At 42.1% G+C, this 1,097,371-nt stretch overlaps 6 protein-coding genes, 3 long non-coding RNA genes, 1 other non-coding gene and 4 pseudogenes across 20 annotated transcripts; 5 read left to right on the top strand and 9 right to left on the bottom strand.

Moving 5' to 3' along the window:
* Positions 1 to 24,395: 24,395 nt before the first annotated feature.
* LOC129509811 (cyclin-G1-like) lies at positions 24,396 to 25,280 on the top strand (annotated as a pseudogene).
* A 9,800-nt stretch (positions 25,281 to 35,080) lies between these two features.
* On the bottom strand, positions 35,081 to 55,987 carry SPDL1 (spindle apparatus coiled-coil protein 1). 3 transcript variants are annotated; one of them, XM_055324751.1, is made up of 12 exons: positions 55,838 to 55,987; positions 51,150 to 51,330; positions 48,186 to 48,362; positions 45,716 to 45,910; positions 44,970 to 45,119; positions 44,772 to 44,870; positions 44,583 to 44,693; positions 42,546 to 42,686; positions 42,021 to 42,124; positions 40,863 to 41,050; positions 38,411 to 38,753; positions 35,081 to 35,891 (listed from the first exon to the last, which is right to left on the bottom strand). In XM_055324751.1, exons 2-12 carry the CDS (start codon positions 51,306 to 51,308, stop codon positions 35,744 to 35,746), a joined length of 1,815 nt encoding a protein of 604 aa, XP_055180726.1. In that variant the 5' UTR covers positions 51,309 to 51,330; positions 55,838 to 55,987; the 3' UTR covers positions 35,081 to 35,743. The 3 variants fall into 3 exon arrangements, with proteins under 3 accessions (XP_055180726.1, XP_055180725.1, XP_055180727.1); XM_055324750.1 differs by lacking the exon at positions 35,081 to 35,891 and having other exon boundaries at positions 37,261 to 38,753; XM_055324752.1 differs by lacking the exons at positions 35,081 to 35,891; positions 38,411 to 38,753 and adding an exon at positions 38,766 to 39,178.
* Positions 55,988 to 196,301: 140,314 nt separating this feature from the next.
* On the bottom strand, positions 196,302 to 199,108 carry LOC129509398 (sal-like protein 4; annotated as a pseudogene).
* Positions 199,109 to 250,657: 51,549 nt separating this feature from the next.
* On the top strand, positions 250,658 to 250,764 carry LOC129510068 (U6 spliceosomal RNA). Its single transcript, XR_008664510.1, has one exon. It is a non-coding gene; the product is annotated as a U6 spliceosomal RNA (small nuclear RNA).
* Positions 250,765 to 270,629: 19,865 nt separating this feature from the next.
* Positions 270,630 to 271,203, bottom strand: LOC129509818 (programmed cell death protein 6-like). 2 transcript variants are annotated; one of them, XM_055325678.1, is made up of 2 exons: positions 271,042 to 271,203; positions 270,630 to 270,843 (listed from the first exon to the last, which is right to left on the bottom strand). In XM_055325678.1, the coding sequence occupies exons 1-2, from the start codon at positions 271,196 to 271,198 to the stop codon at positions 270,659 to 270,661; spliced, it is 342 nt and encodes a 113-aa protein (XP_055181653.1). In that variant the 5' UTR covers positions 271,199 to 271,203; the 3' UTR covers positions 270,630 to 270,658. The 2 variants fall into 2 exon arrangements, with proteins under 2 accessions (XP_055181653.1, XP_055181652.1); XM_055325677.1 differs by having other exon boundaries at positions 270,630 to 271,203.
* A 14,807-nt stretch (positions 271,204 to 286,010) lies between these two features.
* LOC129509397 (60S ribosomal protein L5-like) lies at positions 286,011 to 296,965 on the bottom strand (annotated as a pseudogene).
* Positions 296,966 to 326,630: 29,665 nt separating this feature from the next.
* On the top strand, positions 326,631 to 922,557 carry SLIT3 (slit guidance ligand 3). The gene is made up of 36 exons (XM_055325906.1): positions 326,631 to 327,111; positions 372,637 to 372,708; positions 379,540 to 379,611; positions 428,086 to 428,157; positions 725,564 to 725,635; positions 761,590 to 761,661; positions 782,991 to 783,062; positions 789,030 to 789,193; positions 798,352 to 798,493; positions 808,166 to 808,237; positions 813,489 to 813,560; positions 817,175 to 817,246; positions 828,515 to 828,658; positions 829,855 to 830,018; positions 839,889 to 840,039; positions 840,976 to 841,050; positions 849,740 to 849,883; positions 850,630 to 850,773; positions 853,663 to 853,826; positions 854,894 to 855,026; positions 866,810 to 866,878; positions 868,607 to 868,678; positions 869,287 to 869,358; positions 878,335 to 878,406; positions 880,107 to 880,270; positions 883,069 to 883,193; positions 889,892 to 889,989; positions 893,821 to 893,960; positions 896,837 to 896,930; positions 901,583 to 901,720; positions 903,245 to 903,485; positions 905,330 to 905,460; positions 913,748 to 913,902; positions 915,108 to 915,393; positions 916,137 to 916,342; positions 917,903 to 922,557. The coding sequence occupies exons 1-36, from the start codon at positions 326,933 to 326,935 to the stop codon at positions 918,136 to 918,138; spliced, it is 4,551 nt and encodes a 1,516-aa protein (XP_055181881.1). The 5' UTR covers positions 326,631 to 326,932; the 3' UTR covers positions 918,139 to 922,557.
* Positions 692,123 to 785,080, bottom strand: LOC129509986 (uncharacterized). 4 transcript variants are annotated; one of them, XR_008664458.1, is made up of 8 exons: positions 784,843 to 785,080; positions 776,046 to 776,193; positions 774,033 to 774,158; positions 766,214 to 766,346; positions 759,334 to 759,423; positions 754,378 to 754,443; positions 696,067 to 696,396; positions 692,123 to 692,524 (listed from the first exon to the last, which is right to left on the bottom strand). It is a non-coding gene; the product is annotated as an uncharacterized LOC129509986 (long non-coding RNA). The 4 variants fall into 4 exon arrangements; XR_008664461.1 differs by lacking the exons at positions 692,123 to 692,524; positions 696,067 to 696,396 and adding an exon at positions 747,762 to 748,215 and having other exon boundaries at positions 759,317 to 759,423; XR_008664460.1 differs by lacking the exons at positions 692,123 to 692,524; positions 696,067 to 696,396 and adding an exon at positions 747,762 to 748,215.
* Positions 836,946 to 917,909, bottom strand: LOC129509985 (uncharacterized). Of its 3 annotated transcripts, none has more exons than XR_008664457.1 (5): positions 916,999 to 917,909; positions 909,856 to 909,963; positions 885,210 to 885,347; positions 848,388 to 848,519; positions 836,946 to 837,418 (listed from the first exon to the last, which is right to left on the bottom strand). It is a non-coding gene; the product is annotated as an uncharacterized LOC129509985 (long non-coding RNA). The 3 variants fall into 3 exon arrangements; XR_008664455.1 differs by lacking the exon at positions 836,946 to 837,418 and adding an exon at positions 846,178 to 847,533; XR_008664456.1 differs by lacking the exons at positions 836,946 to 837,418; positions 848,388 to 848,519 and adding an exon at positions 857,435 to 862,091.
* Positions 922,558 to 995,312: 72,755 nt separating the features above from the next.
* Positions 995,313 to 1,019,610, top strand: PANK3 (pantothenate kinase 3). Its single transcript, XM_055325907.1, has 7 exons — positions 995,313 to 995,665; positions 1,004,291 to 1,004,643; positions 1,006,034 to 1,006,287; positions 1,008,911 to 1,009,087; positions 1,009,752 to 1,009,875; positions 1,011,942 to 1,012,067; positions 1,013,244 to 1,019,610. Exons 1-7 carry the CDS (start codon positions 995,638 to 995,640, stop codon positions 1,013,292 to 1,013,294), a joined length of 1,113 nt encoding a protein of 370 aa, XP_055181882.1. The 5' UTR covers positions 995,313 to 995,637; the 3' UTR covers positions 1,013,295 to 1,019,610.
* LOC129509984 (60S ribosomal protein L36-like) lies at positions 1,000,482 to 1,001,340 on the bottom strand (annotated as a pseudogene).
* A 17,629-nt stretch (positions 1,019,611 to 1,037,239) lies between the features above and the next one.
* On the bottom strand, positions 1,037,240 to 1,038,757 carry FBLL1 (fibrillarin like 1; the record flags this gene model as incomplete). The annotated part of the gene is made up of 1 exon (XM_055325447.1): positions 1,037,240 to 1,038,757. A coding segment is annotated over one exon (882 nt), but the record flags the coding sequence as incomplete, so codon positions are not given.
* A 21,323-nt stretch (positions 1,038,758 to 1,060,080) lies between these two features.
* On the bottom strand, positions 1,060,081 to 1,083,160 carry RARS1 (arginyl-tRNA synthetase 1). 3 transcript variants are annotated; one of them, XM_055325282.1, is made up of 16 exons: positions 1,082,983 to 1,083,067; positions 1,081,806 to 1,082,023; positions 1,081,301 to 1,081,435; positions 1,079,406 to 1,079,594; positions 1,077,994 to 1,078,102; positions 1,077,380 to 1,077,480; positions 1,076,365 to 1,076,486; positions 1,075,277 to 1,075,397; positions 1,072,823 to 1,072,952; positions 1,072,011 to 1,072,115; positions 1,068,987 to 1,069,165; positions 1,068,193 to 1,068,302; positions 1,064,718 to 1,064,823; positions 1,061,445 to 1,061,617; positions 1,061,059 to 1,061,306; positions 1,060,081 to 1,060,300 (listed from the first exon to the last, which is right to left on the bottom strand). In XM_055325282.1, exons 4-16 carry the CDS (start codon positions 1,079,556 to 1,079,558, stop codon positions 1,060,191 to 1,060,193), a joined length of 1,767 nt encoding a protein of 588 aa, XP_055181257.1. In that variant the 5' UTR covers positions 1,079,559 to 1,079,594; positions 1,081,301 to 1,081,435; positions 1,081,806 to 1,082,023; positions 1,082,983 to 1,083,067; the 3' UTR covers positions 1,060,081 to 1,060,190. The 3 variants fall into 3 exon arrangements, with proteins under 3 accessions (XP_055181257.1, XP_055181256.1, XP_055181258.1); XM_055325281.1 differs by lacking the exon at positions 1,081,806 to 1,082,023 and having other exon boundaries at positions 1,082,983 to 1,083,160; XM_055325283.1 differs by lacking the exons at positions 1,081,806 to 1,082,023; positions 1,082,983 to 1,083,067 and adding an exon at positions 1,081,518 to 1,081,677.
* An 88-nt stretch (positions 1,083,161 to 1,083,248) lies between these two features.
* Positions 1,083,249 to 1,091,901, top strand: LOC129509571 (uncharacterized). Its single transcript, XR_008664373.1, has 3 exons — positions 1,083,249 to 1,083,372; positions 1,085,233 to 1,085,375; positions 1,091,634 to 1,091,901. It is a non-coding gene; the product is annotated as an uncharacterized LOC129509571 (long non-coding RNA).
* The last annotated feature ends 5,470 nt before the right edge of the window (positions 1,091,902 to 1,097,371 follow it).

The raw sequence follows: 1,097,371 nt of genomic DNA, 5'->3' as shown, positions 1-1,097,371 counted from the left end.
TGGCTCAGTGGTTGAGCATCTACCTTTGGCTCAGATTGTGATCCCAGGGTCCTGGGATGAAGTCTTGCATCAGGCTCCCTATAGGAAGCCTGCTTCTCCCTCTGCCTGTGTCTCTGCCTCTCTTTCTCTGTGTCTCTCATTAATAAATAAATAAAATCTTAAAAAAAAGTAACCCCCATTTCCCCTTTCTGCCTTACACTAGAGTGTCAATATAAATAGATTAGGCAATGTCATAGCTGCCTGTCAGCTATGGCAAAATATTAACTTCATTTTATCTAAAGTTATTTCCTTTATGGCTTTGTAGCAGCACAGATTAGGTAGGATCTTTTGTAGTGAGCAGTTGAATCAGCCAAGATTCCCCCAAAGAAACAGAACCAGTAGGAGAAATATATAAACATAAAGATATGTATTGCTAGGAACTGACTTATGTGAATGTGAGGCTGGTTAGGCACATCCCAAATCCATATGGCAGGCTATCAGGAAGCGCAGGCTAGACCTTCTCAGGCAGGAACAGAAGCTGCTGTCCACACAGCTGGAATTTCTTCTGTTTCAAGGAAGATTCATTTTTAAGGCCTTCCAACTGATTGGATCGGTCCTACTTAGACTATCAAGAATAGTCTCCTTTGCTTACTTGAAGTCAACTGATTGTAGATGTTAATTACATCTACAAAATGCTTCCATAGCAACACTTAGATGGGTGCTTGATTGAATAATTAGGTCTGTAGTCTCACCAAGTTAACTAATGAAACTTAATGATTTCAGCACTATTATAAATCAGACTATACATCAGAGGTTGGTGAGGTTCTTCTGTGAAGGATCAGATAGCAAATATTTCAGTCTTTAGGTAAAATCAAGGATATTATGTAGTACATATAGGTACATGTTAGGTATTATATAACAAGAGGGATAACAAATTTCCACATTTTTTATTGATAAAATTCAAAATTTGATATTGGTAATTGAGTATATTCTTTTGTAATTAAGTAGCATTGAGAAAAATAAATTTGGGGGGAGATTACACTGCACTTCACTGGAGTTAAAAATTAGTGTTCCCTTTAATCAAAATTGATTGTAAATACTCATGTTAATGCTAATCTGAAACAAAATTTTACAGTGTTCATCTTTTCCCACAGGTGACATATAGTGAAGAATTAATGTTCTTCAGTAAGAGGCTGATATTTGTCCGTAGCTACTGAGAATTGGTCTTAGGCCCTTGGAATGTCATGGTTTGCTAGGATACTTAGGTCACACCAAACAGTAGTCTAAAAATATGATTCAGGGTAGGGCCTGACTATGCCAGATATACAAAACAATGTGATCTGTGTTTGCCACATGGTATCAGGTGACCTGGAGGTTGAAATCAACTCTGTGGGCAATCAATCAATTAAATCATACCCATGTGATAAAGCCCTAATACAAACTCTGGAAACAGCTTTGAGTGAGCTTTTCTGGTTGGCAGTATTCCACAACATATCATCACACATCAATGCCAGGAAAATAACACATCCTAACTCCATGTGGAGAGGACAATGGAAATGTTTGGTACTTCCCTGGACTCTGCTCTATGCACTTCTTCCCTCGATGGAATTAAATCTGTAACTTTTCCCAGTAATGAATAGTAACTGAGCATCACAGCTTTCCACGAGCTCTCAGAGTCTTTCTAGTGAATTGACCCTGAAGATGGTTTGGGGATTACCCCAAACTTGCAGTTGGTGTCAACAGTTAGAGTAGTGCATAACTTTCACACTTTGTAGTTGGCTATGTCTCACAGTTGACTAAAACTCTCAAAGGAAGGTACTGCCAAATACTGGAATTAATCCATAAGCATACGATTTTATTAAGCATTTTCATTGCTTGGAAGGCATTTAGAGAATTTTATTAAATCTTATTTTGATGTTTGCCTTTTAGCATGTCATTATATTACAAATAAATCACTTCCAGTTGAAGGTTATAATTACTCAGTTAAATGGATTTTGAAATTTAAACCTTTCTCTTGTACTTGTATTGAGGTCTGAAAAATATTGTGGGAACTATAGTTTGAGTTGGGAAAATATGTTCACCGAAAACTTGCTTAGTATTGGAAATTTCAGTTTTCATTTTAAGTGTTGACAGCATAGGAAATTTTTAAAGCAGCTTGACGTGTGACTTTAACAGTAATTATCATCAAAATGGTTTTTTATCACAGAGCTCTGTATATAATCGTTGTTTTGCTTTGAATTTTGGTTGAATCCATTAAGAATCATTATGACAGAGCCACCTGGGAGGGTTCAGTCAGTTAAGCATCTGACTTCAGCTCAGATCATGATAAGTTCCTGGGATTGAGCCCTGCATGAGACTCTCCCTCTCTTTCTGCTTCTCCTCTCCCATCTGGCTCATGCTCTCTCGTCTCTGTCAAATAAATGAATGAAATATTTTTTTTAAAAAAAGAAATCATTATGATGTCTCCAGTAACAGCTAATTTCCAAAGTCATCCACTGTTCAATAATAGTGGTTGAAGCCTGTTCTTGTTAAGAAAAATTTCAGGCTCAACTCCGAGCTCAAAGTCACAGGCAACTTATTATTGTTAAGCCATGGAATGTCTATGAGTTGGTAAGATAAGTCAGGATATTCTGCTTCTATTTTTGACAAAAGTTCACAAAACAGACAATGGTTATGTACAAAGGTTATGTGAAAAGCTAATGAAATTCGCCTTTGATACAATTGGTTCAATAACACATGATAGATTCAAATACTTTTTATAAAGTACCTTCTGATGACTATTGAAATAAATTATCGGGGATCCCTGGGTGGCACAGCGGTTTAGCGCCTGCCTTTGGCCCAGGGCGCGATCCTGGAGACCCGGAATCGAATCCCACGTCCGGCTCCCGGTGCATGGAGCCTGCTTCTCCCTCTGCCTGTGTCTCTGCCTCTCTCTTTCTCTGTGTGACTATCATAAATAAATAAAAATTTAAAAAAAAGAAATAAATTATCATAGGCTTTGTAAATTGTAAATTCATCCAAAAAGCCTTTATTTGCTCCACACATATTTTTACCATTAAGAGTTGTAACAGGGAGGAGGGGCAAGTCAGCTGTCCCACCAAATTACCTAGATAACCTTCAAATCATCCTGAAAATCTACGAATTCGGCCTGAGATTTAAAGAGAGACCAGCTGGAATGCTACAGTGAGAAGAGTTCGCGCTTCTATCAGGTAGGAAGACGGGGAAAAGGAAATAAAGAAACAAAAGGCCTCCGAGGGGGAGGGGCCCCGCGAGGAGCCGGGCTGAGGCCGGGGCGAGTGTCCCCAGGACAGGAGAGCCCCGTCCCGGAGGAGCAGGAGCTGCACCAACCTTCCCGGGCGGAAAGGGGCTCGCAGGGAGTTGGAGCAGGACCCAGGAGGGCGGGGATGCCCTCGGGCTCCCTGGGACACTAACAGACACCTGCGCCCCGGGAGAGTGCGCCGAGCTCCCTAAGGGCTGCAGCGCGCACGGCGGGGCCGGAGCAGCTCGGAGGGGCTCGGGCGGCGGCTCCGCGGAGGGGGCTGCGGGGCGGGAGCGCGAATCCAACAGCGCAGGCCCCGGAGCACAGGGCGCCGGGACACAGCCCAGGATCCGGCCTCCCCCGGGACAGGCAGAGGCCGGGAGGGCCCAGGACAGCAAGGACGCTCCTGCCCCGAGCTGAGCAGATCAGCGGCCCCGCCCCGGAGCCTCCAGGCCCTGCGGACGGAGAGCCCCGTAGTTCCTGCGGAGGCTGAATCCAGGCTTCCAGAGTTGCCATAGCAACTGCGGCTGTTCCTCCTGGGCCTCACGGGGTAAACAACCCCGCTGAGCCCTGCAGCAGGCAGGGGCAGAGCAGCTCCCCCAAGTGCTAACACCTGAAAATCAGCACAGCAGGCCCCTCCCCCAGAAGACCAGCTGGACGGACCAGTTCCAGGGGAAGTCAAGGGACTTAAAGTCTACAGAATCAGAGGATACTCCCCGTGTTTTTTTTGTTTGATTTCTTTTTTCTTTTCTTTTTGATTTCTGATTGCTTCCCCACAACCCCTTTTTTTTACCTTCTTTCTTTTTCTTTCTCTTTTTCTTCTCTTTTTTCCTTTTTTTTTCTTTTTCTTTTTTCTTTTTCTCTTTTCTTTCCTTCTCTCTCTTTCTCTCCTTTTCCCAATACAACTTGTTTTTGGCCACTCTGCACTGAGCAAAATGACTAGAAGGAAAACCTCACCTAAAGAAAGAATCAGAAACAGTCCTCTCTCCCACAGAGTTACAAAATCTGGATTACAATTCAATGTCAGAAAGCCAATTCAGAAGCACTATTATACAGCTACTGGTGGCTCTAGAAAAAAGCATTAAGGACTCACGAGACTTCATGACTGCAGAATTTAGATCCAATCAGGCAGAAATTAAAAATCAATTGAATGAGATGCAATCCAAACTAGAAGTCCTAACGACGAGGGTTAACGAGGTGGAAGAACGAGTGAGTGACATAGAAGACAAGTTGATGGCAAAGAGGGAAACTGAGGAAAAAAGAGACAGACAATTAAAAGACCATGAAGACAGATTAAGGGAAATAAATGACAGCCTAAGGAAGAAAAACCTACGTTTAATTGGGGTTCCCGAGGGCGCCGAAAGGGACAGAGGGCCAGAATATGTATTTGAACAAATCCTAGCTGAAAACTTTCCCAATCTGGGAAGGGAAACAGGCATTCAGATCCAGGAAATAGAGAGATCCCCCCCTAAAATCAATAAAAACCGTTCAACACCTCGACATCTAATAGTGAAGCTTGCAAATTCCAAAGATAAAGAGAAGATCCTTAAAGCAGCAAGAGACAAGAAGTCCCTGACTTTCATGGGGAGGAATATTAGGGTAACAGCAGACCTCTCCACAGAGACCTGGCAGGCCAGAAAGGGCTGGCAGGATATATTCAGGGTCCTAAATGAGAAGAACATGCAACCAAGAATACTTTATCCAGCAAGGCTCTCATTCAAAATGGAAGGAGAGATAAAGAGCTTCCAAGACAGGCAGGAACTGAAAGAATATGTGACCTCCAAACCAGCTCTGCAAGAAATTTTAAGGGGGACTCTTAAAATTCCCCTTTAAGAAGAAGTTCAGTGGAACAATCCACAAAAACAAGGACTAAATAGATATCATGATGACACTAAACTCATATCTGTCAATAGTAACTCTGAACGTGAACGGGCTTAATGACCCCATCAAAAGGCGCAGGGTTTCAGACTGGATAAAAAAGCAGGACCCATCTATTTGCTGTCTACAAGAGACTCATTTTAGACAGAAGGACACCTACAACCTGAAAATAAAAGGTTGGAGAACCATTTACCATTCAAATGGTTCTCAAAAGAAAGCAGGGGTAGCCATCCTTATATCAGATAAACTAAAATTTACCCCGAAGACTGTAGTGAGAGACGAAGAGGGACACTATATCATACTTAAAGGATCTATCCAGCAAGAGGACTTAACAATCCTCAATATATATGCCCCGAATGTGGGAGCTGCCAAATACTTAAACGAATTATTAACCAAAGTGAAGAAATACTTAGATAATAATACACTTATACTTGGTGACTTCAATCTAGCTCTTTCTACCCTCGATAGGTCTTCTAAGCACAACATCTCCAAAGAAACGAGAGCTTTAAATGATACACTGGACCAGATGGATTTCACAGATATCTACAGAACTTTACATCCAAACTCAACTGAATACACATTCTTCTCAAGTGCACATGGAACTTTCTCCAGAATAGACCACATACTGGGTCACAAATCGGGTCTGAACCGATACCAAAAGATTGGGATCGTCCCCTGCATATTCTCAGACCATAACGCCTTGAAATTAGAACTCAATCACAAGAAGAAGTTTGGAAGGACATCAAACACGTGGAGGTTAAGGACCATCCTGCTAAAAGATAAAAGGGTCAACCAGGAAATTAAGGAAGAATTAAAAAGATTCATGGAAACTAATGAGAATGAAGATACAACCGTTCAAAATCTTTGGGATGCAGCAAAAGCAGTCCTGAGGGGGAAATACATCGCAATACAAGCATCCATTCAAAAACTGGAAAGAACTCAAATACAAAAGCTAACCTTACACATAAAGGAGCTAGAGAAGAAGCAGCAAATCGACCCGACGCCCAGCAGAAGAAGAGAGTTAATTAAAATTCGAGCAGAACTCAATGAAATTGAGACCAGAAGAACTGTGGAACAGATCAATAGAACCAGGAGTTGGTTCTTTGAAAGAATTAATAAGATAGATAAACCATTAGCCAACCTTATTAAAAAGAAGAGAGAGAAGACTCAAATTAATAAAATCATGAATGAGAAAGGAGAGATCACTACCAACACCAAGGAAATACAAACGATTTTAAAAACATATTATGAACAGCTCTACGCCAATAAATTAGGCAATCTAGAAGAAATGGACGCATTCCTGGAAAGCCACAAACTACCAAAACTGGAGCAGGAAGAAATAGAAAACCTGAACAGGCCAATAACCAGGGAGGAAATTGAAGAAGTCATCAAAAACCTCCCAAGACACAAGAGTCCAGGGCCAGATGGCTTCCCAGGGGAATTCTATCAAACGTTTAAAGAAGAAATCATACCTATTCTACTAAAGCTGTTTGGAAAGATAGAAAGAGATGGAGTACTTCCAAATTCATTCTATGAGGCCAGCATCACCTTAATTCCAAAACCAGACAAAGACCCCACCAAAAAGGAGAATTACAGACCAATATCCCTGATGAACATGGATGCAAAAATTCTCACAAGATACTAGCCAATAGGATCCAACAACACATTAAGAAAATTATTCACCATGACCAAGTAGGATTTATCCCTGGGACACAAGGCTGGTTCAACACTCGTAAAACAATCAGTGTGATTCATCATATCAGCAAGAGAAAAACCAAGAACCATATGATCCTCTCATTAGATGCAGAGAAAGCATTTGACAAAATACAGCATCCATTCCTGATCAAAACTCTTCAGAGTGTAGGGATAGAGGGAACTTTCCTCGACATCTTAAAAGCCATCTACGAAAAGCCCACAGCAAATATCATTCTCAATGGGGAAGCACTGGGAGCCTTTCCCCTAAGATCAGGAACAAGACAGGGATGTCCACTCTCACCACTGCTATTCAACATAGTATTGGAAGTCCTAGCCTCAGCAATCAGACAACAAAAAGACATTAAAGGCATTCAAATTGGCAAAGAAGAAGTCAAACTCTCCCTCTTTGCCGATGACATGATACTCTACATAGAAAACCCAAAAGCCTCCACCCCAAGATTGCTAGAACTCATACAGCAATTTGGTAGCATGGCAGGATACAAAATCAATGCCCAGAAATCAATGGCATTTCTATACACTAACAATGAGACTGAAGAAAGAGAAATTAAGGAGTCAATCCCATTTACAATTGCACCCAAAAGCATAAGATACCTAGGAATAAACCTAACCAAAGAGGTAAAGGATCTATACCCTAAAAACTATAGAACACTTCTGAAAGAAATTGAGGAAGACACAAAGAGATGGAAAAATATTCCATGCTCATGGATTGGCAGAATTAATATTGTGAAAATGTCAATGTTACCCAGGGCAATGTACACGTTTAATGCAATCCCTATCAAAATACCATGGACTTTCTTCAGAGAGTTAGAACAAATTATTTTAAGATTTGTGTGGAATCAGAAAAGACCCCGAATAGCCAGGGGAATTTTAAAAAAGAAAACCATATCTGGGGGCATCACAATGCCAGATTTCAGGTTGTACTACAAAGCTGTGGTCATCAAGACAGTGTGGTACTGGCACAAAAACAGACACATAGATCAATGGAACAGAATAGAGAACCCAGAAGTGGACCCTGAACTTTATGGTCAACTAATATTCGATAAAGGAGGAAAGACTATCCACTGGAAGAAAGACAGTCTCTTCAATAAATGGTGCTGGGAAAATTGGACATCCACATGCAGAAGAATGAAACTAGACCACTCTCTTGCACCATACACAAAGATAAACTCAAAATGGATGAAAGATCTAAATGTGAGACAAGATTCCATCAAAATCCTAGAGGAGAACACAGGCAACACCCTTTTTGAACTTGGCCACAGTAACTTCTTGCAAGATACATCCACGAAAGCAAAAGAAACAAAAGCAAAAATGAACTATTGGGACTTCATCAAGATAAGAAGCTTTTGCACAGCAAAGGATACAGTCAACAAAACTCAAAGACAACCTACAGAATGGGAGAAGATATTTGCAAATAACATATCAGATAAAGGGCTAGTTTCCAAGATCTATAAAGAACTTATTAAACTCAACAGCAAAGAAACAAACAATCCAATCATGAAATGGGCAAAAGACATGAAGAGAAATCTCACAGAGGAAGACATAGACATGGCCAACATGCACATGAGAAAATGCTCTGCATCACTTGCCATCAGGGAAATACAAATCAAAACCACAATGAGATACCACCTCACACCAGTGAGAATGGGGAAAATTAACAAGGCAGGAAACAACAAATGTTGGAGAGGATGCGGAGAAAAGGGAACCCTCTTACACTGTTGGTGGGAATGTGAACTGGTGCAGCCACTCTGGAAAACTGTGTGGAGGTTCCTCAAAGAGTTAAAAATAGACCTGCCCTACGACCCAGCAATTGCACTGTTAGGGATTTACCCCAAAGATTCAGATGCAATGAAACGCCGGGACACCTGCACCCCGATGTTTCTAGCAGCCATGTCCACAATAGCCAAACTGTGGAAGGAGCCTCAGTGTCCATCGAAAGATGAATGGATAAAGAAGATGTGGTTTATGTATACAATGGAATATTACTCAGCCATTAGAAATGACAAATACCCACCATTTGCTTCAACGTGGATGGAACTGGAGGGTATTATGCTGAGTGAAGTAAGTCAATCGGAGAAGGACAGTGTATGTTCTCATTCATTTGGGGAATATGAATAATAGTGAAAGGGAATACGAGGGAAGGGAGAAGAAATGTGTGGGAAATATCAGAAAGGGAGACAGAACATAAAGACTCCTAACTCTGGGAAACGAACTAGGGGTGGTGGAAGGGGAGGAGGGCGGGGGGTGGGGGTGAATTGGTGACGGGCACTGAGGGGGACACTTGACGGGATGAGCACTGGGTGTTATTCTGTATGTTGGTAAATTGAACACCAATAAAAATTAATTTATTAAAAAATAAAAATAAATAAAAAAATAAAATAAAGAACCAGACAGGGAAAAAAATAAAAAATAATAAAAAATAAAAAAGCAGTTGTAAAAAAAGAATTTATATTTGTCTTGGTCATATAATTTTGTTAAACGCCATCTGCTATTTATTAAAGCCATATATTTTTAGGTAGTGCACTATTCATGACTGTAATTTCACAGACTCTGAGTGATGAACAAGGACTTCTCTGGTCAAGACCCTCCGGAGATCCAGATCCATGTGTCCAACTTCTTCCTGGACTCCTCTCCCCATTCCATTTAGATCTCCATTTCCAAAACCAAGCTCATCATCATAGCCACATCTCAGACCTGTCCTTCTTTGGGTAATTTCTATCTTATGTACCAGGTAAAGTGACCAGACTCTGTGTTTCAATTTATGTGCTAGAATCCCAACTCCATCACTCACCTGTGTACTTTGAAGCAAATTATTTAACTTTTCTAAGCATATTTTTTCCTAAAGATAAAATTGCTAACATTTACTGAGCATGACAGTCTCCGATATCCATTATCCCATTTAGTTCTCAAAGTAGCCCTATGAAGTAGGTATCATTATTATCCCATTTTTTAAAGTTTTTTTATGTTGTTTTTATTTTCATTCATTTCAGTGTATCTTCTGATTTTCCTAGGGATTCTTTTTTTTTCTTCTTTTTTTTCCCCATAGTGATTCTTCTTTGATCCTTTGGTTGTTTATGGTTATGTTGTTTAATTTCCACATATTTGTGATTTTTAGATGCTGCAAGCTCCTAACTAGACCTTTGAGTTCTTTTTTTTTTTTAAGATTTTCTTTATTTATTCATGAGAGACATACACAGAGAGACAGAGGCAGAGACACAGGCAGAGGGAGAAGTAGGCTCCATACAGGGAGCCGGACATGGGACTCGATCCTGGGTCCCCAGGATCAGGCCCAGGGCTGAAGGCAGAGCTAAACCGCTGAGCCACCCGGGTTGCCTTATAATCCCATTTTGTAATAAGTAAACAGAGGCCAGACTGCTGAGACCCTTTTTGTAGTAACCACTATGACTACTTATGAGTGGTATCATCCACTTTCCCCTTTGCTCAGGTCAGAAACTTAATCTCCCTTTTACTCCACATGATCATCTTAAAAAGAGCTCTTGGATCTGCCCTCTCCTCCATGTGCTACCTCATCAAGATCCTCATTTGAAACTTGGACTTGAGCACCCTGCCTACAGTCTTGCCACCTTCCAGTCTCTTCATCATGTTACATCCAGGATACTTTGCCCATGCAAAGTATTTGTGGTCTCATCAAATTCCCGAATCATGCTAGAAAAGATAAACAATGCAGGTGTGTGGTAAGTTGGGAGATTTTACTACCTTTGTGTAATAAACACATTACACAGAAAAGGGTCATGAAAAGCCTCAGGTGCAGGTCAAAGAAATCCATCTGGAACTATGTTTAGGTAAATTGTAGAAATCTCTTTCCACTAGGCACACAGAAAGGGAAGCTTTTACTGTCTGTTTTTCCCAGAATCATAGATTCAGGTCTACAATTTTGCTACAAGTCACTAGTATGGCTGTAACAACTATTAAATAGAAATATTCCCATGTAAATTGCTAAAAAAGCCACTGTCTTAAGTCCCTGAAGTAGCCTTCTCCTATTCCTGCCTTGAGAAGTACTCAATGGGCATCACTGGGGTAACTATGTTGGCTGCCAGCTTGACCCTTATAGTTTGCAGGGGTGGTGTCTCTTCTCTGTGTATCTTCACAGTTCTCAGTCAGAGTGCACCTGGACCCAGGGTAGAGAGATGTCTATCTGGAGGTAGCACTGGCATGTCAGTAAGTAAAGGCTAAGGGTCTTCTGGCCCATCCACTGGTGTCTTCCAAGTGGCTGCCTTTGGGAACTTTGGCCTCCACAGTATTATTCAATCATTTCTCCTTGTGTTACTCATAAGAGTCATGGCAAATAGTTTCTATGACTATATTCCGATCAGTTCAAATAGTCTGGAGCTAAAACTTATACTATCCAACTTTTATTTACCAGAGTAAACTCTAGGTCCCTATCAGGACTAGAAAGAGTCTAGATAAGAAGGATATGCATACTCAAAGTAATAAGCTACACTAAAGGAAGCAGCATCAGAAACCACAAAAAATTTATGTAGATTAGGAGGCACTCAGATCATTCTGCCCTGAGGTAGCAGTCCCAGAAGTGAACATGGGAGTGGGGTTGGAGATGAGGGAGGATCAGAAACTTTACTGCTTAATAGGGTTTACTTTATTCCATTAAATCAACAGCCTCAAACCTATTAATTAGGTTTGCTAATTAATACTTCATAGGCTGCCAGGGGGATCTGTTTAATCTGCAAGGCTAAGATGTCAAGGCCCTAGTTAATGTCCCTCAGTATATCCTCCATACCCTTTAGAATACTGGTGCAACTAAGTAGAACATCACACAGGCCCCTCATGATCAGATTCTAGCTCTCCCCTACAGCTTCATTTCCTGCCTCCTGTGCACTGACCCTTCTTCCACCACCTCCCTCCACCTGCATACCCATACACACACACACACACACACACACACACACACACACACAGTCACTACTCTCCACCACATGACAACATATAACAGGTGGTGTCTTATCACATGCAGTATTTGAAGTCACCCCAAAGTGCCACAAGTTCTCACATCTCTGTGTGTTCTCATCTTTCCCTCAACAAGAATAGTCCTTTGTCTCTAGGCTAAACTGCTCTAAGAGGACTTACTTCCTCAGTAACCCCCTCCCCACCTCTCTGCTCCTCCTCCAGCCTCAGCCAGATCACCCCCCTGGGCACCTACAGTAGCCCTTGCTCACAAACTGCTATCTTTACTCTTTAATTGCCTATTCTGTCCAGAAGCTCTGAACAAAGCCACCAAGGTTAATATTGTGCTATAGTGATATCAGTCCTGTTCCTTGTTCATGGCTGATTGGCACTGACTGAATCCCTATCTAGAGACAACTACTTTCAACAGAGTTGCAGCACCAGCAGTCCAAAGGTAAAATCTGAAGGATGACCTATTTTTTCAACAAACTCATATGATTCTTACAGTGTTTAATTTAAAAAAAAAAAATATTACCAAGAACTGACAGTCGGAGTTCACCTAAACTTCCAGATTTCTAGTTTTTCTCAAAATAAATATGAAAATATAGCAAGGTGGGTCTGTACTTCCACAAGGCAGAAATCATCTGGAGTAACTTCAGCTGCTTTTCTTCAGCTCCAGAATACACATTCTCCTTTGCCATGGTTCCCAGCACTTCCTCTTCCCCACCCTGTACTGAGGCTGTCTCAACTGCCATTTGTCATTAAGCTTACACTACTACTTTTCTTAAGGTAAGACAAAAATGATAAACAGTTCGAGCTTATAATCCATGAAAGGTGGAAAAACAAGAGAGGCTAAGAGGATATATGTTTCAGGAAACAAGGTAGAAGGGGTATGTACTTAGAGATGTGAAGAACAGTCCTAGATGTAGGTCTACATCTGAAGAATTTTTAAGCTGCCATTACCCAGTTTACTTACTTACTCAATTAACGTGCCTGCCTAGTCCTGTAGACATTTGAGTTGTGACCCTGGTATGTGTAGAATATGAGGGAAGTTTTGTTTCAGGGGATGGCAAACCAAACCAGTCAGGTTCTCTCATTTCAGAAGTATAAATGGTAGGCGGTATTCCTAGGGAAAGAAAATTTCTAGAGCCAAGAGTGTCTCTTAAACATTCTCAATCTTGGAGAAATCAAGACCAGATCAAGTATATGGTGGTCTTTTGATGGAAAGCATTGTGAAATGTCACTGGAGGATATTAAGTAGGAGGTGATATAACCTTTTTTAAAAACTATTCTCATTGAGAAAAAAATACTCTCTATAGGTCAAGAATAGAAGCAATGAGATGAGTGTGATGCTGTTTAAGCATTCAGGGAAAAATGATGGCAGATTGGACCAAAGTGCCACAACGAAACAGTCAAATTCAAGATATATTACAGCAGTCTTATCCGTAGAATTTGCCTCTGAAGTGGATGGATACATAGATAAAGTAGAAAGCCAAAGTTAGAGACCTAAAATAAAATTGGCCTAAATAAGATAAGAACCTATTTCTTTTTTCACATAAAGTCCTGTTTGTCATTGCAGTTCTATGAAATCATCCAGGGTACAGGGTCCTTCTTTCTTGCTGTTCCACAATCCTTCAAGTTTACAAACACTAAATGAAGTATCTGAGATGGTATCACTACATCCTATTCCAGCCAACAGGAAGGGAGACAGGGGCACAAGTAGAGGGCACAGCTGAGAATTAGCACTCATCACTTCTGCTCATATTCCTTTGGCCAGGACTTGGTCTTACGGCTACATCTAATTCAAGGAAGTTTGGAAAAATATAGCCTTTATTCCCAGTGGCCATATGTTCAACTAAATAGTCTATTACTGAGAGAGAATAGGAAAACAATCATTGAAATGGTAGAGAGGAAAGACAAACCCTGGTTGATTACTCAAGGAGAGAATACAAATAAGAGGATAGAAGTAGTTAATATAAGCAACTTTTTAAAAAATATTTTATTTATTTAGAGAGACAGAGCATGTGCATGTATAAACCAGCAGTGAGGGGAGTGATAGGAAAGGCAGAGGGAGTGGGAGAGAGAGAATCTCAAGCAGACTCCACACTGAGCATGGAGCCTGATGTGCGGCTCAATCTCACAGCCCTGGGATCATGACCTGAGCCGAAATCAAGAGTCAGACACTTAATGGACTGAATCACCTGGGTGCCCCTATAAGCAACTTTTTTAAAGAGTTTTATTAGAAAGGCCAGACAAATGGGGTGGCAGGTGGAGGAGATCACAGAATTAAGAAGTTAAGAGAGATGTGATAATGGATGTGTGCCTTTCAAATCTCCTCCTGTGAAGAACATAACGGCCTATGGTCCCAGGTGCTATGTTGTGAAATTCTTTCCTTCTCATTCATACCAAAACTATATGTCCCATGGCCTATTCATAGCCAGGGACTAGGGGTAGCAGGGACACCAAGGTAGGAATGTTTCTGCATGATACAGAACTTCCCTGACCAGCAACTTTGGCCTAAGGACTCATCCTTGTAATTGCCAAAACTTTCTTAGAATTACAATGCAACCTTAGACCTTCATTTGTCCCTTCTTTCTTTCCCTCTCCTTCACAGAGCTCAAATCTACATCACAATCTGTTGGCTCTCCCAACTTTTTCTCACTAATGTCTCAGAGAAATGTCCCAAACATTTTTTTGTGCATTTAATTCTGTCTTGGAATCTGCTTCTTGGAAGACCTAAACTGATGCAAGAAGAAATACTGGAGCATATTTGCAGCCTGATGGGAATGATCTAGGCATGAGGGGGGAAATAAATGAACATGATTAAGAGAGAGGGAATCATTACAGATGACAAGTCCTTGAATATATAGGATAAAACGCATGTTTTTAGATGGGGGTACTCAGAGTCACCCATTCTAAAAGGAAGGAAGGCAGAAGACATGGTGCAGATATAGACTGCTAAGTAAAGGTGATAGGAAGAAACAAAAGTTAGCCTTTTCAGAGAAGTAGTTGTTTCAGCATACAATGAGAAGTGGGTAAGAGCTGAACTCTAGAGTCAGCCTAACTAGGTTCAAAGGAAAGCTCCTTCCAGTACCAGCTGTGTTACTTTGTTCCTCAGTTCCCTCATCTTTAAAATGGAGATATTTTGCAGCATCAACATCAAAAAGCTGTGGGGACTAAATGAGCTAAAACTTGAGAGCATGTAAAGCGTTAATACTTAGCACATAAACATACAACAGATGATAATTATTATTTTCTCAGCAAAATATGAAGGTTGTCAGCTGAGATTAAGGAAGGAAAGAAGGTACAGAAAGAGAAGTGAAAGTCATCTTGCAGGATTGGTATATGAGTGCTCACTGGTCATAAGATTAAAGTGAGAGGATCAAGATGATTGGGTTTCTTCTGCCATGTTTCATATGGCAGCTTGTGATTCTCTACTCTGGGTGCTATAAGAATCACCTGGAGAGCTTTTAACTTTACTAATATCTTAAATCCTCCTCTAGATTCTGATTAAACTGGCCTGGGATGGGAGTCCAATAGACTTTCAAAGATTCTCACAGGCAGCCAGAGCAGAGAAGCACTGGAGTAAGGGAAGAGCTAACCCAACTATACCGAGTTGAATTTAACAGATGTTTGGGGGGTCTATCCAGAGGAATTCAGAGGAGGAGAGATCAAGGGCCTTCCCTTGATTAATTATGGGTAATAGAATGTAAGTCAGTTAAGGAAAAAACCGAAGATTTTCATGATGGACAGTAGAAAAATGGTAGAATCAGGGCTTGGAATTCCTACTGGAGTAGAATTGTTGATGTGGGAGGGACTCTGAGAACAAAAATAGCTCATGATCAGATATCTTTATCCCAAGTGCCAAATACATAGTAAACCCTCAGATGTTCTATACAAACAACACAAAAATTAAGTAATTGAAGTACACCATGAGAATTATTCTTGTTCTTGTTCCTAAGAAGTTATTATTTGAATACAATTGACCTAAAGTGGTTTTGTTCTAAAAGGAGTTCAGTTACAGAGAACAGAATCTACCATAATTAATTAAAGTAGAAAGTCCTGTATTGCAGAGTCTTAAGTGGGTCACAAAAGTGATGAAGGGGCTAAAGCAACAGACACTAAATTTCCAGGAAAAAGTAACTACCAAAGCTACACCACAGAACTGACTTAGTAATTTTTACAACTGTCATGGTTGGTATTCTCCTTTTATAGTAAATCAGCAAGATAAAGAGCAAAGAAAAGCATCAAATTAGAGAGGAATCAAATATACACCAATGCAATCTTAAGTCATTTTACATGCTACTATTTAGGTGAAATAAAAAAAGTGCTAAGTGTTGAAAACTATGTGTTTCTGTACTATCTATCCACAAAGTCAAGAAACATGAAATAAACTTATATTTAAAGAGTTATTGGTTACATTGTCAAATAATATGCTCAATTTATTTTTCTTCATTATCCTCATACCTTTTTGGATGAAGTACCTCTAAATTTAAGACAAAGGGTTCAATTATTAATCTTAAAAAGTGTACAATAAATATGATTTTCCCTGTTGTTAAACCTTTTTTTTTTCCAGGTTAGCAATTAGACCTATTGCTCTAAATGTACAGTATTTCATTTGAAAATTTATGGAACATTATTATTTGAAAATGTAAGTAGTATATAGTTCAAACACAAGTTTAAACTATGTTTCCCAATTTTGTGGACAGCTTGTACAGTAAAAACAGCTCAAGCCAACTTTTTTCTCTTTACTTCTAATGTATAGTTTCAAAATGAAGTTTGCCTGCCTACTTGCTTGCTTTCTCCTTCCTCCCCTCCTTCCTCCCTCCCTCCCTTCTTTCCTTCCTTCCTTCCTTCTTTCCTTCCTTCCTTCCTTCCTTCTTTTCAAAAAAACAGGATTTCACAACCAGAATCTAGAGGAATATAAGTAACAGATATTTCAGGGTAGAGAAATTCTTTGTAACAAGATAGGAAAAACATTGTTTCAAAGTGCCATCCCTTCAGTTAGGAGAAATGACTTCTTTAGGTTTTAAATTTCACTGTTACTCTGTTTTGAATTATTCTTTGCCTGTGCTTCTTTTATAGTTTCTTTGTTGACTTTTCTTTGTCTTCTTTTTCCAGATAAGGCATCTCTCAAGGCTCATAAGAGGTACCATTATTAAAAAAGAACACTAGATATGGGGTCAAAATTTCTGGAATTAAAGCTAGGCTCTAAAGAAAAATTAGCTTGCCATACATTTACATCTGCATTCTGAAACACAATGATACAATATGATATCTGGAAGGATCAACAAGTACTTATAGAAATACTAAGATATACAAGGCCAGTATCAATTTTATAAGTCCAAATGTTCCTAATAGGTCAAATTAAGTTAAAAACATTTCAGGTTTTCTCATCTATATCTTGTTTCTCATAAACTTCTTGTATATTTTATCTTAGCTGTATATTATTATCTTAAAAATAACATGTAAATTTTAATATCCTATCTGGAAACAGAATAAAGTATTTACAAAGATAAAAAATGTTATTTCTGTTAGGTGGAGATGGGGATCAAGATTTATTTTTCTTCATACATTATACAAATTGACCCAGGATTGTTCTTCAAATATGAGCACTGGGTGGTATACATAACTGATAAATTTTTGAACACTAACATCTGAAACTTAGTATGTACTATATGTGTTGGCTAATTGAATTTAAATTTTAAAAAATAAAATAAATAATAATAATTTTTAAAAACACTATCCTTTCCTGCACTGCAACTGTAGTGTCATTTTTTTGGCCACAAATTAGATGAGCAAATGTGTTTGGGTCTGTTTATGGATCCTCTATTCTCTTTCTTTGATCTGTTTTTTATGTTTGCATTTACATCATAATAAATTATCATAACAGATCTCTGTATCTGTTAATGTAAGTCCTCCACTTGTTTCTCAGGATTCCCTTGGCCTTTTGCATTTTCATGTAATTTTATAATCAACTTTAGAATTAACCTGTCATGTTTCAGAAAAAACAAACAAAATCCAAAAGCTTGCTGGGAATTTTATTGGAACTGCTTTGAATCTTTAGATCAATTTGGAGAGAAGTGATATTTTTACTATGGTAAACTCTACCATTTATTTAGCTCTTTATATCTGTGATATTTTGTAATTTTCAGTGTAGAGGTCTCATACATTGTTTTGCTCACTTTATATTTAGGCATACTATATACTTTATGCTCCTGTAAATAGCATAAAATTTAAAATTTCATTTCTATTGGTTTGTAGCTGGTATTTTTTAATTAACAATTTTCAATAGATATCCTTAGTAAATACAGTTCTTAATTTTCAGTTTTTTCTGCAAAGTGTTTTAGATTTTCCACATATCCTGTCATATCATCTGTGAACAATGAAATTTAAGAACTTCTAATTTTAGGGGTACCTGGGGGACTCAGTTGGTTAAGTGTCTGCCTCTGGCTCAGGTCATGATCCCAGAGTCCTGGGATTGAGCCCCACATAGCCCTGAGCTCCCTGTTCAGGGGGAAGCCTGCTTCTTCTCCCTCTGCCATTCTTCTCCACCTCCCCCCACCCCTGTACCTGCTTGTGCTCTCTGACTCCATCTGTCAAATAAATAAATAAAATCTTTAAAAAAAAAAGAACTTCTAATTTTAACATAATTTCAGACTTATGGAAAAGTTACAAGAATAGTAAAAAAAAAAATCTGTATTCTCTTTACCCAGATTCTCCAAATGTTGCCATATTACCACATTTGCTTAACTATGCCTCTTTCAATATATATATACAAATGTTATTTCTGAGTCATTTGAGAATAAGGTGTATGACATGATAGCTTTTATCCCTAAATATTTCACTGTGTATTTCTTAAAAACAAGGGCAATACAATGATCAGATTTGGAAATTAACAGACACAATACCATAATCAAAGTCCTCATTCAAATTTTGCCAGTTGTCTCATGTCATTCCAGAAATGTCCATGTCACAAGTTGCAGTCACGAGTTATATGTCCCTTTAGTCTCCCTTAATTAGGATCAGTCTCACTACTTTTACTTGTCATTTGTATCTCTACATTTTGAAGACCACAAACCAGACCTAATGCCCCTCAGTTAGGATTCAGGATGTTTCCTTGTGATTATATTTAAGGTATGCATTTTATTTGCAGGAATACCAGATAAGTGATGTTATGTTTTCCTCACTACTTTGTATCAGGACACATGTGTTAGCAGTTTGATCTGTTACTGGTAGTGTTAGCTTTGATCATTAACTAGGGTCAAGGCTTCCAGATTTCTCCATGTGAATGTAATTAATATGTACTTGTGGAGAGATATTGTGAGACTATGTACATATTCTATAACTCATCATATTTTCAGCCCACTTGTTTTTTTTAGCCCACTTGTTTTAATATATATTAATGATTCTTTCCTGAATCATAGGCAAAAAATTTTAATTCACTCATTTTTTCTACATTTATTAAATGGAATTCTGTGACAAAAAGCTAAGCTTTCAATTTTAGCTAAGCTAAAATTTCACAAAAAAATTTAATTCACTCATTTTTTCTACATTTATTAAATGGGATTCTAATGTGACAAAAAGCTAAGCTTTATTCGTTCATGTATTCACTTATTTATTTAAAACAATATGGGCTCATGGTCTATGATTTTACTTAATGGCTTATAATCCATTACTATCATTTATTTGGATGCTCAAATTATCATATATTTGGCCAGGGGGAGCCATTCAAATTGGCTTCCATGCCATTTTGACATGCCCCTATCATTCTTTACATACTTTTTATTTTCTGGGGCAAGTTATTCAGGGCACATCTCATTCATGCTCAGCCTTAGACCTAAAAGTAGTCATTTCTCAAAGAAATGGTTCATTTAGTGGAGGATCATTTTAGTGGAGAATGATATTAAGAAACAAAGATCTGGGTGCAAGATGTACTAGATGTCCTAATTGCTATTGTAATGCTATTGTAATGCTATTGTAATGCTTCTCAGCAGATAGAAATACATGTATGTGTATACACAGGTATGTCTGTGTCTGCATGTATACATGTGCGTGTATTCCAAGTCAACACCCAAGAGTTCATTTTTAGGTTTCCTCTTCATTTTTACTCTTCTCACCAACAGTGAGAAATCTGTCTCCCATTATGCACAATATATTTAGTTATTTGCTCAGTCTTTCAGTCCTTTTGCAAGTTTATTTTTGTGTTAGAATGATTACCCTTATGAGATTCCTCAAAAAAGGTTCATGGGTACAAAAATTCCTGAACCTTACCATGTTTAAACTGTTTTCCTAAAAAAAAAAAAAAAAAAACTGTTTTCCTAAAGCTCTGATGTCTAAAAACTAGCTTTAATGCAACTAAAATCGGGCAGCCCCTGTGGCTCAGTGGTTTAGCGCCGCCTTCAGCCTAGGATGTGATCCTGGAGATTTGGAATGGAGTCCCACATCCAGCTCCCTGCATGGAGCCTGCTTCTCCCTCTGCCTGTGTCTCTGCCTCTCTCTGTGTCTCGAATGAATGAATGAATGAATGAATGAATGAATGAATAAATAAATAAATAAATAAATAAAATAAAATCTTAAAAAAAAACAACTAAAATCCTTGGTCCACACTTTTTCTCCTTAAGATTTTGTTTTGTTTTGTTTTGTTTTAAAGACTGCATCACTAATGTCTTTCTCTGAATGTTGTTTTAGAGAAGTCCGATGTCAGATTAATTCTCTTGCCTCTGTAAGTTATTTGATTTTTTTTTTTGGAGTCAATGAGAATTTTTCTTTGTTTAAAAAAAACTAATAGTTCTGAGTGTTCTGAATCAGTTTTCCCAGTTTGGAGTGTTATCATTTGCTTCTACTTCATAGAACTTTTGGCGGGCACAGGGAGCTCATCAGACCATAAAGTGGTCTTGTTTTCTGTTTCCTTCATTTAATAGCTTTATATAGTTTTAGTCTGTTTTTGCCTATTTATGTTGTGGAAATTCAGGGTGATTTTTACAAGGTTCCTAGTCAAAGGGTGCCCCCTCCTGTCAGTGCAGAGAAGTATGGTATTTAAGAAGTAGTTTTTATTGTCAGTGATGGGGGAGTTGGGAGAGTTCTGAGTCCTCTGATATCACGGTTCTTTTATAAGATTCCACATTTTGCCTTTTGCTTCTTTTCCCCTTATTTTCCAATCTACAAAGGAATCTTCAATAAGATATTATTTATTGGTTTCAATTTTTGAAATTAAAAAAGTTGGGAGGGTTTTTTGAGCACTTTTAGGTTTACATAAAAATAGAGCAGAAAATACAGAGTTCCCATATACCTATTCTCCCCCCATCCCTAGTAGTTTCCCCTATTATTAAAACATTACATTAGTGCAGCACACTTCTTACAACTGATGAACCAATACTGATACACTATGACTAAGTAAAATCTATACTTTCCATTAGATTACTATCTGTGTTCTACAGTTTTAAGAGTTTTGAGAAATTTATAATGTCATGTGACTGACCATAGTACAGTAGCATATAAAATAGTTTCACTGTCCTAAAAATCCTCTGCTCTGCCTAGTCATCCCTCCCTCCATCCCCAATCTCATCTTAAAACTCTGGCAACTACTGATGCTTTTCCTACACCGATAGTTTCTGTTAAGATTGGCTTCTTTCTTCATTATATTTGCATACATTAAAAGCTGCTGCTGGAGGGTCAGGCTTCCATCTAGAAGCTGACTGTGGTCTTGCCCAGAAAACAGGTATGTCTGTGGATATCTTTTCTGCCCTCTCCCTCTAGCTCACTCTGTCACCAGTTTGTCCCTGGAAGGAACTTGTACACATGTCTATCTTTTGTGCCTGCCACCCAAGAGCTGGGCCCCTGGAATGCCTGGCTCTGATAGCCAAAGAGACTAGCATTCATGAATCCCACAGGACTGTGGCAAGGAAAACAAACAATTGTTAACAGGCACAGGAGTACTTGCCTGTGGCTATACACCTGGTTCCAGGGCAGAGGGAGCAGGCAAAAAAAGCCTATTTTCTAGTTTTCCCATGGATGGGCTCTAATTACATGCTTTCTCCGCTCCTGCCTGAGGGTCTAGGTGCTGGCTGCATTCTTCTCTTTTGGGACATTGACAGGTCTTGGTAAACCCTCAACTACTAAAATCCACGTGCAAGAAGGTGGCTGAGACAATTATAAAAGATTGAGAGACAGCTAAAAGCTCAATCTGAGCTAATCAATAAGGTTAATCTCCTATATGAGACCACTCTGTGAAGACTAGGAATAGTGGCACTTTATCTAATGCATGGAAACCACAGAGTCAAGGAATATGTTCCAAACAAACAAAAACCCCTAGAAACATAGTTTAATGAAACAGAGATAAGTGGTTTACCCGATAAAGAGCTAAAAACAGGGGCACCTGGGTGGCTCAGTTGGTTAAACATCTGCCTTTGGCTCAGATTATGATCCTGGAGTCCCAGGATTGAGCCTCACATTGAGTTCTCTAATCATGGTTCTGTTTCTCCTTCTGTCCTTCACCTCACTTGTGCTCTCTCTCTCTCAAATAAAGAAAATCTTAAAAAATTAAAAAAAAAAGAGTTCAAAACAACAGTCATAAAGATGCTCACCAAGGTCAGGAGAACAAAGTATGAACAAGTGGAATTTCAACAGAAGTAGAAAATATAAGAAGTACCAAAAAAGAAGTCACAGAAGTGAAGAATATGACAACTGAACTAAAAAAAAAAGAATCAGTAGTGTGTTTCAATAGTAGACTAGATCAAATGAAAGAAATGATTTCTTTCAAATCATTTTGAAACTCTCAAACTCAAAGACAGGGCAGTGAAATTCATCCCATTAGAAGGGCAGAGAAGAAAAAGAGTGAAAAGAGTAAAGATGGATTAAGGAACTTATTGGATACCATTAAATAGACCAATATTCACTTTATAGGTGTCCCAGAAAGACAAGATTGAGACAAAGGGGCAGAAAGTATATTCAGAGAAATAATGCCTGAAAATTTCTTCAACATGGGGAAAGAAACAGACATCCAGATCTAGGATGTATAGAGAAATTCTAAAAAATATAAATCCATGGAGGCCCACACCAACACACATTATAATTAAACTGTCTAAACTTAAAGACAAGGAGAGAATTTCAAAAGCTGCCAGAGAAAAACTTGTTACATATAAAAGAAACCACATAGGACTATCAGCAGATTTTTCAGCAGAAACTTTGCAGATCTCAAATGATCTGCATGATATATCGATAGGCCTGAAAAAAAGAAAAATGACGACCAAGAATTAAGTTGTCCCTCAGAATTGAAGGAAAGATAAAGGGGTTCCAATACAAGAAACAGCTGAAGGAGTTCATCACTACTAGATGGCCTTACAGGAAATGTTAAAGAGAGTTTTTCAAGCTCAAACAAAAGGATGCTAATTAGTATTAAATCTCATTGGTATTAATCTCATTGGTAAAGGTAAATACATAGCTTAATTCAGAATATTCTAATGTTGTATTGGTGATGAGTAAATCACTTATAACTCTGTTTTGAAGGTTAAAAGTCAAAATGCATAAAATGCAGGGAGGGCGAGCATGAAAATGTAGAGCATTAGAAGTTAAGTTGTTGGGATGCCTGGGTGGCTCAGGGGTTGAGCACCTGCCTTCAGCCCAGGGTGTGATCCTGGAGACCCAGGATCGAGTCTCACACTGGGCTCCCTGCATGGAGCCTGCTTCTCTCTCTCTGCCTATGTCTCTGCCTCTCTCTCACTGTATCTCTCATGAATAAATAAAATCTTAAAAAAAAAAAAAGAAGTTAAGTTGTTGTCAGCTTAAAATAAACTGTTATAAGATGTAATAGTTTATAAGGTAATAAAGCAAAAGCCTACAATAACACACAAAAGAGAAAGGATCTATTGATACCACTACGGAAAATCATGATATCACAAAGGAAGAGATCAGAAAGAAACAAAAGACCAAAGGAATTAAAAATAGGAAACAATGAAAAAAAATGGCAACAATAAGTCTATATCAATACTTATTTTAAATGTAAATGGACTAAATTATCCAATCAAAAGTTATGAATGGATTTAAATAAAAACAAGCAAGACCCACTATGGGCTGCCTACAAGAGACTCACTTCATCTTTAAGGACACACATAAACTGAAAGTGAAGGAAAGGAAAACAAAAATAGTCCAAGCAAATGGAAACCAAAAGAAAGCAGAGATAGCTATACTTGTACCTGGCAAAACATACTTTAGCCAAAAACTGAAATAAGAGTCAATAAAGGTTATTATATCATGATAAAGGGGTCAATCCAACAAGAGGATAAAATATTCATAAATATTTATGCACTCAACACAGGAGAACCTAGATATAGAAAGCAAATATTAACAGACCTAAAAGAATAGACAGTAATATACAATAACAGTAAAGGACTTCATTATCCTACTTCAACAATGGATATCATCCAGACAGAAAATGCATGTTAAGATCAGAGGGATTTGGGCTCCGAACTGATCCTGTGGTGGGCAGTGTCATGTGGGCAGCACTGCGGAGACCTCCACCCAGGATGGCTCCCCTTCCCCGCAAGTCCCCTCGCCTTGTGGGCCTATCGGATCTGTTATCATGGGGTGAGGTGAGAGCAGGCCCAGGGAGGGTAGCTACCGCTGAGGAGCTGCAGTCATGGTCAAGATGATAGAAGTACTGACAACTGAATCTCAGAAATTGCTACACCAGCTGAATGCCCTATTGGAACAGGAGTCCAGATGTCAGCCAAAGGTCTGCAGCTTGAGACTAATTGAATCTGCACACGATAATGGCCTCAGAATGACTGCAAGACTAAGGGACTTTGAAGTAAAAGATCTTCTTAGTCTAACTCAGTTCTTTGGCTTTGACACGGAGACATTTTCTCTAGCTGTGAATTTACTGGACAGATTCCTGTCCAAAATGAAGGTACAGCCCAAGCACCTTGGCTGTGTTGGGCTGAGCTGCTTCTATTTGGCTGTTAAATCAGTAGAAGAGGAAAGGAATGTCCCACTGACAACTGACTTGATCCGAATAAGCCAGTATAGGTTCACGGTTTCAGACTTGATGAGAATGGAAAAGATTATATTGGAGAAAGTGTGTTGAAAAGTCAAAGCTACTACTGCCTTTCAATTTCTGCAACTCTACTACTCACTCATTCAAGAGAACTTACCAATTGAAAGGAAGAATAGCCTTAATTTTGAAAGACTAGAAGTTCAACTTAAGGCATGCCACTGCAGGATCATATTTTCGAAAGCAAAGCCTTCTGTGTTGGCATTGTCTATCATTGCACTGGAGATCCAAGCACAGAAGTTTGTAGAGTTAACTGAAGGAATAGAATGTCTTCAGACACATTCCAAGATAAATGGCAGAGATTTGACCTTCTGGCAAGAACTTGTATCCAAGTGTTTAGCTGAATATTCATCAAACAAGTGTTCCAAACCCAATGTTCAGAAGTTGAAATGGATTGTTTCTGGACGTACTGCACGGCAATTGAAGCATAGTTACTACAGAATAACCCACCTTCCAACAACTCCTGAAATGGTCCCTTAATTGGATTGTTACAGTAACAAAGAAGCTCTTCTCTGAAGCCTTTCTCCACAATGCTGAGCTGTGGATTCCATGATGTTATAATGGATTTAAGCTGTGAGCCTCAGAACATCACAACTAGATTAGCATTGATGTTCTCAGATTTGGGAAAACTACCTAATTAACATGCTGTAGTGGAATTAAACTTAAATTTAATTAAATTTAAATTCATCTGTGAGGCATACAAATGAAAGCTAAGAGCATAAATGTGAAATGTTAATAACAAGCCTGGGAAGGTAAACTGTGAATCTTCATTTCTAACATTGACCCAACTTTCTATATTGGGTCAATGTATTATATTTAGGTGGTATCAAAAGTGGTAACCTAATTAAATTCTAAATTATGAGGTATACATTAAAACCAACATTTCGGGGGAGGGGCAAGATGGCGGAAGAGCAGGGTCCCCAAATCACCTGTCCCCACCAAATTACCTAGATAACCTTCAAATCATCCTGAAAATCTACGAATTCGGCCTGAGATGTAAAGAGAGACCAGCTGGGACGCTACAGTGAGAAGAGTTCGCGCTTCTATCAAGGTAGGAAGACGGGGAAAAGGAAATAAAGGAACAAAAGGCCTCCGAGGGGGAGGGGCCCCACGAGGAGCCGGGCTGAGGCCGGGGCGAGTGTCCCCAGGACAGGAGAGCCCCGTCCCGGAGGAGCAGGAGCTGCACCAACCTTCCCGGGCGGGCGGAAAGGGGCTCGCAGGGAGTTGGAGCAGGACCCAGGAGAGCGGGGATGCCCTCAGGCTCCCTGGGACACTAACAGACACCTGCGAGCGCAGGAGAGTGCTCCGAGCTCCCTAAGGGCTGCAGCGCGCACAGCGGGACCGGAGCAGCTCGGAGGGGCTCGGGAGCGGCTCCAGGGAGGGAGCTGCAGGGCGGGAGCGCAAATCCAACAGCGCAGGCCCCGGAGCACAGGGCGCCGGGACACAGCCCAGGATCCGGCCTCCCCCGGGACAGGCAGAGGCCGGGAGGGCCCAGGACAGCAAGGACACTCCTGCCCCGAGCTGAGCAGATCAGCGGCCCCGCCCCGGAGCCTCCAGGCCCTGCAGACGGAGAACCGAGAGCCCCGAGCCCCGTAGTTCCTGCGGAGGCTGAATCCAGGCTTCCAGAGTTGCCATAGCAACTGCGGCTGTTCCTCCTGGGGCCCCACGGGGTAAACAACCCCCGCTGAGCCCTGCAGCAGGCAGGGGCAGAGCAGCTCCCCCAAGTGCTAACACCTGAAAATCAGCACAGCAGGCCCCTCCCCCAGAAGACCAGCTAGACGGACCAGTGATACTCCCCCGTGTTCCAATACAACTTGTTTTTGGCCACTCTGCACTGAGCAAAATGACTAGAAGGAAAACCTCACCTCAAAAGAAAGAATCAGAAACAGCCCTCTCTCCCACAGCGTTACAAAATCTGGATTACACTTCAATGTCAGAAAGCCAATTCAGAAGCACTATTCTACAGCTACTGGTGGCTCTAGAAAAAAGCATTAAGGACTCACGAGACTTCATGACTGCAGAATTTAGATCCAATCAGGCAGAAATTAAAAATCAATTGAATGAGATGCAATCCAAACTAGAAGTCCTAACGACGAGGGTTAACGAGGTGGAAGAACGAGTGAGTGACATAGAAGACAAGTTAATGGCAAAGAGGGAAACTGAGGAAAAAAGAGATAAACAATTAAGGGACCATGAAGACAGATTAAGGGAAATAAATGACAACCTAAGGAAGAAAAACCTACGTTTAATTGGGGTTCCCGAGGGCGCCGAAAGGGACAGAGGGCCAGAATATGTATTTGAACAAATCCTAGCTGAAAACTTTCCCAATCTGGGAAGGGAAACAGGCATTCAGATCCAGGAAATAGAGAGATCCCCCCCTAAAATCAATAAAAACCGTTCAACACCTCGACATCTAATAGTGAAGCTTGCAAATTCCAAAGATAAAGAGAAGATCCTTAAAGCAGCAAGAGACAAGAAGTCCCTGACTTTCATGGGGAGGAATATTAGGGTAACAGCAGACCTCTCCACAGAGACGTGGCAGGCCAGAAAGGGCTGGCAGGATATATTCAGGGTCCTAAATGAGAAGAACATGCAACCAAGAATACTTTATCCAGCAAGGCTCTCATTCAAAATGGAAGGAGAGATAAAGAGCTTCCAAGACAGGCAGGAACTGAAAGAATATGTGACCTCCAAACCAGCTCTGCAAGAAATTTTAAGGGGGACTCTTAAAACTCCCCTTTAAGAAGAAGTTCAGTGGAACAATCCACAAAAACAAGGACTAAATAGATATCATGATGACACTAAACTCATATCTGTCAATAGTAACTCTGAACGTGAATGGGCTTAATGACCCCATCAAAAGGCGCAGAGTACCATGGACTTTCTTCAGAGACTTAGAACAAATTATTTTAAGATTCGTGTGGAATCAGAAAAGACCCCAAACAGCCAGGGGAATTTTAAAAAAAGAAAACCATATCTGGGGGCATCACAATGCCAGATTTCAGGTTGTACTACAAAGCTGTGTTCATCAAGACAGTGTGGTACTGGCACAAAAACAGACATATAGATCAATGGAACAGAACAGAGAACCCAGAAGTGGACCCTGAACTTTATGCTCAACTAATATACGATAAAGGAGGAAAGACGATCCACTAGAAGAAAGACAGTCTCTTCAATAAATGGTGCTGGGAAAATTGGACATCCACATGCAGAAGAATGAAACTGGACCACTCTCTTGCACCATACACAAAGATAAACTCAAAATAGATGAAAGATCTAAATGTGAGACAAGATTCCATCAAAATCCCAGAGAAGAACTCAGGCAACACCCTTTTTGAACTTGGCCACAGTAACCGGAGAAGGACAAACAGTGTATGTTCTCATTCATTTGGGGAATAGGAATAATAGCGAAAGGGAATATAAGGGAAGGGAGAAGAAATGTGTGAGAAATATCAGAAAGGGAGACAGAACATAAAGACTTCTAACTCTGGGAAATGAACTAGGGGTGGTGGAGGGGGAGGAGGGCGGGGGGTGGGGGTGAATGGGTGACGGGCACTGAGGGGGACACTTGATGGGATGAGCACTGGGTGTTATTCTGTATGTTGGTAAATTGAACACCAATAAAAATTAATTTATAAAAAAAAAATAAACTGCAATTTTTCATTGCTGGTATACAGGAAAGCAATTAACTTCTGTTTATTAACTTCTATTTTACAATCTTGCTGTAAATCATTTATTAGTTCCAACAGTGTTTTTGTTGTTGTTGTTGTTGTAGTTGTTGTTACTTGGGATTTTCTAGATGTGTAATAATGTCATCTATGAATATAAAGTTTTATCTCTTCCTTCCAAAGTCATATACTTATTTCCTTTTGTTGTCTTAAATTGTATTAGCTAGAACTTCCAGAACATATTGAACAGGAATGGTGAGAGGACATTCTGTATTATCCTTCATCTTAGTGGGAAAGCATCTAGTTTCTCATCATTAAATGTGATGTTAGCTGTAGGGATTTTTGGAAATCTTGTTCAAGTTCAAAATTCCACTCTATTGCTAGTTTGCTGAGAGTTTTGGATTTTGTCAAATGCTTTTTTTTATATCTACTGATATGATCATATGCTTTTTCTTCTCTAGATCTGTTAATATGACTCACAGATTAGTTGACTTGTGAATATTGAACGATCCTTCCATACCTGGAAAAAGTATCATTGACATGGCATGTAATTATTTTTGTACATTGCTGGATTCAATTTGCTTATATTTGTAAAATTTGTATTAGTTCATAAGAAATATTGGTCTGCAATATTCCTTTTTTTGTTGTTGTAATTTATTTGCCTGGTTTTGGTACTAGGGATAATACTGGCCTCACGAAATGAGTTGGGTAGTAATTACCCTCTGCTTCTTTTTTGTATAAGAGATTGAAGAGAGTATATTTTTTTCCTTACATATTTGGTATTCACCAGTGAAACTACCTGAGTATATTACTTTTTTTTTCTACTTTGTTTTTAAAGATTATTACTGATTCATTTTAATAGATCTAGACCTATTTGGATTATGCATTTCTTGTCATGTGGGTTTTGATAGATTGTGTCTTTCAGAGAATTTATTCATTTCATATAAATTATCAAATTTGTGAGCATAGTTATTTCTAATATTCCTTTACTGTCTTTTTAATGTACATAGGATTGATAGTGATGACCACTCTTTCATTTCTAATTTGTGGGTTTTTTTTCTTAGTCTGTCTATAGGTTTATTATTTCATGTATCTTTCCAAAGAACTAGCTTTTGCTTTCATTAAATTTCTCTTTTAATTTCTGGTTTTCAATTTTATTAACTTTGGCTTTTATTATTTATTTTCTTCTGCTTACCTTGGATTTAATTTGCTTTTCTTTTTCTAGTTTCCCAAGAGGGAAGCTTAGATTATTTAGGTCTTTCTTCTTTTTTTTTTTAATTTTTATTTATTTATGATAGTCACAGAGAGAGAGAGAGAGAGAGAGAGAGAGAGAGAGAGGCGCAGAGACATAGGCAGAGGGAGAAGCAGGCTCCATGCACCGGGAGCCCGATGTGGGATTCGATCCTGGGTCTCCAGGATCCCGCCCCGGGCCAAAGGCAGGCGCCAAACCGCTGCGCCACACAGGGATCCCTCTTTCTTCTTTTCTAATATATACATTTAATATGATGTATTTCCCTATAACCACTATTTTTGCTATACCCCGTAATTTTGATAAATTGTTTTCATTTTCATTTAATTCATAATATTTATAGTTTTTCTTGAGATTTCTTCTTTGGCCTATTTGTTATTTAGAAGTGTGTTGAATAATCTCCAAAGATTTGGGAATTTGTTCAGCTATTTTTCTGTTACTGATATATAGTTTAATTCCTTTGTTGTCTGAAAGCATACTTTGTAGAATTTCTATTTGTTTACATCTGTTAAAGCATGTTTTATGGTCCAAAATGTGGTCTATCTTGGTGGCTGTTCCATATGAGGTATAAAAGAATGTATTCTGCTGTTGTTCTATAAATGTTAATTAGATTCAGTTCATTCAGGTGCTATTCAGTTCAACTGTTTATCATCTATCTATCTATCTATCTATCTATCTATCTATCTATCTATCTATCTATCATCTATCCTGTCAATTAATGAAGGGATGCTGGAGTTTCTAACTACAATAATGGATCTCTTTTTCTCCTGGCAGTTCTATCAGTTTTTGTCTCTTTTTCTCCTATCAGTTCTATCAGGTTTTGATTATATTTATTCATGAGAGACACGGAGGATGGTGGGGGGGGTGGAGAGGGGGAGAGAGAGAGAGAGAGAGAGAGAGAGAGAGAGAGAGAGAAAGAGGCAGAGACACAGGCAGAGGGAGAAGCAGGCTCCACACAGGGAGCCTGACATGGGACTCGACCCCGGGTCTCCAGGATCACGCCCTGGGCTGAAGGCAGCACTAAACCGCTGAGCCACCCAGGCTGTCCTGCTTCATATATTTTGACAATGATTAGGAGCATATACATTAAGGATTGTAATATCTTCTTGTAGATTTGACCCATTTAGCATCATGTAATGACTGTTTTTTCCCCTGGTGATTGTTCTTATTCTAAAGACTTATTCTAAAGTCTGCTTTGTCTAAAATTAATACATCTACTCTAGCTTTCTTTTGATTAATGTTAACATATCTTTCTTCATCCGTTTATTTTTAAAGTGAGTTTATTATAGACAACATAAAGTTGGGTCTTATTTTTATTTACTTTGACAGGCTGTATTTTGTTGTAGTCAGGACATTCATTTAAAGTGACAAATGAACTAACATCTACCATATTTGCAAATGATTTTCTATTCATCACCCTTGTTCATTTTTTTTTGTTTTCCACTTTCTATGGTTTTAATTGAACATTTTATGATTCCATTTTATTTTCTCTCATCAATTACACTTTTAAAAAAATTGGTGGTTTACCTAAATAAAGTTCATGACATACATTTACAACTGATCTAATTTCACTTTTAAATAATGTTCTATCACTTCATAGGTAGTACAGATACATACCTTATGACGGAACATTCTCAATTCCTGCCTCCCATTTCTTAGTTCATTGCTGTCATTGATTTCACTTGGCTATTGGTCGTAATCACCAAATACATGGTTGCTTTACTATTTTGAACACACTGTTTTATGTTAGGTCAATTAAAAATAAGGAAAACAAAATATTTTACCTTCATTACCTTGTCTAATGCTCTTCCTTTCTTTTTCTTTTTTAATGCTCTTCCTTTATGTATATCCAAGTTTTCGACCTAAATCATTTTTCTTCCTCTCTGAAATACTTCTAACATTTCTTCCAAAGCAGCTCTATTGGTAAAATTTCCTCAATTTTCATTTTCCAGAAATTATTTCTCCTTCATTTTGGAGGACAATTGCAGAGTACAGAATTCTAGGTGGACGAGGTTTTTTCTTTCAATACTTTAAATATTTTACTTCATTCTCTTCTTCATTCTCTTACAGGCTCCTGAAGAAGTCTAATGTGATTCATATTTTGTTCTTTATAGGTATCTTGTTTTTTGTTTTCCTCTATGGTTTCTTTCAAGACTTTTTGTTTCTTGATTTTTGTTTTGCAGTTCATTATAGTTCTTCTAGCTGCAGATTTTATTTACTTACTTACTTATTGTATTTATTCCGCTTAGTGCTCTCTGAGCTTCCTCAATCTATAGTTTGGTATCTATCATTAATTTGAGAAATTTCTCAGCCATTATTAATATATTGCTATTAAAACATTTGTTTCTTTCCTTTTCTCTTTCTAGTCATCTCTTTACAGGTATTTTACACCTTTTGTAACTCTCCCAGAGTTCTTGGATATGTTGTTCTAGTTTTTTAAATTTTCTTTCTCATTATTTTTGCATTTCAGTTTTAGAAGTTTCTATTGGCATACCTTCATGTTTAATGATTCTTTCCTCAGCCATGTACATTCTACATTATGATTTTGGACTTTAGTTTCCAGAATTATGAGACAACAAAATTCACAATTCAATTGTTTTAAGCCACTCAACTTTTTTTTTAATATTTTATTTATTTATTTATTCATGAGAGACACAAACAGTGAGAGAGAGAGAGGCAGAGACACAACACAGGCAGAGGGAGAAGCAGGCTCCATGCAGGGAGCCTGATGTAGAACTTGATCCCGGGTCTCCAGGATCACACCCTGGGCTGCAGGCGGCGCTAAACTGCTATGCCACTGGGGCTGCCCTAAGCCACTCATCTTATAGTTATTAGGGCAGTCCTTAGGCACTAATACAGTAATGTTACATTGATTTTCATCTTGATTCATTCTTGCATTCTTGGGACAAATTTCAATTGGTCATTGTGCAGAATCCTTTTAAAATGCTTCTGAATTGGATTTGCTAATATTTTGCTGTGGATTTTTGCATCCATATTCATGAAGTATATTGGTCTGTAGTTTTCTCATGAAGTCTTTGGTGTGGATATCAGAGTAATATTTGCCTCATAAAATAAGTAAGGAAAGGATCTCTTCTATTTTTTGGAAAGATTTCAGAAGCATTAGTGTTAACTTTAAACATTTGGTAGCATCTGATCTTATGCTTCTCTTCATTCAGAATTTAAGTTACTAATTAAATCTCTTTTTTGTTATAGCTCTATTCTAGTTTTTTATTTCTTAAATTTTGATAGTTTGATTCTAGGAACTTGATCATTTCATCTAGAATAGTTAATTTGTTGGCATACCGTTGTCAATAGTATTCTCTCATAATCCTTGTTATTTCTGTAAGATCAGTAATAGTATCCAATTTACTTTCTTACTTTAATACTTTGAGTCTTCTCTCACTTTTTTTTCTTGATCAGTCTAGCTAAATGTTTTCCAATTTTGCTGATCATTTCAAGAATGAACTTTTGGTTTCACTGATTCCCTTTGTTATTTTTCTACTATTTCATTTATCTTTGTTTTACTCTTGATTTCCTTCATGAGTTTCATTTTCTTTTTCAGTCCTTCAAAGTAAAAGCTTTAGTAATTGATCTGAAATCTTTGTCAACGTAGGCATTTACAGCTACAAATTTCTCCATAAGTATGGATTTTCCTTTATTTTGTTTTTTATAGTGTATTTTTTCATTCACCTTAAAGTATTTTTAAATTTCCCTAGTGATTTCTTCTTGTACAGTTGGCTGCTTAAGAGTGTTTTAGTTCAACATGTTTGCAAATTTTTCAGTTTCCTTTGTTACTGATTTCTTATTCCATTCCATTGTGGTCAGAGAAGATACTTTGTGTGAATTCAACTTTCCAAATTTATTGAGACTTGATTTGTGGCCCAACATATGATCTATGCTATAGAATGTTCCACGTGCACTTGAGAAGTGCATGTATTCTGCTGTTGTTGGATGGAGTGCTCTATATTCCTGAGGTCTAGCTGGTTTATAGTGTCACTCAAGTCTTCTGTTTCCTTGTTTATATTAATTCTATTACTAAAAGTGGGTGCTAATATCTCCAACTATTATTGTTGAATTATCTATTTCTTCATTTCTTTCAGTTTTTGCTTCATATATTTTGGGGTTTCTTGTTAGCTGCATGTTTACTATTATCCCATCTTCTTGATGGATTGATTCTTTTATGAATTTTATATTCTGCTATTAACAACCTTTACCACATGTTTTTCATCACTAACACCTGTGCCCTTGGACAAGTAACTTCTCTTTGGTTTTCTCATCTATAAAATGAAGATAATAAGTAAGTACAATATCTAACTCCCAGAGATATTGGGACGGTTAACTGTGTTAATACATGAAAGGGCTTTGAAGAATGCCTGGACATTAGATTTATTCAAATGTTAAATATAATTGTTACTATTAGTAATAACAGCACTACTACTACTCATCTACAATGGTCTATTAAACTGTGAGCTCTAAAGGGTTATTTTTACACCCTGAGCACACGCGTCATAGTAAAAAAGTCAATATTGGAAGGAATTGATCTACATTTTATAGTGTACAATGAATACGGTCAATTATTTATTATCCTGAGGTTAAAATTTTCATTTGCTAGTGCCTTCAGCTACTTATTTTTGCAAGAGATATTATTTACTGTGAAATCTCTAAATTCCTTAGAGAACACTTTTTGCAAAAAATATTTAATTTCTTAGAAGTGAGAGGCAATTTCCTTTTACCTAATATATTTCAATAAACTTATCTAATCCACTATAATGGTTAATTGTATGTGTCAACTTGGCAGGGCCACGGAGGCTGGATGTGTGGTCAAACATTATTTCGGATATTTCTATGAGAGTGTTTTTGGATGAAATTAACATTTAAATCTTTAGCCTCTGAGTAAAGCACACTCAACTCCATGTGAGTAGGTCTATTTGTGTTATTAGTACAAGTCCTGTTTAGAAACAAAAGACTGAGCTCCCTGGAGCAAGAGAGAATTCTGCAGCAAACAGCCTTTTAGATCTGAACTGTATGTAATGCTGGCTCTTCCTTGGGTCTCCAGGTCCACCCTTATGATTTGAACTTGCCAGCCTCCATATAATCACATAAGCCAAGTTCTTAACATAACTATCTTTCCCTCCCTCCACCACCACTCCTCTCTTAATATATATAAATATAACCACCTACAGTATGTATGAAATTAAGTTGTAGACCAGGTTATAATCATTTAAAGGAAAAAAAAAGTCTTTATTTGGCAAGTTTAGAATTTAAAATATATATATGTATATAATTACATAAATTATATATGTATATACATTAAAATTTATGTATATATGTATATACATAAATATTATGTGAACCAGGGAATTAAGAATCTGTGAAGTTTCATCTTATTTCCTTTATCCCCTTTTGATAACAATGTGTTATCTATACAGTAAAAAAAAAAAAAATAGAAAGGGGATAAATTATTCCAGTCATTTTAAATTTCAAAATTTTATTTTTCATATCCTCGAAACATAGAATTTAAATCACGTACATGAACACAAAGATGGACATAAGATGGACATAGCTATTTAAAACACTGACAAAATCCAGTTACAATAATATATATTTTTAAACCAAATTTTCTATTCTTATAGTGAAAAACTAAGTTCATTAAGAACTACATAGGAAAATATAATAGTTAATTTTGTGTTCTCTTTTCAAATATGTGACTTTGAAGGTATGTTTTAATAACACCTCAAAAATCCATATACAATGCAACAAATAGATTTATAACACTTTCTTTTGGTTATTACTCACTGTAATTCAAGAAGCTCCAGGAAGAGTCATCATTTAAGGAACTCCTCTGGCTAGAATCACAACCAAATTTTGAATATTTGGTCAAAGGAACATGAAAATGCCAGGTCTTGTCACAATAGGTGGAAAGAAATAACCTATAACGTTGTATATTTCAGATAAAGACAATCCTAACTAAGCTCCAAATCAAGCATTTGGGCAAGTGGTACCTTACTCTCATTAAAGAAAAGTCCTTACTGCTGAGGGCACTGGGTCTCTGGAGTTGATTTGGAAGACACGTATAAAATAGGGTGTGATTTCTTACAAGTTTCCTTTTCCAATTTGCTTGCAGTTTCTTTCCCTTCTTTAACTTCTGTTTGAAGCCTTGATTCAGCAGCTAACCTACAGGTATTAAAGCATCCACTCTGAATTCAAATGTGGTTAAAAAAATTAAAGAAGAAACAAACCTCTCATATAATGGGCCTCTAATGAGACATGATCAATTTTATGTTTATGAGGAAAAAATTACAGTTGACTCCAAAACCATTAAGAACTAAGTCACTGCCTCTCTAAAAGAAACTTTTTTATATCAACACTTAATTTTTTAAATGCCTTAAGAAATATTTTTAAGGTTGATAAAAGTCATGGCAAAGCGTAAAGAATTAAAATACAATGGGATGTCTATTAGGGTAAGTATGCCTAAAAAATAGTTAAATGCTAGAGCACAATTGTAATGTTAACGTTGACATACAAAAGGCAAACACAAGATTAAAATAACATGGAATCCTGGACCACATGCATACCAATCTGTCTCAGAAAAAAACCCTAAACAAGCTGAATTTCAACTAGCATAATAATAATTTAAGAAAAAATAAACAGTGGAGAGATATTTTGAAAAGTTTATACAGATTTTCTAGCAAGAGCATCAATTAAATTTATAAAGCATGCAATAGTGAAGTTCCCAGTAAACCCGTATTTATTGTTACAATATTATCACCAGATTGTGTCTAAGTTAATCATGCAGAGAGCAAAAGGTTGGAAACGTCTTAAGTTAGCAGATGGACTCACACATACACAAAAACAAATGTTTTGTGGTATTTTATTTGTTTTTGTTTAATTTGCCAGACAAAATTCCAACACGCTACTTAATTTGAGTCAAACAAGTAGCTAAATACATTTTCTTAAGTAACTTTTATCAAACAAAAAAAGACAGAAAAAGAAATGAAGACAACACAGATAGCAAGGTCTGCACTGATCAATTCTGGAACTTCACCTCCAGAAATATACAATGGTCAAGCACACTTACACAACAAATCACATATATACAAGCATAATCTATTGAATTCATTTCAGAAGTACTCGGAACTCTGTATGTGCATGTGTGTGACATAATTCATTTGAATTTACTTTTTCCTTGAGAATAATAAACTTTTATTTTATGAGACCTATCATGTTAATATAAAAATTTAAGGAATGGAGTAATAAATTACAGTTGACCTTTGAACAATGCAGGGGTCAAGGGTACCGACCCTTACAGTCAAAAATCCTTGTACACTCCTCCCAAACTTAAGTATTAATAGCCTACTCTTGATTGGAAGCCTTATCCATAACATAAACAATCAGCACATATTTTGTATATATTATATACTGTATTCTTATAATAATGTTAGAGAAAAAAATGTTATAAGAAAAAATCTTAAGGAAAATACATTTGCAACAATGTACTGCATTTACCAAAAAATCCACATGTAAGTGGATCTGCATAGTTCAAACTTGTGTTGTTCAAGGGTCAACTGTACTTCTCTTAAAAATAACAGCAGCTCACATTGTTGAGGTGCTTTCACTGTAGAGCACCAACTTTGTAGCACTGAAGACTTTAAAAATAAAAATCAGATAAAACATACAAAACAGCCCTTTACAAAGGTGGGCTACGTCTGACTGTATTAACTGAAATGCACACTAGCAAAATGCCTTATTCTGTACCCTCCCGTCTACAACTCACATAGTCCTAGTAGCACCTTAAAGATTTCCTTTCAAATCCAAGCTCTTTTCACTATGCTTAATTTTTTAAATGTCTAAAGATATTTGTTTTAAATGCATCTGTTGTTCCATTGCATACAGACATTCTTCATTATCTTTTTATCACCTTCTCCATTTTCCTCATTCATTTCTCTTTGCCCTACTCTTGGTCCTGCTGTACACACCCTGAGCTTGTGTTTTATTCCCCCCAGCCTCAGCCACTGTTACCTCCCTTTCTCTTTCACTCACTTTCTCTTATCTTCCTATCTCTATTATTTTTTTAAAAGATAAGGCCCTTAAAATGTTAATTCCTATAAACATACATGTCTGACACTTCCTCTTTTAGTCACAAACTCAAATATGTAGAAACTGGAGGTTCTGAAGTTTTGATATAAAATGAAAATGAATTACTTTTGATATTTAAAAATGTCAAAATCAAAGCTCAATCTTAAAGACTTATGACAGACATTTTCAAAAGCCATAAAAATTTCACCTAACAGTCTTCTAGAAGGCTGAAATTTCTTAGACTATTGGAAAGCCATTTTAGGAGATAATTTTTCTTTCATGGCCACTCTTGAACTAGGGAAAAAATAACCAACTGTACAATTTATTCAAACCAACAAAACATTCAGAGATGTACTAAGCTGTGATATTTCTGTTTTATGAGAGAACAAAATGTAACTTTTGAAAATAATTCCCTTATTCAGGAGTCCTTTCCCTTTGCAATTGTTTTAGTTTTTCGTAAAGTTTTAGAAAAATTGAAAGAAGGTAGATGAAACTGGGGAATTATACTACATGCAATATTAAGAAAATAGATAAAGAAACAGATAGCACAGTTCATGCAGCGATAGAGAAGAGATGGAGAGGTCTGCTGGTTGCCCTGAAGAAAAGAGGACACTGACCTGGGAGAATTTGGGGTGTTTCCACTTCTTTCACTTAAGGCTTCAGAGTCAGCTGAAACTCCTAGAAGTTTCACACATTTCTTTTCCTTCATTGGCTGAATGTCCGTGGGCAGGCTTTTGTGAGGAGAAAGACTGATTCCTAGTGTATTTATAGAAACTGTCTTTTCTAACTGCAAGTTGTTATCTTCTGAACTGCTGGGATAGCACTGGGCCTCCACTTTCTGAGGGGGTAATCTATAATCTTCTTCCCCAACAGCATTTTTGGCACATACATTGTTAGGGGTGGTTACATCCATAGGCAGGACCTCACGCCTCTTCTTGGGTACAGGCACTTCACTTTTCTCTGAGAATAAAAACCATTAAAAATATATTCAATAAGTCAAAACAAAGATATAGTAAAAAGACAGAACTAGCTATACAGTTTTTTCCTCTCCTACTCTTCATTCTTTTGAAACCCACTTATCTTCTTATTGAAATATATTGTCTTTTATCCTTTCTTTTTCATAGACTTCACTAACTATATCTTTAAAAGGTTATCTGACTATAAATTTTTCCTTGGGAACTCAAAAGATTTAGTTTTCGCAATGAAAACTTCTATGTTTTGATACTGTTATAAAAGTTACACAGGGCTTTAACAGACTTCAGTGTGGAGGTAAGGAAGGATACAGTGGCTAAGAGTCAAGGAATCCAGGTACAAATCCCGTATTAGCACTCTGCAGCTGAGTAACTTTGGGAAGTACTTAGCCTCTTGAGCTTTATCTTCTTTAGCTGTAAAATGGGAATTAAAAAGATCCAGTCAACTTGATATTATGTGTTATAGTGATTACATTGCAAAGAAGTCAAGTTCTCTGAGGCAACCTGTGCCTATTCACCCCATCTACAAAATATATTCAAAATCTGAGTACTTCTACTTATGGATACTTCTCAAGTTCAAACCACCATATGTCTTACTGCAGTCTAAGGCAATAGCCTTCTACCACCACTGCTTTAACGTAACATGATTCCATCCCCTATGCAGGTTTATTTACAGGCACTGAATTAATTGTTCTAATCTTTTCCCTATCCCCATACCAATGGGCCTTTCATTTTCAAAATCAAAGTTAGTGAAGTTGGAAAAAGCATGGTTGGGACGTGGGATTAGTGTTCCTACTCTACACGGCTCTTTTTAAATCATTTTCCCTTTCTCTTAATATTGTTCTTCACATCAACTAAATTCACTATACTTCCCTCTGTCTCTTGGCTATGTTTAGTTCAGCAGACTTTTGAAATTCGTAATGTATAATTCTTAATTAGGAAAGCCTATTAGAATCAAGGAAGAGAAAAAGGATGAAAGAGAAGCCTTTATCAACTATACAAAACCTTACTATTGCTAACAATCTCCCCATTACTGTTAAGAATCACTCAAGTCACTGAGACAAAAATGAAGACAATCTTAGGCATGTAAACAATGTAAGGTCAAAAACTGGCTGAAAATCTATAACCTAAAACATGTAAAAACACTTTTTTTTTTTTTGGTCTAAGAATCATTGTATTCTTAGGCTTTTTTACTTTTATCCTTTTGTTTTTTAATTTACAAACAAACAATAAAATCACTCTGTTTAGTGTCTAAGATGCAGAGTTCATACGGTAAGGCTATTTTCTACCTCAGTGATTAGACGTGCTAGTTGTCCTCTAATATTGGTCCTAGTTTTCCTCAATAATGGAACCCTTAAGAGTATACTCAATAATATTGTAATACCTTTGCATGGTGACAGACTGTAACTAAACTTATCATGGTCATTTTATAATGTATAAATATATCATGATATAAACTTGAAAGTAATGGAGTATTATATGTCCATTACACTTAAAAAAAAAAAAAAATCCCGTGATGTAGTTGGGAACATGGCCACTGAGAATCAAAACTGCATTTCTCAGCTTTTCTTGTAGGTAGGTGAGGCCACATGACTCAATTCTGCTCAAGGATTACACTGATGAACAATGAAAAGAAAGCCTAAATCCTGACACTCTGACCAGTTGTAGAATGCCTCTTCTAGACTTTTGTAAGGGGAGGAATTAATACTTATTTTGTTTAAGTCTCCATTATTTTAGGTTTTCTACAAACAATACTAACTAATACAGCTCCCAAACATCAGTTGCCTCAAAAAAATCAAACTCTTTAATATTGCATAAGATGTTGCAATTGTAAATGAAAAGGTTTCTAACGTTTTTAAACTTTATCAACGTTCTAATATACAGATATCCAACAGAATATCTATTTATTCATATATACGCAGTACTCAGATCTCTGAATTTTCCTACACATTTTGTAGGTTTTTTTTTTTTTTAGAGATACATACGCACAAATTAGTTTGTAATGGGATCTGCATAAAACTATAGTAAGAAAAAAACTTGATATGATTTCTCAGAGCTTCTCATAATTTAAAAGATAAAATATATGAGACATGCATACCTTCAGGTTCATACTTCAGTTTTAGCTCATCTAGTTTAGCTCTCAGTTTCATATTCTCACTTTGGGAGAGCTGGAGACATCTTTCGTTTGCAAAAAGTTTTCTCTCAATATCCAAAGCCCGCTGGCTCTCAAATAATGCTTTCATTCGTTGTATGGACAATTCACCTTTAGTGTTTTCATTTTCTTTGCTATGTAAATAAAAAAAGGAGAACCAAGGAATATTAACATAACATACATAAGTGTTTTATACACATATTTGTAAAACATATTCTTTAGTGCAAATACTTTATTACATATTTGAACTCTCAGATAAACATATATTTCCTTGCAGTTTTAAGTAACAAAGAAACACTAAACAAAGTAAGTTTTTTAAATTAAATTCATTAGCCAACAGAGTACATCATTAGTTTCAGATGTAGTGTTCAATAATTTATCAATTGCATATAACACTTAGTGCTCATCACATCACGTGCCCTCCTTAATGCCCATCACCCAATTAACCCATACCCCCACCGACCTCCCCTCCAGCAACCCTGTTTGTTTCCTCTAGGTTTTAACAATAACACTTTCAAATAAAAAATGTCATGCATTCTTCAAAGGGAAGGAGGAAAATATTCCTTCCACATTAGTGCACGTGTAAATAATTTCCTTTTAAGTTCCAAATTAGATATTTATTCCTGAAAAATTTAGGGTATAAGAATATTTTCTATGTCAAAGTTCTTTTCAGTTACCATTTTTTTTTTTTTTAAGATTTTATTTATTCATGAGAGACACAGAGAGGCAGAGACATAGGCAAAGGGAGAGGCAGGCTCCTTGCAGGAAGCCTGATGCGGGACTCTATCCCAGGACCCTGGGATCAACCCTGAGGCAGAGGCAGACGCTCAACTATTGTGCCACCAGGTGCACCTCATTTAAAAATCTAAAATCCTAAACATGGAGAAATACAAATATTTAATAATTCATTGAAAGTATTTTTCTTCAATAACCAGCACAAATTATATCTTGAATATATCTTATTTGCTATACAAAGATATTTTTGATGCTTTTCTTTTATGGAAATTCTTTTGGCAATTTGAAAACAAAAATTTGTAGTCACTAATACTACTTTTTATAAGCAAGTCAAGAGAATATCCAGCTTTCTAAGCACCCAACACTTACTTTAAGTTGTCAAGCTTTATCTGAAGTAAATCTGTGTAATAGGTGTTATCTTCCAGAGTGCCAGAGTTGGCAGAAAGCTTAGATTCTGTACTTTCATATAAACTCTAAAGAAAACAACAATTCTTATTACTTAAGATAAATAACAAATTAGGTTAATCCAGTTGCCCTTGAACAATACAGGTTTAAATGGCACTGATCCACTCATATGTGAATTTTTCATAGTAGAGAACTATAAATATATTTTCTCTTCCTTATAATTTTCTTAATATTTTGCTGTCTCTAAACTTGAAGAATACAGTGTATAATACGTGTAACACACAAAATATGTGTCAGTCAACTGTTTCTATTATTAATAAGGCTTCTGGTAAATAGTAAACTACTCATAAAGTTTTTGAGGAGTCAAAAGTTATACAGATATTTAACTGCACAGGGTTGGGCATCCCTAGGCCCCGTGTTGTTCAAGGGTCAACTGATTTAAGATATTCAAACCAAATCTGGCTGCGTTATTGAAGGGGTTATCTTTACCTTAAATTTCTCCAGATTTCTAATTTCACCTAAGAGGTGTTTAATTTCACCGTTCTTCTGCTCCAGCATGGCAAGCAACCGTTCCTGCTGCTCAAATTCAGTTTGAGACCCTTTCATTTGTAGCAATGTGGCAATTTGTAACTAGAAAAATAAAAAAAAATTACAACCTCACCCCACCCCACACAGAGAACTGAGTGGGGGAAAGGAAGATTCTGATAACTACATTTGAGGTACAATGCATATTCTGTACTACTATCTCTAGAACTCAGTTTGGAAACTAAACTATGTCTAGTTTAATAATTTAATAATTTGAAACTATTTGTATCAATAAGTTTTTGTTTTGTTTTGTTTGGATTTTATTTATTTATTCATGAGAGACACAGAGAGAGAAGTAAAGACACAGACAGAGGGAGAAGCAGGCTCCCTTCAGGAAGCCTGATGTGGGACTTGATCCCAGGACCCTGGGATCAAAACCTGAGCCTAAAGGCTCAACCACTGAGCCACGCAGGCGTCTCTGTATCAATAAGTTTAGTTACAGATATAACTCAAGTACTTATTTAAGTACTTAGAAGTAATATCTGGTATCTATAACAATTTTTGCACTTCTGTGAAACATAAAATTGAACTGAATGGCTAGGATCCAGAAGCATCACTTAATTAAATAAGTCTGCCCAAACGGTATAATGTTGTACTTTACTCATCACATGCACGATCATTTAGGGTCTGATGGGGTTTCTCAAAAATTTTGATTAACTTCAACAGTATTAAGTGGGGGAAATTATTAAGCTACTCATATTTATAACGGTGAGATTCACCAATGACAAGAATGGAAACAAAGGTAAAAGGCACCTAAGGATCCTGAAGAAATCTTCAATATAAATATATTAACATAATATGTTAATTAATTGAATTTAAATAAAAAGTTAAAAAAAATTAAAAGGGCCTATATGCTTGACTTGAGGAACTACAAGAAAAGATTATTCAAATCTAATTATTAGCCTTTGCAGGAGAACTAAAGAATGGTGAGAGAGCTAGTTTTCGTTTAAGTAGGAACCTTAGGGGACGCCTGGATGGCTCAGTGGTTGAGCGCCTGCCTTCAGCCCAGGTCGTGAACCTGGAGTCCTGGGATCGAGTCCCACATCGGGCTCCCTGCATGGAGTCTGCCTCTCTCTTTCTCTGTGTCACTCGTGAATAAATACATAAAATCTTAAAAAAAAAAAAAAAAAAAAAAGTAGGAACCTTAAGCCTGTGCTAAGAAACACCAGGCCAGTAGCTGGAAATAAAAACTTTCCAAATTTTTTTTTCTACCACACAAAATTTATATATTTCTGGGAAAGCTGTTGAATAACCATTAAAAAAAAATAATAAACCAATGGATGTTAACTATACTACTACTAAATATCTACTAAAGGATTAATTTTTTGAAATAAAATATAATAATCTTTTAGTCAATCTAAAGATTTTTTTTTTTTCGGGATCCCTGGGTGGCGCAGCGGTTTAGCGCCTGCCTTTGGCCCAGGGCGCGATCCTGGAGACCCGGGATCGAATCCCACGTCGGGCTCCCGGTGCATGGAGCCTGCTTCTCCCTCTGCCTATGTCTCTGCTTCTCTCTCTTTCTCTCTCTGTGTGACTATTAAAAAAAAAAAAGAAAAAAAAAAGAAAGATTTTTTTTCTAAAATCATGCAGTTCTAGAAACAACTAAGTACAGGGATGCCTGGGTGGCTCAGCAGTTAAGTGTCTGCCTGCCTTTGGCTCAGCAGTTGAGCGTCAGCCTTTGGTTCAGGGCCTGATCCCAGAGTCCTGGGATTGAGTTCTGCATCGGGCTCCTAGTGAGAAGCCTGCTTCTCCCTCTGCCTATGTGTCTGCCTCTGTCTCTCTCTCTCATGGATAAATAAATAAAAATCTTAAAAAAAAAAAAAAAAAAAAAAAAAACTAAGTACACTCTTTGAAGGAAAAGATGCTTTCTTTGGTTCATCTGTACATGTAATACAGATACAAAATAGGTCTAATAAACCTTCAATGGTGATAACGCTATACCTTCATTCTTTGCATCTGTTCTCTGTTAAATGCATTTTGCTTCTTTAGTGACTGATACTTGACTTTCATACTGATAAACTGACGTTCCATTGCTGCCCTTCGATCTTCCACCTAGAAAATTTTAACATGGTTAATTACTCTTGTATTATGCGAAATGTTAATCTAATCAGTGGAGTGTTTGCTACGTACCTCTGCAAACAAAGAGTTGCCTTTACTACTGGGGTCCAAGGCTTGCTGGAGTGCCTGGTCTAATTGCACCTGAAGATCTTGATTTGCTACACGAGCTTTCTAAATTTGAGAAAAAACAATTTAGCTCATAGAGGTTAGATTAACAAGGAAACAACTTATTATAAACTGGAAAAGATAATGTTACTCTAGTCATAGTACCTCTAAGGCATTATAGTAAGAAACTGCTTCTTTCTCTCGCTCCTCTTTTTCTTCTTTAAGCCGGTCTACCTGGCGCATTAGATTAGTACTAAGAAGTTCTAGTTGTTCTTGTCTGTACTGTAGTTCATTCACTTCTTCTTTGAGGGTAGTCTATTCAACAGGAATTGAAAAAGACGAAATTGTCCTGAATAATCTTTCATTTAGCAGCTGCTCAGTTTATCTATCAGAAGTGGTTCACACCCAAAACTGAAACTAAAGAGCCAGTCAACAGTTGTAAAATGCATAATAAAATAAAAATACTAAATTAAAAAAAAAATACTAAATTTTTTATCAAGGAACCAAATGAAAGGTTATCTTTCTTTCTTATGAATTTAAGCTTTTAATTTTTAATTAACCTTAGCCTGCAATGAAAAATATCTACATTCATATGCATATCAATTTCCATGAAACCAATATTTTATATAGGGCTTTTATGACACAAAGAAGGGTCAGAGTTAATGACTCTAAGTTCTTCCAGAGCTTTAATTAATCTAAAGGTAATCTGCCTTACATAATCACACAATCTAAAACCTTACTGTGAATGAGTAATCCACCTAAAAACTCTATAAAATATTTTTTAATTAGTTACATCAAAGTTAAGCAAAAAATGTTTTAGCCTTAAAATTATCTAAGGATCATAACAAAAACATGTAGAAAAAATGCAAGAAAAAAGAAAATAACCTAGAAACAGATGCCATAAAAATTACCTTCGTACTTTCCATTTCAGTCAGCTCAATTTGAAGAGCCAGCATCTCTGAAGACATGCTTTCATGTACATGCTCAGACATTATTCGCATTTCCTCTGATTTACATGAAAGGAGTTCCTTCTGATGGTCTACTTTGTGCTTCAGCTGCTTTTCACTGAGCCTAGCTTCATCTAATTCTGCTTTCAGTTTTTCTAACTAAAGTAAAAAAGGAAAATTTGCAATCTTAAAAAATCAAAAGGCAATTGAAGGTCATCAGAATATATAGTTATAGTACAAATTATTCTGGTATCTGCAGAGTAACTATTTTAATGAGATAGTCAAACTGAACAAAACTAATTACACCTTCATATAGTTCTAAATCTTGGAAAACTAAAAATGTAAGTTTAAAGGAAACAAACTTATGCAGAAGGATGAAGTTTTAGGGTGAAACCTAGATTTAAACTGTTTCCTTCCTCTTAGGTAAAATTGGTAAATGATTATATCTACCATTACTACGTTATTGTGTGGCTCTCAACTGAGATCAAGTGGGTAAAACATTCAGCACCATGACTAGCATTCACTAAACAATTTCTGTTATCAGTAAAAATCTTGATGTCCAGGATTATAGTTATTACCTATACTGAATTATCTGCAATTAAGTATCAACATTCTTAGATTATATCCTGATACCTGTTTTCTAATTTAAAAAATAAGAGCCTCTTGACTTATTTTACCTTTTCTATTTTCATGATGTGAAAAAAAATTTCAGGTGAATGACCTATGTTGAAATGTGGCCATCTTTCTGAAAAACATCACTGACTGACCCAAACTTACTGTATGATCAGACTATTAATATTAAGGTTTCCTATTTGGTTACAGACTAAGCACCTTTTAACAGTGATATGCTTTGTCTCACAAACATAACAAATAGTCCATACAAGTAATCAAAGTAGGTCTGGACTCCTGGCCACTTTGGCGGCTATGTGAAGAGTGAATGGTATGAATAGAAATGATGGAAGCCGACTACCTGGAGAGAAGGTTATAATAGTAGTCTAGGGGAGAGAAGATGGCGATGTGGACTAGAATTATAGCGGCAGAGATGGATGCTTTGTATATCAAGTTCTTAGAACTAGTTGATGAAGTATTGTGAGAAATAAGTGAAAGATATCAAGTAAAACTCCAAAAATTTTGGCACAGGTGATAGGAGACTGAAAACATTTTTTGACTAATTTAGTCTTTGCTCTGCCAAAAAGCCACCTCTTAGGCAAGTGCCTTGCCTCAGATACTGAGTATTTATTACTACATTACTTTTTGTTTGTTTGTTTAGGTAATGAAAGCCACTGCTAAAATGAAAATAACATGGTAGGGGGTAATGGAGGGGGAGGAGAATGCATCATTATCAGTCATTGGTGCCTCAAGTCAGATTAGTTTCAGACAAGGTAGATTACTGTTTGCCAGCATGAATGCAAGATGATTCTAGGTATTATAAGAAAGCACATTTTGATAGTCATATTCATCTGACTACGATTTAGGAAAAAACATAACCAGCTCGAATATATAATTTCCTTGATATTGTTACTTAAAATGAGAAAATATTTTAAGAGAGAGTCAATTTAAAGAAATCATTTAAGAGTAAAGGTGGTACAGATCTGGAAAAATCTTAAAAGATGCTACATAAACACAGAAAATTAGAAAACAGGCCAAATGTCAGGTAAGGTTTTATAGAGAAGGGTCTGGAAAATAGGGACTCTATAAAAAGAAGAGCCATGATAAAGGTTCTGAATTCCTTTGAAGTAACTGAATAGTTGGTGGTACTGAAAAAGAATAGGTGACTTATTTTTATGTGTGAAATGAAGCCAGCATAACATACTGTTAGACTAAGTACAGTCACATAGGCTTTGAAGCAGACAGCTTCAGTTCAAATCTTGATGGATTTCTGTGATTTTTGTTCAATTTACTCAATCTGTTTAAACATTGGTTTCCTCCTCTGTTATACAGAGACAATAATGGCACCTTTCTTATTAAGTTATAAGAAGTAGATCATATGCCATTAGCTTACTTCAATAACTAAACTAGAAAGTATCAATTCTAATGTGTATTAACTTACAATAAACTACTGGTTTCTTTTGTAGGTTACAAAGTGTACTACTCCTTTCTGTGAAAGTTAGGAGACTGGTCTTTCTGAAAGGGGACTGCCATACTATGCATTATAAGCAAGGTCATGCTTTTCACTAAACTGAAACTCCATAAAAAAATTTTTAGTTATTGAAATTAAATAATTATATTTAATTAGTAGAATGTTATCAATACAAGTCCCTTTGGTAAACTCTTGTTTCTCAGTGTTCCCACTCCCAATATCATGATGATGGAGCCCTTGATCTCAACTATTTTCCCTAGATGGTATTAAGAAAATCTTCATCACTAAAATTTACAGATTGCTAACTCCATAAGTACGAAGCATTTTTGTTTTGACATATATAGATATCCAAACCTTATTTTTTAGTTCATTTACTTCTTGTCCATGGCTTCTGCTGAGCTGTTCTTTTAATTGCTCCAAGTGTGTTTTTTGCTGTTGTTTAATAGCTTCACATTCAGAGCTCAAACTTTCCAACATTCGACTCTTAAGTTCAACTTCTCTCTGAAGAGTATATTTTTCTTGTTCATAATTCTGAAAACAGATTCAATTATAATTCAATTACATAAAGATAACTTAAAGCCATCATATATAAACAATTCTCACCCTCAGCTGTTTCATTCCTGTTTCACATATTTGCTGCTAAGGAACAACCACCTGTTAGACCTGGAATAACTGTTAGCTAATCAGTCTTACAAAAAGCCTGTTGGGTTTTAGATACTCATGTGGTAATTGCTTCTATGCCCATCAAGGAATTAAAAGGTGTTCCATGGCATGTCAACATATCAAGTAATCTCTGCTAGGGAAAGCAAAAACAAAAACATTTAGTAGCACTTCAGTTTTCCCAGTGATAATTACTTGGTTTGGTAACATTATGCTCTACTTATGGCTCTGAAAATAAACTAGTAGACAGGGCACAAAGAAAAATACTAAATTATCCTTTACTTTTAGAATGTAGTCATCTGAGAAATGTTCACAAATGACTACTCAATGAATATAGTATTGAGACAAAAGGAGGATTTAAGAGGGCTTTTGCTTCTGACAGGGAAGTTGGGTTTTTTGTTGTTGTTTTTGTTTGTTTAGTTTTTATTTTTTCATCTGACAGAGTGCCAGTGCACAAGCAGGCGGCAAGGGCAGAGTGAGAGAGAGAAACAGATTCCCTACTGAGCAGGGAACCTGACTCAAGGGCTTAATTCCAGGACCCCAAATTCATGACCTGAACCTAAGGCAGACCCTTAGCCACTGAGCCACCCAGGTGATCTCTGACAGGGAAGTTTAAAGATTAAAAAATAGCATTAGTTCAAAGTCCTTCAGTAAGCTTTTAAAAATAAAATTAAATAAGAAAAATATGTAAGGTTTTTTTTTTTTTTTTTGCTATACTTAAATCTTGAGATCAAAGTTTAAACATATTACTGAGCATTTACTACATAAGATTAATACTTTTTTTATTTTTAAAGATTTTATTTAGGGCAGCCTGGGTGGCGCAGCGGTTTAGCGCCACCTGCAGCTCAGGGTGTGATCCTGGAGACCCGGGATCGAGTCCCACATCAGGCTCCATGCAAGGAACTCTTTTACTCTGTATCTCTGTGGCCCTCTCTCTCTCTCTCTCTCTCTCTCTCTCTGTGTGTGTGTGTGTGTCTCATGAATAAATAAATAAAATCTTTAAAAAAAATAAAAAAATAAAGATTTTATTTATTTGTTCATGAGAGACAGAGAGAAAGAGAGGCAGAGACACAGGCTGAAGGTAGCGCTAAACCGTTGAGCCACCGGGAGTGCCCTAATTAATACTTTCAATAAATGTGTGCCAGATGTTACACATATAGCAGTGAACAAAACAGACAAAATTCCCTCTCTCATGGAGTTTATAATCTGGAGTTAATTAGCTGAATTACTGAATGACAGCAACTTTACAAAACACTCTCAGGGAAGGCCTCTCAGCTGAGGTTGACATTTAACAGACACCTAAAGGTTGAGGACTCAATCCATGACAGTGAGGGGATGTGCAATACAGGTGAAGGCAACAGCTCACGTAAAGTCCATAAGGTGGGACTAGTATACCTTGGCACAAGGAAAAGTAGTTTAAACATTTATTTTTTTTTTTAATTTTTATTTATTTATGATAGTCACACAGAGAGAGAGAGAGAGGCAGAGACACAGACTGAGGGAGAAGCAGGCTCCATGCACCGGGAGCCCGACGTGGGATTCGATCCCGGGTCTCCAGGATCGCGCCCTGGGCCAAAGGCAGGCGCCAAACCGCTGCGCCACCCAGGGATCCTGGAAAAGTAGTTTAGATGAGGTCAAGGGTTGGCATGGGTCAGATCACATAGGAATCTGCAAATACAGGTAAAGAGTTTGAATTTTGATGTAAATATAATTGGAAATCACAATTGTGTTTTTAGCGGGGCCGTGACATGATCTTTTGTTTATTTTTCAATGGCCATGTGGCTGCTGTGTGAAAAATGAATGGCACGAAACGCAATGAGGGAAGCAAGCAACCTGGTTAAAGGCTACAACAGTAATCTTAGGGACAGATGATGACGGTCTGGATTAGAGTGGCAGTAGTACAGATCGATGTTTTGTAGGTTAGGTTCTTAGAACTTATTGATGGATCAAACATGACAAATAAGGGCCACAGAGAGTAAAATTCCTAGAAATTTTGCTAAAGTTATTATATATATACTAAGTAAGCTAAATCGCAAGGGAATGCTTTGTTAGCAGGCAGGGAATCAACTATTATGTTTATGTTATGTTTGAGATATCCATAAGTAGGAAACTGAATACACAAATCTACACTGTAGAGGTCAACTGGACTTGGTATAGTATCATGAGACATTTAGATGTTTTCTGAAGGGACGCCTGGGTGGCTCAGTGGTTAAGCGTCTGCCTTTGGCTCAGGGCATGATCCTGGAGTTCTAGGATCATGTCCCACATTGGGATCCCTGCATGGAGCCTGCTTCTTCCTCTGCCTATGTCTCTACCTCTCTCTGTCTCCATAAATAAATAAAATCTTAAAAAAAAAAATAGATTGTTTTCTATAGCTAAGAAACGAGTGAGGTAACCAAGAAAGAGTGCAGGCTAAATGAAATCTAAAAATCTACTATGTGCTGAAGGGAACAATAACTTGATTTTTCAAATTCAGAACATAAAGGGTCAGAAAAAAATATTAGGAACTCATTCACTTCCAATCTCTATTTAGATAGAGGTGAATAGGAACTAAAACTAAAATCTTCAAAAAGGAAGAAAACTAGTAATAATTACTAGACAATACAAATCTTCAATAGCTAAGCATACTCTTGTAAACAGAGGAGTCCAGGGTCCTACCTCAGTCATGGTCATCATTTCATTACGACATTCATCCAACTGAATCTGCAACTCATTCTGGCTCTCCACCAGTTGTAAACCATACTGTGCAGCCTTTATTCGATCCTCTTCAACCTCTTTGAGTTTGCATCGAAGATCTGCAATTACATCTGCCTCCATTTTTTTTTCCGTTTTTAGTCTACTGTAAATAGACGGAATGAAAGTACTTAAGCTTTAACAAAATATTCCATACAATAACAATTATAAAAGATATATATATCTTTCCCTACAATACTACTGCTGTATAAAAACATAGTATTGAAGATTTTATTCCTGGATTTTAAATGGTCAAATTTGCTGCTGTGTCTTGTTCTAAAAGCAAGGTCTGATAATTCTGTTACCTGATTTGAGACCAAATCAAAGAGAAAAAAAAAAATTGAACACATTTAACTTTATTCTAAGAAATGTAGTTATCAGGAATCTGTTCAGTTGTGTGCTAAGCTTCTTTAAATGCTGAGGTAGGGTGTGTCTCATATTTATATCATTATAGAGGTAATCATATTAAGAGCACAACGAAAGAAATCAAGAATTTATAGTAGCATGACTGCTACTTCAAATATAAAAAGGCAGCTTTGAATAAGGTTTGTAAGGCAAAGAATATCATGCACACAATTTTTCACAACAGCATTAATTTTCTGAACACATTAAATTTGCTTTATTGATAATAGGCTCACTAGTATTTTCTGTTATTCACAAGAGACATGCAAAATAGAATCATGTTCAGAGTAATTAAAGAACATTTCTTATATTCCAGATTTTCAATCAAGGATTTAAACATTTTATATAGAAACATTCCACTATAATTCAACCTTACTCATCATCGTTTCCAAATTGTCCCATCTCTCAAGCCAGATTTAAACACGGCTTTGCATTCAAAGAGCAACAAGTCATTAATAAGGTGTTTCCCTGCTTTCCAATCAATGTAATCATTATTCAACAAGTATTTCTTAAAGCTTTATGTGCTTAACTCCATTCTATGCATTTGAGATCCATCAGAAGCCAAATGGGCCATAAATCAATCAATCAATCAATCAATCAATCAATCCCAAAAAAACAAAGTGTTCTTTCATGAAACTTACTTTCCAGGGTGAGAAGACAAGCAATAGTAGTACCATGATTAAATGCATTTGAAAGTGAAAAAAAGAACAAAAGAAAAAGGGAACTTGGAAGTAGGTATAATATAATAGAATTAAATCTAAATTAAGTGTTGGGGAGAAAGACCCTCTGGTGACTTCTGAAAAAAGCCTTGCAGAGGATAAGAGAATTAGCAAGAAAAAGGGGTAGAGGCAGAAGGGTAGCACTAAAGTAGAAGGATGCCTAAGAAATGAACAAGATAAAATATAGGTCACAGGAGAGAATAGAAGACAATAGGCAAATCAGGCCACTGCAAGGACTTTGGCTTCTACTCTAGGTGAAATCGGGGTTCATTGCAAAGTATAGGTTAGAGATCTGATACTTTAAAAGGATCATTTTGGCTGCTATGTTGAATCGTTTGGAGGGAAGCAAGTGGGAAACATAAAGACCAGGTGAGATGATAGCTTACACAAGGATGAGTATAAAGGAGGTGGGGAGAAACAATGAGATTCTGCATATAGTTTGAAGGTAAAGGCAACATGATTTTCTGACAAATTAAATGTGGTTATGTATAAAAAAGAGAGGTTAGAAATGCCTCGAAGGCCTCTGGCCTGAGCAACTACTAGAACAGATTTGCCATCAGCTGGACCATCAAAAGTTATGAGTAAAAACTGTCTTGAAAGAAAATCAGGAGCTTACGCTTTAAATATGAAATATATCATAAATAAATAAATATGAAATATATCAGGTAACCAGTTGGCACAGGAAGGATCTGGGCTAGAAATACAAACCTAGGAGTTATTAACAGAATTCCTTGAGCCTTGGTGTCACCATAGCATGAATATAATTAAAGAGGACCAAGGATTGAGCCATTAAGAGGTGGGAAAGAAGACAGCAAAATATACTCAGGCATGACCAATGAGGCAAGGAAAGCCAAGAGCCAAGTATTATCCTGGAAGCCAACTGAAAAGGGTTGGAGAAAATGGTGGGAAAACAGGAAACACAGTTTTGCTGCAAAGCACAGCAGATAAATGGGGCGGTAGCTGAAGGGGAAGTAGGATTGTTTATCTGTTTTGAGATACAATATTTTAAGAAAAAATAACAGCATGGTTGTATGTCATGGGATAGATTCAGGAGAGAAGAAAAACTTGACGATATAGAACACATGGAGAACTGCTAAAGTGATGAAAAAGAATGAAGTCTAATGTACAAGGACTGATTTTAGATGGGAGCATAAATATTTCACCTAAAGGGAAAGCAAAATATATGGGTACAGACTACTGATAAGTAGGTAGATTAGTGATGGGAGTCTGCATAAGTGCCCTTCTAACTGTTCCAACTTATCAGTAAATGAGGAAGCAAGGTTATTAAGTAAAAATGAAGATGAAGGAGATATATGGTTTCAGCAGAGAGAAGAAAAGAAAAAGGTATCCATCCTGTTATCCAGGGCCGACAGTTACTGCTCTAAAACACAAGATCTTTCCAGGATGCCTGGATGGCACAGTTAGTTAAGGGTCCAAGTCTTGGTTTTGGCTCAGGTCATCATCTCAGGGTTGTGATCAATGTCGTGAGACCCAGCCCCACGTGGAGCTCCTCACTCGGCGTGGAGTCAGCTTCAGACTCTTTTTCCCTCTCCTTCTGCCCCTCCCTGCTGCTCACCCCCGCTGTCAAATAAATAAAATCTTTAAAAATAAGTAAAATACAAGACCTTTCCAAAGCCTGTAGGTGATGGGGGTAGGCACTCATTATTGCACTTTTTATCATATATTGGTTGAGGATTTACCATTTGCCAGGTAGAGTGCTTCAAAGGAATTATCCCATTTAATTCTCTTGATAGGCCTAAGTTAATTAAACATTACTGCCATCAACATTTACCAAAGAAAAAAGAGAGCTAGCCTCAAGACATTCCAGCCAGCAGAGTCCAAGGATGCCAAAGAAATGTGTTCTCATTCTTTCAAGATTTGCTAGAATCCCTATTATGTGTCTGGTACTGTGCTATTGCTGACACAATGGTGACCCCCCCCACCCCCAAAACTAGACAGTATCCCTCCTGCCTTCTTGAATCTTACAGGCATTAGTGGAAATGCATTAAATCAAATAACTGTAAAGTCTTATAAGCGTGATTAAGTGCACGAGGGAGCTTGTTATAAGTTATCAACATGGGAGTGATGCCCTAAATTGGGATGTGAGGTGGGGGTAGGGAGTATGGACAGGAAAGATTTCTCTGAGAAGTGACTTTCTGCAAAGGTCTAATGGACGAGTAAGAGTTAACCTGTCCATCCGCAGAGGTAGCCGGGTCGAAGAACTACAGCTAATACGTGCCAGACATAGGGATCCCTGGGTGGCGCAGCGGTTTGGCGCCTGCCCTTGGCCCGGGGCGCGATCCTGGAGACCCGGGATCGAATCCCACATCGGGCTCCCGGTGCATGGAGCCTGCTTCTCCCTCTGCCTGTGTCTCTGCATCTCTCTCTCTCTCTCAACTATCATAAATAAATAAAAATAAAAATTAAAAAAAAAAAATACGTGCCAGACATAGTACTTGAGGCTTCGCACATATTATCTAAGTCTCTCAACAACCCCATGAAATAGGAGGGGTTTCTGGCATTTACACACGTGCAGACTGAGGCACAGAGAGGTCAGGTAACTTGCCTAGGGTAAGCAGCCAGTAAGTGCCCGAGATGGGGATCAGGGTCTGGCTCCGAAGCCGGGTGCTCCTAAGCCCTTTTCTGCTCAGCCTCTCAGAAACCGCATACACAAAGCATTTAAGGGCGGCGAGCTCGGGCGGCCTCAGCTCCTACTCCACTTTGCACAACGCCCTGGAGGCTCGAGCTTGGACGACTTGTTCAAGATCTTGTGTTCTCATCCCTAGGATAAAGGCAGTAACACCTCTCCGACAGCGTTCTTGAGATTAGCCCAGCTAAGGCCGGAAGAGGCGATTAGAATCTGACAAGCCGCTCTGGGGGGGGGGGGGGGCAGCGCCGTCCAAAAGAGCACGAGCTGCGATAGGTGACTCTTAAAATTATTTTTCTAGGAGCCATGTCAAAAAAAAAAAAAAAAAAAAGTAAATGCAGGTGAAATTCATTTTAGCAATATTTTATTCAACCCAACACATCCAAAACACTGCCATTTCGGTGTGTCACCTTCAAGCTCATTAGCGGGCTGTTACTGTTTCCCTTCAGTCTTGGCAGCACGGCGCGCACGGTCTCCGCAGCACTTCTCTCTCCGGACCGCTACGTGTGGCCGGCCGGCGGCTCCCGTCCTGGACCGCGCAGGCGGGCCCCCCCCCCACGCCCGGTCCCGCCCCGCCCCGCCCGGCCCTTCCTTCCGGACGCACGATACCCGGCCGTGGTGGGGGCACGCGGCCAGCGCAAGACGGAGGCCCGCCCGGAAGCCGGCCGGGAAGACTCCGGGGGCGCTGCAGAGGCCGCTCGGGCCCGGCCCCGCCCCGCCCCGGCCCGGCCCCGCCCCAGGCCGCCGGCTGCCGCAGGCTCCCTGAGGCCCTGCTTTCCCCACCCCCCGAGAGACTCCCTTCGCCCCTCTCCACACGCACCTCCCTCCAGGCCCGTCGCCCCTACCTCTCTCCTCACCCCTCGCCCCTGCTTGCTGCAGCCGGCAGCTCGTGCCGAGGGCGCACCGCGCCGAGGCCCGCGGCGGTAACACCGCCTCGCAACCAGAGACGCCCGTCCGTGCCCTCAGCCGGCTCGCCCGTCCGTAAGCGCCAGGGCTTTTTGAATGCTGTTCCCGCGAGAACTCACACCTCTCGCGAGGCGTCCCGCCCAAGCTGCGCGCCGAGGGAAAACTGAGAACCTCGGGGAGGAGTGCGCCCGCCCCCTTTGCCGCGCCTGCGCAGAAGCAGGAGCGCGCCGCGGGAGTGGGTCCCCGCGGGTCCGCTGTCCCCGGGCGTGGCGGTGTGCGTGTCCCCCAGATGCCTGCGTTTAGTAGCCGCGTCGCTTGTTTCCGCTCTGTTCTGGGGACAGTACCTTCCGGAGAGACAGGCGAGGCGGCGGGGAATTCGGAGACGCGCCGACCTCCCGCGTCCTGCCGTCGGGTGGGCCGGGGGGCTGCGCCCCCTCGAGTCCTCCCGGGTCCCGGGGGTCGGGCGCGGTGCGCGGTGGCTAAACTCCTCCCAGGGCGGAATCGCGTCTCCGTCCCAGAACGGGCTGACCGCGGGGCCGACCCTGCTCGTTAGAATGGCGCTAGCCTTGAGCGTTCACCGTGTGTCAGTGCAGCGCTAAGTGTCACACGGGCGTCCCAGTTGAGCCCACAAACTGCCTGATGAGGTACGTACCGTCCTCTCTGTCTTGAGGAAAACAACCCGAGGAAGAAAAGTGTAATGGCCAAGTGGTCGACCTAGAATCCGAACTAAGGCAGCCTGCTGCTAGAGGGCCCGCTCTTGCCTGCGCGCTTACACAACGAATTTAATGGTTTTTTTTTTTTTTTTTTTTTTTTTTTTTTTTGTAAGCCTGGTGCCTCTTCACTATTCGGAAATTTAAGCCATCAGAAATGACAAAAGCCAACATTTACTGAGCACTTCTGAGTCCTGTGCTTTGAGGCCGACTTTCTTGCCTTCCCGGGCCCTAGGCCCTAACTCCGCTCCTTTTCATCATGTTTCTTCCCTGGTGGATCTTCCTTATCAGCAAATACACAAGCTGTAATGCCTCCATCTCAAAAAGTAGTTCTGATCTTCCTTGACTCCAGCCAGCTACCACTCCATTTATTTGCTTACCTTGATAAGCAAAATTCCTGGGGGGTAAAAAAAAAAAAGAAAGAAAATGAATTGAGACTGGGTGTCTCTATTTTCTTACTTTTCATTCTAACACTTTTCCCACTTCGGATTTTGGTTCCCACAGGTCCAGTAAAATAGCTCTTCTCGACATCACCTGTGAGTTCCATCTTGGAAAATCCTCACTTTTCTTGTATTATGACAAAGTTGATCGCTCTCACTGAGTCTGGGTTGAAGTCTTGGAGTGCCACACCCTACTTACCTTCCTCTTCAGTTTCCTTGGCAGACTTGTAGTTTGCATCTTGTATTTTCATGTTATTAAGTAATGTTCCAAGATAGTTTTGGGGGGATCAAGCAAGAACAAACCCAGGACTCTATGACACAGTTTGCAAATAGGAACTGGATCAATCTACAAAGTTCCATAGTATATAGGAAGGACCAAGAAATGAAGTTGTTATAAGTTACTCTCAAGGTTGTGGTAATTGAGACCCGGAGAATGGCGGAGATCAAGAAACAGAAAAGAGGAAAGAGGGCTTTGTTCAGGACTTTGGTGATTGTCCTAATCCACAGAAGAGAAGAAGAAGAAGGATACAACAACAATAGGAAAATCAGAAGAACCATCTGAGAAGTGATCAGTAAATTTAACTGTCACGTGGTTGTGTTAATTAGACATAATATTGATGATTGTATCAGGCCAGTGGATTTGACCGTTCAATAGTAAGAATGACAGTGGCAGCCTTTCTTGGCCCTACTATTTCTTTTTTTTTTTTATTTTATTTTATTTATTTATGATAGTCACAGAGAGAGAGAGAGAGGCAGAGACACAGGCAGAGGGAGAAGCAGGCTCCATGCACCGGGAGCCCGATGTGGGATTCGATCCAGGGTCTCCAGGATCGCGCCCTGGGCCAAAGGCAGGCGCCGAACCGCTGCGCCACCCAGGGATCCCGGCCCTACTATTTCTAACCAGCTTCAATTCTTCATGAGCCCTATTGCTTTGTTCCTTTTCCCGTACTTGGAACAAAGTTGCATCACCCCAATATTGTGGACATTTATTGGTTAACTGCCCAGAATCGATTCCATCGTCCTTTTCCTGTCCAAAGCATTCTGATTATCCTTTAGTAATTCATTTTTCTGTCCATTTTCAACCACGTGGATTGTTTAAAATTGGTCCTACCTTCCGCTCTAGGTACCATTCACTCTGGTTATAGTAATTTGTTCAGAGATGGGCATGCAACTGAATCCAAGCCAGTGAAACAAAATGAGATATTCATCGAGACTGCTCGAAAAATGGATTTTGTTAACCCATTCTGTATGTAAATTTTGTAGCCCAGAACTGCCAACTGCCATCCTGGTCCTATGAAACTTAAGTTGGCTTGAAATAGATTCAAAAGCAGACGTGATGATTAGAGAGGTTGAAAAGAGTCTAGGTCATACTGTTTGTGCCCCTATATATCAAGTCCTCTGACACTACAAATATCCCAGAAAAATAGTTTTTGTTCAAATGGCTTCAGTTTTTGTTTTCCGTTACTTGTTACATGAAGGGTTTAACCAAGACACTCAATAATACTTGAGTCTGAGCTTGAGTGGACTAATTAACCTGTCAAGTTCCCAGTCTACATTTAGGATGCTATGAGACCAAAACTGGAAGTTGCTAACATCTAGAGATAGGATTTAGTGATGGCTCTGAGGAAAATGTACTGGTTGATCTAAAAGGAAGACATCCTAAATGAAGGGGATTAGTGTATAGTATAGTAAAATAAGGATCCAAATAGTTTGTATGTAATTCCTTTCTTGTCACCACTTCACATTACAATTATGCCCCTGTTAAGCTGACTTCAGGTGATTTTAGCACCTAAGACAGAATTAGATGGAAGGTTTATATCAGTTATAGTTTTTACTTGCCAAAAATAGTACCTAATCTAGCTGAAGATATATATGTATATAAAAAGTACCAGTCCTAATTTTTGCAAGTATTTACAAGACTGTAGTTGCTACTTATGACATCCTATCTTCCAGCGCCCTCTACATATTTCTTTCACTTTCTGGCAGTATCTCAACTAATTGGGTTTCTTTATCCAGTACAGTGACCCAAATCTACACTGCTGAATAAAACATATTCACTAGTTATGATTTATATTACCCACTGTTCTGTTGGCCCAAATTTATTTGGTCAGACTCAAAGTGAGATAGGATAAAACTTAAGGCCTTGCTCTTTCTCTGAGAGCTTGAAACTATCACACCACTTTTCTGTGTGTGGTGTGTGTGTGTGTGTGTGTGTGTGTGAATTCAGTGGAAAGAAGTGGTAACTGTCTTTATTCTTAATTCTTAATTCTGCAATTAGCTTAATGTATTTCTGAAAAAAAAAACAACAACAACAACAACCTGGGAGTATACACAGTAAAAGGAGAAATTGATGAGTCAGCACCCTCAAGTAAGCCACTGAATACACCTGTTCAATAATGCTTGCCTACAAACTACCTCTTGCCTATTGCCACTAGGTGACAGTCTTTACAAATATTTAATCTGAAAGAGTGTTACAGAAATTAGATTCTATTGGAAGTGATGGTTACCTTTGCAGTTTCACCTAGAAGATTAAGCAAACACATATTTGTTATAACCTACACTTTAGGTCACTTGAGTTCATAGTTATTCCTCATCTTGAACACTTTTCTCCTCCTACTACTTAGTTTATTCCTTCCTACAGGCTGAATTGTTTCTCTAAAATTTATATGTTAAAACCCTAACCTCCATTATGACTGTATTTGGAGATAGGGCTTTAGGAGGTAATTACGGTTAAAAAAGGTCATAAGAGTAGGGCCCTAATCTGATAAGATTGGTGTCCTTAAAGGAAGAGGAAGATAAAGATCTCTCTTTCTGACTCTCTTTTTATCTCCCCATGCACCACAGAAGAAAGGCCATGTGAGAAGGTGACATCTACAAATCAGAAAGAGAGTCCTCCCCAAGAACTGAATGTGCCAGCACCTTGAACTTGGACTTCCCAGCCATCAGATTTGTGAGAAATAAATTCTCTGGGTTTTTTAAGTATTTTGTTATTGTAGCCTAGAGCAGATCCTCCATAGCAAGAAAGGCCCTGTGACTAATGGTTAAGAATATAATACATGTTCTGGAGTCCATATCTGGGTTTGGTTGTAGGCTCTGTTACTCCCTGGTGTGTTACCTTTAACGGACTACTTATCCTTTCTAAGACTCAGTTTCCTCAAGTACAAAATGAGATAATCAATGTAGATAATTCGACAGATCATTGTGTTGTTTACGTGAACTAATACTTTTAAACACTTAGCATAATGTCAGTAATGTCAGCTGTTATTAAGAGCATTGTTTTAGCTCAAGTGTCATTCCACCTGGGATAGAAAAGGATTCCCCTTTTCTGAATAGTATAGTCTATAGCACCTTGTGCTCATCCTTTGGAACCCTTACAATAGTTAGCAATAATTTGTGTAATTTATGTCTGCCTTCCTCACTAAACTATAAACTATTTGAGGCTAGAAAGGCCTATATATATTTTGCTCGCTGTGGTTTCTTGGCAAGTGTCAGTGCATGGGGGGGGCGGGTGGCATCAAGGTGCTAAAGTCAAGTTTGATTAATGAATGAAAAATGATATTCATTCATTTAAATGAGGAACCTGTAAACTCTCTTAGAGAGAACTGGGTCAAGTAACTTGTAAAAGTATTAGTATTCTTAATTCTGAATGAAAAATGCAGAAAATATATTGATTGTTTATGTGAAACAAATCAAGTGTCTCAGAGATAGTATCCCAAATGATCTCTGAAATTTTAATCACTTCATTTCCTTATGTAATGTGTCCCTCACTTGAACCAATATTTCTTCAAGAAAATTTATGTATTGATAAAATTTCTTTAATTCAAGCATTTTAAATTATACCAAGGAACCTAGCTAGTATAATAGTCCTATTGGAGAGGCCTGTAAAGAATTCTTGGCTGAAGGAAATGTTCACTTTTGTGTAAATGCAGAGTTGTATTAAATTCTTTTAAAGGATGATCCATACTTGATGAACTTAAAGTTTTAAAACTCACGTTTTCCTAATATCATGCCATGGATGGGTTTATATATTTCCTGGAAAACAAAATATGTTGTCCTATTAACTTCCTTAAAATAGAAAATATTAAAAGGGATGCATAATTTCAGTACTTTTTAAAGCCCTTTAAAAAGTCATTTTTATGACTTATGATTTTTATGACTGTCATTTATGAAATGACAACTAAGTAAGGTGTCCCAAAAGAATGATAATGAGAAATATAAGTTATTCATGTTCGAAAAGAAAAGTTTATGTTTTCAAAGTTTTCTCAAAATATGAGGCATAAGAAAGTATTTTGTGGGCTTTACATACCTTAGATAGTAGAAGCTCCCGGTTTCTTATCATGGTGATAAAACTTCAGGCAGCCTTCTTATGGGACATGAATCTTCCTTCAGTCACTGCCTTACCATTTTATTTGCCTCTGCATTATCAGGCCGGATGCTTGGGTTCTGGATTCATCACAAATGAACCCCATCAACTCCCCCATGACACACCACATGCTGGCAGTATTTGTCTACTTTTGATAAATTGGTCAGTCTTATGAAATACTTCTCTGAGCTGAAGTTCTGGAACTTGTCAGGTGTCCTCTCTGACACTCATGTCTTCCTTTGGCTCTCAGATTACACAACCAGCTGGGGTAAAGCCCATATCCTCCCACAAAGCATGTTTCTTTGGAAATTCAGATCTATTGGCTTTTGGCACTAAAAAGTAATGTTCTTGCACTTTCTGTTAGATCTGTACTGAATAGTCTCTTGGGGGTGAGAACCTTTTAAATGTTGGAGGAGTAACAATTTCAGGGATCAGTGTGCATTTAGCAATTTGTAAGAAAAACCAGAAGGAATACAGATGTGTTGTATATTGTATTTGTATATACTACAAATGTAGTCCTCTTGACTACGATTGAATATGGCAAGGCCTAATCTCTGTGCACAAAAAAAGTATGTCTTCTGAATTACATAGCCATGTAATCATTATTATTATATATGACTGAAGGCAGGAGTTCTGAAAGAGTCTTAGGTGACTGTTATCCTCCTACCTATAAAACTCCTGGCAAAGGGATTAATAGGTGTCCTATAAACAGAGGCAAAGTTCTTGAAAATAGCATCCCGTTCATAGGATTTGAATCTCCCAGCCAATTGGAAAAAATAGGTTAAAAAAGTAGTATCTAGTCTATTCTTAAATATAGTTGGAAGGCCTGATTTCATTTCTACCCCCAGAAATAAGTAATGCTACTCTCATCCTAAGAAAGAGATATACATATGTACATTTCAATTAATGGTTTCCAAACTTTGTTCTACATTAGAAACACCTTATATAGAACATTTTTAATGAGGAGCTTCTACAACTTTTGATGCTCGGGCTGTACCCAACACTAATTAAATTGGAATGTCTAGGGGTGGGTGCCAGGCATCAGTAATTTTTAAAGATCTCTGGTAAAATAGAATGTGCAGCAAAGTCTGGGAATCTAGGTTAACACAGTCGTGTACTCTCTCCTGCACTCCAGCCTTTCTTCATTGCCTCTTTAGCTCAATGGTTCTCGCTCTGACTGCTCATTAGAATCACAGGGCATCTTAAAAAAAGAAACCCATTCTGATCCATTAGATCTAGGGAAGGGTATAAAGAATCATAAATATTTAGCTGTTCCCCAGGTAACTGTAATGTGCAGCTATGGTGGAATCACTGGGCTAGCCGATTATATAAAGATGTAAGTAGGATAAGGTGGGTCTTTTAGTCGATTTCCGGCAGTGAAGAGCTTTATACATTTTTAAATTATCATTCACTAGCTTTGTTGAATGAATTATTTCTTCAATTCATTAGGCTATAAAGTCCAACCGTTTTCCTGAATACACTGATGGTAGGATTGCCCAATAAAATACAAGACAGCAGGTTAAATTTGATTTCAGCTAAACAATGAATAATTTTTAGTAAAAGTATGTTCATGCAATATTTGGGATGTATAATTTTAAAAAGATTGTTTATTGGAAATCCAAATTTAACAGGTAGCACGTGTTTTTATTTTCTACTTTTGACAATGCCAAGTGTTGGGAAAGCACAGTTCATCCTTGGGAAAATAAGCAGCTGAATTCAGGGAGAGTTCTATCCTTCTAATCTTCAGGGTAATTGGCCTTTTAGCTCTTATCCCTTCGAGCTGTAGAGATGGTAGATAAAAGGCAGGAGCATTTTTGGAATTAAAAACTTCATAAAATCATACAGCAAGCTAATAAGACCAACATTTTCCTTTTGCTTAGGGTAGCACTGAGTGACCATCAGGGGAACAGCATAGGAGATGAGGGAGGGTCACTGTGCAAGAAAAGAGAACATGGAAGGGGGTGGAGATCTGAATCTTCAGTATAAGCTTCAGTTTCAGGAACCCCAGTTCTGCATGTGCTCTAAAGAGGATTGCCATTTTGAGCCTTTTCTATGACTTTCAAATAGTTCCGAATTGTTTTTTTAAAAAATGATTATTTCTTCCTAATCTATCTGAATATCAGATCCTTGCTGCTTCCGCTGGAGTCAAGATAGTTTCCAGGTGAAACTATTTTCATGCTTACTGAGTCTGCACTAATGGAAAATTCAGATTGTCCCTAGCAATCTTGTAAGAACCCCCTCATCTCATGAGGCTTCCCAAGCAGTCTGGATGCCTGCAGCCCCATCCCCTAAGGACTGTTCACCATAAGCTGATTCTTTAAATTTCCTTCATCCCCACTATCCCAAATAGGCCTTGAACTATAAATAAAAGTCATGGGTAGGTGTATTTCTTGGCCTATACACCTCAGCAGGCTCTATACAAAAGAAAAAGAAGCAAGATTTCACAGTAATTCCCAGAAAGCAGGTGTTGTAATGATTAACCAAATTGGAGCCTGACATTTTGATGAACAACTATTGAGCACCCCCTCATAATTTCCTCCATGGAGGAGATAGACAAACAGGTAATATGTCAAATCCCTATTTGGCAGTCCAAGTTTACTAATAGAAGGAGGTGAAACAGGTGAAGCACATTAACTTTTAACCTGTTACCATTGATTTTTTTTTCCACTAAATGTTAGATGTTTAAAAGGGAAATGCACACTGGCAGAAAGGAGACAAGACAGGGTGATATGAAGGGGCTGAAAGCTGGCCTGCATCGTGGAACATATTTGCAAACCAGCTGGGCCCACTTTGTGCAGATGTTTTTAAGGGAACAAGAAGGAAGGGCTAGTGTTCTAATATTTGGCACATTAATGAAGCAGTGGAATATCTCTGATGCTGCTCCTTTCTGTGGCTGAAGGTGGGGGTAGAGGATCAGAGGCTTTGGGATAAATTTATTATTCAAACTGAGTTCAACGAAATTGCATACATTAATAATAGTAAGGCTTTTTTCTAAGTCCACTTAAAAAAGGGTTAATTAAAAAAAAAAGGGGTTAATTTATTTTTTAGGATGCTGACTCCGAAAACCAAAGAGCCTTATGTTTATTTGCCTATGGATCAAACAATCAAATCATCGTCAGATATTTTATTCATAGGTGGGCAAACATGTACCTAGTTGGAGATAATAGTTTCAAAATTGATCTTCTTGAGTTTAAATGTTGAGCATGTTTTAGGGCAATGTAGATTAAGTTTTCCTCCTCCCCAGATGGTTAACTTGGTCTCTCACTTTTTGCCTGAATGCTTCAGTAGCATGCCTATGCAACATGAATTCCAGAAAATGGAGGAAATCCATTTTTCTATGTCAGTTGGAGGTTTGCAAATTGGTGGCCCCCTGTTTGGATTATACAGTGAAGATAAAAGGGGAAAAAACCTCTTTGTGCCAAAATTAGAAACATGGGAGTTTACACACTCATACTTACATGTTCACATAGAAATTTGGGTTGTCAGCTTCTCTTGAAAAACCAAAAGATTTGGTTACGCTGTGCCCACATTCCTCATGCCAATATCTTTGTATTTTCTGGGCATACATTTCCCATTTTACCTGCCTGTCATTTTATCCTTGGGCTTATTCATTCAGTGAAATAGGTCATATATAAGGAGATATATTATTATGTATGGTTCCTATATGTATTTGAATTTTCCATCCATGATATGAGGCTAGACTAGATTATATTATCACTCCAATGTCCTTCAAGCTGATTCTGTGATTCTTCTCTTTTATATAAATTGAGTTTTTGATATTGTTGGAGATTATCTGATACTTTGCCTGAGTAAAGAACTTGACTATAGCTCTAAAAGTCTTTTCTGTCCTATTTCAATTTAGTCTGCTAAAAGTCTTTTCTGTCCTATTTCAATTTAGTCTGCTAAAAGCGTGGATGAATTTATGACTAAGAGAATGACTCTTTAGTTGATTTTCTTCTTTGGCTGTGTTTTCATTGATGAGAAAGTGATCATCTGGATAAGCTTATTTAGAAATGAAAACCAGAAATTAGTAATTTGAATATTTAAAAGGGATTGCCTGTGCAGGTAAAATGTAGCAAAGAAATGCTCAACCCCTGACTCAACCTAATATCAGACAACTTAAGAATGGACCTTAAGGATAAAATCTGGCCCCTTTGCTTTACAGATAACACTAAATTTAAGAGAAGTAAAGCCATTTGTTCTTAATCACACTATAGGTTTGTGTCAGAGTTGGGGCCCAAACTGTATCTTTTAACTTTAACCAAAGCCAGTGTTTTTTTCTCTTATCCTTAATTACTTCTAATTATATAAGTATATAGGTTTCAGGTTTACTTCTCACTTTTCATTGTTATTTATTCCAATAGCAATATTTACAATAAAAATTATTTTAAGTTTGTTATATAATTATCAGAATTATTTATGATGAAATTATAAAACATTTCATAGGTACTTTTCTTGAAAATATGAAAATGACCCTTAATAATGAAAAATTTATAATTCATATTTTAAGTTAAAAAGTCTTCCAAATAATAGGAAACGCTAACAGTAGTTGTCTTTGCATAAATTTAGATGGCTTCCCCTACTTCTTTCCTGTTATTTTCTTTTTGTCCAAATTTTGCATAATAAATCTATACCATTATTATAATTGTTAGAATTTTAAAAGTTATATAAAAGAAACAAAGGCAAATCCAGCCTAATAAAGACATTTATGTGAAGTTAAAATGTTCTCACACCTCATTCATTCCTGAGTGGGATGTAGAGACCATTTCCTGTGACTCATATATGCACACACAAAAAGAAAGGATTTGACACTTTCCCACAGTGTAAGAAAAATGTCTGGTGGCCATGATTGCAAAGGGGATGTGCTGAGGGCTGCGACCTAGAGCACAATCCAGGCGGAGTAACACAGACTTTAAAATTGAAATCCAGCAATTTCAACTCTCTGTTATGATCCCTTTACAGTATTTGGCTAATTGATTAACCCAGTCTTCTAGTATGATTTTAAAAGTGTTTTTTTTTTTTTAATTCTGAAAGCTAAGGAGAATTCAAATTTTGATTTACCCTTTGTCTAGTGTTAGGAAATTTAAAGGAAAGTTTGCACCCAACGTCTCTCCCAAAGGCTACTGCAACAGCTGTATGGTTACCAGGGGAAGAGTTTACTTGGATGGAGAGAGAAAATACGTCTTTATAAATAATCTGTTTTTATGACTCCTGTTCCTGGGAAACCATACATACAATGCACCTATGAATATTGGAGGTCAAGCTGTGACTGTGTTTTTTTTAAATATTTGACTATTATATGTTTTTTTTTTTTGTAATCACTAAGTTTGAGATCTGGGTGAGTGATTAAGGAGTTTGTAAGGAGCTTGCCACTGTCTTCTCCCTGTCTTTCTTTCTCTTTCTATCCCTTCCTCTGTCTTCTTCTCTCCTTACTTTCACCTCCCTCTCCTTCTATTTCTCTCTGTGCCTTTTGAAAATACCAAGTTTTAAGATAAGGATCACTTTACTTTCTTATGCTTCTTACTTTTGGTTTTTTAAGAAGATGAAACATCAGGGAATATTGCATAGCTCAGTATTGATTGACCAATTACTGTCCTCAGTCTTTAATGTCCTTTCTGCAAAGATGGGTTGCTTGGGAGAAGAGTATTGATAAATGGATCCAATGTTGTTTGTCTGTTTCCTAACAAGGCATCATTTTACTTACTTTTCCTTTATTACGGGAAGGGACACAAACCCATCTTACAAAAGATGGGGTATTTTTAAGACCCCAGAGAGTCTCAATAAAATATTGCATCAAGTTTTTCTACCGGCAGTTAACTCCTTTTCTAAAATGTTGATGTTTCTAGGTAAGTCATAACTTCTCTTAATATCTAAATCAGCACTAACATAACACACATCCCTAATCTGCAATTTACATCTATAAACCTTCTTGAAATGGTTGGGATATGGTGCTGCTGTTGCTGCTTATAGAGTTAGACAGAAGAGCCCTATGGCAAGACTTAGTGACACTTCACATGACCTAGGCATGACATTTCTTCCTGCCTGTTTTCCCACTAAGTATTTTGGTAAATTGCATGTTCTCTTTCAGGATCAGGATTGATGAGCTCTGGCTTCAGGCTGGGACACATTGGCAGGAGAATACTTAGAAACTAAGTGACAAAAAGCACCTTAATTTAGAAGGAAGAATAAATCCCAGGCTGTTCCATGCAGTTCTCAGGTGATTCCTGGAAACAAACTTTCATTGTCAAAACTTCCTCTCACTCATGAGTTCCTGCTTCTCACCCTACAATGACATAGGTATAAAATAAAACACATTTATAGTTGCAGATGTTGGTAAAGAAAATTCCAAAGAGGAAACTTTAAAATACCTTTAAAAATAACTTTCCAAAAATAATTGTTGGTTTAAAATGCTAAAGTTGGAGATTGAATAAATTTTTCATATTGCCTTACAGTTTATGAAGCACTTACAGTTAGATTACATTGTTTAGTAGTAGAATGTAAGAGAGTTTTCCCAGTAGGAAATGGGTTGTGTAATTTAGTCAGATCCCTGAGTGTGACATATTAATATTCACACAATGTGCAAAGTTGGGAAGGAGAAACCTGGACAGGCAGTTGACTGAACATGACTGGGGAAGCACCCAGCTCTGAGAGCCCCAGCTGGCCACTGTAGAAAGGGTATGTCCTGCCAGTGGAGACAGACTAATCTTGGTTCTTTTTTTTTTTTTTTAAGATTTTATTTATTTATTCATGAAAGACACACAGAGAGAGAGAGAGAGAGAGAGAAAGAGAAAGAGATCGAGAGAGAGAGGCAGAGACATAGGCAGAGGGAGAAGCAGGCTCCACTCGGGGAACCCGACAGGGGACTCGATCCTGGGACTCCAGGATCATGCCCTGAGCTGAAAGCAGACCCTCAACTGCTAAGCCACCCAGGCGTCCTTAATCCTGGTTCTAATAACTACTTTACTTCTTTATAGAGAATAGTCTAAGAGTGGGGGCTTTGGAGACATTTCTTGGATCCAAATCCTGTGTTCACTACTTATTCTGTGACCCTGTTCATCCTCTTGGTATTTCTGTATTCCCATCACAGAATGGGGACAATAATACCATGTAGTACACAGTGTTGAGAGGATTAAATGAGATACGATATGCATTATTATTAGAAAGGTGCTGACACATTGTATGTCTTTAGTAAAAATGAGTCACTGTTAATAAATATATAACTTTAGCAAAGGCCAGTCACATGACTGCTCCCTATCTCAATATCCCTATATAAAAGGGGAGAAGATAATTACTGTAAGGATTAATTGAAAGTGTGTATTTTGTTAATTTAATTTTAATGTTTTTATTAAAAATATTGCAAACATACACAAAAGTAGAGACTAATGTGACCTTTGTTCCTGGTTCTTCATGTAAGGAGCTTGGAAGTTGCCTCTGTTCTAACAAGTAAAAAGCCAAGCTAATTAGAGAAATAACAACTCTTCTAGGATATGTAAGAAAGGAGAGGATACAGGGCAAACCACTGTCCTCAAGATTAGAGAGACAGAGAGGCTAATACAGGGGAGGCATGATTTCCTGGAACAGAGACTTATAAGCAGGTACCATTGAGGCAACAAGTGCTACATAGAAAAACTGAAACCATAATTGCCAAATTGCTGGAGGCTGAGTGCAGACAAATCTCAGAGTTAAAAATTCCAAGGGGATCCAGGCATAAGGGGACTCCCTGTAATATTGTGAGATTTACCTCTAGGAGTTTAACCAGGTTCCCACAGTATATATGGGAGAAAAATCCTATCACGCTTCTAGCAAGCAGGCGTGGGAAATGAACCATTTTGAAATATGCCAGAGCACTCTGTTCTTAATAAGACCTGGCATCAGGAGCAGGTAGTTAACCAGAGCCCAACCTGGCAAGATACTATCATAGCTTAACTCACGTGGGGAAGGGAACTAACCAATTTCATCTGGCTCCAGCCACCCTGTGCCAACTAATGGGGGAGAAAAAAACTGAGAAACACTTGTGAAGTTCACAGTCCAGAGACACAGGCTCACTAAAAGGCAAACCTGATCATAGAACTACAGTGCATCTTTCCCAGCTCCTATCACATTACTAAAGATCTGTTTACAGCAGTACCTTTAACCCAGAACATATATATATATATATATATATATATATATATATATATATATATGTTTGAAGAGACAGAGAAAGACATGGCAGGGCTGTTGGAATTATCAGACTGAGAATTTAAAACAACTATGATTAATATGCTAAGGGCTCTCATGGATAAAGTAGACAGCATGCAAGAACAGATGGGCAATGTAAGCAGAAATATGGAAGTCCAAAGAAAGAACCAAAAAGAACTGCTAGGGAGACCAATATAAATAACTACATATGCCCATCATCAAGCTTTAACAATGATTACTTTTTGCCACTTTTGTTTCAACTATTATCCCATCAGTTTTTTTCTGGGGCTTTTTGAGTAAATTGCAGACATCTTATTTTAACCATGAATTCTTCAGCATTCAGATGTAGTAGATTGTTTGCAAGATGGCCACAATGATTCTTCTATGTACAATGTGACTTTGCAATGTGACTTGTGTCTCCCATTAGGAAGTGGAGTCTAGGGGAGCCCGGGTGGCTCAGCAGTTTAGTGCCGCCTCCAGCCCCAGGGCCTGATCCTGGAGACATGGGATCGAGTCCCATGTCAGGCTCCCTGCATGGAGCCTGCTTCTCCCTCTGCCTGTGTCTCTGCCTCTCTCTCTCTCTCTCTCTCTCTCTCTCTCTTTCTATGTGTGTGTGTGTGTGTGTGTGTGTGTGTCTCATGAATAAATAATTAAAAATCTAAAAAAAAAAAAAAAGGGAAATGGAGTCTGTTTCCAGTCTTGTGAGCTGCCTTGACTAATGAATGTGGCAAAAGTGATATTGTGGGATTCCAGACCTCCAAAAATTGTCCATCTCAGCCCAATCCAAGCTGCTGACCTCACAGAATCATGAGTAAATAACACTACTAAGTTTTGGGTAGTTTATTATGCAGCAATAGATACCTTACACAGTGATGTGTTTTTAAAAATGCCTAACACAGGTCTTCATATGTAACAAATATGAAGCTTTTACCATCTTGTCCAGGAGACTGAACTCACAAGGTTGAGACATTTTATAACACTGAGGGAGTTTTTCAGTGCGCTAAGGTTAGTGTGGAAATAGTATTCCAAGGCATTAATCCTAACTAAGATAAGCCTTCTGTGGCTGAATTAGATATTTCAGCTTAAGGTCCAAGAGATGCTGATCTTTGACCCAAGCTTTATTAGGTCACAGTCTCCTTTTAATATCTAATGAAGTCTATAGAACTTCTTCCTATAAAAGTATACTTGTGTACATAGACCACCTTGCATGCACATGTGCAGTGTATGTGTGCACATGCACGTTAGTTTGCTGACATCACAGGGGCTCTTGGGCCAATCATCTTGAGTGAGCACTAAATTCTCATAACTACATAGTCAATGATAACTGCCAAACAACTGTTTATGACTATTTCTAAGCATTTGCTTCCATTGTGATTGCTGTTGCAGCTACTAGTGAATGAAGAGGAACTATTGGTATGGGTCTGGCTGGATTTCAGATTTAGAGTCTAAAAGCTTATTGACCAATACTTGGTTTAACCAGTTGTTTCAAGACCCATCACAGCTTTTACTTCATTCTTCTCATCCCTAAACAAACCTTCCTTTAGCTCAAAGTCTGGGTGATAGAATGCTCAGGTAGTTGGCAGCTCCCAGAAGAGTCTCAGCAGCTGAACTTTACCATGCTGCTGGCACTATCCCATGTGCTGGACACTTCCATATTATTTTGCTGTGCATTTCTTAAAGATTGTAGTTGATCATTTATTAGGCTTGCACAGACTGTAAATAATTGCCTTGGTTCACATTTTACACTGCTTAATTGTTACGTCTGCTATGTACATACACTGGTGTGTTCAAGATATTATTGACGGAGATGGACAGCTCTTTGACCGTTGAGTCCATCTCTTGCTAATAGTCCATAGTGTCCAGTATTCTCCAGAAATAGGCAGTGCTGGATGGAAGCAAGGGTATGCTGAAGACTAGAGAGCCAGCCCCAAACTGAGAAATGTAATACCTCTAAGATCAAAATTAAAATGATTTTATTGTCTGTAAAAAAGATAAAGGTGTTGATTAATAGTAAATATAAAGTAGTATCACTCCATGTTAATCACTCCTCTTTATTCTTTGTAGTAGCACTTACCACTTTGCATAACAATACGCATTTATTTATTCTTTGCTTTCCTCCATTTTAATGCAAGCTTTATTAGAACGTGGACTTTGTTATATTGCCAGCACAATGACTGGCATATAGTAGGTGCTCAGTAATTATTTTAAATCTCTTTTAAATAAGTAGGTGAATAATTAGATGAACTAATGTTAGTAAACTGGCATCACCCAAAGTTCTTCCAACATTCTTGTGTGTAAGCATTCTCTGGGGAGGGCTTTAAAAGATACAACTGTCCATTCTATATTTTGAGGGACTCTCATCATTAGCATGAGAACTAAACTACAGAATCAAATATTTAAGCTCTCCAAGTTATACTGAGGCAGGTGGTCCTAGAAAAGGGTTTTTGAAAAGCTGCCTCAAGCGATTTATTTTCCCTCCAAAGATGTATGCCAGTAATATTTGGCAAAACACTGGAGTCCCATCCTTTGTCCCTAGCAGTTTGAGACAAATAAAAATATAATAAACATTTTAAAACAATCAAATAGTAATTCAGTAACTCATTGTCATTTAAAATAATTTTTCTGTTTTCCTCCCTTTTTTTTTTCACTATATCTTTGGGATTTTTTTGTTTGTTTTTTATTTGTTTTAAGTAAAGTTAGATAGTGTTGTTGTAAAATTCTTTTTTTAAAAAAAATTTCTAGTGTAGTTGACATACAGTGTTATAGTAGTTTCAGGTGTACCATATAGTGATTCATCAATTCTATACTTACTCAGTGCTCATCACAATAAGTGTACTCTTAATCCCCGTCACCTATTTCCCCCATCTCCTGGCCCATCTCCCCTCTGGTAACCATTAGTTTGTTCACTATATTTAAGAGTCTGGGTTTTTGTTTGTCTCTTTTTTTTGTTTTGTTTTGTTTCTTAAACTCCACATATGAGTGAAAGCATACGGTATTTGTCTTTCTCTGACTGACTTATTTCATTTAGCATTATACACTCTAGATCCATCTTTGTTGTGCAAATGGCAAGACTTCATTCTTTTTTGTGGCTGAATAATATTCCATTGTGCATGTACAATACATCTTCTTTATCCATTCATCTATTTATAGACAGTTGGGTTGCTGCCATATTTTGGCTATTGTAAATAATGCTACAGTAAGCACAGGGGGCATATATCCCTTCAAGATAGTGTTTTCATTTTCTTTGAGTAAGTACTCGATAGTTGAATTACTGGATCATATGGTAATCCTATTTTTAATTTTTTGAATAACCTTCATACTGTTTTCTACAGTAACGACACCAGTTTGCATTCCCACCAGCAGTTCCTTTTCCTCCACATCATTGCCAACACTTGTTTCTTGTGTTTTTATTTCCCCCCTTTCCCCCCCCCCCGTGTTTTTATTTTTATAAGTGTTTTTGACATATACATCTCAGAAAGGCTGAAAATTGCTCCTGACTATACGTTATTTTCAACCTGAGAAAAATTTGGTAGCAGTCATCAAGAATGTAAAGAGAGGGCAGCTCCAGTGGCACAGCAGTTTTGCACCACCTGCAGCCTAGGTTGTGATCCTGGAGACCCGGGATCAAGTCCCACGTCGGGCTCCCTGCATGGAGCCTGCTTCTCCCTCTGCCTGTGTCTCTATGAGTAAGTAAATAAAATCTTTAAAAAAAGTTCTTAAAAAAAAAAAAGAGAATGTTTGGAAAATGGACAAACTCACTTTTGGCATTGGAGTCTTTCAATTTAAAGAGTATATAGGTCAACTACTAGCACCTATAATTTAAAAATAAGTTAAGCTTCAAAGAGTATAATCAAGTAATTAATTTTTAAAAAGTAATATGAGTAGTTAAAAGCTTTTTTCATTTTTTTGCTGATAAAAGAAATGCAAGAGTAATGAGATTTTTCACTGACCAGTTTGGCAAAAATTATTATCCAGTGTGGGAAATGTTGTAGAAAAACAGGCTGTCTTGTACACAAAAACAAGTACTGCTGCATGGAAGGGAAGAAGTTTCTTAAAGGATAGCTTGGAAATAAGTGTCAAAGTTTTAAATGTGGATAACCCATTGGCCCAGCAATTATATCTGAGGGGATGTATCCATAGGAAATTGTTGGATGTGTGTTCAAAGATATATTTTCAAGGATATTAATGGATGGGCCACTTATAAAATCAAATATTTTCAAATAATACTAATATCTACTAGTCAGAATTAATGAACTCAGTTGACATATATCCATAAAATAAAAAGAGGTGACATTTATTGAGTACTCACTATTTGCTTGCCACTGTCCTAAGTTCACTATATGAACTAATTTAATGTTCACAATAATTATTTGCATAGATAGTATTATTATCTCATTTTAAAGATGAGTAAAGTGAGGCACAAGGAGGTCAAATAACTTCCCCAAGGTTATGCATCTGCCAAGTGGGTGACACCCAGGCAGTCTGGCATGAGTCTGTGTATGTAGAATATAACACAGTAAGTATATGGAAAGGGGACAAGGATATATTTAGTAGAGGAAAGTAGAGTTCAGAAGACTCTAGTATGATTACAGGAAGAATAGAGTGGAGGAAGGAAGAATATATGTAGAATACTTAGAAAAAAATTTTAAGAGTTCATACTAAATATATTAAGGGTTACTTTTAGGTGACTTCCACTTTCTTCTTTATAATTATTTGCAATCTGAGATTCTGTTTAATAAAGTTGTATTTTTTTTTTTTTTACAATTAAAAGGTATTTTTTAAAAATCAGCCAACCTTTAGCCTTAAGTTGTTTTGACAAATTTTGAGGCATTCCTTTTTGGCTCAATTGTTATTGGCTTTCCCTGCTAATATTTCCTACAAGCCATTACCTTCCTAAATTTCAGTTATTCAATAGTTTAATCTTGGTTTCACATCTATATTTTAATAAAACCCTACATAACTATCTTGTGAGTTGTAATTAAGGAGGTTATAGGGATAAAAAGATATCTGAAATGATTATAATAGACATGGTTACTTGGCTAACCATATAGTCATTGATGGGATCTCCACTCTACAAATTGGAGAAGCTGGAAACTCTCTTTCACAACCACCCCTGGACCTAGAGTTGGCCACGGGACACAAGAGACCAAAGGGGCTGGCTACTTTATGAGCATCTGCAGAATACTTTCTTTTCCTAGTAGAAAGGTGAAATTTAAGATAGCACTGCTTTTCTCTCCCTCAAGCTTACAGCTAGTTGTGAGGGTATGATTTTTGAAGGTATAGCAGTCATTTTGTGAACTTGAGTTTATAAGTGAGAGCAAAATCAAGAGATGCTCTGACCCTAACATGTGGTGCTGCTGAACCAAAGACAGCTGAAGCTTACCTTTAGACTTCTTGCTTTGTGAGAAAAAGAAAACCTTATTTGTTTAAGACACTGTGAACTCTTTTATTACTTGCAGCCAAGCATAGTCTCAATGGACACAGTACTTAAAATGCTCAGGTATTATTTTTTATTGCACTTAAAAATGTTTTATATCTTACCTTGTGTAGAAATACTGTTTGAATGATTTTCATGGAATCCTAGATGACTAAAAATAGAACTAAAATTAAAACTTAATTAGAACTAGAGTTCATCTGATTAAATCATTTCTTTTTACGTACAAAAAATATTTAAGGAGAATAAGTGATTAGCACAAGTTTTTATGACTAGTGGTTACTTTCTTTTATAAACATTTTTAGAACTTTGTATGGTGACATCTTTAGGTGGCTATTTCTGTTTACTACAAGTCATAAGTCAAAAGGTATATGAAGTACAAGATGAGAAGACTATGAACAACCTACAGCATCTCAGTAGATAAACTGCCTGACAAGAAGTATGTCTGCTCCATACCCTGAGCATGGGAACTGCTGGCTGATGAATTCACAGAAGATACAAATGAAGAATGCTTGTCTGGATGTATTGGTAGCTGTTCTTCATCATAAACACTTAAAGAGTCATTTTGTTGGATGATTTTGGTCACTGATAGAGGCCGAGGTGTGTGAGCCTATGGCAGCCAGCATAGCAATGAACTCATTATTTTTGTCTAAAAGGCCAGCTCAGCCTCTGCAAGAACATCTTTTTTTTGGGATTTCTGTATCACTCACAGCTAATGAGTCTAGACTTGACACTTATATTTCCAAAGTGGATTCCAGTCGTATAATATCATTTTAGAGTGAAGCTTAAAAAGGGAGAAGGTTGACATTGAGGATATAATATAGAACCTCATCCACAAGGTATTTATTATAATAATTGCATTTGTACATGATCTTTTCTCATGGCCAAGCCTTAAAATGACCCAAAAATCAGAAGACGGAGCTGCATCCTAAACACTTGTGAGACAGCTCTTAGCTCAAAAGTCACCTCTAATGGGACATTCTCTAATTCTTCAATCTGAGGCAGCCTTACAGCCACTCTAAGATATAACTCCACTTTAGTTTCTTCTAGGTTCGTATTACCGTCTGACCATTATTTTGTTAGTTTTGTTCCTTGTTCATTGTATCTCTCCCCTCACTCGCATGTCCTATCAGAGGCAGCCAGACCCAGGCTATCTTGTTCACTGTGGCATCTTCAGTGAGGGTGCCAAACCCCAGAGTAGGAGTTCATTAAATTATTATTGAGTGAATGAAAGAGTGACTATGTGCTCTCTCTAATTACTTAGGCTACTTAGTCAAGTTAATAAATTGTCTTTTAAGGGTGAAATGGAAGATGAATTCTCTCTTTTCAGTTTGGTGATGGTATTGATTTGTGTGTTAGCTGAGTATATGCATCTTGGCATGAAGAGTTATGGTATAAATAAGTGGAAATATGTTGGAGTAGTTAGAACTAGCCTATGCCTTAGTTACAATAAATTCATATTTCTGTGTGTCTGTGTATGTGTGTGTTTGTATAGGTTGTATAGGTTTATATAACTTGGTTGGTTAGGTTTATATAACTTGCTTTTGACTGAGTGGCCAGTGGTCTGGATTACTGAGAAAAAGATATTTTTTTAATTGTGCCAGAATTATACAGATATTTTCACATTTCCACTGCATTATATGTTAAACATATTTTCACAACCCTCAACTGACTCTGTGTTCTAAGCATGCATGCACATTGGTTCTCCAGTATAGACTCCAATATAAAAAGCACTGAAACCAGACCAGCATTAGGCTCATTTAGGAAGCCTGGACATCTTGAGAGGCTGACACTGTGCCCAAGAGAGAGGAGCCCATAGAAAACCCTGACATACCCCACCTACTCTTGGGATGGGAAGCTGTGTAGGATGTGGTATAGCAATAACATCATTCCACTCCAAAAAGCTGCTAATGCTATCAGAAAACTAAATTTTCAGAGCAAGATAAAACATTAATTACAGATGTCAAGATTGAAGTTTGCTTTTTCTGAAAATTCCACAGGATCTCTAAGCAACTTGATCTTTGAATTCCCAAGGTACTAAAAAATCTACACAGAAGAGATTGTTGTCTTAATGTTGCAAGAATCTCCAGCTTAACACTGCCAAATAAAAATCTAGTTTAATGGCACAGACTACAAGGAATATTTTTGGGCTTCTTTTAGAGGGCTGACATTTAAAACATGACTTAATCTGATAATTTAGCTATCAATTCTTCCAAAATTCTATGAGTATACAAGGTGCCCTCCCTGAGCTTCAAGAAATGACTAGGTAATCATCAAAATTGGATTTGGATTCTAGAAAGCCTTTCCATATCCTACTTTTTAAAAGTATTTGCCAATTTGAGAGTGTTTGTCATTTTAAAAAGAAAAGCACTTACCAAAAGAGGAATTTGCTGCTGGAAGGCAAAAAAGCTGAGTACTCATATTTGGTATTCTTAAGTGTAAAGTCATCTTTTCCTCTCTTTTTGCTCCAGTCCATTAAAACTGATCTCAGAGAATCCTAGAGGACTGAATAAATTACCAATGTCCAGAGTTTGGGAAAAGTTAACAATGCCCAAGCAATATCTGTTTGTTAGAGAGAAAATATTGTTGTTGTGGGTATAGACTCTCAGACCACAGAAACATAAGTGCACAAGAAATGGAATACTCTTCTTCTTCTTCTTCTTCTTCTTCTTCTTCTTCTTCTTCTTCTTCTTCTTCTTCTTCTTCTTCTTCTTCTTTCTTTAGCACTGATCCTCATCTCAATGTCAAACTCCCATCCTGTTGAATGGCATAAAACATAGTTACTTGTGATAAACTCAGTCTTTCCAGGTTTAAACTTCGTTGAGAGTTTCTTTGTCTGTCCTTCTTTCTGGAGTAGTATTAGCATCGTGGCAATTTACAAATACCTCAGGTTCTGGGAAGGATGCAAAGCTAAGCTGCTGCTCTGCTCTGCCTTGAGTAATGTGGTTGGCAGTCTGAATCTCTCTAGGCCTTCAACAGTGCATGCAGCCCTCTACATTTTTCCTCCAGGCAAGGCCACTGCCTCTCAGAAATCCAGGTGGGAAGTATAGTTAGTACAAGTCTCCTCTGTTATCATATCTGAGCATCTTATCACTTCCTCTTTTGCAACAAATATTAGCTCCTTTGCTTAAAGTGCCGCCCCCGCCCCTAGACATCATCTCACTATTTTGCTTTCTTGTCTGATTCTGTCTCTTTTTTCCCATCTCAAAAAGTATGTTAATTTTGAAAAACTTGACCTTTGTAAAAATTGTAAGACTAATGTAATGAACATCTCTATACCTTTTATCTAAATACACCAATGGTTAAATTTTTGTTTCATTTGCTTTCTCTCTTTCTGTTTACACACACAGAGATATGCATACATTTTTTTCTGAATCGATAGAGTTGCCTACATCATGCCATTTTATCCTGAAGTACTTTATCATGTATCTCCAAATAACAAGGCATTCTTATACTTTATCACATTTGGGAATTAAATATTGACAGAAGGCTTTTATTAGTATTACTAATATAGATCCATATCTAAAAATTTCTAGTTCTCTCATCAATGTCCTTTATACTTTTTTTCCTTTATAATAATAATGTTTGTATAATAATCTGGGATCCAATTTGGGACTACTAACTGCATTTAGTTATCATGGATTTTACTCAATTTTAAATGAGATTATCAGCTCAGAGAATTATCAGAGTGCATGGAGGGATAGAAGGTGGGAGTGAAGAGGGAAAACCTACTGTTCTTTAGACCAATCCCTTGGCTTTTAAAGCTCAGAAGCCAAGAGATCAATTCTTTTATCACTACTTGTACCCTTGCTCTTAACTGCCTATCTTTTAGGCAATGAGTGCCAGCAAAGGAAAACTGGAAGGAGGAAAACTATGCCAGTTAATATTACACTTCAAATTATTATCCTGGCACAATGTTATTACAGAAAAATGGATTTGTGTCTCCCATTAAAGTGGATTTTTCTCCTTGGGGATTTAAAAAAAAAATTTTTTTTAAGATTTTATTTACTCATTCATGAGAGACACAGAGAGAGAGAGAGAGAGAGAGAGAGAGAGAGAGAGGCAGAGACACGGGCAGAGGGAGAAGCAGGCTCCATGCAGGGAGCCCGATGTGGGACTCTATCCCGGGTCTCCAGGATCAGACCCTGGGCTGAAGGCAGGCGCTAAACCACTGAGCCACCCAAGGATCCCTCTCCTTGGAGATTTTTTGATAGTGTCCCAGTGTCATCTTGTTCTGCCTCATAGAACTCAGTCTCTGGAGGACAGTGTTCTTCCTTTTCACCTTGCTGTCTCTCTTCTGATTCCCTTCTTAGTGCCATACTATTGTAATTGATGCCAGAGAACAAATACTTTTAGTTGGCTTCTTGGAGGAACATTTTGGACACTGACTAAATTTAGAAGAACAGTCATGTGGATCAGGTATGAAATCAGTATAGATGAAAATTTGCAGGACCCTGGCAATGAAATGAATTGCTTTCATAAGCCTCCTGTAGCTAAAAGCATCAGTAGCAGCCTCAAGTTAAGTGTAGCAAGTTGAGTGTTTGCTTTCTGATTGTCTCTGAAACTGTCTTTTGGTGGATGAGCTCAGTTTATTAATTAGAGCTGATAATGAGTGAACTTTAAATCAGTTGCAGGTTTTCAACATGTCAACCTCACTACTTTTGAGGAGCTTATATTACAAAGCCAACAACTCTAAGGCAGTGAGCTAATGGCCTTTTGTGCTGTTCTAGGCAGTATTTTACTTGACATCAGGGGGATATTGTGTAAATACTCATTGATTGAAACACAGAAGAGTAATTATTCTTATTCAATGATAACATAAACAATTGAGCTCAGATTCTGGGATTTACTCAACTAACCCTCAGAACATGCTTTGCTGCTATTGAGATGTGCAGGGGATAAAAAATAAAAAACAAAAGAAAAAAACCCCACTTTTCTTTGAAAGCAAGCCGTAGACTAGGAAGGAAAAGTATTCACTAATCACCTATAGATAAAGGAATTATGTCAGAATATACAAGAAACTCTCACAGTTCAATAATAAGAAGACAGACAACCCAATTAAAAATGAGCAAAAGATACAAACAGATCCTTTGGTAATAAGCAGACCAAAAGGTGCTAAGTAGTATTAGTCATCAGGGGAATGTAAACTATAATGATATTTACCTCATACCAACTAGAATGGATAGAGGTAAAAAGACTGCTAATACCAAGTATTAGCAGCCCAAATGTCTATTAAGATGTGAATATGTTAGTATGTCCATACAATGGATACTACTCAGAGAAACAATAATAAGACCTGAAGCAATAGACTAGATAAATCTCAAAGTAACTGAGTAAAAAAAAAATCCAGGTAAAAAAAGAGTACATATTATATTTCTTTCATATGAAACTCTAGAAAATGCAAATTAATCTCTAGAGGCAGAAAACATGCCAGTCAGTGCCTGAAGTTTGGATGGGGAGAGGGTGTCTGAAAGGGGATGGACTACACAGGGCCATGAAGGGACTTTGGGAGATGATACATGTGTTTAGTGTCTTAGTTGTGGTGATGGTTTCATAGATGTATGAATAAGTTAAAACTCATCAAACTGTACACCTTAAATATGTGCAGTTTATTGTATGTCAATTATATACCCATAAAGCTGTTTTAAAAAAAGAAAGCATAGATTGGGAGAAAATATTTACAATATGTAAAACTAAAGAAAGACTAATATCTATAATTTTAGAAATAAAGTTTCTATAGCTCAATAAGGAAAAAAGACAACCAATAGGAAAATGGGCAAATATCTTTTATGGGATATATATCTAAACATGGTAGCACAGAAGTAAGTTGGTAGGAGGGAGGTAAATGGAATTAAAGTGTTCTAACATTGAATTTCTTGGGAATTGGCAAAAGTACTTATTTATATTAAATGTACATATGTTAAAGATAAATATTCTAATTTCTAGGAAAACCACTATCAGATAATATAAAAATGCATGACCAACAAGGTAATAGAGAAGGCAAATGTAATAAAAAAACTTTTTTTTTTTTTTTTTTTTTTTTTTAATGCTCCCATCCTAAAAGCTCTGAGCTTAGGTTTTTCATACTCAACATACTTCTTCTAGTCCTGGTTCAATGTTCAAACAGGACAAATTTGTAAATTGTTCAGGATTCTTTTGTTTTTTCCTGGTTTGGGGTAAAAGTATGTGTGTATGTATATTTTATTTTTGCTGCTGCTTATTACTATTATTGCTGTTATTATTACTATGACTAATTATCTGCCGTATACTAGAGGGAAAAGAAAATTTAATCTGTACTTACCTAAAACCTGGGTAAAATATTTAGCTGAGAAGGAGTCTGAAACTCTTAGTAAAAAATGCATGATTCATGTCTTTTGTGTTTTTATCTGTACTGTCACAGTGTCCTTTGCAAGCAAATAGTTGAGAATTGCAATTTTTGCTTTCAGATTTGTCTCAGGGACAATAGAGTCCCATACATTTACATATGTAGGATACCTAATGCAGGCAACTGACCTTTAACCCCTATACTCAATAGTTTTCTTAGTCCTTTTCCCACTGAGTCATGACTAGGGAATTTCCAGAGTCAGGTGAGAGATTTTAAGTTTGTAGACTTAAATCTACAGTAGCTCTACAATAAATTATCACTGTTTATGAAGTTAGTATTTATATATATTTATTCACATATTTACTGTTGCTCTTCACTACTTTCTGGATCTCTGTGCTTTAATTAGGGTCATTTCCCTTCCCTTTCCCTCCACTATTGTTTATTTGAAAGTGTCTATTTTGCCTTCGTTGTTAAACAATATTTTTTGTTGGACATTGAATTATAAATTGACAGGGTTTTTTTTTCAGTGTTTTCCTAATATACTTCCATTGTCTTCTGACTTCCATTGTTTATGTTGAGAAGTCAGTATTAGCGGAGGGGGGGTTGTCTTCTTAATAATGCATCGTTTGTCTACTTTTTTCCTCTTTTTATTTTGAACAAAGAAAAACTGTAGAGAGTTAAGAATGGTGTGATGAAAATTTATATATACTTTACCAATATACATCAATTTTTAACATTTTTTACATTTGTTTTCTCTCTCACTCTATTCCCCATATACATACATGCATGCATACATATATACATACACATATATGTTGTTATATATACATATACATATGTACATATTTATACACACACACACACACACAGACTATCCTCACTGTCCTCACTCAGAGTACCTAAGGCACTAACTCAGAATGTCTCACAATATCTGTCCTCACTCAGAAATGCATTGCTCTTAACTGTGGAATCTGACTGTCCTAATCCTTCTTACCAACAACTCTGTCCACTGTTTTTCATTGAGAGAGTCTCTAAATATTTACGCAAATTATATAAATATTTGAAAAAATTTGAGTGTATTAGTTTTCTATTGCTGCATAGGAAATCACCACAAACTTAAGAGCTTAAAACAACACATATTTATTATTTCACATGAGGCAGGAGTTCTAGTGTGGTTTAGCCAGGTTGTCTGCTAAGGGTCTTATGAGTCTGAAATTACAGTGTTATAGCTGGGGCTGTGACTTTATCGAAACTCAGGGTCTTCTTTCACACTCACTAGTTGGTAGGATTCAGTTCCTTGTGATTATAGGACTAAAGTCCCCATTTTCTTGGTTGGTAACAGGGGAGACAGCCCTCAGCTCCTTCAGGACATTTTCAGGTCCTTGTCACACATTCTCCTCCATGGGAAATTTTGACTTGGCTGTTTGCATTTTCTAAGGCCAACAGGAGAATCTTACTTTTGTCTGCTATGACAGAATCTCATGTGACCTAACACAATTACAGCAGTGACTTTCCCACAGTTACAGTCCCTACCCATATTCATAAGGAGGGAATTACACAGCACAAATATACCAGCAGGCAGGAATCTTGGGGACCATCTTAGAATTCTACCTACTACAGCAATATTTAATGATGTTGAAGAAAATGATGTTTGGAGAACTGCTTGATTCCTGCACAGATTAGACATAAATGAATAGATGAATTAACAAATGAAAATGAAACAGATTAAATTAGCATTTCCAAAGAGAATGATTGGATTATCACAGAACTAAGAGATGCTCCTGGAAAAATTGTTAAATGCCTTAGGTATTTTTACAAAACCATGCTTAGTTTTGAAACTAAGGACATTATATTAGACTCCTAAAACATTTGTTAGAGAAATTTTGTCTCTCTAAACAATCAAAATGTGATTCATTCTTTGTTCTAATAATTAGAAGCAGTTATGATTATAATTTAAATTCTATAAATTATAAAGACAAAACTGGGAGTAATTGCATTTAAAAGATTTTTTTTTAATTTTATGAGATAAATCCAGAATCACTTTTCTCTATGTAATATTGAATTTTGGTCCTTCCTTTTAAATTGATTTACTTTATGTGGCCTTTATCTAGGATCAGTTTCACTTGGGTAATGAATCTCTGCACTTGAAAAATGCATCATGTTTGGTGAGACTATTCAATTTGCCACATGAAATACAGAAACTATTACCATCTATCAATATCTATAGGTATTAGCTCAGCTGGTTGGACTACATATGAAACTGTTTATTGAGCATAGTCTTAGTTTTTCACAGGGATGATATTCAAAATTATTTTTAAAAAAGAAGGCATGGGCACTGACCAATCAGAATGAATGTCTTCCATAAACAAATGATGAGGCCATCCTGAAGCATTTCATTCAGATAGGTAAATACTACTCTGTGTTGGATATTTCATTTCACCCTGGGCCAGTGTCATACTGCATTCCTAAGCCTAGCTAACTTTATAAATGTTTATGCAGGTATCATACTAGCCAAAGGAAAAGAGTGAATTCCCTGTCAAACCATTTAAGAATCCAATGCTTCGTACTCAAGCATTTAAAAAGACTCACGAACCCCACCCCACCCCACAACTCCCTCTCCCAAATCACATAAATAATATCCTTTTGGTCAGGATGGCATTACAGAAGGGAAAAGTGAATAGGTATAAAGAAGGTGGGACTTTTGTTCAGTTTGAATTCTGGGAGACTGCACCTGGGATATATCAGTCTTAAACTCCAGATGTTAAAAATCAATTAGGTTATTTTTTTTTCTTTAAAGTGGGAGTGGAAAGAGAATGAAATCTATACTTTATAGTTTTGGACATTGTCTTTGTGTGATACTGGCCGCTAAGCAGATCCTTTGACTGGAGGATATTTTCAATGTAATGTTAGACCAAGGCCAGATCTAAGGACTGTGCAAGTCATAGCTCTAAAAGTGAGTGTCTACAGTTTTCTTAATACTAGTCACCGTGCTTGCCTTATCTTAGTCCTGTCCTTGTCTTACACTTGTGACCATAGACTAAGAAGTCCTACTTCCCTTTTCCTTGGAAACTCAGATTGTTAAATCATTGCAGACATACACCTGTTCAGAATTGTTTTCACTGTTTTTATTGCATCTTTACTTAATTAGTTGTCTTCTTACACTATTTTCAGAAGTATATGCAGTTGACCCTTGAACAATGCAAGGGTTAGAGGTGCTGACCCCTGCACAGTTGAAAATCTGCATATAACCTTGACTCCCTCAAAACTTAACTACAAATAGCCCTACTGTTGAGTAGAAGCCTTACCAATAACATAAACAGTGATTAGCACATATTTTGTATATTTACTGTATATGGTATTCTTAAAATAGGGTAAGCTAGAGAAAAGAAAATGTTATTAAAATCATAATGAAGAGAAAATACATTAACAGTACTTTACTATATTTATTGACACTGTAAATTTACATCACCTGTTTGCAAGATGGATTGTCTATCAGTGCCTACATCAATGTTGTCTTATATGATATAAAACACTGTAGATGTTATATGTATTACTAATATTAGACATCAAAAATGAAAACATAATGTGAAAAATATTTATTTACAGGTATAACAATTCATGCATTGATAACAAAGAAACAGCGATATGAGTGCTTTATGGTGGCCTAGTATAATCAACATGATTGCTTCACGGTAGCCTGGCCCATACACTAATGAATGAATACTTATACAAAGTCTATGGCATTGAGTATTACAGTCATATTCATATTACAGTGTTGGAAACATTGCTAACATACTTATAAAAAACACTTACCTGTGATGACAGGCTGATGACAGGCTGATACAAAGTTTCTCTAATTAGAAAGAGGGAGGCATACTGTATAGTGATATAATCCTTAGAAAACAAATTTATAAAACAGTAAGAAAACAAACACATTATTAATTTTATATTAAGTATCACTCACCTTGTGTCTGTGTAAGGGTAGGCTATCCATTTCCATACAAGTCTTGTACACAATGTTTTACATGATGAATGATACTTAGGTGATGATGACAATACAAAAATGTCTCTTACAGTTCTTGCTATACAGATGCTAGTTTTTTTCACATGAAGACACATGCATACATAATAGGTAAGTTTATTAACTGTATGGCATGATTATTTACTATTCATTAAGTAAAAGTGGATCATCATCAAGGTCTTCATCCTTGTCATTTTCATGTTGAGTAGGCTGAGGAGGAGGAGGAAGAGGAGGGGTCCATCTTGCTGCATCCCCCGCGGCAGAGGTAGAAGTGGAAGAGGTAGAAGGGGAAGCAGGGGCAGTAGGCACACTGGGTGTAACTTTAAAGAAATAACAAGATAATTTCTGACTCTGTTTTTTTCATTACTCTAAAAATGTTTCTATATAATACCAATTCTTCTGCCATTTGCTTTAGTTTCAGCGCCTGTTTCATAGAAGGCTCTATGTTGTAAAAGGAGTCTTGAATAATCAGAACCCTTCTGCCAGATTGTCTAATGTCAATTTGTTTTCTGGCACTGCTTCTACATCTTCTTCATTGTCTGGAACTGGTTTAGAAGTATTCATCTCCATCAAATTGTCTTCTGTTCATTCCTCTGGTGTGGTGTCTGTTAGCTCTTGAATTTCTCCAAGATCCGTATCTTGAAACCCTTCACCTCTCACCTTTTTTGCCATATCCACAATCTCTTTCATGATCTTCTTGATAGATTCTCTTGTAAGTCCTATGAAGTCATGTACAACATCTGGACACAGTTTTCTCTAGCAGGAATTTATTGTTTCAGGCTTTGATGGCTTTCACAGCTTTTTTATAACAGGGATGGCATCTCTAATGGTATAACCCTTCCAGACTTTCATAATGTTCTCCCTATCAGAGTTCTCTTCCATAGCATTGACAATTCTTTCCATGGAGTTTCCATGGACGATTCTTTCCATGGAGTTTTCATGTGTAGTGAGCCTTAAAGGTCCTTATGACACCCTGATCTAGAGGCTGAATTAGAGAATTTGTGTTTAGGGGCAATTAGAATACTTAATTGCTTTCAATGTTGAACTCATGGAGTTCTGGGTGGCCAGGGGCACTATCTAATATCAAAAGAACTTAAAAGTCAGTCTTTTACTGATATGGTACTTCCAGACTTGATGGACAAATAAATCATTGATAGAACCAATCCAGGAAAAGGATTCTCATTGTCCAGTCCTTCGAGTTATACAATCAAAGACTGGCAGCTGGTATTTTTTCTTTTCAAGGCTTGAGGATTAACCACTTTATAGATAAGGGTAGGTTTGATCATAAATTCAACTGCATTTGCATAAAACAGTACAGTTAGCCTATCCCTTCTGCATTAAATACCTGTGTTCACTGCTCTTCCTCAGTAATAAATGTTCTTTGTGACATTTTTCCCACAGGATAGGACACTTTTGTCTGCATTAAAAACCTGTTGACACAGATATCCTTTCTCTTCAATGATTTTATTATGGCCTTTGGGAATCTATCTGCTTGATCAGAAGAAATTGATTTGTTATCTTGACATTTTTTAAGCCAAACCTCTTTCTAAAATTATCAAACCATCCTTTGCTGGCACCATATTTTCCAACTTTAGATCCTTTATCTTCTTTTTGCTTAAAGTTGTCATATAATGATTTTGCTTTTTTTCAAATCATATTAGAGTCCATAGGCATGCCTTCCTTATAGCAATCCTGCACTCATATAAAAGCTGCATTTTCAATACAAGATAAAAAGGCAATTCACAAAAAGTGCAAGGTTTTCGCACCTGCTAGTGTAGCTACAGTGACAGCTTTACACATTTCTTTTTCTATTTTTACTGTATCCTTACACTGGATTCATTTATCTTGAAATGGTGAGCAACCACAGCTGCAGATCTCAATCTATGGTACCTATCAAGCAATTCGTCATTTTCTTGTAATGTCATGACTTTTCTCTGCTTCTTGAGAGCACTTCCAGAATCACTAATGGCATTTTATATGGGTCCCCTGGTATTATTCAAAGCTTATGGTATTATACTGAACACAATGAAAAATATGCAAGAACCATGAGAAATCACTTTTTACTGCACTACTCAATTTACCAGAGAGATGTACTGCTCATGCAGAGATGATTAGCATCATATAGCATTTTAAACAGATACTCAGCACTTGAACTCACCACTATGAAATTCTTTTTTTTTTTTAATTTTTATTTACTTATGATAGTCACAGAGAGAGAGAGAGAGAGAGAGAGAGAGAGGCAGAGACACAGGCAGAGGGAGAAGCAGGCTCCATGCACCGGGAACCCGATGTGGGATTCGATCCTGGGTCTCCAGGATCGCGCCCTGGGCCAAAGACAGGCACCAAACCGCTGCGCCACCCAGGGATCCCTGAAATTCTTATAGTATTGTGGCATGTACTACAATTAACTTTATGCAGTTATGATTTAGTACTTCATCCCTATTTTTGTTTACATTTCTCTTGATTGCAAATGATGCTATATACAGTCTGTGTATTTTGATAAATTTTAACTTTTTTAAAATTTTAACTTTTAATAATAAATTTGTGTATATTTTATGGTAGTCGGTGATAAAATAGTCTAGGATCTCCATATAATTTATGTATTCGTAACATACACAACTTTTTCTTAATTTTTCAATATTTCTAGGACACATAGTTCATCTGCAAGTTGTTTCAAATTGTCACAAATCTCAAAAAAATTGTTCAATATATTTATTGAAGAAGTCCACATGTAAATGGACTCATGCAGTTCAAACCTGTGTTGTTCAGGAGTCAACTGTATTTTTAAAAGTACATAAGTAAAAAATCTATGTTTGTAAAAAAGCTTCTCAAATGCAGCAATATAAAGAGGAAGAAAGCTATCTCCTTTCAGTTCCTCCTGCCATTCAATACAATTCTAGGGATAATTGTTGCTACTGGCTGGTTTTTCCACACTTTCTGCTATGCTTTTATATACATACATATACACGTTTGCTTATATACATTAAATAATTAATAGAATCTTTCTTCACTTACTGTTCTGCGACCTTTTTTCATTTCACAGTGTATTTTGCAGAGTTTTATGGTAGAAGCTACAGCTGGATTCTATTTTTAAATACTACATAATTGTGTGTTCAAAATAAGAATCATGCTAACATGTACTGAGTTGAGTACCTGTTATGTGCCAGATAATGTTCTGACTCTTTAGAGAGGCATCTCATTTAACTCTCACAATAGCACTACAGACAAAGAAATTTTGTCTTCTTTTTAGCATTGAGGAAGACTGAGTCACTGAAAAGCTAAGCAATTTGCCAAGGGCTCATAGCTGGTAAGCAGTGAAGCTGAAATGTAAGCCCAAGCGTTTTGGTTCTGAAGACTGTTCTAACCACTATACTCTGATCCGTGTGTGTGTGTGTGTGTATGTGTGTGTGTGATTATTTAGCACCCTCCTATTCTTGGACATTTAGATTTTGCTCCAATTTTAGAATATTATAGGTAATATTGCATTGGAAAATCTCTGTTTCTATGTCTTTGTATGCATGTACAAATATTTCTGTGGGATAGAGCCTTAAAAATATACTCTCTGGGTCAAAAGGCATGCATACTTTAAAGTGTGATAGTTCTAATAAAAGAAGACCTGGGGAGAGGAGGGGCAAGATGGCGGAAGAGTAGGGTCCCCAAATCACCTGTCCCCAACAAATTACCTAGATAACCTTCAAATCATCCTGAAAATCTACGAATTCGGCCTGAGATTTAAAGAGAGACCAGCTGGAATGCTACAGTGAGAAGAGTTCGCGCTTCTATCAAGGTAGGAAGACGGGGAAAAAGAAATAAAGAAACAAAAGGCCTCCGAGGGGGAGGGGCCCCGCGAGGAGCCGGGCTGAGGCCGGGGCGAGTGTCCCCAGGACAGGAGAGCCCCGTCCCGGAGGAGCAGGAGCTGCACCAACCTTCCCGGGCGGAAAGGGGCTCGCAGGGAGTTGGAGCAGGACCCAGGAGGGCGGGGATGCCCTCGGGCTCCCGGGGACACTAACAGACACCTGCGCCCCGGGAGAGTGCGCCGAGCTCCCTAAGGGCTGCAGCGCGCACGGCGGGCCGGAGCAGCTCGGAGGGGCTCGGGCGGCGGCTCCGCGGAGGGGGCTGCGGGGCGGGAGCGCGAATCCAACAGCGCAGGCCCCGGAGCACAGGGCGCCGGGACACAGCCCAGGATCCGGCCTCCCCCGGGACAGGCAGAGGCCGGGAGGGCCCAGGACAGCAAGGACGCTCCTGCCCCGAGCTGAGCAGATCAGCGGCCCCGCCCCGGAGCCTCCAGGGCCTGCAGGACGGAGAGCCCCGTAGTTCCTGCGGAGGCTGAAACCAGGCTTCCAGAGTTGCCATAGCAACTGCGGCTGTTCCTCCTGGGGCCCCACGGGTTAAACAACCCCCGCTGAGCCCTGCAGCAGGCAGGGGCAGAGCAGCTCCCCCAAGTGCTAACACCTGAAAATCAGCACAGCAGGCCCCTCCCCCAGAAGACCAGCTGGACGGACCAGTTCCAGGGGAAGTCAAGGGACTTAAAGTCTACAGATTCAGAAGATACTCCCCCGTGTTTTTTGTTTGTTTGTTTTCTTTTTTCTTTTCTTTTTGATTTCTGATTGCTTCCCCCACCCCCTTTTTTTTCACCTTTCTTTCTTTTTCTTTCTCTTTTTCTTCTCTTTTTTCCTTTTTTTTCTTTTTCTTTTTTCTTTTCTCTTTTCTATCCTTCTCTCTCTTTCTCTCCTTTTCCCAATACAACTTGTTTTTGGCCACTCTGCACTGAGCAAAATGACTAGAAGGAAAACCTCACCTCAAAGAAAGAATCAGAAACAGCCCTCTCTCCCACAGAGTTACAAAATCTGGATTACAATCCAATGTCAGAAAGCCAATTCAGAAGCACTATTATACAGCTACTGGTGGCTCTAGAAAAAAGCATTAAGGACTCACGAGACTTCATGACTGCAGAATTTAGATCCAATCAGGCAGAAATTAAAAATCAATGGAATGAGATGCAATCCAAACTAGAAGTCCTAACGACGAGGGTTAACGAGGTGGAAGAACGAGTGAGTGACATAGAAGACAAGTTAATGGCAAAGAGGGAAACTGAGGAAAAAGGAGACAGACAATTAAAAGACCATGAAGACAGATTAAGGGAAATAAATGACAGCCTAAGGAAGAAAAACCTACGTTTAATTGGGGTTCCCGAGGACGCCGAAAGGGACAGAGGGCCAGAATATGTATTTGAACAAATCCTAGCTGAAAACTTTCCCAATCTGGGAAGGGAAACAGGCATTCAGATCCAGGAAATAGAGAGATCCCCCCCTAAAATCAATAAAAACCGTTAAACACCTCGACATCTAATAGTGAAGCTTGCAAATTCCAAAGATAAAGAGAAGATCCTTAAAGCAGCAAGAGACAAGAAGTCCCTGACTTTCATGGGGAGGAGTATTAGGGTAACAGCAGACCTCTCCACAGAGACCTGGCAGGCCAGAAAGGGCTGGCAGGATATATTCAGGGTCCTAAATGAGAAGAACATGCAACCAAGAATACTTTATCCAGCAAGGCTCTCATTCAAAATGGAAGGAGAGATAAAGAGCTTCCAAGACAGGCAGGAACTGAAAGAATATGTGACCTCCAAACCAGCTCTGCAAGAAATTTTAAGGGGGACTCTTAAAATTCCCCTTTAAGAAGAAGTCCAGTGGAACAATCCACAAAAACAAGGACTAAATAGATATCATGATGACACTAAACTCATATCTGTCAATAGTAGCTCTGAACGTGAACGGGCTTAATGACCCCATCAAAAGGTGCAGGGTTTCAGACTGGATAAAAAAGCAGGACCCATCTATTTGCTGTCTACAAGAGACTCATTTTAGACAGAAGGACACCTACAACCTGAAAATAAAAGGTTGGAGAACCATTTACCATTCAAATGGTTCTCAAAAGAAAGCAGGGGTAGCCATCCTTATATCAGATAAACTAAAATTTACCCCGAAGACAGTAGTGAGAGACGAAGAGGGACACTATATCATACTTAAAGGATCTATCCAGCAAGAGGACTTAACAATCCTCAATATATATGCCCTGAATGTGGGAGCTGCCAAATACTTAAACGAATTATTAACCAAAGTGAAGAAATACTTAGATAATAATACACTTATACTTGGTGACTTCAATCTAGCTCTTTCTACCCTCGATAGGTCTAAGCACAACATCTCCAAAGAAATGAGAGCTTTCAATGATACACTGGACCAGATGGATTTCACAGATATCTACAGAACTTTACATCCAAACTCAACTGAATACACATTCTTCTCAAGTGCACATGGAACTTTCTCCAGAATAGACCACATACTGGGTCACAAATCGGGTCTGAACTGATACCAAAAGATTGGGATTGTCCCCTGCATATTCTCAGACCATAACGCCTTGAAATTAGAACTCAATCAGAAAAAGAAGTTTGGAAGGACCTCAAACACGTGGAGGTTAAGGACCATCCTGCTAAAAGATAAAAGGGTCAACTAGGAAATTAAGGAAGAATTAAAAAGATTCATGGAAACTAATGAGAATGAAGATACAACCGTTCAAAATCTTTGGGATGCAGCAAAAGCAGTCCTGAGGGGGAAATACATCGCAATACAAGCATCCATTCAAAAACTGGAAAGAACTCAAATACAAAAGCTAACCTTACACATAAAGGAGCTAGAGAAGAAGCAGCAAATCGACCCGACGCCCAGCAGAAGAAGAGAGTTAATTAAAATTCGAGCAGAACTCAACGAAATTGAGACCAGAAGAACTGTGGAACAGATCAATAGAACCAGGAGTTGGTTCTATCATACCTATTCTACTAAAGCTGTTTGGAAAGATAGAAAGAGATGGAGTACTTCCAAACTCGTTCTATGAGGCCAGCATCACCTTAATTCCAAAACCAGACAAAGACCCCACCAAAAAGGAGAATTACAGACCAATATCCCTGATGAACATGGATGCAAAAATTCTCAACAAGATACTAGCCAATAGGATCCAACAACACATTCAGAAAATTATTCACCATGACCAAGTAGGATTTATCCCCGGGACACAAGGCTGGTTCAACACTTGTAAAACAATCAATGTGATTCATCATATCAGCAAGAGAAAAACCAAGAACCATATGATCCTCTCCTTAGATGCAGAGAAAGCATTTGACAAAATACAGCATCCATTCCTGATCAAAACTCTTCAGAGTGTAGGGATAGAGGGAAATTTCCTCGACATCTTAAAAGCCATCTACGAAAAGCCCACAGCAAATATCATTCTCAATGGGGAAGCACTGGGAGCCTTTCCCCTAAGATCAGGAACAAGACAGGGATGTCCACTCTCACCACTGCTATTCAACATAGTATTGGAAGTCCTGGCCTCAGCAATCAGACAACAAAAAGACATTAAAGGCATTCAAATTGGCAAAGAAGAAGTCAAACTCTCCCTCTTCGCCGATGACATGATACTCTACATAGAAAACCCAAAAGCCTCCACCCCAAGATTGCTAGAACTCATACAGCAATTTGGCAGCGTGGCAGGATACAAAATCAATGCCCAGAAGTCAGTGGCATTTCTATACACTAACAATGAGACTGAAGAAAGAGAAATTAAGGAGTCAATCCCATTTACAATTGCACCCAAAACATAAGATACCTGGGAATAAACCTAACCAAAGAGGTAAAGGATCTATACCCTAAAAACTATAGAACACTTCTGAAAGAAATTGAGGAAGACACAAAGAGATGGAAAAATATTCCATGCTCATGGATTGGAAGAATTAATATTGTGAAAATGTCAATGTTACACGTTTAATTACACGTTAATGCAATTTACACGTTTAATGCAATCCCTATCAAAATACCATGGACTTTCTTCAGAGACTTAGAACAAATTATTTTAAGATTTGTGTGGAATCAGAAAAGAACCCGAATAGCCAGGGGAATTTTAAAAAAGAAAACCATATCTGGGGGCATCACAATGCCAGATTTCAGGTTGTACTACAAAGCTGTGGTCATCAAGACAGTGTGGTACTGGCACAAAAACAGACACATAGGTCAATGGAACAGAATAGAGAACCCAGAAGTGGACCCTCAACTTTATGGTCAACTAATATTCGATAAAGGAGGAAAGACTATCCACTGGAAGAAAGACAGTCTCTTCAACAAATGGTGCTGGGAAAATTGGACATCCACATGCAGAAGAATGAAACTAGACCACTCTCTTGGACCATACACAAAGATAAACTCAAAATGGATGAAAGATCTAAATGTGAGACAAGATTCCATCAAAATCCTAGAGGAGAACACAGGCAACACCCTTTTTGAACTTGGCCACAGTAACTTCTTGCAAGATACATCCACGAAAGCAAAAGAAACAAAAGCAAAAATGAACTATTGGGACTTCATCAAGATAAGAAGCTTTTGCACAGCAAAGGATACAGTCAACAAAACTAAAAGACAACCTACAGAATGGGAGAAGATATTTGCAAATAACATATCAGTTAAAGGGCTAGTTTCCAAAATCTATAAAGAACTTATTAAACTCAACAGCAAAGAAACAAACAATCCAATCATGAAATGGGCAAAAGACATGAAGAGAAATCTCACAGAGGAAGACATAGACATGGCCAACATGCACATGAGAAAATGCTCTGCATCACTTGCCATCAGGGAAGTACAAATCAAAACCACAATGAGATACCACCTCACACCAGTGAGAATGGGGAAAATTAACAAGGCAGGAAACAACAAATGTTGGAGAGAATGCGGAGAAAAGGGAACCCTCTTACACTGTTGGTGGGAATGTGAACTGGTGCAGCCACTCTGGAAAACTGTGTGGAGGTTCTTCAAAGAGTTAAAAATAGACCTGCCCTACGACCCAGCAATTGCACTGCTGGGGATTTACCCCAGAGATTCAGATGCAATGAAACGCTGGGACACCTGCACCCCGATGTTTCTAGCAGCCATGTCCACAATAGCCAAACTGTGGAAGGAGCCTCGGTGTCCATCGAAAGATGAATGGATAAAGAAGATGTGGTTTACATATACAATGGAATATTACTCAGCCATTAGAAACGACAAATACCCACCATTTGCTTCAACGTGGATGGAACTGGAGGGTATTATGCTGAGTGAAGTAAGTCAATCGGAGAAGGACAAACAGTGTATGTTCTCATTCATTTGGGGAATATGAATAATAGTGAAAGGGAATATAAGGGAAGGGAGAAGAAATGTGTGGGAAATATCAGAAAGGGAGACAGAACATAAAGACCTATAACTCTGGGAAATGAACTAGGGGTGGTGGAGGGGGAGGAGGGCGGGGTGTGGGGGTGAATGGGTGACGGGCACTGGGGGGGACACTTGACGGGATGAGCACTGGGTGTTATTCTGTATGTTGGTAAATTGAACACCAATAAAAATTAATTTATTAAAAAAATAAAATTTATTAATAAACAAAAAAAAAAAAAAAAAGAAGACCTGGGCTTGAGTGCCCAGACATTTCTCAAATCCTTTAGTTGTACTTCTCATAACTTACTTTGAATTTGGTTTTGGTTATGGTCAATAATAAGCCAAAACCAAATTCAAAGCAAGTTATGAGACGTACATCTATAGGATTTGAGAAATGTCTGAGCACTTCAAGCCCAGTTTATTCCTTTATATTGTGATCTCATCTTTTGCTTCATAGACCCTCCAGAAGTCCTCCTACAATCTGTCTATAAGGAGAAATTGCCGTGTCCACATGTTGTTCTGTCCCCAAATTATTGTTTATTTCATTTGCATTTGGCTTGTCTCATAATGATGCAATTAGCATGCGGAGGAAGTCCCATTGCCCAGAGGATTGTGAGTGGGAACCAGAGTTCCATCTCACTGGGACCTCCTTAGGTCTTTTTGGTTGGTTGGACTCTAACAGGGCTCTTGGTTATGCTTATTCTTGTGGTCACAAGAATATAAACATCTTCTCTGACTTTATTTAAAGGTCTCATTAGCCTATTTTTTTTCTTTTCTTCTAAGTTTTCTAATTTAACTCTTTACTTTTACTTACCTTTCTACCTTTCTCTTCTCCATTATAGAATATTCACTTTCTGGAGAATATTGAATACTCAACATAGATATCATTTGTCCAAGATTGCACATTTATATTGTCTCATTTAGATGAGTGCTTTAACTGACTCTAGAGAGATGGAATTTCCAAGTAGTCAAATATCTTTGCCTTGATTTACTGAAATGCAAGCAAGTGTTCATATTTGAGTGCCCTGGGCATAGACTAATCAGGCGCTATGATATAGAGACTATGAAATCTTTTAACATGAACTTTTCTTTCTTGGGAACTACCTGAGAGGTCCCCACCTGGATAAGCACAGAAGGACATTTTCTAAGTGTCCAACTCTATGAAAATTTTTAGAGAAGACAGAGAAGATGTGCTTGTTGGTGGAATGGTTTTCTGATTTCCTGACAAATACTATCTTTCTGCTTATACCTTAAAATTATCTATGCTCCATTGGTTAATAAATACTGTATGTTGACTAATTGAATTTAAATTAAAAAATAAAATAAAATTTGATATGGTAATTCATTTCTTGTATTTTAGGTAAATTGATGGAAGAAGTCTAAACCAGGTATCTAAGAGAAATTCAATTATAAGCCTCCTTCATTTTTATGTATGCCATACAACTCCCTAAGTCAAATACATCTTTTTATTTCAAATATCCATTGCCTGGTTAAGTAATGGCATTTCTCACCTCTGTGAAGATAGAAATTAATACGAAAGTCTTATCACTGAATTAAAGTCAATTCCGGGGAGGAGGGGCAAGATGGCGGAAGAGTAGGGTCCCCAAATCACCTGTCCCCACCAAATTACCTAGATAACCTTCAAATTATTCTGAAAATCTATGAATTCGGCCTGAGATTTAAAGAGAGAACACTGGAATGCTACAGTGAGAAGAGTTCACACTTCTATCAAGGTAGGAAGACAGGGAAAAAAGAAATAAAGAAACAAAAGGCATCCAAGGGGTGGGGCCCCGCGAGGAGCCGGGCTAAGGCCGGGGGGAGTGCCCCCAAGGACAGGAGAACCCTTTCCTGGAGAAGCAGGAGCTGCACCAATCTTCCCGGGTGGAAAGGCGCCCGCAGGGAGTTAGAGCAGGACCCAGGAGGGCGGGGATGCCCTCGGGCTCCCTGGGACACTAACACAGTAACTGCACCCAAGGGAGAGGGCACCGAGCTCCCTAAAGGGCTGCAGCGCGCACGCATTGACCTGGGAGCAGCTCGGAGGGGCTCAGGTGGCGGCTCCGCGGAGGCGGCGGCGCTGCAGGGAGCACAAATCCAACAGCGCAGGCCCGGGAGCACAGGGTGCCAGGGACACAGCCCAGGATCCGGCCTCCCCCAGGACAGGCAGAAGCCAGGAGGGCCCAGGATAGCAAGGACACTCATGCCTGGAGATGAGATCAGCAGCCCCACCCCCGAGCCTCCAGGCCCTGCAGACAGAGAGCTCCATAGTTACTGAGGGAGCTGACTCCAGGGCTCCAGAGCTGGCCGCCGCCACTGTGGTTGTTCCGCCTGGGGCCTCACGGGGTAAACAACCCCCACTGAGCCCTGCACCAGGCAGGGGGCAGAGTAGCTCCCCCAAGTGCTAACACCTGAAAACCAGCACAACAGGCCCCTCCCCCAGAAGACCAGGTAGACGGACAAGTTCCAGGGGAAGTCAAGGGACTTAAAGTATACAGAATCAGAAGATACTCCCCCGTGTTTTTTTCTTTTTGATTTCTGTTTGCTTCCCCCACCCTTTTTTCCCTTTCTTTCTTTTTCTTTTTCTTCTCTTTTTTTATTCCTTTTTTCTTTTTCTCTTTTCTTTCCTTCTTTCTCTCCTCCCTTTTTCTCCTTTTCCCAAACAACTTGTTTTTGGCCACTCTGCACTGAGCAAAATGACTAGAAGGAAAACCTCACCTCAAAAGAAAGAATCGGAAACAGTCCTCTCTCCCACAGAGTTTCGAAATCTGGATTACAATTCAATGTCAGAAAGCCAATTCAGAAGCACTATTATAAAGCTACTGGTGGCTCTAGAAAAAAGCATAAAGGACTCAAGAGACTTCATGACTGCAGAATTTAGATCCAATCAGGCAGAAATTAAAAATCAATGGAATGAGATGCAATCCAAACTAGAAGTCCTAACGACGGTTAATGAGGTGGAAGAATGAGTGAGTGACATAAGAGACAAGTTGATGGCAAAGAGGGAAACTGAGGAAAAAAGAGATAAACAATTAAAAGACCATGAAGATAGATTAAGGGAAATAAATGACAGCCTGAGGAAGAAAAAACTACGTTTAATTGGGGTTCCCGAGGGCGCTGAAAGGGACAGAGGGCCAGAATATGTATTTGAACAAATCCTAGCTGAAAACTTTCCTAATCTGGGAAGGGAAACAGGCATTCAGATCCAGGAAATAGAGAGATTCCCCCCTGAAATCAATAAAAACCGTTCAACACCTCAACATTTAATAGTTAAGCTTGCAAATCCCAAAGATAAAGAGAAGATCCTTAAAGCAGCAAGAGACAAGAAATCCCAGACTTTTATGGGGAGGAGTATTAGGGTAACAGCAGACCTCTCCACAGAGCCCTGGCAGGCCAGAAAGGGCTGGCAGGATATATTCAGGGTCCTAAATGAGAAGAACATGCAACCAAGAATACTTTATCCAGCAAGGCTCTCATTCAAAATGGAAGGAGAGATAAAGAACTTCCAAGACAGGCAGGAACTGAAAGAATATGTGACCTCCAAACCAGCTCTGCAAGAAATTTTAAGGGGGACTCTTAAAATTCCCCTTTAAGAAGAAGTCCAGTGGAACAATCCACAAAAACAAGGACTGAATAGATATCATGATGACACTAAACTCATATCTTTCAATAGTAACTCTGAACGTGAACGGGCTTAATGACCCCATCAAAAGGTGTGCAGGGTTTCAGACTGGATAAAAAAGCAGGACCCATCTATTTGCTGTCTACAAGAGACTCGTTTTAGACAGAAGGACACCTACAACCTGAAAATAAAAGGTTGGAGAACCATTTACCATTCAAATGGTTCTCAAAAGAAAGCAGGGGTAGCCATCCTTATATCAGATAAACTGAAATTTACCCCGAAGACTGTAGTGAGAGATGAAGAGGGACAGTATATCATACTTAAAGGATCTATCCAGCAAGAGGACTTAACCATCCTCAATATATATGCCCTGAATGTGGGAGCTGCCAAATATATCAATCAATTAGTAACCAAAGTGAAGAAATACTTAGATAATAATACACTTATATTGGTGACTTCAATCTAGCTCTTTCTACCCTTGATAGGTCTTCTAAGCACAACATCTCCAAAGAAACGAGAGCTTTCAATGATACACTGGACCAGATGGATTTCACAGATATCTACAGAACTTTACATCCAGACTCAATTGAGTACACATTCTTCTCAAATGCACATGGAACTTTCTCCAGAATAGACCACATACTGGGTCACAAATTGGGTCTGAACTGATATCAAAAGATTGGGATCGTCCCCTGCATATTCTCAGACCATAACGCCTTGAAATTAGAACTAAATCACAACAAGAACTTTGGAAGGACATCAAACACGTGGAGGTTAAGGACCATCCTGCTAAAAGATGAAAGGGTCAACCAGGAAACTAAGGAAGAATTAAAAAGATTCATGGAAACTAATGAGAATGAAGATACAACCGTTCAAAATCTTTGGGATGCAGCAAAAGCAGTCCTAAGGGGGAAATACATCGTAATTCAAGCATCCATTCAAAAACTGGAAAGAACTCAAATACAAAAGCTAACCTTACACATCAAAGGAGCTAGAGAAAAAACAGCAAATAGATCCTACACCCACCAAAAGAGAGTTAATAAAGATTCAAGCAGAACTCAACGAAATCGAGACCAGAAGAACTGTGGAACAGATCAATAGAACCAGGAGTTGGTTCTTTGAAAGAATTAATAAGATAGATAAACCATTAGCCAGCCTTATTAAAAAGAAGATAGAGAAGACTCAAATTAATAAACTCACGAATGAGAAAGGAGAGATCACTACCAACACCAACGAAATACAAACGATTTTAAAAACATTATGAACAGCTATACGCCAATAAATCAGGCAATCTAGAAGAAATGGATGCATTCCTGGAAAGCCACAAACTACCAAAACTGGAACAGGAAGAAATAGAAAACCTGAACTCTCCACAAATGTTGGAGAGGATGCGGAGAAAAGGGAATCCTCTTACACTGTTGGTGGGAATGTGAACTCGTGCAGCCACTCTGGAAAACTGTGTGGAGGTTCTTCAAAGAGTTAAAAATAGACCTGCCCTACGACCCAGCAATTGCACTGCTGGGGATTTACCCCAAAGATACAGATGCAGTGAAACGCCGGGACACCTGCACCCCGATGTTTCTAGCAGCCATGTCCACAATAGCCAAACTGTGGAAGCAGCCTCCGTGTCCATCGAAAGATGAATGGATAAAGATTTGGTTTATGTATACAATGGAATATTCCTCAGCCATTAGAAATGACATATACCCACCATTTGCTTCGACGTGGATGGAACTGGAGAGTATTATGCTGAGTGAAGTAAGTCAATCGGAGAAGGACAATCATTATATGTTCTCATTCATTTGGGGAATATAAATAATAGTGAAAGGGAGAAGGAGAAGGGAAGGGAGAAGAAGTGTGGGAAATATCAGAAAGGGAGACGGAACATAAAGACTCCTAACTCTGGGAAACAAACTGGGGGTGGGGGGGGAGGATGGCGGAGGTGGGGGTGAATGGGTGACGGGCACTGAGGGGGGCACTTGACGGGATGAGCACTGGGTGTTATTCTGTAAGTTGGCAAATTGAACACCAATAAATTATCATAAAAAAATAAATTCTGAAATGCAAACAGGAAGAAACCAATAAAGCGGCAGATCATGCTGATGCTGAAAAAAAATAATAAATAAAGTCAATTCCTGAAAGATGACTTCAGGAAGTCTCTTTCCAGGTTCTTGTGAGTCTCTCCCTGGAAATCCTTCCCACGCATGAAAGCTCAAGGGACCAGAAGGACAGGTCTCCCCATTCTGAAGGGAGAGTCTGCCAGTAAGCTGTGCAGTAAATTGAGCCACAGTTAGAAGCAAACCATCAGTAGAACTCGAATTAACAGAATCGAAAGGGTCTTCTGAAGATTGTGTCTGCTGTTAGCAGTTGTTCCGCCATTGCATAGAATAAGCCACAAAAGTATTTTGAGTTCTGGAGTGTTTCCCAGTTTACTCTCATCTCTTGTGGCCTCTTTCTTTGATAGGAGAATGCCCAAAATTAAGTAAATAAAACAATAAACTAGAGGGGGTCAGTGAACATTCCAGCATTTATTGATTAGATTTGAAACACATAGTCTGTTTCCTATTAAAACGTAATGTCCTAGAAAAAAAGAATTTTTGGAAAAACCCCACTAGAAAAAATACTAAGAACTTTCTATCTTTCTTGAAATATCTACTATATTCTCTTTTGGCCAACCAACCATTGTTAGGCCAGATAGATTGAAAAAGGTAAAAAATGCACATCCCCTACATAAATTTCAGACATTGCACCTTATTCTGATAATTAAAACATTATCATTAAGACTGGACTTCAAAATTATTTCCATTTGATTGCTGAGAGATCTGGTTTTCCACAGGAATGAGACAGTGTCCAGTGAAAGGTAAGATTATCATTATCATCACTCTCATTGTTATCATGACAGTGCATTCTCATCTGAGGAAAAGAGCATTTTAAGGCTGTAAGCATTTAATTGTCATAGCTTTGCTGTTTCCATGTATTTTTTTTTAAAGACACAGACATTTTTGTAGAAGAGGCTAATCCTACTCATCCTTTTGATGCGATAGGCAAACAAACTTTGTTGGAACTGCTTCCTTTCAGACTCGATAGTCAGAAAAATCTATCCCATTTTCTTGTGGGATATGGTTACATGGGAAGAAGCCGCAACAAATCTCTTACCATATATTGACATCATGAGCTATACTAATCATATTCATGACTCACTATTAGTATCCTGCTCCCAAATTAAGCTGAATAAAAGAGGTGTCTGAATAATTCTAACTATAGCTACTACTGAGATTTCCTTTGAACTCACCGAATAAATACATATTTCATAAGTAAATATGTGAAAATATACATGCTGTATATTTATGAATAAATACATGTTTAAATACATGTATATTTATGAATAAAATATTAAATAGAGAAGGAATTTATCTGAACTGAATTCCTTTAAGATGGAAAACATTCAAATCCTTGTAAATTCTGAGTTGGTAGTATTTTTCAGGCTAAGATCCATTTAAACAGAGATAAGAAAATTTCTATTCATAGTTCATTTAAGTATGAGATTTTATGTTGGAGTTACTGTTTCCTTTGATTATTCTATTGAAAGAAAGGAGAGGTATGCCTGGGTGGCTCAGAGGTTGAGCATCTGCCTTTGGCCCAGGGCGTGATCCTGGAGTCCCGGGATCAAGTCCCACATTAGGTTTCCTGCATGGAGCCTGTTTCTCCCTCTGCCTCTCTCTTTCTCTGTGTCTTTCATGAATAAATAAATAAAATCTTAAAAAAAAAAAGAAAGGAGAATTTTAAAGTATGTAGCCACATAAAGTATTTTTATGTTGTTTTTTTCTTGAGGTTTTGTCTATACTAAGTATGAAATTCACTTCCCAAGCCATAAACAAAAATCACCTTCAGCTTCCTACAGTCATTGAGAATAGAGCACAATTCTAAACTTTAGTTTGGGTGCTTCCCTGACATTTTGCTGAGCTCAGGCTTCTTAGTCCCAACTGCTGGCTCAGACTCCTCCTTAAGAAGCCTGATCCCCTGAGACCATTATAAAGAGCCCACCCAACTCTAGGTGTTGCCTCTATCTAGAACCCTTTGCCAGATTGGACACTTTTAGATATTAGTTCAAACCTAGACCTAGGCTGAGTTTTCCATATTCTTTTTAAACCTGAATACTGAACTTCTGGTCTTGGGAGTCAGGTCTAATACTGACTAATGGTTAATATTCCCAGTCCTACTTGTCCCTAAGTTTCTTTCCTGCTCATTGGCTCATGTCTTTGGTAGACATCACCAGAATTATGACAGGCATAAACTCAAGAATGTAAAAATGCAAATGACTTTGAAGATGAGATCTCAAATAGGTAGGCAAATCTACTTCAATAATCTCTCAAAGTAAGACTAACAGTTTTAAGTTTCATCTTTTGTTTAGTATTTTATATATTATGCTCCTTTCTATTTATATTGATACCTGAGAGCTGATTAGATTTCTAGATGCATTAGAGTAAGTGGTTAAGTTATAAACCACTGGGTGTCACTCTTAAGCTATGCAAGTATTGCTGTAGTAGAGATTTTTGATTGGAAGTGGATAGTTAGGAGATAGAGCCAGAGATAGAAACCATTTGAACTGTTTGGGTAGGTACATTTACAATGTCAGTGAAGTATGGCAGAGTTTGCCCTTACATTCCTATATATATTCTCTATTTTCATTTCTCTGTGGCAGTTAAACTGGATTAGCAATCAAAGAAAATTCCCTTAGCACCAAAAATCCAAAAAGACATTCATTTATCTTTTCAATATGTACATTAATCACATGCTATAAGCAGGTTATTGGGCTAATGAACTATAGGATTCTAAGAAAAAGTGAATTGGCATCACGAATACATTTAACTTACTGGAATCCAACTATGTTAAAAGAAAATGAAGGAAAACTCTGCCTTTTATTCCACCCAGTGAATTTATATGTGAGTTATTTTACCTACTGTCTCTCAGCCTCAAGCTCAGGCTCTTACGCTCCACTCTATGACACGGGAGCTAGGACTATGCAAACTGTATTTCCCAGACTTCTTTGCTTGCTGGCCTCAGGCCGAGTACTACGACTGGAAGTACTGACAGGAGATTAAAAGGTGATAGGAGAGAAAAAGGAATATTCTTTTTGTTTTCGATTCTAGCCAGCTTCTCTCCAGCAGTAGCACTCAAGTGGGAGTCCAGCCTTTAGCATATTTCGGCATTTCTAGCACCAGTTCTTTCGTGGCCTCTGTAGAGGTACCTGTAGCAATTGTGCCACACTTCCTCTTAGAGCTCTCTATCATAGTCCAAGTAGTAGTCATATAATGTCCCCCTCAGAAGTCTCAGAACCAGCTGAGTAGTGGCACCTTGGAGGTCTGAACATCTGCTCTATGGAGACACTTTCTCAAGTTCTCAGGTTCTGCTAACATCACTTCTCCTTTCATATGTACGCTTAGCCCTAAGAACGGTAGCTGTTTACTGAGCTACTAATTAATACCAGGGTTCCCTTAGCAACTGATTTTGCTCTTTCCGCCTTCTAAATGTTGTTTTAAATCACCTCTGTCTGAAACATCTTGCATGGTTTCTGTTTACTTGAGACGATTCTGACTACATTGAGCATGAGATGAGAGATGTGAATGTTCTTTTTCCTCATTCACTATCAGATTTTGTGTGTTTCTTATGGTTGACAAGTCTTGTAACACTGAATGAGATTCTAGTGTTTATATTAATAGTTTTATTTTTCAAATAATAAGAGCCTTGATAATAAGCCAACTAAAAATACTAGAATGTAAATCTTCTTACAAATAAAGGATATAATGATACACTAGCCTTTTCCAACATCAAAGGAAACTTGATGTTGAACTTAATGAAAACTGGTCATAAAATTGCCCCTAAGAGCAATTTTGAGGATGATTTGATGATACAAAATTTTTGCCTTTCAAGTTGATTTTTAGAAACTGAACTTCTCACGATACATGTCTCCATAGCATAATCTTGCAAAGTTGACTAGGATAATAGTTCTTGCCTTCAGGAGCTTTAAATCTGATAGAAGAAATAGGTATACACAAACAGGAAGAAAATACATGGCAATGTTTGATAGGAACAACATACAAGGACAAACCCATTTGTCACATTAGTAGTCAAACTTCATGAAATAGGTTGAAACAGTAGAAGGAAAACAGGGAACATGATGTACCATTTCTGCTACAAATTTTATTCACTTCTCTGCTTAGAACAAGAAATTATTATCATTATTACTATTTCAATTTTTAAGACCTGTTTGGAAAAAGATGCTTGCCTAGTCATCAACTTTGCTTAGTGTATAACCTTCTTTTAATGTATTTCAGTGCATTTAATTTTATTTTTCTCAGTGATAGTGGAAAATATCTTATTCCTTCTTCAATTTCCCTCAATAATATACTCTTTAAATTAAATTAACACCAGTGTTAATTCTCCATTTTATGCTATCAGAGCTTCTTTTTCATTGTCTACTTTTCCCCCTTAGAAAACACTTGATTATATTCACTAGTTGCAATTTTTATCATCTCTGATCCTTCTTCATGTCACACTTCTAGAGCCGATGAAATAATCATTGTCCTTTCAGCATAGAACACTAGGTTTACAAAGACAAGAAATCTTCCAGCTCTGGTGCTGGGACCGTCACTCCATGGATGCTTTTGAACTTCAGTATGTTTCATCCTCATACCAGGTCATTTATCTTTGAAGGTGATGACATACGAGGGTGAGGGATGACCTAATGATGAGGGATGTCTTCACAAGTTATGAAGAAATGGTTTTTGAAGAATAAGGAAAAGATGTGGGAGGGGAATTAGCAGTTAACTCTTTTCTTAACTGTCAAATCTTTGGGAATTCAGCACTTTTTCAAAATACATTTGCATAAAATTCTTCAGGAATTCTTTTAAAGGAGAGCAGCAAAAGGGAAAGATAGAGGTTCAAAGCTGAAAAAAAATGTTTGTTGCTTTTTGTCCTCATGATTTGAGCTTCTTTGAACAGTGTTTGTTCTGCCAAATGACTTAGTATGAGGGATTTTCCTCTAGTTTTGAACAGCGATGGGGTGTAGAAAAAGTTTTTTCCTGAAAATGTCCCTCCTATTACTTTGAACTATATCAGAGGACTATCCACACATAATTCTATGCATTTATCTCCTTTTTTTCTTCTTATGGCAGCTCATTCCAGATGAATATGACAGTTTGAGAGATACTAATACAATAGAAGTAATACACTTATTTAAAACAGGATTTATGCTACTCTAAAACAAAATATGTATGTAACTATAGCTTTCTGATTAAAACTTTTTACAAATGAAGGATCTAATGAGATACTGATATGCTTTGAATATTGGCCCATGAGATTGTTAGAAGAACTTGGCTGCCTTACAACATTACGTTATAGACACATTTCAGTGTGGGGTAATACAATTCATATACACCTTAATGGGAACCTCCTGGCTCTGACTCACAGCAAGAAAGGAAGCCAAACACTCCAATCTTTAGTGCTTGTTCAAGTTCCTGGATTTAAATCTGAAGTCATATTTACTCTGCATTTATTTTCTGAAGTGAATGATATCATGGTGGCCAGGACTCCAGGTATGGAACACTAATGGATAGTTAGGAGATACTTCACCTTTCAAAAAAACAAACTTCAGAAGGTAAGCCAAAAGAGACTATTCTCAAACAGAAAAGACATAAACAAGGGCCCATAGAGAAAAAGCTAATGGAGGATTTCAACGTTATTTAGAAGTAATCTAACCAGGATATTGAAGAATGATGCTAGTTTCCAAAACAGGAAAAAATAATTAATGGAGCTAAATCTTAGCCTGTAGCACATAGACCATAAAACTATAGAAAAGAATTTCAGACTTGCAGTCAATTAATTAAATAACAATTTGAGACCGGCTTTTGATATCATTGAGCTAGACTGGTTGATTTACTAGTCATTCTGCTGTCTTCTAAAATGAAACTGGGAATAAGTTTAATGTTAGATCTGTATAATATGGTTATATTGCTTTGGGACAATTAAATCAATGTGTTTTACTATCTTCCCAACTGATTATGTTGAAGGTAACTTGATCCACAGTGATGCAGCAAAAATCTGTTTTTGAGATAGGCCTCCATGGCTGGTTCAACTATGGTTATTTTAGTTGTGAAAACACAGTCTCAAACTCCATGACCTAACCAATACAGGTGGTTAGGCGATTCTCCAAGTACTCTAATTCAGAGAAAACACCGACTCTTCTGGAAATTACCTGGGTCATTTGACATGTGTTTTGCTTGATCTTATTTAAGAATTTTTCCAATCTTTTTTTTTTTTTGGCGAAAGAGACACAACCCTATGATGTCGACATAGATTATAAGCTAGAAATGGAGAATTTTCTTTGCTCAAGGGCTTAAATAGGATTTTTCTGACCTGGCAGGTGCAGTTTCACCTAAAATTAGGAAATATTGTTGATCTAGGTCTGTGTTGCACTGGAAGTATATGGAGTAAAATAACAGAGATCTGTCACTGTTCAAAATCATGATCTAGGATGCAAAAACACCTAGCTTTGCAATCAGACTAACAAATAGGATCCTCCTCACCAGTGGTTTTCAAAAGTTTTCACTAATCATTTTATCCAGTAATCAGGATTCCACTATCTTAGAAAAAGTCAATATTCTAAAGAAGGAGATTTATATGATTAGAGTAGGAAATACAAACTTAAATATCAGGACAAGAAGACTGAATTAAATGCCTGAGTAAAAGTAATATGGTGTGGTGAGGACTATGGCAAATTGGGACACTCATATGTCATCTAAAGGTGGCATTCATTTATTACTCAACTCAGTCAATGGATGCTTGGTACAAATATAGCCCCAGTCATGCCAGACCGTCCATTTTTCAACAAAAGTCAGGAACCTAGACCTTTACATGAAATTTCCCAATGTTTAAACGTTGGCAACCTCTTGAAGTTTGTGGAAGCCAATTAGTAAGACCCTCTCCATTCTCCTCTTGAGTTGATTATCAATTGAGAAGTGACACAGGAGTAGAACAGATGGAGAGCAAGATGTCAGCATTATACTGATAAAGCTGATTGAAGAACAAGGCTGAAATCTGTAGCTAGATATATTTTCTAATTACCACTCTCCTCAGAAGAAACATTGGTTATGCAGAACTGCCTCATAAGGGAACGAGGGATGAAAAAAGAGAGGGTTCATAGTGCTATCAGATTGTTAATAGTATAACTTTACCCAATTAAGAAATGAGGACCAGTGAATGTCAGATATAGCCTCCTACCCACCTAAGAGTGAAATTAGAGGGTTCCTAGAAAGGAAATCCCCCAACACACACTATCACATACACAAGAAAATATCAATATAAGGCCAGGGGAATAGTAGAAGTTCCACATAGTAAAACTAGTTCATTTTTTAAAATGCTGTGCAGGACAAATACAACCAGACTTAGCCCACAGTTACCAGATTTGCAACCTCTGGTTTGTATTATTTGTCAATTAATGGCAATTTTAAGACTAAAAATTTCAGTAATATTATTATAATCATAAATACTAAAAATATTCACTCTTATGAGAATTCAACATCTTAGAATACTTCTTAATGATTTTGTATGATAATTTAATAATTGTGTCTTTCTTTCATTGGCTAAGTTTTTCCAACAATGTATGTCATGAAATAGATTTCACTTGATGTCCAACTCTGTACTCTTTATTTTCCTAACCCTATAAAGAAAGCCTGTGTTCAGAGTTCTCAGTTCCACTTCTAACTTCACATTTCTTTCCCACTTACACTCTATTTCATATCTGCTAAGACTCACCTTCTCATTTCTGTCCTTGCCTCACCCTTCTTTTTTTAACATCTGAAGTCATTTTCTTGGTGACTGTTTTAACTACTCTGTGATTCTGGCTTCTCCTCCTCTATCCATTTCCAGCCATGCTCCCTTGAGGTGCTTTGAGTAAACACTCTACTAGATTCAACAACAGAGATCCCTGAACACTGTGTGGTTCTCCCATTACACTCACTCCAGACACTTCAACAGGAAATGGCATTCATAGTTTTTCCATTGTTGGTGGTTCTGGAAATGTTTATTAAATACATTTTGCTGTGAGTGGACCACTGGCCAAGGCAATGATATTTGTCATAACAGGATCAGTCCTTTTCTAATAGTTTGGCACTTTAAATGAGTTTCTTATTCAGCAGAGAAAGACAACGAAGTCAACCTTGATGGAAATATCTTGATGTTTCCTCCCTAATATGACTACATCTCAAAAAGTAATTTTAAAATTGAGCTTCTATTTTTTTAAAACCCTCTCTTAGAATCATAATTGACTTAAAAAATCTTTTTAATTTCATTGTGGTGATGGTAGTGGTGGTGGTGGTGGTGGTGGTGGTCTGGGGCTTTTTGATATGTAGCCCTCATTCACTGCTTGCTCTTTTCTGTGTTTTTCATTACTCAAGAGCTGTTTTTTACCCACATATCAACATGATGACTCTTGCATATTATCCCTGGAATTTACCCATTCAGAGCTTTCTTCCACAATTATTCAAGTGAACTCTAGATGATCAGAGTGCTTTGAAGGGGGCACTAAACTGGATTATGGAATCCATTCCTGGTGTTGTCCTATTTTGCTCTAAGATAATAACCCTATAAGAGAGATTTACTATCTATGTGGGGATACGGGGGGAAGAAACTTCAACCATGGCTTCTCAGCCTTCTCAGCTATGGACCTTGAACTTCTGCTACTACTAACACAACCCAGTATAGGGAAGTTAATCTCAACTCAGGCAGGCAGAAGCCCAAAAGACATGGGCTGACCCACCATGAGCTTTGCAAGGAGTTAGGCTAAAAGTCATAGGTTACAACTAGGGTGAACCCTAGGCATGTGGCATCCACTAGAACTCAGTTACCAAATGGTTTTCATTTATTGAGTACCTATCATGATTTTGGAACTGCATTGTTTTTCACAGATTATTATTTCTCCTGATTTAATCCTTGCTATATCCATGAGATAGGGATCCTCATAGATGAAGAAACTCAGGCTCAGCATAGTTAAAGACATACACGAGGTCATACATCTAGTTAGTAGCAGAGTTAGAATTTAACTTCGGGTATCTGATCCAATGCCTGTCAAATACTGCCCATTGGCCTGTCCCTACAAGTTTTGTTTTTGCCTGGGCATTCTGTCCAGCATTCTGGTTCTCCATTTGGGAATGACAGCATTTACCTTACTTTTGATAAACTGCCCAGGTAGACTTAGAGCTGCCATCAGTGGGGTACCTCTGACTAGATGGTCTGTCTTGATTTGCACACCTTCCCATCCAGCAGAAAAAGGGACTTCAGTTATCATTATGCTAATTGAAGACTGATGCTCAAGGCCATTCTCTTAACATAAAAATTGTTCCAGGGACTCCAGTTATATTGCAGATTAAGGATATATCCTTACTTGAGACTCAAACTTTTCACCATAAGGCCACCTTTTGATCTTTACATCATAAGATGAACCTGATCTGTCAGGCAGACATTTTTAAGCTGATGAATATTGAAAGATATCTTTTGGGGAGGTTCTAACAGTGGAATGTAGTGGTTATACACACAGTCTCTGGGATCTGATTTCTCTGGTTAGTATTTGAACACTACTTTGCTGCTAAGTGATCTTGGGCAGGTTTCTTGACATCTGTATGTTACAGTTTCCTAATATATAAAAAGAAAAAATAATAACAACTACATAATGGATTTGTTGTTAGGATTAAATAACTCAAAATATATAATGAATTTGTGACAGTGCCTGACCTACAGTAAGTACTCAAAAATCTTAAATCTAATTAATTTTATTAGTGTGGGAGTTTATAGAACTATCTTTATTGTTTAGTTTTATTTTATACTGAGTAATTTTTACAAAATGTGCATATGTGTATCATTTATATGGAATTTTTTTCATCTACAAAAGATAAAAATTCAACCCACCTGGTTAATAGATGGAAAAGAAATCACTGACTCTTGTAAATCAAGCTATTTACAGACAAACCAGCTTCCAATATGGCTTTGATCCAAGGCCCAAATGTTGTCTCCAGAATTCAGTTTGTCTCTCTACATTTCTCAGCTATGTTGCTACGTTTGTTTCCATTCTTGGTGGCTCTCTTCTTGTGTTTGAAAGATGACTATCATGAGCCTTTGGAGCTGCATGCTTCTATGTTGAAATCCAGTGAAAAAAAGTAAGTATCTTTATCCTAGAATTTCCAGAAAACATTTTAGGGTTTACTCTGATTGGACTAAGTCAGTCTATGTGCTCATCTTTGATTTGATAATTGATGCCATTTTGACCAGGTCCTGTCATTAACCCCATTTTTGAGTTAAGGCTGGAGTCAACTCCACTGGAAGGATATGGAATGAAAGTGGAGGAAATTGAGGAATAGCTTCCAGAAGAAAGATAAAATATTCCAGACAACAAAATAATAGATGTAGATTTTGAGTACTTTGTAACTATGGGGACTCTAGTTATTACAATTCAGTTCTGTTGTGTGTCCAAACCCATTACATTGGATGACTAATCATGTCTAGCATTATATTAAAGACAATACTAATACAATAGAGATAGTGGATCTTCTAAATGAACCAAGCAGACATATGTTAAATATCTAATGCTGAGGTATGAGAGATTTTCACATTTTGATTTCTAAGAATAGAGAAGAGGTCTTAGACTCTTCTTTTTTTCATTGTAACCTCTTCTCTCTACCTGCAAAAGGGGGAATTATGGCTACAGTGGGACATTTTGGGTGAAGTCCCTGTACACAGATGGTTAAGAAGTTCATTTCCTCTCCTTTGGGGTAGTATCCTAGTTTGGTTCTGTTACATACGGAGATGGCTTAGTCATCTCTCTTTGGATGCTTCTTTTCCACTGGATCCTAAGAATTCCCAGTTTAGCTTTAGGTACTGAATATTGTGCACAGATAAGAATTCATACTGGTTGGGCTTTGCTGAGACAGAATAGCCTTTCTATTGGCTTCTAGTCCATTTTGAGCTAGAGCCAGATTCCTCCCATGGAAATCATATTAGTAAACAGTTGGTTCCATTAAGAGGTTTTAATCAAGTTTGGTTTTCTGGGCAAGATCTGATTCACTTGGTTATATAGGAACTCTCTATAGATTCAATCCTGGCTTGCTTGAATTTTGCTTTGGCCTTTGGGGCCAAAGCTCTTATACTTTATCATCTTTGTTTAATAGCTACCTTGTAGACATTATAAAAGAAGTAGTGATATACTCAAGGTAAAAATTCAGGTAGTACTAGGGCCTCTGGCTAAAATACTATCAACATATCTTTATACCACCACTTAATTGCACCTAATTATACATTCCCAAATCCAACTTTTGAGAACATTTAGATGTAATATTATTGTCTTAAACTCCAGAATTAAAAGTCCAAGGAATAAATTAAAGGGAAACCAAAGGCATGCTATATTGCTCACAATTTGAAGAATATAGATCAGTAGTCTGAGCTGGGCTGTCAAAACTTTTAGTTAGGAACAAAGGAATCTCGCCCAGAAAACCAAACTTGAGTGAAACCTCTTAATGGAACCAAATGTTTACTAATATTATTTCCATGGGAGGAATCTGGCTCTAGCTCAAAATTTTATTTAGTACAAACTAATCTACTAAGGGGATTTGTTTTCTTAACCTAAAGCCTGAAAATCATTTTTGTGAAGTACATCTCTATATACAGAGTGTTGTGCTCTCCCCTCATTAGGAGAGAGAGTGGAAAATACCAAATCTTGTCAAATGAGGCAAAGAAAAGAAATTAGACTTTCATTTGTAGGAGAGAAAATAATACTCCAGGGATTGAAATGCCTGCTCTGTATTACTAGGCAGTCTCTAATTGAGCTCTTCTTCAAAAATCCAACATCACGACTTCTGTCTTAGAAATTCTTTCTAATTTAAAGTACTCAACAGTTTAGCATCTGAGAATGTCCCCTTCTGAGCTGTAAGGACTAATGATCAAAAGGAAACCTGTGAGATATAAAGATAGTTAACTTCTCCCATGTGAGTTCAGTGATTTAAAAGAGATTGATATGCCAGGGTTTTTTTAATGACCTCTCCTGCATGTGGCCTCTCTGATTCCCATAACAACACTTTGTTTATACAGATAATTTTCTCTCCAACAGGAGCTCTTATATGCTTTAATAACCTTTTCTCATAAATCAACTCAATGCACTGTTAAGTTTGATGAGGTACAGGGACTAGGAAGGGTTCCCTCAAGGCTGTCAACTGGGGCTCTGATTGCTCCATTGACCTCTCTTGAACTTCCAAGTGGGCAGATGTTGATGTAGGGACCTGAGGCAGGGATTGACTTGGGAGGGAAGTGATGCCTCAGTGGCCCAGGTGTGAGTGCAAGCTCTGTGAGAAACAGTGTCTGAGAAGATCCTATGTGAAGAAGCCAGAATGTGCATTTGTGTTCATAGTGAGGACATCTTGGAACAGAGATTCTTGAGTTGGGTGTTGGTTATCTCCTTGGAATGCCACACTTTTTACTGACCCAAACCTTCATTTAGAAAATAAAAATATCTCTGTTGGATGATTCAGGTGGATTAGATAGTATTCTTTTGTATCACAAGACAAAAACAGCTCAAATTAGCATAGACACAAAAGAAAAAATAATGGATGGTGTTACTTGGATACCCAAAGTAGGGTTTCAGGTACAGTCTGATGCAAAGAGCTTTTTCTTTTTCTCATTTTTTGACTATGGTGTTCTCAGCCAGGCTTTTTACACATAGTGAGAAAAAAAGCAGTTACCAGCCTCCTTTTCATATCTTGATAACTTAGGATCCAAAGAAAGAGAGGGAGACCTTTCTTTCTCTTGGCATATCTGTATCAAGCTTCAGGGATTATGGTGACACTGTGATTGATAATCCAGCAGCCCACGTGGACTCTATTATATGAATGGGTTTCCTAAAGGTGTAAGAGAAGGAACTGCAAAAATCTAAAGTGACCCATCTCTGTTGGCTCTATACTCCTCTTTCCTGTAACTTGCCCTGCCCCCCACCCCACCCCCACATATGCCTGTGTGTATATACAACACACACATACGTACCAAGTATTGTTCACAGTCCTGACTAAAATATTCTGAAAGGAAACCTCATACAAATAAAAATATATGGCATAAGCAACAATTACAGTTCTTGGGGGTGTCATTGTAATACCACAAGAAATTCCCTAGTATCACTTACCAAGTCTGTTTTATATCACAAATACTATGATACATACTAGGCACTATTTTAAGTATTTTACAAATATTAACTTATTTAGTTCTTATAACAACCTTATGAGGTACGTACTGTTGTCATACCTATTTTAGAATTCCCAGATTAGGAAATTGAGGCACAGAATAGCTAAAGCATTTGTACCCAGATAGTAGGAGTCAGAACTAGGATTTGAATCCAGGTAGTCTAGAAAAAGTTCCTTTGAAAAGAACATAAATATATTAAATCCACTATCTCCTGCTCATTAGCCTTTGTCCCATTAAAACTACTTCATTAATGTCTGCTGCATCCTTTGCTTGAACTGCACTTCAGAGTCACCAGTAGGTATATGTCATATGCTCTCCACTGCTGTCTGACCAATCTCCTCACCTAGGATGTACAGCAGGGTTGGCATTGCTTCTGATCCAGACAGATCACAGAGATACTATGCAAAGAATATGACACATAGTGGACTCTTAATATGGATTCATTTCTTCTACCTATACCTAGTTTTATTTTAGCTGACTTTTACTTGGCTATTTTATTTATTTCTTTTTCTTTTCTTGGTTTCAGTCTTTAAAAATAAGAGGATCCTTGTATCCCATTTGAAAGAGCCAACCAACATCTTAAGCTTTGTGCAGAGTCAGAAAGAAATAGAAATATATGTTTCTCATAGAAATATGTGTTCTCATAGAAATATAAATGACCTTCTTCTCTGGATCTGCTGTATCATGGACCATTTATCCAGACAGATAACCCAGCAACTAAAATCACACTCCAGCCCTGAGATCCTCCCAGACTATAATCCTACGATAAAAAACTAAACCATTTTTACTGGGCTGAATAGTATCCCACCCCCCCCAAAGTCATGACTATCTGGAATCAGAATGTGACCTTAATTGGAAATAGGGTCTTTGCTGCTGTAATTAGTTAAGATGAGGTCATACTAGATTAGAGGGAGCCCTAAACCAAATGACTGGTGTCCTTATAAGAAGGCAATGTGAAGATCCAGACACACAGAGAGAAGTGGGCCATGTGAAACAGAAGCAGAAATTGAAGTGATGCAGCTACAACCAAGGAATGTCAAGAATCTCTGGCAACCGCCAGAAGCTAGAAAAGTCAAGGAAGGATTCTCTTTAGAGCCCTTAGAGAGGGCATGGCCCTGTTGATGCCTTGATTTCAGACTTCTAACCTCCACACTGACAGAATAAGTTTCTGTTGTTTGAAGCTACCCATTTTGTAGTAATTTGGTATAGCAGCCCCAGGAAACTAATGAACCTTTTGTGTTAATTATTTTCTCAAAGCTTCAAGTACTCCCTCCTAGATTCTGCTCTGTGATGCTGGGGCCAGTACTTTGAAGCCATGTTTATGCTTTGCAAGCAGCTCTTTATTAGGATCTGCCAATATGGGCCCTAGAAGGAAGCTTCAGAATTGAAGAGAATGATGGGGCATGCTTCGTCCTGTTTGCTCCTCTTCTGATCTGTGTAAACACAGCAATGCCTCTTTACCCTAGTGTGGGCAATTAATTCCAGTAGCAGCAATTTCCCCTCATCCTCTCAGAAACAGTCTTATTGACCTCCCAAACAAAGAAACTAGTACCAATCTTCTGATTTCCCTACAATAATCATGGGGGTCTCAGGTCCTAGGAGATCCTCCTCTAAGCTTCTAAACTATAATAATCCAACCTCCTCCTTTTGCTTGTTAGCCCTAGGGGTAACAGCTACAATTAATATCTATGCCATAGTACCCTGTTCTCTTTTTGCTCTTTCAGTTCTTCATACCAAGTTAATACGTCTTTATAATACATTTCACCCTTAAAATAACTAATGTGGTTTCTCTTTCCTAACTGGATTCTGACTGGTGCAGCCTGTAGTCCTTAGCTTAGTAAATTGCTTCATTCCTCCATTTGTTCAAAGTCGCCATGGGAGGCAGACCAGTTAGGAAGATCGGGAGCAGTAATAGTAAGTCCTAACTACAGTGGCTTAACCCAAAAGCTTTTCTTTCTTTTTCTAAATTAATACCTTATTTTTTTAGAGCAGTTTTAGGTTCACAGCAAAACTGAAGGAAGGTACAGAAAGTTCCCATATCCCTCCTGTGTCCCCTCTTACACAGCCTCCCCCATTATCAACATCCCTCACCAGAGTGGAACATTTGTTACAACTGATGAACCTACATTGACACGTGGTAATCAACACAAAGTCCATAGTTTACCTCAGGGTTCACTCTTGGTTCTATGTGTTTAGACAAATGTATAATGACATACACCCAACATTATAATATCATATATAGTATTTTCACTGCACTAAAAATCCTCTGTGCTCTGCCTATTCTTCTACTCACTGCCCCCCCATCCACAACCACTGATCTTTTTTCTGTCCCTATAGTTTTACCTTTTCCAGAATGTCATATAATTGGAATCACACAGTAAGTAGCCTTTTCACTTTGGTTTCATTCATATAATAATATGCATTTAAATTTCCTCCATGTCTTTTTATGGATTGATAACTCATATATTTTTAGTGCTGAATAATATTCTGTTGCCTGGATGTACTACTGTTACTTTATCCATTCACCTACTGAAGATATCTTGGTTTCTTTAAACTTTTATCAATTATGAATAAATATTCTATAAACATCTCTGTCCATGTGTTTGTGTAGACATATGTTCTCAACTCCTTTGGATAAATACAAAGGAGTACCAAAGACATTTTTTTTATGAGGAGATATCCAGAAGCTGACTGTCCCTGTTGGTTAATTCAGTGGCTCAAGGCTATGGTATTATGAATGGTGCAAAAGCACTTTCCCTTTCTCACCTCTACCCCTTTGGTGAATTGGTAATGCCAGCTGTCATGGTCGGGAATGGCTACAAGAGTTCCAGATCTCACATAAAGAGATGAGGATATGCAGTGGAGAAAAGTAGCATGCTTCCTCCCATATACCTTTTATTAGGGAGTAAAAGCCACCAACAAATCCCCCTCAGGACTTGACTAACATTGGGGAATACATCCATACTCTAGCTGGGATAAGTGTCTAAACTGAACACCTGCCATTTGAAGCCTCTTATATGAAGGGCAGTCACTACAGCTTCCTTCACTTGACAAACCTCTAATATGAGCCTCATTTTCCCTATCTATTAAGTAGGGATAGTTATTCATACAGAGTTTTTGCAAGAACTAAATGAGGCAAAGGGCTAAAATGTTCCTAGTATAATGTGTGGCATTTAGTACATATTTTATAGAAATAGACTGGTTCTTCTATTACCTGACTTCTTGTCCAAGGGGACTGCCTACCCTATACAACCAGGAAACTGCTCTTGGTTAACTGAGGTGTACCTGGAAAGTCAGAGCTCCAAACTCCTGCTGTAGCTCATGGATGTTCCATTTATATGGCGCTTTGTCTTTTTTTGGAGTGCTGTCACCTATGGTATATTATTAGTCACAAAAACTGTGTGAGGAAGGCATTAACACCCACAAATGTGGGGGTTGAAGTGTTAAGGAGGAAAGAGTTAAGATCCCTTCTTTTATCAATATGACTTTTAACTCCAGAGTTGTAGAAACCATTCATCCTTTGAGGATGAATCTGTGTCCACAGAGATTTTGTCAAGAATAACATAGACCCCCATTTTATGGTAACAAGGCTTTCTGCTCAAGTCTCAACCAGTGAATTTTTCTTAAGAGAAAAATACTTCTGCACACAGTTGCAAAGGTATTAATCTATAGCCTAAGAACATTGATTTCTATCTCTGCATTTTTATTTTGACTTTCAGTCTCCCCAGCCTTGTTCATTCACACAAAGTACCACTTTGAATCCTTTCTGCTTCTGAGGAATTCACGAGCATATTAAAAGCCTCAAGTAGAAAATGAGACTGTTAGATCTGGGGCAATGCATTCTGAGTAATGGAGGAGGTATGCTGTATTAGGTCCAAGGCAGCCCCCCAAGACAGAGAGCTTCTCAGCTTGTTTCCAGGGCCACTTGGGCATTTTCATGCTACAGCCTTGTAGGTTTTGGGAGAATTTCTCCTCTGAAGAATCAGGAATATTCAACCTTCTCTTTTCTTTATTTTTCCTTATTTGCATTACATAATATCTCTCCTGATATGAGCTGTTAAGTGTACAATCTTTTTACCATAATGTATCAGGAAGCAAAGAATATTCAAATTGATTAAGCAAGGGGTAAATTACCAATTCCCTTAATTTCAAATCATCTCTCTGAATCTCGAACCTTGCAAGAGTTCTGTAAGGCACTAGTTTCTTCTCTCTACCTTTCCGATGATAGTGTAGACTTACCTTCCGCGAACCATTGTCTTTCCTTTTTAACCTGGGAGACTGTTGCAATGGAGTGGTTCTCAAACCACTGTAAAGATATTAGGTTCTGCCACTTAACATCTTGAAGAATTGTTTAGATCCAGTATGTGTGTGTGTGTGTGTGTGTGTGTGTGCGCGCGCATGTGCATGAGCATGCTTGCACAGGTGTATGGTGAGTTGGAAGGTAGGCAGTAAATGTCACATTCTTCTCTAGCACAATCAGAAATTCTCATTCCTTTGTTAATCCTTTGTAACACTCTCTTGCTATTTTTCATGCCCCCCACCCCACCCCGCCACATGCATCTCTGCAGTTAGTGCTTAAAAAACTGTTACTGTCTAGCTATACTTGGAAGGGAACAGATGTGGCAGGAGGCAAAGGGCCCCAGGTTGTGGAAAGCTTACTCTTTGGTCAGCAGGAAGCTTACTTGTTTACTCTATGGAACTTGGAGCCCAGCCCATTCCCTACAGTAGCTATAGCAAGTGTTATCAGGAAGGAAACTATTGACAAGTAGCAATCAGTCTTGTCTTATGGGTGGTAATTGGTATTCTTGTATGTGGTATGGTGGAGTATCTGTTGAGCTGTCAGGCCTCCCTTTCATTTGATGAAAATGCAAACAATGTTATGTGAAAAAGTCAAATAGGGTTCTCAAAGCATTTTGAGGAATGGTGGAGATAAAACAACAAATAAAAACAAAGCTTTTTTTTTTTTTTTTTTTATTCAGGGAACTGCATATAAAAATTTCTGGAGAAGCAGGAAACAGCCTGACTAGGAACAAAGAATTTCCTCAGGCCTGGGTTCTGGTCCTGTTCCTGATACTTACCCAGAGATCATGGGTAGGTCACTTAACCTCTGACAGTTAATAGAGTTATCTGTTCTTTTTTGTGGAATCATAGGATTAAATGTAGGGACATCTTGCTGTGACTGCAGGAGCAAGCTGGCATTGGGGAAACATGAGAGCCAGATGTTCACTAACAACTGAATTTTGTGTTTCATTTTGCTAGTTGGAAGATCTTCTTTACTCTGACACATAATATATGTGTACATGTAAATCTATGGCATGCATTTTAACATGGTGTACATGGGGCAGCCCTGGTGGCTCAGGGGTTTAGCACTGCCTTCATCCCAGGGCCTGATCCTGGAGACCCGGGATCGAGTCCCGCATGGGGCTCCTTGCATGGAGCCTGCTTCTCCCTCTGCCTGTGTCTCTGCCTCTCTGTGTGTGTGTGTCTCTCATAAATAAATAAATAAAATCTTTAAAAAAAATAACATGGTGTACATGTTACTCCAAAGAAGCAACAAATATTGAAATTCTTAGCTTATGTGGTTCATTTTTAAAGAATCTTAAATAAATCATTCCTTTTTTTTTTTTTCAACAAAAACTCATTTAGGGGTAAAGGGGTAAAGGTCAAACCTCAAACTTCACTGTTTGAGAAGAAAAGTTTCCAAAAAAGAAATTCTTTAAACTTGAACATGAAGTCAAAATTTCTACACTTCTAAATAGTTAACGAGTGCCAAAAAGTTAATCTAATAGGTTCTCAGACTCAACAAACATGGTTCTCTACACAGGAGTCAGATTTCAATGCTCAATAGATGGAGATGGAGGGAGTGTGGGGAACAGAGGCCTGATATCTATAAACTTTTCATTTCTCCTCAGTCTGCCTCTGCCATCAACATTCTCATCCTGTCCAACCTGTGACAAATGAATTCAGAGAATTTGCTACTAAATTATGAGTTTAATCATTTTGATTCCCAGGACTTAAAAGTTGTCATTTTTAAAATGTTTAGCCTAAATGTATGATGCAATCATAAAACCATGCTTTAGCCTAGCACTAATCTAAATTGCTTTACACTAATGAAACAAACAAAACCACATTTTTGTCTTTTCCTACAGCAAATAATATGTTGCCTAGATCAAAAAATAGTTTATTCAGAGAATGAGTATAGGAATAATCCCCAATATCAAAAATACTTAACCTCCAATATTTGCTATTATGAGCAATGCTACTGGAGCATTCCTGCATGTGTCTTCTGGTGCAGGGATGCAAGAGTTTTGTGTATTGGCTTACGAGTAGAATTGGTGGGAAGTAGTAAATGCAGTTGTTCAGTCTTACAAAATAATGTTCAGTTGTTTTCCAAAGTGTTTATACTAATTTACACTAGTACAAGCAGTTGAGGCTGCCCCAAATCCTCACTGATACTTTGTATTATCAGACTAATCAGTCTTTTCCAAACATCCATCTAGATGTTGAAGCAATGATACAGTGAAAAAAGTCAAAAAGATGACATAGAGTATACTATTTTTGTAAGATTTATAAAAAAGGCAAAATGAAGCTTATTATTTAGAAACATACATAAAACAGATTTTAGAAAGTATCAGTCTAAAACTCAATAACAGTTACTCTGAAGAATGAAGGGAAGGACAGGGATAAGATTGGACAGGAGCACATGGATGTTGGTAGTTTTAGCTTTGCTCTTACGCTTTGTAACTTACACACTCAGGTTTCCATTCACCCTCTCTATGAAATGGAGCCAATGAAGAATATACATTTATTAAATGCTTGTGAGGACTAAATGACAGAATGCAAATATAACCTTTATTCTAGAGTTGGTACCTTTAAATATTTTAGTATTTATTTTACAAGATCTCTCTTGCTGGAGCTTAGAAGTTTAGAGAAAAGGATGGGTAAACTTGCATTTGGATCTTAGATATCTTTGGAAGACAAGCCTTTGAAACTTTTCTTCTCAGACACCTAAAAGAATTCAAATCCATCTGGATAATGGATTGAAGTTGGTGTTTTTTAAGTCCCTGGAGCAGGAAGTATACCATGAAATAACATCATTTTGGTGATGGAATGAGATGGGGCTAGTGAGCTAGTAGTCAAAAGGGTCTGCAAAGTAACAGACACCCTAAAACTTGTTCTGAATCATGCATCATGGTGTCAGGCCATAGTCCTGGAACACCAAACAGTGGGTATGAATCTAAACAGATAAGAATTAGACCACCACTATCACCTTGTATCATTAATTTGCAACAGCTGCCACATTAACAGAGTGACCAGAAGACTCAGCCCCAGTCACAAGTCTTTGCACTGCTAGGATTTCCTTGAATGTTGACTTGGGCTCTGTCCTTGGTGTGTATAGCAGCAACAAGTAGGGCATGGAGACATTCCAAGCTTGTAACCCTATTGGGGTGCATGTTTCCAGAATGATGAGGATTCCAACCAGTCTTTCAGCTCCAACTGAGGCATCTATGGCAAACAGGTATCTCTTTGGCAGTGGCAGGGGGACCTAGGCCTCAATGTGAGTTTGCAGATGAGAGCGAGAAGGTCTATTTCTTGAAGCATGATAAGTAAGCACCACTGGGTTTGTACTTTCTAGACTTTGCAAAGTTGGGGGAAAGCCTATATGAGGAAAGACAGGATTTCCCTGCTAAGCTTGTCCCTGAGAGGTCTGAATGTTTGTTCTACTTTGGTCCAAAACTGGTTGGGGAGTGATCATTACTTGGAACCCAACCTATAAAACCAGGTACTCCAATCAAAATATTTTCATATTTTTCACAATTAGATGGCATGTCTGCAAAGTATGAAGGCTGCCCTCAGTTGAAAAAGAGGTCTGTCTTGTGCTCTGTCAGCAGGGAACATATTTGTGTCTTGTCTTGCTTAGATCTTGTGGGATGGAAGAGAAACTCTTTTTAGATGTACACTGGATAATTCAGGGCCTAAAGTGATAGTTTTAAGCCTTCTAAATTTCACTTAGAGGTTTTAAAAATATATGTTTATATAATTTAATAAGCACTCTTATTCCTACCAAATAATATTAATAATTGCCAACATTTGTTTTACTTTCTACATTTTTTATAAAGGAACAAAACATTATAAATAGATCAAATTGAAGTTCTCTTTGCTTACTCATCCTGTCCCATTGTTCTCTTGCTCTTTCAAACTGCTCAGAGGCAACATAATACAACTTAGGGGGCATCCTCCTCCTGCATGTTTTTTATATCTTTACCGTACTTGATATATCTATACAGCATTATTTCGGTTTGATTCTTTGTTCCTTAAATCAACATAAATTGCATTACCTGTACATATTTTTCAGAAACTTCCTTTCACATGTTTTGTTTTTGAGATCTATCCATTGTTGGTGCATTACCATTGTGGTATAATACGAATTCTATAATACACATATGCAATGTTTTATTTATCTGTTTTTTTATCAATAGATATTTAGATTTTTAAAAATATTCACAAATTTAAATAAGACTATAATGAATAACCTCTTAAAGGATGTTCTCAGCATGTCCTACCAGCTAGACTTGCTTACTTCATAGGAAACATGGGTTATTGTAGCATTAACATTATCATCAAGGGTAACCAGATGCTTCTGTGATCACACTGTGGCCAGCTGATTTTGTTTTGCAAAAGGCAGTTGTTAAAATTTTAGAATTTTGTGAGGCAGTTAAAAACAGCCATTATTGAAAATGCAATCTATAATTTTACAGTATAATAAAAGTATATTTTAAAGGTAATAAGTACTCAAAACTCAACACTTCCTAATTATTTCACAGTACTTTGTGGTTATACTCTTGAAATTATGTCTTATTTCTGTGTGGTGGAAATACTATATGATGATGCATGACTATGCATCTCCTCTCAATTCTGCATTGTATTGTTAGCTTGAAATTATCCATAGAAGGAGTATTTGCACTGTAGAAATCAGTGATACTACCAAATCAAGGCTTGATTTATTGTTTTGTTGATTACATAGACCAAGACTTGGTAAACTTTTTTTTTTTTTAATTTTTTTTTTTTTAATTTATGATAGTCACACACAGTTAGAGAGAGAGAGGCAGAGACACAGGCAGAGGGAGAAGCAGGCTCCATGCACCGGGAGCCCGACGTGGGATTCGATCCCGGGTCTCCAGGATCGTGCCCTGGGCCAAAGGCAGGCGCCAAACCGCTGCGCCACCCAGGGATCCCAAGACTTGGTAAACTTTTAAAATAAAGATCCACAGAGTAAATTTTTTTTTTCACAGAGTAAATTTTTTAGGGTTTGCTGAGCACATTCAGTTGCTCCATCCCTGTCCCCACCCTCACTCTTCCTTCTCCTTATTTATAATCCCTTAAAAATGGGAAAAACAGTCAGCTAATGGAGCCAGTGGCCTGTAGTTTGCTAACCCCTGGTCTAAACATAAGAAAGTGATAGGGAAAATGTTAGTGCACATTAACTTAAGGGTGTGTTGTACTTATAGATTCACATTTGTGAATAGTCAAAAAAATTGAGGAGATGTTCTTCCAATGTTTGAAATTGTTACCTGAGTCAACATAGAAGTTATTCACATCCTTCACAAATGAATGAAATGTTTATATATGTTCTCATTATTTGTCATCTTAGTCATTAATACAAATGACATACCAACCAGCATTCATTGGAATTACACTTGGAAATATAGTTGTTGATCATTCATCAATACCTCTGGATCATACCCATTCAATTTATGAAGAAAAGTACTGATTCATTTGATTGAGATGCCTTATTATACCACACACACACACACATACACACACACCACTCATCTTGACACATCTTTTGTCTCTTCCTCCTCCTCCTCCTCCTCATTTCATAGCCTGACTTCCCACCATATGGTGACCTACTCAAGGGCAGAGATTATGTTGTAGTTATTTTCTCTAAGCTTCATCATTCTCATTTGAAAAATAAGCTTAATAATAACTACCTAATAGGAGATTTCTGTAGCATTAAATGAGATAATATACGTGAAGTGTTTTTTGTTTTTTTTGTTTTTTTGTTTTTTGTTTGTTTGTTTTTTTATGTGAAGTGTTTTTGATGGTACCTGGCATATTGTAAATACTCAATAACTATTAGCTATTTAAAACCATTATAAATATTAGTGTTGTTAGTATTATTCTCATCATCCTCAATATCAGAGTAGCTTCAAATCCCAGAATAGTTCCTGGACTATTGCATATACACTGCAAGTGTTAAATTCATGAATGTGACTTCTTAGTATATAGGATGTACCAATAAAAAAAATTAAACTATTTAATCTACTTCTAATGTCCCTAGGACAAAATGCTAAATGATGTGGTGATACTAATGTGTCTGAGATGTAAATGCAATTCCCTTCTTTAAAAAGTTGACATCTAACTGGGGAGACTGACCATCCTAAACAGTAGATGGAAAGTGCAGTGGAATGGAATAGGCTCTAAACACCAGGGGCATAAGAGGTCAGGGAAGCTACTATTTTCTGTGATGATCAGGGAAGGCTTGTGGGTGAGATGGATCATGGGCTATTTCAAAGGGGCAGAATTTCCTTTGTCATGGCCACCTGATGCCACAAATTAATGTAGATCTTTAAAAATAGTATATCTACCTCTCTCTCTTCAAATCATTTTAGCCTTCTCTCTATGAAATGTCCTTAGTCTCACTTATCTATTTAGAAAAGTGAGAAAAGCACCTTACATATCAAACTGTAAAAATAAACTCTAACATACAAACAGCACAAAGTATCCTTGCAGGTGCTGGCAGGCTCCAAATCTAAAAGAAGAAGTCAAACTCCTACTCTTTGCAGATGAAATGATACTGTATGTAGAAAACCCAAAAGACTCCACCCCAAAATTGCTAGAACCCATACAGCATTTTAGCAATGTGGCAGGATACAAAATCAATGCACAGAAATCCATTTCATTTCTATACACTAACAGAGACTGAAGAAAGAGATATTAAGGAATCAATCCCATTTACAAGTACACCAAAACCCATAAGATACACATTCAATACAATTCCTATCGAAATAGCATCAACATTTTTCGTGAGCTGGAACAAGTAATTCTAACTGGAAAAGACTCTGAATAGCCAGAGGAATGTTAAAAAAAGAAAACCAAAGCTGGGGACATCACAATGCCTGACTTCAAACTGTATTACAAGACAGCATGGTACTGGCCCAAAAATAGACACATAGATCAATGGAACAAAATAGCCCAGAAATGGATGCTCAACTCTATGGTCAAACAATCTTTGACAAAGCAGGAAAGAATATCTAATAGAAGAAAGACTGGCTTTTAAACAAATGGTGCTGGGAAAATGCTGTCCAGCCACATGCAGGAGAATGAAACCTAGACCATTCTCTTACACCATACACAAAGATAAACTCAAAATGGATAAATTCAGAAGACCTACATGTGAGACAGGAATCCATCAAAATCCTGGAGAGGAACGCAGGCAGCACCTTTTTTGACCTCAGCCAAGGCAACTTCTTGCAAGACACATCTCTAAAGGCAAGGGAAACCAAGGCAAAAAAAGAACTATTGGGGCTTCATCAAGATAAAAAGCTTGTGCACAGCAAAGAAAACAGTAAACAAAACTAAAAAGCAACCTACAGAATGGGAGAAGATATTTGCAAATGACATAACAGATAAAGGGCTAGATCTATAAAGAACTTCTCAAACTCAACACCCAAAAAACAAATAACCCAGTCAGGAAATGGGCAGAAGACATGAACAAACATTTCTCCAAAGAAGACATACACATGGCCAACAGAAATATGAAAAAATGCTCAACATCAGTTGTCATCAGGGAAATACAAATCAAAACCACAATGAGTTACACTTTACACCAGGTAGAATGGCTAAAATTAATAAGACAGGAAGCTACAAATGTTAAGGATGTGGATAAAGGCAAACCTTGCACTGTTGGTGGGAATGTGAACTGGTGCAGCCACTCTGGAGGACAGTATGGAGGTTCCTTTAAGAAGTTAAATAGAGCTACCCTATGACACAGTAATTGCACTACTGGGTATTTACCCCAAAGATATAGAAAGGATGAATACCTACCATTTACATTAATGTGAATGGAACTAGAGGGTATTATGCTAAGTGAAATAAGTCAGAGAAAGACAATTATAATATGGTTTCACTCATATGTGGAATATAAGAAATAGTACAGAGGACCATAAGGGAAGGGAGGAAAAACTGAATAGGAAAAAAGTTAGAGAGGGAGATAAATGATGAGAGACTCTTAACTCTGGGAAACAAACTGAGGGTTGATGAAGGAGGGTTGTGGGGGGCGGGTAACTGCGTGATGGGCATTAAGAAGGGCACCTGATGTGATGAGCACTGCGTGTTCTAAGCAACTGATGATAACTGAACTCTACATCTGAAACTAATGATGCTGGCTAATTAAAGCTAAATTAAATAAAATAAAAGCATTTGCAAATTCCTAACAACTGTAAACAATGCTCCCACATCCCATAAAGTGCTGTAGTAAATCACTCTGGGAATATTCCACTTCTATGTTAATATTCTCAGTATCTGACGGGGACATCTTGCAAGAGGGCCTGACATCCATCTTAATGGTACTCATCCATAATGCTGTCCTATGATGAGCCAGGCTTTTTCTGAAATGACCTCACCTAGCTCCCCAGGACTTTCCTCTCTATGTCTCTTGTGATGTTTCTGATCTACAAGGTGTCCTAGGGCTCTCATCACAAGCTCTGGAGGAGCCTGAGGCGGAAGCATAATGCCAAAAGGTGTCTTGGACATTTACTGGCCTGCCAAAAAGGTTTGCATATTCTACCAGCTAGGTTTCTAGTATTGCAAAGTAGAGCTGATATCATGCAGGATCTTTCTTTCTCTTTACCTATTGGGTTTTGTGAGAGCATAGTTAAACTCACCCTTCACCCATTTGAGTTCTAAGCCTTTTAAGAAATGGACATTCAAGTCAGATGGAACTCAAAATATCTATAACATAATTGATGAAGCTGGTAGAAGAATGTGACTTGATGGGGCCTAGTGAGCATCTGTTCTTTACCTTTAAGTCTAGAACTTGGGATGAACATGGAAAAAGTGGGTCTGCATAGCAGACTTTCCTACAGCCAGGCACATGGACAGACATGGCTGGCCTCATGCTCTGCTGAGGCCAGAAGCCTGAAAGAGAAACACAGAGATTGGGCCCCAGGCAAACAGTGGCTTTAAATCATTACCCTGCCTATAGAAACTGGCAGACAGTAGATGCCAGAATCTGATCTGAAGAGAGATAAATCACTCTTCAACATAGAGGAGAGCCAGAAAGAGGTAGAGAGGAGGGCAGCAGTCTCCCACTTCTCCCCAACCCCTAATGTTTCTGAGACGGGAACATTACTGTTTTGGAGACAAGATCCTGGGCAGAGGGAAAATGCTCCATTATATAAAACACACACAGGAATACCTCACTCCCAAATAAACTGCTGACCAGTCACTATGCATCTCCATATTGTGGCCAGATGTTGGTGGCCCAGAGAAAAACCTCTCTCTCTCCTCTCCTCCACTCCCATCCCTTTCTCCATTCTTCCTCCTCCATTTTTTCCACTCCCCTTTTTTGCTTCCTTCCACTTTCCACTTTTTATTTTCTTCTCTTTTTCTTTATATTTTCCTTTCAACAATATTTATTGAGTGTATTCCTAGTTTATGCTGGTGATAGAATGGTGACCAAGACTAATGTAACCCTTACTTTCACAGAGCTTACATTCAAATGGGTAAAACTGTTGAAAAAATAATTACCTAAGTAAATAGCAATTGTAAGTCATGGTAAACTACATGAAGGAACCAAACAAACATCTGAGAGAGAGGGGCACCTGGGTGACTCAGTGGTTGAGCGTCTGCCTTCAGCTCAGGGCATGATCCAGAGGTGCTGGGATCAAGTCCCACTCGAGATCCCCTCAGGAAGCCTTCTTCTCCTTCAGCCTATGTCTCTGCCTCTCTCTGTGTGTCTCTCTTGAATGAATGAATGAATGAATGAATGAATGAATGAATAAAAATCTTTTTAAAAAGCTGAGATAGAGATAAATCTGAGAATATTAACACAGACATTTGTTTAGAGAGCTATGGTCTCTGTAGGAAAGTCTCTGTGGAGAGGTGTTTTAGCTGAGTTCCAGAGGATAAGAAGTCAGAAGTGAGGAGGGAGTAGAGAGAGAGAATAGGGTAGGGAAGAGCTTTTCCTAGGCTTCTTATAGAATTGGCTCTTTGTAGAGGCCAGAGAAAGCAGCCTCTCTCACCAGATAGGAGCTGACCTGTTAGTTTTTTCTCTGTGTACAATGCTGATAAGTTGGTAGTGGATTCCTGGAGTATTGTAAAAGGATTTTTATGTCCTTAAAGGCCCCATAGTAAAGAGGTCCATGGAAAATTGGTTGTGCCTGCTGTGGGAGTAGGAAGGGCTTTGGGGTCATAATTGTCCCTCTTGATCTATAGGATTTTTCCAGTGGTCTGATGTCTAGGAGGTGAGCTGGGAAGACTATGAGGATGATGTACTTCCCACTATTACCCTTAAAATTAACTTATTCTACTCCAGACCTTCTATAGCCGAAGATTAATAACTCATTCAGAAACTAGCCAGTGAGCTGCAAGATTGAAGGTATCTGACCTCACCTTAATTTATCTCTTTAAAATTATTCCATAACTCTTCATGTATCACTTGCAGCAATTAAACAAATTCCTAAAGAGAAGAAAAGTGAGAAGTAGATCCCTCCTCATCCTGCTTTCCCATTTTAGAATTTTTTTTGACCCTACTATACAGAAAGTTAAATGGACTATTTCTATGAGGCTGGAGAAATGCAGAGAATTGCTTTGGAGCACTTGGAATTTCAAGAACTACTACCTCTTAAATGGGATTTTCCTCATTCAGTAAAAACCCATAAAACCCTATATAACATGGTATACATGCAAGCCTGCACATTTATGAGTCATGTGGACTTGTGTTTCTCAAAGGTAGATATTCATACCAGTGGTTGTACATGAGATATGTGGTATGTGAACTTTTAAGTATTAATATATTTAAGAAAAGCATTGTTTGATTATTTATACAGAGATAAAAGTATCTTTTACAGTAAATCTATGCCAATACAACAAGGTGATTTTTGAATAGGAAGGGGGTATCCTATAATGGCATATGAATGATATGCAAAGGTATGATGATGATACATACACAAATGGCTGAAATTTGGGAAACATTTATTTCGAGTTTTGTATGGGTTCAGTTGTGTTCCTCCAAAATTAACACATTGAAGTCTTTTTAAAAGATTTTTTATTTATTCATGAGAGAGAGAGGGAAAGAGAGGCAGAGACACAGGCAGTTAGAGAAGCAGGCAGTGAGAGAAGCAGGCTCCCTGCAGGAAGCCTGACATGGGACTCAATCCCAGGTCTCCAGGATCACACCCTGGGCTGAAGGCAAGGCGCTAAACCACTGAACCACCTAGGGATTCCCCAATACATTAAAGTCTTAACCCCTAGTATCTCAGAATGTGACCTTATTTGGAGTTAGGTTCTTTTACTAAATGTGAACCCTAATCCAATATGGTGGATGTCTTTATAAAATGGGGAAATTTGGACACAAAGTGAGGCATGTATAGAGGGAATACAATGTGAAAAGACCAAGAGAGAAGATAGCTGTCTATAAACCAAGTAAAAAGACCTAGAACAGAATCTTTCCTCATAACCCTCAGAAAGAATCCCCTGCTAATAATTTGATTTTGAACTGCTAGCCTCCAGAACTATTAGACAATAAATATCTATTGTTTAAGCCATCTGATTTACTTCATTTTGGTAGCCCCAATAAACTAATACAGAGTTTATTTTCATATGCTTGAGACCAACTGCCTCCTGGACAATTGTTCACATCTCAGAAATACGGGCTTCTAAGAATGAGAACTTCCAAGCACCTGTAATGTCCAACAGTGGGTACAGAATATGGCTTAATAAATCCCATTTTCACAGACAATCAATACTCTATTAAGTGTGGAGAAAAATGGAAAATATTTCTCAATATAGAGATCATCTAGTAGAAACAATACTGGCCTTGGAGTCCAAAGACATGAGCTCAAGTTCTTATTCTGCTACAGACTGTGGGGGTTTTTTGAACAATTTTCTTCATTTGTGGACTCTCCCTGGTGGGGTCCTATGGTCCCTATTCAGTTCTATTTTCTCACTTTAGGAACCCATGTTTAGGAAGTATATGTCAGCCATTCCTACAGCTGGAGAGAGGAGAGTCAGGGCAGGGCTCATGGGAGATATGAAGAGGTTTGAATAGCTGTCTAGACAGACAACCTCAATGTTTAAACCTGACTGAACATCTGTTAATCATCTCAGATGCTCCTGATGCTACATTAGCCTGGTCACCTGGCCAGCAAAGATGTTGTCTGATTGTGGCAACTCAAGGGCTACAAGATAGTGAATTAGTGAATGGGACAGAATCTATTTAGTCTACCTAGAATCCAAATCCTAAATTATACTAAGAACTTGATTATGCTACTAGCTTCAGTCTACCATGAATGAAATTCAGTTTTCCTCTTAATTGGCAGGATTCCAGGACCCAAAACCCTCATTGCCAACTGTTTAGTCTAGCTATAAGAAAGTACGTAGATTTTATTCTCAAAAAATAAGTTAATCTGAATTGGAAAAAGCATCTCTTTCTTTAGTCTTTACTCCAACAGAGGCCCCTTCCTCTCTAGTCACTATCAACCAAGTGAGGGAAAGACACTGATTCTGACATTGGAGATTATCTCCTTCTACCTGATCGTTCTTTTCCTCTTGAATTTGGGGGGAACTCAGAGTGAAAATAAGAAAGGAATTTGAAAATCAATAAAATGAAATCAAGTTAATCAAATCCTATCAATCCAATTAGGGCATGCTGCTGCCTTGTTGGATCTGTCTTAGAAAGAATCAGACCAAGACTCCAGCTGGATTGGTTGAGGTTAGCTAGTTTCCATCTTTCCATACAGCAATAGTTCCTGAAGCTGCAGGAGAAAAAGGAAACTTTAGATGGGATAGGCATAGGCTAACCCTCAGCAGTGTATTTATCTAGCTTCAAATGAGAGAGAAGCTAGTCTAGGGAGAATAAAGAGGGTACAATCTCTTCCCCAATACCATAATGTCAATAACAACAATAAATGTTTTCTGAGACACTGTGTTAGACATTTAGAGATCCACTAATAGCAAGTGTAGCACTGGCCTTTTCCCTTTCAGAGCCCATGTGTTAGGAGAGAAGCCCAGTGTTTTTCAAAGCACTTGAAAATGGATTATCCCATTAAATACTCCAACAACCCTATTAGAGGGCTATTGTGGTACCTATTCTGCAATTAGGAAAATTGAGGGTTCACATGGTTTATCTTTGCTTAAGGCTATGTATCTTAAAGTTGGCTGATGGTGGCTTTTGATTTCAGGCACTCTAGGGTAGAAGACAGTACACCTATTCATATTTTCTCAGACTTTCCAATGCAGTCCTGTAAATAGAGTTATATATCTTACCTCTGCTCTGTTTATATGTGTGTTGGTACCCTGGGAACCAGGACATATCCCTGGCTAGGCTTTGGCTTACTCACCAACCTTTCATTCTCCCTTTAGATCTTGGAGTCCAGAATTCAGCATTCTTGTTTAATTCACCTTTGTGAGTTAAGAGATTCAGAAACCTCAACTGTTGAATGTTATTTTGGTTCTGCAATCTACTTTTTTTTTCATATGTCTCTGTCTTCTTTGTTCTCTCATTCTCATAGTAACAGTTTGATAAGGAGGTTATATCTGATTCTGGACTGGTATTCCAGATTTTGGTTCAGTATTTGAGGTTTGGGGATATCAATGACTCTTTCTTTCTTTCTTTTTCTTTCTTTCTTTCTTTCTTTTCTTTTCTTTCTTTCTTTCTTTCTTTCTTTCTTTCTTTCTCTTTCTCTTTCTCCTTTCATCAGTGGCAGAGATATAAGAAGCTTGAGGAAGACCAAATTCTAGGATAAGCTTTGTGAATCCTGAGATTAAGGGCTGCTGGCACTCTGTGCTGGAATATAGATTGACCTTGAAGTAATAATGGGTCTTCCCATGACTTGTTCTTCCCCATGCCCCAGTTTAAACTTTGGTACCCTCTCTGGGGTCTGCACAGCTGAAAATTTACCTAGCCAGGTACCTGAAGGGCTATAGCTGGTAACTGGCAGGATAGAGAGCTGAGGAGGGGATTGAGTCTCTAGGTCTTCATTTGGAGACAGATCCACAGCCTGACCTGGCATGCTTTCTGCCTAAGAGCAGGAACACAAAGTACAATTTGGCCCTTTGGCTGGCAGGTGGGATGAAGTAAGGTTGACAGAGCCTGTTTCCCACGTTTGTGGCAGAGTATCTCTATGCACTAGATCCAGGATATGGCCTTCCTGATAGTCAGAAAGGTAGTGATCATATTAGTGGCTGGAGAGAAGAGTAGAAGTATTAGTGGAAGTACCCCATGTCCTGAAAGAGTAAAGGTAAGAAGAATAAGCACTTCCTTTGATTTTCAGACATCTGACACACAATTTCTCAATTTAGCAGACACTAGGACTCTTCTTTCTGGGTGGAAAAAAGAGCCAGAGAAACACTTAGTGCTGGAAGCAGCAAACTCTTTTCATGTGTCAGGTGAGAAAACTGAGAACTTCGGTCACTTGCCCAAGAATACAGATCTGCTTAGGAACTGAACCAAGGAACCCTGAAGTCCAGACTCCGCTCCTAATGCTCCTCTGCTCCTTGAGTCAGGTTGGAAATTAAAGGTGTCTCCCTGATAATATTCACAATACCCAAACAGTTTTCAGCTCGTTCTCAAAAGCACCATATAATAGTGAAGTTCTCTTTGTTCAATAGCTTTGATCAAATGGCCTTAGGCAGTACATGGCTCTTCCCATTCCCAATCCAATTGTCTCTGTCTGTTGACTGCCACCCTCTTCCCAGCAGTATTTTGCTCTACACCAAGAACCCTAAGGGCAAGCTTGGACAATCAAAGACCCATTCTAGGTAGGTGCCCTGTCACTCTGGATCAGACAGGATAGGAATAGTTGTTTAGTGACCCATTTTCCTTATACTTTCCTTTATGACAAATTTTTAATTTGAATTTCTGTTTATTACATGAGTAATATTATGAAAGGTATAAAGAAAAGATGACATTTTCATCCCACCAGAGAAGGACATGAGTGGAGTGCAGACTTTGAAATCAAATAGGACTGGATGCAAATTCTAGCTCTGCCACTCTATTGATTTATGACACTAAAAAAAAATTAGTCACTTTGAATTGCAGCTTCACCTATAAGTGGGAATTTAAAAAGCTCTGTGTATGTGTGTCTGTGTGTGTGTGTATTAAAACAAAAATGTTTATAAAGTCCTGGATATGTACATTTAATAAGTTTTAGTTATCCTCCACTCTCCTTCTTTAATATAACTGTTTTAATTTTTCTGTAGTTCCTTTAAGTTCTTGTCAAAATGCAGATAAACGTTCGTATACAGTAGACATAATTTTGCTTCTTGCATTTTTCATCTAACGTTATACTATCATTTGTTTTCCTCTGTTACTCTTAAATTTGGATTAGATGAAATTGCACATATCCATCTGTTTTGAGCCAGATAGAGGAATTTTATATATTTCCATCTAATACAGAATTTTTAAAATCATCACTGTGAAAGAACTAATAATATTTTATTATACCATGATTTGTATACCATGATTTGTATACCATGATTATGTTATACCATGATTTGTATAAAGACTCCCTATTGTTGACCATTTTGGTTATTTCTCATTTTTCCCATTAAAAAAATTGTTCTATAATAAAAATCTTCATAGACAAAGATTTTTTTTGTTGTTTCTTTGTATTATTTTCTTGGAATGAATCTCCAGAAGTAGTTCTAGTTTTTATTTTGAGGCCCAATGAACACTATTCATTTTGTCCATATTTGCCACTTCCTTGATCTGTTCTTTAGGTCTGGCTAGGAATGAAATCTTTGGCAAGAACAATCTCAGAAAACAATGGGAATTCTAGAAACCAGCACCTGGTATTTGTCAGGGCTGAGGCAGAGGGGCAAAGAACAAAGATACAGTGGGAATTCTTCTCTGGAGACCTGGTCAATCTCAACTAGAAATTAAAAAATAAAAAAGACATTTCATTCATGTTGAGCTGTCAAGAAAGAGGAAAAACGCACAAAAAGGAGAATATTGGAAATGTTCATCAGTAGGAGAATAAATAAATAAAATGTAGTATGGTTCTCTGATGGACTATTATAAGCAGTTAAAAATGAACTAAAACTATGTATACCAATATAAGAAATTTTCAAAAAGAATTAATGAAGAGAAGTTAAAGTGCAATATAGTTTGCAGCTTAAAAACCATATATCACAATATTTTATGTTCTCATGGATACAAACTTATGCATTTAAAACTAATAAAAATAAACTGGAAAGATGCACATTAAAATCATGACCCCTTTTGCCTATGGAAAGAAAGAACAGAGGTGATTTGAATTATACTTATAATATTTTTAATTAAAAACACACAGGCAAATACTGCAAAAAGTGAATGATAGTGAATTCTAGAAAAAGGATACCTAAATTCTAGAAAGAGGACACCATGTTTTATTATTTTTGGTTCTTATATTTGTTAAATTTCTCAAATCATCATTATCATCCTCATCAGTAACAAAAGATGTGATGATGAGAAGTGGCAGAGTTGATGGATTAGGGAGAAGGGCCACCCAAGTGGAACCTGTAGCAATTCAAAGTGATCATGAATCAGCAGATTAGTTCATACTGTCTCCTTGTTACTTTTTGCTAAGTCAGTTTTTCTTTCCTCACAGTAAGACAGCTCTACCCTGTTGTCAACTCCTTGACACTTTAAAGTATTTGGTCAGCTGGTGTTTCTGGGAAGTGCTGAAACTCCAAGGTTATTTTTCCAGTCTTGCCTGGATCCCATGAAGGCTGAATCTCCACTTGAGATTCCAGGAGTCATCTGATAAACAGCTGCTTATCTGATTCCACAGTAAGTGCTGTTGATTTGGACACTGACCAGTTGCTAGTTCAGCTAATAAATAGTTTTTGATAGTTTGTTTCTGACAAGTGGAACAAGAAACTGCAAGGAAGGAACAACTTACAACAAATTAAAATTTTGAACTATAATGAACACATTTTAAGTCAGGTTGGGCATCTAAAACGTAATAGCCAGAGAACAGGCAAGGCTGAGTGCCAAGCACAGAGGTTAAGCTGAGAAGGCCAAGAGATCATACTGTTCTATGACCTAACTGTAGTGGATACTGTGATACACCACCAGGCTCTGCCTTTAAGACTCGGGCACTTATTCTGCCAGCTGTTAGTAGTGTTGTTGACTCGCGACAGCTCATAGCTGCATGCCTCTCCAGGATTTGCCAAAAGCAGTTGCTTTGCCCAATGTTATTCTTTTTCCTTAGGTATAGCTAATATCCAAAGAATTGTCTTAGTGCACATATAAAGACCTGGCTCCTTGGCTTCAATTGGGACAATTTAAGGGCCACTTCAGCACCAGAGCTCCCTATGAGATTGGGTGAAGACTATTAAAACTACAGCACAGTTCAGCTTCTTGCTTCTTCCTCTGTCCAATCCTCATCCTTTCCCCCTTGTTCCTCATGCCCCAAAAGTGTTGATTTAAGAGCAGTAACTTTCTGAATTCAAATCTCAAGAGTCTCAAACAAAAGCAAAAGTAAAAGTGGGAAAAAAAAAGATAAAAATCCTTAGTGTTCTCATGGTCTGTTTCACAGGGGGCCTGATCTGTACCCCACTGACCTTGAAATCCAGCTTTTTTCTGATGCTTGTCCCCATTTGGGTAGTTTAAACGAGTTTTGTAAATTGATATCTCTGGTCCCTGTCATCCCTCGTAATTAATTAATCAACTATTGTGCCTGCAAGAAGAATCAGATACAAGTCCTGGTCTTGAGGAATTTGTAATTCAGATTGAAAACTAAGATCTCAATTAAAAAAAATAGTTAATCTCCCTCCAAATGAAATAACAATTTGAAAACCTAGCTAAGTAATACTACAAATTTACTTGCTTTGAGTAGAACAAACATGTTCTATGAGTTCAAAAGAGAGAAAATGTGGTGGGTTAGAGAAGCTAACAAAGAGCTAGGAAAGCTAGCAAACAATAAAAGAATTAGAAAATTGTAAAAGAACCAGAAAGTTCACAAATAAATTGTCCACAAATAGTGATGAATTAGATGGCTGAGGGAAGAATGGAGGTAATTCTGTATTAAAGTTTGGACCGATTGAAGCAGGAATGAAAAGCCTAGCTGGAGGAACAGTGAGGAAAAGAGGGGAAAGGTATACTGGAACACATAACTGAAGGCAGTTCATTGTCAGATTGTGAAGATCAATGTGTATTGATAGGCTAAAGGGCTTGGTTTTACCCTGAAAGCAATGAGATGGGCTTAAGGATGGGGCAGACAGTGGAAGCTGAGAAGCAGGGTAGAGACAAGATGACAATAGCGTTGAAAGAAAGCTGAACTGGTGGAGGGTATATAAGTCCATTATAAGATCCAGTGGTATAAGATCCACTGAAAGGGATGAACCCAAAGCCAGCCTGAGGCTTGTGTGGAGGTCTACCTTTTAATTGTAAGGCAGAAAATAAGGGTGATGGCAAGCCTGATTCCTGGGCTGACCACTGAAAATTAGTCCAGATGGTCAATGTAGCCTGTGTCACAGTAGTCCCCATCTCTCTGCTTTTTTTTTTAAGATTTTATTTATTTACTCATGAGAGACACAGAGAGAGAGGCAGAGACACAGGCAGAGGGAGAAGCAGGCTTCATGCAGGGAGCCCAATGTGGGACTCGATCTCAGGACTCCAGGGTCATGCCCTGAGCAGAGGCTTAACCGCTGAGCCACCCAGGCATCCCAAGCCAGACTGTTTAATTATTTGGTCCAAGTCATTCTAAATTGGCAATGTCTTATGAGTTATTGTTGAAGCCTGTAATTATGTTTAGGTAAGGGCTGGGAACCAGCTATGTACCACCGTGCCGTCTAGTTTCTTAATTCTTTTCAAAAATAAATTAAATATATATTTTTTAAATTGAGATAAAATTTACATATAACATGATATTTGCTTCAGGTATGTAACATGATAATTCAATATTTGTATACATTTGCAAAATGATCACCACAATGAGTATAGTTAATACTATCACCTTACATAGTCACAAAAAATTTTTTCTTGTAATGAGAAATTTTAAGATCTACTTTCTTAACAACTTTCTAATATGCAATTCAGTATTATTAACTATAATCACCATGTACATTATATCCCCATGACTTATTTATTTTATACCTGGAAGTTTATACCTTTTGACCTCCACCCCTCTCTCCTACCCTCCACCCCAACCTCTAGGAACCACCAGTCCGTTCTCCATAACTATGAGCTTGGTTTTCTTGTTTTGTTTTGATTTGTATTGGTTTTGTTTTTGTTTGTTTGTTTTTTATATTCCACATATAAGTGAGATTGTACGGCATCAGTCTTTCTCTTGATTTCTTAATCCTTTAAATAGTTGATGGATTTCCCCTTTTCACCCTCATTTCTAAACATTCTTTCAATCTATCTTTTCCTCTTCAAACTAAAGACTAGTGTTTGACACTTAATAGTGACAATTAGAATTCATTAAACACTTGCTATATTTCGAAACTTATTTTGTATTTATAGCTTTCTAATTCTCATAGCAATTCTGAGAGGTAAGTCTTGTCATTATCTCCATTTTATAGATAGGGAATATGATGCCCAAGAGGTTAAATAACGTGCTCATATTTACACAACTAGTAGTAGAGTCAGGATTCCACTATCTACCCATTTAATCCCTACCCTATTCAACAAGGGACTCAAAGAAGGGTTGATGAATGCATGAGGGAATGAGGAATGAATCAGGTGTGACAGGTCCAAGTCTTGTTACACAGTAAGAGATTAGCTTCTCATGGAAGGTATTCTCTGAATATTTGTAAGGAAAGAAACTTTGCTATAGATCTCAAGTATATTTAGTGTGTGTGTATATAGGCTGCTGCTGAGGGGACCTCTGAAGTCCCATCTAGTTCTTAAAGATTAAGAGACTGTAGAAATCTCAGAAAGGGTATTGAAACTAGGAATTTCTACAAAGCATGTTTTATTGACTTAGAAGTATATTTAAAATTAAGGCGCTAAAAAAGTCACAAACCCTTTAAAGTGTATTGTTCATCTTAATCTGTAGCTTCAAATGCTCATAAACCTCTCCAGAAATTAGATAGGCCTGTAGGGCTTGCGATTCCTCTGGGGCTCAGTTAACTTTTTAAAAGACCAAGACAAAACACAGCCAGAGGTGTTTATCATCAAGACTCATCATTATTTCCCACTTTCCTCTTCCTTTATCAGAAGTCAAAGGCAACATGAAAGATATGTGGCTATCAGAGGCTTATCGCTTGTTGCCAAGTGAAAAAGCACAGCTGAGTTGGATTTAGCCTGATGGCCCCTCTGCTGAAATTCAGGATCTTATCTTTGCTTCCACTTCTCCTGTCTAGACACTTGACAATGGTTTGCAGGAAATTGAGGCATTTACCCCTGCTGAGAAATCAGAGCTAAAAGATTTCTAAATATAATGTGTGTGTGTTTGTGTGTGTGTGTGTGTGTGTGTGATGTAAATTAATGTTAATTCAAAAGGAAAACATCAATGTTTTTCTCTGGGAATGGGATTAGTTGACCCTCATTCAGGCAGAGGTATGTGACTTTTCATATTCTAGTTTTTCTACCTAAGCTTATTTTTTTTAGGGCACAAAACACTGGCCTCTCTTCTAGGATAAAAGAAAATTGGAAGATCTAAGATTCTTTTGTTCAGTCACTTTTTCTTTTATTTGCTTTCTTTTTATTTTTCTTATAAAAGTAGGAAAATAATTTTAGTCTCTCCACAACTGGCATCAGAACTTCTTATAATGAACTAATTATAAAAAATCTGGCTTTTTTTGAAAAAAAAAAATGCACTAATAAATTTACTTTAGGGTTCCAGGGCCTAGGTATTGTTATCTGGCATCCGGGTTTTGAAAAGAGGAGAGAGGTTTGCCGCTAGATAGAGAAGAGGGAATTTGGGATTTGGCTTTCCTGGGGGCATCTAGAAAGGGTGAGCCTTTAGGGTGAATGCTGCTAGAGAAAGAGAAATGAGAGGACTTCCAAAGTTCTCAATTCTAAGGAAAATATTTGAGGGAGTATAAAAAAGCCTAAGATTTTTTTCTGTAGGATAATTAGTATAAACTACTTCCACCTCACTCCTCATTTCTCCAATGAAATCTAATTTTTTATTTATTTTATTTTTTTTTTTTGGAGGAAGAAGAAGTAAATATAGAATTTACCTTATTATGTTGATGACAAAAATGCTTTTGTGGACTCAAAAGTCAGAGTTAAGGAGGAAAACAGTTGTCTGGGACACATATAGGGCTATCTAAATGATTAATTTTTGCACAGTGGACCAATTAGCTGTAGATTTGACCGGATTCAGTCAAAATAGCTAACTAGCCAATAGTGCTCAACCACATTATCTTTCATTCTGCAACATTCAGGAGGAAGGAATTGAGGAAGAGCCAGCCATTTGTAAAAGGCCAGCTTTTCCTATAAGAAGCATTTCAGAAAGCAATGGAAATTTATTTTCTCACAGTTCTGGAGGCTAGACTGAGATCATGGTGTCAACAGGGTTGATTTCATCATGAGGTTTCTCTCCTTGTCTTGTAAGAAGTTTCTCTCCTTGTCTTGTAGGGAGATGCCTTCTCCCTTTTTTTCACATGGTCTTTCCTCAGTCTCTGTGTTTGTGCCCTAATTTTCTCTTCTTAGAAGGACACCAATCCTTTTGGATGAAGGCCCACTCATATGACCTCATTTTACCTTAATTACCTCTTTAAAGGCCTATATTCAGAAACAGTCACATTCTGAGGTATTGGGGGTTAGGACTTGAATATATAAATTTTCAACTGATATAATTCAGTTCATAATAGAAAGGCATCTGTAGTTTTGGGAAATTTCTGTACACATGCACACATAACATACACACCCTACATCTGAAGACATACATGTTTTTAGCTGCTACGCAAAAACACACATGCATTTTAGCAAAGTTTGAAGGATTTCTGCCATTGCTGGGGGCATGATGGTGGGGGATATGCAGTGAATTCTACTGAATACTGCATGATGTAGCCCACCAGGAATGTTTTCTGTTTTGCAGCACTCTTTACAGTCACACTGGGGCTTCTTTCCCTATGTCTGTAAACTCCAAATGGTATTACTTTAAACCATACTATACTTGTGAAATTCAGACCTTGACTTTGTCTCCTGCAACAGCCCATGCTTTTTGTTTGTTTCAACTCAGTTCCTGGCTTTCTTAATGTTTCTACAATTGCTCAAGCAGGATACCTTTAGTATCTACCAAAGGAATTGGTGATGCATTTATTTATTTATTTATTTATTTATTTATTTATTTATTTATTTATTTATTTATTTGCGATACTTTTAAATAACTTTTCAATAACTCCAGCCTGCCCACTTTGCTTTTTTTGAGAAGCCCATCAACCTTGAATGTGTCTAAGGATGTTCCTTTGTAACTGGAAATTAAGAAGTTAGCTATAACATCAGAACCCAGTTTTTGTTCTGGTGTTTGTGGCCATGTACTTGAAGAAATGGGGGATCTCCACTATGAAGGAGCCTATATGAATCATGATATGCTTAAGATAATTGCTACAATTTCCATTCCTCTTGCTAGTGAATAGTTTGAGCATGGAATCTTAGAGAAAGCCCACTCAGTGGCTTTTTGGAAGAGGTAAATGGGAGATTATACCCCTTCTATTTATTTATGATTACTATAAAAAAAAAACTTACTTGGCATACATATTCTCAACATGCAGGTTCTGTTGTCATTATCACTTTTTTCTCTATTTCTGCTGACAACAGAGGAGGAATTGTAAGGATTGTGCTTTTATCTTCTTTGATATTTGGCCTGTTGCAGCTATCTTTTGTCCATGAAGGGTCTTTGTCTATCTCAGTATAATAGTATCTCTCATAGGAGTGTTGAGAGGACCAACTATGTTAAAATGCTTATAAAACATTTAGAACTGCCTAAAACATATAAGCATGCAACATATGAATATGAGGGGCATTTTCCCAGTAATGCTGAGATTAGCAAGGCCCCAATCATAATGATATTACTGAGATGCTGAATTAACTAACTCTAACTCTATAGTTACCTAGCACCAGACATCTTATTTTGTGAGATAATTATTATTGAGGATACTTTTAGTTGGGACTTATGTTCCTTGCAACAAAAATCATCCTTACTGCTACATATCAGTAGATTCTTTTGAGTGAAGCCATGGTTAGCATCACCAGATGCTTCCATTGTTTCTAGGGCTATTACATGTGCTTGAGAAATTAGTCATTTGTTAAAAGTTAACTGTGCTTCATAGTCAAGGGCAGTATTTTTCATCTTCCAAGTAATTCATGGCAGGTACTCTGGGATTTCAAGAGCAACAGATCTCATATTTCTTGGAGACAATAATACTGTAGTGAAAAGAGCTTGAAGTTTGTAGTCTCTAATAGTTGAGCTTAAGTACCTAATGTGCCACTTACTGGCTCTGTGACCCTGAACAATTTGGTTAATCTGTATGTGTCTGGGTTTCTTTACCTGTAGGATAGAAATAAATAATCTTCATGTCCCATGGTTACTGAGATTTTAAAAATTATACACATAGTAATAATATTGAAGTTTTCCTATGTGCCATCAGTCACTATGCTAAAACACAGATAGGTTTTTCTCCCATCCATGAATCTACCTAAAACAGTATTAAACATTTCATCAAAACAGAGTTCCATTTTACTCACAGATATTTAAACTAGCTTGACTGAAGATCTTGACATTAGGGCTCTTGAGAATAGGAATGATACCAGTTTAGATGAGCTTCTTCATAGTTATTGCCATTTGTGAAACTTTTGGAAATGGGCATTTGGTTTTCAATGATGTGTTGACAGAAATGATAAAATTTTCTCCTGACTTGACACAAAAGCCTTAAAGTCATCTTGTTTCACTGTATCAGGAAAGCACTTATTTGATTTCAATGTCCCCAAGACTATTCCCAACCAAAATGCAGTGGATCAGAAGAATTTGCATTGAATGGAGCCTTAAAGAGGCTAAAGAAATGCTTGTCAAACACAGCTCACCTGAGAAAAATGTATGCCAAGACAGGCTTGCTATCAGATACCCAAGTAATTGGTGTGTTCTGAGTTCAGGTAATGTGAATGGAAATATGTTGATCAATATTCCTCAAGATACTTGTAAAAATAATCCTAATGTCATGTTCTTCTCTTTAGGCAGAGAACAACATGTTTCTTTTATATTCTTATGATGAGGTTTACTTTTTATGTTTTAATTGCCAGAAATCCCAGAGGTAAAATTTTGTGTTTAATAGTGGTAAGTAGCTTTAGGTCAGGGTTCTGGTTGTATTAAATTTCCCTTCTCCACCATTACATGGTTCTTGATCCAATGTCTTTCTTAAAATGGTCTGCATATACTTTATGGTGAGTCACCTCAAATATTCTTCTAGGAAGTAGATATTATCCATTCATTGATCTATCCATACAACCATGAACAGATGTTTTGGGCTATCTGTGCTATTTTCAGAGAACTCAGAGATAAATAAGAACCTCTGCCTTCATCTCCATCATTCTTATAACCCACAGGGAATAAGAGACATTAAGTAACTTTATAAGTAATTTTTTAAATTACTAAAAGTTAGAAGCACAATATTCAATGAGGATGTGAAATTGGAATTGTTGGGATACACGGTCATCATATGCATATTCTATAAAAAAAAGGCTCCCTAGCATTGTAGATATCAACAAGCTCTTTGGCTGATAGGTATAGGCAGAATGAAGGAGATGCTTTACACATAAAGAATTGGGTCCTCATTATTATTTGTCATTAAAAAAAATCATCCATATTTAGCTCATGATTATTATCATCAAATATAATCTTCAAAATCCCCAAACCATAACATACTATAAAAAAACTTACTTGGCATACATATTCTCAACATGCAGGTTCTGTAGTCATTATCACTTTTTTCTCTATTTCTGCTGACAACAGAGGAGGAATTGTAAATTCCCAGAGGAGGGTTCTATATCTTTCTACATTGTTTTGCAATATATACTGCACCTAGTCTATAAGCCTGTTTTAAGTAGGAATTTTGGATATTTTATTTTGAGATTATTTGTCTCGGCCATTAAGTCTTTGGTAATTTTGTAGTCAGAATTCAGAGCTAAGTGTGTATATTGACAGGTGCATATGGGAAATTGTTCAAGAATTTAGAAATCTAAAATCTCAGTTGAAAGGACTAAAGACATTACCAAGGCTTACCACCTCATTTTTGGTGGAGAAACTGTGACCAGATAGAAGTGATATACCTAAATGCTATATCTCACAAGGTAATACTTATATATCTTTTTCTTGGTAGACTCCAATATAATACCAGTTATATTTTTTACTATAATTTCTGAACTGACAAAGGAGCAGCAGCTTAGAGTGGGGAAATGGAGTAAGGGGCAAAGGCATTCCAATAACATTGGGCTGGGGCACCGGGTTGCTCAGTTGTTTAAGTGTCCAACTCTTGATTTTGGCTCAGATCATGGTCTCAGGGGCCTGGGACTGAGTCCCATATTGGTTTCTACACTCATTGGAGAATCTGCTTGAATCTTTCTCCCTCTCCATTTGCCCCTCCCCCCATTTATGTGTTCTCTCCCTCTCTCTTTCTCTTTCTCTAAATAAATAAACCTTAAAAAAATAACATTAGACCCATCTAAGAAAGTCACATTTGATGGCTATGTTTAACTTCTTTTGAGAGCAATTTCCTACTCTTATCCATATATAAAGCAGCATACAATAGAGTACAAATGTAAAAACTGAGGTTTGTGCCAGGAAATACATATCTAGGAAAAGCCCAAGAAATCACTTTATTCATGTTTTGGTTTCATCTGGATACACATGGTTAGAGTACAATTTATGTGGAGAAAATAAAACATGACATTGTTCATTTTGAGGAAGGATGTACCCTCCAAATCCAAGGCAGTGAACTGATTATTTCTTTTTCAAACAAAACCTGTTTAGTCTGACTGAAGAACTGCTATTTCTCTCTACCTTTTGCAAATTGCTGTTTAAATGTAACCTACTGGAAAATTTCATTGTTTTGTGTCAAGAATTTCTGTGGCCTTTTGTCTAACAGGTAGGCAAGGTCATGACATTTTTGGATCTTCCAGAATCTACTCTGAAATAACATATGCTTCTGAGGCATAATAACTTTCTAAGGTGTCCTTCTAGGTTTGTCATTTTTTAGTTGAAAGGGAAAAATAGGATACCATCATATGAAATTTGCTCCAAGAAGTTTGTTTTGATGAATGTTTTTGAGCAGTGGTTCTCAATGCTGGATGAACATTCAAATAATCTAGGAGCCTTAAAAACAATGCAAATTTATAGACATTTAATTAGTCAGGAGTGAGTTAGGGTCAAAATAACAAGGGACATGTGCTTTGTGTACCTTGTTAGCTTTCCTTCATCTCTTCCATTGTTCTAACAGATCTTCTTGCCTCTCTTCCATTTCCCACTGCTTCTCCTTTGCTAGACCCCTACTCAGTCACCCCACACACACCAAACACATACCACCTCTTCAATTCCCACTTCTGAGCTAGCTGGTACTCAAACTTCAATTTGTATGAATATTGATTGTTTATTAAACAACAACAATAATAAATATTATATTAATAATATATTAGTATTATGTTAATTATAATAAATATTATTAATTAAACATCCCTTTTTTGTATATTTTTTATTGGAGTTCAATTTGCCAACATATAGCATGACACCCAGTGCTCATCCGTCAAGTGCCCCCCTCAGTGCCCATCACCCAGTCACCCCATCCTGCTACCCACCTCCCCTTTCACTATCCCTTGTTCGTTTCCCAGAGTTAGGTGTCTCTCATGTTCTGTCACCCTCACTGATATTTCCCACTCATTTTCTATCCTTTCCCTAAACATCATTTTTAATATTTATTTTAAGTCTCTTTTGACTTTGTATCTCTAGTATGGAAATTTTTATTAAACTTTATTAGAATGGGATGTGAGTACAGTATAGTTGCTGAGAAATTGGACAGTTCCTTATAACAATAGTCTTCTAAGGCAGGTCTAATTTCTTCACACTCTCTAAAACATTGCACTTTGGAATTTAGAGGCAGAGCGATCCCAGTCCCTTCTCTAAGAGAAATCAGACCTGGGCACAAGAAGATGATTGTAAAGGCTTCTAATATTTGAGTTGCTGGAAGAGACATCCACACCTGCCTGGCCTGCTCTCTATATTCCCTATTGACTCTAGCTCCAACCAGTCAGTTTGAACAGAAGCAGAGCAGGCTGAGAACTTTCTCCAAAGACAAACCAACATGTCTGAGTCCAGAGAAGCCAGTCCAAGATTTCTTTGACAAACAAGCTTTAGGCAAAGCTGATATTGACTTGCCAACATGAAACAGCCCAGCTCCTCAGTATAAGTGGATCATGGTTGTAGTAAAGATAGGGAAACTATGGTGAAAATGAGGTTTATGATTAGATATGGGCTGTAGACTTCAAGCCAGCCTTGCATCTCTACTCCTTATATTGGTAGTCAGTATTTTCATGTATTCCCTTTCCCTGAGAAGAAAAAAGGCATGGTCCCTGTCTTTGGTATGCACCTAGTCTCATGAAGAGGCATGGTCCTTGCTCTTAAAGTCTCCCAAACCTACTGAGAAAATAGATAGTGTTATGTCTATTTGGAATTTTTAACATAATTGATTAAATGAAATTTCTTCACATAAAATGACTCAAGAACACTTCAAAAAGCAATGCATAATGAATTTAGTATAAGCACATTCAGCACAGAAGGAAGGAATAGGAGTGGTTAATTTGGACACAGTTCTAAGAAGCAGTGTTTAGCATTTAGGAGCCCAGAAATTTGGCTCCCTTCCATTCTTTCCACTTGATTTTCCATCCTTGCTTATCCCTGGGTATCTCCTTCACAGTGGCCCAAGATGGAAAATCAGCCAGTGCTCTAGACTGGCTCTGCTTCCTTAATTCATTTCAGAGAGAAAGACCAGGTCCTGTTCAATGTGATGGCTTTTAGCTTAGACTGTTACTCTTCCCTGTCTCTGAAGATCCCCTTATATGTGGAATTCAATTTAATTCAACATACTTATTGAGAAGCCCTCTAGTGTCAGGAATTTGCTAAGTGTTGGAAAAACAGCAATGACAAAAACATAATCTCTACTAACAACTGAAAGAAAGAGAGAGAAATAGAAAACTAGCTGTAAATGGTGTGATAAATACTACAGGGAGCCTTAAGAAAGAATTGGTGGGAATATGTAAAAGAGGGCTATTTATTTTTTATATGTTGAGTTCTAATAGCTTATGGGCCATCTAGAAAAAAAATGAACAGTAAATTGTTGGCTAGATAGATCTAGAAGTTAGGAGAATGGACTGAGATAATGATGGAAATTTGGGATTCATCAACACATGGGTTTACTTGAAACTTTGGGATGAGATCCCTCAAGGAGAGAATGTTGAAGATGAAGAACAATTGAATGGAAAAATACCAAGCTTTAAAGAGTGAACCAAACTAGAGCCCATGAAAAACTGAGAAAGCACAGCCTTCTCAAAATGTTATAACCAGGAACTTCCATATTCACTTAATGTGGAGTAAAAGTGGTCAGATTCACGCTCCCACCTGTAAAAACAAACAAACAAAACAAAACACCACCACCAACAACAAAACAGAGAAATATTATACGGTAAAAGTTTTCAAAACACTGAACATTAAGCAACAAAGGATAGTGATCCATGTGAGATGGGAAAAGATGAGGTAAGCCCTAAAATTTCCCTAGCTTACTGCCTTGAGAGAGTTTCCAGGCTGCAGCATAGAAGGAACCCTTATAGTGCCTGGTGGTCTCCATGAGTTGAGGAGAGATAGTGGAGAGTCTGGGGAAGCCAAGGCAGCTAGGGTTCACAGACAGAATTCAGGAGGGAGAAATCTGCACAGAAGAAGAACTTCAGGCATCTGAAGATGTTGCTTCTCTAATATTCAGATGAATAATGACTAGTTTATGCATATAAGGAAACTACCCAACCAAGGAAATGAATAAAGGGACACTCTGGACACATATATACAAGACCAGGATTAGTGTTTGTTCTTACTAGCTAGAGTGGAAAATTTTGATTAGATGTAAGGGAGAGTACTCAAAAAGGTTTTACTTTAGTAGTATGGTAAAATTAGCCCCAGAGTAAATTCACCTAACAAAACTTAAAACCAAGACCAGGACAGCCCGGGTGGCTCAGCAGTTTAGCGTCTGCCTTTGGCTCAGGGTGTGATCCTGGGGTCCCCGGATGGAGTCCCACATCAGGTTCCCTGCATGGAGCCTGCTTCTCTAACTGCCTGTGTCTCTGCCTCTCTCTCTCTCTCTCTCTCTCTCTCTCTCTCTCTCTTTCTCTCTCTTTCTCTCTGTGTCTCTCATGAATGAATAAATAAATAAATAAAATTTAAAAACAAACAAACAACCAAGACCAAAAGGACCAAGCTCTCTCCAAGGAACTTAACAGTGTTACAGAAAAAAGCTCAAGAATATGAATGCAAAAATATCCAATAGCCAACAATTTAAAATTTACAATGTCTTGTATTCAACCAAAATTACCAGTTAATCAATTGAAACTGCTTCAGAAATGAAATAGATGAAGTGAGCATTACATAATATAAATATTGTTGAATCACCATATTGTACACCTGAAATTAATATCGTGTGTCAACTATACTTCAATTAAAAACATAACAAAAATAAATAAATAAAACAAGTGATAAAAATAGTATAGAGAAAGCTACTAAAACATTGTTATAATTTTATCCTCTATATTCAAAAATCTAGAGGTAAGATTGAATATATATATATACACACATATATGTATGTATACATATATGTTGAATATTTTGGTGTATTTCATTTTGGATCATTTCTCTTGCTATGTACTCAAGTTCACCAGTATTTTCTTCTGCTGTGTCTAGTCTGATGTTAATCCCATCCAGGGTATTTTTTTAAATCTCAGAACTGTAGTTTCATCTCTAAAAGTTTCATTTGGCTCTTATTTGTATCTTCCATGACTCTAATAAACATATTCAATCTTAGGGATGCCTTGGTAGCTCAGCGGTTGAACATCTGCCTTAGGCTCAGGATGTGATCCCATGGTCCTGGGATGGAGTCCTGCATCAGTCTCCTTGCGAGGAGCCTGCTTTTTCCTCTGCCCATGTCTCTGCCTCTCTCTGTGTTTCTCATGAATAAGTAAATAAAATCTTTAATATATATATGTTGAATACAAGCAAGAGAAATGATCCAAAGTGAAATACACCAAAACACAAACAAACAAAAAATAATTTAAAAATAAAAGGAATATCAATGAGCTACAGGAAAAGTACAAGCATCCTAACATACACGTATACTTTAACTCCCTAAAAGAGGAGGGGGGAACATTTCATGAAGGAATTAATAGCAGAAAAATTTCCAGTTTTGATGAAAACTATAAACTCGCAGATTATGAACCTCAATGGAGCATAAAAAAATAAAGCACACAAAAAAAGCATGCAGAAAACTACATCATGGCATATCATAATGAAATTGTTCAAAACTAATGATAAAATTCTAAAAATGGTTAAAAAATGAAAAGCACACTATATGAAGAAAAACAAAGACATGAATGATATCAGATTTCTCATGATAAACAATTTTAGCATAAAGACAGTGGAACGTCTCTATGTACTGAAAATAAATCTATAAAGTCATAATTATATACCTAGTGAAAATAACTTTCTTTTTTTTTGAAAATAACTTTCAAACTAAAGATGAAATAAAGATATTTTTAGACATGCAGAAACTGAAAGAACTCATCATCACAATGGCTGCACTATAAGATACATTAAAGACATGAAATCCTTTAAACAGAATTAAAACAGTAATGAATTTCTACACAAAGGCATGAAGAGTCTCAGTGTGGTAAATATATGGATACATTAATATTTTTTTTTCTTATTAAGTAACTATCTCTACAAGAAAATTGTTTAGAGACACCTGGGTGGCTCAGTGGTTAAGCATCTGCCTTTGGCTCAGGGTGTGGTCCTGGTATCCCAAGATTGAGTCCTACATCAGGCTCCCCACAGGGGCCCTCCTTCTCCCTCTGCCTATGTCTCTGTCTCTGTGTGTGTCTCTCATGAGTAAATAAATAAAATCTTAAAAAACAAAAGAAAATTGCTTACACAATGACAATATCAATATAGTCAGGGATTTATTACATAGAGTATAGGTAAAATGTGTGACAAAAATAACAAAAATCCTGAAAGGGCAGAAATGAAGTATAGTATTTTAAGGTCTTATATATAAAGTGTTGTAATATCACTTGAAACTAGATTTTAATGTTACAGCTTTATATTACAACCCTAAATCAACTAATAAAATAAGAATGGTTATATTGTATCTAACAAGCCAACAAAGAAGATAGAATGAAATAATAAAATATTTAATTCAAAATAACTCAGAAATAGAGGGAAAAGAGAACAAAGAATAAAGGAGACATATAAAACAACTAGCAAGATGATAGACTTAAGCCTAATCATATGAAATGTAAAATGTTTAAACACCTCATTTAAAAATCAGAAATCTTCAGATTCAGTAAAAAAACAACTTGATGTTGTCTACAAGAAACATACCCGATAAGATTTAAAAATAAATATTAATGGTAAAAGATGGGAAAGATAAAGGAAGCCTGAGTTACCATATTAACTTTAGACAAAGTATCAGTAAGATCAAATAATTTTACCAGATATCAAAAGGTCATTTCATGATGATAAAGAGCTCAATTTATTGGAGGACATAATATCCTAAATATATATGCTTCTAATAGCAGAGCTTTGAAATACATGAGGCACACCCAATAGAACTACAAAGAGAAAAAGAAAAATATCCCATTATCCTGAGACAAATAACTCCTAAGTATTGATAGAACAAGCACACAAAAAGCCAGGAAGAATGTAGTAGACTTGAACAATACTGTCAACCAACTTTTTCTAACTGACATTTATAGAAGACTGTTTCTGACAACAGCAAAATGCACATTCCTTTCAAATGTACACAGAACATGTATTAAGACAGACCATATTATATACCATAAAACAAGTTTCAACAAATTGTAAAGGATTCAAGTCATAACAGTATGTTCTCTGACCACAGTGAAATTAAATTAGAAATCAATCACAGAAATATATAGAAAACCTCCAAATATTTAGAAACTAATACTCTTCTAAATAACTTATGAGACAAAGGAGACATAAAAAGAGAAATTAGAAAGTATTTTGAACTGAATGAAAATGAAAATACAGCATGTCAATGCATTTGTGGGCTGCTGCTAAAACAGTACTTAGGAGAAAAATAACAACAAATGACTGGATTAGAAATGAAGGAAAAAGGTCTTAATCAATGCATTGAGCTTCTTCAATAACAAACAAAAAAGAACAAAAACCATACTCAGGATAGAAAGGAAATAATAAAGATTAAAGCAGATATCAATGAAACATAAACACAAAACAATGGAGAAAATCAGTCAAATAAAAGTTGGTTCTTTAATATCATTAAAATTGATCAAGTGTAGCCAAACCACTGAGTTAAAAAGAGCACCCAGAATACCAATATCAGGGACAACTGAGTTAGTACCACTACAGAATCTACAGATATTAAAAGAATAGTAAAGGGTATATTATGAATAACTTTATGCCTGCAAATTGAACAACTTAGATAATTGGACAAATTTCCCTGAAAAACACAAACTACCAAAGCTCATTCAGGAAGAAATAGATAACCCAAATAGCCTGCTTAAGAAACTGAATTTGTAAATTAAAATCTTCTCACAAAGAAGATATTCAGACATGAATGGCTTCATTGGTGAATTCTACCTAATGTTTCAGGAAGAAATAACATCAAATTCTACATAAACTTTTTTTAAAAAGTACAGAAGGAGAAATACTTTCCTACTCATTATTTGGTGCCAATATTACCGTGATTCCAAAGTAAGACAAAGACATTATAAGAAATGAAAACTACAACTTGATAGATATGATGTCACCAACATCAGAAACTCCTGCATTTTGAAAGACACTGCTAAGAGAATGAAAAGCAATGCACAACTAGTAGAAAATATTCGCAAAACATAAATTTGGTAAACTACTTGTATTCAGAATATATGAACAGCTCTCATAACCCAATAACAATAAAATAATCAACCCAATATAAAAACAGGTGAGGATTTTAAATGGCATTTCATCAAAGAAGATATCCAAATGACAAGTAAGCCCACAAAAAAATGCTCAATATTATTATTCACTGAAGAGATACAAATTAAATTCAAAATTATATGCACTAAATACCTATTAGAATTTCTGAAATTAATGCCTAACGCTTACCAAGTGTTGGTGAAAGTATCGAGGTACAGGGACTCTCATACACTCCTGTTGGGAATGTGAAATGATACAATCACTTAGGAAAAAATGCTTAGCATGTTCTTAAAAAATTAAGCATGCATTTATCATATTATCCAGCCATTCAATTCCTAGGTGTTTACTCAAGAGAACAGAAAGCATATGTCCGTATAAAGTCTTATACTTGTATGTTCATGGCATATTTATTTGTAATAGTTAAAAACTGGAAATAACCCTAAAGTCTATCAGCAGGTGAACGAATAAACAAATTGTGCCATATACATAGGAACAAATACTACCTAGCAATAAAGGGGAATAAACTTTGATGCTGGAAACAATATGGATAGATTTCAGAATGATAGTGGTGAGCAAAAGAAGCCAGACCAAAACCAAAATAGCTTGTATGTTTCCATTTATATAAAATTCCTGAAAATGCAAACCAATCCATAATAATAGAAAGCATATCAGTAGTTGCTGGGGTTGTGGGGTCAGGAGGAAATATGTGGGGTTGAGGATATGCTTACCTTTTTTATTGTGATGAGAATTTCATGCATGAAATTCATACATCAAAACTTATCAAATTGTAAATGTGTAATATATTATGTATAGTTTATTGTATATCATTTAAATCCTAGCAAAGCAGCTTTTAAAAATCCTATAATTGGTTCTTTTTTATCTACATAGATGAACTTGATTTTCTCGATGGAATGTAAAATGAAGAAACCTTTTAAAGGTATTACACTTGTACATGACCCACGGTCTCACTCCCATCATAAACCCAAACAATCCAAGTCGACTTTATTGTAATAGCTGAAATGCCTTCAAAAGATAACAAAGCCAGTATACCAATTAAGATAAGGTTTAAAGTATTCAGGGATAATGTGTAATCTCCTACAGATCTGTCACGTGGGGTGTGCTTCCTTCCTATGTGTGATAGAGAAATTTGAGATGCTATAAAACAGTGAGAAGGAGGTGGGCACTCCAAAGAGATTCCTACTTTGCCATTAACTAGCTGTGTATCTTTAGGAAAGTCACTTGCCCTCTGTGTTTCTTAATTCAGTTTTAAAATAAAGTTGGACTAGATGGTCTCTAAGGTTCTTTCAGATGCCAAGATTAGTTGTGTTTTTTTTTTAAAACATATCCTACAGTCATACAGAGGTTTTTAACACTGTTTCCAATAGATGGAGAACTAATTTCACCAGTTATCCTTTGATAGCATGATTTCACATTCAGGTAGATTTGCTTCTACTGTAGCCACCTCCTGGAGTATTTTGGTGCATTGTAGTGCACTTCAGCATGTTAAGTAGTCAGGGTTGTCCTGCAGAGAAAAAAAAAAAAAAGAACATAATTTTGTTTTTACTCTGTCATCCCGAGTTTTTTTTTTTTTTAAGATTTTATTTATTTATTCATAGAGACACAGAGAGACAGAGGCAGAGACACAGACAGAGGGAGAAGCAGGCTCCATGCAGGGAGCCTGACATGGGACTCCATCCTGGGTCTCCAGGATCACACCCTGGGCTGCCAGCGGTGCTAAACCCCTGCGCCACTGGGGCTGCCCTGTCATCCCAAGTTTTGACCACAGCATCATATATTTCACTAAACACCTTGTAAATACCTCATGATTTAAGGAATACTGATGTCACAGGTTGTCTTCTAGAGAGCAGGAATTACATGGGTGAGGATGCCCCTGGATGGCTGGTGTGCTGACCCTCTGGAACCAGGAAATGGAGAAGTTGAAAGAGATATGCATGAGAATGACCAAGATATGGATAAGGGACAGCTTGGAGGGTCATGAAAATGAGTAGACATTTTGGAATGGGCTATTGGGGAAGGAAGGGTATGTGGCTTTCTTTGGGATATATATTTCAAGACCTGCAGAATCACCTTCATTCTCTCCCCACTCTCCCCAGCTCCATGAAGAGTCACTGCAAACTACTTTTCTGCATGTCTATCAGTCTATATATTCTTCTTGGCTTTGAATGTCTCTAATTAGATTTTTAACAGATGAAAGTCTTTCTGTTGCCTTGGGTCATTATCTTCCATTGTGTACAGAAGAAGGAGGTTTGGTGCAGGGGTCCAGTAGGTATAAAGTTCCTCTGAGGCTGGACCTCCCCATCCAGGGCCTAGTACTTCTAATATTTGAGGGAATTCAGGTCACATATCTTACTAAAACTGATCATTTTCACTAACGAAACTAGCTTTGTTGCTTTTTTTTTTTTGTATATAGACTTACAAATAAAAAGATAAAACTCTCTAAAATTTTGAGGAAAATGGTAGAGAATTAAATTTTACTGCCTGTGATAACAACTATCATTTTGATGACCATCTTTCATTTGTCATTATATATATATATAGAGAGAGAAATGTATCTTTATAATATAATATATATGCATATTTATAATAGATATTATAGGTAATATAATATATACACACATAGACACATATGTGCATCCACACTTGCATGAATGGGATATAATTTGTGATAGGCAGAGCTCTCACAATTCATGTCCTAATCCCTAGAACCTGTGACTGTTACATTACATGGCCAAGGGGATGAAGGCAGCAGGTGAAATAAAGGTTGCTCACAAGGATTTTTCAATGTGGAAGTCAGGGATAGTAGAGTTAATGTCAAAGTGATGTGATGTGAGAAACATTCAACTGGTCATTGCTAGTTTTAAAGATGGAAAAATGAGCCACCAGCCAAGGAATATGGGTGGCTTCTCAAAGCTGGAAAAGCATATAAAACTAATTATTATTAGTTTTAAGCATATAAACTATTATTAAGTTTTAAGCATATAAACTATTATTATGAAGAACACTTTTCCCCCTAAGTCCTTCTACCTCCTTTCCTAGTCTTTGCTTCCCACCCCACATAAGCAATTTTAATGATTTGTTATGTACCCTTTCATGCATTTTCACGCTTATACATATACAGATATGAAAATATACACAGATGATTTTGAAATTATATGTAGTCTATGTATGATGTGTACATAAATTATATCTATATATATTATACATAGATGACTGAAATTATTTTATAAAAATGGAAGCACAATTCCCATCTGCATCATATTTGAACTTTTTAGATTGATTTACAACTAAATATGTCAGCACATGAAACAGTTGAGATAGGAGTCAACCTGTCTTATGAGGATTTTCTTGGTTTCTGAATGGAGCTCAAGTATATGACTGAACCATAGAAGGGAGAAAAGAGAGATGCAGAGGGTCTAAGCTGTTAAGAACAGTGATTGAGCTGTTGGATTGAGCTTAGCCATCCGTATGTGAGAGCTACTTCTGAGCTTTTCAGCTGCATAGGTCAATAAATTCTCTCTCTTTTTTTAAAGCCATTTTGAACTGATTTTTAAAAAGATTGTTTTAGTAACCTAGCAACACATTGTCCTGAAATATAAACTCTTAAAGTCTGTTCATCTTTGTCTACTATACTACTACAAGATTTGGGAGGTTGGATGGCTTATCAGCTCCTTCCCTTACCCCACCACATTTCAAACTTTGGCAATTATTTTAGTCAAAAGACAGTAATAGTGTGGCTTATACAAGAAAAGAAGAAAGAAAGAAAGAAAGAAAGAAAGAAAGAAAGAAAGAAAGAAAGAAAGAAAGAAAGAAAGAAAAGAAAAGAAAGAAAAGAAAAGAAAAGAAAAGAAAAGAAAAGAAAAGAAAAGAAAGAAACAGCTTATTTGCTTGTGAAACCAGGAAGTAGAGAACAGAAAACACCACAGAGGTTGTCTTTTTAGCTTTATTATCTTTCCATTTTCTCATGGAAGCTCTCTTCAGTGGACTGGAACAGTGTCAAGCAATGTTTAGCTCATGTCCTCAAAGTATAGCAATCAAAGAAGGAGCCCTTCTCAATCCCAGCTTTGATTCAGAAAATTCAGGGAAACTTTCTGATTGGGCTGGATTGGGTCATGTGCATAGGTGATGAGAAGCTATGATTGGTCCATTCTGGGTGCCAGTCTACCTCAGTGGCCATCCTTGGGTCATGATCTTTTCCTGGATAAAGTCATAGCACAGACATTTCCAGAGGATTATCAAAAATACTTTTAGGCGAGGGGCAGGGCAAGATGGCGGAAGAGTAGGGGTCTCAACTCACCTGGTCCCACCAACTTACCTAGATAACTTTTAAAACATCCTGAACACCTACAAATTCGACTGGAGATTTAAAGAGAGAACAGCTGGAACGCTATAGAGAGAAGGGTGTCTGCTTCTAGCAAGAATCATCTAGGGTGAAATTTACTTAGGTCATGCTTGATATTCTTGACTCAGCCCACTCATACAGCCACTCGACACTGAGCAAAATGACTAAGGAAGAACTCACCACAAAAGAAAGAATCAGAAACAGTACTCTCTGCCACAGAGTTACAGAATTTGGATTACAATTCGATATCAGAAAGCCAATTCAGAAGCACGATTATAAAGCTACTGGTGGCTCTGGAAAAAAGCATAAAGGATTCAAGAGACTTCATGACTGCAGAATTTAGATCTAATCTGGCCAAAATGAAAAATCAATTAAATGAGATGCAATCCAAACTGGATGTCCTAATGACGAGAGTCAATGAGGTGGAAGAAAGAGTGAGCGATATAGAAGACAAGTTAATGGCAAGGAAGGAAGCTAGGAAGAAAGAGAAAAACAATTAAGAGACCATGAGGAAAGAGGAAAGGTTAAGGGAAATAAAGGACAGCCTCAGAAGGAAAAATCTACATTTAATTGGGATTCCAGAGGGTGTCAAAAGGGACAGAGGACCAGAAAGCATATTTGAACAAATCATAGTTGAGAACTTCCCTAATTTGGGGAGGGAAACAGGCATTCAGATCCAGGAGATAAGAGGTCCCCCCCCCAAATCAATAAAAACCGTTCAACACCTCAACATTTTTTTAAAAGAGTTATTTATTTATGATAGACATAGACAGAGAGAGAGAGAGAGAGGCAGAGACACAGGAGGAGGGAGAAGCAGGCTCCATGCCGGGAGCCTGATGTGGGACTCGATCCCGGGACTCCAGGATCGCGCCCTGGGCCAAAGGCAGGCTCTAAACAGCTGAGGGATGCACAACCCCTCAACATTTAATAGTGAAACTTGCAAATTCCAAAGATAAAGAGAAAATCCTTAAAGCAGCAAAAGACAAGAGATTCTTAACTTATATGGGGAGAAATATCAGATTAACAGCAGACCTCTCCACAGAGACCTGGCAGGCCAGAAAGGGCTGGCAGGATATATTCAGGGTCCTAAATGAGAAGAACGTGAAGCCAAGAATACTTTATCCAGCAAGTCTCTCATTCAGAATAGAAGGAGTAATAAAGAGCTTCCAAGATAGGCAGAAACTAAAAGAATATGTGACCACCAAACCAGTTCTCCAAAAAATATTAAGGGGGACCCTGTAAAAGAAAGAAGAAGCCCAAAGAAACAATACACAATAACAGGGACTGAATAGGTATTATGATGACACTAAATTCATATCTTTCAATTACTCTGAACACAAATGGGCTAAATGACCGCATCAAAAGACACAGGGTTTCAGACTGGATAAAAAAGCAAGACCCATCTATTTGCTGTCTACAAGAGACTTATTTTAGACCTAAGGACACCTACAGCCTGAAAATGAAAAGTTATAGGACCATTTACCATTCAAATGGTCCTTAAAAGAAAGCAGAGGTAGCAATCCACATATCAGATAAAGTTTATCCCAAAGACTATAGTAAGAGATGGAGAGGGACACTATGTCATACGTAAAGGGTCTATCCAACAAGAGTACCTAACAATCATGAATATTTATGCCCCTAATGTGGGAGCTACCAAGTATATCAATCAATTAATAACCAAAGTAAAGACATGCTTAGATACAAATACACTAATAGTACGAGGCTTTAACACGACACTTTCTGCAGACAGATCTTCTAAGCACAACATCACCAAAGAAACAAGGGCTTTAAATGATATTCTGGACCAGATGGATTTCACAGATATATACAGAACTTTGTATCGGAATGCAACTGAATATACATTCTTCTTAAGTGCACATGGAACTTTCTCCAGAATAGACCACATACTGGGTTACAAATCAGGTCTCACTGATACCAAAAGATTGAGATTGTCCCCTGCATATTTTCAGACCACAATGCTTTGAAACTAGAACTCAATCATAGAAGAAATTTGGAAGAAATCCAAACACATGGAGGTTAAAGAGCAACCTACTAAAAGATGAATGGACCAACCAGGAAATTAGAGAAGAACTCAAAAGATTCATGGAAACTAATGTAAATGAAGATACAATCATTCAAAATCTTTGGGATACAGGAAAAGTGCATTGAAATACAACCATCCCTCAAAAAATTGGAAAAAACTCAAATACACAAGCTAACCTTGCACCTAAAGGAATTGGAGAAAGAACAGCAAATAAAACCTACACCAAGCAGAAAAAGAGAGATAATAAAGATTCGAGCAGAACTCAATGAAATAGAGACCAGAAGAACTATAGAACAGATCAACAAAACCAGGAGTTGATTCTTTGAAAGAATTAATAAGATAGATAAGCCATTTTCCAGCCTTATTAAAAACAAAAGAGAAAAGACTCTAATTAATAAAGTCATGAATGAAAAAGGAGAGATCACCACCAATACCAAGAAATACAAAGGATTTTAAAAACATGATGAGCAGCTATATGCCAATAAATTAAGCAATCTAGAAGAAATGAATGCATTTCTGGAAAACCACAAACTACCAAAACTGGAACAGGAAGAAATAGAAAACCTGAATAGGCCAATAACCATGGAGGAAATTGAAGCAGTCATCAAAAACCTCCCAACACACAAAAGTCCAGGGCCGGATGGCTTCCCAGGGGAATTCTATCAAACGTTTAAAAAAGAAACAATACCTATTCTACTAAAGCTGATCCAAAAGATAGAAAGGGATGGAATACTTCCAAACTCGTTCTATGAGGCCAGCATCACCTTAATTCCAAAACCAGACAAAGACCCCACCAAAAAGGAGAATTATAGACCAATATCCCTGATGAACACAGATGCAAATATTCTAAACAAGATACTAGCCAATAGGATCCAACAGTACATTAAGAATTATTCACCATGATCGTCTTCAATAGGTATAGAGAAAGCATTTGACAAAATACAGCATCCATTCTTGGTCAAAACTCTTCAGAGTGTAGGGATAGAGGGAACATTCCTCAGCATCTTAAAAACCATCTACAAAAAGCCCCAGCAAATATCATTCTAAATGGGGAAACACTGGAAGCCTTTCCCCTAAGATCAGGAACAGGACAGGGATATCCATTCTCACCACTCTTATTCAACATAGTACTAGACGTCCTAGCCTCAGCCATCAGGCAACAAAAAGAAATAAAAGGCATTCAAATTGGCAAAGAAGAAGTCAAACTCTCCCTCTTTGCAGATGACATGATACTGTACGTAGAAAACCCAAAGACTCTACCCAAGATTGTTAGACCTCATACAGAATTCAGCAGTGTGGCAGGATACAAAATAAATGCCCAGAAATCAGTGGCATTTCTATACACTAACAATGAGACTGAAGAAAAGGAAATTAAGGAGTCAATCCCATTTACAATTGCACCCAAAAGCATAAGATACCTAGGAATAAACCTAACTGAGATGTAAAGGATCTATACCCTAAAAACTACAGAACACTTCTGAAAGAAATTGAGAAAGACACAAAGAGATGGAAAAATATGCCATGCTCATGGATTGGAAGAATTAATATTGTGAAAATGTCTATGCTACCCAGGGGAATTTACATGTTCAATGCAATCCCTATCAAAATACCATGGACTTTCTTCAGACAGTTGGAACAAATAATCTTAATGTTTGTGTGGAATCAGAAAAGACCCCGAATAGCCAGGGGAATTTTAAAAAAGAAAACCATATCTGGGGGCATCACAATGCCAGATTTCAGGTTGTACTACAATGCTGTGATCATCAAGACAGTGTGGCACTGGCACAAAAACACACACATAGATCAATGGAACAGAATAGAGAATCCAGATACTCGCCCTCAACTCCATGGTCAACTAATATTTGACAAGGCAGGAAATACTATCCACTGGAAAATGGACAGTCTCTTCAATAAATGGTGCTGGGAAAATTGAACAGCCACGTGCAGAAAAATGAAACTAGACCATCCTCTTACACCATACACAAAGGTAAATGCAAAATGGATGAAAGATCTAAATGTGAGACAAGAATCCATCAAAATCCTAGAGGAGAACACGGGCAACACCCTTTTTGAACTGGGTGTTCAAAAATACCCACAGCAACTTCTTCCAAGATACATCTATGAAGGCAAGGGAAACAAAAGCAAAATGAATTATTGGGACTTAATCAAGATAAAAAGCTTCTGCACAGCAAAAGAAACAGTCAACAAAACTAAAAGACAAGCTACAGAATGGGAGAAGATATTTGCAAATGACCTATCAGATAAAGGGCTAGTTTCCAAGATCTATAAAGAACTTATTAAACTCAACAGCAAAGAAACAAACAATCTAATCATGAAATGGGCAAGAGACATGAATAGAAATTTCACCAAAGACACACACCTGGTCAACAAGCACATGAGAAAATGCTCTGCATCCCTTGGCATCAGGGAAATACAAATCAAAACCACAATGAGATACCACCTCACACCAGTGAGAATGGTGAAAATTAACAAGACAGGAAATAACAAATGTTGGAGAGGATATAGAGAAAGGGGAATCCTCTTCCAGTGTTGGTGGGAATATGAACTGGTACAGCCATTCTGGAAAACTGTGTGGAGGTTCCTCAAAGAGTCAAAAATAGAGCTATCCTATGACCCAGCAATTGCACTACTGGGGATTTACCCCAAAGATACAGATGCAGGAAAGTGCCAGGAAACCTGCACCCCAATGTTTACAGTAGCAATGTCAACAATAGCCGAAATGTGGAAGGAGTCTCGGTGTCCATTGAAAGATGAATGGATAAAGAAGATGAGGTCTATATACAATGGAATATTACTCAGCCATTAGAAATGATGAATACCCACAATTTGCTTCGATGTTGATAGAACTGGAGGGTATTATGCTGAGTTAAGTAAGTCAATCCAAGAAGGACAATCATTATATGGTTTCACTCATACATGGAATATAAAAAATAGTGAAAGGGATTATTGGGGAAAGGAGAGAAAATGAGTGGGAAAAATCAGAGAAGGTGACAAAACAGAGACTCCTAACCCTGGGAAATGAACAAGAGGCAGTGGAAGGGGAGGTGGGCAGGGGGACAGGGTGACTGGGTGACGGGCACTGAGAGGGGCACTTGACGGGATGAGCACTGGGTGTTATGCTATATGTTGGCAAATTGAACTCCCAATAAAAAAATATACATATAAAAATATAAATAAACAAACAAACAAATAAATAAGCTTTGAAAGAAAAAAAAAGAAACCATTTGCTAGAAATCAATGCATATCTGGGTAAGTAGGAAAACAACGTAGCCATCTGGACAGATCCCTAGTATAAAAGTTGGAAAACTTGGGTCTAGGGTGGACTTATCCCTCTTTACCAGGGGAATGTCATCTGACCTCTATGAACTTCTATTCTTCATCTGTAAAATGCAAATGTTAAGGTCACCTCTGTATATTCCCATGCTATTGTGAGGACCAAATACAATAACAATGTAAAAATCATTGAAAAATGTAAAGGGCTATTTGATAGAAATGATCTGATATTTTGTCTTTCGTTTTAAAAGTGAGATAAAAATACTTTTATCTGGAGGTAACTGGGTGGCTCGGTCTGTAAGGCACTACCTTTGGCTCAGCCCCACATGAGCCCCACATCGGTGGGGGGGGGTCCCTGCATAGTGGGGAGTCTGCTTCTCCATCTCCCTTTGCCCCTCTGTCTCTGTCTGTCTCTCTGTCTCTCAAATAAAATCTTAAAAAAATACTTTTGTCTCTGCATGTAACCATTCAGAAGCCCAGAATAGTATATTTATGTCCCTCTCAATATATAGTATTTTTAATGGGAATTGTTTATTGTTATTCCAAAAGGCTTACCAATGAAGGAGGATAGGAAATACTCCACAGCATACTATCTGCTCTTTAGCTAGATCTACAGATTAAACTATTTCCCAATCTAGAAACCCTTTGCTCTTCTAGTATCCTAGATCTGTGCCCAATTTTGAAATTCAGAAAACTAACATGAACCACTCTGAGAGGTCTAGTGGTTAAGAGATTGAACTCTGACCCAGCCTACGTGGGTCTGAATCCCAGGTCTCCACTTACCAGCAAGATTACTTAACCACTTGAGCAAGTGACTTAACCACTCTGGTCTCAATCCCCCATTTATAAAATGGATATGATGCTTCTTTACCAGCTTCAGAGGATTATAGTGAGGATTAAAACATTTAAATCATTGTCCTTAATGTAAATGCAATATACGTTGTTTATTATTCTTAGTATTCCTTAGGGTCCCTTGTTTTGTCCTTTTCTGAGACTCCAGTATCTATAGGCATCTCTATAATATACACCATAATACTTCTGTAGTGTGATTAATAAGTGCATGAGCAGCTATGCAAGTCAGGAAAATGGGATCTTCAGGCCCTTCATCTTTCAGTTGTACTCATGAAGAAACTCCAGCAGAGGGAGGTGAGATGTGAGCCAGACTGGAATTCAAACTTCTGACTTTAGCCAGGTGCTTTCCCATCCATACAAAACCAGTCAAATGAAAAATGTCACTCAGATGGAAGAGACAATTCAGACCAAAGAGATGTGTGAAATGTTTAAAGTTGTTTATTTCATATTAAAGATATACTTTCGTTATTGCATTATATGTATTTACACTAATAAAATTTCATCAGACACCAAAAAAAAACCCCAAAAACAAAACCCCAAATATTTTCAGGCAAACTTGACAGTCAATAAGAAACTGAATCGAAGAAAGGTAAGTCAAAGAACTCTCAGATTTGAGTGTATCCTTCTTGGGTCTCTGAGGTTTCTTGCTAAAATATAAGTAAACCTTAGGACAAAGTGAAGTATTTATGATGCATCATTAAGTGAGAAAAAACAAGATGCAGACAATTAATATGAAATACGCAATCTGTATTTAAAATAAATTTTAAAGTGTGTTTAAGATACATTAAACTTTATTTTTTTTTAATTTTTTTTATTTATTTACGATAGTCACACAGAGAGAGAGAGAGAGGCAGAGACATAGGCAGAGGGAGAAGCAGGCTCCATGCACCGGGAGCCCAATGCGGGACTCGATCCCGGGTCTCCAGGATCATGCCCTGGGCCAAAGGCAGGTGCCAAACCGCTGCGCCACCCAGAGATCCCTACATTAAACTTTAAAGGCAGGTTGAGATCAGAGGCTAATACTGAAGACCCTTCTTGCCCCATGACAAAGTCCCTGATAGGTAATTTTCAGAGGTCACAGGTCCACCTCCAGGCAGAAACATCTTTGAGATGTTCATGTTCCTAGAGTTCTTCGTTGGGTATGGTTCTGGCCATTGTCTTTTCTGTCCCTCCCTGCTAGACAAGCTAGACAAGTCCTATTTCTCTCCCTGCATAGGACTAGATGGCATTTTGAGTCAAGCTGTCTCTTGGAAACAGAAACCATTATGAGAGGCTGGCCTGGGATGGTGGACAACTGGCATTCAGCTGAGTGGGAAGATGAGGAATAAACAGCTTGCCAGATGCTGAAGAGAATGTTCGCAAAGCATATTAAAGAGTGATAGAAGAAAAATTTTGAAAATCATGTGTGTGTGTGTGTGTATGAGTGTGTGTGTGTATATATACACAAATGTCATTCTCCCATCCAAGCCTAGAAAAGAGACTAATGTAATGGGAGCCCCAAATATTCCACACATGGTGGAGGACCCTGTGTAGATTAGAAGTTGGAGTGGATGGCCTCTTTCTCTCTGAGGCCTCCATCACACCATTTAAAGCCAGTCAGTGCTTACATTACCTCCATGTCAGTGGAAGACCCATTGCCTCTCCCCCTTTTGTATACCTTAAGTGGGTAATTTAACCTGCTTATGAGTTGATCCCAGTGACCTGCCCATCCCAGGTTGGGGATCAACTGCTGCCCTATAATGGTGAAATACACACTGTTTTATTGAACTCCAAATATGTGCATGGACTGTGAAGTCAGACATCAGTCTTGGCTTCAGATATGGGCCCTTCTAGCTACTAATTTGGATGTATCATTTAAATGCTATCCGCTTCAAATTTCTCACCTGGAGAATGGGACTAAAAAGTAGTATCCAGTCCCACAGATGTTGGAGCAGTGAGAAAATAAAAAGGGTGTAGAACAGTAAACATCCAACAAACACTAGCTATTAGTATTAATCTTCATACCCTTCTTGAGAAGGGGGGTATATTGCTTTCTGGAAATGAGGAAGCTGAGTGTCAGGGAATAAATTAATAATTGGCTCTGGATCACACAGATTCCGAGAGATGGAACCAGAATTCCTACTATTCCTGCTGAATGGAAAAGTTGCATCTTGTTAAAGTTCATGAGCGTGCAGGAATGCAAAATCCTGCCTTTAAGACTGAGCAGATTAAAAGTTCTTCTGAAAGAAACTGTTTCCTCATTTATATGGTATTCTTGCATAATAATTGTTATGATGTCTAAATGAGATAATGTCATAGAATTAGTAAATATTCGTTTCTTTTCAGTCTCCTTCCTTTTTATTGCAGGCAGAATGAAACATGATGGAAAAAGTAGATATCCTACCTAAGAATATGCTCTCAAATGATAAATTCTTTTTGGTTTATTTCATGTTGTAGATCATCTGCATTTCCACTCTCCTTATGATGATGGAGAATCAGCAGCTGATGACTCAGCATCTTCTAACCCAAACTCTCTTTTCTTCTTTGGAAAGACATGGGATTGTATGCAGCAGTAGATGGTACAGGGTACTGACAGGCATTGAACTGGCTTTCAGAATATTGGTGTCCAGCCCAGTTCTGCTGTCACACCGCGTGTGTGTGACCTTGTCAGTCACTGAACATCACTGAGACCCCATTTTTTCATTTTCAAATGTAGGCAATGATATATCCTCTGATGACTTCATATGATTATTGTGAAGGACACATGAAAGAGAGACAGCAAAATAAATTCAAAGAGTAACATGTTATAAAAATTCAGGGATTTTCATACCCAACTTGATCACTCTTCTTGGGAACTTGTGACAGCACCTCCTTTTAATAAAAAGGTATGGAGAGTTAGATTGGCAGCTACACACCACAGTTCAAATTTTAGCTTCAGGACCTTGGCAAGTCACATCTCTTCTCTGGACTCATATTTTTTTTTCTGTGAAACTGGAATTAATACCCCTGCCCTGACTACTAAAATATTTGTCATGAGGATCAGATGAGATCATATATGTGAAAGAGTTTTACAAATTGCATGACATCATGTAAACTATACAAAACCCAAACAGGGAGTCATCCTAGGAATTTCTGTTATGTGAACAAGAAGGCTTCTGGTTTTTATTCTCACTCTGAGAACTTTACAGGCCTTGCCCTATTCCGTATTCTTTCAATCTATCTTTTCCTTCCCAGCTCAGAGATGGCACACCATACCACTAGCTTTATTTGTTTTGGGTGGGTGGCCAAAGGCAAGTTGATGGTAACATCCAAACTGTCCTGGTGGTTGGTATTCTCAGACCATCAAATGCTCAGCCAGGGATAGTCAGGGGTAAACAAAGTAGTATAGAGGGGGAAAACTTTTCCTTTCTTTTCTTCTAGGTTCCTTGGCTGGCCTAATAATTAAATTGAGATAAGATATATTAATAGGAGAAAAACAAATTTAATTTTGTCTATACAAGAGCTCATAAAATTATGAGACTCAAAGAAGTGACCACAGCAGGCAGCCTTTATACCTTTAGACAAAAACAAAAACAACAACAACCCCCACATCCCCAAATAACAACAACAAATACAAAACCCCAATGAATTTGTGAAGAATTTATAAGACCTAAGAATTCTGGGCTTGAGGTAGCAAGTTGGTGAAGAAATAACAAGGTTTAAGCTTTCATGGTCCTGAATTCCATATCTCTGTGATAACAATGTCTCTTTACCTCCTGGTACAGGGAGAGTACCTTTCATATAGGAGACTTATCTCCTGTTTTTTAGGGGAGGGGACAAAGGAGTATCAGTATCCTTTTTTGTTCTGTTTCTTAAGTAACTTTAAGTTACTAGTATGCCAAAGTGGCATATTTAGGGGCAGCCTGCCCTGAACTCCATCAACAAGGAGGGCTTGGGATAATGGCAACCTCCTTACCAGACTGCAGAGTAGAGATTTCTGCCCAGGGGTGATAGTGAAAATGTTTTATGACGGTAAGATTGGGCAATACCATCCTGGTAATGAAGCAAGTTTGGGGAGACTCCTGCAGTATTAGGAAACACTCCTTTGTTTGCTGGGTAGTGTGGAAGTATTGGTCACAAGAGGTGAACTAAGCACCTGGTATGATGGGAGAACATTCAGGATGCTGGAGGCAATGAATATTCACTAGCTAGTTTGCAAGTCAGCATTTTCAATGTCTAACTGTTTTTTAGTACTGCCTTAGCTGAGACTACCAGATGAGTACCAGATTTGCTTTTTACCCAGACATAACAAACATGAACCTTATCTTTAGTATCTTCAAAGAGTAGGGCAATATGCCTGAAGCTGCTTTTTCCTCTTCCTCCTCCTTCACTTTCCCTCCCCTCCTTCATCTCCATTTCTTCTTCTACTTCTGCTTTTTTTCCTCCTCTTCCTTGCTACTTTTAACACAGTATGAAAGAAGAACCCAAATATATATTAAAAAAGATGGATGCATTCCTGCACATTTGGAGGCCTGGTCAGAGTTTAATCCTCTCCCTTCTAAGTCATTTATTGAACCAGTTTCATTTTCTCTTTAGTCTTTTAAAAATATATCTGTTTATAATTCAGCCACAGGGTTAAGTAAACACTTGATTCAAAGAGGAACAAGATTTTTCCTTTTCTCCCTCAGCTTTCCTCTTGGGGCAAGACTTAAAGGTTTTCTTTCTAGAGAGGGATTTGTAGCTGCCAGGAAGAATAAGGGGAAACCCCAGAAAGATGATTAATTAAGCCAAGGTGCAATAAAGAACATATATGGAGAAAATTCAAATATATTTACATGAAAATAGTTTAATTTAAAACTATCTTTGTGACACAAGAAGTGTCGCTTGTTGTTTTCTAAGATGAGAGAATCTGATTTGAGATCTCAAAGGTAACCTACATGAGTTCTGGAGACCATGGAAGCTGGGCCATCTGTCTAAATTCATGCCTTACCACTTACTAGCTATGTGAATTTGGGAAAATAATTTAATCTGTCTTCCTCAGTTTTCTCGAGAAACCTGTAAAATATGAAAAAGGGAATAGTTGCTATCTCAGAGTTGGCGTGAGATTAAAAAAGATAATTCACTAGTATGCTTAGAGCATTAACTGAGATGTAGTAATTGCCCAATAAATATTTTATTAATCAAGCTTCTCCAGAGAATATAACAAATAGGGTATCTATCTCTATATAGCTATATCTATCTCCCTACATATCTATAGGGAGACACAGAGAGAGAGATGGATAGAAAGAAAGAGAGAGAGAGAGAAATATTATGTATATTTGGCTCACACAATTACAGAGGTTGAGAAGTCTCGCAGTTTGCCATCTGCAAGCTTGAGACCCAGAAAGCCAGTGGTGTAATTCCCGTTTGAGTTTGAAGCCCTAAGAACCAGGGAGCATGTGATGTAATGAGCACTGGGTGTTATATGCAACTGGTGAATTACTGAACTCAACATCTGAAACTAATGATGTACTGTATGCTGGCTAACTGAATTTAAATAAAGAAGAAGAAACTGTAAGTCTTTTATAATAGTAAAAAATAAGAGAAAAAGGTGACACAAAAGGTAATATTATCTCACAGAATTTTTGTAAACTTAATACAAGTGGAATTTTGTAGCACACAATAGTTCTTAAGAAAAACAACTTATTTTTGAGTTGTTTTATTCTTCTTAGGGATCCAAGAAGATCCAAATCTATAGCGGTTAGAATTATAAATACTTTATTACATTACTTACGGACATTTCTCAAGTGGGTATCTGGTGCTTTTTACTCTATTCTCTTTCATTCCACTGCTGTGTATCCTTTTTCTTGGATAGGTTATTCCTATGCTGTGTGACCCTGATTTCTTGTTGCTGTTGTAATCTTGACTATCCCAGTTTATGTCCCCTTAAATACTTTCTTCTAAAGAGGCAACATCTCACTCACCAAAGCATGACCTTAAAATCCTTGAGAAATCAACCAGTCTTTTTTCAAGCAAGGCTAACTCCTCTGGTTATTTTATTCACACATTGCTGAAGCCAAAATGACTATTATGGGAAACCAGCAGAGGGGTATCAGAGCACTGGGGCTTTTGGCCCTTGAGATTCTTGAGATTCAGGGGCTGTTTCCATACTTGACCCTCTGCTTTCCTGTAGATTCAGTGGATTGAGAATTCAGACAGAGCAGAAAAGGAATAGTTTGCTCTGCTCCAGGATGTCTGGGGTCTCAGCTGGGAGACTTGTACGCTGGAGGCTGGAATCAATCATCTGAAGGCTTATTTACTCACATGTTCAGTGGTTATACTGGTTGTTGGCTTGTGGTATCAGTTATTCTCCTTGTGAGCCTCCATACAGTTTGATTGGCTTCCTTGTAGCATGGCAACTGGATTCCAAGCACAAACGTCTTGAGAGAGATAGTCTTTTATAATTTAGCCTCAGAAGTCATAGAATATCATGTCTACTGCACTGTGTTCGTCAAACTCATTACAAAGTCTTCTCCAATTTCAAGGGGGAAGGAAGATAGATTCCACAAGGTTCTAGAAGAGAACATGGGACCAGAAATATTGCTGTAGCCATTTTTGGAAATTATAAGCTTTCATAGCTTATAAGCTCTCAAGTTCCTGAGATGGGAGAGGTCATCACATACTTGCAACTTCAAGAATAACTGCTAATTGAAGTGGTTCTGTTGTCTCTTAGGTTGATGATTTGAGTTTATTAGCTGTACTAAAGGCTTAATATGGCCTTTTTCTTTTAGAGTTTCTCCAGTTGTTTTTTTCTGGCAAGAAAGTGAAGACCTACAGCAGAAAAGCTTTTCACATTTCTTGTGTTGCTCCTTTCACAACAAATCCTTCCCCTTAAAGTTAAAAGATTCAGTGGAGCAAATATTCTGCCTTTTTGCTGAAAGCATATTTGATCCCCATACTGCAAATCCCAACATTTGGATACCAAGGTCCTACCAAGTTAATGACATGGACCAGGATGCTTTCTTAGGACTTCTTGCAGGGAAGGAATCCAGACTGGGGATCTGAACTAGAGAGCAAGCTAGAAAAGCAATCGTTCTTGGAGAACATTGGCTTGTAAGGAGTATTCATCTCTGTTCATTTACATGCTCAGTTCTCTACCCAGAAGCATCCCACATAAATATTTTAACATGGTGATGGTGACGACACATCCCATTTTTTCTGTCACAGTTTAAAGGATTCTGTCGCAATGGCCAGTTGATATATTTTACTGTCTTTGGTACTCAAGCTACTAAAGATTGGGAACTAAAATTAATTTATAATGGATTTGGATTAGATACCTCTCTATTTCTTGTTCTTAAGTCAACTTCCTCTGGCTTCACTCTATCTGCAGAGTAGTCAGAAAACTTTAATGTAGTCATGATTGTGGTGGTGGTGGCAGATCATGGGGGTGAGTTGGGTGGGGAGGATGCTCTTCCTTTCTTGAGGTTATACATCTTGTCTAGAATATCAAGTTTTAGCTTTCTGTCTTCAACCCATTATTATTGCCATTGATATTCTTACTGTTCAAGCTGAAAAATCAACAGCTACCCAAAGGAAGTTCTTCCCAAGACGGGCATGAGTATAGAGGGTGAACGAAAACCCAAGAGGCCTCTTATGGCCTTAGCTGAGAGCTTTACACTGTCAGTTCTGCTCCATTCTATTTTTCAAGAAACTTTCATTGCCAAGCCCAGAATCTATGGCAGGGAAGTACATTTCTTCCACATTGGATCCGTGCCATAGATGTGGATGTAGAAAAGAGTGAATAATGGAGGCCAACAGTTCAGTTCCCCTTCCTTCAGTTTTCCTCCCTGTAATTTATTTGTTGAAAAAACTAAATATTTTGTCCTGTGGAATTTCCCACATTCTGGACATTTATGATTGCATATACATAGTATCATTTGACTTGTTTCTCATTTTCTGCATTTTCTGTAAATTGGTAGTTAGACCTAGCAGCTTCATCTGACATGACTTTTTACAAGGACCCTTTATAGGTAGTAATGTGTACTCTTATTGGGAGGAGCATAACATCTCATTGTCTCTCATTTCATTAGTTGCCATCGTTATTCCTTATCTAGTTCCATTATAAAGTTGGAGGTTTGCAAAAGAATAATACCATTTTCCTTCCTTTATTACTGGGAACTCTTCTATAAAGAAAAAACCTTTTCCTCATCAACTCTTATCTGAGGTACAGGTCCTACAGGAAATCAAGCTAATAGCTTGATTCTTTCCTTTATTTACCAGTTTCCACAGTAATGCAGTTCCTCAGTAAGCTCCAAAGAGGACATTGAGTATTGTTTTTAGTATCTTATCAACTCATAGATTTTAATATATTGGAAGTTTTTTTACTTCCTTGATATAATATTATTCATGTCAGTGCTTAAATTGCCCCATTTCAGTCAATGGAAGCCTCTTTGAGCCAATTCTTGATCTTCTGATTTGATTCCCATAGTTTTTGACAGTGTTCCTGCTTTCAGGTGTGGTAAGACATTCCAGGGTCATCGTGTATATTTTCTGCCTATGTTTTTGTTGTTGTTGTTCTAAAGGTTTCCAAGTAACTCTGCTGCTTTTGGGTGCTGTATTGAAAAAAGATATCAGACTTTTTGGAATAGTGTTTAAGCTAGTATATTTAGAGTGGGCAGGGGGATTTAATGAGGAAATGGACATTGATAATGGATAAGACTGTGTTTTCTGACCGAGCCATAGAGAAGAAAGTGGGAGATCCATATTGGGAGCAGTCTCGGGATTTTAGACATTTCTGACATTCCTATTTACCTCTTTGTAGGTATGACTATCCACAGATCCACGACCCACTATTCTCTAGGAGCTTTTGGTCAAGCCAAGAAATTTGTGTAACACCAATTAATGAGCATAATGAATTTATCTCAAGGCAATGCCATCTCTGGACAATAAAACATAGCCTTTAGGCTCTGGGGCACAGCTTCATTTTGAATCTGTCTGCTTGCTTGTTCAGATAACCATTTACAGATCAACCCCTCAGTCTTGATCTTTGAACATCTGGTGGTAATTTTCTTGCACTAAATGACTGCTAATTATCCTATACACCACACTTAATACATGCCTTGTTGGCTGAGTTGCGAGTTCACCTACTCATTATAATTACTCCTTACCCTCATCAATTTTTACTGCCCCCTTCTCTCTTATCCTGCCTTGTATTTCCAGCACCACAATACAGGGAGTTAGATCCAATTGAACAGAGGTTTCATAGCACTAGCAACTCTCAGTGGATCAGGAGATGAACTTTGGTCTCTGCAATATGCCACCTGATCATGGGAAAATGAAAGCTCCAAGGAGAAAATGTTATCGCAGCATCATGGTGAACTAGAAAGCATCACAACCAGGAGACTGACACCCTGAGATTTAGTACCAGGTATTCCACTGTTAGACTGTGTGGAATTGATTGTGTCATTTAATTTAATGTTTCACTCTCAGTTTTTCACCTCGAGAATGGGGATGATAGCTCTTGCCCTGTCCATCTCACAGGCTAAAGTGGGATAATGTATTTAATTTGGATTAATAAATTATAAAGTCCTAACAAGTATTAATGTTGACAATTCAACTATTATGAAATATTACCAAATCTTCACAATAAATGGCAAAGGGGAGAAACTCTCCCAGGCATGTGTGAATGGTAATATATCATTTCCAAATACTTTTTCTGTAAAAATATTATATTTAAAGACATTATCCCACTGAGTCCTCATAAAAAAAGTATGAGATGGATCTGGGAGGTAGACTTATATCTGTTATGAATTGAATTGCATCCCCCAAAAAGATATGTTGAAGTCCTAACCCACAGTACCTCAGAATGTGAACTTATTTAGAAGTAGCATAATGCAGATCTAGTTGAGATCATGCTCAAATAGGTAGACCCTTAACCCAATAGGACTGGTGTACTAATAAGAAGAGGAGAAAGAAACACACAGAGAAAACACGGTGTGACAACAGAGGCAGAGATTAGAATGCTGGAGCTGTAAGCAAATGAATGCCAAGGATTGACAGATACCACCAGAAGGGAAGAGGCAAGGAGGAATTCTCCCCTGTGGGTTTCAGAGGGTTGATACCTTGATATTGGATTTCTATACTCCACAAATGTGACAGAAAAAATTTCTGTTGTGTTAGATCTCCTAGTTTGTGGTACTTTGTTATGAAAGGCTTAGGAAACAAACATAGTCCCCATATTTCTGGCCAGTATTCTGAGTTTCAAAATATTTAATCAGCAATTTTTTGTCAAGAGCCTGTTGTGTCTTCTAGGCCCTATGCAAATATCTATAAATAAAACAAAGTTTAAATCATGCTCTAGAGTATATAGCTTGTTAAAGACAAATAGTATGATGACATCCAGGTCTCCAGGCTTCCAGATAAGCATTTTTATTTTGGTTTATTTTCATTATATCCTACAAAGTAAGGAGTGACTTTAATATTGGCAATGCTTATATAGCTTGTGAATGTGCCTGGATTGTTTTTGCTATTCTCTAGGGAGCTCAAGAACCTATCTCCTCACTGGTGACCTGTATTTCACTACAAACATGTTACGTGTATTATCACAATCGTCTCTAGCCCCGAGGATGGGCACCCTTCTTTTTTTCCTTTACCCTGAATTTGGGATCAAATAATCTGATGCAAGAACAGCTGCTTGTGATAGAGGCATTTCTGAATGAAGAGAGAGAAAGGGGAATTCCAAATTGCTGCATTTCTAATTATGGAAGTATTTAAAACCCTATGAAGGATTGAGAATCACTGGTCAAGGGACTATCCAGAAAAGTCTGTCTGGAGGACCTGAACTCATTCTTCCAGGTATGAAGAAGAAGAGCAGATGGTAGAGTATGGCCTATCTATAGCTCTGCTATGAAGAGCACAAAAGTTGGCTTCTTAACTCCCTGGTGTTGGGGCTATCAGACTTGGTTATTTCATCACTCCAGGGTAAGAAAAGGTAAAATAAGTGTGTACAGGAACCGTACTCCATAAATAAAACCAACCATGGCAATAGCCTTGGAAGACTTATTTCAAGAACTCTTCTCCCTCCCACCTTGACATTTTAATGGGGTAGGCAGCTTGAGCCTTATTGTAATGGAAACCAGAAGACCATCTCCAAAAGTGAAAGGCTACAAGGGAGGCCCAGCAGCCTTTGTGTCTAAATGTATCAACTCTGTCCTCAGTAAATGGCAATGTTGCCTGACAGGCAATTACTGCTGTTCCTAATTGCTTCCATCAAACCTGGCTGTTTGAAATACCTAGAGCCTCATACCAACCTGTGTCTCAGCCAACACTTTTGTTGGCTTTGGTTAATGCTTTATTTTTGGCATGCTGGTTTCTGTCTGGCAATTGAGTCCATTCTGACCCATTAAACTTTCTGAAGACCCTCTCTGATCAAAGCCAGAAGACAATCTAATTAGGTTGTTTTAAGTGGAGGACTGGCAAGGCAAAGAGTCTCCTGTTCAGTTTGTTGGGACAACGGGAGAAAATGAAAGCTCTACTTAGGACTCTGCCCACAGATACACAGCTCATGGTGGAGCTGCTAGAGAGTGGCATTTTCTTTAGTGCCTATAAAAATGAGTTTTTGTGTGGGGAACTCTGAGCACCATGAGAAAGGGTGAGTGGGTTTACGTTTTAAAGTGCATAAGTTTTACTAGCTTGCTATAGGAAGCATGATGTTTTTTCTTATCCTGAAAGATTTCCAGTGTGATTAAGTTAGAACTCTTGATGTTTTTCTCTACCAGTATCCCCAACTCAGGAATGGTCACAACCACACAGATAATTATGAGTCATCTTTGGGGTTTCCATGTCCCTCATCTCCTATTACTTTGAGTCCATTTACTATCTCCACTATTACCAATGTTTCTTAGTTCCCACTGTCTTGCACTTGGACTAGGAAATAGCTTTCTAACGATTCTTATTGATTCCTATCTTGACTCTCTCCAATTCATTCTCCATAAGGCAGCAGGGATGCAATTTTGAAAATGTACATCCAACAAAAGTTTGCCTCCTATATGATTTCCTGTATATGACATTATATAAAAGGCAAAACTAAAAATAAAGAAAAAGAAATAGTGTTTTTCAGTATCTGGGGAGAGAGTTAACTGCAAAGGGGAAAATGGAAACTTTTGGGGGTAATAGAAATGTTCTATATCTTGACTGTGACATTGGTTATATGAGTGTAGGCATTGCCAAAATTCATCAATCTAAACACTAAAAAAGGTCAAATTCATTGTATGTAAGCCACAATAAACCTGACTTAAAAAATATCAAAACTATAAAGTGCTCCAATCTTAGGGCTTGTCTTTATTTGGCTGATGTAGAGCTCTGCTGATGAACAGCTCTATCCCTAGGAAACTCGTCAAAAACAATCAATGGCAATTGTTTAACATCAGAGTCACCTGTGGTGCCAATATTAGTTGAGGCTAACAAGAAACTTTCAGCCAAAAATCTTAAAAGGAAAAATTGGGGAATGAGATGCCCATAGGGAAATTGAAAGCCTATGACATATTCCTGGGAATCTAAAAAGTATTGCATATATGCAGGGCAATGCATATGCCCAGAAAAGACATGGGAAGACCTTAATCACCCCTCTGAGGAGACCCTACTCACACCTCTGGTTTATCTTGAGGATAAATATATCAGAAAGTGAAAATTAAGGCAGAGTTGTCAACTACTGTTGGAGTGTTGAAATCATGCTCCTAACAAACACACAGAACCTCTTGGTAAAGGCTGAGAGATACATTGACTCAAAGCACTTAAGTAAATATCTGTCCAATCATTAGTTGAACACTATGTTAACCAAGCAGAGACATCAGCAGCTCTACAAAATAAAGAATAAAGACTTTATAGAATTAGTCCTAGAAAGTTACAAAACAAACAGTAACCAACAACCTGTGGGAAGGGGGAAGGATCTGATTTCTAGAGTTGAGATATATATATATATATATATATATATATATATATATATATATATTTGAAAACATTCATTTTTCTTTTTTTAGATATTTTATTTATTTATTTGAGAGAGAGGGAGAGTGAACAAGAGATAGAGGGAATAAGCTGGAAAAAAAGGGAGAAGCAGATTCACTGCTGATCGGGGAGCTTGATATGGGGCTTAATCCCAGGACCCTGGGATCATGACCTGAGCTGAAGGCAGATGCTTAATAGGCTGGCCCCCAGGCACCCTGAAAAGTTCATTTTTCAACAAAAGAAGTGATAAGTGCAAGGAAACAAGAAAATATGTTCCAAACACAAGAAAAAAAGAGGTCAATACAAACTGTCCCTGAGGAATATCATTTATAATAGGCAAATTTAAAAGAAATCATACATATATTTCTGTTTATAACTTTTTTCTCATCTGATTTTAAAATTACTGCATAAAGGAAGCAGTAATTATAAAACTTTTGATGGGCTTATAATGTATAATCATGTAATTTGTATGACAATAAAAAGCATGAAAAAGGGAAAGAAATGAAGCTTTATTAAAGCAAATTTTTTTGTGTAATATTGAAAATAAGATGGTATTAATCTGATTTAATTTATTTTAGGTTAAGATGCCAGGGCAACTATTAAGACTAATTTAAATTAATATATATTTGTGTATATATTTCATATATATAATAAGTAATTTTTATATATAATATTTCTATGAATTATAAATTATATATAAAATTTATAATTAATATATATGAAATAAACATACATAATATATTTATATATAACAAAAAATTAAAGTGATATATGAACAAATAAGTATTTAACACAAGGAAGACATAATGGAGGACTAAAGGAACAAAAAGAACATAAATATAGAAAACAAATAGAAAAATGCAAATGTAAATCCTATCTTATCAAGTAATTATATTAAGTGTAAATGGGCTAAACACTTTAATTAAGAGGCAGAGATTAGCAGAATGGACTTTTAAAAAAAAATCTAGCTATGTGCTGTCTAAAAAAGACACATTTAAACTTAAAGTATATAAACAGTTTGAAAATAAAAAGAGACATCATGCAAACAATAACCAGAGAGAAGTGGAGGGGAGAGAACTATATTAATACCAGGCAAAATAGACTTTAACACAAAAAGTGTCACTAGAAACAGATTTTGTAATAGTAAATTGTGTCAATCCATAAGGAGGAAAACATAAAAATTATACACACCTAACAATAGAGCTGAAAATGCATGAAGCAAAAACAGACATAATTGAAAAAGAGAAATAGCAATTCAACAATAAGATTTGGAAATTTCAGGGATCCCTGGGTGGCGCAGCGGTTTGGCGCCTGCCTTTGGCCCAGGGCGCGATCCTGGAGACCCGGGATCGAATCCCACATCGGGCTCCCGGTACATGGAGCCTGCTTCTCCCTCTGCCTGTGTCTCTGCCTCTCTCTCTCTCTCTCTCTCTCTCTCTCTGTGACTATCATAAATAAATAAAAATTTTAAAAAAATTATAAAAAAATTATAAAAAAAAAGATTTGGAAATTTCAATATCTTCATCCAACAATAGATAGAAAAACTATATCAAAAATCAATTGGAAAGAGAAATCTTTAATAACATTATAAACCAAGTAGACCTAACAGATATGTGTAGAATAATACCCAACAAGAGTAGAATAGATATTCTTCTTAATTACACATGGAATATTCACCAGGATATTTTAGGCCATAAGACAAGTAAAAAATTTTAGAAATGATTGAAAATATACAAACTATTTTTTCTGACCATAATGAAAGAAAATTATAAATCAAGAACAAAAGATACAAATGTAGTGAAACACCAGGACACCTGCACCCCAAAGTTTATAGCAACAATGTCCACAATAGCCAAACTGTGGAAGGAGCCATGATGTCCTTTGATAGATGAATGGATAAAGAAAATGTAATATATATGTATATGTATATATATATATATACATACACACACAATGGAATATTACTCAGCCATCAGAAAGGATGAATACCCACCATTTGCTTTAATGTGGATGGAACTGGAGGGTATCATGCTGAGTGAAGTAAGCAGTCAGAGAAGGATAATCATCATATAGTTTCACTCATATGGGGAACATAAGACATAGTGAAAGAGATTATAAGGAAAAGGAGGGGAACTGAGTGGGAAAAATTAGAGAGGAAGACAAACCATGAGAGACTCCTAACTCTGGGAAATGAACTAAGGGTTGCAGAAGGGGAGGTGGGTGGGGTGATGGGGGATACCTGTGTTTCAGGCGCGGAGGGGGCACTTGATGGGATGAGCACTGTGTGTTATGCTATATGTTGGCAAATCGAACTTCAATAAAAATAAATAAATAAAACTATAAAGAAAGAAAGGAAGAAAGAAAGAAAGAAAGAAAGAAAGAAAGAAAGAAAGAAAGAAAGAAAGAAAGAAAATTTGGGGAATTCACAAATATGTGGAAATTATAAGATGTGCTTCTAAATAACCAATGGGTCAGAGAATAAATCACAAGGAAAATTAGGAAATACTTTGAGATGAATGAAATAAAAACATAGAATATAAAAACTATAGGATGTAGTAAAAAAGCAGTGCTTAGAGGGAAATTTTACCTTTAACTTATATTAAAGACTATCTTAAATGAAGAGCCTAAACCTCCACTTTAAGAAACTAGGAAAATAGAAGAGGAAACTAAAGCCAAAGATATAAGAAAGAAAGAAGAACATAGAACAGAAAAGAGTGGAAGTTAATGAAAAATATATGAGAAAAACAATAAAGAATATTTATACAGCTAGAAATTGATTCTTTGAAAAGATCAATAAAATTGATAGACTTTTAGCCATACTGGTCAAGAAAAAAAGACTCAAGTTACTAAATTCAGGAAAGAAATGGGGGACACAGCTACTGAAATTATAGATAGAAAGTATTATAAGAAAATAGTGTGAACTATTTTATGCCAACAAATTGGATAACAAAGATGAAATGGAAAAAATTCTAAGAAAGGTGCAAACTACCAAAACCAACTGAAAAAGAAATAGACAATCTTGATAAACCTACAGTAAGTAAGGGGAATAATAAATTCTTTTTCACAAGGAAAAGCTCAGGCCTGGATGATTTTGCTATTGAATTACCAGATGTCTAAAAAGAATAATAATCATTTGTAAGGTCTTCAAAAAAAATAGAAGATTCAGGGACACATCCTAACATTCTATGAAGCCAGTATTATTCTGGTACCAAAACCAGACAAAGACATCATAAGAAAACCACAGATTAATAATCTTTATGAATATTTATGCAAAACTCCTCAACAAACTGAGTCCAGCAACATATTTAAACTAGTATACACTATGACTGAATGTGATTTATCTTAAGAATGCAAAGCAGGCTTAACATATGAATATCAATCAATGTAATATTTTAACAGGACAAATAACAAATACGATAATACCATTGACTAAAAAAAGGCAACAACAAAATAGTATACCTTTCATGATAAAAATACCTAACAAAATAGGAATTGATGGCATTTTCCTCAATCTGATAAAGAACTTCTATAATATATACACTTCTAATATCATACTTAATGATGAAAGACTTAAAACTTTACCCCCTAAAGTCAGGCTTAGGAGAAAGATGTCTACTCTTTCCACTTCTATTCAATACTGTTTTAGAGATTCTAGTCAAGGCAATTTGGCAAAAAAAGACAAACACACACATGCATATAGTATTGGAATTGATAAAGGAGTTCAGCAAGATTGCAGGTTTGAGATCAATATACAAAAATCAGTCGTATTTATATCCAAAACTAATGAACAGTCCAAAATGAAATTTAAAAATCCCATTTGGAGTTGCATCAAAAAGAATAAATACATACGAGTAACTTTAACAAGACATACAAAATGAAAGAAAAAATAAATAAGTGAAAAATCATCTTGTATTCATGGTCTAGAAGACGTAAGATGGCAATACTTTCCAAACTGAGCTACAGATTTAGTACTATTTATATCAATATTTCAATTGGCTTCTTTTCAAAAACTGACAAGCTAAACCTAAAATTCTTGTGGAAGTGCAAGAGAACCAAAACAGCCAAAACAATCCTGAAAAAAAGAACAAAGTTGGAGGACTCACTCTTCTCAATTTCAAAACTTACCACAAATCTATAGTAATCTAAACTGTGTGGTACTCTCATAAGATAGACATAGAGGTAAAGGAATGGAATTGCAAATCCATAAAATATACCCTCATGTTATGGTCAAATGATTTTTTGAAAAGAGTGCTAAAACTATTCAGTGGGAAAAGAATAATCTTTTCAATAAATGGTGCTGGGACAGCTAGATATTTATATTCAAAAGATGAAATGGGACTCTTTTCTCATAACACATACAACAATTAGTTCAAATGGATCATAAACCTAAATATAAGAGCCAAATTTGTCAAACTCTTAAGAGCAGAAAATATAAGAGTAAATTTTTGTGACCCTGAGTTAGATAAGGCCTTATTAGATATAACAACAAAAACATAAGGAAGAAAAGAAAAAATAGGTAAATTGGACTTCATCAAAATCAAAACCTCTGTACTTCAAAGGACATTATCAAGAAAGTTAAAAGACGACTTCCAGAGGGGAGGGTATATTTACAGATAATATATCTGATAAATGACTTGTATCTAGAAATTATAAAGAACTCTTCCAACTCAAAAATTAAAAGACACCCAATTAAAAATGGGCCAAGTATTTGAATGAGCATTTCTTCAAAGAATATGTAAAAATGGCCAACAAACACATAGAAGATGCTCAACATTATTAATTAGTTTAGACATGTAAATCAAAATCACAATGAGATACCACTCCATTCTCACTAAGATGGCTAAAATAAAAAAAATGAAAAAGATAATAACAGATGTTGGTGAGGATGTGGAGAAATTGTACTATCATATATTGCCAATAGGATTATAAAATTGTATAGCCATTTTGGGAAATAGTTTGGCAATTCCTCAAAAAGTTAAACATAGAGTTACCGTATTACTCAACCCCATTCTTAGTCATATGCCCAAGAGAAATAAAAAAGTATCAACATAAATTTTTATATAGTTGTTTATAGCAGCATATTTCGTAATAGCCAAAAAGTAGAAACAACCAAAATGTCCATCAACAGGTGAATGGATAAATGAAAGTAATATATCCATACAAGGCAATATTATTCAGCCATAGAAGGAATAAAGTACTGATACATGCTACAACATGTATAAACTCTGAAAACTATGCTAAGTGAAAGAAACCACACACAAAAGGTCATATCTCAGATACCTTTATTTATATGAAATATCCATAATAGGCAAATCTACAAAGAAAGTAGATCAGTAGTTGCCAAGGTCTGTGACTAGGAGAAAATGGGGAGTGACTACTAATGGGAATTACTTTCTGAAATAATTAAGATGTTCTAAAATTAGGTAATGGTGGTGGTTGCACAACTCTGTGACATACTAAAACTACTAAATTGTACACTTTAAAAGGATGACATTTATGGTATATTGATTAGAGTTCAATACAACTATTATTTTTAAAATGTAAACCATATTATTCTAAATAAATTTTTAATTTAAATTAAATTTAATTAATTAATTTAAATTAAATTAAACAAATTTAATTTTTTAAACTGTTCAGTAGCTTCTCCTCATTCTTAGAATAAAGTCCAAAGTTTCACCATGGCCTACACTGTCCTGCCCCTGTAGAATATAATACTCTACTGCAGAGCCCTGGCTTTTGCTTTTCCTTCTACCTGGAATGTTCTTCTTTGCCCATGGCTTTCTTTCCATTTAATTCTTTCTCTGTCTAGTAATTGCTTTTCCTTCTATACATTTTATTACATCACGTTGAAAATATTTCTTTATACACTTATAATCCCAAATCTTGTTTTTTTACATTTTTGTTTGGTATTTGCTTATTGACCCTCCAGGATTATACCCTCTATCTACCATAGGACATAGCTTCCTCAGGGAGGACCTTCACTGTCTTATTCTTTACCCTATATCTAATTTTGGGAAAAGTGTTTGTCCAATATTCAAGTCTGATGAATGACAGATCTGACTCAAAATTTCTCATAAACGGTACATTCTACACAAGGGCCCTCTAACAGACAAACTTTAGAAATGGTTCCTGAGGAACCAGATGAGTGGTCATGTTTTTCCTTTTAATGGCATCAGGGCACCCAGAAGTACTTGCCTCTTGCCCTTGTTTGATATTTCATCTGTTGAGCCCTGTAGTCAGGTATTCTTCCCAGCTGTAGGAATGCAAAAAAGTATGAAGACTGCCCTTGAGGAGCTCACAATTTAAGGAGGGAAACATACCCAAACGTATGTGAAATAATGCAATAAATGCTAATAGCCACAGGGCACTAGGAAATACAAAGTTGAAGGTGTAAATTCCTGGTTGTAGGAATATGGCTTTAGAGAAGACTTCACTAAAGGGTAAAATATGTGACCAGGGATTCTCAAATTGGGGATGAGGGTGGTAGGGGTGGTGGTTTTGCCCTGCAGGGCGTATGTGGCAATGTCTAAAGACATTTTTATTGTCACAACTGGAGGCAGGGGAGGTGCTACTGGAATCTAGTAGGTGGAGACTAGGGATGCTGCTAAATATCCTACAATGCACTGGACAGCTCCATAACAAAGAATTATCCTTTTCAAAATGCCAATAGTGCTGAGGCTGAAGAACCCTGATTATGACAATAATTAATTGTTGCTAAAACTATTAGGTAAGAGTCTGTTAGGTAATTTTAGAATGGATGGATCAAGCTGATAATACTAATCATTCTTCCCCGAGAAAGAGATAACCAGTTGTTCTATTTCCCCTGATGCAATATATGAAATATTCTCACCAGAATATCAAATCTGAATCTGACCAAAATTCTAGGACAGCATTGGCTATTATGAAATCTGTGAGCCATGTATGTAATTTTGAATTTTCTAGTAGCCATGTTAAAAAATAAAAAGAAACAGGTAAAAATTAACTTCAATGATACAGTTGACCCTTGAACAACACAGGTTCGAACTGCATGGGTCCAATTATACACAGATTATTACATTACAGTACTGGAAATATACATTCTCTTCCTCATGATTTTCTTAATAACATTTTATTTTTCTAGCTTACTTTATTGTAAGAATATAGTATTATGTATTATATATATAATATGTGTTATATATATAATGTATACATGTGTTAATCAATGATTTATGTTACTGGTAAGATTTCTGGTCAACACTATGCTCTTAATAGTTAAGTTTTTGAGGAGTCAAAATTATACATGGATTTTTGACTGTGTGGAGGGTCAGTACACCTAACCCCTGTGTTACTCAAGAATCAACTGTGTATTTTATTCAACCTAATATAAACAAAGTGCTATTATTTCAACATGCAATCTATATAAACATTATTAATGAGATGTCTTACTTTTTTTTTTTTTTGTATTGAGTCTTTGGTATCTGGTGTGTATATTATACTCCATGCAAACTAGCCACATTTCAAGTGCTCAAAAAGCACATGGGTAATGGCTGCTGTTTTCTAGAATTAAATACCAATTTGTAGAACAATTAGGGAACAGAGAGATATGTTACATACACTCCAAGGATGTAATCAGAAAAGATCTGGAATGTGGGAAAGAAACCTTTTAGGACAATGCTCTGGTTTCTTTCACAAATTAAAAAAAAAAGGGAGAGAGGGAGGTATTACCAATTTAAAATGACTTATGAAATATGCCCATCAAATGGATTGTGTGGATCTTGACTTGAACAAAATTACTGTAAAAAATTATATTTGGAAGATTGAAAACTAGCTATTTTATGATATTAAAGAATTATTAATTTTGTTAAGGGTGAAACGGGTACTGTGATTCTAGTCAAAATCAAAATTCTCTTAAAGACACATATTGAGGGATCCCTGGGTGGCGCAGCGGTTTAGCACCTGCCTTTGGCCCAGGGCGCAATCCTGGAGACCCGGGATCGAATCCCACGTCCGGCTCCCGGTGCATGGAGCCTGCTTCTCCCTCTGCCTGTGTCTCTGCCTCTCTCTCTCTCACTGTGTGCCTATCATAAATAAAAATTAAAAAAAAAGACACATATTGAAATATTTACAGATGAAATGAAGCAATATCTGTGACTTGACTAATAATAATCCACTGAGGAGGGAGAAATGGGTGTGATATAGAGGAAACAAGATTGGCCATGAGTTGGTAATTCTTGAAAGTAGGTGATGAGTGCATAGGTATTTATTATACTGTTCTCTTATGTAAATATTTTAAAAATTTAGATTCAATAAATATCTTAATAAAGATTTTTAAAAATGTGCTTGATTTACTAAATACTGTGTGTGGATATGCTTATTATCCTGATCCATTGCATGCATGTGCTTCTGGTACTTGATGGTGGCTTGTTCCAGAGGGGGTCTCTGTCTTCTTTTCTCCCTTATTCCCCTACAGAAGCCACATTGGTATTTTCAAAGGGAGGTGAAAAGAATTGATGGTTATATTTTCATTTAAGAATTGTAACCTTTTCAAAAACAAGGCATTCTGGAAATTCTGCATATTCTATCATTGAGATAAGAGCAGCAATTGAAAGTTGACATAAATATTTATGTCAGAAACAAAAATAAAAGAGAGAAACCAAAAGAGATTGCTTACATTGCTATCCTTCTGAGGTGGCATGCCCCTATTGGACATAGGAAGTGGATTATACCCTATGGGTATATTTTTTAGGTGCTACAAAAATTGTAGCTTTTAAACTTTAATATTATATTTACTTTATGTATAATAAAATAAAAATTAACTAGCATATCATACAATTACGTGGATGATATCAATTGGGGCAGATAGACAAATAAGATAACAGATAAGTTTAAACAAAAATATTTAAAAAAGGTAGAATGGGACACAGATATGGCATAAACTTTGGAGGTGATTCATAAATGGTTTAATTTTGGGAAATGCTGGATATAGAGATTTTCTTCTTCTGATAGCCTGGATCTTAGGGGTAAAAAATATTGAAAAGCACATGGAGAAACGATCATACAAAACAACTCAGGCTGAGACATCATTTTAATCAAGAGTGATTTTCATTTTAAGAGTGACATATTCCTGGATTAATCTTTTTGTGTTGTGCCAAGACATATTTCCCCATATCCTGTGCCTCTCAGAGCACAACTATGGTGGGAAATATGAGAGAAAGTATGGTGGATTTGCTTTAGGGACAATATGTGCTAGGTAAAAAAAATTTGAATAGGGATGGAATGACCTGTGGTTACAGGTGCTGTTTCACAGACATTAAGTCAACTAGTGCCTTAACTGTTGACCCCACGTGACCTGGTCCCTGGTCCTCTCCAACCTCACCCTATAAGCTCAATTTCATGGTCAGCTTTCTTTTCTCCATTATGTAAGGCTTATCCTGTCTCATAGTCTTTGCACTTGCTCCTTCTTCTGTCTGCCTTTTCAAAGATCTTTGCTTGGCTAGTTTCTTATTACTGAGCTTCAGCTCCAATATTATTGCCGCCTCTTCTCAGGGCCTTCTTTCAAAAGAACCACTTCTTTTTCATCACATTATCTCATATTTGTCTTCTTCATAGACACTAACAATCCCTGAAATCATGCTGTTTGTTTACTTGTTCCATGAAAGAGGAGACTTGTCTGCTTTGTTCCCAGTATATCTCCATCATGTTGAATGGTGTCTGGCATGTGGAAGGAGCTTGGCAAATATTTGTTGAATTAATATATGAATTAGATAAGCTGGGGTTTGGACTAGGTCTCCTTCCAGCTATGAAGTACTATGATTTTCAAAATCCATCACCAAAAGCATTCATCTTTCCAACAGAGAGGTTTTCTCCATAAACTGGCCAAGATAGGATTTCCCAGGGCTTAAGTGAAATGGTGGGTAAGCAAGCCGAGTGAAACAGATGCCTCCAGGTGCCGACACATCTTTCCCTGAGTTTAGCAACAGAGCAAAGAGCAATCATCATAATCAGTAAAGAGGTGGATGAGAGAGTAACTAGGTCCTCTGCCAAATTGCCTTTGTAGATGTCAGAGCCAGCTTCTCTGAAAACAGCCCTTTATTTAAAACATTACTCCAAGTGAAGCTAGTCCCCAGCTCCACCCCCTTCCCTCTTACTTGGGCCCTCCAACTTGTCACATATGTGTTCAATTGCTTTCTTAACATCAGTTTGGGTAACCCTGATGTGAGGGAGATGTGAGAGTCAGCCATTAGGTCTGTGAAGGCCTGATGAAAGCAACTTTAACACATAACCATTTGCTTTGGCAGAAGCTCAGGCCAAGAGCAAAAGTCCTCTTGATGTGTCAAATTATAGATAAACACAAGTTTCAAAAACATTTGTGATATAACTGCAAATAAATGCTGGTAACTGGCAGGGTGCTCCATTTACAAATAGTTCCTGTCAACCAAACAGTAAGAGGATAAACTTGAACACGACTGACTTCCCAAGCATTTGAAAGCACTTTAATAGCAAGACTCTGAGGCTGCAAGTATAAAACAGAATAATAATTAAGGCTTAAAATGCCATCCAGCCAACAGCAAAACTGTACAGGACTGTGTCTTGAGTTCTGGGGTGTATCATGATGACTCAGTGTCTGATTCCTTGGGCCCCTCCCATTTTCTGAAGACCTAAGATGTCTACACCCCTGCTTTTGGTTTGAGTTGTCTTGTCTTCTTCATGCCCCCAGTCTGGGAAGCATGATTCCTGGAAACTGAAACAGTTGATACTTAGGAAGAGATGGTGCATTTCTTCCCTAGGTGGGGAGTTTCAGATTTTTATTGATAAGATAGTTTCAGCTGGTAGGTTATTTCTCTTTTTTTTAATATTTTATTTATTTATTCATGAGAGACCTAGAGAGAGAGAGGCAGAGACACAGGCAGAGGGAGAAGCAGGCTCCATGCAGGGAGCCCGACGTGGGACTCGATCCCGGGTCTCCAGGATCAGGCCCTGGGCTGAAGGCAGCACTAAACCACTGAACCACCCGGGCTGCCCTGGTTGGTTGTTTCTAATGGGGCAAAGTCAAAAGGGGCACTTGCCTTGTATCTGAAGTTCTTTGGTGATAGTGGTAGTGGTAAGAAGAGAAATGGAGATATACTTCCTTCTGCTCATTGGCCATGATGAGCTTTCATCCACCCGTGCATCTAGCCATGAGTTGAGAAATAGGTATTCTTCTGATGTGCCAAACACTGTACTAGATACCAGAATACATTAGCCATAAAAACTTGGGTGTTAGAATCTGATCTCTGTGACACAGTAAAGGTCTGAAAAGGGAATCCACAAGTTTAGGTTCAGGTCTACATTAACACTAAATCTGTTCTGTTAGTGATATATCACAACCTTCAAATTCAGTGCTTGATCAGGTAGCAAATGAACAAAGCAGTCAGGGTTGGGACCATGTCTACTCTGGAAATTTCATGCCCTATGCACAGTAAGTGATGAGACTTAGCTCTAGGTAAGTGTTGTTGTGCCAGAAGATGACACAGGTTTCCATATTCTCAAGATAAGCAGGAAATCTTGGACCCTTAAAATGTAAATTTCCCTCATTTTAAATATTAATGATTTAGTTTTTAAAAACACTAGTCTGAGCAAAATTAAAATCCAGGGCATAATATTCTTCTCAGTTTGTTCATCAATAAGAGAAAAGTTCTATATCTGTGGAGTCTGATGGTTCATGTGGTGAGTTATAGGCTGCTGTTGGGGCAGCCTATGTATAGCCTCCTCCATGTTTGCTAGTTGTAGGATCTGGTTAAGATGTTTAGCTTTTCTGTTCCTTAGTGTCATTTTTTGAATGGGGACTACAACAATATCTATTCACAGGATTGGTATGAGGATGAAATGAGTTAATATAAGTAAAATGATTAGTGCAAGGCCAAATATCATGATAGATAGATGATAGATGATAGATAGATAGATAATATCTCTATTATATTGCATTCTATTTGATTCTATATATAAAATCAGGCTATTATTATTTTAATTTTTAGTTCCTCTCACTCCCTTCACCATTCTTTTCTCACCTCACTGACCTCTCTTTTTCTCATTCAGAAACAAAAACAAAAATTTGCCCTTGACCCTTCTCTATTTTTACCCAGAATAGTTTGTCTTCTTTCTCCTCTGAGGTCTTGGCTCCTGCTGATGTCATATCCCCAGTATGTTTATCAAGGTATTTTCCAAACAATGATAGTTTCTTCCCTAAGAAGGATTAAGATGTCAAATGTCAAGATAATATTTTTTCAACTTGCTTTATTTGTATATATACACAACGTGTTCCATATTTTAAAAATAAATATTAAAAACACTGGCTAGGTCTTCAGGGTGTTTTCAGTCTCTTAAATTCCAGGGAAATAAGTTTCCTGGCAGCTTGAGATGCCTAAGTACTTGTCTCCTCATGACGGATCAGGGAAGGCTAGAGCTCCCAGCCTTACTAGAGCTCCTCCAGGCACATACCCAGGAGCTTGGGGTTCCTGTTGGCCCTTTCCTAAGGAGTCAAGGAGGGTGCAGTGCTGGAAGGCAAAAACCTCAGACAATATTCAGATAATATACTTTTCCCCTCAAAAAAATTTCATCCCATTGCTCTTAAACTATTTCTAGCCTTTTTAATCCACTCTACCTTTAGAAAAATCAGTCACATAGATGATATAGATGAACACAGACTTCTCTCAGTGAAGAGAAAGAATTATAGATTTTATCAATCTTACTTTTATGTATTGATTTTGGTTGTGGGTAGAATTAGCAGATACAAAATCACCAAAGATCCATTCTCTTCTCATTCTCCAATGAAACCAAGAATCACATGTATATGTATGTATGTGTATGTATATATGTAATATGTATGCTTTATAATTTTTGTGAAGCATTTTTACATTACAATATTCATAGAAAATGCCAACACTGAAAAGAAAACCTTCCAAGATCAATCTGAGTCTTAAATCTGCTCTATGAGACCTTCCATTCTTGCCATTGTGGCTCAGATAAAAGGATGGCAGTCTGATTTTTAAGCCACCTTGGTATTTGTTAGAATGAGAAGTTGATTTTGGAAGCATTATAATAGAGATGTTCTATTGTAGGTTTGGGAAATAGATATTAGCAAAATTAAAGGAACAGGAAAGTCATGTTCTGCAATCTATTTCACATAGATATATCATGGAAAGATCACAGAAGACTTGGCTTTGAGTTTAGCTCTAACACTAACTAGTTTTGTGAACTTGGGTAAGTAAAATTAACCTGTCTGAGCTTAGATTCTTCATCTGTAAGAAATGTCTGCCTCAAGAGGCTATGCAGTTTTGATAACACATGAAGCAGGGGTTGGTCCCCCTTTGTGAAACATGTTCTCCTGGAGCTCTGCATATTATTCCTACCTTTCTGGTTCCTCCTTCTCAGTCTCCCTTTCTTTCCTCTAAGCTAGCTTGAGTTGAATTAAGCTCTTTAACATTTGAATCTAAAAGCAATTGTCTTCTCCCTTGATACTCTTCTCCTAGATGACTTCACGCATACTATATTTTTATTCCACTAGAAAGGATAAGAAGTTTCCCATTACTTCATGTAACAGAACAAGAGGAAGGAAATATATAGTAACATATTGGCACCCAAGTGGTTTCCAGGTTTGGATTTTTTCCAGAAGATATTGCCCTAGGTAAGTTAGAGCCTGATAGATGAGTAGTTGAAGTGGGCTGGAATGGGGACATGCTCAGTTGTCCAACAATGCCAACACCTTATATTCATAACACAGGATCCTGAGAGCATGGAATATTCATGAGACCCTAGTAATGATTCCCAAGAATCATTTAGGGAAGCTCTGAAGCCCTGCTGCCATTCAGGGGATGGTGAGGAGCACTAAGGTGCAAATGTAGCTATACATGGCAACATGGCTGCATTTCTGTCCACAAGCTGGTGAGACCATCTGGAACACCTATTATAGATGTAGAATGCCTAACTGACCATGGGTTCCTAATACATTTTAAACCATCTCTCTCCCATTTATTTGGATGCCAGAGGTCATAGGCCCTGTTTAAAACTAATCATTTTTGTTCTAATGATTGAATTTTATTAAGGGTTTCATGGAACTTTATAGTTGGAAGAGACCTTAAAAGGTCAGGTGACCCACTTCTTCCAGTGGGACTAAAGAGGCTTGCAGATTCTTTCAGTGTAAAGTAAACAATTTAAAGATAAAAGAAAGCTGGCAAATTCTGAAGGACTTAAAAGGAGTTTATGTCTTTAGGCACCTGATTTGGGATAATTATAACACTTGAGGTAATACATTTTTGGCACAAGCTCCCTGGCAGTAAAGACAACTGGAAACATGTTGCGTTATTTAGTTTTGGTTTTCTGATGGTGGAAAGCATACACATTTTTCTGTTGAGACAAACTTTTTCCTGGAACCAAACTTAGGCATTTATCACATGAGTCACTGTGGGACAGAATGGACAGTATCTCCCTCCATGGCTTCTTATATAATGTGCAGTTTTTCATCTGGATGTTCTCATTTTGATCATTTATGAAGGCGAACATTCAAGTAACTAAGAATCCCCTTTCTGATACAGTGAGAGACTCTGAAATACGTCCAAAACCTGAATCACTTTATGTTGCCCTCCTCACCACTATGGAGAAAACCTATGGAGAAAAACTTTGGAACTAGCTCTATTTAGATATAATCTAAAGCAGTCATCATTTTCATCATCATTGTAACTACCTTTTATCAAGCACAAATACATTATAAATATAAGGAAGTTGGTAAGATTAAATAACTCTTCTAAGCTCACACAGCTCATCCTGGTTTCTAACTACATTTGATTAGTGGTGTTCTCCTTGAAGCATTGTGTTGAGGAGGATCCTGAAGTCACACTGTATAACAATTGGAAAGAGCTCCATGACCAATTCATGATGTTTGCATGTAAGAGGGCAGTGAGACTTGCTGACCATACATCTGCCATCATCATGAGATTATATTTTCCTGCCAGTAAAGCAAATTTCATATGACAACAATTAGCAGATAAATGTGTTGCCTATAATTCCTTTGGATTTGTTGGCGGACATATCCCAAGATGTATGTTACTTGACTACTTTTTATTATATACCACTTAGAACTTCAGGATGCCAAGAAGCTGATATAAACTCACAGAAACAAAACCAAATGAAAATCAACCTCATCACTCCCCACCAAAAAGCACCCCAAACCCACAATGCAAATTAGAATTATTAATATGAATTAAATATGTCTACATAATCCAGTTTACAAATTTATTAACTATTTCTTTTTAAGATTTATTTATTTATTTATTCATGATAGACAGAGAGAGAGGCAGAGACACAGGAGGAGGGAGAAGCAGGCTCCATGCTGGGAGCCCGACACTGGACTTGATCCCAGGACTCCAGGATCGCGCCCTGGGCCAAAGGCAGGTGCCAAACCGCTGAGCCACCCAGGGATCCCCCTATTTACTGTTTTTTAAGTCTTATCCCATAGCTAGTGTATAGTATTTACTTATTTAACTAAGTAATAGAATCCATTAAGAGTTGCAAATTTTGTAGATTCTCTGTGTGACACTTTGGATGATTAGCAGTTGCAGGCTATATGCAGCAGTCGAAATGTAGTGAGTCTATGTCCTGAAGAGCTGTGGTCCCTCAAAATGAAACCTTTATTCAAAGGTTGCATGAGGCAACTGATCATCCCGAGTGCACAACCACTGCTTTTGCCTACCTAGCCTCTCTGCATCTGGTAACAGGACCATCTCTTTCTCCATCCTCAAAGCATGAAGTTCTGATAAAACAGACTCTACCTCCAGGGCTAGGCATGTACTCACCCTGGCACTATGTTCCCCCAACCAATGAATGATACAAGGATATACATGTTACCCAGTCAGACCAGTTGGGGCCTACCTACAACTTTGGCTGGAGCTACAAGACAAGTGCCTTCACTGTCCTTGATTTGCTAGGCTGGTAGAATAAATATCTAAGAGCTACAGGCAGTCATAGTCCTTGAAAATGAATCTAGCCCCAAAGAAAGTATTGGTGAATGGAAAAAGAGGGATTCAAGTCTTTGAGTATATATATTCAGAGTTGTGTATCCATAATCACAATCAATTTTAGAACATTTTTATAACCTAAGAAAGCCCATTTCTCTTAGCCATCATCCTCAAATGCTCCAAGCACTACCTCCAGTCTGGGCAACCACTAATGTACTTTTTCTGTCTAGACTGGCCTATTTGGGACATTGCTTATACATGGAATAATACAGTATGTGGTCCTTAGTTCCCTTTTCATTAATTTTCGTAGCTCCCTTTACTTCTTCTTGCAGCCCTTATTAAAATTAAAAATTTTAAGTGTGTGTAACTGTTTGTTTGTCTCTTCCATTAGACCATACATTTCTGTCAGAACACAGACTCCATGTATTTAATTCACTATTGTACTCACAATACCAGTGCCTACCCCAATACCTGTACACCACAGAATAGACACTTAATAATATTTACTCAATGAATAAGTGGATGAATGGATAATAAATGGATGACTGAATGAATAAATTAGATACCTACTTTGCTGTCACCACCAAGATTTATCCAGAAATTCCAGTCCACTTAGTTCAATGAAAGAGGCTGATCTGGTTAACTTACTTCAAAAGCAGTTCCCCATGTTGGGCAGAAAGAGAAACAAATATCTATTTAACGAGAGACTGTGGTCACACATGCAAATGTGTAACATTTATAAATGAGAAGTGAATTGTTTGTGTATGGAGTAGAGAAGCAAGAGACTCAGTAAGCTGGAGCTAGGTTAAAGTAGATTATTTATTGTACTAAGCCACAAAGTGGTCACTGCCAACTGGTCACAACTGCAGTCCCTTCTTTTTCTTAAAGGTCTCAGTCTCTGTAAGATATACTTTGAGTAATAGGCAAGAAGGCATCCTATAGTTCAGAATTTGCTCATGGCCTCCTGGATTGTTTAAGGCCTTAATCCATAAGTATTTAGGTCTGGTTGTTGTCTTCCTGTGCCTGTAATCACACAGGGAAAGAATGGGGTGGGAGAGAAGTCAGATGCCTGTTTTATTCCTTGGACAAGCAGATCATGGAGCAGGAAACACACTCCCCACTTAGATGGCTTCTACACTGAGGCTTGGCAAAGCAGTTGCTGAAAACATTGAACAAAATAAACTACAGAATAGAGAAGGAATGCAGAAAAAGTCATGAAAAACAAATTGATGATTTATAGAGATTGCAGTCTAATGGCTACAAGATTTTCCCGGCTTTGATTTGGACTTTTTCAAGAAATCAATTGCAGGAGAGTCTCTCTTGGTGGTTGGACATGAGAGGGCACTTTCTAGAAATAATGAGTTTTTGTTTAGGGTATTCATTTCATTTTTAATAAAGCAAATACTGTTTTTATTCTCTTGCTCTCCATAAGAAATAAAATCTCTAAGTAACTCCAGCTCCTAGATACAGACAGCATACAGAGAGATTATTTCAGAAATGGGATCTTTTTCTTTTGTCATTCCTGAGCACTTCAACAATTGTATAAAGAGTTGTAAGTGGCAAATGTGGCAGGTGTGTATTTATGTGTGTATGTGCACTGTGCACATACGCACACGTCCATGTATTTTGCCCCTTTTGCTCAAGCAAATTAGAAGAGATTGATTTTTTCATTTTTTAAGTTTTATTTATTTATTTATTCATTCATTCTTTCTTTCATTCATTCATGAGAGACACAGAGAGAGAGAGAGGCAGAGACATAGGCAGAGGGAGAACCAGGATCCCTGCAGGGAGCCTGATGTCGGACTCCATCCTGGAATTCCAGGATCATGCCCTGAACCAAAGACAGATGCTCAAACACTGGGCCACCCAGGAGTCCTGTGAGATTGATTTCTTAAAGATCTCTATTATGATGATCCACAAGGTCATAACTCATTTTTAAAAGAAGATTCAAGATTCAAATGAAGAAGTGACCAAGACAAATTTGACCAGTGGGATATTTAGTAATTTTTTTTTGGAGTGTGTACTCCAGAAGTACTGTACAAAGGTAAAATTCCCAGCCCAACTTTGCCCAGTGAAGAAATATACACATGCCTATCTGGCGTAATAAATAGGAGGAGCTCTGTACTGTTTTTGCTTTCCTGGCGTTACCCCCAGCCACATATCTCACACTTGTCTGTAGCTCTTGCTACACCATTCACCTCAGTTCATTCCTCCACCATTCATTCACCATTAATTCCTCAGTTCCTTCAGATAATTCAGAATTCTAAATTCTTCTGATGGTATAAATTACCTAGGATGATTTTTAAAATCATAGCTTCTAGGTCCCACCCATGAAAACAGACTTTTCAGATATATCTCTCATTTTAATAAGTGTCCTATGTGATTCTTATGATCAGAGGAATTTAGGAAAAATGGGGCTAATAGTTTTTCAGTTTCATCTTATAACATAGTGCTTTCATGAAACCTTTTCAGGAGAGCATCATCATGAGTCTGTGACAAAAATATTATTCTCTTTTTACATAACAGGTAACTGAGTCTCTAAAAGGTAAAGTATCCGGATCAAGGTCATTTGAAACTAGACCTTGGCTACAGACCATGTGAGTTTCTAATCCAGGCTCTCCCTACCAAGCCCCACTGCCTTTTAGGAGCTTATGGTAATGGTGATGACATTGGTATCTAGCAAGTCTTGTTTGAACAAAGAAAGGAGAGAAAGGAACTATTGATAGAGGCTCTGAGAGCACCTAAAGAACCTTGAAGAAAGAAATCCTTTAATAGTTGAGGATGAAAGAATACAGTCATTGGACAGTCATGGAACTGTAAAGTCTATTATTTTGTGGATGAATGAGAAGCACTGGGTCTTATACACAACTGATGAATTATTGAACACTACATATGAAACTAATGATGTCCTATATGTTGACTAATTGAATTTAAATTTTAAAAAAGGGGAAAAAAGAAAATAGTGGGAGCCTAAGAGTTTTGTAAGGTCCCCTCTACAGAACACTGACCCTTTAGATACTCCATGAAAAGGGGGTTCTTGACTTAAGTAAATTTGAAAAACATAGTGAAGTTTACTCCAGTGAATAGATTCCCAAAGTACATGAGCATATTAAAGGCTCTGAGAAGTCCAGCAGGAAAAAAAAATAAATCAATCTTTAAACCTGTACTATCACAAACTTATTTGTGATATGGAACTCTCCCCCCATTATTCCATAAATTATACACAAACATCTGACTAAGCCCACTTTGGGAAATACTGCCCGAGGGCATAGATTTAGAGTTGGGAATATATAGATGTAGTATAGAAAACCCCCAGAGATTCTGTTTTGTTTTGTCTTTTTTTTTTTTTTTTTCGATTTTGCCTTTCCTCATTCTGGGGAGAAAGATGGACAGATAGACTACCACCCATAAAGTAAGCTACAGAGTATTTATTGCTCTGAAGTTTGTTGGTTCTCTCTTATTACTAACACAAAGAAGTATATGGCAAGAGAAACAAGCAGGAGCTGAGCTAAGCCCTGGGATGTAAAAATCTAGTCTTTCTGGAGCCCCTCACTTTTTCTAGGCATCTGGATTGGAACCCAGTTTGTCTTCCTTTCTGCCCTCGCCAATTTGCCTCTCCAGGAATGAAAGAGTCTAAAGATGTCTCCTTGTGAACAGGCTTTCAGCTCTTTGTATTTAACTGTGTTGATTTGGAGGGATTCTGCATTCCAGAGGCCTCTTTGGCCCCAAGACTGCCCTAAGCAAGATCCAGGATGCCTTCGGTCAGAGAGAACAGAAGCAGAAGCATAACTAGGTAGCCTTGTCAACTGCATCAGTCTTCCCAATATGAGCATCACTGGCAAGAACGGAAATGCTATCACCTTGTGGTTATGAGTCCCATATGTCAGAGCCTGATGGCACCCAGAGATGCCTCCTTAGCTTAAGTGAGTAGTCAGGTAGAGATGGTCATGGTGAGCAATGGTTCAGATGGTTGGATGGGGCTCACTTTAAGAGTGGAGGGCTAGGGAGGAATGATCTTCCTTCTTCATTCTTTTTAAACTTAGCCTTTATACAGGGATGAACTTATTTTAGTTGCTTTTGTTTATATGCTTTGGAGATGATGGATTTCTCAAAGAGGTAAACTCTAAAATTATTGTTCAAGTAGACCCTGACCTTGACCTGTCATAGGTCTGACAGCAAAAATGACAGTTGAAAGAGAGTAGAATGAAGTTTTGTTTAGAAGGATAGTGTTTATAAAATGAATTTTTATGCATTCTCAAGGGATGGTTTATTACATTCTCTCTTTGGGAGGGGGGAGAAAAAAACATACAAAATTTATTCTCCAACAAGACAGAAAGCATCAGCAGGTAGAAACTACAGGGGTTTCTCCACAGATCATATATTCACACGGACATGATTTAGTTAACAGGGAGAAAGGCTCTGGTGTGTTCTCCGTAACAATATCTGCTTCACAGTGTAAACAGGTACTAGCATTTGTTCTCAACTTATAATTCCAGAAGGAAAGGCACAACATGGCAAAAAATTCTTTTTGGATCCTAAAGTCAGGTGCAATAACACAGGCCGACTTTTGATAACAGTCTTGATCTACTTTTCCACAAAGAAGGAGGTCTCCACTCAGAAATTAAGATCTTTCTTTCTCCTTCCTTGTTCAACCATCAGAACATGTTTCATCATTTCATATACAAAAAAAGGGGTGGGGAGCTTAAAAAAAAGAATCATGAAAATATCTTCACTGTCCAACTGCTCCCACCACACATCAACTCAGGTGCTAGACAGGGTGTCAGGACACTTTGGTGGTCATAAAATAGGAAAATAGACACTATGGCTACAAAAATAAAAAATAAATGAGGTAGATAAAAAAAAAAAAAAAAGCTTTCACACCCATGACTTGCCCGTTAGAACATCATAGCCTTCATGCAATACTCAAGAACAATCTTCATACTAACGTGGCATAAGCTGCACCAAGGTCATTTTTTGTACAAAGTAGTATGTGAACCTGTAAGAAATATGCCCTTTCCGAGCATTTCTTCAAGAAGGAAAACCCAGGTCTTTGATCAAGTAGGCACTGGAGAACCAAATTAAATCACCTGAGGGTCCCTGCTTAGGTGCCTAACCCTTCTGGTGGCTCAGGAAGGAGGCATCTGGAAAGCATAGGGACTCTTGGGGCTCTGAATGAACTCTATTTAAATAAGCAGCAACACACACTGACTCCCTAAGGAGTAAACCAGTCCATTTGAGGGTATCCTACCTAAGGTCCCAAAGGTTGAAGGAATTTTGTAAAACTACAACCTTAGTTTTTTTTTTTTTTTTAAAAAAAGTACATTCAGAAAAAAAAAAAACGAAAGGAAAGATGGGTACAGAGTACAGGGGGTCATACAAAACAGGTCCCTAAACAGATGCCAGATTTTGTCCATGTATCCGCATACAGTCACCAGGGAAGTATACAGTACCCACCCACCCCCAATTAGGCTAACAGTTGTCTTGTCCATTGTAGTTCAGTAAGTTCCAACTTGAAATAGGAGGATAGTCTTTGGAAATAGTTACTCTCGGTTGTACAAAGGTTTTATGTATACACTTTGAGGCAAGTAGCAAAGCTACTTTGTAAGACACACACTTCTTTCCAAAATCAAAGGAAAAAAATTCTAGTCTGTATATGTTTTAATATTTTGGGGGTTTTTTTCAATTTTTTTATTTTTTCAATTTCTTTTCTCTTTTTTAACTTTTTTCTATTTCAATTTTTTTCTCACAAAGTAGCATAACATCTGATTGTAGGACTTGCCTGAGTTGCCTGAAGTTATGATCATAACCGTAAACATCATTTGCACATCAGTAAGAAAACAAACAGGAGGAGATGGGTTCTTTTTACAAGGAAAAGAAAAAAAAAAGAAAAGAAGTAGAGTTCTAGAGAGGTCATTCTCCCTGCATTTCTCCCTCGACAAAGAGTTTAGCAGACTGCAATCTTATTTTCTTGGAGGAAGTGAGGGAATTGGTGTTTGGGGATGCTGTCGGCAGCACCTGGTTTTTCCACTTTCAGCACTGATGGAGGACTGGGAGCCATCCCTCTTGGAGATAGTGGTGGTGTTCACAATGGAGCTGGCCCCCACGGAGACTGGGAGGGTACAAACACCCTCACTCTGGATCACAGAGATCTCACTGGTCTTCATGGCCAGACCTCCATTGAGCATGGTGGTGTACTGGTTCCACAGGACAGGGTCCATGGTCCCCAAGGGGCCAGGATTTCCTTTGGCCTGTCGGTGTGGCCGAGCCGCTAGCAAAGGTGTCATGCTTGGGGACGTGGCCACGGGCCCAACTAATGCACCAGGGACTTCGACTTTGGCCTCGGTTGGCTGGGCTCGGATAAATGTTGATGGCAGGCTGCTGGACCTTCCATCTCGGCGCTGCTGTTCTCGGGGCTGTCTGCTTTGCCACCAGCATCAGGAGCCCTGGACTTGATGCTCTCTGCCTGGCGACTGGCCGGGGCGGCCTGGGAGGACGCAGTCTCCAGCACATCTGGGCTTGGGCTCTGGTACTCCTGGTCTCCCATCACCGAGCACCACGAGTCGTTGGGCAAGCCTGGCCCTCCACCGAACCGTTGTCATCGCCGCTGCAGGACGGGAGGAGCAGGACCCACCTTCCCCGGGCGTCCAGGGCAGCGAACCCGAGAGCGGGCGATGCTGAGTGGGCGCTGGGAAGCAGGGCGGGGACCTGCCGGGAGCCGCCGGAGCGTCCGGGGGGCCCAGCTCGTCCACGCCGATGCTCTCGATGACGTCATCGCGACAGGTGGCACCTGCGCTGCTGTTTTCGGGGACCACCGCGAGGTCACAGGGGTTCTCAGGCCGAGGCGTGTTGGGAATCTGGCCGCCCACATGCCCCCGGGTGTGCCGCTGCAGCAGGACCGCGTTCGTAAACTTCCCCCGGCAGATGCGGCACGAGAGCTGGTCGGGTGAACCCCCAGGTGCCTCTTCAGGTTGCGCTTGGTGGAGAAGGCTGGACCACAGCGCTTGCACCAGAACGGGCTCTCCCCGTTTGGGGGGGGGGGGCGGTGATTCATCTTCGGGAGCTCTGGCAGCTCAAGACCCGGTGGCAGATGAGACATTCCTTGGGGTCGGTGGTGGCCTTGTCAATGTTCTCCACCAGCTGCTGTAATTTCAGGGTCTCCGACCCCGGCTCGGGGGGCCCACTCCCATGGAAACCACCAACCCTTGGGACAGTGTGGTTTGACACCCCCACCCCCACCCCAGACAGTAGGGATCCGCCCTCACTTTCTGGAGAAGGCGGGGGCTGCAGGTGGTTGGGCAGCGGCCGCCCATGGGGTCCTTGGGGTTCAGTCCCTGAAGAGAGATTCTAGCCCTAGACCGGGGGTCCCTGTTACAAGGACAGGTTTGCTGTCTAAAGGGAGACTCGATCCATCTACAGGGACGGGTACAGAGAGTGCATAGGGAATGCCATTGCCTGCTGCCATTTTGCCGTGGAACTCGGCAAAGAGCTGGGGGTTGGCCTTCACCTGGGGATATTGATGAAAGTGCACCTTGAGGTTGCCCTTGGTGGTGAACCGGTGGCCACAGACAGAGCACGCGAAGGGTCTCTCTCCGGTGTGGGAGCGGAGGAGGATCTGCAGGGAGCTATGGGTCCCCAAAACCTTGCTACAGTACTTACTTGTGCTCGCAGAGGACGGCCTCGTCTTTGGGTTTGGCCTCCAGCGGGGACACGTTCGGTGGCTTCCCCTTCTCTTTCTTGGACGGGTCTAAGGCCACGGTGTTGAAGGTGTGCTCTGGAAGCGCACAGAGCCTGGGGCCTGAGGTAGCAAAGCACGGGAAGGCGCGACAGGACCTGGGCGGCACCCTCGTCCCCTCGGGCTTCAGGGCGAAGGGCGCCAGCCCCTGGGCCACGGAGCTGGTGGTGGAAGGGATGCTCGCGTGAGGTAGCTGGGCTGGTTTCAAGGCGTCCAGAGACAGGCCCTGGCTGTCGGCTTTCTGGCTGAACAGGGCCACGGCCGCGGAAACCTGCTGGGACGTGCGGCTGCCCAGGGTCTTGAGGGTGTGCGCTCCCGCCACGCCGGAGTGCGGGCGTGCGAGGCCCACATGTTCACCTGCACGCGGATGTGCTCGGCGAGCGGGATCTGCTGCAGCTGCTGCTGCAGGCACAGGATCTGCTCCAGGACCCATGGGACGCTGCTGGCGCCTCGGCGCTGCGCTGGTCCACCGGCACCTTGGTGCCCCGCTGTGCTTGCACAGCGACGTCAGTGTTGGCCACTGTGCCTTTGGGTAAATAGCTCATGTCCTGGGACGTGCTCGGCAGGGCGATCTCGGCCTTCAGGTACACGACAGACTCGGCACCCAGCTTCTCCTTCAGCTCCCCCGAGCCGCCGCCATCCTCCCTGAGCCCAGCCTTACTGCCTGACTGTGCGGCGGGCAGCTGAGCGCGGCCCCGAGGTCTCCCGGAGGCACCGGCCCCTCGCTGTCGTTCACGATGAGCACAGGTGGATTTTTAGTGCAATTTTTATGTTCCAAGAACTCTGCACAGCATTTCTCACAGATGTGAGTCTCCTCCCGACGAGTCCTCTGTGCAGTCATTCCATCCTGTTGGCTTCACTGCCGTCCCCCGGGTGGCTCGCTGGAGCGCCCGGCCCCCCGCCGCCCGCACCGCTGCGGCCGCCCCTGCAAACTCCGCGGCCGGCTGCTGCGGCGGCTGCGCGCCCCGGTCCTCCTCCCAGTTGATGTGCTGGGGTTTCGCCTGCTTGCGCCTCGGCATGGGGCGCGCATCCGGCCTCCTGGAGAGCCTCGGCTATTTCGGTTTATTACATTCTCAATGTCTCAGTGGTTTGTTAATGAATATTTAATGAGCATTTCTACAAAAATTAATAAAATGTATGTATAGGTATATATACATATGTGTGTGTTTATAAATTATACTGATGTAGAGGATGTTTAGCATAAGATTTGTAAATTATGAAATACATAATATTCTTTATTATAAATTTCATATAGTTGATTCTCATAGGATTATTTCATTGATTTTCATTGAACTATTTTATCCATAGCCAACCTATAGTTGCAACTGACAAGTACAATTCCAACATGAATGTTGGTTGATATTTTTATCTATGTTAACATGTAAGATGAAACAATGAAGATATATGTCTAGGGTTGCCAGGTTTGACAAAAATATAGAAGGTCAGTTAAATTTGAATTTCAGATAAACAATAAATAATATTTTAGTATAAGCATGTTCTGAATAATAGTTGATCTACACTTATGCCAAAAATATTTTTGCTTATTTAAATTTAAATTTAACTGGGGACCCTGGCTGTCTCAGTCAGAAAAGAATGCAATTCTTAACCTTGGGGTTGTGAGTTTGAACCGAGGTTGGGCATAATGATTACTAAAAATAAACAAATAAACAAATAAATTTAACTGGATATCCTGTATTTTACTTAGCATTTAAGAACATTACTTGTGTTTCAATAACTTCTTTGCTGAATCTCCTACTAGGTTTGAAAACTAGAAAACTATTTCCTCAATTTTTCATGCTTTTCCTCATGTAATAGGAACTGTAAACATAACACAATTTTTATTTTTATCATGATTACTATTATCTTTGCCATCACTCTCTGCGGTCTAGAAAACCAACAAAACAATAAGCCGAACCCTGGTGTAGTAGCATTAGCCAAATTCTGTAATGTCTAAACTCCCTCCATAGCCAATTTCATCCAACCAACTTGACATCACTGTGCAAGGAATTGGAAAGTGATGTACAGGAACACACAATATAGCATTCCCATCATACAAATGCAATAGACACAACCTCAAAAACATAGATGGGGCACTAGGTGGCTCAGTCAGTTAAGCATCTGCCTCATGATTTCCGGGTTGTGGGATTGAGCCCAGAGTCAGGCTCCATGCTCAGTGGGGAGTCTGCTTGAGATTCCCTCTCCTCCTGCCTCTCCCACTTGCATGCCCCCCCTCCAAAATAAATACTTTAAAAAATAAAGCAACATTTATTAAAGTAACTAGGAAGTTATGAATTTTTGAGTATTTATTACCTTTGTTTTTTAATATAATTTATATAGTGATTAAGTTGATAAAGTTTTATTTAAACTGGCTCACAAAAAGTCCTCACAGTGTAACAATTGGCTCTTAGAAGCTGGTGAAACCCCTGCAGTGTATTGAACCTGTCCATGTCATCCGACTCAAGCCTATTTTATCAATTTACAAAATCTACTTGATTCCTAGAGATATTTGAGTTTGTGGCCTTTGTTAAGTTGTTGAGATTTTAAAGACCAAAGAAGTAATACAGCCCTTCTGTAGGGAATTTTGAACTGTTCAAGGGAGGAATCAACATTTATTGAACATCCTCTCTATTTGAGACACTGCACTCTACTACAAATTTAAGATTACAACCTTTTAAGATGCCATGTTATATAAAAGCCAGAAAGGTAGAGGGGACATATACACTAGGCATATAAAGATCACTAATACTGTAACGCAGAAAGTTAAAAGATGAAATCAATTTGCATTCCTGCCAACAGTGCATAAATGTTCCTTTTTCTCCGCATCCTTACCAACACCTATTGTTTCTTGTGTTGTTGATTTTAGCCATTCTGACAACTGTGAGGTGATATCTCATTGTAGTTTTGATTTGCATTTCCATGATAATAGGTGATGATGAGCATCTTTTCATGTGTCTGTTGGCCATCTGGATGTCTTCTTTAGAGAAATGCCTGTTCATGTCTTCTGCCCTTTTTTTTTCTTTTTTTTTAATTTTATAAAAATTAATTTTATTGTGTTCAATTTACAACATACAGAATAACACCATGCTCATCCCGTCAAGTGTACCCTCAGGCCCGTCACCCATTCACCCCACCCCCCGCCCTCCCCCCTCCACACACTAGTTCAATTCCCACGAGTTAGAAGTCTTTATGTTCTGTCTCCCTTTCTGATATTTCTTCACACACTTCTTCTCCTTCCCTTATATTCCCTTTCACTATTATTCATATTCCCCAAATGAATGAGATACTACACTGTTTGTCCTTCTGCGGTTACTGTGGCCAGTTCAAAAAGGGTGTTGATGAGATTCTACTCTGGGATTTTGATGGAATCTTGTCTCACATTTAGTCCTTATCTATTTTGAGTTTATCTATGTGATGTGTGAAGAGAGGTGTCCAGTTTCATTCTTCTGCATGTGGATGTCCAATTTTCCCGAGCACCATTTATTGAAGAGACTGTCTTTCTTCCAGTGGATCGTCTTTCCCTCCTTTATCGTATTTACGTTGACCATAAGTTCAGGGTCACTTCTGGTTCTCCTGTTCTGTTCCATTGATCTATATGTCTGTTTTTGTGCCAGTACCACACTGGCTTGATGAACACGCTTTGTAGCTACAACCTGAAATCTGGCATTGTGATGCCCCAAGATATGGTTTTCTTTTTAAAATTCACCTGGTGTTTTGGGTGTCTTTTCTGATCCACAAAAATCTTAAAATAATTGTTCTAATGTCTTTGAGATAAGTCCATGGTATTTTTGATAGGGATTGCATTATACGTGTAAATTGCCCTGGGTAACATTGACATTTTCCACAATATTAATTCTGCCAATCCAGAGCATGGAATATTTTTCATCTCTTTGTGTCTTCCTCAATTTCTTTCAGAAGTGTTCTATAGTTTTTAGGATATATTTTGAGATCCTTTTGAATGGTAAATGTTCTCCAACTTTTTTTTTCTGGTTGTAGGTGTCTTCTGTCTAAAATGAGTCTGTGTAGACAGAAAATAGATGGGTCATGCTTTTTTTATCCAGTCTGTAAACCCTGCGCCTTTTGCTGGGGTATTATTCCCATTTCACGTTCAGAGTTACTATTGACAGATATGAGTTTTGTGTCATCATGTATCTATTTAGTCCGTGTTTTTGTGGATTGTTCCACTGGGGACTTCTTCTTAAAGGGGAATTTTAAGGTCCCCCTTAAAATTCTTGCAGAGCTGGTTTTGGAGGTCACATATCTTTCAGTTCCTGCCTGTCTTGGAAGCTCTTTATCTCTCTCTTTCCATTTTGAATGGAGAGCCTTGCTGGATAAAGTATTTTTGTTGCATGTTCTTCTCATTTAGGATCCCTGAATATATCCTGGCCAGCCCTTTCTGGCCTTGCCATCTCTGTGGAGAGGTCTGCTGTTACCCTAATATTCCTCCCATGAAAGTCAGGGACTTCTTGCTTTGCTGCTTTAAGGATCTTCTCTTAATCTTTGGGAATTTGCAAGCTTCAAACTATTAGATGTCGAGGTGTTTGAACGGTTTTTATTGATTTTAGGGGGGGATCTCTCTATTTCCTGGAATCTGAATGCCTGTTTCCCTTCCCAGATTGGGAAAGTTTTCAGCTGGGATTTGTTCAAATAATATTCTGGCCCTCTGCCTTTCCGGCGCCCTCGGGAACCCCAATTAAACGTAGGTTTTTCTTTTCCCTAGACGTCATTTATTTGACTTAATCTGTTTTATGGGTCCTTAATTGATGTCTTTTTTTCCTCTGTTTCCATCTTTGCCATTAACTTGTCTTCTATGTCACTCATCGTTCTTCCACTCGTTAACCCTCGTCGTTAGGACTCAGTTTGGATTGCTCACATTCAATTGATTTTTAATTTCTCCAGATTGATCTAAATTTGCTGTCATGAAGTCTCGTGAGTCCTTAATGCTTTTTTTCTAGAGCCACCAGTTGATGTAGAATAGTGCTTCTGATTTGGCTTTCTGAATGAAGTGTAATCAGGATTTGTAAATTGCGGGATAGAGGGCTGTTTCTTTTCTTTCTTTCGAGGTGTGGTTTTCCTTCTGTAATTTTGTTACAGTGCAGAGTGGCCAAAAACAAGTTGTATTGAACACGGGGGAGTATCACTGGTCCGTCTAGTGGTCTCCTGGGGGAGGGCCTGCTGCTGCTGATGTTCAGGTGTTAGCACTTGGGGGAAGCTTGCTATGCCCCTGCCTGCTGACAAGGGCTAAGCGGGGGGTGTTTACCCCGTTGGGCCCCAGGAGGAACAGCCGCAGTTGTATGGCAGCTTGGAGCCTGGATTCAGCCTCCGCAGGAACTACGGGGCTCGGGCTTCGGCTCTCCGTCCGCAGGGCCTGGAGGCTCCGGGGCGGGCCGTGATACTGCTCTGCTCGGGGCAGGTGCGGTCTTCGCTGTCTCGGGCCCTCCGGCCTCTGCCTGTTCCCGGGGGGAGTGGCCGGATCCTGGGGTGTGTCCGGCTGGCCCTGTGCTACGGGGCCTGCGCTGTGGGATTCGCGCTCCCGCCCCGCAGCCCCCTCCGCGGAGCCGCCGCCGTGCCCCTTTCCGAGCTAGTACGGCCCAGGCCGTGCGCGCTGCAGACTTAGGGAGCTCGGCGCACTCTCTGCGCTCGAGGTGTCTGTTAGTGTCCCAGGAGCCCGAGGGCATCCCCGCCCTCCTGGGTCATGCCCCCACTCCCTGCGAGCCCCTTCCGCCCGCCCGGGAGGTTGGTGCTGCTCCTGCTTCTCCAGGGACGGGGGCTTCCTGTCCTGGGGACACTCGCCCCGGCCTCAGCCCGGTCCGCGCGGGGGCCCCTCCCCCTCGGAGGCCTTTTGTTCCTTTATTTCTTTTTTCCCGTCTTCTACCTGGATAGAAGCGCGAACTCTTCTCACTGTAGCCTTCCAGCTGGTCTCTCTTTACATCTCAGGCAGAATTCGTAAATTTTCAGGATGGTTTGAAGGTTATCTAGGTTAATTTGGTGGGGACAGGTGATTTGGGGACCCTGCTCTTCCGGCATCTTTTGCCCCTCTTTCTGCCCATTTTTTAAATTGAGTTATTTGTTGTTGTTGTTGTGTTGTTTGAAGAGTTATTTGTTTTTTGACTGTTGAATTTATAAGTTATTTGTATGTTTTAGATACTAACCCTTTATCAGATATGTCATTTGCAAATATCTCCTTCTAATCTATAGGTTACCTTTTATTTTGGTTGATTATTTCTTTTGCTGTACAGAGGCTTTTTATTTTGATGTAGTCCCAATAGTTTATTTTCACTTTCGTTTCTCTTGCCCCAGGAGACATATCTAGAAAGAAGTTGTTATAATTGATGTCAAAGAAGTTACTACCTATATTCTCTTCTAGGATATTTATGGTTTCCAGTCTCATATTTAGAATTTAGAATTTATTTTTGTGTATGGTGTAAGAAAGCGGTTTATTTTCTTTCTTTTGCATGTTGCTGCCTAGTTTTCCCAACACCATTTGTTCAAGAGACATTCTCTTTCCCATTGGGTATTCTTTCCTGCTTTTTGACAATTAATTGACCATTAATTGTGGGTTTATTTCTGGATTTTCTATTCCGTTCCATTGATCTATGTGTCTATTCTTATACCCGGATCATACTGTTTTGATCACTATAGCTTTGTAACATAACTTGAAGTCGAGAATTGTGATGCCTCCAGCTTTTCTTTTCAAGATTGTTTTGTCTATGTAGGGTCTTTTAGGGATTTTAGGATTTTTTGTTCTAGTTCTGTGAAAAATGTTTGCTAATATTTTGACAAGGATTGCATTAAATGTATAGATTGCTTTGGGTAATATAGACAATTTAACAATATTTGTTCTTCCAATTTATGAGCATGGAATGTCTATTTCTTTTTTTTCCTTTAATTTTTTATTTAAATTCCAGTTTGTTAACATACAGTATAATATTAGTCTCAGGTATGCAATATAGTAATTCAACACTTCTGTATGTCACTTTATGCTCATCAAAGTAAGTTGCACTCCATAATCCCCATCACCTATTTAACCCATCCCTCCACATGCCCTTCTTCCGGTAACTATCAGTTTGTTCTCTGTAGTAGAGTCTTGTCTTGGTTTGCTTTTCTCTCTGTCTTATTTGTTTCTATTTGCTCATCTATTTTCTTTCTTAAATTACACACACAAGTGAAATTATATGGTATTTGTCATTCTCAGACAGCCTTATTTCACTTAGCATAATACTCTCTAGCTCCATTCATGTTGTTGCAAATGTCAACATTTCATTCTTTAAAAAAAAAAAAAACATTTCATTCTTTTTTAATGGCTGAACAATATTCCACTGTACGTGTAGTCCTATTTTTAACTTTTTGAGGAAACTCCATACTGTTTTGTCTTCTATTTCTTTGCATTATCTTCCACCTCTTTCATCAGTGTTTTGTAGTTTTCAGAATGCAGGTTTTTCACCTCTTTGGTTAGGCTTATTCCTAGGTATCTTATTTTGGGTGCAATTATAAATGGGATCATTTTCTTATAAGCAGGATTCTTTCTGCTGCTGGTGCTGGGAATATAAACTGATACATCCATTGTGGAAAAGAGTATGGAGTTTCTTCAAAAAGTTAAAAATAGGACCACCTTATGATCCAGCAATCAAACTGCCAGATATTTACCCAAAGAATACAATAACACTAATTCAAAAGGATACATGCACTTCTATGTTTATAGCAGCATTATTTACAATAGCCAAGATATAGAAACAGCCCTAGTGCCCATCAACTGATGAATGGATAAAGATGTGATATATCTATATTTGTATCTCTATCTATATCATCTATTATTCAGCCATAAAAAGAATGAAATCTTGCCATTTACAATAATATGGATGGAGATGAGTGTATTATGCTAAGTGATATAAGTTTGTCAGAAAAAGACAAACTTAATTTCACTGATGTCTGAAATTTGAGAAACAAAACAAACAAGCAAAGATAAATATATATAGAGAGAAGTCAAAAAACAGATTCTTAATTATAGAGAACTGATAGGTTATTGAAGGTGAGGAGGGTGGTAGATAGGTTGGATGATAGGAATTATGGATTGTATTTGTTGTGGTGAGTATGGAAGTGCTGAATTATTGTATTGTACACCTGATACTAAGGTAACACTGTATATTAACTAAATGGAGTTAAAAACTTAAATAAGTACAGGCACACTTCAAAAAAGTGATGAAATAAAATTCCTAGCATGGGTGTAACATTATTGGTCATCTATACCCATAATTAATGATTGGAAGGGATTGTACATAAAAACTTGTTCCTTTAGGACAATGGTCTTAAGGGGTGATGCATTTTTTCTGTATTTTTCTTTGATGTTTTTGTGAAATTTTTCTGCATAATAAGCAGAAATTGCCTACAATTCAAACAAGAAGTACATTAAAGTAATTGAAGGGCATTTCTCTGTGCTGGGACAGCTTTGAGGGAGCACATAGAATATAAGGTAGGCCTTCAAGAATGGGAGGGATTTAGAGAAGTGCAGAAAGCATCCCAGGCAGGGAAAATAGCATAAGTAAAGGGTTAGAGAAAGGTATTTTGAAGGAACAATAAATAAAAGTCTGTCTGGAAAAGGTTCAGATGTATCTATCTATCTATCTATCTATCTATCTATCTATCTATCTATCATCTATCTATGGATATATATTACAAAACCAGGCCCCAGGAGTCCACTCTTGGCATAGAATCAAATTCAAATAACTAATATTAGCTGGAAAAACAGAAACTTATTTAAATCTTTACTACAGCTGCTTTCAGAAAACACAAAAGCTGGAGGACTTCTGCCCCTCATCACCAATCTTTCTCTCCCCTTAGGTTCTCTTCTTTTCTGGTAAATTATTCTCTCCCTGTCTCAGTCCTTCTCTATTTCATTGATTATCTCAGTCTTCCCCTTAAGTTTCAGGACAGGATTGAGTGACAACCAGAATTTTCCTTAGTTGGCTGAGGAGAGAAATAGGCTGGATACTGATGCAAAGATATCTCTTGTCTAACACACTTGGTAATATTAGTCACACCCATACATTTTGATTACATCAATAGACAATTTCTCTATGCTACCTCTCCTTTACAACTCTATATATCTTCATTTCTTAATTTTTGTGTGTGTTCTTCCTTGCATTAGACCTTACCCTTGCTATCAACTTGCACATTATATTCACTTCCTCTCTTTTACCTACTCAATTCATGTCAATCCTGAAGGATTTATTTTATTATTTTATTTTATTTTTTATTTTATTTTTTGGGGGAGGGAGGCAAAGGGGAAGAGAGAGAGAGAGAATCTTAAGCAGGCTTCATGTCCTGTGTGGAGCCTAATTCAGGACCACATCTCATGATCCCGAGACCGTGATCTGAGCCAAAATCAAGAGTTGGATGCTTAGCCAACTGAGGAATCCAGGAACTCTAGGATTAATTTTAGAAGTGACTTCACTCAGAAGTTTTCCTTGGTCACATAAACTGGATTAATTGCTGCTCCCCTTTGAACCCATACTACCCAATACTACTTCCTGTTTTAGTACTTATTACATTATCTTATCATTGCCTGTTTTACCTGACTTATCCCCACTGGACTGTGAAAGATTTGAGGACAAGCCCTAGGTATTATTTGTGTGTGTGTGTGTGTGTGTGTGTGTGTGTGTGTGTGTGTGTTTATATATATACTTATGTATATAAATATATTTCTATTTATACATGTAATGTACATTTCTGATGCATTTATATACATACTTATTTATTTATTTTTGAGCACTCCTTTTTTATTTTTTTATAAATTAACGATTTATTGGCAACTTCTATGTGAAGGGCATTATATTAACCGATTTGCAAATATATTTCTTTTCCTGCTCTGACCGACCATATAAAGAAGTTACCTTTAATTATCAAAAAAGAAATCTAGGACTCAAAGAGGTGTAATGCTTGCCCAAGGTGACACAACCAGGAAATGGCAGCAACAAAATTTGAACCCCAGGGTGTAATTGATCTATATGTATACCTAAGCATGAGGCATAAAAAGTCCATCATAGAGTCTGCCTTCAGTAGAGTAAAGAGAGAAGATGTGTTATCAGACAAGAGGTGGGGACTGTTTGGGACTGTCGACCAGGCCCTTGGTTGGCCATTGGAAGATGAGCTTGTGCCAACTAGTTGCTGCTGATCCAGTCAAATGCTGAGAAAAGATGGGTAGAAAATCGATGCAAGCATACATTCATCACCTATAGTTAAGGGACTTGTTTGTTGATTCCTTTGTTTCCTTTATTATTAAATATTTAAATATAAATAGCATTTCTTTTCAGTAATGATCCCCTGTCTTCCTTTAAAGGACTATGAATGAGCCTGTGTAGGTCTCCTAGGTGATAAACAAATATTCTCTTTTAAAAGTTTTAATAATTGTATAAAGTTGTATGAATTTCTGACAGTGGCTATAGCAAAGTACCACATATTTAGTACCTAAAACAACACAACTAAGTTCTATAGGTCTGAAGTACAACATGGGGGGCAGCCCAGGTGGCTCAGTGGTTTAGCGCCGCCTTCAGCCCAGGGTCTGATCCTGGAGACCCGGGATTGAATCCCATGTCAGCCTCCCTGCATGGAGCCTGCTGCTCCCTCTGCCTGTGTCTCTGCCTCTCTCTCTGTGTGTCTCTCATGAATAAATAAATAAAATCTTTTTTAAAAAAAGTGCTTTAGAAGTACTAAAATCAAAGCGTCAGCAGAGATATATTGCTTTATGGAGGCTCTAAGGGAGAATCTGTTTCCTGTCTTTTCCAGTTTCTAGAGATGACTTGCATTCCTTGGCTTGTGGCACCTTCCTCCATCTTCAAAGCCAGCAACAATAAGTCAAATCCTTCTCATGCTGCTATCTCTCTGGCATACTTCCATTGCCACACTGCATCAAATAACAACCAGGAAAATTTCTCCACTTTTAAAGATTCATATGATTAAATTGTTCCCTCTGGATAATGCAGAACAATCTCTGCATCTCAAGGTCCTTATACTTAATGATATTTGCAAAGTCCCTTTTCCTATATGGAGTAATATATTCACAAATTCTGGAGATTAGAGTGTGGGCATATCTGGGAGGCTATTCTGTTTACCACAAAGTAACCCATTTTATAGTTGAAGAAACTAAAACTCAGAGAGGTGAAGTGACTTTCCACAGTCTCAAATCTAGTAAATGACAGATTTGAGATTCAGACTTACCTCTTTGTGACTCAGAAGTTGCTCACTCTTTCTGGGACAGCAAACTATCTTTACTAACATTTCGGTGCAGAACATAGAACTGGGTAGCTGTCTTGAAGAGGAGATAACTTATAGAATCTAATGATCGTATGGCTTTCCAATTGGGAGCAGGGAAGTATCCTTGGATAATGGGAAAATAGAGACCACTTGCTGATCAAAAGGATGATGTTGCATTTTATTCCAGGTGTCTTTTTATACATTTCCAGGATAAGTTACAATGCAGGTAAGCACTACCACATATTAGCTAGCTGTTGGACCATGGCACATTTATTAGTTGGCTTAGATGGCCATAAGAGTATACCATAGACTGAGTGGCTTAAGCAAAATGAATTTTCTCAAAGTTCTGGAGGCTAAAGGTCTACGACAAAGGTGTTGTCAGAGTTGTTTTCTGGTAGGGCCTCTCTTCTTGGCTTGTAGATGGCTGCCTTCTTGCTGTGTCTCCTCACAGGGCCCATCCTTTGTGTGTGCAGAGAGAGAGAAAGAGAGACAAAGTCTGCTTTGGTTATCTCTTCTTCTTACAAGGACACAAGCTCTATCAGATTAGTTCTCCACCTTTATGACCTCATTTAACTGTGTTACCCCCTTACTGGCTCTGTTTCCAAATACATGGGGCTAGAACCTCAACTAATGTAGATTTTGGGAGGACAAAATTCAATCATGATATATATAAGAGGCATTCAATAATAATATATATTCATATATATTAGCTGAATAATTGATTGAATTAATTAGTTAATCCTATTTGTTGAGCAAATATTATTTGCCAGTTACCAGGACTTAACATTTGTTGTTCTTTTAGTTCTTTAAACAATGTATGTTTTAAATCTTACTATCCATATTTCTCTAGACCTTGATACGTTGAACTGTAATTAACCATAATCTCCGTTTTCTTTTAAACTTTAGAATTTGTGATCTTACTAATTGCTCTCTGTGGGCTTTTCAGGGACCTTTTGTCCTAACACCTCTGACCAAAGTTCATGATTGTTAAGAGTCTTGGCTTCTATTAGATAAGCCTTGTAGTTATTTTCCCTTGATCTTGTGTGTAGATCAGCCTTCCATGGAGGTGTAGTAATAGTCCCTAGGTCTGCATTTTCATTGGCCTGGAGGTCAATAGATCACATTACTTGGAGCATATTACCAAGAGAGATGATGACAGAAGAGGGCTTTGTGAGCAGAAAAGTGCACCACATATATACCTGCAGAGCCCCAGCCTACTCAGGTGCTTGCTTTGCATTGACTCCTATCAATCTGTTGAGCATACATTATGTGCCAGGTGCCAGGATTATAGAAATTATTTTGTCCTTAAGATGTTTCTAGTGTATCCAGGTAGACATACAGGTAAATCAGCAAGTACAATCTAGTATACTAAATACTATATTAGAGTGAAGAGCTAGGGCTATAAAAGTATAGAAAAGGGGCATCTAAACCAATCTGGAAGGGTTGGGAAAAGCTTCCTGGGAATGGTGATGCTTGGACTGAGTATGCAAGGATGAAAGATATTTAGCCAGAGGAAGAAAGTAGAGGGAGGAAGAAAGGATACTTGAATTATAACTGTACCATTCCTGTGTGTGTACAGTCACAGCAAGGAAGAGGGTAGTATGTATCAAGGTACTTCAAAATTAGTATAACTCTTCATCTGTTAATTTCACTTCTAGGAATTTATCTTGAGGAAGTTACTAGACATGAATCTAAATATTTATGTTCATGGATGCTCATTGCTGTATGATTTATAATAATAAAAAAATAGAAATAAAAAAATAGAAATAGCATAAATGTCTATAGTGAATCGGATAAATGAATCCATATGATGGAATATAATGTAGACATTAAAAACCATATTTAATGAGAGGAAAGTACTCAAGTTGTAGTAAGTAGAGAAAAGGTAGTTTAAAATATGATCCCAATATTGTTAAAATTGGATATAGAGTAGGACAAATGTATATTAGTTATATAAATTCTGCATGAAAAAAGATTGGAATGAAATATATCAAAATAGTCAGTAGATAGTAGAAATATTGATTTAAAATTTTTCTCTTTGTATTCTTTTAAATTTTCTACAGAATCATTCACTATGTTCATAATTGTAATGCAAACTTAATCCCTCAAAACTGCAAAGTGTTGTTTTTTGCCACTTACACATCCCTTAGCATCCTGTCAGTGCTATATCCTACTCTTGCTGGTGCCCCAATCTCTATGTCTCCAGCTCTATCAGGGTCTGTGCACATGTCTACAAGAGATATCAGGAACACAATTTCAAAATGATATGCCCACAGCTTTTCAGTGCCCACAGCTTTTCCTTTTTCATGTCCTTTTCCATCCTCTTCTCAATCCCTTTTCCCCAGAAGGGTCCCATTCTGCCCAACCAAGTGACTCTCTTAATGAAACTCTACTTTTAAGGAATAAAGTAAGTGCATTTATTGAACACTAGCTATGTGGCAAGCACTATTCTAAGCACTTTATGTGGATTGGCTTGATTAATGCACACAACACCCAAAGAGATGGATATTTTTATAATTTCCATTTTACTGATGAATATACCAAGGCCTGGGGAAATTCAAGAACAGGCCCAAGTTCACCTAATTAGTAAGTGCTAGAACCTGGATTTTAGTGCAGGAAGTCCCTGTGTACACTACAGACTCCTAAAGAGATGCTGATATACAGCCAGGACCAGGAACTTTCCAAGGAAGATACGTGTTTTAGCAGAAGACTGAATTCGCAACTACATAGACCAATGCATTGGGACTGGTAAGGAGAAGTTAATATTTAGGGGGTGTTGGGCCTCCTGTTCCAATGAGATTCTCAGGGCATTCTATAGACCTGTTGACATGTGGATCTTTATGTTCCTATTTCTTTGATTCTCACTTCTGAACAAAATCCCCATGGAACAATGAGGAATTGGACTTCTGCATGGAGCTGAAAGGGTGTGTCTATAGAAAGGGCACACAAAAATGTGTTCCATGATTCTTCAATTTCATGAGCCTCCCTGTAATTGTTTTTCTTCATGTCAGGGAGGGGAAAACTCAATCTGTAAATGGTTATATGCAGGAAAAAAAAAAAAGCTAGCATGCAAAATGGCCTGGCCAGAGATTTTAGCAGGTTGAGAACCCTGGATGGATAATTTCCCCTGTGAGCAATCCTGAATCCCTCAGTGGGGCAAACCCTTTCTACTCAGGTCAGTATGGGATGCAGAGGCAGAGGCCCCGGGCCCATTGGCAAAGTTAGCTGCCAGATATACATAAGCTGAGGTTCCAGGGAGCTCCAGCTCATTGGTATTCACCATCTCGGCCAAATCCAAGGTGACCTTTTATATTTGTGCCAGTGTATTCCACCCAGCTCAGAGTGTTTGATGGTTTGTGCAGCCCTCCAAGGGAATGTTTTGGCCTGCCGAAAAGAAAATCAATTGTTAGAGGGCCAGGTTCTGGCCAGGAGATTTCTTTTAAGCTTTAATGTAAAATTGAGACAATAGCTGCAGGAATATTAATAATACTCAATTCACTTTCACATACATTGACCCAGGGGCAAAAGAAGAATTTTAAAGCCTACATTGAGGTGCTCAGCCTGTTGCCTTTGTCACAGGAAGGCATTGCTTTATCAGTCTTCTTGGTTTCCCCTCCATGCCTGCTTTGTACCTTGAGTCAATAGGATGAGATGAGTATGACCCTGAAGGCCTGTCCCCACTCCACCCTGTTTCTAATTTAAGACAAGAGTCATCCACTACAGAACCAAGATACAGAGGCTATAAGCCCATACTATCAATTTCTAAAATATGAGACCGAAGGAACATTCCAGTAGATACCTCCAAAAATAGTTGTCTGACCTTATAACTAGAAAAAAAAAGGCAGTTAAGAAGAAAAGGGACTCAACAATTTGAGACCAATAAACACAACAGACTCCATTTATCAGCAGAGCCAAGTGGCAGCTAAAACAGCACCCTTTTCTCTTTGTCACTGTCGAGTGAGGATGACCAACCATAGGCCAGATGGTTCCCAACAATCAACAGTTGTCTGGACTTAAAACTTAGCTCAGCTCCCATTCAACCACCCCATGCAGACAGCTCTCATTTAGTGGCCCAGGATTGTGAGAATCCTTGAAAGGACTCAGAGGCCATGTCCTTGGCATGGGAAGGAGACAGGGGCTTCCTTCTCATGCCAGTGGGACTAGATAGAACTAGACCTAGAATTCCTATGGAACCCGAGGCAGAAGTGGAATTCACAGTCACATATGTGTGTAGGCGTGTGTATGTTTGTATGTGCTGTTATCCCTCCTGTCTCGGCAGCAGTGAATAGTTGGAAAGAGTCCCAAGCAGGTTATAGAAACCTGTTTCGGTACTGACTGGCAAAGAACCAGCCTATGCCCTGGGTTAAGTCCTTTGAGTTCCCTCTCTGCATATAAGCTACCTCAAGTAAGTATATCAGGACAAGTGCTTTCCATCAGTTGTACAGTTAAATCACCTGCTTTCCCTCTTCTTAACATATGCCCCTGGGCAAACTACCTCTACCTCTTTGAACCTCAGTTCCTCATCTATACATTGGGGATCGAAATACTCAGAAAATAAAATAAGATGTACATAAAACAGTTGTTTTCAACTCTGGCTGCATATTGGAATCATCTGCAGATCTTTAAAAAATACTGATGCCTTGGCCCCACCTGCAAAAATATAATTTAATAGGTGTGCAGTACAGCTTCTAGGTGATACCAATGTGCAGCCAAAACTGAGCACACCTAATATAAAAAAAAGTAGCACATTTTCTAACTCCCAAATATGCATTTGATGAATAGAAGTTCTTAGATAATAATAACCTTCCCTGAGAAGATTCCTGCTGGTAGAAAGTTCAGGCTAGGTGAAGAAAACTTTGGCTTTTTGTAGCCACTAATATCAGGGCAAATGCAGCCAAATGCGTCCATTGCAAAGGGGTTCAGATACAATATTGTGTGTTCAAATCTTTTTAAAAATAAGTAATACTTTTTCTCAATTAGAAAATTTGGAAACCACAGAAAATTATGAAGAATTCCATCACTGAGGGCCAACCACCATTAATGATTTGATGTATCTTCTAGTTTTATCCCCTACCATCACTAAATTCAACAATCAACTTAACCAATAGGCATTTACTAGTGTTTATTATGTGTCTACCATATACCAAGCACTGTTTGGGGGTGCTAAACTAGTTTCTCACAATTCAAGACAAACTAGAATATAATTTTGCATTCTGCTTTTTTTCACTGGACGTTTTAGTTTGAGTGTGTTTTCCTACCTTACTAAATATTCTTCCAAATCTATAGTTGTTAAGGACTAGATCATAATCCGTTTCATGTTCTTACCATGATATAACCACTGTTGGACATTTAAATTATTTTTTATAACTGTTTGGATCTTAGAAATAAACTTTATAACATTTCATTGTATAAATTTTAAAGTATTATTTCTACATCTTGGCTGACCTTCTACCTTTACCTTCTGAACTACAAGTAGAACTCAGCCAGTTCCCATGAGGCATGTTTCCCCTGATACTCACATGGCTCCCTTCTGTCTTGCCTTCAGATCTTCATTCACTCAAGCGTTACCTTTGGAGTGAGGCCTCTCTCTGGAACTCTATCCACATCTTGTTTTATTTAGCTCCATAGTACTTATAGTATTTGTGTCATACTGTTCATTTTACTTTTTGAATTTTGTTTATTATTTGAGTGTGTCTACCTGAATGTAAACTCCACAAGAATAAAGATGGTTCTTCACAATATCCCTAGTGCCTAAATAAGGGGGTTTACCTTATGAATAAGAATATTTGTCACAGATCATTCTCAGCAAAGATGTGAAGGACAGAACACATGCTGCTAGAGATACTGACAGAAGGCCTGTGTGGCAGAAACCTGGAGAATAGTAGAGCCCAATTTCAGAATAATGTTTAGGAGCAAATTCTCCTCTGCATTTGCCTGTTCTCTTACTAAGCCTGTCCTTAACATAGAATTAGAAATGCCTTGCTCTGGGAAGCTGAGGGTAAGTTTGCTGCATCAGCACTAGAGGCTCTTTCTTCAGAAAAGTTGATCCTGAGACTGTTTACAGTGACTAGTCCAGCTCAATATCCATGGATATAAGTAACTCCCAAGACTTGAATGGCCCTGAGCAGACACAAAGGCCTGGGTTCAAGATGGCAACTGTTGGTAGGAAGTGTTCAATATCAGCCGAGTGGAAGTCTTTGTGTTTTTAGCAGGTGGTTCCCTGGGAAGGGTGCCCAGATGCCTGTAGCCCCAGTGAAAGGATGACTTGTGTTCCCTGCACCTTAGTCCAGCCTCCTTAGGAATACCTCTATTATTCATGCTCAGAATAGCAGACAGATCAATGAAATCCTTTCTCAATCCGTAAGCCTTGTTAAGCCATAGCTATGGCCCAGCCTAGGACTGAGGCATTTAGTGAAATGTTCTAGGGGAGCAAAAGGTCAGAGAAGGTGACCAATAGTTATGATGTGTCTGCCAGAGCCAGGATCTGATATATTTATTTGTTTGTAAACTATAACTCAAGTTAAAACACACGCACAAAATTTTTAAAAAATCAAATAAGGTAAGGGACTAAGAGTTGAAAGTTTCCCCTCCCCCATGGCTATAAATCAGGTCTCTACTCTCCTAGCTTTTTTATACAATCTTTTCAGAAATATGTCTTTGTGTGTGCATGTTTATACAAATAGAAGTATACTATATCTTTTATGCACCTTGCTTTTTTTCCTTAGTATATCAGAACAAATGCTCCATAGCAGATCAAATAGATCTTAATTTTTAAGTGCTTTATCATAATTTATTATTTAACCAAACTATAATTCATTTAACCAACTTTCTGTTGATGGAGTTTAGATGTTTTCAATTTCTGCAATTATAAAAATTGCTGTAATAAATACCCTTACAATGTTTTTAATAATCTTTTTTCCTATTGTGAAAAAAAATCAAGTCATCTGTATAGAGAATTAAAGAAATACAGAAAAACAAAGAAGACAGTAACATTTATCTAGAGATATCCATCATTAATATTTATTTACTTTGCCTTTCTTCTTGGTACTTTATTTTTATATTAATTTGTACAGTACTTTTATTTGTGAGCATTATCCCTTGTCACTAAAGACTCTTCAAAAACATTTTAGAATGCTAGAGAATTTTCCATCATATGACTATACTTCGATTTATTTAACTATTGCCTTGCCATTGGACATTCTGATTGTTTTTCTGTTGTTGTTTGTATATGTAGTACTTCAACATACACATTTGTTTATAATATTTTCTGGGTTTCTATTTCTACTCAGGGAAGGTTACTTGAAGAGGAGAATGAACTTCCCTTTAGACCCTTAACACACAGTTTCAACTTGCTTTCTAGAGAATCTGTATCAATTTGCACTGCTACCAAGATGCCAGTTAATGTCCATCTCATCTAACTTTTGCTAACATTGTATGATAGTTACTAGGGCTGGTCACATATATTTTCCTTTTCACCTTCCAGGCTTAATGTTAAATTGCACTTCTCTGTTGCCTTGAAGTTAGAAGTGGCCATATGACTTGCTTTGGCCACAGAAATGCAAATTGACATGGTCATTTTTAGGTGGAAGTTTATGAGGCAATGTGAAAATCACTGTTTTTTTCCCCCTGTCATGGCAACCACAGACATTATGGATCGTGGCGACATTATCTGCCTGAGTTTCTGAGGGAGGAGATGTGGAACAAAACTCCCAACCAGCCCTCATTAAGTTTTTTGCATGAATGAGAAATAAACCTTTGTTTTTAAAAAGCACTAAAACTTACAGTTTCTTAAATGGGGTTCATCAGGAGAACTAAGCCTTAATGCCTCAAGGATCTGCTGTATATGATGAATTATCTATTCTACTATCCATCTAAATGGTACTAGTTATGCATTTTCCCTAAACTTTGTATATGCTTCTATACATAGAACAATTAAATTCTTTCAGTTAATAGCTTTAAATGTGCATCTGTTTCCTGCCAGGACCCTAACAGTTATACAAATTAACATTTATTGTGTCCTTATTATGTACCAGGCATGGGTGCTATACACCTCTTATTTATTGCTTACTGCAATCTTTCTATGATTTTATTCCTGTTTTATAGGTGATGAAACTGAAATTCAAGGAGCTTAAGTAATCTGCATTTATTTATTTACTTATTATATTTTTATTTTTTGTGGCGTAGTTGAAACTATATTGATAAAGATTTATTGTTTCAATGTGTAATTTTTCCAAATACTTGTCTTATTATGGTAGATACATGATTTGCAGCTAGCAGATCTGCAGTGACGTGTAGTGCTCACAATCTGGTTACAGCCTTTGTTCACCGTGAAAAATGCTCTGCTTAATTGCATAGTAGATAATATTAACTTCTGCTGGCACTTTTTCAATGTTCCTTTTACCAACACTGTAAATATTATTGTAGAACATTTTAGTATTTCACTGTGGTGAAGCTAATTTATAACATTCCCCAAAGTTTATTATTATTATTATTGATAATGATTTTCATTGAATTTTGAGCACTGACAGAATGTACTTAGCTCTTTAAACTTTCTCACACAGCTTTTGAACATGATTTGCATCTAATATCTTCGGGTGACATTATAAGGAAATCTGCTTTTAAAAAATAACCTTACTACAGTAGTGGTACATGGTGAAGCTAGTTTGAAACCATGTCTTCTGGACTCCAGGACTTTAGAGTTGATTAGGTCCACTCCTCCATTTCCAGCAGTCTATACTGAACATCAAGAGCAGGCTTCTCAAGCAGATGTCGTTCAGACAGGACCTAGCCATCAGATAAATTTAGTTTTATTTTTTCTGGTATTAAAATTGGAAAATTTCATAGAAATCTATGTTTCTGGCTTCTACTGACCAATCAGATCTGAACCCAACGAACCTGAATTGTTGTGCAGAAACAATTGTCTGAAACCAAATGGCAGCTTAGATGGAGTATGAGATCTCTAGTCTCCACAGTCCCCACCACTCTCTATTGTCTTATAACTAAATCACTGTACATGGCTGCTACCCATAAAGCTTCTAGAGTTATTGGGTTTGTGAATCTTGACCTTGAATCTCATTTGGTATTGTGCAAAGAATGCCTCACTAGAATGTAAGTTCCAGGAGATCTCTGGGTGGCTCAGCAGTTTAGCGCCTGCCTTCAGCCTGGGGCATGATCCTGGAATCCCGGGATGGAGTCCCACATCAGGATCCCTGTGTGGAGCCTGCTTCTCCCTCTGCCTGTGTCTCTGCCTCTGTGTGTGTGTGTGTGTGTGTGTGTGTGTGTGTGTGTGTGTCATGAATAAATAAATATAATCTGGGGATCCCTGGGTGGCTCAGCAGTTTAGCACCTGCCTTCAGCCCAGGGCATGATCCTGGAGTCCCGGGATAGAGTCCCACAGCGGGATTCCTGCATGGAGCCTGCTTCGCCCTCTGCCTATGTCTCTGCCTCTCTCTCTCTCTCTCATGAATAAATAAATAAATAAAATCTTTATAAATAAATAAATACATACATACATAAAATATTTTTTTTTAAAGAATGTAAGTTCCCAAAGGCAGGACTTGTCTTTTTTCTTTCTTTCTTTGAATGAGAGAGAACATGTGAGCAGGGGTAGGGGTGATACAGAGGGAGAGAGAGAATCTTAAGTAGCCTCCATGCTGGGCTTGATCTTACAACCTTGAGACTATTATCAGAGCTGAAATCAAGAGTCAGACACTTAACCAACTGAGCCACCCAAGTGCTCCTGTCATCTGTTTTCTTAACTGTATCTCCAGGACTTGGAATAGTGCCTAGAAGATTCTAGACTTGTAGTATATATTTATGAGTAAATAAATAGTGTCTTTGTATGGACCAGATGTTTTGATGATAAGGAGACTCTCAGCAGCAGCAGGAGTCCAGAAAATTCCTTTCTTTGAGAAATATGTTTATAGTCATCTTATGCTAAATCTCTTTCTTTGCCCAACTTCATACAAAGGAGGTTCCAATCTTCTCCCTGCTGAACATGAGTTTGGTGACAGATGCTCTGAATGTTGCAGACTTCACTTCCCATACCTTCCCTTTCCTGCCCACTGGACTATTCTACTCCATCATCCTGAGGCCCCTGAAAGTATAAGGTTGCAACATGTCTGGATTACACACAGTTTTCATTGTCTTTCAAGAGCTCTTTCTTCCCGCTCTCCTTAGTGAGATTCTACCAAGAAAACTGCTTTATACCCAGAGCTCCAGATGCTCTGGGTGGGTTCTTAGCAAAGAAAGGACACTTGAATCTAGATGAAAAGTGTTAAGAATAACTGGGCTTGAAAATCAGTGACTGCTGCGTTAGTGGAGATAGGATTTGTTGGATCCAGAGACAGGGACAGAGGAGATCTTTGGAGACTTTCTCTTCTTCTACTTGGATCCATGTGGAGTCCAGAAGAGATGAATTTCATCTTCCTGCCTCTGCTGTGACTCCATCAGAGGGGTGTCAGGCACATTGGGGTAGTGGATCCTCAGTGACTCATGCAAAGCATTTGCCTTGACTTGAAGTGGGGGTGCTCATTCCTCAGGATGTGCCGGCAGAAATAAGTTTTCTCAGCATGTACAGGTCGAAATAAGTCTTGATACAATATAGTAGCAACATTCTGCCAACAATTCAGAGCCTTGCTTGGCAAGAAGCGAACCCCAGTCACTGGACATTCTTAGGGCTTATTTCCCCAAGCTACATATTAAGGAATGGAGTTAGAATTTGCCCGGGGAATAGTAACCCTCCTCAAGCACAAGCTATGTGATTGGCAGAGAGCTAGTTACATATCTGTTATCTCTTCTCATCTTTACCCTATTTCATAAATAGAGAAGCTGAGGCTCAGATTGTTTCAATGACTTGTGCAAAGTCACATAAACAATAAGTAAAAGAATAAGAATTTAAGCCCAACACTCCAAAATTGATTGCTGTTGGTATTTGCCATAGAGAAGATGGAAAGACTATCTAGGAAGAGATGTGATGAGCACACACAAGACAAAGATGTGAAAGGATGGGATATTGAGGCAAGTGGGGAGACCAGATTGCAAGTTGCACCAGGGGTACCTGTCATGGTGAGAGGGGTCAGCTTTCTTTTTGATACAACTTTTATTATACTTTTAGGAAAATGAGGAACAAATACATAAGCTGTTCTTTTTGGGTATTGCAGTAAAGAAGCTGAAAGATTTTAAGATCCAGACAATGAATAAGGACCCCTGTTCACTTAACATTTTCACCACTTAATCCTTAAATCTTCTCTTGCCCGCCCACACTCTTGCAGCTAGGGCCAAAGAGGCCTTGGCTCCTCTTACCCAGAAACTGGAGCTGCTTCTGTGGTGAGCCACAGCTCCCTAGGGCCTGGCCTCTGATGAGGCTTAATGACGTCATCCTCTGTAGGAGTTTCAGATGGAGAATTCCCCAAGGACTTTACAATCAATATGTCTCCTGCCCCTGTCGCCTTCCCAGACAGAAAATATGTTCATTCCTTGAGTTTTATATGCTGCTCTAATATCTCAGCTTGCCACCAAGCTTGACATCCCTTCTTATTCTCATCTACCCCTCACCTCCACCACATTTAATCAAAGCCCAACTAAAGTATGGTGAACTTCCGAGCATTTTAGCAATAAAAATGCCCAAAAGTTGGAACAGTCATTTTCCATTTGTCCTCTGTGGCTTGTTCAGTGACTAGGAAGAGGAATGGGGCACTGCAGTAAACCCTCTCTCCTTGCCTCTTTTTAAGGACAGCAGATGCTATTTTATCTGTTTTAGATTTTGAGTTTCTGCATACAATTATTTTTGAACTGGGACTGAAAGAATTGAAAACCTACCTCCTTACGGCACATCTCTGCAGAGGTGGTAGGGGTTCTTGGGAAACTGTCTGATTATACCATATTTCTCAGTCTTCCTTTCCCTCCTGTTTTTCCTTTTCTGGGAAAAGCTGTATGGGATCCATCTGGCAGGGCAAATGGAAGCCATAATGTGATCTCATGGAAGGAGCATGAATAACTGTCACTTCCTGGCTCCACATGCATTACTGAAAAGGTGGATGGAGGAGAATTATCATGCATCTCATTAAATCAATATTTTATTTCCTCCCTGCCCCTAGCTACCATCCCAGCTTTGATCTCTTTGCCTCTGGAGCAGAGCTGGACAGGTAACTTTCACAATGCAAATTAGGATCACTGGGCTCTCTGCCCAGTCTTTGATCTCCAACCTAAGGAGAATTCTGGTAGGCAATGCCATGTGCCCTGGTCCCTTCTCACCCATTGGAACCTTGAGTAAGGTAGAGCCTGTAGAGACTTTCCTTTCATTCTGTAGAAGAGTAGCATGGCTCATAGCAGCAGTCATTAAACCGAGTTATGATAATTTACGCCACACAAAGCACAGGAGGGGCTAGAGAGGAAAGGGCATCTTGTTAAAGAGATTTTATTTATTTACATATTTTTACTCAAATATAAGAAGCTGAATTTAGAGCAAGGCCAAGGGCATTGGGAAATAATTTCTCCCACCTGTCTTAATTGGGGGCTGATTTATTGAGTATGATAAAAGCTATGTATCCTCCCCCATTTCCCAAATGTTTGTACTTCTGATGCCCTTTTATACTATCTGTGTTGATGTTTAGCAATAAGTCTGGAGTAGGGAAGAAAAAGGACATGACAGAGAGAGAGTAGGAGGTTTGGAACCACCTTTCCCTAAGGGAAGTGCAGGTTGATCAGGAAAGGAAGGTAAAAATAATTCCTAATATTTTCAGTCCTAGGTTTGTGAGGAAAAGCAGAGAGATGAGGGAGGAAGGTCAGGAAGAATCATGAATGTTGCCATCTCTTAATAACCAAGAATTTGATAGGGAATGTTCAGGAGGTGAGGATTTAATTCTATTATGATTCACATTTCAGACTCTGAGTACATATATTTGCCTTTGTTAACTTGAATCAATTTAGGTTCATGAACAAAAGTTCCTATATTGTCTTTATATTTCTCATTACATTGCAGAGTGGTGAGAACCATATTCATTCAAGTGTTTCTCTATAGACTAGCTTCTGGAAACCTCTATCCTACACTATCAACAGATATTTATTTCAGTCTCTTTCTTTCTGTTTTTGTTTGTTTGTTTGTTTGTTTGTTTGTTTAAGATTTTATTGATTTATTTGAGAAAGAGAGAGAATGAGCAGTGGAAGATGGGCAGAGGGAAAGAGAGAGAGAGAGAGAAGCGGACTTCCCACGGAGCAGGAAACCCAATGAGGGGCTCAATCCCAGGATCCAGAAATCATGATCTGAGCTGAAGGCAGATACACCATATTTCAGTCTCTTTCTAGTTGGATTTTAGTTTGATTGATTAGATTTTAAGGAAACAAGATCTTCTCAAGTTGCTTCAAATAAAAGAATGGTATTTTGAAGAGAGATATGGACTTCTTTTCAAAATAGCCCTTTAAGGGCTAAGGACATCACAGCAGTCCTGGGAACTGACACCTTTCTTGGAAACTATACATCTTTTTTTAAATTGGAGTTCGATTTGCCAACATATAGTATAACACCCAGAGTTTACCCCATCAAGTGCCCTTCTCAGTGCCCACCACCCAGTTACCCCATCCCGCGTCAGCTCCCCTTCCACTACTCTCTGTTTGTTTCCCAGAGTTAGGAGTCTCTCATGGTTTGTCTCCCTCTCTAATTTTTCTCATTCATTTTCCCTCCTTTCCCTTATAATCCCTTTCACTATTTCTTATATTCCCCATATGAGTGAAACCATATGATGATTGCCCTTATCCGATTGACTTACTTCATTCAGCATAATACCCTCCAGTTCTAGCCATGTTGAAGCAAATGGTGGGTATTTATTGTTTCTAATGGCTGAATAATAGTCCATTGTATATATAGACCACATCTTCTTTATCCATTCATTTGTCGAAGGACACCGAGGCTCCTTCCACATTTTGGCTATTGTGGACATTGCTGCTATGAACATTAGGATGCAGGTGTCCCCAGTGTTTCACTACATCTGTATCTTTTGGGTAAATACCTATTACTGCAATTGTTGGGTCATAGAGTAGTTCTATTTATAATTTCTTTTTTTTAATATTTTATTTATTTATTCATGAAAGACACACACACACACACAGAGGCAGAGACACAGGCAGAGGGAGAAGCAGTCTCCATGCAGGGAGCCCAACGTGGGACTTGATCCCGGGTCTCCAGGATCGCGCCCTGGGCCAAAGGCAGGCGCCAAACCGCTGCGCCACCCAGGGATCCCCCTATTTATAATTTCTTGATGAACCTTCATCCTGTTTTCCAGAGTGGCTGCAATAGTTTGCATTCCCACCAACAGTACAAGAGGGTTCCCCTTTCTCCACATCCTCTCCAACATTTGATGTTCCCTGCCTTGTTAATTTTCACCATTCTCACTGGTGTGAGGTGGTATTTCATTGTGGTTTTGATTTGTGTTTCCCTGATTGCAAGGGATGCCCAGCATTTTCTCATGTGCTTGTTGGCCATGTCTATGTCTTTCTCTGTGAAATTTCTGTTCATGTCTTTTGTCCATATCATGATTGGATTGTTTGTTTCTTTGCTGTTGAGTTTAATAAGTTCTTTATAGATCTTGGATACTAGCCTTTTATCTGATACGTCATTTGCAAATATCTTCTCCCATTCTGTAGCTTGTCTTTTAGTTTTTTATGTGTTTCTTTTGCTGTGCAGAAGCTTTTTATCCTGATTAAGTCCCAATAGTTCGTTTTTGCTTTTGTTTCCATTGCTTTCATAGATGTATGTTGGAAGAAGTTTCTGTGGCCAAGTTCAAAAAGGGTATTGCCTGTGTTCTCCTCTAGGATTTTGATGGATTCTTGTCTCACATTTAGATCTTTCATCCATTTTGCGTTTATCTTTGTGTATGGTGTAAGAGGATGGTCTACTTTCATTCTTCTACACGTGGCTGGCTGTCCAATTTTCCCAGCACCATTTATTGAAGAGACTGTCCGTTTTCCAGTGGATAGTCTTTCCTGCCTTGTCTAATATTAGTTGACAATGGAGTTGAGGGCCCATTTCTGGAGTCTGTATTCTGTTCCATTGATCTATGTGTCTGTTTTTGTGCCAGTGCCACACTGTCTTGATGATCACAGCTTTGTAGTACAACTTGAAATCCGGCATTGTGATGCCCCCGGCATTGGTTTTCTTTTTCAATATTCCCCTGGCTATTCAGGGTCTTTTCTGATTCCACACAAACCTTAAGATTATTTATTCCAATTCTCTGAAGAAAGTCCATGGTACCTTGATAGAGATTGCATTGAATGTGTAAATTGCCCTGGGTAGCATTGACATTTTCACAATATTTATTCTTCCAATCCATGAGCATGAAAATATTTTCATCTCTTTGTGTCTTCTTCAATTTCTTTCAGAAGTGTTCTGTAGTTTTTAGGATATAGATCCTTTACTTCTTGGTTAGGTTTATTCCTAGGTATCTTATTGTTTTGGGTGCAATTGTAAATGGGATTGACTCCTTAATTTCTCTTTCTTCAGTCTCATTGTTAGTGTATAGATATGCCACTGATTTCTGGGCATTGATTTTGACTCCTGCCACATTGCTGAATTGCTGTATGCGTTCTAGTATTCTTGGGGTAGAGTCTTTTGGATTTTCTATATACAGTTTAATGTCATCTGCGAAGAGGGAGAATTTGACCTCTTTGCCAGTTTGAACGCCTTTTATTTCTTTTTGTTGTCTGGAAACCATATGTCTTTCTGTCCATCTCCTTCCTTTCCTATGGACTTGCTGTGGTTATCTATTGTTGCCCAAGCTACTCTGAAACTTAGGGACTCAAAATAACAACCATCATTATTTTTCATAGTTCTTTGAGTTAACTATACTCTATAATTCTCACCTGAGGTGCTCCATGTAGTTTCAGTCAGATAGCAGCTGGAGATAAAGTGATCTGAAGGCTTAATCGGGCTGGACTTCTAAAATGTCTCTCTCACTTGTCTGGCACTTGATTCTGGCTGCTGCTGCTGCTGGCAGTTCAGCTGAAGCTGTTGACTGGAGGAGCTATATGTGGCCTCCCCATGTGGCTTCAATTTCTCTTTGCATGGCATCTGGGTTTCTAAAAGCTCCCAAGAGCCAGCATTCCAAGAGACCTAGGTGGAAGCTGCAAGGTTTCTTGTGGCCTATCCTTGGAAACCACACTCTCTTACTTTCACCATATGTGACTGGTTATTATAGGGTCAGGCTAGATTCAAGGGGAAAAGACTGCAACAAAACATGAATACTAAATTGATATTGGGATTGACCAGGAGGGCCATTTTTGGAGACCAGTTACCATAAGGCCATTTTTTTGCTTACCCATGGTTTCTGCTCCCTCATAACTTTAGTTTGCATGTAATCCCTGAAAACTACTACCTCTGGCCTCTCTAGACTTTTTCTATGACATTCTTTCAAGTCCTGTCCCTACTCTCACTAGCCTAATCATCTAGTTCACAAATTCCAAATTTTCTTAAAATAGTTTTGTATAGCCATATTAGTCACAACACGTTTTTGTATATTATGTTTTTTATTATTGAAGTGTAGTTGACATACAATGTTATATAAGTTTAAGGTGTATAACAGTGATTTGACAATTATAAACATTACTCAGGGCAGCCCCGATGGCTCAGCGGTTTAGCGCCGCCTTAAGCCTGGGGGTGGGATCCTGAAGACCCGGGATTGAGTCCCATGTCGGGCTCCCTGCATGGAGGCTGCTTCTCCCTCTGCCTGTGTCTCTGCCTCTCTCTCTCTCTCTCAATCTGTGTCTCTCATGAATAATTAAATAAAATATTTTAAAAATAAATAAATAAATAAACATTACTCAGCGCTCACCACAATAAGTATAGTTACCATCTGTAACTTTACAACATTATTATAATATTATTGACTATATTTTATATGTTTTACCTTTCATCCTCATGACTTATTTATTTTATAATATATTTTATAATTTTGTGCTCTTAACCCCCTTCGCTTCTTTCTGACATCCCACCACACCCTATATCCCACATGTACGTTGATCACATCTTCTTTATCCATTTATCTATCAGTGGATGCTTATATTGCTTCATATCCTGGCTATTATGAAAAATGCTGCGGTAAAAATAAGGATTCATATATCTTTTCAAATTAGAGTTTTCTGTTTCTTTGGGTAATTAATTACTAGATCATATGATGTTTCTATTTTAGTGTTTTTATGAACCTCCATACAGTTTTCCACAGTAATTGTACCAATTTACATTCCTCCCAACAGTGCATGAGGGTTCCCTTTTCTCCACATCCTCACCAATACTTGTTATTTCTTATCTTTTTTATTCTAGCCATTCTTATAGGTATGAGGTGATATCTCATTTTTATTTTCATTTCCCTCATGATTTGTCATATTGACAATTGCAAGTCCTTGATGGAGCACTCTTTCCAGTGTTTCCCTGGACAATCTATGGATTGCTTGTTCAATTCCTGCCCTATCACTGATAGATAGCCAGCTTTGTGTGGGGCCCAGTGGCACTAAAATAACAACTCAGGTTTGCCTTCTCATTAGGGTCATGGGTGGGACAATCACTCTAGAAGACATGTCTTATACAAATTGTTTTGATTTTCCCTTGCTCATAGGATTTGATGATTAACTTCTGTAACTATAAAGAGACCAAGAGTCCAGAGAGGTCAGTCTCAGAGTCTCTGTCTTATGTCTGACATATAGTTTGCAGCTCTTAAATTCTGTTACATAATTCTATTAGGATAACCTGCATAAACCTTGGCATTTAACCTTGGCCTGTTGTCCATGAGTCAGAGAATACACTCCAGTGTCTTATTGCTTGAATAGAATGTGTGGTCAGGAATTCTGGACCCCTCATTTTAGAGATGAGAAAATAGTGACTTCAGAAGCATTTTGATTACAAGTTCCCTAAGTACATAAAGGCAGAGACAGACCAAACTCATTTCCCAAGACTCCAAATCCAGTCTCCCCAGTGTACCCTGATGCTTCCCTGAGAGGAACAAGTGACTCATGGATTGAAAGTACATACACAAAACAAAAATTATAGCAGGTAGATCTATGTTGATACCACCAAGTCCCATTCAAACAGAAAACACTCTTCACTTTCTCACAACCAAGGTTCTACTCCTTGGTTGGCTGCTGGCGTCTGCAGACGCAACTAACTCTCTAAGTCAGTATGCAAGGTTTGCTTAGCTCAACTCTCTACCCATCCCAGTGATCAGCATTGTCTCTGAATCTCCCATCTCCACCCCTGCTTCTCAAAGAGAAATAGGTCAGCATCTTGCCACATCTCTTTAAAGCCATTTTCACGTGCTGCTAGAGACTCTGGGGATTTCGATAATATTCTGGTCTCAGTGACTTCAGCCTGTATAAACTCATGGAGTATTTACTTAAATGGGATTTTTCAACCCCACTTTCCACTCTGGGTTGAAGAATTAGGCAAAATGCCTTGAATTTATCCTGGGAATCATAAAATGGATTCTGCAGAATGGTATTGGTTAAAAAATAGTTCTCCATATGGAACATAGAAGAGTGCTGGAAAACAACCTTCCTTGAAGATTTTAAAGATAAAAACAACAATGTTTATAGTTTAGGGATAAATTGGGTGACAGAAGGAGCAAGTTTGTCAAGCTTCTTTCCAGGTGCAGCTCTTAGTAAGTAGCATTTTTCTTAAATATAGTAAGAAAGAGAAAGATACTACACTTCTTAACTTGATACATTTTTAAGTCTTTGAAGTAGAGCTGTGGCATTAGAGTCAGTCAACTTTAAGGTCTACTTAGACAAAGCTGTAAATGAAAATCATCAACTATTCTACCATTCTTTTAGGCACTTTTTCACTCCTATTAGGGAAGTCCTTCCCCTTCCAGTGGAATTCCACTCCTTTACTCTGTTATCTAAACCAGCTGAATGTTAAGCATAACCTAGTGTATATTGAATGATGATCATCATTTAATATATCAATGAACTTAAGAGAAGGACTTCTCTGGTATTTCCAAAATAATGACAGGCAGAAAGGCTCTTCTTCCACCTTATTTATACATTGACCATGGTATGTTTCATGGAAATAGGCAGGCAGACCTTGAGTGAGTTTGAGCAGTCCTTAATTCTTAAGCCTCAGTTTTCTCCTTTATAAAACAATAGCTATTAGGGTGAAATCTGTGAAATTGTCAGGTTAGTATCTCCTAACGTGTCAGGTTAGTACCTGATATTTCTCAGGATTGTCATGAGTTTTAAATGAGATAATGTATGCAAAGTATGTAGCACATGGCTGGTCACATGTCAGATGCTCCTCTGGTGTTAGTTCATTTCCCTTGCTTATTGAGTCTGTTCCAATAACATGACAATGATAGTACTCTTTTCCTTTCTAAAAATGAAAAACAGGTCCCACCAATTTTCTGGGGAAAGTCCTCTTATCTTTCACTTCTGTTTGAGGTTTACATCTTGAAACATTGCTCATCTAAATAACAGAGAGCTACCGAATTTGTAGAATTTCCTTTTATCCAGAATTTTCTTATAGTAACTGATAATGGCCTCCTCCCCTCCTCCTGACCTTTTTTTTCCTTGAAAATATGTTTTACCCCAGAAACTGGCTATTTACAATACGTGTGTTCCAGAAATCCCTTGTAATGAACCATACAAATCTATTTGTCCTGCTGCTACTATAATTGCCTATATCTTATTATAACTTAATATGTAACAGATTTTTTTGGCAAGGCCAGAAGCAACTGAGCATTCACTGAAAACGCAGACGCTGAAGGTTGTTGAGGAGCCAGTGAACCCACTAATTGGATAAGGGGGGGATGGTGTGGAAATTTAATTAAACTGGCATTTGCTCTAGCTGCTGAAAATATTAATCAGAAAATGAGTTTTGCAAAAAAAGTAAAAGGCGGGGTGGGGAGAAACATGAAAAATGCCATAGGTGCCATTCTTTCTGGCATTGATGCAAAAGTTATTCTTTTTTTCCCATGAGGTGTGGGTCATCTGTCCAGTGAGCTCTGCCTACAGCTTATTTAGGCAGAGATCACAAAGAAAGGCGCTTGGAAAGCTGTGAGTTGGGAGGAGGAGTGTGAGATTCTTGATTTGGGGACCAGATGCATCTCTTGGCAGTCCTTGATACAAACATAAAGATAAAATATGTGTCTGGGAAAAAAAAGAAAAAGAAGAAAAAAACCAATTTCCCCTTTTCTTCTAAAGAAACACTCCTCCCAACAAGAGATGAGCTGAACATCTGCATCCATTCAAGCAATAATGCTTAAACAATTGTCAAATTTGAGAGGGGTGGATGAGGATTTTGAACCAGGCATTTAAATACATTCCATAAGCCAGGAGCCATTGGGAAGACATTGCCCTCCCTAGACTTGCAAACAAGAGTGGAGGAGGGCAAACACAGATGGGGATTCTTGTGTTTGGTTTAAGAGCTGCTCTCATAGGTTTGTTTAAGTGCTTTGAGTGGCCTGGACAGTTGTTCCCCTAGAGACCATCTCCACTGGGGACAGCTGGGCCCTGCTCAGGGTTAATGGACTTAGCTAAAGAGCCTAGAAGGCAGAGGACTATAATTCCTCATGCAAAACGCTAAAGACCCAGAGTGTTCTCCTCAGGCTTGGGCATTTGGACTTTGATTTCCAAAGAGCCTTTCTGGACAATGGATTCTTCAGCTCAAGGCTTAACCTTGCTCCAAGAAAACCTCTTATATGAAAATGGCAGCGTACAAATGCATTCTCAAGGTCTTGCTACTTTTTCACAGTTGCTTTTTAATTTTTTTAATCAATTGGGAAAACTCTGATGACCAGTGCTGATCTGGCACAAAATGTGTGACAATACTTTTATATACATTTTTAACTATTTCTTGTAAATGGCTCTCAAATGAGCAACTGCTGAATGGGGCATGTTCTCCTACATCCTCGTTTGTCTAGATACTCCATTACCTCCACTGCTCTCTCTTTCACCTTGTAGTAAGACAACAGAGCCAAAAACTATAAGAGAAGCTATTTTTCCTTGGCTTCTTTCACTTCACCCAGAATAGTCTCTATTAGCTTCCTAGGGCCACTGTAACAAAGTACCACAAACTGGGTAGTTTAAAACAACAAATATTCATCTCACAGTTCTGGAGGCTAAAAGTCCAAATTAAGCTGTTGACAGAGCCAACCTCCCTTTGAAGCCTCTGGGAGTGAATCCTTCCTTGCCTCTTCCTAGCCTCTGATGAATACTGGCAGTCCTTGGCATTTTTTGGTTTGCTTCCGTCTTCACATGGCCATCTTCCTATATGTTTGCCTCTGTTTCTGTCCTACTCTCCTTCCTCTCATAAAGATACCAATCACTGGACAAGGGCCTACCCTAAGCTATTATAACCTCATCACAACCTGATTACATCTGCAAAACCATTCCTAAATAAAGTCATATTCACAGGGACTAGGAGTTGGGACCTCAACATATTTCTTTGAATGATACAATTCAATCTACCACTGTCTTTACTGAAAAAAAACCCCACAATATTACTAGTTAGTTATATAATTTCTATTTGTGTCCACATGCCTATGTCAACCTAGATTTTAAGTAAAGTCCATGATAAATTTTTTAAAAAATGAATGTTTGAGCTCTAATTTGTGTTCTGCTGGTGAATATGTTTTCCTAACTTGACCTAACTTGTACCAAAGTATAACCTAGTGTATATTGAGTGATGATCATCATTTAATATATCAACGAACTTAAGAGAAGGACTTCTCTGGTATTTCCAAAATTATGACAGGCAGAAAGGCTCTTCTTCCACCTTATTTATACATTGACCATGGTATGTTTCATGGAAATAGGCATTTTGTACCAAAATGAATTACATACAAAATGACACTACAAATTTAAAATGTATCCTGCAATTCTTCAACATTTAAAAGGTTTTTAAGGGATCATTATATTGTGCACCCAAATATATCATAAAACACTGTATATTAATCATATTTGAATAAAAAAATAACATAAAAAATGAATACATATATAAAATTTGAAGTAAAAAGATATATTCAAAAATCACTATACTGCTGCCAGCTATTACTTCTTGATTCTTTGTGAGATTATGGCTTTCTGTGCATTTTGGTGTTCAGATGTCACTCCTGTAATAAGGTAATGGTCATTCTAAATTGTGCTTTTTAATTTTTTTATAATGTCCTACCTTGGCAAACTAAAGTTTTGACAATCCTGTCAATTCCAAAAATACTTTAGGTCATTTTGTTTTAAATTTATATTTATTTACTTTTTAAATTCCAATATAATTTGCATATAATGATATATTATTTTCAGGTGTACAATATCAACAATTCTATACACTACTCAGTACTCATCATGATAAGAGAATTCTTAATATCCTTCACCTATTACACCCATTGCCCCTCACCTCTCCTCTGGAAACTACCAGTTTTCTGAATTTAAGAGTCTGTTCTTTAATTTATCTCTTTTTTCTTTGTTTTGTTTCTTAAATCCCACATATGGACGAAATCATATACCTGTCTTTCTCTGACTTATTTTACAAATTATACCCTTTAGACCTATCCATGTTATTGCAAATAGCAAGATCTCACTCTTTTTATGGCTGAATAATATTCCATTGTGTATCTTCTTTATGCATCCACATCTTCTTTGTCCATCCATCTATCAATAGACACTTGAGTTGCTTCCATATCTTGGCTATTGTGAATAATGCTTCAATAAACACAGGGATGAATATATTTTTTTGAATTAGTGTTCTTGTTTTCTTTGGGTAAATACCTAGTAGTGGAGCTACTGGATCATATGGTAATTCTATTTTTAACTTTGGGCCATTTTGTGACCTAGTAAAATCCAAAAGTATGGGCATCACTGTAATAGATTTATATTTTCATCCCTTATGACTAAAGAGTTCCTCTATTAAAGTAATCTCTTAAATAAAGAGCATCACTAGTTACTTAAAATTTGGATTTTTATTGTTGTTTTTGTCCATAAGTTTAACTATTTGTCTAGGGATGGGATGGGGTGGGAATTTAGAGATAAACCCAAGACCGACATACTGAATCAGAAATTGAGGATTGTTAAAATGTAGTTGATAATACATATGGAAAGTTAATTCTGATTTACAAAAATTCTGCATATTCCTGGCTTTTCAGAGGCTCTTCTTCTATATCGAATGTACTGTGTCATTTTCAAGTTGTGATGCTAATGCCGGAATGTGTGGCTGTGATTCAGTATGTCTGCAAAAACCAAAATGCCACAAGGCTCCATTTAAGTTGTCTGAACATTTGTCCCAATTAATCATGAAATTGGAAGGCCTAGCATAGTGATAGTCTTGAATGGTCCAACAAATAAGTAGGTCAGGTAAGATAGCTAAACTAATCACATAAAAGGATTTCTAGATTTTTTTAACATGAAAATTAGTTCAGATGTACATACTTCAGCAGGAACAGCTTTACATCATGTGAAGGAGGTTAGGCAAGCATTAGACCTGATGATTAGACAAAATTGACTCTAGACATCATCACTTAACCTTATCAGAGATCTTTAGAGCTCTCAAGAGAGGTTGATTAATTATTGACAGGCAAGATATGAGGAAATCCCATTGGATTGTGTTTACCTAGTGGCAGAAATCAAAGCTAAGGATGACTTAATAAAGTCTGTCCTATGGCTTATAGAAAGAAAATGAATTTCCACTGCAACAGGGGTGAGAGAGAGGATAAGATAACCAGAAGAACTTCCTATCAGGACCTTGAGGAATTTTCAAGTGAAACTGTGATGTCATTTACCCAGAGATCTTTTAGGTTCAGATGAAGTGACCCATGTCTGGGATGGGTATACAAATTTTCTCCTAAGGGGGCAGGGGAGTATCTCTGAACTGTATTCCATTGTAATGATAGGGCTCAGAATTCCTTTTTCTGTCTTGTTCATGGTTCCTATTATGTGGTCCTAGGAATACAGGAAATGAGGTCTTGGCTCTTTCCATCAGGGCTCTGTCTCTTAAGCTATGCTCATTGACAGAGGAGGTACACTTATGTACAGAAACATCCTTCCTCACATATACAAGTCAGCCTCAGTTTTATCTTCAGTGAATGAACTTTTCAAGATTAGGTCATTTACAAATGACATAGACTTGTTTGAGGCAGCCTAAGTTTTAAAAAGGCCTCTGTATGGGGAAGGGAACTTTCTCTCCTTTCCCTGCACAATTCTACTTAAGTTTGGAAGGGAAGAAGCTGCATCCTTCTCCCTATCACCACATACATACTCTGTCCTTCCCAAGTAAGTGCTGCAAACTTGACTGAATAAAGAACATTCCCTGGGCTGACTAGTGGGTGAATTAGCTGCATCAGGACCCAGATATAGTCCTCCTTCTCCTTCTGCTTCCTCATGCTACTCAGAGAGGGCCTTACTCTTTTCAGACAGGCTGGGCATCCGTGGCCACACAGATTGTGGGATTAATAAATTACGAGTCTGCAGCTGTATCTTTTAAGAAGTAGACAAAGCTACATTTTCTAGCATCATCTATCAGATGTGTTACAGATTGTGGGAAGGAGGGAATGGAAGATATGAACATGGTTGCTTGATAGTACTCTTCTACATTTCACCCACAGCTTTGCAGGTGGTTTCTCTGTGAATAAATCTTCTTAATGGGTGTATCCCTGGGGTTCTAACTGATAGAATACCCCTTGTATACATATCAGTGTTAGAAGATTGGGTGGCTCAGTCGGTTAGACATCTGCCTTAGGCTTGGGTCATGGTCTCAGGGCCCTGGGATCAAGCTCTGCATAGAACCTCACACGTACAGGGAGCCTGCTTCTCCTCCTCCCTTTACCACTCCCTCTGCTTGTGTTCTCTTGTGCTCTCTGTCAAATAAATAAATAAATAAATAAATAAATAAATAAATAAATATCTTTAAAAAGAGGCTTGATTTTTGTATATTATATCACTACTTTTTGAAACAGATCTATCTTGAAATTTCACTTTTCTTACATGTAGTAGCTTCAGAATTTCTCACATTTCTCTCAACCATTACCCTTGGATCACTAAGTCATAGACATATTATCTCCTTGAGTGTGGGTATGTTCTTCTAGAGAAGCCAGTTTCCAGTCCGCCCCAACACTTGACTTTGGAACCTCTTGGGGAAATAGATATAGATAGCAGAAAGGAATCAAGATTTCAACTTTAGTACCTTTGGAGAATGGACTTCCCCCTTTCCACTTGAAATTAAACTTATGTGCCCAACCTTATGTATGGAAGTGAAGCCCTACTCAGGTGCGTTTACATTTCATGGTACAAGTATTTTGGCTAATGGCCTGAGCTGCTGATTGATACAAACATGCTATGATAGAGATAAGCATGGGTAACTCTACCATGGGTAACTTATGGGTATGCAGAGAACGGGAACTTAGTCAGGACCATAGAAGTTCAAGAGATTCTTCAAGGGACTTCAAGGGTCACAACTTGTTTCCACAATCTTTGGGGGCAGCAGGAAGTTACCCTGCAGAGATCTTTCCATTCATCCTAATGCAAGGTCCAAGGGAGTCAGAGTCTCCTCTGAGAACCATTTGGCTTTGTCTTCACATATTTCCCTTCTGGAAATGGATCCAGGGACTGGGCCAGAGGAACCGAGCTCTCCTTCCTTCAAAACATCCCCTGGGGTTAAGTCAATATCTCTGTATTAGGAATCCAGAGGTGGATCCTCTCTTTTTGCCAACCTTTGTTACAAAAACAGAGTTTCATGAACAAATCTGGCTGCTTCCTGCCTAATGACAAACTTGTGAGCATCTCCCTGCTGCAGTCGAGAGAGACCTTTGTGTGATTAAATTAGCCTATATCTTTGTAATATCTTGGACATGCAGAGCACTCTGGAGAGTTTCTTATTGTTCCAAGATGCTTTGGAGACGGGTTGGGGATCCTATGAGGAATTCCATTCAAATTCCCCCATGGACTGCAGAGTAAACACTCCCTGTGCTGACACCCACAAAGTGACATATGTGATTAGCATCTGTGTAAGGTCTGTTTGCTCCCAACTCCGCTTCCTGGAATCCCTGCTGATCAAGGCTGGTGATAATTTCCAGGACACACTTTATGTTCTCACACTTTGTTGTAACACTGAGGTGAAAAGAGTAGGATGCAGAGTCCAGGAGCCCAAAGCTCAAGCCCCCTTTTCTCCACTTATATGGACTGTGGGACCTTGTAAACAACCCCGTAGGATTGGTGAGAGGGTCAGTGAACAAGGCAGGCCATGCTCAGTATGTTGTTGGCTCCCAATAAGTGATGGCTGGTATTATTACTGCTATTGTTATAGCTATTAAGAGTTAACAAGTGATTGTGCATAAGTATCCTACATTGAAGACACAGCCTTATCCTCTGGAATTCTCTGAAGCCTGCCTTTCTCAGTCTTACTTTTTCATGGCCCTATGACAGGTAGGTAGGGATCAGGCTACCCAGGGCCAAGGTAGAAATGGTTGTTCTTAATGCCAGCTTTATATCCCAAACATATTGCTTTTTATCTAGGAGTTTCCCCAAATCATTTTTTGAGTTATTTGTAGTTATATGCAAAAGCTAAAGAAGATTCCTACCTGCTTTGTTAAGTAGCATTTCAGCTGCCACTGATCTGACCCTGCGAGGTCTAATTTTCTAGGATTGCATAAACTTATCTCTGTTTGCTCTATCCATGACCAGTATGATTTTATAATGTCTGTCTTTGGTTCTTCCCTGTAAGGAAGAATTTCTTCACAAATACAGATGCCCATTTAAAGAGCCATTCACACAGAAACAGAAAGACTCTACAATTTTGGATTATCTTTCTTATGAATTTTAATACATACTTGGCTGGGATGCTTACATCCCAAAGGAAGGGTTAACTTAGTGGCCAAACATGGGTTTCACTATCTAGGTTCCCTCAAGTACCAGCGGTATAAATTCTCCAGTCATAAACCCTTATCTATAAATGAGGATGATAATAATAATTTCTATTTTGTAAAGTATTTGTAGGATTTAAATGAAACAATTAAGGTAAAAACTCGGTACAGCATCTCATTCAGAGTAAATGCTCAAGAAATGGAATATTAGGATTAGAAATACCAATTGGAATTGGGATTAGAATTAGGATTAATATTAGTATTCCTTGTCTTCACATATTCTATGCGTCTGTCTGGTTGACCCTTCCTATGTTCTTTGTTGATACAAAATCATCCCTCAAAATCTACTTCAGAAAACATCTCTTCTAGGATACCTCCCCTGGTCTCCCAGGTAGAATTTATCCATCCCCCTAGTACCTTTTAATCTTCCTCTGTTGTAATACTGATTCCTTTAAGTGGCATTCATGTATCAGTGTGGGCATCTCTCCTGCTAGACTGCTTCCTGAGAGTGGGCACTGGGTCTAGGTCATGTCTGCATGACCTGTCAGAAAATCTACTAGAACTGTCTCTTCTTAAAGGCTCTATAAATTTAAAAGAACTGCAGAGCTACTCAAGATATAAGCAGACCCAGAAGTGCACAGAGATCTGATGACTAGCGGAAAATCAAGATGGAACCCTCCACCTCAGCTGCATTGTGCAACTTCCAAATAGTGTTCCTTATCACAGGAGTTAGGCCAACTTGCCAGGTTTGGGGCACATTGAGAAAGTTTCTGAAAGTTACACCAAGTCTCTGCCTGCCCAGAAAGACAGGAACTAGTGAATGACTCTGCCTTGTCGTGCTGTCAGATGCCATGAAGACATTGAGGCATGAGACACTTTTCAGTGGTTGGCATTGCTTTATTTATTTACTTTGTAGGAAGGTGAGTTTAGAGCTTCATGCCAGTCCCACTCCTCCTTTTTTATTCATGAAAGCTCCTTTCTTCTTGGTATTTATTGCTATGAGTCACTTCTCTGTGTGCCAGATGGAAGATGCAAAGCTTGGGCTCCTGTGAAAAAACATGAGGTTTAGGGTGGGGTATCAAGCTGAGTAGGATGTGGAATGGGAGCTGGGATAAGGACATTTTTAGATGGAATCAAGCTTCCAGTCTCCTCCCTCTAGTCCCACAGGGTTTGATCAGTTCTCTAGGCATGGTTATTTGCATGTATTTTCTTTCTTGCTCCCATACATTGCAGGAGAAATTTAATCCTTACAGACTCATTCATTAAACTCATTAAGCTGTGGTTTAAAGAGAATAATTGTATGAGTGTGCATCCCTCCAAGTTTACTCCTAGCCGCTATGATTTCCTGTCTTTGAAGAAGTTGGGCACTCAGATCTGAGATGAATCTTCCTCAGGCCTCTTGTTCCAGAATGGAGGCCTCTCCATTCCAGAGAGGAATGGGGCACATGTGCAGAGACACACCATTTGCCTCTCTGTGTGTCCTGGTTACCAGATGCAGCATTGGCACCATATCTGTCCTTCTAGGTCAGGAGGACTACATCTATCTAGACCTGGAAGATTTTATTTTATTTAAAGATTTTATTTATTTATTCATGAGATTCACACACAGAGAGGCAGAGATACACGCAGAGGGAGAAGCAGGCTCCCTGCAGGGAGCCCAATGTGGCACTATATCCCAGAACCCCAGAATCATGCCCCAAGTTGAAGGTAGACACTCAACCACTGGGCCCATCCCTAGACCTGAAGGATTTTAGAATCTCAAAAGCCATGGTCTTTTGGGTTTATTATAGGTTATATCACTTCTTTAAAGCTTGCTCCAGTAGCTAACATGATCTTTTCCTTGGTTTGATTCTCTTTTACCTCTTTTATGTCACTGTTTATTTATTTCTTATATTGCAGATGTAAATAATGTACTCCATTGGACGGTAACTAATGTATAATAGTGCCTGAAAGCACAACCACAAGTTTGGGAATCAGAGAGACCAGGGCTGTCTTAAGTTGATGGGTATCCCACCTTGGAAAACTCAGTTAAAATCTCTGAGGCTTGGTTTTCTATCTTCATTTAAAACCTCTTTTAAAACAGACAGAAAAATGTATAAACATAAAATACAATTTAATGAATTCTTATGAAATGTGTACACCTAGATCACATAAATCATGGCACAATACAGAACTTTATATGGACCTTGGAGGCCCTCTCTGTGCCCTTTTCTTATCACATTTCATCCCCTTCACCTAAATGTAACTATAACTTGAATCATATAGTGATAACTTCTTTGCATTTCTTCAAGTCCACCATGTAAATACCCTTAAATACTGTAGGGTTTTTTCCCTGGTTTGAATGTTGTTTAAATGGAAATCTGTAGTATGTATTCTTTGTGCATGGCTTATTTTCTTCAGTGTTATGTTTGAGCAGTTCAACCACTTTATTGTATGTAGCTGTAATTCACTCATGTTTGTCACTGTGTAGTGTTCTATTGCATGAATATACCGTATTTTACATGGTATATTGTCATGGTATACTTGTGATGGACAGTTAGGTTAGTCCCAGTTTGGGGTCATGACAGCTAATGCTGCTGTGAACTTTCTTGCCTTTGTCTTCTGTGGCACATGTGCATGAATCCTGTAATTGCTGGGTCACAAGGCATGGATTATCTTCAAATTTAATAGATAATCCAAAAGTGTTTCCAAAGTGTACCAATTTATAAATCTATCAATGGTATATGAGAATTCCCATCATTTTCCATCCTCACCAATACATTATATTGTCCATTGTTTTAGCTTTCAGCTACTTGACTAGATGTGTGATAATATTTCATTTGATTTTATCTTGCCTTTTCTTGATCCTTGTGTACCTTTCTTAATGTTTATGGATTATTTGGATTTTCTCTCTTTTTTGAGAGAGAGAGAGTGAGAGAGCAAGAGAACATGTGCACAAGGGAGTAGGGGAAAGGTAGAGGAAGAGGGAGAGGGATAATCTTAAGTAGGCTCCATGCCTAGTGTAGAACCTGATGTGGGGCTCATTCCCACAAACAAGAATTTGATTTCAACTGACTGAATGATCCAGATGCCCCGGATTTTCTCCCTTTTGAAGGACCTTTAGTGTCTCTGCTCCATTTTCCTTTTTTTAAAACTTTTGTTTAGACCTTCAGGTCTAAACCTTCAGGTCTTTGCCTATATTTCTGCTGGATTGTCTATATTATCTTTATCAATTTATGAAAATTCTTTACATCTTCTGAATATGAATTCCTTTTAGGTTATATGTTTTGCTAATATCTTTTCACCCTCTGTGGTATGCTTTTTTATTTGCTTATTAATACATCTTGAAAAAAAATGAAGTTCTTAACTTGAATGTGGTCAAATTTATCAGCTTAATGCTTTTTATGTAATATCTAAAACTTTTATCTCAAACTAAAGATAATCCTCTCTATTGTAATCTAAAATATTATTGTTTGCTTTTCATATTTAGGTCTATAATACACCTAGAATTGATTTTTTTTGATTGATGGTGTTAAGATTGGAGTCAAATTTATATTTTCCCATAGGCATACCTAATTATCCCAGTACTATTTATTGAAAAGACCATCCTTTCTCCACAGTGACATTTTTAAGATAAATCAAATATCACTTTATTGTGTTAGATCTGCTTCTGTTATGCATTAGTATTTATTTGTCTAAACTGATATTTATAAAATATTACCTTAATTATTATAACATTATAATAAATCTTGATATCCAATATAGCAAGTCTCCTCACCTTGTTCTCCCTATTTAAATTGTCTTTGCTATTCTTGCATGTTTGCATTTCTATTTACATTTTAAAATTATATTGGAAATTCCACAGGAAAAATTTTAGGATTTTTTGAAGGCAGAATCAATCTGGAGGGAATTAAACACTTTTGCAATAATGAGTCTTCTAATTTATAATTAAGATATATCTCTGTTTAGGACTTTTAAGATTTCTATCATTAAATGTTATAATATTCTATTAGGAAGTTTTTCACATATTTTGTTAGATTCATTCCTAGGAATTTGATTTTTTTAATCTATTGTGAATGATATCTCTTTATGAAGCTTGTTTTCAAACTGCCACTTGAACTTAGAAATGCAATTGATTTTTGTATGTATCAAATATGTTAATTTTACTTTGCTTAGTCATTTCATTTACATTATTTCTCATATTTACCATCTTAATTGTTCCATGTTTCTTCCTGCACTTCTTTCCTTTTTTCTTAAGAGACTCCTTTAGTATTCCTTTTATTACAGATCCACTGGTAGCAAATTCTGTTTTTTTTTTTTTTTTTTGTGGCCTGAAAATGACCGTATTTAATTTTTTTTTCCTGTTTGTTTCTTTGAATTGGAATCCTAATAAAGTTTATATACATGGTAACTCCTTGATAAGATTTTTAATTATTTTAATCTATTGTTTCTCTCTATGTCTTCTCTTTACTACATTTTAACTTTTGAAGCTATCCTGATTTATCCTGTAGAATTTCGCCATAAACTTAGTTTTTCTGATAGCATCCCTGGAGTGTCACTTAACAAGTCCCTCTCTCCTCTATTTCTCACAAATTGGTAGCTAATGGATTTATTGCAGACAGATTCAGTTATTTGGCAACTATTCAGATATGGTATTGAATATTTTCCTCAGAAGACACATAATATCTGGTTGCCTGTTTTATCTGATGAAAATAGTTGCCAAATGTAACTATATTATGTCAATGACTCTTACATTATGTTAGACAACTCACTTTAGGTGTCTGAAGCCTTTCATCTAATACTTTCTTCCAAAAATTCTAATGAAAATAATATTCTTAAGGTTTATTTAGGCCTTTATTCTTGAAAGAGAGTGTGAATGACTAAATAATCAGCTCACATTTCCCTCCATGGGAATTTTAAATATCATTGTCTTTTGGCATAAAGTATAGCTATTATAAAATTAGATGGCTATATGATTTTTTTTCTTTAAACATTACGTGGTAATTTTGTGTGGATATCCAAATGATTTTTTTCCATTTATATAAAGTTTTATTGCTTTTTCTATAATATATTTGGTGTTAGTTGTTCCAAGTTGATTTTTGGAGCCAAGATGTGAGTCCTTTCAATATGTGCTTTCATGTCTTATTTTTTTCCAAATTCCACAAAGTTGTCTTGAATTATATTTCAATATTTTTCCTGATTGCTTTGATTTTATTTTCTTTAGTGAAATCAGCTATGTATTCAGATATCTTTGCTTATTTTCTTTATTTTTTTTCAGCTAATTTTAGTCTTAACTTCAGTTTTTTCTTTCACTTTCTATTTCTCTTAAGTCATTATTTTTATTCCTATGTTTCTTCTAGTTTAATCTTCATTTCTGAGATAAATTTGTTTTCTTTTTTTCTCTTTCTTTCTTGAATTCTCACTTTATTTCTGAGTTTTTCAATTTCTGATATATGCTATTTTTTTATCTTTGTCAGTTATCTTAATTTGTTTTAACTTGTCTTGATATATTATTTTGCAGTCTTTAACTGGGTTAGAATCTTTATTTTTTTGTTTCCAGTCTAGTTTCATTGTCTGTATGGATGTTATTCTGCTCCTCATTTTTTTTTTCTCATCATATCTTCCAATGGATAATGAACAAGGTTCTTTTTGGTTTATTTTCTTTGCACATCAAATTAGTGCTCTTGTACTTTCAGGAACTAGAGTGAATAGTTTCCCTCATTTTGTTACTCAAGAGTTTCTCCTTCTATTGTAAAGTGTTAAAAAATATGACCTCATATTTTAGGAGATCTCCTGGCATTTTTCCCCTTCTTCACTTTTATCTAGCTCTTCTCTTTTCATTGTCACTTTTGCCTCTGTCCTACTCAACTTTAACTCTTTCCCAACCTTTTTCCTACAATAGAGGGTTTCATCCTGGATGAAAACTTGAGTGGTTTAGTTTTGAAAATTCATAAGGCCCTGGCTGCTTCAGCCATTCACACCTTCTTATGGATCCCATCCCCCTCCATTGTAAATTGCAATGTAAAAAATTCCTCCCAGTTTTGGCATCTCAATCTCAGTTTGGACTCTTACACTTTTCAGAGAATAACTGTCAAGCATTTTGTGGTTCTTATTTCAGGACAATAAATACCCTGTTGCTTCTCTCTGCTTCTCACATACATGCTCACACCATACATGTCCAGTAGCTGCTGTCCAATGATTCATCCAAATCACTTTGTTTGGATGGGTAGACATATCTTAATCTCTATTTTTGTTATAGATATTATTCTTGGTCTCTTAGTTTTTCAATGTTGGTTGCCTGAGTATTTTTTATAGGGCGATTCACAGAGACTACTAAAAAACAAACAGCTGTGTTCTCAGAATTCTTCTGTCACCTTTATTATTGAAGAATATTTTTTTGCTGACAATTGTTTTCTTAAATCAAATAAAACCCTGTCATTCCACTGTCTGCTGGCTTTCACTATCAAGGTGGAAAGTCAGCTGTCATTCTTACCGTTACTTTGAAGGGTATCTGCATTTTCCTTTAGCTTTAAAAATATATCCTTTTAAAATTTTTCAATATTATGTTTCTAGGTATAGGTTTATTTTTATATAACACTTGGGATTTATTAGGTTATCTCAAATCAGTAGGTCAATATTTTCATCTATTTTGAGCCACTTTCACTCATCATCCCTTCTTCCATATTCTCTTTTCTCCTGTTAATTCTCTGGTTACAGATATGTTAGACCTCCCAATTGTATCCTCTGGGATCCTACCTGCTTTGTTGTTTCATATACATTTTTCTCCCTATGATACTCCTGAATACTCTCTTTTGATCTCTCTTCTAGTTTATGTATTCTTTCTTCAGATCTATTTAATAAACTATTGAATCCAACCAACGAGTTTATTAATTCTAAAATCTCTAGTTATTTGCTAAATCTGGGAAACTAGATTTAATGACTAATAGTTCTTTGCTGAAAATATTAAGTTTGGCTTTTATATTTGTGAGACTGTTTTCCTGTTTATTAGTAACATGCTTGCTCTGGAATTCTTTTAGAAGAAGATATTTTGCATATTTTTTCCAGAATTTAAAAAATTGTCTTAAGCAGGAATATCAGCTTGAACTACCTAATCCACCATTGCTCAATACTTGATTTCTTCATATGTAAAATAGAGTCCATAAATACTGATTTTAAGGGGGGGTGGGGCAAGATGGCAGAGGAGTAGGGTCCCCAAGTTACCTGTCCACACCAACTTACCTAGATAACTTTCAAATTAGCACTTTGTTAGCACTTCTAACAAAGTAGGAAGGCGGAAAAAATAAAAATAAAAAAGAATCAAGTGGGGGAGGGGCGCCGCGAGAAGCCAGCTAACCGGGTAGCTAGAGCCTCTGGGACTGGAAAACCCAGTCTGGGAAAAGCAGGAACTTTAAAAACCCGCACCAGATTCTTCCCGGAGGGAAAGGCACTCAACATGGAAGCCAGGCAGAACCACAGGAGGAGAAGTGGAGCCTCCAGGTTCCTCGGGGTCACTAACAGAGGAGATGCGCCTGGGAGAGAGCGCACCACAGACTGTGGGGCAAGCTCGGTAAAGGGCTGGAGCGCCCACCCGGCGGGGCCTCGGGAGAAGCTCAGGCGGGGGCTTCAGGGGGAGGGTGCTGCGCCCCACTGCCTTTGGGAGCCCGGTCGGGGAGCACGATTCCAGCCACACAAGTCCCAGATCCCAGGGCGCCGGGGTACACAATTCAGGATCCTGCGCTCCCCCCAGGACAGGAAGAGGTGGGGACGGCACAGGACAGTGAGGATGCTCCTGCCGCTGGGCACCCCCGAGCTGTGCAGATCAGTGGCCCCCGCCTCCAGGTGCATCCAGGCCAGCGCGGACTGGGAGCTACCATAGTTACTTTCGGAGCTGACTACAGGGCTGGGGAGGCTGGCCGCCATCACTGTTGCTGTTCCTCCTGGTGTCACCCCGTGCCTGGGACGGAGCAGGCTCCAGGAAACAGTGGTATCACAGGATAAACACTCCCATTGAGCCATGCATCCGGCAAGGGGCGGGGCAGCGCCCTCAGGTGCACACACCTGAGAGTCCGCACAGCAGGCCTCTCCCCCAGAAGATAACTGGAAGGACAGGGGAAGAGCAAGTTCTGGCCAAGCAGCATGGGAAAGCTCCATGGGAAGTCAAGGGATATACAGTATATATAACCAGAGGAAACCACTTCTAGTTTTTGTTTTTGATTTTTGTTTTTTCTTTCTTTTTCTAATACAACTCCTTTTTAGCCACTCTGCATGAGCAAAATGACTAGAAAGCAGAACTCACAACAGAATAATCAGAAACAGTACTCTCTGCCACAGAGTTACAGAATTTGGATTACAATTCAAAGTCAGAAAGCCAATTCAGAAGCACAATTATAAAGCTACTGGTGGCTCTATAAAGCATAAAGGATTCAAGAAATTTCATGATTGCAGAATCTAGATCTAATCAGGCCGAAATTAAAAGTCAATTAAATGAGATGCAATCCAAACTGGATGTCCTAACGACGAGGGTTAATGGGGAGGAAGAAAGAGTGAGTGACATACAAGATAAGTTGATGGCAAGGAAGGAAGCTGAAGAAAAAAGAGAAAAACAATTAAAAGACCATGAGGAAATGTTAAGGGAAATAAATGACAGCCTCAGAAGGAAAAATCTAGGTTTAATTGGGGTTCCAGAGGGTGCCAAAAGGGACACAGGACCAGAAAGTGTATTTGAACAAATCACGGCTGAGAACTTCCTTAATTTGGGGGGGAGGGGGAACAGGCATTCAGGTCCAGGAGATAGAGAGATCCCCCACTAAAGTCAATATAAACCTCGACATTTAATAGTGAACCTTGCAAATTCTACAGATAAAGAGAAAATCCTTAAAGCGGTGAGAGACAAGATTTCTAACTTATATGGGGAGAAATATCAGATTAACAGCAGACCTCTCCACAGAGACCTGGCAGGCCAGAAAGGGCTGGCAGGATATATTCAGGGTCCTAAATGAAAAGAACATGCAGCCAAGAATACTTTAACCAGCAAAGCTCTCATTCAGAATAGAAGGAGTGATAAAGAGCTTCCAAGATAGGCAGAAGCTGAAAGAATATGTGACCACCAAACCAGCTCTCCAAAAATAATTAAGGGGGACCCTGTAAAAGAAAGAAGAAGCCCTGGTGGCCCAGCAGTTTAGTGCCACCTTCAGTCCAGGGTGTGATCCTGGAGTCCCGGAATCAAGTCCTATGTCAGACTCCCTGCATGGAGCCTACTTCTCCCTCTGCCTGTGTCTCTGCCTCTTTCTGTGTGTGTCTGTCATAAATAAATAAAAATTTTAAAGAAAGGAAGGAAGGAAGGAAGGAAGGAAGGAAGGAAGGAAGGAAGAAAGAAAGAAAGAAAGAAAGATGCCCAAAGAAATAATCCACAAACAGGGAATGAATAGGTATTACGATGACACTAAATTCATATCTTTCCATAGTACCTCTGAACGTGAATGGACTTACTTATCCCATCAAAAGACTCAGAATTTCAGACTGGAGAAAAAAGCAAGACCCATCTATTCGCTGTCTACAAGAGACTCATTTTAGATCTAAGGACACCTACAGCCTGAAAATGAAAGAGACCATGTACCATTCAAATGGTCCTCAAAAGACAGCAGAGGTAGCAATACTCATATCAGATAAATTAAAGTTTATCCCAAAGAATGTAGTAAGAGATGAAAAGGGGCACTATATCATACTTAAAGGGTCTATCTAACAAGAAGACCTAACAATCATGAATATTTATGCCCCTAATATGTAGGCTGCAAAGTATATCAATTAATAACCAAAGTTAAGACATACATAGATAATACACTAATAATGGGAGACTTAAACATGGCACATTCTGCAAATGACTGATATTCTTAGCACAACATCTCCAAAGAAACAAGAGCTTTAAATAATACACTGGACCAGATGGATTTCACACATATTTACAAAACTTTACATCCAAACGAAACTGAATACACATTCTTCTCAAGTGCACATGGAACTTTCTCAAGGATAGACCACATACGGGGTCACAAATCAGGTCTTAACTATACCAAAAGATTGGGATTGTACCCTGCATATTTTCAGACCACAATGCTTTGAAACTAAGAACTCAATCATAAGAAGAAATTTGGAAAAAATTCAAACACGTGGAAGTTAAAGAGCAACATGCTAAAAGATGAAAGGGTCAACCAGGAAATTAGAGAAGAACTAAAAAGATTCATGGAAAGTAATGAGAATGAAGATACAACCATTCAAAATCTTTGGGATACAGCAAAAGCAGTCCTGAGGGGGAAATACATCGCAATACAAGCATCCCTCAAAAAATTGGAAAAAACTCAAATAAAAAAGCTAACCTTGCACCTAAAGGAACCTGAGAAAGAACAGCAAATAAAACCTACACCAAGCAGAAGAAGGGAGATAATAAAGATTCGAGCAGAACTCAATGAAATAGAGACCAGAAGAACTGTGGAACAGATCAACAAAACCAGGTGTTGGTTCTTTGAAAGAATTAATAAGTTAGATAAGCCATAATCCAGCCTTATTAAAAACAAAAGAGAAAAGACTCTAATTAATAAAATCACAAAATGAAAAAGGAGAGATCACCACCAATACCAAGGAAATACAAACGATTTTAAAAACATATGATAAGCAGCTATACGCCAATAAATTAGGCAATCTAGAAGAAATGGATGCGTTCCTGGAAAACCACAAACTACCAAACTGGAGCAAGAAGAAATAGAAAACCTGAACAGGCCAATAACCAGGGAGGAAATTGAAGCAGTCATCAAAAACCTCCCAAGACTCAAAAGTCTAGGGCCAGATGGCTTCCCAGGGGAATTCTATCAAACGTTTAAAGAAGAAACAATACCTATTCTACTAAAACTGTTCCAAAAGATAGAAAGGGGTGGAATACTCCCAAACTCGTTCTATGAGGCCAGCATCACCTTATTTCCAAAACCAGGCAAAGACCCCACCAAAAAGGAGAATTATAGACCAATATCCCTGATGAACACAGATGCAAAAATTCTAAACAAGATACTAGCCATCCAACAGTACATTAAGAAGACTATTCACCATGACCAAGTGGGACTTATCCCCGGGATGCAAGGCTGATTCACCACTCATAAAGCAATCAACGTGGTAGATCATATCAAGAGGAAAACCAAGAACCATATGACCATCTCAATAGATGCAGAGAAAGCATTTGACAAAATACAGCATCCATTCCTGATCAAAACTCTTCAGAGTGTAGGGATAGAGGGAACATTCCTCAGCATCTTAAAAGCCATCTATGAAAATCCCACAGGAAATATCATTCTCAATAGGGAAACACTGGGAGCTTTTCCTCTAAGATCAGGAACACGACAGGGATGTCCACTCTCACCACTGCTATTCAACATAGTACTAGAAGTCCTCGCCTCAGCAATCAGGCAACAAAAAGAAATAAAAGGCTTTCAAATTGGCAAAGAAGAAGTCAAACTCTCCCTCTTTGCAGATGACATGATACTGTACTTAGAAAACCCGAAGACTCCACCCCAAGACTGCTAGAACTCATACAGCATTCAGCAGTGTGGCAGGATACAAAATCAATGCCCAGAAATCAGTGGCATTTCTATACACTAACAATGAGACTGAAGAAAGAGAAATTAAGGAGTCAATCCCATTTACAATTGCACCCAAAACAATAAGATACCTGGGAATAAACCTAACCAAAGAGGTAAAGGATCTATACCCTAAAAACTACACACACTTCTGAAAGACATTGAGGAAGACACCAAGAGATGGAAAAATTTCCATGCTCATGGATTGGAAGAATTAGTATTGTGAAAATGTCAATGCTACCCAGGGCAACTTACACATTTAATGCAATCCCTATCAAAATACCATGGACTTTCTTCAGAGAGTTGGAACAAACCATCTTAAGATTTCTGTGGAATCAGAAAAGACCCTGAAAAGCCAGGGGAATATTAAAAAAGAAAACCAGAGCTGGGGGCATCACAATGCCAGATTTCAGGTTGTACTACAAAGCTGTGACCATCAAGACAGTGTGGCACTGGATCAAAAACAGACACATAGATCAATGGAACAGAATACAGACTTCAGAAATGGGCCCGCAACTCCATGGTCAACTAATATTCGACAAAGCAGGAAAGACTATCCACTGGAAAAAGGACAGCCTCTTCAATAAATGGCGCTGGGAAAATTGGACAGCCAGGTGTAGAAGAATGAAAGTAGACCATCCTCTTACACCATACACAAAGATAAACACAAAATGGATGAAAGATCTAAATGTGAGACAAGAATCCATCAAAATCCTAGAGGAGAACAAGGGCAACACCCTTTTTGAACTTGGCCACAGCAACTTCTTGCAAGATACATCCACGAAGGCAAGGGAAACAAAAGCAAAAATGAATTATTGGGACTTAGTCAAGATAAAAAGCTTCTGCACAGCAAAAGAAACAGTCAACAAAACTAAAAGACAAGCTACAGAATGGGAGAAGATATTTGCAAATGACCTATCAGATAAAGGGCTAGTTTCCAAGATCTATAAAGAACTTATTAGACTCAACAGCAAAGAAACAAACAATCCAATCATGAATTGAGCAAAATACATGAACAGAAATTTCACAGAGGAAGACATAGACATGGCCGACAAGCACATGAGAAAATGCTGCACATCCCTTGCCATCAGGGAAATACAAATCAAAACCACAATGAGATACCACCTCACACTAGTGAAAATGGGGAAAATTAACAAGACAGGAAACAACACATGTTGGAGAGGATATGGAGAAAGGGGAACCCTCTTGCAGTGTTGGTGGGAATGTGAACTGGTCCAGCCACTCTGGAAAACTATGGGGAGGTTCCTCAAAGAGTTAAAAATATATCTGCTTGGGATCCCTGGGTGGCGCAGCGGTTTGGCGCCTGCCTTTGGCCCAGGGCGCGATCCTGGAGACCCGGGATCGAATTCCACGTCGGGCTCCCGGTGCATGGAGCCTGCTTCTCCCTCTGCCTATGTCTCTGCCTCTCTCTCTCTCTCTCTCTCTGTGTGTGTGACTATCATAAATAAGTAAAAATTTAAAAAAAATAAAATAAAAAAATAAAAATATATCTGCTCTATGACCCAGCAATTGCACTGCTGGGGATTTACCCCAAAGATACAGATGCAGTGAAATGCCGGGACACCTGCATCCCGATGTTTCTAGCAGCAATGTCCACAATAGCCAAACTGTGGAAGGAGCCTCGGTGTCCATCGACAGATGAGTGGATAAAGAAGCTGTGGTCTATGTATACAATGGAATATTACTCAGCCATTAGAAATGACAAATACCCACCATTTGCTTCGACGTGGATGGACCAGGAGGGTATTATGCTGAGTGAAATAAGTCAATCAGAAAAGTACAAACATTATGTGGTCTCATTCATTTGAGGAATATAAAAAACAGTGAAAGGGAATAAAGGGGAAAGGAGAGAAAATGAGTGGGAAATATCAGTGAGGGTGACAGAACATGAGAGACTCCTAACTGGGAAACGAACAAGGGGGTAGTGGAAGGGGAAGTGGGGTGGGGGTTGCAGAGATGGGGTGACAGGCACTGGGGGGGCACTTGATGGGATGAGCACTGGGTGATATGCTGTATGTTGGCAAATTGAACTCCAATAAAAAGAATAATAAAAATTTCATATCAATCTGGCATTTTATAATACAAAATGCTTTATATAGTTAATTCTCAGTGAGGTACTGTAGCATTGTGGAATGATAAAGTATTCTTAAGCAAAACAAATATGAGTTTGAATCTTAGTGCTACTTTACTTCTCTGAGCCTCTTTTCTTCTTCTGTGTGTTTAAAACATATACAACAAGGAAAGATAAGCTATGTTCCAGTCCAGTTACTGAAATAAGCAATATCTGCATTTTTTGGAGAATTGATTCTAATTATCACTATTCTTAATTTTCCCAGTAAACAATGAGGAATTGTTGAGGAATATTGTTGTCTTTTTTGGATATGAGAAAATCAAGGGTAAATTTAAGCAATTTTCCACATGATACCCAACAGAAAGAACAAAGATTTAAATCAACCATATGCTTTTCCCTGTACCATAGGGGAAGGAGATCACTTCATCATTTTACAAGCATGGAGTATATGAAATAGTAAAGAATTAAGAGCTGGATGGTATTATAATATGGAAGGTTTATAGCCATTTAACTGACCAGACCTCTATAATGTTGACCAAAATCCACCTGGATGTGGTGCAGTGCATTCTCTTTAGCCCTACAGAGCTTTGACTGGCTTATCTTCTTCAATAGTTTCATTAAATGAAATAAAGAACATTCTGATTAAATATGTAGACAGAGAATGCAACAAGTAAGTGAAATGTTGGATATCAAAATCCAAATTGATTTTAAAAGAAATAGGTAAGAAGAATGAGTCAAAATAATGAAATCAACTTTACCAGAGATCAGGAAAAAATTCCTATATTCATAATAAAAAAAGTAAGCATGCTCACTTCAACAGCACATATACTGATATTGGAATGATAGAGAGAAGGTTAGCATGGCCCCTGTGCAAAAATGACACGTAAATTTGTGAAGCGTTCCATGTTTTTGTTTTTGTTTTGTTTTGTTTTTTGTTTTTAAACATCATAGAATTGGAGAGACATGGTTTAAAAGAAGTTAAATATAAAAGCAACTACAACTAAGTTGACTACAAGCTCAATACTATCAATAATATGGCAAATCTACCACTTAATCATTGATTCCATTCAAAGAAATTCAGCATCATACACAATGAACATGACAGTCTCAAAGTGTTCTGGGCTGGTCAATCTTTACCTGGAATTTCACATTCAGTTCTGAACATTATATTTTGAAAAGAACCTTGACAAACTAAAAGCCATCTGGGAAACATTCCCAGGATGGTAAAAAGCTCAAAATATTATGCAAGAAATGCTTTGGAGATACTGGAGAGTCTATACCAAGGAAAGAAAACAAATGGGAAATATTATCATGAAGGATCCAGTTGGGAAAAAGCTTTAACTTAGTCTTTGTAGATCCAAATAGCAGACCACAGACCATGCAAGGGAGACATCTCGTAGGGCAAATGGATGGAAGTGAATGCTAATGAAGCCTACTTTTTAACAAGGATAGAGTTAATATGGATCTTATATACTTTATTTCTCACAAAACCTCTTTAGATAGTAAGCACTGCTACCACTATTTACAGATATAAAAAATTTTAGCTTAAAAAATTAAAATAACTTGCCCAAGGTCCTAAAACTAGTAAGTTCCTAATCAGGGATGCATCCTGACAATCCTAAATTATAGGTATTATTTCAGTTATGAAATAATCTGAATTATCAAATTTGCTAAAGGTCAAAGGTATTTACATGGTGGAACTGGCTTAATAAACACTTAAGTTGTGCCAGGACCTGGGCAATATATTTCACAAGTACAGTTTATTTTAACACAAATGTGTTAAAGGGTATTGTTATGAAGAGTATTGTTATTCCCTTCTAACAGATAAGGATATTGAGGCATAGATAGATAATGCAACTTGCTCAAAATCATAAGTGACTGAGATGAGATGAAAACCCAGGTCCATGTGGCTTAACCACATGAGGCTTTTGAGGCTATGAGGGTTATGCTGCCTCTCCTAGAGAAGCAGAAATAATTTTCTACCAACTAAATCTCTCTAAAAATGCTTGAAGAAGCAGCCAGGTCTTCATCACTGAACTGGTCCAAGTAGAGGCTGGTGGGCCTGTGTGAGGGTAGAGCTATGATGAGCTACCTGGAAACTTCAAACCTCTATGATTCTGTCAAATTTGTTTTTCAGATTCATTCTTCACAGGACATGCTAAGTACCAAATAGGCACTCGGTAAGTAGCTGTTGACTTGAATGGAATAGAAGTCCTCTCTCTAGAAGGGAACCCCTAGGGGCTTTGCTGTGGGAGTTGTGGCTTTGCAAATGAACTTTCTAGCTATTTGTGTCAAGGCTGAATTAGAGGGAGGCGGGCTTCCCAGCATAACTAGCAATTAGAGTCCAACCCAAAAATTCATACATTGGACTGGCTGCTTGCGTGGGAAGGAGAGGGAAGGAGGCACTTTCAAGGGATAAACTAGAGACAGCCATAGGCAGCAGCTCTGTGAGCTGTGGCCACAAGAACAGCCTGGACAGCTGGCCTCAGTCTTGATTTGGATTAAGATGTTTATTCTGCTCTGCCTCCCAGGCCTCTCCCTTCCTGCCCCAAGGGCTGTCCACTCAAGTATCTGAAGAGGTGATTAATTTGATACAGACTCTGAGAACCTGCCAAGAAATGTTCTTGGACTAAGACTCACACTGGGGGTGAAAGATACCCTCCCAGTGGTACCATATAGAAATTCCCTCCCTTTGCTCACTCCTATAGTTGAAAGGTCATGATCCATGAAAAAAATCTGAATTAAATGCATGCCATGCTGAGCTTTTGCCTTAACATAGATTTAACTGGCACCATGAAATGGTAATGTAGGGAGATCATGTAACCCAAGTCTTAATTTGGGGTTCCCTGGGAGCAAGTTTTCTGAGAGGAATATGCATAGATTGTACATTTGATTTTTAGAGAGGATAAAAAGTCCTCTTGTTCAATGCCCACCCCACTGGTTTATCATAAATACCCAAATTATTACTTCCTTGCATTAAAGCAATGGTTCTCAAACATTTTGGTCTCAAATCTCATTTATACTCTTAAAAATAGTGGAGGATCCCAATGAGCCTTTGTGTGAGTTATACCTCTCAATATTTACCATATTGGAAATTAAAACAGAAAATTTTAAAACTTCATTAATTCCTTTTAAATAATAATATATTATCCTATGTTAACATAGTATTTTTCTGAAAAATAATATATTTTCAAAAACAAAAATACTTCATTGAGAAGACTGTCAGCTTTACAGTTTTGAAAATCTCTTTAATGTCTGGCTTAATAGAAGGCAGCTGGATTCTAAGATCTGCTTCTGCTTTTAATCTGTTGTGATATGTTATTTGGGTTGAAGGTTATGAAGAAAATCCCACCTCACTGTATGTAATTAGAGAAATACTCCGAGAGAGGAGTATTTCAACAGCCTTTTTAGATAACTGTGGTGATTTTTTTTAGCACACCAAAACAAGTTATAGTATGTAACCTGACCCCATATCAATGAACTTTTCATACTCTATTACATTAAAATCCATTGATCTGTCCTGCACTTTGAATAGATCTTCTACCCATGCATGGTTTTATAATATCATACATACATTAATCATTTAGGAAATATTGATTCACTGAGTTATACAGATCTTCTAAATGTTGATACATTTCATTATACAATACAAAAAAAAACTCACATCTATTAAGATCACCACTCATTTTACCAGAAAAAATTTTAAGTATTGGAAACTTGTTAAGCTCATGATGGTAGGTAAAATTTTTTAAAATTCTGATTTTCACTTGCAAGTTTAACTTTATCATTGAAACTTTAACTTTATCATTGAAAACAGATAGTGTCAGTTGTTTTCCTTGAAATGACAGACTCACTTGTTCATTTTTGAGAAAATGTCTGCTAGATACTCAAGTCTGAACAACCAGCTTGTTTGTCAATCATTTTTTCAAGAAAAGATGGTGTTCCATTGCAAAAGTGGCTGGTTTAGTTCACAGCCCCCCAAAATCTCACAAGTGCTTTTTGGTATGCCTCAAAAGTGTTTTATATGTGCTTCCCATTTTGTCACAGAAAATATTAAAAATATGTGTACTCTGGGCTCCTGGGTGGCACAGTCAGTAAAGTATCTGACTGTTGGTTTCAGCTCTTGATCTCAGGGGCATGAGATCCAGCCCCACGCTGGGCTCCATGCTCAGCATGGAGTCTGCTGAAGTTTCTCTCTCTCTGCATTCCCCATGTGCATGCTCTTTCTCTCTCAAATAAATAAATCTTTTAAAAATATACATGTATTCAAGGGTTGGGATTTTAATAAAATTAATAATATAACTTCATCATAGATAATCTTAAGAAAACTGTTTTTTTATTTTTTCCATGAGGGTGTAGTGTTGAAGCATGCAATAATATTTGGGTATCCTGCCTTGATTTGTTCTAAAGTGGCAGCAGCAGCAGTTATATCCACAGTTGCTACTGCACTGTCAGTGCAAATGTTAACTCAGTGAGAATGACAAATAACATCTTAGTATTATTATGAAAATAGTTGTGACTTTGTAGACCTCCTAAAAGTTTCCTAAGGACCCCAGAGGCCCATGGACTGCACTTTGAGGACTGTTGGGCTAAAGTGTTGAAAGACCTTATTAAAATGCAAGTATCTTCTGGGAGACATAGTAAAAAAATAAACTCTTGGCAGTCACTGTCAGCTTTGTGTGCAGGCAGGAGAGTTCAGCAAGTATGGCTGTCAACTTCAGGAGCAGATAAATCTGGGTTAGGATGCCAGATCCCACACTTTCTAGCTCTGTAAGTCCTGTAATTCTTAAGATCTTGTTTTTTTCTTCTGTAAATGGAAATAATAATCCTAAGTCTTTAAGTTTGCTATAAGGATTTAGCATGATAAGTAATTACCTAATGCATAGTACATACTCAATAAATGTTAACTGGTCTTATAATTTATGTTCTTATAAACTAGAAAGAATGGGATAAAAGATGGCTAAGTTCTTAATAGGAACAGGGAAAAGGAAGCTGCCTGAGAGCCACAGGGTAGGAAATTGCTAAGTATCAACTAAGATTAGCCATCAAGGGGGTGCATGGAAAAGAGGTGAAGAAAGGACTAAAGATAGACTTCGCTTTCTCATTCATCTATTCAAAAAATATATGATGATAATCTACTGCATGCCAGCTTCCAATTCTGCACTAAGAAAAGCCACTAAGAAATGTGAGCTGTATATACAACTGGTATAGTGGGCAGGATGTGGGATTCATGTCAGGAGACCTGGCTTTTGGCTCCAGTTTTGTACTAGCTGTGTCACCTAGGGCATGCCCTTTAAATCCTCTTGAATTTGGTTTTCCTATTTCAAAAATGGGAAAGATAATGAATGCTTCACTGTGATGTTTCAAAGAATAAATGTTAAAATGTGGTTAAAGCAGTCTTTAATTATTCTGGTGCCTGTGGTTTTTGAAGTGACTCACCTTTTAAGGTCTTGAAAATCAGCATCATGTAGATGAAGGAATCCCTCTATCCTAGATTTCTTTGACTCTAAATAAGAATAATAACTCCCTCTTACTTTTGAGGGATCTTAGTATATACAGTACCAATATAATTTGTGTGTGGCAAATGGTAAGGTGCTCAATAAATAAAGGCTATTATTTATAATTTCACAGTGAGATAAATGTATGTCTCATGAAAGCTGGTACATAATAATCGAAGAAAATAAATTGCAGGGGAAAAAGTTTTAGAATGGTGATGAATTAAAAAAATACCCCAGTAAGTACTTAATTTTGCTAGAATGAAAGGTCTAATTATCATGTAGAGACTCATTCTATGACCAAACCATAGTGAGAGCATCTTCTTGCCTTCCTACCTCCATTCTCAAGATCTAACATAGAACCTTTAAACAGTGTTGGAAGCAAGAGACATGAATAAATGATAAATTATTCCAGCCTAAGCAAATGACTAGGCAGTACCTTAATCAGAGCTAAGGAGTGGAGTTTAGAGGAAACAAAGGAATTGAAAGGATTAAGAAAGCATGGAAGCAGACAGATGAAATAGTACCCAAGAAGGGATCATAGGTGTCTACTGGCATTAGTGATGCCACATGGAGCACTCCAGAAACCCATAGCTAATAACTCAGGATTTTTGATGAGTTGAAAGGTGACAAGAATATTATAGAGAAGTCTTTTCTATTCTTTGCCTCATATTAAAATGTATATAAGATAGGGATACCAACAAAGTCAAAGACTGAATATTCTCCTAGATTTCTCATGGAAGTTGACAAACTAGCAGTTAATCCACTTGGTTGTGGGCTGTATTTCATATTTTAAGATAAATATTTATATTGTATTTACTAGGTGCCACGATATTATAAGTATTCACACATATTGATTATTTTAATCCACATAGAGTGCCATTTTAGAGAAAATGAGGCAAAGTAACCTGCCCAAAGTATTCCATCAGTAAGGAGCAGATTCACAGAATCTAAAGAATCTAATCTGCTCAAGAATCAAGTTCCAGAGTTCAGGCTTCTAATCATATAGCTCTACCATTATAAAAGGAGTAAACTGAGATTCCAATTATTTTGATGCTATTAACAGTACTCAGTAATGATGTGATGATGATAAGGAGGTGGAAGTTGCCCATTGTTGAGGTAATCTTTGCACTACAGAATAATATTTGCAGACTGTAAACAATTGTGGCTACTATTCTTCCTTAAAATGAAAAGTAGTATATTTTAACTCTCAGCTTAACCTGCTGATGGATCATCTCCACTCTGTATGAGGGCAGTTCAGAGGAATAGGAAAGTGAGAGAGCTTATCAATGTCTCCTTCTTCTACCCAAGCCTTATCGTTAATTCCTCATCCTTTCCCCAAACTCCCTGCAGATCTTAACCAAGCTTTCAAAGTTGCCCCTAGGGATGAATAGAGCCTTAGTATTCAGGAAGCATTCATCTACTTGAAAAGAAATTGCTGGAGGATGGAAGGGAGGTGTTGATTACATTTCCTCAGAAGCTGCTCAGTATGAAATGAATTTTTGGAGGAGATCAGAAACTATTGTTCAAATGATTTTGTGTAACCAAACAGTCTCTAGAAATCCCCTTTATAGTGTTTGGCTCCCAAAGTGTTCCTTTTTCCAAGTGTACCATCCAGGAAGTAATGTAGACTCTCCATCAGACTCTAGTCAACCATGTGCTAAGGCTGCCTGCTTGCCTGGCCTGGCCAGTGGGCTTTAAAAGGGAAAATAGCCCATGAGGATCATCTCAACGGGAACCAGGCACCTTCCAACCAAACTAAAACAGCTTTCAATTCTGGGTAAAAGTTAGAATCACTTGGAGCGTATTTAAAAAATATATCTGGAATCTAGGTTCCAATACAGTTTAATTCAGTCGGACTCCCTGAAGAGGGGGTCTGCATATCATTATTTTATGAAAGTTCTCCATGAGCTTATTGACTATCACTGATAGGGACATTTAACATTTCTTCTGTACAGCTAGTATGATTCTTGAGCTTCCTGGTCTCCATGGAAGACTTCTTAGTAGAAGAAGAAGAGGTATCATAGTAGCATTACAAAAGCCCAGGCTTTGGAGTTCTGGGCTCAAATTCTGGTTCAAATAGTTACTGATTCTGTACAATTTGAAGCAGCATATTTGTTGGGCATTAAGCAGCACGACAGAGATAAGTTAGATATAGGGCCTACCTTGAAGTGACAGAGGTCTAGGGTTGAGTTCAGGTTCTTCCAGTCAATAGCTAAGTGACATCACATATATATTTCTTCATCTGTAGAGTGGGTATATTAATGCCTTCCTTGTAGGGGAGTGTGGTTTGAGATTATAAATTCTGTAAGTAAACCATTTAGTACAGGGTTGGGCATATGGTAGCTATTATTGTAAGGACTTTAGAATCTCTCACATGTACTCCCTCACTGCAACCTACTATTGAGCCAAACCAGGCCTTTGAGGGCTGAGATTTCTAAGAAGTGGTTGTGGGTAGAATGAGCCATATATGAGAGGCCTTGTAGATCATTGTAATTATTGTGACTATTATGCTAATTTATGCAGAATAGGGATAGTCCAATTTATACTTTGAGAAGGCCACTCTGGCTGCTGTGTGAAAAACTGGTTGGAGATGGCTATTGTAGTAGCCCTGGTAAAAGATACTAGAGGCTTAGAGTAGCAAAGTGGCAAGTGGGATATAGAGACATAATCTATTGAGATAGTTTTGAAAGGAACAGGAAAAAGGCTTGTGTATCCATTGGACATGGAGGGCAAAAGAGGAGAGAAAGTTCAACATGTCTCTTAGGTTTCTAATTTGAAGTCCAAGGTGGATTATTGGCCCATTTATCAAGATGGTGGAAGGTTGGAGAATGATTTTAAAGGACAACTGAAAGTTGAATTTTGGTCATGTAAATCTTAAAGTTCACATGAGTCATTTAAGTTGAGAAAACACAGAGATGGTAAAGTATATGGGTGTGAAGCTCCAAAGAGAAGACTGGATGGTGATATATACTTGAGAATCATCTTCATTAAAATGACATGATTTCATAAGAATGGGCAAGATCATCTAGGTGAGTTTATAAAGTGAAAATAGAAGGAAAAGAAAAGGAATACAGAATAGATCCCTACAGAACACTAAAAAAAGTCTACTATGTTTCATACTAGAGGATATATTCATTGAGACCAGGAATATGCCTTAATCACTCCTGGGCTCCTAGTACTTGATACACGTATTAGGCCCTTACTAAATATTGAATGAATTAATCAGCAAATCAATGAAGTAGATGATGTCTGAAGAAGTGTCTGAGATTCTGATAATCCAGACTGTGAGTGTACTCATGTATGTGTTTTCTGTGAAGGAGGAGTTGTAAGTTTCAGAAAGTAAGCTCAGCCCTTGAGGAAATATGAGGACTCTTAATCATCCAGAGAATACTTACTACCGTAAGTCTATGGCTCCCACTGTCTTTTGCCTGAGGAAGCTATATGATGTTGAGGCTTCCACACAAACAGGTATTTAAGGCATTAAGATGAACAAAAATGTTTTAGCTTAATTACATGTTTTCAACTCATTGATTTTATTTAATAAGGTTCATCTCCTGAGCCGCTTTAATAAAGATGTAAAATAATCCTCTCTGAAAGGGACTGACATTTCCACAGAGACCAAGACAGGGCCAGTTTATCTATGATAGCTGTCACCTCTGTATCTCCCTGGTAACCTCTTCATGCCTGCTCTGAGTCATTGCTTCTTTCCTCTTTAAAATTCAGTGAACTCTCCCATTACTTTTTGTACAGCTCTGTCTCCCAAAAGGGAAAGACAAAGAAGCAATTCATCTTTCAGACTCCCTTTAAAAAATTGACCAGCTACCCATTTTAGATTTGCCAATGATGGCATGTCAAATACCCAAAAGGAAGCTATTGAGGCACCTTGTAAAACAATTAAAATTAAGAAGAGAAATGTTCTGTCTCTTTTCTCCCAACTTCTTATGGTGGGAGGAGTGGGAGAAGAGTGTAGGGGTTAAGAACACTACCTTTCAAGCCAGGCTGAATTGGCAACTCAATCTCCTGCTCCTTAGCTGTGTCTCTGCAAGCATTCCGTTTTACCTCTCTATACCTTAGTATAGAGTCTCCTCATCTATATAATGGGGAGAATAAATTTACCTATAGTCTTGGGTTTTTAGGGAGGAAGAAATAAGATAATGGATATAATGCATTTAGCACAGTATCTGGCCCAAAGTAAGTGCTTAGGACATACACACAATCATATCTGAAAGAATCCCAGGTTTCTCTGTCCTTGAAGCCATCAGTTACGAATGCAACTTCAACTTAGCATTCTAGGGAACTCCAAAACTGTCTACAGAAATGATGACTGGTAGATCAAAATTGGGGCTTTCCCAAGTTGTTATTATCATTCTGGATCTCTCTGATTGCTTTCTTATGCTTTAAGCAGTCCAAGTCACATCTTGACATCCATAAGCAATCAAATGTAGATTTAAAAGTATGCATGTGACATTAATGTAACTTTCCCCAGATACATAGAGATAAAAAAACATGTCCATCACTCAGAAAGGGAGTCATGTGTCCAGGATGTCTGCATCCCTTCCGTGGTACAGAATATTTGCTGGAGTAACAACTAAGGATTCTACTGGTGCATGCATATGTAAAGTAAATCTCTAGCTGGCTGGAATACCTTGAAGGAGAAGAAATAACGGGCACCTTGTTATTCATTTCTGGTATTTATATTACATGTAGACCCTATCTAGGCACCATTATGGAATTTTATCAGGTGCAGTTTTTTTTTTTTAATCAGGTGCAGTTTTTATATTACTTAAGTTATTTTCTCAGGCTTCATGTGTTCCCATCTGGGAGGTCCATTCCAGGAGAGATATCAATAAGTAAAGTTTATTTAATGAGCACATGTAGGAGAAAGAAGAAGGGGTATAAATCAGGGACCCTTTAAGGAAGATAATTTTTTTGTTTAGGAAAATATTTTGATAAATAGCTTTGGTGTAGAAGACCTTATGGGCATAGCTTGGAAGGAGAGAGCTCTGCATGAGTAATAAGAGAAATTTGAATACTATTAGAAAAAAAGAATAGGAAATGGGGAGAGTAATGAAGAAAGGAGAGCTAGGGCAATATGCTAGAAGAAATAATCCAAGGAAAAGGGGGCAAATAATACATTCCCAGTAGCATAATGGATAAGAGATTTAAAGAGCTGTATTATCAAACATTTACTTTCAAATTATGTTTAACAGTGGAAATTGCCTCTGTTATCACCATCAGTAAACTCTGTCATGTACCCAGATACTATATATGTATGGTTTTAAGGGTTCAAGAGGATGAGCTTATGTCGAAATCATGGTTGGGTAGAGAGGTGAGGAAACCCAAGACAAAGAAACATGAGCAAGACAGAGTTCTGTGGAACTAGAAACTCAAAGTCAGACGTTACCTTAAGAACATAAATTCCCAGGAATTCACAGAAACCTTGGGTTGGGCCCTAGATTTCCCACAGGATGTGGGATAGGGTATCTAGCCAATTTTATTTAAATCTCAGAGGACAGACTGTCCTGAATTGACATCTGTTTTATATGAAGAATGGAAGTTACTGGACATATCTGGCCTGAAATGGAATATACTAAGTGGCTGTATGAACTGTAGTGCAGTATCTGAAGGAAGACTCAGGCAAATTAAGATAAAATTTAAAACAAACTTATTCCATAAACTTCTAAAGGACAGAAGATTCTCAGAGCTAATGCCCTAAATTTACAGATCGTTTGCCTTAATATAAAAAAAATAATTTTCTAAGAATAAAGATTTCTCAACAACAGAGTAATTGGTTATGAAAATGGTGAATGAGTTCTTTTCTTTTTGGAAGTTTCCTAATAAAGGATTTCTTTAATGAACCAGATTTCATTAGATGACTTCTAAAGTCCTTTTTTTAAAAAAAGATTTTATTTATTTATTCATGAGAGACATACAGAGAGAGAGAGAGAGAGAGGCAGAGATATAGGCAGAGGGAGAAGCAGGCTCCATAAAGTCCTTCTTTAACTATAATATGCACATGTTTACATTTTAGCAAGTACTTATTGGATACCAATACTGTACCTGGCACTGTGTTAGGCACTTAGATACTGTAATGATCAAATAATTACCTGGAAGAAAAATAGTTCATTGGACTCTACCATTCTATGTCATGTCTCTGCCTATGTAGGCAACTAACAATACTAAGTGCCTACACAAGGGAAGTATATTACAGAATTACCTTATTGAATCATACCATCAATATCAATTACTATTTACCATTTTGCAGATGGAAAATATAAAATCTTTAAGTTTAGTGAGAACTTACTCAATATGAGACTTTGGACGATTAATTAAACCTTCTTTGCTTCCATTTCTTCATGGGTATAATAGTAACATTCAATGCTTGGAGTTCTTTTTTTTAAATACATTTTTTAAAGATTTTATTTATTTATTCATGAGAGAGATAGAGAGAGAGAGAGACAGGCAGAGAAACAGGCAGAGGGAAGAGAAGCAGGCTCCATGCAGGAAGCCCGATGTGGGACTCGATCCAAGGACTTGGACATCATGCACTGAGCCAAAGGCAGGTGCTCAACCACTGAGCCCCAAGCATCCCCAATGTTTGTAGTTCTTGTGATGATCATAGTTAGTTAAAACATGTAAAGTGCTTAGTAATACATTCAGTGATTATAATAATTTTATTATTGTCATTATTGCATTCAATAATGGGTTTGAAAGTGGAACACGGGCCTATTTTCAGGAGGCCCTGGCCTTACATAAATGGGGTAAGATGGAACAGTGAAGGGACCTCGACCTCAGTGTCCTTTTATTTCTCTTGACCAAGAAACCAAAAGCTATTAGAGCTCCTGGACAAGGAAGGATAGACATCTGAATCTCCAAACTGATATCATCTCATTTCAACTGTTTCTAAACTCAACAGTCAGGGTTGCCATTCAGAAACTTTTAGCATAAGTATGTTAGAGGATGAAATGAAATTATCCAATAGACTTCATGACCTTTTGTTCATTCCATATTTTGAAAAATAATGCACTTTGCTGTCTCACTTACCTACCATTAATCTTTATAGTGTTAAACAAACGAAGACTAGAAGGGCCAACAGAGCTTAATTTCCATCAAGATACTGAATAAAATAGAAACAAAGTAAAGAATACTAACCAATGTCCCTTCTATAATCAATGGATAGTTTGTTGAAATGTTTGAAAAACAGCAATGGATTCGAACCATTCTTTAATGATTTCTTTCCATATCTTTCAGATTATCAGAATTAAAAGGTAAGCCTGGTCTAGAAAAAATTTTTCTTTCCATTTACGCACTTTGAAATTCTCAATAATGTGCTAATTATGATTATTTTCCGTCATGCCAGACATATGTAATAGTTCTTACATTGTTGTAACAATTAGTAAGACATTGTTTTTGCCAATGACATAATGATAATAATAGCTATTTTAAATTGAGACTTCATTATATGCCAAAGAGTTTGCTTAATATTTTATTAACATATCATTTGGGACTCATGATAAAACTATAAAATCCGTATATATTTTTTGGAGTTCCATTTGCCAACATATAGCATAACACCCAGTACTCTTCTAGTCAAATGTCCCCCTCAGTGCCTGTCACCCCATCTCTGCAACCCCCGCCCCACTTCCCGTTCCACTACCCCCTTGTTCGTTTCCCAGTTAGGAGTCTCTCATGTTCTGTCACCCTCACTGATATTTCCCACTCATTTTCTCTCCTTTCCCCTTTATTCCCTTTCACTGTTTTTTATATTCCTCAAATGAATGAGACCACATAATGTTTGTACTTTTCTGATTGACTTATTTCACTCAGCATAATACCCTCCTGGTCCATCCACGTCGAAGCAAATGGTGGGTATTTGTCATTTCTAATGGCTGAGTAATATTCCATTGTATACATAGACCACAGCTTCTTTATCCACTCATCTGTCGATGGACACCGAGGCTCCTTCCACAGTTTGGCTATTGTGGACATTGCTGCTAGAAACATCGGGATGCAGGTGTCCCGGCATTTCACTGCATCTGTATCTTTGGGGTAAATCCCCAGCAGTGCAATTGCTGGGTCATAGAGCAGATATATTTTTATTTTTTTATTTTATTTTTTTTAAATTTTTACTTATTTATGATAGTCACACACACAGAGAGAGAGAGAGAGAGAGAGGCAGAGACATAGGCAGAGGGAGAAGCAGGCTCCATGCACCGGGAGCCCGACGTGGAATTCGATCCCGGGTCTCCAGGATCGCGCCCTGGGCCAAAGGCAGGCGCCAAACCGCTGCGCCACCCAGGGATCCCAAGCAGATATATTTTTAACTCTTTGAGGAACCTCCCCATAGTTTTCCAGAGTGGCTGGACCAGTTCACATTCCCACCAACACTGCAAGAGGGTTCCCCTTTCTCCATATCCTCTCCAACATGTGTTGTTTCCTGTCTTGTTAATTTTCCCCATTTTCACTAGTGTGAGGTGGTATCTCATTGTGGTTTTGATTTGTATTTCCCTGATGGCAAGGGATGTGCAGCATTTTCTCATGTGCTTGTCGGCCATGTCTATGTCTTCCTCTGTGAAATTTCTGTTCATGTATTTTGCTCAATTCATGATTGGATTGTTTGTTTCTTTGCTGTTGAGTCTAATAAGTTCTTTATAGATCTTGGAAACTAGCCCTTTATCTGATAGGTCATTTGCAAATATCTTCTCCCATTCTGTAGCTTGTCTTTTAGTTTTGTTGACTGTTTCTTTTGCTGTGCAGAAGCTTTTTATCTTGACTAAGTCCCAATAATTCATTTTTGCTTTTGTTTCCCTTGCCTTCGTGGATGTATCTTGCAAGAAGTTGCTGTGGCCAAGTTCAAAAAGGGTGTTGCCCTTGTTCTCCTCTAGGATTTTGATGGATTCTTGTCTCACATTTAGATCTTTCATCCATTTTGTGTTTATCTTTGTGTATGGTGTAAGAGGATGGTCTACTTTCATTCTTCTACACCTGGCTGTCCAATTTTCCCAGCGCCATTTATTGAAGAGGCTGTCCTTTTTCCAGTGGATAGTCTTTCCTGCTTTGTCGAATATTAGTTGACCATGGAGTTGCGGGCCCATTTCTGAAGTCTGTATTCTGTTCCATTGATCTATGTGTCTGTTTTTGATCCAGTGCCACACTGTCTTGATGGTCACAGCTTTGTAGTACAACCTGAAATCTGGCATTGTGATGCCCCCAGCTCTGGTTTTCTTTTTTAATATTCCCCTGGCTTTTCAGGGTCTTTTCTGATTCCACAGAAATCTTAAGATGGTTTGTTCCAACTCTCTGAAGAAAGTCCATGGTATTTTGATAGGGATTGCATTAAATGTGTAAGTTGCCCTGGGTAGCATTGACATTTTCACAATACTAATTCTTCCAATCCATGAGCATGGAAATTTTTCCATCTCTTGGTGTCTTCCTCAATGTCTTTCAGAAGTGTGTGTAGTTTTTAGGGTATAGATCCTTTACCTCTTTGGTTAGGTTTATTCCCAGGTATCTTATTGTTTTGGGTGCAATTATAAATGGGATTGACTCCTTAATTTCTCTTTCTTCAGTCTCATTGTTAGTGTATAGAAATGCCACTGATTTCTGGGCATTGATTTTGTATCCTGCCACACTGCTGAATGCTGTATGAGTTCTAGCAATCTTGGGGTGGAGTCTTCGGGTTTTCTAAGTACAGTATCATGTCATCTGCAAAGAGGGAGAGTTTGACTTCTTCTTTGCCAATTTGAAAGCCTTTTATTTCTTTTTGTTGCCTGATTGCTGAGGCGAGGACTTCTAGTACTATGTTGAATAGCAGTGGTGAGAGTGGACATCCCTGTCGTGTTCCTGATCTTAGAGGAAAAGCTCCCAGTGTTTCCCTATTGAGAATGATATTTCCTGTGGGATTTTCATAGATGGCTTTTAAGATGCTGAGGAATGTTCCCTCTATCCCTACACTCTGAAGAGTTTTGATCAGGAATGGATGCTGTATTTTGTCAAATGCTTTCTCTGCATCTATTGAGATGGTCATATGGTTCTTGGTTTTCCTCTTGATATGATCTACCACGTTGATTGCTTTATGAGTGGTGAATCAGCCTTGCATCCCGGGGATAAGTCCCACTTGGTCATGGTGAATAGTCTTCTTAATGTACTGTTGGATGGCTAGTATCTTGTTTAGAATTTTTGCATCTGTGTTCATCAGGGATATTGGTCTATAATTCTCCTTTTTGGTGGGGTCTTTGCCTGGTTTTGGAAATAAGGTGATGCTGGCCTCATAGAACGAGTTTGGGAGTATTCCACCCCTTTCTATCTTTTGGAACAGTTTTAGTAGAATAGGTATTGTTTCTTCTTTAAACGTTTGATAGAATTCCCCTGGGAAGCCATCTGGCCCTAGACTTTTGAGTCTTGGGAGGTTTTTGATGACTGCTTCAATTTCCTCCCTGGTTATTGGCCTGTTCAGGTTTTCTATTTCTTCTTGCTCCAGTTTGGTAGTTTGTGGTTTTCCAGGAACGCATCCATTTCTTCTAGATTGCCTAATTTATTGGCGTATAGCTGCTTATCATATGTTTTTAAAATCGTTTGTATTTCCTTGGTATTGGTGGTGATCTCTCCTTTTTCATTTTGTGATTTTATTAATTAGAGTCTTTTCTCTTTTGTTTTTAATAAGGCTGGATTATGGCTTATCTAACTTATTAATTCTTTCAAAGAACCAACACCTGGTTTTGTTGATCTGTTCCACAGTTCTTCTGGTCTCTATTTCATTGAGTTCTGCTCGAATCTTTATTATCTCCCTTCTTCTGCTTGGTGTAGGTTTTATTTGCTGTTCTTTCTCAGGTTCCTTTAGGTGCAAGGTTAGCTTTTTTATTTGAGTTTTTTCCAATTTTTTGAGGGATGCTTGTATTGCGATGTATTTCCCCCTCAGGACTGCTTTTGCTGTATCCCAAAGATTTTGAATGGTTGTATCTTCATTCTCATTACTTTCCATGAATCTTTTTAGTTCTTCTCTAATTTCCTGGTTGACCCTTTCATCTTTTAGCATGTTGCTCTTTAACCTCCACGTGTTCGGATTTCTCCCAAATTTCTTCTTGAGATGGAGTTCTAATTTCAAAGCTTTATGGTCTGAAAATATACAGGGGACATTCCCAATCTTTTGGTATTGGGAGGCCTGCCTGATTTGTGACCCCGTATGTGGTCTATTCTGGTAAATTTCCATGTGCACTTGAGAAGAATGTGTATTCAGTTTCGTTTGGATGTAAAGTTTTGTAAATATGTGTGAAATCCATCTGGTCCAGTGTATCATTTAAAACTCTTGTTTCTTTGGAAATGTTGTGCTTAGAAGATCTGTCATTTACAGAAAGCACCGTGTTGAATTCTCCTGGTATTACTGTATTATTATCTAATTAGTGTATTATTATCTAAGTATGTCTTAACTTTGGTTATTAATTGATTGATATACCTGGCAGTTCCCACATTAGTGGCATAAATATTCATGATTGTTAGGTCTTCTTGTTGGATAGATCCTTTAAGTGTGATATAGTGTCCCTCTTCATCTCTTACTACAGTCTTTGGGATAAACTTTAATTTATCTGATATGAGGATTGCTACCCCTGCTTTCTTTTGAGGACCACCTGAATGGTAAATTGTTCGCCAACCTTTCATTTTCAGGCTGTAGGTATCCTTAGGTAAAATAAGCCTCTTGTAGACAGCAAATAGATGGGTCTTGCTTTTTTCTCCAGTCTGAAACCCTGCATCTTTTGATGGGATCATTAAGCCCATTCACGTTCAGAGTTATTATTGAAAAATATGAATTTAGTGCCATCATAATACCTATTCAGTTCCTGTTTTTGTGGATTGTTTCTTTGGACTTCTTCTTTCTTTTACAGAGCCCCCCCTTAGTATTTCCTGTAGAGCTCGTTTGGTGGTCACATATTCTTTTAGTTTCTGCCTATCTTCGAAGTTCTTTATCTCTTCTTCTATTCTGAATGAGAGACTTGCTGGATAGAGAATTCTTGGTTGCATGTTCTTCTCATTTAGACCCTGAATATATCCTGCCAGCCCTTTCTGGCCTGCCAGGTCTCTGTGAAGAGGTCTGCTGTGTTTTTTTTTAAATACTTTTCTTATTTATTTATTTATGTATTTATTTATGTATGTATTTATTCATTTATTCATTTATTTATTTATTTATTTATTTATTTATTTATTTATTTATTATAGTCACAGAGAGAGAGAGAGAGGCAGAGACACAGGCATAGGGAGAAGCAGGCTCCATGCACCGGGAGCCCGATGTGGGATTCGATCCCGGGTCTCCAGGATCATGCCCTGGGCCAAAGGCAGGCGCCAAACTGCTGCGCCACCCAGGGATCCCAAGAGGTCTGCTGTTAATCTAATACTTCTCCCCATATAAGTTAGAGATCTCTTGACTCTTGCTGCTTTAAGGATTTTCTCTTTATCTTTGGAATTTACAGATTTCAATATTAAATGTTGAGGTGTTGAGCAGGGTTTTTTTTTTTTTTTTTTATTTTAGGGGTGAATCTATCTCCTGGATCTGAATGCCTGTTTCCCTCCCCAAATTAGGGAAGTTCTCAACTATGATTTGTTCAAATATGCTTTTTGGTCCTCTGTCCCTTTTGGCGCCCTCTGGAACCCCAAATCAATGTAGATTTTTCCTTCTGAGGCTGTCATTTATTTCCCTTAACATTTCCTCACGGTCTTTTCATTGTTTATCTCTTTCTTCCTCAGCTTCCTTCCTTTCCATCAACTTGTCTTGTATGTCACTCATTCTTTCTTCTACCTCATTAACCCTAGTTGTTAGGACATCCAGTTTGGATTGCATCTCATTTAATTGATTTTTAATTTCAGCCTGATTAAACCTAAATTGTGCAGTCATGAAATCTCTTGAAAACTTTATGCTTTTTTCCAGAGCCACCAGTAGCTTTATAAATGTGCTTCTGAATTGGCTTTCTGACATCGAATTGTAATCCAAATTATGTAATTCTCTCCCAGAGATTACTGTTTCTGATTCTTTCTTTTGCGGTGAGTTCTTCTTTCTAGTCATTTTGCTCAGTGCAGAGTGGCTAAAAACAAGTTGTACTGGAAAAAGGAATAAAAGAAAGAGAACAAAAAGGGGAAAAAACAAAGAACAAAAAAACAAAACAAAAGCAAAAACAAAACAAGGAGGGGTATCCTCTGGTTCTATATATTGTAAATCCCTTGACTTCCCCTGGAGTTTTCCAGTGCTACTTGGTCGAGAACTTGCTCTTCCCCTGTTCTTCCACCACCTTCTGGGGGAGGGGCCTGCTGTTTTGATTCCCAGGTGTGTGCACCTGGGGGCACTGCCCTGCCCCCCGCCAGGTGCACGGCTCAGCGGTAGCTGTTTATCCTGTGAGGCCCCTGTTCCCTGGCACCCCCATCCTCTCAGGCACAGGATGACACCAGGAGGAACAACAACATTGGCGGCAGCCAGCTCCCCAGCCCTGGAGTCAGCTCCCGCAGTAACCACCGCAGCTCCCGGTCCTCACCGGCTTGGATGCTCTGGGGGCGGGGGCTCTGATCTGCACAGCTCGGGGGTGCCCGGTGGCAAGAGTGTCCTCACTGTCCTGTGCCCTCCCTGCCTCCGCCTGTCCCGGGGGAAGCACAGGATCCTGGGCTGTGTCCCCTGGCACCCTGAGATCTGGTGCCTGCACCGCTGGAATTGGGCTCCTGGGGCCATGCTGCCCCCTCTGCACCGAGCCGCCGCCTGAGTTTCTCCTGAGGCCCTGCCAGGCATGGGCTCAGCCCCGGGTGGGGGGCGCGCTCTCCCCTGGGACACACTTCCTCTGTTAGTGACCCCGGGAGCCTGGAGGCTCCACTTGGAATCCTACCAGATTCCTGCAAGTGCCTTTCTATCCGGGAAGATTTTTAAAGTCCCTGCTTCTCCAAGACTGGGCTTTCCTGTCCTGGAGGCTCTCACCGCCCGGCCTTAGCCCGACTCCTCACGGGGACCCCTCCCCAACTGGATTCTTTTTTATTTTTTTTTTTCTTCTGGCTTCCTACCTTTTTAGAATCACAAACTCTTCTCACTGTAGCATTCCAGCTGTTCTCTCTTTAAATCTCAGGCCGAATTCATGGTTTTTTATTTATTTATTTATTATTTTTTTTTTTATTTATGATAGTCACATACACACACACACACAGAGAGAGAGAGAGAGAGGTAGAGACATAGGCAGAGGGAGAAGCAGGCTCCATGCACCGGGAGCCCGATGTGGGATTCGATCCCGGGTCTCCAGGATCACGCTCTGGGCCAAAGGCAGGCGCCAAACCGCTGTGCCACCCAGGAATCCCAAATTCATAGGTTTTAAGGATGATTTGAAAGTTATCTACGTAAGTTGGTGGGGACAGCTGACTTGGGGACCCTACTCTTCCGCCATCTTGCCCTGCCCCCCATATGAATTCTTATTAAAATTAAGTTTACCATTTAGAAAAGACAGTTATTTTCATTTAGTATGATTTGTCCTCCATGAATGTAAGTGGCCTCTGGTGATTACTAATCCACCTTTTCATATACTCAGAAATCACCTTCCAAAATTATTTTTGCTAGTTTTTTACTTTAGACACAATAGGTTTATAAATTCTAGAATCATCTCCTCTTTCTTAGAAAAACTCTAAATATTTAACCTTCTCCAAGTTTCTGGCATTTCTCATGTTAAGAAATATGCCATGTTTTTTTGTGGGTTTTTTTTTTTTGTTTGTTTATTTGTTTGTTTTTACCTACAAAATGCTTACATGTAACTGTGGAAAACTAGACAGTAAGTAAAGAGTTTCAGAAAATGTGTAGTCATATTTTTTTGAGGGTGCATGTGCTTTATTGCTTATGTTGCATATTCAAACAAATACCGCATTTTAAAAATGTAAGGCACGTAAAAGCCTATGTGCAAGTTCCATATTATTTTTAAATTCCTATTGGCTAATAAAAGTACTTCCACTGTAGAGCTGGAGTTCTCTAGAAACACACATGATGAATTTTTTGCATGCAGGATACCCTGAAACATTATCGTATCTAACCTCATGGCACAACTGGACAGTCTCAAATCAAAGGTCTGTGTGTAAATAATGATTAGAAGTATTATTATATTCGCAAAAATCTTATCAGCTTATCCACATTTATACAGTCGGTCCCAAACGTTAGTGATATGAAATCTAAAGAAGAGCTGTGTCTGGCTGCATCTATATCCCACTTCTTTAAAGGGAGATTTGGCATCTTTGATCCTTGCATAAGTCACGTTGCCATGTGCAAAGGCCAGGGTTATACGATGCTGAAGACCATGGACAGATACTATTCATATGACACCTGAATCCAGCCGTCTTGATCCCTATCGTAATGCCTGAAATTATCTGTCAAATTCTGCAAGACAATGCAGCCCTGGATAAAGTCATCAAATGCAATCTGCCCCCATCCTTGTCTGTCAAACTTGCGAATAAGGATGTCATGAAACTGGTCAGAGAGCCGGTTCCCAAAACCTGAGAGTGCTTGCTTGAGCTCGTTCTTGTTGATCATCCCAGAGTTGTCCCTGTCGTAGGTGCGGAAGACATTCTGCCAATCTGTGATGTACTTCCAGACGCCAGTGAACTCACTAAAGTTCACACCAGCCTTGTTCTCTCGGTCAAACATAGATATGATGGAGCGGACAGTCACTGGATTAAATGGAGTCCATCTGCCATTGGAGAGTGCTTGCTGAAGCTCGTTGTCCGATATCACCCCGCTCCTGTCTTTATCAACCCTCTGGAAAACGTTCCACAAGAAGCTCTGGTCCAGCAGCGCCGCGCCTCCAGCCGGGCCAGCCCCGGGCCCCGGGAGGTATGAGTAGGCAGCCATGGGCCCAGACGGAAACACTGGGTTGAGCTCCCGGGAATGCTTGTTATAGTCAGATATTAAAATGAATGAAAGAAATCCAGAATTGTCCTGGATGGTCAAGAAAGTGATCAAGTGTGAGCTGCCAGGTATCAGTAAAGACTTCATGCTAAGGACTGTAATTCTAGACTCCAAAAGATCAGTCTTGATTTTTGAATTGTCCATACTTAAGCAAGGAAGCATTGATTGTGTTCCTCAGAGATTACAGGAATCTATTTTCATTTTCCTGTGCTTGCTTGGGCTCCTTCTGTCTGCATTGCTACCCAGTAGCACTGCCAACTGTCAGAGCTGACTAGTTCACTCCTTTTGACTGGTGGTCCACAAACTGAGATAACACTTTGCTGAGAAAATCATCAGAAGAGCCACACGGGGAGAAACCCATGTGGACTGAAAAGAAGGGTGGAGGGTATTTATTACCCAGAATTTCTGGAAAAAAAAAATGGAGCTGCAACAAGCCCAGGCACTTCTGCCCACAATCTGTAGGTTTTTAATTTACTTATGTTACAAACAGGTATTGATCACTTACTCTATACTGGGCACTGGGCTAAATGTTAGAGATTAAAAAGTCAAAGTACACATGTCCTCCAAGAATTTTTTCACAAAAGATGAAAATTTAACTTCTTAGTTGAGTTTTTAGGATCCACTAGCTAGTTGTATATGAACAGAGATAGGATTTACCAGAGAGTAGAAACAGATAAGGGAAAGCATGCAGAGAAGCATGAAATAATCTGACAAATCTGGGAAACTGAAAATGCTTCTAAGTGACTAGACAGCACATTTAGGAGTAGTCAGGAGCCAGATGGTGAAGAATTTGGGTTACTAAGATCGGGAATTTGAACTCTTATCCTGAAAGCTATGGTGGCCCACTGAAGGAATTTCATCAGCAAAATGAAATGATTACAAATATGCTTTAGAAAAATGGGAAAGTCATTCTGAAACCCAGAGAGTCCACTTAGGAGGTTATGGCAGTAATCAGTTAGAAGTTACTGACTAGAGCAGTGGCCATTAGGGGGAATCAAGTACAGGGAACACATTCAAATGATATTAAAGGAGGTAGAATTCAAGTCCTTGGCGACAAGAGGGATGATATGGGAAGAAAGGGATAATAGTAAAGAAAATTACTCAAATTTCTTATAAGGTTCACTGCATTGATTATGATTCATTGAGATAGGGAATGAAGTGGGAAGATCCAGTTTTGGGTGGTTCAGTCTTTGACATATTAATATTTGGGTCTACAGAATTTCTAAGGGGATATTTTAGTTGGATGTTTCATTTAAAAGAAGGGAAGAGAGAGGGCAGCCCGGGTGGCTCAGTGGTTTAGCGCCGCCTTTGGCCCAGGGCATGATCCTGGAGTCCCGGGGTTCCAGTCCCACGTCGGGTTCCCTGCATGGAGCCTGCTTCTCCCTCTGCCTGTGTCTCTGCCTCTCTCTCTGTGTGTCTCTCATGAATAAGTGAATAAAACCTTAAAAAACAAGCAAACAAAAACAAAATAAAAGAAGGGAAGAGAGAAAGATTCATCAATGTAGAAAAATGGTGGTTTGAAGTCATGGATTGACATGGAAGGAGGAGATACCAATAACCATTATTTTGAAAGGTCTGTCCAAAACATACAGTTTTTCTCTAAGAACTCTCCCTTACCTGACCCACAGGTGGACATATTTGAATGATGTGACTTTACCATACTGTCCTAATTGTCATTGCTAGTTGGTCCAAAATGGACTAATCAGAGTATATCACCCAGGGGATTAGACATTGGAACATCCTTACACAGTGTCTCTCTAGGTTGTTTGGCTATGGAAAGGTAAATTCAGGAAGTATGGGGCAACTTTATTTGGCTATGAAAAAGCTAAACAAATTAAGTTCAGAGGAATGGAGACAAGTCTGGGGAGATGAGAGAGAAAAGCTCCATATTGACTAACAGTTTTTGAGACTCTGACAGTCCTTCATGAAGCTTTGGATCCCCCAAAATTCTTCCAATAAATCCTAGTCCACCCCCTCAGACACCTTGTTTTCCCCTTAATCTTGTATGGAATAAAAATGTTACTTACAAACAGAGGGAGAATTAGAATATAACTATTCTGAAAGCCTTAATGAAAGTATGAATCCAAGCAGTAAGTAGTAATAGCTACTAACAAAACAAGAACTAAGTAATGAAATATTATGTGTCTTCTAGATGGAATTGTATAGCATTACCTATGATGAATCACTGCTAGAAAATCAAACTTGGGTCTGATCAAGTCTCTAAATCTAACTAACAGTTTATAGGAAATACAGGGCCCAGGGGAACATGTTAAACTACACCATGGGGATAAAATCGGTAATATCCAGACTGTGACAAGCATTACCAAACAAATTATCTTATTTTTTCATGCAAAACAAAGAGAGGAGGTGGGAGGGTGATCCAAAAGTTAAATGAGAGTTAAGGGACACATGAATTAATTTTAATATACAGACCTTATTTTGATCTTGAGTCAAATTTGTTAAAATTTATAACTAAAGAAATTTGTTTCCTGACTGAACATTTTATGATATTAGGGAATTATTATTTTTAAATTTTTATTATTTTTAAATATGATACTATTTTTTAAAAATAGTCTTACACCCTTTGAGATACATACATAAGTAGTAACAGATGAAAAATATAATTTCTGGGATTTCCCTCAAAATTCTTAGAATGTGGCAGAAGAAAACAAAGAGTATAGATGAACTAAATTGGACCTGGAGTTGATAATAATTGAAGCTGAGGGTTCATTATATTATTCTCCCTACTTTTTATGTGTTTAGAATTTTCCATTATAACAAGTTGGTTGCTTTTAATTACAGCTTGACATACCCAGGAATTGGCATCTGAATATCAATGTAATATATCATGTTAATAAAGGATAAAACCCACATGATCATGTCAATAGATGCAGAAAATATATTTGACATTTGTCAAACTAGAAATAGAAAGGGACTTTCTCAACATGATAAAGGTCATCTAAAAAAAATCAGTAAGCAAGACACTTAATTGTGAAAGCCTCAGTGCTTTCCCTCTCAAGATCAAGAACAAGACTAGGATGCCTGATTTTGTTATGTCTATTCAACATTCTGCCAGAAGGTCTAGCCAGCACAATTAGGCAAGAAAATTAAATAAATGACATTTAAGTTTTAAAGTAAGAAATAAAATGATCTCTATTTGTAGATGATAGGACCTTGTCTATAGGAAATCCTAAAAAATCCACTAAAAAATTTCTAATAATGAGTTCAGTAAAGTTTTCAAGACATAGATCAATATACAAAAATCAATAACATTCCTATACATTAGCAATGAACAATCTGAAAATGAAATTAAGAAATCAATAACATTTTATTAGCATCAAAAAGAACAAATAGAATATAAAAAACCTTCAATAATTTAACAAAATACTACAAAACTGATAATCTGAACACCATAACACATTGATGGAAGAAACTAAAGACCTAAATAAATGGAAAGAAATGTCATGTTCATGAATCAGAAGGCTTAATATTGTTACAATAACAATTTGCCCCAAACAATTGACAGATTCAATGTAATCACTATTCAGATCTCAGCTTGCATCTTTTCAGAAATTAATAAGCTGATTCTAAAATTCATAAGGAAGTGCAAGGGAATAAGAATGGCCAAAACAATCTTGAAAAAGAACAATGTTGGGGGACTCACACTTTCTGATTTTAAAACTTAGTTTGAATCTACAGTAACCAAAATAGTGTCATTTTGGAGTAAGGATAGACATATAACTGAATGGGATAGAATTGAAAGCCCTGAAATAAACTCTTACTTGTAAGAATGGAAAGTGCTCCTCCCACTAAATAGTCATGACTGAAAGAAAAGAGAAGCATCTTTTTACCAGGGGAGAGGGAGAGGTGAGCCAGTTGGCCCTACTTAATTTTGATAGCATTAATATATAGCTCATTAGAAAAAAAATGAAAAAAATTAGAAGAAAAAGCACAAGGTCTTGTTCATATGTAAAAAAAAGTCCATGAAAATCAGAACACACAGATAAGAGGAAAGAGGAAAAAAGACACTAACTACCACTACAGTGATGATGACAGTTAACAGTTGATATTTATACAATATTTACTAAACGCTGGGCGTATTTCTAAATATTTTCAACGTATTAAGTCATTTAATACTCAGAAAAATAATAAATACCACAAAAATCATAAGTACCATTATAATTATCTTTATATAGGCAAGAAAACTGAAGCACTGAGAGTTTAAGTAACTTGCCTGCAATCAGAAAGTTACAAGTGTAAAGACAGTGGTTCTCAACAATAATTGAATATGAGAATTATCTCAGGACCTTGTAAAACACTTAATGATCAGTCTATATATCAGACCAATTAAATTGCACTCTGTGGTGTGTTCTTAAATCTCTCCAGGTGATTTCAATGTGTATTCAAGGCTAAGACCCACTATATTAAAGCCCAGTTCTTTTTTTTTTTTTTTAATTTATGATAGTCACAGAGAGAGAGAGAGAGAGAGAGGCAGAGACACAGGCAGAGGGAGAAGCAGGCTCCATGCACCGGGAGCCTGACGTGGGATTCGATCCCGGGTCTCCAGGATCGCGCCCTGGGCCAAAAAGGCAGGCGCCAAACCGCTGTGCCACCCAGGGATCCCTAAAGCCCAGTTCTTATTCAGTGACCAGAGTAAGAGGCCTACTCACCTAATGGCACAGTGTCCTCTGGCTTAAAGACAGTGACTTTTCAGAAGATGGTTCCCAGAGGCATTGCATGAATATTGAAATGAGAGTGAATTAAAATTGTCAGGTCTCCACAAAGACCTTGGATCTGTGTTTTAACCACTCTACAAGGAACTGTGATGCTAGTTCAAGTTTAGAAACCAGTAATACAAGGATTAAGGCAACTTCTTTTCTTGTACCATGGCTTAAGAGACTAGAGGTGTGCATTTAGTGCAAAGCTCCATGTATAGATGTTTATCCATGGGCAAGTGTTTTGCCTGTGAAGTCCTGAGATTCTTCATTTGTAAAGTGATAGGAAAGACAAAATCTCTCACATATGCTCTAAGGTTAAAACTCTGCATTTGGATAATTTTTCCCTAATTTTCAGAACTGATTCAAGTTCCTTGATAGTTAATTTTCCTAAACTATAAAGAAGTACATTCTAATTTCCAGACATGAGAAGTCAGTCTAGCAAAGTGATTAAGACATGGGCTCCTGACGCTATCTAGGTTTGAATCCCATTTCCACCTCTGCCTACCTGAACTTAGAAAAGCTTTCAAATTTGTGGGCCTGACTGGGTGTTATTCTGTATGTTGGTAAATTGAACACCAATAAAAATTAATTTATTAAAAAAAAATTTGTGGGCCTGAGTCTTTATTATAAAATTGGGTTCCTGTCCATACCCACTTCTTAGGCTATAGCAAGCGTTAAAAAATGTGCTTATAGAACACTTAACATCAACTCAGGCATACACCAAGCTCTCAATAAATGAAAGCTATATTTACTATTGTTAGTAATGTTTTTCCATACTGGATGTTACACAAAATTTTATTTTCAATGTTTCTCCCATTTCCAGGCATACCTCAAAGGCAGGTATGAATGAGAAAGCTTTGGAAATTAGAAGAGAAAGTGACTATAGAGGACATGAGGCTATGAGCAGAGATTATATAACAAGAAAAATCATTCTGCCCTAGAGCTGGTAGGGACCTCAACTACCTTCTAGGTCAACCCTCCATCCCTGTAGATCTGGAGCAAGGGGCTATGTTGGGACAGAGTCTTGGCCTTGAGGGGGCAGCAATTTATGAAGCATTAATGGGCAGGGTCCTATTCATGTATGGTACTGGAGTTGGGCTCCTCTAGAGGCCTTCAACCTACAAATAGACTATTATTAATTCAGAGTGAAAACAAAGGCCATTGTAGGAAAGAGAAGATTTTGGATGGAGGAAGTCACACATTGTCTTAATCATCAAACCAAATGTTAAGTGTCCTCCAACTCACCAGAATGCTCCTGAAAATAATGCATCTTGCATACTGATAGGTGTTTCACACATTGGAAAGTTTTATGTCAGACACTCAAAGGATTTATTACTCGTGCTACAAAATTCCCCATCCCTTTCCAAATACTATTTTTTTAAAAATACACATGAGATGAAGGCCAATGAAAGGGGAGGATGCAGAATGGACTTAAGGTTGAGAGTAACACTTACAGAGCTGAGGAGGTCACTGGAAGTTATTCTTGGCTATGAGAAGGCAGAAGGGGGTGTTGGTACCTGAGGCCAGAGGCATGAGGAGTAACTGCCTGTAGAAAGTAGATGTGGGAGAGTGTTGAGGACAAATTGTACTCTCTTAACAATTTTATGTATTTCGAACCACTGGTCTGTAATAATCTGCTACTCTTTCAGAAGCAGAGAAGGATGCTAAGTAGAAGACCCTGAATTGCTTTAGTAATACAATTCTTTCAGGAAACAGGCATAGTAATTTTCTGGGGCGGCTGAAACAAAATACAGAGGCTAGAAGCCCAAAATCAAGGTATTAGCAGGGTTGGTACCTTCTTAGGGCAGTGAGGGAGAATTTGTTTCATGCATCTCCTGGCTTCTGTTGGCCTCAGGCATTCCTTGGCTTCCAGATGGTGTTCTGTGACTTCATATTTCCTCCTTCTGTATATGTCTGTCTCCATGTCCAAATTTCCCTTTTTCATAAGAACACAGTCATATTGGATTAAAGCCCTTCTTAATGACTTTATTTTAATTTGATCATTTGCAGAGACCCTATTTCCCCATAAGGGCACATCCCAAGTTATTAGGGATTAGGACACTAATACCTTTTGGGAGGGAACACAGTTCAACCCATCATATAGCCCTTGCTTGTGTCCCATCTCTGGTTAACATGAGGCCTATACAAATTTTCTTTGGTTACTCAATTTCTTGAGTCTTCAGTGTTCTAATTCAAAGCTGTATGGCTTGCGGGCACATTCACTACTGCCTTCCACCTGGAGAACTGTAGGGGTCCTGAACCTCTCTTCAAGGCATCCTCTCTGGCAGAGAGAAGCCTCAGAGTCCTCTTCCTAGAGCTGTTGACAGGTAGCTTTTGCACAGAGAAAATGTAGATCTGAGAGAAACTTCAGGGGTCATGTGTCATACAATAGAAGAGTGGATTGGGACACAAAATCATTCTTGTTCAGGTGTATGGCAGAACCAGTTACAAACTCAGTGTCCTTATTTGAAGGGCAGCACTCTTTCCATTCCACTTTTGACCAACTCAATATCATACCAGGCACTATAAAAGAGTCAAAGGAAGTATAATATTCCACTGAGTTAAGGATGTGCATTATCAAACATTTTTAAGTCTTTAGACTAGAGATGCTATTTATAATCAATGGCAAGTCTAATTGGAAACATTTTCTCTTTTTTAGTGGAATAGAACACTAAACATGCATCTTATTTGGGTGTCTTAAATCCAATAAAATATAATTTAAGAAATAACCCCAACATTCTAGGTATGTCCTCTCTAATTAGGAAGATAATATTATGTCATTTGTTGTCATAATAAACATTATTAAGACAGAATATAATTGAGAAGTTTGCACTAACAGCTTTGGTTATAGAAGGCAAGAAGAAAAGAAGAAGAAGAAGAAGAAGAAGAAGAAGAAGAAGAAGAGGAGGAGGAGGAGGAGGAGAAAGGGGGAGGAGGAGGGGGAGAGAGGGGGAGGCGGAGGAGGAGAAGGAGGAAAAGAAGACAGGTCGATTGAAAATTCAAAATCAAAAAGAAAATTCAAAAATCAGAAAATGCTCCGCATCACTGGCCATCAGGGAAATACAAATCAAAACCACAATGAGATACCACCTCACACATGTGAGAATGATGAAAATTAACAAGACAGGAAACAACAAATGTTGGAGAGGATGTGGAAAAAGAGGAACCCTCTTGCACTGTTGGTGGGAATGTGAACGATGCAGCCACTGTGGAAAACTGTGTGGAGGTTCCTCAAAGAGTTAAAAATAGACCTGCCCTACAATCCAGCAATTGCACTGCTGGGGATTTACCCCAAAGATACAGATGCAGTGAAACGCGGGACACCTGCACCCCGATGTTTATAGCAGCAATGTCCACAATGGCCAAACTGTGGAAGGAGCCTTGGTGTCCATCGACAGATGAGTGGATAAAGAAGCTGTGGTCTATGTATACAATGGAATATTACTCAGCCATTAGAAAGGACGAATACTCACCATTTGCTTTAACATGGATGGAACTAGAGAGTATTATGCTGAGTGAAGTAAGTCAATCGGAGAAGGACAAACATTATATGTTTCACTCAAACGGGGAATATAAAAAATAGTGAAAGGGATTATAGGGGAAAGGAGAGAAAATAAATGGGAAATATTAGAGAGGGTGACAAAACATGAGAGACACCTACTCTGGGAAATTAACAAGGGGTAGTGGAAGGGGAACAAGGAATAAATAAATAAAATCTTGGAAAAAAAAGAAAATTCAAAACCATCATGTCCCTACCATTCCCTTTCTAAACCCTTGCAGTATCTTCTCTTAGGATGAAGGCAAACTCCTAAATTCCTTACATGTACTACAAGTCTTGGTAAGTTCTGGCACTTCCCAAATTCCCATCCTCATCTAGCACCACACTTTTTCACTTTCTCCACAGCAGTCGTCGTTGTCGTCTTCTTCTTCTTCTTCTTCTTCTTCTTCTTCTTCTTCTTCTTCTTCTTCTGATTTTATTTATTCATGAGAGACATAGAGAGAGAGAGGCAGAGATGTAGGCAGAGGGAGAAGCAGCAGGCTCCATGCAGGGAGTCCGATGTGGGACTCGATTCCAGGGCCACAGGATCACAACCTGCGCCAAAGGCAGGTGCCCAACCACTGAACCACCCAGGCATCCCTTTTTTTTTTTCCAGGCCATCATATTTCCAGCCCCTTCCTACTACAGGAATTTTCCCATACCCTTTACTCTTCATGGAGTGCTTTCCTTCCATTCTTCAATCAGATAACTCTTAATCCCTCTCCTGATTTCTTTAAGAGATGCTTCTAATTCCCTAAATAGGTCAAATTGGATCTTTATATGCTCCCAAAGTGACATGTATCTTTTTCTTTGTAGGCCTTGCTATGGACATATAGACTTCTACATTAATCTGATCATTTGAGTAATACCAGTTTCTTCTATTAGACTTTGAAGCTCCTTGAGGATGGATTCCTGTCCATTGTGCCCCAGGACCTAGCATAAAGGCTGGTATATAGATAATGCCAATAAATATTTGTTGATGAATGAATGAATGATGAACCTGTTCTTGTTTATAGAAGATGTCATGATAGTTTTATGATTTGACCTTCATCTTTTAAAATTGTGGGCAGTGAACATAGAGAATATCTCAGTCATTGGGTCACACAAACATGAAATAAAATCCCAATTCTGCCTTCAAAGAAATTATTGAGATTATTAATAATATAATATATAATAAATATATTTATTATATTAAATAATATAATATAAAATAATATATAAAACACCTATGCAGTATCTGGAGTGTAGATTAACAATAAATCACAACCTTAATTGTCGGTATTACATGCTTATCTCTAAGAGGCTGTTTAGGGGTAGGGGTCATGCCTGAATTTGTATTTTTGTACATTTGTAGTACCTTCTGCCTGCCATATGTCCATAAATGTCCATTTACTGAACGCATGGAATTAAGGTTAAAGAAATATTTCTGAGGGCAAGTATAAGAATGATTGAATTTGCTTTTTATCTAGAACCACATCGAAATAACAACTTAAAAGACACCTCTATGTTTTTCAAGAAATTGTTTATAAAAAGTAGAGAATCCTTCAGAATGGTAGGAAACTTTATCCCATATCTCTCCCAGTGCAAATGTTCTTCATGCAACATCTGTGATTCAGTGGCATTTTCAGGTTTGTCACCAGTCCATGGCGTTAAGGCGGAAAGGAATTCCTAAATCAAATCATGGGGCAAGGCTTATTAATGCCACTGATTTATGAATTTCCACTGTGGTCCCCAGGGCTACTCACAAGCTCTTGGCTCCTAGCTGCTTTATCTGGCTATCATTTTTGGCTACAAGCCTCCTAATATAGAAAGTTTGACACAGTATGTTTAAGAATACATGTCTTTCTCTCATTATGCCTAAATTTTGATGAGTCTTTTAAATCCCTGAGTATTGGCATTTTTTCAGCATAAAAACATTGTAATCTATTTTTACCATTGATCATTGCTTTTAGTTCTATTTTATAACACTATTTGTCTATGTATTGGATATCTATTCTCTAAGTGTCCTTATTTGGACACTGTTTTTTTGTTCTTTTGTTCAAAATTTTGTTCTTTTTTTTGTGAATTAACTTTTACTTTGAGATTATTGTAGGTGTAAGAAATAATAGAGATCTTATATACCCATTGTTCAGTTTTCTTCCATAGTAGTATCTTGCAAAAATATAATATAGCGTCACAAACAGGATATTGACATTTCTACAACTTACCAATTGTATTCAGATTTCCCCAGTTTTACTTGTACTCATTTGTGTGTGTGCATACTTAGTTCTATTAATTTTATTACATACATTGGTCCATTTTCCAACTCCACAGTCAAGACACAGAAGAATTCTATCACCACAAAGTTCTCTGATGTTGACTTTTATAATCACATCCAACTCTTTGCCCCAGTACTTACTTTGCTCTTTTTCTCTACATTACTTTTATGTTTATCTACTACATTACTGTTTGGATTTTCTGCAATATCAATCCTGCTCTTCACTGCTTCTAGCCTAAATGGTAATTCTACAGATATACTCTTTTTTCTCATAGTCCTTTCTAAAAAATCGTATTAGTATCTCCTGCTGTGTTATTCCCTTTTCCCCTTGTAGCTATTTTCATATGAGCATGAAATTGGGTAGGAGCCTGGGGAGTCATCTAATCCAGGGAGGCAAATTCTTGGAAAATATGCTGAGAGATACTTCTATACTTCATATAATGTGGGCTTAATGGCTTGCAGTTCTCCAAAGCAAATATGACTAATCAATTGGATGTGGCCTACAAAAGCAACTCTGTTTGCCATTCATGTTCTTTTTTTTCCAATCTTTCATTTCACAAATGAAGAAACTAAGGACAAATATAAGAGAGTCTGTACAAAATTGTCCAGGTAAGATTGGGAAATAGATCCATATCTGAAAATGATGAAATGGAAAACTAATGCCATTTGCATTCTTTTAGTTCCAAGTCTTTGCTTGGCCTCAAGGATGTTTTGCATCTAGGCTGGGTATATGGTACTTCTGGATGACAAAGAGTTCTCAGGAGGCATCTGCTGATAACGCTATTTTTCAAAAGTGTTCTCTGTCTGAAGAATTTCCTGCCTAAATAAGGCAAAAGAAGGAAAGACTATGGACCCCACCTCTAGTTTTATTTATTAGTCTTCTCTCTCCACATTTCTCTTCAGCTAGTCAAATCAATCTTTTAAAGGAAGTAGGGGAAAAAAAATAAAGCAAGTAGGATTCAATCTGGTGTGTAACTAACAATGCAAAATAGCACTAGTAAGAATGGATAATGAAGTTTTTTATCTTGATCACAAAGAACACTGCCATGTATTGTAGACCTCACTTCAGAAGAGAGGCAGCATTATTTAGTGGTTCAGACTATACATACTGGGTCCAGTTTCCCAGCTTCTGATGTTTGAAGCCTATTTTCAGCCCTTGAGCTTGAGCAAGATACTTAACTTTTTATAGCCTCAGCTTCTTCATCTGTAAAATGGGGATTATAATATCAGTACCTGCCTTACAGCAATGTTGTAGGACTAAATAAGTCAAAATATACAAAGCACTTGGAAGGGTTCCTGGCATATAGTAAGTGATATATAAGTGTTTTCAATGGTTATTTCACCATTTCCAGATATAATGGATCTCATGATTATGATTACATAATGATTTTAAGAAGTAGATATTGCTTTTCTCATGGGGGAAATAAAAACTTAGGAAGTTACATAATAAAAACAAATAAGTACCAATTTTTAAAAGAGCAGAGAAAGCTAATATTTCCACTTGGGGAAGTCATGGAATAGTCAGACAAGTACAAATGGAAGGAAGGAGACTAGTAAAATATGAACGGATGGAGAAAAAACAAAACATGTCATACCCTGCATGTCAGGTCTCCTGGAGGAGGAAACAAGATGAATAAGACTTAGACCAGCAATGCCATTTCACTCCTCACCTATTTATGGGGCATCAGTTAAATATATACCATGATGTAATTATGATGAGGAACTTAAGACAATAAAGAAAATAGAGCCCTAGTCTCAAATGTAAGTACTATGTATTCTGCCGGGAGAGAAGTGGAGGGTAGAGATAGTGATTTTCATGCCCTTTTATTATATTATTTTCTCATAAATTTCTCAGCACTGAGTAGGTGAAATTTTCCAAAAAGATAATATGTTGAGGTCCATCCCTATTACTGAAAATGTCATCAGAGTTTGTCCTCCCAATGATGGCACCAGAATAAGGGTTGCAAACTCAAATACTACTGGAGCCCAAGGGATAAACCAATGAAGCATTCTGGGTATAAGTGCAGGAGCACTAGGAAAGTAAAGGTTGAGGTGTAGACTGTGGAAACCTGGGGAACACACAGCTTATATAAAGGGCACCTACTCTTCACTTGCAGTGGATTATTGCCAGGACTTTTAAATCCTTGAGAGAATCCAGAAATCTGAGATTTAATGTGAAAGCCCTTTATTTTTAAATACTGTATGAAATTGTAAACAAAACTACATGTGCCAAACAAAATGTGTTTGAGTGTCATTTCTTAGCACTTGGAAACCAGCTGGGATCTCAAACAAGCAATGATATACAGTGGGTGCTATTGTCTTTCCAACTCTGAGAAAACCCAAAGTTCCTGCTCCAAAGCCCCCTGCCAGATACCCTCTGCTCTACTCTATCCCCTCACGCCCATTGGCTCCCCAGAGAATAAGACTGGACAACTTAAACCAAGAATCTTACTGCCAATGTATTGCTGCTGAGATTTTCAAGTTTCAAATCTCTGGTTTAGAGTGAGTCATCTCAGATTCAATTAGTGGAGAGTTCCTCTGGGTTTGTCACTATTGGCAGAGGGGAAATGACTCAGACAGTGGAGTATGCAGTGCCTAATGGGTCCAGCATGTGAGGCTTTTGAGATTGCTGGGTATAGTGCTCATGGTGCCCAAAGGGAGCACAGAGGAGGGCTAAAGGTTGCAACGTGTTCTCAGCTAAACTCATTGCTGACTCTTTTGGTCTAAAAGGAATTTGAGATATTTGCATCTGACCTCAAACATAAAGTAGGCCCAGCACCTCAAGGATATGTATTATTACAAGTTCTCTTGTTCCCTCCCCAGACTTGTTTCCTTCTATCTCCCCAAACTGCAGTTTACATTTGGTATCACCAAACTGTGCAGTTCTCCCAACCCCCTCTTGCTTTGTAAATGCCAGTCTGTCTTCCTAGAATGCCTTTGGCTTTATATTTATATTTTTGTCTTGCATTTCACAGTACCTTGTACATGAACAGGCAGTCAATAAGAGTTTATAGAATTGTATTGAACTGAAATACTACACAGCCCTAAAGTGACCACAGTGTGACCTATCTCAATCTTATGGGCCAGACCTAAAAAAATCATTGACTCAGGCTCTGCCATCTAAGTCCCTCTAAGTGATCTATGAGATGAGTGGAATGATTAGAGCAGAGAAAATGGGAATGTACAAATAATTGAAAAGCCAGTAGTTTCACTCTAGTGCTATCATTCACTCAAATTTAGTAAACATTCTTTGAAAAAATACCTTGTCAGGCATTGTTCTAAGTACTTGGGATACAACAGTCAGGGAGAGGAATCTGTTTCCTCCTCTTTTAAAGCTTAAGGGAAGAGAAGTAAATCAGTAAATATAAAGATGTGAATACCAGGTAACATTAAATTCAATGAGGAAAATTCCACAGGATAATCTGATAGAATAGGTGGGGTGGAATTTCAGATAGAGTAGCAGGATTGGTCTTTCTAGGAAAGGAATGTTTGTGTTTAGACCTAAGTGATGAGGACTTAGCAATGCTAAGAGGAAAGAAAAAGCATTTCCATAGAGGAAACAGGAAATGCCTGGAGGTGGGAATTTACTTGGTGTGTTCCAGAAAGAAAAGCCAGAATGGCTGGAGCAGTGTTACAGAGGATAAGAAATAAATTTTAAGAAGTAGTCAGGTGCCAGAGAATGAAGGGCCCTATGAAGCCACAATAAGGAATCTGAACTATTCTGAATGTGATAGCAAACCAGTTTTATGCAACTTTCTTTCATATCATGACTTTGCTCTTGTTGACATGGAATGCCCCATGAAAGGAGGAGAAACAATAGAACAGAATAACTGACACTGAGATGGAGCACTGGATGGCCTTTTGCTAATGGACTAAATTTCAGACCAAATTTATTGTGAGTATTGAGATCAAGGCCTTGGCAGTGCTACTCTACGAGGTACAGTATTGTTGATACAATTAGACACGGGCAATGTCCTTTCTGATGCATACAGGGATCTTTGTGGGTCTGTATTCCTCCTTTGCATATAAAATCTACAAGTACATTGTTTCTCAAAACTTAACATATATATGAAACACCTGCATATCATGTTAAAATGCAAGTTCTGATTTGGTAGATTTGGGGTGCTGCATTTCCTTTTTTTTTTTTTTTAGCTGCTTGATGAATAAGTTTATAACCTTTATCTGAAAAATCTTCATAGAAAATTGTGGTTTTAAAAAAAAAGAAGAAGAAAACTGGTTTGTTTATAAGCTCTCACCAGCCCACTCTTGAGCTCTAAGGAAGCTTATTTTCTTCTGATCTATCCAGTCTTTCTTCTGAGTAAGAGACATTCTGGGACAGTTCCACCTTTACTTTTTACTTCTTTCTTAGGCTTCTTTTCATAGCCTGGATTCTCTCATATAACAGTGTGAGCTTTCTTAAACATGTTCTCCATCATGTCTGGAGTTACTCTGTTGTTTATGTATTGAGATAATTGTTTCTTATAAGCATCTACTTCTATTAGGTAATCCATATAATCTGTAACATTCTGATCCATAATGTACTTCCAATGTACTTATGCATTTAATTCCTTGCTTTCTCAATCATAACTAAGGAATCAGATGGTACTGCAATGGGTAGACAAGCCTCCATCCACAGCTCCCTTGAGGGCCCCAAGAACTTTATTTCCAGTAGTAGTTCTAAGACGCCTTGCATCCAAATAGCAGGTGAAGGCACCAGGTTGATCATCAGTGCTTTCCATATTGTATTCATCCCTGGTCACCTCCGATTGGCCTTCATAGAACTTGTCTATGCCAAACCTGTTGAAAAGTCTGTGGGCGAGCATCAGGCTGGTATAATATGCTGCATTATGATTTGTCATGCCAACCTTCATACCATACTTTGGGAGTTCATAAGCATAAGCTGCACAAAGTATCATATATAATATTGCATAAGCAATCTGACAAATGATACCTCCATTGGTTATATGAACTATCATCCTGTATTTAGGTGTGTTGTACTTACTTTTATCCAGAATTATCAAACATTTTTTACTATAACAATCAGTTTTACCCTCTCATCTTTTTCTAAATTTCACTTGGTATCTCTTGAAATAAGCCTTATTTTTGACAACCTTTAACAAATCACATCCTAAGGAGCAAAGACTGGTGTGTTAGGCTAGCTAAGACCAACCAGGGTGCTACATTTCTAATAAGCTTAGAAGCTTAGAAGTGATGCCGAAGCATCATATAGTTAGATCATGCAGTCTGAAGACTACATTTTAAGAAGCCAGAACTAAGGCCCCTTTGACCAGGATGTAGTTAGATTCCTTCACCTGTCTCCAATCTACTTGTTCAGATTCAATCCCCTTGGTTCCAGAGCTATAGTGACCTTGTATAAAGGGAAGTAGAAGATGAAAAGGCACAGATACAATTTGAAATCATACCTAGGCCCTTGGGATCCTGAATTAAGTAGTGAGGCCAGATGGACCATGTTAAGTCAGTGTCCTATACATGTTAAGTAGTCACTCTAGATCCCCCTTCTAAGGCACCAGGACCATTTGTTCCAGAATCTCTTAGAAGACAGAAGGCAATTTGAAACAAAATCTGAGTCCTGAGCACCCAGAACTGGCCAATAGGGCCAGCTGACCCTGATTGAATGGCACCCCATTTCTATCTCCAGAAACATTAGGCTCCCCCAGCTTGTTCCTATAAGGAAAGCTCTTTTGTATTGCTTCAAAGTCTTGCACAGGATATTAGCCACTTCCTTCTCTATAATTCATCCTTCCACTTTGCCATCTGGAATATTTCTCTTTCACAAGTGCCTAAGTTGTTACAGTTTGAGGCAGTTAAATCTTAAATTTGCCATTTGGGGTAATTTATTGTTTTTAATGCTTTCTTCCTCAAATTCAGATTCTGTGGTTTGAAACAGACTCCAGCCAGGATTTCTGCTTCCTGGATGGATATCGAGTGGTCTACCCTTTCCAGGTCTTCTCTGGGTTTATTTTTCAGCTTCCCACTGGTGACTACCAAGGGTTTCTTCAAATCACTCCTCCCACTGCATCCATTAGTTTCCTCCATTCCATCACTGCCCTGAATGCCTTGGTCAGACCCTTTATGGTAGGAGCTAAGATAAGAGTTACTGGGGACCAGTAGGCTGTAATTTCAATGGCGATACAAAAGTCTTACTGTGTCTAAAACATCCTCCTACTGATATTCCAAAACTTGCCTTTAAGAACCATTTGGGCTATGGATCATATAAACCTTAGGTAGAAATAAGTACAAGGTAAACAATGAGATTTGAGGGGAAAGAGACCTCACAGTTGTTGAATATTTACTGGGTGTATAACTCTGAATTGATGGAATAGGTAACATCCCTGTTCTGCAGATGAAGAAACCAAGGCTCCAAATAGTTTTCCCAAGGAATCCTGAGTTACCGAGTGGTGGGATCAAGGCTTGAACAAGAGCTAACTCAAAGCCCATGTGTTTGTCATCAGGTTAATATTGGAGGGTTAGGTGAGAAACAGGACACCAGGCAAAGGATGAAAACTGGGTTCTGGGATATTTGAGGGTGAGATAATCAAGCACAATCAAGTCAGTAGACAGAATGGACACAGAATTTCCCGAACAACGTACCAGCTATTAGATAGATGCTTCATATTGAACTAACACTGGCATTATTTCAAGATTTTATAAGCTTCTTATTTGTGGCAAGAGCCATACTTTCAGTTTGGTTACGTTGAAGCTTGCAAGTAAAAGTGAATGGCAATAATTTGCTTTATGAAAATTTTGAGTAGGAGTGGGACAAGATTAGTTGATCCCTGGAATTTTTCCATGATTTTCTTTGAAGAGGTGTATTCAAGTAACAATACCCTGATGGTTCTCAACCTGTTGGAGCTTTGGAATAGTTAGTGTACCTGGGTCCCATCCAAGACCAACTATTGGGTTTCTAGCTGTGGGACTCTGGCATTTATGCTCTCTGAAGCTATCCAGGACTGATGAGATGCCAGGGTTAAAACCACAGCCTCAGGGTAAAAAAGCTTACTATTTTTTCTTGCTCTGATAAGGATAGAGCTAAAACGCTGCACAGTTCTAGGGAGCAGAGGAGCATAGGGAAAGCTTTCTATGCTAAAAGTTGGAAAACTGAACTTTAATCATTTGGAAGGAGAAAAAGACAAATTTTAACCACTTTATAATTTTGTCAGAGAACCAACCACCCAGAAATTCCCTTCATCCCACGTTTTGATGAGTTCAACTTCCAATGTTTAGCCTTCATGGAATCAAGGTCAGACATGAACTTGGTAGTATTTGACACCCACTTGGAAATCTCAATTTTAAAACTACTTGCACTACATTCAGGGTCTCCTATTTGCTAAAGTACTGGCACCTAGGGAAAATGCTGCTTCATTGATTTTAGACCCAGAGAATCTAAGGGACATAGTAGTTATTTGTCCTGATCAAGGTTGCTTACAAAGTCATCCGGGAGCCAGAGCTAGGTCTCTGCCCTCCTAGAGCTGTCTTCCTTAAGTGGAGCAGCCTTTAAGATGCTCCTAGAATATGATGAAAAATACAACCATCCCTATAAAATTCACAGCGGATGCTAAGAGGAAACAGTCTGTGTACGGAGCTCAATCCAGCCTCATAAAGTTGGCCAAAAGATCTGCCATCATGGGCATCACATAGGGGGCATCATATAGTATTATAGTCCCAACATTTTAGCAAGTCTCTCTCTTTTAGGAATTGCTGCAAGACCCCAAGATGAACTATGTCCCACTGAATCAGAAATGAACTGTAGAAGATGGTGGAAACTTCAGGGAAAGATGATCCCCAGCTAGCATTTACTCTTCCCTGATTTGTTCTGGGCCTATCTCTTGGGATTTACTACAACTCAGAAAAAAAATAAAAGAACTAAATTCACAAAATCTAAATGAGCTTTTTGCCTAAGAAATGGTATGGCCAAGAGAGAAAGCATAAAAATCCCATAGAGTTGAACTGGACTTTTAGAGATCATCTAAGTCAGTGTACCTGTCAGGATTGGGCAACAAATGGAAATGTCTTCCCCATTTCACATGAGTTCATTTTACTGGTAGAATGCAATCCAAATGCAAAACCCTAGCTGCAGGAAGTCTGAGAAATATAGTTTTTGTTTCTAACCACTGTAAATAGAAGGAAGGTAAAAAGGAAGTTTAGAGAACCAATCCAAGTATTGGCCCAAACCAGCAGTTTTCAACCTGTATACCATAGGATAGTGAGGTGTAGCTATATGTTATTTTTTTTTAAGATTTATTTATTTATTTATTTATTTGAGAGAGAGAGAGAGAGAATGCATAGGAGGAGGAGCAGCGGGTGAGGGAGGGAGAATTTCAAGCAGACTCCTCACTGAGCATGGAGCCTCCAACATGGGGCTCAGTCCCAGAATGCTAAAATCATGGCCTGAGCTGAAACCAAGAGTTGGGCGTTTAACCAACTGTGCCACCCAGGTGTCCCCCATTTTATTTTTTTAAGAGATTTTGTTCTCAGATGAATTTGAGCCATGCTTGGCCAAACAAAGTTGAATATGATTCTTTACTGAAATATGTTTCAGTCTTCAATATCCATGCATGCAGCCCAGTTCTTCATATCTTGGGAAACATGAATTGGGTAAACACTTATCTAAGCCTATATACAGATGAGAAAACTAGAGTCTAGAGAGATTAAATAGGATGCCTGAAGTTGAATAGCCAGTTATAAGCAAAGTCTGGAGCAGAATCTATGCCCCCTTAAACAGCCCGAAGTGTTTTTTTTCTGCTAGGAGGGAATGAGAAAGAGGTAGGAGTGGCAGACAAGCAAGAAAGAAGAAAGATGAAACTGACAGGGAGGTGAGAAGGGCTAGAAATCTAGAGGAAGACTATACATCTATGTCTCCCCCAGTTACTCGGAGTAAAAAGTACAATACACTCTGCATGTGTCCTGACCCAGATGCAAAGTGAATTCATTAAAGAGGTCGGAGCCCTGAACCCACATTTCATCCCTTCCCACATATGCCTGGAATATGTTGATGCTTTGGCCTCGATTAGTAACAGGGAAAACTAGTTCTGTGGAACATGTCATCTTTATAAATAGAACTAGAGTCCAGTGGTTTCTAAATAGTCAGGAGATGCTCTGTCTTCTGGTGTCAGCTATTTATTTGTATTTCCGTTTCAGAAAATACACCTTCTCCGGTTCTAGGCTTTGCCCCATTAGATGTCTGCTCTCCTGCCCCAGATGGGCTACACAGATTCCTGGCCTCTTGACTCAAACCCCTGGGAACAGGGCCAGTGGGCACTTTCTGTTCTGGTCCCTGCCAAGCTTGTCACTGTGGTGAGGATGTTTATATTTGATAGTAATTCCTCCTTTAGATGGTGCATTTAACAGAAGGAAGGAAAGAAAAATATCTTTTTCAGCCACTATGCCTTAGTGGGCATATCTCTTTTTCTCAGTCAATCTGCACACTTGTTAATTCTTTTTAACAAAAATGTTAGTGTGTCAGTTCTCTCTGGTTTGGGTATATTTTGTCACTCATAAGAAGTAAATAGTAATTTTGAAATAATGCTGGGCAATCTGGTGATGTTATATAGTGCAGAGTCTTTCCTCCACTCCTGCCTCTCTCTCTCACTCTCTCTCTCTCTTTTTCTCTTTTGCAAGCACTCAGGTAAATAGACAGAAACCTAGCCTCAATCAGCAAGGCTGAAAGGAGGTTCTCCAGTAATGCAACACTTCCTTTTCTTATAGACTTGATTTTACATGAACCATTCTGGAAATAGGCAATTCAATACCTTGTGAAGCAATTTATACTCTAGATAGCTATTTATCTCTATTAGTCAACACATGTTTGGTCACAAGTAATAGAAGAGCCTATTAAAACTGGCTTAAATCCCACCTCACACCTACCCCCAAAAAAGGTAATTTAAGGATCACTCAAAGAACAGTTAAGGAGTAGACCCTCTTCTTATATATGCTGGGTCCAGGAGCTAGAACAATGTTACCAGGACCCAATTTCTTTCTCTCCATCTCTCAGTCCGGCTTCTTCTTCTTCTTTTTTTTTTTTTTATATTTAAAAGATTTTATTTATTTATTCATGAGAGAGAGAGAGAGGGGCAGAGACAGGCAGAGGAAGAAGACTCCATGCAGGGAGCCTGACGTGGAACTCCATCCCCAGGTCTCTAGGATCATGCCCTAGGCCAAAAGTGGTGCTAAACCTCTGAGCCACCCAGACTGCCCAGTCCTGCTTCTTCTGTGGAACCTCACCTTCAGCAGACTTCTCTCAACCAAGATGCTCCCAGATGCCCTAGACTGATATCCTCATAGCCCCAGGTCAGCAAAAAGAGAGATTCTGTCCTCTGATTGTTCAAGCAGGTCTTGAGATGAGTCTCACTGTACCAAGTTCAATCATGTTATCTCCTGAATCAGTTACTGGCCAGAGCTGTTCATTATTTGATTACCAAGACCTGGGTCATGGGCCTACTTCTGGAGCCAGGACTGAATTGTTACTACCAGGAGGCAGGGCAATAGATGCTGATCAGGAAAAAATACTCTCAATTACACTCTATTTATCCATCATTCATTAATTTTGCAGAGATGAATTGAGGACTTGTTTTGTGCTAGAAACTAGAGATAAAATCCTGGATAACTTCTACTTTTCCTTCATGATGCAGCTGAAGAGTCATCAGTTTTATGATGAATTCCTTCACTGACACTCCCTCAGCAGAGTTTGGTTTTTTCCTCCTCATGCTCCTGCTTTTCTCAGTAAATACCTCCTCTATGGCATATACCATTCAGGACTATATTGATATCTCACTGTCTTTCTCCCTACAATATCTGAGGACAGATATTGTGTCTTATTTACCTTGACCTCCATAGATATCAACAGAAGGCACAAAGCACTTAAAAAACTTTTGTTGAATAAATTTCTGAGGAATGAGTCATTTATTTAATTAGTGAATCAGTACATGTGTTCCCAGTTCTTGGGGACTTGGAAACTCTCAGGGGGAAAGAAATCCATATATAACTAACTGGAATACAGTGTGATCAATGTGGTCCACAGCTATATGAGCAAGAGCTGGGAAGCAAAATGGAAGATGTTGTATAACAGAATTATTGAAAATTTTTGAGATTTTTTTTGGTATTTCAAATCTAAATCTATCTCCCTATGACTTTTACCTGCATTTCTTAGTTCTTCATTTTTTAATAATTCCAAATATGTCTACCTATTTTTCTAGCATCTGGGACAACTCTTGACAACATATAAGGCACTTAATCAATACTTCTAAGAGAATTAATCACTTTTTCTCAGCTACATAACATTTGTGTAAAGTTAGATACCTTATCCTACTCTTGGATATTGTCTGGTAACGGCTATATCATTGTAAGATTGAAAATACTCAGTTCTCTGTGTCAGTATGTCTGTAGCCACAAAATCAAATTAAAAATTGGTTGTTTGAAACGTGAATTACAGTTTCTTTTAGGTAAAATATGGTCAATGGTGCTTGCTTTCCAAGCTAATACTCATTAGCTGATTTGGTGGATTTTGGTGTGGCCTGGGACTCAGAAGTTAGAAGGTTCTAAATAGTCCCAGCCCTCATTTGAGGTTTGAGTTGGGCTCTGGGCAGAACTGGGTCAAATCAGTCTTGGCCTCCCTTTACAGCTGATATCCCTCTTCCTTCCTCTACTGTCTTACTCATCCATGGCCTTCTGTTGCACTAAGGCCTCCATAGCTATGGTAGCATTGAACATGCACTACTCAGAATTCCTGCTGTGTCATGGGGACTATGATTGATAAACAACCCCAGAGGCTGTACTCCAAATCCACCTGCCATCTGCTCTGAGGCTTTTCTTCCCTTGGGGTACTCTCAGCCAGCAATTGAGCACAAGAGGGGTACTAAGGCAGGCTCATACCTGTGAGGTGCTAGATACGTTGGCTCTGGAACTCTCCTTTAGCCTGGTCAAAAATTTCCTAGCATTGTGCTGTAGTCTGAGGCTCTGCCAACCCAGTTATATGTCCTTCCTCCCCTCTGGCCTGCACAGGGTCAGCTCTGTACTATGGTCAGACAGCTCTTCTTACCCTCTCCAATTCTTTCTCTGTTTCTCTCACAGACATTTTCCGTGGATCTTTTACATGTCTAATTCCATCTTGGCTTCTGCTTCTTGAAGAGCCAGAAGTAACACATTTGTGACCTTGAGATTACACACAGAAGCATGCAGCATGGAGATTTCTTCAACCCCATCTGATGCGCATTTCCTTGCTTGGGGTATAAGAGAGAGTGATTGGCCAGTCCATTAAGGAAGTATTGATTCAAACAAGAGGAGTCGCATCTACCTAATGGAGCTGAAAAAGATCTGAGACTCTTAAAAATGCAGTTAGCACCCAGTCTTCCTCAAAACCCTAAGGTCAAATAGATGATCTGCTCTTTCCCATTTCCTGACTTATATTTCAGATTGTTTCTTGTTTTTACTTGATTTATGCATTAAAATTATTTTGAAGATTCATTTTGATCTGATTTTACATGGAAATAAATGGGAGTAGAAAGAAAAGGTTTCCAATGCAAATTTTATGAGTTGCTGCCCTTTCACCTCCCAGCAACACTACATATGCATCCCAGTCAGACTGAGACATTAGACATGGCAGGGGAGTAACTTGGAACCTTGTTACACAGTTTTCTCTGTTCTTTACATGTCTGTTCAACATTTACTCAGAACATAAAAAATATTAAAAGTAAATGCTTTTTTATGTTCAAAATAAAGATATATTTTCCATGTACATACTACACATGATTTTCTGAACTAGACAATTTCTTGAGAGGCATATTAAACTCTTTAAGTATAGACATTCTAACAAATCATCTCCAGGAAAGAGCACATACAGCACCATGAATTTTTCAGTTTCAGAATTTCAGCAGGCTGGATGGTTGTTACAGACTCTGAGAGGTACAGTCTCAAAGTTAGTGGTGAAGTCTTATACACAGCAGATACTACCACAAAAAAATATCAACAGGGAGAGATTGACAGCAATAGGGAGTAGTTAATTGCAGTCAAACCAGTTTATGTCTCACCAGTTTTATTAGTAGTGATGTATAGAGACCTTAATTAACTGGATCTTTACTCTAGTTTTATGCCAGTAATATTTTGGTAGCCCCTATTGACTGGTTCTCTGGACAACTGCCTACTGGCTCACCCATTAATCTGGTCTGTATCATCTTTAGCCTGAGGTATAGAATAAACTCAGCCTGAAATACCATGTCTTCTCTATGAAACACCTCCTGGAGAGGCTGAGTGCCATCTGGCCAGAGGAAGTCTGGGGAAAGGAGAGCCTTGTAGAGATAGATGAAGGGAGTGGTGCTGGTCATACACATGGAAAGCAACAGACAGTTGTGGCAGGAAGTCACAAGTTTTTCTCACCATCTGAGAAGGAAAGTCTTCAGAGAAAGAAGGGAGGGAGTAGTGGTTTTCAGTTTTGCCACTCATCCCACCATCAAGAACATTAGGCAAAGTCTGAAGAGGTTTTTTTTGCGTTGTCACAACTGGTGGATAAGTGCTATTAGCATCTAGTGGGTACAAGCCAAAGATGCAGCTAAATATTCTATAATGTACAGCAAAAAATTATCTGGTCCAAAATATCAGTAACACTGAATTTGAAAAACTCTGCTAGACCCAAGCTTAGCTCTAAGGCCAAGGCTAGGATAACTTATGGGTATTTTATTTCCTTTCTAGGATAAAAGCTTTCCTACAAAGCCCACATCTTTAATTTTTCAACCTTGGTTTGCCTTCTTCTTGTCTAAGTCCTTCAGGATCTGGACTCTATTCCACACCTTCACTCCATACTGGTGGAAAGCATGGGTGGTCAGAAGCTGGGAGGGAGGGAAAGGCAGAGAGCTTTGATTTAAGGTACTCTCCATCTTCCCTGGCTGGGCCTCTCATGTGTACCCTGAGGCATTCACAGGAAGGGAAGTCCTTTCAGGCTAACAAGGAGACTGTGTTCAAGAATTAGTGGGGTCCAGATTTGTGCAGAGGAGGGAGAACTTCCAGGAAAGGGGCTCCTTATTAATGGTTATGTGGGAAAAGGAATACCACACATGTGATATGCTTATGTTCCATTTATCTAATGTTTCCATGAGGTCAAAAACCTTATCCTATGTTCTGACTATCCACAAATGTATAACAAACCATCCCTAAATTAGCAGCTTAAGGCAATTTATTAGTATCTCTCATAGCTCTTGGGTTGGCTGGGTTGATCCACGTAGTTTTGCTTGGACATCTCACATGTGATGGATAGTCAGATGGTGGTTGAGGCTACAGTCATCTGAAGGCTTGACGGGCCTGGATGTCCAAGACAGCTCACTAATATGGGTTGCATTTATTGTTGGCTCTTGGCTTAGAACTCAGCTAAGGTGTACCTGGAATGTCTATGTGTGGCCTCTCCACGTGGCTCAGGCTTCGTACAGCATGGCAACTGTCTTCTAAGAGGGAGTGTGTGGAAGACAAAACTGCAAATCTTTTCATGACCTAGCTTCAGAAATCTCAGATTTTGGATGGTTAGAATAAAGTCACTGAGGCCAGCTCAGATTCAAGAAGAGAGAAATTAGACAACTTCCTTTGATGCAAAGAGTAACATGCATACACAGGGAAGAAAGGGATTGATTGTTGCTATCTTTGATTGTTTACTACTTCCTACTCTTTGGCATCTCAAATTCTCCCTCCCAACCTCAATGCCCCAAACTAGAGGGCCCAGCATAGTGCTGCGCCAAGTGGGGGAGAACCAATATGGAGTAGTGGGGTTAAGACCATAGATATTTAGAGGCAGGGAGACCTGGGTTTGAGTGGGGTTTTCCACTTACCATCTGTGGATCTTGAGCAATTTGTCTAACCTGTCTGAGTCTCATTTGGCTCATTTGTAAAAAGGTGTTAACATATATGTACTTCCTTTCTTTGTACCCGTTTGGGGCATGGGGGAGGATGCTGATCTCAATGGATTCCTTTGACTTTCTGGCTTTTGTTTAGGTTCAGCCAATGAAGGATTCAGCAGGAGACTGGAGAGCACAGGCAAGACAGTTTGAAATATTTATTTCCACTGAAATGCTACAGATCTGTCATTATCTGTGATATTCCATGACCACAGTTTCTGCAGGGCAACTTACCTTCCTGGCTCCAGCTCTCACTGCTTCGTTGCTTTGCCTCTTCAGGACTAGAGGTAAAAAATCACTTCTCATCGTTGCTTTGCTTGGGTGCTTTAACATCTTTCCTTGGTCCCTTTAACTCCATCCATACCCATGAAAAGGATTGCTCTGTAAATTATCCCAACATTTCACCGAAGTATGATTCAAGGAAGCCAGCAGTTTCCTCCCAAGGCCCTAAGAACTACATCCACCAATGGCTTCCTGTTGGTATCAGGGTGGAACCCAAACTCCTCCTCACAAGGCCCCCATAGCCCTACTAGATCTAGATCCCCCCACCTCCTGCCTTTCCAGCCCCACTGGACTATTTGACTTCTCTGCATCTGGTGCCCTGACCTTAAGTCAGCTCTTACAATGCTCATTCCCATCTCTGTTCCTTTATGTCTTCCTGGAAATCCTGCCTTCATTATCCCGCTTCCCTTGCAGAGTTAACTCCACTTTCCCTCAGCTCAAATGCTGCTTTCTTAGGAAAATCTCCATAAATCACTAGATTGGGCATTTTATTTGTTCCTTAAATTTCCTTCATACTTATGTCATAATTTATGCATTTGGTTGATCAGTCTGTCTCTCCTACTAGACTATAAAAGGCAAGGGATTGAACTCCTAGAAACAGAAAGTAGAAAAGTAGTTGCCAGGGGCTGGGAAGTGGAGGAAATAGGGAGAGCTAGTAAAAGGGTATAAATTTGAACTATAAGATGAATAAGATCTGAAGACTGAGCATTTAACATGGTTACTAGAGTTGATAACACTGTGTTATATAATTGAAATTTGCTAAGAGAGTAGAACTTGAATGTTCTCAACAGAGAGAGAGAGGAGGGATAAATACATAAGATGGTGGATGTGTTAATTAACTCACTGGGGGGGAATCTCTTCACAATATTTATGTTTATCAAATCATCACATTGGACACTTTAAGTATCTTACAATTTTATTTGTCAATTATACCTGAATAAGGCTGGGGCGGGCAGGGGGGAGGCAGGGAACTGGCACCATGTCAATTTTGGCTCACTTTTATATCCTCAACATCTAACCCAGTACATTGAGATTTTTTTTTATCAATACATATATTCTAAAATCACAAATCTTGTCACTAGAGGTTAGAAAAAAACGAGTTGGTGCTTCCAAGGTCATTTTAAAAAATTAGATGTGGTAAGGATTTGAGTCACCAGATTTCCTACAACTTAAATTGCCCCTCTGCACCTTCAATTCCTTTTGGATATTTTTAGAAACCATGTGTCCAAACAAAGCTCAGCAAGGAAAATTTATACCCCCACCACTACCACATGTGTGGTATGCAGCAGAGCAGAAAAACAATCAGAAATGCACTTGATGAAGGAGAAAACAGCAGAACATGAGTCCCTGGGCAAAGCATCTTGGAGAAGGAAGACCAACAGCTGCTTGCATTAAAAATGATTGCTTTATATTTATGGTGGACAGGCAACAATAAGCAGTTTATAGCCTATAATCTAACACAAATGACTTGGGAAAATAGTCTTAATAGATAGTTCAGCTGAGTGTCCCAGGGCGTTAGGAAGCCCAGCAGGGAACACTCAGAGTTGGCCTTCATTGATCTGACAAATCCTCACTGACTGGCTACATGTTAAACCATGTCTCTGTACAAATTTATATTCTCTCACTTAAGGAGACTACAGAACACCCGTCAAACTCAGGGGACACAGACTCTACTAGATATTCAGCTCCCAGAGTTCCTTAGAAACTCAGTTCCCCAGGCTTCTTAGAAACTAAACCCTCCTCCCTGGGCTGCATCAAGCCAGGGAAAATGAAGCGTGACCTTGTAAAATATCAGTTCCTGGCTATTTTCCCCCCTAATTGTGGGGATGTTATCATGGCAGAAGAAAAATATCATTTTCTGCACTCCATTCTGGAAAATGATATCCATCTGTGGGAATGCTGAGCAGGCATGATTGCTTGTGGCCAGGCGTGGTATCAGACTGACAGGCTGAGTGAAAGTTTGGTGTTTATAAGGGGTCAGGCTAGAAGAAAGGAAGTATGTTCTGGGGTAATTTGTGTTCTCTCTGCCCTTTCTTCTGGCCCTCTCACCAGTGTCTTGGGTCTTTTTGTTTTTCAGTGACGCCAACTTGAACCCAGAACACCACCTTGTATCATTAGTTCTGTATTGTACATATGTATTCCTAACTAGACTGCATGATCCTCAAGGTCAGGTCCATGCTTCAGATCACTTTGTCTCTCCTGGACCTTATTAAGACAATCCTTTCTACTAGAAATAATCTACTGTCTATTAGAAAATAGTAGTTTTGTGTATGAGAAACAGTACAGTCTCCCACCCCCTAACTGTAGGTAATATTTTGTGTTGCATTAATCCCCCCACCTGTGTTAAGTTGGTCTAACCTATACTCCCATTTTTCTTTCCTTATAATAGTTAAGAACTTAAGATCCAGTACCAGGTAATTAGGGGACAACATTCCAGCTCATGCATCATGGTGTGATCTTTGGGGAGTTATTTAACCTCTCAGAGCCTCAGCATTCTTTTCTGTAAAATGTGGATAACGATGACACTCACCTCACAGGGTTGTTGTAAAGACGGAGTGTGATGTGTACAGTTTGTAAATGTTGTCTCCACAGTGCTTGCCAAGAGTTAATACTCAATCAGTGTTAGCTTCTTTCTATAGTCTGGATGTTTATATCTTTTCAAAATTCAATTGTTGAAATTCTAACGGCCAATGTAATGGTATTTGGAGGTAAAGCCTTTGGGAACTGATAGGGTCCTGAGGGTAGAGCCCTCATGAATGGGATTAATGCTGTCATAAAAGAGACTCCACACGGGGGGCCTGGGTGGCTCAGTTGGTTGAGCATCTTGGCTCTTGGTTTTGCCTCAGGTCATGATCTCATGGGGCCTGTGATGGAGCAGCATTTGGCTCTGCATTCCACAGGGAGTCAGCTTGAGATTCTCTCCTTCTGCCCTCCCCTACCTTTCTCAAAAAAATAAATAAATCTTTATAAATAAATAAATAAATAAATAAATAAATAAACTCCACAGAATTCCCTCGTCCCTTCCAACATGTGAGGACACAGTAAGAAGGTGATAGCTATGAACCAGGAAGACAATTCTATAAGAGTATGACCATGTAGCTGCCTTGATCTTGGGCTTCCCAGTCTCCAGAACTGTGAGAAATAAATTTCTATTTATAATCCACCCATTCTGTGTTATTTTGTTATAGCAGCCAAATGAACTAAAATATTAGTTCTCTCCCTTTCTTTTTCTTCTTTTTTATGAGGGTAATCTCATCTTGGCCTACAAATATTTACAGAATGTTGTTTTGGTTTTTGTATTTTAGGTAGATGTTTTCTACAGAAAGGATTGTCCTCATAAGGTCTAAGAAAGACAAGGAGGTCTGAGATATGGACCTGACCTTGAGGAGCTTATAGTTCAGTTAGTGATAAATGTGTGTAATACAGGAACCAACAATATAAGACAGTAAGTTCTGATTTCACAGCAAAAAGAGCACAGAAAGAATGAGTTCCATAAGTTTGAGAAATCTTATCAGAAAAGCAGAATCTTTAAGTTCTCAGAATAATTAACAGGAGGAGAAGTACTCTGGATAGGAAATGACATCATTAAAAATCTTTAGGTAAGAAATAAAATAGTAAGTTCAAAGGACAACAAATAGACCATATGACTGAATTGTCCTACAAATGTTTGGCCAGTAGTGAAACATATGGCTAGAAGAAGACTTTGCTCCAGAAACCATAGCCCCATGGGTGTTTTTACACATGAAGTTGGGATATTCAAAGTCACAGGATGAACATAATATCTCTTCCTGGAGCTTCAACTTACTAGAAAATTAAATTTCAAATGCATCATGTTTTCATTAAAATAAATCCAGATATAATGTGTAGTGTGAAAAAATTCACATGAAAATTTAGGATAAAGAATGAGAATTTACAAAGGCTTTGCTATTTTAGTAGGCTTCTTAGAGCTCTACCACAGGTCTATGGAGACTCTTCATTAGAGTATTTGGTAGTCAAAGTTTGATATAGATGTTGCATAGGTCAGAGGAAAAAAGAATGGTAAAATGTTACCTACCAAATCCCTTTTCCTAATTTTGTACACAGAATGAGGTTTCAAAAGAAAGCAGTTATTGCCTGGGGGTACACAGGCTTTTTAAATAACAGCTAAGAGATAGCTCATAGGTGGGGTGGCTCTAATATAACTTGTTTTCCTGCTTCTGAGATGCTTTCTCACAATTAAATCTTGCAAGTTGTGGTAGAAACTGTGTGCAATGGTTTTAACAGCTTCTAAGTTTTCCATGTGAAATGTAAAGTTTCCCATTCAGGGATTCTGAACCATTTGCAGTCTGTGAAAGGCACACAGAAAATCTTACCCTGAATGCTTGTCAGTTGTGGTTCAGATTCTGACATTTTAGGTCTCAAGTCTTTTTAGGTTTTCCTTAGATAGTGTCAGGTGAAGTGGTTCAGGAGGTCTAGGGTGATCAGTGCAACCTGGATCCTACCAGCAATCAAGAGTCCTAAAGACACAAGTCAGTAAGGAAAATTAATCTAGCTTCAAGAGCAGTGTCTACATGGGTCGTAGAGGAACATGGAAATGTCACCTACTCTGATGGTGTCCACACCACACTGTAGCAAAGTGGAAAAGCATAAACAATACATTTTAGAAAACAGACTACAGGAAATTCAACCAAGTAAGGTTTTCTTCAGACTCTAAGGAAGGTTTCCAAACCACAAACTGGAAGAAAATACTTAAAATTCACAGCTGACGAAGAATTACATCCAGAAATTATAAAACTTCCTCATAAATCAAATAAAGGAAAAACTAAATCATAATAGAAAAATGGATAGTTCACAGAAGAAACCTGAAACAGCATAATCGTGGAAAAAAAGCTTAACCTCATAGTAATCTTGTAACTTCAGATTAAAATCATAATGAGAGAACATTTTATATCAGATGGAAAAAAGGTAAAAGGTCTAACAAAACTAAGTTTTGACTTGGATATTGAAAAATCAAGATCATAGTCTTTATCAAAATGCTTATGACTATAAATTAGCATAACCAATTAGGATAGTAATTTGTTAATACTTAATAAAGTTAAAAATTTCCAAATCCTATGACCCAGTAAGTATATAGTCCATATACACTTCCACAAATGTGTACCAAGAATATTCATGAAGCAGTAATTTATAATAGCAAAGAATTGCAAACAACCTAAATTTCCATTAATGGAAAAATGAGAAAATGTTGAGGTTTTTTTGAGGGTTTTTTATACTGGAATACTACACAGCAATTAAAATGAATGCGTTTTACTTATACTTATTAGCATATTTAAATTGTGAAAATATATTTACTGGGAAGAAAACAAGTTGCAGTGAATAACCACAATATTATGCCATTGGTATATATTTTAAAACACAGATCAATACTATATACTAGTTTTAGGCACTTGAAGTATAAATACATGAATGAGAAAGGTAAAAAACATCTTCAGGATATGAATCATCTCTGGGGAAGAGAGTTGAAAAGGGGTTAAGAAAGCTATAACTGAATGCTCTGTGGCTCAGAGAAGTTAGAAATTTCCCATGAGAAATCATATCCCCAAGCTTGTTGCTTGGATGAATATGAGTCTAAATTCACACTACTTGGATGACATAAAAATCTCCACCTGAGTAATAGAAGTTTAAAAAAAAAAACCCTGGACTGATCAATCCCTGAAGCACAAACAATTGTGGAAACAATTTCACAGCTTGGGTAATGATTGACTGCCACACTCATGCACACATAAATCCCTAACAATAATTAGCTCATGAACAAAAATCACAAATTTCTACACAAAGTAGAAAGTAGTACATCATAAGGGAGAGTCAGCAGACACCACTAACTGGAGAATGTGCCTTCCAAGAAGCTGATGTTATAGAACATTCCTAAAGAAACTAAATAATAATCAAGAAGTCCCTATCCCTATTTGAAGTGGGCCATCACAATATCTGCCCAGTGCCATTTTAGAATGACTACAGACCAATGACTGCTTTGCATCTCCCTTGGCCCCCTTTCTGAATGGATGTGTTCATGAAAATCACTGAAATCATCCTGCTGGTGTTCTATCACTGTGTTGGGGAGAAGAGCAGATATTTGTCTTTTTAGTTCATAGACCTCAAGGCAAAGAGGAAACATGTCCAGATCTAATGGAATTTAAACTGAATGAAATAACTGGATGGGTCATTCTTTGGGTAGCTTCCCTGGAGGGAAAGGATGGTTTGAATTAGTTCCATAACTGAGAAGAAGGGGTGAAAGAGTAATCAGTGATTAAAAAGCATTTACTTTTACTACTACATTTACTACTCACTAAACACTCATGTGTTCCCCCAAAATTTTCAGGTCATTTGCAATTAGTCAGGACTGTGTGACTATTCCTACACAGTGCATCATAAGTGGAAATGACATGGGATACTTCTGGACTGAAGCATGGAAGAGAAGGCATGAAGTCTCCTGCCCTTCCTTTTTATTCCTCAATGACAGTGGCAGCACCATCTTGAGGTAGTTTAGCCACTAGATGGAAACAGCTGGATTGCCAGATCACTGCTTGGAAGGAGCTACAGAATTTCCATGAGAGAAAAATAAATGTTCATATGTCAAGCCAAAACATGTATTGTGTGTGACTCTTATACATAAATGCATGCACAATGCTCATTGAAAAGAAGATTGCATATAAAAATTAAAACTACCATACAAGGCAATCCTCTGTGAGAACAGTAGATATAACAAAATGGGAATTAATGCCCCAAAAGTCTGAAATAATGCAACTATATGATAGAGACTATATTAAAAAGTACATTCTCTCTCTCCTCCTGCCTCTGCCCTTCCCTTCACTTGCTTGGGCTCTCTCTTTTTCTCAAATAAATCTTTAAAAAAATTAAAACTAGTAAGATATCAATCCAATATCACCAAAATGAATAAAATGAAAAAACAAAATAAGTGTTGGCAAAGATATCAAACAATGGAACTTCCCTCTACTTCTATAGGAATATGAATTGGTAGCGAAACTTTGAAAAAGCATTACATAGTAAAATAAAACTGAACAAATGCATATTTTATGTGATAGGCAGAATACTGAATTCCCAGAGATGTCCATATCATTATCTCCAGAACCTGTGTTAGGTTACATGGCAAAGAAGAATTAAGGTTGCAAATTACCTGACATTAAAATAGGGAGATTACTGGAATGTGCTCATTGTTACTGGAGGAAGGCAGCTGCAAGCCAAGGAAAGCTGGTGGCTTCTAGAAGCTGGAAAAGGCAAGGAAATGAATTATCTTCTAGAATCTCCATAATTTCTTTCCAAGGAAAGAAAGGCAGATCCTCTAACATATTGATCTTAGCCCGGTGAGATTCATGTTGGACTTCTGATCTAGACTGTAAGTTATTAAACTTTTATTGTCTTAGACCTCTTTGTTTATGGTAGTTTGTCACAACATCAAAAAGAATCTATCCTATGACCCAATAATTCTACTCCTAGATATATACCCACAGAAATGCAGACATACATTTACAAAAAAAAGACTTATACCAAAAAAAAAGACTTCTACCAGACTGTTCATACAACGTTATTCATAATTACCTCAAATGGTTTACACACATGTACAATGGTTTACACGTTTATATAAATGTACAATGGATCGTGTATAATGTCTTAATTCAATGGATTACTAAACCACAGTGAAAAATGAATGCCCACACAATGGTATGATGGCTCTCACAAACATAATGTTGAATAAAAGAAGCCAAAAGAGTTCAAGTTGAAAATTCCATTTATATTAAACTCAAGACTGGTAAAACTAACATATGATGTTAGAATTATGGTTGCCTTTGCAGAGGTCTGCTGACTGAAAAAGGTTGTAAAAGAGGTCTACTGGGTGGTGGCAACACTCAATTTCTTGATCTGGGTGGTGGTCTCACAGTGTTGGTTGTGGAAAATGAGTTGACATTTATGATTTATGCATATTTGTATATGTATTCTTTGTTTCAATAACTAGTTTAACTTTAAAAAAACAATGGATTGGTTAGAAGATAGATCAGACACAATAGAGGTATAAATTGAAAATTGAGAAATAAACCTGAGGAAATTCTCCAGAATGCAACTAGAGGATAAAAAGATGGAAAATATACAAAGGAGTGTAAGAATAAGAAAGATCAAATTTATCTATAGTAGTTGCTACATAAAGAAAGAGTATAGAGTCTAGGAAAGGAAATATTCAAAGAGATAATGCTGAGAATTTTCTAGGCCTAATAAAAGATAGGAGTCCTCAGATTTAGAAAGCACAATTAAAAAAAAAAAAAAAAAGGAAAAGAAGCCTAGAAATACCAGGATAGACAGCAGTGAAATAATAAGTTCAAAGTTCTGAGGCAGAAACTGAGTAGTCAACCTAGTTTTTTTTTAACTTAGGCATATTAAATATAGCTTCCACAAGGCAAAATTCTCTTTTTTTGAGCGTGTAATCCTAGAGATTTGACAAATGTATACAGTCATGTGGTCTCTACTATAGTCAAAATATAGAATGGTTCCATCACATACACAAAAATTTCCTCATGTCCCTTTAAATCAACCTCTCCTCCCACCCAGTCCATGGCAACCAGATTTATTTTTGGCCCCTGATGTTTTCCAAAACATCATATACACAGAATCATATAGAATGTGGTCTTTTCAGAAAGACTAATTTCACTCAGTATAATGCATTTGAGATTCATCTAAGCTGTTGTGTGTATCCTGAGTTCATTTTTTATTGCTAAGTAGTATTCCACTTAATACATGTAATTCAGTTTATTTACCTATTCACCAAGTAGAAAGGTACTTGGGTTGTTTCCAGTCAATAAAATTTATGAAAGAAATTACTGTAAATATATGCATATAAAGTTTTGTGTAAATTTTTCTATTCTTTTGGGTAAATACCTAGAGATGGGATTGCTGGGTCACATATAACAAGTATATATATATTCAACTATATGAGGAAATTAATGGTTTTCTGTTCCATCTGCTGAGTGCAGATCCTGATGTGGGGCTTGATCTCACAACCCTGAGATCATGACCTGAGCCAAAATCAAGAGCCAGTTAACTGACTGAGTCACCCAGGCACCCCTAGAATTAATTCTTTATAGCTTCCCAATATAATAAATAGTAACAGAATCCTTTTTCATAGATAAGGAAAATGAAATTCTTGTTTATTATGTCATTTTTCCTAGCAAATAGAAAAAACTGGTCTCTAATCTGAGTCTGATTGATTCTGAAGCTGGTCTATGAGGGACTATTGTGCTTGCTTTCTTGAGTTCAATGCTTTTCTTACTATTGCACAAAAAATGATAAGTGCTTGGCAAAAAAAGAAAAAAACAAAACAGAGCAAGCAGGAGTCAGGAGAATAGTTGAGGGAATGGAGGTAAATTGCTATATTAAATAACTTGGTCAACATAGAACTCATTGAATAGTCAACATATGAGCAAAGGCTTGACTGAGGAGAGGGTGAGATAAGGGGATGTTTAGGGGAAGTTTTCTCTAGGCTCAGGGAAAGTCTGGAGAAAAGCAAAGCATAAGAGTGCTTGGTATATTCAATGAACAGGAAGGAAGTCAGTGGGGCTGGAGTCGAATACACAAGGGGGAAATAATAAGGAAGGAGTTTCAAAAATGTAATGGGAGTGTGTGTCAGATCTTGTGGAGTTTAAGACATTATAAGGACTTTGGCTTTGAGTGAAATGGAGAATCATTGTATTATATATATACTATATATATATTGTATTATATATTATATTATATATTGTATTATATATTATATTATATATTGTATTATATATTATATTTAATATATTCATATTTTATTTATATTTATATTTTGTATAATGGGGAATATTGTAGGCAACAATGATAAAAACACCTAATTAAGGAACTATTGCAATAATCAAAGAAAAATGTGATCATGGCTTGGAGAAGGGTCATGGAAGTGTTGAGAATTAGCCAGAATCTGAATGCATTTTGAAAATGAAACTGACAGTATTTCATGATATATTAGCTGTAGAGGTGAGAAAAGTGAAGGAGCCAGGGTTGATTGATTACAAAGTTTTTGGGCTGAGAAACTGGAAGGATAGAGTTCACATTCACTGATATGGGGAAGACAACAAACAGAAAGTTTTAGAGGCAAGACCAGAAATTCAGCTCTCTGCAGATTGACCCTGTTATAATAAAAGAAGAGATCTAAAGGTTGTCAATGGCTTAAAAGGGAAGTTTTGCCCAGGTTTTGTCTTTTTAAGACTCGTTTCTATTTTTCTTTTCAAAAGTTTGACCTAAATTAATTCCTGGGCCAACATGTCCTTGCTAATAGGCAGAGTGATATCTTGCTCTTCCTTAGTCAGGGAAGAATATAGGTTTTGAACAATTAATATTGATACTAGAGCCTAGATCTGTGATTCACAGGGTTTGCGGCACAGGCAAAGCCATTGAGATGCTCTAGGCCTTAATTCCTCACTGTAAATTAGGGACCATACCTATGTCACTTGATAGTTGTGAGTGTTGGTCATATTTAGTATTGTCCCAAGCCCAATTACCAATGAATGGTAATGATTATCATATTATTATCATTATTATAATTGTTATAATTATTGTTAAAAAGCAAAATAATTATCATGGTAGTATAGTTTGCAAATAGGTCTGGTACAGAAAAGTTTGTTATGGGTTTAAGGAATTTGTCTCCAGCTGAAATAAATGACTAGAAATTGGGCCTGTAGGATGTGGTACATCAGGACAGTTGGGGGAGAATATCTATGAAGGCAGTAGACACAAAGGTCAAACAACAAGAATTACCGTTAAAGTTGTAACAGGACCTGGACTCAAGCTGAGTTCTGAGACCAAATGAAGGAGTCACCTTATCTCCGAGGAAACAGAAGAAAACACAAAACAGATTCAATTTCTCCAAGTGTAATTATGCCAGCTATGAAAATGCATTTACATGTTGTATGTATATGCTGCTATATGTCAGAACTCTGATGCCTCCTAGACCATAAGAAATAAATAGAAACATTTTTTTGAGAATTCTTTCTTCAACCCAGTCAACATTCCAATGCAAACTAAGAAAAGAGGTCAAGGGTGTGAATTCAAAAAGCAAAATATACTCACTATGGTCTGGATTCTAGCATATCTGCTTGGACCCTGAAAAGACTGACTATCTCTTCCTCTTTTATTAAATGTCATACTCATTTAAGTATTGCACAAGTTACCAGTACATATGGAGCATAATAAAAGTTGCTTACCATAAATATATTTTATCTTTATTTCAGTGACACAAAATGGCAAATGACTTAGAGCAATAACCTAGAAATCAGGGCCAGAATGTTATTTCCATAGAAAAGGATCATTTAAAAAAAATCATAATAGTGGCTACAATTGTATAGATGAAGAAACTGAAGCTTAGATGAAATTTTGGGAAATCAAATTTATTGAGATATTTATAGATAATAAAATATTCCCTTTTTTAAGAGTGTAGTACAGTGAGTTTTGACAAATGTGTATAGTCCTGTAACCAAAACCATAATTAACATAAAGAACATTTCTATTACTGCAAAAAGTTTGTGTCCATTTGTAGTCAATTATCTCCCCTTACCCCTAGTCCCTAGCAATCAGTGATCTGGTTTCTGATCTTTTGCCTTTTCAAAATGTCATACGAATGTATTCATAAATATATGTTACCTGTATTTCAATGACATAGTGACATAGTGCTTTGGAAATTCACCTATTTTTTGACCTATATTGATGCTTTATTTTTTTGTTGCTAAATTGTGTTCTATTATATTAATGTACCACACATTGGTTATTCATTTACCAGTTGAGCATCTGAGTTGCTTCTATTGTTTGATTATTATAAAGTCTCCATAAACATTTGCATACACATCTTTTTTGGACATAGGTTTACAATTTTCTTGTTTAAAGTATTAGGAGTGGGGTTTCTGAGTCACATAGTAAGTGAATGCATAAATTTACTAGAAAGTGCCAGATACTTTATCATTTTGTATTCTTATAATTAACGTGTATGAGGCTTCCAGATACCCTCTATCCTCAATAGCACTTTTTAGTTTTATCTATTCTAATGGATATGTAGTAATATCTCATTATGATTTTATTTTATTATTATTTTTAAAATTTATTTATTTATTTATGATAGAGAGAGAGAGAGAGAGAGAGAGAGAGAGAGAGAGGCAGAGACACAGGAGGAGGGAGAAGCAGGCTCCCTGCCAGGAGCCCGACGCGGGACTCAATCCCAGGACTCCAGGATCACGCTCTGGGCCAAAGGCAGGTGCTAAACCACTGAGCCACCCAGGGATCCCCTCATTATGATTTTAACTTTCATTTCCTCAGTAACTGATGATATGTAGTTTATTCTCATGAGTTTGTCATCCATATGTCTTCTTTGGTAAAGCTTTTACTGTTTTTATTTGGTTTCTTGTCTTATTGCATTTTGAGACCTCTTTATATATTCTGGACATGAACCCATTATCAGATATGTGTCACTTACCTCTTTATTTGTGTCACAGTATCTTGCAAAGAAAAGATGTTTTAAATTTTGATTCAGTTCATCTTATCAATTTTTTTTTCTGTTGTGGTCTGTGGTTTATGTATATTATCTAAGAAATCTTTGCCTAATTCAAGTCAAAAGTATTTTCTCCTACCTTGTTATCTTCTACAAGTTTTTATACATTTAACACTGACATTTAAATACAGGCCATTTCAAGTTAATTTTGTATATGATGCAGGAAAAGATCAAGGTTATTTCCTTATTTACCATATAGAGAGCCAATTGTTCTAGTACCCCTTGCTGAAAAGATAGTCTTTTGTCTGTTGAATTACTTTAGCACTTTGGTTAGGATCAATGACTGTATATATAGGTCTATTTCTGAACTCCTGATTCTATTCCCTTGATCTGTGTGTCTCTCTTTTAGCTAATACCACACTGTCTTGACTATTATATCCTTATAATAAGTCTACAGTCAGGTTATTTGAATCCTCCAACTTTGTTCTTCTTATCCAAAATTACCTACTTTAGCTATTTATTTCCTTCATTTTTCTATATAAACTTTAGAAATAACCTGTAAATCTCTAAAAAAAAAAAAAAAAAATACCCATGCTGGGATTTTGACTGGGATTGCATTAAATGTATAGATCAATTTGAGGAGAATTGACAGCTTAACAACATTGAAGTTTTAAATTGATGAATAGAGGTATAGCTATCCATTTATTTATAAGGTTCTCTTGATTTCTCTAATCAACCTTTTGTAATTTTCAACATTTAAATCCTATACATAGTTTTGTCTCTAAGTATTTCATGCTTTTTAATGCTATTGTAAATAGTACTGTCTTTTGTAATTTCAATTTCCAGTTATTCATTACCAGTATCTGAGAAAACAATTTATTTTCATATATTGACCATATATCCTGCAACCGTACTAAACTCAGTTATAAGTGGATTCTTTAGGATTTCTTATATAGACAATCACATTGTCTGTCACTGTAAGTTTATGTCTTCCTTTCAAATTTGCATGCCTTTTTACTTCTTCTCATATTATTACATTGGTTAGGACCTCTAGCATAGTGTTGAAAATGAGTAATGAATGAGACATTCTTGCCTCATTCCTGATCTTAGGAAGAAAGCATTCATTTTTTCATCTTAGCTTGTTGTGCCCAAGATTGCGAATCCGAGAAACCACCAAGGAGCTGACACCGATGCAAACACATGAGGGTTTATTTACAAGCTCGAGCTTGGGTCCAAGTGTACCCGACACTGTGGAGCAGGGACTTGGACCCCAGGTGGGTTTCAGCTTAGTTTTAAGGACTGGTCTAGGGGACCTCCAGAAGGGGTGGAGCAATTCCTTATGTTCTGTTTACATTCTGATATGGGGCTTTCAAGGGCATTGAGCTCTGTTCTTATTCTAATAGGGGCTTCCGGCCCTTGGCTTGGGCTCTGTTCTTATTCTAATATGGGGCTTTCTAGGACTTTAAGCTGTAAGCTGTTTTCTTCCTGTAACTGAAGTAAGGTAAAGTTCAGCTCTTATTCTCAGGGACCTGGGATGGCTGTACTTGTGCTAATGCTAAACTTTAGGTGGGATAGCCTTAATTTTTCTCAGCCTCCACAAGCTAACTGTAGAGTTTTTTGTAGATGTCCTTTATTAGGCTAAGGAAGTTTTATCTTTCCCATTTTCTGAGAATTTCTATCATAAATAGATAGGAAATTTTGTCAATTGTTTTTTCTCCATCTCTCTAGATGATCAGATGCTCTTTTTTTTCACACTCTGTTCATGTTTTACACTCTGCTTTTTCATTTTTACACAACTTTTTTATACTTTTTTTTTTTATACTTTTTTGACATTGATTAATTTTCAAGCATTGAACCAACTTTTCATACTTGGGGTAAACTTTAGTTGGTCATGCATGATGTATTATCTTTTTTATTACTAAATTTCATTTTTCTAATATTTTGTAAAAGATTTTTAATATTTAGGAGGGACATTGGCATATAATTTTTATTTTTTATAATGTCTTTGGTTTTGGTATCATGATCATTCTAACCTCATTAATGAGTTGAAAAGTGTTCTCTTCTATTTCCTTGAAAAGTTGTAAAGCGTAAAATTGGTCATATTTGCCAGGAAAACTATCTAACCTGGATTCTCTTTGTGGGAAGGTTTTTAAACTATGAATTAAAATTTTAGGGCAGCCTGGGTGGCTCAGCAGTTTAGTGCTGCCTTCAGCCCAGGGCCTGATCCTGGAGACCTGGGATGGAGTCCCATGTCAGGCCCCCCACATGGAGACTGCTTCTCCCTCTGCCTATGTCTCTGCCTCCCCGCACCTCTCTCTCTCTGTCTCTCATGAATAAATAAACAAAATCTTTTTTAAAATAAAATAAAATAAATTTTTAATAGATGTAGGGCTAATTAGGTTATTTCTTCTTGAACGAGGTTTTGTAGTCTGTGTTTTTCAAGAAATTTGTCCATTCCATCTAAATTATGAAACGTTTGGCATAAGGCTTTTCATAATATTCTCCTTCACTTAATGTTAATTGGCTTTATAGAAATGTCTCCTGCTTCAATCCTGGTATTGATGGCTTATGTCCTCTCTTTTTTTTTTTCATGATTAATATTCTAGAGATTTTCAACTTTATTTATCCTTTCAAGGAACAAATTTTTATTTCATTAGTTTTCTCCATTGCATTCCTGTTTCAATTTTGTGATTTTTGCTCTTCATTATTTCCTTCCTCCTGTTTACTTTGGGTTTGACAAACTCTTCTTTATTTAGCTAGTTTCTAAAAGTGAAAACTTAGGTTATGATTTTCATCCTTCTTTCTTATCTAATAAAAGCATTGAATGCCAAAATGTTCCCTTTAAACACTGCTTTAGCTTCATTTCTACAAATGTTCAGAGGTAGTGTTTCCTTTTCCCTGAATTCAAAATATTTTCTAATTTCTCTTGTGATTTCTTCTTTGACCATGGTTTTTTTTTTTTTTAATTTTTATTTATTTATGATAGTCACACAGTGAGAGAGAGAGAGGCAGAGACATAGGCAGAGGGAGAAGCAGGTTCCATGCACCGGGAGCCCGACGTGGGATTCGATCCCGGGTCTCCAGGATCGCGCCCTGGGCCAAAGGCAAGCGCCAAACCGCTGCGCCACCCAGGGATCCCTTGACCATGGTTTATTTAGAAAAGCAATGTTTAATTTTTAACATTTTAAATGATTTCCATATATCTTTGGGTCTTTGGTTTCTAATTTAATTCTATTGTGGTCAGAGAATCTTTGTATACAATCTGAATGCTTTTAAAATTATTGTACCTTACTTTATGATCCAGACAATGGTTTATTTTAGTGAATGTTCCAAAGGATTTGAAAATGATGTGCATTCTGCTGTTGTTGGGTGGAGAGTTCTCTAAATGTCAATTACTCTTATTTGGTTATTAGTGTTTTTAAAGTTTCATAATCTTAAGTGGTTTCTTGTCTACTTGTAGCAATTATTGAGATAAGAATGTTGATACCCACAACATAATTGTGGATTGGTCTGTTCTTTTTTTTAGCTCTACTACATTTTGTTTTCATGTATTTTGAAGCTCTGTTGTTTGGTACATCCATATTTAGGATTGTTAAGTTCTGTTGTTGAATTAACCCCTTTATCGTTATGAAACATCTCTTTATCCAGGGAAATTATGCTTATTTTATTTTTTGTTTTTTTAAATTTTATTTAAATTCAACTAATTAACATATAGTATACTATTCCTTTCAGAGGCAGAGTTTAGTGATCCATCAGTTGTATATAACTGTGTGCTCATCACAGTGCTCATCACATCAAGTGCCCTTCTTAAGGTCCATCACCCAGCTACCCCATCCCCCCAGCTACCTCCCCTCCAGCAACCCTCAGTTTGTTTCCTAGAGTTGAGTCTCTTATGGTTTGTCTCCCTCTTTGATTTTGTCTTATTTTACTTTTCCCTTCCTTCCTTCCCCTATGATCATCTGTTTTGCTTTTTAAATTCCACGAGTAGAATCATATAATTGTCTTTCTCTGATTGACTTGAAACAATGCTTATTTTAAATTCTACTTTCTCTAATAATAATATAGCCACTCTAGGTTTTCTTGACTAGTGTTCTCATCCTGCATTCTTTTCCATCTTTTTACTGTTACTTTCTTTGTGCTTTTATATTTAAAGAGGATTTATTATAGATATCATTCAGTTGGGTCTTGCCTTGTTTAATCCTATCCCAGAGGTCTCTGGCTTTAAACTGGATTGTTTACACCATTTATATGTAATGTGATTATGGCCATATGTATTTAAGTCTACCATCTTGCTATTTGCTTAATATTTGTCCCATCTGTTCTTTCTTGCTTTTTTTTCCTATTCTCTTATTTTAGATACAGTGAGAAATTTTTATCACTTCATTTTATTTCTTCTACTGGCTTTTAGTTATATATCTTCTACTCTCCAATAATATTATACCACTTTCCCTATAGTATAATATAGAAACCTAGCACAGTATACTCCCATTACCTTCCTCCTGCCCCTTGTGCTATTATTTTCATATCCTATATTTTTGCATATATTATAAACTCCTTGGTACATTGCTGTTATTTTAATTTAAAGAATTACCTTTTTAAAGCTTTATTGAGGTGTAATTTAAATACAGTAAATAGTTTTAAGTCCAGTTGACTTTTTAGTTTAGTAAATTTATATAGTTGAATGACTATCACCACAGTCCAATCTTAAAACAATTTCATCACCCCCAAAATTCCCTTATACCTGTTAGCAGTTAATTTCCCTTGCCCATCCCACCCTACCTCCATCTCCAGGAAACCACTGCTTTGCTTTCTGTATCTTTTTTTATTTTTATTTATTTTTATTTTTTTTTGCTTTCTGTATCTATACCTTTCCTTTTCTTTATATTTAATGTAAATGGACTCATACAATATGTAGTTTTATATTTGTATCTGGATCATTATAATTAGCATTATGATTCTGTGCTGCATCCACATAATTGCATGTATTAGGAGTTTGTTTGTTTTGATTAGTAAGTAATATTCCATTGTATGGATATATCATTTTTAGTTTTGGGTCTTTTTTTTTTTATCCAATCATCAGCGGATAGACATATGGATGGTTTCCAATTTTGAGCTATTATGAGTAATACTGCTATACAAGACTTTGTGTAGACATATATTTCCCTTTTTCTTTGGCAGGCATTTAGGAGTGAAATTACTGGGTCATATGATAAGTATATATTTAACTTTCAAGAAACTGCCAAGCTGCTATCCAAAGTGGTTGTACCCTTTTTATTCCTGTTAGCCCTGAATGGGGGCTCTGGATTCTCTATATTTTTGTCAAGGCTTAATAATTTCATTCTTTTTGATGTTGGTCATTTTAATGGCTATGCACTGGTATCATGTTGTGATTTTAATTTGCATCTCCCTTGTGACTGATTTTGAGCATTTTTCCATATGTCTACTTGTTATTTATATCTCTTCATCTACCTTCTTTGGTGAAGTGTCTCTTTAAGTCTTAGGTTTATTTTTAATTTGGCTATTTGTCTTTTAATTATGGAGCTATAAGAGCTTTTTAAATAAATTCTGAGTACAAGACATTTTGGTAGATTTTACCTGCTGCCAATACCATCCAGTTCATTTGCATGTTAGATATTATATTTTACATCTCTAGAAGTTCCATTTGTTTTTTCTATCTTCCTTTTTTCTGTTTCCTAAATATACAAGTTATGTTTATATTAGGTGTTAATTATATCATCTCTACCATTTCTGTATCTGTTTGTTGATTTTCTTTTTTTTTTTCTTCCCTTTTTTTTTGTAAGTGATATTTTTCAGGCTTCTTTATGTTCCAGGTGATTTTTGAACGGATGGCAATCATTATGAAATTTACGTTGTTGGGTGCTCTACTGTTTTAAAATGCATGGATTTTATTCTTCTTACAGTTAAGTTACATAGAATTAGTTGGAGCCTTTTGAGATTTGTTTTTAAGCTTTTCTTAGGGTGGGTCCAAAGTGCCTTCAGCTCTGTTGCGAAGGTAATACTCTTCTGATGAGGCTCTTTCAATGTGGCTGGTGAAAACACTAACTATGCCCAGTCTTATGTGAATTATGGGAATGATTCAGCCTATTCCTGTCAGATGGTTCTTTCCTGAGACCGATGTATTTTTCTCTCACAAAAAATACTCAGGGATCCCTGGGTGGCGCAGCGGTTTAGCGCCTGCCTTTGGCCTAGGGCGCAATCCTGGAGACCTGGGATCGAATCCCACATCAGGCTCCCGGTGCATGGAGCCTGCTTCTCCCTCTGCCTATGTCTCTGCCTCTCTCTCTCTCTGACTATCATAAATAAATAAAAATTAAAAACAAATTAAAAACAAAAAAAAAACAAAAAATACTCAGCCAAAGCCTCAAGGGAATCTCTCAGTAGATCTTAGAATCGTCTTCTGTTCAGCTCCCACCTCTTAAGTACACAATGTTACAACGCCAGGCACAGTTGTCTTTCCAATCTCTGCCTGCTCAACTTAGAATGTTGAGTTCTCATCCCTGTACTGCAGCCTGGAAATTACCTATAGGAAGTAAGGTGGCATAATTGTATAGCTGACCTGACTTGTTTTCCATTTCAGGGAGTGGTCATATACTTCCTAATTTCCAATGTTTGAAAATCATCTTTTTTTATATATTGTTCCAGTTTTCTTTAGGCTTAGAGTGGAAAGCTAAATCTAGTTTCTGTTATTCCATCATATCTAGAAGCAGAAGTCTCTACAAGAATTATGTGATCTGATGCATAGTTTAACAATAGAAGGTGGGGAGTAATGGAGATAAGGAGTTAGGAGATGATTGCTAGAATCCAGGCCAGAATTAACAGTCATTTGTTGCAATGGTAGACATGAAACAAGGTGATTAAATTCTGGACTTGAAGAAAAAATAAATGAGATTTGCTGATTATTTAGATGTTGTGTATGAAAAAAAAAAGGAAGAAATGAAGGATGACTCTAAGACTTTTTAATTAACTAGAAAAATGGAGAGGTCATTGAAAACAACAATTTCAGTGTTGAGAAGAAATTCTGAAATGGATGGATTGAAGAAAGAAGAATGAGACACAGTGAGGATAGACAGCTCCCTCAAGGAGTTCAATCAATTACATTCCATCTGTCAAGAGACTCACAATCTAGTTGGGCAGGAGGAATATTCATAAGTAGATAATTATATTATTGTAAAGGGTGCAGAATAGAGGTTTCTAGCCACAAATCAAATTAAGAAGTCTATAATACAGGGAGGGTATTAATGGAGGGAAGCATAAAATGCTTCACAGAGGTGGAGATGTTTTAGCTGCATGGCAAAGGACTAGGACAGTTTCACCAAAGGAGGTGGGCAAGGGCATTGTAGAAACTGTGAAGAGAATTGGATAACTTGACAGATGGTAAACACGTTCAGGAAATTTTAATTCTCTATGGCTCAGCCAAAGTGGGAATAAAGATTTGCAAAAAAAGTGAAGCAAGAGATAAAGGCAGAGACAAAGATCCTTCTTTACCATGCATGTAGTTTAGACTACCCTTTAGACTACCCTTGACTGATTCAAGTCAGACACCACACAATCCGGACTCCTCCAGCCAGCTGAAGTCCTCCTCTTAGGAGCCTAGGATCCTGCCAGCTTTGAAAAACTGCTACTCTGTCAAGAGACTGTTGAAGTCAATTTCTTTCTTTTTTTTTGGGGGGGGGGGATTTATTTATTCATGAGAGACACACAGGGAGAGTCAGAGATACAGGCAGAGGGAGAAGCAGGATCCCTGCAGGAGCCCAATGGGGGACTCGGTCCCGGGACCCCAGGGTCACACCCTGAGCTGAAGGAGATGCTCAGCCACTGAGCCACCCGGGCATCCCTGTTGAGGTCAATTTATAAACGTGCGTGGAGTAGAGACAGGAATGAAAGAGACCTAAGTTCTTCATTTCACCCCAACAGATTGTCTTATCCACAGGGAAGGGGTTCTGACCATCAAGAGTCTACTCCCCCAACTGAGGGAAAACAGAAAGAGCTCACATCTACTATCTCAACCCATAAGCTAGGATATGCTTTGAGAGGGAGCATGGTGGGGCGGGGGTGGGAGGATGCCTGGGTGGCTCAGTTGGTTGCATGTCCGACTCTTGATTTAGGCTCAGGTCATGACCTCAGGGTGGTGAGATCGAGCCCTGCATCAGGCTCCATGCTCGGCAGGGAGTCTGCTTGCAATTCTCTCCTGCCTCTCCCTAGCTTGCTTGTTTGCTGACTAATAAATAAAATCTTTAACAAAAAAGAAGGAGCCCTGGAAGTATTCCCACTATGAGGATTCTCCTTACTTTATAAATTAAAAATGAACCCAGGAAAAATAAAAAAAAAATAATTTTAAGTAATGGAAATACCTCTAAGGCTCTGGAAAGTGACTGGAGTTGAGCAGGGAAGCCAGTTAAAGAGCCTGGGTTAGAGGTCATTATGGCTAGAACAAATTCAAGGACAGGGAACATTTGGGGCAGGATCTCACAATGTTTTAAGGTGAGGAGTCAAGAAGTCTTGGTGAACTGATGGATGGGATGAATTAAAAGGAATAAAAGGAGAAAGTTAAAGATGATGTTTAGGTTTTTGTCTTGGCCATCTGGGTAGATGGTAATGCCATTAGCTAAACTTGGGAATAAAATATTTTACAGAAATGCACTCTCTTTATCCAAGACTAGATAATCACTCAATGAGGCAGTGGCTCCAAGAGTGGGTTAGAAGGTCCTTAACCTCCTACACCAGTGATTTTCATCAATTTCATCCCTTATCTGGTAGCCACATTGAAAACTTAAAACTGTGGAGAAAAAATGATGCTACCTATACAAGATAGCTTTTATACAAATCCCCTAATTAATGTGCCTTTATTAGTCCCTAATATGCAAATATCCTGGAATTGCAATTGATTCTATGTCAGGTCAGATTGGTCCAAAAGTTTAGGCTTCTCTTCGTACACACAAATGATAGGGGTAATACCCCTCATTGTAGTATTCACATAACCTGGGGTCAGTTCAATGGTGAAGAAGAAATAATTCCGAACTTCCCAGAAAAGGTCTCCTTCATATTATGGGATCCATCTACAGTACCCTTCATTATGTTCCTCAACTAGTGAACTCATACCATTGGGCCTTTTCATGTGCCATTTTTGTCTCTTGGAATAGTGATCTATTCCACTCCCTATCTTATTATATCATAGCTAGATTCTTCTTGTCTTCTGAGTTTCCTTCCATGGCCATTTTTTGAGACATTTCCAGCCTCAATTAGTCTTTATCATACCACCTTGTTCATTCCCTTCTCAACACTTTATAATTTTTAATTATATATTTATTTTATTGCTTAATGGACTGTTTTACATCTATTGCCCAAATAAGACTCCACAAGAGTAACAATCATGTTTTACCTTATCTTCACTATAACATATAACATGACCTTCACCCAAAAAGTACATAGTAAATATATACTGAATCAATAAATAAGATATAAATAAAAGGCTGATAATTAGGGTTACTATTTAAAACCATTTCATTCAAAGAGTTAAAAATAGATCTGCCCTACGACCCAGCAATTGCACTGCTGGGGATACCCCAAAGATACAGATGCAATGAAACGCCGGGACACCTGCACCCCGATGTTTCTAGTAGCAATGGCCACAATAGCCAAACTGTGGAAGGAGCCTCGGTGTCCATCAAAAGATGAATGGGTAAAGAAGATGTGGTTTATGTATACAATGGAATATTCCTCAGCCATTAGAAACGACAAATACCCACCATTTGCTTCAACGTGGATGGAACTGGAGGGTATTATGCTGAGTGAAATAAGTCAATCGGAGAAGGACAAACATTATATGGTCTCATTCATTTGGAGAATATAAAAAATAATGAAAGGGAATAAAGGGGAAAGGAGAAAAAATGAGTGGGAAATATCAGAAAGGGAGACGGAACATGAGAGACTCCTAACTCTGCAAAACAAACTAGGGGTGGTGGAAGGGGAGGTGTGTGTGGGGGTGACTGGGTGACGGGCACTGAGGGGGGCACTTGATGGGATGAGCACTGGGTGTTATTCTATATGTTGGCAAATTGAACACCAACAAAAAATAAATTTATAAAAAAATAAAACCATTTAATTAATTAGCCAATAGGAGGAGGTATTATTTTGGAGAGGGGGAAATTTCCTGTTTCTGAAATCATATCACATAGATAACAGCTTTCCCAAAAGATTCATCCTGTGTGATTTGGGGAAAACATAATTTCAAGATTGCATTGGTAATTAATGCTAATTGCTATAAGAAACAACCCCCAAATTTCAGTGGGGAGAGGTTAGGTTATTCTCTTATTACAGCTTGTATGGTCATTGCCTTCTGTGTGGTGATTCATGGATTCCTATGTCTTCCTTTCTGTTGCTCCTCCAATCTCTCAGGACACTCACTGATTCTTCACTGGATCCCCTCCATTTGTCTACCAAACGGGCAAAGAGAGAAAGCCTGCCTGATTATGTAAGAGGTTTCAAAGACCAAGTCTGGAAATGGTATGCATCACTTCTGCATAAACTCCTTTGGTCAGAATGAAGCATATGGCCCTATCTTAACTGCTAGGAAGTCTAGGGAGGGAGGCTGGCAAATAAAGTCTTCTTCTTGTGTTCCCAGAAAGAGGAAATTGGATCCCTGAGCATCAAGCTAGCTTCTGCCACAATAGGGGACTTCATTTGGTTGTTATCAAGATTAGAGAGTTAATATGCATGAAACACTCAGAATAGGCCCAGCATATCCGGGGCACCCATGATGCCAGGTAAGTTTCAAGAGGAGTTTCTCTGAGTTTGAACTAAACACGGCTTGCTAAACAAGGGTGGTATTCTAAAGTTTCTGTCAAGCCCAACAGCTGGCTGGAGAGTTTTGTGAGCCCCAGTGCCCAAGGAAGCCAGCCAAGAATGCAGATGCCACCGCCAAGTCTGTGTGGCACATCCTCATGCTTTGTTTAATTTGGTTCCCTGGGTGGGATGAGTTTTATGAGCAGGTGTTTCGGTTAATTAGGTGATTAATACTCCTCAATTTGGAGAGCCATTTCCCCAGTGATAGTTCTTGCTTTGCCCAAATATGAGACAAATCTTCATTGCATAGTTTGTACAGGCCTGTGATTGCACTCACCTGTCTGTCAGGCCTCTCAGGTCAACATTCTGGTGCTAAGGACTAGGAGACTGACCCCACATCTGGCTGAGTCACCACCATCTCGATGCACCAGTTTAGAGAAATAAGAGCTCCTAACTTCATCTGACCTCCTTACAGAACAGGGCAAAGTTGATCTGGGACACATTTCTGATTCTTTTCTGGGGATGCCAATCTGTAGCATTGCTCAAGATTAGTCATTGCCTCTGCACAGGGCCCTCTAGCTTCTAAAGCAAGGTGGCCAACTCATGTCCAAGAGCAAATCTGGCATCAAAGCTTTTTCTCAAATTTGCTCTCAAACCAATAGAAATCTGCCCTAAACTCTCTTATATTCCACATTCCCAAAACCATTTCCTCACACTTTTATACCATTCTCTTCCTGCCTCCTTGCCTCTGCTTCCCTCGAGATTAAGGCCCTTTCACTCTCATTGAACACATCAAATCTATGTATCTTCCAAAAACCAAATGGCATTCCTCAACACTTCCAATTCAGCCTGAAGTAATTTCTCCTTTTTTAAGAATTTTTGTAGCACTTGCTATCTGACTCACATTAATTAGAATTTAATTATATACCATATATATATTTTTTTTACCTTCTTTCATATATCTTGAACTTATCTTCCTAATTGGATTGTTGGCAGCTGTGGGCTGTGTCTTCTCCTGGGCATATATGATGTTCCCAATAAATGGCTGTTTGATTGCTAAATTAAGCTAGATGCCACTTACACTTCTAGAAAATGGGTCAAATCCATTTTATTCTACCAGCTGGGCCACGCAACTGAAAATACATCTACTCATTCCAGTTTCTCACATGTTCCAGCTTTACAATCACAGAGGAACTGAATCTCTTTCTCCAGTTCCAGTTGGAAAAATTTCAGGGAAGACTCTAATTGGCTTATGTCAATCATGTGCTTACCCCAAGGAAACCACTTTCTTGAGAGGGAGGAAAGTTCATATAAGAACAAGGAAATCCTAAATTATAATAACATAGTTGTAGTGAAAGATCAAATAAGAGTCGTCCACTACAGGTGAATCTAGATTTTGGAAGATTCTATTGCTCCATCTTCCTTTCCAGGATAGGTTATTTATTTTAAAGTTAGGTATTCATCCTTCAAACATTTATCTAGTCAGAGTAGATATTGACCTTTGGAGAAGCTCAATAGAGTAACTGGCAGTGAAACTTTACTATTCTTTCTTTCTCAAGAGAGAGAAAAAGAAGCATTTGCATGGAAAAAAAATGACATTCTAGGTCCAGCTGATGGTACCATTACTTAATTTTGCTCCCCTGAAATGACCTAAAATTCACATATGTGAGTTTTCCCCTCCCCCAGTTAGATTTAATAGGAATCACCGTCTTAATCTCAAATCAGAGCTTTCATTCTCTCCCTCCCCTCTCTGTTCACATATTCCTCACAGATTTGCCTTGATGGCTCAGTGAGGTAGTGTATCCGTGTCAGGGCCCCTGGTAGGAAATAGCATAACCCAAAGGAGTAATTTGAAGAAGGTTTAGTAACAGGACTATTTAGAAAAGTGAGGCAGGATGAAGGAATCAAGAGTTGGGGACTGGCCAAGGTTTAGCAGTTGTGGGAGGCTGTTCCTACTCTTACACTCTAAAGAGATAAAAGGAGATAGGATTGGCAGCTGGAGATCAGGAACTATGACCTTCAGTAAAGGAAGGTAGCCACTGCCACACTTCTGTCATTTGGGGGAAGCACTGGCCTTTTCTCCAGATTTCTGGGCTAGTTCCCCACATGGGCAGACCCAAAGGAATACACGTGATACAGCCCATAGAGGTCAGCCTCCTAGCAAAGAGAACAGGGTGGTGGTGAGCGGAGCAATCTGGACAATCCACTGGAGAATGACTAGTACAAATGGTAAGTTACAATGGGATGGGAACAAACATATCATAATGGGGAGTGGGGCAGGGAATGTGTATAGTTTTCAAAAAAACCCACTCAAAGTTTCTAGAAGAATGTAGTCTCATTTTCCTCCCCCAAAAGATCAAATAACACTGATCAAAATAAGTAAAACTGCAGCGAGAGAATGTCAAATAAGCTACGTGATTGGAGAGATCATTCATTCACATACTTGTTAGTCATTCATCAATCATCAAAGATGTATTTGCACCTCTAGGCATCAAGCATCAAGCAAAAATGAATTAGGTACTTCTGTACGTTTGAAATTTTTTATAATAAATGTTGGAATTAATAGATTTTATAGATTCCCTGACTTTATGAATCCAATAGACTTGATCAGCAAGGTTTCCTGTTGTAATGGATAGCTCAACTGACTCTGGGCTAGCCAGATAGGAGAGAGCCAGGAAAAATGTTCAGGAGTGATGTTGAGTGAGTGTGGGAGAGTGGGAGGAGATGAGATATAGAATTGCATTATCATGTGTGCGTTTTAGAAAAATCCCTTGATCATCAGGGCCAAGGATGAATTGGTGAAACAAAAGACAAAGGAAGAGAATTGATGTGGAGGTTGGTATGAGCAATGGCCTTGCATGAAACCAGGATCTGAACAACAGCAGGAGGCCCAAAGATGAAGAGGGACAGATGCAAGTGATACTCATGGGGAAGAATTAATGGAACTCACGAACTAAATAGCTGTGGTGTGAAACAGAGGGAAGATACTTTGGTGCTGTTTTGCCATCTTGTCATTGCCCTGCTTTTTCAGCTAACAGCTCCCTAGTTTTCCTTTGAGAGCCTGCTCCTGCCTGCCTAACTGAGTATAACTTCCAGGGAACTGTTATCCTTAGATTCTTGTCTTCTTTGGCTAATAAGGTGATTCACACGGCCTGAGGCCAGTCTTTGCATCTTGGGAATTTGGGAATTTGGGCTTGGGCTTGATTCTAGATCCTGCTTTGTCTGCGTCTTTTTAAAAACTTCCTTCTTTAGATTCTTCCTCTTTAATTTTGTATGCTACCCAAAGGCCTTCCTAAAAACTATTTTTTAGTTCAGTTAATTATTTTCTATTATTGCAACCAGAAAACCTCAACTGATTACAGTAGCCATGTAAATAGTGGACTTCCACTGAGAGATAGAAAACAAGAGGAGGAGAAAATTTGAGGTGGGTTTCTTGGGGGGATGGGTAGGCAGTTTGCTTTTGAGACGCCTAGAGAAAACTGAAGAAAAAAAATCCAAAAGTTGGCCCCAGAGGCTTATGTGGAACTCTGAAAATCACACCACAAAGTGTAAAAGCCATCTCTGGTACTTAGACATAAAAAGTCCTACCCAACAAACTGACCTTCTAAGGACTTACTCATCCTTCTCTGAGAGGAGTAATGCTTCAGAGTCAGTAGGAGAGAGTGGATGGAGCCTAATTCTAGACACTGGGAGCCCTGGGGCCTGCCTCTGGCTCTTGCACTAATTAGTTCGATAACCTGTACCAGTGCCCTTCCCTCTGTGAGACTCAGTTTCCATGTTATTGAATACAGGGACTGAATTATATTGGGTGTTCTCCAAAAATTTCAAAAGAATTTTAAGTTTGCATGCAGAAGAGTCAGCTACACTGGGAAACTGGGTTCAACAAACCTTAAACTGGTTTCTTTACTGCAGGACTTCTTGGAATCTTTAATATGCTCATTGGTGATACAAATCTCCAAGAGTGGTGAAAGTGAGCATTTTTCACCCTATTTTTGCCCAAGAACTCCCTCCCCCACTTTCTTGAAGAAACATGTAGAACTCGTAGTCATCAGAACACACTTGCAGAAATGCTGGATCAGGTGATTTTCAAGGTTGCTTCAGCCACACTCCCTGATTCTGTATGGCCATGTCCTGTGTACCTCCTGTTTCTTCCACTTGCCTCTTCCTCAGGGATAGCTGACTCCCAGGCTCTGTTCTAAAGTGTTCTCCCAAGGAAAGGCAAGCACGCTTGAATGCCTATGAAGTCACTTAAAGATCTAGTCAGGCTCATGAAATCCTCCAACAGCTTAAATGGAAAACACAGTCCCTGCCCCACCCCCAGCCCCACACTGTGCTGGAGCACAGATCCAGGCCCAGCCTAAAGGGATTGCAAAACATGCTCTAGCGTGCATTTGGGAAAACAAAGAAAACCCCACTCTTTTCTGCTCCAGACAGTCTGAGACGCTTTTGTGCCCTTGGGTCTTTGCCCAGTTCTCTCATCTGCCTCAGTCCTGGTACTAAATTGGTTCAAGGTTTGGAGGAAAGTTTCAGAGGAAAGGATGTTTAGAGTTCTTAAAAGCTGAAGTCACCCTATGGACCAGAGCATACACCCTCTATGGCCACCAGAGGGCGATGACAACAGCATCTGCATAGAAAGCTGCTCCCAAGAATAACAGCAGTAAATCACACCTAATGTGTTTATGAATGATGGAGGGGCTGAAGTGTGTGTGACTGTGTATGCATGTGTACACCTACGTGCAGTTGGGTGCCTGGAGCTATGATTTTGAAAATATGTTAAATAGAATAAAATAAAATCTGCACCTCTACTATAAATTCACAGGATATGGTCAAGTCGTTGAAAATTTCCTTGAAGGAAAATGAGGTAGAAGGAATTAGAATCATATTTATATAAAAGAAAAGGAAAGAGCTCTCAGTGGCATAATTGTTATTGTGGTATGGTACGTGTGATTGTGTGTGGTGTGAGAATATACATGTACATATGCGTGTATGTGATTGTGTGTATATGGGTGTGTGTGTGTGTGTGTGTGTGTGTGAGCCTGAGTATAAGCATCTGTGTGCACAAGTATGTGTGTGCACGCATGCACATGCGAATGTTCGGGGCTCATTTAGACTTTTCCACTGTGAGCAGACCTCAAGGAAGTCTGGGCAATACTTCCTCCAGTTCCTGCCATCTCCCTCCAAACAAACAAACAAAATCATTCCTACAAGTATTTATGGAGCCTCTAACACACGCGCCCCTCCCCACGAGCATCTGGAAAAGCTCAGACCTGGCCAATTTAGAGCGCTATGGAAGAATGAAGGCTCTGGGGGCAGGAGGGATGTCTCACATGCGAATCACTGTTTTGCAAAAACACTTTCTCTTCTTTGATGCTCCAAGCAACCCTGTGAGGGGGGCCCAGACAGAGCTGTGGCCCCTTGCTTTGAGGAAACCAAGGCTCAGAGGTGACATGCATGGCCCCGAGTCACCCAGTCAGGAAGCAGACGCTGACTATGAATAGGCATTGCCGATGCAGGGGGCCACGTCCCTGCTGCCATCACTACTTTGAGCAGCGCAGCTCGCGTTGGGTCTGGGCAAAGCAGGGCAGGCCTGGGTGTGGGGTTTGCCAGCAGAGGCCAGAACGACACGGACAGACATTCCATGCGACACGCGTGGCTGCGAGGTCTGTTAGTGTCAATACAATAGGTCCTTTAGGAAGAAGTTGAGGATCTTCGCCAAGATGAGGTGGAATTTTTGAGGACGTTTGTAGAGGGGCTAAGGGCCCAGCTTCCATGGGCCGTGGCGCCCAGGAGCGACCACGGGCGCTGCGGCTGAGGGTACCTGGCAGCCGTGTGTGTGGCCTCGGAGTTTTGTTTCATCTGTAAAACGGGGTGGCAGGACGGTGTTGGGGCCCAAGGAAAGAACACGAGCCGAGCGCCTCGCCCAGCGCCAGAGTAAGGGGAGCGTGCCCCAGCCTGGTCAAGCCTCGGCCGCCTGCCGAGCAGGGAACGGGCCTCCCTTCGGGGGCCCCGCTGGCCGAGCCCCTTCCTTCCCTCTCCCTCACCCCCTGCCTCCTCCCCTCCGGCTCGCGGTCGCTCCAGCAAAGTTCCCAACTTGGTCGACATGACGCGCGGCGCAGCCAATGGGCGGCGGAGCTGGCGTTTTTGGGGGGCGGGAGGGGTGGGCCCCGCGTCTCCGGTGTCTGCCCCGCTCAGTGAATGGAGAGCGCGAGAGCCGGCCCGCTGCCCCGCCGCCCCGAGCCCCGGCCGCCGCCCCCGCCGCCCCCGCCGCCGCCGCCCCCGCGCCCCGCAGCTCAGCCCCGCGGCGGACGTCCCCGGGCGCCGCGCCGCCCCGCGCTCGCCCTCCGCTCGCCGACCTGGCCCGCGCCCCCCGCCGCGGGCTCGCGGGGCCGGGAGGCGCTCGGCACCTGGGCGCCCCGAGCGATGCGCGGCGGGGCAGCGCCGGCCCCGCGCATGGAGCAGCTGCTGCCGCCGCCGCCGCCGCCGCCGCCGCCGCCCGGCGCGCCCCGCTCCGCCCGCGCCCCGTGCGCCTGAGCGCCGAGCTCGCTCCTCCTCCGCGCCCGGCCCGCCGCCCGCTCCCCCGGCCGCTCGGGCTCCGCGCGTCCTGCCCCACCGAGGCAGCCTCCTCCGCGCGCGGGCCCCCGCGCACCATGGCCCCCGTGCGCGCCCGCCTGGCGCTGGCCTTGGCGCTGGCGAGCGTCCTGAGCGGGCCGTGGCCCCCCGCCGCCGCCTGCCCCACCAAGTGTACCTGCTCCGCCGCCAGCGTGGACTGCCACGGGCTGGGCCTCCGGGCGGTTCCCCGGGGCGTACCCCGCAACGCCGAGCGCCTGTGAGTACCCCCGCCCGCCCCCGCCCGCCCCCGGCCCGGCCACCCACCTGGCCCCCCGCCCCTGCCCCTGCCCCTGCCCCCCCCCCGCCAGGCCGTCCCTCCCCCCTTGGCCGCGCTGGGTGCAGCCGCTGCCGACCCCCGCCCCGGGCCGGAGCCCTCGCTCCTGAGCTGGGGTCCCCGGCGTTGCGCCGCTCCAGGGGAGAGGTCTGGAGGCGCCCCCGCGGCCGGCAAGGAGGAGCAGAGCGTCTCCGGGTGCCGGGGTGCAGGGGTGCCGGGTCCTCGCGGGCCCGCGGGCGGCGTCCGGCGGCGCTGGCGGGAAGCTGGGCGAGGACGAGCCCCGCAGCCGGCGCGGCCTGACGGGGAGGCAGGGTCCGCGCTCGGCGCTCACGCAGCACCGGGCGCAGCGCAGCCTGAGAGGGACGGGGCGCAAGGGCACCGGACCCGGGGCCCCGGCTGTGGTGAGCCGCTTTCTGGCTGCCCTTGCGAGCGAAGTTGGGGGCGTGTGCGAAGGTCTGACTTCGGAGGGACCGGCCGAGCTCCGAGCGGGTGCTTGCAGAACCCGCCCTGCCTGGGGCGCAGCCTCGCAGATGCCAAGTTGCAGCCGGGGAGAAATTTTTATGGCTCGGTCATAAATGCCTCCCCACACCGGGCCGGAGAATGGAAATGCTGACAGCCCTTTAAATGAGACCGAGCGCTATAATCTTACAAACCGCACTCAGCCTCGGATCCTGGGCTTGGCAGCGAGAGGAGAGGCGTTCGGAGAGTGGGGTGGATTGACCCTCGTTTTAACCCCAATTGTGCAACCAAATATTTACTTTTCATATGTCAACGTTTTGGAAACATTTATCATTTTGATCCTCGGGCCCAATTCAGAACGTGGACTCCGAGGGTGGGCTCTTCCCAGCCCGCAGTTGGGGAGTAAGGAAGGAGGGAGAGATGGTGGAGGGGGTTGGAACCGGCCTGGGAACACAGCCCAGAAGTGGGTGAGAGTAATGGACTTCCCCATGTCTTGCTCTCTCTCTGTCTCCCTCCCCATTTTAGCCCCGGGCGCGCTGGGTCTTCCAGTCTGCCTTCTTGACTTTAGGCCGAAGGACAGTGGCATGAGACTGAATGAATTGTCCTAGAGAGTGTTATTCCTGTTGATCACCTCCCGTCACTCCACTTCTCTTCCTCGAACCCCATGTGTCCCTGGGCAGAGACTCAATAGAACTGCCTTCCTTTTTCCTGGAGCTTTCCTGTGACTCAAGACATTTTTTTTTCCCAAGTGCATTCATTATTCTGTGTGTTCATGCAGTTCTAGAGTGTTGGAGCTGAACCTTCATTAACATATGTAGAAAAGGAGGCTCAGACATTTGAAATGACTTGTCCAAGATAATGGCAGCAAGTTAATTTGCAATAAAGGAGCCACAATCCAAGTGTCCACAGCTTAATTCAGACCTTAAATTTTACAGTACCAGTTAAAAATTTGTTGTAGTGGCATTTTTTGGATATCTACCACTCTGCTAGCCATTTTTGGAACAAGGGTGAGTTTGGGCCAAGATCTGTAAATAGACGGTCCTGTGAGGGTTCTGACTGGGCTCGGGTCATAGAAATAGGCTGCCCTAGCTACTGCTTCAGGTACACCCTGCAAACGTTCAGCTTGCAATGACATTAGCTCTCCTGTTTGGAGTCTTGAGACAATCTCTCCTCCATCCTCGAAAACATGGCACATGTTTGGGAAGCCAAGGAGAGTGGGCTCTTCTCCTGCTGGCATGTAGGAAGTCTTCTGAAGCTGCAGGCACAGCACTGCCAACATGCCACCCACCCGCCTTCCCTAGGAGACCCAGGCAGCTTGGAACTGCCCATCTGTTCTACAACTGGAGAAACTGGGTGGAGGTTAAGTCCTGGGCATTCCCATGGGGTCCTGCTGCAGTCATGGTCATTCACAGGCATTGGCAGAGTGGGAGGTCGTCTTCAACATTTGAGTCTCATCCCCCTCGGTTCCAGTCACTGGTGCCTCTTTGGCTGACGTGAATGGAGGGACACAGCTGCCAAGGCTGGCTCCTCATTCTGATCTTCTACCTCCCCGAGGAGAGTGTGCAGCCTCTAGAAGAAAGCTTGGTCAGGAGTGCTGCAGGGGTGAGGAGCACCCCTCTAACCATCCTTCACCACCTCTCATCCTCTGTCAGTCAACTCAGATGGAACGACTGAGTTCTGCAAACTCTTGGGGGGGATGTTTGGCATTTCTAAGCTATGGGAAGGATTTCTCTAGTGAGGAATTTCTCATTCATTTCTTTCTTCATTCATTCAACAAACATTACTTGAACATCTACTGCGTCCCAGTAACTGTATATAAAATCATTGCATATACAGAAGAAAACCAGCAATTCAACTTAAAGAATGTAAGCAAGAGGACAGAAGGAAACTTCCTTTAGTGAGCCTTTGAAACTCCCCAGGACTCCTTTCTTCATGGGGGTGCGTATGGCCTGTCAGCATTGGCATCACATGCTCGGGACCTTCCTAAAATCCAGTTTCCCGATCTCTAATGTTTATGTTGTGTTTTATAACAAAGGAGAAGCATTTTCTCCCTTCTCCATTCCTGCGACTTGACCTCCCAGAGAGGCTTTTCTGTAGGAGAGAGAGAGAGTTTGTGTGTGTGTGTGATTGTTTCTCTGGGGGTTTTGACTTCTGAGGCCTCATCTGCTCGTGCCACCCCTTAAGGAAAATCTGCATGGGGATAATGTGGTCACCATTTGGGTTTGCTTCAGGCCTGGAGTGGGGCCTGTTATATTGTTCATGATTAAGCTGGTATCAGAGTTTGGGGTCTGTGTTCCAGCTTCTTCTCCATAATGTCAGCACATTACACAGAAAGAGAAACTCTCTGTCGTTTATAAACTACTGACAATTTTTTTTTTCCTTCAATGAGGAGGTGACACCCACAAGAAAGCTAAATAAACGCAGGGGAGAATTCAGGGTAATTTATTATCCGTGCAGCAAAGATAGAGGACAAGAGGAGAGGAAGTGAATGGTGGTGCCTGAAACAAAACATTTACCATGGAGCACAGAGTAAACAGATGTCGCATTTACCCTTCTGAGTACAAAAGGAGCCCACAGATGTAATTCTTCTCCAACCACAATCTCAGCCTGGAAAAAGAGGAGACAGATGAAAACCAACTCTCACAAGGGGCCCCTTCTCCCTGTGCTGCCTAAAGGCAAGCAGAGGCCTACTTCTCACCCGCGGCGAGGTGGTGGCCTGAACAGTGGAGTGGGGCAAGAGTGGACATCTTTGGTTTTTCACTTGGCTCTGGAACATGCTGGAGACTGCTGTATTTAAATAAACATTTCCTGTTTGCGAAGGAAAACGGGCAAAAGGCTGAAATGTGAGAATGTGGTAACTTAATTTTCTCCATCGCTCCAGCTGATGGCAAGCTTCGCCGGTGGTTAGGTCCAATAAAAACCGACACCGTGTCACAGGCTTTCCCTCACTTGACCACAGAGGTCTCCGGGTCAAGTGGGAGACTTGCCAAGATGCTCCATGGCCAAGCCCTGCATCCTGGTACTCTTAGCCTCAGAACCAGCCCGGAGGACTAGGGGCAGTTTGGTGAATTGTGGGGCCTCTCTGAGCCACCCATGGTGATGTGGCCTTTCAGAGAAGCACACTGCTTTCCTGGTGAACCTGTGGATTGGATGTGAGCAGTTAAGCGCACCTGCCTCCAGTGTGCTGTGCAACTGAATAGATTGCTCTGCCTTTCTGGGCCTCATTTTCCTGAAAGTAGAATTCTAGTGTAGTGTGAATAGATTTCCCTGTATGGTCCTCTTCCCCAGTGCCTACAGCAGTGGTTGGCACATAGTAGGTTTTCAACCAGAATGTGTTGACTGAATGAATAAGTCTCAAAAATACAAGGTTTTCTTTACTTCTTACAAGTGAAAGATGGGCGATTATGGTTTTGCATCTTTTTTATGTATGGCCAAAGGCAACTTACTAGTAACCTGTTATGTGAGTTATTAAGGATTTCTAACATTTGGCTTTTGTGAACTAAAATTATTGCCTTACTAGAGTTACCAAGAACTCCTAATGAGTGATCCACTCTGGAGTCGGGTTGCCAGGCATTGCTTAGCAACCTTGCAAAACTCCTACTGTGCACATGCCCCTGAAAAGAGCTAGAAATCCCAAACGCTTCAACTGTAGACCTTTCTAATCAGGAACTCATCAGCATCATCCTGTGCTCTCTGTGGTTTTTGATTGCTGCTCTTCTTGTATTAATTGATGTATTTGTAGGATCATTATTAAGTTTTACTTTTGCAGATCATCTGGGTCTTGTATATTTCTGCATTTTTTGCATTTTTATTGTTATTTTATTTCTCTCCAGTTCTGTTTGTTGTCACTGAGTTCTTCCTCCCCTGGAAAGTGAGAATGGTAGATCTGAGAGCCATGGAATCTCTTGCATGGACCAAGTGGGCTGTGGCAAGGTTTCAGAACCCCATGCCTACTAGTTTAGGCTGTGGGCTCTGGAGACAGACAGCTCTGGTTTGAATTCTGACTCTGTTATATCTTTGCTCTTGCGCCCTGGGCAAATTACTCCACTCCTCTGGGCTATAGTCTATTTAATGCCTTTGTACCCTCTTTCCACAGCTGTAATATAGGGATGAAAATCACAGGGGATCCCTGGGTGGCGCAGCTGTTTAGCGCCTGCCTTTGGCCCAGGGCGCGATCCTGGAGACCCGGGATCGAATCCCACCTCGGGCTCCCGGTGCATGGAGCCTGCTTCTCCCTCTGCCTGTGTCTCTGCCTCTCTCTCTATCTGTGTGACTATCATAAATAAATAAAAATTAAAAAAAAAAAAAAGAAAATCACACTGGCCCTGTAGGCATGTTGTGAACGTGGCCTGGGACAAACCATGTAATGCACTCAGCACAGTGCCTGGCACTTTGATTCTCCAGCTGCTACTGCTTACCTGTCAAGTGTGCATAGTAAATGTTCCTCTTGGGGAGAATCAAATGAAATAATGAACAGGGGGACGCCTGAGTGGCTCAGTGGTTGAGCATCTTGCCTTTGGCTCAGGGCGTGATCCTCGGGGTCCTGGAATCGAGTCCCACGTCAGGCTCCCTGCATGGAGCCTGCTTCTCCCTCTACCTGGGTCTCTGCCCCTCTCTCTCTCTCTCTCTCTCTCTCTCTCTCTCTGTCTGTCTCTCATGAATAAATACATAGAATCTTAAAAAAAAATAGTAAACAGGAAGTGCTTAACACAGTACCTGGCCTCCATCAACTATTAATAGTGGTGACCATGGCTATCATTTCTATTTCTTCATCTCAGGCTCCATCCAGCTGGAAAGTTTGAGATGCCTACTCTCAATGTGTCCCATCGAGGCAAGCTCCTCGCCTGCATGTAGACTGTGCCCAGCAAACTCGTGCCTGGTCCCCTCCCTCTCCTCTCTAGCTAAGCCCAGGTTGGCCTCTGTTCCATAAAAAGGGGATTATGGTTGAAGTGGTTTATATCTTTTCCATGGGCGTGCTGCTTTGTGGTATATTTAAATACGGAATGCATTTTATTTATTTATTTTGGGGGGTTGGATTTTCATGGGGAATATTTGGCCCTGACATTTTTTTTTTCAATGCTCATTCCTTCTGTCTTTCCCTAAATACCTTTTACTGACTTCCCGTGTCTGCCTCTGTTACTGCTTTTACTTGAAACAGCTGTATTTACTAGTATGCTCCACCCTCATTATGTAAGGTGGTCTTAACCCTTTTTAGAACTAACTGCTGAAAAGGAAAAAAAAACAAAACAAAAAAAAACAAGGCATGGAGGCTTTTCCAGAGAGCTTTTCTGGACCATTACTAGTTTCAGATAGGATAGATGCAGAGGGTACCCTGCTAGGGTACATGGTGTTGAGTTTTCAGGACTCTCTATTATTTATCATTCTCCAGCCTTAAATTTAAATCAGCCTTGTCCAGGTGGGAAGTGCTTATAATGGGAATCTTCTGCTTCTCTATTCTGAAGACCTGGATTGTGTTTTGTAAGTACTGCTATTGCTGGTCTGCCAGAGGCTGTACTTTTCTTCCCACTCGCTGTGGTCTTTGTAGTTCTGTCGCCAGCACTATATTTGATACACCATTCCCTGGGAAACATTACATTCATCAGGAGTGTGTGATTGAACATCCTCAATAGTGAGTGGATAAGGAGGTAGGAAAAATAACAACCTTTGGGTAAAGACATAGACTTCAGAACTAGATGGGTCCGCTCCTGGTTTCTGTGCTTGCCAGCTGGGTGACCTCAGTTTTCTCATTTGTAATGTGGGAATAATAAGAATACCCCCTTCATATTGAATTTACTCCCATGGACTGTCCAGATCACAATGTATCTTCCATGAGTACTCTTGGTACTCTTATCATCATAATTCTTTTTTTTAATAAATTTTTATTTATTTATGATAGACACAGAGAGAGAGAGAGAGAGTGAGAGAGAGAGAGAGAGAGAGAGAGAGAGAGGGCAGAGACACAGGCAGAGGGAGAAGCAGGCTCCATGCACCGGGAGCCCAACGTGGGATTCGATCCTGGGTCTTCAGGATCGCCCCGGGCCAAAGGCAGGCGCCAAACCGCTGCGCCACCCAGGGATCCCCCTTATCATCATAATTCTTACTGACTATGGAATTGTCCAAGACAAAGCCTGATTTGAAACCATGTAGATTGTCTAGTTCAAGTTCTAACCATGTGCAGTTTGATCTTCCACCAGCATAGTTTTGGAGAGAGTGAGTGGTCATTCTCCTGTGCTTGATTACATCTAGTGGGGAGGAACTCCGTTCTTCTTAAAGCAATTTATTCCACTTTAGAATAGAGTTTTAACAAGAAAATTTTCTTTGCCTGGGGGTTGAACTTATCTCCCCCTGACTGTTGTTACACAGAGCAAGTATAATCCTTCTTCCAAATGGTAGGATTTCAAAAATGTTACTGCTGTCGTGTTTCTCACTACCCACTTATCTTAGTCTTCTTCTCTCTTCCATAAATTTTTATAATTGCCTCAACTATTCTGTGTGTGTTAGACTCTGAGACAGGCCCTCTTCCTATTCCCACTTCTCTTCCTCCAAATAGGTACCAGTTTTCTTTGCTTGCATTAGTTAGAATGAATCCTTCTACTTCCCTGCTATCTGGACTTCTGTCAACTTCCTAAAGGGGCATTTTCACTTCAACCACACCTCTGGGTAGGCTTATTTCCACCAGGCTGTTCATTGCATCCCCAGTGGCTCCCAGCCCTGTTGCTATTTTATCCTGTGTTCCCCATCCCAGACTTGTGCAATTGACATTTTGGAGTCCATGTTGGAGTCCAACACTTTGCATTATCCTAATTAAATTTTGGCAAATAGTTTAATTTCATCAGCTTTTCAGCAACATTTTCTGTTTTGATTCTCCCATCTAGTGTGTTACCACTCCTCCCCCCACTCCCTCTGCAGTGCTCCTGAGCTTGCCCTATGGATCTTTATCCAGGTTGTCAATATAACGGAGTCCTCTCTCCTTGTGTAAAGTCTTTCTATGGCTGGGATGTGGATTACATGAATATATTGTCCTCTTCTTTCTGACTGGGATGGATAGAAATGTTGAGATCTTATTGGCCCGTAGCATCTCCTTTCCCTGGGGTTCTGTTGTTCATATTTTCTCTGGAATGATTTCCTATTAATGCTTAATTCCTCTGTTTGTTAAATATTTTCTAAAGTCTTGATTTCTCATAGCACTTTCAGTTGTGACTTGAGCTTCATTCTTGCTTGTCCTATTAGGCTGGTGCCAAAAGCCTCATGAGCATGGGATGAGATGGGATGTGTGTGTATGTGTGTGTGCGTGTGCGTGTGCATGTGTATACATGTTCTCTCCTGTAAAGTATTGTAGCCCGAGAAATTGGGCTCTTCTGTCAGCAGCAGAGCTCCACTGAGAGGCCTCACTCTTGCAAAGTGATTTTCTGTAATGTCTTGGGTGCTCATTGGCACAGAGCATATTTGCTTGAGTAATGCTGGGAATGAACGTGATGGAGAGTGAAGCATAGAGGTGCACAGACTCTACCCAAATTTCTAAACAATGATGATGATAATGACAACAACAATCGCTGCCACTGCAACAGCTGCTGTTTATTAAGTCCCTCATTGTGCCTGGCACTGCTCTCATCCTTTCTTTAGACACTTTCTCTTACTTAATTTAACAATCATGCAAGGCAGAGACTCATCCTGTCCTCATTTTATAGATAAGGAAACTAAGAGAGGTGAAGTAACTTTCCCAGGTTGGAGCAGTAGAATCAAGGCTCATTTAGGCTGACTGGTGTGTCAGGTCTGTGCTCCATTCACTGATCATACCATTCCTCAACAAACCTTTGAAGTCAGCCCCCTTTCTTGTCTTCCAAACCCAATCCTCAAATAAGAGAAAGGAGAAAAGAAGGAAAAAATGAGTCCCAATTGAAACAGTGAGCACCTGTTTAATGTTTAATCTTTAGTGCTGTGTTCTGGACAGTAGGGGGTACAACCATCATGTCCAGTTTGGGGGAGTAGTCAGCATTCAAATTGGAGCTTGAAGGATGAATAGGGTTCCCATAGATAGTAATGGAAATGTGGTACAGATTTGCAGAAGTTCATAGTTACATGGAACAAAAGAAAGCCTAAGCCCAATTTAAAATGATAGGAACTGTGCTTTAGGAAGATTCATATAACAAGGGTATCTAGAGAAGAATTCGTTAGGTCAGGTCTGAAGAAAAGTATCATTATGGTTATGTGGTTAATTATTATTTTTATTCTGGATTTGAGGGGATAAACGCTCTAAAAAGAATTCTGACAAGGCTTCCTGACCAGTATTTTCCTTCACAAGTATTTGCTTAAATTTTTGCAGGGATTGCCTTCCCCTCCAGTTAGATGTACCACTTGATTTCTCTCAGCCATGATCTTTGGGTTCCCCTACTCTGAGATCGTGTCCTGGTAGAACAGGACATATATATGATGCATCCTGGATGGAGTAAATAGTAAATATGACTTCACTTTTCACAGCCTTATCACTGCTTGTGTGGGCTTGGACTCCTCTTGTCCGAAACACCAGTCTGGGTTCTCGACCCCTGATTCATTCTGCACTTGGCAGTCGTGTGGATTGTGGTTCCTGAAAGTCAGCCAGCACATTGAACCACCCACCTTGACTCCCTCTTGAGTTTTTCGGCCTCCCCAGTTCCTGTCTACTACCTGGCATACCCACTCCTTGTTCCCCTGCGCTCTAGAATTAGTTGTATGCCCTGACTCAGGCTAGTCTACGAGGTGTGGAGTCCTTGGTCCTCTTCTAATACATGTACTAATACATGTATTTTGTGCATCTCTACCTGAATTTGAGCTGCTCCTGGCCCCTGCCTTGACCCTTCCAGCTTGGCTTCTTGCCTTCTCACTGTCCCCTACCCTCCGTGTAGCTCTCTATAGCCTCGGCACTGAATTCGGATTAAACCTTGGGTCCTGAAATTAGATTTCAGGAGCATCTTTGTAGCCTGGACCTTCGCTGGAGACTGGGGACTCCCAGCTTGTGGTTGTGTTCCAGGAACAATCTCATTTTCATGGCCACCTGAAGCCTTTTATTCATGCCCAGAGTGAAGTGTAAAGATGGTCCTCAGCTGGACTCTGTGAATGATAAATTACTTTCAATATGCTGCTGAGTTCCCTGTGATCCAAACAGAATACAGCAGAGTTTTCTGCAATTGAAAAGCTCAGCAATGATGACTTCATTAAAGAGATGTCCTGTTCAGAAATGCGGTGCAGAAGTTTCTAGCCTATCTAGCACTTTGCTGATACTCTTTCTTCTTCTCCTTATCTCTGCCCAGCTCTAGAATGTAGGTAGGTGAGTGTTTTATATATGGGGTTTCTAACTGGTATTAGTGAGAAACCAATGAGGAGTACAATTTGATATAACCTTAAAGGAGTAAAAGGACCAAGGTAGAATCCTGGTTTCCATAACCCCCCTCCTTTTTCTTTTAACTGTGGACCTTATACAAGTTTCTTTCTGAGTCTCAGTTTTCTCATCTGTAACCTTCAGAATGGTAGGACTAGCCCTTCTCCCACGGGGCTGACACAAGGTTTATATGATATCAGATGTCTGCCGATGCCTCCCAAATTTATTGCTCTGTGAATACTTTAATGAGTCCATCTGTGATATCAGATTTTAGCCACTAAATCCTGTATCTGAAAGATGATTTTCTGCATTTTTAGAAGAGGAAACTCAATGAGTTCAAAGTCACCCCCCATGCCTTCAAACTCTCACTAGGTTTTCCTTTTCACTTATTAAGGTGCATCTCTTACAAATGCAAGTAAAGCACTCCACCAGCCAAGTCGGCAACGCAACTTCTAAACTTCAAGTTTAGAAGACTTTTTGCCTGAGTAATTAAGAAATGGCTGTTTCCAAAAAAGTAGAACTATATAAGGGTCTGTATGAAGTATGGAGATATTTAAAGGAGCTATTTATTGAGTGCCTACTATGTGCCAGGAACAAGGATGAATAAAGCAAGCAAAATGTCCTCATAACTAGAATAGCTCAAAATAATACGGAATGCAGTCTGGACTGTTGCTTCTCACCAAATGACTGACAAGGCAAAGGGCCACCATGCTAGATTCAGGGAGGATGGGTGGGCGGGGGCAGGGGAATGCTAGAACAATGAGGGAGGCGACACCAAGCCCTCAGGAACCACTGATGAAAGCAAGTCCCACTCATCCCTTTTAGTGGGTACAAATATGCAGAAAAACTCACACATCATAAAAAAAAAAAAAAGAAAAAAAACAGTACAAGTGGAATTAAAAAAACTCATGGGGAACATATTAATCTGAGAACAATTGTATCCAAGAAAGCATTCAAGTATGCCTCTGCAGCTAGCTGGCAAACAGCACAAGTTCTGCATTTTATTAGAGCCCTAACTCTGTGTAGAACACTGACCTTATTTGCGAAGCATTTCATAAACACTGACACTCAGTGCAGCAGCACTTGAGGCCATGGGGAGATACAGGGCCTCCTCTGGGTGGCCAGATTGCCCTCCTGGGCACTTGCACATGTAACTAGACCACTGGACCTTGTTTTCCCATCGTGTTAATCCCTCCTCTTCTCTCATAGGGTTAAAAAGCAAGTAGGGATCTTCCCAGGGGAAAACGAAACTGGGGGCTTTGTGCAAAACTAAGCTCTGAGGGGAAGGGTCTGAGAACTCTGATTTGGCCCCATTTGTTGTTGGAGATCTCACCTTGCACCTGGGAAACTGGTGATGTGTATGTGTGTGTACAGGAGGTGGTTCTCAGGCAGCATTTACTTGGGCTTTTGGAATGGAAGACCCGTGGCTTGCAATAGCCCTAAGAAATGTGTGCACCACATCTCCTCCTACTAGAAGCTGGCAGTTTTTTTCCCATCTGCTGCCAGCTTAAAAGTCCTGAATTTCTGCCATGGAACTCAGTTCTGTCCCTTCCACCCCCCTCATTTCCTTCCCTAGCCAAGTGATTTTTAGGCTTTTGAGGTATCTCTGGAGATCGTCTGGTCTACCTCTTCCCCACTGAGCCAACCCAACTGGACAGATAAATGTCTTAGAGAAGTCAGAGGAGGAGATCTCAGGTTTGTGGTGGGAGCTGACCTCCTGACAAGTTTGCCTCTTCTGTCTCTCTCTCTCTCTTTTTTTTTTTTTTTGAGATTTTATTTATTTATCATGAGAGACACACAGAGACATAGGCAGAGAGAGAAGCAGGCTTCTCACAGGGAGCCTGACATGGGACTTGATCCCAGACCCCAGGATCACACCCTGAGCCAAAGGCAGACGCTCAACTGATGAGCCACCCAGGCATCCCAGTTTGCCTCTTTTCATTTCAGCCTCACTCACAGCATTGGTCCTGAATAAAGATCTCTCAGCTTTAGGAAGCCTCTGCCAATCTGGGAACCTAGGGAGACAGAAGAAAGACCAAATCTAGTACAAAAAAACAAAAAAAAAAAACAAGGAATATTACAGAGCCAGAGGGGAGAGGCACAAGATGGGTGACTTGGGATTGCAAGTTATATCCTCAAGACCCTAAACATCATGGTAGCTTGTTTAGAGTCTAGGAAGGGACAACCTCAGATAGGAAAACTCCAAGGGATGGAATGCTGGGAACCAGGCCTGGAGCAGGAATCCAAAATGGGAAGGCCAATTACTTCATGGGAGTTTTTAATGAGTCTAGTGCCCCCCCCCCACCAATTACTTCATACCACAAGATGGTAACCAATCTGCTCTGTTTACTCTGTTTAGGCGTGCATTTTAATACCTTCTGAAGCATTTCCCTTAAGCTTCCTCCTGCCATGTGCCCTCCTTGTATGTTCTAGAAATTTTGCAGACTTAAATCTCCTCTGCGTTCTTTCTCGACTGGAGCTGCATGCTGATTCAAGCCATATTCAGCCAGGAAGCTCTCTTCCCGTCTTTAAAACAAGAAACATCTCCTTCTGAGAAGACTGCACTACAGTTTTCTTTGTCTGTGTTGCTAACGAACAAAGAGGCCCCATTGCAAAACAGCATTTCACGAGCAGAGCGGGGCTGATAGCACCTCTTGCCAAATGTGACTGTGTGTAGTTGTGTGGGGGGGAAAACAGCTTTGTCAAGAGGAGAGCTGAGGGAGGCAGCTCTGGGGAATTTTTAGCAACTGCAGCATGGTGTAGTGGAAAGAATGCTTGCATGGGAATTTGGAGACCTGGCTGTACCTCTGACACACTATGTGACCTCAGACAAATCACTTGACCTCTCTGGGCCTCAGTTTCCTCATCTCTAAAGGGGATGAAGGGAGTAGGTTGGATAATCTCCAAGGATCCTTTCAGCCCTATACATCCTCACTTCTGGGGGCTGGGGTTTGAGGTTTAGACCTGAGCCAACATCCAACCAACCCAAGGGACTTTCTAGAGGCAATAGAATGGCCAGGACAGCTGCTTCAGGGAGTGGCTGGTCCTTGATTAAGGCTCAAATAATTAGCTCAGCTCCGCAGTTAGCCTTCTGAAATTAAGAAAGAAAAAGATGTTTAGTTTCAAAAATAGCAGTTAGTATTTCTTAAAACTGATTCGCTTTGGGCTTTATAGACTATGCACAGACACAGTTTCCCTTCCTTTACAGCAGAGTGGTGTAGTTACCGATACTGGAGTTAGCATGATCTGGGCTTGAATGCCATAGGTAATCTTGGGCATACTCATTAATAGTAATATTAAATAGTAATAGTAATATTGGGTTGCTGGAAGTTTGAAGTGAGGTAACACATGTCAAGCTTAGAGGACAGTTCCTCACCTTAAATAACCAGTCAAAAGCCATTATTCTTTTTTTTTTTTTTAAATTTATTTATTTATTTATTTATGATAGTCAGAGAGAGAGAGAGAGAGGCAGAGACACAGGCAGAGGGAGAAGCAGGCTCCATGCACCGGGAGCCTGACGTGGGATTCGATCCCGGGTCTCCAGGATCGCGCCCTGGGCCAAAGGCAGGCGCTAAACCGCTGCGCCACCCAGGGATCCCCCAAAAGCCATTATTCTTATTACATACTGGTGCTTAACAGATTGCCCCAAAACTTAGAGTTGTAAAGCAACAGTCATTTTATTGGTTGTTGCTCCATGCTTCTTTGAATCAGGATTTGGGACATGGCTCAGATGGGATGACTTGTCTCTGCTTCCTGATGTCCAAGACATCAGCTGCAGAGTTTGGGGATGATTGGGGGACACTTAAATGGCTGGGTGCTAGAATCCTTTGCAGGCTGATCACTCACACATCTGGCAAATAGGCTGGGTTGACTTAAAGGTTGGCCTTGGCTGGGATTGTTGACCAGAGCCCCTACATGTCACCTCTCTGTGTGGCCTGAGCTTGCTTGCATCCTCAGAGTGTTCTAACTTCTTGCATGGAGGCTCAGAGCTCCAAAAACAAAGCACCAGTAAACAACTGAGAGGTCGCATGACTTTTCACAAACTAGGCTTAGAAGCAACCAAGTGTCCCTTCTGTTGTATTTTATTGTTCTCAGCAGCACAAGTTAGCCCAGATTCATAGGTCAGGATCACCTCTCGAAAGAAGTCCCAAAGAATTTGCAGCTATGTTTTAAAACCTCTACAGCTATATGATTCTCATTGTAACTAATCTCTTAGCTAGATAAAAAGCTACTTGAGGGGAGAAGCTATTCATTTCTCTATAGGGGCTTAATACAACACTTGTGAACATAAGACTAAGTCAACACGTTTAAAAAAAAAAATTAAATTGCCTTGGGTAGGTAGGAGGTTTAGTGGAAAGACCCTGAGCCAAAGAGAGTGGGATTCAAAAATATGTATTCAAAATTGAGAACTTTGGTGTCTTTCTAAACCCAACTTCCTTACTACTCCCTGCCCCATGGAGACACTAATACCTATTTCAAGATTGTTGGAAGAATTAGGGATAATATATGCAAAATGGCCAACACATAGTTTGTTGATGCTAAGAACATTGTGAAGCATTGTGACACTGTGGCAAATCCCACCATTTACTGTGTGACTACAGATAAGTCCTTTCATCTCTTTGATGGATAAAATGGATAATAGTACGTTCCTTTTAGGTTTATTGTAAGGATGATTAATACATTATCTAAAGCTTCTAGCTTAGTCCCTGACATAGAAGGGACTTAATACCTAGCACCTGTACATTGAACAGTCACAGTTAAAATCACTATTCTTTTTTTATATATTGATTCATCCATGAATTGATGCATTGAACAGTCATTTAATACTCATAACTCATAATAGACTCACTTCTCAAGTCTATGCATGCTAGGGTCTATGGACTATGGTCTATGGGAAGATCTATTCATGGATGGAGAACTGGTCCTTTGGCATGGAGCTCACAGGTGCGGGCCAGTTGCTTGGGACAGGATTCTATTAGAACATAGGTGCAGTAGAGTTTTAATTGCCCCTGTTGACTTTTGACTCCAGAATGCCCCCTGGCTTCCTCCAGTTACAGCCGTTTTGCTCAGATATCCACATGTGTCCTTTCCTCTTTGGGTCTCATTTCTTCTTTACTGCCATGTAACTACAGGCAACATGCAAGCTCTTTGTGTCTGTTTTTGTTGTGGTCTTTTTTTTTTTTTTTTTAAAAAAGGTTGTTTTCTTAGTTTGTATATGTCAAACTGTACCAGTCTTGTCTGTGTGGTGCCAACCAGGACACCCAGTTTACTTTTTCCAGGTAGTTCCTAGGACCTGAGGCTGTGTTAGGAGCTGTTGACTAGAAGCTCCTCCCTTCCTTCCTGAAAAATCTCCCAAAAGCCCAAAACTTAGCCTTTTTAAAAAAAACTAGTCTAGATAGTCTGATAAAATAAATTGTCCTTGTCCTTTAGAAAATTATACAGACTCACAATATTTTGCAAATGATTTTGAAGCCATTCATGGCCAACTGCCCAGATGGTGTATTTCTTCTGAATGACTGTTTCACGGGCTTCTGGGCTTCTGCTAAATTCTACTTGAGGATCATAGTGCACCTGTGAGACTAAGGTCTTCTCACTTTTCCAAATCTGCACATCCTCCATCAGGATAGAAATGTAGTGTGTTTGGCTGCCAAGGATTCAGTATTTCTTCCTAGCCAAGTATCATCTTCTGTACCCACAGGATAGAGTTGGGCTGGTTTGTCATTGGGGGCCTTGCCCAACGCTGGTCAGGAGATGAGTTCATGCCCCAATTTGGGTCCATCCAGTACTTCCTCCCTGGAAATGGAATCTTGACCAAAGGGGCAAAGAGATTGGACATGAGGCCTACCATTTCATGTAAGCACTTCTGCAATGACCAGAAATGTCTGCTTTCCTTTTTCTCCAGACCTGTTCTTAAGATTCCCTTTGAATCCAGGAGTTCCTGATAGCTTTCTTTCTTTTTTTTTTTTTTAAGATTTTATTTATTTATTCATGAGAGACAGAGAGAGAGGGAGAGGCAGAGACACAGGCAGAGGGAGAAGCAGGCTCCATGCAGGGAGCTTGATCCTGATAGCTTTCTAGTGAATTCCCTTTTGCTTGAGTTCATAAACTTGCCACCAGATAACTCTGAGAAAGCCGCAGACAACAAATTTCTGGGGAGAAAGTGGCATAATGAGAAAGATTATGACTGGCATTGGGAGAAAGGCAGACCCGAGTTTGAATCACAGTTTTACCATTCACCAGCTGGGTACCCTTAGGCAACTTCATTTTTCTCTTAGGATGTCAGCATCATTGCAAAATAAAGATAATGAGTCCTGAAACCTTGATTCTCAAACTTGGCTGTGCCTTAAAATCACCTGGGGAGATTTTAAAATTACCAGTGCCTGGGTCCCATCCCTCGAGATTCTGTTGAATGATTTTGGGGTGCTTTCCTGGGTGTTGTGATTTTATAAAGCTCCCAGGTATTTCTAATGTGCAGCAGCACTTGAGAAAATTGACCTAAAGAAATTCTTCAAATTACAGAGAAGATTAAATGATACTAAGTTATGTAGAACCCTTAGCATAATGGAGAGATTGATAAAAGTCATTCTCCTTTTCTTTCCGTTCTTAAGGTGAACCAGAATCACTTGCCTTTGCTTCTAGCACCATTTTCTTTGTTTGGAGTAGTCATAGCCATGCATGACAAGCACAGTGCAATATAACCCTGCTTACTCATACCATTTGAGGGGACGGCCAATCATAGATGTAGCCAGAATTATAGAATATACAAAAATGTGATTACCATCACATCACATCCATGGAATAGCTAGGATGAGTTCAGCAGTGCTTTGTGAGAGCATTCTATAGAGTAACTGCTTTAATGAGAAATAAAATTGATTTATAATTACCATGGCAACAGCAAAATAGAGTGATGTCTTCTCGAGGGATCTGGACCAGGACCCAAGAGATGTGCGAGATCGGCTCTGCAACTTGCTGAGTGACCTTGGCTCAGGCAGTTCATTTATCAAATTCTCAGTTTCCCCATGGCCCATTTTCCAATGGGTGCAGCTTCAACAGAATTTTTTAAGGAAATATGTTGATATGACAGTTGTGAAGACACTGATGAAAAGATTCCATAGGAAGCAGAGTGAAAGCAGGGCCTTGAGCCTCTTAGAGAAGATAATTATAGATATCACTTTTCCCATCTGCTATCTCCCCTCTCTCTCTACCCCACAGCCTCTCCCATATCTTACCATGTAGGAACCTATCCAAACCTCTATCTTTATAAAGTGCTTTCTATAGAGAAGGTGCAAAGGGAAACCTCCATCTTAGCCCAGGGTTTCTCTACCCAAGGACTATTAATATTTGGGACCCGGTATTCTTTGGTTGTTGGGAGTTGTCCTGTTCATCTTTAGATAGATACTTAGTAGCATCCCTGACCTCTACCGACTAGATTCCAGTCTCGGCCCCTCGCTAGTCTGACAACCAAAAGGTGTCTTCAGACATTGCCACATGCCCCAGGGGGGACAAAACCATTCCTGGTTGAGAAACCCTATTCTAGCCCAGTCTCAATGAAGTGGGTTTAAATGAACAAAACAGCATAAATGCAGTGAATGCACAGTGGTTAACCTCTATAGTGCCCTCACAGATTTTCTCAAATGCCGGTGAGCCAGACAGCTATCAGGAATCCTTACATCCATTGTTACAGATGGGGGTTCTGAGTTAACAGAAAAATTAATGGTAAAAGTAATAACCACTGGCTACCATTTATTGAGTGTTTATTATGTGTTATGTGTATGGCTAAGTGCTTTATATATGACATTGCCTCAATTAATAGTTACATTGACAGTTTGCAAACAGTGGCCAGTAGGCTAAATCAAGCCTTCCAATGTGTTGTACTTGGCTCACATGGCATTGGCTCATATAATTGGTCTTTTTAATATGTCAGTTTCTTGCCAACATTTTAAGATTGGGTGGGTTCCTATAAAAATCTACCTCTAGCTTCTTTTTTAAAAATTGGTAAATTTGATAATGGGCAGGGTGGTTCACTTGGCTCAAAGGCGGTAATCGGCTGGCTTCTACATGAGGCATGTCTCCATTGCACCACAGTCTCCACCACTCCCTGTTGTAACTCCAACTGTATGTTCAGTGCCATTTGGTATCATATGATTTTCCTTTTGCTTAGCCCAACTCCCCTCATTGATATCATCTGCCTGGTTTCTCTGGGTTGTTATATTTGTGGCCTCCTTCCTCACATCTACACTGTATTTTATATATTACTGTTCCCATTGTAAAGATGGTAAAACTGAAGCCCAACCAAAGGAAAGCTCTTATCCAAATTCACATAACAAATAAGCCGGGAGAGAAATCTGAGCCTCCTACCTTGCCAGCATAGCCTTTCCTGCCATCACAGTAGCTGCTGGTAGAGTCTCCCTGCATCCTGGGATGCTCCAGCTAGATATTCTCTGCATCTTAGGGTTTCCTTGGGGAATCAAATCTCACTGTCCTTTTGCTCACCAGGAAACTGCATATCACCAGCATAGGAAGAGTATCCTCTGAGTGTAGCTACGTTTCTACTGTGTCTGTGCCACTCTTTGGTCTGTGTCCAAGGGCTGCTCCACACACTCCCACATAGCTGAGGGGCCAGCTGGTGTGTGTGCTTCTGCCTAAGATGAGGCTGCTTGCCTGCGGGGAGGCTGTGATTGCTTTAGGAAATTAAGTGGGAGTGATTAATTAGGAAATGTACTGAGGACTCTGGAAAGAAATAGCTGAAAAAAGAAAAAAAAATTGGAACTCTAAATACAGAATGCTTCTGGCCACATGGCTAAGGATACTGTGTTCAGTGGAACTGAAGGCATTTGATCCTGTTATTTCTGGTTCTGCTGCTTTGATATACCCCCCTTGCACAAGGATGCTGGAAGGAACTACAGAATCAGCTGCCTCAACCTCTTCTTTCACCAAATGGCAGCAAGAGCTCAGAGAGGCCACCAGAGGAAGCTGGCAGCTTCTAAGGAACAGCAAGGCTTGAGACTCAGAAAGACCTGATATATCATCCTGGGCAGATCTCTGAGTCTCGGGCTTCACACTGTGAAACCAAGGTAGCATTAACCATTGCCAAGGTTTGTTGCAAAGAATTAGTGAACAAGAGCATGCACAATGACTGCTTAAAGTAATATGTGCCAGGCACTGGTCTATCACATTACCATGTTTTCTTATATTTTACAACAATTCTGTGAGGTTGGTCCTGTTATTAGCTCATTTTATAGATGAAGAGCAAAAGCACTAAGAGGATACATTATTTACTCAATGTCCCATAGCTAGTAAGTGGCACAGCCAAGATTCCTGTGCAATCTGGGTCCAGAATCCACCTTAACCACTACACATTCTGCCTCATATACATATTATAAATGTATAGGTGACATTGTATAATCAATATAATAGGACATTTATGTATGATACAATTATATATAAAATAATTAATATATAATGTGCTATATTAGAACCCTATGGAATTGCGATTCTTGTTAGTAGAAAAGGTTGAATAGTAGTGATTTTGTAGAGTTCATCCTAATAAATGATGTGTAAGTCACAGAAACTTTTCTTTCTCTCACCTTCACCAAGTTCTTAACTTTGAACCTCAGTTTCCCGTTCCATAAAGTGGGGCTAATATCCCTAACATATGGTGCTGCTATACCATATCAGTCAGACCGTGTGTGGAAGGCACCTAGCACAGTGCTCGAGAATAGGATCCATTGTTTTTTTTGTTTTGTTTTGTTTTGTTTTTTTTTATAGTCACAGCCATGGCTCCCCACACACCTGCAGGGTCTTGCTATGTAATAGTCCTTCTTTCGTCCCCAGTGGTTTGGCTTTTGGCTTGAGGGTGTCCATGTCCAATAAAACTTTTAAGTTATAGGCATAGTATTAGGCTCAGGGGTTATTTTTCATTCCATGGACTTTGATATTTTCAATATGCTTCAGTCTAATATAAAGCTTCCTGTCAGGCCAACCTGAATGTGTTGCCTTCCACTCACTTAAGAATTATGGTGCTGCCAGCATGAAATACCACCCTGCCTAGTCTCATGGCTCCCTCCTTCTGTGTTTTCCTTTGGGTCCACATGGTAAAGCCCCCTGCTCTTCTTACTGAATTTTTGTCAGTCAGTCTTCTCTTTGGAAACTCTTCTCAACTTGAGTCCCATCTGTAGGTTTTATGAAAGTTCTTTCTGATCTCTTGTGGTGTGGGCTTTGTGTCTTTGCAGGAAAGCTGTGTGGTGATAGCCCCATTCTCTCCCCCAAACCTTTGCCAAAATGAAGAAATAAGATTGAGCCCTCATCTCAAATCTTGGCTCTGCATCTGGATGGGTATTCTGAGTCCTTCCAGTCAGTCTGGAAGATCATTAGGAGACCAAGTGATGATCCCAGAACCTTTCTGCTTTCCCAGGAGTCTTGGAGACTGAAGGAAGTAGCTGAAGTAGGGCAGAGGAGGGAGGTTGTCTGTGCAACATCACGTTGTATCAGGCACTGTGCTAAATTCTTCTTATGGTTTCATTTAATCCTCACAAGACTAGGATTAGGGCCAAATTGAGGCACAGAAAGGATTTACAGTTTGCCTATGGTCACACATGGAACAAACATTAGAGCTGAAATTCAGGCCCATCTACTAGACCTGTAGCTTTGGTTTCTTCACTACCACACCCTATGGCTCATAGTCTTTTTTTTTTTTTTTTTTTTTGAGCTTCTACCAAGTGGGCTTCCTTGATTCTGAAGTAGTACGTTCTACTGGAAACAAGTGTGAGTGTGGAAACAACTGCGAAACGATGGTGCAGATGGTTCCCAATTTAAAGCCCTGAGATACTATGCTCTCATTTGCTGCCTGGGTCTCTTTTGTGGAGCTGTGCTTCCTTGTGCAAGTTTCAAATCATGTGAACAGAGAATCAGGAACAAATTGTATGGGACATTAAGTCTAAAGGAGTGATTCGGTACTATAAACAGAAGAGCCCATTCATTCATTTGGCAAAGCTGTACTCTGTACTCTGTGCACCTGGGATATTCTGGTGATCAAGCCATTTCTTACCTCCTCAGGTTGCTCTTACAGAAAACAACCACATCACACCTACTAGGATGGTTATAATCAGAACAACAAAACAAAGACCAAAAACCCAGCAAGCAACAAAGTGTTGGTGAAAATGTGGAGAAATTAAAATACAATGTAAAATGGTTTCTATGAAAAGCAGTATGGCCGTTCCTCAAAAAGTTAAACATAGAATTACTATATGATCCTGCAATTCCACTACTAAGTTTACACTCAAAGGAATTGAAAGGGGGGGACTCAAACAAATACTTATGCCACTACTCATTGCAGCATTATTCACAATAGACAAAAGGTAGAAACAATCCAGGTGTCCATCAACAGATGAATGAATAAGCAAACATAATATATGCATACAATGGAATGTTATTCAGTCTTAAAAAGGAATGGAGAGTTCTGACACATGTTACAGGGATGAACCTTGAAAACATTATGTTAGGCAAAATAAGCTAGACACAAAAGGAGTCATATTGCATGATGTCACTTACATGAAATACCCAGAATTGGCAGTCATAGAGACAGAAAGTAGATTAGAGGTTATCAGGGACTGGGAGTGGGATGAGGTGGGGAATAGGAAGTTAGTACTTAATAGGTATAGAGTGTCTGTTTGGAATGAGGGAAGAGATTCAGAAATAGTGGTTATGGTTATACAATATTGTGAATGTACTTAATGCCACTGAACTATGTACTTAAAAATAGTTAAAATTATAAATTTTATGTTGTGTATATTTTGCCACAAATATAGTAAGAAACCATCTTATCATAAGAGAAGCAAAAAGTCTTTTTTGTAACAGAGCAAAGTCTTAGTGAAATCTCTTTCTTATTCATCTTAGCACCTGGGCCTTACACGTAGTATGGGGCCTGGTATATAGTGGATGCATATTCCTTTTTTTGCTGAACCTAACTAGGAACAGACTAATTCCATTTGTAGTTGAAAATGGCCGTGAGGCTGTTGAGTGTAAACTTTACTACCATGGCAACTGTGGACCACAAAGACAATAAATATGAAAATGCAGTAATATTTTTGGCAGGTGGGGTCAGCCGGAGGTAACATGGCCCATTGCAGGTAAATATAAGATTTGAGGGAGAGTGAATTGTTAGTAATTTTTATAAAAACTCAGATTCTCAACCGGGCTGTATTCTCTTTGTTCTGATTGAGGGCATTCAGGCAGCTTTCTGGACCAGTGGAACCAAAGGGAGTGAAAAGATGGAGTCCATGTTGGGATTGGACTCTAGGAATCTTTGTTCAAGTCTCTCAAGGGTAGACAGAAGGCCAACCATACCTCTCTCCATTTATTCATGACATAGCTCAAATCCTCAGGAAGAGGTGTTGTGGGTCTCCACATCTCCTTGGCTGTTAGCAGAGTCATAGCCGCTATCTAGGGGGTAGAAGCAAGACCACAATTTGGCATTTAAGAAGATAGACTGGAAGGAGAGAAGAGGGATTGATCCTGCTATGTTGTTTCATGGGCTGAATGCTTCTTTTAGAAGAAGAAAATGGTTTCTAAAACCTGATGCCTGTTTTGTGTTACATTTAGTTGTGCTGCTTCTGTGAACAGAGGCTTAGATAATCATTTTTGGATTGGGAAGGAAAGTCATTACCTCTTCTCTCCTTTAACACCTTTTCCCTCTTGATTGATATAAGCACACAGACATGTGATCTGCACATTGAATCATTATAAGCAAGCAGGGAGCAGTCTTGGAATCCAGGAGCCCGGTCTCCTGCAGTGTCCACTGTCCTGTCCCCAGCCCACTTATGACTTCCTTCTTTCAGACTCCGAATTGCAAGCTATATCCCCTTCTCATGTGTTGAGCAACACTGTGAAAGAGCCTGGCCCTCTGACACTGCTGCTGGGCCAACCCCATCTAGAAAGGTCCTTGGGCAGTCTTTGGAGGAAGTCTGGAGCTGATTTCATGGAGAGTAACAAGACCATGGGGCTTGGAATTAGGGCTAAATTTGAATCTAGGCTTTGACATTTGATTTGTATAACTTTGATGAATTACTAAACTTCAGTGTCCTCATCTGTAAAATAGGCACAAGAATACCTGTGTCTCAGGGTTCTTGTGTACAGCCCCGTTATACATGAGCAGCACCTGCACACAACCTGCAAGTACGTAGCTGCTCAGTACTTGGCAGCTACTGCTATTATGGAGATACCAAGCAGCTATTTTGTGTTGTTTGGATCTGGCACTAGAGTGCACTGATGCTGGTCTGCCTGAAAAATCTGAGCTAGCTATAATTTAGCAGAGGTCACAGTAGCACCCAACTGAATGCCATGATACAAAGAACTAACATTTAGAGATCACTCACTATATTTAAAGCACCAAGTTAATTACCTTATGCAAATTATCATGTTCAGTCCTCACAACTCTATAATGTTGTTACTATTATTATACCCATTTTTTAGAAGATAAAACTGAGGCTTATGAGGTTAAATGACTATTCCAAGACCACTCAACTAGTAGGTAATTGAGCTCAGACAGTTTGACTTCAGAACCCAGGTACATAAGCAACACACTGGCTGCTGTGGGCAGGAAGACCTTCCTTGGGATTGCTTTGCAAGCTGAGCCAAGAAGATGCTAGTCTCAAGATCTGTCATATGTTTTGGCCGCTCAGCCTTAGAAGCCTTTAACTTTATCTTGAAAATCTCCCCATTTGCCCATTGAATGAAGTCCCCATTCTTTGTTGCTTTTCCAGGCTTGCCAAATCCAGTCCTTGTCAATCATGCATTAGTTTTTTTCCTTCTTTCATTATATCAACATTCATTTCCTCAACAGTTCCCATGGACCATGACTATTAGTGCTGGAGATCATTTATTGGATGCTTGATAGGCCTTAGGCACTGTCCTAGTGGTTTTTACACATTATCTTAGGTACTCATAATATATCTCTACAGTAGACTTCATTTCTACTTACCACTAACTCGAGCTACAGTTGACAAAGAGAGGCCATAAGGAGGTTAAATTAGTTGTTTAAGATTCCAAGAAGTATGACAGAGCTAGGAGTCAAAACCTTTCATCAACACTTGACCTAAGGAATCTTTCCTTCCTCAATGCCTGTAGCATTGACTAGTCCTCTGAATTAGCATTCCTAAACTTGAGGAAGCATCAGAATCACCTAGAGGGCTTGTTTAAACTTTGATCTATGGGCCTTACCTCCTGAAGTTCTCATTCAGTAGGTTGGGATGAGACTGAAGAATGTGCATTTCTAATGATGTTGATGCTCCTGGCTGGGAAACACCACTTTGGGAACCATTTCTGGTACAAGCTCTTCAAGGACAGGGATCCTATCTTTGTTGTTCTTCTAGCATTACACAGTGCCTGGCACAAAGTAGTTGCTTGATATGCATTTGTCATTTTGAATAGTTTTTTTTTTCTTTTTAAGATTTTATTTGAGAGAAAGAGCCAGAGAGAGGGAGGGAGAGAGAGAGAGAGAGAACGCCCAAGAGTGAGCATGGGGGTGGGGGAGCAGAGGTAGAGGGAGAAGCAGACTCCCCAATGAGCAGGGAGCCTGACATGGGGCTCAATTCCAGGTCCCTGGGATCATGACCTGGGCTGAAGGCAGATGTGTAGTCTACTGAGCCACCCAAGTGCCCCTGTCATTTTGAACTGTTTGATCACATATTCATTTCTCCTTTGTATACCATGTTGTGTTTTTATTTCTTAGTATGCAAATTCCTAGGCTTTGCCATTTAGGATTTGAACTCCTGGGGGTCAGGAATTTCACCTTACACTTCTTAGCACCTTTTGCAGAGCCAGCCTTGCACACACTGGGAATTAAGTAAATGCAGTCGATTGGTTAGTTGATTCAGTGACCAACCTGGCTAAAACCCAATTTGCAAGCCACTTGAACTCTGGGAGTATAGCTCTTGAGACAATCTCTAGATACCTAGAAGAGGGCCCAGTATGTATGGTCGGTGCTCATGAGTGTTTGTTGAATGAATATCATGAATCTTTGTGGCTTTGTGGGCAACAAACTCAGGTTTCCTTGATATATTGAGCGCAGTTACAGCTTGGGAGCTCACCCTCAAAGCATATTTTGGTGGATGGAATTTTCCAGGGTTTTCAGCTCACCTGTAGCGTGATTCTTAATCCTAGCTACACATTGGAATCACCTGGAGGGCTTTAAAATAATATTGATGCTGATATCTACCCTTAGAGATTCCAATTTCATTGTTCTCAGTGTGGCCTGGACAGCAAGTTTTTTATAGCTCTTGGGTGATTCTATTGTGCAGCCAAGACTGGGAATCCTGATCTAAAGCATTTTGGCTGCATATATTTCTCTTGAGCGTTTATAGAAGGCTGTGCATGTATGTGAATATGGGGGCACATATGTGCAGAGAAGTGCAGAGCTATGCACTCCTTGAGTGGCACAGAGTGAACATAGGGTGCAGGAATTGGAAGTCAAGCCTTAAGTAAAAACTTGGCAAAGCCAGAGAATATTTGAGAGCATTTGAGCAGGCCTGCCTCTATCTTCTATGGCTGCCTTTAGGTGACTGCTGATTGCCACATTCCCTGGCTGAGGAGGCTCTGTTTCAAGGCTGAATGCAGGTGGTGTGGCTTTTGCAAGGCCCTTTTGTTCGCCCTCAGTTCAGAGGGGCCATCCTCCCAGAGGCTGAGGTGTGGGGCTTAGTATTTGGCATCATGCACATCAGTGCTGAGTTTATTCTTGGGTTTCTCGCTGGAAAAGCACACGGCTACTTGAGACCCACAAACTGGCTGAGAGCAATGGGAAAGGTCATGCCTGGGCCCCCACCCTAGCAGGTTGCTTGACTCAGCACAATCCTGGTGTAATTAAGCATGACAAGAAGGAAAAGGGGAAAGGGCTGGTGGTTACCAATGCGCGCTCAGCCCAGGCCCCCAGGGACCAGAAAATTCAGAAGTGCCAGCTGTTCTCAATTTCATTGGAGCCAAGATTTGGCTCACCTACAGCCATCTCCACCAACTTGTTCCTGGATATTTGGGGTGTGGTTCAGTAGACCTGTAGCATCAAGTATCCTAGCGAGTTGGTTGGGTGAGTAATTCTTTATTTCTGTCCCTTCTCTTCTCTTTCCTCATGTGTCAGAATCTGTAAGAGACATAATCACATTAGTACATTCAAATCACCCACTGTTGTTTGAGAAGTTGCATTGGATAAGGCACTGTGGTAGGCACTGGAGCTAGGACTGGTTCATAAGACTTGGTTACACTAGTGGGAAGGATTTAGTCATGATTAAGTCTAGGATCAAATCCAGTCACCTCCTTCAGCCAGATAGGTAATATAAATGGGTGAATTGGGCTGTCCATGAAGATATAGGGGGTGATGAGGGCTGATAAGGACCATAAATGGGGACCACATGCCCAGCAAAAAGTCATTATTTAAAAACTCTCTTTGCTAAGCAAACAAAACAGGGTCTTTATAGTGGGATTCACTGGTGGGGAGCCAATGTGACACCCACTTCTAACCACTTAGGTGGGTGAGCACTCAGCTAAAGGACCACAGGCTCCCTCATGTCTATGTGAGGATCTAAAAACCCAAATTCCAGAATGAACTCATGATCCCGGAGATATTCCCTTCTGGAGCCAAGTTCCATCTGCAGTTGTTGTTAGGGAGCTTACATTGAGCACCGAGAAAGACTCTAGAATGCAGCTGGCCAATTTGGGAATTCACCTGGGCTGGTGGGTCAGTGTGGAGATACTTGATCAGGCTGCAAATGTGATAGGTAAAAACTGTAGTGACTCTGCCCTCCAAATATTATTGGCTTATCTCTCCTCTTCTGTCCCTTTGGGAACTTGAGGAAGAAGGGACAGAATGGGATCCTGAGCACTCTTGTCCATGTTTCCTTCAATTTAGACTTAAGAGAGCTTAGTATACTTCTGCCCTGTTCCCATTCAGCTTCCTTCTGGTCTTCCTTTTCTTACCTGCCTGCTTTCATTAGCACTGTGCTCATTTGCCTATCACTGGACTGTGGATTCAGATTTCCCAGGGGGATGCCCTGGAGGCTTTGCCTGTGGCCTCAGCTTCCTGACCTCTACCCTGTAATGTTAGGGTCAATGGCAAGGTTTCTATAGATCAAGAAGCCTGTATCAGAGCCTCAAAGGTCCTTCTTTCAAAAGGCTTGTGAAGAAACACAGACTTGGGCTTGTGAACTTGGGTGGCAAGTCCCTTTCTCTGGGGTTTGAAGCACTAGATAGCTTCTAATGCTTACTTGCTTCTGACCTGGTACTATTTTTAGCATTATTCTCCAGATATATGGGACTCTCCCACTGTTGTTTTCTTTTTATTTGTTCATTCATGTGCTTGTATTTTCCACAGTGAGCGTGTTGCAGTGAAATGGTTTTTGGAAAGCTCCTTGCCTTCTTTCTAAAACAATTTACCCCTTTGCAGTGCCCCACACACCCAACACCATGGCCCCAAGCCACGTCAGAGTGAAAAAACCACAGACTGAAATTGCAACCATTGAGGAAAGAGGAGTCTTTAATTTGGGCTTAAAATAGCCCACAGCCTGAGAGTTTGGGGGACCAGGAGCAAGGTGTAATAGCAGGAATGGGCATAGGAGACCCACCCCAGGATGACTGAGTGGGGCTATGGGCTGAGACAAAGACAGTCCTATAGGTTTGGAAGTCTGGGTTGGAGTCCCCCACAGCTCATTTAATATTGTCTTCTTGAGTCTCTTTTCATAATGGAAGACAATAATGACATGACAATAAAAATACATGGTGACTACTTACTACATCTAGAATGGTGTATCTACTCCCCATCTTTCTTCAAAACTCTGTGCATTCATCATTGTCTGAGCCACCATGCTGCTGAACTCCTGGGCTGCCGTGTACATTATATGCTTCAGGGGTGCCATTCTCACTGTATACTCTCTAACAACATCCCCTAGAGTTGTACAGGCACCAGTATTGGTGATAATAAGAGCAAAGAGATGTTGAGTATTTATGGGCTAGACATTCTCCTGTCCTCTTGATTTGCATAAATTAGATTAATTCTCAACCCAACCCAAGGAGGAAGACATTGTGATTATCTACATTTCACAGATAAGGAAGTAGAGGCACAGAGAATTTAAATAACTTCCTGCATCATGATGCTAATTCAGCCATGTGTAGAGTAACCTTTAGTCTGACCCTGTGGCCCACACTTAACCATTATACATCACCCTTCATGTTAATATTGTGGTTTTTATTCTTGTTATTGTAATGCTGCCTGTCTTAGCTTGGAATGCTATAACAAAATACTGAAGACTGACTGGCTTAACAATAGACATTTATTTCTCAGAGTCACGGAGGCTGGAAATCTGAGATCAAGGTGCCAACATGGTTGAGTTCTAATGAAAGCTGTCTTCCTGGCTTGCAGATGGCTGCCTTCTCTCTTGTGTCCTCACATGCGAAAGAAAGTGCTCTGATGTCCCTTCCTCTTCTTAAAGGGCACTCATCTCATCATGGAGCTCTACCTTCATGATGACATCTAAACATAATTAACCTTCCAAGGCATCACCTCCAAATATCATCACACTGAGAATTAGGACTTCAACATAAGAAGCATGTGGAGACACAAACATTCAGTTATAACAATGATATTTCCTTGTTTTCAGACCTACTGGGCTATGTAAGCTCCTAGATCAGGGGTCAGCAAACATTCTCTGTAAAGGGCCACGTAGTACATATTTAGACCTTGGGGACCATACAGTCTCAATAACAACTACTCAACTCTGCCCGTGTAGCACGAAAGCAGCCATAGACAATCTATAAATGGATGAGTATGGCTGTGTTCCAGAAAAACTGTATTTATGGCTACTGAAATTTGAATTTCATATATTTTTATGTATCATGAAATATTATTCTTCTTTTGATTTTTCAACCATTTAAAAATATAAAAACCATTCTTAGCTCATGGGCTGTACAAAAAACAGGCAGTGGATTCAATCTGGCCTGTGGGCCATAGTTTACTGACCTGTGTTCTGGAGCACAGGGATTTGGAGGGTTAGGGGTTTATTTTAAATCCATGCCTTCCCAGGATCCCCCTTGACTCTGACCCTCAGTCTCCATCCATAAATGCTGATTGAATGAATTACTGCATAGTAGGCTCTCTCTCAGGTATACTAGATGATTCCGGGATACTGCTGATTTTCAAAGAATGAGTACAAAGTTTCCTTTTCTTAAAACAAGGATTGGAAATCCAGTATTTGTCATAATTGCTAGAAGAGGGAAGGAGCCTCCCCTTCAGGGATTTTTGCAGAACAGTGAAAAGAGAATGTTTTTTTCTACATAAAGTGTAGAGATTTATTCTTTGCAAATAGACCTACAGAACGTGATTCATAATAAGAAACAGATTTCCCCCTGAAGATAAATGGAATGTCCCCACCTCCCAAACTGAGAATTGTTTCCTCTTTACAAAGGAAACAAATTGGATTCTCAAAGGAATAATCAGAGAAGTTTTTAAAATTGTCATAATAAGCAAGATATGGTTTCATGAATGATGAAAGGGATATTTGCTCTTTGGGTCTGGACATGCAGGACTGGTTGGAGAATCACATGAGCCCTTCTCTTTCCCAACCTAGTTCTTGTCCCTAGGCATTTTATCAGTGCCAGATGGGGGAGAGTGGCTCCCGCCTGAATGGTGTCGGTGGGTGCATTGCTGTCCCAGTGGCTTACTATAAAGATATCCTCTTCCTTTCCAGCTCTTCTTCTTCAGCTCACAATTGGAAAAAGGTCTTTATTTCTCAGCCAATCTTCCTGATAGCTAAATTCATTTGGTCCATGGGAGATGGCATTACAAATGGGAGACTTGCCTGAGCAAAGGCATGGTGCTAGAAATAAGCCTGGTGGATGTGAGGGACCTGCCTGGATAGATGAGTTCTTTGGGCTACATGTAGAGACAGGCATGGCACAAGGCTGAGGCCTATTGCCTTGATGAAGAGAGAGAAGCATGATGATGCTGTTGGGCATGGATTCCAAGAGTTGGTATACAAGTAAGAGTGTCTGGGTAAGGGAGGAACTATAGTCATTTGATCCAAAAGCCTTAATTTTCCCCTTCTTTGCTGGATCCTGGGCATGTGGAGGGGAGTTCCACACAACCCTTGCCCTCTGGTTGTTCTCGATAAAGTAGACACATTCCATTCCTTTAATTTCTTCAATTTCCTGGAACATAGAGGAACAGAAAGCAGGGAGCCCTGACAATCCAGCCTGCCCTCCAGAATCATTACGTTGTGGATAATACTTAGATGTATGAACTGGGGAAAGTTACTTAACCTCTAGGGAGCTCAGTTTTCTGTGAAATGGGGATAATAATAGTACCCACCTCTTAGAATTGTTATGAGCACAAAAAGGAGATGAATGGTGCCTGACACTTAGTGAGAACTCAACACATGTCAAATTATTAGTATTAGTATTATGCTCCCCAGCAGTTATAATTTCCTACATTTATACAACTCTCTTTTTATTTATAAAACCCTTCTCTTGAATATTTTATCATCTCCAAAGCACACTGAGGTTCAGTAGGTGCTATTAACCCTTACTGCAGATGAGCAAAGTGGCTTGCCCCAACCATACAGTTATTTATGGAACTGTGTTGTGAGCCCGGAGGCTGCAGCTCCTGATCTGGTTGTTATCAATTCTGTGCCATTCTGCTTCCTTGCAGGGGTATAGGGTCATGTCAGCCCCACAGGTCATGTCCAGATATGTAAGAATTTTTCCCTGCTCAAGAAGCTTATAGTCTAGTTGAGATTTGAAGAGCCTTGCTCTAGGAAGTAGAGAGCCTACATCCGAGTAGAAGCCACTTTTACTATCTGTAGCAAGAGAAAGCAGGCCAGAAATGGACTGGCCAAGTCTTCTATGGTACCATTAGATGACACCCATAATCTTTTTATGCTGAACCTGCAAAGACCTGTCTCTGATTTCCTGCATGTCACTCAGCAAATTCCCTCCATGTGTGAAATGAGCAATGGAGCCAACTCTCTGGTGGATGGTGTTAGCTCCAAGTTGCATCACATTCCACCCCCTCCTCCTTCGCAACAGACCTTAACATTATTCTGTGATTACTTCGCATCATCCTTCCCAAATGTGCATCAAATTAAAGAGTTATTAGGGCATGGCAGGACATGTTTATGGGGAAGAATTTCCTTTAAAGTCACAGCTCAGCCTGAACTCACTTTATTAGTGTTTATACAAAGTATGTAGTCTGTTCCAATGTGATCCATGTTTATATTCCTGCAGCAATCATCGCATTCCTTGGGCTGCTTCTTCCTGTTTTCATAATGTGAATACTGCACCTATATTAAAGTTAATAGTGTGTGTGCTCTATGGCTGTCAGGTTTGGAGATGTGCACCATTCAGAGAGTGACACTTAACCACAACATGTCCTGCAAACAGTGTAGACTTTGAAGTGGACAAGAAGGGGCATTCCTTAAGAATGAAGACATTGTAGACAGGTCCCCTTATGAATACTCTGTCAGTCACCTCTCTTGTAGCTTATTGTGGCTCTGGCTAGGATGACCATTTGTGCTAATTTGCTCAGAACTGTCTCAACTGCTGCCTTTTTTCCTGATAAAATCATTAATGGCATCCTCTTTGACTCACAGAAACATTCAAGTGTGGGTGTGAAATTATATGTTCACTCTAGTTCTAACTGGTGCTCAGATTTATTGGTGTGAATGAAATATTAACACTGACTTTGGATTTCAAGTCATGGTCAATGAAAAGCAAATGTTACTCAGTTAAAAGTATTGATAAAGAACTAGGTCCAGGTCATTCAGTCATTCAACAAATGTTTATTTGTGTTTTTTATGTGCCAGAGATTGTGTTGGACCCTGCGGATTCAAATGTAAATAAGATATGGCCACAACTCCCAAGACGTTGTTTATTGGTTTAGCTAAAACTTTGTGTATGTTAAGGAAATTCTCTAATCAGATCATTTCAATTTGCCTTTCACCCTTCAGAACTCTGTATTTATTTCTTGCAAATTGATTGCTAAGTTCTTGGGCACTGACATCTGGCAGTATAGATATAAATGCCGTTGGTGTACTTATGAGATTGTGATCATAGATAAGGGTCCTAATCTCCCTGTTCCTCCATTTGTTCATTCATAAAGTGGGACTAATAATAAAAGCGTCAACCTTGTAGGCTGGTTGTAAGGATTACAAGAGGCACTGAATATGAAATACTTAGAATAGTGCTTGGCACATGGTAAACACTCAACACACATTGGCTCTTGCATAATAATTATTCACTCTACAGATATTTATTTAGACTGTAATGTGGGCTGGCTGCAGCTTTTCTGCCTCTGTTGACTAGAACTTAGGTGGCCTTCTTAAAAACATAATTTAAGGTAGTGTGTTAATGGAGTTCAAAGCCTTTGAGAATTTTCATGGGTGGAAATTCAGGGTAAGTGAGATCCTGACTCTGGGGGAATCAGTTTATTTTCCTCCTTTCAAATATTGGGGGTGGGTAGCTTTCCCAAGATCATACTATGGGTTAGAACAGAGCACAGAGAAAAATCACAGATGCTTAGCTTCTAGGCTTTCCCACTCTAAAACTACCATGTGCATGGAGTCAGCACAGATAAGACTATGCTGCAAAAACAAATAAATCCAGATGTAGCAGTGGCAAAACAATAAAATTGTATTACTTCCTTATACCAGAGTCCAGTGCAGTTGGTCTGGGTAGTAGGCTGTGCTGCATAGGCTCACTCAGGAACCCAGGTTCCTTCCATTGTAGGACACCACCATTTTTGACACCTGGCCTACACATGTTGAGGAAGACAAAGGAAGAGAGTATAATGTGAAAGATGTTTTATGGCTTTACCTGGAAATGGCTTATATCATTTCCATCTACATTTCTTTAATCAAAGATCAGTCATATGGTTGCACCTAGATATAAGGGGTGCCAGGAAATTTAATCTTTCTGTTTACCTAAGAGAAAAATGAAATGGTTTGGTGAACCCATAGTAGCATTGTTCCTGCCATATGATGTACCTGATTTCCTGACACATTTCACAGGCTGACCCAAATCTCTTTTGAGATTTAGGTCTCCTAATTCCCAGATATTTGTGGAACCATTTTTTTTTTTTCCAAATGCTCTCATATAGAGGGTAGAGAAGAGATTTAAGAATAGGCCTTTTGGGAAGAATTTGGAAGGGTTTGAGATTTCTGGGTGTGGTAAAGTGGACATATAGACTAACCCTTTTGGGATGGTAGTCGTTACCTGGAGGTTATTGCTCAGAAATAAGTTGCCTTAAGCCATCATAGGAAGAATTTGGGAATGATTTAGTTGTTGTTTTTTTGTTTTCTGAAGCTCAGGGCTGGGATACTCTGGGGGGTATCATGAAGGGAGAGATCTTTCTGTGGACACTTATTGAAGGATGTGCTTGAGTGGACTAGGAGGATATAGGGGAAAGAGCTGTGGATTAGACTCCATGCTCCTTCAAGGTTAGTAAAGCACTGAGGTCCCAACTAACCTATTCTGCATCTTTCTGTGCTCACATTTTGTATGAATAGTAATCAACAAATTGATGGTAATGATTACCTATTGAGTATTTACTACATGACCAACCCTGTGCTAAATCACTTTATCATCTCATTTAACCCTCACAGCATCCTAGGAAGTAGGTACTGTTATTATAGCCATTTTACAGATGAGAAAACAGAAGCTTAGAGAGGAGTTAAGGAATCTGCCTAAAACCATTACCACTGTCTGGTAAAATTTGAGCCTAGGATTCCTGATTCTAGCATGTGCTTTCTTAAGCACTATGCTCTAGAGCAGAGAGCTCAAACTCCAATGCCTGTTAAGTGCCAAGCAGGTGGTATAAGTGAGGGAAGCAGACGAATGGGACTGATGAATAACAAAATCCATTCCTAATCCAAAATGGGCAGTTGCCTCTTAGCTCCAGTTTCTAGTGGCCATGAAAACCCAGGGGGTCACATCATCTGATTTTTTAGAGACAATCTAGAATTCCAGATTTATATGAGAAATGCTTCCAAATTGGCAATTAATTTATAAATGCTAAAGTCATACTGCAGACCAGACTAAATATGTCTGCAGGCCAGAATTGGCCCATGGGCTACCAGTTTGCAAATTCTACTTTACAGCCTCCAGCAAAGAGCTAGATATGTCCCCTGTATGCCCTTCATGCTAGAGCATGAAACTGAACAGAGCGAGATGGGCCAGCAGGGAGCCCTCCTGCTGCAGGGAGAGGAAGAGTGGAGATCCACGCTCACCCCTCCTCCTTGCAGAGCCCTCACCACCCCCACATCCAACCATCCAGGTTGCCCTCTGTCTGGCTTTTCTCCTCCCTGCAGGTAGCTGTCTGCAAAGTACTGGCTGCAAACTTTTGCAGGTGTAAAATTATATATGCGAGAGTGTTGCCAAGCCAGAAATTTAGCCCAGGGAGGCTTAGTTCCCAAACAACTGAGGTAGTGTGAAGCCAGTTTTTAAAATCAAACTCAGTCATTTCTCTCCCGTATGCATGTATGTTTTTAAACTTGTATGTGGTTATGTAACTGATGAGGATGAAGTGAAAAAATCAGAGAATGATTCAGTAATGTCTCTGTTGTTTAGTAAGACATGAGATGGAAGCACTGTGAGGGGGATCCACAGTGAATGTGGCTGCGTGTGACCTAGTAGGCTGGTGATTTGATGATTCTTGAACACATACTGCTTTTTCTCCTCCATCTGGGAAGATTAATGGATGGCTGGGGAGAGAAAGCAAAGAAAGGAAGACACCCATATAGGTAGAGTCATCTGAGCAGCTTCTAAGAGGTGCCCTTGGGCTCATCAAAGAACATCTTCTTTTTGCCAGATTTGCAGGTCTTAAATGATTTTAGCTCTGCTGGTCACTTTAGCCATGAGAAGAGTCCTATTTCAACTGGGCCATTTCTTTCAATATTCTGTTTGGAGGGTGGGGAAGAAGGGAGAGCACATGAGTAATACATATTTACTGTGGAAAACATTGATAGTCCTAAGAAGCAAAATGTAAAATATTTAAGAAAAAACAAAACTCTTCACCCCAGCATCCAAAGAACACTAGTGTACATTTCTCTGAGTGTCTCCAAGGAACCTCACTTCATCCAAGGTGTCTGGGAGGAAGTGAGGGGAGTATGATCTGTGGTTTTGGCTCCCACGGAGCTTCACGCTCCTTTGGGAGACGAGGCAAACACACAGGAAACAGGCAGCATACACGAGGTGGAGGGAAATGTGATGAAAGGCCAAAATGGATTGTGCAGAGGCTAAATGGTGCAGAAGTTCAGAAGTTCAGACAAGGTAGAGATCAGTTCAGAATGGAGAAGCTGGGAAAGCTGCAGAGAGGAGGCTTGGTATGGGGTATGGGGGAGGGGGCTTCACAAAGCCTGAAGAGAGGCTGAATGTTTCATGAGGCAGCCGAAGCAAAGTACCACAAACTGGGTGCAGAGATGCATTCTGTCACACTTCTTGGAGCTAGAAGTCCAAAATCAAGGAGTCAGTATGGCCATGCGCATTCTGGTATCGGTAGCAGAGGGATCCTTCCTTGCCTCTTCCTAGCTTATGGTGGCTGGTGATCCTTGGTATTCACTGACTTGCAGCTGCCTTACTCCCGTATCTGCTTCTGGTGTCCCCTGGCATTTTCCTTGTGTCTCTGTCTCATTGTCTTATGAGAACTCTAGTCATACTGGGTTAGGGCCACCCTAATGGCCTCATTTGAAAATAATTCCATTTGCAAAGACCCTATTTCAAGATAAGGTCACTTTTACAGAAACTGGCAGTTAGGACTTCAACATATCTTTTGGAGGGACACCCATAATAACATAGTGGTAGGATTTGGATGGAGAAAGGAAGTTGAGGGCTTGAGAGGCCAGCAAGTAGCAGGAATATAAGTGTTCTTGAAGAATCCCAAATCTGGAAAGTCCTCAGTAGAGGTCTTTGGACTGAAAGAAGAAAGATGTAAATAAGACAGGCTAAGAACAGCCATGAGACCCACCTGGTTGCAGTGCTGTTGCACTGTGAATGACATTGGCATATGGGGGAAATGAATCTGGTTGTAGGGGGCAGGTTTGATGTCAGGGGAAAGAGGTTGAGGGCTGTTAAACCAGTTTCTTCCCTGCTTGATCTCTTCTGTGGTTCTGAGTGCTGAAGGCATGAAGGCTGCCCCATGGGTGCTCCATAGTCTGGGTGTCACCTACCTCTGTGATCTGATTTGATGTTATTCTGCTCCAGTCACCTGACCTTTTCTGTTGCTTAGACAAATGCTTTCTCCAAATGCTTTCTCCTCAGGGCCTTTGTAATTCTGTTCCTGTGCTTGAAAATGTTTCCCTTCAACCTTTCATCTTGTCTGTTCCTTCTTTCCCTTTAAGTCTCAGACCAAAGATCTCTCCCTAAGAGAGGCCCCACCTGACCACCCTAGCTAGTGCCCCTACTTCTTCTCATGCCCACTTCTATTCCCTTCACCTCACCCTGAAATGATTTTCTAGTTATTTCTTTATAATCTTTAGTTATGTTGTTAATTTGTGGTTGCCTCTGTCCCCCTATGTTAGTTTTGTATTGATGTGTAACAGTCTTACCATAAACTTGACTTAAAACAACTCCTTTATTTATTACTGTACAGTTAGCTAGTGGCCTTTGCTTCAAGGTCTCACAAAGCTGTTAGTTGGGGAATGTGGTCTTATATGAAAGCTCAACTGGGATGGATCCATACCAAAGCTCTTGAGGTTGTTGGCAGAATTGCGGTCTGTTAGATTGAAGACTTCAGGCTCTTGGTGATTGTCCTCAGTTCCTCATTTGTTGTGGGGGCTGCCCACAGTTCCTTGCCATGTGGGCCTCCCTAATATGGCCCCTTTGGGTCATTCAGATTACAGGGGAAATAGTCTCCTAGCAGGATGAGCATTATAGTTGTATATGATATAATCACAGAAATGCCATCTTGTCACCTTTGCCGTATTATATTGATGAGAAGCAATGGTCAGTAGGTTCTGCTTTGCTCAAGCAGAAGGGATAATGCAAGGGTGCTCATATCAGTAGACAGGATCATGTAAGCCACCCTAGAGTCTGCCTGCCACAATCACCAAAAAATAAAAGTTCCCTGAAAGGAACAGGTCTTTTTGTTGTTCAATATGCTATCCCTAGCCATAAGCACAGTACCACATCCAGAGTAAGTGTGTAATAAAGGCCTATTTTAGGAATAAAGGAAGGATAAAGAGAGTAGGGAGAGAGGGAGGAACGAAGGGATGAAGGAGGGAAGGAAGGAAAGATGGAAAGAAGGAATGTCCTGCTTTCCCCTGTAATGTGCTTTAACAGCAAACACATCTGCTTGCAGTTGTCCTAAAGCAATGTCTCTGGGCTTTTATACATGCTGTTTCTTTTACCTCAAATCCTTTACCTCTCTCTCACATATTCCCATGCCAACCAACCTAACTATGGCCAACTCGTTCTTGAAGTCTCAATTAAAACACTACCTTTTCCTAGAAACTTCTCTTCACCCTTAAAATGTGATTACTCTCTACCATAAGCTTTTGTTTATACCTCTGGCACAGTATAGAACAGGGGTCTGTAAACTATAGCTCTCAGACGAAATCTGGCCTTTAGTCTGTTTTGTAAATAAAGTTTTATTGGAGCGCAGCCATACCCGTTAGTTTGTGTATTGTCTATGGCTGCTTTCATGCGATAGAGCTGAGCTGAATAGTTGTGCTAAAATAATATATAATAATATATATATATATATATATATATATGGCTGGCAAAACTTAAATTATTTACTATCTGGCTCTTTACAGAAAAAAGTTCATCAATACTTTGTGTAGACTATTTAGCACATCTGTGGGAGTTGACCATTTATTTATTTCTTACCCCCACTATAGTCTGAGTTGCTTAATGCCAGAGACCACACCAGTCTTATTTACACCTGTATCCCAGCATTTAGAACAGTACCTAAAACTTAAGAGGTTAAGAAAATTTATTAAAAAAAAGAAAGAAAATTTATTGAATGAATGAGGGATACATTAGTCAGAAAATGAAAATACATGGAAAAACTCAAATTAGAATTATTTAAAGAGGGTGGGTTTACAAAGGGACTATTTCAGTAGTTGGGTGTGGTTCAGGGAACCAGGACTAGAAGCAATAGAGCTGTTACTACCCCTAAGGCAGAAGAGATTAGAGGAGTCAAAGTGTTCTAGAACCAGGAAGTGGTCAGCCATGAAGAGGAGCTATGACCTTTGATGGAGATATTAACCTGGATGACCTCTGGGGGGGGGGGGATCCAGGAGAATAAATACACTCTCTTCACTCTGTTCCCTTCCCTTATCTCCTGTCCAACCAAAGTGAAACAGAAGGGCACAGCAGCCAGCCCTGTGATGTGGCTCATTCAGGTTAGCCTTCCAAGGATAGAAAACAAATAACTGAAACAGAGACCAAAGCTCCTTCACTAAGTTTTTCTGATTTGGTTGGAACTTCTCTTTTGGTGGTGGTAAACAAGGAGACCACAAGACCACAAGACATCTTAATCCTGGCCCCTCTTACCACTCTTCTAAGCAGAATTCCTAATTAGGCTTTGAGACCTTAACATGAACATATCATGCCATCCTTGTTCAGAAGCTTGCTGTCCTTGTTCTCAGACTCTTCCCTTCTCTGTGATTCCCATCATGGCCCCTACTGCTACCACCCCATAATAATGTACTTCCTTCCCATCTGCTCCAGGTCTTCTGAGCTCCTGTTCTCACATCTATCTCAAATCTCTGATTGCTCACTCTCCATGGAATCTAGACCACTTCTCTTAACATCTGATTTTATATATTCTTACATTGTTCTGTAAATAGGTCGTAAGTCTCAGTCCATCTCTTCAACTAGACTCCAAGCTGAGGGCAAGGACCAAGCCATGTTTTTAAGCCCATTGGATCTGGACTCCCAAAATACAAGAAGTATAGATCTTAAAATTATCAGGACTTTATAGGTCATGTCAACCAGCTTCCTACCCATCACAAGTACATCATGTCCAGAGATTAATTACTAATCTCTGCTTATATACCCCCTGTGATAGAGAATTACTTCATTGTAAGGCAGCCCTTCCAAATTCACCTTATACTGAAATGTTATCTTCTTTCCTGAAATCCAGAGCATCACTCTGTATACACTTGCTATGTGGGGGCAGGTGGTCTTAGAGTCTGATCTGAACTGATTATGTATTCTCTAACTCTGTAAGTTGCACCATCATAGAGAAACATCCTTTTTTAACACCAACCCTAACTACCACCTCTGTATCCTCTCCCCACAAGTTGTTGGCTGTGCGTGAAAAATTAACTACTCTGAATGCTGTTTTTCTTTTAAGATTTTATAGACAGAGAAAGAGAGGCAGAGGGAGAAGCAGGCTCCCCCAAGGAGCAGGGAGCCTGATACAGGACTCGATCCCAGGACCCTAGGATCACAACCTTAGCCAAAGGCAGACGCTTAACAGATTGAGCCACCCAGGTGCCACTCAAATGCTGTTTAGGAAATATTTCTTCACACAGTTCTCTCTTGAGCCTCATGATAATACTATAGAGCTGGTGTTCTTGGTCATATTTTATGGAAGTCTCCACAACAATATGAACAACTAGGGTTAAATAAGTTTAAGTGACATTCCCAAAGTCACCCAGCTAAGAAGGAAGAGGGGACTCAAATCTACATCTTCTGGATTGGTATTGAAGCCATTTTATCCACACTGCACTGTTTTTACTGCTCCCTCTTCCCAGATGTGCCACAGCAAAAAGAACATTTTGCTGGAATGCCACAGAATGAATCAAAAGAAGGATGTGAATATACGTGTGCCAAGTTAGGGACAGTGGCCTGCCCCAGGACATTTTTGTTTCATTTTTTCCAATGTTGTTTTGAATTCTTCATCCTCCCCCACCCCACCCAAGGTGTCAAACAGATGTGAAAATACCACAAAGCTGCAACTCACAGCATTGGTTTATGATTCACTGATTGGAATGAGGAAAAATAATGCAAGAGATTACCATGGTGATGCCTGTTTATGGAGACAGTATGGTAGATGATGAGCAACATGGCAGAAACCAGACATGGGCCAAAACAGAAAAGCACCCATTCCTCTCTGGCTTACAGAGGGTCTCAGCACTCCCACTGGCCCAGACCTCACTGGGAGACAGAAAAGGAAATGGGCCATTTTGGCTGGAGTGGAAAGCAGTGAAGCCAGCAGGAGGATGGGATGGGATGGGAAATTCTATTCTATACTGTTCTGTTCTATTTATTCATTTATTCATTCATTTTTCTTTCAGCAATTAACCTGATGCAGAAGATGCTTAGACTCTAGCTGTAGATGGGGAATATGATGTAATAAAAAACATGTCCTTTGCATTCAGAGAGCCCAAGTTTACATCCTAGCCTTTGCCACTTACTGGTTGTGTGACTTCATGGCAAGTTGCTTTATTGGTAAAATCTAAGCTGGACTGGGGTGAGGGAAATGATGCTTCAGGTTCCTTATGGGGAAAATGGGATAATAATAGTACCTACCTCATATGATTGCTGTCTGGATAAGAGAAAATAAACATACAGTTTTTAGCACAATGCCTGGTGCATAGTTTGGGCCCAGCAAGCATCAGCTCTTTTTTTTTTTTTTTTATTTACTTATGATAGTCACAGAGAGAGAGAGAGAGGCAGAGACACAGGCAGAGGGAGAAGCAGGCTCCATGCACCGGGAGCCCGATGTGGGATTCGATCCCGGGTCTCCAGGATCGCACCCCGGGCCAAAGGCAGGCGCCAAACCGCTGCGCCACCCAGGGATCCCGCGAGCATCAGCTCTTAGTAAGGCTTATCTTCAGTATTTTTATCTGTTTAAGAAAGATAATAACACCTACCTTTCAGAACCATTGCAAAGAAAAAGAAAAAAAGATGAAAAGCTCCTGACTCAAAATGCATTGTCAGTGTAGACTTCTATAACAAATAGGCTGACCATTTCAGTGGCTTAAGAATGATTTCTTGAATGTGTCTGAGTTTAATATAGATAAATGGAGAGACGGGGGAGGGAAGGTCTCTATTCCATGTAGTCTTTCAGGGACTCAGGCTCTTTCTGTCTGCCATTCATGGAGTCCTCCTCTGGATTTACTGAATTCAGCCCAGGATGAGGAAAGAGAAATAGCATGGAGGATTGGGCAGGAAGTATTATGTGTCAGGCCTGAAGGCAGCAAATATTGCCTCTGCCCGTGTAATAATGAGAACTCACATGGTTGCACTTCCCAGCTAGAGTAGCTGAGTAATGTATGCTATCTGTGTATACCAGACAAAGGGTAAATGGTTTGGTGGACAACTTGCTGGTCTCTGCCACAATGTTCAATGAATGGTACCCACTATTACGATTATTAATATAACACCAGGGTAATTCTCATGGTAGCCTAAGGCTCACTTGGAGAGATGGACAACCCTAATTATGCAATCTTTACTCTTGAGAACCTAAGAGAAGGGCCAATTCTCACTGTTTTTGGCTCCCATGAGACATCTTTGACCATGATGACAAGACTGAATATCTCAAGGGTGACAGGCAAGTGTAGAAAAGACATGCCATTGAGAGTCATTTGAAGGGAGTTCCATTGTTAATGTTAAACATTCAAAAGGTGTCTTTCTCTTCCTTTCTCTTCCATCTCTCTCTTTTGTTGCCAAACAAATCACTCCGAAACTTAATGGCTTAAGACACAGCGCTTATTTTAGTATTCCCCCTCACAGTTTCTGTGGGCAGGAATTCAGGAGTAGTTCAGCTGGGTGAAATGGCTTAGTTTCTCGTAAGTCATAGCCAGATGGTAGTTGAAGCTTGAATCTCTCTCTTTTTTTTTTATAAATTTATTTTTTATTGGTGTTCAATTTGCCAACTTACAGAATAACACCCAGTGCTCATCCCATCAAGGGCCCCCCTCAGTGCCCGTCACCCATTCACCCCCACCCCCCGCCCTCCTCCCCTTCCACTACCCGTAGTTCGCTGCCCAGAGTTAGGAGTCTTATGTGTCTCCCTTTCTGATGTTTCCCACACATTTCTTCTCCCTTCCCTTATATTCCCCAAATGAATGAGACCATATAATGTTTGTCCGTCTCCGATGGACTTATTTCACTCAGCATAATACCCTCCAGTTCCATCCACGTTGAAGCAAATGGTGGGTATTTGTCGTTTCTAATGGCTGAGTAATATTCCATTGTATACATAAACCACATCTTCTTTATCCATTCATCTTTCGATGGACACTGAGGCTCCTTCCACAGTTTGGCTATTGTGGACATGGCTGCTAGAAACATCGGGGTGCAGGTGTCCCGGCGTTTCATTGCATCTGTATCTTTGGGGTAAATTCCCAACAGCTTGAAGCTTGAATCTCAAAGGTGTTTGCGCTTACATGCCTCTAGGCTGGAAAGAATCAAACACGCAGGGACCTCTCAAGCATCCAGCACCTCAAACATCCGGCACCTCTCTGTCTCTCTCTGTCTCTTTCTGATCTTCTTACAAAGTCTTTCCAGTGGCGTCTCTAGCCTTCTGGTCTTCCAACATGGCACCTCAGTGCTCCCATTGCAAATGCTCCTAGAGAGAGCCAGACAGTCACTTACTACTGCCTCTTCTAATCCAGCCTCAGAAATTCCGCAACATCATTCCTGCCCTAGGCTTTTCTAAGCAAAGTTCTGCTCACTTTCAAGGGAAAGGGACATAGACTCTACCTCTCAATGGCAGGCTTGTCAAAGAAACAACTTGCAGACATGTTTTGATACCACCCCACTTCCTTACCCCATGTCAGGGGCTTCCCGTCTAGTGATCATGCTTGCAGATGGTTCAAAACTCATGATAGGCTAAGATATACTGATTCCCTTAAGGGCCAAAGCTGATGGCTGAGAAATCAGGCTGAAGTTTCAGAGCAGCTTGGACTGAGACAAGGGGGGTTGGGGGAGTGATGAGCACATAAGGTAGTATAGCCTCCTCTCAGTGTCCATTTAATTAATTCCCATTTTCAGCCAAGCATGCTTGTAATCAGGGTTTTGTGCTTCTTATAAGATTGCAAGTAGGAGAGGCTTACATAAAGCATCAAGGCTCAGAGAATTTAAGTAAAATACTGAAACCCACACAGCTGGGAATAGGGAGTGGAGAAGAGACTTGAACCCTGACTTGTCTTACCTCAAAACCCAGGAACATGTTCTCTGACCTCCTCCCTGGCAGTTGGGCAGTGTGTGTGCTGGCTGGGCAGAGGACGATAAGGAAATAGGTGTCATAGAAATGTGAAAGGGAAGAGCAGTGTGAGGGGGCTACTTGTGGCAGCATCTTACTACTTATTAGTTGCAAAATGCACCCCTCTTTCATCTACAAGAAGATAGTCGTCTTGGGATCCCAGGATTCATCTGTAGGTGCAGAATTTGGGGTGGTATAGGCAGCTGCTCTTAATGCACTGAAATTTCAGAGTGGAAGTGGGGGGGTGCAGGTAAGAAGGATGTAGTTCAACTAATTATAGTAACAATAGCTGCCACAATTAAGTCTTTAACAAGTGCCAGGTAAACACTGTGTGTCATCTCATTTGACTTTCATAAAAATCCTTGAGGTTGAGGTGATTACCAACATTTTGTGGATAGAGAAGCTGAGCCTCAGAGATGAAGTGAACTGCCCATAGGTCACTCAGTAGGTGGCAGAGCAGGAATCCAAACTCAGGGCTGCTTACCGCTAAAGCTCTGCTTCCCAAACACAGACTGTGTGCCTGGGGCATCCCTCCAACCCATCCACCACCACCACCACCACCACCCCCTGCTGTCCAAGTCCTCAGCTTTTCAGCAGCACACTTTGTGCCCCTTTATATAATAATATTAATTGAGAGTATTGGTGCCACAGCCACCAGCACAAGCTGCTGAGATACCAGGCTGTGTCCTGGTAATTAAACGTTTAGTTGCATTGTCATATCTGCAGTTTTCAATGTCCCCAAACATCAATCCCAATTGAGACAGGAGGTGAGAAGAATACTCATGGTGAGTATGAGCATGCACATATGCCTATCTGTCTGATCCTCACACAGGCAACCTTTCTTTATTTTCCTGTGTAATTCTTGCTCTTCCTTTACTGGCACTCAGCTTAGTCTGAGGAGTCTACACACTGCCTGTCTCCATCACAGGCTAGTTAAGAAACAACCTGATTGCTATTGTAGGTAGTGGAAAACTGAATGAGGAAGGAAAGTGGTTACCAGGTGAGGCTACCCAAGAACTCACTTGATTTTTATTTTGAATATTATTTTCAGTATCAGGAGAATAATCCCTTCTCATACAAAGTGCTCGAATCTGAAGATTGTTTCCCTGTTCCTTGTATGCAGCTGTGGATTTCACAGGTCCATCTGAGACGTGACTGCAGGATGTCAACTTTAGGACGTGGCTAAGAAAACCTAAGAAATAGTGACTGTGTGGATGAGGATCTGTCATGGGGAAAATGACCTCCTGAGTTCCTGAATGTTCAGGAGAAAAGCAAAGCCAGTTTACAAGTAATTTGTTGAAGCTCCAGCATGGCTAGAACCTTGAACAGATTCTCAAGAAGGCATGCTAGATAGGAATTAATCAATCAACATCCATTATTAAGAATTATAACATTGTTCATGGTCCCTTTTTTTGCATCTAGTCTTTTTAGATGATTTAACGAACACAGAATATGTATACAGTTGTTCATAGGTTCATTCTTGATTTTGGTTTTCTCTAACTCTAGTTTTCTAATACCCATGGTGTCCCTTCTCCCCAACACAAATACCCCCATAATGCTTTAAGTTCTTCCATAGCAAATTCTTCTCTTTGGGACCATTTTTAGGACTATAAACCCAATAGTTGTGGCAGGAGCAATCCATGTAACTGTCTTTACCTAATGTATGATATTAACAAAATTCCCCCTACTCTATGTCAGGCGCATACTCTTTATATTGGGCTATGAAAGTTAAACTTTGCTAATGGACAGGGAGTTGCAAACTAGTTGGAAAATAAATACTTAGGTAGATAACAAAGTCGCTCAAGATTCTCTTGGTTTCAAGTGATAGAAAATTCAACTCAAACTGTTTTAAAACAAAATATAGGGGATATGGGATAAATTGGCTCATATAATTTCAAAATACAGAAGTATCTGGCTTCAGGCCTGGGTAGATCCACATACTCATAGGATAGCATCAGGAATCACTTTCTCCTTATCTCTTGACTCTGGAAAACTCTCGATGGTGACAAGATGGTTTCTGGCAATGTTAAACAGCTTGGAAACCCAGTGGGGAAAGAGCTGTTGAGAATTTGAGTCATGTATACATTCCTGAAACAAGTACCGTGGTCAGAGGGAAGATGCTTATAAGCCTAGCCTAGATTAGGTCTGGACCTGGGAAGAGAGGTTGGCCTCACTTATGTGACATGATCTGAGAGTTCAGGGAGGGGACTCCAAAGAAAAAGTTGTTACTCAAAGTGGGGCAACAGAAGCCAGGCAGCTAAATATAGCAGGGCTCTACTATATACATAATGAATAGCTTATTCCATACAGACTCCTTAAGGTTGGTTGGGCATGCTCAAGGGATGACATTAATCATTGGAATTACCTTCTGCTTGACAAGCAACATTCCTTCAAGCCAGTCTGGGTTGAATAGACCATAAGTGTAACCTCCAAATATCTGACCCAAATTTGCTCTCTATTACAGTGACCTGGACAGAAATAATATTACCAGGATTACCAAGATGGACTTCGCTGGACTCAAGAACCTCCGAGTCTTGTAAGTAACACATGATTCTTGAACATCATTTTCATTTTTAGCTCTTTGGCCTTGTGAAAATGTTTTGTTGCCCTGACATCACACCCCTATGCACTGGGTGACAGGAATTTACCATTCTGCAGCAGAAAACCCTTCATTAGTGTACCCAGGTTTTCACAGGTATCTTATTCTGTGTCTCTATGCTGCTGGCTGGGCTAGCCTGGTGGAAGAAGTCAGTTCCAGTGACAAGGAAAACAGAAGGCTCTACATGAATAAATCAACATGCCCAGCTTCTAGGATGACAGCAATGTCAGCTTGACTAACCATGCTACTCTTCCACAGAGATTATAATTTCTTCTCCAGCCTGTGCATTAAAAGAGCAATCAGAACGAAAGTTATTTATCTTGTTGCTTTATGGAGTGGAGGGGAAAAGGGAGGGAGTCCGACAGGGTCAGAGCCCCTGCTGTACACCCACAGCTGAACAGACAAGTAGCAAAATTTGAGATGGGTATTGGCACAACAGGGGAGCAAGGAATATCAGATTTCCTTGCTAAATATTGAACACCTTTACTCATCCCGAAGTCTGTAAGTGATAAGAATGCCTAAATGCTTATCCATTAGCAAAGCTCAGACATTTAGAGGTACAAGAGAGTAGTAATCGGAGCCTCTTTCCTACTTTACTCAGAGGTTGATTTTGACCCCGTAAGTATGGCTCCAGACCAGGAGTACCATCTGGACAGTCTGGCCACTGCCTTGGTGTCTGTTGTGTCCTGGAATCTTGGATGGCAGATCTCTACTGGAAGCAGCAGCTAAAGTCTTAGCATCTGAAGCCACCTCCTTCTTTTTACTAATAGCGCTTTATAGTACAAATAATTTTATTAGGGACAGAAAGTACCTGGTTCTGGTCCTGCCTCAGAATTAACTGCCCATGTAATCTTGGGTGAATCACTCTACCTCTTTGGGCTTCAGTTTTCTCATCTGTAAGATAAGGAATGACAGTATATTAGTTTGCTAGGACTGCTGTAACAAAGTACCACACAGTGGGTGGCTTAAACAAAAAATATTACTGTCTCAGAGTTTCTGAGGCCAGAAATCCAAAATCAGGGAGTCAGCATAGTTGGTTCCTTTTGAGGACTGAGATGGAGGATCTGATCCAGCCCCTCTTCTAGCTTCTGGTGGCCTCAGGAATCCCTGGCTTCTAGATGGTTATCTTCTCCCTGAGTCTCACTCACATTGTCTTCCTTCTGTGCATGTCTCTGTTCACATTTTCCTATGTTATGAGGATATCAGTCAAATTAGTGCACACCCTAATGACCCCTTTTTAACTGAATTACTTTAGTGAGAACCTTGTCTTTTTTTTTTTAAGGTTTTATTTATTTATTCATGATAGACATAGAGAGAGAGAGAGGCAGGGACACAGGCAGAGGGAGAAGCAGGCTCCATGCCAGGAGCCTGATGCGGGACTTGATCCCGGGACTCCAGGATCGCGCCTTGGGCCAAAGGCAGGTGCCAAACCGCTGAGCCACCCAGGGATCCCCGAGAACCTTATCTTTGATAAGGTCACATTATGATAGCCTGGGGATTAGACATTAACATATGAATTTGAGGGGGATATAATTCCACCCATAACAAATGGCCAGAAGTCCTCCAAACTCTTATAGTTGCACATTTAATGCTTTATGGTTTTAACATTTTCCTGAAATCTGTTTATTCTCGCTGCAACCTGTGGGATATTACTTGTGTAGCATTGTTTTTCCTCAATGAGAAGTAGATAGTGGTGATGATGGTGATGATTAACAACATATGTATGGTACTTTTCACAGACCAAGTTCTGTGTTATGTGGCTATTAATCCCTGTCTCCCTAGAGGAAACAGAGGCACAGTTGTCCCAACTTCACATGGCAGGTAACTATGCTAAGGAGAAATCAGAACCCAGAATATGTGCTTTCTAACCTCTGTGCAGAACTGCTGTCCACTTGTATTATAGAAATTTTAGAAAACTAAGAAGCAATAGTCTACCCATTTTATAAATGCAGTCCTGATGTGCATTACCTGATATGCACTGATATGCACTGAACACCAGTGTGTGGGGACTCTTGGGTCTAAATGTTGGGCCTCCAAATAGCAGATGTTTTCTCCTTGATATATTCTCCAGTTTATGGCATGTTCACACTCCTTCACAATTCTCAGGAAGAACGTGGAGGGGCAGAAGGGGGCGACTCTACCCTCTGCTGAGTCTTTTGCCCTTAGCAGTTATGTGTCTGTCAAACGGCTGGAAGTTCTCATGAGATGTGTGTGGGTCAGAATTGAGACGGGGATGGGTTGAGGGAATTCCATAGCTCAATTTTAGAGTAACTTTTATTGAAGAGATAGATAGAGGCAGTAAACTCCCGATTCCAGGTCATTTGACAGCTTGAAGAACAAACATTTAACCTCTCTGTTTCCATTTCTCCCCCTGCATGTGTGAGAGATTTCCTTTCATACAAGTCAGAAATTTCACCTAATGCTTTATTTTCTAACCAAGTCAGAAAAGAAAACCCTTTGATTTTCTTACCATTACATCAGAAAGGCTAATAAAAATTCCAATTTCCATATCTGCTGTCTGCAAATAGAAAGTTTAAAATAATCACAAAAGATCATATTAATATCCTCTGGATGGTCTACAAAACATTCCTTTGACTCCAGTTTATCTTTCATTTAATTGGCACATTTTTCTTGTTTTGATAAGCAACACCAAAACACTCCTCCTTCCCCCACTTTATAGACTCTGTTAATATACTGTGTTTCATTATCTTCCTTATCAACTCAAAGACAATCCCATTCAAGTGGCCCTTTATTCTGTGAAAGAATCTGCTAGGTGGGATAGCTGAAATGCTTTCTCACACCAGTAAAATACTCAGACATTTAAACCATATTGTCCCTCAATCTATTCTTTTTAGTTGAGTAACCTAGACAACTATCTTTTTTGAAAAGCTTTCATCACACCTTGGCACATTCCCTATATCTGTTTCTTATTTACAATTTATAGTGAAGCCAGAAAAGACTCAATAGTCTTGAATAATTTGTGCTTGCCACCTAATTCCATGCAGAATTGTTAATACAGTTCAGGAGTGTGGGCAAAAGCAGATAAAATGGATATTGGGGAACTTTGGTCTCATCCAAAGGCAATTTTCCCCAAATAAAGTACATTCAAGGAGAAGATATAAGAATTGCCCATAACAATTCTTTCCCTACAGGGTGGAGTAGGAAAAGATCCCTTCTGGTGTTATCAATTATATTCTCTTTCTTACTAATCTCTTGCAAGAACTCTGCTATGCCCACAATGTGGGAGCCAGCTTTATCCCACATGGGGTTAATAAAAGAATTAAACTCCTCCCTAGCCATCATCACATGAGGCGGTTTCCGATTCTGATCCAGTGTTAAAACTAAAAAAATAACAATGCTAAAAGAGCTGAAAATGAACACAGTCTGTGTGTCTCTAACTCAGAATAGAGTCAAACAATGGACAGCCCTTCTGGACATCCAACCTTTGCTGGAATCCCTGACCTTGCTGCATCTGGTCAGTAAAATGAGAATGATATCAATGACATTGGTTCAAGCTCCTGAATTGCATCTCAACCTAGAAGTCTGGATGGAAGGTTCACAGCTTTTTCATTGATTCATTTATTCATTCATTCATCAGATGTTGATTATGTGTTGCCCCTTTAAAAGTCAGGTATTAGGCTGGACTCTGATAGTTCTAAGAAGTAGATACAGAAAAGGACCCTAGCTACCTGACTATAGTCAGGATTCCAGCAGGAAAGAGATGACACTCACTCAAGACAAATAAGGAGAGCTAAAATAAAGAGTTACTTACAAAGAGGTGGGAAAAGTTAAGAGAAACTGAGAAGATATGCCATAGTTTCTTCAGGCTAGCAGCAAGGAACCACAATAGTCCTCTAGGCCTCAAGGAACAATAGGAGAAAGTGGTTATCTGAGCCCACAAAGGTAGGAACTACCTGATAGGATCTGTAGTCTTAGTTAGAGGGACACAGTCAATCTGAAGTTACTTGGCAGGGAAGGAGGTAGGAATAAATCCCCCAATATCAGTCCATCTCATCATCTCATTTTCCACTGGTGACTTCCATTGGCTAAAGTGATAAAAATTAGCCTCCCCACACCTGAGCATAGTTGAGGAGGGGCAGCTATTGAATACACATATATTTGCTTTTTTTTTTTACTCCCCTTTCTGAAAGAAGCTAGTAGTGTTAGATTAATTAGTATAGAACTAAAAGATTCATCATAGGAAGTTGGAGTTAAACTCCTTCAGAAACCCAGAGAGAATATCACACTCAGGCACTCTAGTATTGTTCTTTGTTATAATTGGGAACTTATGACAACAAGCATTGTGATGGATTGATTGATAGTAAAAACAGCTAAACAAATCCCCAGTCACTAATATTGAACTGGTTCCCTGTTTAACGAGATGTGCTAGTGTGAGTCTATTGGCATTCCAAGGCCCTCCTTGCCATATGGCAAAATAGGAAGACAAGGGAAGGAAAAGAACATTAATAAGCCTCTAACTGTACTTCAGATCCTGGGCTAGAGAATTTACACACTTTATTCCATTTTTATCCTCATAAGGACTTACGAGATTTTTTTTTTTTTAATTTACAAATGAGGAAACAGTCTCTGAGAGGTTGACTGGGTGTTACACCATCAGCTGATAAGAAAGCAGGGAAGGGTTTAATGCCTGATTTGGCAAGCACACCAGACTGGGAGTTAGTCTTTCCTAGCTGGCTGTGTGACTTTATACAAATAATTTCTCCTTAGGCAAGGCTCTCAGCCTCCCTATTCCATGATATCCATATGTGTTAAGTGAGGAGCCTGTAGGGGGCCAGAGTGACATGAACGTATGTAGTAAAGTGGGGGTGAGGACTGTGGCAGACTGAGGAGCCTGTGTGCCTTGCCTGACCCCATACTCAGTTCCTACCAAATGTTGATATTTGGAAATACAGGAGCTGATTTTTCTTTTTTTTTTAAAGATTTATTTTTTATTTTTATTTTTTAAATTTTTGTTATGACAGTCACACAGATAGAGAGAGGCAGAGACACAGGCAGAGGGAGAAGCAGGCTCCATGCACCGGGAGCCCGACGTGGGATTTGATCCCGGGCCTCCAGGATCGTGCCCTGGGCCAAAGGCAGGTGCTAAACCGCTGCGCCACCCAGGGATCCCTAAAGATTTATTTATTCATGAGACACACACACACACACACACACACACACACACAGAGAGAGAGAGAGAGAGAGAGAGAGAGAGAGGGGCAGAGACACAGGCAGAGGGAGAAGTAGGCTCCATGCAGGGAGCTCGACGTGGAACTCAATCCCGGGTCTCCAGGATCACGCCCTGGGCTGAAGGTGGCGCTAAACTGCTGAGCCACCCAGGCTGCCCAGGAGCTGATTTTTCAGAAGGAGTTTCTTTTATGATAATGTGTATGTGTGTGTATATATGTGTGCGTGATATTGATTTTTAATGGTTTGCAAAAAACTTACCAAAAAAAATGTAAAATGTCATTGAACCCAAACAAAATACCCTTATCACTCTGATAGTTTGAGTCAGACACTTCGTACGTCCTAGACTGGCCTTTTCCTTGATAGAAAATCAATGTTACGTGGCCCAAAGACATCTATAGTTTTTCATTATTCAGAAGCCTTTATTAAGTGGCTGCTGTGCTAGGCAACTTTGTTAAGGCTGAGTATGATAATGAACAGAAATTCTTACCCCCTTAGTCCTTGGGCATAGTGGGGAAGATGGACTTGAAAATAAACCGAAGGACCCAAGTGTTAAGCCCAAGAAGTACAGGGGTTATAAAATGCCTTGGAGGGCTAGGCTAACATGGATAGAATCATTTTGAAATGAAGGTCAAGCTTCCTTAAAGCTGCCTTCTATCCTTCTGCTTTTTCCTTCAGGCGCTCAGAGGACCTCTTCTTCTGTGTAGTCCAGGGCACCTACAGCCTTTCCTAAACTGCACCTTCCAAAGACACTTCCTTCAAACACAACTACATCTCTCTACATCTCATTCAACCAGCGGGATTGGCCCGGGATAGAAACTGGGCAACCTCATTGCTTTTCTTCCCTACTGTTCATCTAATCCAGTTTAAGCTGCCATTTTTTTTTAAGTTAGGGAAACAAATGTTTCATTGTATATATACTCAATTCCTAGGATATGCCACATGCATGAATGAACCTCAGTTAAGCAGAGTGTTAGGTTTTAAGTTAGGTTTAGTTAGGTTTTTAATCATCTGCATGGAGAATATTGGAGGTCAGCAGAGTCTGTGGCTGGACTAGCTTTTGTGACCATCACCCTCAGCCAGGCCCTGGGCAAGGAGAATTCCTGGCACAGGCAGTTGTCCAACAGTAGGAACACCCTTTCTAGTAGGTGACCCAGAGTCAGAGTACACAGAGAAGGCCCTTTTTAATGAAGTATTTTTGCATCCTTAGAGGAGGGAGCTCCAAGGGAAGAGATACTGAATATATGTGTGTTTTTTATAAGAAGCAGCTTTTACCTCTTCCTTTTCTGTGCAACATCCTGCAGTGCTTGGGGGGACATTTGCTGAGAACATTCTTAAAATAGAGGCATGGAAACCAATCTGTCAGGTAGAAAGTGTGCAGGCGGCGAAACCCTGGTTACCGTGACACCAAGCTGGCATGTGAATTATCTTGTCCCACTAGACTGATCCCAGCTGGGGGGTAGGGGGTATGGCAGAGTGTCATGAGAGGGGCTGAATGACCAGATCTGTAGGGCCTGAAACCTAGCATGAAGACCCCTGAGGCCCGCTTTTCCTTGACCACTGCTGTTTCTGTGGTCCTAGGCATCTGGAAGACAACCAGGTCAGCGTCATCGAGAGAGGCGCCTTCCAGGATCTGAAGCAGCTGGAGCGATTGTAAGTACAGTACAACCTCCTTTCTTGGAAAAAAAAAAATCTCCTTTCTTGAAAAGTCATCTTCTTCTTCTTCTTTTTTTTTTGGTAAATTGACTTCATTGCAACCTTGCCAAAAAAAAAGTCTTCAACATTTAATGAAATGTTTGCTTATTTTATTTAAAATACATCAGATACATGTTAAAGAGACACTGAGATTCTTTTAAATTCTTTTTCTTTATTTTTTAAACTCTTTCTCTTTAAAAGATACTAGAATTGGCATCCAGGATCTATATTTCTTCTTCTTGGGCTTGAGCTGTTGCTTTTGGTATCTGTACATGGGGCTGGTTCTTGCCCAAGCCTTGTCCCTTTTGCAGGAGATGGAAGCCAGCAGTTGGTTATCCCTGTCATGGAGGCCAGTGTTAGATACTCGCTATTCCCCTGCATGGGTAGCAGGCTCCCTCCTCAGGCCCTCTCCTCCTGGAGCCGCCTCTGTCCCTCACAAGAGAGGAAAGATGGGAGAGTGGGCAGTACCGTCAGCGTGCCTGTATCTCCTCTGAGCATCAGCCTGTGTCAGGAAGCCCACATGTTTCCACGAGAGTCTGTGGTGCCAGGGTTTAAAAATAGGCTGCTATTCTGACTATCAGAGGGAGGAGACGAAGAGGGGTGGGAATGGAGATGGATGGAGCCTCCATTTATTTTGATGATTAATGCAATTGCAGAAAACTCTTGGGTCACTCAGATGGGGCTGCTGTTCAGATGGTTAAGTGGGCAGCTTCACCTTTCCTCAGTTAATCATATCTGGCAGCATATAACATCTGGATATTTGCTTCCTGCCCTCTAAGTGGAGCTTGTCCCAAAGAGCACTTAGTCATGCCGGTGGGCGGCTCTCTTCCATGTTTCCCTCCATATCTCAGTTGGCCTGACATTTAAGCCTCTTTCTCCTGCAGTTGGGGGACAGAGGTGCAACAGTTCACTGCTCCACCAGCCTCCCTGGTAGGATCCTGTCCTGTTGCAAAATCTCATCTACAGAGATGAGAGTTGGGTAAGGTGGAGGGCCTGCCACCAACATGTTAGCTTTGTGATCTGCCATCTTTTCCCCTGGAGTCATTGCATCTGGGGTGACTTGGTTATTATCTAGCAAAACCCTGTATTCCCCCTCCTTTGTGTGAACTGTCTCATTTGTTGTTCTCCATCTAGGTCAAAGGTCAATGTATGTTCTATGGTTGATTTAAAAATGTAACATTTATTTCTTATAAAGGAAAAGAGTTCTAAAAATAATACATGCTGCCTCTATTTACACTTACATTCTTAAGTTTCTTGAAACTTAAATTTTTATTTAGACCAAGGGAAAAATAAAAGTATTTGTTGAACTTGGTTCCTTTGTATGAGATATTAAACGTTTCTTTTTTTTTTTTGATATTAAACATTTCTATGGAAGAGTAAATATGTAGTCCTTTGTGAAAAGGCCACTCTTGCTTAGTCTTCTGATTAAAAGGGTAAATAAACTCCTAATTTATTCATTTCATGATTATTGGGAGGGAACTAATTGATAATTGAGTACCTTGGGGATACTAGGAAGTATGCCAATGTTTTATAAGCTATCTGTTATTTTATCCCCATGAAATTCCTATGAGGTGTTATTAACCTCATTTTGCAGATGAAGAAACAGAGGCCCAGGGAGATGAAGCCAAAGAATTGTCAGAGAGGTGGGGGGGGGGAGCCAAAATTCAAAACCACATCTGTCTGACATCAAAGCCCACACCCTTTCATACTTCTGTGCTCTGGACATTAGATGAAGTGTGATCTTTAGCAATGGCCCTGCAAATGGCCTCTCACATACCCACTTAACTCCAGGGAATATCAGTGAATTATGCTGGCAAAAGGCACTTTTCTCTGGTTTGGTGAACGCAGCAGAAATACCATGCATGTCTACAGGACTGAGAGGCTTACAATTGCAGGGAAACCTGGCTGTTTCTGTACTTTGTGTATTAGGAGGCTAGCTGCTGGACTAGATAAACTCTCAAATCTCACAGCTTAACACAGTAGATGTTTATTTCTTATTCGTATCAAACCCAGTAAGGGCATTCTTGGTTGCTGGGTCTCTCTCCTCCAAGGAGAGACTCAGGAACACAGGGTCCTTTCACTCCTTGACTCTGCCATCTTTAAACCGTGGCTTCCAAGGTACCAGTGTGTATCTGAAAATCAAGCCACTGGAAGGGAAAACAGTGTGAAGAATTGTACATGGGAGGCTTTTATGGCTGGAACCTGGAAATTGTACATATGACTTCCACAATTACATACCTTGGATTAGAAATTATTCACATGGCCACAGTAAACTGCAGAAGAGGCTGGGAAGGATAATCAAGCCAAATGCCCAGTAAATAGAGGGAACAGAATTAGGGAATAGCTAACCAGTTTCTGACTTATACTGCAACTGATCTAAAGAAGTACTTGAATGGGAAGAAGAGTGAAAGTATAGGTGGCTGAACAGTATGCACAGTTGGATGGGCCCCCTTAGTTAAGGCTTTCCAATGTCAACAAGAGAAGGTATATGCGACATTATTCTGATGTGTTAATCTGGCATTGGTTATCCAGTCTGTCCCCAAACAGACTGAGAGCTATAGAATGGGAAAATAAAACATATTTGCTGTTAACAACTAAAGAAATAGATGGCTGATTGTGCCATCTGTAGCTCTCACTCCTGACTTACCTTACTTGTGTCTCTATATTTGGTAGTAGATTCATCTTTATCGATCATACTCTGAAATACAGCCTGGAAATTATATGGGTTTTGATAATTCATTCCTGGAGTATTGATTTTCATTATGGATGGTATTTATTGGTTTGATCTCTTGAGCCTTAATGGGAAAGGGGAGAGAATTCTGTCCTTTAGTTCTCAAATCAGAGTTCTACATTCTTCCATAAAAGGGCCTCTGCTGCAGACTGAGTCAGGTGCCTCTCCTAACATACAACAATGATTGTCCTTATCACAGCACTTATCATACCATCTGTTAAGTCCCTATTTGCCTGATTGTCTCTAACCAAACCATGAGTATGTTGAAATCAGAAATGTTTCATGAAGTCTTAATCTCAAAGCTTTACACAAGGCATGATAGTAAATACTTATCAAATACTTGTGGTTTTGTTCTATACTAGTGGTTCTGAACTGAGACCAATTCCTCCCCACCCCCACCCAGAGGACATTTGGTAATGTCTGGGGATATTTTTGGCTGTCACAACTAGAGTGTGTTACTGGTATATAATGGGTAGAGGTCAGGAATGCTGCTAAACAGCCTCTAACACACAGGATAGCTTCTACAACAGAAAATTATCTGGTCCAAACCATTAACAGCACTGAGGGTGTGAAGCTCTGCTTCTTATCTGTTATGTATCAGATAGCATCATAGACACTTGACATATGCCATCTGTTTAATCCATACAACAATATTATGAGGTTAGAAATCCTGTGTCCCTGATGTGACAATATAAAATTCAAAGCATTGACTATAAAGTATTGTTGCTAAATATGTCTCCCCTACATCTAATTTAGCTACATCTCACTTCTGGTTTCACCAAAGTAGGCAGGATGGAGTACTAAATTAAATGAAACCAAGAGGAATATTCAAATCCCATAGATGGAACATTCTACAAGACAGCTGTGTTGGCCTCTTCAAAAAATCAATGTCCTGGAAAGATGGGAATTGACTATTGTAGATTAAAAGCTTAAGATAGGAACAGTAGCAAAATTTGGGAGGGTCAATGGAGTTTAAGTGTTCTAAGATCTTTGAATTATCCCAGAAATGATAATAGCACTACTGCTTATTGCCTTATTAAATCAAGGATGCATGTTGCAATCTGTAGGATAGCTTCTAAAAAGAACAGTTTAAAAAATATAATAACCTAATAGAGGGAAAAAGGATGGAGAATGATTCAAAGAAAAATATAGTTAATTCAAATAAGAAATAAAAGAAAAGGAATTTAGAACGAATGAAACAAAGAGAAAACAAATAGTAAGGTGATGATCTTAAACACAAAATTATCATAATTATTGTGTATATAAATGGATTAATCCTCTACCTAAAAGACCATGGATAAAAACCAACAATAATTATATGCTTTTTATAAAGACAAACATTAAACAAGAAGATAGAGAAAAAAATAAAAGGATAGAAAAGATACCATGAAAATACTAACCAAAAGAAGGATGGTGTGGATTTATTAATACTACTTAAAATAGACTTTTTTAAAAAAAATAACGTTATTGGAGATAAAGAGGGCTATTTCAAAATGATAAAGAATTAAATACACCAGAAAAATACGAGAATTTGTATTTGTAGGAGATAAAGAGGGCTATTTCAAAATGATAAAGGATTAAATACACCAGAAAAATACGAGAATTTGTATCTGTCTAAAAACATAGCCTGACAATACGTAAAGCAAATATTGACAGAATTAAAAGGATAGACAAATTTACATTCATAGTTAAGATTCATTCTTGTAATTAATTGGATAAGCATATATAATCATTAGTAACAATATGGCCTATTATAATATTAGTAACAGTATGGAACAGTATGACAGAGTTTGCAAACCTGACCTAATTGATTCTTAGAAAACACTGCAATCAAAAAATGTAGATTGAACATTTTTTTTTTCAACTACATGTTAAATCTTTATCAAGCACTGGTTTACAAAACATGTCTCAAAAAAAATATGAAAAGGTTGAAATCATATGGAGTATTTTCTCTGGCCATAGCAGAAATATTCAAGAAGTCAATAAGAAAACAGTAACTAGAAAATTTCAAATATTTGGAAATTGAGTAATATACTTTAAAATAAAATCTGAATCAAAGAAACATATCATAGGGGAAATTGGAAGATATATTTTCTGAATGTTAATAAACACACAGTATATCACGATGTATGGATTGTAGCCAAAGCTATGCTCAGAGGAAAATGGATACCCTTTAAATTACATTATTCAATTTATGATGTATGTATGCTATCATACATTTTAAAATAAGTAAGGATAAAATCTTGATGGAAGTACCCATTTTAAGAAGCTAGAAAAAAACAAAAAAGCAGGAGTGAAATCAGTAAGAGCAGAAGTATATGAAATAGAAGCATATACATAATTTTTAAGAATATTGAAAAGCCAAACTTTCACTCTTGACACAATAAAATTACAAAAACTAGCAAGACTGATCAGAAAACAAAAAAGAAAAAAAAAAAAAAAGGAAGACCAAATTGCCAGCATGAGGGATAAAAGGGAGGACACGTCGATGGATTTTACAGATTAAAGGGATAATAATAGATTTTGAACAACTTTAGTTCAATGATTTTAAAGATTAAGTGTAATTGAAAACTGAAGCAAGAAAGGATAGAAAATCTATATAGTCCTATTAAAGAAATTAAATCTTTAATTAAAATATTCCTTGGGCAAAAAAAAAAAATATTCCTTTTTTTTTTAATTTTTATTTATTTATGATAGTCACACAGAATGAGAGAGAGGCAGAGACATAGGCAGAGGGAGAAGCAGGCTCCATGCACCGGGAGCCCGGCGTGGGATTCGATCCCGGGTCTCCAGGATCGCGCCCTGGGCCAAAGGCAGGCGCCAAACCGCTGCGCCCCCCAGGGATCCCAAAAAAAAAAAAATATTCCTTGGGGTGACTGGGTGACAGGCACTGGGGGGGGGCACTTGACAGGATGAGCACAGGGTGATATGCTATATGTTGGCAAATTGAACTCCAATAAAAATTAATTAATTAATTAATTCACCATGGGGTGCCTAGGTGGCTCAGTGGTTGAGCGCCTGCCTTTGGCTCAGGGCATGATCCTGGAGTCCTGGGATCGAGTCCCACATCAGGCTTCCTGCATGGAGTCTGCTTCTCCCTCTGCCTGTGTCTCTGCCTCCCTCTCTCTGTGTGTCTCTAATGAATAAATAAATAAAATCTTAAAAAATAATAAAATATTCCACCCAAAATGATCTAGGCTGAGATGGTTTCACTACTGAATCATACCAAAATTTTAAGGAAAGAATAATATCAATTTAACATAAATTCATTCTATAAAAAGAATAGATATTTGTCATTTGAACAATATAATTTTTATAGCAAAATCCAATAACTTTTCAAGAAAAAACATAAACCAACATATTTCATGAATATTTATGTGAATTGCCTAGCAAGATATTAGTAAAGTGAATTAGTGGTACATGAAAAAGACACATCACAACCAAATTTGGATTATTCAAGGAAGACCAGTTTGGCTTAATATTTGAAAATCCTGTCCCCAATTAAAAAATACTGAACAACTAGGATGGCAAAACCAAAGACATACACTGCATCTACAATAAAACTAGTTGACACAGTATCTTAGTAAGCCCCTGCACCCTCAATAAAAGTAGACAGGGAAAAACAACTGATGGTTACATGACTGTTGTGCTATCTCATCTATGTAGAACAAAGCAGAGGGAAGCTAACTAAAATTCTTATGACTCTGAGAACAGGAGATTGCTTAAATAACCAATATGTACTCATTGGAAAACACAGTGACCAACCTGAGAAAAGCACCAAAAAATGGAAGGGAGTTGGATTAGATCCAATTCATGGTAAGTACAAAGGAACCATGATGTGATAATGACTGATAGTACTTGGAGTATTGTGGAACCTATAAATTCTTCAAACTAACAAAAACAAGGCTCTTTTTCAAAGAAAGGCCTAACATTGATAAGAAACTCCTGAGAGTAGTTGATCAGAACAGGAACAATAGTAGAAAAGAAAACTTCTTGATCAAAGATTTAGAAATCACCAGAAGAGTTAGATCTTAGAAAATACAAGGCCATGTTTTTCATTAGTTTGTGGAAAAAAAAAAAAAAAAAGAATGAACTCTAGACTCTTGAATCTAAAAAACTATCACTTCCTACCCCTTTCTCATAAAACTACAAGAATTTCTTTCATTTAAGAAATAAGCAACCGAAAAGATTATGGTTGAAGCTATTACAATGTGTTTTTTTTTTCATAAAAAAAAATAACAATGAGTAAGAAGTATAATAACCTTTCTAGAAACAATGAAAACATGCTAGAAAGAGGAACCCACAGAACAGATGAAAACTATAATAGTTCAAAACTAGCTACACAAATTTAAACTATAAAAGCTACACTTATAAACTATAAAAGTACAACATAAATTTGAATTTTAAAAGCTCAGAAATTAGATAATTAGAGAAAAATAGAATATGAAAGGAGGGACAAAGACTCGGATCAATTTTGAAATAAAAGAACTAATTTTAAAATAAATATTGTCGGAGGAGGTGGCAAGATGGCGGAAGAGCAGGGTCCCCGAGTCACCTGTCCCCACCAAATTACCTAGATAACCTTCAAACCATCCTGAAAATCTACAAATTCGGCCTGAGATGTAAAGAGAGACCAGCTGGAATGCTACAGTGAGAAGAGTTCGCGCTTCTATCAGGTAGGAAGACGGGGAAAGAGAAATAAAGGAACAAAAGGCCTCCGAGGGGGAGGGGCCCCGCGAGGAGCCGGGCTGAGGCCGGGGCGAGTGTCCCCAGGACAGGAGAGCCCCGTCCCGGAGGAGCAGGAGCTGCACCAACCTTCCCGGGCGGGCGGAAAGGGGCTCGCAGGGAGTTGGAGCAGGACCCAGGAGGGCGGGGATGCCCTCGGGCTCCCGGGGACACTAACAGACACCTGCGCCCCGGGAGAGTGCTCCGAGCTCCCTAAGGGCTGCAGCGCGCACGGCGGGACCGACCGGAGCAGCTCGGAGGGGCTCGGGCGGCGGCTCCGCGGAGGGGGCTGCGGGGCGGGAGCGCGAATCCACCAGCGCAGGCCCCGGAGCACAGGGCGCCGGGACACAGCCCAGGATCCGGCCTCCCCCGGGACAGGCAGAGGCCGGGAGGGCCCAGGACAGCGAGGACGCTCCTGCCCCGAGCTGAGCAGATCAGCGGCCCCGCCCCGGAGCCTCCAGGCCCTGCAGACGGAGAACCGAGAGCCCCGAGCCCCGTAGTTCCTGCGGAGGCTGAATCCAGGCTTCCAGAGTTGCCATAGCAACTGCGGCTGATCCTCCTGGGGCCCCACGGGGTAAACAACCCCCGCTGAGCCCTGCAGCAGGCAGGGGCAGAGCAGCTCCCCCAAGTGCTAACACCTGAAAATCAGCACAGCAGGCCCCTCCCCCAGAAGACCAGCTGGACGGACCAGTGATACTCCCCCGTGTTCCAATACAACTTGTTTTTGGCCACTCTGCACTGAGCAAAATGACTAGAAGGAAAACCTCACTTCAAAAGAAAGAATCAGAAACAGCCCTCTCTCCCACAGAGTTACAAAATCTGGATTACACTTCAATGTCAGAAAGCCAATTCAGAAGCACCATTATACAGCTACTGGTGGCTCTAGAAAAAAGCATTAAGGCCTCACGAGACTTCATGACTGCAGAATTTAGATCCAATCAGGCAGAAATTAAAAATCAATTGAATGAGATGCAATCCAAACTAGAAGTCCTAACGACGAGGGTTAACGAGGTGGAAGAACGAGTGAGTGACATAGAAGACAAGTTAATGGCAAAGAGGGAAACTGAGGAAAAAAGAGATAAACAATTAAGGGACCATGAAGACAGATTAAGGGAAATAAATGACACTCTAAGGAAGAAAAACCTACGTTTAATTGGGGTTCCCGAGGGCGCCGAAAGGGACAGAGGGCCAGAATATGTATTTGAACAAATCCTAGCTGAAAACTTTCCCAATCTGGGAAGGGAAACAGGCATTCAGATCCAGGAAATAGAGAGATCCCCCCCTAAAATCAATAAAAACCGTTCAACACCTCGACATCTAATAGTGAAGCTTGCAAATTCCAAAGATAAAGAGAAGATCCTTAAAGCAGCAAGAGACAAGAAGTCCCTGACTTTCATGGGGAGGAATATTAGGGTAACAGCAGACCTCTCCACAGAGACGTGGCAGGCCAGAAAGGGCTGGCAGGATATATTCAGGGTCCTAAATGAGAAGAACATGCAACCAAGAATACTTTATCCAGCAAGGCTCTCATTCAAAATGGAAGGAGAGATAAAGAGCTTCCAAGACAGGCAGGAACTGAAAGAATATGTGACCTCCAAACCAGCTCTGCAAGAAATTTTAAGGGGGACTCTTAAAACTCCCCTTTAAGAAGAAGTTCAGTGGAACAATCCACAAAAACAAGGACTAAATAGATATCATGATGACACTAAACTCATATCTGTCAATAGTAACTCTGAACGTGAATGGGCTTAATGACCCCATCAAAAGGCGCAGGGTTTCAGACTGGATAAAAAAGCAGGACCCATCTATTTGCTGTCTACAAGAGACTCATTTTAGACAGAAAGACACCTACAACCTGAAAATAAAAGGTTGGAGAACCATTTACCATTCAAATGGTTCTCAAAATATATCCTAAAAACTATAGAACACTTCTGAAAGAAATTGAGGAAGACACAAAGAGATGGAAAAATATTCCACGCTCATGGATTGGCAGAATTAATATTGTGAAAATGTCAATTTTACCCAGGGCAATTTACACGTATAATGCAATCCCTATCAAAATACCATGGACTTTCTTCAGAGACTTAGAACAAGTTATTTTAAGATTTGTGTGGAATCAGAAAAGACCCCGAACAGCCAGGGGAATTTTAAAAAAGAAAACCATATCTGGGGGCATCACAATGCCAGATTTCAGGTTGTACTACAAAGCTGTGTTCATCAAGACAGTGTGGTACTGGCACAAAAACAGACATATAGATCAATGGAACAGAACAGAGAACCCAGAAGTGGACCCTGAACTTTATGGTCAACTAATATACGATAAAGGAGGAAAGACGATCCACTGGAAGAAAGACAGTCTCTTCAATAAATGGTGCTGGGAAAATTGGACATCCACATGCAGAAGAATGAAACTGGACCACTCTCTTGCACCATACACAAAGATAAACTCAAAATAGATGAAAGATCTAAATGTGAGACAAGATTCCATCAAAATCCCAGAGGAGAACTCAGGCAACACCCTTTTTGAACTTGGCCACAGTAACCAGAGAAGGACAAACAGTGTATGTTCTCATTCATTTGGGGAATATGAATAATAGTGAAAGGGAATATAAGGGAAGGGAGAAGAAATGTGTGAGAAATACAGAAAGGGAGACAGAACATAAAGACTTCTAACTCTGGGAAATGAACTAGGGGTGGTGGAGGGGGAGGAGGGCGGGGGGTGGGGGTGAATGGGTGACGGGCACTGAGGGGGACACTTGACGGGATGAGCACTGGGTGTTTTTCTGTATGTTGGCAAATTGAACACCAATAAAAATTAATTTATATATAAAAAAATAAAATAAAATAAAATAAAATAAAATAAATATTGTCAATTCTGAAGAATGAACTTGGAAGAATCACACTAACCAACTTCAGGACCTGGTATAAAGCTACAGTAATCAAGACAGCATGGCATTGGTGAAATAATAGACAAATGAATTAACAGAACTGAATTAAAAAAAAAAACCTGAAATAGACCTATTCAAATATAGTTAACTGACTTTTGACAAAGGTGCAAAGATGATTCAATGGAGAAAAAAGTCTTTTAAACAATTGATACTGGGACAATTGGATGTTCATATATAAAAAATTGAACCTAGGCACAAACCTTACATCTTACACAGAATTTAATTCAAAGTGAATCATAGACCCAAATGTAAAACTATTAAATTTCTAGGAGAGACAAGAGAAACAAATATTCATGAGCTTGGTTTTGGGAATGTGTTTCTCAACATAACAGCAAAAGCATGATCCATAAAAGAAAAAAAATTCTCAATTTTTTAAAGAAGTTTTATTAAAAACTTCTCCAGAAAGGGCACTGTTAAGGAAGAAAGAAAAGTCACAGACTGGAATTAAATTTTTGTGAAAAATAGGACACCTGGGTGGCTCAGCAGTTGATCATCTGCCTTTGGCTCAGGCTGTGATCCCAGGATCTGGGATCGAGTTCTGCATTGGGTTCCTTACAGGGAGCCTACTTTTCCCTCTGCCTATGTCTCTACCCCCGCCCCCCCCACCCCACCTGTGTCTCTCATGAATAAATTTAAAAATCTTAAAAAAATATTTTGCAAAATGCATATCTGATTTGCATACAAAATATACAAAGAACGTTGAAAATTCAACAATAGAAAAAACACCCCTACCCCACAAAGAGAAAGAAATGGGAGAAAAGATTTTAACAACTACTTCACCAAATAAGATATATAGATGGAAAATAAGCATATGAAATTTCTCACTATCACTTCTTATTAGGATAATGCAAGATAAACAACAATGAAATAGCATTGTCCCCTTTAATTACAATGGCTAAAATACTAAAGACTGATAGTACTAATTGCTGGTGAGAACGTAGAGTAACAGGAACTCTCACTTATTGCTGGTGGGAATGCAAAATGCTATACCCACTTTAGATGACAGCTCATCAGTTTCTTGCAAACCTAAACACAGTTGGATCTTATAGGTGGTTTAGTGGTTAGGGATTTAGGGAAGAAGAGGGGATAAAGGGTTGAATAGGTGAAGCCATGGGAAAGGAGCGGCTTAAGATGGTGAAATTATGCTGTATATACTGAAATAGTGAATATATGACATTTGCATTGATCAAAGCCCATAGAATTTTATAGCATACAGAGTGAATCTTAATGCATGAACATTTCTAAAAATTATTTAGAAAATTGGAGGATCCCAAGATGGAATACAGACTGTGATGAATGTATGAATCAGTCTCTTGAAGGTGATAGGGGAAAGGTGCTGACCTAAGTAGATTTGGAAATGAATCTATGAGACTAAATGCAAAAGGAACCACACATAAAAACTGTACTGTGGTTGACAAAGTTGTTTCCCATAGGAATATGAGTTAACATTTACTGTACATATGTATTGGAATTGAACAACAGATGGTGGATGGTATAGACAGGTTTGTTATTGCTGAAAGGGATGGTTACAAAGAGACAATGAAGAAAACTATAATGATCCTTGTAGCAATGGATTAGAGTTGCAGACATCAGTATGAACAAATGTTTAGCCTAAGATAGATATGTTCACTTAATATAGATGGATATATACATAGAAATATATTGATATGTAAATATACATAGGCTTGTATATAAGCAAATATTTCCTTGCTCTCTTAGCCGGAGAGCCTAGAAGTGATAACCCCACAATAGCAATGAGCACACCTAGTACCCAGATCTTGATTTCTAATACCATTCTCCAATAAAAGGAGCTAAGGCTCTTAAAGAAATGGGATGATTCTAGGACTGGGCATGAGATAGATTGTGCCAGAAAGGAAATGCTCAAAACAAAATAAAACCCATAATTAGGGAATATGTTAAAAGGACATAGGAGCAAACTGAAAGAGCTCTTAATGGCCAAAGCTGAAACAATTTCAGCTATAAATAAACAAATCAGTATTGGATTATATCCAAAGTATAAAATGTCCATGAGTCCACACTGACATAAATAAATGATTGGATAAATAAATGAATGGGGAGAGGAGAAATCTTCCCTGAAGAAGAATTCTAAGTGATTTATGTAGATTTTCTGCCCCTAAGGAGGTGGGGTATAACTCTCTACTCCTTAAATGTAGGCTTTGCATGGTGATTTCCTTCAAAAGAGTACTGTATGAAAAGGGGAGGGCAGAGAATAGAAATTCCACAGTGGAGAAATATGACACACGCTACTACCTCAGTCAGATGATCAAGGTCAATATCCAACGTGGTAAGTCATGTTGATAGTATGTACCTTTGATATGATGTAATGAAAATAGCAGTTTACATCTGTGATGTCCATCTCAAAACCCATAACTATATTCTAATGAGAAAAACATCAAACGAATTATGAGGGACATTCATAAAAACATCTGAACAGTCCTCATCAAAACTGTCAAAGTCATCAAAAACAAGAAAAGCCAATGAAGCTGTCAGAGCCAAAAGGAACATAAGGAGACATGATGACTAAATGTAATGTGGCATCCTGGATGGTATCCTCAAACAGAAAAAAAAAAAGATATAGTTAAAAACTAAGGAAATCTGAGTAAAGTATTGAGTTTAGTTAATAATGTCTCAATATTGGCTTAATTGTGGCAAATATACTATACTATATTTACTATAAAATGGTAATGATAGGGGAAACTGGACATGGGATGTATGAGATTGCTCTGTACTGTCTTCCCAACTTTTATGTATATCTAAATCTATTCCACTATGCAAAGTTTATTTTTTAAAAAGTTGACTGTACCAAACCCTACTTGAATTACAGATTCATAAGCAAAGTAAATGTTGTTATTGTTTTACACCAAAAATACATGCAAACATACTAATCTAGATACAATTTTTGGGCAGATAAATGCTTTAAGAGAAATGGAAGATGGGTATTTTTTTTTAATTAATAAGAAGTTAATATAGAGGTTTAGAGGATTTAAGAGAAAGTGATAGATACAGAAGTCAAAGACAGCTATCACATATATAGTGCAAATCTCTGAGGAAGAAAACTGAAGCAGTTACTCTGGAAAACTCTGGCAGTGTCATCTCCAGCTGAACATACACATACCCCATGACCCAGCAATTCTACTCCTGGATATACTTCCGATAAAAAGACCTACACAAGAATGTTCATAGGAGCACTATTTGTAATAGCTCTAAAGTAGAAACAGGCCAAATGCTCATCAGCATGAAAAAAATAATTTGTGGTCTCTTCATACAATGGAAAGCATAATGGAAAATGAAATTACCCCAAGACAAACAAAACAAAACAAAACAAAAAACTGCAATGTGTTAAATCTGCGATGTGATAACAATGTGATAAATCTCAGAAACAGAATGAGTGATAAAAACCAAACATAAAAGAATATATGTTACCTGATTTCATTTACATAATCTTCAAAACAGACACAACTAATCTATGGTATTAAAAGCCAGGATAATATTTACAATTAGAGGGCTGTAAATAGAAGAGAGCACTAAAGGGTATCTGGGGTGTATCATCATCTGTTTCTGGATCTGGGTAGAGGTTTTGTGGATCTGTTCAACTAGGTGAAAATGCTTCTAGCCATAAAATTTAGATTTGTTCTTTTTTCTATGTGTATGTTATATTTAAAAAAATTATTTTAAAAGGAGACTTTACAGACAGATACAACCACCAAAATCTGGCTCTTAATTGAAGTCTAATTTGAAGAAACTAATGCATAAAATAAAATTTTGAGACAAATGGGGAAATCTGAACATGGATCAGATATCATGAACATGATATCAGGAAATTGTTTATTAATTTTGCTAAGTGTGATAATGGTACTCTAGTTATGTAGGAAAACCTCTTAATTTTTTTGAGATGCATGCAGAAGTGTTTAGGGATCAAGTTTCCTGATTTCTATACTTTATGGTTCCATACATAAATAGTTCAAAAAGAACACAGAGCAAAACAAATACAGCAAAATGAAAATAATTGTTGAATCTCAGTGGTGGGCTTACAAATTTCAAAATACATATTTTTCTGTATATTTCAACATTTTTTCCTAAAATTTTTTAAATGTATTTTTAAAAAATTATCATGTACGTTTCAGAGAGAAAAAAATCCTGAAGTTCTGAAATTAAAGTAACTTGCCATGCTGAGATTTAAATCCAGGACTATTCTGAATTCAGGTGCTAGGAAAAGAAAACATAACTGTCAGGAACTGGAAGGAGATTTTGATATTGTATTATCTAATTTCCTCATTTTACAGACAAGGAAACAGGCTAGAGAGGAATTTGACTTCTATGAAATGTTAATGCAGCATGCAATGTTTGAGAGGTTTGAGTTGCCTTGGTGTTAGCTCAGTTTTTCCGAAGAGCAGAACACAATAGCGTTCTTAGCTCTAAGCCAGAGTTCCCATTTACTCTTTAATTAGATGTGAAGTAAATTAGATTATATATTTAAATGCATATGTGTGGCAAATATATATTTTTAAATTACTGCAAGACTTATTTTGTTTCTGGTAAGATAGAACCCTGCTTGTCCCACCAGAACTAAGATGTGTTATGTTGCTTGAGCCAATCATTTAGAGGCCAGACACTCCCAACAGCCCATGAATGTGGCTTTTTCTTCCTTTGGCCTCATTTGTATCAACATCAAACACTGACCATTGTTATTAACTCAGAATTATGGACAGGGTTTTCTTTGTGCAATTTATCGCCTGTGGTGTCTACACTTAAATTACTCTCCGTCCATGAAAAAAAACCCAGTGTCTGTGTGGGTGTATAGCTGCCAACACCAGAAACACCACTGCTGACAGATTTTTGATTGGTTTATGTTATTATTCCTTATTTTAAAAAAACATAACTTCTGTCTTGGAATATGTTCTCCATTGGTTCCTTAAGAACTGCAAGACAGTGTTAAGGGAACCCTTAAAACTAGGGAAATGTTAGGGGAAAAATAAAAGCTGGAGAAAATGTTCACCACCATGTGAAGAATCAGACAGGCCTAGAGGCTTGTGTAGGCCAGCTCTGCTTGATTCTCTCCCACCAAGCCCTTTCCTCTTTGGCTACATTGAAGATCCAAGGCAGATGAGGAAGAGGTTGTTGGGAGACTTAAGCCTAAACTCTTCAACTCTCACTATAACTATAACTTCAAAGAGTAGGAGGATAGGGCCATCTTCCTGGAGAACAAGATTCAGGATTATAAAGGAAGTGTTGTGAAGTAGTAAGAAACATGGATGGGTTCTAGTGTCCTGGCCCACACTTACTTGCTTTGTGACCTTGGACAAATTAATGAGTCTCTCTCAGCCTCAGCTGCCTCATCTGTAAAATATATATCAGCCCTATTGGGGTTGTTGTGAAAACTAAAAGCATACATGTGAAGAATTTAGGACAGTGCCTGATTTGTAGTAAATGCTTATTTCACTGTAGTCTCTGGGAAAAGAAAAAAAAGATTGATTATGTGTTCCTGGAGAACCTCTAAATCGGGTATTTTCAAACTTTTTCCAGCAACTACTCTCTTACTCCACCCCACAGCAGCTCACCCATCTCCAGACAATTTCAGATAACACACATCTATACATCTATTAAGCATCTGCTATGCCACCATGTATTATGTCAGTATTAGAGTTTTTTGAGACAAATACAGTGGAACCCTTGCCTTCAAGCTGCTTATAGTCTACTTAGGAAGACAAACATGTAAACACAACCTTTCAACACAGCAGATAGTGAACCCTTGAGAGTACAGAGGAAGACCGCCTCTATTGGTAAGACCAGGAAAAGCTTTACCCAGGAGGCATCACTTGAACAGAGGCTTGAAGATCAAATAGAAGTACAAATCATGACCACCAGTTTGGCAAAGAATAATACATCTGGGGTCATTCAGGATGGAAGCAAGAATAGCAAGAGCTAAAAGTTTCTACAGGCCCTTAGATCTGCCAGTTTAGTTGGAGTGAATGTGTGGTGGATACTTAGTCTAAGGATTTAAAGATTAAGGACATGGACTTAAAAAGTAGACATACAAATGGCCAACAGACACATGAAAAAATGCTTAGTATCACTCAGCATCAGAGAACTACAAATCAAAACCACAATGGGATACCACCTCACACCGGTCAGAGTGGCAAAAATTAACAACTCCACACACAACAGATGTTGGCGAGGGATGTGGAGAAAGGGGAACGCTCTTACACCATTGGTGGGATTGCAAACTGGTACAGCCACTCTGGAAAACAATATGGAGTTTCCTCAAAAAGTTAAAAATAGAGCTACCCTTTGACACAGCAAAAACTCTACCAGGTATTTATCCGAAGGATACAAACATAGTGATTCGAAGGGGGATATGTACCCCAATGTTTATAGCAGCAATGGCCATAGTAGCCAAACTAATGGAAAGAGCCCAGATGTCCATCAACAGATGAATGGTTAAAGAAGATGTGAGATACATATAATATCACATATATATATTTATATGTATATACACACACACACACACACACACAATGGAATACTACTCAGCCATCAAAAAGAATGAAATCCTGCCATTTACAATGACATGGATGGAACTAGACGGTATTATGCTAAACGAAATAAGCTAGTCAGAGAAAGACAAATATTGTATGATTTCACTCATATGTGAAATTTAAGAAAACAGATGAATATAGGGGAAAGCTAGGAAAGGCAAATCAGATGAAATCAGAAAGAGGACAAACTGGGCAGCTGGGTGGCTCAGTTGGTTAAGCATCTGCCTTCAGCTCAGGTCATGATCCCAGCATCCTGAGATCTAGTCCTGCATTGGGCTTCCTGTTCAGCAGGGTGTCTGCTTCTCCCTCTACCCCTCCCACTGCTCATGCTGTCTCTCATGCTCTCTCTCAAATAAATAATCTTTAGAGAGGGAGACAAACAATAAACTAGAGGAAACAAACTGAGGGTTGTTAGAGGGTACATGGGTGGGCAGATGGGGTAAATGGGTGATGAGCATTAAGGAGGGCACTTGATGTAATGAGCACTGGGTATTATATGCAACTGATGAATCACTAAACTCTACCTCTGAAAATAATAATACACTATATGTTAAATAAATTGATTTTAAGTAAAAAAAAAAAAAAACCACAGTGGAAAAAAAAAAGAACATGGACTCAAAGTTAGGATAGACTTGGATTTAAACCAGGTTAAATCTTCCCATTCTCTTACCAACCAAGAGACCTTGTGCAAGTTTCTCAGTAGCTTCTGAGTGCCATTATTAAATGAGGATAATCATTATTGAGTAGAATTGCCTTTATTTTTATTTTTAAAATTTTTATTATTTATTAATTATTATTATTTTTTAAAGTAGGCTCCACTCCCAGTATGGGGCTTAAACTTATGACCCTGAGATTAAGAGTTGAGCGCTCCATTGACTGAGACAGCCAGGCTTCGTTGACTTTTACCCAGGGGCTTGTTTCTAAAGTTGGTGTGAAAGATAAAAATGGAAAGTATTCAAATTATTGACAATTCTGTCTGCCATAAACAAGACATGTAGGGACTGTTTTATACTGAAAAACACCATTAACCACTGGAATCCCTATCAACAAAATGCTCATGGTGAGCAGCACATCAGGCCTGAGATTAACGGAGGGGCAGGCTCTCATCTCTCATCCAAGTCATTTGGGAGCACAGGTTCATTGAAAAGAATGGTTGGTAGGACCTTCTGTACCTTGTATTTCTCACCTTCTTCTATTCTTGTAATTTTTGCTGAATGCCTATATGTGGGTTCACCTGTGAGTCAAATGCACATGTGGCAGGATTCCACTAACTCACTTCATGACTCTCATGAGATGACCCATGGGAAAGGCTTCACGCAGTGACTGGCACAATTATCACTCAGTGTACTGAGGCATTCTCCCCGGCTCTCCTTCCCTTCATCATCATCACAGGCTAAGAGTGATGGATACAGAAAAAAGCAATTGACCAAAAGGACTGCAGTTTTACTTTTTGATTTGTTTCCAAAGACCCTACACCAAATACATACCAACTTGGCTTCCTGTTCTTGTTTTCCCATTAAAAATTGCCTAAGCATGTTTTCTCATTTGGAAAACAGGCTTAATAGTATTTTCTATCTGATAAAGAGTAAAGGCATTGTCAGAAAAATATGTATCCAATAAATGATGATCAAAAGAATTAATACATTAGGTTCATTTGTTTCATTCTCTTTATATTATGCTGTTTTGTTAGAAGTAGAGAAATATCTGAAAGATCAGTTTTCTCCTTTCAAAGTATAACAAGTAGAACTGCTCTAAATCTGGGAATATGTCAGCCAAGTTTTGAATCTCAAAATGCTTATCTCTCTCTCTCTCGCTCTCTCTCGCTCTCTCTCTCTCTCTCTCTCTCTCTCGCTCTCACTCTCGCTCTGTCCCTGGGGTGTGTGTGTGTGTGTGTGTGTGTGTGTGTGTGTGTGTGTTGGGCTTCTCCAAGATGTGGAGGTTTGGAATGAAAATGGTAATTGACCTTTAACGAGAGGGCTGAGAGAACTGCTTTTGTATATTATATGGCTGTGAGCTGGATTTTAAATGTTTGATTAAGTTATTAGAGTGTTTTGCTTTGGCATAAAATACTATAAATTTACGATTGCTGGCCAAAGTGGTTAGTCAGTGGAGAAGAATAAATTGTTTTGAGAGGTGCTTCAAAACCTGGATTTTATTCTCTTGGAAAGACAGGGTTTAAAATAAATCATGTAATACAAATGAGAATTTCCATAATTAAGGTCCAAACCAGGAAGATCCCTAGGAGCTTTGGAATGGTAAAATGAAGAACTGTATTTCAGGATTCTTTCATTTTCTTTTCTTGTCTCTTTAAATTGATGTTTTGAGTGTGCTAAGTTTGTTTTTAGAAACCCAGAGATCAAACAGCACAAAATGAGCATTTATTAAATATTTGTCGTTAAACAATTTTTCTCTGAGATGTGAGGACTTCAGAGAAACTTTAAAAAAAGTGTCCAGGACAGCTTAACTTACTTACAGTGCTTCACACGTTAGAGGCCCCTGTCACCTGCGCCCATGTCATTTCTCGAGAATTCCTGTCTGGTAGTCCTCACTCCCTCTCACCCAGTAATGTCACTCCCTGACAGCTTTTGTGTTTTCAGAGCATATCCTCTTATTTCTGTCATTTAGAAAATCTCTCTTAAATGACAATTTCCCTCCCCTGGGGGCTCTTTCTGACTTCTGGCCTCCGACCTTCTCCCCAAGATTCTTCTACCTGGTTCCTCAAAGTCCCCAGCCTCCCTTCAGTGCTTGCTAGGCTTCTCCCAGGAGTGCCTAAGTAAATAAAATGTGATCACATGTATGTGATTGGTTCTTGTACTGCTTTATTTATTTGGTATAGGTATTCACTAGAGAGCTTTCTACCATACAGTATTCCAATATACCATTTATAATTGATTAAGTAGGGCAATTGTGGTCATTTCTCGAAAAGTATGCCATCAAGCCCTCTGTTGGGAACCTGGGCACATACTCTGATGTTGTTTCTATGGGATCACAAGAAAAAAGTGAGGATTGCAGCCCTTGTAGAAGATTGTGAAGTGCTACCCACATTGTACTGCTAAACCACTGATTTTCATTGGAGATTAGCTAAGTGATTAAGAGCACAGGCTGTGTCCTCAGGCTACCTTTCTGGGAATCTCAGGTTCTCTACTGGCCAGCAGTGTATGTAGCCTTAGGCAAGTACCTTAATCTCTCAACTCTACAAAGGGGTAGTAGAATTACCTACCCCAGAGATATTGAGAGGGTTGAATGAAATAATGCATGTTTTATGTCTAGCAAAGCACCTGACACAAAACAAATGGTTAATACATATTAACTATTCATTAATACATATTAATTATTCATTAACTATATATGTATATATACACACAAAAAACTGTCACTTATATCTGATCATGATGATGATCATGTTGCACTCATTACCTCGTGAGGCCCTATGCTTATTCCCAGTGAGGAACCCATTTGTGGAACACCTCTTCTAGAACTGCCTTCACATCTCCTCTGGCAGTGACAGACCTGGCACAGAGTAGGTGTTCTGGAGACATTTGTTGAATGCTCAGCAGCATGTTTCTTTGAACATCCTTCTTCATAGCAAATATTTTTTTGAAATATAATTTATGTAAAAGAAAATATATACATTTTGAGTGTTATGTAATTACTTGTTGGGATATGCTTTTATTTAAAAACTGGGTAATCCATTTGGAGCCAGGTCGAGTAATTATATGTCAGTAAGGAGAAATCTCCTCTCTTTTTTTTTGTATATTTTTTATTGCAGTTTGATTTGCCAACATTAGCATAACACCCGCCACTCATCCTGTCAAGTGCCCCCCTCAGTGCCCGTCACCCAGTCACCCCATCACCCCTCCTACCTCCCGTTCTACTACCCCTTGTTCATTTCCCAAAACCTCCTCTCATAGTAATTTTCTGTATACCATCTGATCTCCGTAGTGATGTCTTGTTATGGGTCTGGCTTTCACTCATTATTTAATCTTTACTGTAACCCTAGGGAGTATTTGTTATTAGCCTCCCATCTACCAGTAAGGAAATGAGTCCAGAGAGATTAAATGATTTGACCAAAGTCTCAATCTATGAGAAGTGGAGGCAAGATTTGAAAGTAGTTCTCCATGCCTCTGTAGCAGATGACATTGTCATTGCCTGATCCTGTGTATCTTCTTAAGACCTACATGGGGAGGACAAGATGTGGTTACGAATCAAAGACTGCTTGTTCTGCGTGCCTTGTAAAGAGGCTCTGAAGGTAGCACCAAAGGTAGAGAGCTCATCTCTCAGCCCTTGCGGTTCTCTGCAGCCTCCTTCCCTTCCCTCTCAGATTCCTGCAGATGGTCTGAGAAACAAGCGCAGGCCTTGCTACAGAAACGGATCTCTGAGTCAGCCCTTGGGAAAAAGAAATCTCTTTGCTGGTTTTATTTTTCTTGGTTGATTTATTTGACAAGGACCCATTCTGTACATCCATTTTGGAATTTCAAAATCTTTTTTTTATCTTCAAAGGTCTGTCTCAAAAAGCTGAAAAAAATAAAAGAGAGGCTATGTATGCTACTCACTGTGTGATGCTTTCTAAACCAGGGCTCTACCTTTTTATTTTCTGACCCTGAGATCATACAGGTTGCAGAACAGGGGCTGAGCAGAGCTAAATCCCAGCAGGTAGGAGTCCGATTTTCACTAATCCCTAAAGACACATCTCTATCACTGTTGTTTGACTTGTCAGGACACCTACTTTGCTAAACCCCACAGAGGAAGAGCACATGAATTATTCACTTTCTAAGGGAGCTTCTCTGATGAGATTAGGTGTTACAGCCAACCAGCAAAAGGAATGTTCCCAGCTCTGATGGATGCAGATACAATTACTGTTGATCTTTACCTGGAGGTTTATGAAACCCCACTCTGAGGCCTTTAGCAGAGATTCTAGCCCAGTGTTCCTGGGATCACAGTTTTGGCAACAAGTCATTTACAGAGGAATCCCTCATCCTGGCACATAGCATGTCAGATACAATCAGAACAGGCACCAAGATTCCCTGGGAACTTTCTCCACTTTAACATGTGTTTCAGCTGAGAGAAAAGCCCAAGGGGGGGTGGTGAGGAACCTCAGGCTGATTTTATAGTTGCCTTTAATAACCAATTCAGCCTAAATTTATTAGGTCACAATGCCCCTTTGAACTGTGGCATGGAATTTTCCATGCATAGTCTGGTTTCTCCAGTGAGAAGCAGACTTTCCCATTCAGTTTTGTGTCCATGCCTTGACCATATTGGTTAAGAACAAGCTTTGATCAGGGATAGGCTAGGATGATCATTTCACCATGGCCCTTGATGCTTATATCTAGTGACAGTGGCTGAAGCACTACACCTACCCAGGTGGATTACCATGCATATACCAACTCTACACGAAAAGTCTGGATCTACGTACATTTTTCTTCCTGAAGACACTTACAGCAGGGTTCTGTGTTATTTTTTTTGCAAGCTCTGCTTCCCTGGATGCTTTCTTATTTTGCTCAGGATAAATTATGACATAACTTTGTCAGTTTCCTTAGCCCCTTCTAATTGAACCAAGAAGTTCAGGATGAAGATGTTTTTTGAATTGTTTCCAAATCTCTAGGTCTAGAAAGCAGGGAAATAATTTGCTTAGATCCTGGAATGTCTTTTTTTCCCCCATCACAATCTTGAGAAGTAGAATTTGGTTAAATGGTACCTGAGATCAATTCAAATGAGCAAATTGATGTTGGGGACTTACCGTGTACAGCATCCTTTGCTAACGATGATGGACGATAGAGTTCAAGATACAATGGAGTCTGCTGACTTCTGAGTGATGATTTGCCTTCCAAGTGTGCCAACATGTAAGAGTCATAACATTTTTTATTTTCATGAATTTTTTGTGATGTGTATTAGATAAATAGCTCTTCAAAGGTGTGGTCTTGTGGGTAATTTTGCTATGAATGAGAGTAATGCAGGCATTTAAGGAAAATAAAGAAGGTGAGTTAATTTACAGAAATATATTGACTAATGATATAGATGATACCTAAAAGTGATAACAAGATAGTTTATGAATTATTAGAATATCAAAGCCACTATCCTAGTTGTACTTAAACACACATCCCGAAGGATGCAAGTCAGTTTATTATTCAGGGAGGTAAGCAAGGGCCTTTGCGTATTTGACAATACCTGATCATTAGCTTGTATGGCTCACTGCACAGCCAAGCCATGATGGGCTTTTAATGAAATTGCTCTCACGCATGTCCTTGTGTACTTCCCATCATCTACACAAGAGTAACATTGAAATGTAGACCACTCTCTGCAATCTTGACTATCTAGATGTGGAAGAGAGCCGTGGAGAGAAATGAGCTTCCCATTCCACACATTAACATTGGAAGGGGGTTGCCTGGGACATGGGGAAAGGTGGATGCAGCACCATAAGCTAGATGGCCCAAGGTCAGAGGAGGGACAGAGGGAAAGGGATATCTTGAGGCATAGAACCTCTGGTCTGATGTGCCACAGCTAGTGACAGCCTGTAATAGAAGCAGTGAATAAACACCACACACCCCTCTGAGGGGCCTTAAACCCATTCAGATGTGTAATATTGTTGAGTGCAGTGAATAGACTAACATCATCTTGGCATCTCCGCAGTGACTAATTTGTGAGCTCTCTGATTTTGTCCTGAGTTAAGTGGTCTTTATGTTCCAATTCTGGCAGTGCTGAACAGTGATATATTGTGTCCATGATTCCACCCGGTTTATTGGTGCTCACATAATGACAGCCTGTTGAATGGGAAGAAGTAGTGCGTAAACAAGACAGCCTGAGCTGGAGGGGAAGCACTAATTTTCTGAGCCGTATTTGTTCTGAGTTAGTCATGAGATTTTCTTCTATCTGTGTAAGCTAGGATTTTGAAACTTGATGTGTATGTACATAAGTTTACCTGTACACTTGGAGTTGCAAAAGAGGTCAAGTTTGATTATATGGGGATATCAGGAATTAGCATAAAAGCATCTTTGCCTGATAGAAAAAGTTAATTTGGAGTCCTGACTCCTTCTAGTGACAGGGGAATCCCCTGTAGGTTTGGGATCTCAGGAGTCAACACAGGATCCCCCACACTAAGGAAAAACCTGTGACCACATCATGGGCAAAGTCTTGTCTTAAGAGGACAGATCAGTTGATTAATACAAAGAGTGGGAGCTGGAAGTTAAGGCCATGTGCAGGGTCACACGCTTAAAGGGCCTGGTATGGAAGAGGAGCCATCGTGAGTGGTAGGATTGAGGTGGATGCAGTATGTTTGTCTTGAAGGGCACTGTTTCTCATTGTTGACACATGTGTACTATGCTTTGCTAGGGAAGAGTTGGTTTGAAGAACCAGTTTAGAGTAGACACATGACAGGACCATAATTCTCTCACTAATTCCACTGTTATTTTTTACTGTTATTATTGACTGTTGTTGAAGTTGAAATTAGCAGGTACTACATATTCATGGTACAAAACTATTAAGGATTAGAAGTGAAGAAAAGGAAGTGTCCCTGCTTTACCTGATTCCTGGTTCCCCTTCCCCAATGTAGCCATTGTCTTGTTTCTTTTGTATGCTTCCAGAAATAATTCTTATACAAACTTATAAAAGTGTGTGTATGTACGTGTGTATGTATGTACATATGTATGCATGTATATATGTGTGATTTTATACACCAATCAAAGCTCTATCCATAGGTGGAGAAGATAATCACTTATTTGGCATGGTTGAAGAAAGCCAGAAAAGTCCCATAGTCAGAAAACATATGCCCATGGCTTAAACATGGATCGCAGATTTTTTTTAACTATTTGAAAATTTTTCTTTTTTTTAAGATTCTATTTATTTTTTCATGAGAGACACAGAGAGACAGGCAGAGGGAGAATCAGGCTCCCTATGGGGAGCCCGATGTGGGACTCAATCCCAGGACCCTGGGGTCACAACCTGAGCCAAAGGCAGATGCTCAACCATTGAGCCACCCAGGCACCTGAAAGTTATTCTTTAGATCTTAAAAAAATTATTAGGACTATTTAGAGCAGTTTTAGGTTCACAATGAAATTAAGGGGAAAGTACAGAGATTTGCCATATGCTTCTCTTCCCTACACACTCCTAGCCTCTCCTATTGTCAGCATTCCCCACCGGAGTGGGACATTTGTGACAATTGATGAACCTACCTTGGCACATCGAAATCACCCAGAGTTTGTAGTTTACATTACCATTCATTCTTTGTATTGTACATTCCGTGGGCTTAGGATTTTGATTTTTTGTTTAACCTCTAATTTAAGACTTCTCTTGCATTTGACTAGGATCCATCTGCCAATTTGTGAATGAAAGAGACCTGTTTCTTTTTTTTTTTTAATAAATTAATTTTTATTGGTGTTCAATTTAGCAACATACAGAAAAACACCCAGTGCTCATCCCGTCAAGTGTCCCCCTCAGTGCCCGTCACCCATTCACCCCCACCCCCCGCCCTCCTCCCCCTCCACCACCCCTAGTTCATTTCCCAGAGTTATAGGTCTTTATGTTCTGTCTCCCTTTCTGATATTTCCCACACATTTCTTCTCCCTTCCCTTATATTCCCTTTCACTATTATTCATATTCCCCAAATGAATGAGAACATACACTGTTTGTCCTTCTCCGATTGACTTACTTCACTCAGCATAATACCCTCCAGTTCCATCCACGTTGAAGCAAATGGTGGGTATTTGTCGTTTCTAATGGCTGAGGAATATTCCATTGTATACATAGACCACATCTTCTTTATCCATTCATCTTTCGATGGACACCGAGGCTCCTTCCACAGTTTGGCTACTGTGGACATGGCTGCTAGAAACATCGGGGTGCAGGTGCCCCGGCGTTTCATTGCATCTGAACCTTTGGGGTAAATCCCTAACAGTGCAATTGCTGGGTCATAGGGCAGGTCTATTTTTAACTCTTTGAGGAACCTCCACACAGTTTTCCAGAGTGGCTGCACCAGTTCACATTCCCACCAACAGTGCAAGAGGGTTCCCTTTTCTCCGCATCCTCTCCAACATTTGTTGTTTCCTGCCTTGTTAATTTTCCCCATTCTCACTGGTGTGAGGTGGTATCTCATTGTGGTTTTGATTTGTATTTCCCTGATGGCAAGTGATGCAGAGCATTTTCTCATGTGCATGTTGGCCATGTCTATGTCTTCCTTTGTGAGATTTCTCTTCATGTCCTTTGCCCATTTCATGATTGGATTGTTTGTTTCTTTGCTGTTGAGTTTAATAAGTTCTTTATAGATTTTGGAAACTAGCCCTTTATCTGATATGTTATTTGCAAATATCTTCTCCCATTCTGTAGGTTGTCTTTGAGTTCTGTTGACTGTATCCTTTGTTGTGCAAAAGCTTCTTATCTTGATGAAGTCCCAATAGTTCATTTTTGCTTTTGTTTCTTTTGCTTTCGTGGATGTATCTTGCAAGAAGTTACTGTGGCCAAGTTCAAAAAGGGTGTTGCGTGTGTTCTCCTCTAGGATTTTGATGGAATCTTGAAGAGACCTGTTTCTAAGTGGGTTTTGGTATCTTCTCTCTGCCTGTGGGGGCCTCATGGGGGCGCTGGCCATACTAGGCACTGTGGTGTGCAGAGCAGCGTGGGGTCCCATAGACCAATGCGGGTGAATGGAGAAGCCATGAGTACATCAGGACTGGAGGGGGAGAGTAAGGCCATGTCTGAGGAGGGGAGCCAGGAGACACACTACTAGAGAATTGGGGGCAGGGACTAGAGCCCCAGACTCACTCACATTGGCCACCTGGTGCATGGGCAAGTGGGCTGTAGTGAAGAGACAGCATGGAGGAGAGAATATAGCCTCCATGCTTGTCTCTGCATCTGTCTTCACACACAGAGAGACGCTGAGTCTCTGCAACTAGGGACTTCTTGACAACTCGCAGTCTCAAAATATTTCTGAGAGCAACAGAGGAAGAGCCACTTGTGAATGCTTACCTATAATCATGTGCCTTTGTTGACAGATGCCTATCTTTGTTCTTAGGGTGATAAACTGCTTCTGTGATTTCATCTTTTGAATTTCCATGTTGCTGTTGCTCAGGATAGGAATAGGCATCCCAGAAAGTGTCACCACTTGTTTGTAGCTGACGCTGAGTAAGATGAGAAGCCCTCCCTCAGGCAGGATCTGGAATCTATCCTTCCAAAGGTGGGGCAGGCCCCTTGCTGCCTGCTTCAGCCAGCCCACCCTTGCCTTTTCTGGGCCACACAGGATAGATAGACAGCAGGAGTGTAGTGGTCAGCCAAGGCACAGATGAGATGAGAGGGGCACTGTACACTTGACCCAAATCCTGGTTCTGCCACTTACCGGTGGTGTGATGAGTCATATAGTAAATAACTTAAGTGCTCTAAGCCTTGGTTTTAATATTGTAAAATGAGATAAAATAAATAATGGTCTGGACCGTATAGGGTTGTTGAGAGGATTCAATATGTTAATCCCTTAGAACACTGTGAGCTCTCAAAAAAGGTTAGGTGTTGCTGCTATTACTCTGGAAACTTACTGTGTCTCTATTGTCAGCTGATGGCACTGTCTAAAATGGAGGTGGGGGAGTCCAATCCTACTGCCTTTCTCTTCCTTCTGGCCATAAACCACTACTGGGCAGGGCCTGAGATTGACCCGATTCCTATCTGCATCTGTCCTCTGGGAATGAGTCCTTCAGGCGGCCCTGGTGTGTTTGCTGATCTAATCAGGAAACTGATTCAGGGCCCATCCCAATGTTTATGTTGGCTCTCAGCCTATCTTGTCCGTCTTGAATCTTGAACTGTAAGTCCGAGAAGATGGGCCAGATCTGGTTCAAATACTCTGCAGGATGGAGCCTTCCAAACATTTGGAGTGATAAATTGATGTATCTGGGGAGGGTGGCTGGGTGGGTGGTAGTTTTATCTTAGTTTTACTGATTCATTCCTTCGGGAACATCCTATTACCTGGAGTGGTCAGTTTGACCATCATTCTGCCTCTTGTTTTGGACACTGGGTTTTTAAAATTTTTTTTTAATTTTTATTTATTTATGATAGTCACACAGAGAGACAGAGAGAGAGAGAGAGAGAGAGAGAGAGAGAGAGAGGCAGAGACACAGGCAGAGGGAGAAACAGGCTCCATGCACCGGGAGCCTGATGTGGGATTCGATCCCGGGTCTCCAGGATCGCGCCCTGGGCCAAAGGCAGGCGCTAAACCGCTGCGCCACCCAGGGATCCCAAGACACTGGGTTTTTAATAACAACTGCTGGCATTAATTGGGCATTGCCCAGTTATAAGCTTGCGTTAGCCACTTCCATATACATAGCCTTAGGCAAGCCTGAGAGCTGCTAGATGAGTCAGCTTGATGTTTTCCCCTTTGCCTAGATGAAGAAATAGAAGCTTAGAGATGTTAAATCACTTGCCTAGGTCACAGATATAGTAAGTACAGAACCAGAATTTAGGCAGCCTGCCTACAGAGCTCTAAACCTTCAGACATTAATGTTCACATGAGCCACCTAGAGACATGGCTAACAGGCAGAGGCTCATTTAGCAGATTCCAGGCATGACCCGAAAGGCTACATTTCTTATACACTCTTAGGCAGTGCTGACCTGTGGATCCCTAGATACTTTGAGTGACATGGAACCAAACCAGGAAGCCACACAGCCTTGGCTTGGCATGTTATCTTTTTTGTTTGGACCTAGCAGTTGACTTCACACACAGCTCCCTGACAGCCATTGATTCATCTACTCATGGTGAAGATGATGTTACATGGTGCTCTCAGGAAGTGACACAGTAAACCCTTAGAGTCTTTGGGGGAATGTACTTGTTGAAGCAGTTGGTCTTCTCTTAAAAGGTCTAGTAATATATCCTACTTGACTGAGCAAGGGCCTTTCTCTGCCCCCTGGATATGTCTGTTTTTCTAGTCTCAGCTGCGTTCCCAGGTTTGGGACCCAGAGGAAGCCACTATGACCTTGATTTTTCACCCAAACCTCTTTCTGTTATTGTGCTCCCTACCTCTGATTATGGCCTCATTTAGACTTTAATTCTCCCAGGCTCAAATCCTTTCAGGAATCTGATTCCTTCCTTAGCCCCAGATTTTCCCTAGTTATCAAGTCCCAAACTGATAAAACCTGCATCATATCTCTGCCCTCCAAAACCTAGAGAAAGGGACAAGGTCCTGAATACCTCCTGATAAAAGAAGCCATTATTTATTTGATAGCTGATATATACATTATCTACTTCATTGAGGTCTTACCACTGTCCAGCAAAGGCACTATCAATTATTGCCATTGGTCTGATGATGTACACAAGAGTCAAGAGTCTCACTCACTTCAGGTCACTCAGAAAGTAACTTTCGGCCTCAAGACTCAACCCAGAGAGTCCAACCCAACTCTTACTCCTATCCCTCTGAAATACCACCTTTCTCCTTTCTGTCTCCACTCCAGCTAGTGGGGTTCCAAGTTTGGTCACTTGTTCATTTACCAGCTACCTATTAGGCCTCTAATATGTTCCAGCACTATGTGAGGTACTGGCAATTATAATGGAGAGTGACCCAGGTATATTCCTTACCTGTATGGAGCTTCATTTCAGTAATCACTTCATTGCTACTTGTTAGCCATGTGACTTTTATTGGTTTATTCAACCCATTTGAATCTATATGACCCATGTGAACCTCAGTTCTCTCATCTGTAAATGAAGATCATTATAGTACCTAACCCACTGGGATGCTGCAAATATCAAATGAGGTCATGTATGTAGCACTTAGCACTGGAACATAATAGATGGACAATATCTTACCTGAAATAACATGTGAATGAAATTTAGCTTCCTCAGCATGCCATCATTCCAGGACTTTCATTACAAGCACCATGTACCATCCAAGATGAATCATTGTTCTTCCCCAGGTAGGACACACTTTTTCCTGATTCCATGACCCAACTCAAGTGCTATTTTATTTTGTTATATATGATACCTTACTTCTTCTCCACTGTGAGAAGAACCTACTCACAAACCCTACCTACTCTTCAAACCCAATACAAATGTTGCCTCCTCCACTAAGCCTTCAATCTCAGCTATAAAAACAGTGCTCCAAGGGCACCTGGCTGGCTCAGTCAGTTGAGCATCTGCCTTTGGCTCAGGCCATGCCAGGATCCTGGGATCAATCATGGTGAGCCTGCTTCTCCCTCTCCCTCTGCAAAAAAAAAAAAAAAAAAAAAAGAACAGTACTCTGTTCTGTGATTGTCTTTTCCTTTGGCTCCCATATAGCATTGAATCATACTTACCTTGTGTTCTAACCAAGTCTGCCTCCTTGGTTCTTTATTCATTCAGCAGGTATTTCATGAACACTTGCTATGTGGTAGGTAGGCACTGTGTTGCCTATTGTGGTATAGAGTGGAGGTAATATCTGTTATGATACCTGTCTTCGCAGATTGTACAATCTAGCACAGTACTATTAAATAGACTGTTCTGCAGTCATGGAAGTATTCTATCTCTCTGAACTGTTCAGTATGATAGCCATTAGCCACATGTGGCTGTTGACCACTTAAAATGTGACTAATGTAGCTGAGGGACTGAATTTTTAATTTTGTTTAACTTTAATTAATTAATTTTAATTAAAGTAGCCAAATGGCTAGTAGACACTGTATTGGGCAGTGCAGGTAGTAGGAAGAAGCTGTTAATCAAATAATCACAGAAAATGATGGAAAGTTGCAGTTGTACTAAGTACTATGCAGAAGGAGTATATGGTTGCATAAAGGCATACTTGGGGGATCTGACCTACTCTACCTGGGGTGGTAATTAGGGAAAGTAGTAATGATTTCCTGTGGTAGTAATGATTGAGCAAAGATCTGAAGCTACTTAAAAGAAGGTTGGGAAGTGTGAATGACATGCATAGAGATAAGCAAGCAGCATGTGCAAATGACCTGTGGTAGAAAAAAGGGTGGCTTATCAGAAAATCTCTGAAAGTCCAAGAGCAAGCAACATCTCCCTCCTTTTCTCTTATTTGAAATCTTCAAAGCACTTAGCACCATGCTCTGCACATAGTAGGCATGGAATTGAATTTCACGTTTGAATGTGTGAAGCCAACTTCTCACTCACTATGTAACCTCACCCAATTCTTTCTCAGAAATGCCTCAGCTAGAGAGCCAGGGAACAAGAGCTTCCACTCCATCTCTGCTGTGGAGGCTCCAGTCAATAAGAAATCTTGTTTTTGGTCTCAGAAAAGCTTCCTCCCACCTCTACAGAATTGTGGGAAATATTCTGGATGGTGTTTGGAGGAATTGTGGCCATAGGCAGGGTCTGGAATCACAAGAGCAACTGTGTATTGTACCATTTATTCATTATTGAACAAACACGTGTGAGTACTTACTACAAGTAGATGCTCTGTAGGTGCTGAGGATGTGGTCAAGAGCAAAAGTAATAGTGTCCTTAACCTCACAGAGCTTGTATTATGGCAGGGACTCCCAGGGATCCCAGGCTATAGCAGCCAGGGCTACTAGCTCCTCATGGAACCTGCAGAGTGTTTGTGACAATTGTTATGTTCTCCTGGGTCAATGCACAACTCAAACATGCTCTCCAAACTCAACCATCTTAGGCTGGGTCCCAAAAGCTTTGGACACAGAGCCGAGCCTTTGAATTGCCTAGTAATTGAGCTGTGGACTCCTGGGACCTGTACATAATTTGCTATATATTCTCCCCAGGAACTCTGCCTTGCATACAAGTGGGGAGTATGTGAACTCCACAAAGCCATCATCTTTTAATAAGAAGAAACAAATAACTCCTTGTTTACACCCCAGCTTGCAGTCCCCACACCAATTTCTTATTCACACCCTTGGCTCACATAAGAGCTTAAACAAAGTTTAGTTCCCCAAGCTTGGGGGAAGGGTGGAAAGTCTAATTTTTTTTTAACCTACTCAAGGTCTTGTCCAAACGAGTTGTCACCAAAAAATGAAAGCCAGATGTTATTTTAGTAAGAAATAAATATGTGGCCAAGCTGTGGATTGAACCTGAGGTCCCCCTGGATAGTTTCCACGTGTGTCAGTAGCTGGACTCCCAGGTATCAGCAGCTCACATTCTTTCTCTTGTCTTTTAGCTGGGGCGCAGTGTGCACAGATGGCTAATGAGCAATTAACATTGCAGCCTCCCATCCCGCCATGGCGATACCCATCGGCTCACAACTTAGATTCAAACCAGTGCTGTGAGCCACCAGGGGCTGCCGAGTTCAGGGTGAGATGCAGAGACCCCTGTCTGGAAAAGCGGAGAGAGGACAAATCCAGGCTGAAAGTGCCGCCTCCAGCCTCTCAGTGAGGGATCTGCTTTTGTTGGGAGCCCTTAAATCCTCACGGGGAACATACTTCTGATAAACATCGAGAAATTGTAGATGAAATCAGGGCCTTGGAGCAAAGAGAAGCCCTTTGGGGTTTAACATTACGGCATGTTCTAACCCCAAGTCTAATTCAATGGTGAGCTTTTCAGCCAAAGGAAGTGTTTTCGGTAATTGGCCGAATCTCCGTAGGAAGACTGCTGAGCTTGCTACTGCTTCTATCAGAGCATTTCTCATCTCTTGGATTTTTCTCACACTTTTCAAGTTCTAGATACAATCATTTGTGCCCTGGACTTTGAAATATGTCATGCTGGTATTAGAACTTCCTCGGAGGGCAGAATAAAAGTGAGAGAGAGGAAAAGTGATAGAATGGAGCTCAGAGGGTCAGGAGGGCCCAGAGCAGCAATCAACCCTGGGGAAAAGGCAAGGCATATCAAACCTGGAGATTGTGGGTGAGGGAATTAGAGGGTTTGGCAGGCAGGTGATCCAAATTAGGAATATATGACCCCAGACTGGGTGCATGGCGCATAGGCAGCAGCAGGCCAGAGAAAGGCAAGTGTTCAGGCCAACCACAGAGACACTGGGGGAAGGAGGCCAACAGAGGGGCTTGATCACTGGCTCTGAGCAAGAGTCTCTAGGGAAGGAGGGCTCTGCTGAAGGGAAGGCAGAGCTCTAGCCCTGAGGAACCTCTCTGAGATTTCCTCCTGTATAAACTGAAGATAAAATAGTTCATAGCTCCTAGGATTATTCTGAGGATAAAATAGACTAATCATTGTCAAGTGTTTAAAAGGGTGGCACTTGATAAATATTTTTATTTCATGACAGAGTTTTAAACATGAGAGGACAAGAAAAGACACAGTTCCTAAAATACAAGTTTAATTCTAAGGAAGATATTTTTCAAACTAGGTTAGCATAGCCTTTAAAACATACCATTAACTTACTCATATACTCATTTGATCTTTCCTTCTTTATTCAAGAGTCCATATTGAGTCCCTTTGATGTAGAAGTCATTCTTCTAGTCCCGTGGATATAGTGACAATCTAGAACAGGGTTTGGCAAAGTGTAGCCAGTGGGCCAGATCCAGTGCACTGCCTATTTTTATAAAAAAAGTTTTATAGGAACACAGCCATGCCCATTCGTGTATGTATCATTTATGACTGCTTTCATGCTACATTGGCAGAATTTAGTGATTGTGACAGTTAGCCTAAGGCCTGCAAAGCCTAAGGTAATTACCACCTGACTCTTAACAGAATATTTACCTACCCTGGTATAGAAACACCTTTCAGTACAGCACTCACTTTCTAATGAAAGAAGCCAGCCAACAGGAAATTTCAGTATAGTGAAATTATTCAGAAGACCATAGGAGTAGAGAAAAGGATTGGAGAGCCTTCCTAGAAGAGATGAACTCTTAGTTGAGACCTGGAGGCTGAATAGGAGTTAATGAAGTAGAATAGAAAGGCAAAGAATTCCAGATACAGGGAACAATATTTGCAAAGGGCCAGAGGCGAAAGAGTGCAGGGTATGTTTGAGAGCTAAATGAAATTCATCACAGCTAGAGGAACAAAGGACAGATGACACCAAGTTTCCCAAGTAGGATGAAAATATTTTAATATTTTCTGAGGGCAGTGGGGAGGTATTGAGGGGTTTTCAGCAGGGGAACAATATAAGTAGGCTCATATTATAGGGAAATCAATTCACCTGGAATATGGAGAATCACTTTAAGACTTGAGTGGGAAGATAAAAGAACAAGACTGGAGGCAAGAAGGCTAGTAACCAGAGCCCATTTCAGTAATGCAGGGGGAGACCATGGTAGCCTGAAGTAGGAAAGAGGCAGTGGAGGTAGGAGAAGAGAATGGTTTGGAGACATATTGAATAGGCAAAGCTCACAGAATATAGTAACTTGTGGCACATGGAGAGTGTCAAGTGAAAAGGAGTGAAGCATGAGAGAGGATCACTCCCTGAGATGGGGACTGTGTGGGTAGGAGCAAGTTTGGGGTGGAGGGAGATGACAACATCCACATCAGACATGCTAATGGGATGTCCATGAGATATCAAGTTGGATTCAGAGCAGTCCATGTCATTCATTCCACTGCTTTAGGAGGTGAAGATATTAGCTATTTGGATATCTGAGGGAAGTGTTTTCTAGGAAGAGGAAAGCAAGGAGAAGGCCTAAGGAAGGGAGCATCCTGATGTGTTCCAGGAGAAGCAGGGAGGCTATGTGGCTGGAGCAGTATGAGAATGCAGTAGAGTATAAGGTGCTGAAGTTTGAGAGGCAAAGGAGGAGGGAGGTAGACAGATTGTGTAGAGACATGTGGTCCATTGCTTTCAACTGAATGAGATGAGAGCCACTGAAGGATTCTCAGCAAAGGAGTGACTTGATGTGGATTTTGAAAAGATCATTCTAGCTGCTAGAGGAAGAGGATGTCGGTGAGCAATGGTGGAAACAGGAGGACCAGAAGGAGACAACTGCAAATCTGTAAATCTCCCCTGTAGTAGTCAATTTCCCTTTTTATCTGAACCTTAGAACCTCAGTGTCTTATGGAAAATAAATGCTTATTTTCCTTGCGTTTGGGTCATAAGTTGACTGGGTTTGGCTGATATCAGCTGACCTCAGCTAGGCTCAGTAGGGCTTGGATTCAAACTGTTGACTGGGTTTAGGATTTTTCATGTGATTTCTTATTCTCCTTGGGCTTGAGACTACCAGAAGCATATTTTTCTCAAGGCAGGTGGAAGAAGAGATCAAGCCAAACCACAGAAGCACATTTAAAGCCCCTGCTCACATCACATCCACCAACCTTCTTTGGCCAAATCATGGTACATGTCCAAGCCCGACACCAGCAGGTCAAGGAGATAAAGACTGCATTCTTTCATGGGAAATACTGCAAGGACACATGGCCAAAGTCTTAGGTATATGATTCTATCACAGAGAAGGAGGGAAGAATTAGAACAATAAGCCCATCTAGTATGTTTTCTCTCTATTCCAACTATCCTCATCATCTTCCTGCCTGTCAGCCAATTGTAACTGTGGTCCTCTTTGACTCATACTGCCTCATATAATGAGCACCTCCATGTTCTCCCCATCAGCTCTTGCTTCCCCTTGATAAAACTTCCTGTCTGCCCTGCCTGAATCTTTTTCCTACAGTGTTGCTTTCTTCATATCTGGCCTGGTCAAGAAACTTCAGTGACCAGCCACTTAGCAACACAGATTTCCCCCAAATGTAAGCAAGTTCTATACCTGCTTCATGATTCTGGTCTACCTGTGTCACACCTGTACTGTTATTATTTAGTATTTTCTTTAACTTGATTTTAAGTCAACTTACTTTTTCCCCTTAGCATTATCTTAAGTATTAATTACAACAAGAGAATTACACATTTTTCTAAAAACATAAAAATAAATGCTGATTGAGGTAAACATGTTTGTGTATTTACCCTCTGAAATCATGTTAGGGGTTGGATGACTGCCTGGGGACCCACTGGCCTCCCATTAACCCTGTAGCTTCATCCCATCCATTTAGCCTTCATTTTTGTCTCTACATATTTCCACTCTTGGGATCATAATGGTTGCCTCACTGTCTGTGCACCTATCTTGGAAAAGCATTTGCCTCTAGCTGTGCCTATACTGCCCTCTGAGCCTGGAAAACCCTACCCCTTTCTATCTACCTATCCTTGAAGATTTGCCTCCACCACAAGTCCCTGAGCCCTTGATTGGCTCGCTCTTCCTGCTTCACTTACAACTGATGCCCACCACCCAATGTTCCAGCTCACGCTTCTCTCATTGCTTCATGTGTGCTGATCTTTCCAACTTGGCTCATAAGTGCCCCTAGCCTCACATGGCTTGTGCCTGCCATGTCTTACTCTATTCACCCACCCAAGGATGAGGATAAGGGTATCCTCATCCTTCACTCAGCACATTAACATAGATGCCGGGCCTGTGTCCATCACGGTTTCTAAGCCATGTATTGTCTCTGCCCTTTCTGTTTTTCATTCCCTAGCTTTTTTCTCCCTCTGTCACCAGATTTAATCCAAGATTGCCTCCTCAACAAATCCATAAACACTTCTCCCACAGCTTCCTCTATTCCCTTCTCCATCAGCACACATCACATTTGTTTGTGGTCTTCAGTGTACTTGTCTTCCTTCCCTATTAGACTGACTATAAGCTCTTTAAGGTGAGGATTTTGCTGGATTTTGTGTTCCAAAGCATGACACAGAATAGGCACAAAGAAGATGGGGTATAAATACACAATGGACTATTACTCAGGCACAAAAAAAGAAATGAAATCTTGCCAGTGGCAACAACATGGGTAGACCTAGAGGGTATAATGCTAGGTGACGTAAGTCAGAGAAAGGCAAATACCATATAATTCCACTCATGTGAGATTTAAGAAACAAAGAAAGAAAAAAAGAGACAGACCCAGACTCTGAAGTATAGAGCATAAACTGTTGCCAGAAGGGAGGTGGGAGGGGGAGGGGAATGGGTGAAATAGATTAAGGAGATTGAGTACACTTATTTTGGGAACACTGAAAAATGTATGGAATTGTTGAATCGCTATATTGTACACCTATAACTAATATAATACTGTATGTTAATTATACTTGAATTAAAAAGGGAAACATCAAAAATGAGTAAAAATTTAAAAAAGAAATAGGTACTGACTAAACATTAAATTTCTCAATTTATTAATTAAATGACTTAAACTTTGCTATTTCTATAGGACTCTATTCTTTTTTTTTTAAGATTTATTTATTTATTCATGAAAGACACGGACTGAGAGAGAGAGAGGCAGAGACATAAGCAGAGGGAAAAGCAGGCTCCTCGCAGGGAGCCCGATGGGGGACTTGATCCCAGATCCAGGGATCATGACCTGAGCCAAAGGCAGGTGCCCAACTGCTGAGCCACCCAGGTGTCCCTATAGGACTCTATTCTTTAAGGCAGATGTCTTGCCTTCTCTCTTATCTTTCCCTGTATTTCTTGTCCTGGGTAGGCAAAGAGTAGGTGCTTGTTAAATTTGCAATAATGTGAGTTTCATAGGAAATGCAGGATGTGGCTAAGATTGACAATGAAAATTGATGCCAATTAAGGTAGTTTAGCAATTCTAAGCACTTTCAGGCCTAACCTGATTTTGAACATCAAATGTATCATGCTTTTGATTATCAAAGGCAAAGGGGGATGTGTTTGGGGCCCTTTGCCTTTGTCCATGATTGAAAAGATGTAATTCATGTTAGGTAACTAGTCCTGACCATTCTGCATCAGCTCTACATCTGGAGATGGTGTTGAATTCTTTTTCAGGATGGAAGTGGTATCGTGTGTGTGTGTGTGTGTGTGTGTACACATACACGTAAAATGGAGAAAAAGAGAGATAGCAATCCAGATGCCAACACACCTGGAATCTATTTGTGAGGATCACTGGTTCAGTCCTCAGCTTGGGCCATTCATTTATTTCTTGCTAAGTGAACATCTGGGATTCAGTTTGAGACGCCAACAAGTTTGGAAGGGATCTCAAAGCCGTGGTTGGGATGGGGAACCGCTCGCCTGAGGTGGGAGTGAGAGAGGTGAGCAGGGGCTCTTAAACTATTCTGCAGACTTCAGTTCAAATGCAACAGCCAGAGGGTTGAGAACTCCCTTCCCGTCGTTCTGGAGCTGTCCTTGCTTCCCTCTCACCCCACTATATAAATCAGATGGCATGTGCCTGGTGCCTCATATTCTAAGGACTATCTTTCCAACACTGTGACCAAATGTACTATTGTGATTTCAGCTCTCCAGTAACCCAGTTGCAGTACTCCAGCAGGTCCCTAATCAGATACTCTGGTTTTAATAGCCAGAGTGAAATGGCCAGCACAGGGGTACTTGGGCAGCATTGCATAGCAACTTATATCACTGCAAGCTTTTTTTCGGAGTTTACTTTCTTCATCTCATTTGTTCCTCAGTGATTCCATGGGACAGGTGAAGTAGGTATTCACTCACTCATTGATTCATTGATTGAATGATTCATTCACTCAACCAACCAACCAACCAACCAAACAGCAAGTATTTATTGAGCATCTACTAGTTGCTAGGAACTATTCTAAGTTCTGAGTTGCAGGAACTAGCTGCTAGGAACTATTCTAAGTTCTGAGTTGCAGTGAAGAAAATTGACAAAAAAATAACCCACTTCTCATGGTGCCTCATATTTGCATGGATAATCTAATAGGTATCATTATTCTCATTTTTCATATGAAGAAGCCAAGAGAAAGAGAAGCTTTTTGTTTTGTTTTTTAAATTTTATTTATCTATTCATGAGAGAAAGAGAGAGAAGGCAGAGACATAGGCAGAGGGAGAACCAGGCTCCCTGCTGGGAGCCCGATGTGGGACTCAATCCTGAAACTCCAGGATCACGCCCTGAGCCAAAGGCAGACGCTCAACCACTGAGCCACCCAGGCATCCCAAGAAAGAGAATTTAACCCTAGGGATTTATAGATCATTTAGAGCTGGATGTAAAATCCAGATATCCTATCCACCTCTCAGAATAAGGAGAATAATAGAGGGATATTAGGAATCATCTCAATAACCCACTGAGTCTGTTGATGTAGAAAACTGGGGTGGTATGGTTTACACAGCCATGCAGCTCTTGGGGGCAGAGATAGGACCATCACCCAGATTCCCTAAGCCCCAGGCCTGTGCCCTACCCATGAGTCCTTGGATCATCAGAAGCCTATAATACACTTGCTCTGTCATCTTGTCACTGTTTCATACCCACCTGATAACCTCTGTCTTATTCCATATGGGCTGCTATAACAAAATACCACAGACTGGGTAGCATAAAGCAACAGAGATTTATTTTTCACAATCTAGAGGCTGAAGTCCAAGATCAGGGTATGACATGGTTGTATTCTGTGGAGGGTTGTCTTCTGGGCTGCAGACTGCTGACTTCTTTGTGTTCCTCACCTGATGGAGAGAGCAACAGATCTCTCTGGAACCTATTTTAGAAAGGTATTAATCCCATTCATGAGGGCTCTGCGGTCATATTCTAATCAGCTCCCCAAGGCCGATCTCTTAAATCATCACCTTGGGAGTTAGGATCTCAGCCTATGAATGTGATGGTGGGGTGGGGGAGACACACAACCATCCAGATCATAACAACCCCCCTTACTTCCTTGGTCAACATAAGATATCATGACCCATTTCCATAAGAGCTCTAACACCCTCAACTCCCTTGTCCATCTCCCCCTCTATCATAGCTCCTACAAAAACTCTAGGCTGAATTCAATTTCAGTTGTTTGTACCCCATCACCCAGGCAGCTTGGATGTGTCTAGAACAGACACATGCTTATGTAGGCAGATCTCACGTGTAACTCAGGGTCACTAACCTCACTGGCTGCTGCCCCACCAACCTCCAGCCTTTCCTGGTCAGTTCATCTCCTACTCTTTCCTGGAAAACTGTTTCTTACGTGCTCTCCGTGGTCACTGTCCTCAATCCCTAGCTTCCTTTATCAGTGAGAAAATAGCAGTAATGAGAGGAGGCCTTCCATAGATGCCTATCACCATGTCTCCCGTACCCTGTCCCCTAACTTTTGCCTGCCCTGCTGTTGCCACAGATGACCTTTGGCCCTGTGAAAGGCCATTGCCATCACTTGTGCATTGGGATTTTCCTTGTCACCTGGTCAAGAGCCTCACTCTAAAAATTTTCCCTTCATCCCCTGTACATCGATTTACCCTGTTACCCTGTTTACCAGATCATTCTCATCAGCACAGAAGCATGTTGCAATCCTGCCTTCCCATCTTAAAAACTAAAAACAACAAAAGCCTTTCTTGACTCCATATCCCCTGCTAGCTACCAGCCTATTTTCTGTCCTCTTTATAGCAAACTCCCTCAAAATTCTTGTTTCCCCTTGATTTCCTCCTCCCACTCTTTCTTGAGCCACTCCAGTTAATGGTTGATGCCTACTTCTATACCAGCCTGCTCCCTCCAGGTCACCATTGAGCTCCTTATTGCTGGACCCAATGTCATCCTCATCTTTTCTCTACCTCTCAGCAGTAATCCTGCCCTGCCTTGGAACTCTTTCCCCTCACTTGGCTTCCACAATTCCATCCTCTCTTGCTTCTCCTCCTACCACACTGGGGGCTGTTTCCTGCTCTCTCTGCTTTCCACTGGGTGGTACGAGCCCACGACTCATCCCTTTCTTCATCACCCATTAGGGGAACCATGGTTCATGCCTTTAAATATCATGTGCCTCTCTATCTTGGTCTTCTTCCTAAAGCCTGGATTTGCATATACAATTGCCTATCAGGTGTCTCCACTTTGATATTTATAAGCGTATCAGATTTAATATATCTAAATCTGGTCCTTAGACCTGCTCTATCCATGCTCCTCCCCCATCTCCAGTAGCAATAGTTCCAGCTTTAGATGCACAGGTCCAACCTCAGTGTCAACGCTCATTCCTCTGCCTCTCAGATCTTACCTCCAATCAATCCATTGGCAAATTCTGTCCCATCTTCAAAACATTTCTATCTTCACGCCTCCACAGCTGCCACCCTGGTCACAGGTTAAAGAGAATTCCCAGAGAAGGGAGGGGCATGTATAAACACCCTGAGGCAGGAGAGGATGCAGGACCAGCTTGTCTCAGAAGGGACTGAGGTGTGACTCTGGAGTCTGGGGAGCTGTCTGCCCTATGTGGGTGAAGACTAGTGTTGGCCACTGTAAAGCGGTCTAGCTGTCTGAAATGGACTCGGTCAGCTCTGACAGATATATGACTCTGTTAAGGTGTGTCCTCACTGTAGCTGCAGTGTATGTTGGGTGCATGTGTCCGTGTATGTGCTTTCACACGCACGCATAAATGTGTGTTTTCTCCCACCCTAGACATGTTTTCCTGGAATCGGAGCCCCCAGTATAGTCATGTGGTTTCATGTACAATCCACTGGGAAATAAATTGTTATGAGTCATTACTAGATCAAGAAAGCTAAGAGCTGGTCTGGTTCCTTGTTTCCTCTCTTCCCCAGTGTAGTGGCCTTGGAGGCCATGCCTTCCCTATGTCATCTCACAAGATGGAGCAAGTCCTTTCTGTGAGTATATAATCTGTGTTTACGGTGCTAACTCAATGAGATTTTGTTATGCTAATAGCCATGCTGATCAATACAGTAGTCTATACAGGAGAAATAAATCTATTTCTGGCCTCCTAGGGCATCTAAGGATGATGATGGTGAAGACAGTAGTTGTAACAGCCACCATTTATTGAGCCTTTGAGGAGCTCTGCAGAGACCTTTGCAGATGTTAAACCATTCATCCCTCTCAGGGACCTCATGAGGTACATGTTTTGCTGTTACATAATAATCGTGTTCCTAAAATAAATTTTAAGTTATTTTTAAAATGGATTCTCTGGGGACACTTGGGTGGCTCAGCTGTTTAAGCGACTGACTCTTGATTTTGGCTCAGGTCATGATCTCAGGGTTCCTGGGATCGAGCTCCATGTTGGGCTCCGCACACAGGGAGTCTGCTTGAGATTCTTTCTCTTCCTCTGCCTCTTCTCCTGTTCTTCTCCCTCCCTCTCCTCCTCTCTCTCTTTCAAATAAATAAATACTTAGAAAAAAATAAAAATAAATAAATGGGTTCTCAACCTCAATGAGGAAAAAACTGCTCAGGAGCAAGAATTTTAGATGATGGGAATAAAGTTATTTTTCTTACAGAAATGTTAAAAAGTAAGGTTTTAATTGCTATTAAGGAAATTTTGAAGTTATAAACTAAAAATAACAGATTTTCAAAATTGGCATAAGCCAATCTAAATGTCAATGAGCAAATGCTGAATTCTGTGGAAGATAAGACTCAGGTCAACTTGCTTCTGAACCATCAAAATAAATTGTGGTTTGGACCGACAGTGCTATTAAAAGGAAGCCCCCATTATACCTCAAGAGAGCTGCTAGCAAAAAAATAAAAACAAATTTTAAAAATGGAAATCCCAATGGCAAAGAAGAATCAGTCACCCAACAAAAGTGGTCATGAGTGCTGAAGCATATAGGCTTTGTTTCCACACACATGGGAACCATTTCTGATCACGACAGTCATGTAAACCAACAACATCACAAGTCCGTTTTCTCACTGATCAGGCTACATCCAGTTTGCATTATGAAAACTGTATAGCAGGAAAAAAGTCTGAATTTGATTTGACCAGTGAGGAAACCAAGAAAATAAGAGGACTTCATTGTTTATAGGGAGCAACTGTAGAAATAGCCCCAAATCAGGGCTGTCTGCTTTTTTCACTTGCCAAGGTCAGGTTTTCCCCCTTATGTTCAGAGAGTTCCCCTGATGTATAGTGACACCTGTATATCCTCGTGGATGATGGTGCCACCTGAGCTAGGATTTGAGACCTCTGCAGTTAGGGGCTGCCCTTCCTCTGTACTTACATAGAGCCCCAGCTCCATGGTTCTCTTCGTCTATCCACTGGGGGAGGCTTAGAGCTGCTCTGAATGACAGAGCCTCTCTGGCCCTTGTAGCTTAGACATGTTGACATTTCTGAAAGTACCAGTAGACCTGGAGAGCATCCAGGCTGCCTAGGAAAGTGCCTGAGGCTGGGGAACCAATTAATTTCATTACTAAAGTAAACAATCCCAGTGACCTTTGGCAGTTAGCACACTTTGACTTTTTTCCCTCCTTCAGGCCATGGCTGGGCAGCTGGACCTGCCACCATTCCCTGAGGGAAGGAAGGGATTTGCTGTGCTGAGGCCTTGCCCTGGCCTGCCGCTGACATACATGCTTCCGGCCTGGAAGCCTCTCACCCTGTCCTTCACCCACAGAGGGAAGCACTGAATGAGCCCTGCTGTTCTTGCCTTGCCTTTCAGTGAGGCAGGTGAATCTACAAGAAGCTTCTGGAGAATGCAGAGAGATAAGTGGGCCCTCTGGGAGTTGTGTTTGCCTTCAAACAGGACGGCTTCTGTCACCTAGCCCAGGAAGACCGTTGATTCTTCAGGCTCCCAGATTTGCCATTCTTCCCTTATGATTCATTCATGAAATTCAACAGGCCCTTCCTAAAGCGCCACCCCCTGCATGCCTGGGGCTGTGAGGGCTGAAGTTGGGACAGCAGAGAGATATTAGATGTATTCTCTATTCCTGAGGACCTTCAGAAGTTAACGGAAAAATGAGACTCACATGTGATAGTCTGTGATAAGTTGAGATGGCCTATAATGAAGAGCTAAGTTAAATATTATCATTCTCCATGATAGTTAAGATCACAGCTTTAGCATCAGGTGTCTGGGTTCAAATCCTGTCACCACCATTTTGGTCAAGTTTGACTTTGGGCGAGTACTTTAACCTCTTTAGGCTTCTGTTCCCTTGTTATAGGGCTACTGAGAGTACTAGCCTTAATGCATTTTTATGGGAATTAGGTGGAATAGTGCATGTAAAGTGCTTGGTACAGCGCCTGAGTCATGGTCTCACTGTTATTACTAGCTACTGATACTAGTCATCAGAACATATTTGAGATAACCCAGTAGTATAGAAATCTTGAATCTAAACATACCAGGTTCTGTGTGCTGGTCTCCCTTCTCTCTTCCTTTTACCAGTGACTAGTAACCTCAACTGATCAGTTACTCAGTTAACAGGAGCCCTAGGGGCCAGTTTTAACACTTCCACCCCTATAACTCCCTCTGACTGTTGATGATGCTTCACATGTGTCTCCTACACCCCAGTACCATTCTCATTTTTAACCATGTCCTCACGTAGCCAAGTAGATTACATAAGAGCCCTCTTAACTAGTTTCCTTGCTTCCTCTTTTAGACTCTGCCAAACCAGGTTTACTGTTGCTCAAGAAGACTTTCTAAAATCTAAACCAGATGATCATTCCCTTGCTCACACCCTTTGTGTGGCTTCCCAATACTCTCAGGAAACACTTGAGCCCAGATCCATTATGATGACCCACAAATGCCCTTGCTGTAGGACCCCTGCCCAGATCTATAGCTTAATCACTTCTGTTTATTATGTCATCCCCACCACCCAGCAATGCAGCCTGCTCCCCAAGTGCTTCTGGGTCTTAAGGCCCTCCATGGCCATGCACAAGTCTAGAGCCCTTTGTCCCTGTCTCCTGAAGACCTGTACCATGCTTCAAAACTAAATCCCAACGACTTCCTTTGGGAAGACTTCCTACCAGGTCTGGGTTCACTGGCTCCCCTCTGATATTTGGAAGGGAATATTCTTATCCATCTTTGTATGTTCATATTGGAAAAAAAAGGACTGAAGAGATGGAAGAGATAGATGGATGATGGTTGGGTGGAAAGCTGGATGGATGATTGAATGGATAGATAAATGGACAAATTCAACAACAACAAAAAAGGCAAATCCTCTAATCAGATCTTATACCCAGGTACTTCCAGGAAGCTGATCAGCAGTATTGCAAAGCTTCATAATTCAGGCTGAAAAGCAGTATGCAATTCACAGCCAGTAGATTTTTGACCTTTATGCTGCTCACTATTACAGCAGGAAAGCTAAAAAAGAGTGCTCATCTCAAAGACAGGGGGACAGCCAGGTGGACTTTATCTTATCACTGACCTGGCCTATGGCCTGTTTGTCAGCCTACCTCCTCACGTCTGCCCTCATATGGGTTCCATTTGGTCCTTTTCTCCATCAGGGATCTATTTTCAGCTTGAACCATGGCAGGAGATTTCCACCTCTAGGCCCAGGATGACAGAGCATGGCATGAGTGATAGAGTGGATGGCATAGTGATAGAGGTCATCATGGCCAGTAGCTCCCATCTGCAGCCCAGTGCTGACCTGTGCCTCCACCAGGAGAATGTCACATTTCATGCTGTTCATTTTTCTATTCAGGAGCTGCTCTACATGGGAATGCACCTTATGCAGCTTGGAACCTTCATCAGCATCTTAAGGAAGACTTTTCAGCCAGTTTGGTTAGCTAAGTAAACATGAATAAATCCCAGAATGAGCTGGAAATTAAATAGAGCATCAAACTCCTTGTGATAGGGAGAACCAGCATGAGCCCCGCCCAGGCTGAAGCAGAAAAACCCGGAGGCTTTGGGAGAAGAGCCCGGTCCAGCTGCCCTGGAAGCCTCATCAGGGTTTACAGAGCAGCAGGCAGAGCACAATTGGCTCAATTTGGTTGTGTTTTTATTTTTGTCCAGCCACAAATACTGAAAAATGATTCCTTCCCTTCCTGGAGCCTTGAAGCCAAGCTGGCTTTATTTTTAGCTTCAACTCTGGTTTAGGGCTTTTAGCACACTAAACACCCTACCCACTACAAGCCTTGGTGGGCTGGATTTTAGGATTTATGCCGTGACTCAGGTCCTGGTCGCCTGAATGTAACTCTCACTCAGCTTTGTGCAGCTAGGACAATAGAGGGTGGTTCCAGACAGACCCACAGAGAGACCCGTTCTGGCCTTAGGGACCTCCAAGAGAGTGCTTTTCAGGGAGGGAAATGTATTCAGGGTGGATGGTTGTCTGGGCTGGGGCAGAGGGGGTGGCAACCCTGGATGAAAGGAAGCAGAGGGCAAAAAAAGAAGAGGGGGAAGAGGAAGGGAGCTGTCAGTTATTGCAAGGCTTTGAGTGGTTAGTGGTTCAGAACCAGGTGTCTGGAGGCAGACTGGCTGGGTCCAGATGCTATCCCTACCACTTCCTAATACCACGGCCTTGTGGAATGTACCCAACTGCTCCAGGCACTTGTGTCCTCAGTCATGAGGTGTGGATCATATTGATGTCTGCCTCTGAGCGCTACTGCCTGTGACCCAGCCCATCCAGCATGAAGCCAGGCATCTGCCATGCAGTCAGGACTCAACAAGCATCATTTTTATTATCAGTGTGCTCTTATTGCAGTGCTGGACGCTTGGGCATATACTGTGTCATTATGAATTACTGTAACCCAACTAAATAGGGTTATTTTGCACATGGAACACTGGCTCATTAGGTGTGGGACTCCCAAGGTCCCACAGAGAGATCAAGATACAGCCACACCTGAACCCAGCCCTGGCCAGCCACAAGTCATACTGCCATGCCTCCTCTGGGATCAGTGCACCCACATGACATAAAGGCACCTATCACTGACTGGGAACTGCTCTAAACAAGCAACTAGATTACCCCTCACCCGCCCCTGGGATGCCCGCATGTTTCCATTTTATTTTTTTTTTATTTTTAAAAATATTTTATTTATTTATTCATGGGAGACACAGAGAGAGAGAGGCAGAGACACAGGCAGAGGGCTCCTGCATGGAGCCTGATGCAGGACTCCATCTCAGGACTCTGGGGATCACCACCTGAGCTGAAGGCAGATGCTCCACCACTGAGCCACCCAGGCATCCCTCATCTTCCCATTTTAGTGACAGGAACACAGAGTAGATACTGGGAGTGATAAAAAAAAAATCAGTCAAATTCATGGAAATGGAAAGTATAGTGGTGGCTATCAGGGACTGGGCAGGGTGGGGTGGGGTTGTTTGATGGGGTAGTGTTTCAGTTTTGCAAGATGAAAAGGATCCAGAGATCTTCACAATAATGTGAATATACTTAATACTACTGAACTGTACACTTGAAAACGGTTGAGATGGAAAATTTTGTTACCTTTTTTTTTTTTTTACCACAATTAACAACAAATTTAAAAAGAGGACTGATGTGGGAGTCAGACTGCCATTGGGGGGAAGCACAGAATTTGAGCTTATCCTGTCCAACTTCCCAGCCTCACACCTAGCCTTGTTGCAGTCAGGAGCTCACTAACAGAATCACTGGTCCATACCAGCCCCCACACACCATGAGCCCCATCAGGGCTGAGCAGCACACTTCTGATAGGAGCCTTATTCTGGAGTCTTAAATGCTTCTCTCTTACATGCTTTGCCCTTTTTAACCTTCTTCTAGTTCCCTGTCCCTCTGAAGTGTTTGGCTATCAATCTGGGACGAAAGGGATAAAATACCAAAGTCCCACCCAAGGAATCATGTCTGCTTGGCCCAGTGGGAAGAATGTGGACCTTGGGGCAGAAGTGAGGAAGAAGTTCACCTTTTCTTTTCTTCAGTTTGCTTAACTCTGAGATAGGATAATATGGTTGTCCCAGGTAACCAAATAGGCAGATCAATCTAAGGAAGAAATTCAACCAAGCTATAAGCTATTCTTTTGCTCCAAGATATTCTGAGGACAGATTTGGAGGCGTTGGTTTGGGCACTCACTGATAAGAGATACTAGGAGAGAGACATGGGACAGGCAGGGAACAGGGTCCCCCTCTTGGCCTCCCACTCCCAGGAGAGCAGCCTCAACAAGGTTTCAGGGTCCTTTGGAAACATCCATGACCTTCTTTAACTGTTGGCACTAGTATTGGCCATTCTCAGGAGAGCGTCTGATTGGCTCCATTGCTGCCATCCCATGTGGGGTGTCCCTCCTGGGATGAGTTTACCTCCAGCCACACGGCATGCCCAGACTGTGATCTTTGACCCAAAGCTGACTGCTCCATTAGGCACAGTGGGGACTGTGTCCAGGGCCAACAGCACTTTTAGAGCCCTATGAAAATGCTTTCATTTCTTTTAAAATTAGGAGGAAAAAAACCCTTTCAGGTCAAAGTAAATGTTATAATATATGATATTAATATATTTTATGCCAACATAGTTATAAAATATGATTTAATTTTTGTATAGAGATAGGGACACGCAAAGGCAAAAGTGCCAAGGGTCTGTGAAAGTTGTAGTGCAGGCCTACTCTGGGCCAAAGAGCCAGGCTGGCAGGAATTCTGTTTGGCCCCTCAATCCAGAGCCTCCTCTGCTTCCATAGTAACTGCTATTTCCCCACTGCACCACCACCACTACCTAGGATAGAATATTCTCTCTAGTATTTTATCTCTTTTTTAGGGATCCATTTTGCATATCAGTTTTGTCACTTGGCAATAGCTCCCTGGAGCACATGGCAGAAAATTTCAAAAGCCTCGTCTGGAATCTGTGAGAAAGAAGTGCAATCAATTACTGATGTCTGTCCAAAGCTCATCATGGAAAAATGGCAGTACTCATGCCATGCTGTGTTCTTGCCTATGACTGACCTTTGCCTTATATCCAAACTAGACTGCAAGCTTTGCAAGACAGAATATGTCTTAACATGATGTGCATCCCACGTTGAAAGATCTAGAAGGTCTTCCTATACCTGTTGATTGATTGATGGATGGATTGATTGAAGTGATGTCTGTGAATATACTTGATTCAATTTAATGTCTCCTGATATCCTTTCATTCTTCTTTTCATCTGTAGGCGCCTGAACAAGAATAAGCTCCAGGTCCTCCCAGAATTGCTTTTCCAGAGTACACCGAAGCTCACCAGACTGTGAGTAGAATTGAATTGTGTTCTCTCCCTGGTGTCCTGCCTGGCTTTGGTGATACAGATATTGTGGCTACCTTTGTGAATGGAGCCTGGTGCCATGCAGAGCTTGACACTTAGGCTATGTGCATGGAGACTTAGGGCTGGCCTTCAACATAGTGTGGCTCCCACTTGCCCCTCCACACCCCACTTTGTGCTCCCTGTCTTTAGAGATCAGTGGCTTAAGTGGTCAATGAGAGCTAATGACTTATGGTAGTAGATCACTTCTTTGCAAGGAAAGACACGCTGCCATTTTACATGGGTCTGACCTTATGTCAGGGAAATACCCTAAGGATGAGATTTAAGGTGGATTTATTTACAGGAGACACCAGTGGTTTCAGAGGGCATTGGGTGGGACTGAACATTTCACCCTCACCACCCTGTGGACTAGAATATCTCCTGCCCTTTGACCACCAGTCTGGGAACCCGTCTGGAGATCTGTGGTTTTGTGGGAAAAGGGAAGAAGCACCTTGAATTTTGCTTTATCTTCTGGAATGCTCCAGGATATAATGCAAAGGGAAGATTGGAGATGCATCTGTGTGTTTACCTAGTGTGAGAGTGTGGAGGCTTAGGAGCTTGAGATGCATGTCAGAATGGAGATTGTGGTTCACATACTGTGGGTGTTGGGCAACTGCTGGTTAACTGGTCACAAATGGCACCATGATTGTGGACCTACAAGTCATGCTGGCAGTGACTCTTGTAGCTTGTGGGCTGAATTGGCTTGGCCCAAGCCTTGATTTTCTGAATGGAGTGACAATGTCTGGCTGCTTAGTAGTCAAGCAGTGAGATTTACAGCCTGGCTGGGAAGACTCTAACATTACTGGGGAGACTCCAAACTTGCGGCCACCATTCACATTCCCGGTGGTTGTGTTTAATACCTATTTATGCCATCAAACAATGCATTCGGGCTCCAGGATACATTGGGAAATACAAAACACATGTCAGTGTGTGCACTTAAGAATGAATTCTGAATTAGGAATCTGTATCTATATCTATGTCTGTGTGTACACATCCAGGAAGAGACCATATACATGAGTGTATTTTATTTTTTTTACATGAGTGTATTTTAAAGGGTGCTTTGTTGGAACAAGAATGGCAAGGGTTGCCTGGTGTTTAAGAGGTACAGCAGGCCTGCTCGCCTTCCCTAGGACTCACTTATACCTTGTCAAGGTCTCCTCGAGCTGTGTACTACATTTCTCTGGCTCAGTCCACCTGGCTGCTTTGCTCGGCATGGACAAGCACATGTCCCCCCCCCCCTTTCTACCCTTCCTCTCTGAATCTACTTTGATGGGAGCGAGGGTAGATAAAGTGACATTAAGTGGCCTGAGTGTCTAGCCAAGCTGGATAAGCAATACTAAATGGGCATGCAGGCAAACAACCTGGTTTTTAATTTCCTCTTCCTGTATAGTTCTCCCCCTACATGTTCACTTAATAGCCGTCTCTCCACCCAGCACTACATTGCGCCTTTTGACCTGATCCTAAATAATGCTGGCTATATGCTCTTCATCTGGAATCTCAGCATCACTTTCTGTTTGCCTGAGAAAGTGTTTCTCAGGCAAACAGAAAGTGTCTGTGAGGCTGGGGCTGCTGGAAAGCTTTGAGCAGGTGGGGTCTGAGTGTTTTGCTTATTGCAGGACATCAGGCAGGCTGGTTCTTGCTCACAGAACATGACTTCACAGCTGCTCCCCATGGCCATCAAAGTGATGCTCATTTTGTGCAAGGCTGCTCTTGATCCCAGCAGAGGAGGAATTTCAGGCAGGGAGATGCTGGGTGCCAGGTCCAGGCAGACAGCCCAGGACATGGGAAACCTCAGGATGATATCCTGTCACTTTCTAACTGTGAGAGAGATTGGGGGAGTCACTTTCCCTTCTGTGCCTAAATAGCCTCATCAGTAAAAGGCAGACCCCACCCCCCTTTTATCTTTCTTGCTGAGGAGCTATGAGTATCAGACAAGATATGAGTATCAGACGAGATCATGTGTGTGTTTTCTAGGGTTCACAGTGCGGTGTGAGTATAATCACCAAGATAACTGACTACGCCTACACTTCCCATCGTGTCAGCCTCATTCTTTTGTCTCTTTCTCTGGGATGCAGGAAGAAACTGGGAGTTGCTCTGAGCCCTGAAGTGGATGTCCCTGAGCTTTTACTTCAAGCCAAGAGCTGTGGCTGGAAAGACAGGGATGACATTCCATTCATTTTGGTATCTGTCCCTCTCCAGGTCCTAGCCAGACACAGAGACTGGCACACATCAGCTCTCAGTGAATGGGTAGATGAATAAGTGAAGCATATAGGCCTGGGTATACAAACAGTGCCCTCAGGCTTTGATTCTTTTATCCCCCATTCATTCATTCACTCATTCATTCATTCAATAGGCTCTTCCACTGTGCTTGTTCCAGCCTGGCCTCTGCTGGTTTTTCAGCTGCAGACATGCAGGATGCCCACTTCTCTCTGTGTGTCTCATCATGACACATTCTGAATGGTTGCCAAAAAGCTGAGAGCTAAATATAATTTTTTTTATTGAAGCAACTATATTAACCCAGGTTTTGGCTATAATCAGCAATCCCTTTTTTTCTCTCTGGGCTTGATCTTTGATTTTTCTTAATGACCCTATTGTGTCTTTGTCTTATTTTGTCAGCCACTCCAGGGCCTTTTTGGAAGTAAGCAGGGTACAAATTAGAAATCAATAAATGTGCAATCATGAATGTGTATACATATGCCACTAGCTCTGTTTTAAAAGAGCATTGCATCTCAGTAGACACAGTGAGCCATTTTCCAGGGAATGCTAAATGTGGGTACTGTGTGGCTGTCTACTCCATAGTATGCCATGTGGGATAAGTAGCAATTCTGGACACGCCTTTTCCTTTCTTACTAGATCTATAGACAAAAACTGCTTAATGCTCAGTGATTATCCAAAGAATACCTTTGGAAAGGCTATGGGCATGTGTAATAAGATGTTTTGAGGAGTGATAGGAAAGGGAAATAATATTTATTGAAAGCCTGCTATTATAATAACACTACTAACCAGTGAGTGACAGAAATATGACTAAAGTTAGTTTAATCCAAAAAGGAAATATATTTGTTTATATGCCTGGAAAGTCCAAAAATAGTTATGGATGGCTTTAGGAACTGGATCCAGGGGCTTGGTGATGTCATTGGGACTTCATTTCACTCCCTCCATCCTGTATAACAGTGCACATGATGGTGGGCAAAAGCAGAAGACTCTGGGGGTACTAATCTGGCAGTCTGGGTAGAATTAACAGTTCTGCAGGAAAGAACCAATGGTAGATTGCTTAGCTTGGTCACGTCTCTGTCTGAGCACATATGTCTGTTGTCAGTGAGGTGATGTCCTCTGACTGATCAAGTTTGGGTCATGGGTTCATTCCAGTTGTTTGTGGATGGAGTATGGGTTTCCCAAAAGAAAGAATGATTCTGTTATCAGAAGATGTGGGGGAAGTGATGCCAAACTTCAAAACAACAGATGTCTGCAAGTTTATTGAGCATCTACTTTGTGCAGATTGCTGTGCTTTAATTGAACACTTTGGATCCTCAGTAACACTTCAAGGTAATAACAAGAGCAAACCCAATGACTGGCAGGTGCTGTTTTGAGCACTTTATGTATAACTTTTTGATACTCCTACCAGCCCTGTGGGGTAGGTGCTATGACTGCAACTGTTCTATCTATGTGAAACTGAGATTCCAAGAGGTTAAGGACTTGCCCAATGTTAGACAACTACTGGTGACAGAACCAGAATTCAAATTTGGATAATCTGAATCTGGAGTCTGGGCTTTTCTCTACTATAGTTAGCTCCTTTCTTCAACACTCCCATTTTAGAGTAAAGGAAACTAAAACTGAGTTTAAATTATGCCCTTATGGCCCACATTTCTAAGAAGTAGCACTACCCTGGGGACTTTGCCTTAATGCTCGGATTTAACCTTTACACCAATACTGTGGAGGGAATCATTATCAAATCTATTTCTGAAGCTTAGAAGGGTTCTCTAACTTACCCCATAGCTGTATAACCAAGATACAATGGAACTGGGATTTGAATGTATATCTGTGTATTGCAGAGTCCTTTAATTTTCTATCTACCATGCCAAGCTAGCTATTGTGGAGACCTGAAGTGAGGATAAAAAGGACTGCTGATGGACCTGTCATAAATCCAAGTGCATGTGTCAGTGCTTTGCTGGTCATGCCAACCCCATCCCCCCGGCACCATCAATTCATTGATCCATTTGTATATTAGTGGTGTATCTGTCCTCTTCCCCTGTTTTCAAGCACATAGAGTACAAGCAGAGCATCCTAGAGCTTGGAAGTGCCCTGAGGTTTAGGCAATATCACTGTGGTCTCTAAATGGACAGCAACGTCTCTGTCATGACCTGGGCACTGAATAAATATTAGCTTCTCCACCCCCATCTTGACGTAGATCACAAGGTTCTCAAGTGTCAGAACTGTGTTTCTGCTCTTCCTAAGTTCCCCACAGTTCGTGACCCAGAACTGAGCCTAGGGGCTGGCAGTACCATGAAGGGGTTAAAGGGTTATGAGACTGTGGACAAGTCACTTAACATCTGTGGGTCTCAGGTTCTTCATCAGTAAGATAAATAAGAGAACGTACTTGTCTACATCATTTTGAGGATAAATGAAAGTAACCCATGCACAGCCTTCAGCTTTGATTATAGCATATAGCAAGCACTCAATGAAAGATGGCTCTGGTCAACTCTGCTAGCTGACTGGTGTGAGCAGTGCATATGCCAGGGCTTTGGCATCTGTGATGTCAATAATTCAACACCTGGCAAGGAGATGAGGGTGAGGAAACACTGTAGCTTGGAGTGAGAAGATCCCAGTCCTCAGACTGGCTCTACCACCTACAAGCTCTGTGGCCTTAGACATGTTACTTCCCCGCTCTAGGCCTTTGTTGTCTCATCTAGAAACAATGGGATGGAATACAGTCGCTACATGGTTTATAGGTTATTAATTTCTCCTTTTTGTATCCCCTTCCAGCTTTCTCTCTTAGATATGGGAGGGGGAGCAAAGAAGTTCTGGTTATTTGGAGGTTAAAGTATCAATGCTGCCAGAAATCATTAGAAAAAAACAACAGAAAATGAGGTGAAAACAGTGATTAAAAGTCCTCTGCATTTTACCAGGGCACCTGGGGGGGTGGGTGCAGTTGGTTGAGTGTCTGACTCTTGTTCTTCCCTCAGGTCATGATCTCATGGTTGTGAAATTGGGGCCCGTACCAGGCTCCATGCTCAGTGCAGAGTCTGCTTGAGATCCTCTCTCTCCTCCTCTGACCTTCCCCCCACTCATGCTTTCTTTCTCTATCTCAAATAAATAAATAAATCTTTTTAAAAAAATGTTCTCTGCATTTTACTAATTGGAGAGCTTTAAGGAGACGAGGGATACAGTGGTTCACACAACTGATTTTTAAGAGTTTGGCTTCCCCGTATGAGGATGAGCAGACCACTGGGGTCCTTTTGGCCCGTGTTCTGGATTCATGTTCAAAGAGTGCATTCAATATTTGGTAGTGGTTTAAAACCTGTAGCTGAATAAACAGTGTGATAGCAGCAGAACAGAGGCCTCACGTTATTACCCACTCAGTTCTTCAAGGTATTTGACAGATGTAAAAAAAAATGCCACTGAGGTTAAACCCCCTTGCCCTCAGTTGGGTCTGTGGAGTTGAAAGAAACTTAGAAGGTTAATTCCTGAAGCGATTAAAAACAATATGAAGTGTGGCCAACCAACTAGCCCCAAGTCACTGGGCTGTTGTCACAGTGGATCAGCGTCTGTCCCAGAGTTAAAGGCTATGAAACTTCAGTTTCCAGGGAACTTATTTCCAGTGAGGGAGCCCTCCTCCCAACTCTCATTTCGCCTCACTTGACCTTTCCTTCCTGTTTACCATTGTCCTCTCTTGTCACCACCTTGTGTGTACATACCCTATATTCCCAAACAGGAAGCTACATTCAGCAAGGTGATCTAGTGTATCTTTGAGGCAGCTCAGCATGAGAGTAAAGAATATGGCCTTTGGAACAGTATAGACCTGGGTTTGGATCCTACTTTCTGGTGACCCTGGGCAAATGGTTTCAACTTTCTTGATCTTAGATTTATTGGCTGTGCAATAGGAGTAATAGTCACAGCTCCTGTCTTTCCTTGGGCTGCTGCAGCAAAGGATCTCAGATTGGAGAGATCTTTTGGCTTAAACAACAGAGGTTTATTTTCTCACAGTTTGGATCCTGGAAGATCAAGGTGCTGGCAGGGTTGGTTTCCTAAGGCCTCTCTCCTTGTCTTAGAGATGGTGGTCTTCTTGTGCTTCTTCATAGGGTTGTCCCTCTGTTCATTCTCAGCCCCAGTGTCTATTCCTCTTCTCATAAGGACTCAGGGTTAAGAACCCATCCTAATGGGTACGTTTTAACTTAATCACTCTCTAAAGACCTGATTGCCAAATACAGTCACATTCTGAAGTAATAAGGCCAAGGGCTTCAGATATGAATTCAGGGGCTGAGAGTTGGGACACTAGCCATAATAGCTCCCAAGTATATATTACATATTTGCATGGATCAGGTGCTTTATGACCTGCTTTTATGTATAAATTCTTACTCAATCTCAGGTTTGGGGGTCAGATACTATAACATTTCCATTTTAGAGATAAAGATACAGGATTCTAGAGATTTGGACAGCTTGCCAAGGTTAGAGCCAGCAACTTGCAGAGCCAAAATTCAAACCCAAGCTTGCCTGACTCCAAAGCCCACCACATTCCTAACCACAATATTCTTACTGTATTTATGAGAAGTTAGTAACTAATTAAAGTGCCAGGCACCTTGTAGAAGCTCAATTAATGTTTATCCCTTTCTGTCTTTGAAGCCTTAAATGGGCCCAGGCTTGTTGAATGATGGGGGCCCCATACCTCTAAGTAGTACCTTTTGCTGTCCGTAGGTCCCTTCGCAGCCATCTTAGTCTTCCAGTTCTGCACTACACTTGAAAACATAACTACATGCAATATGTGTCTCCATAAAACTCTGTATCGATGTGAAACAGTGCTATAAAAGTGAAAAACCAGTGGAGAAAACAAAAACCATACTACTCAATTTTCCAGCAGAGTTGTTATCTGATGTGGTGAAATGATAATAGGACGATGGGGAAACCAATCCATCAGGATGGTGGGGGTTTCAGAAACTGCCTGCCTGCCTGGAGCTAAATCCTAGAGACCTGTTACCCCTGTGCTAGCCCAGCCTTCAGAGACTAGGGACAGACCAGCCTTACCATCACAGACGTGGGGTCACTTTTTCCAGGGACACAGCCACCGAAAGCTCATGGAAAATATCCCTGCAAACTGGAGTTCTGGTCCCTCCTCCTTCTCCATTCCCCCACTCCCTGATCACTGTAGCCAGGCCCTGGCCTTCTGTTTGCTTTACAGCGTGCTTCATCAACTGCAAGTTTCATCTCGTGCTTGAGGACAGGTTTAGCTTTAATCTGCATGTGGATAGATAATGGATTACAGTGGGTGCTATGTGACTCTTGGGATTTCTATTTTGCATGAGTTGCAATCTGTCTGTAGTGCTTTAAGCTAGAGCCAGGAAAGAAGGCCTGGAAGGTTTCTTTTCTCCTCTACTGAGGCTTTATCCAGCTGAGCACAGAAGCCTGTTGTCTATCCACAGAATTGATTACAGGCTAATGCTTTGAATTGTCTTGTAGATCCTTAAATAGTACAACTTTAGAGTTAGGAATAAGTTATATAGGCCAGAATTTTTCAAAGTTCACTGTGCATCTGAACACCTGGGAATCTTGTTAAAATATGGATTCTCATTCTTAGGTCTGGGGTGGGACCTAAGAGTCTACATTTGTAACAAGCTTCCAGGTAATGCTCCTGGTCCAGGACCACATTTGGTGAGCAAGGATCTAGGTTTCACTGCTTCTCAAACTTAGCATTTTTGTGGAAAAATCCTTTGAGATGTTGATTAAAATGTCGATTCCTAGGCCATGTTACCAAGACATCTGGTTCATTAGATCTGGAATGGACCTAGGGTTCTGACCCTGTGAATAGGCACCCTGTATGATATGTTACCTGTAGGCAGGCATACTTTGAGAAACACTGATCTAGTACAAACCCTATTACTTCATAGATTTGAGAGCCTGCAAAAAACCAGGCATCTCTTGAACATCACTCTTTGCCTATGCAGTCTTCTTGCGTTTCCCTGTCACGTAGATATTTTTGTGACTCCTGCACAGATGATGAAACTGAAGCCTAAGAGTTTGACTAACTCACCAGGAATATACCCAAGCCTTCCTGACCTCCAGTTCTACGGATTGTTTTCTACCTTATCATGTGCCTCCTTGCTGAAACACGCCTTACAAAAGAGAGAGAAAAAACAATCGTGGATCTCTGAAGCTTTCAAGGCTCAGCATTTCGTACTTCTATGCTTATATGAGTGTAGATGAGCATGTGCTCATACCTGAGATTGAAAGTATTAACACCTAAAACATTAAAACAGAAAATTTATAGACTTCAATGTATATGTGTGAGTAGGCCTTCCTAAATTCCCTACAATGTATCAAAGATAAAGTTGGGTTTTATATTTTAAAACTCTTTGGCCCTTAGGGCCAACAGAAGAACTTTCTAAAGTGATCAGGTAATACTTCTACTGAGAACATTCTGCCAGCTTGAAAAGCTTTTTTGGTGGTTTCTTTCTTTTCTTTCTTTCTTTCTTTCTTTCTTTTCTTTCTTTCTTTCTTTCTTTCTTTCTTTCTTTCTTTCTTTCTTTCTTTCTTTCTTTCTTTCTTTCTTTCTTTCTTTCTTTCTTTCTTTCTTTCTTTTCTTTCTTTCTTTCTTTCTTTCTTTCTTTCTTTCTTTTTCTTTCTTTCTTTCTTTCTTTTTTTTCAGAAAGAAAACCCAAGCTGTGACTTTACAATGCTTTGGAATTACAGAATATGCTTGTAATTTTTACAATTCTGCACAGACTTCTTTGCCACATCTGGTTGATATTACTGGCAGGGATATATGGGGGAATAAACCATGGGCTGGAATGTGAAACATCCCACAAAATGAGTTTCTTATAGGTTGCTGCATAAAACATTTTGATTCTCCCTCTCTTTGGAAGGATGGCTTAAGTGATTTCATGGATTTAGTATTTTCTTTGGTTTGAAGGTAAGGTTTTTGCTGGTCTACTTGGTGGGGGATCCAGTATGGCTCTCTGAAGATGTGTACAAAGGGTTAATCATTCTAGAGTAATGCTGTGGATTAGGGTGAGAAAAGCCACCCTTGAAGGAAGTCAGACCAACACTGGACACTTGTGATAATGGTGAAACCCTGGGGCCAACTGAATTGGTACAGAAAAAGGAAAAATATAAAGAGAAAAGGTTCTATGTGTAAGGGCTTCAGAAAAGCTCCTGAATTTTAGTTCTGGTGGTGCATTAAACAGCTCACAGCAAGAAGAGCTCCGCTCCTTGCACGTACAGCCAGAAGCCTTCATATGTCGGTGCATTTTCTGTGCTGTATGTGAAAACAGTGAGTTAGGAAAGTGGAAAAATAAAACAAACACCCAGCTGATACCTGGCACATAATCAATTTCCTACTGGGGACATTCCTACCCAATTCCTAGGAAGAGAACTGTGTAACCAGGGACAACTAAAATATTCATTGAACACCTACTGTGTGTGTATGTGTGTGTGTGTGTGTGTGTGTGTGTGTGTATGCAACGTGCTCGTTGTTGGGATGCTGAGTATAGAATGCAGACATATCTAATCTGAGCCCAGAGGGTGTGAGCATGGGCATCTTGCCACCTGGCTCCTTCTCAGACTTCCTTGGCTGGGACCCACCTGCAAAGTTGGAACCTCTCTATACAATGCCATGTGCTGCTCTCAGCACCTTGTGGCATGTGGTAAAGTCAGCTAGCCTCAGCAGGGCTGTGTGGCCATCACCAAGGGTGCTCGTATAAAGACTATGTTCTCAGTGGCAACTTAGCCCATTATTGAAAATGAGAACCAGAGGCCAGCCTATGTGCACACCCTAGGATTCTTGTTCCCCTTATCTGGAGTTAGAAACTCTCAAGGGAATTGAAAATGTCATGGAAATATCACATTATATAGAGAGAAATATAAGCCTTTGACGTGGGCAGACCCCAAACAAGCATTCTTCAATTGCCTGAATGATGCAAATGTACCCACATCTAATAATCTTGAATTATTTGTTCTTGAACCACATTCAGCATCAACAGAAACATTTCTAAAGAGCCTAATCATCCCTTATTTTCAACCAACATTTGGGAATCTTTCCAGGGGACAAATGGTGTTTTAATTTGATGTACTAAATTCTACTATAATTTCAAATTATCAAAAAAAAAAAAAAAAGTCTGTGACCTTGGCTTTCTTCGATCATTCCTGTGGACTCAGTATCCTATACAATGAAATTAATTTTCATTTGTAAGGTTTGCAGTCCATTTACACATTCCTGGAAATTGAAGATTGTAATGAAAGTGTTTACACAGTATTAACAACAGCATAACTATGCTAATACAGTACCGTGTAAACCAAATAGAAATAGAGAAGTTCGAGGAGGCAGTTCAAGATGATAGTATAGGAAGACACTGAATTTCTCTCCTCCTATCGGCATGCCAAATCTATAGCTACATATAGAACAATTCTCTGTAAAAAAAGACCTGGAAACTAGCTGAATAGCTTCTCCATAACAAAGGATAAAATGGCCACATTGGGATGATTAGAAGAGGCAGATATGTGGTCTTATCAAAGCCCCCACCCCTACTGGGGGACAACACAATAGTGGATGGGATCCCACAAATATGGAATGTATCTCTAAGAAACAAAGTGTTCAAACCCCACATTAGGTACCCCAATCACTGGGACCTGCACTGAAGTAATGAGCCTTCAAAATATCTGGCTTTAAAAACCAGGAGACCTAAAGGGTTCTAGGAGACTGAGGCTCTATTCTTGAAGGGCTCACACACAGAGATTCACTCACCCAGGATTCAACTCAAAAGTAACAAGCTGAAAGGAGCCTAGACTATATGTGAAGGAGATTCATTGGCTAAGCTTAAAGGGTCTGCCAGAGGAGTAAAGGTCTGTTGGAACTCTCTAGGGACAGAGGCACAGGCAGACACCATTTTTACACTTTGCCTCTCCCTTGCAAGTGTTGCTTGTCCCATCCCTATGCTCTTCTGCAGCCATGCCAAACCTGGTAAGTCGACTCATCCCAGTGCAGCATGCCCTCACAGCCCTGTCCTGAAAAACCTGGTGGGCCCACTTGCTTTGGCTCAGTGCTGCCCCATAACGCCACCCTGCAAAACTCACTTGGCAGGCTCATTCCAGCCTGGCACTCTCATTCTAGCCTGGCACTCTCCTATGGCCTCAAAGCTGGCAGGTGTGCACATTCCACCCAGGGAATGCCCCTTGATTGCCTGGCTCTGGCCAGGTGTACTTGTATTTCTGGGCCCCACAGAACTGAGATCATCAAAGAATCAGTTTTTAGAAAGCTGCCATGCCCAGGGCATTGCACAGACATCAGACTAAGACATACCCCCAGGCTTCCTGTGACCGTTCTTTCAAAACTAGGAAAGATGGCTTCTTTGCCCAATATACAGAAATAAACACAAGAGAGTCAAGCAAAACAAGAAAACAGAGGAATATGTTCAACATGAAAGAACAAGACAAAACCCTAGGAAAAATTCTTAGTGAAATGGAGATAAGTAATTTACTTGATAAAGAAAAGAAAAAAAAAAAAAAGATGTTCACCAGTCTCAGGACAAGAATGGATGAACACAGGGATAATTATAAGACAAAGATAGAAGTTATAAGAAAGCACCAAGCCAAAGTCACAGAGTTGAAAAATATAATACCTGAACTAAAAACTACACTGAGAGATTCAACAGCAGACCAAGTGAAGCAAAAGAACAAATCAGTAACCTGGAAGACAGGGCAGTGGAACTTACACAGAGCAACAAAAAGAAAAAGGAATTCTAAAAAGTGAAGATAGGGGGCACCTGGGTGGCTCAGTGGTTGAGCCTCTGCCTTTGACTCAAGTTGTAATCCTAGGGTCCTGGACTCAAGTCCTGCATTAGGCTCCCCTCAGGGAACTTGCTTCTCCCTCTGCCTGTGTCTCTGCCTCTCTCTTTGTGTCTCTCATGATTTAATAAATAACATCTTTTTAAAAATTTAAAAAAATAAAAAGTGAAGACAGCTTAAGGTGCCTATGGCACAACATCAGGTAGATCAACGGTCACATAATAGAGGGTCCCAGGAAGAGAAGAGAGAGATAAAGAGACATTAAACTTATTTGAAGAAATAATGGCTGGAAACTTTCCTAACCTAGGGAGGGAAACAGACATCCAGATGCAGGAAGCCCAGAGACTTCCTAATGAGAAAAACTAAAGAGACCCACACCAAGGCACATTATAATTCAAGTATTAAAAGGTAAAGATAGGGGTGCCCAGATAGCTCAGTGGTTGAGTGTCGGCCTTTGGCTCAGGCTGTGATCCCAGGGTCTTGGGATCGATTCCCACATCGGCTCTCCACAAGGAGCCTGCTTCTCTCTCTGCCTATGTCTCTTATGAATAAATAAATAAAATCTTTAAAAAAATAAAAGATAAAGATGAAGAGAGAATCTTAAAAGCAGCAAGAGAAAAACAACTTCTTACACACAAGGGAACCCCCATAAGACTATCAGCTGAGTTTTCAGCAGAAACTTTGCAAGCCATAAAGGAGTGGCATGATATATTCAAAGTACTGAAGGCAAAATACTTCTAACTATGAATACTCAACTAAGCAAGGTTATCATTCTGAATTAAAGGGAGAGAGAGTTTTCCAGACAAGCAAAAACTAAAGGAATTCACCATTAATAAACCAGACTTACAAGAAATGTTAAAGGAGTTATGTTTTAAGCCAAAAAGAATAACAAGAAAAATTATGGAAGCAAAAATCTCATGGGTAAAGATAAACATGTAGTAAAAGTAGTAGACTAATCATTTATAAAGCTATTACTTATGAGCATCTGCCTTCAGGCATGATCCCAGGGGTCCTGGGATCAAGTCCTGCATCAGGCTCCCTGCAGCTGAGCCTGCTTCTGCCTCTGCCTGTGTCTCTGCCTCTCTCTCTCTATGTCTCTCATGAATAAATAAATCTTTAAAAAAAATAGGAAAACTAGAATCAGGTGTCCTTTCAGACCGCAATTGTATGAAACTAGAAATTAGTTACAAAAAAAGAAGACTGGAAAAATCACAATTATGGGAGATTGAACAATATTCTACTGAACAAACAATGTGTCAATGAAAAAAAACAAAGAGCAAATTTAAAAATACCTTGAAACAAATGAAAATGAGAATGCAACATACCAAAATCTATGAGATACGCAGCAAGAGCAATTCTATAAGGGAAGTTCATAGTGATATGGGCCAAACTCAAGGAAAAAGAAACATTTCAAATAAACAATCCTTTAAACCTAAAGGAACCAGAAAAAGAGGAACAAATGAAAGCCAAAATTAGTAGAAGGAAGTAATAAAAATCAGAGCAGAAATAAATCAAATAGAGACTAAAAAGACAATAGAATAAATGAAACAAATAGTTGGTTATTTGAAAAGATAAATAAATTGATAAACCTTTAGCTAGAATCACTAAGAAAAGAAAAAGGGCTCCAATAAATAAAATCTGAAAAAGGATGTATTACTGATATCACAGAAATATAAAAGATCATAAACTGTTATGAGTAATTATATGCCAACAAATTAAATAACCTAGAATAAAACAGATAAATTCCTTGAAATATACAATACTTCAGGATCAAATCATGAAGAAAAAAGATCTGACTAGACTGACTACTAGCAAGTAATCAATAATCAAGAACCTCCCAGCAAACAAGTCTAGGACCAGATAGCTTTACTGGTAAATTCTACCATACAGAAATTTTATACCTCTCCACAAACTCCTCCAAAAAAGTTGAAGACTAGGGAATGCTTTCAAACTCATTATACAAAGACAGCATTACCCTGATACCAGATCAGACAAGGAAGACAATATCCCTGATGGACATAGATGCAAAAATCCTCAGCAGAATATTAGCAGACCAAATTCAGCTATATATTGACAGGATCATAGACCATGATCAAGTGAGATTTATTCTGAGGATGCAAGGATGGTTAACATCCATAAGTCAACTAATGTGATATACCACATCAACAAAATAAAATATAAAAATCATATTATCATCTCAATAGATGTGGAAAAAACATTTGACAAAACAAGAGCCATTTATAATGAAAACTCAACCAAGCAGTTATATAGGGAATGTACCTCAACATAATAAAGGACATTTATAACAAGCCCACGACTAACATCATACTCAGTGGTGAAAAGCTGAATTTTTGATCAAGAATAAGACAAGGATACCTGCTCTTGTCACTTACCTAATTGCCAGAGCAATTAGGTAAGAAAAGGAAATAAGTCATCTAAACAGAAAGAAAGAAAGAAGTGAAACTGACACTTCATGAACAACATGGTATTTTATATTGAAAACCCTAAAGACTTCACCAAAAATTGTTAGAACAAATAAACAAATTCAGTAAAGGTGCAGGATACAAAGCCAAAATACAAAAAATTATTGCTTGTTTATACATTAACAACAAACTATCAGAAAGAGAAATTAAGAAAATAGTCCCATTTACATTGCATTAAAAAGAATAAAATACCTAGGAATAAATTTAATTGAAAGACCTTTAACTGAAAATTACAAGACATTAATGAAAAAAATGAGGATGCAAATAAGTGGAAAGATACTCTGTGTTTATGGAGTGGAAGAATTAATATTGTTAAAACGTCACTATCAATCAGTTATGGGCATTATGATGAGCACTGGGTGTTATAAGCAGTTGGTGAATAACTGAACTCTACATCTGAAATTAATGATGTACAGTTAGGGTTGACTTACATGCTCCCATCTCACATATTGTCTTCCCCAACATCTTATATCTTATAAGGAATTAATATCCAAAATATATTTTACAAAGTCATACAACTCAATAACAAAAACCAGTCTGATTTTAAAAATGGGCAGAGGATGTGAATAAACATTTTTTTCAAAGATATACAGATAGCCAACAGACACATTGAAAGATGCTCAATATAACTAATCTCCAGGGAAATGCAGATGAAAACCACAATGCACCCTATGTTTATAGCAGCAATGTCCATAATAGCCAAAATATGTAAAGAGCCCAGATGTCCATCAACAGAAAGAGGATATAAAATACACACACACGTGCGCACACACAATGGAATATTACTCAACCATCAGAAGAATGAAATCGTGCCATTTGCAATGATATGGATGGAACTAGAGGGTATTATACTAAGTAAAATAAATCAGTCAGAGAAAGACATATAGCATATGATTTCATTCATATGTGGAATTTAAGAAACAAAACAAACATAGGGGAAGGGGAGGAAAAATAAAATACAATAAAAACAGAGAGAGAGGCAAACCGTAAGAGACTCTTAATTATAAAGAACAAGATGAGGGTTGCTGGAGGGGAGGTTAGTGGGGGGAAGGGATAATTGAATGATAGGCATAAAAAGAGGGCACTTGATGTAATGAGCACTGGATGTTATATGCAACTGATAAATCATTAAATTTTATCACTAAAACTAATAATACACCATATGTTAACTAAATTGAATTTAAGGGATACCTGGGTGGCTCAATGGCTGAGTGTCTGCCTTCCACTCAGGGCATGATCCCAGAGTCCCAGGATCAAGTCCCACATCAGGCTGTTTGAATGGAGCCTGCTTCTCCCTCTGCCTGTGTCTTTGCCTCTCTCCCTCTGTCTGTCTCCATCATGAATGAATAAATAAATAAAATCTTTAAGAAAAAAGAATTTAAATAAAAATAAAAATAAATCACAATGAGGTATCATCTCGTAAGAATGACCATTATCATTAAGACAAGAAATAACAAGGGTTGGTGAAGATGTGGAGAAAAGGGAAGCATCATGCATGTTGGTGGGAATGTAAAATTGACAGCAGCCACTGTGGAAAACAGTATGGAGTTTCCAATAAATAAATAAATAAATAAATCAAACAAAACAAAACAAAACTGCCATGTGATCTATCAATTCCACCTCTGGGTATTTACTGAAAAACAAAACAAAATAAAACACTAATTTGAAAACAAATCTGCATCCCTATGTTCATTGCAGCATTAGTCACAGTAGCTGAGATATGGAAACAAAGTGTCCATTGATGAATGAATGGATAAAGAAGATGTCCTGTATATTACACTGGAATACTATTCAACCACTAAGAAAGAGAATGAAATCTTGCCATTTGTGACAACATGGATGGACCTTGAGGGTTTTATGCTTAGTGAAATAAGTCAGACAGAAAAAAACAAATACCATATTCTCTCACTCATGCAGAATGTAAAAAGCAGAATAAATGAACAAACAAAACCAACACATATATGCAAAAAACAGATTGGCGGTTGCCAGAAAGGAAAGGGGTTGGAGGTTGGGTGAAAAGACAAAGGGGGGTCGGTCAAGAGGTACAGAGTTCCAGTCATGGTGATGTAATGTGTGACATAGTGACCATAATCAACAATATTGCATTGCATATCATATGACTTTATATGGAAAGAAGCTAGACTCATTGTGATCATTTTGCATTGTATATAAATATCAAATCATTATGTTGTATATTTGAAACTAGTATAATGTTACATGTCAATTACACTTCAATTAAAAAATAGTAAATAAAATCTGTTTTAAGTAAAAAAAAAAAGAAAAGAAAAGAAATGGACAAGTTTATGTAAATTTTATGCTCCTTGCCTGAATGTGCTGTGCTGGACCTGAGTTTTTGATTCATGGTTTAGAAAAATATTTTAATGTTTTATTCAGGATGTTTCTTTCTTCCCATAATTCCTTCTCTAATTGTCCCCACTCTTCTTATGGTGAGGAAGCAAGCCTGTTTGGAAGTCTGGCCTCATCTTGATTACTGCTGCCTGTTGTATAGCCAAAAACTTCCCATGGTTGGCTAAATGGAGTATTATAATGATGATTTGGCCTCTCATTGGTGTATCTAGGGCTCTGGACTAGAATTTCTCATCAATGAGTCAGCTTTTGATTGAAGTATACATAGAATCACGCCAACATTTCTCCTAGTGAAGAAAGCATCTTGACTTTTGGAGGTCAAAATGCTCTTAGGGAAAAAAAAACTGCATTTCTAAGAGGGTTAGAGGGTAACTAAGAACTAATCCCCTCCATCCAATTTCATTTAATTTATGAGATTCGAAACTGAGTATCATGATGCTCAGAGAAACCTGACTTCAATAATTTAAAAAAATACATTTTTAATGGAAATTGGTGATAATGATTTAAAAAGAAATGCCGATCATCAATTTTATTAATATCATGGCCTTAATCATCTCCTTCCTGTGACTCCACATCTCCTACTCGGCCCCTCCTCTTTCCAAAAATACATGCCACGTACATATAACATTCCACCCACACATACACATAAAACCTTCTCTCTGTAGAAGAATCCTAGACAGATAAATGAAGATCCCTTCCAGGCTGCTGAATCTAAGCACAGATATAATTTCACTTTAGCTCAAGATACTGACTTTTAAATTATCTCAAGTTATTGAGCAACACTGTGAGAAGATATCAGGGGTCAGAAAGGCAACAGCGGTGCTGAAGGGGGAGATGCTTTGTCTCCTTGGCTCATAATTGGTGTTTTAGGTACATAAAGATGGTTGGTGGCATATCTGTGTCAGAGACTGTAAATTATTGGTGTAAATGTTTTCTAGTCTCTAGAGAGAGCTTCTGTCTTCATTGGAAGAGATGTGCATGGTCAAGCTTCTACCCGAGACCTTCTGGGACTTTCATTCCATTTTACAACATGGAGTAGATCATTGTCAACCACCAGTTCCCAAGGGCTCAGCCATTGAACAAAATTATCTTAGGGAATAATTGTTATGGCTTCCATCGCTAATGGCATTCTCTGCAGATCCTGTTCCCCTGTGCATGGCACTTCCTTTATTTAAATGAGAGTGAAAGATGGGAGATCATTAGGCCTAATGAGGCCAGAAAAGCAGTAGCAGGGGAAGATGAGTTGCCCAGAAAGTACTTTACTCACAAGCTTCTCCCTAAGTGTAGAGTCATTGACAGGAAGGTGAGGAGATTGGTTAGAATTTATTAGCTCTGTCTTTACCAGTTTGTCCAGCACCTTCCATCTCTGCTGCTGTTACCCTTGTATAAGCCACCATCCTTTCTTGATTAGATGACCTCAAGGACCTCCTCACTAAGTCTTCCTGTTCCTACTTGTGTTCCTTCATCATCCAAGGCCCACCCAACAGACACCAGGATCATTTTGAGACAAATCAGATCTCCTCATTCCACAATTAAATCTTCCAGTGACTTACTGTTTTTCTAGGAAAAAACTGCAGCTCCCACCTAACACAGTCTAGCCTCTGTCAATCTTCCTGATGCATCCAAGGCCACGATCCCCACTTCCTCCACAGCAGCCTTACAGACCTTCTTCCTACTGCTCCAACACTCCCACATCTTTCTCAGCTCAGGAGCTTGGCTTTGCTATTACTTCTGGCTGGGACATTCTGATTCCAGATGTTGGCCTGGGTAGGTCCTCCTTAAAATGTGGATCCTGGCTCAAGCATGACTTCCTCAGAGAGCCCTTTTCTCATAGCCCTACCTACAGTGCTACTGTTTTTTTTCCTTGCTGGTCATTGTCTGTACTATGACCCTATTTTGTTTTTGCTTTTGTTTAGGATTTTATTTATTTGAGAGAGAGAAAAAGAGAGAGCATGAGCAGGGAGGTGTATGGGCAGAGCGAGAAACAGACATCCCAGCGAGCAGGGAGTCTGCCTTGGGTTTCCATCCCAGGACCCTAGGATCATGACCTGAGCTGAAGGTAGCAATTCAACCAAGCCACCCAGGTGCCCCCCTATTTTGTTTTCTTCATGTCCTGTATCACTCCCTGAAATTCTTTTGCTCATTTATTTGTTTAGTTGTTTATTTTCTGCTCTCCTATTCTCCCTTTAGGATGTAAGCTTCTTGGGAACAGAGATTTTTGTCCTGTTGATTCTATAATTGTCTAATACTTTATCTAGCATGCCGTGGACATTCAATAAATATTCTGTGAATAAATGAATGAGAGAAGGGATTTGGTGTCTCCAAAATCTGCTTTTTTCCTCAATATATAGTCAAAGGTACCTTCTGTTCTGAATCATTGCCTTGAAAAAGCTCCAAAACACTATTTAATAGTATATGTGCACATATGTGCATACATACATATGCATACACACTTTCATCGAGGATATACACAAAAGTAAGGATTAAACTAACACACCACATTTCCTCCCTCAGTTTCTGGCCTCTGTTTTACTTTTTGTAAGAAAAAACTCCTTTTAAAAAGGACAAGGAGACTGCCCTGGAGTTTTGAGAGGGCCTGCATGGGATGAGCCCATCCACACACAGGTGGGCTGTGCAGCATGGAGATGAATTGACTTCAAGAGCCAGTAGGGTAGGATTTCATACTCCCACTAAAGAGAGAAAAACAGTCCATGCAAGATCCTCTGCTGGCAGATGTGAACCAGTGCCTGAGACCAAGAGCTGGGGAGGGAGTGTTATTTTCTGATGCTTATTTCAAAGATCTGAGAATAATATTCTGTGATACAATGAAGTGAAAAGATAAACGTGTTTACTTCATCTCCCAGCCTCATTGATTTTTTTACCCCTAATGGGCACTGAAAGGGATTGTGTAGCTATTGGGAGCCTCAGCTCAGTGAAGGCTTTACAAAGAAGGGGAAAAAAGAAGATTAGTGGGGAATCAAACAAAAACCAAACCTCAGTCTGAAAAAAAAAAAAGAATAGATTATACTAATTTACTGAACACTGACCTAAACCTCCAAATTATTCTTCTCTTGATCTGAGATCTAAACCAGAGATTGTTCAAAAGACATCTGGTAAATTAGTCCAAATCTGAAGTGAACCCTATCTTCTAAATCAGTTGAACCAGAGCCATACTAGAACATCAAATTATTAATGTTTTCCAAACTAACTCTCTCCAAGTCCCTGGCTGGTGTTGTATAAAGCTGCAACACTAACTCACTATTTCTTCTTCTTCGCCCCCATCCACCCCTTCTCCCCTCTGCACACATACCAGCCTACAGTAGTGGGACCACCATCTGTGGGCCACACTGTGGAATGCAGGCCTTCCAGACTCTCCATACTGCTTCAGTGATTCTGAGGGATGCTGCTGTTCTGAACGGCTGACCCAATTACCATCATGGGGAAAGGAAGAGTGTCTCTTCTTAGATGAAAGGGGGAAAAAGGAAAGATAGAATGGAACAAAGGAAGAAAACCTGACATAAGGAAGAGAGGGAGGAAGGAAGACCACCAACAGAAAGTAAATGTGAGGCAGAGGTGAAGGTAAAGAATCAGCGGAAGACACAAGAAAGGAAAGCAAGAGAATAGGAATATTGGGGGGGGGTGTATTTCAGGGTTGTCTTTGTCTTTTTCTCATTCCTTCCAAGACAAATGGAACAATTTTTGATCACATATGTGCCTCTTCATTCTGTGCCAAACTCTGTGTGAGCTCTTGTCTGTACAGTAACACCTCAGGAGGTAAGAAGCGTCATCCTCATAGACTACCAGAGCTAGGTGGCACCTTCTGGAACTTCTAGACCAATGCCCTTATTTTACAGTTGGAGAACCTGAAGCATTGAGCAGTAGGGAACTCACAAATCCAGCCATCAGATTCTTGGTCTGGTGCTGTGGGCACAGCCCAAAGATATGTTATTACCTTGGCCATGATTTTTCATTAAGTGACAAGGAAGAGAAACCATGGAAGAAGGATCATTGGCTTATAAGGGATCAAGTATTGATGCTAAAGGGTCAGGCTGGCTGGGGTAGGAGTTATCTTAAAAGAAAAAGGATAATCCTTTGAAAGGTGTAATGCTGGTAATAGATTTGCTGGGGAAGTAAGGATGAGTGATTCTTATGATGATAGGATTGTTGGAGGTTCTCTGGAAGCATTATGACTGCCTCCTGGTAGTTCGGTCATGAGATATCTGAGGAAGGGAATTGAAAGGTCAAACCACACATGAGAGACATTCCAAAGAAAGAATCAACAAAATAGGTAATCAAAAGGAATGAGTAGAGGCTGACTCCCTGGGGCTTCCAGCCTGGTGTTGGAAGAATGGCGGTCCTAACAAAAGGAAGAGAAAAGGAAGTCTTCTTGAAGTAGGGTGATGGAGACTGCTCCCAGGGACAGCAAGCCCTGGTATCTCTGAATTTCTACCCCCTAGGAATTTCAGAAATTGAAAAGCTAAAGTCGGCTTGGTATCAGCCTGAACAGGATTTTCTTTCCCATCCTAGTGAGTTACTTCTCTAAGGACACATTCTTTATAAAGAGCCTGTGCATTTAAGAAAAAAAGACCCTGGCCTGTTACTTATAACCCAGCGTCTGCTGAAGAACTCACCAGGTTTTCCAAGTGTGCAGGGGCACTGTACCCTGCTTACCTGTCATAAATAACCCACTTACCTGTAGCTAATTAGCCAGACTTCAGTGCAGAGTCCCAGATTGCTATGCTAATGATGCCAGCCCTCCCCTCCCAAGAAGTGCTGATTCCCCAGCTCAGCATGAGGGACTTCAATAATATCTCTTTCCAATGATATAATTTGATTCCTCCATGGGAGGCTGCTTTGGTCCTAGCTCACTTAGCACTAAATCTCTCACTAGATAGTCTCATTACTTAATCTTTTCAGGCCCCAGACCAGCCTGGGCCTCTTATTTATTTATCTGGGGCCCTGTTTACTTCCCTGTTGTAAATTACTTCTGGCTCCTGGCCGTCTGATTGCTGCAGTGATAGACTAATAGCTCGGAGCTACCGCATTTGCCTTGTGTGATGAGGCAAATAATATGCTTAACTTATGGGAGAGAAGTGCACCCTCCATTTATTTCAGTGGGGGAAAATATTACTCAGGGGAAAGGGCCAAATCATTTACCTAATGGCTGCTAGTGGAAGTCAGTGTAATTACTGACAGAATTATGTGCAACAAATTGCCATGTGCATAAATCTAAACTTCTAGTTTTCTCAAAGGCAGAGAGAGAATTTCGGCAGCTGGCATGGGTTCTGCCTTTCTGATGGGCGGGTTTCCGAAGGGATGTTGGCAGAAAGAGGTTTGCTTGGCAAGGAGATGCTCTTCTGGAGCTCCAAACTCTCTAAACATCTATGGCTGGAGTGGGCAGTCTAGCCTACAACCTTCTAGCCTGTCCAGGCCTCTGTCACCTGTTGCAGTAAATAAAGTTTTATTGGAACACAGCCACACCCACTCATATTCACCTACTATCTCTGACCCTATCTGTGCTACAGTGGAGGAGTTGCATAGTTGTGGCGGATACCAAATGGCACCCAAAGCCAAAAGTGTTTGCAACATGGCTTTTTACAGAAAAAGTTTGCTGCTGTGCTCTACCAGAAGAACTTTCGAATATTTTGTATGGAGATAGAGGGATTAATTTGGATGACTCCCCTTAACTTCCCTTCAGACAAATTTAATCCCATGGCAAGGAAATTTGAAGGGAACTAGAATGGTTTTCTTGCTCTGTAGGGCTTCTGAAATCATTCATTGACTTCTCTCAACAATTGTGTGGTTTAGTAGGAGTCATGGGCCCACTTGACAGGAGAAAAAACTGAGACTCTGAAAAGGAAGTGTTTTGCCCAAAGTCCTTGAGAAAATTGCAGAACCAGGATTCATACCTTGCCTATCTCACTCCAAATTTTGTCTCCTTTCAGCTCAACCTCACTGCTTCCCGAGGTGAAAAAGGAGTGAGGCCCTGGCAGTGGGAGAGGATGTATCTAGGCTTTCCCTCTCTCTGCAGAAGGGCTGCTGAAAGGGGTCATGTGAGCAGCCAAGTCATGAGGAACACAAAAGCCAGAGAAGAAGTAAGGGGGTCTTCCTTTCTTCAGTTCACCCTCACTGCGGGGTAGATGGTGAAGCAAACCATAGATTACTTTGTCATGCTGGGAAACATAACAGTTGTTTGTCAGGAAGCAATAGAAAACCAAAGAGAAGAAGGCCTGGGTGATAAAAGCTCATTTCATGGCCTCTGTTGTCCATGCAATGCTGATTGCTGGAGATAGAGCCTGGTCCATATGGCCTCCTTATGGGAGAGGTGGTTGCCACCAGCTGTGCTACAGCCAGGACTGAAAGCTAGCCTTGGCTCTTGCACCCACTGGAAGCAGTTTTCTGGGCTTTGGGGCAGCCTGGAGCCAGACTCAGATGCCCTGAATTTGTACAGTGGATGTGAGGAAGGTGGTATGTCCACAGGCCTGCAGCCATCACCAGTGTGCCTGCTGCAACTATAGACATCTTTGGTTGAAAATAGGACCCAAAGCACCTCTTGCAAAATAGCCTTTAGGCTCTGAACCTAGGAAGACTAGAGGGCACAGTGGAAATGATGGTAAATAACACAACCATGTAATAACAGCTACGATTTGTTGAATGCTTACAAAGTACCAGCCATTGTTCTAAACCCCATAGTCTTCATGATCTCGTTTAATCTTCATGACCATCCAGGGAGGGGGGGTATAACTAGTCCATTTTATTGAAGAGGAAATGAAGCTCAGAAATGGTAAAAAAAAAAAAAAATGTTCAAGCTAATGTGTAAATGGTGGAGATGAGAACTGAATCTGTCTGACACCCTAACCATTCCACATACCAGGGGTGGGAGGTGGGAAAAACCACAGATACAGAGCCAGACTGCCATGGAGTAGCTTTGCCATGTGGGTACATAATTTTGCTTTTCTGAGCCTCAGTATCCAATGTTTGAATGAACATAACAGTCAGGGTTGGGGAGGTGATGGTGTATTTTCAGCCTAAATCTATTGTCTGACTCATAGTAAGAGCTCAGCAGGCCCCTCTCCGTTTTTTCCCTCTTCCTGTGCCTGATAAAACACAAATCAAAACTTTTCCATCACTACCATCATTGTCCATGATACTCTGCTGAGCTCTGCAGGGAGTAGATACATAGACTCAGCCTCTCCCATTAAGGCGTTTTCCACCTGAGATGGGCATATATTTATCCATGTATGAGTGGATATGTATTTACGGACCATGCCAGAGGAAGAGACCATACCCACCAGATATGAATGGAGCAAAAGTTATTTGTGCATGCACATCAAGGGAGTTGCATTTTATTTTATTTTTTAAGATTTTATTTATTTATTTGACAGAGAGAGAGTGAGTACAAGCAGAGGGACCTGCAGGCAGAGAGAGGGAGAAGCAGATTCCCCGCCAAGCAGGGAGCCCGACGTGTGGGGCTCAATCCCAAAGACCCTGGGAATATGACCTGAGCCAAAGGCAGACACTTAGCTGACTGAGCCACCCAGTTGCTCTGGGAAGTTGCATTTTAGAAGAAGATGTTTTTACAATTTGCTCATCTTTGCTGAGCTTCTGCTCTGGGCAATAGAAAGCAAAGAGAATTTTGGAAGTATGCATATGGGGCAGGTAAGGGCTGGCTGTCACTTGTCTTTTGATCAAGCTACAAAGGCTATTGGTTCAGTTATCTCCTCTCCTGGAACTGGGGTGCTGTGTGATGTACTACTGATGAGTTGGCCTTCAAAAGGAGAACTTGATACACAAGAAAATTAACATTGTTTTGTATTGTGTTACATTCTGGGCAAGTTCCTTCTCTGCATTTTTCTTTATAACCCTGTGAAGTGAGTATTAGTCTTACGTCCATTTGATATTGAGGGAAGAAGTTTAAAGAACTTAACAGTTTCATGGTTAGGGAGAGATGGAAACAAGATGAGAACCCATGCATTCTCAACTCTGGAGCTCATTATTCACTACATATCAGGTGGTGTCTTCCCTCTGAGAAGGAGGTGAAATATTTTCTAAGCATTAGCTATACTCACTCTTGGGACTGATATTTTGCCTTTCTACCAGACTATAAGTTACTTGTGAGTGGAGAATTGTGTTTTTATTTTTTTATTAGCAGGGTTTAGAACAGTGCTAAAATGGTTTTAGTGGAAAAACTGAGTAAATGATGTCTTAACTCAGGCTGCTATAACAAAATATCATACACTGGGTGGCTTAAACAACAAGCATTTATTTCTCACAGTTCTGGAGACTGGAAGTCTGAGATCAAGATGCCAGCATGGTTAGGTTTGGGTGAGAACTCTTTTCCTGGCTTGCAGCTGGCTATCTTCTTGTGGTATCCTTACACAGAGGAGGGTGAGGGAGGGAGAGAGAAAGAGAGAGGACAAGAGAGAGATCTCTCTTATAAGGGTACTAATCCCAACGTGAAGACCCTACCTTCATGACCTCATCTAAACCTCATTACCTCCCAAAGGGCTCACCTCCAAATACCATCACATTAGAGATTAGGACTTCAACATCTGAATTTTGGTAGGACACAAACATTTAGCTCATAACAAATGGGAAACAGTGCCACAAGAACCAATGTTGATTTTGTAGAACTAACTGCCTCAGAGGTATTCAAGGTGGATGATACGAACATCAGCCTTAGATGTCTAGATATTCATTTTCCAAATGTGTTCTGTCTTAATAGATATTCAGCAGAAAGAAAAAGAAAAAGAAAAAAAAAGGATCCTGGTCAGATAAGGTTGGGATATGTTCTAAAGGAAATATGGAAGGCTTCCCAATTGCAGGACTTCTTCCCACCTTTACTTTGTTAAGATGCATTGTGAATTTCCAAGAGGCGAAAGCAAGCACGCAGCTAGTTCGCAAACATTTTTTGACTGTGGAATCTGTGTTCATTGTGCATTTGGTGGGACTTGAGATTTATAGGACTGGTACTGAGAAAAATATGAGGTTAGTACTTTTTAAAATTAGGTTAATCCATAGGTGAAAGAGCTATAAAAAGAGCCTAAAAATAGTACTGAGGGCAATCCAGCATTTCCTCTGGGAATCCCATGGTAATCAAGTTGGTGATTCTGAGGTGCCATTTAATTGCCATATCAGTTTGGCCTTCAAGAGCCGTCTCATTGTTGGTTCTGATACAGTGCCAAGGTCATTCTCCAGGCACTTCCCTGCACTGAGGTGGAGAAGCATTTCAGAGGCTTTCATAACACCCACCTCTTACTCAGAGCTTCCTTTGATTGGCTAGAAGAAAGGTGTCGTTTCCTCTCCATGCCATTTGTCTCAACTTGCTCATCTTCTCTCTCCCTCTCCAGGCCCACCACCATCAATATTTCCCCTTTGACTCCATCACTGGGGAGTTCCTCTGGCCTCAAGGGCAGAGAGTAGCTGTCAACTGCTGAGCATTCTGAGCAGATTGTGGGAACCCAGATCCCTGCTTGAATCCAATTTTCTCACCCCAGCCCCACCCAGTTTCCCTCCAGAGGTGGAGTGAATTCTTCCCAGCTGAATCCTATGAGATGGATGCCTGCAAATACTCAGCAGCTTCCCCAAAACAAAGAATATTTATGTGTTCACAGGGTGGGCTACATTCCAGTCTAGGGACCTTTCCTGCTCTGCCACCCTTCACTCAGAACTGTAGTCTGATCCATGTCCCTCCTATGGGGAGAGTGGCAATTAAATGGGGCCTCAGAATCCCCAATTTAGATTGATCACCAAGATGCTCCCAGAGGAAATACTGAATTGTTTTCAGATAATTTTCTTCTTTCCTGAGGCTTCAGATCAAGGGAGTGCTATACCACCTCAGGGCTGCTGTCACCTCTGGGATCTTGGTGTCAGATGCTTGCTCAAAGCACATAAGCACAGAGAAAACCTGCAACACACACTCTTACCTCCTTCCCCCTGTCTGCCCACTCATTCGTTTGACCCATTACTATCCCCGTGCTTTTGCTCATGCCCATTTCTACTCCCTGGGATGCCCTACCTTCTCTTCCAAGGCCTAGCCAAGTCTAGAGAAGGGGCCATGTGGTTCTTAAGAGTGAGGGTTCTAAGTTAAGTTGCAAACATTAAATGAGATATTCCTTATAAAGCATTTAGCACATTGCTTGGTGTTCAGTAAATGTCCATTGCTTTTATCTCATCCTCAAGCCTCAAACCCTCCCCATTTTATGAAGACCTTGTGGTCATCTCATCCCACATGGGTCCCCCAAATTCCTCACTGTGATCTTCAGAACCACTTTGATCACACTTCTGATTATACTGTTTGCATTGCTTTAATGTACTGCTGCTCATCTTCAGTGTTATTAAACAGAGTACTCCCTCTGTTTCTTTTTTCCCACCTGCATGATTGACAGTCATGTTGTCTACCGGGATCCACTACACACACAGGTTGATTTACTTGTCTGATTAATTCAGCCACCTGATTGGCTAAAAGCAAAGATTTGGAAAAATCACTCTTGTTCTTCTTGCAGTCACTCTTTCATTTAAAGAGCTTGCAAAATGGTGATCCCACAGATGGAATCCTGCCCACAGATATATTGTGTTTGGCTTGCATAATTGAAAAAAAAAGTTGACTATGTTTAAAAATTGAGAGAATTCATATAAAGATCCAGACTATTTGTTCCTCCCCCCAAATCAGGAGCTCTGGCAGCAGTATGGGGCCCTGATTCCCATTTGGCTGTAGTTCTCAGAGCCAAGTCTTGGGAGCCCCTTTTGAGGTGCATGCTTCTCTGGTTTACTAAAATTCCTACTGTCACTGTCCTACATGGGCCTTGTTCATTTATTTTCATAACCCTTTTAGTCTTTCACATTTGGAGATAAGATCTTTTTTATTCCCTAGCAGCATTGCACAGAAGAGGCAACTGAGGCCCACAAAGCCAGGGCCACTGATTGGGCAGTGATGGTGGAGATCATTGACCGGGGGATGACCATCAGGCTGCTTCTTCATTTCCCTAGCCAAGAGCAGGCCAGCAGGGTTCCCTTTTTCTTTGCTGGATTTGGAAATTATTGAAGACTCTGCTGGACCTTTCTTTGCTGGTTTCCACAGTCCTTTCACTCCTGAGAAGTAGGTAGGGCAAACCTCGCAATCTCCATCCTCTACAGTAGGGTGCCTGGCAAATTCAAGATCCTCAGATGCTCTTCTTGGGTCTCTGAAGGCCGGTGTGGGGAGGCAGCACAAGCCTTTCTAAGTAATCTGCTACCTCCAGTCCAGCAAGACCAGATCCCTTTCTCTGGGTGCAGTCAGGGAAGCACAGAGAGGATCCCACTGTGGTATCAACCCAGGAAGTCCTTCACCTGGACATAGCATTCCCCATCCCAGGAAAGGCACACCTGAGCTGCCTGCCCCAGGGTACAGGCCTTCTGTCAAGAGGAGGCCTGGACTCAGTCTCTGTGGCTAGTCCATGCAGCCACAGTGGCATCACATGGTCAAGATCAGGCCTTGTAGCTCCTCTGCCTGGGGGGCTTTGCAAATAGAGAGTTTAGAGAACTGGGTCTGTTTTTAATTGAAACAGTTACTTCATCTCTGAGTCCCTGGGTCAGGGCCCTGATTTTGTGGTAACGCAGCTTCTCGCTAAAATTCAGGCCTCTCTGTCTCCAGGTCTTATTTATGTTGTTGCCGGCAAGTGATTTCGGGTGCCCTAATTACCACCTGAACCCAGCAGCAATTCTCTGTGGTAAGAGAGACTTCCCTTGCCATGGATCCCCTCTCTCATTTTCTATACCGTGTAAACTTCCATTCTCTCTCATTGACATCTCGAAGTTCCTGGGCTCAGGACCTTTTTACATGGAAAGGTTTGGGAGAAGCCAGTTAATTTATTTTCCCAAGTTATGTCATCGAAAGCTGGTTCCATTATTTGTTCCAGAAAAAATGTGTTTTCATACACTTCATGTGTAGACATACCATAAAATGATATATTAATCTGGAAGGGTCCTTTGAGATCTTCTCATTTAGGCATGGCAAATAGATTACATCTTGAATGCCAACTGTGATTAGATAAACGATGCCTGGGGTAATATGTTGAAAGGGATCCTGAGGCCCATCTAAACTCAGGAAGGTGCCCTGGGATACATTAAACCTGGTTGCCATGGAACTAGTACTGGGAATGGCAGCACATTCCCTCAGTACAGCTATCCCTGAGAGGTTCAGGCCTCCCATTTTACAAATGAGAAGCTTGTGCCCAAGAATTGGAGGCAGCTGGGGTGCTGCTAGCCCTTACAACACACCAGGGTCATTCTCTTAAATGAATGACTTGGTGGAAGGAGGCGAGGCACAGAGCTATCCCAGCAGGGTCCCTGGCCAGTGGCCACACCCCACGGGTCAGGGAGTTTGTATGCAGTTTGCCTCCTGTCACCATTTCCTCTTGTCCCTCCTGAAGGATGCAGGCAGATCAAATATCAGCCATCAGCCATTAGGAACATTCCTTATAGTTGAGAGCTTGAAGAGGATTCTGTATAACTGCTTTAAGACTATGAATCCAGACAGACCTGGGTTTGAATTCTGACTTTGCCACTTTAGGATCCTTGCCAAGTTACTTCATTTCCCAGAGATTCAATTTTATTTTATTTTGTTTTGAAGTAGTGATACTAACACCTACCTCATTGAGCAGTTGTAAAAATTAAATGAGATGATGCATGTAAAGCTTCTAGTGCACTTTAGAGCATTTAATTAACACTGTCTCAGTACTTATATGCTATTTTTACCATCTGACTCCGTGGAGCACATTTTCCCCTGTCAAAAGGCTCCAAGGCAAAGAACTTACCAGATTATTGAGCTCTGGGACTCTGCAGTCTTGGAACAATAGAAAACAAGATACAGAATATTTTCTAAACTTATTTTTCACCTAATTAAAAATAGTTTGAGTGAACAATTTTGGAAATAAGTACTAAATTACAGTTTTGCAAGACATTGCCTGCTCTCTGAAAACTGTTTTCATTATCATGAGGTTGTAGAAAGAGGCTGACCCATCCTTAGAATGAATGACCCAGGGGAATGTGAGGGATTTGAGTTCTGTTGACCTACAGTACAGGAGAAATTCTTGAAAAGATACAGAGGAGCTCCCACAGGAAATTCATTAATGCCCATCTTTATTGCCAGAAACCTCAACAGAACATTAAAATCCAGATCCTCACTGTGGAGAGGTAAGGGAATTCTCCAGTAGTGCTCTGAAAGAACTGTGTGCTCCCCTCCCCCCACATCAAAGCACTTTTCAGAGTTTGCTCACCCCCCTGTCCCACCTCATCATCACTCATCTGTAGTTGGTTCTGCCAGAGGAGGATCAGTGAAGGGGGCTGTGAGGAAGCAGGTGGGGTAAGCAGAAGGACCAGTACCTGAAGACAGCCTACCTACGCTTGAATCTTCTGTTCCTTATCTCAGGCAGATTATTTAATCTCTCAGGGTCTCCATTTTGTCATCTGTGAAATGGGTATGATAACAGTACCTAGCTCACAAAATTGCTATGGGAAAGAAACGAGTTAATGCATGTAAGCACATAGAACAGGACCTGGAACCCAGTAAGCATTCAGTTCATGTTGGCCAACATTATTAACACAAGGGTGGGGGAAGGGAGGTGGGAAAGTAACTTTGGAGAAGATCCCAGATTCTCCAAGTGATATGGGAACATGTATGGACTTTTCTAGATAAGAAGGTCATTCTCCCCATTTCTACCTTTCCTGAGTTTCTCTTATGTGTACTTCTAGTACTATTTCTGAAGTAAACCAGAAGGTAGAAAAGATGAGACCTGTATCATTAGGGAAGGTGATATTTATTAGCGGTGGGCAAGGAGGGGGAACAGCTACCAATTCCCCAGCCTTAGGCTTACTGGATTAGCCTAACTAAAACCCAGGAGGGCATTTCTCTATCGGTAAGGAGACAGGTAGGTGCCAAGAGAGGTGAACTGATTTGAACAATATCTCACAGTTATGTTATAATAAGATCTCACTGGGAATCAAACTGATGTGGGTGGCTCTGGGACCAGACTGTTTCTGCTACCTCTGTGGCTTCCCTGTTGCTCAAGAAGATCTCCACAGCCCTGCCAACAGTAATACAGTTATCGTGTACCTTGATGTGTCCGCTGCTAAATGAAGCATCTGAGCATGAACACACTGAGCAAATCATTTACCAGACAGCAGTTTTCTCATTAAGAACACGTGTTAGCAAATGAATCTGTATCTCAGAATGAATGAGTCCGGGGGGGGGGGGGGGGGTTATTGGTCTCCATGGAAAAGAAGGCCAAAATAAAAGCAATGATCCTAGGAGAAGAGGAGATGGAAGAAGAGTAAAAACTGGTAGTGTTTGTGCAGACACTGACCTTAGGCAGAAGGGTGAAAGAATATAGTGTATGGTTTTCTGAATCTAAATCCTGGCTTTGATCTTTATTGTGTGACTTTGGATGAGTTACTTAATCTTCCTGTGCTCTCAGTTTCTTCATCTGCAAGACAGTCATAATGATGCTAATATTACTGATCCCATTAGTTTTACTCAGTTGACAAATGTCTGTTGAGCACCCACTTTGAGCTAGACAGATACCCTTCTGTTCCAGGTGTTAGGGACACAGCTGAGAATGATATACAGCAAAATGCCTGTCCCCAGGGGGGCCCATGTTTCAGTAGGAAATGCACATCATAAACAAAGCACACAAAACAACTGTTATTTAGATAGTGGTATATGCTAAGAACAGTTACATGGAGATGCTGGCAGGTAGCTAGGTGAATTTTAGGTAAGGTAACCAGAGATGCTCATTGTACAAAAGTAATATTGGGCAGTGACTTACAGAAGGGGAGTCAAAGAGCTATTTGGATTTCTGGCAAAAGAGACTATTAGTGAATGCTTGCATGCATGGGGTTGTGTGGATGAAATATGATCAGAAATGTAAAGCGCTTAAAACAGTGTCTGATGTATAGTATGTGCTCAAGAAATGTTAGCTACTTTTATATTTATCAAATTAATCATTGAAGTTGCTGCTGCACCCTCTGCTTCTAGCTTTCTGAAAAGTCATTTACAAGATAAGCAGAAAGGAAGTAGATAAGTAGAAACCTCTTCTGATTCTGTTGGCAGTGTACAACATGACCTCTCTTTCAAGTTGCCCTGGGCACAAGTTAAGACTCATCACACATTCAAGAATCATGATACTGTTTCCTTATGCATGTAGCACTTTGGAGATTGTTCATACTTTTGCATAGCCCACATCAGCTTGTTCCTTCCAAAAGCCCCATGGAATATGATAAGGCAGGTGCCCCCCAGCTGCCCACCTACCTTAGAAAGGGCAAAGGTATCTAACATTCCCTGAGCAGCTACTCTCAGAGCCGGGTGCTCTGCAGTTGCTTCATGCTTATGTGTCACCTCTCTTAACCTTTCCCCCAAGTCCAATAGGACATGAGCTATCATTGCTATTTTGAGAGGTAAGAAAACCAAGAGGCTAGGGCTGTGGCTGGCTTAGTGAGGCACAGCAGTAGTGGCCCATTGGGGATGCCCTGGTATTCTGTGACATATCTTCTATGGCTCACATAGTGAACCTGCCCCCATCTTTGTCCCCTTGTGTAGCCTTGGGGTGCTACCTCAGGGTGGCCAGCCATTCATGGGAATCCAGGGGATAGGGCCTGTGGAAGGCTTGCAGTTGAAGTGAAGTGGAAAGCAATCCAGTGAGACAGGCACAGATCTGCTAATCCTGATCTAAGAATGTCAGAGTTAAAAGCAACCATGGGCCCAGAGAACAATAGGTCCACATACCAGCAGGAAGGGGCATGGTCACTGCCCCCCAACCCAAACAACTGCTCTTTATCCAGCAGAGCCAGAGCCTGGAGGGTTTGGCTGGGTCCAGCCCAGGAAAAGGCTGACTCACAAGGGATGAGAGAACAGCCCAGAGAGAATGGGAAAATGCAGAAGCCAAGTTTGCCCCCAGTGGCATATACTTTGGGGCTGAGTAATGTGGCAGACAAATCACTCCCTTTACCATCCCACCCAGAATGAAAGCACACCCTGAAGCCACAGAGATAATTTTTACTAAAACAATAAAGCAAAATGGAACCACAGACTCAGCTGCTTCTTCAGGAAAAGATGCTGCAGTCCTGAACCGTACCCCCCACCAACCCCGCTGCTTTCTAGAGTGGGACCTTTGGAAGCGAACCTTCCTCCAAGGAAACTGAATTAGCCAGAAATATTTCAGATCATATTTTCCCTCCCATTGGCTTATATTTGCTGGTCTTGGTGGGGAGTCTGAGGGTGGTGTTTAGAGGGCCTTCAAGGGAAAGTCTAAAACAATAGGCTAGACTTTCAAATATGTGGTCATGTTGAGATGTCTTGGGTTGTTTTACCCTGGCTTGGAAAAGGAGCAGCCAAAGCATCTTGACTTGCTAAAAGCTGTCCAGAACATAAATCACTGGGTGCTGTCAGAGCTCATTGAGAGATGGGCCCATTGCCCATCTCCCATGATCTTCCAGTTGCATGCTGTCCTCTGCCCCAGAATGGCTGTCCGCTAAGCCAACAAACACCACTTCTGCCCAGGCTCAGAAGGAACTAACAGGGCAAAAGCCTGAGAAATTTGTCTTGGGAAGTTTTACAGGAAAACTAGCCTGAAAGTCATAAGATTAGAAGAGGACGGGAGTGATCGTGTCACTTCCTTCCATTGTCCTGGAGATTGTTCCTGGACATCTTTAGTATTTCCTGATATGCCCTAGGCAGAGGTAAACCAAAGTTTCCAGGTTTTGCCCTTGCTCTGGGCTAATAGCTCGTGCTGTCTGATCACTGCAACGAGGTTTTAGGCCTCCAGAATAGGAAGGAAGTAAATGTGAGACAATCACAACTTAAATTTTTTTCAGTTATTTTTCCCAGCCCAGGAGTTATATTTTAGATGTTCCTCCAAAGAGTATCCAGAGAAAAAGGAATAGCTATAGGAATATCCACAGCCCTCTTCCTAAACACCTAGTGAATAAACAGGGAGTGGCTTGGAGAACCTATATCCTGGGCCACAATACCCTGAGATCCTGAGTCAGCATTCTCAAGGTGAAAGTCAGCTAGATCAGACTGCTTTGGTCTACTAACTGTTAGCCTGGCATGCCTTTTAACTCTACTCTTTCCTAGTCAATGGTACCATTTTCTTCTTTTCCCTCATATCCATCTGCTGAGATTTGCACCCTGCATTGAAATCAAGTTCAAGTCCCCATTCTCTGTAAGCCTTCCTCCCTCAGTGCCATCTCCCCCCACCCTCACCTAGGTAAGGTTCTATCATGATTTGGCAATGAAACCTGTAGCATCTGGTGACAAATCTTAAGGATGGCCCCAGCCCAGTAGCTAAACCTGTACCGTGCACTACCCACCATATAAGGTGGTTGCCCTAATTTCATTTCATTCTTAGTGCAGCCTCAGGAGCTGAGGAGAGAAGCCAGACCCCATGAGGTCACTGACTTCATTTTAAAGTCCCAGCTCAGGGATCCCTGGGTGGCGCAGTGGTTTGGCGCCTGCCTTTGGCCCAGGGCGCGATCCTGGAGACCCGGGATCGAATCCCACGTCGGGCTCCCGGTGCATGGAGCCTGCTTCTCCCTCTGCCTATGTCTCTGCCTCTCTCTCTCTCTCTCTGTCTCTGTGACTATCATAAATAAATAAAAAAAAAAAATAAAAAAAAAAAATAAATAAAGTCCCAGCTCATGAGAATGGGATCCCCAACCTCTGAATGCTGATGCTTTTGACTTCTAGTGTGGTCTGCACTGTTGGATGACGTTGTACACATGCTTGTCTGGGCTTGATAATCAGAAATACTCTCTGCAGGTAGAAAGCTCATACTTCTTTGTGCCCCCATGGCATCTAGCACAGCACTTTGCACCCAGAAGACCTGTGTTTCCGTGTGTTGTTTGAAAGGTGTGTGTTGTAATTACCAGGAGACAGGAAGAAAGAAGGGAGCTTCTCCTCTTGCTGTGAGGGGAAGGTGGTAATAGTGCATCTCAGCCTTTGGGTATCATGCTCTCCTGAAGAGCTGATTAAATCATCATTGGACCCACCCCCAGGGTTCCTGAGTCAGTAAGTCTGGATGTGGCTGGATAATTTGCATTTCTGTCAAGTTCCTAGGTGGTCTGGGACCTCGCTTTGAGAATCACTGTCACAATGGGAAGTATAACCCAAGTTCCAATCCCAGCTTTACCACTTACTGTCTGACCACAGACGAGTTTCTACAACTCTGAGAGATCCAGTAGAATTTTTCTGGCCCATCATTGGCACGAATTATTTCCTGTTCCCAGATAGGCTAAGAACAGACCCTCTAAAAGGGGAGAGAGACTGGTTTTCTAGTTCATAGGCATATTAACCAGAAATGACAAAGAAAAGACAACTGTTTTATGACCACAGCTTGAAAATCACACGCTTGACCTCCCTTCTGATACCAATATGGTTAGTAGGGAGTGGTTGTTTCTCTTTAAACCTCTCTGGCACCAAGGTTTATCATTGCTCAGGAGGAGGGTGCTTAAAAGAAGCCTTGTGGGCTGAAGGAGTGTAGGAGGTGGGTTGCGGGTCAGTAATAAAAGCAGAGAGAGGTTTGCAGCTCCCCCGCTGAGGGCCTCAGGATTCTGGCCAGCAGGCGGGTGCACAGGCATAGCTAAGGAAGGGGCAGTGATGGACAGGGTGGGAGGGGAGCAAATAGTTTCAGCCTGGCCGGGTAGCTGATGCCGAGAGGGCAGGCAGTGGGAGAATTCCAGCTATGTCATGGGAAATGGCTATGGCCAGGGCTCTGATTAGCAGCCGACCACAAATCCTCTGGGACCCAGCCAGGGGTCAGGAGACGGGGGCACACTGAGATGCCAAATGGTTGCTGTATTTTATTGTCGGAGAAGGAGGAGATTTTGACTGTTATCCCTGGACGTGAGTGCCGGCACTGCCAGGAGCAGAGAGCTGGGTGGGGATGTGGGAGTGAGAGAGAAGCTAGAAAAATCCACTCTTTATTCCAGGGAATGTAGAGGGAAGACCAAGCCAGGCTTCTGGGGCTTGGCGTGATCTCAAAGCTTTATGGCCACCCTCTCTGAAGCATTTCTGCCCTTTCTTCTTCTCATGGCAAGGTGAGACATCAAAGACCCCATTGCCGTGTTAGAGACATGAAAGGGGTTACTTGACCTAGATGCCTCAAAGTGAAGAGGAGTTGGGACAGTAGGGCTTCTGGGAGAACGGACTGTATCACTGAACCCCCATAGTCTGCTTGGTTGACATGTTGGGCTTGGAGCTGAGTGATGAGATGTGGAAAAATCCACTTTCAGAGTAAATAAGCTCAGTGCCCAGCCTATAGAGATGGGGACCCCTGTGGGAACAGGATCATGTCACCCAATTCATTCTTCTAGCTTATCTCAAGGCCCAGTACCAGGAAGCCTTTATAAATGCTTGTTGAATGAATGAGGGCGCTGATTGATTAATTGATTGTGTCGAGTAGAAATGCCTGATTAATAAAAGCTTTCTCTGGGCTCATCATGGTCCTGTATGACTATAGAAGGAAACCTTTCAGTCAGGTTGCCTAGTTCCCTTAAAAGACAACTGGCACTAGTCAGTCTGTTAGGCCTTGCAGAAATGAGACAGGCCTCTTTTTTAAAGGGATTTCGCAGCATTTCACAGTACATTGTTTAGGTTAACAGATCAGGCCCTACAGTTAGCCTTCTCACATATTCACCAAGCAGATGAGATGCGTGCCTCTGGGCAAGTCACTTAACCTCTCTGAGCAGTAGTTTCTTCACCATTATAAAGTGGGGGAAATAGTATTTCTTTCCTTTTCAGTTCCTTTCCTTTTCAGTTCATTAAAATAATCTCTCTGAAGGGCTTGATACAGTAATAGATCGATAGTAGCTTTCAGTAAATATAACTCCTTGGTATGAGTGAGGATTGGATTTAACTGCAAGGAATAGAAAAATACCACAGTAACAGGGTTTAAATCATGTAGAGATTTATTTATCTCTGAACTAAGAGTCTATGGAGAAATCCAGAGTTGGTGTAGCAGCTCTGCTCTAAGAGCCAGGTTGCTGTAGCTTTTAGTTCCATTATCCCTATGTTTGTTGTGGCCATACACTAATAATCTAAGAGAGATGACGTCCATCTCCTACATCTTCTAAAAGGCAGAAGGAAGGAAGACTCAAGAAGAAAGGACATTTGCCAGTTGCCTTTTAAAAGAACTAGCCAAATAACAATTTTGCTTATATCATATTAGCATATACTTGAATCATGCTTTAAAACAAAACATCAATCTGTGTCTTTAAATAAGTGTTTTTAGGCCATTTACATTTAATGCAATTTGTTGTGATTATTGGCTTGTTCAGTCTGCCATTTTATTTTCTGTTGTCTGTTTGTTCTTTTCCTTCTGTCTTCTTTTTCCTGTCTTACAGTGGGTTACATGAACACTCTTTTAGAATTCCATTTTAATTCATCTATAGTGGTCTTGAATATCTCTTTTTTGTATACCATAGTGGTTCCTCTAGGTATTACATTATACATACTTTAACTAATCACATTCTACTGGTGTTGACAATTACTAGTTTGAGTGAAGTGTCGAAATCTTCATAACTTCCATTTATGTCCCTATGCCATCCCTAACTTATAATAATCATCTTAAATATTTCCTCTAAATACATTGAGAAGCATACCAGTGTTATAATTTTTGCTTCAACCACCAAACAAAACTTAGAAAATTTAATGGAAAAGGAAATGAAGTTACTCATATTTTTCCTCTTTTCATTGTTCTTCTCTCTCTCTCTCTTTTAATGTTCTTCCTTTCTGTCTAGAAAATTTCCTTTAACCCTTCTTTCTTTGTAGGCTGTATCAGCTAGTGGTAAATTCCCTTAGTTTTATTTCATCTGAGAATTCATTGTGAAGGTTGTTTTTGCTGTATAGAATTCTGGTTGACAGTTGGGGTTTTGGTTTTTGTTTTATCTCTTGAAAAAAACTTATGCCACTTTTTTCTGGACTCCATGGTTTCTGATGAGAAATTTGCTGTTATTTGAATTGTTTTTCCCCCATAGGAAAGATGGTGTTTCTCTTTCACTGCTTCAAGATTTTTTGTCTTTATTTTCCAGAAATTTGACATATGTCTCTTGGCATAGATTTCTTTTTGTATACCCTGTTTGAGCCTGCTCACATTTTTGAATCATTAATTTATGTCTTTTTTTCCAAATTTGGGAAGTTTTCAGCCATTATTTCTTCAGGTACCTTTTCAGCCATGCCACCTTCCTTTCCCTCTGGACTTCCAGTGACATCCAGATTTTTAAGGCTCTGTCCATTTCTTTTCAGTCTATTTTTTCTCTGTTGTTGAGATTTCTATTATTTTATCCTCAAGCTTATCAGTTCTTCCTTCTGTCCCCTCCAATCTGCTGTGAAATGTACCCACAGACTTTTTCATTTTGATCAATTTATTTTTCTGTTCTGAAATTTCCATTTGGGTATTCCTTTATCTTCAGCTTCTTTGCTGAGAATTTCTAGTTGTTCATGTGTACCAAGTATGTTCCTTGTTCCTCATGGAAGCATTTTTATGATAGCTACTTTAAAATCTATGCCAATGTTGGCATTTTTTTGATTGTCTTTTCTCATTCAAGTTGTGATTTTCCTTGTTCATGGCATGACAGGTGATTTTCAATTAAAACTGAATACTGTGAGTATTATGTAATGAGACTCTGGATCTTATTTCAGTCTTTTGCTTTAGTTGGCTTCTGATGTTACTCTGGTAGAGGGAGGGGTTGGCACTGCCTTATTACTGCCAGGTAGGGGTATGAATCCTGATTCACCACTTGGGCTCCACTGATACCTTGAAGAGAAGGCTCCTTATTACAACTGGGTGAGAATGGGAGTTTTAGCTCCCCACTAAACTTCTGTTGATACTATCTAGACAGGAGGACAAGAGTACCTTACTACTGCTTCCCACATGACCTAACCACCAGAAGGGTAGCGGGTGTGGAGGTAGCCTCATTACCACTGGGCAATGGTAAAAGGACTGACCTTCCTTGGGACTCCTCTGACACCACTCCAGTGGTCAGGTCACTGGGGAGAGCTACCCTATTACCTACCACCAGGTAAATCTAGAAGAACAGGCTCCCCACTTGGTCTCCACTGATACCATGGGGAAGAATTTCATTGCCACTCAGCAAGGATAACATGCCTTTATCTGATACTACCCAACAAGGACTTGAGGTTGTAGTGAGGAAGAAATCTAACTTCCCCACTCAGCCAGTGCTAGAGGAGGTAGGGCTACAGGTTTTTTTGTAGTGTTTGGCTAGAGTGAAGTGGTTAGTAGCTAGAAGTTTTCTATTTGCTAGGCTGCCTCTTTTCTGTTCCTTAGACTAGAAGAGCAGGTTTTATTTGTCTGTGCCCACTGGCATATTGGGATTGCTGGTTTTACCAGCACCAGGTCTGGGATACATGAGGCAGAAAAAAAAAGTCCAGAGGACATACCACCATCCTATTTCCTGGGGTCCAAGTCCCTAGCCAGACTGCCTTCTTCTATCCATCTTTTAGAGTCTTCTGATATTTGTTTTACATCGTATCCAGGGCTTTAAATTAAACTCAGTGGGAAGAATAAGGAAAAGTATCTTCATCTACTACAGCTTCTCAGGAGGGAAAGTCCTATAAAATGGGCCTTTTAAATATTTTACCCACTATTTCAATGGTTCTGACAGAGCAGACCTTTGATAATCTGGACCATGCTTTGTTCACATGTAAATCTATCTTTAAATACCCTATGATTTTTTTTTTTAACGATTCTGCTTGGAAAAATAAAGATTCTGCTTGGTGGGAGTACCTGGGTGGCTCAGTCAGTTAAGCATCTGCCTTTGGCTCAGGTCTTGATCACAGGGTCCTGGGATGCTCAGCAGGGAGCCTGCTTCTCCCTCTCCCTCTCTTTCTGCTTGCTACTTCCCCTGCTTGTGCTCTTTCCCTCCCTCTTTCTGTCAAATAAAAAAAATCTTAAAAAAAAAAAAGATTCTATTTGGTGCCCGTCAGAAATGAAATGTAAGGTGCTTTCTACTTAACTCTTGATGAAAAGCTGCTCTCAATGGGAGAAAACAGGCTAAAACAGGGCAAAGAAGGACCAAAAAAAAAAAAAAAGGGTTGAAATGGGTCTCTCCACCTCCACAGCCCAGAAATTCTTCTCCTCCTGCTGGTACCAGGACCAGGCTGCTGGAGCAGGAAAACTTGACAGGCTGAGCAGGACATTTATTATAGTAGCCACTGGGTGTGGGAATCAGCCAGGGTATCCTCAATTCAGGTCATAAGGGCCACTAAATTGGATGTTGCTTGACCGTGTATGTGTGTGTGTGTACACACATGTGTGTTTTGTAAGGCATCCATCTTAAAGGAAACCATGTTTTCAGAGTATTCCCTTTACCATTGTATTGATTTCTTACTCTATCAGGATGGAATGAGCTGGGGTGAGAATTGTTGGTGTTCCCTTTAGCAGTCAGAAGAATGAACTAGGTGACTAATAATAAGTGTGGCATTTCCTGGAATATTTCCTGAAGCTTCTATGGGCTAGTAAATTACAAAGGTCTATGGTCAAAAACATTGGAGAAATCCAAGGTTAATATAAGTTAATACATTTCTTTATTGTGGGACTTCTAAGAACCTTAAATGTGCTGATGTGCATTGTAAAATCTGCCGTGTTTCCCAGATTTACTCAGTCATGGATCCATTTTGTCACAAGGTGTTGATGGAGGCTGGTGTCCTAGGGAGAAATCTAGTAGGAAATATGCTGCCATAGATAAGGTTGAGGCTTTAAAATTTTTGAAGAGGAGTCACGATGGCCTTCTAATAACCAAGATGCACAGCCAAACTCTCCCCGTCTATGCACACCTCTGTTGCTCCATAAAAGGCAACACCAATTTGCATCTGTCACTTGGGGAATTAGCTACTGATGTCTTAATCAGATCTATGTCTTCTGCAAACCCTTATTTTAAAAGGAAGGAAAGGTCCCAAGACTCTGCCATAGGTTTCACACAAAGAATCAAGTTCCCCAAGTTGAACGGGGGTACAGGCTCACCCCACTGATGGGAAGACTAAGCATCATATCTTCCTCCTACCTTTGTAGTTGCAGCCCTGTATCCATGTTAGAATCGAAACATCTGCTCATTTAAGGACCAAATCAATGATTTGATTTCAGCCTAAGACAAAAGATTTCTACCTTAGCAGCTTGTGGGTTTTCAATATGTTAATTTCAGATACAAATTGTTTATGATGTTGCATTATGTGAACGTAACTGGGGCCAGGAGAAGGGCTCTGATTGCTATCAGTTGCAGACCGTGAGGTGTTGACAGCAGTTGGAACAGTCTTGCTTTGTCTGAGTAGGAATGCAACCTCCGAAAGCTGACCACATTGATAGGGAAGACTTGAGTGAATTGTCCTTTTGTCGAGGCAAATATGTGGATGTGCTTTTTGTAAATTAGTTCTTATCTGACTCACAGACACAGGGTTCAAAACCTCAAGCACCAGCCAGCAACACTAGGTTACCAAAAACTGCAACCGCGCAGGGATATTATAGTTAGTTTAGCCACATCTTATTTGAAGTTAGTAGTCTAAAATGTCTTGATCTTTAGAGCTGATTTTTAGATAACTTCCACTTTTAAAGTTCCTAGGTAAAGCATTCTTTTTGCCATGAGTTAGGCCCCCAAAATGGCTTGCGGTAAGATGGTTTTGAAGGTTAATTTGGAAAAGCCTTGGTTAGCTTGTACATTCAAAAGAAACATTTTAACTAGTCATGTTCATTTTCTGTGATTCTCATTCTCAATTTGCTACAGATCTCTCTTTTTTTTTTAAAGATTTTATTTTATTTATTCATGAGAGACATACAGAAAGAGAGAGAGAATGGCAGAGACACGGGCAGAGGGAGAAGCAGGCTCCATGCAGGGAGCCTGATGTGGGACTGGACCCAGACTCTAGGACCACACCCTGGCCGAAGGCAGACACTAAACCGCTGAGCCATCCAGGGATCCCGCTGCAGCTTTCATAATAAATTTAGAATTCCCAAATGTCAACACCACATAATTAGTATAATAGCTAATATTTATTGTGCACTTACAAGTGCACAATATTCATTTTCATCTTTAATTCCCTCAACATCTCCATGAGGCTATTTTGACTTTCCAGTGAGGAAAGGAGGCACAGAGTAATTAATGAACCTGTATATGGTTGCACAGCCAACAAAGCTCTGGTGCTGGCATTTGAAGTCAGTAGTCTAACCCCAGAAACTAGGCAACCTCTTTCAGGACAGCCCCGTTTCTGGCATTGCATGAGACAGACAGGCAGAGGCTGGATGTAGAACTCAAGGAATAAGCAGAAGGGGCAAAATGTAGGTGATGACAACGGGAAGAACCCAGGAAGTAGAGAATGTGGCTTCAGGTAATGCCAAGGAGCTGTCAGCATGGGGAGTTACAATTAGGAGTAATGGGAGTGGAACAAAGGCTGAAGTCAGGAGTCTGTGTTTCCCAGAGATCTGGAAGGGCTGGCAGCATCAGGGGAGTTTTTCAAGGTCTCGGCTGGGTGGGTAGGGTTCAGAGGCAGGACCCACAAGTGAAGAGGCTCAGGTGCCACATAGTTCATTTCGATGGGGTGAGGCCAAAGGAATATGTCTGGAACTAATAACCAGAACCAGAGTCTGAAGTAGAGACTGAAGGCAGAATCAGATTTGAAAGGTCAGGGTTAGAACCAGAGCCAAAGCCAGGTTGATGAGGGAGAGTCCCAGCCTGGGAGGCAGAGGTCCCAAAATCCTCTCTGCTCAAGTGATAATTAACTCCTAGTATTGATTCAGGACAAACCCCCCAGGCAGAATGCAAGCAAGCTCTGCCTGACACACAGCCTGTCCTGGAGCCAGAGAGAAAACCCAGGCCTGGACGTTTCCAAAAAAAAAAAAAATGCCAAGTATCTGAATATTGTCTGACAGTTTGTTACTGGAGATAGGAAAACAGCAGACCTGGGTGTTGCAATACCACCTAGCCACTCACACAAATAAAACACTGCTGCCACACTTTACAGGATATAATATTTGTTGAGAGAATGGGAATTCTACAAAGGGGCCTGTAAACTGCCCAATATAATTTCCATTGCTTTGTAAAGTCTGGAAGTTGGAAATGAAGTTTTTGGACTTGAGGGGTTGTTCAGGGAGAGAAAAATCATTGTCCATTTGCCAAATACTGGAAACCTGCTCTGACTCAGAGGGGTTGCAGGTCCTCCTGCCCTCCTCCTGGGCCCAAATGGAGAGAGGGGTGGGCCATGTAACTTGGTTTGAGGCAGCTTGTCAGCATTCAGCTGTGAATTCTGAAACCTGGCCCACATCAGCAAAAGTGATGTCTTATCCAGACACACGCCATAGGAGATGTGAACTGGATTGAAATCAGAGCAGGAAAGGCTGTGGGGACCTCAGCGCCTTCTGAAGGTATTTTTAGAATGCTTTTAACCTGAAAAAGGGAAAGTGCTACCCTTCTGGAGACCATGAAGCTGAGAATGGCTCATAGCTAAACCAGGCTAATACTTAATTTGGGGGCAGCCCCGGGCTGCTCCCGTGGGTTGGGGTGGGAGTGCCTGTTGCTATGCTCTGGGAATGTGACGTGCAGGGGTTGGCTGTCATCATAGCCATCCCACCCCCTCTCTTTAGCCTGAGACTGGGACACCAACAGTGTCAGAGAAGGAAATAATTATTCCCTGTATTTGTGAATGTGGTTTTCAGAACAGATGGACAGATTTTATACCCGTGACAGCACTCGATACACAGGCCTATTACTCCCACTGTTTTGATGAGAATCTTGAAGATCACATCACACGTCCACACCACTCTACAGGAGACCCTGCCTTGAGACTCTCAGTCCCTACACTCAGCACATAAAGCAAAAGTAATGATGTAGAGTCAAAATTACCCTGAAAAATAATGCAAGTCGCCCTCAAATGTGGTGCCTGGCCAGCTTGCCCTCTGTAGTTGGCAAAGATGAGTTTCTTCAGTGGACTGCCAGGTGCTGTAGTTGACTTGCATTTAGAAGTCATGTTTTATAAAGGGAGAGTTTCTTAATGACCAGCCTGCTGAAATACCCACACAGGAGAATCAAGTAGAAGCTGAGACTGTGCACAGGGCCGGTATGACTCCTTGGTCCACGCTCACTAGGGGCTTTTGCCTTCAGAGCTGTGTGGTGGCTAACAATGCTAGTCACTGCCTTTCTCTTCTTCTCTGTCACAAATCCATGTAGTTGAATTTGTCCAATTTAAATGTGCATGTGCTGGGATTGTACTGTAAGTTATAGATCATATATTCCAGCCAAAGGCCCCTGATGATAATAATAATAATATAGTAGAGAGAAGTGCATTCTCAGTCCACCAATGATGTGCACTTGATAGATGACCACCTGCTGTGCTAAGAGAGAGGGCCCCAGCCAGGCCAGGAGCCTGGGCTCAACAGGAGGCAGGGATCATTGCTGCTTTTGTTCCAAACCTTGATCTCGGTGTCCCTTACACTGAGCCTCTCTCCCTCACTCCAGCCCCAGTTCCTGGCCTGCCAAGTCCCAGGTTATGTTTCTGACATTTTTTCCACGGCTCAGTCCTCTCATGTCTGGAAGTCCAGCCACAAGATGCTTAGTGGCCCTCTCTTCTAGGGGAAGGGAAGTTTGAATTTTCCTTTGCACAGATTGCTGAGGACTTAATTTCAGTAGATATTTCTAGCACCTCTTTTGTGTTTTCAAATTATCTGTTCCCAAAGCCACAATCACCTGATTCCCAGGTCAGCCCTCTCACCCTCTGCATCATTGTGCCTCAATAAGGCAAAGAGGTACTAGAGTGGATACTCCAACCAAAATTCGTACATCCCTATGTAAGATGGGCATGTATCTGTGTGTGTGTGTGTGTGTTTGTGTATATGTATGATTGAGGGAAGTTGTACATGCATGTGGTATGTGTATATGCTCACACATGTAAATGAGAAAGGTGGGGTGTGTGTGTGTGTGTGTGTGTGTGTGTGTGTGTGTGAGAGAGAGAGAGAGAGAGAGAGAGAGAGAGAGAAGTAGGTTGGGAAATTGTCCCTTATTCCCAGCCTGGACAGAGGCCATTTTCTCTTCCTTATTTAGACCTTTGTTTAGACCCAAGTGTCATCTGCTTGTTCCTGAGAACCTGCACAGCCTCACGGCTTTATCTTTATCTTACTTTATATTTAACCTCATTAGCTGTTTGTGGGCCTCGCCTGGGCCAGATCATAATGGCAGACACACAGGACAAGGGTGCCTGATGTTTATCTCTGCTGTGGAGTGTCTGGTATAGTAATTAACTTTGAGGTCTTGAATACAACAGGATATGGAAGAAAAAATCAGAAAAGCCCTTGCTAATTTGCAGAAGGCTTTATAGAACAGAAACCAATTATTTGTTGCTTGTATAAGGAATATTTACAGTATCCGATTGCACATCAAAATATGATGGAGAGGAACTTGGTTTGGGCATGTAGCTGCTAGGGTTGGAATTCTCCCCTTGTCTACTTGGTCATGGGTGAATTACTTTATCCTCTGGAGCCTCAGTTTCTTCATGTGTGAAGCAGGAATGGTAAGATGAGGTGTGTTAAAGCTCTTGGCATCCTCCATGGCATGCAGGGGAATCAACAAGTTAGGAACTCTTGTCCATCCTGATGTCCATCCTGCTGTAGCCACCCAGTGCTTGGTTGTACAAAGCATGCTCAGATTCCTGTTGATGTAGGGCCACCTACAGTAATCCTTCGTGACTGCGGAATGAAGAATCTGTTGGAACTTAATGATCGAGAGAGTACCCCTAGATCTTCCTAGTTTGCCGCATCATCGTGAAACCAGATTTAAAATATCATTCTACATTATTCATGTGCTTGGTCCATCAGGTTGTGCAGTATCTGGTAATTTGCCCTTCTTTGCTTTCACAGGCACAAGAGAAAGATGTTGAAGGGTGGCCCCTTGGTTTGTGGAAGTTCCCAGTGTCTTGATTCTGCGGTTTCGTGCTGATAGCCACTAGAGGGTGCCCCAGGGGTCTCTGGGGTCTGGGTGCCCTAACTGATAGGCTGAAGAGTCAAGTCAGTAATTACAGAAGCCTCATAGGGAAGAGCCAGACTGCAGTGTGATGATGGGAACAAAATTTGGGAGCTGGAATTAATAAAGAATTCTTACTACATGACTAAAAAAGCCCACATTGCATTCCTTTGTGAGGTTAGGCTCTATCTAATAAGACCGTTTACAATGATTTTTACCCTCAAACAATCACTGAGTACAGAATGTCTTTCTGTTAGCAATCAAATAAAATCTGTTAGTATAATTTCCTCTTAATTAATCATGTAATTAGTGTGTGATTAGAATTTCCCAGGTTGTGTTTCTTTCTTCTGTTTTAGGAGGTTAGGGGCCATAGATTTCAGAGATCGAGAGATCTGGCTTCAAATCCCAGCTCCCTCCATTACCAGCTATGTAGATATTGAGGTCATGTAACTTTTCTGAGCCTGTTCTCTCCTCTATAAAATGGGACTGATGAAAGGCATCTGGCTGGCTCAGTTGGTAGAGCCTAGGACTCTTGATCTTGGGGTTGTGAGTTCAAGGACCACATTGGGTTTAAAAATTACTTGAAAAAAAGAAAATAAATGGGACTGAGGATACTCCTTTAAAGGACTTCTGTGGTAGATGTATAGTGAGTATAATGTCTAGGATATAGAAGCTTTTTAATAAGTGGCAGATATTATGCTTATTTTGATTTTTTTTAAATGACACTGTTAGTCACAAATGTCACTCACTGATCTGCCTTGGAGAGCAACTTAATGACTTTTAAGATATAATGAAGTATGTCAGTTCTTCTGTCACAGTTTAAATTTGATCCATCCTATTTTGTTGGTAAGTGTTTATTAGACTATTTAAGAAATAAGCATTTTATATAGCACACCAATGCCAAATCACAATCAGTGACAATTTTTATACAACACCTAACAGAGGCCAGGAACTATTTATGCAAGATGACAACAGCCACTGAACAATGTGCAAAGAAAATATTGTGCCTTCCTGGCCACTCCTAACATTTCAAGTCAAGGTGTTGCATTTAATTAATCTCCAGAAGGTTTAATCTCAGACTTATTAAGAGCATTATTTTGTGAAGGCAAACAAACAGCTCTGCTAGCGGCACCAAACATGTTTATTCCAAATAGTTAATTAAATTGTGTCAGTTCCTGCCCTGGAGCTTTCAGGCTATTCTGTTTTTCTACCCATGTGGACATTCCGTCATCATTCATTTTTATTTCCTCTCTGGCCTTTTAAAAAGAGAAGCTGAGCAGCAGCGGCAGCCCAAGCATGTGTGTAGCTGGAGCATTTTGCAAAGTGAAATTCGTTAAATACAGGCCCAGTGTCGGCTGTTGGGGATGTCTTCAGTGTTCAGAACTCACGGGGCTTTTCCAGAAGCATCAAAACATACCTGAATGATTCTGACCCTGAACAGAAGCAGCAATAGTGACGAAGGCTTGAAAGTCTCTGGAAGTCCCCAGAGCTTGAAGCTGTGTGGAAACAGGAGCATAGACAGGACTCTGGGTGCAAGAGGCTTCCAGAACTGCTGACCCATGTCTCTTTCTGTTTCTCCCTGACTTTGCAAAAACAGGATATATTGGCTTAGTATCTTTTTCTAAGAAGTCTAAAGGCTTCCTTTGGCTTGAGGAGTACAGGGCACCAACCCTATGTGAGGCAGGGGAGACATGGAGGCAGAGGGAAAGGCAAACAGCTCTGCTTGCCTAGGCTGGAGTATGTGGTCAATCAGCAACAAGAAGACTCCAGGCCTTAGATATCCAAGGCCCAGGGACACTGGACTTGGAGCAAGCTAGACCAGACACCCAGCACTAAGAAGCAGGCGGCTCCAGGTCTATCCACACTCCCAGTCTGGCACCTCCAAAGCAGTTCCAAAGGAAGCAATAGGGAGCTAGGCTCATTCACAAACTAGTCCACAGGTAGATATGTACTTGCTAGTCATACTGCCCATGAGCATCAGACATGGTTCCATGCTCAAGGAGCAACAGTCCAGTGAGATAGAGAGTAACAACTGACATATATGAGCCAGGCACTAGGGAAAGTAGTCCCCTACATTAACGTCAAACACCTCTGTGAGGTAGGTGTAACATTATCTTCATGTAACAGTCTAGGAAACTAAGGCACACAGAAGTTAAACAACTTGCCCAAGGTCACACAGCAAGTCAGTGGCAGCTTAAGGATTCTGTTGCATATAAAGGTAATATAATGAGGTCATGAGTTAAAATATATGTATATACCAGCTTGGCAAATTTATGTACCAAGTAAGGCCTGAGAAGGCCCATGGTCACAGAGGTTTCAAGGAGGAAGGGTTCTCTATGAGCTGGGTTTGGCAGAAGCATCATAAGACAGGGGGGGTGCACCAGTTGGGTTCAGAAGAACTTACACATGTGGAGAGAAGCAGGGAGAACATCCCAGTTGGAGAAAGTTTTGCAGGTGGCCTTGGAGGCAGGAGGTACTGGGGTAGTCTGAGCAGGTGGCAGAGGAGGAGATGTGAAGGGCAGGAGGATGGCTAGAGGTAGGTGGCTCATAGAAGGCCTTGAACTTCAAGCCATTGTCATCAACCAGAACCAGTGAAAATGAGGTGATTAAGGCCCCGCAGCTGGCAGAGTCCTGGCGGGGAGCAAGGTTGGGAGAAAGCACTGTGCTCCATTGGTGCAGTCAGCCCCCTTGCCTGAAAGACAGACTGCCATCATTTAGCAGGACCATGGGCCAACCACTACATCGTTGCTGTCTTACAGCAGCACTGGCCTATGCTTGGGAGGGAATACAGTTTGTCATGAGCAAATGCCTGGGTTTGTGTTCTGGTTCTACCCCTTAGCTACATGTCCGTGAAAGAGTGACTCAATTTCTCTGTGCTTCAGTCTTCTCTGCAGGGTAAATTGGAGTGACACATTCCTGGTGGGATTGTTGTAGTTGAATTAAAATGTTTGGCACATAGTAGGTTCTTGATATGTGCTAGCTATTACTCTTTCTGTTGGTGGTCGTGCTGGTGTTATCATCGTTGTCACCTTCAGCTTTGAGACATGAGCATCATTCCAGAGCCCAGAGAATGGCAGGGCCAGACTAAGAGTATGTAGGTTTACCCATCTCCCTCTTTCTCAGCCCTGTAAAGTCATTAGCTCTGCTAAAAGGTGACGGGGAGCCCAACCAATGTGGCCTGGCCACTTGGTTATGACGAACTTCTTTGTGGCTACCTTACTACAAGGCCAATAACCTAGATGTGCTTGTTTTTACGCAGAGAACCTAACCACATCAAGTGAGGTCCATGGGCTCTGCCTGTAGCTTTGAGCTTCTCTGGCATCTGCACATTTATGAGCAGTGTTGTTGGGGGAGAAGCTGGCATGCAGTGCAGTGGCTTCCTAGTGGACCTAGTAGCATCGAGCGATCATAAATTGTATTTCCTTTCTAGTCCAGGAGACAGGAAGCTCCAAAGGGGACTCCAATTAACTCTGAAGGAACATGGATTTCTCCAGAGCCTGGCAGTTCCGATTGGGTCTCAGGAGGTGTCACACAGCCTTGAAAAATATTTACAACCATAATGATGATGCCTCCAAAGTTGGGCTCTTGACGATATACCTCAAACAAATGTGTGTTTCTCCTTCCTCACAAGGTTCACTGCCCTTAATTGCTACCCTGCTTCATTAAGGGGCAATTAATTTTGTGACTGGGTTTTAAAAGGCAGTAATTATCAGGCGAGGACAAAAAGCCCATGGTTAAACATAGTCAGCTGGATGTAAAAGGTGTTCCCTGGCAGATTAAAGGAGGGAGAGAAGGAGCTTATGTCCTAGGCAGGCAACACTTTCCTTTTTGAATTTTCTTTTATCAGTTCACACCAAGCTGGTTGTTTGAGGGTACGAGACTTACTCTCTTACAGGTCTTTGATATGAGGCTATTGGCCAGCGGACCTTCTCCTGCCATAGAAGTTGGCTAGAAGGCCTGGGCCTACATCAATGGCCTGAGGCCTTTTGTGGTGGGCATGGCTTTTCGAAAAGACCTATCCCCTTCTCGAGACTTTTACAAGTTAGGAGTACTTCTTATTTCAATGTCATCCTAGACACACATCCGTTTCTTCCTTTGTCATTCATCAAACGTTTGTTGAGAGCATTCCAGACACCGTGCTAGATTCCTGAGATGCAATGCTGAGCGCAACAAGCATGCTCCATGCCTTTAGGCATTTATAGTCAAATGGGCCAGCGGGATGTTAATGAGATAATAACCCAGATACATCATGAGAAGCAGTGGAACATGCCATGCAAGAATGGGGCGATGGGCACTGAAACTGAATGCATCGAAGTGGTCACAGAAGATGACCTCAAGAAAGGGACTTCTGAGCTGAGAACAGGAGTGGAACTCAGCCAGGTCATGTGGGAGGGAGAGTATTCTAGTCTCCCAGGGAAGAGCAGGTACAAAGGCCTCTAGACAAAAGTGGATGTGTCACTTTCAAAGAAGGAAAACTACAGGTCAGTGGACTGCAGCACAGAGGTAGGGGGTGGGGATTAGTGTCATAAGATACAGGGAAGAAGCTGGATAGGTTTGCGGACCTCAGTTTTCCTATCTGTGACATAAAAATGGTATTGCCTTCTCTGCCTACACCATAGAGCACTTATGAGAATAAAGAAAAAGAATAGCTATGTGAGGCGTTATTTGTGCAACAGTGTTTAGCAAACTCCTGCCAGGCACTGGTCTATTCCTTTGAAGCAGATGGAGTCAAGACTGGAATCACAGACTGAGTCTTAATGACACCATTTAATGTGAGCCGTGTGAGATAATAGGGCCTTCTGCTTTGGTATTTCTGTATTATCACCCCACTTCTTACCATGGACCCATGTGATCCTGCCTGTTGTGAACCTTCCCCCTCTCCACCCGTCTCTGTCTCTCTGTCACACACACACACACACACACACACACACACACACACACACGCCTATATATTGTTAATGCAAATAAAATTTGCAGCAAGGTTGTATGGGGGTTACTGTGGGGGGGTGGGGGCATGGGCTTTGTTGTCATTGAGTTTATATCCTGGTTCTACTAATCACTAGCCTTATAACCTTGAAAAAGGTACTTAACTTTAAGTCTCAGTTTCTACATTCACAAAATGAAGGTAAGAATGTCTGTTTCTCTGGTGGTGTTTGGATTGGATGCAGCAATCATGGAAAGCCCTTAGCAAACTGTAAGCCCTCAATAAATAATAATAATAGTAAAATATTATTAGCACTCAATGACTTATTGCAATGTCGACAACTAGTCAGATGATATTGTTCAATAGATGATATCGTTACCAAAAGTATGGTTAATAAGGATTCTTTAGGATAAAATGCAGGAACATGATTTACACAAAAATGAGGACCTACTGGGTATTAGAAGTTACCTGTTTTCCTCTCTGGTTCTTTCTGCATTGCAGTTTCATTCTCCCTGAGGCGAGTAGTCTTTTTTTTTTTTTTAAGACTTTATTTTTTTAGAGAAGCTTTAGTTTTATAGCAAACTTGATAGGCAAGTAAAGAAATTTTCTGTAAGCCCCTGCCCCTACATATGCACAGCCTCTCCTGTGGTCAACATCCCTCTCCAGAGTGGGACGTTTGTTATAGCCAATGCATTTATACTGATACATCATAATCACTCAAAGCCCATAGTTTATGTTGGAGTTCACTCCTGGTAGTGTACATTCTGTGGGTTTGGACAAATATACAGTGCTATGTACATCTCCCTCTCCTGGTTTTTGTGGTTGCTACAGCCCCAGATGGAGATAGACCTCTGTGTCAAAGTTTGCTCTTGGAAGGGAGGGGGGACTTCAGGGTCTCTGTGGTACCATAGGGTATTTTCATTGGGAATTGGATTTCTTCATGTAGCAAGAAAGGTGGTCTCTGGTAGTTCCAAAGACATGTTCTTCCATCAGGTAACCAACCTGGAATGGGTTGTCCTCTTCCAGCTCCAGTGTGAACAACCCCTGATATGGGCTATAGCAGCAATGCTTAGCATATGTGCCTCACACTAGGACGAATCACCACAGCCTCGGGGATTGGGGAGGGGGGGGGTGGGCATTGGGAGATGGGAGCAAGGTGTCCCAATCTAAATCTAAACTCCCAAGGCAGTTTAGCAGAGACAGACCTGATGAGGGCCCACGTCCAGAGTGCAGCCCAGGCTCAACCTGCTGATGCTCCTGCTGTGACTAGTCTAGTCACATGGGATGAGAGGATGAGGGTGCCACAGTTTGACTTGGGACCTAGATGCTTCATGAATCCCAGTTTATACTCGGTCTCAGAGCTAATGAACTGCTTTGCCATTTCTCTCTGTCTCTGGGCTGAATCCAGTGGGCAGTGACCCAACGCCCAAGTGATTTGTGGATCTGAAGGAGGAGGGGGGAAGCTGATTATGGAATCAGCAATCACTCTGCCCAAGCCCATGCCTGGCAGGGCCTTATCTTTATTTATAGCTGGCTGAGCCTTCCAGAGCCCAGTTTTTGCCCTTGAGTGACTAGTGCACTGCAGTTTTAGTTCATAAAACACTGTTTGTTTATAATCCTTAACGGATTCTGTTTTATTAAAAGAGAAGGCTCCATCCAGAGTATAAATAAGGTTAACTGGTTAAGTTTTAGTTTATATCCACAGTGAATATGCAATGGATGGTCATTTACCACAGAGTTATGCGCACTCATGACCTAACTTTATTAATTTTTTTAGAGATCTCTGTGACCCAGACAAAACCTTTTCCAAAGTGGGGAGGGTTAGAGTAGAGGAATGTAAGATCCTAAAATCAGCTTTGTGGCAGTGGATTTTTGTCTTTTGTTTGTGTATTTGACAGTATAGGAAGCAGTGTGTCTTCATATCCAGTTCTGTGATGAGAATGGGGGGATGAGATTGAGGTAGACTTAGATCTATTTCTATTTGAGTGTGTGTGAGAGTGTAAGAGTATGTGTGTGTGTATGTGAGAGGGAGGGAGAGAGGGAGGGAGAAAGGGAGGGAGCACAACTCAGGGAATAGTGAAGGCTTCCTGGAGCAGATGGCATTGAGCTGAATCTTGAACGATGGATCAGATTCTGACCAAAAAGCAGAAAGAAAAGGAAAAAAAATGCATCAAATTCATAGCAAAAGGAAAAAGTTGAGGTTGTTTGTGATATTGCATGAGGATCAGTTTGTCCAGGGCATGAAGATGACACAAGGGAGCTGGGATTCTAGGGTAGGGTTTCCTGCTGGAGGGTGGTAGCCAGATCCAAAGGGTTTTATACTTGACTTAGAAGGCAGTGGGAACCACTAATTTTATGAGTGGGGGAGGGGCATGGTTGGACTTAACCTTTGGCTTGTGTGATTCTTCCAACTGGTACCATCCCTCAGAAATAGTTCTCCCTTTTAACCAGTATCTTCCCCAGACCTGAACGAACAGCCCTGAATTGCTCTCTTGATTGTACCTCACCCTCACCTACCTTCCCTCCCTCCTGTTCTTTGTGGTTGCTACAGTCCTAGATAGAGGTGGGCCTCTGTGTGAAGGTTTGCTCTTAGAAAGATGGAAGGGGGAGCTTGAGGGTCTCTGTGAAGTGCATGTCTCTGAATTTCTTACCCAAGACCTACTAGTGATTCAAGAGTTTCTAAGTAAACTTTGGCCCCTGGTGGATAGAACAGTTTGTGCAGGTCTTCCTGCCAAAGGGAAAAGAAGCCCAGGTGTGAAGATGGAGTTTCTAAAGGCAATAAAACTCCAGGGGATGTGAGGGATATCCTGCTTACATCCTTTCTTCATCCCTTCTTTTTTTTTTTCCTTCCAAAAAATATATATTTATTAAGCGCCTATTACATACTTGCCATTCTGCATAGGATGCTCCATTTTCTCCTTGGAGGGACCTAGAAGGGTTTCATGAGAACGAAAGAAAACAGCCTCAAGCATCATCATTATCTTTATACATTTAGGAAGGCATGGCAAATAATTGGCTTGTTTGTTGGGACTCTCTCCCAGTGCCCAGGACGGACATCACAAATAGATCACAAAACACCATCTCATAGTGCCTGGAAGAGGCCTCAGAACCGTTCTTGACACAATGTTCCAGGCAGCAATTTGCAGTTAGGAAGAGTGGACTTCTAGGATTGGTCCCGCATGTCTGACATCCCTACTGAACACCACTGGGGCATGCCTGACTGCCTTCACACAAGACTGCCTGGCGTGCCTAGAGGCCTACGTATGGCCCACTCCACTTGTCGCCACCTTCTCCCCCTCTGACACCACTCAGCCCTTTCTGTAGATACAATGACCTACCCTAGAAACTGGCCATTGATATTTATGGATAGAGAGGCAACACCTTCTGCAGGTGTTAATGCTGCAGAAGACATAAGCTGGGACCCTATTCTGGGCTTGCCGCTTACTGCTTGGGACCTCAGGCAAATTAGGTCACCTCCCTGGGTCTTGGTTTCCTCACCACTAAAAGGAGAGCTTGAGTGGTGTCTTGTGTCCCGTCCAGCTCCAGCATTTTTTATCTAATTAATGAAAATATTTCCCTTTTAAATCTAAGAAACTAAGTTCTGGTCTTTTCTGTATTGGCAGATAAAATAACAAGGGGGAAAAAGCCAATAGGCTTCTGGTTTGTATTACTGTATATAAGCTATATATATAAAAATATAAATAAGATCTCTGTCATCCATAACTGAGAAGAACTCAGTGCTGGGCCTCCACTTAGACTGTTGGCATCATTATCACATCTCTTGAGCTCTTTGTTCCCCCAGGTCCCTGTTCCTGGCATAATTTACACATCCCTGAAGCCTGCAGGAGGAAGTGATTGGAGTCCCTGGAGCTCTTTATGAACAGACATGGCTCCATCCTATCATGGGGGCGGTAGGTCTTAGCATCCCCTGGACTCTTGCCCCTAAGCCAGCTGTGGTTCCAAGAGCCTTGCAGATCCCTCTACCAGGAAGGAGAGCTCGTTTCTGGCTCTCCCATGGGGGAGGTGGCAGGAGGCCGGCATCCCCCTCCCTACTGAGGCATGCTTGCTGCACTCACAGTATTTGAGCTGCGGTTAATATATCAATATTTGCTCGGGAGGGTATTTGGCACAGAGCAGGTCCCTGGGATGCCGGTGGATAGATTGCCTTCTCTTGTCACATTCTTTGTTTTTTTGGCAGGGACAGAGAGGTTCCTAGCTGCTGACAGGAGGCATGGAAAAGGAGCCCCTACTTCTCTTGTGAACACTTCAGTCTCACAACTTGGCACTGTATGATGTTTCAGTGCTTCAAGTTGTCCCTATCATTCACTGTTTGCCTGTGTATTTGACTCACTCCACCTCTGCTACAATCATGTTCCTTAAACTCAGGGTGGTTTCCACCACTATACTGAAACCCTCTGGGGGTCAGGCCAGTGCTAGGAGGAGTGGAGCTTAGTAGAGGTGCACATGGGCGAGAATCACTCTAGCTGGGATGAATCCGGCTCTCACTGTCTAGACATACAGCCTGAGCAAGCTCCCTGTTTTCTCATGGTCTCAGATATCCCTCTGGGAAATGACAAGGAGGAGGATAGAAGAACTATAAGGATCAAATAATGTTACATATGCAAAGCAGTTAGCAAAACCCCCTGTGCATAGTAATTGCTTAATAAAGATTGGATCTTGTTAGTCATTGTTTTTCTCTTTCAATAAATGTCTGGTCATCCTTGGATTGTTTGCCTGCCCTAAGTTTCTGGAGGACAGGGACTGAAACCTTGATTTCTTTTCTAGTTCTTCTGTCTCTCCTTGCAAGAAAGGCTCCCTCCAACTTTGGGGCTTCAGTCTAAATGTCCTATATCAAAGGCTGTTGCCCTTATAGCCCTGGGAAGTGGTACCCACAGAGAAACCATGAACACCAAGGAGAGGACTTGTCCCTGGACTTGGGACAGGGCTTGCCAGTGAAAACCAAGAGTAGGAATCTTCTGCCTGTGAACTCTTTAGGGAGCAGGTCAAAAGAGGACACAGGCCTCCTGGAAGAGCTGGGACAGCGGGTCTAGATGTAGGCAGCTGTTCTTAACTATGATCAATGTAAGAAACTTGCTGGTTATCATCCTGCTGGAGCTTGCAGATGGTTACTTCAAAAATCAGAACAATTTTCCCTATAGCAATGTTATAGGGCCATTTCCATTCTGAAATAGAAGTTGCAAGCCAGGGATTGCCTAACAGCTGGGGTACCCAGCATTTGGCACACCCCGGGATATGCCCGTGCACCTGCGTCATGCATAAGGGCATTAGTAACTGTGGTGCCCCCAAGAGGTAGAGGAAGATGAGACCTGAAGTTTCTGAAGACTAAGTCCCAGGGCTCAGGACAGAGCAGCTCCAATGTGGGAACTTACTATGTGCCAGGCTCTGACATGATGAGCATTTTATGTGCGTGATCTCATTTCATCTTTTCAGCCATTCTCCAAGGCAGGTGTCTCAGCTCATGCTCTCTAGGAGCAGAGCCTGAGCCAGGGATTCTTGAACAAGTGATTTGTTGGGAAAATGAGGGAAGCAGGAAGGGAGGGGAGATGTGCCAAGTAAAGATGTGGATGCAGGAAAAATCCAGTCTCCGCCTGACCCCACAGGGAGTGCTGGCATGTGAATGGCACCACAGATGTGTTCTCACTTGAGGCAAGGCAGCTGGGTTTCTGTTCTCTTGTGTCGATTGGTCACTGGCTATAGGTCACATCTCCCAGAAGAGCATGTGGCATAACTTCCTGTGCATTTCTGAAGTGACTCCCATATTCCAAGGGCAGCTTTGAGCTATTAGCAGCAAATCTCAGCTGGGGATTGAGTGTACCAACCTGAGAAAAAGGAGGTGGGTGAGGTACCAATAGCATCTACCACCATAGGTATGGTTAATAGGCCCCTTTTCCATATCAGTAAACTGAAGTCTAGAGTGTTTATGTAATTGGTCCACAGCTGTGTAGAGCCAGGAATCAAATCCAGGCATCTAGCTCCAAGCCATTGGTTTTGCATGACTCATAATCCCCCTCTTGTTAAGTGTCCCAGCTGAGGGCCAGGTAGGAATTAGTAAACCAGAGATAGGTAAGACAGGTGCTCAGGAGGCCCAGAGATAAGGTTAAGGTCGTGAGAGGAGCCCAAGAGCCGAGATCAGACTTTAGACTCCTGTAGTGTGACCAACTTTTCCTGCTTTGCCCAGGACTTTCCCAATTTTGACACTAAAAACCTCACATCCTGGGAATCCCTCCCCCCTCAGTCCTGGGCAAATTGGGCCTGTCAGTCAGCCTAGCCTTCTGAACGGGAGCAAGGTAAGGATGTGAGGGTCTGTATTTACCGTACTGCGTGGTGTCAGGTGAGGCAGGTTCGAAGTAATTAGAGCTATCATTCCCCAGGGCTCCTAAGGCACAGCCACCTCAGCTAGAGGCTGTTTGGGGGACAGGGGTGAGGGGGAGCAGGCCAGGAAAAGCCCCTAGCAGGAGGGTATCCTGGCCAGGAGCTGAGCAGAGAGGGTGGTCTGAGATCCAGGGTGGGCTAATGAGAGGAGAGACTTGGATGGCTCAGAGAAGGGGAGGGGAGTGAGTTACCAGCCCCCTGAGGCCTCCTCGGGGAGCTTGCCAGAAATAGATACCCTTCTCCTGCCTCCCGCTTTGAAGCAGGCTGTTTGCTCTGTGTGTGTGTGTGTGTGTGTGTGTGTGTGTGTGTGTGTGTGTGTGAGAGAGAGAGAGAGAGAGAGAGAGAGAGAGAGAGAGATTGAGAGAAATGGTGATGTACGTTTGAATTAATCTCATAAGTAAATGTCCCATTAAATTCCTACCCCATCCGTAGGGCTGAGCAAAGTGAAATAGGCTCCTGTGCTTTTGAAAGGCCGGGTCACCCATCACCTATATCCAAGTAATCTGCAAATCTGACAAGAAAAGCTATCAGGGCCAGGAGCCATGAAACTCATGAATAATCATGTCCTCTAGTAAAGCTTCCTGGAGAAGAGTCAGTGGTTAGGACCTAAGGTCCAGAAGCCTAAAAGCAAACGTGGGTCCTGGGTCCCTAGGGTTGAGCCCTGGCTTATCATGGCTCAAGTGTCACACACACACACACACACACACACACACACACACACACACATTCATGTGTGCATATATATACACACGTGTAAGTGTGTACACACACACACAAACACATACACAGTCTCCTTATAGCCAGAAAAACACACTGGCCCATTCTCCAGATGGAAACGCTGAGCTCAGGCCCATACCTGAGTGTTAGACTTGTTTTTAAGAGTTGAAAAGAAGGTCCAGGGGTCACCAGGTTTAACCTCCAAGGTGGTCCAGTTGCACTGTTGACACATGGTCTAGTCTGACCCCATGACCAGACCGCTATTTCCTGCCACCTTAGGAATATAGGTGCTCACTTGACTTTCCAGGATCCTAGGAGTGAGCAGCAGCCCGTCTCAGTGGCAGAAAGCCCTGCTTCGGCAGCAGGGGGTGGGAAGCGTGTGCAAGGCAGTGGCTGGGACATGGTGGTGTGGGTTTGGAGGGATGCTGGGAAAAGTACAAGAGGCAATGGCTACTGGCTCCCTTTTATTTGGAGTCTTTAGGTTCACCATAGATGTTTCAATCTCCTGTTTCCTGCTGCTTTTTCTAATGGTCTCCAATCAATGTTAGCTCCTGAGGAGTCTGCCACTTTGGAAGAAGATTCTGGGGAAGTGGCCCCCTCCTCCTGGCCCTGGCCTCTGGCTGTGGTAGCAAGATTGAGAGTGACTTTATTTCTAGTTCGCTCTGGCATTCTGACCCATCGCCCTGTGTTTAGAAGACTGCCCCAGGAGGCAGTGGTGTTGAGAAAGGGACATTTGTCTTTCCTGCTTGGGGCACAGAAGACTGCTCTGTTAGGTAAAGGTGCTAAAGGCAGAAATGACTGGGACAAGCTCTCCTGGGGACCATGTCCAAAGTCTTTTTCCAGTTTCAGGGGTTGGACAGGGACGAGTGCTTCCTTCCCGTTTACAGAACCTTCCCGGCCTGGTCTAGTGGCAAAGGGGCGAGGGGCGGGGGGTGGTTGTGGTGGTAAAAGACCCGGAAATGCCAAGACTGGGATCTGGCCTATGTAGTCCAGGTCTTTCCCAGCTTCCCACGTTTGTAAACTTGTTGACTTTTTTTTTTTTGGTCTGCGACCCACAGGAAGAAACATGAATCCTTTACATCACAACCCAGTGAACCAATGCATGCAAATAGATAGATACTGAAAGAAGTTTTCTGAAATAGTCCTTACCCTTCTGGTTTCACTGGTAGTGAGAGGAAGCATTGTCTCCATGTTTCTGGTAGTCTCTGTGCTATCTCACCTTTTGAAAGCATTAGTCTTTGACAACCACTAAATTGGTCTCATGAATCTGGAAGTAGATTACCACCCACAGGTGGAGAGAGCCATGATCCATTCTACACTCTCCCTTTATGGAGGAGAAAGCAGGTGCACAGTGAGGGAAAGGACACCCAGAGTTGCACAGGAACCACATAGGTTTACTGAGCAGCTACTATATGCCAGGAGTGGCCGTCGCTGGATAGAGTGGTGAGCAAAATAGAGGTGATCTCTACCCTCCAGATGCTTAGAGTCTCGTGAGAATGGCAGACATTGAACCAATAAAAGAACAAGCGGACATAAAATTATAGTACGAAATGTGATCATTGCTACAAGGGAAGGAAGCCAGGAACTTTCACAGAGACCAGCTAGGGCTGGGGAGGGGCAGGGATGACTTTTTATAGGGTGGTCAGAAACCTCTCTCTGGGGCCACAAAAGTGAAGTCAAGTCCTGTGGACAAGAGCCCGACAGTTAACGGAGTGGTGGGAGACAGGGGGACCAGGAGCTGGAGGGACAGCGGCAGAGGGTTTTGAGCAAGGGCCGTGGTGAATATGAAGCCCTTGGGTCCAAGAAGAATTGAACCTGAACTGAAGGAAAGCCAGTGTGGCTGGAGCAGGAATGGGACAGAGACCCCACATGGTCAGGAGGAGGCCTAGGGGCCCTTTTGAACTTTATTCCAAGGTCAGTGGATGCATTGAAAGATCTTAAATCAGATATGTGACATGATCTGACTTGTGGCTTTAAAATATTTCCTTGGCGTCTATGTGGAGAAAAGATCAGATGGGGCAAGTTTGGAAAGAAGGCGGTCAGTTGATTTTTGTCTGCATAGTCTCTAGAGGGAGGTCAGTGGATCTGCCTTTGTAGCAGCCCATAGCTATGCACACTTAGAAAGACTGCACTATTAATGAAACATTTGCATCTTAGGAAATGATAAAACAGGCTGCAACATGTAAAAATTAAGTAACTCAATTTGTTTTAACAGCTTGTGCTCTAGTACAGCAATTTGTTTGGCATCTACACGGACTCCATCTGAACAGTAATTATGCCATGCTAATTATTTTACTGCATTGTGTACATCTGACATTTAATTATGGGCAAGTATGTGAGAGTAGATTTTCTTCCTCCCTCCACCTGCCTGACAGGTAGTTTTGTTTCCCATACCTCTTTTCCACCTACGTTGTCTTTATGCCAACTTGTCATCTGCAACGAAATCATGTTTCCATGACAGCTTTGCTCAGCCATGTTGCCTGCAACTTGCAGACAATCACCAAAATAAACAGTTGACACAGATGTCATTCTCATCCTCCCATTCTGCCTCTCCCTCCCCCCTGATCTAGCTCCTACTATAAAGATTTTAATTTTTTTTCTCCCACTTTGAGGAAGGAAAGTGATCCCTGTCAACCAGGAGCATCCTTTGATACGTTGGCATGTCTCTCAGTGGCTTCTCTTGTGACCTCTGCCCTTCTCCATGGAGACCGCTGGCAAGCTGACTCCCATGGCCCTGTGTCTAGATGACGCAGCTCAGCAGCTGTGGGTGGTAGACAGACAGGCTCCAGTCTTTGCATTCACAGGGAGGCAACAAAGGTGGGCTCATCACTCAAGAAGTTGGACCAAGGCTGCAGCGTGCCCATCAGAGAGTGCCACTGACAAACACCATAAAGCCAGTCAAGCTTAGTACTGGCTCTCCCTGCAGAGATGGGCCTGAGGGTTGGGAGGCTGGGGAATGGCATGAGGAAGATCAGGAAGCTCCGGCCTATGAGCAGAAATGCAACATCTCTACTGGGGTAAGGGCAGGAAAAATGGGGGGAGAGAGCAGATCAGCACCTCCTGCTAGTCTGTCCCCTTGGCTGGTGTGTCTGTAATGGCCTCTCCACAAAGAGGAAATGCTGTCTGTGCCTCTCTGCTGTGGGAGGTAGTTGGGGCGGGGCGGGGGGGGGGGGGGAAGTTGTGAGAACAGAACAAGAAAGAAAAAATGGCTTAAAAATGAAAGCTACTAGAACACCATAAGGCATTTTATAAAAAATGAGCCATGCTACAGGATTCTAAATCTCAACATGTAGCAAATGCACATTAAAATATACACACAATCTTGTTATGGGTAAAAATAAGCATCTTAGGGGTTTAGAGATCACAGAGCCTTCCCAAGGCTAGAGCAGGAGCCATTCTTTCCTCTTTGTGTTCATTATATTTCCTTGTATATTTGGGGTTAGCTAAGAAATGTGGTATACCTTAGGGAAATAAAGAGAATAGACATAAAGACCTTCAGCTTGGTACAGAATGTGCTCTTTGAGAAGTACTGGTTCCTGCTAAGTTCATGCAACCTTAGATTTGGATCTTTCCAGCTTACATTTTGCTATTTCAAACCTAAAGCTGCAAACCCTCTGGCCAGGAATTTGCATAATTCAGCACTCCCTGTAAGTGCCAAGCAAACCTCTGTTGGTTGACAAGATGATTTTTGGTGGCACATGGACCAATATATATATATTTTTAAAATTTTAATAGTTATGTATTCATTTTAATGTGCATTAAAATATGTGTAACCAGCACATCAAACCCATGTTTTAATGAATATAATAAAGTTTCTTGTGTAAATACAAGTTTGGCACGCCTTCTTCTTCCTCTCTGCCAGGCCTTTTTTCACTTTACAAACTTGCTCAAAATTGACTTCTTTTAGCATCCTGTCCTCAGTAATTCCACCTGGCTCACACTAGCCCTCAGGTCTCTCTCCACTTCCTCTCCCTGCTTGGTTTTCTCTTCCTCCATCCTCTTCCTTGCCTCTGTTATCACCTGCAGACATTCCTGAGAGCCTAATGTGTGCTGATCATGTAGAGGGCAAAACAAACAGGTATGTATTCAACTGCAGGAGCAGAGAAGTCATCCTGTGGCTTAAAGAAATATTGCCCTTTGAGTCCTACAGGAGGTAGAGCGGAGCTGCTGCAGTTGCTCTGGAATGCCAACAAAGTCTTCCTGGGTCTCCTTCCTTCCCATGTGACCTTCATGTGTGCAAGAAGTCTGCCACCCAGGAGTAATGCCTGTGTATCCCCTTCCTTCTAGACTAGGTCTTATATTTAGAAAGCTCAACCCTTTTGCTCACATCTCATAGGGGATACTATTTCACATGGGTGTCCCTACTGCAAGGAAAGGGGGGACCAGAGTGAGTTTTAGCTTTACAGCCTCAGTGATAGAGGAAGGCAAGGAAGAAAGAGGTTATGGATGCTTTAGAGGGATCTGAGCCATTTTCTCAATAGAGAAAATATGACTGGTCTCTGGCCTTATATTCTCCCAGGTTGAAAAAATCTGATGAAAAGTTAGCTTTATAATCTTTTAAGTCGGTGTGTGGTCAGAAACTTGTAGAATTGAAAAGGAATTTAGAGATCATTTGGACCTGATCCATATTTTAAGAAATGAGGTCAGAGATGAAGGAGCTTAGTTTTGGCTAAGCAGGTCAAGAACCCTTCTCAGCAGACCCTGCTAATCCAGTGGTTCTCATCTGAAGTGAGCCTCAGAATCACCAACAGGACGTGTTAAAATACCTATTGCTGGGCCCTACCCTCAGAGTTCAGAATTAAGTAGGTCTGGGATGGAACCTGAAAATTTGCATTTTTATAAAAGTTCTCAGGTAGTATTGATGCTACTGGTCCAGGAACCCACTTTGAGAACCAATGTGCCAACCGATTGCAAACATGCAATTACAACCAGTGCTCCCATGGCAGGTTTTCCTAAATTATGCTATTTTAATTTGTGCTTTTGTATGTGCTCTTTAGCAACTAAATAACAAAGTAGCAGATAATCAATGTGGTTAATAGGTCAGCTAACCTCGATTTTAGAACTGTCAGTGGTCACATTGTTTGGAACCCAGAGTCTTCCTGCTTGCATGATCTGGCCATACCTCAAAAGAGATGAAGAGTGGTCTATCCTCGGTCATTACACTCTTGCCTCAAGATAACCTCTAATCTAATGAATGAATACACATCTAATGAATCTTTCTGGTCCATGTTTCTTGATAATTTTCACCATGTAAATAAATATCTACAAATCGTATATGATAACCTTTTATGTGTTTTCAGACATTTTGCATACATGGTATCACATGCACTGTTCCATAACTTACATATTTTATTCAATGTTATATTGAGTTCTGGTCATAGTGATACATCTTAGTCTAGTGTATTTATTTTAACTGCCTGGTAGTGTTTCATTTTCATATACCATGTTTTAAATTATTTTCAATAATTTGAAAATGGATTGGTAAACTAAAGATAGGGTTGTGGTAAGCTTTTAATATTGCTAGTAATGGCAACAATAAATTGAAGTGAGATGCTATTTTGATTTTTTTTCATATATTCACTGATATAACACATTCGTCAGGTAGCTAGTTTGTGCCAGGCACTGTTCTAGATACAAGAACTACAGCAAGGACTGAACTTCCTCCTTCCCTCATGATGCTCCCTTCGTAGGATACTTGTGGCAAGTCTGGCCCACAGGTGCTCCAGTTCACATTTTACGGATGAGAAAACGAAGATTTTTGGACTTTAAGTATCTCACTCAAGTTCTCATTGAAAAAAGCAAGGAGTTTTAAATTAAATCTTTTCTCTCTAATTCTAACACTCTTTCTAACTTTTCACCAAGATTTCTGGTGAACCTAAAAACAATTACCATTCTTCATCTCAATTCTCTTTGGGGGCCTTGATTCCTCTTTTAATAAGCTGTTTATTTGGAAATAATTTTAGATTTACAGGAAAGTCTCAAAGACAGCACAATGAATGCCCACATATCGCTCATAATTTCCTCATTATTTTTTTAAGTAAGTTTCATGAGCAGCATGGAGCCCAACACCGGGCTTGAACTCGTGACCCTGAGATCAAGACCTGAGCTGAGATGAAGAGTCAGACACTTAACCAACTGAGCCACGCAGGTGCCCCTGGTTTCCCTCATTATTAACATCTTATATTACTGTGGTACATCTGCCAAAACTACGAAACTGACATTTACATATTACTATTAATTAAACTCCAGACTTTGTTTGGATATCACCAGTTTTTCCATTAATGTCCTCCCTGTCCAGGGCACTACATTGTCTTTAGTCCTCATTGTCTCCCCAGTAGCCTCTGGTCTCTTACAGTTTCTCAGTCTTTCCTTTTTTTTTCAGGACCTTGATACAACCATTGTACTGAGGCAATGATTTAGATGAGTTTATTAGAGTGTCCAAATAAGGCAGAATCAAGAGTTGAGAGAGTTAGGTGAGTCCTGGCAGTAAAGGGAAGTTGCCATTTCAGCACAATAGGAAGCTGCACATCACATCTTTTAGACACTGCTGCCTAATGTTCTCTTGGTGCAAGGATGCAGGGAAACAGTGGAGTAACAAGGTGTCTTGAGGCTACAGGGGCCAGATGCTTGTTGACTATGGCAAATGGTAGGTTTCAGTGGCTTAGCAAGGGATTTTAACTTCCTGCCCCTCAATGTCCTGTTCCATTTCCAAATATCATGTAACCACAACGTGACACCATTCCATCTCCCCCAGCTCTGCCTTTTTTTTTTTTATGAATATCTGTACCTCTCAAAAGTCAGTCCTCACTCCAAATAAAAGGCCTTCTTCAGTCATAAAGGGATGAGAGGGAGCTTCTACTGCCTGGGTTCTGTGATGCTGCCATCAGAGGGAATTTAATCATTAAATCTCATAAACCCACTGTCCATGTAGACAGCAACATGGAAGGATCAGAGAACTCTTAGAAATATCCAAATTGTTGATTAAAATACTATTTGGCTCAAGATGGAAGAGCCCAGAAAGGGTCAATTTTTAGAGCGTACTAAATAGCCAACTACTTTCTTAGAAAGGCAGTATTTGGGGCACTTACTGTTTTAGATTTATATATGTAAATATGTATATTTGTTTTAAGTCTATTTTATCTTGAATTTATTTTACATTTATATATGTATATGTGAATATGAGTATGTGTGTGCTTATACATATATAATTTACTTTCTCCCCATTATAAATGCCAGTGAATGTTCACTGCAAAATTTTTAGAAAATTCTCAGAAAATAGAACCTAAAAATGATTATTTGTGTCTACTTACCAAAAGGCAGTTACTGTTGATATTTTGCTTGTTTCCATGCATCCATTTATGCTTTTGTTCTCAGAACATATTATGTAACATACTTGAAAAAATTTTGTCTTATGATACCATCGTAAGCAATTCTATTGTTTCTTTTAAGCAACTATCAAATAAATACATAAGTTTCTTATTTAAATAACCTTTAATTCACTTAATCATTCTATGGTACATTTGGTTAATTCTTGATGCTGAGAGAAATATTTGTGAAACTAGAACTCTCCTTTCCTTATATCTTTGATTATTTCCATAAAATAGAATCCTGTAAGTGGGACCACTGGGCTAAAGATTTTAAGGCTTTTGATACATTTGAGAGAAAGGGCCACCTCATCTTATTAGAGCTCTATTGAAGCCAAGTAATGGTGCTACATTTTACTAACTTTGTCCTGTGTCATTGCTTACTCTCTAGACCTATACAAACTTTGAAATGACAACAGCTAGGGTCCTAATTCATTCAGTCAGCCATCAGTCAGTTTTGGAATCAGGCTGCCTATCAGATGCTAAGGATAAGATGCTAGGCAAAACCCAAGCTCCTGCTCTCATGTCTAAAATAGCATCTGGCTCAGGAAGACCCTGAATTGGTTGAGAAGAGACTTAGAGAAACCCTTTTGTAAGCATCTCTTTTCATCAGAGGCTTGATGCCCTCTGTCTACCTCCAGTTTTGTTTTTCTAATTGAGGTATTCTGACTTGAGAGAAAGATGGCCATCCCATTTTCAATTTGAGGGACTTTTGATTTGAGCCCAGGAGACAAAACTAAAGTATTTTGTCTATGGTGGGCAAACCATTTTGGTTGAAAGGCTGATGCTGGGGCCTTGCTGCTGCTGCCTCCTTTTAACAATTGAAATACACTCGGATTTATCATAACAAAGGAAAGTGCAGTCTGGAGGGTTTCTCCAATGGTTTTGCAGGCAGTACCTATTTTACTGTTTTCTGTACTGGTGAGTAAAGTCCCTGATTTTATGGCTCTACTCTTCAGATCTTCCTCCTTGGTCATCCTAACCTCATACAGAGGGTTTTCATTAGACTTTTTCCTTTTTGTTTATTTGCCCTGGTGTGAGAGGTGCCATCCTGAAATGGCTTCCCAAAAGGATTGGAGGAACAAATGTCTGCCTCTTGACAGCCTGTGACCTAAGTCTACAGGAGCAACTCTCAGACCAGCTCTCTGATGATGAAGCCATGGTCCGTTGTCTGGGGAACATTTTGTCTAAATCACTTGAATCATTGAAGTCAGTTCAGACTTTTCATTGTAATTATGTGGATCGTGAAGTCCTGATGACTCTCAGTGGATATCAGTAAAGAGTGACTAATGGATCATGGGGTCATTTGGTTAAGTTGGGGAGAAAAATCTGGGCAACGAAGGACAGTGCTAGAGGCAGTCCCCATCTGTGGCCAACCTCTGGCAAATGCCATCTCCTCTGTCACTTAGGAACTCTGAATTGTCAGGGCTTGCCTCCCCAACCTCATTACAGGAGAGCTCCAGACACACGGGCAGGTTTGTGCCTCTCCAGCTTTGCGCCATACTCCCTGGTGCCTCGAGTGGTTGATATCACTGTGTCAAAGAGCAAAACCTGTGTCTATGAGCAAAGCTGTCATGGAGTGCTTGTGAAAGGCAGTGCCCAGTGTCAACCATGATGTCATTTGAGAGTCAGTCCAGCCCAGGCTGTGCTTTTCATGATGTCACCACCCACTAAAGTCCTGTAGCTCTGAAGCAGTTTCTTTTATGCTAGGCCTTTTCATTAATTGTTAGTAAAAGAGGAAAGAGGCTCTGAGGATATTTTACCTATACCTCTAAATACTTCTAAATATTTTACCTTTAGCCACATCTAGTGTTCCCTAGATAAGGTCTCACCTCTCTCTCTCTCTCTCTCCCCCCACTGTTTCTCTTCCTGTCTTTCTCCCATTCTTTTATTTTTCTCTCCTTTTTCTATATACATTTGATTTTTAATTGGTCAGAATACCTGTCACTTCAAAACATAAATAGGATGTCCAAAGTAGATGATTCTTAAAAACAAAAAACAAACAAACAAACAAACAAAAAACTTTAAATAAAAATTTATCACAGAATCTTGCATGAGAAGATATTCCTACAGGGTCTTTTGAGGTCAAAGGGTATGTTATCAGAGAGCTGGAATCCAGCTAGATCAGTCTTCCTAGGTTTATGAGGCTGAACCCATTTTCTCTGTGAGTTCCAATGCAAACATGTTGTCATGAGATGAGCTAAATAAAAAGCAAGTTAATCAAAATGAAGTCCCCAGGAAGTGTGAATTGTGGGACACCAGTTGATGCTTTTCCAACAGCCAAACCAGAAGCATATTTCATCTCTTGGCAAGCTGGTTTCATCTTTACCTGAGGAAAGATAAAGAATTTTGCTCAGGAAATGTAAGCCCTTATTCCCAGGCCTCATTCCTCTCAAGCTGATGGATAGGTATGGAAGGAATGCATTTGTCAGCAGGAATTAGTTGGTGCCCAGGCACAAATGGAAGTCATGTTCTTATCCATCCTCTCTCAACTTTGGGGGAAAAAAAAACATGGAGGGGGATGTTGTGCAGGGAGAGGGGTGCAGAACAAGCTGTCTCAGTTTCAGCCAGCTGTCACTTGTCAATGGATTCCAACAATGGCCTCTAGCTCAGTGAACATGGAAGCCAGGAATATGCCTAATGATAGAGGCAGAGTGACCAGTAGGAGGCAAGGTATACCTTTACTGCAAGTCAGGAGCAAGCTATAAGGACTCTTAGCTTGCCCTGGATATATTCTCCCAAAGAAGGGTTTTTCCCTATCCTGTGCTTTTAATCAGTCATGGCTCCATCCCAACTGTGAGGCTTCGTATTCCCTTTGCTTCTGTGTCCAGACAGATGGCTTTTCATGGCAAGCAGGTGGCTAAGACAGGAATTTAGAGACCTAGTTAACCTGAAGTTCCAACCACAGGCTTGGCCAAATGCATTACAGTTCAAGAGAATGCTGCATTGCTATTGCAAGTGATGCTGGAGATCTATCTTAACAACTATGCAAGGATGTACAGGATATAATAGGCAAAAGCAAAGACCTAAAACAGAAGGTATAGTACATTGTCATATTAGTATACTCTATTCTCTGTTTTTTTCAATTATGTCTTTGAAAAAGAAGAATGGAAAGCAGTACACCAAAGATTTAAATAGTCATTATTTCTCAAGGTGATATTTTTTTCTGGCGGTTATTTTTTCTTGGAGGTTTTTCTATTTTTCAAACTTTCTTCTTTCCCTTAATGATTTATGACCACTCTAGTTCTAGCAACCTCTACTCATAGTCCATATCCAATACTTTTCTCCAGGGTTGCTGTATAGTGGGGTAGGCAGGCACTGTATCAGCACTGGTTTAGAAGGAATGAATGGGACCTGAAATCCATCTCTTGATTTAGTGGCCAAACTAAATCCCTGGATTATGTCTTTCCAGAGAGAAGGGTTTTTTTTTGTTTTGTTTTGTTTTTTTTTTTTTTTTAGTTTATCTCTGCAGATGGGATGCCGTTTTCTAATTCATATAGTGACACAGCAGCCCTGCATGTATGTGTGTGTTTGTGTTTATGTGTATGTATGTTCATGTTAATCATTTTGGCCATTCCATTTAACCACCATATTGTATTATAAAGGGTAATTAATTCTTACCCACTCTAAATGTGACAGGAGCCTTAATATTCAGGTTGAGAGTTTGGAAATGGTTTTCCGGAGGGGCAAGTAAAGTTCAAGAGTTTTTCAGAAGGACCAGTTTTCTTTTGGCCTTACTACTACTCTTTTATGTACTTAAATGCACATTTCCTAGGAATTGGAATGGGTTGGGGGAGGAGCAAGAATATGTGACTTTGAAATGTCAGTTATAGACATTGACCAATAAGAGGCCCAAGTAACTCCTTGGTGCCAGTTGGATGCAGGCAGCCTTCATTGTTCCCAGGAGATAGTGATGGCATCACCAGCAGTATAAAACCAAGGGACACCATGACCATGTGGCTATCAGGGGAGTGGAAGATGATCCAATTCTTTCTTCATCTTTCCGATCTGTATCTCTTTGTATAATCTCACCTTTGTTATGTTGAGGAGACTGAGCTAGTTTAGCAGAGAGAACAGATGGTTAGCATGAGATTTCCAGGAAGTGTGAAATAATGGAACCAAACGGTTCCCAGAGTTATTTCCCCAAGTCAGAGAAAAGTGTGATGAACCACGAGGACTCTGGGTACCAGAGCCCAGGGCTCTGATGCACATGCAAAAGGCAGGCTCACTCCAGAAATAGTATCTCTGACCCCAGAGACTGGGGAGGCCTTGTTTTAATTTCAGGGTTGGAATAATGACAGTTTTATGAACAACCAAATCGTTATTCTGGGTTCTTCTCTTGAGAGTGTGGTTTGAGACCTTGGCTTGTGTAGTCTAAGTATGTAATAACGTCTGATTGTGCTCTCAATGATCCTGAGACAGCCTTCCCTTTGATTTCTATTTTGGAACCTCCTCCTAACTGGGAGCACCTAAACATAGGCCCTAGTGGGGCAGAATTTAGAAGCAGTTTTATCTCAGAGCATTCTAGGGCCAAGCTGATCAACTACCCACTTCTCAGCTCAGTGAAAAGAAACAAAAAGTCACCCCCAACATTTTGGGGATGATAAAAGGAGCTACCATTTGGTAAGCAGAAGGATTGCTCCATGATGGCTTATGAGCAGCTCTAGAATTCTCTGAGAAATTGCTAGAATTGGAGTGTTGGGTAATGTGGTGTAAAAGAAAATGCACAGAAGAACTAGAATTATAGCAGCTCCTGGGTGACCCCAGGTACATCATTGTCCTTGGTGTTACTATCTCCAGTTTGTCACTAGAGAAAACGTTTCCAAACCAGAAAGGAATGTTGATTGTATTTCCTTTTCTTTGCAACATAAATGCCTCCAGTTTTTACTGACAGTAGAGTCTTCAGAAATGTTAATGATGAGATTGTGTTCGCCTCATTGAATGGCCTCCAAAAGTAGATACATGGCAGCAAGGAATGTCAAGAGGATTGATCCCTTGATCAGTGGTTGACTATGAAGACCAAACCCTTTCAGTTCTGAACACTGAACATCAACAGGATAGGACAGCCTTGGTATCAATCAGTGGTTGGGGTAGACAGGCCATCAGAGGTCATGAAAAGTCTTTCTGTGGAAGAATTAGGTGTTTAAGATCCAGACACGATAGACACAAGTCCATGGCAGATATTTTTTGCATTACCATAGTTGATGAATCTAAAGCTATACAAAGTATGCCACTTTAGAACTTAGATTTGATCTTGCTCTCTCTTGAGTGAAATTAGGTAGAGATTAAGTCAGTTTCAGTGCTCAGTTTTGAAATTCCTAAAGTTATTTCTGAGCTGTTGGGTTCAGAGATAAGGCCATGGGCCATAGCTCCTGGGGTTTCCCCTAGGGGTGGTTTAAGAATGGCACACTTAAGAGTCCTTGAGGACTGGGACGATACCTGGGTGGCTCAGGGGTTAAGTGTCTGCCTTCGGCTCAGGCCATGATCCTGGAGTCCCGGGGTTAAGTCCCACATTGGGTTCCCTGCATGGAGCCTGTTTCTCCCTCTGCCTATGTTTCTGCCTCTCTGTGTCTCTCATGAATAAAAAAAAAAAAAAAAAAAAAAAAAAGAGTCCTTGAGGACACAGATTTGGAGTTTGGCATCTGGATTGTAATCCGGGCCTTAGCAATTAGTAATTATGTCAATAGTGGTCTAACTTTAACCTTCTCGTTGCTAAATGGGAGGAAATATAGCATTTCTATATAGTAAATACTTAGGAGAAGTCAGAGATCTCATGGTAAATTCCCAGGGAATGGAAGCTAGGATTACAAGAGAGGATCTTTTATCAATCCTTAGACAAAAGTACTAGGATCATGACTTATTTTATAACTTGTAAGTGTGTATTCCTTCATTCCTCTCACCTATTCTAAAATAAACAGGTCTTGAGGATGTAATGTACAACATATAATGTACAACAGGGAATATAGCTAATAATATAATAACTTTATATGGTAACTACACACATTGTGGGGATCATTTTGTAACATATAAAAATATCAAATTACTATGGTGTTCACCTGAAACTAATAAAATACTATATGCCAATTATACTTCAATTAAAAAAACCCACACACTATGAGCAGACTAAGCAGCACTAAAACAGGGAGAAGGGGGCTACCTGGCTCTGGGATGTGGGTGTTGGTTCAGGGGCAGGTAAATTGGGAGTGCGGTAAATAAAAAAAACAGTGAGAAGCTGAGTGCAGCTAGATGCAACAATGAGGGCAGACACAGAGCAGGTAACTGTAATGTAGCAGAAGTCTTTGATCACATGCTGTATTAGTTTCTCTTTTTTAATATTTTATTTAAATTCAGTTTGCCAACAATAACACGCAGTGTTCATCCCATCAAGTACCCTCCTTAGTGCCCGTCACCCAGTTACCCTATCCCCCACCCTTTTCCCCTTCTGCAACCCTTTGTTTGTTTCCCAGAGTTAGGAATCGCTCATGGTTTGTCTCCCTCTCTAATGGTTCCCCATTCAGTTTCCCTCCTTTCCCTTATAGTCCCTTTCACTATTTCTTATATTCCACATGAGTGAAACCATATGATAATTGGCTGTATTAGTTTCTTACTGCTGCTGTAAAAAGTACTACAAATCTAGTGGCATAAAGCAATACAAATTATTATCTTATAGTCAGAAATCTGAAATGGATTTCACTGGGCTGAAATCAAGATGTCGGCAGGGCCACACTCCCTCTGGAAGCTCAAGGGGAGAATCGATTTCCTTGCCTTTTACATGTTCTAGAGGCCATCTATATTCTTTGGTTCATGGTCCCCTCTTCCATTTTCGAAGCAGCAACACAGCATTTAAATCTAGCTGTCTGTTTCTATTACTACATCACCTTCTCTCTTCTCCTGGGCCAGGGTAGAACTCTGATGGATGGCACTGGACAGAAGTCACTTCTCCTTTAAAAAAAAATTGATTTATGAGAGAGAGAGAGAGAGAGAGAGAGAGAGAGAGAGAGAGAGAATGGGCACAGGGGAAGGGGCAGAGGGAGAGAGAAAATCCTCAAGCAGACACCGCACTAAGCACAGAGCCTGATGGGGCTTGATCCCATGACTCTGAGATCATGACCTGAGCAAAAATCAAGAATCAGATGCTTAACCAACTGAGCCATGCAGGTGCCCCAGAAATCACTTCTCATTCAAAGGATTTCTCCAAAGCATGTGTTCCCAAAGGCACTCTATGAGGAAGATGGAGAAGACTAGAAAATTAGGTCCCTAATTGCTTCTCCATCTTGTCTTATGACATCACCCTCAAACCGGGCACTCTGACATTTTATCTGTGATCAACTATATTTCCTGAAAGATCAAGTCTAATTTTAAATGGAAAGAAAGGTAGGACTCTTTAAATTCCAACTTAAGAAGATATCCTTCTTGGTTCTGTTCTGCTCATGGAGTAGAGTTTTAATAGCCAGATCCAAGGCTAGGTTTGGAAGCTTAAGTCGTACAACAATGAAGAGCATTTTGATAAAAGGGGTTTTATTGGCCTCCCATCAGCTATTTTTTTTCTTTCTTTAAATAATACGACAAATGAGTGTTCTGATAATGTTGTCTTTGGTATGGTTTTATGAGTTGACATAATCAAGAGCCATTTCCACTTGGCAGTGCTGTAAGAAAACCATCCAAGTCAGATAAACAAGGAAATTACTTAATTAGCAACTCAGGTGAAGATTGGCTCTTGAGAAAGTGGATGTTAAGATTGGAGGGAAGACAGGAGACCCACAGAGGCAGCTACCATGGTTGAGTGTTCAGCCAAAGAGAGACTCCCCCATCCCTTTCCTGCTGCCTCTCCACGAGGACCTGCTGACTGTGCACCTAAAATGCGATAGAGACCAGTTCTGACTTTGCTGCTGCCCACCTCTCAATGTCAAGGAAAAATTATTGTGTCTTTGGTTCCTTCTAGTTCTCATGAAATAAACATCACCTGGCAATTCCTTTGAGCTTGATTAGTCACTATTTCATTCCCTTGGGTCCTTCTTTCTGAGTTAATCATTATTCTAAACAATGGCAGCATGAATCAGAATGAGAACAGTTTTTGCTCATTAACAGGAGAATAAGGTTTTGTGCCTACTGGAGGTCCCTTTATCAAACCAGCTTGAAGATCAGAAACTCATTCTACAGTGGGTACTCTTTGCAGGAAGAGCCACATGTGTCCATGGCAGGGGAATGTGCTTGTGGGAAATTTAGTTTTGGTTAGTTTTCAGGGATCATCTGTAAGGCAAGGCTGAAGAAATCAGTTCTGGTGGAAATCCCAAGACCTTTGCTCTGGGTCAGCCAGTGTCTTTGACTTCCATATGTATTGACTCTGGTTCTTTTAATAGTTTCAGGGGCAGTCCAAACATCATGAGTCAGTAGACAAGTTTTGGATCTAGACAGATTTAGGTTCAAATATGAGCTTCAGCACTAACTGGTCATGGGACCTTGGGAAAACATTAACACAAGAATAAATATCATCATCCACATGGATTCCTTTTACATGGTGCCTGATACATAGTAAGTGCTCATCAATGGTAGTTTAAAAACTGAGACCCCTGAGATTGTTTTAAAATTTTCATGAGACTCCAGTCTGTTTTCTGGGACCTTAGAACCATGGAGTATATCCTGAGGGGCAGAAACAAACCAAAGAATGTCATAAATGCCATTCAGGTGAAGAGATGGCTGGAGTGTTCCCTACTGTCAAAGTGAGTCAGCGTCAGAGTAGCAGGCTTACATATAAACAGGTTTCTGCAGGTGCCAAATGACACACTTAACCCTCTTAACAACTGTTAAGTTTCTTCTCCTAGTGATGGCCAAAGTCCTCAGAACTCTGTACCCTCCAGATTCCTGGGTCATCTCTTCTGTAGAGACTCAGGGCTGACTACCTGGGGACTAATCTTGCACTGTTAGCTTAAAGTCTGGACTGGGGGCTGTTCCTTGACCCTGTCCTCCTGGGTTAACAGCTGGTCCTTGGCCTGGATCTACCTAGGGTTTCAGAAAGAGTAGGATGAAACCACTAACTCCAAATCTTTCCAATTCTTGGGAACATCCGCCCTTTTAAAGGTTGTGCGGCATACAAAGACTTCAGGAAGCGTTCAGGCCAGAAACCGCTTCAGACACTGTCATTAGAAAGGCAAATTCAGATTAGTGCATGGTCTTAGCACCATCTGCCACTTCCCTACCAACACATGAATGTCTTAAGACCTCACTGAATGTAACACATAATCCATCTAACATGAATTCCTGGAAAATAAGATGCTGTTATACATACACACTAGAAAGGTACATGTTTCCAAAATATTAAAGTGGAAATCATGTATCATAGAGTTACAAAACTATAATATTGTTCTGGACCCATATCAGAGCACCTTTTCCTCATTATGCAAACTCATGCTTGAGAAACACTCTGGAGGGTTCTCAAGTGCTATTTAAATGGCCAAGAGAGAGCTCAGAATTTTCAGATCTATTAAATCTATTTCTGACTTCACTGGCCATATTCAGAACTCACTTTGCATAGGCAGAAAAGAGAGTTCTTCTCTTGAGAATAGAGACCTTCGGGTGCCATGGAATAGTATTTGTCAAATATTTCCAGGGAATAGGAACCCTTGATTGTGGGTTAGGTATGATGTTTTAAAAAAAACAGAATTTGGGGATGCCTGGGTGGCTCAGTGGTTGAGCATCTGCCTTCAGCTCAAGTTGTGATTCTGGGGTCCTGGGGTCAAGTCCCACATTGGGCTCCTCATAGGGAGCCTGCTTCTCCCTCTGCCTGTGTCTCTGCCTCTCTCTGAGTGTCTCTCATGAATAAATAAATAAAATCTTAAAAAAACAAAACAAAACATAATTTGGGCTAACACTGCCCATGAGTGCCTAGAAATCCTGCCTTCCACTTCCTTGCATCAAACTCGAGGTGAAGTTCAGGTTGACAGCAGCTTGGCTCTGCCATCATGTCCAAATTCCACTATTTCTGGCCTGAATTTGCTTTTTCTGGCAGACTTGAGCCAAGTCCCAATGAAACATATCCATGGCTTTTAAAATTACTGGCAAAATTGGGCTGGCAAGAAGTGTGGGGGCAGAGGAGGGGGGGGAGGGGAGAGCATCAGGGTCATTGCTGTGAATGGCCCAGTGATGAGGATCTACATCCAGGAAGTAATTTCATGAGATCTCTGCTCACTCACTCCTGGTTTGGCTTTCCCAAAGGCTCCCTCAGGCCAGGCACAGAGCAGTGCTTTTTATGGACTGTAAGTCCATTGTGAGGTTATGTACCCTAGCAGTTTGTAAAGCAGTGTTTTCTTTATTTTTAATGGCAGGACAGTATAGGCATACACACACATTTGTTGGTCCCTTCCCCTTCCACATTGTCCTTGAATAATCAAGAAAGACCAAAGACTAACCCTTCCCCCCACCCCCAAGCCATTCATAGGAAGCTGTGTTTCTTCTAGGCCCAGGGCAGCTTCTGTTATATGTCCCTGGATGAGGGTCACCCAGCCCATCCTAATGTTGTGGGAAGGAAGGAAGCATGAGGACGCAGCCCTTCATGAAGTGTTATAAAATCTGAACCGTTCTGTGGACTTTGAGCCCAGCCAAGGGAAACCTCAACAAATCAGTGATCCCTTGCTTTTTATTAGATTCCCTATTAACGACTAAGCCACAATTGTGTGGAAATCAGAGGATGGTAGGCTGTTTGATGCCTAAGGACTTTCCTCTACTGCTGGTGCCAAGTAGTTGGAGCCTCTTCTCATAGTGCAGGCTTGATTAGCCTGGTTCTCCCTCTGACTTCATCATTTTGTTGAGGAGAAGAAGTATTTGTGGCCATAGGAAATATAATGAACAGAAAGATAATGTACACAAACTGTCATCAGTGATGATAGTAGACTTGGTTGCCTATATTTTTCTAGTTAGCCACCATGTTCTGTCAACATAGCATTCGTAATTCCCCCTTCATTCCATTATCGATGTTTTTAGGCTTCTAGTCTTTCCCTCCTCAAGTCCATCCCAAATACCATAACCAGGCCATTCATCCTGAAGAGATATCTTGGCACCTTGCCCCCTAAACATTCAATAGCTCCCTATTTCCCAAGGGTAAAATCCTAACTTCGTATATAACATCTGAATCCCTGCACAGTGTGGTCTCAAGCCATGTTTAAGGCATCATGCCCTGTGCTGCTTCTGTGAATACCAGAGCAGAGAGCTTGTGGTCCGTCGACACTGGCCTTACCACACCTCTGCTCAGAATGGCCTCCCTTGTCTGGACTTCCTGCAGTAATGCTCCATTTCTCATTCCTTGCAGAGCATCTGTGACAGTCCCAACACCAGAGTCTGTCTTTTTCCTCTCTCTCCCTTCCCCTATCCCTGAGCTTCTTTAACACTTGTAAACTGGGAATTTATTTTTCACTACTTTATAGAATACCTGCCCCAAGTGCAGGGACCATCTTCTGCTTCTCTGCAGAGCCCACTGAGCCTGCTCTGCTAGGTGGGCCTTGTCCAAAGCCGAAGTGGACTGACGTGGAGGTCGGGAACACTGACCCGAGTCAAGAGCAGTGAACCATGGATGCCACCATAGTGCACGACTCTGGGCAAGACCTGTCATCTCTCTGGTCCTGAATCTCCACATTTGCAAAGTGAGGAGTGATGACTCTGTGGAAATAGTTGTAAGGATTAAATTAGATATTCTGGGTTAGGCATTTAGTGTGGTGCTCAATGCACTATTATTATTGTTCTCCTTATCATTAAGTGGATGTGTGTTGATGAATAGACTCCTGTTCATAGGACCCAGGGCCTTTCTGAGGAGTTGGAACACTTGGCTTCATCTGCCTGAGGAACCCCTGGTCTGCTTCTATATGTTTGACTTAGCTCTCAGTTTCCTTGTGTATCAGTAGGGAAGAGGAGTCCCCATGTCCCAGGTTGTTGTAGGAACTAAATGTGGTGATGGACACAAAATGCCTATGCTTAGGAAGCCTTGGTTAATGAGGAAACTATGGAATCCTGAGAACTGCTCGGGTAAGCAGCCAGGAATTGTGACCTGCAACCCCTCTCAGGCTTTCCTTGCAGGGGCCTTAGTTCCCCTAGTCTCTATGTTGAATTGAGTTAGGGTGGCTAAGGGAAGCCTCCTCAGGCTCTGACTTTATCTCCTTCTTCTCCTCTGCCACCCTTTTGCCCACCCTGTCTGACTGGAGCTGGTAGAGTTTGGAGATCGTAGAAAGATGGGGTCCTTCGAGTGGCCAAGGCAGACGGGTCTCCTGTGCACCCCCGGGCAGCTCATCACACCCTGCAGATGCTTCCTTGTGGACACTGAGTGCCCCTGGGACTTTGTGCTCTGGGCCGTGGGGGCCAACACAGGCAGATTAGCATCCCTCCTCCCCGTCCCTGCCCCTCAATTTCATCAGCTTTATCCTGAGGTGGATAATGTTTCTCTAACTGCCTAATTGGGAGAATTTAGCTGGAAAATTGCCATCACGCTCTCTTTAAAAGGGTGCCAGCAGCCAGAGGCTGCCAGCTGTAATTTCAGTGGGTAATCCCAGCTTTGCTGCCATGGAGGCAGGAGCATCCCCCTCCTTCATCAGTCGGCCTTCCTAGTGGTTAGAGCATGCCACAAGCTCTACAGAAAAGAAAGAACATGGACGGGCAGGACAGAAGTAGCCCAGGAAGCTGCTGCAAGCACTGATCTGTGTCCCTTCCACCCCTCATGATCCTCCAGAGCCTGTACCAGTGGGGGATGAGAGTCCTCAATTGGACAGCCGGTGCACCATGCACCATACCTCAGTGCAGTGGTTAGCTCCATGGACTCCCACTGCAGCAACTCTGAGTTTGGACTGGGCGTGAGGGTTGGCTCAGAAGAAGAAAATCTCATTGTAAGAATTTGTTCCTGAGTTTGAGAGAGAAAGAGTGTTTAGCAGTGTGTAGATCTGTGGAGACCAGGGCCTGACTGCTTACTTCAGTTCACTTCTAGGCTCTGCTACTTGCTGGGCAAGTTACCATATCTCCTGATTTTATCATCTGTGAGAGGTAGATGATAAGTGCCAGTACCTACCTCCACACCACACATCAAGGGACCTGGACTGCCAATTTTAACACATGACATCCAGGATCTTCCTACAAGGTGGATGTCTAGCCCACATGGAGAGAAGACATAGAGGTTTTGATGGGCCAGGCTTAGAAAGGGGGTGCCTTTCTCTAGTCACATTCTGCTCTCTAGAAAGAATGTAGTCATGTGGTCCCAGCCTAATTCACTTAGAGAAGATAGTTAGCCAGTGCTCAAAATGAAGAGGCACTGCCATCTAGTCTCTGCCATACAGAGACACCTTCCCAGTAAGAGCAGTCATTAATTGAGCACTTGTGTAAGTACTTTACAGGTTTAACTCAATCACTCAACATGACATGAGGGGACTATACAGAAACTACATCAGCCAGGGTCTTAATAGAATCCCAGTGGAACCCTCAAAAGGCCAGTTAGAGAGGCTTTAAGAATATCTGTACACCCATGTTCACAGCAGCCATTATTCTCAGTAGCCAAAAGGTAGAAGCAGCACAAGTGTTCACCAACTTGGATGAATGGATAAGCAGAATGTGGCATATACATAAATAGAATGTTATTCTGCCTTTTTAAGGAAGGAAATTCTAATCCATACTATAATACAACAAGGATGAACTTTTAGAATAATTATGCTAAGTAAAATAAGCCAGTCACAAAAGACAAACCCTGTTTGATTCCACCTAAATGAGGTATCTTGAGTAAAAGAATTCAGAGAGACAGAAAGTAGAATAGTTGTTGCCAGGGGCTGGAGTAGGGGGGAGGGAGACTTAGAATTTGCTGGATACTTGGTTTCAGTTTTGCAAGAGGAAAAGAAATCTGGAAAAGGGTAGTGGTAATGGGAACAGAACAGTGTGAAGTTATTTCAGGCTATTAACCTATATGCTTAAAAATTGTTTAAATGGTAAATTTTATGTTATGTATTTTACCACAATTAAGAATTGTAAAAGTAGGCTTGAGGAACAGGATATTTACAAAGATATAAATGAGTTATAGTTGCCTGTGAGTGATGGTTAAGTACAGAGGGAGAAGCACCACGGGAAGCTACATGCCCCCAGAGACCTGAGCGGTTACCAGAATGAGGTGGGAACAGCAGCCGTGGGAGAAGGTCGCCTGGGCAGGAGGTGAGGCTTTAAGTACAGGAACTTGGCACTTGCAAACCACAGCTGAGTAGAGAAGAGTGCATAAACACTCAGACCCCTGTCCTGCCTGTGACTCCTCTGGCTGCACCCAGCAGGAATCACAGGGCAAGGGAAGCTGGTGATGGCATCCTGTGACTTGGCCTCCCCAGGGCTCAGAGATGGGTGGGGGGGGTGGAAGATAGATCTATGTAACATAGAGAACACTGGGGGAACACAGATGAGGGACTTCTAGAGTGGGAACAGAGTAAGAAGAAGGAAAGTTTCCTGGAGGAGGTGTTGCTCAAACTTAGTCTCATGAGTGTCCCTTGGTTCCATCTTTCCAGATGGATGATTAAAGGGCTGGAGGCTTTGTTACTTGAAAAGATTTGGTACAGCTACCCTACTCTCATTCCATAGATGAGGACCCTGAAGTAAGTAACTCATCCGAGGTCACACAGTTAGTGAATGCAGAGCAGTCTTTCAACCCGGCTGGCCCCAGAGCCTCCCAAAGGAAAAGGCAGGCCTAAAATGTCATGAAGGTTTACAAAGTGCCCAGCACTGTGCTTTCTCCTCCTCAAATGAGTAAGACAAGAGAGACTCAGCTCAATTCAGTACTTTTCCCAGGTCCAGCAGCTAATAAGCACCAGATCCAGGATTTCAGACTCCAAAGTTGAGCTCTTCACAACTACAAGAGCCTTCAGGCAGGCAGTCACTCACTGTCACCACCATTATCACCAGCATCAGGATGCGGTCACTGAGCAAGGGCTGCATTGTGCCTTGTGTCCACACAAAGGAAGCTACTATGCACAGACCCTATGCCTCTCCCACCCCCACTCAGCCATCAGGCCAGGGCACCTACTTTATAATAAGCCACACTAAACAGGAACCCAAAACACAGTCTCTACCCTGTCAGCATACACCAGAATGTTGAGCTAAAAGATATGCCTTGAAACCATCTATCAAACCCCCTCATTTTGCCTAGGCTAAAATGACCTGTTTGTCCAGTATAAATTCAGGTCACAAGTTCAGTGCTTACTGAGCACCTGGCTAGTGCCCAGCGTGAGCTAGATGTGGGGGTGACCCAAGATGCAGACCTGGGTCTCTCAGCATACCATCTACTTCTTTTCATCTGCAACACCATCACCCAGATCCCATGGACCAAATTCACCTGCTAGCTATTTTAGGGTATCAAGTGTCACTAACATGCCATGTGTGCCACAATAGACAAACAAACACCCTTTGTTTATCTGTTGTCATAATGCTTTCACATTATGACCGCTCAGTTGAGTAATTGTGACAGGGACGTTATGGTCACCAAAGCCTGTAAATATATGTATATATATATATTTAGCCTATATATAGCCTATGTGTGTGTGTGTGTGTGTGTGTGTGTGTGTGTATAGGCTAAAATAGGCTAAATATATATATACATATATTTACAGGCTTTGTAAAGCATATATATATATATATATATATATATATATAGCCCTTTAGTTTGCTGACTCTTGACCTAAACCAAGTATATTAGTTTGTTTAGGCTGTCCTAAAAAAGTCCCACAAATTGGGTAGCTTAAAATAACAGACATTTATTATTTCACAGCTGATGGCTAGATGTCCGAGATCACTGTATCAGCAGGATTGGTTTCTTCTGAGAGCTGTGAAAGAGAATCTGTTCATGCCTCTCCTAGCTTCTGGTAGCCTCAGGCATCCTTGGCTTACAGACAGCATTCTTCTGTGTCTTCACATTGTCTTCTCTCTATTCATGTCTATCTCTGTGTCCACATTTTTTCTTTTGGACAGTTACATTGGATTTGGGCCCATCTAATGACTTCATCCTAACTTGATCATCTGCAGATGATCAAATAAGGTCATTTCCAAATAAGATCAACTTCATAGGTACTGGCAGTGAGGATTTTAACTTTTTGGGGGACACAATTCAGCCCAGAACCCCAAGCTACATTATTTCTACCTGAACTATGGCAAGAGCTTCCCAACTGGTTTCCCACAGCCATTTGTGTGCTGCACCCAACCCTAACCTCAAACTCTCATTCCAGAACCTGCTGTCCATGTCTCAGCTTTGTCATTTCATAGTAACGTTGGAATATGTCACTCTTGTGTTTGAAGCTCTCCAGTGCACATCCCCTTGGTGAAGGCTGAACTTTACCATGATCTGTGGTGTGTGGCATAGTCTGCCCTGAGGGACTTTGCCACTTCCTTGTACCCCACTCACTTGCACTCTCTCTCTCTCTGTGTCCCCCTCACTGTCTTTCTTTCTGGTGTTCAGACTTGCCACACCTCCCTCCACAGAGACTGCGTGTAAACCGTCTCTCCCCTTGCACCGTTGTTCACCATGCCTCTGCTGGTTCAACTCTCCCTCCCCCTTCATAGATCATAGATTTCATAGACTCATCAGGTCACATCACCCATTAGTGGCTCATTTCACTTCTCTGACATTTAGCCATAGCCATCACACTGTGAGAGTAGCATGTGTGATTTTGGAATTGATGAGTCTCTTTGTCATTAAATACAAGAGATAAGACCAGGATCTTTATTCTGCTGCTGTTGTTTGCCTTTATATCCTGGCAACTAGCACCCTGCCCAGCCCACTCTGTGCTCTCCAAAACCATCTGTCAAAGGTAAGGACAAGGGAGGAAAGAAACCGGTAAGATAGGGCCCTTGCCCCTTGAGGAGCTCAGGGTCTTGTGAGTCCAATCAATGTGCAAACAGAAAATAACAATATAGTGTCAAAAGCTAGTATAGTGCAAACATAGGGGGCATTGGGGGAACACAGATGGAGGGACTTCTAAAGTGGGAACAGAGTAAGAGTAGGGAAAGTTTCCTGGAGGAAGTGATGCTCAAACTTACTCTCATGAGTGTCCCTTGGTTCCACCTTTCCAGATGGACGAACAGCATGATTAAAGGCCTGGAGGCTTTATTACTTTTCCATTGCTGTGTAACAAATTACTATAAACTTAGAGGTTCAAAACCAACATACATTTACTATCTCACAGTTTATGCAGTCAGGTGTGTGGGCTCAGTTTGTCCAGGGCCTCTACGCGGGGTCTCACAGCACTGCAATCAAGCCGTTGGCTGAAGTGCATTTTCATCTAGAAGCCTGGCTAGGGAAGAATCATTTCCAAGGTCCTTCAGTTGTTCGTTTCTTTGTGGATGTGACTGGGGTCCTACTTTTTGCTGGCTGTTGGCTAGATGCTGCCCTCATGTTCTGGAGGCCTCCCACAGTTCTTTACCATGGGGGCTTCCCCAACATGCCTTGCTTCATTATACCAGCAAGGAGAACCTCGCCTCAGCTCACTAAAGACAGAGTCTGGCGGAACTGAATAGAATCACAGGAGTGACAACCCATCACTTTTGCTATGATGTAACATAAAGGAATCATGGGAGGGACATCCTACCTCCTTTGTTATGTAATTTAACTAAATCAAGGAATGACATTCCATTACCTTTTCCATATTTTGTTGGTTAGAAGCAAGTCACAAGTCCCACCCTTACTCAAGTGGAGAAATCACACAAAGATATGGATATCAATTGACAGAGAATCATCAAGGGTTACCTTAGGGTCTGTCCACCACAAAGGCTTGAGAGAGAGTTGTGTGAGGATACCAACTATCCCTGTTTTACTCACATAGGCTTGATTGAGGACCCACTCTGTACCAGGCACCATTCTTGGTGCTGAGAACACAGTGGAGAACAAGACATACTAACCATCTCTTCCTTCTGGGGCTTCTCCATTTAGAGTAGCTAAAGTATACAGGAAAGGGGGGGGGGGCGGTTATTTTCACTGGATTGGTCTTTGGGCATCTTCCCTCCAATAGCCTAACATGTAGAGGGCTTTTTTCGTTCAAAGTTGGTCTTTCCCTCAAAAGCATTAGGCAGGGTCTTTGGTCCAGCCATTGGTTTAGCCATCCCTCAGGCCTCAGGGGTTATGATGCTCCCAGTCATTCCTAGCAGTGGAAGCTGCTGTTGCTCACTCTTATAGTAATTGAGCCAAACTATCCATGGCCTCGTGCCCTTCTGCCTCTACCACTTCTCTAGCCTGACTTCTTCCCTAACCTTAAAGAACATTTCTTTGAAAAATCCCTCTGGGCTTCAGATCAGTGGTAGGATGCCTCCCCTTAGTCTGTTGCTGTTGGTCCTTAGAGTGTGCTGTGCCCTTTTCTCTCAGTCTGCCAAAAATCTGTTCTTTTTTTTTTTTTTTGTATATTTTTTATTGGAGTTCAATTTGCCAACATATAGCATGACACCCAGTGCTCATCCCACCAAGTGCCCCCCTCAGTGCCTGTCACCCAGTCACCCCATCCCCCTGCCCACCTCCCCTTCCACCATCCCTTGTTCACTTCCCAGAGTTAGGAGTCTCTCATGTTGTCACCCTCTCTGATATTTCCCACTCATTTTCTCTCCTTTCCCCTATAATGACTTTCACTATGTTATATACTCCTCTTATGAATGAAACCATATAATGTTTGTCCTTCTCCGATTGACTTACTTCACTCAGTAGAGTACCCTCCAAATCCATCCGTGTTGAAGCAAATGGTGGATATTCATCATTTCTAATAGCTGAGGAATATTCCATTGTATATATAGACCACATCTTCTTTATCTATTCATCTTTTGATGGACACTGAGGCTCCTTCCACAGTTTGGCTATTGTGGACATTAAATGTGGAAATACCAGCCTCTAAGTGTCAGGGCTGGCTGGGACTTGAACCCAAGTCACCTGACCTTGAAGACCTTTCTCTTCCACTGCACTGCTGTCTAAGATTGATTGTATCTGATCCTTGCCCTCCATCTGGAGAATTTTTTATTTCTCGCTTATAGGTGTTCACTGAGGCTGAAAACCCGCTGAGTGCCTGCCCTTAACAAGCTTACAGCCTAATGGGGGAGACAGATATGGATTGAAGTATCACACACAGAAATGATAATGCCATGTGATTGCACCTGTAGTAAATGTTAAGAGTGATCAGAAGGGGCTGATGAGGGAGCCCATGGGGCAGCATTTGAGCTGGTCAGCAAGGGCAGGAAGGGTACCTCTGCCTCAGGGGGTTTTGACAGAAATTATGAAGTAAAGTAAGCCAGAGACCCAAGGAGAGGCAGTTAGAACAGTAATCCAGGCAGAGGATATAATGTGAGCAAAGGCCCTGAAGTGGGAGAAAGTTTGGAAAAATTAACCAAATTTGGTTGGGCTGGAGAGAAGAGGGCCAGGTGGTTGTTCTTGCTCAATCTGAAGTCAGACAGCTAGACCCAAACAGAGAGAGTGCAAAGGCCCTAAGCCTGTCTCATTCCCAGGCTCCCTGTGATCCCGACATGCCAAGGCCTCCCATTTATCATTCTGAAGAGCCCTGCCATGCCTCTTCCCTGGGGCTGTCACCCCTTGGGAGAGGTTATCACCACACAGAAATTCAACCAATCCTCTTACCATGTTCAAGGCACACAGCTTAGAATAATAACCATTTTTTTCAAGCCTTCAGAAATGTCAAACCCACAGCTACTTGGAATGAAAGACCAATGTTACAACTCTTAACACCAGGAAAGTATGCAGGCCACAGCTCTTAATAAATTGAATAAAGCCAGTAAGTGCATTCAGGTCTATAAAATGGGAGAGAGAAGCTCAATTTTCTATACCCTTGGGTTTGAGAGTGCAAGCTTGATCCGAGAGGAGTGTGAGCTGCAAAGACTGATCTATGAGAAAGAGAAGGGAGACAGACAAACTCACTCATCTTGTCCATGAGCAGCGAGGAACAGGGTCCAGCCATATGGACAGTCATGAGGAGGCAGGGACTGTGTGCCCTGCTCAGCACTAATTAGAAGCAAACTAAGGCCTGGCTGAAGTGGCTACAAGGACACCCAGCAGGGACCATTTCCTGCACAGGGCGGGCAGCCCTGGATGAGGGGGCCGACAGGTGCTGCCTCCTCTGACACTTTTGGCAGCATCTCTCCTGCTCCTGCAGCTCATCCCAAGATGCGTGTGACCTTGGAATGCCCAGGGAGGCTGGGTTTTGCTAAAGGTTCTGGAGACTGCTTTCTGCAGGGAATTACTGTCTCTCCAGCTCTCTCCTTTGAGGGTTTATCTGCAAACACTGATGGACTTTGGCTTCTTTTGAAGTTCAGCACAGGGGTGGGTGGTAGTTTAACCTGGCTGTCTTGACACGGGGTCATTTTGACATGACCTAAAAATCAAGCCAGTAAGTTGTCAGTGTGTATTGTGATGCCTTAGCATGCTGCAGGGAGATGGGGAGGGGGTGACGGGACATATGCAGTAGCATCAAGGATGGAGGAGGCTCAGGACTAAGACAGAATGAGGAGAAGGTCAGAAATAGTAAAGGGTCAGGGATACCATGGTTGCACTCAGTACTGGTAACTTTTAAAACAGTATTTTGCATGTTGAAGTAACAGTTGTGACTTTGGAATGATTGTGCCAAAATGACCATATCAAAATAACCCGCTTTGCATCGGCAGTGCAGAGGAATTGGCCAGAATCTTCAGGAGTTCTTCCATCCCTCCTTTTCTTTCACATCGTTGGCCTAGACTTTCATCATCACTCACTCATACTATTGCAGTAGCCCCAGCACTGGTCACTCTGTGGTCTACCCTCCATGCAGCAGCCAGAGAGATTTTTTTTTCTAAAACACAGCTGATTTAAAAAGGATCCTTGGCCTCTGCATCCTAATACAAACCCAAGGCTGCTGGCCCTGGTCTCTGAATCCTGTTCCCTCTACTTTCCTCTGTTCTGGAACATGTTGGTTTATCCAGGATGACCATGAAGGGCATTAACTGGTAAATGAGTCTTATCTTCACAGGCTTGATGCCTCCTAAGGATGCTCTCTACTCAGAAGGTGTCCTCAAGCCTTGGTAACACTCAGTGTGCCTTTGGGGGGCCAGGGGAGAGTGTTCTCAACACCGTGGAGTATGGCCCTCATGCATCCCTCTGCCTGTAAACTGCTTCTCCATGAGGATGAAGATGGAGCAAGAAGTTGTACCTTGGATATTTCCCTGGTTTAAAAGGAAAAAGAAAACCCTTCTCAGTCTGTGAGCATGTACACATACATGCATTAGAATTGTTAATGTTTCTTTGAAGAGAGGTAAAATTTATGTGTGGTTTAACCAAACGATGTGTCTCCAGTGGGGGAGAAAAACCGCCCCTGACCCCATTAAACACTATTTGTGATGCATGGGGAAAAAAAGAAAAGAAATCTTGAACTCTATAAGCGTGAGAAAACAAAGGGGAAATCGAAATTGTGGATATGCCAGAAACCTGCCATTCATAGAGCCCACAAATCACAGGGAAACAAAGAGAAATGGAAAGATTTGGTATTAAAAACCCATTCTTCCCTGAACCTGTGCCAGCATCTATAAAACAATTACATGTGATCATACTTGAGGCTTTTCTGAGACACTAATTCTTCTCTTGACATTAAAATGTTGTACATGCTGCTTTCAAAATGTCGCACCCAGTCAAGAAGGGCACATATCAGAAGGGCAGACACAGCATGCAGGGCAGGTTAGCCTAGCTCCTGGAAGCTGGGAAAAACTCTGGTTTTCTTCCTTTTCTCCCCTGGAAGATTTCCTTGGAGTCGCTAAGTTTTGACCCTCATGGCATGATATCCCTGTCTGGCTCCCAGATGGCTCCCCGGTTGCCAGGAGACAAGATGAAGAGGTGGTTGCCTAAGGCTCCCCGCCCCCACCTCCAAAATTTGTGAAAGCTCACTGAGGCTCATGACCAGGAGAAGGTGATGAGGCTCCAAGCGTGGCCTGAGGTGGCATGATTGTATGTGCTCAGTCACTGCAGAGAAAGCTGACCCCTGGATCCATTTGTGGATGCAGAGTTCCTCATCGTGTTCAATGGGTCTTTGATTTAAGATTAAATAGGGCCCCTGTGTGAAATCGGCTGTTAGTTTTAAAAGCCTTTTCATTTTGACAGGTGAAAACTTCATTAGAATTACCCTACGCAAAGATGTCGGGAAAAATATACAAAGGGAAATTGGAAAATGTGATTGAGTCGAGCGTGCGCTTCCTCTGTCCTGGTGTTTCTGCGGGAGCTTATTTGTTTCTCATGCACTTGCTCTTTGGCATGTCCCCTAATTGAGGCTTAGATGTAAAAATGCACAAAAGGCAGGTGATTCCACAGCTTTTGGCTTCTTGCTGGCATGGCTTCATGGGCTCATTTCTTGGCAGAGGACCCATCTTTGGATCAAAAGTGGGGGTATTTCCAAATTGAGCTTTGAGAGGAGGAGCCCTGAGAAGGAGAGGCAAGAAGAAAAATAGGTGAATTAAGTGAAAAGCATGTTGTGGGCCAATTTAATTAGGGCTAATATATCAGGCTCTATATTGTTTTTGGAACTGGATTCAGGAGTAACAGGATCCCTGACAAGTTGTAGCCAGCCCTGCTAACGAGTGACTCTGGAGTTCACAGACCGGTCTTGAGGAAACCCCAACACAGAGCAGAAAGTGGCAAGTCCTCTCTGGTGGCAGGGGTGGGACATAGGACCAGCCATAGCACACTCTCCCCTTGGTCTCACTGCCCTTCCTGCTGATGAGAGATGAGGGCTGGGAGCCAGTGCTCCTGGGCAGTGTGGCTGGCCCTGTGGCTGTGCAGACCTGCCTTGGCCGGAGGTGTGGGCATGTGTGGGAGTGGGAGACTAGGGTATGCTTTCAGAAAGCTCCTGTACCAAAGGCTGCAAGTATTCCATCTGGGCCTAGAAAAGGAGCAGACCCTCCCATCTCCCAGGCACAGCATGGGGGCCTGGAAGAAGGGGCTCTGAGGTATGTAATTTAATCCCTGCATTTCACGAATGGAAAAGGAATGGCCCAGAGTGGGAAGGGGGTCTCACTCCCCACATACACTACTGGCTTTGGCCCAACAGACAACTCAGGATACTGGCAGCCACTTGCTTTCAAAACTCGCCAAGCAGAATTGACCTTTCATGGCTAGGGACCACAGGATCACATATCCTCTGCTTGGTTTACTTCACAGACTGAGGCTCACCTGAGCCGGGGCTTCTCCAACCCTTTCTCAGAAGCTACAATTCCAGGGACCTTGCTAGGAGGAAGGGGCCACACGTTTATTTCCAATAAAACAGGCTTGATCCATCTGTTTCCCTACATATTGGGGAGAAACCCTACTCCTTGGGGTCAATCACAGTTCTTACTATTTGCAAGCTGTGTGACTGAATATATTATCTTACCTCCTCTTGGTCCCCACTTTCCACCTCTGAAAAATGGGGGTAGAATAATAGTATCTATTTAACAGGATTGCTATGGGGATTCAATGACTCAGTGTATATAAAACACTATGAATAGGGCCTGGATATAATAATAACTCAAAAATCTTCCTACTGCTCCTATTTATTTGTATGACCATGGCCATTATCATATTAGAGTTGCAGGGATGATTCAGTTTGAAGAAAAAGGGGGAGTGTCCTGAAGGAGAAAACAAGTTTGAAATCCATTGATTTGGAACAGAAGTGACCTGAGATAGAAAATTTTATGTGTCAATTTGACAGGGCCATGGGATGCCCACATATTAGGTCAAACAGTATCCTGGGTCAAACATTATTTTGGTAAGAGTGTTACTGGGTGAGATTAACATTTGAGTCACTAGACTGAATAAAGCAGATTGCCCTCTGTAATGTGGGAGGCCTCCTCTGATCAGGCCTGATAGAACAAAAAGGCTGACCCTCTCCTGAATTAGAAAGCATTCTCCTGCCTGACAGCCTCTGAACCAAGGCATCAGTTCTTCCTGGTTCTAAAGCAGCCTACTGGCCTTTGAACTCAAACTGGGACATCAGCTCTACAGATTGGGACTTGTCAGTCTCCATATGATAAATCTTTCTATAAGTGTGTATTTGTGTGTATATACACACTTATTATACATAAAATGTATAATATATGTGTAATATGTATATATATATAAAACAGGATATATACATATATGTATATACACACATATATCTGTAAATATATATGCAGAGATATATATCATATATATCTATAATATAGAGAGAGATATATATCATATGTATCAGATATATATATATATGTATCTTATCGGTTCTGCCTTTCTGGAGAACCCTAACTAATAAATGACCTAAGGGTTACATTTGGCCCTCATTAATGTGTTTGTGTGTATATGTGTGCATGGTTGCCTTCTAGAATACAGGATTCATTCAGATAGTCAATCTTGACTGGCAGGTAGCAGGGTGAATAAAACACTTGAAGAACTCATAGTCAAAAAGAGAAAATGGACATTTAAGTGAAAACTGCAGTACTGAATAGTAAGTGCTAGATCAGATCATAACTCCAGGTTCTCTGGAGTTATGCAGTCTGGGATACTGGAGATGTGGAAGAGGACGGCCCCTGGAAGGTGAGGAACCCTGGTACTGAGTCTTAAAGTTTGCATAGAAGTTTAGATAAGTGGGGAATAAGATGACAGATAACTCTATGAAGAGGGAATAGCCTGTACAAAGATCCTGTGGTAAGGGAAGCCAAATAGATTTAAAGAACAGTTTGGAGCCATAGCTGGAGCATATGGCGACACTCGGGAATTGAGGCCAGAGAGGTAGGGAGCAGCAGGATCATCAGAGTTATTTTTCTTGAAAATGATTCAAAATTGTTAAGACTATTAAGGATTTTTAGCAGAGAAATAACTGATACACTTCTGTGTTAGGAAGATCTCTCTAGCTGCACTGTGGATAAGAAATTGAGAGGGAAAGAGGTAGGAAAGGTGACCAAGTAGTCTCCACGGAAGCTGTCTGGAAGTCTAAGATTTCCATTCTAGTCATTAAAGCATGGATCCCTGTCATATTATATATGGGATAAGAACTTAACCTATATCAGACTTCATTGTGAATGAGTTCAGGAAACTTCTCCAAGAGCAAGTTTCCATGGTAGGAGGTGTAGAGGGTACGAGGGCATTAAAAACAAACGTCACCTCCTCATGATTTTGCCCAGATCCTATCCTGTGAAGAGGGACCATTCAGGAGTTTAGTAATAACCTTGGGTGAGATGTTTATGGGCTGTTCTTTGGAACTAAACATTGTGCAGCAAACCAGAGGTCTTTCTGCCCCCTGATGCTCATGTTTATGGCTTTCTTCTGGGAGGATGACAGCCAGTTTCCCTTTATTTCCTAAGACCATCAAAATGAAAACACTAATTTCAGATGTCCTTCGGACTCAGGATGAGACTGAATGTTCAACATTAACTTTTCCTTTGTTTTTACAAAGTAAAAACAAACAGAACTTAAAACCAGTTAGCCAGGATGAGTGTCTGGGAGGAGGACTCCAATTGTCAACTTTCACTTGGGCTCCCACACTGGGATGTTTGTTTAAAAATCAGAAGGACATTTGGAACGGCAGCAACTAGCATTTTCTTGCTGGCAGGTTTTGTTGATAAGTGGGGTTTCCGTGTCAGCTTGTCATCAGTGACCATAGAGAGAACCTATGATGAGTCAGCCTGATCCTAAACCTTGAAACACACCTGGCCCTTTGGTAAAGATGGCAGCGCCTGGAATTAGGCACAGGCTCACTGAAAGTTGGAATGAGTCAATGTCTACTCTGGCTTCTCCCCCCACCACAGGCTTAAGATGGAAGCTCTGGTGCAGGTGATCATATGAAAGTTGTGGATCATGTTTTTGGTGTCTTTGTATCTCTGTATTCCCTACGTTCAGTGTCTCAAGCAATGACCCAGCATTGAAAGGGACCTCACACATCATGTATCAAGTGACCAATTACTGTCCTCTGCCTAGGTGAGAGCATGGACCCGTATTCCTGACTCCTTTGCATTTTGCAGCACCTTAACCTGCTTTCATTTACGGAGCACTTTCTTGGCACTCTTTCTTTTATGTCCGAAACAACCCTGTGATAGTGTATATCATGATGCCTTTTTGACTAATAGGTAAACTGAAGCTCGCCTACTTTGGAGAACTTGACCCACGTTTGCAAATCTTCCATGTAATTGTACCAAGACTGAACCCAGCTGTTAAATCCAGAGCATTTTGCTGTGCTGTCTTCCCCATCCAGCTGGTGGTAGTTAACATTGTCTCCTGGGGCCCGGGGCGGGGGAACCCACCATGCCATTCTTCCTTGGCTTTCCTTGTTTTGAACTCAATTCCACACTCTGCTTGGCTCTGCTCCAGGCTTGCACCTCCCTGCTTCTGCTCTGTTATCACTGAATCCCAAGCACTAGCGGTGCCAGAGGAGGGCTTGACAGGGTGATTAGCTAAGTGGAGGTGAGGCACAGCAAGGCGCTCCAAGCTAAAGGCCAGTTGTCTCTCTGACATCTGTCTGCCAAGGAAGAAGCTGCTCTCTGGCTCATGGTCAGTTGGCCTTCATTTAAGTAAACCCAGCAAGTGAGCCTAGACCTTCCCCTCCCAGCTGGCAAAAGCCCTACTTGCCTTTAGGACTCACCTTAGATGTCATCTCCGTATAACAGTCCCTGTCCTCCTTCCCCTCAGGCAGGACCAGATGCCCCTCCAGGGCACTTACCCATCCAGCAGCACTAGTCATACAGTGTTGTGATCTTTGCATTACCTCACCACCTTACACACTGTACAATGAGTGCGGAGGCCAAGACTGAAGTTCTGTGGCAGGCCACTGTTAAATTTAGGACTAGGATGGACTATGAAGTCATACTGCCTGGATTTAATCTCCAGCTCTTGCATCCAGTGTCTGTGTGACCCACTTAGAGGAAACATTTTCACATCTGTGAAATAGAGCCAATGATTATACCTGATCAAAGAGTTCTTATGGGGATAAAATGGCATGATGTCTAAAAAGCATTGAGCTAAAAAATAAATAAAAATAAAAAGCATTGAGCATTGTGAAGGATACACAGTAGGTACTCAGCATGTCAATTATTATTATTATTATATTGCATCACCAGTTCTAGTATACACATGAGTGGAAGAGAGGAGGAGGAGGGAGGAAACCTGAAAGGAAGGAAAAATTGATTGAATTAAGAAATGATGAATGATTGAACAGCTAATGAACAAGTCGTACGTATGTATTAGAGAAACAACCAAAAGGAGATGATAGATGGATGAAAATTTATTATAAGGAATTAACTTTTGCAGCTATGGAGACTGAGAAGCCCTGCAATCTGCCTTTTGTAAACTGAATACCCAAGAAAGCTGGTGGTAATTCAGTCTGATGTCAAAGATCTAAGAACCAGGGAACCCATGGTTCAAGAGAAGAGGAAGATGAGCTGAGATGTTCCAGCTCAATCTGTGAGGCATAAAAAGGGGGCATATTCCTCCCTCCTCTGCCTTTTGTTCTATTCAGGCCCTTAAGAGATTGGATGAAGCCCACCCATACTGGGGAGAGTCATCATACTTCACTGAGTCCATAGATCCAAATGCTAATCTCACCGGAAAACACCCTCAACAGATACCCCTAGAAATAATGTTTAATCTGGGCATCCACAGCCAGTCAAATTGACACAAAATTAACTGTCACATACAAGCATGAAGATAAAAACAAGGCCTCCAGTAGTACCCCAGGTCCTTCTGATCAGCCTGATATATCAAGGCCACTGTCTTTGGGGCCTGCTGGATCCATGAATCCAACCTATTTTGTGCAAACACGAACTATAATCTGAGAGGCATATTCCACACTGATCAGAGAAACCCAGAAATCAGGAAGGGCAGTCCAAAATGATGGCAAAAATCTAGGGAGAAGGGATGGACAAGGGAAGATGCTTGCTTAGTCTTTAGGCCATCTCTGGAGAAGGTCAAGCAGAGGCAGTGCATTTATGAAACTGTCACCAGGCCATGGGGAGCAGGCCTGAGCTCCTGAGGTTTTGTACTACAAAACCTCAGGGGTGGGGTGGGCAGACACCCGAGATCTGACCTCAGAGCTCAGTGCTGTGGCCTCCTCCTGACTGCCCAGGTGTGTGACCCTCCTACCCCCTGGAATGTGGCTGTGCTGGAGATGTAATCAGAAGAATTCCTCTGACTTTTCAAGAAATGCCCCTTTGGGAGGGAAAAGTACAAACAGGCTGGGAAAATGCGAATCCTGTTTCTGTGACTGAACAATTGCTCTATTGTAATGACCGTGTGCCGCAAGGTAGAAGTCTAAGATTTCAAATGACATCTTTGTCAGAAGCCATCCACATGTAACTTACATTGTTTGATGCATTAGTAGGCAGGCACATCAACTTCATCTACCCTTGCTGTTGTGTTTGTTTGCAGAGCTATTTCAGGTCTACCAGGTTATATGCAACATCTTTCTTTCTGGAATTATCAGAGCTATAAATATCTAGAACTGGATATGTGATGTGATGTGTGGAATAATAGATGGTGAACCTATTGATAGATGGGATCCGCTGTGCCTACCAGCATTTGTTTGGATTCTGGTTTAATGTCATCAAAATGGTCTCCCCTGAGACTCTGGGCTCAGTAAAGAAAACCTGCATCTGCTAGGAATGGATTCACATTTACACCAAAAATGTCCCTGACTTTGTGCTTACTTATTGGTTGCATGTGTAGAATGAATGTTTGCATGGGCATGGAGCAGGCAGGGCTGCCCACATTAAAAAGGATGAGGTTCTTTTTGTAGAAGGAAAGACACTTGGTCGCTCGGCTCCTTGGAAAAAGAACTTCTTCCTGGAGTAGTTTGTGACTGAGTAATGGTCCCCAGGCTGCGAAACCCCATGTGTAAGAAGAAGCCAGCTCTCCAAAAGAAATAAAACCAAGCTGGGCCCAGTGATAACCATCAGGAAGACATGGGCAGTTTGCCTGGAGTCAGAGTTTTCCTTTGCTCTGGGCATCCCTTCTGACAGGTTTTCCCCAAACTGGGAATAAGCACTTGTCAAGTATATTAAAACATTAAAAAGGAGAAGAGCATTTAGAATGGTTTCTGGTTCAGGCCCCTTGGGGGTTCCCCACTTATATTTTTAAAACCTGGGCCTTAGCAAGTCTTGGCTTTCCAGTTGGCATGAGACAGAGTGGAAAATCCACTTGCTCCTTCAAGCTGTGCCTCTGGAGCTGGGTTTGAACCTAACAAAGGGCAGATAAGGGGCAGCACCTGGGGAGCTTTGGGGGCTCCAGAAAAAGCTGCAGAACACCAGTGTCAACTTGACAGCATTCCTGGTACTGCCACTTTGCCTGACTACTTCCCCAGAATCATCTATGGCTGGAACTGCCTGTGGCTGCTAAGCTCACATTATCCATAATTGCTCTTCTTGCAGAATACACATCTCCCTGGTAGTCTGCCCTCAGCAGTCCCCAGATTGCCCTAAGAGGTGAAAGCACATGGGTAAATATAGTTTTAAAAGGGGATATACATTTAACAGTGGTATTCTTTTTTTTCCCGTCCCTTGACCTCCTTTCCTTCCTCCCTCCCTCTCTTCCTCCCTTTCCCTCTTTTCTTCCTTCCTGTCCCTCCCTTCCATCTATTCACCTGTTCATCTATCCATCCTCCTTTCATCCTTTAGTAGGAAGCTAGTTTTAATGTAAATTCTCAAACTTCCTGGACAAAGAGGGGAAGAAAAGTGAGGATCCCTATCCAAAGAGGGGACTTAAGAGCAGCAGTGTCTCAGCCCCATAGGCAGGGTATGGTACACACTGTTGGTAGAGCAGGCAGGTGGTAGTGTTTCAGCACTAGGCAGATGCCCAGCCACATTAAGCCCTAATACAATGAATCTTACTTAACCTGAGGCTCATGGGTGGCACTCAGAGGCTCTCTGAGTGACCTGAAATTATAGGTAAAGTATGTATTGACATTCCTGGGGGGCAGTCCACCAAACCACCAGATTCTCAGTTGTGAGAGCCACCTTAAATTACTGACTAACCATGTGTTGACCCATCTCCAATCTACCTCTTTTCCCCTTAATAGTAGAAAGACATTGTGGCATAGTAGTAAAAAAAATAAAAATAAAAAAGCACTCTGGAGACACGCTACTTGGATAATGCCAGCAATACCAGTTACCAGGTATGTGAACTTGAAGAATTGTTTAATATCACTGAGCTTCAGTTGATTCTACTACTTCATAAGAGTATTGAGTGGATTAAATGAGATAATGCTGGCAAAGCATGTAGCAATGAGCATCTAAGGGGCTCAATAAATTAGTAATCATTGGTGCTATGGTATGGTAGCCTAGAAATACCCACAAACCACCAGTGTTCTAATTTGAAGGTGTGCTTAAACCAAGGGATAGCAAACTATGGCCTGTGAGCCAAGTCCTGCCCACTAGCTATTTTTGTAAATAAAGTTTCACTAGCACACAGCCATACCTGTTCATTTGCATATAATCTATGGCTGCTTTCAAACCATAAGCACAGACTTGAGCAGCTATGATAGGAACCATATGGCCTCAGAACCTAAAATATTTGCTACCTGGCCCTTTACAGAAAAACATTTGCCAACCCCAGCTCTAAACAGTCCGAAAACAATAATCTACCCTGGAGAAACTCACAAGTACACAAGGAGGCACAGACAAGGATATCTTTATAACATTATTTTACTCTCAAATAGCTGCAAACAATCTAAATGTCAATCAGAAGAGGAATGCTATACTCATACTGTAGCAGATAAAAAAAATTGCTTTCTATCTATATTGAGTAATGTGGAAAAGTCTTCAGTAGATATTGTTGAATAAAAAAAGCAAGGATGTTACCATTTGTGTAAAACATGCCAAACATTATATATTTATACTAGTTCATATGTAAGTATGCAAATACTTAGAAAGGATGTTAGAAAAATATGCAACAAATAGATAATAATGCTTGCCTTCGAGAAGGAATGGAGCTTGGGAGTTTTTTGTCAATAGAGACTTTAATCCTCTCTGTAATGCTTTTACATTATGACCAGGAGAAGACATTCATGTATTTCTTGTTTAATTAAAATGGATTGAAAAAGCATTGTATATAAGATGAAAGATATTTGGGCAGAACATTGAGATGCGAGTGTGATTCTGATAGGTGGAATGATGTGGGAAGAACATGATGCCAGACAGAAAGACCACAAGAGCAAAATGATGGGGGGTGGGGAGGCACTGATGTCACTGGGCAGTGAGGACAGTGACCAGTGTAGCAAGTCACGGAATGGCAGGAGAAGGTATTGGGGAGGAGAAGCAGACAATTAGCATTAGGGAAGTCATTTATCACAGTAAAAGTCAGAAAGGGATATTAAGGCATTACACCTAATACCACAGTGGCCACTTCCTAGAGGCAGCAGGTGGGAAGATACTAGATACTTATAATGAGGCTGGACAGAGCCTTGGGGCCCATCAGCCTGCCAGACAATAGAGGGGAGGCTTACTCCTCAATTCTTCTGCCTTTTAATTTTTTTTTTAAACTTCCTTAGATTATCTTTTAGGGGAAGAGAAACAAAATTTGCTTTGCTTCTCAGGGTTTCATAAAACAACTGGACAATTAGATTTGGTTTTTAGCATTAGGAGAAAGAAAATGCCTGTTTCTAAAATAGTTGTTATAACATGTAAAAGTGCCAGTCAGATGTGGCTTGGGGCAAGATGATTCTGCATTGATATTTTTAACATTAGGAAATCCACCCAGTTGGAGGAGAACTTAAATGTGCTTCCTGGGATGAGCAGCAGTTATACAATAAACAAGAAGAAACTGAGTAAGTTACCAGATTTGGGGCTCTTGTTTGAAAAAAAAAAAAAGTGGGCCCTGGCAATGAGCACTTGGCAGAAAAAGGAAGTAGGGCAGGAAAGTAAAGTTTCAGACCTAAGAGATGATTGTCAAACTTCAATTCTGTGATTAGGTATTAGGGAAGCACTCATTCCTTGCTGTCCCTCTTCACTCCACAGTGTTCCCTCTGGTATAAGGTAGAACTAGTAAGACATGAGCCATCCTGGGTCCTCTCCAGGCAGGGGTTGGTTGGCAAGCTGTTTTGTTAAAGAGTCAGATAGTAAATATTTTATGATATGCAGGACAGGTGGTCTCTGTCACAACTACTCAATTCTGCTGTCATGACACATAAGTAGCTATTGACTATATATAGATGAATAAAGATGGCTGTGTCCTAATAAAACTTTATTTATAAAGATAATATCAGGCTGGATTTGGCCCATGAACCATAGTTTGCCAGCCACTGTTCTAAAGCAATGATCTAACACCTTGGGATAGCAACACTATATTCTTTACCCAGGGGATTTGCAATATGTTGGGGGGTGGTTAAGAGCAGGAGCTTTGAATTCTGGCCCAAAGCTCTTATTACCTCTGTGACTTTAGACAAATGCTATTACCTTGTAAGGCTTAGTATCCTCATCTGTAAAATAGAAACAATGCCTACATCATTGGGCTCTTTTGAATAAGTTAGATTACTGAATGGGGGCAGGATAGCATAGTAGTTAAGAATATAGGATGCATGGGCAGCCCGGGTGGCTCAGCGGTTTAGCGCCGCCTTCAGCCCAGGGCGTGATTCTGGAGACCCGGGATCGAGTCCCATGTTGGACTCTCTGTGTGGAGCCTGCTTCTCCCTCTGCCTATGTCTCTGCCTCTCTCTCTGTCTCTGTTTCTCATGAATAAAGAAATAAAATCTTAAAAAAAAAAAGAATATAGAATGCAGATTTCCTGGACTAAAACCCTGGGTCCAGCACTTATTAGCTGCATGATTTGGGGCCAGGTTCTTTTCATTTCCTTAGTTTCATCATTTGAAAAATGGGGTTAGTAATGATACCTACTTCATAGTATGTTAGGACTATGATTTGAGTTCACAGATAGGAAGAGCTTAGAACAGTACTAGAAACATAGTACACTCTAAATAAGCATCATATATGGTAGTTAAGTGGCAATAATTACTTCATTAAAAGTATTTTGTTTTACATAATAATAGATTTACCTGCCTTGAAAATTAATAAATTAGGGCACCTGGGTGGCTCAGTGGTTGAGCATTTGCCTTTGGCTCAAGTCTTGATCCCGGAGTCCTGGGATTGAGTCCCACATCGAGCTCCCCACAGGGAGCCTGCTTCTTCTTCTGCCTATGTCTTTGCCTCTCTCTCTGCCTCTCTCATGAATAAATAAATAAATAAAATCTTTTTAAAAATTAATAAAGGTGATTTAAGCCTATCCTTATAATGTCACTCTTACTTGCATTGCAAAATAATCTTTTTGTGAGAGGGCAAGAAATAAGTAGATCAGCTTATAATCAATAGTCAGTCTGTCTTATATCCAGCACAACCAGTGGAGGAAGAACTAAATTCTACTAATCATATATTAACTATTGTAAAAGAATTAAAAAATTTAAAAACATGAGTTACTCTATTGTAAAACTTTACCTCCCCTAAATTGGGGAAGTAGGAAGGGTGGCAGGGTCAGAGTCTTCAGCAGAATCTCAGAATGTTTAACTGAAGGAGTGACTGAAGGAGTGACCCACAGCATAATCTATACCTGGGCTAGACAGTTTCTGGCCTCTACCCCATTCAACCTTGACCACGGGTTAGAGTGGACAGGTGACCCGAATTTACCCAATTATACTCAGAACTAGGATTTTGCTGGACTTTAGGGGAGAATAATTCCTACTGGAATTGCTAAGCTGAAAGGATACAAGCCTAGAGAAGCTGAAGACCATTACATGAACAGAATATGCCTAAGAATGAAGCTGGGAAAGAAGAAAGCAAGAGAGTTAAATTCTTGACATTACTTACCTCACCAGATCCAGCTGTACCTGGATCCTGTTAACCCCCATACTTTACAGTTATAAATAAATTCCCATTGTTCTTAAATCAGTTTCTGTCACTTGTACCTCATAGAGGCCTGACAAATATATCCAACCTATTATGCTATGACAGAACAAAAAAATTGAAAATCATTTTCCAGAACTCTCCTCCAGATGAAACAGGGCAAACTTTCCTTACTTCCTCCAACTACTTAGAATAAGCCAGTCAACATTCTGGATTCAGCCAGTTTAATAGTCCAAAAGAGTAGAAGTCTACACTGGCTGAGATAAACAGCAACTCGAGTTATAGAAAAACAAATCAGGTAGATCTCAAAATTGCTAGAGATCTGATGAACTGTGCTTGGGATGGAGGTGTGAACAAGGGTACGTCAGCACCACGGAGGATCAGGATGGAGAGGCCACTGCTACTGCCAAGACTGGACACTGATCCTAGTTAGAGAGAGTCCTCTGTGGCACTGCCACCCCAGAAATTGAGTGTGCTGACCCTCTGCAAGAATTCTGCATGCCGGCTAATACCAAAAGCTCAGGATTCAAAAATCCCAGGCAGGTGCATCCAATTTTCTGAGCCTAGGTCACACCCTCATTGCAAAGGAAGCTGGGAAAGTGATCTGACTAGTCTGATTTCTAAAGTGGAAGGCAGACTACACCTCCTCCTGAGACTTTGGGTAGCAAAAAATAAAAGTGAAATAGAGTGGAGTGAATAGGAATAAATACAATAAAATGGGGCAGCCCTGGTGGCGCAGCAGTTTAGCACCGCCTGCAGCCTGGGGTGTGATACTGGAGACCCGGGATCGAGTCCCACGTCGGGCTCTCTGCATGGAGCCTGCTTCTCCCTCCGCCTGTGTCTCTGCCTCTCTCTCTGTGTCTCTATGAATGGATAAATAAAATCTTTAAAAAATAAAATAAAATGGCATATGTCCACTATAGTTCATCTTCCCTTTCCTAGAAGTGCTACCACTCTGCATGGGTATCTGCTCACCATCCTCGGCCTCTAGCAACTACCATAGCTCATCTCCTCCCCTCTGTGGGTCAACCAGAGCCCATAACCTGTTCAACACTGCCTACCTCTAAGGCATTTTTCTGGGCTGCTCAGTGATTTCACTGGGACATGTTACCTCCTTGGGCTGTCAGCCTTGGACAGTGTGATTTCCAGAAGGCCCTCAGCCCAGCTTATGCCATCTGTGAGCAGACTCTAAATCCGCCCACAGCACTGAGTGATAACTAATTATCAGGCCAGGCCAGCCCCGCCATGAGGCTCTGCACATGTCTGCTCTGCATTGTGGGCAGAAGGAGAGTCAGGCAAGGAGCAGCACTGAGGAAGTCACAGGTCCCAGCAAGCCTGCCCTCCTTGTCATTTCCCTATTGTCTCCCTGGAAACTAATCCCATCCCTCTTGACGACTGCACAGTGAGGCTGCTTGCTTCAGTGATCGTCAAGGTAGCTTATCCCCTCATTAATTAACTACTCAGAAAAATGCTGTATGACACTGTGCTGTTTGGATTCCAGCTTGTTAACACAGGGGACTTCAGAGAAACTTTGACCTGGCCATGGCTGTGAGTTGGATGACTCAAGAGAAAAGCTGGATGGAAGAGGTGCTTGTTTCCCCCCCGTGGCTCACCATCACTTTCAGGCGCTATGCATTGGAGTAGGTAGGGTGGCTGAGACCACACCTGCCATCAGGAGAGTTTGTTTTCTGCCACCTAAAGTCTAGTATCCCTTGCAGAACCTTGGGCTGTAGAGACCCAATTATAGAACAGAAAGACCTGCAGTTTAGAGTCTAGCTAGATGACTAGAAATTTCAGAATATTAACTTCTTCTTTTAGGCAATATTGTCCTAAGGAAGAGGTCAAAGATCAGATGTGGCTTAAAACCTAAATTCAGTTTACTAATATTTATTTGTTATCCATTATATCAGTCACTATGCTGAGCACTGGGGAAGTAACTACCCAAGACCTAGTCCTGCCCTCGAGGAGGTCAGTCTGTTAGGACAGATCAGAGAGTGGAATAGGCTCCGTGGATGCAGAGGAACCATGGACCATGGAGGTGAGCATGGATGCTGATGGGAACATATAGAGGGGCATGGTATTGTTTCCTGTAGCTGCCGTAACACACTGCTATGAATTTGTAGCTGAAAAAAAACAGAAGTGTATTCTCTCATAGTCCTGAAGGCCCAAAGTCTGAAATCAAGGTGTCAGCAGGTTTGCCCTCCCTCTGGAGGTCCCAGGAAAGAATTGGTTCCCTGCCTCTTCTGGCTCCTGGTGGCTGCCAGCAGTCCTTGGCTTCCAGCTGCATCACTCCGATCTCTACCTCCACTTTATCTTCACATTGCCCTCCCTCTGTGTAGCTGTCTCCCTCACCTCTGCCTCTCCCGTATAAGGTACTTGTGATAGCTCTTAGGGCCTATCCAGAAAGTCAAAACCATAACTTAATCATATCTTGCAGGACATAAAGTAAGACTGTCATATAAGGTGATATTCAGAGGTTCTGAGGATTAGGAATTGAATTTTTCAGCTTGGGTTGGGGGCAGGAAAAGGTTCCTAGAGGTCTCAGGGCCCACCCTTCCCCTGCTCTACTGGGAGTGGGGAGGGGGGGCAGTGAGGGGGTGGAAACCCCTGCAGGCTGTGGTTCCAGAGCTCCTGTGTCGGCTGGTTCCCGGCTGAGTCCTACCAAGCAGAGTCGTTCACAGGATACAGGAAGAGAGGGGGATGAGAAGGAGAAGCCAAGGTAATCTTTTCCTTCTTTCCCTATTCCCTAGGAGCTCTTCTGGGAGTGGTTGTCTCTTTGGTGGTTGCATCTCCTGCCATTGAGGTCCCTGCTTGACTTTGTTCCTCCAGCATAGGAGTGGGAACAGCTTCTTATTGTTGTCTGTCTGTGGGATAGCCTGGCATCCTCTGTTGGGCTCTCAGCTCTGCTTTCCCCTGCATGACCAGTTCCCCTGCAGTAAATTCCCTCTGTAGGACATATGGTGGTTTCAATTCTCCTGGTAGGCCCTTAACCAATGCCAAGTCCGAGCTCAGATTTGAAGGAGAGGGTGGAAGAGGATTGTTGTGCCAAGGGCTAATGGCGAGCCAGGCAGGCAGACCCTGCCTCTTTGGAACTCTCAGTCAGATGGAAAAGACAGACATCAATTAATTCACTGCCCAAATAACTATATGATTACCAACAATGGTCAGTGTGTGAAGGGGAAGTAGGATAGCTTTAGAACAACTCAGTGATGAGACATCCGACATAAAGGGTCATTAGGGCTCCCTGAAGAGTGATGTTTGAGCTGAGCACTGAGACCTGAGCTAGGAGGTAACCCACCTGAGGCAGCTCAAAGACCGATGAGTCATATGCAGAAGTTGTGGTGTAGGAGGGAGCTCTCAAGGGTCTGAAAGAAGGTCAGTGCGACTAGAGCATCAATAGTAAAGAGCTTTATTTGGGAGGAGCAGGAAAGATAGGCAGAAGGCAGCTTGTAAAGGGCCTTGTGGGTTTGGGTTTGGGAAAAACAGTCAAGTTAGAGTGGTATGGTTTCCTTGGAACAGAAGGAAATATTGTCTAGGGCTAGAAGCCACCTAAGGAAGGCCTTAGCTGGGCCGCAGGAGGAGGACAGGCCGCATCAGGGACAGATGCTACTCCACCCCCAACCCCGCTGTGGGATTTGAGCAACCAGTTTGCTTCCCAAGAAATGAGGTAGCACATAATGCACAGAGGCCATGTGAAAGAACTGCAGGATCCAGACACCAGGAAGAAGTTTCTAGAAGTTTATAACCACAGAGGGGCCTGCCATCCTCAAAGAAGCCCTTGAAGTCAATGATGGGTATCCAGAGTGAAGGATGGAGAAGACCTCAGCTGTGACTAGAAAGGGGTCCTTAAGGCTCCTTAGCACTTAGATGCAGGCCAGGAGTCCAGATCCGGTTGCATCAGAATCCTACACACATATGCTCAAAACACAGGTTCCCCAGCCCCACCTCTGGAGACTTAGATGCAGTATTTCTGAAGAAGGGCCAGAATCTGTATTTGTCAAAGCGCCGTGGAGATTTTTTTTTTTTTTTTTGAGAGAGAGAGAATGCATGTGCAAGAAATGGGGAGGGCAGAGGGAGAGGGAGAGAAAGAATCTTAAGCATGCTCCTCGCCCACCATAGAGCCCAACATGGGGCTTGATCTCATCACCCTGAGGTCATGACCTGAACTACAATAAAGTGTTAGCTGCTTTACTGACTGAGCTACTTCCCCTTCACACATTGAGCCCAGGTGCCCCCAACCCTGAGATTTTTATGTACAGCCAAGGTTAGCAACCATGCCTCAGTCTGATTCTTCAATGGACCTCTACCCCATGTCTTGTCTATGGTGTAATTCTTACTTCCTCCACACTACATCCCTCTCTGGTCTTGCTCACTCCCAGGCTGGTTGTAAATCCCTGGTTCAGAAATGCTGTGATTCTGGGATGGCTGTACCAATGCCCATTGTTTCTGTTGTTCATGTTGCTGTCGTGATGGTGGCAACAGCTTCATGTAAGAAAAACTTTGGCAAGGGAGCAAGGGGGCCTGTGGATCTCAGCATCTTCTAAGTATCCTGCTAGACCCTCTGTAACACATGCTGTGTCTTCTGAAACTTCTGAAGCCACCGTGTTCAACCTAGGTAAGATGAGAGCAATGAGAGACAGGAACAGGTTTTTCTCTCTCACTCATGCCAGAGAGACAGACAGCTCCCCCCCGGCCCACCCCTGACTGTAGAAGGTGGAGTTGTTTAGTTCCCACCTTACCTAAAGCCATTGTCCTTTGTTTCCTACTTTAGAGAACCTGGGGTGCAATCAGCCTAGAAAACAGCAGTGTAGAGGGGCATCGACGTTGGCACCTGGAGACTCCCCCTGCCCTCCTGCCTCCATCACCCCACCTTCTTAGAACCTAGGAAAGTCTCCCCTTGTAGGTGGTCTGGGAAGAACAAGGAAGCAGGAGAATAAAGAGGATAGAGGGGCAGAGACTGGGGCAATGCCAACACACTCAAAATAGTGACTCTGAATTCCCAGGTCATGATCCTCACTCCTTGCCCTCCTGCAAGTCGTTTGTTTTGTTCATGTGTAAAATGAGGCAGTTGACCTGGAACCTCTAAGCTCTTAAAAAAAAATATAAGGTGTTTGTGCTCCTTGGCCTTGGCCATTCTCACAGGAAAATAAAAATCGATTATATGGGATGCTAGAGCTTCTGGAAGAAAATCCCATGGCTGTGAGTGGAAACGCCATTGGCTTTATAGGAGGGTTGACGTTTTTGTTCAGGAAGCTGACTGCCTCAAATCAAGGCCTCTAAAAAGTGATTTCGGGACCACCCATGTGGAATAAAGGTTGGTGCTGACTCCCTGGGCTTCAGGCCCATGTGCTGTGGCCAAATCAGCTGCACATCAAGATGCCAACAGTGGACAGCTTTGAAAGAGGGCTACCTGCAACACCCATGATCCTATCTGCTCAGAGCATTTGCTCTCTATCCAGCTCTGAAAATCACAGAAGACATTTTCATCAGACCTATCATTATTCCAGAAACTAGGGAGAGGATGGATCGGTATTAGGACAGGAGTGAGCATTGCCCATCACTTGCTGGTCCCTCTAAGACTAGTCTGTCTTGCTGCACTGGGGCGGGCTGTTTGGTTTGGGTACTGACACCAGGCCGTTCTGATTCACAGCAGTAACCTTCTTGTTTCCATTTCATTAATTTTCATTAAGGCTTAAACAGCCATGCATGTGGCCTGGATTTGGGGAATTGGGGTGGATCTGGAAAATTAACAGTTCTTTAAGTTTTGCAGGTTATCTCTGAACAGAGAAAGACCAGAGAGAAAAACTCTCTTTTTTTCCTTTACTGCTGTGTTAGTTGAAGCAATTTCAGTGGGAATAAATGACTGCCGAAATGACTTGCATTTTACTGCCCAGGTCTGCTCATTGGGTCAGAAGATGTCTTAAAAGGCAGAAGCCCAAGGCTGCTGACAACCTCAGAGACAGCAGGCTGCTCCACAAAGAAAGTGGACCTGCCGTTCTTATTCTTTACGACGCAGTGGTATAATCAGCCATGTGTGTCTCCAGCTGACCTGCTCTGGCTCTGAGAGTCAGGTTCTCTGTTTTTTCCAGGGCTCAGGGAAGCCTGAGCAGAGGGGGTGGGGCAGTCCTGAGTTTAAGAAAGCAAGAAAACTGGGATCTAGGAAAGACTGGACTTGGAGAGCAACCCAGTAAGAATTTTCTCTGAAAGCTGGGAAGAAATCTAATCTATGTGTTGGTACTGTTGAACCCATAAAAAGTTTATAGCTGTTAAGTTCCTGTTGTCTGTAGCAGGGATTATACACTCCTCCTGGGCGAAGCAGGTCCCATGAACAGGGAAGTTGATCAGGTGGCCCAGTGGGAGGAGCTGCACCCCACTGGCCCCTTGACCCGTAGTAAGGCTTTGTGTGAAGTAGGGAAAAGGGGCCCCTTCCTCCCCATGGAAGCCAGTAGGCCAGCTTTCATTTCAACTGGTCTGGGCCCCCTCAGCAGATGCAGTGGCTCCCTGACCTGAGAGGGGCCCTCCACTCAGCTCAAGACAATGTTTATCAGGCAGGGGTGTGGAACCCAGCTTGCCAACTGTGTCTGCTTGTTTTTTGTTTTGTTTTGTTTTTGTTTTTTGCTCGTTTCAGAATAAAGTGGAAATCTCTGTGTGTGTGAAATATCCCAAGTTTAAAATGTAAGCCACAACTTCAATTTTTGCTTCCTTTGAGGAGTGTGAGAATGTCCCAACAAGGCATGTGTGAGGGGCAGATTGGGCTGCAGCTTGCAGGCTCTGGTACTATACTGTAAAGGTGTTATTAATACACACTCTTTGCTCCTACACACACACAACTGAAACAAAAGAGTTGAAGATTCTGGGATTCTTTTCTTCCATTCTTACACCTAAATGAGCACACGTTTGGAAAAGAACAAATGCTAAGCTTGAGCATGTTCAGACTGGTAAAATGGAGACCGCTCTTGAAAAGAATAAAATCCCAAGGGATTGAGATGCAGGGGCCTAAGAGAAGGGGTGTGTTAAGTGAGGCAAGCAGAGTTAACTGGGAGGGACGGTTCTGCTCCAGGGGGATATTTTCGGTAGCCCATGATAAGCTTTATGTCTTTAATTGCAGGGCAGACTAGAAGAATTCCAGGTGTCCCCACAGGCATTAAAAATTGGGAAGGGGAAGGAGGAATTTCTGGAGGGTGGCTGGCCATGGCAGCTCCCTGGGGGACAGGGCTCTGGGCATGACTGTGTGCTTTCCAGACTCCAGCCATGACAGTGTTTGGTCTTCCCTGCTGAGCCCAGATTGAGTGCATAGAGATGGCTAATTAAACTCTGAACTGCCAAACACACTGGAGAGGCCCCCCTTTGAAGAGCAGGAAATCACAAGGACAATTTCCTGTTTGCAAGTTTGCAACCCCGGATCTCATCAGTTTCGGACAGTGTTAAATTTAACTAAGGCATGTAACACCATTTCCCATTTGTTAAAAGTTCTCATCATGGATTGGTAGTGATCTCTTTTCTTTTCCCATTTCATTTTCAGGTATGTGTGCTTTGGAGGGGGTGGGGAGGCAGGTCAGTCAAGCTTTAATGGCCCAGTTAACGGCGAGTCTTTTTGTATGAATCTGTTCTCTTAAAGAACAGTTATATGTCCTTCTGTCCATATATGTCTATTCACACATGTATCCAGATTATCATGCATTTGATAGGTAGATGCAGTCACACATAATATATATGGAAATAGTGTCAACAATGAGGTTAGTTTGGTTTGGAGCATTTATGTGTCCTGGTCCCCCTCTGGGGTGAGCAGCTGGTTCCCAAATAGTGCTGGCAGACAGTGCATCTCACAGGCAACCAAGAGAAACAAAATCTTATCTCGGATAGATTATATCATATGTGGTAGTCATTCAAAAGGGATCAGATTATCTGATCCTGAGATCACTTGGTTTGCTTTAGCACTGTAAGAAAAATGGACACGTTCAAATTGTGGACTTGCCCTGGGCTGGACTGCTGGGAATACACTTGGCAGTGACTGTGTCAGTGGTGCTGTTGAGGCAAAGGGGAAGCAGTGATAAAAGTAGCTGGATGGAGCGTGAAGTTGCATACGGTTGCTGAAAAAGGTACCAACAGAGGTGAAGGATAAACGGTGGGTCTCATGGGGGAAAAGAAGGGTTAAATCACATCACATCTAGATCTGGAATTTCTCCACTTTTTTCCAGGAACCTCTGGATTGATTAAATGGCAAATTCTGGCAACCCAGTCCTGGCGCTGTCATTTCTCCCATTCTGCCGCGTGCTTCTACACACACGTACATACACAGAGACTCTCCAAAACCCTGGGCACTGGGGTGGAAAGAGCAGAATGTAGACAGCCAATAGTAGATAAACGTCCAACCTCGAGGAATTTTCAGTGTGGTGGCAGAGGCTTATATGTTACTTTTTTTTTTTAATAAACTGTCTCATTACTCTTTTGGAAATAGGCAAGGCAGACAGTATGAAAAAAAAATAATTACTCCAACATTATCTTAACTAAATCTTTGCCAAAAATTCACACTGGAAGCTCTGTAGATTAAAAAAAAAATCAGAGTATAAAATAGAGCCTTATATCTTTGGTATCTGTGAGCTCCCCTGGGAATGTAAAGGAGAAATAGGAAAAAAGCTGGAAAAGATGGAGGGTTTTCAACTACCCAGAGAAAGCAGTGGCTTGTTGAGCATGGTTTCCCCCTCATGGGCCCAGCTGCTGGAATGGCCACAGGCTGGAGAATTCTAGCTAAGGACATTTACTGTGTTACTCTGCACAAATCCCCATGCCTCTCTGAGTTGTCTTTGTCATCTGCAAAAAGTGTTATCGATAAGGACCATAAAGAGTGTTGTTCATGTTAAAAGGGAAGACGGATATGCCTTATCTTATTCTGTCCTCACTGAACCTAGTGGGCTCTGGAGACAGACTGACTTGGGTTCAGGTGCTAGCTCTGCAACACTCCAGCTGTCCATTCTCTCAGCCGAACGCCTGTGCTGATGATGTGTGTCACTGTGAGGAGTGAGACGGCATGTACAAAAAGAGCGCAGTGCAGGGTCTGGCTTAGAATGAATTTTTTATAAGTCTGGGATGTTATTAGCTGCTTTAAATAGAATTCATTCTAGTCAGCCTCTTACTACCACCACTGCCCACTACTCACACCTCCCACTAGTCACCCACTGAAGAGGGATGTGTGCTGCTGAGCAGAGGAGCTTCCAGTGACTTTCTGGGACCTTCCCAGAACAGATCCCTCAGCTCAGTGTCCCCTCTCCATGGAGACCCTGATGGAAGAAGTTCCGAAGCATCCAGTTACTCCAAAATATGCCACAAAAACCCCAGGAGGAAAGAGCCCGTTAGCACCTGCACAATTGGAGACTCGTGTCAGCAGAATGACCGGGAGCTTCCTGCCGAAACCCGAGGGCATGGCAGGTTTACAGAGGCCCTTCATTAAGATGAATTATGAACCTGTGGGTCTCTCCGGCTCTATTTGGCCCAGGCTAGGAGGCGGAGGCCCCGCTGCCCCCCTGCCGGCACCGCCTGTAACCCTCTTCCTCTCCTTCCCTCCCAGACTCCTCCCCACCCTGCTGTGCCCCCCACCCTCAGCCTCTAATGAAAAAGAAAGGCACCAACCTCTCCTGGAGGTCCCCAGAGCAAGAGGTAGAGTTCAACCTGAGAAAATTCCTTCTTGTAAGTGGCAGGCACCTGGCCGAGCAGGCCTCTTGTGACATGTGCTGAGCCCTCTCCTGTCTTCCCTCTTGGCTCCACCTGGGCCATTTACAAGTCTACACAGCCAGGAGTGGGGGAGCCTTGGGGGTTGGGGGCCAGCCTCAGCCTCCAAGCTGGCTGTGCATTCATTCCCATCCTAAGCCACAGGTCAGAGGTTATCCTGTCAGCTCCTCCAGTGTGCCTGGCTTTTTATATTTTTGCTTTTTTTTTTCTTTAAAATCGTGAAATATGATAAATGGCTGTTCAGAGAAGCCAAGCACAAAGCTCTCTAGGGCAGTGGTTCTTAAATGTTAATGTGCTTGCAAATCACCAGGGAATCTGGGCCTTGTAGGGAAAGCCTCTAGCACCAAGGTGACATTTGGTGGCAGCCAGCCAAGGACTCTGGGGGCTCATCTGCAGCAGGAGGGATGGGAGTTAGACACTCAGAGAGTCTCCCCATCTTACCACAGAGTTGGCTGTATGGTAGAAAGGAGAGTCACTGATGGGTCAGAGAACTGGGAGGTTTGTTAAAAAACAACTTCCTCAGGAGAGTTTTAAAAATAGAAAAGGAAACTAATATTTACTGAGGATGAACCATGTTTGTGCTTTATAGTTTTCACTAAGGAGGCCAACTAGCACAGCGGTGCATGCGCAGTTTTAGAGCTAGACTGCCTGGGATCAACACCTAGCTCTATCACCTACTAAGGGGAGCTTGGGGAAGTTATGTCTCCCAGCCTGAGACTCTCTCTCTTTGCAATGATCATGGCAATAGTGCCTATGTCACAGAATTATTTTATTGTAGGTTAAATGAGATGTTATGTAAAAGCACTTAGCATGGTGATAGGCACATAAACATTCAATAAATATTCTGTGTTGTTACCTTTATCGTCAACACCATAATCACCACCTTCTCCTAGGACCTCAAAGCTTGGGATCCTGTCTCTGACCCTCTTCTCTCCCGTCACTGGGAATCTTTTTTCCATTAAAAGAGTTGGAATTCTCTCTGTCAGCGATCAAGGATGAGCAACAAAGCTTTGTTTAGCCAGAGGCCTGAATGTGGAAAACAAGGTAAAAGGAGTCAGGTGCATGCTACAGGTCCCACCCTTTAATTCTCTGGTTTACACATCCACCTGGGCAAACCCTGCCCTGACAGCCTCAGGCCCCTTGAAGCATGTGCCCTCCTACATGGAGGAGGAGGGAATGCATCTGGTCAGTCATCGCCAGTATCAGCAGGATGAGGGACAAGGATCTGCTTTTCTCTCCCCATTCTCCCCTCAATCCCTCTCTCCTCCCTTTATCTTTCCTATTTAGAAAGCCAAAGGTGAAGGCTGATTCAAGGAAGGTATGCTTTTTTCAGATATCCCCAGAATTCTGTGCCATTAAGAAGCTTGAAATCTGGAGTGTCTTAAGGAGGATTCTGGGTTTGAACTATGTCATTGAAGAGCCTTATTAATTCTTCCAACCCTAGGTATCATTATCTTTTGAAAACAAATGGTAATGGAAGCATCCACTAGACTATAAGCAACTTGAGGGCAAGAGATGGATCTTTTTCTTAACTTGTTTCACTCAGAGCATCTAGTGTAGTACCTGCCACACCATTAGCATGCAGTACATATTTGAGGGAATACGTGCCACTTCCCTTACTGAGTTGTTGCATGATCTGTTGGGATACTGTCTGAAAGCCCTCGGCCTGCTTATTTTCACTGCATGTTTGCTTTTCCTTTTCTCATCTTAGACATGCTCTTGGGAAAAAGTTGAAGAGTAAAGAAAGGAAAGTGATAGGAAGGGGATGCTGGAGAATAAGGAAGCAAGGACAATCAGGATCACGGGCTGAAGCAGGAAGGGCTCCAGGCTTGGAGGTGGCTCGCCTTTTATGGTCTATGATTCCCACTTGGCCATTTGACTGATCTGAGTTTCAGGCTTCTCATCTGTAAGATGGGAGGTTTAAAGACATTAATTTTACTGGTGGTGTGTATCTAAGCAGAAATGTATTTGTGGAGGCAGCCCCAGAGTTCCTGGTATGCATTAGGTAAGAAACAGTATGAAATCTGAAGGTAGAGAGGAAAAGAGAAGCAAAGAATATAGAAAAAAGGGGAAATATGAAGCAAGGGAAACAAAAGGGGGAGAAAAGGAGAGGTTTGGATTTTTTGCTTCAAAATACAGCCATTTCCTGCTGCTTCTGGCCAGTATGGGCTGGATGTGAGCCTGAGAAGTCCTTACACTTGGACACTGCCTTATTCCTGAACTCTGTATTTTATAACCTGATGTGATTTGATCGAAGCAGTGGGTGGCTAAGGTCAGGAGTGGGTAATATATGCACAGGATACAGCCCCTATGGGGGAAACAGGTTGAAGGGGGGGACCCCAGACCATGCTCCTAGGATTCTGCAAGAGACAGTGGTCCTGATCCTGTGTGGGCTGGATGCCATGATTATCAATTGGCCCAGCAAGCCAGGCAGCAAACAGTAAAGAGACACGGCCAGAGAAAAGTGTACCTGTGAAGTACTGTTATTTTTTAAAATAACTTTTAATATTTTTTACAACAGGATTTTCATTTTTAATAATTAAGGGAGCTGTGGACACTCATTCTGAGAATTGTGGAAAAGGTAGAAAAGAATACCTAAACTCACCAAGAAATAATCCACCCCTACCTTTTTGCTATATATTCCTTCCATGTGTGTACATGCACACCTTTCTTTTAGATAAGGGTATGTAAAACTGGGGTATATTTTTATTATCCTCTAAGTACTTAGTTTTCCCAAGACCCATCAGTTAAATAATATTTCTCTGACTATATATGAAGTCCTGAACTAGATTCTGATTAGCTTTTCTCAAACTTGAAATTAAAAAGAATATTCTTGGGAAATGTTGTTAATTGCAATATTCTACAATTTATTCTAGAATTTCCAGAGACTAGAATTTCCAGAGATTGAATTATAATATTTCTCCTATTTCTCTTAGACTCTGAAGACAAATTTCTTCCACCCTCTCTTGTCTCTTAGAGTGAGTATGAGAGTAGGAACAACCCAATTTTGACTATTTTTTTCAGAATGTGTTCTACAAAAGAAAGTTTTAGCAAGCTAGAGAGAGAGGTAGGAAAGAAAAACGAACATAGGGAAGGAAAGAGAGAGAGAACACAAAGATGGTGGAAGAAGACAGGCAGAGGGGTGAGGGGTCCTCTACTGTGGGACCTGCAAAGTCCTTCGTCCAGCCAATACTTACTGTAAGTCTATCACAGGCCCATCATATGCCAGCCCTATGCAATAATCACAGCCTCCTGAACAAACTCTGGCCCTAATATATGCTCTCTTTGATCTTGCTGAAGTCTGAAAAAGCCTCCCAACCCTCCTGACCTTTGAATAACACTCTTTATAAACTACTGGAAAAACTCAATCTATCTTCTCTCCTATAATCCCCTTGCAACTTCCTATGGCCAGGGTCAAACCAGCCCAGTGCCAGGGCCAGTGTCAGGCCTATTCTCTCCTAAATGAAACTTCCCTAAGGGTCCTGCCCTTGTTGATAGGCCTTCTGCAGGAAACTCTCACCCAGAGCACAAGGGGACTCCGCTTTGGTCAGGAACATTTCCAGGACGCCTCTCACCACACTACAGATCCTCAAGGAGCAGGGTGGAGTCATCTCCCCACCCCAAGATGCATTTCCCTTCGCCCCTCTGATGGAGATTTGTTGTAGGAAAGCCCACAGAGACAGACGAGCTAGATAGAGCAATGGATCCATCAATAGAGAGGGAGGGAGGAAAGGTTACATCTTGTAGTAATTGACTAGTTGATTCTTTCACTCACTGAAGAAATGTTTATTGGGGAAAAGATAAATATGTGAGGGGGGATAGGTGTGTTGATTAACTGGATGGAGGAATCTTTTCTTAATGTGCATGTTTGTCAAATCATCATGATGTACACCTTAAATATCTGATAGTTTTATTTGTCTAATTTCAACAAAGCTGAAAAAATAATCTGGAAGAAAAAGGAAATATTTGTGGAGTGTCTACTCCAGCTATGCATCAGATATTGGTCTAGGCCCTAAGGGCTCTCAGGTAAACCAACAAGACCAGTTCCATACAGACATACAGACAAACTGAAAGTCAAGTGGAAATGTCACATTGTGATAAGTACTATGTAGAGAACAAGCTGGGATAAGACAAGGGAGTGGTGATGGTTAGCACTGGGGATGACCTCTGGTCCGGAAGCTGCAGTACTCGGGGGAAGTCCTCCCAGGGGACAGGGAGGTGGCGACATTCAAGCCAAGTTCAAACTCAGGGCTTCTCATACATTCCTGTGGATAGAATCCCCTTGGGGATCTTGTTAAAAATGCAGATGCTGATTCAGAAGGCCTGAATGGTGCCTGAGAGTTGCTATTTCTGACAGCCTCCCCAGTGATACTGATGCTGCTGCTTCTTGGACCACACTTCGAATAGCAAGGTTCCAGATGCCAATGAGGGAAGAGCCTGCCTCACCCAGGGGGTTGCTTTAGTCCTGCTTGTGGAAGGTGTGCTCCCGGCAGGGAAAGAGCCAGTGGAAAGGTAGATGAGGATTAGCCTGGCTTGTTAGAAGCACCAAGAACAGACTAGCATGGCTGGGAAAAAGAGCTAGATGAGGTCTAAGAGGCAGATCCTGTAGGGCTTTGCATGAAGGGCAGTGGGAACTCTGAATAGAGTACTGTCATTAATAATTCTTCCCTCAATAGTTCTATCTATATATAAGAAGCCAAGCCTGTCCTATGCTTCAGCAGACTACTCTAGGCATGAGCCAAGCTCAGGCAACCCCTCACAGATTTGGGGGTGGGCGGGTATGCTACAAAGTATTTATATAGCCGGCCCCACATAGCTAAAATTTAGGCAAACAACTTTCCTCACTGTGGAGTTTGGGGAGGGAGAACTTCTTAACAAGATGCTTGAAAGCCTCACAAAACTTTAGGACATAGATTTTATTATTTCCCAGGATTTAGGCATATGTACACAAGCAGCGCCAGAAACACACCAAGAGAAAATTCCAGGTCTTCACTCACCCCTGTTGCAGAGAGACTTTGTTCCTCAAGTATACGCTCATGGTCGTTGATTCAAGAAAAATAACATAAAAATCTTGGCATCAGCCAATGCCCTCCCTCTTCCCTCTCATACCAGAGTCACAGCTACTTTAGACTTCCTTCTAGGATGAGAAAAGACAATGAAAATGTTAAACCCAACCATCACCCCAAAGTGTCTGGTACAAAATTAGAACAAAAACAAGACAATCACTCCCAGGTGACGAATCATGACCCATCCATATGCAGAGCCCCTCGGGGATGTGTTATGTTTATATCCAACTCTCCTTGATGGTTTGTGGGATGGGTTTCCTGCATTGTGAAACTGCTCCATGTGTGAGAACAGCTCAATCTGCGAGCCCTCAATCAAATTAATCCAATCATGGGATGGTGATTAAAAGGGTCAACAGTGACATTTCCAGAGAACACCCTCTGTCTTTGAAGCAGCTAGCTTGTCTCCACAGCATCTCTGGACCTGGAGAGTTCTGGGGACCTATCCCACTTTGGGCCATCACTCTCTTTTGTAGCAAAGCTGACCAAGGGAAAAGACCACAGATTAGTCCCTCTGGAAGAAGTTTCAGCCTCACTGAAGAGAATACTCAAAGGTGTAAATGATCGCCCTTAAATGGAAGGCTCACCTCAGCTCCAAGTCCAGAGGAGCCAGAGTTAGCAACCCTAAGCATGATGGCTTTAATACAGAATTCCATACTTCAGCCCAACTCCTTAGGAGGTGGTAGAAGGAAAAGGTGACCCTAAGACCTCAGCAAAGTTACTTACCTCTCCGACATTCTGCTTCTTCAGCTGTAAAATTGGATTACTTATTATACCTCTAAGTGTATGTTTTAGAAGTAAATTAGTTATTATATAAAAAATTTTAAGGCAGTGCCTGGAATATGGAAATACTCAATAGATGCTAGTTTTACTATTAGTATTACTTTATTATTTGTGTCATTAGGAATGCGTTAAAAATGATATTGGGTGGCCTACAGAATTTCTCAAGAAGATGGGAAATGAGACCTGGAAACCACCCAGTCAGGAAGAGTACCCAAAACCACCCTGGAGACTTGCGCTGAAAGGCAACACTGCTGTCTCCACCCAGCTTTGGAGATGGTGTGGTGCTCACCACTGCCTACTCCAGCTACTACTGCCCCAGAACTCTGTCTTGCCCAACTTCTGAAAAGGATTCTTCTAAATCCCCCTTCCTCAAGGAACATTCTTCTCATTCACCTATGCATCTGTTCTGTCTGATTGGCAGAGCCTCAATAGCATTGTGCCTATCATACTGCAAGGGAGTCTAGGAAACACATATTTGGCATTGTCTGGTTGTATTTTAGAACTTTAGGCAAAGTGGCTTTGCCTCCTAGCAAGACTTAAACTATGGAGAATTCCTCAAGTGTTGGAAGAAGAATGGGCTTGGGTGTGGTGGTGACCATCACGTATATAAGGCTCATTCCTCCCCCCCTTTTTAATGTGCTGGTGCTTCTGGAAGTGTAAGAGAACTAGGAGATTCAGTCCCTCTAACCCCCAAGGAGAAAGCAAGGAACGTGAGGGAGGGGAGAGGGGAGACTGGTGTAAGAAAAGGAGCTATAAAATAAAAGCCAAATAGGATGTGAAGGATCAGGTCTGAAGGATAAATTTTCAGTGCTTACATGCAACCTGCACTGCATGAGCATTTACCAATAAATATTAAATGAATGTGCTATAATTACTGGATGAGCCCTCTGGCCACTGAAGCCACCGCTGTGTTGGGAAGTAGGCTGGGGTCTGCTGTGGAGGCTGGCAGTGTTTCAGCAAGAGGCAGGTGCCCTTCACTGGAACAGTTTGGGCTGCTGCAGGGTAGAGTGCTGATAAACAAGAGGGACTGCTGGAGGCTGAGAATGGCCAGAGGCAATGGCATGAGCATCCACTCAGACCAGGGTTGGGCGTGTAATGTTTATCAAGAGATTACACTGGGCAGTTACCCAGCCTTGCAGGTGATCTTTCCTGGCTAGGTTCCCACTGCTCTGTGCTGACTCCTGCCCAGCTGGAGTGTAGAGACATCCCTAGCCCTCTCCCTGGGGGTCTATGTCAGGATGATAAAACCTTTACAGACAGGCAATACCTAGTGTGGTGTCTCTATGTGATCCACCTGAGAGACTTCAGCTTTGAATAATGAGTCACCTCTTCATTTGTACTCAACTTTCGTCATAGTCCTCTCAGAGCTGGTGAGACCTGATGTGAATAATGGAAAAGAGATACATGCCTGAAGTCACTTGCTCCTCTCAAACCCTTCAGGAGGCCATTTACAAACCCATGTGACAGAGGAGGGAGACACCTAGAGTTCAGGAAGCTTATGTGACTTCTCCAGGGTCACACAGCAATAAGAAGAATGCTCAGCTTTCTCATTCCCAGTCCAGTGTGCTGTTGGTCTCTTTATGTAGAGACATGCAGCGCAGGTGGTAGGAGAACACAGTCCTTGTCAGCCTGGGACTGGACGCAGACAGCTCAGGTTGCTGTCAGGGTTAAAGAACATACGGCACATGGAAGATTTAGCAAGGAGCAGCCAAATGACAACACTCAATAACGTTCTTATTCTTCATTTTTAGCATTATGCTCTGCTGTTCTCTGGGACTCTCCCAACTGTCTGCACCCCACCACCACATCTCCAAAAGTCCCCCCTCTCTCTTGATCCAGTGCTTCTATGTGGAGGCCATCTTCCTCTCCCTTGCACTGGTTTCTGGAATTTGGAGGTAGTAATTCTCATACCTGCTAATTAACAACTCTTTGGCTCTTTGAGGATCAAAAGTGAGCTGTTGTTCTAGTCGCAACTCAAGCCAACATAGATCCAAGAAACATCAAAGGGAGCTTTTGTTACCTTCAAGCAGTTTCCCTGTGATATTCTGAGAGCCCTGCACCTGTCATTTCCTCAACTTCTCCTCTAACTTCTCTACCCGCCCCGCCCACTGTCCCAACAGCCCACACAAGTAACGGAGAAGGCAATAACAGCTATTTTCTGAACAAGAGGCCAAGTCTGTCATAGCAGTAACTCAAGAACACAAGGCCTGTGTGGTAGAAAGAGGGGCAGACAGAGTTTCCATTCCAGTCACAACCCTGGATTCTAGGTTGACCCCCAGCAATGATTCCCAGTCCAAGGGATACTGCAGAACCTCCCCACCCTCACCCCACAACGTGGAGGCTCATGTTGCTAGGGGAAAATGGAAAGCACAGAGTGTTCTAAAGGGATGTGGCCTCATCAGAGGAACAGCAACCTACAGAAAACATTGAAAGTCAGAAAAAGCCCTCCTCTAATGCCCTCTTTAAGGATGACCATTTGTCATTCTGTATGCTCTCCACCCAGGAATCAGTGTCCTATGAACTACTTTTCCCACAAAGGCTCCTTCTCCTCCCTTACATTATACAAAACCAGAGTTTAATTAAGCTCTAGTTCCCGTCTGCTGCTATTTCGTAGAGCAGTGAAATATGTTGGAGGTATTGGACTGTGCAGGAATGATTTTGTCTATTGCTTCTGCTTATAAAGGAGAAAAATGAGCACAATCCCTGGTTTTGTGTCCGCTACATGGGCTCCGATCAGGTGCTGAAGCTAGCATCTTCTGTGAGATTAAGCATACCAAAGGCTTTTTTTACCATCATGGCCACATATAATGAGAACAACCCACATGCCTTCACTCGTAATGAGTGCCATCTCAAGACCCATCTCAAGGCAGAACTACCTTACCTGGAAGGTGAGTTCTCTTAGAAGTAGCACTTCACACATGGGGAATTGAGGCTTATGGGGTTAAATAGCTTGCCCAAGGACACACAGCTAGTGAGGAAGCCAGGTTTCAAACCCAGTGTGCTAGCTCCAAACCCCAATTGCCCAATTGCTATACAATTTAAGGAAAAAGGTTGATGATGATTAAGGTGGCTCAGCAGCATGGGAGTCTAAAATGTGTAAGATCCATTTGAAAGTTGGGGCATCAGTCTCCTTTTTTTTTTTTTTTTTTTTTTTTTGGAGGAAAAGATATGGAGAAAGTCTAGGCACGTGTTGGTGAGTGTAGCACAATGGCATTCAGGCGATGGGATTGGGAACTCAAGTGATGAATCTGGCCTTTGCATCTTTAAATATCTCAGAAGGTCAGATTAGCACAGAAACCCTGATGCTGAACCGAACACTTGGTCCTCCCAGTTGGCAAACATTAGCTGGTTGAAATACTTCCTGATGGAAATACCGATAACACGCTGACAAAAGTTCAGACTTGTTTCTAAAGGTCATCTCAACCACCGGAGCAATTAGTTCAAGTTTGCCTTTTGCTTTTCCCTGGTGAGAGTTTTAGCCGAAACCTCAAATTTTAGTCCTCTTTGCAATATATGGTCAGTGACAGTAGACAGTCTGAGATTATACCTCACACAGAATGTGTGGTGATCAAAAAGTTTCTCTTCGTCTGGGCCGGAAGCAGAGTTAAGACATTCAGACCGTGGCACAGCGACAGGTAGTAGCCTCTCCGAGGGGAATCTTGTCCCTGGAATGCTCCCGAAACCCCAGAACCATCCAGTGCCCTCCTGCATCTGATTTCTGCAAGCACCACGATGTCCCTGTGTTGAACTCCTTTAAATCCCCTGTCCCTTCTGCATCACCTATCAGCTTCAGCATGGAAAATCTCCAACTTTCCTCTTACCCGCATTTCTTTCCTCTTCCTTTCCCATTCCCACTGCCACTACCCTCTTCTATATCCCATAACCTTCTGCCCAGCCTGTCCCGGCTGCCCTGTCTTCAGTCCACCTTCCTGTGCCTCCTCCATATGCAGGTGAAGTGACCTTTCTAAAACTGCACTCTGACCTTGACTTAATCCTGCTTAAACACCTTCAGAATTTCCCATGGCTCTCAGAATAAAGCCCAAACCCTTCTGTGGATTGGACAGGCCCCTGCTTGCTTGTCTGTCCTCATGTGTTACACACTCTTTCACACTCTTTTGTTTTCCTTTCACCGTCAGCCTCCCTCGACTCTTGCCAAACCCCTCATAACCCATGCATTCTCTCATATACATTTGCATGTTACATTGCCTGTAATCGTCTTACTACTCAGAGTATGTGAAGCCCCCAGTGGAAGTTAGACACCTTTCTCCCAGGCTCCCAAGGCCTCTGGGAGCATTCCTCCGAGTCTGAGTTATTCAAGGACCCAAGGCAGGTTCCCTCTCTCTGTAGTGAATTGCATAGGACCTAGTTCATGGTCCTATGCTGGAAATGCTGAAAGCCGCCTCACTTGTTAATGAGGACCAAATGTATCTTCGGTGGCACTGACTCTGATCAGTCTGCTGACTCTGGTCCTAAAGTGATTCTGATTGCAAATCTCCTGCCGTGAGCTTTCTGGGGTCTTCCATGGCACTTTTCTTCACATGCCTCGTCTGCCAGCTGCATGTGACTCTCCTGTTCTTCGTTATATGAGAGCATCCATAAGCCAGCCCCCAGCCATGATAGGTGGTCTCTGGAGTGGGGCCTGCATTCAACTCCAGCGTCTGATGCTGAGCATTTCCGTGACTCTTGATTCATGCCTCTTCTGTCAGTCAGGGGTGGCGGTTGTAATTCTCTCTACAGGTTTTGTGAGGATTCCATCAATCGTGTCACCTGTGTCTGGCTAGTTAGTAAAGTGCTCATAGCTGTCTATATTATTTCTTATCTGCGCCTTCTGCTGCATTGTAGCATAGTTGATGCTGTCCACTTACTCCTCCTGTATGTTGTAGAGGCTAAAAACAAATCAACAAACTTATTAATTGAAACTGAATTGCCCCTGAGCTGCTGAATGTTAGAAGGTAACCTTTCCCTATGGGACCATAACAAAAGGATTCTGCACTCTTTTTGAGGCTTTTAAATTTTACATAAATAATAGGCGTTTCCCCATAAGTAGAGTAGAAGTACTATGGCAAAGTTTCTCCAGCTGGGTAGGCTGAGTGTGTTGTGTACAAGTACACACATGTGCACACTCTAAGGTGTGCTCTACCACAGGCAGTCCCTTCGCTTCCCTGTCTCATCCGCCTCCTAGCCACCTGGACCTCATTGCTTTAAGCCTATGGAGACTTGCTGGACAAGGGGGATCCCTAAGAAGCAGTCTTGAAATTTGCCAGACATATAGCCTCTCAAAGGGTATTGTTGGGGACATTGATGTTTTGTTTTGCTTTTGAAACTCACAAAAGAAATTCCTTCCAATTGTTAGTTGCCAGAAAGGACTTTGTTTCTATAGAGGGATTGCTACATTTTGAACTTTCATATATATATCTTTACTCTGGCCACTGGGAAGCTCAGAGTATAGCTTACAGCCCTCCTTAAACAGGTCCCTCTGGTAATCAATACTGTTTTCCAACTTTACCACAGGCTTCATCTTCATGCCCTACCTGAGTTCCCTTTTACCTTAAGGTCTTTACCTCAGCACCCAGCTCAGAGGTTTGCCTATAGTAAATAATTATCAACCACAGTCTGGTTCCTAAAGTCTATTACCAACAGACTACTCTGTACTTTTTTTTTTTCCTATGGAAATATAAATATAGGACTTTTTTGAAAAATGGCAAGATATAAATGAAGAAATCTTTTTATTGACATTCTTTTCCCTCTCACCCTCACTTTTTTCCTTCCTCATTGTCTCTCTTCTTAAAAACATAGCGAGAGATCCCTTAAAGTAGGATTTATTGTACTTTTATAGCTGAACGGGGAATAGTCCTTACCAGCTTGACTGGTGGAAAATATCCAAGCTGCACAGTTCACTAGTTTATATTACCTAATAGAGAGATAAATAAGCCATGATTCTTCTTAAGGACTGGCTTTTAATTAGATTTTTAATGGATCCTCTTTGACTTTCCCAAGCATAAGTACTGCTGTATTAGTTCATTATTGTGATTAAAAGCGGCTAATAATGATCATAACTAAATAATTTTCCTCAAGTGTTCCAACCTGGCTTACTGCCCTGGGTGTTCTCAGTAGCTGGCCTAAGCCTATCTCTTTTTCTTTGCAGTACACAACAGAACCACTGTTTTGTGTTGGAGGCAGGAAGCCTGCAGACACAGGAACGTGCAGAGGACATTCTCTCAGAGCCATGTCTTTGTGTTTTATGGAGTGCTTTACAAAACACTCTCTGCCACATTCCTCAGGCGCCAGTGGTCCCTCACAAGCTGAATCCAACTGGAATATTTCCGCAGGTGTATCTAGGTCTCTAGGTAGGATGTAAATTGGGAGGCCCAACCAGCTAGAGGTGTATGAGCTTGCAAATGGCTTTGTGAAGGCTCAGCCACCATATGCAATCGGGCTGAGAATTAAAATAGCCTCCTCTCCCTGCATCACGTCCTGTATGTGATATATGAGCCCCATGGCCTAAGTGGGATAATTATTCTTCATTATATGTGTGTGTGTGTGTGTGTGTATGTATGCAGAATGTATGTATGTATTATAAACAAAGACATGATCATTTTGGAAATTTTAGAAATTTCCTAGAAGGAACAGAATAATAATCAAAATTTGTCTTACTATTAATATTGCATATTTGTCCTTGTCTTCTTCTAGGCATATATTTATCTCCACATTTGTTGCCTTAGCAATATATCACGACCATTTTCCCATGTCATTAAATCATCTTCTACGGAATCATTGTTTAAGATCTGTAAAGTATGTCATTACATAGATGTATCATAATTTATTAATCTGTGCCTATTGTTAGACATTTGAACTATTTTTGAAACATATTATTATAAGCAACATTGCAATTAACATCCTTTTAGAAATATAGTGAGCACTATCATCATTTCCTTGGGTAAAAGTTTTAGGTCCTGGTTAAAGGACAATTTTAATGTTTTTGCTGATGTTCTACAACACTGAGCGTTATCATTTTTATGATTAATATCTTTTTTAGATTCCAAGACACAGAGAATAGTAATTGATTTACTTTAAGCTTTTTTTCTTTCCATACAAGTCAGATTGACCTTTTTTTTTCATGCATGCGTTGGCTATTTGAATTTCTTATTGTGTGGATTGCCTCCTCTTGCCCTTGGCCCATTCTGTGTTATGATGTTAATGTTGGTGTAATTACCTGTTGAGGGCTCAGGGTGTCCTACTTTAACAAAAAAATGTCATTTGCTGTCTATATAACTTCATTCTTTTTTTAAAAAAGATTTTATTTATTCATTCATGAGAGACAGCGAGAGAGGCAGAGACATAGGCAGAGGGAGAAGCAAGCTCCATGCAGGGAACCTAATGTGGGACTTGATCCCCGGTCTCCAGGATCACGCCCTGAACCAAAGGCAGATGCTCAACCACTGAGCCACCCAGGCGTCCCATAACTTCATTCTTAAGGGGAGGATAGGATCAACTCTGGGTTTGGGATTGGGAAAATATGATATTACACTGCAGTCAAGCCCAGCAAAGTATAACACAACAAATTACACACTAACCAAAGCTATTTTTAAATGTCATTGTCAGGCAATATATGTGTTATTATAGTTAGACCATGTCTTAATCCTGGCTCTGCCATGTACTTGCTTTGTGAACTTGCACCAAGTGACTTAACCCCTCTGAGCCTCAGTTTTCTCATCTTTCAAATGGAATGATGGCATTTATCTCACAGTTTTCTTTAGTAGCAAATGTGCTAAAGCTTATAAAACACAGTGCCTGACACAAAGATAGCAGTCATGAAAGACACTATCATTTAAGCAAATGTGCAGAATGATGGCCAATTTTCTGTTGAAACATTTCACTTTTAAATAGTTTAATTTTTTAATGAATAGTTTTGATGTAACTCTTAAGGATGCCCTCACCCTTTCTCCCTCCCTCTTTGCTGATAGGACAAATAGAGAGAGGTGCATGCTGTGTTAGAAATCTTCTAGCTCCCATGGAATAGGCCCTCTTGGGGGATTTGCTGATACCCACCTTCATCCTGACCCACAATACCATGGGAATAGAAGTACTCCGAGGACCCAAAGACATCTTGGGGATAGGAGGGGTGACTTGGCCTCCAAATGCCCCAACAATGAGTCGGATGTCTGTTACAGTCCAGTCAAAGGTCAAGTCAAAAAGAGACTTGCTTTGGTGGTCAGCCTCCTTCAATTTATTCCCAGGAGACACAGGCTTAGAACTTCTGGGGATACCAGGACATCAGCTCAACTTTACAAACACTTTGGAGGAGCCACCCAAGTGGAGGGGAATGGATTTATGAGAACTCTGACATGAACCTTGGGCCCTGCTCTATGTGATGGTTTCCACATAATTCATTTGGGATGGTGTAGGGAGAATTTGTTCTGTCGTTCTTGATTCTAGCACCCTTTATGATACACTGTAAACAGTAGCAGTTGTAAAGGTGGATGCTGAATGTTTATCTGGTAGTTGGAGAGGAAATTTGACTGTGTTTCAAGCTGGTTAGAGAGAGAGGCATTAATCTTACTTCTTATGAACATCTAAGACTCTCTAAGGGTTCCTCTTTGAGAATTTTAGGTAGTATCAATAATTCCAGCTTTGAACCTCTCCACCAGTATCGTATACAACTTGTAACCAGGTGAACTTTGCCCCTCTGGGCTTCCATTTCTTCAAGGACAGTAGTAATAATTTCCACACCTTCTTCAAAGAAGTTTTGAGGATAAAATTAAATAGTAGGGGTGAAAGGTCAAAGCTCATAGTGTCAAGATGAGCAATTAGGGGATCCCTGGGTGGCTCAGTGGTTTAGCGCCTGCCATCGGCCCAGGGCGCGATCCTGGAGTCCCGGGATCGAGTCCCACGTCGGGCTCCCGGCATAGAGCCTGCTTCTGCCTCTCTCTGTCTCTATGTCTATCATAAATAAATAAATAAATAAATAAAATAAATAAATAAATCTTTAAAATAAAAAAAAAAACAATTAGTCTGGGCTCTAATTTCAAAACTACCCTCTGTGGCTTTTCTGTCACCATCTGTAAAATGAGGAGTTTGAACTTGGTCCCTAAGAGCTATACCATCCTGGGAGTCTATATGAAACGTCCAAAAGGATTCATCAACAGCTAATCCCATAGACAGTGCTCCTAGAACTGAGTCAATATCAAAGGAAATCCAACTTCACAGGACAGACGTTCATGGAGGGAAGAGACTACCCGCCCTCGTAGCTGCATTAGGCAGGATCATCAGTATTGTTCAGCATACAGGCAGCATTGCGTAAAATGTACATTAAATTTGGGGGATCCCTGGGTGGCTCAGTGGTTCAGCGCCTGCCTTCGGCCCAGCGCATGATCCTGGAGACCTGGGATCGAGTCCCACATCAGGCTTCTTGCATGGAGCCTGCTTCTCCCTCTGCCTGTGTCTCTGCCTCTCTCTCTCTCTCTCTCTCTCTCTCTCTCTCTCTCTCCCCCCCTCATGAATAAATAAATAAAAGAAATCTTTAAAAAATGCATTAAATTTGGTAGCAGAACACCTGGGTTCAAATTTTGACTGTCACTTTCTAGCTATGTAACTAGAAATGTTCTCTGGCCTCAGTTTCCATCTCTTAAAAAAAAAAAAAACTATCTGCTGGGTTTTTATGAGTGGCATATAAGGTCATGTGTCTAAAAATACTTGCATATTATTATAGGGCCCCATACATAGTGGGCATTCACTAATGTGACCACCATTGCTATTATTGGACTAAAACAGAGAAGACAAGTTTCTATTTCAACCACCAAAGAATCCAGAGGCGGTGGCCCAGAGCCAAGAAGTGTTCCAGCAGGCAAAGATTGTATGTTCTGTCCCCTTGCCTTCCCTTCCCACTTCAATTAGTGTCCTTCCAGGAAATCACAGGTGAGTTGTAAGAATTAAGTTTGACCTTTAATAATCCAAGACAGTGCATCTGCTTATCTTCTCAAAGGGGAGCAACAGAATCCTTTTTTTTTTTTTTTTTTTTTGACACCAAGCAGAATGGAAAGGTGTTCCTTTGTCATGGGCTGGTTTCATGCCTAAACCCTTTCCTTATGAAAATAATTTACCCTGCTAATTACATCACATTAACCAACTACTCCCAGTATAGATTAAAGGACTGCTTTTTCAAATCATTCCATAAATTAAAAGCAGTCCTCCCAGATACATGATTTCATGGATAAATGCTGCGTTGGTGTTGTCAGAATTTATGTTGAGAGGAAATGGGGGAAATGTATCCTTAAAGAAATATTTTGCAGTAGTTGTTAACACCTTCCACTCCTGCTCACTGCTGCTGGTACCACAATATAAATGTGCAAGCGGTTAGCATGAGATGAACATTCCGGAGCTTCAGGGGCCACCTGCCTACTCCTAGCTGGCTTGTTATTTAAATTCCCTTTGCATTTCACAGATTTAAATACTGCCAAGGGTCCTGATTTATGGTGTCCATATCACACACATAAAACTTTCACATGGATCTCCCTCTTTCTCACACATGGAAGGAAGTCAATTGTGGCCACAGGTGGAGTGGATTGTGGGCTAGTTGTCACCAGCAGGGTGTAAAGACCAGGCGAGAGCATCCACAAGCCAACTGGAATGTGGCAGTGTTTGGGAGCCTGGTTCTGACAAGTCTGTCTGTCTACTCCTTCCATCAGCCACAAAAGAATTAAGAGAATGTGGGAGGATTGAAGGAGTAGAGACGTAGAAGAGAAGAAATTCTGAGGAGGATCACCTGCCCCTGGTAGGAAAGAAATCCACAGCCCCTCCGTCCAGATATGGATCTCATGGGACGCTGGGGAGCAATCCAGTAAAAGGAGATTAAACTAAGTGACCTTGGAGAATACAAAACTGATCATCAAGGTCCCACATCTGGTGCCTGTGGCAAGTTGTGGCCCTCCATGCACAGCTGGCTCTGAGGCTCCCTTGACACTTCAGATTCCAAACCTCCCTCCTCTGGGCATCTGCAGCAGCCAGGGTGCTAACTTGTCCCAGCATCATATTTAAGCTTGGCAGATCATCCAACATATGCATTTTCTTAAAAAAATGTTCATACAATATTTCCATTCTGAAAGGTAAGGGAAGATCCTAGCAAAGGTTTGATTTTGAAGAGGTTTATATGTACGCACACACACACACACACGTGCATGCACACACACACAGAGTCTCTTTATGAAGATCCTGTTAATCTTCCTGGTCCCTTCTCTCTCCTCCACCTGACCCCCACCTCCCCACCCCCCGGGCTATGTTGAGAACTCCTCCAGGTGGGTAAGGCAGGGAGAGCACATTAATGGGAAAATGATTGCAACAGTAGCCCATTACTGGGCCCTACTCTCTGTCAGAGGACCTCACAGGTGACAAAAACTCATAGCCAGGGTCTCTGCTGTCATGGAATTTACATTATTTTGAGGAGAGACAGGCAATACGAACCAAACACATAAGTAAATGAAATAATTTCAAAAAGTATACAATTACAAGAAAACATAATAGGATGATACAACTGGGACTGGTGACAAGGGCAAGAAGGGGCTGAACTTGACAAGTTCAAGGGACAGAAAGGAAGTGAGTGTGGTGAGAACACAGTGAGTAGAGGAGGGGGAGTAGAGGCCAGATGTATAGGGTCAAGGTCAGGTATCAAATATGTGAGTTCTTGTCTACACCATGAAGGTAAGGAAAAGGGTGAGTCAGCTACCATAGTCTTCTCTAGACATCTCTGTAGACTCAGTGAGCAATAATGTGGTCCTTGAAGCTTTAGTGAGCGCTGAACAAATTGGGTGGGCTTGTCTTCCAGCAATAAGGATTCTGCCAAGAATGATGACTGGCAAATGTCTGTCAAATTGAACTCTGGTGTTTTTTTCTGGAGCGATCTAGACTCTAACTATCCTCAAAGTAGAGGGATAGACTCAGCCCCCCTGGGCACCTTCCTGACCCCAGAGGATGGAGGGTGGGGGTGAGGAATGATTATATCATCATGATGCTGGTCTGCAGCTGGAGGGAAGGGAGGATGTTTCTCAGGGCATAAGTCGTGACCTTAGGTGAATGATGTTCTAGCATTTACCCAGGAAGGTCTGGCTATATATCATTGATGCTTGCTTTCAAGTCTTCTAGTCCAAGTACTCAAGGTTCCTTGTGCTACATTGTCAATAACTGATATGACAGAAATGAAGAAGCCAGGCTTGGTCTTCCCAGCTCCTGTCTGGAACTCCATTAAAGTTCTGTAGTAAAATCAGGTGGAGAGGCATCTGGGTGGCTCAGTTGTTGAGCACCCACCTTTGGTTCAGGTCATGATCTCAGGGCCCTGGGATGGAGTTCCATATCAGGCTCCCCACAGGGTACCTGCTTGTCCCTCTGCCTATGTCTCTGCATCTCTCTCTGTGTCTCTCATGAATAAATAAATAAATAAAACCTTAAAAAAAAAGTCAAGTGGAGACAATGGGACGGGGGACCATATGCTGCATAGGAGTGGTTAACAGGACCCTCACATATGTGGTTAACAGGGTGTTCTGTGCAGTCAGAACTGTGGAGTGGATGGTAGGGAGCCAAGTGGTAGGTAAGTGGGCCTCTAAGTTATGGGTGAGGGGAGAATCACACAGAATGGATAGAGAACTAAGCCAGGCAGACTAGAGTTCCAGTCCAACGGATGTCACCAGTCAGCATCTAATCATATCTAGTCAGCATCTAATGTACAGCATGAGGGAAGCATTAACTCGGAACCTTTCTCTCCTTGGCCCCATGGACCAAACTGCTGAAAGATCCCTGCAAAGACACCACTGAAGCCACACACAGCATCCACCCCATTGTAAAGGAGATTCTCCTTCCTGGACTGAATTGGAAATCCCTGTAAGTCGTCCAGGAAGGAAGCAGTAATGGGAAAATAAGAGTTGCTTCTGTTTATTGAATATTTATTCTAGACACTGTGCTAGTGAATTACTCATTGAATACTCACAGCAGCCCAATGAGGTACTCTCTCACTATCTCATTTGAAATGAAGAAACTGGGGTATAGAGAAGTTACAAAGTTGCTCAAGGACTTAGCTTAGGAAGTGACTGTGTAGGAGTTCAGTGCAGGTGTCTAGGAACCCACAGTCCATGTGAGTACCACAGCAGTTCTCATTTAAGACAGATGAGTAGTTCATCATAAGCAGGCAGGTGGAGGGTCCCAGGGGCTCTCAGAGAGCTATCTAGATTTCTAGCCCCGGACCTATGATCAGACCTGGCTGGGACCAGTGCCTCACACAGCCTGGTGAGCACTGCTTTCTTTCATCCTGCCTTTGTAGATTCTTCTCTGCCTGCCGTTGGGCTTCTGGTTAGCCTCAGACTGGAATCTCACCAAGGAACAGAGGACAAAGCTGCACCATTCAGTGTAGTAGAGAGCAGGAGACCTGCTCCAAGATGTCCTGATCCAAGATGCTATGCTGCAGTTATACCCAAGGTGGTGGACACATGAGGCCATCCACAAAACTAGAGAACTCACCTACTTGCAGGGCTGGGCAGGTCACCTAAGATGCAGAAGCTAGCCAAAATACTGCCAGCCTTCCTTGTAGTAATGTAAGGCTGTTATACTTCAGTTCCTTGATTGTGTTGTAAGTCAAGCTAGAAATTTGGATTTTTAAAGATGAAATCTCCCATCTTTAAAATATTAGCAGCGGATTTTAAAAATCATTTTTTAAAGATTTATTTATTTATTCATGATAGATATAGACCGAGAAAGAGAGGCAGAGGTGCAGGAAGAGAGAGAAGCAGGCTCCATGCAGGGAGCCAGATGCAGGACTCGGTCCCGGGTCCGGGGATCACAAGTTGAGCCGAAGGCAGGCGCCCAACCTCTGAGCCACCACCCAGGCGTCCCTAAACATCATTTTTAATGTTGTTCTGTGCATACTAAGTATTTCTATTGGCTGAAGGAAGCCCAGACATTACCCCTTTGAGATTTCTGCAGTATAGTAGGGGTAAGAGTCTCCGGCTTTGGAACAGACTGCACTGGGTTCAAATCCCTCCCCTTCCACTTCCTAGTAGTGCAGCTTACATAGATGACTTCACATCTCGATCAAGTGAACTGCCTGGCTTCTGAAATGCCAGGTCCAGTGGCTGTCAGTAGGAAGTGCTTACCGAATGTTGCAATTGTTATCAAGTAGATGTGAAGGGCGAGCTGCCTGACTTTGCTTCTAGGAAGCAGGAGAGGTACTTGTATTATATCATGTCCTTCAAAGAATCTCTGTGGTCCTCTGGAGCTGAAGAAATGGCAGCTTTCTGTTTGCCAGGAGGATTCTGACCCTGAGTTCCCTACCAAGAAGGTAAAGGCTAGCTACCATGAGCTTGTGATCAGTCAGGATAAAAGCAAGTGCTCTTGGAGCCTGTGCTTTAAAATGACCCCTCTTATTCAGAATTTCTCACCAATTTCTGTGGCAAACACCCCAGCATCTGTGTTCCTCATTGTACATTGTGGCAGCCTCATGATGTTTGGTCAGTTCAGAGGGACCTGAGATGGCAGCTTAGCTTCCTGGCATGGAATATTCTGGGCACTCTTCCTTACTACCCTCTGGAGCAGCAGAGAGTCCTTTCCCTGGGGGAGATGCACTTTCCAAATCTGAGTCTGTCCTACTCTCTCCTCTGGGCTCAGCCTACTGTCTGAATCTCATAAAAAGGAGTGAGGGCCAGGGGAGAGCTCCCTCACCCAGGTCAGAGATACGGTGTCACCAGAGTAGGAAACAGAGTTATAGGGCAGCCCGGGTGGCTCAGCAGTTTAGCACTGCCTTCAGCCCAGGGTGTGATCTTGGGGTCCTGAGATCGAGTCCCACGTCGGGCTCCCTGCATGGAGCCTGCTTCTCCCTCTGCCTGTGTCTCTGCCTCTCTCTCTCTCTCTCTCTCTCTCTCTCTCTCTCTGTGTGTGTGTGTGTGTGTCTCATGAATAAATAAATAAAATCTTTTAAAAAAGGAAACAGAGGGATCCCTGGGTGGTGCAGCGGTTTGGCGCCTGCCTTTGGCCCAGGGCGCGATCCTGGAGACCTGGGATCGAATCCCACGTCGGGCTCCCGGTGCATGGAGCCTGCTTCTCCCTCTGCCTGTGTCTCTGCCTCTCTCTCTTTCTCTCTCTGTGACTATCATAAATAATAATAAATAAAAATTTGAAAAAAAAAAAAAAGGAAACAGAACCATAAGTTTTTGCAGTCCATAGAAAACCAAGTTGCTCCACAGCCTGTCCCAGCACAGTGAAGCATTCAGACGGAACTACAGGCTAGCATGCTAAAAGAATGCCCCAGGATCTCAATCTTAAAACAGTTTCTCAAATGGTACAGCACAGAATTACATTCATATCACATAACAAAATTTCTGTGAATTCCCTCCATATCTCATGTGTCAGGCAGCTGCTGCCTACTCCCCAATTTCCCCCCAAATGTTCTCCCAAATGTAGCCTGAGCTCTTCTGGCCTCCCTGACCTGTTCTCTTACCCTTCAGATCTAGTTTCTTCCTAACTCTGACTTCCCATGTGACTGGAGCTCACCTTCTCCCCGTCTGCCCCTCTCACCAGAGCTCCAGGCATAGTAAAAACAAGCAGGCAACAAAAAAAGGACATATGCACTCACATTTTGCCCCATCACATTAATAGAGTGGATGTCACAGGCTCAGGGAGTAGCCATTTGAGAGACCGCTCTTTTGACAAGCAGAATGTTTGAGAAGCAGTGTGAAGAGTAGCCTTCTCATGTACGAACAGAGCAGTCCCTACATCTGCAATAATACTCATCTCATTTGACATCGAAGGAAATTCCACTCTTTATACCTTATGGAATGGGGCTGATCTTGTGATTCACTACACAGCAGGGCAAGTAACCAGGTAACTTATGTTCTGTAGCCAGTCTCATCTTGATCAAGCCCCCTCCTGCTGAAAGGGGAGGGGGGAATCCCTAACCTTTCCAATAAAGAGAGAAACCATCTCTTTTTGCTTAAATAGTTTCTTGTTGGGGGTGCCTGGGAGGCTCAGTCAGTTAAGCTTCTGACTCTTGGTTTCAGCTAAGGTCATGACCTCAGGGTCATGAGACCCTGAGGTCCACGCTCAGTGTGGAGTCTTCTTCTCTCTTCCTTCTGGCCCATTGCTTCCCCACTACCCCCTGAGCTCAGGCTTTCTCTCTATATAAAATAAATAAATAAATCTTTTAAAAAAATGTTTCTTTTGGGCATAGAGGGAAATTTTCATTCCTCTAATGGCAAAGGTGGACATAAGATCCTGCTGCCCCAACCTGGTCCTCTGGCACCCATTGCTGGAGTCCATGGCTAATGAAACTTGCAGTCTCTTCTCTCCACACAGTGGGGAGCCCTGATGGCCCACCCCACCCACCCTCTGAGCCTGGGCCCCACTTGTCTTCTACAGTTTCTCTATGGTTCAGACATATTTTCCTTCCAGTCCCCTGGTGTATTTCTCCCTCTGCTTCCACTAAGTGATCCTTTTACCCCCTACACATGTTAACCTCATGATGGGCCCCCAGCTCCCTTAAACATCTTCTATATCCCCTACCCCCAGGAGCTCATGGACACTTTCCACTTTTCTACTCTCAGAACTCTATTCCTAGATTTTCTGGCTAAGCCCCCCAAGTCACCATTTCTAGGCTTCCCTAGCTGCCCATGCTGGTGGCAGGGTACTTGGCACGAAAGTCTCCTCCCAGAAGAGGGAAGACGGGTATGGCCCCACTGTACTCAGCCACTCCCCATTCCAACTCGGGTAACTCTCCTTGACCTGTCCTCCATGCCTCAGTTTAGGGTTATCTTTGCCAAGTACCCCCAAGGCTTGGCCCCTCGAAATCTCTTCCATATTGGCCAAAGAGCATTATTTTCCTGATTGCAGAAAACCGACCATTATGCCATATCCTCTTCTTACCTTCCCTGGATTACAGGTGGCAGCTGCTCTTTTCTTTACTAGAATATTGAACCTCAATGGCAGATAGAATAGAAAAGATCTTGTTTACCAGAAAAGCAGAAATATAACAGGAAATATTTTTAAAATAGTACCATTATTTCATTTATCACATGCCTGCTTTTGTCATAATAAAGACAGATATGATAGATAACATTTTCCTATTTTCCAGTTGAGAAAACTGGGGCTCAGAGAGGCTAAGAGATCTTTCAGGGTCACACAGCTTGTTGGTGGCACAGCTGGGAAGAGCACATGGATGTCTTGACTCAATTGAGTGTTCTTCTGTGGCAGTGTGCCACGTCCCCTGCTAGGGTGCCCTTCTCCTCCTCGAGGCTCTGAAGTCAGCCACAGGGCACCATCAGCTCCACCAATCTGCTCCCCTAAAGTGATTATAAACCATGAAATCAGCAGCTGCAAGAGCGGCAGGAATTCTTACTCAATAGGCACAAATCCTGGAAGCCAGCAGTTAATGCTGAAGTCACTGTGAGCTTCATTTAATCTTTTTTTTTTTTTTTAAGAGATTGCCAGCTATGAATGTCTGGGAGGTGGCCAACGATCTGTTGTAAGCACTTAATAATTTGTAAGTCAAACCCCTCTATTGATGGCAATGTGATGTCAAAATCACTCAACAACGCACATTGAAAAGACAAATCAGTTATCCCTGGGTCTCTCCAAAGGTGGCTTGGGAAGGCAGCACATGGATATGTAAGTACGTATAAACATATATATAGTTAATGGTGTGCAGAAAGAATAAAAACTGGCATAGTAATTGAGGAATCTTTCAGACTCCCCTTCTCCTGGCTGGGAAACCTGCCCAGCCAAGAATCCACAGGGCCCCTGAATCAAATAGGAGCCCCCTCCTTATCCATTGGGCATAGGAGGAAGGGAGGCTCCCATTGCCCACAGAAAAGGTTCCAAGCCTACTCAGGCCCTGTTCTGTGCAATACTCTTACGCAAGAAGAAAAGATGGGACATCTTCACCCCATTGCCTTCTCCAAGCCCCCTTTAGCTCCCATCTGTAATTGTATAGAAGATGCCTAACCAGCCTCCTTGCCTCTATCTACAATCCTTATCTGTGGAGAAGCCAGAACAGTCTTTTGTGAAACCAAGGTCAGAAGATCATGTCTTGCTCAAACCCGCTTCCACTGATGGCCTGTTAAATATAGAGTAAAATCCCATTGTTTATAATGTGGCTGATAAATCCCTACATGTTTTGATGACTACCTGCTTCTCTGACTTCTTCTCATACTTAACACCCAGCACTCTCTGTAAGCTGCAGCCTCTCCTGGCCTTCTTCTTATTTTTATTTTTTTCCTAAGATTTTATTTATTTATTCATGAGAGACACAGAAAGAGAGAGAGAGGCAGAGACACAAACATAGGAGAAGCAGGCTCCATGCAGGGAGCCTGATATGGGACTCAATCCCGGGACTCCAGAATCATGCCCGGGCCAAAGGCAGGCTCCAAACCGCTGAGCCATCCAGGGATCCCCTCTCTCCTGGCCTTCTTGCTCTTACTTGAAAAAGTCAGGATGTCCTTTGGGCCTTTGTTCAACCTCTGCCCAAATGACTGGCTTTTGACTTAGCACTTTATTAAAGTCTGATTTCAGATGTTACTTCCTCTTTGAGGCAGAAACAGGTTACACTGTTTTTTTTAGTGCATATTTTTATCTGAGTCAATCATTCATCTTCCTACAACGGAAGGTTTCAGAAAGCAAGGAGTTTTTTTTTTTTTTTTAAACAGTCTAGCTTTTTTTTTTTTTTTTGATTTTTATTTATTTATGATAGTCACAGAGAGAGAGAGAGAGGCACAGAGACATAGGCAGAGGGAGAAGCAGGCTCCATGCACCAGGAGCCCGATGTGGGATTCGATCCTGGGTCTCCAGGATCATGCCCTGGGCCAAAGGCAGGCGCCAAACCACTGCGCCACCCAGGGATCCCAAAGCAAGGAGTTTTTCTCTCTAGTACCTAGAGTGCTCTTTGGCTTATGGTTGGCATCCCTGGGAATCTTGATTGGACCAATTCCCTTCTCCCCCTACTTGAAGAAACGATCATATTGAAATTTACCAGAGATCCAGTCGTTCATTTTTTTTCAAATTTATTTGCTCAAAAAACATTCACCAATTCCCTACTATTTGCCAGCCTGTATGCCAGGCATTGGGACCACAGAGTAACCTGTGACCTCAAAGAAATCAAGATCTAGAAAACTCTAGGATACTTGTTCAATGTGATAATAAATATAACAAAGGCGTGCATAATGTACTCAAAAACTGAACCCCTAGGTCAGGGCTTCAAAGAAGAGATTTCAAAAGGAGATAAGCCTTGAATTATAACTTGGAGGATGTATGGGAGTTAGGCAAAGAAGGGGTTGAAGTATTCTAACCAGCACAAGCAAATATCAGACCCTGCTCCATATGGCTGGAGTAAATGATTCTCATGAAGGAGAAGCAGGAACCAGAGAGGCAGATAGGGCCAGATTAAGAGGGACCTTCATAACATTAAGGAGTTTGGACTTCATCTTGAAACAACTATAAATTTTTAAGGAAATTACTTTGGTCCCAGTGGAGAGGATGTGTCTGTCAAAGGAGGAAAATATTGGTGTTAAGAAACCCTGTGAGCCTAGATTAGGGGAGTGAAATAGTTTCCTAAGGCTGCTGTAACAAATTGCCACAAACTGGGTGGCTTAAAGCAGAAATTTATTTTCTTACAGTTCTGGAGGACAAAAGTCCAAAGTCAAGGTATAGGAGGTCATGTTCCTTCTGAAGTCTTTTAGAGAGGATCTCTCCTTGTCTCTCCCAACTTCTGGTGGCCCCAGGTGTGCTTTGACTGATGGTTGTATCACTCCAGTCTGTGCCTCTGTCCTCCCATGGCTTTCTTCCCTTTGTATGTCCTTCATACGGTATTTCCCTCCTCTTACACAAACACCTGTCAGGTTGGACCAACATCTGCACTAATGATCTCATCTTGATAAGATCTACAAAAACCCCATTTTGAAACAAGGGCACATTCACAGGTACTGGGGTGTCTTAGTCCTTTCAGGCTGCTATAACAAAGTACCACAAAATGGGTGGTTTATGAACAACAGAAATTTATTTCTAACAGTTCTAAAGGCTGGAAAATTCAAGATCAAAGCCCTGGCAGATTCACTGTCTGGTGAGAACCCTCCTCCAGATTTCAGGTTGCTGACTTTTCGTTGTATCTTCACATGGTGGGAAGAGAGCTAGGAAGGTCCATGGGGCCCTCTTTTATGAGAGTACTAATCTCATTCATGTGGGCTCCACCCTCATGGCTAAGCACCTCCCCAAAAGCTCCCTGCTTCCTGATACTATCACATTCAGCATTAAGTTTCAACATATGATTTTTGTGGGGGAGCACAAATATTGGATCCATAGCACAGGAGTTTGGATTTCAGTACATCTTTCGGGGGGGGGGGGGACATAATTTAACCCATAACAGGGAGTAAATGGAAAGAAGGAAGAAATTCCAGAGTTGAATAGAAATGGATTCAAGAAGTCTTAGAAGCTAAGCAGATGTGAAAGTCTGAAGGAGAGGTAGTGACCTAGAAAGATTCCCATGTTTTGGTTTTATGTGATCAGGTGGAGGGTGGAGCCATTCATTAAAATATAGAACATATCATACAGGATATAGAACACAAGATCCCTGTTTCTCTTCTTCAAATACTTAGCCCATCATCCAAAGTAATCTTAGTAGCCTAAAGAACTTCCTTAGAGAGGAAGAAATGGCAAGGGAAAAAAAAAAAAAGGAACTACATAAGAGGGAATGTTACCTTCCTCAAAATTCAGACCAGAAGCCAAAATGGAAATCAAATTACTGAATTCAATTGATTTCTTAAAAACTAGAGCCACAGACACAACCTGAGTTTTCCTTGTGGAGGAAAAGGAAGAAGCCTGTTTTCCCAGCCTAATCTATTGACCCCTCATTCATTCAGGAGCCAAGCTGGAATCAATAGTGTCTTGTTTGGTTGGAAAACCTTAGGAAAGGGAGGCTACCACGTAGCCCAGAGCTTACTTGAGAAAAGCATTCACATGCACAGGAAACAGCAGACTCTACAGGTATAGCACCCTCTGCCTTGGCCCCAGCCGTCCAGGGTCTGGTTCTGACATGGTTCATCCGGTGCCTATTGCCGAGCCTCTTTGATGTCCAGACCAAACACAACCCGCTTTCCCATGGGCATCGGTGCCTTTTCACATGTTTACCTGGCGGCAGTCGTTCTCTGCAACATCCGCCTATGCTTTGAAACAGAGTGGGGCAGAGGTAGGTGGGTGATCCCCATGAAAAGGCTGATTGAATTTGTAGGCTCCAGACAGAGGCGATGATGCAGTGTTTCAGCAGTGGTGTGAGAGGAAGCTTGGATGGTGTGGAATGAAATCTACCTTTCTTCTACTTAGAGCCCAGTTCAACCTCAGAAGACCTCAACAGCGTGATGGCTTATTGGGACTGAGACATTGCTGGGTCAAGGCCAAAGAGGCTATGACCTACCACATTTTACGGATTGTTGACAGACGGGCTTACTGGCCTCCACACTCTGTATTCTTCTGGACATTTTGCCTCCCTCTTGTTCTTCTGACAGTTGGGAAGTCTTGTATGGCTTAGTTGGCCTTGACAAGCTTTCTGTTGCCTAAGGCCGGGAAACCACCTCTGCTCTTAATCTGACCCAGCTAATTGGCCCTAAAGAAGTAAATTATGTAGAAAGAGGAGCTGTCTGTGACTCTTGCCACATATATCACCTAAGTATAAGAGACACAAAGAGTGACCATAGCCTTCTTATAAATCTATTATGTCCTCTTGACCTCTGAGCAATAATAAATAGTATTCTTGCAGGCTGTCCTGAAGATATGAAGACGTTTTGTGAGAACATCTGGCATTCATTGACTCAGGAAAAGGAAGAAAAAAATCACAAGCCCTGGGACAGAATTTCATTTTCTTTTCATGTTGCCATGTGGGTGAAGGAGCCCTCTCTGTCTTTAAGCAAATGTGTGTGGGGGGAGAAAGGGGGGAGGTTGGTGGTGGTATGTGAGCTCCCTTTCAAGTTTTAAAGGAGGCATAAAAATGCACATGCATTTCTGTGAAGAAGTTCTCTGGCAGGGGGAGCATCTTTTTGAAGGGGGGTTAGGGATGTCCAGTTATTGTAACTTGCTGTCAGTATGTCTTCTTTCCTTTGCTCCTGTGAAGTTTTCTCTGTGCTGCCCTCTGGGAAGACTTGGGTCACAGATTATGGATTCTATAGGTTGCTCAAGGGGACACCAGAGTGTGCAAACATGAAATGGACAAGAGCCCAGAGGGCTAGTTTGCTTGCTTACCCAATCTCTCTCTCTCTCTCTCTCTCTCTCTCTCTCTCTCTCTCTCTCTCTCTCTCCATTTCTGTAGATTTTGGCTCATCAGCTCAAAACCAACAAATTTAGATTCCCCTTGGAATGCAGTGGAAGTTCACTTCTGAAGCCCGGATTGCCTCTTTCCCACAGGATAAGCATATGCTCTCCTTCCCCCACACAAAAGTTGGCCTCTCTTTGATCAGTGAGTTTAAATCAGAATAGGTCTTAGGTAGCCAAAGTGGCTTAAAATGTTAGCAAACAGTGGGATCCCTTTTAATTTTTAAAGGGAACTCTAATTCTACCCTTTATGACTTGCTTAATTATCCTGGGCCCCTGAACAGCTGTCTATTGATTCCAATTAACATGATTGACATCTCCTCTGGAAGGTAAAAGCTAATCAACTACAGAGTCCCCCACTGAGAATTCATTTCCTTCTTGGAGTCATTCCTGGGCAGGAGGAAACTTAAATAGAGAATTGAGATTCGGCACCCACAGCTCTGATTTACTCTTTTATATACAGTCCCACAGTGTCTTGTACAGGGGGGAAAAAAAGGCTAGAAATTAAAAAAAAAGCCAATTTATTTTTGAATCAAACTACTGTTAATTCTGTTGGCTTTCTTTTTCCTTCTTTTCTATTTTTTATGAATCTAAATTGATCCCTTGAATGTTTGATTTCCTTTTCCTTTCCAGTTCTGAAGGACCCACAGAATCTACTCCTGATTACTTATGACAAGTTCACAAGTTGACATGAACTTTCTGGTATAGCCAGATTTCAGTTTTCCATCTTTTGGATGCTGATCTTGATGGTTTTCTCGGTATTTTCAGATTAAAAACAAAAAGCAAATATGAGGGAGGTTATGTCAGATAACAAATCAGGCTCTATAAAGATAGCAGAAGGCTGGAATGATGCTGAACCTGAAATGATACAAATAAAGCCAACAAATTCATTCAATACATATTTGTGCCTATTATGTGCCAGGTACATGGAAACTTCTAGAACGGTGAATGTGATCTGGCCATGAAACCTGTGGCATCCCCTCTCCTCCATGTGTATTCCTTCTTGTCAGAAAGGAAATCCAAGTGTTACAGTTGGCAGAAAGCTCAATGTGAATAGTTTTATGTGCTATTATAGGCTTCAGAGTATCCAGTTCAAAGGGGGCAGTGGTTAGGCAAATCCTCACATTGATTGGCATTTTATTTGACTATAAATTTCGTTAGAGCAGACACAGTGTTGGTCCGACTGATCACCGCATTCCAACAGCCTCGCACAGTGCTTGGCGTGTCACAAATACTGAATGGAGATTTGCTGAATGAATGAATTCTCTGGGCACAAACCCAGTAATTTCAAAGAAATGCGGGCCAACTTTGTGCTCAGAAAGCTGGGCAGAGAGAATGATTATTGGATGAGGGACGGACAGATGGATGGATAGACTGGCTAAGGTGAAATCAGAAGAATTGAGGTGAGATTTTGATTTTGGACAAATAACATAGGAGAACTGATAACTCTCAGTGTTTATACTCAAGAAAGTGTTTGTAGACTGGGTATTTGTACATAAGGAGATCTAGCACTGCATCCCTAACCGCTGAGTGACCCTCCTTCAGTTGCATTGGGCAATAAGTGAAAAGAATGGTGGGAGAGGTCCTGACAGCAAGCAGTAGGTCCAGCAGACCCAGGGTCAGCTGGTAGGTTAATTTCACTCTACTGACTGGAGAAAGTGCTCTCCTGACACACTTCTTTCTTCTTTTCTCTCTCATTCTGGAGCCATGCCATTTACTTGAAGAAGTGGGGAAGAGGGGGACAGCCAAGAAAGAATAAATGGCTCAACTATGCTGGTAAACCAGTGTCCAAGTCTGGCTTTGCAAGGCTGCCACCTCCCTGGTACAGATCAAACAACTGTGGTAGCATTTCTCAACCAAAATGGAACCAACAACAACAAATAAAAACAATACCACAAACCCGCCCTGAGAGCTACAGAACACTTTTGTTTCTCTTTCACCCATTTCCAAATGTAGGTTTGTGTCTAACAGATGAAAGTGTGTTGGCTATCATTTGTCAACTCCAAATGCCGCTTTCTGTGTCTTTATGTCACTTCCTTTTACCACTACAATAAATCTTCAGACAATTAGAAACTTCCTAGCTTCCTGCAAGGAGTCCAAAGCCCTAGACCAGACTCCTGGAGGGAAGCGAGTATTTCTGATGTTTCCATTTAAAGCAGTTTCTGTAATTTTCCTTCTTATAATTTTGATTTCATACTTTTCTGTGTATTGGGACCAATATATTTTTTCCGACTCCAAATATTTGCCCGTGCCCTGAGAAAGGTCCAGGGTCTCAGGCATTGATGAACACGTGGCATGGCCTCACCAGCTGTAGCAGTCCCAATGGCCCCTGGCAGGCTGTTGACTTCATAACACTTCAAACCTGCCTGATTGTCCCCTCTGTTCAAACTGGGTTTTCAGTTGTCCACTGAAGTTCGGGCACTATGCTGGGTCATGGTGCTCCTCAACCCCAAGAGTCCCAAGCTCTGGCCTGTCCTTTGCTCAGTCTATACTGAAACGGTTTCAAGAACAGTATCTTTACTAAGTGGGGGATTTTTCTGAGCAGCTGAACCAATGGGGCAAGGGAGCTGGGTTCCCCTTTCCAGACTGATTCCTTCCAGAGGAATCCCACGTCACCTGCAGAGATGAGATAGAGGTGGTCACTATTAACAACTTAATGTGGCTATTAATATCTGAAGTAGAAATACTATGGCATTTAACATACATTACTGTTACTCAGATCTGGAACTTGCAACTTGGATCTGACTTTGCTTTTTATACTCAGATCTCAAAAGTACAAACAATTCTGAGTCCTTGGCAGCAGCACTGGAGGAAATCCGTAGGCAAACTAAATAACTCTTGCTTCAAATGACCATATCTGTGGTGATGCTTGAATTCTGATAAGTCTGGTTGAGAAAACCACTCTCCTTATTATTGTGCCACATCATCTGTCACCCCAACTAGACTACCAGCTTCACCACGGCAGAGAGTAGCTTACATTGTGAGGACCTGTGTTCAGTGAAAGATCACTAAGGACAGTAATAAAGAATAATAATAAAAATTATCGTTCATTGAATGTTTGCCAAATGCCTGGTTCTGTTATCAGAATGTGTTACACCTTATCACATTGGTCAGAGGTGAAGGCCACTCTAAACAAGCTGATGATTCTGTGTTTAAGAATAAGGAAACTGAGGGACGCCTGGGTGGCTCAGCAGTTGAGCATCTGGCCTCGGCTCAGGGCCTGATGCTGGGTCCAGGGATCGAGTTCTGCATCAGGCTTCCTGTGGGGAACCTGCTTTACCCTCTGCCTGTGTCTCTGCCTCTCTCTGTGACTCTCATTAATAAAATATTTTTTTAAAAAAGGAATAAGGAAATTGAGGAGGTGCATGGGTGGTTCAGTTGGTTAAGTGTCCAACTCTTGCTTTAGGCTCATGATCATGATCTCAGGGTTGTGAGACCAAGCCCTCCATCAAGCTCTGTGTTCAGCATGGAGTCTGCTTGAGATTCTCTCCCTCTCCTTCTCCCTCTGCCCCTCACCCAGCTTGTGCTCTCTCCCTCTCTCTGTCAATAAATAAATAAATCTTTTTAAAAAAAGTATCAGGAAATTGAGGCTTTAAGAGATTATTAAGCAAGCTGTCTGAGAGACCACTATGGACAGAGTGTGAATATTCAAACCTCATCTGCTGCAAAGTCTGTGCCCTGAGTCCCTTCAGTTTCTCCTCTCTGGCTTGAATTTTATTCAAACGGCACTGAAAGAAACAAAATGGGGGCACCTAGGGTGGCTCTGCAGTTGAGCATCTACCTTTGGCTCAGGTCATGATCCTGGGGTCCTGAGATCGAGTCCTGCATCAGGCTCCCTGCAGGGAGCCCGCTTTTCTCCCTCTGCCTATGTCTCTGCCTCTCTCTGTGTCTCTCATGAATAAATAAATAAATAATCTTTTTAAAAAATGAGTTTTGGGGGCAACATGTGGATCTTGAAAGCAGTGAATTTGACATTTTATTCCATTTTGTTTCCTTCTTTGCTTTCTTCCTTACACAACCGCTTACTAGACTGTAGTCTGGTCCTGCTCTCAAGTCTCTGGTCACCTAGAAGAGAGGGTGACAACACAGTGCATCCTGCAGCACAGTGGGCTGAGAGCCTTCACAGAACCATGCCCTGTTCACTGTAGCACAGGGGAAAGAGCAGCTAGGGAAGGAGGGGCAGGAGGTGTCCCAGCAAAGAAAGAGACAACATTGTGTGAGAAGACTTGGAGGCGGGAAGGTATTCAACATAGGGAGAGACAATACGTCAGGGGGAATTTAGACCAAATGGATTAAAGGAGCTGTTGTGGAAGATGGTGGTCATAAGACTAGACAGAAAGGCAATTTAGAGCCATACTGTGGAGACTTCTGGAAGATGCTGGAGGCAGAGATACCAATAAAGATGGGTGCCAGCACCTGTGCTACATTGGAAGGTATCAGAGATAAGGTAAAGGGTTGGATTCAAAAGACATTTCAGTTGTAAAATCCACAGGGCTTAGAGACAGGTTTGAAAAGGGGGAGGAAGGGGGAAATGGTGGGAAATGAATCCGAGGGCTTCAGGAAAAGCAATAGAGTGGATGGGGGGCGTTGTCAGGGGGCTGAGGATGAAAAAGTGGCTTATGGGGGTGGTCGAGGAGTCATCACAAGTACAGTTTTGGACATGTTGAGTTTGAGATGCCTGCAGGACATCCAGGTGGAGAAGTACATTTTTTCATCTATGCATTGTGTTTTGTTTTCTTGTTTTTGTTTTTTTCACAGTCTACAAATAGAACTTGAATCCTCTTTCAAGAAGGGAAGTTGCCAGTAAAAATAATGTCGGCATTAGTGTGTCTTGACTGTGGCTGGAGTAGGCCCCCTGTGGCAAAGCCCAGAATATAGAAAGCAAATGGTGTTTTTGGCAGTAGGGGACAGGCGCCCAGCTGCTAAGTTGGGGTTTAGGCCTGGAGAGGGGGCCAGAGGGTTGAGGAAGGATGGGGGGCAGGCAAATTATCTCTAAGAAGAAATCACTTTTGTTTTTAATTTTACACACATGGGGCTCATAATACTTGCAAAAATGGGGCTTAGCAATGGAGAGAGATGGAGAGATAAGAGTGAACCTCCCTTACTGAGAGGCTGGGGGGCACTGTTGCTTTCCACGGGACAGATTTTGGTGCTCACAAGAATGGATTTTTGGTGAAGGTCCAGAAGAAAGTGATTCCCAACCCTCTCCTAGCTTTCGTGGCTTCCCTCACGCTTTCCTAAATGTGCAGTCCACCTCTTGGCCCTGCTCTGCCCAGAGCATACCCAGGAGATTGTGGGTCTGGAGAAGTTTCAAATATATGCAAGATTATTGCTCTCTCTTGTGCCTTACTTTTACTTACTTACCTAGTTACTTTAAAGCAATGTCAAAGGGAACCAGTATCTTCTGCAGGGTATCGGATTCTGGGAGCCGCACCTCCCTTCTTGTATTAATTTAGGAATGTTTCATTTCTGTAGAAATGGTGCTGTGATCTTTGCTTTTCTATGCATGCCTTTCATCCTGCACTCACAATGTGCTGTACAGATGTTCCACTGCTAGACCCTGGTGCCCCTAATTTGCTTTGCGATCCCCTGCGAGTTACAGTCCCTCTAGGCAATATGTTTACCTGCAGCTAAGCCTACAAACAGGGCACCTTGAGGGGAGGGGGTCTCCACACACTGCCTTCTACTTCTTTGCCTTTGTTCATGAGACTCTTCCCATACTCCGCCTTCTCTTTTCAGGCCATACAGCTCCCTCTCAACAATTATGTCCATTTGTTAATTCAATATGTCTGTATTGAATGGCATATTGAGTATTGTGCTTGTTGCATCCCTAGGGATATAGCCATGAACAAATAGTCAATCCCTGCATCTAGGAGTTCATAGTATAGCGGGCGAGATGACAGAAAAGTAAGCATAAATTTACAGTCTGGAATGTAGATGCTAAGGTGGAGGGAATTGCAGGGTGCTATGGGAACACAGAATATGGGCCTCTCCCCAGGGTGAGGCAGAGAATAACTCCTATAGGAAGTAAGAGCTGGCCCTCTATGGTCTAGATCCTGGATCCTGGGTCTACTCTATACCAGTTGTGTTACTTTGGGCAAATCACTTAACACCTCCATGCCTTTACAACGTGATAATGGATTTAAAACTTAGTAAAGTACCTAGCACATAGTAAATGCTTAATAAGTACACTTCATTCATTCATTCATTCATTCACTCCTTCATTCAGTCAGTACCTATTGAGTATCTACTGTGTGCTAGGCAGTGTTCTTGAAGGTGTGTAGAGATGTGCCCAGGTCTTAGAAAATCAGTTCTTCTAAAAAAGTAAATTACTTCATCTCAGCCCATTTTATTCTGAGTGTACTGTATTTGGAGAAAGTCTTAGAAGTGCTATTAGTAGAAGTTTCCCTTGCTGCCTATTGGAAGCTGTAGTCTAGAGGCCTCTTCTAGGGTGAGGGAAAGCCCAGGTAGGGAGAAAGTAGCAAGTATAGCTATGTCCAGCTTGCACATGTCAGATTTTCAACTCCTCTACAGCTCCAGTTGGCTCTCACTGACTCCAGCCTACAGGAATCACCTTCTCCCCTGAGACCACCTTGCTCCCAATCCCCATCTCAAATTTAGATCTACTTAGCATGACAAGGCACAAAGGAATGCATTCTCATCTTCAGAAATAGTCTAAAACCCAAACTGGGTACCTTAAACTTTCACCAACACCCACTGTGGCTGAATAGTTAAAATTCTTGGAAATAAAATGCACTACTCCCAGGGGCTCTTCCTCAGGGAGAACCTGGCCATCTTATTGATGAGTTCAGCTGCAGCTGCTTCAGATGCCTCACACACAGGAGGAGGAGACTGAAAACCATTGCAGTCGCTGAGACCTCAGGATGACCCAGCATCTCTGGGGCTGTGTGGCCCTAGAGCAGCTCTGAACTGTGGAAGAGTACTCCCCATGCTATGATGGACAGGGGCTGCTTCTCCACAGAAGATAAACTTGCACAGTACAGAACTAATGAAGCCTGTGTTTATTGCTATTGTGATGCTCCAAAAATGCAGCGATAACTAGTTTCCTTTTCTGGGTCCAGAACACAGAGCTGGGTTCTTCAGCCCTGTTGAATTGAAAGATGATAAAACATCACTGTTTGAGGCCATTCCCTTTGTAGCAAAACCTTGCCCATTTTTTCTTGAGATATCATTGAAATAACCTAATATTCACCATCTTAAAGTATATAGTTCAATTTTTAGTATAATCACCATATTGTATAACTATGACCACTCTCTAAGCCCATAGCATTTCATCATCCTGAAAAGCAACCTGCTACCCATTAACAGTCTCTCTCTTCCTTCCTGCAGCCCTGGAAACCACTAATCTACTTTTTGTCCCTATAGGTTTGCCTTTTCTGGGCATTTCATATAAATGGAATCACGCATTGTGTACCCTTTTATGCCTAACTTCTTTTACCTAGTGTAATTTCTCCAAGATTCATTCATGCTCTAACTACGTAAGAGTGCTGCATTTCTTTTTTATGGTGGACCAATATTCAATTGTATGGATGGAGTGTATTTTGTTTACCCAACCATCAGCTGATGGGCATTTGCCTTGTTTCTACCTTCTGGCTATTACGGTAATGCTGCTAATGGACATTTATGTGTAAGTGTTTGTGTGGATATATGTTTCAGTTGTCATGGGCACACACTTAGGAGTGGGATTACTAGGTCATATGTTAATTCTGAGTTTAACTTTTTGAGGAACTTTAAAAGTGTTTTCCACAGTGGCTGTACCATTCATGTTCATACAACTTATGAGAGTTCCAGTGTCTCCCATCCCTGCCAATACTTGTTCTTGTCTTTTTTTTTTTTAAGTGTAGTCATCCTAGTACCTGCTGGATGTGAAGTGGTACCCTTCCTTATGCATAGACTTTTTCTCCTTCTCTCTACCCATTAACTATTCAATGGAGGATCCAGATTTTTTCCTAGAACAAAAAGACGATGGACCATTTTTAATATTTTGTATCTCTGGGCAACCTGGGTGGCTCAGCGGTTTAGCGCTGCCTTAAGGCCCAGGGTGTGATCCTGGGGACCCAGGATCGAGTCCCACATCGGGCTCCCTGCATGGAGCCTGCTTCTCCCTCCACCTGTGTCTCTGCCTCTCTCTCTCTCTCTTTCTCTCTCTCTGTTACTCATGAATGAATAAATAAAATCTTTAAAAAAATATTTTGTATCTCTCATAGTTAGTTCTTCTTAATGTTAACTCAGCTAGAATCTGCATAATTCCAATCTTGAGCTCCCAATTCACATGCCTTCCAAAGACCAAGCTCCCTCTTATTCTTCTTCTTTGCTAATTTTCAGAGCTGACCTAAACTTGAGAAACCGGATATAGCTACTCCCCCTTAAATCAGCCACCCTTCCTTCCCTGGGCAATTGGAGAGAGGAGAGGAGGAGTGCATAGTTTTCACATGTATCTCTTTATTTCCAAATCAAGAGGTTAATGAAATATACAACTTTGTTGAGAAGAAATTAAAAGCAAAACATAATCACATCAAGGCTTACTATTCAAGAATTTGTGTTTGAACATAGCACCAGCTTGAACATAGCTAGTGTAAAGTGTCTTCAAAAGACAATTTAGGGCAGCCCGGGTGGCTCAGCAGTTTAGCCTCTGTCTTTGGCCCAGGGCGTGATCCTGGAGTCCCCGGATCAAGTCCCACATCGGGCTTCCTGCATGGAGCCTGCTTCTCCGTCTGCCTGTGTCTCTGCCTTGCTCTCTCTCTGTGTCTCTCATGAATAAATAAAATACAATAAAATAAAATAAATAAATAAACCAACTTCAGGGATCAGAGTATTTCCACATATTTTAGTTGTATGTTCCTATTACCTCTATGTGTTGGGGTTATGACTTATTAATTGTTCTTATCATTAAAATAAGTCCTGAAAGATCTCCAGCCACCAGTGAAAGCATCAACTCATTTAGTATACCTGTGGGTTATCTGTACATATTTTGTAACTCAGAATTTTCTAATAAAATGGTCACGTGTCTCAACCAGCCCATACTAATGAGGTGTTAATTGAGTCTGATTCCTAAGAATATCAGAATAGTGAAATGCAAAGCAAAACAGACTTTGGTTTGAATTCCAGCTGTGCTCTGGCTATATGACCTTGTGCAAGTCACTTTTCTCTAGTATAAGATGAGATTCTGATATGTAGGCTAAGGGCTGTTTTGAGAAATAAATGAGATTATCTATGTTAAGTGTCAGCACAGGGGCAGTCACATAAATAGACATTCGATAAAGAGAAACCATTAGTAGTAGTACATGTAAGCAATAGGTGTGTTCCAGAAATGGTACAAGTAAACACTTCTTTATTTTTGTTTTGTGGACAATGAAACATATTAACTAGATCAGGAAACTGATTTTTAAGGAACGCCATGATGAGTCCTCTTTTATAAATGGATCAATCACTCTGAGTTTTATCAGGCTTATATACATTTCATTTTTTAATACCAGGACTTCTTAAAACGGGACACACCTGTCCAGAATCCTAAGGCCCCATCTCCTGTCTCTGAAAAATATCACGGTTTGATTAACATGTTAGCAAATGCTGGTGTGGCAAAAAAAAAAACACCTTCCCCCCCACCAAAACCCCTGCACATTGACATAAGCAGATTGTGTGTGAGAGCCCAGAGTCTATGGATTGAAGGAGGTACTAACTCCTAAGAGAAAAAGACCGGTTTTACTAATCTTGTTCTCTATTGGGTTTTTAAAGGAAATCTCACAAAGATGTTTTGGTTAAAATGAAAGCAAAATGCTCAAACCATAATAAGGATCTCAATTATAACCCCGGGAGAGCAGATGGGCACCGGATTTGATAGAGAGGACCCTTTTAGCACATCTGTCTTTGATAACTTCTAACGCAGAGAGTGGCGCCTTTGAAACTAATTGGTCACTCCAAAGCAGTGCTTTTAATAATGCGACTGAGAACTTTTTGTTATGTAGAACAGTCCTTACTGGTGCTGACTTTGAGGATTGAATTAATTTTTCATGAGTTTATAGTGCTTCAGGCTACTATTTCAGCCTCTTCTAGTTTCTGGGGATTTTTTTAATGTGTAGGATGATTTGTTTTAAGCATCTCCATATGAAGGTATTTGAGGAGTTCTATCTTCTCTTTGGTCACTGGAAGAATGATTCTGGAGAGTTTGAAAATTCTCTAATAGTCCCTATAAACTGACATATCTCACTTTGTTACCAAATATTCTTCCTACCTCTTCTATCTTCCTTGCATATACCATGTACCAGCAATGTACACACAGCCATTGAATCAAGGAGGCAAGTGGGAGAGGCAAGCTTCCCTCTTGGAGCCAAGTGCCTTCTTTAGAACTATAAGATTTGAATGAAGGATGAGATCCATTGCTTTTTTTTTTTTTTCCTTTTTATCCCAGGAAGGATTCTCAAGGCTCTCACCAGCCCAAGAGATTCTATCCTCATAAGTCCGGTTGCTGGAAATGAGGGTATTGTCTAATGGAAACAGAAAGTACTTACCTTATTGTTAGCCTGTCTTAGAGAACAGACTCAGCCTCATCATTTTCAGAAGTATTTTCCAAATACTCTACTCCACATAAATTGCCACCGTTCTCTGAAGTCCTATAGCAACCATACTGTTTGCAGTATTGGGTGTAGCATTTAATCATCCATAGCCATTAATCAAGTAATATATATTCATGGCAGGAAAAAATAGAAACTATCTTTTCGCCTGCCTTTCCCAACGTTTTATAAATATGTCATATTTCACTAGCTTGTAAGCATAAGAATTGAAGCATCCCTGACATTTACTTCTATAGAAAGGAAGGAAGGTAAGAAGGAAGGAGGGAGGGAAGGCAGGCCCGTGGTTATTCTATAGTTTAGAAAATCTAATCTAAGTACTGAGGCCATGGCAAGTATAATGGATTAGGAAAAAAAGGCTCTCAAAAGCCTTCCCTGCTCATCCTTCTGAGTCTGAGGTAGATGCCACTCCTGTGCATTCCCACAGTATCTGGTACTTCACTCCTTCCAGCATTGTTCACACTCAGTTGTTATTAGCTGTGTGCTTATCTGTCACCCCCACCCCCACTATACTATGTTCCCTGAGAACAAGGAACTTGTTCTGTGTCTGTCTTGTTTGCAGATTCATGCCCAGTGCTTATTAGCACACAAGCCTACACACAGCTCAGTACATGTTGAATGAATGAATAAAGGAGGTTATGAATGAAAGAGCCATGCAAATTAATTGAGGCTTCTTCTCCAAAGAAATAATACCAAAAAATGATATGTGAATATCCAAGGTATTTAGAATTGATTTAGAGAATGGTGCCATACTTCTGTGACTTAGTTTGGGCATAATGATAACAGAAATCATGGGAAGAGTGATAAATATGAGTCCAGTAAAGAAATTGTGGGCAACTGAACGTTTCACCACCTTCTGCATGTTGTATCGACAGTACATCTATTAATTACCACCTCCATCAGTTTATGAGCCTCACTTAATTCATCATCATTTGCAGAGGTGAGGAGTAGGAGAAAGGAGCCGGCTGTAAGAAAGATTTCTGTTCTCTGAAGGCAGTAGCTAAGTGGCAATCGTAGGATGCCTATTGGTGGGGTTCTTCAGGCCATAATGTATGCACAAGACCTTTTTTTCCCGCTTTATTAAGGGATAATTGATTGAGGTCAGAAGTTTTAGAGAGTCCTGGGAGATTTTTAATCCAGTGCCATCATGCAAAGCTTACTACATCAATAAGACCATTCCGTAGGGGGATAGAAGAGTAATTGAGATGCCACACCAGCTGGAATCCAGATGAAGATACATTTGGAAGCTTAATCACAATCATGTTCTACACTAAATATTCATCCGTCTGTCTCCCAAAGAGGACAGGAAATTAAGTTGTCAAGGGCAGGAGGGATAAGGGTTTAGCTGAAAGAAGAAACCCACACCTCAGCCTTAATCTCTAAATATGCAAGACTGTCTTCTATGGTTGAAGCAAAATCCTCTTCTTTTCAGTTTTATTTTCTGAGAAATGTCTGAGGTGTTTATACACAATTTATCAGCTTTACAGTTACCAAAATGGATCGTTAAGATAGCTCAGGCTCCTCACTGTGGGATAAATACAGATGAACAATGCCATCTCAAAAGAAAAATGCTTTACTGAGCCAATATAGAAAAATATTAAAGTTGTGTAAACACGTAAAAAGGGGTAGGGGAATTCCTAAACAGAGCTGACGGGGTGTGATTGCACATGCCTTGGGGTACTGTGTCCCGAAAGTTGAACTAAACCCTGCATGTAGCCAGTAGGAATTACATTGCATACTGTGGGTTTTCTTTCATTTGTTTTTGCTCTTTTTATTTCCAAGTGAAATTCTTATGGTCCCTCCAAGGCATCTAAATTTCATTTCAAAGGTTGATTTGAAAAATATATGTTGCTGCCATAAATTAAATGATCATCTCCTTCACATTTTGGTCCAACATTATGAATCAAACATTGGTTTTAATTAAAAGGGACCTGGGCAACCCGGGTAGCTTCAGCGGTTTAGCGTCACCTTTGGCCCAGGGCCTGATCCTGGAGACCTGGGATCGAGTCCCACATCGGGCTTCCTGCGTGGAGCCTGCTTCTCCCTCTGCCTGTGTCCCTCCCTCCCTCCCTCCCTCTCTCTCTCTCTTCCCCATGAATAAAATCTTTAAAAAAAAAAAGGGGGGGGGGACCATGGAGTTCAGTGTCATATTACATGAGGAGGTTGTATTAGGCAAGGTGTCGTTAGCTGCAAGTAACAGAACAATCCCCACTTAAAGTAGTTTTGAGGGAATGTGTACAGGTTTCCTTGCTCTCTGAAAGTTCACTTTATGCCACACCACTTTTACAAAAGACCTACTTTAGTACCTGTTTTTGGTAACTGAAGGAAACCCAAAGAGGATTTTTGCTTATACAAAATGGTGACTGTTTCTTTACTTTGTGCCATGTCAGCTTACAAAAGGTTTCATAGGAATGCTCTACTTTTGGATAGCAGGGAAAATCTGTATTTCACACAATAGAAGTCTTCAGGTCAGGGATAACCCTAGATGCAGGATGTTAGGGCTCTTGCCCTACCTCTCTGTAGCTCTCTTGGTGCTCTGTCTCACCCAGTGTGCTGACACCATTCTCTAATTGAGTCTTAGATGGCTGTAGGACACATCTCTGCCATCACATCCTGATGCTTGTTACCAGCACAAGAAGGGATTATCCCTTCTCTGTGTTTTTTCTCTTCAGGACTAAATGTCTTAGAAGCTCATTAGTAGAATTGCTCTCACTTGAAACCAACCTAGGTCAGCCCACTGATGATTATTTTACAGCCATCTTTTCTTGGAGGTGGTGGTAGGAACACATCCATCCTGTAAGACATAGCTACCAATGACGCCACCAAATTCACAAGGTGCAGCAGAAGGAATACGGGCTGTGTGGAGTCAGAGCTGCATTTGAATCCCATTTCATTACTAAATAGCTGTGAATCACTTACCCTCAGTGTGTTTCACTGCCTGCCCCTTGGGTAATAGATGAGTATGACCCACCAAGATGGCACGCAGATAAGTACAGAAACTAAGAGTTAACATTTAGACACATCATAGTTTGACACAGTTAAGACACCCATACCCATGTTCATTCTTGTAATACTTCATTTTTTACTGTATTCTACAAAAGTACTGGTGCATGATAGATTGAAAATTAAAACAAAACCAGAAAGAGCTAGCCCTTCATGGAATCACTGGTGATGTTTGCTAGGACAGACATGAACCAAAGCTACTCCTTGCTTTGCAGATGCTGAGAGGTTTATTTGAGGTGAGAAGAGACCATTACACAAAGTCATTAAAGAACAATGCAAAGACAACAGTGAAAAATAATGTCATGAGGCAGTCATAAATGACCCAGTGCCACATCCGTGGCTGCGACAGCACTTGCCACAGAGATCTGCAGGGGGGTGAGGTGTCAGCATAGTCTTCTCTGAGCAGGTGGATTTGTTTTGATTTTCCTTGCATCCCGGGCCTCCTGTCGCTCTGTCCCTTCTCACTTGGCGGCCTGACGGGTTAATCTCCTGGTGAGCGAGGGCCTGTGAATGAAACTGGATGGAGTTATATGTCAGACTGCAAGGGGCACACACTAAATATCCCGCTCCATTTTCCCTGACGGGGCTTTGATGTCAGCGTAAGACACGTCAGATTACACAGGACGTCATGTCATGTGTCAAATCAGTGTTGGGGCTTCATTCTGACACTTTAATTAGTACGAGTGGCAGGAAAGGATATATTATTTTTCTGTTTCAAGGCAAAGACCCTAACACCCACTGAGAACTGTTAGGTTCTGCCCAAGCCCCTTTTAAAAACACAGCCTGTACCCCCTAGGATAATAGCCACAGTGTCAAGCTAATGAAAAGAGCTGTGGGCCAGGAGGCACAAACCCTACTAGACCCCAATCCACCCGCAACACCTGTGTGAGCTAGAGATGCCCCCCAAGTGTCATCTTTAGCAGCATAAATGCTTGTTAATTATTGACCTTGCAGGCTTCCCAGCCTTAAAAAGTGGCTACTAATGCTTTCATATAGCTCATCGGAGTATTAGGTGTTGAAATGAGATAATGCCCATGACAGTGCTTCTGAGGCCAAGAATGATGCCAAATGGGCAGGGTAGGCTGTGTAGAGGGGAGGGGAAGAGGAAGATGCAGTTAGAGACATTTCCATTTAAGAACTGTGGGTAGGTAGCAGCCATTTACTCCACTGCTGGAAGCACCTGCAAACACCTTGCCTTGCTTGTGGCATTGCCAGCAGCTGAGGGTGTCAGAGGTCAGGGACGTAGTCCATCCAGAAAAGTGCCCAGGCATGAACATAGCCCTTTGCCGTGTATGAACATGGCCCTGAGTAATGAGAAACTTTCGCCTTGCTCTCTGCTCCCGGAAGATCATCCAACTTAATACCGAGTGAAATCTCTGAACGTCAATAAGCTGCATTCACTTTGACATCTAGACTCCTGTGTAATTAAGACCTCAGGTCTGGCGCTTGGTTTATCAGTGTGTCAATTCTCATTTACATAAGACTTTGGTTTTTCCCACATCTCTGCACAGACGCCGCCAAAAAAAATACTATTAACAATGAAAGGGCTGCAGATAGAGTTACACAGCCCATCGTGTCTTTAATCCCTGCTTAACTTTTCCCTTAAAAAGAACATTGCCCTATTCGGAAATTAAACTCAATGCGTTAGATGTTCTTTAATGGAGGGAGAAGAGAGGTGGATTTTCCACTGCTTTATTCTGAGCTTGAAAAACATCCGATTTCATGCCCTTTATTCAACTGTGAAGCAGAATCTGCTGCATAATTGGAGGGTGGTTTCTTCATCTCTCTTTTAGAAAACAACGAGTTCCTCTCACCTCCCTATAGCTGGATGCTAAAATCTGAGACCGGACTCAAAGATCCCCTAGGTGTGTTAATCTAGTTTTGTTTATTCAGACTGAAGTCTGTTGGGTGTAACTGGATCCTACAAAGGAGAAAAGTTGACTTCTGGGCTGCTGGAAACCATCCTTCCCTCCCTGTGGAGCTTTCTCCAGGGCAAGGAGCGGTGGGGACCCAACACTTTGAACGACTCTTCTTCCAACATTAATGGCTATGAAACAGATGCATTTATTGTTGCAACTCAAATGAGAAAAAGCATGTCCAGGAGAAGTTAAGGGACTCTCACAGGACCACACATAGAGTTGGTTATATGACCTGGGAAATAATGTAACCTCTACAGCTCTTCATTTTCATATCAATAAAATATACTCATCTGTAAAAATTAGGGATTGGGAAAGAAGTCTAATATAAAGGCATAAAGAAGGGAGACTCTGGTCTGTATAAGAGGATTCTAAGCCTGTAGGAAGACATAAAAAAGAATGATAACTTAGGGTTGCTCTCAAGGAGCTTCCATTCCAGCTCTTTCACTTACTACTGTGTGACCTTGGTCCGGTCGCTACACTTCTCTGGGCTTCAGATGCCTTATCTCAGAAACAGATTGTTATGGTGCTCCCTTTGTAGTATTTCTATAAATACTAATGAAATAATTCTTATAAATTACTTGGAGGAGTAACTGACATAATGTTAGCCCTCAGTTAATATTGCCTATTAGTAATAGCACCACTATTGTTTTTATCCAGATGGCTGTTCCCTTCTGAATGAGACAAAAACAGCGATTGACTCCACTAGTGCCAGATTCTCCCCACAAAGTGTGTCCTCAATATCTGGCCAGTCTTAGGGCACCCAGGCAGTCCAGAAAGGCACCCAAGAATTTGGGCCAGTAGTTCTCAGCCTGGGTTCACAGGAGAATCACTCCAGGGAACCTGGAACAATAGAGATGTTCAGATGCCTAGAGATTTTTATTTAATTGATCTGGAGTCCAGCTGGGCATCAAGAGTTGTAAAAGCTCCCCCAGATGATTCTAATGTTAAGAACCCCTGGGTTAGGGAAAGACAGTGTCATTTTGATATGGAAAAATGTTCCTGAAATATAGTGTGAGCTATTAACTTCCCAAGTGTAGTGGTTACTGCTGGTGTTACGTGAGATCCTGTTAGATAGTGTAGATTATTTGTATATTAACGGTATCCCATTTATTGTAATGTGAATAAGGAAAAAATATTTCAAAGTGATATTCTTTAAGTTTAAATTCATTAAAACTAAAAGTAGAAGGGAATATATAAAAATTCAATTTAAATAAAATATCAAGTTAACATTCACACATTTATGGTTTAAAAATATGACTGAAACATGAATGACTAAGGTTTGGGAAATATATGAAGCAAATATGATTGTAATCATTATTCTGAGTATATGTGATAATTCTACAGAATAAAATTATTGAGTAATTCTACACCTTTATATAAAAATACTACAAATAGACAGCAGGCATAAATTCTACACCTTTTATCATTTGAAAAAATAAAGGTATTTTTATGGTGAAATATGGTGGAATATGGTGAAACTTCTAAACATCCAAGAACATGAACTCCTTGCTGTCCAGTAACTTACTTTTGGGATGCAATTGGAGATAGAAATGTTACTCCATATTTATTCAGAACTATAATTAAAATTACTTTATATATACTGACATGGTTAATGGTAATGGGATCCTGTAGTTTAAGAATGCCCTACCATTTACAAAGCACTTGCGCTTACATTATGTATCAGGTTGCCCTGATAACTTGCTGTGATTGGGTTATTAGCCCCTTGTCCAGCTGGGGTAAATGGGGCCTGAGGGGTTAGTAGATGGCCTGTCTCACGTTACACAGATAACATGTGGTAGTACAGGACTGGAACCTTGACATCTAAAGCTAACATAGAACTTTCTATGTTTTTACCACTCTTGTGCTTCTAAAGTATTGTCCATGTTGCCTGCTTTCTCTCCCACATTAAATTATAAAATCTCTCAAGGGCGCCTTTTACCGTGTGGCTATAGATTTCCTTTCTGATAACTTGCTCCACACTCAAGAGCCTTCAGTGTTACTTCAAGTATTAGAAAATAGTTGGGCCAATTAGGTCATATAAATACAAAACCACCTTGATGAGACTGCTCAGAATTCTCTTACTTTATACTCCTAACCAACCCCACATTTTTTTGGTCTGGACAGCCAAAATCATCTTTGAAAACGTGTCAATCCATCATGACCCTCCTTACTTAAATCTCTGCAACAGTTGTCCATTTCGCTTTGCACAAATTCTAAGCCCCTGCACCTCCTGACTCATCTCCCATCTCCTAGTACTATGGTCTGGCTCACCTCCTTGACATCCCTCAAAAGGCCACACTCTTGTTGCTCCATATCTAGTCAGTGCTGTTCCATGCAACAGGAATGCTCTCCGCCTCCCTCTCTACCTTGCCAGAAACACCTCACTTCAGTGTTTTCTCCCTGGATTGGAATTACCTGACCTCCTGAGTGAATGAGCCCCTTGCCCCTTTCCTAGCCACCCCCACCACCCCCATTACTCTTTCATGCAGCAGACAGATCTTTTCTTGATAGCTCTTCTTATTTAGAATTACTTACTGGTGTGGAGCTATCTGAAGGCAGAAGAGGAGTCACCTCCATACTGGTTTTCTACCATTTGACTTCCAGACTCTAGCACAGAACTTAATACGTGGTCATTGATTAACAAATATCTGTTGAATTCATGAACAGAATAGGAAAAGGCTGAGAGGTAGCTTGCACTCTCTGGGAACAGGGTGCAGTTTTCACCTCCTATACCAAGAGCAAGTCAGAAATGTTTACAAGAACTTTGAGGCTGACCAGGGCCACCTGCAACTGTACCATCCTGAGGCTACAGTCTATACCTGACTAGTACTACTATTATTCTGGCTACCCCATACAAGAAATGACAACCTACCAGTGGCTTCCAAGTTGCTTTTTAAGGGAGGGAACATTCTAGTTAAACCCAGGGTGGGATACCTACAGCCCTGCCAGCCTTACCTTTCCATGACTCCCCCAGAAGTTCCTGAGGCAGCATATAAGAACCGTGAAGTTCTCATAACACAGTCTTAAAACCACACATCTAGTACATAAATACAGCATCAGAAGTTAGAAATCTGTATTTTATTCCCAGTGATACCGCTTTCTACTTTCTGAGCCAGGAAGTTGCTTTCATTGGCCAAATTATACTTTCCTTACCATTAAAATAAGTATAATATTGCTTATCCTACTTAACTCATTGAATTGTTTTGTAGACAAAATAAGATAAAATGAAAATATTTTGAATAGGTAGAAGCACTTTACATTATTATTTGAGCCTGAGTTACCCAGATATGATTGCTTCTCCTTAAGGGCTTTTAAATGAAGGAAGACACATTGATTTTCATAGATACAAAGGCGTCCCAAAGACATAAACACAGTGAAAGAACAAATGCATTATTCATTAGTGTAAGGGATTTAGGTGGGTCGTCAGAAAGAGACAGTGTTCTGTAGCAGGAAGATCTTCCTCTGCGAATGAGGAGACCTGAGTTTGAACCTACCTTGTCATCCAGTTACTAACTGTGGGAATCTGGTAGGTTGTATCACCCCTGGGAGCCTCAGTGGCCCTGTATATAAATTGCAGAAGGTGAGAGTGGGTGGGGAAGTAGAGAAAGGCAATCATACTGCAGTAGTTTGGAGGATCACGTGACACAAATAAGAAAGGCCTCTGGAAACAGCAAATTGCCTTAGCAATGCAGGGCGTTAGTATTATCCAAGTGCTTGCATTACTTAGGCAAGGGGTAATCAAGAAGTTGTCAGGGAAGGCTGCCCAGAATAGCAAGGGAGTACCAAGAAGGACTTGAGTAATGACAGGGAGAGGGCAGGTCTCGCCAGAGAACGTGTGCTTCAGGCGAGGGTGCAGCCTGGCTCAGGGCTTATTTCCAAGGGACTGGTAGGACCCTGCCAAGATGGTGGGTTATTCCCCCCTTCCCAGAAGCTGAAGTGGCTCCTAACAGCTCTGGATTACAAAGCAGAGGACAGCATCCAGGTGGGCAGAACGTGTTAAAAGGATCCCAAGTACACTCAAGGATGTTTGTTTTTGATTGGAAGATAAGGATTAACTGGATTAATGGAGCCTCATGGATGGAGAATGTGCAGACACTAATTGCCCCTAAATTACAGTGGATTCCATTGGAATTGTGTATTCTCTCTACAAGCCTAACCACTGCCCCTCCTTCCCTCCCTCCCTTCATCCCTGCACAATGCTAAATGAACATGTCATTGTAACTGAGATGAAAGGCCTTGAAATTTATTTTCCACTTCCCTCCAAGATCTCTTGTTTGCAAAATACAAGAGGAACTAGGTTACTAGTCTAGTTTCAGTTTATTTCATACAAAAAAAAATTGTATTCCAGGGATTCAGATTTCTGGAAGATGTTTCCAAGCTCTCTTTCCTTGCTAGGTTTCTCTGCCACACTAGTGGCCTAAAAATAAGTGGTTCAGAGTTCAGCATGCTTCAGAGTCACCTGGATACCATCTGAAAGCACATTCCTAGGCCCTACCCCAGACTCTCTGATTCAGAGGGTCTAAGGAGGTCACCCAAACTTGCATTTCCAGCAAGTTACCCCATCACAGTGATGGTGGCAGTCCCAAGACACACTTAAAGAACCACTGAACCTGGGAAAACCAAAGTATTTTATTTTATTTTTTTAAGATTTTTATTTATTCATGAGACAGAGAGAGAGACAGAGGCCAAGACACAGGCAGAGGGAGAAGCAGGCTCCATGCAGGAGCCCGACGTGGAACTCGATCCCTGGTCTCCAGGATCAGGCCCTGGGCTGAAGGCATTGCTTAAACCGCTGTGCCACCCGGACTGCCCTAAACCAAAGTATTTTAAAGAACCTGGTCAAAAGGCAGCCCCAGTGGTGCAGCAGTTTAGCGCTGCCTACAGCCCAGGGCGTGATCCTGGAGACCCGAGATCGAGTCCCCCGTTGGGCTCCCTGCATGGAGCCTGCTCCTCCCTCTGCCTGTGTCTCTGCTTCTCTCTCTCTCTCTCTCTCTCTCTCTCTTTCTCTGTCTCTATGAATAAATTAATAAAATCTTTAAAAAAAAAAAAAAAGAACCTGGTCAAAGAAAAAAGAATGCCAACCTCAAAATCCTAGGCTGCATCTTCTGGAAAATGGAGGTACAATAATCAGAACTTCAAAATTATTTATTTCCTAAATCAAATATGCATATCCTCCTGGATTTTATAAAGCTTATAGGATAAATGTGCTTTGTTATGCATGGGAAATGGAAAAGAGGGTAGAAGTGGGGCAAGTTCTTACCAGGGACTACACCCATTCCCCCTTCACTCTGGTTTGCACACCTCCTCTTCTGTCAATTATTGTAATCAAGTGGTTTTTTTTTTTTTTTTGGCAACTCTACAGGCATCACACCTCCCAACCCCTGAACATCCCCTCTGCCTTAACCACAGCAATATATGTGTCCAATCCTGTTCGACATGTATTTATAGATCACTCCTTCTGTGCAACACTGAGTAAGGCTTGGGCTACTTTTTGCTAATGCTTCCAGAACTTTGCAAAGTACCAGACAGTGATCAACAGACTTTGGATTTTAGTTCTGGCCTTATAGTTGTCTTACCATGTGACTATGGAAAGAGTACTCTAAACCTCTGAGTATGATTTTACTCATCAATAAAAGGAGAAAATCTAGATTAGCAGTTCTCTCCTTTAGGGGAAAATGAAAATTAAGTATATAGACCTCTTCCCAGGAAAATTCACATGTGTGTAACACGCAAAATGTTGCTTACAATTTTTAAACTGCTGGGACACCTCGGTGGCTCAGCGGTTGAGCCTCTGCCTTCGGCCCAGGGCGTGATCCTGAAGTCCAGGGATCGAGTCCTACATCAGGTTCCCTGCATGGAGCCTGCTTCCCTCTCTGCCTATGCCTCTGCCTCTCTTTCTCCGTGTCTCTCATGAATAAATAAATAAAATTTTTAAAAAAATTTTTTTGATTGCATAAATAATAGTATAGTAATAGAAGCAATAATAATAGCTGGTATTTAGCAAGTATCAATTTTATGCCAAGCACTGTGCAAGGCACTTTATATGTATTATCATATTTAATCCTTGCAACAATTCTCTGAGGTTATCAGATCTAGTTTCCTCTTGATAAAATCATGGCAGAGACCGTAAGGAATGTATCTCAGGCCCCCTGGTAGTAAGCAGCAGAAGGGAGATTTAAGGCAATCTACACTGTTCTGAAGCTGGTACATGGTCCTCTGGTTTAAGGAAGGGACCCTGTTCTAGGTGATATTGCAAATTCCTGAAGCTCTAATGTCCCAGGATTTGCATTTTTTTTTCCAAATCCTGAGAACCAAACATTGAGGAAATGACCCATGGTATTCTCAAGGCTTTTATGCATCAAAGGTGATCACAAAGGTTAGAATTTAAAGGAGATGTGGGGTTCAGACACAGAAAAGCCAGTCACTTCTGTCCTTTGTGTCTGTCTTAAAAATGAATGCTTTCTTATCACAGCTTCTAACCAGAGGCAGCCTCCTCTCAAGGCAAGGGGAAATACCCATCTCGGCTTGGGCAGGTCAGTGATGTGACAAGATAAAGGGCAGATCCTTAATGAAAACCACTCTGCCTCCTGCCAGCAAAGGAGTTTTCTTAGTGCATTTCAAGTCCGCTAACACCTCTTCCCAGATCAATGGCTTTTCATAAATGCACCAGGAGATCTTTGAACCGCTAATGCTTCAGGGGCTGTTTAGGTTTGGAGTCAAACTGTTTAATATAACTCTCCTCCAAGTCTGGCTCTATTGAAAGGTCTCAGGAAACAAGGCGGGGGGATGTATAAAAAGCAGAACTGCCATGGCCAAGTGACATCCCCCCACCTAGGCCTCCTGTTTATATAAGCAAATTGGACCAGGCTGATTACTTGCAGGAGGGGAAAGAAGGAATGAAATGACATGTGGGTCATGGTGGAGAAAAGGAATCAGATTAAAGGTGCCTCTTGATTGGAGGGGAGCAAGTCATTTACTCGAGGTGGGGGGAGCCAGTGATTGGCTTCATCAACAGATTAGGTCACCCACCCATTAGGCACTATGATAAATACTGCACTGTGCCATGGAGGCATGGGCCAGACTTCCCATGTTCCTGGGAAAATGAGTGCCATTTAACTTAAAACTTCTTTAAACACTCAAGCTAAAGGAAGGGTCGTTTTCAAAAGGTAGATGACCGTTGGCATTAGGAGATGTTACGCCAAAGGGCCTTCCCATATCTATGCTGTGCCCACCACATCTGCTTTCCCAGAACGCTTGGTGAGACTGGCAATGAAGTCATAGTAATAGCTGGCATGTCCCCCTAAAGGCTCAGTGTTCTGTCTTTACCTCACTGAAACCTCACAGCAATCCTCTGAGGTGGATCCTCTGCTCTTACTAACCCCACTTTCATATGGGGAAACTAGGCCTCTGGGCAGATAAGCAACTTGATCAATGGCACAGACATCTGGGATGGGAATCTAGACGATCTCTCCCTCTTCACCACCAAACTGTCTCCTTGTGTGAATATGATCCACGATCATTAAATGTTTAGCTCACTTACTCCTAAAGTTCTAGGACCTAGTGATTAACTCATGTATCCCCTCGTTTAGACTTCAAACCCTTTGAGAACACAGACCATGTGGTCCTTTAATTTTGCCTCCCACCACAGTGTCTGGTAGAATAGGGACCTGATCCCTCTCTTTTCTTCTTGAAAACTCCCTCTTAACGTTCCCTTTAGGGTTTTGGGGATCTTTTTTCTGATTATAATATTAATACAAACTCACCACATAAAGTATTGCTTTAGGCACCAAAATTCTATAAAGATAAAAAGAAGAAACCACCAGAGGTAACAGTCATTAACATTTTGGTACATAGTCTTCTACTTTTTATGTATGTATGCACATAAAGATATAGCTTAAATACGATTACACTATGTATGTTGTTTTGTAGTCTGATTTTCCACTAACAACCTATTGTGGGCAACCATAGATCTTCAGTCATATGTGCGTCATAATCTTGCTGTGTTCCACTGTGTGACCCTGTCAGAATCCACTAATCTGCAGTTGATGGACTGTGTACTCCTGGTATATGCCTGTCCCTACGAGATGCAGCAAACACGCCTGTAACAACTTGCTCCTATATTTCAGTCCCTGCTCTTGGCCCCACTTCTTGAAAACTTCACTCCCTCAGCAGTTGCTTGGATTGCAGTTCTAGAAATGGCAAAATATATATGATGTCTGTTTCAGGATCCCTTGGAGACTCACACAATCCAGTTTTTAATATAAAAATCAGGCTGTGGCATTGCTCTTAAAACAGAAGGAAGTCACAAGTGCCCATTTCTGCCTCATTCCCTCAGGACATTCTAGTCTCTTCTCCTGTGAGCACACCATCCCTGGGGTCGCCACAACCTGGGGCTTGTAGCCATTTCCAGAAATGTCCCGACTGTGAAATTGCTATGGACAGCTGGTAAATCTGGAGTCAAGGGTTAACAAATACTGGCAAGGGCATGGGAAAAGGAGGGAGGCTGGGGATTTGAGAGTTTGGGGAATGAACCCCTCCTGGTTTATAAGATCCTGGGCTGAAGTGCATAGAGGGGAATCACAGGTAACTGTAGCTGTGTGAGGACCCAGCCACGTATGACGGTAGAGCTGGGAGAGCATAGGGGCTGGCCATGAGAGCTAATACAAATACAAGCCCCAGAAGCCCTATTTATTATTTTTCATCAGCCAAAAGGAGGCAATTTTTAGATTTAGATTTTTTTTGATGAGCTGTCACCATGGTGATAGAATTGGAAATTCTTTCTCTCACAACATTGGTGTTAAACCATTTGTTGAATTATTTGCATACCATGACTAGGAGGCCCCCAGAGCTGTGTGCTTCCCTCTCTATCAAGAAGAAAGTTGGTCTCAGCCATCCCTTGGGTTCTTTGCCACAGAGAAGTCCAGGTTTCTACCTGCCTGAGCTCTACCAGGTAGGGATGAGATTCCTGGATTCCTCACAGTGCCTCCTGCAGAAGGAACTCGTGAGAAAACAAAATCAAAGACAAGAAAAGAGTAAAGAGGACACCCGGGTGGCTCAGTTGGTTAAGCATCTGCCTTTGGTTCAGGTCATGATCCCAGGGTTCTGGGATCAAGCCCTGCATAGGGCTCTCTGCTCAGCGAGGAGCCTGCTTCTCCCTCTCCAGCTCCCCCTGTTTGTGCCCGTGCTCGCTCTCTCTCTCTCTCTCTCTCTCTCTCCCTCCCCCTCCCTCCCTCCCTCCCCCACCCCCCCTCTCTCTCATAAGTAAATAAATAATCTTTAAAAAAAATGAGTGAAGAATTTAACCATCTGTTCTAGGGAAATTGAAGTCTCTACTTTTCTCTGAACCCACTTGGTTTGGTCTCTTGCACATCATATCTACAGAATCTACCACAGGGCAGAGGTGCTGGAGGAGACATACAGTAAGTTTGACCTTCCAGAATGATCCAGGCATGTAGCAACCCAAGTTGCTACTTCTGTTACTGGGCTGGAACTATCTGAATCCACTCCTGTTCTTCTTTGAGTGATAGTTTCTTTAAGATTCCAGATGGATCCAAGATAATTTTTTAAAATCCTCTTAACTCTCTGACTGATTTTAGAACTGTATCCAGAGAAGTCCCTTCTTAACACCCTTCTCTGATTTGGGGCCAGCAAAGGGGGATGTAATGCATTCTGAAACTTCCAACCCCTTTTCCCTGACTCACACTTCCAATCAGACCTCTTCTCTGAAAAAGCACCAGCCCCATTAATGAAGAGCCATGTCCTAATGAGAAGTAATTTCATTGTCCCAGTTGCCTTCTACTTCGGTGAGATTTGGGTGTGTCTGGAGACTTCAGGAGTCACAGTTGGCCTCCAGTCCCTTTACCCTGTGAGAATTTTATATGCCTAGGTAGGACCTGTGTGAAATTGCACCTGTGTCTTGGGTTTGTGTCTTCTCTTCATTTTGTCTCCTCCCTCTCCTCCCCCAACCCTCACTAGACCCCATTCCTCTGCTACTCTTCTTTAAAGACAAGCAGGGGGTGGTTTATTCTGGGCTGCTATCAGTTTGCTTCTGGAGGATGGGGTGCGTGTGACAGCTTGGGCAAGGCACGGAGCCCAGGCTGTTTGTGTCACACTCCGTTCCCAGTGACAAACACTGCTGCTCGCCTCCCTGTCCAAATCTGATAACACGTATGTTCTCCCAATTCCGTGCTGTTGCTCTGGAAACTGAAGCAGCAGCACGATCTAGAGTAGAATTATGGCTTAGTCAACCTTAAAGTCTCACAGCCCTTCTGGCAACTTCTGGCATGAAAAGTACGTCCACTCCCACTGCCCAGGGAGAGGTTTGTGACCAACAGCTTTCTCTCCCTGCTGGGAAAGTTTGCCTCCTGAGATTAGAGAATGTGTGTCTGCCCACAGCTCATATTGGGGGCAGATAGTTTTTTAGAAGGGGACTCAAGCTCTAGAATCTCAACTGAATCCCAGCACTGCTGCTCATGAGATAAGACACAACAAGCCTAAGCTGTTGCCACAATTCCTTCTGAACACGTCTCTTCCTCCCCGGGTGGGCTGGCCATCCTGGAGTCTCACAGGTACTAGACCTCAGTGCTGCATTCTCATCCCGACCTAGCTCTTGGGGCAGAAGTTACTGGCTCAGAGGCTTGCCAGCTGGCTCACAGGTCATATTCTTCACCTTTCTGATCCTCCCATGAGTTACTCATAAAAGGAGAATAATTATGCCTACCTCAAAGCTGGCTTTGAGAATAAATACAATAGCATGCACCAGGCCAATAGCTCGAGATGCACCCAGTGTGACCATCTGGGAGAATCCAGTTCTCTACCCTCAGGATAGAAATGTTTCCATTGAGGAGAAGAAATAGTTCTTTCCCTTTCCCCGCATTTCATCTTTCATTCCCTTCTGAATGCACCTGCCCTTAGGATACCTGCTCCCCTCTGTCTGAAGAGGTGAGTGCAGCATGGGCAGAAAACCAAACCTCTGGCTCCCTTACTCACACACTGATGCATGCGCCCAAGCTTTACAATCCCTATTAGCACCTTGCAGATGTGGCTTTTAGTATGGTGGGGAAGCCTAAGAGTTTAGGGCACAGGAGGCGGGGTGAAGATTATAGAAGACCAATCATGAGAGAAGGTAGCTAGGAGTGGGAAGGCAAGAATATAGAAGACAGGAATGAGAAAGAGGAGGAGGAGGAGGAGAAGAGAGAGGGGGAGAGAGAGAGAAAGAGAGAATTCCCAATGATCTTAGAAGTCCCCTGGATTCCTAGAATCCCTTGAGGGAAAATTTACCGTATCTTCCTATCAATGCCACCAGCCTCCAACCCAGAGGTCTAGAGCTATCACTAAAGAACATAAGGACCTGTGAAAATCTTTAGTCTTATAGTCATTCTTTTTAAAATGAAAATTGCATTCCCCCATCTTTAATAGAGCCCTAAAATTACACAACCTTTTTTTTTTCTTTTACAAAGAACAAACCATTTTTTATTCTAATGGAGTAAATGAAACCCCAAGGCCATCTTTGCTGAGGTATTCACTGCTTTGAATACCAGCATGTGGACCTCATGGAAGAATTCACCAAAGCCCCAGTTCTCAGGAACTTCTTCGATGTGCTTACGTTATACATGCCTGTGTGCATCTGGACATTTGTGCAGCTCCTCACCAAAAATGGGTGTCCAGAATGATAAAAATATGGCTGGTATGACAGTAAATAACTTAATTAAGAAATGTTCAAGAACACAAGTCAGAGCTTCCATTTCCTTAGGCACCTTCCTATAGACAGAGAACATTATTTTAGAGTAGGCATCACTAGAAGTACAAATGCTACAGTGCTCTCACTAAGGTGATGCATTTTTGCTTATTACCCGTTCACCTTTTGCTCATTTTCTTGTGGAGCAAAGCAGGGCTTGAAGCTTGAGTAGGGTGTGTTCCCTCTTGGTGTGCTGCTATGTTTAAGCATAGAGCACTTATTCTATTGTTTACTTGTCATGCCTCTTTCGTTCTCCTCTGGAGGGGAGTTAGGGCAAGTGCCAGAAAATTCTGTCACCCTTACACAACCTATGTTTCATCTAAAAACAGTGAAGGTGGGGATCCCTGGGTGGCTCAGCGGTTTGGCACCTGCCTTTGGCCCAGGGCACAATCTTGGAGTCCCAGGATCGAGTCCTGCGTCGGGCTCCCAGCATGGAGCCTGCTTCTCCCTCTGCCTGTGTGTCTCTACCTCTCTCTCTCTCTCTCTCTCTCTCATGAATGAATAAATAATTTTTAAAAATAAATCAAAACAGTGAGGGGTCTGAAACTACTTCCTACATCTACCTGTGATCCCCAAGTACATTTTGTCCAATTGGCTACCTTAGATGCAAGAAACACTGGTCTCTAGCTCACATACAACCTTTCATTATTTTCAGCAGCAGGATTGTTTTTGTAAACGGCAAACATAAGAAATACATAGTGGATATAAACTCAGTCTGCAAACATCAGTATATGTAACAATTTCTCCACTTTCCACAAAAACTAAATCTTAGGCACTTCTGCATCCCTGTGCTCCCTTTCCCAGGGCTGTGTCCAAGCTCCAGAGTATTTAAATGGTGCCCACGTACAGAAGGAGGTGATGAGCATCAGTTCATGGCACTTAAGTCTGTCTACCTTGACATAAGACAACCACCGCTTTTTATCCAACCCTCTTCTTCCCTGCAATTCTGCCCAGCACAGAAAATTAGCCTTCTACTTTCTTGCCTCTCAGAGGCTCTGGGAAACTCTCAAAGACTGTCTTTCCTGTAAGGCTGCTAATTGCCACCATGAATCCATTCTTCTCCAGCACTCCTGCACCAGTTCAGAACAAAGGGAGTTCTGAAAGGCCTTGCCACCTCACTTAGCTCCACCTGGCAAAGTATGTCTCCTCAGACCTCAGCTTTTATCATTCTCCTTCATCCCACCCATGTCCAGTCCGGGTACTTGGCAGAAAGAGGTTAAGAAAGGGGTCTCTACCTTATGCCCACCTGTGTCTCAACTCCTTTCACAATCCATTTAAATATTTTCCCCCTGCAGGAAAAATCTTTGGAGGAGGCAGATTACTAATTCTGACTATTCCAGTATACCCCAAGTACACTTAGGGCTTATATCAGCACTGTCTAACAGAATTTTCTGTGATAGACATGTTCATTATTATAGTAGCCACAACTACATGTGACCGGTGTGACCAATGAACTGATTGTTTAATTTTAATTGACATAAATTCAGATAGCGTCTGGTCTAGATTTTTCAAACTTAAAAACCAAGAGTTAATGTCTTTGTACTCTATATTGTATAGAACAATCTATCCCTAAGGCAAAGGTAGGCTAAATACAAGAAAGTGTATGTGTGACATGGAACATATCAGTTATCACTTCAAAATACTATCCCACTATAAATAAATAAAAAAATCATGCTGCGCTGATTCAATCAGTGAGAAGGCCAGAATTTGTCCATTGCCCATCCCTTAAATGTTACAGAAGATACTGAAGCAGGATACTGAAGGATCACAGGGCTTCCTGGAACTTGATTTGGGAACCGCTAAGCTAGTTATATCTAAAACTCAGTCTGGTTCTGACATTTCAAATATGTAAACTTGTTTTGATGAGGAAGTTGTGTCTTCAAAGGGCTGGTGACTTGCCTTAAGGTACATAGCTAATTTTTTTAAATTTATTTATTCCTGAAACACAGAGAGAGAGAGACAGAGACAGAGACAGAGACAGGCAGAGGGAGAAGCAGGCTCTATGCAGGGAGCCTGACACAGGACTCGATCCCGGGACCCCAGGATCATGCCCTGGGCCGAAGCAGGCGCCAAACCACTGAGCCACCCAGGGATCCCCTACATAGCTAATTTTTTGCAAGAAAGATCTGAGAGCCAAGTCTGCCACACCTTATCAGAACTCTTTCCCCTATTATACTTCATGGTGTTCTATAGGATTCTAACCTTGATGCTAGACTGTTCCATCTCCCCAGGAAATCATTATTCCATGGGGAAATGGGCAAATCTCCTCTTCTAGCAGTGTGTGTGGCAGGGCATCTACCAGTCATCAATGGGAGGAATAAACTCATTATGCTAGCATTGTAGGATGTGAGTAGAACCCTCAGGAAAAACAGTTCCTGCAACCACTGCCCTGATTCTCCTCCACCCTTCTCTTTCCCTGTAAACAAGTAGCAACCCCTCATTTCCCATCCTGCTTTTAAAGATGCTAAGGACCTCACTTCTTAACTCTTAAAGATATATTTTTTAAAGATTTTATTTATTTGAGAGAGAAAAAACAGAGAGGACAAACAAGGGGAGGGGCAGAGGGAGAGGGAAAGCAGTCTCCCCACTGAGCAGGAATCCTGACACAGGGCTCAATTGCAGGACCCTGGGATCATGACCTGAGCCGAAGGTAGATGCTTAACTGACTGAGCCACCCAGGTGCCCATCTCTCTAACTTTTACCTAGGGAGGAAACTCTGTATTTAAATTAAATCGGGCTGCTATAAGAAATGAATTTAACATAATGTATAATGACCCAATTTTTTTAAGATTTTTTATTTATTTGAGAGAGAGAGAGAGAGAGACAGCAGGTGCATGCATGCACTAGCAAGGGGAGGAGCAAAGGGAGAGGGAGAAGCAGACTCCCCACCAAGCAGGGAACCTGACAGCCATGGGGCTCCATCCCAGGGTCCTGGGATCATGACCTGAGCCAAAGGCAGACACTTAACCAACTGAGCCACTCAGGCACCCCTTGGCAAACTTTTTATGCAAAAAGCCAAATAGGAAGTATTTTCAGCTTCACAGGCCATATGGTCTCTGTTGCAAATACTCACTTGTGCCTTGCAATATAAAAGTAGCCGTAGACAATATGTGAACAAAATGACATGACTGCATTCCAATAAAACTTTATTACACAAACAGGCAGCAAGCCAGATTTAGCCTAAGGATTGTAGTTTGCCAATCTCTTTTCTAGACCAGGGAACACATAGAACAGGAACATTTTAGATTATTTGCAAAGAACTGAGAAAAAGTATGTGCATTTTCCCTGGGTGCTGGAGGCAGAAAAAGAAAATGGATTAAGAGGATATAGAAGCTGTCAAAGGACTTACTTAATTAGTTCTTTATAAAAGAGGAAATGTTTTCGGCTGTGCTTCGAAGGAAAGCCATAATAGCTATGAAGAGAACGTTCATTAAAAATGTAGATTTCAGAATTCCACCCTCAGTATTTCGGGAGAGGGCCCAGGAATCTGCATTTTGGCATGTTACCCTGCTGCCTCTAAGCAAATGGTAGAGGTGATGGGTGATCACAATTTGCTAAATACTACAAAGCTGTTAGTTTTTGTGATGCTTGTGGATGTAACAGTTATAATGTGTCTTCTGAGTACATAGGAAATAAGATGCAAGGTACAGACAAATTCACTAACCTGGGTAAACCAAATTTTCTTTTGCTTTCAAGGAAGCTATCAGAATGTATGGGAGCAGAAGTGATCCTATAGATCTTTCTAATTTATTTTTTTTAACTGAATTACCTTGGGACTCTAATTAGTAACAAATTGCATATTGCACAATCCACAATTGGTTGTGAAACAAGAAATAGAATCAAGACTTCCAACGAAGCTGTGACTGGCAGGCAGTTTTGTTTCTTTCGGGCATTCCACCACTTGCTTCCCTCCTTTGAAAAATGGCAACTCCCAGATCTGAGAAGGGGCAGTGCTTGCATTAGTGACAGTGTCACAATCATAGGGAACAAGTTGACACAGTTGGATGATTTTGGTTCCTAACACTGTGTCCCTTGCCTTCCCCTCTCCACATGCAACTCAAAGTTCTGTGAAACAGCTCTGGCCACCACTTCTGCTCCTCTCACCCAGCAACCCAGAGTGGGAGGAGGGAAATTAGCCTGGGAGAATCAGCAGCCGCTAGGCGTCAGTGCTGGATGCTAATGGGCACCCCAGGAGAGAGAGGCCAAAAAAATGCTGGGGGTGACCTTGAGAAAGTCAGGGCAGGAGTGCCCAAGGAAGGGGGAGTCCATTATGCCAACCCATGTGTTCATGTTTCAAAGATGTAGTTGCAATAGAAGGAAAAAGAAAACTGCCTTCTGTAACACTGCATGTTAATTATACCTCAAAAAAACCCAGACAAGTTAAAAACAAACAAACCAAAACCTGTGCAGGCCAAAAAAACTGCCTCGGAACCCTCTCCTTTCTCTAGGCCTAGCAGTCACCCACCTTAGCATGGGTGCAGACGCATTCAGTCCCTTGGTAAGATGACTGGCAAAGCACCGATGAGGGAAAAACAAATCAATAAGTGTTTCCACAGTTGAGCACCCAACTCAGAGATAAGAGGAGGAGAAAGAGAAATTACTCTGAAGATTTCTTTCTCTAGTAGAGGATGGCTGTGCTGCACTCAGATCTATTTCTAGGCATAGGAATGTGCCCTCCTCAAGTGAAGTCTCTCCCCCCCAGCCCTCCAGAATGAGGCCCAGCAGCCCCTTCTCAGCTGTCTGGCTGTCTACACAGGTTGCCTGAGCAAACCCTTTTCTTCAGTTCAGCAGCTTGGCTGTGCCCTGCGATCAGGGTAGTGCTCTAGCACTGAGCAGCCCATCTCCCTGGAAAATGCAGCTTTTAATTTTATTTCAGTGTCCTTTGCAGCAGCCCTCTGATGAATTTGATGAAATGCATACACTGAGAAAATTCAAGGTGGAAGGCACCTTGCCTTGGTTCATGCCCCTCGTGCAGACAGGGGACTGCTCATTGATTTCCGTGTAGATAGGAATCACCTGGGGAGCTTGCAAACTTCTGATCCTGACTCAGCAGTGTCTGAGGTGAGACCTGAGAACTTGCATTTATATAAGCTTTCTAGGTCATTCTAATACAGATGGTATAAATGATGCTGGTAATTCCGAAACACATGGTATAAGTGGGAAACAGGATTGGGTGGAGAGGAAGGGGATCTTTTTTAGAATTGCTTTTTGAAGCTTTACAGGTAGAACATAACCTCACTCAGCAGGAAAACCCAGCAGTGTTATCAGCCTTGCATTCAAAAAGGGCTTTGTTTAGTCCAACTGGAACTTTTTTTCCAGCTTAAGCCCCTTTTCCTTCCTTTGATCCTCATTGGGTCCAGATTACTTCTCTGACTTCTCCCCCATATAAGCAAATAAACCAAATAAAACCTCAGAGCTGCTTCAAGACACTAAAGCATTCCTGAGGCTTTTCTTTCTCTTAGTCTCTTTCTTCTTTTCCTTATAGACAAACTTCCTCTAGAACTCCCTCCTAGGACTGATTATCCATGCCATTGTGCCACCCTTCCTAGTTACCGCTGTGGCACACACCTCTGAGGTCAGCCATTTCTATGGGAAATTTGGCCTCATTGCTGTACGGAGGCTCATGGGAAGCATTAAGCTGACTTTGAGGAGCTGGCTGCAGATGGTGTGCAATTTGGCCTGCCCTTCCCAGCCCTGCTTCAAGCAAGGGTTGGCATAAGTGTTATGAATGTCCCCCAAGGTGGCTGCTTTCCTTTCCTTAAAAGCTTCTTTTGGTGAGAGCCTCCAGCGCATTGCCGGGTCTGCGCCTTTCCAACCCCATTCCATGCCATAGCTCTTCTTGGCCCATCCTTGACTTTTCTGTGTTGGGCACTCCCAAGGGCCTGGTGTGAGCTGGGTCATTAAGAAAGAGAAGGAAATGTCCCAGAAGCACCCAGAAATAGAGGTGAGCAAAAAGGAATCATAGATGATGATGAAGCAGCCTTATCTACTTCCCTCAAAGTAAAGACCATAGGCATCTCTAACACTAAGGCCTACTGTGTATGCCACACATTTGCATGACTTGTCTAAGGTAAGATTAATAGAATTGCAGATCCACAATGACTGTTCAAGGTAGATTGCAGGACAAGTCCACAGCAGGTGCCAAGTTTACTGGAAAATTGAAAGAAATTGCCATCAAGCAACAATGGTTTACATCACAAGGGACGACAGAGTGTGGTCACAGACCAAGTTGTGTTCAAACCACATACGAGCCATGTGACCTCAGAGAGGCTACTTGGCTCTCCAGACACTAGTAACCATAGGTGGAAAAAATGATGCCACCAATAATAAATAACTTTTACGGAGCATTTACTACATTCTTAACATTGTGTTAAGTGCTTTATATAATTTTTAATTGAAAAATGACACCAATCCTGTAAGGTATATACTGTTATTTGTCCCATTTCACAGATGAAAAAAAATTGAGGTGCAGAGAAGGGTAGAATCTGTGGGACTAGTGACGTGCTCTGAACACTGTGCTAATAACATCAATCTCCTGTGTTATTGTGAGGACTGAATAAGGTGGACATGAGGAGCTTTAGTGTGGTTCATAGCTTACAGTGCTCAGCAAATGATAACTGTATGCATTATATATGCTTAATGGATGGGTCTGTCCCACATGAAGTGATTTCTCAATTTAGAGGAATAGATGCACTTAATGAAGAATGATGATGCTGTGTCTTGCTAAGCTTACACAGTATCATGCCATCTCCTAGGAAGGCTTTCTGGATCCCTAAAATTCACTTGTCCCCTAATCAGCATGATACCTTAGTGGCTAGATTTCCCCCATTAGCTTTGTCTTGATTTCTGCAGCAGAAATGTTGCAATTTTTGTGCACCTGTTTCCGTACTTGACTAAACTTCTTGCTGCAGTGACTATATTTACTGTTCTCTACTGCCAGGACTCAAACAGGAGACTCTGTTTTGCTGACTGGCTGGTGTGTCTTATTTAATGCTCAACAAGAGACTGGGAGATTTGTCTTAAAGCCTAGGAGCTAGATGGTAGAATCATAATTGTGGGACATCAGCTACTCCAAACCTTGTGAAAACAGTTGCCTGTTTTACTGGCTTTCCTGGTCAGCTACTGGAGGTCACTGGCCCCTGTGAGGCAGATGAAGAGGACTTGGCCAAGAGGAAGGAAAGAAGGTGAAAGATGAGACAGGAAGAGCAAGAGAGAGAAAATCAAAAGAGCATAGAGAGAAAGTAAAGTTTACATAAAATATAGAATTTTTAAACTGGAAGACCCTTAGGGAATACCTATTCTAATGTCTTAATTTTCTCAATGAAGTTAGAATAGTCTAGACTGGTTATTATACAAAGTCACACAGCTACTGATTATGTATCACTTTTGAATAATCCTAGCAGAAATGCTTCCTTCCTGTCCACATGTATGTGCCTGCATGTATATGGCCACACTCTGGCTTCTGGAACCCCACTGCTCGCTGGCTCCTGAAACTTTGAATTCCAGCATCCCTTTGCAGATGTGCCCACAGCCATTAAATGCACACCTGCAGGAGCTCTCCCACTGGACTCAGGGTCACCAGGAAACATGCCCTAAACCTGCCCTAGCAGGAACATTTCATCCTGAACATAAGAACAGCTGCCTAGGAAAGGGCAGGTAGTGGTAGTTGCCATGATGGGGGAGTTGCCAGAACTACTGCTATTTTGTTCTTATGTAATATATAGAAACTCCACTCTGGGCTCAATATATCTACTGTTGAGGGTGTTGCTTTATTTTCATTTGGTTTTTTGGTTTGCAGTTTGTTTTTGTGTGGATGTATAACCCTTCTCAATAACCAGGTTTTGCTTTTTGCCCATTTGGAAGTATTGTTTCATAGCCTACAACATCATGACAGCCTTCTGAGGTTGCTGCCTAAACCTCCTGCAAACACAGCTACCCCTTCTCTGCCCTGCTTCCCTCCTTCCCTGCAGGCCTGTGTACAGAGAACACTGTTGCCCTGCTCAAAGGAGCAAAGGAAAGCATTCACGGCTAGGCGAGGGAAGCTAGCTAGACCTGAGTCTTGATCTGTTCTTTTTTGATCATCCGTTTTAGACTTAAGTCAAAGGTTACCCCTAACTGTTGCTGTTCTTTCTCTTCCCTCCATCTCACCAGCCTCTCTCCCTGACTAGTGCTTGAGTTTTCTTGGTTCTCATCAAATTTATACTGACTTACCACTCCATGGACTTAGATATCCAGGCCTTCAGTAATTTGTGTTCAGCAAATTCACTAGATACTGTGAGAGAGAGTACGCAGGAGAGAGGATACGCATGATGTATAATGGCCAGCGACACTTCCAGATAAAATGACCTTGTGCTGTTCAGGCCTTGTGTACGATGTCAAGGCCCAGGCCTTCTGTATGGTCAGTCCACGTGTATGTCATAAAGCTTTTGGACATCAAAAGTAAAAAAAAAAAAAAAAAAAAAAAAAGCATAGCTATTCTTCCTTCCTTCCTTTCTGAGCAGAACATTCTCTACTCCAAGCCCCAGTGTAAGCAGGACTCTAGATTTTTTTGTAAAAGCCTTTTACTATTTTCCCTAATCTCCTCAATGCAAAAACTAACAAATGCATGGCCCATAGAATGAACAAGATAGGTAGAACTTCTCTTCACAGGGATCTGACAGTCTAGGGGTGGCAGGCAAGCACAAATAAGCAAATATATACATGAGAGGCTTTGAGATACGTTACAGGAGATCATAGAAAAGGCAGATGTGCAGAGGAGACAGGAGGCATGCATGGTACTTTATATGTAGAGGTCTGCAAAGGACTCTCTGAGGGATGGACACCTGGGCAGAGACCTGAAAGAGTACAAGGAACTAGGCTTGCTTAAAAAACATTTGTCACCCAAGTAACTGCCTCAGGCCCTGGCTGCCCTGGACTGCCTGTATAGCATGAGTTTAATTCCATGTGGGTCCTCACTTCAGAATAGGATTGGGAGAGGTCAAGCAACTGCTAAAAGCAGAGTAACCCAATCTTGGGGATGAATTGGCCCATAAGCATTCAGGTCCTTTGAAAAATGAAACCTGTGGTCAGGTCCCCCAAGAGCAGAGGAATTGAGTTTCCATTTTAATCATGAAACCAAAGTGATGCCCCTGCCTATATCTCATTTTGCAAAATTTCAGCTTCCCCTGGAAGAGGGTTTCCTGCCTTGGATCCTAGAGGATCCCTGGTATGCTTACCTCCTGCAGATATCAGCTCCCTGTGTAATGTTGGACATGGAACCTCGGTGGTGGCTCAGGAGATGGTAGGTTGGAAGCAGAGGCCCCAGATGTTGTATGTGAGTGGGTGATGAAAAGCATGTGGGAGGTGGGGACTGGTTGCAGGGTTGTTAGCATTCAGATTTGTGGGCTGCAGCTCAAATTATGACATCACAGAAGGATGGGACAACTGTGAGTCCAGAAGCACAAACATGGCTTTTCATCTCCTCAGTTCCCATGTAGCCAGCAAAAATTTTGTTAAACACAAGATGGAGCAAAGCAGCAGAAAGACTGGCAGTGTCTGCAAAAGACCCCCTATTGATAGCTCACATTTGTGGCACCTGCTATGTGGTAGACACTGGAGTAGACTGGAGACATAATGTTATTTTTCCTTAACCATCACCAGATGTCATGGTACCAGTCCCATTTTATAGATGCAGAAAGTAAGACTCACAGAAGTCAGGTAACTTGTTCAGGGTCATCCAAGTTGTATGCAATGGCCAGGACTTACCTCAGGCCTGACTTAAGAGTCTGTATTCTCTGAATTCTTCACAACTGTGCTTCACTGCCTGTTTGCTTAGGCACCAGCCCTGCCAGAGTAAGACAAATGGAAAGAGATGACCTACCTTCCTAAAGGTGTTTTCTGAAATGATTTCTAATGATCTGTGATGGGGCAACTTTCCAGGATTCACTCAGTAGTTAGTTGTTTCATAGATGAATACATGGGATCAGAGGTGGGGGTGAGAGGGAGGGAGAAGGAGAGACATGAGTGGAGAATGATTTCCAAGGCCGGATCTTTTCTTTATTTGACTCTAGTAAATTTTAACAAGGCCCTTAATGAAATCCCAGTGCTTAGCAGAGCCTCTACGTTTATAAGTCACTGGCCCAGGGTGGAGGAAGGGAACTTGTAATTCTGGCACAGAGCTTAGTCCTGCTGACCTTTGGTCCATTCAGGTGAGCCAGACTGGTCAGAAGGAGTACCATGCTCTGAGCGCATCACTCCTGCCCAGGTAGAGTCCTGACACTGGCACAAGCATGGCCCCAGCTCCTTAGAGGTGGCTCCCTAGAGGTCTTGCCCCAAGTCAGTGGCTGCCAGTCAATGAGATGCGTGAAAGAAATTCTCAGATATACTTATCACAGACCTGCAGAGCTTCATGTCATTCTGCTTTGGAAACATTACAAAATAGAGGTTGGTAATGAATGTCTTGGTGATCATCAAAATCCTTGCCTCATTTCCCAATCTATAAGATGCCCTTTCTTACACCCCAGAAATCACTTCCACTAATAATGAGGAATTATCATGTTCGTGTTAACTATTTAGTGGGCAATAAATAATATTTATAATGTATCAAAGTTTAAAGAATATGACAATAAAACTGGTTCCTGTCTTCTAGCACCTAAAAAAAAAAAAAAGAAAGAAAGAAAAGAAAAGAAAAAGAACATTTTCCTGTCATTGAAATCCTCTGTATAGAGTGAAAAATGAAATTTTTATCAAAGTGGGCGGTGGTATACATAGCGCTTCCCTGGGATCATATTCTTTATTTCCTACAACATACTTTAAAAAAAAGAAAAGCACCAGCTTTTGTAATGGCAAAAACAGCTGCAGCCCATTTACTGACAGCAGAACCAGGTAACTTTTCAAGTCTGGTTGAGTTTTTTTCCCTTCCCTTTGACCTGACATCCATAAGTAAGGATTTTAGGATGTGTAAAACCCTGAGCTCTGACAGAGCGGGCCCCTCCCCCTCAGGCAGCGGCTGTCTTGCTTTGTGCTGGACAGAGCGTTCCTCCGGCTGCTCTCTCTCCTCAGGGGTCTGTAAAGCGTCCCAAAGTCTGGCCTCCTTCTCCAGAAATCACCATCCACACCATCTCACTGAGTAGCAGGGGAATCAAGCTGCCTTATTTGTAGGCAGTTGTCACCTGACCTAGAATATGATGAACCCAAAGGATTGTCGTCCAGAGTCTTGTCATCCCAGAACCAACAGGTGATGGAGACCTCACCAAGTACAGCCATTTTCTAACTCTTGTTCTTATGCAAACCAGAGAGAGGTCATCTGGAATCAGACACCTCTAAAACATCATGCTTCACCAAAGCTCATGAGAGGCATGTGGAACTAAATTCAGGGGTGCCATGTCTGGAACACTAGAGCCTAGGCCAGGCTGGGACTTGGAGGCAGTGCAGAGTCAGAGCAGCCTAGGACCTGAAGCCAGTTTGGATTACAGCTTTGGCCCCAATGGACTTAGCATCTTCAGCAAGCTTAGCTTCCCTGAGCCCTGTATCTTCTGGAAAAAATTAGGCCCACATTTCTTATCTCACCAGGTTATTAGGAAGGTCAAATGATACAGTATATGTGAAGAAACTTTATAAACTATAAAACTCTCTAAAAATAAAAGGTGTTATATGTGAATGGGTATAAATCACAGTGCACCACTTTAGTTCTACCAATGAATTTGTTCATGAATTTCAGATATGGATATTTGTCCATATCATTTTTGTCAACTTAATTTCTACTTCAAGCCCATTCCAGGGCTGCCAGACTTATTAGCAAATAAAAGTACAGGACACCCAGTACATGTCCTGGATTGTCTCTGGAAACCTTAGGCCTATCCCTCCAGTCTCTCAGGAAACCATGGTAGGACTGGCTTGGACTCTACTCTCAGTCTGGGCCACTGTTCTAAGGCCCTGTACAGTGTCTAAGATGGAAACCAAGCAAGATACCTCTGTGATGCCCCTCACCCCCTAGGGCTAGCTGCTCTCTGCAGTCACACTGGGGAGCTGAGAATTGTTTTTGCAGAATTTCCTCTGGTCCTATGTTTGCCTGGGCTTACAACACAGCCTCTGCCTTTGGGGGATAAGAGGTTTTGTTGAGGCAAGAATCATGAGGTTGAGTCCTCTTTGCCTGAGTACCCAGCAGTTCCAGCCTTGATCTCTCCCTGTCTCTCTCTGTGTCCCATGCTTTCATTCTCCTCCTACCTCTGCCCCCAGTACAGGGATGTTTCTTTCTGTTCTGGGAGACAGCCTGGTTTTCCTGGAGACAGAACTGGTTTTCCCCAGTTCACTTTGCCTCTTTCTCCATCCACTTCCTCTTTTGCCCCCTTCAATCTCCACAAACTCTATCCAGGCATGAGCTTTCAGACTGTCAAAGCCAGAGACTCTTGCAAGTAACTTTTCCTTTGTCTCTGCTATGTACCAGCTCTGAGGCAACAAAGGTAGGGCCAATTGGCGACTTGCTTGAGGAGAGAAGACAGAAGAGGAGAAAATAGATGAAAAACAGATACAAATTAGTAGTTCAAAATATGTTCCAGCCATAATTAAAATGGTGCTCATTTAGCATGTACTTAATTACACCCTGTGTTATCACACTTCTCCACTGCTCTTTTCCTGTACTACATTTATAATGTGGGGGAGGGACAGGCACCGTTCTTTAGCATGTCTGCTATGTCATCTGAAACGAGTGCTCAATTGCCCCATCGGGATGCTAAGCACCTTCCAGGGAAGCTGGCTAACTCAGATGACAACAGCAAACCAAATATCAGTTCCATGGGTTATTGTTCTTTTGTCCTTCATCTGTGTAGATAGCTGAGTGGGCTGGAGAAGCCTGGCACAAGACAGGCAATGCGGAAAGGGGCTAGTGGCTGAGTAGAACACTTGCCCTTTGGTGAAGGAAGGAGGAGAATGTTTGCAAATGGAATCCCATTGTGACACTTGGCATCATTTCAAATTACTGATATCTTTCTGAGAGTCTTGCAGACCTTCTCAGCTGACTCAACCAAGTTAGGATCATCTAGAGACACAGCTACATGGGATCTGGAAAATGAATTAGCAGGCAGTGGCTTTCCAGCATTGCAGGAGAGTACATGAAGTAGAATGGGCGTTTCAAGAGGAGGAAGGTGATTTTCTGGTTTGATACCTTTTGAAGTCCTTTGGTTTTGTGTTCTCATGTGATCCCTCTACCCTGATTTACATTTCCTGGTCTCTTCTAAAAAGATCAGTAATTTCTGTTCGTACTGAAATGTGACCTTGGGTGCGGAAAGATGGAGCTGTCTTTGCTCAAATCCTGGCTCACAGATTTACCAGCAGTGTGACCTCAAACAAGTTAGTGCATCTCTGAACTTCAGCTTCCTTCTTGGTGAAAGGCGAGTAACAGCGCATATAGACATTGACCGTGACGTAGTGCGAGCGCCACGTGCAAGATTTGTGAAGGTGCTTGCTGCAGGATTTGACAGATAATAAGGGCATGGTGACTGTTTGGTATTATTGCTTTTGGAATAATTTATCTTTGATGCCAAGTGAGGGCTGGAAAATTTTCCTTTAAAAAGGGAATGGTAAGTTCAAGTGGCTTGTCCAGACTGCTGGGGAAGTCAGCAACTGGGCTGGGAACCCCTTCTTCTCAGTAAGAGTTGGACCTGGTTAGGACCACAAAGACTAGATTTCTCTGGCTCCTCCCAGTTGCCAGCTCTAGCTATGACTGTGGCCTCTTCTCCAAGGCTCTGTCTTCCTCTGCATGGCCAGGGAAGGCAGGCCCCATTCTCTATGCACTGCCTCTCCCAGCCTCACAGCTCACAGAGTATGAGCTGACCCAAAGATGAGTCACCACAGAAACCATTTGCCCTGTTTCATAGGAGTCTAGAGACCTTTGCTCCATGGAACCCAGGGTTCTTTCCACCTCATATCCTGCCAGAGATGGTTTCTTTCCATCACAGTGAATTGATCTTTTTTGCTTCTTAATCTCTATATTTCCTTGTATAGACTTCACCCAGGAGGATAAAGTTATCATCACTTCACCAAGAACCATATAGAGCTGGAGGCCTATGCCCAACATGGCAATGGGATGACCTCCTCCAGCCAGTAATACCACAGGAACATGGTGGTTCTTCTCTGACTGCGCTCTGTGAACCCCAGCACCAGAGCCTTCTGGCTGGCTGGCTGCTTTGCAACGGTCACTGTTTGGTAGCCCTTTAAGCAACAGGGAAAAGGGAGTTTAGCAGAGATTAACATCCAAATTAACCCCACAGATGATTCCATTGTCTCTGAGTGTTCCAGCTGGAGAAGTCTCAGAAAAGCCAAAGTCTCTGAAGACAAAGTGTGGGCATATACTTCTGTGAATACAGTATTACTGCATCGGGAAGAGGCTGTCTTCAGCTCTTACAAATCTTAGGAAGAAAAGCTATTGAGAGGAGCTTTTTACTTTAAAAAAGCCAGGATAGTTAGAATGGTAGCAAAGCAAGTAGACATGTATTCAGTCAAGCACACAGACTGCAATATATGTAGGCAAACATACACAGGCTGTGCTCCCCAAATATACACTATCAAGTACATACACACATACAAAAGTATAATGTAAACACATTTACACACCTACCTAGAGACTCCCAGGCCCACTTTACCTAATCTCATTTTAAAGTCTATTATTTCTGAATCAAAGAATATAGAATGAGGCTGGGGACAGATGAGTGACTGCATGTCCTGGCCCTTCATCCTTGATGGTCAGGGTAGGTCCCCTGAATTTGCCAATGAGGCATGATGATAGAATAGTCAAACATCCACGGTTCTGAGACCTGTGGGTATGCAGGTGGCAGCTGCGGAATGAGGTGGGCAGAGCCGTGTGACAGAAGTGCGGTGACTCACCCAGTACCCAGGCCACTTCCTGGATGCCATGTGTACTGCCTCATACTTTGCCAAGGAATGACAGCTAAGGAGGCCAAGGGGATTGGTTTTACTCTCTAGTTGGCTCCGGTGGGAGGCACTCACGGTTTCTGGTAGGACAATCTCTTATTTAGGAAACTTTGGGCAGGAATAAACAAGTGGAGGTGTAGGGCTGGGTTTCTTTCATTGGGTTTTCAGATCCTGTTTCTAATAGTAAACACCAGGCTGTCATCGGCTCTTTGTGCTCAGAGAAGTGTGTGTGTGTGTGTGTGTGTGTGTGAGAGAGAGAGAGAGAGAGAGAGAGAGAGAGAGAGAGAGCAGGGGGAGAAGGGTGGGGGAGGGAGTCTTTAAATTTTAATTGGTCTGCAATGAAAGATTTAACTGTTTAAAAAACAAAACCCTCTTAGTCCCAGACCACAACTAATGTGCTAATGTGGGAGGTTAGGGGCTAGTGAAGAAAGGAGGAGGGGAGGGGCAGATTCCTAATGGATCCCGTGGGGAGTTATGCTGTGAAGGGTTAGGAGAACCCACCATATGGACAGTGGAATACAATCCCGATCTACTAATTCTCCAGCTCTTGTACTAACTCATAGGTGGAGAAGGGAATCATTGCTTTCCTTATTTTTAAGATTATCTTGTAAGTGAAAAAGATGATTAGGGCATGCAAAGTTGGTTTACGGCTTAGCAGTTACCCTGCTTCAGAAGATGCCCTGGCTTGTGGATGGTCATGCTGTAAAGCCCTGAAATACAGTGATGTAGCAGATGCTGTGGGGCTCAGGCACTGCCCCGTTGGCTAAAATGATGGCTTATCTGTCTTCTCTTTCACTCAGATTATGAACCCTACTCCAACGGTGTCCCTCAGCCCAGCACAGGGCCTGGTACTGAGGAGACCTATTGGATTTTCTATGGGCATTTGGAGAAGGTATAGCCCCCAAATTCCTGTGGCCCGCATGACTTCTGTATATCCTGCCATTTGGTTGCAGCATGAGCCCTGAGTAGTGATTCACTTGGCCTTTGAGGCATCTTGCACTGTGTCAGCTGAGGTTGTGTTTCAGCCCCACCCCCACAGCAGAGGTGACTATGCCCTCTAGAAGGACAGGGATTGTGTCTTCCCTGCTAAAGCTGTGTCTGCAACTCTAGAAAAATTCCATATAGTGGGTACAATAAAGAATGAATGAATGAATGGTTACAGCTGCATTTTTTTTCCTATATCCTGGTGATCCAGCTGAAAAATAAAACTGGGGATGTGCATACTGGTACTGTCACCAGTGCCATTTGCAAATCCGTTCTAAATGGCATTGAGTTGAGTTGAACTTCACGCCCGTGTCCTCATTCAGCAGATCATCAGGGATGATTGTGATAGTGTCACTGGTGATGATGATGTCTACCATTAACTAAGAGCCTGCCATGTGCCAGGAACTCTCTTATCCATTTTACATACATTGTCTCATTGAATGGTCATAGCTATTCTGTCTGTAGTCACTCAAGTTCTATTTTCCCAGCAACCGTAGCTCGGACCCACATGTCCAAAGCCACAGACTTAAGAAAGTGTGGAGGCAGTATTTTAACTCAGGGCTCTTGACCAACCCCAGAGCCCCTTCTCTTACCTCTCTGTCTTGCTGAGCAATATCAGCAAGCCATTGGAGGAAGGCCCAGAGCTGTTAGTAAAAGCTGCAGAAGAAAAACAAATTGTAGGGAGTCTATTGTGGTTGATCTTAAAAGTCTAATAATGATCTTATTTTCTCAGGAGAACATTGTGCAAGCCAGTGATTTACCATGCTCCCTGGCTAGGGGATGATATCCAGGCAGCCAGCTGTCCCTACCTGTGCCTCAGTTTCAGGGCTCTGAACCTAACCCAACAGGGACTCCAAAAGAACCATTTCCATCCACTTCTATTTCTCTTAGATGCACAGAGTATAAGCCCCTCCAATTTCATGGCTTTTTTTTTTTTTTCCAAAGCAGGTCATAGGCTTCTAGCCAAAAATCCTTTCAATTAATGGACTAGGAACAGCACCCATGAAGCAAATTAGAAACAGATAAGAAGAGAAGGGCCTCCGTGCTCAGAGCAGAGGAAGGGAATAATTCTTGGATTATGCTGATGATTTACCAATGTTTTCCTAATGTGAGAATCGGTCAGCAGGGGCCTGGGTTTTTTATGAGGGAGGAACCTCTTCCAGACAGCTCACTCCCCAACAGCCCCGATAAGTCCCCACACCCCCACTTCCAGTGAGAACGTTGCCCTCTCCAGAGTCACGGTGTCAAAGCCTGTTTAGCTGTTCTTTACGTATCAGCCACAACCCCAACATTAGTTCATGCTTGGAATATGAAGCCATTTCATATTTATTCTTGTTTTATCTGGCAGGGAGCCTTAAAAGAAAAAAAAAGAGTCCCCTGCTGGTGCTGTTCAGCTCTTATATCTTTATAGTCTCTTGAATTGATTTGACAGAGCAATCATAGGCCATGGGTGAGACCAAACGCCTCTCTCAGCAACAGGCTGGAAGAACGGACGAGACTGCACAACTCACCGCCCTGGGGTTACTCCAGCCACATTCACATTCTGCCCTGAGGGATATGTTCATGCCCTCACCTACTCTGGACTATGCAGACCAATACCATAGACAGAGTGTCCACATGGCAGTTGTTCAGTGGGAGCTTCTGAAAAAGAGCAAGGGTATCTGGGGAGCCATTAGGAATGGCTTTCACCACAGAACATTCTAGAAACTGAGTGGAGTCAGATTTGTCAAGTGACCCGGCCTGCTGAGAAGCTAAGGTTCACATTTTGCAAGCTTCAAATAAGTCAAAGGGGACAGTGACTTGAAAGGACATATGACATTTATGATTTTGCAGATGTAACAGATTTTGTTACGTAAACCTAACAGTCAAGTTATTAGTGGATAAGGATAAAATAAGTAAATAGCAGTACAAATTCTATGCATCTATGGTAAATTCCACTTATGGTGAATTGGGAAATACTTTAATCAAGGAAGAAAAACATGGATGATTCCAGCCCTCACGATCCTTGTCCAATTATGGAGATGTTTCACAATTAGACCCCCAATTTTAGTCTGTCCCACCAGCTGCTTACACACCACCATGAATTCTAACACGCACTCAGATCATAAGGGCTCTCCTGCTCCAGAACACACAGTAGCTCTCTGTGGCCAAACCATTATGTCCTAAATCCTCTAATTGGGTTTTCAAGTCCAGCCTCCTACCTGATGTTAGCCCCACTATTTCTTGCTTTGGAAACTCTTCTCCTGCCAGACTATTCTTTTCACTGTCCTCCCCAACTCCCCAAATTCCATATTTATTTCTGCCCTGTTCCTTTTGCCATGTAATTACCTCCATATCCAGTGCCTCTTGTTTTTCTCTTGAGTCACCCCACCCCCAAATCTGCAGTTTCCACCAGTGTTTCCCTTCTCTGGAATTCTCTTGCCATTCTAGCATGTCAGAAAAAAAGGGAGACTTTTGGTTAATTACCACTTCGTTTGGCACCAGTAAGCCTAGACGTGGAGAGGAGCCACAGCCCGAAGTCTAAAACTTCCCTTTTGGCTTGTTGAACTTGTTGACGAAATGGGATAAGTTTGGGATTAATCTTTGAAAAACAAGTGAGATAAACTTCAGGGTTCCAGAGATATTAACTCCTTGGTCCTCATCCCAGCGTAGGTTATCAAAACCAAGAATTGTTCATTTTTCACAGTTTATGAGGTTTATCTTCGGCCTGTCATGAGACGCTCACAGAAAGATGAAATTGGTCTGTTTCCAGTCTATTTCACTCTCTCATTCCCGCTCTTAAAACAAGTTGAAATGCTCCATTGTAAACACTTGAGGGGGAAAAAAAATAGATGTGAGCAGTGAAGGCGCATGTACCTCTTACAGTTACTTTGCATTTTTTTAGGTAAGAATGAATAACAGAAACTTTTTTTTTATCGTGAAGGCCAAACTCAAAAGGTGGAGGGCCTCCCCCTTCATTCCAAGCAGAAGGTCAATTTGAAGTGATCTAGTTGGGGAGGGTGACCTCAAATTGTTCTGTGGGGGTAGTTTAGAACTTTTTGTTTTCTCAGGGTTGGACAGAGAAGATACAGGTTCACAAAATGAGGGATGGAGAGGCACTAGATGTGAGAAACTTGTAAAAGAGTTTGCTGGTGTGTTTTCATTGTATTGCCTATCAGACATTCATTAAAAAATAAAGTATTTGGATAAACTTGAAAGTGGTTTGAGCTGTGAAGAGTACTATTACGTATTTGCAGAAAAGCATTTTTTTCAGTTGAATGGGATTTTTTTATGCCCTTCTGACGCATCGCAACTTTACTAATAAATAAGTTGACAAAGTAATAGAATTCTTACGGGCAGCCTGCTCTGTGCACAAGTCACTAAAATAAAGGTGGTTTCCGAAATGACAGATCAGCAGGAAAAGTTCAAGAGAGGTTTAGAACTAAAACCTCTGATCATGAGCATCTAGGATAAAATAATGACTGACTTAAAAAAAATCATTTCTCGATATGCGGGAGATATCAGAAAGGGACACAGAACATAAAGACTTCTAACTCTGGGAAATGAACTAGGGGTGGTGGAAGGGGAGGAGGGCAGGGGGTGGGGGTGAATGGGTGACGGGCACGGAGGGGGACCCTTGACGGGATGAGCACTGGGTGTTATTCTGTATGTTGGTAAATTGAACACCAATAAAAATTAATTTATAAAAAAAAATCATTTCTCGAGACTGTTATTACTGAACCACTGTGGATTCATATTTATTAGATAGATGTTAACTGAATGCTCAGGGTTTTTATAACTGGCAGGTGTGTGTCTTTCTTTTTGTGGTTATGTTTGTATAAACGTAATTTCTAAGGATTCTTCCGTGAGGTCGAACCAGGGCTGTAATGTTCAACTCTGTATTATGATTCATCTCATGCTCTGGCTTCTAATACCCATAAAGTTTCTGTTATTCATTCTTACTTAAAAGTTCTTTGTTGTCACTATTGTTTTTAGATTGTTGAGCATCTTCTGTGATTTCTTTATTGTGTTTCTCTTTGTGTAGTTCTGAATTGTTGATTTCAGCATTAATGAAAGAACTTTCCAGTTCTGGGAAAGGTCAGGTTAATAAGGTTTACAATTCTGTGTGTTCTTAACTAATTTTTTTAAGGCAAGGCACAAACATGTTTCGGAATTCCCAGCCTTGCCCCAGCTGGCCCGGCACAGAGGCTGGGAGCATAAGCCCTGAGGGCAGACCATCTGGACTTGAACTTGGGCCCCTACTCACCTCTGGCATCGTTGGCTATGGACAGAGCATCTTGTGCCTCAGTTTCCTCATGTGTAGAATTGAAGTGAATAATATCATGCCTACCCCACAGAGATATAAGAATTAATGACTTAATACATTGGTTAATACATGCCTGGCTCATACTCATTTCTTCATGTGCTATTATTGCTGTACCTACCTGACAGAAAGCATTCAGTGTTACTTCTTTTTTCCAAGTATCAATCTTGGAACTATTGTATAACTTCTTAGTAACGATCACAGCATTTATTGATCACTGATTTTTGCAAATGGTGGGAAATGTTTTACTGCTACTCCTTCTATTTCTGTAGAGGGGCAGGAACATCCAGGCTCCGAGAGGAAAAATTACGAAGGGCCTTCAGGCTGTCTTCCCTCTCCTTCACTCACTTTTCCCTACTCCAAGCCTATTCTACAAAATCTTTGAGGTTTGGAACACCATTAGAGCCCAGCAGGCTCCTGTTCATATAGATCTGAGAGCTCACAGGTGGTGTCAGCTCTGTGCCTGCCACCATAGAGCCTGCCCTTGGGTTGGAGCCAGGACTGCCTTTGTGAGGCCTCTGGACACACCCTTGGTTCTCAGTCTCTACTCCTGGGGTTTGTCAGTGTGAGCCAGTGACTTGGGTTAAACATGCCTCCTCTGCATACCCCACCCCCTACCCCACCCTGACCCGTGCTGCCAGGCTCATTGTCCAAAGTTCTCGGAGACAACACTAGGAAGCCTAGTGGGCAGTGGTTGCCACACGCCTAAGTCACATCTTTTATCAGGTGACCTTTAAGAGCAGTAAGGCCAACGTTCTCTGTCTGCTTGATTCACATTGGTCTTGAACTTGGAAGGGATTGGATTGTGGTTAGTTTTTTTTTTTTTTTTTTTTTTTTTGTGGTTAGTTTTCATAGAGTACCCACAAATACCCACACCAGGCTCTGTGTAGTATTTCACTTGGTCTGATGTCCCTCAGAGGTGAGGATGATTAGTAAGTTGATCAGATCAGGGAACCAGACTGGAAGACGTGAAACTGGCCACACAAGTGGAACAGCCTGGTACCTGAAGATCTGGATTCAAACCCACATCTGTCTGACTCCAGAGCTCAGGGTCTTGAACCCCTCACCAGAGGTTCTCATACTTCAAAGTCTACCCAGGATCCCCCAGAAGACTCATTAAAACACAGGTAGTCAGGGTGCCTTGGTGGCTCAGGTCATGATCCCAGAGCCCCAGGATTGAGCCCCATGTCAGGCTCCTTGCTCAGTGGGGAGTCTGCGCCTCCCTCTGCCCCTCACTTCACTTGTGCTCTCTATCTCTCTCACTCGCTCTCTCTCAAATAAATAAATAAAATCTTTAAAAAATAAAACACAGATTGCTGGGCCCCTTCACAGAATTTTTGATTCCATGTGGAACCCAAGAATCTGTACTTCTAACTAGTTCCCAGCTGGCACTGGGGCTGCTGGTCCAGGGACCCTGCTGTGGGAACACTGCTGTATACCCGACTGCATGCAATCCAGTGGCTGTTTCTTAGTTCCAAGCCTCATAGTCTATTGGTACATGAAGTGGTATAAAATTCTGGTGCAAAACATCAGAACCAGGGAAGTAAGCTTCTTTGAATTATTAACTGAGATATCTTCCAGCTTGCATAGAAGATGGATCTGTCTGAAGACATTTTAGAATTTGTTGTACTTTCTAAAGCTAAAATGAATCAAGGAAAGGATGAAGGGTTGTGTCGCTTTAAGCCACGACAGAGTATTTTATTCTTAAAATACATTGTCTGGTGACATTTTATTCTAAGGACAATCTGGATGACTTTCCTTCTTATAACTGTGAAACCAGGAACCATCCCTATGTCCCAAGAGATTCTTAGAATTTATTACTGAGAGCTTCCACCTGGTTTTGAATATAAACAGTCAAGAGGGAGGGACAGATGGGATTGGAAATTGGTCCCAAATTCAGGGAAAAGTGATTACATGAAGAACAGAGCCCCTGGTCCTTTAATAGACACCAAAGATGAGGCCAGACAGGGGTTCTAAGTGGGTGTAAAGTGCCCAGGAAAAACTCGGATGTACCAGAAATCTGATTTGGTTTCACCATTCCCATGAACCTGATTTTGAACTTTAAGTCCCATCTTACCAAGCTGGTTGGAAATTCCATGTCAGTCACTATCTGGGTCTTCCCCTCTTCTCCCCTCCAGCAGCCCCCACCCCAGCACGGTTAGGAGTTGGCATGTGTTTGGAAACCAAAGATGGCTAGCACGAATCCTTCACTGTGGCTCAGGCCCACTGAGGACTGTTGGAACGCAGAGCCCTGCTTAGAAAAAGTTTTGCTGGGAAAGAGAATTTGAGTCAATTTTGGCTTCCAGACAGGCCAACAGGTGTGATTCCTGGGGTTTTTCCCCCTTCCCTAGGCACAACAAGGGGTGAGGCATCTCCCAAAACTTTGGCCCCTGCGCATATCTTTCCCTCTCTAATCCCCTTCTAGTTTTTGGGAAGGAAGCTGCTTCCCACCTCTTTTTGAGGCCACTCTCCCTTCAACTGCATTCTTCCCCAGTAGGACTTGATGCCTACTAGACCCAGAGCCCAAAATACTCAGCTCTTTCTGGGAAGTGCAGAAAAATAATTTCATTCATCCTTCCAGAATGAGAGAAGGGGTAAGAAAGCCAGCAGAGCTCGGATTTGATCCTAAAACAAAGTGAGTCACCTTAGATTCAAGCCATGGTTCTCAGTGGAAAGGTGTCCGCTCCCCAACCCTCCACATAGTTGAGGAGTAGCACACCGGGGGCACTGAGCACAGGTTTTGCTAGACAGTGAACTCTCAGGGGACTAGCTTCTAGGACCTGTGTCCTGGTCTTTGCAGATGCCACTCCTGGGGAAGGGACTGGCATTGTCAGATCCCCTCACATAGGGATGCCTGGGTGGCTCAGCAGTTAAGTGCCTGCCTTCTCCCCAGGGCGTGATCCTGGAGTCTCAGGATCAGGTCCCACATCCGGGTCTCTGCATGGAGCCTGCTTCTCTCTCTGCCTGTGTCTCTGTCTCTGTCTGTCTCCGTGCCTCTCTTGAATAAATGAATAAAATCTTTAAAAAAAAAAATCTCCTCACATATGGGGCAAAAAGCTGAGTCTCACTAGGCTACAAATTAGAGAGCACAAAGAAATTGAGGAATTTTTGTCAATGAGGCAGTGAGTCGCTCCCTCCATGATTTCCGGGGTGGGGATGAGGGTGTTCTGACCCTACCTCACAGCTGTGAGAGTGACCTATTGACAGGGCAAACGTGCAGCAGTCACCTGATAGTCCTGCAACAGGGGAAGGCTCTTAAGCCTACTCAGACCCTCGGACCCTGAGCCAGAGTCTACTCTTCATCAGCTCCTCCCCAGCTCAGGCCACCCCTTGTGAGGCGGGCCTAAGTCTCATTCTGCTTGCCCCCACATCCCCCCACCCTCCACCCCCCATGGAGGCCACAGAAACAGAGACTGGTTGGGGCCCCTCCCTCTCAGGAGCGCTAGTTCCTGTCACCCTGCCTGGGGACTGGATGGATGGGCCTGATGCCAGATCACTGACCAGCCCAGATATGAAGGGCCATTTAAAAATCTGCCACCAGGGCGCCCTGTTGGCGCAGCAGTTTAGCACCGCCTGCAGCCGGATGTGATCCTGGAGACCCAGGATCGAGTCCCATGTTGGGCTTCCTGTATGGAGCCTGCTTCTCCCTCTGCCTGTGTCTCCCCTCTCTCCCTCTGTATCTATGAATAAATAAAATATTTTAAATAAATAAATATAAAATAAAAATCTGCCACTATTAACTTTCAGACGTTAAATTCTCACAAGCCAAGAGTTGCAAGGTGAAGGTCAGAATAGTTCTTTTCAGGTCTCTGAATTCACTGTTTTTAAGAAACCACACAGGGGCATCGTGAAGGGGTTTAGCATTATCTCTGAAGCCCCCAAGTATATATAGCTAAGCAAGCCTGGGGTCATAAGAAGTCATAGATGATTTCTGTTGCATAAGTTTTGGGAGTATAAGTACCTAAGAGAGACTGTTTTATTGTGTGTTCATTAGAAATGAAACTTTAGCCCTCTTCCCACCTCCCATCCACTTGAAATGGAACCATTTTATGTCACTCTGGTGTGAAATTGGAAAGGATATTTGTAGCTCAAATGGCCCCATGTTGACGTCAGCCCAGGGAAGAGGACAGCAGGCCCCACTCCGGAAGGGCTCTGTTTGCAGACCCAGTGCCTCTGTATACATTCCTCCATCTGAAAGGGGAGACGCTTCTCTTGAAGGGAAGAACTTCCCCACAGCAGCAGTCTAATCACTCCTCCTTTTCCCGGCTGCCCTCAGCCATGCTGAGCTTCTGTGAGCTCCGTGGCATGCCTGTTCCGTGCCTGGCACTGTGCTGAGTGCTTTTGTGTACACTAATGATCTTGGCAGTCACCAGTTGAATGTTTGGAGGCGTGAGGGTTGGAGGCACACTCATGGTTGGACAGAAGGAGCCAAAAAGGAGAGTGCTGGGGGAATCAGATTCAATAGCGATCTTTCTCTGGGAAATCAACCATAGTTCTCAAGCTGTGTACAAGAATGCAGGCTCAGATGTCCAGTGTGTTTTGGCTTTGCTATCTGGGAGTTGAGCTGTGTGCAGAGTTGGCAGGTGCCAGCTTGATGCTGGTTTTCCATGCAAACAATTATGCCACAAAAGGGGCAGGAAGTGGGGGTAGCAAGGGAAGCCGCCATTGGAGACCACAAGTTCCCAATCCATTGGAACCATTTCCATCTAACTAATGAGAATCATCTATTTTGCAAATGTGTCAAGTGGGTCCTCTCAGGGGAAGAGCCTTCATGGCACTGATGATTCTCAATGTTCTAACAGTAGATTAGCTAAGTTTTTTTTCTTCTTTATCCCCTAACACAATTCCAATAATTTTCTTTCATCACTTTGTCATTGAGTACCCAAGGAAGACTAAGTTTAGTGTTAGCTTATACAAACCACAACTAAGGTATCACAATGAAGAGTGGGGAAAGTATATTTTAAAATTGTGTAATTAATCTGATAACAGGATAGTGACTTTGAGCATCCATCCTGTTGGATGATCCAACTAGCTTATTTGTCCTTGCTCTATCCATATGCCCCCATTTGTAGCCCAGCCCTAAACAGCTCATTTGTGAACCTTTTCTGCTCTGTGTCCAGGACAGCCCTGTGTGCTCTCGCACTGAGTCAGTCTGCTTGGCTGCACCTGTGAATATCCTGAGGCGTAGCATCCATGCTGCAGTTGAGGGGCATACATAAAAGATGCACTCTTAAGTGAGATCAGTTTGAATCTTGCCTCTATCCCCTATCAACTGTGTAGTTTTAGGTAGGACACCAGATTCTTCTGTACCTGAGTTCCTTCATGTAAAAATGGGGATACTGATAGCTTCTAACTTTGTAGGCTTATTGTAAGCATTAAATGAGATGATTCATGCAAAGTAGAAAGCCTGATGTATCGTGGATCTTAATAGCACTCAACATTATCATTCAATCCATTTTGACCTGGGATGGAAGGGCTGTTAATCTCGGAGGAAAGGTGGGATTTATGTGGGCCATATAGATAAACAATTTGGTTGGGTGTGGAAGGACACCAAGATGGATAGATAACTGAATCCTGGGATGTGACTGTCACCATTCTTGGAGATTATGAGCAAGTCCCAGGTGAGAAAGTGTGAAAAATAAAGGTGGAGGATGATGTAAAAAGTCAGGGCTCTTTTTCTGTACGAATCCAAACATGCTTTTTGATTGTCTATGTACCCCAGAAAACCCTAAGAGAGGGTCTTAACCAGCCACAGCAGCCCAGCATCACACCCTTCCCAGCACCAAGGGTCTCATTTCCCATTTGTTCTTCATTCCATGGGTTCTGGAGCCTTCCAAGGAGTCCACACAGCCTTCCCACTCCAGTGCCTCTGGGACAAGGGTGTCTTCAGACAACCTGGTAAAGTCATTTTCTTCTCTTTCATCTTTTCTCAAAGCTACACAAATAGCCTACTAGGGGCAAAGTCAGAACAAGAGCACCAGCCCCTGATTTCTTGTCTACATCCCCAGACACCCTGTAATCCCAGCTAATTCTAGAAGCCCTCAGCTGCTGCTAGAAGCCTACGTTTTATAAATCTTATATTTTGCTTTTGTTTTATTTATATTATTATATAACATCAAGAGGAATCAAAGGGCTTTGCTAGATTGGGAAGAAGGCAGGATGCAGCAGAGAAGCTGGGCACTACCTAGGAACAGGATGGTGGCTTCCCATGCCAGTCATCATTTTTTCTTGTTTTTATTTCTGCCTTTCATCGTGTTGGAAAAAGTATATGAGAAAACAAAAACCCTTTCCGTGAATCTTGGTGAGATGATAGAAAAGTATGTAGTCACTTAAAACACTTCTGACTTTGTAGGACAAAAAGCACCTTTGGAGCAGTGCCAGAGGGGCATTGAGCTAATGGAGTGAGCACCCACCTGGGGGAGTCTTTGACCTTCACCTCACACTGCCTCACTCTCTATATCTGTACAATGGGCTACTGTCTGTCCTGCCTGCTTCAGAAGGCATACAGGAGGAGTCTCTGAGAAAACAAGGGCAGGATCTCGCAGGTGGGACACCATGCACAAGGCCTGTGTATGTGAAGGCTAACATCTCAGAGCTCTTTCCCCAACCCCAGGAGCCTGGACCAGAACACAGAGTCCTGAGTCCTGCTCCATCAGAGTAACTTATCAGTGGCTTCCTGAGAACCTGGCCATTCTGCACTTGGCTGACAGCTCGGGTTTCCTTAGTCCCTTCGGAGATGGAGAGGGAGGAAATGTGTATTTTTCGGTTTGAGAAGGAAGATAAATCTCTAAATGTCAGACCTAGAGCTTAGAGTGAGTACATAAGGGCCGTTTTCATTTGGGGCCTGATGGAGCTGTGTGGGTTTCCCGGCTTCCAAACACCCACCTACTGAAGTCCCAGAAGCTGACCCTCCTTGAGAGGCTCGAGGGTAAATCCTGCACTCTTGTCACCCTTTCCAACAAAGAGAACTCTTTGAAGCTCACATGGAGCTCTGGTGGTCATTATTCTGCATGTAAAGAGCCTTTGCTAATACCCACTGACACTTTCTAGTACAAGGGGAGCACTATATCAACCCCCACAAGAAGAACATGCTGCTGACACTAGCATATGAGGCTGCAGTTCCCTCCTATGTTCAATAATCCTGGGAAGCAACAACTAGAAAATATATTCTAAGGAGTAGTCAGCCATAGAGAACAGTGTTTCTCAAACTGCATCCTTTGGAACCCTGAGGTACCATGGAATATGTTTCAGAGTGAGGCAGAGGTCAGGATCAGGAGGAAAGGAGAGGGAACTGGGAAGCCCAGTGGGCAAAGCTCCAGGCCTCGGTCTTCCAAAACATCTGCTTTCTTCTGCCCTTTATGTCATGGTTCCAGATACTGCTCCATGGACAGAAGGTTCCTCTGCTTTTAAAGAGAGTTTGAGGACCACTGGCTGATTTAGAGGTTCTGTTCCCAAGATTCAACCTATAATCATATCCATAGAAAAATAAATAAGTAAAGGCCATTTACAAATCCAGCTTAATTAGCCCTTGCATAAAGTGAAAGTAAACTTCAGCAGAGTTCTATAGGATTCTCAGCCATCATGATCTTCTGGATGTAGTTGAGGGTCCTTGCATGCATCATCAAGCCCCCCTGCTCCTAACTCATGAGGTCACCTCACACTGTCTGTGAGAAACTTCTATGGACTTTAGCTGGAGAGTGAGCAAACTCGAAAAATCTTTGCCAGCCCCCATAAAGTGTTTGAAGAAAACGCAGGGGGTCACCCTCATTTCTGCAAGGGGCAACTTTTCAACCACTGAATGGTGGCCTGGAGGAGGAGGTGTTGGGGGAGGGGGCAAGTCCAGAGGCAAATGCAGTGGCTTCCGGCCAAAAGGTAAAACGCACGTTTTCAGGAAAATTAGAAAAATTTGCCTGAGGCAGGTCCTACTTGCACACTGAGTTCTTATATGGGCCCTTTTATATTGCTGTTTGCTTTGCTTTTAAATAAAAAATGAGTGCCTGCCAGCCAGGGGGCCCCTCAGGCCCTGAAAGGGTCTGCACAGCGTTGCCCCCACCCCACCCCCAGGCTCCTGGGTCAGAGGCAGATGGGAATTGCAAACCAGTGTCTAGAGGGAAATGTGGGGGAAGAGGCAGGCCCGAGTCTGGGCTGGCTTTGTATGTACTGTAAAGAAAAAGCCGGGTGGCCACTCTGAGAAAGGGGCTTTCTCCTCTCAGGTTTCAGGGGCGGACCATTGAAAACAATTTGCCTGCTAGAAAGAGACTGAAAAGGATCTTCACAAGGTCCCAAGCAACAGGGAGAGCCTCATCCCAGCGCTCCTGACAGACCACCATGGCTCTCAGTTTTCCCAGGCTAGCATTCCTGCAGTCCTGGCTATAGGTTTGCTGCTGGGGAAAAAAAAGCCAAGGTGAACAGTACAGTTTAGGATACCCCTAATCCACCTCTGCACCTGGGGCAGCAGTGTCCCTCCTGAGACTGGGACCATGGGCTCCCTGTTCTCTTCAGTGCCAGGCAGGTGGCAGGGTGAGGCCGTGCACTTGCTGGTGAGAGCAGCAACTGGGGAGGGGGGGGAGGTAATTCAGATCCTCCTTTCAAGCCCTCTGAGCTTGTTTGTTCACCTCTAATATGGGCACAAGAATACACCTGCTTTATAAGGCTTTTCGGAAGGATGAAAGAAGTCAGTCTTTATGGACCCCACAGCTCAATCCTTGGCATGTAGTAACCACTCACGTGTTAGCTATTCTTAATTTAATCATGCTTATGGGGAAGCAAGCACTCTAATATAGTATCTAATAAGAGTGTATGTTTTGCAATAAAAAAAAAAGATCTAGGTTCTGGTCTCAGCTGTGTCAATTGCTTCCTGTGTGATTTTGGATAAATTCCTTGACCTCTCTGAGCTTCACCTTCCCTTTTTGTGAAATGAAGATGATAATGCCCATCTCACAAGGCAGCAGGGACGAATGAAAGGAAGTAACGCAATTATGTGCTTATTAGCACAAGGCCTGGCACTTAGCAAACAGTAAATAATGATAGATATCAATATTACTGCTAGCTCTCACATATGCTATCATCTCCAAGGAGAACTTAAGCATTTGCCTTTTTCCCCCTAAAACCTCCGCAGAGTGTGTTCTCCATGCTGAACCAGCGGTCAGGTGAGGAACACAAGTATTGATCCAACCCAAGAGGGTCAACCTCCCCACGGGCCCTGCATCCTGGTCCCCTTGAGTCTCTTCTGGGAGCCATGCTGTTTCCTGGACATCATTGTTTTCAATGTTTTGATTCTTACCAAGTTTAATAAAGATAATGCTGTTTAAGGCTGTGAGGTGATGGTGAAAGATAAAGTCCTAGCTATGAGAGTGAAGTAGAATTAACATGACTTCACAGGATCTGAATCACTTAAAACAACATATAACAAAACAAAACAAACCATGTAGCATGAAAGCAAAGGTTTTCCCTGAGCATTTTGAAGCTGAGGTAGGACTTTCTCTACCTGTTCCATCTCTCCACCTCCGGGGCGCAGTTACCAAGGGCAGAAGGTGGGCATCCCATTGACGTCTTGTCTCAGTTGGGCTATCCTCAAAGCTCATCCCCTTCACTTCTTTTGGGGAAAATTGCTTAGGATCTGTCAACTTGGTCTGAAAACAGGAGCTCAAGACCCTGTTCTGAACCCAAATAAATAGAGGTAGAAGCTGCCATGAAATTTTTATGGAGTGGGTCTGCACTTTCTTGTCTCCTCAGCTTAACCTCTTAACTGCTCTGTGCCAGCTAAATATCTATCCACAGAAGTGTTAGAAATAAAGGGACCTCGGAGGACATTCAAGCTGACCCCCATCACTTTACAGAAGGAAATTGAATCTCAGACAGGTGAATGACTTGTTCAGGGTCCCACTACTGGTTTCTGGCCGCCCTGGGAGTAAACCCCAGATCTCTCAGATGATGATCTGTTTCTCAGCTCACCCTCTCCTATCCTCCCATTTCAGCCGAGCTGTGGGGGCAGTGACTATCGCTTCCTTTTCCAGGGTCTTTGCCCACACTGTTTCGCATTAGCATGTGTCTGCCTTTTCCATTCTTGTGGGTGTTGGTTACAACTCAGATTTGCTTAGCTCTTTTATGGTTCAGCTAGCTCACACAGAGAATTTTTGGAATTATGCTAGGTGCAGAGTAGTTTGCTGTGACTTGCACCCCAGGCTTCCCTTGGTTGGGCTCTCCTTCTTGGAGACCCTGAGGAGGGAGACAAATGTGGCAAATCCCACAGGAGATTTGCCAGAAGTGTCTACTGTGTTCTTCGCAGATTCCTTTCAAGTAGCCGAACCTGAGTTTGAGTCCTATTTTGTGGAAGAATCACTTGGGTTTGTTCCTTCTGCATGTAGATACTTCCATTCCCTGCAAAGTTTGTTTTGGAAAACCAATTTCTAAAAGTTTTTGTTACTATTAAGAATTTTGTTTTGTGAGAATTTTCAACCAAAAAAAAAAAAGTCCCTTCTTAAAGATGTAAACTTACAGTATTCAATCATTAATGGATTTGCCTGGTTTTCATGGCTTTGTAAAAGAAGCGTTCTTTCTATCCTGTTTTGCAAAGCTTCCCTGCATTCAGTTTAGCTTTCTAATAAAAAACTTGAATTCAGTGGTGTGTCTCTGAGCAAATCAATTTAGTGCCAGGGCTGAGACTGTGGAGATGTAAATGTCTGATAACATTGAAGGCCAGAGTTTGCTTCAGCAGGATTTGTTAATGAAAATAAACTCAGAAAATTTTGCTTTCTGAAGTGAACAAGGAGGGCAGACAGCTGGCACAGCTGAGATGGGGAGTGCCAAAGAGATTACAGGAGAAAGCATGTACATTTTTTTCTCTGGAGGCAAAATCCAGAGATTTTGGATTGGCTGGCTCGGTTTGTGCCCTGCTGGTCCACGGGGAAATCTCCTAGTTAATCCTCCTCCAACCTACCCCACCATACCAAAGTGAAGTCTGGAAAGGTATGCAGTCCAGGTTAAATTTAAATCCCAGCCCTTACCCTCCCATAATGTGTGCTGGTTGAGGAGCACCTGAATTACATCCCAAAGCATCTAGTGTGAAGTTCACTTTAAGTTAGATCTTCTAGTCTCCCTGGGTGCATCCTGCACTGGGTTGCTATTTTCCAGAAGCTATTCTGAGAAAGTGGCCAGGAAGCCAGACACGCCTCCTTCTGTGTCCTGTGGCTCCAAGTGGACGGGAAGCCCATAGAAAGAGCTGTGTTTCCCATCCTGGGGAGACTGAATGTTGTCTGTGATCCCTTCCAAATATACAATTATGGAGTTCTAGGGTTTTGGCAAATTGTGTGCCCATGTCATTGAGAAAGAAAGGAAAACCACGTGGTTGAGTGAGAGGAGCAATGTGGCAGAGAGTTGCCCTAGAGAGGCCAAACATCGCGGTTTTCCTGGAACCAAGGGACTTCCCAGGACACGGAACTATCAGCTTTAAAACCAGGGAAGTTCTGGACAAAATGGTCACCCCAGGTGCTCCATATCAGCCTCCCTGACACCTTAAGATAGATACAGGTTGGGGAAGCCCAGACTGGAGGGGATTTCTAAACCCAACAGGCTTTCTGATGGAGTCTGGCTGATGGAGTGAGGGGGACTGGGTGCTAATCCAAAGGATGCCAAAGAGAACACCTCTAGAAGTACAGGCAACTTGTTTCATCTGCTTTAGCGCCACTTAGGGCTGCTGTGTACTGATACAAAATTCACAGACAGTGGAAGCGGGAGCTTATGAGGATTCTTAGTTCACCCCTGCCCCTCCTCCACCACCAAAAAGGAAAAAGAAAAGTCATCTCTATATTCCATAAGAAATCTTTTCATCTTGTCCCTGTTCTGGGAATGGAAGCTTCCTCTGCAATGGATAGGCTGCCACCTTGTGGCCATAGGGGAACGTGGGCGCGCAGGTAACCACAGAGAAAGAAAGAAGTGCCCTTGGGTCAAAATCAGTTCAGCTCCCACCTCGAAGGGGGCAGCAAGCTAAGCGCTGTGCCTCTAAGGCCCTAATGAGATTAACACGGGTGGAGCTTGCTGTGCATGTGATAAACAAATATGCTTAGCACTTTCCATGTGGTATCTACAGGGTGCTCCCAGCATTACCATCACCATTTTACAGACGAGCGAACTGAGACTAGGAGGTTGTCACTTTCTTAAGGTGACAAAACAAACAGCTAGAGCTTGAAAGCAGGAGAGCTTGGGCTTAAAGCTCATGGCTTCAACCGCATGGCTGGACTGGAGGGAGACTAGCCTGAATGGAAATAGGACAGCAGAGTCTGGGCAGGAGAGATGGGCCACCCTGAATATATGGGAGAAACTCAGCTGGGATACATGAAGAATGGATGCAAGGCAGGGGTGGCTCTGATGTCAAATGCAGTAGAATCCAGGGTAGAGAGAGAGAACTAGATTGTTGGGATTCCGGGTTAGACAGAAGGCAGGATGAAGCAGCCACTGAAAGACAGGTGGGGATCAGATAAGTACAGCAAGCCTCCACCTAGTGACCATTAAATGATGTGCTGACAGTCTGGGCTCAATAAATGTTAGCTTCTGCTATCAATATTGACAAGCATGAGTTAGCTCCACACTATGGGTTTTACCACATTTCATTAATTTGCAACAACTCCATGAGATCTGTGTCATTAGGAACCCCATCTCATAGGTGAGAAAACAGCCTCGGAGAGGTCATCACTTAGTCCTTTCGATGCCACTTAGTCCTGTCGATGGTGCATGAGAGTCCCAGCTTGAACCCAGGTCCTTCCGACTCGAGGCCTGTGCTAAAACCTCCACGTGTTTACTGGTGGAGGAAAACAAAGCTGGTTGCAGACGTGGAAGGGAATACTCACGGCATGTGTGGGAGAGCCAAAGTCAGGGAGCAGTAAAGAAGGATTTGCGCAGGGCAGCTGGGCGAGGATCTAGGACTACAACAGGGCCCCGACTGGCAACGTCCTGGCTGATGAATGCACGGAAAGTCCTCTCCCTCCAGCTCCCGGTGTGCGCAGAGAACTGCCTCTGCACTGGCTAGGGGACAGGAGGACCCCACGGGCCCAGGGTTGACTTTTCCTCATTCACACTGCCAGGAAGTACAGTGGGATGATGCCTGCACTCACCTGTCGACCTCCAGCAAGTTAATTCACCCCTCTTGAGTTTTCTCTCCTATCATATAAGGATCACTGTTTTTGTTCTACATCATTGTATTAACCTACCTAGCGTCTAGCACTGTGGGAGGGGAAATTGTGAGAATTAACTGTAAGAAGGGATGCAAAAGGACTGTGGGAAAGTGTGAGCCACGGGATGTATTCTGATTTCTGAAACTGAAGGTATGCACCTATGGAAGACTCGGTGTCAGCATGCTGTACAAAGAATGTGTTAAGTAGTATTTTCTTGGTGAGGCAGGACAGTTCAATTAAAAAGCCTTATTACATTGTTTAGGTGTCTTTCAGTTTCAAAGTTTTACAAAAAGCCATTCCAAGTTTTACCTTAAAAAAAAAAAAAGGTGATTGCTTCATGGGTCTGAAAAACACCCCTAGGATGATTTAATTAGGGGTCCAAATACAACCACTACACCCAATTCCTCTCTCTCTCTCTCTTTCTCTCGGCCCTAGTTTTCTCTACATTGCCTCCATTTGCAGAAAGGTGCTCCCCTCACTGTGACAAGTGGGACACCATAGCTCCAGACCTCACATCTTCCTGGCTCATGTTCAGTGGAGGATAATACCTACCATTGTCTCTGTTCCAGAATTCTGCAAACACATCCCCCCCTCATTGGTTTCAGCTGGGGACAGAGGAATGAGAAGCTCTGGCTCAGCCCAGGGCCACATGCTCTGCCCACCCAAGCACAGGAACTGAAATGTAGGGAGGGCTGGCTCTGCAAACAAAAATGGGGGCTATTGCAATAAAAAAGCAGGGAGAGAAATGCTGGGGAGATATGGCATCAATCAACACATGTCCCCCATCATTGCCTTGCCCTTCAGTTTGGGATATAGGCTCCCTCTGCAGCACTGAAGCTGCTGTTGTTCTGATGACTTGCTGATGAACAGCAAAGCAGAGATTGCTGAAGCTTAATCTCTTTCTACTTCCTAAGACATTGCAAAATCCAGAAAAATGGGCAGAGTGACCTTGGGGCCAGAATAGCATATTCCTGGCTCAGCTCCTATGGCAGCCATAGAGGGAATTGGGTCCTGACTTCTATTAAAAGAATTGAAGTGTACCTAGGCTGCAGTTTGGTTCCCCATCCAGGAATTGAAGTCCTGCAGGGTACAGAGCCCAAGTGGCTGCAGGTACGGCACTGAAAATCCCCAGCCATAAGAAAGGGAAGACACTTGAGGGTCAAGTCACTGTAATTCTGTGAAATGAACTGAAAATTTTAGCTTACTCCTTTACAACTTCTTGTAGCATTCCTCCTATCATTTCTCTCCTGTGTGGTGTTTCTAGATCATTTCTTAAAAGTCTGTCATTAAAATTATCTGGGTGCTTAAAGGTACAGAACTGGTCCTACTTGAGACCTCATGATTCAGAATGGGGGGGACAGGAAGCTGCCCATTTAATAAGCACCCTGGGTTGCTAAGTCCATGGAGGTTTGAGATGTTCTTCTATTATGTGTAAATTTCCCCCAATAACTCACATTTTATCTGCACTTTGCTAAAAATCAGCCTCATATTCCAGTTATTTTCCTCTGATTTCCAAGAGTAGTCCATGAAGGAGTAGAAAACATTGCAAATGGGGCTCTTCCTCTTGGAAAAAGTAGGGCAAGCATGAGGTTTTGAGAGTCACCCTGACATTTTGCCAACAAGATGTCATTAAGCCCCATACAGTCTCACCTCAGTACACCACAGGGCCTGGAAAGAGCCTTCTTCTGTTGTTGGCCTTATATAGACAGCGTGGCTGCCCTACACTTCATGATGATCAGAAGCCAGAACAGTTAAACGACGAAGCCAGCTGAGAGAGAGAGTATTGACAGGAAGCATGCCAGGTGACTTAATTGAATTTGGGCAATTCAGTTGGGGTAGCTGGTTCTCATTTAGGAAATTTATATTGAATAACCAGTTCCCTTGTTATAAAGCGAGAGACGCAATTTGAGGAGTTCTGCGCCAGGCACAGACAACCCAGCCGGTCCCTATGCTGAGTCCTTGCTCCTGCTCATGTTCACTGGCATTTCAAATTCACTTGGTATTTGTCTGCTTTTCTCCTCCCTTGGGAATTTTCTAAGGTCAATTGTTAGGCTTTTTAATTTTATGGTAGTGAGTTTCAAAGTTGAATGATACTCTGGTTTGTCACCAGCGTATTTGACAATGTTTGCCCTCCTTTTATCCAGTTTTTTCCTATCAGACTCTCCATGTCCCTTTCTTTGTTTTCCTTTTCCTTTCTTTCTTGGCCTCTTTTTAATATGGTAATGGTATCCTGACATAGCTTCTATCCAAGACTCAAAGTTTGGGGGTCTGGTTCTTTTGAGAAAGGAAAAATTTTCTGTGATTTCTCCATCTCTATCATGTACCTCAGAAAACTTTTTGGAAATAGCTTATACCTTCATAAATAAGTAAATGAGTATACCAGCGAATATTTACTATGTGCCAAGCACTGTTCTAAGTACTTTATACCTTAATTTTCATAATAAGTCTAGAAATCAGTCGCCCCCCCCCCATTTTGCAGATGAAGAAACTATGGCAACAGAGGATGTCCCTCAAGGCCCACAGCTGAAAGGAGGTAGACCAGGGAATAGACCTCAGGTCTTGGCTCTTCACCACCCTGTGCCACATCCCAAAAAGAATTTCGGCCTCAGAGAAATGAGGCAAACATCAAAGCCCCACTTAGGATTTATAATATTTCTGATGAAGAAGATATTTGCTCCCATCCTGGGCAAGGGATTGCAGGGCTTAGATGGAGAAAGTCTTAGCACTAACCTATTATTGATTTATGTGAAAAGATAAATTGGCACCAGACAGGGAAATCCCTGGCTTTAGGTAATCTTGGGGAGTTTATCTGGGGGGATGAGGCTGGTGAGATCTCTACAAAAAGAAGAGCATTTTATTGTACAGAGAGAGATGTTTTGATCACAGAGTTCTTCTGGAGCCAGTAGCTACCAGGAAGTCTGACTTAGCCTTTTGATTTTCAAATCCGTCTCCAGTGCAAATGGAAATGTCCCTTGAGACATCAGTTCACCCAGGCCTTCAGGACAGCAGTATGACCACTTCTCACCTTCCAGTTTTGATTATTTGGTGGCTTACAAGATGCATAATTATTCTTTTGCAAAGGAAACCAGGTAAGCGAGAGACTAGTAGTCAACAGTTCATGGACAAGCAGTGATCACTTGCGAGTTGAAGAGACTCCAGTCTCAGCTCTAGCCTTCTATGCCCTGAAGTATCCAGGGTCCTAGACGATTCTTAGGAATCCTGATTGATGCCTTTGTACAATAATCCAGGGCTCCAGGAATAATGCTTCCCACATTGATTGAAACTGTCTATCAGAGGAATATGAGAGCAGCTGATGTATCTTTAGAATTCAGGCACAGAGTTATTGATCAGGGAAGAAATGAAGATGTGTGGTTATTAGAGTAAAGTAATGTGTGGGTGGAGCAGGGGCAACAGTGCCCTGGGGCATTAGGTAACCTTTCAACTCCATCTGTAATAATTAAAATCAGGGAGTGTTGGCTGGGCACAGTGCCAGCTGATTCAGCTTGCTCTGGGCTCTGCTGGCCCCATCACCTGAGGCTTTATTTTATTTTGATGGGCATGGGGGAGGGACTATGTCCAGAACCCACCATATGCATTGGTACAGTTGTTTATGAGGAGGGATTAATCCTCCCACCTCTTTCTTCAATGCTGCCAAGCCTGATCGGTTTTCTGTCTTCTCCACTGTCTCTATTCAGATCTGACTCTGGCCTCCCTCGTGTCTCCCCATTACCAAAATCTGACCTGTCATACAGTCAAATCCCTGTTAGCATGCACCCTTCAGGTGGCCAAGTATACACTGATGAATAAACCAATGTGTGATTCAAACTGCATGTATATTGATAAACAAAGGCAACTTGTTTTTATGCATCATATCATCACACATATAATGACAAAACCTATTACTGAGGCAGTTTCTAAAATCCATGCCCACACCTGAGTGTTGAAAATAATTTTCAATAGCTCTTTTATTTAAAAAAAATAATATATTTTGATGGAAAAATACTAATCAGAACAAAAAGAAACAATCCTCCTCCGTCAGTACTTGCACAGAACTCATTCTCTTCCATGGAGTGATAGTATCCCGTTGCAAGGCTATACCAGAATGGATGTATCCATTCATTTATCCATGGACATTTGATCACACATTCATTTTTTTCACTTAACATTGCATTGAAAACATTCCTGTGTCACTGGAAGACAATCCTATCCTAGTCATTTAATGACTACATAGTATTCTTTTTTATGGATATGATATTTAGCCAATGCCATACTTTTTCCTCCCAAATTTCTGCTATCAATAGTGTCACTAAACAGATCTCTTTGTCTGCCTTCACAATTATTTCCGTAGAAGAAATCCATAGTCTTGTAAGCAGTGAATCAAAGGGCATGGGACCTTCCTGAAGCCTTGCTATATTACTCAAATCAATATGGAAAGACAAGATCTTCAGCTGTGGAGAAAGGCTTTGTTCCAAATTTTCACTCCGCCTATTACCAGGTGGGGTGACCTTTGTTAGGGACTGACATTCTCTGAGCTTCAGTTGCGTCAGTACAATATAGGGATGGAAGTAAAAGCATTGACTTCAAGGACTATTTTGAAGCTCAGACAAACTCATGCATCTCAAACCCTGAGCACAGTTACCAGGCTAGGAAGTGACCTTCCCCTTGGTCAGAGGATGTTGGAGGAAAGACCCATTTTTAACTGTCTGCCATCAGTTTTTATACGAGGCTCAAACTTAGGCATCGCTCCATAGTATGTGTTAGGCAGAGAAAAGGGGTTTGTAGCCGGGAATTTGAAAGGCATACAGAACTGGTCCAGCTCTTCTAGAATGTGAGTAAAACCTCCTATGAACAAATGGTTACTACATAAAAAGGGTTTGGAGTTTGCATCTTCCTAGGGTTACATCCCATCCTCTAGAAGCATGGGGCCTCAGAGTTGAGTGATTTTTCTCACTTGATGGGCAAGACAGTGGTGATGTCAGGTTCAGAAATCCCAGGGTTGCTAAGAACAGGCCCTTTTTTGCCCAGGAGAGCAGGACATGGGTTCATTGTGAAGCTTGCTGAGGGCTGAGGAGAAAAAGAGAGAAATGACACCCACTGATCCCCAGCAGAAATACATGTACTTCCCTTTGATGTGTTTTGGTGGAAACCTACAAAGGTTAAAATTGAGAAAGCCCCCAGGGAAGGTGAGTGGTATGCAGTTTGCTTTGTTTGGGCCTTGAGTACTACGTCTGCCCTTGCTTTTACAGCAGGCACATTTGTATGTTTGGATTTTCCAGAAGGGATAAATCACACAAACAGAGCACCTTGAGAATCCTTCAGGGAGTCCAACTCTGCTCCAGCTCCCTCCTGTTAAACACATGCCCCATTCTCCAGGCTGTGCAGAGTGCTGCACACACCACCCTTGTCTGAAGAGCTTTTTTCTGGAAAACTCATTCTTGGAGAGAACTTTCTTTGTGCAGTAGTTCAGCCTTTTAGACTAAACAGATGATGAGAAAATAGTGAGGCATAGAAAAAGAGAGAGAGAGAGTTCCTTTTGGTAAATAGAAAAGGGAAGGCGATGCTTTTCGTTTAACGTTCTCTACCTCTCTGATTCGCATACTCCATGTTGACAGTGGCACCCAGGCCAAGAAAGATTCTGAGAAACAGGCCCTCGATTTCACTGTGTCCTGTTTTCTCTTTGTTTTCTTATTGCTTGGATAGTGCTGTGAGCCTGTCTGGCCTCCAAGTGCACATCTTGTCCTCTCCGGGCCCCAGAATGGGCCTGTGGTATTTGGCCTGCAATGCAGCATTCATTTAAAATCAAAGCTTTGAAGGTTGGTCTGGTTTGAGAACAATCTGGGAGAATGAGATTGCTTGGCATGTGGGCCTCTCGGGGCTACGTGGAAAAAGCAAAGTCTAGTTTCCCCAGGATGAGCTCAAAGTGATGTTCAAGAACAGCCTCCAGGATGACGAGCCTGGCTCTGAAAGCAAAGCTGGGACAATTTCCCCTGTCCCTCCTCCATTTGGGCTGTTCACATCCTGTTCTTATTATGAGGTGCTTCCAGCCCCCTCCACTGTCACCGCCCCCCCCCCCCCCCAGGATGAGTCCCCATTCCATTAGCGTGCTGATGGAGTCAGGGCAGATGACAGCACAGCCCAAGCCTTGAGCTTCCAACTGAGGAGGGAGGGAACCTTGGACCGGCAATTTCGGGAGACAGTTAAAAGATTAGATAGTAAATTTACTTAACAGAGACTAATCGCCTGGGACTGGGTTTCATATCCTGTTTTGAAATAATGTATTTTCTTTTGTGCTCTGGTCTGAATCTGTCATCCCTTCTCTAATAATGAAAGGCAGCGGATTTTTAATCTTTGACCCTCTTCCCTATAATCTAATCATGGTGGTTTTCGGCTCCTCTTCGCCTTATTTGGTCAAGTACGGGAAAGAGCAGGAACTCGTTTCTCTGGTATCACTGGCCATTCTTGAGTTCTTCTCAGGGGCTAGGCTGACCGGTAGAGTCAGACACTACCTGGGAGATGTTCAGCTCCGTGCTCTTCACTTGAGAGCAGGTGGGGAGAAGGGAGGAAGAAAAAAAAGGAAATGCCAAGGCTCTTGTGTTGACTCAGATGAGTGACAGTGGCAGGTAGAAACCACAGTATAGCAGTCCTGACATCTGTTTCATACCAAGACTGCCTCTTGTGCTATGAGTCACAAACCAGGAGCAGCCTTAACTGAGGCAGGTGTCCTCCCACAAAGCCTTTGAGTTCAACAGAATTACAAATGAGACCTAGGTAATCCTTCAATTGTCTAGCCATGGAAGCTTTTACACATTTAGCATGCTCCTCTTCCTTTTCAAGCTGGGAGGTCTTTGGGTGCCTCCCCTTGCCTCTTTTGGCATATAGGTGGCGGCCTGACCCCAGGCACCCCATTCTGAGGTCTTCCCTTCCAGTGGGGTCACCAGATGAGGTGTCTCTTTGGGCTCTCTGACACTGGGAGTTGCTCCCACAGGAATCCTGAAGGCTGGGAGGTTGGGTTCAGTTGGAACAAAAATGGGAGAAAGTGAAGAGAGGAATGCTTTCATTCTCTGCTGCCCTGCTCTCCCCATTTGTGTGACTGTTGCTTGATTGGGTATAGAGATGTGGACATTTCCTTAGCCACCTTTCCCATCTCTCAGGGCTCAGTGACATTCCAGACACAGGCAAGTCCCATGACCACTAAGCCTGAGTTCTCTGGCTAAAAGTGACAAGACACAACCAAATCCAAAAAAAAGGGTGGGGGGTATTTTTGAAACCATATGAGGTGGGACATCTCAAATCAAAGAGGAGGTTGAAAAACAGAGCGGACAAAGACAGGCACTGATCATCATCAGAGGGTGTTGAGAGCAGTAATTGCTTGATGGTCATACCCAGGCACCAGTGTTAATGAATACATGCCAACTACATTCAGGGATTTGTTGTTGTTGTTGTTGTTATTTTTGTTTTTGCTTTTTGGCTTTCTTTGCCTGTAATTCAAATACCACTTGGTGGGGAAAGAATCTCACTAGCCCAGCTTGGGTCATGCATTTGGCCAGGGAAAAGTATGGCATCTTGATTTAACAGCCCTACCAGACTGTATGCAGGGAAAGGCAATGCCTCAACATGTAATTGGACAGTGTGCCTCTTTTTTATCCAAAGAAGATGAAGGCAATGATGGGCAGCCAAAACCAAACAATTTCAGCCATACATCCTCAATTCCATGTCTCAGTAGGATATGAACTCGCTCAGGAGGACATGCCATGTGAGCACACAGAGCAGAAGAGTGAGTAGACCTTTCAAGAAACATTGGGTGATGCTCTCTTCTCTTGCCCCTTCCCTTCACTGTACCACCATCACACCCCCACACCCATTCTCTTGCCAGCATCACAAATGGTAGAGAGACTCCCAGAACTTGACCTTTTGAGTTGAGGTTATTTTATTTCCTTTGCATCTCCAAGGTTCCAATCTTCACTTGTCTTCATTAACTTTCCTCCTGGGCCCCTTTGTTCCCCATTCAGATCCCTGCCACCACTCAAGATCCCCATCCCACCCCTCTGCCCCAAATTCACAGCTGAGATAAATAATTTGTAGGCAAAATAAATATCCAGCCCCCATCCCCAGCTCTGTGTAATTACCTCCCTGGTGTGCCTTGGCTTTGCCTTATGGGAAATGTGAGAAGGGAAACGGGTCCTTTTAGCTCATGAATGGTGCTTTATTATTTTGATGCATGAATGCGGAAGGAATAAGAGACAAAATAAAGTTAATAATACATTGCAGTGTAGATAATTCATCACTTAAATCAATAGGAACTGCAGGTCACTGAACTGGAACTGGTGTTACTGTGATCCAAAACATGGAATTAATAATTGAAACTACCCTGATCTGTCTTCCTGGAATGGGAAGACAGACAACCCCAGGGATAGATACATACAGCACGGGAGGAGCAAGGCGATAGAGATAGACAGATGATTCATTTAATTCCTACAGCTGTCACATACAGTAAATATGAAAATCTGCTTTCTATCTGGAATCAGTCTCATTTGGGAGCGAGGTTAGCTGAATTATATCCTCAGCTGTGTGTTTATTTTTTCATTGATTGCAGGAATTTAAAATGATTGGTTAGCATGGAATGCCACATTCTCTGAGGTTGAAAAAGCTCTCTAGCAAGAACTAGGCAGTGGTATGCACAGTGCATGTGGCCCCATTACCTCCTCTTCACTTACCTAGAAATCTTGGGTTCTCAGTCTCCTAGCAAGTTCGGTTCTGTGTCCATGTTGAGGACTGTGGAATCAGCAAAAGAGCATGAGAGGAGTCAAGAAGACAAGTTCTGAGAGAAAGCCTCAGGTTTATAATCCTGGGCAAATTACATCATCTCTGTAAGAGGAAGTAAAGTAGCTATTTAGCACATACCACCTAAGGCCCATGAGGGGTGAAGGACTATGAATGAAAAGTACTTAGAATCGTGGCTGACACCTGGTGTCCACAATGTTTGACTGCTCTTGGTGGTTGGTCATGATTAGGCCAGGGTAAGGTGAAATTTGTGGTTTATGGAGAGATATTTATTGTTGCTTGAAATAAAAATCAACCCTGGCCACTTTGGCTCTTAAAGAAGTAGCACCATCTAGAAGTTAATCTGTGCCCTGTTGCCTTCTTCCTGTGAGAGTGAGGATGACTGGGACCCTGAGCAAGGGCACACTAATAGGTCTGGATGAATTACCAAAGTCGGACTTCTACGTGGAGTGGGAATTTGGCAGAGTTAAATTGTCCTGCCTGATAAAATGGGAGGAAGAGGGGTAAAGATCAGGTTTCCAGAAGACTCTTCAAGGGAGGGAAGCAAAGGAGAGAATCCAGGGAAGAATGCAGGTGGAGCCTTGCAGAGAAAGCTGGCTAAAAATTTTAAGAACAGAGATGCTTAAAATTCCATTTTAAACCTCCCTCTATCTCCTCAACCTTCACATTAGTTTGCATCCTATTCTAATGCTGCATGTGTTCGTGTATTTGAGGGGCAGGTAGGGGGTGATGATAATAGATGGAGGGAAAGGTTGGCTTTCCTGGCTGAGGTGACATAATACATGACGGGAACAACAAATGTGAGATCACCCAGATGATTCATAAATTGATCTAGTTTAGTAGAAATAGGACTTCAGAACCACAACTGCCTAGGGAGAGCCCCAGCCTTAGTCCCTGCCCCAGGCCCTGGACGGACACATAGACAGAGGGCTTCCTCAGCAAGTGAAGTAAGTCTTGCACCCACATCACTGGCTTCTCCACCTACATCTCTGTAGGTGCAGGAGGGTCTGGCTGGACACCACCTGCTGGGTAGGAGAAGTATTTTTTTCCAGGTAATCCCTTCCTGTGTTTACCTGCATTTCTGCTGAAAGCAGCGTCTGCTTGTCCCTTGTGGTGACTTCTACCTAACTGGAGCACAGGGCTGAGAAGGCCATGGGGATGTGTGGCCAGCCCTGGGAAGGAGAATGGCAGAAGTCCAGCCCCCCAAGGCCAAGAAGGAAAACCCAACAAGTGAGCAGTGTTTCTAGAAGGGATACTCTCAGTCTTTTCCCATCCACAGAAGAGAGGCCAGAGTTGGGTTTGCAGGTAGAAGACCACGCCAAGTCTTAGTCTGTCAGTCATAGGGTCCAGGGCAAAGAGTAAGGAGGTAAGAGACCCTCCTAAAGACAGAAACAAGTATATTCTGAACTGTTTTTTTGTGTTTTAAGATTTTATTTACTTATTTGAGAGGGATGAAGAGAGAGCGAGCAAGAGTGAACAAAAGTGAAAGAGCAGGGCTAGAGAGAAGCAGACTCCTCACTGAGCAGGGAGCCCCCGATGCAGGGCTTGATCCCGGGGCCCCAGGATCATGACCTGAGCTGAAGGCAGACACTTAACTGACTGAGCCACCCAGGTGCCCCTGTTTTGTTTTGTTTTGTTTTGTTTTGTTTTTAAAGGTCTACCTCCCCTCTCCTCTCAAGATGATTTCAGAGCCTATTAGCTCTTCTAAGTGGAACTATATTTGGCGAGAAGTACAGTCTAGTACAATTAATGTAAGCATTTGGTTCTAAAGTGAGTAATCTGTAAATCTGTACAATCAAAATACCCCTGAAAATCCCTTAAATTACTCTTAAATCTCCAAACCTGGTCCCTTCAAAACTCAAAGGCCAAAAAGGAACTTACTTTTTAAAATTCTTCTTTCTTTTGGGATCTGACCTCCCGCAGAGTAGAAGAGGCCAAGATCTAGTTCAAACTGGAAAAATGATGGGCTCAACAAAGGATTTTTCTCTTTTTGCTGAGCAATATGGCTCTGTTTCAGAAGTCAGAAGTCAGGTGCCCTCCCCATCTGACTTAAGTAAATAGTGTTAGAAGTAGAGAAGGCAATGAACCAAAAGACAAAAGACTTCAGTTCGAAGTCTATCTCTGCTGCAAACTAGTTGCGTGACTTTCAACAAGACACTTGACCTAGATGGGTATTGATTTCCCAGACTTTAAAACAAATTCAGTAAAAAAAAAAAAAAAAAAAAGGGTTGGTAGGTAGGTAGATAGATCTCAGCCTTAAATATATATAATTTAAAATGTTCTAAACGAGGAGAATGGAATGTTTTTCTAATTATGGGTTTATAGTTATCTGTATTTTTCATAAAGCCCTGTGAGCTATAAATCCAAACTTCCCCCTTGATATTGTTGAATTGGATTGCAAGTAGCCAGAATTTTTTTTTAAAGATTTTATTTATTTATTCATAGACACAGAGAGAGAGAGGCACAGAGACACAGGCAGAGGGAGAAGCAGGCTCCATGTAGGGAGCCTGATGTGGGACTCGATCCCGGGTCTCCAGGATCACACCCCAGGCTGCAGGCGGTGCCAAACCGCTGCACCACCGGGCTGCCCCAAGTAGCCAGAATTTATAGAGGTGTTGAATATATCCCATTTTAGGATTGAAAGGAGCTAATATTTGTGATATCCTCTTTGTTAATTAAAAAAATCCTCACTGTGTTCTAGATGTCATCTATGTCAAGGATAAAGAAAATAAATAAGAGGAGAGTTTTGGCTGACTGTTCAGTATCTTGAGTAGACAACTTTGGAGGAATTGTAATATTTTACAGAATTAGGAGAGCATTCCTATTTAAGACTTTGTTGATCTGCACTGTTAGGACTCAGAGTCTGAATTTAATCACACAAACCGTGGGGATGTTCGGCAAAATCAGTGACCTTCACATTCCTTGATTCTCTAGCCATGCCCCCCATCGGCCCTTTTAGGAGTGGGATAGAGAGAAAGGATGTGAGGAACATTCTCGCTGTCAAGACTCCAGGTTTCCTGGGTCCCCTTCTTTCAAGGAAATGGCTTTACTTTGATCTGATTTATATATTAAAGTTTTCATGTCAGATTTCATTCAAAGAAAGGGTTCATCATGGGGAGTAGAGAGGGGAGAGATAGATGATCTTTAAAGTCCTAGGTCTCTCATGTCAATGTTTTTGTGAAGCTCTGATAAACAAAAATCTGAGTTGATGAAGCCTGGGGAGAGCAGTCCTAAGCAGAATACCCAGCACACTGCTAGTTTCCAAGAATAGGTGTTGATTTCTTCCCGTCATCCAAGTCACCCAAGGGCCATGAAAACAAAGTGCGGTAGATTCTCATTATTTATAGTAGTTCTTATAAAGTCACCTCAAACCCTGAATTAGTAAATACTGAGTCATTGCTACTAGGGGAAATATATATACACATACACGCATCCCTCATATAATTATCATTTTAAATTACAAAAACAACTCATTCTGGTTGACCCTGTTTTCTCTATTTTATGAAATAAAAAACAAGGTTCAGAATTGTTAAAAGGCTTGCCTGAGGCTATCCCACTAACTGATGCCAGAGCTGGAATTAAACCCCATCCAACCAGCCTGAGAGCTGCATCTTCTTGCACTACACTGCCTAGCTCTCAGGCTGTCCACCCCTGGGCCAACTCCATGTGACACCTACACAAGAAGGCAGAGCATCTCCTTGTCTGACCTCAGCTGGGAACCTGTGTATCAGGCAATTCAAATTTTTTTAACACTGTGCCTGTCCACAAATGACTGCAAAAGCACTGTGAGTATTGATTTTGGGGTTATAAATAAATTTTAGCAAGTAAGCGAATTTGCAAAGATGGAATCTGCAAATAATGAGGATCTGCTATTTATGTAATGCCAGCCATTTGCATTCTAGTCAAAACTAGAGAAGATATTCATTCTACTATTCTGCTGTTCATGTGCCCAGTACATTTTATGTATCTGCTTACTTTGGTAAACTATTGGTCAAATGATTTAGGTGGGACTCCTTGAATAAGTCAGAATCTTCTCCTACTAATCAAGGTAAAAAATGCATGCATTATAAAAAGAAAATGCAATTAAATATAACAGTTCCCTCCTTCTCATTCCACCCCTATTTTTCTCTGCCCCACCATTCCTGCTGCCTCCCCTGACTCCCACCCCTCCAAGAAAGTCTTGCCTGTACCAATCTAGTTCCCGGATGTCTTGTGATATAAAATCTGGAAAACAGATAAAGAAACAAGACCTGAGAGATGGTAAAACACCAGGATTGGCTGAGGGAAGGGGAGTGTGTTAGCAAGTAGGAGTGTGCAGAGCACCCATGAGGTGTGCACATGACACATGGATATTAGGAAGAAGAGGTGTCTGGAAAGTCTGCCTCCAGATAAGTGTAATTTAAGGGATTCAAATAAATAGTGAAATATCTTGTTAAACATCTGTGCTTGCCTGACTGGTTCTTGACATATGTATATGTAGAAACTGGACCACAGGGACCTTGGTTTTATCAGGATTATTGGACAAACCTAAAATCTGTGTCTATTAATGGGTATGTTGATGAAGTCTTGGCAGCATTCTTTTTCTATATGGAAGTCATCAGAGGACAGGGAGATGGTTTGGGATGCAAAACTATGAAGGTAAATTTCACTTCTTTTCTGGAACAATGAATATAAAATTGGAGGGGGGTGCCTAGTGTCATCAGAAATATGACGCTTTGGAAGAAAAAATTTTCAGGTTCAGTCTAACTGTATCTCTCTTAAGAAGACAGAACCAAACATGAAAAGCATTCTAGGGGTTTCTATTTCCTTTTATGTTATTGAGATTCTGCAAGCCACCAATTCCTCATCTGTAGACCAAGGGTAATAATAGTACCTATCTCAGGGCAGTTAGTTATGTGAGGATTCAATGAGATAAACAGCTTAGTTCCTGACCCCAACTAACAACATGGTATATGTTATTTGCTATAATCATGGTTATTACCATATTATTAGAGGGAAAATTTATTCAAGGAAAAGTTTTAAAAAGTTATTTCTAGGGAACCCTGTGTTGCGCAGTGGTTTAGCGCCTGCCTTTGGCCCAGGGCGCGATCCCGGAGACCCGGGATTGAGTCCCACGTCGGGCTCCCGGTGCATGGAGCCTGCTTCTCCCTCTGCCTGTGTCTCTGCCTCTCTCTGTGTGTGTGACTATCATAAATAAATAAAAATTTTAAAAAAATTTAAAAAAAGTTATTTCTAAAGAGAAATGAAGACAGGTCCACACATGTTGTATACAAATGTTCATAGCAGCACTCATAATAGCCAAAAAGTGGAAACAATTCAAATGTCCAACATGGACAAATGGATAAACAAAATAAGGTATATCCATGCAACTGACTCTTACTCAACCATAATTTGTAATGAAGTACAGGCGTATGCTACCACATGGATGCATCTTGAAACATGCGGAAAATATCACATATTATATGATTCAATTCATATGGAAACCAAAAATGAGGATGTCTATGGAGACAAAAAGTAGATTAGTGGGTGTTTAGGGCTGAGGGTGGAGCCAGATGGGGGTGGGGGTTGGGGTGATAGCTAAAGGATATGGAATTTCATTTTGAGCTGTTGAAAACTGCATATATTGACTACAGTGATGGTTGCACATATCTGAGAACATATTAAAAAACCATTAAATTGCTTGTTTTTAAATTGATAAATTACAAAGTATATGAATTATGTCTTGATAAAGCTGTTTAGACATTTTTAATGAACGGGGGGGGGGGGGAAGGTTACATTCAGATGATTTCTTTTCTGACCATGAGTCAGAAGCCAACAATTAAGATCCTTGGCATTCTATTCATGACAGACATGGAAACAAAACAGAAGGAACCTGTCTGTGTCCCCTTATTCCTTTGGGATCTGCAAAGGCAATACCCAGAATCAGAGTTAAGCTGAAGCTTAGTATCCTTCAGTTGGAAAGAATTTCAAAGGTCATCTGAGGAAAGCATGCCCCAGTCACTGCTAGCATTTTGGCTCGCCAAACACTTCTTATCTCTGCTTGTACCAGGAAATTACACCTAGAGAGGAGAAGGGAACCTAAAAATCCATGTGAGGGATATTTGTGGCACAGCTTGGGGGGAAAGAAAGGACTTGGGAAGGAATGCATTTGATCCCGTGACTGGAAGGAGAGAGCAGAGTGACAACAGCTGCCCTGAAGTGTGGGTGAGATGTTGCATGCTGCTCACACCCAGTGAGAGGCACAAGCAAACGCTGAGTTAAAACAGGCAGAGACAGGTAGGCATGTGTAGAAGGCAGCAAAGGAAAAGAAAGAAAGGGAGCCAGCAGTTATGGAATCATTGTGATGGGTCCCCACACCAGGTGCACACAAGTTCCTCTCGCTTATTCCCTACAACATCCCTAAAAGCAGGTGTCAGTACACGACTTTTACAGCTAAGGAAAGGCTTAGAGAGGGGCTCAGAGACTACTTTGTTGGGAGGTAATCAATTAACAAGTAGGGAAACTGAGATTCAAGCATAAGATCTTGGGCACCTTTACCAATATTGCCCTAAAGCAGGCCTGGGAAATGAGTCTGCCATCACCCAGCAAGTTGCTCCATCCAAAAACCTAGGTAGGAGTCCTTCTTTACTCTCCAATTTCTTTTCCCATTTTGCTTCCCAGCCAGTCCATCAGCAAGCCAGGTTGCATCAGATGCCTCCCCTGGTCTCTCCACATCATGCATAGCCTGGCTCCACCTTCCCTGTCCAGCCTCATCCTGCACCATTCTTTACCGCTCACTCACTCTTCCCCCAGTCCATGGCAAGGCAGCTGTGCTTCCCTCTGCCCGGAGTGCCCTGCCAGGTCTTCTTCACCACAGGGTCCTTCTCATTCCCCAGATCTCAGTTCAGAAGTTGCCACCTCTTTAGAGAGCCCTGCTGGGAACCCATCTAATGTAGCCTTCTCTAAATACTTTCTGTTCCATCGCTACAATTATTAACAATTAACAGTTACCTAGATCTGCAATTGTTTTTTGCAGTTTTATTTACAAGCAGTCTTATTTGTTCCCATGTCCCTAACTACAATGTATGTCCAGGAGGGGAGGGATGTAACTCTCTCATTCCCCAACATAGTCCTGGCACCTAGTGCCTCGCACTTGGCAGGTGCTCCAGAGAGATAAAATGGGAGCAGGAGGGATCCCTGGGTGGCGCAGCGGTTTGGCGCCTGCCTTTGGCCTAGGGCGCGATCCTGGAGACCTGGGATCGAGTCCCATGTCGGGCTCCTGGTGCATGGAGCCTGCTTCTCCCTCTGCCTGTGTCTCTGCCTCACTCTCTCTCTCTCTCTGTGACTTTCATAAATAAATAAAAAAATTTTTAAAAATGGGAGCAGGAAATGAAAGGGTGCCCCCTAGAAGTACCCCACAGAAAGAAGAGCCCCCACAGCAGGCTTTTTTCTGCAGCAGAGGGCTCGTGGATACCCTGGCTTTCTGCTTAATTACCGTGATCATCTGAACACCCTATGCATTTGTTTCCACAGATATTTATTGAACACTTGTGATAAAAATTAAAATCCACTTCTCAGTGATTGAAACCAGTTATCCCAGGAGGAAGGAAATAGGGTTGCTAAAGTTTGAATTTGACCATGAGGTACAGTTACGAAGTCTGTGCTCCCGCATTGGATGTGGGAAGGGGCAGGATGGTCAAGGAAAAGAAAAGCTTCAATCTGTTTTAGCACACATTCGGTACAACCGCGTTGAGAGACGAGAATGGAGGAAATGATTCTCTGGTCCTTGCAACACCGCAGCAGAACCTCCACCGACCTGGCCAGCTCTGACTCCTCTCATGCTAGACTCACCCAGCCTCACAGGTGGACAGTGCAGGCATGGAGCAGGAGAGCCAGGTGTCTAGACCACACCTGGGACAGCTGAGCTGTGGCCTCAGGTGATTCACATGTGATAATAATGAAGATGGTAATGATGATGAAGATAGCAGTGGCCACCATATAGAGCACGCCTTCTTTGCTTTATCTCATGTAGTCCCTACCTGATTTCAATACAAACTTAAGCTCCATCAGAACAGGAACTTTGCCTTTTGAGCCATTAATCACCAGGTCTAGAATAGTGTCTGGCCTGTAGAAAATGTTGAGTAATTATTTGTTGGGTGATCGAATAAAGCATGTGGGTCCTATAATTATCTGCCAGCAGGCAAGTCGTTTTAATGCAAGGGGTTTGTTTGGCTATGGTTCTCCTCCACAGATGTGATGCCTGGAAAATGTGTGCCACAAAATAAGCACTTAATAAATAGTTGCTAAATAAGGAACTCCCATTTCACCGATAGAGACTGAGGCCTAAAGAGATTATGTAACCTGCCCATGGGCACCTAGTAAGGAAGTGGTGAAGTGGTGACAATCCAGACTCTTAAGTGTTAGGGAATAAAGTCACTTCTTGCTTAGGGGTGGGCATAGGAACTGCATAGACAAGAACAGGTGAGGGTATGGGAGTGAGTGAGAGACAGTCCCCACCACTGCCCCCCCACCCCCCACACACACACAAATGCTATAACTCGCCACGACAGCTTTACATGATGTAATTTGTGGACAGACAGCAGTGGCTTAAGCTCTGGAGTCTCACAGAGATTCTGTTTCTGAGTCTTCTTACACAGTTCATTGTAAAAGTGTGTCTTTGTTTTTGTTTGGTCTTGGTTTTAAAGGAAAGGATGGCAAGAAGGAATGAGGATGTTAATTAATCTCACATCACTGTAAGAAATGTTGTTTCAAGGACCCTGAGGAGAACCTGAGATGAGCATCTCTTGCCCATCCCTGGGAGCCAGGGCAGCCACAGGGAAGCGAAGCAAGTGCACGGAACTGCACCTGTCACAGACAAATTTAGGGCGTCTCATTGCCATTTATCAAGCTGTCAACTCCTCACCTGTCAGAAAACCATCTAGATGTGTTTGAGTTTATTAGCCAGATTGAGCAGAGCAGCCCCATCCGGCTGCTTTACTTGCTGATAGCTTGATAGCTGTGTTCAGAACGAACTGAGAGAGGGAGGGAGCCTCTTCCTGCTGCCATTTCCCTGAACAGGAGAAAAATCAAAAACAGAAGATTGGAGCTCCACATTTTGGGGTAATATAGAAGCCAGCCGTGATACTGCCAATGGCCGGGGACCGCACAGGTTGGTGGAGTCTATGTTTGTCCAGTTGCACGCTGGTCCTGGGGCAATCAGCGGCTCAAGGTACAACATGTCAGCTGAGGAAAATCTAAGCCAAAAACCTCCGTGTAATTTATTCTTCACAACCTCAAATTGACTCCCTGCTTGTCTGCATTCAGGTTGAGCCCATTTAACCACTTCCACTGTGTCTGTTTAAAGAGAAAACAGAAGAATCAGCTCAGGGGGTAAGATAAACCAAAACACAAAACTGCAATAACAGTTCTTTCCTTTTACTTCTCAAATGGCTTTGTTCCTCTCTGCTGGTTAAGATGAAAATGACTCTGCATCAAAATGATTAATTATTATGATTATCATAAGTTTGGTGTCTCATGAAAAAAAAATGCACTGGATATTTTCTTGAGCAAGAGCTTCTGTAGACTGGGAAGGCAGTTCTTCAGTCCAGCTCCAACTGGGCTTTCTTCTGCTTCTGAAAACATCAGTGCACAATGCACATTACTGTCATCATTTTGTAGATGCAGATCAGAGATGTAAAGTGACTTGCCTAGGATCACAGAGCTAGAAAGAAAGCTATGATAGACTCTGAGTCAGAGTCTTGAAATTTCCTTGAGCTTCATGTAGGAGGAGATCATGGTCAGCAAGGCAAAGGCCTACAGAGGTATGTAGCCAAGACATTATGAACTAAGAGATAGATTTGGTAAACAAGAGAAGAGGCTCTAACTTTAGAATAGTAGTTTTGGTTGACTGGGTGAGATAGGAACCAGATTTCTATGAGTGAGCAAGTTAAGATTTATGTCATATCTTTCCAGTGAGAATTTTTGCTCCTTGAAGACACATACTTCAAAAAAGTGTACAATTGGGTCTGCAGAGGATTCCTTTAGTAATGTGCCCAGTACAACCACCTAGAGATACCTCCCAAAGGTTACAGTGATACTGTTGACGATGATGGCAGTGGAGGACAGCACCCGCCAGGGTGACAACAGGGATGAGGTTCTGCTGTTGTACACATGTGGAGACCAGAGCTCGCATCCCAGCCATATTTGGGAAGAGAAGAGTTTGAAATCCCAGAAGAACAGGGATAGGCAAAAGAGAAGATTTACATGTTGTGCCTGGAGACACAGGAAGAGTAACAGTTGAGCAGGGCACAGAGGGGGAAAGCCGAGAGTGGGTAGGCTTGCAGATAACAATGGTGATGAGCAATATCCCCAGCTCCGCTGACCTGGGCAGGCAGAGGAGGAGATCAGCTCTGAGACAAGAATGCGTGTTTAACAGGAGGGCAGAAATAAATAATTCTTTATCTTTATGTCCAGGGAGGAGTGTGGTGAGGAATCTTAAAAACACACTCTCTTTTCCAAGGCCCAGGGAGTGCAGTAAGGCAGGAATTTGAGCGCCTGCCAGAGCAGGTGAGCAGGGCTTGGGGTAGTGAATCCGGTGCAAGCAGGCGATGCTGGCGGGAGAGGGGAGAGTGTCTGAGAGCGCAGACCTCATCTTTTCTGCCAGCTTTGCCACGCCAGGAAGGAAAGTGGGAAGCCACATGCCGTCCTTTCTGCAGAGGCAGGCTGACCACATCAGAGATTGTGGGTGGAGAGCTGTGAGGGGGACAGGTGTAACTAAGGTAATGAAAACCCCTCAAAGACTGGAGATGGGGTGCCAGAGGAATGTGACCGTTTTAAAAAGAAATTGTTACACAAATGTTTTATAGTCACTGTGGAAAAATAACATGACTCAGAGAAGCCAAAAAATGCAACTCATTTATTCATAATCCCTCACCTAGAAAAAAAAATCACTATTCATATTTTGGTGCAATTTCTCCCCAGGTCTTCTCCCCCCTTACACGTGCACACACATGCACCTGCATACAGGCACACATTTCTATTTACAGAATTGGATTACGCCATGCATGCTCTTTGGAAACCTTCATTTTCACTTAAAATGCATAGAGCATTTATTTAAGTTTATCAACACCCTCCTTCCTTTTAAATGGCTGTTGGTCTCCCACTGTAATGATAGGCCATGATATTCAGTTCCTACGGTGGGGAAGTTTAGGTAGTTTCCAGTTTTTTTCCATCATCAAAAGTGCTCCTGTCTTGTCCCATCATTTCCTGTGCCTCTGTCAGACTATTTGCTTGCAAGTAGAGTTGCTAAACAGCAGGTTATACACACTCTAAGAGTTACTGGGGTATACTGCCAAGTTGCCCAACCAAAGGGCATTACCAGCTTCTGTTTCTTCCAGAAATGAGTGAGAGCATCTGTCTCTCCCCATCCTCATTTTCACAAGGTATCATTTTTTTAAAAAAACTGTTAATGCCATTAAAGATTGTGAGGCTGGAGGTTAGCGCCTTGAACCCAGCACAGCACTTCTCAGGCAGAAAAGGTTCAGGCAGGGGGTGTATTTAGAGCCTTAGGGGGTGTATTACAGATGGATTTGTGGGAAGCAAATCACATATAGGATTATGCCTTTAATGTATAGGCAATGGCAGTGACTGGGAGGTTCTCTCTGTCAGTTTTAATATGTAGACTCTAGAGACAGCTTCAGCCATCAGCATTGACACTTTAAAGAGGAGTTGACACTGGTAGCAGGGGAAACATGGTCACACATGGAAAGGAAGCCCCGCACTGCCTTCTCTTATTCTTCTTCCTGGTGATTCCAAGCAAGGACCCAGCGTTTTGACTCTGTTATAAAAATCATTCTGGCCTTAAAGAAATCCCGTGCACTCCTCAGCCTGTTCTAGGCAAAAGATTGGACTTCATCTGGGCCCTATTTGAGAAGAGGAGGCATATAAAAGTCTGACATAAATGGCACAGATAAGATCGAGAGCTCACCTGGGGAGACTTACAAGTGTTTCACATTCAAAGCACATGTCTCTAATGCTAATCAGATAACCATAGCGTTTAGTTCTTACATCTGGCACAAAACTCTTGCTTTTATGTTTCCTATTTTTTCCCAGAAGGTAATAAAATTCACAATTCTATCTCACAATCAATATAGCATCTCTTCAGGCACTTCTGCACATTATGATCACCTAAGCCCTAGCCTGCCTCAGATAGGAGAACCATATGCTATGGCTTATTTTTCTTTGTTGAGATGCTCAAAGATGTTGTCACTGGGGGACTTCAAAGGCAGATCTTGTTTCCTCAATTAAACAGGGTAAAGTGAGAGAGTGGACGAGTTTACAGTTGGGAAGGTGGGCACGTCACCACACATTTCGTTTGGGGTTATTAAGCCATTTACCTAGAAACTGTAAGCACCAACTCAGGATCGAGTGAAAGGTCTGCCTTCAGAAGGACAGTGAACTCTTAGGTGTAACTGCTGATAAGTGGTAAGAGAAGAATTCTGTCTCTACTTAGAATAGCTGTATGATATCAATTTGTAACACTGGTGTGTTGAAGTGCTCTTGGCATGAAGTTCACTATGGATGACCAATGAGAGATATGCCATGAGGGACCCATGCTTGAACGGACAGAACTCATCATACTTCCCTGAACTGATTGCATATTGGTCAAAATGCCCTGAAAGTCACAATTATGTATTTTGAGATTGACGAGAATGGACAAAGTAACTTAGTCTCTTATAGCTATTAGCTATAAGCTATAGCTATCTATAGTCCTATTAGAAAGTAACAAGAGAGGATCCCTGGGTGGCTCAGTGGTTTAGCTCCGCCTTCAGCCTAGGGCATGATCCTGGAGTCCTGGGATTGAGTCCCGCATCGGGCTCCTGCATGGAGCCTGCTTCTCCCTCTGCCTGTGTCTCTGCCTTCTGTGTGTGTGTGTGTCTCATGAATAAATAAATACAATCTTAAAAAAAAAAAAAAAGAAAGTAGCAAGAGAAAAGGCCCTAATAAAGTTTGCTGCTGAGCTATGCTGATCATAAACTTCATCTTGCTGGTCCAGCTTTCCTTCAGTTTTACTTTCTTTCCTTGCCGACATAAGCAAATTCTCACACCTGTTAACGTGTTACTTACCTACTAAATGTTTGAGAATATGCTCATTCCCTGATTTTGTTCCTCCCATTTTGTCTTCAATAGATATTTTATCATCTTAAAATTTGTCTCTTTCACAAAACTCTAAATGGAGGGAACCATCATTTCTCCTCTTTGAGAGTGATCCATTCAGGCTCAATTGTTTGGAGAAGAAAAAAACATCCTTGTTAGAGCCTAGACTAGAATGAGGCAGGCCGGATGCTCAGGAGGCACCATTTAAGGAGGCACTCACTCTCAGAAATGTGTATGTGCAGGGTCACCCTTGCTTCTGAGCACCTTCTTAAATGGTGTCCCAGGAGCCTCCACTAGACTCAGAGACCGGATCTGGCTCTGATCTCCAAATGTTTTTTTGGACACATCAGTGGTATCTAGCTTTTAGAGCCTTCTTCACTAGAAATGTATTAAGGGCTCTACTAGATGTCAGAAAATGTACTTTGTGGTATATGCAAATAATAAAGAGCAGACATGCCTTATGATAAAGGGCTCCCTCTTTGCTGATCTGAAGATGGCTCAGCTGCTAACAGAGATTGACTGCAATTTCTTCATTGCCCAGGCTAGTTTGTGCTGTATCTTTGCCTCCATTACCACATTTGGGCCAAAAGATTTGAAATAAATACCACCAGAAGTCTCAAAGGTTGAGTGTATTCACCTAAATTACATTTTGTTCAGCTTTTGCTTTGTTTGTAAATAGTAAAGTTCACTCAATTCACCTGGTTTCTTACCTTTCGTTCAGCTTGAAAAATGATGAGAGTTTTTTTGGCAGTACATATTCTACAGTCTCCTAATCTCCCTTCATATGTCTTGTTGGCCAATGATATGTGAAACTGTGCCCCAGGCTTTCTGTAAATGCATGTCAATATCTGCCTCTTTCTTATCTCCCAGGGTAGTAATTTATCCAGGAAACTTATTTATAACAGGGTAGGTACTAAAGTGTCCCTTACATAAACCCACATTGATGTCTCTGATCGAATTGTAATTTTCAAAGTATTCTATCACTGAGTCCAGTTAAATTGTTCCTAGTGTCTTCCCAAGACTGGGTGACTTTAAAAATCTTGATTGTTCTACAAAAGTGGTTTCCCAAATGCTTTATTAGATTAAGATTTGCACAAATGTTCACCTTTTACCAACAGGAAGTTTTTACCCACTTGGAGAAAAATCAAGCTAATAAATGTTTTTCTTCTTTCTTTCTTTTTCTTTTCTTTTTTTTTTTTTCTTTTTCCCAGCCTCCATGCATTTTTCTCCATTCGGGGCGCCTTCTTTGAGCTTGCTATTGTAACTAGAGACAATCCTCTGTGGCCTCATAAATCAGAATTGTTAATATTTATGGCTTTGTTGGTCTTTTAAAATCCAGTTTGAGGATTTGGGTTTTGTTTTGGTTTGGTTTGGTTTTTTGTTTGTTTGTTTTGTTTTGTTTTTACCCCTCTTAAAACTTTACCTTTTGTTCTTTTTTAAAGGTACCATGTTATAGAACTGAAATATCTTGTTTTGTTTTTTTTTAATCTTCTGGTTTTTAACCCCAAACTAAGTAAGCTGTAACAGAGCAAACAACAACAAATTCTGAGGTTTAAATATGAAGGTTATCCTCTTGGCCATTGACTTGGCAATATCAAACTAGCATTTTCAAGGGTCTTTAGCAAATTCTTCTCAAATGCCTATTAAGAGACTCTGGGCTAGAAACTATTAATAACTCTGTAAACAACACAGGCCTAGTCTCTCTGTCCTCACGGAGTTTCCATTCCAATACAGAGGTCACTAACCTTCCCTATAATGGGTCAGAGAGTAACTGTCTTAGGCTTAAAGGGCCATGTAGTCTCTATCACAATTCCACTCTGCCACTCTGCTATGGCAAAGCAGCCTTGGTCTGTGAAAAACTGAGCATGAGTGACTGTGTCCCAATACAACTTCATTTACAAAAACAGACAGTGGATCAGATTTGGCTCACGGACCATAGCTGACCCCCACCCCAGCCAAATGAAAGAAAGAAGTGAAAATTGGCAAGGAACTGAATATAATCGCCATGCACAGTCACGTCCATAAAAGATAGAAGCAGGGCGCTGAGATAAGCAGTGATGGGGAGACTCGAGTTGGATGAGGTAGTCTGGGAAGAAAAGGTGGCTTTGCAAAGCTGTCCTATAAGCTGAGTCCTGAAGGAAGTGAATGATCCACGTTGTGAAATAGGGGGTTTCAAGAAGTGAGAACTGCATGTTCAAAGGCTGCTAGGAGGGAAAGTGTATGGTGAATCTGAGGAGATGAAAAGCCAGGAGGTCACCTTTCATCCCTCCCCACTTTCTCTGTACTTGGAGTGGGGCGCTCCTGTGAAACATGGGGAGTCTGTTGGCATGCCCCAGAATCTGGCCATGAAAGGGATGGCCCAACTTACCCTGGGGGATGCCCCAGCACTTGCAGTGTGTGGATAATGACCTCTCCTCTAGCCACCCAGGGAAGATGGGGGATGGGCTCACTTTTGCTTTTGCTGTTTTCCCTTCTACTTCTTAAGAGAGGACCTTTCACCAGCACATGGAATACAGAAAGCTTGCTTGGAATGTGTCAGGCTAAGCAAAAACACATGGTCTGGATATATTCTCCTAAAATAGAGCAAGAGAGAGGCGGGAAATAGAGCAGCCTCACATAAATCATCATTTGTCCAGGGAAAAGGTTTCTGACAGATATGCAGGGTACAGGGTACCAGTGTGCGGCGGAGGGCGGGGGGTGGGGGGCAAGGGGAGGGGGTATAGATGTTGTTTGATTTCTGAGGCAGAGTTTCATTGTCTGATCCTGTCTGGAGAGCAGCATGCTTGTGCTTTCTACATCTGGAAGCTGTGTCTCAGTGTGGCCAGCCACTAGAGAGATGCCCTGAACCCCGTGGAATATTGAAACTCCTTATGAGAGCTGCAACTGGCCAGAGATCCCTGGTGGGGACAGAAGTCAAGCAGGTGGGCAGCAGGGATTCTAGAGCAACAGAATCCATAGTTTTGCCCAGTAGGAGATGTGGAAACAGTACAATCCTATGCAGTGGAGGTGTCAGCAGAATCACAGGGCTCTATGCCCTCATCACACATGCCTGGTCTTCCCCCATCCACAGTCCACACGATACCCAGAGTGATCTTCTCAAAGCACAACTCTGAGCAACTATTTCTCTCCCTCTGTCTTGTCTCTCTCTTTGTGCCTCTGTCTCACTGTCTCTCTCACACACATGCATATACATGCACAGACACATGTATACATACCTTAAGTGGTGTCCTATTGCTCTTAAGATAAAAAAAGTTTCTAATATTTAGACACAAAATACCCCTATAGTTAAGTCCTTGGGTCTTTTCTTCTCTGAAATCATCTTGTGCTGTTCTCCAATCATGTTAAACTTTTTTCAATTCTACCAATCAATCCTACTTCCTCCTGCCTCAGAGCCTTTGCACATGCATGGTAAGCTCTATTTCCTGTTACCTCTTCATTTTGTTCTCAACTCCAACACCTGGCCTCCTACTTAGGTTCATTTTCCCTTCCCTTATCTAAACTCCTAAAACATCCTGTATTTCTCTTTCAAAACACTCATTACTACTATAGATTTGCATTTACTTGTATTATTTGACTAATATTAATTAATCTTTACTTAATCTTCATTCTTACCTTCCACCCCCACCATCCTCGTCAGTCCTGGGACAAGAAACAGGGCAGGGTCTGTATATAGGTTTTGTTTGTGTTGATTCTGTTTTTTATTTTGTTCTGTTTGTATCCATCATTGTATTGTTTAATGTCTGATACATTAAACAGTGTCTGGTACAGGGCTGAAAGTAAAGACATTTTTTTAATGAATGGGTGAATTTCCTGGCTATTTCTTCCTAGTGGGCACCTGAATAATCTTTAGTACTTATACCTTGGGGGTTCCCCTCTGCTGGGGCTTTTATCTAATCAAAGATGCGCTGGTCCCTGTCTGGGCATTTCAGCAGTGAAAGGGGAAGGTGGTGAGGTAGGGGTGAAGAAGGACAACCCTTTCTGGAAATAAAGATTTTCTGAGCAAAAGGTGATTGTAGAGATTCCACTGACTCTTTATTATACAGGTGAGGAGATAGTTTTTCAAGGTCAAGGGCTCATTACATTATCAGCCATATTTGCAGTCCAAACTGTCAGTACTTCAGATACCAGTTCTCACAGAAAGCCTTGCTGCTTGCCCTCTATCATAGTGCATAATCTTTCCTGAGTTCTTTGCCCTTTTTCTCCTAAAGCAAGATTAGCCATCAGCAAACCAATAAAGCTCCAGCATCTCTTCTCCTTTCCCCTGAATTCTTTCCCTTCAATCTCAGTGTCCACCTGCAACTAGGTCCAATGACCCTTTCCACTCCAAAGGGTGCCCAGCATCTTCTAGAAGGTGCCTCCTATGTCCACCTTTCCTTACCTAGTATCATCCTTCAAACTTACCTGTTCTATATGTTTGGTATATGGATTTATCACTTTGTTGACTCAACTGTCAAACAAACCACCTAGTTGTGTTCGTGGGTTGATATGCAGCACAGCACAGTTAACACCCACATTCAAATCAGGACTTCCCAGAGCTATTTAGCAGCAGGAACTTGGGACATTGTTATAACCCAGTATGGATGTTTATACCTGATGTGTGTTAGGTCAGTCCTGTCTCAGCAGAAACAGCAGTAGATTTTACCTCTAAATAGGTATTCTCCCAGTATTACTCCAGCCAGGCATCTGTTAAAGACCTCCACTGCTCATCAAAACTGAATTGACTTGATGTTTCTTTTTTTTTTTTTTTAAATATCTTATTTATTTATTCATGAGAGACACAGAGACAGAGAGAAAGGCAGAGACACAGGCAGAGGGAGAAGGAGGCTCCATGCAGGGAGCCTGACACAGGACTGGATCCCGGGTCCCCAGGATCACACTCTGGGCTGGTGGTGCTAAACCCCTGAGCCACCCCGGCTGCCCTGACTTGATGTTTCTATCACTTTCCATCTATCCATGGACTGAAAGTGAAATCTTGAGTGGGATTTGTCCCATTCAAGTGGACTATAAATTCAGGCCCATGTGGACTGTGTCAAATTCCCCGGGCTCTATCATTGGCTCAGCCATGTTAACTGGAGCTAATTCTCCCTGCCTGACTGGCAAGTGTGGAGTATGTTCCAGGCCTTAACTTCCCCATCTGTAAAATGATACTCAACAACTGCCTTTTGTGTTTCTAGATGTGTACATGTTCTTTCACTTAATTGGGGAGAGGGAAGCATGACCTGGGCTCATTATCTAATTCCCGGGAGATATGGCTAAAATAAGCCAGATGTCAGACAGTGGGGATTGGTGGAGAGCCTAGTGCACCAGCTGTGTGCCCACCAAGGGGGATGGGGTGGCCGAATCTGGTAGATAATGAGATTGTCTCTCCAACCTCAGACCTGCAGCTCCCCTACTGGGCAGCAGCCATGTGCTTAGGCTGGGACCCACCTCAACTGACAGCATGGTATTCCTAAAGCCATAAGTGTAAGTTAAAGGTGATTCAATTAGCCCAAAGCTCAGGTCTTTGCTGGACATTCTGAAGCATATAAAGGTTGGTTGCCTCTCAGTGGTATAAAATGAAGTTGTAATGTGCAAGACCACAACCACCACTTTGCCCCCATGAGGGAAGCCAAACTTATGAAGTCAGTATCTTAAAAGAAGAATGGAGGAAGCAGAAAGAAATTGAGTCCTCGATGACTTTATTGAGCTGTATGTATGTATGTATTTATTTATTTATTTATGAGAGAGAGAGAGAGAGGCGGGGGGGGGGGGCAGAGACATAGGCAGAGGGAGAAGCAGGCTCCATGCACCGGGAGCCCAACATGGGATTCGATCCCGGGTCTCCAGGATCGCGCCCTGGGTCAAAGGCAGGCGCCAAACCGCTGCGCCACCCAGGGATCCCCTTGAGCTCTATTTCTAATCTACTTCCAGACTTTTCAGATATTTGGTCTGGGTTTTTTGTTTTGTGTTTTTACTTGTAAGAAAATTCTTACTCAATTTAGCTCCATCCAGTATTTACTGTGTGAGAATGCAGGGCCACAGTTTTCAGATCTTCTTTTTTCCTCAAAAAAATGTGGAAATTTGGATTTTTAGCTTAAATTACATTATTAAAGTACCTTGTGGACCAAATAAACATCTCTATGAACTCTCAGTCCACACTTCCTACTTCTCTAGGGGTCTAACTTTAATATTCTTCAGTTCTGTGGCTACAAATCCTTGGTAGACCCCCTGTACTTTCTTTCCAATTAGTCTTAACCTGGCTTTGCATTGCCAGCTCTATCTTAGAATCTTAACATCCTCTGAAACACTGAAGAAATAGCCTTGAGTTCCTGTCACTGAGCTAATGAATGGAATGTCTGGATGGCTTAAGAGCTTTGAAGTTTCACAGGGTTCAGGCAGGATGGGAAAAATTATAAAAACATCTAAGGGTATCATATCTACCTTCTCATTGCTGTCCTCCTCACCACCACCTCCAGCTGGCCAAAGGGAGAGCACCTTCTCCCAGCTCCAGCAAGACCACTGCTATATCTCCTGCCCCTTTCTAGGCTCCGTCTCTTCTGAGTCACAGACCTTGAGAATTGGGAACAACTATTTGCTTTGAGCCTCCTCATTTTGCAGATGGTGGAAAGAGGTCCCAGACATGGGAGAACCTTGCTTATGACTATATAACTAAATTAATAAAGATGCCAAGCCTAAAATCCACAATTTCTGACACTCATTTTTTATGTTATCTACATTTTACCTTGTTGTGCCTCTTTCTTTTATTCCAAACCAAACCATCCAGCCAAGAAGCTATCTTTGACCAGGACACACTATCATGGAATGATTATGATTCTTTGGGGCCAGTCGGCCCTGATTTTGAATCCCAACTTGGCCATTGAAATGGATAATTAACTTAAACACCCGGAGCCTCAGTTTCCCCCATGTGTAAAGAAAGCATGAAATTGTACCTCATTTGGGTTTTATGATAATTAAGGAAACCATTCATTTAGAAAACATTTACCACAGAATCTGACTTACAGTGGGATTTAACAAATATGTTTAACTTCTTTCTTTTCAGAAAGCTTTTAATTCTAGGGAGAAGGCATTGCTGCTTAACTCTTGTCTGCTAGATTTTACTCATTGATCTATTTATGCAAGCACTAATCAGAGATCAGCAAGCATGTATTTGCTAGACCCTGTAGGTACAAATATTAAGCCTTGGTACATATATGTAAGCATATATGTAAGCATAGGTACAAATATGTAAGCCAGATAGCAAATATGTAAGCCTTGGCTCTTGCCCTCCTTGTATTTGTAATCCAGCAAGGAAGATAGTCACTTAAACAAGAGTGTAGAAAATATGCAATAGAGTCCCTAATACTCTCTAGAGCCAGAAGCCATGTTAGGGAATTGATATAGTATGTGACTAAAATGAAGGGCTCTGAGTCCCATTGCTTGGGATTGAATCTCGGGTTGGCCTCTTGCTAGTGTGTCACCATGGGCAAGTTGCTGAATCTCCCTGTGCCTCAGCTCCCTTGTCTCTAACATGAGGATAATAATAGTTGCTGCCTCACAGGACTGGTACAAGGATGCAAGCATATATAATCATGCCTGATGCAAAGAGAACAGTCACTAACATTCCCTGTTGTTATCTGGGGTGCCGTGGTTCTCACTAATGCCACACATCTTGATTTTCACTGGGAAGCTACTACAGCCATGGTCCTGCATGTCTGAGCTGAACAGAGAAGAAACATCTCCAAGCTGACTCCCAGGCACAGGGAAGACAGAGTTGGGGGCCGGGGGGTGCAGAACTGAGCATCCATGTGCTCAAGCCTCCAAATCCCTCTGCCCACATCATTAGGGCAGATTCTTGGCCCCCACCTCGGGTTCCATTCCAGAGAGATCACCTACTCCAGACAGCCTGGGAGGCAAGGCCTCCGCCAGGTTGTCACTCATAATTTGAACAATGTTGTGTTTGCTTTTTCTTCTACTTACAGACACTTTATCCCACAGAGTCAGAGACAACATGGCAGAGTGGCCTCTCCAGGGTGGTTTTCACATGTGCAGGAGGATGTTCTCATACATGTTTGGTCGTGTAGTCATATTAACACAGAGACTTTCTTTCCCCTGACGAGCTCCACCTGGCTTTTAGTACCTATCAGAAGCTAGGATGTTATTTTTGGGAGAGACTTCAGATTCTCTAAGGCATAGGCCAACTCCTTCTTTTACAGATGGGTAAACCAAGGTCTAGGGTGAAACATAACCTGCATGAGGTCAAAAGCAAGTCAGTGCAAGAGCCAGGATTAGAACTGAGGCTTCTAAATTCCCTGACAAGTGTTATTTCTACTTGGCCACAGCACCAGTGAGGCTTAATACTGAAAGGCAACCACTTTCTTTTCAAATCTCAACCTGAATCAATTGCCTGTGCCTCCCTGGAGTCCTCTGCAAAGGAAGGTGGTGAAGACACACAATCAGTCTCCTAAAGAAAAGAGTTGTGATCGATTAGCAATGTCTGCCAGGGACAGGCACATGGGGCCATGCATTGTGCACATTCATTACTCTTGTCTTGATGTAAGCCAAGTAAAAGGCACCACTGGTGGTGGAATTTCAATTACAATCCATAGGTAGGAAGGAGAATCTCAGGTGTTAAGTTAACTTAGGATGGGCTGGAGAACGTGGAAGGGAGAATGTCACTGTACCACTTCACCCTCTCCTGTCACCACACACATAATCCAGATGCCCCCTGCAGGCAACCATTTAATCTCCCTCCACTCCAGCCCCTCTTCCTCTCCTCCAGGTAAAAATCCTCCCAGTCTATATTAAGGAATTGTCATGGGCTAGATGAAAAAGGTAGAGTGTATGTGATAGTTACAGGCACAGACTGTACAGGCAGAGAGTTCTGGCATTGAATCCCAGCCTTCCACTTGATAGTTGGTTTACAGTAAGCACTTTATTTAATTTTAGGGAGCCTCAGTTTACTTCTCGGTAAAGTGGGGATGATAATGCCTGCCTGTCCCACAAGGGGTTTGTGAGGATTAAAAGAAAGCTTGTAAAATTCTAAGGACAGTTCCTAGCACATAATAAACTCTCATGTAATAAAATGGCAGCTGAACATGAATGTATCTTGAAAATATAAAATGCCATGGCTGTAGCAACTTCTTTCCCTGAAGCAAAGGAAACAAAAGGAAAAATAAACTATTGGGACTTCATCAAAATTAAAAGCTTCTGCACAGCAAAGGAAGTAATCAACAAAACTAAAGGACAACCTATGGAATGAAAGAAGGTATTTGCAAATGGCATATCTGAGAAAAGGTTAATATCCAAAATATATAAAGAAGTTATAAAACTCAATACCCAAAATGCAAATAATCCAATTTAAAAATGGGCAAAAGACATAAACAGACATTTCTCCAAAAAAGACATACAAATGGCCAACAGACACATCACTTGGCATCAGGGAAATACAAATCAGAACCACAATAAGATACTACCTCACACCAGTCAGAATGACTAAAATCAACAACACAAGAAACAACGATGTTGGTAAGGATGAGGAGAAAGGGGAACCCTCTTACACTGTTGGTGGAAATGCAAACTGGTGCAGCCACTCTGGAAAACAGTATGGAGGTTCCTCAAAAAGTTAAAAATAGGACTACCCTATGATCCAGCAATCACACTACTGGGTATTTACCCAAAGAATACAAAAACATTAGTTCAAAGGGACACATGCACCCCTATGTTTGTAGTACCATTATTTACAATAGCCAAGATGTGAAAGTAGCCCAAGTGTCCATTGATTGATGGAAAGATAAAGAAATGGCATGTGTGTGTGTGACAGAGAGAATATTACTCAGCCATAAAAAAGAATGAAATCTTGCCATTTACAAGACCTAGATGGAGCTAGAGAGTGTAAGTCTAAGCAAAAGAAGTCAGAGAAAGACAGATACCATATAATTTCACTCATATGTAGAATTAAATGAAACAAGCAAAGGGAAAAAATTCAGAGAGACAAATCAAGAAACAGACTCTCAGGGGACCTGGGTGATTTAGTTGATTAAGTGTCCATCCGACTCTTGATTTCAGCTCAGGTCATGATTGTGAGATCGACCCCTGTATCGGATTCTACACTCAGGAGAGTCTGCTTGGGATTCTCTCCTCTCCCTCTGCCCTTTCCCTCACTCGAGTGCATTCTCTCTCTCTCTCTCTCTCTCTCTCTCTCTCTCTCTCTCTCAAATAAATAAATCTTAAAAAACAAAAAAAACAAAACAAAAAAAACCCTCAACTATAGAGAACTAATGGTCACCAGAGGGGAGGTTAGTGGGGGGATGGGTGAAATAGGTGATGGGAATTAAGGAGTACACTTGTCGTGATGGGCACTGAGTAATGTATAGAAGTGCTGAGTCGCTATATTGTACACCTGAAACTAATACAACACTATGTTAACCATGCTGGAATTAAGAAAATTAATTCCCATTAGTGCCGTGTAGAGTTCCCTTGAGCTGTGAACTACACATTCTTCCACTTGGATAACTGATACCCATGCATGGTGAGGCCCTCAGGAGCCCTATGACTACTAAGGCTTCTAAATCAACAGTGAGAGTTTTAGAAAACTCCTTGTGCTCAGTAAATTATATCCTCATATCTTGAAATATGAATCAATGGTTTATAGAGTGACTATATGGTTAATTAGGTTGCTTCAATTATCAGAATACTCCATCCATACAATGTACCAGAGTTGTCTGAGTAACAAGACTGAAGGCACCAACTCTCAACCCCTCAAAAAAGTTTTAGGCAGTTGGGGGAGCAGGGCCAGGGGGAGGGAGAGAAAAAGTTTGGTAATCATTCCAGTGTTTACAGTATTTTCACTAAAAATCAAAAAGAATTAACAATGTTTAGGTAACCAAACTGGGCTATTTCTATCAAACCCCCACCCCAGTGTTTGCACGAGAGCACTTGAGATTCAGAGTGGTTAAGGGACTTGGATAAGGTCACACAGTCAGTAAGTAGCAGAATGAGAACTCAAATCCACGGCACCTTAGTCCCTCCCTACATCCCTGTGTACGAGATAGAGAGTGCAACAGAATCACCTGAAAAGCTTCTTAAAAATACACACCTCAGGGATACCACTTACTCAGAGCCTGTGGGGTGGGGCCTAGAAATGGGTACAATTAAGCTAGCTGCACCAGTGATTCTGAAGCACATTGCTGGGCGCCGACGACTCCAAGTGGGCCAGTGGGAAGGGGGTCGGGGGGAACCAGTAGCATTGGCATCACCTGGGAGCTTTGTAGACCTGCAGAGGAGCCCAGGCTCCAGTCCAGACTTCCTGAATCAGAATCTGCATGCTAACAAGATTCCCCTGGGTGGTGTGTATGTGTGTGTACTAACTGCGGAGACACCCGGTGTGTAAAGACACTCAACCACAAGGCTCACGAGGCCAGGTTCAACAGCAATATGCTTTCAGAGATGGAGAAATTAACACAGGTATCTGCCGGAACTGAAGAGACTATACAGAGCTCAGATGACGTAAAACTAAGCCTTGGACCTTGTAAGTATCAGCGATACTTTCAAAACCCAGCAACCTCAAAGACCAGCCTCCTCTGCGCTTCTTTGTGGTTCTGCTGAAACTTCTGACTGCAGGTGAAAGGTAATTTGAAGTTTTTTTTTTTTAAGCGAACCTTAATATTTCCTCAAATATCTTGGCATCTTACTATTGCTTACATAAACAGACCAGTTTCTCCAACTGTGTCCTTATCTCGCGTACAGAGAACATCTTCACTTGACTTTCACTCTGATTTCTCATAAAAGCCACCGGGGACTTTTATGTCCTTTGGAGTATAGTGGATTGTTTCTGAAGAAGAGTTTTGTTCTGATGTTATTTTGAGTGCTGTGTATCGTGGAGTGCATGATAAACAAGCTGTACATTTGAAATGAGGTGGGGAGGAATTTCTAGGAAAGTTTGTTGTTTGATTTCTGGTTTTATAGACACCATTTGCATGGGATTCCCCCCACTTTAAAGTGAGTTTCCCTTGTGCATGTTGTGGGGGCATCTCTGTTGCACTAGACCAGCAGATCGCCACCCTCACTATTTTGCTGGCATGGATATAAATCCAAATGTTTTGTTGATTGGCTTTTCCTCTTGTTTCTTGAGCAAGGCAAGGCCAAACTCCATGGGAGTCATCTCCCCAAACCCAATATCTTCGGCACTAATGGGGTGGGGTGAGGGAGTGGAGGGGACAGGAGGGAAGGTTCTGTCACATGTCACAATACAAAACTTAGACTCATCATTAGAGCTCTTCCCTGCTGGTACTCGTTTGGGTCCCATCTCTCTCTGCACCACACAGTCCTTAAAAATCCCTGCTCTGACTCTAAACCTTTTAGCAATGGCCCAAGGCCCAAAGGTTTGGAAGTGGGTTCAAAGGTGACATATCTCCCAAGTCTGCCCTTTGCATGGACCAGGTCACCTGGCCACATGGCCGATACTGAAGCATGTCTCCCAGGGTGTAGTCAGAGACATGGACTTTGAGCTCCTGCCTTCCCATCTCTTGGTCTTCAGAACAGCCTGACCCATAGCAGGAGCTCAGTTAACCAGCAACCTGAACTAGTGTACAGGTTGGAATCCTTCGGCTAGAAGGGGGAGGTGTGGGAGGGAAAGCAGAAAGCAGTGTAGTCCTGACCATTAGTATTCGCAGCTTCAAGAAAGCAGTCACACAGAGTCCCTCTTGGGGGAGCCTCCAGGGAGCCCTGCTGTCTAACCTGCAAAAATAGAAAAATAATTTTCTTTTCAAAACGCCACGCTACCCAAGTGATTTGCTAATGGGTTCTGGCAGCCTTTGTATTAGCCTGAAAAGCCATTCAGACCACCACTGACAATGTCAAACTTCTAAATTGCTCTTGTTAAAACCTGCACATCAAAATTAAATAGAAAACACCTGGTGAGTCCCTCCCCGCCCCCCAACACCAGGGAAGGCCAGGAATGCCACTAGGTGGCCAGAGAAGTATGGCCAAGGAACAGGCCCCCTTCCAGAATGCCCAGAGACATTCTGACATTTTTGGGGGGTGGCATGGGGGTCAGAACCCAGACTTTGGGTCAAATCTGACACAGAGGTGCAAGTGCTCTTTGTTTTCTTTTTGCCAACAATAAAAATCCAGTTTCTGTTTTAAGAATCAGAAGACCTGGCCGCCCTGGGCCTCATTTTTTCACGGCAACAGGACAACTGTGCCCTTTAGATAAGCTCTTTACCCTCCATTTTACCAAGCAACTGCTTTCTTTCTGGCCTCCACTCTTTTGCCTTACCTCCCTGGCCCCCCACTGCTGTGTGTTTGAACTCTGAGTTCTTAAGCTTTGGAGATAGAGGGCCTTGGCTTCAAGTGACCTTGGAAAGATCATATCCTACCCACAAACCTTGGTTTTGTCATCTGTAAAACAGAAATTAAAAAGCCCACCTTGTAGTACTAGGTCAGTTAACCAATAGAATAATTATCTCTGGGAAACCTACTTCATGAAGTGTCAACCAGCTTAAAACTGTAAGACGGGGATCTTTAAAGGCGTTAGAAATACCTTTAGTCTGGGATCCCTGGGTGGCGCAGCGGTTTGGCGCCTGCCTTTGGCCCAGGGCGCGATCCTGGAGACCCGGGATCAAATCCCATATCGGGCTCCCGGTGCATGGAGCCTGCTTCTCACTCTGCCTGTGTCTCTGCCTCTCTCTCTCTCTCTGTGACTATCGTAAAATAAAAAAAAAATTAAAAAAAAAAAGATTCTTTAAAAAAAAAAAAAAGAAATACCTTTAGTCTCACGGAGCTACTTTTAAGGGGCATTTCCTCGGCCCCCAGTGGAAACAGCCAGTATTTCTAATACACAATTAAAACCTTCACAGAGAGCCTTGTATGTGCTGGACACACTTCTCTCACTTTGTGTCCATTATCTGTGCTCCCCTATACCTGGCAAAGCTGTAAAAATTATTCTCGGTTTATCGATGAACAGGTAGGGCCCAAAAGGCTGAATAACCTGCCCAAAGCTACCACCTTCAGAGAAGCCATCACCAAAGCCGCCTACCGCTGCCACTGCCTCCTTCCGTCCTGTGCTTGATCACCTAGAATAAGACAATTTCCAGCGAATTGCTAGGCTGGAGTGACACCTGTTTCCCCAGAGCAGAAATGACACCTTTGAAGTAAAATTTTCTCAGCTCCCAGCTCCACAGGAAAAACCTATTTGGGGGCCCATTATGGCTGCATTCTAGAAGCCGTCAACTCGGATGCTTAAATATAGCAGTTCTTCAGTTCTCAGGCGCTGGCGGCAGGAAAAACATTTTGAAGGGCAAATAAATATTTATGTATGAGGGCTCTTTGAGCACAGTAAATGTTTGATTCTGTTGCCCCAATTCCCTGGGCTGAGAGTCAATTATGGAGCCCAGAAGAGAGCGTGGAAGTAAATACGCATTCAGCACCTATATTCCTTCAGCAGGGTTAGAGTGAACATCTCTGTGCAGGCACTGTGCCCTGTGTCCGTGGAAACAGGCTATGAAGTGCTTGCATGTGCCTGGAGACCTGCCTGGTGCTTCGTGCTAATTATCGCACTTAATTGCTGCAACCCTTCATTTTACAGATGAGAACCAGCTGAGGTTGTTTCTGGACTGTTGCATGTAGACGTGGGCCCAGGAAGAAAAGATCATCTCACTTTTTCCTCCCTTTGTGCACTAGACTGTAGACTCATTGGAGAGTTGCCAGGATGATAACAGTTGCTAAGACGCTCCAGGGCCTTTCCCAGGAGGGCAGCCCCTCTAAATACTTGCTATTGCTGTGAATCCTCAGAGCTGCATTCTAGATCTGCTCACAGCTATGGCAGTGGGAGGAGAAACCTCCATGTGGATGTTGCCTAAATCTCTGTGGGGGAGATGCCAGAGAGAATCTTCCAATTGGATCAGCTTGTTATGGGAAGAAATAGTATTCTCTGGTGGATTTGCCTCCCTGTTCTCATTTTTCCTTTCTTACTGTCTTGTTTCATTTCTTCCTTCTTTGTAATCGTTCCATTTTCCTTTTGGTCTCATTTTTGTTCTACTCTTCTGTTCTTTCCTGTTTTGGCATTTCCTTCCCTTCTACCCTCTTTTTTCTCTCCTTTCTCCCCTCCCATCTCCTTTCTCTCCTCTTCCCCCTCCTCCCTTCCTGCCTTCCTTCACTGGTCCTCTTCTTCCCCCTACCCCCCATAGAGCCCTCAGACCCCGGAGACTGCAGGGGAAATGCTTGCAAGAACTTCTGGGGCTGAGGGAGCCAGGGGAGCAGGCAGCCACTTGGGGGAAGTAATGCCAGATGTGCTGTTGGTGCTAACAATTGGCCTGAAATGTAAACGTGTGCGCTGAGCTCCAGGAATAAAGCCTGGACAGCTGGAGGGCTGGCAATGCCAGAAGGAGGGGGGAGAGGTGGCCTTGCTTCTTAACCAGGGATGGAGCCAAATCTGGTCTTTGCATATATTTATGCCTTCACCGTCCCTTTCTGCTTTTGCAGAAAGGTGATCCATCTTCCACCAAGTTTATTAGAGGAGGTTTTCCAACACCACTTATAAAATATTACCGGCAGCCCTGTGATTCATGGCCTCATTTATAACCCATAGCACTTGGGAAATTTGGGGAAATATTTCTCATTAAATCTATTTCCCAACTCTTTGGAGCTGCCTCCACCTCCAAGAAACATCAGGAAATCCAAGACCAGTTTGAGCAGTGGAGCAAGATGGATCTCCCAGTGATGAACTGGGAAGACTGGGATAAGGGAGATACACTGCGATCTTCCAGCTGGGTTTCTCAGGGCACGGTGATAGGTTTTCCACGTCTATAAAAGCCATGTGCACTTAAGCACTTCCATCACAGGCCTGTTTACTCCTGCTTCTGTATCTTTAGCAGAGGTGTCTCCGCATGAGATGGTTCTGTAGGGGGCAGACAGAATGAGTGACCTGTTGGGCCAGGTCAGGGGTCAGCCTGTTGGTCAGCAGGAGCCCTTATTATAAAGAGGGCTCCCTTCTATAAGCAGTGAACCAGAAGCTCGTTTGTTGGACTTTGCTATCAAAGTACAGCTCCTTCCAATTGCCTGAAGTGATATTTTCTTATCGGTAAGCATTGTTTTTAGCTAGTAATCAGTTCTTTTGATCACTGTAGACATTAAGTCACTCTACCTTAAACACTAGGCAGGTGTAAGGCTTTCATGAAAACTTTTATACTTTGACCATTATTTAAAAAAAAAAAAAAAGTGCTGTTCTCTTGCTGAATTTGGCTTTTGGAAAACCCAGAGCTCTCCCCTTCCACACCAACAGCTGTCCCTACCTAATCCTCTATTCTAGCACTGAGTTTCCTCTTGGTGATGGCCATCTCCTGAGATAAAGGGATAAAACCAGAGTTTTCTAATATTTTGTCTTCTGCCAACCCATGGTTTAGATATGTCACAGTCTCAACCTATAGGATGCAGCATAAACAGTGAAATTAGGAAAAAGATAAGCAGGCTTGGTGTTTTTTGTTTTTGTTTTTTTTTGTTTTGTTTTGTTTTTTGTATTTATATATTGGATTGTAAACAGTAATAGTCAACTTACAGATTTCAACTCTGAGCTGAGCAGTAAGAGGCACATACACCATTTGAATACTAAGCAGATTTAACCTGCCATTCTGGTCAATGTATGCCCAGGGAGACCCTGAGATAGAGAACATGAATCTGTTACTTATCCCCCACCCCACGTCCTTGTGTGGTAATGTTTTGAGACCTAATTTTTATAAAATAGGTCCTTCCCTCTATCCTACTCTACAACTAAAAGTAACAAAGTATGGCCTGGGAAATTGGCCAAAGGGCCAAATCTGGCCCACTGCCTGTTTTTGTAAATAAAGTTTTATTGGAACACAGCCATGCTCATTTATGTCTTTGGCCACTTTTTTGCTACAAGAGCAGAACTATTGTGTAGTTGTGACAGAGACTATGTGACCAACAAAGCCTAAGATAGCCATCTGGCCCTTTAAGAAGCTTTCAACAATTGCATTATTATACAGCACTGTGTACTCAAAGCCATCCAATGTGGTGTTTTATGGGTGACTTAAGGCTTTTCAAGGGCCATTTTAATTAGCTATGACTTGGCCTTACTAGCTTGTCACTCCAACAAAGATTCCCCTCCACTGTGGGCACTTTGCTTTTGGTTTTTGGTTTTGTGTGTTAATCCAATCCAGCCAGCTATTTTTGGCCTCGTGTGTATAATCATGGCATTACTTTTGGAGGGTTCTCAAAAGAAACCTTCCCTGGAGTAGAAGCTGGCTGTAACAAGAGCAAGGACAGACATCCCTGTGGTGTGTTTCAAGGACTGGGGTTTCATGGAGCCACATGTGGGGGATGTACTAGGGATATGACCTGATGGTTTCTCAAGGTGGCATCTCTCTCAAAATGTTTGCAGATGCTGAATGATGCCCATGACTGCCTGGATTTGCTGTGGCCTATGCTCTGGGGACACATTATTGGGAGGGACACTTAGATTCCCAAGCCCAGTCAGGTTTGTTGAGGGTTAAAAGCAAGGCTGCAGGGAAGCCCCGGTGGTGCAGCGAAACCTGCAGCCCAGGGTGTGATCCTGGAGACCCTGGATCAAGTCCCGCATCAGGCTCTCTGCGTGGAGCCTGCTTCTCCCTCTGCCTATGTCTCTTCCTCCCTCTCTCTGTGTGTCTCTATGAATAAATAAATAAAATCTTTAAAAAAAAAAAAAAAAAAACAAGGCTGCAGAGCCTTGGAATTTCTGCAGGTGAAGAGAATCTCCCAGGTAGAGCCAGAGACTTACAATACCAATCATCAGACACTCCAAAAATGCTTATGAAAAATACAGATGCTCATGAGGGTGGTGCCCCAGGAAGTGCTGATTTCAAGGATGTGGTGTAGAGGATAGACAACTGTGTTAACTCCACCAAGGAGTCTGAAGAACAGACAGGGGTGGGAGATGCTAATCTAGTCTACATGCCTCCTTTGAGAACTCAGAAAAATGAATCCAAACATGACCCAGCAGATGACCAACCAGGGGCCTTGATAATCTTTCCCTACCAGTGGTTTCCCAACCCACTTTAGCAGAGCCCTGGGGTTTTCACAAAGATGCCTTCAAGGCTGCCCTGGGAAAAGAATGACAACCAGGCAGTAGTCTAAAGAGCAGGCCTTGGGCCTTGTCTGTGTTCAACCAGACTCCCTTCATTTGCATGTTTTATGTATTAGGCTCTCGTTAGATTTTGTTTCTAGAGCAAGAACAGGCAGGAAGAAAACATCTGCTAATGCGGGCAAAAAAGGAAAGTCTCAGCCCTGCATCTTGCAACAAGTCCATCTACCTTCTGCTGGAGTCTCCCTTTCTGAAGATACTTTGCACCAAAACCTGCAAATTGTCCCCAGGCCTCATGATCGTTTCTCTCAGCAGCGGAGCGAAACCTGCTACCTGTAGCCATCTGTCCTTCTACAGTTCCCACAGATACCAGATCTGAACTTGATTCGTACCTAAATCCTGCCTATTCCAAATTGAGCCCCTTCCCACTTTCTCTCTCTCCTCTAGACCCAGAAAACCACTCATCTGAGCAGCTCCAGTGCCTCCTCTAGTCATGACTACAAGTCAAACAGTGGTTGAGCATCATCTATGTGCCAGGCACTGTGTAAGGCAAGGCTCTGGACAACGCAGGCGTGGTGCTCAGGTGCACCATCTAGGCTAGGGGAGAAGACCAAAGGGACAAATGTGTCGCTTACCACCCTTCCATGGACAGCAGTTTCCAGGGCACTTCCTCTGCTACTTTTCTCCCAAGACAATGTAAACTACCTTTCAGGCTCCTTACCTATTGCTAAGGCCTTGGGTCCTCACCCTCCCACAGGCCCTGGATATGGGTGGGGCACATGCTTCAAGAAGGATTTCACCGAAACCCAACAAACTGTGCAGAGAACTACCCCTCCTCCCCGTAGGTATGCTGGCAGCCCTGGAGTTTTGCTCAGCTTGGACAGGCCCTGGTCCTGTTCCTTCCCTGGGCAGGGATATAGGGCTCGGATGATCAGGGCATCCCAATCTGGTTTTCCTTTGATGCCATCTCTTTGGGCTTCAGCTTTGCACAACACCTCTGCCCTGCCACCTCCTGGCCAAAATAAGTAGCAACCAGGGGCCTGTGGGAGCCAAGTTCTGCAGCCCAGGCTGCAGGCAGCAGGTCTTCCAAAGCTCCTGAGGGATCCAAGAAGCATCCTGGAGTGCAGGTTGTGGATACAGCACCCACGGGCCACGGACAGGTGATGGGCAGGCACCAGCCCAAATGCTCCCGGCAAAGGCGAGGATCTGTTTCTCTTGTTGCATTTTCCGCCTTTTAGCTTCTCTTGCCTCTGGTGTCTATGTTGAGATGCTTGCATATTTCTGTGGGGGAGGGGGCTAATTCTGCGTGCAGTATATATTCCTTGCTTCCATAGACAACCTTTACTCTTTATAGTGCAGATCAAAACAAAGGGAACAGCCTGATGAATATAAATAAGATGGCAATGAGAGACAAGATAGTAATAATAGGACACCCAGCACATTTGCCATTTGCTTGTGAGAACTTACTCTTTGAGGGAAGGACTGAGCTCATTTTTAGTTCTAGAAACAGCTGCTCTATCAGGTGGTGCTAACAAGACTTCATGAATGGAGATGTGTTTAGGGGGTTGAGTTAGGACAAATTAGTTTAGGGCAAGTTAGAGCCATCATCCCTAATTGCTGGGGTCGCTAAGCCCAAGGCTGGGGGTGAGGACCAGGCTAAGGGGAGGCCATACAGTCGGTGTAGAAGGACCCCAGCAAGCTGCAGGGGATTCGCCAGCTGCCAAGCCCCAGACGCCCAGTCCCTGACAATTCAGCTTCTTTGTGCCTGTAAGTCTGTCTGAAACCTGCGGAAGATACTAGAGCCTGATGATCCCTGCCATCACCCAGCCTCTCCCCTGGATGTCGCTGTTGTGCTGTGTAAGAAACGCTGGGGAGCACTTCTGGGACCATGGGAAACCCTCCCTGGCAGTGGCTGCCCTTTGGGGCTAGAGAAGGCCCAATCAGAAAAGGCAGGGCCAGGCCTGTTTGCAGGCTTTAGGGAGATTGGGGTTCAGTGTCCCCCAGCTGAATGGTGCTGCCCTGTGATAGCAGCTGTGGGTGATACCAAGGCTGTCTGGCTCTGCGGGCTCTGGGACAGGACAAATTCTTTAGTACAGACAGGCTGTGATGGCTGAGAGAACTGGGATCAGCTGAGCCCCAGCCCCACTGACTCTCTCAGGTCCTTGGTCGCCAAGCCAGAAGCAATGAGAGTGGGTTCCTGGCTAGTGTGGGTGGTGCTTGACAGCACAGATGTGAGTCCAAATCCCATCCTCACTATCAACAGGCCAGTGCATTTGGGCAAGTTGTCTCCTATCTCAGAGTCTCTGTTTCATCGCCCACATTAAATGGACATAGACTCCCTCAAAGTATGATGCACACAGCACTTCTACATACAGTACAGCTGTTCAGGGGATTTAGGAAGAGTACACAGAAAACCTCCCAAGGCCTTAACCTGGGAGGACAGTCTTGTGTCTGATCCAATCATGAACATTAGCACTAGCTCAGAGAGTAGAACAAGTCAAGAGATGTGGCCCAAGCCTAATAGAGCAAGTGTCCTTTTTTTATTATTATTATTATTACTTTTATTTTTTTCTTTACTTGGTTTTGAGTTTTCCTAAAACCCTGGCTGCCTCTTCACAGAGCCACATATGCATGTGTTTGATCAATGTGTTGAGCGAAAGCACCCAAGTTTACCCCATGGTAGATGAAGGAAGTTTTTTTTGTTGTTGTTGTTTTGGTTTTTGGTTTTTTCCCTATCTCAGTGTTGATGTATTTGGAATAACTGGAAGGAGACTTAAGTCCTATTAACAGTAAACGTGCAGAGAGCTCCAGGCAGGGTCTCCCATAGTGATGAGCAAGAAGAGGCATAGACCCTCTAAGGTGAGGCCAGGCCAGACTGTGTCAGACTCTCCCTGGTCCTAATAGGGCAGTCCAATCAAGAAATTTGTGATCTCCTGCTGACTTTCCTCCCTGGAATGATTTTTCACGCTGTAAAGTACTGTAACAACTCCCTGATGTGAACCAGTGTGGTGTGGCTTTGGGGGGTGCGGGCTAGTTCTCCTACTGCCACCTCCATTTTGTGTAAGTTACCAGCTTCACCAGGGTCCCATTCCCTTTGCACAAGTGCAGCATCAGTGTCGAGGACCTGAGCTGGAAAAAAACATTTCTTTCCTCTCCCCCCTTCCTTTCCTCTAGTGTCACAGGTCTGCCACTCCTGTTTCCTCAGCATGTTTTAGGTGATTGGATGTACAGACCCCTCAAAGTATTGAAATGGGCCGATTGAGACTACCACTCTCAGCTCAAAGTAAATTAGGGATACGAGGGAGAAACCCACTTGATATTAAAGGACTATCATTTCCCCCATACGAAAGAGCTTGGAGAATGGTGAGTCCAGACTTGCCGACAACTTCAAACCATAGATGCAGAACAAATTGGGAGATGGAAGGCACCCTTTGGTTTCATGGTGCATCTGAATTTTCTGTTTTTAGAGAATGCTTTCGGCATCCTATATTCACAATCACTGACTCAACCGGTACTTACTCTTTCAGAGCATTTTGGGCTCTGATTGCTCCAAAAGGAGCCTTGTGTCTTTGTGTCTGCAGGGTAATGGGGAGAATGGAGGCAAGTGTGGCATGCTTCCGTGGGGGAAAGGTAGATTGGAAAATGAAGAGGGAAGCCGTGCCTGAGCAGCTGCAAAATTGTTCAAAACCATTTTCTCCACTGGGTTAATTATTCTTCCCCGTGGTATAGAGACACCTCTGCCTTACAAGGTCTGTGTTCCTTTCCTGAGAGGAACAGCCTATTAAAAAGAGACTGACTTTCTGCCCCTCTTGGCTTCCTCTCTCTCTCTCTCTCTCTCTCTCTCTCTCTCTCTCTCTCTCTCTCTCTCCCTCCCTCCCTCCCTCCCCCTCCCCCCCCACTCTCTCCCACTTCTCTCCTGCTAACACCTTCACCCCCCCAAGGCAGAGCTCAGACAACTCTTTCCCCACTTGGCATCCGCTTTATCACTGGGAAGAGTTGCCAGTGATAGGAGGGGTGGGCAGACTCAAACCAGCTCTGCTTGCAGAGTAGGAATAATTACAAAATCTCAGGCCGTTATCCAATTACTTTGACATGTGGCCATTCTAGGGAGTTGTAACTGGATTAAGTTCATTATAAAAAGATTAGTCCTAGGATGGGGACTGTGCATAACAAAGTGAACCTTCAGAATGTGTGCTGCTGGGCCACCAAGGACTTTGGGGGTAAAACCCAGTGAATGGCTTTGTTTATTGAATTACTGTTTAGGGATTTGCCAAGGAGTTTTGTTCAGATAGAGTTTGTGGCTTAAAGCAACGGTCAGCAGTTTCCTGTTTGTTTTCCTTTTCTCAACACTGTTCTTCAATGCCATGATAGTTATCGTCAAAGTGCTACTCCAAGACGTTTGTCCCTAATGTTCTATATGAGCATGGAGGTGAGATTATTGATCAAAATGGGTCTGAGCCACACGGAGTTTATATATTATTCATAAACTATGTGTATATGTGCACACAGAGAGCGCGTGCCCAGATGATACCATGCATTAGCATAATGCTTCAAAGCAGTACAAAGCACTTGCACATTTCTCATTTGACCTGCACAGCAATGCTCTGGGATAAATAGGCATTATTAGAAAGATTTTACGGATAATGAAACTGAGACTCTGAGAGGCTAATCTGTGGTCACCCAGCTAGATGGTCCCAAAACTGAGGTTACTACTCAGATATGCTATTCCTGACCTAGCATTCTACAAACACATGTGAACTCAGTTTATATATATATATTTAATACCAAGTATGTGTTCAGCTCATGGCAGTCGAATATTTGGATTAGCCAAGTTGGTTGAGAACAGTTTTCTCTCTTTCCCATGAGAATGATATCAGACACAAGTTTCAAACAGCTGAGTTTGGTTGCTAAAAACCTTTTTCTGAGCTCAAGAAAATTTTGTATGCAGGAAAACATCATGGAAGTATTCTTTGGGGGTCATCCCAAACCCTTCTTCTGGTATATTCCCTAGAGTCTGTCCTCCTTTAGGGAAATTGGTCATCTCCTCATCTTCCTGTAATAAATGCCCAAGCCCCTTCTGGAGACCCTCAGATTTGACACGTGAATATTAGTCAGTGGAAAGATGTAAATTACCAGCCAATCTCTTCTAATTTACCCAGGTATTGAGGCCCCCACAACCTTCTGAGTGAACTAGTGAGATTTAAAATTCTAAGTAGGGCTCTTCCCCCGAGAGGCCTGAAGTGACCTCCAAAAATGGTTTGCTACTCACTGGACCCAGAAAACCCTACAAAATCATGCATGTCAAGAGGTTCAAATCTTCATGTTCACTTTAAGAACATGCACGAAACTGCCCAGGCCATCAAGGGTATGCATATCCGAAAAGCCACCAAGTACCTGAAAGATGTCACTTTGCAGAAGCAGTGTGTGCCATTCCATCATTACAATGGTGGAGTTGGTAGGTGTGTGCAGGCCAGCCAAACAGTGGGGCTAGACACAGGTCGGTGGCTCAAGAAGAGTGCTGAATTTTTACCGCACATGCTTAAAAATGCAGAGTAATGCTGAACTTAAGGATTTAGATGTAGATTCTCTGGTAATTGAGCACATCCAGGTGAATAAACCCCCCAAGATGCGAAGTAGAACTTACAGGGCTCATGGCCAGATTAACCCATACATGAGCTCTCCCTGCCATGTCGAGATGATTCTTATTGAAAAAGAGCAGATTGTTCCTAAACCAGAAGAGGAGGTTGCACAAAAGAAAAAGATATCCCAGAAGAAACTGAAGAAACAAAAACTTCCGGCCCAAGAGTAAATTCTGCATAGAATAAATGCAAATAAAAATAAATTTAAAAAATAAAATTCTAAGCAGGTAAATAGGAGACCCCAGTGTTTGTTCAAGATTAGCAGTTGCTCTACTTCCTCCTCCTGAGCCCATTGTGGACCCTGCCAATGGATTATCACACACATCTCTACTTAGCTGGGACTTGCGCTTCCAACACATCTCAAAACTCAGGAGTTGACTAGCAAGATGATCTCTATTTACCATCTCAATCCAGGACTTTAGTGACCCCACAAAACTCCAGAGGCCTTGAGAAGTACCAGCAGACCGGTCAGTCAGTCCCTTTATGTCTGATACTATCTTTAGGCCTCATTTCATGATCAGCAATTGGAGACCCCAGGGAAGGTCGAGGAAAATGTGAAATGATCAAAAACCTTTACATTTAGGTAGTAAATATATTCAGAGTACAATTACAGTAAAACCAGGGCAGAAGTTAGTATGCCAGAAAAAAGTTTGTGCTTAAGCGGAAATCTAGATTGCATTGCTACAGACTAGCAATTCTATATATCCCCTTCTCCCCAAAAGGAGATACATATTGATATGTTATACAAAAGTCTACTCCCTAAGTACATCTCACCTTATAGCCAAGGTTAAAAAAAAAAAAAGGCAAATAAGCAAAACCAATATAGACTGTTGAAGTATAGCCAGGTTTCTCATTTGCAAATAATAGAACCCAAATTCAAAATGGCTCTTAAAAAAAAAAACTTATTGGCTCATAAAACTCAAGATTTAAGGGCTTCAGACGAGGCTGGACCTAGTGGTTCACTAATGTCATTGGGACTTTTTCTATGTGGTGGCTCCCAGCATTTCCATACTGATCTCTTCAATGAATTTGTCAGAAAAAGCATTTTTCCTTTCATTTTGTCCCCCCCCCCCAATAGTTCTTGTAAAAGTTCTGGAACTTATTCTGATTGGGTGTGGCTTGGTCATGTGCCCACCCCTGAGCCAGTCACTGCTGCTAGGGGATATATATACTATTCACATTGGGCTGGGCCTGAGTCATGTAGAGCCTCTGGAGACTAGCCCTGTGCCCTTTTCCACCCCTAACACACCAACTACTTACAATGAAAATGATAAAGATATGGTGACTAGAGGGAAAGCTCAGATGACTACTTGCTGTGTACCAGTCCCAGTGCTAGATGCTAAAAAGACTTGCTCAGGTGGTCCAAAGCTTAGCTATTTATAAGCTCTTTTCATACAAATAATCTTATTTGACCTTGACAAACACAAAGTAGATATTTTTTATCATTACCTTTGTACAAATGAGGAAAGTTATGTTCAGAGAGGTTCTATAACCTACTCCAGTAGTTCTGGCACTTGACCTTCGATTAATCTGATGCCAAGTTCTATTGCATTTCTATAATCCCTATTTCTGGACAAGTGAGACTAGTAACATGAAAACTTGAAAATCCTCACTCCTTTATCTGAAAAAGGCAAATCAAAGACTAGATTTCAATTTCTCCAACTAGGACCAAGCCTCAAACCCCAAATTTATGATAAGGAGAACTGGATCCTCCATAGCAGCACGTAGGTACATCGCTGAAATAGCAGCTATGGTTTATTGAGCACTTACTATGTGCCAGGCCCTATGTAAGAACTTTACAAAGAATATCCAATCTAATGATAAGAACAACCCCATAGACTAGCACTTGCTCCCATTAGACAGCTGAGAAAAGCAAGTCTGGTAAGGATGAAATGACCTAACCTGGGGGGTATATGGCTAGTTGAACCCTGCTCTGACTCTGTTGTTCTACCAAGAAATCAATGAGCCCAATGTCTTTTATTTCAGTCACTGTTTAGAATCCCTTAGAAAATGGGGTAGAGATGGGAGATGAGAAAGACATCAATCCTAAACTTGGGGGAGGAGGCAGGGAAAAAATGGAAGAAAATTATACTGTAGATGAATTCCTGATGATTTAAAAGGCCTTAAACCAAAATAATGAGAAATAAGCAGGCCAACTACAGGCTAAAAACAAGAATATCCTCTTTCAAAGATTTTTATAAGTTAAAATTGACTAGGTTTTAATTGTCCAAGCCCATAGGGCTTGTTTGCTTTCTATAGGAGAGCTTTGTGTTTCACTTGCTCTTATAACTCACTCAGGAATGACAACAGTCCCTAGGGGATCCTAAGTGGTTCCATCTGGATATAAGGACGGACCAGCCAGAGCTTCACCGGAACAGCATATCTGCTCCTCTTCACAACCCCATCCTTTGCCATGTCTGTTTGCTACAAAACCTGCATTTTCATATCGTTTATACTTTTCAAGGTACATGTCTCATGACAACACTGGCAGCTTTCAATTTATTAGGCTTATTAGCAAATAAAACTGTCCTGAAAAGCCCAGATTTGATATCTGGAAGATTCATTTCAGGATTGATTTAATGCAACCTGCCTCCTAGTTTATTTCACATCTCCAGGTTGGAACTAAATCACCCTCATCTTGTTGATACCCTTAATATGATGGTTGGTGTTTGCAAAATAGACCAGGCTGTAAAAGAATCTGAAGACTCTAGTTGCTTCCTTTTTTTTTTTTAAACAGATGATAAAAATACTTTATAACTTTATGTGTCTGGGAGATTCTAGGTTTTTTTTTTCCTTCTTTGTTATCAGTAATACTGTTTGAATATAAAGAGTGGCAAATACATTCAAGGATGTGGTCCTTCTTAACTGTTGATTTACAGCAGTAGGAAATCACTTACTTTGTCTGGAATCACCGCTCTGCATGAAGGACTGGTGACATCTGGCATTCAAGATGACAAACCTATAGAAGCACCATCCAGAAACATTCCATCATTTAAGTCTTCTTGTTCTTAAGCCCTGGGCAACAGCATACTTTTTCAAGATGAAGACTTGAACAGAACAAACCTGTTATTACCAAACCAGCCAATGGCACTTACCAAGGGCTATTACCCTCTGTTAGCATTTATCACCCACATCTCATTTGACACTTATCATTTATTGCCTGACAGTTTTATTTAGCTTTTATCCTCCCCCACTGCATTACCATCTGCTGTGAGGACATGGGCCCCAGAGTTAGTCCAATCCAGTATATATCCCATCTCTGCCACTTACTACCTGGGTAACCATGGCTATTTACTTAGCCCCTAATCTCAGTTTGCTCATTTGCAAAAATAGGATAATAGGATTAAATTAAGTAATGTAGGAAACCTCTCTAACAGAGTGCCATGCATATGGAAAGTGCTTAATAAATGATAGCTGTTATTATGATCAATATAGGAGCAATAATACTAATAGCATTAAAACATGATCTTAAATGTTACTTTCTGTCTTGTATATCAGAGTGCCTTACGTAAAAGTAGATAATGTGCCTCCATAAAAACTCTTGATTATAAAACTTATGAAAAAAGATCCATTTCACTAAATTATAAAATTATATGTTTTACATAGATAATTCTTATACATAATTATATAATCTCCATATCCTAATGCAAAATAGAGCTGCTTAAGGCAGCTTACTTTATAAAAGAACACGTCAAAGCATGTCTTGAATGTTGGGTTTTTCTGGCGACATAAGATTCCCTCTGTCTTGTCTGCATTTGTAAATTGGTTAGCCAAGACTTCCTCCCAAGAATATACATGGATCATCTCAAGCCCTTCTGAATTAGCAGAAATTCCAAATTTTGGAAGTGTGAGAATCTCTAAGTTTTACTGTATTTCTAGGATATACTGGACTCATCACACAGCTGTTCTAGGTGGAATTCCAAGCCAGGTACACACTTATGCTCTTGCCCGTTACCTATTTTAACATAGTAAGTCAGGAGCCAGATGGCTCCCACTGGCCTCCCGTGGCAAAATGTGCCCAAGCACGGCAGTAGCACCTGAAAGCCTCCACTTATCAATCCCAGCCTTCACCCTGCCACTGCTCTGAGCTTTGATGTCCAGGTGCCTCAGTTGGGCTTGCTGCTGCTTTCCTTTATTCTTGTTCTTTGTGTGCCTCCCCATGGCTGGTCACCCTGTATCATCTACAGGATTTCATATACCCATAGAGGATCTTTTTTCATGTCTTTGTCCTCCCATAGATCTGGAGGTGTACCATGTCTTCCATTTTTTTTTAACATTTTTTTTTTAATTTATGATAGTCACAGAGAAAGAGTGACACAGGCAGAGGGAGAAGCAGGCTCCATGCACCGGGAGCCTGACGTGGGATTCGATCCTGGGTCTCCAGGATCGCGCCGTGGCCCAAAGGCAGGCGCCAAACCGCTGCGCCACCCAGGGATCCCCATGTCTTCCATTTTGAACAAGGATCTGTCTTCCCAATGGGGATAGATTGGTCTCTGCCACAATTATTACATAGAAAAGAGGATAAAACAGGATAGAGGGGATTAAAGATTTATTATCAAATTGAAAGCTCTGGCATTATTTAAGATATTTAATGAATGACTTGAGAGGGTGCTCATAAAGTATAATGCTCCCATGTTGAGGTTTGCTCCAGAACTTGCAATATCTTCATTAGCAGCAGCACAGTCATGCCACCATGTATTTGTCACTAGGTGCTAGGCAATGTGCTAAGCATTTATATGCATCTCTCCCCTATTTCCTGTTTAAATGACCCTTTCTCCCACACTCTGATGTCTTGGATTAGAACTAAACATTCTCTCTTGGGATCCCTGGGTGGCGCAGCGGTTTGGCGCCTGCCTTTGGCCCAGGGCGCGATCCTGGAGACCTGGGATCGAATCCCACATCGGGCTCCCGGTGCATGGAGCCTGCTTCTCCCTCTGCCTGTGTCTCTGCCTCTCTCTCTCTGTGTGTGACTATCATAAATAAAAATTAAAAAAAAATAAAAATAAAATAAACATTCTCTCTTGAAGTTAGGTGCTAAAATCCATGCATACTAACAGTTAAATTCCAGCACAATTTTGGAGGATCCTTTTGTCTAGTGTTTAGCCAAAATATACTTTATGTTCTCTCTCACACAGACAGGACCACAACAAACTGTAAGAATAAGAAGTTCAACCTTCTTCCAAGTAGTTTCCTTCTACATGTCAGAAAATAGTTATGATGTATTGGCTTGTTAGAATGAGATTTTACAGCCATATTCCAGGGAGGAAAATATCATAACTATTCAGATGCAGATGGATCCCCTAGGATGAGACCATATTGTATACTTGCCTTGTGGAAGTCAGAAGTTCCAGCTAAGATATCCCAGAAGCTTTAGTGTGGATCTGATGGCTCATGCTGTGGGTAGGGTGGAAATAACGATGATTATAACTACTACCATTTACTAGTCTTTTATGTCCTGGGCACTGTATTAGGCACCATACTTTATTCTACTTCTTTAAAATAAGACAAGGTAGCTGTTGACCTCTTAATCAGAACAGAGAACTAAGGCACATGGAGGCCTCATGACTCACCCAAGGTCCTACAGCTAGGGAGTGGCTAATCCATGGTCCTCACTCACATCATGACCTTCCTCCCAATTCTGTTGGCTTCCAGTGTCCCAGGTTCAGAGTACACCGGAGCCTCCCATTAGCTGTATAGCCTCCACCTCAGTCTAGTTGATTTTTTACCTCTGAAACATGTCATCAGTCCACTTCATGTCTTCCCACTGCTACCACCCAAGGCCAGATGGCCACTCCCTTTTGCCTGGACTGCTATCTCCTAAATTGTCTCTCCTTATGCATGGTTCTCCCCATCCAACTCCTCCATGGAATCGGTGTCTCTTCCAGAATGCACATATGATCCCCTTACTGCCCTGCTTAAAACACTTTAGTGATTTTTCCCATTTTCTTAGGTTAGAAATGAAAATCCTCCCACATGAACTATAGGGACCTTGCATGATTTCACCCAGTGTTGTCACCACAGTCACTCCCTCAGCCCGTGTCCCAGACACTCTGTCCTTGCTCTCCTTCCAGTGTGTTGGATTCCTTCCTACCCCAAGACCTCAATTAAGCTACTCCTCCCCCTGCAACTCAACCTGCTTTAGCCCTTCTCATTCCATGAGTCCTATTCATTCTCAAACCACACCTCAGGTATCCCTTCCTCCAGGAAGACTTCTCTGACTCTACTCTCACCCCCATATATACGCGTGTGTGTGTGTGTGTGTGTGTATGATAAACTCACTGTGTATGATAAACTCGCTTCCATAGCACTAAGTCCAGTTATAATTAAAGAGTTACTTATTAGTTAATTGTTTAATCTCTACCTAGAGAAATTAGTTAATCTTATCTACCTACCTACCACCTCCAAATGGGAAGCTCCAGGAGAATAAGGATCACATTTAAATCTTCACCACTGTAACCCCAGTTCCTAGCACAAGAGAAGCACATAGTAGGTGCTCATTAAATATATGTTGATTAAATGACCTAATTATTCCAAAGCCCACTCCTTTTGCTGACCACCTTGCATCCACTGAGGATCAGTGTCAGCATATCACCCAGCCTGGAAACAGGGCACTCCAGGAAGTCAAGTGACATAGAAAGCTGTGTGCTTGTTATTCTAGCATGATCTACACTGTTCAATGAGTTAATTTCTTCCCTTCCGGGGGTGGGGTGGAGAGGGAATGTATAGTGATGTACAGATGGCAAACATTAAACTATTCTTGCAGAATAGAGACTATGATTTGAGAGGTCTCTGACCACTTGCTTTAAGTGGAAAAGCTGTGGTCCAGGAAGGGCATGTGAATGACCTGGCCCCATCTTTGTGTGTGTTTTTTTTAAGATTTTATTTATTCATGAGAGACAGAGAGAGAGAGGCAAAGACACGAGGCAGAGGGAGAAGGAGGCTCCATGGTAGGGAGCCCGATGTGGGACTCGATCCCAGGACTCCAGAATCACGCCCTGGGCTGAAGGCAGGCGCTAAACCACAGAGCCACCCAGGGATCCCATCCCATCTTTGGTTTTGGCCTAATGATTGTTGATTCCCCATCCACAAGAAATAGGATCCAAGTACCTTAGTGACAAGGGTCAGTTTTCGTTAGAATTTCTTTGTTCCATTTCACTAACTTTACATCCATGTGGTCCTCCCTAGGCTAAGCATCCCTAATTATGTAGGGAAAACTAATTATAATGATGGGATTCCAGAGCCTTTATTTGCTAGGCCAGGTTCGTTTCATTGTGTGAAATTTGCTTTTCGTCTGATACTTTTTTTAGTTGCCAAATATAAACAAATTTGCTGCTTTAATGTTTGCCATCTTGGAAAGAATATTCTTTAAACAAAAATCAGACACAAATACAAAGGTTGCTTCTCAAAGAAACCACACTGCAGGGCCTGGGAGTGCTGTGATGGGATTTCTCGGAGTTTCTCCAGAGCCTCAGGAGCTCAGAACAGAACGTCGTGATTTGTGCTCTTTCCTTGCTGTTCACTGTAACTCTATATGTCTTTATGAAAACACCATGAAAGCTGAAATGCACTCAAACTTCCCTTCTGGCCGAGAGTTAGAGACCTGTATAAACCTAACAGCCTTTTCCAATTAAGATCATTTTACCATTATGGCACTAAGACAAAAGAAAAGCCAATCAACAAATACTTCTGAAGGTGCTGTGGGAGAATTAGAACAAAGGAATAAACGAACACACCCAAACAGCAGAGTGCAGGCTATAAGTCCAGCCTTGGAGAAGGTACTCTCTGGATGTGGAGATAAGGGGGGACCCAGTGCCAACCAGAGAAAGAACAACTGTCTTTGTAGATGAATGAAGTTAAAAAAGGCTTCCTGGAGGAGGTAGGTGTGGAGGAGGAGGAGGTGTGGCCAGAGAGGCCCTGGATGCACAGCGAGGTGGCCCTGATTTCAGGAGGAAGAGGACTTGCAACTGAATCTTGACTTTATTGTATTTTAACAGGTGACCTTGGACAAATTAGTTACCTTCTCTGAGTTAACTTTCCACCTGTAAAATGAGGACAAGCCCTACTTTACAGGTTTATTCTTATTTCACATTTAAAGATCTATAAGAAAACACACATAAAGCATTTAGCATAGTGCCTGGCCCACAATAAGTGCTCAAGAATGAGTCATTTATTATTGCTGTTTAGTTTTCAAAACAGGCTTCCTTGCCTCTCTCCCTTTGCACAGGCTCTCTGCCCTTCTAAACCACCCTTGCCCTGTCTCAAAGGCAGCCCTCACTCCTCTTTCAGGACTGAACTTGAATGTCTGTTCCAGCAGAAAGCCTTCCCCTCATCCTGTGTGGCTTCGGAGCCTTATGCCTTCACTGTTATCACAATGTAGTATCAGCCAGACCTGTGTCAAAGGCAGGCCTATGTTTCTTCCCCCAATAGATTCAGTATCTACTAGTTGAATGAATGAGCGAATGAGCAAATGAGCTCTTTCTCTCCAGTATTTCTGATCTGTGTCAAGAAAATATGAATCTGGAAGTGGATCACCTAAGGACTGGCTATTTAAGTAGAATATCAACAAGTGGGAAGGAAAAGCAGGCTCGGGTGGCTCAAAATCAACAGTCTGTCAACTCTCCAGGCTCCTTCTGTAAGCAGGTGCTTCCCATTGGTTACTTACTCGTTTAGGAGCTCTTGGTGAGTGATTATTACTGTGCCATCTGCCAGGAGGGACTTGCCCACTTTGGCAAGTAGATCTCTTTAGAGGATGACCAAGCTGAAGTCCTGGTGGGCATCTGGGAGGCAAATCAAGCCCATCATGCCCTCAGACTACTGCAGATCATGTATTTGTCAGACTCCAGAGCCACTACTGCCTGGTAGAGGAAAATGCAAGCTCCCAGTCAAAAAGAGAAAGGATGGAGCAAGCAACACCTTCTCAGCACCAATATCAATAAATATGGGTTGAATAAATGATGAACTCCTCCTTGTCTCTCACTACTCCATGTGCCACTCAGCTTATCCCAGCCAGGTCTATCCTCTTAAAATATCTCTGTTCCTATGTCCCTCTTCTGCTGAAAGACCTTCCTTCCCTCCCCATTGCTTATTCCACAAAACCTGAACTCTCCTGTTGGGGCTTTGTTGACCTGGGTCTGGCCCCAGGTGATTCTAGTCATTTTTCTTCTCTTTACCCACATCTATGCTTTGGAGATAGAGGTCCTGAACCCAAGTCCAGACTCCATCACTTACTAATGGTGCTCACTAGGAGAGGGACACTGCTCCTTAGAGCCTCAACGTCCTCCTCCCTAAAAATGGAACCCTGATGTGTGCCTCTGCCAATTATAAGAATTAGCCAAGTTGCTGGTCAGAAACACTTGGCAGACTGCAAAGTCCTTTCTAAGAGCTAGTGAATATTAAATATCCTCCACTTCAACCCAACTGTTGTATATATCTTGGAGTCTTTGCTTATACTCTTTTCTCTCCTGTCCTGCAAGATTCTCTGTCTCCATTAAAAGTGTGTGTTGTCATCTCTATGAGATGACGATCTTCCCACATGGCTATTATGCTTGCTGGTAGTGCTCATGTGCAAGGCTCGGTTATAGTGTCCACTTCCAAAGGGAAGGATCTTATTTGGATAGCTGCTATTGACTAAGCTCTTGCTGTGGGAGGCTACCACAGGAGGTTGTGCCTGTTGTACACAAAGTTAGTTCAACTCTAGGGGGCGCTACCCAAATCGTGGTCTGTGCTGCCAAAATATGTGGGGCTGCGAACTTCCCTTCTGAATAGCCCTGGGAGGCAGGCTTCCCCATTTTACAGATAATGGAAACAGACTGAGAGGGTACAAACTGGCCTGTCACTTGGATGGGATGTGAAGGAGACGGAACCGGGCTTCTGTTTCCTTCCAGGTTCATTGGTGACTATGGTGCCCCATGGGGTGTCCCTGGGCCACGTGTTGATTGAGATGAATACACCAGGGCTTTGTCTGCAAAAAGGAGGAAAATTCTTGCCAAAGAAAAAAAATGCAGGAATTACTGTTCTTTCTGCCTCCTTATAAGGTAGGGGCCCAGAAAGAGAGAGGACTTTTATAGAGAAGAAACCCAGGTATAGGTGTTTTTTTTTTTTCCTCGTGCTCTTCCAGCCCTTCTTATCGAGTCCAGAAGAATAACTTGAAAACCTACGGTGCCTTCTATGAAAACGAAAAATGTCAGGAGTAGAATAGGAAGTTGGGATTTGGGGCTGAATTGGGAGAAATTGTCCCAACAGGTCCTGCCACCTACCAGGGAGCTCCAGGCATGTGGCAGCTGCACTCCCCTATAGCAACCCCTCTCTTCGTCGGCTGTGGCTCTCAGTGACGGATTGTATTCCCAACTCCACCATATTTGAAATCACCATCATCTCCCTGGGAACATGGCTGTGGCTACAGGTCAGGCAACAGGTAGGTTCCATAAGAAGGTAGGATTCTGCTCACCACCTCTTCCCCCTACCTGCAGTTCTGTGACTCAGAGTAGAAATCTCAGGGAACATTTTAAAGTCTGGCTCCGGTGCTTGGGTAAGTGGTGAAAACCTCTCCAGGAAGCTATTAAGGCAGACTTTGAGAGGGGAACCCTCCAGGAGTCCTCACAGGTCACCATGTCCTGGGCAGCTCTCCCTGTTCAGAAGTGTATGTGGACAGACAACCGTGCCACAAGCCTTCTGGCCACAAATCACTGCTTTGTTCACTGACAGTACAACATAGAGGCAGGGCTGCTGAAGCCCTGATCACCCAGTGCCACCCCATCCCACCCAGCCCAGGTCCCATCCCTCATTACATGCTCTCAGACATGCTAGGCCTTTCCTGCCCAGAGAACTTCTATCAAACTCTTTAACTTACAACTTGAGTTTTTGTAGAGTGACATATGGGGTCAAGGTGTCTTTCTCACTTCAGCCTCAGACTCGGTGATGCCAGGGACCATGTCTTTATTTTGCTTATCTCTGTATCCTCAGATCCTAACACAATGTTTGGCACATGATAGACGTACAATAATATTTGTGGGGTGGATGAATGAGTCAATCATTTGTTATTTCAACTCCATCTTTTTTTGTTTGTTTGTTTTCTGAAAGGCAATTGCCAGGTTACAGGCAGTCTAAACTCTATATGTAATGTATGAGGTGAAATGAAAAATGGTCTTTCTCTCTTGGGGGAAGCTTTTTGGTGGCTGCTGCTCTGACTTGCCTGGGGAGTTTGTTCTGTACCCACATTTCCTTCCTGCCAAATCTAGACGATACTAATAAGACTACCTGAGGAACTCCCGGGCTTTCTGGGACAGGAGCATGGAGGGCAGTGGGCCTGGGCTGGCTGTCAGCAGTCGGGGCAGGACACCATATTTGCAGACGGAGGCAGCAGCTGTGCAGCATTTTGGCGCAGCGGTTTGGCGCCGCCTGCAGCCCGGGGCGTGATCCTGGAGACCCTGGATCGAGTCCCACGTCAGGCTCTCTGTATGATGCCTGCTTCTCCCTCTGCCTGTATCTCTGCCTCTCTCTCTCTGTCTCTATGAATAAATAAATAAAATAAAATAAAATCTAAAAAAAAATTATTATCCTCCGATATAAGCTGTCACATTTTCCATGGGCACAAAAGCACATAAGTTATTGTAGCATGTTTCACCGTGAAACAGGACACGAGAGCCTGTGCTGGGTGGATCAATCCTCCAGGGGGAACTCCTGGTTTGAGAATTTCCAGAACCAGAGCTCTGTTCCTTATATGAAGCCATGAGTATCACCTGCGAACCCCTCCGCAGGATTCTGTTTCTAGACATGAGCTGAGAAAGGAGGGTGCCCCAGCCTCCCTTCCTAATCACAGGTCTAGCACTAACAGTGCTCAGGCCTTGCACTTCTGAGAACTTACTGTGTGCCAGACACCATGCCCAGCTCTGTCTGTGCTCTCTCCTTACAGTGCCAACACCAGTAGAAGTGTTTGTCTCCCCTGTGGAGCCCAGAAGCTGAGGCCGTGGGTGTTATGAGTAGCTGGCCCAATGTCGCCTGGCTAGGAGTGGCAGGGAGCATTTTAGAGACCAGACTACCTGACCTTGGAGCCCCAAAGGATAAACCATTTGGCCTCCAAGAGCGCCTACCTGTTATAGTGTTTGCTTAAATATAGGCCTCACTCCCTAGCAGGACTGTGTAGGGAAGACTACGAGGATGTCCTCTCCTTTGCACTGATGGCCCTGTGTACAGTGGATGGTCTTCTCTACTTCTGAGCCATCTTCAGGCAAAGATACAGCCATGTGTTCTCCAAGCTGAGAGTGGACCCTGAAATTGCCTGTCCTCACCCCCAAGGGTGCTGTTTCCTTGAGGGTGTGCCCAGGAATCTGTGCTTTCACTTCTGTCCAGAGAGGTAGGTGGGTGGCTTCCCCCTTGCATCACACTACCTAGGACCTCATTTCTTCTCCTGAGGGTGACTCATGCTGCAGGGGCCTGGACTTACTGTGTCTCCTCCTTGCCCACCTTAAGTGGAGGTACCAGGCCCAAAGGTGTCTGTAGTCCTTAAGGAGGGAACCCTGTGGAATAAACGAGACCAGAGCCTGACTGTGAGGAGGCCTCCACCCCCCTGCCAGCCTCAGCCACTTCCCAGTGGTCAGTATTCTTCTGCCCAGGCACCAATGTGAGCCATCAGACCGTCTTCCCTGGTCATTTGCCTCCCCAGTAGAAGCCAGGCTTTGTTTGTCTGCCTGTGTGTGAAACTCCTCAGGCTTCAGATAAATAACCTGCCAATCAGGAGAGACAACTATCCCTGCAGAGTAACTGAGGGAGATGGAATTCTAGAAAGTCTTACTTCCAGTTGGACAGACTTAGCCCTCTCTCTGCTCCTCTCTGAGCCATACCGACCCTGGCTTCAAGGCAGGCCTGCCTTTGGTCCTGCCTCTACCACTACTCACTTGATCACAAACTTTGGGTAGGTGGGTTAACCACTCTGTGCCTCAGTTTCCTCATTTGTAAACTGAAGGTCCTGATAGCACCTACTCATAGGATTGCTGTGATGATTGAATGGCTTAAATCTCCTAAAGTGTTTAACACAGTGTTGGGCACATAGTAAGTCCTCAAAAAATGTTAACCATTGCCATTATAACAGCAACAATAATAACAATGCTTAATATGACTATGGGACATTGGGTGGGGTTGGTATGACTTGCTGGTATAATTTTGAGCAGATAATCTCACTTCTGTTAGCCTTGGTTTACATATCTATGAAATGGACACAATAAGAGTACCTAACTCACTGGGCTCTTGTGAGGATTGAGAAGGTTCTTAGAACAATGCCTGGCAATAAGCACTCACCAGATATTAGCTATTTGTTATTACTCAGTACTTTTTTAAAGATTTTTTATTTATTCATGAGAGACACAGGCAGAGACACAGGCAGAGGGAGAAACTGGCAACTTGTGGGGAGCCCGATGTGAGACTCGATCCTGGGACTCCGGGATCATGCCCCAAGTAGATGCTCAACTGCTGAGCCACCCAGGCATCCCATATTACTCAGTATTTTTAATGAATAGTTTATTGCTGGGTCCAGACCAATAACGTATAACGTGATGGAAAGAGTCACATTAAGAGTAAGACATGTGTCACCAGCCCTGGGACTTTGGGCAGAGGTACTTTGATGACCTTAGCCAGGGTTACTCTCTCCATGTATAACATATTGCCCATTTCCCTTCCAAAAACAGTATGCAGAGAAAGTGAGGGAACAAGTGTGAAAGTGTTTTGGTTCTAAAAGTTCTATTTTAAGTAAAGCAGTACCTAAAATATTAATTAGATTCACTCTAGGCTGTTTAAATATTAAAAAAATAAATAAGAATTCCTCTAAAGGAAAATTTAATGTCAAACACTAGAAATTTTAAAATTCTGTTTGGCATTTCCTTCTCATAAAAGACTTGGTCACCCAAAAAGGGGCAAGAAACAGCTCCCGAGACAGATTTCTAATCAGGGAGAATCAGTGGGCGGCAGATGTGATATACACAGCAGCCTCTGTTGCCCTGTCTTTCTTGGGTATGGCTTAAATCCAGAGATCCAGAGGGACACCAGAGTGGCATGAAAGCAAGGGGACAAGTCTGTATACCAGGGTTTCTTAAAGACTAGTAGTAAACACATTTAAGGATACATGGGAAAACTTTTAAAAATTTATTGCTGATGTGTAGTAGAGAAAACTATAGCTTACCCATTAAATTCTTATTGATGTTATTGTTCTTCCTCATTTTTTTAAGATTTTATTTATTTATTTATTTATTTATTTATTTATTTATTTATTTATTTATTTATTTATTTATTTGTAAGAGACCAGAGAGAGGCAGAGTCATAGGCAGAGGGAGAAGCAGGCTTCTTACAGAGAGCCCAATGCAGGACTTGATCCCAGGAACCCAGGATCAGGACCTGAGCCAAAAGCAGATGCTCAGCTACTGAACCACCCAGGTGCCCTCCTCTTTAATAATTTAAATGTGAGCCATTTTAAAAGGAAGTGTACGTAAACATGACAAAAATCCTGAAGACGGAAAAAAGGTGACAAAAGTTTGGAAAATGCTACATTAAACAAATCTTTATTGAGTACCTATTACTTGCGAACCACTCTACTGGGTGCTGGGAATGTCACAATTAATAATATATCATCCCTGTCTTGAAGCTCTCCGTCTGGTATGAGAAATAGTCACATCCATGCTAACTGTAACACGATGTGATAGGTGATGTGCTAGCAGTGGAAGAAAGTGCAAAGCAAACCAGATAAAGGAGGGATCTGTTCCATGAGGTAAATGAGAAGAGCTTCAGAGAAGGATGACATTTGACTGAGTGCCAAACACGCTCAGTCCTCCAGTTATTGGTAGGTGAACAATACTGCGCTAAACAGTGTTCCTGTTACCAGAGCTTACACATTCGCAGGCAGTGTAGCACTACATCCTAACGGTTAAGGAAATATGTAAGGCAAATGCAAGTTTTGATAAGTGCCACAAAGGAAATAGCTACAGAATGAGGATGGGGCCCTTCTATGCAGGGGCAGTCAGAGAAAGTCTCTCTCAAAAGTAAAACTGAATCACAAATGATAAGAAACCTCTAGCCATTGGAAGAGAGGCACAAGAATGTTGGAAGCAGAGAAGATGCAAGCTCAGGCTTTGAGGCCGGAAGGAAATTTGGCGTGTTCTAGGAACAAAAAGACCAGTGTGACTGCAGATAGGGAATAAGAGGACAAGTGGTCCATTGGCAGAGTCTCAGAGGACCTCATAGGCAACAGTAGAGTTTGAATCTGATTCTAAACTCAGTGAAAAGCCAAGAGAAATGATTGGACATGGGGGGAGCTATCATGCACACATTTGGAGAAATGGACACAGGACCAAGGGGACAGTTGGAGCAAAGGCCAGAGACATGAAAGGGCGTGATGGGCTTTAGGAATGACCAATATAGTTAATTGCAAGAAGAAGCAAGGGGTTAAAGCTAGAACAGGTTGGAGCCCAGTGGTCTAAGGCATTGAATACCACAACAGGCACCTTGGACTTTATAGCTGTCATACCATTTGCCACAGCAGTTACATCATTTTACATTCCCATCAACATTGCACATGGGTTCTAGTTTCTCTATATCCTCTCTAAAACTTACTACTAGGACTTTTAAAAATGGTAATCATCCTAAAGCATATACTGTGGTATCTCATTGTGGTTTTACTTTTTATTTCCCTAATGATTAGTGATGCCGAGCATCTTTTCAGATGCCTGTCAGCCATTAGTATGTCTTTTTTTGGGGAAAAAAGTCTATTCAAGTCCTTTGTCTGCTTTTTAATTGGATATTTGTTGTTAAGTGGACTTCATCTATGACACAGCAGTGACAAGCTAAAGGGTTCTTGAGCAGAGCACTAACATAGATCAGATTGTAGAAATACACATCTGGCAGTAGGAAAGATGAATTGGAGGGTAGAGGCACAAAGCAGGGATCCCAGGGTTGGGCACTGTGTTGAGCCAGTGGCGAAACGATTAGATAGTAATGACCAACTGAATAACAACTCATGTCTGCTTCTGAAAACTGCACCCCTAGATGAGGGATCTATGTTCTCTCCTAGAGAGATGAGCTTCTCCTCAGGACCTCATATGCTGAGTTAGGTTGGTGGATAGACTCAGTCTTCCTGTGTTTGGGGAGCTATGGGTTGTCATTTTACGATGATCCTGATTTCTGAGTTAGTACCACTGGAAAAAAAAGCACTGTTGTCATTGAGCGACCTGGTGGATGGAACACAGCCTGTGCAAATAATTTTCTGAATAGTGAGTTGCTAGAAAAGCTGATAGAGATACCAGATCCTACCCATCTGGATTCATAGCTGACCTTGTCAGCTGACTTCTAATCAGCTTTCCAGCAGCTAGCTAAGCTCTGAAATGTGTCATTTAGGGCAGTAAGAATACCAAGACCTCACTTGGTTAGTGCCTTTAAATATAATGAATGACACTCTCTTTTTTTATATTAGAATAAGCCATGAGGCTTAGAGTTGACAAACCTGGACTTGGCTTTGAGAGTGAGCACATCATCCTCAGAATTGTGGTTTCTGCTTCTATAAAACCAGGGAAGTGGCAACCCCTTTGTTGTTTTTTTTTTTTTGTTTGTTTGTTTACAACATGCATACTACATATTGCCTCGTTCCATGTTCTTTCCAACATCCTCCTTGTATACTTGTCTATAATGCAGAGATGGGAAAGCTAAAAATGGCAGTCCCCAGACTCCCCCATGGCTCTGCTGGTGACTGAATATCTGCCATCTGATATGCGTATACAAAGACTGGAATCCAGAACTGAGTTCGTTGGGAAGAGAGGGCCTGCCAGGGATCCCTCTTGCTGTTGTGGTTTCTGCAGACATGTAATAGCTACAGAGCCAACTGCTGAGGGTTATAGCTTTTAAAATCCCCACATGACAGCTGGACAGTCTCACCCTGGAACCAGCAGTTGGGGCAGTTGCCTCCTGCTTTCCCAGCTTTGTGTTGTAGCAGCTCCCTTGGCTGGCCAGTTCTGTGGTATTGTTCCTGAGAGCTACTCCCAGAGGAACTGAGAGCCCATCCAACATGTGTAAGCATTTCGTCCTAATTTGCTACAAAATTGACAGATGGTTACAAAACTGTTGGTCTTCTTAAACTCTCTAGAATAGCTCCTGGTAACCTGTAATGGATCCCAGGCTCATTTACATGGTTCAGAAGGACGGCATAAAATAACAGACTTAGTATTCTTCTTGACTCCTAGATGTTCAATCAATACTGGTTGTCTGAAATTGGGACTGATTTCCTCAGTGGAAGAGACCACTGCTTTCCTGTATGTTTTCCCTCTGCTCTGCTAAGTCCTCGCACCTGCTTACTGTTCTCTGGAAGGTAGTGCTGTTATTGTTGTTTTTAAGGGAAAAGACTTTCATTTAGAAGAAAGACTCAGAACTCAAATGTTCCTATATTCATTGCACTGGCCTGAGTTGAAATGAGGTACAATAGATGATTTGGGCTCCTGTGCTAAAAGGGGCATTTGAAGAGGACAGAGAGAGCAGTATGAGGGTACTAGACCCCTGTCCACAGGAAAGAGGTACAATAGATGATTTGGGCTCCTGTGCTAAAAGGGGCATTTGAAGAGGACAGAGAGAGCAGTATGAGGGTACTAGACCCCTGTCCACAGGAAAGAGAAGCAAGACAAGGAAGCCAGACAAAGACTGGAGCTAGAAGTGTCCTCCATCCAAAAGGCCTGTCTCCCAGGAACGTGTGGAGTTAGGATGCTCGACAGGCCATGCCAATACATGGCCACTGAACCCCATTTCTGTGGCCCCTGTGAGCAGCTGGAAGTTGGCCAGGATGACTGAAGTGCCAAGAGCAGGGGAATCGAGGCACGAAAGAGACTAGAGAAGTAGGTGAGGGTCCAGTCAGGTGGGGTCTTGTGAACCATTTTATAAGGACTCTTATCTAGCAGTTGACTGACATTTTCTGCAAAGGGCCAGGTAGTCTCTGCCATAGCTATTTAACTCTGCTATTGCACAGAAGCTGCCGTGAACAATAAACAAGAGGCTGAGTTCCAGTAAACTTTATTTCAGGCTGCAGGCTGGATTTGGCCCCCACAGGCCATAGTTTGCTGATGCCTACCCTAGTCTAAGGACACTGAGAAGCCTTTAAAAGATATAAGGAAGTTACCTAATCACGTTTCTGTTTGTAGAAGAGCACCCTCACGCCAGGATGGAAAGTTGATTGTGGGGAGTGGAGGGTTTGGAGCAGCCCGGGAAGAGGTGGTGGTGCCTCAAGTGAGGACGTTGCCAGTGGACATAGAGAAGTGGATTGCACAGCTTCTTGGAAATGTAAATGATAGAATTTGGTGATTGGATAAGTACAAGAATTAAGGAGAGGGAAACATCAAGACCTATCCCCAGACCTCTGGCCTATAAAATGTTCTAGACATCAACTTGTTCCTTTTTTCTTCCATCTAATGATTTGCCAAAGTGAACCCTTTCCCCAAAACCTTTTCAATCCAGTCGTTTTTTTTCTCATAGGCCCTCTATCATTGTCCCAATCATTAAGACTCCAGGCTGGAATCATCCTTGACTCCTTTTTTCCCTAGGAGTGCTCCTCTTTCCTAATTAAGTACATGATCTGTCAACTCAAGTTCCACCATTTGCAGTTGCGGCCACCCTCTCTCTCTTGGTCTCTCTCTCCCCTTTCAGAATCCCTTGGTCTTAGTCAATCCCTTCTCCAGTGCACCATGCACATTCCTACCTCTGCAGATTATTCTTCACACTGGTTCCCACCCTCTACTTATTATGTCTGTAGGATTGATCTTGTTTGCAAAGACAAAGACTTCCCTTTGAAACCTTGCTCCTTAACATGGTTAACACTACAGGATGGAGCCAGTTATTTCTCAAAACCTCAGTTTGCTCATCTGTAAAATGGGGTTGATTTTATTGAGTAGTAACATATTGGTATGAGCATTAACTCACAGAATGTATTTTGAATATGGCAAGTGTTCAATTAATATTGCTTTTCTTCACCCACACTCCCTAAGAGTGGGGTTTTTTTGTTGCTTATTATTTTTTTATTATTTTTAGAAAGGGAAAGAAAGAATCTTAAGCAGACTCCATGCCTAGCACAGAGCCCAACATGGGGTTCAGACTCACAGCCCTGAGATCATGACTTGAACCAAAATCAAAAGATGCTTAAACTGACTGAGACGCTCAGGTGTCCCCCTAAGAGTGATTTAAATAATTAAACCAGCATTTATGGATAAAGTACTTAGCAAAGTGTCTGGCACATAGTATATGGTCAGTAAAGGTTGACCTTTTCTTTTCTTATTTAGTATAAATACCAAGCAGAGTTGATAAACTGTTGTTCCTCTGCTTGTCATTCCATCATTATGATAATCAGTTTGGGGAACTTGCAGATCAAGAGTGCAATGAAGCAGCTTGGAGCTAGAACAGGAGAAGATGCAGCCAGAGGCAGAAGGAGGGCACTAATGGTGTACATTTCCCAAAATCAACTTCACCTAATTTTTAATTTTGCTAATGGCTAGTCTTTATTTGAGATGTCATGCTGAAATAACTCTTTTAATAAAGGAAAACTAATGCACTCATTTTTCCCCTCCCTTCCTCTACATCAGCAAGGACTTGGTGCAATGATGTATATCACCCTTTTATTTTAATTAAGCGTATAGCTGTGAGAGGCTTGTAAAAATGTTGCCAACAGAGAAATGCTCTAACGGATGTGAACTTGAGGTTGGCTTGTCCCATATATCTTTACTACATAAAATTGCCCTCTTCATCTTGCACGTGAGGTGAATAGATTAGCCCCAGTGTGCACCTCTGGAGGGAAGCAGTGGAGGAAATAGGGTGTTTGGGAACACGAGGAGTGTGCAGTTGTGAGTGCTTTCCAGAAGACTGAGAAGAAAAAGGAAAGGTGTTTTCTGTGCATGATCATGTGCAGGGAAATATCCCCTTTGAGGTTCTCTGTCATTTTCCCTTTTGCATGTCACATAACAGGTGATGTGTAACTACACAGATTTTGAGGGAAAAGGTGAGGATTTTAAATCTGAGACCCAGGATTAAACCTCAGCCATCCAGTGCCAGAGCCTCTGTGTTCAGTCATTATGCTAAGCTATTCCTCCACTGAAGGAGCATAGCAAGGGGTCAGGTGAGGAGATTGCAGTTAGCCCATAAACTATAGGTGAGCCATGCATCGTGGGTATTTATACGATGCCTTGGACCTAGTACATCAGTGAGTGCAGCATGAAATACTGAGTTGATGGTGTCTGTGATTCCTATTAAAAATAAAATTGGGGGATACCTGAGTGGTTCAGTGGTTGAGAGTCTGTCTTTGGCTCAGGTCATAAACCCGGGGTCCTGGGATCAAGTCCTGCATCGGGCTCCCCGCAGGTAGCCTGCTTCTCCTTCTGCCTCTGCCTCTGCCTCTATGTGTCTCTCATGAATAAATAAATAAAATCTTGTTTAATAAAATAAAATTGGGAGAGAAACTTAGCTTAAATAAGCCAGGAAGAGAGAGACGAAGAAACTGACTTATACAAAAGAGGTTTTAAAGAGAGGAGACTCCCCTCTCCCCCTCAGAGAATTAAGCTTGCACTGGAAGATGTAAAAAGAAGGCAGTTTGGGAAGCAATGTGCAAAGCCCCTGAATGCCCACACACTCCATACTGAATAAGGTAGTTGATCAGATAGGGGGTGGAGGGTGCAGGCATCTGTATTCCCGCCTGCAGCTGCGATCGTCTCACTGGTGAATAATTCATTCTGAGATTGTCCTCCTAGGCTATAGTTAAGTTGTTCTCCTTGCTCTCCACAAAGTCGGCTGGGTATATGAAGCTGTTGTGCCAGCTAAGGATGTGGTGTCCTGCACAGGGGAAGTTCAGAGGTTCAGAGGGGAAGTTCATGGGGAAGTACACATGGGTGCTATGTGAGAGGCCATAGGCCTCTAGCTAATATCTTCAACTCCCAAAATACAGGCCAAATGAATCCAATCAGTATGCTCATCTTCCCTAAAGGCAGGCCTGACTTCTTTACTTTGTAGCCTTTAATCGTTGAAACTCTTCTAGGATGCAGTCCAAATAGGACCAGATATCCCAAAATCCTTTATCTTCTAGAATCAAGGCCATTGTTACAGAGAGTTTGCCGTTCTGGAAACTATGTTTTGTTTTTTGTTTCTTTGTTTGTTTGTTTTTCCTGGATTCCTGCTGGAAAGAAATGACAGTCATTTCCATGCAATAAAAGCCAAAGTCCCTTTTTGATTTTATCCATTCTAAATTGTTTAGTAGGGATCCCTGGGTGGCGCAGCGGTTTAGCGCCTGCCTTTGGCCCAGGGCATGATCCTGGAGACCAGGGATCGAATCCCACATCGGGCTCCCGGTGCATGGAGCCTGCTTCTCTTTCTGCCTGTGTCTCTGCCTCTCTCTATCTGTGTGACTGTCATAAATAAATAAAAATTTAAAAAAATAATAAATAAATTGTTTAGTATTTACTACTGATTATGGACATTGACTTCTCAAAGTGAAGTCCTTGAATAGAAGAAAGCATCTAAGTAGTATCAAATTGGTAGATCACCAAAACATGGCGTGGAAAAAAGCTTCTTGGCTTTTATGTTCCCACTTTTTATCAATGAGGAAGTAACTTTAAACAATAATGTATAGAATCCAAAATATAATTTATTGCTGAAAAATTAAAGCACTTGGTGGTATTTAATCTAGAAAGGGGCGGCCCCGGTGGTGCAGCGGTTTAGCGCCGCCTGCAGCCTGGGGCGTGATGCTGGAGACCCTGGATTGAGTCCCACGTTGGGCTCTCAGAATGGAGCCTGCTTCTCCTTCTGCCTGTGTCTCTGCCTCTCTCTCTCTCTCTGTGTCTCTATGATTAAATAAATAAAATCTTAAAAAAAAAATCTAGAAAGGCCTAGCATGTATTCAATTTATCTTAATTAAGCGACTTTTAAAGTGTTTAATTTTTAAAAACCAGAGAACATTATTTTATACTAATCAAGTACTACCTAATCTTACAATAAAAGAGTTCCTCTATACAGACATGGCCGTTATTGAAAACTTGGTTATCTTTCCAGAAAGTTTCTATGCCTAATTAAATGGAATCAGAGTACATATTGTTTTGAAGTTTACTATTTCACTTAACAAAATATCATGGCAATGCTTTCACGTCTAAACATAATTCTCCTTGAATAAACTGCTTGGTATTCTCTTGTCTAGATGCATTAGAAATTAGTTTAACATTAACCAGGCAACCACTGATAGAGATTTAAGTCGTTTCTAGTATCACTAAGACAGTGTTATAGTAAATATCCTCCTGTGTCTATATTTATACATTACTCAGGGTATATTTATAGGATAAATTTCTAGAAGTGAAATGGCCCGGGGGCAGAGCATTTATAAGAATGAAGCGGGCACAAATTAAAGCCAGGGTTCTTTGAGCTAGACAAAAAGTAGAGCTTTGCCATCCCTGTAGAACCTTGAATGCATCACTGATGCTGAGATGTCGTCTTTCTGTAGAGCTTCAGAGAGCTCCCCCGACCCAGGCCGCACTGCCGCATGGATGCTGGGGCTGGCCGTAACCCTGCCACGCGTCCGGCCGTGGATCCAGCGCCCTGAGAGCTGGATTCTTCCACCTGACTATAATTAATGGCAAGTGCAAGGAAGTTGTTGGAAACACAAATCGGGTTCACAAACCTCTTATAAAATATCTTCTAAAAACCCTCACCTTAGTGTAGCCGTTGACAACATGGCTGGGGCCTCAGTGACAACTGATATACGAACTTCCTTTACCAAAGTATGACTAGCCCCAGGGACCCTCTAAATCTCATTTTCTTTTTCTTTTACCCAAGTTGGAACACCAGGCAGAAATGCATATATATATATAATATATATATATATATATATATATATATATATATATATATAATATGATGAATGCAGTGCACAGTTGAGATTTCTCCTGCTAGGAGTCTCTCCACACCTTGAATTTTGGACTCTCAAGCCGTTTTAAATGCGGTTTCATTTTTCTTCCCTGTCATTACCTGATTTCATCTGAAAAATCTCAGCATGTGGTTCTCTTTTCCTTTAATTCAGTAGATTTGGCATTGCTGTTTATTATATCAACGTGACATCTATCTAACATAACATCTTTGAAGCACCAGGATGTTTAAAAAAAAAAAAAGGTTTAACTCTTCAGGGCTAACTGGAGACTGTTTAAATTTATAGAGATGACTTTAGCCCTTTGTAGATTTTCCTCTAGATAGAAATATATTTGTAATCAAAATGATAATCCATATTCCCTCATTCCTCAGCTGAGATGAATGGAAAGAGACTTGGGGGAAGGTTGAGCTATTTATTCACAGATTGTTTAAAGTCAGAGTTAGTCTGTCTTGGGAAAGAAGATTGTATTAGCTTGATAAAGCTAACCCTTTCAGCCTGAGGAAAAGAGAATCACACAATAACACCACACAGGTTTCCTTGGCTTCTTCAACGACTAATTAGATTTTCACACACCAAAACCTTCCATATTGGAGGGTATGCTTCTAGAGATAATATGGACATAAAAGCAATACCAGATTTTTTTTTTTTTTTTTTTTGATGGGAAGCAGGAGACATTACAACAGACTTCAGGATTTAGAGAGAGGGCTGGTGGGGAGCCACAGGGGCACGGTGGAAGGGCTATGGCCATCTTTATTCAGTACAGACAAAATTTTGTCAAAACAAAACAAAGATCTGTCATTAATGTCTGCAGCAAGAGGTACCTTGTTCGGAGTCTGGTTGGAATTTTTTAGCATGGAGTATCAGTAAAAAAACATATAGGGAGTTTGACTATGATTTATGTCAGGGGACCAGTTCTTTCCCTTCCTGCAGTGCCACACACAGATTCAGAAGTAGGCAAGGAAGCGAGCTGATGCATACAACCAAGGCATAACGCCCCAGACAGAGCCGAGCAGGAAGGGTTTGGAGGTGCTAAAATCTGGCTTGTAAATCTCAAGGTGTGTTAATACTAGGATTTAGCTAGAAATTGCTGTTGACTCTGGCCCTGGAACCTAAGCTCACCATACATTTGACCTTAGATAGGGTGTTGATTTCAGTTTTTTTAAGAGTCTTTCAGGCCCTCAACCTGATGATTATGCGATGATGCTTGGGGCCGTCTGTTCCTAGTTACTCATCATCCCACTGGAGGAATAGAAAAACTCCTATTTAGCGATCCCTTCATTTATTTCTGTCTCCTTTGTACCTCTGAAGCTGAACATATTAGTCATGTTGTATGACAAGGATCGCAGGGATATTCCCAGCTGTTTGGAAGGAGAGGGGGAGAAATGACAGGCAGAGAAGCCACTATCAATAATACAAAACACTACGGGTGAGGTGTACAGCATTTTGGTGTTGTCAGCAATCTAGCCAGACCCCAGTCAATCTCCTGTATAAGGTGTCCCCAGTGGACTTGAGAGAAAAGTTGCCTGGAGAAAGAGATGGGAAGGAGAGGTGAGAAAAGACTCCCTAAGACTGAGAAATACATTATTTCTAAAATTGGCAATCCTTTTTGATGAGTTAAGTGGAAGCGAGTTATGATCTAAATCAATAGAATTGATAATGTTTTCATCTTGAAAGGTTAACTGTATTTTTGACACTCCCCTATCTCCCAAGCAACTTGGCTTTTAAGAAAAAAAAAAAATCCTCTGGGCAAGGAGCCTCAGATACACTTAATTTAGGGCTGATGTTTATGACTGGTCATTGACCTTGAAATTCCATTAGCGCTAATGAAGGACAGTGCTGGATGCGTCCTGCCTGGAGTCCGGTAAGTGACGGGCTTGGCGCCCGGAGGGGCCTCCCTCCTCTGGCTCCGCGCTCAGCTATGATCTGACTTCGCTGGGTCCTGCTGTGCTGCCTCAGCCGGGCTCTTCTTGCTGGGCTCAGGACGGCCTCCCTTGGCTGCAGTTTCTCTTGGGCCTCCCTTCCAGAGGAGAGAAGTCCTGTTAGAGTGAGTTTATTGTTTGCTGTAGCTCCTCCTTTCCCAGAGCAGTGGGATTCAAATGCAGATATGCAGCTGGCCTCCTGAAATTTTCCATCTGAAACAGACAAAAGATAACAGTTGTGAATATTCTGCTCTTGGTGGGGTTGCTGGTGTTGTTTTGCCAAAGTATTTTAAAGTAAATTATAGACATTGTGACACTTTATCCCTAAATATTTCAGAATGCCTCATTAAAAAGTAAAAATATGTTCTTCCAAAACTACATCATTATTGCACTTTAAAAAATGAATAGTTCCTTTGTATCATCCAATATCCAGGCCATATTACAAGTCCCCTATTTTTCTAAAAAAATTTTTTTGAACAACTGGTTTGTTCACAATACAAATCAGACACAGTGTACACATTGCATTTAGTTGTTATTGCTCTTTTAGCCTGGAGCTACGCGGTTCTCCACAATAGCCTCTTGTTGCATGTGGCTACAAGCGCTTGAAATGTGGCTAGTCTAAATTAAGATGTGCTTAATTTTTTTTTTTTAATTTATGATAGTCACACAATGAGAGAGAGAGGCAGAGACACAGGCAGAGGGAGAAGCAGGCTCCATGCACCGGGAGCCCGACGTGGGACTCGATCCCGGGTCTCCAGGATCGCGCCCTGGGCCAAAGGCAGGCGCCAAACCGCTGCGCCACCCAGGGATCCCAAGATGTGCTATATGCATAAGATACACACCAGATTTTTGAGGACAGTGCCAAAAACAAATGTAAAATAGCTTATTAACAACCTTACTTCAATTATATGTTGAGATTATAATATTTTGGATATCATGGTTATAATATATATTAAATATATATATAATGTGTTTCTTTTTACATTTTTAATGCGGCTACTAGCAAATTTAAGATTCTGTAGAGGCTGGCATCTGTGGCTCGTATTATATTTCTATTGGATAGAGCTGGTCAAAAACATTAACCTCTGCTTTTAATCTGGAAGAGTTCCTTCCTCTGTTTTTTTCTCGCCCTTGAATGACGGAAGAAACCAGGTCGTGAGATATGCCCCACTTTCTGCATTTTCCTGATGGTTCCTCTAAGCTACAGTTTAACCTGTGCCTCTAGCTCTATATTTCTAACAGCTGGTTAATTAGGCTTGCTTAGATTTCAGGTTTAAATTTTTTTCACAAGAAGCCTCCACGAGTGACACTGTATTTCAGAGTACCACGTCAAGTTACGCCTAACCTTTGTCTTCTTGCTCACATGCTAAGATTAATGAGTTCAGATGGTTACTGATCCCTCTCTTTAAAAGTGTTTTTGGGGTGCCTACATGGCTCAGTGAGTTAAGCATCTGACTCCTGATTTCTGCTCAGTTCCTGATCTCAGGGTTCTGGGATCAGCCCCATGTTAGGCTTCAAAAGCTCAGCGGGGAGTTGGCTTGAGGATTTTCTTTCTGTCAGGCTCTCCCTCTGCCCCTCTCCTTGATCATGCATGCCCATACTCTCTCTCTCAAATAAATCTGAAGAAAAAAAATTTTTCCACCTTCATTGCCAGCAATAATCTGTGACCAAGTATTTGGCACCCTGAATCAGCCTTTAATTCAATGATTTAACATTCACTGATGACTGTTGCCCAAATTAATTATTTAATTGGAGGTTAAGTTGTAAAATGACTTTTTCTACCATTCTATTTAGATTAGTTAGAATTGCTATGGGAGAAAAAAAAAAAAAGCTCCAAAAACTAGACTAGCTGGTTACCCTGAAACACAGTTGCTATAGGAAAAACCAGATAAATGCTTGATTCCTTCTACCTACCAGTTTTCAGAATAAAGAGTTGCAGAGTGCTGACAATTTTACTTTGAGTATTACTGTGAACTTACAGATTTTTGAATATTAAATATCGGGTAGGATTTTGAATTTCTAGTTTCTAGCGTTTAAAAATTCTAGAAAAAGATACTAGAAATTTTGCATGAAAATCTGTATTTCTGGATTTCCCTGAGAAACGGGCTCAAGCAACAGTAGTCTGACATGTTCACCAGCCCCTCCCTGGAGTTTGCTGGACGGGATTTTGATACAGTCCTTATACACGGACATCTCCTCCCCTATCAGTGGCCATTTGCGTCCAGCCACTGAGTTAGGTTCTCTGCCTTCCACCTATTTTGGCTGTAACCCTGGGTCCACCTTATGCATGAATAAAGAAACTAAAGAACCAAGAGAAGAGCCTGCCTGAGGGGCAGGGTTGGGACTAGAACCTAGGATTGCTCCCTCCCAGGAGGATCACTGTTCCCAGACAGTTGGTAATAATCCAGCAGCAAGTGGAAGGGACCCAGTCGGTGTGTGTTTTGCATTTTCTGCATGCAGATGACAGTTTAGTACTGCTGCCACTGTGGATCTGTCTGACGGTGATTAAATCTTTCCCAAAGCCCGGGCAGATCGTGGTGCTGCCCACAGCCTTAGCCCTAGTTCAGGACCCTCCTTGGGACCATGACCTACAGAGTCTATGTGAACTACTCAAAATAAATAGGATTAGTACAAACTCTTTGGAGATCCCTTGGGCGATATTTATCACAATTTTAACTGCATATACCGTTTAAGACCCAGCCGTTGCACTGCTAGGAATTTTTCTAGTAGATACATTCACAAAATACTCCAAGATATATGTATCTTGAAGTTCACTGTCCTCACAGGAAACTGGAGGCAGCCTTCACCAGGGGACCAGCTAATAGTTTGTGGCACATCCGTGTATAAAGGAAGAGCACATGGTCATGGTCATTTAAAAGAGTTAGCTAGAGCTGCATGTGCAGATAAGGACAAGATAAGGTGAAGTTTAAAAGGTACCATTAAGTTGAAAAAGAAAAATGTAGAATAGTGTGCATATTATTTCCTTATTTGTGCTTATTTTAAATAACATGTATAAATGCCAGTATGTATGTAAACATTTTCAAGAAAGATACACAAAACATTAAAGTCTTTAGAAGGAGATACTAGAGGTCAGAGTTAGGGGGGAAAAATAATTGGTTTTACTTTTTATTTTATACCTTTATGGATTTTTTTATGGACCTATATTTTTTAAATATTAAATTTATAAATGAGTTTGAGCATTCAAGTAAAGCAGCTGGATTGGGGGAAATCTAATGGGTGCAGCTTTTTAAATCTGGTCTTCTGCTCAGAAGGGCAACCATGAATGCCTACAGAGCAAGGTGCAGGGAGGCGGAGGTACTGGCAAGTGGAATGGAGTTTGCTGTCAAATTATGGAGAAAAGACCAATAGACCTAAAATGATTCAAACAAGAATAGCCAGTCTGGAATTAAATGCTCACCCTGGCTTCTAGGCTGTTGGTACTTCAGACTATAGAAGAGAATCTCTTATCAAGAGACCAACAGATTGAGGTAGAATCCCAAAGCCAAATGCACAGTCATAGATGCGTCCCGGCTGGATAAACAGGTGGGTAAGGCAAAACGAGTGGAGTGAAGGGGAGCCGCGCAGAAAGTTCAAGGGCCTTCTTTGGCTTGGCGGAAGATGGGTTCACAGCCCAACTTGGCCACTTGCTGAGGAGTCATGGGCAAGTATATACATCCCCATTCCCTCACCTGGAAAGCACACAAACTCTACGTGAGAGTCCTTAGAGGGATGCAAGGGTCTGATGCATATTCAGTGGTCAGTCCATATGGGGCATGTACCCCAGTTCTTGACTGGGCATGCAGACATGGAGGAAAAGGGGGCTCAAGAGAGAGGAAGTATAGAGGCAGCATGTGGTAAAGATGGCTCAGAGCCAGAGAGTTTGGCCCTGATTCCTTTCTCTACTTCCTGGCTGTGTGGTAGGCAGCTTCCCTGACCTCTCAGATCCCTGGTTTTCCTGTCTGTTAAATGGAGAGAAAGTGAAAATAAACTGGGGGATCCTAAGCACTTGATAAAGGGGAGTGACGTGCAAGTGAAGGTCAATTCAGAAAGTTAAGAGTGGTCTGGCATGGCCAGCATTCATTTATGCAGGCTAAGTTTCTGGCAGTTTCCGAACATTATTATAGTGACTCCTCCGTAGGATTGTCTAAGATAAGTGAGGCAAGAGAGCTAAGACACAATGAAAAAAAGGTTTCTCCAGAAAGTGACGGAGCCTAGACGTGAATCTGAATCTGCTGGAGCTCTAAACTGCTGCTTTGCCTACTATAATCCTGATGGCAAATGTGCCATCTAACGTAAATCTCCCTTATTCTGAAATCAGGCTGGATTTATTTAGAAAGGTAATCAGAGAATGGTTAAATGATGGCCACTTCTTATTGCCAGAGTACATGTATATGTTTTCATTATGCTAACAGGACTTACGTGTAGTGAGAATGTTTCAAGAATTTCCTAAGCCATGCATTTAATTTTAACATTTCGCAAAACCCCATTTTTAATCAGACTCTTCATTAAAAGCATACTCACTGGGAGCTAATGGTAAGCGAGAGAAAGTAAGTTCAAATCCACAACGCAGCTGTTCTCCCACATGCACTAGTTACACCAGCATTTGGAGATTGTACAGAAAAGGGGGAACCTAACAGGACGGCTACTATAGCTCAGATACCCCATAAATTATTCAAAACGTACGCACTGCAGTCTAATACATATATCTGCTATATACATAATAATTATTCCCTCACAAGTGTTTTTAATCATTTGGTATTTAATTACCGTGCACTCTTTGTCTTGGGAAGGCAGCCTGAGATGAGGGTTAGGGCAGAGAGAGGAGGCTGGCTTTCATCAAACCAATGGAGAAGCTGTTTGGTTTTAAACCCAGGTTTTTTTGCTTTTGTACCTAGTGTAAAACAATAGGCTGTACTCTCTGTTTCCCAGAGCCTAGGATTTTCATTGGTGTTTTCTTTACAAAACAGGGACGGGAGCTGTAACTTCCCTCACAGTCTCCTACGGAAGGGCTCCAGATGCCCTTCTTATGAAGATGCAGCATAAACTGTGTCTTATAAGAGGTCCTATTTGCAGAGGTCATTTTGATCAAGTGCACAGACCCAACCTTGCAAGTGTCACGGGATCCATCACTGATGCGTAGCCAAATATGTGTGTATGTGTATAAACAAACGGATGTACATAGGGGATTATATAAATGTGTGTCTTTGTGGATAAAAAAAATTATTTAAACAACTGGAGCAAGCTAATGTAATGAAAATTCTGCTCCTTTAGATGTTTTCGTCTTGAGGTTGATTTTTCTATGACAGGAGAGAGTAAGTTACATTGAACCTGTGGTTTGATTATCATGCAAGTAAACAGACTTCATCTATGTAGCTAAACCAAATCACCCAAAGAGCTAAATGCTCTGTGATCCACCATCAAGGGGAGAAAACAATTATTTTAAGAAGCTTGTCTTCATCCCAGATGGTTTGGTTCTGCACAAAATCATTTGATTATGTGCTTCTCTCAGCTTTGAAATCATGTACCTATCTGTCCGTGTTTAACAAGAAAGGGAATGCTGCACATTTGTAACAAATTAAGTTAATGGGTTTAAAGCACATAGCACAAAGGGGGAGGCAAGACTTCTTTGGGGAGACAACTGGAGAGCATGGCCAAGCCTGGGAAGATGGGTCCAGCGTCTTGGTTCAGTGGACCGTGAGCTGCAGTGCCTTAGAACGTGCTCAAATCCAGACGAGAAAGCCGTTTTGATGCAAGGAGGAGCTGAGTTAAGGGAACCGCCACAGTGCACAGGAAAGCTAAAGGCATTGTTTTGTTTTTTGGGTCTCTTTCTATAATGCCTAAATAAATCTTAAGGCCATATCCTCAGAACTCTAGGCCAGGGATTACAACTCAAATGCCTTCAACTAAAGTAATTGAGTGAAGCAGGCAGACATAATAAAATTATTTTTCTATGATGAGAAAAACAACAATGCAAGCCCGATGACAAATGGCAGTGGACACAGGGACCTAATGTTAGGAGGCAACGGGGACTTCTGTGAACAAAACCGAACTGGAGATAAAAATTGCCTGCATCTTCCACAGAGGGCAGCTGCCAACTGAGCTTTATGCCACAGAAAAGAGAGCATAAACATTGAATACTAGGGGTTTTCAAGAGTAGCCACAAATTCAGATGTTTATACAAATTTCCCAATTTTAAAATGTTGGCTTAGTTTTGTTTTTTGTTTTAAGAGCAGGCAGGCCAAATCAGACACCAGTTTTCACCATCTGTAGACAAAGGAGGACTCCATAAGAAGTAAAACTGTGCCGTAAATAGTGGTCTTCTGTGGGAGAACAGCTCAGGATTATTCCCTGCTGTCTCTGGTGCTGTTTACACAGGGGCGGGACGGATGTTCAGGTGTCTGGTGCAGGTTTGCCTAGAAAAGCCCTTGAAACTGTTGGGAGAAAATGCAAGCCCTAGGTGGGTACCCCAATGTGGTTTCCATGTCATATTCTTGTCTGTAAGGGAGCGGCAAGTCAAGGTCAGGGTTAGGTGGGTTCTCTGAACATTGCTGTAGAGCCTCTTACACAGGTTTTGTGGAGTGTACACCTCTGTGTAAGTAAGAAATGATTGCAGCTCCTCCATAAGCCTTCTGTGGGAAACATTTTTAGTTGAAATAGAGCTTGAATACCTTTATCATTCTTTATGAAATAGAGTAATCAGGTTTGGAAGAATTGCAGTGAATTTTATTATCTGGTCTGCCTTTTTATATTATTTCAGGCCAAGGAAAATCTGTAATAAGCCATGTTTGCTGGTCTTCACAATCTTTTTTTTTTTTTTTTTTTTTTTTTTTTTTGTGCAGATCCTTTCTGTTTCCTTGCATAGTTTGTTACCCTGATTATAGGTGTTCCAAAAATCCCTTGTTCTAAGAGGAAGAAGTCTCCGGAACTATGTTAGGAGCAATCCATCCATATAGCACTCTGTCCCTTCTTGGCTTGGCAGTGTGGTCCATGAAAGGTCTGAGAATTGGAGATGCTATTAATTCAGACACTTCACAGTCTCCTGCCCTCTCCACCACTCATGCTTCTTGACATCAGGATTCATTCCCATAGAGTGACATCAGCTCTGCTGGAAACCTGGCCTTAGTCCTCTGCAGACCAAGCCATGGGCTGCATGCTTCTCGGGCAGATTAGGAGGACAGTCTGGGCAAGGGTGAGAAGGTCAGGAGGAAGAGGTGATTTGACCGTCACTAATGTGACTGACCTGGTCACCATCTATCTCTTCCAGCATGTTTGCAAGGAATATAATGCAGCCACTCAAAAAGATGAGCATACAAATGCAATAGCACAGAAAATGCTTAATACAATAGGAAATTATATCTTAATCTACTTCTAAACAGGCAATTCAAATGGTTCAAAATTCAAAAGATGTACAATAGAAAGTTTTCTTCCCACTCCTGTACGTGGCCACCCAGGTTGTGATGTGATATTAAGTGAAAAAAGCAGAAAGCCAGAACTGTCTCCCTTTCTATATATATTTTAAAAGTATATTGATTTATATATATTTACAAACATATGCACACACACAAATGTATCCATAGAAGACTGAAAGAAATAAAATGTTTTCAGTGGTTGAGTAGAAGAATAATAGGTAATTCTACCTTCCTATATTTTCAAAAACGTCTTTGTGTATTACTCTAAGGAACTAAGTTTCTTTATTTTATGTATAATACCATCACTGAAGTCAATAGAGAAATATTGGACATGACTAATCAAAAAAAAAGGGGGGGGGGATGAAAAGTCACTCAGTTTTGTAGCAACCTAGAACTCACAATTGATGGTATTTAATATTTTTGCATACAGGCTGCCTCCCTGGCCTTTGCTGTAGATATGATGATACTTGAACACTGCTGAATAACTGCCTTCTGATTAACAAAATATTTGGAATATCTTTCCTGTCACATATACAAGAGAAAAAGTAACTCAAAGGAGGAATACTGTGCATGCAGAGTTACAGGTTTGAAGGAAATAAGGTGAACAGGTCTTCTAACTGGCAGGCTGTAGGTAAGTTTGCACCTTGATAAACCAGCAACAGAGACAGGAAAGACAGTGGGCAGAGTTGTATTCCAGTGATTCCCCCTTTTGGTGTGAGATCCTAGCACAGAGCTGTGTCCTCACAGCCATAGTTCTGCAAGGACACAGCAGGGCTCGGCAGAGCAGAGGACCTGGCATCAGCCTCTTGGAGCACACAGGCTAAAAATACTTGGTGAGAAAGCATAAAAAAAAAAAAAAAAAAATCCCCCTCTTGTTCTCAGGGACAGTAAAAGGGGGCTCTGAAAGTGTAATCGCTCATTTTAATTTTAACTTTCAAGTACACGCAAATAACCTATGAATACTTATAAAAGTTACAATACAGAAATATCAAATGTTATAAAGTATATGGTTTGGATCATATATTTTTCTTTTCCTCTATTTCTTATTGAAAGAAAATGTAGATTATTCCCCTTAACTCTTATCTCCCAATCCCACTCCTCGCTGGAGAGAGCACCATTTGGGATCTAGGCAGAACTTTTCTGATGCACTTGCATCCAAACCCATAATCATGCACAGATATATAATGAATGCATGCTTTTTTTTAATTAAACTTAACTCTCCAGTTTTTTTTTATCCCCATGGGCTCTAAATCTCACTTATTCTAAAGCTCTTTTCCAGAGCAATAATGTTTCCCACATATGAATCACCAAATGCTAAATGTGCTCTTCTCAGCAAATGCAATTCATTTGAGAATAACTCCCAATAAATTGCCTGTGATGTTTCTTTATTGCTGCAGACAATGGACAACGCTAAGGCAACGAGGGGTCGCACCAAACCAGTCGTTAGTTTTAATGTGGTCTGGCAGTTTTAATCCTTTCTGTATTTTTAAGTGCAATAGCATGGTGTGGTATGTTAAGATATTTAAAAAATAGAGGGAAGGTGGGGAGGGGAATGGGATATCTTCCTAGCTAACCCTATTCCTGCAGACTCTGAGCCACGTGGGGCAGAAATTAGGACTTGCTGATAATTAGGGTTCCAGGCTTGCTGTTTCCAGCATGCCCACTGAGTCCTCACAGGACCTTGTATTTCTTTAGCTCCCATTCCCCTCCTAATGCTTTGCTGCATAACACTCAAAACCTCAATCCAGAACTTACTCAGAAACTAACTTCCATGCACAAGTTTACATTACATGATGTGGGATATCCATTCAACTCTTTTCAAAAGAGACTGCCTCTTCGAATTCCGTTGCATACCCATCACCTCATTAATGTTAATGCTTTAGTGTGACCCCTTAAGTGAAAGATGTTGAAATAAAATACTGTTTAACTCCAGAATATTTGACAGTAGTAAACCAGGAAAATACTGTCTTCAAGTCAAAAGTCTAGGCTTCATCTCCGTGTTCATGGGTACGGAAGTCTGTCCTCCTCTCGAACTGGGCAATATCAAGGAGAAGTGGGGGTACAGGAGGGATGTGAGGAGCCAAGTTCCTCCAAAGAACCACTGGAGTTTTGCAAAGGTAGGACAAGCCTCTGGAGTCAGACACATTCAATCCCAGCTCCTCTTCGCTTTATGCCTCTGGGCAAGCTGCATCTGAAACCTTAGTTTTTGTGCTATGGTTTCCTTACACATGAATTTACAACAGTGGTAATTGCCTCAGCATTGCTTTTAAAGTAGAAGGGGACACAGAGCAGGCCCTCCCTCAAATGTTCAGCTCTCTGCGCCTAAGTGCAGACTTAAGCTAGGACTCCTAGTATCTCGTGGTGCTTTACATCTACATCCCTGTCGGAGGGCAGCATTTGGAAATCTCTCTCTTTAAAGAAGGTGGTAAGATTATAACACTGAGCAAGCCCAGGATTATCTAGAACTTCTGTGCTGCCAAAACTTTGGCACAGAGGAGCTGCCCTCCCCCACAGACCAGTGATATGACCCCTTTCGTTATGGGTTCTTCTAATTATGCACATGTGTCCATCAGAATGTATTATCTCCATAGCAATTCACCCTCCTGCCATTATGCCTGCCCCCAGAGCTGGAATTAGCATTTTGCAGTGACGTCTGGGAGTTTTTCCTGCACTCTCCTGATAGGAAAGAGAAATTGAAACCTATGCCAAAACACTTTAGAAGAATACCAGCAACGTGATAAGGGCTAGTTAAGCATGTTCAAGGTATTTTTTATCACTGTTATTATTTCTAAAGTAAAGTTTTCTGGATTAGCCCCAAAGGGGAAATAAGAGTCAGAATGTTTAAAGTTTCATAGCTTCCTCTGTGAGGGGAGCTCTGATTCACCGCTGTGAATACACAGAGACTGATTAGCAAGAGTGAAGAGGCAGGCTATTTGGGGTTTTTCCCTCACTGTTGAGCTTCTCAGCTAGTCTCCTACCCCTTGCAAGCCTAGCAGGACCAGCCTGGGGGTGGGGTGGGGAGTGAATTGTGGGTTTTTTTTTTTTTTTTTTCTCATCTAGAATGTGTGTTTCTCAAGTCAGTGAACTGTAAACAAGTGCAGATGAAGCCACACTTTGAGTCTTCATGGGATACACTCTCCCCCAGAACTTTGACCAATTGTAAGGCTTCTGGAAGTGGTGTGAAAGGGCCAGAGCACTAGAAATAGGCACAAGGGGTTGAGAAGGCATTAGCCCTCTCTGCTGAGTGGCCAGACAAGGTATTGACCTTTGTGCCTCAGCTTCCTTGGAAGCAGTTCAAAATCTGTCAAAGTACACCAGGTTATTGGTTCGCCTGTCACGGTACCACCTCAGTGAGAGAAGCTCCAGTGTGATCTGTTTTGTCCATCAGGGTGCTGCTGGAAACACCTACTGCGCAGAACAATTCTGCACGTAAATAGCAGTCTAAAACTCACTAAACTAGTTTAAAACATACTGGAAGGTGCTACCATGACTCTCTGATATTAGGGGGGGGAGTAGGAAGGGATAGATAGTAGAGGTTGGGTCAGAGGCAATGACCACAGGTGGAGGGGGAAGAGGATGGGGGGAGTGCTTAAGGAGGACCAGCAAGAGGGCAGTGTGCTCTAGCCAGCAGTGCTGCACAGCAGGGAAGACCCAAGCGCCCTTTGACCCCAGAGTCATTCATTCCATGCCCCCCACAAGCACCGCCTCTTTGCCTGGGCAGCTAAAATAAAAAATGAGGGACCCGAGAGCACACCCTAGCTTTCTGTGACATTGGGATTATGGGGCACAGCCTCAGCCCTCTGGTCTGGAAAACAGGATCCTGCCCCCCTGAACTCCAACCCAATGAAGTGCTGAGGCAAGATAGGTTTGTAACCTATCAGAAAATGCCAAAACAACTAAAGAAAATCTACAGAAGCAAGAACTCTGGATCTCCAGGGGCACAGGGTTCACAATACACCCCCACCCCCCACCCCCAGGAACCTAGCTGTTTCTGAGTTATCTGCCCGTGTGTGTGCAGACCTGGGGCTTGTTCCTCGAAGTAGAGCTCAATGAGGAGGAGGTTTAGAATGACACAGTGACCGTCTGTGGCTATTTGAGTGAAAATCCACATGTAAATGTGAATGTGTTAAAATATCAGTTATTTTTTTAATAAAAGAGCATCAAGAAGACCTATTCCTGTCTGCTAGTTTAGAGAGTATCATCAGCATTCAGTAAAGAGCTGTCACCTCCCCTGCTTAGGACCTCCAGTGGCTCTTCTTGTCCTGAGAGCATGTCCAGACCTGATCCCATCTGCCATCACCTCCTCTCTTCCCCACAGGCTTCCACTCGGTCACACTCAACCTTGGTCTGCTTCTCAAACCACACTGTCCCCCTCCTGGCAGGCTCTACACCAGTGATTCTGGTATGTGTCAGCATTACCCAAAGGCTTGTTTAAAACTCAGGTGGCCAATATGCAGTGCTGGGACTTTGTTTAAATCTTGACTGCCAACTTACCGTTAATTTTGTTAGGTGTGATAATGCCCAACGCTTAAATGTAAAGTCCTTATTGAGTAGAATTACATACTGGAATATATATATATACACACACGCACGCGTGTGTGTGTTTGTGTGTGTTTGTAAAATGATATGATGTCTGAGATTTGCTTTTAAACTACTCCAGAGGGGATCCTTGGGTGGCTCAGCAGTTTGGCGCCTGCCTTTGGCCCAGGGCACGATCCTGGAGTCCCGGGAACAAGTTCCGCGTCCGGCTCCCAGCATGGAGCCTGCTTCTCCCTCTTCCTGTGTCTCTGCCTCTCTCTGTCTCTCTCGTCTATCATGAATGAATGAATGAATGAATGAATGAATGAATAAATAAATCTTTAAAAAATTTAAAAATAAAAAAAATAAACTACTCCAGAGGAAAAAAAAGTGTGTATGTGGAAGGAAGTGGGCGATAGATGAGATGAAATTAGCAAAATATTGATCCTTGCTCCAGTTTATTATAATAGTTTATTAATATAATAGTTTATTATACTACTCTCTCAACTTTTGTGTCTGTTTCTAAATTTCTACTAAAAATTTTTATTTCTTCAGGGAGAAAAAAAAAAAAAACACAAATGGCTTTTCCATATCCCCAGAGTTTCCATTTTAGACTTTCGATTGCATCTGGGAATCTACATATCCAACAGGTTTCCAGCTAATTCTAATGCTGCCAGTCCAGAGACTGCACTTTGAGAACCACTGCACCAATCCCATCATTTCCTTTGCGTGATTCCTACACATCCATTCAAGCTTCACTCTTCCACCAGCTGCCCAGCATGGACAGAGCTGTCATATTATACGTGTTCCTATCATGCAAGCATCTTGCACTTCTTCATAGCATCTAACTGAATTATAAATGCTCATCTGTACAACTGTTGAGTTATGTTTTTCTTCCCTACAGTCCTAAAAGCTTCATGAACAAAGATCCTGTCCATCACTTACCCCGTGACTAGCATGTAGTAGATTCTCAATAAGTGTTTGATGGGTGGATGAATCTAGAAAGACTACCCATTTTATTTTTTTTTTTAAATTTTTTTTAAATTTTTATTTATTTATGATAGTCACAGAGAGAGAGAGAAGGAGAGAGGCAGAGACATAGGCAGAGGGAGAAGCAGGCTCCATGCACCGGGAGCCTGATGTGGGACTCGATCCTGGATCTCCAGGATCACGCCCTGGGCCAAAGGCAGGCGCTAAACCACTGCGCCACCCAGGGATCCCAAGACTACCCATTTTAAATGCAGGCAGAGCATTAGGAGGGCTGTTCACATGTTGCAGGGAGAAAACAGAGGAGAGAGGGCACCTGCCCAGTTAGCCAGATCTGCCAGGTGCTCCCTGGCAACCAGGGAAAGTTCAACTACTGCTCCCAGACCTCTCTGACATCCGATCCTTTTTATATAAAACAGAAACAACACGTGTAGAGGGCAGAAGCCTTCTCCACAGAATCAGGGTCCTGCATTCTTGCCCCAGGCTGTGTGATGTTGGGCAAGTTCTTTCTCTCCTGGGGTTTCTGTTTGCCATCTGTAAACCAAGAAGTTTCGATCTTCTAGCTCTAAAATGCATCGCAGATCATGGATTTTGTGCACAGACGTTTCATTCTGATTAATATCCAATGGTGGTTAGGGTATTTAGTCTTTTTCCCTAATGTTGGCCAGATCATGTCAGCAAAAGGGAATCAAACTGGGGGCAGGGGTGACTGGCTGGTTCTTGCTTCTCTCTGGAGCTTCTGTTTGGTGCCACTCTTCTCCAGCAACGGGCAGGACGTTGGCTGTGAAAGGATGGGAGGCCACAGATACAGCCCTCATATGCCAAAGCCTCAGGGGAATCAGCACAAATATTTGAGGGGCACCCACTTCCTGCTCCTTGTCATTCTGCTTTATTTAGGGCAACATTCAAACCAGTGGCCTGGCTGAGGTCTCAGGACTTGTGTATTTCAGATCAGCGCCCCCAAATAATCTCTATTTTATTCTCTCCTTTTTTTGCAATCCCAGTTTCAGATGGTAACTCTGCAACTACATCAGAATGCTCATATCTTTGCTCGTTCTGCCTGGGACTAGTCAGGAGGAATCCACTACAGCATTATGAATGCTCCCTATCGTAACTGTCTTGCCTTCGCATTCTCTGTACATTTGTACTTGTCTAGAAGGTCTTCTCTTTGTGTTCCATCTTTGGGGACATAGACTACAGTTATATACAGATATAAATTGATTAAAAAAGCTGAATCCAAAAGAACATAAGAAGAGAGAAGCAAGAATCTTGGCTTCCTTTGCCACATTATTTAGTTAGAGAAAATAGGCTTTTAGCCTGGCTTTTACATAAGAGACTTAAAATACTTTTACCCAGATATTTTGATGTTCTGGTAATAGCTGCCTCAGTCATATTGCCTTTTAGCCTTTTGCCCTGTTTGGGGTTTTCTTGGTCAGGGCAGAGGGTGTGCCTTCCTGTCTATGGGTGTACCAGGGAGTTCCAATTGCAAATGATTGAAACAGCAAGCTCTAAAGGACCAGAAGAAAGTGAGGGCATTCGCAGGTTCAGTGATCTGAGGCTTAGAAAAGTTGATAAGAAGAATTAAAATTGAAAAATGAAAAAGACTCTTAAACCAATCCATTATAGGATCCATTACTTTATATATATATATATTGTCCAAAATCACATGAATAAAGGGGAAAGAAAGGAAAGAAGAAAAAAACTGGCTTCAGTTCAGAATGTCAATTATGTCTTTTTTTAATCCTCTTTTTACAATTTATTTGACATTTTGAACAGTGGCCAGAAAAGCTATTATAACTATAAAACATATTCATTGGTATAAATCTCATTAGGTTGAGTGATTTAATTAAAGTATTGACATGCTTAATTGATACATGTAAGCCAAGACCATTTTCATATCTCATTTCCATATGCTTTCTGCTTTAAGAGAATCGAAGAGCTGGTACTTTAAAAAAAAAAGAAAGAAAGAAAGAAAGAAAAAGTCTCCCTCCATAAAAACTGCTATAGATTCATCAGTGCCTGACATCCCAGGGGCCACTTCCTGCCACTCTTCTTGATTCCGAGCCAGCTACTCCTCTAAGTGGCGCTGCTCAGAGGGAAGGTGATGTATACCCAGCTCGAGTGCCTGTCAGGCCCTCTTATGATCAATAGGAGAATATTTATATTAATAAAGCACCAAGTTAATTAAATAAAATGGTCCTCTGGGTAAACTTAAGATACTAGAGGATGGGCAGGGATCGATATAGTCTGCCATTTGAACATTAAGTATGTGCCTTGAAATTTTATGGAGCTTTTAAAAACTCGCTTCGTAATGTAAAAAGTTTGAGACCTCCGCAAGTTTCCTCTACCCAAACCTCTTGTGCCTGCCTTCTGGAGCTGAGAGAGGCAGGGACTGGGGTAGTTTGTTAGAGATGGGAGCTTGGGTGAAGCCCCAGGGGTGGGGGGACCTTCCCCCTAGCTAGCTCTCCTTGGGTAGAGGGAGAGGCTGGCTTCCACAGACCAGACTTTGGAGGTGGCGGGGGGAGAGGGGGGGGATGTGTGTGGGGGAGGATGCCTGAGTTCACAGGGTCCAGGCAGTGAGGATGACACTTCCTTGTTTCCAGAGCGACCTCCCAAGTTGGATGTGAGAGAGACATGGGATCCCCTCCCTCCCTCCCTCTCTTGGTCCTCAGTCATCCAGAGAAAGCCCAAACCCCAATGCGCGAAGGATCTGTGGAGAGGAATCTCTGTGGGCCAGCCTCACAGCTCCCTGCAGGGCTTCCATCTGACCCTTTGCCTCTTGCTATCCCTTGGCCCTTGTCCTCCCAACCCGGCTCCTTCTGGGTATTTGCACCTGTGTCTATCCTTTGTCCCCTGTCTCACATCTGTGAACTTTCTCTGCACGTCTCAGCCTTTTGTGATCTCTTCCAGGAAATAACTGTTTCTGTGCATGTGTGTTTCTCTGACTTTTGTTTTTCTTTTGTTTTCTCTGTTCTGTCTCACTGTCAGTCTCTTTTTGTTTTTGTGTCCCTGCCTGATTTTCCATCTTTCTTTCACTGTTGTTCTCTCTGTCTCATCTATTTATCTCTGTCCATCTCTGCTGGGGTTCTCCTGCCCATCTGTCTACAGCTGATTTTAAAGATCACAGACTCAGCCCCTCCATACCAGCCCTCAGAGGCCGACTTTCTGGTTCCTTCTCCTTGCTCCTGGAGCAGCCTGGGGACAGGAGAGAGGGCAGAGGCCCAGTGTATCTTGCCTTGAACAGCTAGGTCTGTCTGCAGAGGTGACTTTTACTTCCTAAAAGGTGACGTCATACTTGCTGTTTCCCTTTGTCCTCTCCCACAGACTGTGTCTTCTCATTTTCTTAGCTTTGACCCATAGCCATCTAACTCCAGGGGTGCACTATAGTCACCTTATTAATAATGACACCTCTATGAAACGTGAGCCACAGGACAGTTTGAACAGGGTAGGAAGGACAGCCAGGGAATTTACTTTAGTAGCAAATTCAACTCACCTTCCCACCTTGAGTGATCTCAGCCTCTCCCCTCGTGGCTGTTCCTTCATGGCTCTGGGCCCCCAGGGACGCTTCCATACCCCAGCTTCCTTTGGAAGGTGGAGGGCTACTTCGACTTGTCCTGAGTCCGTGCAGAGGCAGCTGGTCACCATCTAGCACTCAGCCCAGAGCCCCTTAAGGTTGAGGCCACACCCCCATCTAAACCCTGCCTGGCTAGATCCTCCAGCTCTCCTACCAGTGGTCCCACCAGCTGCATCCGGCCCTCCTCCTTGTCCATCTTCTTTGTGGCACCCCCTGCTGACTTCTCTGTATAGCAGTTGCTATTGAATCCATGGGTTCAAGCCAGCTTCTGAGGGGGTATACAGAGAGCTGTGGGGCTTTTAACTCTGTGCCCATCTTGACCACCCATTCCAGAGAGAGCCTGGGAAAATCCATGAGGTTGGGTCCCCCTGCAGGAGCCAGGGAAGCTTTGAGGCACCGCAGGCTGAGTAGAACCCAGGTATTGGTTTCTTTGGTATTGAATTTGACCAGGAGGTGCTTCTTTACAATTTGAGTTCCAATGTAATATTCTCTGGGACAAGGAATTTGTGGGGATTTTGTCGTCTTCCACTCACAGTTTTGAATGCAAGACTTGAACAGATATAGCACTCCTAATAATTGGTATTTACCAAGTGTTGATTATCAGCCAGGTAACATATGGCTCTGAATTCATTAGCCATTTTATAATAATTCCATGGCAAGTATTTACATTGTCCCCATTTTACAGATGAGGAAACTCAGGCTTTGGCAGGGTGATCTACTCATACAAAGCCACATAACTAGCAGGAGGCAAAGTCTGAATTCACACCACAGTTTTCTGGGCTCCTGAGCCATGCTTCCAACAGTGTGTCTCACTGTCTCCTGGAGTTTTGACCATAGGCAAGACTTCTGGGGTCAGTTATGGAAGGGAGCTGAGTTACCAGGCCAAGTATGGCTCAGGCTATAGTTAACCAACAGAGTGGAAAGGAAGGTGTTTCAGAAGGAGCTGCCCCTCTATCCCTCCTCTCTGCCCCCTCTCCTGCTGTGGAGGTCCTACCCTCTTTGGCTGGAACAGATGAGTTTGTTGTATTGGGCATCCGACCAGTGGCAGCAGCCCCACATTCATCACGGCTTCCTTTCATCTCTGCAGTTCACTGGGTCCTCCCAGCATGCACCCCTTGTCTCCCACCTTTCAAGCTAAACGGCCAGAAGTAGGTCTGCAATTAAACATTAGTGTTAACTTCAAACTTGGTGTCAGCCTATTGAACTGCATCCATGTTTACATAAATAAGCAAGAGAACAGCATCTGTTCTGTTTTAGTCGATACCAGGACATCCACAGGTGTGAGTTATTAGCAATAGCTGTAATTGTCTTGAATGGAACAATAAATAGTGCAGGGGGTCACGAGGAGAAATGTTGTGCTATAGTATTAACAAAGCTTAATGGTGTTCTCTGCTGTATGCTCCGTCCAACACTGGGCTTCGAGAAACTGGCCTTGTAACTCAGGGTGCTGAGCTCTTGCTCAATTGCTTTCTTGCTTGGGTGGAAGATAATTTTGAGCCTTTCTGAAGCCGCATTGATTTTATCAGTGGATGGCGTCTCACTTTCATCCCTGAGGTTTCACTTATTTAATGGGGTTCTGAAAAGTCACAAGAAAGAACAGGCATATACAAGCCCCATTTCCTTGAGCCACAGCTCTGCATTCCAGACTCCAACCACTGGGCATAATCCCTCCCCACCCACCACTCACCCTGCCCCTAGGTGCTCACGTTCCTTCAGAGAAACTGAACGGACAGCAGAAGAGCCCCAGTGGCGTATCCTCCAGTGGAAGAAGGAGGATAAAACTTCGGTCCTGAAGTTTCATTATCTGTATTATCCTAGTCTCAGTGAGTGCCAGAATTCAGAAATGGGGAGAGGAGGAGGAGGAGGAAATGTTCTTGGAGATGTGGTTTTGTCACACAGCCCTTTTCTGGATCAAATTCATTTTCCAAATCTTTTGTATCCTCTCAGTCCAGGTTTAAATTCTGTTCCCCCAAAAAACCAAATTATTTGCTTGGCCTCCCTTCCTAGGTAAGTGCTCATTCCCACACTCCAGTGTGGCTCACTAAACCTTCTCAGAGACTTTATCTGCAGCTCCTTAGAACGCAAGCCTATTCTAGTGGCCTCAGTTCTCAGACACCTCACTGTACCAGGGAGGAAGAGATAGAATGGTGGGGGAACAGGGGAAGAGCTCTTTATAATTTAAAGGGACAAACTGGACTTGAGGGTGGTGGGAATCCCCATAGCTTGAAACTTATTTTCGATCATCCATGAACCAGGCAATGACATGAAATCATTTTCATTTATTTTTAATCCATTCAACAAATATTTTTTAAGTGGTGTGTCAGGGCTTGTGCTCAGCAAAACTCATAATTTAATGAAGAAGCCGATGGAAACGACCACGTTTCCATCTAAGCTTGACCTTCCGTCAGCTCACAGGTTAGCCAACAAGCAGTCTTTCTGGATGCAAACTCACTTCCACCTGTGCCTAAATCCCTAATTTGCCTTGAGCTTTTTGGTGAAGTCAGATTTAACAGTGCCCTGGATTAAAGGACCACCTTGGTGGATGATCTGGCTTTTTTTTTTTTTTTTTTTTTTGAGCTTTCTTTCTAAGAGACCGTAAGAGAAACATGGACAAGAGATTAAGTCAATCACAGACACTCTTTCCTGACACAGAAATGGGCCCAAGTGGTAACTGAAAATATAAATTTGGAATCCACCAGAAAAAAACATGTTAGGAAGTACACTTCTCACCCCCTTAATTTTTGCTAATTGTACAAGCAGATCTTCACCTATGGGATATTGTGCCTCAGAACCTAGGCTATCAGGCCACCATCTGGGAGGCAAATGAAGGTGCCCGGGTCAGCAATTAATCATGAAGCAGCCCAAATGCACATACTTCATTTCAGAACAATTCCATAAACGCTCTCCCAACCCCTGCTTCCTCTCCCCCACCCCCCACCCGCTTGCAGGGTTTCATCTCCTAATTGCAAAAGCTTTTTGGCATGGGAATGTCTTTGTGAAGAAGAGAGGCCTCAATTTGGGCCATCTCTCTAAAGAAGACACGGGAACAAGGACGCTTCTCCAATTAATCAGCAAATGCTTGGCTCCAGCTTTAGGCCAGAGGATCGATTTACATAAAGCTATTCTCAAGATGAATTTGCCTCCCCCTCTTCTCCCCATGCATTCCCCTTGTCCAGCCAGCGTTAGACGTGCTACTGGATTTCAGATTGACAGTGTCAGCTACGACAATCAAATTAGGGATGAAAGCCTCAGAGGGCTGCCAAGGGAGAGGGTCGTAGAGAAAGGAGGGGGTAGGAATAGTGTGTCACCCTGGGAGGAGGATGGATTTCACAGAAATGGGCTCACTCTTCCCAACTCTATTGGGCAGACACATACCTTCAAACAAAGGGAAAAAAAAGAAATCCCTGATCTTCATCCTTTTGAACCAGGTAGATACCAACCCCCCCACCCCCCGCCACACACACACACACACCAAGATTGGGAAATTAAACCAAAAACATTTGATTGGGCCTAAAATTGGCAGAGGACTATCCTAAGCGCATAATTAGATCCTTAGGCTTAGATGATTTTTAGCATCAGATTTCTGCCCACAATGTAAGAACACCAAAATCTCAGTTATACCCCCTGAAGCATACTTGGTGGTGATGCACAAACTCTAGTTAGCATCCTGGTGATGTTTCCGAGGCCACCTAGTGAAGAAGAAAAGTCTGGACCAGAACAGAAGGCACAACTGGACTGATAACGAGAGCTCCCCCAATCCCGTCTAACCTAACTACCTTGTTGCTAAATTGTGATAATTCTAGGAATTAGCTGTTGAGAAGCTCAGCCTCTGTACCATTTGCATGGAGATGATCAGTCAGTTATAATGCTGTTTCATGAACACAAAGAGCCTTAGTTGGTCTTGCATATAATTCAATGAAGAAAGCTGGTTAACCCTGCCAGCCCTGGAAAGTTGGTTCAGAAAGACACAAATTAAATCCTCTGGTTGGAAAGAGATTCTCTGCTCAGAGGAGGGATGGCTGAATGACTGGGATATTTCAAGACCTGGCTTACTTCCTTAAATCCAAAGGTTTCTATCTTGAATGGCTCCCTTTCACATTTCCTATTGTTTACTGCCCCTCACCCAACCTCTGAGGAGTCCCACATTGGGCTCTTTTAGATTGGTTCCAATATCTAATACTCTTTTTCTCTCTTGATAATGAGTGGTCGTGGAACTACAACACCCGGCTCCTAGCCATATTCTTGAATTACACTGTCCAATATGACAGGTGCTGGCCATATGTGATTATTGAGCACTTGAAAGGGGGCTGGTCTGATTTGAGATGTATGTAAAATACATATCAGATTCTGAAGACTTGGTATAAAAAAGATTATAAAGTAGCTCATTAATATATTTTTAGACTGATTACAATGTTAAAGTATTTTGTATACATTGGGTTAAGTAAAATACTGAAATTCTTTTCAACTGTTTCTTTAACTTTTTAATGCAGCTAATAGAACAGATTAAATTGCATGAGTGTCTCATGTTAGACTTCTATGGGACAGTGCTGTCCTAGAATTAGATCACCTTTGGAGGGTATTGGCCACAGTATCCTTCAGCCCTAGGCTGAAGTGTCCCATGGACCAGCATGGAGGGTTATTTGTTTTTAAGTGGGGGAAATTCATTGGGATGAGCCCTGTGTCTCCTAGCTCACCCCTCACTACTTTTGTGCCCACAGTCGGCCTGGATTGCTCATTTCCTTTAGCCTGTGTGATCTAATGCATTTGAATTTGTGATTTCCAGAACATCTGCCCATAAAGAGACAGAAAGTAGGAGCCCCTGGGTGGCTCAGTGGTTGAGCATCTGCATTTGGCTAAGGTCTAGATCCTGAGGTCCTGGGATCAAGTCCCGCAAAAGCCTCCCCACAGGAAGCCTGCTTCTCCCTCTGCTTGTGTCTCTGCCTCTCTCTCTCTCTCTCTCTCTCTCTCTCTCTCTCTCACTCCCTCTCTCCCCTCATCTCATGAATAAATAAAATCTTAAAAAAAAAAGTGTATGTTTGTGACTAATCAGGGGGCCAACCAACAACCCTAATCTTACTTGCAGCCCTCAGTCTCTCCATCTGAGGGACCTTAGCACCATGATGCTCAGACACCAGACCTTCATCTGCTCTGAAGGGTCACAGCTCAGGAGGGGCCTCAAGGCCCAGCTACTCATTACCTGTCCTCCAGCATTTTCTCCCCTCAACTGCAGCCCTCCTGGAAACCTGGGAAAACACTTGTCTGTGTGGCCCCACCCAGAATGCTCTAATCTGAGTCAGAGTCCTACCCTACAGGTTTAGTAGGGTCCAGGGGCAGAGTGCCTGGTTTCCTCCTGCTGAGTTGCTGGGGTCCAGGGAAGGGTATAACTATCCGTGGAGTAGACTTTTAGCCCCTCTCGTTCAGCCTCTAAGCTGGGCCCCTGGATGGCTTTGTCAGGCATGGATTAGATATTGTCACTCCATCCCCCTTCAGCCTTCTGTGACACTATCCCATAAGCATTTTGTCCAACACCAGCAGGATCACACCTGAGACACAAGAGGCCTTTGCATCTTGGACCCCAAATTTTCCCTAGACTTAAAGTAGTAAGATGCTATATTTGTTAGCTTCATGCTAATAAAACGAAGATAGTGATTTGCATTTATGTACTGCATGAAGACTATAGAAAGCACTAGATTTTTCATTACTCTCGATGCTTATCCTAATTTCATGGAAGCACAAATGGAGGCTCAGAATTGAATTGATGTTCTTAAAGACACACAGCCCATTAAGTAGTGCAGCTGGGGTGTGAATTCAGCACCTAATCCCATGTGCAAATCATCCTACCCATGCTCTCAACCTTCTTCATAGTTTACATTCCAGAGCCCATCCCCAGAATTTGACTCAGTAGCTCCGGGATGGGTCCTAGAAATCTTCATTTTTTTTTTATTCTGGAAAATATCACATATATAAAAGTCAAGCACAAATTATAGATGAACCTCCTTTGCACAAAGTGCTCTAAGGACTCATTCATGGCCAATCTTACTCTTATACTTCCACCCACTCTCCTTGCCGAACCCCCGCTTTCTACGTTATTTTGAAGCAAAACCAGACATCATTTAATCCTTAATTACTTCAGTATGTATCTCTCAAAGATAAAGACCTGAATGAAGGGAAACATAGCCTACAATGCCATTATCATATCGAAATTATTTTAAAAACCAGGGATCTGTGTTTTTTGAAACATCATCAGTAAATTCTGATTAGGTAGACCATGAGCCCCACTGCGAGAGCAGCTGCCCTGTGCCAGGCCAACTCTTTTTTTTTTTTTTAAGATTTTGTTTATTTATGAGAGAGAAAGAGAGAGAGAGAGAGAAGCAGAGACACAGGCAGAGGGAGAAGCAGGTTCCATGCAGGAAGCCCAACGCGGGACTCGACCCTGGGTCTCCAGGATCGCACCCCGGGCTGCAGGCGGCGCTAAACCGCTAAACCGCTGTGCCACCGGGGCTGCCCCCCAGGCCAACTCTTAATAACATCTTCAAACTGTCCTGATTTTATCAGGCTGTCCACTTGGAAAGACAAAACCAAAGTGCTTGATGAAACAAGACTGCAAGTCCCGGTGATTCAGATTGGCATCTTTCTTTCCCCCTTTTTAACGCTCCCTAAAAGCAAAATAATTTTGAGCCTGGAGTAAAACAAAGCTGAGAATTCTTTTCCTTGCTGGGTAGGAATGATCTGCAATGTAACTTTATTTTTTTTTTTCAATGTAACTTTAGATACAGGGTTTCTTCTTGTTGAGAAGGGAAAAAAAAAACAAACAGTGGGACTGTAGCTCTTACTTTAGGGCGTGTCTAGATGTTTATTTTCCAATCAAATATAGGAAGAGTTCTGTTTATTTGTCAAAGGGAATGCAAGTCCACGGGGACAGAAAGTTGGTTCTGTTCACTTCTGTGTCTCAACAAGTGACATAGAATAACACATAGTAGGTGCTAAATTTCTATTTTGTTGTAAGAATCTGAGCTGACATTTAATCTGTCAATATTGAACATCTGAACAATATGACTAGGACTTTTCTAATAAGCTTGTCAGAAAAGGCAGAACGAAAGGAGCTCTTCCTTTCAGTAACTTTTGGCATCAAGGAAGCAAGCATGTAAACTGGTGCAATGAAATATTCAGAAACCAACTGGAGCAGTGGAAAATAATTTTTTTTGTCCCCCCATTGATACTTTGATTCTCTGGGTCCCTGAGATACGTGGCAATTTGTTCAGGAAATAATTCAGTCATTCCGTTATAATCTCCCTCGGACAAAGGATGCCATTGACTAGACACCCAGCTGGAGGTACCAGGGCTTCTTAGCTGGAACATATGCTTGGGGCTCACTTGCTTTTGACAGTGACCCAACTGCAGACATATAATCTTGTTTATTAAGGTAAATTGCCTACAGAAGAGATTTACTTTTTAAGATAAATCCTCCCTAAAGTCCACACTGTAAAATCCCCAGGAAATAATTTTTCCTGCATGTCTGTCCCTCCCACTGTATAAAATAAGGTGAGCAAGACAATATTTCTCTTTGGCTCCTAGAGTGAAGTGATAATGTCACAGTTACTATGCATTGGAGTTGAGGCTCAGGGAAGCAGGGTTCAGCTTTTTAAAGACGACAACAGTGACAGTACAAGAATTTTTAGATTCATGGATTATCCATTGGAAGTTTTTTAAATCCCTAAATGAGTTTTGATTGATACCTACTGCAACAACAGGCAGGTTTCCTCCTACTAGGCAGTGTCTGGGAAAGAAATTTTAATACATACTCAGGCCAAAGAGAATCAGAGTGGTAATCCACTGCCCTGATCTCAAATCCAATAATGGTACCAAGTAGAAATGCCTTTAGATCATCCCCTCTTTTAGTTTAGCTAATCAAAAATTGATGGATTTTTTTGTTGTGGTTGTTACTAAAAAGGGTACCTGATTGGTCTCAGTGCATAGGGGTCTCGGGAGGTAGACAAAGTATGAGATTGAGTTGTTCCAATTTCCTTTGGTCACTAAGCTTCCCCCTGTGACCTCTTGATCCCAGTCCTGGATATGTCATCTTTCATGAGTGATTTTTTTTTTTTAATCTTCTGAGAACTTCCTGAGTCAGGAGAACTGTCCTTGAAGCCTTTTTATGTGTGCTTTGGGTTGGATCCCTTGGGTCTCTTTACTGACACTGGCTCCCATCTCCTGCTTCTTCAGATTTTATGGATAAAAATCACAACTAGGAACCTCTTCAGGAATCTGTCCATGAGTTGCTGGAGTCACCTTGTTCAGACTTATGGAGAACAGGCAGAGCCAGGCGATTCCTATTTTTCTTGGGTGGTCTCTAACCAAGGACTATTTGATGCAAGGCTCTAAAGGCCCAGATCCCTTGGTTAGAGACAAGAACTCCCAGGGTATGGGGTTAAGGCTAAGACTTTTCCTAACTGATCTTTATTTCCCTTCTTGATCCTGCTTCCTGCATCCCTTACTGGTCTCTCCCAGGAGCACTTTATAAATCCATCATTTGGTTAAGTGTCAGCTTCTTTGAGAGCCCAATCTGAGAAAGATCTATTCTCCTGAATCAAGCTCTCCTCTCTCATTCAAAAGATTCTAGAATCAAGCATGGATACTCCAATCTAGATGATAGGTGAGGGAAACTTTGATCCCTCCCCCAGATTTTATGGAAAGAATATTAGCCACATTTATGTGTTCTATTCTTTGCACAGTTATAGACATATGTCCTGAAGAGGGTCATAAAAGATGTGTTCAGCAATATAAAATGCAGGACTAAATGGGCAGAAAATCCAAGAAATAACTGCAGCTGTTTGGTGAATGCCTACAGGGTTCAAGGGGCTGTGCAAGACACACATATATCAACTCCTTTTATCCCCATGGTTAGCCTAGGAGGTCAGAGAAGCCCCCACTATAAAGATGGGGAAACTGAGGCATAAAGCATTTCAGTAGTTTGCATGATCATAAGCTAAGTGGCTTGCCGCCCCTACCCCCTCAGAAACAAGAACTCTCCAAGGTTGGGTGAGTTTCCAAGCCCCATCTGTACCTTTGGAATAATTCAAGATTGACATCTAGGAGCAAATGCCACCCCTCACAAACTGCCATCTAACACAGACAAGACTTCCTGGTAGCATGAATGTGACCAAGACGAGTGCATTGTCCCTACCAGAGCAAAGAGGAGACTACTTTCCTGCTTCCTGCCTTGCCATCTTTCCTGGTAAACATAGGGTGGCTGGGGTGGGGGTGAAGGTGGGGACTGTCATTCACTGTTGCTCTTAGAACAAAGCATGCCTGACATTGCAGGGAGAGCCCTGGGAAGCATTTGAAAGCTCCACTGGAACTAGACAACCTTTCAATCCATTTATCAAAGTGTCTGCAGTTCCTGTTTCAAGGTAGATGAAGCAATAATAAATTTGTGAAGAAAGTTAATCTGTGTCCAAAGCATTTTAGTAAATTAAAAAGGCGGGGGGAGTTGGCTGGAAGGGGGATATATTGGTTCTTGCCAACTCCTATTTGACTTACTGTCTCCTTAATAAGTCCTCTTTGGTCTTGTGTTTTTGGATGGAATAATCCGTCGGTTAATCATTTTCCGGAAGCAGGAAAATGCACTTTAGCTAATGCAGTTCTCCTTTCTTTCAGAGTTCTAATTATTTAAAAAGGCATCCCAATCCGTGGCCCTACTTCCCAACCAAGAAAGCATTTCCCACCAGCCATCTTCCTTTCCTTCCCCCAGAAAATTTCAGCACGTCCCATATTCTCTCACCGTGCTCCAGCCTCATACTTTTCATCTAATGTGTTTTAAAAAGAAAAAAGAAAAGTTCCCTTTTCTTGGCTACTTCTGAACATTTTCCCTCAGGAAGGGCAAGGCACTAATCCCCCGGCAAGCAATTGGCCGGACTAGGCTCTTGGGCACTCCAGATAGATTTTGTTATTTTTATTTAAATGTCAGCTGAAAATGGTGGCTCTTGTCTCTCTCAAGGGTAGTGCTTAGCACTAGCTCCATGCTCTGGCATCACGCTGAGATAAACACGCTATTAGGAGCCTTCACAAAGGCCTCGAGATAATTGTGAAGGGACAGTTACCGAAAATGAAGCACCCAGCCCTGAACCCTCCTCCACGCCCCATCAGTAACACCATTAAAGCTGTCAGTTTTTCAGCCCGCTGGAGGTATTTATGAAATCAATATACAATCCTGCAGATGGATGGCAGAGGTATTGTTAGCTGGAGAACAGAGGCTCAATGGAAAATAAAATTAATAAAATTTACAAGCGGATTGTCATGGGGAACAGATAAATTCCCTACAATCCACTGTTTTGCTCAGTTGTGGCAGGAGGAAAGCCATGGGAGGGAGGTGGAAAGAAAGCTGTGTTTTAAACTGAGTCCCTTAAACTAGGTAGGAGCGAGACTGGGTATATATACCTCCAGCGACAAAATAGCGACTAGAAACCCCAGTGGCCGCCCCATGCAATTGCAGGGTTTTTGCCTGTGTGATTACTTTTGTGGGATGTTTCCCAGCAGCTGGGCCAGATTTTTCTGCTAAAAAGCTCCTCTCCTCTCATCATCCCACCACATTACAAGCCGGAACCTTCGTACAATTGTTATCTCTTCAGTATGTTTGGGGCGCCTTAAAAATAATGGGTTAATACACTATGGAATATGTGCCTGTTTTCCTGGCTTCCAGGCATGGTTGTAAACTGACTAGTCCAAACCTCTCTCCTGTTTGTTCCCCCTGCCCCTGATTTTGATCATTAGCCGTTGACCAGAAGTGTGTCCCAACCTGTTTCCCAGAGCAGCCAAAGATAGCAGCCAAGCCCGGGTGGGTAGGAGCAGGGACTTGCTGTCCTAGACATCAGCCTGTGCTTGGCAGAAAAGACTAGGCCCATTGTGGTTGCTGGAGACTTGGGTTATAACCCAGATGCCTGGTGGAAATTACATTAGTCAGATGACAGGACCTGCGCCCTCTTCTCCTGGAGTCTGATGGAGAGCAGAGGAGTGACCTTGGTGACCCTGCCTGACCTCTACTGTCACCGTGGGCTTTGTTCAGTGCCCTGACTCCAGGCCGGAGCCCTGCTCATTGAATCAGGCCCAGCCAGGGGAGTCTGCAAACAGGGCTCCGTGTGCATCTAAATTTACTTACGCCGGTTGCAGACAGAGGAAACTGGATTTGAGATGGGAAGCACCGTGTTATTCGGCCCCAGAAGCCACTGATAGTCGTATCTACACCCTACCCCAAATCCGAGCCTTGCCTTGGGGCTTAACCACAGCCCCGGATGATCCCCAAGTGTCTAAAGTTCCAGCCAGCTGCTTAGAATGTGCAACTCCTCTCAGCAGGTGAGAGCAGAGAAGTGAAGTCTCTCCTCTGCTTTCTGTTTCTCCTCCTGGTTATTCACACAGTGTTCATTAGACAGCCTAAGTGTCCGTGGACGATGGTTGTCTGACTGCTCTTTCCAAATATATGTGGAGTCCTCTTTAGCTTTTGATTAGGTTCCTATGGAAAATCAGTGTGGGAGAGGATCCATTGGTACAGTCTGCCTCTGGGAGAGCTTGGCAGTTAAAGACGTTTACCCTGTGACCCAGTGTGTTCTTGTTATAGGAGGCAGCTCAACAATTACCCTCAAATTGTGTGGGGAGGAAAACTCATCCTAGCCTTCCTTAAATGACAAATACCAACAGCGTGTGATCCTATAGCCCTGTATACAATTGGGTGATATACAGTGATTTAAATGTTGTCAGACATGTACTGTTAATGACATGAACAGATGTTCTCAAGATAATAAGTGAAAAAGAGTTTATGACTGACTATATACTATGAGATCATATTGGTGAAATTTATACTTATTGCTCCTAATTCGTAACAGTGGTTATGGTCTGGGTAGGTAATTTTTTACCTTAATATCTAATGGGTTTTGTGTTATTTTTTAAATAATTGAGATATATATCTGTATATATATACATATATACATATCTATCTATCTATCTATCTATGATCAATGTGTGTGTGTGTAGACACACACAGGTTATGATTGATTATTCATTGGGATTCCAAGCAAGTTTGAGGCATGAATGAAAACAAGTGCATATGTATGGTTTGGGGAGGAGGGGACAGAAAAAACTGCATGGGTCTTAGGAAAGAAAACTGAGGTTTTGGGGATTGTTAAAGAGGACCCTCACACAAGACCTGGGGTTGAGCCAGCTTCAACACCTGACAGTTTGTCCTTTACCTTTCTTCCTCAAAATAACACGCTAGCACTGCTTAACGCTAGATGAGGTGCCAGTGGGACCCCCATTTTGGACGAGTTTGTGGAAATGCAAATTGAAGTCATCATGCCAGTCACTAAGCCGATCCAGGAGGTCCCCAGAGGTGGGGGGAGGGGGGTGCGGTCTGGGGCTCTAGAATAAACAGAGGTGGTCATCCCCCATCAGAAAATCAGGATAGCTAGGCTCCCTCCCAATCCCAGATGACAAAGGCAGAGTCCCTAAGAGATGGGAGACTGAGTGGTGTTGACCCTGCAGTGGGGGAGGGACGACATGGGGGAGGGGGGCAAGGGGTCTCTCTGGGAGGTGGCAAAACAGAGAATTGGGTGCGGTGTGCACAACAAATAACCCAGCGTCTTGGCTCGTGGCCTGGAGGTGCGAGACCACCCACAGCGCCCGCCCTGGAGGCGAGCTGCTCCGCCTGGTAACCATTCCAGCAAAGGCCATCACTAGAGAACAATGTGAAGGCTTGTAGCAGCCTGGGGCCTGAGACTGAACAGTCCCTCCAACACTCCTGGCCGCAGAGGCAGCCTGCGAGGGGTTTTGTTGTCCTAATGAGATGCAGATAAAGCCGGGCCTTGGTCCTTAATGCAGTGTGCCTCTTCTCTTCCTGTTTTAGAGATCTGAGCGAAAACCAGATCCTGGGGATCCCAAGGAAGGCGTTCCGTGGCATCACCAACGTGAAGAACTTGTAAGTGATGGTTGGTTTTTGTTTGTTTGTTTGTTTGATTCTCTTCAGATGTGGCTTTCTCGCCAAAACAGGGGTGAGGGACAGGACAGGAAGGTGGTATCATCATGCTGTGCGCCGCCTCGGTTGCAGGTGCCTTTGAGACAGATTGAGGGATGTGCTTGAGCAGTTTCCAGGGAACACACGTCGGATGCCATGACAGCTCCCCAGAATCCTGTTCCTCTCTGGTTTTGAGCCCCAGTGTGAACATGAGAGTCCCAGACCTCGGTCAGAACCTGGCCCTGCAGTAGCTCTGTGGCCTGGGGCTTGACTCAGCTACTCCCAAGGTCGTTATTTTCCGTAAAATGGGGATGATGGACTGGTGGGGGTGCTGATGTAAATGGGAAAGTGTGCTTCATACATAGTAAGTGTTCAATAAATGGGAGGCTTGATGATGGTGGCGAAGATCATGACAGCGAAGAGGTCACTATTGTTAATAGGATCTTGTGATAGGGTATGTCCACTTGTATCCCAGGATTGTGGGAGACAGAGCCACCACCGCTCATTGCACTAGGTGCTTGGTTTTGGGGGTATTCGTAGTTTTATCTTGAAGTAATTATTGATTCACAGGAAGTTTCAAAAATAGTGGGTAGATCCAAGTGCCCTTTACCCCAGTTTCCTCCCAGTGGTAAAGGCTTCCATAACTAGCATGGTATCAAAACGAGGAAACTGCCATTGGTACAATCCACAGATGTCATTCTTGAGATTTCAGAGTATTACACTCATTCGTGTGTGTACGCCATGCGCAGTTCTGTGTAACTTTATCACATGCAGATTGCTGTGCCCATTGATACGATCTGTGCAGAACTATTCTATCACTGTTTTTTTGACTTGCCAAATAACCTTCACCATTTTTATCCTGGCCTCCACTGTTTGCTGTTTAACAGGGCCTTAACTTTCACGAGGACTTAATTTCCTCCCATACCACTGTGTCCATGTGTTCAGAATGTGTGTTGGGAGAGGGGCACAGAAGGAAGTCTGGTTTGTCTGGGCATGCACTTCTGTCCACTAGCCTCCTTCCCAGGCTCATGCTCAACTTGACAAGTCTTGAAAGAGGTTTCATTAAAACAACTTTAGCTATCAGTTTTCCTTATAAGGACTACAGGGATATTAGTGTCGGGGGAAACTGATGATGGCTTCCAGATACAGGCTGTCTGCTTCCCCTGTTGCTGAGAACTTAGCGGGAAGCTTTTGGTGTTTAACGTGCAAAGCACACAAGAGGGCAGAGGTATCTTGAGGTGAAGGGACCTAGGGCAGAGAGGACTTTGCAAAGGGATCCCACACAGGAAGCTGCCCACTGCTTCATCTGGGGGGTGTTTGCTCAGAAGCAGGAGAGGGTAGGGTGGAGCAGATAAAGCCATGGAGAATGTGACTCAAGATTGTACATATAAACCAAAACTAAGAGGTTGTGTTAATTTGCATCCCAGGAAGGTAAGGCAAGAGGAGAGCTTAGAGATCCTCTAAAACCCCACAAGTCAACAGGGAGAAAATTGAGGACCAGAGAAGAGCAGTGACTAACTCAAGGTCAACCAGCTTCTTGATGGCTGATCCCCAAATTAACATTTTTACATATATAAAGTGGTATATCTGTCCTATCTCATGCCTCTAATTTTAAGTGGGCCAGTTAACAATAAAACACTGCAGTGGTGTATAAGCAGGGCTGTGTAATTACCAACTGCATTTCTGGTTCTCAAGAAAGTGATTAAATCTCATAGTGGTCCATGATAGTTGCTGAATTGGGGGCAGGGCTTGTTGTTTTCCTGTAATATCTCTAACTTCACAAAGGCCTCTGGAGCTCAGAAATTCAAGATTCTGCAAACGTGGACTCCTGACTCAGTCAGGAACAACTGTCATCCCCCTACTTTTGTGGGCCATGCAAATGCATGTTACTCAAAGGCCAGAATTCAGGGAGGATAGCCTCTTGTTTGTTTGTTTTTTTTTTTTTAATTTTTATTTATTTATGATAGGCACACAGTGAGAGAGAGAGAGGCAGAGACACAGGCAGAGGGAGAAGCAGGCTCCATGCACCGGGAGCCCGACGTGGGATTCGATCCCGGGTCTCCAGGATCGCGCCCTGGGCCAAAGGCAGGCGCCAAACCACTGTGCCACCCAGGGATCCCAGCCTCTTGTTTTTTTATACCCAGTGTCAGCATGTGGTCCTGTGGCAAGAGGAGAGGGAAGCAAACTCACAGCTTAAAGGATGAATTGGCTAACAGAACTAAAGGGGGGTCAATTACTTTACACTGGGAATCACTTCCTTCAGCATGCATTCGTTGAGCAGAACCTATAAAGCCCAGAAGTGTTATTCATATTTTCAGGCAGCTTACAGTAAAACTGGAGACAAGAAACACATCTGTATAAGAGAATGGTTAGTGATTAGTGATTACTAATAATCCACATGAAAATTGGGAAATGAGTGACCATGTATAGTCAAGGCTACCAGAGCTCAGTGAAGAAAAATGGCTTTAAGGAGCACAGCCTAAAGGTTAGAAACTAGGTTTTGCCAACCTGATAGATCTGGGTCCAATTTTCAGCTATTGTGCGTACTAAGTCTATGACCTTAGACCTATTACTAATCACTTTTGATCCTAGGTTTCTTCCACTGTAAGATGAGGATATGAATTGTACTCAACCTCCTAGGCTTTTTGTGAAGGTTAACAAAATATTGAGCGTGGATAACTTAGTACGATGCTTGGTACATAGAAGATATTTAGAAAGTTCTAGCTACTGTTACTGCTGTATCCCTTTGTTGTTGTTAAAATTGTAAAGACTTAAACTGGGCCTGATGATTGGAATTCATAAGTAGACAAGGCAAATAGGATGTGCAACTGTAGAGGCAAACCTGTATAAAGTGTGTTTCAAGGAACATAGGCTGAGCCATCTGATGGGGGTGGGGGATTATGAGGCAGAGCATAGGTAATAAGGTTAGGAAGAGAAGTGAGGCCAGGTGGTGGTGAGTCTTGCCTCCAAGGTATATGGACATAAGCTGTAGGTACTGAGAACATAGATGGCTTCCAACATGGGAAAAGTCATGAAGAAAACATTGTGGAAGAGGAGCCTAGGATAGGAGGAAGAGGAAGAAGGAAAGGCAGGGGACAGGAGATGAGGCTGAGCCCAATATTAGGGGTCAGGGCTCACACTTTGGAAAGAGACCAGTCTGAAGGGAAGGAGGATCCAGGGCACCTGGGTGGCTCAGTTGGTTAAGGGTCTGCCTTCTGCTCAGGTCGTGTTTTTAGGGTCCTGGAATAGAGCCCTGCATTGGGCTCCCTGCTCAGTGGAAAACCTGCTTCTCCCTCTGCCCCTCCCCCCCAACCTGTGTACCTGCATGCACACATGCTCCATCTATCAAATAAATAAATGAAATATTTTTTAAAAAGAAGTGAAGGAGGATCCAAAGATACCAGTAGAGGCCAAGTCAACAGAAATTGGCAATCAATGAGGTATTAGTGGCCAGGGGAAAAAAGTGGAAAATGATGAGTTTCCAAGCTCCAATCAAGGAATGATGGTGAATTTTCATAGTCCTTCATCTAAGCAGCCATCAAATTGTTAATCGAAACTACTAACTGTCAGCTCTTGGGGAAACCATGAAGACTAAGAGACACAGACCTGTGAGCTTTGTCTTCTTGGAATTCCCACTCACAAAGACTGAAAGGTCAGGAGGAAAAGAGCCAAACTTGAAGATCATAAGTTGGGTGTGAAGTGATGTCAAGTTTTCCATGGGCAGTGTGAATGGAGCATCTTCTGTGTGTTTGGAAATTGGTGAGCCTGATATCCCATCTTATTGCTGCTGGGCAAATTACTTTGGTCTATGGGCCACAGCTGTGTCTATGGGCCTCAGCTTCTATGGTTTTAATAAAAGGGAGGGAGATGAAATAATCTTACAGCCTTAAGAGAAAATATCATGTGGGTAATTGGAGATATAGGAGCTGAACTGAGGGAACAAGTTCAAGGAGGGGAAGCATCTGCATAGAGGTGATAATTGAAGTTATACATTTAAATATGCATCGGTACATGTAAAATAGGAGACGCTTTGCAGAAATTAAGTTTGTATAAAACCTATTAAGGAAACACTCCTCCTCCTACCAGACCTCAATTACCCACATGTAGATTGTCTCTCTTGTTACAAATTTTAAATCTCAGGAATGTACATCCCTCTCATCAGTCTGAGAACCACCTCCCTTACCCCCCCACCCCCCCCACCAGGCTTCTCTACTGCCTTGTGTGAGCTCAGGGAATATGATGTTGTTCTATTCCCTGGGTAAAATAGGAATAGAAGATAAATTCTTGGAGTAGTGGGCTATGAAATGAGATCAGTTGAGCCTATCCATGATACCATATGTTTCATTAGGAGAAAAAGGTTAAGGATTGGTCTGTGTTTTTAGTAATTTTGTAGTTTTTAGATGGATTTTCTTTGCTTGTTCTGACATTCCCCTTTAAGAAGGAAGAGAATGTGATACACCCATTTTCCAGATGATAATTAAGTTTCGATCAGTGTGTTTAATTTAGTAAAAGTCAGCTGACACAATTGGGCCTAGGCCTTCTCACATACCTATCCTTAGCAACATACCCAAACACATTTTAGACTCTATCCATAGACACTTCTGTGCACTGTAATTCCTGTCCACTCAGCCATGCTAGCAGCAGGAAGAAGGGAGAAGTAACCAAGAAGGCCATACTTCAAGGCCAAACTTCACTTACTAGTGAAGACCTGATACACAGAGGCAAAGAGGCAAGTGTGCAGCTTTTACCAGAGCCGAGGGGCAGGACCCAGGTGGTGTTTAACCTAGTGGGAATGGATGCTAAAGGGACTTGGCACCCTGTCCCCACCCCAACAAGGAAGTGGAAGGAAGTCCCTAATTGTTTCCTGGTCCTCAAGAGAAGAGAGAAAAGGTAATTAGCGGGGGCCACCACTCTGTGCAATTACTAAACACTGGTTTTATGGGCTGGTCCCACTTGGCTGCCTGTCTGGAAGGAGGAAGAGGTGCTGTATTTAAAGAGAAGCAGTGAGCTGGACAAACTGATCTAGAAGAAGAAGACTCGGAGAGACTACAGTGTAGACAGAGCCGCAGTATCAACTGCCTCCAGTATGCAGACGCCACGCCAGGTACTGGCCAGAGGCATGAGGGAGAGAGGGGAGGACAGAGGGAGATAATCAGGAAGACACAGAGATAGGGAAAAGAAGGGAATTGGGAGAAAACGGAGATGACAAGCCACAATCCAGCAAAGCATAAGAAGAAAAAGACAAAATCCAGTATAGATTGTTTTTTTAAAAATGTCCCCTTGCCCTATCTTTCTCAGCACTTGTGTTTTCCTCTGTTTTTCAGTTTCTATTTGTGAGGACTCTGTAGGACATGCATTCCAGAAGGAAAAATCAATAACCCCTGTCTCTGCCAGCTAGTGGAATTTGGAATTGACGGTTTCAAAACAAAGCTGGGCAGGCGGCCTTTGTGTTCTCTAGTTAGTCTGGGTTGCCGCACTGCCCGAGTCTGCCCTCCTGCTTCCTGAGATTAATGAGGGCTGTCTCCGCCTGCCCGGTGAGCCGCCAGTAATCTTATGTGAGGGTGAGGGAGGTGTGTGGAGGGACATGAAGCACCCATTCGCTCGCTCGTAGCATCCCTGCCTCCTAATCTTGGCAGCCATTCGTTCTGTCATTGTGCCTGGGATGGAGTTCACCCTCCTGGTCATGCCCTGCAAGACTGTACATGGCTGGGCCCTCCCTCATCCACAGCACACTTCCTGTGCTCCATTTCATCCCTTGAAACATCCTAAGCTCCTTCCTGCCTGCGGGACTTTGCACTTGCCTCTCCCTTTGCATTGGGATGCTAAGCCCTCAGACCTCCTTAGGGTCAACTCCTTCAGATCTGTTAGGTTCAGCTCAAACGTCACATCCAGGTGGACTTTCCTGATCCATCCAAAGCAGCCCCTCAGCCCCCACTGTCCCTCCTGTCCATCCCATTACCCAGTTATATTTCTTCAGAGCCCTCATTGCCCTCTGAAATTATCTTGTTCATTTATTTGTCAAACTGTCTCCGTCTGTCACACAGAATGAACATGTGTATGTGGGGACCCCACCTGCCTGTGTCACTGTGGGATCCCTAGTGCCTAGACAGTTTGTGGCAGAGAGTAAGGTCAACTAAAAATGCATCAAATGAATGTTTGTTCACTCCTCGAGTATTTGCAGTTGACCTATTATGTATAGGAAATCATGCACAATCATTAAGATGTTTAATATGAAAATCATATTATAGAAATAAGACACCATCCTTGTACTCAGAGAACTCAGTCTAGTGAGGAGACAGACAAGTAAATGAGCAGTTGCAGGATGTATGCCAAGACTCCACTGGAGTAAGGATGAAGAGATGGGAAAGCCCCCAGACAGGCCTGATGCTAGCTTCACTCAGGAAGTGACATGAATTGGGTCATGAAGGATGAGTAGGACTTTATCCAGGTGAAGGGCTTTCCAGGCAGAAGGAATAGCATGTAAAAAATCACTCACCTGTGCAAAGGCACAGAGATATGTGAAGGAGTTGATGCTTGGAAGAGTTGATGGCTGGAACAGAGCAAGCAAGAGAGGTCCTGAAGAGAGATGAGTTTAGTGAGGCAAGGAGTTGGGGCCGATGGGGAGGAAGAACTCTGAATGTCGTGATCCATGGCATAATGAGATCACCAAAGCACTTTTAATAGGAGGTGTTGTGATCAGATGTTCATTTAAGAAAGGCCATGCCAGTGATGGGGGGAGGATTGGCTGCCAAGGGGACACTCAAGTCCAGGTGGCCAGTGGGGGTACTTCTACAGTTATTGAGAGATTACAGGGCCCTAGAGGCAGTCCCAGTGGACCTGAAGAGGCAGTGGCAAACCACAGAAAGCTGTGGGGGTGGACTGGGTGGATGAATGCCAGCCAGTGGGACCTAGCAGACCAGAGGCAGAGGCAGCTCTCAGCACAAGGCATCTCTGCTGCCTCAGACCCAGGGGTGGTGCCTGCCTGTCCTGAGGAACGCCATGCTGCCTCTTGGAGGAGGGTTCGGGAAATCTCCCAGGAGGCAAGCAGAGGCCGCAGATCACCTGCCCAAGGGGCGGTGGCATTTCCAGCCTCCCCCCGCCCCCTGCCCTGCATTCGTGGCTCTATGTCAGGTTCAGAAATGCTGCTGGCGGAAGTTGGACTGGACCCCAACCTGCTAAGCGTCACCCAAATAAGCTGTCTTTAAAAAGGGATCATGTCAGCTCACCTCCTTTTCTTCCTTTCCCTTCCTCCCTCCCTTCCTTTTTTCTGCTCTTCTGTTTTTCCATTCTTCCTTCCACTCATCGTGATTGAGTCCATCCCCTTTCCAAACCCAAAGCTGGTCCTGGAAACAAATGAATAAGACATAGTCCCTGTTCTTGAGAATTTCCCTCTGCAGAGGGAAGCAAACAGATATACGAAGAGCATTTATTTTTTTAATTAATTAATTAATTAATTATTTATTTATTTATTTATTTATTTATTTATTTATTTATGATAGTCACAGCGAGAGAGAGAGAGGCAGAGACACAGGCAGAGGGAGAAGCAGGCTCCATGCATCGGGAGCCCAATGTGGGACTCGATCCCGGGTCGCCAGGGTCACGCCCCGGGCCAAAGGCAGGCGCCAAACCGCTGCGCCACCCAGGGATCCCCGAAGAGCATTTATAATGTGATAAATATATCCCTAGAGCATTCTTCTTTATCTGTTCCATGGCCAACAATGTAAGTGCTCAATAAACAGTGGTTGATTTATTAAAGTAAATCCGCTGAAATGAGAAAAAGAGTAGAAGACACGGGTGAGTTGGATCCTATCATTCTGGAAAAGATGTGTTTCTGTGCCATCAAAAAGCAAGGAGGTGGTAGTGGTCAGTGACCAATTCCAGAAAGTGTGCCTAGCTGTATAAGTAACAAAGATAATTTCTTCCCAGCCAGATTACATAGTTTTGTAGTCTATGTTAGGGGCCCTCTATTGGGCTTTGGATATTTCTTCTTCTCATTCTAAGTTATATTGTCTGCTCAGTTGTCTCTCTCTTCCAATGGCCTGAAGCAATATAGACAAAGGTCGAGTCTGTCTTGTTCGCTGTCTGCTTGTTTGCGAGAGTCAATCTATGCCTGGCACAAATGATAGGTGTTCAAACAATGAAAATGAATAAGTGGATGACTTTCAGAACAAAAAGACTCCAGCACTTAGAGAGGCACGAAAACCCTGAATGAAAGAGCATGATTACATATGGGAAAAAAGAAAAATTAAAGCAAAGAAGCAAGAACCAACTGTTGTGTTTTTTCAGGCTAACGGAGACCACTATTCTGACTCCAGCACCAAAATTTACTGTCTGGGGTATTTTTATTTGTGTAAAAAATTCTTTTTTTTAACTCATCACAGATATTTAACCCCTGAGAGCATTAAATCCACAGAAAGCTTTTCTGAGTGTCTAGCTAGGAAGAGCTCTGAGATTTGGTGAGCATGGAGTAATGTCTTATAGGAAACAGCAGGTGCAGATCACTGGGAAATGTTGGGAAAGCATTTCTGGCTTCTAGCACCAGCCAAGCCCCTGGGCAGAAATAGGCTGTGATGGTGACCATTTGGGAAAGAATTTCTGAGGAGACCAACAAGAGTGTCTGAAAGTGTGAGTTCTTTTTTTTTTTTTTTTTTAAATTAATAGACTTCTTTTTTTTTTTTTTTTAAGAGCAGTTTTAGGCTTAACAGAAGAATTAGGCAGAGAATACGTAGCCCCATATACCCCTGCCCATACACATAGTTTCTCCCACTAAATTTCACATTACATGGCAAAAGAGACTTTGCAGATGTGATTAAATGAAGGATCCTGAGACGGATAGACTATCCTGAATTATTTAAGTGCACCTAATGTAATCAGAGGGTCTTTATAAGAAAGAGGACAAGTGCTGGAAGCAGAGGGAGAAAGACCATGTGTTGCAGCAAATGAGGACAGAATTTACCTGGAGAAGGCAAGGAAACATTCTCTCTCCTCTAGAGCCTCCAGAAGGAACACAGCCCTGCTTACACTTTGACATTAGCCCACGTGAAACTGGTCTAGAACTTCTGACCTCCAACTGCTGAGAAAATGTATTCATATTTTAAGCCTCTAAATCTGATCATTAATTATGGCAGCGATAGGAAACCAATACTAATACTGGCCTTAGGGCTGCCACTTAACCTCTTGGCGTTGGCGTCCTCATCTGTTAAAATAAGGAATTGACATGCTGTGATCAGTGGATTTCAGTGTACTCTGAGAAGCTATAGTGCTTTAAGAGCCTACAAATTAAAAAGTTACTTTTTAAATGATAAAGTTTTAAATTCTTTTATTTTTTTTTAAAGATTTTATTTATTTATTCATGAGAGACACGGGGAGAGAGAGAGAGGCAGAGACACAGGCAGGGGGAGAAGCAGGCTTCACGCAGGGAGCCCAATATGGGACTCGATCCCGGGACTCCAGGATCACACCCTGGGCCGAAGGCAGGTGCTTAACCGGTGAGCCACCCAGGGATTCCCCTAAATTCTCTCTTTTAGACATTGATGTTCAACATGAGATTTTGTAGAGCCCAGAGTCCTATTTAAAAAAAAAAAAAAAAAAAAACTTGAAAAATCACTGGGCCAGACAATCTTTCAGGCAGGTTCAGATTGTAAAGTGTGATGATTCTTTGAGACCATCATCCATCAGGGAGGAGCGAGGTTGTGTCATTGAGAGAAAACTCAGCAGCAGAATCAAGAAGCCAGGGTCTGGTGGGAACCAGCAGAAAAGAAGACCTGAATAACACCTTATCTCAGTGCCTAGAAGTTGGTTACCCAGGTTGGGGGTCTGGGCTGGGCATATTCTTCAGAGAAAAAGAAAAGGGAAAGTTGGATGTTGACTGGGAGACACTTTCTGGAATGGAGTCAAAGGTATCCGAAATCTTTGGGACATCCTTGGGACTGGTTACAGATTTCTGCAACATGTCTGAGTTCAGCCAGCTTCCCTACACGGTCTTCCTTCCTGCTGGCCTTGCCAGATAGACTGGTTTGCATCTCAGGGAAATGGCTGCTTTGGGAAAGAGGGTTCTTTAAGGACTTAGGGGTGGGAAGACTTGGCCAGTCACAGCACTCAAGAAATATTTGCCGGATGAATAAAGAAGTCTTTTGCAGGGGGAGGTGAGAAGGTGGTTTTCAGAGCCTGAGATGTCAGCCCCAACATTGCTCATCATGATGGGTATAGGTGTGTTATTAGAGCTGGTGTTTCAGAGCACCTTGTATTAGAACTGACAAATCCATATGCATGGCCATGCTAGAGTGGAGCACTTCTGTGTCTGCCACAAGTGCTCAGCTCTGTAAATGGACAGTGTGTTACAATTTGTCCATTTAGAATGACATAATTTGCCATTGTTAACACTCTCCTTTAAAGCTCTCTCTATAACCAGGCCCCAGGCACAAATGCCCAAAGCTAAATTACTTCTAAATGCCAATGATCAGTTCTCGGGTACTGTATCTGCCAGGGAAACTACCAAGCCTGACAAATAAGTACCCTGAAGATGGTTTTACATAGCACATGGCCCAGCAGCAGTTCTGAGATTTTATAGCTAAGTAGCATTTTCTTTGGGAAGTTTGTACTTCTTTTTCTTCTCTTAGGAGCAGTTTCTCCTAATAATTTCTCAGGCTCTGAAAACCTATTAGGAGCAATTCCTCCTAATAATTTCTCAGGCTCAGGGATGGGGTATGTGTGCTAAGATCCCTCTAAGCCCATATTGTAACCTGAAGTGCTCCTATCTCCTCTCCACCCACACACAGCATAAACAGAGACTGCTTTAAGAAAGAAGTAGTAAGTTCTTATAGAACCATTAGTTACTCTTACTAATTTTTATCTTGGTCCCCATGACAACCTTGTGATTATTATTGCCAGTTTACAGATAATAAAACTGAAGCAGAGAAGTGGTCAACCCCAGGGTCATATGCCAAAAAGTGGCAGAGCTGCAACTTGAACCGAGAGAGTTTAAATCAAGCACCTATAACCACAATGCAGCGCTGCCTACACTTGGAAAAACATTTAATGAAAATCAAAACCAGTGGACAAAATCCGACCTCCAGACAGGTGTGATTTCTTCTTCTTCCTGGGGGTTCAAAGATCAGTAAAATTTGCTTGAGAAATTTGGACTTCCAGCTTCTCTAGAAAAATCAGATGCATTAACACTGGACGCTCCAGCCAGTGTGGCAAATCGGAGCCTGAAGCTGAGTTCCTAAGTTCCCTCTTAGAAACAGTGTGCTCTCCTGACCCCAGCAGGCCTGCTCCTCGGTCCCACGAGCTTCTCCAGAATCCCATTGTTGTGGACAGCTCTGTCTCAAAGAAAGAGTTACCAACTCATCTATTCCCTAGAAGGATCCCCAGTTTGCAAGAGTTGGCAGTTCTTCATGCTTTGCTACTTAGGCACACTACTTCTCTTCCCTGAATCTTCATTTTCCTTTCTCAATAAAATGAAGATGATTATGAACCCTTAACCAAGCCATGAATTTTCATGTTAAAGTTAAATGAGATGACAAGTGGCAAGGTCTGAAGATAGAGATTGGCACAAAGTGGATGCTCAATAAATATTAATTTTCTACACCCTGTTCCTCCCTACCCTGCATACCCTTCCTCCTTCACCTTCACTACTACAAGGAAAGAAGAATCCCACAGTCTACCTATTGGCCTGAAGGGTTGGAGGAAAGGGCGGTTTGGGGACTTGGTTTGGTTGTCTTGGGCATTCTCTCTGTTCTAGTACCTTGACGACAAGCACTTCAGTAGGGGGTTGTAAGCTCACCTACCAAAGGACAGTTGGACAGGACCTGGGTGCTATTGAGGAAATAACAGGAAGTCATAGACACTGTGGGTAACTGGAGAACAATTGCTCCATCTAAACATTCCTGTGAGTCAGCTCCAGCAGATGTACAGAGGCCCACCTTTAACAACTATTTTTTCGTTTTCCTGAAAGAAGCAAGAAATTGAGCTATCTCTGTAAAATCGTCTGATTTTGAGATGCTGGCATCAAATGCAAAATCTTTTTAAACACTGAGTATCCTCCCTGTGCAGGCTAAATAACACCATCTGTGGGTCAGATTCAGCCACAGGTGTCTGACTTAGCTGATGCCTTCCACTCCCTGTGGAGAGCCTGCAGCAGGAGTGGCAGTGAATGGAAGTTTCTGGTGGTTTGTCCCAGAGCCCCATGTGTCAATAATTTGACCCTTGCTAATGTGTTGGCAGGCCCTTAGTGTCATAATTCCTTAAACCAGTTAAAATCCACGAGTTTCCAAAGGCCCTGAAAGAGTGACTCTAATGGTGGCAGTCAGGATGGCTAGAGAGGGATGAATTTGAGAACAATACTCCTGTAACCACATCATGTAGCTCTCTGCTAATTGTGCCAAGCAGAGCACTGTCCCCGGACTTGAACTTCCCTTCTGACCACATCCCACAGTGTTTTGAAGCCAAATACCCTGCCAGGAATCAGGTTTGCTGCCTCAGAGTATGACCCTGGCCCATCCCTGAAGTGAGTCATCTCCTATGATTTTGCCATGTTTTTTTCAAAGTCACACCCCAGTGGTCATCTTCACTGAAGCATCCCAAAGCTGCCAACCCCCAAGGGTCTGACACATTCTTCAGTTTGACTCCAGGTTATTTATTTGGATAGACTGTTTACTCAAGACATGCAGATCCATCTGTGTCCCTTCACTGGCACCAGCATCATCTCAATGCTGTCATTGATTGCCTGTCCTTTCAGAGCTCATGAGGAGAGTCCTGTAGTCCCCTTCCATCCTCTCTCCCTGGCACACCCTATAATTTCTCTCCATTTGTTTCTTAAAGTAATAATTGTGAAATAATAACTGCATCTTTGTTATAGCCACGTGTGATGTTTCCAAAATATGGCATGATGATTCCCTACTTCTAGATCTGGACCTTGTTAAGAGTACAGATTCCTGAGTCCTGTTCATGACTAATGACTATTTAGTTCTGGTTAGGGCCTGGGAATCTGCATTTAGCCCACTCAGGGTTGATTTCTATAAGGTTTGAGAACAACCAGCATGCTAGATAAGGATGGCACTCAAGTGAGAGAAATCTGGGTCTGGGTCCCAGCCCTCCCCACTGATCTTGAGCAAGTTGTTAACTTCTCTGAGCTTGGGGGTTTTTTCCCCCATGGAGACTAAAGGTGGTACCTAATTCAGATAATATTTGTAAAGTAGTTAGAACTGACATGTAGTGAGCACTTCAGATGTGAGTTATCTCATTTAATCGTTATAACAACCCAGTGAGGTAGGTGGGATTATTCCTCGTTTCAAGGTGTTTAGACTCCGCAAGGTTCAGTCCTTTGCAGAGATCACACCGCAGAGTTAAAATTTGCACCTGCATCGATCTGACTCAAACTGTTAATTGTTCTTAAAGCTGCTGGAAAATCAATCCAGAATTGAAATGAGGACTAGGGGCCAAGAGGATAAAGGGGCAGGAGGGGCCCATCCTTGCCTCCGAGGCAAGAAAGGGTCTGTGGTCTGCACTGGGCTTTCCCTGTGTGCCTTTGGGGATGAGAAGCAGTGGTTGTGGCTCCCATTGACTCCTTTGTGGCTAATGCTCTGGCCTTTGTTGCTCTTAATTTGTCAACCCCTTGGAATGTTGTCAGGAGGAGGTCCCATGTCTTGACAATGGATTAGAGAACGTGGGAGGGCCTCCTCTGGAGCAAAGCCAGAGAACAAAGCCTCCCTTTCAGTTACTTTGAGGCTTTTGTCTACCCCAAACAGTGTAGAGTGGAAGACCTCTGGTTTTCTTTGGAGCCTTTCTGGGCTTCTCCCTGTGAGTGCCTTACAAGCTAGGGAATGAGTCTGATCCAGCTTTAAGTTTACTACGCTGCATGGGTGAACCATGACCCCAGCTAGGCAGTGCGAGGGTTGCCATTTGCCTGAGGCCAGCATAATCCACACATTTTATAGGGAGAAGGAAAAAGGCAGCTAAAAAAAAGAAATGACAAAACTCTTCATGTTCTTCAAACTCGATTACTGAACGAGGGTGACTTTTTACCTATGGTGGGATGGGTGGTCAGGTGAAGCCCACTACTGTTTCAGTTTGGAAAGAGGAAACAGTTTGAGATAAGGAACTAAGCTAATAAAGAATCTAGCCAATAGGGATCCCTGTGTGGCGCAGCGGTTTGGCGCCTGCCTTTGGCCCAGCGCGCGATTCTGGAGACCCCGGATTGAATCCCACGTCGGGCTCCCCGTGCATGGAGCCTGCTTCTCCCTCTGCCTATGTCTCTGCCTCTTTCTCTCTCTCTGTGTGACTATCATAAAAAATAAATAAAAATTAAAAAAAATTTAGAATCTAGCCAATAATATATCATTAAGACATCTTTAAAAATGAGATTACCAAACCATATGTGTTCTTGTTTATTTTAAAAAATACAGTGAAAGGTACATTTGAAAGGGTTAATATGATTGTGTGTATTTGCATGGGAAATAAAGTCTGAAGGATATAAACCAATGTGCTAGCAGTGGTTAACTCTAAATAGTAGAAATTTAAGTGATTTTAATTTTTTAATCAATTTTAGTGAGGTATAATTTACATACAATAAAATGCATCCATTTTAACTATACAGTTCAATGCATTTTGACAAGGAAATAGTTGTAACCACCACCCAAAATGTGCTTTGTGTCTGTATACAGTCAGCCCCCATACCCTTTTACCCATGCCTTGACGCTGGTAGCCACCAATCTGCTTCCAATCCTACAGTTTTGCCTGAGGAACTAGTTCTTATAAACAGACTTATACACTGTATTGTCTTGTATAACTAGTTTCTCTCACTAAGTATAATATTTTGAAATTAATCTTATGTCGTATCGTCTATCATGATCTGTTCTTTTTGATTGCCAAATAGTATTCCACTGTGTGGAATGACTATAATGTTTATCCATTCTCCTATTGATGGGCATTTGGGTTGTTTCCAAGCTTGGGCTATTATGAATAAAGCTGCTATGAACTTTCACTTATGTTTTCATTTCTCTTGAGTAAATATTTAAGGATGAGTTTATTTTATTTTTTGTTTTATCTATTTTCCAATATTACTACAGTGAACGTACATTACTTAACAGCAATCAGAACAGATGCCAGAGTAAGATAATGTCCCATATCCCACTGTTTTAGAAAGCTAACATAAGTTGGAAAAGAAGACCTTGATATATTTTGGCCATGGCTGTCTTAATTCCTGGGCAGTGCAGCCAGCCGGTTCCCCATGAGATTTGGATGTGATTAGAGAGATTTTTTTCTTGAGTGCTTGCTAATAATTCATAGGGCACTGAACTGGTGAGGATGTGGAGCGGTATGTTATACTGACAGAGAGAGTGTCACCAGTATAACCCCTTTAACAAGCAATCTGGCAACTGCTATTAAACACATACTCCTCAATCCATCCATTTAACTTTGATGAATCTGTTTTAAAGATAAATTTATACAAGTTCCCAAAAGATGTATACGTAAGCGTCATTTGTGGCAAAGATGCTTGGGAGCCACCTAAAATCGCATCAGTAGGCCACTAGTGACATGAATCATGGTATGTCATTCACTGGACTGTTCTAGAGTAGTTATGAACAATACGACTGATCTTTTATATTATGATACAGAACAGCATCCACAGCTGATGAATAAGAAAACAAGAGGCTGGGATCCCTGGGTGGTGCAGTGGTTTGGCGCCTGCCTTTGGCCCGGGGCGCGATCCTGGAGACACGGGATCGAATCCCACGTCGGGCTCCCGGTGCATGGAGCCTGCTTCTCCCTCTGCCTGTGTCTCTGCCTCTCTCTCTCTCACTGTGTGCCTATCATAAATAAATAAAAATCTTAAAAAAAAAAAAAAAAAAAAAGAAAACAAGAGGCAAGAAGGTCAGAACAGTTTTTTCTTTTTTCTTTTCTTTTCTTCTTTTCTATTCTTTCTTTTTCCTTTCTTTTCTTTTTTTCTTTTTTCTTTTTTCTTTTTTTCTTTTTTTTTTTACCATTTGTGCTTTTAGAATAGTCTGCTTGTGTTTGTTCTCATATGCTTTTATATATGTGAGATGCTTGTGGGCACATTTATGGGAAACTTTAATGGTTGCTACTAGGGAAGCTAAGTTCCCTAGGAGGGATACAGCAGGAGGGGTATTGCATTGCATTTCACTCTAGACTTTTTGACGCTCCTTGAACTTTTCTTCATAATGTGCATATATTTACATATTTAAAAATTATGGGTTAAAACCATCTGATCTCAGCTCAGTGAATGGGAGCTCTCCTGTTTCACTTGATTCCCTGCTATAACGTAGATAACAGAGAGTGCTTTTCTGAGCAAGAACTCACAAGACTCTGAGCCAGCCATGCCCCATGCCACCTGTCTCTGTCACAGTTGACCCTCCGTAACTGGAAACTATGATCATTACCATTTGCATAAGTGCAACCACATTGACCCACAGTTCTGCCTGCTAGTTTTGAGTGAGGGGAATTATTTGTATTCTGTAGGCATCTCTGATTGTGGCCTTGACCAGTCCTGAGATATCTTTCAACAACGAATCACCAGCAGCCAACCCCATGACCTTTGGAAAATGAATTTGCCTGCCGTTGGGCTGGCCCCAGTTCTCTTGCCCAAGTAAAATGTCAATTAGATCACTGGCTGAATATTGCTTTTGTCTACTTAAGCATATTCAGCTCACAAACCCGCAAATGTTTGCTTGATTCTTTCTAAAAAAGGACTCCACACGCAAGTTCAAAGTGTGCTCCTGGCTCTCTATGGTCACAGAAAGAAATCAGTGCATCGATTCATTGGGAAGATACAGATATTGAGTCATTATTCAGTTGTCGGGCAAATCAAACTATATGGTGTTGTGAACAGACTGCATATATTCTGGGTTTCTGAACCTTCTGGTCTCATGGTATAGGGAGGGGGGGTCTCATGCACAGCATTTTTCTCCTTTAAGAAGGAGAAAACACACAATGAAGAAGATAAAACCCAACTTAGGTGATCCTCAGGAATTATAGACAAGAGGGAAATGAATGGGGAAGCGGAGATGGCTGAGTGATGGAGATTCAACCCAGAACCATAGAGTAAGAGGAGACCTCCGGGCAATAAAAACCTCAATTAACTGTTAACCGGTTTCTGGAGTCATCTGCACTCAGGCTTTAAAACATTTCACTGGGGTCAAAACAAAAGAGGTTTTCCCAAAATTTCCTTAAGCAGAATATCCCTGCCCCCATTCCCTTTTATCTGCCTTTTACTGTCCAAACCTTATTTTAAATAGCCCAAGAGATTTCTTTGGTCCAGAGTCAGCCTTAGGCATGTTTTCCAGCTACAGGGAAGAAGCCAAGATTCTTGAACTCTACTTTAGAAAGGGTGCTACTGTGTTCTCAAAGAGAAGACCAGTCTCTACTAGTTATATCTTGTATACATGGACCTCTAAGTGATGCTCTCACTGCCAATAAGCAGCTGCTAATGTTGAGAAGGGCTCATCTATGCCCTATGCACAAAAATCCCAAGCTAAGGATTTCTGCTTTAAATTTTGAGGGGCTTCCTTATTGTGTGTCTCAGAGGTTGAATGGTTTGAGGGAAGCCTTTCCAGGTCCTCTTCACGTGTCTCGGGCCATTTTAAAGCAAGGGCTGACACAAAACTTCCTTTAGGGTCCTTTGTGAAATTGCTTCATAGCATTTGCCCCTTCCTAGCAGTTAAGATGGCCCATGTGCAGTTTGGGGAACCTGCTGTCAACCAGTATAATTGAGTTGTGAATGTGCAAATTTTCTCTGCTGGATTATTCATCACAGAAGACAAGCCTTCTCAGTAGACTATTAATCCAAATGCCTTTTCTGGAATCAGCTCCTTAATGCAATTACATTTCCTAAAATGAATTCCTTTCTTTGCCCATTTTACTACTGAGACAAGTATGAGCCATGCTTTTATAATAAGTGGTTTGGCTAGCATGCATTTCCTCTATTGCAGCCACCCTCTGCCTATTGACTTGAGGACCTGGAATTCAGGTTGCTCTACTTAGAGTATTAGACTTAACCAAGCCAGAAAGAACTTGAAACTACAGTCCACATCTCTTACTTACTTACTTATTTTTTAAATATTTTATTTATTTATCCACGAGAGAAACAGAGAGAGAGAGGCACAGACACAGGCAGAGGGATAAGCAGGCTCCATGAAGGGAGCCCGACACGGGACCCTATCCCAGGTCTCCAGGACCACACCCTGGGCCGAAGGTGGCACTAATCTGCTGAGCCACCGATGCTGCTCCACATCTCTCCTTTTTTTTAAAGGTGGTAATTTAACTTTTCCAGAATCATTCAGACAATGGTGAGCAGGAATTGTGACCAAAACCTGGGTCCCTTTGACCTGTGTGTGGGTCTTGGTTTATGAAGGTGACTGAGAGATAACACAGGGAGGTCAGTGCCATAGGAAAAATAGTTACCCAGAGCAATCCTAGAAATGAGAGGCACATCATGCCATGCAGGGAGGGCCACACAGGGAAGCACAATAATCAGAAGGCAAAAGCAGGAGCAAAGGGAAAGCACAGACCAAAGCCTTTACTGAAGTGCCTGGGAAAGGTGAGGCGGGCAAGGTAAACAGCCTGGGATTGGCTAGTTTGAATCATTCCAGTGGGCCTTGGGGTATGGGGGTTGTCCCTAGTCCTCTGCTACCTGGCCCTGTGTGATTTAGAGAGGAAGATTTTGGCCTGGTGTGTAAGAAAGAAAGAAAGGTGTCATTGCAGGTGTGGACTCAAAATCGGGTGGTTTGCTTAGAAAAGACAGGCTTCCTGACAAGTTGTTTACTATCTTCAGAAATAAAGTAACTCTGGGAAAGGTGGTCTTTCCTCAGCAAGAAGACCCTCCCATCCTGCCACACCCCTCCACCCCCCCCCCACACATCCCACCCCTCGCAAGATGTCAAGTAATCATAAAATACAGAAAATGAAAAATACGATGGCTATACCCCTATATCACTGGGACTCAATTCCTTTTTAGCCCCCCACCTCCTCACCACGTTCCAAGCCCTGGATTGAAAAGGCCTTGGAGGTGATCCCTGGGTGGCTCGGCGGTTTAGCCCCTGCCTTTGGCCCAGGGTGCAATCCTGGAGTCCCGGGATCAAGTCCCACCTCGGGCTCCCGGTGCATGGAGCCTGCTTATTCCTCTGCCTGTGTGTCACTGCCTCTCTCTCTATGTCTATCATAAATAAATAAATCTTAAAAAAGAAAAAGAAAAAGAAAAAGAAAGGGCCTTGGATTGAAAGGATCAAGCATCCCTGGATTCTGGTGGCATTCAGACTTAACAATACAATTTAATCATCATTCACTGTCCTATTTGTTTCATTGATGTATGGTACATCACTCTTCCCTGCCCATGTAGTGTGACCTAAGGGGCTTCTGATCAAGCCCTGACTAATCTGCCAAGCGTTATCTTAGGATTCTAAGTAATTATTCCCCTCTCTGGTCCTCTTTCCTCTTCTGTTAAAAATGATGGACTTGGACTGGATGGTCTCAAAGATTGATTCCAACACCGAAATTCTACAACTCTACAATTACCATCACCCAGAGGGCTGGAATCTCCTTCAGCAGGGCAGAAGCCCATAGTAGGTGATATTGTTAATGACCTAGAAACAGTCATGCTCTGAAATTAGGTGGTTGGAACGGTAAGCAGGTGGATGTATCCCAAGAAATCTCAGTGTTAGGGTTTGCAATCACGGCTCAGAAAATAAGTCCAAGGCATAGCTCATTAGGACTGAAAAGTTGGCTATCCCACCCCCTTTTTCACCCACCTCCTTCCTGCTTCCACCCCCGAATAAAACAAAAAGGTCATCTTCTCCTACACACACACACACACACACACACACACACACAGATTCTTTTCTGAAATATGTGGAATGCATAAAATAGCAAATGCCGTCAGATCTCAAGTTGGGCAAATACAGAGACAGCATTTTCAGTCTCATTGAAAAGTAGTTGTCAGAAATATGCCATTCATTCAGAGTCTCTAAGTGCTCTGTCAAGCTTTAACTTGATTAAAATTGAAAACCACATTGCTTGAAAACCAAACGCAAAATCGAAATCTCTTTACTCAGTGCTCTTAGATTCTGAAGCCTGAGCTTATGGATTATCCTCAGTTAATTTATGCCATCTTTGTGCCATACATTAATTTTGAATATATTTGTTGAAAATTTCCTGTAGCTTGCATTTATGGTTGTCAAAGGGGCTTTTATCTTGAAAAAAATGGTGCTGGTTTTAATTACAATTCTAAATAGCTTCATAACCATCGTGAACCCTGGATTTACATCATCTTTATGACAGCCGTGCGATTCCCACTTTATTGATTTTGTCATTTGCTTCATTATAGTTAATGCAAACCTTTTGTACAGACACAATTCTGCTACTGTGCTCTTCTTGGAGGGGTTCATATAGAACATCGTGACTGAAACAGACCCCATCCCTCCACCCCCTGCTTCCACCACAGTGCTGACCAAAGGAAAAATCAGGACGGGAAATAGTTCCAAAGTGGCTATCCATCACAGACAAAGGAAATGTTAGCTCTGACTATCCAACCCTTTCTTCTGATCGGATGGGCTCTGACTTTTCTGTTCTGAAGTCCTAGGAGATGGCAGCACTCGCCTTGGCAGGATGTTGGGTTCACCCCACCCCAAGCCTCTTGTGTCCTCTGTTCAGAGAAGACCTGCAGCAGTAGACACCCCCTTCCACATTTCACATGTGAACCCCCTGCACCCAGTCTGGCCGAGGCAAGGGGTCCAAGGTGTGTTGGATGTAAATATGTTGTATCCTCTGCTAAAGGTCAGTTCCAGAGTGTGTGTGCCCAAGGAAGGAGTGAGAACCCTAGGATGGACCACTGCAACCTTGGGTGGTGAATTTGAAAAGGAATTTTTTTAAAAGAAAAAAAAACAGAATTAGCGTGGAGAAGTATATGAAGACACAAACTTATGTATTTTTATCCATCAGGCACAAGCTGCAGAAGGCTAGCAATGGCCGAGGGAAACACAAAAGGTGCTTAGGTGCCCCGTTAGTAAGGGAAGCTGCTTCAGGGCATTTTGTGGACAAAAGCTAGGACCCTATCTAGGTGGAGCTGGGATGGTTGAGAAAACAGCGCTTCTGACCTGGAAATGAGCATTTTCCCTTTCACATGCAGCTTCAGAGGGCTTTGCTTTTCCCAAACCAAGAGTTGTGAGACAAATAGCCTTTAGCTGGGATGTAAAAATAGAGTGGACTTGCCAGGAAGGGCAGTGTGAGTCCAGAGAACATTTCTGGAGGGGAGAGGGGTCCCATTTCTAATATACTCTAGGGGCATATCTGGCAAAGTCCTCAAAGACTTTCTTTGCCTTTGCACCTCCCAGAGACTTCTTGGTGAATCCACTCAATGCGAGGGTATCACTGGGATGGCCTTCTCCTCTTTGCCTTCGGAGGCTGTGTTCCCACTTCTACACTCTCATTTTGCCCATCCCCTGTTTGATGGGAGACTCTAGCCCTAGCTTTCTGGGGTCACTGTAAAAATTATTGAATGCTTTTCAGAAGTCGTCTCTGTGCCTAATGGGGTGGAGAAAGATGCCATTTCTGACCAGGAAGAGGAGACATTTCAAAGAGATGAGGTAGAAAGGGCCACAGCAGCCTGTCACCTTATTTCTAACCCCATAAACATCCAAAAGCTTGAGAGAGCTGGTCTTATCCTACCTAAGAAACACTATGTAAACCTCTACCTGTTAGGCACTGTTGCAGGCTGCTGAGCTCAGTGGGTTTCCATGCAGCATGTTGGCAGAAGTTAATACCACATCTCATTCGTTCTTTTATTTTTTTTTTCTAACCTGTTCAGACCTCCAGGGTCCCCGTCCTAACTGTTTCAGGCAGGAGGAAACTCATATTTGAATTCTCAACATCCTGCATTAAAAATAAAATCTGACTCCTTCAATAGTACCTGTAACAACAAAATGAGAAAATCCTCATGTGAGAACTTCAAGGGCTGGATTAAAATTCCACAGCCCTGAATATCAGCTCTGGAGGGGTGCACAGAAATCCTCTATCTCATGGCTTTGTTTTACCAATAGGGACATTTTAACCCAGAGAAGTTAGGCCGTGACCCAGCAAAGTCAAAGATCTTTGCCATTTGATTCCCAAGCAAACTTTATTTTTTCCACTAAACCACATCATCTTAGATAAAACTCTACTGCTGGCAAATGAGGAAAAAAAAATCATTCTTTTTCCTTTCCACCCCAGCATGATGCTGCTTATCTTTGGTTCTGAGATGTAAGCCATGTTCTCATTTTCCTTTTCTGGAATCAGGGGAGGAATTAGAAGCTGGGTTTCAGGCTTGACATGACCAGCTGAGTAGTAGTAGCCACAATGCAAAGCCAGAAACCTTCACTCAGGATATGAACATGTCGGTAGAAGTGGTCCTCACCTTGCACCCAGGCAGAAACGGTCTTAATGGGGTCCCCATGGCTTCTAGCACTTTCTGTCCTTTGTTTTTCTGGCCTCTTCCTCCCATTCCCACTCGCTTGGATTCATTCAGCTCAATGAGACCATGTGGCCGCCCCAGAGTCCTGAGAATTTGGAGAGGGAAGAATAGGGAAAATGACTCAGCACTTCTACCCAGCCTTCACCACCATGTCTTTCCCCAGGAGCCTTGCTCAGGGGGCTCCCGGAGGCCCAGGCAGGGCAGGATTTCTGGTCAGAGATGCTTCTGTGTCTGTGCCAAGGGAAAGAGCCTGGCCACCTTGCTAGCCTTCTCAGAAAGGTACCACAGAACCAATCTGAAGAAAGGCAAGAAGGAAACTTGTACACTATCTATGCATTATCTGTGCTGGGTACTGATGGGGAAGGGAGAGCAGTGGTGTGGAAAATACAAAATAGTGGCTAATCCCACAACATTTCATGTTCAACTTGGAAGCCAGCTGATGATTTAAAACACCCCCCCCATCCCCCCGCACCTTCCATCAGGTTTACCATCCTCATTCTCTTTGCTTAAACTGGTTTCATTTTTCGCTGAGTGCAGAGTGACTGTAGTATCCCTAAAGCCAACTAGGAGAGTTTTTAAATTTGCTATAACTAATCCCCAAAAGTAGGTAAACACCGCCCCCCCCCCCCATGTTTCTCTCCTCATTCTCTTTGTTCTTCAGATGCCAAGATAATTTCTTTTCACGTCAGATGGAATTGACTTTGCTGCCTGATGATGGCCTCATCGTATAAGATCTGGCCCTGGGCTTCCCCACCTTTGGGATGACGTCACAGGAAAATTACCCACAGCGTGATGCTGTTGTAAAACTCCTCCCTGCCACTGAAAGAGCAAGCCTCTCTGTCTTAGGGTGGGGGGTGCAGGGCACAGGCATTCATATAACAGAATTCACTTTTTTAAAGTATACACAATTCAGTGGCATTTCGTGCATTCATGGTGTTGTGCCACCATCAGTTTTATCTAAACCATTTTTGTCCTCTCCAAAGGAAATCCCATACCCATTAAGCAATTACTCCCCGTTCCCCTCTTCTCACCAGTCCCTGGCAAAAGCTAATCTGTTTTCTGTTTCTGTAGATTACCTGTTCTGAATATTTCACGTAAATGGAATCATACAGTATGTGTCCATTTATGTCTGGCCCTTTCACTTAATATAGTGTTTTCGTGGTTCATCTATGTAGCACGTGTCAGGATCTCATTTCATTTTTATGACTGTGTAATATTCCACTGTGTGACTATATCACAATTTGTCTACCCATTCATCTGCTGATGAACATTTGGGTTGTCTCTGCCTTTTGGCTATCGTGAATAATACTGCTATGAACATTTGTGTACAAGTTTCTGTTTGAATACCTGTTTTCAATTCTTTGGGGTGTATCCCTAGGAGTGGTATTGGTGGGCCATCAGATAACTCTATGATTAACTTTTGAGGAACCACTAAACTCTTTTCCAGAGCAGCTGCACCATTTTACACGCCCACCAGCACTGTGGGAGGGTCCCTATTTCTCCACATCACTTTCCATCTTTTTGATTCTAGCCATCCCAGCGGATGTAAAAGGGTAGCTCATCATGACCCCCTAGGGTTGTGTACCAAGCACTTCCTGTGTGCTAGGCACTATGGGGCAGGTGCAATTGTGAGCAAGATAGATCCTGCCCATGGTCTCAATTGCCCGTGAGTCCAGGCATTCGTTGTGCACCAAAAATAATGGTAATGAAAGAGAAGCCAGCCTTTTCCTAGAGTATTTTAGGTCTGTGCATGATGTAGTTATCAGCATTGCCCATGTTACTGGGTTTTGATGCCCCTTTTTTCAGCAGTTAATTATAGGGACCTTGATATCCTCTTACAGTGAGCTTACAAGACCTATTTTAATTGGCTTCTGCTGCCACAAAGATACCTTTGAGTGACACCTCACTAATGGCCACTGACCCTGCACATCCCAGTACATGACCTGGTTAGTACTGCCCGGTTGTTTCAGGTTGTACAACTTTAGAAGACAAGCCTGTGTCACCACTGGTGAAGGCCATGCCTGGGAAAGATTGATTAAAATCTGTGCAATTTGCCAGTTGCCTAGAGCACAGAGAGCCATTCCCTTGAATGCACCTGAACCTTGCTCAGGAAAGCACTAAGCTGTCTGAGGCTGGTCAGAGGCCACTCGCCAGGTCCCAGTGGTCAGCTGGAAATTGAGCATCTCCTTAAGGAGTAGGTGCCTGCCCATTATCCCCAGATACTGGAGCAAAAATCAGTTTGCTTGCCCCATGATCCTAAAAGTTTAAATGGCCTGATATTTCCAGGGAATCTCATGAGAGACACACAGAGGACAGTGAGGAGACACCACTGGATGTACTGCCCTCACCTACCATCTCCTCAGTCAGAATGCTTGCAGGCCAATGAAAGCAACCAGGTTCCAGTGACCACTGCCAAGACCAAACCTTGACTTTTCTCACTAGCCTCTTCCCAACTGAATATAACTGCATTAAGTCCACATGGTCCTAATAGAGGCTCCCTATCTCTGCACTCTGGAAGTCAGAGAGAGGGAAGATTCAATGGAGGGTGAGCCCTGAAGCTCCAGGATCAGCAAGGCAAGTTTGACCCTGACTCTCGGAAGTATTAGCTGAGTTCCCTTGAAGATGCTACGTTGCCTCTCTGAACCTTGGTTTCCTCTCGTTTTTACAGTTAGCCCCACTGCTGTGAAATAGGTCATCTAATGTAAGGATGACCAAAGGGTCAGGAGGGTTTAGAGAGAACAGTTCATTTTGATGAGTTTACACCAGAAGGTTTACTAGAAGATGAGGGCTCTGAGAAGGACCTTGATGGATGAAAAGGGATTCTCCAAACAGAGGAGGTGGAAAGGACCAGCATAATGAGGCACAGAACCATGCAAGCACTTGGCATACTCACATACTGCAGTGCAAGTGAAGTGATGCCATGCTGGGGAGTCAGGGCTGTCTACAGAGAAGCAGCACCACCTGATGTCATTATGAATAGACCTGAGTTCTTTTTTTTTTTTTTTTAAGATTTTATTTATTTATTCATGAAAGACACGGGGTGGGGGGGGGGGAGGCAGACACAGGCAGAGGGAGAAGCAGGCTCCATGCAGGGAGCCTGATGTGGGACTTGCTCCTGGGACTCCATTTAGCCCTGGGCCAAAGGCAGGTGCTAAACTGCTGAGCCACCCACGGATCCCCTTATTTTTTTTTTAAGATTTTATTTATTTATTCATGGGAGACAGAGAGAGAGAGAGAATAGACCTGAGAGTTCAAGTCCAAGCTTAGAGACTGAACTCTTATGTCTCATTTGCTTTTTCTGTACAACAGGGATCATGATATTTTGAGACCCAACTGAGATAAGACACTGAAGATGCCCAGCTTAATACTCGATGCCTAATAAATGGTGATTAGGTACTATGTGCAGTTATGACTGTGGTTGTGGTGTTGTGACAATTTGTAACTTAGGCCCCAAGGAGTCATTAAAGGCTCATGTCCTGATTCAGAAAAGTTAAGATTAAAAAATCCTACACCACTGGGGCACCTGACTGGCTCTGTCAGTGGAGTGTGTGACTCTTGATCTCAGGGTTGTGAGTTCAAGGTCCACACTAGGTGTAGAGGTTGCTTAAAAATAAAATCTTAAAACAAAAAAAAGAAGAGAGAGAGAAAGAAATCACACACCATAGATAGTAGTGTGGCAATTAACTATTTTAGGTGCTCAACACATAATGTGGTTGGTTATTAATTGAAAAAGGTCAGCGAGCACCGAGGAATGGGGTTCAATTTTGTAGTCCCTCACCCTAAAGGTTCTCACCTACAGGAATTGTAAATATGGGCCCATATTGCCCTCATTCGCCTAGTAAGAGAAAAATTTGTATTTTCCTTGATGTAAGTTTTTGATGGCTTCTCATATTTCAATCTCCTATCAGCTAGAGAAGTACAAAAAGCATGTGAGTCTGAACTACTGCCCTCAGTCCAGAAAAAAACATATTGAATATCTCAGATAATAGATTCTTTGGTCTGGGACGGAAGAAGAGGGGATAAAGGGATAGGCTCAAAGCACAGAAGGATCTGAGTAAGATGAACAGGAACTTTTTCTTAAGAATCTCATAAGAAATTGACCTCAGGCCACGTAACTTCAGATCTGAAGGAGACTTTAGAGATTATATAAGATGAGTCCCTGTATTTACTTTTATTTATTTCAAAGGAAAGAAAATTAATGCCACAAATACATTTTCAGAGTGCATACATTTCATTACTTTCATATTCAAAACTTCCTTTTGGGCTAAATGTTATTCCATTTTACAAATGAAGAAACAAACTTGAGGGCATGGATGCTATCCATAAACGGAGTGGTTTATAAACAGCAGAAAGTTGTTTCTCATAGTACTGGAGCCTGAGACGGCCAAGATCAGGTGCTAGCAGATGCTATGTCTGCTGAGGGCTTGCTTCCTAGAGGACCAGCTGTCTTTTTGCTGAAACATCACATGGTGGAGGGGGCAAGAAACCCCTTTTCGGATTCCCTTTTTATAAGGACACTAGTCTCATTCACGAGGGCTTAGCTTGCCTGACCTAATCACCTCCCAAAGGCCTCACTTCCTAATACAATCACCTTAGAGAGAGGTTTTAACATATGAATTGGGGGCGGGGACACATTTAGTTTTCTGCATTCTGCCCCAGGCCCCCCAAAACTCATGTGCTTGTCACATGCAAAATCTGTTTCATTCCATCTCAATAGATTCAAACTCATTCCAGAATCAACCTAAAAATCTAAAGTCCAGGGATCCCTGGGTGGCGCAGCGGTTTAGCGCCTGCCTTTGGCCCAGGGCGCAATCCTGGAGACCCAGGATCAAATCCCATGTCGGGCTCCCGGTGCATGGAGCCTGCTTCTCCCTCTGCCTATGTCTCTGCCTCTCTCTCTCTTTCTCTCTCTGTGACTATCATAAATAAATAAAAAAATTAAAAAAAAATCTAAAGTCCAAAGTCTTATCTAAATTGAGGCTGATGTGGAGCACTTGGGCAGCTCAGTCGGTGACTCTTGGTTTCAGCTCCAGCTGTGTTCTCATGGGTCCTGGGATTGAGCTGCCTGTCAGGCTCTGTGCTTAGCCGCGAGACCGCTGGAAGATTCTCACCCTCTGCCCTTACCCCTGCGTGCAGTCTATCTCAAAATAAATCTTTTAAAAAATAAATGAATGAATTGAGGGTGAAAGTATGACTCATTCTGAGCCAAATTGCTCTCTAGCCATGAACCTCTAAAATCAGACATGTCTTTCCAAAATGCAGTGGTGGGACAGGGATAGGGCCGACATTCCCATTCTAACAGGGAGAAATAGCAATGACAAAAGGAATGACAGGTAGGTCCCGAGCAAGCTCAAAACTTTAAGACTAAAGAATAATCTCAGGCTGTATATTTTGCCTTCCAGACCCACTGGGGCAGAGGTCCTGCCTCCTAGGCACACTAAGACAGATGTGAGTCACTTCATTCACCACCTAGAAATTTACAGCAGCCCTGGTCTTCTATTTTATAAAAAATGGTTAGCAAATGTTGAGAGCCTCCGGAAGGTTACTTAGTATGGGTTGGAGATTTAAGTAATTCAGGTCTTAAATTTCTGCATGAGAGATTCTTGTGATTCTCTTAAAGGAGACAAAGATCTCTGGAGGTCTTGGGAGGCCATCCCTGGCCTCCCTTGATGCAGCCTCCATGCACTGTCAGGCGGAGATCCCTGACCAACCAGAGTAGAGCTGCTTACACCCTGTATATGAATGCAACTCAGCATCCCGCCTGGGCTCCGATGCCTACAGTTGTTCCTGTCCAGGAAGCCATCCTCTGCTTTGCCTACTGCTTGTTGCTCTTATTCATGTGGCTGGAATAGTTACTCTAAAGTCCAATGAGAACATTTCTGAAACCCTTGTGGGGGTGAAAAGTTTTTAAAACTCTCGACAGTGTATACTGATTGACTTAAAAACAGAAAAAAAAAAAAAAAACAGAGATGTGGAAGAGAACTTTCAGGACGGTTAACAAAAGCAAGTTTCATCTTCTGGTTTCTCACTCTCTCCCCGCTCCACCCCTCTACCCGGGAGGAACCCCAGATGGTTATCACTCAAAAGTGTAACTAGGGAAACCACAAACCTGCCCCAATCGCTATGGAGACAGCCTTTTATTTGTTTGGCCTCTGAGTATTCCCGACATCAGCCTGGAGGCCGGGTAAAACCCGGGTGCTTCTTACAAAGATATTTTCATTCCCAGTGAGGAAAGTTGAGAACGCACCTTAGGATATCTCAGCAGCTTTCAGGGCTCCTCCCAGCCTCAGCCTGGCTGTAGCTATAGGTGTGCCTGTAAAAAGGACAGCCCATATTACAGGAGACACGGTAAGGAGCCTCTTAGAGTTGACATAACTAACTGAAGGCCGAGTTTGTGAATGAGCACACATTACGGTTTAGGAACACTGGTGAAGAAATGATGTGCAGAGTATATCTGTTTCCCATTGAATCAGCACTCCCCCCCCCCCCCCCCCGCCCCGGGGGTCTTAGTGGGGAACAGCTACTGCAGTTTGCCAGGACTGATGAGTTCCCCAGAATGGGTCTCAGAAGTTTCAGTGCTCAAATGGGGAAAGTTCCAAGACAAACCTTGGCAAGTTGGACATCCTACGTATGAAGCGCATTGGTCCCTAATGTCAGGTTGACACAAGGATGGAATTGAGACAAGCCTCAAAGCATGAGAGCACATTCTGCAACAAGAACCAAACTTCTTTGGTCCCGTGGTCTAAAAGTTGCTGTGAAACGAACAAAACTCTCATCGTGAATACACAGATAATGATGTGTTCTCATTTGATTTGCTTTTTGTTTATTTGGTTGGTGTTTTGTTGTTGTTTTATCTATCAAGAAATGCTAGAAATTGGTTTCAAATTGATACTTGTCCAAATTAAATGAGAGCTCAGCTTCTTTCTAGCAACTATCCTTCATGCTAAATTGGTTTGCAGGGATTTTCCCCCTGCATTTTCAGCACAAATTCATTTGCCAAATCCCCAACAAACCGGAAACTATGTAAACAGAGAAGTGGAGTTATTGATATTTCCCAGTGATGTGTAAAACACCCCTTTATTCTCCAAGGTCTGGCGTGCTTCTTTGGTGCTAATCCATCATCTTTGTTTGCATTATTGCAGAGCTTGGTTTCAGGAGCATCTACTGGAGTGGATGCAGTTATGCTCCTGCTGAGAAGTTGCATATGTTGAACAGCAATATGATACATACTTAATAAAAGGTATTATGCTAGCTAGCCATGTGGCAAAGTATGCATAAGGTTACTTGTGGAAATGGATTCATGCTCCAAATTTTAACTAAGTTCTAAGCAGGATGTTCTGATCAGAGAGCTTAATTAACCTAGGATTCTGTCCTTTACAAAATAGGTTCGGTTGGTTGAAGTCTTTGGAATACTAACAATCATTTAATTATCTAAATATATTTGTAAATAGGACTAGATATGGGCACATTAAGTTTCAGAGGTCAGCAGTCACATTAGCTATTTTATAATATGCATTTGCAGTTACATGCATACAATAGGGAGGTGTTATATGTAATTATTATGTAGGAAAAATAGGCATAAAGTTGTCAGTTCTATAGACAGGAATCTTTGTGGATATATAAATAATTCATGGATCGGTAAACATATCAATATGCATGTATTCTTGGGTCTGGTGGACAAGTGTACCAAATGTGCAAAATAATAGATTCACCTTTTTGTTCATTTGAGAAGTTTTAATGTGGAATTACAGTAGCTCCTTAATGATGAGAAGTAGTGACAATTCATTAGCAGACTGTGACTTAGATCAAGTTTTTGATTTGCCTACAAAGTGTGGCCAGTACTCAATTATATGGAGTGTATGCATTTCTTTTGAATATATTTTTCCCCTTTGCCAGTTAAAATAACCTTGAGCTTTTTTTTCTTTTGAAGACCCCAGCCAGCAGCAGACAAATACTTCTATCTATAATTTGTTCTTCAATAATGATTTTTTAGAATGTTAAACCGTCATAAAAAAAAAACCAAACAACTTCCAGAAGCACTACTAGGTGTCTTGTTTTCTGCTTAAAGGACAATTGAATAATGGGAAGAAAAGAAAGAGCATTCATGGGCTACTTCATGTTTTGTCTTCTGGCTTGTTTTAAGAAAGAAGGGATTCCCCGGGTTGTTGTTTTTTTAATAGTTGCAACATTCTGCTTCTCCTCAGTATGGAAAAACAAGCACATTTCAACTATGTATATGTAGGAACATATATACTTCATCAGAAACAAATTTAAATTGGCTTAGTTTTTAGAATTCTCTTATATCTCCTAAAATAATTGAAATGTAAAAACCACAGGTGCCGTCGTCTTCCAAAAATTTTCAAAGGATGCCTTATACTTCATTCCATATCCTAGGTACCTAATACACTGTGAACATCTACTAACACTCATTTGCTCTTACAGGTTAATTAATTGTTGGATTCCGAGACCATAGGCTTGCTTTGAATTTCTAGTAAGGCTTCCCTGTGAATTTCATGCAGAAGTCCTGCTACTTACTGTGCGCATTGTGTGTAGACAGTTTTGCTCGGAAATTAGCAAACTGTTTCGTTCTAAAGAGCGCTGAACCTTAGCCACTTCTCCCATTTAGCATGAGAACTGCAGTAACTCTAGCTGCAGTCCTGGAGCAAACGCTAGTGGCTGGATTTGGGGCCCGGAGGAAGAACAATGCCCTTAGGCTCAGTTTAACCATCTGAGGGCGGAGGTGCTGGGGTCCCCCAGAACATCTGGATGAGAAGTAAACATCTGGATGGATGTGCCTTGGTATGTAGACCCTATATCTAAATGACTAGTTGGGAATTCTTTTCTCCAGAAGCCTGTTTCTGGAGATTTTTATCTTCCAGGTATTTTTTTCCTCATGGGGACTCCAAAGCATTATGGAAATCATGAAATTTTCTTTCTTCCTATGTTGTTGTTGTGCGGGTGGTGGTGGTGGTGGTGGTTAGGAGATAGGTAGATGGCTCTTAATATTGTGATCAGGTGTTTTAAGCCCCTTTTAAAGGATTTAGATATGCTTCCTTAAGTTTTTGAACTGCGAAAATATTTCTTTCCTGCTTCAATTATGAAATTTGAAATTGTGATTGAGAGAGATGAATTGTGATAATATTATGCTTACAAATGGGAATTCTTACAAAAGCACTATCTCCCTGTCTGCCGTTGGTGAAGATTATTTTAAGTCCTCACTCACGCTGGCTTTCCTTTCTGACTTGTTTATATTCTCGGAGAATAAAAATACAGTAGTCAGAAAGCTCCTCTCAGGGAGTCCGCATTTAGTTCTTGTCGGAGGAGTCCTTTCTAAATGGACTCTGGTATCATTTTAGCACACATTGTTTGGTGAAATCTGAACTGCCCAGGGAAATTAGAGCAGTTAATTTAATATCATGAATGTTTTGGGGCTTCTAGGCTTAGTCACAGGCGGGAGAGTGTAAGTCAAATTGAGTTTTCTGTATAAAGTAGACGACAATGAAAGTCGTCTCCAAAAAACAACCAAATTTCCCTCCATCCCCTGCCTTCCCACTCCTCATCTTCACCCTGGGCCCACAGAAATCTCATGTTATTCCAAGCATGCTCTCCAAATACTCCCTCACTGGAGGTCTGGGGGGCAGAAAGTTCCCCATGTAGCCATGTAGCTCTCCATGTAGCTACATCTCTATTCCTTGTTAGTTGAGCTGTAGGGTCACAGCCAGGACAGCGTAGCTCATGGCTTAGAGCCTTCTTTCTGCCAGGTGGTTTGAACCCAGCCCTGCCATACCTTCAGTAGAAGGACTCACTCTCAACCATGCATGGCCAGCTGGGAAGTCCTCAGCACTGTGCTAGGCACCAGGGCTGATCACTTTGTATGGTAAGTAAAAATGGATTCGATATCAGTGTCAAATACACCTCTTACTGCCATGGAAAAAAAAGAGAAAGAACACTATCAGGCACCCTAAGACTGCTAAGTTCTTTGGGCCCCTATATCCAAAGATCCTTTTACACATATGTGCTTCCTGAGTAACAGAGTATGGAGTAAGTGATGGGCTTTTTGATTTGTTTTTGAGACAGTCTTTGAAAGAGTCCTTTCAAAGTTGCAAAACGGACCTTTGACCCGAGAACTTAGAGCACAGTTCAGCGGCCTCCATCAACCCGCAGAAGCAAAATGCTAAGTCAAAGGCTTTGGCCTTAGCTCCAGAAGGTTCTCTATGTGCTTAGTAGTGCTCCACTCTTAACACCTGCGAAGAAATGCTGGGCTTGTGTTTATTTTGCACTCCCCACCCGGTGCCTGGGGACTAACTTTTGTGTGTCTGAGATGTAATCTTGAAAGAAAAAGAAACCTTGTCTGAAGCAAGTATGTATTTACTTTGCTTTAGGGGCTTAGCTTATTTGCATGAAATATCAGGATGGATTGCAGACAATTAATGACCTTTTATGAACACTCTGATGCTCAGTGCCATAAAGATATTAATAGCTGGGCAGTGAAGTAATTCTCAGGTTTTCATTTGCCTGACACAATCCTCCTAGGCCTTATACCCCCGTAGACTTCCTTAATGAACAATATGTATGGGAAATGACTGATGACCAAGGCTGGGATACTGTTTATCTATGTAGAGTAAAAAGAGACAGTCTTGGTTATAATAAATGTATAGCACATTTCTGCATAAATATTTGAAATTTTGATACATTTCATACATTCTAAAATAGTCTATAGTGGTGCATGGGTGGCTCAGTGGTTGAACGTCTGCCTTTGGCTCAGGTTGTGATCCCACTGTCCTGGGATCCCTGCGGGGAGCCTGCTTCTCCCTCTGCCTATCTCTTTGCCTCTCTCCGGGTGTCTCTCATGAATAAATAAATAAAATCTTTAAAGAAAACAAAATATGAAAATACACCCACAGAGATACTGCTTATTTTACAGCTCAGTTTTTGCCATTACTAATAAATGACTAGGTGTCAACTTGGGCCATCCAGTGAACCTGGTTAAACAACACGAAACTGATCACATAGGAGACCTCTGCTTTTAGCCTTACAGCGACCAAGCCCTTCCACTGTCCCCTCCACTCCAGTATCCCCCCCGCAGGACTCTCGGATGGAAGGGTGAACGTGGACTTTGTTATTCATCTTTTGCATATCTTTTCTCCCCCACCCTTTTAATCTCCTTTCATCACTTAATTCTTTACCTTCTTTCATTCTTTACCTTCTTTCTATGAATTTCTCTTCTCCTCCTGCAAATTGCATTCTTTCCATATAACATTCCGTACATTTAGAAGTATCCTGTTTTCTCATGCTCGAAAAGAAAAAAGAACAGAAAGCATCTCACAAATCTAGCAAATAAATAATATTCTAATAGCAAGGACCTCTCTGAAATGTCTGCCCAAAAGCAGATGCACCACAAACTGCCATCTCTACACACTACCCCAGACTTCTCAATTTGATGATTTAGTTACTTTTTCTACTTAGGTGGATGGGGCCATTTTTGCCGAATTCAGCATATTTATTGAACAATTTCTTGGAGCCAAAAGCCAACTCCACTGCATTTCTGCTTGGTAAGGTTTGGTGGCCTTGATGTGGGGCAGGGGCTGTTGATTCATTGGCCCTTAAACTGATGATAAATCTAGAAACTGGGCAGCAGTACTAGGCTGCTATAATAGAACCTTTGTTGGGAGTCAGCGGCCCCAGTACTTACAGGAAATCTTGGGAAAAGACATTCAGCAAACTCATGTTAAGAAAGACTCCGGAAGAATTCCGGGTAGCAAGAGTGCTGCGATTTCACCTGAGCGGGCGTGAGCAAGAACTTTGAAAACTAGCTATAGAAGTTGTCCACCTAAAGAGTGCCGCCTTCTTCTTGATATACCCATTTATCATTTATTTTTAAATCCTAAATGTCTAAATTTTGTATCGGGAGCATTTATTGAGATGACTCAGTTACCCGATATCGTGGCAAAGCCCCTCTGTTAATGACACTCAGCATCAGTCTAATTGTACGTGTTTCATTCATGGGTGTTTAAGGAATCCTAGATCTATCTAGTTTCTCGATGATAACAGTATTTTAATTTTAATTCCGCCTTCCTGCAGCAGAATGTAAAATCCTCCATGAGGGTTACCGAACGAATCATTGACACATCTTTTGCACAGAGTTGTTGGGATAGATTAGTACGAGTCCCAAATGAAAATTCCAGCATCAGGAAATCCCTTCAGCAGGGAGGGGCTGCTGAGAGGGGCTGATTTTCTCTGAGACAAAAGAAAAAAAAAAAAAAAAGAAGAAGTCGGTAAGAGTTTCTCAGTATAGCCATACTTCTTTCGGCTGTTTCCCCCCAAATACCATGGTGTGTTCCACACACAAAATATAATAGACAATCTGGTGCTAGTAAAATTTTCTGTATTTTAGAAATCAAATGGCTGATATATAATGTGAGATTTGAGTTGGAGGGTGGTTATTGACTTATACATCAGACCTATTTTGATTTAGAGATAATGATATATATTTGTTATCCTTCTACTGAAATACCTCAGTCCCCAACTAGAATGCATATTAGTCAAGGCATCCTTTTAAAAGACATTATTTTCGTGCTCATAAGATGGAAAGGGAAATTAAAAAAAGGAGTCCTGAAATAGGTGCATTTAATTCTCCCCAATTTAAATTTAAGTGGTACATCTTTAAGGCAATAACAATATTCTTTTTCTTCCCCCATCAGGAACGCTTCCATCAATGGATTTCTTTAATGTTGATGATGGTTGGTGCAGTTTGAGGGGCTCTGTAGTTAGTCAGAAAATGCTTCAATAGAATGACCTACCAGATGGGCCCCATAACAAAGCACGGAGGCATCAAACCACCACAGACATTTGGTGCTTAGAATAATAAAAAGACTATAAAATTAGATTAGTTGAGTCTAATTTGGAATTGGTATATTCCCCATGCACCCTCGCTGCTCTTGGGCAGATAAAGCCTTGAGATTTAGCACTGTGTCAGAGCAGAAGACTGCAACTTCCAGTAAAGGGAGACAGGGAGAGGGAGAGAGGGGAAAAAAGCATTCTGGGAGGTCGTGGAGGGCAGAGCAGTGACCTCCAATGATTTACAGGCCTTTAGCTTAATGAAATTGTTTCAGTGACATGACGGTAAGAGCTCGTAATGGATTGGATGCCCTAATGTAATGAAATTACTCCCTTCTGCCTAAAAAAAAAAAAAAAAAAAAAAAATGCGCAATTAATATTTACTGAGACCTGACAGCCTTTGGTGCGCTCGTCTGTGTAGTTCTCTCAGACAGTCAGAGAGCAGAGACGGAGCAGCGTGGCAGACAGGCTGGCTCTGCGCGAGCTCCTGGCGGGGACGAGCAGAGCCTGCCAGGGGTGGAGGGACAGGCGCTCGGGTGGCCGGGGACGCCCGGCCCGGGCCGCCCGGCTCCTCGGCGCTGCCCCCACTCAGCCTTCATGCCCTCCCCTTGCTTTTCCACAGGCAGCTGGACAACAACCACATCAACTGCATTGAAGATGGAGCCTTCCGAGCGCTGCGCGACTTGGAGATCCTGTGAGTTGATTTTGCGACCGCTGCCTTGTGTGCGTGTGCGTGTGCGTGTGTGTGTCCGTGCGAGGAGGAGAGAGGGGGAGTGTGTGTGCAGGGGGGGTCCGTGTGGATGCATTTCTGTGTCTTCTGCTGCAGTGCTATTAAACTGGGAACCGGGAGATCCCTCCGGCTCACCTTGGCCAAAGTGTTTGCAGGCAGCAAAGTGTGATTTCCTACCTCCCACAAACTGGGGTTCCTGCTAATTGAGTCTCAATCGAGTCCTTTCTCCCCGGTGCTCCCGCAGTGTTTGTTGCTGGGTGGAACAGATGGGCGGAATAGCCCCCCAGCGCCTGCCAGAGCATTCAGGGAGAGTCTGTTTGAGTGTGGGCATGGGAAGAGACAGGTTACAGGTCTGGGAGATGCGAGAGGGGATAGCACCAAGGGGTCTGTTGGAATCACCCAGTATCACAAAAGGACCTTGGCACGGGGCTGGGGGGGATGCCAAACAGCCTGGTAAAGTCTAGTCATTGCCATTGCTCCGAGGATCTCGCGTCGGGTTTAAATCCAAACTTTAAGCAGTAACCCTTAGAGTGGCAGGTGGGGAAGAGATGAGAGGAGGTGGAGTCCCATGCTCTATACCTTATTTAGGGGGAAAAAAATGTAGCTGCCGCTCTGTGTTCTGGATTTACCAGTGGGTCTAACATGGTTTCCAAGGGTGGGTTGGGGGGTCGAATTCAGCTAGGGAATCATCTTGGGGTTATTCAAACTAAAGTTGAATTGTGTAAGGAAACATTTTGATTGTTGTCCTCCAAAGCGACACGTCCAGCTATCCCTGATTTGGAGAAACCTAGAAAGGGGGGGCAATAAAGCCTAGTAGAACTTGTGTCAGGAGATGTGTGGTTCAGTCCCGACTCAGCCCCTAATTGGCTGTGTGACCTTGGGCAAGTCCCTTCGCCACTCAGAGTCTCAGCTTTCCCATTTGGAAAAGGAAGGGTTTGTTGCTGTACCTTGGGGATGACTTCCCCTTTCCAAATTCTGTAATGGCTTGGATCTAAAAATAGTTCTGATGGTACAGTTCTATCCAGTGAATGATAGGCTAGGATTGGTTGAGCATACCCCTGAAAATAAAAAAACTATCTAGTCACCAGATTACCTATCTCTGACTTCCAAAGGAATGAATAAATGTCGAACAAATGAATGAATGAATGGATGTGGAAAAATATCCCTTTCTACATGAAGGTCCTCCTCCCACCTTCCTATTCACCTGCCCCCGCAGACAGTGGGCACGGGTTGGAGAAAGCCTTTCCACGTTGTGCGAGAGGAAGGTGATTCCAAGAGGAATCACGGGAAATAAAAGGGGCTGCTGATGCTGCAAGGTGCCGGAAATCTGATGAAAGCCGCGAATTCCCGGGACAGAAACAGCAGGACCCACGGCCAGGGAGGTCAGGTTGTCAGTCCTAAGATGGATGGCGGCTCCTCACCCAAACTCTGACCCCAGAACCGGCAACAAATGAACGTCTGCTAGGGAGAGGATGCCAGCCCAATTTAGTGATCTTGGACTTCTCTTATCAGGAGACCAGGGCTGAGAAGGGTAGGCACAATTTTCCCAGCTTGCAAAAAAAGCATTCTGGAGAGGGCTGCTAGGAGCACGTCACCCTTTTCTTGAGGAGGATGAGAAAATTCTCTGGGAAGAGACCAGGAAATGGAAATCACCAGCTGCCACGAAACAGCTGTGACGACCTGACAGCCAGCATGCTAGAGATCTGTAGTAGGAGTGGTGGTGCCTCGTCTCACCAGGAGGGCTGTCTGGGGGAAAAGATAGGGCTGTGCAGTCAGACACACCTGGGCGTGGGGGCCTGGGCACAGTGTGACTTTGGCCAAGCTGCACAACCTCTCTGAGTCTGTTTCCTCAACTTTAAGAGGAGATGGCTTCTGTACCACAAAGGAGGGGCTTTCTAAATGCTGTCCTTTCCACTCCCCTGACTTTCTCCCCATCATGCCCTCATCCCCATCAAACCCCTGTCTGGGACAGAACTGGACTATTCTTCTCTGCTCCATTGTGTGCTGTTTTAAAAACGTTGGCATATTATAACATGTTGGTACACCAGGTTTCTCACACTTGAAGCTTAAAAACCTATGGGGGGCGGGGAGAAAAGTAGTTCTAGTTCCCTATTATTACAAAGAGACCACAGGATCTGATTAGTTTATCTTCTCAATTCCAAACAAAGCCAGATCAATAGCTTTGTTTTAAAGACGCTCTCATTTGGCTTCACATGGCTAAGTACTTAAAATTAATCATCATCATTTATTCCATGGGTTTTTAATTTCCAGCAGAGGCACACGGCTTTGGAACCATCTATCTTAATGGTGAGCCGTTCTGAAATTGGCTGGAGCTGACATCTCCATTTAAAGAATCTCCCCTCCCCATCCCCAGACCTTCCAAATCTCATCTGCACATTGACATTTTATAACAATTCTCTGTAATCACAACTTAGGCACCATAAAGAATCTTGACAATGAAATAATAAATAGGAACTGAGTGAAGGCATCCTATATTAATAAGTGCCTGAGAGAGAGGTGTTCAAAACACGCCATCCCCAGAAAGGTCACCTTTAAGTATCTAAAGCCTTAAAAGTCTGCAAATTAAGAAGACAAAGTATAGTATTGCCAGTGCGTTTTCTCTCTGATATTAGGCAGATGAAATAAAAAATGAGGAAAGACTCATGATCACCTCCATGGAAAGCTCTCTCAAAATTAACTTAAGGAAAGTTTGTGGATGTCAACTACTAGTGGAAATATTTCACACGGGATCCCCCTGTTGTTCCATCCTTTCTGTGGAAGGAACTGCTGTAAAACTTCTTCCCATCCAGGCTGAGGTTTGTCCCCTAGGATACACTGAATAGAGACTGAGAGGGGAGCTCCTGGTGAGAACTCCTGGTGGTAAAGCCAGAGGAATGGGTACCGGGCCGGAAAAGGCTATGACATCTGCTCACTTCATCCTCATTTTTGGCTCATGCCCAGTGGGGATTGTCTAGCAGAGAATATGGTGAACAAAGGAAGAGAGCCACCACCCTCCTCCCCTTCACAGGTCTCCAGAAAAGGGACTAAGAAAAAAAACATAGTGTGGGTCACACTTCTCAAGAGCCCAGTGCTACCACAGGGGAAGATGCATGACACAGATGATACTGTCTTTGTAGCATCTGTTGTGCGGTTACCTGTGCCTGACAGTGGATATGGCGCTTGGACACACCTTCTCCCTCTGCATCCTCACAGCCCAGCCCTCCTTCTGCAGAAGACCCATCTGAAAGAAGCCAAGTGGCTGCTTAACTAGTAAGCAGCAGAGCCTGTGTGATTAACCATTCTACCAAGCTGCTTTCCCGATGTGTGTTGCCGAGGCTCTTGTGGTATTGGCTCCCCTGAAGCATGGCCAGCGTGTGCCACAGAGGACCATGAACCGGCCCCTGAGAGCTGGGCTAGGTGAGCTGTGGGTGATTCACAGTCCTGCCCAGGAGAATGCTGGAGCCTCCCATGTGCTTGTGAAATCATCATTTCCTCTCCCCAGCTATTGGGTCCCCACAAAGCTGAAGGTCAATCAAACTTGTTGGTGGAAGAAAATAGTCCTGCTTTTTTACTGACTTACATTCTAGTCCCAGAGACGATTGATTCTCACTTCTAGACCTCCACCAGTGGCCTTTGTCACTCAGTGTTTGGGTGCTCCGTTCTGGATACCTTCCCACAATACAACCCCAGCTTTCTGTATGGCCTTAAGGTTCTTAACTGGGAGTTTCTATGACTCAGACAGCCTTCTGTCGCCCACATCCTTGGCCTTTCATTCCCACCTGTTCTGTACATTTGGTGATTCACATACTCAGTCTTCTCCAAGTTCTGCTTATACTGCAGTCAAATATGCCAAGACTGCGTTTCTGACCCCATGTGGTCAGGAATCATTCGTCGCGCTGCTCTGAGCTATGGGTTTCCTGGCCAGTTAGGCTGATGACAGCCAGGCATTTTGCCAGTTATACCAGGCACCTCCTTGCTCGACATGCTGTCCTAGGTCAGAAAATGTTTAATGAAAAAAAAAAAAATTAGGAGCATGGGCAAATGAAACAAAAATGAGAAAATCTAATTAATAAAATAATTTTTTTCAATAGTATTGCAGGAGAGGAAAAAAGATGTTCAGACACTGTCTCCTGACAACATGTAACAAATCAGAAGTTCAGTAGATACGCTGCCAAAAATGCCAGACCAACAATGTCAGGAGCACAGCCTAAAAATGCTCACATAACCCAGTGAGCCGCCTGCCCTTGATAAATCACTGGTACCAGCTAAATTACACGCAGGTCCAGTACATCTGCAGAAAACCACTGTGTGTATTGTTTTGAAAGTCTCTCTCCATTAATGTCACTTGCCAGTTTTGGAATTTCAGTGACATTAGTATAGGCTGGGCCTCTAAGGACCTTTAGTTGTTTCCAGGATGACCTCTTATTTTGAGATAAGGCACAGTGAGACTGAGAAGCAGGCAAGAGTGAGGCCCAGGCCACGTACCATTTGGCACCCAGGTACCTCTCTTCCCTACCTTTGTCTGGGCTCTGGTTAAGAGAAGGGAAAAACAGCAAGTTGGTGTCAGCAAGGGGACTCAAACCTGACCCCATGGACCCCTGATCCCATGTTCGTTGCTCACATCGGACACCTTCATGCAACTAGGCTGTCTGAAAAAAAAAAAAGCCCTCAGTTAGATTGGGGATCCCAAGCACAGCTGTCCTTTCAAAGCCATTATTAAGTGTTTTATATTATTTAGGAGAGCTGGGGAGGAGCGCAAACTTGACAGAATCAAGGAACCATCCTGCTTTCTGCTCTCCTGAAACTAGACGTTACAAACTAGATAGACCACAGACCACATTGCACCCACAGTTGAGTTTTTTTTTTTTCCAAGCCTGTGGAGTATTTTTTAAGGTTAGCATTCATATTTTACAATCATAAAATTTTTCATAAAGGTACAGATGCCCAGCTTTGGATTTCTGGCAAACCAAAAGCCTTGGCAACCCTAGGCTGCATTTCTGCCTTGTGACAGTCAGTTATGGCTGAAGAGCATATTTCCTCCTTCAATGGGATGCATAGACTCCACCGTCCCACCTACCTCCATTCATTTCCACTACCTGCCAGCCCAGGTGGCCCCCCACTATTAATCCATCCAGGAAGCAGGGACACATTGTGTGCCACCGTGGTGTCGGGTGCCAGAGATAGTAAAGCTTTAGAAGAGCATGTTCTCTGGCCTATCAAACTCTAGAGGCCAGAGCTTACCAGAATTGTTGAATGGAAATGTATAAGCAGGGCCAAGTGATAAAGAGGTCAGGATTCTCAAACTGAGCCAGGATGCCACAGAAGCAAGCAAGAATCTCTTGTGCCCCATCTTCTGGAAAGTTCTTCTCAAGAGTTGAACTAGCCTCCAAATTCCCTTTGATTTTAAAGCAGTTGTCATTGGGTCTATGCAACTGATGAGAAATGAGATAAAACACCCCCCCCACCCAGTTTCATGTACCCTGGACCCCCTTCATCATCCCATGTACTGAGGTCCTTCTTAGCCCACATTTAGAGAAGAGAGATTCAAGAGTTAAAACAGTGGTGGGTGGGAACTGACCAGACTTTTAGGATAGATATTCAACAATGTCTGGGCAGATACAAAAGGCCTGACCCCAAGCCCCACTTATAGACACAGAAGAATGGAGAAGAAAGCCCTTTGCTAGTGTAAGAAGAAGGCAATGACAGGAAATTGACAATAGCCCTGATACCTAGATCAGGGTGTGCTCACTCCTCTAGCACGGGGTTGTTGACTTGGCTGAAGGGTGCTGGGCATTGGGTGTAAGGACATTCATAGACCTTGTTAGCCCATTACAGAAAACCCAGAAGGTCTGTCGTTTGCTTCAACTGAGCTTCTTCCAAATGTGGAACTAGATGCCCTGATTAACAAATAGTAATTAACAACATGTAATACAATGATATTATAACAATTATTAGTATAGTCACCATTACTGTTACAGCCTCCATTTCTTAGTGTCTGCTGTCTTCCAGGGACTATGACAAGAAACTAGAATGTAGTGTTTCATGTAAATCCTCACCACAACCTTACAAAGTAGAACCTCTTTTTTTAATTAATTAATTTATTAATTTATGATAGTCACACAGAGAGAGAGAGACAGAGACACAAGCAGAGGGAGAAGCAGGCTCCATGCACTGGGAGCCCGACGTGGGATCCGATCCCGGGTCTCCAGGATCGCGCCCTGGGCCAAAGGCAGGCACTAAACCGCTGCGCCACCCAGGGATCCCCAAAGTAGAACCTCTTTTTTTTTTTTTTTTTTTATTTATGATAGTCACAGAGAGAGAGAGAGAGAGAGAGGCAGAGACACAGGCAGAGGGAGAAGCAGGCTCCATGCACCGGGAGCCCGACGTGGGATTCGATCCCGGGTCTCCAGGATCGCGCCCTGGGCCAAAGGCAGGCGCCAAACCGCTGCGCCACCCAGGGATCCCAAAGTAGAACCTCTTAATCTCATTTTTCTAAAGAGGAAACCGAGGCTCAGAGATGCGGAATGACTTGCCCAAAGTGCCACTGGCAAGTACTAGGGCCTATTCTTCAAGTAGCAAATCCAGCTCTGTCTGATATTTGAGCCCCAGGGCTTCACTGCTCTGCTACAAAAAGAAAGAAGAAAGGAAAGAAAGAAAGAAAGAAAGAAAGAAAGAAAGAAAGAAAGAAAGAAAGAAAGAAAGAAAGAAAGAAAGAAAGAAAGAAAGAAAGAAAGAAAGAAAGAAAGAAGAAAGGAAGGAAGGAAGGAAGGAAGGAAGGAAGGAAGGAAGGAAGGAAGGAAGGAAGAAGGAAGAAAGAAAAAAGAAAAGAATTCTGGAAGCACACATAGCAAAGAAACAATTATGTACATTAGTAAGATCATGGGCTGTGGTAAATGCCACAGTGATTCAGGAATGATAGTTTTTCTTTTTGAAAAGTTGACCTGCAGGGTCCTCAGATCTAAACCTATGACCTCACCTTAATCAGCAGTAGATCCAATTCCACAGAACCTGGAAGTATAAGCCCACAGACCTTGGGAATGTTCGAGTCCAACCATAGGACTGGCTGCCAGTCCAGCTTCACCAAACCAGGTGGTTTGGGGTTCATTTCCTCACTGAAAAATAGAGGCAGTAATACCAACCCCTTAGGCAAGTATGTGGATTAAAGGAGGTACCATAGGTGTGTGTCTAGCAAATAGCAGACACCCAACCAGGACACTTGCCACCACCAAGGTGAAGGACATGTCTAATACTGCTTCACTGCCTTATCTCCAGAACCTTACACAAACCTGGAATGTAGGTAGTCATTTAAAGTACAAGGAAATGGGGCGCCTGGGTGGCTGCCTTCTGCTCAGGTCATGATCCCAGGACCCTGCTCCATGGGGAGCCGGCTTCTACCTCTCCCTCTGTCCCTGCCCCTGCTCATGCTTGCTCTCTCCCTCTCTCAAATGAATAAAATAAATAAATAAATAAATAAATAAATAAATAAATAAATAAATAAATAAATAAATAAAGTACATGGAACCAGATTCAGTTGAAATTAACTAACTGAATGGATGTCTACTCCACACCAGTCTCCAGATTCTCTTTCAGTCCTGAACAGAACTAAGGTTGTGATTGCCCCAGAATTATTTTAAATGCTGAATGATGTAGTATTTTACTGAAGCAGCACATTTCTTACACTATCTTTGGTTTTTTGTTTTTGTTTTTTTATTCCTCCAGCTAAATGGCGATATTTTTTTTATTACCAATGAACAAAATTAGAGCCATGGTGAAAAGTGGTGTTTTCTACCAGACAAGACTCGTTTTCATTTATTTACCAGGTGTTTCACCTGGGTTTCTCTGGATGCTGGAAACATTTGTTTCAAGAGAATTTGGAATCAAGGTATCTAGTCACAACATAGCTTTGAATATAGAAATGTCACTGCCTAATGAAAGTCTTAAAATACCTCCAGAATATGATTTTTTTTTTGTTCTACAAATTATGATTTGTTCAGGCAATCAGAATTAAAATTACACTTTGAGGAAGGCACCAGTAACTTCCATTCAGCCCCCAGGATACTAGGAAAGGAACTGGGTTTTCTGTAAATGCTCACGTGGGCCACACAACATACCCCCTTCCTTCATTGTCTCCCAGGCTCAAGGCTCGATCATAGCCATGTCTTTAAAATGACTAGCCTGGTTTTGAGAACATCAGCTTAAGGAAAAAGTGAGATTTCCTTTGAGATATGGAATAATTTTTTTCCATTTAAATAAGCAGCACTTTAACAGTTCAAGTAGGGACCCCTGGGTGGCTCAGTGGTTGAGCATTTGCCTTTGGCTCAGGGCGTGATACTGAATTCCCCAGATCGAGTCCCACATCAGGTTCTTTGCATGGAGCCTGCTTCTCCTCCCTCTGCCTGTGTCTCTGCCTCTCTCTCTGTCTCTCTCATGAATAAATAAAATCTTAAAAACAAAAACAGTTCAATTAGCTAGAATTGAGGTGGGGGAAAGTATTTCAATGGTATCCATTTGATTGTACTTTCCTGTTAACCACAGGCCTGCTTAGTCCCTGAATTGAAAATGCATTGTTGTACATTCCTGGGTTAAGAGGATATGGTGAAAGTCGTTGAGCTGTTCTTGAGCACAGAGGGTCTGTGAATCCATAGGACTCCCATTAGCAACATCTCCTATGAGCACCACTCAGGTGAAATTAGGTAGTGGAAGTCTTACTGTTCACAGGGGCCACAGACTCCAGGCACCAGGTCCCTGGGCTGAAATCCTGACATGACAAACTAGGTTTGGGAGTGGCCTTTTGGTTTGCTTTGTCCCACCTAAGACAAACTAGAAAAATAACTGCATCTTTGAAAAAAGATTCCAGAGTTTCCTCATGGGGGCAAAATGTGGCTGGTGGGAAAATACCACAGAGCTACCAAATGCACACGAGTCAGGTAACTCCTCAAATGGAGCTTCTGCACCAATTTGCAAACGCACTCCTGAGCCAATGGTCAGCCTCTGTCCTTTCTCTATCCCCCGGCAGCCAACAATGTCTTCGGTGACCAATATGTGTACATGCTTAGTGAGTGTCTTGCCCTTGTTCAACTCTTATCTCATGGCTTTCAAGGATCTTCAGGCCAGAGAGCCATGATTCCTTGAAGTGCCCAATCTGCCCCTTGCTCGGCTGCCACTTTCATTCAGGATGCAGAATATTGGCTGGCTCAGCTTACCTGTGGCTGAGAGTCCATTATTCTGCAGACCTGTGTCCTGAAAGCCAAGGTCCTAGGAGCTCAAGGAGGAAATTGACCCCTTCCTACTAGCTGGCTATATGTAGGGGAAGATGGCATGGGGAAGACATGGAGGTGCAGTGCTGGGAAGAATCAGAGCATCATCTCTCCTTTTCTCTGAGCTTCAACTTCCTATCTGTGAAAGTGCTTAGAAACAAGGGATGGTGAAGAGGAAGGCTGGAGGGAGATAGATTCTTTTTCTCCGATATCATATTTGGACTCTTTGGACTCCCAGAAGCCCTAGAGTGCCCATTCCCACTTATAACTAAATCAGAGGACCCTGACTCTTGGCCCATAGTTGATCGAAAACTTCAGATATGGAGTTTGATTTTTTAAACTGTTTTAGTGTTTTTGGTGTTTTAAAAAATTAAAATTAGTTGCCAATGTTTAAAACCCAGGTAATTTTATTTAAAAGTATATAATTTCAACTTCCCTGGAATATCTGGAAGTTGTGGCAACCCTGGGCACCCATGTGGTTCTGATGGTCTAGAGCAGCATTGTCTAATAGGGCTTTCTGTGATGCAGGAAATGCTTCTTATCTGTGCTACCAATATGATAGCCACTAACCACAGTGTGACTCTTGAGCACTTCAAGTGTGGCTCGTACAACCGAGGAACTGAACTTTTATTTAATTCTAATTGATTTAAATTGAAATCACCGCCTTTAGCTCATGGCTACCTTATTGGACATTGCAAGTTTAGAGCTGAGTGGTGACTACCCCATTTGAACAGGAATTGCCCTCTGCAAATTTCCACACCTCCCACCAGGCCTGCTTTCCTGCTTGCTTTGTTCCAAACCACTGGGGCCATTTCACGTTAAGAGGCACATTTAAACAGTGTGTTTTCTGAAGCTAAATACTTTGAGATATCTGCCACTCTCCTCACTCTCCACCCTGCCCTTTCTCTTTCTGAATTTAACCATTTGGATCTTTTACCTGCAAAAGACCCATTTTCATTAAAACCCAGAAGTATGATTATTAAAACCATTTCCCCTCCAAGTGAAACCCTCTCTCTGTGAGAATTAGTTTCCTGGTCCCAATTATTCACTTCTTTCAGCCCTGCAAATCACTTCCACAAAATCAACTGGGTAGGAAAATCACTCCCGTGTCTGGACCCATCCCTTCTCCAGATATAAGCTAGTCAGGGAAGCAAACCCATTAACCCCACAGAAGCTGAAGCTTTATTTTCACAACAAGGAAAAGAAAAAAGAGCCAACCCGGCAAAACTTTTCAAATGCAGTGGGGATTAGTTGTGATTTCCAGATTTTGGCCAAATGTTCCATCTTTATACAAATCTAGACTCCACAACCCCTTTCCACTGCTACCCCCATTCCAGAATAGCCATTTTAGAACCAGCACCAGCCCAGTGGGAATCAGAGAGTGGAACTGTCGCCTGGAAAGACCCTGGAGGCCAACCAGCCCCACCATTTCGTTTGAAAAGAAAGGAATTCCCCCCAGAAGGCTGAATGACTTCTATATAGCCATAGAAATATTTCACAGAAGAACCAAGCCAGAAAACAGCCCATTGGCTCTTTATCCAGTGCTCTGTATCGCTGTCTACCTTTCTCCTGTATTGGCAGAAGGGAAACAAAGAATAGTGAAGCCAGCCTCTGTGCCCTGTCCATCCCATCATCTCTTAATCGTTAGCATTTTTCCAGAGAGAACAGTGCATGTTCTGTATGGGAACCAACACCCTCCCTTTCTAGGGCCTTCTAGTCCTACAGCCAGCCACTGCTTGGGAGACGACCACCCCAATGTTCAGTAGGTTAGCAAGGCAATAGGGAAGAGATTAAATTCTACACCATTGATCCTGGCTACCAGTGGTGACCAAAGGCCTCATAAGGAAGCATCCTGCTCCCCTTAGAGCCCAAGTCACCCAAGTAAACTGAGCCTGGCTCCCTAAGAGAGCCCCTTCCTTGCAAATATCAGAGGGTAGACCCGGATCTTACCAGCATCTCAGCCCAGGAACAGAGAGCTTCATGCACTCTGGGGCTTCATTCTGAACTGTACGTAAGAAATAACTAACAGGTTTAGCCGCCCTGTGTGGAAAGCGGGCAAGAGCAAGCCTGCCTGGTGGGATCCAGTCTTCCCCTTATAAACAGAAATTTTCTCAAGACTCTTTGTCTCCAGGTAATGATAGTTGGAAGGGGAGGGGATTTGAATAATTTTCTATGACTTAAGATAATTCATTTGAATAGTAGGCGGCTGCCCTTGAGGAGATACAGTATAGAAGGAAGGCATTGACCACATTTTACCATTAACATACCATAACAAACCATTTGGTTTTATATATATAATATATATATCTCAATTTTTATACATATCCATATCTCAAAGTATGTTATATATGTGGTATGTTAAATATACATGTTTGGTGTGTATGTGAGACATGTGATATATATGTGATTGATATACATATATTTGATTCAGATTGTTAAACTGATCTTTTTCGTTCAGAGACTAAAAACTGGCATCTGCAAGCCAAATCCAAGTTATTTTTCATTTGTGACTTTTGTTCCTTAAGATGATTCAATCACCAGTATTAAAAAACCAGGAGACTTCACATAAAAATTCTAGATGTCTGGGCTTTCTCTTAAAAAAAAAAAAAAGGAACCACTGGCAGCATTGCACCTACATTCCAGCATAGCAACAAACATTTGAAACGAGAAGTGATGATCTCGGGTGGCAGAGCGGGGTTTACTGCAGACCCCACGCAACCCACTTACTCAGATGTAAAACCTGGCTCCTGTAGGCAATTGAGTTTGTACTCCTAGATCAGCCCAGGCGGCTGTTCAGAGTGGAAATTTATTTTTATGAAAAGATGCCAAAAGCATGACCCTTCACATTTTGAAACTCATCCATCCATGCAGTAAATATTTATTGAGTTATTCTATGTGCCAAATACTGGGCAAGGCCCTGCCTATACAACAGGGTGCAAAACTGGCTTGTTCTCTGTTCTCTCATAGTGTACACATTAGTGGGCATTTAAAAACTGCCCCCTTCTCCCTCACTTATGGGCTGAAATGCAGCTGAGGGGGAAATCATCCATCGCCCCCCCACCTTAACTAGACTCTCACCTGCTCAGTTATGTAAGTTGGAGGTCATTCTTCCATGCTCAGCCTACTGCAGACATCTTGGCACACTGGCAGCTTCCTGATTTCTAAATAATGTAGTAGACAAGATGGATTGTCCAGGTTCCCAGCCTATGGGTGACGAAACAGAATCGGGAGAGGCCACTCATTCATGTTGTTGTTTAAGGTACATTTTTACAATTAAATTGTTCATTGGGAGGCGGTTGAATCATTCTGAATCACCACCAGGCAGTGTCTGTGAGATGATATCAAAAAATGAGTATGGAGTTCTTCAGAATCGAAGGACCTAAAACACTGGAGCATCAGGAATACCTACACTACTGGGCATCTGACGAGCAATGGCAGGATTTGAGGATTCACCTTTCTCTTTTTTTTTTTTTTTAATTTTATTTATTTATGATAGTCACAGAGTGAGAGAGAGAGAGGCAGAGACACAGGCAGAGGGAGAAGCAGGCTCCATGCACCGGGAGCCCGACGTGGGATTCGATCCCGGGTCTCCAGGATCGCGCCCTGGGCCAAAGGCAGGCGCCAAACTGCTGGGCCACCCAGGGATCCCTCACCTTTCTCTTTTGATCTTCCACTTTTTACATTTATTTTGGAGGCATTTTTTTCCTCCTTTTAACACCAAGGCTCTGCCTGGTAGAAGGAGATGAGTTTCTGCCTGTCACAATATGAATATCTAATGAGGGGAGAACCAAAGACAAGCCCTTTTGTTAAGGAATCCGTATCATCAAAGACTCAAATTGGCAGCTGATTGTTTTTATTTATTTCTGTAGGTTTAACATGACACCTGGAGACCATTTAAAATGTTACTTGGCGGTGAGAGCTCTGTGTTTAAAAATAACGCTCACCCAGTTGCCAAATCACTTTAGAGTCGGGTACAAATATTGAGACAAAAACCCCAGCTGTTATTGCTTTGGCTGCTAATTTGAGGTGTCAAATGAGAGCTCGCCTGCTATACGTCAGTGAATAAGGCCCCTTGTGAGATCATTATGTTTTCTAACAGTTGAGAGTAATGGACTAATCAGTGCGGCATCAGTTGGTTTCATTATATGCCCACACAATGGTTATGAGCTTTAATTTAAACGGTCCTCAGGGAGATCAAGGAAGTCAGTAATAGGCGGCACCCAGGATAGTCCTGGAGAGCAGGTAATGTGAGAGAGGCAGCTTCCCACCATCCTTTCCCCTCTCTCCCTCCATCCTTCTCATCCCTCCCATCCCTCCCATCCCTCCTATCCCTCCTACCCCATCTGCCCTCAGACACTCACCACCTGCCCCCAAACAACCCAAACATGAGCTCTGCTTAAGAAGCAGATCTGTGCTCTTGGTGGTGCAGGGTATGCTTAAAAATTCCAACCAACCCATCCAACAGTAAGGGCGGCTTCTGGCAACACTTAGACTTGTTAGTCAAACCTTGACCTCAGAAGGCTCTAAGAACCAATTGCCCTCTCTCCTGTGTAGCCTTTTCCACTGCTCTCTGTCTCTATACTGAGCTCTGTGTTCAGTGGACAAGAGGAGGGTCCAGTGATGCTACTGCCATTGAGCAGCCTAGGCAGAGAGGCAGATACCATAGTCCCCGCCACACGGGAGCCTGGGAGGGCTGAGAGCAACACTAGCCTCTAGGACTCATCTCTGCCTTGGGAAAGACGTGGAAATTGGACAGCCAGCATCTGTCAGACAATCCTGGAAGAGGCAGTTTTGTGAAAGAGTTAAAAAAAAAAATATATTTATATATATATATATATATAGTCCTCTGGTATCCCACTTCCCTATACTTGAATACTGGCTCTGCAACTTTATAGCTGTGGTCAGAGCAGAGTTCATTGATCTTTTGAGGCTCCAAAATGGAAAGGACTACCTCAGGATAATTAGGAGAATTAAATGAGATAATGTGTGAAAAGTGCTCAGCTCAGTGCCAGCCCATAGCTAATACTTAATAATTAGTATCAGTATTGTTATTGCTCTTACATATTTATTAGAAGATCTTGGCAAGCTCACCTTAAAGCAATAGTCTTCACTAGTCTTGCTGATTACAAGGCAGGGAGTTCACGGCAGAACCTATTCAGTTTAGATTTTCTCAAAGGATGCATCATTGTACATTCTTCCTGATTTCTGGAGTTTCCTAGAGCCTTCAGCCAAAGCAAAACTGCAAAGGTGGATGAGAGAGGCCAGTTCAACCTTGATAGGAGGGGCATATTCAGGGGAGTTTCATCCTGAAATGACTGAGTCATTGAGTTGGGGAGAGATTCTGGGCTGGGGGAAAGTCTTCAGGATGCCTCCCTTAACCTCAGTGGGCATTTGGTGTGTGTTCTCCTGCAGCCAGGTCCACAAAGAGACACCACCTACACACATTATAATGGATTGAGCGAACAGCATGCACATTCCCAGGACCTAGGAGCATGAGGAGGGCCTGGTCATCAGCATAGGCCTTGATTCCTGGTGCCATGATGGTCATCGGTCAGCAGCCACCGCACAAGACTGAGATAAACCAGCCCTGCTCTGACATGTAAGACAGAGAGGAGAGAAGGCACCCAAAGCATCCATAGTTTCATTCCTCTCTCCCTGTCTGAGCCAGCAAGAGAGAGAGCCAGAAGTGAGCCCTCAGTCACTCCCTTTGAGGTCCACACACTGCCAGCATCCCCCTTTGCTTTTCATTCCCCATGCCAGCAGTTTAAATATGTCCTACAGGGTCCAGCCACAGTATTTGCACTCAGCCGCTCTTCAGAAAACGCTGCTACCTACTTTGGTTTGTGTCTGCCTCTGCAAATTCAATATAGGCCCTGTTGGAGAAGTTACGTCTTCTGGGCTTAGAGTGCTGGCCACTGGACACTGGTGTCTGTAAGTATAAGTGAGCGCATCTCCAAGCTCACTTTAAAAGGCATTCTGGTGCCATGGCTGCTGATGACTCACCAAGAGTCTCCTTCCTGAAGATTGTTAAGGAGGGAACCACGTTATGTACCTAGACTTAAGGAACAATCAACCTGCTTTGAGACGAGACGAGGGATGAAGAGGCCAATATTCCAAGAGGGTTTATCCGACCCAAGAAGTCTGGATTCCCACAGGTGTGGAGGAGAAGAGAAGGGCTCAGAGAGTGTCCCAGGAAGGCTGGCATACTGGGAGCCTGCAGTGGCACTCACTGTGGATGCCTGGTTTTGCAATTATGTGATACATGCTCACAGATAATATTGCTGCATTAGAGCCAATTACATAGTGTTATGGACACACAACACGCAGATTACACCCAGAGCCAAGAAAGCACAGAGTGATAAAGCGATGGCCTAATCGGAGGAGACAGAGGGAAATGTCAGCCTTATTAAGGTTGCCAGGGTGGTGTGGCTGCAGCTGGACTTAGCTCCTCCAGATCAAAGATGGCTATCTTGAGGGATGTGAGGGAGAGCCACACTTCAGCACTCAGCAGAGGACAGTGGGGAGCCAGGAGCAGGTGCCAAGTTGGAGCTTTCCAAGGGTGATTACAGCTACCCCCATTGAGGGCTGTGTACTATTTCAGAGCTTGGGCCTCTTTCTAGGCAGGAAAACACCATGCCCTCCACAAAAGAGGCTTTCGGTCCCAGAGTCAGGAAGAAGGAGCCTATATACTGTCCTCTACACTTAGGTTAAAGGCTCTATTCTTAGCCTTTTCTCTAGCTCAGTGGTTCTCAAACTTGAGGTTGCATGAGAATCCTGTGGAGGGTTCCTTAAAACACACAAGGCTGAGACCCCCCCTCAGAGCCTCTGATTCAGTGGGTCTGGATGAAGACCCACAGGTGTGGAGGAGACCCACATGTCTAGCAAGTTCCCAGATGATGCTGCAGGTCTAGGGATCACACTTGGAGAACCACTACCCAAGTTCATCTCATACCCAACCCAAGGTAAATTCACCTGCCATGTCATTTGACAGAGTCTTCTCTGTGGCTCTGATTTCATCATAGCATTATAGGTTCTGGAAGCAGTGGAACCGTGATATAGGCCAGAAGTGTGGATTCTAGAGTTAGACCACCTACTTTGGATTTCTAGCTCTACCCGTTACTACTTGGGTTTTCCTACCAGTGTTTTGAGAAGTTCTGACCTGATTTTCTCTTCTTATAGAGCAGTTATGCTCCTTGCCCAGCATATCACAGGTAATTACTGACAAGGACAAGACTGGAACCTCCCATTTCTAGAGCAACCAGGATTGGCAGACATATTCTATAAAAAGGCAGATATCACTATTTTAGGTTATGCTAGTCCTATGGTCTCTGTTGCGTCTACTTAGCTGTCATAACACAGAAGCAGCAGCCATAGACAATACAAAAAACAGGCTGTACTGAATGTGATTTGACTTGTGGGCAGGAGTTTGTATCCCCTGGAACAGACCAGTATGTGCACAACTTCCTCACGTAGTCTTCATTACTGGGAAGCCTTTGTCTTGCCACAGTACCACGGTACTTAGCTGAGGAACACACAAGCACATTTTTTTTCAGGGTACTGAGGTTCTATTTGTGCTCTACAGGAGTAATAACTTCACTAATCCCTTAGTGCCCAGGGGAAAAAAAGTTTAATGCCCTCCTTCTGGTGCTCACAATTGAGAGGATGGGATCCATTGGTAGAAGTAGCACTGTCCACGTGAATCATTTTAAAATGGAAAATGATTGGGATGCTTGGATGGCTCAGCTGTTGAGTGTCTGCCTTTGGCTCAGCGCATGATCCTGGGGTCTGGGATCGAGTCCCACATTGGGCTTCTTGCGAGGAGCCTGCTTCTCCCTCTGCCTGTGTCTCTGCCTCTGTCTCTGTGTCTCTCGTGAATAAACAAAATCTTTAAAATAAGTAAGTAAATAAATAAAATAAAATGGAAAATGATCCTTTTTCACTAAGCATTTATGCCCTGATTATGACAACACAGAAGAGTGATTGCATAGTATACAGGTCACACTTAGTCTCAATATCAATACAGTATAACGGGTAAGGGTTTTACAAAAAAGATATCGGAGGTAGGCAGATTGTCTTTAAATTTCATGGGATGGGGGGTGGCCTTATTTCTAGTTTATACTGAAATGCCCATATAGTAACTTGTGATGGTGTAAAAATGGGGAGCACGGGGGTGGGGGCAGAGTAGTTCTGAAGTCTTATAGAATTAATTTAACCATGAGCTTGATCTTGGCACCTGATTGAAAATATTGAATTGGGAGCATTTATTTGGGGAAAACCCTCTGACCTGGGTGAATTGGGGTAAAGCATATTTTCTCAAAATATCTCCAAAGGAACAGAGCAGTGAAGTTGAAGCTAGACTGTGGAACTGACAAAACTCCTCCAGGAGATGAAGGTAAATTAAACGAGGTGATGAGGTCACCACAGCTTACTCTGGGCCAGCCATCCAATGGTGGGTCATTGTCAAACCCAACCATTTATTTTCCTAGTTAATTTTCAAGGAAGTTTCTAGAACAAGGGACACTTGTGCAATTCTTTCTAGCTTTGGGTGCCAGGGTGGACATAACAGAGACTATCCATGCTAGGGTAACAAGCTTGCCCTGAAAACAGGAGGCACTGGGTAAGTTGGAAGAAATTGTGGTGTAAAGGAAGAACAGTAATTCCCAAATCCTCCAGGAACCCATGTGCAACCCTAGATTCCCTTGCATGGCCTCAAATCACTCATCTATAAATTGAGGATAAGAATTCCAACCTCCAAGTTCTACAAATATCAAATGAAGTGAATGTGAAAGCATATTGTAAACCATAAAATACTGAAGAAACATAAGCTAAAATAACAGCTGAGTGTTACTGAGCATAGCACATGAGCCAGGCCTTGTGCTCACAAGTATGCCTTCCATGCTTTGTTTCAGGGCATGGTAGTTGGCTGGATAATGCTCCTCTCTCTCTCTCTCTCTCTCAAAAAAAAAAAAAAAAAAAAAAAAAAAGTCTGTATCTTTATCCCAGTAACTTAGGAAAGTTACCTTATATGGATGGCAAAAGGGACTTGGTAGATGTGACTAAGATAAGGATCCTAAGATGGGCAAGTTATCCTGGATCATCCAGTTAGGCTCCAAATGTCCTCACAAGGCTCCTCATAACAGAAAGGCAGGCCACAGTGAACAGTGGGAGTTATGATAGCAGAATTAGGCGGTCAGAGTATTGCAGGAAGGGACCATAGACCCAGGACAAACAGCAAAGGACAATGGAACACTCTCCTCCTGATGCCTCCAGAAGAAACGTGGTCCCACAAACCCATTTTAGACTTCTGACTTCCAGACTGTGTTGCTTTAAGCACACAATTTTTAGTAATCTATTATCCTATCAGGAGACAACCAATCCAGGCATCATTTCTGGAGTCAGGCTTACCTCATCCATGAAATGGAGATGATAGCAAAAGCACCCACGTCATCATAGGGTATTTGCAGCAATTAAATGGGATGGTACAAGGAGAACCCTCAGCCCAGTGCCTGCCTGGCACACAAGCTCCCAGTTAATGTTGGCAATTTTTAGTATCATTGTCTTTAATCGCCACAAAAGCTCTGTGAGATTGGTGCTATTATTATCTCCATGTTAAAAGAGGAAACCTAAAGAGATTAGGAAAACTTACTCATGGTTGCACAGGCTGTAAGTGGCAGAGCCAGAATCTGACTCAGGTCTCTGCCTTCCAGGCACAAGCTCCCCATCTCTGCTCCACTGCATTGGGGTTATGACACCACCACCTCCACTGAAAGCTGGCAACTTAGAGGTGCAAGAACCAGATAGAGCACCGTACTCCGTGCATGGGGACAAGCCACCAAGACTGGAGATCAAATAAATATGGGTTTATTAGGGAAACAAAACCTGTAGCTGCCATGGAGAGCAGTATCCAAGAGGTTACCAGCCCTCTGACATCCCTGGGCTGGCCAGCCCCACACAGCAAATCATGAAAGTCTGAATACTGTGTTTAGTCATTTTGGTTCTGGAATAATTGCTATTATCGTAAATGTTTTATAGCCCTCATTACAGCTCACATTTAAATATCAGTGTAGTAATACATTAATAAGTCATAGCTGCCGGACTACTGCCGGATGCAGTTATAGTCGAGCCCTGCATATAACTGTACTGTGTATTCAGCTAAATTAGGGCTGGCTGTGAACTCAACCTGATGTGAGTGGCTGGGCATGGTTAGAAGGAAGTCTCTTTTCTGCAAAGGCTTCTTGCTTTTTGCCTTTGAGAGAGATAGTCATATTTTTGTCTGGTAGTGAGTCAGTGACCTTAACGAGATATCCCCAAAGTATGGATTCTAGAACTCTGGAACCAATAGAGAGGGAAACAAAGGCATCATTTCTGCCCCAAAGAAATTCCTAATCTGATGGAGGACTGGAGTGCATAGTCCCCCCACACCCAGGAAGCTTCCTTCCAGCCTTGTCAGATGAGATATTCTGAAGGCTTCCTGGGTATATGGAGATAGGATGGATTAACATACACTTTATAGAAAAGATAAACCACATGAAACAGAATGGCTGTGTAGGTTCAACTTCATAAAATTCCAGGTGTCTACACTGGAACATTGGTAAAGTATGGAAAAGTCAGAAGCAGTCAACAAATGTGGTCTGTACCATACTTGGTACATGTCCTCCAACATGTACCATACCACGCGTACCATACCGTGTGCCTAAAATGGTGCTAGACTCATGGTAAATATGGGAGAAGGGAGGGAGAAGTATTAGGTTCTGTGTCTTCAGGTAAACAGATTTATTTCTGGCCTTATTAGCCAGATAAATGCTAAGTAGGCCACGGGGGCATTGAGGGATAGGCTGGGGCAAAGGGTTGTGGTCACTGGAATTCTGTGGTTGGGGGAGGCGGGGGCAGGGCAGAGAATCTGTGCAGGTCCTTTGGGTGCAGTGGGTATGGAGGCCACTGTGCTGGATAAAGCTGTATTTCTACTTCCATGGAGGTTGGGGTGGGAGGGCAACAGGAATGATCAGGACAGTGCTAGATTCTCTCTACCAGTGTCAGTAAAATGGTAGCCCCCGTTTCCCGAGTATATACTGCCCACTAAGCCTTTTACCAGTCTGTGACATAGGTACAATTCCCTGCCTCATTCTGCCAATGAAGAACCTGTGTTTAAGAGATGCTGGTAATTTGCCCAAGATCAGACAACTAGACTATATAGATTCAACTTGAATCATGTATGGACTAGGTCATGGGGCTGTAGTAATGCACAGGATAGAAAGTACTGGAGGACATATTAAGACAAAGGTAATGTGTTTACCAAGAGCCAAAGACAAAAGAAGTCTGCTTAAGCAGTGAAGGCTTCCAAAGAAAGGCTTCTTCCTAGGCCAGTGGGGGCCCCTGGGAGGGCACGAGAGGATGAGCTAATGAGAAAATACTTCCAGAATAAACCATCCATGTAGCATCCTGTGTTTGGCAGTATATGCAATGGGCAGAGCAGGGCAATTGGAGCAAGATAGTGCTTGATTCGAATCCCATCTCTCAAGCTTAGCAGCTGTGGGTCCCTGGAAGAGTTAGATCCCGTCTCTGTAGCTCAGTTTCCCCATCTGTAGCATGAGGATAATGCCTACCTAACAGGGACATGTGTTACTAACCAAAATGACATGTGTCTGTTTTCTTCTTTCAAAAATGAGGACAGAAAAAAAAATGAGGACAGTAATATAAGCAACTTTAACTGTGATTGTGAGAATTAGAGATGCCATAATGAGGCACTAAGCACATATTAGGATTTCAGGAGGTGTTCTTATTGTTCCAAGTGGGTCCATGAGTACTGAGAGGGCAGCAGAGGCAAGGAAAGAGCCACCTGAAAAAAAGTGTCAGGTATTCTCTTATCTGGAGATCTGCCCCCTTGTCTCCAGCTGCTCTATAGCTGTTGGTTTATGATTCTTTTGCCAGTCACATCTGTCCTTCCCCCCACCTTCCAGAAATATCCTGGTCCTACCCCACCCCCTGTGCCATGCTACTTCCTTCTTAACCATTTCCCTTTTTCCTCTACCTTCACAGCACCCTCAACAACAACAACATTAGCCGCATCCTGGTCACTAGCTTCAACCACATGCCGAAGATTCGAACTCTGTAAGTAAAGATCTCTGCTTCCACCCTACCAACTCCCTGCCACACTCAGCCATAAGTGCAGCCCTCTGAATTGCAGGTGAAACCTATTGTGCTGACTCTGCATGTGGGTCCTAAAGCAAACACTGCCTCTTCCCACTACTCGCTAAGAGGTGTTGAGCAACAAATGGAGGAGAAGCACCACAGTGCCCTCCCTCCATGGTTCTGAACCTCCATTACAGTAGATAGATTCATTTCTCTTTACTCTGGGACACTGGCATTTGTCTCTGTGTTTTCCACCCTGATGGGAAGTTTATCAGTGTTATGTTGTCACAGAACATATAGAACCAGGACGTAATGATTACTATTTCTTAGCTAATGTCACGTGCCATTGGCAGAGCCATGCTTATGTTTTCCCCTCCGCTTTCAGTGGAGGAGTGGGAACCCTACTCCCATCCTCCTGGCCTACACCCAACACACTCCCCTGCTCCCTTGATGGTATCCTGATAGGATACAGGAGCTTGGTTCTTGACCTTTAATTTCGGGGGAGGCTCAAGCCTGCCTTTTCTGTGTGCTGGGAAAGCAAATCTCCCCACAACACCCCATACTGAGAGCAGTCTCGACGACTTTAATACCTGGGGAGTTCCCCCTCTCTTCTCAACCAGAAACTCTTTTGTAAGTTTCTCTGCAAATGGACTCTGTTGGCCATTCCAAAGGGGTTCACGTTGATGGTTTTCTTGTGTTGGTGGAACCACATTGGTGTTTGCATTACAGTAGTAGTGGAGAGCCAGCCCCCAAGAGCCTTCAGCTAAATACATATAGGGCCTAGGCAAAGAGCTGGAATTCGTGCTGTGCCCTTTGTTAGCTCTGGGACCTCTGTTCCCTCCTCTATAAATGGGGGTGTTGATGAGGATCAGATGAGACTAGATATGTGGAGTGCCTGGCACAGAGTAGACAGTAAATAAATGATACTTACTGCTATCATTGCTCTATCCAGAAATCTGGGCTGAAATTCCAAGCAACCAGCTCATTGACAGCCCCTGAGCAATGTGGAATCCTCAGAGATTTAAAAATCTTTAGAGCAGTGGTTCCCAAAGTTGGGTCCCTAGACGCGCAGCATCAGCATCAGGGAATGAGATTAGACTCATGGAATCAGAATCTTGGGGGGTGTGGCCGGCCATTGGGTTTTAACAAGCCCTCCAGGAGATTTTGATGTTCCTGACATTTGGGAACCCCAGCATGAGGGAGAAATTGACCTTATCTTGGGGACAGAGAATAAAGTAAAGACCAGTGAGGCACTGTCGAAGGAAATAGTATGGGGCACCCTAAGCAGACCTGAGTCTAAAGGTGAGCTCTGTCTGCCACATACTCTGGGCAGGTTTCTTCATCTCTCTGCCCTGCAAAGGACAGTGAATTAATAAATGCTCATCTCACACTGTTGAGAGTAAAATATGCTAGCATGTAGGGGGGCTGTGTCTTGGTGTGCCCTTGACACATGCGAGTTATTATGAAGAATCTGAGTCCAGTGTTCATCATTACCCCTCATTTCTTCCCTTGATCCCTCATATGAGAGCACAACTTGACCAAGAAAATCTATCCTTTTCCTTTCCATTTAAACTGGATGGTGCACTAACGGAGAAACCATGAGGTCTTCAAAGACCTCTTCAAAGTGCACAGCAAGCCACGAATGAGCTACAGAGGAGCTTGCCCAGGGCTACTGGCCAAGAAGCTGACTGCAAGCCTCCAGAAGCAGTGCCTCCACCCTCTAGACGGGATGGTTGAGTAAAAGGAAAGGGGCCCTCACCTGCGCAAACTCTCAGCCTGGCCCCTGTGGCTGCTCCTCTGTGATTTCAGCCTCCCCTCTTCTCCGTCTGGGAGCAGCAATCATAGAAGCTGGGCTGGGTCCACAGGATGGGGGCTGGGCAGGAGCGAGGTCTGGATCTCAGGTGCCTTGTTGGGCTGCCTCCAGTGGGAAAGGAGGGTGGAAGTTTCTTCTCCTTGTTTCTGTTGTCATCCTTCCCCGTGGTCCTGAACACTCATCTGATGAGTTCAGATCAATCAATCAATCTCTTCTGTTCTCTTTTGCTCCATCCCCACTGCCACTTTCTCTTTAGTTTAATTTCAGAGACGGCTCTGTACAGAACTCCCCAGGGACTTGCACTGACTAATCCCCCTTCACTGTAATTAAAGTGGGGGTGGGGGAGACGGGAAAAGGGGGGAAGGGGAGCGAAGAGGAGAGAGGAAGGAAGTCATAAATGGGATTTCTAAAGGAAAGCTTTTATATTTAATTCAGAAAGCCACATTTTATAGAAAATGAACACTGACCCTCTCTAAAAGGATTTGCTGGAAATTTAATTTAGCGCCTGTGGCTAAAAGGCACCTTTTACAAATTGGCATTTGTATTCATTCACCTTATCTTCTGTGAAGGTGGTTTTGCCAACGTGGAATATGGTGTTTCCATCAGCAAAAGATTGCAGAAATACACGCAGGAACCACCTAGGCGCCTTGATGCCTTGGTGTCTGAGAAATGGTACCCTGTACAGAGACGGCTGCAGGTTGGGACGAGACATAAGTGTGGAGCTAGTCTCTCCTCACGACGTTAATAATTGCAGACGTTACTTTGGTGGTTAACGGTGCACAGGGCCTGGTGCTAAGCACTTCTTGCATTAGCCCTGGGGAGGAGGCACTGTTAGTATTCCCATTTTATAGATAGATCAGAACACTGAGGCCCCAAGTTAAATCACTGACCGAAGTCAGAGTCGGAGAACACAAAGCCAAAGTCAGATTTGGGCAGTTTGACATCAGAGCCTGAATTCATACCATTCAGCAGAAACAAAAGCAGAAGAGCCTGTTCCTGGTGAACCAAGGAAGGGGAAACCAGAGCTGCCACATGCCTGAAAGGCCCTTGGAGGCCGCCTTCCCCCAGGTCATTGCCATCCCAATTCACCAAAATTACGAAAAGTAATTAAATTTTCTTCTCACAAAGGGATTAGGAATACTCCTGGCAGTGTCTAGGCTCATGTTTCATGAACCATGTGATTACTTTTCTTTCAATATTAGTATTTGGGGGATCCCTAGGTGGTGCAGTGGTTTAGCGCCTGCCTTTGGCCCAGGGCGCGATCCTGGAGACCCGAGATCGAGTCCCACGTCGGGCTCCCGGTGCATGGAGCCTGCTTCTCCCTCTGCCTGTGTCTCTGCCTCTCTCTCTCTCTCTCTCTCTCTCTCTCTCTGTGTGTGTGTGTGTGTGTGTGACTATCATAAATTTAAAAAAAAATTAAAAAAATATTAGTATTTGGGGTGATACTACTCAATTTGATATCCCAAACATGATATGAAAGGCTGGAGCTTAGAAGAATCTGTCCAGCTCAACCCTGCCAGCACTTCTGGTGGGTAAAATTCCAAGCTGGGGGAGTGGGGATGTGGATCTGAGCCTGTCCACTGCCCTGGGCTTTTGACAGGAGCCTTCAGGTGGCTTCCACGTCAGTTTTGGTCACCTCTTTTCCATGGTCCCACTTGGAGGGGAAGAAATCCCTACAAAGGTGGGTGAAGGGTTAGGAACCATCTGTAGGAAGGTTAGGAAAAAAGGTAGCTTGGGGCTGACTGGCAGAGATTGAGAAAGAACAAACCTAATGTAATCTTCCAAAAGGAAAACCTCCAACATTTTCATTATCCCAGAAATTAATCAGCTTAATAAGGATCTGACTTACCTAAACCTCACTTTTGTCATTCCATTGATCTTTTACCCCGGATTGGAACTGATGGGAATTTGTCGACATTGACCTAGCATGTGGGCACATGCTCAGTGCTTCGTAGGAATCCCTGTTTGCTCAACTTCCATACGTCACTGCCAAAGAAGGCAACTGCCTTTCCTCATAGAAGCCAGACTCTCATTAGAAGGCTTTGATCCTCCTGGTACACAAAAGTGCCCCAGCACCGCAGCCTGTGCTGCCACTGCAATCTACCTGTGCTCTATCTTGTCACTAAGACTGTCACTTCTCACTGTTGCTATTTTCCTAGTTTGCCTTTATACCCAGTCGTCCATTCCTGGCCATAGAACCAACACCCCATCCCCTTTCTCTCCCCTTTCTTTCCCTCCCTCCACCTTCTCTCCCTCTTATCTGTCTCTCTTTCTCTGTCTCTCTACAACTCACTGATAAGTCAGGAAACAAATTGTTTCCACTCATGCTGAAATGTCCCAAGAAGGCCCAGCATAGAAAAGGAATTCCCTCATCTCCTTCATGTTCTTCCCCTAGTTTAGGATCATGCCTTCCCTACCCTTGCCCGCCTGCAGCACCTCTTTCTTAAGTACCAGATGAAGAGGGAGCAGAATAGGAGTCTGAGCTTTGAAACTCAAAGGGGAGAATTGCTTGGGGCCCATTACAGGCACAGTATCTTGGGCCTAGGAGCTTATGAAAATGTGTTCAACTTTAAAGTATAGGCTCTGAAATCCAAAAGAACATTTATGACATCAAAATTAATCATTTTGAAACAAAAATCATAAAAATCTTTTCGAATATTCTAGCAGAACAAAAGATTACATTCTACATAGGTATGAGTTCATTTAGTTGATATGATGAACTCATATCAGATCAGGTCAGATATGATGAACTCTGGGACCTCCTGAGGCTGTCAAGGTCCCCCGTGGTCCTGGCCTGCCCAGGGATTGCACCCACGCCATGGCAGGAAGGCTCTGCCGGCACACCCCTCAAGTTAGCTGCATGTGGCCGGTGTTGAGCAATGCCAACTTCATACTAATTGGAGTGTGGTCAAGAGCCCTTCAGTACTCTCTATTTCAGGCATGGAAGTAGCCCAAGCCACTGCTTTAAGCTGCTACTCAATATTAACCAACTTGACACAGAGTGCTTGAAAGTCCCAAGGTACTGCAGGCTGATTAGCAGGTCCAGGATTGGGCATTTGAAATTTGCATCATAAACCCAAGCGTATGATAAGCTGATGTGACTAAGACTTACCTACCACCATTTCTGATGATGTAGGGTTGTGGGGAATGTGGAAATCGGAAGCCGCTGATAGAGAAACCTTGGGGGAAAGACCCTGTAGAAGCCCCCAGACATCTTTAGTTTACCGCCCCCCCCCAATTAATGGAAAGTAAATTCAAGCCATTTAATCAGATGGGATTCCTTTCAGAAGTAGAACATACAGATCCCTCTAGCAATTGTTAATCACTCAGAGGCAAGAAATTGATCTGGAATCACAGCTACTAGAAGGGGAAAGTCAAAGAGTCCTGGAACTGGTTGGAGGGTTCTTCCCAGGGGCACCTGAACAAGAATAGCAAATACACCTGGTGGAATTTAACTTGGGAAGAAGGGGAGCACTGTGGAGGCATTGCTGTGGGCTGCAGGAGTCTGGAAAGGGCAGTTCCTTATTTAGGCGGGAGCGGGTGGAGAAAAGACACATCCTTCCAAAAGGACCCTTTCCCACATGCCCTGCTCACTGGGCTAGTGCACACAAGCCCACCAGCATTCCCTGGGAGAGGGTTCATTCACTGTGTGTGTGTTGGGGGGCGGGTGATGAAGGTCTTGGCCACAGTGCCACTATAGACTGAGACATTGAACTTGAGGAGCTGTTTCAAGCCATCTGGAACCCAGGCTAACTACAGTACTGAAATTTGCAACCAAGTCACCTCTTTGGAAGTTTGACTCGGAACCATCGCTTTAGTAATGTCACTCTCCTCTTCCTACATGCTGAGGCTTTCTTGAGTGAGAAAGAAAAGGGTGGAATTGCTATTAAGAAATGAGGACTTGCTCAGAACCCCAGAGGCATCCGTTGGATGTGGCCTGCATGTGAAGATAACAGTCATTTGTGGTTTGGCAATAAAAGGGCTGAGGCTCCTGTGGTAACTCACTAGTGCAGAGGGAAATGCTTCCCTGGGCTCCTGAGGATTGGTCACGTTGGGCTAAGAGGCACAGAGGTCTGGCTTGCTCTGTTCACTTCATGCTGTGACAGTGTCTTACCTCTGTCCCTCTCCCCCAGGCGCCTCCACTCCAATCACCTGTACTGTGACTGCCACCTGGCCTGGCTCTCGGATTGGTTGCGACAGCGGCGGACAATTGGCCAGTTCACCCTCTGCATGGCTCCAGTGCACCTGAGGGGCTTCAACGTGGCGGATGTGCAGAAGAAGGAGTATGTATGCCCAGGTGAGCCTGCCCCACCCCCCTTCGCTCCATACTGTAACTCACCCAGCCCTGAGCCCTCCCTGACACGGGCATGAACCCATGCCCAGCCCAGAACTTGGCAGGGAATCTTATATGTTCCCCAACACTCCATTGTCACTTAGACTCGGGGGGTGCCCCAAAGGGTTCTGAGAAAGAAGCCTTTGTCATCTAGTAAAGGAAAATGCTCAAGGAGGTAATGAATCCCTTTCTGTTAAGCATGATTGTCCATTGATGCTAAGAAACTTAACATGTGTTAAGTACATTGTTTAGCATTTCCTAAACGCATGCCTATTGTCTAATTGCTCATAGAAATTGAAAAACAAGTTAATGGAGGCGGTGGGTTCAGCCTGCTTAGCTGGAAACCCTAGCTCTGCCCCCCTAGTAGTGTCTGACTTTGGCAAGTCACCACATGTCTGCAAAATGGAAAAATCATAGTACATAACTCAAGGGATGGGTAGGAGGATTAAATGAAATAGTGCATATAAAGCTCTTAGCATAATGCAGAGCACTTGGTAAGAGCTAATAAGTGGAGCTTAATTATTATAGTTTAGTGGGCCCACAAAATGTGCTGAGCAAACATAAGAGTTTGATCTGTGGGTAATTGAAGTGTAATAGAAGCACAGATTGTCTGCACAGTATAGAAAACAGAACTGGGCACAGACATAACGGGAGGTGTCACAGATCTCCAGGGTTGGGAGGTGGCTGAGTGACCCGAGGAAGTCTTCCCAGAGGATGTAGTGGCTTTTAAACCGAGTCCTCAATTTCAAGCTTGCTTATTTGTTTTTCCTTTTCATTGACACCCTCCACTCCCACCCACTCCTTCTTTCCAGTAGCAGAGAAGTAGAGCTGATCTCTGAATTTCCTCAAAAACAGAAAGTGTTCGATTGAGGAGTTTCCCACAGAGGTGTTCCTGATTTCTAGAAACCCGGTCCCGGAACTGGGGCCTGGTGTCCTCTGGCTGGTCTTAGGGGTCGGCCTGCAGGAAGGAGGAAGGACAGGGGGCTCAGCACTGGTGTGACTGTTGCTGTTTTCAGAATTGAAGATTGCCTGAGCCCCGGGTGTGCTGCAGGGTGCCCCAATCCAGCCAGCAGTGCAAACTGGCCCCCTTCTGCTCTTAGGCTACATTTATGCCACGGAAGACTTTTTTTTCTTTTTAATTCAACTTCATCTCACTCCCTACCGCTCTCTCTTGTCATGTTACTACTTCATCAAGTTATTTATTATCCAAAAACATTTTAACATGTCTCAGAGCAGTACCTTAATAATTTCCTATAGACGCCCACTTAGAAATCACTTCCTGTCAAACACATATAATAAAACTGTTTATCACACAGGCACCAAACTCACATATAGTGACTATAATTACAGTAATTATTAGGCAAAGAGTACAATATCGGCATAAGTGCCAGTGAAAGAAATAATTATAGAGTGCAGGAGTCATCCAAGAGCTAGTGAGAAAAACTAATTAGAGAGAATGTTAAAACACATCATTATAGGTGGGTGCCAGGCTTCATGCTCTGCACGAACACAAGTACCGCTCCATCAGTAAAGCACCTGCCCATCAAAGGAGTGGTGACTTGCTTACTCAGTAGCAGTCAGGATCCAAACCCCAGGGAATAAGGCTGACCCTCCTACGTCCTAGAAGTCCTAGTGCCCTCAAATCTCCCTGTGTTGAAAAAGCCAGATCTAGCAGGCAGTTTAGTAGTTAAATAGGATCATCCCTGTCACCTCCCCTGTTTATATCAGTGTAGCCCAGGGCTTGTCGTGATCCCTATCGCTTTCTAATATGAAGCCAGGTGTTTTCTGAGGGCATAAGAATCTGGTCCACAGACTGGATGTGAATGTGCTGTTAATCTCCACTCCCACACTGGAAAGTTTAAGAGAGTGACCTCTTGGAACTCCTATGCAGAAGGCATTCCATGATGCTTTCCAGGCTCTCATATATAAAAGACAGAATGCTGTACAGGAGGTTGCTTTCTGCAAAGGTCCAAGTTGGATATAACGGATGGCTGAATCGAATATCCCTAAAGGATGAAGCACCACCACCATTAGTGGGGTACAAGTGGACCACCCCCTCCAGAGGGTACTACCTCTTTAATAACTGTTAAAGGGAGTTTGTGAGGCTCTGTTCAAGGAATGCCAGAGAAAGCCATGTGGAACAAGACTCAGGCTGTGTGCATTCAGGAGGTCAACAAGGAGGGCTGTTGTACCGCACTGACCGTCCCCCAACACACACCCTTCCATGCAGGGTGCAGGCTCTACCCGGGGCAGACCCCACAAGGCATCCGCATGAGGCTGTTTTGTATGAATCTGATCACACCAGATATACACTGTAAAACTCTCTGTGTTCCCTGTTCAAGCTCTTCCTCCTGGTAACTTGCAGGAAGAGGACTTCAGTCGAGAAAGGCAGGATTCAGAACATCTCTGTAAAGACAGAGGTCATCTGCTCAAGAAAAAAAAAGGCATGGGGTACCAATTAAGCCTTCCCTGCATGTAGCTCCATCACCGGTGGCCCCTGTCAGGAAAGCATCAGAAAACCTCCCTGGGCCCTTAGGCCCTTAAACCGTATCAAAAAATTCACCAAACACATGACTCCAGAGACAGGAAAGAGTTTTATCTCCCTCAGCCTGTGAGGGCCGTGGCTGCTCAAGTCCCTGTTATCTCCCTGTGAATTAAATCCAGCTGGCTGGAGCCAGGCCTCTTCTCCCCAGAAGTCCTGGCTATGGGCTCCTTTCACTCCAGCTAACCCAGAAATTTGCTAGCAGCACACTTGGATGAAATTCATGCCCTCTGTCAACTTACCTTTCCGATTGAAGGTATTTATTTTCTTCCTCTAGGGAGACACATAAGAATTGCAGTGTCCCATCCAATGGGTGAGAGACTACATTTTCTTTTTTTAGTGACGTTTTTCTACAGTATACAAGTCGGACTGCTTGGTTTCCTTCAGCCATTGCTACAAGGATATCTCTATCAACTCTTCTTGTTTTAAAGAGAAAGTTTAGGGCCCTAGGATAAGAAAAGTCTGTGGTCCCTGGTTCTTGTTGCCTGAACCAGACTGGGTCTTTATTGAGTTCATGATAACAGACCAAAGAAGAAGTTCTATCTTGGGCATTACTTGACTCACATGAGTTGCAAGTTTTGTGGTGTATGTTGGGGCTTAAGCTCTAGGGTTTCCCTTCCATGCATCAATTTTCTGGTGCCTTAATCTGCAAAAGTTGCTACTTGTCACAATTTGTAATTCAAGGGTATGAGGTAACTGTTTGACCTCTTGAGTCAACTATTCCTTCCTTTAAACATCTTTGTCTTCATTGGTTTGTCCACCTATGTCACACTTACCTGCCTGTACCCTTTGAGCGTGAGCTATCCTTAAGATCAGTCTTGTCTCCTAGCACTAAGGGCTCACGTTAGACATTGTTCAAGTGCCCCAGTGCCTAGAACAATACTTACTCCTAAAAGCCTTGCAAGAAGCCTTTCCTCATTTATTATTAAAAATGAAATAGGCATATCTCCCTGGAAACAAGAAACTTCCCCTTCTTCTTTTTTTTTTTTTTTTTAATTTCGGACTAGTTACTAAGTATAAAGATAATTAAGGTAAGCCATGACTAGCTGCCCATCTCCTTAGGAGGTTTTAATTAAAACACCATAATTGGACATTGCAAGAATGAGATTATTAGGTTTATTTAGCCATTCCTAAAATTATCATGCCTCTGGTATTTAAATCACGTTCATTTATATTCTCATCATAATTGCTCAAGCCCCATTGTCATTGCAGTCTGTTGTTGGCTTTTGAAAGGCCAGAGGCCAACAGGGATGCTTAATTTGAACGCTGGAATTAATTTATTTCCACATGCTCACAAGGCCATTGGATTTTTCAGTTCTGGGCACTCTGCTGGGTGGAATTCCCTTTAAAGACAGAAAGAAAAAAAAAAAAGAGAAAAAAGAAAAAATAATAAAGACAGAAAGAAAGAAACACAGCTCTAACAAGAGTGTCCCACCATCCCCAGCGAGCTTACACAATCTGTGTCTTGGCCACTGAGCCTTGTCGTCCTACCTCCTGAGAGTCCCAAGCTCTGATGGTTTTCAATGTCATGGCAATAAAGAGAGGTGTTTGTTATCTTTTTGGTAGAGGAGAATGGTATAAAGAACACCGGGCCAAATTTTAGAACTTTGTTGTTCACCAGCTCCACGATCTTGAACAGTTTGCTTGACCTCCCTATTCTTCCCTTTCCTCATCGGTGTAATGGAAATTATAATACTAATAGAACCTACGTCATGGGTTTTGCTAGAATCAAGTGAGATCACACATGCAGAGCACTTGATGCAGTATCTGACACATAGGAAGCATTCCCTAAGCATGAGCTGCTATTGGAGAATGACGTCGTTCTTAGTTCAGCCACCATTGGGTCCCTGGGCAAGTACTCTCCCCCAAGGGATGGTCTCCTTACCATTTCCATGACCCTTTCTAGGTCAGAAGTTTGGTGACTTGCCCCATTCATTTGGGCACAGTAGTTAGGACTTTCCATTTTTGACACAATGCCAAATAGAAGAACAAAGCTAAAGATGTGGCTGGACAGGAGTTGGTCTCGCTGGTGATCACTCCTGCTTCTCTCTCCCACTGGAGGGGGTGTTGTACAGTCAGCAGAGACAGGGTGATGTGCCAGTCGTCACAGGCACTTCCCCATGACAGGTCTAGCTGGGGACTCATTCCTGCTCTCCTGCTCATTGAGGGCACCTGCTTCAGCTACAAACCAGCAGCTTGATGACCAGGGAGGAACAAGCAAGGGCCAGCCCCCTGGATGCCCCATGCTCTGCCCTGCCCTTCCTCGAGACATCAGGCCCCGGTCCAGGGAGTCAGGAGACATTCAGAAGGCAGGACATCTCTGTTTCCTCCTTGTGTGGCATGGAGGTGGCTCTGGTTCCAAACAAAATTCCTGAGCTGAAGTGGTGATTTGGAAAGGGGAGACAGCCCCCGAGGGGAGACGGGTACTTGACCTGTACCCGTCTCCCTGTTCTGGATAAGAACCTCCTTCCCCCTCAGGGCAGCAACAGTTTCATCCCGCTGAAAGAGTTCCCAGAGCACATAGCTTGGGCACCCATTCAAAAACAAAGAGCAAGTCCACATGCACTCCAAGTTTATCACAAAACATCTCTGAACAGAGATTACAGGGGTCCTGTGTGCCAGTCAATCACCACACCCTGATTGAAACTAATTTCTCTGCCAGGAAGAGGAAGAGGTGGTACCAGCAGGCAGGCTTGCTCAGGGACAGTGAGCATTCGCAGGCCCCACAGGCACATGCTCTAGGGCAGGACTGCATTCGCGGAGGCAGACACAGGCCCAAGCTGGTCCCCTCACTTCAAAGATGGGTGGAGACTCCTTCTGCCCACCTCAAAACACTCCTGTTCCCATTCCTCTCTGCTTCTCAGCTTGGACAGTACTCATAGAATTTCCTGGGTAGGAAGATGGGTGTGTCCTCACTTTGTCCCCCTTGGAAATCCACAGTCACCTGCATCACACTATGATTCTCAACATGTGTGGACAGGAAAGGCTACGAGGGAGGGATTTGCTGACAGAGCTAAGCAGAGTGCCTAGGACACCCTTACCTGTGCAGGTGAGCGAGGCTCAGAGGGAGCCCCGGGAGACCAGGCAGAGGGGCCTTCGCAGGCACTGAGCTGTGGTGGAAGAGCTGAGCTTCAGGCATGAAAGTCCCATCCCCCCATAGCCGCTCCGTCCCTCCACACTATGGTGATCCTATCAACCGGAGCCCGGGCACTCAGAACTCCCGGGGGCCTCCCCTCAGGGCCCTTTAGCCCCCACTCTGCCTGGCTTCTAGACCAACTTCATTCATGCGTTCATCCTTTCACTCAGCTGAGATGTGTTCACTGAGTTCACGTTTCATGTCTTAGCCGTGTTTTAGGTACTGGGGATGTAACAGGGAGGAGCAAGTCAGCCAAGCTCACTGCCCTTGTAGGATTTCCGGGCTAGCCTCAGTCTATCCAAAGGCAAAAGGCAGAGGGGAGGGACTTCCGCCCTCACAGCACTCAGAGACTCAAAGGGAGATGGGCTTGGTCCACCGGGCACTCATCAGAGGGGAACGTTTCCAGGGAAAATGAACCCATCTTTCAACCTCATCTTAAACCTGAAGTGTTTTGTTTCAACAAGAGGATAACACCCTCACCGTGTGTGAATGCCTGGCTGGGGAGCCGCCCGCCCAGGATGCTGACAGAGGCTATAATTACCTTTGTTCCTCTCGGCGTAATTAAAGGTGTTGTAAGTGACCCGGTTATGGGATCTTTTACAAAGGCTTTTTTTTTTTTCACCTTGACAACATCCCTTGAAATGTAGCACATGCTGCCTACAGAACGAGAGCCACCCTCTGAAAGACTCAGCTCATTCCCACAGGGATTCAAGGCTACCATCTGGGTCTGGTTTCAAGAGAATTAATTTCAGCATACATGTCAAAAGGGGCATTTTTAAAGAAATTCCATTCTAGAACTTCCCTACCACCCGCATGAGCCCTTGCCTATAACTGTCTTTCCCCCCTTCCCTTTCTGACACACCCCAACCAAGTAATCTTTTGACAGATCAAAAGATTACTTGGTAGGACAGCCATCCAATACCCTCTGCCTCAGTGGATAGAAACACAGGAGGACAGACTTCATTCAGCCTTGTAGCCTTGTCGGCCATGTAGTCCTGACATCTCCTGAACAGGAGGTGCCCAGGGTGTAACAATTCTCCCGGGCTTTGTTAGGTGCTCTACGCCCCCTGATATGGAGAACCAGGCCTGGCCTTTTTCTCTGGGGAGCATCGTCTGTACTTCAGAAGCCCTGACACCTGAAGCCCAGGCAACTTCCAGCCTTTCCAGCAACTGTGGAGAGGCTGGGAGCTCGTCACACAGTAGATCCTCTTGACCACCTGCAAAGAGGTAGAGCAGAGGGCAGACAAGCCATGCTGTTGGGTGTCTCACTCCTTCTGCTTCCATTCTTCTGAAGACCAGGAGGAAGGAATCTTTCGACCCAGAAAGGACCTCAGAAGTCCTGCAATCCAAACTCCTTATTCACTGAGATGGTAGCAGAAAGGCTCAGAGGAATATTATGACTTGCAGACAATTAGTGGCAGGACCAGACTCATTAATAGTAATAATAACAGCAACTAACATTACTAAGCTCTGACTCTGTGCCGTGCCTTCTTCTAAATACTCTATATGTGTTAACTTCCTTTGCCTTCACAACAAAGCCATGCTATGAAATAAGTACTGTCATCTTCCCCCATTTTACAGATGGGAAAAACTGAGGTTCAGGGATAAAAGGATGAAATAACCAGGATTCACACTGAGGCAATGGGACTCTAGAGCCCACACTCTGAGCCACAGCACACTCATTCCTCATTTGAGGCTGATTCTCTGGGATTACCATTTCCTCAGAAATGGGAAAGTTTCCCAGTCTAGAACGAAATGGGTATCCCCCCTCTCAGAGAATGTTCCAGCTGGGGACTTTCATGTAAGCCATCATCTCTCTAGTGCTTTTCATGGTCTCCATGAGACCTGCTAGTGGAACACACTGGAGAGTTTGAAGTGCTTGTGCCCTAGACAAGAATATTTTCTCAAATGTCCCAGCTAGGAGGGTATTTTCAAGTATTTGATTGTGTGTGTGTGTGTGTGTGTGTGTGTGAGAGAGAGAGAGAGAGAGAGAGAGAGAGAGAGAGAGAGAGAAAGGAGAGGTAAGGCCAAGGGAAATAAGGGTCTTTGATCACTGGGTTAGCACTTTCCAGCAAGGTACATATGCGATCAAGCCATCGCATCCCTTTGAGCTTTTGCAGAAGGACCTGTTTCAGGCACAGGGGCTGTAGAGTGTGGAGAGGGAACCCTTTTCTTTGAGTCTCAGTGTCCAAACAGGCATTTGCTGCCAGACCCCCTTGGTTCTCTGATGCAGCCACTGTAGCTGGACCATCTCTGGCTTCCCAGACTCAACTTCTCCCATAAACAGAGGCCAAACCAAAATTAGTCTTTCTCTGAAGATGTTTTTGTGTTTCATATTGAGGCTCTATCAAGGGGTGCTGAGCTAGAAGTCCCTCGTCAGAGCAGTGAGGAAATCTGCAGAGTTGGTGTGAGCTTGGTGTCAGCCCGTGCCCTCTGCCCTGAGGATGGGGGTCTGGAAAGATATTGACATAATCCCTGATGAGTAGATCTAGCAGGTGTGGGGTAAGGTCCTGAGGAGGCTTTGGGGTTGAGTTTGCCTTTTGAGCCATGGCATCCTCATTTGGAAAATTAACCACAGGTTTGAGATTCTTATCTCGCTTTGAAGAAGTAGTGATGGCATGAAAACTTTATGTCTTGAAAACATTCTAATTTACTTCTTGGGGTCCTTTGAATCCTGAGTTATTTTGCTAATGTATGTATTTATCTATGTTTGGCTTTCTGTATAAGCTCCTTAAATGGCGTTCACTTGGGCTTTTACCACTTTGCTCTAAATTCACACCAATTCTCATCTCAAAACTAAAAATTAAAAGCTCGCCTCAAAATTAAAAGCTGATTCCAAAATACGCAGTAACTTATTTGCCTTTTTTCTAATGAGATCAGGTTTTTTTGCATGTTCTCTGGACATAAAAGCTATTTGAAAATGCCTTGGATGATGTCACTGCTGATGACTATTGACACTTGGACATCAATGGCCCAAATAATGAAATTTTGACAACTTTTTCCTCTCTCACTTGGTTTTAGTAGTGAGTTCTAACCTCTAGAGAAAAGAATGAAAATGTACCTATACAAAGCATCCAATCCCCAAACATGGGTGTTCATCCAAACATTGGGCACCCTGAGGGTATTGTCCCAGTGTATGCTGTTTGCATTCCAGTGGTGTATTTTCATGTGCGATTGACTCTGAGAGGACCCTTTCTCTGAAAGACTAGAATGATGGGATGACAGAGCAAGTAGAACTATCCAGAAACATGGCAAAGACAGACTCTCTCCTCTTGGCTAAATATTTAGCCATTGGCAGCTGTATCTCCCAGAGGAGAGGATATGTCAGCTGGTGAAAATTTTCAAGTAGCTTTTTAGGTGATGCTGGGAAGCTGGGTAAGGGGCACAGAAGCCCAGGTGGCTCCTGACACCGCCGTGATTGACCGCTGTGTTCTGGCCCCACAGGCCCCCACTCAGAACCTCCATCCTGCAATGCCAACTCCATCTCCTGCCCCTCGGCCTGCACTTGCAGTAATAACATCGTGGACTGTCGAGGGAAGGGCTTGACCGAGATCCCTGCCAACTTGCCAGAGGGCATCGTCGAAATGTAAGTGCCCCATCTGCCACCCTCTGCCCCTGGCGAGTTTACCTCTCTATCTCAGCCAGTCCCCCAGTAGTCTGGCAGCACGTTGGCCTGTTAGAGCTAACGATTAAAAGCACTCAGAAATCTCTTTGCTACCCTTCCGGGCTCTCCCAGGTGTGATAGCTCAGTTGTCAAGAGCATTGATTCCAGAGCACAGTCAGCAGACTATACCCGGTGGTCCAAGTATGCCTACCACATGTTTCTGTAAATAAGGTTTTGTTTGGAACACATCCATACCTATTGCATAGGTATGGTCTATGGTTGTCCTCGTAAGGCACTATGACTTAAGGCCCAGCAAGCCTTCTACAGGTGCTATCTGGCCCTTTACAGTAAAAGTTTGCCAGTCCCTTCTCTGGAGTCACCCTGTGATTATGTCCTAGCTCTACCATTTCTGGCTGCGTGACTTTGGCAAAATCATTGGTCTTTCTTCTCTAGTTCTCTCATCTATAACAAAGTGATAGTTATAGTATTGTCCATGGGTTATTGTGAAAACAGAATGAAATACTGCGCACAAGCCCTGAATACAGTCCTTGGCACCTAGGCAAGTGCTCTAAGCAGGGGTGGTAGTATTGGCAGAAAGTATGTGAATGATGAGCTCATTTCATAGCTACCATGATCTGAGCAAGAGAATGAATGGTTAATCCTTTCCAATCAGATGGTTGTCCACTAGATTTGGTCTGCAGGTACAGAGACAAGATTGTGCATGTCTCCATGTATGTGCACAAGTGTTCGAAATTCCACTAAAAATGTATTGACCGTCTAGCTCAGTCTTGTCTGCTTTTCTCTCATGCATTAGAAAGTGGCCAATTTCTCATTCTGGATCAAGTAGAGAGTCAATCAACACTGACCTCAAGATCACTCTTTAAATGACCACAAGTGTTTTCATTTTCTACTTTCACTTTTAGGTGGCTTTATTAAAATACATGGTAACCTAGAACCCTCCTGCTCCAAATAGTATTAGATAAAATCCCTCCCAAATAAGACGCATGTTTCCCTAGCCTTTCTGTTCATCTCCACCCCCCTCTTCCTCCTCCTGTGCATGCCCTTCTGTTCCATGTTCCCCACGCATTCTGATAGATGGCCCATTCATTCTTTCAGCCATTCACACATTCATTCAACAAACATCTGTTGTTAGCCTATTATGTTCCAGTCATAGTTCTATGCTTGAGGAGCATCAATGAATAAAAGAGAGAAATTTTTTGCCTTTATGGTACTTGCATTCTGGGGGTAGCGGAGGGTTCATAAACAATAAGCAAAGCAAATTATATGAAGGGGGTAGCTTCTGTGGATAAAAATAAAACAAGGAAAAGCTTGGAAGTAAGTAGCGGAAAAAGCAAGTGGATATGTGGAGGAAGAGTGTTGCAGGTAGAGGGCACAGCACATGCAAAGGCCCAGAGGTAGGAGTTTGCCTGCTGTACTAGGATGCCAGTATCACTGGAGTGAAGTAAACATAAGGGGGAGTGTTGAAGGATGAGATCAGAGGGGCAATGAGGAGCTGGGTCAAGGGGGCATTCTAAGGACTCTGCTTTCATCCTGATTGAGATGAGAAGAAATATATGATTTACCACAGTGGAAACTCAGTTTCTTCTTTCTTCATTGGTTTTACCAGCTTTTCCCTAATTCCCTTTAACTTTCTTCCCCTAGCCCCAGTGGACACAACCCATGCCTGTATCTCTTCCTGTAGGCAGGAGCTAGTCAGCAAAGCATCTTTTTGGCCTAACATCCACACCTTCTGTGGCCTTCGCTCAGCCTTCAGTCTTCCTTTCAGCAGACCAGCAACTAATTCACTTCACATTTTGCTGTTTCCCTTCACCCCTCATGGTCTATTGCTCTAGCCTTGAAGACCCCTTCCTTCCATGGAGTTCACTTAGACTCCATGCCTCTCCTGCTCATTCCCTGGCTTCTCTTCTCCCATTGCCTTTTGTTCCTGGCCTTACTCTCTCCCCTTTCCATGCTGTTCCCCTTGTCTCTATCTTCCTCCCCTGATTCCATTTTCCCCCCTCTCTCCCTCTCCCCACCCATGATCTTCCCACTTCACTTCCCAGCTCTATCTCTCTCTTCACCCAGTTCATACTTTGCCCCTTGTCCTAAGAGCCCTCTACCTTCCCTGTCCATCCATGCCAGGGTAGGGCTATGGCCCACCCAAGACAGATGTTCAAGAAGGATTCCTACCCACGTTCATCTCATTTCAGATTCCCATAGACCTTGGCTTTCTTCTCTGCTCCCACTTCATTCCTTTCTCCTTCCATCTGTCAGGTTTTATCTTCCCTTCTTGGCAACCATAGATATTTCCTCAAACCACAGCCTGATGAAACAGGCCAGTATAGTAGTCAAGCTATAACGACCCCCTACCAATGCCTGACTCACCCTCCTCTGCTCCACATCTCTACACATCTTCAACTTGGGTCTCACAGGCACATAGCTCAGGTGTCTGGGAGGGAGAAATTGCAGATGTCCACATCGGAGATAGGACCTATGCAGACCAAGCCATAACTGGACTATTTGAACCTCTACTAGTACTTCCTGTGGGCTTATATGTTCAGGGTAGCAAAGGGAGCTTGGCTCATACCTGGACACCAAATTTTTAAAAGGGTATTAACAAAAGAGAGTAGTGATTTCTGAAAGACAATCAGATGACTGATATCTTTCTCTCAATGTGAGGTAAAGTGAGAAAAACAAGAACAATGTGATGTTTTTCTATTGAGCAAAAATATCCAATTTAAAGAACTCTCCTTTACTTTAAATTCCTGGACTTCCTTATTCTGTTGTTGTTTTTAAAATGCCCTTTATCTTATGAAATGGTGGCCGCTGAAGGCAGTATATATGTTTGTGGGTGCATGCACATGTACATTATAAATGTGTTTATGATTACGTGTGTAATTATGATGTAACTATAAATGTATGTCATATATAAACATGTATTATATACAACACACACACACAGAACATCTTAATTGGCAAAATAAAAGGTCTGTAACCACTTAGCCTGTGAAATCTGAAAGTCTGGGAATGACCAACCTAGCTAGAGTGCTTCTAAAAACAAACAGTTACAAACAACAACCGGATTCTTTTTTTTTTTTTTTAATTTTTTTATTTATTTATGATAGTCACAGAGGGAGAGAGAGAGAGGCAGAGACACAGGCAGAGGGAGAAGCAGGCTCCATGCACCGGGAGCCCAACGTGGGATTCGATCCCGGGTCTCCAGGATCGCGCCCTGGGCCAAAGGCAGGCGCCAAACCGCTGTGCCACCCAGGGATCCCAGCAACCGGATTCTTAAGAGTGTAAACCATAAATTCAGGGAGGTAGATCTACATACCAACTCTGGCTCTACCTTTACCAAGTTATTGGTAAATAACTTTTCTGAGTCTTGTTTTCCTCAACTGAAACATGCAGAGGCCAGTGGTACCTTCTTAATAGTTCTTGTCAAAGTGAAATGAATGTAGGCTGTCAAATGCTTAGCATTCTGTCCAGCACGTAGGATATACTCTGTTAGCCATGATTGTTATTTTACTACTGCTAGTACTAGTACTACTATTACTACGACTTTCATTAGGCTCAGTGAGAAGGGTTGGACCATGATAGGAGCTGGAGCTACCTACATATGCGATCCTTCCACAAAGCTAGGTCAGACTTTTGAGGGTTATGGGTGAGAAGAGGTTTAAGAATGAGGTTAGCCACTTGCATTAGGAATTGAGCCTGGCAGTAGCTCTTCTTCATGCAAATGTATGCAGACATGGAAATAAGGCTGCCCCACCTTCCCCAGCACCCATGGCCCACCAGACAGATTGCCTAGGATATCTCCGTCTGTGCTTGCCTCATTCTCCTCTGTGATGAAATGAAGCTGAGACATGAAAGCAGATGAGGCAAGACTCTATGGTTAGGAAGGTACCTGGAGAAGTGACATGTAAGAGAGACTTTTGAGGAAGAAACAGGCTCATTCCTCATGGCAACAAAGCCCGTGCCTGGGGACCCGTGTGTTGGCCCAGAAGTTTTGAAAGCAGCTGAAACGCATCTTCTTAGCAGTGAGAGAAGACCAGCAGATGGGGGAGGTTGAAAGATGAGACAGGGAATAGAGAGTTGAAGCTGTAGTACGCACCCCAGGATGAATAGGAAGTGTCTGATTTATCATCCCAAAGACATCTGAATGTGACTTTTTCTTTTTACTGTCAAGAATTTTGCCTCGTGTCCATGGCACCTATACAATCCAGATTTCCCCTTTCTCCTTAGGGATGCTTGGCACCCTATCAGGCTCTCCAGGCCCAATGCACAATCCTTAGCCAGGAGTGATGCTCTAACACCTCGGGAAGGGGTCTGCACTCCCCAGCATTTGTGGGGAGGAAGGGCTATCTCCCGTGCAAAGCAATCTGGCAAATTCTTTTAGAGTTTTTTTTTCAAAGCCAAAGCAGCTCAGAGGACTGTGTGCTGGTCTCCCCGCATAGCAGAGCCAATTCCTCTAAAAATAGCTTTCTTCCAGAGAACCCGCAGTGAGACAGTTCCCTGCAGATTTTCCTCGAAACTGAGTTCCCACCAACACCACCATTCTTACTGCTCCCTGTCGTTTCTCTGAACCAGCTCCAGCCTCTAGGAGGGGTAGATTCCGGGAAGAGCCAGAAGCTCCCACCTTCCTCTCTTCCGTGGTCTTCTGTCTTCCCTCCAGTGTCCTCAAGGCTCAAGAGGACCATCTGTACCTAGAGTACCTAGATTCATCTTAATCTCTGTCCCATCTTCTAACAGTTTGCTCTACCTCCCCCCACCCCGCCCCGCAACACACACACAGTGCCATCCAGTGTGTCTCATGCCCTCTACTATAGCAGCTAAATTTAGTTGATGGAGAAAGGCTGTGGATGGGTTTACGGTCAAGTCATAAGTGAAAGCATCTGGGGGAAAGGTAGCCCTACTTTGCACCTTGTCTCACCTCAACTCCACTGTTTATCTGGGGTGAGGAGATAAATTGTGGTTTATCTGCTTAACAAAAGCAGATATTCTCCCATTACAAACAAAACAAAACAAAAAGTAGTCAACAGAACAAAAGGACTGGAGGGTTCTGGAAGCCATCAACATCCAGGATTCTTAAATGTTCTGAGAATACCAGGTTTCTGAAGGACTGTTACATGGAAGGAGAAGAGATGGGGTGGGATGGGGCAGTAGTATAAAGCGGAAGCTGATGAAGCACAGAATAATCAGGAACAGAACATTGGGATAAATAGTCCAGGTGTACATCCCAGTTTTGCCTCTCACCTAGAGCACCTTCCTTAACATCTCCTGCTTCACTCGGTCCCCCTGCTTTGCAAAATGGGATTCATCAGAACTACTAGAGATTTTCTATGAAAACTAAATAACACAATATTAGCACAGTGTTTGGAAGACATTGAATAGAACCTAAAGAAGAAAAACTTATGCAGGTGACATGTATGACACAATAGAATGGTTTAGTCTTAAGTTCCCATACTAATTTTTTTTTCATTTTTTTCCCAAGATGATTAAAAAAAAATTCTCTGGTATAGGCATCTGGGCATATGCATATAATAAGGAAAGCAAATCTGGTTCTCTGTCTGCACCCCCTCTTTTCTATAGGCAATGCCAGGTATTCTGCAGAGCAGGTTAAGAATGACTCATGTCTCATATGCCTGCATCCCTCATCTTTGTTGTTCTTACATTAATAATGATACTTGCTTCGTACTATTGTTGAAGCAATAAAATGAGACGGCATGCAAAGAGCACAGTGTCTAACCTATAAAAAGCCCTCAATAAATGGTAGATGTTTGTCATTATTGCTGCCTCAGCCATACCACCACCAATATTCGAACCCAGCTCTAGAACGTCTTTATCAGGTGACTTGTAGCCATGCCTTTGCACTAGCCATGCCTCTGCTAGTCCCTCTGGCATCATGTTGACTTATGCATTGCTGGAAATATATTGTGTTCAGTCGCATGTTTGCAAATGACAGATCATTAAGGAAGCACCGAGAAACTAGGGCAAATCAATACAGAGCGCAAATGGCTGAAATCCCCATCAGATGTTCCCATTGTTTTTACTGGTGCCGGAAGATGTTCAGATGTTTGATTTGTATGTTTGTTTTTATGCTAGTTCTATTAAATCGGTTTGCAGCCTGAAGAATGTTTGCCAGACAAAGAGAGACACATGTGCCATTTAAGAGAGACCTAACACAGCTGTTGGCTTCAGACACCTCTCTAAATGTGACAGTTTTTGCTGATGCTAATGCTGCTTTTTGTCCTTCACACCGAATTTTTGTCACTGGGAATGTGGATCTTTGTGTGCTTATTCCAGGCTGTATAAAACCCCCTGGGGGCTCTAGGCCACGCAGAGACTTGGCGTGTGCACAAGCACTGTAGGCTTACTCCCTTGATGAGGAGGCCATTTCCCCGAGGATGAGCTGGCAATGACTAAAAATGGAAATGCCTCCACTCCAAATGAGACTCAGCAAAGCTCTGTGACGGAGAGTTCAGGTTTTTGAATGGGACAAACTTGACTTTCATCCTGGCTGTAGTTCTTCCTGGCTTTGTGAATTTGGACAAGTGACTTCACATCTCTGAGCCTCCATTTTCTCATGTTTAAAGTGGGGTTGGTAATAATGAGTAGGATTTGCCTCATTGAGGTGTAAGTATTAAGATAAACCAACCATGTAAAACTCTTAACCTAATGCCTGACTCACAAGCACCTGATACCGATTAGGTCCTACTGTTGTCATTATCCCTACTCTCACCCTCACTTCACATTTGAAGAACACAGACTTTTCACAACTACACCCACTCCCCCCAGACAAACTCTGATGCCCCTGTGGCAAGGTTAACCCACATTGGGTCATGGCCTTGGAGGTCCATAAGGGATCCACTGTCGAGCCAGGAGCCACAGCAGCATAAGAAGCAGAGAGGTGGCAGAGACAAATACCATCCCTAGAGTGGGCAAGTCTGATGAGTATAGGATGCACACAGCCATCCCTGCACTCCTGATTGGAGTTCTTGGTTCAAAACCACACCTTTGCACTCTATTTGCATAGTTATATATACTTACATCTATACCGCATCTCCCTCAACTCCTGCAGCCTTTTTACAAAATATTGACTTTTGCAGAGGCCGCATGATGTCTCAGCATAAGCACTGGGTCTTAACCTCCTAAAATCTTCTGTGACACTGGGGAAGTCACTTTAGTCTCTAGGCCTCAGTTTCTCTGTTTTCAGAAAGAAAGGCTGTACGTCCAATGGGTTGAAACATAGGTCAGCTCTGCCACTTACTAGCTCTATCACTCTGGACAGGCTATGTGATTCCTCTAGGTTTTATTTTCCACATCCACAGAATGAGGCCAACACAGCCTGCCCCATAACTGTAAGGATTAAAAGAGGTAACATAAATCAACTGCCCTATCATAAATGATAGCTCTTCTTCTTTGTTACATTAGCGATAGAATTGGGTTCTGTAGTGGACCGTCTTGGGTTGTCATTATCCTCAGATTGTTAAACTCCTTGGGGACAGGTACCACCTATTGCTCACTGGTTCACCCCTCCCTTGGCTCTTACACCCCTTGCTAAAGTGGAGACTAATTGATTACGAATTGCAAACACAGCCGGCTGACCTCACCCCCAGTGCTGACCTGACTTACCTGGGCTCTTGGCCTGCATCTGGGAGCAGTGGATTCTCTTGCAAACACTGAGGGGGTTGCCATCGTTACAGACAGTGGCTCTCCCCAGGGGCATCATCCAGCCACAATCCCTTGCCAAAGTGGCAGGTGAATCACAGGATTCCTGGAGAGCATTTTCCACCTGACTGGCAGCCCTAGAGACCCATGGAGCTGCTGCCTTGGCTGAGAAATCCCTGCTGAACTCTGCTCAGCTGGAAAACAAGAACGTCCTTGGAACTTCTCAGTCAAGGCAGCCTGCCCTGAGTCTGCTGCCTCAGTAGGTGGCTGTATCCGGCAGCTCACAGACTCTGAGTCCTGGTGGCAAGCTCTTGTGCCTTACCATGAGCCAGCCAGGCCCCTGTCCAGCCAGCCTATGCCCATGTGCCCAGCAGAGCAAGCTCCCTACCTCCTCTGGCAGGCCACAAAGGCTTTCTTAATAGACCGTGGCAGTCTCATTTGTAGACTCTATTCATCCAGCAGCCAAGAATGATCTGTCCTGATGCTCCCTCTCTCCTCCCACCGCCCTTCCTCTTTCTCTGCACCCCACCCCCACCCTTCCTTTGGCCTGGAGAGTGATTTGTCTGTGTTATGGGTAGGCCTGACAAACCATTCCACATTAGCAGCTGAGATGTTGTTTGAAATGGGAAAATTGCTGGCAAACTGCTCCATTAGCGGTTCCAGTAACAAATACTCTCTTCCCCCAATGAAGATGAGATCGCAGAGGCACAAATTAATACGACTGTCTCCCCGACTCTGCAGCGGGGATTACTCTTCAAGATGAATGGGTTCATCCCAGCCAGAAATGTGCATCCACTAGATGTAGCTAGCCTCCAAGGGAGCCACTTCCACCCGTATGTTCCTTCTGCTCCCCCCACCCCTTGCACACACCTTTTTGTGTGTCTTCCCAGCTGAGGGTTTGAGGACCATCTATGCCAAATGAGGAAGTGAAGAAAAGATCTATGCCTTGGAGAGAAGGGAGATGCACGAGAAGGAGATGTTAAGTCCTCAGCTGAGGCCAGAGCATCACTCATCACCTCTAATAGAGGACCTGCCTCCCACTCAGGCCCGTTGCCCATCACACTTGCTCTTGGTGCCAGGAAGTCATCTGAGGAGAGAGAGAATAAAGAATTGAGATGCTCGCTCCCTTGCTCCCCATAGCCCCTTCTCTTCAAGGAAGTACTGAGCTCTGGGCCTGTGGCATCTCTTGTCATTCTAGAGTCCTAGGAGAGGAAGCACTTCTGGAGAGGCCATAACATGGTAAAACCTCAGATTCCAGGAGCAACCCAGGGGAGTGGTCCAACAGGGGGCCCTAGGGCCCTAAGGGTGGTGTCAGAGATCTGGTTTGAGGAGTATCAGGCTGGGAGCCTAAAGACTTGAAGGCTGTTTCTCCAGCACATTAGAACAGCCCAATTGAAAAAGCCGGAAACAAACATCAAATGTTGCTGTTTATTGTATATCATACTCCTGAAATTAATAAGTCATTTTTACCTTAATACAAAAAAAAAAAAAAAAAAAACCAGAAATGAAGCCAGCCATTGTCCTTTCTGCCTATACAATACCCCAGTAGCAGTGGGGTTGAATTTTTAACCAAGAGACGACACGCTTCGATGGCAGGTGGGCATTGCTGGCCCAAAGGCCATTTCTTTTGTCTTCTCTTTATCCCTTTGACTTTTTCAGCACTCTGAAAAAGTCGAAGGTGCTACAGCTTTTTTGAAGAAACATTTGCCTTCAAAGATGGCTTATAATAAGCAAGAGCCAAAATTACCAAGGAGAAGTCATTTTTTTTCTAATTTTTCCAAGGATGGTTAGGTTCTGGGATGGGTGCTCCATACACCAGAACACGAGTCTCTAGCTTCCACATAGTGTTTGCTAGCCTCCTGAAACCAGTAACGGGTGTCATGTGATGAGAGGGACCCTCCTATCCTCGAGGCCTTCAGCAACCACCTGTTAACAAGTTGACAGGTGGATGGTTAACTGACTCTGCTCTGCTCTGTTTCTTAGACGCCTGGAACAGAACTCCATCAAATCTATTCCTGCTGGAGCCTTCACCCAGTACAAGAAACTGAAGCGAATGTGAGTTTCCCCTGGGGAAGAATAAAGCAGATGTTTTCATTTGGGGGGTAATATGTCCTGCGTAGTAGGCAACCTGCCCAGATGACAGCCTGCATCACATTCTTCCTAGAGAGTTCAGTATCTGACCTGTAATGTTCTCTGAGATTGGGATGCATGGGTCAGGAGTGTCGCTTTCAGCTGGTGAGGTATATGGATTTAGACACCTCAGAGCTAAGGGTCTCTCCAACTAGAGCAAAATAAAATTATCTGAGTGAGAAGTGGAGCTGAGTTGGCTAAAAAACAAACAAACAAACAAACAAAAAACCTCTCACACCACCATTCTTATTGCCCTCGTTTCATGATGTGGACCTAAAGCAGGAGTTTCAGTGAAGATGGGACAGTGGCTTCGTGTCATTCTACAGCATTGTAACCAACATGCCTACAGCCATGCCCACATTCATCTAACAGAGAAGTCTACTGCATGTAGGGGAATGCAAGATCGGAGGATAGAGTGTGTGCTGAAACCAAGTCTGTGCTCACAGAGCTTACATGTTTGAGTGTGAGAACACAGAAAAGAAACAAATCAGAAATTGGTAAGTTCTAGGAAGTAAAACAAAGGACGGCCCACCAAAACCTCTCTGTGCAGGTGACTCAAATGAAGGGTGGGATTGAGGAGCTCTCAGGAGAGAGCAAGTGAAGAGCCCTGGGGAGCAGGCACGGATGGTTGGCAGGGCAGCAAGGAGGCCGGGAGGGAGTGAGGGAAACAGCGGCGGAGATTGTATTGGAGAGGTAGGTATGTAGGGGCCAGATCCTGTGGGCCTTAGACCATGCTAAAGATTTCCTATTCTTTCTAAGTGAGATAAGAAGCCTTGGGCCCTTCCTTATCCTCCAATCACATATATCTTGCCAGTGATTATTCCCACCACCCCCATTAGCACCACATCCAGTAACACCGCCACCACTACATCCTATCAGTGCCGGGGAACACCGACACTGCTGTTCCTTCCTTACCAGGGTACCGCTGACAGCGTCACGCATCATGGCCCTCATCCCCGCCATTGTAGTGACATCATCATCACCACTCCTCCCCAACCCATGACGGCTCTGAGCATTGCTCTGTAAGTCACTCAGACCGGGGAGCGCTGAGGAGAACCTAGGAGGAGAACCCAGCCATTGCCAACATAGATAGAATCTGGGAAAGAAAGCCCTTTCCCTTTTCCAGGCTAGAAATCATTTATTGTAGTCCAATAATCAAAATGCTGTTTTCACCTCAGTTACTTACCCTTTCTGGCCCCTGCAGAGGATGAGAGAACAGGTAGAAATACGCACAGACTCGATCTTGCTCCCTTCCACTGAAGGCTGATTCATCGGGTTCCCTTGAGTAGGAGAGCCTCCATTAAGGAGGTTAAGTGTCTGCTGACTCCTTTTATGTTCAAAATAAACATCCCCAAGAAACAGTGGCATTGGTAAACTTTACCCTCGGATTTTGGGAAGGCAACTTCCCATCTCCCTGGAAATCCAAACCAAACAAGATTTTCTCTTGGTACAATTCCAGAAGTACAAACCAACATAATGAACCAGCCCTGAGCACGTACTTTTTCCCCTCCCCTTGGCAGCATTCTTGCTGGAGGAGCTGTATAAATATAGGCCTTAATATTTAAAACCTTGGGCCATTAATCTCCTGGTCTCCCTGCTTTCCCAGCTCACTCCATACCCCCCACAAATTCATTTTTAAAGCCTAGCTTGATTATGCAGCCAGATAGTAATTTCAGTGAAAAATGACAAGTTCAGTCACTGCCCCAACCTATATCTCTTGCATGATTTAAGTTACTGCTCTAATTTTTTGTGAAGTCCAGGTAATTTAGAGCTTAGCTATGTTTTACTGTCCTTTCCTCATCCCATTGGAGTTGCCATGATCTGTGCATTCAAAATTCATAAGACCTTCTCAGTCACAACCTGGGAAGGGAATTTAATTTTTGATCATTTCTGATGCTACTGATATTTATTATGATGCCCTCCCCACCGCCCCTGCCAAGGGGATGGCAGCAGGGAAGAGAGACCACTTAAATATTTTTCCAATTAACAGAACTTCACAAACCAAGAATGATGTAGGATGGCTTGGGAGAAATAAGGCCCCTGGTGAGAATGGACTTTGAAACCCTGAGTGTGAATTCCTCTGAGGTGTGCGTGACCAGTCTCTCGCCTTTTTTTTTTTAATTTTTTTAAAAAGATTTTATTTATTTATGAGAGACACACACACACACACACACACACACACAGAGAGAGAGAGAGAGGGAGAAGCAGGCTCCACGCAGGGAGCCTGACGTGGGACTTGATCCAGGGTCTCCAGGATCACACCCTGGGCTGCAGGCGGCGCTAAACCACTGAGCCACCAGGGCTGCCCCAGTCTCTCTCCTTAACAGAAAGAAGTTTCCCCTCAACTATGAATGAGCCACACCCTCCTCTTACCTCTAATAACAAACAAAAAAATTCACCTGGAATGAATGACTTTGTCCCAATTTCTCATGGCCAGCTTATCAAAAAAATACTTCCAGGTAAAAACTAGTATTGGGCAGACTGGGTGGCTCCGTGATTTAGCACCGCCTTCCGTGGAGACCTGGGATCCAGTCCCACGTCAGGCTCCCTGCATGGAGCCTACTTCTCTCTCTGCCTGTGTCTTTGCCCCTCTCTCTCTCTGTCTCATGAATAAATAAATAAAATCTTAAAAAAAAAAAAAAAACTAGTATCAAAGTAGAGAAGTTACTTATGAGGAGAGTAGAAGGCACTAGAGAAAAGCCCTTGGTTTTACAGGGCTGGTTAAGTGGCAGCATTGGCAAATGGGGGCCATGCTCATGTGGTTTGGCCAGAAGGGCATGTTCTTTCATTTTCCTTTCCACGCTCTCACATAGGATAGGATTCCACAGGTGCCAGCCTTTCCTAGAGTCCCATACTGTATTCCCCACTCTGAGCCTTGCCAGCAGGGAGTTTGACACCTTGGTTCTGAACAGTCTGAAAAGTCTACTGCCTCTTGGTCATCCATTTTGTAAGCCCCAGGGCATGGCATACATCTGAGACCAGCAAATTGTAAAACACTGTGGCTTAAAGTATGACCCAGGGACCATGGGCATGGGAATCACTGGAGATACGTTACAGATGCAGGTTTCTAACCCTGCTGTCCAAAGCAGACTCCCTGTAGGTGAACTTTAGTAAACACCCTAGTAATATTTGAGAACCACTGATCAAGAGTGACCCAAATGCCTGGAGTCAGCTCAGGGCCACCTGCTTTGGATCAGGAGGGGTCCAGCATGGAGATCAGTGAGCAGCAGAAGCCTTCTCCAACCTGCCTCCTATCCAGCACCACTGCCTTATTCATCCATCATCGTGAAGTGAGGGGAAACTTGAGATACCCAATAAATAGCTGTGTCAAGTCACTTGTGGCTCTAGGTCCTCTTAGGGCTGCCATTTGCTTCCTACAGAATTAAGAACAAAGAGAAAGTGACCACCACGGGCAGTTCCCAGATAAACTATCACATGTCCAATTCTACTTCCCATCATCTCTAAGACCACAAGACATCCCTCCTGTGCTACAGAGAAGAGTGCATCCACAAGGCTAGCTGTGGACTGCATACCACTTTGCCCTGACAAGGCTAAAGCAGAGGGCTTCCCTCCTACCCCCAGTCCCAGAACTTCCTCTTGCATACTAGAGGTCTAAGTAGCTTGAAGGGACATCCCATGATCAGGAAAACAAAACAGAACCCCAAAACAAAACAAAAAACAAAAAACCCCCAGGCTCTCTCAGCAGTCTGATCTGAGCACAGACCCCGTGCGCTGGCCTGACATGCCTTGTGAGGCAGGCAGGCTGAGGGTGAACAAGATTAGGATAATCCAGGGCATTTGCTTGTTAAGACCCTTATACAAAAGTGGAGCGCTGAAGAAAAGCCTGGTGTAAACTGACGAGTTTGTGAGCACAATCTGTGGATTTGTGAGAGGCGATCTTGCCAGCTAAAGGGATAAGCTCGACAGCTGTGCCTAAGAAGCCTTAACCTGTGAAATATCTTTCAACTTACCGGCTTTGGAAGCCGGGAGGGAAGGGAGCAGAGGCCTAGGAAGCTGGGCAGCCCTTTGCAAGCTATTAGAAGGAGGGGCGAAACAGACCTGGGGAGTGTGCTTCCAGAGGTTGGGGGCTGGGTGTCTGGCCTCGCTGGAGGCAGTTGCTTAAGCATCTGCTTAGATGTGCTTTCTTCTCCAGAGTCCCTTGTCTCCTCCTTGTTGACCCAAGCTCTCTCTTCTGCACAGAGGCAAAGACCCATTGATCTATTTTGTTAAAAGAAAAGAACTGGAGAGGGGCGTTGTCTCTGGAAATTCGAGCATCTCACCTTCCAATGACAGGAGCCCAGGGGCCACCCCCAAGCTAAGCACTCCGAGAAAGTCTTTCCCCTCAATGAAGTGCCATTAGCAAGAACTAGAGGCTGGGTGCTCAGAAGTCATGGGGATGCACAGAGCCACTTCTGGGCTCTGAAGAGGAGCCAGGTCAGGGAGATTCGTCTGCCCCAACGCAGCCAGGGGTGGCTGCCTTCTATCACGTGACCTCCCTCTCATCCACATTACCCCACAGCCCTGAGCATCACCCACTCCCTTCCCCGGGCTCGCACCCATCCTAGGAGCACAGCCAGGGACAAATCCACATCTCAGAGCCATCCCGTGAGAATCTCATGATGTGCTTGCATCATGTGACCAGGAGGACACCCCGAACCAGACAGAGACTTAAGTCACTGCTCAAAACATCTTTTCGGGTCAGAAAGGAAAGGTCACTGGGGAGGTGAAATGACTCAGGACAGTATGGGGAAGAAAATCAGCGTTGGCTGAGGCATGAGACAAGAAGATGATGCATGCCTGAACCCTGGCCTGTGTTTGGGTGAGGCCAGCTTCTGCTTCATTTATGCTGTAATTGCTTGGTAATGCAGCAAGGCCCTAACGTGACTGGGTGCAGTCCCTCCTACAGAGTGAAGGCTCACATGTGCAAAGCCATATGTCACGGTCAAGATGCTGTGGGTGAGTTCTGTGAAAGCCAAGAAGAGTGAAACGAATGTAGTATATTTCATCAAAAGACCATTGAACTGAATGATCTTTAAGCCCCTTTTCTTGTACTATGAATAAATAAACTGATTAATTCTCACCATTTTAAATATCTGAAGTACTTGTTTCACACCTAGGAGTGGCCGTATCACACTTTTGAGCTGTGCTCTCAGACTCTCCCATTAATGTTTTTTAGAGACATCAGCAAGAATCAGATATCGGACATTGCTCCAGATGCCTTCCAGGGTCTGAAATCACTCACATCGCTGTAAGTGGGGAACAGAGCCATGTGGAGGTGGGAGTGGGGGGTTGGCAATGGGAGAGGGATGTGTCCATATTTTTCAGGAGGTGTTTATCAAGGCTTTATGTTCCCTTACACACTTGTGGCAACCTGGTAAAAGAAACAAATATTTCTTCAGGGGAAATTGATCTTGGGGAATATTTCTACAACCCAAATGCATTATTTTTATTGATTAAGTGCCCAGCAGCTTCCCAGTTATTGGCTTCTAATTCAAATGCATCTTCTGCTCTACCCACAATTCCCCCTCCCATCCTGTGTGCCTCAGCAGCACTCTCGGGAGATGGACGAACAGAATGGTAATATATGTTTATTACCCATGTGCCCGTGCCCATTTCTCTCATCTATGTGACCTTGTCAAGGGAGAAGCTAATTTTCTTCCCTGATTTTCAGGCTTCTTCTCCAAACCAACTCATGGCCTTTATTCTGAATAAGCATCTACTCCATCCTGTAAAGCCTTCTTTTCTTGGATTGTGCAACCCTAGGGCAGCTTACTGGAAGGAAGCACAGCCTTGTCCACCAGGGACTCAGAGACCCACAGGGGCAAGAAGGCATGGAGCTTTGTCCTGATTCTACCAGACTTACTACATGGCATAGGGGATGTCACTGGAGTTTACTGTATATTTTCCCCACAGACAAAATGGAGTTAGCGATATCTTTCCTGCCTAACATGCATTCAGGGGTGACCATGATTAAATAATTGGCAGTACCTATTAAGCACTTACAGCGTGCCAGGAGTCTTGCAGGTTTAATCCTCATAACCTAAAATATAGACTCTATTCTCATCTCTCTTTTACAGTAGAAGAAATGAGGTGTTCTAAGCTCCACACAGACAGGAGTTTTTATCTCTTTTGATCTCAAACAGTACCTGGCTCCTAGTAAATGCACAAAAATAAAGCTTGTTGAATAAGTATAATTATCCAAAGTCCACAACTGGGAGAGGCAGGATTTGAACCCAAGCAGTGCAACTCCAGAACCCATGCTCTCAATCCCCATGCTATGCTGCCTCTCCAGGTAATGTGAAAAATATACACTGAGACACAAGAAAGCTATCATCAGGTGATATTATTTATATCATTTGATGACCCGCCCACTGAGTACGGGTAAGGATGCTCACAAGCAAGCTGTCGATGCTTTGCTTCTCTTGGTAACCTGTTTGCTTAATTTATGAGTGGGCAGGCAACAAGATACACATTTTTCCCCACCTGGCCCCATCCCACTGAGAAGGGGCTGGGGACAGGGAAGTCTCTTGATTCAGCTGTTGCCTGCTGCTTGCAGAGTAAATTAGTTTCATTTATCGAATAGAACATCTGGCTGAGATATCAAAGACAGGATTGTATGTGAGATTAGTGTCTGCTTATTGTGCTGAAGATCACAGAGGAGCAGAGAGAGTGGCTGTGTGCTGCCAGTATCCTATCCCTGCCCCCACCCTCCCATTCCACTTATCTGGTTTCCCTCTGCTGGGATTTGGGAACAATCTGAGGACAGTGAGATTCTTCTGGTCCTGTAGAGGATGAGAAAAGGAAAAGTCAAATCTGCGTTGCCAAACTGGCAACTGGCCTCCCACTAGCCAGTTCTGAAATATACCGGGGCCTTACGTGAGGTGCCCCCTCACCTCTAATCTATGCATTCATCCATTCAGGTAGATGCCTGCTTGGTACCAAGGAGTATCACAGGCATGTAGAATGTGGCAGTGAACTGGATGGACAAGATCCTTGGTCTCCTGGAGCTTGGAATACAAATACACCCAACCCAAACTCGGCAGTGGCTGAGCTAAAGGGCAGGAAAGCCTTGCTGGTACTCATTTGTTTATTCTGTCAACAAATACTGTGCTAGACCCTGTCAGTCCCGTGAGCAAGCCATGTAATGTCACCATATTCGTGGGGCCTACATTCAAGGGAGCTGAGAGGGAGAGGCAGAGAAAAATCTTAAAATAAATAAATGCAAAAGTAACAGAACATGACATAATAAAAAGTGATGAAGAAATAAAAACAGGGTGACAGGTGGTGAAAAACATTAGAATATTCAGGAGAAGCTTCCCAGGGAAGAGATGTTTGCACTCTGACCTGAAAGGTGAGAAGAGGGCAGTCAAGGAAAGATGTGAGAGCAAAGCCATGTGGGTCTGCACCCAGATCACTCCAAGGTAGACCCACAGCCCTCTTCAGTCTACCACAGAGTGGTTTTGACCCATTAGGTTAGATCCATAAGGAGGTATGACGGGTCATGTGCAGATCCCCTGCCCCAAGTTCCTGGTCCCAACACTTCGCCAGCTACTGCTACACCAGAAGGTTTGACATTAGGCGAGACAAGCAGACAGTGACGCTACAACGTTTGGCACAGTGAGCAGTGGGACATTAATATGAATTACAAATGCGTGCCTGAGCCATCATGCTGACTTTTATTTACTCATTAATTTGTTGAAACATTAATGAAACACACCCGCTGGCTGAGTGAGACACTCTTTTTTCCTGGTGGTGTCTGGAAAATAGGGGGTTTGGTTTATCGCTCCCATTTACTATTTCCTTACCCTAATATTTTGTCTCCTCAAAGATGTGTAACAGCCTGGATTTGCAGTCTGAGTGGGGTTTGTATATTGCATTCATTCAGTATACTTCAGCACCCAAGAGGGAATTGAAAGAGGGGGGAAAAAAGAAGCCCTCCTGAGCTCACTTCTCTACATATCAAGGAGGCTGGACCCAAGAGAAGTGGTCTGTGCCATGGATGAGAGCAGAGAGAGGCCAGCAGGTCTTCAGCACCTATGTGGAGGGCCAGCAGGACCCCCCCCCCCCAGGCACTGGGCTGGAGAGGCTGGCCATAGAAATCTTCCCCAAGCCCTTCCAGGTTCCCGAAGGCCAGCCCATGGATAGGAGACACAGAGTGAGGGACCCTGTTGTTCTGAAAGAGAAAGGGGTAAAAGAATTCAGAGTTTCTTAGTTCCTAGAGCTCAAAGAGGGGCTGGAGTGTAGGGGCCATTGCTCCCGGTTAACAATTCCTTGCTCTCCAGCTTTTTCTGAGAGCCAGTCCCTGACTCAGCAGTCCCAGTGCCATCTGGATAGGACCCCAGATGCCCAAAGCCCTGTCTGGATGGATGATTAAAGAACTCAGCTCAGGAATTCCTAGGATGCAATGGTATATTAAAGGGAAATGTTCTATAGGCTGGGCTCAGTCTGATCAATACCCATTGAAGACAAGAAGACGCAGGGCCGGCAGCTTCCTACACGTCTTATTTATTGCCGAGGTGTGAGTCATATCAGCAGCTCAGGGAGACACTACAAAGGGACTGCTGCTCCCTGTTGTGGATTATTTATTGAACTGGGCTGCCCAGGAGTAAAACAGGATAGAGCCCATTTCTCCTTGCCTCCCAGATAGCCTGCCTCTCCAGCTCTTGGTGGCACTCACCTGCTGTCCCATTGGGAAGGAGAGGGGGTAAGGCCAGCCAGAGAAGGAGATGCTCTGAGAAACCCCACCTACCCACTCACTTACACCCCCCCCCAATGGAGTTGGCCGAGGCAACGGCCTCTACATGAGTGGGTTCCACTGGCCTTGCCTCTACAGCAACCATTCTCTCCTCTGCTTTTTTCCAGCGTGCTCTATGGGAACAAGATCACTGAGCTTGCCAAGGGACTGTTTGACGGGCTGGTGTCCTTACAGCTGCTGTGAGTAGGCACCTTTGTCGCATTGTATGTCTCAGGGACTGTTTGCAGGCTCTTCCCTGCAAACTTCGAGCCATGCTTCTGTACAGTTCTTTTGACTGTACACACACTAAAAGGAAAAAAATATCTGAGCTGTCCACCCCACACCTCTGTCACCTCTTTTTTGGTGGAAAAAAAGCCAGGGAGTTGGCAGAGGGAGGCCAAGGTCAATGTGAACAAATCCAATGATACAGCTCAGGAGCCTGGCCTGGACATGAGTCACTAACCCATAGATCTAGGGGCTAGGAATTAAGCCTGAGTTGAATCCTACAAGGGGAAGCATCTTGCAGGAGTGTGCTAGGATTGTAGGGAACTGAAACATTGACACACCATATTCCAAGAAAGCTGAAACAGAGCTGCTGACAGACATGTAACCTTGGAGAAAGGTGGGGGTGGGGTGGTGAAATAATTATACAGAAGAGCATAATCAGTCACCAGTGTGACTCTATCTGCGTAAGATATGGCTGAGGGGGGAGTGTTTATTTAATTTGAAGGAAGATTTGTTGCCTCGAATTTTAAGCTCCGGGATTATTTATTTGCATTTATTTCATTCTGGTCATTTGAGCTTAAATGTTTGAAGAAGATAATTGAACTCTGATGTGGAGAGGCAAGGAAAGGAATTTCGCTTGTCCTGTATTTTAAGATTTTATGATGAGGGAGATTAGGTCTGTGGTTTGTGATTAGATAGGCATGGCATCTACGTGCATGTGCTGTGGTTGGAGGTATACGTGTGCCCATACACATCCTTGCCTGTTCAGTGACCATCACAATTCCTGTGAGTATGAGGAACTGATCTTGAGTATCCTAGGAGTGGTATAGAATAACAGGCTTCAGAGAGTTAAAAACTTGCCCTCAATCACACAGCAAAATAGGTGTGGAAATTGGCAAAGAGTTGACATGGTCCTGTGGCTCAGAAGGCTCTCGGCCCTTTGAGTAGAGGTGTGCATCTGAGTAAGATGAGTAAGTGAGTGTGTGTGTGTGTCTTTGTAAAACCATCTCCAAGTCACAGGCCACGAGGAAGGGGCCTCCCTACACCCCCATGTGCTGGTAAGCAAAGCTGCCATGGGAGTTTGTAGACCAGGTGGTCAAGCTGGGTCTCGGGGTGGGTGGGAGGCCAGGAACAAGAATAGAGAGAGGAAGGTAGGCAACACCATCACAGGGTGACACCCAAAGATTCTTTTCAAGGAAGAGGAAGTTAGACTCTTCCTCAGCCTTTCCCTTCTCACATCTTTACGTGCTACCCTTCCCATGTTCTGTAAGACTTGGGCCTGGACAAATCCTCCCAGGACAATGCAATCATGTAAATCCCTCCCAATGGCTTTCCAGGTAGCACATCCATCTACAAGCAGTAGCCAGGTTTGCTGAAAGCAAGAGGAAGAAGATTCTGTGTCTTTTTGTCTGTATCTCCCTTCACCTCTGTCTCCAGATCTGTCTCATCTGGGAGTCTCTGCGTGGGCATATTCTTCTGTTCAAAGGTCCCAGCCCTCAGATGAGCCTCTAAGGCTATCTGTTACAGTGACATACCAGTGCTCTGTAGGGAGCTGGGTGTTTCACAGTGGTGTTCTTTGCTTATAGCAAAGAAACTGTAAGTTATAACCACCACCATAAGGCTAGCTAGCTTAGTTTTTAATCCCTGGAAAGAAGCATAACAAAAGCATGGGCCTTGAGGTAGATTTGGGGGTGTTGCATTCCACTGGGCTGAGCTGAATATCCCTTTCCAAATCTGCGTGTCTGGTGTGGACAGAAATGTGCCCTCGCATTCATTAAGTAGAAACCTAGCTTGCATCACAGTGCCTAGCACAGCGCCTGGCATGTTGCAAAGATCGATAAATGCATAGGTTTGGGGGGCCGGGCTTGCATGTTTTTTTTTAAAAAAGGAAATGTCTCCCAGCTTGGAGCTGACAGCAGTGATGATATTAATAGAACTCACAGGATTTTGCATGGGCTGGGAAGGCAATCTAGTTCAACCTCACCAAAACTTTGAGCAGATGGACTGGAGTAACTGGGAGTAAAGACAAACCATCCTCCCCCACCCCCCACATCCACGCAACCAAGAGTTGACACAACTTAGGCAGACTTGCTTTCCAGAAAGAAGCAGCAACTGCAGCCCGTCATTGGGCTTTGACCTGCTGCTGAGCAGTTGGAAAGCATGTCCTGATTAGATCTAATTTAGCGTCCAGCCCGCTATAGATTGGATTTCTCCTTGTTAGACTGGAGACACTCTGATAAGAAGGCTCTGATTAGAATACCCTGGTAGTCTGAGTAATTTCCTCTCCTTTGACTCGAAGGCTTTTGGAGAGAGGTTTGTGTTTATTTTTCTCTCTCCGTTTCTCAAATTATTGGTGCATCACAAAGCCAAGCTGCCTCTGCCACATGAAGTGATCTTGGCTATTTCCTTTCTGGTGCTTGTCATGATGCCAGTAACGAAGTGGGTACAATGAGCTGTCCTACCTGCACCCCTTGCCCCATATCTCCACATTTTTCAGCCATCCCACCAAATCTGCTTAACCCCTGGATCATCCTCCTGGGTCATTTTCTTGATAGGTTTGTTCCAGAAAATGGCGAAATAGAATATCTCAGGCTTCAGAGTTTCTCAGAGGCTACCACAAATGGGCCTATGTGGAAAAGCTTCAACCATCCTGGGAGTGATCCCCTAAACCCAACACCCAGTCTTCTGGGTGTCAGCCTGGAAGGAGTCACCTCCTTTGCTTTAAGTTCCAGAATCTTAGAGGCCAAAGGAACTTTGGGATTCTAAGTACTGTCTTATACTCCATTGGTGCAGAAACCCCTCTCATGCTCTCTCTGACAGATTCTGTTCTTACTGATGGTGTTTATAGTAAGTCATCATGTATACTTAGAAGGTGAGGAAGTTCTTTTCTTATACTAGACCTCAGTAGTGGCTTCTGGGGAAACTCAGAAGAGGCTGTTCTCAAAGTCTTCAAATGTTTCAAAATAATTAGTATGTCTCCCTATAATTAAACCCAAATAGGTTCAGTTCCTACAGATACTCCTGTGTAAATACACATTCACTGGTTACTAGAGCCCTTATTCATCTCTGGGGGAGTGCGTGGCGGTCTGTCAGCTTCCCTCCTTATACCAGACTACTGGGAAGCAAGTCCAGCACCCATTTGGACAAGAAGTATGTTTAGAGACTCCCTCCTAAACCGCTGAGAACTGAAATATCCCACATGAAGACATCTCAGAATCCATGGTCAGGACAGGATATGCCACTGCACACATGCTCCCAACTCCAGGGATGAGAACAGCAGGATGACCAGAGAAGTGACCTGTGCTCTTCTCCCAGAGGGCACCCATCTCCTTCCTCACCAGGAACTTAGGGTCAGTGATTAGGATGCTCTTGTCTCCCTCCATACCCCTGCCTACCCAGGCTCCTGGGTTCCTAGGACATCTGTGAGATCAGATCCTGGTGTGCAACCAGTCAAGTGCCCCCAGATCCCTCACCTTGGAGCTTAGAGGTCAACCTCTTCCAAAGCAAGGAAAGCCATCAGCAGGTCTTTAGAACCATTGTTTTCTTGTCTGATGGGCAGTTGAGCTGCAAGTTGTGCTGTTTCAGCTCTCCCAGGAAGTAAAGAGCATTAATTTAGTGCTCACTGATTGTATGGCATACAGAGGAAAGTCACCCGAGTGGGGCGGGTGGTCATTTGAGGTAGAAGCTTTCGTGTAAATCCTGGCCGTGGTCATGTTAAGCCTGCTCGAGGAGGTCTTAAACCAAACCAGACTGTCTTGGGGCTGGAATAAGTTAAGACAACCCAGGCACCTGTTGTTTGATTTTCTTGGAAGGCAGACAAGGCCATTTGAGAGTCTTGGAGTTTGCCAAGCAACGTGCCAATTACAGGGCAGTAAGCAAAACTTCACTCCCGTAGCTCACTTTCCCTCACCAGCTGCTTCACAAGTAATACTACTGCTGCTAATAGTAGCAGCTAACATTTACTGACTATTTAATATGCTCCAGAGCCTGTGCTAAAGCAGTTTTATATGTTTTATGCTTCTCTAATTTTTGCAACAATGCTAAGAGGAAGGTACTGTTGAGAGGCCCATTTTACAGATGAGGAGATTGAGGCATTGAAGGGTTAAGTAACACAGCCATTGCCACTCAGTGTGTAAGTGGCAGGGCACTGGCACCCAGGCAGTCTAATTCTGGAGTCCATGCCAGAGACTTCTGCTTCAGCCCCAGTCACAGGCAGATGTACAGGGCTAGTTTTGTGATCCGTGGAGCAAGAATTCCTCACCAGCCCATGGAGAGGAGAAGGTGCTACCAAAGTAACTGTCTCCAGTTCCTTTGGTCGTGACTGTATCAGTCATGGGCTGCCATCTCCCTGGGACTTCCTCTGGTTCCTCGGCATCCCACTAACCCCTGTGAGAGGGCCTGAAGGAGTTCCTTGTCACTAAAGACCAGGTCAAGGTGAGATGATGAGAACCCTCTCCCACGGTAGAAGCCAACTTGCTTTGTGATGCATTCTTGAGGGAGGACTTCTTCCTTTGCTCGTGTACCTGGGGTTTCCCAAGGAGAGCCTTCAGGGAGACTTAAAATCTGGGGTCATCCCATGCTTGGTCATCAAGTAAATGATTCACCCCTCTTAAAGGACCAGTTAGTAACCAGGAGGCAACAGAGAGGCGAATGATCACCCTAGTAGCTTCTGAGGGAAAGGAGCAAGCCAGGTCATGCTAGGTGAGGCCTTTAAGCTTCTGATAGCAGGTGGTGGCTCACCTGTCTGGTCTCTCAAAGTCTCCACTTCCCTCCGCTTGCAACCCTACTCCTAGAGTTCTCCTATGTCTGTGGACTCCAAGGAGGTCTTGTTCAGACAGCCCACCTGATGGCATTGCTACCTTTGCAGTTTCCCTTGTATCTGGAATCACCATGACAACCCACAGCTGGTGACCAGCAGTATAGCCATTATTAGGAGAGAAGGGAAGAGTCCCCTTTGTCCTTATTGGGACTGGGAGGGGCTCGTCCTTTGTCCTCTCCTGAGTGTTTAGCCTGACATGGCCCAGAGCAAGACTGAGCAGGGTTAGAGCTTCTTGACCTCATGACACTGGTACCGCCAGTCTCCTCCCCATGCCTGGCTTCAGTAGGTTCCCAAAGGTCAAAGTAAATCCCTTATATCATACAGTAAAGATGAGAGTATAATATTTGTTCTAAGGCAAGAGAGTAGTTCTTAATTACAATTAGTGGATAAAGGAATTCAGGATGATAGGTTAATTCTAGAGAAATTTAAAAAAAAAAAAGATGGAGGTTTGACTCTATACCCTGCAGCTTAATCAGAGGTCCAAAATATATCTCCAAATTGGTGTCCTCACTAATAGTTTATACTCATTTTAATGGTGGTAAATACTTTCTGGGAGAGAACTCTTTCAAGGAGGAGCCATCGAAATGGTTATGCCAAACAGTTGTTGGTACATTCTTCTCCTCCTCTGTATCTGCATCTGAGTGTTTACAAAGCAGAAACTGACTCCCCAGCCTTGTGTTAGGAAAAGGAGACTCCGCAAAGCACCTCCTGTGGTAGGAGCCTGGGCCATCTTCCTGTCTTATGGTCTTTCTTGCCAGGGCTTTGCTTATTTCTAGGAAGGGGGTCACTGCACTCTTTCTTGGCACCAGTTTTCTGAGAAAACCTTGGTACCGTGGAGTTTGGCATTTCCCAACAAACACCACAGAAGCAAGAAGAGCAACGTAGCCGCTGTCTTCCACACACCCATGGGCAGGTGTGGAAAGTATAAATCCCACCCAGAATGTTAGCTCTGGGCCACTGAATCAACACGTGAACTGCTGGAGTTGCCAAGGTGATTTTAATGCAATTTATCATTAAACCTGACTCCAGATGTTTATGTTTTCCAAACCTTGCAGCAAAGGCCTGTGAGCTCCATGGAGCAGATGTAGCTAAAAGTGGGGTCTCAGTGGACTTCTGCCCCATTGGCCTCTCTGGGGAAGCTGGGTGTGGGGGGTCCTGTTCCCCAATCAGGGTGGACCTCATCTGCCTCCCTGTGTTGAGAGCAGCTGGGACTTCCCTGGCCAGAGCAGGCCAGGTCCCCTAGCAGGAGGACTTGAGTCACAAGGGCCCTCTTTAGTACAGACTAAGGGGATTTTGCCACCCACCCCCGCAAGTCCCTCCCTCCAGCTCCAGCTCTGTGGTTCTCAGTGGCTTGTTTCCTGCCTTGCCTTTTCCGAAGGCAACAGCTCTGGAAAGGATTATCTCTTAGCAGCACCATTATGTTGGTTAGTCAGTGGGCTGAGTGCTAATACCTCTTGACATGGAACATATGTGGAAGCCAAACGTGCTCCGAGAAGAGGGGGTGGCAGAGTGCCTCGCAGGGCTAACACTTGGAAATAAATTTAGAAGGTGATGTACGTGCACTCCACCTCCCGATGTGCCACTCTCCTTAATCTCCTCTGAAGGGAGCATGACTCTTTGTTTTGTCTTATTGTAGAGTCATCACTAGGGTCATGGGAGTGACTACAGAGAACATACTGCTGCCTCCTACCATGAACATTAGGCAATTCCCGACGTCCTTAGTGGGTTTCAGGGTTGCATAATAGATGGGAGCAAAGTCTTTGGGCTAAGATTGGAGCTTTGGGCTAAGATGGATCCAGTTCTCAACCTACCACTTAGTAGCTGTGCAAGTTCCATCACTGGTACTTAAGGTTTCTATGTCCCAGTGGTGTCATCTGTTATATGGAGATGGCACTTATCCCATAGGGCTGTGGGGAGATTAATGAGTCAGTGTTTGTAAGAGGCTTGGTGGATACCTGGCCATACATCGTGCTTGTTACCAGGTGTGTCTCACGTCCCTGATATTCATCTGGCCTGACCATCCCAGCCCCTTTCTTCTTTTGCTTGTAAGATCTTGAGGCTCTTTGGGGGTGGGTCTGGGAGCAGGTGGCCCCAAAAGATGGTTGGATATGCTTTTGGGGAAATATTTATGAACACAATATGCCCCCAGCCCCTGACTCACTGGATCCAGCAGACCAAGCTGGGCTCTAGCTGGGATGTCAGAGTTTTGAGTTTGAATCCCGGGAAGCCTCTTGAATGAGGCAAGCTGGAGCATCTCATCTTGCATGGGGGATGGTGTTTTCTCTGCTTCATCTCTGTCCCCTGATCTTCCCATGGTAGAGTGAGAATTCAGGGGAGCCATGCATACCAGCTCCCAAATCAGCATTTGGTCAATGATCACTGAAGGTGGAAACCCTGCTTTGTACATGTATGAGCCCCTCAATGAAGAACCTGCCACTTTGTGCCAATGGCAGTTTGGGTGAGCATCCCAAAGAGTGTCCCATCTCTGACAACTTGGTGCCAGGTCCTTCCTAAGAGTTGGCAGGATTCCTGATACCTCTGCACCACCAAGAAGCAGGTAGTCTTCCTGATCCAACCGGACCTCCATCCACCTGGTGTATTCCATGCCCAGGTACATTTCAAAGCTAGCAAAAATAGCCACTACCAGAGATGAGAAACACCCTCCACTGGGCATGGAAAAGAGCATGGAAAGCGTTGAAGTCTGAAGTCAGGCTGGTACTTCACTTCCTGCTGTATGATCTTGGTCAAATCCATCACCACTCTGACCCTCAGTCTCCTCACTGGCAAAATGAGGACTATCTTAGTGCTGCTCTGAGGGTGAAATAAAATATTCCATGAAAAGTGCTTTAGAAAATGCTCAGCACGGGGCTGCACGGAGCTGAGGTCTCTAGAGATGATGCTGCATTATTAGTGTTATTTTACACAGCAGCTACACTGCTGCTTCTCAAAGGGGAATGACATGGGACAGGACAGATGGAGTAGCCTTGAGGGAGAAAGGGAGAATCAATCCCTCCAGTGAAATACGGAGAATGCCTATCTTCAGGAATTCTTAGGGAAATGCTGAACCCCATCCCAAATAGCCGTTTACTCTCTGTTTGCTCCATCACAGCATGTTTTTTTTTAATTCCCCTCCAACTCTTGTCCGTGTACCAGGTAGCTCAGAGATCCTTTCGTGGAAGACAGATGGAGTTGAGTAGCTGCCAACCTTCCTCCCAAAGGAGAGAGGACAGAAGGACAGGCTGTTAGATCTTGCTGGTGCTAGGGATCAGTGAGACTGTCCACGGCATCTAAATCTGGATAAGCAGCTTAATTTTATCTCTCCCTGCACCTACGTGTCTTGCCTTAGGGAGCCAAGCATCCTGGGAGAGGATGAGTGACCAGGAGACTGTGCCCTTCTGCATTTCCTTTTGCTCCCTGCCTCACGCGCTCTGTGCCTCAAGCTGTCTTTGCCTAGTAATTCCGCCAGCCTGGCTTGTTTTGATGCCTTCCATCTTTGCGATAACATCCCATGCTAAGACATCTAGAAGCAGTAGGGAACAAGAAAGTATTTGGATCAGAAAAAGAAGCCCCTGTAGTTCCCGTGAGTGAGGAGGGTTGCCAGAGTGGCATGAAGTTCAGATACCCTTTCAAGGCAGGTCAGAGTCACCACTGCTCTCTCCCTGTGGGCTTCCTCTTGGTCCAATGTCCAGCATTCTTCAGAACTGCAACTGAGCTCATTAATCTGCACTAGGGTCTCAAAGATGAGACCCAGGCCAGATAGGCAAATAAACTGGTGAAAGACATCAATTGCAATAGGGAATAGTGAGGACTGTGGCAAAGCAGGAGCATAGGTCCTATCTAAAGGGGACAGCCGCTCCGTAGCTGCCTCCAGTGAATGCACTGTTGCTAGAGCGTCTAAAAATTTTTTTCAAGAGGAAATAGAAATCTGGTGTCTGTGTGTGTATGTGTGGGTGTATGTGTAAGAAAGAAAGAGAGAGAGTTCTCAATTTTAAAACATCGGGAGGGTAAATAAACAAACTTGCATGTGGGATGTCACAATATGTTGCAAAGAAGATTCTAGCCTCAGACCATCAGACCTCTGACTTGGTCTCCCTCTTGAATTGTTCAGTATTTCCTAGCAAATTGATGCCCTCAGAAGGCCCTGAATATCCAGATTTGGAACAAATCATTTACTGTGTACTTTATTTTTCTTTGTAAACAAGCAACCCAAACATGCATGTGTGACAGATCTATTCCTAACTCGTGGGTGCTTGGCCCTGCTGGGTCCCTCCAGCTTTTCTGCATGGTGTCCTCCTTGGAGAGTGACCTTGACTAAAATGTAATATACAAAGCACCGGAAATTCTTGGGGGAATGCCTCCGAGGACATAGACAGATGGGCAGGGTGTATAAGGCATTCATAAAGAAGAAGACCTCCAGAGACCTCAGTTCTTGTTAGTACTTCCAGCATGTTCCCTAGAAACCTGTGTGATCTTGACCAAGCCACCACACTCTCAGCCTCCATTTTCTCACCTAAACTTCGGAGGCTGGCTCTGCCCATTTGCTCAGGTTACCGTGAGAACGACGGGATGCTAGGAGAGCACTCTGGAAAACAAGAAAAATATTCTTCTAGCAATGGGAGCTTTTCTCTAGGAGGACATCTGTGTGAACCCTTGGGACCCTGCCCATTATTAGCCAGATTAAAAAGGCCGTTCATCTCCTTGTCACTGCCACAGCTGCCTGCCCACACACAGGCTGCAGGGGGCCCACTGGGAGGACAGGCCTCCGGCGAGGGAGAAATGACACAGATGATTGCACTCCCATGGGCAGCCTCACCGTTACCAATTCAAGTCCCCTTGGATCCTGGCATCAGAGTCTCCAGAGACAAGCTGGTTCATTATGAGTCTCCTGGGCCATTCCCCTTGGAGAAGCTCTGAGCCAGCCTTGAAAGTAGAATTTTTTTTAATTTACCATTTTTTTACTGGTTAGTTTAGTTCTCCCCTCCCTCGCTTTTATTAAAGAAGCAATGAGAAATAATTTTACACTAGTTAAGAGGGCACAACTAGTCAGTCTAGGATCATAAAGGAAATTCTCAGGACCTAGATTTGCTTGACTTGCCAGCCCCATTCTGGAGAACTCTCCTATAACCCTCATGACATCACCTGTGCTGAACCAGAGTTTCACTGGAAAGGCAACTTCCTTTGGTGCTTTTTTGTTTGTTTGTTTGTTTGTTTTTTGTTTTTTTGGTGGAGGGAGGGGTCTGAAGATCTAAAACCAGGGCAGATGGGTGCCACCTTATAGGAGTGTGGTTCCCTGGAGTTGCATATGGGGTTGGGTGTATTTCTTAATGAATGCTTGTGCTGAGCCCTAAGAAGAAAGGGAATAAAGGAGATGTCATTTGTGCCATCAGAGCTTACAGTCATCCTAGATGGGAAGCTAATGATAAACAGCAACAAACAGCCTGCAATCCCCAATTGAGAGAAGTGCTATGAAGACAATGAACTTGGACTATGAGAGACAGTAGCGAGGGGCCTGCGGGTCTTGCTGTAGATGAGGGGATCAGGGCCAGTCTCTGAGGAGGTGACATTTGAGCTGAGATGAAGAGGAGGGAAGCTAACCTTCCCTTATGAAAGGGAGTAAAGAATGTGTTCAAAGGACCTGAACCAAAACACTTATGGGGGTGTTTCAGGAATGGACGTGCCATGCGTGGGGATACGTGGGGAAACAGGCAGAGGGCAGGTCACATGAGGTTCCATCCATGTACATGCATGTGTGTGTGTGCGTGCAGGTGTCAGAGAATGTGTGTGTGTGTGCACATGTGCTTACCCATGGGTGTATTTTTCTGAGAGGATCACATAATCTATGACCTTCATTAGATTTCCAGTGGGACCAATGGTTTGAAAGAACTCTTGAGTTTTCTGAGTCAAAATTGCCCTTAGTCAATCAACTAAAGCTTTAGAACAATTGGGCCCAATGACTTTTTTTCCACTTCCTGGAGGTTCTGCATCCTAAAGCAGATTTTAAAGCCTGGCAGTGCTTTACTCAATATTTCCTAGCAAAGCGATGCCCTCAGAGGGCCCTGAATATCAAGATTTAGAACAAATCATTTACTGTGTACTTTATTTTTCTTTGTAAACAGTGCCATTTCCAGTCTTCCACTGAGGGCACAGGCACAAGGGAAGGCTCCAGGTGATTTCAGCATGTGGCACAGCATCCAAGCTAACGAGTGTATGAGTGTCCAGATATGTTTGGAGTTTCAGGGGCCACAGGAAGGCAGCAGCCACACACACACACACACACACACACACACACACACACACTGAGCATCAGGAGCCGTGGCTATAAGGAGAGTGCGTGGAGCCCTGCAGCCTGTCCTGGGCAGGGCAGCCCTGGCTCCATGGGGAATTAGCAGGATTAGCGAATCACTGGCCTCTCTCCTGCTTGCAGCCTCCTCAATGCCAACAAGATCAACTGCCTGCGAGTGAACACGTTTCAGGACCTGCAGAACCTCAACCTGCTCTCCCTGTATGACAACAAGCTACAGACCATCAGCAAGGGACTCTTTGCCCCTCTGCAGGCCATCCAGACCCTGTGAGTATGCCCCCTCGAGTGCCAGCACATGCCCAGACAGCAAGTGACCCCAAACACCCAGACACAGAGAATACCCAAATGAAGGCAAAGTGAGTGTGTCCAGGATGATATCTAGCGCCTGCGGTGAGGATGCGCTAATAACAGTGGTTCTAGTGCGCCTCTACTGAGCACTCCCATGGCGCTCCACACCTCACTGAGTATTTTCCCTGTATTCAGACCTTTAGGCCTCACAGTAACCCTATGTGGTAGATGCTGTTATGATCCCTCAATTCTATGTGAGGAAACCAGGGCACAGAGAGGTTAAGCAACTTACTCAAGGTTGCACAGCTAGTAAGAAGCAGGGTTTGAAGAGGTAGAGTCGCTGCTCACCTGCGCTCTTAACCACTGTGGCCAGGGTATTCTGAGGAGGCTCCATCTCTGCTGATAACCCAGTGCTGCCCACCCCCCACCCTACATAACCAAACCTCTGGTACAGGCACACAGAATTCTTCACTTCCATCTTCAGGCAGCACTTCCTCAGTCCCAAGCACTGCAGATGTTCATAAATAACTCCATTAGATAAAAGATACCTGAGGACAGATCTCAGCCCCACCCAGCCCAGAGCTGACCATGAACCTGGGGCTTCTGGACACCTTCTAAGTTACCTGGCACTTGCTGCCCCTGTAGCCAGAGACAGGTGCCAATAAAGGGTTAAGAACAGCTGCTATATATTGAGCAGTGACCATATGCTGAGCACTGTGTTGCCGCTGTGAAGAGTTTCCTTAGGAGCCAGGAGAAGCCAGACCCACAGTGCGGCCCTGGTGATAATGAGGCTGACAGCAATACTATGAGATGTGGCACATCCACTGTGTGCCAGTCACCATGCCGGCTCTATGTGCCTGGCATCACTGAGCTTGGAGAAATAAAGTCCTATCTGCCGTAAGCACAAACCCTGAGCCTGCCATTTACTTAAGCCCATCAGAACTGGTGTGGGTCAGTGGTGGGTCCTGGCCCAAGTCAGGAGAGCAGGGAGCTGAGTCCCCCTCCCCGACTCTGGCCTGTTCCCGGCTGCACCTGTGACCCTCTCTGACACACACAGGGCGCAGCCCCACCCACCTTCACATCCTGCCTGACGAGAGGGGCCCAGCACCAGGCAAGGTGGTGGTGGAGAGTGGCACCATGGGGGCACTCCTGATCAAGTCTCATCCCTCTCGCAGCCACTTAGCCCAAAACCCATTTGTGTGTGACTGCCACTTGAAGTGGCTGGCCGACTACCTGCAGGACAACCCCATCGAGACGAGCGGGGCCCGCTGCAGCAGCCCACGCCGGCTGGCCAACAAGCGCATCGGCCAGATCAAGAGCAAGAAGTTCCGCTGCTCAGGTAATCAGGTTATGGGGCTGGGCCCCACCTTCCGACTCAGAGTACAGCAGCCCCAGAGAGGCCAGTAATCCAATCTGGAGGACAGCAAGCACTGTAATGGCTCCTAGGGAGCATCTTTGCAAATTAAATTGGGGAAATTCAGTTAGTCCTGCAGAAAACCAATTACCTTATGGATTTAAAATAAAACACACACACACAATAAAAGCATGGGGGGGGGCATTGCACAATTTCAGGGGAGACAGAACCCAGGTGGCAGCCTATCTCCAGAGCTAGGTGGAAGCTAGGGGAGGGGCAGCCTTTACCCATGTGCCTTTTAGAGGCTACAATTTATTTTCTTTTTGTTCCCAAAGTATGCTCCCCAAGTGGCAGATAGGGAAATAAATTTGTCCTCAGGTCAGCTACAGGCAGCATGTCATCTTGGGGGCCTCTCATCCCCTCTAAGCCTTCCTTTGGTACAGCCCTTAGACTAGAGTTTGTTACAGATTTCACCGACATTCTCACTAGCTGACTTCTCCACCCCAGCCTGGTGCTTTCTGCTTGTGAAGAGAACAGCAATGAGCTGTGCTCAGTAGGAAAGCAAAGCCTTGCCCTCCAGTTTCCAGGCTCTCCCTGGTAACCCTTCCTCCCTCCCACACCCAGGAAAGATACCAGGGGCGAATAGCAGAGGAGTTCTCAGTTCATCTTGGAAGGAGAAGTAGCTGTCCTTGACCCGATAGCTGGGTGAACAGGCAGTTAAAAATGGTGATCATTTGTGTCATTGGCTCTTGGAAAAAATCACCATGCGGCATTGTGCTCCCAGTGGTAAGAGATTGATAGCATGATGTGCTGAGATGGGTTGGCACCAACCCTCACAATCTGTGTGTCAGCGAGAACCCTTCTTCTCCCCTGCCCAAGAGCGTCTTATGTAATCGAGTCCCCCCCGGGGAGAATGACGGCGTGGGCATGGGTCACCAGGAGGAGACCAGCAGACAGACTTCTGCTTCTTTCATGTTGTTTTTGGCCTCTACGTCAGATCCTTCAGTCCATGTCTCCAGAGTGATAAACTTTAGCTATTTTCTTTTTCAGTAGAAGCTAATTCCTCGAGAGGGCTTAGAGGTACTACAGGGACTTTGTGGCAAAATAAGGTATTGGTCCCAATTTACCTTCTCCAGAACAACAGTGTCAATTACAAGTGCAGTTTCTGACCTGTGATGGACTCTGTGCTGAGTGCCTCTAGTTAGATTTGGTGCTTCTGCGAGTCCTCTGAGATCAGCAGGAGGGGTCCCCGTTCTGCAGCTGAGGGAGCCAGGGGCTCAGGGGTAAAAGGACACCCCATGGTCACAGCAAGCAGATGGTGAAGGGGTCTTGTCCACACCTTGATACTATGCAGCATGCAGGAGAGAAGGAACACTTGAGAAGGCGATCCAACTGTTTGGATGACTCTCTTTTGCAGCCTTGTGGCCCACCCCACTCCCTGAAAGTCTTTCCTTAGGTTCCTTCTTGGGGCCAGCAGCATCTCTGGGAGGAAAACCCTCTCCCAGCCCAGAGGCATCACCACCCTCTGGAGGTGTCACCTCCAAAAGCACAACCATCCTTCCTCAGGGCCTTTCTCATAACACACACCTCTTTTTTCCTTTTCCCCCCTCTGTTCCTACCGAGGGCTGAGTTAATTAGCTCTGACAAGCAGTTGTGTCCCCGAAGAGGCAGAGGAGGATGGGGTGCCATCCACTGACCCCAACCCCTTGGTCTTCTGTCATGATATCAAGGCTCTGGGTTGATGCCAAGACCCTGGGAGGCAGAGCGGGAGTGGAATCAGCCCAGGATCCAAGGACCAGCATCTTCCAGGGACCAGATCTTAACAAGCACCTAGGGATGACTGTAGGTGGGGACTAGGGGTGGCAGGGTGGGGGTGCAGAGAGAACTAAGTAGAGAAAAACTAGCCAGCTGACCTAGGAAACAGTAATACACAGTTCTCTTGCTCCACCACTACCTGCCTGCCTTTGCATGGGAGGGGTCCTGGCTACTTTTCCTATGGAGGGCAGGAATGGTTAGAAATTTTAAAAAGAAACAGAAGTGCAGGGTTCTTGGACTGACCCTGTCTGAAAGATTTTTTTTTTTAATCAATACTTAGCAAGATTATTCCTATGAAGGTAGAGAATGTCAGAGCTGATGCCTGACATAGAGCATTCTATGTGCTATTATTTCGTGTAGCTGCAGAGAAGAGAGGCAGAGAGAGCTACTGGTAGCATCAAAGGCCTTGGCTTTGACAGAATCTGGGACCCAGATCTGCCTTGGCTTTAGGGGATACAGAAGCCATAGGTCTGAAGCTCTGTGTTTCCAGGAAGCTCCAGAAGAAGGAGGGGCAGGTGACACATAGTGAAGTTGACAGATGATAACTCTGCATTTTACTTTCCCCTAAAAGCACCCCCATTGCAAAGACAGCTGATGTAATTAGAAGCCAATTTGAGGGCTGCTCCTGCAACGCATAAGGCCCCTCCTTAGGCAGGGCGTCTGGCTCCCAGCTGCCCTGTGTCTGCCTCTATCAGCTGCATCCGCCGCCCTGGGCAGCAATATCGGGTTAGAGGTGAATGCTGCCAGCTGACCATCAGATTAAGTCCCCCTAAAGAGGCACCGTCTGGCTGCCTGGGACCCCAAGCCCATCCCCATGGGAGCACTTGGCGGTTGGAAGATGCTCCCTTTGTGTGTAGAGATCTGTCGGCAAGAAGAAATTCACAGTGAGAAGTACAGAAGGTGGTGACACAACATGTCCAAAGATGGCGAACAGCAAGACACTGCTTAGGGCATCAGAGACTTAGAAACCTCAGGGATCACCCAGTCCCTGCTAGAGAGGAAGAAATCAAGGTCCGCACAGCAGAAAAGTATTGTCTGAGGTTAGAGAGTAGTATTTTTGAGACAAGATCTGAAGCTCAGGACTTCCAGTGTCCTGTGAAGATTTTCTCCCTTGTCCCTCCATTTCTTTGTGTTGAGGGACATCAAAGAAAAGGTTTCAAGGCTTGGGGGCAGGGGCATGAAAGGGATGATGGATTTTCCCTGCTCTGATCAAACTGGAATGTGAAATCCTCAAACCAGAGTGTTACAGAGCCCTGCAAGTCCAGAGGTCGAAGCAGGGTTGAGACTAGATGACAGTGACCACCTCTGGCTGGCCGAATGGGAGGGCTTTAAAAGAGGTCAGAGCTGGGGCTGTGACATGAGCTCAACTGACTGGCCAACCAGCGTAGACAGCCTCTAGATTGGCGAGATGCTGCAACCGCCTTGTCCCAGAGACACAAAATAGAGGAACAGTGACTCTGGCCCTCCTATCCCAGGGTGAGAGCAGGGAGGTTCCCTGAGCGCCTGGCCCTGACTCTGGCCTCTTCAAGATGTACACATCTCCCAGTGCCTTGGGAGGAAGTTCATAAAAACTGCCCCTGATCTATTGCAGATAGGGATCTGGGCTGCCTCACCTGGGGCCATGGGCCCCAGAAAGCATTGATTGTTGGTCCCTCTGCCCACTGCCATGATTGACACCCATGGAGGAAATCTGAACATCTGGAGGGCCCCTAGAATCTGACGTCTTCGCCCTTTCCTTCCTCCTTTTAGTCTGAAGGAGGTCACTGATCATGACGGGAACTGATCACCTCCTCTGCCGAAGTCAGTGTTCACAGACAGTTGTGACTGTAGGTTTCCCAGCCCCAAATCCAGGGCCCCAGCGGCTTTCTCATCTTTCTCCCTGGCTAAGGTCGTGTATTTTCCTTTGATGCCATACCCTGCCCCTCATGATACTTCGAATCACCTTGGATGAATGTCTGTCAGCCAGAGGGTTTCTGGGCGCCTGGAGGGATACTGAGGAGGCCCCCAAGGTGTGGAATACCAAAGGGCTTCTCCTCAAGAAGAACACTGGAGCTTTGTTAGCCTACTGGAAGCTGTGGCCTGTCTCTTCATTAAGGGGCTGGGAGAAGAGACTGCCTCGGATCCACTCTGCTGTGGGGACGGACAGGTTGCAGAGCACGCAAAAGATGCTTCTGCTGAATCTGATGTCTTGGCAGATCAATGGTATGATTGAGGGGAGTGTAGAGGTTCAGTTCAGGCCTGTGATAAGACCAGAGACCTCTGCGGTTGTAATTCCCTTGGGAAGGATCTATTGCGTCCTGATACTTCCGAGTAGGGGTATCTCACACTCTCCCACCCGTTCTCCCTTTCCCCTGTGTGTCCCCTGGGACGGGGTCAGGGCGGTGGGGCTCCTGTCTTCGGAAGTGTTCCTGTGGAACCCTGCTCCTGGTACTAATCACGCTCAGTGGGGGCCTGCTCCGGCTTCCGCTTCTCCACGCTGCTTCCTCTGAGCGCTCCTGTCCTCTCTCTGACGCTGCTTCCTGACCTTGACTCTGACCAGTCGCCGCGGGGCTTTCCTTTGTGCTTGATCTAACCATGTGGTGGAACGATGGAAACGGAACATGGTTCTGTCAAGCACCGCGGAAAGCACCGCGCTCTCCTGCAGCATGGCCCGCCACCACCGCCGCCACCGCTGGACACCTCTTCTCTGCTCTGGAGCACCGCAGCCCACCACCTGCCAGACCCACCTCTCCCGGTCTAGCCTCACAAAGGGCGGGGGGACAGGGGAAGTCTTGAAGGATTCACAGAGTACCTCCGCCTCCAGGTAGCAGATATGGGCTGACGTGGGTCTGCAGAAGCACCCTGGGGACAAGCTGAGGTCTGTGTCCACATCTCCTACCCCAGGTGGAGTCGTCTTCCCCTAGATCTACCCTGGGTGCCAGCCAAGGGGTGAAGTAGCTAGGTAAAAGCTCAGAAACCACTGTTTCTCTTCCATTCAGCGAGAACAGGTACACCTATGGCATATGCCCCATCGTTTCACAGCAGAGTCCCAGTGCAAGGTCATCTGCCCAAGGGGTAACTAACCCAAAGGTCCTGCTACTTGTGACCCACTCCCTATCCTCCGTCTTTACTGAAAGCATTGGATGAATGGGAGCACGAGAATGGGTGAAAGTGGCATGAGTCTGAGACTTTGGATTTAACCTGAGGCTCCTTCTGAACCTGACTCCCCCCACTTCTCATGAGTACATTGGCCCAGGTCCCTATGTGGCCTAAAGTCCAGCCTGTGCCCCTCACCTTCCAAGAACAGTTAACATGGTGGCCTAAGTACTGGGCTTCTCACATGGTGCTGGTTCAGTGCCACGTGAGGGCTGTACCCCTCAGAGCCAGGGCACAGTGGTTGCTGAATAACAAAGAGTCCTATTTGCCTCACTGGATGCTTTCACCATATACTGAATGCTTATTATAGGTCAGGCACTGAACCATTTCCATCATCACCTTGTTTAATTTTTATAACAACCTTATAAAGCCCATTTCACAGACGAGGATATCGAGTCAGAGAGGTTAACTTGCCCAGGGTCAGATTCCTGCTCTCTATCTATAGCTCTAATACTCAGCCTTCCCAGTGACGGACAGACCCCCATTACCTTGAATTATAAAATGGAAAAGAATGGTAGGATTGACTTGAATTGACAGAGTGTGGAAGAGAAATTTTACCACTTGCTTCTGTCAATAGGAAAAACTTAAGTAAGCAAGTGAGCAAGCTGCACTGCTTAAATGGCTCCTCCCTCCAGCATGGATATACCAAGATCCGTTTGGTACAGAACAAATCCTGGAGGCGGGAGCAGTTCCCTATTCTGAACAGAGGGGGCGTTCTGAGGTCGCCGGCGCTGGACACCCCCTCCCCATTCCATGCCAGGGGCCTGGCCTCTGGAGTGAGTCCACAATGGCACCTTCCTGGGCACCTCCCTGGTGCTGCAGCAGCGGGCTTGTGACCGGGCAGTGGCCAGCTACAGGCCATGGGCATTTCCCTCTGCTTCCAGGCAGATAGTTGACTGCATTCCTAATAGACTCTGATGGGGATAGCTTAGGAGGACAGCTGTCTGCTGCCTAACTGATCACTAAACTCCTGGTAAAACAGCTGACATTTTCCAGCCGCTGGTGTCTAATCCCCCAGCCTTCACCCATGAGCTGATAACTGTGTGCCTAGCAGTGTTCTCTTGATTCCACTCATTACCTATGACCCTTTGCTTATCCACGTGATTGTCTCTTCAAGCTCATGAACTCCCCCCAGTTCCTCTTTGTGTTTCTTTCCTCTTTCATCCCACTCATGTTAGGGATATTGGAGGTAGAAGAGAAGCGTTCTGGACACGTGCGTCGGCAGGGCCAGGGTCATCAGATAACAATGAATCTGTGACTTTCACTCAACAAACAGGTTGCCCAAAGAATGACACAAATCCAGACTGCTAATGACAGGAGCCATCCTGGGCCCAGCACTGGCCTCTGCAGCCAAGGCCACCCAAAGAATGGGAGCCGTGGCTCCCTACCTGCCTCACTCCTGTGACTGTCCAAATGTCAAAGACATTGTCTCCTGGGAAGCGGCCATAGGGCAGGGATTCCTAATAAAATTGCATTGCTGTGGATTTCTACCCCCTGGTCTATTAAAGCTTCTCTGTGATCATGTACCAAGTGTCGTTGTTCCGAGCTGCCCGCAAAAAGGGAGGAGGGCTACAGGGGCAGGAGCAGGCAAAATGCCAGATGACATCAGCTTTCCCATGACCTGTTTGAGCCGTCGTTTTGCTTTATGGCCCTTCTTCAAGTCCTCTGAGATCTCTGTTGTCTGAACTCGCCCCAAAGAGAAGAAGCAGTGGCCTATTCGGTTACTCCCCTCCTACTAAGTATTTCTGGCAGTGACAAATATGCATTGAGATTGAAATTGACTTTTAAAGCTCTGGAAAAGTTAAAAATACTTTTGGGTAGTTATGAGCATTAGGCATAACAAATGGCTCTGAGAAACCCTGGGTAGTTTCGGTAATGAAATATGAAGTGCTGGGGGTGGCATTTCAGGCTGGCTCTGACTGGAGAAGGAACTCTTTGGGTTCTGTGCAAACGCCGTTATTAACATTTCTGGCTCCCACTCATATAAAATATCACACTCCGACCCCCTCGTTATTACAAACCAGGGCAATAACAAAAACAGCAGGGGGGAATGCTGGAAAGAACATACTAGTCCATCGAATCTAATTGCAAAATCATTTCATTAAAATGGGTCAGCGGTTCCATCGCAGAGGTCCACCAGTTATAATCTAACTATACTACAGAGAGCGATTCCTGCTAACTACAGACGCTCTCACCTTGATTAAAACGAAAACGCATTTAATCGGCGGCAGTCCCCGGCCACAGCCCAGCCGGTGTACATCTTCAGGCTCATCGTGTTGAAGAGCAAAACGTGTTCCCTCCTGTCTTTTCAAAGGCATTTGATCAGCACTCAGGGTTCCTCCAGTTTGCAAGGTATTCCATTGTAGACACCTTCTGAAGGAAAAATATATGCACGTGTACAAAGTGTCCCTTCATGCCATCACCGTGTAGAACCACTGGCAGGGAACAAGAAGGGATTGTCATTTAGCAGGGTTTGCAAAATGAAATTCACCCAGGACTCAGCATGCTGATGTGTCTGGAGGAAGATGGGCCAGGTCAGAGTTATTCAGTGGGACGGACTCTGGCAAGCCAAGGGCAAGAGATTTGCATAATGCATTGGATTAGGAAGCAGCCCAATAACTGCAAGGATACGGGGAAACCTGCATAGATTATGCTCACGCAAGCCCGGGGGAGGAGGGGCAGAAGGTGGGATGAAGGAGGGGGGTGAGGAGAGGGTAGAGAGGGAAAGGAGACAAGTCCAACCCTCTGAGCCCCTGTCTTCAGGAGAAGGTCTCACTTCAGAGTCAGAGACCACCAAGTTCATCCGCAATCAGGAATCAGCATAGGTTGATAAGGCGAGGGGTAAGAAACCACAAGCATGGAAGATGTCTGCTTCTTGCCTACCATAAACCACTGCAGGATAATGCCATTCAGACTACCTCTGCCAAGTTGGACGCTGTGATCAGTCCTAGAAAGACTGGGATAAAGGTTTTGACAAAATGCACATCTGTAGGAAAGCATAGTATTAGTCACATCAGCCTGGCATCAGCCTGCCTGGGTTTGTCCCTCTGTCATGTACCAGCTGACCCAAGGGCCTCAGTCTACTCATCTGTAAGATGGAGTTGCAATAATCTCAAAGTCTTGTGAGGACTGAAGGGGCCCACCTATCTGAATATTGAAGAATAGTGACCCAGCTCATGTCCATTCTCCATAAATGTCAGCTGTTATCTCTAGCTACACTGATGTTTTAGTGGCCTCTGATGTACCAAATAATCCACTAGGCTCTGGAAAATAACAGTAGTAGAACTGCAAATATTTGTTCAGTTCTCTTCCCTTCCCCAGAGCCTCTTCACTGCCCTACTTTTCCTTGTATTTGCACAACCATCTCCGTGAGATAGGCACAAGTCCTACGTCCCCATTTTCCATGTGAAGAGATTGAGGCTAGTAAGTGCCAGAGCCTGGACAAACCCACTACTGCTAAAGCTTCTGTACTGCTAGTGCCCCACACTACCCCTAAATGCGGGTCAGATCGCCAAGGTCTGTCTCAAGCAGCTATGCAATCCCATGATGTTTACATTCTCTGAAACACTTCAGGAACACTCACTCACAGCACAGCCCATGTGCTAGCATCACCCTGCTTATGCACTGGACAAATGTGAACCGAGCCTGTGTTTGGTACCTAGCACAGTGCTAAGGAAACAATGATGGCTCTCAACCAGCTGGGGTCTGAGAGGAGAACCAGGGCTTCCCCAGTTAGCACTGCTGTGATTGCCAGTCTCACTAGGTTTCCCCGGGTGCCAAGGGACCATTTCTAATCAGTAAAGCAGCACCCCAGGGCATCTCCTGAGATGTCACTTGTTGATCCTCTTGCCATTACTCTGCGACCTCAGGAGAAATTCAATGTCAAAAAGATAAATCTTAGTTCCAACTACATTGAGCTCTTCAGAATTGGCCTTTGACCATAGTTAAACTGAGTTTATGCTCAAAGGCAGGGCAAATTATTTGGACCCTCTCAAGAGTTGTGTTTGTGTTGACAGTTTTTAAGTGTTAATTTATTGCTATTATTGTTTTTTTTTTTAATTTTTATTTATTTATGATAGTCACACAGAGAGAGAGAGGCAGAGACATAGGCAGAGGGAGAAGCAGGCTCCATGCACCGGGAGCCCGACGTGGGATTCGATCCCGGGTCTCCAGGATCGCGCCCTGGGCCAAAGGCAGGCACTAAACCGCTGCACCACCCAGGGATCCCGCTATTATTGGTTTTAAAGAGGATCCTCAGGCAACCCTGAGCCAAATTCCCAAGCATTAGGGCAGTAGGCTCCAGTTCCCCAGGTCCCCAACCCCCACTGTTGTCTTCCCAAAGCTGAGGCCTGGCATCAGTGGTCTTTGACCACCATATGCCAGGTCTCCTTTGTTTTCTCATCGTCTGCATGAGGAGATCTGAGTTTGTGACCCCCTTACCTTACTTGACACAGCCCCTGTCAAAATGCCATCAGAATCTCTTCATTTGGATTTTCATGAACATTTAGAGGGTCCAGAGATGATGAGCCTCATGGACTAAGAACTTTCCACCCTAAATTGTAGCCCAGATTCTTCACACATGTACCTGGGAGCATTTCTCCAAAGAGAACACAACTTGGCATCAGCTTCTCAAAAAGGTCCATGACCCACAAAAGCTTAAGAGTTCACAGAGCTTGAGCCTGGTTTCCCAGAGGGCTCAAATGATGAATGACAAAGACCAAATGGAAGGCGGGAGGCTGGGGTGGGGAGGGCACCAAAAAGGTGGCCACAAACGAAAGCAGTGCTGTGCCTGTCACTGGGACCCCGCCCCACCCCCTATTGTGTCTCTCCCCATCCCACTACCCACAACCTCAGCTCAGGCTGGGAGTCCTGGTTATCTTGACACCCCTCTTTGGCCCTGCCTAGGCTCAGAGGATTACCGCAGCAGGTTCAGCAGTGAGTGCTTCATGGACCTTGTGTGCCCCGAGAAGTGCCGCTGTGAGGGAACCATTGTGGACTGCTCTAACCAGAAGCTGGCCCGCATCCCAAGCCACCTCCCTGAATATGTCACTGATCTGTAAGTACTACCTGGGCTGGAACTCACTACATGGCCCACACACCCAATCACCCTGAGCCAGCTGGAGCAGGATCTCTGGGAGACAGCCCCCACCTGGCTCAGCCACATCAGTGCTCCTTGGCTGTCCTCCGCATCCTTGGCAGAGGATAGACACCCAATCATCCCTCCCTATCCCACCTCTAGAAACAGCTTCCTCAAAAATAAAGACCATTAGTTCATTCTATAAATATTTTCTGAACACCCACTGTAAGCCATGCACTGTGCTAAGTCCACCAGCTTCCACAATGAACAAAGCAGAAAATCCCCCCATGTCTTTATGTATCTGACTATATAACAGAAAGATGGTTAGTAAATAGGTGTCAGAGTGAAGAAAACACTAAAATGATTAGATATATCTGAGCCTCCAATTATCCATGCTAATGAAACCGTATGTTGGTTTGTCCAGAAGTGGAAAAGGTAAAGAGCTACAGCATGGTAGGGGTGAGGGTGCAACATGTGCAGGATGGACAGACCGATGCATGACACAGGTCATCTTGATTTTCCTCTCATCGTGCAAGTTGTTTCTCAGATCTCAGATTACAGTTCATACCTCCAGGGGTTTAAGAAGATCAAGTAAGAGAATGCAAGCGCAGAATTCATCTTGAATCATGCACGGAGTAAGCCCTGCATAAATGGTGGCAGTCTTCATCGTTAGTGTTGGTGTCCGTGTTCTCTCTGACTTTACACACAGTAGCACGAGGCAAGGCACAGCCTTTGGGCCCTCGTGCTCTCCCTGAGTGTTCCCAGGCTCCACTGGCCTTGGCTGAGTGAGTGAGGTCCAGGTGGCAACTCAATTCAAGCTGTGGGGGAGCCCTGGGGGGGGTCCCATGGAGGGTGGTGGAGGAGGCACCCCAGCCCCGGCTAACCTACCACCTCATCTGCTTGTTGCCCTTGTAGGCGACTGAACGACAATGAGATATCTGTTCTAGAGGCCACTGGTATCTTCAAGAAGTTGCCCAACCTGCGGAAAATGTAAGTCATTCTCAGGAACTTGGCAGCAGCCCCCAGGCTCTGGACAGGGTCTGTGCTGCAGACTAGAGCAGAATGCCAGGGCACTGGTAGCCCCGCACCCTCTGCTCCAACCCCTCTCAGTCTCCTCCTGACCCCACTGTAGGTGTGTATGTGGAAGCAGGACAGCAAGGCACCGCCATGTAGAGACAGACCAACATGAAATTTCGCTGTTTGGGGGCTTTTTTTAAATAAAGATTTTATTTATTTGAGAGGGAGACAGCATGAGTGGTGAGGGGAGGGGGGCAGAGGGAGAGGGAGAAGCAGACTCCCCACTGGGCAGGGAGCCAGACATGGGGCTCCATCCCAGGACCCTGGGCTCCTGACCTGAGTGGAAGGCAACACTTAACCAACTGAGCCACCCAGGTGCCCCAGAACTTCACTGCTTTTAAATTGCCAAGTGTTGTGCAGAGCGTGCATTCTGCACCATTCCTCATCCTCACCCCAGGTCCCCTCTGCTCATCCCTATCCTCCCTAGCCAGCACCTACCCCAAGGGGTGGCCGGAGGAACTCAGGTAAGGGCCAGCAATAGGACCCAGGAGTCAAGGGCACATGCTCTTAGGATTTTTACAAGGTGACAAAAGTTCTGTTTTTAGTTGGCCTCTACAGGCTCCTGCATCAGTGAAGCCCATTGGAGCAGAAATGCTAGATGTTTTGCACACTGGGCTTCAGCCTAGATGTCCCTGGGCCATGTAGGGCCTGACCTTAGAAGGCCACATGCTTACACTGGCCTCTCCAGTGCCAGGGCTGCCTGTCCTCATAGCCCTCTCCCTGCCTCGGAGTTTGGGTCAAACAAGATTAATGTGGCTGAGCTAAGGGGAGCATTTGTCCTGGGCCAGAGGCCACATTCCCTGCCTCATGCACATCATCTCATGTAGTCCTTGTACACTTGCCTGGTGCTGGCTTCATATTCCCCTTTGTGTGGGTGAGGAAGCTGGCAGGGCTCAAAGAGGTTTTATGACTTCTCTAAGACCACACAGCCAATACTGTCAGAGCTGGCACTCAGACTTGGGTTCATCAGTGATCACACTAGTGTGCAGCTAGGTTTGCTTCCCCTCATCTTCCCTTCCCAGGGCTCTGAGCACAGGTACCAGCACAGACAGGGGCTCTCTATCCTCTGCTCCCACCCCAACTCCACACCCTCTGGCCCCAGAGTTGGGTTTGCCTCAGGAATAAAGGAAGTAAAGTCAAGCCTCATTATTCACAACTCCCATATTTTCTAATTCGCTTACTCGCTGAAACTTATGTGATCTCAAAATCAATACTCATGGTGCTTTCACGCTCATTAATAGACATGGACGAAACAGCAAAAAATTTGAGTCATCCTGCACGCCTCTTCTCAGCTGAAATCGAACAAGGCCACTGCTCCGATTTCTTGTTTCAGCTCCCAGACTGTAAACAAGTGTCCTTTTCACAGTATATGTGGTGCCACATCTTTTATGCATGTTTATGCATTTTGTTGGGGATTTTGCTGTTTAAGTGGCTCTGATGCATAGTGATGCCAGGCTGTCTAGCCTTCCTAAGCACAAGAGGCTGTGATGTGCCTCATGGAGAAAACACATGTGTTAAATAGCTTTGTTCAGACACGAGTTATGGTGCTGTAGGCTGTGAGTGCCATGTAAATAAATCAGTGCAAATCAGTCAGCCACATATATTAAACGAGATGTCTTTAAACAGAAACACACATCAGGCAAGGATATATATATTGATCAGCTGATGAAAATATTGTGACCAGAGGCTCACAGGAATGTAGCCCTGTGTCTTCCCTAGGAGCCATGGCTCGGCATCACCTGACTCAGTTTTCCCCACAACTTTGTAGATTACAACTATCATCGGGACGCCTGAGTGGCTCAGCGGTTGAGTGTCTGCCTTTGGCTCAGGGCGTGATCCCAGAGTCCCAAGATCGAGTCCCACATTGGGCTGCCTACATGGAGCCTGCTTCTTCCTCTGCCTGTGTCTCTGCCTCTCTCTCTCTCTCTCTCTGTGTGTCTCTATGAATAAAAAAAAAATTAAAAATAAATAAATAACTATCATGAATAATGAGAACTGACTGTCAACCTTGCTTTTTTGTCATGTTCTCCACTCTTCCACCCATCAGTCCCCTGCAAACAAGAAGGAGAAAGACCTTCCCCTGCTGTGTGCAGCACCTCCCTCCCTCCCTGCCCACAGCCACCACCTTGCCCGTGGCTTCACTGACTGCTCTGTAACTGGGAGCAGCTGAGAACACTCTGAGGGGACAGAGGAGAGAGGGGCACATGTGCGTCCTGGGGAGGAAAGAGGCTGTCTCTGTGGTCAAGCTTCAGAGGCCAAGCACAGACCTCACCCACCACCTGCAAGGAAAGTCCTTTTTCATTCAAACCTGAGAAATATGTACTTTTTTTAAAAAAAGATTTTATTTATTTATTCATGAGAGATACATAGAGGCAGAGACACAGGCAGAGGGAGAAGCAGGCTCCCCACCAGGAGCCTGACACGGCAGTTGGTCCCAGGACCCCAGGATCCTGAGCCAAAGGCAGATGCTCAAGCACACTGAGCCACCCAGGCACTCTGCATACCATTTTAAACCTCAAAACTGAAACTTCCATGAATAAGGAAGACAGGTATTAAAGTGAGTAAGGCTGGCCAAGTATATATCTGCATAGTAAACAGGATCAAGTAGTCTTTGCTTCCATAAAGAAGCATTACCCTCTGTGTGAGGTCAAACTCACACAAGTCTGTCTCTCAAATTCCCCCTCTGTGACAGGGACAGGAGAATAGAGAACCACTTCTGTGCACCAAGAGAAACAACAGCGTAAACACAACGATAAGTGACAACCAACCCCCAGCCTCAGCATCCAAGCCACAAGAGAGCAGTGGGGACTGTGGCACAACACAGACCCAGTTCTCACCACAGGAGGTGAAGGTCACTAAGTTTGTCCCCCTGTTCGTTATGCTGGGATGCAGGTCCTGGCTGCCAAACATTCCCTGTGGCAGCCAGAAATCCAGGTGTAGGGAAAGAACAGACCTGCGTTTGTTCTGAGTTCAGCTGGTTCCCCCTCCTGCTGTGTGACCCTAGGAATGTCCTTAGCCTTGCTGAGCCTTAGTTATATTGTTTACACAGCAGAAATAAATCTACCTTCCTTGTAAGTTAGGAGGATCAGAAATAAGTATGAAGAGGTCAATGAAAGACATGCCTCTGATCATGGACCTGGGGCGAAAAGCTGTGCAGGAAGACAGAAGTGCACATCTGGGTTGAGTGACCCATGGTAACTAGTTATATATTTAAAAGAGGAGTTGAAAAAGAGACTTTCAAGATTCAGAGAGTGGCTCAAATGTGGAAAGGAGCTCCGTGCAAGGCAATAATTAATTATAATATTAATAGTAATAATAGCTCGCCACTAAGAGTTACTAGACACATTATTCCCTACCAGACTGTACTGATAATAATTAATGTAATTCTCACCAATAAAAACAAAAAAAGCCCTGAGATTGTTTCATTTTACAAATAAGGAAGCTGAAACACAGAAAGTTAAGTAACTTATCCAAGGTTAAAACTCCAGCAGCAGGGGATCCCTGGGTGGCTCAGCGGTTTAGCACCTGCCTTCAGCCCAGGGCGTGATCCTGGAGTCCTGGGATCGAGTCCCACATCGGGCTGCCTACATGGAGCCTGCTTCTCCCTCTCCCTCTCCCTCTGCCTGCGTCTCTGCCTCTCTCTCTCTCTCTCTCTCTCTCTCTCTCTCTCTCTGTGTGTGTGTGTCTCATGAATAAATAAATAAAATCTTAAAAAAAAAAAAACTCCAGCAGCAGAGCCCAGAGCAGTAACAGTGCAGATCACCTGGGGGAATGGGTGTGCTGTCTGAAGGCAGTAAATACATGTTTGTGCCCACGCACATGCACATAAGTTCGCAGTCATAGTACTAGCCAACCGAGCAAATGGCCCGGTGAAGCAGATCTGGTCCCAAAGACCACCAGCTGCAACCACTTATTTAAATTAACTTGATGGCAGCTCTTTTTTTTTTTTTTAAGTAAAGGGTGTTAACTGGGACCCATCACCATCCCTACATCCTCATAGATGTAGTGAGCCAACTGGATCAGAGTAACGCTCAAGCCAGCAGTGCCTGTGTCTAAGTTTGCTAAGCTTCCTCAAGGACTGTAAAGTCAGGGTCCTAAGGCCATGCTCTCGACTTTACCCTGACCAGGCACAGAGGCCCAGGAGGGTAAGCATAAAGCCAGGTGTTTAAACGTTGCTGCGCCTTTACTTGTCCTGTTGGAATGAGATCTCCAAGAGTGTCCTATGTGCTAAGGGATGCCCCTCCCCCCAACATGTATAAGCCATTACCCAAAACGGTTATTAGTTACTGTGGTAACTCCAGGCAACTTTTCAAATGATGTCACATTCAGACTGTGGTCTTGGCCTCTCTTGGACAGACTTTCTAGACCAGTTCTTTTTTTTTTTTATCTTTTTAATAATAAATTTATTTTTTATTGGTGTTCAATTTGCCAACATACAGAATAACACCCAGGGCTCATCCCGTCAAGTGCCCCCCTCAGTGCCCGTCACCCATTCACCCCCACCCCCCACCCTCCTCCCCTTCCACCACCCCTAGTTCGTTTCCCAGAGTTAGGAGTCTTTATGTTCTGTCTCCCTTTCTGATGTTTCCCACACATTTCTTCTCCCTTCCCTTATATTCCCTTTCACTATTATTCATATTCCCCAAATGAATGAGAACATACACTGTTTGTCCTTCTCCGATTGACTTACTTCACTCAGCATAATACCCTCCAGGTCCATCCACATTGAAGCAAATGGTGGGTATTTGTCATTTCTAATGGCTGAGTAATATTCCATTGTATACATAGACCACATCTTCTTTATCCATTCATCTTTCGATGGACACCGAGGCTCCTTCCACAGTTCGGCTATTTTTTTTTCTTTGTTTGTTTGTTTTTTTGTTTTTGTTTTTTTATAAATTAATTTTTATTGGTGTTCAATTTACCAACATACAGAATAACACCCAGGGCTCATCCCGTCAAGTGCCCCCCTCAGTGCCCGTCACCCATTCACCCCCACCCCCCGCCCTCCTCCCCTTCCACCACCCCTAGTTCGTTTCCCAGAGTTAGGAGTCTTTATGTTCTGTCTCCCTTTCTGATACCTCCCACACATTTCTTCTCCCTTCCCTTGTATTCCCCTTCACTATCATTTATATTCCCCAAATGAATGAGAACATACACTGTTTGTCCTTCTCCGATTGACTTACTTCACTCAGCATAATACCCTCCAGTTCCATCCACGTTGAAGCAAATGGTGGGTATTTGTCGTTTCTAATGGCTGAGTAATATTCCATTGTATGCATAGACCACAGCTTCTTTATCCATTCATCAGGTGGCGCTACATTCTCCTCAGCCACAGCTAAAACCTAGGAGCCCGGGCATCCCTGGGTGGCTCAGTGGTTTAGCGCCACCTTCAGCCCAGGGCGTGATCCTGGGGCCCCAGGTTCAAGTCCCACACTGGGCTCCCTGCGTGGAGCCTTCTTCTCCCTCTGCCTCTGTCTCTGCCTCTCTTTCTGTGTGTCTCTCATGAATAAATAGATAAAATCTTTAAAAAAATAAAATAAAACCTAGGAACCCTCTAGCCAAAATCAGGTACACACTGGTGAATTTGTTGGCAGTAGTTGTGTTTTTAGTAAGAATTAGTTGCCCACTTTTAAAAATCAGGAGTGTTCACAGGAATAAAAAACAACACTAGATTTCTGGCATCTTTTGGAAAATCAAAAGATCTGGCAAAATGGGGCCAAATGGCTTCAGTGAAGTTCAAGTGAGGAGCAGCCGCCCTCTTAAATAGAGCATGTGCTTTTCTGGTCACTGGGCTTATGCACTGTGCTATCCCCCCTGGACTTGCTTCCAGCATTAAGTCACCAGCCTGGACCCTGTGGACATCTGAGCTTGCAACCCCAGCTTGAAATAGAATTTCCACCTTGGGGAGGGAGAGGTTCATAAAAAGAGTGGACAGGACCTCCCTGACTTGACAGTATCCCAGAGTGCTTGTTCCGTTATGACTCAGTATCCTCAGTTTCTTTAAAATAATCTACCTAGCTCTCTCCCCACTACACTTTCATCTGGGACTGGGCTTTAAATGGGATTGTAGACACCTCCCCCTCGCCAGCGTGCATGGGCTGTCTTACAAACCACCGGTTAGAAGAGGCCCAGGATCACCTCGTCAGACAGGTTTTCCATGGGGTAGCCAGACAAATCCCCAGCCTGCAGGGGCCTCAGTGTTTCTTAGGAAGAAACAGGGTCTGACAAGTACAGCCAGCAGCTAGCAGAGGCAGCGGGGCCACACGATGGGTTCACCCCTCCGAACTACCCCCGAGCCTGCGTGGGAATTTCCAAGGCTGGGTCCTTTCAAGTGTAAGATCCCATCCTCATCAGTGTCAAAGCCAGGATGGGGCCATATTCCTTCAGGTGAGTCTGTAGAGACAGAAGTGGAGAAAGGCCTCCTGAATAGTCCTGATTTCACATTTTTGGGTTCCTGGTTCCTGGAACTCTGGAACATCTTCAGGAAGATAGTGCTCTGAGAGTAAGACAGAGTTCCTACAAACCCCGATGCCCTTGATTTGTGTGTGGAGTGCTTGCCCCAGGCTGCCTGCTGTTTTGTGCTGTGCTTTGATGAATGAAGAGACAGCCACAGCCTGGTCTTCTGGAAAATTCTATCCCCTCCTTTTTTGCTCTCCTTGTGTTTTCCATTCTCCCAGCCTGAGGAAATCCAATTCACAAACCTTACAGTAATGTGATGTTAATTTTGCTCATTTAAAGAAACAGATGTCAGGAAATGGGAGCCCTCCCCATTTCGTGGCTGCTTTAACTCATCTTCATTGCCCATCCTATGTACTTTAATTCTCCAAGGAGCCTAACTCTCTGGAGCAAAATCCTGCTCCTCCGGCATTCATATGAGTTATGGCTACTGGGAGAGCCTTTATCTCTCCTCCCATGTCTGATTTGGGGGTAATTTGCAGTCTCCCCTGTGCATTACATTCACTCCTGGGTATCCCAGACCAGGACTACCAGGATTTATTTAAAAAAAAAAAAAAAAAAAAAGGCTGAGTTTAAGGAGAGCCAGGCAAGGGTGGGGGGCAGAAATCCAGTTAGAGAGTCTCCCAACTCTCAGACCTTGCAGGAAGGATGCTGAGGAGTACTGCAGGATACTGTCCTTGACAGGACAGAAGGGGGAAGAGAGCAGGACCATGACAGGAGCGCTGAGAGAGCAGATGAGGCACCTGCCCACAGGCGTGGCCACTGCCATGCCTTACAGGCCCCGTCCCTACCTGGGAAGAAGGCAGCAAGCTGGCATCAAGCCCCTGGGTGCCCAGTTCCATCACTTGCTCCAAGCCAGTTAATGAGGGAAGCTTCACCGCCTGGGGTTGCCGTGGGTCAGCCCAGAACTGTGCGAGGCGAGTCTGTGAGAGAAGCAGAAGTATGAGGGGCTCAGTGTGCTGCTCCAGGACCTGGAGCTCTGCCCTCTTATTCCCAGCAGTACAATGGGGCACCAGTCCTAGTAACTTCAGTGTGCTTAGAGGGTCAGCAGGCTCCCTCTACACCTGCAGATTTCGCTGTTCATAGAAAACACCATTCCCTGTGCTAGGCACCAACAGGCTCTTTGTTCAGGAGACTGGATTCTTCCCCCAGTTGGTGTAAACACCATCACTTTCCACTCCAACCATGCCGCCTGGGATGCATTTCAAGCCTGACTGGGTGGTCCATGGAGGCCCCCCACCAAGGAGAGCCCTGGGAGGGGCTCGCAACACCAATGACCCTGCAGGATCTCTTGTGGGGACTGGCGTGTGGTGACCAGGCATCAGAAGGAAAGGCCTTCTCAGAGTTTGGGCAGAATCAGAAAGGATGGCCCCAAGGCTTGGTAGGACCAAGCCCAATGCACGAAAATACAATATCCCAAGCCCAGAATTATGCAAAGCAGTACTGGAAGGGTGTGTGTATCCACACCACCAAAGGAACATTCCCTTAGGAAAGAGGCTCCTCACTGGAGGACTTTTTATGCACCAGAAAGCAAGCCTCAATCCTGGTTCTCTCAACTATGTGACTCTGGGTGAGTTCCTCAAATTCTCTGGACCTCAGTCACCTCATCTATAAAATGAGACAGTGATAATACACGTGATACTCCTCTGATAGGCATTGTGTTACTGCTTCGATGTGATTCTGTGAACCAAACCCCTTACATGGAACCTAATTCATAATAAGTGCTCAGAAAGTACTAACTAGCAAGTGCCCATTGCTATCAAGCATCTCAGCCATAGAGCTGGAAGCTCTACAAGTGTCCCACCCCCACAGAGGGGGCACGTTTTAGATTTTTCTCCTGCCTTCCCCTTGAGCAGCACTGCTTGGCGAGAGTTTCTGCTGAAGGAAGAAAATCAGTTTGAGAATCACCATTTTAAATGTGCTCATACCCTGGGCTTAGAAAAAAAGGAACACCCTGAAAAGGCTCAGGCTCCACTCGGCCCGTTTCACACAGTAGCCCCACCCGTGTGGGGCCACAGGTCCTGAAGACCAAATATCAGGGAGCCCCACCACCCAGTCCTTGGTCCAGGGGTGCTTGAGACCAGCTGCAGGACTAGTGACTCCCTCCCTGCATCCAGGGACCCACTCTATCTCTTCCTTCTAGAAACCTGAGTAACAATAAGATCAAGGAGGTGAGAGAAGGTGCCTTTGATGGAGCGGCCAGCGTGCAGGAGCTGATGCTGACCGGGAACCAGCTAGAAACGGTGCATGGGCGCATGTTTCGGGGCCTCAGCAGCCTCAAGACCTTGTGAGTTCCTGGAGCCCAAGCCAAGGTCTGGAAGGAGATGGGAGGGTAGGGGCATCAGGCGGGGATTACAAAGGCTGGCGGCCAGCTCCAGGCCTGGATCCCGTCCCAAACTGCTGAGTCCCTTCTTTCCTCGAGCCAGAGAGGCACTAAACACTTCCCAGACCTTGATGGGAGAGAACTTAGTGTGCTCAACACCCCCAGCACACACACAACTGGAAGATGCTTGCCCTAAGGTGTACACGTAGATGGATTCATGCTGGAAATGTGCTGAGAGAGGCACACACACTTACCCACTTAGACATATCCACATATACATGAGAACCACACGCACACACAGGCAGCATGCAGGTAAGCATGTACACACACAAGCATGTACACACAGCGCACACACAGAGGCTGATGACCCACAGCTACATCTTGATTTTTTCTCCTCCCAGAAATAGACATGCATACACTAACCACCATACAACATGCATGCGTATACATAGACACTCATGGCACCCGCTTTCACTGTACGTAAAGTGTGCAGACAAGAATGTGCATGTATATTGACGGGTAGCCACCATGGGGACCCACACACCCTGCTATCACACAACAAACCTCAGCAATGCAATGGTCTGGGCTTGGACCAAAAGCCATCCCACCTACATGCACGCACCCATGTACACACCCACGCACACCCTGCAGCTCTGTGGTGGGCAGAAGATAATACCTGTGCTCCCTCATCCCCACCTCTCTCCTTGCAGGATGCTGAGGAGTAACCTGATCACCTGTGTGAGCAATGACACGTTTGCTGGCTTGAGTTCAGTGAGGTTGCTGTCCCTCTACGACAACCGGATCACCACCATCACCCCTGGAGCCTTCACCACACTTGTCTCCCTGTCTACCATGTAAGTCTTCCTGGCCCCACTGCATACTGACTCGGGGCTCCTGTGATGCAGACCTCTCCCCTGGCAGCTCCCTACTATGTTTGGCCAAGGTCGTCTCCCCGTCTGTCAGCAACCGTTTGTTGGGCTCCCTCCACGTGCCAGGCACCGTCTAGGTGCTGAGAATCACAGACACGGCCCCTTCTTCTTGGAGTTCATAGCGTAGCGAATTGCCACAGAAGGGGGTCCACAGTGACATGAAATCCTGACATAGGCTTTGTCAAGGAACACTGGAGCTGTGTTCTAGAAGGTGAGTGGGAGTTAGCTTGTTCAAGAAAGTAGGAAGTGCATTTCCTTCTATTGGAAGAGCATGTGCAGAGGACCTGTGGTGGGTTGTTGCAGAGCAGATTGTGAGACTGAGCAGAGTCTAACATGGTCAGAGCACAGAATAAAGGAGGTATATGACAAGGCAGAAGGGAGGTCAGGGCCAGGCTACAGACCTGCCGTGGACTATTTGGGTCTTCATCCAAAGCATGTCAGGAAGCCACTGAAGGTTTTAAGCAGGCCAGTGACATGATATGACAGGGGATTTTAAATGATGTCACTGGCCACTTAAACGTACATCAGAACCAGAATTAGAATCTTCTAATTCTTCCGGACACCTAAATGGCTCCTGTCCAGGTAATTCACTGTATTGGTAAAAGAGGTTGTTTAGAATAGTTAAGTGATGGGCTCTAGATCAAATTTCCTGGGTTCAAACGCTGGCTTATGTCTTATTAGCTGTGTGACCTTAGAAAAGCTACTTCATCTCGCGGTGTTTCTTTTTTTTTTTTTTAAGATTTTATTTATTTATTTATTTATTTAATTTATTTATTTATTTATGAGAGACACAGAGAGAGAGAGAGTGAGAGAGAGAGAGAGAGAGAGAGAGGCAGAGGGAGAAGCAGGCTCCATGCAGGGAACCTGATGTGGGACTCAATCCAGGGTCTCCAGGATCATGCCCTGGGCTGAAGGCAGCGCTAAGCCGCTGAGTCACCCGGGCTGCCTTCTCCCTGTGTTTCAATTGTTCTTTCTGTATATTGCATCTCATAGGATTGTTATAAGGATTGAATCTGTTAATATTTGTAAAATGCACAGCAGTGGCCTGAGACATAGAAAGTACTTAACGCTTATGGTTGCACATAGTATTTCTATGTGGCTCTATCAACCTTAATTGCTGGTCCTTTTTTTTTTTTTGCTGGTCCACTCTTCTCTCTTTTCTTCCCCAATGATTCTTTGGAAGACAGAAGAGAAAGGCTTTTGGCTACATCTCCTATTGCTGCCCATTGTCACGTTCCCATATAACTGCTTCACTGGGCAAAAAAAGCCAAATTCTAGATGTCCTAAAGGGTCCACACCATCCAGTCCCTCCTAACCCCACCCTGGGCCAGCCCCACCAGCGTCCTTACTGCCCCCCACACCCTAGACCCACTCCCAGTGCCTGGAACAGCCTTTCCCCGGCCTCCCTCCCCTCCTTCCATTCTTTGCTCAAGTGTGGGTTGCCTCACCCCACTCTGCCCCTGTGCCATCACCCCAGCTCATCAGTCCAGCTCTCCTAACCATTTCTCTAGCACTGACCATTTCCTAATATTGATTGTGTTGTTGATTACATATTGTCTGCCTCCCGTAAGCTGGAATGTAAGTTCCAGAAGGACGGGGATGTGCAGCTATTCTGTGCACTGCTATGTCTCAATGCATGTGTCTGTGCCTGGCACTGAGTAAATACCCATTATATAACTGGTGAATAAATGAATGAATTGAATGGATGAGTGACAGCAAGATGGGGGTAGTGGGTTAGAAGCTAGCCTCAGCAGGTTGGTTTATTTTAGCTAACTTTTCACCCCGCCTGTGTAGCCTCCACACTGACAATCCGGACATAAAAGATGCCAAGAGAGATGGAGTCACAAAGCATTAGGGGAACCCACTTTGACACGAGAAGAAACCTGCCTGACTTGGTACAGCTGCTAAATGTCAGCATCAGGATCAAACCTGGGATGTCTGACTCCGAGGCTCCTAATTGTCCTATCGTTGCCACAGCCACTCAAGGATGTCTGGCCTCTCATTGGTTGTAACCACCCTCAGCTTTACTTTCGTCCCGTGTGAGATGAGAATGTTACCTCCTTCTTTGGGCTGTTGTGACCAATTGGAACAGGAGAACGGCTTTATGAGGTGCTGAGCCTGGTGCCAGCCCTGTAGGCAACACTCACAGACTGACAGCTGCTCTCCCCTCATCAGGCCACCAGTCCAGTCACTGCGTTCCCTAGATGTATACAAAGTGGCAGTGTTGATACCATGCGGGACCCTGGAGACATGGGACAGACAGACAGGTCTGATGCCCACCCTGGGGAAGCTGAGTCTAAGGGGGGAGGCAAGCATTCTGTGGTCAGTACAGGCTCTGGGTGCTGGGCAGGACATGTGAGGGGACGAGGGAGAAGATGGGGACAGGCAGGAACTCCTCATTGCTCTTTGGGGGGGGGGCGTCTGAGCCAGGACTGAAGGAAGAGGAGGCGGCGGCCAGGCGGGCAGTAGAGAGAGTCGTGCCAGGCAGGGGACCAGTGTGTGTGGAGGCGCTGAGTCTGAGAGAAGCCTGCTGAAGGATTGAAGACCGTGCGCAGCTGGAGCTCAGGGAAGCAGGGAGGGTGTGGCAGGAGACCATGGTCACGTCCGTCCACAGAGGTCCTGAATGAGACCCTCACAAAGACTGCCTCTGAATTCTAGAAGAGAGTCTGCATTTCTTTTCCCAGACCTCCTCCTTCCTTCCCGGGAACCCCGAGCAGGCCTCCCTGGAGAGTTGCAGCCCTGGATCCCCCGGCCAGCTTCCACAGTAGAGGGCGAGGTGCTAACCACTCAGAGAGGGCCCTTCTTTCCTCCCAGAAACCTCCTGTCCAACCCTTTCAACTGCAACTGCCACCTGGCCTGGCTCGGCAAGTGGTTGAGGAAGAGGCGGATTGTGAGCGGGAACCCCCGGTGCCAAAAGCCATTCTTCCTCAAGGAGATCCCCATCCAGGATGTGGCCATCCAGGACTTTACCTGTGAAGGTGAGGAGGCTGGGGGCAGGGCAGAGGGGCAGTACCTGGGAAGGGGAGAAAGATACAAGAGAGGAGAGGTACAGCAGGTAGCTGACGGTCAGGATCCCCTCAGATCTGACACTACTCCATCTGTGGCATGCAGCTGTGGCTCTGAAGGGCTCTGCAGGTCTGCTGCTAGCCATATGGCTCCCTCATGCAAATTAAGAAAAGGAGCCTCTTTCTAAAAACATTTTACTTCTATCAAAAATGTGTCATAATATACTGATTTTTAAGACAAGACACTTTATGGCTATGATAATACTGTTGTACTAAATATCCTAATCTATCATATCCACAGTGAGACTGGTGGCCATCAGAGGGTAAAGCACCCTTATGCAGTACACAACCTACACAACTGTGCATGGGAGGCCTGGCCCTCAGTTTTCCTCTCTGTGTCATGAGGCTCAGTGGATCCTGAAAAACAAACTTCAAGACAAGCTGCTGGAAAATTTCTGTCACTGACTGGGGGTTTATAAATACCTGGAGGTCCAAGGCTTTGAGTGTCAGGATTCTAAAGGGCATATTTGCATAAATTCAAGCCAGCACAACTTTGACTATCACCTATGGTTAACTGGTTTGTAAATTAACTGAGGTTAAGGTATAATGAGGGCTGGGGACACGTTTATCACCCCAGAGGCATGGGGTCAGTGGAAGGGTGGAGGAAGGGAAGAAAAAGAAGAAGGGAACAGACAGGGCTCTCCTCCAACCCCAGACCACTCCTTCAGTTAGTCTGGCTTATTCCTGATTCCATTCGTGGTAGCCTCTTTCCTGTGTGATACTCTGGTTAACCAAGTTTTTTAAGTCTTCATTTTCTATTGAACATGGTAAAAGGCTCTCTTCCCCAATCCAGGCACACATTCTTTCCCCTCTAACCACGGAGGAAACCAGCAGGCTCCTTACTTCTCATTCTGGCTCAAAGTGGAGGGCCTCCCTTTCCTGAAAATGGCTTGCTCCCTGGCACCAGGCCTTGCTCACCTCCCCCCCCCCCCCTCCGAGAAGTTAGTCTCCCTCCTTGCTCACTCTGGGGCTCTTCACAGGCAACGACGAGAGTAGCTGCCAGCTGGGCCCTCGCTGCCCCGAGCAGTGCACCTGCCTGGAGACGGTGGTGCGGTGCAGCAACAGGGGGCTGCACACCCTCCCCAAAGGCATTCCCAAGGACGTGACCGAACTGTGAGTACTTCCACCCTCTACCAAACACCCTTAATGCCACCACCACCAGCGTCCACCATGCTTTGTCTCTAGTGTCTCCGGCACGACTGCCCAGGGTGCCCTTCCTTGAGTGGACCCCAGCGCCATGGCAGCAGCACCTCGGCCAAGGTGTCGGGCAGCAGCCTGGACATGGGAACAAGAAGTGCTCCTCCCCAGGGCCTCTCTGCCTGGCAGGCGACACTACCCGGCCCACTGGAATACAAGTGGGAGGGTTACCGTCTTGTTTTTTAGATCCCCCTAAGCCTCCAGTGCTGTACTCTGCCTTCTTGAGTCCCCGGCCATCCCGACACTAATTCCTCAGGGTTGCCCCTGCGCCAGAAGCTCCCACTGACACAAAAGAGATAGCATTCCCTTCCTGAAGCGCTCTTAGTGTTGTGGAGAAAACGGTATTTCTGCCCCCCTGGAAAGCTCAGCCAGTCCACGGGCAGGGAGGCCTCTCGGGTGTACCGGAGCCATGCAGCCGTGGCCAGGTGGCACAACCCAGCACAAGCCATGCTCATGCTGCCGTTCATTCATTCATTCGCTCAGCACTTGTCCGTTGAGTGCCTGGTGCATCAGGTTCCTCTGCTCACACTGGAGAGACACAGTGAGCAAGCCAGCTGTGTCCCCCACCCATGTGAGGCCCACGGTTCACTGGGGAAGGGAGACGTGTCTGCATCATCTCAGCAGCACGTGGGAGGTGGCAACCATGAAAGTGCTACAAAAGAGAGCACAAGGTCGCTGTGACACCCCCTGAAAGCAGAGAGCCTGCCCTTGGGTGTGGAAGTCAGAGAAAGCTTCTCTGCGGAGATGCAGCCCGAAGGGTGAGGGGCAGCTAGTGAGCAGGGAAGGAGGAAGGGCACCCCACATGGCAGTGCTGCAGGTTGTGACCGGCAGGGCTGGCTGGGGGTGTGACAGGACCCAGGGCGCCTGAGGGGAAGAAACGCTCACATGCCTCTCCCCACCCACATCTCAAGCTCACACCACCTCCCCAGACCCCAGCACTCCCTCCCAGTCCTCTGGGACTGCTGAGTGTGCACCCTGCCCTCAGACACAAGCAACGAAATTGAGGGAGACTCCAGCAGGGAGTATCTCTCTGCCCGGCTCTGCCTACAGGGCAGGAACCCGAGTATGACACCGTCTTCGAATAGCAGGTGCATCCCTGGGTGTGTGTTGTGGCTTCTGGCATCTCCCGACACTGTAACCAGGGCTGCCCATCCCAGGGAAGGGCTTGAGCGTCACTAAAGTCCATCACAGTCCTGCATTTGGGCTGCGGCTGTGCTGCGGAGGCCTGCATGAGCAATGCCACACAGCGCAGTGGGGCCCGCAACCTCTCCCTCGGCCGGCACTGCCGTGGGGTGGGGGCTACAGAAATGACCCACGTCCTCGCCTCCCTCCTGGACCAACTGAGTGCCAGGTGACATGTGCCAAAGAGGAGGAAATGCCGGTAAGACAGGCCCGTGGATGCATTTCCCCAAAGCTCATGAAATAGAGATTGAAATAACAAAGATAATTGGCTGTAATTATAAAGTCAATTTAAGAGCTTGGGGAGACCTGACTTCCTGCTTCAGAAATGATGACGCTTCTCTTGGCCAGACTGGTTTCCAAAGCACACCAAGGATGGCAGCCCTCACCTCTGAGCCTAGACCATGTCCTGGAGGGAGGGGAGGAGCGGAGTATCTGGGGAGGGGTTCAGCGATGGGGAGAGACAGGGAAATTGATGCAAGAGAAAGTGAAAGCCAACAGCCCCAGACAGCAATGGCTTGGAGGCCTCCATTCAAGGACCAGATTCATTGTTTGGATCCAGTGCTGGCTTTCCAGCTCCCTCAGGCATCATTAGTGGTCTCAGGCAGAGCTGCCACCATACAAAACAAAATTAAGTTCAATTCACTGAGAAGGGGGAAAAAAAAAAGAAATACAACCAAAGTTCATAGCATTTCTCCAAAGGGCAGGGTGTGGGAGCCTACTGCAGGCACAAGCCAGCAAGGCAGTACCTTACGGGGGGCGGTGAGCTTTCCTCTGCCAGCCCTCTGCAAACCCCTGGCCTGCTCTCTTGCTGGTTCAAGCAGTCCCTGAGGACAGCATGCAGGCCCCGTCTCTCTCTCAGTGCTGACAACTAAGAGTCACTCCCCAGGCCTCATCTCCAGTAAGCAGCAACTCAGGATCAGAGGGCAGTTTGGTCTGACCCCAAATCCCATGTTCTTAACCCCTACCCCAGAAATTCTTAAATTTGGGGGTCTCAGGGTGACCCCTTTAGGTTTTTCAAAAGCAATGAGGACTCTACTTTTGTTTATGTGCTTATATCTATCGATATTTACCATATTGGACTATTAACGAGAATTTTTTTAAAATATATGTTTAATAATCCATTTAGAAACATAATTTGCTCATTACATGTTCATATAAAAAGCATACTTCTATGAAAAACAAACCAAAAGAAATTTAATTAAGAAGAGTGACATTTTTACAAATATAGTAGAAGGGAACCAGATTTTCATATCCACTTCTGCATTCCCTCTGTTGCGATACGTTTTGGGTCAAGTACAAGAAGGAAATCTGGCTTCACATAGACAAATCGTTGGAAAAGAGAGGAGAATTTTAATAGCCCTTCCACATAATTGTGGATATTCTTCTTCGATAATATACCATAACCATGAAGTGGTAGTTTCGTAAAGGCTAGTTGTTGCATGGGACCCAAAACTGTATCCATGGACTTTCTATTCTGTTACAACCCACTGGTCTATCTTGTGCTTTGAATGGAACTTTCTTCCATGAATGATCTTGTAACAGTGTGCACTGGTCATTTGGAAAATATTGGTTCGCTGGGTTATATAGATCGTCTGGACATTGGCACCCTACATGACATGGTATCAAAAATGTCATAACCAGTAACATCACCAGGATCTCATCAGAAAAGTCTCTCAGGAAAGGGAAACTGCTCAATGTAGCAGTTAAGAGTTTTCTAAAATTTTAATTTTCACTTGGTAGCAAGCTTGAATTTTATCCAGTAAGTACTATTAGTAGATTTCCATGGAAAGTGACAGGCTCACTGTATTTGTGAGAAAATGTCTACCAATACCTATCCCGGAATAACCTTTTGCTAGTCATTCTTTTTTTTTTTTTTTAAAGATTTTATTTATTTATTCATGAGAGAGAAAGAGAGATAGAGGCAGAGACATAGGCAGAGGGAGAAGCAGGCTCCATGCAGTGAGCCCGACGTGGGATTTGATCCTGGGTCTCTAGGATCATGCCCTGGGCTGAAGGCAGGCACTTAACCGCTGAGCCACCCAGGGATCCCGCTAGTCATTCTTTTAAGTAAAAATGGTGTTTTATGGGAGAAAATTTTAAAAAAACAGCTAGTTTAGCTTGTAACTCAGTGATGCTGGAGCTTTTTCTCCAAACCACCAAAGCAGAAATGCTTTATGCATGCTTCCCATTTTTCCACGCTGAATATTAAAAAGATGTGTTCAAGGGTTGATACTTAATGCAGTTAATAACTTTTCACTGCTTCCTGGAGGGCATTCTCAAGTGAAACTGGCTTTTTTCCCCCTACATGTACTTAAGGAGGGAAGAATATAGTGACCACTGATACCATGTGGTGCCACAGCCTTGATTCATAGTGAGGTGCCAGCAATTTTCCCCACACAGTGCAAATGGAAAACAATGTTTTAATTTTTTCAGAAAAGTAGTTTCAGTCTCACAGAGCCCTGAAAAAACCTAGAGGAGCCCCAGTGGCCCATGGACAACACTTTAAGAACCACTCAGGTTTAATTACACACTAGCAAGCAAACGATACAGAGACACCCGCTAGAAGTCAGCACTAAAGTCCTGATTTAGAAGCAAGCCTACAAAAGCTTGCTGAAAGCAGAGCAGAAGTAGACATCTCAGCGCCCAAGGTACTTGACACAAATACAATCTGCACAGGTTGGGCCTCGTCAGCTTCAGAAGAGTTCTGTTATTGCTCTGCCATGAGCCTTGTAGACTCACGCTTGCCATTCCGGAAGTACTTAAACCTAAAAATCTATTTGCTTGCATTTAAGGCAGTGTTTATTAACACCAGACCTTCCTGATTCTGGAAACAAACCCTGTAAGTCCACATCTTCCTGAGCAGCGGAGAGGAGAATGAGAATCTAGTGCCAGCAAACAATACCCACCCCCATCCCCTACAGTCCACTCCTGGTTAATATCCAGGAAATTTGAGAACTGACCTTGGTGTGAGGACTGTGAGCATAGATTTGTTGTCCCACCACAAACATCCCAAGGAGAGGAGAAGAGAAGGATGCCATATCTCCCCCAGGCACCACTGTTGGAAGAGGGGATTTCTACTGGGCTGTGGAGTCTGAGCACATCTTGGGAAGCATGCTGACGGTGTGCACACATACATGGCATTGATGGGAGGCTTAAAAGTGTTTGGGACTTAACCACCAGGACACAGGCTGAGACACAGCTCTCTGAGACTGATTTCTTTCGCAGGAGGTGATGAGAAGAATGCACTGCTTGGGGGAGAGGGTAGGACCTAGCCTGGCACTGGTTGGGCTTGGGGTGGGGGTCAGAAGATGGTGGCCTGGGGTACAGCAAACAGCTCAAATTTTGGGCGACAGAGGGCCATGCCAGAGAAGGAGCAGGGCAATGCAGTAAGCAACAAGCGGAGGAGTGGCATGGACAGCATGTGCTCTGGGATAGGGAGGAGTCCAGGCAGTTCTGCGCACCGCCCCCCCCAACCCTGGCTTTAGGAAAGCAAGGGAAGATATCCTATCCGGGTGTGACCCACCACAGCCAGCACTCATAGAGCATTTACTGTGCCAGATGCTGTGGTTGTTTTTCATATGTGACCTCATTTAATCCTACAAGGCAGGTATTGTTACTCCCATTTTGCAGATGAGATAACTGAGGCTTGAGAAGGTTGAATGATTTCTTAAGATCACAGTGCCAAGAAGCAGCAGAGCATTGCCTCGAGCCCAGGCCCATCTGACCCCAGGGCCCATCCCTTAGCCACTCAGTTACTCCCTTCCTTTGGCAGAGGTCTGGGTCCCTGTGTGCTCTGCCCGGTGGCCTGGCTCGTTGGTGATTTGCAGTAGACAGTCATGTGTCTCTTTGGAACCTGCCACCTGCATTTTAAGCAGGGAGAAAGCAAACCCAGCACCCCTGCCAAGATGCTATAGGTACCTGTCTGTGGTTCTGGCTGGTTCCATCCTGACAGCTGCACCTTCTCTAGCAATGCCAGCTGCTGCTTTCTTTGCATACTTGCCACCTCCCCCCCACCCCCGCTGGGCAGGCTCCCCAGAGCACTTTAGAGGGCAACCGCCCAGCACTGACTATATTCTTGCCTTTCTCTGGCCTGGGGAGAGGGATAGAAATTGCCTGCAGCCAGCTGGAGGGCAGCTGGCTCTGGGCACAGCAGCACTTCAGAGTCCTGGCGCAAGCCTTGGCCCAGAGAAGCCCTCAGCAGATGGCTTCAGTAGAGGACACTTCTAGGCTATCGGGCAGTCATGGCCATCTGTGGGAGGGACTGAGGGAGACCGAGGCACAGGCCACAAGCTGAGAGAAGCCCTCATCACTCAGTCAGGTGTTCACCGAGTTTATCATGCCAGGTAATGTCACAGGAGCTGGGAGGCAGCAGCAGTGTGACAGATAAGACCCCTGATGTCAGAAAGTTAGAATGGGGGAGAAAGACAGTAAGAAGGCTAGTCAGGAAATTAGGCATCTCAGATAGGACGGAGAATAGGGTTTCCCCAGGAAAAGGGGGTGCGGGCAGGATGTGGAAAGCAGTAGAAAGAAAGAAAATGTTTTATGCTAACCCAAAGATGGAAAGATCTTAAAGTCAAGAGACCAAGAAGACCACGTGACACAGCAAATAGACTGGAAAAGAGACTGGTGTGTACTGAAAACTCGAGAAGGGATCTGTAGTTCTTGTAGGCTGTGGTGAGGGCTGACTCCTTATCCCAGGAGAAATGCGGGAGCCAAGGAAGAATTTTAAGCAGGAAAGTGACATGATGCGGTTCTCATTTTAGAAATATTACTCTGGAAGGAGAATAGAGAATAGACAACAAGGAGATCACTATGGGTTTTCCGATATTCATATGTATTATTGGGTGGAGGGGGTGTGTGTGTCTGTGTGTGTGTGTGTGCACGCACACATGCACACACATTCATGTTCAAAACACACTGAAGACTGCTGTACCAAGAACTGCTCCAAGAGCTTTCCATGGAGACTCATTTAATCACTTCAAGGAGATGATCATGATAAGCCCCCTTTTAGAGGTGAAATGCAAGCTCAGAGAGGTTAAGTTGCCAAGGTCACACAGCTATCAGCTAGTGGAGCCAGGGTATGAACCTGGGCTGCTGACTGCTGAGCTAGAACCACATCATCCCAGGCCCCTGGCGGAAGCCCTGGCCATGAGTGGGGGCTCCTGGAAGGTGGCTGCCCTTCTTCACCAATCAGCAGGTCTGAGAGTTCTTTGTACAGCACTTGTCAGCGCCGCAAAACTCCTAACAGAAATGAAGAGCATCCATTCGCTCTTCACAGGTCTTCCTGTGCTCATGCTCCGGCTAAAACGGAGCATTTAAATGCAGATCAACACCAAGGTTGCTAGAGAGGCAGGGACCCGCTGGAGAGGCTCTGAGAGTTCTGAGGCTGGCAGGGCAGGAGTGCAGTCTTCTGAAAGCGTCCCTCTGGGGCCTGGGCTGCAGGCTACAGGCAACTTTGGAGTTCAGTCTTCATGAAGGGCTTTGCACAAAGAGCTTTCCCTCACAGCCACATCTGTATTTGTGAGGTGAAGCCGTTTGAATCCACGTCTTCTGAGCTGCAGCACCAGGTTGCTAGGGACATGGTGCACCTAGAGTGGCTCCCACGCGGGTACCCCTCGGCCCCACAGTGCCACATGCAGCGCTCCCTGGGGACTTCCGGGGCTCGCATCACACAGATGGTGTTTCCTGAGCATCTCCTACTGCCAGCCAGCGTACCGGGATGCTGCAGTGAGCACAGCAGACACCGTTCTGGCCCGCTCATCACAGACTCACTCTTGGATGTCACAGGGGGGTGAGATGCTGTGAAGAAAATGCACCGAAAGCTTGGGCTGAGTAGCTTGTCTTGTCCCCAGTGGGTGTGGGAGATGGCGCTGGGGAGGCAGTGATCGAGCTGAGTTCTGAATAACCATTGGAGTGAACTAGCAAGGAGGGAGAGGAGGGGCACGCATGTGCCGAGACCTGCCCCCCAAAAGGAACCTGGGGCATTCGGGGGGTGGGGCTGAAGCCAACGGAGAGTTTGCTGTGTGGTGAACAAGAAGGGGAGGCAGGGCCTGGAACCGTTAATTTGATGTGTCAGCTTGACTGGGCAGGGGGGCCCACTTGTTTGGGCAAATACTAGCTACATGTTACCTGGAAGGTATTTTGTCGATGCAAGTAGGTAAAGGAGATTACCCAGAATAATGTGGATGTAGGCCTCATATAATCAGTAGAAGACCTCAAAAAAAAAAAAAACCAAAAACAAAAAACAAAACAAAACAAAAAAAAACAAAACAAAACTGGAGCTTTCTGTAGAAAGTAGAAGGGGGATTTCTGCCTTAAGATTGTAACACAGAAATCATACTTGAGTTTCCAACCTGCTAGCCCTTCCTCAAAGTAAATTCTCTCATGAGGTGCCTGGGTGGCTCAGTTGGTTGGGCAGCCAACTCTCGGTTTTGGCTCAGGTCATAATCTCAGGGTTCTGGGGTCGAGCTCCATGTCAGGCTCTGCATTTAGTGGGAAGTCTGCTTGAGATTCTCTCTCCCTCTGCCCTTCCCTCTGTGTATGAGCACTCTCTCTCTCTCCCTCAAATATTTTTAAAAATTTTAAAAAATAAGTTCCTTCTCCCTCTGTACATACATTTATATGTGTGTGTGTGTGTGTATCTCTCCAACTGGTCTGTTTCCCTAGAGAACCTTGACTGATTTCAGGACAGGCCACAGACAGCTTGGAAGGATTTGGACAGGATTTGGGTAGTCCTTTTCTAGCAAGCAGTGGAAGCCAGGGAAGGATTTTAAACAGGGGCAAGGCTGATCCAGTCAGCATCAGCAGAGCACCCATCAAAGCCAGGCTGAAACAGCAGGACCAGAGGCTCCAGAAGCATCTGTGTCATGTTGCCCATCCTCCAGGATCCCCAGGACAGGACACCTCCCTGTGTCACCTGAGGATGCTGTCAGCATCCCTGAATTCCAGGGGTCATTTTAGATGTTCATTCAACTGTTGAGCAAATGCAGGCATCAATAGAGCATGGCCTCCCTTACAGATGGACATGGGCCAGGCACAGGGCATCCTTTGAAACCCTTGTAAGTTTTTGCTTGTTTAATCCAGGGTCCTACAAACAGCCCTTCTCTTCATTCATTCATTCACTCATTCAGTAAATATTTGAGGTCCTGCGCTACGTGCTGAGCCTTACACTATGCTCTGGGAATGCAGCAGGACACAAAAGTGGCCCAAATCCCTGCTGCACGCAGCTGATGTCCTAGCAGAAGTGACAGACTAAGTTATGTGGTCAGGCGAATCCTCTCAGGACAGTGGTGGCCAAAGGTGAAAATAAGGAGCTCCAGGTAGAGTTGAAATCACATGGGTTTGACTTCTTGGGCTATGCAACCCAGCAGACCTGAGTTTAGATCCTGGCTCTTGGACTCACTCCTCCCCCTCTCTGAGCCTCAGTGTTCAACCAGATGGACAAAACACCCAGCAAAATATGGCCCCCTCTGTAGAGGATTGGATAACAGACCAGAGTCTCTCTGTCCCAGAGCACTAGATTCTGCACCTTTGTTTCTGTTTTGTTATTTTCCTTGTCACTCTGTGGTCTGTGAGCTTAGGTAACTTGCTTAGGCTGTGCTTGTCATGAGGCCTTCTGTAAACATCCCAGCAGGGAGACTTGGTGTTATGGCATCTTAGTCTGGGTTTCGCTTTAGATGCCTCAAGTTTGCTAAGTAGTTGTAACAAACAAACAAGAGTGAGAGGATAAGCAGCATGGGAGAGGGGGAGATGTCACTGCCAGCCTGAGGCTAGACCCCTTCAAGTGGCTCCCTTGTGGTTAATTAGCCTCCCTCCAGCAGAGATGCTCCCTGAACCAGCACACTCCCCACCAGCCCTGCTCATTCATCCAGCTCCTCCCTTCTTCCCTCTTCCCCTACCTCTCCCCCTGCCTCTCCCCCTTCTTCTCTCCCTCCCTCCCTCCCTCCCTGCCACACCATCCACAAAACACTCCCTGTGGGCAAGGTGGTCCGACATGACTTGTCCTCCCCTCCATCAGCCTGCACAGACCCCAGAATCCTGCCACCCCCACAGAACCTCCCTGTCCAGCGGAGAAGTCTAGAAGGTCTTCATGCCCAGTCCTCACCACCACTGCTGAGCCACAGGGCTAGTGTCCACACAGCATGTGAATGCCCTGCCACCCGTCCTTCAGGGCAGAGCAGAAGGGTGAAGCAGGGTAAGCTGTGACACCAGCTCCTGCACTGGTCTGCAGTCACTCCCTGCATTTGGGATAAAGCCACCTCCAGGGCTTCAGCGTGATCTGCCCGGCTCCCTTTCCCCACCAGACCCGCCTCGCTGGCCTGCACAGTTTGTAATCTATGTTGTTTTCTGTGTATGTCCTCCTCCTCTCTCCCCACCCCTCTCTTCCCCTCTCCCTCCCACTCCCTCCCCTTCCCTCTCCATGTTAGATTCTTAAATGCCAGAAAGTAGGCAGCACGCTTGTCTTCTTCACGAGTGTATACACACTGGTATATACACAGTGTATACACACTGCAGTTGCCCAGTAAAGATTTCTGTCTGAATAAATGAACGCATCGGTGAATATGTTTCTCTTAGCTCCTCTGCCTGAGGGCACCATCTAAATGTATGTGGCTGAATTTTAGGCCAGATGATCAAGCTCCCTGAAGGCAGAAATGGGATCTGGTTCATCTTTGTATCTACCCCCTCCTCTAGCATAGTTCTTAACACATAATAGGTACGCAACAAAGGATTAAGGACCAAAGGGAAGTAATCCGACATGCCATGGCAACCTCAGACCATATGGGGTCCTGCCCAGTGCCCTGGGCCATGATGATTCTCAGGGGCCAGCCCTGGAAATAAAGTCATTTGGCCCAAACTTAAGAAAACACCCCTTCCAACTTGTCCTCAAAGCTAAGCCTGGTTTGGTCATTGACAAACTGACTCATCCTATTTTAACCCATTTCATCCCATTCAGTCATTTGGTGGTGGGTCTACTGGATGCCAGCTGGTGTTCCAGCAGCTCATTACTCAAAATGCAGCCTGTGGACCAGCAGTTCCCATCCTCATGCAGGAGCCTGTTAGAAATGCGGACTTAGGGACACGTGGGTGGCCCAGTGGATGACCTTTGGCTCAGGGCATGATCCTGGTCTTGGGATCAAGTCCCACATCGGGCTCCCCAGAGGAAGCCTGCTTCTCCCTCTGCCTCTCTCTGTCTCTGTCTCTGTCTCTCTCTCTCTCTCTCTCTCTGTCTGTCTCTCATGAATGAATGAATGAATGAATGAAATGCAGACTCTCCAACCTGACACAGACCCACTATATTAGAATCTGCTTTTTAGCAATATCCCAGGTGATGTGTACATATGTTAAAGTTTGGGAAGTGCTAGACTAGAGATAAAGACAGAGGTAGGCCCTCTTGGAGCTTAAGGCAGACCCTGTACTAGTGGACACCAGCACGGAGAGGAAGCTATGGGGGCCTTATGTCAAGGGAGATTCGCACAGGAGACCAGATCAGACGTTGTAAGCCATCTTAAAAGTTCTTGTAATTAAAAAAAAAAAAAAAGTTCTTGTAATTTTGTCCCAAGAACAAGAGGAAGCCCAGGGGGAAGGGGTTTACCGCAGGATGAGAGTGAATAAATTAGCCTGTGTCACCTCTTGAGGGTAGTAATAACTTTTGTAATTCATGATCAAAATGAGACTTCCTTCTCTTATCCTCAAGCACACTCGAGTGTCTAAGGAGGTGGCCTCAGCCTAGGTGAGCAAGTCTGTGCAGGACCCTAAAGTCCAGACAGGTCTAGGCTCAGCCTTTGCCTATCCAGGAGGAGTCTCCATCTGTTGGTACGTCCCCAGTCCGAACCGCTGTCCCCTCCCACAGGCAGCCATCCTGTTGGGAACCACAGCACAATGCTCCAAGAGCACACCCTTTCTCCTCGGCTTCCAGGGGCGCATCAGAGATACACAACACAGATTTAGTGTTCTTAGCATGAATCATGACTCAGCTCTCCCAAGCTCCCCAGTAGCTAAGTAGAGGCTGAATGGAACTGTGGTGAGACTTTAGAGAGACCTGGGTTCAAATCCTAGCTCAGCCACTCACTCGCTGTGTGACCTTGGGCAAGTGTTTTAACATCTCTGAAATTGCTTCCTCAACTGTGAAAACTTTCCATGTGAGAGTATTGTGAAGGCTGGGTACAGAGTGAGTGCTTTATTCATTCAACAGATATTTATTGGGCACCTACTGCATGCCAACTCCATACACACTCTCGGCAGATCCAACACCGGACAGTTTTAGGCAATAGCCCTGCCATCACGGAGTATAGCAGTCCAGTGAGGAAAAAAATGTCATTAGTTGAATAATCACACAAATAAATAATAAGTGACAAATGCAGTCTGTGCTTTGACGGGGGGGGGGGGGGGAGAGAAGGAACTATGAGAGAGTAAAACAGAGGCCCAAGTTAGCCCAGAAAGTCAGAGGAGGGGTCTCTCAGAAAGGACAGTGTGTGCAGTGTCTCTTGATCAGGCTTCACTCCACATCTCTCTTTCAGGTACCTGGAAGGAAACCACTTAACGGCCGTGCCCAGGGAGCTGTCTGCCCTCCGCCACCTGACACTTATGTAAGGAGCCCGGCATGGGGTGGGACATTTAGTGTTCTCTCTTGGGGGAGCTCAGAAAACATGTGGAGGGTAAGGGAGGATGGTCTGCAGGCTTCACCACATTCCTGTACTTTCTCCTGGGGTGGAACAGAGAGAGGTAGGTGGGAGGTATGAGCCAGTCTGCTGTGCCAGGTCATACCAGTGAGAACTAGACACAGAAATACCCAGAGCCTGGGATCACTGACCATCCACATCACCTGCTTGGCTTAGGGAGAGGTGAGAGAGCCTCTGACTTTCTGGGGCCCCAATTAAATCCTGAGACTCCTCAGTTTCCAGTTTCTTGCAAGCTGTGGCTGCATTGAGGTTTGCCAAAAGCTTAAGTGGGCATTGCTTCTTTCTCTTCCAGTTGCCTAAAAAATGTTCCAAGTATATGGTTCAAACTGAGGTTCCTTCAGGTGGTAGCTCCTAGTGGCTCCAAGTCTGCCAAGATCCAGGAAAACTTCCAAATGAAAGCAAGGCTGCAGGGTATTGGGTGGGGGATGTCTAGGAACTGGGTGGTCTATGAGCATTGTCCCTTGACAGCCTCGTTGCCTTGCCAAGATGGGACCCATAAGGGGACCATAAGGTCCATTCCTTGGGTGAGTGGTCATTGGAAGATCACCCTGGCTGCTCAGGGGGCATGAAGCCAGTCCACAGTGCGGGGTCGGGGGGTGGGGAGTGAGAGTTCTTTCAGAATGAATCACTGTTGCCCTTGGCAAAGTGGGGCTACTGAAGAAAAGTGGCAGAAAGCCACCTGTCTCCTCATGCAGCCTGGCTTCCTAAACATCCCGCAAACCAGCTTCTAGATGAGATTTCTTCACCTCAACCCTGGGGGCATTTGGGGCCAGATCATTCTTGGTTGTGGGGCTGTGGTGGACATTGTGGGATGTTTAGCAGTATCTTGGGGCCTCTGCCCATGAGATGCCTGTAGAATCCATCACGGGGTAGTGACAACCAAAAATATCTCCAGACATTGCCACATGTCACTGGGGAAGCAAAAGTGCCCTGAGAACCACTCTGAGGTTCTCAGTGGTTCTCAACCTCAGCTGATTAATTTGTTTGTTTGTTTAATACTCCTGCTCCAAACCATGCTCAAGCAATTAAATCAGAATATTTGATTTATAAACCAGAATATCTGGACACGGAAACCAGGCATCAGAGAATGTAAACACTCTCCAGGGGATTCTAATGTGCAGCTACTATTGAAAACCACTCCTTGAGATATTTACCCCTGCAGAGAACTACAACTAGAGGTTGTTGTGGGCAAAGAACTACACCCCCACCAACTTCATTCCCCCTGATAAGATGGGATGAATGAATGCCAGAAGTGAGAGAGGAAGAGTGAAAGGAAGGACTGACCTGGGAAAAAATGGCACTAGAATAAGGAGAGATCTCACACATTATGTCTGGCTGGGAGGATGAAATGGACAGATAGACTTGTAATTGAATGGTTGACCAGGTGAATGGATGGGTGGATGAATGAACAACAAATACTCAAATGAGTGAATAAATCTTGAAGGAAAAAATGTACATTTGGATGAATGGGTAGATAGATGAATAGATGGGTGAGTGGATGGATGGAGGATGGATGGATGGATGGATGGATGGATGGATGGATAGCAGGCTTACACAAATGTGGGAAAGTAGGGAATGACCCACTACAGATGTAACTAACAGTAAAGTGTGACCCTTCTGTTTTACTTTTCCTAGCGACCTGAGCAACAACAGCATTGGCGTGCTGACCAATTACACCTTCAGTAACATGTCTCACCTCTCCACCCTGTGAGTACAGTGGGGTGCTGTGTCTGACATGGGCCTGGCAGTGAGTGGCCTGTGGCTGTCCTTTTCTCCCTGTCCCCTCAGGCCTCTGTTCTCTGCTCTAGTAATCCTCAGGGCTATGGCTGCCCCCACGTAGAGCAGCCTTTAATCATCAGAAGGAAAATAAAGTAGTTGGGAACTCTACTGTCTGGGCAGTTAGAGAGGAACCGATACTTCTGAAGAAGGCCCTCTTTGGAATACCTTCTGTGGTTTGTGAATTTTCTTCCCCAATGGAGGGTTTCCCTACATAATTATATTTTGCTCAGATCCATTTAGTTCCCATTAGCTTGGCACCTTGTGAGCACTGACCGTCTGACAATAGAGGGAGATGATGGCAAAGCTGGTTAGGAGGCCAGCCTGCCATGGAACACGAGAGGACATGGGGGAGGCAACATCTGTGAACTTTCTGGAGCGTTTCTCCTCCCTTTATTGTTGGGATGCTCTTTGTCAGTATATTAAAATTAGGAAGATAAAGAAACCACTTGCTTTGACTGGTCCACAGTGTGGACAGTACACCCACAAATAGCTGAGAAGAGCAATGGCCAAGAGCACAGCTGTGTCTTCTCCCACAGGATCCTGAGCTACAACCGGCTGCGGTGTATCCCCATCCACGCCTTTGACGGGCTGCGGTCTCTCCGAGTGCTGTGAGTACCTCACCTCGGAGCCCTGCTTTCTACCTGGGCTTCACCAAGTAACAGCAGGCAGTACTGAGTGTTCCTCTTCCCCCCACACACACCTCCCCAAACCAGCACTCCTCCTGGCTCAGGAGTGAGCTATCCCACTACCACGTGTGGACCCAGAGCAAATCACAAGCCACTCTGAGTTTCTCCTTTTTGTGCTCAGTGAAATCAGTAGCACCTCCCCGGTGGGGATTAGCATATGCAGCTGTATTCTGCTCCCTAGGGGAGCACAGTGTGTGGCTTGTGGCCACTGTGCTGATATCACTCCACTGTTGGGCCCTCTGGCCTTAGCGGGGCAGTGTAGACACAGTGAACCTCTGTGAGGAAATGAGACCTGTGTACCCAAGTCACAAACTAGAAGCCCAGAGACCTGGTTCAGCTCACAGACAGCAACGGGTTAGCAATTGTACCATTCATTGGTACAGACTATCTTTTAAAAAAAAACAAAGCTTTAATAAGATGCCAACACTTAACCCTCAGGAGGCTTCTCATACAAATCCTAATTCCTAATTTCTCTTGGAAAAAGGAAAGACCTGGCCTTTCCAGGGCTCCTATCTATATTCCTACATGGCCATGCAGCCTCCACTCCTGGCCCCCACCTGTCACCGTGTGACACCTGCCTCGCCCTGTCCTACACAGGCAACGGGGCAGCCACTGAGGCAGGTGAGCTCCAAGTAAGGACAAGATGGCATGGAGTCTACCTGCTTTCCAAATGTGGCTCTGCCCCTCCTAGCTGTGTGTCTTTTGTAAAAATCCAGGTAGTAATGACCTTACAGGGTTTTATGAGGTTTAAATGAGATTCTATATATATGGCATTTAGCACAGCTCTGGCCCATGGTAAACACTTTATATTACTTTTTTAAAGATTTTTTAAAATTTACTTATTCATGAGAGACACAGAGAGAGAGGCAGCAACATAGGCACAGGGAGAAGCAGGCTCCCTGCAGGGAGCCCGATGCAGGGCTTGATCCCAGGACCCCGGGATCACACCCTGAGCCAAAGGCAGACATCGGGCATTCCTGTAAACACGTTATAAATATTAATTTGTTATTACCATTATTTGTTATTACCTTACAAGAACAGGAATGGCCCTCACTGCCACCCCCACCCTGGGCCCTACTGTCACCTGATTTTTGTGCCTTGTCATCTTGCATGTTTTGTTGGCAAAGGGGGTTCTTTAAATGATATCCTCATGAGGACAGAAATGCCACTTTTCATGGACATTGCCTCATATAACCCTTTGCAACAGGGCTGTGAGATTGAGGAGATTATGCCCATTTTAAAGATGGGAAAACTGAGGCCTAGGCTGTAACTGACCCAAAATCTAGCAGTCAAGAGGCTGCAGACTCCAGTCTCCTGACACAGAGCCCGAGGCCCCTTCTCAGGACCTAGTTGCAATCAGCAGACAGCACCCAATGAGCCCGTTCATTCCAGAGCCTCCAGGCTGATGTGATTTATTGAAGCTCACAAAACACTGGTGTCAGCGACAACTCCCGCCACATGTCATCTGCGCTGTTATTAAAAATCAATTCTCTCGGGGCAAAGAAGTGCCCGCGCTGACAGTGTGCAATCTGTTATTGTCACTTATTTATTATCCACCTTCTCTGGGGAGTTTGAGAATGGAAACATCAGCAGAACCATTTCCCTGTTTCCAGTTGAACACAATGGGAGATGGGCTGGTCTCATTGGCTGGGGCTGGGGCTGGACCTGCTGCACCCTCCTACTTCCCATCATCCCTCCTCAATCCCAACCTATTGTCTCCCTTCCTACTCTTCCAGTTCTCTGCATGGGTTTGCTGCCAGGGGCCGGGGCTCTGCTAATTTTCATGGGATCTGTGTGCATACGCTTATAATTAGAGTGGTTCTGGTGGGGCAACTCAGCATATAAAAGGGAGGGGGACCAAGAATGCTTGCCCGTCCATTTGGTCTTTCAGGTGCTCGCTGTGGCAGCACATATACTAAAATCATCTGGTCTCCCAGGGTGGTGGAATGAACATCACCAGGGTTTCCTGCTCCCTATGCACCTCCTCTGTCCCACTCCAGAATGTTCTCATTAGTTCGTCAGGAGCACACATCAACATACCACATGTTTATGCTTGCTTCTTGAATTAAGAAATAGTAGGCTTATAGCATCATCATTTTAGAATCATGGGATCTCATAGATAATAAGTGGTCTTAGAGGCCCTCATTGCAACCATCTACCTCAGTGGGGAGCAACCATTTTCTGCATAAATACCAATTCAGGAAAAATAAAAATGTTTATGGACTATGTTTCTTTTATGATATTTGTATCCTTTTCCCCCATAATTGCACAGCTAGGAATTTATGCTAAAGGATAATCCAATATGAGGGAAAGTTCTCTGCATTAAGATCTCGGTTGCTCTGTTATTTTTAACCCACATCTTAAATAGTACCTACAAGAGCCACAGTGGGGAAATGTTTAAGGAAAGCATAACGTAGCCAGTCAATGAAGGGCAATTATTAAAAGAGGTAAAGATGGAAATGAGGTAGCAGTGTAGAGAAGTGTTTACCACCTAGCCTTACAGTAGAAAACTAAACCTAATATATATATTATAACTTGCATATATTTATAACTATGAAAAAGAACTATAAGAAAACATAGACAAATGAAAAAAATCACTGATAGCTAACTGCTAATGTGAAGTTGTTTCTGTAATAAAAGAAGGCGGAGTTAAAGATGAATGAATACAGTAGGATATTCACAATTTAGAGAGTTAAGGGGAAAAGGTAGGGTTTTTTTTAAATCAAGAGCTATAATATCTACAACTGCACTTGAGCGTTTGTGTATTCTTTTCTCATTTCTAAAGAGTTTCTTTACTTTGATGAAAATTTTGGAAATGACCAGAGATCCAAGAATGCTAGCAATTGGGGGTGAGGAAAGAGAATGAGCATCAGGTTTAGCCAAAAACAAAGGCCAAATGTATTCTAGAAAGACCTGACAATTTAAGAGTGAGAGAGAGAGACTGTGAGTGAGTGAGTGAGTGAGTGAGTGTGTGTTGGTGGGTGGATATGAATACATTTCTGAAATGAGAGAGTTTTCAGGGAACCCTGAGTACAAAACATTGGGTGAAAATTTGCTTTTCTTAGTTTGCTACTAATCTAAAAATAGTTAGAAGAGAACATTCTCATGGGCATTCTAGTTCTTCTTCAGGGATCTCTGTGTTCCTTGATCTTTGTCCCACACTGAGCCACATGCCCTGTGTGTGTGTGTGTGTGTGTGTGTGTGTGTGTGTGTGTGGTCCCAACTGTCACTCCCCAGCCCCAGCCACAGGAGGGACACCTGGAATCAGTTAGCTCTGGGAGGGCTATTTCAGTGTGTGCTCCTAAGGGAAGGAGTAAGATTATTATTCATCATCCTCAGTATTTTTAGCCCCTCATCCCTGAAGGTGGATTGTGCTTGCTATTTATGTACACGGGGCTGTTCATCCCTGATTTAATGATTGCATAGGTCCTCCCTACAGCATCTCTGCAAAGGGTTCCAGTGCCCTTTGCTTGATTACCTTTAAAAACCAAGAGCTTGCTCCCTTTCCAGATAACCTCACTCCATTTCTCCTTCTTTCCTTTTTTCTTCCTTCCTTCCTTTCTCTCTCTCTCTTTTCTGTTTTTTTTCTCTCCTTTCCTCTTCCTTCCTTCCTTCCTTTCTTTTTTAGAGAGAGAACAAGGGGAGGGACAGAGAAAGAAGGAATCTTGAGCAGACTCCACATCCAGTGCAGAGCCCAACTCAGGGCTTGATCTCAAGATCCTGAGATCATGACCTGAACCAAAATCACCATGTGATGTTTAACCAACTGTGCCACCCAGGCACCCCAATCCCACTTCATTTTAAAAATATTTCATTTATTTATTTGGGAGAGAGCAAGAGAGCACGAGCCAGGGGAGAGGCAGAGGGAGTGGGAGAAGCAGGCTCCCCAAAGAGCAGGAACATTGAACCTAGGCCCTGGGATCATGACTTGAACCCAAGACAGACACTTAAATGACTGAGCCACCCAAGCACCCCAATGTCACTCCATTTTTGACCAGCTGTTAAACATTAGACAATTCTGCTGAGCCAAAAGGTGATTCCTTATTGGCCTCCAAACCCTGATCCGGATTTGGCCTTTCAGTGCTACCTAAAAATAAAATTAATTTTGAATTTTAGAAATGGGAAGTGAGTCTTAGAAACTATCCTAACCTATGACTCAGTTAAGTGTCTGACTATGGCCTGAGGTTCTAGGATCAAGCCCTGCATCAGACTCCTTGCTCAGGAGGGATTCACTTGTCCCTCTACTCCTCCCCCTGCTCATTCTCTCTCTCTCTCTCTCTCTCTCAAATAAATAAATAAATAAATAAATAAATAAATAAATAAATAAATAAATAAATAAATAGAATCTTCAAAAAAAAATATCCTATCCAAACTTCTCTCATTTATGAGATAAGGAGACAGATTCAGAAAGGCTTAGTGACTTGCCAAACATTAACTTATTCATCCTTTACTAATGCCAACTATGAGTTAAATTCTGTGCATTATTTTCTGAGAAGAAAATAATGAAACATAGTTTCTGTCCTAGAGAGCTAGAGAGCTCATGGTCTAGAAGGGGAAACAGGCAAGTAGATAAGCTACTGCCACACATGGTGGTACCTGTGAGAAGCCATAGGAATACATGGGACCCAGTTTTTGCCATCCATCCAAAAGGGTTTTCCAAGAGGATAATAGTAATCACCACTGACATTTATTAAACCTTGCCTGGGCTACATGCTTTAGTTACATTATCATACCCACTTTTCATATCAACTCTCTGAAGAATGTATCACTGTTATCCCCATCCTCCAGACCAGGAAACAGAGGCACAAGGTTGAGTCACTTTGCCAAAGTGACACAACCAGTAGGGAATAAAGTAGGGATTTGAACCCAAGATCGTTTGCTCTCTGAATCACTACTCCCAAGGCTGTCTTGAGAAGCCAGTGGGAGTTACCTAAGTGTGTGGGGAGTGGCAGGGAAAAAATTTTCCTAGGCAGGGAAAATATAAATTCCTTAGACAAATGGGGACCCCCAGGAGGTACAGGTGTGGGAGGAGTGTGGCTTCTGAGGGTGGGAGCAGGAAGCAATGCTGAAGACTAGCCCAAGGCAGGAGCATAATCAGGACTGGAACCCAGCTCTCAGCTCCTAGTCCAGTGCTCCTTCCACCACATTCCATCCTTCCCAGGCAGAAGTTCTCTCTTTTCCTTGTCACCCATCTAAGACTTTCCTTGAGGGTTGGAGGGACACGCCCAGAAATTCCTTTGATGAGAATTAAAAAGTGGCAGAAAGAGGGGATCCCGGGGTAGCGCAGCAGTTTAGCGCCTGCCTTTGGCCCAGGGCACGATCCTGGAGACCCGGGATCGAATCCCACGTCGGGCTCCCGGTGCATGGAGCCTGCTTCTCCCTCTGCCTATGTCTCTGCCTCTCTCTCTCTCTCTCTCTCTCTCTGTGTGTGACTATCATAAATAAATAAAAAATAAATAAGTAAATAAGTAAGTAAGTAAGTAAATAAAAAGTGGCAGAAAGAAACAGGGACAGGAAAAAAGTGATGGGCCTAGATCACTCTGCCCAAATCCCAGTGTGTCTCTTCTCTAGTCCAGGAATCTGTCATGGGACTCACTGCTGCCTTTGCAACGTATAGACTGCATAGCTTCAGGCTTCCACTAGTTTGGGGAATACATTGAAAGGACTGGCCCCAAAACACATCCCAGAGCCTAGAGAGTGCTGGAGTCAGGAGGATGCTTAGCCATAATCACAACTAACATGAGTGAGTGCCCACCACGTGCAGGCTCTGTACTGAGTCCTGTACCATCTGAACCACTTGCGTTCTCTTTTCATCTTTACAACTAGCTTATGAAACCATATGTTAGATCCCTTCCTGACTGAAGGAGGAGGAAACCAGTTCAAACCACCTTAAGCAGGAAGAGAATTTATCAAGACAGGTAACTGAAAAATTCAGTAGTAGATACTGTTGTGTTCTAGGGCTGGATACAGGTGTTCCAATGGTACTATCAAAAATGTGCCTTGTTCTGCTTCTCAAAATGAAACTGCCTCTTTCCTAAGAGTTCCAGAGAAAGCCCCAGAAATGTCTCACATTGGCCTAGACCAATGTCTCACGTACTGAGCCTCAGACCAATCTCAGTGACTCTGGGCCAACCTGGGCCACAGTTCTTCTGCCCATGAGGCCAAACCAGTTGGACCCAGAGGTGAAGAGGGGTGAATCCCCCATGGAAAAAGGAGGAACTGTTACCAAAAAGAGATTGATGCCAATCAACCCACACCCCTTAAAAAGATATCTACTACCAGTGGATCCTAAGAATTCCTCCATTTTAGAGATAAGAAACTGAAGCACAGAAAGATAAAGTCATCTGAATCAGATAATCACACAGCCAGCAATGATCAGAATAGGGACTCACATCCAGGCAATCTTATCTAGACCTTAACCCCCAGGTCACCTGGGAAGGACTTAGCCTGTTCAGAAGAGAATGCACCCACCTGCCCCAATCTACCTATGGGATGACGGTCGTTCCTACTATCTGTCATACAAACTGTGAGCACCCAGGGATTTGGAGACCCGAGGTTCAAGCAACTCAGAAGTGACACAAGATTGTCCGGCTTTCATGTTACACCGAATGATGCCCTCATCCACATCCCAAAATTCCCAAGTTTACTTTAACACCTCATAAGAGTCAGCAGGGAAAAGGGAGGCCCAGGCACTTGAAGATGAGTCATTCTTGAGTTCAGAGTTGCTTGCCTGGCACCAGCCCCCATGAGGTATAAGGAAAAGGAGAGGAAAAATCAGGGCTGGGGGCCGTGGATAGTGCTTCCTGGAAGGGAACATTTGTCCCACTTCCCTGGCAACCCTTAGGATGGTGGTTGGACAGGCAAGAGTCTTTCTCTGGGGGCCAAACCAGGAGCGAGAACCTGCAGTGTAGGCAGATTTTTTCAGCACTGTCCTAGTAAATAACAGCCCCGTTACTCTGCAGTTTATGGAGATCTCAGCGGCTCAGCTTGTAATAAATGGGAGCGTGACTTGCAGGAGTCACAGCGCCAAAGCTGCCTTTGGGTCATTTGGTTGTTTTTAAATTAGGGCTTCGTGCCTCTCCAGGGGCCCAGGCCTCATTCGGAAATGATTAACAATGGGGCTGGGTACATTTGCCAAACAGCAAGCAGCCATGAAGTCATCCAAGCTAATAGCAGGCAGGAGCCGATGTGATTCATAAATAACTACATGCATTCGAGACTAAATGATACTGGTTAAGTGTTAGAAGTGCTTCTAGCCCCTTCTTATCTGGGGAGGTGAGAAGCTACCTCCAACACTCTTTTGAGGACTGGTTGCCTTCTTTCTGCTGTCCTGGGGAAAGGGAAGGGGAAGGAGCTTGAGGTGACAAGGGTGACAACCTAGGGCAGCTAAATGTGGTTGAGAGGTCTAAGAGCATGAGCATCACCGGGGAGCTGGTTAGAAATGCAGCCTCTCGGGCCCCCCAACCTAGACCCATGGAATCAGAGCCCCTAAGAATGGGTCTCAGAAATCTGCTAGTGTGTTAGCTCCACTCAGTCGGTTTGAGAGCCCCTGTTCTGTATTAAGTGTAATTAAGCTCTATCTGTATTTCGGCTCAAAACCCAGGGCGGACTAACATCAGCTAAAAGGAAAACAAAAGGACAGATTCATTAGTTATTATCCTGTTTACACCTCCCCGGTCAACTCTAATCGCCCCTTTGTTTTACAAGGGCTCCTTCATAGCACAGGGAGCAGTGTGCAGTAGTCACTAAAGAAGCCCTTGAGTATCTGTGAATTTCACCTACCTTGCATTTCACAGGCCAGACCCAAAGTGAGTCATTGGTGTGGGGACTTTTTGTATGCAGTTGATTAGTCCTTGAAAGGAGGTTATAATCCATGAATTGTGGATTTACTAGTGTTGTTACATGAGCACAGAGCAATGTTCATGTGGTTTTCTTCACTGACCTATTCTCTAGGCATTTATTAAAAGTGCAATATATACACCACTCTAGCTCCCAGCTCCCACACCACAAGGTGGAGAGAGGTCTGATTAATACCAAGCAGGTCGCCTGGCTCCTTGGACATGCTGTCAGAAAATGCACTCAGATGCACACAAGCACCAGATACATATGTGTGCATGGCTAAGAGCAAATCCTCCATGAAGAGGAGTGTCCAGCTCCACAGAATCTTTCCAGGACCTGATTGCTCCCCTCTCTCTATCACCTGAGCTGGGATTAATAACGTTTCTCAATCTCCCCAAAATCTTCTCTAGGTGAATATGAACAGAACTCATTTATTGATCTGTACCAGCCATTCTTCAGGACCCTTTCACAAATATTAATGGTTATTTAGCACATACAAAATGCTACACTTTATTTGGATTAGTGCACCCACAACCACCTTCTACAACAAATCTTTTTTACTTTCATTTCCGTTTTATGATAGGAAACTGAGGCACAGAGAGCTAAGTAACTTTGGCCAGAGTCACTCAGCCGGTAAGTGGCAGGGTCAGAATTTCAAGGCAGGCACCCTGGCTCTAGAACTTGGTGTTAGACACAGTTCTTCCCAGTATCTCTCTAGTGCCTCCATTAGGTAGATGTCTCTCTCTGTGTTTCAGGAGGCTCAGAAGAATAAAGTTAACTTAGCCAGTGTTCCACAGCTAAAAGGGACTGGCTTCTCATTCCATCCCAGGCCTGTCAGATTCAAAACTCCATCCTCTTCTTTCCCAAACCCTCTGCCCCCAAAGTCCCCACTGCTGAGCTGCACGCACACCTGTCAAGAAGGAGAAGGCGCCTCCTGCCAAGAGCAGTGGGGCTCCGAGCATAACTGCAGGGCATCTGGGCCAGCCTGGGACCCCAAGAGCATGCTGAGTTCAGAACTGTAACTGGGGGGTTAATCCCCGATCTGTGCTTCTGCTTCAGGACCCTCCACGGCAACGATATCTCCAGCGTTCCTGAAGGCTCCTTCAGCGACCTAACATCTCTTTCCCATCTGTAAGTAGCCATACTTCTCCTTGGTGTGGCCCCACCTGAGATGGAATATCATTATTGTGCCAGAGACCACTCCATCACTGTTCACATTTCAGGATATGCTCTTTCCGGATGCCTAGAGCACATTCTGGGACAGTGTACTCACATTGTACACGTCATGTGTTCTCTGCCTCCAACGCCGTCAGAGGCATCATCAATTATGTAAACAATGTAAATGTTTAATAAGAACTAACATAAAACTCTTACTATGTGATAAACACTTTAGATGAATTATCTCATTTACTTCTTACAGCAATAAAGCATATTTATCCCCTTATTATACACCGCAAAACTTAAATTGAGAAGAACTAAAGACTTTGTCCAAGGGCTTCTCAGCGAGTAAGCAGCAGAGCCCTGGTTCAAGCCCAGGTTTGCCTTGACTCTAAAGCACATAGTTGCTACCACTCTGCTGAGGTGCTCCCTCCCCGTTTTACACGGAGAAACCAAGGTCTATACGCATTAGCTGTTACATGGCCAGTGACCATTTTTGAGTCTGTATACCAACTCTATGCATATTTAATTGTTTTCATATTGCATGCATATCCTGTGATACTGATACATTATGTATGCACCTTATAAAATATTCAAGAAATAGAAATGCTAAAGGATATGATTTTTAAAATAGCAAAATTTCTTGTATTTTCTTTCTGGACACCCCTGTGCAGAGGTCTTCACTGGCCCATGCTGTCCCCCTCCTGTGCATTTTTAAGATGACTGGTATAGTCGGCTTCTATCCCCTTAGGTTCCGTGGCTGGTCTAAGAATTAGACTGACACAGAGCAAGGGGAGAAATGTGTACAAATGTATTTGGTATTTTTATGTGTACATGGGAGTCTTCAAATGGAAAATGAAGACCCGAAGAAGCCATTGGGCCCAAAAGCTTATATACCTCTTTATACAAGGAATGATAAATTGGGACAAGACAAAGGGCCTTGGGATGGGGCAGTCCACTGTGGGTCAGTGGCTAAGAAATACGCAGAGGGGCTATTAGAAGATCAGGGTTCTTTGAGCAGGTTTGTCTGTACAAGTCCATTTTGGCATTGACTCCCTCTCTAGTGATAAGAATATTCTCTTTTTGGTGCAGGGAGGGCATCTTTGTCACAGGAAGCTTTACGACTTGCTTTTAGGTGGAAAGAGGGAGGTCAGAGAGCCCCTCCTGCATCTGCCATTTCTCAAGTACCTTTAGCTCAAAATAATCACTATGCCAGAGCAGCATATCTAGGGGTTGCATGCTCTGAACCCTTTCCATGATCTGAAGCAACTCCCTAGGTTGCTATGTGCCAAAATCTTCTATGCAGAGAACATCCTTCAGTGGACCCTCCAGTAGAGCAAGGGAACCAGATAATCAGGTGGCCAAAGGTTCAAAAGCATCCTGGACAGGCTAGGATTGGGCTTGAGTTGAGGATTGAATCTTAGCAGGGTAGGTGAGAGCAAAACCTTGGAGGTGGGAGGGCCTGCAGTGGGGTGGAAACATTTGTAGGGGTTGGAAGTACAATCTGGAGTCACTGCCTTTGCCCCAGTGGAAACTACTTCTCCACTGGTCCTCACGTCAGACACCCCTGATCTAGCCAGTGTCTGAAAATTCTACTTTTCCAGAGAGCTAAGGGCATGGAACCTATGGGCCAAACTGAACAGGGGTCCCTGACTTCTTGCTCTGCCTCCTAGGGCACTGGGAACCAATCCACTCCACTGTGACTGTAGTCTGCGCTGGCTGTCCGAATGGGTGAAGGCGGGGTACAAGGAGCCCGGCATCGCCCGCTGCAGTAGCCCTGAGCCCATGGCCGACAGACTCCTGCTCACCACCCCCACCCACCGATTCCAGTGCAAAGGTACGGGCTGACTCTCCCCTGCTCCTCTAGGGGGTCTGCTCTGTCTCCGACAGCCGTCAGAGCTGAGCATCTCAAAAAATTGTGACTTCTACAACCATAGTCCCAGCTCTCCCATGGACCACACAGAGGGACTCAGATGCTTTGTCATCTTTCCTCTGCTGGCATCTCTACATGTTCCTCCCTGCCTTCTTTGTCTACATAGTTTTGCGTAGAGAAGAATCTTTAACCTGCATTTCTTTTTTTTTTTTTTTAAGATTTTATTTATTTATCCACAAGAGACACACACAGAGAGAGAGAGAGGCAGAGACACAGGCAGAGGGAGAAGCAGGCTCCATGCAGGGAGCCTGACGTGGGACTTGATCCAGGGTCTCCAGGATCACGCCCTGGACTGGAGGCAGCACTAAACCGCTGAGCCACCCGGGCTGCCCTGACCTGCATTTCTTTTTTTTTTTTTTTAATTTTTATTTATTTATGATAGTCACACAGAATGAGAGAGGGAGGCAGAGACATAGGCAGAGGGAGAAGCAGGCTTCATGCACTGGGAGCCCGACGTGGGATTCGATCCCGGGTCTCCAGGATCGCGCCCTGGGCCAAAGGCAGGCGCCAAACCGCTGCACCACCCAGGGATCCCTGACCTGCATTTCTTTACCTACCATCCTTAAAGCAGAAGCATTTTCCCATTTTTACTACAGCAACCTTTTGGTACATGAGATTTTAATTGACTGTATCATTACAATAACAAACCGCTACTGAGTTCTTCTGTGCTGGGCATGATGTTAAGCACTTTTTTGTGGGTTATTGCATTTAATTCTCACTTTCCAAGTATTAATTTATTTAATTCCCCAACTCTCTATGGGGTAGACTTTAGTATTACCCTTATTTTTTAAAATGAGAACTCTGAGGCTTACCAAGGTTAAGTGACTACACACGACCACAGTCGGGAGGCTTCCAGGGCTTCCTGATTCCAGAGTACACACCCTTGACCACCAGGCTATAAAATTCTGCCATAACTTCTTTCACTAGTTCCTAGTTCTGAACCTTTAGTATTCACTGGGTATTTCCAATTGTTTCCTTACCACTGATGCATAAAGATCTTTCTCTACTAGGTGGCTCAGTTGGTTGAGTGTCCAACTCTTGATTTCAGCTCAAGATCATGAAATTGAGCTCTGCATCAGGCTCCACATCTACCATGGAGTCTGCCTGGGTCTCTTTCCCTCTCCCTCTGCCTTCCTCACCCCCTCCCCCTCCCTTCTCCACCTCTAAAAATAAATAAATAAAATTACATCTTTAGATAATACTCAGAGAACAGAAATGACTGAGCCAAACTATGTGATCATCTATCTATAAGGTCTTCACACATATTGCCAACTGGTTTTCAAAAAGGGTTGTAAACCACTTTATGCCCCCAACAGCACCATCTGAGTGCATTTTTTAGGGACTTTTGCATCATTTTATCTCATTTCATCTCATTGCTAATTAGAGAGGCTTAAAAAAATGGATCTCCTATTTTATCTTTCTTTGATTATTGGGGAAACTGAACTTTTTTTTCCAAAAATTTACTTTCCATTTGTATTATATATCTGTCTGTTAATGTCCTTTGCTCATTTCTTGGAGCCTTGAATTTGATTTACATATATATTTTGATTACCCTATAAACTTCATGTGTCTCATGTTTCTGCTTAAAGCAAGAAAATAATCCATTGGTTTAAGCTAATTTTTCATTTTCCTCCTCCTGCTTCCAACATATCTGACTTGATTGATGCTAAAGAGGCCCCGCTCACTCTAAAACAGTGGTTCTCAATCTTAGCTGCATGTTTTGGAGTCACTTGGGGAGATTTCTACTGGTGCCTGGGCCCCACACTCCAGGTTTTGATTAAATTGGTGTGGGGTGCAGCCTGGGCATGCTGGGGGTATTTAAAATCACCTTGGCTGGTTCTACAGTAAGGTAACCAACTCATTTATGGTTTGGCTGGAGCCTTCCTGGTTTTAGCAGTGAAATTTCTGCATCCTGGGAATCTCCTCCATCCCTGGCAAACCAGAACAGATAGTGTCCCTTTTCCAATGTGAAGCCAGGGTTGAGCCAGCCAGTAGAGACTCTCAATCAGGCCACACTACCCACAAATGGTCAGACTCACACTGGGGCCAATCTCAACAAAAGTCTGTGCAGGGATCATGACATTCACCCCTCCAGCCCTTACAGCTGAAGAGAACAGGACATAGTCAGAACTGTCTTAGAGGCAGTGTGTGCCTGAGCAGTTTACCATCCATCATTGACACCACTGCTGTGTCTTTTAGGGTCACTTCTTCCTTCTTCCTGCCAATTGAAGGGTTGCACAAGGAGGACTTCCCATGCATACCTTTGGCCCAGGCACCATGCCCTCCTTAGCCTAGCATGAACTATTTCATGGGGAGGGGTATTTGGGGGCAGAGGAATGGGAGGTCCAAATGGAGGCTGGGCCCAGAGCTCCCGGAACATAAAAAGATACACAAGGGATTTGTAATTATGGTGCATTGTTTGTAGATTAGCTCCAAAATCGGATCAGGCTAATTATAGTAATTGATTTGACTGCAGAAGTGCTTCTGAATGATGTCCCACTGTGATTTTTTCCCTCACTGGACAATGGCTGCATTAATGGGACTCTAGCTAGACTGGATGGTACTGGCTGGGGAGGGGCCGATTGCCTTGTGTGTTAGAGATGGAGAGGAGCTGGCAGCTGGCTGAAGAAGGGGCCAGAGAGGAGGGGAAGGGAGGGAGGGTGACAGCAACCTGCTACCAACATTCTGGTTTTGCTGTCCAGGGCCAGTGGACATCAACATTGTGGCCAAGTGCAATGCCTGCCTCTCCAGCCCATGCAAGAACAATGGGACTTGCAGCCAGGATCCTGTGGAGCTATACCGCTGCACCTGCCCCTATGGCTACAAGGTAAGATAGGAAGCCTTGCCCGCACCATTCATGGCTCCCAAGGAGGGACAGGCACAGTGCCCTGCTGACCATCCTTTCTCCAAGGGCAGCCTGGAGAACTCTATTTCACAGGTCCCTCTAGTGTCGTATTTGCCAGTAACACTCCTGCTGCCCAGTTGTGTCACATTCATGCAAAACACAGAGAACCCCTATAGGCTTGACAGTGACACTCAGAGATAAGGAGGAAATGTAGTATTTGTATTTTCCTTGCTAAACATGGAGAAGTTAAGTCTCAAAATTAAAATGCTTCCAAGCAGAGGCATCCCTGGAACTCACTATCTTGGCTTCCCTTCATGGGGATTTCCAGACCCTCCCCTCCACTGCCGCTCCCTGCCTCCCCCACAACTCTGCCCTTGGGATGGCCAGTGCTGGGAGTCTGGCTCCGACTCCAGTTTGACAAGGATATAGGGATGGCATTTTGAAAGGCCTCAGGCTGCCAAGCCAATACACTGTTGACAGGCTTGGGTCGGCCAGTAAGGGGATAAGAGATCCCAGTTCTCCTGGGTGTCCTCCCCAGAAATCCAGGCTAATTCCAGAACAACTTTGCCTCCTTTCTCCTTACTCAGCACTATCTAGAACATGTTATCCTGCCTCCTTATAACATCTATAGAGTACAGACTACATGGCCAGCATTCTGCTTGGCATTTTATTCACCTTTTCTTTTTAAACACACCCTATGTAGGCACCTGGGTGGCTCAGTCTGTAAGCATCTGCCTTCAGCTCAGGTCATGATCCCTGGGTCCTGGAATCAAATTCCACATCGGGCTCCCTGTTCTGCAGGGAGCCTGCTTCTCCCTCTCCCTCTGCCTGCTACTCCCCCTGCTGTGCTCTCTTCTGTTCTCTCTCTGTCAAATAAATAAATAAAATATTTTTTTAAAATATTTTATTTATTTTTTTATTCATGAGAGACACAGAGAGAGAGAGAGGCAGAGACACAGGCAGAGGGAGAAGCAGGGAGCCCGATGTAGGACTCGATCCCAGGACTCCAGGATCACGTCCTGGGCCGAAGACAGGCGCTAAACCGCTGAGCCACCCAGGGATCCCAATAAAATATTTTATAAATAAAATAGAAAAATAAACATGAAAAATAAATAAATAAACATGCCCTATGAGCAAGGCTCATTACTTCCCATCTACAGATGTGGAAACAGGGCCTCAGACTGTTGAAAGAGCTTGATTCAATGTCCCAAAGCTCATAAGCAGTAGGGTTGGGATAGGACCTAGGGCTATATGATTCCAAAGTCCCCGCCTTTTCCCCCTGGATAGCCTAGCCCCTTGCTATGTCTCACTGGGGTGAGCAATGCTGCAGCTGAATCCTCTTTCCCAGGACCTTCCCCACTTCCAGTCTCCCCAGGGCACCCATCCAAATGGAGTGGACAAGCCAAGAATTCCAGGACCACCCCAAAGCCCATCTGACACCCATGCCTAGTATGTGGCAGAGTGGGAGGGAGCTGGCATCGCTGGGTCTCTTGCCCCCAGAGACAAGCTTGAGAGGCAAAATCACGCTGGGGAACAGGGCTCCCTGGTGACTTTTCAGCTGTAGCTGTGCCTCCAGCAAACAGTGTCTGAGTGCCACCTATGGGCTTGACACAGAAGAGCCAAAGGAGTCCCTTTGCAGCCAGCCAACCAGCCAGCCTTACCCCCAGCAGCCGCCCCAGACCCATGCACGCTATGTGTGCACACGCACAGACATTGCAGAGGAAGTAGAGAAATTAAGGGGGCATACTTAGGCCTACGTCCTCAAACTCCCTTGTATTAATTCAGTGGTGGAAAATCAGGCTGTGAAATCACACAGAGGGCAAGCTTTGCTGCGTTACTAGCTGTGCGGTGATGGCCAGTGGTTTCACCTCAGCCCTCCCATTGACAAACCAGGGCCCATCTCACAGGTGTGCTGGGAGAATCACATGTACAGTAACTACATGCAGTGTGCCTTGGAGAGTCATTGAGGATGTGCTCAGTAAGCTGGCATGTTCTTACCTTTCATTTCACCCTTACATGCTGGTCCCTGAAACCAGGGTGTGGATGGGCCCTCAGCCCCAGGTGGTGTGTTGCTGGTTTCACCAGAGTTTCTCAGTCCATGATGCTGTGGATTGTCAGAGACCATAGGTTGCTCCCCTAGAAAGGTGACATGTATATTTATCACATCCCCAATTCCATACCTGTGTAACTTTTTATGTATTGACTGTTTGCCAGGCACTCAGCTGGACGTTTGCATTTTTTTCCCTCCTCTAAGTTCTATAATCACCTTTGAGGTGGGTGGTATCATCCCTATTTGAAAGATAAGGTAAACCACTTCATATCCTGAGCCTTGGTCCCTTCTCTGCAAAATCAGCCTGAGTCTGAAAGTAGTGGAACTGGGCTGGAAGCCCCAGGTTTCCTCCCACTCCCCTTGACAGCACTGTGAAAGTAGCATGGCCATCAGCATCAGAGCGAAGAGTGCAACCACAGGGCTCTTACAGGATAATGCCATCTGTTTGGACATTGCTCATAAGATTTTGAATGTCTCGTTGAAGAAGCCAAGCAGATATTTTGACCTTTAGGAAGGCGTTGGGCTCACAGAGGTCTGGGATACACTGAGGAGGAGGATAGAGGGTGGGAAGGCATGTGGTGGGGACATTGGTGATTACTATGACAACAACAGGAATCTGAGCAGCCAGCACTTATTGGATGCCTACTATATATCAACAGCATACTAAATAAGGCACATCCATTATTTTGCATACCCCTCATCAAAGTCCAAGGAGGCATTTTCCAGTTTAAGACACTGGGATAGTAGGTGAGTCCATTGGGATTCAGAGCTCAGAACAAACTGATTCCTGAACCCATGCACATTCACAGCCCATTGGCAAGTACCATGAGTCCCTGGCTATTTGGTACCTGTCAGGGTCCCCAGAAAAGGGACAAATAGGGTGTACTGGTGGAAAGAACACCTAGCAGGATCCCTGGAGCTTGTCCTACCTGACTGTGTGACCTGGAACAGTTCCTACTGTCCCCCCCACCTCTGGTTCCCTGACCTCAAAGTGCAGCAGGTAGAACCAAAGGGGTCCCTTAATCGTGGTTTGCATCATACCCACTGCCCTGCATTTGTTCCCCCTGCTTTCCCTTCTTCTGGGGTTGGAGCCCACACGAGCAGAGTGACTAGGTGAGTTGCTAAGTTGACAACCATCAGTAGCACCCACAGAACCAAGCTCAGAGTGCTGGCATTCATCTTGTTATTTCCCAGTGTCTCAATTTTTCCATTGACTCTCTGAGTGAAGCCACAGTATTACCCAAAAAAGCATGGCCCCACAGGCCTGTGTGAAACAGTTTAAGCACATCACTTGATTTCGTACTCTCAGTTATTCTCTGAAATAAGTTTTATTATCATCTTTTGGTAGATGTAGGAACTAAGGTTCAAAAGGATCAGATAACTTGACAGTGCTCCTACATCTAGGGAACATGCGAGCTAACCCCAGAGTCCACCTCTCTCTGGCAGGAAAGTCTTTCCACTCAGCGCTCCATTGGTAACTACTTCCCCCTGAGCCTCACATCCCCCCTGCCTCCATGCAAGGCGTCGTATTCACTGGCAGAGCTCCTGCAAGGATTGAAAGGGTCATGTTTGCACTTTGACTACCTTAGAGCCAGGATTTAGTAGACACTTCACAGAACTATTTTACCGCAATTCTAACACCAGTGGAAATAAAATCTATGTTTGGGTTCATTCTGCTTCAGCCATTTTGCTTCACGTGCCTCTGTTCTCCTCACACTGTAGTGTGCACAGGAACCACCGGGAGATCTTAAATGTAGGTTCTGATCCATTAGATCTGAGGTCAGGTCAAAGTTTGTGCATTTTTAACAAGATCTCAGGGAATGCCAGTGCTGCTAGCCCGAGGACCATACTTTGAGTGGCAAGGTCCTGGAGCAGCTCCCAGAAAGAGGTTTCTAACGGGGACAGCTATTCCCAAACTCTTTTAAAAGAAGCCGGAAGCCCCAGGCATGTCTATGTTCTCTCTCTCTCTCTCTCTCTCTCTCTCTCTCTCTCTCTCACACACACACACACACACACACACACACACAGTGGTGGGACACCAAGAAGCATCATAAATCTAGTAGATCTGAGCAAAATAAGGCTGAAGAGAGTTGAATTGAGCTAATTAGCCAGGCATTGACAATGGTGATTGTTTCTCAAGGACATGTAAGTGACAGAAATCCCCACCTCCAGGCCCAATTAGCACATCATCAAAGCTAGGGTCTGCCTCCAGGATTTCTGAGCTCAGCATAAAAGACTGGAGGAGATAACCACCAGCTCCATCTCACACCTTATCCCACCCCCAAGGAAGATCCCACCTAGATTCCCTGATACTTGAGAGTTCCTCAGAGCAGACAGTCTGGCCCAGCCAGGGACAAGGAAGGCCCTGCCTTGACCTGATCAAGGCTCTCTTGTCCTGCTTTTCACGGCTCATCCACCTAACACACACTCAGACACATATGCACACTTGCACTCCTGAACAATTTAGTACCAACCAAAGGTCTGGAAAAGTCTTTTGATCACCCAAATTCAGCCCTGCCTCAGACCCCTGACATCATCACCATCTGAGTAGCTCTTACTTATGTTGCTTCCATTACGTGCCAGGTACTTTTTAATATATTTATGTGGTTTCTTTTTTTTTTTTAAAGATTTTATTTATTTGAGAGAGAGAAAGAGAACGGGAGTAGAGGGGAGAAGCAGAGGGAGAGGGAGAAGCAGGCTCCCTACTGAGCAGGGAGCCGTGTGCAGGCCTGGATCCCAGGACCCCGGGATCGTGATCTGAGCCAAAGGCAGATGCTTAACCAACTGAGCCACCCAGGCGTCTCTATATGTATGATTTCTAATCATTTATTCCATAGGGAAGGTACTATTATCCCCATTTTACAGATAATGAAAACAAGGCTCAGGGAGAACTATTAATCCCCTCAAGGCACACAGCAGTCCACTAGAGTGTGGACCCGGATGTGCTAACTCAGGAACCATGTTTTGAGAGGTCAGAATAAGTGGCCCAGCAGAGAGGTTCCCAGTGCGGGCTTTGGACTGGATGTCTGGCTTCAGCTGCCGCCTGTTCCACTTACTGCTGTGTAGTCTTAGACATATTAGCTCACTTTCCAAGGCTGCCTTCCCGATCTGAAAATGGCAGTAATAACTATCATACCAATCTCATCGGGTTGTTGTGAACATTCTATGTGATCGTGAATATAAAACCCTTAGTGTGAGGCCTGGAATGGAAAATGTGCTCAATAAATTGAGAATGAGTATTGCAGTTTCCATTGCACACAATGACTCTCTGAAAGGGATCCTGCATTGCTCTGGTTTAGGATAAGCCCAGATCCTACCCCAAAGTGCATTTTCCTCCCGCTAGAGAAAACCCATGACTGGCCCTTAGCAGGGAGAGCCGTGAGAGCCAGACACGTGGCTGTGCCTCCCTGCCAAGGAGACCGCACCTGCGGCTTCAGGGTTTGAGACAGGAGGAGAGTGGTGGGCCCAGTCGGCAGTGACCTCCGAGCCAGGGAGCCCAGCCCTACTCCGTCATGGGCACTGATGGCAGCAGAGGCAGGAAGAGGATTTTCCCAGGCAGATGGTAAGCAGGTGGTGTGGCGGTGGGAGGGCTCCCGTGATCACCCCCGCCGGCAGGGTGCCCACACCAAGCCCATAGCCCAGAAACAAAAGCAACGGATGCCTCTGCAGACATGGCAGGTCCTCCAAGGGACCGCTTGTCAAGACTTAGAAGCAGTGCTGGTGCATCAGTCCCAGAGGAGAGGCTGGAGCCAGAGGGCCACATATTGGGCTGCTCCCTGGGACACAGGGTCTTTCCATCCACAGTCTCTGCCTTGGCCTCCCTCCTCAGTGCTTTCGCCCTCACTACCCACCTGGCATGCTCCTCCCCACCTACGGCACAGTTGGCTCCTTCTCAGCTCAGACATCCCCTTCAGAGGGGCCTGCCCCAGAGGAACGCCACCCCACCCGAAACTGCCTGTCGCAGAGGTCCTTGGTGCAGCCTAGCTTTAGAATCAGAATTTTAAATACCAACACTGGGCCTACTTCCAGGCTAATCAAAGATGGCTCTCTGGGGAGTTGTCACTTGAGAGGGGCAGGGCCGGCTGGCCACACTCCAGCCCTAGTCGGGCTGCTCAAGTTGTGGATCACGTCGAAGCCTCAGTGTGGCTAAGAATACGGTCATCTGCTAGCACACACAGAGGGCCTACCACGTGCTGGATGTGTTACACACTCCGGGCACTTCCTTATAAGAAAGGGCACACTTAATTCTCACAACGGCTCTGTGAGGTAGGCTGGGAGGGCTTCAAAGGCTTACACAAGGTCATGGTCAGCCACCCAGAAAGAGATGAAGCTGGACTAGGAAGCCAGGTTTTCCAGTATTCAGAGCCCATGCTCTTGCCCCGTAGTTCAGAGTACAGGATGTGAACTCTGGGAAGTGGTGAAGCTGGGGCCCCAACTCCTGAGTTCTCACTCACTCCAAAGACCCCCTTTGGCTTCCTCCCAGCCACACTGCAGACTCATCCCCAGGCCGCCTTGTGGCCATCTGCCCGGCCTCCTCCGAGAGGATGCTGGCAGCTCCAAGGGGCGTCCTAGTCAAGGCTGCCATCAAAAGCCTGCCTAACTGGACTCTTCTCCCTCTTGTGCTCCTCAGGGCAAAGACTGCACGGTACCCATCAATACCTGCATCCAGAATCCCTGTCAGCACGGAGGCACCTGCCACCTGAGCGAGAGCCACAAGGATGGGTTCAGGTAACAGCTCGCCCTTGGGCCTTTCCTCCCTCCAGGGGGCTTTATGGGCAGACTCCTGGGGCAGGCTAAAGAAGCATAGCTGTTCACTGAGGGCCTATTGTGCGCCCACACTGGGTCAAGCCCATGTGTGGATGCTCTCAAGGCTCTTCCTGCCCCATAAGGGACCTACCATGGTCCCTACTGTACAAATAAGAAGGTTGAGGCCCAGCAGGAGTAGTCCTTTGCCTGAAGTGACACAGTTGGTAAGCATTGGTATGGGGAATTCAGGGCATCTGCCTCCAGAGCCAGGAGGACAGCAAGGGAGGCTAGAGCTGCTGGCTGAAATCAGAGAAGGATGCAATGATGACTCAAAGCCCCACCAGAGAGGCAGTTCCACTCCTCTTCTGTGTGATAGGAAACCGTAATAACAGGTGACACTGACTACACGTTCTTTATGTGCTGGGCAGGAACTAGTCATGTAGTACGTCATTTAAATCCTCACAGTGACCCTACCCACTACAAGTTGGTGCTAGTCCCATTTAGCAGATGAGGAAATTGAGGCACAGAGACAGATTTGCTCTAGGTCACATATCCTGACACTCATTCCTGGGTCTTCCCCCCAACCTCTTTCCTCCTTGGCATTAAGAGCTCAGGAAGAAAAGAGGATAGATACCACTTATGTTTTTCCCATATCTGTTCTAAAGGCGAGCTCTCAAGGCCTCTGCCAAACCTCAGGCCCCCTTCCTGCTTCCTACCCTTCCCAGTAGCTTTCAGATGCCCAGTTTTCCCAGCCCATGGCCCTGGCAAAAGCAAACCAGTGGGAACTGGTTCCTTTAGCACCCCTAGTGAGTGTGAGTAGGTCAGGCAGTAGAGGTGGGACCCCCAGTGCCAAGCTGTGTATGGATGTGTCCGAGCTCAGAATGCAAACAAGGATCAAAGGCACTCTGGCCAGGGGCTGCTGTGTGGTCTGTGAAAGAAATCAGGTTCTGGGCTCTCAGTTCTCCCCAGGGAACCCCGCCTGCCCCTGTGTCCACCTGCCAACCCAGCCTCATCAAACCCTGGCTCTTAAAAAGTGAAATTCAAGGCAAGATTTGTTTTCCTGCCTGAAGTCAGCCAAACCGCCCACTCCTACCCTTCTTGCTGGGAGCAAGGGCGAGAAGAAACCACACAGAAATCTCACAGAGGTGGCCATGTGGCCCCAGCCAGGAAACACACCTCCAGAGAAAGAGCCTGGCTCTGCCCACCCAGCCAAGGGATGGAGGTCTGCAAGAGGAAGGAGTGCCCCCTGCAGGAAACTATCTTCCCCTGTTTCCCTTTGGGTGTCCACCCCCTACTCCGTCTCTTTGTGGGTATCTCTCTACATCTCTGGAGCTGCAGGTGAGCAGAAGGATACTGTTTCCACCCTCAGCTGCTGAGGGGATTCAAATAAACTGGAAATATTTTTAGAATTTAATTTTCAGGGAAAAGAGCCCAGAAGCCCAGACCTACAGGATTAGGGAGACGGGGTGGAGGATTAAGGCAATGAGGCCCACACACTGGGGATAGCAGTTTGTGTGGACCTCCCAAGGAGGAGCAACAAGCTCCCTCACTAGGTAGGTTAGCACCTGATCAGTTGGCAGAGGGAGGGACACCTGTCAGGGAAGCTTTGTTCCCTTATTCCCTCCTGCGTCCATTTCTTAGGGCTGCTATAACAGAGTACGGCACAGGGGTGGCTTGGAACAACAGAAATGTATTTGCTCACATTTCCAGAAGCCAGAAATCTAAACTCAAGGTGACAGCAGGGCCATGCATGCCCTGAAATCTGTAGGGGAAGATCCTTCCCTGCCCCTTCCCAGCTCCTGGCAGTGGTTGGTGATCTCTGGCCTTCCCTGACTTGCAGCTGCCTCACTATGATCCCTGCCTTCATCATCATGTGGCATTCACCCTGTGTCTCTGTCTCCACATGACCACCTTCTTATAAGGATGGCAGTCCTATTGGACCAGGGGACCATTCTCCTCCAGCACAACTACATCTTAAGTTACATGTCCAATGACCCTAATTCCAAGTAAGGTCGCATTCTGAGGTGCTGGGGATTAAGATATCTTTTTGAGGGAACACAGTTCAACCCATAACACCTCTTGCATGTCAGAATTCTGGAAGTATCACCCGGCTCTTCATCAGATGCTTTTCCAATCTTGATGCATTATCTGCTCACAAAAAGAGCAAAGGCTGGCAGAGCTGGCTGGGCAGGAGACGAAGATAGGAGATATGACCTGTCCTAGTCCCCACAGCTAATTGGGCTCTCTTGGAGTCTCCTTGCCACCCTCTGCCAAGGCTTCCAGTGAGGGCAGAGGAGACGTTAGTCTCCTTGTCGTGCTCTGCCCACTGCATGAGCAACCTGTTCCCCAGCCAGGCATCCAGATTCCACTTTCATGCAATGTTGCAACTCTGGGGACAGCCAGGGTGAGTACTTCAGGAAAATAGGCAACACTGTGGCTTCAGACTTTTGCAAACCTGCCCTCTGTCTGGCTCTGAGGAAATTGCCTTTCATGAACACCCAGAGTCCCTCATGGAAAAAAGGAATTTTTTGCTCCACCTCAAGAGCTCAGACCAAAGAATCCTCTGGCCTTTTGCAGAAAAGGTACCATGGTTTTCAGGTTGTAGAGAAACGGAGGTTAAGTAGGAGTCTAGAAATCCACTTCCTATTAGTTGAGTTTTCTAGCTAAATCCTAAATCAGAGCAGCCTCTAAAATGGAGAAAGGCCAGGAATCCTGGGTCTGAAGCCGGCATATACGTTCATGAATGGGGTGTAGATAGATTCCTGACGGGGTGGCTGTGCCGTAGAGGGAGGAAATCCCTGTAGATAATTTAATCAGATACTCGTCTCCCACCTTTGCCCCTTCTCATCTGCTCAGCACTCCCTGGCTTAGTTTGCATACCAGTCCTGAAGTATGACCAAGGTTGGATAGAGAACAAGCTGAAGGTTTGAGGCTTTCTTCCAAGAGATGTAGCACTCCAGAGACAAGTTAAGGGAATGCATCATGCTGATCCAGTGTTCTAAGCCAGGCTCACCAGAGAGCCTCAGTGCTGGCAGGAGAGGGTCCTCCCACCCCATCCACTTATCCTCCAGAAGCTGGAGGGGGCTCAGAAGTAGGAGTACATATAGGGAACAATGGCATCCCTGAGAAAGGTTAAGGAGGCCAGGTGGGGAGGTCATCTAGAACTGAAGCTAGCTAACATGTTCTGAGCATTTTCTATGTGCTAGGTCCCCTCCTAAGCTTTTACTTGTATAATCTCATTATTCCCCACAACCACCCTGGGGAGAAATAATACTCCCCGGTCAATAGATTTGGAAACTGAGACACAGAATTTAATGAGTTCTCCTAAGGTCTAATAGCCATGAAGTAGCAGACCCAGAATTCATTCCCAATACTTGACTGCATATCTTGCTCTTGACCACCATGTCCTACTCCTGCTCAAGGTAGAAGGGCTGTCCTTGAGTAGAAGTCACTCAAAGGGGGATGTATGTTATGCTGTTTTTCTCTTTGTCTATAAACCACTACCCAAAGAGCCAAAGGAAGACAGCTGGAGGAATTTAAGCTCTATCCAGGAAACCACTTCCAGCTGGGGGATGGTGCGGGGGCAGGCAGCGCCAGGGGAGATGGAACATTGCCTGGAGACAGTGGGCTAGATGAAATGATCTCTCAGGCCCCAAGCTTTAGGTATACAAGGTGCTGCCTTGGAACTCCACCCAGAGAGAAACTTGACTAATTATATTCCCCCCACCACCTTCTTTTCTGCCACTTTTCTTCCAACCCCACCCTACTCCTTGACCCCTGGCTTTCCTTCTCCCCGCCCACACATCCCCAAAGCTGCTCCTGCCCTCTAGGCTTTGAGGGACAGCAATGTGAAATCAATCCAGATGATTGTGAGGATAACGACTGTGAGAACAATGCCACCTGTGTGGACGGGATCAACAACTATGTGTGTGTCTGCCCTCCTAACTACACAGGTAAGGTCCCCTGGCACCTGTGCATGGTGGCAGGCCAGGTGTCATGTGCTGAAGAATACCATTTTCTTAGCATCTTTCAGGGTCCCCACCCTCTCTCCCTATGGACAGAGCTGTGAATTCCCAAAACCCATACTGTCCCATGAGGGGGCCCTCTCTGTCCACCCTTCCCATTCCGCCCCCCTACTTTGAAATGGGTTCCCAGGGTGCTTTCAGCTGTCTGTTCCATTAGCTGATGGCCATCCTCTACTTTGGGAACCCTGGAGACCCAGTGGTGGTTAAGGCTAATGGGAGGCACTTGCATTACATTTATGCTTTGTTCAGGTCTAGTCCACTTTCTCCGGAAATTGACACTTTTCGGACACTCTGCTAGGAGCTGGGGATACAAAAATGACCAAGACAAAGTTGCCTCTCATAAGAAGCTCATCATCAAGTGGAGAGAGACATGTATTCAGTAGAATCAGACTAATAACACCTGTAAGCCTGGAGAAAGATCATAACCCAGCCGGAGAATCAAGGAAGGTTCCCAGCAGGTTATTCCTCAAGATAATTATCCTATCCCTCCACCTCCAAAACACAACACCTTTATTTCCTATATTAACTATCCGTGATGAGAACAGCTAAATATACTAGATTATAAAGCAAAATTCCACCCAGTGGTATAAGCATAGCCTCCTTTGTTATAGGATCAACCTGAAGTGGCATATTCCAAAATGGAATCCATGAGTTCTTTGAGGAAAAGACTCCAAGAACAAAAAGTTGGGGAAGCACTGTATGTAATAACCTGACACAAAGCAGCATATTAGAGGTTCTGACAATTCTTGCTTGAAAGAATGCTGTTTAACTTCATTTAACCCAGCAAATCCCCACATTTATTTGAAGTCAGAACTTCCCTTCTACCCTACCCCAGAACTCCCTCCAACCTAGTCATCCTGTGTTGCAAGAAACATATTTTAGGAAATAGCAACCTAAGGCAAGGATGGAAATAAGGACTGTGTTCCCCAGAGATTGCTGCACCCTACCCTACTGGCACCTGGCTTGACATCAGGAATGAGGTAGGAGATGGGAATGCACAGACGATGATCGGGAGTGGTCCTGAGGCCTCTGGAGAAGGAAGCCAAGTAGCCCCCATTGCCCCTCAGGATCCTGTGCCTTATGCAGACCCCTAGCCCATGAGTCAGGGATGCCCCAGGCACACTCTTGGCCCTATGGTAGAGTGCGCCAAGGCCCACTGAGAAAATCACCCTGTGCTCCTCAGCCTTCTGGGGTCCCAGAGAAGGCTTTATGCTGGAGAAAAGCGCAGGGAAGTCTGCTGAAGGCCTACTTCCTTATCCCCTCTATCTTCCACCTTGCCAGAGAGGAGCTGTAGCCAAGAATTAGGTTAGCAAGGGGCAATACTTAGTATGCATCTACTGTATACAGACCACTGAATTAGCTACTAGCAATACTAAGAAGTCTAAAAGTATGCCCTCCCGGGGCATCTGGTCTACCTAAGATGAGAGGAGGAGTCCACCAGGGTTAAATCACTGGTCTGGAAGAATCTGCTCAGCCCCAGAAGACAGACAGTAAAAATCCCAGCAGTTAAAAAAAGAAGACAAAGGTACTCAAAATAGGCTTTGGGGCAAAGGAAGGGTATGAACTGAATTTACAGTGGGCAAATGGGCAGTGGAAGCAGGGCTGAGGAGATGAGTATTGAGGTGGCTTCCTGCCCCGTTGGAATAGCATGGCCTGTGTCTGCAGCTGCCTGAAGGGCACCTCTACCTGAGAATGGGATGTCATGGTTTCCTCTGTCCCAGAAAATGCCAGTCCCACACAGACACCTGTCTGCCTCTCTGGGTCTCTCCAGGAAGTAAAGAAGAGGAAAGGGCTTATAGAGAACACAGTGCCCTCTGTGGGCTTGAGAGGCTGGCAAAATGAGGATAGGGTAGAGGTCAGCTTGTCCCCATCACAACAGAGGACAGACTCTGGGGCTGTGACTGTCACTCATGCCCTCCCCAGCCACCCCCAGGGCAGACCTTCCTCTGCCCTGTCCCAGCAGCCTTGTCTGCTCATGTTCCCACCCCCAGTTCTGAGATAAATTCCATGGGTGAAAATTTCCTCTCTCAGATCACTCTCATCTGCCACTGCCCTCACCCCTGTTCTCCTGTCTCACTCCCCTCTGCATTCCCAAAACACATCTCAGGTGGTGTGAGCTTTGGGGAGCTTATATGCAAGTGCCATCCCTGGGTATTTATGACCCATTAGACATTTCTGGGCATGATAAACTTCGAAGGGAGTATATCCAGAGACCTAGACTTCAAAATTCCTTTCATATTTTCTTCTCTGAGAAAATCCAGGGGCTTACTTATCTACAGCAGGTGGACTATGCTGCTAAACCACATCCACTCCTCCAGGAAGCCTCTGGGATTCCATGGAGTTTTGCCCCTGTGGTCACACACCTCTGCGTTACAGTCACCTACTGATTTGCAGATAGGCCCCACTAGGCCATGGAGAGGATAAGACCAGGTCATGTTCTGTCCCTAGTACCCATCACAGTGTCTGCCACACAAGAGGTGCTCAATAAATGGATGTGGAATGAAAAAATAAATAAGCATAGCCCAAGGTCAGGGGCTGGCATCCTATGGTTTCAGCTGCAGCAGGCCCTGAGTGATAAGTGAAGCAGCCAAATGATGGTACTATGACAGTGCCCAGGGGAAATCCTAGAGTCTTCCTGGTAGGGAGGCCAAGGCAGAGGAACAGAAGGGGTACATCGAGAGAGCCAATAGCAGGACACCTGAGATCCGTGGCCTCCTGACTGGGGGCTGGATGGATCTGACCTCCTAGCCAGAGTATCCTCCAAGGCCTCCTGGGCGCCTGAGCTTTCTCCCCACCCCAACCAGGTGAGCTGTGCGATGAGGTGATTGACCACTGCGTGCCCGGGATAAACCTCTGTCAGCATGAAGCCAAGTGCATCTCTCTGGACAAAGGATTCAGGTGAGGCTTGACTTTGTGTCCCCAGCGGCTCTGGATCCTGAGGATGCTGCCTCCAAGGGGGCCCTCTCCATTCTTTGCCTCTCCTGATCTCTCTCTCTGCCTGTTCTTTGTTCATTACCGTCTGCTTTTCTGTGTCTCTGACTAGTCATAGTCTAACTTCTCAGTCTGTCTCTTTCTCTTTGTAGTTATCTCGCTTTGTAAGTCTCTGTGTCTTTCTCTCTGTGTGTCTGTAGATAGATAGACAGACAGAGATAAAGATATCCCCTTTCCCTTACTCCTCTCCTTTTCCTCCCACTCACCCTCCCCCCTTCTGCCCCAGTCCCACCCCAGCATAGCTTTCCTTTCCAGTGCTTGTAAAGCAAAACAAGCTGAGTCTGAAAGGTGTTTGGTCCCTTCCTTGTGTGCATCCTTCACAGAGTTCTGCCCCTTGGGCTCCAGCGAGTTTGCCAGCTTACACACCTGTGTGTGTTGGTGGACTGGGGAGGGGAGAATGAGCGCTGACTTGGTTCTGCAGCCACAGCCATTGGTGGAGCTGTCTCCATGGTGAGCAGCAGAGCCCACAGGAGCAATTCTAAGGGTAGAGGGGAGACTGCCTCTGGAGAAGGCACCAGTTCCAGAGCCTGAGAATCAAATGACATCCTGGACTCACTCCTGGGCACTGTCACTACTTCCTACTCTCACCCACCTTCACAAAAGCATGTGCCATTGCCTCTTCTGGAGAAAACCCTAAGACCCTTGAGTCCTGGGATCTTCTGACATCAGTGGGACATCCCAGAACCCCAGGGCCAAGCGTAGTGTCCCCTAAACACTCTCCCCAAGCTGCCTTGCCTGCACAACTGGCTCCCTTCATGCTTAACAGGCTCTGTCCAACACTGGAGAAGGGCTGGGAGCCTTTAGCACCAGAGAATCTGAGGGAGCATGCAAAGACCAGAGGGGGGGTGCATATCTCAGATGAGCCTTAAGCAAAGATAATCTGAAGCAACTCTATCAAGTCAACCCTTGAGGGACGTGGGTCTGACACTCGAAGCTTATGCTGACAACTCTTTCAAGAGAATCCTGAGCAGCCTTTCATCCAGTAGCAACCCCAGAGCCCCTGGAGCACAAAGCTCATGCTTTGAGTCTAGGTGGCTCCAGGATCTGTCATCAGCCTGGGTCTGTCTGGCTTTCAGTCATAAGGCAGAGAGTTCTCAGACTCAGGGGTTTGGAGACTTGGATGTTATGCCGCAAAACTTAGCACTTCATGGAAACCCAGGATTTTAGAAATCCTGAGACGAATGGCATCATAAAAATCACAGAATCTTCTCAAATTCTCCCTGTGATAAGTGCAGTGGGTACTGCAAGAGGCTTTCAGTTCCCTCCCTCTTGAGGCCCTTGCTGTAGACCTGGGGGAGAAAAATCTGACACAACACAAATGTGTAGAAAAGAGGCAATTCTGGGGCCCTGAATTCTGGCTCTTAGTGCTGCTCAGAGGGGTGCTGAGGAGGGGAGAGAGGAACCTGCTGAAGCAAGGGGAGGTCCCCACACACTTTAGGAGGTGGGCTGTGATATAAACCTCAAAGGATGGGTGGGATTTGAATGAGCTGAGGTGGGGAGGGCCCCACCAGTAGAAGAAAGCTCTAGAGTAGGGGAAAGTGAGAGGGTGACATGAGCATGTCTTGTCCAGTGTTTTCCTTTCTTATTTTGACATCAAGCCTAGACCTCATCACCAGAGAAAATGCAACAGGCATCTTAGGGCCTCTGGTTTTGCTGACCCCAAAGGAAGCTTCAGTCCTTCCGTGTAGGCACCCTCATTCAAATCTACCTTATCTGCCCCAGCCCCTTCTGAGAGGTACCACATGGGCTCTTAGGTAGAGTTGCTGCTAGAATGTAAGTAAGGGTGAGGGATGCCTCCCAACCCCCCAACCCCACTTTTCCTACTCCTGGATTTGGCTTTAACTTAGGGCTGCTCTTTAACTGAGGGAAGAGGCGAAGGGGAGGAAGAGATGCATAAAACAAACTTGAACCCAGAGCAGGCTGGACTGACAAGCAGAGTGCTGTGGGTGTGTCTACCGGGGGCAACAGTGGTGACCGGACATCTGTGAAGAATAAGAGGAAGATCCATAGCTGGAAAGCAGGCCGGTGGCATTCCTCAAGCTCAGAGGATGCTGGCTTGATGGAGCACAGTGAGCATGAGAACTGAGAACTGGTCAGAAGTGGTCCATCCAGGGTATAGGTCTGGGGTTGGGGTGGGACCAGAGACCAAGACATAAGCAGGGCCAGAGAGCATGATCCTGGGTACCTGTCCCTAGAAACATCACTCTACTGTAGCCCTGGTCCCCTGAGTTCTAGGGGAATATAGGATAGAATACAGAATAGAAAGAATATAGAATGTAAAAGGAAACTAGTCTAGCTTTCAAAATCATGAGATAATATAATAGTTATGCACAGTGTCTCCCTAGCATCTTGAAGAGGTCTACAGGCCAGCTCAATAATGTGAATTTTATTAAAAATGCATTTAAATAAAAAACCCCTTCTCCCAATGCAATGTCTCCTAATCTTAATCCCCCTCCCCTCCCCTGCCCTCTCCTTTCCTCTCCTCACCCACATCCCAAGGCAGGCTGCAGGGACAGTAACAAGAGACATGCAATCGATGCAACCTTTGCCCAAGTTTGAAGATGTTTATCCTTGAAGATTTCCTTGTATGATGTTCTAATGAGGACTCAACAGATAAAACTATATAACTAACTGTGATACACTGAAATCGTAATGTACCAAAACCCTGAAAATAATGAAGCACACTGCCCATGAACACTGGAAGTGATGACAGAGACACAGATCACGATGATTACCGTGTCAGGCCCAGAGGCCTATCTCCTGTAACACTCCCCAGTCTCAGACTGTAGAAACGACCTGAGTTGTTCGTAGAAACAACTATCCACTGTCCAGGTGGGGGCTGAGGTGCAGCAAGGTGAAGCAAGCCCCCCCCAAACCCCACCCCATGCATGCACACACAGGAACAGCTGGGCTGCAAGTCAGTCCAGGCCTGACTGATGTATTAGCTACATCAGGAGACTCCTGATGTCCTGGAACCAAGGATGTCACCTGGTTACGCCCCCTTGTCCAGAATCAATAAGTCACATACATAACAAAATCATACAAGCCTTATACTTTAGAAGAAAGGCAAGGGGAAAGCATTTTCAAACATTAGGGAATGCAGGTTATACCCCAGATGCTGCTCTTTAGCAGATGAAGAGTTGTTGGGTAGGTCTTTGCTATGGGAAGTGAGGTGCAGGACCCAGCAGCACAGCAGCACAGGGGAGCTTGTGGGGAATGCTAATTCCCAGGCTCCACCCGACTGCCCAGTCAGGTGCTGTACTTTAACGGGGTCCCCAGGGGCTTTGGGAAGCACAGGTGTGGAGAGGGCTGTAGCTTGTCAGGAAGAAGGATGAGATCACATTTGCCTCCAGACTGCAAGGGAACCTGGCTTTCCTGAGTCCTCATGTAGACATCCTCAGCTACCTTGACTCCATGCCTAACAGGCTGGATTTTACCTGGCAAGTGCTGAGTGGTGATTGTTGCCTCACAGAGGCTCGTGCAGCTTGAGTTGCTCTGCAGGAGCTTCTTAGAATTCAGGAGACACAAAAACAAGCCTACAGGGGCCAGGCTTAACACTAGCAGGGTATATTGAGCACAGGCCCCCACAAAGGCTTGTCCGATCTGTTTCTTTAAAAGATTGGGGTGGAATGTGGTCTATGACATGAAAGTTTGAAGCAGGAGGTCACATATTTCGAACTTACCCTTCAAATACGTAAGGTGAACAGATCAGATCTTAGCTAATTTCAGTTTCTGAATGCAGGCTCAGTAAGTCCTCAGATTCTAGAACTTATCCTCCTCCAGCGACACAACACACACTATGCTCTGTCAACCAACCCTAGCAATGCTAGGATCCACTTGTGATTCCACTCTATCCACTCCTACAGGGGGAGGAGCAAGGGGAGGGAGGAAGGAGAACCATCCCTTTGTTCTGATGCCTCTCCTCTCAGGCTCCTCCATCCCATATGTATTCAGAAGTCTTGATTCCCTGTCTACCTTGGCCACGTGCCCCACCTTCCTCCTCTGACCTGGGTAGGATGTGGTTATTTATACTCTGCCAAGTAGAATTTAGCTGGTGGGCTCCAGGCCTATGGGAGGCAGAAGACCCAGGAAGTGTGTTCATGTGCCTGTGTATGTGTGCCTAAGCCTCTGTGAGTAATGCAGTCCCTTCAGGTCTGTTTCTTGCTGGGACTTTGGCACAGTGTCATCCAAGCAGAGGAGCCCAGAGACATGTGTTGTGGGCACACAATCAGGGAGGCCATGTGTGAAGTGCAGCAGCCCTCCTGGGGTGCACCTGGGCCAGCAGGTGGTGGAGCTGCAGTTCCCACTCTACTCATGGAGGAGCCGCATGTCAGCGGCACCAGCTGCCTCCTGAAAACAGGAGCCCCCCATGAAGCAAGCAGATATCAACTTGCAGGGACCCAGGGCCCATGAATGGCTAGCAAAGCCAACTGTAGGCCAGACTTTGGGGAGCCCTTGAGAAGTGAAAGGGACTTAGGATCTTGGATACACAGAGAAGACAGGAGGCCATCTGGAAGCCGGCCTGGCCCACAGAACAGCCTTGCTCTGCTGTGTTCCAGGTGTGACTGTCTCCCTGGCTACAGCGGGAAGCTCTGCGAGGTGGACAATGATGACTGTGTGGCCCACAAGTGTCGCCACGGGGCCCAGTGTGTGGATGCAGTCAACGGCTACACATGCATCTGCCCCCAGGGCTTCAGGTATGGTGAAGGGGTCCCTCAGGCTGGAAACTGCACCTGGGCACACTGGCCCTGGGCCTCCTGGGTCTCCTTAGAAAGTCAGCCCTTCCATGTCCGAGAGCAGATGTTATTAACCCCATGTTATACATGGAGGGAAGAGGCATCCAGGGCAGCTGTGTGGGAGTTGGACTTAGAATCTAGCTCACATGACGTCAAGCTTGGGCAAGATTCCTTCTAATGGAAGATGTTACCATCTTGGAGCTCAGCTTACAGGGTGGGGGTAATCACATGGCCACTCTGGCAGGAATCATCTTTTTAGTCTAGAGAACAAAAACTATTGTGCCCTAATGGTAGAAAAAATGGGAGAGTTTGGAGTTAGTCATTGGAATCAGGGAAGCCAGAAGAGAAAGAGGGAATGGGAGGCACTGGCCAGGTGGTCAGGGGAGGTCCATGGGGGTATGTAGAAGGAGAGGCTGGATTCCAGCCCTAGCATCCACACTGACTGGAAGGGAAGGGTGCAGGGAGTGCTGGGGGGTGGGGGGGAGGCAGGAGCCAGACTTAAGGCTAGGGGGCGGGGTCAATGTAATGTCCATGTGCATTAGTACTCGCTGCATGGAATAAACCCAGCTATGCAAATAACTCTAAGTCACAGACTCTGAGAAGGAATCATGAAGAAGGCCAGTTTTTTCAAAGCCTGATTGATACCATCTACATGAGGCTTGTAAAATATAAATTCCCGAGCCCCACCCCAGGACTATTAAATTAGCATGGGGAGGACAGGGGGCAGTGGGGAGAAGGGACTGGGAATCTGCATTTTCTTTTAATGTCTTTAAATTGTGGCAAAATATATATAATGTAAAATTTACCATCTTAACCATTTTTAAGTGTATGGCTCTGTAGCATCAAGTACACTTACATTGTTAAACAGCCAACACCACCACCTATCTCCAGAACTTTTTAAACCTTGCAACACTGAAACTCTGTACCCATGACACACTAACTTCCCATTCCCCCTCTCACTGCCCCTGGTAACCACCATTCTATTTCCAGACCCTATAAATTCAAGCACTCTATGTCATATTAGTGGAACCATACAGTATTTGCATTTTTGTGACTGCTTTATTTCACTTAGCATAACATCCTCAAGTTTCACCCACCTTGTAACAAGTGTCAGGATATCCTTTTTCAAGGCTGAATAATATTGCATTGCATGTAGGTGCCATATTTTGTTTGTCCATTCATCTTCGGATGGATGAGAATCTGGGATAAATTTAACGAATTTATCCCAGGTTGTTCAGATGACACTAAAATTTGGGGACCAGCACTTTCATCCAGCCCCATTATTGTAAAAATGGAGAAATGGGGGCTTAGAGGAAGAAAATGTCTTGCCCTAGTTGGTGGGAGGGCCGGAACAGGTCCCTGTTCCCATCTTTCTTCCCTCTCTCTGCTAGTGGCTCTTTGGCCCAAATAACTATGATTGTCTTCTCTCACTGTCCTCCCCTCCTCTCACTGTTACTTCCCCATCTTCCTCTCCCCTCCTCCCAGCGGGCTCCTCTGTGAGCAGCCTCCACCCATGGTCCTGCTTCAGACCAGTCCCTGTGACCAGTACGAGTGCCAGAATGGGGCCCAGTGCATTGTGGTACAGCAGGAGCCAACATGCCGCTGCCCCCCAGGCTTCGCAGGCCCGAGGTGCGAGAAGCTCATCACCGTCAACTTTGTGGGCAAAGACTCCTATGTGGAACTAGCCTCCGCCAAGGTCCGGCCCCAGGCCAACATCTCCCTGCAGGTGCGCCCCACTCCAACATACTCCCAAGCTCCAATTGTTCTGAGAACAGCCCTTGTCCTTCCAACAACTCCTGCCTGGTCTTACTGCAAATGGCAGCCCCTACTCCCAGCTTCATCCATTCATTTATCTAGAAAATGTCAGACACTGTGCTGGCTGGCAATGGGGATTCAGTGGTGGACCAGAAAGACAAAGCCCTTTGTCCAGGGCAAGATGATAAGCAGAGGGCCAGTGACAAACCCTGGGTGTGGTGGGAGAACACAGGTGGTACAGAGAACCTCCTCTGCTGGAAAGAATGAGGAAGGCTCCCCAGAGGCAGTGGTAACTACACTGAGATCTGAAGGATGAGTAGGGGTTTCCTGGAGAAGGATAGAAGGGTGAGAGGATGCTGTCTAGACTGAGACATTAGCATGTACGAAGGCCCAGAGGCACAAACAGGCAGGGCCTTTTTCAGGGAATGAAAAACCATTTAGTATAAACCAAATTCATGTCCTACTAACTTATTTCAGGTTCCTTACTTGTGGGCCTGAGAGCATTTTTTCCAAAATGTATCTCTGGTGACATAAATGCTACTGGGAGGAGTGGAGCAGGGAAGGTACCTGGTTGAAGAGCAGCAGGCGCCTGCCCATAGGCTTGTAGGCTTGCTGGGGAGGAAGAACTCTAGAGACACAGCAAGAGGATGCAGGCCAGTTAGTGGCCCCTGCCACATGGCACTAACTAGGGCCCCACTGTCCTTTCGGTTATGGCCACAGAAGTGGCAAAACTATTGGACACAGATCTGTTGAGTGCCTGTGCATGCCAGGCACGGTTGCAGGTAGTGGGGCTGCAGAAATGCACAAAAAGTTCAAACTGCTTCAGCTCACAGAGCATCCAGTGGGCAGGCCTCTGAGATAAGGGTTGACCCTGGGCACACACAAGGAGGAGGTTCTGGCCGCCCTCAGCATCTCCTGGGTTCTCCTCATTGCCCTCTTGCCTTCCTCTCTCAGTCCCACGGACCCAGAGACCCGAATGTTGGGTCCCTGCTAGCAGCACCTGTGCCCCAGACTTCCAGAGGTCCCATCAGACCATCTGCTCCATATCCATTCCTTCAGGCTGCCCTTGTGCTGGGTGGTGGGAGCTGACAGGCTAGCCAGAGAACCCCATCCCTGCAGCGAGGTCTCCCCTGGGTTCTCAGCCTTGGCACCACATTAGAATCACCGGGAGAACTCCTAAAATTATCTTTGCCTGAGCCTTACCCCCCAGAAATTCACAGGTAGTTGATTTGGGATAAAGCCTAGACACTGGTGTTTTTCAAAATTCCCCAGATGACTCTTAACACAGTGCCTACTTCATAATAAACACTGAATGAAATGGTAATTGTTAGCGTTTAGTTTATAATTATTATCATACTTTATACAGAGACACTGAGGCCCTGAGAGGCACAAAGATTTCAGTGGGATCACATCGTATGCTGGTGGGAGAGCCCAGATTAGAGCTCAAGGCTCCTGACTCCATCCCCCCCAAACACACACTATAAAATTATAATATAATATAATATAATATAATATAATATAATATAATATAAATATATCTTGTATGTAATAATATAGTAATATTTATATACATAAACAAAGTGGCACATAGTGGGTCCTCAGTAAGTATTTACTGAATTGAATTGCTCGAATAACATTGGCTGGAATGTAAGTATAGGACCTCCTGGAAATTCCCAGACTAGACAAAGGAGGAAATAGGGACATGCATTCAGATCTGGGGTTCAATCAGAAGATGCCACCTGAAAGAGGTCTCTGTGAGGTGGGGCTGGGGAGGCTCGGCCTCTGAGGAGCCCTAAGCCACATGCCTCTCTCCAGGTGGCCACTGACAAGGACAATGGCATCCTACTCTACAAAGGAGACAATGACCCCTTGGCACTGGAGCTGTACCAGGGCCACGTGAGGCTCATCTATGACAGTCTGAGCTCCCCACCAACCACGGTGTACAGGTAAGAACCACAGCCCCTCCCACCAACGCAGGAGCCCCATACCTTCCTGCCCACTTCCTGCTTCCTAGATGTGACTAGATACGGGCGGGGGCGGGGGGGGGGCTCTGAAGCCTCTTCTCCCTGCCCCCTCTGCACGCACACACTTTCCTTCCCTTGCTCAGAGCTGAGCTGTGGGTGGGAGGCAGAGAGGCAGTGTTGGAGGAAGAGGCCAGAGATGAAGGCAGAGCCTGTGGGGAGATGACACCTCATTACCATAAGATAAATGGCCAGCTGGCTACTATGCAGGAGTGCATGCGCCAATGGGGATGAGGCTGCTTAATGAGGTGCCCTTTTCAAAATGTCATCCTAATCTTTTATTAGTTTAAGAAAGAAAACAGGGGGAGATTAGCATGCAACTCTAGGGGAAGAAATCCCAGAGCATGAGGGAGCACGACTATTCCTTAAGTGACTTTCAAAGTGTTCTAAAGGATGGTTCTCCCTAAACTTCAGTCTTTCCAACACTCACCCTGATTTTTACATAAAAATGTAAAAATGTGGTCTGTCAGCTGTACTGTTACTTAGCAAGCCACCTTACATCAGCTTTTAAATCCGCGCACCCTTTACATTTAGCATCATCTTAAGTAATATCACTGTTGAAATCACAGATATGCTAGTTCAAAGTTAGATTTTATCCTACTTCTCAGTAAAATAAATACTAAACTAGTAAATTATTTGAATTCTATTTCTGTCATAATTATAAAAATAACTATTAAAATGAGAAATGTTTGCATTACACCTAAAATGACATAAAACCGCCAAGGGCCAGAGAGCCGTTTCTTGGGGGAAAAAAACACAGTATTTGAGAGAAATCCACATCCAGAGGCCGGCCTTCTCCTTTGGAAGCAGGAGCACATTGACTAGGATTGGTGAACAGTAGCGGTTTTCAGACTTTTTTCCGAGGAACGAAATCATTTATTCAATCAAAACTTTATGTTGAAATAAAAATGTCAGCTACACGGAAGCAGAACTGTCCCACAGGGCTGGGGGCAGGGAGCAAGGTTTCTTCCTTCACACTTACTCTCATGAAGGAGGGCCCCCAAAACAACTCCAACAAACCCAGTTGAAAACCATTGGTTTAAACCAGCGGCTCTCAAAGTGGGGTCCCAGAACAGCAACAGCACCCAGGAACTTGTTAGACCTGTACATCTTCAGACCTCACCCCAGACCTACCGACAGAAGCTCTGGAGCAGGACCAACCGTCTGTTTTAAGGAGCCTCCAGGTGATCCTATGCATAAGTCTTAGAAGTGCCAGCAGACACAGGAAGATTTCCTGGAGAAAGGGCCCATTCTGTAATGGGTCTTGCAGAAAGGGTGGAATTTACATGAGTAAGGAAAACAGGTGGGCAAGCAGGCTGGGAAAACAGTAATGACTAGCTTAAGGGATAATACAAGGAGTCGACCAGAGCAGAAGGTTCACAGCAGAGGGCTGATGGGGGGGGGGGGGGGACACTGGCCAGGTCAGGATAGTTGGATCCAGTGGACACCTGAAGGAGGTCATCTCAGTGGCCTCAGAGAGCCTCCCAGAATCTGTGTTTCTGGAGCCACTGGTCATGGGCCAAGTGGACAGAGCACCTGGGGGTGGGGTTTTAAATCCTGTATTTAAAAACGGGTCTGTTTCCAAACCATCTTCTCTGTGACAGGACTAGTTGTGTCCTTTCACTCACTCTGTAAACATCAGTTTCCTCCACTGTGTATTGTGGACAATAGTAGGATGCTCTTCTAGGGATGTTGTTGAGGGCTGGGGGGTAAAGTGCTTGGCCAACAGAGCCTTTATGTGGGCATGCCAAAGATAGAAGGTGACAGCCAGGCATTGGGAGGGGCTGGCCTCTATCCAGAACTGGGAGCCCATCCCCAACACTGATGTTAGCTGTTGGGGTGGTTTGGTAAAAGGGTGATGTCGGTGAAAATGCTGGAACCCTGCGCTGATGCCTGAACTGGGAGATGAGGGATGAAGTGGGAACCGAGAGACTTGCTCTCTCCTACAGCCCTTGTCAGGGAGTCAGTTGGTGGAGGCTTAGCACCGGGTCCTGGGGAGACCCCAGGCTCTTTCTCTTCCCCATGGGAGGAACCTAGTGAAGGATGCCCATGCCTAGGTCCGCATGCCAAGCCTCATGACAGACCCTTTAATGCCCTCTAGCTCACAGTCCTAAAGGGCCCAAGTCTCCAGAAATCCTGTATTTAAAATAGGTTTGTTTCCAGGCTTCTCTGTGGCAGCACCAGTTGTGCTTTCACCCACTTAGTAAACCTCTCCCAGGCAACTTGTGTGGCTCAGGTCCTGGGCTAGTTAGGGGGATACAGAGTTAAAACACAGTCCAGGGAAGAAGACAGGTATGTAAACAAGCAGTAGTCACACAGAATAAAATAGGTCTCACAGAAGACACTGGTACATGCTATGGGACATTCAAGGAGCAGACATTTCTGCTTGGAGGACCAGGGAAAGCTCCCTGGAGGAAGAGGTAACTGTGGCGACAAGCATTTCCACAGGTGGAGAAGTAAGAAGGTCTTGGGCAGTGAGAAAAGTGTACACAGTGTACACAGAAAGCCAAGCTGTGGGGTCTGGGGTTAATGGAGGGCACAGAGTCACCATGTGACCTTTGGCCACCTAGGAAGACCTCCTCAGCCTCAGGGCCAGGGTGCCAAACCAAAGCTGATTTAATCAGGGGAGTCGGCAGCCTGTATAATTCTGCCCACTGAGGCCCCGGGGACAGCCCCCACGTGAGAATGAGCAGTCAGCACCCCCAGCAGAGATTTCAGGCCTGCAGCAGCTGGATTCTGAGTCTCCTTTATGTGGGTACCTGTTTGCAGCTGCCCAGCTATAGTCACCAGTAGGGTGTGCTAGCACTTCAGGTTTTTAGTCCAGGCTCTAGGGCAAATACACAGAAAAGCCCATCCGAGCCCATACCTGCCCTAGAATGCGGACACGCTGCAGGATCCCTTAGTTCTGGGACTTGTCAGAGGGGCTCCAGATGGTATTTGCTGCCTGCAAAGCCAAAGAGCCAAATGCGGCAACAGATGTGGGGAAAGTGGATTGTGGTAGCCTGGAGAGCATCGGCTTTGTCTGCAGGGACAGGTGACCTCAGCTCCAGCAGATGCAGCCAGGTGGGAATGCACATATCAAGAAAAGCTAGAGCCATATAGGGTTTCTATATGAAATAGCTCAGTGCTTAAATGTTGGCCACAAGAGAGCTCTGTTTAGCCCATTGTGCATGCTCCCTGCTGAGGCTCAGTTACCTCAGTCCTAGCCACTGCCAAGATCTTTGTCGGGCTCGCCCACTCACCAGCTCACCACAAGCCCAGGGCAAGCACCATCACTCCTATTTTAAGGATGAGAAACATGGTACTCAGATGAAGTCTTTGGCCCCAAAGCACACAAGCCAGTAATGTGGCAGAGCTGAGATTCAGACCAGGTCAGGATCCCATCAGAACCCACTTTCCCACCATATGTTGGGGCATGAAGGCCAGGGAGAGACAGAGTGGGACCACTCAGCCATGGTCCAGGAGTTGGGGGGAGGAGGAGGTGTCGCTACAGTGTGGTCTTTTTTTTTTTTTTTTTAAAGATTTTATTTATTTATTCATGATAGTCACACAGAGAGAGACAGCAAGGCAGAGACACAGGCAGAGGGAGAAGCAGGCTCCATGCAGGGAGGCCGACGTGGGATTCGATCCCGGGTCTCCAGGATCGCGCCCCGGGCCAAAGGCAGGTGCCAAACCGATGCACCACCCAGGGTGGTCTTGAGGTCTCAGGCTACTGCTTAACTGAAATCCCAGGGACTATTTGGTCCTGTGAGGCTCTATCGCCACCTAGTGACCACAACTCAGCATCCAGGTGAACATGCCCAGTACCTGGAGGAATGAGCAATCATTCCTCAGTGGAGTAGGGTCCTATGTATGGCTTAGGAGCTTGGGTTTCAGTCTTGCTTCCACCACTTCCACTTTAAGACTGTGAGCTGGACACCCTAAGTCTCTGAGCCTTAGACCTCTTATCTCTAAAGTGGAAAAAAAATTGTACCTCCCACGTGGGGATTGTTAGGGTTAAGTGAGAAAATACAAGGTCAGGTGCTTAGCACAGAGTAACACAGTGCCAGCCCATGACAAGAAACAGTATCTCACAGTATTCAGTGTTACTAATAGCTTGTTATTCAGAAGTGAACTTTGATGTCTTGTATTTTTTCAGCCCTACAATTTACTCTGTGCATGAAGGGAAGGTATTATAGTAAAGAGAGAAAATAGGTATTATACTGGAATCTGAAATAAAAGTTTTTTCACACACACAAAAAAAGAGTAGCACAGTGCCTAGCCCTGTAAAGGATGCAAAACATGCCCACTATTGATATTAAAAGCGGAAGAGAAGGGTACCTGGGAAACTCAGTCGGTTTAGCATCTGACTCTCGATCTCAGCTCAGGGCTTGATCAGGGTCATGAGTTCAGTCCTCGTGTTGGGCTCCATGCTGGGCAAGTAACCTACTTTTTTTTAAAAAAAAAAAAGAAAAAGCAAAAAAAAAAAAAAAAGCAGAAGAGAACTTGACACATCCTCATGCCATTCCCAGACAGGAGCCACCCATCTAGCTCTGACACCTCCAGTGCTCTCCACTTCCCACTTGACGCTGGTTCATGTGGCCCCGTGGATACCGAGGAAGACTCTTAGAGCCCGGTTGTCTCCCCTGTAATCCCTACATCTCTCTCCAGGAGACTAATTATGGAGCTTAGAACCACAGTAGAATCTTTTTTTTTTTTTTTTTTTTTTTTTAGAATTACCAGCAGGTAGTTTGGCTTGGTTTTTGTGGTTTGGGGTTTGTTTTTGTTTTTGTTTTTTTTTTACCTCAATCTTTTTTACTTATAGCAGCAAGAGCCATTTTTCTCATTATTTACTTCAAAGGCCAGAATTTAAAAAGGAAAAAAAAAGGTAAGAGAAACAGAGCCATCCTTATTTGTGAAATGATGGTGAAAAAATCAGAGATGGCAGCACCACCTACCCCCAGCCTCCAGGGACCTGCAGTTTGAAAACCACTGGCTTTAGGCATCACTTCCAGGAGACTCTAATAAGGATATGCCAGGAAGGCAACCTATTAGCCCATGAGCACCTATTGGCACAGGTTATGGCAGGTCTATATTTGGAACTAATCCTGATTCTGAACCTCGGTTGTACCACTTCCATCAGAACAACACACAGAGGTCGACATCCTCACAATTGCCATAGCGTGTCAGCAGAAATTCAGGTTCACAGAATGATGGGACTTGCCCAGGGCCCCTCAGCTGGAGAACCCAGTATGAGACCAGATCTCTCCACTCCCAAGCATGAAGCATCAGAAGAGTATAGCTAGAGGAAGGGGCCTGCCTAGGACCGTCCCTCGTGGGAGTCAAGGGAGGCCCTCCACAGAGCCAAACAGCTGGGGCACTGGGGAGCCCAACACTTAATCAGATGCAGGAGGGGTGGCCTCACAGTCCTCTCTGCTGCTGCGGCTCCTGCCAAACCACTGTCTCCAGGCTAGGGCCCTAGTGGAGGTGTATCAGGGCCTGGGCCAGTGCATGGAGCACAGAAAGGAGAGAAGGAATGGGCTTGGAGCCCGTGGTCAGGAAGGAGTTAGTGGTGTGTGTTCATTCACTGGGTCTGTGTGTGTTTATAACGGGAAAGCAGCTGCCTCAGACTCCCTGAATTTTAATGTTGGAAGGGAATGCCAAGACCACCCACCCGGAGCTGCAGCCTCTTCAACTCCCTCTATGACAGGTAGCTGCCCAGCATTAGTTAGTTACACAGCTCAGGGGATGGGGAGCTCATTCAGGACAGCATCAGTTTACCAAATGGTATTCTTGCACGTTCATTTAAAAAACTGTGTTAGGACTCCAGGTCAGAAGCTGTAGCCTCTGCACAGCAGCCCTCATTCCTTCACCTACCATCATCAACTCATATGCAGAAGCACGGGTCTCTGTCTTATCCTCAGCTCACTACTTAGAGTAGTTGGAAGCCACTGAAACAGAATAGCTCTACCTTCCTATGACTTCTTGGCTTCCACATCACAAATGACATCCTCCAATTGACTTTTAGCTACCACTCCACCCCCTACTGCCCCGACCTTACACTGATATATTGGTTGTTTGCTTTAGAGGAATGGCCAAGGAAATGTGAGCTTCATGAATGTATCGTTTGCTACTAATCCCAGCACCTAGGACAATGTGGTTCATAGCAGGCATTCAGTGGGGGTGGGTGGATGGGAGACAGATGGCTAGATGATGGATGGTTGATTGGATGGATGGGAAAGAAGAGAAAGTTCATGATGGGCTTGAGAGGGTCCTGGGCTCCTGCATGTTCCCCTTGACCACCACTTTCTCCCGGAGATCAGCACGAGAGCAGGAGTCACTAGGTTTGCAGGCAATGGTAGGTCCTTACTGTTGTTAATACTCCAACTAATGATAATGGCTCACATTTTCCCAGTAATTTACAGTCTACAGAGCACTTTCAAGTACCTCCTCTGATTCAATCATCATGATAATCCTGCTGGGTTGTTCTCCCCATTTTGCAGATGAGCAGACTGAGACCAGAGTGGTTCTGAGTGGTCACGGTCCGGCCAAGGAAGGGGCTAGGACAGTCTTTCTGTTTTCTCCACTCCACCCCAATTTAGCCTCTCTTCTCCCAAGTATTTCCTCACCTCTTTGCTGAAATTTCTAACCCCAGGTCAGTCACTGAAGCTGCTCCTGCCTGCCAGGTAATTGGTGCCACCTCTGGCATGGGATCCTCTTGTTGGAGCCAATTTACTAGTGATTCACCAGGGAGATTCAAGTGGAGAAAGAACCTCTGTATTCAGCACCCACATCTGAGTGGATAACGCAAAGTCCAGCCTCCTCCTCAGAGAGCCATTTTCAGAGGAAGAGTACATGTTTCCCAATGCCTTTCACCTGCACTCACTGCTCCCTCCCAGCCCCAGCTGAGGACCGAATAGTGCAAAGAGCGGACCTTTGAGTTAAAAGTTTTGCCTATGAATTCTGTCTCTGGAACATACTAGTTGGGTGACCTCTGGGCCTCAGTCGTCTTATCTGTGAAGTGGGATATCTGACGCCACTCTACAGCATTATGGTAAGGTTCAAATTAGCAGGGAGCCATTCCCCACCACGCGTGGCTGCTGTGCCTCATCAGCCCTCGCTGAAAGGCCCACTGGAACTGAAGGAGGCAGCATAGGAAAGGGGCATACATGTGGGCTGAGAAAGAGAGAGTATACCAGTTGAAGGGGGTGGGCGGGCAGAGGGAGAAACAGACTGTGCCAAGCAGGGACGATCCCAGAACCTGAGATCATGACTTGAGCTGAAGGTAGATGCTTAACTGACTGAGCCACCCAGGCGCCTGTTTCCTCCTTTCTATAATGCGGTAAATATTGTAGTACAGTGTCATATGGTATTACTAATCCAAATATGTAAGCATACTGCTGGAGGTGCGATGAATTTAGATGGGACAAACTATTATTTTAATTGAGATCCTTTTTTTTCATATGTAATAGGAAAAATATATAAATCACCCTGAAATACTCTTTTCATGGATTGTATTCCTTAGAACAATGGTAGCCTTATATCCTTACTGATATTTAATGGGGAAATAGAGCAGCTGAAGAAAAACATGTTAAGTAAATAATGGTCCTAGTGGCATGGGTAGAGCAAAAATGAGCAGGTGGCCTGAGAATGGAGTCTGCTTAACTCTGTAAAGTTGTAGAAAGAAAGGCAAATAATATAACTGAATGCACCACCTGCCCCTAGACTGGATCTTGTATTGGAAGGGCAAAAAATGCTATAAAAAATATTATTGGATCCACTAAAAAATTAAAATTCAGACCGATTAGATACAAGTATGGTACCAATGTTAAATTTACTAGAGTTGGAAATTGCAGTGTGCTTACATAGAATATCCATGTCCTTAGGAAATGCACACTGAGGCATCTAGGGATAAAGTATTCAGAAAGACTGTGTGTATGTATATATAGGTATATACATATATGTGTATGCCTATGCCTATGTGTCTGTGGAGATAGATATGGATATGGAGACGGAAAATAAATGATAAAGCAAATGGGGCTAATAGGAGAATCTATAGTAACAAGTATTCTCTGTACTGTTTCTATTTTTGCAATGTATTCAAGTTTGAATTTATTTCCAAATGAAAAACAAGTCAAGATCCAAGTAATGCTGGTCAAATTCACGGCCCAGTGCCTGGCTGTGGGAGGCACCCAGAAAACCCTCTGATTCTCACCCCTTCTCTCCTGCCCAGTGTGGAGACAGTGAATGATGGGCAGTTTCATAGTGTGGAGCTGGTGATGCTAAACCAGACCCTGAACCTGGTAGTGGATAAAGGAGCCCCCAAGAGCCTGGGAAAGCTCCAGAAGCAGCCAGCAGTAGGCATCAACAGCCCCCTCTACCTCGGAGGTAAGGCCCTTCTCCCCTCCCATCTCCACCACCTCCACCTCTCACCCTTGCTGTGTGCTTGGGTACCACCCAGGCTGACTGGCTGGGGTTCCCCTGCTCTCAGCATCCACTGCCAAAGCATATCAGGGAAGGCTTCCTAGAGGAAGTGACAACCAAGTTGCTCCCTAAAGTATAAACAGCCAGATGATGGGGAGGAGAAGAAGAGAGAAGACCAGGCTCCTTCTGGGACGTACAAGTGGTTCAGGAGGTAAAGATGGTAGGAATGGTAGGAAGACCTGAAGATGGAATGGGGAGGGAGGAGATGAAGGTAGAGTCCAGGCCCCACAATCTGCGGACTTCAGGGCAATTCCCTCTGTGCCGGGTCAGACACTGTGGGGTTCAGGCGATGCCTGTAGTACTTGTTTGAGGTGAAGGTCAAACAAAGGCCAAAAAGGAAGTGACCACCTGTCTGGCAGAGCCTGGGGTTGAAATGCAGTCCAGGGCCTGTAGTTCTCAAAGGGTTATGTGCAAAAAAAGAAAAAAAGTCACCAGAACATCTCTTCCTGTTCAACGAAGAGATTCCCAAGACCTCTCTCTGCCAAGGAGTCCCCCTCTGGAAGGCCCAGGAATCTGCAGATTGTTCACACCTGGTCCAGGTGCCTGGGCCCATGGAAAGCCTTCAATCCAGAGCAGTCCCAGAAAGAACATAGTTTCTCCCCCACTGAAGATGCCCAAAGCTCCCCAGATCAAGGCTGTTGCCCCAAACCCCTCTCTCCCAAACTCTAGCTCTCCCACCCTGTGCTCTGCAGGGCTGTGACAAGGGGCAGGGGAGGCCTGGTGGGACAGCAGAGGAATGTGATGCACCATCTGTTCCCTGCCTGGAGGGGGTGGTCCTCCTCTGTCCAGCCAGTGTGGCTCTGTGGCTAGCCAAATCTTCTTTTCACTATAGAAGCTTGAAATAAGGACTTTTATGGGAAATTTTATTAAAATTTCGACTGCAAATTCATGTTTTTTTTAAAGAGTCAAAGTACAGGACAAACGACGTAAGTCCTTTTGTGGACAAGGTCTCAGGTTTGGGTCCATTCCCTCAATCTGAACAGCAGAGGCCCAGAGCCGTGAGGGCCTAGCTGTGAGGACGTAGAGCCTTCCTTCTCAGCCTGAGGGGAGGTCTGGATTGGTGGGTAGGGGAGGGTCTTCAGGTGGCTGTCCTGGCACCCCTCCCCCAGGCATCCCCACCTCTACGGGCCTCTCGGCCCTGCGCCAGGGCACAGACCGGCCACTGGGGGGCTTCCACGGCTGCATCCACGAAGTGCGCATCAACAACGAGCTGCAAGACTTCAAGGCCCTCCCACCACAGTCCCTGGGAGTTTCACCAGGCTGCAAGTCCTGTACGGTGTGCAAGCATGGCCTGTGCCGCTCTGTGGAGAAGGACAGTGTGGTGTGTGAGTGCCACCCAGGCTGGACTGGCCCGCTATGCGACCAAGAGGCCCGGGACCCCTGTCTGGGCCACAGGTCAGTGTCCTTAAAGCCCAGGCACCCTGCATGGACTCGGTCCCTCCTTCCATCCTGTCCCCACCCGAGAAGGGGCACTGATGAAAGCTGGAGGGATTGTATGGTCAGACTAGAGACAGAACCTGTGTATGTGGGTCTGCTTAAGAGGTCAAGCGCTTACACAGCCAAAGAGCAGGTCCTCCTTAGGAAGTGAGGACCTTGCTGAGAACACCAGTCTCCATTAAGGAGAATGATGGTGAATTTCAGCATCGGATTCTCCACCTAGATGTGGATAAGATTATCTGCTGCACAGTAGCAGCAGCAGAGAGGTGATTATAGAAAGTAAGAATGATGTCAGGTATAAAGCCCCTTATCCCAATGCCTGGCACTGCTGATGGTGGCAGTGGTAGCAGTAGTGACACTGGTTATCAATTAAGATGGTAGAGCAATTAAAATGTTTAGAGAATACATAGCTGCTTCTGAGCAGTGACCTGCCCCTTGGACATGTGAGTTCCAGTGCCTGTGAAATGGAAAGCCAGCCAGCCTTGGCCACATGACTTTGGGTGATATGAGCCTCCAGTGGGTTGGACTCGGACGCTCAGCCCCTTGGCCAGCATTGGGCAGACCACAGGATAGAAGAAGCCTAAGGTTCCATAACTTTGGGCACCCCAGTCTGAGCCTGGTCACTGGCTGGGCTGGACAGAGAAAGCCTCTGGCAGCACTGTCTCTGCCCTGCCCCTTCTCATTCTGTCCTCTGCCAACAGTTGCAACCATGGAAAATGTGTAGCAACCGGGACCTCATATGTGTGCAAGTGTGCAGAAGGCTATGGAGGGGCCACATGTGACCACAAGAATGACTCCAACCCCTGCTCAACCTTCAAGTGTAACCAGGGGCAGTGCCATTTCTCAGAGCGAGGGGAGCCCTACTGCATATGCCAGCCTGGCTTCAGTGGGGAGCATTGCGAACAAGGTGGGTGCCCTGGGTGTAGGGGAGGCGGACCTGAGAAGGCCGCAGGGGTCAGAGTTGGACCTGAGGTCCAGACGGCTGAAGTTCCAGTTCTAGTGGTGCCACCTGAAGGCTGCATGATCTTATGAAGCTGCTTTCAAAGCTTCAGTTCCTTCATCTTGAAAATGGAGGCAATACCCTACCTCTCTGCAGCAATTGTCCATCGCTGGTGTAACAAGTTAGACCCACAACCTAGCAATTCAAAACCTGCCGACTCCCTTCAGTGGCCTTGGCCTGAGCAAGAAAATTAAAACTGTATTAAAATTCAAATTTACCTCACCTTGGAGGGTCTTTCCCATGCATGGACCTGAGAAGTCCTCCCCGCACCCAGATTCCTAGGCAGACCACCCTGTCTCTAAAGGACTCCTTCACATTTATACTTAGTTAAAATACTATTCTCAACCAAAACTGATCACATTAAAATTTTTTTTTAAATAATGTATTTTGAAATAATTTGAAATTTAATAGAAAAATTGCCAGAATATGAAGAGCTCTCACACTCCCTTCACCAGATTGCCCAATTACCATGTTGCCACATTTGCTCTTGCCCACCCAACATTATACACACATGTATTATCTTGTAACAATCTCCTAATTTAAAAAAATGATATCAAGCTTACCAAAATTCATTAAAATGTATAAAGCCCTTTCTCATTCAGTCTCTTCTGAGGTTCATAAGCTGTGAACCAGTTGGAAGAACAGGAAACTGTGTCACCATTTTCCAGATAAGGAGACCGGCTCAGGGATGACAAGTATGTTGCTTCAGGTTGTTGGGCCAGGGATCCAGGCTCGAAGCTCTTCATTCTCCTCCTCCATGCTTTGCTCGAGCCTTCCTCCCAAAGTGACACAGATAGTATGGCAGCAAGTTGAAGATTTGAGCAGCTATCGGGGTTCATTATCTCCTTTCCTCATTCAGATCTCCACTCCAGTGGCATAGTCCAGAGACACCTCCCTGGGCTGCTTTGGGCTCCTGGTCCTGTTCTGTTCCTGTGTGGCCCCCACCTCGGTTCATCATTACCAACACATTCACTTCGGGGATTAGAGAATTAGTATCTAAACTCTATGCCAGTGGGGATTGGGCCAAACCAGAAACTTCCTGGTTTTCAGCGAAGCCAGAAATCCCAATATTTAGTTGATCTCCTGGGGTTTTTAACAGTGACATTTAACTTGGTTTTTAAGTGTAGGTGGCACATTCAAAATTTGGGGACAGGATTTAGCCCACAGTCTACTACTCTGCCCTGTCTCATTTGGTGTTTGAGCTCCTTGAAGGAAAGGATGGGGTCTCTGTGAGTCACTATGAAATAAATGCTCAGGACTTAGTTGTAAATCTAGCAGTCTGGCCCAGAAGAGGTGCTTGGTGTTTGTGGAACAGCTGGATGGGTTCATGGGCAGGGAGATGAAGGGATGAGTGAAAAAGTACAAATGTCTTCATACACACGTTTCCCAACAGCCTGCCCAGGTGTGGACCCTGGCCCATCGTCTGTACCACTCATGCCCTGACCTTGCCTATCCCACCCTCTGCAGAGAGCCTGTGCCTGGGGGAGGTGGTCCGAGAGGTGATCCGCCGCCAGAAAGGTTATGCATCATGTGCCACGGCCTCCAAAGTGCCCATAATGGAATGTCGCGGGGGCTGCGGGCCCCAGTGCTGCCAGCCCACCCGCAGCAAGCGGCGGAAATACGTCTTCCAGTGCACGGATGGCTCCTCGTTCGTGGAAGAGGTGGAAAGACACTTAGAGTGTGGCTGCCGCCAGTGTTCCTAAGGCCATCCACCCACCTGCCCCCCACCTCTCAGACTCCAGCTGCGTGGGGCTGGGACAGCCATGTGGGATCCCCTCGAGAGGTGAGGTAAAGCAGCAGAAGCTGGAGAGGAAGCAGAAGAAAAGAATATTAAGTATATTGTAAAATAAACAAAAAAATAGAACTTATTTTTATTATGGAAAGTGACTATTTTCATCTTTTATTATATAAATATATCACACCATCTGAGTATATGTACCATATAGTGAGTTATTTTTACCAAGTCTTGTGTATTTGTCGTGTTTTTATAAACAGCTGTTAAAAATTTTAAGAAAAAAGACTAATAAAAATGTTTTAAAACAAAAGGATAAGAATAAAGAAGTGATAGCCTGTCCGAGGAGGAAGAAGGAAGTTTTTATGTTGATGAAACAGTATCATATCAGCAGAAACCAGGACCTGCTTACTGAGCTCAGGAAAAGGAATGATAAGAGGAAGAGAAGGAAAAGATTTGTTTCTTCTTATTTTTAATGACTCTTTTTGTCTTCCCTAAAAGCACCCAGCTTTTAAGTCCCGGCTGCCGAGGTCTTGTCCTTGCAGAAAAAACTGCTGCACCCTGGCCACCTCTGACTCACAGTCGCCACCCCCACCTGCCCCAGGCCGCCAGCAGGGTCTGAACTACTACAGAGCCCTCTTCTCCCTCCCTGGCTGGCTCTGGCTTCCACCACAGGGCTATCTGAAAACTCTGCCACAGGCTTCATCTGAGCTTGCTTTGCCAAATTTTAAAACACCACCTCTTTTCCTGCCCCTCTACAGGTGAGCCAGTAGAAGAACGGGTCATGCCATCACCTCAGACCCCAAACACTGGCCCTTCCTCCGAAATTTTTGAACCAATCTCTTCCCTCTGGCCCATTTCACATTGGAATGCAGTACTAGGACAGCTGGCAGCCAGGGCTGCGGGGATGAGGAAGGCCAGAAACCCAGCCTGCCCATGGCCCTGGTAGAAGTCCAACTCTGGAAAGTTCTTAGGGGATCTTGCTGTGGGACAGACAAGCCTCTGCCACCTGATCCTCTGAGCCATCATCGTAAGTTGTCCTCACAACTCCTTGCCCATCTGCAACACTTTCCAACATCTATCCGTACTGCATCTTATTTTATCCATGCAACCCCTGCTCCATAAGAGTAAAGCCATATGGCCCCATTTCATAGACAAGGAAACAAGCCTCTCTCAGACTCTGTGTCTTGCCTTAAGCCACATATCTGATAAATACAGAGCCAGAGTCAAAGTTCTAGATTCCTTCTCTAGCATAAAAACAAAAGATTCAGGCTGTTCATCAGACAAGCCCTACCAGGAAAAGAAGGTAGATATTCTTTACTGCTGTCTTCCCTGGTGTTCATTTCTTGTTCTGTTCCCCCAGTATCTAGAAAGCTTCTAGACAGAATTCTGTATCAGGGAATGTGAACAAAGGCAGCCTGTCCAATAGATACTGAACCCTGTCTCTCAGCTCCCCTCAGACTAGTACAGATGGCTCAGGGACTCACTGTTCACACCAACTCCTTGTCTCTCACTCATCCCTCCTCCCCCTGGGAAGCCTCTCCCTGCAGAAGTGTCAGGGAGAAGGATGTGGGGCTCAGAGGACCTTCCAGCACAGAGGGTCCCCTGAGGAACCTACTGGTTCTATGAGGGTCAACTGGGCCAAAGACTGCAAGAATCAAGAGAGAGGAAGAAAAGAAAGGAAGGTGGAAGAGCACAAGGCAAGTGGCAAGTAAGGAGGGAAGGAAGAAGGGAAAGAAGGGATAGGGAGGCAAGAGCAGAAGAAAGGATGAAAGGGATGAAGAGATGGAAGGAATGAAGGAGGGAGAAATAAGATGGAGGAATTTACTTAAAAATATATGTACTAATATACATTATGTTCCAGGTACATAGTATGCCTTATCATGGATTTGTTTCAAATATTAACAGATAGGTTGAGTTAGCACTTACTACATTATACATGAGATACCATTCTAATTTTATATATATATTATACATATTCATTTAATTCTCAAAACAACCCTGTAGTAAAGATGTTACTAACCGATTTTACAGTTGAGAAAGTTGGGTCACAGAGAAGCTAAGGTACTTGCACAAGAGTAGATGCCAAATAAATTGTACAGCCAGGATTTGGGCTCAGTTTGCCTAACTCCAGAACTTACTCATGGGAAGGAAACATCTGCCTTTAAAGATCCTATAGTCCAGGGCAAAAACAATCATGGGACAACTGCTTTGTTATAGGAGTCTCCTAATGGCAGTGTACACAAGGGAAGTGGCTGTCCAGAGTAGGAATTGCCAATCCTGGATCTTCAAGAATGAACAGGAGTTTGCTGGGGTGGTGGGGGAGGCGGGGTGAACTTTCCAGGGAATGGCCTGTGAAGCAGGAAAAGACCCAGTATGTTTGGGGAACAGTCAGAGGTCCAGGGTGGCAGGAGTATAGGATGCACAGTAGGGAGTAGGAATCAGTGGGATAGACCTAAAGGCATGGGTTCAACCACCAGGAGCTGTGCATGGCAGGCTAGAACACAGGGACCCAGCAGGGTTTTTAAGCAGGAAAAATAGCAAGACAAGCTCTAAGAAGAGAATTGGTGGCAGAGTCGAGACAGGCTTGTAAGAGGAGAGAGGGCTGTGCCACCCAAAATGGCTTGGGGGCTCCTAGTTGTTCATTTTAGTTTGTTATAGCTAAACAATGCTGATTTCCAGAAAGGCCCCTTTTGGGCCTTTGCGGTAGCTCAAAATATCTGTCCTAGTAGGGGTGTCCTGAGATCTTCTCAATACCCTTCCCCTCCCTCATGCCATCAGCCCACCCCACCCACACAGGTAAACCCTAGGGTTATTCTACCACCAACACTCCCAGCTAGCCTCTCTCCACATGACATGAAGCCCCCTTGGCCTGCCATCCTGAGAGCTGCGCCCCAGGGTCACTGACTTTCTGGGAAGACTTGCCAGGCTGCAGCTTTCCCTCTACCTCCCTCAAGGAATCCAAGGCCTGCCTCTGCCAACCATGCTCTGAGCCCACTCCTGAATCCAGCTGCAATCAGCACAGCCAAAAGGACTGGGGTCTTAGTGTGGCTTAAGGGTGATTTTGAGCCTTCCCCTCGATTTTAGAAGCCTTAACTTTATGAAATACCTAATGCAAGATTAAGAAAATTCTCCCCAAAAGGAACTTTCTCTAAAAAATGGAGATTAAAAGTCTCTCACTTCAACAGCCAAATTCTAGAAACAAAGTTCCACAGGGCAGGAAGAGTTCAGTCAGGTTATTTGCATGCTTAAAAGTGGTTCAATGTCTGCATGTGGGGACACGCACATGTGAAAAGGGGGGCTTGGGCTCTGTTTCCCCCTGAGCAGGATTCAGGGGAGGGAGGATCCCTTTGACTCAACCAAAGGATCCTGAAGTAGCTGATGTGATGATGTATTTAAAAGTTCTTTGTAAAGTGTAAACTAAAAACCTTTAATGTAAGCTGTTATTACTATCATTGTTGCTATTATTGACTTGCCAACAGGCCCCATGTAGAAGATGGCTTTGCCTTTTCAATTTCAGAAAGGAACCCAAGTCTGACACTTCAGAAAGAGGACATGACAAGGAAAAGAGGGACAAGGAAAGGGAGGGAGATTGCCTAGGGCCAAGGCAAAAGGGAAAATCCCCCCAGAATGACCCTTAGGAACCCAGGAGTGGCCAGGAAGGGGACAGAGTTAACCTTGCCTTCTACCAGATACAAAGCTACCATCAGATTGAACCCTATGGCCAAGCAGCCACCCACTGCCTTTGCTGGAAGGAGAAACCCCTGGCATAAGTGGACCTGCTCCTTAAAACTCACAGGGTCTCATATATCAGAGCTAAAGGAACCTGAGGGAATCCCTGGTGAGTGATAAACCTGAGAATCAGACATGGAGTATCTAAATCAGAGACCAAGGTCATCCTACAAACACCAGAGGCAGGAACAGACCCAGGTATCTACCCAGGACATCATTCTTCCTGCTACTCCACTGTGAGCATCCAGAAGAGTGAAGGTTGAGGCAGACCCTGTGATACCAATGATACCAACTAGGTGTCCAAGAAAGTATCCTCCCCTTCCCCCACAGTACACTCAGATGGCTGAAAAGCTGGGGCATTGCCTGGTTTGGTGGCCCTACCCAAATGTTCTATTCTGGATTAGACAGTGCCAGAGGAAATGCTTGGGGAAAGATGGTGAGAGATGCCAGCTAGCCAGAACAAGCAAAGACAGAACTGGGCATTTGGCAAAGATTATTTCTATAACTTAATAAGTTGTAAGAGAAAAACTTTTAAGATGGTTTTAAAAACAATGTTACAGTGCCACATCACCATTATGGGATAAATAATGTACAATTTTTTATTCAACAGACTGTCATATTCTGATGTCATTAAAATAAATCAATGAGTCACAGGAGAGCTATCAGATGTTCTTGTAATTTACCATAAACTCAGTCCTACTCCCTGGTGTGAGTTTTATTTTTGTTCCTGACCTTCACTCCCTGGGGCAAAGATTACTACATTCATGGGGTTTGGACAAGTCTGGTGTGGAGTTAGTGAAAACAATTGGTTTCTTGAAACATGAAGTGGGGGAAAAAGGATCCAAAGTTCCCAAGAGACATGGGAGAAAAGCCCCACAGATGGCTTAAGTTCTGCAGGGTGTGTGATTTGTATGGCCACACACTGGGTGCCAAAGGTCAGGGAGAAAGAAGCCACTCCATTGTAGATTTCACTTATTAAGATGTGGAATATTTGTCCTGGCACTCCAATGCCTAATTAAACCCCCTCCTTTATTCATTCCTTCCCAAGCATTTACTGAACATCTACTATGTGTCAGACACTGGTCTAGGCATTGAGGACTACACAAAGATGATCAAGACAAAGTCCTTGTTCTCCTGGAACTTAACTTTTAGTTGAGGGTCAAGCAACAAATAAGCAAGTAAAGATAACAGATAATATAAAAAAAGGTAGAGGTAACACGATAGAATAGCTGGTAGGTACTTTACACAGTGAAGTCAAGGAAAGCCTCTCTGAAGAATTGGGACTTGGGAGTGGGTGAGGTACCAAGAAATGGAAGAAGGAAGCCTGACCCCACAGCACTCACTAGATAACTGCCGTCATGCAGATAGCATTTGAGGGAGGTAGAGAGCCCAAGCATCTTAGTAGGCCAGAGGGGAGGACGTGGGCAAGCAAGCACCATGAATGGGCTTACAGGTGAGGGTGAAGGCAGATCGCACCCCTCAGCTTTCCTAACCATGAGGCATCCTTGGGAGCCCACAGCCTTTCTAAATGAAGAATGCCATGGGTCTGGAGGCCAACACCAGCTGAATGAAGGTCACTTTTGCTTCCCTAGTAGACAGCCCTGAATTTCCATAAAGAACACAATTGGGAACAAGACACTGGTGGGCAGCAGATGCACCAAGTGTTGGAGAAGGGCCCAGGCCTGTCATTCCTTCTTTCTCTGGTATTTCCTGAGCAAGACACGGCCATACAGGCCAAGGTCCCTGAATCTCCATCAAGATGCCCTTAATATTAGCTTCAAAGCTTTCAGTGTGAAGGACTCTGAAATGAAAGGGAGTAGTAGCTATTGTGCTGACACATACTATATTGGGCTGCCTGGGCATCCCTGCCAGGAGAAGCTGCTGGTCAGGAACCAACAGTCTCCACCTTCCAAGCTAAGACCAAGTAGTCCCTCCTCCCAGGTTTGGAACCTATAGCTCTATCAATCCTGTCAAATTCCCTTTTGTGTCATTTGCAAAGCTTCTCAACTGGGAGATATTTTGCCCCCAAGAAGACATTTGGCAATGTCTAGAGACATTTTTGATTGTATGACTAGGGCAAGGGGAGCTACTGGCATATAGTGGGAAGCCAGGGATGCTGCTAAACACCCTATGATGTGCAGGAGAGCCTTCACAACAAAGAAATATCCTGCCAAGGTATCAATAGTCTTAAGAGAAACTCTGAGACTGATCAGATCCTTCCCATAATACCCGAATGGAATCATTTAGAAAGGAAGAAGGGGGTGAGAGTGCTAAATAAGTAACAAATAGTTATGTCCTCAAGGAAGCATGGTCCCTTAGTGAGAATACATAGCAGCCTGGTGATCTATACTTGTATTTAGAACATAATTACTTATAGAAAACCGAGACTGAAACATTTCTGGCAATGAGGAGCCACCATCATCCTTCCTTTGCTGCTGTGTCCTTACTACCTAGTCATGGCAAATGGGTGCAGAACAATGGATTATGGACTTGGTATGTGTAGGTGACACATATAAAATATAGTGAAACAAGGGGCATTCATCTTTGGACCTGCTACTGGAAGAAAAATAAATAACAGGGTTAATAAAAATGTTGTTTCTATTTCCTGGAATCTACCCTTCAACTAGGCCCTAGCAGGAAGAACAGTGAAAGTTATCAAATCAAGACATGAGGACTGTGGATGTGTCTCTGGAATGTCAAAGGCGAGTGAAGAAAGTATAGGTGAAAAGACTTAAGCAACCCAACTCCAAGATGGGTAAGGGATGTTGGGCTAACTCCCGATAATGATGGCAGGATTAACTGGCTGTCAGAGTAACCTTGCTCACTCAATCTTATAAATTACTGCAGGGATAGGAGAGGCTCCCAGCACCTGACCAGAGCTCTGTAAATAGACCTTGTAAATGCCCATGTTTGCAGAAGTAGTAGAGGTGAGGCAAGCCTTGAGAGTGGGACAAGGGGAAGGTCGAAGTAATAAGGGCCTGATGGAGCAGGTCTCCATCTGGCTCCAGCTCCACTGGCCCTAAAGAGCTCCATATCCTCTCCTTTATCCAGCTGTTTGACTCTGCAAATATCACCGTGAGATTCAGTTTCCCTTCTAAAAAACAAGGATGACAATACTTGACATAAAGCTCTGAAGATTTTAAGTGGCAAAAAGCAATTCAAATTAACTTAAGCCACAAAAGGAATATATTGGCTCAAGTCATTGGAAAATCTAAGATAGTTCTCACTGAATCAGACAGATATGGCCTATTCTAGAGCTCCTACAATGTCATAAGGGCTCTGGGTCTCTCATGCATGCTTGGCTTTCTTCTGCATGGGATTCATTCTCACGAAGGCCCTGACAAAGTGACTCTCAACCTCTGCACAATAAAAGTAATACTACTACTAATTTCAAATCCAGGAGAAAGGGTTTCTCTTTTCCAATAATCCCAAGAGACATCCCAGCAGAGTCACTGCCTCTGACTGGCCTGGATTCAGACAACCATCCATCACTGAACCAGACAGTATGGGCAAAAGAATAAGATTCATTGATTGGCCAGACCTGTATCATATGACCATCCCTGGAGCCAAAAATAGGTAGTCGAAGGTAAGGACAGGTGTTTCTCTAAGGAAAATAAGTAATAGATGCTGGATGGGCAAAAATGGCAGATAGACAGTAACTACTCACCACAAAGAATCCTCTACAAAATCATTTAGAGGGGCATCTGGGTGGTTCAGTCAGTTAAGCATCTGCCTTCAGCTCGGGTCATGATCTTGGGGTCCTGGAATCAGGCCCCCACATCAGGCTCCCTACTCCCTGTAAAATCCGAGCCTCCTTCTCCCTCTGCCTCCCTACCCCTGCTCTCTCTAATAAAATCTTTTCAAAAATAAGGGAAAAAAGAATAATTTAGAAAATTGTTTAGCAAATGACAAGTTCCAGTTCAAGATGACAACAGAGAAGGATCCTCAACTCATCTCTTCCCACAGACACAACAAATCTACAACTACATATGCAAGAGTTTCTACCGAAAGAAACCCAAAAACTAGTTGACCCACTCCTTCACAACAGGTGAACAAGAAAAAACTCACGTCAACACAGGTAAGGAAAGGCCAAGACACAATCTCATCATAAATCACAGAGACTCACAAACTATAACACTGAGCTTCTCACTGAGGACTGAAGGATTTGAATCCCACATCTGGCACCTCAATTTTTAAGACCTGCACTTTAGAGGTGAGCCCCCAAAACATCCAGCTTTAAAAACAAACAGGGCTTGCATCCATGAGACCTACAAAGCTATAGCAAACTGAGAAACAGTTCTTAAGGGGCTCACACCTGCAGACTCACCCACCCCAGAACACAGCACAGAGGCAGGAAAGCAACCAGTCTTTCTGTACATGAGGCTTATCTTAGAGCATTCAACTAAAGGGCAGGCATCTGATTTTACACACATAAGGGGCCTAAGACAAAGGCCAGTCTCTCTCCCTCGGCCTGCATCTAGGTCACTATTATCTACTGGAAAGGAACTTGTGCACCCATCTGGCACCCCAGTTTTGTGGCCACCACCCAGGGAAAAACTCTTGACCACCTGACTCTGGTGGCCAGTGGGGCTTAGGCTCACAGGTCCCATAGGACTGTAACAAATGGAGAAAGAGTTCTTCATTGGCTACACCCGAGGGCACAGTGGCCACGCAACAGTCTGAGGGACCCAGTCTTTCTGTGAATGAGGCCAATTACCAGTTATCTTTATAACTTCAGCCTCAAGGACATGTGCCTAATTAAATACACATGTAAGGGCTGACTACAGTCCTCTATAAAGACCTTGGACAGCAGGTGCTGTCTTCACAACCTCTCCAATGTGCTTCAGATCACCAGTGTCTCCTTGGAAGGAGCTTATGCAGCACACATCAGGTGCCCATTTTTGTGGCTGCCACCCAGGGGATGACCCTAGATCACCTGGCTTGGGTGGCCAGCAGGGCTGATGTTCATAGGTTCTCAATATCAAAGTGCTAAAAGTAAAAAACTGCCAACTAGGATGCCAGGCTGGCTCAGTCAGAAAGGTAAGTGACTCTTGATCTCAGGGTCAGGAGTTCAAGCCCCATGTTGAGTGTGGAGATTACTTAAGTAAATAAATAATTCTTAAAAAAAAAAAAAAAACTGCCAACCAAGAACACTCTACACAGCAAAGCTGTTCTTCGGAACTGAAGGAGAAATAAAGTTTTCCAGGCAAGTAAAAGCTAAAAGGAATTCTTACCACTAGACTGACTTTACAAAAAATATTAATGAGACTCTTTAAGTGGGAGTTAAAGGTCACTAACTAGTAACAGGAAAACATATGAAAGTATAAATTTCACTGGTAGGGTAAATATATGGAATCCAGAATAATCTGATGTTGTAAAGGTGGTGGGTTAATCACATAAAGTTAGTATGAAGGTTAAAAGACAAAAGGAATAAAAACCTCTATAATAATTAATGGATACACAAGATAAAAAATGTAAATTATGACATCAAAGCCATAAAACATGAGAGCAGCAGAGAGTAAATATGTCTAGCTTTAGAATGTACTCAAACTTGTTATTTTCAACTTAAACTAGAAATCATTTTATATAACCACAAACAAAAAACCTATGGTAGACCAAAAAAACATAAAGGAATCTAAACATAACACTACAGAAAATCGTCAAATCACAAAGGAAGAGAGCAAAAGAAAGGACTTACAAAGCAACGAAAAAACAATTAACAAAATATCAATAGGCATCAATAATTATTTTATATATAAATGGACTAAAGTCTCTGACCAAAAAACACAGTGGCAACATGAATAAAAAAGCAAAAAACAAAAAAAAAAATCCTATCTATACAATGCCTACAAGAAATTCACTTCAGATGTAAGGATACACAGACAATGCAGCGATAGAAAAAGATATTGCAAGCTAATGAAGACCAAAAAAAAAAAAAAAAAAAGCTAGAGTAGCTATACTTATATCAGACAAATTACACTTTAAGACAAAGACTGTAATAAGAGACAAAAGAAGCTCATTATATAATGAAAAAAAGAAGTATATCAAACAAGAGGCTACAACATTTGTAAATATTTCTGCACAAAACACTGGAGCATCTAAAAATATAAATCACATATTAACAAATCTAGAGGGAAAAAAGTCAGCAATCCATTAATGGCTAGAGACTTTAATACCTCACTTTCATCAATGGATAGATAATCCAGATTAAAAAATCAATCAGAAAACATTCACCTTAAATGACACATTAGACCAATGGACTTAACAGACATATACAGAACATACATTCTACTAAAGAATACATGAAACATTCTTCAGAAGAGGTTACAAGTTAGGCCACAAAACAAGTCTTAGTAAGTTGAAAAAGACTGAAGTCATATCAAGCATCTTTTCCAACTTCAATGATATGAAACTAGAAATCAATTACAAGAAGAAAATTAGAACATTCCCAAATGTGGAAATAAAACAACATGCTACTGAACAACCAAAAGACCACATTTGAAATCAGAGAAACCAAAGATACCTTCAAACAAATGAAATTGGAAATATAACATGCCAAGACTTAGAGATGCAGTGAAAGTTCTAAGAGGGAAGTTCATAACAATAAATTCAAATTTTACACCACAAGGAACTAGAAAAAAAGTAAATAAATCAAGCCTGACATTAGTAGGAAAAAGAAAATAACAAAGACCAGGGCAGAAATAAAGAATATAGAAAGTTAAAAAACAGAATATATCAATTAAACTAAGAGCTGGGTTTTTTTTTTAAGATTTTATTTATTTATTCATGAAATAAACAGAAAGAGAGGCAGAAGAGGAGAAGCAGGCTCCCTCTGGGAAGTCTGATGTGGGACTCAATCCTAGGACCCTGGAACCATGACCTGAGTCAAAGGCAGATGCTCAACCACTGAGCCACCCAGGTGCCCCAAGAGCATTTTTTTTTTAAGATAAACAAAATAGGCTACCTTTAGCTAGACTCACCAAGAGAAAAAAAAGTGGACTCAAAATGAGAAATGAGAGAGGGGATATCAAAACTGATAGCACCAAAATACAAAGGATCCTAAGAGGCTACAATGAACATTATAAGCCAACAAACTGAACAACTTAAAAGGAACAGTTCAATTCCTAGAAACATACAGTCTATGAAGACTGCATCAAGAAGAAGTAGAAAATCTGAAAAGACGAAGAATTACTAGTAAGGAGGCTGAATCAGTAATCAAAGACCTTCCAAAAGACAAAAGTCTAGGCCAAGATAATTTCACTGGTAAATTCTACCAAACATTTAAAAATAGTAGAAATCTTCCTCAAAATCTTCCAAAAAATGGAAGAGGATGGAATACTTCCAAATTCATTTTACAAGGCCAACATTACCCTGATACTGAAACCAGACAAGAATACTACAAGAAAATTATGTGTCAAATCTCCAGTGAAAATACAAAAATTCTCAAAAAGATATTAGCAAACCAAATCAAAAATACATTAGAAGGACCATACATCACCAACCTGGAGACAGGGGTCATTCCTGACTTTGCCCTCATCACAAGGAAAACAACTATTCATGGATGAGACACCACCAAGACACAACCTAGAACATGAGGTTGAGGCTAAAGCAACCTCCTGCACCTGAGATCAAGACAGACAGGATTAGAAGGGTAAGAAAAGTGGTTACATGATGACTGCACTGCCCCTTCCCCAGACCACTGCAACACACATTAAGGGGTCTCTCCAGAGCCTACAGTTCCTCCAGGAGGAAAATAGAACCCAGCACAAACATCTAGCTCCCCCAACATTTATGGGATCCTTCTTGGGAGCCTCCACTCGGTCTCATACTACAGGGATTTCAGGATAATTTGTATGCACTGACCATTGGTAACCTGATTGTAAAGAAGAAAGGGGAAGGGACTTGCAACAACCAGCACTCAAATCTTGGCAGACCAATTTCCCACCTGCAGTTCCCAAACAGATGTTCCAACCAGCACCTCTGCTGATCTGCAGAGTCAAAACAGTAGCAAAGTCTGACCAAGTACCTCAGCAGGTCACAGGTCTGCCTGATTTGGCACCTTAAATGAAGAGCCATGAAGCCTGTATGCTAACCCTACCATCCCCACCCCCACAAGCCCCTACAGGCAGAGGAGTGAAGTCATTCCTCACCCACTACTAAGTGTAGCTCCTGGCCCTGCTCAAGCAGAAAGAGCTTTGCTGGCCTTGAAGCCTGCTACATGCTCAGACCAGATAAGTGAACTAATTCATAACCTTGCCCACTGCTTCAGTATAGTTCCTGATCCCTCCCCCAACCACAAAGCCTCATACCTGGAAATCCTTGAAAACCGCTTGGATCTGGCCCTCCCATCCTGCCAAAAGCTAAATCATAGCCCTCTCCATAGCTCAATGAAGCTTTCAGACCTACCCAAACAGAAAGCCTGGCCAGAACACCTTGTAAAGCTATGTAGCCCAGTAATGCTGAAGCACAGTCCAGCAGGTGGGGCTCAGGGTCTCTACAGCAAAGCCAGGGGCCCTATTAGGCCAGGGAAATCAGGGTGCAACTTGTCTAGGGTCAAGATCACAAAGTCTTTCCAGCCTTGGAACTAGTTTACTTGCTGTGCAGGGAAGTAATTATCTTCCCAGGCAGGGAAAATAATCTGTAGCTCAGCCATTTGCTGAATATACCCTTCAACCCACCTGAAAAAAGAACCTAACCAGAGTACACAGGAAGCTGCACAGGCCATCCAACAGTTCTGTTTACAGAGGCCTTGAACATAGAACGTGGACTTTGCTATCTGTTGACAAAAACCAGGGGCTCTGTCTGGTCAGCAAATTCAATGCACAGTCTTATCTGATTTGAGTCCCCAAAAAACAAGCCTACAGGCCCTCAGACCCATCTTACTGCCCCAACAACTCAAAGAAGCAATTCATAGCCCCACCCACATCTGAGTATATTATCCAATCCCAACCACCTAGTAAGCCTGACTGAAGAACCTTGATAACATCCTATAGCCTCACTTAGGGAAACCAGCCAGCAGCGCTAGCCAATTTTTCTCAGCCAACACACACACCCCAAACTTTGAGCTTGGGCAGTGGCCTTGTCCAAAAATAGACCACAACTGAAAGCCCCACCTATCTAAGGACATTATAGGCAGACATGCACAGAAACCTAAACATATCAGGATGGTGAAGAACTGTCTCTGCCAAAGCAAGCCTGTAAAACTTGGAAGAGGAGACCACTCAAATGTGCACATACAATACATCAAACAAAGATCATGGAAAATTCTGGTAAACATGAAGCCACCAAAGGAAACCAGTAAAGATCCAATAACTGATCTTAAAGGAATAGAGATGGATGAGCCATCAGATAATAATTAAACATAGTTTGGGGTGCCTGGGTGGCCCAGTCAGGTAAGCATCCTACTCTGGTTTCAGCTCAGGTCAGGAACTCAGGGTCATGGGATCAAGACCCACGTTAGGCTCCAAAGTCAGTGTGGAATCTGCTTGAGATTCTCTCTCCCTCCCCCTCTGCCCCTCCTACTCGTGCTCACTCATGCACTCTCTCTCTCTCTCTCTTTCTCTCTCTCCTACTCCTCCTAAAATATTTTTTAAAAATTCAAAATAGAAGTCTACTGAAAGTCTAGTGAGCTACAAAAACACACAGACAACAAAATGAAATTAGGAAAACTGCATATGAATAAAATGAGTAGTTCAAGAAATAGAAAACAAGAAGAATCAAATTCTTTTTTTTTAAATTTTTTTTTATTTATTTATGATAGTCACACACACAGAGAGAGAGAGAGAGAGGCAGAGACATAGGCAGAGGGAGAAGCAGGCTCCATGCACCGGGAGCCCGAAGTGGGATTCGATCCCGGGTCTCCAGGATCGCGCCCTGGGCCAAAGGCAGGCGCCAAACCACTGCGCCACCCAGGGATCCCAATCAGACAAATTCTAAAACTGAACGATACAATGACTAAAATAAAGAATTAAACAGAGCTTCAAAAGCAGACGTGACCACTAAGAATCCTTGATCTAGATGACAGGACACCTGAAATTATCCAGTAAGTGCAATAATAAAGAAAAAGAATGAAAAAGAGTGATAAAAGCATATTGGACTTATGGGATGCAATCAAAATAAATAATATCCATATTATGGGAATTCCAGAAGAGAAAGAAAGGGACAGAAGGCATATTTAAAGCATTAATGACTGAAAATTGCCTAAACCTGAGGGGAGAGATGGACCTCTACCTCCATGAGGCCCCAAAACCATCCCAAGTAGGTTGAATAATCTAAGTAGGGCTAAGCCAAGATTTATTATAATTAATCAAAATCAGTCAAAACTTAAAGATAAAAGAAAATTTAAAAACAGCAAAAGAGAAATTAGATAAAATTAGATCCCATAACACTATCAGAAGATTTCTCAACAAAAATGTTATAATCTAGGAGAGAATGGGATAATAGATTGAAATAGTGAAAGAAAAAAATTGTGAATCAAGAATTCTATACCCAAGGGGCGGGGCAAGATGGCAGAAGAGTAGGGTCCCCAAGTCACCTGTCCCCACCAACTTACCAACTTACCTAGATAACTTTCAAATCATCCTGAAAACCTATGAATTCGACCTGAGGTTTAAAGAGAGAAGAGCTGAAATGCCACAGAGAGAAGAGTTTTGCTCTTCTAACAGGGTAGGAAGGTGGAAAAAAATAAATAAATAAATCAAGTGGGGGAGGGGCCCCACAAGGAGCCGGGCTAAGGCCAGGTGGCAAGAGCCTCCAGAACAGGAAAGCCCAGTCCCAGAGAAGCTGGAACTTTAAAAATCTGCACCAGATTCTTCCTGGATGGAAAGGCACTCACAGGGAACTCAGGCAGAACAGCAGGAGGGGCAGTGGAGCCTCCAGGTTCCCGGGGTCACTAACAGACGAAATGCGCCTGGGGGGGGAGTGTGCCACACACCGCGAGCTTGGTAAAGGGCTGGAGCGCACATCAGGAGGGGCCTCGGGAGCAGCTCAGGTGGTGGCTCAGGACGGAGGGCCCTGTGCGGCCCTAGAAGCACAATTCCAGCGGTGCAGGCCCGAGATCCCAGGGAGCCGGGGGACACAGCCCAGGATCCTGCGACCCCCTGGGACAAGAAGAGGCGGGGAGGGCACAGAACAGTGAGGACTCTCCTGCCACTGGGCACCCCAAGCTGTGCAGATCAGCACCCCACAACCCCGGGAGCATCCAGGCCAGTGTGGACTGGGAGAATGTGGTAGTTACTGTGGGAGCTGACTCCAGAGCTGGAAGGCTGGACACCGCCAGTGTTGTTGTTCCTCCTGGTGTCAACCTGTGCTTGGGATGGAGCCAGGCCACCAGGGAACAGCGGCCTCACAGGATAAACAGCTCCCACTGAGCTATGCACACACCTGAGAAGCAGCACAGCATGTCCCTCCCCCAGAAGACCAGCTGGAAGGACAGGGGAAGAGCAAGTTCTTGACCAAGCAGCACTGGAAAGCTCCAGGGTAAGTCGAGGGATTTACAGTATATAGAACCAAAGGATATCCCTCCTTGTTTTTTGTTTTGTTTTGGTTTGGTTTCCTTTTTCCAGTACAACTTGTTTTTAGCCACTCTGCACTGAGCAAAATGACTAGAAAGAAGAACTCACCACAAAAGAATCAGAAACAGTACTCTCTGCCACAGAGTTACAGAATTTGGATTACAATTCAAAGTCAGAAAGCCAATTCAGAAGCATAATTATAAAGCTACTGGTGGCTCTGGAAAAAAGCATAAAGGATTCAAGAAACTTCATGACTGCAGAATTTAGATCTAATCAGGGTGAAATTAAAAATCAATTAAATGAGATGCAATCCGAACTGGAGGTCCTAATGATGAGGGTAAATGAGGTAGAAGAAAGAGTGAGTGACATAGAAGACAAGTTGACGGCAAGGAAGGAACCTGGGGAAAAAAAAGAAAAACAATTAAAAGACCGTGAGGAAAGGTTAAGGGAAGTAAATGACAGCCTCAGAAGGAAAAATCTATGTTTAATTGGGGTTCCAGAGGGTGCCAGAAGGGACAGAGGACCAGACAGCATATTTGAACAAATCATAGCTGAGAATTTCCCTAATTTGGGGAGAGAAACAGGCATTCAAATCCAGGAGATAGATTCCCCTCCCCCCCAAAATCAATAAAAACCGTTCAATACCTCAACATTTAATAGTAAAACTTGCAAATTCCAAAGATAAAGAGAAAATCCTTAAAGCAGCAAGAGACAAGAGATCCCTAACTTATATGGGGAGAAATATTAGATTAACAGCAGACCTCTCCACAGAGACCTGGCAGACCAGAAAGGGCTGGCAGGATAATTCAGGGTCCTAAATAAGAAGAACATGCAGCCAAGAATACTTTATCCAGCGAGGCTCTCATTCAGAATAGAAGGAGAGATAAAGAGCTTCCAAGATAGGCAGAAACTGAAAGGGTATGTGACCACCAAACCAGCTCTGCAAGAAATATTAAGGGGGGCTCTGTAAAAGAAAGAGGATGCCCAAGGAAATAATCCACAAAAACAGGGACTGAATAAGTATTATGATGACACTAAATTCATATCTTTCAATAGTAACTCTGAACGTGAATGGGCTTAATGATCCCATCAAAAGATGCAGGATTTCAGACTGGATAAAAAAGCAAGACCCATCTATTTGCTGTCTACAAGAGACTCATTCTAGACCTAAGGACACCTACAGCCTGAAAATGAAAGGTTGGAGAACAATTTACCATTCAAATGGTCCTCAAAAGAAAGCAGGGGTAGCAATTCTCATATCAGATAAATTAAAGTTTATCCCAAAGACTGTAGTAAGAGATGAAGAGGGACACTATATCATACTTAAAGGATCTATCTAACAAGAGGACCTAACAATCATGAATATTTATGCCCCTAATGTGAGAGCTGCCAAGTATATCAATCAATTAATAACCAAAGTAAAGACATACTTAGATAACACTACACTAATACTGGGAGACTTCAACACAGCGCTTTCTGCAAATGACAGATTTTCTAAGCACAACATCTCCAAAGAAACAAGAGCTTTAAATGATACAATGGACCAGATGGATTTCACAGATATTTACAGAACTTTACATCCAAATGCAACTGAATACACATTCTTTTCAAGCACACGTAGAACTTTCTCTAGAATAGACCACATGCTGGGTCACAAATCAGGTCTTAACTGATACCAAAAGACTGGGATTGTCCCCTGCATATTTTCAGACCATAATGCTTTGAAACTTGAACTCAATCACAAGAAGAAATTTGGAAGAAATTTAAACACGTGGAGGTTAAAGAGCAACCTGATAAAAGATGAAAGGGTCAACCAGGAAATTTGAGAAGAATTAAAAAAGATTCATGGAAAATAATGAAAATGAAGATACAACTGTTCAAAATCTTTGAGATCCAGCAAAAGCACTCCTGAGAGGGGAATACATCACAATACAAGCATCCCTCAAAAAGTTGGAAAAAACTCAAATACAGAAGCTAACCTTGCACCTAAAAGAACAGCAAATAAAACCTGCACCCAGCAGAAAAAGAGAGTTAATAAAGATTCAAGCAGAACTCAATGAAATAGGGGATCCCTGGGTGGCGCAGCGGGTTGGCGCCTGCCTTTGGCCCAGGGCGCGATCCTGGAGACCTGGGATCGAATCCCACGTCAGGCTCCCGGTGCATAGAGCCTGCTTCTCCCTCTGCCTATGTCTCTGCCTCTCTCTCTCTCTCTCTCTCTGTATGACTATCATAAAAAAAAAAGAAAAAAAAAAAAGAACTCAATGAAATAGAGACCAGAAGAACTGTAGAACAGATCAACAAAACCAGGAGTTGGTTCTTTGAAAGAATTAATAAGACAGATAAACCATTAGCCAGCCTTATTAAAAACAAAAGAGAAAATACTCTAATTAATAAAATCACGAATGAAAAAGGAGAGATCACCACCAATACCAAGGAAATACAAATGATTTTAAAAATATATGATGAGCAGCTATACACCAATAAATTAGGTAATCTAGAAGAAATGGACGCATTTCTGGAAAACCACAACTACCAAACTGGAACAGGAAAAAATAGAAAACCTGAACAGGCTGATAACCAGGGTGAAAATTGAAGCAGTCATCAAAAACCTCCCAAGACACAAAAGTCCAGGGCCAGATGGCTTCCCAGGGGAATTCTATCAAATGTTTAAAGAAGAAACAATATCTATTCTACTAAAGCTGTTCCGAAAGATAGAAAGGGACGGAATACTTCCAAACTTGTTCTATGAGGCCAGCATCACCTTAATTCCAAAACCAAAGACCTCACCAAAAAGGAGAATTATAGACTAATACCCCTGATGAACACAGATGCAAAAATTCTCAACAAGATACTACCCAATAGGACACAACAGTACATTAAGAAGATTATTCACCATGACCAAGTGGGATTTATCCCCAGGATACAAGGCTACTTCAACACTCGTAAAGCAATCAATGTGATAGATCGTATCAACAAGAGAAAAAACAAGAACCATATGATCCTCTCAATAGATGCAGAGAAAACATTTGACAAAATACAGCATCCATTCTTGATCAAAACTCTTCAGAGTCTAGGGATAGAGGGAATATTCCTCAGCATCTTAAAAGCCATCTAAAAAAGCCCACAGCAAATATCATTCTCAATGGGGAAACACTGCGAGCCTTTCCCCTAAGATCAGGAACACGACAGGGATGTTCAATCTCATCACTGCTATTCAACATAGTACTAGAAGTCCTAGCCTCAGCAATCAAGCAACAAAAAGAAATAAAGGCATTCAAAGTGGCAAAGAAGAAGTCAAACTCTCCTTCTTTGCAGATGACATGATACTGTACACAGAAAACCCAAATGACTCCACCCTAAGATTGCTAGAACTCATACAGCAATTTGGCAGTGTGGCAGGATACAAAATCAATGCCCAGAAATTAGTGGCATTTCTATACACTAACAATGAGACTGAAGAAAGAAATTAAGGAGTCAATCCCATTTACAATTGCACCCAAAACATAAGATACCTAGGAATAAACCTAACCAAAGACGTAAAGGATATATACCCTAAAAACTACAGAACACTTCTGAAAGAAATTGAGGAAGACACAAAGAGATGGAAAAATATTCCATGCTTATGGATTGGAAGAATTAATATTGTGAAAATGTCAATGCTACCCAGGGCAATTTACACATTTAATGTAATCCCTATCAAAACACCATGGACTTTCTTCAGGGAGTTGGAACAAATCATCTTAAGATTTGTGTGGAATCAGAAAAGACCCCGAATAGCCAGGGGAATATTGAAAAAGAAAACCAGAGCCGGGGGCATCACAATGCCGGATATCAGGTTGTACTACAAAGCTGTGATCCTCAAGACAGTGTGGTACTGGCACAAAAACAGACACACAGATCAGTGGAACAGAACAGATAATCCAGAAATGGGCCTTCAACTCTATGGTCAACTAATATTCAACAAAGCAAGAAAGACTATCCACTGGAAAAAGGACAGTCTCTTCAATAAATGGTGCTGGGAAAACTGGACAGCCACATGCAGAAGAATGAAACTAGACCATTATTTTACACCATACACCAAGATAAACTCAAAATGGATGAAAGCTCTAAATGTGAGACAAGAATCCATCAAAATCCTAGAGGAGAACACAGGCAACACCCTTTTTGAACTTGGCCACAGTAACTTCTTGCAAGATACATCCACGAAAGCAAAAGAAACAAAAGCAAAAATGAATTATTGGGACTTAATCAAGATAAAAAGCATCTGCACAGCAAAAGAAACAGTCTACAAAACTAAAAGACAGCCCAGAATAGGAGAAGATATTTGCAAATGACATATCAGATAAAGGGCTAGTATCCAAGATCTATAAAGAATTTATTAAACTCAACAGCAAAGACACAAACAATCCAATCATGAAATGGGCAAAAGACATGAACAGGAATTTCACAGAGGAAGACATAGACATGGCCAACAAGCACATGAGAAAATGCTCCGCATCCCTTGGCATCAGGGAAATACAAATCAAAACCACAATGAGATACCACCTCACACCAGTGAGAATGGTGAAAATTAACAAGACAGGAAACAACAAATGTTGGAGAGAATGTGGAGACAGGGGAACCCTCTTGCACTGTTGGTGGGAATGTGAACTGGTACAGCCACTCTGGAAAACTGTGTGGAGGTTCCTCAAAGAGTTAAAAATAGAGCTTCTCTACGACCCAGCAATTGCACTGCTGGGGATTTACCCCAAAGATACAGTGAAATGGCAGGACACCTGCACCCCAATGTTTATAGCAGCAATGCCCACAATAGCCAAACTGTGGAAGGAGCCTCGGTGTCCATCGAAAGATGAATGGATAAAGATGTAGTCCATATATACAATGGAATATTAGACATTAGAAACGACAAATACCCACCATTTGCTTTGACATGGATGGAACTGGAGGGTATTATGCTGAGTAAAAAAGTCAATTGGAGAAGGACAAACATTATATGGTCTCATTCATTTGGGGAATATAAAAAAACAGTGAAAGGGAATAAAGGGGAAAAGAGAGAAAATGAGTGGGAAATATCAGTGAGGGTGACAGAACATGAGAGGCTCCTAACCCTGGGAAACGAACAAGGGGTGGTGGAAAGGGAGGTTGGCAGGGGGTTGGGGTGACTGCATGATGGGCACTGAGGGGGGCACTTGACGGGATGAGCACTGGGTGTTATGCTATATGTTGGCATATAGAACTCCAATATATATATATATATATATATATATATAATAGAATTCTATACCCAGCAAAGCTGTCCTTTGGAGATGAATGACAGATAAAAGCTTTCCCAAACAAACAAAAGCTGAGCCAATTTAGGACAATGAGACCTGCCTTACAAAAAATGCTAAAATGCATTCTCTGACTAGAAATAAAAGGTAAAACCCAAAGAAAGGAGTATAAAACTCATTGGTAATGGTAAATATATATTCAAAGTTACATTCTGTAATATAATATTGGTGGTGTATAATTCATTTATAAGTCTAGTTTAAAAGTTAAACAGATGTAGTAAGACATCCATATTTACATTAAACTTTATTAGTTACACAACATAAGGAACATATAAATTCAAACTTCACACCTAAAATGTGAAAGGAGAAGTGTAAAATTTTGGAATTCTATTAAAGGTAAGTTGTTACCAGTTTAAAATAAGGTTTTTCAATTTTCAGGTATTTTATGTAAGCCTAATGGTAACCACAATGGAAAAACCTGTGGTAATTACACAAAAGCGCATGATATAGTCAAAGCATACTCATACCACAAGACATCAAAACACAAAAACAATACAGCAAGGAGGGAAGGCGCAAAGAATCTACAAGCCAGCCAGAAAACAAAATGGTAACAGTAATTTCATGTCTCTTAATAATTACCGTAAATATAAATGGCAAGAGAAACAAAAGCAAAATTTCATCAAGATAATAAGCTTTTGCAAAGCAAGGGAAACAGTCAATAAAACCAAAAGACAATCTGTGGAATAGGAGAAGATATTTGCAAATGTCTGATCAGACAAAGGGCTAGTATCCAAAATCTATAGAGAACTTATCAAACTCAACACCTCCCCCCCCAAAAAAAATAATCCAGTCAAGAAATGGGCAGAAGACATGAACAGACATTTCTCCAAAGCAGACATACAAATGGCTAACAGACACATGAAAAAATGCTCAAGATCACTTGGCATCAGTAAACACAATGAAAATCCAAGGTGATATCACCTAACACCAGTCAGAATGGCTAAAATGAACAACTCCGTAAACAAAAGATGTTGATGAGAAGGCCGAGAAAGGGGAATCCTCTTACACCGTTGGTGGGATTGCAAGCTGGTGCAGCCACTCTGGAAAACAGTATGGAGGTTCCTCAAAAAGTTAAAAATAGAGCTGTTCTACAACCCAGTAACTGCACTACAGGTATTTACCCAAAGGATACAAATACAGTGATGCAAAGGGGCACCTGCACCCCAATGTTTATAGCAGTGATGTCCACAATAGCCAAACTATGGAAAGAGCCCAGCTGTCCATCAACGGATGGATAAGGAAGATGTGGTGTGTGTGTGTATGTGTGTGTGTGTGTATGTTAAAATGTTTTAAAATAAAAGAAACAGATCCTCACACCAGAGAGCCTGCATGGGAAAGACAAATCCACACTGTGCTTGGCTTTGAAAACCAGAAAGAATTGTGTGAGTCTTGTAACAAGCCTGGGACTTTAAAAATCAGCAAGCTTGGCTCTGGGAGAGCCCAGAGGGTGATAGAATCTGAGTCCCTATCCTTAAAGGGAAAGTATTAAAAATAGACCACAGAGCCAGCATAGAAGCAGCAGTCTGAAAAACACCTTAGGCATATGGAAAAGGAGACCATTTACTAATCTCATAGTGCATTTGTTCTGAAAGGCAGGGCAAGGATCACTGAGGGACTTCTCCAGGAACAACTCCAGCTTGGCCTGCTTCAGTCCTGGCACTTCATATCTGCTACCTCAGGAGACTTGACCCTGCAAACACCGTGTCTCCCTATTTTGCAGGGCCTCGATCCCTGCAGCAGCTGGTTACCTTCTGTGGAAGATGCGTACACCTTCTTAAACTGAGCTTGTACCTACTATTTTCAAGAGTAGGGGATGTAGCTGACTTTCCTAACACACGGAAAAATGACACAAAATTAGACAAAAAAAGGAGACAGAGGAATAGATCATAAATGAAAAAAACAGGACAAAAACAAAGGGACCTAGGTATGAAACTGAGGTAATATCTCATAGAGAATTTGAAGTAATGATCATAAAGATATTCCCTAGACTTGAGAAGAGAGTGGAGGACATCAGTGAGACACTTAACAAAGAGATAAAGAGCCAATCAGAGATGAATGCAATAGTTGAAATTAAAAATACATGAGATTAAAAAAAAAAATACATGAGATAGGGCATCCCTGGTGGCGCAGCGGTTTAGCGCCACCTGCAGCCAAGGGCGTGATCCTGGAGACCCGGGATCAAGTCCCACGTCTGGCTCTCTGCGTGGAGCCTGCTTCTCCCTCTGCCTGTGTCTCTGCCTCTCTCTCTCTCTGCATCTCTATGAATAAATAAATAAAATCTTTAAAAAAAAAATACATGAGATAGGGGATCCCTGGGTGGCGCAGCGGTTTGGCGCCTGCCTTTGGCCCAGGGCGTGATCCTGGAGACCCGGGATCGAATCCCACATCGGGCTCCCGGTGCATGGAGCCTGCTTCTCCCTCTGCCTATGTCTCTGCCTCTCTCTCTCTCTCTCTCTCTCTCTGACTATCATAAATAAATAAAAATTAAAAAAAATACATGAGATAAAAATATATAGACTAGAAGAAGCCAAAGAACAAATCAGTGACCTGGAAGACAGTAATGGAAAGTTTGATTACAAGCTGAGAAGGTGAGAGGAAAAAAGATTATGCAAAATGAGAATAGATTTAGGGAACTCAAGGACTCCATCAAGCATAATAGTATTAATATAGGGATTCCATAAGAGAGAAAAGAGAGGCAGAAAAATTATTTGAAGAAATAATAGCTGAAAACCTCCCAAATTTGGGAAAGGAAACAAATTCAGATCCAAGAGGCAGAAAGATACCACAACAAAAATCAACCCAAGACACATAGTATTAAAGACAGCAAAAAAAGTAGCAATATGGGATTTTAAAAACAGCAAGAGAAAGAGGACAGTTATATACAAGGGAAACCCCAGAAGTCACTCAGATTTTTCAGCAGAAACTGCAAGCCGGTAGAGAGTGACATGATACATTCAAAGTGTTGGAGGAAAAAGGTCTGCATCTAGGAATACTCTATCCAGTAAAGCTATCATTTAGAATAAAAGGGAAGATAAAGAGTTTCTCAAACAAAAGTTAAGGAGTTCATTATCCCTAAACTAGCCCTACCCTACAAGAAATATTAAAGGGGATTCTGAGTAGAAAGGAAAAACCATAAGTAAAAGTACGAAAGGTAGGAAGCACAAAAGCAATAAAGTATATCTGCAAAAAATCAAAGGACACAAAATAAAAGGATGTAAATTATGACACCACATACCTAAAACATGGGAAAGAGAGTAAAGAATGGGTTCAAACTTCAGCAACCAGCAACTTAATATAGACTGCTACATGGAGATGTTATATACAAACCTATTGTAACCACAAATGAAAACCCAGTAAGAGATAGATAGATAAATAAATAAATAAATAAAAATAAATAAATAGAAAGGAATCAAAGTATAGCACTAAAGAAAGCCAATTTATGGTGAAAAAAGGAAGAAAGGAATAGAGAAGAACTACAAAACAACCACAAAACAAGTAACAAAATGGCAGTAAGTACATATGTATCAATAAGGACTCTGAAAGTAAATGGACTAAATGCTCCAATCAAAAGACACAGGGTGACAGAAGAGATTAAAAAAAAACAAGACCCGGGATCCCTGGGTGGCGCAGCGGTTTGGCGCCTGCCTTTGGCTCAGGGCGTGATCCTGGAGACCCAGGATCGAATCCCACGTCGGGCTCCCGGTGCATGGAGCCTGCTTCTCCCTCTGCCTATGTCTCTGAGCCTCTCTCTCTCTCTCTCTGTGTGTGACTATCATAAATAAATAAAAATTAAAAAAATAAAAAAATAAAAAAATAAAAAAATAAAAAAAAACAAGACCCATTCACATGCTACCTACAAGAGACTCACTCCAGAAGTAAAGACACATGCAGATTCAAAATGAGGGGATGGAGTAACATTTCCAAAGCAAATGGATGTGAAAAGAAAGCCAGGGTAGCAATACTTATATCACAGAAAATAGACTTTAAAACAAAGAATGTAACATGAGACAAAGAAGGACACTAAATAATAAAGAAGATAAACCAACAAGAAATAATAATTATAAATATTTATGTACCCTACATAGGAGCACCCATGCATAACACATTAACAAACATAAAAAAAATACATGAATACAATAATATAGGGGACTTTGACATCCAACTGACATAAACAGACAAATCACCTAAACAGAAATCAACAAGGAAACCATAGTTTTCTTTTTCTTTTTCTTTTTATTTATGTATTTTTTTTATGATAGTCACAGAGAGAGAGATAGAGAGGCAGAGACACAGGCAGAGGGAGAAGCAGGCTCCACGCACCAGGAGCCTGACGTGGGATTCGATCCCGGGTCTCCAGAATCACGCCCCGGGCCAAAGGCAGGCGCCAAACCGCTGCGCCACCCAGGGATCCCTAGTTTTCTTTTTAAAAATATTTTATGTATTTATTCATAAGAGCCACAGAGAGAGAGGCAGAGACACAGGCAGAGGGAGAAGCAGGCTCCCAGCAGAGAGTCTGATGTGGGACTCAATCCCAGGACCCAGGATCACACCCTGAGCTGAAGGCAGATGCTCAACCACTGAGCCACCCAGGTATCCCAGAAACCATAGCTTTCAATGACATGTTGGACCTGATGGATTTAATAAATATATTCAGAAAATTCCATACTAGAACAGCAAAACATACATTCTTTTAAGTACACACAAACATTCGCAGAATAGATCACATATTAGACCATAAAACAGGTAAACAAATTAAAAAAAAATCAAAGTCATACTATGCATCTTTTCTGACCACAATACAAAAAGACTAGAGATAAACCACAAGAAAAAAATCTGGAAAGAAAGGTGCCTAGGTGGCTCAGTCATTTAAGTGTCTGCCTTTGGCTCAGGTTATGATCCTGCAGTCCTGGGGATGGAGCCTTGAGTCTGCCTTCCTGTTCAGTGGGGAGTCTGCTTCTCCCTTTCCCTCTGGAGCTCCCCTTTGCTCATGCACTCTTGCTCTCTCTCTCTCTCTCTCAAATAAATAGAAAATCTTTTTTAAAAAATCTGGAAAGACCACAAATACATAGAGGTTAAACAACATGCTACTAAACAATGAATGAGTCAACCAAGAAATTTTTTAAAAAGTCAAAAAATATATGGAGACAAATGAAAATAAAAACACAATGATCCAATATCTTTGCAATGCAGCAAAAGCAGTTCTAAGAGAGAAGTTTATAGCAATACAGGCCTACCTCAAGAAGAGAAATTTTATTTATTTATTTTTTAATTTATTTATTTATGATAGTCACAGAGAGAGAGAGAGAGAGGCAGAGACACAGGCAGAGGGAGAAGCAGGCTCCATGCACCGGGAACCCGATGTGGGATTCGATCCCAGGTCTCCAGGATCACGCCCTGAGCCAAAGGCAGGCGCCAAACCGCTGCGCCACCCAGGGATTCCCGAGAAATTTTAAATAAGCAATGTAACATTACATCTAAAGGAGCTAGAAAAAGAACAAATAAATCCCCACAACAGCAGAAGGATAAAAATAAACAGAGCAGAAATAGGGATATAGAAACTAAAACAAAACATAAGTCAATGAAACCAGGAGCTTGTTCTGTGAAAAGATAAACAAAATTGATAAACCTCTACCCAGATTCATCAAAACAAAACCCAAATAAAATCAGAAATGCAAGAGGAGTAATAACAGCTGACATCATAGAAATACAAAGGATTATATGAGAATACTATAAAAAATTATATGCCAACAAACTGGAAAACCTAGAAGAAATGGTTAAATTCCTAGAAACCCATAAAATACACAAACTGAAGCAGGAAGAAATAGAAAATTTGAACAGACTGATAGGTAGCAAAGAAATTGAGTTAGTAATCAAAAAATTCCCAAATAGCAAAAGTCCAGGACCAGGACCAGATGGTTTCACATGTGACTTCTACCAAACATTCAAAACAAGAGTTAATATCTATTCTTCTCAAACGTTCCAAGAAACTAGAAGAGGAAGGAAAATTTCCAAATTCATTCTATGAGGTCAGCATTACCCTGATACCAAAACTAGATAAAGGAACCGCAAAAAAGAAAAAAAAAAAAAAAAAAAGGAGAGCAAGTGAAAGATAATTACAGGTCAATATATCTGATGAACAGAGATGGAAAAATCCTCAACGAAATATTAGCAAACAGACTTCAAAAATACATTTAAAAAAATCATTCACTACAATCAAGTGGGATTTATTCCTATGATACAAGGGTGGTTCAAGATTTACAAATCAACATGATACATCATGTCAATAAAAAAAAGGACAAAAGCCATATGACCATTTCAATAGATGCAGAAAAAGCACTTGATGAAGTACAAAATCCATTCATGAGAAAAATCCTCAAAGTGGGTTTAGAGGGAGCATACATCAACATAATAAAGGTCACATATGAAAAACTCACAAATAACAACATATTCAATGGGCATAAGGTCAGAAATAAGACAAGGATGTCCACTCTCATCACTTTTACTCAACTTAGTACCCAAAGAATTCAGTAAAGTCATAGGATACAAAATCAATGTACAGAAATCTGTTGCATTTCTTCTATACACTAATAATAAAGCAGCAGAAAGAGAAAATTTTTAAAATCTCATTAACAATTGCACCAAAAATAAATACCTAGGAATAAACTTAACCAAAGAAGTTAAAGACCTAGACTATGAAAATTATAAAACACTAGTGAAAGAAATTGAAGACAAAATAAAGAAATGGAAAGACATTCCATGCTCATGAATTGGAAGAACAAATATAGTTAAAATACTACCCAAAACAATCTACACATTTAATGCAACCACTACCAAAATATCACCAGCATTTTTCATAGAAATAGAACAAATCTTGAAATTTGTATGGAACCACAAAAGACCCTAAATAGCCAAAGCAATCTTGAGAAAGATAAAGGTGGAGGTATACAATTCCAAATTTCAAGTTACATTATATAGTGGTGGTAATCAAAACTGTATGGTACTGGCACCAAAACAGACATATAGATCAATGGAACAGAATAGAAAGACCAGAAATAAACCCACAATTATATGATCAATTAATCTCCAATAAAGCAGGGAAGAAAATGCAATGGAAAAAAAAAGTCTTTACAACAAATGATGTTGGGAAAACTGAACAGCTACATGCAAAAGAATGAAAGTGAACCATTTTCTTATACCACAAACAAAAATAAACTCAAAATGGATTGAAGACCTAATGTGAGATCTGAAACCCTAAAAATCCTAGAAGAGAGCACAGGCAGTAATTTCTCTGACATCAGCCACAGCAACATCTATCCAGATAGGTCTCCTGAGGCAAGGAAACAAAAGCAAAGATAAAAATAAAATAAAAAATAAAAAGCTTCTGCACGGAAAAGGAAATAATCAACTAAAAGACAACCTACTGAATGAAAGGAGATAGATGCTAATGGCATACCTAATAAAGGGTTAGTATTCAAAATGTATAAAGCACATATACAACTCAACACCCAAAAAACAAAAAATGGGCAGAAGACATGAATAGACATTTCTCCAAAGACATACAGATGGCTAACAGACACATGAAAAGATGCTCGACATCACTCATCATCAAGAAAATGCTGTTCAAAACCATAATGAGATACTACCTCACACTTCTCAGAATGGCTAAAATGAAAAACACAAGAAACAAGTGTTAACAAGGATGTGGAAAAAAAGGAACCCTTGTGCACTGTAGGTGGGAATGTAAACTGATGCAGCCATTGTATAAAGGTTCCTCAAAAAACTAAAAATAGAATTATCATATGATCTAGTCATTGCACTACTGGATATTTACCCAAAGAATTCAAAAAACACTAATACGAAGGGATACACGCACCCCTATCTTTACTGCAGCATTATCTACAATAGCCAAGATTGGAAGCAGCCCAAGTGTCCAAAGACAGATGAATGGATAAAGAAGATGTGGTGGATAATATACTCCATCGCACATACATATGTATTATTCAGCCATAAAAAAGAATGAAATCCTGACATTTGCAACAACATGGATGGATCTAGACAGTATAAAGCTAAGCAAAATAAGCCAGTCAGAGAAAGACAAACACTATGATTTTACTCTCTTGTGGAATTTATGAAACAAAGGGGGAAAAGACAAAAGAAAAAACCAGACTCTTAACTATAGAGAACACATGATTACCACAAGGGAGGTGGGGGTAGGGGAAGAGAAGAGGCTGGGTAAAATTGGTGAAGAGAATTAAGAGTATACTTATCACAATGAGCACTGAATAATACGTGGAATTGCTGAATCACTATATTACACACCTGAAACTGACACTGTATATTAAACTAGAATTTAAAAATTTTAAGTTTTTTTAAACTATTGATCTTAAGACATTGCAAAAACTTTTATCTTTAAAATTAACTGCCTACAAAACAAGGATTCTGTATTTTGCCAGAATAATTACCTATGTTTATTTAACTTTTTTCCTCTAAAAAAAGATTAATATTCTACAAAGCTAAAATTGCTTACAGCTTTTTGACTTAATCTACTTGTCTTTGATATATTTTATTGTCACTTTAAGGGAATAATTAAACAGTTTCATACTAAAAAACAAAAGCCAAACACCCAGAAAAGGATTAATTTGTGTTTACCAGATGCAGGAGGGGAGGGGATGGGGTACTGTACAGTACACAGGCTGTCAAAAGGTAAAACTCTATTCTAAGATAAAAATCAGTTTAGGGATGTAATGTACAATACGAGAATTACAGTCAACACTGCTTAACGGTATTTACAAAAGAGAATAAAGCCTAAAGGTTCTCATCACAAGGAAAAAAATTTAAGTTTTCTCATTTTTAATCAGATAATGGACGTTAACTAAGCTTTCTGTGATGATCATTTCATAATATATGTAAGTCAAATCACTGTGCTATACACTATAAAGTTATACAATGCTATATAACAATATCTCAATTTTTAAAAGAAGGGAAAAAACAGAATCATCATAATCAAATGGGATTTGTTTCAAAGATGCAAGAATGATTCAACTTTATCAGGTGATGTGATCTTCCACATTAACTAAATGAAGGATAAAAATGATATCATCATCTCAAACAGATGCAGAAAAAGCATTTGACAACATTTCACATCCATTTATGATAAAAACTCTCAACAAAGCAGGTAAAAAGGTAACATACTTCAACATAATAAAGGTCACATACAACAACATATCTATAACTAACATCATATTCAATGCTGAAAAGCTGAAAGCTTTTCCTCCAAGATCAGGAACAAAACAAAGATGCTGACTCTCCCTTTTATTTCAGCGTAGTATTGGAAATCTCAGCTAGAGCAATTAGGCAAAACAGCAACAAAAACAGGCCTCCACATTGGAAAAGAAGTAGCAAAATCATCAGTTTGCAGATGACATATCATATGTAGAAAACCCTAAACACTTCACCAAAAAAAAAGAAAAAAATTAGATTAATGAATTTAGTAAAGTTGCAAGATACAGAATGAACATACAAAAATCTCATGTTTGGGGCAGCCCAGGTGGCTCAGCGGTTTAGCGCTGCCTTCAGCTCAGGGCATGATCCTGGAGACCCGGGATTGAGTCCCACGTCAGGCTCCCTGCATGGAGCCTGCTTCTCCCTCTGCCTATGTCTCTGCCTCTCTTTCTCTCTGTGTCTCTCATGAATAAATAAATAAAATCTTTTAAAAAAATCTTATGTTTGTATACACTGAAAATGAACTATCAGAAAGAAAAATTAAGAAGAAAATCTTGTTTACAAATTCCATCAGAAAGAATATCTAGGAATAAATTTAACTAAGAAAGTGAAAGACCTATACCCTGCAAACTAGAAGACCCTGATTAAAGAAACTGAAGACCCAAATGAGTGGAAAGATATTCCAACTTATGAATTGGAAGAATATTTTAAAATATTTTATTTGTTTTTTTATTAAGTAAAAAAGAGAGTGAACACGAGCAGGCTAGAGGAAAGCAGAGAGAAAGGGAGAGAGAATTCCAAGCTGACTCCATAATGAACTCAGAACATGACAGAGGACTGGATCTCACAACCCAGAGATCATAACCTGAGAGAAAAATCAAGAATCAGAAGCTTAACCAAAGAAGCCACCCAAGCACTCCTGGAAGAATATTCTTAACAAAAGAATATTCTTAAAATGTCCATACTGTCCAAAGCAATCTATACATTCAATGCAATCTCTATCAAAATTCCAATGCCATTTTCACCTAAATAGAACCCTGAAATTTGCATAAACTACAAACAACCCCAAATAGCCAAAGCAGTCCTAACAATAAAGTTGGATGCATCACACATTCTGGTTTCAAACTATATTATAAAGTTCAAAAATAAAAAATAAAAAATAACTATATTATAAAATTATAGTAATCAGAACTATGGGATTGGCATAAAAACAGACACAGATCAATAGAACAGAGTTGGAAGAAATAAATTCATGCATATATAGTCAATTAATTTTGGCAAAGGAGCTAAAAGCATACAATGGGGAAAGGACAAACTCTTTTAATAAATGGTGTTGGGAAAAGTGGACAACTACATGCAAAAGAATGAAACTAGATTACTATCCTATACCATGCATAAATATTAGCTCAAAATGGATTGAAGATTTGAATGTAAGACCTGAAACCATAAAACTAGAAGGAACCATAGGTGATACATGCTTTGGTCTTGACAATATATCTTGGATTTGACACCAAAATCAAAGGCAGCAAAAGAAAAAACTAAAACAACAAACAAACAAAAAACAATGAGGCTACATCACAGCAAAGGAAATCATGACCAAAGTGAAAAGGCAATTTACTGAGAAAATATATGCAATATATATTATAAGAGTTTAATATCCAAAATATATAAAGAACTCATATGATAACTCAGTAGCAATAAAATGATCCAATTATAAAATGGTCAGAGAATCTGAATAAACATTTTTCCAAAGACAACATTCATATAACCAACAGGCTCATAAAAAGATGCTCAACATCACTAATCATCAGGGAGATGTAAATTAAAACCAAACCACAAGGTATCACCTCACACCAGTGAGAATGGCTATAAAAAAAAAGGCAAGAAATAACAAGTGTTGGTAAAGATGTGGGAAAATAGGAAACTTGTGCACTGTTGGTGAGAATGTAAACTGGTGTAACCACTATGGAAAATAGAATGGAGCTTCCTCAAAAAATTAAAAATAGAACTATCCTATGACCCAGCAATTCTGCTTCTAGGTATTTATCAAAAGGAAATGAGAACACTGTATCAAAGAGATGCACTACCCCATGTTCACTGCACATTACTTATAATGCCCACGACATAGAAATAATCTGTGTCCATCAATGGATGAATGGACAAAAAATATGTGAAAGAGAGATGTTCATTAATATATTTCATTAGTTATTGATAGTATAAACATATGATATTCTGTGTATATTTATGTATACATAGTGTATATGTATGTATACACACACATAAAGGAATATTATTTAGCCATTTAAAAGAAGGCAGTCTCCCCATTTGCAACAACATAGATACACCTTGTGGGCATTATGCTAAGACATAAAAGAAAAATAAAAAATCTTAAAAAAAAAAAAAAAAAAAAAGGCAGCCCCGGTGGCTCAGCGGTTTAGCGCCGCCTTCAGCCCAGGGCGTGATCCTGGAGACCCGGGATTGAGTCCCACATCAGGCTCCCTGCATGGAGCCTGCCTCTCCCTCTGCCTGTGTCTCTGCTTCTCTCTCCTCTCTGTGTATTCTCATGAATAAATAAATAAAATCTTAAAAAAAAAGACAAATAATATATGTTCATACATGTAGAATCTAAAGAAAAAAACTGAACTAGAGAACAGACTGTTAATTTAGAACAAGGATTAGCAGCTATTATGTCACTACCACCCCTTCTCGGGGTGTAAGGAAAGATACATTTTTAGGCTGTAGAGGTGGGGGATGGATGAAAAGGGAGAAGGAGATCAAAAGTTACAAATTTCCAACAATAAAATCAGTAAGTCCTGGGAATGTAATACACAGCATGGTAACTATAGGATTACATTGCATATCTGAAGTTGGAATAATACTGTACTGTATATGTGAAAGTTGCTAAATCTTAAAAATTCTCATTACAAGAAAAAGTGTGGTAATCATGTACGGTGATGGATGTTAACTAGATTTATTGTGGTGGCCATTTCACAATATATACAAGTACCAAATCACTATTTTATATATCTGAAACTTATATGTCAATTATCTCAAAAAAACCAAATAGACTACAATATGGATAGAACAAGCTAAGGCTAGGAATTCACAAAGTGGATTGCAAGTATCTGTAAACATACGTCAGAGGCCAACATTTGGCAGCTAAAAAATAACATAAGATTTTATTTATTTGACAGATAGAGAGAGAGAATGAACACAAGCAGGGAGACCTGCAGAGGGAGAGGTAGAAGCAAGCCCCCCGTTAAGCAGGGAGACCAACTTGGGGCTCTATCCCAGGACCTCAGGATCATGACCTGAGGCAAAGGCAGACACTTAACCAACTGAGCCATCCAGGCATGAGTTTCTTATTAACATTTTTGAATGTCTGTAAGTTTCATCATTGGACTCAAGATGCTATTTTAATGTGGTATTAAACATTGAATTTAAAAATGCAGCCTAGGGGCACCTGTGTGGCTTAACCGGTTGGGTGTCCAACTCCTGATTTCAGTTCAGGCCTTGGCCTCAGGGTTGTAGGCTCTAGCCCCACAATGGGCTCCATGCTGGTTGTGGAACCCACTTTAAAAAAAATAAAAATAAAAATGCATCTTTCCCTCTACTGGAACAGAGGTATTGGTGACAGAACAGCTGCTAATCCCTGCTCTGAGTCTTAGAGTAAAATATAGTTAGCTGAGGAGGAATTTGCAGGCTGACCACCTTTCTGGTGAAAACGATTGTCATGAAAACGATTTCATCTTTCATCTCCTTGTGATGGCAGCTAATAGGATGTCAGAGCAGCATTTGGAGAAGTAGAAGATTGCTTAGTCACAGGAGAGAAAGTGGATTCACAGAATGAGGTTACAAAACGGACAGTAATGACGTACACACTCTATCGCACATCCTTTTGTGCAAAACCAAGGTAATGCTGCCTGCAAGTTCTGTTCTCCCCATTTCACCAGTGAGTGAGAAAGATTTGAATCCGAAGGGCAGAAAATGGGAGAGGGGTAATTTGAACCAGGTTTGACTGAGAACAATGCCTGTGTCCTTTCTACTATTACACCACACTTTGCACAAGCCCTTGGTAAATATCTCTCGCTAGATGCCTTCCCATATGCAGGGGGTCTTGTGCAAGATACTGGAGCTCATGGGATTAAGGAAAGCTGCCGAGCTAATTAATAGAAGTCTGAAAGCAGACCTTGTGTAAGTGTTGGAGTAAAGCCAATGCAACTATTAGGGGGAAATAATGGGAACAGCTTTTATAGAGTGGCGGCTGTGGGCCAGAGGTTTTACACATTTATCCCCAATCCTCACAAAAATTCTGCATGGTTGCAATCATTATCTCCATATTACAGCTGAAAAACCTGAATCTTGGAGAAGTGAGGTCATTACCCAGGGGTTCCACAGATAGTAAATTGCAGAGCTGGGATTCAAAAGGAGGCCTGCTATGCTTTTTCACTCCACCATGCTATCCCACCTTTGGCCTGAAGAACAATGAATGATCTCTATTTACCATGGGTTGGGGGCAGGACTGCAGGAAGTGTTTCTTAAAGATAGGAGGAGGCTGTGTGAGTCCATGGAAGCTGAGACCTGAGTCTCACTAACCGGCCTCAGCCAGGATAACCCCAGTGCAGCTGGGGAGTCTGGCCCTTCCCCTAATCAGGCTTCAGCTTATGCCTAGGAGAGTCATTCCAAATACATCCTCACAGATTCAGAACTTTTTAGGCGATGGAGACCACTATACTAGAAAAAAGCGCACACACTGGAGCCCAAGAGCTGCCACTGACTTGTTTGGTCACTTCAGTAAATATGTCATCTCTCTGAGCATCTGCAATAAAAGGAAATGGGTTGGTAAAATATACTCAAAGCCCAAAAAAGTTACTTGATTAAAAGATTCTGCATTAACCCAGTCTCCAATGTATGTGTGTGTATTGGGGAGGTGTTATCCCCACACACCACCAAAAATTATTGGGCACCAGCTGAGTGTCTTACAACTTCACTCAGCTTCGGCACTACCCTGAGATAGCTACCCCAGATTCCAGAAGTTAAGGTTCAGTCTTTCAAGACTGCCTCCCACTCTGACTAATTTCAGAAGCTACTCTTAAGTCTAATGACCCCCTCCCTGGGTTCAGTAAATTCACGAGAGAGGCTCACAGAACTCAAATACCTTTTACTTATTAGATTACCAGCTTACTATGAAAGGATGTAACTCAGGAACAACCAGATGGGGGAGATGCTAAAGCCAAGGTGTGGGGAAAGGACACAGAGTTCCTGTGCTCCTTCTGAGTGCACCATTCTCTCCCAGCCTCATGTGTTCATCAATCCAGAAGCTCCCCAAATCCAGGCCTTCTGCGTTTTCCTATGGGGCCTCATTACATAGGTGTGATTAAATCACTGGCCATTGGTGATTGAACTCAGTCTCCAAAGCCCCTCTCCCTTCCCTGGAGAGTCAGGTGATAGCTCTGAAAGTTCCAACCCCCTAATCACTTGGTTGGTTCCACTGGCAACCAGCTCCCATCCTTAAACTTTCCAAAAGTCACCTTATTAATGTAACAAAAGACACCCATATGGCTCTCATCACAGGAAACTTCAAAGGTTTTAGGAGATCTGTCCCAGGAAGGAAAAGGAAGAACAAATATTTAATTCTCATTATAAATCACAGTATCCACTTGGCAAGAATTTACCAAGAGAAATAAATTATATGAATACACTTTGTAAAAATTACAAGCACCATGAAGATTTAAATTAATCCTAGAAACAATATCTAATCTGTATCAATTTCTTAGTGCTACCATAACAAAGTACCACAAACTGGTTTAAAACAAGAAAAATCTATTGTCTCCAGAGTTCAAGAGGCCAGAAATGCAAAATGAAGGTGTCAGCAAAACTGATTCCTACTGGGGGATGAGAGAAACTCCCTGCCTCTCACCTAACTTTCGTTTGCCCACAATCTTTCGCATTCCTTGGCTTGTAGACATACCCTCCAATTTCTGCCTACTTCTTCTTTCCTATGTGTCTGTGTGCTCTCTTCCATCTCTATTGAAAGACACCTCCATTTTGACCTCAAACTTTCTAATTAGGTTCTTTCCAGATCCTCTTTCAAGTCAAGCAAAAGATCCTGCAAGCAAGGCATCTTGTGACAGGAACTGAATCTATCCTATCAAGCAATAAGGACTGCCCAAAGCCAAAAAGACCCTGACAGTGATTGACCCCAAGATAATGATCCAACCTGACCTTTACTGCCCACCTGCATGTACCACCGACCTTTGTCCCACATTTTCCTTATATAAACCTAGAAGCATTTTCAGCACTTTGGAGATAGTCTTTGAGATGTTAGTTTACTGTCTTCCCAGTTTGGGTCTCACTGAAATAAGTTCTTGTTTTATTACCACTCATTTCTCTCCCCTTTGGGTTTTGTTAGTGGCAAATGGCTCAACCTGGTCTGTTTGGGCCCGCTGGAGCCAGGTGCTTTTGCGCCCCTGTGCCCCAACTACATTATAAGGATTCTCTCCTTTGGATGTAGCAGCCATCCTAACCCAGTAGGATCTCATCTCAATCCTTGCCTTAGTTACATCTGCAAAGGCTCCAACTCCAAATAGTTACATTCTGAGGTTATGGGTGGACATGAATTTTCGGGGAGTCACTATTCAACCCCACTACACAATCTAATACCTTCATTTACAGCTAAGAAAGCTAAAAATTTTTAAAGAGAAATGACTAACCCAAGGCCATACAGCTTCACATGTGTAACCAATGTTGGAGGGAGGGAAGAAGCATGGGCACAATGATTTTCATCAGTGGACAGGCCTTCATAGGTCATGATAAATAAGCCCATTCTGCATGAAGACAACCAGAGGGAACCTGCTCAAAACATGTTCAATAATTTCAACCCCTATTTTCCCTCCCAGGAAAGAGAGGTAGGCATCTCACTCCACAGAAAAACCCCTGAAACCAGAGAAAGAAACTGCAGAGCCAGTAGTGTGTCACTAACCAGCTCTTTTACCAGAAACAGAGAAGCCACCACCTCCAATTTTCTCTCCCTACAATTTCCTCCACTTCAAGTTTCAAAATTCTGCTGTAATATTAATTAAAGTGGCCGCCCTGGCCCACTTTATGATGTGCTTCTCCACAGCGTCCCCAGTTCTTATGGCCAGGTGTGGCCACTTGGGATGTAAGGAACAACCTAATGCTATAGCTATTTCCCCATGGTTTTCTGTCTGATTATAAATACAGCTTTGTGAAATTCTAGCCATGCCACTGTCTCAATAGGGCTGCATTTTTTTTTCAAAACTTAATTTTCTTTCAAGGGCACAGAGCATCTGTTTCAAGTCAGGAGCTAGGGCAAACCTGTCTCACATGTGGCATGGCTCAGAAGCCACAACCATGGTACTTAAAACCTACTGTCCCAAGATAATTGGCCTCTAAACTAAATTCAGAGGCTGGGACCTGGTCAGAAATCTTTGGCATTTTTTTCCTAACCCAATTTAACTCCCTCCACCCCACCCCCAACCCTCACCCTCTGACCTTTCCTTTCTCTAGGCCAAGTCCTGGAAAATGGACTTTGGAAATGCCTAGGGAACTTCCCAGGTGGGCCCCAAAGCTTCAGGGAGAAGAGATGGGACTGAAAGATATAAGAGGAATGAGGAAAGAAGCTAGACCATAAAAGGTTACATATTGTGTGATTTAATTTATAAAAAATGTGCAGAATAGGTAAATCCACAGAGGCAGGAAGCAAATTGGTGGTTGCCAGGGTCTTTTGGGAGTAACTACTTAAGCTGGGGAGTCCCTTTTGAGGATGATGAAATGTTTTGGAATTGGAGAGAGGGAATGGTTGCACAACACAGTGAAGGTACTAAAGGACACTGGGTCCTTTGCTTACAAGTAGTTACTTCTCTATTCTGTGAATTTCACCTTGATTTAAAAAAACATTCCATGGTGACTCAGTCAGCTAAGTGTCCAACTCTTGCTTTCAGCTTAGGTCATGATCTCAGGGTCATGAGATTGAGCTCCACATTGGGGTCCATGCTCAGCGTGGTGGGCTTATCTCTCTTATTCTCTCTTTCTCTCTCTCAAATAAATGAATAATTTAAAAAACATTCAAAACGGAAGAAAACAAGGGTAGGGGGGGAGGATGAGGAAGGAAGCCCTGCAGCTGAGAACAGCCAGCTTCCAGAAGAGCCCAGACCTGTGAGGGCTAACCCCTCCCTTTCCAGCGCAAAGCTGGCTAGCTGAGTGCCTGAGGCAGTTTCCCTAGGAGCTTCAGCTGAGAAACCATGCCCTGAGCCAGCTGGTCGGCCCCCTAAAGCTACAAAGTTCTGCTTCTTCAAGGGATCAGCTCAATCATGGGCTCTTTTCTCTAGTAATGTTTTTAGAGAGAGAAGAGAGGCCCTACCTATTTCAGGAGCTTAAAATGAAATAAAGTGGAATGATGTACAGTAAGAAAAAAATGGTTTTTTAAAGTTAGGATTCTCTGCTTACCTACTCAGAAGTGCTTAAAATGTACACTGCCTTTTCTTTTTTTTTAAATACTTTTTTAAAAAAGATTTTATTTATTTATTCATGAGAGACACACAGAGAGAGGCAGAGACACAAACAGAGGGAGAAGCAGGCTCCATGCAGGGAACCTGACATGGGACTTGATCCTGGGTCCCCAGGATCACACCCTGGGCTGAAGGCAGCGCTAAACCGCTGAGCCACCCGGGCTGCCCTACATTGCCTTTTCTAAGTTGAAATGAATTACTGTTTTGAGCCCCCATCCTGTAGCACTAAGCAAAAACTGAATCTCAGTTCAGCATCTGTCACACCCTTTCTCCAAGATCATACCTGAGTTCTAGGTATCTCTAGGTATCCTCTGAAGGTGTCTGCCCCTTGCTGTCTCGAGGTATTCCTGCGAGATGCCAAAATGCCCCTACTCTGGATCTGTGGACAACTGTCCTGACTACTTTTGCCCTATCTGGCAGGTCTTCTCCAAGTCTGCAGGCTCTCTAGGTCCCTTCACTGTTCTCCATAAATGTCTGGGAACACTTGGTAGCCCCTATGCCATGTTGGGAAATGAGGCATAGCATAATAAGAAATGAGGTGGAGCTAAGACTGTTCACCCACTTGCTTGCTACTCTGAGACACAGAGAAAAGTAATTTATTTAATTCCTCCCCCACTGCACCAGGCTTTGGGAACTCTTCAAGATAGATTCAGTCATGGTATCCAGCAGCTATTTCTACTCTTTCATGCCATGTTTTGACATATGTAATATCCCTAGGGATACACCCCTTTCCCAGGTTCTGCCTGCAAAAATGCACATAGGTCTTCTCTATTCTGGAATTCCCCAAGCCTCTATGCAGTGTCTAAGGTGAGATTCAAATCCAGTCTGACTTTAAAACACAGGTATTTCTCCTATACATTACCTTGTTACATTTAATTGGGTGCCCTAGAAAGACATCAATCTTTTGACTATAGTTGAGGTGAGGGAACTTTCAGGTGGAAAACATGAAGTAGATACTCCTACAGAAGAGTATCAAGAGCACTGTAAATGGGGTACAGAAACAGAAACCTGTCAAACAGAAGTGTGTCAATGTGCCCCACCTGTTCAACACCCACCATCCCCCATCCTCACTTCTTCAAGTTTCCCTGTTCTCTAGAGGAAACCCTCATGTAGGAGGTAACATGAAAAAGTCAAAAAGACACAGGAGTTTATACGAAAATGAGTATCTAAAAAATTCCAGACAATGGACGAACCTTGAAGACATTGTGCCAAGTGAAAGAATCCAAACACAAATAGTCACATATTGTATGATTCCATTTATATGAAATGTCCAGAATAGATGAATCATAAAAACAGAAAGTAGATTAGTGGTTGGCAGGGGCTGAGAGGAAGGGGAAATGTGGACTATTTAACAGGTATGGGGTTTCTTTCTGGGGTGATAAAAATGTTCTGGAATTACAGTGATGAAGGTTGCATAACATCATAAATATACTAGAAGTCCCTGAATTATACACTTTAAAATGGTTAAAATGGGAATTTTAACAAAGAAAAAAAAATCTTTCCAGACGTGTGTGGGTTTGGGAATTAAGATTACTTTATGTCTGCTTGGAATGCTCAGAGAAGGGACCTGTACTGGAACAGGATTTGGGGGGAGGTGTCATCTCCTAGCCTCTGCTCTTGATATGCACTTCTAGCCAGCTTCTTATTTAACTCCATCTTAGTCCCTTTAAAATTCTTGATAGATCTGGTTCAGACCATTCAGGTCTTGATAAGCCCCACCTGGAATGCGAAAATAAGCAAACAAATAAATTCATTCTAAAATGTGGGACTTTGCTTATTTCTAAACAACTGTGAATGTCTGTCTACAGTTGGAGGCATAGACTTCTAGTCCAAAAAGCCCCAACAGAAGTCACCCACCTACTGTCTGGAAAAGAGATTCTTCTAGCCTTGCCCTCCTTCTTTAAGCCCTCTGTGAAAGAACACATCATTTTCTTAACAGTAGTGACCACCTTTGATTATGATTATATGCCAGATCTGGTACTAAGCACTTCATTTAATCCTCACTCCCCCCAAAACACTATGAAAACAATACTACCACTCCCTAAGGCACTGGACAGCAAACAAAACAGGAAGAAACTAAGGGGATCCAACCCTTGAGGGAAATTAAGCACATTGGGTAAGATCTTCCCCTAAAGGCACATCCCTTTTTACGCTGTGCATGAGGGCCGGAGTGACTGGAAATTAGGGAGTGAAATCCAGCAAATGACAGAAGCACTAAAGAGGCTTCCTTTTAAAATCTGTGTGCCAATTCTCCTCTAATACTAGGCTGACTGCTCACAGTTCATACATGGGGTAAGACTCTAAATTACTGAGAGGAAAGCAACTGCAGAGAGTTTAAAATGCTGAGCAGTCAAGTCCTGCCACACTAGAGAAGTTCAAGTCCTGCCATGTTAGAGAAGCTTGGTAAACATTGTGACCTTTCCACTGGCACTCTTTCAGGACCATGCACTAGGAGAAAGGACCACATCCTAGGACTAAGGTCTACACCCAAGGACTAGGATAGAACTGGAAGAGACAACTCTAATAAAGGCTAAAACTACACTTCCATAGGATTAAGGTGATCTGTCAGCAAGTGAACCAGTCACTAGGACAAAACTCAATACTTTTCAGAGAAAGATAACAGAATCAAGAGACTCTGAAGTGTATTACATACAATAAGCACACAATAAAAAAAATTACCTGGCATACCAAGAACCCAGAAGATGAATCAGACATTAGAATTAGCAGACTTGAAATTAAACATAATAAACATGTTTAAAATATTTTATAGGAAAAGATGAAAGTAATAGCTGAAGAGCTAGTGAATTTCAAGATAGATAAGAAAATTCTAAAAAGTAAGCCAAATGTAAACTCAAAAGCTAAAAAATCCAATATTTGAAATAAAAAATTCCCTAGCTAGGATGATAGCATACTGCATACTCTAAAAGTGGAAATGAAAGTAAAGATATGTCAGAAGATATTATCTAAATGGAACCACAGAGTGAAGAAATATTTTTCAAAAATGAACAGAGCCTCAATGGACAACATTAAGTAATCTGACATTTGTGTCATTGGAATCCCAGAAGAAAAGGAGAAAGAAAACTAGGCAGAAAGCAAACACATAAAGAAAAAATGCTGAAAATTGTGCAAATTAGGAAAAATTGCAATCTACAGATTCAAGAAATTCAGAAAACCCCATATATGACAAATATACACCCCAACACAAAACCATGCCTAGGCACATCATAATCAAGTTACTAGTGACTAAAGATAGGGAGAAAATCTTTAATATATCCAGAAGGGAGGGAAAAAAAAAAAAGACACCTGACAAAAAAAGAACAAATATAATTAGAGCTTACTACCTATCAGAAACAATGGAAGCCAGAAGACAATGGGATGATATCTTGAAAATGCTTAGAGAAAAGGGGGTCACCTCTGCAACACCTGTGAAAAACCTACTCATACATAAAAATTATTTTCTTAAAGCATCTGCTCTTAAGAGAGTTAAAGTTTAATGTTTTATCATTGATACAAAGGCAGCCCTGAGCTTTTAGTCTAAGGCCCAGCTCTGGAAGTATGCTAGCTATGTGCTATTTCACCTCTCTGAACCAGACTTCTCATATGTAAATGGAGATGATAATAGTATCCTCAGCTCCTAGAGCTGCTGTGAAAACTAAATGACATTGTAAATATAAAGCACTGGGATCCCTGGGTGGCGCAGCGGTTTGGCGTGATCCTGGAGACCCGGGATCGAATCCCACATCGGGCTCCCGGTGCATGGAGCCTGCTTCTCCCTCTGCCTGTGTCTCTGCCTCTCTCTCTCTCTGTGTGTGTGACTATCATAAATAAATAAAAATTTAAAATAAATAAATAAATAAATAAATAAATAAATAAATAATAAATAAATAGCACTTAGCACAATGTCTAGCAGATGATGGGCTACAGACCACAATGTGGACAGGGGATGGAAAAAATACAAAGAATGGGGTCCGTGCCTCCCAAAGCCCTTTCCAACTAGCTAGGCAACCAAACTCTATAGCCAAGGATACTAGATATGATGAGGGACCCAGGCTGTAGTCACAAGCACCTCTATGATACCAGATAAATGGGACCACACCTGAATTACCTGGACCTCAAGTTTAGGAAAGGTAGCTCCTTGGATTAATACTAGGGGCTGTTACTAAAAGAAGGAATGATGGAGGTGGGAAGGTAAAGAACATAATCCTAGATACTAAAGGTGGGTCACTTTTCCCTCAAGGACCTTGTTTGTATCTAAGGAAACATTTGGTAGGAGACAGAATACAGGCACTAAGCATTATGATAGAGGGATGCACGGGTTATAAAGGGGCAAAAAGACAAAGGAGAAAGGGGTGATTGGGGAAGACTTCTTGGAAAAGCTATTCATTTGAAATGAATATTCAGGGAAAAGTAGGAGTCCACAAACAAAAAAGAGGAAAAAATTTTTTCAGGCAAGCCAAGAGAAGACACTGGAGGAGGGGGTGGGAGTTGAGGCAGCAGAGACAGAAGCAGGTCATGCCCTGCTTTGTGAGCCATGCTAAGGAATGTGACTTTCACTTCTAATGAGTAGCTTTTGTTGTATGTGGGCTGGTTTGTTGTTTTTTTTTTTTTAACCAAGACCCACAATAATAAAATCAATTTATATGACAACCTAGATCATAAGTATATACACATATACATCACACATGTATGTGAACATACACATATAAATCTAAAATATAACTACTCTGGAAGTTTTAATAGTTATCATATATCTACTCCGTGGTCCAGAAATTTTTACTCCTATTAGTATGGCCAAAAGAAACGAGTAGAAATGAAAAGACATATATAAGTGTGTTCACAGGAGCTTTGTTCACAAGAGCCAAAAAGTAGAAACAACCCAAATGTCCATCAACAGGAGAAGTGGATAAGGAAACTGTGGTCCATTCACACAATAGAATACAATAATGAAAACAGACCCCAAAGATACAGATGCAGTGAAACGCCGGAACACCTGCACCCCAATGTTTATAGCAGCAATGTGCACAATAGCCAAAGCGTGGAGGGAACCTCGGTGTCCATCAAAAGATGAATGGATAAAGAAGATGTGATATATGTATACAATGGAATATTAAATATTAGCCATTAGAAATGACAAATAGAGGCAGCCCTGGTGGCTCAGCGGGTTTAGCACGGCCTTCGGTCCAGGGCGTGATCCTGGAGACCCGGGATCGAGTCCCACATTGGGCTCCCTGCATGGAGCCTGCTTCTCCCTCTACCTGTGTCTCTGCATCTCTCTCTCTGTGTGTCTCTATGAATAAATAAATAAAACGTTAAAAAAAAAAAGAAATGACAAATACCCACCATTTGCTTCGAGGTGGATAGAACTAGAGGGTATCATGCTGAGTGAAGTCAATCGGAAAAGGACAAACATTATATGGTCTCATTCATTTGGGGAATATAAAAATTAGTGAAAGGGAATAAGGGGAAAGGAGAGAAAATGAGTGAAAATATCAGTGAGGGTGACAAAACATGAGAGACATCTAACTCTGGGAAACGAACAAGGGGTAGTAGAAAGAGAGGTGGGCGGGGGGTTGGGGTGACTCGGTGATGGGCACTGAGGGGGGCACTTGACAGGATGAGCACTGAGTGTTATGCTAAATGTTGGCAAATTGAACTCCAATAAAAAAAAATAATGAAAACGGACTAACTACAACTACATGCAACATCATGAATGTATCTCAGACATGTTGAGCTAAAGAAGCCAACACCCAAAACCCCATTAGTTCAAAAACAGGTAAAAAAAAAAAAAAAAACCCTAATTGATGACTAAAACAGTCAGAACAGTAATTATCTTGCAGGGTGGGGTAGTTTTAACTGGGTAGGGGCAAGAGGGAGCCTTCTGAGACACCAGATATGTTTCATATCTTGGTCTAGGTGGTAGCTAAATGAGAGTGTGTACATATAAAAACCCATCAAACTGCATACTCAACGCTTGTGCACTTTACTGAAAATGTTATCCCTGTTGGGGAACGTCAAAGAAAAGATGTAACAACCAAGTGACCTATGAGCATGACCTGGGCATTTGGAGGGTTCCTCACCCCCTCCTCTGTCCTGAGAATGTGAGTTCTACCTGCCTTCCCCACTTCCAGAGGATGCTCCAAGGACACAGCCCTCAGATGGTGATGTGGTGTTAAGAACACTTGCATGGTCCATGTAACTGAGCCCACTTAAGTCTTCTTTATAAGCTTTTAAGATTTGAGGGATAGATTTGGGGGTCCATTCATCTCACAGCTGGCCAAGATAAGCCTTATATGTAAGTTCCCTTTGTTTATTAAAACTTCCACCTACCAACCTAGAGCATCCTGCCCTTCGAGTATGGGGGGTAGCATTCAAATTACACCCAGGAAGTTCCCAAGGCAGTTGCAAACCCACAAAACCTCAATACAAAATTACATGTTTATATTTTAAATAATCTGAAATCAATGTTTTGCAAAACAATAACTTACATGTGACTGAGGTTGACATTTAATCTATTCTGTTTTTTTTTTAATGCTTGTTGCAATTCACTAAATTGATTTCATAACCCACTAAAGGTCATATTCCATCATTTGAAAAGCTCAGCTTTAAACACTAGGGAACCACAGAGGGTTTTGAGAAGAGGATGGATGTGAACAGGCTAGCGTTTCAGAAAGCACCATCTAGGGCAGCTTGGAAGATGAACTCAAGGTGTGAGACTAGAACTGGGAGACCAGGTGAGGGCCCCTTAGGTGTGAGGATAGGTGCCAGAGGAGAGGGTCTTGAGCTGAGTCTCTCTTTCAGGTTGCAGGTTTTTGTCTGCACTCTTCACAGACCCCTCACCCTGTATCACACCTAGCTCCCAGTACTCACAGAATTAATGCCCCATTCTGCAGGCAGTGGCATCAACTGCCATTGGGAGTGGCTGGCTGAGAGGAGCAGGCCCATTCTCCCCATCATCACAGCAAGCACACAAGGGTGTGGGACAGAGACTTCCTTCCCTTTTCCCAGCAAGCAGTGCTCACCCCACCTGTGCTATTAGGAACCAGGTTCTAGGTAAAGCTGACAAGGAAAGAAAGTAATTTGTGTGTCCTGCACGCAAGTCACTTTATGTGTATTATTTCATTTCATTCCTACAACAACCCTTTAAAATAGATCTGATCATCTCCAATAATGAAGAAAGTGAGACTCAGAAGGGAAGCAACACACACGCATGCAAGGTCACACAGCCGTTCAGTGATAAAGAGTCCATGTAGGCTGACAAAAGGTACAACCCTTTCTGAACAAAAGGTCTAATAATGTGAGTGCGTCCCATCTTGATTTGAGATGCTGGCTACAGAAGGGCAGCCTGAGTGAGTCATAACGTGTGCTAGGGACCCTGGGCTCTGAGAAAGTTTCCAGCAAGGGTGGAGAAACCTCAACGAAGCAATCTGCTCTCTGCATGGTACTAGGATTTCACACTCTCTGTTTAAAGTGTGGTAAACTATGACTTTTCCCAATCTTTAATCTTTGTTTCAGCTGGGCCAGCAGTTCGGCCAGTAGTAGACCTCACAACTCCTGTAATCCAGTACTAGACAGCATTGGCAATCACTCTCTTACCTCATCTCTCTGGCCAGGGATAACAGGCCAAAGAAGCGATGATGAACAGTAGGATGTCTGGAGGTTTGAGGAGAATGGAGGTCAGGAAGGGCCATGCCCCTGGTTCTCAGGCCCAGACTGGCCCAACAACATGCCTCTATTTCTACATAAGTATCGCAAGATTTGGAGAAGCTGCTGAAATGCCTTGGCTCTGAGGCACATGTTTCCTTCTAGTCACCTTCAGAGAATTCTGGAGGCAGAAGAGGATTCTAGTTGGAAGTATTGAGGACACTGTAAGCTGGTGCATACTGATGTTCTTAATAAGCCAACTAAATATAATGGAAGAAACCCTGTTTACTTTCCTTCCCTGCCCCATTTCCCCTCCATTGCAAACCCACCTCCACTGATACCCACTGATACCACTCCTCCCCTCCTGCAACACTGGGCAAGGATTCAAGGCCCACCTGGACTTCGGTTGCCATCACACTATCTCCTCAGTGCAAATGCCCTTCGTAGTTTATCCTGCACTCAAGTAGCTTCCACCTCTTTCTTTCCTAGAGCTTCCTAGTCACCTGCTTCATTTTCAGAATGATACAAAGTTAGGCTTAGAGAAGAGAACTAGAAGGAGGTAGGAGGGAATGGGTAAAGGAGAAGGGAAGAAGGAAAGAGCAAAAGATGGGAAAGATGAAACTGGCTCTTTTCTTTTCTTTTTTAAAGATTTTATTTATTTATTCATGAGAGAGACAGAGAGAGAGAGAGAGGCAGAGACACAGGCAGAGGGAGAAGCAGGTTCCATGCAGGGAGCCCGATGTGGGACTCGATCCTGGGACTCCAGGATCACGCCCTGAGCCGAAGGCAGGCACCAAACCACTGAGCCACCCAGGGATCCCCAAAACTGGCTCTTTCCCCACAAGAAACAAATCCACTTGTGTTTCTTCTGTCTGAACACTTCCTCCAGCCATTGCCTTAATCTCTCTCCTTTTCACAGCCAAATATTTTGGGAGAAAGGTCTATACTTGTCTCTACTTCTTCACCTCCTATTTCTCAATTGGCTGTAATCTGGCTTCTGTCCCCTCCTCTCTACTGAAAGTTCATCAGGGAGCATCTAACTGCAAAATCCAATTGACTAAAAAACCGATGATCTCTCCAAAGCCTCTGGTTCTGACAATGACCCCTTTCTTCTCTTGAGGCTCAACTTTCATTTGGCCTCTGTGGCCCTATCTGTTCTGGATATACCCTCCCTATCTCCTTTTCTTTATCTACAATCCTTAAATGCCAGGACCACTCCTTACACCACCTTTGTTCCTTACTCTATTCACTCCCACAGGGATGTGACATTCAAATCCACAACTCCAACCACCAGCCTTGACTCCCCACTGATGGCTGCCCATACCCTGTCATAACATAAAAACAATAACAATAGTTAACTGATACTATGTCCAGTGCTGGGCTAATCCACAACAATTCTCTGAAGCAGGTGCCATGTCCTTATCAGCCATATTTCACAGCTATGCAAACTTAAATAACTAGCCTGAGCTAACACGGTTCTCAAGAGACTGCTTTTAAAGTCCACACTTACTACTATTTTTGGTTTCCAGCAAAATGATAAAGTAACAAAGGCTGTTGGCATCCACACCACAGTCTGACCCTGGAGAAAACAAGAAGGTGATAAGGAGGTTGATGAGTCTGAGGCCCTCGTTTCAAAACTGTGAGGAATCCCTCTGGAAAGCCAGAAGATGGTTGGGTCCCAATGCAAATGCAAAACAGTAGCCTAGGAAATAAGAGGACAGCCAAGTGCCAATCAGGTGACAGATTCTAAAGAGGATCTTACAGCTGCTCTTTCCTCTTTCCTGCATTTCTATGGGGGCTGGGGGTGGAACTGCCTGTCAAACAGCACTCTGAGGCATAGCAGTAGCAGTAGAGCACTGTCTGGGCTGGGGAACAGAAAACAGTAGGTGCAGACCAATGGCCTGGCTCTGGACACTCCTCCCTGCCACACAGCCTGAGGACAAGGGGATGTCAGCCAAAGACTGCTCTTGGAGAGAAAAGCCCAAGGGTAAGTACAGTCAGGTTCCTTAAGTACAGGGAAAGAAGCAGCCATTAGTTCCAGGCTGTAAGGCCAGAGCACTCATATTGAGGTATACTCCTTGACACACAAACGCACATTCTAAAAACTTTGCAGAACACAGCTAGGGCCAATCCTTTCAGCCCTTCCCCCTGGACACACATTACCAGCCGGGGTTGATGAGCTTCCCCAGGGGGGAAGACACATTGGTGTCTGTGATCACAAATTAAAATAATGGAGGGGAGCAACACCACAAAAGAAAGTCAAAAGGGTAGATAATGAATACCAGATAAAGCACAAATGAAGTGCCAGAATGGACAATTCAAATAAGCACAATAAACCTCTTCAAAAATATAGAAGAGGATCAGCGTTTATGAAATAACCCGAGAACAAATACTCATATTGAAAAATAATAAAACAATAAGCAATGCTAGGTTGAAAAATATAATGAAAATATAATTTTTTTAAAAAGGAATTTGATGGATCGGTTGAATAGCAGAATGAATCAATTTATTTTCATTGATTTTTTTTTAAGAAACTGTTTATTTTCCATCAACCTTATTTCCATTTTGCTTGCCTTTGTGGAAGAGCAGCTTAAGACCACTCAGTGGTTGTGCCTACCCAACCAGTGGCCTGGATAAATTTGAAGAATGAATTAGTGAGATTGCAGACAATCACCCAGAGAGCAACTGGAAAGAGATTAAAAAATGATAAACTATAAAAGAGAAGCTAAGACATATGGAAGAGAAAAGTAGAATTGTCAGCATTTAGATAATAAAATCACAGAAAGAGAAAAAAAATAAGCATAGGTAAGAAAATATTTGCAAAAATAGTAACTAAAATTTTTCCTGTGATAAGAAAAAAATGAAGAGACTTTAGAATAAAAGATCTCAGAGTGGCAAACAGGTATGGATAACCCCACTCTTAGTCAACATTACAATGATCATTCAGAATATCAAAAGCAAAGAGAAAATACAAATGCTTCCAAAGACGAAGAACAGATCACCTCTTAAAGGCAGACAATGGAATTTTTAAAAAAATTTATTTAAGTATAATCATATATATACATCACATATATTATATAATAAATAATTATATATATCTATATCTCACCAATTATAAAGCACAGCTTGATTTTCACACTTTGAACACATCTGTGTAGCTAATCTCCTTAGTAAAAGGACCTTTAAAAGGCCCTTACCAGTCATCATTTGTATACCAAAGACAACTCTATGCTAACTGCTAACATCATGACTATTTTTCCTATATTTGAATTTTATATAAATATGGGGCGCCCAGGTGGCTCATTGATTTTGGCTCAGATCATGATCTTGGGGTCGTTAAAACAAGCCTCGAGTCAGGCTTTGTGCTGGGCATAGAGCCTACTTAAGAGTCTTTCTCTCCCTCTCCATCTGTGCCTCCCCACCCCCCGACTCCCACTCACAAGTGCACATGCACACACACACTCTCTCTCAAAAAAAAAAAATAGATGCACATTGTATATACACATTGTATACACACTGTATATTTTCTATCTGGCTTCTTATGTTCAACATATGTTTGTGGGATTCAACATACGGTTGCATCTGTGTAGCAACTGTTTATCTACTCTCACTGACATAGAGTTTCTCAACCTTAGCCCTATTGCTATTTTGGCCCTTATGAGATGGCTGCCCTATGCAATGCCAGATGTCTAGCAGCATCCCTAGTCTCCACCTACTAGGTACCAACAGCAATCCTCTCCCCTCATCCAACAAGTTGTGAGAACAAAAGAAATATCTCCAGACATTGCCCAATGTCTCCTGGGAGGCAACATCTTCTCCAGTTAGAAACACTGCTACAGGGGCACCTGGGGTGGCTCAATGGTTGAGCCTCTGCCTTTGGCTCAGGTTGTGATCCTGGGGTCCTGGGATCAAGTCCCACATCAGGCTCCCTGCAGGGAGCCTGCTTCTCCCTATGCCTATGTCTCTGCCTCTCTGTGTCTCTCATGAATAAATAAAATCTTTAAAAAAAAAAAAAAGAAACACTGCTATATAGTATTCCATTGTATAAATATTGGAAAGTTTATTTATCTGTTCTACTATTGATGGACATTCAGATTATTTCCAATTTGGGGCTATTGTAAATAATACTATTATGAAGAGAAGCAGTATTTTCAAAATTTTTAAAGGAAAAGAACATCAAAACCAAATTTTCTGAGTTTGTTTGCCTATCTATTTTAGTAATCTCACACCTAACATGGGGCTCAAACTCATGACCCTGATATCAAAAGTCACATGCTCTTCCAATTGAGCTAGTCAGACACCCCTCAGAATTTTAATCTATATAAAGTGTCAGTTTGGGGCATCTGTGAGGCTGAGTCAGTTAAGCGTCTACCTTTGGCTCAAGTCATGATCCCAGAGTCCAGGGATTGTACCCCACAAAGGGCTCCCAGCTCCGCAAAGAATCTGATTCTCCCTCTAAGACCCTCCCCACTCTCCTGCTCTCTCTCTCTCTCTCAAATAAATTCTTAAAACATCTTTTTTTTTTTTAATTTTTATTTATTTATGATAGGCACACACACAGAGAGAGAGAGAGGCAGAGACACAGGCAGAGGGAGAAGCAGGCTCCATGCACCGGGAGCCCGACGTGGGATTCGATCCCGGGTCTCCAGGATCGCGCCCCGGGCCAAAGGCAGGCGCCAAACCGCTGCGCCACCCAGGGATCCCACATCTTTTTTTTTTTAAGCATCAGTTTTATCATTCAAAATACTCTCTTTGGAAATACTCTTCTTTGAAAATTATTTTGTCGATAGTATTTCAGCAAGAAGAGAAACAAATCCATAAGAATGCTACAAACCACATGTGAAATAAGGGTGCATAAATGGCATAGCAAAGTATATTGTTATCTAAAATAGGACACACAACTTCTACTTCTAGGGTGGAAGTGTTGAAAGGAGGTTGAAACAGGCCAACACTGCCACTAACAATAACTATTAAGACCTAGACAAGAGCAGCCCGGGTGGCTCAGCGGTTTAGCACTGCCTTTGGCCTAGGGTGTGATCCTGGAGACCCGGAATCAAGTCCCATGTCAGGCTCGCTGCATGGAGCCTGCTTTCTTCCTCTGCCTGTGTCTGTGCCTCTCTCTCTCTCTCTGTGTCTCTCATGAATAAGTAAATAAAATCTTAAAGAAAAAAAAAAAAGACCTAGACAATGGGACGCGTGGCTGGTTCAGCAGTTAAGGGTCTGCCTTCGGCCTTCAGGGTGTGATCCCAGGTTCCAGAATCAGTCCCACATTGGGCTCCCTGGGGGGAGCCTACTTTTCTCTCTGCCTACATCTCTGCCTCTCTCTCCATATCTCTTGTGAATAAATAAATAAAATCTTAAAAAAAAAAAAAGACCTAGACAAATTACCACCCCCCTCCAGAAAAAAAAACTCCACATTTTCAAGGTGTCAAGAGCTGCAGAATAAGGATTGAAAGGACTACAAATCCCAGAGAGGAACAATTCACAGAAGAGCTATCAGATCAACTCCCTGGAGGCATCTGCCACATCTGGGCATGCTTGAGGACTGGAACTTGGCCCAGGCAGACAGCAAATAAACTGGGGAAAGGGAAACCATCAAAGCTTTGTGCTATTGCTTATGGATAGAATGGCAAAATCAGAAACGAGGAGCCTTCAGACACACCTGATTTTCCTGACTATACATTTGCTGACTCCAAAGCCTAGGAGAGCAGGAGGCTAAATGAGCTAAGCTAAAAGCTTCTGAAAGTCAAATAAAATCTGATGGCTCAGTTGGTTAAGTGAATCCCCACCAGGCTCCCTGCTGGGCAGGGAGTCTGCTTCTCCCTCTTATGCTCTCACTCTCTCACACAATGCTCTCTCTCAAGTTCTTTCTTTCTCAAATAAATAAATAAAATATTTTTTAAAAATCTGATGCATGTGCTAGTCCATAAAACAAATCTTAATAAATGTAAGAACTAAAATTATACAAAGTGTGTTCTGCAACTACAATGGAATTAAGAAATCAATAACAAAAAAAAAAGAAATCAATAACAAATCTGAGAATTGTTGAAATATCTGGAAATTCATTAACATATCTCTAAATAATCCATGGATTATTGGTCAAAGGAGAAATCCCAGGAGATGGGATTAATGGTCAAAGGAGAAATCCCAGGAGAAATTAGAAAACATCTTGCACTGAATGAAAACAAAATCATAATATCAAAATTTATGGGATATAGTTAAAACAATGCTTAAGGGGAAATGCATACCTTCAAATATCTATATCAGAGAAGAGGAAAAACTTCAATCAATAACTTTAGCTTCCACCTTAAACTATAAAGAGGCCAACAACATAGTAGAAGTACTTTTACAAGATACTACACAACAGTGAACACACTACAATGACATATAACCACCTAAATTAATCATACCAAAAAAAAGTTGAGCATGAGATATAAAAAAATTCATTCTCTATTATTCCTTGTATATAAAATGTAAAAAAATGACAATACACAGGAATAAAAAATATTTACTCTTTTTGAAGTAAGAATTGTGATTTACCTTAGTGACAGTGTGAGTGACTGGTAATAGGCATAAAGGAAATTTCTTGAGTGTTAGTAATGTTTTGGTCTTTTATTTTGCTAGTTACACTGGTCTTTTTATTTACTAGTTCATTTTCTGAAAATTCATTGAGCTGTACCTTAGTATGTGTTTGTATTTTTATATGCATATAACATTTCAATTAACAATTTTAAACATCATGCAGTAAGTAACTGAGGCAGGATTCAAACCCAACCAGTCAGATTTAAAAGATGAATCCTAAATCTTAATTCTAGAATCAGGGTTACACCATTCTCTAGAACAGTTGAGGAAAAAGATCTAAGTACATCTCTAAGTTAGTCAGAGTTCTCTGAAAAATAGAACAATAGGATGTGTATCGAGAAAAAGCAAGAAGGAGAGAACAATTTTTTTAAGAAATTGGCTCCTGCATTTGGAGTTGTCAAGTCCAAACTCTGCAGGGAAGACCAACAAGCTGGAGATTGAGGGAGGAGCTGATAAACATCAGAAGGCAGTCTGGAGGCAGAATTCCCTCTCCGTCAGAGGACCTCTAACTTTTTTTCTTCTAAGGCCTTTGACTGATTGGATGAGGCCCACCTACTTTATGTAGTGTAATCTGCTTTACTCAAAGCCTATTTATGTATTGTAGGTAGGCACCACACTCAATGTGGGGCTTGTACTCACAACCCCAAGGCCAAGACTTGAGCTGAGAACAAGAGTCAGATGTTCAACCAACTGAGCTACCCTGGTGCCCCAAGCTTTCTGATTTATTTTTTTTATTTTTTTATTTTTTATTGGAGTTCAATTTGCCAACATATAGCACAACACCCAGTGCTCATCCCATCAGCCTTCTGATTTAAACACTACTCTCATCTAAAAAATGCCTTCACAGAAACATTTAGATTGGCTTTTGACTGAATATCTGGTTACTGTGGTCCAGATAAGTCAACACATAAAATTAACCATAACAATCTCTAACAATTCAAAATGAAAATTCTAGATAACATCACCATAATTAAGAGGGTGGGGGAGGGGTAAGTAGGGAAAAAGAAAGAATAAGGAAAGTGGAAGCATGCTAATGTGTTTGTCTTATTCAGAAGGAAAATAGTGCTAGTAATACATTAAAGAAATTATTAGGTAAGATAACTAAAAATATCTGTCTTGATTTATTAATAATAGAATGCATATATTTCAGACCAACAGAATAAAATTCAATTTAATGGGAGGCAGGAAAAGAAAAAAGGAAGAAAATACAAAAGTTTAGTAAATATAATATACAGTAAAAATAAATTCATATATAATATGAACCTTAGTTTCAACAAAAGTAAACTCACTACTCAAAAGACAGACTATTTGATATTATTTTTGAAGATTTATCAAATGTATTTCTTATAAGTGATTAGTAGAATTTATGTATACCAACAGCGAAATAAATTTTGGGGGAAAAAAAGAGTTAAGAAAGAGTATCCATGTTATTAGACATTAAGGCCTATTCTACACCACAATAACAAATCAGGTGCATTGATATTAAGGAGCAAATAAACCAATGGAACAGAACTGAGCACTCAGAAATAGACTCAGGTATATATGGCAATTTGTTAAGTAATAATAAATGGACATGGGTTGATTTTCTTGGATTATGTGGGAAAGCCAGTTTACTATATGATGAAAAATAAAGTTGGATCTCTACTTCAGACCATATGCAAGGATGAATTACAGAAAAATTAAAGGTAAAATTATAAAGTTAATAGAAACTCATACCTGTGTGACCTGTGAGGAAGGACATGTTAAAACTAAATGTGGACACCACACAGAGGAAAATATTACATTTGACTACATCAAAATTAGAGATTTCATAGACAAAATGCAAATGACAAACTGGGAAAAGATAGTTGCAATATTTAAAGATGGTTAAGAGATTACCATCGACAACACTCATAAATTCCTTCAAAATCTACAAAAAAAGAAGAGGAAACCCAAAAGAAAAATGAACACATAATATATACTGGAATTTTCAGAGGAGGAAACCTAAGTGGTTAACCAGCAAAAAAAGGAAAAAGACGTAAAGAAAAAGCCTAAATTTACAGTGAATTGCCAGCTGTCATAGATGTCCCCATCAGACTGGCAAAAATGAAAAAGTCAAGAAACACCAAGTGTGGGCAAAGATATGGGAAGATACCAAGCAATCCTCTTGCACTGGTGATGGGAAAGAATAATAGAACAGCTAAACTGGAAGCACTCTGTCTGGTAAGACTTTGATACTTGATCAGTTCTAGGATGCATGTGTTTTATGTTCTATGAACTGAGAGGGAGGTGACTGCAGAGAACTGTATGTCCATCCAAATGATACCTAGTGGTGTTTAAATTCATTGTGATCTAATTTAACTCATCATCATGCTCTACCCTCTCACTCCGCCTCTACTCTGTTTCTTGCACTGAAGTTCCTGCCAGGTTAATGGTGTCACCTTCTACACAGTCACCTAAGAAGGTAACTTGAGTCAACTTGTACTCTTCCCATTCTCACTATCATTCCTCTGTCAGCTCCCCCATCTGATGATTCCACTTCTAAAGTGTCTCCCATGGTCTGGAGTCCCTCCACTTTTGTCCACCCAAAAATGTAATGTGAGATCCAGTTACTCCCCTTTAAATTACTCTGGCAGCCTCTATTAATCCTGCACCCTCCCTTGTTCTCTCTTAATCACACTGCACACCAGCTACTATAGTGATCATTCTAAAATGCAAATGGGGTCACAGAACTCCTCTCCTTAACAATCTTTCAGCAGCTTCCCAAAGTTCAAGTCCTTGAAGTTGGAATACTTTCTTCACCATCTGGCTCCTGCCTCTCTCCAGCCCCACTGCTTTCTGCTCTTCCACACTCAACCCATGACCCTGAAACACTAACCTGGTAGCACCATATTCTCTCCTCTTGCCCTGGAAGCTTCAGGGTTGACCAATTAAAAGGAAATTTGATTACTGAAGTAATAAAAAAAATAAAAATAAAAATAAAATAAAAATAAAAGGAAATTTGATTACTGAAGTAATTATAACAGATATCAAAAGAAATCTTCATTTTTACTATATTCCATTTTATATTACTGCAATCTGGATGCTTTACCCAGATTTAGCAATTACTTATATTTAGTCCCATTTGCTTTGTCTCCATGATTCTCTCTGTATTTTTTTAAGATTTTATTTATTTATTCATGAGAGATACAGAGAGAGAGGCAGTGACATAGGCAGATGCAGAAGCAGGCTCCCAATGGGGAGCCAGATGTAGGACTCAATCCCAGGACCCCGGGATCATGACCTGGCCAAAGGCAGACACTCAACTACTGAGCCACCCAGGAGTCCCTCTCTGTATTTTTTTCATGTCACTTTTTCTGAACTATTTGAAAGTATACTGGAAACATCATGCCCCTTTATCCCTAAATATCTGACTATATTTTCTAACAAGGACATTCTCTCACACAATCATTTACAATTATCTAAATCTGGAAATTTAACATTGATAAGATACTATTATCTAATCCACAGTCCATTTTCAAATGTTATCAATTGTCCTCAAAACATCTTGAGATACTTGATTTTTGCCAGTTTGAAACCCAATCCAAAACCAATCTAGTTGCTATGTCTCTTTGATCACCTACTCAGTATTTTGTTGTCTTTCCTGACTTTGATGTGTTTTAATTATTCAGGCCAATTATTTTGTAAAACACTCCCCCAACTTGTGTTTATCTCACGTGTCCTTATGAGTAGATTGACATTTTACATTTTTGGCAGAAATACCACTGCCATGACATGGTATCCTTCTCAGTGCATCCCATCAGGAGGTACTGTTTGATCCAGTACTAGTGATATCAACTTTATTTATTATTTGGTTAAGTGGCAACTGCCAGATTTCTGCACTTTAAAGTTAGTACTGAGCCATTTTATTTTTGCTTTAAACATAAATATGCACTCATTCACCAATTTTTCATTCAGGCCAAGGCTTTTTCTTTGAGAATCGGTCTGCTAACTGGCTCTTTAAACCCTTTCCCAAGCATTTCCTAGAATGCACACTTTCAATTTCAATTTCTTTAAAGACCAAGAACTGAAAGCCACTTTCAAAGCAATCTGAGTGCTGATTTATTCTAGAGTTTGTATTTTTCCATAAGCAAATTGACTTTATCCATTTTTCCCCAAAGTTTTCTACTCATGGTAACAATTCTCTTTTCACACTCAAATTCACTGTAAATACAATTTTTAACTAATTTATATAATTCCAATAACAGGTACAATTGGTACAAGCAGTTTTGGGAACAAATGCAACTGACTGATATTGATAAGCATACAACTCAACTAATAGAAATAAAAGCTAGGGGTATTCCTATCCACGGGCATTTAGAATGCTGTGAGCGTTTGTCAGTATATTTTTCAGACAGAATGGAGGGTGTGGGTTAATCTAGAAAGGTAGTTAAGTAGAAAATCAGTTAACAGAGCTTTAGATGGAAATAAAACTTCCTAAAATTGAGGGACATGAATTTTCAGATTGAAAAATCCCAAGTGCCCAGCAAAATAAATTCAATCTATTATTGAGAAATGTCACTCTGCCAGGATAAAAAGAAAATCCTAAAAGAACTCAGAGAGGGGAAAAAAATATCAATATCCATATATATAGCAAAGAAAGTCATAATTGCATCGGATTTTTCAACAGCCTTCAAAATTCTGACAGAAAATTATTTTCAATAGAGACCTTTATACAAAGACAAACTATGAACCAAATATGAGGAAAGCCCAGTGACATAGTTATTATGCAAGGTCTTCCAAACAATCTTTCTTATAGAGGTAGTGAAGAATATACAAGGAACACAATAACACAAAGGAAGACTCAGGAACAAGGAAACAGAGGGCCCAACCCACAAGTGTGGCCAAGTATCAGCTATCCAGATTAAAGAAGGAGGATAACAGGGGAAGCAGGAGAGAAGTCTCTGGTGGGGGAGTGAGAGGAAACAAAGCATGGAACTGATTACCTGATGTCTTTGAACATTTGAAATATAATTGATATGCATTTGACAGATTTTAGCAGCAAAGAGAATAAAGAGCAATAAGTACCTTGAAAACTAAGCAAATGACAAATATTGAAAAACCTTACCAACTAGAAAAAAAAGCAGTTGAACAAAAAAAAAAAGTATCATAGCATAATTTTAGGCTGACCAAAGAACAATGTTTATACAGAATAATACAAACTCTGTCTATTGACTTTCAAAATGATGGAGAACTAAAACAGAAGCTTTATGAGAACTGAAACTGGGGTACCTGGCTGGCTCAACCAGTGAAGCATGCAACTCTTGATACTGGGGTTTTCTGAGCCCCACTCTGGGTACAGCGATTACTTAAAAATAAAATCTTTAAAGAAAAAATAACTGAAACCTCATTCTATTCACTGCTATATCCTGGTACTTAGAGCAGTATCTGGCACATTGAAAATGTTTGATTTACTGGGTTTTTAAAAAATGTACTATAGTATTTGAGTTCAAAATTTTCAATGAAAGCTAACAGAGTGTTTTTGTTTTTTGTTTTTTGTTTTTTTGTTTTTTTCCCTAAAGATCTTTAATGTGAGAATTTCTGGGGCCATACAGAAAGCTAGCTAGTGAGAAGTGATCTGCCATTCTCCCAGACATCTCATCTGTATAAGAACATACTCTCACAGACTGTCCTGCACAGCACTCTCCCATCTTGATGTCCCAACCCTAAATATTCATAGTTGGTGGTCACAGTGCATTCAAAAAGCACCTATTAGGGGAGCCTGGGTGACTCAGTGGGTTAGGCATCTGCCTTTGGCACAGGTCATGATCCCACTGGGATTGAGCCCCACATCAGGCTCCCTGCTCAGTGGGGAGGTGCTTCTCCCTCTCCATCTGTCTGCTGCTCCCCCTGATTGTGCTCTCTCTGTCAAAGAGATAAATAGATAGATAAAATCTTAAAAACAAAAAATAAGATGCACCTATTAGACTACTTCACTGGGTCTGAAGCTATCTATGCCAGTCACTGCTGGTGGGGCAAATTTGTTGTTCTAAAGACAGACTTGTTCATGTGTTCAGCCTATGTTAACAAACAAGAGAAGTTTCTGATGGATCCTGACCCCTGCAATCTGCACAGTTTGGTTCTACAAGGGTTTATTTTCCAAACAATTGTAGATCTCTGATAAGTAACAATACACAAGATCATTTCCCCCAATTATCCTTAATCTTGTTGCTTCTGATCATCAACATAATAAATATAGATTGCAGAAATTTTGGAAGAAAAGAAAGAAGTTAAAATAATGTAAAGAAGTAACTCTTCCAAAAACCAGAGATAATGCTATTAGCATTTTCTCTTTTCTAAAATTTTCTTCTCCACATTGAGATTTTACAATTATAATTTCATGTCTAGTCTATTAACCATAGGAAAGAAGCATTTCTCTAATCATTAAAAAAATAAACCTTATAAGCAATATGAAAGGTTGTTTCAAACTTATTCCCCTTAGAGGAAAATTTAAGCTTCTAGGAAAATCTGTTCTTATAAAAGTGGTAAGGAATTCAGTGTTTCTCAGAGAAGCACTCACAGAGCATTTCCTCAGAATGCTGGCCCATGGGAAGTCCATGTGATATGCTGGGGTACAGCTCTACAGCCTCAGGTTCCATACTCAGACTTTGATTTTTTTTTTAAGACTTATTTATTTACTTAGAGAGAGAGAGCATGAGTAAGAGGGACAGAGGGAGAGGGAGACACAGAATCCCAACTAGATTCCCCACTGAGTGAGGAGCCTGTTGGGGGCTTAATCTCATGACCCTGAGATCATAACCTGAGCTGAAACCAAGAGTTGGACACTTAAGTGACTTTGCCACCCAGGCACCCCTGAGACTTTGATTTTAATATTAGTGTGCCTCTTACCAGCCAATGACCTTGGAAGTTTCCTTCTCTGAGATTCAACTTTCCTTATCTGTAAAATGGAGATAATAATATATCTCTCATAGGGTTATTAAAAAGATTAAAAGAAATATGCCATGTCAAGCGCTTAGTACTGCACCTAGAAAAGAATAAGGACCCAACGAATATCACTGTCATCATCTTGCTCCCTTCCACTGTCTTCCTAAGTAAGAGTTAAGACAAGCAGACACTCCTAAAGATTGGTTACATCTGCTGTTAAAATGGCATCTCAGAACTTGTTGTCTTTGCCTATTTGATCCTGAATATTTCTGTTCCAATTGATACTTAATTTCCCTTTGGCATGGGTAGTACTTTGCCTTCCAGAGCCAACGTTTAATTAATGCTCTCACCCATTCTGTGCCCTACCTTCTTATCCTTGAGAAACTAAAAAGTCTAATTGCCAACTTTGGCCCCAAGTCACATGCAAGAAAATAAAAGCATGCGCTAAACATTCTGTTGTTGCAAAATGAGAAGAAGAAAGAGAACTGAGTAAGTTCTGAGTGAACCATAATCTGGGCTGGATGCTTTTTTCACCAAAATACCACAATACAGGTATTTTACTACTTCTCAGCAGATCAGAGAGGGAAAGTAAATTGCCCACAGTCACAGAGCTAGGTACTGGCAGAGTCAGAAATGGAAGCAAATTCTCTCAGATTTGAAAGACCTGACTTCTTCCACACTATCATGCTGCCTCCAAAATATGCACTGTCAAAATTTCAGATAACACCCCACTATCAATAATAGTTGGTATTCACTAGGCAGTCACCAGATGCCCAGTGCTCAATCTATTTCATGCAGGATCCTATCTAAGACTTATATCAGCTCTATGAAGTAAAAACAGATGTTTTTACTGTAGAGGCTCAGAGAATTGAAGCCACATACTCAAGGTCATACTGCTATGAAGAGTCACTGCTGGGATTCCAACCCAGGTCCATGTAATTCTGGGGAGGAAGATCTGAACCATCACACCCTCCTTCTTCCCTGTCATCCCTGTGTCTCATGCCCACTTAAAATATCAGGTTGAAAAACAGAAAGTCGATTCTTTTTTTTTATGATTTTATTTACTTATTAGAGAGAAAGCACAAGCAGGGGGAGCAGCAGAGGGAGAAGGAGAAGCAGGCTCCCCACTAAGTAGGGAGGCTGACACAGGGCTCAATCCTGGGATCACGACCCAAGCCAAAGGCAGATGCTTAACCTACTAAGCCACCCAGGCACCCTAGAAAATCAATGCTTATACTCAAGTTCCTCAGGTTTCATACTGATTCTCCAACTCAGTTGGTTAATTAGAAAGCAAGTAGTGAACATCCTAGGAACCAAGGGGAAACAAAGACAAAGTCCTTTCCAACACGATCCCTGTGGTGTCCATAATTATCCAGCTATGGGATGGATACCAGAAAGCAAACCTAGCAGCACATCACATTTTGCCAGGCTTCTTCAATGTCCCCATGCCAACAGCCATTCCAGTAGAGACAGTATCAGTGATGTGCATTAAAATGAATTAAAATGTCTTCAATCTTAAAATCATTTTCCAGAGAAATTGGGCCAAAGGCCAAACTTCTTCGATCTCTCCCTTGATGCTAAGGATTTGCTTTCCACTGAGACAGGTTTCTAAGAAGGAAGAGAGGACAAAATCTGTGTTCCTAGATTGGAGAGGAGACCAATGACTGATGGTTAGGGGAGGATGTGAAAGCAGATTGCTAGGCTGGGGCCAACTCTGTGATCCCATGAGGGCTCCAGAATGCCCCAGGGAAATCAGGCTACAACTAGACTCCTGTTGAGACCACATTTTTGCTCAGCTTTTGCCACCTTGTCTTGCTTCCTCATTCCTTCTTTTTTTTCCCTCAAAAAAATCATTTTAACAATGTACCCCATCTCAGATTTTGCTTCTAGGGAACCCAACCCAAAACAGTTGGTACCAGAAAGTGTCCTAGGAAACAAAATGCATTTTGCAGCAGTGCCATTGCTAAGACTTTCACCTTCAGAGAAGAGGCAGTGGTGAAGTTGGAGGGAAGCCCCAGCTGCCACAGTCCCTCTGGCATCCTAGAGGGCTGGGACAAATGCTGACCAAAGAGACCATGTAACTGGGTGACTCTTGCTAAGAAGTATTGAAGAGAGAAGATGACAGACTCACTGACAGTTTCAGAGAGCCTGACTGGCAGCATTTAAAGAGACCCTTATCTCCCACAGCTGGAGGGCTGACAAAGCTAAAGAGCAGACAGGCACAGGAGTGCATTGTAAGAATGGCAGAACTTTGAGAATGCTAGTTCTCTGCTAGGAACATCCTTTTACATCAAAGACAAGACCCTGAGAGGGAAAGAGTGGATGCAGATTCTTAGGACGAGCTATCTAAAGAGATAAACCCAGATATTGCAGAACCCTCTGAGTCTTGAAAGTGTCCCTGTTCCCTTGCTGGAAGATAAGCCCTCACTTCCACTCTACCTTGCTAAAAAACGAATCAAGTGTTTTACAAAACAATGTTTGCTCTCCTAGAGATTTGCCCCACCTCCACTCCTGGCTACCAGACTGATCATGGGTGTAAAACCTCAGCGTGGATGGATGATCTCAGAAAGTGCTAGACCTACTGAGGAAAGAAAGGGATTATATATCAGAGCTGGCCAACATGCACAAGCCTAAACTGGGGAAAGGGAGAATGTCTGTGGAGGATTTCAAGGGTGATGGTTCAAGGAGGGTGAGATATAGGTTGGATAATGTAGAGTTTGTTGATGAAGAGGGACCCTCTCTACAGTGTTACAGAATGGCCCCAGGGGATGGTTCCAATATGCTGAAGGGATGCTCTTGAAAGACTGGAAAAGGCAATGAGCCAAACATTGTTAGAACTGCCACTGAAAACTGGAGGGAAGGTCTGATGGGCTCAGAGTAGTGGACAGGCTAGAATGGAAAACCCACCAGGTGACCATGTTCCTTGAGAAGGCCGGGAGGACTCTCCCTTTACCAGGGAGATAAGAAAGTATTGGTGAGGTGCATGTGGGTGGCTCAGTCAGTTAAGCATCTGCCTTCGGCTCAAGTCATGATCTCAGCATCCTGGGATCAAGCTCCTCGTCAGGCTCCCAGCTCAGTGGGGAGTCTGCATCTCCCTCTCCCTCTGCCCTTTCCCCCTGCTCATGCTTGCTCCTTCACTCTCTCTCTCTCAAATAAATAAATAAAATCTTTTTAAAAAAGAAGAAGAAGAAAGAAAGAAAGTATTGGTGAGGTTGGCAACAGTACCTCAAGAAGCTCCATGGTGGCTGTTTCCCATAGGAGTTACTGTAATAGAACCGGGCTCCCTAGGATCAAACTGGATAATAAAATTCTAGAGTAGCAAAGACCAACAGAAGTGCTCATAAGAAACAAGATGGGTGCATTACCATAAAGGGCAACAAGGGTGTAATGGTGGCCAGAGGCTCTGACCTGCAGGGATCTAGATAGATGGTTCATCGAACATAGTAATCTAGGGAGCAAATTAAGACAGCCAACTAGAATACTGCTTAATACACACAATCAAAAGAGATCATGAATTGATGAGCCAAAGAATAAAGTCAGAGATATTCACAATACTAAGACGAAGGCAATCACATCAGGTCCAATGTTCACAAGGGCCTCTTGCTTTACTGTCCTGCACCTACTATCTTGAATTTCTTTAAAAGTTTATCTCTGAATTTGTTTTATAGGGGAAGTTCTATTAAATTAATAAGGATGAACAGGGACTTGGAGCCTCCCAGCACCTCACCTCCTCTACCTCCTTTCTGGCCCTGCCCTGTCCAGTGATGGAAGCAGCCCTTGGCCCCTGGCAAGGGCCTGACTGCAGACACAAGGAGAGGTGGGGCTGGGCAAGGTGGTAGCTGTCCCTGCCCCTAGATGGCAATACCACAGCACATTTGGCAAGCATCGTGGCAAGAGTAAGCCTCTCACCTATCCCCAGGGAAGATAGCTAGATATCCCAGCACAGAGGCTGCAATAAGCTTAGGGTCTCCTTCCACTGTGGGTCAGAATGGGGTGCCTATGGGAAGGGGACATTCCTGGCTCAACTTCCTCAGCCAGGATGTACCATGTCAGATGCTGGTGTATCTCTCTGCCTTGCACACCCTCCCTCCAACCTTCCTGAGTCTGGCTTGCCAGACATATTAAGACTGACTGAGCCCCCTTTCTATTTTGGGAGTTTGTGAGTAAAGTGTCTGAATATATCATTTACCCTGTAATATGTATAAATAATCCAATATTTTACCAACAGGATGTGCTCTTGTAAGGACTATGATTTAAAAAAAAAAAAAAAAAAGGACTATGATTTAAGAAGCCAGATTTTATCCCAGAGTTGTAGCATGCCTGAGGGGAAAGAAGGCCAATAAAAACGCGGAAATTGAGCCTCATTGGCCCAGCTTGGGTTATCCTGCTAGCCTTGAACCAATCACTGTGGCCAGAGGAATAGAACATGCTTATTGCTAGGCCTTCCTACAGGTTTACCTGGACCTGGAATAGGTACTAAGAGTGGGAGAAGGTTAGTTTCCCAAAGAAAAAAAGGCAAGTTACTTTTATAAGAAGTGAAAATGAATATTCAGCAAGCACAACCCACAGCCTTCTAAACACCCACAGTCAAAAGCATGACACCATGTGGTCTGACAAGTGACAGAAAGATTCTAATTCTTTCTGTCCTGCCCAAGGGAGGAAGATAGTTTCTGGGTCTCCAGTGGGAATGACTTGGGTATGACTTGGACTCATGTTTGATTTTTTTCTTTTTCTCTCTTCTCACTTCTTCCTTATCCAATCCCTAACTCCTTCCTGTTGAATCTAGAGGCAGAGAGAAAGACACATGGTATGCCAAGGACCTGGATTCCTTTGACTCCCAGAACCTCGGAAGACTGCCGGTCTCAAAGACACTCCTTCCAGGGGAAAGGAAAGCTAGTACTGCTGAGATTATCTTGAGGCATTCAGGGGAACTGATGGAGAAATAGCTGCTTCCAAGTGATCAGATACACAACTCAGTCTTCCAGGTTGGCTTCACTTTACATAACAGAGATGATTCTGTACAGGTTAATAGTTTTAAAAATTAAATTATAGTTTAAATGCACGGTGAAAAAAATGAAAAATAAATAAATAAATGCACTGTGAAAATAATAAAATAAAAGCTAACTACCATCCATTAAGTATCCTCTATTTGCAAGGATATTTTAATGTTTTATGAAGTAGGTATTATAATTCCCATTTCAGTGCTAAGAAAACAGTCTCAGAACCTGCCCAAGGTTCCAAGGGCAGTAAATGACAGACAAGGATTTGAGTCCCAGTCTGCTTCCAAATCTCCCTGCCCGCTTTCAAAGCCCACAAGAGGTTTTCCATCACACACTCTAAAGGAAAGGAATCTCGTGGCAGTGATTTTTATAACATTCTTAATGCCTCAGAATATCATTCTTGTGCATGTAGGTTTTTATATACAAACATGTTTATAGTATAGTGCACCTATAATTAATTACTCTGATGGTTAATGGGAATAATCAGTATTGAATACTTTTTGAAAAGATTTTATTATTTGAGAGAGAGAGAGAGAATGAGCAGTGGGGAGGGTCAGAGGGACACAGAGAGGGCAGCAGGCTCCCTGCTGAGTAGGAAGCATGATGCGGGGCTTAATCCCAGGACCAGAAGATCATGTCCTGAGCTGAAGGCAGATGCTTAACCAAGGTGTCCCTTGAATACTTTTTGATGTTGAAGTTACAGCCATACGTGACTTTGTTCATCCCCTCAAATGTGCTCTGTACTCTACTGTGCCTTCCATATGCAGTTTAGCACAGTGGTCAAGAGCATCAGCCATGGCCCCAGACTATAAGACCAAGCTCCAATTAGTTAAATGACTTTGAAAAAGTAGCTTATCCGTATGGGACCTAATGCTCCCTTTCATAAAATTAATGAAACAATAGGACCCGATCATAGGATTTTTATAAAGGTCAAATGAGATCATCTAAGTTAAATTCCCAGCACCATACCTGGTACCTAGTAAGTATTCAATAAATGCTCCTATAAGACTGTAAGCAATATAAATAAGGGCAGGGAGTATGCATACTTTTCTTCATCATTGCAACCCTAGAACCTAGTCCAGCGCCTTGCACATTGTAGGCACTCGACAAACATTTGTTGAATGAATATTTAACCTAGCTCACTTAATCATTAACTAATCGAAGAAGCAGAAATAGAAAATAAACCCAATTCATTTCATGTAAAATAATTTTAGGTGGTGTTAAGTGCAGGAAGAAAAACCAAGCAGAAAAGGACGGTGAGTGACAGGGAAAAAAAGGGGGGGGAGTGGGAGATGTGTGGTAGATAGCCAAGAACTAAATCAACTTAGGCCTAGTGAGGACTGTTATGACAAACTGAATGTTTGTGTCTTCCCTCTCCTCAAATTCATACAGTACAGCCATAACCCTCAGTGTGGCTATATTTGGAGATACAGCCACTAAGGAAGAAATTAAGGTTACATGAAGTCATAAGCGTGGGGCTCTGATCCAACAGGATTAGTGTCCTTAGGAGAGGAGACATCAGAGAGCTTACTCTTCCCACTCTTCCTGTACCTAGGAAAGGCCATGTGAACAGAGAGATGGAGGCTACCAATAAGCCAAGGGAGGAGGCCTCAGAATGAACCTACTTTGTTAGCACCTTGACCTAGGACTTCCCAGCCTACAGAACCATAAAAAACAAGTTTCTGTTGTTTAAGTCACCCAATCAGTTATGGCAGCTCACATCAGCTAAGATACAGCATGTTCTAAGTAAAGGGAAAGTCATGTAGAAAGGCCTTAAAGGAATGTGGTGTTCAGGAACAGAAGAAGGCCGGTAAATGCACAAGAGAGAAAGTGGCAAGACAGAATCAGAATCACACAAGTCTTGCCCCACAGTCTCTAAGAGTATTGTGCCAAAGGAAGGCCCACTCCAAACAAAATTATCATAGAACATATATTTAAAATAAACTACTTACTTTTTTCCAAACTCATGTAAAGTATAAATAAAGGCCTTTTAGAAAACTAAGATACTTGTATAGTTCTTTTAACACAATCTATGGATGTCATATTCTTGCCATGCAAATTTAGTTTCTTTTTTTTTTTTTTTTTTGCAAATTTAGTTTCTACACAAAATCAGACTGCTAGGCCCAATGCCCCCCTACTGTGAAATTATGTGCTTACCACTGGAAACAGAACCCTTTCCCTCCTCTTCAGGTAATGACAAGTGTGTTCCAGCTATAAACCACCAAAGCCCTGAACCTCAACCCCCAGATGAGGCCTGTGTAAATAGTGCTACGGAAAGGCTCCGATTTCTCTGCACTATCAGATCTGGACAACCTTCCTATTTCTCATTCCAGGGTGGATCAACAGACTGGTTAATGCTGAAGTCACTGATGGCAATTAAACAGGCAAAACTGGGCTGGGCCTCAGAGAAGGAAGAGGGAAGGGGGCTATGTAGATTTTCCTTTCTTTAGTGCCAGCACTACAACATTGGCATTAGTGTCTACTTTCCTCCTGATCCCATTTAGTTTTGGAAGCTAATAATAATAATAGTTCCTTGGCCTCTCTCCCTGTGGCCTTGGCTTTCCTCAAAGCCTGATGAGTGGGATCCCAAAGTGAGAAAGAGGAAATAGAAGGTGCTCATTTCTTAAGGCTTGGTTCAGAAAGTGGCATATTACCACTTCTGCTGTTTTCTATTGATCAAGAAGTTACAGAGCCAAGATGGAAAGGAAGGGACAGACTCCACTCTTAAATGGTAGGGATGTCAAAAATTGGGAGGTCAGGTTTTAAAACTGCCATAGTCTGCCTCTGACCACAAATTATGTTCCTCTTTCACTCAAAATGTAGTTGTCTCATTAAAAGACTCTCCCAAACATACTGTGCTATTAGGGACAGGAATGAAGTCCAGGACCTTGCCTTTATTACTTCTAGGTGTGGATGAGGTGCTTTGAGTTTAGATCCTGTTACAGCTCAAGGATGGTTCTTCTTGATCTGACTACATGTGAACAAAAAGACAGATTATTGGGATGCCCAGGTGGCTCAGTTGGTTAAGCATCTGACTCTTGATTTTGGCTCACGTCATGACCTCGGGGTTGTGAGATCAAGTCTGGAGTCCAGTGTTCAGCATGGAGCCTGCTTAAGATTCTCTCTCTTGGGATCCCTGGGTGGCGCAGCGGTTTGGCGCCTGCCTTTGGCCCAGGGCGCGATCCTGGAGACCCGGGATCGAATCCCACGTCGGGCTCCCGGTGCATGGAGCCTGCTTCTCCCTCTGCCTGTGTCTCTGCCTCTCTCTCTCTGTGACTATCGTAAATAAATAAAAATTTTAAAAAAAAATTTTTAAAAAAAAAAATTCTCTCTCTCCCTCTCCCTCAGTCCCTCCCTCCCTCCTTAAAAAAAATAGATATATAGAAATAACTATATCTATATCTGTATCACAAAAAGGGTGTCTTCCACACCCAACATAAAATGGTGGGATGGGCATTGGAAAATTATAATATAGTTTTCTTGCTTAGGACCCAATTCTATTCAGTGATTCTCTGCAGCTCTGCCTTCTGAGCTCTGGGTTCTACCTTCTGGATTTAGCCTTTGTTTTCCATGAAATGTAAACTGTGTTTGCCCTGAGTGGTTTCTGAACCTGCTTCCTGCACACAGAAATTCTGGAATCCAAAGCCCCCCCCCCCTTTTTTTTCTTTTTTTTTACCTTGCACTATTTCCTTCTCTTTTAGTTCAGGCTGATTCTAAGAAACATTGAGGAATTTTTAAATGATTCTTCCTGGAGTTCCTTCTCTTGGGGAAAAAGCCATTACCATAAATCTCTTTGGCTCACTTAAGTCCTTTCTACTTTGTGTGCTTTTCCAGGCTACTAGGACATCCTGTTGTTTAATTAAGACAGACAAGCACAGTCTGAAGTGCTTTAGAAGGATGTTGTCTGTTTTAAAGGGTTAATGAAGTAGTGAACTTTGCTGAAGGTCATTTCAGTTTTAGAATAGTTTGCCCTCTGGAACTGCTGGGATTGAGAAATCATTTTATTTTCAAACCCAGAAGACCCTGCCACATTACTTACCCTCTAAATTTTGCTCTAAAACCCCAAAAGTTTCTTTTTCAGCTGCTCTCTCCCCAAGCCCCTGGAGCCACCCCACTGCCCTGGCCAGGGGAGGGGGCTGGCTAGGCCCTGGCGGGCAGGGGAGCAGCAGCAGCACATCCCACACACCTCCCCGGGCCACGGGGATTGCGGAGGGGGCAAGGACTGGGGGAGACCACATGCTCATGCAGACACGGGGGGTTAGAGGTTAGTGACGGCCCCCACAGCACACGTTCCACATGTTAAGGCATCATGGTTAGACGGTTACGGACAGCGATGGAACTTAAAAAAAAACCCACACATTTAAAAGTAAATAAATAAATAAAATGTAGTTAATTAAGAATGCCTATTGTATAAGATTGTTGTGAGGTTTAAAATGAGAGGAGAAATGTAAATCCTTGGCCCAGGGCCTGGTACACAGTAGTTGCTCAATAAACATTACTCATCATTGTTATTTGCTATTGATTGAGCCAATGTTGGCTGGCAAAGCCTCTGGTAATGAATAGGTCTTCTCTCATGTAGGAGCACTGACAATTCTATTAAGCAGGTTGGCCAAGTGCCAGTTTGCCTTGTGCAACAGACTGTGGCTGGATGACTCGAAGAAGACATTACAAACAGAGCTTAGGCATTTATTTGGTTCTGGATGGAAATTGCTCCAGTTCAGTTGCTGCTGAAAACTGAATCACCTTGTAGACTTCAGCATCAGTGGGCATCCATATAAACAGGTAAGAAGTGAACTAGGTAAAGGAGACAGACATCTACATCATGGGTAAGATCAATGCTGTGCACAATGACTAAGCTTCTGTAAAATGGATGGGGACGCTAGGTTGACTTTGATAGCTGGTCAATTCAACTAATTAGATATGAATTAAACATTGACTTTCACAATGTTTGTGCTGTAAAACATCAAAAGCAAGAGTTGTTGAGGCTCATGACATAAGGAAGCTTGTGGTCTAGTTAATGATATTAAATCAATCACTCTTACACTTATCCACTCATTCCATGGCCAGAATGTCTTCCTCTAGCTGGTCTCTTGGCCTGAGCCCTATATAAGCTGCTGTTACCTTTACCACAGCCAGAGTAAACTTTCTAAAACCTGGTTCTAATTCTGACACTCCTCTGCTTTTAAATCTTTGATGGGTCTCTGTTGTTCTCTGGAGTAAGTCCAAACTTTTTAACATGATGTCCAAGAAACTTTATGACCTGGTTTAAAATCCTCCAATGTTTTTGCATTGCTTTAAGATTGGAATCTAAACTCTTTTCTGAAAAAAAAAAATAAAAATAAAAAATAAACTCTTTTCTGTGTTCCACTAGGCCTGCATGAACTGGATCCTCTCTGACCTCACCTTCCTATCCTCTACCTCCCTCTTTCATTCCATTCCAGACATCTTGTTTCCCCAACATGCCTCAGAGCCTTCTTTCATACATGCTCCTCTCTCTGCTTGAGCACTCATCCCCAAGTTCTTTGTATAACTGGCTCCTTCTTAAACTTCTCAAGTCAACCACTCCATAATCAACCAATGTGTTACTCACTCATCAAAGAGTTAGTTGACTTTCTTAACAACATGTGTTGTAAACTGTGATTATCTCATTTCTTTATCTTTAGGCCCCTTGAAAGCATGAATCCTATCAGCCAAGGTCACTTCAATATCCTCAACTCATAGAACAGTACCTAGAGTATTGTGTGTGCTCAAAACATCGTTGGGCAAGAATGATTTCCAGATTTGGAATTCAAAGTTCAGATAACTTGGAGGAGTTGCTTAAGTAGTATCAAGTCTGATTTCAAACTCCATGCTCTAGACCTGTGTTGCTCAAAGTAGCTGGTCAGTGAACTATTTGGTACTGGTCCAAGCCCAAGGCAGTGACAGTTTGGGCCAAAACATAAAATAATGAAGTGCTACCTTCATGGAGCGTATCTTACTAGGAAAAGATTATCAGCCAAACTAGAAACAGTGTGTGAGTGAAGCAGTTGAAAATACATTCTCCTGCAAGCTCCATATCCCACTGGGAGCTACAGAAAGTCAGGGATCAGCATCCACCAGTGTGCCACACTTTGCATAGCATTGCTCTAGTCTGGCCACCACATTATACTCTTTACTCTTCCTTATCCTTCACTGGATGACTTCATGTGAAGCACTTGGTTTATTCCTGGCTCCTTCCTCTCATCTGTGGGTTTTTGCACAGGAAGTGTCTGATAATATATATTGTAGATAAAGAGAATATTGAAAAGGTGGGTAGGTTTTTTTTAATCCTGCTTTTCAAAGTAAGTAAAAAAAAAATTTTTTTTGGATTATTCCCAGTTTTGGAATTTTCATAAGGTTCTCAGCTCCAGAAAGCCAGCTATTCTTGCTGGGTAATTGGCTAAGCTCTGTCAAAGCCCTGATTTCGAAAGTAGAGCTGTGCAAACTATTCTTATCCTACACACTGGCCTCACAGCCTAAGGCAGGGACAGCCTCAAAAATCCTATGATGCAGGGGCCTGTCCTTATGTGCTCTTAGTCTCTTATCTCATTGGTGCAGAGGTCCCTAACCATTCTCCATTACCATGGGCTTTCTACCACGACTTTTACTTCTAATCCCACCAAATAGTACCTCTATACACACACACACACCCCACCCCATGGCAACATAGCATGCCAGTAGGAAAGGTTTCTCATTCATTTGATAGTCAGTGAGAGCTTTCTATGGGCCAGGAAATCTGTGTTAAGAGCTGGGGATTAGGCGAGCCTGGGTGGCTGAGTTGGTTAAGCATCTACCTTCGGTTCAGGTCATGATCTCAGGGCCCTGGTATCGAGCCCCATATCAGGCTCTGCACTCAACAGTCTCCTTCTCCCTCTCCCCCTGCTCATGCTCTCTCTCTATAAGTAAATAAAATCTTAAAAAGAGAGACAAACAGTTGAGGATTAAAGAACAGAGTCCTTGCCCTCTGAGAACTTTCTGAGCTGAGTGTGACTAAGCTGAGACTAAATGTGACACAAAGAGACTCATGACAAAAGCTATGAACAAAGTACTCAAGTTTTATAAGAAAGTCAGACACCCTAACCAAATCAGCCTGTGTGCACTAGTGTGGGAAGAAGACCTTTCTACTGAGGCTCAAATATCAGCAAGAATGCTTTGTCTTTTTAATAGTCACCAGCAAGGCCACCCTTTTGCTCCCATACGTCAGCTATTTTGTTAAGCACTTAGATGCAGGAAGTCGTTTCATCTTTAAAAAGGCCAAATGGCGTGGGAGCCTTTTATATCCATGTTTTACAGATGAGGAGGCCAAGACATAGATGGAGAGGAAAATTACCACTCCAAAGTTGCACAATGAATGAAAGACCAAAACCTAATTCTACCAAATTGTGATGCCTGGCTTTTACCATTTAACTCCAGTCTAACTTGGTCAAAGCCTTGATAAACATACTCCTGTAGATGTCCCAGGCCCAGGAAGAGGCCCAGCTGTAATTAGAGGTGCACCTGACTGCACAGAGTGTTAGGAAATACATGATGGCTCCCAGGCCATACTCTCTTCAATATTAACCCCATAAAGTACAGTGATTCACTCCTACTAATCTGCCTTTGTTGTCAATAATTACTGGTTGTTGGAAGCTGCTAGAAGGCTGAGAGTTACCAGGCTGTCTTTGAAGGACTTGGACCCAAACTCATCCAATTTATTAATTTGTGGGCCAGCATTCTGTGTAAGGCCCCATGCTAAGCTTGGGGATTCCAAGCAGAATAAATCACAATCCTAGCCTTCAAAGAGTTCATCTGGTACTGAAGGAGACAGGCAAGTAAAGAGATCACTATATCACTATGCAAAGAGAGGCAAAGCTTGTGCAAGTAGCATGGAGGTAAGGAAGCCTTTCCAGAGGAGAGGATTTCTGGTTTGGGCTTTAAAGTATGAATAGATGTTCAGTGGGAAGTCAAGAAGAGAGCCTTACACACATGCAAAAGGGGTAATAGCATCAGGTAGTAGCATGTACTCCATTTGCTATAAGCAATTTTTGTCTTATAATGAGGATACATGGATGCAAGGGACGCAGCTAAAGAAGTTTATAGCAGCCAGTCATAATTGGTCTTATATCCTAGACTAAAGAGCTGGGATTTTATCCTAGGGTCAACACTGGGGGAGAAATATGGTTCTAAGCTCTGAAAATGATACAGTCCAGTTAGCCTTTGAAAAAACTCACTTTGGTATCAATAAGGAAGGTAGATAGAGAAAAGCCAGTCAAGAGGCAGGAAGGATCTTTAAGAGTATACTTGGGAGACTGGAGGCTGGTGCTTAGATGAGAGCATTGAGGTTGGACAGGAAGAAAGATGAGAACAGCAGCGAGAAGACTTACTGACTGGTTGGATGCAGGCTAAGAGGGGGTTAAGAGGAGGCCAGCTTTCTGTGTGGGTGGATGCTGTCTACTTGTTTACTCTCTCTGTCCCCCTTGAAATGTAAACTCCAGGAGGGTGGAAGGTGTCCTATCCTTCACCATACCCTGAATGCCTAGCACAGTGCCTGGCATACTGTAGGAGCTCAGTATGAAGTTCTCATCTTAGCACTGCTCTCCATCTCTGCTGTACCGCACTGATTCAAGTTCCCACACAGTTCCTAGAGTACTCCTGGAGCCTCTCAGACTTGGTAACTGCTTGCATTGTGAGCCAGAAAGGTGATGGAGGTGCCTGGAGTAACTAGCCTTTCCATTTCCAAGTCATGGCACCTCTCCAATCCACTCATTCTACATAAAGCAGCCAGAGTGGCTTCCTAAAATCATAGAACATGTCAACACCCTGCTTAAAATTTTCCAAGGGTCCTCAAGGCCCAGCATGCTCACTTCACCAACTTCACCTCCAATCACTCTACTCCGATGCACTTTACTCTCAACTGCCCATATACTGCTCTGTTCCTCAAGCCAAATCTATGTCCAGTGCCAGTCACACCTCTGTCTTCTCAAGAAATTTGCAAGAATTCTAGCTTATACACTACCTTCTCAGAGAGGCCTTCTCTGACTACCCAAACTAAAATAGAGCCTTCCTTCTCTGCCCTAGCACATCAATCTGATTACTTCTTTCACATCATTTATCATAGCCTATTCTTGTTCACTGATTTGTGGACTTCATTATTATTTCTCTCTTTTTCACCTCTTTCTCCTCCTAGCATGTACTCCAGTGCCCAGAACATAGTTAAGTCTCAGTTAACATTTTTGGATAAAATTGTGCTTCCACTATTATGATGGCAATGCTGATGATGCTCATACAAATGATGTCCTCCCACAGTGAGATGTTGGCTTGAGTTTGTGGATCCAAGGACTGACTGGATATTCTCCACCATCTAATTAGAGACAGAATCCATTGTCACAAGCTTGGTCTCAGCTTTGACGCTAGGGGGTATATGTGTGTGTTTACATCATGCCAAGAGACCTCATAATCATCAGGTACAATCTATCACCTGCCTCCATGGACACCCATTCAGTAAAAGCAAAATAAGGATGTGTTAGTTCTCCTCTATTCCTTTGCAAGGGTGAATTTACTGTGTCTTGTCAACTATAAATATTGAAACTGGAAGACAGTCTCTTGGCCCCTTAATGTACTCTCCCCAGCTCCACACTGGCTCTGCTGAGAGGGGTTTTTAGGACATGCTAGAGAAGAAAGAAAATGCAATTATCCAGACAGTACTGGAGGGAGGGATTAGGCTGACAGCCAACAGGGGCTTGTAGAACAAAGTTTCTGATCAAAAAACTGACGCAGGGAGTGCTTAGGTGGCTCAATCAGTTAAGTGTCTGTCTTTGGCTCAGATCATGATCCTGGGGTCCTGGGGATTGAGCCCTACATTGGGCTCCCTCTCCATCCCCCACTGCCCCTGCTTGTGGTCTCTTGCTCTCTCTCTGTCAAATAAATAAAATCTTAAAAAAAAAAAAATTGAAGCAGGATAACCTGTCAGTTTCAACAACACTGGAAAAAACCTAAGGGAAAGCACAGTTGAATACATCTCATAATGTTCCTGAAAGAGACATTTTAGTGGATCTCAAAAATCAGAAATGGAAGAAATCTCTATTGTTTCATTTTAAAGATGGGTAATCTGAAACACAGAGAAGAGAAAGGACTTTCCCAGGATCACACAGAAATTCCATAGCTGATCTAAGACTAGAATTCTCACTATTCAAAGTTGTGTTTTTCTGGCACATAACATCATCAGTGTAAACCTAACTTTTAAGCTAAATTAAGCTAAGTCATCCACGTGTACATTTATCTCTCTGGTCACAGAAACTAACAAGTGCCTGTGTCCAAAACTCACCCAAATTCTTATGGGTTCTCATTTCTATCTCTCCTACCTCTCGGTGCATGGCCAGCTTAACACAAGACACACCTATCACTTCCCCTTCGGTTTCCAAGCTGATGCCTCAGAAAGAGACAGGAAATAAGGAAATAACCAAAAGATATATTCTGGTAGCGAAGACAGTTATGTATGTGATACTTCTAAAAGCAATGGGTAAACCCATACTAGATCAACTGAACACTCTTTGAAGTCATGTCCGATCAGAAATCATGACTCTTACCAATAAAACTGGGCAAACAGGACCATTTGAGAGTATCGACAGTTCTGTAAGGGATAGAATGTCAAGAGGGGGGAAAAAAAAAGGAAAAGGAGGTTAAGTCTATCAGTCATAGTTCAGAGTTACGAGGTCACACATCAGGGAATTCAAAAGAATGTTTCTATAAAAATAATAAAAATATATTTCTAAACAACAAATGTGGAACTTGGGGTCAAAATAATCAAAATAAGGAACCACAAAGTACCAATCAGACCTGAGGTCCAATCCTAAATAATTACCTTAGCCAAACAGCACGGATAACCTTTCTTCATATTTATAATTAGGAAAACAATAGCAATAATAGACATAGTCATCACTTACTGATCATCTACAGGCAGATAGAGGGCCATGCCCACCATTGTCTCTACCAGTGCCACCTCTACCCAAAGGAGTTGTTCCTCCTCTTCCAATTCCTTTACCTGGAATAAATGGCAAACCATCATCACCACCACAATCATCTTTGTTCAAGGCCCTCCTCCTCCATCACTACCTTGGTTGGGAGACCTTTCACTCCAGGATCATCATTTGCTCTAACTTAAAGAATGAAGCAGAATATATATATATATATAAAACACGTAATGAGTTAACCACTTTATACCCCGGCTCTCATCTAATCCCTATCCCAATCCCATGGAATGTAGGCACTATTATTTCCAATGAGAATCAGAGAGATGAAGTCATTTGCCCAAACGTATTGACAAGTTACAGGACCAAGATGTAAATTCAAATTTGGAGTTCTTAATCATTGTACTTCAGAGTGGTTGTGGGGATTCAATCCAAAAGTTAAGGAAAGCACCTTGCAAAGTGCCAGCTCTCAGTACCCGCGCCCTGGTAGTTTGTGTCCCTTCCTGGCCATATTCCCAATCCTTGTCTCGTCCTCCACAAGGCAGGGGCACTAACGCTCAATCGTCCTTGGCCAATTCTCAAACTATCTGAATGGTGGCCAGAGTCACTGAATTCCTGGTCAACTTACTGGGGGACAAATGTGGAGCAGAGGCCAGGAGGAGGTCCGCAATGCCATCGCTTCTTGTTCCAGCTTGAAAACTCAGCGTGGGGCACCTGCGTGGCTCAGCGGCTGAGCGGCCGCCTTCAGGGCGTGACCCCGGGGCCCTGGGGCCCTGGGGCCCTGGCACCCAGGCCGGCCGCAGGCTTCTCCCTCTGCCTGTGTCTCTGCCTCTCCGTGCGTGTCTCTCACGAATAAATGTATAAATCCTGGGAAGGGAAGGGGAGGGGAGGGGAGTTCAGAATCTAGGAGGCCTGGGGAAAGGGGGTCTTTGCTGTGAGAACTGGAGCGTCTAATTTTCTTCCCTGGAAACTTTCCCCTTTGGAAGGCCGGAACTGTGGCAAAGGGCGAGCGCCCCGCAGGTTTTTTTTTTGTTTTTTTTTTTTTACTTCTCCGCTCCCACCTCATCTTCAAGATGAATGATGACGATTGTAAGGCAGTTTACGAGGTCGGTCAGTTGAACTAATTCCGTAAAATGTGCTTAGCAGGGTGCCTAGGCCATGGCGACTTCCGATACACGTTGGCTACTGTTCCCACTGCCATTATTATCATTACCCCAACTTCAACGACTTTCGAGGCGCCTCCACCAAGCCGGGGGGCCCCGCCGCGCAGGACCCGGATTCACACAGGCGCTCAAGGGCCGGCCTCAACTCCGGCGCACAGCCCTGCCCTCGGCGCCCTCCACGAGGCCGCCGCCAGGTTTTCCGCGGCGGGGGAAGTCCGCGACCCACACAACAGTCAGGACGGTCCCCGCGCCGACGGCCCTGCCCTTCTCCTGAGCCCGACTCCTACCGCACGCACGCCCGCCCGCCTCGGCCACCATTGGTCGCCCCGCCGCTGGCGTGACTGAGGCCCTTCCCTCTTCTCTCTGGGACCACGCTGAGGCGATCTCCGGAAGCGGAGGGGCCTCAGAGGAGGGACCGCGACGCATCCTGGGCTTTGTAGTCCGAGCCCACAGCCGCCGGCCAAGACCGCGGCGTCAGGACCCGGAGAACTACAATCCCCAGCAGCCCGCGGCGAGCGGAGAGAGGGGGGAGCTCGCGTCACGTGGGCTCCCGGCCTGGGCGGGCTACTTCTCAGTGGCGGCGGCGGCGGCGGCGGCTCGGGGGACCGGGGCCTTTTGTTCGGAGCGGCCGCGGGGGGGGCCCCGGAGCGGCGAGGCCGGCGGCCTTCCCCAGCTCGCTCGGTCCCGGCACACCCTCGCGGGGGTGGGGAGGCCGCCCCCTGGGCCGGGCCTCGCCTCAGGCGCCGCCGCCCCGCCCTAGGCCCGCCCCGCCGGGCCTAAGGGGAGGAACCGGCCGGGCCTTCCCGCGCGGCCCAGGCACCTCCGGAGTCGCCGCCGCTGCCCTGCGTGCCCCGGACCGAGGCTGCCCCTGGTTGCTTCCGCAGACGCCATGAAGATTAAAGATGCCAAGAAACCCTGTAAGATGGGGCGTGGGCCCGCCGGGTTGGGAGAGCTCTGGGGCCCGGGCGGAGGCGCCTCAGTGGAGCGGCCTGGTCCCCGGCCTGCGGCTCGGGGTGGGGGCGCGGGCACCGAGGCCCCTGTGCAGCCCGGAGGCCCCCGCCGCCCCCGGCGGCCCCCGCCGCCCCCGGCGCTTTGCGTCCTCCCCGAGTTCTGGGGCGCGCTCACGGGGATTTTTCGTTCGGCTTTCGCCAGGCGTGCTGGACCTGCCAGTCCACTCCCCCTCTGCCCCCCTGAAACCAGGTTGGAAACGGGCCTCATTTGCGCGGGGGCATTTACCACTGTTTGTTGTTGTTGTTGTTGTTGTTGTTTTCTTTTTTCCTCTACTGATTTCTGGGCTTCTCGCTTGTGTCCTTGAAATCCCGGTGTGTTCCTGGGAGTTGTCACTGTTGTTAACAATTAGAATCTTTTGAAAACACGCCGGTCACCTACCAGTGGGTAATTGCCGTGGCTTGTTTTTGTTTAGAATGACAGCTAGATCGTGTTGGCTTTAAAAAAAATAATAAACAAAATTTAAAAAAAAAAACATAAACCAAAAGGAAGATAAAAATCACGGGTATTCCCGCCACTCAGAGCTAACCTCTATTAATATTTTGGTGGATACTCTTAGAGATTTTTCTACGACTGTATATGTACGTACTGTTTAATGAAATATTCGTCACATGTTTTAAGAGCAAATCAACTTTCATTTCCTTTTTATTTTTAGGCTTTTAAAGACCTTTTACTCCTGTAAGTAGCTTATTTAATCACTCATCACGATTTTCGGACTTTCTAAGTACATTCTCCCAAAGGAACTAGGGGATGTATGCTTATCTTAGGGTCGTATTGGTATTTTACGGTCTTTACTGTCTCATGTGATCTTACAGATCTAAGAAATCTGCACAAGGGAGCATGGACACCTTCCCTTCTGGACGGTCAAAGTTCTTGTAACTTCACCAGAAAGGCAGCCTACCAAAGCACTCTAAAAACTACTCATTGTTATTTAAATGTGAGATGATTTGGTCTTGATTTTACAGATGAGGAAATGGGATTTATTTAGCCCCGGAGTGACTTTTCAAGGCTATACCAACCACCTCTGTGCTGATGAGGTTCCCTGAGTGTCCAGTGTTCTTTTTTCTGCACCCGTGGGGGTACAATTTAGTCGAAATAGAGAAACCTTTCTGATCTGGTGGTTTTATCTGCCTGCTTAAGAGATACGTACTTTAATGATGATTTCTTTTTTGTTTTTTTTTGTTTTTTTTTTGTTTTTTTTTTTTTTATATGATAGTCACAGAGAGAGAGAGAGAGAGAGAGAGAGAGAGAGAGAGAGAGAGGCAGAGACACAAGCAGGCTCCATGCACCGGGAGCCCGATGTGGGATTCGATCCCGGGTCTCCAGGATCGCGCCCTGGGCCAAAGGCAGGCGCCAAACCGCTGCGCCACCCAGGGATCCCCTTAATGATGATTTCTTAGGATAGTGAAAGAGTTCTTGTTCAAGGAGTCTATAAAATAGTGACGTGAAGGCTTAGGTGACAGGAATATAGAACCACTTCTAGTTTTCTTTACAGTTGCTAAATTAAACTGATCTTGAACAGATGCAGTAATACAGAACACTTGGACATCTTAACTAACATTTTCCCTGCTTGTCTTAGAACTTCCATTTAGGGGATCCCTGGGTGGCGCAGTGGTTTGGTGCCTGCCTTTGGCCCAGGGCGCGATCCTGGAGACCCGGGATCGAATCCCACGTCGGGCTCCCGGTGCATGGAGCCTGCTTCTCCCTCTGCCTGTGTCTCTGCGTCTCTCTCTCTCTCTCTGTCTCTCTGTGACTATCACAAATTAAAAAATAAAATTAAATTAAAAAAAAAAAAGAACTTCCATTTAGTAAAATAAGTTGAACAATGACAAGCTCATACGCCCACTCTTACAGTTACATTCTTTTCGCCATGATAATTGGTTTGTTAGATTTGTTATCAGGTATGAATGCCACCTCTGTCAAAGGTGCTTCAGCAAAGATATAAAGGTTTATAAAATAAACTTTAGGTTGAGAAAAGAACACCTGTTTTTTTAAAGTTACGTATTACTACATTATGAAACCATTAATGATGAAAGAGTCATACTGAAATACTAGTCAGTTAATATGATTTAGAAGTCTAACGTAACATTTCCTGTTTCTTTTGTGTAGAAGATGACGTTACTGCTTCCTCAGTTCTTTACAGGAAAAGTAAAGAACATCTTGTTTTTCTGTGTGAAGGAAAGTATTTCAATTATGGATTATAAATATATGTAACCAGCAACTGTTATCTCTAATGTTCTTAGGAACATGAACACTCAGATTAGCTAAAGATACATTTTTGTTGCTTTTAAGTACTCGTATAGGGGTTTTTCTAATAATTATAAATTTATTTATTTTAATAATTATAGATTTAGTGAGCCCTTCATATGTTTAAAGCACTATCTTCACATGCATTGCAGCGTTAAACAAGTGGCTTTGGCTTCACATTCTTACATTCACATTTCTAAGTGTCCGAAAACATTGCTTTTAGGTACATCACTTAATGTATTGCAAGGTTATAAATCAGATGCGTGTACTTAACCAGAAAATAAGAAAAGGAATTAGTTTCATCTGCCAGATTATATAGTAAAAGATTAACATTTGAAATATGTGTTAATTCAACTCCAAGGGAGGGATAAAGTCAAACATTAACCTAATGAAAAACTTTTCCTAGTGAAAATATGGAAACCTGCAAAATGGCAGTGTTTGCTTTACCTTAAATTTTTCACACTGCTTCAATATTAGATATTAAAAAACCAAACAGCCATGAGTTCCTCTTGTACCTCGACTGACAGGATGTCTTAAGGTATGTTCGGCATTTGTTTTGCTTACCTTAGTGGCTTGTAGCCTAATTAACAAGATGATAATAAAAGATACATTTTTTTAATTTGAGAAGATAAAGATTTTTGAGTCTCTGCTTTGCTAACCCAAGCTGTTGCCTGAAGCTTTTGTCAAGAGCAGAGAAAAGTATATGGCATATGTGTGTGGTTTGCTTCTATATAATTTGATTGGCCTGTTTGTAAATTGAATCATTACTTAAGAATGATCACTTCCAGGGACGCCTGGGTGGCTCCGTTCGTTCCTTAAACATCTGACTCTTGATCTCAGCTCAGGTCTTGATCTCAACGTGGTGAGTTCAAGCCCCATGTGGAGCCTACTTTAAAAAAAAAAAAAAATCCCTTCCAGTAGATGATGAGATAAGGTACAATCGAATATGATAATTTCTAATGTTTCCTTTGATGTACCTAAATTACCAAAGGGGGGAAAAATATTTACCTGATGCTTTTCTAAGGAATTATGATACTAAAGATGTAAAAGTAGTTATTTTTTTAGTCTGTTTCAAAATACCAACATTTTTATTTGGAATGATTATCGGGAAAAGCAAAATGCATGTCTTTTTTATCCAAGAACATCAAGCATACCCAGAATTTACCTGCACACATGCCCATTTTAGAATTTTGCTTTTTAAAATAATCCACTAATGTTTTGAACATTTTCATCATTTGGTCCCTTTCCCATCAAAAGGTCCCAAAGGATCCCTTTGGGCTGAAATCTACATGGAGCCATTAACAGTTAAACAGTTCTTTAATATTTCTCCCCCACCCCTTTACAACACCTAGCAAGACACCAAACTCTTATAACACATCTTGTTAGAAATCAACAGTCTGCCTCATGGCTAGATATCAAGGGGATTGGACATGGCAGGTCTCTTCATATACAGTCTGTCTTGTAAGAGAGATAATTCTTGATGTAGCACCTTATGCTTACGATAGTTCTGGATATTTTTGTTACTGATGGCTAATGGCAGCTCTTTTAGGCTCAGCTGAAAAATAGTTATTTTTTGAAGGCCAGATATATTGTAGGAAAGTCTTGAGAGGGCAGCACATATTTGCCATCATCAAAATACTCATTTGCATTTATGATTTATGGAATGTGGTTTTTTTTTTTAATGTGTATTCTGGTTTTGTTTTGTTTTTTTCTTTTTTTTTTTTTTTAAGATTTTATTTATTCATGAGAGCCACACATAGAAAGAGAGGCAGAGACACAGGCAGAGGGAGAAGCAGGTTCCATGCAGGGAGCCTGATGTGGGACTCCATCTCAGACTCCAGAATCACGCCCTGGGCCCAAGGCAGGCACTAAACCGCTGAGCCACCCAAGGATCCCCTTAAATGTGTATTTTCATTCATTATTTTCACCTTGGCAATGGAGAGTTTTATTATCAAAGAAAAAAAATGTTTAGGTTATATGCAGTAAGTAGCTTGTTCACACACTGGTAACCTACTTTTAACCTATCTCTTGGCTAGAAGCAACAAAGCTATAGGTATAAATACTTCCCTGATTTTTTAGGAAACAGATATTTTTCTTACCTCATGAGCTATTAGTGGACCTGTGGTTGTACTTATATTTGCCTCATACTTGGAATTGCAAACAAAGTTTGACCTCCATGCCCCTTTCCCCTCCTATTTTGGTCAGTGACAAAAAAAAGTTGTGGGTTTTTTTTTTTTAATGTACTGGAAAATGTAAAGATCAGTAATTATACCACTTACTAAATGATAGGAGTGGATCATTATTAAGAATTTGTGTTTTCTGTAGGACACACCTCACTGGCTCAGTCATTAGAGCTTGGGACTCTTGATCTTGGGGTTGTGAGTTTGAGTCCCTTGTTGGGTGTAGAGATTACCTAAAAATTTTTAATTTCTTTTTCAAGTTCCAAAGAGGCTGTATTATATACAGAGGGAAGGGGGTTCAGTCCTTCTTGGCTACTGCTTTCCTCGTGGCTTCCAGGACTTTGCTCTTTTCCTCTTTTCCTTTTGGCACGGTTGTAAGTCCCCACACTTTTTTTGATGAACTTGAGGGGACACTTGTCCTTAGAGATCTTGCATGTGCCACTCATGCTGTTCATATGGGGCGTATGAGATGAAGCAGCATACTTCTGGGATCATACCCTGCACAAACTTGGTGTGTTTGGTGAGGTGACCGTGGCAGCAGCAGCTATACCTGGGCTTGCTTCCACTGTTACTCACCTTGTGGCCCTTATTGAGGCCCACAGCCATAGGGTAGCATAGAGCCATAGCATTGCTATGGTAGCATTGCTCCTCCATGGCTCCTGGGGCAGAGGGCTTCCATACTTTTTTAATGTGATTTTTTTTTTCCCCTCTTTGGCATAAGGGAATGAATTCCAGAACTCTGCTGAGTTAAAGGTTCACTATACCAAAGATGGCTGTTACCAACTTTTTTTCTTTAGAGTCACTGGCAAGGCGGAGTTCTTCCAGTCCTTCCTAATTTTAAGAAGAAAATTGTCATAATTGAGACTTACTAAGAAATAGAAAGGACATGCAGTGTTCTAGTTTGCACATGATTACTGAGAAATTCATTGTCTACAATAGAGCGTCTCTAGTTACACTTCCCTTAAGAACAGACATATCTCATAGGCTAGATGTGAGATGATTCTTGGGGTTTTTGCATTCTTAATTTTAAAAAACAACCTCTGTAGGCAATAACCCTTAAAGATATTATACAGTTTTTCCAACTTAATTTACAGTTATTTCATAAAACATTCTGTTTCTCTAGTCCAGTGTAAAAAAGTGAGTCACTCAAAGATTTAAAATTGAATGGTAATACTATGAGTTTGTGGTGGTTGTTGGCTATTCTTTTTTTTTTTTTTTTTTTTAAGATTTATTTATTTTAGAGTGAGAGACCATCTTCAACAGACTTCCCACTGAGCACAGAGCCCAAGGCAGGGTTTGATCTCATGACCTGAGCTGAAACCAAAAGTTGGACGGTTAACCGATTGAGCCACTCAGGCATCCCTGGTGGTTGTTATTCTTTATATGTTGCATGTCGTACATATCTTATAATATTTTTCAGTAATTAATGTAATTTAAAAGAAATGGCAGATTGATATACTATAACAATAAGACATAACTTTGTAAACAAGTTTTTTTGGTTTCTGTGTGGAGTTTTTCAGCTACAAGATTGGTTGTTCCATGCAAATAATATCAACAAAAGCTTTTTAAAACAAGCCACCAGGGGGATCCCTGGGTGGCTCAGCGGTTGAGCGCCTGCCTCCGGCCCAGGGCGTTAATCCTGGAAACCAGGGCTCCCTGCATGGAGCCTGCTTCTCCCTCTGCCTCTCTCATTAATTAATTAATTAATTAATTAATTAGATATATATGTAAATAAACAGTAGAAGATTTTTGTTTTTATCATTTTAATGATGATACTTAAACAGTAGTTTTCTTTGGGAAAGAACTAGTTAACACTTTTCGTGCACCCTAGGTTTCACAAGCGATTTCATTCAGTGAGCCTTTTTTCTACTGCCTACTCCGCTGTTAGGTATTTTGGAATTGGCCATTGACCCCTTGGGATGAAAAAGTGTGGTACTCCTACATAGCTTTAGAAAAGTAGAAAATTTCTTACTCTCCAGTATTTCATCTATAAACTTCAAATATCTTCCTAGGCAGTAAGGTCTTTTCAAAACTTAATTTATGGTTTCGTGTAAGAATTAAAAGTTCTTCACATAAATATTAATTGGGTTTTTCTTTCAAGAATGGCAGTTTTCAAATATTTATAAACCTGGGAGCAGACAGGGACTTCTGACTGAAAATAAAGATAACATGATCCTTGAGCCTGGTAATTTTTCAGCATTGTAGTTTGCTCTGAAGTAATCTTTTTATTTGTATGTATTTTGACACCTGACACATATGTAGTAAAACTATAAACTTAATTTCTAAAGTATTTTTAACTTTGGAAAATAAAGGTTTTTAGCTTAGTAAATCTTCCCTTGTAGAAATTTTTCTATCCCAGAATGCATTTTATGTGGCAACAGTGACTTGTACACCCACCCCCATGAATCTAGAATCAAACATGATCAAATAAGAGAAATCAGGTCCCTGGGTGGCTCAGTCACTTAAGTATCTGCCTTTGGGTCAGATCATTCAAGGTCCTGGGATCCAGCAGAGTCAGGCTCTCTGTCTGCTTCTCATTCTCCCTCTGTCCTTCCCCGCTCAGACACCCTCCCCTCTCTCTCCCCACTCTCAAATTTTTAAAAAATAAATCATTTTGGTTATATCAGAATCATTCCTATGTTTTATGTAATGTCCACTGAAAAGTGTCCTCTAATTATCTACCTGTTCAGCATATTGGGAAAATTCTGAAGCCATCTCTGACTTACTGGATCAGTAGAACTACCCTGTATTGTCTTTTCTTTCAGTGTGTTGTCCAAGCAAACAGTTGCTGTGAATTTCTTGTCTGTAAATTTTAGTATTGCTGCTTGCTACTAGGGATTTGAAAATTGAGAAAATTTAGTCCATTTCTTTTATATTTTAGTTGCTTATAAAAATCTTTAGGTGACACAAATGTTATGGCTGTTGGGGTCTTACTGACCCCCCAGATTATAGTCTTAAGTCATTTTACTATTTTTTAAAGAAGTTTCCTTTTTAACACTGTCTTTAATGTCTAAACTTGGGTTTCAAATACAAAAAATAAATGAGCTTTAAAAAAAAAATGAACTATTTCTCCAGAAGAAAATAATTAGAATTACTCCTTCCTCATTTAATATTATTTACTGTACTGATTTCAGTAAGTGTAAATTCTGAAATGGAGAAATGTATAGAATCCTTTCTTGTTGAATTGTATGTTACTGGTTTCTAATACTCACATATATCAAATAAAATACTAATATTAATATCAAATAAAATACTAATATTTAAGAAACAGATTTTGGAGGGAACTAGTTTCCCATGACAGCTTATACATAAAAAACTGTGAGGTATATTTTGTTCTGAGGTTTTTTTGTAATGTATGTATTAGAGTATTTTGTATTAAGTATTAAATTATTCTTGAGTCTCTGTCATTTTGTTTAAGATCTCAGAGAATTGAAACAGACCTGGAACAAACTAGGATTCAGAGAAGTTAATGGTTTTTCCAAAGTCATATAAGTCCAGTTGGCGAAAGAACAGCAAGTCCCAAACCCAAATGATATAACTCCCTGCCCAAATGTGCCCAATAGACTTCTCTTCAACATTATTAACAGCTAATTTTATTAACCAGATGTACCAAAGAAACATAACATTTAATGAGCAAAGAATAAGTTCTTTTTAAGGAGGTACTTTTTCCCTTAGGTTACTTGAAGTAATTATAGGCCAATTTTATTACATTAAAATCTTATTAGAAATATTATCAAGCCCTAGGTAATGACCTATTTATTAAAACAGGTCCAAATTTGGACGAATTATTGGTCCAAATTTTTCCTGATTCCCCTGGGGCATATGATGAGTATTTAGTAGGGTGAAAAGGAATACCTATCTGAGCAGGAATTGAAAGGCCCTGGGCGAGCTCTAAGCATCTTACGTTACAGGTTTCTAGAAAATGTTAAAGTAATACTTCGAAGGGAAAAGGTTGAGTTGCACATAGAAGAAGCATCTTACCCCCAGAATGTTATTGACTGCATGATTCAGCATATATGAAGTTTGTGGCTAATTAACTAGTACCTAATTTGCATTTCTAAAGTTGATATATACAATGTTTTTTGTTTTTGTTTTTTTAATCCACAGCTTTCCCATGGTTTGGCATGGACATTGGGGGGACTCTAGTAAAGCTCTCATATTTTGAACCTATTGATATCACAGCAGAGGAAGAACAAGAAGAAGTTGAGAGCTTAAAAAGTATCCGGAAATATTTGACTTCTAATGTAGCATATGGATCCACTGGTATTCGGGATGTACACCTTGAACTGAAGGATTTGACACTTTTTGGCCGAAGAGGAAACTTGCACTTTATCAGATTTCCAACCCACGACCTGCCTACTTTTATCCAGATGGGAAGAGATAAAAACTTCTCAACATTACACACGGTGCTATGTGCTACAGGAGGTGGTGCTTACAAGTTTGAAGAAGATTTTCGCACAGTAGGTATCTTACTCAAAGCCAAAAATTGATGCTCATTCTTTTTTTTTTTTTTTTTTAAGATTTATTTATTTGAGAGAGAGAGTATGTGCATAGGAGTGGGAGGAATGACAGAGGGAGAGGGACTAGCAGACAACTCACTGTGGGCCTAGTCCATCATGGGATTCAGTCTCACAACCCTGAGATCATGCGTGACCTGAGCCAAAACTAAGAGTTGGACTTTAAACCAACTGCCACCCAGGTGTCCCCTCCTTATTTTTAAAATAAGAGGCTAGGTTCCCATCTAGCATGTTGCCTAGATTAGTTCCCCCTGCTGGATACAGAGGAAGTTTGTATTCATGACTAGCTTTTCATTTGGGGCACTTAAACACCTTTATAGACTGAGTAAAAAATTGCCCAGATTTGGGCTTATTGTACATAATACTTGGTAAAACTTGCCAAGTTTAGGGACTGCTATAAAGCTACAATAAAAGGGGATTTCAATGAATTTGGCAGTGTACAAACCCAAATATAAGTGGGGTTTGAATTACAATCACTATTATTGACATGTGTTTGCATTGCTTTTGTGTATTATCCATACAGTCCTCTCTCCCAGGGCCATCTCTTTCCCTGCCCCTGCCTCTTCACTAAAAACAAAAACAGCTGAGGCCAGTGTCTTTTGATTTAGTAGACATCTGAATGAGAGTCCCTGTTTTCCCTTTTTTCTGGTTTTATCCACCAGCCTTACTATGATCCTATCTCAAAGGAGGTCATTTGGATATGGCAAGAGGACTATGTAACATTGATTATATACTAGTGGGGGTTTGCCAAGCTTCTTCATTCTTCATTAGTCCTTTCGTTTGAATAAAAGAAAGTTAGCATTTGGGGCTACTGAAATTTGTTTTCTTTGAAAACATGCATAAACCATTTAATTTCTTAAATTCACATAAGAAAAGTCTGTTAATAGAAATGTAAGTGATCACTTATATGGCTCACATAAGTGAGCCCCTTAAACTTTGAGATAGTTTAAAAGTCTAAATTGTTATTCATTTTTTTCTTTCAATGGATAATACTGATTTGCATTCAATTTATTGAATGGTTTGAACATAAGAAGTCCTTGCCCACTAAATGTTAGTTTGCTCCTCTCCTCCTCTCCATCTTTGTAAAAACTGAAATATCCCCACAAATTTCCAGAATGCATCCAAAGGGTAATACCACCATCACTGAGAACCATTGGACTAAGAGATAATGAGACGAAACAAAACAAGTGAAAATGTATGGGTCATAGATGATTTTCAAGTTTTATAAAGTACATGAAAATTAAACATACAGTGCATTTGAGCCAAGTATTTTGAATACTGTCCCTTTTTCACTTTACAAAATTCTATGGTGTTTTGTTTTGTTTGTTTATAGATTGGAAACCTCCACCTGCACAAACTGGATGAACTTGACTGCCTTGTAAAGGGCTTGCTGTATATAGATTCTGTCAGTTTCAATGGACAAGCAGAGTGCTATTATTTTGCTAATGCCTCAGAACCTGAGCGATGCCAAAAGATGCCTTTTAACCTGGATGATCCCTATCCACTGCTGATAGTGAACATTGGTTCAGGAGTCAGTATTTTAGCAGTCCATTCCAAAGACAACTATAAACGAGTAACCGGGACAAGGTAGTGACCTTTTTGTACTTATTGCAGCATTCATGTTGTTTTATACACAGAAGTTGTAAAATCATCTTAATGCTAGCCTCTAACATGCATTTGTGCAGTAGCAAAAAATGTAGATGTGTAGGTATAAGTGTTGCAAATAATATTGTTTTATAAGGTATGTGTATAAAGATTCAAACTAAAATCATTACATATTTACATTTGCTTAACATCAGTTGGCATCAAAATTTCCATAATTGTAAGAGGGAGTTCTTATCTGGAATGATTCTAATGACTTGTATTTGCCAAAGCATTCTTGTTGTTTTTCACTGTTTTATAACATATTTAAGCCTGAAATTTGCCACTGGTCAGCTTGCATGATGGTTGGATCAGATTCATATTTGTGTGGTATCGGATAACATTGTAATAATTTTTTTTCAAGATTTATTTCATTTATTTGAGAAAGCAAGAGAGAGCATGAGGGGAGAGGCAGAGGGAGAGAGAGAATCTCAAGTAGACTCCCCTCTAAGCACAGAGATCCGTGCAGAGTTCAGTCTCATGATCCTAAGATCGTGACCTGAGCCAAAATCAAGAATCAGATGCTCAACCAACTGAGCCATCCACATGCTCTTGTAATAATTCTTAGAGGACAAATTTAACATGAGCTCTTTATCGGATAACAATGTTCTAAATATCCCATAAGGTATTTCTTTAATTTCTATAATGCCTGAAATATTATTGTAAAATGAAATTTAAAATTGTCCTTATGATTCTGATATATACTTTATCAGCTTTTTTTTTTTAATTTTTTTTAATTTTTTATTTATTTATGATAGTCACACAGTGAGAGAGAGAGAGGCAGAGACATAGGCAGAAGGAGAAGCAGGTTCCATGCACCGGGAGCCTGACGTGGGATTCGATCCCGGGTCTCCAGGATCGCGTCCTGGGCCAAAGGCAAGCGCCAAACCGCTGCGCCACCCAGGGATCCCTACTTTATCAGCTTTTAAGGAGGGTAGAGACTCCTGTTTGAGGAAAACTTGCGGGTTTATGAAGAAAAACTCATTTCCATTTTAAAGTAGTACTCTTATTAAAGTGATAATTTTTTTTTTATCTAAGTAAACTCTACCCCCATGTGGGGCTCAGACTCATGACCTTGAGATGCAGAGTTGCATTCTCCACTGACTGAGCCAGCCAGGCACCCCTAAATGATACTTAAGTATTTTTTTAAAGATATTTTTATTTTTTAATGTATTTGACAGAGATTGAGCATAAGCACAGGGAGCAGTAGAGGGAGAACGAGAAGCAGGCTCTTCACTGAGCAGGGAGCCTGATGCAGGGCTTGATCTCAGGACTCTGGGATCATGACCCAAACACAAGGCAGACACTCAGCTGACTGAGCCACCCAGGCTCCCTCTATCTATCTATCTATCTATCTATCTATTTATTTATTTATTTATAAAGATTTTATTTATTCATGAGAGACACAGAGAGAGAGAGAGAGAGAGGCAGAGACACAGGCAGAGGGAGAAGCAGGCTCCATGCAGGGAGCCCGATGTGGGACTCGATCCCGGGCCTCTAGGATCATACCCTGGGTTGAAGGCAGCGCTAAACCGCTGAGCCACCCAGGCTGCCCCCCAGGCGCCCTTTAGTATTTTATCTCTGTGGTTTCTAAAAATCTGCTTCCATTGTTAACTCTCTATACCATAGAATTACAGGGAAGTATTACCTACTTCAATCAATTCTAAAAGAAATTGAGTCCGTTAACTAAATTCCAGGGATAGAGTTTGTTAGAAATTTAGGTGAAAGGAGGGAAAATGAATGGGAAAACTTAGAGAGGGTGACAAAACATGAGAGACTACTAACTCTGGGAAACTGAACAAAGGGTGGTAGTGGAAGGGGAGGCAGGCGGGTGGATGGGGCACCTGGGTGATGGGCACTGAGGAGGACACCTGAGCACTTGGTGTTATACTGTATGTTGGCAAATCGAACTTCAATGAAAAAAAAAAAGGAAAAAAATAGAAATTTAGGTGAGACTGGGAGCAAAGGTTTTGATTCTAGGGATTAGAGAGACATGGTTTCATTTTATCAGCATATCCAAGTAAATTTTTATCCTTAACATATTGACCAACCTGACAAATTTTCTCACCATATTCATTTTTGGGTCACGCTAAAATGCTAATGTGTCACATTGAATTGATTTCAGCCTTGTCAGACCAAGTAAATAGGCCTTTCACTAAATCATTTTCCTGGGAACCATTTAGAGTTATAAGTTTTCTCCTTTTAATTCATATGATACTACTTTTTTTTTTAACACTTAAACTGCTTTCCCTCCCCATCCCCACACATAAAGCATTTGTTTTTAGCAATTATAAAGTGTAAGGAATTGGGTAAAGATAATAGAAGATATAAAACATCCCTCCAGCCTTCATGTTGCTTCTACCAACTGATTTTCCCCCCTTTGGTTTATTTTTTCATCTGTCAAGTTTGGTTTGGCATTTTTCTTACCTTCATTATGCTGATATTTCAGCACTTGGCATTAGCAATGTGTTCTTTCTTTGTGCATATCGATAACATGAATACTCCTTTTAATTTTGGAGAAAGAATACTTTATAAATATAACTTACCCAGTTTTCTTTATTTTCTTTAGCCTTGGAGGGGGTACATTTCTGGGTTTATGCTGTTTATTGACTGGCTGTGAAAGTTTTGAAGAGGCTCTTGAAATGGCATCCAAAGGTGACAGCACCCAAGCTGACAAACTGGTCCGTGATATTTACGGGGGAGATTATGAAAGATTTGGTCTGCCGGGTTGGGCTGTAGCGTCTAGGTGAGTTTAATATTTATGTTGTAATTAAAGTTGCTTATTTAGTTTTTAGAAAGCAACGTATCAAGAAGCTACAAGGGGGCTTACTCCTACTTGGCTTAGGTTCCAAGTTTTGAACATTCATGTAATTTAAAAATAAGATACACGTTAAGTCTTCCCAGGTACACCCTGTAGGAAACCATTTTATTAATTCTTGAGTATCCTTTCAATATTTCTTTATGCAAATAAAAATATATATCCTTCTCACCCTCTTATACAGAAGGTAACTTTCAGAAGGTAAAATATATCTACCATTATACAGCATACTACTTACTCTGTGTACTCATCAACAAGCAACATATCCTAGTCTATCTGCCAGCCTCCGTCCCCCCTTCTCTCTCTTTCTCCCCTTCCTCTCTCTCTCTCTCTCTCTCTCCCCTTTGTCCCCCTTCCTTTTTCTCTCCCCTTCCTTCCTTCCCTCCCCTATTAACACTCTCTTGGTATTTTATTCTGTGGATTTATCAGAGTTTCATGGTGATTTCCAGTATTCTGCCATGTGTGTAGTTCAGTGAGTCAGTAACCTTGTTTATACCGTATTTTATACCTGTATAAATTTATCTGTAGGATAAAATGTGTGAAATGTTGCTTATTATCAACAGAATTTTGTTTGTTTTTCATTTCTCTGCAGTTTTGGTAATATGATTTATAAGGAGAAGCGAGAAACTGTCAGTAAAGAAGATCTAGCAAGAGCTACTTTAGTTACTATCACCAATAACATTGGTTCTGTGGCACGAATGTGTGCTGTTAATGAGGTAAAAAAATTTAACTATATGAAAAATATAGATTGGAGTTTTATGTATATATAGCAGGGCTTCTTTGTGTTCCTTAAGGAGACCTGTAGGATTGAGATCTCCTCTATTAAATCCCAAGGTTCATTAACTGTATATACCACGTGTACCAAATTATGTTACCTTTAAAGAAAGTAGCCGATTATTCAAGTTGGTAGTAGAACAAAGAGATATTTACATTTCAAATTTATCTACAAACTTTTTCAGAAATACACAACCTAAATCTCCTGAAGATAGAAAATTTTTTCCAAACATAGGACATTTTTGAGGTAACTAATTTTTGAAAGGGGTATTTTTTGCTATTAATGTTATATTTGATTAGCAAGTGCTTAGAAGTTTTCTTATTGCCTTCGGCTTCTTTACAGTGCTGCCTTGTTGCATATGGATCAAGCAGCATTGTACAGGGCTATGAAGGCATTGAGATTTGTTCTTCACAAGAAATTTGAATGATGTATACTTAGGAAAAGCAAGTACTCCTGTGTTCACCCTCATTGTTGGGTTATTTTTATTTGAAGGAGATTGTATATATAATCTGCCCTCATGTAATAGATGTATTTGCCCATTTAATTTTAATTTGATATTTGTAAATATCAAATACCTTAAATGAATTGGGAATTTTGCTTTTTTGAGGGAATCCTTCATCTGTTCATTTATTCATTAAGTATTTACAGAGAACCATGTGCCAGGCATTGTTCTAGGCACTTTGTACACTAGTGAAGAGAACAAAGATCCCTGACTTTGTGGAGATTGCATCCATTCTAGTATTTTAATAAATTTTTAGTATGTATAGGGTAATAAGTGGTATTTCTTAAAAAAGAAAATCAAAGAAAATTGAGAGTACATCGGCAGAAAACAAATTGCTGAGTAATTGAGTGATTAAAGGAAGGCTTATTGAAAATGTGACCCTTGGATAGATACTGGAAAGAGGTGAGATAATCATGCATGCAGATATTTGAGGAAAAAAGCTTCAGCAGAGAACAATTGTGAAAAAACCCAAATTAATCCTTTGAATTATTCTGTTTAAATCCAATATGTTGTTTCTCAGTGACAGTGTAGTAAGTTGGTTGATGGAGCCACTAACGGATGTCTTAACCTACGTTTTAAGGAGTATTTCACTTTTATTGGCTAACAATAATCCAGGACCTTTTTTCTTAGCCCTGTAGATCTACATTTTCACTGGCCACTTGATTTAGCAATAATTAAGGCCACTGTTTACACTATCCAAACTCAGTGTGCAAAAATGTATATTCAGAAGTTCAGTATACAGTGAGAGTGGAAAAGTTTCCTGGAATTTGAAACACCAGTTCTTCCATAAAAAATTTCCTTCAAGGTTCTCTACAGAACCAAATTAATGAGTGGAATCTTCTTAGCAGAGGGTGACTTGATGGGTTAGGCTGACGCCAGAGATGCTGGAAGCCTCAACTTTACAGTGTTAGTAATCCTAAACCCATTTAAAATACTTTTCCTTGGTTTTAATCTCAATAATATTTCTCCAAATTACTTTCTTAATAGATAGATTATTTATTGGTCATCTTCAAAATCAAGTGTCATCTAAAATCATTTACTAGGATCTTTCCAGAATTTTGCTTTTTTAAAATAGACTATATTTTTTAGAGAGGTTTTAGGTTCACAGCAAAATTGAGTAGAAAAATACGGGTAGAAAGTTCCCATATACCCTCGAACCCTACAGCTGTACAGCCTTCCCCACTGTCAACATCCATCATGAGATTGGTACATTTGTTATAATCATTGAACTTGCAGTGACACATTATTATCACCCAAAGCCCTTACTTTACACTGGGTTCACTCTTGGTGTACATTCTGTGGGTTTTGACAAATGTGTAGTGACATGTCCTGAACTAAATTTTAAATATTCAGGATTATGGAGATAATATGTACCAGGAACGTAGTAGACACTCAAAAAAGGTAGTAGTTGTTTGCATTTTAGAGTAGAGATTTTCTAAACCCTACTGTATTATAAAATCCACTTGATAATTTATATTTCATGTCATTTTCTTCTTTCTTTTTAGAAAATAAACCGAGTTGTCTTTGTTGGAAACTTTTTACGTGTCAATACTCTCTCAATGAAACTTTTGGCATATGCACTGGATTATTGGTCAAAAGGTCAACTGAAAGCATTGTTTCTAGAGCATGAGGTATGATAAGAAAATAATGCTTTGCGAATTTTAATAGCATGCTTTTATTTATTTATTTATTTATTATTTTTTTATTTTTTTTACTTATTTATTCATGAGAGACACAGAGAGAGAGAGAGGCAGAGACACAGGCAGAGGGAGAAGCAGGCTTCATGCAGGGAGCCTGATGTGGGATTCAATCCTGGGTCTCTAGGATCAGGCCCTGGGCCAAAGGCAGGCGCTAAACCGTTGAGCCACCCGGGCTGCCCAATAGCATGCTTTTATAAGCAGGTTTCATATATTGCTTCTTACTGTGTACTTATAAGTATAAAACTATGATTTACCTAATAGTATATTGAGTCCCTAACTTCAATTTGAATTGGGGAGATAAGGGTTACTATAACCTGGTAGGCACCCCATTAAGGTGGAGTTTCCTACTTCACTGACCAAGAAATCCTACTTCACTGACCAAGAAAGAGCCATACTAGATCTTACAAGCTCTGTAAATATTGGGCTGCTGTATACTTAGTTAAATTGTATTCTTTTGTTGTTTTGTTTTTCTCTAAAAAATATTAAAAATGAACTGATACACAAATATATAATTAGACAATGAAAATTCTCCTTAATCCTACCACCACAACACCTCCAGAAGGACCACTGTTAAAATTTTGGAGGTTATTCAAAATTTTTTTTCTATTCGTTCATTATATCCGGTTATTCTGATCTGAAAATATCAGTTCACATAATATTTTGGATTAACTAAATCTACCTTGAATTGTTTTGTTTCTGATCAAATGGAAGTATTATTAATTTTAATAACAGATTCAGAGTATTTTCTTGTGTTTATGTTGGGTTGTTACTGCTCTCACTATGGTGAACTGCTGCTGTGCAGGCTCCGAGTGGCATGCTGTAGCCCGGGAGATTGGCAGGTGAAAGAAAAGGAATTGTTTTGAGGAAAGGGGAGAAGGGCTCAGAATTGTAGTAATAGCCCTAGAAGCTTTTCAGTGTCTAAAAACCACACTTTGAAAATATATATTTCACATTTTTCAAATACTAGCTGGCAACACAGAAATTGATAACTTTTTGAATAAATGTTCTTAAATAGATTTTACATAAATATCTGTTTCTAGTAGTTGTTAATATTGCCTACTAATTTAAAAGCTGAACTGTGTTAATAATTGTTTTAAAATTATACAGGGATATTTTGGAGCTGTTGGTGCACTTCTTGGGCTGCCAAATTTCAGCTAAAAAGCATCAGGTTTCTCTCTACTAATAAATGTCATCCATGAGGAACTGAAACCAGAGTCATTGTTACTGCATTATTTGTCACTGGGAACCAAAGGATAACAGAGTAGCACTATTCCTGTTGATTTTTAAATGTCACAGTGGTAAGCTGCTAAAAGTTGCCATATTAAAAGAGAGAGCTTGGTAACATGTGAAGTATTTCTAATTGAAATGCTTTCCCTTCTGTATATAGCCAGTGTTAAATCCTTAAATGCAATACAGCCTCTGATTATTGAGCTTCCTCTCAGAAGATTTTCTATTTATTTTATGTAGCCAACTATTGCAGTACTGTATGCTCAAACAAATCTTAAAGTCTCTGAAATGTTTAGCTCCTGAAAATAATTGGATCTGAATATTTGTTACAAGTGCATTCTGTGTGTCTTGGTTACTACTAAGTGGACAGTAACATACCCTGTATCAAACTTATTGAACATACCCTTCAAACTTATTGAAATGGCTATCAAAGATGATCATTTTTTTTGTGATTTTAGAAATGTTAAGGCAATATTAATTATTCATTCTTGTGGTTTTCTCAACATTTCCTTCACCAAAAAAGCATGTTTATGTGATATTTTCCCAGAACTATAAACTTTTTCAAATGCCATAATTTAATTGAAATACTATTATTAAATATTATCCTGAATTTTAAGATGAATCCTAGAAAATAACATAATCGGTGATAATTGCACTTTCTGTATTTTATGTTAATCTTTATATGAAAAATGTTTTGTATCCTTTAATTAGAGGCTTAATTACTTATTTGAAAGTCCATTCAATGAGGTCCCAAGACTATACTAATAGAATATGGTTTGTGTGCATTGATAGAGACCTGTGCTCTTTCTATACCACATTTATCTTGGGCCTGAACTTAGTCATTTCTGTTTAATTAGGTCTGAAACTTCAAAGCCAGAGACTTTAATCTATTATGAACAGCAACAAAATCACATTTAATCACATTTATTCTAAAGAGATGTTATGGAAATCTAAAAGATGAGTTGTTTTGAAACTGTAGGAGTCTGAGGCAGTATTGCAGAATTAGAAAAGGATCAGTGTTTTATACATTCTGGTAATAAAGGCATTATAGTTCCAAAATTTGTAAATCCTCTTGCCTTGGAATTTGTTCTCTATTTTGAAGTCATTTTTTATAATGTTACTAATTTTTTCAGATTTTTACTTTGGCATTAACGTTTTTGGAGGTCCAAGAGCAGCGAAGTTGTTTAAGTCTGTTAATTAATTAATTGGTTTAAGAAGTAGATTTGGGGAAAATATTCACCTCCTTAAATTACCAGTAAATGTGGATGTGCTTTGAAGAGCTTAAAAATTGTTTACATTATAGGAAGAAAGAAGTATTTATATGGTTTTATGGAACATAATTTTTTTCCATAAAAAACAATGTGCAGTAGAGGTGCTTGAGACATTTCTCCTTATAGTTTTCAAATTTTGTGCTCAAATATTTAAAATTCAGTTTTATTTATTTAAAGACATGAACATCTGAATAATGAGAGTGATTTAATTTAGAGGGAAAAGCATGTAAGGTAATTTTTTAGAATTTAGAATATTTGGAACTTTGAATTCATGTTAGGTCAGTAAGTCATTTTGAAAAATCTACAATGACTAAATGTTTCTTACTTTAATGTTTCCACTGTTGTAGCTAGATATTTATTTCTGTTATTACAAAAAGCCATGCGTTCAGTTTATTTTAAAATTCTGTGATTTGGACATTTGTATAAAAAGTTTTTATTTTTAAGTGATAATTTCAAGTTGTATACCTCTGGCAAACTATATTAACAGCTATAGATCTGGGGCTGTCTTTAAGAAAGAAATGGAAGGGTCAAAGTCCATGTAAGTTAAGTTGATCATTGCTTTTGTTAATTTGGGACTGTGTTTCATACTTTTGTCCTTTGAAACTGAAGTTACCTGTTAAAATGCATATACAGTGAACAACCATTTCACCACTGTTGATCTTGGCTATTCTCATGTATAATCAAGAATTCCTGGAGTAATGAACATGAACACAGAGTTGTGATAGACTGCCAAGATTCTAGTATTTTTTTTTTATAGCCTCACAAAATTCTTTGTAAGCATACAGTGGTAAATAGGTTTAGTTCTAAGCCCAATCAGCATAATGCCTAAAAGCTCTCTATTAGACTGTACAGTTTAAGAACATAAAGTGTAAGCCATATGTAATTTGTCATTTTCTAGTAGGCACATTTAAAAAGTAAAAAGAAACAGGTGAAAATCATTTTGATTATATATTTCTATTTAACCCAATATGTCTGGTATGTTACCATTTCAACGTATAATCACTATAGAAAGTTATTTAGGAGATACCTATTTTTGTTTAACTTTGTCTTTAAAACCAGTGTATATTTATACTTAGGGCACACCTCAGTTTAGGCTAACCACATTCCAAGTTCTCAAGAGCCAAATTTGGGTAGTGGCTACTGTACTAGACAGTGCAGTTCCAGAGCTAGCTCTTAAAAATGAACACTATCATGTATCCATTAAAACTTTATGAATAACGGCTTTTTAAAGAATGTTTGAGAGGGGATATGGGAAATATTATTTTTTATGGGAGTTTTTTTTTTAAATACAGAAGGAAGGTAAATAGCTCGTTTGGGCTAGTTTATTTTACACAGATTAGCTGTATTTCTGGCCAATTCAAAAATACCTTACATTGAATCCTGCCATTTCATCATGACCATGTATCATTTTTACAGTGATACTGATAAAGTTGCCCAAGAACCATCCTGACCGACCTCAACAGTCTCCAGAATGTCTTTTTCCTTCACTGAAGCAAATTTGATGATTCCAGTGACTTAAGTCCCCCCAACCTTATCTAATTGAACTTTGAGAAGACAATTTTAGGACTAAAAAGAGGCCTGTTTAATTCTTCATTGAGTTTTATACACACAAGAGAACCTTTATAATTTTTGGATTTAATTTTCATTCTTAAGAACTGGTATTTTCAAATGCAAAGAGCACTATCTATTTGGGGACTTGATAAAGAACACAATGTCTAGAACTTTCTGCTACCAATACCCCCCTCTCCCGGCAAAAAATTGCCTTTTAACTAGAGGCATTTAAAACTAATGGCTTTTCGTTCTATACCTAATTTCTCCAAAGACATAGTATTAGACTTGCTTGCTTGTCAACAGGGGCATTCCTTGCTTAGCTACTCTAATTTAAATAGGTGGGCTCTTTGTTTAGGTAAAGTCAGTGCCATTGCCAATAACAGACATGGCCGTTGACAGTCTTTAAGGAGGTTCAGATTTTTTGCCAAATACTAGACTCTGTAAAGATTCCCGAGTTTTTTACCTTTGCATGCAAATGTGATTACTGTATTATAAGTACTAGTTCCTGAAAGTCCCGTGTCTTTAAGAAAAATGCAGCTAAAGGGAAAGGTTTTCCTCTATGTCAGATGGGAACTCTTGCCTTCTAAGAGCAGTCCATCACATCTTGCCTTGATTTCTAAGGTTGCATTCTTGGGTGGAAAGCTTAGCAAGGCAATGATTTCCAGATGTCCTTTATAACCACTTTGCTTGTTTTTATATGCAAAAATGTTCATATTTTGTGTAGTATATCTTTTTTTTTCTGTTGAGCACTTTATGCTTTTTAGTCCGTTGCATTTGAGGATATAGCTTAGAAATCCTTTCTTATTTAAAGCCATGGAAAAACTCTTAAAGGATAATCACCAGAAAAAAATGAGTGTCTATTATTTTGCATTTAACTGAGTTTTGTGGTATGTATAAACAAAATATTAGAAATATATTGCCTTTTTGTGATACTCTTTGACCTTATTTAAGATGATTTGCCAGGAAATGTCATTGATGTCCTGTTTTCCTAATAAGGAATTCAGCCAACTTTGTTTCTATCATCAGATAACCTCAGAAAATAATGTGCTTTATCTGTATTACTGCCTATTTTCAATATTTGAGACAGTGGTTGTCTTATATTTTCTACTGAGCCTTGTAATAAAGACCAAAAGAAGTAATTTTTTTCTTCCTTTAAGGTATTTTTAATAGCCTAATAAAAATAATGGTGACATAAAAAGTAAATCACCCTAGCTTTTTGACCATATCTAAAATTCTGAGTAATTTCCACTTCTGAAAAGTTCAAATGTCTTGTCAAAGCAGTCTTTTTTGCTTGTGTTATCTCTTGTGTGTTCAGAGGATGTAGGATGGTAAGTTGGCATTATTTTAGAAATTGTGCCAGCCAGTGGTCTAAATTCTTATTTTCTTTCATTATAAAATGAGGGAATTGATTTGTTACAATGGGAAATGACTCATTTACCATCAGGATTCCGAAAAAAGACAGTTAGTTGCTCTATTCATGGCAGCATTTAGAAAGACTAAAATAATTTGTTTAGATACGTGGTGTCCTGTTTTGAAGTTAATATGATTTATATATGTTGATAGGCACTAGATTCTGGATTCTCACCAAACCAGTAGAATAGTATTAGATGTTCTCTCATAATGTTATGTTCTTGCCTATACTGGCCAAGTAGATAGACTTAAAGTAATATGAGGGGTTTTATATATATATAGTAAAGTGTGTGTGTGTCGGTGTATGTGTGTGTGCACATGTGTGTGCACGCTTTTATCTGTGGAAGTATCTGGAATTTTTATTGTGTTAACTTTAAAATTATGTGGACATTATTATAACTTTTCCATTGTACAAAAAGGAACATCCCACTAAATTCATGAATGTTTGAATATTAGATATATTTGAGATTTTTAGTGGCCCTTTTCTTCAAGCTGTTTCTTCTTTCTGGTCATTGTGAGTAGGAACAGATGTGGGATAAACTCTTCCAGGAATTACTGTTTTTGTCAAACACAATTCTTAGTGAAATTTCTAAAACAATTTCAATTACCTCCAAGTGAGTTGAAATATCATTCTAGTCATTTACATCAAATGTGATGAAGACCTAAAATACTTTTATCCTTAGAATTGTCTGAGAATAATGGTTCTGACATTCCCAGCTTGTTATTTAAAATAAATGTAGCAATGAGTTGATACTGAGACTTCAAGTACTACATAGTGCTGAATGATGATGTGTTTGAGGGGAAATAATTTTTTTTTCCTTAAGAAAAAAATTTAGAAATCTTTATATGTTGGCTTTTTGTGTAGTTAAGAGATTAAAATTTTCAGTCATTTTGCTGCAGCTGCCACTAATTTTGTGTTTAAAAGAACTAATGAATATATTTTTCAAAGGAGTGAATGAAGTTAAAATTCAAGGTTTTGAATTGTATAAAATATGCAACTGAATTTCAATTCTATGATATTGCTGAATTTTTTTGCTATTAACATCTTTTATTCATTGCATTGCTTATAGTTTCAGTAGCTTTCAAAGAAAACATTTGAACTTTTACATAATTTGTAAAATATACATAAGTAATGCAAATAGTTTGAGATTATTTTAGCTTTATGTGTATCTCTGAATCATGGACATCGTACATGGCACAATCAGTGGTTATTGCAGATATTAAGCCATTTTGAAATTTAAAACTTTTTTCTGAGGTATACATTTAGAACAAACACTTAGAAACAAAAGGTAACTGTGTACAACCTAACTAACATCAATATCTTAGTCTCTTTGTCCCAACTATAATTAATGGAATTAGGATGTAAGTCTTAATAAGAAGACGGCTTTATTATTTTTTTACAAATTGTATGCTTCCCTTTTTATCTGAACTATATTGAGACTTCCACTTTTTAACTAAAGTAAATGACATTTGTCTTAATTCTGCCCAGTTATTGACCAAATCATATCTAGATATTTGTGTGTTTTAATTTTACTTATATAAGCCATTTCAGTTTAAGTTGCCTTATTCTGTCCTTCACATTCTTCTTGTCAAGTCTAATAAGCTTTCGTCATGTTGGAATTCTTTTAACACTGAATCTGTGATGTAAAAATGTATGATGTGCTATAAATTTTATTCATAATAAACTAACTTATAGCCTATTGTAACCTATAAAACATTTCTTGTAAATTGTCTAGTTTATTTTTTCATTTATGTACATTTTCTTATGTAAATTTTTAAAATATTTGTTGTGGCCTGGTCTGTAAACATTCCTGTGCCCTTCTCCTTAATGCTTATTTGCATGAAAGAAACTTAGGTTTTGCTTGTTTATATTGGATGGCCATTAAGCCAACTTCTGTACTCTCTGCCTTCTTTCCTGTAGTTTAACTTTTTCTAGTTTTGTTCGTATTCTAAATAAATGTTAAAATCATTCTTTTTATTTCCTACTTTCCAAATAAATTCTCTAAGTTGTTTAATATGTGTCTTTTTATTATTTCATTTTATATATTGTACTCCCACATTTTCACTCTGATTAAAGTTTCAGCCGAGGAGCACCTGGGTGGCTCGGTTAAAAACCTATGCCTTCCTGCACCCCAATGTTCATAGCAGCAATGTCCACAATAGCCCAACTGTGGAAGGAGCCTCGGTGTCCATCGAAAGATGAATGGATAAAGAAGCTGTGGTCTATGTATACAATGGAATATTACTCAGCCATTAGAAACCACAAATACCCACCATTTGCTTCGACGTGGATGGAACTGGAGGGTATTACGCTGAGTGAAATAAGTCAATCGGAGAAGGACAAACATATGGTCTCATTCATTTGGGGAATATAAAAAAAATAGTGAAAGGGAATAAAGGGGAAAGGAGAAAAAATGAGCGGGAAATACCAGAAAGGGAGACAGCATGAGAGACTCCTAACTGGGAAACGAACTAGGGGTGGTGGAAAGGGAGGTGGGTGGGGGGTGGGGGTGACTGGATGATGGGCACTGAGGGGGGCACTTGATGGGATGAGCACTGGGTGTTATGCTATATGTTGGCAAATTGAACTCCAATAAAAGATAAATAGATAAAAATAAAATCAATCTCCAAAAAAAAAAAAAAAAGCCTCTGCCCTCGGCCCAGGTCATGATCCCAGAGCCCTGGGACTAAGCCCCACATCTGACTCCCTGCTCAGCAAGGAGCCTGCTTCTCCCCCTCCTCCCCACTTGTGCTCTCTCTCACTATCTGTTGCTATCTCTCAAATATATAAAATCTTTTTTTTAAGATTTATTATTTATTCATGAGGCAGAGACCCAGGCAGAGGGAGAAGCAGGCTCCATGCAGGGAGCCCAACGTGGGACTCGATGCCAGGTGTCCAGGATCACACCCGTGGGACTCAATCCCAGGTCTCCAGGATCACACCCCAGGCCGAAGGTGGTGCTAAGCCGCTAAGCCACCGGGGCTACCCTATGAAATCTTTTTTTAAAAGCAAAGTTTCAACTGAAATTACCTATAGTAGAATGTAAACTCTGAGAGCAAGGACATGGCACAGTCTTACCTCTAGCCCCAGTAGTTGGCACAGAGAAGGCATTCAGTAAAGAACTGTTTGCTGAGTGAATTCATTGTAGAGAAAGTGTTCTTATCTAGTCTGTCTACGTAAGATAGAATTATAGTTTTTCCCCACGTTCCTCTTCCCATCACTAGAAAGCATATTAAGTTTTTTATACATAAGAAGCCTTCATGAAATGTTGGGCTTATATTTATTAAAATGTGTAAAACTGGGCAGCCCGGGTGGCTCAATGGTTTAGCGCCACCTTCAGCCCAGGGCCTGATCCTGGAGACCTGGGATTGAGTCCCACGTCAGGCTCCCTCCATGGAGCCTGCTTCTCCCTCTGCCTGTGTCTCTGCCTCTCTCTCTCTCTCTCTCAATAAGTAAATAAAATCTTTTTTTAAAAAAAATGTGTAAAACTCAACTCTTTCTCAAAATGGGGCTATGTTACTCTATGCCAGGAATGAACGTCAAAACGAAGTGGTTCTTCCAAACTCTCTTGGGTGTGCTCAACGGGAGAGATGCCAGAACCTTGTGGTACTTTGGAAGTGTTATTTCACACATGCTTCCTCTAAACTAAAACTTCACTTACTTATTTTTAGTAGATAATGCTTGTTAGCTTTGTTTTAAAAAAAAAAAAAAGTGGGGCACCTGGGTGGCTCAGTTAAGTATCTGCCTTTGGCTTAGGTCATAATCCCAGGGTTATGGGATCAAGCCCTATGTCAGGTTCTCTGCTCTGAGGGGAGCCGGCATCTCTCCCTCTGCCTGCTGCTCCCCCTGCCTGTGCTCACATACTCTCTCTCTGTCAGATAAAATCTTTTTTAAAAATAAAAGTGATGATTTTAATATGTAAGGAATTATTTTGGAAAGTTCATCTCTATTTTCAGATTGAATGACGACTCCAAGCATATAGGAATCGTTGAAAACATGAAGACTACCATGTGACTTAGGAAGTACATGGTCTTTCTGTTTAAGAAAAAAAAAATCCCTTGAGATGCCTAGGTGGTGAAGTTGGTTAAGCATCAGCCTTGGTTTCAGCTCAGGTGTGATCTCAGGGTGGTGGGATCAAACTCTACATTGGGCTCCTTGCTCAGCTGCAAGTCCACCTGAGATACTCTCTCCCTCTCCCTTTGTCTCTCCCTGCCCTCCCCTCTCTCTGAAATAAATAAACCTTTAAAAAAAAAGAAAAGAAAAGGAAAAATCCAGTAAGCAGGAATTAGATGGAAAAAAGTGTGAGAGGGTAACAAGGAAGATGATGAGTTTGGTATGGAAATACAGATTTGAGGTAGAGTTTAACTCCGAGGATAGAAGTACTGCAAGCAATTGGAAATAAGCCACTGAAGAGCAAAAGTAGTTGAAGTCTACACACATAAGTGAGTATCTACATGTTTCATTCAAAGTCCACTTATTCCAGAAGGGAAAGAAAAGAGTTCATACTGGATTCTATACACAGAGATTACGAATTTTGAAAGCAAGATGTTTCTTTTCCTGTAGACATGTTCCTCAATTAAGGGCACTGTATACTGAGCAAACACTGTTAAAGTTTCTGCATCTAAAACCTGTTGATCACTTCCTATTTTTAAAAAGATTTTTACATTATTTTTAAGTAACCTGTACACTCAACATGGGGCTCACTCACAACCCCAAGACCAAGAGTTGCACACTCTATGCACCCAGCCAGCCATACACCCCTGATCACTTCATATTCTAAAAGCTTTGTATATTTCTATTTTAAGATATTTTTATGCTTCTGGGATTTGAGGGTTGTTTTTGTTTTTGTTTTTTTGAGTTTTGCTTTGGCTTCTTTTCTAAAATAAACTTGGAAAACATGACTCATCTCTGGGACTGTACATCTTCTACATAAAAAATTGGTCTTTTTAATGTTGCTTTTCCCAGCTAATAAGCCCCTAAAGTACATTTGACTAGACGGTTAACATAAATAAACGCACATCTCCAGTCAGGGCTTTAAAAACTTAAACTTTTCAGTTTCTGGAAATAGAAATAAAAATTATGGAAACCATGATGGCATATTCTTTTGGAGTGAAGAGCCCAATTTGCTCATTTGCTTTGTTCTTGTTTTTAAGTACCCTATTTTAAGAGTTTAAATTTAAAAATCCTGATACCTTATGTTTTCAGATTTCCCAAAACATTTCTTCAGGTTTTCAGGATAACAGGCTAATACTTCAAAAAGTGATTTCAGCAAATTTGTAACTGCTATATTGGCTTTTATTTTTAGTTTAGGACTTTTTTTTTTTTAAGTCAGCTCCATGCCCAGCATGGAACCCAGTGTGGGGCTTGAACTCATGATCCTGAGATCAAGACCTGAGCTAAGATCAAGAGTTGGATGATTAACCAATTGAGCCACCACCCAGTGCACCTGGGACCTATTTTTTATAATTAGCTTAATGAAGGATAGTTGAAGTACAATAATATTTAATTGTATATTTAACTAAGTTTGATAAATTTATACACCCACATAACCACCACTGCCATCATTCCAAACAGTTCCCTTTGCTCCCCATCTTAGTCCTTTCCCATCCTCATCCCATGGCAACCACTGGTACATGCTTTCTGATACTAGATTTATTTTTTCTAGAGTTTTCAGATAAGTGTGCTCACTTTTTTTTTTCTTGACCTTTCTCAACCTACCTGGCCCAATGCTGGAAGGAGAGAGTCCTGACACTCTCCAATTGCATTGCTGGCACCAATCAACCCACCCTGGTATTCCCCTGTGGACCAGCCACACTCAATCCACCAATCCAGACAAATGTCCCTCCAAAGCAGTTCCTGCCCTGCTACAACCAATAGGCAGCCTCCATGAGACTAGCATCCTTCCAAAGCAACTCTTACCCTGGGGAGGAGGGGAGGCAACCCTGCCCACCAGCATGTACATAACAGTTGCTGCCAGACCCCTCAGCCAGCAGTTTTGGGGGCCAGGACCACCTACAAGCAGCCCCACAGCAGTTACCTCCCAGTCATAACAGCAGCATGCACAAAGTCCTCAAACGGGACACTCCAGGAGCATCTGGTTCTGGTGACCAGAGGGAACTGTGCTTCTGGGCCCCATAAGCCACACTAGACCACTACCTTAAAGACCAAGAGAAAAAGTTGATCTACGAATACACAGAAAACCAGAGAATCAGACAAAATAAGGAGACAGAGGAATATGTTCCAAGGGAAATAAGACAAAACCTCATTAAAAAGAACTAAACAATGAAGATACAATCTACCTGATAAGGAATTCAAAGAGACAGTCATAAAGATGGTCAATGAATTTGGAAGGGTAGCAAAACTCAGTGAGAACTTCAATAAAGAGAAAGTACAAAAACCAATCAAGCTGGAGAATACATACACTAGCAGGAATTAACAGCAGATTACAGGATGCAGAAGAATGGGATAGTAGAAATCATCCAAGCCAAACAGCAAGAGGAATTAAAAAAAAAAAAGGATGATAGGTTTAAGGATCTCCAGAAAAACATCAAATGTACCAATATACACGTTAGAGATTTCCCAGAAGGGAAAGAGAGAGAAAAGGTCAGTAAGAATATTTGAAGAAATAATAGCTGAAACCTTCTCTAACCTAGGGAAGGAAACAGACATCCACATTCAGGAAGCACAGAGAGCCCCCACAAGATGAACCCAAAGAGGGTTACCAAGACACAGTAACTAAAATATCAAAAATTAAACATAAAGAGGGATTTTTTTTTAAAAGATTTGTTTTAGGGATCCCTGGGTGGCTCAGCGTTTTAGCGACTCCCTTTGGCCCAGGGCACAATCCTGGAGTCACGGGATTGAGTCCCACGTCGGGCTCCCTGCATGGAGCCCGCTTCTCCCTCCTCCTGTGTCTCTGCCTCTCTCTCTCTCTCTCTCTCTCTCTCTCTCTCTCTCTCATAAATAAATAAATAAATAAATAAATAAATAAATAAATAAATAAATAAATCTTTGAAAAAAAAAAGATTTGTTTTAGAGAGATCAGGAGAGAGGGGGTGGGGAGGATCAGAGGAACAGGGACAAGCAGACCACACTGAACGTGGAACCTGATGCAAGGCTCAATCTCATGACCCCAAGATCATGACCAGAGCCAAGATCAAAAGTCAGATGCTTAACCAACTGAGCCACCCAAGTGCCCCAAAGAGAGAATCTTAAAACAGTGACAGAAAAGAAACCAGTGATGTACAAGGGAATACCTGTAAGACTATCAACTGAGTTTTCAAAAGGAATTTTCAGACCAAAAGAGAATTGCATAATGTATTTCAAGTGCTGAAATGAAAAAACCTACAATGAAGAATACTCTACTTAGCTAGTAAGGCTCTCATACAGAATTGAAGGAGAGAATTAAAAAATAAAAATAAAAATAAAAGAATTGAAGGAGAGAGAAAAAATTTCAGAGACAAAGGAAAGTTAAAGGAGTTCATCACCACTAAACCAGATGTATACAAAATATTAAAAGGACTTAAGTGGAAAATAAAAGGCCATAAGTAGAAGGAAATTATGAAAGAAAAAATTGATAGGTAAAAGCAAACATATAGTAAAGGTAATAGATGAATCATTATCAAGCTAATAGGAGATTTAAAAGTAGTAAATTCAACTATATCTACAATAATTAGGGAACACTCAATAAGATGATGTGAAATACATAAATCTTGTGGGAGAGGGCAGAGAAAAATTGCAGTGCTTTTAGAATGTGTTTAAAGTTGGGAATCCCTGGGTGACTCAGCAGTTTTGGTGCCTGCCTTTGGCCCAGGGTGTGATCCTGGAGTCCCGGGATCGAGTCCCACGTCGGGCTCCCTGTGTGGAGCCTCCTTCTCTTTCTGCCTGTGTCTCTGCCTCTCTCTCCCCTCTGTGTCTTTCATGAATAAATAAATAAAACCTTAAAAAAGAGAGAGAGAATGTGTTCAAAGTTAAATGACCATCAACTTAAAATAGACTGCTATACACATCGGGTGTTATATATGAACCTCATGGTAACCACAGTCAAAAATCTAAAACAGATGCATAAAAATAAAAAGAAATCCAGGCATAACACTAGAGAAAGTCAACCAATCACAAGGGAAGAGAGCAAAAGGAGAAAGGAAAAGAGAATTACAAAAACAGCCAGAAACCAATTAACAAAATGATAACAAATACCTATCAATACTTACTTTAAGCTGTCTCCTCCAGCCATCCAAGATGCTGAAAGGAAAGAAGGCTAAAGAAAGAAAATGGCCTCAGCCCCTGCTGTTGTGAAGAAGCAGGAGGCCAAGAAGGTAATCAATCCTCTGTTTAAGAAAAGGCCCAAGAATTCTGGCATCAGATAGGACATCCAACCCAAAAGACCTCACCCACTTTGTCAAATGGCTCTACTACAACCGGCTGCAGTGGCAAAGGGCTATTCTCTATAAACATCTAAAAATACCTCCTGCTCACCATGAGCAGGTAGGATTTACTCCAGTGTTGCAAAATTGTTCAATATCCACAAAGCAATCATAATATGCCACATTAACAAAATAGGGTTTCCATAGAATAGTTGTTCTTACATTCGCCTAACCACATTAACAAAACGGAAGGAGAAAATCAAATAGTCATCTCAATAGGTACAAAAAGCATTTGACAAAATTCAACTTCCATTCATGATAAAAACTCTGAATAAAGTGGGTATGGAAGGAATATACTTCAACATAATAAAGGCCGTATATGACAAGCCTGCAGATTATATCATATTCAATGACGAAAAACTGAAATCTTTTCCTCTAAGAGCAGGAACAAGTAAAGGATGCACACTAGCACCACTTTTATTCAACATAGTACTGGAAATCCTGACCACAGCAATCAGACAACTAAAAGAAATAAAAGGCATCCAAATTGGTAACAAAGAAATAAAAATTTCCCTCTTTGTAGATGACATGATATTCTAACAGAGAACCCCAAAGACTCTACTAAAAAACTGCTAGAAATAATAAATGAATTCAGTAAAGTCACAGCATACAAAATCAATGTACAGAAATCTGTTGCATTTTTTTAATCTGTTGCATTTCTATACACCAACAATGGAGCACAGAAGAAGAAATTAAGAAAACAATCCCAACTACAACTGCACCCCAAATAAGGTACCTAGGAAAAAACCTAACTGAAGAAGTGAAAGATCTGTATTTGAAAACTATAAAACACTGATGAAAGAAATTAGAAGACAACACAAAATAAATAGAAAGACATACCATGCTCATAGATTGGAAGAACAAATATTCGTTAAAATACACTTCTGAAAATAATCTATACATTTGATGCAATACCGGTCAAAATACCACCAGCATTTTTCACAGAACTAGAACAATGCCAAAATTTGTATGAAGCCAAAAAGGCCCCAAATATGCAAAGCAATCTTGAAAAAGAAAGGCAAAGGTGGAGGCATTACAATTCCAGACTTCAAGTTACATCACAAAGCTGTAATAATCAAAACAGTTCGGTACTGGCACAAGAATATAGATCAATGGAATAGAATAAAAAATCCAGAAATAAACCCCCAATTATATGGTCAATCAATCTTTGACAATGCAAGAAAGAATATACAATGGGAAAAAGAATGTATCTTCAACAAATGGTGTTGGGAAATCTGGACAGCAACATGCGAAACTGAACCACTTTCTTACACCATACACAAAAATAAATTCAAAATGGATTAAAGACCTAACTGTGAGACCTGAAACCATAAAAATCCTAGAAAAGAACATAGGTAGTAACATCTTTGACATCAGCCCATGGCAAAATCTTTCTAGGTATGTCTCCTAAGACAAGGGAAACAAAAGAAAAATGAATTATTGGGACTACATCAAAATAAAAAGCTTCTGCAGAATGAAGGAAATAATCAACAAAACTAAAAGGCAGCCTGCTGAGGGACACCTAGATGGCTCAGTTGGTTGAGCCTCCAGCTCTTGATGCTGGCTTAGTCATGATCTTGGGGTTTGGGGATCAGCCCTATACCAGGCTCCATGCTCAGCAGGGAATCTGTTTCTTTCACACTCTCTCCCCCTCTCCCTCTGCCCCTCCTCCCTCCTCTCTCTCTTTCTCTAAAAAAAAAAAAATATATATATATATATATATATATATATGTATACAATTTTTTTTTATATTTTTATTTATTCATGAGAGACACAGAGGAAGAGAGAGAGGCAGAGACACAGGCAGAGGGAGAAGCAGACCCCATTCAGGGAGTCCTATGTGTGACTAGATCCCGGGTCTCCAGGATCATGCCCCAGGCTGCAGGCGGCACTAAACCACTGCGCCACCGGGGCTACCCTATTATTATTATTTTTTAAAGGCAACCTAATGAATTGGAGAAGATATTTGCAAATGACGTAGGTGATAAAGGGTTAATATCCAAAATATATAAAGAACTTACACAATTCAACACCAAAAACCAAATAATCCAATTTAAAAATGGGCAGAAGACATGAATAGACATTTCTCCAAAGACAGAGATGACCCGCAGACACATGAAAAGATGCCCAACATCTCTCATCATCAGGGAGATGCAAATCAATACTACAATGAGATATCACCTCACACCTGTCAGAATGGCTAAAATCAACAACAAAAGAAATGGGTATGCGTGAGGATGTAGAGAAAAAGGAACCCTATGCTATACATCTGAAGCTAATATAGTATTGTATATCAACTATACTTCAATTTTGAGATAAATAGGTACAATTTAAAAAGATTAGGCAAGCATAAACAGAAAGCTTATATAATTATATTAAGGCAAGAAAAATGTGAAGACAAAGGCCATCAGTAGGAATAGGGCCATTACATGATCATAAAAAGTTCAGTTAAACGGACGACCTAACAATTTAAAATATATGTGTGAGTAATAAAATATTCACAAAATAAAGCTAAAATTGATGAAATGCTAAGTCATTTTGAAACTGCCATCACACTGGGATATTTCAACACCTTGGCAAAACATAGGTTTGAACACTGCAGTCAAGCTCTACCTCAAGGTCATACATTGAATTATCAACCAACAGTAGGAGGATCCACATTCTTCTCAAGCACACTAAGAACATTTACAAAAATTGATCATGTACAAGACCACAGAATCTCAATAAACTTCAAAAAACAAGACCACAGGGGATCCCTGGGTGGCTCAGTGGTTTAGTGCCTGCCTTCGGCCCAGGGTGTGGTCCTGGAGACCCGGGATCGAGTCCCACATCAGTCTCCCTGCATGGAGCCTGCTTCTTCCTCTGCCTGTGTCTCTGCCTCTCTCTCTCTCTCTCTCTGTCTCTCCTGAATAAATAAAATCTTTAAAAACAAAAACAAAACAAAACAAAAAAACCACATTCTCTGAGCACATCACAATTAAATTACATGATAATAACAAGAAGACAAAAGTTATTTGCTGATGGCTTAAAGTGTAGAGTAGTGGTTAAAAGCAAATATTCTGGGGCATGGATTTAAATCCTGCTCTGACTTATGAGGCACATGATATTAGCCAAATTTTTTGACTCCATGTGTCTCACTACAGGCAGGATGAGGTTAATAATTGTATCTTCTTGTTGTCATCATTAATGTCTTTCAGCAGAAAATTTCAGCATTCCACCTTTCAGATACATAGTAAGTAGGATTGTACTTCCTAGCAACCTTATGTTTGGGTAGATTCATATGACTAGTTCTGGCCAACTAGTGAGTGAATTGTGATTGGAGATGATGTGCCCTACTTCTCAGCTAGATCACTTAATCACCTGTTTGAGACCTTCCAGAGCCATATTTTCCCTCTGTTATAACAACCAGCAGTATTTAAGATAGAGATCAAGCTATGACAGAGCAGGCGCTAAGTGACTAAAATTAGCAGTGGCCCTATCTCCTCACTCACCCACCAGATAATGAAGGTGCTACAGTCAGTATGAGGGAGAAAATAAATTGTTCATTTAGGCACAGAGCGTGGTTACCACAGCTGATATACTTATCACCTGATATAATCCACTTATATACCTATCCCAACTGATACAGAAGTTGGATCAGAAGTGGAATGCCACTAAATACCAAAAACCTAAAATATGTGGCGTTGGACTAGGGGCCAGCAGCTGTGCCAGGATAAAAGGATGGTTATTCATGTTATGAAGAAGTGAAGCTTTAGTCACCTGATAACTTGGAGGGTAGGTAATGTGCCAGTTAACTTGGGACCTTAGGAGAAGTTGAAAAAAAGAGTGTTAGTAATATATATTGGCAGCTTTGTTTCCATTTGATCATATGCTCCAAGAAACAGGTGGGTTCAGAAAAGAATTGGACAAGGAATTCAGCCAGGAAATAACTATAATGGGCCGTGATATCTTAGCCTGGTAAGGAAGGAGGGGAGAACTTGGGGACAGGAAGCAGGGAGTTGAAGGAGGGGTAAAAAATGATGGATCAGAGTGTTGGGGGCCCTCATGGGGTTGAATGATTGATTTACCATTCCTAAGGGTATGGTAAGTGAGGTGGACAAATAAGTGGGAAGGAGGGAGGTTTGCGTGAGAGAAAATTAGACTCACAGGAGGAGATGAGGAAGACATGGTTCTGTCCATAAAAATAACTCTTGGTTTCTTCCTCAGCTCTTCTTGTCCAGCGTTTCTGGAAGCCATTCTTTGTGGCAGAGATAGAACACTCCACCACATACATACAACATATAACTAGAATTTTTTTTTTAATCCACAAACAACCAACTTTAATAAGATGTAAATTCCTTAACCAAATGAAATGCAGTACAACAGGAATAGGGAAGCGAGGCACTTATTCTAGCCTAAGCAGAGAAGGGATGGATCGACAAAAGAGGAGACAGGGAAAACTATCTACAGGACATGTCTGAGCTAAGTCTTAAAGTATGAGGAAAGAGTAAGTCCAATAGGTGATGTGGAGAAGAAAGTAGACTGTAGGAAGTAGTAATCATGAGCAAGGCCTGTAAGTTTGAAACACAAGATGATACAAGCAACTCAGAATTGCTAAAACATAATGTTCAGAGTGATATGAAACAAGATCAAAGTAGTCAAAAGTTGGCCTTTGGAGGGCTTTGACGGCCAGCCTGTTTTAGTCCTTCAGGCTACTGTAACAAAATGATACAGACGGGGTAGTTTACAGATAACCGAATCCTGTTTGTCCCAGTGCAGGAGTCGGGAAGTCTGAGATCAGGGTGTCCACATGGTTGGGTTCTGGTAAAGGTCCTCTTCCAGCTTGCAGAATGGCAGCTTCTTGCTGTGCCCTCACATGGCAGACGGGGAAGAGATCTTTTGGGCATTTCTTTTATAAGGCACTAATGCCATTCGACAGGGCTCTGCCCTCATGACCTAATCACTTCCTAAGTTGGTTCTGTGCCCCAACTCCACCAAGCGAAAACAGGGGTTGTTTTCCATAACACCACTAATTCTCCAACACCAGCTGGCTGTCCTACGATTCCACTCAATTCTGACATTCTTTATCTGGAGAGAGCCTCAGATCCCACAGGCAGAGGGCTCAGTAACACAAGATACCCGCCCTCCCAACTTCAGATGACAACAAGAAGTTTGGGTTGTTACCTGTGCTTCTGACTGGCTATAAATCAGAGGATCCCCAGAATTTCTAGGTGATGTTTTCAAGGCACAAGACCTCCAGGCAGAGGCTTGGCTGGAAGCAGTAGGTGGAAAAGTATCTAATGGACAGATGGGAGGCTTGACGGCCACCAGGGAATAGAAATGGCAAGCATGAGAAGTACAAAGAAAAAGGCAAAGGCAATATTTTGGAAAGAAATCTATCATTGGGGGATCCCTGGGTGGCGCAGCGGTTTGGCGCCTGCCTTTGGCCCAGGGCGCGATCCTGGAGACCCGGGATCGAGTCCCACGTCGGGCTCCCGGTGCATGGAGCCTGCTTCTCCCTCTGCCTGTGTCTCTGCCTCTCTCTCTCTCTCTCTGTGATGACTATCATAAATAAATAAAAATTAAAAAAAAAGAAATCTATCATTGTTTTTGCTCATAAGACAGAAAAGTCCATTCACAACAATTTATGTATTGAGAACTCCTAGATCCTGGCTCCTGATCAACTAGGAGTGTGCAGTCTCTCACGTCTGATCAGAGGTGATCACAAAGGCTTCACGCAGCAGACATGGGGTGGGGTTGGGGGCAGGTGCCTCCCCGTGCCAGACTGGGTGCACAGCCTGCACACTGCACTCTCTGAAGGCCTCGCCCGCCGCCCCCTCCCAGGTAAATTTACATTTCTACCCGACAAGGTAGACCTCTGTTTCCAGGTCTCCTTATCTGAGGCCTTAGAGTCTTCCTCAGGCTTCTCTGCCACCTGCAGGAGGTACCAGGGAAAATGAGGACGCTTTTTCTCTCTCTGACTCAGAACTCAAAACTTCACTCCTCACCTTTCCCCTCATCCCTCCCATCGCCCACCTCAAGGTCCACAAAATTGCTGAAGCCTTTTGTTCCAGGTGCTGGAAACAGCAAGATGACCCCCAGCCCCCACCCCCACGGACCTCTCAGTCCCCTGACCTCAGACAGGGCCATTCCACGGAGGGAAGTGAAACAGGGGGAGTCGGCACGTTCTCTAGTTTTAGCCTCTTGCTTATTCCATGACAGTAATTAAAGACTTCACTTGGACACCTGAGCTCAGCTCTCTCCCAGCTCAGTTGGATTCTTGACAGTATGATCTGCATGCAGCTCTCAGGGGCCAAATGGACAGGAACATTAATAACTTTGTTTTCAGGCACAGACTTCAACCCTCCTCCTCTTTGGAATCTTGGGTAGTATCCTGGGCTGTCAGAGGCCCCGAGTACCAGCAGGCACCAAAGAAAAGCTCAGCTATTGTGTTCCAGTTATTCAAAATACTGCACTAAATCAATTATAAGAGTGGTATGGAAGTGGGGCGACAGGGTGGCTCAGTCAGTTGGGCATCTGCCTTCAGCTCAGGTTGTGATCTTGGGGTCCTGGGATTGAGCCCCGCATCGGGCTCTCTGTTCAGTGGGGAGTCTGCTTCTCCCTGTCCCTTTCCTTCTGTGCTCTTTTGCTCTATCTCAAATAATAAAATAAAAAATATTAAAAAAAAAGAATGGTATGGAAGTTTAAATAGTAGGTGTCAGTCCTGGATGCACAATAGAATCACCTGCAGGACTGACAAACATGGAGACCCAGTGTTTCCGTAGAGCACCTGATTTTAATTTCCCTAACTTAAAGAAGCAACACAATCCTGCTTTCCCACTTTTTTTTTTTAGGATTTTATTTGTTTATTTGAGAGAGAGCACGAGCAAGGAGGGGGACAGAGAGAGAAGTAGACTCCCCTCTGAGCAGGGAGCCCAACATGGGGCTCCATCCCAGGACCCTGGGATCATGACCTGAGCCGAAGGCAGATGCTCAATCACTGAGCCACCCAGGTGCTCTCTCTCTCTCTCTCTCTGTTTATTTGAGAGAGAGAGAGTGGAGGAAGGGGAAGAGGGAAAGAATCTTCAAGCAGACTCCCCAACAAGCATGGAGCCCCAGGCAGGACTCCATTTCACAGCCCACCCATGAAATCGTGACCTGAACTGAAACCAAGAGTCAGATGCTCAACTGACTGAGCCACCCAGGCGCCCTGCTCTCCCATGTTCTAAATAAACCATGTTAGAGGATTCATATCACTTTGCTGAGGCTTAGTTTCCTTACCTTTCATATGGGGGTGATAATACTTGCCTCTCAAAGGGTGGTTAGTTCAATAATGTGTCTGGAAGCATAGTAAATGTGCATAGCAAGTGCTAGCCCAACCACAAGCTAAATCAAGAGCTTTCAGAAGAGGGATTTCCTGTGAGCCCAAAGGCCTGGAAGACTACTTGGAAGAGTTGGATTTGCCTCCTTAAGAAGGAGTGTTGACATGTGGGTGGGTGGAGAGGCAAAGGGGCCAGTCTAAGACATCAGCAACCAGGGCTCCTGCTCCAGGCTCTGTACTTTACAGGGCTTTGCTCTGGCTTGTGTCTCTTCTCTCTGCACCTTGCCCCCTAGGGCAAAGGTGTCCAAAGGCAATAAGTGCCATGCATCCCAGGAGGCCATGTCCCCATCTTCTAGAACATGCATCAAGCACCAGAACCCAGCCTGAGCAGCCTGGGCCTACTTCTATTGTTTTTCCCTGGTCCAGTCCTCCTGAGAGCGGACCACACTTCCAGTTTGTAACTCTAGCCTCATGGGGTGCCTTAAAGGAGGCTGTTTATTGAAGGGCATGGGGACAGATCTTGGACTTGAAGGCTAGGAAGCTACAGACATATGTATGAGGCCTTTCAGGGTGTGGGGTAGGCCAGGGGTAGAAAGAGGAAGGGACAGGCCACAGGCCAGGGGCTTTCATGTGTTCTCTTGCTCCAGACCATACAGATGTTAAAAGTAGCTTCAATACCAGTGTCCATTTTACAGGGTTTCATTTCAGTATTTTTCTGGTATGTTTGTTCTTATTATTAAATTTAAAATAACATTTTGGGGCACCTGGGTGGCTCAGTTAACTGTCTCCCTTTGGCTCCTGGGATCCAGCCCCACATTTGGCTCCCTGCTCAACGGAGAGCCTGCTTCTCCCTCTCCCTCTGTTGCCCCCCCTCCTTGCGTTCTCTCTCTCTCTCTCTCTCAATAAATAAAATCTTTTTAAAAAGAAATAAATTTAAAATATCTTTCAAAACCAAATAATGCTTAGCTCTCTGCCTGAGACCTCATAGGTACTTGAAAAATATGAGTGAAGCAGAATCCAAACATACGCACTGCAGCTCAGATGTGCATCTTGCTGCGTAGCAGGATTGCAGCTAGGAAGGAGACTGCCAATTTAAAGGAAGTTGGTTTCTTCCAGTTTTGGATGAAGGTCCAGTCTCTCAGGTCTTTTCCCTCCCTAGCCTTCCTCCCTTCATCTCAGAAGACATCTGGGCAGGAGGAGGCTGACAGACATTATGGTGATGATGAGATTTGGTGAGACTGGATCTGCGTGTTCTCCGCACCCCCAGCTTCTGCTGACTTGCTTTGGCGTGGAGTTCATCACTCCTATCTCTGAGTCTCTTCCATCCCTGCACCTGCTGCAGAGGTGACTGCCGCTGGCCATGTGCTGACACTCAGGCCAGGCTCCAGTGTGGCTTTTGCTGGGCTGCTGATTCTCTGAAAATCAGTAGCAATTTCCATCCACCTTTCAGCTTGAACATCAGGCCCCTCTGAAAGCTCTGCTAAGTTCTCTCCAGGTCTTTACGCTAATTCTTAATTCTCAGCTACCTTGTCATCTTATATTGACAAGAGAGGAAAGGTAGGAGAGACAACACGCAGACCTCGGTCCAGTTATTTTCACGGTGCATGTTGGTTTCCTCAGTCAATTCTCACAAGCCAGTAAGACAGGCGTTTTAGCCGAAGGTTCCTGTCCCACCCTTGTGTTATGGGCTGAACAGTGTTGCCCCAAAGGCAAGTGTTAAAGAGCTAACCCTCGGTGTGACTTCACTTAGAGATGGGGCCTTTAAGAGGTAATTAAGGTTAAATGAGGTCATAAAGGTGAGGCCGTAATTTCATAGGACTGGTGTCCTTGTAAGAAGAGAAAGAGCTACCAAAGGTAGCTCTCCTTCTGCCCTCCCCACCTCCCACACCAAACACACAGAGAAAAGGCCATTAGCAAGCAAAGGAGAGGAGCTTCACCAGAAACCAATCTTGCTGGCACCTTGACCTTGGACTGTCTGCCAGCCACCGGAACTGTGAGAAAATATCTACTGCTTAAGCAACCCAGACTGTACTTTGTGACGAAGGCCTAAACGATCTAAGACCCCTAGAGATCACAACTGAATACCTTCTAGGAACCCAAGCATGCTTGGCTCTGAGCGTCCTGGGTGCCCAGTGTCACTGCAGCTGACTTCCTGGACCTCGCTACCCAACTGGAGTTCCAGTCCCATATTTTTACCTGCCTTTAATTCTCCAAACCAAGTTCCAGCTTCCTTCCTTTATTCCCTTAGCTCTTAGTCCCATATTTCTCTTGATACTTAACAGTGTTCTTCCATTGGCCCGGAAACCCATCTGCAACTCAGAGACGTTCTTTAAGGAGGTTATTTGTGTCCCATTTCTCCTCTGATATTCCCACTCCAAGCAGCTTCAGACATGGACTATAAATTGTCTCTGTGTGTGTATGGGAGGGCTCATGGCAAGGAAAGAGGCTGAGTTTTCCCTGTAAGGAAGAACCAAGTGCTCCTTTTTGAGGCTGAGCTGACTCTGACTGGATCCTGTCACATCATGGAAGTTTCCTGGGAGTCCATCCCCAGCTCGGGGATTCATCCCGGCATCAAGTTAATAAGCCTAGGATTAATAACCCTAAGAAAGGGTTTTGGAGTCAGATTCCTATGGGTCTGATTTCTGGCTGCAAGCCCTACTAGAGAATCTTAAGCAAGTCATGTCACCTCTCTGAACCGCAGTTTTCTCATCTGTTAAAGGGAAATAATGATCCTTGCTTTGTAGAGTTGTAATGAAGAGTTCACATTCTTTTTTGAAATGATTGGTTTGGGTTTTTGTAGGCATTTATTCCATTCCCCCTATTCTCCGAGTCCAACTGGCCAACAAATCTGAACGGTAGTTCACACCCTGCAGTATAGCATTGGTGTGCATGTGGTGGGGGAGGAGGGGAGGAGTGGAGGGATGGATGCCTTTTAAAAAATCTGACTTATCCCATTTTGTTCAGGAAATATCCTCTCAGAAAATGCAGACTAACTGCAATCTCTGCCCCCAGCACATCTTTAGGAAGGCAGAACCATTCTCCAAAGAATGCATTAGTGAGCAATCATTCCCAGACTCACTATCAATGACCTCGGCAATGTTTTTTTTGTTTTGTTTTGTTTTGAATGTATGAGTGAATGAATAAATAAAATCTCTTTTTAAAGGTCTGGTTTGGGAACATTTCCAGCTTCCCTGGGACTGTTTACTCTCCCAGTCCCTTTGGGCTGGTTTAGAGAGCCAGAATTGAACGCAATGAGCCCAGCAACTCAAGGTCTGCAGGAAATGCCCTTCAGAAACAGATACTTTCTGAAGTCATTTTTCTGGCTGTTTCTCAGACAAGACACTTGGTGATACCATTTCGGGTATGTCACGCCTTGCCATGGGAACACTTTGCAAAGCAGACCCACATCGTACCCCCTTGCCTGGTTGTGTTATTTTGTTGTTGTTGTTTTTAATTTATGATAGTCACACAGAGAGAGAGAGGCAGAGACATAGGCAGAGGGAGAAGCAGGCTCCATGCACCGGGAGCCCGATGTGGGATTCGATCCCGGGTCTCCAAGATCGCGCCCTGGGCCAAAGGCAGGCGCCAAACCGCTGCGCCACCCAGGGATCCCCTGGTTGTGTTATTTTGAAGTCAAAGGACAGCACAGAGAGGTGGAAGAAAGAACGCAGGGTAACTACAGAACTCTGTTCTTTGTGTGTCTACATGTGGGGACCTGCAGCCTGTCCAGTGTGGGCCATGTAGGTGAGAGGTATGATCCCACTGGTATAGAGGAAATAGCAGTAGATTTAGAGCCCAAAAGATTGGGATTTAAATTCAATCTCCTAACTGGCTATGCAAAGTTGGGCAACCAGTTCACCTTCAGAAGCCCTTGCTGCTTTACAACAAAAGGGAAATGGTTAACAAAGCCATCCCAGCGGGGGGGGGGGGGGGGTGGTGGTGATGAGTAAGTATTAGAGAAGGCAAAAGGGCTTAGTTGAAGAGTAAAGTACTAAACACACACAGTGTACTAGAACTCTGGCTTAGAGTCAGACAGATTGGATGCGTTACACTATACCATCATCCATCAATCTCCAGCGCCATTCCCTGGAGTCCAGCTTGGTCATGCGACTTAGCCAACGTAAACCGAAACGGTCCTTGGGTCCCAAGGCGGACTTTACAGGCCCATCAGCAGTTCCCCAGCTCTTTCCCCCCTCCCCCTTGCCCCCGTGATGAGAAAGCGCGCGTGAGGAGGAGCCCGGGGACATCAGGGTCCTAAGTGATTAGAGTAAAGCACGACTCTCAGGCTGTTCCTTGATGGGTCCCTATCACCAGCTCTTACTTCAGCGGCTGAGGGATCTGAAGATACGGAGATTCAGGGACCGATGGTTATTGCGGTAAAACCGTCTGGCCTCACTGATACACCTGGGTACTGTTTCTTCGTGCCATTTAATGGGCAAAAGAAAACCAACACATAAAAAGCAAACGAACAGGCACACAGCCGCATGCACGGGTCTACCGAACGCAGCACGGTCCGGCGGTCCGGCAGGGAGCGCAGGCGCAGCCCGCGCTGGGGGCTACTTGGCGCCGCTCCGGGGAACCGGCCGGTAGACGCCGACCACCACGGCGTGGTCCCTCTCGTACGGCTCCAGGGTCAGCTGCTCCTGGGGCTTGAGGTTCTCCTGCTGCAGCTTCCTCACCTCGGAAGCAAACACCGCCTCGGCGGACGCCGTCGAGTCGATGCAGTTGGCCTTGATGGAGATGAGGAAGTGGCCCCCGTTGCGCAGGAAGGTGTGGGCGTTCAAAGCCACTATGCGGGACTGGTCGGGCTGGGCCACGTCGGCAAAGATCACGTCCACCATCCCGATAAGCATGCGGTACTTGAGGGGGTGCCGGGCGTCCTCGAGGACCGGGATGATGTTGGTTCGCTTCTTGGCCACGTTGACCAGGTCGCGGCCAGCCCGGTGGGAGAACTCGACCGCGTAGACCAGGCCGTCCGGGCCGATGATGTCGGAGACGTGGGAGACCGTGGTCCCCGAGGCGGCGCCCAGGTACAGCACCTTGGACTTGGGCTTGATGTGGATCTGGTCGACCCCGCCCAGGATGGCGGCCGCCAGCTTGGAGCGGAAGGGGTTCCAGGCGCGGTACTCCTGCTTGACGCCGCCCTCGGTCACCGTGAGCCGCCGCTCGCCGTACACCGACTGGCCCGGCACCATGTTCAGCGTCACCAGCGCGTCCTCCGCGCCGCGGTAGATGAACACGCCCTCGTGCCTGTGCGGCTCCACCGACACGCCCGCGGCGCCCTTCCTGCGGCGGCTCTTGCTCCTCGCCGCGCCGCCGCGCCGCTGCCCGCCCCCGCCGCCCCCGCCCCCGCCGCGCCCACGGCCCCGGCCGCCCGAGTCACGCGGCCGCGCCCCGGAGCCGCCCTCGCCGCCCCGCCCCCCGCCCCAGCCGCCGCGGCCCCCCGCCCCCGCCCCCGCCCCCGCCCCAGCCCCGCGCGAGCTGCGCGCGGACTTCATGGCGCGCCCCGGGCACCCGGCACCCGGCACCCGGCACCCGGCACCCGGGCGGCAGCTGTCGCGGGCGGCGGTCCCGCGTGGGCCAGCGACCGGCGGCGGCGGCGGCGGAGCTGCTCGACCGCGGGCCCCCGCCCCGAGCCGCCCTGGGACGCGGCGGCCGGCGTGCTGACGTCACAGCCGCTGCCGCGACCCCGCGGCTCCCGGAACCCCCACCCCCACCCCGCCGGCGCGCGCGGCCGCCTCGCCTCGCCTCGCCCCCTCCCCTCCCCTCCCCTCCCCTCCCCTCCCCTCCCCTCCCCTCCCCTCCCCTCCCCTCCCCTCCCCTCCCCCCCTCCTCGTCGCCGCCGCCGCCGCACCCGCCCCGCGCGCCGAGAAGGAAGCGGCCGCGCTGCCGCAGGCGACGAACCGAGCCCCGCCGCCAGGGCTCGCTGCTGTGCGGCCTCAGGGAGCTTCCCTGACCCTGCGAAATCCCCGGGTTGCCGTGGGCAAGCTCGCTGAGTTGAGCCTCGACACCCCGTCTGTGCAACAGGACCCGCTTCAGGAGTTCGTCTTTAAGCGCTGCCTGCACACACTTGTCCCAGCCACGGCACAGGATCATTACTCGGGGGTTTTCTTCTTCTTTTTTTGTAATGTGTTTCTTTTGTTCTTTTTATGGAGGTAGAGTTTGCATGCAATAAAACGCACCCATTTTTGTTTGTTTTAAGCAAATGTATTGCCTCTTAGAGCTTTTGCCACTTGTGCAAGAGTGACTCTCGCACCCCCATACAGTGTTGATGAGGATGCAAGTTGGTGCGCATATTCTTTTTCTAAAGATTTATTTATTTATTCATGAGAGACACAGAGAGAAGCAGAGGCACAGGCAGAGGGAGAAGCAGGCTCCCTGCAGGGAGCCCGGCGTGGGACTCGATCCTCGGACTCCAGGATCAGGCCCTGGGCGGAAGGCGGGCACCAAACCACTGAGCCACCGAGGGATTCCCTGGTGCGCATATTCTGACAAGCCACTTGCGCCATATACCTATACTTTGACTTAGTCTGCTTTGAAAATGTTCTCCTAAAGGGATGATCCCAGCGATTACCAAAGATGGTAATTAGAACTTTTAGAGCGGGGTGGTGACGGCAGTAGTGACCATGATCATTGTTGTCAGGGAAGTGGCAGAGGTGAGACAAAGTAGACCGATCCAAGGGAAATATTTCAAAGATAGAAGTCACAGGGCTTTCTGATGGACTGGATGTAGGAAGTCAGAAAGAGGAAAATTCCAAGCCAGAGATTGCCAAAGTACAGTGCCTCCCTTAAAAAAAAAAAAAAGAAAGAAGAAAGAAAGAAAGAAAGAAAGAAAGAAAGAAAGAAAGAAAGAAAGATTTATTTGTTTCAGAGAAAAAGAGCATGAGCACATGAGCGCGGATTCGGGGGTGGGCAGAGGGAGAGGCAGAAGCAGACTCCCCGCTGAGCACGGAGTCCAATGTGGGGCTCAACTGCAGGACTCGAGGATCATGACCTGAGCTGAAGGCAGATGCTTAACCAACTGAGCCACCCCGGGCACCCCTGTGCCTCTCCTTTTTGGTTAATAGTCTACAAGCTGCAGCCCTGGCTGCTCTGTTTAGCTCTGCTCTCTTCCATTAATTGTGCTAAATACCGGAATTTGTTCTGGGAATATGCAACAGCAAAAAAATGTTGATTCTTCAGTGTGAATGGAGACACATAGGCTTGAGCCCTAAATCCTGTAACAAACCTCTGCAGAAGCCAAAATCTCATGTTTGCTCCTTAATTCTATGTCTCAAAAACCCTGCTGAACTTTCAGTCTTCGGCATCTTTTTGAGCATTAAAAATAAGGGGGCATCTGGGTGGCTCAGTCGGTTAAGCATCTGCCTTCCACTCAGGTCATGATCTCAGGGTCCTGGGATAGAGGAGCTCCCTGCTTGGTGGGGAGTCTGCTTCTCCCTCTCTCTCTGCCCCTCCCCCCATTCGTTCTCTCTCTCTCTCTCTGAAAAAAAAATAAAATCTTTAAAAACAAAACCAAAAAACACTGGGTAGCACAAAAGGACAGAAAAACAGGCATAACGTGGAGGCTTGAGCATTCAGTCAGCACCTCGGACAGCGACACAACCAGGGACCATTTTTAGCTACTGTGACTGGCTTGGGACCCTCCTAAGAGTGGGGGAAGGTGGTGTATGTAGCTGGAATAAGCAACCTTCCCACCTCCCTATTAGTAGAACTAAGTGCCTCCTCCAGAGAAAGACAAAACATACCTGAAGATCAGGGCAGATGTTAAGCAGAGTGTACTGAATGCGCACACACCAAACTTTTATTTCATCCTGGACCAGAACTCTTCCTGTATCAAATTCATGGACAGTGACACCAGGTCTGGTTTTCTCAGAGGGCTCCTTAACGGGGCCATAAGTTTATGTCCTGGAATGTGGACAAATTGTCAAAGAGTGCAAAGTACAGTTCTTGAGGTGGATGATTGTTATAAAACAAACGCTCTTCTTAGAGGTTTTTGCTCTCATTACAAATTGAAGAGTGAACTACGCTTGGTGCCTTAGTTTGGATTTCTCCCAAATCAGACCTTGTAACAGTTGATTTTATGACCAACTTCACCAGACCATGGAGTGCCTGCATGTTTGGTCAAACTTATCCTGATGTTTTTGTGAAGGTGTTTCAGGATGAAATTAACATTTAAAGAAGTAGACTACATAAAGCACTCTGCCCTCCATAATGTGGTTGGACCTTATTCAATCCATTGGAAACTTAAATAGAGCAAAAGGCTTACCTTTCCCAGAGTAAGAATTCTACTGCCTGATAGCCTTTGAACTGGCACATTGACGGACTCTTCCTGGTTCTGTAGCAGCCTGCCTGCCTTCAGACTTAATCTGCAACATTGCCTCTGTAGATTTTGAACTCATCAGTCTATAATTGTGTGAACCATTTCCTTGGAATCTCTCTTTCTTTTTTTAAAATTTTTTTTTATTTTTATTTATGATAGTCACAGAGAGAGAGAGAGAGAGAGAGAGGCAGAGACACAGGCAGAGGGAGAAGCAGGCTCCATGCACCAGAAGCCCGATGTGGGATTCGATCCCGGGTCTCCAGGATCGCGCCCTGGGCCAAAGGCAGGTGCCAAACCGCTGCGCCACCCAGGGATCCCTCTCTCTTTCAATATATATATAGATGTGGATGTAGATATAGGTACAGATATAGATCTGTTTATCCCGTTGGTTCTGTTTATCTGGAAGACAGACCCTGAGACAAGAACATGGGTCCAGTTGGTTTTTTTGAGAAGTGATCCCTGGAAGCACATCTAGGGGATGAGCAATGAGACAGGAAGACAGAAAAACTAAGATTGGGTACATTAATTAGCAGATTACCACAGTGGGAGATGGGGGCTCAAATGTCTTTTTTTTTAATTTTTATTTATTTATGATAGTCACAGAGAGAGAGAGAGGCAGAGACACAGGCAGAGGGAGAAGCAGGCTCCATGCACCGGAAGCCCGATGTGGGATTCGATCCCGGGTCTCCAGGATCGCGCCCTGGGCCAAAGGCAGGCGCCAAACCGCTGCACCACCCAGGGATCCCGGGCTCAAATGTCTTGAGCACATTCTGTGAAACTGTGTGGAGGGCATCTCAGAATTTTTCTATCACAGGCTGGAAGGGTAGGGCACTAGTTCACCATTCTCCTTCTCTATTGTTGGGAGTTGTTTCTGGGCCATTAACTCTCCTGCCCTTCGAGTTGCTCCAGTGTGTGGCTCAGCAAACTCCTCTGATGCTGCAGAGAGCCACTAAGCAGAGAGGCAGGCCCTTGGGGTAGGGAGCTGCTATCATGGTGGAAATTGTTTACCACAACTGCAGAGCTGGGCCTAGGGGATATTGGGTAAGGCACTAACAGTGCCTGCTTCAATTGGCTACTGTATATCATATACAACCAGAACTCTGTAACCTAGAAAAAGAGCATGAGTTCATTAACCTTATTACATCAGGAAAGAAAGTCACACTATAAATGTACTAACACTACCTGTAATACGAGTATTCAACCTAGCAGTACAAAACTCTCCTCAGTATTTTTCACTCTAGTGCACAGTTTCATGGAGGTCTTCAGTTGTATTTGAATAGTTTATTACTCTTTTGCTTTTATGCAATGAACTCTCTCCATTATGCCTCCATACCATAGAAGAGGATCCATATCTAACAACGAGAGATGCACCCAACTTTTACCTAAGATAGTTTAGATAATTCTGTACAACATTCCAGGTGTAAGCCTTTGAGGGCACACCTAGAGACACATTCCAACCTTTGTCTTATCACTTTCTGCAATGCTGTTATTAACATTTCTTTACCACAATACAAGCAAGTATCTCCCAGGTCCCTGTTCCTAGCCTGTTTTAAATGGACTTACGTGGCCTTTCTAGTGTACTTACCGTTCATTTCAGAACTGACATACTCAAGAGTGTCATGCATTTTCATGTAATTTATTAAATGGAATCCACTAGGAGGGGTTTGTCCAGTGATTTCAAACATTCAACCTAATGAGCAACATCTTCATGAATTTATTTATTTATTTATTTTATTAAAGATTTTTATTTATTATCTTCATGAATTTAGAGTTCTTCTTTGGGAGTAATTACTGTCAACTGGCAACAGCAGTGTGCTACCAGCAGTGCCCATATCCCAGGTATTGCTGGTCCACTCTGCTCAGTAGATTTCATACCAGGGCTTGAGGCAGCCTCTACTACACTCTAGCAATGACAATTTCTCCAGATATCTTCTCCTCTACCCCCTTCCCCCATCACTTTCTTCACATTACTGCTGTCACTTTCAACAATATGCTAATGGTTCCAGAAGCACCTTCCCTTATGTATGCAAGCCTTGGCAGCTTCCTTTAGGCCTTTTTCCACTGCCTCATTGCTGGTGGTGACAGCCTCAGAACTGCTAAAAACTAAGTTTTCAAATCTTGCTTTTCACCAGAGGCATCCTTACCCAGAACAGGGTTTGATGACCCCAGAGAACTTTTCTGTCTCCTGGCTTTGGTTCCTACCTGGCAAAGCCATTATTTTATAGCCTGTCTATTGAGATGCTATAGCCTGGGAGGACCCATCAGCCTATGACTTTCAATCTAGTTGAACATGCTCTGCCTATCCTGTATATGACCCCAGAATGCTACCAAGGCAAAGACTCATGCCAAGTACTGGCATCTTAAGATGTCAAAAAATTCTTCCACTAAAATTTTTGGCTGGAGCCACTGATAACATTGAAATCTGTGTCATTCCCAAAGGTTCATGAGAAGTAGGTCCTATCTACTCAAGATGTTTCCTAAAGTAATGATTTATCATTATGATCAGACATTTCTTTCTGACAGACAATAAGAACAACTATAGCCACTTAAACTTGTGTTTACAGTTGACTTGTTATTCCATAAGATATGCCCTATAGTAATGTTTGTAATTATACCTGTGACTGGGCCATAGAGTTCATATGGAATAGACCAATCCTACTTAGAGACTTAAAAAGATACATGAGCAACATTTTTGCTCTATTTCTCTCATACACTAATTCTAGAAAACTGCCTAACAAATGACTAGCCATGACTTAGGTAAAACAACCTGGAAGGCTGTGTAACCTCATTCCCAGTCTCATTAGAATTTAAATACCCATGCATGAAGTGGCTTCCCCAACCTGGTTCCTAAAAACCATGGTTCACTTCCAAAGGTGACTCCAGGGATTTGCATCTCCATCCCCAGTGACAGCCATAGCTGTATTTGATCAAGACGTTTACATTGTCATCACTGGGGAAGAGTGCAGAGAACTCACATTCTTTTTTCTGTGGTTTGGCCTAGGGTTTGATATAGTCATTTCTACTTACAACCCATTGGCTAGAACTAGTTTCTAACTGGAAGGCAGCTGGGAAACATGAGTGAGATAATGAGTGAACGATAAATGTTTTTGCTATAAGTATCTATTGCATAGTGCTAGGCTGGCACACGTTGGTCAGTGTACCTAACACAAACAACACAAATGAAATTTACTGTTCAATGTGCATATATTTAAATTTACTAATCAGGCCAAAATATACTTTTTTGCGAATACATGACTAAAACCTAGACTCAATCAAATCCCAGCTACGTATCTAACATAGTTTGATAAATAAAGTAGAAAAAAGAGAACTTTCTCTCTTTTCCTAGTCTCCATGCCTTAGAGAATAGCTCAAGTTCGTCATTTGGGATTCCATTAATATTTGACTCTTTTTTGGGGTGCCTCAGCAGTTGAATGTCTGCCTTCAGCTCAGGGTGTGATCCTGGGTCCCAGGATCAGGTCCCACATCCGGCTCCCTGCATGGGGCCTGCTTCTCCTTCTGCCTCTGTCTCTACCTCTCTCTGTGGGTCTCTCATGAATAAATAAATAAAATCTTTAAAAAATATATTTGGCTCTTCCCTTACTGAGTGGGTACTTTATGTTTAGGGTGGCTCAGACTCTCCCTTTATTGCCCTCTGCAAAATTATTGACTGGGACTCAGTTAATGCTTAGAAAGCTTTGATGGGTATATTAGTTAGGGTTCTCCAGAGAAACAAAAATTTATTTTCTCACAGCTCTGGAAGCTAGAAGTCCAAGCTTAGAATGTCATCATGGTCAGTTTCTGGTGAAAGCTCTCTTTTTCTGGTCTGTGGAAGGCTGCCTTCTCACTGTGTCCTCACTTGATGGGGAGGGAGAGAGAGACGAGCTCTCTGGTGCCTCTTCCTTATAAGGACATTAATCCTGTTAGTGTCATACCCTATGACCTCGATTAACTTTATTTACTTCCTTATTCCAAATACAGACATTGAGAATTAGGGCTTCAACATATGAATTTGGGGGAGACACAATTCAGTCTAGAAATAATGAGCTACTTGACCAAAGATCTTCTTTCTATAAGAAACAGAAATCATTAGTAATTCCTCTTTTTTACAGAATAGGAAATTGAGATTCAGAGGTTAGTTGGCTGTCCACAAATCCTACAATCTACAAATCCCTACCAACAAATTATCTAAAATCCTTACAAAAACACAGTAGGTCTAACTGAGCTTTTGTCAGTTCATAAAACTTTACCTTCCACAAGCATTGTCTATACTTAACATCATGAAACTGTTGGCCAGTTGGAAATGCATAGCACCAAACAACAAAATAAAAAGCAATTTTTTTTTACCGCATGTATTTTCACAAAAATTTCTATGACCTAACTGAATATTATTTAACTAATTTCCTAGGACCATTAATGCTGGCCACTTGAGCTAATACTGGCCAAGAAGGAAAGTCAAAGACTGACAGGAAAAAATAACAAAAAATTAGATAAAATTCCATCATGCCCTAGTTTAAATTCTCTTAGTATTAATTGTTCAATGGAGGAAAAAAAAAATCAAGGCTGCCAGATGACTCACCATTTATCCCAATATATTAAGAATAATTTCTCTATTACCTCATTTGCACCATTAGTTTGCTCTGCTTTCTAAGAATTTGATAGCCAGTAGTGAAACCACAAATATCACCATAAAAATTAAAAACAGCATATTTAAATTTCAGTTGCTCTCATGGCTCCTCTTTGACACTAGTGAACTCTACATAACCTGTTTGTGGCCACATTCTTGCCCATATGGATTCCCTCATCTCACTAAGAATTTTTTATTTTGTCAGTGGGGCCAAATCAGAGCCTGACAGAACTAACTTTTTCTTAAATAACCCCATGGTTCCTTGTTAACCCTAAGTAATTCTGACTGCAGTTTAGCTTCATTTGTAACTTCATTTTGGCTTCTCTGCTCTTTAAGAATTTCTAGGCAAATGGAGAAAAATCAAGGCTTCCAGAAATAAATAATCAGAATAGAATTGACCCCTCCTGTACTACTGACCCCTTGATGATTCCAGTTTGCCTTTGGAAGTTCTCCCAGGTGTCAGAGGCCATTTTAAAGGAAAAAAGTTAATTAAAAAAGTAAATTTTTATTTTTCCCCTTCTTTACTGAGATACAACTGACATATAACATTGTATAAGTTTAAGGTATACAGTATGATGATTTGATGTATGTGCCATGAAATGATTACCACAAAAAGTTTAGTTTATACATCTGTCACTTCACATAGTTACAATTTTTGTATATGTAGTGAAAACTTTTAATACCTACTCCCTTAGCAACTTTCAAACATACAGTATTGTTAACTGTAATCACCATGCTATACATTACATCCTCAGAACTTACTCATCTTATAACTGGAAGATGGTACCCTCTGACCACCTTCACCCATTTCCTCCACCCCCTGGAAACCACGAATCTCTTCTCTGTTTCTATGAGTTTGTTTTTTTTAGATTCCACATAGTGAATCCACATAGATTTCACCTAATTGAGGTCATGTAGCATTTGTTTTTTTCTGACTTATTTCATCTAGCATAATGACCTCAAGTTTCACCCATATTATCATAAATAGCAGGATTTCCTTCTTTTTTATGACTGAATAATTTTATATTATATATATATCACACAATTTCTTTATCCATTCACCCATCAATGGACATTTAGGATTTTTCTGTATCTTGGCTATTGTAAACAGTGCTGCAATGAAAATGGGGTTGCAGATCTGAAACAGTAATTTCATTTCCTTCAGATATACATCCAGAAGTAGATTGCTAGATTATATAGTAGTCCTATTTTAATTTTTTGAGGAATCTCCATACTATTCCCCATAGTGGCTACACCAATTTACATTCCCACTAACAGTTAACAAGTTGTTTCCTTTTCTCCACATCTCCACCAACACTTATTTCTTGTCTTTTTGGTAATAGTCACTCTTTTTTTAAAAAAATATTTTATTTATTTATTTATTTATTTATTTATTTATTTATTTATTTAATTTATGATAGACTCACCCAGAGAGAGAGAGAGGCAGAGACACAGGCAGAGGGAGAAGCAGGCTCCATGCACTGGGAGCCCGACGTGGGACTCTAACAAAGTGTGAGGTATTATTTATCTCATTTAGGCTTTGATTTGCATTTTCTTGAAAATTAGTGATGTGATAGCCATCTGTGTATTTTATTTGGAAAATGTCTGTTCAGATTCTTTTAAAATTGGATTACTGTTTGCTTAGACTTTGTATTTGTTTTTGCTATTGAGTTATATGAGTTACTTATGCATTTTGGATATTAACTCTTTTTCAGATATGTGGTTTGCAGACATTTTCTCCCATTCCATAGACTTCCTTTTCATTTTGTTGACTGTTTGTTTCTTTACTGTACACAAGCTTTCTAGTTTGACATAGTCCCACTTGTTTATTTCTGCTTTGGTTGCTTGTACTTTTGATGTCATATCTAAAAAATCATTGTGAAGACCAATGTCAAGGAGCTTTGCCCTGGGCAGCCTGGGTGGCTCAGCGGTTTAGCGCCACCTTCAGCCTGGGTTGTGATCCTGGAGTCCCTATGGGGAGCCTGCTTCTCCCTCTCCCTGTTTCTCTGCCTCTCTCTTTCATGCTCTGTGTCTCTCATGAATAAATATAAAATATTTGAAAAGAGGAGCTTTCCCCCTATATTTTCTAGGAATTTATGGTTCCAGATCTTAGATTTAAGTCTTTAACTCATTTCTAGTTAATTTTTGTGAGTGGGACAAGATGGAGACCAATTTCATTTTTCATGCGGATATCCAGTTTTCTCAATATCATTTATTGAAGAAATACACTTTTCCCCATTGAATATTCTTGGCTCCTTTTTTAAAAGATTTTATTTATTTATTCATGAGAGACACAGAGAAAGAGAGAAAGAGAGGCAGAGACAGAGGAGAAGCAGTCTCCATTCGGGAAGCCTGATGTGGGACTTGATCCCGGGACTCCAGGATCACATCTGGGCTGAAGGCAGGCGCCAAACTACTAAGCCACCCAGGGATCCCCTCTTGGCTCCTTTGTTAAAGATAAAAAATTTAATGGTTAAAACACAGGTCTGTTAAAATGCAATTATTCTGCATCCACAAAGTACCATAACTGAACTCTTTTATTCAGTTCCCTTGGTCACAATATGACATTCTTTTGGCCAAAAATATTCAAGTTCTCCAAATATGTTATTTTAAAAAACTATCACCTTCAATATACTCTTTATTCATTCTGGAAAGGCTTAGACCTTTTCACTGAAATACCTGCACTGTCTTCAATGACTCAGAAACTCAGATTCCTCTGGGGTCCTCAGCTTCCAGGCCCCTGCACATCTTGGTGTGCTACTCAGGGCTCTGTGCTCAGCAAAGAAAGGGCAGCTGGTATCCCTCTTAGTCCACCAGATGCAGGGTCATGAGAACAGTGACCCTGAAGCCACAGGGATAGGTGATACTTCTGGTATGGGTGCAAAGGTAGCCCTGAAATTTGGATAGACTAGAAGGAAAAGAAAGGAATCTGAAAAGTAGTAGAAGAAAAAGAGGAGAGAAAGAAAAAGTGAGAAGGAAAAACGTACACTTCAAGGCAAATGGATGTGGGTCTCAGTCCTGGGTTGTTGAATTGTTTTCTGTGTCTTCAATGGAATAATCAGGTTGTTATAAGGATTATAGAGTCTTTCTTTTTTTTTTAAAGATTTTTATTTATTTATTTATTTATTCATTCATTCATTCATTCATTCATTCATTCATAGAGACACAGAGAGAGAGAGGCAGAGACACAGGCAGAGGGAGAAGCAGGCTCCACACAGGGAGCCCGACATGGGACTCGATCCCGGGTCTCCAGGATCACACCCTGGGCTGCAGGCAGCGCCAAACCGCTGCACCACCGGGGCTGCCCAGGATTATAGAGTCTTACGATAAGTGTTCAAATGAATAGTTCTTACCAAAGCTATTAAGCCAGAGCAGGTACAGAGGGGCTTATGGTGTTGGCAGAGTTCCTTTGCTGCTAGATATTGGCACATCTTTGTTTAACTATGCTTGAAATCTCTTAAGCAAATAAGTATTTACTAAGCAAAATCATAGGAAGAAAGAATTTCTTCCTTTCCTATCTAATCCATACTCTTATTTCAGTCTCCTTAATTGGTGCCTCAGGCTTCTTACGATTTTTGCATTTAGTCAGGCAAACTCAGTGACAGGCAACTGAACATCAGCCTAAAGGAACTGAAAGGATCATTTTTCCAAGGGAAAGGGGAAAGACTCTTGACAAAGATAAAGACTTAATTTGACCAAGTCTCACTGATTCAGCCCTGATCCTAGAGTTCCTCAGAGAAGAAACTCTTTGAGTTGCTAATTTGTTAGGCATTATACATTATTCCCCTAAATGTTTTTTTTTTTAATTTAATTATTGTTAATAATCCCTACACCCAACATGGGGCTAGAATCCATGACCCTGAGATCAAGAGTCACATGCTCTTCTGACTGAGCCAGCCAGGTGCCCCTATAAATTATTTTTCTGACATATGTTTCTAAAACATTCCTAAGGGAAGAAAAGTTCCATCTGTGTTTCTGGTACTGAGCTAAATATTTCATCTCCTATATCCTCACAGGAACATTAGGGAGAAGGTATTATTACTTCCATTGAACAGATTGGGAAGCTAATGGTTGAAGAGAGGAAATAACTGTCCCAAGCCAAGGTATACACAACTTGTAAGTGGTAACTAACATTTGTAGAGTGTCTGCTCAGAGCCATCTCAATTATTATTACTGGTAATAGTAGCAACAGCAGTATCATTTTTGAACATATTAATCATAGGTATATACATAAATTATTAGCTATTATATGTAATATATAATTCTGTAATTCTGTCTAGTTGGAAAAAGTAAAAAAGAATACACACTGGGGCACCTGGGTGGCTCAGTGGTTGAGCGTCTGCCTTCGGCTCAGGTTCTGATCCTGGGGTCCTGGGATCAAGTCCCACATCAGGCTCCCTGTAGGGAGCCTGCTTCTCCCTCTGCCTGTGTCTCTGCTTCTCTCTCTCTCTGTGTCTCTCATAAATAAATAAACAAAAAAATAAATAAAATCTTAAAAAAAGAATACACACACACACGTGTGTGTGTGTATACTAATTTATCCTTCTCAGCTAGACACACAAAGAATTAACATGTCCAGAGTCACAAAGCTAATAACTGGTAGAACCAAGGGTTAAAACCATATCCAACGTTCCACATTCCACCCTTAACTGTAATACTACATGGCAACATCCCCACTGTATTAATCTACTTGAACTTCCATAACAAACTACCACAGACAGAGTGACTTATAAAACAGAAATTTCTTCTTTCATCATTCTAGAGACTGAAAAGTCCAAGACTGAGATCCCAGAAGAGTTGAATGCTGGTAAGAACTCTATCCTTGGCTTATTAGGCAGCTCCTTCTTATTGTGTCTCCACAAGGCCTTTTTCTGTGCATATGCAAGGGGGGAGAAAGAGAAATAGACATATCTCTGTTGTCTCTCCCCCCCTTTTTTTTTTAAAAGATTTTATTTATTTGAGAGAGAGAGAGAGAGAGAGAGTATAAGCAAGAGAGAGAGAGAAGGAGCAGGGGGAGAAGAAGAGGGAAAGGGAAAAGCAGACTTCCCACTGAGCAGGGCTGGATCTCAGGACTTTGGGATCATGACCTGAGCTGAAGGCAGCCGCTTACCTGACTGAGCTACCCAAGCGCACCTCTTTGTCTTCTTATAACAACACCAGTCCTCTCAAAGTAGGGCCCCATCCTTATGACCTCATTTAACCTTAATTACCTCCTTAAAAGCCCCATTTCCAAATACAATCACACTGAGGGTTAGGCTTCAACATATGAATTTAGGGGGGAAGAGAGAACACAATTCAGTCCATAAACTCACCATCCTCAGAGTTGGTAGGCAAAGTTAAGGTGAGGAAGAGATTAAGTAACTTTTCCAGAGCCAATAGCAGGGAAGGAAGGAAGGGTTTAAGCTGTGTACAAATCCAACCCATAGTCTATGAATTTCTTCAGATTAAGGACATGTACTTCTCTTGTATTTTAACACAAAGTTAGGGTACAGTTTTAGGCTTATTAATTTTTCTAGTACTAACCTTGCATTACCACATGTGTCAAATTCAATGTCCAGCACTGATGAGGGGACAAGGATGTAGAGTTCTTGTTATTGTTGCTGAGACTGTGACATGGTACCCTCTTTCTGGGAGTCATTTGGTAATGCATGCTGAATCCTGTAATATAAGTGTAACCTTCAACTCAGTAATTTCCACTGCTTTTCTACTTATTAGAAGATGATCACGAATATGTGCAAAAATTTAGCTCCATGAATCTTCACTGCAGTATTATCTGAAAAAAACAAGAAATAAGTTCTGTGCTCGACAAAAATGACTAACATAAATTTTAGTATATCCATAAAATTGAATAAAATTCAGCTATTATTGGTGTTTTGGAGGAATATACAAAGCCATGGAACAACATGACAAAAAAAAAACTGGTTAAAATATGACTCTTTTTTGGGGCACCTGGGTGGCTCAGTCAGTTGAGCGTTCTGCCTTCGGCTCAGGCCATGATCTCAGGTTTCTGGAATCGAGCCCTGCATTGGATTCTCTGCTCAGTGGGCAGTCTGCTTCTTCCTCTCCCTTTGTGCACTCTCACTCTCTCTCTCATGCACATGCTCTCTCTCAAATAAATAGATCTTTAAAAAAACCCTCTTTTCCATTATAAATGTAAACACACGCATATGTTTGCACACAAAAAGAACAAAAACACTACAACGTTTATAAATGTGATAGAACTATTGGTAGCTTTTGTCTTTTTTTTTCTTGTTCATCCACAGATTCTGAGGTTAGTTTTGTGGCAAGGGAAAAAATATTATTGGTTGTTTTTTGTTTATGTTTTTAAGTAGCCTCCACACTGGATTCCAACAGAGGACTTGAACTCACAACCCTAAGATCAAGACCTGAGCTGAGATCAAGAGTCAGATGCTTAACCGACGGAGCCACCTAGGTGCCCCACAAACATTATTGTTTTTTTTTTTAAGATTTTATTTATTCATGAGAAACACACACACACACAGAGAGAGAGAGAGAGAGAGAGAGAGAGAGAGGCACAGAGACACAGGCAGAGTTGGAGAAGCAGGCTCCATGCAGGGAGCCCGATACGGGACTCAATCCCAGGACTCCAGGATCAGGTCCTGGGCCGAAGGCAGCACCAAACCACTGAGCCACCTGGGCTGCCCAACATTATTGTTTAAAAGAATAACTATAATATTACATCTGAACCAAATTTTGAGTAAAACAATTTGAGTATCTACAGAAACAAAGAAAGTGTAAGGAGGAAAATAATAAAAAAAACCCTTTGCATTCCATGGATGTCTGGATGGCTCAGTGGTTGAGCTGCTCAAGCCATGATCCCAGCGTCCTGGGATCGAGTCCCACATCAGGCTTACTGCTTCTCCCACTGCCTATGTCTCTGCCTCTCTGTGTCTCATGAATAAATAAAATATCTAAAAAAAAAACAAAACTTTACATTCCAGCTTCAGAAAAATAGGTTGCACTTTCTTTGGTAATACACTAAGGCAGTGATCTAGACAGGAAATACATAAATTTCAACTAGGATACAATGCTCAGATCCTGACTTTCTAACCATGAGCCAATATTTATTTTGAAAAAACAAAACAAAACACACCACTTTTTCAAAATTAGGAGTTTGAGTAGTTGACTCAAACTCTCTATTGAATTTGCCCTTGATATTTGGCACATTCTTTGTACAAAACAAAGCAAAGAAAGTATGCTGGTCTAGAAGCTCAATATCAAAATTAGCTGAGAGCCCTTACACCATCCCCCCATCCATTCATGCATTCGTTCGTGCATAGATTTTATTAATTTATTTAAATATTTTATTTATTTATTTGAGAGAGTGAAACCGATCACAGAGATTGAAGAAAAGGGAGAAGCAGAGTCACTGCCGAACAGAGAACCCAATGTGGGGCTTGATCCCAGGACCCTGAGATCATGACCTGGGCTGAAGGCACTTAACTAAGCCACCCAGGCACCCCCCTTTTATTTAAATAGACTATATTTTAGAGCGGTTTTAGGTTCACAACAAATTGAGGTACAACGTACAGAATTCCCATATAACCTCAATCCTACACATGCACAGGCTCCCTATCAACATCCTCTGCCAGAGGTACATTGTTCCTATTATTGAGCCTACATCGATATATCTTTATCAACCAAAGTCCACAGTTTATACTGAGGCTTACTCTTGGTGTTATATATTCTACGGGTTTTGACAAAGAGAATTTCTTTTCCTTAAAGAACTAATTTTATTAAATTTAGTTTCATAATTACATCTAGTAATAAATAAATAAATAAATAAATAAATAAATAAATAAATAAATAAATAAATAAATAAATAAATAAAAAATACATCTAGTGCTTACTGCGGAAGGTAGAAGCAATGTTGAAAGAGCCAATTGGGAGTGAGGGAAGATTTCATCATTGTCACCATTCCTTTTACCTAAGGAAGTTAGCAAATGGTGGTGATCTCAATAAAGCAGGGGTCGGGCAGCCTGGGTGGCTCAGTGGTTTAGCGCCACCTTCAGCCCAGGGCCTGATCCTGGAGAACTGGGATCGAGTCCCACGTTGGGCTCCCTGCATGGAGTCTGCCTCTCTTTCTCTCTCTCTCGTGAATAAATAAAAATCTTAAAAAAAAAAAAAAAAAGCAGGGTCTCCAGAAGGTGGTCTAGCACAGGCTCTATCCCACTCTATACCCAGGCTGCAAAGGTACTTAAATGACATTTCTGGACTCCTCCTGTGTCAGACACCAACACAGGAGACTCAGCCTGGCATTCTTCGTGGTAGCCTCTCAATCCACTGAGGTCTCTATTGTGCATCTAAGCTCTATGTTCCATTAAGAATTACCTGAGGATGGGGCCTGTCCTTCTCTTTCCCTTATAGAACACAGGGAGCAATCCTGTATGGGTATCTTTATGCCCCAAACTAGAAACAACTCAAATTTTCTGAAAATTACAAAAATGTTTGTCTCTGGTTATCTTTTGTTCCCCAGGTTAACTGTACAGACTCTGTCCTATATATCTCTATTCAAGTCTCTAGTCTCCAAGGATACAACTTCCTCCTACTGTTCCACTTCATACTACCATGTTGGAGGCTTTTTACTCCTTTCTAAAGTGAAGAATTCTTGTTCTGATCTATTCTGAAGAAAGTGGTTTGGAAGGAAGTCCTTTTGCCACACCACAGAGTTCATGATTGGATGCTTAGTCTTTTCAAATAATTCAATTCACTAATCTATTTATTAATATATAATCTGGTTCTTGAAAGCATTTGGAGAAGTTTGAAAACATTCCTTTTAAAGGTAACAAGTGGATCTGAATATTTCAGGTATAATTGAGGTTTCCCACTCTGGGCCTTTCTGGTACCCTTTACTCATGGCATGCTGCCTCCACTTCAGCTGGGAGCTCCTTAATGTTTGAGGCAGTATACAAAATCTTAGCTATGTCAGTCCCCACTTTGTTTTTGTCACAATTTACATCTTTAAATATTGTATGCTCATAAACAGATTTATAGTTTTTTTTCTTTTAAAGATTTTATTTAGAGGATCTCTGGGTGGCTCAGTGGTTCAGCACCTGCCTTTGACCCAGGGCGTGATCCTGTAGTCCCCAGATCGAGTCCTGTGTCGGGCTTCTGGCATGGAGCCTGCCTCTCTCTCTCTCTCTCTCTGTCTCTCTCATGAATAAATAAAATCTTTATTATTTTTTTTAAAGATTTTATTTATTCATGATAGACAGAGAGAGAGGCAGAGACACAGGCAGAGGGAGAAACAGGCTCCATGCTGGGAGCCCGAGGCAGGACTCAATCTGGGGACTACAGGATCATGCCCTGGGCTTAAGTCGGCGCTAAATCGCTGAGCCACCCAGGCGGCCCAGAATTAGTTATAGTTTTATGCAGCTGTGTTTTGAGTAAAAAAGTTACAAAAAATACATTAGTACTGCCTTTTATATTTATCTAAATAGTTACCTTCACTGGCATTCTTTGTGTGGATTTGCAATACTATTTAATGTCCTTACATTTTAGTGTTTAGCATTTATTTCTTGTAGGGATGGTCTACTAGTGACAAACTTGACATTTTTGTTTACTGAGAATGTTTCATTTTCATGGGGGGGAGCTATTTATTTATAAAAAATTTATTTTAAACTTCCACATAGTTAACATAGTATCGTATTAGTTTCCAACATACAATATAGTGATTCAACAATTCCATACATCACCCAGTGCTCATCATGACAAGTGCACTCCTCAGTCCCCATCACCTATTCCCCCCCCCCGCCGCCCCCTTCTGGTAACCATCAGTTTGTTCCCTATAGCTGATTCTGCTTGTTTTTTTTTTTTTTCCTTTTCTTTGCTCATTTTGTTTCTTAAATTTCTCATGAGTGAAATCATATGGTATTTGTCTTTCTCTCATTTTGCTTAGCAATACACTCTTTAGTTCCATTCATGTTGCTGTAAATGGCAAGATTTCATTTTTTATGGCCAAATAATATTCCATCATGTATCATTTTTGAAGTAGATTTTCTAGAAGTCACAGTTAATAGAGTTTTTTCTTTCACCTCTTTGAATATCATTCCATTGTCTGCTGGTCCCCATGGTTTCTAAGGAGAAAGTAGCTTTTATCCTATTGAAGATCCCTTGCACATGAGTTGCTTCTCTCGTTTTCAAGATTCTCTTTCAACAGTTTGATCATGTGCTTAAGAATGGATCTGAGTTTATTCCTTAGACTTCACTGAACTTCAATGTGTAGATTTGTTTTTCATCAAATTTAAGTTTTCAGCTATTATTTCTTCAAATATTTTCTGCCTCTCTACTCTGGGACTCCCATTATACATATGCTAGCCTTTTTGATGGTGTCCCACACATCTCTTAAGCTATGTTCCTTCTTTTAAGAAATTATTGTTACTCTGACTGGATTTCAGTTGGCTTATCTTCAAGTGCACTGATTCTTCCTTTTATCTGCTCAACTCCGCTGTTGGGCACCACTAAGTGAATCTTTTATTCCAGTTATGCTTTTTTAGTTCCACAATTCTTATTTCTATCTCTATTCCCATCCTCTATTTGGTAAGATAGCATTCTTACGGTTGCCTTTAGCTCTTTAAGCCAATTAAATCATTGTCTTGCATGTTCAATGTCAGGGATTCCTGGGGGACAATTGCTCTTATTTCCTTAGGTATAGGCCATATTTTCTTACATGCCCTGTAATTTTATTGTTAAATACTGGACATCTTGAACATTCTAACGTCACAACTCTGTAAATCAGGTACTACCCTCTTCATCCCAGGGTTCGTTGGTGATGTGCATGGTCATTAACATTTCTCAACTAATTTTATAAGGTGTGTATTGTTATGTATGGCTACTGAAGTCTCTGTTCTATTAGCTTAGGTTAGCTAGTGGTTGGACAGAGGTTTCCTTAAATGCCTAGAATCCAAAATATCTTCCAGTCTTGCAGATGAGCTCTGTACAATGCTTGTAAAACTTTCAACACTCAACCAGGAAGTTCACAGCTCTGCCTTAGTATTTACTTCTTGCTTACACAGAGCCTTAAAATCAGCTGGAGGTGGATCTTTTATTAAAGCTTTTGCAGAGTATGTGCACAGCCCTGGACATGAATGAGCACGGCTTTCTAGATACCCAGCAATATGTCAGAGCTTTTATAAGTCCTATACACCAAAGCATCGCATTCCCCAGCCTCTTTGCAAGCTCTTTGGTTAATCTATTTTTTCCCCAACTGTTATCCATTCCCCAGCCAGCAACAACTAATACATTTGCCTGTGCTTTTGACAAATGACCTCTAGGGTGTAACTACTTCAGTACTGGAGAGTTCTGAGTTAGGTAAGAGAAAGGCAAACTCTTTGAAATTGTATTCCAAGGGGATCCCTGGGTGGCTTAGCGGTTTCGTGCCTGCCTTTGGCCCAGGGTGCGATCCTGGAGTCCCGGGATCGAGTCCCGCATCGGGCTCCCGGCATGGAGCCTGCTTCTCCCTCTGCCTCTATGTCTATCATAAATAAATAAGTCTTTAAAAAAAAAGATTAAAAAAAGAAAAAAAAAAGAAATTGTATTCCAAGAAGCCACCAGGCAGTACAAAAGAAACAAGTAAAATTTTTTGCAGATTAGTTCCATTACACTCACTGTAGTAGTGGTATACTCATAGGGAATGTGGCTGTTATCTTCAAGGCTTTTGCTAAGGTAAGGAGAGGAGGATGAGGCTAGGGTAAGTTAAAAATACCACTATGCTGTTCTTACCAAGATTCAGCTGTTTCTTCTTGTGTCACCCTGGTCTGCAAGCTTTTAGTTTCCAGAGCTCTGAAAAAGTTGACTATGATAATTTTTGCCAGTTTTTCATTCTTTTAATGGAAGGCAGACTTCTTAAGTTCCTAACTACATTTTTGCAGAAGTCTGGATAGAAGATTTAAAGAACTATATAGGAGAGTGTATCCAACAAATTGCAGACATCACATTCTTTTCAAGTATATGTGAAACATTTATAAAAACTAAACTTTTGGGTTATAAAGCAAGTCTCAACAAATTTCAAAGAATTGAAACAGTGCATTTTAGAATGGAAATATCCTTTCCAACAGCAATGGGATTAAAATAGAGCTCAACGACATAAAGACAATTAGAATCTAGCATCCAGCCAATTACTAAAGGATGGTTGTAGTGAAGAACATGACAAGTTTTCTGGGGCTCTGGTCACATGCAGGTCAGAATTATCAGATGTCAGAGCCGAAATGCAGGAACATTAGAAATGTTCTGGTCTGACCCCTCCCCTCACCTTCACTTTTATGGGATTGACAGAAAACCAAAGAAAGTCACACTAGAACTGTTGGCTGAAATATTTCTATACCCCAGGACTCTCAACCCAGTGCTGATACAAGGCTGCCTCAAACCTTCCTTCATCCAGAGGTCTGGGCTGCCAGTACTCATCCTCCCCTTCCCCAGTCATATCCCCCCACCCCACACAATGGTAATTCTAGCTGTGTTTCCTGACAGTCTTCCATTTTCTCCCAAAGACTAGCACATTAAAAACAGGCTAATCAGAGATCTATTATTTCCTAAAGTTTCTGGTATTATCTGTTACCTAATGATATTCATGTCTGATAAGACAATATTTTAAAGATGAAATAACTACATAGTTACTATCTCAGGAAGCTGAAGACTGGTCAGCATATGAACTAACCATGACATTTGATTAATTTAACATCCTCCCCAGTCTTTCATTAGTTCCTCCTATACCTCACTGAATTTTCACCCAAAAAACTCCTGGAATTTCTGACTAATGTACTCAGTAATACAGTAGATTCTCTTTGCAGTCACCAGGCTAAAGGAAAACTGGCTTGCAAGCTTGCTAGTTCTAGTATCATCACTTCAAACTTTTACATACCCATTTGTTTGTAAATTTGCACCCATTTGTTTGTAAATTTGCAGCTATTGTTATAATTCATTAAAATTATCTCTTAGGTTCCTTTGGGCTTGACCTTTGGAAACAGCATGGTACAATACAGTTCATGTTCATGAAGCACTAATTTTCCCAAGTTTTATGCTACGTTCTTTTATATGAATTCTAATTTTTGTATTGGCAAATTACATTAACTACTGACTCAACAATCACCCTCTTCCCTGACTACCTTCACTGCCACTAGAAATGTCTACCTTGTTTTTCTACAACTCAAATTTCTTGGAGTGAAATAATAGAACAAGCCTAGGAGATGAGTCTTGACTGATCTAAGCGAATCAGCTAATCATGGCAACTAGATATTCAAGTTTTTCTATTTTCCTTTTTAACTAAAATTGGCACATGGCCAATGAGATAACGAAGAATTAATCTGTAGCTTCTAAAAAAGTTCCAATCTGTTAATTTTCCTGACCTTCCCCTGAATCCAGGTTTGTTCTATTGCCAATGTCACCTTTTGCCAAAACAGAAAGAGGTTAAATTGAGGAGTCAAACACAGACATAAATCTTGGGTTTTCTTTGTGAGCAATGCAGGGCAAGATACTAATTTCTGTGAAGACTCAGTTTTGTCAATCGCCAAATAGAGATTCATGTTACGACAGAACAATGGAATGAAGACTAAATGGGACAATGAAAGTGTGTAAAGTTCCTGGGGCCTATAGCAGAGCTCAATAAATGGGACTCGGTATCAAATTAAAATGAAAAAACACCTCAGCCAACCCGATATCACTGAAATATACAACAAAGCCTCTTACTCCATGACCCCACTAAGTAATTTTAGTGGTCAGCAGAAGTAAGCTTACTAATGAAGTAATGTTTTTCTTTTCCAGAGGCCCAGTTGGTAGGAAAAAAAACCACATTATGCAGATAGTTGACAAATTTCATTTACTTAATTTTTGTATCCACATGATTGTAAAAAAGCAAATAGTGCTAAATGGCTATTTTTTGGTAAAAACACACAGTGTTCAAACCTAACGATTACATTCTTTGGACAGGTTTAATTCCCAAAATATCGAATGCCTTGGCCATAATAGCAGCTACTGCTTCACAAAGCAGCATACGCCACATGTTTACCTTCAACACTTGTCCTGAGGAAAAAGAAAAAAAAAAATTAATTTGTCTTTTTCATTCTGCGACCCTCAGTAACCCTGCTTTTGTTAGAAATGTCCTGTTTCGAAAAATAATCCGGCAGAAAACAAGGGTAAGGGGGAGGCATTTAATGGGAGTTTCACTTCATACAACTTAATTTCAAGGAAATCATGGCTGTTTCACTAAATGAAGCTGAAGTTTCTCCTGGATCCCAGAATTCACACCATACTTACAAATACATTATCCAGCTATTACTTGATTTTAATGGGGTTGTTAGACTAGTGTGGGAAATGTGCTTTTTACTATTTTCTATGGAGAAAATATTTTCCAATGTAACAAACTCAATGAACTTTTAAAATACAATCCATTTACGTTGGAGCTATCGGTGCAGCAGTTTCTTTACAACTGTACATAAAATGCTTTTTCTGTAAAATTGAGTTAATATATAAAATACTGTATTATACCAGAATAAAGATATTAATATTTCGTAAAAAAAAAAAAAAGAAATGTCCTGTTTCTAGTTGTCTTCCAATTGGAGTCCTATGATTCCATGCCATATGCCTGAGGGTGGAGGAAGCTACTTTGCTTGGTAACAAGAATTCCATTTATGCTTCTATTAGATCTAGTTGAATTTTGTGTTATATAAGGGATGGAAAGTGTCCCAGGAATAAAGAAGTTGAAGACCATCCATACCTAATTCAAATAAATGCCTTGCTTGTGTCCCAATCCCAATATGACCACTGAGTGAGACACTCACCAGTTTGTCGATCCTTCTCTACACAATAGCAGCTATCATAGAATTCTGTGAAAGTAGTTGCCAGCTCATAGATATAATCACAGAGTGTGTGGAGAAGTAAGTCATCTAAAATCTTTTGGAGAATCTCAGGGAACCGTAAAATACACCGGCCCAGTTTCCATTCCTTCTCATGGTCCAAAACGATCTTGGTCTCTTGAGCAGCTTTCTGAAGCATCTCTTCATTAATATTGGCCAGGCGTGCAATAGACCTGAGAAATCAGGCAACAGCCATCATTTTCTTTGGTTAGGCCCATTCTTCTCCACTTAATAGAGAACACAGTAAGAAATAACTCATGTAAATTAGAAATCCTATCAATTGATTAAAAAAACCAACACTGTACAATTACCTGATTCTAGTGAAGGCATACAACAAATAAGCAGCTGTGTTTCCTCTGTCATCCAGCATTTTGTCAAAGGAGAAGATATAGTCATTCAACCGGTTATGAGAAAGATCAGCATATTTGATACAACCATAAGCAACAGATGTCTGAGCAGCCTTTAATTCCTCTGCAGTTAAGACCTTTAGAAAAAACAAAACAAACAAAAAAACAACTTCATAACTTACCGACCACTTCCTTTATCCTGGTGTCTCAGGCATAAGACACGCATCAGGAGCATCTAATGGTTTTCTTTTATCAGTAAACTTTAATAAATATGGACACTGAGAGAACACAGGCCAATCTAAGAACTCATCAGCTCTGCATAACAAAGTGTTTTTTATGAAAAATCTGATTTGTAAAATATGAAGTATCCACTCAAATACTTTCCCCACAACATATTCAGTAGATATGAAATAGAAAGCACCAATTATTAAAGACAAATACTTTAACAGAGAAAAACAAAAACTAGACCCACAAATAGAGAATAAACTGGTGGTTTCTAGAAAGGGCGGGGCGGGGGGATGTGTATAATAGTTTGTAAAGGAGATGAAGAGTACACTTATCTTGATGAGCACTGAGTAATGTACAGAATTGTTTTTTAGGGCAGCCCCGGTGACGCAGCGGTTTAGCGCCGCCTGCAGCCCGGAGTGTGATCCTGGAGTCCCGGGATCGAGTCCCACGTCAGGCTCTCTGCATGGAGCCTGCTTCTCCCTCTGCCTGTATCTATGCATCTCTCTCTCTGTGTGTCTCTCATGAATAAATAAATAAAATGTAAAAAAAAAAAAAAAAAAGAATTGTTTTTTAAAGATTTATTTATTCATAAAGGACCAGAGAGAGAGAGAGAGAGAGAGAGAGAGAGAGAGAGAGAGAGGCAGAGACACAGGCAGAGGGAGAAGGCGGCTCCATGAAGGGAGCCCAATGTGGGACTCGATCCTGGGACTCTGGAATCATGCCCTGGGCTGAAGGTGGCGCTAAACCACTGAGCCACCCGGGCTGCCCAATGTACAGAATTGTTGCATTACTACACTATATCCCTGAAACTAGTATTAACATTATATGTTAATTACACTGGAATTAAAAAACAAAACACGGTATCAGGAGTAGGAGAAAGAACTCATGCACTGTTTTAATATTTGGCCATGTATTCTCTGAAGCACTATCAGGACACAAGGCTATTGTTCAAAACTAAAAGCAATACAAAGATGTTTTCAGACAAATGCCAATAGAATTTATCACCAGTAGACCTGCACTACAAAAACAATACTAAAAGGAGATCTTCAGACTGAAGGAAAATAATCCCTGATGGAAGCAAAACACACTTCATTAGGAAGGAATGAAGTACACAAGAAAGGGTAAATACATAAATAAATTTAAGTATTTGATGGTTTGCAACAAATAATGGGTAAAAGACTTGAGAAGACCCTTCATAAAAGACATATAAATGGCCAATAAGCATTAAAAAGGCAATCAACACCAGGACTCATTGGGGAAATGCAAATTTTTCTGAGAGAGCATGCAAGAGGGCGAGAGGGAGATGGGGAAGGGAGGGGGAAGAGAAAATATCTTAAGCAGATCCCATGCTCTGCTGAGCCCCATCTCACAATCCTGAGATCATGACCAGAAGCAAAAATCAAGAGTAAGACCCTTAACCGACTAAACCACTTAGGTGCCCTGAGAAATGCAAATTTTAACCATAGTGAGACGCCATTACCTTCACCAGAAGACTGACAAATCAAGCATTGGTACCTATGAGCAACTGGAACCTACCATTAGTGGTAGGAGTGGATAATAGTTACAGTTCTCCTTGGCAATTTTTAATAAAGTTAAACATAAACCAACTTTCACCCTACAATCCAGCAATGATATTTCTAGATATATATCCAGAAGTAAAAGTGCATTAATCCATAAAAGGACTTTAAAAATGTTGAAATTAATATTTTATTCATAACAAAGAGAAACAACCCTAATATCCATCAACAGAATGAACAAAATGTGGTATATTCATACAACAGAACACTATTATTTAGCAATAAAAAGAAATGAACTGATACATCTAGAAAACAGCACCTACTCTATGATATCCTAGAATAAACCAAAGTGACCTATGGTGACAGGAAGTTTTCTCAGGTAATAGAGATATAACTAGATTGGCTGGAGTTACCAGGCATACATTAGTGTAAAAAATCATCATGCTTCACATTTTATTGTACGCAAATTGGCCAAACAAATAAAAGAGCCAAAGCAGTTTTTACCATCATATGGAGTGAGCAAATTGGTTAGATGACCAAATTTTCCACCTTTTATCTGATTGTGCTACATGTGCCTACACCAGGACTAAAAGGAGAAACTATTCTGTAGATACCAGTTGTGGAGACTTGACAACGACCTAGCAGAAGCAGAGAGAAAAGCTATTTTACATTTCATTTTGTTTGCAATTGAAAGGGGGTGGGGTAGGGGGGACTACTACGACAATGTAGCCTCATGGCCTGCCTTCATGCTCTCTGGATTGTCAGTGACCTGAACCAAACAAAAGAGCTTTTCCTCAAAGGACCTATTTTTGTGTTTGGTTCTTTCATGTCTATATTTCATCCAATTCTATTTCTCCTTCTGTAATTGTACGGTCAATAGTAGTTATGTTCATTCCAAAATATCACTTGACTTACTGAATAGTAAAAGACCTTGAATCTCAATCCTTGACCTTCCTATCTTAAAAAGATTTTGTCAAGTTTTCTTCATTTATTTCAATTACTTAAATTCCACACAAATCAAACCATAGTCCTTTTCAAGGTGCTATCTAAGCCTATTATGTTGTTGCTTACTCTGATGGCTGACCAATGGCCTTGGGTGTAGGTATTGACTGCTAGGACTACTCTTCAAATGCTCCCAGAGAAAGGATCTCAGCAGATGAGATCTTTCTGTAGGCTGTAGAATCTAACCTCTTAATCTGAAATAGTTTTGAATCATTGGTTCAAAGTAGTGATAGAATGCCAACAAGAAACAAAGATATGATGCCACATTAACACAGGAGGAAACACAGCCTTTTGTAATAGCCAAGAATTTTATTTTCAAACTACATGGTCAGTAATGAAACAAACTTTTTGTGCAATAATATCTGAGTAATATAAACTTGTCTTAGAGGTAGATTTGTTCCTCATAATGTTCTCCAGTTCTCTTGATAAAAACAGAAACGAAAAAGTCACAACATGTGGTACACAATAGGCAAATAAGGCTTTGGATTACCTTGTCTCTTTCTTTTTCCTTCAATTTGTCCATGGATCGTTTTAGTCCTTCTTCCAGAAGGTCTATGAGGCGCACGGTTTCACCTGAACGTGTTTTAAACTTCTTCCTAAAACAGAACTTCCCGCTTAGAAATGAAGGTCTGACACTTATTCCAACTGGTAACCAGGAAAGATGTCAAAGAAGTGGTACTTTTAATTACCTTTCTTCTATAGTCCTCAACTCAAAGCTTTTTTTTTTTTTTTCTTAAGGTTTTATTTATTATTCATGAGAGAGACAGAGAGGCAGAGCAAGAAGCAGGCTCCATGCAGGGAGCCCCAATGTGGGACTCAATCCCAGGTCTCCAGGATCACACACTGGGCCCAAGGCAGCGCCAAACCGCTGAGGCCCCCAGGCTGCCCAACTCAAAGCTTTCTATGCTTTAGGGTCCTAATAGCATTCTGTTCATGTTAATCTATAATACATTCCCTAAAAGGGAAACAAAGATATTTGTTAATTTGTTCATTTTCCTGAACAGAAAGTTTGGCTTATTTTGCCTTCTTTGAAAAATTAACAAAATACATGTTTGCTCCTAGAACTGTCCAGGAACTAGCAAGTTCTTAACTGGAATCTCATTTGCATTTCTCTAGATAGTAATCCCACCTGTTGAATGGCAATCAACAGAAATCAGCTGAAGAGTTTAAGAAAAGCCAGGATGCCAGGACTCCAATCACAAAACGAATCTCTGAGGATGGGGCAAAAGCACTGATTAACAACTGTTCTGTGCAACACTACCATTAAAATCATTTCTCAAAAATTGGATTTTATTGGGACACCTGGCTGGCTCAGTTGGTAGAGCATGTGATTCTTGATCTTGGGGTCATGAGTGCAAGCCTCATGTTGGGCAGAGATTACTTTTTAAAAACTGGATTTTACTATTAAACAGAAGTTTATACAATACTGAGTTATAAGCTTTTTTAAAGTTAAAAATTCTTTGGGGTGCCTGGCTAGTTCAGTCAATAATACAATGTATGATTCTTGATCTCGGGGTTGGGAGTTCAAGCCCCACATTGCATATAGAGATTACTTAAAATCTTAAAAAAATTCTTCAAATGCAATGGTACAAATGAAGCATGCTTTCCTCTTCAACACAAAGCCTACCAAAATCAAGATGTTTCTTATTAAAGTTGTATTTTCAGAGTTACCTTAGAAATGATCTTCTTGCCCTTTATCGCAGAATAAAAACTCCTTTATTACCCTATGAATACATTAAACACTTCTGTGGCTTTCCTTATTGCCATCCCCTACTGAGTACTAGAGTGTTCAGCAACTTCCAATTCTGTCTGATAAACTGTTACCCATCATAAAGCTAGTCAAAATGTTAAGGGAGGCCTTCTCTTAATGTCTCTACAATAACGGTTCTTTTGTTACTCCCCCTATCTGTACCTGTCTTGAATTTTTGTGGGTTTTTTTGGCGCTCCTTTATTCCTCAGACCAGCGATTCTAATATAAGGATCCATATCTGAATATCAGAAGTTTTAAAGTAAATCCTTAATACCTGCTTTAGAACCTAATGTGTCAGTAAACTCCCCTGATGGGGCCTGGCATGTATAATTTAACAGGCTCCCCAGGGAATTGCTCCCCTTCACAAGACAGGCCCCTTCAAAGAAAAGGTCATGTTCTACTATCTGTGTCTGACACCTGCCAATGCCATACACAGGAGCTCAATAACAGAGGAGTCTAAGGAATAAGATGATGATTAAAGGGTAAACTATTTACTATAAAAAGCTTTAACACAGAAGATTTTAGGGCATCTGGGTGGCTCAGTTCAGTGTCTGACTCTTGATTTTAGCTCAAGTCATGATCTCAGGGTTATGGGACTGAGCTCTATTCAGGTTCTGCACTCAGTGGGGACACTGCTTGCACTGCTTGAGATTCTCTCCCTCTCTCTCTGCCCCTCACCCGACTCATGAGGTCTCTAAGTTTTTTTAAAAAAATAAAATGTCACTAACAGCAGAACTGGTGAGCATTTTCATGTAAATATTTAAAACATGGTAAATTGACACTGGTTAACTATCGCCAAAATTATTTTTCCTTGGGACGCCTGGGTGGCTCAGCGGTTTAGTGCCTGCCTTTAGCCCAGGGCCTGATCCTGGAGTCCAGGGATCGAGTCCCACATCGGGCTCCCCACATGGAGCCTGCTTCTCCCTCTGCCTATGCCTCTCTCTCTCATGAATAAATAAATAAAATCTTTAAAAAAAATTTTTTTTCCTCTTCAGTGGCCTAAGATGCTATTAATTACATGACACTGCAGAAATATGAAACAACAAAAATCAAGGAAAAAATTCCGTAGAATTACATGATCAATAAGTTAAATGACAAGATATGAATACTGGTGATAAATATAGATATAAAAGTAAATTCGACAATTTCACCTAAGAATAATCACCTAAACATCAGTCCAAAAAATCAACAGTTAAGAAACTAAAGTATTATAATCAATATTCAAAGTGCTTTCTTAGGACCATGGACACTTAAATAAGGACCAGGTGTCTTTTGATTGCAACAAATGCTGCTCTATAGGAGAGTCACACATTATAATATAAAAGTGTCTGATGCTGACTCCAGCAAGGTCTTTGATATTCATATAATCAGTATCTAAAATAATACCTCAACATACCTAGCCTGATTTCTTTAAAGCTTAATTAGAGCTTTTGTACATTGGCTAGCCAAGCATCTTGAGCAACTTCCTGTGGTTTTTAAAATCATCACCACCTTTGTGTGATATTTGGGTTGTATCATTAAATCTAAAATGCCACAGATTTTAAGAGACATGATAACTAAATACCTAAGTGATCCTAAGACATTATTAAATGCAACATATTAAACATTCCGTGCCTTTGAAAATAAAAATGTGTGCCTTTGAACTGATGAATGCTGTCTATATTTGCTTGTATTTGCCTTTTATTTCATAAACTGAACAGAATGTGGGGAAATGACTGGAAAATAGAAAAACTAAAAGCATGAATTAATATGTAGGTGTTAAACTTAGTATTTTTGAGAGAAACATAACAAAAGCTGTAAATTTTAAAACTCAATTGGAATCTCAATAAATGCATACCTGCTGACCAGGTGTTCAACTATGTAGGAAAAAACCAGACATTTACAAAATGCTTGAAATATACCATTGAGTATTTTGTGTGAAATCTGAGAAGGTTCTGTGATAGACTTTACAAATCAGATCTATACAAATGAAAACCCTCTTTATAATCTGTAAAGTCTATTTCATTCAACTTTGTCCAAATCTCCCTAAAAGGCTACATTCTCCAGCAGTGATAAGATATAGGTACAAAAAGGCTCAGCCAGATTCACCACTATAGCATATACAGACTAAAGAAAATTGTGCACTTAATTCTAATATGGTATCAAATGAAATGTAGCTTCTTCCAAAGAAATCTGGGGGTTAAGAATGTTATTAACACTCAGACTCCAGACTTACTTGTCTTCTCCCAGAACCACACCAAATCCGGCATGAGATACTCGAGTTACCTTAGGATCATACCAACCAATCATTTGAGCAGCACCAAATATTGTCTGGAAGTGCACAGACTACAAAGAAACAAATGGAAAGTTACCTGCTAAACTTTCTAATTACAAAAAAAGGACTTAAAACTCTGTGCTTAGGGATAAATATTTACGAACACAAATTTTAAAAGGCAAGTATAAGATCTTTTCTTTATACCTAATATATGAAAGAACAAGAACAGGATTGTTATACTTTTTATGTACAAAGGTTTTCAAAGTGCCTGAACTAAGGGTAGGTTCATGTGCAATAAATAATCTCAATTAAATTTTAGGTCTCACAACCACCCTTTCAGATAGAAAGGGTCACTGATGTTCAGGAAAGTAACCCTTTCCAGTTTATGGAAAACAAGATCAAAAACTGGGAAGTATTAAAGCGTGGCCAAATCCATACCTGTTTTTCCATTTATGTTATACTGCATTTCTGGATTTTAGTCTTGTGCTAAATGCCACAAACCTCATCATACTGTCTCAGCTCCAATCAGATAATAAAAGAACATAAACCAATCTGCGTGCCTGGGTAGCTCAGTTGGTTAAGCATCTGCCTTCAGCTTCCATCACGATCCCAGGGGCCTGGGATCAAGTTCTGCATCAGGCTTCCTGCTCAGCAGGGAGCCTGCTTCTCCCTCTGCCCTGCCCCCACTCATGCTTGTGCTCTCTCTCTCTCTCTGGGGGAAAACAAAAAGAACATAAACCAATCTGCAAACTCACTTGTCCATTGTCTACCACATAGATAATCATATCTGCTTTTTCCTCAAATAGTCTTTGTTTAATAGCAGCCAGGTCAGATGTATCATAGGTATAACCTCCATCTGATTTTACTATGGTTAATGGTACAGAACATCCTGGGACAAACACAATTTTTCTGCCATCATCCACTTGCACAAATCCTAGGAAAAAAAGCTTTATTAATAATGTTAATTAAAAAAAATAATGATGTTAATAGAATCCTGAAAGAATGTAAAAGATAAGCCATTATAAGATATTTATTAGAAAGCTCAAGAAATCACATTCTTTCCCCTCAGTATGATCTACTATGAGTCTTGGAAAATGGCTATTGTCAAGGTTGTCTGGGCATCCGTGATGTTCTCAGGGCACAGGTGAGCTATCCCAGCAGTTTACTAGACTCACACTATACTTGGCTCTCAAACTCTTTATAAAAAAACACATCACAGGGTGTCTGGGTAGCTCAGTAGGTTGACCATCTGACTCTTGGTTTCAGCTCAGGTCATGATCTTGGTATCTGGGGATTAAGCCCTACATTCTACACTCAGAGCAGAGTCTGCTTGTCCCTCTCCCTCTGCTCCTCCCCTTAAGATCTCTCTCTCAGAAATAAAAATAAAATATTTAAAAACAAAACCAAAAAAACCCAAATGCCTCACTGGAACCTACCTATCCTACCCATTGACATAGAACACGGAAATCCAGGCTCTATTTTCAAGGTAGAGCCATATACTTCCTTTGGGGAAAAAGTGCAATTTCTATCACTGTCTCTTGAAATGTACTGAAAGGAAGTGAAAACTGTACCAGGGTCCAAGAAACAAACATGGCAGGGTTTAGCATTTGGAATGATTATTGGAAAGAAAAAATAAAATCATGTTCATATATTCACATTACAAAAGGCAAAACTCTTTGATGCAATAAGGGACAAGAACATGATGATAGTAACAAAGTTTTTTTGATTGCTACTATGTACCAAATTCCATTAAGTCTAAAATTCAACCTTCACAATAACTCCAGGCAGCAAATACTATTAGTATTACTTTCTTACCTTTTAGGAATCTGGGATTTGATAAGGCAAAGGCAGTATAAAATTATAGTTAAAAACAAGCTCTGAATGTGGTGAAAAGGGAACCCTCTTGCACTGTTGGTGTAAATGTAAACTAGTGCAACCATTCTGGAGAACAGTATGGAGGTTCCTCAAAATGTTAAAAGTAGAACTACCCTACCATCCAGCAATTACACTACTAGATATTTATCCAAAGAATACAAAAATACAGATTCTAAGGGACACATGCACCCCACCCCGATGCTTATAGCAGCACTATCAACAGCCAAAGATGGAGAGCCCAAATGTCCATCGACTGATGAAATGGATAAAAATGTGGTGTGTGTGTGTGTGCGCGCGCACTCACACATATACACAATGGAATACTACTCAGCCATCAAAAAGAATGAAATCTTGCCATTTGCAATGATGTGGATAGAACCAGAGTGTATTATGCTAAATGCAGTAAGTCAGTAAGAGAAAGAAATACTGTATGAGCTCACTCATATGTGAAATTTAAGAAAGGAAACAGATGAACATCTGGGAAGGAGGAAAGAAAAAAAGGAGGGAGGGAAACAAGCCATAAGAGACTCCTAACGATAGAGAACAAACTGTTGATGGAGGGAGGAGGGTGGGGAATGGGCTAAAGTGGTGATGGCCGTTAAGAAAGGCACTTGTGATGAGCACTGGGTACTATATGTAAGCGATTAATCACTGAATTGTACTCCAGAAACCAACACTTCACTATATGTTAACTACCAAAAATATAAATTAAAACAAACAAACAAACAAAACCCCCAAACCCAAGCTCTGAGGCTAGACTGCCCAGGTTTGAATCTCAGACTTATTATTAGCTGTGTGACTTTGGCGAATTACTGATTTCTGTGCTTCCTTCTCATCACTAAAAGTCCCTAAAATTTTATTACCTTAAAGGTGTAATCCCTAGGCCACAGATTGTGATTAATAAAAACCATTTCCTATTCAAGAGACCAGTCTTTCTTGGAGATATCCGGTTAGCTGAATTTAGATCTAAGGCAGGAAATACACAAAAAAAATCTTAGAATATTGTGTACCTGAAAGCAAGTAAACTATCAAAGACAATAGAATATAGGGGTCAAGAAAAAGATAAAAAACAAGAAGCCAATTTGAGGAGGCTATCTTTAGCCAAGAACGGGACCGTGAACATTAATTAAAAAGTATAATTAAAGCAAATGATTGAGAAATAAAATATATTAAATCCTGTCTATAATAATGCTAAAAAATAACTCAGTTGATCTGGAAGATGCTAAGAAACTAATTTACTACTCTGAAATTGAGAAATTAAAAAAAGAAATCACACATTTATACTATATGTCTTTGGTTAACTGTACTTTAGAGCAACCAAAATAATTATGTGGCAAAGCTCTGCACAGGGCAATTCAAGATAACAAAGAAGGAATAGAACACTACCATTTTCCAACCTCTAATGAAGTAATGGATCAAAGTCCTGATCATGAACAGCTGCTAAAAACAATATGGGGAAGTCTAACAGGAAAATCTGTGGACAGATGAGGCTGACACCTGAACCTACAAATCCATCTCAATGTAGAGAGTCAACCAGACATTGCTGACATACTTGCAAATAAAAAGACAAAACAAAAAAACAAACCCGAATTTGATCAGCCTCTTCAGAAGATACAGACGGAGGAACTGTTTTAATACCATATGGGAATTCTCTTAAGACAAATGGTCCAGTTTCTTCAAGAATAAGAGAAAAAGCAAGGGTAGGGAAGAACCCTATGGATTTACAGAAATATATATATATATATATATATATATACACACACACACATACACATATATACATATATAAACAAATGTACAGACTGAAAAAAAAAACTGATAGATTATTTTAACAATCTCTTCACTTTTGCCTCTTCGAAAATTTCCATAATGAAAAGCTTAAAAAAAAAAGGTAGAATGCCTACCTTTATCTTCAAATTCTTTTACAATGTCATTCATCCTGTCTTGATAGAAGGATTCCCCTCTCTCTATTAAAGAGATGTCCAATGCGTCATAGATTTTATTAAACTCTAGGAAAAAAAGGTCACCAAAAAAAAAAAAAAAAAGTTTAAGAATTTAAATAGGAGACATACACCATACATTACAAGAAACATACTATTTAACTGCAACATTTTACTTAATTAATGTATTTATTAAGTTGGCTCCATGCCTAGTGCAGAGCTTTAAGTAGGGCTTGATCTCACCACCCTGAGATCATGACCTGAGTTGAGATCAAGAGTCAGATGCTTAACAGAATGAGCCACCCAGGCACCCCTGTATCATATATTTTTTAATATAATTTTCTTCCTTTAAAATGTTGCAATTAAAGTTGTCTATTTCTCTATTCTATTTTTCACTTTCTGTTGTCTATTTCTCTTCACTTTGGTCTGACACTTTCTATGTGAATTTATTCCAATGTGTTTTATAGCTTTGATGGCCACTATGAATAGGATTGTCTCATTTTCCTTCCTACCTCATTTCCCAATTAAAAAAAAATTTTTTTTTTGAATCGAAATTTTTTCCTAATTAATTTTTCCTGGTCTAAGAAAGTTAAAATTTGCACTTGACTCTCTTAATGAACTTTCTTAATAGTTGTTTCAGTGTTAGAAAATACTTAAGAAAAAAATCTATTTGCCGGTCTTTCAGAGTTTAACATTTCATTAAAGGTCAACTGAGTAAAGACTCAAATACTTGCAACAGTATTTCTTGGATGAATGAATGAAGCCCAGAAACTCACCTTGGCGGGAAACATCACAGATAAGCTTCCAAGCTTTTATAATATCTGGATTTTTACTTTGGAGCAGAACCACACACTGGTATGCTCGCTTCTTAAATTCCTCCTCAGTATCAAATCTCTTCTTGGATTCCTGTGTTTGAGGGGGAAAAAAAAAAAAAAAGAGCCAACTTTGTATTTCTAGGTAAAGAATTTATTTATTTCTAAAACAAAAAACAAATACAAAAAAACCCAAAGTGAGAAAAGTGAAAATTTACAACACTAGTACAAAAGCAACAGAGTAGGTGCTCTATTTCAATTAAGTCAATAGTTACAAATTAATGTGCCAAAGAACCCTATTATTTGTTTTGAAATCATTTCTTGAAAATGCAAAATTCTCACCAGAGCTACCTCCACTTTTACAATTCACAAAAACCTTCTTCACACCAATATTCAAGAATAATAAAGAATAACTAACAGGTGGGGTTCAATTTTCTGCACTTCATTTTCCATTTTGGATGTGGTCCTGGACAAATAATTTTTGTAATTAAAAATAAAATTGCTTTCATTGTTTATGTCTATTTTGAAAGCAACACATGCTTACTGCAGAAAAAAGAAAAAAAAATTTGTTAATCCTACTCCAACCTAACCAGGGATAAGGTTTTGCTGCATTAATTCTAGACATTTCTTTGCAAATACATACCTATGTATTTTAAGCAAAAACTGGAACATACAGTGTTTTTACAACTTAGTAACGTATTATAAACACTTTTTGCATTAACAGATCGGCCTTACTATACTTAGAGCACAGAATTCCAATAGATTATAACATTAGTTATGTAATTTACCAGTTTCACATGAATAAACATATTGTTTTCAATTATTTCATTAGAAAATGGTTACTGAGACAAACCCCAAAAAACAATAACAAAAAACTCCCACATAGATATTTACACTTTAATGCTGTAATCCTATTCTTGGGAAATGATCTATCATAAGGAAGTGATTTTTTTTTTCAAAGATTTTATTTATTCATGAGAGACACAAGAGAGAGGGGCAGAGATATAGGCTGGGGGAGCCACCCAGGTACCCCAAAGAAATAATTTTAAAAAGAGAAAAACTTGTATGTACAAAGTTATTTACCGAATGTATAAAAGCACTCCAAAAATGGGGAAAAAACCCCAACAAGAGGGATTAATACAAACTTCAGTATATCAATCCAACAAAACAATGTGCAGCCAAACCATACAGTAATGTGAAAGTTGATAATGAAACATTAAACACAAAAAAGTATTATAATCACAAACAATGTAAAGATTGTTTTTTTTAAGATTTTATTTATTCATGAGAGACACACACAGAGAGAGGCAGAGGGAGAAGCAGGCTCCATGCAGGAGCCTGATGTGGGACTCGATCCAGGGTCTCCAGGATCACGCCCTGAAGGACTGAAGGTGGCGCTAAACCACTGAGCCACCCGGGCTGCCCCAATGTAAAGATTTGTATATGGATGTCACAAAGTGAAAGTATATTGACCACAGTGATTAATTTAAAATTATGGTTTATAGTACATCTGTCTTTTTTTTTTTAATTTTTTAAATTTTTTTTTTTTTTTTTATGATAGTCACAGGGGGGGTGGGCAGAGACATAGGCAGAGGGAGAAGCAGGCTCCATGCACTGGGAGCCGACGTGGCATTTGATCCCGGGTCTCCAGGATCGCGCCCTGGGCCAAAGGAGGCGCCAAACCGCTGCGCCACCCAGGGATCCCGTACATCTGTCTTTTAAAAACTATTCTTACGTATACTATAAAATTTTCAACATATATATATATATATTTTTAAGATTTTATTTATTTATTCATGAGAGACACACAGAGAAGCAGGGACACAGGCAGAGGGAGAAGCAGGCTCCATGCAAGGAGCCCGACGCGGGACTCGATCCCGGGTCTCCAGGATCACACCCTGGGCTGCAGGTGGCGCCAAACCGCTGCGCCACTGGGGATGCCCAAATTTTCAACATATAAAATTGAGAAGAGTATCAAAAAAATTTTAAATACTAAAATATCTTTTGATTACCAAGCTCCTGAATTCACTTAATGGATAATGTGGTGGCACCTAGGTGGCTCAGTGGTTGAGCGTCTGTCTTTGGCTCAGGTCCTGATCCCAGGGTCTTGGGATTGAGTCCCACATCAGGCTCTCCACAGGGAGCCTGCTTCTCCCTCTGCCTGTGTCTCTCTGCCTTTCTCTCTCTCTGTGTCTCTCATGAATAAATAAATAAAATCTTAAAAAAAAAAAAAGGGTAATGTGGTAGAGTTCAATTTTTAACATACACCAATTAAAAAAGCAAAGATGCGGTTAAGGGGCAGAGTTTAGTTTTAACCCCACAGTAGTTTCAAATACCAATTTGAACTCTCTAAAGAAAACTAAAAATTATGATGAATTGGTAAACACACAAATACTGTAACAATAAATGGTATCTAACCTTATAAAAGGCTTGAAGATCCCCAATAGGAGGTGAAACTGTTAGGTAATCTGGAAATTTATCTTGCAGGTGAGCGATGAGCATGCCAAATTGGGTTCCCCAATCTCCTACATGGTTTAATCTAATGCCAATCAGAATACAAAATTATTTTAAAATAACATGCTTAAACTAGACAAACTATATTCCATTAGGAACCACTAACATTTAAGTGCCAGTACATCACATTTAGTAACATCTGTTTCCTTGGCTGTCTCCTCACTGGTATGCATACTTTAGGAGAGGCGAGGACAACGTCTATACGTTTAGAAATATATACCCGCTAACAGAGGTTGCACATGACAGGCCTCCAGTATTTGTGGTCAATGAGGTTCCTATTGATAGACTGATCTGTTTTCTGAGTAGTTAACTGAGACATGGACAGATGAGTCAACGTTGATAATTACCACTTTATGAAAATTTAACTTCTCAGCCAACTATCACCCTAAGACAATTAGACCAGCGGTTCTAAAACACCAGTGGATAAAATTCTTCAAAATGTGTCTATCCAACCACTTTACACTCCTTATTGTTTTTAATCCCAAACCACCAGATCATCTTTTTTTTTTTTTCTTCACCAGATCATCTCTAACTGGATTGTTGTCATAGGGTTTCTAACTTACAGTTAGGCCTTCTTTGCCTTATTTCTTAACAGAAGCCAGACTAATCCTTAATTAGATTGTATTGCTCCTCCTAATTAAGACTCTCCAATAGCTTCCCATCACACTTAAGAATAAAATCCCAATTTCCTACCATTGCCTACAGGCCCAGCATAATCTCTTGCGTACGCCTTTCCTTATTAGAATATAACCCCGTGGATACAGGAAGCACTCAAGTACTTGTGGAATGAACAGGAGAGTTTTTACTTAGTTCCATCCCCAGACAGCCTACAAGTTAACAGTTCAGAGGAGCCCAGGACATAATTTATTTAAAAAGCCCACTTGGTGATTAGAAGCAGAACCATACTTACAAATCACTAATTTAGTCAAAGATTCTATCTCAAACAACATTTCCCATTTTCTATAGAAATTTCTAGAAGCAAGAACACATACCTTAGCACATCATATCCTGCAAATTCAAAGAGGCGGGACATGCTCTCTCCTATGATAGTTGATCTGAGATGGCCTACATGCATCTCCTTAGCTATGTTGGGAGACGAGAAGTCAACTACAACCTGAGACAGAAAGAAAACAAAAATTTAGACAATATTGTACTTTAAAGTGATAAATCTAGGTTCAATGGCAATTATGTTACAATATATAAATGTATCAAAGTTTAACACCTGTATATCTTAATTTTGCACAATGTTATATCAAGTACCTTCAATTAACATTTTTTAATTTTTATTTATTTATTTAATTTTTAAATGGGCATAGACATTTTAGTCTATTAACATTTAGTAATAACATTTAAAAATAAACTCAGAATAACAGCTTGGATTGCAGTTCAATTGTGTTAGGTTTCTAGTATACCTACTTGTCCATTATTAACTGAAAAAGAATTATATCTGTTTATACAAATAATCTACCCTATTTTAGCCAAACCTCATAAATACCAGCTGGCTACCCCAAATGCTCTGTGGAATACAGTAAAAAGAAAAACCAGGGCAGCCCGGGTGGCGCAGCAGTTTAGCGCCGCCTGCAGCCCAGGGTGTGATCCTGGAGACCTGGGATTGAGTCCCACATCGGGCTTCCTGCATGGAGCCTGCTTCTCCCTCTGCCTGTGTCTCTGACTCTCTCTCTGTCTCTCATGAATAAATAAAATCTTATAAAATAAAATCTTATAAAATAAAATAAATAAAATAAATAAAATAAAATATAAAATAAAAAATAAAATAAAAAATAAAATAAAATAAAAAATAAAATAAAATAAAATAAATAAAAGAATATAAAGAAAAGAAAAACCACATAAGAAGCCAAGACCCAGGAGAAAGGTTATTTCAGCAATTTTCATAATCTTGAATACCAATGATTAAATCTCGATATAAGAAAATAACTGCCAGTCTCATCACAGCCCTTGTCCCACAGTTGTAAGGTGTTAATGTATCATTGCAAACTGTGTACATACCTTTTTATTCTCTCCAAGGGCAGGTAGTTGAACACCATTCACCAGAAGATTGGTCAACTGTTGTGATACAAAGTCCTTTCTTAGGTGGACATTAATAAAACCTAATGAACAGTAAGAGGAAAGAAAGAAAAAATCAGATGGTTTCCTATCTTAAAGGTCTGCTCACTCCCAGTCTTTCTCAATTTCACTTATGCTGGCTCCAGAGTGCTGATCTGGCTCTGGCAAAACTTAAGGATTCCACCACCACCTGAAGCCCTCTTGTAATTCCTTATTTCAGTATCTGTTTCAAACATTACCATTCTCTTGAAGTTTCCTACTTAATCCTGGGCCCCTTCACTCTCAGTATATGATCTGTTCACCTCTTAACAGAAAATTGGTGCCCCTTTTATGATAGATTTATCTGCCATTATCCATCTCCTTCATGCTGTTGAAAAACCCAGTCACAGGAGGTAAAATAACTCATCCAAGACCAGGCAAGTCAGTCCAGACTAAAACCTCAGTTTCCTAACTTCAATCTGAGGTGTTTTCACCACCTTATACAGTTTAAGCCTACATTCATATATTATATGAATCAATATTAATACAACTCCTTAAGAAGGATAACACTGTCATACCAGGGCCAGCAATTTCAACTCTTTCAACACATTCATTGTCTGGGAGGTGTTTGGTAATGTTTTCAGCAATTTCTCTTGGATTAACTTTCTGTTCCTTGGTTTTGAGCATCTATAACACAATATAAAATGATTCATTACACAATAGATTCCAGCAAGTTACTCAGAAATACACAACTGATAAAGAGGTACATTTGACATTAAGACCCATCAAGAGGCACAAGCATGGAGTCCAACAGCCTTCTAAATGGACAGATTAAAGCATTAAACATCAATAGGGCCAAGAGGAATACAAAAATGCCCAAACCACATGATCTCCATTTCAAAGTGAGCTGCCCCACATACCTAGAACTCTTTTACGAAGACATAACAAAACCTTTAGTTATGATGTTGGTTTCCAGGATATTTATATTTGGAATTTGCAAATCATGAAAAGTGTGCAATATTCAGACCTGGGTAATAAAAATAGTACCCTTATAAACTTAACCCCAATGTAGACATATAAAAATTATCTAGAAGAAAATCTGGACATTTTAAATTAAACCCTTTGACTCAACAAAGAAAGGAAAGCAAAATGTCCCAAACCAGGGCCAATTAATCACAAACACAGTATACAATGCAGCTATTAAAAATGGGGAATTCTGGGGCACCTGGGTGGCTCAGTCAGTTGAACATCATGCCCTGCACTCAGCACGGAGTCTGCTTATCCCTCTCTCTCTGCTCCTCTCTCCCCCAGCGCGCTCGCTCTCTCTCTCTCTCTCTCTCTCACAAATAAATATTTAAAAAATGTAGGGGCGCCTGGTGTCTACCTTTGGCTCAGGTCATGATCCCAGGGTCCAGGGATCAAGTTCAGTGGGGAGCCTGTTTCTCCCTCTCCCTGCTGCTCCTCCTGCTTGTGCTTGGTCTCTCTCTCTGGTAAATAAAATCTTAAAAAAAAAAAAAAAAATTTAAAAAAATTTTAAAGTAACTCAAATTGCTTCTTAAAAAAAAAAAAAAAAAAAAAAAGGGCAGGAGAAGATTCCTCTAACTAAAAATGAAATATTTAGGTCCAACCCAGAGACCCCACAGCTGCACCAAGCATGTGATGGGGACATTGGTTGATAAATGGCTCACTTAGAATCTCTCACTTTCCAATATTCATCAATGATAACACAAAGCAATCCTGGACACAACAGGAGGCAAGTACCAGGAGTATCAACTACCACTCTTAAATACTGAAAATACATATAAAATTTAACTGAATATTCAAACTTGTGTTTTAAAATTAAAAACATCCCCTTTGCTCAAGTTTTTCAGAACTGTGGAAAATCTTCTTTTCATTGAGAATACAATTTGCTACTATTTATGTAAAAGTAATGATGATTAATACTTAAGAAAACCAAATCAGTAAGAATGCTTTGAAGTAATGCAATCACCTGAGAGATACCCATAGCACTATTACACTGGTAGTCCCCAAACTTGGGCTGTTGACTTGGTGTCACTATGAGAGGAGGGTTTTCCAAATCTGGATATGCAGCCTTAATGGCACAACCAAAGACTTCTTGCAGTCGGCTATTGATGTTAATCATATTTTTAGTTGGTCTGGTTCTTTCTGCTTGAAGACTCTAAGAAGGAAAATGTCAACAAAATATTAAATTATCATATAAAATATTCCCAAATATTGTAAGGAATCTTCAAGATCTTGAGAAGGTAAATACCAAAAGGTAACATACACTGTGCAATGCTCTCATATCTGGGACATACTGAAAAACATAACAGGACAACCATCCAGTAAGTGTTGCTAAGTCAGAGCACGTGACCAATATGACCCAGGGAATGAAGGTAGAGTGAATGAATGGGTGTCTGACACAGTATTTTTATTCATCTACGACTTGCTGGTTTTTGTTGTATACCTTTTCTTCAGGTACTATTACTCAGTAGGGCAAAGTATTTATGAAAGAATCAATGTGCCCACCCACCCATTACACTGACAGCATTGTAACATTTACACATTGGAGTCAATGTGCATTATGGAAACACATGTATATTAGAATATACTGTACTTGGAGTGCCTGGTTAGCTCAATTGGTAGAGCATGGGACTCTTGATCTTGGGGTTGTAAATTCAAGCCCCATGCTGAGTGCAGAGATTACTTAAAATCTTAAAATAGGGGTGCCTGCCTGGGTGGCTCAGTGGTTAAGCATCTGCCTGTGGCTAAGGGTGTGACCCTGGGCTTCTGGGATCAGGTTCCGCATCAGGCTCCCCATCAGGAGCCTGCTGCTCCCTCTGCCTAGGTCTCTGCTTCTCTCTATGTATCTCTCATGAATAAATAAAATCTTAAAAAAAAAAATCTTAAAACAATAATACAATGTACTTTTGTGTTTTTCCTCAGACCCTCTACCAAACATGAGGCATCTAATAATATTTCTGAATTAAAATATAAAAATGAATATAAATAAGTACAGAATAAGTGAGGTAACCAGAAAGCTGGGGTATTTGGGGGAAGACTCCATGGAAAAGAAATGTCATTTTAGAAGATTCAAAGACAAAGTTATTTCAAGCAGACTAGATCACAAGTAGGTGATAAAAAGACTTCATGGGAGTGGAGTGGGTAGAGCCTAAGACAAGAAAAATGGGGTCAGCTTTGGAAAAAATATAATGTCAGTGTAGCCTGGCTAAGAAGTAGTATATACATACTGGAGAACAATTATGCCAGTGAGGTCATCTCCCAGGATGTGTCATCAGCAGACATGAAAGGCAGGCCAAGAAATGAAAACCTCCACTAAAACAAGCTAAGTTCTTTGGCAAAACTGATAAACACTGTTAGATTATAAGATTATTAAATAACAAATACAGCACAAGCTTCTTAGGAAAAAGAAGTTCTGAAATAAAAGTGGAAAAAAAATGACTCCGAAATATAAAAATCAAATTATAAAATAACCAACTTAGGGCACAGAAAGACTGTGCATATGTTCTATATTTTCTTTTGATTGAGGCAATTATTAAAAATTCAAAAAAAAATTTTTTTAAAAGGCACCAACATAAACTATTAAATGTCTCAACCTATTGGAAGCCTACTTCAAGCGGGCCAAATATTTAGCGTATCAAACATTTCAAGGGGCCCTGGAAGGACAAGTCTACACCAACTTCTCCATTACTTGCAACAACTTAGTCCTAATTAGTCTTAGCCGGGGGGTAAAAGATAGGGTTTCTTTCCTCATGTCTCCAAATTCCTCAAGGTATACTTTCTGAATCTTTGACAAAAGTTTTTTTTTTTTTTTTAAATACAATAATTCAAACTATAAAACGAAAAACAACCCACAGTACTTACCTTTCGAAGGATTTTTAGTCGATACTTTAATTTTAAATTTTCTTCTCGCAACTGCTCCAAATCTGGAGAAGCTTCTAAACAGCCACAGTTTTTTAACCGATCTATTTCAGCAGTCAGAGACTTAATCTCTTTTTCCTATGAAAGCAAAGGCACTTTGTTCAGTCCACAGTCCACTTATGACTGACAACTTTCGTTAACGTGATAAATTGAATTGTACCGTCAATTTCTTTCTTTTCCTCTTTCCAACAGCAAGGCAGAGGTGATGGGAATAATGGGCGTTTCCTTTGATAAGCTGTGATTTTCCCTCCTGAGACTTTGCACTACATTATCATACTACCCTTTCAATGAAAGACTTATGTGCGTATACCGGAGAGGAACAGGTGTGTTAAGCACATAATGGGATAAGCCTTATTATCCTGGTGTGTTTTTTTTTTTTTTTTTTTTTGGTCTCAGTAAACCACTCTGATTTAGTGAAGAGGACTAGTTAAGTTCAAGGGTGACCAACCTTTGTTCCTAAATCTTAGGACTTGGGGTTCTTTTAAAAAGGAAATGCCTCGGGCAGCCCTGGTGACTCAGCGGTTTAGCGCGGCCTTCGGCCCAGGGCATGACCCTGGAGTCCCGGGATCGGGTCCGACGTCGTCGGGCTCCCTGCATGGAGCCTGCTTCTCCCTCTGCCTGTGCCTCTACTTCTCTCTGTGTCTCTCACGAATAAATAAATAAGACCTTAAAAAAATAAAAATACAAAGGAAATGCCTTTTGTCACATGTAATATAGCTCAAGTGTCTGCCTTTTGCCCTTTCTTAGACAAAATGATCTCCCAATTCTTCCCTTAGTTTCCCACTGTGTCTCCGGTCCTAGGCCAGGTTTCTAACTCTAACGCCTAAAACTAAAAAACAGGCCAATTCAGCGGCATCAGAATCACTAAGGGGGAGACTCTCCGCTGAGATGTGAGAACGCTTATCAGGAGGTGACCACAGCAAAACCAGGTTGCCCGACGCGAGCATGTTATGTTCCATGCACTCAGCTAAACATTTTCCAAACGTCGAGGTCTTCTTCTTCCTTTTTTTTCCTTTCTGGTGTCTGTAATTCTTTATCACAACCGAAGGCTAAGGTACCTGTACCCCGACCCCGACAAAGAACACAGCGCTCGGCAGCAGCGCGAACCTTCCACTTTACTTGACCGAGCTGTACCCCGAGCCCGAGGGCGAGGGATGTGCCCCGTCGCGGCGGTCCGCTGCGGCCGCGGCGCCCCAGGAGCCCTGACGCCGCAGGTCGGGGTGTGTCGACTCCCGGGCTCCCGCCCCCGCACCCCAGGCGGCGCGTGCGCGGAGGGAGCGGCTCAGGGTCGGCCCGCACCGAGCACGCCGCGCCCCGGAGACGGGCGCCGCCGGGGGGCTGGGCTGGCCTGGGCCGGGCGCTGGAGCTCGCGGCGGGGGGGGGAGGGGGGAGGGGCGGGCTGGGGGCGGGGCCGGGCTGGGGGGGAGGGGCGGGCTGGGGGGAGGGGCGGGCTGGGGGCGGGGCCGGGGGCATCCCGGCGGGGGCGCTCGCTCCGGGGGAGCAGGCCCGGGTCTCAGGGCGCGCGGACCAGCGCGGGCGCCGCCCCCCTGCCGCGCCGCGCCCCGGCGGGCGCAGACCCTCCTCGCTCCCCGCCGAGCCTCCTTCCTGGCCCCAAGCGGTCCTACCTGCTGCAACAGCCTCGCGGAGCACTGAGCCACCAGACCTTCCATCCTCCCGCCAGCGACGAACGCCCCAAGGGGCCGGAAGCGGAAGTGACCGGCTCTTCTCGGAAGCGGAAGCCCCGGGTCCTGCGCCTCCCGCTGCTGCCCACGGTGTGCCGCCGCCTGTGCTGCCCCCTGGCGGGATCCCGGCGACACTGCGGGGCCGACGACGGGGAGGTGCTGGGCGCTGCCCGGACTCCAGGGGCGCGGGCGCTCACAGGGACGCGAGCGCTCACCGGGGGCCTCACGAAGTCACAGAATCAACAAAATCCGTTCGTGTGTGCAGCCCCCACGTGTCGTGCGCATTAGCGTGGCCGACAGCGAGCGAGGCGGGCCCTGGATCAGCAGCCGCGTGTAAGGCAGGGCGGGGAGCTCCCGGGGGCGTGCTGGAGCCCGCGGCGCGCTCTCAGGGTCGCTGCCAGGGAAGCGTCAGAACGCAACGCTCAAGCGAGCCCGGGGGTCCAGTTGACTTTTCACCGAGTGGGTCGCAAGGCAGCCTCGCATCTCGCAGTGGGGGGGGGGAGACCCAAAGGGCTACAGAGAAAGAAAGGCCTTAAAAGTGAGACGGAGAAGTCGTGAACAACAACAAGTATTTGGGGTGAAGTCGCCTTCCCTGGGAGGCCAAGGGGTCTTAGTGGGCGCACTGCATCTGCCTTTTGTTTTTTGTTGTTTTTTATTTATTTATGACAGTCACAGAGAGAGAGAGAGAGAGAGAGAGAGAGAGGCAGAGACACAGGCAGAGGGAGAAGCAGGCTCCATGCACTGGGAGCCCGACGCGGGAGTCGATCCCGGGTCTCCAGGATCGCGCCCTGGGCCAAAGGCAGGCGCCAAACCGCTGCGCCACCCAGGGGTCCCTGCATCTGCCTTTTGGAGGGTGGAGAGGGCCCATGTGACAGGTTATCTTGTTGGTTCTGACCAGAAGAAAAAATTTCTAAGATTTTATTTTTTTGAAAAATCCCTACACCCAGCGTAGGGCCTGAACTCACAACCTCGAGAGCAAGAGTCGCCAGTTGCACCGGTGGAGCCAGCTAGGCATCTCCCTGACCAGAAAATTTGTGACTCCAACTAAGGCTGTGATTCTGGGGGGATCCCTGGGTGGCTCAGCGGTTTAGCGCCTGCCCTTGGCCCCGGAGACCAAGGATCGAGTCCCGCATCGGGCTCCCTGCATGGAGCCTGCTTCTCCCTCTGCCTGTGTCTCTGCCTCTCTCTCTCTCTCTGTGTCTCTCATGAATGGATAAATAAAATCTTAAAAAAAAAAAAAAAAAAAAAAGAAAGACTGTGATTCTGGGAGAAGTTGAAAGTGCAGTTAGGCTAGGTGTTAAGCTTGGTGTGGTGATTTGTTGTAAGTGACACCATTTAGGGCCCTGCAGTTTTCTTTTATCAAAGATAATGTGGTAGAGTGACTTGGGTCAGGAAGACCTCTGTTCTGAGTTAAGATCTTTAAACAGCTGGGACGCCCGGGTGGCTCCGTGGTTGAGCATCGGCCTTCGGCTCAGGGCATGATCCCCTCTGGGGATCGAGTCCCACATCGGGCTCCTCTGCCTGTGTCTCTGCCTTTCTCTGTGTGTCTCTCATGAATAAATGAATAAAATCTTAAAAAAAAATTTTTTTTTAAACAGCTAACCTGGGATTTAAGGTCTGAGAAAACAGGGACATGAATGGTCTTTCTCACTCTTCTCTATGCCCCAGTACTTAGCAGCCTCTAAACTTTATTGCTTCTATGTCTTATAAAAGAATTTTAAGAGATTATATTCCAATAAAGATTTTTTAAAGTTGACACCCCAAAACTCTTGTCACAACCTTTTATTTTATCAGGATTTTATTTTTTAAGTAACCTCTACACCTGACGTGGGGCTCAAGTTCACAACCCTGAGATCAAGAGTTACTAACATGCTGTACCCACTGAGCCAGCCAGGTGCCCTTGTCACGATTTTAAATAGTGGCAGTGGCCTATTTTCTGGTGTGATGTTTCTTGTATAAGTGCTCTCCATGTATTTTCATCAAAACTGTAGAGCTGCAACAAGCAAACAAACAAAAACTGTTTGTTTAACAAACAAAAGCTGTATATAACAAAAGCTGTATATTTAGCCCACCCAGAATGTTATCATATTAATTAATCGGCAAAGACAGTTCTCTTTGTCAAACCAAATAATTCAAATCATATGTACTTATTTTTTTTTGATTTAAAAGTTTACCTTTATTTTTATGTTTTAGAACAAGTGAAAGTGAACATATGTTCCTGTGACACCTTCTTCTTTCTAAATTCAAAGAGAAAAAGATGAAGACAAGGAGGGATGAGTTGGCGGATGGACGGATCAATGGACAGATAGACCACCACCTTTGAAATAAAGCAGGAAGTAAGGGCCATCTTTTTTACGAAGTATCTTTCGCTGGGTGCTCAAGGATTTGCCTTCAGGAGAGGTGCATTCTCGAAATGTACTTTGTTCAGTTCCTGTTATTTTACACCTATAGCAGTGGGAGAGGTGGTAAGCCTTTTCTTGTGAACAGGGGAGTATAAAAATAAAGTTGGATAACTGCATTGGTGGGCAAATCAATTTTAGGAAAGAGGATACAAAAATTCAAGATCTGCAGATGGATTTCTCTAATGTATCCAGATCCACCTACCCCTAGGAATATCTTCCTATATGTCAAGATGCATATAGGCAGTTTGGAAGATCGTTTACTTGGAGTGTGCTTGTCACAGGGCATTGCTCAAAAACTGCTTCCTACCTGAATGAATAGGAGGGTTCTCAGTAGAGAGGTATTCAAAGCAAATGACCTGAGGCAGGAGCTAAATTTACTTAGAAATAGAAGAGAGGGGGATTGGATGTGAGCCAAGTGGAGAAATTGGCAAAAGTGAAGCATATAGGAACTTATAAATCAGAGCAGAGGTTTCTAATTTTATTCTAAGCATGATGGGAGCCACTAGAGGTTTTGCATTTTTGTTTTCAGAAAGGGATGTGTTGGGTTTAATTGTATTCCCCCCAAATTCATGTCAAAGTCCTAACCCCTAGTACCTCAGAATGAGACTGCATCACTGCGGTGTGTCTCCCAATCAGTTGGGGACCCCCCAAATGTTGGGCGAAGATCTAGTGGAGACTGATGGCGTAGGCAGAGAAAGGATTCACCCAAAGGCAGAACAAAGCAGATGGAAGTTTAATGAAAACACCGCAAGGGAGCTGCAAGCAGGACAACAAATGAGAGACTGCAAAGAGGCAGTGGGTAGGGGTTGTTTTTAAAGGGGAATATGAAGAGGTATGGGGATGTATGGAATTCTCCCTTTCTTGGGAGCTATGCCTGGTTGTACATAGCCCGTTAGCTAATTAGGGCCTATGGATATTTTGAGGGGGATCGGCCTGTTGGGCCTGTCTGTATTCAGCCAGGTGGTGGTCACTGTAGGCTTTTGCCTTGATCGAGTTTCCACTGCTCAAGCCTATTGTCTAAAAGTGGCCTCTGTAGTTACCTATCAATCTATCATAGCCATTAACTCAGGAAACAAAAGAAGCCCTGGAACACTGCCTCTGCCAACTACTCTGTCCTAGAAAATCTTGAAGGGGCTAGACTCATCAAAAGCATAGTTTAGTTCCTGGTTGGGTTTGCCAAACCTGTTGCCAAACAGAACTCAGAAAAACTCATTGCAAGAGAAGCCAAGAGAGATGCCTGGGTAGCTCAGTGGTTGAGTGTCTGCCTTCGGCTCAGGGTGTGATCCCAGAATCCTGGGATCATGTCCCACATCAGGCTCCCTGCATGGAGCCTGTTTCTACCTCTGTCTATGTCTCTGCCTCTCTCTCTGTATCTCTCGTGAATAAATAAATAAAATCTTGAAAAAAAAAAAAAAAGAGAGAGAGAGAGAGAAGCCAAGAGATGAGGATTTGGAAAACAGAAAGGGAGAAATTTATTTTGGGTGCTGGCAGCCAGAGGAGACGGCTCAGGCCTCAAAAACCAACCTCTTCATCCACAAGATGGACACCTAGAGTTTGACAGGGAGAGAGGTTCAGGGGTACATGCAAGAGAGCAGGCAGGGGTCACATGATCGTAGGTGGGGATTGGTGGGGATTGGTATGTGTTCAGTGCCTGATCCTGGGCAGGGAAAGGGATGGAATGTGGTCTTTAAGGCATTCCGTTGCTATCAGGGCTTTTCTGGCCTGACAGTTGGAATGTTCCAGTCATTGTAAAACATCTTCATCAATGCCTTAAGGAAGTGTGATAAGAAATAAGTACGATGGGTTTTAGTTAGAGCATGAGTTAAGCAGCCCTGTCTATTTCTGGTTTAAGCTGAAGGGTGTCTATAGTTGAGGAAGTGGGCTAGCTGACAACTGTCTTTGGAGAGAGGGTTCTTAAAGAGGTAATGAAGTTAAAATGAGGTAATGAGCATGAGACCTAATCCAATCTGATCCATATCCTTATACACACAAACACACACCCCACACACACCATGTGAAGACATAGGGGGAAGAATTCCATTTATAAGCCAAGAAAAAAGACCTCAGAAATAACCAACCTTGCCTGCCAACACATCGATCTCAGTCTTCTAGTCTCCAGAAGTCTAAGAAAATAAATTTCTAGTGTGTAAGCCCCTGGTCTGTGCTACTTTGTTATGGCAGCGCTAGCAAACCAATATAGGAGGATTTGGAAGTCCAATCTTTCCCTCAATGCAACATTCTTTTTTTTTTTTTTTTTTTTTTTTTACGATAGTCATACAGAGAGAGAGAGGCAGAGACACAGGCAGAGGGATAAGCAGGCTCCATGCACTGGGAGCCCGACGTGGGACTCGATCCCGGGTCTCCAGGATCGCGCCCTAGGCCAAAGGCAGGCGCCAAACCGCTGCGCCACCCAGGGATCCCTCAATGCAGCATTCTATGGGAATTGGTGATGGTGCCTACAGGATCTTCTGTGGCCAGGATGCAGTAACATCTCTCAGTTGCTGCCGATAAGGTGTACAGGTTTGGGTGCCTTGTTTTGTGTAACAAAGGCTATAGCTAAGTGATGTCTTGTTACCCAAAAAAAGAAGAAGCCCTTTAGTTTCCTCTCCAGGTTCCCAGATTCCAAGTTGAGAATTGCTGGTGGAAGTTCTCCATCATTTGTTTGGAATCAGCCCACAGTTGCATTCTTTGGGCCTGCAGGTTCGGTTCTTTCCACACCCCCTCAGATTATTAGTGGGGCTCCGGGAAAACAAAAGGCCTCTTTAAAAGAAGTGGAGTTCTTTAAATCTGGGGCGGTGAGCCTGCCATGTTCTGGCACACTTTGTTTTCTAAGAACCATAGTCTCAGAAGTTGCAAATATCTAGTAAAATGGCAAAATCTTACTAAAGCCAACCTAGAATTACAATGGCCACTATGGGGAATGGTCCAATTAGATGGAATCATTTGTGCACTTGAAAGCAAGAGTTCCCAAACTAAACACAATGGGAATTGCATGCAGAAGCCTCAAGGAGTTTACAAATTTCCAAAATAGTTTTATTGAGAGATTCCTTGCAAAGGTCTCGTGAAGAATTGAGAAGAAAGTTACCTACAGCCAAAGACTATGAGACTGATGTATAAGACTGACATAACTTCTCCTGCTCCCCTCTATCCCCCTTTACCCGAGTGCTCATTCTCGTAATCCTCTGTCTGAATTGCCTTTCTACTTGGAAGAGACTTATTAAAACATTACCTTTTAACATAAGACAACCTGAGACTACAGGCAATCCTTTTCAGGTATCTTTCTTTCACTCCTTGGTCACGGCCAAAAGAATTTCTTAAATCCAGGGAAGATCCTCAAAAGTTTTTGTAAATAGATTACTTCCTGAGCTCAGCAGAGAGATAGAGAGAAGAAAATAAAATTTCATGTTGTCCCGTCCTTTTCGAATCTAAACTAATTGGTTATTGATCCTTTCTCTCTCAGGAATAGATAGCTATTGCCTTCTTTCTTGTCTCATTTCAGCATCCTAAGGACTTGGCTTGGCTTTTTGTCTGCCTGGGACACGTAGGTTGTAGGTCCTTTCTCTGGCTATATTTGAAAGTGACTCTAGATCTTGTGAAGATAGTATCTTTTGCGCCCTCTTTGAGGACACTTCTTGGGTCCATGAAGTCACTTAATACTGCCAGAAATATTTCCTGTTTGTCCCAGCTGAATCCTGACAAGCTATTTGAAAGAATTTAATGACTCTATGATCAGAAATTTGGCTAAATTGGAAGGTGATTCAGAGCCTTCTAGGAATTTCTTTAAGCATTCAACCCTAGGCTAAATGTACCCAAATGGAAAGGAAAGCATCCTAACAGAGGTGAATGAGGGTGTCAGTCCTTGATATCATTTAGGTGGCAACCCAATTCTTTGATGAATTACAAACAGATGTTCTTATTTTACAAATCTAGTCTTTGCAGGACCAGAGGTGTGGTTCCAGAAACAATTCAAAGTTCACTAATCCTTTTTACTAATCCTTGATTTTTCCCTGTTTATCTCAAAAGACTTGTAAGTATTGTAAAAACTCTGGCCTTAAAAGAAGTTCTAGGAGAAGCTTGCTTTTTCCACCACTCCCACCTATGCCTTTGAGATATAAATGGTATATCCAGAACCTTTTCCATAACTCTTACCTAAACCATCTCTTTGATAGGCAAACTTCAGGGGATGGAAATTTCTATCAAAAGAAAAAGAAAAAAAAAAGTGTGTGTGTGTGTGTGTGTGTGTGTGTGTGTGTGTGTGTGTGTGTGAGAGATTTGGAACTTGACCTATCAAGGACAAATACAAACCTTTAAGTGTCTTTTCCACAAATATTTTACAAAGTTCTAGCCACCTAGACCGGTAAACTTAGTCTATTCCATCTTCCAGAAAGCAAACTTCAATCCAGTTTATAACTGGTAAGTTTTGTATTATCATATCTATTTTATGGCAATAATTTAAAAACAGACTTTTGCTGTCTTCTGATGTCCTTGTACCACGGCAACAGTTTGCTCCTGAATCAGAGAAATTAAGATGGATAAGCAGGTGCAATAAATTAAACAGTTGGGGCTATAGAGAATCCAAGACAGATCTTCTCTGCTACCTGACAAACCCCATTTTTCAGTGTTTGCATTCCTTCACCCAACACAGCACGTTTAAGATGACTTGGATTATGAATAGACCTTGGCAGGGAGACTTCCATAAAACTGCAGAAACAGAGAACCTGCAATGTCTGATCTGTCAGGCCCATAATCCTGGAAAAACTATTTTTATTCCCAGTGGCCTCAGGCTTCCTCTCTCTGGACCCTCTGAACATCTGCTGTGAGACTTCATTCAGCTGCCACTTAGTATGTCTTATCAATATGCTCTTGTCATATGTATGTTTTCTGAATAGGTTGGTGCCTTCACAGTGGCAAAGGAACCATTAGAGACTGTTTCCACTTGGAGTGCACCCTCCATAATCTCCAGTGATGGAGGCACCCACTTTGCTGGACAAATCAGATGAGCCTTAATGAAAATCTTGCAAACTTTGCAGAATTAACACTGTTTTATCATCCTCAGTCATCAGGCAAAGTTGAGAGAATGAGTGGTGTTACCAAACCATCACAGCCACTAACTCAGGAAATGAACAGGAAAGCCTGGGCACTGCTACCACCTACTTTATCCCAGGGAATTCCAAGGGGGATGTGCAAATCAAAACCACAACTCCTGACTGGATTTACCAACACTGTTGCTGAACAAACTCAGATAAACTCACTGCAAGAGAAGCCAATAGCTTGAAACATGGATTTGTAGAAGAGAAAGGGAGAGATTTATTTGGGTGCTGGCAGCTGGGAGAGGTAGCAAGTTCAAGCCTTAACAACCCACTTCTCTCTTGACAAGATGGACACCTAGAGTTTTATAGGAAAAGGTTAAGGGGGGGTAAATGCAAGAGAGCAGATAGGGAGCATGTAATCATGGGTGGTGGTCAGTGTGTGTTCAGCTTGTGACCATGGGCAGGAATGTGGTCTTCTAGGCGTTCCACGGCTATCAGGGCTTTTCTGGTTTGTTGACTGGAATGTTGCAGTCATTGTCAAAGCCTCAAGAAAGTGCGATAAGGAATAACTGTTGTGGTCCATAGTTGAACAAGAGGGCTCACTGATAATGGGATCCTCAAACTTAAAGCTTCTAATCTTACAAAAACTACAGGACTTTCCTGGCCAAAGGTATTGCCTTTGGTCTTGCTGACTGTTTGAAGTTCATCATTCTGGAAACATAAACTCATGTTGCATGAGAGTCACTGGCAGACCAATGTCTGTTGGCATATAACCTTCTGCTGATTCCTTGTCTCATGCTAGTATGACTAGCTACTCAAAGTCTCTGATATCTTATACTCAAGACTGTCATCAGTTTTAAGAATTCTTGGATTCCCAATTCAAAGGATCCTATTGGTCATGAAAAAGGCCTTTACCCCCCATTTTGACTGCAAACTTTCTCATTGATTAAGTTCTTTACTACTTGTTGGACGGCCCCGGTGGTACAGCGGTTTAGTGCCGCCTGCAGCCTGGGGTGTGATCCTGGAGACCCGGGATCGAGTCCCACGTTGGGCTTCCTGTATGGAGCCTCCTTCTCCCTCTGCCTGTGTCCCTGCCCCTCTCTCTGTGTCTTTATGAATAAATAAAATCTTAAAAAAAATTCTTTACTATTTGTTAACTCAGGCAAAAGACCCTACTGGCAAAGCATCCTGGGAAGAGAACCAAAACTACCCCCTCAACAATAAGGACTGCCCTGAGCCAGTAAGATCCAGCCTGTGATGGATTTGACCTTCACTGCCCACCTGCATACATCCACAAACCGTTGTTTTACATTTTCTTTATATAAACCTGAAGGTATTTTCAGCACTTTGGAGACAGTCTTTGAGACACTAGCCCACTTTCTTTTGGTGTTGTCCTCACCAAAATAAATTCCTTTCTTGTTTCACCACCACTTGTCTCTCTGCCTTTGGAGTTTGTTAGCAGTGAGTGGCCGGATAATGGTCTGTTTGCAACCCCTGGAGCCAGGTGCTCATGTACCCTAGGTACAGTCACAGTGTTAAGCCTGGTGACTAGATATTCTGGAAGCATATAAAAAGATGGCCCTAGACTCATTAGAGGATACCTTACCGAGTGCTATTTTCAAAAGATTTTATTTAGTATTTGACAGAGAATGAGGGAGAGAGCACAAGCAGGGGGAGTGACAGGTGGAGGGAGAAGGAAAAGCAGGCTCCTCACTGAGCAGGAAGCCCAATGTGGGGCTTGATCCCAGGACCCTGGGATCATGACCTAAGCCAACAGCAGATGCTTAACCAACTGAGCCACCCAGGCACCTCTCAAGTGCTCGTGACCACTGACATTGCTGGAGACCTCCCCATCAACCTGAAAAGAGAGATAAGTAGCTGGTATTGACATAGACTGCTTCCACTTCATATTGTGAACACTTTCTCTTCTTATCCTTTCCTTTACTCTGACATTCTCTTGGGAAAATAATGCCCTCATCTATATTTCCTATAACATTGCTAAGAGGGATGGGTAACCTGAATTTACAACAACTTTCATGTCAGGCTACAAGAAAATCTAATTGTCCCTAATTTTTCACAAAGTAAGAGATCTCATTGGTTGTACGTCGCCCCCACCCCGAATTTATACTGTGGAGTTAGAAAGTACCTAGCAGGAGACTTTCAGGATTCAGTATTCACTCCTCTGGGTGGGTCCCTATTTCCCTAGCTAAGGATAAATGAAAATAAAGTTTCTGTTAGAAATTTCATAAGTCTTGAAATCATTGCAGAATTTACTACTAAAGCAATAGCTGCCTGGCAAAGATTCTTAGCCTGTCTGGCCAGAGTTGTTTTTGATAGTAGAATAGCTCTTTATTATCTTTTAGCTGAGTAAGGAGGTGTCTGTGCTATGCTTAACACCACCTGCTGTATCTGGGTTAACACTTCTGGGGAAGCCGAACCTCAGTTATTAAGATCACTGAGCAAGCCACCTGGCTTAAAAGGCTGACTCCTGCAATGGGGTCTTTGATTGGTTTGGGTCTTGGGTTGGGGACCATGGCTCCAAAGTAAACTCTAATATAATCTTCCTGGTGCATTATATTCTTAAGAGTTTTTTTTTTTTGTTTTTTTTTTTAAGGGAGTGCGTACACGTGGGCAGGACGGGAGTGGTAGAGAGGATGCTGGGCAGACTCTATGCCCAGACAGCATGGAGCCAGAGGTGGGGCTCCATCTCCCTGAGACTGGAACATTGAAGAAGCAACGAGAATGACTGATTTAGATGATAAGCCTGGAGTTGGGATCTGAGAGTATCACAGGGTTAAGCAAAAAATATCATGACCAGTGGATACCACACAAAGGGAGAAAAGAAACTGCAAGAGCTTCAGAGTGGTAGCTGACAGTAGTACTAATGCCTTAAATTTTGAGCACATCTCTCAGGCTGAGAGTCTAATCAAAAGAGGGGAATTGTTAAAAAGAAAACCACAGACCTTAAATGGTATCACTTAAACCAAGTCACCAAGTCTACACTTAATACCTAACCTAATTGCAGTTTCAGCCTCCCCCAGAAATGTAGTCTTAACGGGTTGGTCAGGAATTTTTTGGCCAGCTTCAATGAGGTAATCCGCCACATGAGCCTCTCTATCCCTCAAAGGAATAGGAGATAATCTTCGCCATAAGACTCCCTGCCTTCCCCAAAGGTAAGATGATCTTGCCCGAAACAATTCTTTTCTTTTGTTAATAACTTCTTGTCCTGCCCTCCCTCCCACAAAGCCTTCCATTTTGTACAACTCCTCAGAGCACCCTGGTATTTGCTAGATGGGATGCCATGGATTCATGAATCACTTAATAAGTAAATTAGATCCTCAAATGTATGCAGTTGCATTTTGTTTAACAAGGTCAATTATTTAAAGTGGAAACTACTAGATTAGCTAGTATTCATTGTAGATTCCAGAGAATGAGGGTAACTTTCATATCTTATGTCCTGTAGTACCTGCGTTTTCGTTCATTTACCATGTCTCTTCCTTCCTCACATAATAATAGAAAACAAATTCTAAACTTAAAAAAAATAAAGGGCACCAAGCTCCTATACTGAGGCTCTAGGTAAGCGCTAGCCTCCTTTCTTACCCTGGTGGTAATGAAAATCCCCTCAGCACAGTGACTTCTACAGAGAGGGGCTGGGGCTGGGGCAAGGCCCTGACCTAATAGGAGGCACATCCTCCCCAACGCATCTGAAAGCCTCCTTGTCCCCTTCCTGCTATCAGAGAGATGGTACCTGCCTCTCTTTCCCAAGGATCCGTCTTGTGTCTGGGTGCAGTGTCACAGTGTTACAGGATTACAGGGTTCTTGTCTCACGGAGTCCAAGACTGAATCTCCCGGACACAAAAGAGTGAAGTGACATGAATGTTTATTAAGTGAAGGTGAGCACAGAAAGGAAAGTAAAAAGCTCTCTAGAGTGAGAGGAGTCCCGAATGGGTTGCCACTGAGGGCTTTTACTGGCAGTCTTTTATGGAGAACTGACGAGGGAGTTTGTGGCCTTGAAATTCTTGGGCCATCTTGGTTTGAGCAAGGACTATTGATAACATCCTTAATGGCTTACTTCTTGGAGGTCTGGTCATTTTCTGTGATTACAGTGAAGCTGCCAAAAAATATTCTCCCTGACATCCAGGGCCAGGTGGTCTGGTTTCTTCCCTTATCTCTGGTTTTATACACCTCAGAGTTTCTCCATCTGGGATTTCTGTAAGCCTGGTCATGTAGCCCCCTGCGTGAGCCTAGTCCGGGGAGTCAGGGACCTCCAATCTCTCCCTGCCTAGACCTTAACCCTTTCGTTACTCAATACCAGGATTCACACTCACGCAGGAGGAAACCAGAGAAAGTTTGGGAGCCTTGGGCAGTGGCCGTTTCCCTTTAACCTCCCCCAGGTTGGAAAAGCACCCTTGGGATTCTGAGGGTTAAAGGGCAGAGGTGGGCATAGCTCAGCCCGACATCAACATCTCCCCATCCCCTGCCATGTTGCTTCCTTCCTTCACCCACTTCCTTGTTCAACAGTCACTGTGAACTAGGATGCAACGGGAAACTACTCAAATCAGAGGGCTGAAAACTATCAGCAGAAGGGAGGAAAGGCACAAAGCAGGAAGGGAATGTGTTTTGTTTTGCAGAACCAAGAGCTCCAGCCAGGGAGATGCTCAACTAGTGTTTCACCTGATAGCCCTTACATGAGTCAGTTTGAGCTGGATCAGAGCTGAGGACTTGCAAGGAAGTGCACCCCACCTCCCCACCCCACCCCTCGGCAGCTGACCTGAAGTTACCTTTGCTCATTATAATACTAAGATCTCCTTCTGTGGGTAGAGTTTTCTGCCATTTCTTGAACATACAGTGAATGTACTAGAATGTTGACAAGCTAAGCATGTGCAACTGAAGTAGGGTGCTTGTGCAAGTTCCCTGCCCTTAACCCCTAATACACTGAATAAAAGCTTCCTGTACTAACCCCATCGTGAAACAGCCAGTGCTTTGAGAGCTATCTCCCTGTGTCCTGACATCACCAGCCCCCATGGCTCAGAACTGGGTGCTGGGGACACAGACGAATTAGACATAGTCTGTATTCACAAGGAGCTGACAAATCTAGTCTATTGGGAGATAACTCACATCAAACTTTTTTTTTTTTTAAAGATTTTGTTTATTTATTCATGAGAGACACAGTGAGAGGCAGAGACATAGGTAGAGGGAGAAGGAGGTTCTGGCAGGGAACCCAACATGGGACTCAATCCCAGGACCCCAGGATTATGCCCTGAGCTGAAGGCAGCCACTCAACCACTGAGCCACCCAGTGCTCCTCAAAATCCATTTTTAAAAAAAGATTTATTTATTTTAGAGCGAGTGAATGTTGTAGCAGGGGAAGGGGGGGGAGAGGGAATCTCAAGCAGACTCCCTGCTGAGCACAGAGCTCGCCACCTGGCTCTGATCCCAGGCCCCTGAGATGATGACCTGTGCCGAAATAAAGTCGGCTGCCAAACCAACTGAATCACGCAGGTGCACCTCACATTAAACAAATCTAGAAAAGGAAGATGTGTGTTGGTTGTTGCTGGTGGTGGTGGGGAGGCCTGGGTGATAGGTGATAAGGAGGGAGGGCTTCTAGAGGTGATATTTGGGCTGGGTATGGGAGGAGGAGGGACATTCCAGTGGAAAGGAGCATTGCTGGTGGAGATAGGCAGGTGGAACCTTACCCTCAAGGCCAAGTTGAAGGATGGGACTCGGGGGTCAATATTCCCTCTAGGCTTCTGGGTCTGCACTTGGAGAAGAGGAATGAGTTCTGGGGGATGGTGGTAGCAGGGTTACTGTCACCATTGCTGGAGCCCCATGACAGAACCAGAACTGTCATCTGTGTTCTCTCTTCTGTCAGTAATAGGAGATGGCTCAGATGTGGGGGCTGGCACCAACACAGAGGTTGGGCCTAGGACTGGGGAGAGGAGGCAGGGAGGATGTTGCTGCTGTGGTTGCTTTCTGCTGCCTCTTGCATTTTAAACTAGATCAGTAATTTCTTTCCTTCTTTCTTTTTCTTTCTTTCTTTTGTTTTCTTTCTTTCTTTCTTTCTTTCTTTCTTTCTTTCTTTCTTTCTTTCTTTTCTTTTTCTTTCTAAAAGATTATTTATTTATTAGAGATAGAGAGCAACAGGTGGAGGGAGAAGCAGGCTTCATGCAGGGAGCCTGACGTGGGACTCGATCCCAGGTCTTCAGGATCAGGCCCTGGGCGGAAGGTGGTGCTAAACTGCTAAGCCACCGGGGCTGCCCTTATTTATTTTATTTTTAAAAATATTTTATTATTTTGAGAGAGAACATGAGAGAGAGGGAGCACAAATAGCTTAAAGGGAGAAGCAGACTCCCCAACTGAGCGGGGAGCCTGATGTGGGGCTCCATCCCAGAACCCTGAGATCATGACCTGAGCCGAAGGCAGGCAGACAATAACTGACTGGGCCACCCAGGCACTTCTAGATCAGTAATTCTTAAGAACATAGGTGGGGGAAGGGTTTATTAAAATTTCTAGATGAGGCAGATATATTAGTAAAAAGCATATTCCATATGGTGATTTTAGATTGGAAGGGGCACTTAGTAATATAAAGTAGAGCAGATGTAAACTTTTAAACATGGGAAGAGTTACCAAGAGCTGTTTATTGCTGGTAAGCCACGGCTCCTGGGCCTGCTCTCCTTATCTGTGAAATGCAGGATCATGCAAGGTGACCGTTTAGATCTATTCCAGATACATTAACTCAGACTTTCCCAAATGTGTTTCCATTATCAGTATTTTTGCCATTTCTTTGTGCCACGATATTATGTGATTTTTTTTTCTTAAATTGATTCACTTTAACTTAAATATTTATCCTCATCCAAAGCCATAATGTCTTTGAGTTCATGGGTTTGATGTGCATGTTAAA

The sequence above is a fragment of the Nyctereutes procyonoides genome, unplaced genomic scaffold (assembly GCF_905146905.1).
Source record: "Nyctereutes procyonoides isolate TBG_1078 unplaced genomic scaffold, NYPRO_anot_genome, whole genome shotgun sequence".
NCBI lineage: Eukaryota > Metazoa > Chordata > Mammalia > Carnivora > Canidae > Nyctereutes > Nyctereutes procyonoides.
The sequence above is the reverse complement of the archived record's forward strand: the minus strand, read 5'-3'. Positions and strand labels throughout refer to the sequence as shown.

Excerpts from the sequence above, each read along its gene's own strand:
- RARS1 (XM_055325281.1), bottom strand. The coding sequence starts at position 1,083,027 with ATGGAAGGTCTGGTGGCTCAGTGCTCCGCGAGGCTGTTGCAGCAG. Across the intron at positions 1,075,398-1,076,364 it reads GCAGGATATGATGTGCTAAG|ATTAAACCATGTAGGAGATT; the intron begins GTATGTGTTCTT and ends GATTGGCATTAG. Across the intron at positions 1,068,303-1,068,986 it reads ATGTGGTAGACAATGGACAA|TCTGTGCACTTCCAGACAAT; the intron begins GTGAGTTTGCAG and ends GTTTCTTTGTAG.
- SPDL1 (XM_055324750.1), bottom strand. The coding sequence starts at position 51,308 with ATGGAGGCAGATGTAATTGCAGATCTTCGATGCAAACTCAAAGAGGTT. Across the intron at positions 45,911-48,185 it reads TAAATGAACTAAAAAATAAG|TTAGAAAAACTGAAAGCAGA; the intron begins GTTTGGATATCT and ends TTTTTACTTTAG. Across the intron at positions 42,125-42,545 it reads GAAATCTGGAGAAATTTAAG|AGTTTATATGAAAGTACAGA; the intron begins GTAAAGATAACC and ends TGTTTTCTTTAG.
- PANK3 (XM_055325907.1), top strand. The coding sequence starts at position 995,638 with ATGAAGATTAAAGATGCCAAGAAACCCT. Across the intron at positions 995,666-1,004,290 it reads TAAAGATGCCAAGAAACCCT|CTTTCCCATGGTTTGGCATG; the intron begins GTAAGATGGGGC and ends TTTAATCCACAG. Across the intron at positions 1,006,288-1,008,910 it reads AAACGAGTAACCGGGACAAG|CCTTGGAGGGGGTACATTTC; the intron begins GTAGTGACCTTT and ends TATTTTCTTTAG.
- LOC129509818 (XM_055325677.1), bottom strand. The coding sequence starts at position 271,198 with ATGGCTGCCTACTCATACCTCCCGGGGCCCGGGGCTGGCCCGGCTGGA.
- SLIT3 (XM_055325906.1), top strand. The coding sequence starts at position 326,933 with ATGGCCCCCGTGCGCGCCCGCCTGGCGCTGGCCTTGGCGCTGGCGAGC. Across the intron at positions 327,112-372,636 it reads CCCCGCAACGCCGAGCGCCT|TGACCTGGACAGAAATAATA; the intron begins GTGAGTACCCCC and ends TCTCTATTACAG. Across the intron at positions 855,027-866,809 it reads CCCAAGGACGTGACCGAACT|GTACCTGGAAGGAAACCACT; the intron begins GTGAGTACTTCC and ends TCTCTCTTTCAG.